This window comes from Phaethon aethereus (genome assembly GCF_964289735.1).
Source record: "Phaethon aethereus genome assembly, chromosome: 6".
In the NCBI taxonomy this organism is placed as follows: domain Eukaryota; kingdom Metazoa; phylum Chordata; class Aves; order Phaethontiformes; family Phaethontidae; genus Phaethon; species Phaethon aethereus.
The window spans coordinates 5,459,553-6,510,526 of record NC_138580.1 but is presented as its reverse complement, the minus strand read 5'-3'; the positions used below and the strand labels follow the sequence as shown (position 1 = coordinate 6,510,526).

Here is a 1,050,974-nt window from a genome sequence, read left to right as displayed (position 1 = left end):
ATTTTAGAGAATAGTCCTTTGCTGCTGTAGTACAGTGCAGCAGCATTTGCTCTGCCAACCCCTCCTGCAAAAAGAGACGCACGTTTCGGAAGGTCGGCTCACCAGCAGTAATAACAGAAGCAAACGGCGGTGAAAGAATTCACTCACTCATGTTGCTCAAACACATTTTTCTAAAGTTTTGTCCCATTGGAAAGCTCCCTGTTGACATCGCATGGGTCTTTTGCGGTACTTCTAGTCGGTGTGAACAGTGTTTATTGTATGACAGTATATATTGCCAGCTTAATGCACAATATCAAGAACATGTTATTAAATCGCATGCTATACTCTGATATTCATGGCGTTTTATTTAGAAAATATCGTATAGCCACCCACTGTTCAGTGCTTTCCACACCTGCCAGCACTTCTTCTAACTTCTACCTTTACATGGCTTTTTCAGTTAATGCTTGAATTTATTTGTGGCAGTTTCTAGACACTGACAGGGGCCCAATCTTCTTTGACTCTAAGTTTTGGCCTAAAAGGAATAGCTCTAAAGTTTAACTTTTACTATGAAAAAGACTGAAGTCTGTTGTGAGTTGAGATTTATCCTTGCCAAAGTATTGGTAACTAGAAACAATTTACAACAAAGCAAGAGAGCTTTTCACAAACAACACAACTTTTCTTGGTCTTTTGGATACAGAAAGCCAAAGTAACCAGGCAAAAAAAAATATAAGTGGAAGGTATTCAGGGCAACAGGAGAAAAGGGTCAGTTTTGTAGGCTCGCTTATCCCCTTACCTGTTGTGTCCGTAATCAGGTTTTAATCAGGGGGAGCCTTTGAAGGTGGTTACACCTGGTAAAGATGAAATGAAACTTCCCATTGTCTCAGCCAAGGAGTTTGCCTAGGTTGGATGTGGCTCCCTTCAGTTTGGGAGGACCACCAGTTTCAAGTCGGACAATGAGGTGCAAATATTCCCTATCTCCCAGTATCCCAGCCCAAGACAAGACTTTACAGATGTCAGAAAAATAGCAAACACCACCTTCTTGCCCCCCAAATATTAGTCTAAAAAAACATGGGAATATAAAACCCTGGAAAAACTGCATAAAAATACTCTCACAGTCTCCACACCATTAATCCAGTAAGAGGAGAAACTGAAACTCCCCAGAAAGTTGGTGTAGTCAAGTGTGGGTAGTGAACCCTTGAAACAATTATCTTCTTCATCTGTACAAAAAGACAACACAACAGTGAAGGCCTTACACCAGTCCTTCTTGTATTAAATTAATTTTCAATGGTAGGGATGGATACGGGGAGTTAAAACAAGCCAAAAGTCACAGCTGGAAGCTGGCAGCAGCTTTTCAGACTTGGCCAAAAAATGTTTGGTGGATACGCATGTTAGGTATTCAGATCTCATCAGTTTATAAGAAAGAGGCACTGTTTGCCTGAAACATCCCGCTTGGCGAGCCAGTGCTGCGACGCCGGGGATGGACTGGAGGAGCTGTGCTGACGCGGGGCGGCGAGAACGGCGCAGCGCAGGGGGAGGTGGCAGAGGTTGGAGGAAGGCTGTGGGGAGGGTATTGAGAACAGCAATTTTTGTCTTTTTCTTCAGATGCGAAACCAAACCTCAGGGTGGGACTGAATGGCAACATGATGATAAAAATGCAAATACTTTGAAGGCCTCCAAAGTTGTGACTTTTTGACACTTTGTTCCAAGAACAAGATGCTCAGGCTCCTGAGTCAGCGCAGGAGGTTTAAGAGTTGCATGCAGAAGTCCTGGGCAATAGTGAAGTTTTGAGGGATGAATTCCATCACTCAGGTATCTTCTGAAGGTCATGTGGAGCTATCCGTCTACCTGGATCCTCCCAGAAAGGAGAAGAGTGGGAAATACCATGTTCCTTTTTTCAAAAATTGAGTGTGGCTAGCACTTTGCTTTTGCACTCGAGCCAGCAGGCAGTCGTACAGTCCTTTTAAGCACTGACACGCTCATCAGAAACTGATCTAAAAATGAAAGTCCAGGTTTATTTCCTTCTGCGTCCTATGAGGAATACCCTCACTATGAGGCTGTCCCCAGAGGTGGCTTTATAGGCATAGAAGGGATTTGTTATTCGCAGGTGACAGAGAGAGCATGACCCTGCCTGTACACACACTTTCCTGGAGGGACGGAGTCCTTCAGAGGGAAAAGACATCTTCATTAAGTATAGGATTTTTTGTGAGTTTGAATGTACACATTTACACGTGCCAAAAGCCAACTCTGTGCAATTTTGTTTGCTCATCTTATCTGATAGAAAATACCTGCCAAGTCCAGTGACAAGAAATAAACTCGTTGTGCTCCCAAGGCAATCCCTTCTCTCTTGATACCGGCTGGCTGTACCACCAACTCTTGCCATCCTTTCTGCAGCTTCCAAGCAGGAGGGAAGGTTGGTGTAATGGATTTTAACCGAGTCCCAGCAGTCTACAGCAAGTAGCCCCCTCAAAGGATTTTCCTAAAACGGATTCAGGCCTGGGATTCTCTCTCTTTGTGCTGTTGGCTCCTATTTCTTTTAATCATCTCTGTCCATATATTTTAGAGAAATGCCAAACACACTTTTTATAACCAAAGTACAGTATTCACGCATCTCGTTAGCTCAAACAAATGTTCTTTCTCTCACCACTCTTATTTCAAGACTGCACAGGTGAGTGACATTAAATGGGAAGCACTTCATCTCAACTTATGACTAGTTTGGGGAAATAAATAGTGGTCACAGAGGGATTAGAGCTTGTGTTCTCTGTTTTGTGTTCTAGTGTATAGAACACAGCATATCTGTTTCTTCAGAAAATGTAGTACATGTAATTTACAGTACCAAGCTCTTCATTTAAGTGAGGACTGGTTGTGATTTTTAGGGTAATAATTCATCATACAAAAGCATATTGCTCTTCGCACAGCTCCTGGAGTACAGAGAGCGATTTGTACATTCAGTCATTGGGTGTGTTTATCTTTCAGCTTCTAATTCCCTTGTGGGAGAACTCTGATGGTTTTCAGTGCATCGCTCCTCATTAGCTGGTGGTCCAAACTATGGGAGTTCAAACTCTAAAGCAGAGATAAAGTGAAGAAACCTATTCATTATCTCCAGGGTTTTTAAGGGTATACAGAGCATGAGCACTTGGGCTCTGAGGCAGTGTAAGTGCACCTATTAGAGGAATTAAATCAGTTCCTTGGTGCTCTGCTGCTCCTTGGAGTGGATCAAAGTTGGACGTGATTTGATCCTTGACCTGATGTGGAGCATCCACAGTTGTGGGTGCGCAGGGGGATGGACCTCTGTTTTGCTCTCTTCACTGTTTTGCCACACATGTTGCCCTGGCCATCTGAACTTTCCCTGGGCGCAGTGTGCCCTGATTAGTTTTGCAGCGTGCTCCACCAGAGCCCTTCTTGGATGGACACCTCTGCCAGGGCAGGGGAGCTATACGTGAGCCCAGCGCCCTGTGAACTGGTGTGTGCTAGGGCACGGTCATGGCTGAGGGGTGCATTCTTCATATGAGTTCCTTACTTTACCGGAAAACACCAAACTATTGCAGAGATGTCAATAGAAATCACATCTGCAATTCACCTCTGCTCCAGAGTGCCCTAAAACTCATCTAAGAGAATGGTTGTCATTGCTCAGCAGCTCAAAACCAAACCTGACTGTTCTATGTGAAGAGATTGGCAATTAGCAAATACTAATAAAAACAAGACACCCGTGTCCAAACTGTGTATATTGGAACTGACTGGGGATTTCTCAGCAGAATCCATTTTCAGAAAAGTATATGATTTTCACAAAATTAGTGGGAAGGAAATAATTTTTTCGGAAATCTTTTTTGTTCTCTGATCAGCTCAGTATTTCTTTCATTTTTTGTGAGCCGCTCTGGTTCCTGAATACGTCATAGTCCAGTCTTCCACAAGGAACTGCTTCAGCTTCTGCGAACAACATTTATTTTGCAATTTAGGTGAAATGGATTACTTGATTAAAAAAAACCCTGCATTTTAATTGTTCTTCTGCAAAATTAGTATTAATTGATATGGAAGTATCGCAATACTCTCATTGAGTGGAAGTTCTCAAAACACTTTTACATCAGTGGATTAGTCCAATAACACAGGATATAGTAGCTAAAAAGAATTGGACTTTTTCTGAAAAATTTCTTTGCCTGTTCTCCCTAAGTCGTGCCTTATCTTGACTGGATAGTAAAAAGACACAGTAAGAAAACTGGCTACTCATAGCCTTGATTATGGACAGTTAACACCAATACAAAAATGATTATTACTTAGAAAACTTGCAGACTGAATTTTCTCATTGAGCTGTGCTGAAAATATGATATAAATGGTATCAAAATGGAAAATATGGCTAACTTGTGGATGAATTAAAATAAGTGGCAGAGAAATGGGAGTATTACAACATAAATTCCTCCCCTAATTTGATTCAATTGCCTTTCTACATTCATTCAAGAAAGAGAAATATTGCAAATATTATTTATTTTCAAAGATCACAGTTAATCTAACTATTAATGGGGATATTCATCACTATCAGATTGACTCTAAAGATTAGCTTTAAGAGACAGGCATCCCAGCAGATTTAATAAGGACAATTAGATTCTTCCATACGATGCTCCCCATAGTATACAGTTTTTAGGGTCTCTGAGAAATCCCCTGGAGAAACCTCACTGCATCACTGTAGAGGAAACCAAGGCATATCAGCCTACTTTTAAAATTCCTCCTCTGCTTCCTGCTGTCAGTGTCATCCACGAATAGGAAATGAGTTTTAACAATTTTGTTAAAACATTTGCAAGGAACAAATAAGAATTTTATTTCAAGCTCCCAGTAACATATGTTTCACTCTATAACCCTATCACAGAGTAGGTTGCTGTGGAAAAGACAGAAATTTATTCTGAAACATTTTTCTTTCATCTCTTTATAGTTCTGTTGATAATTTTAAATGTTTGTGCTATTGGTACTTACATACAGTAAATGATAAATGATATATTATAACAACAACCCCAAGAAGCTGAATTACTTTTTTTAGTGAATTTACTGCCTTGAAAGGTAACAGATTGATAGGACTAGTGAATTAAATCCTCTCTTTATCCCCAGAACAAGTATAATATGGGCATTGCAAATATTTTCCAGACCTATAAATCAACCATGGCACCTCAACCATCATCCACAGGGACCTGCTGCTCCCTGCTTTTCTCTTTTACATTTTTTCTAAAACTCTTCCTCTAGGGATTTTACAGAATCCATCCATTTCAAGAACAAAAGGGTGGTGGTACATCTCATGAGCTTCTCTTTTCTGTATTAGACAATAATTATCAACTTTTCATGTTAGAAAATGTATGTGGGGAGTATCAGATGTTGGTGGTTAGTGGTGTCTTGGAAGGTGGAACAGGAGCTGCTGAAATACTGGTCACAAACCACGTACCTCCGGCCATGGATGGGAGAATCTCCTTCACCTCTTGCAGAAATTCTTGTTTTAAACTCTCAGCTTTTTTACTGCTAATATTGTCATAAACTTTTAAGTGGCCACCAGCTTTAGCCCACCTTGAAAATAACTGAAACTAGAGAAATGCTGGAAGTGCAGGGCTGGATTCTCTCAGATATCTTTACTCCATTGCTCTCAGGGGAATTAATCTGATTTATACACATCATCCCACGGGAAAAGCAAGTTTCCAACAAAGCTCAGAAAGACCTCACGGGAGCTAAGGGCCAGTTTCTAGCCAGCCAAATAATTTATTATAGGTTCTAGGAATGAAGGTTTTATTTTTTGTGGGTTTTTTTTTTCACTAAGGTAAGCATTCATTCTAACTATAACATAAATTGGAATCATAACTCTACTTTACAGACCTGTTTGGCTTTCTGGGCAGTCGATAATGGTCTGTTCTTCAATAATTGTATTGCTGTCTCACACTACACATAGACCTCTCTCAGGGTATTTTTTGAATGCTTCTTTTCTTTTGACCCAACTTTTCTGTTGTCATCCCGTTCAACAAACATGGACATTTTTATGACCTCATTTTGGATTAGTTGTTCTTAGCCACTTTTTTAAGGGACATTTCACCTTGAGTATGACAGTCCTTGGCCTCTAATATGCATAAAATTCAGATCTTGCCTGCAGTCAGTTATTCCCATTGTTCCCTTCTACAGTTGCTTTTTTATCCTTTCAGTTTTACTGGCAACTGGAGATTTGCTATTGCACAATCACCACTTCTGAAGGTTCATGAAAACAATACAAATGCAACAGAGACAATATTTAATTTTCCAGTTTTATTTTTTACTTTGGTTCAAAATAATTCAATGAACATACTTGAAATTAGTTGTCTATCACAGCAAATCTTGTACGAGAATTATGACATCTATTTATATAAAACCAAGAAAACCAGTTTTGCTTTATTAGGGACTTTAATCACATTTACCTGTTTGTATTTTAGAGCAACAATGTCACATGATTGGTTTTACACAGCTGAATGCCTATTGATTGAATACTCTAATTCAGCCGCTAATTCTGCCTTTTAATGGTTGAAAGCCCATTAAAGCAGCTATTTCTCTAATAGCTGTGTAGAAAAGGTGATGTTTGTTGTTCATCCTGACTGGTTCTCCTCCTCATCCTCCGGCTGAGCGGTCTGATAGGGCTGCCCAAGCCCTTTGGCTTCGAGGTCGGTGCTAGAGCAGCACGAAGCACTTTTTCAGCAGTATTCTCCTGATGAAAAGACAGACTTTGCTCTGTGTACATTATCCACAACAAAACACTCCTCCCACTGTTTCTTGTTAGCATGTATCATTAGTCTAATATTATTTATTAGCCTAAATTAATGGCCTGCAGATCTTTTCAGCATTTAAAACACTTTAAGAAAATTTGGGCCAAACCCTTTGCATACCCAGCTGGGCAGACAGGATGAAGCTAAATAAGTTCTCAGAAAATTGCACAGGAGGAAGGAAACCATTTTTTCCCCAGCATGCACAGAGCTTTATAAAACTCTGGACCAAGCGGAAGCAGATTAGGTTAGAGGACACTATTCCTCTTCAGCTATAAAAAAAGAAGCAGGTGTTTGCACCTGCCAAATTTGTTTTTGACTTCCATGCTGTGAACCTGTAATCACTGCAGGTAATGGCATCTTGCTGAAGAGTTAACTCAATAAGTAGCATTAAGGGACATGGAGCTTATCATTCATTTTGTTACAGCATTTTGTTATACACTTAGTAGAACTGACTAAATATCAATGGCTAAGTTATGACTAAATACCACTGGCTAAGTTATCAAGGTAGCTGATTTTATAACTCTACATAAATGTGCTTGGCTCTTTTGTAGGCTCTCTAATGTACTACAGATTGCTTATTTTTTAATTATTCTAGAATATGTCAACTTATATCGTTGCTTGGCCTAAAGTCAAATGTAAAAAATGCTTTGTTAAATAATTGGTCTAAGACTAGAGAACAAAGCCATCCATCATCAAGTCACCGGTTTTGTTTTGTTTCCAATAAATTGTTTCAGTGCAATTTCCTTTGGTAATAAATCTTAAATCTATGGTATTCAATAGCATTATACAACATTGAATTTGCTACATGTGCTTAAATGTAGACTAAATACCTATACAAAAACCAAGAGCTTACACAGACCTTGTACAGCATTTTTGTGTGTACGATGGACATGAAATATTTAAGAAATAAGCCAACTACTGTTCAGCTGAAGAAGAAACTTCTGTTATTCCCTGAGTGCTCATTATCAAGTTTACTGAACTTTCCTCAGAAGCAGCTGGTGGTGGGCAGTGCTCGACAAGATGAACAACAGTTGTCATCAGCTTGTCGCAGTGCAAATAAGTCTTTCAAGTTCGGAGTGGGTCACAGAACAGAGATCGGTTGTTTCATGGTGCAGGAACTTTGCATTAGCCATATTTTCAGCCTTTGGATAAAACCCACATTATTCCCCTCGAGTGTCCTGGCCCTAGAGAGCCATGCACTGGGTGCCAGGGATGAACAAATGGGGAATAAGGCATATTACTTATGCAAAGAAAACTCAACAGCCATTTCAGGAAGGCAAAATCTGTTTTGTAGCATGACTCAATAAATCTGAGAATATAAGTTCTATTATACTAGCCTTCTTTAATCTTTTAGAATTTATTTAAATTGTTTGGAAGGTGAATTGATTAGTAAAGGATTCAGTTTCACAAACTCACAAAGATACGAGAGTCCAAGTGGTTCAATAAATCACACAATGAATAGAAATATCTTTGGATATGTTATGGCTTTCTCTAGGTTTTAAGGTCTAAGTGAGCCAAGATGGTACCAAAAGATAGTCAAATTTTGCCTTTTTTTTGTTGAAATTGTTGTGAATTTTCCTGATTCTGTAATATTTCTAAATGAACTATGACGACCATTTTCTCACAAGTTTCTCTGAGACTGTCTTGCCAAACGCTGAGTCCAGGTTTAGCTGGAAAAAACTGGGGATTTTGTTTTAAAATGTCAGTATGGATCAATGGTCCTTTCTGTTGCCCTAAGTCCCACTAACAGTGGTACCAGGATGTGCCAAAGATGAGATACAGCTCCAGAGAAATACATGACTGTCAGCTCCGTGGATAAGTGTACAGACAGCTTTAAGTCTTTCATGAGATTTGGTATTATTTTGTAAGGTGAAGACAAGTATACATGATATCTGATACATTAGCGTAAGATCCAACAGCACATCAAGGGCAGTGAGTAAAAGCATTGGATGCTCAAAAAGACTTGTAAGTAATTTCTGGAATACCTGCAGCATTTCAGCAATGCTTATAAATTGCAAATGTCATTTTGTGATAGACTGCTAAGAATTAAAAATGGCTAAATATACTGCCTGTAAATGGGCTTGATGAAAACTTTGATCACAGACAGAAAAGAATTATTTTAAAAACCTCCTGTTAACAGTAGGTAAAAAGTTAATGATAAACATGTAAATAATTAATTCTTCCTTTAGAGCCAGAAAAGATCTGTTGTTGTTGCCAATGGATTCACAATATAGGTTGTATTGTCTTTTCTGAAGTAAGCACTAAATTACTTGATCCCTATGCAAAAGAAAATAATTTATTGCACCAATAACTTTGTTAGCGTTTGTATTCCCAAGAAAGGATATTTTCCTGAGTTAACTAAAGCAACTTGCCTTGATGATATACACAGGATGGCAGAGCTAAACTGACACTGCCAAATAAACAGCACACTTCAAATCAAAAAGAATTGAGGGAAAATATGCCAAAAGTTCTGGCACTTGGTATTTGCAAGAAAGCAATTGCAAAGCACACAGAACTATTTAAGATGATCCAATTGTAATACTGCATTAAAACATGTCTCCTTCCTCCACGTGATGTTCTTTGAAATAGTATCATCAGGAGAAGCAATACCCTTCCTTTACTTACAGATACAGAGTATGCACAGTCATCACAGCTTGAAGATAATTCAGGTCAAAAATACTTACAGCATCCCAGGTATTCAGATGCGATCATTTCACAAGTGAACTGAAAATAGCCTCTCCCTACATTATTTGATAAATATTTGGGCAATATTGCAATAATCTCTCATTTGACATTATGGTATTAAGTAATGTGATTGCTCTCAGTTGCCCTATTGAAAATAATTCCTACATAGTTCTGCTGAACTTATAAATTTCATGCAAGCTTGCTGGGTACATTCTCTACATAGTATTAAAAACTGTGCTGAGGCAGATACATCTCAGGGACGTTAGAGGTACCACAGCATAAACCAGTGGATAGCTTGGGAATAGGTAACAGGTTTAAAAAAAAGTGTAAAAAATTGTCTTCTAAGTTCTTTCTGTAGAAGATAGACAATCAGCTCCTGGTACGGCTTCATTCATGTGTGACAGACACCGATAATATTTAATCATAATAAATGCACAAGATCTACTCTTGCTCCTGCTACTGACAGAGAAAATGCACCTTGGCTGTCTGATGCTATTAATTTTCAATTATATGTAAATATAAGTGAATAAATATATTAGAAGGAAAGAAATATTTTTCTGAGAAGCAAAGTAGATTTCTGAGCCTAGAGGTTTACCACCATTCAGCTGTAAAAATATACATTAATATCAAACAACCTAACCTAACAGCCACCCAGAAAAAAACCCTTAAATATCCCCGGTGAGTCTTTTCAGCTGTGGTTGTACCGATCTTTATGGGAGAAAGCCCTGGCAAGGCCCCCAGCAGGGATGCTGCAGCTGTACCTATGCCCATACCATTATAGGACCTGGCCAAAGCTTGTACCTATCCCCAGCCCTGCATTAACGAATATTCCCCCAGTCTCCACATATTCCGTAACAAAATGGCCAAGTTCTTCATCCAGCCTCACCATCCCCACCCAGCACTGTTTCGTTGTGTGTGGCACTGTCCTGCCTCCAGGCCAATCTTTGCAGCTCAGGTAGCAGATTGCATCTCCTCTGGACATTTCTGCCTGAAAGGGAAAGCATTTTAAATTTTGGTAGCACCTAGCAGCAGCATGAGGAGGCTTAATGACTTCATCCTTTTTTTTGTTACCCCATGGGGGCCTGAAATAGCTAGAGGCATTAACAGCTTTTACAACTTGGTAAAAACTCAAAGATCTATAGAGGGGGGCGGTTTTGAAGAGCTCCATCAGTTCTTCCTCTGCAGAAGGAGGAAATCTCACTAACTTTCATGTGAGGGCTCTTTACTCAATTTAAGGGACAGTAAGATATTTTCTCTTTCCCCACATTAATGGACGCGTGTTTTAAGCTTGTTTCTGACCCCTGTGAAAGTTACCGATCCAATTGTTAACGCATCCGGTCACAAGCGGTGTTCCCCAGGGCTCAGTGCTGGGGCCAGTTCTGTTTAATTTCTTTATCAATGACCTGAATGAGGGGATCGAGTGCTCCCTCAGTAAGTTTGCGGATGACACCAAGTTGGGTGGGAGTGTTGATCTGCTGGAGGGTAGGAGGGCTCTGCAGAGGGATCTGGACAGGCTGCATTGATGGGCAGATGTCAACTCTATGAGGTTTAACAAGGCCAAGTGCCGGGTCCTGCACTTCGGCCACAACAACCCCATGCAACGCTACAGGCTTGGGAAGGAGTGGCTGGAGAGCTGCCCGGTGGAAAGGGACCTGGGGGTGCTGGTTGACAGCCGGCTGAACATGAGCCGGCAGTGTGCCCAGGTGGCCAAGAAGGCCAACAGCGTCCTGGCCTGTATCAGCAATAGTGTGGCCAGCAGGAGTAGGGAAGTGATCGTGCCCCTGTACTCGGCACTGGTGAGGCTGCAGCTTGAATCCTGTGTTCAGTGTTGGGCCCCTCACTACAAGAAGGACATTGAGGTGCTGGAACGTGTCCAGAGAAGGGCAGTGAAGCTGGTGAGGGCTCAGGAGAACAGGTCTTATGAGAAGTGGCTGAGAGAACTGGGGTGGTTTAACCTGGAGAAAAGGAGGCTGAGGGGAGACCTTATCGCTCTCTGCAACTACCTGAAAGGGGGTTGTGGTGAGGTGGGTGTTGATCTCTTCTTCCAAGTAGCAAGTGACAGGATGAGAGGAAACAGCCTCAAGTTGCACCAACAGAGGTTTAGACTGGATATTAGGAAAAAATTCTTCACCAAAAGGGTTACCAAGCGTTGGAACAGGCTGCCCAGGGAAGTGGCTGAGTCACCATCCCTGGAGGTATTTAAAAGACCTGTAGATGTGGTGCTTAGGGACATGGTTCAGTGGTGGACTTGGCAGTGCTAGGTTAATGATTGGACTTCATGATCTTAAGGGTCTTTTCCAACCTAAACGATGTTACATGTCCTGGTTTCAGCTGGGATAGAGTTAATTTTCTTCCTAGTAGCTGGTACAGTACTGTGTTTTCAATTTAGGTTGAAAATAATGTTGGTAACACACTGATGTTTTAGTTGCTGTTAAGCAGTGCTTACACTAAATCAAGGACTGTCCAGCTTTTCATACTGCCCTGCCAGCTAGAAGGCTGGGGGTGCTAGGAGGGGACACAGCCAGGACAGCTGGCCCAAATTGGCCAAAGGGGTATTCCATACCATATGACGTCATGCTGAGCAATAAAACTGGGGGGAGTTGGCCAGGGCAGCAGCCGCTGCTCAGGGACTGGCTGGGCAGCAGTCAATGAGTGGTGAGCAGTGGTATCATGCATCACTTGTTTTGTGTATTCTTTTATCATTATTATTATTTTCCCTTCCTTTTCTGTCTTATTAAATTGTCTTTATCTCAACCCACAAGTTTTACCTTTTTTTTTACTGTTGTCTCCCCCATCCCACTGAGCTTTGGGGGGAGTGAGCAAATGGCTGTGTGCTGTTTCGCTGCCTGCTGGGTTAAACCACAACACTGTGATTCTCTGATTCTAAGTTTCTGGTCATTTGGGCAGAGGGGGGCAAAAATGCTCAGTGCGGTACCAGTCACATCACCCTTGTTTGTGCCTTAGGCTATAGAAAATTATGTGCCTTAACCACGTTAGCTGAGTTGATGGGCTCATGGCTTTTCAGAATACCACCTATGTATCACATACACCCCACATTGTTGCTGGAAATGATTTGTATCAGAAATAAGTGTGGAATGAGGCTACAGGAAGTCTAATACGCCCAATAGCAAGAAATTCTGCAGCATTTATACTTCCTGCAAAAATAATTTCTGTGTCTTTGTCGCATGCTGTTTCCCACATCTGGCCATGGCATGCATCTCAATGTCAGTGGATGTTGCTATTTCTAGGTTTCTGCTTTGCAGGCTTGATGTGTACAACTGCATGTGACCTAGCAACAGATCTGTGAGAGCAAATAGTATCAATCCTGATGGGAATCAAATTAATATATCTTTTACGGGGCACAGCTGCTGTACTGGTGCTGCTCCCTGCACAGAAATGTTATGAAAGATGTTCCCCATTTCCCTATTCATGTACATCCATGCAAGGCAGTAATTTTTTATTATGTACCTATTTAGCTATTTCTCACACAGAAAGCAGCCTGGAAAAGCATCAGTCAACACTAATAATAAAAATAATGAAGAAGTGCGTGATGAGGGCTTACCAGGCATGTTCTGGTATGTACCAAAGAAGCCGTGGCTGAGAGTCGCACACACTTTCGTCTCCGTACAACCTCTCCGTTCGCTGTAGCAACCCGCTGCCCAGTAGATGGTGGTGTTATTTCAAGTACTTTGCTCTGCGCTCCCTGCGAAACAACCAGGCTGCACTGAACAACTATGGGAAAAGTTGCTTTAGGATTTCACAGCTCCTAGAATTCCACTCATAGGTCCTTTCATGCAGCATCCCGATACTCCTCCTTATAGAAATACATCTTACTGATACATATATATTAAATGAAACACTCTTACAATTGTCTTGATGAAAATGCTAGTGACAGGAGGAAGGGTCCCGTCTCACAAGCAGGAAGAGATATTTCTTCAAAGGATCTCTTTTCCAGAAATTTCAGTCTGCTACAAACCGCGCTCCAGCCCTGGTCTGGTGGTGCAGTTACCTCCTTCTGGGATTTCCAGTCTTCTCCGCAGCTTATGTGGGACATGCTCTTTACCATGCTCTTTGCCCTGTTCCTTTCTTTTTCAGTTCTTGTAACATTTTTATCCTTCTTTTCCTGTCCCCTCCTGAGGTGATAATTTTATCACATTTGCTGACTCTCTTGCATTTCTTTTTTGCAGTCTGTACTGTGTCCTTTTTTTTCTTCTCAAGCTGCTGGCCACATCTAGAAACGCAGAAGCTCAGCTCCTGGCTGCTTGGCTGCCATGGATTAACATGCCAGAGAAGAGCAGTAAACCCCATCACAGATTTGATGGTGTTCCCCGCTTTGGATGGGAGCTAGAGGGGGCAAATAGCATTTTTAAGGGTGGAGTCTCTCGCTAAAAGCACTAAACCAAGTTGTATTTAATCTTTTTGCTTACTTTAAAAACTATTATAGACATTACAGTGTGGCATGTTCAGTCACCAGCTGGAAATGGTCATCCAAAGGCAGTTTGAGAAATTTCTTTGCTCAGTTGATGACATTCAATCAGTTACAGTCTGACACAATACCCAGAGACTAACTTATATTTGAGGTATGACATGTTTCAGTGCATGCTTTTTGAGTTGCTCCATGCATGTAGTTATCTGGCGTGTGCCTTCATGAATACTTTATATGCACTCAAAGTCTGAAACATGTTGCAAGCAATTTTTCTGATGTCAGACAAGAGTGGAAATTTGTAATACTTGTTTAGGTCCGTGTTTCCATATTATAACGTGAAGAAAGCAATAACTGATAACTTAGTGACCCCCAGTAAAGTAGACTTCAACAGAGTCATATATCTATGTCAACATACTTTTGATAATACTGGTTGTCTCCGCTCCGGGTCGCAGGGCGATGGCAGCGCACTCGCAGCCTCTGGCATTTCTGGGCCTACTGGGAGCTCCCAGAAATCCCAGAGGAGCGGAGCACCCACAGTGCAGATGATACAACTGAAATCTGTGGGCAGGCCCCAAAATTCCGTTTCCAGCGTGTTTCCCGAGGGCCGCAGCTCGCGTGCCATCGAGGCGCCGCTGCTCGTGCATCTCTGTAACCTGGGTCGCGGTTATCCCAAGCAGGCAGCCATTCACATCCGCTTTAGCCGTGCAGAGTAACATATAAAAATGCAAAACACACGAGAATGAGACCGCTTGAGAAATACGGAATATATATTTTTGTAATATAAGGCAATTTATATGTAAAACATCTTTAATCACAAAAGTGCCTTAAATACGATACCCAAATTTCGGCAATAAAAATCCTGTATCTGACAATGATAAATCAGCACGTCAAAAACAAGTCACTCGGAGAGCGGGTGATCTTTGCAGGGGAAACAAGGTTTGTAATGCGGAGTTAAAATAGTGGTGACATAAAGGGGATCAGCCGCGCGCAGCCTGTCTGTGTCCCCGGCGGCGCAGGACGGGAGACGAGGAGGTGCAGAAATACGTCACGCTGCAGCAGGTTGCTATGGTCACAGGGACTTCTTCACCCGGGCTGCCAGGACTGTGCGTTCACAGGGTTGGACTCCATAGTGCCCCGAACACAATGGGAGCTACTTGCTGGTCAAGAGGTAAATGCTATTAAATTGTCTCTGATAGGAATATTCTAGCTATTTCTTTCTTCCTTGTGTTCCAGGACTCAAATTACTTCATTTTTCAAATCGTCTAAAATGTTTCATAAGCTAAACAAGTCTTACGTAAATACTTTGGTGTGCCCCGGTACGAAAACAACCTTTGGATCATTCACGTCCCTGGTCTTTTGGATGACCTTCTACTGCACTTGATTTCTACATAGATGATCAGAAAGCAGCTTTTCATGGAACCCAAGGAAAAAGAAACTAAGGAGATCTTTCAAAGTAGAAAACATAAGCAGTTTCATTGCTTAGAGAAAAAGCACCCAAAAAATTCACTGAAGAGAGTGGAATTAATGCACACCATACAGCCACAAGCTCAGTCTGAAATGAAGTTCAGGCAGCTATATAGGAACTGGCAAACTTCACTCATACAATGCAGACAACAGAGTCACAAGCAAACTTTCATGGGAATTAGACCTTTAAATATCTGCTCTGTCCTTGATTAGAGCAGCGGGCGGAAGTGCAAGAAGTTTTCTAGCATTTTCTCTTTTTTTTTTTTTTTCAGTTAAATCTATTTCTAAAGCAATAAGATGGAAGGTTTAGATGTCGGAAACCAACTATGCCACCAAGCAATCTCAGATAATCAGACTTAAACAAGTAATACAGTGTGCAATTTAACAGGATTATCAGAAAGTAATAGTTAAAGTTTTGTTCTACCAAATGTTCACCCATCCTTTGTCAAGTATGTCTAATTATCAGGATTTTAATAGTAATGTTTAACAGCCCCAGAACTCCAGGGTCTTTTAATATCTGCCACAACAGAGTTTTCAATTATCATAATTCTGTCCTTAATTTCCGTCAGTATAATTATCCTCCATTACAGCAATATTCTTAAATCTGACTCATCAAAGCAAAATTTTTCCTTGTTTCACTTGACTTGCAGCTCAAACTGGGATTTAACCTCTCAAACAGTCATTTCACCTTATAGTTTCAATGAATGAGAAAAAAATCACTTCTCTGGTTTCCCACATACAACAGCTTGGTTGTACCAGTGTAGGGGACATGCACTACTTTTTGTCAAAACTAAGAATCAAAGGTCAAGTATTTATACAATTCTTATAAAAATAACAGTAACAGTACAGGATAGAAATCTCTAATGCATGGCTGACCTTCAGAAGACCTAGCATGTTACAAAAAATGTATTTGTAGTAGATAACAGACATGTCTCTGACGATTCTCCAACCTTAATAGGGCAATCCATTTGATATGCTATTAATTACATTAAAAAATATGGGGAATCCTATAAGCTACAGATCTTAATCTATTTAAATCGCTTATATGCAATTTACTTTTGAAGTGCCTCAATGTTTGCAGGTGAAAAATGTGATCAGCCGACAAAAAATGTAGATGTTCTCAGTGTCAGATCTTCTAGCCTCCGTTGGCTCCGACTGACTTCAGTTTCATGGCAAAAGCAGGATTGAGGCTGTCTGCCTCAAAAAATGGCTTTCAAACCCACTGAAGAAGGGTCACTGCAACCAGCGGTGTGCTGCCGCATCGAGCCGTTCCCTACCTCACCCTGCACATATTGAAGTCAATGAGGATTTTATTGCTGTTTTTGTGGGAGCAGACTCCAGCCTTCCGTCTCTTTATCCCAATGCTTTCAAAGTGCCTTCTGCAGTGCTTCATCCAAGTCAAGAACCCAGTTTAACAAATTCAGACCAGGAAGACTACAAAACGAATATAGCTGTAACAAGCAGGTCATGGTAAAGGGTTAGGTACTTTATATTGCTTAAGTACTTCTATAGTCTTTCCTCTCCTAAGTCTGTGTAGCAGCCTCAGCCTAGAAGGTTTCTAAATTAACACTGGAATATAAGAAATACTACATCATAAAGCTGTAATAGAGAAAAATAACTGGCAATCTCACTGTCATCTTCTATAACGGCCCTGTTGGAGGCTGTGTGGTGTAAGGAGATTGTGTGGTGTAATGGATGAAGCAAGCCCTGGTAGCCAGCTGAGCCATGGAGTGGCTGTGTAATTTTGGACCAGTCACTTGACCTTCTTTTGCTTCATTCAAGCCGGCTGGAAAATTAGAGGTGACACAGAGCCAGAGTGAAAACTGGACATTGCTTATAGCAGTATTTTCTAGAAAGGTAAGTTGCAAAAACATAATTTTGCAATACCAGTTTTGTTCAGTGCTCTAATCTGTGGTGCATGTAAACAACAATTCTATATATACCCAGAGTGCGATATAAATTTATGAGATATATAAATGCGTGCCTTCAGTTTTTGGCTGTGTGTTATACACTAAAGAGATCTTCTTGCAACTGCCTAAAACCTACAGATAATAAAAGTGTAGTCCGTACTCAATTGCTAATTAATCTAAGACATTCTCTTTATATTTTTATTAATTTTAATGTAGCTGGTTAGTGGGCAAAAGACATGATTTATATAAGGTCTCAGATCATCACAAGAGGCTTAAGCTGTCAACTGTAACATAACAGTGAAGGAGGCTTGGAAATCTGTTTTTTTCTCTCATATGTTGGCTTGCTCTCATTAATCCAGCATTGACTGCACAGTCTCGCCAGGAGAAGATAGTGATTCCTGTTAGACCACAGGTGGTATCCTGGTCAGGTAGTTGAGGCTCTGCTGAGAGATCCTGACTGGGACGTGTAAATGTTTTCAGCCTGAAGTGGACATTAAACACATTTCTTCACGTTTCCTTGGCAGACCTGGAGATCTTTGGGCACGTTGTGCGTGGTCTTGTGTTAATGTGGCTGATGGCCTCTGGTGACCAGCTCTGTCTACCTCATCTGAGGAGGCTCAGGAGTGCTCTGAAATACACTTCTGTTTACCCTCATATCCCTGCCAGACTGAGCACAGAGCTGAGGCTGTCCAGCCATCTCACCTGCCTCTGCCGCAGAAGTGGACTGTGGCTCGCTTCCAGAGGTTTTCCAAGACTTGGCCCTGGTCAAGCAGGCTGAGGTAGATGACCTTCAGAAGTTTCTTCAGCTGGCATTTCTAGGCTCCCCTGGTCCTGTCTGTTTGGTGGTATAAAATCAGCATAGGCATGATGGCATCATCTCTGAGCATGGACAACAGCTGGGCTTTAGGTGCCTCATTAACTTGTTTAAGAGGCTGTCTTGGGGACTTGGAAATCATCAAGAGCTCACTTTGATTTGCATTTGCCTGTGAACTCTTCTGGGTGTTCAAGTCTGGATCTGGGTCTTACTCATAGCTCCTCTCTAACGGCCTTTGATCCAAAATCTGCAACTGATGCAAATGAGAGACGGTGGAACACGTTTATAAAAAGAGTTGTGGGTATTATAAAATGTATTTTCAATCTAAAACAATAGCTGACTTTTAATAAACTTTTCTGTCTCAGATAACTGTTCCTGAGCTGCTGCCGATGCAAGAGTAGCAGCTTGAGAGCAGTTTTGTTCTTGCTTTTTGGTAAATCTCTTTCAGTTGTCATAAATGCAGCAGTAGGATAATATTAGCATTGAGATTTACCTTTATCAGATCAATGTGTTTTTATTTAAAGTCTATATGTTGCTACTCCATTCATAATTATATAAATATTTATTTTTAAAAATAACGTACAGCAAAGAAATATATCAAAGTGACTGGCAATAACTAAAATAATATATAAAGATATCAATAATACCACGTGTATATGTCTGACATCAGAGGAGTAAGCAATTACAAGGCATGGCTTAAATACTACTACTGTACTGGAAAATCAGTGCCTTTATATTATACTGCAATGTAAAGCAAAGATGAGTATCTTTATTTCCTGATGGCATTTTGAGAACCAAACCCCATACAAGCTAGTGATCTTTAACGTAATACTGTTAAGAACTGTCAAGATTAAAGTAAATTTATGCACATGAAAGAGTAAGCAAATGCATGTGCTTGAATTTACATGCTTGTTTTCATGCAATTCTTTATGTCCATAAAGTTAAGCCAGATCACGTCTTGACTTGCCTATTTAAAATCTTCAGAAACTATTAGTTACCTTAGATAATGAGATGAGGAAATGTCATTTGCATCTAGCTGGTCTTTGGACCTTGATTTTTGTGCCATCTTTGTGCTGGAACTCTTGCAATGTAGAGGAATGTATAATTAAAAATAATCTTAATAATGCTTTAAAAATATTTATTGAAAATACTTTTACTCACACAAAGTTACCTATTACTCTTCAACTTGGACTGCTACTGATAACATGTTGAAATTCAGTGATGATGAAGGGAAGCAGGAAAAGTACTACACCAAGCTCAGGTAAATTTATAAACAATTTATTTTTGTCCTGGATGTGCTACCAGCCCTTGCCAGGCATTGCAACACACTACTCTGGCTATGGACCGTCTGCCATTTAGCACGTTCTACCCAACACCTTCTGTACGATGGAACTATAAAAAGGTCATTCTTTGCTTAGCCTCTACTTGAGCACAATCAGTGGCTCATAAAATCTTACTGCCCTGTATGGGGAAAGAATCTGAACTAGCACTTGGAATCAGCTGTGTTGGAAAATGATTACATTTCAGAAGTCCTTCACAACTGGAATTTCTATTTCATCTGGTGGATTTGAATCAGTTCATTTAATCCAAGCAGTAATTCAAGCCCCCAGAATAACCAGATGGGCAAATTCTACCAGAGAATCAAAATTTGGCTGTGCGTGGAGAGTTGAGTGAGGACTTGAGTTACCCTTACAAATACAAGTGCATATTTCAAACTCTGCAAGCCCATATGGTATTGGTTGGCAATTAGGCATCCTCTGACAAGGTTATTTGTCTTCAGAGTCAACAAATACAATATGATTAACCTTTGTCTAGGTAAAGAACAAACATAAAGTTCCTTATTTAAAATTATTTACTTTTTTATCATTCATAAAAGTCTGATCATGCCATCATTTAATCTGATAAAATAATATTGAAAGAACGAGGGCAGGTAGGTAAAATGTAACAGCAAAAGCTTAACATGAGGTTTTGTCTGTACTTTGATTACAATAACTTACTGGTCTAGCACAAAAACACTAAAGAGAATAGAAAACATTCAGCCTGTTCACTTTTCTGTTAGCACAAGATTGTTTTGCCTTCTGTTTTCCTCAGTGTCTTGTCTACTCCAGTCTCCAGTGTTCATCACTATGACGCTTTGGAAATAGTTTAGCAACAAAATAGATACTACTGTTAAAATTTTCTCTTTGCTATGTATTGGTATTTACCAGACATTTCACTCTTCTCTTACTAACAAGAAGAGAATAACTGTAAAGATTAACCAAGCTCTTCTTCATAGTTTTTTTTTTTACAATGAAACAAAGATTTTTTTAAAGTCATGCTAAAATTAGGATTTGGTTATGATCATGATTAATAAAATTTAACTAGTTGCATTTGCAACCTTTGAGCTAATGTCCCTTCTAATAAATCATATTTTTGTGTCTCATATTTCCATCATTGATAAGAAGTATCTACCCTATAATATTAGCAATCAATTCTGTTATTCATAAGCATGTTTTCAAATGAAGTTGTAATAAACAAATATTTTGAATGGAACTTTCTTTAACAAAATATGAAATACATTTTTTCAAATTGAATTATGTATAAAGAAAATCATGATAAAGCAAAATATGTCAACAGTCACAGGCTAGCCAGTCCTGCCCTTGACTGACTGAAGGAAAGCTTTTCTACTTTGGTAAATATTAAGAGTGGAATTTGAAAAACACTAATTAATGTGCACAGCCCCTATTGACTCTCAGAAAGACATGACTTTCAAGGTCACTTAGCCATTTTAATTATTTCATCTTGAGTCTTTAACAGGAGACTCACATCACCGTGGTATTCAAGAAAAAATGATGTGCCATATATTAGAACCTGCTCTAATGACTGAAAAATCTAAATCGATTTTATTTAACTATTTAAAACCTCTCATTAGAAGAGACTTGCTTGGCATTTGGATGCCAGATATCCAAATATTCCTTGGATGCTGTTACCTTCATAGGTCAGGAGAAAAAAGTCTATAGTTCCCTCTGATAGTGAATGTAAACCAACTAATATTCCTCCAATTCCAAAATACTTTGCCTGGACAGAAAGTGAGTTGTCATTGGGAAAAATATCATAAATAAAATATGATTTAACTATACACAGCCAATAGCACATATAATGCTTTAGTAGCACGGACAGACTGAATGACTGCTCTTAGAAGATAAGTACGGTTGTTATGATCAGCATCAGAGTAAAAATGAGCATCCCAGAATGGATTCCATTTGGGCTTGTTATTGGATGTAAAAAACACTACGTGTCCTTCTCCAGGGAACAGGATTGTTTGTTTGTTTTTAAGGGAAAAAGCCCAAAGTCAATAAAGAGGAATCATACAATCTGCCAGCAGTGCAAACAGCAAAAGGTGGACATGTACATCACATAATGCTTTGTAAGCTGACAGCCGATACTGGTAAATACCATGAGACCATACCTCTGTCCTCCCACTGCTCATCTTAATCTTGTGTAAAAAAAGAGGGAGTCTAGTTATAATAACACAGAGATTCCTGTCCTGGTGCAGTGGAGAAACAGAGGGAAACACTGAGCTAAACATAGGATTTCATAAAGGAGAAATGTTTTCGTTATAATTAGCATAAGAAGAAAAATGAGTTATGTGAGTAGCAGGAGACTTTTTGTGACTGATACGGAAATGTCAATTCATCTGTATGATGGAGGCTTATAAAATTCTGATCTGGAAACAACCGTTGAGATGAACTGCCTTGTGTCTTGCCTTATAATCTAGACCAAAGTTCTGTTTCCAGCTCTGCCACTAAGCACCACCACGACCCAGGGTGAGCCACCCACCTTGCCCGTGTCTCTGTTTCCAGCTACGAAACAGAGGTTAATAACACCTATCTCGCAGGGGAGTTGCGAGCTTACATTTTTGGGGCAGATTTGAGACAGTAAGAAAGCGCATTCAGGTAATTGACTGATACTTGCAAAGTGCTTTGAGTGCAAATATCAAGTAGTTTTACTTTATCCAGGCTTTCTTATCTTTAATTTCCCGTTTGCAAACCAGTGCACACGTAGCAAGTTTCTTAGTTACAAAAGACATTTTTAAGGAAGTTTAGAAGCAGTAGCATATCAGAAGGTCTGAACAGGGTGGATTTGTTTTGCTTCTTTCAGATTAACTGTTACAGCTTTTACCACTGAAGTTTCAAAAGTGCAAGAAAAGAAATATAAATGCCTATTCAGCATTAAAAGCATTAAAAGACTATAGCATTATTGTCTTTCCCCACATTAAAAAGCCTGGTCACTTTTGGTGACTTTCCTTCTTTCCATTTCTGTCTTAATCTTGTGCTTCTCTCTGTTTTAGTTTTCTACCTTCTTTTCAATTTCTTTCTCTCTGAGGGCATGCACTCACTGTCTCTCACTTCCCTGCTCCCTCTTGAGGTATAAAATGCACTGTGGCTGTCCAGTGCAATGGCTTTTATATTGCTCAAGGTCAAGGTCTTGCAGCTCCTGTGACTTGTCACATGTTTTGTAATTCCTCTTGTGTCCCTGAAAATGCTACTGCTACTGCTGCACTGGGAGTCCAAGAGCTCTGGGTGTGAAAACTTCTGATGGAAGCAGGACTGTACCAGGCATCCCCAGAAAGAGGGCAAAAGGTGGGACCCAGCAAATCCACCATCACCAACCCCACAGAAATGCTCCCAGGGAACTTCTGCTCTTCTTCATGGATTTGCAGAGGTGGAAGCCTCCTCTTCCTCCTTCCTTTCCAAACAGATTGAGCTATCACCGGTGCTCCAATTCACAGCTTAACCTATGGATTTTGCAAAATCAAGTGACCTGGCAGATCTGGCCTTTGGAGAGTTGAACCTACCATGTGTAAATGCACTGAGGATCTGGTGTGAATGCCATTGGCAGCAACCAATGTGCAACCAGCGCTGGAGTGAGTGGCCCTGAAGTTCTTGACGATGTTCATTTTAATTTGTTTTCTAATCTGCTGAACAATTTTCAATATGACCTCACCGGTACTTCTGAATGCTTGCAGCCATGGTCATTATTCAAACAAATACAGGAATTATTGTTCTCATTAGTCAAATATTGATTCACATGCTGTTTCTCCTGTATAGACATTGTACAGTCATGATTACATTTACGCAACAGGACCAAGACGTGGATCAAGTCCATTTCCATTCTACAGGCTCCTGTGTTTTCTGAAGGATATAAAATTCCCTTTGGATGATCTAGGACAAACTTTTAGGGGTTTAACCAAGAAGCCTTTATACCTCTAGTTGTATAAAAGACAGTTTTAAACACCACACTCTTTTGTGACTTTTTTTGTGACCCTGATTCAAACATGTAAGTAAAAAACTATCAGCTGTAATAATATGCCTTGCCACACTGAAGTACACCAAGTCTTCATCAAAGTTCATGTTTTCCATTGTATTTTCAAGCTCCAGAAATCTGAAGTGCTATCAATAGGTGCACAAGTATTTAGCCTTTGATTTCAAATTGTGATGTTGCTTTTGCTAAATGGAAGTCCTTTTGAGACAATTGTGTTCCTGCTCCAATAATCTCTGCAGTTGCTTGTTTCCATTGAACAACTTTCTTTGTGCTGGAGTGATTAAGTTTCTTCTAGTTCAGGAGCACTGCTACAGACAGAGACTGGTTAAAACTAGTTCTGACATGCATGAAATTCTGACTCTTTCTTACCGCGTGTCACTAATCATCTTATTTGGTCTTTAAAATGAAGGGTCAGTGTGCAATGTTGTTCCAGAAGGTTTCAAAGTCATTGATCAAGAAATATGAATCCATCACAGTGTGTAATTGGGTGTGAACTGTCATCATCCCACAACAGGCACTTTGGCAACATCAGAAAGGATGCACTTTTACTTAAATAGTAATCATAGCAGGATCTTGTCTCTTGGTAATACAGCTTTTACTAACCAAGAATGCAGAAAGTAATTTGACATAGCTGCTCAAAGAAGTTAGGAGTAACCTTTGAGTGATACTGCAAGTCTTCTACGTTATTAAAATAGATGAATTTATGGTCATAGTGTTGAGTAGCCATGTATTGACCAAATCAAAATCACTGCACAGCAGCATCCAGAGTTGTCAGCCTGACAGTTTTCAGAAAGGTCTCAGTGAAGGCCCAGCTGCTGTTGGTCCCATCACAGTGGGTGAACAAATATTTGAGCTGACCAGCTGCTGGTCGGAATGGGGCTGCTGTGACAGGGATATTAGGTGGGAATTTGAACTGGTTTCTTATGTGAGGAATCTTCCTTGTTTTCTGAGAAGTCCTGAAACACTGCTATACAGATTTTAATTCATGGTTTGACCTTCTTAGGCACACACTAGAAGTTCAGATGCTTGTCTCACACTTAACTCCCTCTTACGTGCTTTGTTCTGCTGTGCTCTCTGCAGTGAATGAAGGTAACCGGTATGTAAACTCATATTATTCCCCCTCTTTATTCCTCTCTGCCAATGAGATTTGCAGAGGAGAGATTGTATTTTTGAAGTCTTCAGAAAGCATCAAACTTGCAAGTAGTGCTACCAAAAATTAAATAGAGTAAAAATGGAACAGAGATTATTTTCCAAAACAGCTTAGTATACTTTATTAGCTCCCATCAGTCAATAGGATGTGCATGCGGAAATCATGCATACAGATGACAGCAGAAATGGGAACATACGTTTTCCTTCTAAACCAAGAGCGCTGGTAAATATTTGAAGTTACATTCAGCTGGTCTGTGTCTTTTTAAATGTACCTTGAATTCTTTTGTAAAGTGAAACTGGTCAAATAAGGGTAGAGACCACTCCCTTCTCTGTTTTTCTTATTACTTTTTGGACAAAATACTACCAAAAAAGCCATGGCAGTGCATGGCAGGCTTTATATAATAGAGGTTTACAATGGATTTGCTGATGGGCTCTTAGTGCAGCAATAGCCAACAGAGCTATGATAAAGAGCTTTATCTGGGATTAAAGCTTCTGGAATTACTCATTAATTGGATTAATGAACTGTAATTCATCATGCATGTCAATCCTGCTTTAGTCTAACTCCTTGTCCACCGTCCGCGTAACATTCATCCAAGGAAGACCTCTGTTCTGGGAAAGTTCAAGAACAATGTTAAGACTTCCATGATTTCACATACATTTAAAATCCCTAATGTGATCAAAACCCCCTTTATTCCTTCCCTGAAGACCTCTGTAATTTTTCTTTATGTAAAACAGAGTATTTTTTAAAACCCCTCATTTCAGAGCTCAGGTCTAAATGGTTTTTTTTAGATTTCAAGGCTGTAGAAGTGTCTTCACTGGTCTTTTTTATTTTAGAAAATTAAAATACTTGAAGTGTTTAACAGATTGGGGTTTTTTCTTGTTGAAATGCAGTACATTCTATGAAAATATTTACTTAAGTAGAAGCAAAAAGGGATACAGCTTAAAAATTTCAGTATATTGTGGTTAAAAAATCTTTGGAAAATATGGTCTAGCTTTTTTTTCTCCAATTTTTTTTCCTATGTGCTGATAAATGATCTAAAATATTAAAAAGGGTTTTTTAGCTTTTTGCCTCAGATAAGCTATTTCATTTGCGCCTTCAAAGGACACTTCTTCATTGAATATACAGAATATACATTACTCAAGCGATGGCAACTCTGAAACAGTAACATTAGCTCTGCTCAGCTGCCAAAAGCTGAAAAACAGATTCTGCAGATATCACTCCTCTGGAGTTGTTAATAAATTGCCTCGGAGTCTGGTTACAGAGGATACGTGCATGGCAGGAAGTCAGAATTTGAAATGAGAATATTTCTGAAGTTTGGAAGTTACCTAATCGCACATCTTCCCATTTGCTCTGTGTGTGCCGAAGCCCCTTGGCCTGAAACTCGAAAGGGTAAGGAGCTCTCTGCTCTCATATCCTGGTGGAAAGAAAGAGCCGTTTCATCTGCATATCCCAGCGATTCTCGATTTTCAGCAGACAGAGTTCCTGAGGGAAAGGAGCTATCTACGCCCATTTATTTGTAGAGTGGAAGTCAAACATGGTCACAGAGATGGTTTAATGTACATATCCTTTCTGTACAGAGCGTTTGCAGTGAAACCGCAGGACTCGCCCTGCCCAAAAGAAGTGCAGAATAGACTGAGGAGTGGAGCAAAAAGAGCTTCTGCTATTTTATATCAAGGAGCTTTTTCTCTGCTGCTGGCCCCTCTGCAGTGGTGGGAGGATGCTTTGACGGGAAGCAGTGAAAGCCTGCATCTCACTGAGATGCACCGTAAAGCCCTTCTGCAGGGGGGATAGCGGAGGTCAACCAACGCTGGTGAGATCTCACCGACTCAACCGCCGAATATAGCTCATGTCATTAGAGCTGATATTATAATATTCCCTGGCATCACAGCAGGGACGTAGCTTAGCCTAGGAAGAAGAGGGGGAAAGTGGTATCCAAAGTGACGTTTTACCACGTGCTCTTCACTGTGTCTGAGGGAATTGAGTTAATGAAATATTGACAATGATTTTCTGAGTGAATGCATTACTTAACATTAAGAGAAATAACTTTAATAAGGAAAGGTAATATCCCTTATTAAACCAACTAATATAATTAGAAAACAGATAGACTTTCAAGCCAGAGTCTCTTTGTCAGTCTGACAAGAAGAACAAAATTCAACCTAATGTAGGTCAGACTCAACAGCTCATAATTTAATCTAATTGTGTTAATCACTTTGTGGCAGAGAAGGGAACAAGCACCTCAGTGCAGCGAGGGCTAACAGGGGACAGGGACCACCACCTTAGTCTGGGTGAAATATGAAGGTGCTCAGTGTTGTAGAGTTGGTGAGAGGAAGATTGTAATGTACTGTAAAAACAGAGCTTTCACAGATTTGTATTAACCAGTTGCCTTCTAATCTTTTAGTTCAGGGCTTGTCTTTTGAAGGTATTTTCCTGGGTCTTCTGTGAGGATCAGCTCTGAGATTAAAGATAGAGCACCTGTTTGGAGAAAATGTTCTTCCACTGGAAAAATAGGAAATGTGATTCGTATGACATTGCTGTCTTCCTAATAGGGCTGTTCACTCTTTTTTACTCCTAAAAATCTCCCTTGTTTTGTACACAGACTCAGGGTGGGATCTATATCACTGAAATTTGGCTGCCTTGTACGAGATAGCCATCACCCAATCTGTTAAGGCAAAAACACCCCTCCAGAGAAAAATTCACGTCACTTACCTTCAGGGGAGGCTGATATTGGATTAACTTAATGCATTTGACAGAAAACGTTGGTAATTCTATAGCTGTCATGTCATCTATGACATTCTACAAAGGGGCGATGACTCAGGAAATCCCCAGTTGGGGACGGAAATCATGGAGATTATCCAGCCTAAGCTGCTCCTGATGGTTCAGATGTTTTAAGATGGGTTGGATCAGCCTTTACAGGTCATGAAAGAGAGGGCACTAAGGTAAGAGGCTTTAACCAGCTGCCTTACCTGTGTAGCCATCCCAAGTTCAGTGCAATTATTTCACTGTTTGTAAGTATGGCTTAGAAAAATACTATTAATCCCACGAACTCACAGAGGCTGCTCAAGTCAGAGGTAGTTTTCTTTTAAAGAGATCAGCTTGTTATTTGAATCTGGCCCTTGCTGCTAAGAGTAGGATTTGAAAGATTAAATCTAAAAGCAAGTAGGTGTGGAAGACATTGGCAATAAAACTTATGTACTTTTTCTTAATTAGAAGGATAAAAGGAAATTGAACTGAGTGTCCAGCTGATCCTTCTGTTTTCAGGAAACATGAGAAATTTACCACTGGTCTGAGGTTTCTTGACATGGTTAGAAGGCAGAAATGATCGCAGTGAACCAATAGGATTTCTTAAATATGTGAGACTGCTCTTTTAGTATCAGCTAGAGACATTTTGTCTTGTTTTCTTCGTTGCAGACAGAAACTGGGATGGTGACAGATAAATGTTCCCATGCCACAGACAATGAAGGCAAAGAAGAGAGCCCAGGGCTCCTGGGAAAATCAGCCTCTTTCAGTGCAGGTTACAAAGCCTTAGTCTTGTGGTGAAGCACAAGAATTACTGCACTAATCTAACCAACTTCTGTCTGAGGTTTAGCTGCAAATGGATTCAGACTCACAGCCAGCCTGTGTAGTTTAGGTTGCAGAGATTGCCTAAATATGCAAATTGCAACTAGCATGTTTTTATAGACATTGCTATAATCTTGATTTCCCTGTTTGCGAAGCAGAACACTACACTAAATAAAGAGAAGTGCTATTTGTTCTGATTTATCCAGTACGCAAGGTATTAGACATACAGATTTGTGCCATCCGTTATGCCAACATCTTCACGTCAAGAGCCAACATTGATTTCACACTAAGGTGAAGCATTGTGTGGGCTGCAGTCAGGATGTACATGTCTGAGCTACTGAAGGCCCACAGAGATTAAAAGCTGTCTACAGCTCCCGATAACAGTATCAGACATCCTCATTTACCAGCTGCCTTTTGGAGCCTGCAGCCTCTAGGTTCTGCCTCCGATACCATCCATGCCAGCGGTGACCTGGTGTGTGTCCGCGAAGCAGCTGACTCAAAGCCACAGTTACCCAAGGCAAAACTGTCTACCCCAACCTCAAAATCTGAGCAAGTTGCATGAAGTTTAACGCACGCAGTTCGGGCCGTGGAATACAACCATGAGCAAGCGCTGCATAGAAGTGCCACTGCGTATACTAGCGTGCCAGAATAGCGTTATGCTGAATTGAAATTATATTCTGGCTGGAATGTCCTTAGGTGAAAATCAGGTTGCACATCTCATGGCTTGGCCCACAGTGCTGGCACATCTACATCCCATTTATAAGTGTCCTCTCTTCTGAAACCCTCGTACAGCCCAAGTACAACTCTTTATTGAGATAAATCTCCATAGCTTGTCTCTTTCTTTATTCAAAGCAGACTTTGAGGCTTTTTTATACCACAATATACAAGCAATATACTCTGCATCTATGCAATTAATCTGAGTAGTTTTGCTCTCCAAACCAGGTAAGCATTGATTTAGTTCTGCTCCTGGATCACCTCTACTCTGAGTTTTGTCCTGTGCTTCACAGAGATCTGATTACACATCCTAGGCATTACTCCAAGCAAATGATAATGCTTTACTTGTATTTTAGGATGTAGATTGAGAGATAAAATTGCTTTTCTGAAAAATTCCGCATCTTCCACCATTGTGGAGCTTTTCTTCAATATAGCTGACACCAATTCAAATTGAAGATTTTTAGATGGCTGCCACAAAAACCATCAAACTCTTCTGTTGAGTCTAAAAGTCAATGCTGGAATCACTGCTCAAATTATCATTTAAAATGTCAGCGCTGGCTATAATGAAAACTGGATTTTCATCTACTCCAAGAAGCAAACTTACAAAGAGATTTTTCTAGAATTTAGATTTTAGAATTCTGCGGTGTATGAGGGAGAAAACATCATGATATATATTTATAAAAATTCATTTCCAGAAGTACAAATTATACCGCATTATTATTTTATTAACACTTAATGACTGGATCACCCTACCAGGAAGATGACAGTTTCTGCACAATTGCATAAAATATGTGAGACTAGCAAATAAAATTTGATTTTCTAACACAGCACAAGGTAAATTATGATATGTAGTTTTACAAGAGGGTGAATGCCACAATATTAAAGAAAAAGTTTATTACAGATAATTGCCTGCTCTGTTTATGCTGTTTCTGTAAAACTTGGATAAGCAATTTAAGTTACAGAGATTTATAACTGTTTTCATGAAGATGTATGAAACTAAAAAAATTGCAAGCTTTTTTAATCCACCTATAAATCATTTTATACATTTAATTTCTTCCATATAAATTTTATGGGTTCATATATAAAATACAAGTTAAAATTGCTACATGCTTTCAGATGAACCAGCTACTGCATTTCTTTTCACCTTCTTATTATTACCTTACGTATTCTCTTCAAGTAGAATACATTAAAATTCCCACAGGTTACTTCATATTAAATATTTAACAGCTGATATAATTCTGCATTTAAAAATATTTTTGTAGGGGCGTCAGTGGTGCGTAATGCTTACGTTTCTTCTTGGTAGGACTACTGGAAACCAGAGTAGCGGTGAGTCAGCCCTGGACAACAACTAGCCAAGGGTGTCTGCCAGTCCGTTGCCAAAGCAGGGGGAAACCAGCTCAGGCGTGAGCAAGCCCCAGCAGCGGCGCTGAGACCTGGCGCTCTTGGGTCAGGCCGAAGTCTTCCACATCATTGTCCCACGGCTGATCCCTGCCCTCGAGACAAGCCCTGGGGAGCTGGGGGTGATGCAGCCGCCGCTTGGAGGGTCTCATTTTCCAATCCATTGTCTCTCTTTGCAAGATGCGGCAAAATCCGTCTTTTGCTAGGAATGCTCCACGGATTTAACCGAAAGCAAGTGACAGGTGCCAAGGCCCTTTCTCCTCCCTGCCCTTGGTAGCTCACGCTCTCCTGGTCTCCTCCCTTCCCTTGCCGTCCCACTCTGCAGCTGGCGTAGGGCCAGACCTGTTTCTGCAAAGTTAATGGAGGTTTTGCTGTAATTTCAATGGAACCAGGGCCTTAAATTGTGCAATCCCCTAAAGAATTTTCTGAAACCTGTTAGGCTGCGGCATGACTATGTCACTTCTATGGCAATGACATGACATTGTCCACTCCTAATGGTTTTGACTGCTCATTCATACGAGTGGATTGTCATGCGCTTTTGAGCTTTGTGAGAACAGATTTCTGAAAAAAATACCACTGAGGAAAATAGATTTTAAATGTCTTTTTAGTATTACATTCTGTAGATGTGCTGAATGCATATGGAAAAAAAATGAGCTGATCTTTTTTGTTTGTATTTTATCTAACAACGTCAGAAGATTTCCGACTTCAGAAATGGGGAGATCTGATGATTAAAGTTCCTTTTAATGCATAATTAGAATTTGTAGAAGAATTAGAGACACAGTGGAGATAAAGTGTCCGTTTTCCCCAAAGGTTCTGTAAAGGAAATCCAAAGAGAAAATTTCAGCTAGGGCAAATTTAGCACAATTTCTAAATGTGAAAACAGGTGGGAACATCCTTTTTATTTTTTGTACAGAGCACTTGTTTTCACTCAAGGGTACAACTTAATCTTACTGTGAAAAACCCTGGTACTGTGACTATAGGCACGACACTGAGGAAAATAGCATGAGTTGTCCCTTGCCACTTGACTTCCAACTGAAGTTCCATAAAGTGCCTGAGCACCTCCTTCACATTGTACCTCCTCTTACAATTGTCTTCTGGTTATGTTACCTGATCTTTCCTCTTGTTCCTTTCATAATTTTCCTTTTTTTTAAATTGTGTGTATGCATGTGTGTCCGGTGCTGGTGGGGTGCATGCAATATACAAACCAAATGATGCAAGATATTCCTTATTTCTCTGAAGGGACCCTCCAGTTCCCCCCGTTTGCTCCAGGACATCATATTCCAACTGGTCCACCAGGATTTCCATTTTCTTCCACCCTCCAGTGAACTCAGAGCCCTCGTAGGTTATCTAATGTTTTTTCAAAAGACTTAACAAGGTTATTGCCACTAAAGTGCTTATATCTCAGAGGACTGAGAAAAAGAAATATGCAGTTTAAGCCACAAAACTTTACAAAATCTTTTTGGAGAAGAATCCTCCAGACTTTGTATTTAGGCATCTGGGACATATACCTTTATGATATGCAGCTATTATCAGTGTGCTGCTACGTATATTTTAAATACGATATAGCTTCAATTATAAATTACTTACTTGTTTCTGTATTATTTTAAATGGTAGTTAAGAAGTTGAAAGCCATTTCATTACTACTGCAAAATTTATCTGTGGGGACATTAGAATAAAAAGTACTTATTTGCTTTGTGACTTAAATTGCACCATTGTGGGGTATCAGCTTGCATTTTAAAGCTGTAAATTCACAAAATTACATTATGTTTATAGTTGTCATCAAAATATAAAAAGGAGCATTAATCTTCTCACATTTAATTTTGCCTGGATTTTAATTCCATTGCTTATTACCAGAGGGATTTATGGAATTTTTTTTCTTAATATCTCTGACTTCACAAAGTTTATGTTTGAAAAAAAATTATATGCAACAGTGCTAAAATATTTATCTAGTTAATAGCTTTAGTATTGCCCTCTTATTCTCTAATAATTTACATACAAGTATTACAGTACTCCATTTTTGCCCCGGGTCAATAGAAATTTTATGTCTGCAGCTGAAACACAGTGCTGGGAACAAGGTTGGAGTTTTCCAGGTTCTGCACCAACTTCTCACAGCTCTGCTCAGATGAGAGGTGGAACCAGACACCGTACTGTGAAAAGATGCTCTGATACTTCTTTTAGCTGTCAAGTGTTTTTTATTATTAGATTCAGGTTCCTTTTCCAGCCAACTTTATCTTTCCATCTATTTCTGGTATTAAATGTCCTAGAGCATGGGCTGGGTGTCATTGAGGTTTCACGCATCCCTACGTGATCATCGCTCTCTGCTGCATGGATTAAGTGAAGGGACAGAATGACCTAGTACACGTCCGCCTTTGGGCAAACAGCTACGTTCTGTATTACTGTAGTTCAGAATAAACATTAACTTGTTAATACCATGCTAATACTTACCCTCCATGAGGAGAAATTGGAGATTATTTTTCCTCCATTTCTTTTCATAGGCAAATATTATATTGATCAGGTGGGACTCTGATACTCCAGTATCAGACAAGATATGTAAAATATAATATCCCTGGCTGCCTTGTTCATGCTGATATGAGAGAAACCTATTTTGTCCTGCAATTTGGAAGTCTTGCATGAGGTGCAAGATGAGAAAGGTGTGTAACATGGCAGATGGACATTTATTTGTCTCATGACTAGATGTGGGAAGAGCAGCTGCAGTAAGAAGATGCTACAGGAAAAATGCACTCTTGCCTAGATCTCAAATTCTTTTGTTTAACAATTTAGTTCTGTTTTTAAGCTTCTTAATAAAATTAGAAGAACAAACATAGAAATGGTGAGACGTTACTTGCACTGTTCATTGTTTGCTGCATGGTCACTTGGGGAACCCGCATGACATTCACTCCTTCTTGGAGACTGCTTATATTTTCCATGACTTCTGGGTGGATCGTTCTTTGCTGGTAGGCATCAGGGGGAGGAGGTCAACAATTGTTGAACTGGCCACTTGGAGTGAATTTCTGATATTGGAAATTACCACCAGCATCCACGTTCAGGGAGAAATTTCTCCTTTATCTCTAAATCAGACACTTTTCATCATTGCCTACCCTACTCTTTTGTTGCCTGATTTTTTATGGGCTGTGTTTTAGCTCTGTTGAGAGAACAGCAGCTCCTACGGTATGTAACATTTTCACACAGGGCAGCTTAGCCCTTCATGTATTTTCTTATGGATTTTGCTTTTTCCATTTTGTTCTACAAAAGCAGACAGCAGACCCAGTTTCCAAAAGGGCTGGTTCGCAATGTTTGCTAACCTGACTTGAGAGACAGAAACAGTTAATTTGGACACGCTCATTTAGATGATCTTTATACTGGTCCTTTTGGGAAGACAATGAATTACTTGCAGATATTAAAATCTCAAAAATGCGACTGAGTTGCTAGTTTAATAGAAGTCAGAACTTATAAATATTCTATGTGCCTGGGATTGTATATTGCATTTCTGCACTTTTCATGCTGCTATTATCTATTTTTATTATGAGATTTATTCTATCAGCATCTCTGATAACTTCAGTAAAAAGTTTATTTAAGAAAACAAATCCAAAAAGGTTTTCATTGTAGACTAAGTTAGCGTATTTTTGGACTGTCAGTCATTCTTATTTCTAGTCAGGATTTATTGCCTGTTTGTCACTTGTAGTCTACAGATTATACTTATCAGTAAACAAAGACCTGTCTTTTATTATAGCTTATGCACATCAAGGATGACTTTTTACTTACATTTGACATCAGACAAGCCAATTTCTGAATATCCTGTACCTCTGGTTTGTCAGTTCATGGGATGACATGAAACCCCTGTTGTCATTGCTGAGGGTCTAGCTATTTTAAGTATTGTGTTAAGTATTAAGTTAGTGTCTAATTCATGCATCTGTGACTGAAGGTACAAATGTGAACAAACGGTGATGGGTGGGTTAGTTCTCACAAAATCCTTAGAATAAGACGGTTTGGGGTCCAATTTGAACTCAAAATTAAGGAAAATTTATTTCAGAGTTCCAAGAGTTCTTTTTCTATGATCAATCTGCTAGAATATGTGTCAGGGAGGGAAACTAAACAGAGAAATAATTTACCTCTCTTGTAAAAACTGATCCAGCATCTTTCTACGTACCTACCTACATTGGCTAGAGCAGTTACACAGCGAGGAGGAGGCATTTACATGGGGCCACATCCTTCATATGCATTTCAGACATACTAAATAAATAATACATCTATTACTAATGTCTCAGCAGGATGATCTTTCACCCTTTTGCTCTAGTCTCCGGGAAGCCATTGTAGTTCCAGTTACAGTCATGCTCTTCTAATTTTTGAAAAGGTTAACACAGTTTTATCTTTAATAGCTGCTTGATCATTGCAGAAGCTAACAAGTCATGTTGGAAACATTAGTCAGGGAGACAGGGGAATATATCTGGATGTCTCACACAATTATAAGGAAAGTTATTCTCCTGCTGTTATCACTACATTACCACGGCTGGTATTGAAATGACATATTTATTAGGGAAGAGTACATGAGGTTCAAGAAGCTTTGGGTGTCTGCCAACAGTGGAGTGTTTGCCTCTCTCTCCTCCATCTGGTCATCTGCTTGTCCAAACCATCTTGTGAAAATAGCCGGGCTATTGTTGCTTCTCTTATGTTCAAGGATCCCACGTTGGCACTTTCATTAAAGGGTATCACCATGTTCACTGCCATAGTGATTTGATTAAATGGCAGAGAGCTGTTAAATAGATAGACAAATAAAACAGGTTTTTTATTAAAATGTGCCTAACTAAGCATATGCACCTCTGTGTAAATTATATTCGATAAATGGATTGTAATTAAATTTTTTTGTTCTTTTAAAAAAGTAATTTTGACATTTTTCCCATGTATTGTCTCTGACCATATCCAGCAGAGCTCGCTCTTTACCAGGAGCAAGTAAAATACCTTCATCTCTCCTGCTTTGTGTTTCATCTTCTCTGGATGGTCTGGTCAGTGGACCATGCAATGGCTTGGGAAACCAGAAGCTGTCACTTCTTCCCTGCTTCTCCCCGCTCAGCTTTCAAGGGCAAGCTCCAGCGTTGTGCATGGCGGTGCAAGGCCAGCTTTGCTTTGCTCTTGCCTCCTCCCCAGTGTAGAGGAGAACAGATACCGAGGTGGAGGCAACATTTAGGTGCCTCTGCATGTACAGGATCCCAGCAGAGAATGCTTTGCTGACCCTGACTGTCTCCTGTGTTCAGCACCTGTCTGTGCTTAAAGACAAGCCTGACTTAACTCTATAAATAGAGATAAACTCAAAAAAAACCCCAAAACTGCTGTGATCAAATCTGTTACTCACAGCCTTGTACCTTGTTTATGGTACATCTCTTGTGCTACGCTTCCTGATTCCACCTGCACTGGAGCGTGCCACGCACAGAGACATTGCTATTGCACTGCGGCTGGGAAACCTCGCCAAAACAAAACCCGGCAGGGAATGTTGGTTGAGTATTTGTGGTTTAGATGTTGCATAATTTAATGGCCACACACAACTAGAAGAGCCTTTTTCTGCTTCATAAGGTAGTTAGTTAGGAAACCAATGTAATACAACTGTGAAAGCGGATTGCGTTTCTAATGTATTTGCATGTTGAGCTCCTGGAAAGAGCGGAGAAGCTGAAATGGCCTGAACATGAAACGAAATAAATACAGGAGGGAGAAAAGCCGGAGGAGGAGCCGGGAGAAACACCACTGCCAATGCTCTTCTAGCTGCCCTCAGCTGGATTAGAAACAATGCGTTTTGCACTGTACAGATTAGGTATCAGGAGCTGAAGTGACATGAAAACTGGAGTCACGGGACAGTTCAAGGAACATAAGCAAAATCAGTTGCCTCTTATGTGTTTTCAGCCACGAATCCAACCTCTTTCCAGCAATGCAGCTTAGGAAATGTTCTAATTCTTCCCACGATGTATGTAGCCATGTGCCCTGGGAAGAGGGTAGGTGGAGGCAAATGTGTTGCTTTTTCACTCGAAGAGAAAAACTGTATTAACTTGGATTTGGCAGTAGTCTACAGCTATGGCTTAGTTCTAGTATTGTGATGTATTTCTTTTCTTGCTTTAGTTTATAAAATATTTTGTAAAGAAAGACTACAGACAAAACAGTAGTACATATTCATTTTTATTACCAAATATAATATTATAATATTTTATATGCTACATAAGTATACACACATCTATATATAATAATATATATCAATATCTACATGGGTGTATATAAATAGATATCAACATGGATATCGATATACATATCAACATGGATATTTGTAAAAACATTTCATGTTTAAGAAATGAGTACTCAAAGTAAAATATAACTAGCAATGTCTTTGAAAAAAATCTGATGTTAACAAGGTTGCTCAGGTAACCGTTGACACAGAATTAACACAAAGAATTTCTTATGTCTAAAATACAGTGTTTTAGTGAAGGCACACATTGCGAGTAAGGCACAAAGAAATTATACTCAGTGCAATAAGGTCAACATTTACCCACACCTAACTACATTTTAGCTGAATATAGGTTAATATCACAGCATCTTTGGTAAAAATTTTCACTAAAAGTCGTATTTTAGTGGTAATTTTTGTAGCTAATTTCACATCGAACTGCTATCAGATTACATTAAAGTATTTTAGGCGCTTAACGTTACTACTGGACAATGCTAGTTAGTCACTGTAATTGCCTAAAGATTCCATATTACTTTTAAATGAGGAAAAGAAAGACTAATGAAGTTATACAATTAGAGTAATCATAGCTAGTGCTTAAATAAGGATGTGAATTGCATCTATGGAGATGTTCTGGGTTCTTTGATGTCCTGGGTTTAATGACACTTAGCTGAATCTTAAGAGCAGAAGCTTAAGAGAAATTAAATGTTCCCCATCTAGAGCTGATCACCTGAGATTGTGCAACAGCTAAAAAAGATTAAAAATCTAGCTGAAAGCCCAGCATATATTTATTATAATGTAGTTATTGCAAAAACATTTTGATTATTACTGTATCATGCAAAAATATTTTAGAATTAGAAAAAATCTATAGAAGACATAAAACAGGCAGATATAGAATTCTTTAGCTTGCACAATTTCAGGACACATTTCTGATCTGAGCTATGAGTATGCACCTAGGACAAACCCTGAGATCATATCTTGTGGCCACCTCCTGGTATGCAGGGTGAGAACTTCCCAAGCAGACCCACAGCAGAGAGGGTGCTTTGGACATTGAGAGCATCTCAAAGATGGTAGAAGTGTCTTTGCTAAAACTTGGTAGATCAATAACATTACCGGGGGGGGAAATGCTTTGGACTGAGACATTTGGAGGAAATTCTGTAATGATTCTGGGCAGTCTTTGCAGCAAAACAAATGGCCACACCAGAGTCCAGAGAAAAGTATAAGTCCTTTTTTTGAACATTTTAAGTGAGCTCAAAATATGAATTTTTGAGGTAAAACTTAATTTTATGGAAAATAAATTTCTTTTCTAGCTAAAGCACTCTCTTCATTTGGTTTATTTAGACTGCTTACACTCACATATTTTGCAATGTTGGATTTCTCTGCTGCTTAATGTAAATACTGGGCAGCGTCTCGGTTATTTTATCAAGAGCGTCATACTAAAAACGAATGTGTCAACATGAATCAACCTAGAAAAATTCAAAATAATTGTAGCTTCTATTGCAGCCTTCAGTTGACTAAACTAATAGTAAATGAGAATGCCATGATGGAAGTAGTTGAGATGTATGGTGCAGAAAAACACATACAAAGCTAAATGTTGACTAGTTTTTTTAATTATGGGAACTGAAGGAGGTGCAGCAAGCTTTGCTTCTCATACAGGCTTGTGGGCCTTCATAGCAGACCGGTAACATCTGTTTTGACTTTCAGCAGGGCCATTGGGCAGCTGCATACCTGAGGTGGATTTGTATCCCAGGTACCTTTGGCATTGCCTTGACAGACAAGGCTCAGCTAGCACCAAGTACCTTCGGTCTGTTTTTGCAAGGAGAACACATTTTCCAACAGTTTTTTCTAGCTTTCTCTGGGGTGTTTTACTCATCACTGCAATGCTCAAAGATTTCAAAGCACAAAAACTTCAAGCACCCTTCTGTGCTTTCTAACCTTGATAACAATTCCACATCCTTAAAAAAAAAATTATGTACAGTATTAATCGTATCAAGGACCTTTAACTACAATGTCTGTAACATCTGTGGTACCATGGCCCATGATCCTGTGATCATCAGTGAAGAATCCATGAAAATCTGACATCAAATTACAACAGTGAAACAAAACATGGGTCTAGAAGAAGGAAAATGGAATGATGTTTCTACCACCTAAACCTGTATGTGTGTCCACTGAGTTTAACCCTGGTGTGACAAGATACAAAACCCAGACTGCAGAATCCAAAAGAATAACCAGGGTAAGTTAAATAAGTGGTTGCTGCTGCCTTTCTCCCCAGAGGCTGTTTGTCCAAAAGCTCTGGAGTGACCTGGAACTTCTACCGGAGAGCAAAACCATTGTTGAGGAGCTTACAGCCTGGGAAGAGCATCTCAAAAAAATCTGCAACTACCAAGACTGTCATTAAAAGGGCCCCTTCAACCTGCCAATTTTAAAAACAACCTAGGACATAGGAACAAACTTCCAACAGATGTAGCTGTCATTTAAGATTAAACTAAAAAGCTGGTGGTACAAAACCTTACAATGTGTGCAATCATGCTTGTTTCTACCAAAACAAAAGTAGCAACATCTCTTAAAATATTTGAGTTAAAAATAAAAGAACAAAGTGCACCAACAATAAATAAATCAAGACACTAAGTAGAAGAGCTCCACCATATGTCCACACATACATCCTAGAAGCACCTCAAAGCCCTGTCCTCGAGGAACAATAATCCCTCCAAGAAATCACTTACTTTCCTTTTCACAAGGCATGCTGAAACATGAAGTCATAAATTCTTCTTCTGAAAAGAGAAAAACATGCCTGCTCTAAAACCGAGAGAAATAGAGAGCAGGAATGGTTAACAAAACCTACGACATTAGGCAGCGTTGAGTCTGGGCAGAGGAGAGCTGCCAGAGTCCCTGGCCTGGGATCAAGTGCTTAGAAAAGAAGCAGAGAGCTTAGTTGTTTTAGGAGAATAGCCCCATTTCAAACTAAGCAGCCATCCTGCCTAACACAAATTAGTAGTGCTTCCAAAAACAATAACTTGGAAATAAAGTAATCTTCCCATATCAATCTGTACCGCGTCCAAACACCGCACGTGGCCCCTCAGCCAAAGGAGTAAGTGGTACAGATAGTGCCTCGTGTTGCCAGGGCCTTTTTCAGCTTCTTGGGAACCAGAGAGGATTCAGTGAGCGAGCTATTGCATACACGAAGTGGGGGTAATTGCTTTCGGGTGAAAGAAGCTTACAGTGATATCCAAAATCCACTTTTATTCAAGTAGAAGCAAGCTACATATATATGTAAGGGGGAAAAAAAACTTCATGGAAAGGTGTCTAAACTCTTGTATGTTTTCCTTGACTAATAAAGAAAAAATCGTAACTTTTTGGGTGCATTTATATTTCAGAAATTATCTCTTTCCTATTCCACATATATGGCTTCAAGACATCCTTTCATGTTGTTTTACCTAATACCTTAACATTTGCGTGCAAAGAAATGTAATTTTCAAATTACTGCTTCTGCCATACACATTAGAATTCCTTCCCAAGTGAGTGAAATCCTAATTTTTAAAAGCCTATCTAATTATTTGTATTTTAAAAATCGTCTTGGCTAATCACTGACAAGCTGCACAGTACAAGAAATCAGTTGAGTGCATGTTTTTTAAAAGTACTGTATAATCAAACCATTTAACCAAACATTTTCTATGTCTCAGGACAAAACAAACCTCTGTCAATAAAATTACAAGGCATATCACAATCTACAACAGATGCTTTATTGAATTCTTTAAATATATTACTCTATTAGCATCAGTTCGTGACACTGTTACACTCCAGGTGAAACCTTCTTAAATGAACACCAGATAAAGGATGGACCTGTTGCAGCAATAGATTTACTGTTATGGATTTAAGAGGTCTCCACTGTATCCACATTACTTTATTACCATTTAGCACATTCTAATTAAAAATAAAAAGACTTCTTCCCTTTGCCTTCTTCCCTTGTGCATTTTGAAGTGATTTAATTCTAAAGAGAAAGAGCAAACGACAGATCAAAAGAAAATGTTGGACTATAAATTACCTTCTTCTCTGGACATATGGACTATTCATTAAGTAAGAGGTTGAATGCTAGTTAAATTCCTTGCCCGTCAGATAACGCTAATTCACCCAAGCTGTTTTACACATCATGTAAGACATTCCCATGCTGTGATTTAGGGAATTGCTTCTCAAATGAAGCTCCGCTTCCCAGAGACTCTCCAGCTGCGTCTGTGCGGGTACAGCAGACTGGCACTGCTCACTTGGGGGGGGTCACCCCTGCTTTTAACTTCTAAGAATGGAAAAAAGGACTTTGCTCAGGAGTCTGGTGCCCAGGCGCGGTGTAGGTGTGGCTCTACCACCCTGCCTTTCCAGCACAGCCCCGCAGACCTCCCGGTGCCAGCGGCAGCTCGGGCTGCACCGAGCACGAGGCAGAAGTCCTGCTCTTGGGACAGCAAGGCGTATTTCCCATTGGCCTGTCCTTGGGTGCAACCGGGGCACCAAAAACCGCATCTGCCTGGGCTGCACCCAGGAGCCGGGGGAGCTGGCTGAGCCCAGACCCCCTGGGCGCATGTGCAGGATCAGGGAGGCAAGCCCAGGCAGGTGTCTGCTCTAGCATTGCCAGTAAAAACCTTAACTTAATTAGCATTGGACCACATCCCAAGAAGGTAAGCAATCTCAGCGGGGAAGATAGCCAAAAGTTGCTAGGAATAGACATGAGAGGTGCATGGACTTGTCTTTCTCTTGGAAAGACTCAAGTCTACCTGCATGAAAGGGGCACCAGTCAAATGGTGGGCTCCCCCATCTTTGAAAGTGTCCAAATCTTTAAAGACAGTCTGTGCCCAGCAGCGCTTGTGATTTATACTGGCAAGGCAGGGAAATTGCTTTCAAATGGAAATGGATGTGCAGAAAAACTGCTTTGCTGACAGCCTAAAAGTGCATTAAGGGGAGAGTGGGTAACCAATGCCTTCTTGGGAGTTGGGACTGGTCTGTTGTTAAAAATAAGCACAGAACTTTGTTGGACATACAAAGCTGCAAAGTGCCTACATTTTATTGTTTAATTTTAAAATTTATGCAAAATTTGAATTATGGTAAAGTTGTCATTACTCATGCATGAAAGTCCTGAACGATCATTGTTGGATGTTTTTTTAATATTGATGATAATTAACATTCATAAAAATAAGAAGCCAATTTGCACTGGATAGATCCTAGCAAAACCCTGCCAGAGTCAGCTTAGCCTTCTCAGCAGAGTTGAGTGAATGCAATTCAGCACTCTCCAGCAATCCTTAGCACTTCTCAGGCTTCTTTTCATCAGAGACTTGCCAAAGTAGTTTGAACCGCTTGCTTTTTTCCTGACTTAGATAAACATCTTGTAGGAAATTAGATTAATACTAGTTCACAATGAAAAACCTTTATGACCTGGTTTCGTTATTACTACTCGGATCATTATTCACATCATGAATAAAGATGTGGAGTATTGCTCCTGGAAATACATTATGCTGCTAAAAGGCTCTGTCGTTTAAAGCTACCTTTGCCTTGCTGGGAGGGAAGAGGTGGTGTTGAGGCAGGCTGTCTCAAAAAGCTTCCCCCATTGCCAAAATGAGCCATTACAGTTAACTTCCAAAAAAGCAAACATCCTCTCCGAAAGATGCACGAGCTGGTGCTGGTGTCCGACCTGCACTGATGGATCAGGTCCAACGGTGGTGTCTCTCGCTCGGCTGGTGGGGAGCTCGCTTTGGCAAGGCACGCTTCGCTCGACATGGATAGAGGATGGATGAACGCAATTAAGAATATAAGATCAGGGCCAAAGTCAGTCTCACTCCTCACCTTCACCCCAGCAGTGCCAGCACTGAATGGCACAGGCTAAGAAATAGGGGTTATTGTCTTAGTCTAAAACTGTTTTCTTTAAGGTCTTTCATAGCATAACTGAGTCTCAGGTTAAAGTTTTTCCCAATCACTAGACAGAGACAGATTTATGAAGCTGAAGATTAATCACAGGCTGACATTGCATTTCAACACGGTTTTTGCCTGGGTGGGTTACCAAACTAAAGAGCATGTGGTTAACATTGATTTGGGGTGTTTCCCTACACAGTGAGCTTGTTGAAAGGAATTTGCTTCTGCGACAGAAGAGACATTTTCTGTGTATGTCAAACCAGCTCAATCGTTTGGGGTATAATGAAGAAAAGGTTATTAGGTTTTAACTGGATATGCACATCAGAGAGCAGATTTTAACTACTAAGCAAGAATTTGGTTATAGAAATTGGTGTTCTCACTGTCATTTTTGTGAAAACACCTGTCCTGGTTTCAGCTGGGATAGAGTTAATTTTCTTCATAGAAGATGGCATGAGGCAATGTTTTGGATCTGGGATGAGAAAATGTTGATAACACACTGATGTTTTGGGCTGTTGCTGAGCAGTCAAGGACTGTCCAGCTTCTCATGTTGCCCTGGCAGTGAGCACGCAGGGGATGCACAGGGAGCTGGGAAGGGACACAGCCAGGACAGCTGACCCAGGCTGGCCAGAGGGACATTCCATACCATATGACGTCATGCTCAGTATACAAAGCTGTGATGCAGAAGAAGGAAGGGGAGAGGGGACGTTCGGAGTGATGGCGTCTGTCTTTCCAAGAAACCATTACATGTGATGCAGCCCTGCTTTCCAGGAGATGGCTGAACCCCCGCCTGCCCATGGGGAGTGGGGAATGAGTTCCTTGCTTTGCTCTGCTTGGGTGCGCGGCTTTTGCTTTGCCTATTAAACTGTTTTTATCTCAACCCATGAGTTTTCTCGCTTTCCCTCTCCCGATTCTCTCCCCCGTCCCACCGTGGGGGAGTGAGCGAGCGTCTGCGTGGGGCTTAGTTGCCGGCTGGGGCTAAACCACGACAGCCCCACTGGTGAGTCATGTTCTGGCGCGGGTCACCAGGCAATTTTGTTAACAATAGTTTTAAAGTTATTTTTTTCTGAGAGAAGGCAAAGCAGAATTTTTGTCTGGAAAAAACACAGTATCGTTCTTTGTTCTCCTAAAGAGCAGTCCTTTGAGAGAAATTGTCAGATAGCTGAGAACTTGTTCTTTCATTTTATTCTCCATCTTTCAAGGCAGTTCCCAGGACAGAGTAGCTTTCTGGGAACTGAACCGTGGTACATGGGTTAAAGTTTTCAGAAGAATGGATTATGAATTGCCTGCATATGACTTTTTCGTATTACGAGATTGATGTGTATATGTACAAAGTAAGTTAAACTCAGACTATAGCCAGACTCTGCTTCACTGATTTCTCCTCCCTGAGAGCTACTTTCAGAGCCTCTAAGGGCAATTCCAGCCCTCAAATGTACATAACTTATTAGAATGACATTGAAAGTCTGGCCAATTAGTGAGAGCATAAATCTGAATTAAAATGTCCACTTTTGGCTACTGACACCGATTGCAATCGCTCTTGCTTTATCGTACCCCAAGAAGGAAATTGTGCAGTGGGTTTGCATGGTTTTATTTGTACATAATTGATATTGCGTCTCATTGGCAGTGGGTACAGAAGATTTACAGCGGTTGGAAAGATGAGGGGAGGAGACAGCAGTTCACACTTCAGTAGTCGGAGCTGCTAAACTTAAAATGCAAGCTACTTTCCCGTAAACATGAAATATGAGGATGAGGAAGCGATTTAAATTTATGAATAGGGAATAATGTTCTCCTGCTCTAAAACTCTCTTACCATTTGCTGTAGCTAATGACGGAATGGTTTGTGAATTTACTTTGTGACTAAAATACAGATTTAACCAATTCTGAGCTTTTAGAACATCGGAGTTGGATGGCATGCAATAAGAAGTAATTGTCAATTATCACAATATATCTATAAAGAAAAAGTCATTAAACAGCAGTGAAACTGCAGATGGTTTGAAAGGTATCTAAACGTTTCTAAATTTAGCACAATTGAAATAATAGACCAGTGTAAAAAAATAGTGCTTTAAGGAGTCTGAGGGGGAAAAAAATGAGACTAGTGATCTAGCAGTCTGTATAAATAAAGCTCTAAAGATTCAGAGACAAGAGACCTTAATTGAAGTCCATTAAAATCAATAGAGGAATAATAACCAGACAGAAATAGAACAGGAAGGAAAACATGCCAAGGGAGTTTCAAAGTATTGAGCGTACCAAGGGAGTTTCAGAATATCGAGTGCACACCTGTAATTTCTACTGAATTAACAAAACCTACTGATGAGAAAGAACTCAGGAAACCTTAGAAATCTTTCTGCTGCTGAATTTTGGCATGAAGTCCTGCTATAAGAACGATGACCTCATTCAGCCTGTGATTTCACCCCTGTCCTTCCGTTTTTCTTTTTAACTAGGTGTGGACTATAAATAAGTCATAATGCTGAATCACTCTTTCTGCAGTGCAAAATTTTCCTTTCATCTGCTGCATTTGCTTTATATGAAAGGACAGAGAAAAGTATTTATGGCTATCCTTAGGCTTGTAACTAAGTACCCTGTGAGCACCCAATATCTCTAAAAATATAGCTGTCATTCAGACAATACTTGTTTCCACCTGTCCTCCCGTTCCTGGTGGCTGTGAGAATCCTGAGTACCCTTGTCAAGGTACTGGGACAATATAACAACAGTGCTGACCTTCATGTTATGAATTCATGAGCTAGGCATCAGCAGCAAAAGATTTTACTTTTATTTGTGTTTTCCATATGTTTTTTTCAGCTTTAAGTGTCATTTTCAAGATTTTCTTCCCATCTATGAATAATGCTATTTTTCCTATTCAAGGAAATCCGTTTTTAAAGAGCATGATTCTAAGTATTGAAGCTTTAAGAAAACATTAACTAGCATGAGATTTATAAGATAAAATTAAACGAGATTTTATTGGTATACCTTAGAGGAAATTTTTCCTTATTTCCCTGTTCTCTGCTCTCTATTAAAATAACACAAAAGCAAAAAAATGTACAGCATCCCTGTGTACACATCACCTGTATTTACAATGCTCCGGCACCCAGTTGACCCATTAGTGGTTATCACTATAGTCAGGTAGTGCTTATTTCAGGAAGAGCATCATATTTGATTGTAAACTGTGGAATACACATAATTTTAATATGCTTTATCGGTCAGATTAACCAGTCCATCCTCTTGCAATATAAATAATCTCATTTATTTCAGTCTAGCCCACAATTAAGTTAAGGAAAAAATAAAAGAAAAAATGGGTCAATTTAACAGTCAGGAGGTTGCAGAGCCTGCACCACTCTTTCTGCTTCACACAAGACAGGCTGCTGTGATAATTTTAACTCTGCCTAGTCATTGATGAAGCAAAATACGGGCCAAATGCTGTACACCTTGCTTCTGCCGGCAGTCCCACTGAATCCCGGTGTTTATAGCAGTTTCTGTACTCCATCAACCAGATGCCATGAAATGAAGTAGGATAGTCCATGAATTTCTTTTAGTGCAGGACTGGCAAACTGATGAGTGCACCAACTGATGTGCTGAATAGGGACCGAGAGGTTAGAAATGCACCGGATACTGAACCTTTACAAAACAGCTCCAGTAAAAATGATTATTAATCAAGAAACAGCAAAATGTATTTTTCAGAGGAATATTTTACAGTAAGAAATCCACTGCTAAAATGGCTGTCATAGGTAACATAGAAAAGGCTGGAAGTTTTCCCATTTCAAGTGAGATGTTTGTATAAATTGGCTAATAAACAAAAGAAACAAGATTATTTGGCAGCAACCCTTAAAAGAAATTTTAGTACCATCAAGCAAAGAAATGATGTGTAACTGTGACTATGAGTGCATCCCTGGCTCAGAATTTCCTTTACTTCCATTTCATAGACTAATTAATTCCCATTTATGTTTAAATAAATGATTCTTCGCAACATTCACTGACTAAGTTCTTATTGGATAAACACAAACAAAATTTATTGATAGCACTAAACCCATGTCTTGGACTGCTGAGAGGACCGTCTTGAGATTCCAGCCTTCAATTTCTAACTTCTTAAAAAGTCCACGGTAAGTGATGATGCTCAGTATATCAGCCTGATACTTCCTCTGCACATCAGTGCTGGTTAGATGGTGTCTATAACTCTTGTAATGCTGAAATGCACCGTAAAAACAAGTACCATCATGAGGCTTTTCTCTCTCAATAAAAATGTTTCCTTAAGTGCGAATCTATAAGCCGGTACCAAAAGAACGTGTCTAGCTAAATAGCCATTTGCTCTACAGACTTTGGGGAGCAGACAAGCACAAGTTTCAGCGGCCTCGCCGGCTCCTCTGGCTTTCTTTCCTCTGCTGTCGTACAAAACGTGAGCCCGAAGACGGGTGACGCGTGGCTAATTGACACGGGAACTTGTACCTACGTATTATCCTGATGAAGCAATCTGGCATTTCAAATATATCACCAGGAGTGAAGTTTGCTTTACGAATATTCTTACAAGAATGCTCATTTTTAGATCTTTACGCAAGGGCATAAAAATTAATATTTATGAAAGAAAAATAACGATTATTCAATTTTGCATCTATGAAATCTAGTAATTACATACTGGCCTTGCCTTTGGCCAGATTTGGGCAAGTAAACTGAGTGTGGACCTGACTAAAGGGCACTGGGCTTGTGAAGAAATCTACTTAAGAAACAAAAGCAGGCAGGTATTTAAAAGAAAAAAGCAGGCAAACAAAATTACATTTTCACTTGGAAAAGGAATTTAAAAAAGGAAATGGGAAACAGGCTCTGAAAGAACATTTGTTCTTAGCAGATAGGCAGACATTTTTAGAGAATATTCAGACTACAAGGGCACTAAAATAAAAATGGAGTGATTTAATGAAGAGAACAAAACGTTTTGAGAGCACTGGAGTACATGTTTTACATAATGAAGAATTCAAACAAAAATGATGAAAAGAATGGATTTTAAATAATGTTTTCAGTAGTAACTATCTTAAAGTCTCTAATAAAAAAATGAAGCCTTTATTCAGAGCACAGCAATTACAGCTATCGAATACTGCATGGAAGCTTCTTTGTTTTTTTCTTTCTTTTGTTCCTTCTCTATTGCTCCAATTCTTTCTTTTTCTCTCTTCCTCACACTCTTCTCTCTTGTACTTGCAGTCTATCCTTTTTTCATAACTTTTTCGCTGCTTGTTCTTTTTTTGAGTAAGTTATTTCTAGAAAACTAACAAATATTTGATGTGAATGATGACATACTGAAAACACTGTGCGAAAAGCACATTTCTTAACGTCTGTAATGCAACCACCTTCTAAAAGTGTGTTTGAGTTTTGACTGAATAATTACATTTAGGGCCCGATTAGGTAACATGACAAGGATGTCTCGCAGAGGACTTACGGACCAAAGTGCTTTGGCATCAGGGTTCTAGCAACAAGATAAAACAGGAAATTATGCAGGTGAAAATCAGTTATCTGTAGGTGTGGTCCATTTACTGGACTGCAGACTCTGAAACAGAGTCGACGACTGTATACACCTTCGACAGCAATGGGTGTATATATTAGGAGATGTCTAATTATATAAAGAAGCCCATATTCAACTACTCGCCAACAATGGTCACAACTAATCACAGCATCACACACAGAGCATATAACCCTACAGCAAAAAGTCTGGGTAGCTTTAAATCATTATTCTTTAGAGTGTTTTAGTTTGCCATTCTCTCTCTGGCATTATCTCTCTCTCTTTTTTTTTTTTTTAAGGTTTACATAATTTGTCATTATAAAAAGCTGGGAATGAAATTTCCTACATTAGGAAAAAAAGTAATAAAGCAAATAAGGCAGAAATCATTGTGGTTTTTTATCCCCAGATTTTACCAAAACACTAAAATCAAAAAATCACAAAGATCTTTAAAATCTCTATCACTGCCCAGTTTGGTTAAGCAAAGCACGAACATAAGAAAACTGTGGATGGAAGCAGAAAAACTGCTGTTCTATAATTTACAATGTAAAGAAACACATGCACATCTCACCTTTCTCTTTTTTCCAACCGATACCACGCTTTGTGAAATAAGGCATCTTGCTAGACATGCCTGCATGTCATGACACCCACAAGATTTTCTATAGAAGAGGACCTAGAACGCTGCATCATCCTTACAGGAAAACAGTTTCTGTTTTCTGCTGTTATCAGGGCAGACGAGCTCTTTGAAGCACACTAGTTCCTAACAACCTCACTGATCTCATTAACACTATAAATATCTGTGAGGCAATATGAAGTCTCCAAAATGATTAATGCCCATTGACATAATTTCCTTTTCAAGTGAAACCTAAAAACATTTGAAAAGGCTGAGACACTGAGCTTTTAAAAAGGCACTGTGAAGACTATTTGTCCTCTGTCGTGTCTGTAGCTTCTAAGTCTTCCGAGCTGTTCATTTGCATGGAGATATACATTAGAGAGAAAATTAAGTATTTTAGACCAAGCATGAATATTGTTAGATTGCAAATAATAAACCAAATGTGAGTGCCTGAATGAACTAAATTATTGGGATTTTCAGGCTCACCTATAAGAGTGGTTTTTTTATTACTAGTTCTACAGCTTCTAGTAATTCAAGATTTAACGGGAAAGAAAATAAATCTATTCCTTGAAAAAAACTTCTTGTAGAATTAATTTAAAATAGAGTTTAAATGTTTGTTTTTCAGCAAGATGCTTGGTATAATACATTTTTACCACAAAGGCATCAGTCTGTATCTTCCTCCACTGTGGAAAGACTTAAAAAAAAAAAAAAATTGTATTGCTTTAGCGTTTCCTCAGGAGGCCTCCTCTTTTCCAGTTCTTTTATGATATCTAAAGTCCCCAAAAGAGAACCGCTTATGACAGAAAAACAGAAAAAATTCGAAACCACTTTCTTTCCGCTGCTGTGGACTACGCTCTAAGTAAGAGTCGCCTCTATTTTTCACCCAGGAATCATTTTCACTCGGTTATCAATACTGACAATTTTACTCATTTAGGAAAGACATGATTGGTTTTGACAGGTCATTGCGAAGGCTGCGCCAAATTGTGTCAGCTCCCAGGCTCTGTGCTCCGATTCCTGTCCCAGAACATTAAATCTCTGCTTTTGTAGCAGGTCAGATGCTGTCGTCTTCTCCTGAGGAGATCAATTTCCTCTATACCGGTAAATGAACGAAGGAAGACACTGCTGTGTCAAAAATCGGTGCTGGATACTGGTAGTTCACACTAACAAGAGGAGAGAAGCCAGTGAGTGGTTCCTACGGTTAACCTTCACACATACACAGACGGGCCTGAGCGAAAGAAAGTGCCACATGGAGCAAAGCTGTGAGGGCAACATCAGAGCGACAAATGGTCCTGATGGAAAATGATCTTTCACCACCAGGTCATTGGTTCAATTCAAAAACTGCAAGAATAAGAAAGGTTAGAGGATTGAAGTTACTGAGAACCCAAGGCTTTAGAAGAGTTTCCCTGTCCTCTCTGTGTACTTAAAAGGAGAAGATAAATAAGCAGCAATATCGAAGAGTACCTGGTAAAAATTTCAATGAAACATGAAAAATGTCCTTTTAAAATTACAGAAAGGTAGAGTTAATATGCTTCTCGTATGCTCAAATAACCTACTTCTTATGATAACTATGGTCACATTATCACAGGAAATGAGGGAGGTAAAAGCTGAGTGGGAAAATGAACACTGCTCATAGTAACAATAACATGTAGAAAGTGGTGATAATAATAAATAAAAATAAAAAGTGATATCGATGCATGCTCCAGAAGATGATCTGAGAAGTGAAGAGATAGGAGAGTGGTAGCTGTAAATCAAATAAAAATTCGTGACATAAAAATAATACATACCGCAAGGTCACCCAGCCAGCACATCAGTTGCACCTCACACTTGAGCACACACTTGCCAAAACATTCAAACCCCATTGGCACTTCGACTGGAGTAGGGTTGACAATGAGAGATTGTCTACCAAAAATATTAGCCTAAAAAATATTAACACTTTTCAGAAATGTCACTGAGCATACACATGAAAAAAACATGCACAGGTACCGACTTAAAATGCTTTCTTTACAGGACCTACCAGGAACTTAAAATACAGTGCTTTTTCTGGCTCTTTCTCTTCTACTCATCAATGTTTACACTCCCTGCAACATTCAAAATATCTTTAGTTGTGGAGTAGGTCATAATGCTGTCTTTTCAAGTCACTGGTATTCCTACGTTTTCTGTGCTTCTATAACAGGCTTTTAGTAAAATTGTTACTGAAGCATTGTTGTTATCTCCGAGAACTTGTCAGTATGCCCTAGAATGGCATAACATGGGTAATGTCTAAAACCTGCATCAGTGTGGTTGGTGCAGGTTATGGCACATTTCTTAAGAAGGAAATAAGATGCCTAATTATAGTTAAATATCTAGGTCCACATGACAGGGAAGCAGGAGTCTTACTGACTTTAACTTCAGTGGTTTTGGAATTTCTGCCTTTTTATGGCATTTATAATTGTTGCCACTTAATTGTTTGGGAGAGGGCAGAGAAAGAATAAACTTCACGTGTCGGATGTTAGTATACTGATTAGTGTGCTTCTGGAAGACATGCAGTTGGTAAAAAATGAAGGTGGTATAGGGACCTGTGCGTAACAATACTTCTTAAGCTCTTTTCTTTTCCTAATGTTACACAATATGTGTTCCCCACATGCAATAATTTATTCCACCATTCACTGTGTTGGAAAATTATTAATTTATACCTTTTTTTTCCATTAGCATGAGATTTTGATGTTGAATCTTGAGTTTTGGTGTATGGTTTACTGGATAGATGACAAAACCCAGCATGGTAATTAGCATACACAAATATGAGGGTGCAGAATCCAGCTTTTTGGGCAGCGCTGTGAGTGCTATGCCCTGATGGATGCATTTTCTCGTTTGCTTGCAAAAACAACTGCACCATTTCTTCATGCTGAGTCTCAGTTAGAATTCAGGAGCAAAAGTGGAAAAGTCATTGACAAGTTTCTTCCAGCACAGAAAGCTAATTTAATTTGCTAGTAGACTGGTTTTCATGCAAAAGCACCACGACACCTGGCACGGTATGCTTTCTTCTGTGACTTAAATTGTTTTCACGAATTCCTAAACCACCATTTGCTTCTCTCTCCTTAATGGTTCAGTTACCAAATGAGACAGGAGGAAAATACTCTGATATCTCTTTAAAATATCGAGGAATAATTAACCTCTAAAATAAACTTTTACTCTACTTTTGGAGGAATCATTAAACAATAATGGAAACAATAGACTTTTTAATTAATCGTCACTGGGGAGGCAATTCTAGTATTTGCTGAGCTTGTCAGATAACTTGACAGCATTTCCCGGTTTTACTGGCATTTTATTACTTTTTCTGCCTGACCCTCACTGAAGGTTAACTTTATTTTGGGTGTCTCGATGTTGACGAAGATGTTCCCAGCAAGCTGAATTTTCACCTCGCTTGCAGATGTTTTCTGGCTGCCAGTGTCACCTTGTGCACTCCAGGTGCACGTTGCTCGCTGCCTTTCTTATCTCAAAGTGGTGGATCAGGGAGCAGAGAGGGAAAGATCCATTCTTTAAATTTTGCTTTGAGCATTGGCTCTCTGCTTATATTTTCTCATGACTCATCTGAAGTCCTGACGTCTCCAGGAGCAAGCCAGATTTTTGAAGACATTTCCAGTCTGTTTCAAAGGGATGGTCCCTTGAAATTTGGACCATCATCACCGACCACCTTATCCTCTCTTCAGGGACTGGCAGGTACAAAATAGCGCTTTGAGGCAATCAACTTACGAAAGGTCTGCCGGAGAAAGGACCAGTACAAGAAACATCAACGAGAAGACCAGTAACTCTAGGTTTTATCTCCTTTTGAACAGTCTGTAAAAGAGCACAGAAAAAGCAAAGAGTGAAATTGGACCAAAGAGGTGGAGCAGTACATTATGCTGTCAGAAGCTATGGGGCATGATGAGTTTATGAAGTCTGTGTTAGATAAGTGTAATGCCTGAAATGTAGGAAAGAAAGTTGCTAGAGAATGACACACAAAAAAAGAGTGGTCAGATCTGGACCTATATTTAGAAATTAGTGAGGGTGGTAAGGCATTAATAGGTTTTCAATGCTTCAAAGGGAGAAAACTAGGTATAGGGTGCTGAAACAGGGGCAGCTCACACATACTCCCCAAAGGGAAACTTACCTTCCATACTGCATTTGGGTGCAGCGACAAATCTGCTGCCGAACCATCCCATGCTCCAACCATCTGCAAAGACATAATGATGAAGGCCCTGATACAGGTATCTGTAAGTGAGATAGCTCTCCTGAAAAATGCTACTGCTGATTTTTTGAAGTCTTGAGTAGGCAAGTCCAGAGACAAAGTCAGAAGCAAAGGAGACATCTCAGGTATGGTGCAACAATTAGACCTCCATCCCCAATCCGAGAAAAGAGTCTAAGAAAAGACTCCATGTAGGGAAGCTGCAACCTCAGTTAGACAGGTATATCAAGATACCATCATAAAAGGTTCTTACAAAATGACTAAAAATTGTATTATGAAATTATTATGAAAAGTGAGGTATACATAATCAGTAATTGGATGTGCAGAAAGCCTTGGCTGTGAAAAATCCAAAGGAAAGAAGTACTTAATGTATTATGAAAAACAGTTCCTTAAAATCAATGTATATTTTAGCTGTCGTATCTTTTCTGTGCAGTTATCCAAAATTTTCAGTTACAACTTGTATTTTGCACCTACGGTAAAAATTAAATTAACAAAAAGTTAAAACTAAACTTGTATTATCCTCTTCTACAACCTGTTTAAAGAATGACATTCAGTTCTGGTATAATAAATACAAAGTATATAAATAATATGTTTGGGTTTTTTAAATTTCACTTAAGAACATATAATTTGTTACTTGAAAATTACAGTTTTTAAGCACCAAGGACTTTACATTTCAGACCAGGTTATTTTAATGGGAATCACATTGGATTATTTCCAGGCATTACATGAAAAATATGCTCTTAAATGTCTTCATTAAAATTATTAAAACAGTACAGTTCAGCTAAATCTAAAAACTTATCCCTAAGTAATCTTGCCATGACTTTTCATTACGGTGCATTAGTTTAAAGCACACATTGAACCCAGGCCAAATCAATACTTGATTTAAAAAGGAAGAATGGTGAGTTTTGTAAAACTCTAGAGGTGTCAGCATCTGTACATGTCTTTTGTTCAATAACCATGCATTGCAATAACAGAATTCCTTCCCTCAGCTGTGTCACTGACAAAACATTTGGTTGGCATTTTCTAGAGGCACAAAACCAGCCCTGATAAACAATGCTTTAACATAAGGTCTGCAAATCCAGCTGAGACCCACAACTGTATGAGGGTCATTTGAATAGCAGAACAGATAAGTGACCATTTTCCCATTCTGACCTGTTCATTTCTCAACGCACATAATTCGAGAAGTGCCAAGTTTTCCCTTCCAAGTCGTCCATCACCAAAAGTGTACCTAGCAGAGTCTGATCTAATCCTCCCAGGAGTTAATTCCCATTGAGTTCTGCAAAATGTTCAAGACTCCCTATTTTCATCTTTCCTTTATAATATGAGCTTTTATGATGGATTCCTGAGGATACAGCAGAAGTTTTTGCACTATGTGTTTTTGCAGCTTATTCTAGTACCTATGAAATGTCACTAAAATATTATTTTTATGCCTTTTCCAGTAATATTAATAAATATTAACATTATGCTAATGCATAGTGAAAATATTACCATTATAGCTAGATGATTTCTAGTCTGAACTACACCTGCAGCCTTCAGCACTGTTGCTATGTAGCAGTCATCGATACCTGGGAATTCTTGGAGTTCAATTTTTCTTCCTAATTTCTCCCTTACATGTTTCCTGCTCTCAGACTCACTCTGTGGACTTTTGGGGGAATATTCTCCTTTCTGGACATACACGTTACAGTGCTGTGTCCATGGAAACTGGAGTCCCAAACAGGCAAGAAATACAGAACAGCAGTTTTTGCCTCCTCCAGGACCCAGCACTTGCCCCAAATCATCTTCTGCACTTTCCTTATCTTCCAGATAATTGTTTGTTTCAAAGTATTTATTTTCTTCTGAAATCGTTTAGCTTTCATCTTAGTTTTCAACTATTTTTAAAGGTATAAAGATTGATTACATTCCCCCCCTTACTTTTTAGCTGCCATTTGTCACTGTTGTGAAAAACATCAAAATGAAGGCTACTTCTATTAAATGGGAAACACTATAATTCCCATGCAATCTGTCCTTGTATCAGAAAAAAAGAAGAAATAGCCTTTCTGCCATGACTAGATTTGATTTTCCCACATAAATCCACACCTTCACACACCCCACCCACACATCATTTCATACATGCTGCCAAGTTAATGAAATGCCACAGACTGCAAGCAAATATTTTAGAAACAATTGCATTTATCTTGTGAATGGCACCCTCCGATTAGCTTTCTTATAATCAATCACACTGATATCTGATTCACAAAAGCTCAATTATGCCTCTGTAAAAGCAATTAGATCGAGACCTTAAAAGAACAGATTAAAAGGTTTGAATATTTGGAGGGGGTAATTTAAAAATATTAAAAGGAAATTACTTTTTAATTTATGTATTCATCTATTTGTAAGTTAATGAAATTAATGAAGCAAGAAATGAAATGGAAATTCCACAACTTTGCATTTCTATAGTTAGTTTGTTTGCCTGGAGCAATCCCAGAAAGGCCATATTTACTACCAGTCTACAGCTAAAAATAATAAATAGTCTAATTGCAAGAGTATTTCTATTACATATTTTGCCTTTTTTCTCTCATATAATCTACAAATATCCTAAATATCTCCCTGAAGAAGCCTCTGCTGGCCAGCATGAGGCTGAAACCCTACTGTAAAAGTGTATATAGTGACCATGGAAAAATCGAGCTTTTCTATTAAAATTGTTTCTTCCCTTCTGCAAACAATATCTGCTCAGCTTTCTGTGTCAACATAACTTTGAGATAAATCATTTTAGGAACTGAAAGCTGTAGTCTAAGAACTGTGAAAAAAGCGGTTTTCAGAAGGTATGTGTATACTTGAAGTGTTTTATTCCTACTGCCACAGACGGGGAAAGATTCACTTGTTTCTTTCATTCAGCTTGGAAAAATCAGCACAATCAAAATAAATATCAGAAATGGACTGAAACTCAGCCTGCAGTTCCTTTGCAACCATTGAACATCTGTAAAGTTTGATCAAGCACCCAAGCTATGGGTGAATTCCAGTGATTGATTAGACCAGGCTCTCTAATGAGGTAGCTGGTCAGCATCTCCTGCTGCTGACATCTTCTCAAGCATTTTCAGTCTGCGGTTGGTTTTTGGTAGGCTGCCATCCTCAACCCTTTTCCTTAAAAAATGTAAATCGTAATTCCCCATCCCAGCTCTGGGACTCACTAATACATACAAGGAATTAATACTTAGAGAGGCAGGTTGGGTTACGTTGCTTATAGCTGGTTTTGCTGTAGGCAGGATCACATCTCTGGATTAGGGTGGGCTATGCTAGGAATATAATAGGAGGCTCCAAACAGTCAGTGGCAGAACGTTGTTGGTTGTTTAGGCCCTAAAAACCATCTGCAGTAAGTGTAGACACAGAGTGTCTGTCACTGCTCAAATGAAGAAGAAATGGGAACTACTGGTCTTGCAAATTCTCCTCATAAATGTTAGGAAGGTAATTAAATAAAACCTTATTCAACTAGGTATTAATATTTGATAAAGATCTGAACCTCAAGATATGATTTGGGATGAACAGAATGGAAATAAGAAACTTGGGTTTTTGATAAAAAAAACTACGACAATTCCTGTAAGATCTCACATGTATCGGAGAACTACGCAGGCTGGGCAGAAACAGTGGAATTTCTGCCTATGTCCTCAACCTCTAAACAAGCCAATAACCCAGTCAGAGCCCTGATGTCTGTTGATCCATTTAATATCGAATGTGTGTGGTAGTAATTGTAGAATGTAATTCAGAAGTGAGAAAGACTGGATTTTTAAAAATTCTTCAAGCTTTCAAGCTCATTTCCTGAAGAATTTGGAAGAAAAGCAAGTCTGATGTTATTGCTCATGAAATCGGTGGGAGTCACTTGGTTGAATCCTAAACTTCTTTGGGAACACCCTTGGGAAGGAACAGGAAGAGGAACATGCAAAACATCAAAATCTGAATGATTACATCTAAAATAAAAGGGAGTCAGTGCAGTTATTCAAAGAAAGCGACATCAATAACCTTTAGTTCTTGTGAGGAACAAAATGAAAAGATAACTTTTGAGAAAAGTAGGAAAAAATACACCATCAAACTAATATAAAACGAACTCAGAACATATTTTACTTTTACTGGAAGCTATGAAATACTTAATTAAAAAGCTCATCTTGGCAAGAAGTCTTTGTATTAGTTATATTTAATCACAAGCAATTACTGTAGTATTAAACTGGTAATATACCAAATGTGTCATTTATTTTTATGAGATACTGTGCAGTTTAAAGCTCTGTTTAATAATACCAACAATGTTGATAACAACAATAATGGACAAAGCATTAGCAGGAAGCTTGTGAGACCATTCCCTCTCTTGTCCTGCCCAGAAGAAATCCTCCCGGCAATTTTGTGTCTCAAATTGCACCACTAGGACTCAGCCAGATAGACACTCACTAACTTGCAGCTTTTGGGTCTCACTGCATCAGATATGAATGTTTTCAAGGTTCTCCATATCAGGAGAGACATGGACCTGTTGGAGATGGTCCAGAGGAGGCCACAAAAATGATCAGAGGGATGAAAAACTCTCCTCTGAGGACAGGCTGAAAGAGTTGGGGTTGTTCAGTCTGGAGAAGAGAAGGCTCCGGGGAGTCCTTACTGTAGCCTGCCAGTGCTTAAAGGGGGCCTGTGAAGGACAGACCTTTTAGCAGGGCCTGTTGCCATAGGACAAGGGGTAATGGTTTTAAACTAAAAGAGGGTAGATTTAAACTAGATCTAAGGACGAAATTTTTCACACTGAGGGTGGTGAACCACTGTCACAGGTTGCCCAGAGAGGTGGTAGATGCCCCATGCCTGGAAACATCCCAGGTCAGGTTCGACAGGGCTCTGAGCAACCTGCTCTGATTGATGATGTCCCTGCTCACTGCAGAGGGGTTGGACTAGATGACATTAAAAGGTCCCTTCCAACCCAAAGATTCTATGATTTTATGAAAATGAGGTGGGTGAGCAGCTGAACCTTTGCTCTGAACCAGATTTCTTTGTTGGACACTTGCTGTTGGCTCCCCATTCTTGGAAACCAGGATGCAGCACGGCTGTTGCAGGGCTCCCCATAAAAGCACCTATGTGCAAGTCTGGGACCCTCTTTGCATTGATATCTTTCTTTAAGATCAACGTTTAAAGCAGATTTTTTAAAGTGAAGTAACTCAAAAATGTATGGCTGCAGACGGACACACAGAAGCATACACCTGGTTTTAGATGCTCATTAGTCACTCTTTCCTTTGGCCAGGGTAACGAAGACATCAATTTGGATTTAGTGATAAACCCCTGTAGATACTTATTTTCTTCAGTTTCTCAATTGCTTTTACACATAGACCTCGATCCTAACAGTCCTTCCTGCCCCCTGTTTCTCTTCTGCTGAGTGAGGATCCACTATTTCACATGACCCATAAGTTTCCTTCTTCTCTTACGGGTCTCATAGTTGAACAGGAGCTATCTATTATTAAAATAATATAATTATAGAAACATATGAAAATATTAAAAACATATAAAATATTTCCAACATTTAGGTTGGAAAAGAATTTTAAGATCATCAAGTCCAACTGTTAACCCAGCACTGCCAAGTCCACCACTAAAACATGTCCCTAAGCACCATGTCTGCATGTCTTTTAAATACTTCTAGAGATGATGACTCAACTGCTTCCCTGGGCAGCCTGTTCCAGTTCTTGACAGCCCTTTTGGTGAAGAAATTTTTCATAATATCCAATCTAAACCTCCCCTGGCGCAACTTGAGGCCATTTCCTCTTGTCGTATCGCCTGTTACTTGGGAAAAGAGACCAACACCCACCTCACCACAACCCCCTTTCAGGTAGCTGTAAAGAGCGATAAGGTATCCCCTCAGCCTCCTCTTCTCCAGATTGAACACCCCCAGTTCCCTCAGCCGCTCCTCATAAGACTTGTGCTCCAGACCCCTCACCAGCTTCGTTGCCCTTCTCTGGACACGCTCCAGCACCTCAGCATCCTTCTTGTCGTGAGGGGCCCAACACTGAACACAGGATTCAAGCTGCGGCCTCACCAGTGCTGAGTACAGGGGCACGATCACTTCCCTACTCCTGCTGGCCACACTATTGCTGATACAAGCCAGGATGCTGTTGGCCTTCTTGGCCACCTGGGCACACTGCCGGCTCGTGTTCAGCCGGCTGTCAACCAGCACCCCCAGGTCCCTTTCCCCCAGGCAGCTCTCCAGCCACTCCTCCCCAAGCCTGTAGCGTTGCATGGGGTTGTTGTGATTTGTTGTGACCCAAGTGCAGGACCTGGCACTTGGCCTTATTAAACGTCATACAGTTGACCTCTGCCCATCGATCCAGCCTGTCCTGGAGGAGGCCTCACCTCTGCAGAGGCTTCCTGCCCTCAAGCAGGTCAACACTCCCACCCAACTTGGTGTCGTTTGCAAAGTTACCGAGGGAGCACCCGATCCCCTCATCCAGATCATTGATAAGGATATTGAACAGAACTGGCCCCAGTGAGCCCTGGGGGACACCACTTGTGACCGGCCGCCAACAGGATTTAACTCCATTCACCACAATGCAGACGTTACAACCAGAGTGACTATCCAAATCAGATGTGACACTTTTAAAACTAAGCAGAAGCCAGTTAAAGACATGTAAAAGCCATTAAATTTCTCTTTGATCAAGCTGCACTGAATATCTAATTTAATAGCAAATTACTACTGATTCTGTTAAAGGAAAAAAAAATCAATTCAGGTTCCCAGTTAAGTGTTTCTCTCTTGTAGTCAATGTGGCAACTCTGTCAGCTGTACCCCGTAGTCTTATGTAATGCCAGGCTTCTCTACCCAACCAGTTCAAGATGGTTCCTTCCATTAAATGAAACTGTTAGAGCACCTATGAAACTGCTGTATGCAAAGCTTAAAAAAACCACAGTACTTTACCTTTTCTCTTTTTTTTTTCTTATCGAAAGCTTTTTTTAAATGCTTAGCACAAGAATCTTCCCTTTTATAATTTTAAGACATTTAAAATGACTCCCAGATCACCCTCAGCAGGGGAGTTAAGTGTTCCAACTGTGATTTTGCCCCAAAACAGTGGCGGTGTTTCAGGTCTAACGGTGATCCATGTGCCTGAATGGTCATCAGGCTTTACTACTTTCTATTATTTCTAGAGAAAATGGTGCCAGTGACAGACTGCACAGGACTCAGTATATGTCAAAGCATCCAATTAAGGAAAAATTTTAGACCTGTACCCAGAATTCGTAAATTCTGCATAAACAGATTCCCTGAACCATCACAGCTAAGTCAGCTGTGAATATATGTGGGTAAGTGTAAGTGCTTATGTAAGTGAAATAAACAAATAAAGTAGCAGATGACATTATATCTTTAGTAACACTAAAAGATATCTTCAAAGTAAAAACTGAATTTCGTACTCATTTATCTGAAGACAGAATTTAGCCTAAGATGTCCAAAAACCTTTAAGCATATTGACAATGCACAGCAGCAAAATATTTAATTTCCTGGTTTGCAGCAGCTAGCTGCACTAGCAGCTAGCCGCATTAGCCACACTAAAAATTTCAGGCCCTGCTCTGCAATGAACTTGACTTTGAAAGGGTTTTGGACCTAATTGGAGTCAGCTGCAAGATTAAAAAAATTTTACTGAAAGGAATCTATTAATGTATATTTTATTTTAGATTTGAAGGACATATCCTTTGAAAATTTAAATCTAGACAAATTTTGTACTTTCTTTATGATTTTTGTATTATTTTTACAGGGAGAGATTTTTATTTCAGTGCCTGTAAACCAACATCATATCTCGATTTTCTCACCTGCCCAAATTGTTATACATAAAGTCATGCCATCCTCTTGGATGTTTCCTTGTTGAAATCAGCACCAGTGACATTAAACATATTGGCATCTACATGATTTTAGGTACATGAATGTATCCATAGGTATTTATTATTTTTGCATTTCGCATTGCTATCTTTTGTTTTTCTTGGCATCAGCTTTCTCATCTCTGCTCACATCATTGTTTAATACAATTAATCAACAGGAAGTGCTGGTCTGTACAGTCACTGACTCATAAATATTATAAAAGCACTGTCAATGCACATTGACAATATCAAAATAACTATATAAAAATGTATTTCTATTAATCATGCAGTTACTTCTATGGAACTACAAATAAATTTTTTTTCCAAGGAAAAAAAATGGACCTTTTTGGACGAGTTTTATTTCCGGAGAAAGAATTCACTGTATCTTTCAAATTTTGCTTGTTCTTCATTTGCTTAATGGATGATTGTATTCAGAATATGGAAATTGTAATGACTGAATTTTTATTTCAATGCCAGTTTGAGGTGGAACTATCTGAATCTGAACATCAGAAAATAAATTTACAGTAAGTAACAAATTACTTTTGTCTTACAAAATAAAATTAATAACTGATTCAAACTTTATCGAGAAGAAGTATGGAATGTTTTCAAAATGTTAATTTAGAAAATGGGATGGTCACATTTATTTCATGCATTTCGGGCTGATGCGCAAGTGGAATCACTTGTTAACAAAAGCAGAACAGGGAAGTAACAAATTTGCAGAAATACTTAGAGTAAACCCAAGCAAAAAAAAAAAAAATAATTTCACTTAAAAAATATTTAGTAATGGAGGCAGAAATCCGTGTCAACTCCTGCTTTTCTGTGTTCCAATGCATTGTCAACTTTTGCAATGTGATCCTAGTTCCACTGAAGTCCATAGTAAAAAAATAAAAATCTCTCACTGGAGTAAAGTCAAGCACTTTGTGAAAAATGTAGCACTCTGAAAATTAAGACCTTAAAAACTGAAAATGCTTTTTCTTTTGTCCTGTTTTCTTATTATTACCTTCTAGGCCCTCAGAAACCTTCAGCTTATTTTTCACGGAAATTATGAACACATTTCTGGCTCTATTCTCTTAACCATCCACCAATGTAGAAAACAACCCTTATCTTCTTATTTGCAAAGCAAAACTTTGGAGCTATTATTTACCTGCAAAACAGACATAATATAGGCAGCAGCAGCCAATTGTCATGATCTCCACATTTTGCTCCAAAACATTCCAGTCTTTGGAATAAAAACATTGCTGGAGTTGGAAGAACCCTTCATTTACAATCCCCGCAATAAGACTTAAGATTTTTTTAGTTGTCTCTGCCAATAAAACGGGACATTTATTTTGTCCAGGATTCGTATGTGTTGACAAGGGAATGAGCAAAGTCCTAACCCACTTTACACAGGCCATGAAATATTCCCATCAAAGGGTAACATTGCTAAACTAAGACTTGGGCTGATTTTAAGAGGTGAAGAATGCTGCATAAACATGAATCCTTGGAGAAATTAAATCCTTCAAAAGGCAGCCATATAACAGGATTTAATCTAGAATAAGAAGTAAAAGACCTACATTCCTAGGTCACATATGAGACAAAGCTTACATTCTGCATTTTTTTTTTTCCAAGAAATGAATTGAAGAATATCCACGTTTTTCAACTGCCAGACATAAAGCTTTCCAAGGTAACATACTGCTTCCTTTGATCCTACTTTGGCGCAGACACAATATGCCTCATTGCAATCCAAATCTTCTGTTTTGTTTCCTGTTTAACATCAGACATTTTAACAAAAGAACCCAAACCAATCCCTGTTCCATCCGGGTCTCAAAAATGTCTTCTCTGCATCTTTTTGCTTTACCTCTGAAAATGACGGGTCTCACAAGTGTAAGGTTGCATCTCCAATTTTGCTGTGTTTTCTGAAAGTTTCCCTGTCCCACAGCACTTGTATTCACAAATCTGCAGTTTGAACACCTGAAATACGTTCCGTCCTTACCTTGTGGAAATCACCAAATATACGCATGTCTTAAATCTGTGTTCAGTTCTCGATCACATCAACATGGTTCAGTTGAGGTTGCTGCCATGAACTCAGGCTCTCAGGTTATTCACCCTGACAACCAAGGAGTCAAGTTTTAAATCTACACTCAGTATCATTGACTACAGCTAGGATTTATGACCGAGCTTCTCTTAAATGCTTATATCAATGAATCATAAATGCTCTTCTGAGTCAAGTTGGGTTTTGCTATTCAGATATTCCCACTGCAAAATCAGCTGGCTGTCTTTGACAGTCACGTTTTCAAATAGTTTCACAGATTTGCTTCACATAGTCATTAAATATTACCTAGGCTCTCGGTCTGTCTACAACACAGCAGAGTCCAGTCCTGCACACAGAGCAAAGTCATAGTGCCCGGTAAGGGGTGTTTTTGGAAAAAAAAATCCCACAACAAACCACCTCATCACTATGGCTGACCAAATCAGATAGGACAAGAAGCGTTTTTTAAGTGATTATGAATCCTTGGTGCCATATACCTCTTGCTGGAAGGTCTTATAAGGGAATTTATTGACTTCTGAACACCTTCATATTTCTTTTATTTTCCTCCAGTCATCATCAATGACCGCAACTATTGTGTGGAGTTGTCCCTCTGTTCTAGAGAGGTTTCAAATCACAGAATCACAGAATCATTAAGGTTGGAAAAGACCTTTAAGATCATCAAGTCCAACCATAAACCCACCACCACCACGCCCACTAAACCATGTCCTGCAGTGCCACGTCTGCATGTTTTTTGAACACATCCAATGATGGTGACTCCGCCACCTGCCACCTCTTGGGGCAGCCTGTTCCAATGTTTGACCACTCTTTCAGTAAAGAATTTTTTCCTAGTATCTAGTCTAAATTATTGCATTAAGTCACATATTTTTCATGTTAACTTCCATTTGTATTTGAGACAACCAGCTTGAAATAGTTCATATTTCCATTGCAAAGTGGTGATTTAATTAATTATTGTTCTTAGCTCCTTCTGGAGTTTACTCCTGTTTTGGGATTGGCACAGTGCTTTCTCCCAAGAAAGTTGCTTCATACCTACATGAGATAAACAGCTACAGCAGAAAGTTTCATTGCATCTTTTATGGCTGTCGTGGTTTAGCCCCAGCCAGCAACTACGCACCACGCAGCCGCTCGCTCACTCCCCCACGGTGGGATGGGGGAGAGAATCGGAAGAGTGAAAGTGAGGAAACTCATGGTTTGAGATAAAGACAGTTTAATAAGTAAAGCAAAAGCTGCGCACGCAAGCAAAGCAAAACAAGGAATTTGTTCGCTACTCCCCATGGGCAGGCAGGTGTTCAGCCACCTCCAGGGAAGCAGGGCTCTGTCACGTGTAATGGTTTCTTGGGAAGACAGACGCCATAACTCCGAACGTCCCTCCATCCCTTCCTTCTTCTTCGTCCCAGCTTTATATACCGAGCATGACGTTATATGGTATGGAATATCTCTTTGGCCAGCCTGGGTCAGCTGTCCCAGCTGTGTCCCCTCCCAGCTTCCCGTGCACCCCCAGCCTGCTCGCTGCAGGCCAGCATGAGAAGCTGGACTGTCCTTGACTACTTAGCAACAACTCAAAACATCAGCACCTTATCAACATTTTCTCATCCCAAATCCAAAACATAGCCTCACGCTAGCTTCTATGAAGAAAATTAACTCTACCCTGGCTGAAACCAGGACAATGGCATCTTGACAGAAAATCTGTCAATCATAGTGTTCCTCACTAACTTTTAGTTACTCTTTTAGATATTATGGACTCAGGTTTTCCTGACTGCTTTGAAAGAAAACTCTCAGATTTAAATTTGTTTTTGTTTGGATTTCACTGCAACAATTTCGGTGAGGGTGGACATGTCTGGGTTGTAAATGAATTCTTGCATGGCTGAGAATTTAACAATATGACTGTGCACAAAATAATTATATATTTTCTGGGTGCAAAGGCACTGCACATTTTAACCTCACTTGTTCAGAGGGATATAAATGAGTGGGTCAGATGGGAAACTTTATTCTTTCTTTTTAAATATCTACTAATGGAGCAATTGTCAGAAGGCTGAGTCATAATGTAAATGTGTTTCTGACTAAAGGTCTGACTATTCCAGCACACTTCAGAGTATCCAGAGAAGTACATATAATCTGCATCCACTCCAGTTATTCAGCAGAATCCTGTAATTCTCTCAAGAGCAGTGTTGGAAAGAAACAAGCAGACATGGGAAAATTGTTGGAGTAAATTTTGATCTGACTGAACTGAAGCTACTATTTCTATTATAGGGAGAAGCTTCTTTACAGAGGCCAAAAACAATCACAGTAAAATATACTATAGTTCACCTTTGACATCGGAAAGGTGTCTAAGGAATATCTATTTTCAGCATAAAGAGTGTCTTCTAAGAGGATACTTAAATCTATCCTTTTTCATATTCAAGAGCAGGAAAAGAGCCACCAAAGGAGAGTGGAAAAAGTGGAGGAGAGAGTAGTGATATTAGTACAAAGGACAACCAGGTCTTTGGGATGAAAATCTTCAGATAATTTCATAAGAAGTAAACTAACAGAAACTGAACTGCAAATTACATATGAAATTATTAATACAAACTTAAACCACACAAGACGGGTGGCAAGAAGGTTTAGCATTACTCAGTTAAGTAGAAAATGTGTCAAGTACTACACTGTCCCTTCCCCTGGAGAGTATGTATCATTCGTCATGGGCCCCTCACTACAAGAAAGATGCTGGGGTGCTGGAGCGTGTCCAGAGAAGGGCAACGAAGCTGGTGAGGGGTCTGGAGCACAAGTCTCATGAGGAGCGGCTGAGGGAACTGGGGGTGTTTAGTCCGGAGAAGAGGAGGCTGAGGGGAGACCTTATCGCTCTCTACAACTACCTGAAAGGGGGTTGTGGTAAGGTGGGTGTTGGTCTCTTCTCCTGAGTAACCAGCAATAGGATGAGAAGAAATGGCCTCAAGTTGTGCCAGGGGAGATTTAGATTGGATATTAGGAAAAATTTCTTCACCGAGAGGGTGGTCAGGCATTGGAACAGGCTGCCCAGGGAGGTGGTGGAGTCGCCATCTCTGGACGTGTTCAAAAAACGTGTGGATGTGGCGCTTCAGGACATGGTTTAGGGGACATGATGGCGCTGGATTAATGGTTGGACTTGATGATGTTGAAGGTCCTTTCCAACCTTAGTGATTCTGTGATTCTGTGATTCTGTGATTCATAATTGTTACTCAAATTTAAAGGATTCCATATACTTTTCTAATACACTTTTTCTAGATGGGTGGATGAAAGACAGTCAAACATTTAATAAGTACATAGGAAAGCAAGGGGCAGTTAGCAAACAAAAGCAGCAGACCATAAGAAAGAAGATGTTAAACTAGCAAAAACAGAGAGAGACTGAGATATTTAGTAGCTTCTCCTGCAAATACAGAAACGATCTGAAAAGGAGTTAAAGACCTTACACAAAAGGCTTTTTCAGAGGAAAGGTGTGTTTGCAATTTGGTCAAATCCTGAAATCCACCTGTGCTTTCCTATAGATCTACACATCTTCCTTCCACAATTTCAAAAGAAATTAAAAAAAAAAAATCATCGGTATCTATTTTCTTAATGTTAATTATTGTCAAAGACCCTGATCTGTTTTCACAGTCGTGGTACGTTTATACGCAACCTCTCAGATGGAAAGGAGCTGAAGCAGAAGGAAGGATTTTTCTAGACTAGACTGCTAGGACACAAGTTTTTGGCTGCGCAAACAGGCTCTGACTCTCAAGTAGGTATGTGCATGTGCTTGCACAGTGTTTCAAATATTTTTAGCTTTGGATTGCCACCAACTTGTAAACTTTCTGTGTGCCTGTGCACATTAATTCTTTTTCTCACTGTAAACTTCCTCACCTTTGGGGAAAAATGGCTTGAGATTATGTTAGGAGAGTAAACACACTTAGCCCTAGGTCTAGGTCAAACATTGACTCGAAGTAACAATAATTGTGTCAGTAAATTATTTCTGGCACAATATCTGTCACTTGTTTCAAGAGTTGAAGGCAAACATGCCCATTCCTCAGCTTAAACAAACCTGGCCTCCATGCTGCTGAGCTGGCAAGAGATGGTTACATTTCTTTTCTCTTTTTTTAAAAACAAATTTTAAAAGATCCTTGTTGCCAGGTTTCAATAACAGCCATTTTAAGACCTGGGCTTTTTTGCTTGCCAGCTTCTGGTTTCTTCTTTGTTTTCTGAGGGGGAATTTGAGGGCTTTGCTCTGCAGCAGATGGGACAGTCACTTCCCTTGTGCTCATGACTCCCTTTCTTCTGGAGGGTCAGCCTGGGAAGGACTTAAAACTTGAGGAATCAGTAGTGACTAGCAGTCAAAGTACTCAATGCAATATTTGTGTAAACATCAGGAAATGAAAATCCTACTTATTAGTAGTACTACTGTATAGAGAATAATAATATTGAATAGATGAATCCCTGCATCTCTTCTAGAGAGCTCATCTTATATGCACAGCTCAGGATTCACTGATAGCAGCAACTTCTGTGCATGCTTGTACTAGTTTAAAGCTTAACTGCAGTGTTATTATCAGTTGCTTCTCAGTTTGCTTCTCACTTTACCCATCTCTGAAGTTTTTTAGACCAATCTTGTTATTTTCCATCCTAAATGAAGAAAACCAGATGGACAAGATGGGTCACAGCCAGCCTTGAAATTATGCTGTATCCTCCAGGGAATGGATGAAATCCTGCAGTTTTATCATTTATGAGAGGCACTTTACTTATATTGCCTCATAACTAGACCTTGGATTCATTAATGACTAAAAAATCAAAGACCCTGTAGCAAGCATTTATGTAAACCTTAGTGAGTAAAAAGAGAGTCCTACGTATCTTTCATATTACGATATAAGAGAATAATAATATCGAATAACGCAGAGTATGCTGCAATGTAAATGTATCAGCTGCAGGTCTGCATAAAAATAAGAAGACATATAAAACTTTATAGCCGATGTCTTTTTAATATTCTAAATTACCACATAAGTACAAAAAATTACTTTGCCTGTGTCCTGTTAGCCAAGGAGGCCAGAGGTCTAATGTTTTACCTTATAAATTTACTTTAAGAAATAAACCAAACTGTCTTTGGAAAGTATGCAAAAATAATGATTACACACAAAACCCTTAGGACAAAATTAAATTAGACAAGAAATAAGGGAAATGATACAATACTATTTGAATGACTAAATCAGTTTAGGCTGGGGTCATGCTGCATTAAGGGAAGACATTGTACAGTCAGGACTGTATTTTCCCTTCCTTCAGAGAGGACTGAAGCTTATTTGACTCCCACACCTTAACAGTACATGTGACACAGAGGAATGTTATCTTTCACTGTCATTTTAGTAGGAAATGAAAGCTGTTCCTCTCGAATGCAAACCTTGCCACTGTGACCCATGTATTCTTGAGTTTGCATTATTTGAAAAGGCTAAACCACTAGTCACGTCAGCAAACAAAATTATCAAGAGCAATCATATCTCCCCCATTCAACGTTTTAGCAGAAACAAGTCTGATTTTGTGAACAAGCTTACCTCACCTGCTGATCCTTTGCCCCGTCTCTGCACCTAATCCAGTGTGGATTCACCTTATCTGAAGATGGACAACAGGCAATGTATGCAGCGGCTCACTTCAGAGTCTTAGTCAGTAACCTAAATATTTCATTAACTTCACAGGAAAGAGGATGCAGTTGCAGCCCTACAGAGCAGCTCATATGCAGCATGCAGCTGAACACTATACGTTATATTCTTACATGTGTCAAACTGATGAGCTCATCATCATTTTCTCTACCTGAACTAATAATTTTCCATATTGTACCAGATCAGATGTTTTGCTGAAAGCCAAAAAACAAGATGTCCATTTAGTTTTACTTTTTCTTTTTTTTCAAAAATATGTAATGTCTAAAAAAACTATGATGATTTAGGTATAGTAAATTTATGGAGCATTTTACTCTATTTCCCCATTGGCATTTTTTGGATTCCAAATGAAAAGGTGAGCATAGTAGATGTACGACAATGGTTTCACGTCTTGCCTCAAACACTTTTTTCTCAAGGCCTCCTTCTAGGAGTTGAAAAGGCTACATCAAAATGTCTAGGCAATATTTGTGTGAAATTGCATGTCAACAGATAAGATTATTTAAGATTCTTAAGACTTCAACATTATTTAGTTACATGGTTGGCATTACTTTGAGCATGAAAAATGCAAACTAAAATTAGGCTAATGAAAGGACTGGTTTTTAGACCATGCATATGCAATTTATCGAACTCATTCCTGTCAGAGATTATATAGGGAAGGACTTTAGAAGGATTCAAATGAATGATTAGCCACTGGTATGGATGGAGTGAATGTTGACTGAACATCAAATAAGGACATAATGAAGGGGCTATGAGCCCTCATGCTTCAGGCCATAACAGTTAACTGCAGTGCTTAGGAGAAAAATACTGTTATGAGTGGGTCTTTCCATCACCAACAGGATTATTGGACTTTCTTCTGAAACATCAAGTGATGCCTAAAGGAACAAAGGATGCCACAGTAGATGGACCATAGGACAGTTGTGATATTCCAAAAAACAAACCTAGAAAATCAGAACTCATCATTTTAAACCTCTTAATCTATTCTATCATTTATTCTGCCTATTCAATTTGTAAACTCCATTAAAGTGCATTAACGAACTATAATACTGAAGGCAGACAAGAAATCTAATTATCTTTTGTCGCAAAGCACCATATGCTTCTTTTAACTTCAAATAATAGACTGAAGAACTTTAGTATTTTAAATGAATCTTTGATGAAGTTGAACAAGAGAGAAGAAAAAAATAATTAACCAATATATTCCAAATACATTGTTTTTTACTAGATGGGTTTACCTTGTCCCATACTTATTTTGCAGCATACCAAAAAGTAAATGAAAACAGGTGACACGGTTAGTCACTTTTATGTCAGACATCAATTTGCTTCCAGCTGTGGCCCTGCGGAATTTTTTGTTCAGGGTTTTTTATTATTACTGTATTTTTGGCATGCTCATCTAGTTGCAAAAGCACCAGATGTCTCCACTGACTTTTTGAATGAACAAGCAAACTAGAAAATAATAATAATTTAAAAACCCTTCATATATTGCACACTTAAAGGATAGTCCTGTTCTTTGGGATTCATTTTTTACTCCAAAGTGTTATACTGCAAAAAATGAAAACCAAACAACACTCCAATCCACCAGAACACCTCCCCTCCCCAAGCAATACCTTCTTGTGGTTGACGACAAGCATGGATCCACTGAACCGAAGGAGTGAAGCCGATGAGTTCCCTCTCCGTCCTGCTGGGTGTCTGTACGCCGAGGAGAGCAAGGCTGCGCGAGTGCAGAAGTGGGGCCATCAGCCCACCCCAAGCTATGGTCTTCACCCAAGACCTCACACACTGAATTTGTGCTGTTAACACCACACAAGGGATTTCTCCAGCCCATATATCAGAGAGGGACGCATTACCCCAAGGAGCCTGAACGGACATGCAGAGCTCACCCTACTTCACCTCTTTCTCCGGCGGGATGGTAAGCCATGTGTCAAATGCGGTGCCCATTTTTCCAGGGCTATCTGTATGGAGGTGAACCCTGTTTTCAAGTGGCAACCCTTCTGGTGATAAGAAGAACAGTATGGAAAAATAATCGTTTAAAAATGTTTCTATTGCCTACCTCTGAAGTTTTCCTTTTCCTCTTCCTTCCTTGTTCACAGGTTTTACATGAGAGTTTCTGAGGTAACCAATGTAGTTGTGCGGTTCGTTCTACCATTGGCAGCTACCAGAAATTTTTTAAAATCCATGATTACTCTTTTATTGAGTAATCCATAAAGAAGCTTGAAAGATAAACAAATGGCTGTTTACAATATTGAAGTTAGAAACAAAAAAAAGCTATTTTAGATACTTGACAAGATTAATTTTGCTTTGTCTACAGCTAGAAAGAAAACACAAACCATTTGACAAGTCTGTGAGGGTAATGAAGACATCCACATGGACCACCACTAGTACTGCTTCATGAAGCCATTGCATGCTCTTCCAGGTGACTAATACAAGCCTGTAACTTTAACAGTGCATTTGAAAGAAAAGAGAAATAGTTGTTTGGATGTTTTGGTGCCAGCCTTCTCTCCCTTTCTCTAAATTTCCCAACCCAATGCTCTGTTTAATCTCATTTTATAGCCCATAGGTAACTGTGCTGAAATTGCGCTCCTATTAAGGAAGGTGGAGATTTGGTAGAAATTTCAGCAGGCTCAGGGTTGCGCAGTTTTTACTCTTGTGCCTGTTTCCCACCAGAGTTAGAGGCCATGTGGCTTGCACAGTTTGAATTTTTTTCTATTTTAAATGCATTTTTCACTTTTATGTTACTGATATGACATGATGTGCTCATTTCAGATTGTGTGTCTCTTGCCTTCATGTACAACACAGACAATGTACCTTTATAGCTGAGATATAAGGAAAAGAAGAAAAAGGCTTTCATACATGCACACAGATTTGCTCTGGTTTTCTTTTAAATGATTACTCACATTCTTTCCAAAAGAAGTCGGCAATATTTTTTCTCAGAAAGGAAATTAATTATAACAGCAACTTCTGGTTTCCTTAAATATATTAGCGCTTTAATATTTGATATTGGATTAAGATCTGAAAAGAGAAATAAAAGCTGTTAAATCTTTAACACATCACTTCAATTTCCTCAGAAAGTCTGGGAAAGCAATTCCATCTATTCTATTCATTACATAAAGCAAAAGAGGATTATTTTAAATGTGTTCAGGGACCTTAACTACGCAATATCCTGGTGGAACTCACATGTAATGAAGATTTTAGACCATATTCTGTTTTCAGACAAAGCCACAATAATATCTTTGAGTTCAGGACCAGTTTGACTGAAAGCAGATCTGGCATATTTTTGGCCAATGGCTCCTTCCCTGCTCAGAGAACTGTACATATGGGTCAATCCTGCTCTGAACGGAGGCTCAGGGACCATCAGTCATCTGCAATACGCTCTCATTCAGAGTGCAGAGTGAAGGACGTTGGAAACTAAAAGAAATGTAGTATTGGTTAGCTAAAGCATTTTATTCAAAGCAATAATCCACACATTAAAATGTTTTTAATAGGTCCTAAGAATGTCCTTTTCCAGTTTCAGCCACAGAAGGAGAGGCGTAGCTGGCTAATATAATTTCCAGACTAAAAAGAAATATTTTCCTAGCTAAGCATTTCATTTGGATCCTGACAGTTCATTCAAGATCCTTCGGGTTTTCATCTCTCCACTTCAAGTAAATTATTCCAGATAATAGCTGCAGTATTTACCATTTTTATCTCCTCCTCTCAGTGGTTCTATGAACGTGCTTTTTGCATATATTGGTCTAAAGTGTTTCTTGCAGGGCTTCTGAGTGCACTGAGGGCACTCCACTAGTGTTGGTTGGAAGAGGGTGCCTAAGACACTTTTGACATGTTTTTTTTTTCCCCTGTTATCAACTACACTTTTGTATGGTCATTTTAAAATGAATGCATCGATACTAGTCTTAATTGCGTTTTTTTATAAAGTGTCTCTCCTGCATCCTTTTTACGATGACTCCTTTGCAGTTGGCCTTGCTTTTTTGGGTTGCATGTTGTCCTGGTTTCAGCCAGGGTAGAGTTAATTTTCTTCACAGAAGCTAGCGTGAGGCTATGTTTTGGATTTGGGATGAGAAAATGTTGATAAGGTGCTGATGTTTTGAGTTATTGCTAAGTAGTCAAGGACAGTCCAGCTTCTCGTGCTGGCCTGCAGCGAGCAGGCTGGGGGTGCACGGGAAGCTGGGAGGGGACACAGCTGGGACAGCTGACCCAGGCTGGCCAGAGGGATATTCCCTACCATATAACGTCATGCTCAGTATGTAAAGCTGGGACGAAGAAGAAGGAAGGGGTGGAGGGACGTTCGGAGTTGTGGCATCTGTCTTCCCAAGAAACCATTACGAGTGACGGAGCCCTGCTTCCCTGGAGATGGCTGAACCCCTGCCTGCCCATGGGGAGTAGTGAATGAACTATTTGTCTTGCTTTGCTTGCGTGCGCGGCTTTTGCTTTACTTATTAAACTGTCTTTATCTCAAACCATGAGTTTCCTCACTTTCACTCTTCCGATTCTCTCCCCTGTCCCACCGTGGGGGAGTGAGTGAGCGGCTGCGTGGGGCTTAGCTGCCAGTTGGGGCTAAACCACGACACATGTCCTGCACTAATGGACCTTATTTTAATTCTGAAATGCAGAATACGTTTAAAGAGAGGTTTGGTGACTGCATCTTCACCAAAAACTGCTGAAAAAGAGACATAAATCTGATTCCACCTCTGGCTGAGGAGGTCTTTCAGCCCCATTCCAAGGCTGCTAGTCTAAACTCAGTCTACTAATAAAAAGTGCAAAACTACCTCTCTTCTAAAAGTTCTGTTCCACATTTAGCTAGGGGTGTTGTTCTTAAGTGAGCCTTCATCAGTTCTTCAAACGAAAGCACCTAGATACCTCTCTTCATTCAATACTTCCAAGTGAGATGCGCGTGGATGATGGCACATCTCCAAAGTCCCAAGTGAGAAACCTGTGCTGCAGTGGAGACAGCATGTGAGGGACTTTCCTCTTTTTATGTCTTCTACTTACTTCTTTTAAGTGGATGTCTCCTTAACTGTACAGTCAAGGATCCTAATAGTTTAGGATGTCTCCTCATTGCACAGTTTGGACACCCGATCTCAGATAGATACTTTAGAGAAAGCCTTAGGATGCAAATAACTGAAATCTACTCTTGCTAATTTTATTTTTCATTTTCTCTTTCAGTTGGGCTAGATGATCATTGTAGGTCCCTTCCAACTGAAAATACTCTATTCTCTATTTATTCCTCTCAGTGGGTTCAGTCTTAAGCATAATTTGCACTAATAGCTCCCCACTCTGCCTTTGGGCAAAAGCTTTTTTACGTTTCCTGTCTTCACTGCAGAGTGATTCTCTGATCACCAGGAAAGATGAGAGAAATGGGCAGTTTCCCCTGATACATCATAAATATTTCCTGCCAGGACCCCCATGATGAGATGGAGCTGGTGATTTAATTTTGCGGCTGCATCACAGAACGGCAAAAAGGAATGGTACGGTGTTACTGTTTATAGAGCTCATAAAGCCTTAGCAAGATCTTTGTCCCCACATGCCCACGCTAAAGAATGGATATGATAAAGCTTGGGTATCATCCAAACCCTGCTTTCTGTCTCCAGTTTTCTGTTTTCAGCAGCCAAGCTTTTCAAATTTATACTAGAATAATGTGACCTCAGGAGATCTTTATTTAAACAAATAGAATTAAGTTGTATAGCTATGTTGCTAATGACAGTTCCTGAAACACATTTAACAGCAATTTGATGTTATTACTACAGCTAAGTAGTTTTCATAAGTCCCCAGTTAAATATTTCTCCACTAACTTATCAAGACAAAGAGTTGACCTCAGCTTTCTTTCCGAGTCCACCAATACAGCTCCTTGGGAAGCAGAAGGGCTGTTTAAAACAAAAACAAATTCAAGAACTTCCACCTCCTCCTGTTCCATATTAGCTAAACACACTGAGCCTGCAGGGCTGCCCATCCCCTGATGGCTCGTAATAACCATTTTCATTCTATTTTTAAGAGTAAAGTTCTTCATAAAGGTGGGCTGCCTGCTGGGCTCCTGATGGATTTAAGATCTTGATATTCAGATTACCGTGGAAGCAGCTAAAGAGGAAGGAAAATACATTCTAGTCTTGCCGTTGTGTTCAACGGAAGCCTAATCACATCAGACATTTTTTTCAGAATAGCATTATTTGTGTTTAGCCTTCATTAGCGCAGTTTAGATTAAGCAGTCGGTTACAGTAAACCCTATACAAACCAGGACATGCTTTGTTTTAAATGCCATACCAGAAAAATCTCTTAAGCATCTCTACAAAGGGACTTAAGGGCTATATTATTTATAGAGAGCCACGAAAATAATTAGGAAGAAAAAAACACATATGCTTTTGTGTGAATTAAATTTATATGAATAAGATTAACATATTAGCAGAAAGGAAAAAGATTCTGCCAATAAAGGAACATCACTGCATTTTGTCAGCATGATGGAAATGTTTTGTAGCTGAGTATTTTCTTCAGAATATGCACATTGCAAAGCTCACCACCCCAACGTTGCCCTAGAGTCTGGGCTCGGCGCCTCTCGTATTGGGAGGCACATGCCCCTTACCGCTATGTGCTCCTCTCAGCATGGTCGCCCCAGAAGCATTGGGCTCATTTTCCTGCCCTTTCTACAAAGAAAAAGCTGAGACAAGACAGTTACAGGCGACCTGCTTAAATTTTTGAGGATGGTATACGCATTATTTGGTGCTTGATCTCCCTGGTCTTGGAAAGCTCTCCCGGATCCCGGGAAAGGTTTAGGCTGCCAGGCAGATCTAGTGTCCCAGGGGTGGCCAACAGGCTCCCAGAGATGTTTTTGAGTTACCTGAGGTTTGCATACTGCCTGGAAAAGTCCTTCCACCCTGTATCCTGCTGGCAATAACATTGTTGTTCATGTCAGTGTGTGAAGATGTCCTGTTATCCTGGATGTCCTTGTCCATGCCTTCTACTTGCCCTTTATACTTTCAAGCCTGAACTAATGTAAATGTATGTTCTCCAAAACATCAAGGCCCATTTCCTTCAATCTTCCCTTCATGAGCATTAACTCCTAAACAGTGTGGGATACATATGGTTTCCTGACTGGCACAGAGTTGTCTTCCAATTCTGGATAAAATTAGCAGCATGAGCTTCCCTTCCCTTTATTCAAGGTCAGATTTTTGCACCAAGCCCTTGTAGTCTGGGGACTAAAACAGTCATCAGACACCTCTGGATGCAGTGCCTGGCTCCTGGTGGTCCCGGGACCTTGTCAAAGTCTGCCACAGCCTCTTCAGCATGCGGCAGTGCATCAACAAGCAGTGGTGACGCAACAGCAGGATGAGTTAACCCAGCACTGGAGGAGCACGACACTGTTGTGGCAATCTCCGGTTGCTCTCCATGATCTAAAAAAGTACTATAGAAAAATAAATAAAATCTTGCTTAAAAATGGAAGGACATATGATTGAAACCCCTCTGTGGAGAATTTTAAAGCAACCAAGGGACCATACTCTGAGTTTATAAGCAGGACACTGTGTACTGCCTGAGACAGAGTTCTTTCAACATCTGCTGCAACTACGTGCATGTGTTGAAAAGTGAATAAGCAACACTATGTTTTTTCCTTCGGGTGAAAATTCTGAAACCATTTTTTCCTCTTTAATATACTAAGAGGTGTAAAAGATTTCATGTTGCCTTCAGACGTCAGCGTCAGATTAGGATGTGGTGACAGAGGACATAAGGTATTGCTGGACAGTAAAATGCCTCTGGCCACAAGCAAGCCTGTCCTCGTTAATTTTATCTCAACCCCATCTCCCTGATTTGTCACTGGCTCTGAATTCTTCAATCCCTTCTCTCCATAAAAATGTCTAGCTGTCTCTTAAATTCATTTATGCCATTGCCTTTTATGACCTTACTTGATAACTTACTCTTTGTGTTTTCCATCCCAAATAAAAAGCCCTGCCTGAGTGAATTTCCTTATTGGTCTTAATTTCCTAGCAGTGAGGTTGTGTGGCTGTCTGCCCTGGTCATTCCGTTCCTCACCAATATGAGCATTATATTTATGGATGTTTATTTTTTCTCATTAGCTAAAAAGATTGTTGTTTTGTTTTGTTTTGGTTTGGTTTTTTTTAAATGGCATTTCATTTACTGAGACCTATAGGCAGCCTTTTTCACATTTTTATGCCAGTTGTAAATTTGGAAAAAGTTTTAAGAAACCTTACTTTTACACTGTACATACGTATACTATACATATAGCAGGGACTGATTACTAGGGTTGGACGTGGGCCAGATAAACAGAGTCCCGAGTCAAATGGCTAGCTTTGGCCACTTTCTCCTCAACATACTAGTCTTCTCCCATTTTCTATGAAGTGTATAGTTTAAACCATCCTCCTCTGCTATGTCAACCATCAACAGATGAGAACACAGCTTCTACAAAAACGTTCTTCCAAGCTGTCCTGAAAATTTTTGCAATGCTTAGAATATTAATAAACTTTAAGAAACAGTAATAAGAATACTACGTGCACATGTGTACCGCTACTCTTCACACCTCACCTTGGGTTAGCTGTAAAACACTCTTATATGCATTTTCTATGTCAAGACTTTGTGCTCCAGTCCAGCTCAAAAGGCATTATTAAGACTTTCCCCATTTAATTTCTGTGCAGATTTCATTGTCCGTCATGGTCAATATACCTTCCCTTAATTTTCACAGAGTCCAGCCAGGTAGGTCATGACCAGATTCTTCTATCACCTTTTTATATATTTAGACACTGTAATGAGTTCATCATCCAGTCTGCTTTTTCTTTCAGGCTAAATATGCTACACTTTTTGAGTCTTTTTCTCATGTGTTGCATAAAGTTAACTCCCTACCTTTACTGTGCTACTCTAAAAAGTGACTAAAGTGTTAAAGCTCTAGGTAGTATTTCAGTCTTTGTACTTTTGAGTTAATAGATGATTTCCAAAACATGGTGGGTCCAGCTTAGGTCCAGTTCTTACACTTTTCTTAAGCAGAAAGATGTGCCTCCATGACACTGCTGAGTGTTACAGAAACTGCATTTTTGAGCACAAGTTTAAAAAAAAAAAGAAAAAAAAGAAAAAAAACAATAAAAGGTGACTACTAATCCCTACATGTTGGCTAGTCTCATTATACTGGGACCTGATGGTTATCCTTACCAGCATCCAGCTGACCAGATAGAGGGAAGGATAAAGGCTTAACGCATTCTTGCTCCTTTAATTATAAACCAGCCATGCAGACCACAGAGCTTTGGTAGGCAATGGAGTAAATCCTCAGCAAAACAACCAGACGTCTTATTTGGAACATGCATAATGTTCTCTTATAAAGGTATTTTTTGTTGTAGACTCATTAGTGAGAAGAAACTATGAAACACTGAACCCGTGGATCGTGCTGCAGCATTAAATAATAATAACCAGTTCTTCTAGTGTTATCTGTGGGCTCGTAATGAAATGTCTTTCCTCTCAGTGTTTAGCAATACTAATTCCTACATTCCTGAGTTCTGTGGAAAGCGTAAGTAGGGAATCCAGAGAAAACGCTGCATTTATTTTTCAGTACTGTCTACAGTCTCATGGGGCTGGCATGGTTTGTACCAAGGAAAGGTAATAATTTGTTCTACTTGCAAAAAAGAAAAAAAAAATCAGGGAGTGGGGGGAGGGTATTTACTGTAGTTGTATAAATAAGAACATTTTGAAGTTCATTTTGGAGGAAGATGTGATAGGAACTGTCCGACACATAAAAGAGCGTTAGAGCTGGTGCTTAGTAGTTAGGACAGGCAGCAGCCGCACCAAGGACAAGGTCACACAAGTGCAAGACAGACAGAGGGCTAATGTCTGTATTGCTATCATTTGCTGCAAGGCTAGCACAATAGACATGCACTGTGTAGCACTTTAAAATATTTGTTCCTAGGTGTAATTTCATGTATGAGCTGCAGCTCTTTTGCTCGGCTGTTATATGTCATCCTTTGGTGTTTTTATAAAAGTGGGAAAATTTTCTCAGCAGAAAAGTGCCATGCAATAGCTAAAGCACGACAAGATTTTTTTTTTTTTTTTTTTTAATATTGGCAGACTAGAACTAACCAAAGATGATAGTTACCGGGAAAAAAATGCTCTCATTGGCGTGATTTGTTTAAGTCTGTCTGATTGCATGAGCACAGAGTTACACTTTCTCACATCCTTCAAAGCATGCCTAAGATCTTTTCCTGAAATTGCATCCAAGTGCTACCATTAGCAGTTTCAGCATGCATATTTATTTTGCACTGCAAATGATAACGTGTGAACAACAAAAGGGATAATGTCATTATGGAGATGCAAGTAGCAGCTCTGTAGTTATGAGCAGGTTTATGTTGTCATTCAAAGCCATCCAGATTTTTCTGCTCCAAAGATGTGTCTGCACTAACTGATGTGTTTGCTTAAAATAGCAGACTAAAAAAATTGTTTCAGGTAATTTAAATCTGGATTAAAAACATTTCTATGCTAATTAATAAAACATCACTTAAGTATCATCTTGCGCTGTGCTTTTAATCCAGATCTCCCACACCCAAGAAAACAGCTAGGGCAGAGATGGACTTTAAGCCTTCTCTGTCTCTGCTGCAGGAGTCAAACCAGCAAGAGATGTAATTTAAGCATCCCACCCTGGAGATGGCAGCGCTGGCCAGACTTCCCGAGACGATATGTGTTTTGACTTTGCATGCTTTACTTGAGCAAACTTTGGCCAAAGCCCCGGTGCCAGGATTTGTATCAGTAAGTATGGAAAGCCCTCAGGGCTCCATTGCAGCTGCCCCTTGCAGCACGTTGGTCTATCCGTGAGCTCCATGGTTTTAGCAGCTCACAACTACATGAAGAAAGATGTGATTTTTGAAGAAAATAAAAACCACACCCAGGAAAAGAAGAACTAAAATGGCTCTGAGAATAATATTCTTATATGAAGAGACAGGAAAATGTTAGTATCTCACCCTAAGACGGGTCTGAAACTCGTTTTGAAGGAAGTAAAGGTAACCAAAGAAAGTTACAATGCAGTTTTATATAGCTACTTGTGCGAAAAAGCAGGCTGCTTGTGCATTTGTTACACACTAGAAAAATTTACGTGCCTTGTGCGTACACAGGCTCCCTCGGTAATACAGCAGGAGACGTGCTGTCCTGCCTTGAGACAGAGCAGGTTGCCGTCACCAGCCTTGAGCACTGACTGCACAAAGAAACAAGGAGGCTCTGTCAGTACCAGCCACATTTGGGAATTTTTTTTGACAAAATGAGAATAATTTGTCATAGCTAAACCTTTTTGTGGTAGAAAACACTGTCTGGGCAAAGCCTTTTGTCAGGAAATATTTTTTAGCTGCAAGTTCTGTTCAGGATGAAAAATGCCTCCCCTGAAGTAACCAGCAAACTGATGCCCGGGACAGACAACAAGGATGTGCGAGGAAAGGTCCCTTTTCCGATGAGTATGCTTGTAGGGCTCAAACAAAAGAGACTAAAAGCCCCCTTTCTGCACAGTGGTCAATAACCCCATGGTGAAGACTTGCTCTTGGAAAATAGAGAGTGGCAGTGCAAGGACATGAGTGTGTGTCCTATGCCTCCAAACACCAGATGTCAGCTTTCCCCAGGAAAATTATTTAAATCTTAACATTTCCTAGGAAGGGCAAATTCTTCTCATGGGGGAAATGCTTCTTTTGAGGAAGGAAGTGCTTGCTCCTTTGTGCTTTCTTAGAACAACAGCCATCCAGCATTGCATTGCCACCTTTCAGCAGAACCTTATCTCGGGAGCCATTGAATCGCATTACTTATTTCTTGTGCCATGTGTGTTTGCAGGCTTTCCTCACTCTAAAGTTAGTCTGTGGTGTCCTAGAGAAGCTGGGCACCAAGAAAAAAAAATTCCATGGGTTGGGTTTTTTTTTTAGATTTAGGAAATATTGCCACCTTTCCTAACGATATAATAAACAAAGCACCTATTGAAACAAAACGACAGCTTTATTTTTTTGTGTCTTCTCTCCGATGTGTTACAGCTTATTTGCAGGAAGCAGGAATTAGCTGAGACTAAATGAAACAACTACCCACAACCACCTCAACCTTTGTGACAACTAGGCAATAGCTATCTGGTCTCACAGAATTTTTTCTGTCTTAGACGTTTGCAGCCACCATGTGTGGGTGAGAGCCCAAGGTCTCACCCCTGTTACAAGAGGGCTGTGAGGCTGAGAGAGTTCTCATGGGTCCAGTAAAACTTTTTATTTTTCTCAGGTCTCATTTCAGTTTTGATCTTCTAATGTGTACACTTCAGTAAGGGATAGCAAAGTATCAAAACAAAACTCATTTCCAGCCTTCAGAAAACACCTAAATGGGTTTAGAAAACGTTGCAGTGGAACACTTCAATAACATGCAAGACTTCCTCTCTGAAGAGTTTTACATCAATTTCTTTGTGGAAACAAACATTTTCCTGATTTCAACAGGACAGTGTTTCTCTGGTCTTTCAAGGTTCTTGCCTAATTCAGACTATTGCACAGACCCCAACTCCAAGAAACCCTTTTACTTGCTTTAGGCTTTTGGAATGCTCCTAATACAAAGGTACCATTTTCTACTACATTTTCTGGAATAGAAAGATCTATGGAAAATTGTAATTGTTTAACATCCACTGGACTATTGCAGCAAATCCCCAAACACAACAATTTCTTCTCAGGTTCTCCAAACCCCTACACTTTACTGTTGGGGGCCCAGAAGAGAACCAGAGACTTTTCCTCAGTGCCCTCATCTGGGACTGGTGACAAGCACAAGCAAAAAGCTCGTGTAATTGGAATCATGCTCTTAAATCCAGGAAAAAAATCCATGAAACTGAACACATGTCATTCAGGCTCCACCAACAGAAGGAGCACAACTTGTCCGTGAGCCAGCTGCTTGCTCACTTCACTCCCAAGGTACTCCTAAGAAGCCCAGTGGGTAATAGAAATCTTGCTTTATTACCACCCTTCTGTGTATGGATTAATGCATTCACTACAGCCCTTTAGCAAGATGCCAAGCACTCCCTTCCTCAAGTAATAGACTATAATATCCCTGACATTCAGGAGGAAACAACAGAATACAATTAAAAACAGAATACGTAATATTCACTGAAATAAAAGAGATTTCCAATCAATTAAAACAGACTCTTCTTCCAATAGCACCAGACAAATAATAAATTTACAAAACTAATAGGTTCTACACAAGCTGAGCTAATGAGTGTCATTTGGGTCACATCCTTAAATTGCAAATAAATGTTATCATTTATCAACCTAACACATTACTCAATAAATCTCCTGTACCACTGTTCATACTTTATCAGCTATGTCATTTAATACTCCTTTCTGGTATGGAAAACTATTTCCTCTGGTGCCTGACCCATTGTAATGGAAAACTACTGAAAACAGACAGTAGCTAATTCAAGAATTGTATAATTTAGAGCTAAACAGAGCTGTGGCAAGTGTTGAAATGCTGTAATATTCATTTTTCAATGGGTCTCCTCCCAGGTTGGAAATATTACAAGCTGTTGAGATAAAAGTTTCATTTAAGGAAAGTCAGAGTGTAAGCAATGCTTTTACTGTATGTAAAACCATGGAAATGATTGCACTCTGTCCACACAAGGAGATCTGTTGTCTCATTCATGCAACAGAGAACAGTGGACACTCGTGATTCCAGGCATAAAGCCTCCCCATCTCTGCCATCTGACGCGCTGCACACTACCTTGGGTATAGACCAGCGATTTTGGCTATTTCAGCATTTCCCAGGCCCTGTCAAGATGGGAATGAGAGCAGGGAGAGCTTCCAAACACCACCCCTTCGCCAACACCACTCCTCCCCCCATTGACAACCAGAAGGGAAACAGGTTTTGTTGCCCCCCGGGTGATACCTGGTGGGTCCTCTCCTTCATCACAGCCTGCTTCCCGTCAGCGGCATCCCTTCAAGGCTCGCTGCAGGCTTCTCTGCACAGCACGCAGAGAGACCTTTTCCTGACACATCCATTCCAGAACTGAATGACTCGGATTCATCTCCTTCATCGCAGACACATAAAAGCAAAGGCATACAGCCACTGGGACAAATCTAAGAGGCATATCTTGTGACCGACCTTCTTCAGAAGTGTTTGTTTCTGTGTCTCGAGAGCACGTCTAGATTGACGGCCAAACAAACACTAAAGCAGTTACGAACTGCGATGCCCCCTTTGTGCGCTTGCTTTACAGCACACTGCCTAGCCATACACAACATATAGGTACAGGACCACATTTTACCAGGAGGGCCCTTACTCGGAGTGCACCAGGCAGTGAACGATCCGTTCGACACATGCAGCTGAGCTGCGGGTGCCAGCGGTCGGCTGGCTTCTGTTCTTATGTGGATCTAACGCGCCTCTCGCTTCCAACTCCCTCTCCCCTACCTCCGTCGCTTACTGCTGCTTTTCCTATCTCCTGGCCCACTTCTGCTCTGACTAGTGCCCTTGCATTGATTCAAGTCCCCCCTTTTACCATCGTCAGCATTCCTGACCCCCCTTCTTTACGGCTCCTAGTATTCATGTCAACTTTCTTATTTTTACTTTCACCTCATATCCCACCCATTTCCTACCACCTCATTTGGTCCCCCTCCTTCATGTCCTTCCTTTTCACTCACCTCAGTCCTTACCCTTCATCATCTGAGTCAGAGAAATTTTCTCATCCCCTACCTGCCTCTGGCACCAGCACGGCTAAAAGCAAACGTGAGACAGCCTTTTTGTTGTCCATTTAAGCCTTGTTGTGACACAAACCCCTGAACGCAAAAACATATGACTGCTCCAGCACCTGGAGACCCAACAGGAGCAGGCTGTGCCACCCCTCAGTAGGAGCGGTGGGAGTACGGACCGTGCACGCCAAATGCAAAGCTCGGCAACAACGCTCTGCCAAGCTGGGGGGTCCAAGGATCGCAAAGATTTCTCCCTTGGGGAAGTTCTTATTACAAAGTCAGCAAAAAGCACAAGAGGACCCTGCTGTCAAATAACGTGAGCTCCCTCGTAGCTGTAGCTGGTGACGAAATCCAAATTAAAGTGGCTCAAATTATGTAGCCAAAAGCAAACCTAAGCGTGGAGAGAGTTCTAAGCAACTGAAAATTAGAGGTTGATTATGGGAACTGTTAGGCAACCTTAACTTAAACATATCATATTTCTCACTGTAGATATGGTTCCCATACCACTTTTAAAGAAGTCTAGGTCTAATGAAATGCTCCAGCATAAGCTGTTTTGCAATCCTCATCACTGGCCTTACCATATTAAGTTCTATCTTACCTGATTTCACCAAGAATGTACGGAAACAAGCAAATCTGCCGTTTCTGATTTCTGATTCAAACATGCCGGGAACTTCAACTGTTTGTTCGAACTGTATTTTTGATCTTACAGCTTTCAGTGAGAGTCCTGAACACTTAACAACACTGGAATATCCAAACCGGTGTGCAGCTCTGAAAGGCAACTTTACACTTGATGGTTACACTTATTTTAACGTTTGTTTATATAATTTAATAAACACAGGAGTACTATAGATGGACTCCAGCAATGTGTAAATACCTCAAAAATAGTATGCCTAACATTTATGGCATAGCATAGTCATAACACATCAACCACTATTAAAAACACATTTACTTGAATTTTAGTGTTGCGCTTCACACTGCTAAACTTCTTAGATACGTTTATCCAGCCATTTCTAATGTAACATGCAACATTAAAGTGAATGCATTTGCAGTGCCTGTTGACCACTTTAACCAGTTTAATAAACCATTCATAATAAGATACATGCACAGAAGTGTTGCATAAATATTGGATAAATCATCGTTATTAAAATACTCAGCCCTCCAACTAAAATGAACACCTTTGCTTTGAATATTAATATGCTGAAACTCATCTGAGTTACAATGCCTCCTTGCACTTTCAGTAAGTATTTTGCTTTGTGAGCCTAGTCTGTGTGTATTGAGGGTGTGAATACTTCAGATGAATGTTTTTTGGCAGTATTTACATTTCTATATGCACGTCACCTGTGATGATAATGAACAATAGTTAAGCACCTTGCAGAGCTTTGTCTTTGCTTCAAACTATTTTTTCCCTCTTGCACACAAAGAGGCTGCTGTTTCCTTAACTAACAGTGTTTCAGCATTTAGAACAAACTTCAGCTTTATAACCTGGAAATATTTTTATTTGGTCATATTATCTACTTTAGGCAGGTTTTAGGTAGTCTCACATGAGGTGAACTTGCAGGTTATTCCATGACAGTATCTATTTTCAAAAACATAGAGGCCACAGCCGAGAGCATTCACAAACCACGCTTCCAGTATTTGTTATTTTACTCTAGAGCATATTTTTACATAGAAGTAACAAGTAGATGTCCACAGGGATGTGAACTTTACACAAATCTGCTGCCTGTTTATTCCGTGAAGATATATATTACACCTGTATTCTTTTGCTAAACCGTTCTTCATTTAATTACCTCTTTGTGCTACCCATGCACAACCAATTTCCTCTCTTTGTGTTTTCCGTTCATTCTTCTGGTCAACAGCGTGAGAGCCCCAGTCATTCCCTGCATATATCACTCCTCTTCCTACTGCAGCTTCTGCAAAGCCTGGCTTGCAAGCTGAGGAAGAGCCACTTTGAAAAAAAAATTACCAACCATTTAACAAGACTTTGAGCACCAGTCACCTGGATTTACCCTGCAGGTCTTTAGGCAGGCATTGATCACAAGGAATATCTCTGAAATAGTAGGGTTCTGGCCAAATAAATAGGAACAGCAGAGAGGCTGTTTTTACCCATGCTTCCAAGTATCGAATGTTCCATTATGAAAGCCACTCCGGTTATAATTCCTCTCTTACCCGAACTTCTTTCTGCCGCTTGCTATTTTCAGTAAAACCTAATAAATAGTTTCTGTGGCATTTTGCTTTCAAAGATACAGAATAATAGTTGTAACTTCCCTCGGGTGCCTGTTCACCATGGTTACCACGCCGTGTTTCTGGGAGCTGCTTGTTGACTGAGCTTCGACCACAAAGATGTGGGCTGGAGGAGTGAGCCCCTACCAGGACGGGGGAGAAGCTTGGGGTCTCCTCAGTTAGCAGGATAAATCAGAGGATAATTGCCACTGTGGAAGCAGTGGCAATCATAATTTGTGTTTCAAAAAGATATGACACCAGAAGCTGTAAAATAACCCCACCCTTGGAAAGACAAGCAAATTAATATAGATAGGTATGTAACATGTCTCATTCTACAGTTGGTGGTTGTTATTGACCTTCTTCCCCCCAGATTTCAAAATTTTCGCTCTGAGCTCTGCCATTTCTTAATTTTGACCTTCTTCGAGAGTATACATTAGATTTTAAAAAGATTTGCTGATAGCGCTAAGCAGAAATCACAGGATGATGAATTTTAGACTGTGATTGCATGCAGATTAGAGAGACGAGAATGCATCAGTATGCTAGCGTTCTGAGAAATGAGTGAAGTCTATTCTCTCATGGCTGTAGAAGTCTGACTTGTATGAAGGTACTTTAGATTTATTGAATTATATCATAGAGCAGGATATGCTCTACATAGTGTAGTGTTTGCCGACTGAGTTTGCAAGTTTAGTAAGTATGCTTTGAAGATAAGATTCTGAAAAACATCACCTAATCAGTGAGCTCTCTTGCCACGGATTTTATTGCACACGTTAGCAGTCTGTTTTACTTCAGGCTCTGCAGCATTTTGGACATCTTTTGAAACTATTTCAGTAAAGTTTTGGTAGAGCGCTCAGGGTGTTAAGCACATGTTCACCATTAACAATAATGGGAGTCATGCACATATTGCTATCAGGACCGTGTTTACTAATTACCTCTGAGGTTTTATATTCAAAACCAAATACATTAAGTGCAGCATTTGCCAAATGCACTTAGTTTCTTTTATTCATACTTCTGTTCAGGTCTCCAGATAGACCAAATACTCTGATCGTGTCACTCCTTGCTGCTAAATCAGATACAAATGTACTCAGATAATTAATCACACTCAGGGCTTATTGTGCATCTTTCTTATTACTATGCGAGCAGATTTCACACAGCTTGTAGTTTGTTATCAGATTGCATGAAAACAGCTGATTGCCTTTCTTCTCATATAATTACATTAACAGACAAGCCAGCTTCTTTTATCCATGTATCTTTGACCATGTGAAACATTTCAGAAAAAACTCATCAGGAAAAAGGAGCAATATTTCCCATTATTCAGGTTTCATTTACCACTGTCAAACACTGTAAGTTCAGAAATACCCAGTATTCCCATGCCCGCAGAAAGCAGAAGAATTAAATCCCTTCTGCTGTCACTCAAGTTCAGCAGAGATAAATCCTGCTCTTAGGTGCACTCTTCTGCTTCTGCCTAGTCATGGTCATGGTCATGCCCATGGTCATGGTCATGCCCAAGGAAAGATTGGTACATGACACAGAAACATGAAAGACAGTTACAAGGAAAGCTGTTACATGAAGCACCTTTTTCTGTTAAAGCTGCTATCATTCAAATTTTCTCCATCTAATGAGGAGCCAGGGGGAAAATAAAACACTGACGTGAACACAGAAACCCACCTAGACTGATCAGCCTTTTCACCGATGTCAAAGGGTTTACACAGAGTAAACAGAATCACAGAATCACAGAATCATTAAGGTTGGAAACGACCTTTAAGATCATCAAGTCCAACACCACCATGTCCACTAAACCATGTCCCGAAAAACGTCTCTTTGACATTGGCTGAATGTCACCACCGTCTTTCCCAGGAGGAGTCATGTTCCGGAAAATGTCACTAGTCCAACTTCCTTCCTTAACAGCATCACTCCTGAAGCAAATAAAGCTTCAACGTTCACACTGTACCCTAACACCCTAACATTCACAGTATATCTGCAAAAGCTTCCTCGGCCTCCCCTCAATTCCCCCTGCCTGCAAAAAAAGAAAAAAGAGTGTGGAAGAACCCCAGACTGATTTGGCTGCAGAAAAATGTTTTCCATGGGTCTTTGTTCTCATTGTTGAATTATTAAAACATCCAAAATTACCATGACACAAGCTGCAACAAGTCACTGACTTTTACTCCTTATCACTCTGGGTCATTTGGGCTCAGATTTTTTTACCTTATCCAGATATCGCTTTACTCCGTGTCCATAGCCCTAAGAAAGTTGGTTTGGGATGCTCTGGGGATGGGATCTCTTCTTCCAGCCAGCCCACAGCTCCCTCTGTCCTTCTGGGGTTCCCACCCTGGGGTCCTGCCCAGAGCCCCCTGCCTTCCCTGTGGCCAGCTGCCTGTGTGCTCTGAATGAGACATGGACATTTTTTTCTAGAGCACCTAAAAGAGAGGTGGGCCCTATTCGGACTTACATGCTGTTAATTTGAACGTGAGGTACGGCCACAGTTCAGTCTTTTAATGATGGGTAGAGCCTAAATAGCTTTACATAAATTTATGCTGCTGACGTATATTTTTTAGATAAACTAAAAGTGTTACTTGACTGTTATTTAAATTTCATCTTGACAGATGTGTAATATTTTATTTGTATTAGATTGCACGAAAGTGCACATATAAGGTTTTAGCTTCCTTTTTGAGCTCCCATAGTAGATATTTTGCTTTGTATTGAATCTACGTTTTATTATTAATAATTGCCCCTTTTCATCCGATGATAACTTCCAGGAAAGGGAAGAAGACTGGCTTAAATTCTATAAAGAAATTAAGAGCTTTGCTGGCAAAAGATTAACATTGTATTGACCCACTTTAATGTTCTTTTCAAGACTAACATTAAAGGGGAATTCATCATCTAAGCCTCCCTAAATATCAAGCATTAGCCCGTCTCTGATATAGAAAAATATTTCTACTCTTAAAGTCATGGTAAACATAAACCAGAGAAAACTTTGTTCCAGATGCTCTAATTGGCTCGATCCACTGAAAATAAACATAGAATTGCCGTCTCCCAGAAGAGCGGATAAAATCACCCTGGTTCTCCCTGTGCAGCTTTTGCTGACTTGTACATACAGCTGAGCAGATAGATTTTATTTGCTCAATATTTCGACAGGAAGGGCTGCCAATCAAGCATTCATTTTGAGGAGATGGATGAATCTGTGCTCGTAAGAGTTGTTTAACAGCCACGGTTCCTTGTGTTTATAAGATTCTTCAGTTCAATTCTGTCTCACAGTGCAATTACAAATTCTTGTTTCTTACCATACATCTTCTTGTGTTTGAACAACAGAACGCTGAGCAGTTACATCTTTATTTGCATGTGGGCATTTTACAGCACACACCAACAACCCTCTTCCCTAATGTAATTGTATCAGTTCAGCTTTTTCCTAGGGCTTTCTTCTCCTTCGCATTATGCCTTCACCAGCGCTAAACTTCTCTGTGTGTGCCTCTCAATTATCTTCTTGGCCCAATCAATGTTTAGAGCTTTAATCAAACTGAGTTCAGACTCTGCAACCTTTCTCATTAGTTTGGTTACACTTAAAAAACTGTACAGACAAATAACATTAATTTCTATTATACTTTGAAATCGCTTCTGGGATCAAACTGTCATTCACACCTGCATGAAGCTGTTGACTTCGCTGGGACTGCATGCACAGATTTGAAAATATCATTGGATGCGTAATAAAAAACGTTTTCAGAAAATTAGCTCTCCTTTCCGCTGGAATAAAGTGGTGGCACAAAATCAACTAAAGACATATTTACAAGTCAGAGCCCTCAATTATTTTGCCAAAGGTTATCTTTATTTGTCTGTAAATTTACTAGGAGGGTAAATCCCTCTGTGGTAGCTCTTAGGAAATTTCATAAACTTTTTATTTTCTTATTAATAGCTTCCCTCTAAAATCTTCAAAAAAGGGAAGGTACCTCATAAACTTTGTACTGCTTTGGTATGTCATATACATGTTTAAATACTTGCTGCTTACACATATGTATCTCATCACTTAGAGCTGATAGGGAAGCAAACCTTTCAGTTAGGTTCCACGGTACCAGGTTTTCTCTCATCACTGATATTAGTCTCCTCTGCTAGAGGAAAAACAATTGGTCTTCACTGTTAATTTCACATATTAAGCAGAATAGCCTTTGAAATGTCTGCATGATTTTTGTACATACTAGCTGTGAACAGGAATGTGTACCATATTTTCACTGACAAAATACCGGACTTTTTTCAGATGGCAAATTGCCCACAAGTGTTATCCTTACAAAGAAGAGCATCATTTTTTTTTTTTTCCCTGTTCCAAAAATTAGTATATGAAAAGAGAGAAAACTCTGTCCTCAGATAATTACCCAAGTAAACTAGTTTCATCTTATATCAAAAGCCAGGCAATAACTATGTTGCAACAAAAGGCATAACCTAGCATAAATAAACAGGGTTTTAATTACTCTAATGATTAGGTGAGATGAAGGCAAAATTACATCTTCAGGTCTCTGATGGGCAGGAGTTATATCTCGCCTTCTACTTCTCGTTTGTGGAAATCTAGGATGCTTCCAATTATGCTATTTTGGGGTATTGTTTTAGATTTCAACCCTTTCCTCCCTTTTCTCTGCCTCCTCCCATTTTTTATTTCTATTTTGCTAAGAGCTAGAACTTAATTTCTTTAGAAGACCAGCTTAGAGTGTCTCACTCTAAACACTCACATGTGTTCGAGTTCATATACTCTGGACCGCTCTGAAAACATGAGATGAAATACTGTTGTTCTCTTCTGATATTCCCCGGGACACAACGTGCTCTGACAAACACCTTCTCAAGCCCGAATGACGCTATTTGGATTAGCAGAGCTTGCTGCGTCCCGGGAGGAACACTCAGTCTGGAGGCGGCACAGACACGTCCTCCCCTTCTTGCTGTGTCAGAACTAAAGCCTGGCTCAGACAGCCTCAAAACCAAACACCCTCGTGACAGAAGAACAGATGGACATCCACAATTTAAAATCTCTCTGGGATTCCACTGGAATACTTAGCAGTTTTTGTCGTTGTCGTTGTTGTTGTTGTTGTTTTATTAAACAGAGCTAGATTTAAAAGTATCCTCTCACTGAAGAAACTGGAAATTGTAATGAGTTTTGTGGTCAGGCAGTAATTATACAGCTTTCCCTAAAACTGGATACATTCAAATTCACATCAAATTACGTTTTCAAAATGAAGCAGGGGAGAGAAAGGTCATAGTGTTACAGCCAGCATATTTTGTTTTCCTCTGGAAAGAGTACAAGAATAGTTTCAATGGAAACAGTTTGAGATTATGCTTGATAATTTGTAATTAACTCTCCAGGGTGCTGTGAGGCCTAATTAATTACTTATTGGAAAGCATTTGGAGATCTTTGGATGAACGTTGCTATAGTAATGCCAAGAATTGTTGCTATTGTTATCGTTACGTATTTTCCATCCCCAAATGCAGTTAGGTGGAAAATGTACCTTTATTACCTTATGATATCTTACAACCAGGACTAATCTGCCAAAGAGCGGTATTTAAAAGCTGAGAATATTTCTCTCTACAGTGGGAAGCTGAAGAGGTTTATTCTAAAACTGTGAATATAATTTATGAATAAGCCAAATACATAAATTGCATTCAGAAGTTCCACAGTAATACCACACTTTATATTCTCCATCTGCAGATAAGCAAGTGCATGTATTTGTAGAATTTATCTTATGTTATGAAACTGTCTTCAGCATTATGAAACTACTGTATCATGAATGCCTCCCTGTGATTAGCATCCAGGTCATTTGTTCTCAGGTCTGTCAACAGGAACATGACCCAAATGCAATTAACCCAAATTAATATAATAATGGAGGGTCACAAAGATATTAGGATTCCTATTCAAATTAGGATGACACCTTGGTACAAAATTATGGAACCAATTCATACCAACGTGTTTTTCAAAGCACTTGAGCTTGCAGAGTGGAACAGACTCACATGTAAAAAAGAGAGGTGTTAGCCCTTCTCTGAAAAATCAGAGAAGCAAAGGACAGCTTCAAAAAAAACTTACAGGAGGCTTGAGCTGGAGGAAGGAACTTCCTTTTGCAGTACGGTCTCTGCTGTTCAGCTGAGCTCTGAGCCGTGGAGGAGGGAAACTGTGAGCAATGGAATAAAAGTTACGTGTAAGGACCCAAGAGTCTTTTGATGTCTCCAGCAAGAATGCAAAAAAAAGTTCAATCTTGGTATAGAAACTGAGAAAGCTGTAGAGAATTTTTTCAGAGTTATATATATATTTTCCCCCCTCCCTCCATCTTACTGGTTTATGGTAGCTAAATCTAAAGCAATTGGTTAAATTATACTCTGAAACCCATAACCATGTTTATGCGTTTATCTTAAGTATCGAAACCCCTTGAAAATACCTGTAGTTGTGAAAAGGATCCATTTGTGTTACACCGAGGAGTCCAAGCGATAGGAAATATTCCTGAGGTTTCCTCGCTGCGAAGAGCTAACAACCCGAGCGGCGAAAGCAGAACGCTTCGCTATGCTCTGTTTAGACAAAGAAAAGCTGAAGTTTGAAGCCAGTATGTGTCTTCCAAATACAGATCTACCCTGGAGGAACCCTGCCAGTGTTGTGAATGTGTGGGTAAAAAGAGACACAAATACGCATGCGACGTATTGTGCCCATAATAACTATATACAGAAATACGGTTTACTAATAGTAAGTCTTCATGTTTTCTTCAGAAGAAGATCTCAAAATGCATTGCTTTTAATATTTTTCCAGTGTAGTAATACATTTATGAATAAATCTCAACATGTGCACAAGATAAATACGTAACATTATTTTTTATGCTGTTGAATGCGTAGTTCCTTGTCATGGTTTAACCCCAGCTGGCAACTAAGCACCACACAGCCCCTCACTCACCCCCCCCCGGTGGGATGGGGGAGACCATCAGAAGAGTAAAAGTGAGCAAACTCGTGAGTTGAGATAAGAACAGTTTAATAATAGAAATAAAATAAAATAAGATATAATAATAATAGTAACAACGACGATAATAATAATGTAATGAAAAGGAAAATAACAGAGAGAGAGAAAAATAAAACCCCAGAAAGACAAGTGATGCAAATGAAAGCAATTGCTCACCACCAACTGACCCACGCCCAGCCAGTCCCTGAGCAGCGGCCCCCCGGCCAACTTCGCCCCCAGCTTTATATGCTGAGCATGACGTCATATGGTATGGACTATCCCTTTGGTCCATTTGTGTCAGCTGTCCCGGCTGTGTCCCCTCCCAACCTCCTGTGCTGCAGGAAAGGCCTTGACTCCGTGTATGCACTGCTCAGCAATAACGAAAACATCCCTGTATTACCAACGCTGTTTTCAGCACAAATCCAAAACATAGCTCCATACAAGCTACTGTGGGAAAAAATTAACTCTGTCCCAGTCAAAACCAGCACATTCTCTCAAGCATTAGCTGTCTCTAACAAGCAGGTTGCGGTGTTTCTCTGTTTACCTCGTCAGCAGTACTCATTTCTGTTTTCACTCTTCTGGAAGAACAAAATTTCTAGATATGCCTCAAAGGTGAACATAATTACGCTGTTTACATTGCTATTCCTACAGGGATCATAAAATAGTACTTAGAACAATGTTTACAGTCATCAACGAGGCAGAAACCACTCTGTATGTATCAGAGGCAGAAAACAATACCCCGTCACTAACTAACTGCATATGGGACTGCGCTGTGTAAAGATCCCCCGTCTCGCATGCGATCTAGGTGCTGGGTACGTCAGTAGCTTGAAGATCCAGCAATTACTCTGTCCATCAAATCAAAATTTCTCTGAGCAGTTTTCTTTTCAGTGGGTCTCTGCAGACGACGTGACTTTCCAACTTCTAACTTTGTCTTCAAAGCAACAAAATAAATAACCCAAAAGTAATGAAGCATGCTTTAATGCACCAACTGAAACACATCTTTCCTCAGTGGCAAACTTTTTCATTTTTATGCTGGGATCAGGGAGAAAGTTAAGCAAAGCCTATAGAAGAGTTTCCTTTAATTTCGGTATGTTTTGGGTCAGAAGTTTGCAGTAGGGCTCACAAAAATCAGGAGTGAAGCGGGAATCGTGCCGCAGGGGGGGTCACACCACGGGAGCGTGGCGACTCGTCCTGCCCTGCACCCTGCGAGCTGCCTTCCTCTGCCTGCACATGTGCTTTGAGAACATAGTTACAGCAACACTTTTTGAAGTTATTTCTGTAAAATATACAAGAAATACTGATTTGAGGCAGCATAGCAAGGATAATTTGTGCATGGCTCGTAGATGACGACTCAGAGGCAGTTGGGTTTTAGCACAGAAACAGGTATTTTCCTTATTTCCCGATTCCTAATCACCAGCCAGCCTGTTCCATTCAGCCTAAGGTAACTGTGATGTGATCTTATATTCAGTCTTCCTGTTGTAATATTAAACTTTTCCTGGCTGACATTTTACATTCATCATTTGGTGACTTGGTAGTCAAATATCGTTGCTGTTTGCCGGAGGGAGAGCACAGGGGACCCATCAGCTCCACTGCACATCCATGGGAACGTCAGCAACAGAAGTTCAAACTAATCAGCGAACATCATCAAAAATGTGTCATAACAACACGAAAGCTATCATTTTGGAGAGAAGAAAAATAATATAAGGACTACAGCATATGATATGCATCAAGGATACAGCAAAACCAATTTTTGTGGGAATCCTTGGACCTTGTCAACACAGCACTGTTGTTTTTCGAGGCAATTACGCCGGTATAAACATATTGCTGATATAAAAGTGCAACTTGAAGCTGACAAGATGGAGGACATACCTTTACCCTGGTTAACCTGGACAGCACAGGGGCCTGGGCAGCCCTGCAGGACAGTCGTGCTGTGTTGCTGGCCCAACACAGGCACCTGTGGGTCCCACTGAAACCTCAACATTGTAGCCGGGGGCTGGGGCTGAGGTGGGCAGAGCCTCCCAGTATTGGGGTGCCAGTACAAGAAGGACACGGGGCCACTGTAACTATGTCTTTAGTACATAAACCATGCATTGGAAATTACTGTCCAGAGACTAACGAGAGTTTTGAGCGGGTTTCAGTCTTTTGCTTTTTTTTTTTTTTCTCTCTAAGACTGAGAGTTGGTGAAGTCACTGAGCACATAACCATGGATGACAGCGAGGTCAGGGTTTCCACCAGGCTGTGAGGCTTGTTCTTAGCGCAGCAATTCCAGCTGCAAAACACAGGCCAAATTCAGGGTTACTGCTGTCACACACATTTAGGAGGTGACAATCATGAAAGAAAGGGCATAAGAGTCCACCAGTGGTAGAGTACATACATTACCAACTTCACAACCCGTCCGTTACATCCTGATCTCTTTAGACCTATTCCCAGCTTGACAAAACAAAGCTCTAAGAACACAGAGGCATCTTCTAATCACTCAGAAGACTGAAATAAAATATTTCCACACCATGGTTTTCTGTATCTTTTTTTTGCCATTTATACAGCATATTACAGTTCGTTACTCACCGAGTTCTGCACTTACACTATTTAAAGAGGCTGGAGCCGGTATTGTGTGCCTTTCTCTTTACAGAGTTTCAACCTAAAGAACTTATCAGGTCTCAAATACTTCGATGTTGAATCTGTGTTTGTATTATTACAAAGAGACAGTTTCGGTGTTCTTGTCTTTCCAGAACACTATTCATATTATCCTTTGCAGATGGGGAAATATTTAGAAACCTGCACTACCTCTAAAGCATTGATAAAATTTCTGAATTTGTTGGCACCTATGAATTTTTTAATTATTTCTTATTTAGTCTTAGACTAAACTCTCCAAGTTCAATAGCCATTCACGTAGAAGTCTCATTGACTGTAATGGACTTCTTTCTGCACCTCTTAATAATAATGGATAAATGTTTCAAAATAATTATGTAATTAGCTATCCTCAATATCATTATATAACTGGATTTTTTTAGCTATCTACATTAACATGATTTAGCAATTAAGATCCACATAATGAAAAAAAATGAAAAAAAAGAAAAAAAAAGAGAGAAACTGCTCACAGACTTTCAGACACATGAAGAAAACATGGCCAGAAGCTGGGGCTACCACAGACAAGGCTTCAGCATGGTGCTTTCGGGTATCAAATATGACTTGTTCCCCTCCCCTGGAGATCTGTTCTGGTTGGAATGACCCCTTTGTTATGGCCCCAACTGCACCTCGAGCAGAGCCAGAGGTGCGGATTAACCTGTGAGACCAAATGAGCAGGAGCAAGCAGCATCTCCGCACGCGTTTGTGGGAATTTGTGTGCGGACCGTACCCAAGTGCTGTGCTGGTGCAAGGGGTCAGGTCACCCCAACACATGCTCATCTCAGAAAGGTCATCACCTGAGGTAACACCCTGATCACACCTGATTGCACACCTTGTCCTCCAAAGTGGAGCAAAATGCCTCGTACATGCAGGTGTTTGTAAAAATGTGCCTTTTCAATCCCTGGGATAATATTTCCATGTTAGTCATCTCTAAACCACCTCACACTTGTTTTCTCTGGTTTCCCACTTCTCCTTCCACGTTGCGAAAATAATTGCACCCTTCACACTGATCGTGTTGCAGCCTCTTTTTGCACACACCACTACTCCCTAATGACTGCTTCCTTTCTTTTTTCTTTCTTTGAGACCAGAAGGGACTGTGGATCTATGTATCCGACCTTGTGTAACATGTACCGAACATCTGTCTTCCAGAAAGGCACCCAACCTTGATATAAAGATGTTAAAATAATTCTGTCATTTCCATTGCTGTTTTAAATTCTAACTATCTTACTTTTCTGAGTAACACCCTAAATTTCTTTATTGCAATCATATTTTAATTTGTATATGGCTAAATTCATGCAGTTTCCTAGGTGGACCAGGAGGACTAGAATATATTCAAGAAATCTGTTTCTGGGAAGCTGTAAATTACATTAGCAATATATTTTCATAATAACAATCAAGCCAGGCTCATTTCCTTGGGATTAATGACTAGCTGGGAGAGCTGATGGCCCCAAGTAGTCGTCATTATTTTATTAGAGGTTTTTTTTTTTTAATTAGGCAAAGATTTGAAAAAATTCTGTCTTCTCTGTGCATAAGAGGAATGAGAGCATCACAGGAGAAAAAGTACAATCACTCAGAGTAGGGAAAAGGTCTCTTTAAAATATTTTATAACCTTTGGTAAGATCACCAGGTTAACAGTGTAACACACCAGTATTTTCTGTGTGTTTCATGTGTTCTCTCAGTGTTTGCGTTTCTCTGCTCCCAGAGGATTTTTTGTTGTTGATATTTTGAAAAATGAAACCTGTAGATTTTGAGAAACATTTGTAAATACATTGTGCACTTTCAGAAAATGTTTCACAACATAATCTTTTATGCTGGGTGGCTCCGTCTGACTTGGATTCTGTCAGCTACAATGCATTGGAAAGGAAGACCGGAAAAAGTCAAAGATCTTTAAAACATAAAAACCTCAAAACCTTGGGGGGAAAAAAAAACCACAAGAAGAAAAGAAGAGCCAGAGATTTACAAACCAGGCAATTCAACCTCTCTTACCAGAAAAATATTGCAAATACCCAGAAGATAGTAGGGAAATGGCTAACAGCCAACGCAAGTTCTTCAAGGATTGTAACACGATTGTGACAAGATTCTTCACTGAGAATTGTCAACTATGTTTTTCTATCACAAGGCAAGACACTTGTGCTGCTTCCATTAAATTTTCTTATGCTAACTTGGCTTAGATGAGCTTGCTAAGGTGGCCAGTGAAAAACTGCCAGCAAACTCACACTGAGAAGGAAGGCAGGAGCAGCCTGAGTGTCAGAAGGTGAGGACCTGGCAAACAGCTGCTGAGAGAGCTGCTGCATCCTCAGCTTCCTGCAAATCCATGTTTCATCAGCGTCAGAGCACAAACTTACAAAATTTACACTTAACGTGAAGCAGAAGGGAACTTCAAACACATTGGAACGTGAAAATAAATATTAAAAAAAATAATCAAAATGGTCTTGATGAATTGTGGAGTTGGTCTGGAAAGAAAAATAAAGGTGCTATTCAATAGGAACAAATTTCAAGTTTAAACAGGAACAATCAGCTGCACAAATACAGGATGGTGAAGAGTGCCTGGTTAGGGGTGTTGTAAATCAGAACAACATGTTGGCTGGAGTTCAACCAACAGTGGCTGAGAAGAGCAGAAATTATGACCCAAGGTTTACAAAATGTGCAACTCACACAGGCACGTACATAAGGCTATCATGATTTTGGGGAAAGAAGAGGCTTGGTACTAAATGACAAAGTGGTACAGACAGTGATTTCATAAAGATGAGGGCAAAAATGTTTGAGATCAGACTGATTCTGAGGACAAGTTTTTCTAACTGCACTTGACCAGGTTGTTCTTGGACTCCTTCGCAGCTTTTGCACTTCTCAAAAAAAATTGTCAAGAAAAGGAAAAGGGAAGAAGCCTTCTCAGTGGGTCTGATAAACAGGAATCACGTACCTTGAATAAGAAAAACTTAACCCACCATGGAAAAACAGTTGTGCAAAGTTCAGATCAGTTTGGTCCTCATTTTCAAAACAACTTATAAATTACCATCACCTTGTGGGTTGTCTCTTTCTTTAAATGTGTTATTTGTAAATTTAAATGGTGTAGCTAAAGAGAATTAGTGCCTGTGACAATGTTGTTTTCAGTTCAAGTAGACTCTTGATGACTTTGTCTTTGTTAACTTATTTGTCTTTGCTTTGTTAAATTATCTGCCATTTACTCATCATGTTCTGTAAATCCTCTGCAGTAATAACTACATGCAACAGCCCTTCTGTCTAGTCAGTTGAGGTTTGACAGCCTCTGTTTGCTAAACGTATCACTTCACTGAGACTTTGGAACACACTTTTCATCTCTCTCCATTCTCATTATCCAGCTAAGGTCCTTATAACATATGGTCCTATTTTCCTAATTGCATTCACTGTTACACGTCAAACCAAGCTAATCTTTCAAACCGTCAGGCTAATCAGTACAAAACGCATAGCCACTGTTTGCACACATGCTGGTAACAAGAGGGGAACAGGACCTACACAAATCAGAAAATGCCACTGAGTCCCAGCTGGCTTGTTTGTTACTCCTTCATTTCCTAAGATTATCTGAAATGCATCTTCTTTCACATTTACATTTTCGGAGTAATTTTCTCAGCAGAGAACTATTAGCACTGGTGGCTGATGTCCTCCCCAGCCAGACCTTCACCATGAATTACGACTTTGGCTGGTGATTCCCGTGAGACAGATCTTAAAGTGAAAGACCAATATTGTATAGTATGTTATTATTCACAAGAAAATACAACATATTATTTAACCACCTTTTAGGTAGCAAAAATGTAGAGCTAGTGTGGTAATTACCACTCGGTGTAAGTTTCTTCTTTGGTAAAAATAAAAGGTAACATGCAGCCTGTAATTTACTTATCATATCTCTGACATAATCACAGCAAGCCTGATCATTCCCCTAAAGCAGGTTAGCTGGGAACATGCAGAGAGAGGTTAGGGGAGATATTGGTTTGTACATTTAAATATACGGCTGTAGACTATAAGAAACAAAGCTAAAGAAAAACTCCATGCTTGCATTTTTAAAATAGTTTTGGTATCTGGGCCGACTGGCACATAATGGACAATTCCATCAAAGCTGTATGAATTGAGTAGACTTGCCTAACTTCTAATGCACCTTCAGTAAATGACTGAATTTTTTTGATCTTGAATAAACGTGCCAGAAACCTGAAGCCTGAGCCATCAACACTCTCTTGATGAACCTGCATTAGCTAGATGCTTTCTTTTAACCGAGCAAATTCCAGCAGCTAAAAGCAAAATACATACACAGAATAAAGGAATACCCATTGGCCCAATTAGCAATTTTTTGTTTACGAGCTATTTTTCCTAATTCACCTTTAAAAATCTTACAAGTTTCCCAATCCAGTAGCCCAGTGGAGGTGAGGCTGCTGCAAGTCCACGCACTGAGATCCAACACACACACATACAACACACATATACAGGTCGACACAGACAGTAACACTTATGTTACCACAGACGGTACCAATGGCCTCATCCCGTCTCCCTCTCTGGCTGATCTTGATGAAGGTCCATTCGTGGCAAGTAGATACATATATATGCGGTGTGGATCCCTCCACCAGCTGGACTTAGACCCCTAGTCCACCCAGTAGGTAGCCTCAGGTGGTCCTATCTCACGCTGCCTCCCACACAGACGCGCACACATAATCATATAAGCAGGTCTCCCAGCCAACCTCCAGACCTTATGATCTTCCCTGTAGCCAGTGTGGACCCCTGTTCTTTCAGCAGCAATGCCACATATCCACCGCTCTCCAGAGCCGGCCCTGGCTTACGATTTCCCCCACCTTTGGTTCCATCCCTCAGCATCCCACAACATGTCTTGTGCCATTGTGCCCTGGGTCCCTTCAAGTGTGTGTGGGGCTGAGCCTTTAACCACACACACTAACAAAACCCACCGATTTTCTAAGTTTGGTCTGCAAGCACACCCCTCGTGCCTGTGAGCAGCATTCCTTGCAGTGCTGCTCCACCGGCTACAAATGCACCAGAGTAACCGCCTGAGAGCACCTTCTCGGTGGGCTGCAGAAGAGATATAACCCACTTTAAATTAAAACCTGGATGCCAAGGGATGATTCGTTCATAAGATCAGATTCGGAACTACCTTTAAGGGTAAGTAAGTGTTTCAAATACAATTAGTACAAATCCTCAGAAGCCTTCATCAACAATCTCTGTAAAAGCAATTTAGGAGTCACTCCCTCTTCTTGCTCAACGGACAATCCTGTAACTTGCTCCTGGTTGCCTAGATCTGGGGTGTCCTGTTCTTGCACCAGCAAAGCCTGTTGCCTAACCCATAATAACAAGCAGTGAACATGGGAAAGGACTGTATTTTCTCATATAAAGGAACAAATACAGAATTCAGGGGTCCTGCTCTCATTTTGCTTGCACCTCGCATGTCTCAGATTTATTTGAAATGGAAATGTGGAACTACCTTCTGTAAAAGAAACCTAAGTACTGCTCCATGGAAATGTATGTATTCACACTGGGACCCCGTTTAGTGCTTCAGTTTGATCTCTAATCTAAAGTTATATCTGAAGTAACATCAAAGCATGATTTTAGAACAGCTTTTCTTACATGTATTACATAGAGTTGACTTTATACAATTCAACAATTCAACCGACATGACTCAGACTAGAAACCAAGTAGGTAGTTATTTAATGTGAGATACATAGTAGTGCTAGGAAAGGCATATGGAAGAAAGGTAAAGACTATTAGGTATAGGGAGCAGCCTCCATTACCTCCACAGTAATCTCTTTGGGAGAGAGATGGCTGAGGTGGGATGTCATGGGGAAAGTTATGAACAACAGTGAAAAAGTTAATAGGGAGCAATTATTTGCTATTTCTTACCACAGAAGAGTTTGGGATAGTGCACTGAATTAATTTATGTAATTTAAGAAGAGGCAAAGGGCAGCGTTTTTTTCATGCATTAATGATTAACTGTGGAACTGATTATTATAGGGTGTTACAGATGCTAAAATCATAAAAAGGTTCAAAAGCAATTAAACTAATACAGGCAAGAAATGCACTTCTGGGGCTAATCTGCATAAGATGCGGATACAACCTCCAGTTCAGACCCTGCTAAGCCGTGAGGGTGAGAGCAGAGGTGCCAAACTGCAGCTGTACGCTTATTCCTTAGGTATTTGCTAACAGCCACTGCCCGAGATGAAATACTGAACTGGATGGCTTTATAGCCTAGCCCAGCGCAGTCAGTTTTATGTTTTATATTCCAAGATTTCCTTGTACACAGAGTCCTCCCAGCAGGTAGCTCCGATCCTGGATGCTCCAGAGCCCCTGGCAGGAGAGGGCAGTCGCATCCCACCAGCAAAAACCCCAGGTACAGCACTGAGCAGGCAGCAACAATTAATACTGGTCACGTAAACTATAAAATTACTTGCTGCTAAGCACATTACTGAAGTTCAGCTAATGGCTGAAAGAAAACAAACTGTAATTAAGAAAATTATGTGCTTCTCTGTATTTTTGAGGGTCTCTGAAGAAGAGGAGGAAAAGGATGCTTAGGATCTTGGATTTTCAGATTCAGATAATTAAGTTCTGCATTAGAGGCTTATAAAATATATTGCCCAAGAGACCAGACAGAATGTAAAGTGGCTGGGTACAAAATTCTCAGAGATAGAACAAAGCTGCAAGGCCTAAATGACCTTTTACTATTCCTGAATATCTTATGATGTTTGAAAATGAAGATTGCGAAACAGATGTGGCTGTTAACGAGTTTAGGAAACAACACGACATATGCTCAGCAGAGCTTTAGGAAAAAGCTTGCATTTTGTATGAAATGCTGTGGGTCATTTAAGAAAAATCAAAAGTAGAAAGGAAAAAGAAAAACTCACAACTTTTCTGTTACTAAAAGCCAGAAGATACAAAGACATTGCTCCAAATCAGCTGCAACTTTTGTTCATCCAGATGATACCCCCCCAGCTCTGGTGGACAGAATAGGCTGCGTATGTCTCAGAGGAAGGGAACTGAAGCTGGCAGGTCTATGCCAGAGCTGCTGGCATAAACTGCCATGGTTTATGCTTAAATAAGTGAAAACAATTAAATCCACCAAAAAAATATGGATATGGTACCAGCAGTCAATTGTCGCTTAAGAAAACAGCACTAAAATTCGGACTTTTGTTTGAAAACTAAGAGAAATTAGCCTATGCCTTTTCTCAGCGCAGCCTTTGAAGCCTGTTTTCCATGGAGAAAAACCAGCAGAGCTTATCTGCTGCCATTGCAGTACCAGAATGTATTTAACTTCAGTTATTTACTACTCACTGGAAAACACACTTTTCAGGATGAAAACTGATCTTAGACCCTTTTAATTTCATGCTATCCAGCTGGATGAGCATTCCCTACCTCTTAGATCTCAGTAGCTTGCTACACAGTGGATTGTCCAAACTGTTGACGTTACCCACTGCTGTAATGACATGTCCTCTCCGACAGTGCATGGAGCTTTGCAAGCAATGCAGTTATCTGGCCTCCAAATCATAAGATCTGTGTCACTACAAAACTCACGGTTGTCTGTTGCACTTGCATTTGTGGGGAATTTGAAGAAAACTTCTCTGCTTAGTTTTCAGGTCTAGCCCTGCAAAATGCATTTCTGGACCACAACCCACAGGGCGGTAGCACGCTTTCATGAGATAAAGCCACATATCCTATTGTCCTTCAACATCCTGACATAATCTGCTATTTTTTAATTATGTTAGCATTTAATTTTCTTGACTCTCTATAAGGCATTACTGGCAATTTTTTTAACTACAAGACTGAGGGAACCAGGAGCAGTAACTTACAAAGGGTCTGCTTTTAATGCAGCGTTAAGGATTGGTACCCAAGTCCCTGAGGGCAGGATAGGTTTACTTGCTATCAATTTCTTATTCAGGTTTTTTTCCAAACTTACCGTTTCTTTGGATTTCCTTTCCCTCCCAGCAACGTTTCCTTTGATTTAAACCCCTCAGCTTGTTTCTTGTAGTTGGAGAGAAAATCTGTTCCTCATAGGAGCTCAGCTGAGGTAGTTTAGGGTTCCTGGAAAGCCTGGGTGAATGCTACTTGCAGGTGTCTTAGCTATTGAACCAGGTCTGTGTCTTGCCAAAATGCACCTGACAGAAAGGTCAGATAAGGTTTCTCTAACATTTCACACCCACCACACACAAAATATAAACATTAATAATTTATTAACATTTGTCATTAATATTGCAAAGTCAAGCATTCATAAACCAGGTTGTCTGGGCAACCTTCTTTTTTGCTTTCGTGCGCTATATTGATGCGATCTGTAATTACACCATGACATGTTATTATTTCCATAGGACCCTTAACTCATTTGGTGCATGGATCAACTGGGACTCCTTTAATGAGTACATCTAGTCAATATTTTATTTCAGCCCCACTGTTAATTGTGTGGTTGTATCATATTTTCCAGCACTGTTTAAACATCGTGCTGAGGACAGATTTGCTAAACTCCTCGCTGACTTTCAAACCACATTTATTATTTCCCCAATTTTGTGTGGAGCGACCGTTTGATCTTCACATCAACACCGCAATGTCAGGATGGTAACCTGCTAATTTTATTGTAGGAAACTGAAGTACAAGCAGAAGAAGGTCAAAATGGTTTGCTAATTTTGGATGTCCACTCTGGGACCTCTGGGATCAGAATTTTTTAGAGTGCTCAGCATTATGGGACGTTAGGTATGTGCAGCCATCAGCTGCATCTGCAAACGCTCGGCATTTCTACAGATGATACATGAGGGTTTTGAGTTACATACCCAGAAAATGTTGTTACTGAGTAGGGCCAGCAACTACTATGATTTACAAATATTTTTGGGTCATCTTCTGCCTATGTCTCTCAAAAAAACAGAAGAGGTACCTGAATTATTTTCTCTGCTATCTTTGCTTTTAAGCAATAAAAATCAAATGCTGTAAGACAAGCACCAGTCTTATGCAATGTCCCCACAATTATGATCATGAGATGCCTCTAAATAAAACATAGGTGTAATGAAAAGAAAGGGAAGGAAAGTAGGCTTTCGTACACGGTTGCTTTGGAGATTTTGGGGCACAGATTCATAGAGGTTGGGTCAGAAGGGTCCTCTGTAATTTTTAGTCAAATTTAATCAGCTGGGTTTTGGATTTTTTTTTTTAATCTATTGGAATATTTTGAAATTTTTTCATTTCAATACTTTAGAAATAAAAGGGTTTTTTGGACAAGACTCCATTTTTCTTTCCAATCAAAAAAAATGGCCAAAGGGTAAAAAAATCGTAACTTGAAAAAGCTACAAGACTTACCACATTAGGTTGAATTAAACACTCTTGCTTGTCCAAACTATGTTGTGTTTCTATCTTATTATATTTTATGCTATTCAGACTTTCCTTGTCATCCCCCCATTCCTGGATCATCCCAGAAAGCCAGAAAACTCATCCACTTCTGAAAGTATCTTCACTTGTGTTCAGGTGGGGTTGGGCTGGCCTGTTAGAGCAGGATGAAATGCTGAACTCCTCTTCAACAGGAAGAAAGAAATGAAAGAGAAAGGAAAAAAAAATCAAAGTCTCTTAACAGTACACTACTAATTTTTCTCCTTCTTCTGTATTTTTTTCCACTGGTTTAAAACCACTCAGTGCTCCAGCACTTCTGGCGATGCAGGAGTGCGGCTGCAGCTCTCTGCAGCACCCGTTCCAGCGCACCGAAGCTCGCAGCTCGCCGGCGTTAGTTGGCAGTTTGTGTATCTCTTACTCCCCGCAGTCCCATGGAGTTACATCCTGGTACTGCTTTCATGGAAGCACATAGCAAACCTTTCAGTAGTTTTAACAGAGCTAGGCTAGGGCCAAAAAGAATGATATCTAATGCTCTGTTCAACGTGGCAAATAATCTTTTCTCGTGATATTGCAAACAGGTATGAACTGATCCATGCAGTGACCTGTGTCCTTCTCTCATTCCCTTATTTTCTGCCATGCAGCTAAACAAATTACTACAACTTCAAGGCAACCAAGTTCAGAAAGGACAGTAAATGGTGTATTCTCTTCCCAAAGCTGAAATAATCTACATTTGTTTTGGAACACTACCATGAATCACTTTAATCTTTCCTTTCTTGAGATTTATTTTCTATTTCTTTCTATAAATTCCATCCTTTCTCGGCTGAACAGTGTCCATTCCAGTTACATTTGAAAACTCTTCAGATGAGGGTTTTAGTCATTTGCTTTTTGGTGAGTAATTGTACTCATTTTCAGCCAGAAGACGGTTAACCTTTTGAGACAGTCAATTGCCCTCTCTATGTACCTATAACTGTTCTTACTGGTAGCGTAAGACTAAAACTTAATAACCTAGAAAAGATGAAGCATTAACTTCGCTCTGACAAAAACTCATTCTAAGTTTTAAGGCCGGAAATTTTCAAGGGAACCTGAAGGATTTGGTTCTGAGAGAACTACAGTTTAATAGAGTTGGAAACCTGAACAAGTTAGTACTTATTGAATTGCAGTCTGTGTAAATCAGACAACATCTGTAGTACTTTTTTTATATTTTATTGTAATAAGCTCAAAGACTATTGCTGAAAGATATTGTAAAATATAGGGAATACATGGATGTATATATCCCTTTTATCAATTAGAAAATCTTGGTTTGCTTTAGATAAAGAACCTTATGTACTTATTAAATGATAACAATCTTTAACAAACACACAAGGAGATTGTGATTATCTATAAGCATATTTAACTCTACATATCTTTGCAAAAATTCCATTAAAAGAAGCATCACATACGCAAAACAAATATTACGACGTGATACTCTTGGAATACTCTGAGCAACATGATCTAGTTGGAGATGTCTCTGCTCATTGCAGGGAGGTTGGACTAGATGACCTTAAAAGGTCTCTTTCAACACAAGATTCTATGATGCTATGATCCTAAGTTAGAAAAGACCATGAAAACACAGCAAGGCCATAAATCTTTAATGGTTTATATGCAAAATTCTACCCCTGGAAAGGCTCACAATTATTCAGACAAAGCTCAAGGTGACATTTAAAGATGAGCGCGGCAAAAATAAAGTGAGGGGGTAGGCTCCTTACCTGTGTTCTTGTAGTATGATACGGGCCTTAAGCACCTACATTTCCTTCTGCTTTCTCTCCTTTTTACCCTGCAGAACCACCAGAAGTGCTCTGGCCTGGGACAACTGGGACAGAAAGAGACCAGAGGAGATCAGAGAATGATTAGACCCATCTAGCACTAGTGATGAGAAAAGGGGAAGGAGAGGACAGGAAAGGTAGGAAAAGACCAAAGCCTCTGTCAGTCTGAGACTTCGATAGCATGGGCATAGTCAGAAATTCTGAGATGTGATTTTGAGGGAGGAGAGATGGGAAAGGATGACGATGATGTCTGTGAGAGCTGGCAGGAGACACACAGGTGGAGCTCTTCATCTGAAAATCAAAGAGAGAAAGAAGTAGGTACAGCTTTGGGGACTGGTTTTGTTCAGCTTTTATTTCTATCCTCTAGATGAAGACGGCACATGGCCTTTCCATTGGGTTTGGGTGTAAAATGGATCTGTAAAACCATTCTTCACTTGACAGACTTAGTCTCTTGGGTGGGGATGGTGAAAGCTTTTGAGAGAGGTGGTTTGAAAAACAAAACCAAAACAAACAAACAAAAAACCTAACTAAAATATCCCAAACAAAACCTGCTTAAGATCTTCTTAAGTGCAAAATCTAAACAGCACTGTGTTAGATAAGCTGAGTTTCTACCCCTGGCCGAGTACGCTAACGACGTTGTCGCTGTCTCAGAGAAGAGCAGATGTAAAGCTGAAGCTGCATAGTGTGGTGAGTCTCCGATTCACATACTTTATTCTTCCACTGTGCATCATGAAAAATCAGACTCTGGGCGTCTTATCTATGCTGTACAAAGCAGATGGCCTTTCGCAGCTCCTCAGGTACCCTAGTCTTATCTCAGTGTCTTCTCACCCCCAAGGCATGGCCACCAGCAGCCTGTGGCAGGGAGCTCCAGGTGCCCTTCCTGCTCCAACAGCAGGAGGACAGCACACCCCCAACCTACCGTGCCCATGGCTCTTCCCTCATGCCCCTTTGCAGGAAAAGATCTCATTTCCAGCAGCCCTTGTGTGGGCTTGAAAAATTCTTTGTAAAACTAATCCTTTTTATAAACATTCTAAACTCTTAATTCCTCAAATGTTAAGAACATTTACTGCTGAGAAATGTTTTGGAGAAAGAGTTTCTTATTGTTAAATCCGTCTGCCTCCTTAAAGGTGAAAACTTAAATACAGCCCCAAAATGATACGTTCTGATGTGTCTATTTTCAGATGTTCTGTGTTTTGTTGCAATCAAAATTACAAAAGTTTTAAAAATGATAGCTCTGAAAATTATGTTTTTGCATCATTTTGATCTTCCTTCAACTGACTACGGAGTCAAAAAGCTAAAAACCATTTATATTCTTTAGGCAGTCATTATCTGGCAATTCTTAAGCAATTTCCTTGCCAAAACTAGAAAGAAATATCCCTACAAAGATACTTAAAAAGAGACAATACCTGCCTTGGTGATCACTCCATGCAAAGCCTTTGTGAGAATTGAATTTAAGACGACAGGCTTAAAGCTGGAAGTCTTTCTTTGTTCAAATAAGAATGAACTGACCTGAAACAGCATTTCAGCTCCTTTTCAAACCCTCAGAAACTTAAAGATATAACACAAGAAAGGTCCTGCATGAAAAAATAACATGGAAAATCTTAAAATATTCAGTAATTTCTGCCCAGACAAAGGACACATGGCCATCACGCTCAGTAAAACTTATAACCCAACCACACATGTTGCAGCATATTAACTAGTCATGACCTGATCCTGCTGGCACGGTAATTCCATGGAAACACCGGGCAAATGACAAAAATGAAAGGAAGGAGGATTTTTATCAGACAGTGCCTGGCAGAGGTGGTGTCTCATGCTGTGTGATATCTGGTGATGCCTGGCGAGTGCAAGCCCCTGTGGGTAAGGGAAGAGCGCAGTCGGTCCCCTCCCAGCCCTGGCTCCACAGCAGCAGAGATGCTGGGACACAGCCTTGCCCGACCCTCCCTGCTGTTTCAGCTGCTACTTCTGCACTGGTTTGGAAGAGCTTGAGTGGACCAAAGCTCTGCCAGAGTTACATTCACACGTGTCTTGTAATGCTTTTATGGAATAATCAGAGGATGATGTAAGACAAAATACCATCAGCTGCTCTACCATACACTTCGGTCCACTTGAGGCAGGACTATGCAACCAGAAAGGAGGTGACAATTAATCGTGATAAATGTTAAGAAATAATGCTATGCCATTTGCAATTTAAAATTTTAAATTTTAACCTATTTGGCTGTTCCAAAACACTTCCTCCAATAACACTTGAATAATTGTTTTCATTATTTTCTTTGATCCCACAGGACTTAGTTGAATAATCAGCTTTGACCAATTCTAAAATTATTTACTTAAAATGGTTTAATATATTCCTGTGTCTTTACAGGAAATTATTCTATCCCTTTATAAACAACTTCATTTTTCTCTATAACATCAGGACAAGACTCTCCGGGGCATGAGATGTCTTAGCTTTGTCTCTCTAAGGACACATGCCTGGTCAAACACAGATCCACTAGAAAATCTTTGTCAAAAGCTCTGCAATAAGATTCTTACAAAAGAGGTGGTAACTGATGTAATGTTCATTTTGTTTCTTTTTTCTTTCCTACTGAAAGAAAATTCCGATGTGAATAGATGGCTTACGTTAAGACACAGCAAGAGAGTAAAGCACATTCCCGAACTCATGACGAAGCGAGCATTAAGATAAGATCTACCACCCTACTTGTACGTTGCCCCAATTCAGTGGCATGACCACTGTCACGAGTTGACCCAAGTAATGGAAAGCCCCATTTCATGTGTCGTATGGAAAGCACTGTGAACATCTTAGGCTTTGCAGTGTTGGCCTCCACAGGGGGATTTGGTTTAGTTGGGAACATGTCCTGCAGCCACAGAAGAGGCCGTACGGAGCACATCAGCTTTGCATGTCCATGGGATGAGCCCACAGGTATGGCTGCATGCTGAGCCCACTGCAAGTCGGGGGCTTCTCCTGGTCCAGGATACAAAACGTTGCTTGGAGTGTGACAGTGGAGAAACTGAACCCTGGCGATCTGCACATGAACATTTGCTACTGAAATTTACAGAGACCAAGGCACCCATTGCACACACCTTTGGCGCAGCTGTGCAGAGGGTGTTCTTCAGCTCCGAGGACACATGAGAGAACATCGGTAGGGGCTGTGTCCCCCTGTGCTTTCACAACCTAGACAGATTTCTTCTGTCAATGTGGCTTCATGTTTCATGTGGCAAATTTATTTGCTCTTTGGCAAATCACTGCTGTGTCAAAAGCACAGTAAAAACATGTGTATGATGTATTTATAATCACTTGCCCTCTGCGTTCTTAGCTACCAAGCCATGCAATGGCTTTCTATAGTGTCTTTTTATTAAGTCTTCAGTGTAGTCACATTTTTCATCATTATCTGTTGGGGTTTTTCAGCTACTCCTCCTGACCCGATGCCTGGAAATTCAAGAAACATGAACTATGCTTGATTCTCCTAAGAAGCTTCAAATACTTCTCCAAATTCCCAGCAAATCGGGCAATGATGATAATACAATTTTCACAAATCACAAAATATTCCAGAAAAGTTCCCTTTCTTAATATGTTTGTGATTTAAGAGAAGCAATTATCACTGTCAAGCCTTATTTTAGGGCTGCAGCTTTAACAGACTGAGAACACTGTGATTTCATTAATAATCAACAAAAGAGGCAAGAAAAGCCTCCCCTTTAAGCATCCTATTTACCATGAAAGAATCTTCTAGTTTAAGACAAAAATGTAATGCAGATGGATGATGACAACATCACTGGAAAGATCTTCAGGCATTTACATATTTTTCTGATTCCAAAACCCATTAGAGAAGTCAGGCACATTTTGCACTCACTTTTGAGCACTGTGAACACCATGAATTTAATAATAAAACGGGTTCCAAGTCATTGCTAGCGTAGTGCTAAATGCAACCTGTATTTCTCATAGGTTTTTTCCTAAGTGACAATCTCGACAAGTCTAGACATGCTTTTTCTCCCACGTGTTCACTGAATTCCTCCTATTTTGCTACTGAAAAATTCCAGCAGCTGCTGCAATGAAACAAGGCAGCCAAAACCAAACATAAAACTGTGCTACAAACCTTCAGTGGATAGTTGTGTGGAAATTTCTTTACTACAAAAACTGTATTTATAACTTGAGCATCTTGCTTTTATATATCCAAGTAAAAAAAAAATCATATTCCCCGATGGTATCAGGGAATGGCTTGCAGCTGAATAGGTACTGCTAACATTTTCCTGCTAATATTATGATAGTAGCATTGTAATAGCTGTGATGGTCTTACAATATAAGAGAAACAAGGTTTTCAGGGGGAGAGCTAATACCTTTTATTAAACCAGTTGACTTAGTTGGAAGAATTATGACTGTGCCTCTGGTAAAAGTCTTGTGCCTGAAAATATCTGTTTTTTCTTTTTTTTTCCTCTACTGAGAGCAATTGGTCTTCTGCCTACAACCACTTATAATTAATTCGCACCAGCTATACTGGGGAATCCTCTAACCCTCACTGTCTCTGGCACCAGCACAAGCAGACCATAAAAATCTCACTCTAAAGCAAGATCCAGAGCTTCTCCACAGCCTTTGGGGTGAAAATTGTCCAAGAAGATGGGGAGGAAAACAGGACTGCAGTCCTCTGACCTGGCTTATCTAGCTATGGAGGAAGGTGGTACATAAAGAAAAATAAACCATACCATACGAGAAGCTGGGGAAAAAAACCCAAACAAACAAGAAAGACAATGTGCTGTGCAGTCTCTGTGTTAACGTGCAGAGCTGGGATGAGCTAGTTCCATTCAGGGCTTTGCAGAGAGGAGCCATCAACATCTCCTGGCCCCTTGCATCAGCCTCGTCCCCGGCAAGCAGCAAGGAGGGGGAACGGCCACCCTGGCTCAGCTCCTGCAAAAACAAAGCCGGGACGAGGAAGGGTAACACAATTGCACCAATAAAGCCTTCCCTAAAGGAGAGGTCAGTATAGAAAAAGACTAAGAGATTACCTTAGTTGTCAAAAATGCCATCTCTTAATGAAAATGGCAAGTACAAAGTCACCTATTTTTCATGTATCACACGGCAACGCTTGTCTTGCAGTCAGGTATCACAGGTATGCTCTCAGTGCTGGGGTTTTAATGAGGTGCTTGATCCTTATGTAAAGTCAGCACCACAGCCCTTATCCAGCAAGAACTAACAAGGAACTATAAATGGCCCAATTACCAGGCTGAAATGTCATTCACACATTTGTTATCTCCCACACCAACAAGGAAAAATAACACAGAGATGCAGTAGCTGAAGGGAAATGGCAATTACTGTCGATTGAATTAGAACTTGTGAAGCTCTTCATGTAACTCAAAGCTTTAAAATTTAATGTGTATTATATTTAGTTTCAAACATCAGTTGGGTTCATTGATATTTTGTCTTAGGTTTGCTGAAAGTCACAATATCCTTATTAATAGTATTAACAGCTCCAAGTGTTACGTACGTGATACTGTACTGAGTTCTTTAGTAAAGTCGCTTTGAGATCAGCAGCACTTGGGACAGAAGATTTGTGTGACACAGGGTCCTGGAGAAACCAGACGCTCGTCCTCCAAGTGACCACCATTTCAGAGCAGGACGTGACTGTTGAAGAAGGCATTTTGCATGTCTGTCTTCTAAGTGAATTTTTCATTTCAAATCTTAATCATTCTGTTCCTAAAACATATGCTGGTAATCTTTGAAAAACAGATGTTAATCCCATCTAATTTAGATATTTACATTAGCAGCAATACTGGAGCACCTAAACAAAACCATCTTCCCTGGAAGAAAAAGAGGCCTCCTCATAGTATCATTGCCTTTAATATTATAATAGCATTATAATAATACGAGCTATGCCAGATAGTGGGAGTGCCATGGTCATGGCACGGCAGCACTCAGCTCCTCCCAATTTTCCCCATTTCTCAGGCACGCCGCCTAATCCAAGCAGAGCTCTGAAATAAAGCTTTTCCACTTACAGCTAGCAGAGGCAATTCTCAGTGAGTAGACATAATCTAAATCCTTCACCACTTTCAGAAAAATAAGGTTGTTCTCTTTTCTTTTCCGTGAACTGCATTATTTCTGTTAGATACCTGGGTACGTACCAATAGGCGATGACGCGATCTCCTCCAAAGCGCTTTGGAGGTAAAGATGAAACAAAGCTGTGCTCCGAACGCCTCGTTTCTGAAGCGCTCAGGGAAGCTACGGGATGTGTTTAGATACCAGCACTGTCAAGTTTAAAAAGCTTGCTGAGAGAAGAGTGCTTGTACTCCCCCTCTTACCACGAGCTGTCAGTACGTTCGCTAATCGGGGCTGCGAAATCGCTCATTGCCGGTGCCGCCGCGAGGCAGGGTAAGGGCAGGAGCAGGTCGGGCGCTGAAACGGAGGGTGCTGGTTTGCGATTCCTTCGGCTCTAGATGTAGCGAGGTCTAGATTCTAGATTACACAGGTGTAAATCAAACATTTGCGATGTATTTCTGTTGATTTCCAGTCAAGAAATATCAAGCGGATTTTAACACACGTGCTTAAATTTGCTTGCAAGAGCACGCTTCCGTTGCACTTTATAGAAAAACTAATTATGGTAATATGTGTTGCTGAATGCACCGAGCTACAAGCACTGGAAAAAATAAACACTTCTTATCTTCTCACCTTTGTGAGTGAATAATACTTCAGGCTTTCAATAGTGAAAAAACATTTTTTACCTTTGGCATAGCTTGTTCATTCATTGCTTTTCACTGAACTTTGGTATAATGAAGGGACACAGCCTAATTTTCGGTAATTTGTCATAAATTTCAATTTACCACTCGTCTTCCAGAAAATGTTGAAGTTTTTTATAGACAGACCTTGTTATGGACTGTTTTCTCCCCAAAGTGCATTATTTCCAAATTAAAATTTGGAAAAAAAAAAAAAAGGTGTATTAGAAAAAAAGCCTGGGTTTCATCAAGACCATATATAGCATGAGAATTTTTCATGAGAATATTCCTATAAAATATCAGTGACTTTTCAACATAATAAAAAAATGCTTCTAAAATTTTGCTATTTTTACTCTTCTTGGTATTTAAAACAGAAGGAGCTACTTATTGCCATTTTTGCCCTTTAGTAGGTCTTTCCTTTTTCTCTTATATTTTAACTTTTGTTCTGTTTTGCTTTGATGTTTGCCTTTTTGGAGGTTTTTCAGGTGGTTGGGGTTTGTTGGTTTGGGGTTTTTTTGGGTTTTTTTGTTTTTCCTTTTTGCATTGCAACTATTAGGATGGAAGGTCAAGATAAATTACATTTTCCACCCATCATTTTTCTCCTGGAGTATCCTTTGCATCAGCATTTCCCTCAAGCTAAACTCATGCTTCACCAGTTTTTTAAGCACAACAAGCAATCTCAGGGTTGCCATCTCATAGCAGAGTCAATCCAGCTTGCAGGAGAGGATATTACATTATGCTTTCTGCACTGCACACATCACTCCTATATGCTCCTCTCTGCCGTTTAATAAGGGAAGCTTTGGTGTTTGGATCAAATGTCACTTGCAATACCTGTTGGAACAGTAGTGTGTATTATGGATTTGTTGCAAAATCTACTATATTATGGAAATTTTCTTTAGGAATACAGTGGTCAGTTCCAGGAAAAAAAAAGAAATAAACCACAGACAGACACACAGACAACCAACGGAGTAGACAAAGCTACTTCACTTACTCCTTTTTAAACATCACCTGAATGAAGGTGCCTCATTTTGGCTTGGGATAGCTAGACTCTGAGATCAAGCCAGACTCAACAGCCTCTTTCCTCAGTCATGTCGTGTATTGGCAATGGAAAGCGATGGCCAAACGCTGATCCTGGCAGCACGTGTTGCATGAGCATATGCTATAAGTAACTAACTGCTATAATTTACTCTCCTGATCCATCACGTAGCCAAGGCAGCAAGTCGTCCCTCTCCTCCACTCCTCCTTCCCGTGGGGCAAGCAGGTAGGGGTGTCTAGCTTACAAGGCTGTAAGAACAGACAACAACATTTGCTCTCTCCTCTGTTTTTGTGTTTTGGTTTTGTGGGTTGGTTTGAATTTATAAAGATCATTAGAAGTTTTGCCCATCAGTCTAAGTTGTGTAAGCTCACAGAGAATCTTAGTTAAAAGCAAATGAGCAGCAGTGTTTAAAATACATGCCCACTTGAAGTCAAACAAGAACTTAATCCCTTTGCAGGAGTGGCTCCTACATTACAGCCTAACTTGTCGACTGAATTTGCCACAGGACAAGAAATTTCAAAGGGAGCAGGTAATCCTATGGTCATCCAAGGTATCCAGAGACTTAATTAGTAGCCCCAAAGAAGCTGGAAGGAAATTTAAATATTTACGTCTCAGATATTGATGGGCTGGATTGCATTTTGTATCTTTGTATCCTGAGTTTAGGCAAAGAGCTTCATTAGTTTTTTCCAGGCGTCTCATCGCTGACAGAGACAGATTACTGGAATATATGGTCTTTAGGTCTCATTCAGTTCCTAATCACTGGATCCTGTGATGCAGTCAGCTAACATTTTTCTCTCAAAGCAGAATTACAATTTGTAGGAGAACTCAGTAGCATTTTCTAAGCTTGTTTAATATTTCTAGTGTGGTTGTCAGTTGGCTTATAAAATGTTTGCCTTTCCAGTGGTTTTCATGTTCCTCTCAGCGAGTTTCCTCATTGGAAATTAAACCTATCCATGATTTTGTGCAAAGATATTGCCAGTGCTGCTGACCAGAAGAAGTACTGAGTTTCCTGAGGCCACTTTATAATTGCATTTTGGTATACAAATGAGTTTACTCTCTGAAGAAGATACTTCATTTGAATTCTTCCCAACTTAATTTCTTTTTTTTAAGCTCCATCATACGATGTTCATGCAGCCTATCCACAAATTAAATACTATTTTGTGACTGTGCAAAGTAGTTCCTGTATGGGATTCTGCCACATAATTTTGGCCCTGCTTTATAACCTGCGCTCTGCGAGGCTGAAGACCAGACGAAGCAAAGTGGACGCAACCCAAAGACTGAGCGATGTGCGACGTTAAGTTGTGCGCCGTTCTGCAGAGATACTGAAATTGGATGTTCAGAGTCCCCGACTTGCACAGCTGTTGATCAAATCAAAATAAAATAGGCAACAAATTGCAAGTGGATAGTATCTCAGACCAGCCAGACTCCCTCTGATCGAGTAACGCTGGAGTAATGCTGCTAGGTGGTGGCAGGTATTATTAGAGGGGTCAAAAATCTCTGAAAATGCCAGATCGTTCCCTATTTCATATTGTGTTGTGATTTCAAAAGCCCTGTGTGCTAAAACCCCCCAGCAGTTCAAAAGGGATATTTCCACCGTTTAATATATGGCGTGCCAGAAAAAATGTTGCCACGAGTGGTGATTCTCTTCTTTTATTCATGCTTTTTCTCTTGCTTTGTGGTTGCATTTTTTCCCTGCTTAACTGCTAAAACACACACTTATGCACTAAGCAAGAGACCCTGAGATCCTTTAGTCTGTCCCCCAGCACTGTGGTGTCCTGACCAGCCCCAACCGGCCACAGTAAATATCTAAAGAGGGATTTTCTACTTTATATCTATGTAACCTGTATCAGCACTTCATTATAGTTTTAACACATTGAATTCTTCTATTACCCATGTTTATATCCTTTAAAAATTTCTAATCATGGTTTTCCAGCCAGTCTAGACATAGATAGCTCATTTTATCTTTCTGCACAGTGCATGCTTTGCCAAACCACTAACCATTTTTATAGCTTTAACTAAACTCCCTCCAAATTAGTCAACATCTTTCTGTTAATGATGCATTCAGAGTTAACCTAAAAGGTGAAAAAACATCACTAAATGAGCTCCTTTCTACGTTAGCAGTGGCTTAAATGAAAGCAAGTTAAGTGAAAAAGATGATTTTAATGGTACTAGCGGCTGAGTAGAAGTCTGCTTAGATGTGGAGCCACTAGGCAGACGGATGGTTACATGAATTTTAACAGAGCAATATACTGATGTGGAGATGCCAATAAACAGAACCGTTCGGAGGAATATTTGATGGATTCAGGACAACTTCATAAGGATTTCAATTTCATTAAAAAGCTCTTGGAAATTAGAAAAAGGCAGAAACATGTTCTCTTCCTGCTGCTTAAGGGGAATTGTGGTGGGTGTTTTCAATCCAACAACACGAAATTTTTAAAGACAGGGAACAGTGAGTATGCAGTCTCTATAACTATAGAAATGTCAATCTTCAGGGAAGGAGTGAAATATTGATTGTGACTGGAGCAGAAGGGACATTTGGGGCAGAGGGCTTGAGGTAGAGAAGGAAGTTTTCCAAAATACTAGTAGGGAAAGCAACGCATTGTGATGAATGGTAACTACATGCTATTCCTCTGTATCCATAGGCTACCACACAATTTCTTTGGTGTTCAAGTGAGTGATAAAATGGAACTGTGTGGAATTGCTCAGGTTATAAAAAATTGTTGGTTCTGTAGGGAGATTTGTTTTAAAGTTAAATCTGTATATAGTTCTGTACGTGCCTTGCACATAGCAGAGTACAGAAATATAAGAAATTAAGTATCCAATCCTTAAAAAAGTCTGCTTAAGAAAAACAATAGATATAATGCTAAAAGTTAGAAAACATTAAATGCCAGAGTCTAGATCCACAATTGCTAAAGCAAATAGTTAATCTTTTGTACCTTAATTACATGAGTACTAATTCCATGACAAAACGCCGCTGTCTGGGCTAAAAAAAAATATGAGTAAAGCAACTTAAGTTCAACATCAAATCATGAGAAAACTTACGGTGGTTCCCACAGCTGAGGATTAAGCTCAAAACATTTATGGATGTTCATAAGAAATTATAACTTCTAATGAAAAGGAAAAGAGTCCTTGTACATTTTTAATATAAACTATACAGCCAATTACATTAATGAGATTTAATTATACCATGAAATATTTAATGTTTTTCTCTATGCTAAATATTATTTTGAACATAGTTCTAGAAAGATTTGAAAGCTTAAGAGATATCTAGAAACAAAATGGGAACAAATATTAAAAAAAAAACTTTTGACAATGTATTCATAGTATAGACCAGTGTTTCCATCTTTCCTTTAAAAATTGGAAATATTTTGGTCAGCTATTGTATTTTATTCTTTTTATAAATAGAGAGATAACATCATAAATACTTTGTGCAACATGTTTAATAAAAAACCAGCTCATGTAATATAGATTTAATTTTAGCAAGTATATTGCATAATCTACAATTAACATCAAAGTTTTGGCAGAAACGCATAACTATTTATTAGTGTCTACTTTTACTTTGTATTATGCCAAAACTAACCAGACATTTTTTTACTATCAGCCACAATGTGACTAGCTAATTAATCCACTTGTGAAATACTATTTCCTAATTTGTTATTCCTATTGCTGTTTTTGTTGTATGGCTCTTCAGCCTAGCACTACTTCATAATTAATGCATGCCAAGTTTCCTGCAGGAAATACACTGGTTTTTATTCGTCCTAGTCCTCAGCACTGGTCCTGTTTCAGTGTGGGCCACATCCACACCGATGCACAGGCTGGGCTCCGCTTCCCACCCAAACGCCAGTCCCGCATGTGCTGGGACTTCAAACTGTAAGTTAAGCATATTACCAAAAGCAGTGGAATACCATTGGAACAGCTGTGATTAGATAAACAAGTTGTTATTCTTTAAAATAGTCAGTTCTAATGCCACGGAAATCTCCTCCGTCATATCCGTGGTTCAGACCCACCGATTTCACTGAGGTTTATAAGAACTAAGCGCCAGAACACCACCAAGAGAGTTTTTCACCCTAGGCATGAACAAAATACTTTATGGATATGTGGGCAATGTTCAATACCCAGGCAGGGGCCCCAAGGGCTTACCTGGCTTCCAGGTGAGTGTAGGGCAGGCAGAACACCCAGGGCAGTGTGCTGGACACCCAGAGGAAGGTGCAGGATGAGTCCTTCCCGGGGCTGGCACCTCCCCCTGACTGGGAAACAGTGCTATGGAGGCTACCCTGGAAAAAAAAAGGCATCGTGTTTTGTAAATGGGAGATCTGGCTTTAGAATCATAGAATTGTAGAATCGTTTGGGTTGGCAGGGACTTTTAGAGGCCATCTAGTCCAACCGCCCTGCAGTGAGCAGGGACATCTTCAACTCGATCAGGTTGCTCCGAGCCCCGTCCAGCCTGACCTGGGATGTTCCCAGGGATGGGGCATCCACCACCTCTCTGGGCATCCTGGGCTAGTGGCTCACCTCCCTCGTTGTGAAAAATTTCTTCCTTAGATCTAGTCTAATTTACCGTTAATGTAGCTAATCCAGGTACTGACTGGTACCTATACAGACGTTTTAATACCCATATGCATAACATACATATGCGTATATGCACACACACTGTCTATATGTGCCTGCACACCCAGACATACGTGCAATCCGTACAGAAGCACAGCCTCCAACCTCTGCTCCACTACCTCCTCCCACGTCAGACATACAGATTAGCGGCTGTCCCCGCTAAGACGATCTCCGCCTTCCGCCGGCGTCTCCACGTCGGGGGCGTGGCGTGATTTAATGGCCCGGGGTTTGCAGCCCGCTCCCCCGCACCCATGGGGTTTGACGTACGGACGGGAGAAGCGGTACTCTGTGTATTCGGCCCCAGCAACTCTTAATGTGTTATTTAATAATTTGTCACGGGAGAGGATGCTATTATTAATTTTTCATACAGCGTGCGCATGCCGTTTCGCTGTGGCAAGTTCTTTAAAAGTTCTGCTCGCAGCGCGCACAAATTGTGATTTCCTGCTCATCGCAGCCGGGCTGTCTACATGGTCTCACAACAGCTGGGGCACCACAACTTCTTCTAAACTTGCCTTTCTCTTCCATTTTACAAGGGGTTTTCTGCCCTTTCTTTCCACTGCTTTCTCCTGGCGCTTTTTTTTTCCCCCAATTATCTCATTTTTACCTCTTTTTCCTTTTGTCTACAACACCTTGTTAGCTTTAACTCATTGTATCTCCTTCTGCCTACTCTGATGGGCTGCAGTTTTGATTAGCTTATTTTGAATTTTATTTGGAGGCCAATAAATGAGGGAGTGGAGTAAGTGGACCCTCCTGCACGGAGGCAGCAGTCGGGCTGGTGTGCTGGAGCCGCCGGCCCCGCACACCGCACGGTGGAGAGACGTGAAGGAGAGAAATTATAGACCCAGGGCCTGCAGCTCCAGGGGAGAAGCTACGGTAAAAGCGTGGGGAGCCAGCAGCCTGGCCTCAGAGGAGATGAGCAAATAAACCTGCCGGGGATGAGGGAGAGAACCTCACAGTTTGCTGCAGCTCAAAAACTCCGAATTAACCAAAGCAAACCCTACCAGCCAGCACAGACCTGCAAGTGCATGGCAGGGGAGGGAGGAGGAGAAGGTCAGAAGCCCTTTTTTGCTGTTCTGTCTCAGCTCGTTTCTCCAAGACTATTTTAGTTTAGAAGGTAACTAGGCAAATTTGAACTTTAAAAAAAAAAAACCACAGAATTTTTTTTTTTTTTTTTTTTTTTTTTAAATTTAAAGCGCACTGCTTTTTTTTGGAAGTTCACAACCAGGAAAAGGTAAGGGCTGGTTTGGGGTCCCATCATATCTACCCTGGGAGGCAGAGACAGGTATGGGCAGAGCTGGTTCCCTGTTAAGCGCACAGGGCAGTGGACAACGTCCTGAAAGGGTTAGGAGTATAAATTCCCCAAACTCGTACTCAGGTACCTGCTTGGGCGCTGTGCCACAACTTGTATTGAATTAAAGCTATGGCTTAGCTTTAAAATACAACCCCCCTCTCTATTTCCGCTCTCCCAAGCCATAAACCGGGCAGACCCACACATCTCCCCCAGCGTGCAGCCAGGTTGTCCCCTTTAGACAGCAGCGTGTGGGTAGAAGTGTCAGTGGTTGGCTGCTGCTGCTATAGTCTCCATCAGGCTTTGCAGCAAATTTCACAATCTTTGGCACTCCCAAAATCTTGAGTTTTCTCACGTCAGACTCATTGCCATGCACATGGGCAGGAAGAGAGGAGAAGAAACTGCTGGGGCCAGTGCACCATGCATTCATGCATTCATGGAGGGCACTAGGTTCAAATTTAGGCTTTGAAGACATAGTGATTTGAAAATAAATATCCATTTACCTTGCCAACTTACAAGCTTTCACTAGAACACTAATTTATTATATAAATAAATCAATTAAACAGGTGTCTGTGTTAACTTTACTGCCCCTTAAAGGAATTTTCACAGCAGTCAGTGTCCCTAACATTTTTAAGAGATTATTCTCATTGCAAATATACCTTATACTTAAAATGGGAACTGTTCTCTCTCAGTGCCTGGAGAGCCATTTTAGAGGTGACCTCAGGATCTGAATGCTGCCTCTAAATACTAATTAACATGGTTATCATCTTATTTATTTCATATTCGATCCTTACGAGTCATCATTGTAGCATCACTGCATCACAAACTGATGTTCCTCCACCGCAGTCAGAGAAGGTAGACCCATACGTAGGTCTCAGTCACCTCTTCTCTGGATGCTCTTCATGTCTTAGCAGTAGGGCCTGTAACAATAGTACAAGGGGTAATCATGTTAAACTAAACGAGGGTAGATTTAGACTAGATGTAAGGAAGAAATTTTTCACACTGAGGGTGGTGAGCCACTAGCCCAGGATGCCCAGAGAGGTGGTGGATGCCCCATCCCTGGGAACATCCCAGGTCAGGCTGGACGGGGCTCTGAGCAACCGGATCGAATCGAAGATGTCCCTGCTCACTGCAGGGGGGTTGGACTAGATGACCTATAAATGTCCCTTCCAACCCAAATGATTCTATTATGCTATGATTAACCAATATTTTTTACACATAAAAAATTAACCAAAGCAAAGACACAGCAAAAAAAAGCAATGAGAAAACATATCAAATAGCCTGCTGACAGCATGCAATATCTCAATCCAGAAGGCCGCTGGATATTAAAAGTAGTTAGAAAGATTTTGTCACCAATAAAAGCATTTGTAGCCACACCATGGGAGCAAAGAAAATGAAGGCAAAGCAATCCCCTGCTCTGGGCTGTGCAGACAGCTACGGGTGCCTCCTGCTGCCCCATGCACCTCCATCAGGGAGGACGCCTGAAAGGGGTGGGAGGCTCTGTGGGTACAGGGTCAGCTTTGGTGGGCCCAGGATCTAACCAAGTACAGCACATTTTGTGTTCTGGAAACAGAAAAATGAAAGTCAAGCAAGTGCAAAGAAGAGAATTAAAAACTGGACAATTTTGCAACTAGCAGAGGAGAAACAAAAATAAGATCTGGCTAGAGATCAGCTTTAATTCAGAGGCAAAGCCAAGAGGCATTAGTGATAGCATTTAGCTATTATCCCTACAGTGATGGAGAAAAACATCAAAATAGATCCTCTGTGGCTGAAATAGGCCTTTGTCCCGGCTCCACACGCACGCAACCTGGACTGGATAATACAACCAGCCTTATCGCGGTGCTGATGCTCTGACAAGGGGCTTTGTGAGTAAAACAAGGGAAGGTTTATCATCGTAGATCTAGTTATCGGTCCTAAGAATACCTTCCATTTTAGTTTGTTCATTAAGATGGATTCACTCCACAAGTCTTTCCTTAGTACCAGGCTAAAAATAAGCTAATTCTTTCCTTCACCCACACCATTTCTGTGCTTTGCATTCACTTTTCAATAGCATACAAAATAGTTTGATACACACACATATATGCAAAATGGCGTTTTTCACACATAAAAATTAAAGAAAGCTCAGTTCTTTACAGAAACATCTGAGAAGCCTGAGATGAAATACGCTGAATTGAATTTCAAATGTTTTCTGCCACAACAAAAAACTTTTCCAGGCACAGATACTCAGACAAATCAGCACAGCTCCTCTGAAGTGAACTGAGCCATGACTGTGTGTTCTCCAGCTAGAGATTTTGTCCATAGCAGATACCTCTGCAAACTCTTCCTGATCCCGGTGAAGTCAGCCATCAAATCCCATATATTTTCAGTAGGGCAGGATTGGTCCCGGTGTATAAATATAGTCAAATTCCCAAAAAGATGAAAGAAGAAAAAGTCATCATAAAGTTCCTGGTTTGCTAAGCAGATGGGAGAAAGAAGGCCAATTATAGCATAAAGCACCATTTTACTAAGAGAAGTGTGAGTGCTGGAAGAGCTCTGAACAGAGGGGATTTTGCTTTGCCATGTGTAGTCTCCAGGAAACAAAAGGAAGGGTGTGACTGAAATGAAGACAGGCAGAATGCAATATTTTCCTTTGATGTGTAAACAGATTTAATGCAACAAAAATCAATGAGGAAACTCTCCAAAGGAGAGTATTTTAATGCGTTATCATATTTCACATAGATTTCATAAAAATTCAATTTCAATTATAGCACAGTTTACAAACAGCGCTGTGCCTCCCTGGAAAACATATGGCCATCAAAACTTCAAACAAAATACTGCCAAAGTCGCTCATAAAAAATAAATAGCCATAAGCCAGTGTGTTATTGTCCTTTTAATGTTTGTTGAATGCCTATAATTCTTCTTGTGTCCGCCTCGGCTGTCAGCTGTCTGACATGGATCTCCCTTTCGCACACCTCCCCTTGAAGATGTCTTGGAGCAGGAGCTGTATTGTGAGCAGGCTTAATTATTTTGGATATTATCTTACATCTCCAGCTGGGCTGCTGCAGAAAAAGAAATTAAACAACCACGCACACCCCCAGAACGGCGGCGTAGCGGCAGCAGGGAGAGGCTGAGCCGGGGTGCGGGCCAGCGCCGCAGCGGCTGCTGGAAGAAGAGAAACGGGCTCTACCCCAAACAGCAGAAAATGGTTTCCTGGTAGCTCTGGGCTCCATCCACCAGCTCCTGCTTTGATAAATCAATAAGCCGCTCCACGGCTTGGTTGGCCCAAGCTGGGCAAGGAGGCTTGGTGTGGGGCAGCTCGCCTCCCGCCCCACCAGAAAAGGCAGTACGGAGCCAGGCTCCAGCCGCCAGCGGGATGAAAGAGGCTGTTGTGCACACGGGTAGGGACCTGTTTTTGTCCTTTAGTTGAGGGATTAGAGCAAAGTGAATTTCGAGCTTTTTGCAGTGCTCGGCGCTGCTTAATACACCGCGTTGTGCACAAAAGGGCATTTACATCTTACACAGAAGTTGCTGAGAGCAGATGAAAACGTTCGGTGTTGGCCACGCAGCTGGCTCCTTCACCTGGGCTAGGAGTCGCAAGGCGACCAGCAGGCCGCTGAAGTCCGGGCGGGAAGGCAAAGGTGGCGTTGAAGCATCGCACAGTTGGCACACACACAGCTTTGATGGCAGTGCAGCCTGTACCCCAACGGCCACCGCTGGGGTATGCGCGTGACAAACCCCTTCTCATGCAGCTGGGATACGGGCACAATTTTACGGAAAAGAAGCAATGTTTTTTCCCCACCTTTATCTTCAAGAAGAGTCACCATGTTCTCTCCATGCAGTTTCCAGCCAACGGGGTGAGGGGCTGCTTCCATTAACAACCAAACTCTACCCTTTTTTCAGTTGAGACACTTCTCTTATGTCCTTTAAGAGCTTGCTGCTGCTGGACGGAGACCAGCATGCAGAAGAGAAGGGATGCCGTGGCTGGAGAAGGAGAAGGTGGCCCATCCCTTGCTAAGCTTTTTCCCTTAGCACGCGATATGGTGGGTAGCTACTGGTTATACAGGTTTTGCAGTTTGCTTGGGCCAGAAGGAAGCTGGGGGTGGAGGGAGATGAATATGGATCAAGTGCTAATAAAATACCAGGAATGCAGCCGAAGAAATGAAAACCAGAAATATATGGAAGAAGGAGGATGTTATTGATAGCATTACTGAAGCGTAAGCAGGGCGGAAGAAAACATGATGTATGCTGGCAAGGAGGGAAGAGCTCACACAACCAATGCATTTCAGCTGTGAGAGAGAGGACAGTGTTCAGAGCTATTACTTTTCCTCCGTACACACCCGTCTAGCGAAGACTGCACAAAGCAGCGGCAGGCAGCGGTGCCAGCTGCACCTCCGTGAGGATGTTACAGCTGGTATTCACAAATTTTGCTCTGCTTTCCCTGGAACAGAGGACAGACATCCTACATAAATATAAAGAAGAAGAAAAATAATTTCTCCTTTCTTAGCAGTAGCCTGCACCTAGGCTAGAGATTTGTTTTTCAAAAAGGATATAAAATGTATCATCCCTACCCTCCCATTGGCATTAATGTGTTGCCTCAAAATATGCCCGATCTCGACTCTAGGATGTGTACCCCTTGGAGTAAGGCCAAAGACCCACACATCTGCCTTTAGGATTTTACAGGAAACTGTTTAGTGGCAAGGTTTTCCCACAAGTAGTTCGTCTCCTCACTAAATGAGCCATTTTGACAGCTTCTCGACCATCTTTCTAGGTAAGGTCTCCGGGGCAGTCTGATATTATGGGTCCTGAGCATAAACAGCCACCAGCTGTGTGGTTTTGGTCACTTCTAGAATAATAAAGACAAAAAGGAAAGACTGACTTTTTTGTTTATTTTTCCTGTTACAAGAAATAGTAGCTAAGTTCACAGCAGAGAGTGTAGGAATACTAAAATAGATCATTCTGCGAAGGCCTGAGAAAGTAGCAATAATTAAATGTTAAATATAAATGCATGACACCTTCTAGGTAGTTCAAATCAGCTTCATCAATAAATACCCTTATACAGGAAGATGAGCTGCATAGCATCTCCTGAAAGAACTTACAAATGATGGGAAAACGTCAAGCACAGTTACAAGCACAGTTAGGATCCTGGGAACTACAGGCCTGTCAGCCTGACCTCTGTTCCAGGGAAGATTATGGAGCGGTTGGTTTTGAGAGTGCTCACAGGGCATCTGCAGAACAGCCAAAGGATCAGGCCCAGCCAGCATGGGTTCATGAAAGGCAGGTCCTGCTTGACCAACCTGATCTCCTTCTATGACCAGGTGACCCGCCTAGTGGATGAGGGAAAGGCTGTGGACGTTGTCTACCTGGACTTTAGTAAAGCCTTTGACAGCGTCTCCCACAGCATTCTCCTGGAGAAACTGGCGGCTCGTGGCTTAGACAGGTTTACTCTTCGCTGGGTGAAGAACTGGCTGGATGGCCGAGCCCAGAGAGTTGTGGTGAACGGCGTTAAATCCGGCTGGCGGCCGGTCACGAGTGGTGTTCCCCAGGGCTCGGTTCTGGGACCAGTCTTGTTCAATATCTTTATAGATGATCTGGATGAGGGAATTGAGTGCTCCCTCAGTAAGTTTGCAGATGACACCAAGCTGGGTGGGAGTGTTGATCTGCTGGAGGGTAGGAGGGCTCTGCAGAGGGATCTGGACAGGCTGGATCGATGGGCAGAGGCCAACTGTATGAGGTTTAATAAGGCCAAGTGCAGGGTCCTGCACTTTGGCCACAACAACCCCATGCAATGCTACAGGCTTGGGGAGGAGTGGCTGGAGAGCAGCCCGGTGGAAAGGGACCTGGGGGTGCTGGTTGACAGCCGGCTAAATATGAGCCGGCAGTGTGCCCAGGTGGCCAAGAAGGCCAACAGCGTCCTGGCCTGTATCAGGAATAGTGTGGCCAGCAGGAGTAGGGAAGTGAATGTGCCCCTGTACTCGGCACTGGTGAGGCCACACCTTGAATATTGTGTTCAGTTTTGGGCCTCTCACTACAAGAAGGATGTTGAGGTGCTGGAGCGTGTCCAGAGAAGGGCAACGAAGCTGGTGAGGGGTCTGGAGCACATGTCTTATGAGGAGCGGCTGAGGGAACTGGGGTTGTTTAGTCTGGAGAAGAGGAGGCTGAGGGGAGACCTTATCACTCTCTACAACTACCTGAAAGGGGGTTGTGGCGATGAGGGTGTTGGTCTCTTCTCCCAAGTAACTAGTGATAGGACAAGAGGAAATGGCCTCAAGTTGCGCCAGGGGAGGTTTAGATTGGATATGAGGAAAAATTTCTTCACTGAGAGGGTGGTCAGGCATTGGAACAGGCTGCCCAGGGAGGTGGTGGAGTCGCCATCCCTGGAAGTGTTCAAAAAACGTGTGGATGTGGCGCTTCAGGACATGGTTTAGGGGACATGGTGGTTCTGGATTAATGGTTGGACTTGATGATCTTAAAGGTCCTTTCCAACCTAGTGATTCTGTGATTCTGTGATTCTGTGAAAAATGAAAGTATCACGGTGCATAGGAATGCACTTTTGTGCACATATTTCCCTTACAACCTACCATCTGCGTCTCTGCCGTGAGGGCAAATTTATTCCAATAATTTCCAGACCTCTAGAGATCTGTAATGTCAAGGTAGCCTAAACCTGTAAACCATAAACTCATGCTGAGATGAAAGCCCTGGAGGACATTTGTAGGTGTGCGCGTTGACTCAGCCTCACCACTGAACACAAAACCCCAGTATCTGCAGCAGTTTTGGGTCAGACAAAATGTGCTGGGTTTCTTTGGCCTTTGTTCTCCTCCTACCCCATAAGCAAAGCGCCTTCCTACCCAAGAGCAGGCAGTGGTGGGGCTGGTGGCTCAGATGTTGAGAAGAGAAGGTTTTGGGGTTGTGCACTACAGAAGACAACATGTGTTTGGGAGCGATCTAGTGCATGTATGGGAAAGCATAGGGCTAGTATCTAAGTGCTCTTAAATATTTAACAAAAAGTCTTGAAGATGAAATTGGCCACCTTGCTTAACTTACAAATAGCTGTCTGTGTTAGCTGACAAATACAGAAAATGTCTAAAATACTAACAGGAAGATAGAAATATCGAAAAACACTGAGGTAGTGGAGGCACCTTCACCAGCGGATCAGCGGCCTTGCTCTGTGTGGGAGGTGGACTGGAGCTCTCCAGGGGATTGCTTGTGGGCTGTGAAGAGAAAAAGCGCTTTTGGGGGCTCCTTGGAGAGCACCTCCTGTCTTCAGGACAAGGCTGCGGGAGAGGGGAATGGCTCAGACATGTCACCTCCAGTTCGCTAGCTGCTGCGGAAAACCCTGGCTAAAGCAAGAGAGAAATACATCCTTTTCCCTTCCCCAAACTCTCCAAGGATCCACAACAGGAAAATCAGAAAGCTGTAACCTGACATTTATGAAGAGGAATACAAGATATTGTGGTGGTGGGTAAGCAGTTGGTTAAATGAGGCTGGAAAGCCAGAAGAATGACATCTGGTGTGATGAAGTGCATCTGGGAGGACCTACCAGCAGGAGGGAGCAGTGCTGGGTCTCAGGCAGAGCCCTGAAGTGGACGGGAGGGGAAAACTGCTGCCTGCCTGGGATGCTGTGGCAGCCTGTACGCTTGGGCAACGCACCCAAGCCTCGCTCATGCACGGCGGGAAGAGAGAAGGGAGCGGAGGACATGACTATGGACCTCCAGGCAAGGTGCGGAGGAAGAAGTGGCCTTGCAAGACCAAGACAGACCTGCAAATACTTGCAAGCTCTCAGCTGCACCCAGAGCTGAAATTGCACTAACACCATGGGAATCCCCGAGGAGGGCTCCCCGGCACGAGACAACTTTTAGGGAGCTGCAGTCACCCCAGAGGAAGGTGGGGTTTGTGCAGATCAGCCCTGGGCGCACTCCCCAGGAGAGGAGCGAACACGTTTGGGCTAGAGCTTCCCCGTGCTGGCCAAGGAGGTGGGAGAAGTTGCTGTGCTGGATTTTAATGAGGCTGCCCATGAACAAATCTGAAACAAATAAACGGCAGCTGATGGAAACTAATTATGACTTAAAAGAGTTCAGTACAGATGTTTTTAAGACAGTTACGAAAGACGGGATTTAACATCTATTCCAATAAAACCTGTGTCGAATGACAGCCAAGCCCGAGACAGTTAATTAAAGCGCCGCGTTGAGGCACTCATACATAGAAAGCAATAAACAGCTTTTGCAGTTAATTAAACAGAGAAGGCTGGGGCTTTTAAATTGGCACAGGAGGTATCTGCTGTAAGTACACCTCGGAGTCACAGGTACTGCTGCTCCAAACTGGGAGCTTTGTTCAGCTTACCTTCCCCAAACCAGGTGTGCGGGCAAACAAGCTATCATCACAGCCCGGCAGCGGCGCGGCCCCAGCGAGGCGGCTGCGCTCCTGAGCGAGCTTGGGAAGCGGCTGGCGAGCGGAGCAGGCATGAGCCAGGCCTCCAAAAGCAGGTAAAAGCATTTGGAAATGGGCACTCGTTCCGTTGCTGTTGTTTAGCTTCTCCTCTTTCATTTCACAAATGCTCCCGTTGCTTTCTAGACAGAGAAAAAATGTGTCAGAGCTGAAAAATGACTTTAGGAGCACAGAGGCCGATTCTTAGAGCACCCGGCTTTCGTAGTTCATAGCTATCAGCCATTGCCCTCAGCAACAGCCAGACGTGCCGTATGACGGTCAGGACACACAATAGCACAGTGCCTTACCCCGGCTTATTTTTATAGGCAAAGAAAGAACAATGGAAAAGCAAGAGGAGCATTATATGCGTTTCACAATGCCCTGCCATTAACAACAGCCTCCTGCAGCCTTTATTCCTCAGCAGATGGTTTTACTGCACGATTTAGCGGCGACGCGAAGAACTAAAGCCAGGTGCGGGTGAATTTTTGTTTTCCACCTCACCGGGTTCATGAAGCATGATTAACCCTCTGTGTGAGAGTGCCACCGGTTGTGCCTTCCGCGGCTCTGTTGTCCGTTATGTCCCAACCAGCAGTGACATTGTTATCCCAGGATTTGTGAGCATAGTTCATATTGCTCATTGAGAGTCCCACACTTACAGAATGTTTGCATGGGCAGGACATGTACAGCCCAGACAAAAAAGCGTAAGGTGGTAAGGCAAAACTTTTGTTACCCATTTTCTTTCTCTGTTAAGCGACAGCACCATGTTTGCCAGCTGTATCTATGTGGTAAAGAGTGTAGGAAATTAAATCAGAGGAATTCTACTCAAAATATCAGCTGAGAACTGCAAATAATATTATATCCTGTCATAATATAACATAGCCTAATATCATTACTACAGTATAATGCAATGCAAAGCAAGCTGCATACCGGTGTCAAGAGGATTGATGGCAAAGACAAGCGAAGTTGCTGGGTACAGGGGCTCATCGACAAAGTTAATTATCCCTCAAGAATGGATAATATACATGAAACATTATTATTTGTAGGGGATCTGGATTGCTGAAGGAGGATAAAATCCATCTGGTTGTGCTAGGAGGAGCGAGGGGGCAGGATGGGTGGAAAGGAAGGGGCGCATTTTTAGTGACCTTGTGCTGCTTTCAGCTAACAGCCCAAGTTCTCCAGGCTCGGGAAATGAGCAGGGCTCCCTGCCAAATCTGAACTGAACTTAAAAGTAGCAGAGAAAAGCAGCAACTCAAAATGAGTTTTAGTAACGAAGCTGCACTTTACTATTCGTAACAATGGATTTTTTAAAAGGTATGTCAAAGAGAATTGAATTTGGATCCATGAATATGGCAGTAAGTGATGTAATTCAAGATAATTAAATTGCCCCTGTCTCCCAAGAACTAGATTTTTCCTTCTTCCAGCAGATATACGCTATATACGCTCCCAAGAACTAGATTTTTCCTTCTTTCAGCAGATATATGCTATATATTGTAGTCTTGGTTAAATCTAAGCATCCACTTTAGGTAAACATGTTTTCCTAGTGAAGCCATTCCAAATACACCTCAAATGTATAAAATATTCTCATGAGCAAAAGCTATTTAGAATGAAGAAGATGGGAAAGTAAAGACAGTGTGAATCAGTTTGAAATTATTTTCTCTGAAATTTTGGTGTATGTATAGGAGTGCTTCTCACCAAGACCAGCCTGTTTGTCTGGGAGGTAGGGTATTGCCAGTCTCTCCCCGTTGGGTAATAATAATTATGGGACAGCAACAAGCTCCATCAAAGCACAAAAGAACACATGGGACCAGAAAATGGCTAAACTGTTACTTGCAGCTTTAAATCATGAAGCGTCCCAAGGCATACATAGAAAAAGTAAGTTTTTCTTCAGGCTTTGTGGAGAAGACCGTGCTGCTTGACAGGGTGATAGAAGACCTGCTCTCTTCTTGGCCTTTGGCCTGTGAGTATCCTTCCATGGCCAGATGCCCATCAACAGTGTCCAAACAATGTTCATTACAGTGGCATTATTATTATTGCTGTTGAAAAATGAAAGTAAACAGGATGCATATATGTATAAGAAAATCATAGGGCAACAAGGCCTTACAAGCACTTTAAAAGACATAATTTTTCTTTTTTTTTTTCACTTGAGTGCTCTCAATAGCAATATCGTGTGTTCTTACAAGGGTTTCAGACTGCAGATTTATGCTTCAGTGTGAACTACACTGCTACTTTCAGCAGTAAACTTGATTCCGAGAAAAAAAAAAAATCTCATGTGCCCTGACTGCACAGTGAACCTAAAAAAAAAAAAAAAAATCTATCATTAAGAAGTGGGTTTGCTACACAGAATTTTGAGCAGTCTTTAATTTCCACTGTACATTCTCACACACACTGGATGGTGAACTCCAAGCTCACACAAAACATCCAGAGAAAGGATTTTAAATCCTAGAGCATAAAGAAACTGATTTAATCAGCTCAAAGCGTGTTGATAAAATAGTTAAGTAGATTAGATTAAAATTCCAAGCATTGCAATATTTTATGAGCGAAGCTGTTTTGTCCTATGGGTAACATTTTTCTTTGCCATAGTCTAAGGAAAGCACCACGAGCAGCTGTGTTATGTACACTGAATACATGTTACTTATATCATAATAACTGTTCAGTTCCTGGCAAACTTGAAATTCAGAGTACTCATAAAGAGCAGGTTATGTGCATATCCATTTCCTATTATAAATTTTATTATGTGAGACCAGACTATGAAAACTAGAAATTTTCTTTCTTGCCCGTGTGCCTGGACTTTAGAAGTTATCCAGAGGTTTCTGTGGCACAATACCCCCAAATATTCCTAAATTCCTAAAAATTCCTAAAAACATGAGTGTCACCGCATCTCGTACTGACACAAAAAATACTTACAGAAGTGCATTTCAATTCTCAAGTATGAAGCTAAGCAGCACCATGAGCAGTATTAAGTAAAGCAGGTCCATCTCCGTGGTGATCGCTGCCCAGTTCCCGCCAGCTTGGCATGCAGAATGGGTCTGGAGAACGCTTAAAAGCATTCAAAACTGAAATTACAGGAAAAGAGGGAGGATAATAGAGCACTTTGCTTTGCGAGGCTGCTGTAGGTTAGGTCAGGCAACGTTTCCAATGGAAACAAACAATTTCTGCTTGCAATGAAAACTGAAACGCAAGATGCCTTTATTATCATAAACTTCCCTTTCCCTGTGTGTTCTTTAGAAACATGACTTTTCAGGAAGTCCAGTACTTTATAAGCATATCATGATCCCCTGATTGCCTTGAAGCAAAACACGTATCTTTGCACAAAATGCACAGGCAGCCTGTTCCCACAGGGAGGCGAGCCAGCCGAGCCCGCCGCCGTCGTCGTCGTCGTCGTCGTCGTCGTCGTCGTCGTCGTCGTCGTCACTCGCGCGTCCAAGCCTCAGAGGGGGTCAGGACAAAGGGGAAGCAAGAGCGAACGCAAGAGCGACCAGGAGGAGAAGGGGCAAAATTTCAATTCCTCGAGGCCAGGAAACAGCGAGAGTGGTGGCAAGGGTGAAGAGGGAGAAGGAGAGACCTGGAGTGCAAGTTAAGGGCCCCCAAAACCAGCTGGAGAGAAAAACGATGTGATGGTTGCGGTTACGCAGAACAGAGCCAATGCTTTATGCAGCCACAGCATTTCCACAGGAGCATTTTTCCCCCCTTCACAATGGAAATGTGTGGTCGGGGCATTCCTGGGATCGCTCTGCATACCCACATTCACTTCTCTTGCTTTCTTTTCTGATTCCTGAAATCCTCTTTTTAGCAGGGAGTGAAGATACTTAAATGCTGAGGGGGGAGTTTAAGAACAAACCCAAAAAAACAACAGCAGAAAAGCCAAAACACCTCACTAGAAGACCTGGGAACATGACAAGACACCAGCTATTTGAACCATCACCCCAGAGAAAGCCTCTGCCTATTAAAGAAAACAGTTCTTCCTTCCAGCTAGAATGACTGGAAAACTAGTCGTTATCAGTTGTATAGGAGGAGTAATACAAATGCTATTTTTTTCCTGAATGTTAACAATATTCAGACAATTCCTTAATATAACACCCCCAAGCACGGTTCAGGGGTGCATTAAACTTTTGGGCTATTTGTTGACTTTCTATTGCCAGCAGCCCCACTGTGCTCAGTAAATACCACGGATTGCTCTTCCTCAGCCTTCCCTGACTGTGAACCTGGACCAAAGTACGTCTGCGTTAGTCCGGGCTTTAACTCTTCTTTCCCTTTTTTTCATCTTTTGGCTTAATTGTAGCAGAGGGGAGGTGGCAGCTGAAGAGGAAACCTATGGATTTTGAACCGAAGTGCACGTAGTGGGAGCGAGGTGGGACTTGGATGCCTACCTTCTTTAGCAGCCCCTCAGTTCACTGCCCGAATGTTTTCTGCAGGCAGACGATCGGCAGTCCGTCATTAGGACTAAACTGTTAACGGCCTCACTCGTCTCAGGAACTACAAATGGAGCACGTCACTGCTTTCTTGCTGATGCTGTGAGTATCATCAGACAACTTATGCACACACATACCTGTGGCTCTGCATTTAAAATACGGTTTAATACTGTTGCGCCCATTAAGTGTCTCCTGTTACATGTGTAAAATATGTGACTTGCAGCTTATCACTGTAATTTTTATTCTAAAAAATGAAACGGTACTGTTTTTAAAACATGAAAACGAATGTTACTGGTGTTTGGCTGGTGGGTTTTGTGGTGCATGTTGCACCTCTCAGGAAGCTTTCAAGCGCTTACGAATTGCTTCTGTAACAAGTCCACAGAATCATCGACCCTGTGGCCTGAACGTCATGAACTTCCAGACTGACCCCTTGTATAACATAAGAACTACTTGAACTAAATGTTGACTGAATTACAGCATTATCTGTTTAGCAAAAAAAATTTAGGTTTGATTTAAAGATTTCCCGTGATGCAAATAATGACCCTTGGTAATTTGATTATGTGGTAAATAACCTGACTGATGGAAAACAAAACCTCAGAACTAAACAAAAATACACTTCTATCCTGAATATCATTAAATTTCACTCATCTGATTCTAAATTAATCCCATGGATTCCAGACTAATCTATACTCCTCTGGGGGGCTCTGTAGACTCTGATCAAATGACCTCTTAAGCTGTTCTTTGTGGTAAGAAGTTTGCAAAGCTGCAGGTATTTTTTTTATCAATGACCCATTCCAGCCCCATAGCTTAGCTATACCCTTCCTTCAGCAGCCCTGTTCAAGATACTCTTGAATTTCATGGAGCTAGCATTTCACTTACACTTAGGAGTTCCGTTGCACTACCGCATTCCTGATTCCTTTTCTGCGTTACTGACCTGATGCTTCAATAAATTCAGCCTGCTGCTGCAAAAGAAGGCAGGGCAGGGGAGTCAGCAGAGACCTTCCTTCACGCTAACAAAGCTCAGAGGTTTCTCTGGCAGAAATGATTAGGAATTCTTTGTAGGACCAAGTCTTGCTTTTATAGGTATAGATATAATGAAATTAGATACCGTGGCTACATTAGGTACATTAGATACTGCCTACGTATCTACGATTCTCTGATGTCCAGAGCTTTGCAGAGAAATTACCCATTGCCTTTTTTAGGTATGGATATAGCCTTGGTTTTTCCTCTGCTGAAATATGAAGATATTTGCTCCTAGTGCCACTGCAGTTTGAGGATTAGTTTCTTATGGATTGTGCCTAGCATCAGCGAGGCATCAATGCATGTCTTCATTTACAGAGTAAGATTTACAAGCAAAGAAGTGACAACTTAGAGTTCTATGTATGTTCATTGTTTGGAATGCAGTAAGGAGACAGAAGGGAAAGTGGCTCCATCAGTCCCATGTCACCCACTAACATCTTCAGATTCCAAGAGTCCAGAGCTGGAGTGAAAGAAGAGAACGTGACATCTTTGGTCTTCGTGCTGCCACCCATAGTCTGGTTAGAGATTTTATTCCAGCAGGCTCCTCTGTGCTCATGAGATATGGAGCAGGACCAAGATGTGCACACCACAACGGGGTCATCTTCTCCGCTTCATTTTAAATCTTCATTTTCTTAAAGGCTGTAGAAAGAAGTATGGTTTGTCCATGATGGGTAGGACAAGCAGCTTTATACTTCAGCAATGGAAACTGAAACAGATGCATAACCAAAAAAAAAAGGAGAGCAAGTGCTGAAATTGGTTGTTTAAGGACATGGTTGTCACTCTTCAAAAATGCTGGAGAAATGCCTATGGAGGCTGGCTTAGCTATAGCTGATGCTGTCTGGGAAACACAGGGAGGGCAAGAAGGCCCCCTGAAGTCCTGTCAAGCCCTGTGATTCTGTTTGTTATTCTTAATTAAATAGATCCCTCCCTCAGTGCTATCTACAGGGTTTCTGTCATCTGTAATGAGTATGACTCTTCTTCTGTCATTCAGATCTTGCAAAAACATCACAGGTTTTAAAACTGTAATTCAAACTCTAAAAATATAGTAAGTACAAATAAAAAGAAGAGTTCTGTACAAAGAACTCCATTTCATGTTATCTGTATCCATGGAAATCCAGTTAATTTCCCTGATTTTTTGCAACCTGCCAGTGAACTGCTTCATAGACAGTAGGAAGTAAAAAACCCTATGAAAACATTAAAGAAATAGAAATGCATCTGAATAAGGAAGGGTTGAAAACTTTTTAACAAATAAGATGCTGCTGGTGACTGAGTCCTATACACTTTGGATAAACATAGATACTCTGTAAAATAGCTGAAAACAAGAATTAAAAGAATCCCATCTGAACCTTTTTTTATATATTATATATAATGTGATTTGCCAGCTAGACTCCTTTCCTTGTTTAAACAGTCCAAGCAACTTGAAACAGAATCCCCAGTTAGCCAAAGCCGATTAGTAAATAGGCAAGTACTGGGTGGGAGGGGAGAAGGGAGGGAGTACGAAGGGGAGAAGACTCCCAATACAGGGCTCACGCATCATCAGTGGAAGTTTTTTTTCCACTCTGTGGAGCCTCTCAAGGATACTCTGTGAAGCCAAGGCAACTGTTAAGAGGTATTAATCATCTAATTTATAGTTTTTCCATACCTTCCTGTGTGGAGTGCCTGGTTGTTATCCTGTACCTTGACCTCCCTCAAAGCACCAGCCAGCTAAGGGAAAATCTAAACACAAGTATTTCTTCGTAATACCAACACTCAAAGTAGACCATGTAGTTGTAAATGAATGAACCCTAAAAATCATAGTCTCATTCTTTCATAGAATCATAGGGTTGAAAGGGACCTTTAAAGGTCATCTAGTCCAACCCCCCCACCCGCCCCCGCAATAAGCAGGGACATCGTCAACTAGATCAGGTTGCTCAGAGCCCCGTTCAGCCTGACCTGGAACGTTTCCAGGGATGGGGCATGTCCCACCTCTCTGGGCAACCTGTGCCAGTGTTTCACCAACCTGTTCCACCGTTTCTCCTTTTTTTTTTTTTAATTTTAGGTAACTTGCATGTAGCCTTTTGTAGACCTCTGATGTGGGAGATAGTCCCTTCTCAGTGCACAACACTTGCTCATGTAGCAAAGCATATTTTGTGAGTCCCCCAAAGGCTCATCCCAGATTTAATCTTGGCCTCTGAAACTTGCTGTTACAAGATTGTGTAGGTGGTGTTCTTAATTAAGAACCACATCGTTTCGCTTCCTCTGAGACACAACTGTTTCTCTATCAGGTCAAGAGCCATATTCTTTCCTGACGGACTAATTAACTGCTCTTTGTCCCAGTGAAGGGTAACACTTCCTACCCCCTCCCCTTTGGAGAGCCACCGAGCACATCTTCATGTGAAGTGTCCTCTTCGGTGAACTTTCATATTTTGCATCACGCTGTACAAATAAACACACTTGATGCAGCATCTAAATGGAGTTTCAGCGTTCACAGGTTACTGCTGGTTCCTGGCTGACGTGATAGCAATTAACCACACTGGAGTGATGACGAGTGTGGGGTGACTGACCTCAACATTCCTCTCTTTGGTGGACTGTAACAATTGTTCTGATAATAATGATGTCTACAAAAATAAGACGTGATACACTAATAGGTGACAAGATTCAGGCTGTCATACTGTATTTATTGGATACGGCTATTTAAACAGACAATATAATTGCTGCTTTTTGATTACATTGTCATTATGGTCAGTGTTTTGTGCTTGCTAACCTAAATTATTTTATTCCTTCATTTAAAAATTATTTTTTCAAAAAATATATGTATTTTTAAAAGTCTATTTCATGAGATATGAGAGAAGAAAATTATGTTAAGCTATTTTCAAATATTGAAATATGTTATTTACATATTAAAATACTTACAGCAGTAGACTTATAGCAGCAGATGCAAATGCTAATGGATGTATGAACTTCTTAGTATGAAAAAAAGGGGGTTGCCCTCCTGATCATGGTCCCTTTGATATCCCTTTGAAAAGGGCACTATTGTCCATTCAGATGTGATTAATTAGGACTTTTGAGTGACAAGATATGCTGTTCAATCCTTTAACACTTATTAATTTTGTAGTAAAATGCATGGAGAGAGCAGTCATATAGTTTGACAGGCATTGATAAAACTGGGTAGACAATGTTTTGATTAGGCTTGTGGACAACTGTCACCAGTGTGATTCAGTTTTGGAAATAACAAATTAAGCATTTTGCTGGTCTACAGAAGCGGGGCCAAAAACACTGGTGGTGGTGGTGTCCCCATCAGTCCCTCACGTAGCGCAGTGGGACATGACGATGTGGAATCCGTATTTCTTGCACTGTCCTTCAGTGCGTGACATTACTTTTTAACTGTTGCCACGGTACTAGGGGATTACTTTCAGCTCTTCCACTTGCTGTGTCCCAGTGACCTTGCATATTTAATCATAATTGGAAGTCAAGTGACTTTTACGAGACATGAATGTTAATTAGCTTTCAAATTGCTGGAGAGGGTACTTTGTCTGGAGTTCCTCTGATTGTGATAATTAATTAGTTGTGCGAGGTCAGCCTCCTGTCTTGCACAGTTCATTGAACAGCGTCTTTTCAAATATTTATAAAGATGTTTTAGTACCTATCACTGAAAGCTACATTAATGTTTTAATTTTAAGCAGAAAAAGGAAAAGCTAATACTGTCAGACACAATCTAGCCATTACTAGCAATCTCAAATTAGGGACTTTATTATGTTTTATTTCATTCACGTTCATTAAGAACAGGGGGGAAAGATATCCGATTCTGCAATATAGGAAACAAACTAAAAAAAAAGAATTAAAGCTACAATTGTAGAATAATTTACATTAAAACACTCTTCAGGGCAATGAACTATTAGGACTTCAGGAATTTCAAGATTATTAGAATAGCTAAATATACGCAGAAAATCATCACACATCTTTCACAAAGGCTTAACATGTTCTGAAAGGTGTCAGATAAGACACATCAGGGCAGGACAATGTATGAACCCGATCACACCCACAGACAAAACCTGACGAAGGTCACTGTCTTTCTATGACAGACCTATTTTCAGACTGCCTCTTGAACTACATACAGGGTGGGTATGGCTTTATGAACTGCCGTAGCTCACCATACTGAAAGGCCACCAAAAGACCATGGGATCTCCAGCCTGGGGAAGCACGGGCTGCACACCAGCCTTGGGGAGCTCACATGCAGCATGGTTTTTACTGCACAACAATTCTTACTATGCTGTACAAAGCATCCTGGCATAGTCTTACTACATAAAAGAAGTACAAATTACTATCAAGGATCTATAACTGGAATATTGTGACTCCTGCTGTAAGGACACCAGTGCAGCGTTGCATACTTCCATACCTTACGCTATTTCAATAAACGGGCTCTGGGCAGTGGAGGACACACTGGCCACCTTAAAACTACCTGGATGCTACACTCCCCCTAATATGAAAAGCAGCAAATATGATCAGACTTTATGAGCGTACACGCTTACAAGTGTGGGATAGGCACACATTACATTTTTGGGTGGGGTAGGAGGAGAAGACAGATGTTAGGATCTACAGACATGTCTGGAGAAGGGCAATCTTAACCTAATACAGAAGGCAGACTTCACATCCCACCTCACTCTCACCAGTCTGCTCTTCCTTAAGGACACCTCTTCTGACATAAGATGTGGCAACATTGCTTGAACATTGCTTCTTTTTCTTTTTAAAAAGATAATTGGTTATGGACCTCTATCAGCTCAAAATAATGTGACTCTAGCTGTTATATATATACTTCTGTGACTTTGAGGTTCCTCATTTACAAAATATTTATTTTCGTATCTTATTTCACTGAGAGTGCAGAATTTCTGTTGGGCAACTCCAAAACTGATATTGAGTTCCCCCCTCCAACCTTTTTCAAGGCTTCCATAATATTTATCAAATTCCTATAGGCCATGGGAGCTTGCTCCCACAGGAGATCAGGTTTGCTAACTATACGACAGCAAGTTCTGGACAAGGATGCCAGCTATGCAACTAACACCAAAACTCTTAACAACATCTGGGCTTCAGAATCAACAGATAAAGAAACTTGGGTTGGTTTTTTGGTGTTTTTTGGTTTTTTTTTTTTCCTATTTTAAGCTTACAGTGGCAGTGTATAATTGCAGCAAAGGTCTATTTATTTGCTGTGCTTCACACTTGCCAACATTGGGAACTACTATTTGAAATTCAGGACTCACGTGAGTCACCAGGAAGCACGTATCCCAGTAAAAAGGGCCACCTACAACCTATGTAACGCTATTTGCCAATGTTAGAGGACACCCAAACTCAATTATCAGCATGCTGCTGTCAGACACTGTACAGCGGTGATCACCGTGGGGATCGGGGAAAATTCCCTCCATTAAATTATCATATACATTGAGAGACTTGCTCCAGCAAAACGCAGCGCGGAATACACTCATTGCATCTGAACAACAACATAATTCCCCTCTGGAAAGAAAGGCCACTTACCTGGCGCTGCTCTTCAAGATGTTTTGCCGATATGTACATTCACACGGGAAGCGTGTCTATATGCAAACACTGCAGGCACAGTATCCATAAGGACATGTCTAAGCTTTCACTGTATTTTTTAAGATTTCATGAAAGGAACAGGGGAGTAAACCTTCTTTTTTACTCTCAAGCGAAGTCACAATGTTTTTAATACTGTTCCTTGGCAGTGAAAAATAGACGGATGGGGCTGTGAATTACAGAGGAAAACCAGAGACTTTATCCATACCTGTATCACTTCCTCAGGGGAAGGTGCAGGCTGCTCACCTGAAGAAAGGGGAAGAGCAGCCTCCTGGCTGGATTAAGACCTGTTAGGAGTGTGAACGGAGCTCCAAGCGGCTGCTCTAACCATCACGGGAGCCAACACATTTTGCTTGAGTCTGACACACAGTCAACCGCCCAGGGGAACATCTCTGAGCTGACTGCACCCATATCCTCTCAGTCGAAGGCAAGGATTCTTGGTTGTACTCTCTGAACATCATGAAGGAAAAGCAGCGCATGATAACACCCACCGGTAGGGCATGAGGTCTGGGACAGAGGCAGAAAGCTCCGTCTGACACGCTGTGCTGCAACTTTCCTATCAGAGCTGACTGCTCCCACACCCAGCAACGATGTGCTCTTCCAAGGTTCATTCCTGCCTTGCTAATAGGCCAGGACTCCACCACCCTCAGACTGGGATACCCTATTAGTCCTGTGGGTGATGCCCACTGACGCCTGTAAGGTTTGGAATTAAAGCTTTGTACCTTAACGTCGTCTCCTGCTCTTTGGACAGAGCAAGGCTGTTGAGGCTGCAGGCCCGGTTTAGGTGTTGGCCGGCTACAGGGCGCAGCGAGCAGGGACACGCGCGGGTCACCGATTTAGACATTAGCGCATCTGGGCACGTCAGTGCAGGTGGAAAGCCTCCCCCCGAGGCTCAGGTGCAATCCCTTCCCGACCTACTGAGCTATTCAGGCGGCTGAACACTGATCATCTCTTCAGCTAGCGCTGTGGTGAATCTACACGTGCTTGTCTTACCTTGTCCATCCCTCAGGAATCGTCAAACACCTACTTACGTAACACAAGATTGCTCCTTGTGCGCTACCGACACGAAACACAAGTGAGAAACTGTTTGACTGCACAGCTTTTTTTCTGAAATCTTTTGAGGTGCCAACTCTTGTAACATTCAAAATTGTTTATTTAGGATTCAGAAAAGTTCAGTGACTAGCTCGTATAATCCTTTTTTTTTCCTCCAGGTTGAACACTCACTTTAAAAGAGTTTACTCAGAGTAAGAGTTTTTACTCAGAGTAAGTACATATCAGCTCTGATACTATATATACTGTGCTTATGTACATATCTTGATATATAAAATAACTTTTTTTTTTTGACAAAAATTGATCATTATTAGCTTTAGTAGCAGTAGTGGAGGTAGTAGCATCATTATTTTCTTTGCAGGAAAAACTCATTCAACATCCTCTCGATGCCAGTAGACAGTTCCCTCTATTCAAGTACTACTTTGAAGACCACTGTCAGAGGTCATGAGTCACAACACGTACTAAGTGATGTGCAGCTAGCACAGGGAAGCAAAAAAGATGCTTTATGCTTCTTTAGTCCTTTTTGCCATCTTACAATATGAATACTAAATTAGAAACCCTTATTTTCATCAGAACTGTATTTCATACGTGGAGATGGTAAGCGCGATAAATTACAGAACTAAGATGATAAATTATCATTCCCTCTGTCAGCCATGCTTTTGCCCATCTAAGACTTGAAGAATTCCATATGCGCCAATATCTTTGCAGAGGTGCCCAGGGCTAGACAGACAAGATTCACTGTTGGTCTGCTTGTTCCACATGAAAAATGTCTTTATTTTTAAGGCTGATTACCTCAAGGACCTTTTATTATCGCTGACATTTCTTTCCTTTATCATCTTCTCATCTTCCAGAAAGGGGGATACATGAGAAGATACTTGGTTTTATTCTGATACATTATGCACTTTTATGTAAACCAAATTTTCTGAAATGTGTTTGCACAAAATTCTATTCCATATGTGACCACACTGAGTCTGGTCACTAAGAGCTTGATAAAAATAAAATAATTACTATTATATTAGGACCTTCTTCACAATCCCACTGACAGATAATAAACTTAGGCAGTGGTTTTAAAGACATTCCACTACAGAGCTTTCCTTCTGCAAACATCAAACCCCATGACGGTCATGGAAATGAAAGACCAATTAAAAAATGCACATCAAAATAAGTATTCTCAAATGCTCTTCCTAGTGTGTTTATCAACAAGATTGTGTTCACGTTGACAATGTTCGTTGTGTGGAATGCCTAATCGTAGTAGCAAGAGTATCATCCATCTCAATCTGTCGTTTTGAACTTTTGTTGTCGTAATTTAGTGTTTACTCAAGATCTTGCATAGAACACGAGGCCTATCCCAAAGCAGAGACTCCACTGCACTGTTGTTACCTGTAAATATACTAGCATAACCTCTGTGGAAAGACAAGATCCATTAGACACAATTACCTAAGAGTTTGGCACAAATGCCTTCTTTCATATGTTTTACGTAGAGCTTCTCCATTCAGCAAAGAATTTAAGGACCTAGTTTGTGATGGAGCACATCACGTCACCCTTCAAGCTTACATGTGGGGTTTTTTTCCCATTGAATGAAACTGTGCGTAATGAAAGTAAAAAGAGACATAGAGCTGTATCATGGTCACCCAGGAACTTGGGACCATTCCTTAGCCCGAGAGTAAAAAGTAAAGGAACAGTGAATTTCAGGGTTAGGTTTATCAGAAATTCCATTTCCCTGAATAATTTTAATACCTGATATTTATGGAACCACAAACTGCTTCACGTTGCTTAGAAAAATTATTAGTACAGTGGAAGAAAAATTTTACCCTGATGAATTCAGTGAAATAGTACAGCACTAGCATTTCACATGAAACATCATTAGTATCTTCAGGAAAGGAACAACAAAAAGCCTTGCAACTATACCCTGAAGAGACAGACGTTTTAATGAGTGATACAGGCACATTTATCCCAATTTTTTTCTTCTAAACTTATGTCAACTTAAAACACACATGAACCTGTGGCATTATTAACAGCAAGAAGGCTCTGGAAATGTAGAAAGTTAAAAATTTTTGTTGTTCCTTGTAGAAGTTTGTAGCATTTCCTGCACAAAATTATTTTCCTGAACTTACAAGAATGCATGTATAGGTTATTGATCAGGTTCCCAATCTTTCACCCTCCAGCTCCTTTTGTGTTTTGCACAGCTAGAGAGCCTAGGGATTTTGGGGCTGTTAAAGGATTGTGAGAAACAGTTCCTACAGAGAACCTTGGTAAAGTAAAAAACAACAACAAAAAAATCCATTGTGGATTATTACACCAATGTGTAATTTAAAGATCTTTAAGGCATGGCAGTGGTAGAGCTCAATATCGCCATCAAAATTCTGCCTATAAGCTTCAGACCAGATTCTGATCTAATATCCAATATCTAATAGCTCCACTGACATCAACTGTGTATTTCTAAGATAATAAATAAATTTAGTTTTTTAAAAACTAATGTACACGTAAGCAAGTGTAAAGTAAATAAAAATGTCTCACTGAAAGGAAATACGAGACATCACAATAAATAAATTTCATCAGGTCTGTAAAAGAGTTCATGATTTCAAACTCATGTCGCTTGCATACCCACTAGTTAACATTTAGTCCTACCTGAGTATTAAAGATATGAGATTCTCTGGCAGAAAATAAACAGTAAAGTTTCTGAAAAGACCAACTACTTACACCTCATAACAACTGTAATTATGCAAAACTTAAGGGCCAAATCCATCTCTGATGATGTCAGCAGAATAAAGGCAGAATCTGTAGAATCATAGCTGTATGGTATGAAACTATTTAATACAGTATTTTTATAGAAAATTAAATTGTTTTAAAAGTCTATTGACATAATATACAGCTATACACCTAAGTTATCCAAGCATGTGCAGAGCTGCAAAAACATTCAAATAGAAGTTGTATAAAAAGCAAAAAATTTTCATTAAGAATTTAGCCATTTGTACAAAGTAATGTTCTTTCCCTTCAATTTGCTCTTCTTTAGTTTTCATTTTATAAGTTAAATTTAAAAATTAGTCAACACACTGAATTAAGTATGTAGATTTTCATTTAAATAACTCAGTCAACAATTTTTTTATAAAGTATTTAACACTTCATTGTAGAAACATAGGCAAAATGACTATTATAACCAAAATGAAAAATACTGTTCAATTTAAAAAAATGTACTTAAACAAGAACCTGAAAAAGTTTATGATATGCATAACATTGTTCAAGCAAAATTGCACTAGTATTACATAAATCAAGAGTTTTATAAAGGCCCCAATATGGCAAAGTTTAGAAATAGGTAGTATGCATGCACAATAGTACAACAAAAATCTTTTATAAAACAGCAGTTATTTTTGTAATGCTTGTACAAAGGGAATAAAGAGCAACCACAAACATATTTAATCTGTTAGGTTAATATATTATGATAGCTAAAAGTCAGTCATGTCTAGCAGAGGAAGGAAGAGTCCTCCACAGTAGATGTGTGAATAAGTCTTTTGTGCCTTTAGTTATGTATAAAATATTTCGATTCAGTTTAAACCTGAAAGAAATCGTGTTCTTTATTTTCGAGAAAATTAAAAAAGGCGACTCGGATTTTTCCTCTTAGCAACAACAGAAAGCAGACCAGGTCAGAGCAACTGCTGGCAACTGATACTGATGCTTTTCACTTTCGATAATTGGATTTTTGATATTTAACCCAGACTATTGAAACTCGGGCTTAGGTAAGGTTTCGCTAAAATGCAATTTGGTTATGTTTTACCTCCACAGTATCACAGTTTATCTTCATTTAAAGAAACTGCTGTGTTTTAGATTTTTTAGTATCTCTTAAACAGGTGTGACATATTTGTGATTGTCAAAAGTGAATGCCGTGATCATCTGCGTGTGCTTAAGGTTTGGGGTTTGGTTTTTCCCTACTGCTTGGTAGGTGTTGGGGAATTATTAATCCATATGTAATGCATGTGATTAAGTGAATAAACATATAATGCATGTGTAGGCAATGCCCTCTTGTGCTCTAGGGTGGCTACTGTCCTACAGGACTGTTGGAGTTGATACACTTTGTCCCACAGCAAGTAAGGTTTCAGCTTCCAAGATAAATCGTTACTATGTTCTATAAGGTTTTAATAAATACAAAGCTTGTTTACATGGTATATATGTTTAGTATATCATGTACAGTCACTGAATTTCTGAAACATAATCATTGTGTTCATGCAGATCATTAGATGTTTCATTTCTATAGTCTTGTTTACTTCTCGGCAACCTAAAGCTAATTTAAAAGCAAGTTATGTTTGTTTGTGAAGAGTTATCTAGCTTTATCAGGATCTGAAGAGAAATTCTAATGGGCACAAAGAAGAGAGTAGACCATTCAATCATTCTTTCACCATTTAAAATAAACAAAATTACACACTGTACTACAGCTTCCAAACTACATAATGGAAAAGTGCAGATACCATCTTCATCGATTAAGTAGAACCAAAAAAGTTCATAGAAAATAGATTGCTCATTTTCACGCTACAAACGGATGTGGTGTTTGCAATTTTAACAAATTTAAAGGTGTGTTATTTCAGCAGCATCGTTGTAAATTGTACCGTAGTGCAGTTTCTTTTTCATAAAAATACCTTACAAATGGTCAGTCAAAAGTCATCAGCAAAAGAAAAACCCAGAAAACAACCAACCAAACAAAAAACAGAGGTAATGCTGATGCCAAAACAATTATAATACTGTTGGTACATAGAAAAGTAATCCTTATATTTTATACATTTATACAGAGTATAAAAGGTAACAGCAGATTATGCCACAGTCTCCCTTATCCCAATATCTATTTTCTTTGGAAGGAGTTCTCTTCTTTCATCAACACTTGCTAAGGAGTTTCGACAGTTTTGTCCATCCATATATAACTTTGCATATACTGGATTGGCGTAATTTGTGGGCTGCGGAGAAATTAAGCATACGTTAGATCAGTTGGATTAAACAAAAATAAACGTTTATGGAAATGGAAATGGTTTTGTTAAAGCAAAAACAAGTACACATAAAGTATAATTGGACATATTTAATAGATACCTGGACTTCTGCAAACCTGATAATGAGTTATTTAGTTAAAAATTAAATTCGTGATGAGACATGCTATTAAAATAATCAATGACATGACATGCAGCATATTATGATATTAAAACCATAAAAACAATGACAAAAATTAAAATAAAAACCTTGAAAAATGTCTCTGAAGTTGATTTATCCACCTTATTACACTGGAAGATTTCAGAATAGATATGAAAAAGTTTATAGAGAAGGTGCACTGTGAGACCATGTGACAAATTTAACAGTAGAAAACTGCAACCAACAGTTTCCATATATTACCTGTTCTAAGACATCAGCATCCCATCAATAGCTGACCATGTTTTCGAATTCTGTGGCCCAAATATACAACATGATTTGACCAAAAATTCAATACTTTTGTAATGTAAATTAAACTTTAATAATAAACCAGCACAACTGTTACTATATCATAGTAGTTACAGATTGAGAAGTACTTTCTCAACAGTTTTGGTAGTTTGGACTGTAATAAAAAAAAAAAAAATCTACTGAAATGAGTGCTACTTCAGTATAGGACAAGTCCATTTTTAATTCTGCAAAGCACTTCAGTATATGAGAAATCTCCTGAGTCTGACAGCAGAGAATGATGTATAACATGGATGAAAACGTACTCTCCTATCACTCGTGCTAAGGAGAAAGCATCATCCAAGGTTTATAATGTAAACGTCTCTAATATTGCCTTTATACTTTGTGCCTTTATTGTCTCCTAGAAGAGCTTTGCTGCCCAACTGGATGTTCAGCTTTTTACCTGTAACAACTAGAAAGGGTACCTTGTGGTCAAAATCTTCCCCTTTCTTACAGCTAACGAAACAGCACAGCTTTGCTTACACAAATACTCAGTGGGACACCAGTAAGCTATAAAATAGGTAAATTCATTTGTTTGGTGTATGTAAGAAGTGGCTAAACTTTGAATTACCTAAAACAGAAGCGGGTCAGTTTTCTAGACTTTAAAACATCCTGAGTATACCCTGGGTAACAAGGAATTGAAGATGTCTAGAATCTTAGTTCTTCCTTTCCCTGTTGGTCAATACCATTTCTGAACCCGGGATTCAGATATTCCTTAGCCCAGCTAGCTACAGCAGCTACTTTAGTAAGTTAAAAGCTGCCTACTCCATTCACTACAGGTGGCAAAGTGATTGCCTGGTGTTTCAAACTTTCTTGGAATGGAGGTAGAAAAAGTTGAGTCACATTTATTTAAACAAAGAAAGAAAGAAGAAGCTACTGCTCTACATGAAAGGAACATAAATAAGTTTTGAGAGAGTTTATCTCATATTTATGAGATAAATATATCTCATATTTATGAGAGCAAACTCTCAGTAAATGGGGACCCGTCTGTCCCCATTGAATTAGAGATCTTTACATTTGTTGAAATTATTATAATCAGAAATTTAGTTTTATTTCAATTGACGGCACTCTTTGTTTCACTGACAATCATTATTAAGGATGATGACAACAGAACAGAGACAATTGGCATCTATATAATGTCTTATGGAGTTATTAAAGTTATGTGAAATAGTAGGCTCTGTCTCATGCTAATTCCTTGAGTGGGTACTGATAGCATAATGCAGTACAGTGAGGTATAGAAGGTAACTGGAGTGACTTGAATAACAGAAAAAGTTAATGTTAGAGATGGGCATAGTCTAGCTTTCATTATCCCTGGTTTTGTGCTCCATCAGAAATATCATTCCCTATACAAATTGCTAAACTTCCAAATACAACATATTACAATCATGCGAGAAGACAAACGGTACAGAAGATGAGTGTATATACACTGAGGCACATGACAATGAATGCCGTATTAATGTTTTTTAATATTTTAAATTTCAATATTTGCAAATATCATGCTAAATTGTAGTCAAATTCTGATGTTTTAAAAGTAACTGTTTTATGATAAAATTGATTGAAAGCTGAACAATCGATAACTGCATTGCAAATATTAAAGGGGATCGTTAATTTTAGTGTGTATCGAATTCCTCTAAAATAAAAGGACTTGTTTTCATTTATTTGGGCACTTCTTTCAGTTTGAAAAACTTCACTAAATGCCTGCAATGATGTATAAATTGCAAATACACTGAGACACATGGTTGTCAATGCTACGCTAAACTTGTATAGCGCTATGGAAAAGCACCACATTGCTTACTGGTTTTGTATTCCTTTGCAAAGACACATTTGCAGTTTTAGATGATGTTACAATGATGCGTACAGATGAAATTTTGTATGCAGAGAGGAACCCTTTATTTCAGATAGAAACTGTATTATTTACTGTCATTATTCTTGCCATTAAAAGAAGAAAAACAAAATTAAAAACAAAACAGAAAATGCATCTATTCTAACATGACAAACTTTATTTAGAAAGGGGCTATGGTGGAATGAAATGGATTTGAATCATCATTTCTCACCCCTGTTGATAGTGGTCCTTTCAAGTCAGAGTTTAGGTACATTGATGGAGTTGTGTGGGGAAGCTTGAATGCAGTGGGCCCTCCCCCTATGTATCTGGCCTGTATAAACAGAAAATTTTAGTTTCTGCGCTAATAGAGCATCTTCCATGTGTAATTATCAACACTGCTAAATAAACAGTGCACTGATTGAAAACATTACTTTCCAGTGATCTACAATTAAAAGATATCTACTTGCAGATATTCTTCGGTGTGAAAAATGATTGCATTCAACAGAGAATAACGTTCATCATTTTAAAGTCATTATCCATTAAGGATTAGAGCCAGCCTTCACAATAAGCATCGGCTCAGTTACTCTTCCTCCAGCGAGTAACTCCATTTTCATCTCACCTCTTGTATTCAGCACACGGACTATGTGATTCAGCGATGACATTCCTAGAGCTAACAGTAATCTGGTTATTGCTTTGTCAGAAATGCCACAGAGTGACGGCTGCCCTTTGGTGTATGTCTGATTACAGAGCTCTAGGAAAGATATCGCAGCATTACCCCATTCATCCCATGTCACATCACTCCGGGAGTTCAATCGCTGAAGAGTGGTGCTGCAGAAGTGACGGTATCTTTTACAAGAAATTGATAATACTTACGAGCTTTCTGTAAACATTTAATCTACCTATCCAGCCAGGACTCCGAATTCTTTATGCGTTTGGAAGTTTTCATACATGAAATAAGTTAGTCTCATATGTATGCATACACTCTTTCATGCTTCAAATGGTAGATGGTACAATATTATAGTTCAATTCAGTCTTTGAGACTGGACTAAAAAGATAGGTTGTGATATGGCAACTTAAGGCAGATGTGACAAAAAACTAATTTCATCATTTAGTTCTAACTATTTCAGTAAAATGTAAGCCCTAGGAAAAATGTCCATTGGTAAGTATCAAACTGCAAAACAGTTGTTAATATATATATGACATTTATTCTAATGAAATCTAACTTGTCTTTATATTCATTAACTAAATCTAAATGTCATTGTTTTATATTTCTATTAATTACATTTGAAGTCAAAACCTTTGTAAGACATAAAATAATGAGTGGTTTTGCCAATTAGAAAAAGAAAAAAAAGTTACCTTTTCTGCATTTACAGTAAAATCTGAGGTTAAAAGACCACCTTCACTGTGATCATGGCCCACCTCATACATGTTATATGATGGATTTCCAATTTCTACATTGATTCCTCCATTTATAATGGGTTGTCTTCTGATAGTTTTTGTCCTATAATGCATAAACACAAAAAAAAGAAAAGACTCTTCAAGTAATTTCTTGGATGCTTCTTCCTAAAATAGTACAAATTTTATTTCTCTTTAGTACTTAAGACCAACAGGACGAAAAAGCGTCTCCTGCAGAGACAATCAGAAAATCCTTTCATTTTTTTCAAACAAAGTAGCCATCTGAGTCTATTTGTAGATCTCATATTAGCTGGAAGTAGCTTTTTATTGTTTTTCTCAGTTTGACTGTAGCGGTATGAACTAATATTTAGTGCTCAGTCATTGTCTATAATCCTGACTTCCTCCTATTATTTCCAGAATTCCCTCACTTCCCAAGGAAAGCCTTGCAAATTCATTGCAGATTCCCTGCAGTAATGAAGATGGAGCAAACATGAGTCATGTTCCTCTGCTCATCCATTTCACTTCCATTTGAAATCCATTGCCCAAAGTCAGTTGTAAGCTGAGGACAAGCAAATGGTTTCATTACGATGCATTAAAAATGTATGAACTTCTCCTAGTTCCGGTTTGTATTCCCTGACACTCGTTATTGGAAAGCTGAAGTTCAACTTGAATATTTTTCAAGCTTTAATAAAAGAACGAGTCTTATTTTTAACCTTGAATTAGATATCAGTAAAGATAAGTGATTGAGTTGAATTGTTTCAGTTGCTGAATTAATTTCTTTTAGCTAAGGAGGTGATTTTAGTCTGAACAATTGAAATAACCTCAAGAGGGTAATTTTTCCCAATGCAATATGTTCTCTAGAATTGCAAGGGAATAACGGGGAGGTCACAGTCAGGATAATAATAGTCGAGTCCTCTTGTTTGGTTGAGAAAGATTCAGTCAGCGTCTGAAATCCAATGCACTAAAGGATCTGTATTTGTCAGACCAGGCATAGAAAAAAATTTTTCCTAAAATAAGCACTTATCTATAGCGTACAACTGTTGAACATCTATACCTAGTTTAGTACTTGACAGTCGTCTTTGAAGGGATTAAAAAACCCTAAAATACATTTTCAAATATAATTTTAAGAAAAAAAAATTCTTTATTGACATTAGTTCTATTTCTCTACTGAAGATTTATTATTTAATAAGTTATTCTCAGTAACTTAAACAATTGACAGACCAGCAACTGGGTTTTGGGATTTGGCTATCACTAAACTTGGTTTCTAGGTACAGCAGCACGTAATGACATCCACAGAGCCCGGCAGGGTCAGTGTTACCAATGGTTTGACCGGGGATGTATTTATCTTGTTGGGTTTTCAAAAAGGATTTAAAAACTAATGCTTACTAGTTAGCACCAGAGTTTGCGGGGGAGATGCTATGCATGATGCTAGACGACAGTAACTTAAAAGATTCTTTCAGTCTGGAGGAATGAAATAGTCTCATAAATGGTCACATTTGCAGAAACATCAGATTCATCACATATTTCTAAAGGACTTTACAAAAGAACATATTATCGTGGTTTCAGAGGTGGGGTAACAAGCCCCAGGAAAAAGGAAGACAGCTGCTCAAGACCAACCAGCAGGCCAGCTGCAGGCCTGAAGTAAACAGTTTGCTGTCCGATTCCCATTCCAGGCCTTCCCTAGTTGGCCACGTCCATATCACTGTAAATCTTTCCTCGTTAAATCTGCATCACCACTAACATCACTTTGTCATTTCTCTGAACACAAGAAAGTTAGCAACTCTCAGCTGTCTGCATACCATAGAAACACTCTTGCTTCCCCAGCCACCCGACATGGCCTTTGAAGAAATGGCCAAAGTCAAAGTGTCTACGACACTCCCTAAATTCATTATCAGCTCTAAGGCAGCTAAATTCAAGACAACAAAAGATTCACTGCTCAGTGCTGGAATCTGGCTTCCTATACAAGGTACTAAAGAAATACATTAATGATGACAAGGCTTGGGACTCCACAGTATATACTTTGAACATTGTTTAATTTAACTATAAATTATATAAACTTGAAAAGAACAAATCAAAGTAAATAAATTGAAGTGAACTGTAACCAGAAACTGGAAATTCTGGACAAGCTCTACCTGAAAGTATGCATAGACATGAACAATATTAATTAGGTGGTTCCACTGAAATACATTAATTCTGTTTACTAAGTTCACTAAGTCTCTGGATAAAATTATGAACACTTATACAGCCTTGGCAGGATTGAGGAAATTGGGTAAAAGAAGAACTACATTTTCTTATTTAGTGTATGTGGAATATAAGTAGAAATAACAGACATGATTTTTCCAGCAAGAATCAAAATGTAACTAACTCACTGCATCCAGAAACAAGTTTTGGGTTGTTTTGGTTTTTTTTCTGTCTGCTTGAGATATATAAAGTGAATTTCTAGTACAAAAAAAAAAATACACGTACTTTAAAGATTTACTTTTTTACTTCATACGTCAATACAAAATTACTTACCTTCGTTTCCTTTTGCAAAGAAATAGTCCAATTACCAGAGTAGTGATCAAAGTCACCAGTAAAACAAGAGGGACAATGATTGCAATGCTTCCTAAAACATGAAAAGGAAATATCACTGAATACTCACAGCTACTTCTAATAATTTCTTCACAGCTGTAAAACAGTTTAATTTAAAAAGAATAATTTCCCTCACCAACAAATGCAATTTTATGTGATGAGCTGCACTGATTTGAGGTTTTAGTGTTGATCAATAAAAAAACCGCATCATTACAGATAATGGTGTACACACAAGTACTTTTATCAACAGATCGGGAGCCTCCTCTTTCCAGATAGCAATATACTTCAGAGTAATTCTCTGCCCTCATTTGCAGCGATACAGTATGAAGCTGTGTGGAATTGCTGAACAATTTGGAGTGGCAGGGCCACTGACTTGAAATGCCACCATCATCTCCAGTACTTTATTTAATTCAGGCAACTATTAATTTAAAATATTCAGTAGGCATAGTTCTGAGTGAAGAATTCCATTCTTAGCATGTATATGTATTTATTACTTTTATTTGTTGGAGAATGAAAACTAGTAAGCGATATTAATTTCTAGGCGGTTGGTGCATTCCTGCATTTTCCTGCATTGTACTCGAGAGCCGATAATTTTCTTCCGTTGATATAGGCAATCAAGAAAACTACAATAATGCTTAATGCAGCAGAAGAACAGTGCACAGATCAGACAGTGATGTTAAAGGAGAGGAGGGAGCAGGGAAGAAGAAAATGGGCTTAACATTATTTTGGCAGATCACTGAAATGAGACTACCTGCAAAAATAAGGTCAGCAATTGTAGCCTTCTAAGATTTTCTCAGCTTTAATGTAAATATTTGGCAATAAAGAAATACCTGCAACAAATAATTTTGTTATTAAAAACTGGCCCTTATAAACTACAGGACTCCAGCGTAAAGCCAATGTGGAATGACATGCATTTCCTTTAATATCACAGTCCTTAACTGGTGGAAAACAAAAATATTGCTGGTTGTTTTACTGGTTACATTTACTAATTTATTTTGAAAAAATAAGCTGTTGGCAGTCTCTGCTCTACATTAAACACATTCTAAATAAAGAATTGAAAAAGATGCCACGAATTCTGCCTGAAGGCTTACTGAAAGCCAAGTCATCACAGGGCCAAAATGATGTACTACTGAATAAAAACTTGAAGTATCCCGAGTTCACTTCAGCTTATGAAGGTTCAGCATGTAAAGGACATTACAACAATGGTATTTTAAGATAATATTTAATAAATAACTGGAAGAAGTTTACTTAGGAGGCAAAAAAAAAAAATATATATTTAAAAAGAGGTTCATTTTGTCTTGGCAGGTAAACATTCAAGAAAAAATCCTGAAAAACAGCCCGCCAGGGCTGAAATGCCGTCTGGTGACCATGGTGCAGCCTGGTTTCTAAGAGCAGGCACAAGATGAGCACCCATTTCCCAAACTGTAGCAGTTATTCCCTCAACACGAAATACTGATCTAGGTTCTAGCTGCTTTCTTGCCCGTTTCCACCTTGTGTTATTTCACTTCTCCAGATCGCCAGGAAGATCTGACCTGAACAGTGGGCAATTCATTGTACTGCTCCAGTTGGGCTAAACGTGACCGAGGGGTACAGCAGGGTACCACCAGCACGCTCAACGCGCTGCAGGGAACCTTGTCCAGGTTAAACCGTCAGGAGCGTGGCAATGCCATCCTTCTGTGCTTGCAGACGCGCTTAAAAAACCACAGCGGGCGCTACTCTTACTTCCAAGATGATTTTCACAGTAGGTAAAATTTAAATCTCTGCAGATAGCCAATGCAAAAGTTGTGAACTACTTACAACTCTCTTTTTTTGATGCTTTCAGCGAGACTTAAATGGTCAGAGGTATCGTAGTAGTTCTCAGCGCAGCAGCTGATATCACCAAGCACTTACCACTTGATACACTTTCTCTAGAAGTGCAGGCTGGCCCTTGAAGCAGTGAGCGTATAGCATACGGCTTGCATCCAAACCACCTCGTTTAACACTGCATGTCAATCAAAAAGTTGAGACGTCTACATTTGCTGGGGGTTTTTTGCCTTTTTTTTTTTGTAAATACAGGTAACCAGCACATTTCATGACACAAACTCACTTTCTAACATATCACCAGGTTAAAATTTCTAAACTGAGCCCAATTTGACAAGTGATAGCAGTTATTTCAAGTACTTACTTGTACTGATATTGTCAGACTTGCTGCTTTTGGGAGCTGGCCTCTCACACTGTGTGCCTGACCAGTTGGCTGAACATCTAAAAGGATCCAATTAAGATGATAAAGTTAATAGATGTCAGCTATTAACACACTAACCTACTAAAGAGACCACCAGCATCTTCTCAAGAGCTGCACAAATGACAACAGTGATTCCACAAAGTAAACAATAAGCTTCATGGAAGGAGTCAGCAATACTCTGCCATGGCACTTACAACGTTCTGAGTATGTTTTTAGTTTAAAACTACAGCTTTGTACCTTCAATTCCTGTTATTATCACTGCAATCTTCATTCTAGAGTCCTTTTCTATAATTCTTGAATAATAAAACAACAGGCATAATCAATGGTATATAAACGTCCTATTAAACCAACTACTACCTCCAACGCAGTAATGGAGGAACACTTGGGCTGGATCCAGGCATAGCCAACTTAGTCCAGCAAGACTTATTTTCTAAGGAACTTTATTCGCACCATATTGTTTTGGGGTCAGCTTAGAGCTTCTAGATCAAACAGCCACATCCATGTTGCACAACGCATATCCGACTGGACACAAACTACTACACGCTTCCAGTAAGCCGCAGTATCCTTACCAACTGGCTCCTTCCGCAGCTCTGCTGTCCCCCATTGCTACGGATAATGCAAAGTTTACTGTAGAACAGATCTTACAAACCTGGTTGTAGTAGGTTACTTGAACAATTAAGACCTAACTTTGACTAATATTCACAAATTAACTGAAGTTCCCCTTTGCTTTCAGATTTAAATGTTCTCCTGAAAATTCTACAATTTAATGGCTTTATCTTTTTAAATTTTGAACTACATAACTAGATACGTATTTGCATAAATATATACGTGTGTGTAAGCAGGTGTGAGAGTTAAAGCATAAAGAGCTGTTCCCGAGGGACAGGAGTATCTCCTGGCTTCAGAGGGTCCTGAATACTGTTTATATTCAGAATATATGCTTCATGAGCCAGGTGCCTGGATGGTCCACAGTTATTCTGCTGTAATTTCCTTGTGTGAATATCAATATGCAAATATTTATTCAACTGGGATTCAAAATGCTCTCCACGCATACAAGCAAACACAAGGGGTCCATATATGCCGACTCAGCAAATCCATCAAAAATGGAAACAAATACCTGAATGAAATTCAGTTGCTTATTCATCCTGCTGTAAATATGATTAACTTTACTACAGAACCTCAAACTCCCCTTGTGGAAACAGCAGGATGTAGTCACTTTTCATCTGCCTCTGTTGCATATTTGCAATGAATCATATTTTTTCTAAGTATTTTTGAATTATTTATGAATTTTAACGTGGGTTATCTTCAGGAAAATCCAATAGAGCATTACCTTGCATGCAGTTCTAAGAAATACTGTTATCTGATGCCTTTCTAAGGATTTAACAAATTGTGGAGTTTAGAGGTGGATATGCTTAACAACTGACATTGTTCTATAATACAAAAATGTTTGGAAAGGTACAAAATATTCCAGACAAAATTGTGGAATTCTTACAGAAGAGCCCTAGCCAGCTTTGCTGGTGATGCTTTTGACTCTCTTTTGTCTTTGCAGATCACTGCAAAAGAATGGCTAGCTTCCCTCTTTGCCCTTAAGCCTATTCCAGCACAATCCAGCATTCAGACAAATCTCTCTACTGGGTTTCATATTAAGTTTGAACTCTTTTTGGAACTAATTTAATTTTTGGTAGGATATGTTATGAAGGTGCTTAACTCAAATTCTACAGAGGCACAGATGGTCTTTAAAAACGTTTATTAATTGACAGTTAATTGAAAAATTTTCATACAATAGATAAATTGCATTATAATTTAGAAGTTCTTCATGCTTATTGAAATAGGTTTGCTTACTTACACAAACATGGTAAACACACACTTAAATTTCCTCACTGCAAAGGAACCCCCCAATTACTAATTAATTACACACATTACGGTTCACAACAGTATATTTTAAAACTGAATGCAACTGATATTTCCACTCCTGCTTACCACCTCCTTTAGCACATTCTAAGTCACATGGAACACATGATTTTAATCTTTTAAAACACGCACCCGTTCCATTTTTTTACAGGTCTCTCTTTAGCAATTATATTAAATGGAAATGATTACACTGACAGCCTACCTTACTAAGATACCATGCAAGGAACTTGGTTTTTTTCATAAGATCACTACTTAACATATGGCTGCAAAGTAAATACACTATTGAAAGGGAAAGATTTTTTGGGGAGTGAGACATGTCTTAACTTTGTACCTTATATTGAAGGTTTCAAATGCTTCCGCTATATAATCAGAGAATCATTACTATAAATCTGTCTTAAAACAGTTTTAAAAATGTAAGAAAGTGAAGCTAGCAAAAGAATCACTAGGAAGCATGCACGTATAGGTTTATGAGAAAATTGTGTATAATTATGCTCTTCAAAATCTTACAGCAGATATGACACCACAACAGCTGGTAAGAAATCCTACAGCTATATATGTAGTAAATGGGAACAAATTAAGGTAAGAATATTAGCAGTTCTTTACCTATCTTGGCATTTTAATTGTAAAAGTCAGCAGTAGTGAAACACTTCTGGGGCGTTTGATAAAAGTCTCATAAAAATATGATAGCTAGTTGCCACTTCTTTTTCATTTTTTTCCAAATGCTTGCTGTCTTCAATAAGCTTCAACGAGACTGAAGCTGACAGGATGGCAGTCATTTCCTTCTATACTCAGAGGTAAAATGATTGCCCTTTTATGGTCCAGCAAGCTAGTAAAGACTTGTCTTGGGCAGACAGAATAGGAGAAATAAAGCCCAGGGGAAAGGCGTGTTGTCTGCAAGGGAATTTGACACAGAAAATTAGCCACGAGCAGGCATGTGAGTAACGATGGCGTTGGGACATGGACAACTGTTCATATAGGAACATGGGAAATGAGCAGGTCTTAGCCAGTGTCCTTTGTCTTCAGATACCACAGACAGAAACTGTTCTTAATGATACCATTTTCTGATATGAGGACATTTAAATTCAGACTGCTCAGTAGCTAGCACGGGAACTGACTTCTGACTTCTGGTTCAATTTGATGCACAGTACTTTGTACCTTGCCAAACCATTTGGTACCAGGAGCTTTTGTTCTGCAGCATTGCCAGTAGTTGTATGGTCACAGACAGGACATTTGCAGTACAAGCAAACAAAAAGGCATTAACGAAGCAAAACTACATAAAGCCACTGGTTTCACTGAAGACATTCATATTATCAAGAACTGTGAAGAAAGAACAGTGATAATGCCTGATCTGAGCTACACATAAACACATACAGATGGAAACAGATGGGGAGCTTGACAGTGAAGGACAGGCTGGAGTCAGCTGAGTGGGGCAAGGCACTACGGTGCAAATCTCCAGTTCCCAACGGAATCGGTGAACGGATGAGAAAGCAACAATATCATAGAGAATGCCAATATAAACCCTGAAAGCGAATGTAGTAAATAAAGGTGGTACATGGTCCGCTGCCAAGGTCATTAATAAAACTGTGCTACAGCTTGCTCTGTTACAATTTAGTCCTACATTTAGAAAGCGATGACTGCTTGGGAGACGTGTTGTGAGATACAGAATGCCTACGCGATAGGAATTATTTATTTCGAGGAAATAGTATGGCAGAAGAGAGATGTTTTTAAGACTTTAAACTGACATTATAAAAGCGTCCCACTTGTAATGAGGGATATTTAGAACTAAGATATTTACATTTCAGAGATTGATCATGCTGTTACAGAACCTATTCATGAAAGAAAATGTCTCTCCTCTATTTATGTATAACCCTTACAGGTCAGCCCACTGAAACACTCTAAACACAATTATATGGGCACTTGACCAAAAGGAACCATTTGACAATGAAATGTCTGGACAAATAGAAAAAACTAGTACAAAGGCTAATTTGGTGGCAGTGTGCAATTTTTTCATTTTTGTTTCTCTTTTTCCCTTTTTTTTGTGACACATTGTCTTATAATACAGCAAGCATAATATGCAGTTAAAAGTGCTTTTGCAGACAGTTTTCCAACTCAATATACCAACGAGTATCAAAAAAATGACAGAAAGCAGCACTGAAAGATTAGTCTAAAAGTATAACAGAATCTGTGAAACAGTCATTACAAAATTGAGGTGGAAGGGGAATTGAAAGTGTTTCCTACCCATAAATGGTATTTCTTCATTATAGTAAGTAATTTTCTGACTTTGCTTTTCTTTTTAGACATGGCATAGATAGTAATGTACAGTAAAACATCCTAATGAAAGTATCCAACCTCACTATTTTAAGAAGACTTACATAAAAATTTCACTGGAATATGTCTTATCACTAATATTAAAACTATTTGTAAGATGAGAGAACACCTAGATTATAGTTATTTACTACCTGTATTAAATTGCACTGAAAGACAGAAATCAAAATAATCCCCTTTTCCCTCTAAAGTCTGTAGGATGACATAGGATGACAAAATACTTGCATTAAGCAAAATCACTAAACTATTCCTTAAAATAAATTTAGCAATACTTTTGGAATTATGCTTTCTTCATACAGGGAGCTGATATTATAGTTATGCCTAAAGATAAACCCTCAAAGACATAAAGAACGTTCATAACAATGAAAGACCAAAAAACCCACCCCAACTTTGATCAATAGCACATATTGTACCTTCTCCTTTAATGTAGAGTTTAATTATTTTCAAATAATAACTTTTCCATAATTATTTTATACATGACCAGACCACATTTTATTATTTTTGTCTAATGAGCATCACTTGGTATCTTGATAAGGAAAACGAAGGAATTCAATGTGGAAGCTAAGGGATAGAATCTTTACAATGCTACGTGAAAATGAAATACAGATTACCTTGCAATCCAGTAAACTAAGAATAGGAAAATTGCATAATCCAAAAGCAGGCAAAACAACAGAAAATTACTTTTGAGGAACGCAAAAAATCTTTAAATTTAGTAACAACATACATGAAAAAATAAAATGTGACTTTAAACGTGAATTTTAATTTGTGCATGACATTACTGTATGCAAATCATCGTTCACAGTCGCTGTATGGTGTTTGCTGCAAAGGAACAAGTCTTTAGATGCAACTCAGCCTCTATCATCCCATCGTAAGAAAAAGGAGTAATTGAGGGTCATTAAACACCATGATATTAGCAATATGTGTACAGTACATATGTTATACAAGTATTAATATTAACATAGAGTAATAGATAAGCATGTCTAGATGACTATTACTGTAGCTGAAATTACACTGAGCAACAAAGCAAAAGGAAAAGAAGAAATTGAAATGGTAAAAAAAAAAAGAATGAGAAATGACTGGATCAATAGGTATACGACAAACCACGTTTTTCTCTCCTTCTCACGGAGGCGAAGTAAGCAGTGATGTACAGCAGCAGCTACTAGGCAAGTTTTAAGCCAAGCAATTTTAAACTCAAGGATATCAAGACAAAGGACAACTTCAGTACAGCCTAGCTAGTAAATGTTCAATGAAAAATATGCATACTCCTCTTCTCCAAGGTCTTCTCATTTCTTCCTTTGACAACCACGCTTCAAACATCTGTTTGTATTTAATTCTTGAACTAATACTGCTTTGTGACACAAACTGAATGAAAGATCTTCTATAATATAAAGTTAAGATCTGCTGTTTATACTTAATTTCAAGACATTTATAACAAAGGTATTTTTAGTTGAAAACAAAAGCTCTCAAAGAACTAGAATAATACCGTGAAATTCCTGTTGCAATTGTAATTGGGAAGCTCACTAAATACACCCCAGGAAATCATACGGAAAACATTTATTGCAAGATAGTTGATAAAATTTTCTGTTCTCTGCCTGTCACAGTTACAGTTGCCTTTCTGCACTTAGGCAGTCTTCTCAACCCCACAGAGGCTTTTTCTGCTCAACCTTCAGAAAGTGCCAGTCAGGGGATTGCACGGTACAGTCTCTTTCATGTCCCCAACTGAACTATGGATGCACCTTAACCTTTTATGAACAGAGGTTTGTCGTAGTTATGAGTTTTACATTTACTTACGAACTTGCATGTACTTACAAGTCATGCATGTTCATATTTGAATATTTTTCAACATAAAGGGAATGTCAAGAGGAAGGTATAGCATCACAGGAATACAAGCTTGAGGGAACTTCATCAAGGGGAATGCACTCTTTTTTTTTCTGATTTCCATGACAAACACACGCACACGTGCGCACATAAATGTGTACCCCACAGACACACACACACACACAGCGTCTCTCTCCAACCTACTGGAAACAAAGCTGGCAAGAATATCACTCTTGTTTATTCCACTCCTGTAGGAATTATTTTTTCTAATTTATCCATGTCTCCATTTCTGAGTTCAAGCTTCTTGTTATGACTTTTAAGCAATTCCCCTAGTTCCCTCCCCATTTGTTCACTGTTGTCTTTAACCTATTGCTCCACCAAAATTCTCAGTTTAGAAATGAAGCAATTTATTATTTCTCAACCCTTCATTTTTCAGTTTCCTCTGTTGCCAAACTTATGCTTGCTTTCCAGCTCCTGTATGGTATGTGCCTTTTAATTAATCTGAAAGACCACTGATTTCTCTGTATTATTTGCTCTCAAAGTCATGCATCTGCTCACTGCAAGCAATTAAACTATCCAGGATGACTTACTCTTTGTTATAGAAGAACTGATGTTTGTTCTTAATGTAGAAATATAGCACACACAACCTGAAGCCCTCTGAAAAGTCAAGACAAACTTGACTTGCCACAGGCAACTGTTTTTGATGGCACCTAGGAAACAGAGGTTCCGAACTGCAGACACACAGAATTGCACACACCTCTATGCAGAAAGTAATCTAAGGAGGAATAAATTGCTATCCTCTTAATTAACCAGCAAAATATAATATTACTTGTTTCACCTTAAACTCCTCAGCCACAGTCGTGCAGCGTTGCTCAAAAGCTCATTAGAGCATTTAAAAAGCACTCTTCAAATTTAGTTGGCTTTAGATGAGGATCAATACGATTTATATCTTCTACCGGTTTTGATGGTAAACTTGTAACAGAAACTGTCCTTCATTATATTTGTATAATGTCTAGTGTAAGAGGCTTATGATTCGACTACATTTTTGCAGAAAATAATAACAATAATAATAATTATTAATAATATCAATAATAATAATAGACCACATATATGTGCAGATGCAAGTCACAATACAAAACAACGATGGAATTATAGCAACCTATAGCTACAGTGAAGGTATAAAAGAAACAAAGGTGAGAGGGTAATATTCTGTACTAAAGAAATTGATACAGCACTGCCTATGAACAACCAGCGATGACCAAAAACTACACTAGGTGTAGTTTTAATTTTTTCCAACTCTCTTCATTGGTATCATACAAGGTATAATCTCTCCCTAAACTTTGCTTCTCTTGCATGAATGTATATGCATTTAGACAATTCGTGAGAAGGAAACAGAGAAGCAAATAAAGGCAATTGTTAAAACAAAAGACAGACTGATAGAACAAATGGAACTGACAGTTTGTGAAATTAATAGAAAAAGCATTTCTTCATTATTTCCCATCTGAATCTGATCTCCTGTTCATCCTGTTTTCAATGGATTTGTGAAGTTACTGGAGCAATGTTGACATATATGCTTCTAGTGTTATACACCACCCCCCCAAACCATTAGTGGGTAGTACTAAAGCTATCCTTAAAAAACTTAGTATGTGAATGCTAAAAAGACAGTAACTATATCTAAGGTAATACCTGTCTGAAAGACACCCTCGGTGGTACATTTTTAAGAAAAGGTCAGTACCTCAAATTTTAACAATCTGATATTAAATTCTCTCGCAATCTTTGCTATTGAGCAAGAAGGACAATAATGGAGGGGAGGAAGGGAAGAATGTTCTTTATATTCCTAAAAATAATGCTAAGAATTAATAGCCAAGATTGCATCAGACCTTATATCCAAAGAGAACTCACAGTATATTCTGTATCTTTTAAAATTTGACAGAGCATTCATTGAAACTGGAGACAAACTTCATAAAACCATCATTTTTTGGAAGCTTATATGCAGCCACAGCAAGGCCTTCATTAATTCCTAAACTGGTTAGGTGAAAAGCACAACTTCAATTTCCAATGTGCACCTAATATTTAGCGCATTCAAGTTTCTTTTTTAAACTTGAGACGGGAAGATAAAATAAAATGTATCCTAATGGTACAGGTTAGTAAAAGGAGAGTATGTTCTTACAGGCTTACAGTTCCCCCGTATAATTATGGCTTTAGGATTGCCCTTTAGAACAGATAAATCTTATTCTCTATTGCCTTTACTGAATGATAATAAGGGCTTGATTATGTATAAGTTTGCATTCTCAACTGATATGGCTGAGGGAGAGAGAGGAGATCCTGCTGAATGACAATAAACCCAGCCAGTTCCTACTTCTTCTGAAAATCACCCACCCACGGATTAGAGACGGGTTAAGAAAAATGTCAGCCCTTAGATCAGGGTCTCCCACAGACAGATGTCATACACAGCATGGCCACACATGCAGATTCCAGCAATCCATCTCCACGCCTCTTTCAATTACGTAATTAGAAAAGTAGGAAGAAAGGATCGCTGGGCCTGTAGATCCTATGATTCCTTTTTTTGCCAGCATAAGTGATTGCCATTGTTGGCATCTGGTCTCACACAGAAGCTCTGAGAGGTTAAAATTCATGTTATCAATTCAAAGACTAAGTAAGAGATTCAAACATGATTTGAAATCCTTGGTTTTAATACTTTTTCTCATTTTGACAGTAAATATAGTTAAACCAGATCGAAAGATCATGAGAACAGGCAGTGCCAGAAAAATAAATATTAATGCTACTGAGAATGTTCCTAATTCAATTAACTTCACCGAAATCAGACTGTCAGTATATGTCAGTTTTGACTCCCGTTGAAACAGAAATTAACCATTGTTGGCTATAAAATTTCACATTAAAAACCTCTACACCATTATTTTACATATTTTTCTGTAAAAATCCATCATTAAATAAAAAGTAAACTATTACAGTTTAAATGGTTAACACATTCTTAAGAATTGTGAAAGAGAGTACATAAAATTCAGAAGTGATTCTCAGTGCTGTATTTTTAGACTATTTCACCTATTAGAATGTTTCACAGGAAATTTTGCACTGTTACCTTCTTGAGAGTATTTTAGAGAAAAAGGAGGAAAGGTACTTGCAATACATGACTTGATAGACAGCAACAAGTTGTTCTTAGGGCTGCATTACTCTGAAAATCCAAGTATGATACATGGAGATAAAAACTGTTCCAAGCAACCATGTCTCATACAAATGCTGATCAACTCCATACTCTTCAAAGTTTAAGTGGTAGTCAGAACACAAATCTAGTTTCCAACGGATTTATGACAGCTCAAGTCATAGAATCTCATTCCTTGAGAACACTGACAAAGGAATTGTGATCATATTTATTCACCATACCTAGTCACTGTCATTGCTACCCAGCAGACAATCACATCTCCACAGCATTTTATGTTTTCATAAACCATGCATTTAGATGAAAGAAGATTGAAGCTGTTCGAGTTTCATATTTTATCCCAAGTCTAGGTCTTTGGCTCATGACTTCACTTCAGACTTTTGCATCACAACTATTGAGTAAAGCTACGTTTATCTGACTGGTATTTCTTATCTCTGTCTGCCTTACAGCTTTTTCAAAAACTAGGGCTGTTTAGTTTCCCTGATGATGATTAAAATTTTCTCTTTAAGAAACAGACCTAAAATCCTTTAGAGCATAGAAATGTATCTATTTTATACATTTTTTTAACCAAAGAAGTCAAAGTTGTGATGTAGCTCACATATTTTTGTTTAATGATTTCTATTTTACAGCATTATTTCCATAAAGTTAACAACAAGACTTATGAATACAAGCTTAACTCCTGAAGTGGTACCTAAATAGCTCTTGGGTTCCTTTCCCTGCACAGACAAAAAATAGGAAGTCAAATTTAGACTACAGAACATGTGCAGTGTCACTGTTTGCTAAACTTTATGCTGTATAGGATTAACTTGGTAGAATGTCTCAAAATGTGAAAAATAAAAGCCGAGCGGCATTTTCAGTATTTTCAATTCACTTATTAAAGTTTTTTATTTCTTCCTCCAATGGTACAGATACTCCAAAAGTATGCTTAAATATACTCATCAGTACAACTATCGAAGGGTAAGTCTGTATTATAGAAATGAGCCCCCAGATTAGGTATATATTGTGAAATGTATGTGAATGTGCATGACTTGGACCAATGAACTGTGGCCTGAAATGATGTCACAGAATGTGCAGCGTTAAGTGGAAGGTTAAACCTACTTGCATCTCGGTTCATTAAACGCGGTTAAAGTGCAAATTCCCTCATTCTGACAGTAGTAATCACAAGGGTTCACTTTCTGGTCACAGCGCTGACTTTTAAACCCCACAGAGCATCTGCAGAATTTCAGTAAAATAGACCTATATAAATATTCTGCCTTTTGCTGAACAGATTTTAAACGCATTTTATATAATGATAGCAAGACACACACACATACACAGGCATACGGACAGATAACAAAATTAATACTCCTTTTTCATGGGAGGTCCAATCTGACTGTATTGAGAAGTTTGCTCATCAGCGTTGATCAAACACTTTTAAAACAATGGGCCTATACTAACGGATGGGTTCGGTAATCTAACATTCTTAACAAAGTATTATTGTCAAATGTACATTTGTATTGATTAACCCAGATTGTCCCAGGCCTTAAAAATGTTCATGACCATTTTCTTAGCGTTGTTAACAGTGTTGGCGCATGCCGCAGCATTTATGTATTGTGAATCCATACACAAATTAAGGTATGAAACTTTTTTTTTTCCTTGAGACGCTATGGTGTTATAAGCCAGTTTTATAAGGAAAAAGGAAAAAATCACAAGCTTCCAAAATAGCCAGTCTAGGTGTTTAAGCAAATTAATCACCAGACTTTAAGTCATCATATTTGGGCCTTATATATTATAGCTGCGATATCCTCCTTTTGCTGAGATTTATGAGTCTCTCTAGTCCTCAGCTAAAGACATTTAAGGAGATACAAGTAACAGGTAAAAAGGGCTGGATCAAACTAATAATGAAAGAGAACCATAGGCACTTAAAGCATTTTCAGCTGAATAAGGACTGCCATGCAGAACTGCATTCCACTGTCTCTAACCTCAAAGCTGCAAACGTCTGACTTCTTTTCAATAGTAGAGCAACTGCAGTTCTGCCCCTTTGCACATTCAGAAGCACTTGAGCTCTCATTGGGAGGAACAGTTGGTCCGTCTCTTACACTGGCCAGCCTACAAAATCCAGGCATTTCTCTGTGTAACCTCCTTGAGAGGCACTCTCTTTTAAGACCACCTATCTCACACACATCAACAAAATGAAGGGATGGCTGTATCTGTATTTACAAAGTCGTAATGCCAGATCCCTTTCGACAAGAACTTACTTATGTCACCCTGGAAATTAGACACTCAAGTCCAGTTCTCTCTTCCAACACCTCATACGTTTCTGGAGGATGCTCTGACCTCCAGATTGTCCTGAGAAGTGGAAGACTATCCACAATGAAGCTTTTCTGCAGTGCAGAAAAGATCAGATCATTTATTAGGCAAAAGTAAAAAAAACTTTTTGCTTTTACACTGAGGTAGCTCAGTGTAACTGAGAACAGAAAAACCATTAATTTCTTGCTACAATGACTAATTCTGTATTTTATATTTAGCAGCTGAAAAAGAAGATACACCATAGCTCTCAAGAAAGGACTAGAAATGTAGGTTTTTCTACCTCTTAAGACAGTACTTCACTGTCTAGACAGCAGAATCACATTTCCTTTGGTATTTGATGTCTGGGCTTAAGAAAAGCATCCTGAATTATTCTCTCAACAATGGTGCAGGAGGGCGAGAGCAAGCTCACCACAGAACAGCCAAGCTGCTGTGGGCAGTGTGAAGGTTAGGGCAGAAAGAAGAGATAAATACACATATTCTCAGACCCACAAAGGAACTAAACGCTGACATCATTCTTCCTATTCTCTAGCCATCACGTTCCTTACAGGAGTGTACTGCCCTGACGTCTGACCATCTTCATAGGAGAAAAGACTTAATCCACCTTTGAGAAGCTGTGCGGGTAACCATCTCGTACCTCTGGGTTCCATTCTGGACCAACAGCCTAAACAGGCTTTAGATCTGGCCTGAAGTAACTAGAAGTCTTAAAAGATATATCTTTGTCTCTATTTGCATTCACAATATATATCTTAGCTGTATCACTCTGTACACATATTGCAAAAAGGTAGAGAAAGTATCAGGTTAGAGAAACAGCTAGAAAAAGTACTGTGAATTATGAGTGCAACCAGCACATTATACATCCTAGTGAGGTCAAAAATAGACGCATGCATAATCATTTTATTATTTGTTGGCACGCATATATTTTAATGATCTACACAATGCAGGATACTCACAGACAGACAGGTATATTTGTCTCTGGGTCCAGTTGACACGTACCACCATTGTAACAGTAGCCATCACATAACTGACAGGTAGAGGCAATCTTTCCATTAGTGCAACTGTCATGGTTAAAAAAGCCAAACAAACCACAAACAGCAATCAGTATTTTATTAAATCTGGTGAACTCCCTTACAACTATCTATATATAAGATCTACTGATTGCAAGAATGCTAGGTTTCCACTTTGAAAAGCTAGCACAGCTAGTAAGCTTATTATACAAAATTTTTTTAATCTTTCCTTTTATGAAAATAAACTATTATACAAAATAATCACTCAGCAATATAGCAGCACATCTTACCACATATGCCTTCATTAGTATACATATGTCTCTATCACTATCACAGACACTGCAGAAAGAACAAATTTCAACAGTGTAGTAAAACTCAACCGTTAACTTTATTAAATATTTCCGTTTTTCCAAGCGGAGACCCATTTAGTCTCCTGCTACATCATGCTTCCCCCAGTGAGGAGTGCTCCAAAAGTCGGTATAAAAAGGCAGGAGCCAGTGGGTTTTGTGTGGGCAGGAGCCACGCAAAGAAACTGTCCTGATGTGACCGGTTCAGGAGCTAGCCACTGTGTAAGAGATTTAAAGGACAATACAATATAATCGCTATTAAATATATAATTTTGAACACAATCACCCCCCCTACACACACTTACTTGCATACTATGTCATTACTGTCCTTGTTTACTATGCAGTGTCCCCCATGACATCTGATACACTTGTCCACTTCACATTTTGGACCTTCAAACCGTACTGGACAGACACATTCTACGCTGCCATCATCAGAAATAGTACATGATTCAGAATTCACACAATAATGGTGGCAAACATCTGCAAACAACATGAAAGCTAATTACTAAAATACATTAAGGAGTATCGTAGTAAAAACAATACTGTACTTTTACATGTTTTTTAAAGGGTACTATAATAAAAACAAAATGATGAATGAAGCTGGCGGCTCATTGGCAACTAAAAGAATCAAGAACACTCCATAAAAAGATACATAATATATTAATGATGTAGTCTTGAGAAGTGAAACAGAAGGACAAACTCATAAAGAGATTTTTTTTTTTCCTTCTAGATATCTAACTATTTATGGCATCATCCCACATAATAGAAAGACTACTGATGAGAAAAGCAGAGCAATGTTAATGTATTCAATGGGATATTGGCTGAATAAAAATCTTTTGATACATTCACATTAGCATGAACAGCATTATGCTAAACTGAAATGGAAACAGTATTTCGAAATAATTAAGTTTTATTTTCATTTATCCACATATTAAAATTTAATTAATTTTTAATAGTAATATATACATAATCCATACATTCTACAAAAAACTACATCCGTGCTTATCTTTATAGACTGTGCAAGACCCCATTATCTTATTTAACTGCTTAAAAGACAGCAGGATATTTCTGCTGATATATTACTGATATTTCAAGTAGTGCATTCTTTAACTCTTTAGAAGCGCCAGTAATTGTCTCACTTTTTTCATACCCCTTTAAAAAAAATACAAGTTTCCTGACTGAAGAAGCTTCCAGGGCTGCAAAATACTGGCATCTTAACACTGAGGTTAATTCTTTTTTATCTAGTAGTCACAACTTTCCTTTGATTAGAGAGGTGGGTATTTTAAGTCCTGTCATTTAAACTTTTTAATGGGACCAAATCATTCAAACTCTCTATTTCTCCCAGCTTCTAATACTTTCTCCAGCTCTGTATAGTTAATATGTTGTGTTGAGCTTTTAGTGTGGTTCTTGATGAAGTAATTGATATATAAGATGCATCAGTTCTGAACTATGCATCTGTATTAGCTTAGAGTTAAACTGGTTCATATTTATCAAATATTACCTTTCTGTCAAAACTAAAAAATTCAAGTCCTTTAAAGCACAAGATATGGCCAAGGGTGAGTCAGTAGCAGGCTAGAAGTTGGACATTATCAAGCCGTTCACTAGGCACCAAGGTTTCGTTGGCTAAAAGGCAACTTCAGCCTTGAGTCTGGAAGTGTAAACTCTCCAGCTGCCATGTGACTGCGCAACACATTGCAAGCAGCAAGTTGGAGACTGCTAAAATTGATATATTTTACTGAGTGCATTCAAGATGGATGATTTGTGAGGGTTTCTCATAAAGTGGGAAACATTTTGCTTACACTTCTCTTTGGACTCAGTCTTTCTCCCTCTTGGAGAAATATGTGCTGACTGCCATGCTGTTGGTACTCATCATGCTGGAATAGTTCTGCTAAAGGACAAAGCAGTTGACTCTTGGAGGAGTTATTTCTGTTTGATTGCTCATTGGGTGTCTCCACCTATCTACGCAGGCTGTAGACTCATCTACTCATGGAATCATTACTGAGCAACCAGAGAGTCTTAAAAGATACTCAGTGAAGGAGTTCATTGTTTGCCGTTCCCCATTTTGAGGTACAGAATGGTAATTTGCAGCAGGGGGGCTGTTTTTTGAATAAAAACTACCATAGTTTGAAAGCTAATATTGAGAGACATTTAATGAAAAAAGCATTGAAAGGGGGAAATGTTTCCACATGCATTAGGACAAACACGCCCCCCTCCCCAAAAAAACCAACCCACCTAGGAATACGATGTTCGTACTCTAGAATAATTATTGGTTTTTAGTATTGATTGTAGTCACAGACACCTTTAATCTTCTGCTATATCTAAAATGCATATGCTACATTTAGACTGAAATGACACAATTATATTTTTTTCCCTTAAAGAAAGGAATTTCAGTTTCAGGGAAAGTAACAGCTCATGAGATCACTATATCCACTTTGAATGATTGGAACTCCGGGAAAACGTTTTCTATTTTTTAGGTTGTTTGGGCCTTAAATGATACAAAAAATGAACTTTAACTGGTCTGTATGTCTTATTCCAGGAATTTAAAATAGGGAGTTTTATTCAAATACATCAAATGCATGTGTATATAATATCATGCACAATATTAGTGGAATTCTATGTAAATTCATTCACTTAAATTTATTTCAGCAGTGCCAGTGCCTTGACACAGAGCACACATTTTGATTATTAGCCCTTATGTGAACTAATCACAGGAGAAACTCTGCATTGGGTAATTGGAGATGATAAGTATGAGGAAAATAAGGTCTTTGCAATCTGGCAATACTGCAAATAAATGTCTTCTCCCTGCCATAAAAAACACTAATAGTACTTTCAGCTCGGGAGCATGAGTAAAATACCTATGCACATTCATGTATCATCCTTTGCATATGAACTAGTTTCAATCACATCACAGAAAGACTGAAAAAGATATCTTGGAGGCAACCAATCTTTGCAGTAAATGCTATATTAATGTATTCCAATATGCATCCAACGTGAATGTGATTAATAAAGCCAAAAATCATACGTATGTGTGAATAAAGCAAAAAATCATAGACGTGAATTTATGTACATATTTTTAACTGTAAACCTGTCCGATTTCATAGAACTGCTATTGGCCAAAAAAAATACTCTAAAAGATTGTAAGACTTATTTTTCCCCTAAAAGTATTAAGGTTTAAATAAACAAAACCTTAATTTTATTTTGTATTTTATAAAGTGTTTGAGTCTCTGTATTGCGGTATTTTTCCAAAGTGTCAGCAGACAGTCCAAATCTAATAATAAGCACTGTTTAAAAAGTACCCCTAAATTTACATTTAAATTAATTCTAAAAAAAAAAAAAAAATGTTTGCAGAAGCATTCAACTAGAAACAATTTGTTTGGTTTTGGGTAAGCCTCAAGTAAATATTTTTTCTTAATCTATGCGTCTGTCTGTGCATGATTTATGTACTATACTGCTTTCAAATACCCAATTGTGTTTGCAGATAGTTATTTGTGGATCCATGCAGTTTGTTTAATACCAAGTGGGAGAGAATCACAATTACTGCTGGTTTCCCATTCAAAGGTTTCAATTTATTTCATAGTCTCTCAACTGGAAATAGATTCAGTTTACTTCAGTACAAATCCTATTTAAGATACATACTAACCCTTTCCTTGTTTGACAGACCTTTCACTAAAACTAAATACTTCCTGTATCTTGTAGATAATTCTAAACCAGGCCTTTATAACAGCTAATATCCCTTCCATTTTGTTTAAACCTAGTTGTCTTCAGCAAATTCACTAAATCATGTATAAAAGAGATGATGGCTTTCACATTTAATGTTCTATTCTATAACAAGCGCTATGACAGTCTATTTTATATAGTCAAAGCAAAGCAGGGGTAGCAAAAAGATTTTAAAATAAAATTTTGATCTCAGAAAAATAATCAATTTTAGTTTAGACTTGCTAGCGAGTCATCATGTTGAAGAGACATAAGAAAGACAAACTGTAATTTCGGAATGAGTTACCAAAAGAACTTAAGATTATGTTCAAATGTCTGGAGTTAGTGGAAAACAGAAAATGGTGATCAATGGTAAGATAAAGCATGGAGAAGAAAGATAAATGGAGTAAGAACAGAAGGCCTATTGGTTGATAAACTTCTTTCCCCTCTCCTCTGTAAAAGAAGTAAAAATTTAGAGAAAGTTCTAAAAAGCGAGAAGAAACTTTCTAAATGCACAGAAGCCTTTGGAAAACAGTATGTCAATGAGAAGAGACTGATGGGTCAGTGGGATGAAAAACTATAGAGAACTTCAGATGCAGAGGATAGAACCTAAGCCCTGAGAATTAAATGAGAGTAACAGGAATCCTAGGAAGGGTCAAGAAACCATACTGAAGGTGATCTTAGACCGAGCAAGATGAAGGAATACAGAAGCATGAATCTCAAAGTAGTAGCTGTCAATATGCTGCTTTACTGGGGTTGGAAATAAAAACAAAAGGTAAGGTAGCAGCTAGAGACAGATGTGTCGGTCTGCAAAGGTAAGGGATGCCAGAGAAATTCTTGAACCAGCTGCTGTATTCACTGTGTTTAGGTATTCCACCAGCATTGGATAACAAATATGAGAAGCTGAAGTAGAAAATTTTAAACACAGTTACCTCATTTCTGTTGAAGTCAGCTGACTTGTGTTGCTCCATTGTATGTATTCATTCATGAAAATACTAAAATAAGTATTTCTTAAGAAAGCTTTTTTCTTTTTCTCCTACACAAGTAGCTGGATATTGCAGAAATATGTTCACAGATCACTTGAATACACCAGACTCCAAGATGAAGATTACTTACAATACTGACATCGGTCTCCTGTATACTCAGGCAAACAGCTGCAAAGGGGTTGATTCCCAGCAGTGACACCGCAGGTTCCTCCGTTTTGGCAAAAATGATCACAGACCGTCTGATTGCAGTTTGGTCCTGTAAAACCCTGCGCACAGTTGCAGGTAGGCTTCCCTGTTCAAAACAAAGAAAACTATTTTATGATAAAATAAACATGAAAATAATCATCAGCACTTTAAGGATAGATACATTTACCATAACAGTAGCAAGTTTTAATGTGAGCCAAACTACATTTCTCTAGACACTAACAAAACATGCCTTTGCAAACATGGCTTGAATTCAGAATTTTTAACAAGCAAGTTAACACTGTAAGACATGGACACCTCAAAAACTGCAACTATGCATTTTACACTTGTGCGTGCATGGTCATTGACTCTTTATTTGGGAATTACTTCAAAAGATGGTCTTAAGTAGGGATTTAACATATGACTACACTCTTCAAATTATCCTGCCAGGCTGGGAACCTGCAGTTGCAGAGGATAAATGTTTATGTAATTAATGTCGATGCCCCTTCAGAATACACTCCGTTATTCTCAAATCTACAAACCTTTACATATAATCACATGAATATACAAATATTCATTAATGCGCTAATAGACAACTTCACATAACAATTTTTACTAACACACAAATGTCTGTGCCTGCTTTGTTGTCCTATCCCTCTCAAATAATAAATAAAGTAACATAAAAATTGCTGTCTTGCATTAGACCAAAGATGTCTGTAAGGTCAATATTCAATGTCAGAAAACTAGTGAAGACCTAGGGATGAACATTTGCACAAAATTAACTCCTATTCTATAGCTTCTTTTTAAAGGGTTTTAAAATAGTGTTTAGAACCCAACGCATTTTCCTCCTATGATTCTTGCCTATTGTAATTTTCCCTTTTTTTTTTTCCCCACTATCTAAATCTCATGTCCAAAGAATTTATAGCTTTGTTACAATTCCACTGTTTACTAAACTCTTCCACTTTTCCAAGGCTTTTTTCTTAAGATTTACCTTATTTAAAACAGAATTCTAGATCCCACAAACGTTCTTCCATTTCCTGACTTTGCTTTTGTATCTCATTTCTCATCTTCTGTTCAAATGAATGACCTGATGTGTCCAACTAGCTATCTCCCTGCTCACTTTCTAATAATCTATTCTCATTCTTGTTTATCTCCTCCAAAACATTATTTTTCCCCAACCCTCCTTCCCTTTGCTTTCATTCAGCCTTTAGGTTTTTCTTAAACTTAGGGAAAACAGACTGAGTTTAACACTCCTCTTCTTCCTCGCTTCCAAGATGGGTAAGGAAAGAGATGAAGATTAATCAGGACCTGAGGACACTTCTGAAATAAAGTGGCAGGCAAGTTGGTCTTCATTTGAATCATAAGGAACTCAACCTGCTGACAAAGTACAATCAAGAGCTTAACTGGGTCACTGCAGAGTAAGGGACGGCTGACAGGCAAAGACTCACCCCTTCCAATAAAGTCAGAGAAATGCCATATCTCTGAGTGAAGGACTGTGCATAGGCTAGCAACAGCCGAAGAGTAGATAGGTATCAGGAAAGGAATGACAAGTAGACTACAGAAAACCAAAACAGTAACACATGTGCTTTACATAGGTGGTAAAAGCCTAAGAATTAAGATGGGAGAACTGAAATGTCTCGTCTTGAATGGGAATGTCAATATAATTGTTTATGGCAAATTTAGAAAAGGAAGGCAACTAACAGGCTACTGTAAAAGTAATACACTTTTCCTTGATATCTAGTTTTTGCCGTTGATGGAATAGAGCTACGCATTAAGAAGTGTCAATCAGATCAGTAAGTTAACTACATCATGTACCATACGTGTGATGCTGGAGCCCTTTGGACTGGAACTGCAGGCATAAATAGGAAAAATACCCTATTAGAATTTAGTTTTATTTAATAAGAAATTATTATTTATTACTATTTATGACAGCCCAATCAAGGTAATTGATGATACAATGGCGGAATCCAAAAGAGATCAGAGAAAGTCAGGGAATACATTAGTGATGAGAAATTTATCCCTGTTATCCAGTTATCCCTGCATTTCATTTGAAAAACTTCACACAACACAGAGCAGAAACGAACTTCTTATGTATAAACGATCCTACTTCATGGAGGGGTGGGTTAGCGAGCACACAAAAGCAGCTGTGCTTGACTTGGGCCTGACTTGGTTTGAAATGTACAGTACAGCCAAAATCCTAAGTAGTCGAAATAACATTTAAGGGTTACTTTTCCATAATCATTACCTCTCAGCTTCATACTGATCTACCAGGAAATCCTTACTGCTGCCTGATCTACTGATGCATTACGACTAGGTCCCTTCCTTGTCGTCTTTTGTTTTATTCATTGTTTCCTCATTTTAATACGACGTCTGGTGTAGGTATCCACAACTACTTTCACGTTTGCCTCCTGGTGCCTTTTACCACAGCTGCATCTAGATTTCTGAAATGTGCAACCATTCTTACCTTTTCTTTTTCCTTCTCTGTTCAGTTGTCTGTCTCAGTACTGTAGATTCAATATTCCATAAACCCCACAATTCCAATTTTCTTTTGGTCTGCTTTTATTTTAATATTATGTAATCATTTAGTATTGTATTTGTTGGAGAATTTTTCAACACAAGTGAAGTGCCTTCATTTTTTCTACCCTCTCTGATTAATGCAGAATGATTTATTTATTCTTATTCCTTCACTTTGTACTCTTCTTATATTAAACCCGTCACGTATTTTTTTCCTATGTTTACTATTTTAAACTATGCTAATTTAAAGTGTTTTGCAAATCATCCTAGAGACCATGAGATCAGTTAGTCTCTTCCTCTAATGAGTACAGCAGGAACAAAACCATTGACTTAAAAATAGCTCCAACTAGTTTAATATGCATCAGCCTGGTTATTCACATCTGTCCCCTGTGATCTAAACATCAAATGAAGGATGTTGAACTCAGATGTTAGCATCGGCTTTTTTTGTTTTTCCCCATGTATACATTTGTATTAAAATTTCTGCCCCTAAGACAGGGGGTTTCACATAATCTGATAAATCTGAAACAGCGCTTCAATAAAAAAGTTAAAATAAAATAGTGATAGAACACAGATCTAGAGGTCTGAAATGAGTTTTTATTATTGATATTTCTCTATTTTTTTTAATGATGGGGCAATGATATTTTCGTAGTTTGTAAAAAAGATTATTCTATTCTTTGCTAATGTAGGCTTATAAATATGTCAAAATGCTGACAGTTAAATGAAAATTTAATTTGGTATAGCCTAAAACCCATTTTTGTCACTCAATTTAACATGACTTTTAGTAATGTTAATAGTTCATTGCCGATTTACAGACAGCCTGTTGGCATCTAAAATAATACTGATAATGACATTTTAATCTGCTTTATTGTCAGAAATTATTTCTAATACAAAATGCTTCCAAGAACAGTTTAATAAAACTGCAGTATTAAACAATGACAAACAATGCCATAAGGTTCTGTATCATAGAATCAGAATATTGATTTATGTTTGCAAAGGAAATAGTCACATTAACCATAACTAACAGACATTGCATGGTAAAGTCAGGCACAGGAAACTTCAGCATTTACACTGGACATGAAGTTTCAGGATTAGAGCTGTGGAGAGACAGCAGTGACATTGTCTCAATTTCTGACTTTCACCACCACAGAAACATTCACAGCACATTGCGGTATAGAAAAGTAATTAATAAGGAAAGGGATTAATGGCATATTAAACTGTTTCATATTCAGCTAAGCGTTTTATGGTTTATTTCATGCAAAAAATGAGCAAAAATAATTTTCTGAAAGAAAACACAAGAAAATTTCCCTGGTTTGAGCTCTTCCTTCTTCAGTGCAATCCTCAACTGGATTTACTGTATGAGAATTCCGTCTTGTTTTCCTCTGCCCATTACAAATTAGCATCCTAGCTCTCACCTATCCTCCTCTCCAGTCTCCTCTGTAACATCATAATCCCAAGAAAAATTTCCTGTTTTGATCACCTATGTTGAAAAATGTTGTTTGTCAAAGAGGCACGGAGAACAAGGTGGCAGAACATTCTCAGCATCTCACATGTAAATGTTCCAACTTGAAAACCACAGTGATAATATCTAGAGAGCAAGAATTTTTTGACCGGAATGTTTCCATCCTCAGTGATGTACAACGAATGTGCATCACTTTGCTATGTTTTGTCTCTAATCCAACACTTAGATTGAGTTTCACACTATATATATATATATGTATGCAAGTGGAAACATAATGCATGTGGGTCCTAAATTAATGAGAGAATTTTGTATTTAAAATAATTCTAAACAACAATTCTAAAGAAATTAATTGCAGAGAATACATCAAAGGGTGCCTGGTAAGACATATAAAACGAGTAACAAAAATAATATGAAAATTCTCTGGGGAAACAACGTACTTGAAAGTCACTATTACCTGAAGATTCTCTGTGTAGCCTCTCTCAAAAAAATAAGAATGATAATATACAGAATTTTTTATTTTAATTTTAGAACTCATAGAACTTCAAACAAACATAAAATTCCTACATATGGAATCAAATGTTTTGCACAGAATTTAGTAAATTAACGGAGAATACTTTATGGTGACACTAGGACACATGAAGTTATTTTTGGCAGTCGTATATGAACAAATTTGTGAAGTTTTTGTCATGAAGATGAAATGCAGTTTCCCCCTTTCTCACAAAGCAAAATCATTCATAAGAAGATGATAGGGATCAAAACGTTCAGTTAGGTTTCTTTTTTCTTTCCAACTGGATCAATAGGCCGAGATAATTGTATGAGGTTTAATAAGGCCAAGTGCCGGGTCCTGCACTTGGGTCACAACAACCCCATGCAACGCTACAGGCTTGGGGAGGAGTGGCTGGAGAGCTGCCTGGGGGAAAGGGACCTAGGGGTGCTGGTTGACAGCCGGCTGAACATGAGCTGGCAGTGTGCTCAGGTGGCCAAGAAGGCCAACAGCGTCCTGGCCTGTATCAGCACTAGTGTGGCCAGCAGGAGTAGGGAAGTGATTGTGCCCCTGTACTCGGCACTGGTGAGGCCGCACCTCGAATCCTGTGTTCAGTGTTGGGCCCCTCACTACAAGAAGGACGTTGAGGTGCTGGAGCGTGTCCAGAGAAGGGCAACGAAGCTGGTGAGGGCTCTGGAACACAAGTCTCACGAGGAGTGGCTGAGCGAACTGGGGTTGTTTAGTCTGGAGAAGAGGCGGCTGAGGGGAGCCCTCATCGCTCTCTACAAGTACAATAACCCTGAAAGGGTGTTGTGGTGAGGTGGGTGTTGGTCTCTTCTCCCAAGTAACTAGTGATAGGACAAGAGGAAATGGCCTCAAGTTGCACCAGGGGAGGTTTAGATTGGATATTAGGAAAAATTTCTTCACCAAGAGGGTGGTCAAGCATTGGCACAGGCTGCCCAGGGAGGTGGTGGAGTCACCACCTCTGGAAATGTTCAAAAATGTGTGGACGTGGCACTTCGGGACATGGTTTAGTGGGCATGGTGGTGTTGGGTTGATGGTTAGACTTGATGATCTTAAAGGTCTTTTCCAACCTTAATGATGGTGTGATTCTGTGATTACAGAGGCTGTAGTTACTCCTAGTTTGCCATTTTGATTTGCTATATAATAGCAAATAACTTTTAAAATAATCTTCAAAAATACCTAATAAATATTTTAGTAATCTGTAGTAACTAGTTTTTTTGGGGGAATCTACTCACAGGTCTTAAACTCCTATTTACATTTCTTTTGTAATGAACAGAACACTAAGGAGATCAACTTTTGATTCATGTTATTGCCTAAACAACAGAAAAATATTATATATTTTGTATGACCACATGAGGTATTTTCCAATTAAAAAAAACCCAACAATTTTTAGGGAAATAGCGCTATTTTTTTAAGCTTTCTGAATGCTTCTGAGATCATCCAGATGAATGCCTTCCCCAAGACATAGATTATTTATTTCTTCCAGTCAATGGTAAATTCACTACTAGCGTTGTGTATTTTTAAGTTGTTTTGGGTGAATATGCACGTTTAATTTGCATATTTCACTTGCTGTCACTATTAAAGAAAACAACGTAGCACTACACCAGGCTACTGTAATGTAGGTACATTACTGTAGGTACATACTGTATCATGTCTTCTGGAGTAGTTATCAGCAGTCTGTGGGAAACACAGTAATACATTTCTGTGTGGCTGAAAAAGCATAATTAGCTTTACTGAACCAATAGTAGTGGAGAGAAGCTGTACATAATTAGCAGGTGAGCTGATTGGGATCAGTCCCAACAGATATACATTCTCTCCATGATGTGAAAGGCAGGCAGAAAAGAACAATCTCGAAATCCATTGGAGTAGTCTGCTCTTAACAAGGCTGGTTATGGCGATTCTGCCGAGACCCTTAGATCAGCTGTGCACCAGACCAGACAGCTTCAACGACTAGCTACCTACCACCCCTCTCCCCTTCCCACAGCCCCTGGCCTGGTGACAAGAAGCCTTTGAGACTACTGGGACCAATATGACATTAGCAAAGTAAACAGGATCTTCACTGAGTGTTTTCAGTGTGTACTACAGTGTCCCAAAATAAACTTGTTTTGCTTTTAAAATAGCATATATATATATAAAATAGATATTATTTATATTATTTTTAATAATATTTCATCAATTTTCATTTAGTGGAAATATGTGGGGTTTTTATTCATTTTGACACCAACATCACAATTCTATGTGGTTAGACATACTCTTCGTACTGTAAGTATAGTACAAATACGTATTTATCTTATTTTGTGAACTAGTTAGATGTAGTTAATGTGTTCAAGACATTTAGTAAATTGCTGCTGCAACATTTTTACTTTAAACTGTAAGGAGAAAGGAAGTGCATTTTAATGGTAACATTTGATTTTTTTCCAAATTCCCATTAATTTGGCTTACTGGAGAGTGTTCATTATTATACCAAACTTTTAATTACACGTCTCAGAAGTGTACTTTTAATTAACTGATGACATTTTCTTTGTTCAATTATTGTAGTTCAATACAACTGTCATAAACTTATAAATTTTAATTAAAGCTGCCCCAGTCTCTAGCTACATAATGTTCACATAGGAATTTGCCAAAAGGCTTAGCAGTAAGTAAACCAACAGTGAATAATCCCTGAATTGCCAGTGGGATTTGTTTAACAAATTAACATTTGTGTGCAGATAATGAGGTTCTACAATTTACCACATCCAGCAAAGATTTAGCACAATTGTGTTTTAAAAAATGAGTGATACTCTACAATTTACTTAATTGGTTATCACATTACTATTATAAATTAGGTGGTGAGAGAGATTAGGATTTACACATTCACTAGAGCACACACATTCACTAGAAGAGTATTTTGTATGCGGTGTCATTTTATTTATATCAGAATATGATGAAAGGTTTGTTTTCAGGACATCTCTTCCTTGGTTTTTGAGCCAGAAGTCAACAGTAAGGAAATTCTAAGAATTCTAGGGCAGCCTCCCATCAGCAGGGACCCCGCAGAAGCTCATCTCCCCGTGAAGCTAAACTTACTGGCAGTCCCTAAGCTTTCCAAAGGGCATGGATGTAGAATGACACTCATTAGAATGACTGCATCAAACCTGTTTGAGTTGGGTAACATACGAGAATCGATAAGGGCAATCAGAGCTTCTAAGAAAGACGGAGTCAAACAAGCTGAAATTATCACAGGTCATTTCTATTTTGTGATAGGATTTGGATTGGCACTTGCACACATATGGCTTCTGCAACTTCCAGAGGAAAAAGCTTCATCATTTTGAACAAAATAAATTTTAAAAAAAGAGAAAAGTGGGAAACTATGTGCAACTTGATTGCATCAGTTTAGCAGGACAGTTTGATGAGACAATTGTGTAATGGATCAAAACTGTTAATGCTGCTTTTTGAGGAACTGTTTGTGAGCATTGTAGTACAGGAGGTGGTGTGCACAATAGCAAAAGCACAGTAGAGGAAATTAAGATGATATTGAGCTAACTTTATTTTAAAATAGTAATTTTATACCTTCCAGAAATGTGAGAGAATTCTCTACCAAAAATAGTAAAAAACCCCCCCCCAAAAAACCCAAGAAAAAAGTGTGCCAAGTACCTATTTCTAGTGAACAGGTCAACCTGGTAGGAGGTAATAAACCTAGACACAATATAATGCTTATATTCTACAACCATTAAAGGAAAAACTGAGCAATTCCTAGTAATAAGGAGCCTTTTTATTCTTACACGTAGCAATGTGCAAGACTTACACTAATGACACACATATGAACCTGACCAAGCAGATCAACTCTGCCTTACAGGCTGAGACAACGAAAAGAAAATGAATGGACCCCGCTCTGTTCTGGATTTCACACCCGCAGTCCAAACCAGGAATGTTGCGTGCAGCCCCTGCCGCTAAATGTACACTCACTGATGCAATGACTGAATGACACGCTTTGCACAGTGGTGTATCTGACTGGAAAGAGGAAACGGTTGTTGCAAAAACACTTGAGGAATTGCGCTTTGTCGACTTAATTACAGTTTTCAGTACTTTTGGGGCATCCCGTTTAGCTTCCCTCTGTAAGATGCATAATAGCTTTAGTATATCATGGATTAAAGTAGCATAAAGGGACATCTCACTGACATGCTAGTTTGTTTCAGAAACAAACTATTTATGGCCTGATATAGACAAGAAATACAGTCTGATAAGAAATAGAGATTTCTTCTTAATAGAATATTTACAGGGTCCAGGGGCTAGGCATGCAGGGAAGATGAGATGTGGATCAAGTTGAAAATTTTATCTGGAGTGCTGGATGGAGTCACTTTGGTTTAGAAAGATATACAGTCGTCTTTTCCATGTCTCCAGCACCTCAAAGTTATGGCACAGGCTTCAAGGCATGGCTATCCTCATGAACCGGAAACGGCAGATAGGAAATCTGCTTAACTTGATATATGATTATGAAAATTTGATTAAACTAGGAAAGTGGACACAGCACAGCAGAATAATATTCCTATTAGCAGGTAAGGGTAAGAGTAAGAGTCATCAGAACCAGCTCTGCGTTGGTCTTGGCTCATAAAGGCTTGGCACACTTTGGGCATGTGTGGTACAGGAAACTTTAGTTGCAGTTAAAGGTTCGGATTCCCCAAAATCAGGAACTGAATAGTGAGATATGGACTCTGGTGACATCCATGCTGGATCTCCTGATGCATTTTTGGTGCAGGCACATTACCCTGTTTGATATCAAGCAGAAATAAGGCTAGGACCTGCATCTCCAGGCCCTCTGTGGCAGCTGGGGCCATAATTAACAATTTAGCAGAAGTATATTGTAGAATCTGCTCATAGCTCTCCTTTACTCACGGGTGACCAAACCTACTACGCTAATTATTTTAGCAATGCTAAGAGATTTCAGAAGCCGGATTTAGCGGGGGGTGAGGGGGAGGAAATTAAACCCCCAGCCAACAGCATAGCTGTGTGAGCACAGCGAGTGTTCGCTGCCCGCTAAAGAAAACACGAGCTGCCAGAGGGGAGCGAGCCCTATGGCTACTGCCAAAAGAAAAGGATTAAATGAAACCCTGGGGTCTCTGCAGGATTCAGAACTAAGATGAGTTCTAGGAGCTGACTTATTAATTTTATGAAGCCTATTAACCCCACTAAAGTATCAGTTAAATGCCAGACATGTAAAGATGTGGGAGTAAACATCGTCTCCTCAGATGACAAGGAAGTTCTGCACATCATTTAAATCACCCATGACTTACTTTCATTCACTTGCATGTTCTCACTAAACGTGTATTGATCGCACTACAGTGATAAAAATCTCTGCTTATCATTTGTGTCAGTAGTTCCAGCAGCTGTTAGAAGCAGTTTCAAGTATAATTAATCAACAGAAGTAATTATGATTTTCAAATATTTAGTCATTATTAGTGGTGTTAACTATGAACAACATTATTAACCCTCAAATACTCAGAACTGAAAAATCCCGTTTGGCACACAACAGATTACTAGATTTGCACTCACTTGGATTTTTGCCAGCACATCTCAGTAAGTAAGAGAAGGCTCCAGAGGAGCCAGCAAGTGAAGATAAATTACTAAACTATGTAAGCTAACCTCAATTAGCAAGGAGTGTGAAGGAAAACATGGAGATCTAAGCCCCCCCCGTCACAGAGACTACGATACGTAATTCTGCATTACAGGGCGCTCTCTCTGGTTGTGCTAAAGAGTCACAAACTCCCGTTCTGAAGTCAGGTGCCTGTACTTTTCTTAGGATATCAGGGTGTTGGTCATTTCATCACGTAGTAGAAAATGATTCGCACTATCTTCAGCAGATGATAGGCTTCTGAGAAGAGACAAGACAGCAAACTCTTCTCCAACTGTTCTACTCTTAATCAAATATTTAAATTTCCTTAGAACACAAAATAGAATTCAACTTCTCCTTTCGCACATAATTACTAAATTTTAGACTATTTCTTATCACACTTTCCCTCTCTAGGCCAAACACTAATTACATTACACAAGCTACAACAGCCTACATGTTAGGGATAAAGATCAACTGCCAAATACCCACCCATGTTTTGACAGTTAGGATAATCTCCCTGAAAAGAAGAGATGTGGCTTCAAATTCCAGGAAGGTTTGGTTGATCAGAATTTTGATCCTTTGTTCCCCTGAAGGATATGAATTCTGATCAACCAAATCTTCCTGAGAATTAGGTGAGTGAAATGTCCACTTTGTGAATTCCAGGAAGACAAAGGTAAAAGATTGAGGTCACACGACTCTCTAGTTTAAGGAAATACCTCTGTGTGTGCACTTAAAAAGCTTAGAGGGAGAATGGAGATAGAGAGAGAGCAAGAAGTGTGGTTGGTATGCAAGTGTGACTATGAGTCAAACATCTTGCCCCCATAAACGGTGAGCAGCCCAAGAGCCCTGTGAGCTCTCCTGCATGGCAGCGGGCTGCGCAGCAGGATCTCCCCTTGCGTAGGGATGCCTCTCAAGGTTACGCCTGCTGCAGAGATCCCTTACTCCTCAGTATTGAGAGATTCCTTGCTGCAACAGATCCTCAGTAAGTGACTTGCTAAGCTTTATAAGCTTCACTAAGATTCTATCTTAGACTGATTGTGCACATCTGGGTTTTTTATGTCAATAAACATACCGCTGCTTCTCTCTCATGAGCAAAGTGCATCACTCCATGGACAAAGCAAGTAAGTTACAAAGGGAAAAATATCACAAGCAAGGAATAAATTCAAACATTTGAATTAAGGCGGGTGCAATAGTAAGATACAACTGCTTAGAAATATTTACCGAGGAGAGAGGCTCCACAGGTTCCTCCATTCTGGCAGTAGTTGTAGCAGTGGTTAGTTTCACACCTTTCACCAGAGTAACTTGGCCAGCAGTGACATCGAGGATCCCCCTTCTCATTGATAATGCACTTTCCTCCGTTTTCACAGGTTATCTTACAGGTATCATCTGCAGCAAGAGCACACATAGCATTTTTTTCAACAACTCCATTTCATGTAACTGGCAAAACAGAACCTGTTCTCATGTTAAATAGAGCTACAGATCTCTATCAACCGGGGAAAAAACCCACCACTTTTCAAAATGGAGGAAGTAAACTATCACTTCTGTTTCCGCAGTGCTGGGGCGGGGGGGAAGACACACTTAGGAGACCGTAAGCCCTCACTGAAAGCTGCAGAGATGGTGGGGGCTGCACTAGCCTGTAACGGCGGGGCTGTGAGCTTGTACCGTACCGAGTCGGGGGCACATGCATGGCAGTTGTGCTTCGCCCCATTGATGCCACACTAAAGTTAACCGCCTTAGAAAGTAAGCTAGTAATGACAGTATGGGTTCTTGCTTGAAACTATCGTTCCTAGTTAGTTTAAGAAATGAAAAAATGGATGTTGGTTTCACCTGGGGATCTCAGTAAACTTCCCAGTAATATTCTGGTGACCTCAGCCTTTTCCTATTTGTTTTTTTGGATCTCTCTTCCACTCTCTCTATTAACTAACACTCTTCTCAACTAAACCCTATCCAAAATATTTAAAAGGAAATGGTTCAGCCTTTAAATCCTCCTCAAAAATTGCTATTTGCATACTAACTTGTTGCTCCTAAACCATATTTTCTGATTTATTCTTGTTCTTGTCTGCCCAGTCTGTAAAATCACTGAGAAGACATACTACCTGCTGCTCTGCATTCACCAAGTGCTTACGGCAGTAGTGCCACCGTCTTAGCGGTGAGGTACGAGGTGACACAAATTCTGATTAGGCCAAATTCAATCTTTCTATAAAACTGTTTTGCAATTAGAGTTGAGCCCATCTTGGAAACATTTTGAAAAATAAATCTCTATTCATTTCAGTGAAGATATAAAATCCTTCAATGACATCAACAAGAAATTAATTATAGACGAGCATGCATACAATGCTCAAACATCCAAATAATTGTAATCCTAAAGAAATAGACAAGCACCTTTCCAGCCCAAAACATGCTTTCAGCAATAAACTTTTCATTTTTCACATAGCAAAACAAATCCTGTGAAGCCAGACTGCTGCCTAACTAATCCAGCACTTGAACCTACATGGCTTTTAACAAAAGGGATACCACAAACACTAAGAACTCTTCAGTAATATATCCACCAGATGCAGATGTTTTGCTGAATTAATCTATTTTAGTTAAATAACTAATGAAAAAGAGTCAAGGATGCCATTTGTCCTATAATTGTTGAGATCTAGCATTGACTGACACAGGCAGACCAACTCCTTTTATTTGACATGTAGAGAAACACATATCTGTAAGTGCAGAATTTAGGAATGTTGGATATCCTCTAGCTGAATAGCTCTGCAGAGTCCAGTAATATAACTGTGCTTATGCAGCAGCCTTTTTGGATGCACCCAAGCCTCTCTTTCCTGCCCATGGACACCCCTTCTTGCTTCTTGGCAGGGTCTGGCTGCCTCCATTCACGGCCAGTGCTGAGACGGTGCAGACATGTAACCTGGGATCAAACCTGTTTAAACAAAACTTCAGGGAACCGATCATCTTTCAGGCAATTGTACCTCTCAAATTAAGCTGAAACTAGACAACAAATCTAAAAGTTCTTGTGGGGGATTGAACTGGCATATGATTACTTCAGTTTTACAATATAAATATGAAATACCATATGAGCTTAATCTGTTGGTATCCACCCTAGCTATATACCTCTGCTGTAACAAAGCTACTTTGTATTTGGGAGTTTGAGGATGCCTCAGTGTTTTATTTATTTGGGTGGTTCATTAAATCCTTTGATGTACCATGAACCATTCTTCAGTTACTCATTATAGAAGTTGTTTAAATGGATAATGTAGCATATCTTATTGGAGAGAAGGTCTATTTTTGTTTTGCTTATCTTATCTGTTTTACTTATCATTAGTCGTGAGTTTATAGAGCAGAACTTGGTAAAAATGGCATAAATAACACTGAGGTACAGATAAGTGCTCATTTTTATGAACATTTTTGATAGCATATTAAAAACATGTTGTATTTCTCTTCTAGAGCAATTTCACAGAATTAAGATATAAAATTTCAAAAAAGAATTTAAATTGAGACGGACTATGAATTCAAGAGAAAAAGAGAGTATCAAAAGGCATATTTAGAACTACAAAACGTGAACTACAAACTTGAAAGTTACTGTAACCACACCAAGAAATACAGGAAAATCTACTGAGCCAAAAATTACCCACAGTAAAGATTTTCTAATCTAACTGGCTTTCAAGGATTGGGACACTCATGTCTTACAGTGTTAAAATGAAATATACGTTATAACTTTATGCAATGGTAAACTGAGAAGGTTCATGAAAACACATAAAAGTTTGTAATATTTTGTATCATCATAGTATTATTAAAATTCACTACTGATTTTGTTCTCTATAAAACATTCTACATTCAAGAATTTCAACACAAATCTACCATGAAAGAAAGAAAAGTTACTACAACAATTCCGGACTTTAAATAAGCTAAGACATAGGATTGAAAGATGTAATGGATAAGCCAGTTTTAGAATACTATGTCAGACTTTAATAATATAGGGGGTTTAATGCTGCTGCTTTGTTGTCTGAAGGTAAATACAAGAATCGAATTACTCTTGCTGATTCGCTTCAACTGAGTACAAAAGGGGATCAGATGCCTTTGTGTGGGAGATGAGCAGAACAGTGCCATAGGAGAAGACAGGAAGAAAAAGAATACAGGAGAGACACACAGAAGAATCGTTATAAAAAGCTGAATACTCTTAATCTGAATTACTTAATAAAGACCTCTGAAAGAAGAGCTGGAAACAATTCTAGTTAAGTACCTATTATTGGAACAAAGTTTAAAAAAAAAAAATCAGAAAAATTTCTCTCTGGAGTCAATTCAATACTGCTCTGAACTTGCTGGAACCTGGACTCAGAATCACAGAATCATTAAGGTTGGAAAAGACCTTTAAGATCATGAAGCCCAGCCATCAACCCAACACCACCATGCCCACTAAACCATGCCCTGAAGTGCCACTTATACATGTTTTTTTTGAACACTTCCAGTGATGGTGACTCCAATGTTTGAGCACCCTCTCAGTAAAGAAATTTTTCCTAATATCTAGTCTAAACCTCCCCTGGCACAAGTTGAGTTATGGATTTGAGTTGAGGGCTCAATGACCTCTCAGCTGCTTTTTTTATTTCTGAAATGACAGAATTAAATCATTTCACTTGTTATCCTACTCCTAGTCTAGCTACTGTATCTCTCTAATAAGAAAGAAAGGAAAGGTTTACAGGTCATGTAATTTTATATATTCTCTCCTAGCCTGGTTATTTAGTCTTCTGCTGCCTTGATTTGCCTATTTCAATCTTAATATGCCTTTTATAAAGAATCAAGTAACTTTGATTTGCAGTTTTTCTTGTTTTTCTTCCCGATATAACGGTTTGACGCAAACATTAATGGACTTACGATTTATTTGCTCCATGTTTGACTTTTTCCTTTAAGTGAAAGTAAAATCTTACCCAGAAGAAACGCTGATAAGGCAGCAAAACAAAGCCTTGTGAACTCTATTTTGTCCTTCACTTGTTCAATTTTTTTATATTCCATCCCTCTCCCCCCAAACACACACACATCTTTTATTGGCATTTCTGTAACAACCCTTTCTCTCTTGAGAAAAATGCATCTTACTTTTTGCTATTTTTTCCCTTTGAAATATCCACTGATTTCTGGACTAGGCAGTTAAATGGAGAGATGACCCTATAGAGCACAAAGTTCATGAACTACATTCTTTGGGACAAGAAGAGTTTCCCTCCCCACAGTGCAAAATACCCATCTCATGCAGCAGAAAGTTTTTTGTTCTTGCGTATCCTTCAGGCAAATGTGTAGCTCATCCTTTACTGAGATGAATGCTCAGTATTAAAGACAGAATACAGAGTTCTAATGTTATGGTAAGATTGTGTAAATCTTCCTGTCCCTCCAGATGAGGGTTTCATTATCTGCCAGTTTTCCATATGCTGAAATTTATCAGAACAAGTTGTGATCACCAAATTCTGTCTGAACGCTGTAAGACATTGGGGCTCTTAACAACCTGATATAGTTGGAGATGTCCCTCCTCATTGCAGAGTGGTTGGACTAGATGACCTTTAAAGGTTGCTTCCAACCCGAACTATTCTATGGTTCTAAGACAGATCCGCCTCTTTCTTTTCCCTTCACATTTTTTTTTCTTTTAAAAATCTGTTTGCTTTACAACTTTAAATGGAAGAGAAAGGCTAAAAAAAGGGTGCACAATGAAAAAAAACCAACCGACGCTTGCTGTAATGTAACCCATATTCTTCTGTTCTGGGAAATACCAGACACAACAGTAACTCCTTTGTAAACACAGAAGATACTGCTGTAAACAAAAGATTTTTTTTTTTTTTCAGACCAGAAGCAGATTTCTGTGTGACTCCTGTTCTATTTGATATCTAAAAACACTGAAAGCAGGACAAAACTCAAGAAGATACCATGGATTGAACTGCCATAGGTTTTGCTAGTACAGCTCCCCAAGGCAGACTTCGTGGGTAAAAAAAAGAAGGTATATAGGGATTAACCTCTACATCCCCAGCCAAAGCATTTGGTCTACCTGCAATCTATGTATGCAGTGGGCAAGTCCCCACAGAAATGTGCTGAAGGAAACACCATGATAAATTAAATGTTTCATCTCTGTGCAGAAGCAACGTCGATATGAGTGTCTGTAATTTTTCTCAGGCTTTTCATCCAGCCAAGAGAGCACACATATTCCCGTCTTAAAATGAAAGTGATAAACGTGCAGCTACAGAATACGTAACTCTTGGAAGTGTTCATTACTCTTGCTCACTCAGCTGTGGTACACACTGTCTTCCTTCAGTGCAAGTCTCTGTATTTTCACCCTCTTGGTATGTTTTTGGCTTCATTGTGCTACAGACAATTAGATACAATAAACCTAATGGATGAAAATACAGTGCTCTTACGAAAATGAAGTTGTACTCTACCCATTTGAAAACTAAAGGGTAGCTTCTAAACTGAAAAAGTCAGGCCTGCTATAGTCAATAAATAAACCACAAAAGAACTGCGCTCTGTCAATCATAATCACCTAGGGAGAAATGAGATGGAAGCTTACTTAAGACCACACAGGAACTCTCATTTTGTTACAAAAACCATTCTGAATGGTACAACACACATATGTTGTAACAACTCTGGCTTGAAAAAGCTGAATCAAACTCAAAAGCTGCTTCTCATCAGTTGTGTGAGATGCTGGTGAAACAGCTGTCTGAAGCAATCTGGATTCAGTTTTACAGAAATCTACTGAGGATTCAATATTTAGAATTCCTCACACAGGATTTATGAAGAAAAATCAAATCAATGGATTAAACCAGTAGTAATATTATGCAGAATTTCAAGACTTTGTTCAATATTCTTTTGTGGGGAAAAAGAAAAAACAAACCAAAAAAACCCAAACCAACAAAAACCCAACAATCCAGTGAACAAGAATCTGAGTCACTTTTTGGGATACAGTTACAAGAAACAGAGCAAGACTGAGATTAACTCCCAGTCCCTAACCCTAAAGTAGACTGACTGATAAAAAATTTTACCAAGGGTGAAAGGCATCCTTACAATAGTCATGCCAAAATCTACCAAAATGAAGAATGGCATAATAATGTGGAAAATAATCATTATTTGTTAGAAGGCGTTTTTCACAAGGATAGACACATATTCGTTGTCAAAGCAGATTCTTCAAATACAGACTCTTCCTGGGGGCACTATTCAAGATGGATGGGAATTGGAGATGGCTGTGCCATTTCGCCTCTGTCAAGTCATGGAAATCTATCATTAGCTTCCTTACTACATTTTAAAAAGACTCAAAGCACTTAAAAGACACTAAAAAATATTATGAATGTTCAATATACTACTGTTTACTATTGTAACTTGAATTATATATTCAGAAAGTACAGTTTAGTCACATTAGTTCTTGATAGCCACAATTACTACTAATTTGTGAAACTAAAAGACTTCTTATACGACTTGAAATAGCTACTGCGCAAGTACAAAACAACCAGTACACCTCACTTCTATTGATACATGAATGCCGTCTACTAAGAGACTTAAAAAGCTGAGTTTTCAGATCTGTTTATTAGTGGTAGTGTATTTTTGAACACGTAAAGTATAATGTACATATATCATTGTAATCTATCTACTATAAACTACTGCACTATGATCAAACCAGTAACAAAACCAAATGAATACATCAGATAAGAAGTGTTTCACAGATACTCATAGTGTTTCATAGATACTCATGTCTCAAATGAAAATCTTCTGGACTTCATTCTTTCAGGGAAAACCCAGAAGACTACCAAAATCAACATGAATATTTCAATTGACTTCGAATCAGGATTTTATTGCAGACCAACAAAAAAATGTGATTATATAACCTCCCTTTGGATTAATGTCAGATCACTCTTCTACAATATACACGTTTTGACAGCTGTGTAAGGCAGGAATTGCTGTTTTGAGTTACTGACATCCATAACTATGCCAAAAATGCTCTGAGACAACAAAGACAATATAATGCTAGATTTAAACAAGCTGAATGTATGGAGTTTGGAATATTTCATATACATTTTCTAGTTCTTCATCAGAAAAGGAAAGGAAAACTATGGCTCCCATATTTTTTTTATACCATACTGTATAACTTCCTAAAGGAAAAGAACCTGGTTTAGAACTTCAGTCATCTTTCGTTTGCAGGCTATTAGTGACCTATTAAAGGCAAGTGAGTTGCAGTCAGCCATTAATTAAAAACACGTATTAATTCAAGATGCTGATCTTGAGGTCAACTCCAATCTTTCCATGAATCTCCGCTGATCCCTGGAAGTGTAAGTGGGGTGTCAGCATGAGACAAACATTTAACATCCACTTCATACTTCTTAAAAAAAACATCAAAACAGTGAAAAAACATACACCTGTTAGTGTGCTATGACACGGAGGCTTGTTTCATAATAATTTATAATCTGTGAGGCTACAAAACCTGAAGTTTACTTTTACAAACATAGCATAGAAGAAAAAAAAGTACAAAAAAGACTATGCTAGACATTACTTGAAATATAATTGTAATCAGAAAACTAAGAAACACTTGTTCAGCAACCCTTTGAAAAGGCGTAACAAATATAGCAGTTGTGGGAAGATAGTGAAAATTATCAATATATTAAAAATGCTTCTCTAAGCATTTTCTGACTGTCCATAAAAATTTACAACCAGCAGTAAAATAACTTGAAAGCCTCTTCAGATCTTTCTCTCATAAAAACATACCTTCCTGAAAACTCTACCATGGCATAATCCTTTGCTCCACTAGTAAAACTGTAGCATTACTGAAATTATGGGCTTGAATGACTACCAGTCATCAGTGAAAAACAATATTCTTTTATTCGTCCTTTCTGCAACACGTACATAGTAACTAGGGTAATTTGAAATAATTTTTAGGTGGTACTGTATCAGCAGAAAATCTTGACGAGTATCCATCTCAGATGAACAAAGAGCTGACACCTGGAGGGGCAGGGAGGATGGATGCTCTCTCTGAAGACAAAGGGTCTTTAGACTGATTTGTCTCAAGAGTTAGAAACCTTGTACAGTATACTAATGTTTTCTATTACATCTACTTCAGTGACATCACTTCTCCCCTAACAGTGGAAATTGTTGTATAAGAGCTGTAAACTACTTTATAATTGTATAGCTATTACATAAATACACATTGATAGATATTCAGGCGAGGACGTAAGCAATAAAGCTTTCATTTACTGTATTTTTTGCTATAGCATGGTGTTGTACATATAGAAGTTGGTTCTGTAAATGCGTTGCATACAATATGATCCTACACAAGCAAAAACAAGAATGGATTTGTTATATAGGACAAGTTTTCTAATATTGTTTTACTCTCCAATTGATTCGTAAATTCCTTGATACAGAAATACTACTAGACAGGAGAGCTTTATTAATACCTCATAATAAAACACTAAAACACAGTCATATTAATTCAATATTTAAAGACTAGGCAGTACAAATAGGTGATATTTTCTCCACAGAATGATGGCATTTTAGATAATTTAATTTAATTGCTAAATTGAGCATTTTATATACTGAGGATCTGTATCACACTTCTGAGCCTGGAATTAAAGATTAGAAACACCTCCGAATACATTCTGACTTCTCATACACATAAGAAATCCTGCTCTATGATTTCAGTAACCTTTTAAAATTCAAGATAGCTAAGAATTCATTCCAGCTGCTTGACCACCTTAGGTTTGCCTCAATTAGAGTGGGAATAGTTTTCAAGTACTTACTAATCTTCTTTGGAGAAGAAGATTCCCACACCCCCCCACCCCACCCCCCCGGCCTAAAATATAGCAAGAACTTAGTAGCTCTTTTACCATGAAGTCTAGTTTCCTGTGTCTTGATATTAGATATTAGTGGATGTTACTGAAAGACATAATTTTAGATAAAAATATTTCAGTTCTTTCTCGCCTGTTACTTCAAAGTCATTATTATTTGCTGTGCTGCTCTTACTGCTTTTTGCTTATTGCTGCAGTCTAAGCAGAGGTGTTTCTTGATGGTCTTTAAGGTTATTTCTTTCTCCTGAACAGCTAATATTTAATTTGGAATCCAAAATGCTTCAGAGCTCTTCAAAATTCTTTTGGTCAATATATATACTCATTCACATTTAAATATCATCTTGTATCAGTTCATCTGAAAGCTTATTTTTAATTTTGATGAATTTAAACAGTTTTTTTTAATCAGAGATTTTGCTTCTTCACATTTAGTTTCCATTTCAGATACGTAATACGTATGTTGAGCAACATCACAAAACTCTTGACTCACAGACAGCCTAGCCTTTTGCAATGACAAAACTTGACCACGTGTTTATTTACTGTTTCCCATGCAGTTGTCAATACATACCTAAGAGACTCTGGTCAATGCATGTTCCATTCACCAACGACTTTCCCTCTGGACAAGCACACGTTGCACCAGAAGGGTTGAGCAAACAAATGAATTCACATGTCAGGTCCAAGCATGGATTAGGCACTGTTTAAGAAGAGACAATATTATTATTTTTTTTTTAAATTACACTGCGTTATAGAGCTAGGAAAAAATAATCAGATATAAAAATTCTGATACACTTCCGTTTTCCAGGATATCAACAACCTAAAGTCAGTGAACACACTCACTCAGATGGCAGTGCAAGACACACCAGGATAGAATTTATTCCAGTAACAAAAAGTGTATTGGTAAAAAACCTCATATGGTTGTGGCTAGAGGTATTTGTAGTCATCCCTCTCTCAGTTTTTTTTATACCTCATTTACAGTGTGGGTACACAAGGCAAGCATTTGGCCAATGCCCTTTCAAAGGAGAGAAAATGCATCAAAAAATCTAAATTAAACTTATATAAGAAAATACGACTAAATCTATTTTCAGTTTCTACAATCAGGTTCTGTTTTAGATTTGTACAAATTTGTTTTTTTCTCCCCTGAGGTGAACTTGCTCAATATTGAGTTTAAAGTAATTATGCTTACTCACAGTCCATTTGTTTGTAGCGGTGAAAAATCAAGGCACTTTTTGCTTTATCAACATCCACACTTAGATATTCTACAAGGCTCCTGCCAAATTTCTGTACTCTAAATGCACCATTTTTAGGACCTGCTCCATAAATGTAATCTTCAAAAATGTCAATTCTATGTGGATGCAGTAAACCTTAAATAAAAATGAATAATAAATACAAATATATATATTCATATCCAAAAAATAAACAACTTTGTTTTAATAACAACTTCAATTGCATTACTGCAATTTCCACCTTTCAGAAGCTTGTTTTATACCCACAAAGATTGCCTTTTGCAAAGCATCTCCTTAAAAGGAACTCTTCCCATACTACAAGCAACTAAAGTCTCTAGCTTTTCACAGAATTCAGCCTCAGAAACTCGTTGAATATTGAAAAGTAGGGAAACACCACAGTAAACAACTAGCTAATTAGAACATACTTAGCTGTAACACTTTAACTACAAGTATGTGCCAAGAAAAAAACAGATTATTTTGCTGTACATAAAATATTCTGACAAAATGTTTCTTCAGCTCCTTCTGAACATGTTTGAAATGCTAGCTTTCACACTACACTTATTTTAATTCATAATTATAGTAAATTATTACAAAATAAAATGCTAAGCCTCTACTAATTCCTCATTTTTAAGAGCTAAGACTGCCGATTAGATCACATAGTTGGATTTCCTATGCGCAACTGTCTGTGGAATTTCACACATTTACCCACATAACAAGGCAATGGCTTCTGACTACAACTTCTGTGCCAGAGACGCATCTCTTCTTGATTTGAAGCTGTAAGGAAACGGAACCTATCATTCCTTGTGATGCCTTGTTCCTACCACTATCCCCATTTACTGTTAAAATAGTTTTATAGTTAATTTCTATTTATTCAGTTTCTTTCTACCGTTTTTCCACTCTATCAATAATTGCTACTCAGTATTTTATTTCAATACAAATATTTATAAATTTGAATTCATTATTTTATGGTTGTTTAATTAAATGGGTCAAAGTTTCTAGTCTCATTGCAAAGCAATTTCTAGACTCCCCCAATTTTCTTCTAGTCCCATTTCTCTAATTTTTCCATAGTTACTAAAAATGTCCACAGGAGACAAAAGGTGACATTGCATTACTGATCTTGTATTTCAGTATTAAATGCTACATAAGGAATTTTAAAAGTCTCTACATTCCACTTTCCCCTTTAGAAACCCCAAATTTGCTGAATTTGGCACAGTGCAGTATAACCCTTCTGTGCTATAAAATATTTTGAAAGTCATCACATTATATGCCTTTTAGTCTGTAGCACTGTTGTGCCTTTTTTACCCTTGAAGAATAACCTCAAGTTTATTCTTAAAATACAAATTACTACTGAGACACGTTAAAACACAATCCAGCATACTCTGTCAGTCTTCGTACCAGCCACATGCCCAGCCACCACGAAATACTATAACCAAAGGAGGTGCAAAGCAGAGTGATGAAGAGGAATTACTGTCTTCTAAAATCTTTTGTCAGGCATCTGCATGGTATGGTTCAGCGTTACAAGAGGTTGTAGTCAGATCCCCACACTCAACAAAGCAATTCTTCTTGAGATGACTACTTCCATGTATATTGATCTAAATTGTGAAATAAAATGCTACTAAACCAGAATAAGATTATTTAAATCTGGTTCTGCTCAATTTGGATTATGGGAGATTTTTCCCAAACTCCCTAATGAATTCCAGACCATTGGTTAAAACAGTCAGCAGCACTACATGTAATATCATCCTCATGAAACTCCACTACCAACTGCCCACTAAGCAATCCCTCCAAAAAAGCCTGCTTTCAAATTTTTACATTATTTAATGTTCCCTTTCTTTTCTACTAAAATTTCATAAATTGTTACATATGTTATAAAATTGTTAAAAAGCCAACATGCAATTCTATAAAAACAAAGGTTGTTTAACCAGAATCTCTTTTCTCGTGAAAGGAACTTTCCTCATTCACATTCTGTTAACAGAATTATGTGATTACTTACTGACCTGAAAGCCAAATCCATTATTTTTCCCAGAACTGATTCAGGTCAACTGTGCTATAAACTATACAATTCCTGTCCTATGCAGACTGCTCTAATTTCTGACTAGTCAAGGTCCTCCTGTTGCTACGTAAGTCCAAGTGAGGTCAAGCATAAATATTAATCACATTGTTATTTGATAATACCTAAGCTAATAATTAGATAACAATCCTGGAGATTTGCACATATCATTCAAATTTTGTTCCCCTAAAGTAACTTTATCAGATGATCTAAAAGCTAAAATTACCTTAAATTATCTTAAATATCTATTTGTTTAGATAATATCTGAAGTATTATCTAACAAAAGCAATGAATATTACTTAATAATCACTGCTTTTTGCTTACATAGTTCCTCTGAACAGTGAAACTTCAGCCAAATAAAATAAAATAGAAATCATGTTATAGAAACACTCTCCATACCTTGTTTAGTGCTCACAGACACAACTGAATCGGAACCATCAAAAAGAACGCTGCCAATAACAGATAATTCAAAATCAGCCCAGAATAAACGCTGACTGAACTGATCAACTACGAGACCTACAAAGAAAAAGTTCAAACAGGCATATAAAACCTGGGTAGGGAAAAAGTATTTTTATGTAACTGTACATTTTTATATCGTTCCTATTCTTCTGAACACAAAATATGGTCACAATGAAAAAACATGACTGGAAACCAGGGAGAATAAAATATAACACCTTCCACTTAAACCTTCCCCTTGAGGCAACCGTGGTTTTTACTTTCTTTAACTTTTCCAAGGTCAGTACCTTTTAAAACCCATTATCCTCAGCAGGTAGAGTTATATATCAGGTGGGAATTAAATATAGAATCTAATCCTGTAATTTGGTCTACCAACAAAAAAATCTATTATGTCAATAGATTTCTAAGTAGTAGCACCAGTGTGACCATGTGTTAAAAACAAGGCATTCAGATTTTATAGAGTCTTCCTAACCTATCCTGTTTCCACAAGAATATAACTGTGGGTTTTTTTGTTGTCACCAACACTTCACATGTAGTAATTATTACAGAAATAAATATCAGATTATTTTAATTAGTGTTACAAGACTTAAACAGCAATATTGACAGATGTAAATATTTGCATATATATGGAAAGAAAGTACAAGTGTGAGGAACTGAGAGCAGAAATGAAAACAAAAAATAGATAAAATTGTGACTACCCAGCCTCTAAAGAGTTAAATCAAGCAGTCCATGTTTCGTAGAGGATGGTTAAATGAATAATATGCCGTTTTAGGTCATGTCTAAAGCTTCAGCCTGAAAAAAACATTTGAACCATAAAATAATTTAATTCTAAGCTTTTGAAGTTGTGGTGTATTTTTAATAAGAATGGGAAAAAGTATTTTTCTTCCTGTTTATGTAAGTAGGTAAGTCAGAAAAAATACATCAAAAGAAATTATACATAACAGCAAAAATTCTCATCTTAAGATCATAAATTAATCAGCTAGAGATAGATGAGAGGAAGTGGAGGAAGTCTGATGCACAGACCAGTGAAATATGTTTATATTTGCAACACCAATAAAAAACAACTCTTTAAAAGAAACACTGGTATTCAGGCATACAGCTAAAGAGAATAATTTCTGGTAAAAGATAATCACAATATGTCAACTCTGTGTGATACATGGTACCTGTAAGGGGGAATATTTTAGAAGCAGTTGCCCGGTCTCCAGCTTTAAGTTATTCTTTGCATTTTAATAGGAATATTAAAATATCAAATAATAAACAAACAACACTCTCAATGTAACTTTCACAGTATCAGAGATAACACAATGTAAAAAAGTACTTATTTTTGTTTTATACACATAGCACTGCTGTGATAGTAATTTTAATGTAAATCCTGTGAAGTAAAGCCCAAATGCTCAACCTCTCTCTTACTTGAAATAGGAAACGCGTATTTAGCAATAAATTTAAGAGCAGTGGAACGCAGATGTTCAGTAAAATCTTAAACTTCATCTAAACAACAGTAGCAAAGTCTCATTTGGGAGGAAATATTAAAGGCTTGGACTCTTTCTCTGCACTCCCTCTACAATGACATGTTTCTGTGTGAAATATTTGACAAAAAATTAAAAGACTTTATAAACATATACTTTCTACCATGACTTAAAGGAAGAACAGCACAGAAAGATGCCACAAAAGTGTTTTCAGGCAGTAGGTACAGGAAAATGCAAGGCATTTGTGAAATTCCCTCCTTGCAAAATCTGCTCATTTTTGGTAATTCTGCTAATTTTCTTAATTTTCATTTTATTTATCCTTGGAAGAAGACAAGAGGTCTGGTTAAATGTTTATATGAAATTTTTCTATATAAAGTATATCAAGGAAAATTGTATGAAGAAAAGCTCTTGCAGTTCTGCTGCTGGTCAGGGAAGAACTAAATACTTGCATTTTCAGCTAAATTTGATACCATTACCACCTACAAAATTCATAATGTCACAAATCCAATCCTGATGGCCAAAAAGAAAAGGGTTTAAATGCCCTTTAATGACTGAGGAAGTGGTGACTGGCTCCATAGACTATAAACTTGGCAAGCAAGCAGACCAATAAAGAGACACACAAAAAAGCACAATTCCAGCAATTAGAACTAAATCTAATGATTTGTACATCTGATATGTTCACAATGTTTTATATAAGAAGTTCAGCAAAGAATACGTAACAACCTTGATAAACATAAAATTCTGCTTTCAGTCTGAATAATCAGAAGTTTCTGAATTTACTACTGACTACATATTTTTTATTAGTATTACTATTGTGCTTCTTACTTACCTAAGGAGCATAAGCTTCCTCCCCTCAAAGCTTTCCTTATCACATATGTAATTTCTTAACTTGCTATATTTCAATCTAACGTCAATAAAGTAAGAGTGTTTCCTTTAAGGGATGAGTGTGATTTGCATACACACCATAAGCCCACCTTAGCAGGGGACTTAACAGTCTGTTAAAATATTATTACTTGTTGCTGTGATAGTGGCAGCTTCTGAGATGCTTCGATATTCAGACAGCAGCCTCTTAAAAGCAGCCTATGTTTCAAGAGGCATGCAGACCAAAGTTGGACAAGCCTTAATTTGCAATGCAATAGTAACAAATCATCATTGTAAGCCTGGAGAAACATCAAATATTGCATGAGAAGATGGGTCATGAACAAATCATTTCTGGTTTCAAGACAGGATGCTGCTATTGGAGAGACACATTTCATTCTGGATTAATCATTTCCTTTGTCATAAAAATTACTGTTATCCTGACAATGGAGTCTTAACGGTAATTCACAAGACCTGAACATGTACCATCAAGCTTCAAAATAGTTCTGTAAAAAACTGAGATAATTAAGTTGTTGCTTCTTTGAATACTTAAATCTTGGTTTATACTATTTTGCAGTGTATTCAGGAAAGTAAACAGAATAGGCTGTGAGATTTCATATGCATTCTTAAAAAAACTGTGTCTCACCACTAACTGGTGTTCCCTTAATTGATTTTGTTTTGTTCAGTGTTATTGAACAGATCATATTTTAACTGATTATATACAGTCCTTTAGTACTGCTTTGTAAAATTGTCATGTTAAGCTTTGTTACAAAAGTTTAAGTCACATTAAGAAGTAACATTTGAAAGCAGAACTAAGAATTTTGATTAGTAACTGCATATGAATAACCAGAATACATATTTTTCATAGAATCATAGAATCTTTGGGTTGGAAGGAACCTTTTAAGGTCATCTAGTCCAACACCCCTGCAATGAGCAGGGACATCTTCAACTACAGCAGGTTGCTCAGAGCCCCATCCAACCTGAGACCTTGAACGTTTCCAGGGAATGGGGCATCTACCACCTCTCTGGGCAACCTGTGCCAGTGTTGCACCACCCTCAGTGTGAAAAATTTCTTACTTATGCTAAAAAGTCTGTCCCCATCTTTCTTATAGGCCCCCTTTCAGTACTGGAAGGTTGCAGTAAGGTCTCCCCGGAGCCTTCTCTTCTCCAGGCTGAACAACCCCAACTCTCCCAGCCTGTCCTCCCAGCAGAGCTGTTCCAGCTCTCTGAGCATTGCTGTGGCCTCCTCTGGCCCCGCTCCAGCAGGTCCACGTCTCTCCTGTGCTGAGGGCTCCAGAGCTGGACGCAGCGCTGCAGGGGGGTCTCAGCAGAGCAGAGCAGAGGGGCAGAATTGCCTCCCTCAACCTGCTGGCCACGCGGCTTTGAGTGCAGCCCAGGATACCGTTGGCCTTCTGGGCTTGGAGCGCCCATTACTGGCTCATGTCCAGTTTTTCATCCATCAGTACCCCCAAGTCCTTCTCGTCAGGGCTGCTCTCCATCCCTTCATCCCCCAGCCTGTACTGATACTGGGGGTTGCCCCGACCCAGGTGCACTTGGTCTTGTTGAACCTCATGAGGTTCACATGGGTCCATTCCTCAAGCTTGTCCAGGTCCCTCTGGATGGCATCCCATCTCATTTTTAAAAGTATGTAACTTTTTTTGCAAACTGAGAAACTGGAATTCAGCCAACAAATCTAAACTAAGTTAGTGAGTGCCATGTAATTAGGAAAAATGGATAAGCTGTATACCTGTAGGTCTTTGTAAATTCTTTTGAACCAATATCCTTCTCAGAGTACCATCCATGGATGATTCCTCTATGTGAGACCGGTCCCCAATAACAGTCCAGTACATCATCCTAAAATATTAAATGTAAAAAATAAGCTGGATGCCTGTACAGAACCTCAAAACACTTCACTGATATTAAAATTATTGTGAACTTTCCAACATACCCAAAAGATGGGAGATAATTGATCCTGATTTACATACACATAAATTGAGCAAGAAAGTGCAGTAAATGACTCAGAAAAGTTTAGACATTTGTAGACATAATTTTATTTCTCTTACTCTACTTCACATTTTTGTTTGAATTATCAAAACAGAGTAATGTTGAAACATACATACCCCTTTTTAGGATTTACAGCAATTGCATATGGTTCTCCTGCCATGCTTGTAAGGAGTCTTGTACAGTTGGGTCCATTCAATTGACCTACATTGATAGAGTATCTCAGACTAGTCCAATGAGTTGTATAGTAGCTGAACCAATGCATTCTGGAATGATCAGTCCAATAAATATTTCCAGCAACCCAGTCAACAGCAATGCCTCTAGGTCTTTTGAATTCTGGACACTGAAAGCAACAGATGTTAAAGTCAGATTTACAGAAATGATCTTTCACAGCAGCTGCACAGTCACGAGTTTTATGTAACATTTTACAGTTAAGTAACTTTTACCTTTAATATGACAGAATATTTAAAAACACTGCATTGGAAAGACATAAATTCCACCTGCATGTGATAAGTTGTAAGTGATCTGCACAACGTAGAAGAACAAGCCGATATTTCAAACTGTTTCTCAAGTCTAAAGCTACCTAGATTAAGAAAAAGGCACTTAGGCATGGACTACTTGATCTATTTATGCTGAAGCAAATAAATGTTACATACTGTAATTCAAAGGAAAGGAAAAGGAAGAGTTAAGATTATACAGCTATTATACTCCATGCAGAATTATGGTATGATGTCCCATCCCAAAGCCCTCAGTGAGAATGGTGCTTGAGACCATTCTGTAGTACGGCTCTCAGCAGCCTGCCAAGGATAAATAAAAGCACTGCATTTAGAAAACTGTATAACATTACCTCTGTATTCTGTCCAAAACTAGTATGCAATTGTAAGGAAATCTTTTTAATGTTTCTCTTCCCTTGCTATTAACTGTTCCTCTGTTCCACCACCAATTAAAACTACAGTTAGTGTAATATTCAGCTTCACATGTAAAAGAGGCTTGACTGATTACAACTTTAAAATTATAAACTGTAGTACCTCTATCATGATTACACAGTTATCATTAAGGCCTAGATAGATCCTAAAAAATGATTCTAAGGGTAGACGTTCATATTGCAAATAGGAGATACGTATGAACAACTTTCTCTAAAGTTTACTAAAATTCCTGCAAAGAGGAGTAAAATTTGTAAAAATAGGACTACCCAACTATTTCTAACATGAGTGCAGCATATCATAAAAATTCAAGACCCACATGGGATAAATACATATGTGATTGCCTGTTTACCTATAATGACATCAAGTTAAATTATGAACAAAAAAAGTCTATTCCTTGACAAATGCAGTAATGGAACGCTACTAAACTACATAACCAAAAATCAGTAAAGAAAATCCTAAAATAACTTGTTTTCCTCAGGTGTCAGAGTTCCCTAAGACATTTGTAGACTATTTTCATCATAAAATAAAGGTCATTTCATTCTCTAGGTGAAATAATAGGACTGCAAGGGTGAATTTAGATAGTTCGTTCTTCATAAACCTTTAATTCTGCAGAAATGTAATAGAATGCATGTTCTAAAGATACGCAGAACCCTGACTTTCTATTTAGATCAGTATTAAAGCAACAAAATCAATCACTGCATTTACAAAACAGTATTTCTTTAAAAACAGGGTCATAGTAATTTTTTGAAGTTAAACAAAATAATGTATCACAATTCTTTGTTATAAAATTATGATAGTGGCAGCATACACTTCCAGAAATACAACAAAAACACTTTGTTTTTCCAAGAAATGTGATGGTTTCTACCATAAATTGGTAGAAAATGTAAGAGTCATCTCTTCTAAGGCATGTTTTCAAACACAAAACCTCTTATTTTTAGTTAATGACAAATAATGAATTCTTGTATTTTGAAAAAAAGTGTATTTAGAGAAAACAGTCTAGAAATTGTTTGCATTCAGAGTTATGCACTGCATTTCACTGGTCCCTGGGGCGAATGTTGGGAGTATATATGTGGATGGATCACAAGAGTGGTTAAGGGTCCTTGTTAAACTCTCAGAACAGGGGGACTGGAGCAAGCTGCTAATATACTGGCTATTTTACAATATGGATACATTACAAAACCTATGTTTTTCTTTCTATTATATGGCACAGTTATTTTAATGTTCAGCTTTGTGTCCTCTTCAATGAAAAACAGCACTTGAGTTTAAGTGGCAAGTCACTCTGTGTTGAATATTCACCTCAGATAACTTACACACCTCTCAAAGAATAATGCCAGTAAACAGCTACACCAGTTATCACCAATTCACGTCTTAACTAGATTGGAATGCAATCCTCTTCTGCATCTGTCAATAAACTCTGAAGAGTTGATATTTACTATTTCTTTTAGTGCTTCAATTTGTACGAAGCTTAAACCCCTTTTCACAGAAGAATACAAGAGATACTTAAAGCTATTCTCTGAGGAAGGCTCTTGATATGCTAATTCCATGGAGCAATTTCAGTTGAGATGGGTTTTTGCATTAATGTAATTACCTGAAAATGCAGGTGACTTTGTTCAAGTTTACTGTCCTGATTTACATATCAAAGTCTAGATACAAAAATTATAATGTAACCTTTGAAAACTTATTCATTAAAAAACTTGGGTTAAAATTAAGGAATTCTCAAGCTTTTCAAAACCAAATTTAAGTGACAATATTAAAGCTACACTATAAACCCAATTACCCTACTGCTCAATTATACATAAGGCAGTAATATTTGAGTATTAATGAGATAATGCTGGGAAAATATTCTGAATCTGTTAGCACAATGAGAAGTAAGCGCTTCACAAATACAAATGAAACGTGTGCAAGATATATTCACATACACTCAGATTTGTAAAAATGCTTTATATAGCTTGGATAAAGCATCTTCAAGAACACCTACCTGCACTGAAGATTTAGGGGGAAATGGTATGTAAAGAAAAACATAATTTTTTCAATAATCTTGAATTAAGAGGAACATACTCTTGCATAATGGTGAAACAGAGATACAAAAAGTGAAAAGCACTTCAGTACTTCAGAAAAATAATAGCAATTCTAAAAACATTTTATCTTTAGTACTCTAAACAGGGACACAATGTCAAATCAGCTATGAAAATTTCAACCCCTGGACTATGAAGAAGTCTCAAGGAAGCTTAAGTTCAGGTTTATGGATCTGTAAGAAAGTGTAGATCCATTAGAGAGGTTGTGGCTCAGTGGACTACACTTATCCTTGTGGAAGGCATCTGCATATTAGCCAAAAGAAACAAACAAAAACCCAACAACAACCCCCTTCCCCCCACCAATACTTTAATTTCACAAGACTTTACAAGTCCGTTAATTTCTAATAATGAACTTGACACAGAGATGTGTCTATCAGGATTTCTTAGGCACAGGTTATCTGCCACATTTAAATGAGAAAAATGTCACAGTAGAATTATTCCATCCATGTATCTTCAATATATACTTAGTTCTCAAAGTATCCTTCCCCAAAACTCAAATGACCTACCTGACCTACTAGAAATGCTAGGAATAATTTTCTACTTCAGATTTACTTTACATACACTTTCTCTCAACAAAATCTAGACCCTCTGCTGCTGGGCAGATGGAAGTGTTGTTTTTTAACCGCTCTTCCCACATATATGCCATGACAGACACAAGGCACCTTCAACATCCTTCGGTGTCTACATCCCTAGGCTTTTTGCCCTGCTGGCATCAAAAGTCAGGAATGCCATTTGTTTGTAAAGGAAATATCCTTGGATGAAAGGTACTTAAAAGTGGTTTCGTATGTGTAAGAGTTGAATGATAGATGAAAGATTAGTCTACCGTTGCTACTGCTACTGTTTATTCTACTGGGAATATAAAAGCATTCATGTGATGTAAGGTCATCCCTCTCCTAAGTTCAAGGAAAGAGCCAGACAGGTGTGTTATTTCTAACCTGATTTATTACTGGCCAAGAAAAAACTAAAAACTCTCCTCTGCCATCATTTAGTAAAAAGTAAAAAAAAAAAATAAATCTGAATTTATAGCATTACAGAAACACGGATGTAAAGATCACATTGTTGTCTTCCGTTCAGCACTAACCCTTCCTTGAGAAGTTTGTAGAAATATGTTAGGCAAAGTGAGTATCAATTTGCATTTATTTTATTTTCAAGTACAGACCACTTGAAATTACTCTAGGTTATAAAAATCCTCATTTATTATGTAAAATGCAAAATTAAATCTATTCTTATTCAAAAGAAGATACTATGCAGTCCTACATATAAAGGAATACATACCTACTGTTTCTACCTTTTAAAATGTTTGTCATAGCTTTGCCAATATTATCGTTTATATGGTCACTATAGAAATCAAGCTTGGTTTTGGCCTATCGACATTTTCTGTTTTCCAAAGATTTTAAATTACTGCCTTTCTTTAAACCATATGTTGTTTATATACATCTATTATATCCTTTCTTTTCTCTCTTAAAATAAAAAGTCTTGATGGTATACAATCTTACTAAAGCTATAACATACTGGTTATTTCTCTGTAGAAAACTTTTTAAAATACTATAATTGTGCTCTCTTGGAGACTCGACCAAGTCTGGCAGTCTTGAGTGGAAAGGTATTAGTAGACATGTATACCATTTTAATAAAATTATTCTCAGATAAACATTCTAATCTACTAAATCAACACGTGTAATGGTTTGAGTGAAATTTGTATCATGTAATCTTTGATTTTGATCACTTACTATCAAGCCACTGTTACTTTGCCTTCTCTCTCTGTCGTGAAGTTTTCTGTAGAAAATCCCTCCTGGATTAAATTGAGTACTCCAAACAATCATGTCCCCTTGAAAATATGCATCCATTCCAGTTATCCTTGAATTATGTTCAATATGTGATATTTGCTGATGAACATCACTGTAGTTGAACGGATATGCAAAACCCAGGATGTCAGTGTCATTAGCAACATAGAGAACTTGATCTTCAGAGCCTAGGGATTGTTGTAATGAAACAAAAATAAGGTAAATGTCAACTAATGCAAAAATCAGTGTTTTTCACTCAAGTAGCTTTTTGGTGTTTATCAGATATAAGCTCTTATCTTAAAATTATTTTCTGATTGTCGAAGACTGCAACTCTGTGCAATAAAGGCAACTCTTCAGACTCTGATACCAGTACGTATTACTTCAATGCTCTCCAAGCTCACAGCGTGACACCTAAGACTACATTTTATGGAGTATGTATAATATAAGAATTTGAATACTTTAAGCAGTGTAGAAAAATAGGGGATATTATGCATTAAGCCCATAAGAATTGCTACAGATTTTTATATGCCTGTTGTTTCTAGAGGCTCCTAAATGTATATATTAAAGGAACACAAAGTTCACAGAATCACAGAATCACTAGGTTAGAAAGGACCTTCAAGATCATCAAGTCCAACCATTAATCCAGCGCCACCATGTCCCCTAAACCATGTCCTGAAGCGCCACATCCACACGTTTTTTGAACACTTCCAGAGATGGCCACTCCACCACCTCCCTGGGCAGCCTGTTCCAATGCCTGACCACCCTCTCAGTGAAGAAGTTTTTCCTAATATCCAATCTAAACCTCCCCTGGCACAACTTGAGGCCATTTCCTCTTGTCCTATCGCTAGTTACTTGGGAGAAGAGACCAACACCCTCATCACCACAACCCCCTTTCAGGTAGTTGTAGAGAGCGATAAGGTCTCCCCTCAGCCGCCTCTTCTCCAGACTAAACAACCCCAGTTCCCTCAGCCGCTCCTCGTAAGACTTGTGCTCCAGACCCCTCACCAGCTTCGTTGCCCTTCTCTGGACACGCTCCAGCACCTCAACATCCTTCTTGTCGTGAGGGGCCCAACACTGAACACAGGATTCGAGGTGCGGCCTCACCAGTGCCGAGTACAGGGGCACAATCACTTCCCTCCTCCTGCTGGCCACGCTATTGCTGATACAGGCCAGGACGCTGTTGGCCTTCTTGGTCACCTGGGCACACTGCCGGCTCATGTTCCGCTGGCTGTCAACCAGCACCCCTAGGTCCCTTTCCGCCGGGCAGCTCTCCAGCCACTCCTCCCCAAGCCTGTAGCATTGCATGGGGTTGTTGTGGCCAAAGTGCAGGACCCCGCACTTGGCCTTATTAAATCTCATACAGTTGGCCTCTGCCCATCGATCCAGCCTGTCCAGATCCCTCTGCAGAGCCCTCCTACCCTCCAGCAGATCAACACTCCCACCCAACTTGGTGTCATCTGCAAACTTACTGAGGGAGCACTCGATCCCCTCATCCAGATCATCTATAAAGATACTGAACAAGACTGGCCCCAGAACCGAGCCCTGGGGAACACCGCTTGTGACCGGCCGCCAGCCGGATTTAACGCCGTTCACCACAACTCTCTGGGCTCGGCCATCCAGCCAGTTCCTCACCCAGCGAAGAGTAAACCTGTCTAAGCCACAAGCCGCCAGTTTCTGCAGGAGAATGCTGTGGGAGACGCTGTCAAAGGCTTTACTAAAGTCCAGGTAGACAACGTCCACAGTTGCCAATAAGCATTATTTTAAATTGCTTAATTGGCAATTAGAAATGGAATGACCCTATCTTTAGTGAAGGCAGTGAAGTTTTGAAATTGACTGCGGCAAACTGGACCAAAGCTGCTACACAACGTGTGCAGTTGTGTCTTCTATCTCCTCATTCCAGGTAGTGAGCATTTATGGATACCTGTGAATGGGTAATATTTATGGATACCTAGTTACCATCTTGATTCAGATGTTGTAAAGTATGTTATTCCTAACAAAATGCTCTCTGGTATCTGTTCTCTAAGTTTTGAGAAAGCTTCAAATTTGCTGGATACATTAGAACGCATTTGCAATTTTTTAGTTTTCCAATTTATATCATATTTATCAATAGAGAATCAACTTATAATGTCTGTCCAACACTTTTCCACCTTATGTGTATGAAGTATCAAAAATAATTTGTTTCCTCACTGTCCTGGTTTCAGCCAGAGTAGAGTTAATTTTCTTCATAGAAGCTAGCGTGAGGCTATGTTTTGGATTTGGGATGAGAAAATGTTGATAAGGTGCTGATGTTTTGAGTTGTTGCTAAGTAGTCAAGGACAGTCCAGCTTCTCATGCTGGCCTGCAGCGAGCAGGCTGGGGGTGCACGGGAAGCTGGGAGGGGACACAGCTGGGACAGCTGACCCAGGCTGGCCAAAGAGATATTCCATACCATATAACGTCATGCTTAGTATATAAAGCTGGGACAAAGAAGAAGGAAGGGGTGGAGGGACGTTCGGAGTTATGGCGTCTGTCTTCCCAAGAAACCATTACGCGTGACGGAGCCCTGCTTCCCTGGAGATGGCTGAACACCTGCCTGCCCATGGGGAGTGGTGAACGGATTCCTTGTTTTGCTTTGCTTGCGTGCGCAGCTTTTGCTTTACTTATTAAACTGTCTTTATCTCAAACCATGAGTTTCCTCACTTTTACTCTTCCAATTCTCTCCCCCGTGCCACCGTGGGGGAGTGAGCGAGCGGCTGCGTGGTGCTTAGTTGCTGGCTGGGGCTAAACCACGACACTCACTCCTGCCAAATACAAGAAAGAGGAGTTCCATTAAAGCAAGTATCAATGCAGGAATGAGGGAAATATTAACTGTATTGCTCTTGCGAAAAATTTAGACGTGGGATAATGAATCCCAGATTTTTAAATTATAAGCCCTACGAATTATGTCTGTGTTTCTATAATAACAAGCCACTATCCTCAATTAGTAACCTCGTTTGTTCCCATGTCATAATCTGACTGCTTCTTCAGTAATAGACGATGCTAAATTGTGATGGAGTCCATGTTACATATAGAGGAAATTACTAATGACTCATAAATATGATCTTCCCATGGTACATTTGCTTCAAGAAAATGTGAACAAGCATGTTTGAAACTGTTCACCATCTAACTACCCAGCATGGGTGTACCTACATTACTGACTTCTGTGCTACAAAGGAGGAAGAACTGGAAATAACGTGATAAAATCTGTTATGGTTCTAGGACATATGTCCACAACATGCGCTTACTGGCCATAGGGTTCAAATCAGGTACTGCTCATAGCTGTGCACCAAATATACACAGAGATGTCTAAGAAGCCACACCTTGTAACTTCAACACTCGTTCTGCACTACAGACTCCAAGTGTAGGTGTAAGTCAAATTCACACCAAAATCTGACTAAATTGCAGGTGAGATGCTATGATCATACTTTCAGTTATTCAGATACAGATCCATAAATACTATGTTAACTTTACTCAGGCAGTTGGACTATTGCTTGTTTCAGTTCTAAAATGATTTAAAAGTTACATAATACATAGAATTAACTATTACCTCCATTTTGTCCAATACCTCTGCCTTATGAAAGACAGAAATAACATCTATGTGTGCATATTTATTTACCTTCACTGGACCATGATCTAGGCAGCTGATTTATATGAGGAGTATATTCTTAGGTGACTATACTTCGACAAACTCCACTTAAATGACTTCTATAAGATTTCTCAACAAGACAAAGCAAAACACGTTAACTCCAAATACTACTTAATTTATTCCTAAAGTTCTAAAACATGTTTCTATGAAAGCGTTGATTCTTCTCTCAAGCTTCTACAGCTTCACCAGAATGCTAACGTGCTTGCTAACATATAATCTCTCTTTTCCTTATTTGTGTATAACTTTTTTAAATAGAGGAAGCTGGAGTTGGAAATGGACTATCATATTAAGTATGTTCATCTACATGGAAGCAATAAGAATTTACAGCTTACTGAAATGAAAGGTAAGTCTGAGTGGTTCTGTGAATAATTTCTGTGCGCTCACTATTCAAGAAATATTTATCTAAAAGTAAACTGTGTATGCAACACATTAGTGTTACCAACAATGTACATAATAAATGACTTAGCACTGTCTCTCCATTTTGATTTTTATAGCCTTACCTTTTGCTATGCAACTGTTATTCTTCTCCTTATAATTTTTCTCGCATGCGCATTTGTATGACCCCTTAATATTATTGCAGTGTTGGGAGCAGGCACCAAACACCATACACTCATTGATATCTATGAGGAAAATAATTGTCATTTATGTGCCTATAGTTTAATACACTATTATTTAACATGTTTGGAAAATCATGAAACAAAGCAGATGAACAAAAGGAACTCGTAAGCATTGCTATATCTTGCAACAGTACAAAGAAGCCTTCTGCAATTATCACTAATGTTATTCTTGCTGCAATCAACATATCTTAGAAAGATTTTTTCATACTATTCCTCCATCCTTCCTATATCAACCCATTACCATTACAGTTTGAAATCAACTTTGAGAATGAAAATGTCGGTTACAATTATCTCCAACATACCTACCTCTGGTACAGTCAAAACTACATGATTATCCCTTACTGGAAAAGTTCCTGCGTATACCTTTTTCTTAAGAGCCAAACAAGGAAGATTTTGTATGCAAGTATATATTCGCTTTGTCTGTCCCACTGAAACGATCTCCAATTTTTGTGTAAGATACTGCTCACCAGTAAGAAAATGAATTCACGGCCCATTCTTTGGGCAGGTAGATTTATCTGATCTTTCTGATCAACTCATTCATTATAACAACTATGACGTTTTTTCTGAACAGTGTGGCACCATATACATTAAGTCTACATTTTCTAAGGAATTTTATTTTTAATCAGTTTATTTTCATTTCAATTTTGTTTTATGCTTCTTTATTGTTTTAAGCATCTCAGAATATTCTCATATATCAATTTAAACACCAATCCCAATTGTTCAGTTTAATAATCTACTAGACCTTAAATCACCCATTTGCCCCTTAAATTATAAAATCATTTAATGGTCTGACCTGAACCTTTCAACATTCACAACCTATCTTTGATAACCTCTCCAGGTAAAACGCATAAATCTACATCCTATAAATCCTTTCAGTTTCTTTTCTTGATTTCTTAATCCCATAGTTATGAAACAGTTTTTGCACTGCAGGAAAAAAGTATATGATATGTATCTCCTTCTCCAACACAGAAAATGGACTATGCTTGGAAAATCATGAAACAAAGCAGATGAACAAAAGGAACTCGTAAGCATTGCTATATCTTGCAACAGTACAAAGAAGCCTTCTGCAATTATCACTAATGTTACTCTCGCTGCAATCAACATATCTTAGAAAGATTTTTTCATACTATTCCTCCATCCTTCCTATATCAACCCATTACCATGACTTCTACTACTTTACAGCAAGGGATAATGGAAAAGATCTGTACCTTCACACTGTCTATTCCTCCTGTTTCTTTGAAATCCAGGTTTACACTGACACAGTAGGGATGTTTGTGTTTGATTACAGTATGCATCATCTCCACAAGGATTCACATTATTTTCACATGTATATTCAGTGACACCTAAACATAAACAAAATGTCTAAAAAAACGCTGATAGATTTGTTTAAACTGTTAAAAATGAGATCTAAAATAACAACAACAAATAACAAATTCACCTTTCCATTAAAAGGGTATCAGGTAAATTTTAAACAAACAGATGGCGTCACAGTGTTTATCTACATATGCATATAAATTGACAGTATTTAACTGAGATACTTCATTTCACATCAAGAATTTAATACTAAAATCTATCTTGTTGCAAATATGAAATAAAATACAATCAACTTACAGCTCAACTACTTCAAAAACTCAAGGACTACTCTAAAAACTACTACAACCTGAATTGCTATAAAATTTGTTGCCTTCTTGTGGTATGTCAAATAGAATTATCTTTTTTTTTTTAACTAAAAAAATAACTTAAAGTTGTGTGTTGTTGAGTAGGTTTTGCATGGATGAAAGTCTCAGTTAATTATTTCTTTTCTGCTACAATCACAAAAACATGTCTTGTCAAACTCACTTATTTTGCAGTCTTGCTCATCTGAACCATCTCCACAATCATCAAACCAATCGCACTGTAGCTCCATTGGAATACATTTCTTATCATTACAAGCAAACTCATCTTTTTTACATGGTCTTGCTTTATATGTGATTTTATCTATATAATTACAAATTAATAAGAGAAAAATAAATCAGTATTTAAGGTTCTTAGATTATTTTAGACACATACAAATGGGAATGGCCATGAAGCATTACGCGACTGGAAATTATTTCAAGCTTAATTTCTTTCAATTTCAAATTCTGATCTACTAACCTCCAGTTAAGCTTTACTGAAGGACAAGCAGATCTCTGTAACAATGTTTGCCTTCAAGTTGTTTTCTTTGATCTGAATGCCTTGAAAGGTAATATCACCTACCGCAGTGATCTTCATCCGAGTTATCACCACAGTCATCAACCTCATTGCAAATTTGCTCAGGTCGCAGACAAACCCTGTTGTTTCTACATCTGTACGGCCTTGTTGGAGGACATGGAAACTTAACTGTATATTAAAAAAAGGAGCCAACTATTACCCAGCTAATATTCTTGAACCTTATTTAATATCTCCTTATCAAAGCAATAAGCAGGCATGGGAACACAGGTGTACTTGACAAGTGAATGGTGCTTGATTTTAACTTCTGGTACCTAATGGAATAACACTTCATTTAGGGAATGAAACCATTTTGTGTGATAAGGGTAATTACACTTTCTTTTTGAGAATCAGTAAATATGACAGAAATAAAACAAAGGAAGTAGGAAGTTTAATGATGATCAATTTTTCAACATAGAAGTATTTTTTTCCCATCTGTGCATTTCCTACGAAAACATTAATTTCTCACAGATACCTTATCTGAAATTACGTGAACAGAAAACTACATTCCACATTTCAAGCTAATATTCTAAAAGTAAAACAAAGAAAACTTAGATGCATATGTCCTTATTTATTTATGTATGCTGCTACATGTCATTTCTTGCTTTACTACATGAAAAGCACTGAAAAATGTAACATCATACCACACATTTCGGCAACTTCATCAGAGTTATCTCCACAGTCATCCTCGCCATCACAAACCCAAAAATGTAGTTTGCAGAGGGAATTGTTGCACAAAAATTCATCAGCTCTACATATGTTTCCCCCTGGGAGGATGAAAAGATGACAGAAAAAAACCAGGAAAACAGAAAGACAAAAGGACCAATGTCAATTCTTGATAAAACCAGTACAATCAGTTATCACACACTACCTGCAGAGAATGACAAACGTAGCATAACTAAATGATCAAATCCCAAATGAAAAGGTTGGAGACACAAAGAAAAATACTCATTTAAAAATCTCTTCCTTGACCATACACTTCTTTCACTTTCTTTTCATGGCTGTTAGCTAGATATTACCTATTTGGTTTGACTAGAAAGGGCAGTTATCAAAGCGAGACACTGACAACTCACCAGCTAGGCATGTCCCCCTCGCATTTTGCCAGAAGATGCTTAAACTATGTTTCTGTCTATAACTTCCTTTAGTGATGCTGCCTTTCACAAAAGACCCGGCTGGGTACATCAGTGTGTGCTATCAGACAACGGTAAAAACCAGAAGACAGAAATATGGTCAAACTTGTGAAAGGCCACTTCAGTCCAGGGTTGTTTCACATGAACGTCTAATCCTCCACCTATTCCTATGCCCACTCTCTGAGACAAACATCACGTTCAGAAGAGACAAAGTGATTGCATTCCCTTAGCCATGGGGTAGCATCTTTTTCTTCTCCTGAGGAGTAATGGGCTTGGCCAGGCTTGTAACATCCCCATCAACTATAAACTGTAATTAGGGAAGATCTAGCCATGTAGGTACAGAGTAGATAAGACTGGGTGACCTCTAACAGCCTCTTCCTTTTTGTAACTTCCAAAATGTCTCATTAGGATATTTACTCAACACAGATGCAGCAAGAACAAATTCTTCCATGTAACTTTAGTATTGATTGAACTCTGAATCTTCTAACAAAATGGAACAGAGGGTGAGAGAAAATGTTTTAAGTTGGAGTGCTCAAGCTTTAAAAATTGGTTCAAGTTGGATTCAGTTTTAATACATGTAGCAATAAGAAGGCATTTTCTTTCAAAATTGTAACTAAATTTTACCATTACCAACCAACAAAGCTACGGAAACTTCATGAAATTAGTTGTCTACATAACACATTTTTATGGTAACTGTATTCTCAGTTTCCTGAAAGGAGTAAAGTACAAAAGAAATAAAGCTGTGTACCTGCAGAGGAGGAAACAATGAAATTTTATTTGATAACACCCAACCTCTCACTGTGGCTTACCTCAATGCATTACACCCATCCTAATAGTTAGATCAGGCTCCAGCAGCTTTTTACTTATTCATTCATTGCCCCATTCACACCCCACCAAAATCAACAGAAGGCTTGCTTTCACTATAAAGGGTTCAGAACAGTTTACATTTTTTTTCCAGAAAATTAATTTGCATTAAATACCTACCATGTAAGAGGATGTTGGGAACTCTCACACTATGTTACTACATATAATTCACTCTCATTGCAAATATAACTTATGAACATTAACAGAAATAGTCTTTATTATCATCCAAGGAAAAATACATAAAATTCAAGTATTCTTCACGATGAAAGACGTGAATATAAATACTTGTGTGTGTAATCACAATAAAACCATAATTCTAGTTGTATAATAAGATTGAAAAGAGCTATGTTTATAAATATACCCAGTGGGCTATAGATAAATATTACAAAGATTATTTTAGAATGCTGTAGAATAAAACTCCATTTGTGTTTGCTGGATTTCCAAAGAGGAAAAAATTAGTTATCAGTGAGATAAACTGGCATTTGTTTCATGTGATTGCTCTGCCTGTCATAATCCCTTTACAGAATAGATTTCTATAACAGAAATCATAATTGTGACATAAATACAAAATATTCTAGTAATAACCAACTAGGCACAAGGCTTCTTATTGCATTATAAGCAACCTGCAGTTCACAGAAGCTCCATTATTCCATCCAAAGAATAATGCGAGCTTCAGATAAAATAAGCACGTTATTACTTACTTACACTTCATTGTTTTTCAAAGAGATACAGCCCAGATAGTTTAAAAGCAGTTTTTAAATGGACTAGAAGTTTTTTAAAACTTTGTTAACTCAGTCTTCTTTAAACAATTAATCCTTCAACGCTTCCAAATGTGATGTTTTTCTCTTTACATCTAAACATCTCTGGAACATTCTTCCCATTCTCTTCATTTTCTGGTCTCTCTTTCAAACTTAATCACCCCATATAACTTCTTTTTTTTCCCTAGTGGTAAGTGTTGCTTAATAGACGTATGACAAAATAAAGGAAGGATATTTTACTCCGTAAGTCCTTGCTTCATCTCTGATCATTATTACTCATTGTACTGCATTATGCTTTTGAAATTACACAGACGTCACGTGATTGTAGATGACTAACCCACAGAACTACTCACTCCAAAGAAATGGAAAGAAATAAAATCTGGAAAAAACAAGAAGCTGACAAAATGCTCAGTAAAATTTTGCTTTTTAAAAAGAACTCTTCAACTTGAGTGAGAAGTTCTGTGTTTGTCACAGTTATTGAATTACTACATCTCCTAAGAATTTTGTGAAGAGTGACACTGCCTGGTAGCTGAAGCAAGGTCCCGTTAAAAACAAATCAGCAGCAACGATGAGAATTAGATCAACAGATGTATTTCTCAAAGACATATTCGGAAGCTTAATCATGAGCATGAAAGCATGAGCATAGTGTTTAGCTTCATGTGAATCAATTTATGTGCATAGCTCTGCTCTCTAACGAGAGTGAGAATTCAAAATGTAGCTTTATAGGTTCTGGTTAGTTGCAACATTTCACCTCCATGGAAATAAACAGAAAACTGGGGTCATAAGATGACTTATTTAGCAATTTTTCATTATATCGCATGCCTTTGTAATTTATTGTTGCCTATAAAACTGTAAATTAACTGGACTTATTACCGATTTCCTTGATGAGACAGAATATGCTTCCAGTAATAAACCAACCTTTTGGTCCTTGGGGAAGGAAACACAGAGAAGGAACAGTGACCTGTGTTATAAACAATGTAAGTTGTACTTTGTCCTGCAAATCGCTTGTGAAGCTGCTATACTGTCTTTGTCGACAGACGCCACAGAGCTTTCATTTCATGACTCAGAATGACCCTGCTACCACTAACTTACACCATGCGTTAATATAAAAACCAGTAAAGTAAGCTGTTTCACCTTGGTCACAGTTTTCTTCATCACTGCCATCCACACAGTCATGGATCCCATCACAAAGCCATCTGACAGGGATACAGTAGGCCTTATTTTTGCATCGAAACTGATCTTCTTTACATTCTGCTACACAATCCATCTGTGTGAATATAGGTACGAACGAAGTATTATTGAATGAAAAAACCAACACGCTTAAATACGTATAAACCTAACAAAATTTACCACCACTGTTTTTTATTGCCTTAAGTATTTAATACGATAAAGTCGTCCCTGACAATGGAATGTGCAATTTAAATAGTTACTTAAGTGCAAGTGAAATTGTAACCACGTTACATATGTTCTGGTATTACTTATTTTTGTTGCTTAGTATTAGCAATGGAAGCAATGGCTACATTTACGTTTCTGAACTCAACTGCCCTAAAAGAAACAACCCTGGACATGATGCCAGCTCAGGCGCGCTGGCTCGTAGCCACATTCATCAAGACTAGAAACCTCCAGAGTGGATTGTCTTTATCTGCACCGTGTAGCATCTGGCTCAGGGATCCTTCAGGCTCTAACTGGCACCTTTACGGCTCTGAGGATTATTTTTGGTCTTTTTTCATGAAGTTGTTTATACCGGTGGCAATTTTTTAAAAAGATACCAACAATGGAACATGTAAGAGCAGCATGGCATGAAGGCCCACAGAGGGTGAGGTGCCTGCTGGAATTGTATCAGGTGAATCTAGAGGACAAAAGGAGCCAATTGTGACACAAACTTGTCCAAACTGACAGTACAGAGCAGTGCCAGAAGCAAACTTCCCCAGAACCACGCTTAGGTTTTGACTTAGAAGAAACAAATTTCTCTACTCCAAAAGATGGCCAGAGAGCAAACAAACATAATGCAATGTAACTACCAGGGAACCAAAATCATAGGGCTAAGTTATCTGACAGTGTTCAATGGATGAAAAAAAAAAAAAAAAAAATAAACCCCTATTTGCCCTTTTAATTATTTACTGTTCTAAAACTGCTAACAAATTTCATGTCAGACAGCAGGTAAAAAGAAAAACAATGGAAATTGGTCAGCCACCTCATCAGATCCATCCGCGCAGTCATATTCCCCGTTACATTTCAAAGACGCTGAAATACAGCCTCCACTTGCACACACGTACTCACTTGAAGAGCAGGTTGGAGATGCTGGTTACAAACACATATTTTAGCATTAAGAAAAAGACAATTTATAAATAAAATTTCTTTATAATTTAAAGTTTTCATCTGTTTAACATAGTGAGCAAACATGTATTTGTAGTTGACCAGAGCTTTTCCAAATGTTCATGAACTACAACAAAATATTTGACAGGACTTAACTGTTGCACCCTAAGTAAAATGTGTAACGATAGCGAATGGATATTTGTGTTTTATCACTGAGAAATTTCTTTTTATGTTTTCCTTGTGCGTGATAACAATGGTTATTACACACATACGCATATTCATAGAACAAGTATTAAAAAAATTGCATTCTTTAAAATGGGCTTAAGGTTTAGCTAAAGTTATGTAAGTGCTTATAATTTAATAAGCTATATTTATAAGAAACTGTGGGTTTAGAAAGAATACATTATTACAATTCATATAAATGCATATTAGTAAGTTTTATTTGAAATACAGATGGATATTTTTGTCTCATTGGAAATCAGGGAAGTTTTGTCATAGGCTTCTGTCATTTGCAGTGGCCTAGAAGCTCCTTACAAAAAATGTAGCAAAATTCCTGCAGAAATAAACAACTACATTTTCCAAGACAGTAGTAAGGAAATAAAACCATAACAACAAACCCAATGATTTGCTAGAGAAAACCTTTGCCTATGGACTAGTAAAAATTGAAATAATACCACAAAGCAAAAAATCCCCAGACACACTTTAGTATTACTAGTGGTATAGTAGTATTCTACTACTTAGAATTACTGCTCATTTCAGAGCAGAATTTTATAAGCTGCCTATACATTATCAAATACTATTTCAATATAATTGAATTAAATACCATTCCCCCCGACAAGCTTCATATTGCGTAGCTGTACATAAGTGGGTTTTTCAAAACATGAGTAGGAAGACACAATGATACACATTCAAAAGTAAAGTATTTCAGATTTCTGTGCACTCCTTCCTACTCCTAGTGCACAAGGAATCTTGGTTTGTTGATTTATTTTCTCCTTGTTTTGTTTTGATTTATTCCTTGCTCCATTCTGTTTTATTTCTCAGCGTTATTTAAAACAATACCTGGATCACAATTTTTCTCATCATCCCCCAGTTTGCAGTCTTCATGACCATCACATTTCCATTTTGCTGATATGCACTGACCATTGGAACACTGGAACTGGTCTCTTGAACAGCCCGTTTCACAATACCTCTGGTACAATAAAAACAATGTATATACGAGATCAAGAGTTTAATATAAATACTGGTAAACATACAGCTAATCAAAGAAGTTACAGTCTATACTCCTCCACGCTATGAAATACAGTAATGCCTTGTGAAATCTAATACATTTATAGATATTCATGAAAGGTGTCTTGCACCCTCTAAGCAGGTGGGAAGCATCTGAGGTCCAGCACTGGCAGAAAGGAGAAGGAACAAAAGGGACAGGAAAGAACAGAAAAACAGCAAAGCATTATCCAGTGACCTTCTGCTACACAACAAACAGTCTACATTGCTTTCCCCAAAAACCCCACAAATCAAATCAAACCAAACCACTGCTGTGCGTAGAAAGAGTGGTTCCCCAACCAGGACACAAAATCTATTCAGGATGGGAAGAGATCCAGATCATTGCTGGGCCAAAAATATGTAGACTATTATCAAACATGATTTGACTTTATTTGCATGCTCTCTTTTTAGGATAACTTTTTCAATAGGTTTATTTTTCATTTAGTAAAGACATTTGTATATGCAGATATGCATTCATGTGTAGAATTCTCATTGCTGCTTTTAAAAATATTTGTATGTGGCAATCTATTGTCCAACAATACAAAACTACTGATTTTCTAAAGAAATATTTTTCCTGGAAGAAGCCTACCTCATCTGAGCCATCTGCACAGTCATAATCTCCATCACACCAGAATCTTGCTGAAACACAGTCTCCATTCGCACAAAGTAAGTCTTTCAAAGTGCATGTCTGAGGCTCTGAAAAAAGAAAAGTAACAACCCTAGGTTTATTAGCATTTCCATAAAATATTTTATACATAACCCCCCCCAGTCAATGAATGAATGACTATAAAGTCAAAACCACTTTATAATATTTTGTAACTAAACTTCATTTACATATGGTAAGATAGTAATGAAAATACTTTCATTTCAGATCTATCAAATCTATTTGGAAAATTATGTGATGCTGACTACATAAATATTGTTTATTTTAATGCATGCATGTTATTACAGGTTTTGTGAGATATGTACCACAGACTAGAAATTAATTTTGCACCTGTTAATATCTGATGTAATTAGAACTAACCAGTTCTTTGATTTTCAATCACGCAATAGCATACCATTTATCACTTACCTGTTAATATATGTGTGTGTCAAGAGTCAGCTTTCCCTGTGCTAAGCATTCAAGGGAACAGTGCTGAGATGGTAAATGGAATGCCTAAGAGGTAAGGTTTAGAGTTTCAAGCAAAATAATTCAGTTTTCCAGAAATTAACTATGGGAGGAAGCATGACAGTAATTCACGGACTTAAATACTTACAAAATTGTTAGAGATATTTAGCAGAATGAGAGTACAGTGAGTTGCAAAAGTCAACAAACAGTGCACTTTCATAAAACACCACTACTGTCAATATGATAGAATACAGAAAAGAAAAAAAAAGATAAGGGTAAGGATGGAATTTTCAGGTAATTTTAGGGAAAACAGAAGGAAGATGTTAGATAAAAAGAATCTAAGGAGCTTACAGAGGAATAGGAGACAGTAAAGGTTGGAAGGTAAGTGGGATATTTTGTGATAAATGGGTATTTTTGTGATAAATGGGTATAAATTCTGCTCCCTGGGAAGAAACAAAACACAGGGAGGTCTAAAGTCATTACAAAAGGTAGACACAATAAAGGGAAAAAGTAGACACAAAATTAATTCAAGGTACAGGCAAAACAAACAGGATAAGCAGGCTGAAGGAGGTGATGGAGTAATCCAGAGATGGTGAGATTGGCTGTTTCAGCCTATTTACTTTGCTGCCTGCACAGCTACTTCTGCCCCGAAAACACTGGAAGGGGCACCAGTGTGGAAGATTCCCCCGGAGAATACGATTTGCTTTCCTCCTGAAAATGAGGACCATTACAAAGTCATTGGAAAAAAGTAAGTTAATGTCTGGACTCTGGACCATTAGTTTAAACAACGGTGATTGACCAGAAGTTAAGAGTAGCTTAGACTTTGCCAGTCAGAGAGCTTTGGGAAAGCAGGACTGAAAAAGCAAACAAGGATTATTTGTGGGATTATTTCCACCACAGCAAACATTTTGCTATGTAAGTAATGTAAAACTAAGAATAAGGATTAACTGGTAAGATGTTTTTTAACAGACAGATGGGGAAAAAAGTTCAGGCAAATGGTAAATGACACTGACTAAATCAAAGGAGGAAGGGTAAAAAAAGATAGAAGCGGCAGAGCCATGGACGCTAACGGACTGGGAAAAGCTAAAGGGTCCTTTAGCTTGTTACGAAAGGTGAAAGCATGAACGCTTTTGAAAAACATCCTATAGTGATCAATGGAAGCAACCACAAAATTAGAGGCTTCCAATTGAAAAGAATTTTGTAAATACCAGCATAAAAATATAAAAGATGTGAGTTGCACAGATCTAAGGTAAAGCTGAACTTAGATTTTCTTCTGGATTTATAAAACTAAAAAAAAAAATCAAGAAAGAAATAGTTTTAATGAACCTTTCGGCTGCTTTTTTTTTTTTTCTTTACTTCATAAAAAAAGTCAAAATTACCCTGTTTGAAAATTTTTAAGAGAAATTTAATTTTTCAGGTAGGCACAACTTTTCGTTTTGAAGTTTTAGGGAAGGGTAATAAAAGCAGATCTACAGCAATTGTATCAGTTCTCCAGTAATGCTATATTTGAGCAAATCAAAGGTTAGCATTTATATGGATTCTTGGATTATACACATACCACTTCCAATTTTTTTCAAATCAAAAGCTCATTGTTTAAATGTTAGCAAATCACTAACTTTTGATTCTTTTTGTTGTCAACAGGCCAGGAAGAGGAAGTTCAAGATAGGATAAATTATGTAAAAGACATAATTTGTGGAACAAGTAATTCACATGCAAATAAACATTTGTCATGTTTCTATATTGATTTGCAAAATATAAGCAAATACATTTTTGATACTACTACTGAATTATTTATAAACAGAGATTTGATTCTGGAAAAACACAATGTGCTAGCTTTTTAATTCTCTGTTTGCAAGAAATATTTCTTCTGCTGCTGGAATGCATCTATGTGATTTATGTATGAACACAGAAGAGTACTTTCCCATCAGTGCTCAGACTGTTAGTGAAAGGAGTAAATATTAATAGACTTCTGTATAACCAATGAAGAACAGCATCTTTCAGCTTTTGCTTCATAAAATCACTGAAACTCCTTGTCGAGAAAAACATTTTTGAATTATTAGAAAGAGTTTCATTTGAAACACAACACATAAGATGATCTACTTCTTTCATATTTTTACATCTGAAAATGATCTGTAGAGACAACAGACATTTGTCATCAACTTAAATGGCAGCAAGAAAAGGATGTAATGAGAAATATTTAAAATAATTTAATATTTGGGGTTAAATTTTGCATTTAACTAGTACAGTACTCATGAATTGAAAAGATTTTTAGGAGAATGACTACTTATATACAAGCCAGAGGGAACAAACATAACTTTTTTCTTAAAATAGGATACAAAGTTCAAACTTAAAGTGTTCTTTTACCTGTATTTGTACAGATTAAATATGCTTGCTCCTTGTGAGAATTCTCTTTCTTGTAACTGCTGTTACAAAGCCAATTTTTAGAGAAACTAATTTGTATATTTGTATATTAGAAAAGGCAGAACTTGTACATAGAAATCCAAATAATAGCAATACAAAATATTGCTTATTAATTAATGGGATAGGAGCACTTCAATCAAAATGACTTAGAAGTGTGCACTGACATCTTCATGTCATCCTAGCATTTGGCAATAGATTACACAGATTTAAAAGAATTAGGGCACATAATTAGGCCACACTTTCTTGTGAAGAATGAGTATTCATCAGGTCTCCTACTAAATGGTTGTGTTGGAGTTGAAACCTTTCAACAAGCCAAGCCAGAGTATCCAGCATGATGCATCCACATAACATCAGTTTATTATCATGATGTGGGTTAATCACGGAGGGCAGCTAAGCCACACACAGTCCTGCAGAAGGGTAAAAGTTTGAAAACTTGTGTGTTGAGATAAAGACAGTTTAATAGCTAAAGTAAAAGCTGTGTGCAAAAGCAAGGTAAAATAGTAATTCATTCACTGCTTCCTATCAGCAGGCCGGTGTTTAGCTGCTTCCAGGAAAGTAGATTTTCTTTACTTATTTATTTTCAGTAAATTTACTCCGAAAGCATATTCCCCCTCCAAAAAGATACTAACTCAAAAGAGTTAAAAATGGATCCTACTTTGCTTAGTGCTAAGTCAGTATGGACCTATAACCATCCTAATAACTCTTTTACCAGTATTTGTAACTTTTTTCTTTTAACTCTTTTAACTCTTTTTTTTTTAATATGCATTCTGTTTCACTTCTGGTAACTTAACCAGGATGCTGCGTGTGCATGCAAAGAAACTATACAGAGAAATGTAAATATTTGAGCTGAATTTCTGTAATTCAATCAATTCATTCCACATTCTTGAGAAACAACTCATTTTCTGATACAGCTGCTCGACAAGACCTTTGTAAATTCATGTATGCTATGAACAACTTATCGTAATGTAATACATTTTGTCAAATGCTTTTGAAGTTCTAATTTCCTATATATTTGTTTCATTATAAGTGGCTTGACAGCCTATAAAGAATTTTATACATCTATTTCAACCAACTGAACAATATTATGTATTTTCCCAGTGCTTCCAAGATTTTGAATTTCACAACTATGTCAGATGACTATATTTAATTTAAACAGTGGAATACGGGACTTAACAGTTAGGAGTGAAGTATGCATTTGACAAGCAAAAATGAAAAAAAAAGTTAACAGAAACTACAGTTCACCACTCTGGCCTTTAGTCGGATGCACCGGCTGTGTCTGGGTACTCTCTACTCACTAATTCCATCTATTATAATTAAGTACAGTTTTCTTTATCTGAAAGTCTAGAGAACAGCCAAGAACTGAATATATAATTTAATTATTGATATGAACAGGAAGATACCAAGCTTAATTAAAAAAAAAACCCTGACAGATGATTGCTCCCTGATTATTTGAACTTTTTTATCACTTGGTACTATGATAATCTAAAGTATTAAAAGAAAAAAAAAGAACAGAAATTGCCAACTGAAGAGAAGGCATTTCAGAACTATTTATGGAATTTCCCTCTTAAAATATTTTATAAAGACAATGATTATGAGATAAACCCATTAAGAATTTGTCATTTGTTCCTGAGAACCAGATCTAAATTAACTCACTGAAAATGGTATTACAGAGATTTATCGGGCATTCAGGTTCCTTATAGGTCTTAAGGAACTAGGTTAACTGAGCTACTTTGAATAACAACATGTACTTTTTCATGTGATTAAGTATTGTAGAAATGGACTTTTCAAGATACCAAACAAGGCAAATCATGTCAGGAATATACAGAATGTAACGGGCAGAGAGTGGTTGATCAAACTTTATTGTTAACAAGTGCTTATCACTTTAACACTGAGTAGCTTTTATGATTCTCATCTAGAGATAAGAAACACAATACGTAACTTATTGACAAAGGTAAACTAATTGTAATTTTTTTTTTAATTACATTATTGAGAATTCATAGGTGAGGCATTTTTGCATAGCTGATACAGAACTACAGCTCTTTATAAGAATGAATAAAATTGGACAATTTCAGCAAGGGACTTTTAAATTCTGGTGCAATGGATTTTCAATGGATCAGATGGCATTGTATAAAAGCATACATGTGCAGTCCATCAGAATTAAAAAGTTTCCTCTTACATGTTGCTAAACTGACTCCACTCCTTATAATATGTACTTAGGTAAAAGTTACTTACTACAGTTTTCTTCATCAGAATTGTCACCACAATCATTTTGGCTGTCACATCTCCAATGATCTGGAATACAGTTGTTGTTTTTGCACTGGAATTCATGAGGCCCACAAGTTTTCTTATCTGTAATTAAGATGAATATCATTTACATCATTGCAGACAAAGAGGCAAAACTGGAAAGAATGCCACCAAACAGTGACATAACAGTATTGTTAGATACACTTAAGAAGGAGCAACCGTAATACTTAAAATTGTTGTTAAATACTTAAAGTTTATTTCTCATGCCATATTCTTTAAGATTCTCTTTATTCATTCATACCAAAAGATATATGCTCATAAAATTAAAAATTAAAATACAGGCTGTAAATACTGTCATTTAAAGTAAAAAATGTGAAATTCAGAAGTGATCAAAAATTATCTTGAGGGGAGGTTATTATTACACTCAGTCTCAAAAAATGCATTGACTTTTCCTTGAATTTAATGGTAAGATTGCTTTACAAAAAATCAGATCACAGTAAGCCACAATAACATTTATTTTTAAATGTACAAAATATATATTTCTCAAAAGCTACGCTTGCATATAACAACTTAAGACTAGTACCTGACAGAAAACTTTATATTTTGATTTTTATTTTCACATTCTGATGTCTTGGACTGGAATTTTACTTATACAAACTAAAACATTATCAAGCATATAATGTTAAATTGAGATTAATTTTCTTCATGCAGTAAATTTGCAATGAGCTTTCCTCCTTACAGAGGCAAAGCCTCTTGAAGATGCATGAACATCCTGAACTCCTCCAGCAGGAGGGAGGTGCCTCTGTGTTTTATTTATATTTTTATTTCTTGAGTAACTCACAGAATCACGGAATCATTAAGGTTGGAAAAGACCTTCATCAAGATCAAAAGATCATCAAGTCCAGCCATCAACCCAACACCACCATACCCACTAAACCATGCCCTGAAGTGCCACGTCCACACGTTTTTTAACGTTTCCAGTGATGGTGACTCCACCAGCTCCCTGGGCAGCCTCTTCCAATGTTTGGCCACTCTCTCCATAAAGAAATTTTTCTTACTATCTAGTCTAAACCTCCCCTGGCACAACTTAAGGCCATTTCCTCTCATCCTATCCAAGTTTAGTTGGGACAAGAGACTGACACCCACCTCGCCACAACCTCCTTTCAAGGCAGTTATAGGGAGTGATATGGTCTCCCCTCAGCCTCTTCTTCTCCAGACTGAACAACCCCAGTCCCCTCCCAGCCCCTCACCAGCTTCAGATGAGGGGTTATTATTTCAGGTTATTATTTCTTATTTCAGGTTCTAAGGACTGAGATGAAATGAGGTAAATTAAAAAGTTTTCAGTGACATTTTCCTTAGAAAAAAGAAGTTTACTTTGTAAAAGCCTCAATGACATATTTAAAATTACATGTCACTGTGATGATATTTCAACAGAAATTTTTTAAATTTCCATTAGGTTATTTCATAGCATGTCAGTTCAGACTTCATATTGCTATCATGACAACTCACTCAGTTCTAATAAGTGACAGAATGAAGAACTGAAACACTAACTTAAATCAACCCAATTTCTCTGCCTGTGACATAGAAAGGCCACAAATTAGAGGTATTAGATCTGATGCTATGGCACAAACTTCTGCTTTTTGTGCTTTGTTTTATGTGTGGTTCTGGAATAAAAGTGATAATTCAAAACCACATTTAAATGACAAGAATGGTTGCAGCTCAGTTGTATACACTCAAAAATTTGGTAATTACAATACTGCCTTTTCCATTTCCTTATTCTCTGTCAATATCATGCTTGTTTTCTCTCAAAATACTTTTTCCTATGATGTTTCTCGAGATGACAGCCTATGACATTTCAACCATGACATTTCAAATACTTGCACTGGCAAGCACCTAAAAAACATTTAACATAACAAAACATAAAAATATGCCCCCCCCAATAAGACACTCTTGTATTTTGTTTCCGTAGCTTTGCAAAAGATCAAGTTTCAAACCAGACACCAATCCTATATTTATCGAAGTACTTCTAGTAAAGCCTACAATTTCCCATTAACATATCTGCTCACAAAATGAGCCCTAAAGACTAATGACAGATTATATTCTATTTATCATTCCCCATTCAATAGATATACCAAGATCTAATCAGTAATACACAAAAGCCAGAGATGACATCCCTTCATTTCAACTACCTACTAGGATGAAGAGAACATGCAATATATCTTTTCTTACTCTTCATAAAGAATTATCTCAAGGATGCTAAATCCATTTTCTAGCATTGCCTCTTTACACTCATGATGAAAGGCTGGATTTTTTTTTTTAATTTATCCGTGTGTAGTCTAACCTTATGATTACCACTTGAATATTAATTCTTCTCTTCTTACTCTATTTTTACAAATCACAGAGAAATATTTACACCTTTCTTTATACAAATTATTTTGCATGTTTGTCAGGATCTCCCTTCTTCCCTTCACAAACCTGAAATTTTTATTTTTCCTTTGGGTTGACTCTGATCTCTCATAGCAGCTTACACCTGACAATGCCTTACAAACCAGATTTGCTTGTTTTGTATTTCCTTCACTTTAATGACAGCTGAAGAAAACACTAGGATACTAGAACTAAGATATAACAGAGGAAGATCTGGGGAAGTTGTGTAACAAATACCTGATCTTTGAGAAAGACTGATTTACTCAAAGGATATAGAGCAAGACCTTATTTTTGAACCGTGGAACCCTGAAAACCACACATGGACCCACACACATTTTGTCATTGCTGTCTTAAACACTAAATTGCTTTCCATTTTTCTTAAAATGACATCACCTTAAAATATCAGAATTCAGATGGGAATAGTACAAAGACAAAGAAGTAAATACAGATAACTCAGTTTTCTTATTTCCCTCTTCAAATTATTATTAAGACATTCATTGGTGTACTGTAACAGGCGAAGCGCCCATTTCAGGTATTCGTGTGACTGCCTGAGGTAGCTGCTGATTGTTTCGGGTTCATCTTTTGATCTCACACCAAACTAAGATTTTATTTTAGAAGTAATTCCAAATGACCAGGAAGAAAATAGGATCAAGGCTTAAGTGGAAAACAAAACAAAACCCCAAAATATTACATATGCACCTTAAAAGCATTTTGATTCAAGTATCAATCTCTCTGAAGTAAAACACTATTTTGCCACTAACTGCACTACATTGCCGTTTGGGGATTTTAATTCCATATATGTGCATGTTGTGCATTTGTGTCTCATGCCTGAGAGGGATAAAATCCAAAATGAAAAGGAATTCACTTTTGATTGAGGATCAGCTGGCTGTTCTAGAGCTTGGCAGGCTGTCACTGATGCTGGATTCAGGAAATGATTAGTCTGTTGAAGGAAGTTTAAGTTTATATAATGCGTCCTTCAAATGTCTCCAGGAACATATTCTTCATCATCAGAACCCTCCCGCCCCACTTTGACTCCAGGCTAAAACTAAAATTAATATTAAGAAAAGGAAGCAGAAAGCAGTCATACTACTGTTGACACATTATGCTAATGAAAATCTGAAATAAATATAACCTTTAAAGCAGATTATAATCACTTTCCAAGACCGCACACAGCTTTCTTCAGATTCTAACTCAGACAGGGCCTCTTGTGATGTAAAGTACTGAAGTTGTGAGCAAGGATTACCATAGTCTAACAGCTTCTTTTAATTGCCTGGACAGAAAGCATGAATTAACTCTACCTACCGTCTTTGAAAAACAGCATACACTCATTAATAAGCATACATTTCCTAATTCTACTTCAATTGTCTGAGTCCGAAAGTAACCACAGAAGACTAAATACATTCAGACTATTTCTAACAGATTTACTCAATATAATACCTCCAATAACACACAGTAGCAAATGTTGACTAAGCAAAATATATGACTATGGAGCACTTAAGCAAAAAAGACATTATCCTTTACACAAGTTTTACACTGTAAGCATTTTAGAAATGAACTATAAATGAAAACAAGTTAGCATTATACCAACATATGCAGATTTTTATTATACTTAGCTTGCAGCTTTATAATTTAATCCTATCAAAATTTGTTCATAAAAATAACCACCTTTAAATAATTAAAAAAAAACCCAACAGAAAAACAACCCAATGCAGAAGACCAAACTACTGCTATAATAATGTCATTTAAATATATTTCAAATGCTAAAATTATGGAAAACTTTAAAATGTGATTAAATCCATCCTGTTCTCATCAAGGCTTAGTTGTTCTATGAGTGTACATAACTGCAAGTGGCACGGAGATTGTGACTACAGCTAAATTGTTCTGTCTCCTCTGACACAAAAAATAAGAGCATTATATGCAACTACCAGATTTAAAAAAAAAATGGAGGTGGTTTTTCAGGGAGGTGTGCAATTAAGCTGTGGAACTCCTTGTTACAGCATGTTGTGAAAGCTTTACAAAGGTTAAAGGAGACTGAAATCCTTCGAGGGTTATTGCATACAGAGACATATTTGATTCAAAATATCTCTGAGTCTCAAATTATTAGAGGCTGGAGGAGTATCCCAGGGAAGTTTCATTATAGCCCTGCTTTGCTCACATATTCTTCCCTAGATACTGGCTTTTGGTCCCTGTCAGGGACAGAATAAAAGGCAAGAAGTGACTTAAATGTGAACCAGTATAATCAGTTGTATATATTGTGCCTGAAAAGACCTATTTAATCTGGGATTGTATGCATTGCACCGCTATACTATTTAATTGCGTAATTTATGGAGTGGTGTTTTAGGGTACATAATTCCCTGGAGCTCACAGAAAGAAGCAAAAGTTGGTCATGTCAAGTTGGAATTTGCTCTAGGTCTGCCTGCACAGCCAGTCTTAACTAACATGATTTTCAAATTAGTACGTTTTTCACTATTCAATAACTACAGCAGCAACAAAGTATGCAGAATAAATTGACAGAAACTGGATAATACTATGAAAAAAAATTAAGAATGTTGCTCTATTCCAAATAAGATACACATTTACAGTTTCTGGCAATAAAGTAGTAGTATAACATGAAGTTTATAGACCACTCATGTAAGATTATCATTCAATAAGAACTGTGTGAGCCAGATACAGCTATCACATCAGATAGGTATTATCATACATTGAAAGAGGACATAAGTGGGATATTATTTCCTTTTGTGACTTTTTTCAAAAATGTTAAGCTACAGTAATATAGTGAAAACCACTGGCATACTCACCACAGTTAGCTTCATCTGATCCATCAGCACAATCTGGGTCTTCGTCACATACCCACAATTTAGAAATGCAGTGTTTTGTTGTTTTACACTGGAAATGGTCTGGAGAACAACTGTTTTCAGCTTTAAAAAAAAGGATTCCAAATTAAAACTAGAAATTTCTGCTAATACTAAAAAATATCTATTTTAAAGAAAAAAAAGGATTCAAAATTCAGAAATTGGATCTCTCTAGCATCACTTACACAACATCCATCAGAAAAGAGCATTCAGTTTTATATTGTTTATAATTTTGTCTTTTTATATATCATTTTATATATAACAGTAACGTTGAATGAATCTAATAAACAAAGTGTTCATTGTGATATTCTTTTAACAACAAATAGACTTAACATTGATACAATCAAACCACTTTAGTAAAAAGCAGTCAGATTTTTTTTGTTTTCCTTAACTTCCTAAAACACCAATTATCAATTCTGAAAGTCAGTTAGTCTGAAGGACTAAGGCAGCTCTCAACGTTAGATCGAAAAGGTAATCAAAATTACATACAATTTTGGTGAAATTCTGTGCTCTCTGTTAAAAGACACCACAGGTAAATAGTGATAAAAGTTTGAGAATTATTTCACTTTATCAGTTTGGCAGAACAATTTTTTGAATTAATCCTACAGCAAGATAGAGATGCAAAGATGCAGCCAACCTTCATCCTATTCTTTCAGGATGCTTTAAGTTAAAGCTCAGCTGCTTTAACAGCAACTTGACAACAAAAGAGATCCTCAATGCACTCACGTGATTCTACATCGACTTCCTCACAAGCATATATGCCAGATCTTACTCTTTCTTAAACTCTTATAACTGAGAATATAGAGGCAAGATGAATAAAGGACTTCTATCTGGACTGGACAGTGAGCAAGCTACTTATGATCAGATACATAAGGATTTCTTTAGGGATAAGCACATGTACAAGAACCTCCAAATTGTTCTAAACTGAATTGAACATAGGTGGAAAACAGTATAATCTACTCTCTGATAATGTTTTCCCACATTAAACATTTCGCACATTTTCCCACATGAATGTTTGTCCCACTTTTACCTAGGCAACTCCAAAAGGTTTTTTACAATCTTTTACAAGCAATTTGCTTCTTGATATGATCATTCTTGTTTCTTGGGTTTGGCAAGATGAAATATTTTAGGTTTGTTAAAAGTTGGTGTATTATTTATTTCAATGCCATGTTTCCATACATAAATTTACAGTACTGGAATTAAAAAGCATTTAGACTTGACTATGTTGCTAATTATATTTATAAAAAATAATACTGGTTCCCAGCTAGGACACCTCACCAGGGGATTTCAAAGTGCTTTACAAGGAAGACCAGTATAATTACCTCCATTTTACATAGGGAAAGCCTTAACTATGAAATTTGACCTTTTCAAGGTCACTTGAAATAGAAAACCAAACAGTGTTGGAGCTGAAAAAAAAGTCTGCATCTAATGAATCCTAGTCCAGTGAAATTAGAATTAAAGAGATAATATCATCTGTTATCTGGCTTGTGACAGGAGCCCAAGTCAATATGAACTTTGTGGCAGACCTACTTAAAACTTCCCCTTTTCATAATGTCCGCAAAGGCAACTGAAGAGTTTTCAAAAGCCACAAGCAAGGTTTTATTAAAATATAAATGAGCACACTTAATTTTCTTAAGAGAGAAGCTAATAAAGTCTAGGTAAGACAGAACAGAAATAAAAAAAATGTATAAAATAACCTCCCCCACTCCCCACTGTGTCTTTGCAGGTGGGCTGATGGCGGAGTCTCAGACAATTCAAAAGCTTGCTTTATGTCACAGCAGACTGCCCTATCCCCACTAACCCCGAGGAGGTTTTCAACTCCATCACTGCTGATCCTGACCCCGTCCTTCCCACAGTCCCTGAGCACTACTGTGCTGGAGATTCCATTGCTCTGATTTAATTTCTGTCACCTAGACCTCAAGGTTCTGTGAAACTTCCATATACCATATGCAGTTCTTTATAAGGAAGAAAGCAATTTCCCCAGGAATTTACTTGACCCCACTTAGAAAGTTTTTAAAGAAACGTAACATGCAAACCAACATATAATAGTGTCTGTCAGAGGCTACGGCGCTGCTGAGCTCTTTGGAAGATGGCCATTAAACACAACCACTAACAAAGCCTTTGTATCCTTAGCAACCCTTCCCCTGGAGAAGGCCATGTTCTTTGCAGAAATGCAGCATATGCAAACCTTGAGAAAGCTAATTCAGAAAATAGGAATAGGCACCTTGGATCAGCAGTAGATCTGAATAAAGAATTGAGTGAAGGACAGAGATGTATTTCAAGATGGCACCATCATCTTCATTACAAAATGATCAAAGATACAAGGTATTCAATACATTTCCATTCTAAATCTGAAACTATTTTCTCTAACTTATATCTAAGAAATATGTAGCAAAAATGCATTTTTCAAAAGCAAGATGTATTAAAAACTGAGTAAACGGAAATCAAGTGACATAGGCAAATTAATGAAGTCTTCCCCAGAGGAAAGGGAAGAGAAAGGGTAGAAAGCTCCTTCAAAGAAAAAAGGATGTAAAAGGATCTATGGATCTACAACCTTTCCAATAAAAGACACAGAAAAATATCTTTTTTTAATTGAAATGCATTGCTGAAGGCATGGAAGATGAAAGCCTTAAGAATATGAGTCATTTGTGAGGTAGTTAAGAGTAAAATAGATGTTTCAGACTAAGTCAGAAACCCAATTAAATGCTTGAAATTAATTGTTTACACACCTCTCTTCTTTGCAATGACTTTAAAAAATGAAGTTAATAAATGATACTTTGGTTTGTTCTCTTGTATGTGAAGCATTGTACATCAATCCATCCCATGGATTAACTGTTTTGCATGTTCCTCAAATTATTTTACATAGGGGAAATTTACAGTATTTTACATAGTTTACTTCAGTTGCTTATTTAAAACCAGCTACAGTTGTGAGAACAAAATTCTCTAAACATAACTTACGACAGTCTCTTTCATCTTCTTCATCACCACAGTCATCCTGTCCATTGCATCTCAGGTTTATTGGAATACACTTCTGATTCTTTGTGCACTTGAACTGACCTGACAGACACACATGTGTGTCTGTAAGTTAAAAGAATAAAAGTATCAAGTTAAAAAGATTAAAACTTAAAGATTAAAAGGTAAAAAAATAAAAATATAGTTTCTTGATAGACATCAAAGCATGGCATTTAAATTGGTTTAGTATGTCTCTGAAACCTACAATGTATATAATTACCTACCACAGTTCAGTTCATCAGAATTGTCCCCACAATCATTCTCTCCATCACAGATAAAGGCTGGAAGAGCACAAAGTCCAGTTCCGCACTGAAAACGTCCTGGCTGACATCGGAATTCAGCTAAGAAAAAAGAAAACTGCTTATGAACACTATCAGAGGAATGGTTAAAGTATCAAGTGTTGTTCTTCCTCTATAGACTAATAAAAAAGAGCTTACAAACCTTTGTCTATATAATTTCAATCTGAGTAGATTTCAGTAACTAAAATGTACACGTACTAATGCAAAATTAATTTCAAAGTCTGAGATTTAAAATTTACATAACTATAGTTACACCTTACCAACGATGCAGTGCAACCCTCTACAGGTTGATGCTTACTATTAGCTCAGCAGAAACTTGCAATTTAGACTCTAAACACTTGAGCTCAAGCCTGTATTTAAGAAACTCACTATCCCACTCTATTTCCCATGAAAAGTCTAACGTTGTTCCTTCTATCAGCCATTGCCATTTGAGTGAATGAGCAATTATGCACCTCTACAGTAATACTGTATATAAACATAGCAGAGCTTAAAATGTAATCTTATTTAGAAGATAGCACATGTTAAAACTTGCTTCAAAGGCCTCTGCAGCACAAAAAGGGAACGAATTATAAAATCGTAAAAATATGTGTGAGAGATTTCAATACAAAAAAATCGAATTAATTGTTACTTAACTGGAAGGTGGTAGAACACATAGTAGATACATACTCTGTGTATATAAGCTTAAGGGAAGAAGGCAAGAATATTTTATGTAGATTAATATAATAGTATTAAAGTAGTCAGTGACTGGGACTGAAAAATAACATCAACAGATATTACTGTTCATCAATCCAGTACAGTAGAAAGGTACTTTTCTAACAAGTAAATTTGCAGTCTGCTACACCATCACAGAAGCCATCCTTTGGGATGCTGAAAACATCATCATAATGGACTTCCAGTTGTCTACAATTCAATGGGAAATAGTACAGTAACCTACTTATTTGGACTATGGGAGGATATCAAGAAATATGCTGTATCTGCACCACTTCAGGATAGTATGTCAAAGTTACAAAGGATGCATGAAAAATGGTCATTGCATAAAGTTGTTCATACTAAAGAGGTGAGATTTAGCTCTCCAAACTTTTTTTTGACAATATTTATAAAACTATAAAATGAAAATATTTGTACAAAACATATTGTGAAAAAACCACAGAATCTTAGTAGAAAGAATCACATGGAGAACACTGTTGTTCAGAAAATTGCACTAAATAATGTGTAGCTAATCGTGTCTAATTGCAATGAAACATAAGCAAATGAGATTAGAATTCCACATTTCCACTATATTCAAATGTAAACCAAATAAACCTGGCAGAATTTTGTATTTATATATAAAAATCAGCAAACTCAGAACACAGCTTTAAAATAAAAATCTTTGTCAAAACCATAATTGGGATCAAGTAAAGCTGTAAAACATGAAAAACACATTCTTATGATTTTCCAAAGACCTTAAAAGACTCTTAGTAGACATGAGTTAATGAAAAATCTTTTACAGGCTGACAAACAGAAGCCTGCATCCTTTGTAAATTTGACAGAGACCAAGGAAAAGAAAACAGTGCTGCAAACAAAAGCATTCAAAAAAACCTGCTCCCCTACTGACAAAACTAGGTTCCAAATTCAGATGCACTTACGGCATTCCTCAGGCTCGTCAGAGCCATCTCCACAGTCATCGACAGTGTCACACTTCCACCAAAATGGAATACATTTGTCAGTTTTGCAACGGAACTGTAAAAGGAAGGAAAGAGAGAAGAAAAAAGTTTTTACGTGTATATTTACTTCCAAACAGAAATAGTATATTTATGAAAATTTAGATTCAATGCTTAAATCATTGTTCCATTAATCAACTCTGGCTGTTAATTTTATAAAACTTATTTTTTAAATCTTCTTTGTTTTGGAGATGCGTTTCACTGAGACTGCCATTGATACAAATCATTGTAGTTTCATTGACATTGCTACACTGACTTACAGTGCCCCGACACAAACCACTCATTGCATTTTGCTACATTCTATGCTTCGATTCTTTAAGATCTTATTCAAAACAACCACTTCAGTTCTTAAACAGTCTTTGCAGGCTGTTGAAGCAGACTTAGCATAATTTTTTCCAGATACATCGAAACACCCACAGTTACAGAAAAGGGCCTTAACGTGCCGTGTTGTACTTGTATACAGTAGTTCGTATATCGTTTGAATTAAATGAGAAAACCAGAAGCTAGGCCTTCCAACCCTTTCAAAAGGGTAAAATACTCAAAGAAAAAAGAAAAACCCTTTGCAAGACCCTGGCAGTGCCTCTACTCTGAACTCAGGCAAAACTGTACCTTTGTTCTGACTCAAGGAGGACTGCGAACAAAACAAAGAGTAGACATTACTTGCTGCAATCTTCTAGGGCTAAACCTAAAATCAGAGTGTGTTATGTGGCTAATGCTAGGGAGAAAAATCTGGATAGATTATCAGCAACTTTTACAAAATCCTATGTTTCTCACCTGGTGTCTGTGTGAGCACAGAAAGGAAGAAAACCAAGAGGTTTAGACGTGCAAGACATTTCATTTTCTATGACTAGGCATAATTTTTTTATTTTTTCACATTTTTAAAATCATTGATTATTCAATAAAGCCATACTTAAAAAGTATATTAAATCTGGTGCATTAGCTCGGTTTTATCTTTTCTGCCAAGAAAATTTAGAGTTTCATTGCCATTTATGTAGTAGGACCTATAGTTGGAGCTACATCATTCTTGTACCAAGTTGAGCGGCATGCTGTATAACAGGTTGGGTTTGAAAGGAAGCTATTCTAAACTGTTAAACTGTTCCACAAAGGTATGAATCTCAGAGTAGCTCAGCAGAAGGCCTTGAAATGTAGGAGTCAAACAGAAACTCAGACAATTCTCATTCTTAGTATTTTCTACTTGCTGGTGTAGCCTTCCTGCTGCTTAAATCGTTTTAAGGTGCCAGCCTTGCTCTGCTCACCATAAGGGGACTTCAAGCTGTTAAAATGACATTATGAATTTAATTCCAGGAAATGGGTATTAACTCTTAGATGCTCTTATGCTCTGCATGAAAATGCTTGCATTCCCTTCTAAACTGGGGAACCAGACACTTTACAAAATCAGGATCAGTCATATGGGTGTGCCTGGAATGGCCTGAGTCCTGGTGTTATAGAGCATGTTGTGTTTTGTACTAAACAATTTCTCATGTCAGATTAGCTGCCAAAAGACAGGTGAAAGTCTGTAGGTGTGCAAGATCAGTTTATAAGCCATCCAACATCTTTTCATCAGAAATAGCTAACAGTGGGTGTGTTGTCACGAGCGATAACGTCATAGGAACAGCTATGATTTTACAGCATCATCTGAAAATCTTAAGTAACAAAGTATATTTTTGCCACTGATCTCTGCATCTGATGCCATCAGAGTGATGAATTATCAAACAGTAAAGAGATTTCAAAATTGGAGGAAAATGACTGATAACCAATGTCAGCTTGTAACTGTCTGCCTGAAGCAGCTTCTTCTATTTAACCCTGTTCTCCCTCCTATGCAATCCACAAGTGATAAAATATTGCTCCTGGAGGATGTGATGCTATCCTTCAATTCAGACTACCAATGAATTATTTAGAAAGGAATAGAGATGTTAAATCAACTGTTAACATACAAATTCACTGTGAAATAAGCTTCCAGTGCCATTTCAAGAAAATTTAATATACGAAAAAAAGAAAAAAAAAATCTGTTTATTTAACCAAACAAATTTGAGAAGCTAGGTATGGGGGAAAAATAGGTAAGAAATTCCTCATTTTATAAGTGTTTTACACTTTCTTTTTGTGCATCACTTAATAGGAAGTAACAAGCAGGCAGTCTAAACAGAAAAGATGTGATGAACATCATAAAATCACACCAAACAGTACCTTAAGGGAACTGAGAAAAAAAGTGGAAAGGTGTCCTGGTTTCAGCCAGGGTAGAGTTAATTTTCTTCATAGAAGCTAGCGTGAGGCTATGTTTTGGATTTGGGATGAGAAAATGTTGATAAGGTGCTGATGTTTTGAGTTGTTGCTAAGTAGTCAAGGACAGTCCAGCTTCTCGTGCTGGCCTGCAGCGAGCAGGCTGGGGGTGCACGGGAAGCTGGGAGGGGACACAGCCGGGACAGCTGACCCAGGCTGGCCAAAGAGATATTCCATACCATATAACGTCATGCTCAGTATATAAAGCTGGGACAAAGAAGAAGGAAGGGGTGGAGGGACGTTCGGAGTTATGGCGTCTGTCTTCCCAAGAAACCATTACGCGTGACAGAGCCCTGCTTCCCTGGAGATGGCTGAACACCTGCCTGCCCATGGGGAGTGGTGAACAAATTCCTTGTTTTGCTTTGCTTGCGTGCACGGTCTTTTGCTTTACTTATTAAACTGTCTTTATCTCAAACCATGAGTTTCCTCACTTTTACTCTTCCAATTCTCTCCCCTGTGCCACCGTGGGGGAGTGAGCGAGCGGCTGCGTGGTGCTTAGTTGCTGGCTGGGGCTAAACCACGACAGTCCTTTTTGGCGCCCAACGTGGGGCACGAAGTATTTGAGATAATGACAAGTTTGATTGGAATGTGCTAGATGATAATATTTATAGTTGTTATTGCTGTTTAGCCATTAATTGCCAGGCCCCTGTGCTTGCCATGGGTTTGCCTTCCCTGCATGTATTAGCGTCCAGTGCTCGTTAGTGGCTGCTTTGTGCTTTCGCTGCTGCTGTACCGCTGATCGTCTGACTCTGCTGTGCCTGGGAAGATTCTGATAACAGCAATATGGCCTTGGGCCTGGGCTGGCAGATGGCCGGGGTAATGCTGGTTTTTTTCCTGTGTTGCTGTACTGAATAGGCTGGAACTCCACTGTGAACTCGAGTCGAAGGGACTGTGACCTGTGGGTGAGTCCATGTGGGAGCAGGACACCCCGAAGCGTCTGTGACCGTGCGTAAGCCCATGCCAGGAGCAGGTATATCTCGAAGCATCTGTGGCCATGGTTGTGTCTGTGCTGCAGCAGGTATACCTCTGATGGGATTGTGGCACACGGATAAGTCCACGCTGAAGAAGGTACATCTCGAAGCGTCTGTGGCTGTGGATAAGTCTATGTTGCAGCAGGTGCACCTTGAAGCATTATTGGTTGTGCATGAGGTCATGCTTGGAGCACCTCAAAGTGTGTGGCCATGGAGAAGCCCTCAACAGTGCAGGTATATTGCTGGAGGAACTGGAACTATCGGTAAGGCCACGTTGGAGCAGATTTATCTCTGGAGGTAGTGTGGCCTGTGGAGACGGCCATTTTGGAGCAGGTGCACCTCGAAGTGACTGCAACTGTGGATAAGTCTATGCCACAGCAGATATACCCCTGGAGAGACTGTGGCTCACGGAAGGGACTGCAGTCTGTGGATAAGTCCAAGCTGGAGCAGGGGCAAGGGGAGGAGTTCATTGCAATGTTAAACCCTATGGTCCAGTACAAAGGGCCCAGGGGTGGAGATTGTAATGGAAGTACCTTTAAACTGTTGTAACCCATGATTTGAGTTGCATGTTATAGGAACTACTATAGCAGGAACCACCTGAATGAATGGAGGACAAGCCTTACAAGAAGCAGTGCCAGTGCAGCAGTGACCTGACCTGAGCTGGCTTTGGTGCCCAGTAACTCCATGCAACACCCCACCTCGCCTGTCCTGAGTGACCACCATAAGGGATGGAGCCCAAAGTCATGGACTAAATGAACTCAGCAGACTTTTCACGGACATTTTGGAGGGAAGTCTATGGACTAAGGGGATGATAATCTGTGTATTATATTAAAGGATGGGAAGGGGGGTGGTAGTTGATGAGGTTATATTGGATAGTGTGGTATCTGAGCATAACGTAAATGGTATGGAATAAGGGGTGGATAATGTCCTGGTTTCAGCCAGGGTAGAGTTAATTTTCTTCATAGAAGCTAGTGTGAGGCTATGTTTTGGATTTGGGATGAGAAAATGTTGATAAGGTGCTGATGTTTTGAGTTGTTGCTAAGTACTCAAGGACAGTCCAGCTTCTCGTGCTGGCCTGCAGCAAGCAGGCTGGGGGTGCACGGGAAGCTGGGAGGGGACACAGCCGGGACAGCTGACCCAGGCTGGCCAAAGAGATATTCCATACCATATAACGTCATGCTCAGTATATAAAGCTGGGACAAAGAAGAAGGAAGGGGTGGAGGGACGTTCGGAGTTATGGCGTCTGTCTTCCCAAGAAACCATTACGCGTGACGGAGCCCTGCTTCCCTGGAGATGGCTGAACACCTGCCTGCCCATGGGGAGTGGTGAACAAATTCCTTGTTTTGCTTTGCTTGCGTGCACGGTCTTTTGCTTTACTTATTAAACTGTCTTTATCTCAAACCATGAGTTTCCTCACTTTTACTCTTCCAATTCTCTCCCCTGTGCCACCGTGGGGGAGTGAGCGAGCGGCTGCGTGGTGCGTAGTTGCTGGCTGGGGCTAAACCACGACAAAAGGTTTCTTAAATAACAATATCACTTGACTGAAACTGTACACCATTTATTAAGATGACCACTGTTCCCTAAAAATTAAGGGTAAAACCCTTTCCTTAATGAGTATAGACAAAATACATGATGATGTAGAACACTGTAAGAGATCATTAGCATACATGTAATAAAAGCAGACTACTAGAAAAGGCCATATGTACTATTACAATCAACAAATTAATTGTTTGGGTAGAACAGTCCAAAGACTTTTGTCAAAGTGGTTCTCTTATATGAAAGCAGTATGTTCTACTTAATCTACCTTATAAAAAAAAAAAAATCACCAAACGTTTATTTCAAGTACTAGAGCATCCACCTCCCATAAAGAATTCAATGTTTTAATTGATGCAATTGTTAATTAATTCCATATCCTATCATTTCCATTTCAGCTACTGAGTTTTTTTTTTAATGTAACCCTATCATTTACCTACCTAGATAACTGGACTGAGCTTGTTTTCTTGTATTAATGTAAAGTTTGTTCATGCATGAATACTCCCAAACCACTGTTATATACACTTTGTATTTTTATGTTTCATATTTTATCCGAATGTTTTTTCAAAGCAATTTTTCTGAGTTTAGTGGCTGTATTTGTTCTAGTGACTGGCAGAAACAGCCATATTTGAAAGGGAACAAGTTCAGCACTCTCTGGAAAAAAGGCATTTGCAAGTCTATTTTCAACTAATGGGATAGCCTTGAAGATGAAACGCTTTAAATGCACCCATGAGTTACCTCATCTTCAGCTTCTTTGACTGATGCTTCCACATTTCATGGGCACCAGCATTCATTATTCAAAAGCAGGTGGAAACACGGTAAAAGATAATCCCCGCTCCCCCATACCTATGCACTTACCTGGCTGGCTGTGCAGTTTGATAAGCATGTCTTGTTATCCGCAGCAAGGTAAAAGTTAGTGGGACAGGCACAAGTATACATCTTGTCAGGGGCTAGAAGGCATAAATGACTGCAGCCACCATTGTTTACAGTACACCGATGTTTAAACACTGTGGACAGAATAGGAAAAGAATATCAGAGCCTATTATTTCCGTACACCTCAGGGTATCTGATTTATAGAGGAAGAAAAATGTATTACACATACTATTTTTACAATGGGACGTCTCAAATCAAAAACCCGTAAGAGGCAACCTTTTCCTTTGCCTTTAAGCTATTGTCTGTTGTATGCAAAAAATAACTATCACTATGGACGTAGATTCAATACTGAAAGAATGAAGAAGAAAAAAGCACTAGGGTCTTTTTTTTTTTTTAATAATGAGACAAAAAATTAGCTTATCTAGGCCAAATGCCAAATTGTATTTAGTTACAATTCAAATCCAGGGGCATCAGGAGATCAGACACAATCGTAACATCTACATTTTCTGACATTCCCTCAGTCCAACAAGTTTCTAAAGAACGGTATTCTTCTCTATTATTAACACTATCTTACTTTTCAAATAATAAGTTTAAATGTTTTCATTACACACTATTCCCATCTTGATAACTGGTAACTTGTACTGTAACGCATCTTAACAGTTCCATAGTTCCAGTCAGTATCTGGGTTAATTTTTAAACACCCAAGTTGGTATCTCGCCGCTGACCAATGTGTATCACATTTATTTAATACTAAATGTACTTACAACATTAATCACGGATTTATGTTTAAAAATGCTAATTTGAAAACTTCTGCAATTTGAAACAAAACAGGAATAAAAATAAATCACTGCAGATAAACAAGCTTCCATTAACTCAGCAATTGGCTACTAAGTGAAACACATCAATGTGCTGTATGGAAAGCATAGACAGAATAATTACCATCAGGTTGCCTATAAGAATGATACACCTGGATATCTGTTATGGTATGCCATGAGTTAATCAGTGATAGTCTGTCTGATCCAGAGGTTTTGTGGGCACGGCTGAGTGATTTGGTTTTCCCGTCTGTCCAGTAGATGTAGTCTTCAAATAACGTTAGTGCAATCACCCCTGGAATATCCTGATTAGGGACTGTAAAAAGAGATGCAAGATTAATGTTCGCTCTTGGAAGACTGCCAGTTAAAATATTCCATACTGCATGGGCTGACAGATACAACTGCTATATAATGTCTTGAGAATAATTGTCATGACAATATGTCAAGCCTAGAGGGTTCTTTATTACCAGTTACGATAAAGATGGATGGGGTACGAACTCTGCTTGCTTAGAATTAGTTGGCCCAATCAGTGTTAAGGAAATGAGAGAATTTCAGTTAACAAAAATCACCTCCAGATTCTAAACCAATGACATGTTAAGCTTTAAAGTAGTACATAAAATAAATATAACATAACCTACTCTTAACAGAAGGCCAATATTCATTTGCTGGTTTAGGGGAATAAAAGTTATTGGAAAACATCCACAACTAAGGTATACGCATCCAGATAAGATGTATTTAACACCCTTTAAGACAATTGATAGTATTTTATTTTGGCAAAATATACTGACGAGAGAGATGGGAAAAAGAAAAGTTTTGCATTAAAATAAACATAACAGTAAGAGGGCTTATTGCTTATTCCTAGCATAACCAACCATAAAATTGTAAAAAACAAAATAAAAAAGTGATGATACTACCCCATTGTTACAATATCACAAAATGATGAGCCAACATAACTTTTAAAAGGATGTAAGCACAAAAGGCAGAAAAAGCTTTGGAACTTTCTTTATCCTACTGTATACTCTTTAATCTTGAGCTATTTGTTCTTGGTAAACATAATCTGAGCTCCATTTTTCTTTTTAATGTATACAGCTGTAATCATAAATGTCACAGGATAATATCTGACCACAATGGTCGATTCGTAAATTGTAATCTTTTGTTGCTGAATCACTCTAATTACTGATAGAGCTGAAAAGGCAGATTAGAGTAGCTGAGTCTGCCATTTATAGCCAGCATATCCTTAACACCTTTACTTTGTTTTCTAGATTAAAATAGCTTCATCTTTTTACCTGGAATATGCTTAAAGAGAGTTGGCAAATCTCAAATTCCAGTTGGAACATTTCATAGTTCACTGACAACTGATAACTGATACTGTGTATAGGGAACGACAACTTAGTGAATCCAATGTTGTACAACAGTCTTGCCGATAGTGAATGCCAGTGTAGGGTATGTTGCCTTCGGGTCAAGGAAACCTTGCTTCTTAGACCTGAAATTATTTTCCCTTCTTGGATGTTTGCATATACCACAGCCATCATGCTGAAATAAGAGTATGATATCCTTTTAAAGATCTTCAAGACTTTTCTAAGAAATTAGTCAAAGTGTAAAGAAATATCAGTTTTGGTACTTACTACATAGGAAACCTTGGCATGGTTCCTTACATAGTATAGTACCCCCAAGCAAAGCTCTTATACATTCACTTATTTGTAGAATCACATTGAGAAAAGGGCATTTACAAACTAGATGTGAATCACTTCCCATAGCGTGCTTGTTGCTATCCTGTTCCTCCGAGCGAGGAAGGGAAGAATGCTTGAAGTACTTTGAAGTACCATTACTTTTAGTTTTGCTGCCAAAGTAACAAATCAAGTACAACAAAACAAGGATACAGAAACTATAATCACAGGTATTTCCACTATATTGAGTCTTTTCCCTTTTTTCTATTTTTCCTTATTTTCTCACCATTGGATTTATCAGAATAAATTGCAGAAAAACCTCATAGATACAGGAAAACACCCAAAGGCTAGAGCAGCGTCTGTCTGTCCACTGGAAAAATTGCATGTATTACCTCCTAATTAGATCAACTACTTGCATGTTAATTTTATCCCCACTTTGCTCTGGAGTGAACGAATTAACTCCCTTGGTGGGGAAAATAAGCTTTAAACTAGACAATAGTACCCAGCTTCACCCCTACATGTAGTATGGAGAGTGGGGGGACCTCTAGCACTGCAAACTGTGAAACAAACCCTGCACCTGCTCACAACCAAGCCTAAGCAGTCAAATCCCAGTTGTTACCTGTTTTTTCTTATGTTCTTCTGCTTCACATGGGTGATTTTCCTTGAACCTTCTTCAGAGATTCCCTAATCTCTGCATACATCTTTGATAATGATTAATTCTATTTAATACTGTTCCAGAAGAGGCACGTATCTCTAATTTTAAAAAGTGAATGATCTTTAAATTCATAATTATTAATTACGAATACTAATTATCATAACATATGCTTACTACCAGATTACTGCCATTAATTAAGGAAGGACAGAACTTACACATTCATGTCAAGGAAATGATAATTCTGAATTCTTTCTCAAAATCTGTGTACGTGCATGTGCTGTGAAAGAAACACCTTTTGGTTTCAATCACTATCCAGTATTTCAGGAGATCCCTGAGAAACTGGAGTCTCTCAGACTTCCTCTGCTGCCACTCTCCCAGTTAGTTACTTTATTTAAGTAATTCAGTTGCTTTATTGTGCTACTATATTTACCATGGGATTCTGAGTACATCTGGGTACAATCCATTGTGCTGTCTTTATATACGGAGACTTGGATATATTAAACTCAGCACTTTTTATTTTAGGAAGATTATAAACATTTGCTATTGAAAGTTTGCTTGTAACTTCTAAGTCATATGATTGTGCCACAGTACAAAAATCGAAAGTCAAGCAGGAATCTTAGGCACACCTGCAAAACTGCAGGAAATTCCCCACTGATCTTAAAGGGCAGTTTCTAATGAGAAACACAAACCAAGCTGACAGAAGCAGCAGGAATGAACAGTAGAAACTGCTACTCAAGTGAAATCATGACCCTATCCATAAAGCTATTTGTTTTATTTTTGCTTGATTTCTGGAAAAATATTTGTTTAAATAAATGATGATCCTTGCTGTTGATCAAATTAGAGATGTCAAAAGGTACCACTCCAGTCTTTATAAATAAAACAAATGTGCTTTTTCCTTTGTCTGTTTTCTCTTATTCTGATCACAGTTAAGATTAAAATAAGAATAAATGGGAATGTAAAAGCCTTAATGCACATGAAGAGGATTTACATACAAAAATTATTTTGATTTAGTCATCTTTATCGTTCCCCACCAATGAAAAATACATCTAGCAGTCATCATCTTTTTGGCCATCCAGGAATTACAAGTAAACACCATACCCTGAGTATAGACGTAAGAGTAAACGCTTATTTTCATTTCTGTCTCTGTTTCTGGGTTCCCACATAATTTATTCTAGCTTTATTTTAATGAATACATCAAAATTCAGATGAAACTTTATATTCATGAACTAAAGACGATTCAGGAGAGTAACACATACTGTCCGAATTGTCTCATCACACCTTATTAATAGGGAAGCGAAGTTAAATGTGTGGCATAAAATGTTAAATACTACAGTTATAGCACTGCATTTCAGAAAACTGTTCATTGACTCAAGTACATTTTTTATTTTTTAAAGTCAATTCTGTAAGTACCAGGTTTTAAAAGCTCGTATCTTCCAATTATGTTAAAAACAAAACCACAATATTAAACACAATTTAACAAATGTTATACTCTCTTTTTTTTATGTTTTTAAAAGAAGTATGATAGAGTATATCTGTTTCTAAAAACAGGACTTTCCATTAGTACCAGATATTGGTCAAAAGTTGAAACTGCCAATGGTTTAAACACTTGCAGATTCGGGCTGTAGTTTGTCCTGCCACTATTTCTTATTTCTAAGTGAATTTGTAAGTTTAATGGGGCTCTGTGTTAACATCAACTTTTCATTAAGCAACGTTCAACACAGACTTGATGAAAATTCTTTCAGGAGCTTGCACCTTTTATAGCTGTAAAAACTATATATATTGTTGTGACTACGAAACTGTCTTGGTTTAGCCCACCTCCGGGCTAAACCCCAACACTTGCTCTAGCCCCTGAAAACCCGCTCTCAGCTGAGAAAGGGAGATTGGGGGGAAAAAAGGAAATGTGAAATAGAAACAGATTTAATAAAACAACAAATCTAGTATTAGTACTAAAGCAGTATAAAGTACACACAATTATACTCAGACCAAATAGCGGTCACGAGCTGGGCGCTCCCAGCAGCGAACGCTGGTCGGCGGACGCTGTGAGCGGCACAGCTCCGGCGCAGGGAGAGCCGGCCTCGGGAGCAGGGCGACAGGCGAGACCCTCCAGGGATGGCAGCCATTGAAAGAGCCGATCCCAGCAGGCTCCCCAGCTTATAGTGAGCTTTAGACGTTTAGGGTATGGAACACTTCTGTTGGCCAGCCCGGGTCAGCTGCCTTGGCCTCCGTTCCTCCCAGCTTTAGCACCTGGCTGCCTCAAGACTGCCGGAGGCCTTGACCGCTATGGAAACCCACATACCATGGCTGGCCATGAACTAAACCAAAGCGTCTTCTCAACTTTTTTCTCACAGTGATGGGTGCTGCAGTCTTCTCAGAAATGCAGCTTTCCTGAACAGAAAACTGATTTTATGATTCTATCCCAGCAAAACCACGACAGAAACTTAGAGAGTAAGTTATTAAAAAAAAATAAAAAAATCAAGGAAGCAATGAATGGACTGTGTTAAATAAAATAGTACAAGGAAAAAAAGCTAAATAAAAACCTACATGAAGTAAAACACACAGAAAGTAAGTATAGCATCACTTGATACAAATATTTTTTATAAAAATTCTAGGGCTGACCATAAAAATATACAAATTCTTAAAATGTAACAATTAATAATAATTAAATAATATAAAAACTCATATAAAAATTCTTCTAAGCTGACTTTCAAACTCAAAGTATTTTCTCGCAGTTGGTACATCTGTGAAGGCTGAAAGAAGTTTCTGAAAACCGGCATTCAATGACAGCTAATTCTGATTTACTTTACTGTTTAGATCTATCATAGCTGAATATTATTTTTCCTTAGTGTAACTTCTAATATATAATAAACAATGGAACATCAGAACTGTTGACATGTAATAGGTTATACAATCTACACTTCACATCAACTACGAAAGACCAAAAGAAATGAACACAACATTGTGAAGGAATTTTTACATTTTATTTTCTGATGGAACAGTAAAATAATCTCTCATGCTCTTTATTCTTTGCCTTTGAGGACATCAGGGTTTCAAGCTTTCCAAAATTTAAGGCGGTGACAGCTATTGATTTATAAATGTATGCAGTAAAAGAAACACCCACTTTCTTCAGCCATTCCTTTGACTTCAAGAGAACTGTCGCTGCATTACTGATCTACCGCTTCATCAATGACATACATTAGTTACATGTTTCAATACTAATTGCTAACCTCACAGCATGCATTATGGTATGAATCAGAGTTTTAAACAGGACAGCAAGACTAACTGCTCTCCTTTCTTTGGCAAACATTGTGAAAATGGACTATTTTCTGTAAATTCAGAATAAAGCCAGGTTAGTCATAACTGATAGGTACCTCAACTTCCCCTGCATCACCTATTTGAAAGCATTTCATCAAGAAGTCTACATGACAATCCTTTTAGTAAGAAAGTAATATATTCTGTTAAACACAAACATTACATTACACCAACATTAGGGTCAGATCTCAATCACCAAATTCCTGGAGAATTTAAATAGTCATACTTTAACAGCAAGCCATGAGAATTGCACTCACTTAGTATTAATTACTTTCTAAAATTACCTATGTATTCAACAGTTTTTTGTTTTGGTTTGGGTTTTTTTTTAAGGTTTCTCATAACACTGTCACCCTGTGGCCTTATGAAACCTTCCAAAATTGGGGTAAGCAAGCCAAAGCCCAATCCATATCTCAAAACACTCAGCAAAAATAACTAATAAAATAACCCACCTGGAGACCAATAATCCACTGGATACAGCTCTAGCAGTCCATTGAGTATTTTACTAGATGAGTACATACTACACATTCTTTTTTCCCCTCATTGTTAGAGCATCAAACCCTTAAATAATCCCTGTAACCCATGCGTATTCCTTTTCTCTCGGATGAAGAAATCTCAACAAGTGTAACTGAAGTGCAGTGAATCAGAAAGGGGATAACTGCCCAACTGCCACAGGACTCGGACTCCAACATTGTGGACAGGCACGCTGGACAGCTGCTACGGCATAAGCGAGGAGGTGAGAAACGCCTTTAGCCCCTTTCATAAGTTCTTGCCTGAACAGTTATTACTCAGCCGATTGCTTCCACTGAGTCCCAAACAGTTACTTCAATAACTCAAGTTTCTTAACAGCTTACAATATAGTAAATCTGAGAACATACATGCCAGTTTTCATATACTGAAACATATGCTATGTATCATAAATGAGTAAAAAATGCTGTACTTTGTGCCAGCAACAGAATCATATTAATTAAAACCAATACTTCTTTTGGTTTTCAAGACCTTCTTATTTGTGTAATAAAATGCATTATGGGGACATATGCAACAACTTACTCAACAATTATGAGGGACAAAAACCATGGAATGCAAAATCACCACACTAAGTAATTTCTGAGGAAAGACTGCACCTGAAATTTGCTTTTGTGATTCCTTTTCCTAGCACATCCTCCTCCTACCAGAGATGGAGGAGACCCTTGCAATCCCTCCTTTTCTAACAAGCCTTCTACTGCCACCTCTAGTGCTCTACTGAGGTTTCATTTTATACACAAATCATGGATTCTCTTACACCGAATGCTAATCCCAAATAGTGCTGGACCAAACAGTAAGATGAGAAATGTGATAAGAAAGAAGGTAGAAAAGAGAAGGAATGTACAGGCCTATCAGAAAGCTGCAGAAAACAGGAGGAAGAAATACAGGTGGGTAGTAAAAGGGAAAAAAGGAGAGGCTTGCAACAGATCAGCAGCAGTGGAAAACAAAAATTATTAGATACTTGAACACAAACAGAAATGATGATAACATACTAAAGGGAGATAAAGAGCTGCATGAATTTAAGGGAAGAAGAGCCACATATCTCCGTAAGAGGGAACACGATTATGTAGATATATGAGAAGTATGCACAGATGTAAAATGTACATATCTCTCTCTCTCCTGCATTTTGTACTAGTTCTGATCCAAGAAGATAAATTCATATGCTGTAAGTCATATTTTCTCTTGTGTGAACTCTGTTTCTCTTATATTTTCTCTGTACCTCTACATAAGCATAAAAAAATATTCATTTGTTTTCAGGGGTGAAAATCATGCCATCTAGGATTTCTTAACTACAAAATATGCTTACTGAGGAAGCCACACAGAAGTAGTGAAGCCCAGTTGCACTCAGCTTTTATTGAAACACAAGTACTTCCAAATGTAAAAGCAAATACTTTTAACTAAAAGGAACAACAACAACAAAGAAGTCTCACTGTCAGCTGGTAAAAAGTCATGTCCCAAGAAAAAGTATCCTTAAAAAGGACGAATGTTGACCTCCTCTAACTAATAAACCTTACAAAAACATCTGTACTTTGTCATGTCCACCAAGGTTAGATTTTCTTTGGTGTTCAGCTCCTGTTCAAGATGATGCTGGCTAATCACTTCACTTCCAAGCTAGAATGAGGTCTCTCCCTTCCCTTTCCCAAAAGAAGGGACTGCAACCTTGCCATGCCCTTGTGCCAAGTCTACAAGAAGAGAAGGGGTGAAAGATTCCTGTCAAGCTCCTCCCGAAAATGCATTCACACAGCTAAAGTTCCAGTGCTGGTAACTAAATGCTAAAGGTAATTCATTGTTGTTAAGCAATATATACTTTTCCCCCACTGTGGCATTAGAGCAGTTTCTGTTTAAGAATTTTGGCAGCCAAAGACAGAAAATTTACATTGGTGATAAAACTGGAAAAAACAGGCTACATTATTTTTGTACTCCACTCTCTGAAACTCTTGTTTTTCTGAACTGCAATAAAATAAAAGTAAAAAGCCTACAGACAACTTGACCCAAATGGACCCGGTGATAAACTCTTAGGAAGAATCAAGAATCCTACAAAGATGAACTGCGTCAAGGAAGAACAACACTTAATAAGAAAATAGCCATTATGCCTACAAAAACAAATAAACTTGGAAATCGCTGATCTTCTCTTGTGCTGCAATTACTGGCTGATACTGTCCTCTTTCCATTTGAAGTCCCTTGTAACCATTTTTGTCTCATTTTACATTCAACTCGTAACCTTATTGAGTCACAGTAAATACTTTATTTCTGTACTTACTCCTGATAGTTGCTGCTTTTGATGAAAAATTTGAAGTGCTTAGACAATGAAATTAATAATGAGCAATGACAATAAGAGTATGCCCATTAAGCTTGTGAAAAAGTATGTAATTTTGACAGAGGTAATTAAATTTAAGTATGTTACATTAAAACAGATTTTTTTTTAAATATGAGACATTTTATAATCACTATTACTTTTATTTAATTGACACTTTGTTTAAAAAACCAAACCTGTCAAACTCAATGAACAAAAAAAAAATTATTCATAGAATATGTACATTAATTCAAGTAATTGAAGCCATGTTTCACAGAAAAAAAAATATGTATGAATACACTTCCAGGATCTTATTACTGATATTTTTCATATCAACATGTGCATGCATATGTATTTGTTTCTGCAATGTAATACATACATCACACATCCATACTGGTTAAGCATGGAAGATACAAGTCCTAGCATTAAGTGGTAGGATATTTTGCCAGTCAAATATATAACTGAAATAGTGAAAATGGAGACCATTTCAATATAATAAACCCACACAAAAATTGTTATACATCCCAAAACTACTATCACAAAAGAAGCAGGAAATTTAGACTTAAATCTAAACATCCTAAAGCACAAATGTATCTGTGCTACTAAAGCTGACTATTACATATGACTTACAATGATACCGTAAGAAGAGATGAATAAATTTGCAAAGACCTGCCAATAAAATCAGTTGATCAAATCTAGGGCTGAAATATTTTATGGACCCAATTTAAAATGTTTTATTGCCTTTTTAATTGCACTGTGAGCAGTTGTTTATATGCCAGTTACCTCGTAGCAGTACACAGTAGCATGCTGTCACAGCAGTGATTAAATTATTCTCAAATATATACAAGTCACTATTTGAGTAGAATGACTCATAGTGTGCTAATCAGTTTCAAAGATTCTGTAATTATTTTTCAGATTTACAGAGACCATTTACATGCCTACCAATACCTACCTATACCTTAGACTTGTGTCTTGATGCTGGTTTCAATATTCATCCCTATTGTGCCCCACAAGCTGTTCCTTCCTTCATCTTTGTCTCTCCATGCTCCTGCCATCATCTAACTATGGGTACAAACAGCTAAACTCCTTTGGTTTACTTCAGTTTTCTTCTAGCACAACTATAGGAGCTGTTCAAAAGTCTGCAACTTTCTTCATCAAAAACCTGTTTTTGATTGTGTTGATATGAACAGGGGGAGACCTTGTGACGCAAGAAAAACTGTAGTTTATGTTCTCTGTTCTGGTTGCTTTCTGACAGGAACAACTGCATGGAAAGTAATGCCCATCCTTTAAAATTTGTGATGGCACATGTCCAGCTCATATGGAATTATACAGTGAATGTCTGCTATGTTTTTAATGACTATGTAGAAAAAATATTTTCAGAAGTTTATAATCTAATCAAACTTGGGCATATTATCACAAGAACAGTGGAAGATACAGAAACCAACCTGTTGGCAATCTTCATAAACTGGGCTCCATAAACTGGAGACTGTGGAACCTTAGAGTAATGTAACTGTGTGAATTGCCTTTAATATAGTTGAATCTGTGTATTTTTCCTGAATATTATCCTTTAAAAGAGATAGAATACAATAAAATAAAATAACCACATTTAGGAAGACATATGAATTGGAGAACTTTATCTGAACAATTATGAAAACTGAATCTAGAATGCAATAGTGGAGGTGAAGCAATTATCAGTTTGTGCTATCAGATGTGGCTATAATGAGTAATTTTTAGAGACTCCTCAAAGTTGGGGAAAAAATTGTTGTAATATCAGAACAACTGTTTACTTCTCATCTGCTGTGAGAAATGCACTTTCCAGACTTCTGATTTTTGAGCTCTGAAAATTGCAGTATAAATCTGGAAGGAACTAGCTTCTGTAATCTCTTAGATTACTTTTCTATTAGGACAATTTCATAAATAACTGGATTTATTCTTTTATAAAACTGTTTACTGTTTTATAAAACAGAATTCATAATTAGATACAAATACTCACTTTCTACCTACAAAACCTTATAATTAGCAAGTTTTGAAATTACAGGTGCTAAAAATGAAAAAAGGTTATAAACTCAAAAAAACTTATACTTGATACTTTAAAGCTCACGTGTACGTACACCATTTCTGAGGTTTGCAAACACTCAGAAGCCAATTCTGAAGAAAAGTTTTTTTCAAGTTAAGATATTATAGGAAAGTTTCTCTTTAGTAACTATATTACAGCTAAAGAAGTCATTTACAAATATTTAATTCATTTAAGGTTCAACACTTTTTTCATTGCTTAATTTTCATGCCCCTGTAAGATGAAGTAATGAAGTGCTCAACTTTTGTTTTTACAGTATAAAACATCAAAGAACTAGACACAGTCAAGGACTAATCTCAGCTCAGAGAAGCTTCTGTAGTTCCTAAACTGGACTATCAGATTCCACTTTTAGTTTCATTAGACTGAAATTCTCATCTTCAAAGAGCGAAATGGGAAAATGGTAGGCACCTCTGGGTTTTAAGTGCTCTGAAAGATAGGAAAACCTGCATGAGGCAATCAGATACCTAGGGATCTGCAAAGTTTGCATCTCCTCTGGGCAGTGGGAACCAAAAGCAGCTGTTAAGTCTGACAAATTCTTAAATGTTTTCTTTTTAAAGCTCACAGAAGTAAACCAGCTTAGTGCTTAGCCAGATTAGTGCTTCAGTGCTTGCTTAATCATTTACTGCACAAAACATTTGTGAATGCTACTGTGCTAAATTGGCTAAGCTCTAAAGACAGTTTACATAATCAAGCATTAAACGTCAAATAGATAAGCAAGGTCATTCCTGCCCCTAGAGCCAAGAAGAGCTCCCAAGTACTGTAAGATTTCTGGCCTAGTTAGCATGTTTTCAAAGTTCTTACTAGGACTCTCTTGACAACTATAAAAGCCCATTTCTCTATTCAAATGCAGAGGAATTTTACATGAGAAAAGCAGCAGATGTTCTCTTCTCCTGAAAAAATCTTTAAGATTTGTAAGAAAGAAAGAAAAAAAACCCCAAACTTGTTGCAAAAAGTGTCAACACCAAGATCTAAATTTCCAAAATACATGTAAAAACCCACAGAATGGAATAAACACTCCTTGGTTTCAGATACAGCATGTCAATAATTACCCTAAGTCTGCTCTGCTTGTTCTCAAAACTATCTAGTGCAGAGCGCCAAACAATGCAGTCGATGTCATACAATTATATCTCTTTATGATATAAGATCCACCCATTCTGACAAGATATTATTTGCTGGATCTTGTGAAATCTCTGCAGCATTTTCTGACATATTTTGTGACAGGTAATTTAAGATCAAAAAAACATATTATCAGAAAAAACTCTCAGCAAGTTAGCTTTATCCTCAAAGGTCAGAGAAACAGGTGAAAATCACTGAGCTTAGGATATCTAGCACTTCAGATTGCATCGCTCACATGATTCTCATTTAGACTTTTTCCTCTGCTCCATGAGTACGTATTTTATTGTCATCGTATCTGTGTCTTCATCCTTCTCCATTTGAAAACACAAAGGATAGAATGAACTCAGCCATCCCTTAGTTAACTTTGTATTGTCAAAATGTCTAAAAATGACAAAGGAAAATGGACCACGAAATCCATGTGAACAATATGTCTTCAAGAAACACAGTTATCACAAGATATGAATATGGTATCTTTCTCATTTAAGCACTTATCAACAGGATTACAGTTTCGTATATCAGAAAGCTAGAAGGGATCACAGTTTCACTTCCTCTAAACCTCAATCACTGAACATCTGAGTTTCCCACATTAAGAAATCTGCAATAGTTAAATTTTATCTTCCAGAAGCATTTCTAGTCTTGTGCTGAAACATGAAGACATGCAAACTTTGTTTGTTCCAGGAGAAGAGGGGAGGCAGGGTGAAGATTCCGATTAAGGATAAATTGATCATTATGTAGGAGCTTTAACAATTCTCAAAGCACCCTTTGAGCACCTACAGGCATGTTTCATCTGTTTCAGACACCAAGAATTCTATCATTTCTGTATTAAAACCCCAGAAACTTTTCCACAACTTGATTTTGGTTTGATAATCACATTTTGAGTGAAGCTCCTGCCAATAGAAAGTGACAAACAGCATTAGCTAAGGAGAAAATGTTCCTCCCATGTAATTTAAATCCCTTGGGATCTTTCTCCCAAAGCATGTTTCTTCTTATTGCTTGAATATTTATATATAAACTGTACTTAAAACAGACATGTCCACAAAAGTAGTGTGATATCAGGTTTACAAAGTCACTGTCACATTTGGAGCTTGCCTCAGATATTGAACTGGTATCAAATTTTTATGAATTTTCATTCACAAACGGAAATGCTAAAACTATCATGCATGAAAGCCTACAGACTATTCAGTAATACTTGACTTCTAACACTTTCACTGTAATACCTAGAGAGTCAGGCATGCTCCTTAAACAGCCATGAACGCATTCAGCTGCCTAAAACTAGCAGTGGTGGTGCTCTGCTGAATGAGAAAGAATTTGTTGTATGAAACACTGCTCTTCACTGGTACCAGCTGTGGCTTTTTGACAAATTTCCTTCTTCTCTAGGTTCACATATCCTCAGGGGAAGACATTAACTCCATGAATATAAAAGTATTTGAAGCTGATTTTACCCACTTGGGCAAGAGAAATCCACAGGCTGAAGACCAAGGCAACGGACACCAAAGGCAGCATGACTGGAATTTTGCAGATATTTTCTGAAATTTAGTGATAGGAGGACATTTTCTGAGAAAGAAAAATTCTGAAACTTTCAGGTTAAAAGAAAAAATTGAGACAAGTTTGACCACTGCAGGCAGGTTAGGGCTGAGACACACTGGCCATTATTTACTTCTTTCCTTTGAAAGATCCAGAAAGAAGAGTAAGAAAATAATTGTATGAGAACAAGGTAAGAGTATAGCAGCACAGGGAATAACATCAAGAGGAGTAGAGAGCTTTGCTTCATCTGCCAGAAAAATAGACTGCAGCAGGAATCCAGCTGGCACTTGGGGGTATGTCTGGGCAAGTACTGCTTAGGTGAGCAGGTTATGACTGTCCTGTGTTCATTACAAAAAACACAGAAGCTAATGCTGAGATTAATGGGAATGTTTACAGCTTTTATACCATCTCAAATAACTGTCATTGAATTGTTCATTACAAAGGCTCTGGGGAGACCTTACTGCAGCCTTCCAGTACTTAAAGGGGGCTTATAAGAAAGATGGGAACAGACTTTTTTTTATCAGGGCCTGCTACAATAGGACAAGGAACAATGGTTTTAAACTACGAAAGGGTAGATCTAAGGAAGACTTAGATCTAGATCTTAGACTAAATCTAAGGAAGAAATTTTTTCACAATGAGGCCAGTGGAACACTGGCACAGGTTGCCCAGAGAGGTGGTAGTGGTCAATGGCTCAAAGTCCAGATGCAGATAGGTGACGAGCAGTGTCCCTCAGGGGCCCGTACTGGGGTCAGTACTTGTTAATATCTTCATCAATGACACAGACAGCAGAATCGAGTTCACCCTCAGCAGGTTTGCAGACAACACCAAGCTGAGTGATGCAGTTGACATGCCTGAGGGACAGGACGTCATCCAGAAGGATCTGGACAAGCTTGAGGAATGGGCCCATGTGAACCTCATGAGGTTCAACAAGGCCAAGTGCAGGGTCCTGCACCTGGGTTGGGGCAACCGCTAGTATCAGCATGGGCTGGGGGATGAAGGGATTGAGAGCAGCGCTGACGAGAAGGACCTGGGGGTAACTGGTGGATGAAAAGCTGGATATGAGCCAGCAATGTGCGCTCACAGCCCAGAAGGCCAACGGTATCCTGGGCTGCATCAAAAGAAGCGTGGCCAGCAGGTTGAGAGAGGCGATTCTGTCCTCCTACTCTGCTCTGCTGAGACCCCCCCTGCAGTGCTGCGTCCAGCTCTGGAGCCCTCAGCACAGGACAGACATGGAGCTGTTGGAGCAGGTCCAGAGGAAGGCCAGAAAAATGCTCAGAGGGATGGAACAGCTCTGCTGTGAGGACAGGCTGAGAGAGTTGGGGTTGTTGAGCCTGGAGAAGAGAAGGCTCTGGGGAGTCCTTATGTTGCAGCCTTCCAGGACTTCAAGGGGGCTTATAAGAAAGATGGGGACAGACTTTTTAGCAGGACAAGGGGTAATGTTTTTAAACTGAAAGGGGGTAGATGGATAGATGTCAACCAGATAAAAGGAAGAAATTTTTCACAATGAGGGAGGTGAAACCCTGGCCCAGGTTGCCCAGAGAGGTGGTAGTTGCCCCATCCCTGGAAACATTCAAGGTCAGGGTGGACAAGGCTCTGAGCAACCTGATCCAGCTGAGATGTCCCTGCTCATTGGGGGAGGGGTTGAATGAGATGACTTTAACAGGTCCCTTCCAACCCAAACTAATCTATGATTCTAAGTTTCACTGGCTTTGTAACTTGCTCAAGAACATGTGTTACAAATATACACTAGAGTACAGAATTGACAGGGCAGCCTCTGATTGCTGACTATTTCTAGAGTTTCTGTTTTCATTTGACATTTTTCCAAGGAAATGTATTACTGCATGTTTAAACATTATTCATATTCAAAACAGAGAAAAAGTATGAAAAGGAACTTTAAAAATATTGATAGAAAGGAAAAAGTGTATCAATAAGGGTTGAAAAAACATTTTGAAGTACAGTTTTTACATAATTATACATAACATGCACAGCATCCTCAATTTAAAAATTATCAAAAAAAGAAAAAACAAACTAAAAAAAAGCTGCTGACCAACCTTTATGTCTACGAGATCCATCCATGTCTGAAAACTCAATATGATTTTCATCAGCCCAATACAGTCTGTGGTTGACATAATCTATTGTAAGAGCCATAGGTCTAGATATCTGTGTTTCTATGACAACCGTTTGACTGGAGCCATCCATACCAACACGGCCAATGTGAGGATACTCACAGCAATCAATCCAGTACAAGTACCTATAAAACAAAATACAACAGCTGATTCGTTTAGAGATGCAAAAACAATAACAATAAATAATTCATTTATTTAGTTGATCTGAAGAATAAATCAGTAATTATTCTACACTGGTTCCCTTTTCAACACAGATTTTTGGATTTTTCTAGACCTGTCTGTAAATGTGTGTGCTAAATGTAAAGAGTTTGAATAGCAGAGTCCTCTAGATGTAAATTCATCAAATTCATTAGGAACTAGTAAGAAGTGCATTTAAATTACTTAGTCTCGATATCTTAGAGTTTGAAGTATGGACTTTGCAAATCTCACATCCTGCAAAAGTGACATCACTACTGAACTTATGACAAGAATTTTATTACAGGTAACTGTCTCCAATGACTCCAACAGAAAACTTTTTATTCAGAAACTTATCATTCCTTTTGTATGGCATCAGCAATATAGTTGATATAACATTTCTCATTTGTGAGAAAAAAACTAAGATACAATTAATAACATTTCAAACAATAACTCTGAATTTGAAATGCAAATTCATTTTTTCCTTCCAGCAGCTTTCCATATTATAATATACATTAAAACAAGCACACAAATAAATATATTCATTAAAAAACCCACAAAACCCAAACAGACCTCAGCCTCAGAAAGCTAGGTCTGTACACATACTGTGCACTGAGCAGGAGCACAATAAATTTATTACGCCTGTGTATATCTAAATCTTCCTGGAAGACTGGGATTATCTGTACAAACTTTGTAGAGTTGATTTTTGCATAAACAGGGAATATATTCTGAATGTCCAGCCAACCAGAGAGATATACCATGTATTGGTGTCTTGAATACAGTGAAGAAATGCCTACATCTTCCCTGCCAAATTTTACAGGGAAGAAAGTGTACAGTTAGAAGACAACCCAAGGATAATTCTAAGAATTGGCAGAAAACAGCTTTTCTCTTAAAAATAGTGAAGTAGATAAGTGTATTTCCTAGCTAAGAAACGCAACCTGTTTCTTTTGTTTCAGTAGAATCCAGACCAACTCAACAATTTTACCCTGTCACTGACACTTGAGATGTTTACTTGAGCCTTAGGATTCAGACATAGAAAAGAATCATTAATTTGCCATGATACTATAAGAGTGTTATAAGATGCTACAATAGCTTTATTCATCCAGTGCATCCAGATGCATCCTACCGTTCTACAAAATAGAATGGAATATGGAATTCCAGTCTAAAAGGACATAGGGCAAACATTCCATAGTTTATAATATATTTTTTCAGGAACTAGATAATAATTTACATCTTATTATTCAGAATTATTATTCTTCTTTAATATTATATGCAGCATAAATATTTACTTAGGAGAATACATTTGGTTAGATATCCACCAAGTTTTATTGACTTTCAATTAAATGTACACTGATGTTTTAGTGGATAGTGTTAATACAGGCGATGGTCTGCTGGTGAATTGAGAGGTCTCTGGTTATGAGGCATTAACTACATATTGACCCAAATAGACCCAATGAGCAATGGCTGTGGCATTACACATATTATCACATAACTAGGAAATACCTCAATGTTTTTGTGCAATTTCAGTTTCAAGAATATAAAATCTTTCTTCTACTATCATCTGAATTAGATGCTGGCATGAAATGGTTAGATGGTTTATTTGAGTCTCTCTAATGTTGATTTGGTTTTGGTGAAATAGAAATGGCTAGAAAGTTTCTGTTTAAAAAAAAAAGCACAAAACCAAAACAGAAAAAAGTAAAAAGTGCTTTTATCTCTTGGGTTTGGACAAGATGACCTTCAGTGGTCCGTTCCAACCTCAACCATTGTGAGATTCTGTGAAAATCAAATTTATTAATGGAAAGATTATTCCATTTTTTCTTTCTATTTAAAATTCAAAGCATTAGGCTAATTTTCTCAAGGACATCAATTATATGGGAAAAAATATAATATTTTGAAATCACTATATAACTGTGAAGAAAAAAATCCATAGTTTGTATAGCTCTCACACCTGTCAAGATATCAAAAGTGGTGGTGGCAGTCAAAACTGCACTCACTATACCAGCACAGATTTATATTAATAAAATAATTTATTAAAATTAATATTGAAATTAATATTAATAAATATTAATAAAGTAATGCAATAATTATTAAAATTAGCAATTAAAAGTACCAGTTAACAAACTACTTAAACTAACTAGGCAGTTCTCACTTCTTATTATTGGTGTTGCAATGAATTTTTAAAACATTGATAATTTCAAATTTCTGAAAACTGAAGTTAGAAACTAAGTCTCCTAAAATAAGCTCCTTTTATCCTAATCAGTCTAGTTATTAGGCTTGTGTGAAAATCAAAACTCTATAGAGTAAAAAAGGCAAAAGCTATCTTCAAATTACATGGGATTAAACCTTTTCACTCTTCAATTAACATGCAAAAACGATCAGAAAAAAGTCTTCAAATGTGTGGTAACTGAATGGCCCAAATTATTTTAGAAACTAGTAAACACAGAAAAAAGTGCGAACAAGACAGTTCACATAAGTGAATAAATTAAACAAAACGTAAGAATTGCCTACCATGTAATACGAAATTTTTGGTTTTTAGTAACACACTTCTTAAGAAAAGATAGGTATATTTTCTGAAATATCTGATTTCCTCCTACCAAAAAAAAAACATTCACAGAGTAGCAAATATGAAAAAACATGGTTTAGTACCTGCATTCATCTTTCTATTATACCAATTTTATATGCAATGATGATATAATAAGCATTGGTAATGCATTTTAGACTACTGATATCCAGTGTAGCTGCAAGTCAGATAATAAAAAACCTAATTAGTGTTTCTATATTACTTTTAATAAAAATATTTAAATATAAAATTAGGATTAAATATTAATTACTGCAAAATGGCTGCTTCATACCCAGCTTGAGGATCTAAGGACAGATCTCTAGGAAACTTCACCCTTTTGCTCACAAGGATGGTAGGGTATAAGCCATTGAGTTTAGACACCTCGATAATTCTCTTTTCGGTATCAGACCAATAGAGATTCTTCCCAATCCAATCGACAGCCAGTGCATTGGGTACAGCTGTATTGTGGACTACCTAGAAAAGCAAAAATTACGTAAGTTATTAATCTAAATACCGGGAAAAGGAACAACAATTCAAGGGTTAGTAATACCAGAATATTGAGAGGTTGGATGCATGATACAGTGACATACAACATGCAAAAACATAGGTATTACTCCCTGTTAAACATTGACGCTTCTGAGGTAATGACGTTTCTTAAGTAACTAAGACAAAGTGACACTTTCCTTACAGTAAGGGGGAATGGAGAATAGCACAATGTAGTAAACACCAAATTTCCAACTTCCCTGCATTATGCACTCAATTTTAAGAATTTTGTATCTTTCATTTTTCATCTTAAGTGTCTAATTTTCTTTTTGTCTTAATTAAAAAAAAGACCTTTTATCTCTTTAATATTCTGTTTAATTTTCACACAACAGAATGGAGATGAGGCTTCTCTCCCCATAGTGTGCCCTCAAACACATCTGCTTATTAGCTCACCAGTTCTCTCACTAGTCTACATTGGCATATATTTAATTTTAATATCATAGTGGTGCCATATGTCATCATGACAGAGACACTCAACTCAGGCAAACAGAAAAAGACTGCCTAGTTGGAAAGTAAATACTGTACTCTTATCACCAACATTCATGTGGCAGAAGAAAAAGGAACTTCCTAAGAATTAGTTAAATTTCAAAAGGACTACATTATTAAGGAGTAAACTAAGGTACAGAAGCAATTTAGTGACCTACTGGAAAGCCTAGGCTCTACCGAAAGGGATGTGTTATTCCCAAGGTTTTTGATGACTTGAATAATTCTGAGACTTGAACAAATGCCTCTAGATATACATGATTACAAATCTCATCATGATTGTTATGACTCAATCTTGCTTGTCTGGGAGTACTTCATGTTAAGTGTTGAGTGACATTTGAGTATTTCCAATCATTAGAGTCCAAGTTCTTCTAGGCTTAAAAATTCCTGATAAGGTCTATTCTGACCTATTCTATTCCTGATTAGGTCCTGATTAGGTCTGTGTAACTAGAACTTAAGAAAAAAAAAAATCAGAGTGTGCAATACTTGGAAAATATTTGAGATTTCCTGAGTACTAATAATGGGTTTCTTACTGTAGTGTACATTCTTATTTATCATCAACTTTACCATTAAAAGCATGTGCAATAAAGTATAAATTTTACACATAAACTTCATTATGTGTTATATATTATTATGTGTTATATATTAACTATATTATGTGTTATTTTTAATTTTATTTACCATTTGAAAATACTGAAAACCCTTCAAGGTAAGAAGAGATACCGAGATACTTTAAACAAATTTTATAGTTACAAATACATAAAAGCACCCTGTCAGGCTATTATGTTATTTATAATCTTATAAAATCAAATCCAAGCATGCACTGGTTTTTAATACGAACAAAATACTGCATTTTCTAATATGTTAGCACTACCAGCTTCACTGTTTTATAAACGTGTAATTGCAGTGACCGCTGCACTGCAACATGGGGCATTTCATGTAGAAAAGGATAGCTCTGCCAACTTAGATAGTAGTTTAGCTACACTATCTAGAAGCATCAAAGTAATTAGTCTCTCTTTTCTGATGATTTTTCTTTTGGAGGGTCACTTTAAGCTTATTCCAATGTGACATTTAATGTACATGATCCAGCTTACTACACCATTTTCCAATAACAGATTTTATTTGAATCTACGATACTATGCATAAACCACTGTATTAATGTTGGAAAACATTTATGTGAAAAAGTTGTTGCTTAAATTGTATAAATATCTCCTCCATGATCAGATGCAGAAGAAAAATGAGATGCCATCAGGTTTCCCAGACCAAGAAAGCTAGAGTTGGCATGCTGAAAAGACACTATCTTCTAAAAGGGAAATCCTTTTATCAATCCTTACATCCAAAACAGTATCATTTACACTAGCAGTATATTTACTTATAGTAAATATTAAAATAAGAAGTATGAAGGAAATAAAATTTTAAAAAATCATAATTTAAGGGAAAAGGTTGTCAACCATAAAAATTCTCTTTCATGAAAAAAAAAATATTTAAACAGGTTAACTGGGAAACTTATTATTTGTAAGAGAAATATGTACTATGGTAACCTATTAAAATATAAGTCAAAGAGATAAAAAGTTATCATTTGGTACTGGATAACAGATTATTGACAATATCAGACAGCCACAATACAAAAAATTAAATGCACTTATTTTAAAAAACTTTCACAATTTTCGCTTTGAATTTGGCATCCTATTTGAGTAAAATCTCGGTCAAGATGACACTGGCTCTGTAAATTGCAAAAGAATAATGAAGGAAAAAATAAATAGCCTCCTTGCCTCCAACCTCATTTTCTTCTAATGTTTGTTCAAATTTCTAAAACCTTTCCTTAAAAAATGGAATTATTATCATATCATTAGAAAGCAATAGGAGTTTTTTGTACTCTCCCACCTGGAAATTACAACTTTTTGACTGGGAAAACATTCTTTGTTCTTCTTGAAATAGTTATGATAGAAAGAAAAAGTCTGGAGTCATGCCCAGTCCTGAAAACAATCCTTAAAGTAATAAAATACAAATACATCCAGAATGGACAAGAAGCTGAATAGGATGCTTTGTAAAATGTTTCGGGGCAATAAATATGATTTAATAGATTTTGAACCCCACACTTGCCTCCTATTTTTTTGCAGGAAGTATCTTTGCAGGGAGTCACTAGAACTTTTGAGTGCATGCTGGATTTAATTTTACCCCCATGCAATCAGAGTGTGGTAATTTATGCTTATCCACATTTTTTAAATTTCTAAGAAAAATTATTTCTGTGTGAAGGATGGAAACAAGGTTCACTGATGCCAGTTAGGTTTTTTTTTAGGTCTTCTCAAGAAGACTAAAGTTGGTGTGATCTGAGGATATGTTAGTCCATGTACTAAGTTGCAAATGAAAAATAGAAATCATTTCTCTCTGCTTAATTTACTGGTGTCCAATCAGGGAAAAAAATTCAGAAGATATGTTACTGCTCATTTGTTCCATGTTTAAGAAGGTCAGACATAAGAGAATAATCAAAGAAAAATTCCTTACTGCTTATCACAAATTCTGGAAACATGTTCACATAAGTCAACAAATGTGCTTAACAACGGATTTGTGAGCTTATTCCACTACAGAGGCAAAACAGGCTGTGCAGAAATGGGACTGCAGTTTTACCCTGGATTATTCATAGCAAAGACATTGAGTTATTTTCATTATCAGTGTAGTGGAGGTGAGACAAAAACAAACTGAAAACCATAGAAAATTCTATATGAAGAAATAATACATAAGTGTATTTACACAGCTTACACCTAGTTATACGTCTTTTTTCTTTGGTGTCCTCTGAACCACACTGAACTGCTAATTCAGTCAACTGTCAATTAAGTCATAAGGAGTTTAGCTCACAAATACAGTCCTCTTAGTCCCTCTCTCTATTTCAAATATGACAGAAATGCAATTAAATTTTACTAGGACTTGCTAGCTCATGCTGTGTTTGTATGCATGTACCAAAGCCTCACAGTCTGGGTTAAATCCATGAATCGCAGAATCGCAGAATCACAGAATCATTAAGGTTGGAAAAGACCTTTAGGATCATCAAGTCGAACCATCAACCCAACACCACCATGCCTACTAAACCATGTCCCGAAGTGTCAGGTCTACACGTTTTTTGAACGTCTCCAGTGATGGTGACTCCACAACCTCCCTGGGCAGCCTGTTCCAATGCTCGACCACTCTCCCAGTAAAGCCATTTTTCCAGTCTAGCTTTTTTTCTAGTCTAAACCTCCCCTGGCGCAACTTGAGGCCATTTCCTCTTGTCCTATCACTAGTTACTTGGGAGAAGAGACCAACACCCACCTCACCACAACCCCTTTCAGGGTTCTTGTAGTTGTAGAGAGCGATAAGGTCTCCCCTCAGCCGCCTCTTCTCCAGAGTGAACAATCCCAGTTCCCTCAGCCGCTCCTCATAAGACTTGTGCTCCAGACCTCTCACCAGCTTCATTGCCCTTCTCTGGACACGCTCCAGCACCTCAATGTCCTTCTGGTAGTGAGGGGCCCACAACTGAACACAGGATTCCAGATGCAGCCTCACCAGTGCCGTGTACAGGGGTACAATCCCCTACTCCTGCTGGCCACACTATTTCTGACACAAGCCAGGACGCTGTTGGCCTTCTTGGCCACCTGGGCACACTGCTGGCTCATGTTCAGCCGGCTGTCAACCAGCACCCCCAGTGCATTTCCCAAGATACTCAAAAAATGTAATTCTAGTAGTGACATTATTAATCCCCACTTACCTTGATGTCACTTCCATTTAAACACATTCTGTTTATGCGACTGCCATTTGGTCTGCTGGAATCAATCCAATAGATGAACTCTTCTCTATAGTCAAAGTCTATTGCAATCACATTGTTCAGCCCCTAAAAACAGAAAAAAGAGAGTCCATTTATTCCAATGTTTGAATACAAAGTGTTTGATAGCATTCAGAATGCAAAATACATTGCATGCAATATTGAAAAGCTGACCGCATATTTTTGAAGTACCCCTCTCATTTTTCCATACATAACTTGTAAACAGTCAGAGTAAGATAAAAATTGTAACAGAAATAAATATGGTGACAAAGAACTACCTCATTTCAAAAATGCAGATGTCATGAAACTAAATGAAGCTTCTGCGGTTTTCACTCCTGTTATTAAAATGAACTTTAATAGTAAATACTTCAACTTTTCCTCAATTCCTCTGTTAATCACTACCTTTGGCATTACTTTGGCAAACTAGATGACATTCCTTTTATAGCAATAAACTCAGAAATAGCATAAAATTTATTAACTTTATGTAATGAAAACTTTTCATTATTAATATTAATTAATCAGGAATTTAAAACTGTGATGTTCAGAAAAGCATTAATTTTAATTCCTGAATAAGGAGGTTTTCAATTCTTAGATGCTGTAGTATAGGTACTGTGCGCGCACATATATGTTTTACACACACACAAAGAGGTAGTATATCCATGAAGTATGAAAGTTAGAGATCCAGTGGGCATCTGGAAGTCTCCTATGGCTCTAATTACTAAGCCAATACAGTGTAAGAAAGAGTGGTGATCATATTTGAGGTACACCTATAAGTTGGAAGGAGCAGTCATATAATAATGGCTTTTCATCCCCAATGTCAGATAAGAGAGAGGTATTGCATTCAGATGATGGCTCTTATTTCCTTATCCGAGAATAGGAAAGCTTTGCCTCATAATCTGCTTAACATTTTGATATGTAGTGAAATCACAATTATTCTTAATATACAAATATGTTGTTATCAATCAAAGATGGAGCAGCAGTGGTAGAAAGAATGGATGCAGTTTGCAATCCTTTTAAAACTGCAAGATCAGTTAATCCATTCTTCTACCAGCCCAGTGACATTCTACTCTCAGGTAATCAGCAACCTCCCTCATTAATGTAATTCATAGTCATACAGGGGATGTGCTGGACCAGCTAACTCTAAAATAAACAACTAAGAACAACAATATTTAATTGTACAGAAAGTGATACACAGCTTATCTGCCAACTACTACAGCGTAATACTGTAAATCTATCTTTTGACCAAAATGTAGAGGAAAAGAACGATTCGGCTGCGCAAACTACCATTAAAGAAAGACTGAAACACCACAGCGTCAGAGGACCACTCTCATTCTCAAAAATCATATCCATGTACACAGGGTTTTAACAAAACCAGACACAGTTCTGACAGTCGTAACTGTGCTGCAAAACACTTTTCCTGTCTTTTTCTACTATTAGTTTAAATACGTCTACAGATAAACCCCCACTCCACATTCTTAACAAAGGACACAACAGGTGAATGAAAACAGGAGGCTATAAAAAATTTGTAACATTCTAGAAATCAGTGATTTGTGAAAAATTAGCCTTCTATCTATGTATTCTACAATACTGTAAAAGTTTCTTAAGTATCCACACTCATAGAGAATTGACTGCCTACAAGTCTTCGGTTTCAACTGTTTTATTTTGGGTCAGTTTGGTTCCAGTATTTATCGGAACATTAACTCCAGCTAAAATTATTTCTGTACATCTGCGATAAAGTTCTCTGTCCAGACAACAACTCCTCTTTGTGATCTACATGTCACTTTTAAGTCTTCCTAGCATAATTCTGTGTCATTTCTTGTGTAATCTGTTTTTAGAAGGAATAGGGAAGCTTTCAGTTGGCATCAGCTGCATTAGTCTCCCATCTTAAACCTGTGGTTTTGTTTGTTTCTGTTACAGCACACGATATCCTAGGCCATGATTTGCGTTCCCTTGGTGCCCCATTAAAAAAAAGCAGGTAAAATGACAAATAATGAGGAGGAAGATTCTCTCTATCCACTCTGTCTATGGAAACCCTAAGGATTTTGATGACTAGGAGTGAAGGAAATGGTAGGCAAAGAACATACATGAGACAATTCAAACAGTTGTACCGTTTATGTATATTTGGAAAAAAAAAAAAGAGGAAAAAGCTGGCACGTAACAACTCAGAGAAGACTGAATGAATTCTTACTTTCAGCTCCTTTACTCTGAGTTTATATGAACAATTGTTAGAATGGCAAAGCACAGATTAAATACACAGAGAAGGGTAGTTTTGCTCCTTTGCTAGCGCAGCTCTGCTATTTGCCTTCATCTGGTAGATGTCTAAGAAAGAGCTGATCCATCATAACATTACAAGGACAAAAAGATGTCCTTATGAGCAAGGCAGCCCTCCTGTTCTGCTGGTATAGCTCCCTCTTTTCCTTTCAATTCTAGATGCTTTGAAAAATGCCTTATTTGTAGGATCAAAGGCCAGTAGGTTCAATAGAAGAGGTATTTATTAGACTGGTGAATTAATACGGAAAACACAGATTTTCTTCAATGGCTGGAGCTACATGGTCTCTAACATACTGAAGAGGAGTCCATTAAATTCAAGACTGATGAAGCTCTGAGGCAATCTGTCAGCACCAACCATAAAGAAAATTTACTGTTGCTGCCCTCTTTTCACAGGCTTCTATTAACAGATATACCAGCAAAAGAGGAGAGAGGCAGTGAGATGTAAATGAGAGGTAGTCAGAAGGATTTCAGAAGAACAAACAGACTATAACATAATGCTTTCTATGTTTAAATAAAGTCAATGTTTAATGCAAGATGGTTAATTTTGTAATTGCTGTTATGAAGACCTGAACACTTCTCTTGTGACATTAAGATGCACAGCTTACTGACACAAGAACTCACAAAAAGCTTAAAGTGACTGGTATAACTGATTTTTCTAGTCTTTCTAAAATTGATTAATTAGTAATCAAGGAAATAGATGTTTTTAATAAAACATACTTTGGAACTCTAATCTGTGGTAAGTAACTACACTTAGGTGAAGCATAGAAGCAGAGCAGAAACTGCTAAAAATGAGAGCTCTGTACTTACTGGGTGACTTTCTCTTTTTGTAGTTTTTATTTCAAATAAGGTTTTTTTGTCCTGTTATAATAATTTAGAGTAATTATTTTTAAAAATCAAATTTAGGCAAAGATATGTATTCATGTATTATAACATGGTAAATCTTAGAATTGCCTGTCTAAATAAAAAAAAAATAGATTTGGACAATAAGTAGTCCGAATAATACAAGGACAAATAGTTTTTTGAGGGTTTTTTTGGAAAACTGAAATATTGCGCAAAACTTATTGTGATGGAAGAGGATCACAAATAACATAATTTTTTTTAGTACATCAGAATGACTGATGAAACAACTGCCTGAGCTTTACTCATGTCAAATTCAGATAAAATAGTCAATTTAAAATATTATAAAAACTCTGAAGGAACTGCAGTTGTTCTATGGTGCATACAATGCCAATTTTAGGATGATGTTTCTGTCAGTTGCACACTTTAGAAAAGAATAAAAGTATTGAGTTAAACTTAGAGCATGGTACTATGATTATACCTGTTTCAACAAAGTGTAGTTGGATCCATCAGTGCTAATTTTTCTTATTTCATGATGATCAGCCAGAATTAAGAAAGGTTCCTCATCTAAACCCCGGGAGAAAGAATATATTAGACTAGCTTTTACGTTAATTTATGGAAAATCAGGAATACAATGCTGAAATACAGATGGTTTGAAAAATAAATGTTACATGCTCTGATCAATGTTATGGATGAAAGAAATATTTAAAACATTCAAATGTTCCAAGAAAGATCAATGATGCAGTATAAAAATGAACAAAGCAATTAATTAGTATACCTTTCAATGTAATTTAATTTTTTTGCCTTTGTAATATGGGAACCATACTGTATGTTATGCTAATTTAATGTCAGAGATTAAGTTTAAAATATATTTCATACCACGTGCTTTAATTTCATATTCACTTTCAAATTATCACTAAGCCTATTATTTATTATGGTTTCAAACCAGGCACGTTTTTGACCATTACTTTTTGAGATATCAATACTCGGAACAATATAGACAAAGAAACAGCTATCTGGACAAACCTTGATTCTCTAATCCTGAACTGAAGCCAGATGTGGTTTTTTTCACCCCTGGTTTTCTAGTTTATAAAAAAATATTCCTTCAGATACACATTCATGCCATCACTTACTTTGAAACATCTCTGATACGGACATACATAATAGAAAAATATATACAGATTTTTTAAAAAGCTGTCTTTATTTTAGCTCTATTAACAAAGACCTCAGCTAAAATAAAGTTACTAATATTACAAATGTATTTAAGACCTGTACCTACTGCTTATACGTTCTGGAACGTAATGTGTTGTCCATCCTACTCTGCTCTTGCACTGGACACATTGTACCACGTTGCTTGCATTTGATGTTCAACCGTTAAGATATTCTCCAGTTCTTAAACTGAGGCATCATCCCCAGCACTGACTGTTGGTGGTTTGTGGAGAATGGCTGTAATGCTCTGCTCTGTTGTAAAGAGTTTAAGGCAATTTATGCGTTCAGCATTAGGCCAAACACTCACATGTTGGTGCCTCCTCTCAGCACAACCATCCTTGCCACAGCACGAACAGCTTTGTCATGATCACTTTTGAAGTTTGGTATATGACAACTCCAATAAACTGCACTACGATGTGTTCCAGCTGCCCTTCTCATTTGAGTGATCTATGGCTTCTAACTGTACGAGTGGCTTGCAAGGCATGAGATAGGAGTAAAGCAAAGAACACATATAGTATTTCTGCCCTCTCCTGTGTTTCTTCTGATTACTCAGAAGATTACTTCTCAGGGAAGTACCCGAGACAGGAGTATGAGGCAGACAGAGGTACCAGTCTTCTTGTCATTTAGAAAGAAAATAGTAATTTTTTGATACTTAAAAAAAAACAACCCACAAACAACTCTGTGCAAAACTGGAATAAGGAGGAGTCTGCTCAAGCTGAAGATTGCCTGCACTATGAAGGAAATCCAGTAGAACACAGTTTTTTGATTATTTCCTTTTGACATTTTGCTCTTCCTTTCACTGACCTAGTGAATCCTACTCACTGAAGCACATCAAAGTATCATCTGTGGCACAGATAGAGGGGTGAGGAAATAAGCAATGTTCTTATATATCTTGAATTTTACTGCGTATTATGTATAAGACTGGAGGTTTTCATATGCTACATAAATTATGGATTTTGCAATTTCTACTACTTTTTCCTCTTCCTCCTTTTCATACCAGGAGGTTTGAATTACATTCTAATATTTTTAAGTTGATGAAATAAAACAGAAGTCTTTTAAACACTTATCATAAGCATACTATTATCATGTGACTCAGAAGTAGAATTAATTGATGAATTTTAACTTTCCTAATACTTTTTCTAATGAAGTTACTATTCACTTTCACAACCCACTGTAAGTATTCACTAGAAATGATTTGAGCACAATACGTACTAAAAATAGAACCTATCATTACCTTCAGACATTGAATTACATTCCTATTGTTTATTGAAGAAGTAGTGTGCTTCGAAGTAACTCTGTTTATCTTGTATAAAAGGGTAACACAGACCTTGAGGCTAAGATATTTCACACATTATTTTCGATACAGCTGTGTATTAAAAATAAAAAAGTGATACCTGAAAGGGATTTGCAGCCATTTAGGTTATCAGGCCGTATTTCATACCCATCTGCACACAAGCATTTGTAGGTTCCATATGTATTGATGCACTGCTGGCTACAGGGAAATCCAGATGAACATTCATCAATATCTATACATGTTTTGCCATCATCCTTCAGCCGGAATCCAGGCCAGCACTTGCACTAGGAAAGGAAAACAAATACATTCACTTTGAATTACTCATTGATTCTGTTTGTTTTCTTATGTACTTTCTTCCAAACATGTTAGCATCATAAACTTTTCATGTAGCCTCAGTTTTTCAAGTAACATTGCAATTACATTGCTATTTATACTGTTCACACCCAGACATACCTGCATTTCTTTTCAGCTATTGCTGGTGTGATCCTAACTACCATTCCCTCCCAAATAACCCTGTAGAATGAGTAATTATTCTTTCTTCTTTAAGGGAAGAAAAAGTAAAACACGTCTTTTCAAAAATACGGAAAGGATTCTTCCATGAAAATAATGACGGATGGACCTTTAGGATTTCTTTATTTTCAAGTACACATGTGCTTTTTTATAAAGATATACAGTTTTTAATATTTTTTTCTTGAAGCATTTATAACATCTAGCATTCTGTGTAACAGATACAGTAATGTGAATAAGAACTCTTGAAGCTTATTTTCATTGGGGTCTGATGATCACCATGGCAAGATTATCACATGCAATATCAGTGATGCAAAATACAACTGGGTAAAGAGTTTTGAAATATCACAGAATCATTAAGGTTGGAAAAGACCTTTAAGATCATCAACCCAACAACACCAAGCTCAGTAAACCATATCCTGAAGTGCCATGTCTACTATGGGCATAGTTTTATTTATTGAAACCTTTGTGTCATGTTCCCTCCTGTAGTCTCTGTATTACTCTCTGCAGAGACCCATGCCATGCTTTCTCCACAACAATGCTACTTCAGTAAGGTTTTTGTTGTACCCAACCCAGTCTCCAGCTAGTCTCCAGTGCTCTAGTCTATGGCCTCCAGACCAGGACAGTGTTTCAGAGGTTTGAATACCTTTAGAACTAAGCCATGTTGGACAGATTTTATTTAGTTCTCAGTGGACCAATATTCTATTAAAAAGATGAAACGTTTAGGGGTGTAGCTAGGGTTACTTCAGAGTTAAAACCCCGGGGAAAAAAAAAAGAAATCTCTCTTGTATTCTCAGCCTCTATGTACAGGTTAGTGCAGTCAGTGGCTAGGGTTTACATAATACCCCAGAAGCATTCCTTTCTATGACTCAAGGCCAAAGAGCAGATTCACGTCATTCAGTAAAAAACATCACATCAGACAACTAACAGTTTTATTCTGCAACCAAGGTGACTAACCTTTGTTTAAATATTTTTGTGTCTTTGACTTGGGAAAAAATTTGGAGAAAACTGCTATTCCTGCTATTGACTCCTATGTGTTTTCCTTTTTCACAATTGATTTTCTGTGCTCTCTATACATCAGTGTGATTTATTGTATTTCAAGCATTGTATGTACTTTTCCACAGGTTTAAAGTAAGTATTTTACAATTTTTTTTCTACAACTGGCATTTGTTTGCTTATTGGAACTAAAAATTTGTATGTTCTTACTATGGTAGGTAAGCTACCTCATTACAAGTTATTGTGGTGGGTTGACCCTGGCTGGGCACCAGGTGCCCCCCAGAGCTGCTCCATCACTGCCCCCCTCAGCTGGAAAGGGGAGAGAAAACACAACGAACGGCTCGTGGGTCCAGGTAAGGACAGGGAGATCACTCGGCAATTCCTGTCACAGGCAAGGCAAGCTTGACTTGGGGAAATTAGTTTAATGTATTACCAATCAAATCAGAGCAGGATAATGAGAAAATAAAAGCAAGCCCCTTCCCTCCACCCCTCCCTTCTTCCCAGGCTTAACTTTACTCCCAAATTCTCTCCCTTCTCCCCTCAAGTGGCACAGGGGGAAGGCGAATGGGGGCTGTGGTCAGTCCATCACACCTGGTCTCTGCCGTTCCTTCCTCCTCACGGGGAGGACTCCTCACACTCTGCCCTGCTCCAGCCCGGGGTCCCTCCCACAGGAGACAGTCCTCCACGAACTTCTCCAGCGTGAGTCCTTCCCATGGGCTGCAGTTCTTCACCAGCTGCTCCAGCCCGGGTCCCCCCACGGGTGCCGTCCTTCAGGAACAGGCTGCTCCAGCCCGGGTCCCCCCACGGGTGCCGTCCTTCAGGAACAGGCTGCTCCAGCCTGGTCCCCGCGGGATCCCAGGTCCTGCCAGCAAACCTGCTCCAGCCGGGGCTCCTCTCTCTCCCCACAGGGCCACAGGCCGTGCCAGGAGCCAGCCCCAGCGCGGGCTGCCCACGGGGTCACGGCCTCCTTCGGGCATCCCCCTGCCCCGGCGTGGGGCCCTCCCCGGGTGCGGGTGCAGATCTGCTCCCCCGTGGAGCTCCATGGCCGCAGGGGCACAGCCGGCCTCCCCGAGGGCTTCCCCAGGGGCTGCCGGGGAACCTCTGCTCCGGCGCCTGGAGCCCCTCCTGCCCCTCCTGCTCTGGGCTGGGGGCTGCAGGGCTGCTCCTCTCACACATCCTCACTCCTCTCTCCAGCTGCAGTTGCCATGTGCCATTTTTTTCCCCTTAACTCCATTCCCCCAGAGGCGCTGCCACCATCGCTGATGGGCTCGGCCTTGGCCAGCGGCGGGTCTGTCTCAGAGCCGGCTGGCACTGGCTCTGTTGGACATGGGGGAAGCTTCTGGCAGCTTCTCACAGAAGCCACCCCTGGAACCCCCCCACTGCCAGACCCTGACACGCAAACCCAATACAATTATAATCAAGCAATAGTTAAGAAACAGTTAAGAACTAAAAATTTGCGTTACATTATACCACGTTTTATAATTATTCACCTTGTATCCAACAGGAAGATCCTGACAATCTTGAGAACAGCCGCTAACTTTCTTACTGAGGCATTCATTAACGTGGCAGCTTTTCTCATCAGATCCATCACTACAGTCTTCTCTGTTATCACAAACATCACTTTGAGGAATACACTTGCCATTTTTGCACATAAAGAAAGAGCTGTTACATGACTGCTCTGGAAAACAAAACAAACAAAAAAAAGACAACTTTGTGTAGTTGTACGGGATCACCCAACCAAACCGGTTTTGGAGCACAAAGGTGGGACACAGGGAGTTGTGATTCCACTCAGCTTCGTCTCACCTTGACAGGTCCTCATCTGTACAGAGGTGACTCGGGGCAGCTGCGGGAACGGCTCAGCACCATGGTAAGAACCGAAACCCAAATGGGGCCTTGAATCAACCCTTAACAAACAAAATGCCCCGAGTACTGTTCCACCACTACTCAGTAACTTTGTGTGCTACACATCACAAAATTAGCAATACAGACTCAGGGGCCATCACACTCCCAGAGAGAAACATTCCAGACAGTATAATCCACTCAGGCTAATCCTGCCCCCACCCATCAAATCAGGAAATAAAAACTGTAAGGTTTGGGCAGAAAACTGGGGAGTTTTTTTCCAACAGTACAGCAAGCCTGTAGGAGATTCTTCCCCCCTTGTCCAGGACGCTGTACAAGGCAACCTCCCAGGCATTAAGAGGCCCTACCTGAGAGAGAGGGTGAGTGATTAAGATACATACATATGGTATCTGGCATGCTTTAAGATCGCGATTAATGCACTCTTTTTAAGGTACTAATATCTAGCATGCTTTTGGTTTGTGTTAGTACATTCTGGAAAGCACTTGTAGGTTGTAATAGTGCTTTCTATGAATTGTGTTAATTGCAATAGTGCATTCCTCCGTCGTATCCATAAAAAACCCGCAATAGGGGCGTATTGGACCTGTGAGTGAAGTTCAAATAAATTGTTAATTTGAACCTTACAGTGAAGTCTCTTTTTCACCGTCACAGTAGTCTATCAGTATTTGGAATGAACTTTCTCATGGACCAGCTGCAATGTGTGCATGTGAGATGAAACAATTGTGTAAAAATTGAATATTCATTTCTTATTGATAATATTATACAACCTTTCACGTTTCAGTGTCTTCAAAGGTTTATTCCTCTGCTGGAAAGTGTGTGAATACTTCAACTTATTATTCCCTCCTACACATTTTTTTTCATTTAATTGAGAATCCTCTATATTATCTCTGCACAAAAGATAGTTCTATAGTTTGCAAAACTTAAAAAGCATGGTTGACTGAATCGTGACGCACTCCTTGCCTGAGCACATGCATACATGTTTTTTTTCCTGTTTGGCAAAACTTGAATATGTTGGCTCAGCTACATTCAGGTTCTTTAAATCACAATTAGAACATTCATATTTAAAGCAGGTATGCTGCCTTACCTCAAAGAAAATGAGTGATTTCCATCAAAATTAGTATAAGGGACCAGGCTACCGTACAATAAAGTCGTAAGATCTAGGCAGAAGAACTGGTCTTTCAAAAAGCCACAGAATAGGTCATGATATGCACATGAGGATTCATTTTCCACTCAAAAACCAGACTTATGTCTTGGCAAACTTGTGTCAGTAGAAAATACCAATAAAACTAATCACATCTGGTCAGTAATTTGCTAGTAAAAATAGACCAGTGTTTAATATAGGAAGAATAACCTAACACCCCCTTTTGTATGATCTACTTCTGTGTGATGAGTATATTAAATATATTGAACGTTTTCAGGGCAAGCTATAAACTTTGACAATAATTACATTAATATAATCTTATTTAGTACTAACAGAATGTATGCATTAATGAACTAGCAGCCATCTTATGCCATAGGAACTGATGGCTTGAACTTTGTGAGCTGAAGTTTTGGATGCTGAGGACTGACAACACATTCTCCTTGCAAGATATAAGGCATACCTCCATGAAAGCACTGGAGATATAAGCCATGAGATTTTCATTTGCCTATCTATAATCCTCATCCATTTCTTTCCAGAAAGAAAGGTCACACATGTTATTAAAAAAAAATTAAATACAAACCTGAACTTTTGCATTTTATATTTATAGGTCCTTCATCAGAATGGTCTGGGCAGTCAAAATCACCATCACATTGCCACTGGGAATTTAACAGGCATCTTCCATCAGCACAAGTGAACTCTCCAGGACGACAGTGACGATACCCTAGCAATACAGTAATCAATGACTTCATACTTTGCTTCATACTTGGACATGCAATTTTGCATATACAAGGCAATGTAAGTATAAGTATCTTTTGTTCTGTAAAGAGATACAAAGCTTTATATGCTTATACAGGAGCATCTACCAACAAAGAGAGAGTCTTTTATGCAGCACAGTATAGTAATGAAATAGTTCGCACATATGTAAAATGTATTTATCCAGTTCTCAATCATAAATACATTGTCTTTTACGTGTTAAAAAAATTAACTTTTTGCTATTATTAGGAAATGTCTAACAGGCATTTAAAAGACTATATTCTAACAGACTACAGTACAAAGTAGTAGAAAATTTAGAAAAGTCAGCACAAGTTTAGTTTTTTCTAGTCACTGAAAAATTCCCAGAGGGAAAATCACTTTCTATTTGTAAGATATTTATGTTGCTGTTTGGGAAAGAAAAGTGTAACTTTTCCTGTATTCTATGTGTATAAATTCTGCCTCAGTCTGTAGTCCTTTAAACGAGCCCTGAAAGCAAGCCTTGATTTAGTTTAAAACTCAAGAAGACAATATTAAGTAAATATGGTTATAAAGTAAGAATTATGTAGCAACACTTGTTCTGATTACAGAGAATGATTTTGCAACTTAAAAAAAAATCTGCCAAATTATGTTTAACATTCTTTGTTCTAGAAAAAAAATGCAGATTTTAAGCTTAAAAAATTTGATTCTTCCAAGAAGTATATCCAAATTACAGTAACTATTGAAGCTTTGATTTAACTACTGAAGCTGTGAATATCTGAAACAAGGACTGATAACTTCCTACTTTCCAGGAAGTTAGTATTTGTTCTTTTTGTCTAATTACTGTATTTCCTACTATCTAGTACAGTTTTTTTCTGATAGCAGATGGAGACATAACATTTGATGAGATATGCATCTACATCAAGAGCTTTAAACCTCATATATATCTTTAGTTGTCACTTAGAAATATGTTAATGTACTATTTTCAAAATGCAGTACATTATTACATCAATTACAAACATTACTTGGAATTCAAATAATTCTGTGGCCTCCTGAAGGTTTTTTTTTTTCTCTTTTTTTAATACAGATCATGCTTGAAAGAGGACAGGCTGGTTTGTTATGGAAGAAAGGTGAAGCTTATTGGTTGTCTGAGACAGCTTTGAGTGCAGGTTTTTAGAGACCAACAGCTTTACCTAATGTCTGAAGCATTTCATAAGCACGTCATCATCAGAGAGGTCATTACAAGTGTGCAGAACAAGGGCCTCCACTTAATAATGCCTCTACTCTGGATGACAGGACAAAAAGACACTGAAAACCGAAACCAGAAAATCCTTCCTATGCATGTATTTGTCTTTTGATTAGCCACATAAACAAAGTATTTCATCTTGATGAAATTTAATTTTCCTAAATAGAGGTCCTATTTTTTGTTTTTGGTGGTTTTTTTTTTTTTTTTTTTTTAATTTTCAGAAACATAAGAAATGCCTTGCAGGATGAGACAGTGGCTCATCTAGCTCAGTATTCTGTCTCTGACTGCAGCAACAGGAGATGCAATTTTGGGAGCATGTATTTTGTTCTCATGCTCTCCCCAGCTTGACTTACTGCTATTTTTTTTTTTTTGCAAGTAAGTAATTATTAAAACTGCATTAAAAGGAAAGGATTATACAATGGAATCAAAACTTGTATCAAAGACATTTTTAAGGATTATAATGATTGTGAACTTTTAAAATCTGTTTAGATACAAATTCTGATACAAGCAAAAACTGGTTACTCCAATCACCAGTCCCATTTTTACATTATATCTGAATAATGCTCTTAAAAAAAAAAAAAAAAAGAAAATATACCTTGCAATGATACAGATGGAAAAAGACAGATTTTTAAATGGATTCCCTTAGTTCATCTTTTTAGGAATATATTTCAAACTAAATTTCATCCCATTCAGCAGACTGGCTGCTGAAGAGTATCTTTTTGGTTTTTGGGTATCAAGATACAAAGGTCTAGCTCTTAGATCTAACAGAGCTGTGATAAGGCTAAGTACTTTGCAGTCAAATCATAAATCTCATGTTTAAAATCTTGGTGAATTAGGTGGTTTGTTTTTACACGCTGACAACACCTTGAAAAGTCTGTTTTGGAATTTGACTCCTACTCCCTACAAGTAGTTCCCTTTCTCATAAGAGAATGTAACCATTCCTAAAATTATGCTACAACAAGTTTACCACACTAGTCACACACTAAGGTGTGTATTTGATTACCAGATAACAGAAAATTGCATTGGAGCAGTGCAACACACAACAAATGTTGCTGTAGATTTCAGTTTACTCAGTAGAAATTAAATAAAGCCAGTGCCTGAAGGCAGGTCCATACTACAATTAGATTAGGAGTTTGTACATCCTCTGCTTCTGTTGCTGTTGCCTCCTTCTGCCTCTTTCCAAAAGTCTGTCAGACCATCACTATTTATTTGTCAGTATTTTAAGGGACCATGTATGTATATGAAAACAAATGAAATACATCAGTAAGAAATCATAAGCATGTTGAAAAGAAAGCAAAGTTTGTGACTATTTAGTTCTAAATACTTATTTAGGAATTGAAGTAAAACCTGATCAGAAAGGTTCTCCTACTCCCCCTACCACCCAACTTGATCATACAGTGCTAAACAGAGGAACAAACCCATGAGTCACTTTCTGTGAAGGGTTCTGGCACACAGGAACTATTACTCTCGAGGAGACAGTTTACAGTTTGGTTACTGCGTGGCTCCGCCACTCTCATGGCCTCCTTTAGGCAAAATGGCCCGGATAACCACAGCTCTTAAGATAGCAATGCCAGCATAACAGCGCGTGCTTCACACCCGGCAGGACGGGTACACCAAGTGGAGTTGCATACCTGACCTCATGGAGAGCTACAGTCCCCTGTGGATTACTGGGTATATGGGTTTGTAATCCCATGCTTTGGCCCCAGTGCATATAACTCTGCTGTGTGTGTGTCTGTGTGTTCAGAACTTCTTGGGATTAGTTATAAAAAGGTGTTTAAAAATGCATAAGCTATATCTACGTTTTGCAGGTGTGATTTACCCATTGCATTACTGCTATTGCTACCAAATGTACACTTCACTGATTTCCAATTAGATATCTGTCATTAACAAATCAATAACCTTCTTTGATCCCAATTTGGTTTAAACTACACAAACTAAGCAGTTTTTCCCTGCAACTGCTTATTGTTGCAAACCGCTCCTTCCAAAACACCATGTGGTTTACATAAGTGAAACAGAGTCTGCTGGGAAAGGTGTGGTTACTCCCTTCTTTCTTCAAGGATCTAAAAGTCTACAGTGGCAAGCGGTGTGGCACAGTAAAGGAGGAGCAGTAGAATGAAACAGCTGGTAAGGAGAACCCAGTATCCACACTAGATGCATTTCAGGATTTTACTTCACACTAGTTCTCCTCTGCTGTTGTGGACTCATGCCTCCTTCTGGCTGAGGTATATTGGCCAGCTCAGCTTCAGAGGTTTTTTGTGGTTTTTTCCTATCCGTTCACTTGCTTCGACACTGCTCCGTGTGAGCCAAAACACAGCACGGGGGTGGTGGGGTGGGGTGGGGTGAGTGGGAGGTTTGCTTCAAAGGTGCTCTCCTGATCTGACCTATTTAATGGTGATGCAGCAGAGGAATGGCTGTTGCCTCTTAAGTACCAGCCTACTCCTGGTGAGCATAGGGAGAGAAAGGACAATTTGGTGACTGTCCATTTCATCACAGGAGCAGATTTTTTCCATGTCACATACAGTTCCAGGTGATATTGATGAAATCTGTTCTTTATATGACTAGCAAACAAATAAATTCTTACTTGCTACATGACATTCTTTCTCTACAACGCTCCATGACATGTTCAACTCAAACTTTACATGAAAAATTTTACTAAATGCAAATACCAAACATGCTTTCTCTTACAATTTTTAGATGTCTACTTACATCATTTATGCACATACACTCTTCAGGTGGTGTGTGTAATAGAAATGTCTAAAATACATAGCTAGCTATCTCCTGTCGTGGTTCTCATCTCTTGAGCACATTTCAGAGAGTAAATAAGCAATATAGATTTTAATTGCACAAAACTAGGCATGATAATCAATAATTTGTCTTTTTGGACAGAATATTTGCTCTGTATTTTCCATAAATATTATTGATATAGATGAATGTTTCTGAGTATGGCCTACATATACCATACAAACATTCACATAATATAAGAAAACATAAATTTGTATGAATGGTGAAAATTAAACATTCACATATGGCTTTAGTTTATATCATTTAACTGTAGCAATAACCATGACAGAAAAGTTTCACTATTTGAAGAAAAAATATGTGTATAGAGACAAATTAAAAAAAATACATAATGAACAAGAAATTATAGACTGTACATTTTTAAATGTTATTGGCGATCAGCTGTAAGTCACAACTATAGCAAAAAATTTAGCTTGGAGCTGGAGCTACAATGACAATACCAATATTCATTAATCCATAATTTTAAAGTTAACATTAAAACAATTTTAAAAAACTAAGAGCTTACTTTGTCACTATTGAAAAAAACCCACCAGAAGTCCTTACAGTTAACAGTCTGAAATTTTTCTGTTTACTCTACTTTTGTTATACTTGCCACATTCCAGAGATTCATCTGATCCATCTCCACAGTCATCATCATGGTCACACACAAACTGTTTGGGAATGCAGACTTTGTTATGGCACATGAAAGCATTCTCGTCACAAGTGTTATTAGGAGCTAAGGAAAATACAGTACATAAAAATAAATGAAATTGAGAACAGTAAGATATACAGCCATTTTCTTACAAAACGATAAAATGAGAAGGAGTTAGTCTGAGTGGATTCAATGGAAATAACCATATCTTTTGAGTAACAGAAAGAGCACCACACAACTTAATAGCAAAAAAAGCTACTCATCATCACAGAGATAGCTAAAGAAGTAAGGATAGCCAAAACCTCACGTCATCCAAGACAGAAAGGCTTCAGAAGTTGACACTGTCTACAACTAACCTAAAGTCTGCCTCTGAGGAAAAGAACATTTGGGAAGTACAGATGTCCTTCCTATGTTATTCTGCTCCTGAACAAAAGCTCTTTAGAATCCGCAAATACTCCAAATATAATTCAGCCTAGAAATGGTAAGTGATAGAACATGCATTCAGTGAACAGAACATATATCAGTATTTTTAACCTATATCATTTTTATATACATTAATAAAACAAATCCCCTAATGAAACTACTACCTAACTCCTGACACTTTTTATAGAAATGTATCTCAGAGGACTGGAAGTAATAGTTTATAAGGCAAGAGATGTCAAGATCTGAACAATTAGACAGAATAAATTGGAGACAAAACTGTACCTCCCTTTTTGATGCATAATCTCCCTGACATGCAGCAGCATTTTCTTCAGCAAGAGGAATAAAACTGCACAGTCAATAATGTGCTAATTTTCATAAGTAAACATGATGTATAATGTCTATGACGTGACACACATACTGATCTTCAGCTGGTGTGCCTCAGTATATATTAACAAAACCTGAAGATTTTAGGCTGATTAAAGCGTTGGAGGATCCTGGTATGTGTGCTCACACGTGGTCCATCAACCTTTACTAACAATCTTGACAGTATAAAGGTATGATACTATTGACACAAACAGCACCTGGATATTGTAAAGGCAAAGCTACCAAGAAAAGAAACACTATACATTTTTAACATGCAGACTTACCACAGCCTGCTGTAGACAGTTCATCACTGCCATTAGGACAGTCTCTTTCACCATCACAAAGCCAGTGCTGGGGAACACAGGCACGGGAGCCTAAGCAACTGAACGTATCTGCTGCACAGGTCACTGAACCTGAAAAAACATTACAGGTGATTTTTGAACATGTTTTAACTGATTTTTTTTTTAAGGTAATAGGTAGTGACTGAGTAAGATTTTTTTTATTCCAAAACTGAAAGAAGATTTTGTTTTGCACAGTATGATAAAAAATACTGGCTAAGACTGTATTTTATAGTAACATTTCGACAATCCGCTATTTCTTCCGTTCTTTTTGTTTATTCAGTTTCTTAATTTTCTACAAGGAAATTTAATCTACCATACCTCATGAAAAATATCCAGCAGAATAACTTTTCAAACCAACTGTGGTCTTTATGTTTGACTGCATGTTTGGACTGACTGAACAGAGGACCTAATCTTGTAAACCACATAATCCTCACATCACTATACTCAGTGCCTGGAGGCTAAAGGTATTCAAAACTTGCATGAGTGAGCCCCATGTAGAAGAGAACAATCTACAACAGTAGTGGGAGTAAGAAAATGTCTGACTGTTCTAATGCAAGTAACTCAACATATTGTTTATTTGACTTTTTTTTTTAAACAGGCTTTTCTCCAGATAAGAATATTATATCCCAAGATTAATGATGTTCTGTTTGGAAATAAACTTTTGTGCAATCCATCACTTAATGTATTCTCTTAGATAAGTTAAATATACTTCACTAAAAAGGAGACTGTACTTTCTACTGATTTTAATTAGAAATTAATAAAATAGTAAAACAAATTCCCAAATTTGATTTTTTGTACTATTTATGCAAGATGAAGACAACTTTTGTTTACTCATACTCATTTGCCATTTCTTGATACTTCTGAAAGTGTTAAATAAATACTGATTTTGTAAGAGTGAAAAATCTGAAGTCATCTTGATCTCTGTTTTCTTCTTGTTATTCAGATCTACTTCCTATTCCTAAGGAGAAATACAGCCTTAACTCCCTGCTCTTTGTAACTGGTGTGCATTTTTCCCTCTTCAAGAGATGGCCTACAATTTTATGGGTGGGCTTTCTTCTAATAAGAGATCTACAATGTATTGCAAGTCAAGATATCAAAAGAAGTAATTCTGAACAACCTTAAAAGAAAGAAAGGAAAAAAAAAAAGAAATGTTGTTAGTGACACTTTGCAATTTGCTGGCCTTTGTTTTCCCCTCCCTTTTTCTATTTTCTGCTCTGATTCCTATTAAGCTTCAGGCCTTGATGTTCCTTAGGGTTTCACGTTGTTCTTCAGTAGTTACGGATGAGGTGCTTGTCTTCTCATTTCACACCTTCTCCCTTTCCTAGGGGAGACGAGCAGAGAGAAATCTTCCCATTCAAACAGATATTGCCCTCAACTCCCCAGTCCTCAGCATGACCAAATGAAAAAATGTATTGTAAATGGATGTCAACTTGAAGTTAATGTTGTAATTCATTTGTATTTTGCCATATTAGAACAGTTTAATTTCCACCTTCACCCTTTTCATTTCTTGGCATTTCTATGTCTGTGTTTGATTAAGCAACTACTTTGACAACCACAACTCTGAATACATGCTGAAGAGATTTCTTCTCTACTTGACACTTCCATTAAAATTATCAATGGTATCTTTGCTATGGTATCACACCTGAAATGTGGAAGAAAATTCTCTTTGTTGAATGGGCTTTAAGTAAGAGGATTAACTCTTAAATACTTGTTCCTTTTGAATAAAAGTTGAAATTTTAAAAAGAAAATCTTTAAATACAGCATAGATAAGGATGGAACCAATGTATAAAATATCACAAAATTGTGACAGTATGAAGACACAATGTGATTTTCTTTTGAAAGGAATTCACTAACACATTTCCAGTCAACTGAGCCCCAGAATGAAAGTAAAACCTTCAATTCCTTATGCAATTTGAAGAGTTTGGGAATTTGAGAGCAATATTATGCAATAATGCTTATGACTGTATGTACAAAATTTTAAAGGGATTAGGAGAAAGAGCCGGGGGGTGGGAGACAAACAATAACTCTAGAGTCTTCAGGCACCTACCACTGAAATGTAAAGCTCAAATAGCGATATAGGGTTTTACCAGAAGGATGGGAACTGGTGAAAAGTTTGGTTCTCCTTTTGCCCATGCTGCTGTGCCATTCATATCTTCACGGATAGACGACACACAAATCACATACCCCATAAAAAGGTATCTAGCTGCTGGTTGGAGTGGCTTTGGGGAGGATATCCTCTAATACTCTAAAGCACATGCTCTTCGGAGATGCTGTACTTGTTCCCTTTCCACCACCTTCCTGGGTCACTTGGTCTCCTTCAGTATGTACAATCTGACACAATACAGAACTAAAATTATTTGACTTACCACAGATAGCATCACTTTCATCTAAACCATCTCCACAGTCATCCTCTCCATCACAAGTCCATTGCTTAGAGATGCATTTGTTTGCAGAGCAAGCAAACTGATTCCATGAACAAGACGAATCTAGGAATGACACCAGCCACTGCATTTGTTAGGTTCACAACAACACTGTGTTCCCTGTAATTTCTAGCATAGTCTAGGAATCTCCACAGCACTTCTTTCTGTCCTTCCAATTTTAGTGTATTAAACCATAGTATAATCCTAATCTTGGTATTCAGGATGTTATCAGTTTGTCTAAGACTTTACATTCACTGATATATGTATCTAAATAAATAGTAAAACATTCAAAATGCATACATTCTAATATTTTTAAACATTTTGCTAGTGGGATGAGGACAAACACTTTAAAAACATAAATCTGGTTTGTGTATTTCACATGGATGTTATAAATACAGTCAACTGCCCTATTTTGGTAGTAGGGCAGAAATGGCACAGTACAAATTTCCCAGCAGGGTCTTCCTCTCGGTATTGCAGTATTTAATTGCATCTATAAAAGATTTCATGTTCTTTTCTCTCACAAGAAAACGTGCTGTGTATTTGCATTCTGTTGTCCCATTTACACTTTTGTATACGTTGAAATAATGGCATGCTTCTGCATTTCAAAATGTCTGCACAACTCTTCTAAATAAGTGGTACTATTACGACATTTCCTGAAAATCTGAAATCATCCACTTTTCCCAGACTTCTTTCTTTAAGAATAAAATTTATTTAATGGATGACAACAAATTTTAATATTAACAATAAAAAAAAATTAGGTAATACAATCTGAACTTTGAACTAGAGTGTTCTAACAACTACCTCAAAATGGGTAAGAGTGGGGAAAAAAGAATGTACTAAAATCCCTTCCTTTTCTCCCACAAAAATCAGCTAATAGGTTTTACAATATTGCATGTAAGTATGTATATGTAATAAAACCTGGAAAGACAAACACCGAGTTACACTTGATGAACGTGGTCATCACAAAACCTTCTGATTTTCATAGTGCACAGTAGTTCCTAATTTTGAAGTTTTAAGATGTACACATACAATGTAAACTGCAAACCAAACATGGAAGCATGTTAATGGAAAATGGATCACGAAGAGAGTAATGTATAATTTTCAGTTGTATTAAGTGGTAAAGAAAAAAAAAAAAGAATTTCAGGTTTTATTTAAATGGGGAATAGGAAAACTCGATATTGCTTTTGCTGTTCTGCTACAATTCAATTATAGAAATAATCTGTTCATGTAATCCATACAAATTTAAGTTAAAAGACCGGCTCTCACTGTAAGCAAAATCAGCGTGCATTGGTCCACAATAACGTGGTATTCAAGAATCTTAAAAGATCTGAGACAGAATGAACCCTTAATCTGGTTCGCAGTTTATGCTGTATTTTATTCCTATCACTTTTGTTGTTACGTTAAGTCATTATACCTGTATGGCCTCTGATGGAAAGAAACTTCTATTTTTGTATCATAAATGTCTATTCTGGATATTTCCTGTTGGGGTTGGAAGATATTGGTAAGAACTGATTATATCTATAAAACTTTCCTGATGAGAAATTATGAAGAATTAGTGAAATTGTTATATATTAAAACCATAGAAAAGTCTGTATACAAATATATTTTTAGAAAAAAAAAAAATAGGGTTTTCATTCTGGCATGAGATAGGGTTTAAGATATTGGCAGTGTGAAGTATTAGACAGCTGAATCTGAAAATGTAGCAATAAAGACCTTTTTATATATCTCTAAATACAATCTCTGAGATATGAATGCACACTTCTTTCTGTTCTCAAAGTGCATTAGTGATTACAGAAGTACGATAAAATGCTCACCGCAGTGCAATTCATCTACTCCATCCTCACAGTCTTTCTGCCCATCGCAAAGCCAGGTGGTCAGAATACATCTTCCACTAGGACAACCAAAATAATTTTCTTCACATGTGGGTTTGTTTTGAACTGTGATAAAATAAAGAATGTAATGTAAAATGGTCTCTACTAGTATGATTAGGAGCCTAGCATATTTCTGCTAAATGTCTGAATACTAATGGACAACAAAGTGTTTCTGTCTAAAAAGGCAAAAAAATACTATTTATATTATTTAATTGTGTTCATACAAATTAGGAAATAGTGATAGCTAAGTAATTTACGGAACTGAAATACTTCATTTATTTAGAGAAGACTCAGAGCACAGTTTCAAACTAAATTAAAAGGACTTCTAGAGGAAAGTAGTTCAGTTTACAGGTTTTTAGCTCAGGTAATCAACATTGTTTGTTGTTTTATACCAGCTTGAAGAAATTGCCCTTCTGATCTATCTGCCAGCATCTACAGGATAACCTAATTGTGGCAGTATTTTTGTCACATTCATTGGGATAAGCTACAAATTTGATGTTTGCACTGACTAACTGGAGTTACACCACTGATGTTGGAGCCAGAGATTTAGACTCTGTCACAAATTTAGAATTTCCTCCTTGCCTTCTTTCTTTGTGGAGTGTGAAAGTCATTTAAGATTTTACTTTTATGAATGCTTAGAAAACAGACATGAGGAAAGAAAGTATATCATATATTTAGTTTCATGACATAAGCACAAATATTAGTCTAATGAGTGGCACAGGTTATTTTCAAAATCTCAAGCAAGGTCTTTGCCTGGGAAAACCCAGGTGATAGACAATATTTCCAATATTTCAGTGGAGATCACTGAAGCTCTCTGCCAAAATGTCTATTACTCCTTTAAGGTATTGGGGCTACCGACACTGGTTTTGTTTCTCCCCACTCTCCTCCCCCTCTTAAAAAGAAAGTTGAAGTTAATCGTATTTAGCACTTCTACAGCTGTATGAATAGAAAAAAAAAAGAATAAAGAAAGAAGTGGGATGCCTGTGATGACTGGGTAGATATTAAAGATAGTCTGAGTATAGCCACTACTAAATGAGTATTTTACCTTAATTTTCTGTAAGAACAATGACACTGAACAAAGGCTGTTAATGGGAATTATCATATTCATAATAGAAGCAACACTCAAAAACTTAATGTTCCAAAGTTAGTCAGTTTTGAATGACATGGCAAAGGAAATCACATGTAGGTTGAATTGGAATGGTATTACTTCCAAGTAAAGGGAGGAATGATCCAGGCAATTAGTCACACATTAAAATGATGGAACTTCTTGGCACACATTCGAAAGATAGAATAAAGCAATACAAATAAATGGACAATGGAGTAAAATGCAACATTAGTTTACTTATGCAACATTAGTTTACTGAAGCTATAGCATACTGCCCTCAAAATCTTCTTCGGTATGGAAAAAAAACCCTATAGACAAAGGAAATACAGTAAATCTAAGCTATTTTAAGATCAATGATGCATTATATACAGCAAATTTTAAAGAATTATTAGATAATCTGGAGAATATGGAGATTAGAATGAAAACTATAATTTAATATGTATCTGGTTTATAGGGAAGATGAAAGTTCTTAATGTCAGGTTGATTGGCGTTAGTGCTGATGTTCTAGGTTCCTTCTGGAATTATAATCAATAAAGGTGGCACAAAGTATATGAGAATTCTAACAGAAGCTTTTGGTGACACAATGGGCTCCTCAAGCAGAAAAAGAGGATATTAAATGGGAATAATCAGATGATTTCAATTACTAGTCTAGCAAAAAATTGGATGGTAATTAACATAAAATAAAAAGTTTTATTTTTACTGATTAATAACATTTATTAATTAGTAAATATTTATTTTTCCTAAATAATAACTCTTAGAAGAATGAAAGATGTACTGGTCACAGGAAAACAATTACAATCTAGCATGAGTCAATTATAAAACCAAACATAAACAAAAATTTAAAAGGTATTTTCAGTGATACAAGGCAAAAGTAAGACTTTGTCTGATATGCTGGATACTGGTCTGGTATATTCAAGAGAGATGGAGGTTGAGATGATTAAGATGACACAGACAGATACACCAATCTTGAGAGAAGGAATTCGAAAATGCCTTGGCTTATTTGCCATTGCAAGTAAAGACTAAGGATATGACTACTGAAGGCCTACAAGGTCCTTCTCAGCATAAGAACAGATGTAAACTGGAATACATGTAGACTAAAAATTAAAAGAACAAATGAGGTTCTTTTGAACAAATGGAAGATGATAGTAATAGGAATACTATGCGCAAAAACCTACTAATTTTTAGTTCTGTAGAATTTTGTACAAAAGCTCAAGGTGCAGGAAAGGAGGTACAGGCTTGATGTCCACAGAGTTTTTTTGCTAAGTGCACTGCCTTCAGTTTGATCAGAATTTCATAGGATGGGCCTAACCCTACAAAAATGTATCAATAAAACTGTGTTCATTAAAGTATTCTAATTCTAAATAGAGTTTATCCATTATTTATTTATAGGTATGTTTACATACTGGACTTAATATTCTCAAATGTAAGTGAGGGGTTCTGAATAATAAAGGAGCAAACACATAAATGCCATCTTTCATTAGGTAAGTATTTCATATTGTGAATAATTCATTGGTTAACATTACATTTGCTATTAAATGCCTCAGCGATTGGGGTTATGGATTGTATAATCACTAAAAAAAATCCTACAACCCTAAACATATTAGCAAAATAATTTTTTTTAGTAATACAGCTAGATATTTAAACTCATTCATCATTAAGAATTTGGTTTTGTACACCACTTCTGAGTTTAGGGTAATCCAAATAACCTATGAAAGAATAAAAAGCAGATGCTTTCCATGATTATGAGATGAGTATTTCTCAAGACTGCAGAGGAGACTTTCACAAGAGCCCTACACTCCTGCTTGAGGGATCTTTCCCTCCATTGCTACTAGACAGCCTCGGAGGGCAAAACTATTTAAACTTTACGTTAACTTCTGAAGTTCATTAACACTCTGGTCATTCTAATAAAAACTGCATCATAAAGTCTCATGAAAGTAGAGGCTTTCCTTCAAATTTATATATGCATGTATCTTGAAAACATATGTTTCTAATGTGCTAGCATTCTGGCTTCTCATGAAAAAGTGTCAGATGAGAAGTTGAAAAAATAAGACTTTAAAATGTCAAGTAAGTTTGCTTCCTGTTTTTTTCCCATGTAAGTTATTTACCTCAGTTCTTGTTGTTATTGGTTCTTTGCCCATCTCTATTTTAATAAGTTTTTCATATGATTCATTTGACAAGACACAAAGTTTATAATTTTTTTTTTTTTTTTGCTATGTATCATAAGGATATAATATCTTTCCCCCAGGAACAAGAAAAAGACAGGGAAAGCCTAGGAAAATAACACAATCTCCAGCTGTAAATACCTCTTCCTTTTCTGGAAGCCTACAATCTCAGCCCTGGGACCAGGACTCAAGCGTACCATGATCTCTTTGTACTGGCTGAAGACCAGAACAATCACAAAAGCAATAAGCCTGGATTCTACCCTGGTAGCCTACCCCAATTACATCAACAAAATAAAAGAGAAAAGTCAAAAAGTAAACAAGAAAAGAAGTATCATCCACTAAAGTAGTAGCTAATAAAAGTTCCCAAGTGATTGTGCTGAAGCTTGATGATACTGAGATTTTAATGACTGACGTTTTACTTAAATAAAAATTATTAATGACAGACCTAATCTTGAGGAAATAGAAAGCCAGAAATTACAGTTTTCTTCAGAGAAATGCATTAGTAATTTGTAATAGTGTGCATAATCTAATGAAACATACAAATAAAGATTTGTGAAAAAAACTTCATTCAGCATTATATTAATCTCTGTAAATAAATAAAACAGTATTAACAGAATAAACATTTTGCAACACAATTAGAAAAAAGAAACAGAAATATAGGAATATAACTTGAAAAAAAAAGTAAATTAATTTTTTCTTTTTTCTTTTTCAGTTACCTGGGCATTTTAGTTCATCTGTAAAATCTCCACAGTCATTAGATCCATCACATATCCATTCTGGCAGTATACAAAGTGAAGTCGAATTACAGCTAATAAATCCTGAAGATTTTATTCCAAGTTTATAGAAGTAAGCACAGTTTGTATTATCTGGAAAGAGACAGTAATTTCCCATAGCACACCTAATACAGATTGAGATCTTTACAGTTTGCTTTTCAGGTTTAGGTTGAGTTTGCACAGATCATGCAGCTGCTGGTATCCATCTAGTAATGACTATGAATTAACTGCTATATAACAAGGAATAATCATGGAACAGATGCTACGATGAAGCACGAACACGAACTTACTACAGTTCTTTTCATCTGAAGCATCTGCACAATCAATGATCTGGTTGCACTGTGCTGATTTTCCAATGCAAATCCCATCTGCACAATGGAATTCTGTTGAAGCACATGCTGAATCTATAACATACGGTTATAAAAGATGTAAGTTTGTGTACTAAACAGACTCTTCAGATGCATATTATATGTATTGTGTTTAAACCTTCTACTTTTTAGGATGAAGCATTCAGAACACACTGTACCTTCCATAGCTAAAAATTCAGTAGAAGTAAAAGGTCTAATAAACTTGAAAGCATAAGTTTCTAATTTTCAAATTTATTTTTTGAGCCTAAAAGTCTCTCTCTAGATAATTCAACCCAATTTGAGATAATCACCATGTAAGGAAGGAAGCAGCACTTTCAGGACCATCTATGAATTTCTCATATTTCTTTCATGTAACACCAGGTTGGGGTTTTTGCCTGTATGCTTTTCTCTCTACTCATATTCAGCTAAATGATTAAAACCCATGCAGTGTTTTAAAAAAAAAAAAAAATACTAGTTACTACAGCCACATAGGTTTTAGCTATGTATAATGGAATAATTTCCCATCCAATCTTTCTGAATTGTAGCTAAGGATTTGTTTTGTCTGCTAGCTAGTCTTTATTCATTGGCTGATGCATAGATATAAATTTTCATGTTTTCATGGACATGAAAAGAAAAACAATTCTGATATAAAAAGGAGAACAATTCTGGTAAGTTTTGCGAAGGACACAGACATTGCCATGCATCTGAGAAGCAAAGAAATAGAATGCTAGCTACTTCAAAGAAGAAACAGTGCAGCAGATGCAGAGAAGAAATTGCCCATCTTTCAAGCTTTCCGTCTGTGGTAAAGATACTCTCTCATTTATTATTTTGCAGAAGCAGCAGAAACTGTATTTTTGAGTTTTCCATAGCCAAAAACACTCTCCTTCTAGAGGACTGCAGGTGTGAACCAAAATCAGTCTCTATCAATCTCAACATACGCTCTCTCAGACATTCCAGTGTGCACCTGCTTGTTTTTGAAAAACAAAACAAATCCCAGCATCTGTAATTCCAATAGTTATGTGCATTTCCTAACTACCTCTATTGACATACTGAAGCCTTTACAGAACAATATTCTGAAGCCACCTTGGAAGTAATTGTCATTTACCTTTACAGTCAAATTCATCAGAGCTGTCACCACAGTCATTTGCACCATCACATACTTTGTTACTTGAAACACAGCGACGATTAGAACATGGCTTGAAACCCTTCCGACAGCCTCTATTTTCTGGAAAGTTAAGTACAAGCACATAATTTAATTTAGGCACTTGATATACAGTAAAAATAGCCTTACATTAAAACCAAACATTCCAGAAAAACATTTTAAATGAAAATGCATTTGAAGCTACAGGAAAAACTTCAGAAACTGTTCATTTATTGTCCAGCAGAAGAACTTGGACTAATAAACAGATAAAGAACAACAAATGAAAGCATGATGATTAAAAAAGGAAAGAATGACAAAAAAAAAAAAAGAGAAAAGAAAGCCTAATTCCCAATTTTCATTATCTCTTGGTATAAAAAGCCAATGTGCATTAAATGCATTTGTTTAGAGACACTTTTGTCAGGCATGCGACAATGTTTGCATATAGCATCAATAATATATCTATCATACAGAATGAAACATATCAAATTTGCCCTAAATCAAATTAGGAATAAATGGAGAGTAAAATAACAGAAACTATTAGCAGAAAAGTTTCTGTATTTCTGAATACCAATACTGCAAGTGTTGTGCTCAGGTAGGTACACTGTTGAAGACTTTATGAATTTTATGTATGTTAATATGTTTGAAAAGTCAGGATTTACTAAAGCCCTAACCATTGCAGAAGTCATGCCACAATAATAAATAAATAATGTTCATTGCGTTAGTTAATCAATAACAACGAGTTGAGCATCCTGTACTTCTTCAGATTCAGAAAACAACGTAATGTATACGACCTAGCGCATGAAAGAACCACAGTTCTTCCTGCTTTTTCCAATGGGTAGCAAAACGTTCAAGTATGGTTAATTCAAATTAGGCAAAATGTATACTGTCACACTGCAAATTAAGTTCATGTCCTTCATAAAATTATGTGTCAAATCTGTGGAAGGACAAATTGTTGGATCTGCATTTGTATTTTTTCAGTATTGTAGAATAAAATATGAACTAGTTTTAGCAGGTCAGTAAACCTCAAACCTATTCTGATGTATAAGGCAAATTCTCTGGAATGACAAGAAATAATATTTTGAGATCCCTCACCAGCTACAGCTATCTTATTTTTTTCTCAGATGACTTTCTAGTCCTTCAACCTACTCTCCTCTCCTAACAAAGTAAAATAAACTATCTAACAAAGTAAAAGAAACTATATGAAATCTTAATATTTCTTCCATGAACTGTGAAAGTAATAAATTACTAGAATAGTAGAAACAGAGAGGTTTAATCTGTATAAAAATATAGTTGACTGGGTTTTTTGGTGGTGGTGGTTTTGGTTTTTTAAGTTTTTTTTTTTTAATTGCTTCTTATGCCTAAGCAAGATGCATACATAAGTACAAGTATGTCAACACATATTTAGTAAGAAAACCCAAGAAGGAATTCACAGCCAGAAGTCATTTACTTTTCAGTGATTTGAAGCTGGGCCTTCCTCACTCCCACCTAGAAGTCTTGTATATTCCAGATTCTTATTTTCTTGTCTGATGCCTGTTTTTTAGATTCAAGCAAACAAACCTCCTTAGTTATCTACAGCTAGATGATCTGACAGAATGTTACTGTTAGTTTTACATAACACAATTAGAGCAATTACCACATAAAAGTCTGAGAGCTAACGGGGCACAAACTGAAGATGAAAGAAGAAAAAAAAATTACATAGTTTCAGTTACTATACTGAGATTGTTGGTGTTAATTTTTGTAAGGAAAAAGAAAAAAGAAGGTAGCTATTCCATTTCTTTTTTTGGCTATTATTACAGTATCAACCTTGGAGTTGGCCTCAGTGATCCTTATAGGTCCTTCCAACTTGAGATGTTCTAGGATTGTACAATTCTGTTAAAGCGACAGAGGTGAACTCCAGGAATTGAAGCATTTTCATAAAAATATAGAGGTGGCAGGCATAAGCATAAATGGGTGGTTTTGAAATTACATAACATTGTTCATATGAGAAACAGAAGAGATACCAAGGCTGTGATATGAATATACAGAACCAAGATAAAGGCTAAGAGCTACAGGCACGCAGGTAACAAGATTTCACTTAACAGGCATGATACACGAATTCACTAAGGTGACCCAGTGATTTAAGAAAATTATTTGAACAGTTTTAGATACCTGCAGCAGGCAAACTCAGTTGGACACAAAAAACCTGGAAGTGATTCAGTTACTGATTACTGGGGGAGGGGGGGGGTAAGAGAAGGATAGAACCCCTTGGGAAAAATATGAAAGTAAAGAGCAGACACACTTGTGTCTAACTTGTTGCAAGACGCAGACTGAATGATGGGAAAAATAATGATATTATAAACTTAACCAGAAAATGGAATGGAAAGATTTCTATTACACAGACATTTTTGTGTTTTATAATACTTATATTTTGGTGTTTTCTACTCACAATCAGAGAAAATTTTATTAAATAAAAAACCTTAATCAAAATTGCTAAATTAAAGCTGCAAATACTATTTTTTTTTTTTTGTCTTTGAAATAGCAGCTAGCTGTGGCTTTCCTTATTTTTGTTTTACAAACAGAAATATGAGAACATTTGAGATACGTTTTTAAAATATAAGTCAGCTAATACATGAAGTTTGCAAGGAAAATATATTCAGGTATAAGTAATTCTACCCATATAATATCAGCATTTTTTTAATGTGCAAGTTGGCATTTTCTTCTTGGCATCCTGGCAAGCAGTTGGTATGAATAACTAAAAAAGTCACAAAGGAACCAATATAAGTACATATAACAAAATAAGAATGTGAGGGTGAAACATCTGGAAATACTTACCACAGTAGAAAAGTTTCTCATCAGACTTGTCCTTACAATGAGCAATACCATCACAAGTCAGCTCATAATCAATACATTCACCATTTCCACATTCAAACTCAGAATAAATGTTGCAAGTAGAATTTTTAGCTAAAAATAAAACATATTAATATGTAATTTTAATAGCTTTTACGCTTGGTGAAAATGAGAAAAATGCTGGCTGTGTTTAAAATATCTCCTATACAGTTTTTGAAAACCTAAGTACAAAAAACCCCCACCATGGCATCAGAACTTAAAAGCTTTTAGAGAGTGGTGCCCTGCAAGACTGCTATACTTTTCCGTAAATTTGTTCATATTTTGCAGGGCTGAGGACAGATATCTAAAGAACAATTTTCAGAAATTTTACGTTGGGGTGAATTCCAAGCCAAGGTGAGAGAGAGACTGTAAAAGAAAAATACATAGCCAGCCAGATATCCATGAAGGAATATATAGTGAAGCAACTTAAAGGCAGCAATACTGATAAGATGATGACTTGTAACTACTACGCCCAGCCGTCCTCTACCTACATATGCTTCTCCACAACCCCAAGCTTGTATGCAACCATCGTAACAGACGCTCAGAAAAAAACTCTTCAACATAGCACATCCAACAGCAAGAAGTAAACACTTATCACTATGTAGGAGTTAATTTGAACTCTCAACTCTTGTTTTGTGGCACTGTGCAGCTGCTCAGTGTGTACACAAGTACCAGCATCACTGTGCTACATCCACTGTTGAAGATGTAGCCTAACACCCAATGAAGAAAACCTGCTGTTTGTACTTATTTCTTTTCAGTCACAAAAAAATCACTGGTAGACATGTAATTTTTTTGTGTTCTTGCCTTCTCAGAGTGGATGCCTTATCTATTATTTTAGATGAGAATAAGATGTGCATTTAAAATTTTGACTCCAGCTTTCTTTTGCGTGTAGATTTTCTATTAGTTCAATTAGAAATTAAAAAAGTATCACAAAATTTACACAAAGCAATTTGGTCTTGAACTTCCTGATAGTACATTTATTTCATGTGTATGGTTCTAAGCAAAATATCAAACTCAAGAGGAAGAATAAGGAAACGATAATTAATTGCTATGCTTTTTCTCTTGTTTCCACTACAATTACTTCAGCACAAATTGAGGAAGAACTGATGTCTGCTATATGCAAAAGTCAAGCCAATATAAATTGAAAACATTTCTTGAGTCAAACATGAAGAAAAATATAAAAGTGCTGAAAATATAGATTCTGGACAAGGTGAGATCTGATCTTCAATATAATTTATACAGTTCTTTAAATGTTAATCAACTTTATTGCAGCATATTTTTTTCTGTCTTTTTTTCCCACCCATTTTTAGCACTGTGAGAACTTAGATCTTAGGAAAAGTCACTCTCAATTACATTGGTAGTTCATCTAGTTCAGCATCTTAGACTGCAATCTTTAGAGACGGACGGGGAAAAAAATCAAAATGTATGTATAGTGTAATCTACCCTCAGTTGAAGTCTAACTGAAAAGTCTTGTAGAGATTGCTTTAAACCACAACTTCCAGAGCCAAAACATTTTAATGCCTTTCAAAACTGTATATTTGATTAGAAACAAATAGTCTGGGCACTCTTATTATCCATATAATTATTCCATCCTTCTCTGAATTTTACTGAAGCTTTGTCTCAAGAATCTTGACTGACAGTAAGTTACATAGTCTAATTACATTTTGAAAGGACAGTTAATTCCTTCTATCAGTTGGAATTGCTTTTATTGAGTATCCCTTTCAACTGTTACGAAGAAAGAAACTTTTGATCTCACAGCTGAACTATGAAGTCTGCCTTGTTTCCATCATCCTTCCTATGCTAGTCAACCCCAATGTTTAATATCTTTTTTTTTTTTTTTGGACCAACAACTCAGATCAACTTTTCCTGCAAACATTCTACAAAATAATTTAGAAGATGGGATCTTACATCATGGTCTAGACGAGGATTTAAGCCCTCTTTTACCTAATAGCAATTTTAAGATTTGTGATGCATTTGGAAAAATATAAACACCATATATTATTATAAAATAAATTATTAGCCCTATGAATTTATCTGCTGAACCTCTTTTACTTCCACTGCTGATCACTGCCTCAAAAAGGTAAAGAAACAGGTGAGAAAAAGTGCTTTAATTAAGGTTCAACTGCAGTAACTCCTCTGATATAGCCCTAGACAGACCCAATGGATGCATATAGATACTTTTGTCTATCTCAGTAGTAATTATGATATATATTTAACAATCATAAATATGAATAAGGAAGTAGTATCTTACTACCATAAAAGCAGTTATGTTGTTCATCTTGGTTGTTTGGGTTTTTTAAACCGCTTTGGGATACTAACAGCCATCTTTCTCTCCCACCTCCAAATAAAGTAGGACTTTTATTGCATTCGTGCAACAAGTTTAAATTATTGCATGAAATAAATAGTCCATTACATTTAATGAAGGTAAAACGAGGATCAGTGAAAGATTTGTCTCCTTACTGCTCCAGGCATTAAGAATTCCAACCCTTCTTTGTATTTTCGCTGATTCTGATTATTTTAGGAAGTGGAAATGTTTATGACATAAACACCTTAACCAAGCATTGAAAAACGTTTAACCTGCTACAATTGATCCTGTCGTCTTTATCAGCCACTGAGGTTTCTGCCCTGCTCTCAGGAAGTAAAAAAAAAAAAACAAAAACACAAACCACTAGGCTCTTGCCAGCCTTGTAATGAAGGAAAAATTCCTTGCCAGATTCAAAGAAGGCGGTGGCAGTTAATTCCACATCCTTAGCAATTCCTGTACTTTACCATACTCTATATCTGGGATAAAGGGATGGGAGAATACTAGCTGAGCAAGTGATGGACCTGACCAACAAGACCAAGTGCAAGCTAGTAGGTAATGGAACTTAAGGAAATTTTATAGGTCCAAGAGGTCTCTTGAATGATCAAAATCAATAAAACCTCACATTGTGGGAGGGTGAAATAAGGTGATTATATAAGCCTGGTGATAATATTCCATATGCAGGAAGCAGAAACATTTGGCTTTAGAGGAAAATATCTTTTTGTAAAGTAGTAAGGTCTTAATTAACATCTTCGAACCATTAACAATCAGATACCTGCCCATACAGTCTCAGTTGATCACTGGATTATGTTACTAAACTAAAGGTCTGCTACTCTGAAACAGCGTTATAGTTTAAACTGAAATCTTTATTACCGCAAATCATCTGTAAAATTCATTGTATCTCAATTATACTCAAAAACCACTTTGGTAAGAGATGTAAATGTAATTGGTTGTACACTACTTCACTACTGCACCTTCACTCGAGATCAGCTGTATATTCCCTGTGGTGAATGATAAGAGTTTTAACCCTCATATTTCCATATATTTAATTACAGAAACAGGTCTTTCTGTGAAGTATCAGTGACCTTATAATGCACTGTGTAAGACTCAGTCAACAACTAACAACATGTATGCATGAGCCAAAGGTAAAGATCAAAGGTGAACTATGAAGTGTGTGAAAGTGCAGGTTAAAACTGTAACAATTCACACATTGTTTGGGACATGTTGGTAGCTACTGTATGGTTATACTGCTTATATGAACAATTAATGTATGCATCTGGTTTCATTTAATAGCAGTGTTTTAGGAAATTAAGCAAGAGGCAAAAGAAATCTTAGGATTAAAATCTTAAGATAAAATAACCAAGCAATTGGCTTGGTGTGGTATAAACCTAATTACAGGCTCCTCACAAAGCTATGTAGCTGAGCTGCCAAGCCTAAGAACTAGAACAGATTCTAAAGGACTAGGGTCCAGCCCTAAGGCTGCCTTAATTCCAACCCTAAGGCTGCCTAAACTGCAGAAATACAATTAATTTAATCCTAGTCTAAATCACACTAATACTTAATGGGGTAATTCTACCCTTCCCCTCATCATAGCGTTCTGTTCTCACCAGTTCTAAGCGGCTCTAGTGATCTTGCAGTGTCAAATTGAATAAGCTCTGCTCACTGAACCCACCAAAACTATGTCTAAAACAAAAAAATCCTGATACCCAGTCAAGCAAGTTAGTTAAGTCATCATTCAGTTACACAACTGTTATTGCTGATGAAAGGCATACGGTGGGAAGAAGAATAAGACTGTCCTTAAGAGAAGCACACTTCTTGTTCTTCTTCAACTGATCATTAAATAACAGTATTCTTTCCTGTTATGAAAACACTATTGACTCAGATGTACCAGGAAAGCCTAATATCACTCTAGCATGAAAAATATCAGTGGCATAAGCTCCATTAGCAGAGGAGTAGGTTTGCAAAATAACCAGTACAGGTAGGTTAATGAAGATGTCTCTTCATATCCCACACCAACAACTCTGCGTATGCACAGACCATCATTTTAAAAGTGACTCTGTATCAGTAGAAGAAGCCACTTGTTAGGCCATTCAGGAGCAACAGATTGCCACAGTAGAGCCTGAAGCAGGTAAACTGTCTAAGCTTCTAGCAGGATGGTAAAACTTCCTAAATCATATACAAAACTTAAATATCGTATTTCTTGAATGTTATACTGCCTCTCTACTGTTATAATAAAAAAAAAATTGATTTAGTGAAAGCAGGTGGGTCAAAGCTATGAAACTGAGGCAGCAGAACAGGCATACTTGGCAGATAGATATGGAAGTGGAGAACTTGATTTAAGAGTTGGGATTTCTGCCCCACAGAGATAAAGGTCCAATAAGCCACCGAAATTTGGAAGGTGTCTAACTGTGACAAAGAGCTACAATACAGTGACATTAACAAAGACATAAGGCAACGCACGGTTACCTCCCAGCTTTCCCTCCCTTCCAAAGCCAGCCAGCTGCACTTGTTGAGGGGAGAAGCACAAAGTCATGTTCTACATTATGAATGTGGGTCATCCCTGGGGAAACAGCCCAAAGCTTTCCAGTTAATTCACTCCTGCTAAGGCACAGCATTAGCAAGGAGACAGAGATTTTCTCCAAATTATTAGAAAAGCCGGAAGAGTGCAAAGTAAGTGCATATGTCACATCCTTCCAAATTACCAGCACATACTTCCATGTTCAGAAACATCAATTCTGCAGAGGGACAGTATGATCTAAAGTAGCTGCAATGGATGATCATATATTCTGATCCACTTCTGAACTATGAAAAAATAGTTTTCTCGTATTTTCTTTACCATGTGCTGAGACATATTGGTTCAGAGGAATAATGGGAAGATGCGAGAAGAGAACTTAGAAACAGCGTAATACAGAATATTCCGCAACAAAAGCAGTCTCCCAGGAGTCTGCCATCTTAAAGTGATACATTCATGAATTACTAACACACCAATTCTACATGATTAAATACAACAGCTGGTTAAGAAGTTACAATTATTTTATATGTCTAAGGATATGAAATGAAAATATTTGTACTCAACAGAAACAAATTGCAAATAGGAAATTTTCAGTAGAACATAAACTGAAATTTAAGGACAGTGTAAGTATTAATGCTTTTATAACCCCCCAAAAGCCTTTTAATACATAAAATAGTTAAAAGCCTGGTATGTGCTGAATTGCCAGATCAATTTTTACAGTACATAGAAGCAAGAAAATTAATGGCTTGGGCCAACTGTCTTTGCTTATGATAGACAACTGCATCACAGCATAGAAAAGCATTGTGTCAGCTAGTATTACTTACTCACACATCTGTTATCATCTATCAGGATTCTATCCCCTCGACAAGAACAGTTCACTCGTCCGTCAGGAGTCAGAAGGCATAAATCATGACAACCTCCATTCATTTGTGCACAAGGAGATAACTCACCTGAAAAACAAATTATAAAAGATGGACTTTGTTTTATTAAATTTGCTTCAATGGCCAATGTCTTAGAGAGCAAAGATCACCAGATCTCAGATTCAGGGGCAATTGATTCAAGTGTTATCAGTCAGATGAAAATGTCAGCAGGCCTCAGATGCTAGCATACTAAAAATAAACAAATGGAGTTACCTTGAATCTAATAATTTTAAAAAACCCACAACATTCAAAACTGCTGATATTTGACAGGAAATTATTTAACTACTGTCAAATGAGCACAATGTTCATAGCAGAAAATGGCCATTCAATAATATTTATTTACTTGGTAATGAGGTTACATCCCACCTTTTCTTAACAGTTCCTACAACAAAAAGAACGTATGAAACACCATGAAATGTTTTAACTTGGTTAAAACTAATTAAAGTTATTGAAATGAATGATACTGGAATTACAAAAAAAGTGTATCTTGCTTTGTAACTTACAACTGTTAGTATCATTGGCAACAGCAATAATGCCCATTGGCTGATGCGGGATATCAGAACGAAGAACTTTTGTATCTCCTCCTGTATATTTACTGGAACGCAGAATAGCTCTCCTCACTCCATCTGACCAGAAGATATAATCATCATATACAGCCAGGCTGAGGAAGGTACCTGGTCCAGATTTGACAATTACCTAGAATACAGAAGAACAGAAGAGGACCATGAGAAGGAATGTTGTCTCTGAATAAGATGTTTTAACAGTGCAAACCGTAACTCACATCACTTGATAGTTTTAGACAAAACATTTAATTCTTCTATATTTACAACACCTGGAAAAATGAGATAACAGCACTTAAAATGTGTTAAAAGGATGCTACAAGGGTTAGCTTATAATTTCTTGATACGTCCAAACTTCAAAAATCCAGGAATCTGTTCTTTAAGTAAATGGTTTATTCAAATGTGCTTGTAAAAATACCTGCTCAGCACACTACCTGCTTAACGGCCTGAACAGAACAGAGAAAAACAGGTACTGTAGCACGCCTGAAAGTCTAAAAATTCAGAACCTTTATGAATCAAAGCCAGAAGCATGTTTCGGAACTGAAGAGCATTCACCACTACAATCACATTAGAAACTTGAACCCAAGACAATAAATGTCATGTGTTTTCCCATTAAAAAAAAAATCTCCTCAGTCACCATGCTAATTATCAGTTTAAAACCTAGAAAGAAAATATGAATTGCAGTTCACTATATGGTAGAGTTTGAATGAAAACTGCAGAAATACAATTAATTTAATCCTAGTCTAAATCACAGCTCCTGTAAAATATGTTCATGTATGTTTTGGGGTTTTTTTTATGTACCAGGTTTAAAAATTTAACATGTACAGTTTCTGCTCTTAAGAATATAACACATTTTTAATCAGTTCTCTAGTTGAAAATTTAATTTTGGCCGAATAGCAGAATTATTGGAAGGGGGTCATTATTTCTCCATTAGATTTTTTGAGATATAATGGAAATAAATAATATCTTGAACATATTTATTGCATTGTATTCTTCTTTGTTTCTCTGGGAAAATTAGTAAGTTGTGTATATATATGAAGTGGGAACCATCGTTCTGATCCAGGCTGGCAAAAAAACCCTGTATCTATATACCTGTCTGCTACTAGCATAGGGAAATTGGGATAAAAGCAGAAAAGTAATATTTTATGTTTTTTAATAACCCAACAGAAATCACTTTTTTAAAATCATCAATCCTCAATCTACATCTCTACTTAGGTCACCATGGTTTTCCATCTGCTTTCTGTCCTCTATCCTCTTTCCCAAATGACCTTTTGATAATAATGTGAGTTCATGGAAATCAACTTGAACTACAGAGGATAATTATCTGCATATACACAGCACATCTAATGAATTTGAGCTATTCATGCTGACTGCACACATGCACATAGGCTGCACTGTTCATGCAGAGCCAACTGGTACACTGTTTAGCCTCTTTGTAAGTGGATGCTGTGTATCAGTTTGGTTTTTTAAATGATGGAATGAGAAAGAAGTGGTAATGGTCAATCCCATACTTGATTAGAAAATAAAACAAACAAACAGAAACAAACAACAAAAGTCTGTCTCATCATATAAAGAATTCACCTAATATACAGGACATCCAAATTTAATCTTGTAGAATAAAAAAAAAATTCCCACCACAGGTATGCCTTGGAGATTAAGATGGTGCCCTAACGCTGCAGTATCCAATACCAAGTAATGCTTCAGTGGCAGTTTGCTCACACCTCTGCCACCTCCCTGCCCAGCGCCAGACAGTGAACAGCCTCCAGCACAGTGCCTTGCAAAATGCCTTTGGGAATGTCCTTGGACTGATTGGGTGCCAAACCACTCCCAAGGACTGTCCAGAAAGAGCATTAGATAGCACCGGCAAAGTTGCGGCATGTGAACATTTCAACAATTTGCTAACATAAATAATTGTATTCCAGTGCACAAGAGCATGCTTTGCCATGTTTAAATTCACTCTATACACATTACATATTTCTGCATATTTGTAAGAAGGTTTGACTGGCAAATCCTTTTCTCTTTTCCAGTTGTAAATGTCACAGGTGGACAACTTTTCTCTAACCAACCTTTTCTCAAAATTAAATGTATTGAAAGATAGATGGGAACGTATTAGTGGCAAAAAGACCTCTTCTGCAATTGTGCACATTTACTGTAAGACATTTTTCATAATACACTCTTAAAAGCCTGTGTTATTAATATTCAGATACATTTCATAAAAAATAAAAATCAATCACATATGTTTCTGAAAGGCCTGTACGAAATCCTGGCCACACGGATTTTGCAACCCCATATTTGTTCTCCATAATAATGTGAAACTGTCCCAGTTGGAAGGATTTTATTGTCACAACCAATGCCAAGGAAGGCACTACTCTGTTCAGCATTCTGTGTTCTGTAGCACTGTCATAATTTTTCTTAAAAATGTAACAAAGGAATGTAAATTCATTACAGAACTGATCATCGTTTTTCAGCCTTGGGAGATCTGGGATCTAAATGAAGGGTCACAAAAGCTAACATCCAGGAACATTTGTTCACTAATGCTCATAGCACTTCATTCACCAGGGTTTCCTCTAGTGTCAACAGCATTGTCCAAGGACACCGGTTTTATTTTAGCATCCAAAAGAAAGAGTTCCTATTTCTGCCAGCTTTTGGGCAACTTTACAGCCCGTTTCACATTCTAGTTTATAGAATAATGTAGAAAATGACTGATAAGTTTTTATTTTTTATTTTTAAATCTTGATAGCACTCCTGGATGATCAAAAGTAACTGAAAATGAAAGTTGTCTTTAAGTCTGTTCATCCTTTGGTTACCTGCCAAATCATGTTTAAGTCCTGAGGATTCAGTGTCAATCAAATATGCTTAGACTATGACCCTACCGAAATCCTCCTTGGGTGGCCTCATCTGGCTGGCCCAGGAGGAATAAACAGCACAAAAGGGTCTGCCCAGTACTTCCTGCTGCCTTTTTTCTTGCCGATTGCTGGTCTCTAACAAAAATAATGATGGAAGCTAACACAAGCACTTTGCAGGTTTATTCCTCTGGGTTATTGATAGTAATCTGATAAGCTTTGGGTCAAAGACATAAGAGAACTGCTGCAGTCTTTCAGGGAATGCACATACCCAAACACATAACACAGAGAAGAAAGCCAATGCACAATCAGGGATCACCATTCAACCATTAGAAAAATCGTATTTTCAAACTGTAAAAACTCCAAGATAATCAATTTATAGCAACTTGTATATAAAATTGATGGCTGGGTAGCAGCAAATGACCCAAAGCAGTGCTCCCACATATGAGAATACAGGCAAAAACCTCTTTACATATCCCATCTGGAAGCACAACACCAACACAAGCATAACGCCCAGTTAATCTGCAATTGTAAAACTGCAGTATACGCTGTCTGTTGTTCAATTAAGGTTGCATAAACTGTGCTGGAATTGGAGAGCCATTGTGTTTGCTGAATCAGAGGAAAAAAGGTCACAGTTCTGTAAAAAACTGAGCATCTATGTTACACAGAGTACCAAACATGGAATAACTTTTTAACATGTTCAGATAATACATAGGTAAAGAGAACTAGAAGCTGCATGATATAGATCACAATATCACAGAAATTTAACTCCCAAAGGCCACATTCATGCGTTCCCACAATCTGTTGCAGTACTGTATAAATGCTTAAGACCTTTTCTATGAAGGACAGAAATTGCCAAAAAATACGTTATGCCACTGAAAATCAGCAATAATAATTATGGTCATCAGAAATGTTTTTGGTCACAGAAGAAGGAAACGTGGTACTGAATGAATGTGCACACTTTGGAAAAAGCAATGCATTGCCATTCTGCATTACAAAGATCTGAACTGAACAGATTTTTTTTTTTTAACACTAATCATTTTTAAACAGCGTTTTTTAACAGTATGAATTAAGATGAATCATATAAAGACCCTGTCTTGATGTATTTTATCATAAGTTTAAATTGGTACCAAAAGTTGCAACAATATATGTTTAATTTTAAAACATTAAGGAAACCTGAACAAGACATCTCTATCATCCCTTCCACCTGAACCAGCGAAGTCAGACACATCCAATAGGACTTCATGTGCTTTAATACTGAATGATACTGACATTCAGTTGCAGCACGTACTTAGAGCTCCGAGTAACAGATGAAAAGTTTTCATTGCTTCCTATAAAGAGATAAGGAGACTGGGGGCTGGGGGAGGAAGTAGCAGGGCAATTTAATTTTAACTATATTTAATTTTTTAAGTTCTGGTTTTCAAGTTCTCCAGACAGTTTTGTTTTTTTTTTTTTTTTAAATATCTCTCTCTCTCTCTCTGCTCTAAATTTGAGGTATGTGTAGCAGTTTCTCCAGAAAAACGACTGAAAAAGGAGAGGAGCCAGTCAGGTAGACATGTCAGGTAGACAAGAATTTGTGCCAGAGTACTATAACTTGAATTATTTACATAAATCTCTTACTATATTGTCAGCAAGAATTAGATTCATAATAATTCTTACCATGACAATGTTTAACTTTTATAGAGATACATTTGTTGTTTTTTAAAGGTGAATGCATATAGTTAATGCATCAGCTTAAAATGAGAGCTGTTTTTAAGTATTTTAACTCTGTGAATGGCTTGTTGATAATACTTCTCTTTCAAAATACTTAATAAATGTACAGTGCAATTTAATAAGCTTTCAAAAGTTTATAAAGGCTCTTTACTCTTCTAAAGATATCTAAATTTACTTAGAGGCCCGTAACAGAATGACAAAGTTAGTATAGAAAATGACACTTAAAAAGATTAAAATTAATAACAATTTAAAGTCAATTAAAGCAGTATCAGTAATCTATAAATAAATAACATTTTAGATGAATATCAGAAAACTCAGTCTGACAGAAACAACTTATACAGAACACCACAGTAATCTAAAATTAGCTAATATATTTCATTCTTTCAAGTGGAAGACACAAAATAGTATGCCATATTTATTATTCAGTTATGAACACTGTTTTGAAAAGAGTATAAATAAGGCATCAATAAAAAAGACACTATGATACAGGGTAACCAGTTGCACAGCCAGGGGTAAAAATAAAATAATTTAAGTCATAACTTTTAGGTATTTGATCTAGCAACCTAAAAAAGATACACTTAGATCAGACTCCCTGTTTTGCTTGTTATTGATGTGGTTGCTTTAATAAAAAGCAAAAATACTATCTCTTGCTGTATAAACAAATCTATGAAACCTTGACTTGGAGTATCACAATTCTGCCCTTCCAACACTGTGGTGTTATTGGGACAAAAATCTTCTGTTAACTAGAAAAAAAAAAAAAACAATGGGGTTGTGTGGAAGTTAAAGACAGAAGAAGCAAGAATTTGGTACTAAAGAGGACACTTGAGAGTATACCATTTCCTCATTCCTGTTGCTGTAAAAGAAATTAAAATAATTTCCAGTCTAGTTTTACGTTGGGTTTTGTGGAAGAACAGTGACAATCACTGCTGTATGCTACTAAAATAATAATGCTTTTTGGTTTTGATATTAAATGTCACAATTATCCTCAATAAAAATGTTATTTTCATTGTCATATCTTTAATACATGGATTTTCTTTTCCTTTATACCTTCATAATACCTTGACTTGAAATCACATAGCAATGGATACAAAGGGCATATTAGAGTACCACGTTTACCAAGAACAGCAAGCTGCTGTTTCCATAGAATTGTCCGAGTGAGGTGTAACAAAATCAGAAGTGCTTCCTCTTCAAGAATTAATTTTTGTTTCTCCATGCTAGAAATGAATGTTTAAGACACTGAAAACCAAACTGCAATGCTAAATTTGCAGTGTTGCAGCTGCTACTTAGATTTGCAGTTCAGTTGAATAATATATTAAGCAACTGTTTATAACAGGCCTGCACTTTTCAGTGCCATTCAAATGGGAAGTATACATCTCTCTAAATTATGACTGTATTAACCACGTTCTTTGTAACTGCATGCATATGAATTACACAATATCTATTTTCAAGATCATAAATGGCAATTACAAACGTCAGCTAATGTTACATTTATGTCGGTCCCCTAAAATTTCGTGGGATCCTGAGGTTTTATAAATAATCTTATTCTCCAAAGCTTTAGAGATTATTTTTATCTTTTCATAAGTTACTTCTTTCAGTTAATTTCTACTAGGCTACTAACACTGGACATCAAGATATTTCAGCAAAAAGTCCCGAAACCCAGTGTTGGATCTGTGTCAACCAGCTACCTAGCTCACATGGATTAGAGGATTTTAGCATTAGATATTAGCATGACTTTACAGATCTACTTAAAGAAGGCACCACATCAATGTCAATAGAGTGAATTCCCTAGAAAAATGAGGAATTAAGCAGGGCGGATATTTCATTCCTCATATTGCTTCTGAACTTTTTCAGACAAACGTTAATGGGAAACACGAACATTTGGAAAGTTGAGAAACAACGATTCTTTTTGAGCAGATTTGTGAGAGAAAAGAATCAACAACAGAACTTTCCTGTTGCAACTAATACGTTTATATTGCTGAACAGAGCAAATCAAAAAATCCACAACTTCACTTCTAGTACCATTAATTTCCAAGATTATCCACACCATTCTAGCTGCTTTTCAAACACAGAAAGAATGAACTGATTAAAAAGCCTGGAACCTAACAACAAACTGTCATAACAGGGGAAACAGGAGAGGCAACACACGATGAACTTAAATGTCTAGGTGGTAAACTGTGCATGTTGTGCTAACAATAACAATTTTTACTAGCATTTCTTGTTTCTCTACTATTAATGCTTCTAGTGCTGTTTAACAATATCACAAGGAAGCAGTAGAAACTGATGAAAATTTCTCTATAGAGAGAGAGTAGGCTCAATTTTATTTTATTTCTAGACAACCATACAAGCTTATTAAAACATCTACCTTCCAATTGACATTATTTTCCTTTGGGTTAGTTTTCACATATGATTATTTATTAGTGTATAGAGAATACAGCAATGTCATTCTTCAACTCAGAATCATGTTCAGGACCTGCGTCTTTTTGTAACTGCTCATGTTCAGATCTTAGTGAGAATCTTTCCTAAGACTTTTTAGCACATTCTGACTTTAATGGGGTTAGACATTCTACATTTCCAAGTGTTAATATTTTGCGTGATTTATTTCTGTTCTGGCTACCTTGGCTGATCTCACTTCTATCCTGCCTCAGTGAGTTATTCAACACTTCTCAAGGTAATGTTGATGTCAACATGAATATCATCCAAGAGTTGACCAAAATTACTCTGCTCTCCTCAATCATACTTGTACTACAAATAAATATAATGACATGTCTGAAAAGTAATCTCAGATGTCAACCATAAAGACAAGTTTTTCATAAATGCACAGTCCAACCTTTAACTTCTATTTCTACATTTAGCAGTTTGAAGAACAGATCTGACAAAATTGTTACCGAAGACAACAAAAGTTGAACAGCAACTTTTGAACTTGCTTAATTGTTTAAATACAGATTTCCAACAGAATAAAGAGCATATATTCTAGAAATTGAAAGTTATAATTACTGGAAGGTTACAATTACATGAAGGTTATAATTACTGGAGACAGCTCTAAAACCATATTGATTTTAACAATCACACCTGTAGGCCCACAAAACTGTAATTGAGACCAAAACATTGCAACCTAGATGTTAGAAAATAACTACACTTTGGTTCACAGGAAATAAACTCTATTTCTAGATTCTTGATATGTAAAATGTTACAGAATACTCAACACTGAAAAAAAGGAAAAAAAAAAGTCAAAATAGCTCACAATTTATTGGAAAAGTAAACTGAAAAAAAACCCCAAACCCAAACCCCAGCTTCATTTGCTGTTGGCTCAGTCTCTGTTCATGAACAAAATGTTGTAATTAAAGCACTAAGCAGCTAAAACCAGCTGTGGCCAAATTACTAAATCCAACTAAGGGAAGAAGGAAAAATGGAAGAAAAAGGGGATGGGATTGTGAAAGAAACAATTGCCAATTTTGTTTTTTAAAACAGGAAGATCTTACAGAGCAAAACAAGCAATATTTAAAAAAACCTTGCATATCTTCTAAGTAATAAAAAGGAACAAAAGTAACAAAAAAATTATTCCAAACGTGAAAGACTACTCCAGCAACCAAATACTAGTATTAAAATATCAGCTTAACACAAAATCAATAAACTCTTACAATCCACTTAAAAGAGTCAATTCAATACTGCTGAATTATTTTCTACCCATTCATTGTACTAGATTACTGTGGTGAGTAGAGTGAAGAAAGAAGCTGGAATAAAAGTCATTACATTACATTAGCATTTCATGTTCTACTTTACAATTTCTACCTTTGGTAACATAACTGAAACTAGAAAGCAATGAAGCAGAGATAGTGAGGAAAAGGGTAATCCGTTTAAACTATTTTTGGTGTTAACGGTTAGTGGCAGGAACTTGCTGAAACACCCTAAAGAATCTCAGATCACCAGAACATTGGAACAATTATTACTTGTATTATTCTAATATTACAGAGGCCAGAGACCTCGTCAAGTTGGAAAGCATATGAACGAAGAAAAACAATTGCCCTGGAAATATTATTTCACCAGATCAATAATACAATTTCATGGTTGGATTCTGGCATTCTTCTATCAGTAATAATGCATCTACGTGGTGATGAGCAACTCTGCTGAAGCACTGCTAGTGAGGCCAGTACAGTTTAAATGCAGATTTGAATGAAGCAGCCTGGTGGGTTTTGTTCTGGTATGACAATCCCCATATAACTAATGCAGGAAAAGTGCCTTCAGAACCCAGGAAACACAAACAACTCTGTTTCAAAGTTCATGGCATGTGAGAACTCGGATCAGTATTTTTGACAACAGAGTTAGTCGATTCTCCCTAAACAGGTATTGGTGTAGGACAACCAATAGTAGTATAGCTTTGTATATGTAACACAATAGAGCTCCCAAAAAAGCCTTCAGAAGAGCATGATGGACTCAACTTGCTTTCAGGAGCTTTTTTTGTTTACTGTAATCGGAAGGAGAGTTAAATGACAGAAAGTCAAACCAAGAGACAATATACTAGGAAAGTTAGAAGCTTCAACATTCAACAGCTGAGAAAACGGAATGATCAGTCTGTCTTGCTGATAGAAACTGAAATCCAGAGGTCTGGTAAAAAAGTAGGATTTAGTAATGGTTTCTGCAACTACGTTACATCAGCTCCCATTTCACATGCGTGATGCATATTTTGTTACACCAGACAAAGTTAAACTGTTTCCATGTAACCTACTAATTACCTTGTACTTAACTGACGGCATATTCAAAATCTTAAGTAAAACAGGATCAGGAAATTAAAACTAAACATAATAGCAAAATAGAAAAGAAACAGCAGTATAAGACAGATGTATACATCAGAAAGTGGAAATGCAGCCAAAATGAACAGGAAAAAAAAAAATTAATTCTAACTGAAGAAAGTGTAAGAAAATGAGAATTCCTGTTGAACTAGAAGAGGAACAAAAGAACATCCAATCTAGAAAGAGATACTTTCAAAGAAAACAACTGAAGAAAGCATAGAAGATAAAGGAAATTATTTTTAGAATTATTTACTATTGATGATCTAAATGAGATCTTTTTCTCTTTTCCCTAATAAATGTGACAAAAATAGTAGTGACACAGACAAATAACTTAGTAGATAGAAATGGTAGCAAAGCAAATCACTGGAAAAAAATGGTATGCATATAAGTATTTATGTACATCCTTAAGCTCCAGGAACTTAAGAATAAGTGTCTGAATTTGCAATAAATTTGCAGGCAAACACAATGAAGTATTAGCACAAGTTCCTACTTGTGAAAGAAAGAAAAGTTGCACGAGGCCTTTAACTAGGCATTTTTAATTGCCCAATGAACTTTACTTCAAGACAGGATTAACTTACAATTATAATAATGTAGATGGATAATATAAAAAAAAAAATCTAGCATACTGTCATTCTTCAAAATGACAACAAAACAGAAGATAAAGGACAGAAAATCAAGAAGAGGATGATGCAGGATATTAGGACTTTCAAATTGTGATCAAAGTCCTACAAAGAAAATATTTGAGAATGTTGACAAGTATGAGAAAACCAGATAATTGCCTCTATCTGTATTTCCTATACCTGCATTTTAAGATGCCAACAAGTCCCTCAAGATTCCATTTGAAAAATACCTTAATGTGGCAGACAGCAAACTGAGGAACTTTCCAGATACATAATTATTTAAATTAGTCAGGAAAAAGAACATATAAGAATGGATATATTTTAGTAGAACGGAGGAATGAGGCAGGATTTAAGAAAAACAACAAATGGCAGAAACTAAGCAAAGATCCTTTGAACTAGTTATATCCTTTTGTAATTTAAGTAGGAACTCCAAGATCATTGCATCAAAGCCAATGAAAACTTTTGATCGTTTATATTTAGTAGCGTAAGAGATAGAATAATAATTCTGCAAATGCTATTGAGCTGCTATATATGGTTACATATAGATGTGTTACATGTACATCTGGAGCATCATGTGCTGTTCTGTTCTATTATCTGACAAAAGATGCAGGATATACAGATCTAAATCATATAAATAATCTCTGAAAGTATAACCCAAATTTAAATTAAAAGTAAGTACAGATATTGTATAACATTTAGAATCAAGATATAATTGAAGTATAAAACCCAAGGGTTAATATGAAAGAAGGACAGTGTAATTCCATTTTTATCTTCCAAGTGACAAAACAACACGAAACAAAGAAAACCACCGAACTGCCTTCTGTGTGTTATTCTCAAAAAAAGGTAGATTCACTGAGGAAAAAAAAAAAAACCCAGAAAGTCAATCCATTTTCACAGCAGATATATAGTCAGAGATTGTATACTTTAGAATCCATATAGCTTTGGTCTGTCCGGTTTCTGACAGTTGCTACATCTGAAAACATGAGTGAGCTGTGGTTAACTGATACAAGTGAAAACAAAAAGAGAAAGGAAATGACACAAAACCATGCCTAGTCACTTCTGTTCTACTCTTGCAAGCTTGGCGCTCTCAGTTTGCTCTGATAAGGAATTTTATCTAACCAAAGTATGTGGAACAACTTCTTCATAAGATTACAGAAACACATGTAATTCTCATTTAAGATCTAGAAAGATTTCAAAGCTTTTATGTAGTATATGAAGGATTTTTTTTTTTTTTTTACATTAATAGATATGAAAGCGAGCTGATGTACCAAACATTATCTTGTAGAGCTGGGAATTGAAAATACAAGCCAGAACATGCCCTTCATTTATTTTATCATGTACTTTGGGAGGTACAAAATTTCCAAAAGGAAGACTTCATGAAATACGAGAAATGTAGAGCAACAAAATTGTGAGCACATATCAACTGCCTTCAGCATGTTCAAAGTAAAAGGTCTACTTGAGCTGAAACTAATAGAGCACTCCAGGACCGAAATGTATTATGGTAAGATAGCAGTGGAGTGTGGCTGAATATCTCTGAAAATAGGAAAGAAAAAAAAAAATAGATTTGTAGAGTAAACCCCAAACATTACACAAAAAAAAAAGTCTAGTGCATTCAGAAAAGTTTGGCAGTGGAAGAAAAATTATAATAATCGTCCTATGTAAAGCAAAACATTCCTCTACCTCTTCTACTGAAGTTCTACTTTTTTTTCAAGCTGATAGATCATTTAGGACAGTGATGCTTCAGAATCAATACCAATGCAAATAGATTTTGTGGTAAGGGTCTGCATCTCCAGAAGGTCATCCAGAAACTGGAATGCATTGAGTAAACAGAGCATTACTTGTAGTTTAGAAGTGTTTTCAGTTTTAAGTCTAACGTATAACTAATGCTAGGAGAAACTTAGGCAACTAATGATCTTTCTGTATCGTTCTGATTTTAAAGATGTTAGCAAATGCAAACAGACTTACAATTAATATGTTTAGGATTTTTCTTTTACTTACATATCTTTGTGATCCATCATATTCACACCTCTCAATTTTTCCCAAGCTGCCATCTGAAAAGTAAAGTTTCTCCGCCCTATGATCAATAGTAAGTCCATTTGGTGTCAGGATATCTGTACTAATGATAACCTGTGCATTTTTGCCTGCGAGGGTAGATCTCATGATGCTTGGGAGCTGCTCATTCCAGTTAGTCCAAAACATTAAGCTGTATTAAAATCAAAATAACAAACAAAACCATAAGATACATTTTATAATTTAATTCTCTATGAAATGAGCAACAGAAAAAACATATGCCTTCATAGACAATTGTGAATGACATCTATAAGTAATTATGACAACCAGTGGTGAATAAGAAAATGTGATAGCCAACATCCTATAAATTATAGCAGTTTCCTAGTTCATTAACTTGTATACGAGTACAGATTTTTTTTTTTCTCTTCCCAGGTCTGTTCAATTCAGATCATGTCTTTAGCCTATAGATAGATATAAACTGTTTCACAGCACAAACTTAATTCTGCTCATGTGTATGTTCATAATTTCCAATGGTGAAATTAATCTGCCGATTTTCCCATATTAGAACTGTGATACAGATAAAGGACTGGTATGCAGAAGGTTGATAATGGGGCCTTAATATGCTCTAAAGGAGGCACAATCAGCCCCTTGCTACTGTTAAATAGTGGTGGACAAAATGTTATGGAATGAGCTGTGGATGTAACTTATACACTAATCAGAAGTTGCCTATCCTCTCATTGCAATCTCCATAAGAATTTACCTGGTTTATTTATGCTACCTAGATAAATTGCATTTTACCATGCAGCGTAAACTCTTGATTTGCATAAACTGTACGTGGAGTCACACGTGGAAATGACCTCCTTGATTACTCATGGAGTCAACTTCATACGTTCAGCTATCACAAATTAAAAATAGAATATAATAAGGCAGAAATGTAGCCTAGCCTCCCCAAAGGCGAGACAGTTACAAGAAGCAGAAAAAGCAGGTAGCCTTTCTTCCAGAACTAACAGAGAAGATTAAAGTAACTCAAATTTGTAAAACACGTACTAGCAAGAAGCTTCTAGAAGTAGAAATATAAACCCTTCTATTATCTTACTAGGAAACACAGTTGTCTTGAGAGTGGCAGGAAGGGAACTAAATTAGACTTCTTTCCAGGATGTTGTCCACAGCGCCATAAATGTACACCTCTTGTTATATAAATTTATACAACACTAATCTTTGTGATAAACACACGGGCCTACCAGTTTGTCACACAAGAAATTCAGATTCCTGTTTGTAAATGCTTGAATTAATTTTGTTTTTATTTAAGCAATGAGAGTAACATGTCTAACAAAAAAAATTAGTAAACTGATTGCTCTTGATAATTTGCAATTAACTCACTTTTTAAAAAAACAGCCTGAAATTTTTAACATTCCATGAAAATGTAATGATTATTTGATCTGAAACATAAAAAGATATAAAATGTTGGCTCTTAATTTTTGAGATTGCTTTAAAAATTAATATTAACATTTGACTCCTAAATTAAGAAATCTACTTCACCTTCATGAGGTGCAGCAGTATTGGTTGACTGTGAAAGAAAGAAGTGCTGCTGTGTCCTTGACATTAGGCAAAAATCTACACTAAAAAAGATATAATACATACTTTTGACATTCATCTAGAGCTAACACGTGTGGATGATCATCTTCAGACATTGTTATTACTGCTTCCCGGTTGAAAGCTCCTCGACGTCTCTGGTCAACAGTGTGTCTCGTGATTGAGGATGTGGTTGAACTGGTCCAATAGAGAGTATCCCAAGCTCTATGATACGCAAGTCCTTCCACTGACCCCACATCTGGAAGACATGGTTAGAGACAGAGCAAATAAAACTCCTTCTAACAAGATGTTTGTTCTCCTTTTTTGTCAAATTGATCTTGCAGAATCACAGGGTTCAGCTGTTTCAGCCAGTTGGCTGTCAATTCTTTTATCATCTCACCTGCTTATTTTTTTATTGGAATCAAAGTCTTATTATTTTTTCCTAAATTAAAATAAAAAAAACAGAGAGCAAGATCACTATTAATAGCCCTGTACTATATTTGTCAATTCTAACACTTATTAAATTAATATTTTTACTACAGTGCCCCAAGATAATATGTTAGAAATAATAAGCATTTATTGAAGACAGCAATAACTTAGACACAACTTCAAACATCATTTAAGCCAAGTCTTGGGCATGTTTTCACTAATTACATGTATTATTAACATTATCTTTCGACGTATTTCCTAACACAGATACACATTACGTTAATAGGGATCAAAGTGTCCTCTTTTAATTAACTGTACAGGCTTTTTTAAAACACCTGAAAAATACTGAAAAAAGTCCAACTCTGAAGGTCTCAGCATCATTTTAATAAGCCACAATACCACACTCACTCATTCTACATAAAAAACTGTGAGCTAGAAACAAAAGCAAATATTAATAAGCAGCTAAAACATATGTTTAACATCCAGACAAGATAAATTGTGTTTGACTCCAATATATAAAAGTGACAGACTGTGAGAAATAGGAGTAATTATTTCCTACCATTATTTTTTAATTACTACAGAAATGTATGTTGATTACTTCACTTATTATTTTGTTAGAAGCAAATAATTTTAGATCAGAAGGTTCATGCAGCTTATTAATGAACTACAGAAGGCAAAAATCTAGAAATTTGATAAGGATTACATTATGCTGGTTATTACAATTTACATTCGACTTGCTGGAAGATGTAATTTCTAGCATGCAATTCATATACACAGAACAGAAAGTCCCCAAATAAGTTTGATCACACTGAAAGTGCTAACACTAAATCCAAACTATGGGGCACATAATTATTTATCAGTTTTTTATATTTCTCTTTCTAAAGAATCTTCTGACTACATTTACATGACATATCTGTAGAGAATTGTCAATGACTTGTCTTAAGAAAGGCTAGTAAAAATAAGTTAGATGACACTCCTTAAAGGGAGGTGAATATATGTAAAAAGGGCTTTCCTACTTATGAAGGTGAATTTATGAAAAAATATATATTAAGCTCACTTACAAGTAACTCAAAAAAGTGACTGAGTTTAACTTTAAAAACAGCATTGAAGGCAACTTGAAAATTACAAAAAATTCTTTAGACCATAGCAAAGATGACCCTTTAGATAAGAACTCTGGCTTTCAAAAAGATGAACGGGTTACAAGCATTCTTTCTTTAAATGCAATATTTAGTTGCCTTATTAATTTATTTTGAATTTTAAGCATCAAAAACATATTGAGATATAACAAAGGTTTTATTTTTTGTTTCAGAAATCACCGACTGACATCAAAGACAATCAGTTCTTTCAAACGTCATGGCAGAGATGTGCAAACACCTACTGAAGTATTTTAAAACCAGTTAAAACATGCCTGAATGCAGGCTTATTATCAGCTATGGTTTATGCTGCTTCTGGGTATGTCTGTCTACACTATGAACTGAGAAAGCCAGTTGCTTCTTTCTTGGGTCTTCCATCCCTGAGCACCCACACCACATGCACGTTACTTTATACCAGGGCAACCTTCTGGAACGAAACAACTAATTCCTTCTGAGATGTAACCCAGGTATTCTTCTGGCAAAAATTTGCTACTCTTTCCGGGGAAAAAAACCTCCTTTGGGAGTATAAACAAGACCACATCAGGTTTTGTTCCTTTTGCCTACAGAGACCTCCCAAACACTAAAATCTCTGTATCTCAAACACACTGTAACTTTCTCACACCATGCTTCAGAACATGCAAAAAATATCCTTGACATCGTATCAAATATCACTCTTAGGACTGACATACAGCCAGCACACAATTTTAGGCAGCATGAGCCAGAAGAAATCTTAAAATTAATGGTATTATCTCAGAGCCAGAGGAACGCATCATAGGATTCAAAGGAAACCTGGACTGCCCAAACCATCCTAGAGGCACCAGGCCAAGTACTGCATACATGAACCACCCTGCTCCCTGGTCTGGGCCCAGGGATCACTCCCGGGACAGAAATCTATGGAGTTTAGATATGAGCTCTGATACACTTCTAACTTAACGTACTAATTTCCATTAAAATGATATGCCGAATCCCAAAATTTACCATTACTTATAATTCTCTGAAGTAAACTAACGCTCTTAGATGTAATTTGGACAGTGCTCTTAAATACATTATTTAACTCTTACGCCTCCCTGTGTGGAGTCAGGAGTTGGTCTCAATGATTCTCATGGGTCCCTTCCAGCTCGGGATATTCTGTGATTCTATTAAAAAATGACAGAAGATGTATTGACATTTTCTGACCAATTCTACACTTTATTTGTAATGAACAAACCATCAGAGAATTTACTGCACTATTTTTACCTTTCATACCTGTGAATGTTGAGTGTTTCCTCATCTTTATTACGGAAATTTTTAGAAAAATGAAATCAAGTCTTTGTCTTGTGGTTAAAGACCTAGCCATTAGGAGGTGAGGATTTAACTCAGATTTGCTACAAATCCTGCTCATTTGAAAGATCACTGTGAGAAAAAAAAAATTCCCTCATGTAATGTCTTGAATTTCTATCAACTTTAGCTTTGTTCCTTGTTTGAATCTGTCAAGAAATTTGAAAGCAAATTGTTTATACAACACAGCCTAAAATTCTTCTGTAGTAGACAAAAGATAATGCTGTTGTTCCTGCCACAGCTAGATGTGAGGAGCTAAATCACAACTAGAATGATGAAAGTGCTCTTCAAATACAAGATGTGTAGGTTTACTTGTAATTTCTATGCTTAAGAGAAGAACTCAATTCTACAGAAATCAGAAGTTATAGGTTCACGTTCTTAAACTGGGCCAACATATCACACTGCAACTCCATATCAAGGTCAGTAAGTGGTGACAGAAGAAAGTTTAATTCAACATTACTATTTATAAATGGTAATTTCTAAATTCTTAGACAACAGAGTCATGGAAAGTTATGCCATATCCGAAGAAAAACAAACTTTTAGCATACAGATGAAAAATGTGTCTTTTTCTTGTTTTAATAAAATGTCTAAAATATGCAGTTTTAAAAAAACCTTGCCACATATACATATGTTCTGAGTGGAGTAGAACTAAAACAAAGCAATCAGTAAGAGCAGCAACAACTTTAAAAGAAAATAAAGAAGCTAAGATCAAAAAACCCAAGAAATCTCTACCATAATGGGAATTCCTAAGAAAATCTGAAAATAACCCAGCAACAGAATCAGGCTGTGAAACCTGTCTGAAATCAAATCTGTGATATCCAGTTAAGGAAATGTTTTATCACAAATAAAACTTCGGTAACTGCTTGATGTATATATGCTTTTTAAAGAACGAGAAAAGGCTCCTGATCAGATATCACATCTTCAAGCAAATTAAATCTGAAACTATCAAAAAAGTTCAGGTGTCAAGCCTGTGGATGATAATGGCTTTGCAAACACTACAAACATAAAAATTCAGAGTAAAAAAGTGGTTTTTTTTTAAAGAAAAAAAAATCAGAGGAATTCAATTGACTTGATGTAAGACAAGAAAAAAACACTAATAAAATATAAAACTGTCTGCTGCAAACACATACCAAGCACATTTGTTTAGCCCCACCAAAAGTATAAATTCTGAATGATTTATACCAAGCACTCTCTTATTTGCCAATAAGCTTTAGTTTTATCGTGTTCCTTACTTATGGAATGGAGAACGTCACCAATACAGACAATAATTTAATACTTTTAGAAACCTGTAAGGTGGTTTTAAAGTCACTGGCATAAGGCCTAGAGAGTAGGTGCTAAAGCAATCCAAGATTTAGATAAATTCTTACAATGGAAAATACAACTCACTTTGTTCTTACTAGCATGTAGTATGAGCTGGATGAAGTATCATCAGTACACTACTCAGGTCATTCTTCACTGTAGTAAGTTGCCAGTGCTAATACAGTATTTTTTGAGTTTATATTGTTTCAGGGTTAAAATAAACTTCTTGTTTTAGAGGTTAGTCAAGAATCCCAAAATTCATATAAATCCTTTTATACCAATCATAAAACAGGTTCCAATTGACGATAGAAATGGACCTAGAAATGGTCCTCTAGCCACTTTCAGGTGGTTCCCTAAAACCAAAACCTTCTAGCAACTTCATATTGCCAAAGACAGGACACTGGAGAAACTTCCAAGGCAACTGCATTCTAGTGTTATATCATTACCAGTTTGCACTGTTATTATTTTATACTTATTTTTTTCCACACTTCCTTAATGGATATTCCAGAGCACTTTTTTTTAAAAAAAAAGTTAATTTATCATAAGATATTCAGTTACTTTAAAATATATTAAAAGTATGTACTCATCCTATCTGGTGCTACAATTGTGGGATTCAGTCCTAAAATCTACTGACAGGATGAAAATTAGCAATTTGTTTATTCTCAGCTTCATATTTTTACAGCATCACATAATATTCTGAATTAGTAAAGCATAAAGAAAGTGGCAATGAAAAGAAACACATTTGTTTCACTGACATACTGAATTAAAACACTGATGGCATTAGATGCCTACAGCACTGATTAAATTTATTCTAGCCATGAAGCAACAGTTTATGATTTTCACATGAATAGCATACTTAAATGAAAGGAACATTAATACAATATGATATTAATATACAAATACTCACATTATTCACCTGCCACTGACATTCTGAATTAAATCAGTAATGGGGTGTATAACTGATTAAATATCTACACAAGAGAATGCAACAGTTTATGATTTACAAAGGCAATGGTAGAGTGATCATATCATTACGTTGCCAAATGCTATCTATCACTTTTACTGAACTTAACGAAGATGGATTGCATCCCACAGATGAGATGCAGCCTATAAATACTGTCATGCTGATCTTCATCTGACTTTCCCGGGCAACAGACAAGCAACAAATCAATAACTGAAGAACTCAGATTAGAGCTCCCTCATTATTGCAAACGGAAAATAAATAATAAATCCAATAGTTGTTGCCACTGTCTTTTGGTAATCTATATACTATTTCTCAGTTTCCTAGATTTTTATCTCCTATCTTCTACTTTTAAAATTCTCTAGAAAATTTACAGTAAAAATTTTTCCAGTTACCTTTTTCCTTTAATTGCTTATTTTTACCAACTCCTTTTCTTTAGCAAAGTGGTAAAGTAAGAACAACTGTCAACATCACTTTTTTTTTTTAATAGGGAAAGGCCATCAAAGTAGTAAAATTGAGCATAAACAGCACTTCGGTATCAGAAGTTTGGTGAAGGCTATAATGCTCAGTACTTGACATTAAACACCTGCTTGATCTTTATTCATTCTCTGAACTGGCTTTCACAATTTACCTTTCAGGATAGAGCCTGTCAATTGTTATACTGTAGACTGGTCACGGGAGATGCTACTGCCTTCTGTCAATCTGTCTGTGTAAGTTTATGGTGGTAGATAACAGGTGGTCACCATTCGATCTGAGGTGAAAATAATACCTCACAAGCAATAAAGCACCTGAAGAAAAGGTTTTATAGTTCACATATCTAACTGACTGCACAATTAGAACTTTAAAGAAACCTTTACCATTCTACTTTGCTCTTCAAGTAGCCATAAAGACGGAAGTCTTTCTGCTAAACAAAAATTCTAAAACAATAGTAAGTTGTAATAAAAAAAAAAAAGCAAGATGATTTCCATTTGTCCCAAAAATTAGAGGGTGATGTAATTTCTTGATTGCTTCTGCCAGTCACATGTAAAACAAGGCCATCATATATTCTATTATATCAGGAATATTAACTAACAAATATGGCATAAACAACTCTGAACTGTAATAACCAATTATTTCATTGACTTATTTAGCCTAAGTTTTACAGAGCATGCAAAGTTTGCTAAAATTACACCATAAATCAGCAAACATCTATAATTTTTATGTATCTCCAAAATAAAAAACCTTGCTACACCTTATTACACATTAAAATTTATTATATATAGTAAGATAGCATAAACAAAGGCATTGGGTTCTTCAGGGCAACAACTAGCTTAAGTTCAAGAGACGATAAACACGTCCACGGATGTAACCTTATTATTCCTTCAAACTTACTGGGGTAGCCAGTACTGGAAAGAATGAACATTTGTTGGGAATAATCTAAAGGGAAAGAAAATAATTTTAGAATCTAGAAGAAGAAAAAAAACCAACTTCATTTTTGTAGAAAGTGAAGTACTGAAATCTCCCATCTTCTAAAGTGTTTGTGTTTTCCTAATGACAATTAAAAATTCAGTCTGTCTGCAAATAAAAATGAAAATACAAGTACTGGATAATTGCTCAAGAAACACTTCTAATACATTCAGGAAAAATAAACTACCAGGTAAATATTTTTCTATATTTATAACATTGCTTTAGTCTATATCAATGAAATAAAATAGTGTATGTAATTCCTGTGTCTGTGAAATAAGCACAGTGTGAAAGGCAGACAGATGCCTGAGTAGTAGGATATTTCATAAGTTCACTGGTGGACTATAAAGTCTATACAAAACACGTGATGAGACTATTCAGAGTAGGAAATTTAGCATGAAAAAGACCACGAACCTAACCTGCAGTTGATGACTTTAATGATACTTATATGAACTAACCAACCAACTGAACAGCATATAATAGATGGATAATACCTCTGTGCAATGAAGTGCATTAGATATCGATTCAATGAACTAGTGGTACAACACTGGTAAAGCCCAGTTTGGAGCTAGGCAAGCCACATCTGCACCTTTGGGCAAAGCTGGACCTCTAAGAGCAGGTGACCTGTCAACACTTGGTGAATACCTGTGTGCTCACTAATACAAGCTTAAACTTAACAAACTGGCGATGATGTAAATAGGACAGAGATACCAGAAGGAAAAGCCGATCCTGAAAGGTTCAGTCAGCAAGTCAAACAGTGTTTCTGGAACATTTTGTTTGTTTAATTTCATTATGGAGTCTGACAGAAATATGTTATTCACTCTAACAAGCATTTTCAGTTATTCAGACAGACCTCTGTAAAAGTTTTACACCAAGACATAGGTAATGAATAGGAGCATTTTAAATTTTAGATTATTTAAATTTTTTTTTGTCCCCTATCAACACTGGTGGTTTTTCTTCATTTAGTTACATAGTTCAGTTCACCTCTGGATCAAACAGATGATCTCAGAAACTTACAATGAGAGAACAGAAACACCACCACTAACGTTTTGGTCACCTTTCCCTGAATATACATGGAACAAGTAATCAACTCTCTAAAATGAGAAAAAAGCGATTTTGAAAACAGTAAGCATGTTCCAGGACTATGCTTATATACGGTTTCTTTTTGGCTCCCAGTTAACAGTATTTTAAAAACACACTAATCAAGCCACAGTATATAGTATCATCATAATTTGCTGTGATTGTCAGCTTTTAAAAATCAAGACTGGTTTATGTTACTAAATACAATTATGTATTTAATTCTGTGCCTATGTACTTGTGTACCGTAATATTTCTACAAAGAATGACATAGACTTTTTATCATGAGGGAAAAAAATAACCAACAACTTTTTATGAGGAAATCTATATCTACTGCCAATTATTTATCTTCCCAACAACAGATATAGCCCTTCCATAGCTGTTCCCTGACAGCTCACTGAAGAAAATCACATCAACAGAAAAGTAAACATGCAATATTCTGCCCTCTATTACCCTAGATACAACTTCCTCCTTGATTAGGTTTAGGGGCTGTCTTGGGGTCAGTGGGGAATAATGTAACAAAGAAATAATGATACATCATACACTCAAGGAAATATAGGGAACTCAACAAATTAGAAAGGCAATAGTATTTTGTATTAACTGTAAACTGTAACCCACCCAGTATAGTTCAATATATCATTACTAGTTAACAAGTGTTATAATAGCATAAGTCAAAATCAGTTAAAAGTATCTATGTAAAAGAGGTGATAAAAGCAGAAAAACGTTTCCAATGGAAAGCTAACATATAGAGGTAGAAATTTTTCATTAAGTTTTAAAAAAAATCTGAGCAATTATTATGGAATAAACTTTTTTCCTAATTACATGAGCCCACATTATCTTTTTATACCTTACATGTAGACTCTCAAAAAAATAATTTATTGCTCAGCCTTACCACCTTTAAATCAATAAAAATTACCATTACCATTAGAATGCCTAACCTAAGACTAAGTAAGTCTAATAAATACATATAATCACACATTTTTCTGGTTATTGCTGAAGTAAAACCAAACAGTATAGAGATATTAGAGACATTAATGGCAGAATAGAGTAATAACCTATTAATATTTGCTGGATCACATTACTCTTTAGAATAAGACAAAGGAGAACTGCCAAGAGATGTTCCTCTAGCTTTTTCCTGACAATTCACCAAATACAGTTTTGCATTTTATGCAACTAAGCCACAGCTGCTGATGTAAAAATTTACATCAGCAAATATTTACATCAATAAAAATTTAAGGGCAATGTGGAAAGTTGAAGCAGTCACAAACAATATTAATTCTTCATGAATAATCTCAAGTTTAATAGGCAGAAGCACCTTTCCTGAATATTGAGCTTGGGAATGTGCACGACATACTGAACTGAAAGATCAGTGTATGGCAGCTCCTGTCATGAATACGTTTCAGAGTTTCAAACCAGGAACAGCTAAACAAAGCATGAAATGTGCAGAAATACATGTTTCTAGAATAACAACTGCTTAATATATAGTAAACTCTACATACTTACTTACTGTAAGTAACAGTTATTTACTGAACAGCTCAAATTCACATACATCCAGAAACAAAATATAGTGATAAACCAGACACTTTGGTTTTCACTCTCAAGGAAGCGGCTGTAATAATAAATTTTATTTTTTACTATGTAAATGTTCATGTAAATGTTCTAGACTTAACAATAGACTCTCCCTTTCCCTCCTTTAAAAAGTGAAAATCAGCGGACCTATATTGCATATATACAACTATAACAATTCATTTATGAAATTAAGAGAAACAATATTAAAGTATTTATTTTTAACAGATTAAAAATTTCTTTCCTGGAGAAGCTCCAAAACTAAAGCGACCTCATACAATGTACCAAATTTAACGCTCTGTAAGAGAAATGGGAACATAAATGCCTTTTTGACAGTTAAATTGGACCCATTTAGTTACAAAGAATAGTAGCACACACTGGAACACCTTTAAAAGATTCAGACTGTAAAAAGCCTTATAATACATCACAGGATCTGACATTTTATGTTAAGAGAAAAGATTTTTGCCTTCTATAGACACTGGCACCTAAAGTTCAAAACAGAAGAAGTGTTTTTTCACACAACGCTTCCTTTTGTGCTGCCGAAGATGTTGCAATGGCAAAATGTCTCAGTGCCATTGTTTACACAGTTGGGAAAAAAACCCATCTAACTGAGAGAATCTCATCTTAATACTTCTTCCTCTTTCTCATTTGCTTTCTTTTGCCTTCCCCCCCCTTTTTTCCCCTCTCTCTTCTTCAGTTTCTAACTTCTTCATGGCTCTTCTTTCTAGTGTTGTGTCACTACATTAAACCTAACTGAACACTGAACTTTCTACAGATACACTGAGGCAAGCTTTGGTTAAGGTATATATTAGCTCAAACTTCTACCTATGATTAAAAAAGTAGACTACACTAACCTGAGACTTAGTTTAAAAAAAAAAAAAAAAGAGAGAGGTCTTGCATAAACATAAGCTTTGAAACAAGTTAAGAACACCAAAAGCTGCCTCTAGAAATGCTACGTGGCAGCTTCTTGTTTCCCACTGCAAATTAGTTATCAACTAGCTGTCATCCACTGTCTAAAGCTAGTATTAATTTGTATTTTTACTGGGATGGAAGATAGCTCACACAAATGGTTTATCAGAGAGGCTTAAGATGGTCTTCTCCCTGTTCTCAGTTGATAGAAATTTTAGACTTTTTCAGAGCTGCTGATCCACAATGTCACGTTCACCAGGGAAGGAAGAAGGAAAACAGACACATCTCTGGCACTCTGCTTCTAGGCAGGCAGATGAGGAAGGATGCCGAGGTAAAGAAATGTTTAGCAGATGGTTTGCTAATTAGGGTTTAATCTTGAATATTATAGAAGAAAAAAAACATATGTTTATCCCATCCGATATAACGTATTTTTGGATTAATGGGTAATCCACAGTGGTAATCATTTTATCTGTAATAGGAAAAAGTTTAGCATACTGGTCTTCACGTTTTTAATTTAATTAAGGCTCCCATTGGTTGTTTCCTCCATCAAAACCACAAAGAATCTACTTTGTGAATAATGTACTATATTTCACTAACTTTCTCCGAGTCAAACAGAGACCTTGAATTTCATGTAGAAGAAAGCTCTTTTCAGATCATGACGTTAAAAATAAAGTTAAAGCGCCATTTAGCATTGACAAAACAAACAGCAGTCAATGGGAGATGTGGTATGAGAGGGGATAAGCATATAATATTAAAAATCTCATATACCAAAGAAATGCTTGCTTCTGTTGAAACATTTTCCTTTTCAGTCGGTTCAATCTACTTTAAAATTACCTGCAGATGGAGGATAGGTCTATTTAGATCTATAAAGATTTAAAGTAGTGAATAATACAGAAACTGGTTCAGAAGTTTGAAATAGTGTTGTTCTGTCTAGAAGTGATTAACGACAAAGAAAATAAGAGTTAAATTCTCCCCGGGCTCCCTTTGAGAGAATAAACCCTATTGTTCCAAATGAAACTGATAACCTGTAGCAATTTTGAACAAGTCAGATTTCCAAGTACCTCCTTACAAAACTCTATGCTTTTAACTGTTACTGATTCCTGTTCTTTCTCTCTGTATACTGCTCCATTACCTAATTTTTCACCTAGTTTTTCAGTAACAAATTCTCCCAGAGAGACTGGCAACAGCTAGAATGCCTAGTTCTGGTGGGGCTGAACAGAAGTTTAAAGAACATTCAAAGATGGCCACTCCAATATATTGATTTAAACTCAGTGCCACTTTCATATAAATTTGTTGTCTTTTCTACCTCCTTTTGCATTTAATGCCTTCTTTCCATTTTCTACAAAGCCTACAGTCCATTGGGGGCTAAAATTAAATGAAAACCAACTTCCAAAGTGTCTGTAATCACTCTGGATCTTGTGTAGAATATCGAGTTAGGATTTGATTTGTCGAGACACCGTTTCTCACAATCTAAAGTTACAGAAAGCTTATGTGAAATGAAAAAATACTCCTTTTGTATATATGTATAACATGGATTTTCCAAATATAATCCCTGTGACTATGTTGTTTTGCAAAGGACTACAATTGATGATGAAAAATAGGAACGTCATCAAGGTTCTCAAACATTTTGCCTTAAGAAGTTCATAAAGCTCTTACAACACAACAGGACATATATGTAACCTGTGTATAACTAACATGTTACAGGTTAGAAGCAGAAGCAGTCTAACCTGTGTAAAGTGAACTGCAAGGCTGATCTTTACAACTTAAAATTGGAAAGTTAAAAAGAAATTAGTGTGTGGGTGAGACCTCATAGTAAGTACCTACTCATTCCTTCATAGTCCGATACTCTCACAGTGTGTAATTAAAAGACGACAATAAAATATAACTTTTTACACTCCTTTTGGAAGGAAAGACTGAGATCCAAACACACGATATAGAGGGTAATCATGTCACAACATCTTTAAAACAGGTATTCCTGCATCGATAACTTGATTTTAAAAAGTCTACAGACTGAATTAAACCGTACATGATTCTATGGCAATAAAATCATGAGCGATACTGAATGGTTAGATAATTCACCACCCAAAAGAATACTTGTGGAAAATCACAGCCAAGAACAAGGTAAATTTTTAAAACCTGGCAATCAAGAAAGATTAACCCCATAAAGTTACTTATAAAAATAAGAAAGAAAAAGTCCCTACTGGCTGACCAATGGAAATAATGCTCATTTGTCAGCAGAGTTCAGAGATAAGAACTCCAAAACCCCATGGTGCACAAAAAATAAAGATGTTAGGGTATGGCATAGTATGTGCACTGTTTTGTTGTTGTTATTTTTGCTTCTTCCTGCTGAAGATAGAACCCTATCAGGTACTAGGTTCTTGGTGAGTTTTGAATCTGTTTTTAGTGAACTGGAACAAGTTAGATAGAGTTGTTTATATGCTGTAAATCTACTTTCCTTGAGCTGAAAATGTGTTCGCTAATGGGTTGTTTATGAGTTGCAAATCTGTTCAGTGAGGTGAAAATTTGTCAGATAATGGGTTGTTTATGAATTCTAAATCAATATTCAGTGAGTCGGAACTATGTTAGATAATAGCTTGCGTATGGGTTGTAAATCTGTTTTCAGTGAACTGGAAACATGTTAGATAATGGGTTGTTTCTGGATAGTAAATCTGTTCTCAGTGAGCTAAAAACATATTAGATAAAGGGTTGCTCGTGAGTTGTAAATCTGTTTTTAGTGAACTGGAAACCTGTTTAATAAAGGGCTCTTTATATATCTTAACTCTGGTTTTAGTGTGCTGAAAAGTTCAATAATATTTTAGATTTGAGTGGCATATCTGATTTCCAGATAGAAATCCATCAGTTAATGGATTCTTTATGAGCAGATCAACATTCAGTGAAGATCTATGACAACAGTGTCTTGTATATAACGTACTCTATTTTCACTGTTTGAGACAAATAGAGAGTAAAGGTTTGCATGATTTGTAGACTTCAACTTAAGGAGGTAGAAAGGCGTTGTAGAATTGTTAGAACCACACTAGATATTTCCAATGTGGTTTTGAATCTCTTCCTACTAAAGTAAAACTTGCTACAGATGCGTACTAATAATTTTGGAGGAAAAAGCCAAATGAATGTCAGGGATGGCTGTTTTTTAATCCTGCAATGAAACATTATTACTAAAATTTCTCAGCTGGATTCCATTTAGTAATTTCTGTGTAATCACACATAGTTAACATGGAAATGAGAAAATTTTAGAATTTTATGTCTTCCAGTGAATGGAATCACTGGTGTCAACCAGTCTTAGCACTGCTTCTTCCTTTATAGGTGTCATCGTTGGTCAAATACTTCCACTGTATCAAGCAGCTTCATGAACTATTTCCTGTTTACAGTAAGACAAAATCATGTGGAAAGGAAGTAAGTATAGTACGAAACTAGCAGTTTAAAATGAATAACTCAACATAAAGAAAAGAGGTTTAAAACACATGAAGGAGAACAATAAACTAACAGATACTGGGATGTGACACCCCTTCTCATTTACAATGAAAAAACAACTGAAGCATTTCTAGAAAACAAACACCATTGCTCACAAATACATCCCAAGCATATACAGTAAATTTTGTGCAAGGATAGAAAATTCCATCTGACATTCAATTATTCAGAGTGCTGACTCTGCTAATAAAAAATGAAATTGGCCATATTATGATTACAAGTAGAAACACCCCCTAACAACTTCTTAAAAGTAAGTAAGCTTTGAGACCTATTCTTTATGGGATGTCTTCAGCTCTTGCACAACAACCTATTATAAAGTAATGAGACATACTTTATTGGTCTTTAAAAAAAACAATTTTTATCTGCATTGATGCTTCATCAGTATTTCTTTCCCTTTTTTGTCTGTTTTAAATGTAAAAAATTAATGTGTTTTTTCATGTAATACTTTTAATCTCTTCCTATAACACCAGAGTTAAAATAGTGCTTGTATGTCACCACCATACATTTCTGTGAGCTGTTGGTGTCTCTTGTATGGCTAACCTTGACTCTGAATCCCTAGGTTTTAATCCTTTCTTGGGAGTAATGAGACCATCCTGACAACATTGCTTAGTTTCTCTTTACCATGTCTTAATACAGATATCATTAATTCCTCTAAAATATGCACCCAAAAAATATGCAAAGTTACAAAAAAACAACTTGTATTATATTTGAGAAAGCCTTTTCCATTCCTTAGTGTCAACAGTTTGCATGACCAAGAATACCTTCCCAAAACCACAGTGCAGAGTTACATAATGATATAATTATCCAATGTCAGTTGTAGAATAATATTTTGTCAGTTTGCGGCTGTTTAACTTATATTTTTTTCTAAAAATATTTCTATTAGCATCCAACAGCAAAGGGCTCTATGTTCCACATCAAATATACTTCAATTTTTCCTAATCATTATTAAGATGTTTGACAAATAGATAAATGTAGGACTACAACAAACATACGACATCAGAAATGCACATGAGAATTATCCACAACATCAAAAACTATACAGATCAGAAACTATACAACACTTCAGACATTTTGGAAAATCGTTACCAAAATGAACTGCAGCCTCCAAAAAAGCCAGACAGTACTAAAAAATAACAAAGAGAAGAAACAGAGTAAATACATGCATCTGATAACTAACTGCAGATGAATGAGGTTTACTGCATATTTTAGAACAATTGGAACAGAAATAAAAGACAGCGTAAGTTCTTACAATTTAGATTTTTGTAGACAGATTTTTGGATGTTTAGCATTAAGGCTAAATTTCTTACCATGACAAGCCATGATAACTTTTTATGTAGACCTTGTATTAAAGTTTTGTTATACTTTGTTGATAAAGATTGCAGTGCCAGCCAGATCCTCAGATTTCACTGAAGCCTCAGCTGCAAGGTATGTTTTGTTCCTTATCCTGAAGATTCTGGTGATGATCTTAACATTGATTCCGTGATAGTGGCATCAGGCTTCAAGTATTCACAGACCAAAAAAATGTCAAGTTTCATACAAATCCTCCTACTAGTGTGGTGAATGGAGGTATAGTAAACATGCAGAGTTACTGAGTAAGGCTCTACTAAAAATTTCGTAGGTTGGAATTTGCCTCCAATTATCATTGAACACAAGTCACTTTTTTTGGTCCCACTACAAGAAGGGTGAGTCAACTGGACACACTGACCAGGGTCCTAGTATTTTATACTCAGGGATGGTTGTCAGCAGAGGTAACTTACAGTACTTCAGCCCCCTCCTGCAGCTAGAAAAATAAACAGCCAATAGGTTCATGGGGTAAGGAGACTTTTTTTTCATTTCCAGGCATTGCACAATGAAGTCCTGTTTCAACAAAAAAGCTCCTTAAAAATCACAGTAATACAAATTAAGCACTGTCATTATCGCGTCTGTTTTCTAGTAATGTGCTTCACACGTCATAAGGTTCTTAAATAATACATTATTTTGAAGTTGGAATTCTAAAGATAATGTTTAAATGTATCTTATAAGGATAAATTACAAAAATTATATACTTAAGTATGGTGAAACTTTACAGAGTAAAAAAGTCAATAAAGTCAAGTGATTATCAACTTTTTGCTTAACAAATTTTATTGAAATAGAGTATATATTTTGGGAAATAATATTTTTACTTACTTTCAATCAGCACTTTTCTGCCAGCCCAGTTGTCTTTAATAACTTGTATATTTCCAAAGTGTGCATCACTGAAGAATATGCGATTTGTACCTCTTCCTTTCAGACTGTAGTCAAAAGCAAGAGCTATCACATTTTTGAAGTAGTCTGGATTTTCATATGGCCTTACTGGTGAATTTAAGTTGGTTTCATCTGAAAGATGTATGCTTTTCAATATTGTCCTTCCTGAGTACAACAGGTAACCTTCATGTCTCAGGCAAGTAACTCCATCTTCTGCAAGATAGCCATGTGCACAAGCACATGTTCTTCGTGCATTTCCCCGATAAAGGCAAAGTTGATGACATCCACCATTATTCCTGGCACAAACATTAGTACCTGTTAAAAAAAAAAATTAAAATCTATCTTTTATAATATTGCACTTAGCTAACTTAAAATCAAAACTTAACTTTATGTATTCTAAGAATTCTTCTCTTAAAACTCTTTCTACAATATTCACAAGTGAAAAAAAGGCCAAAATAGCAAAGAATGTAACTTTAAGTATAACTGAAAGACAATTTTAAAGAATACAATTAATGAGCAAATATAATGAATGTCCTTTCCAATTCAAAAGAGTATATATTTTATTAAAAGAAAATGATAAAAGGCGTTATTCCTCCATAATTGGCTGAAGACTTTGAAGTGCTTTGAAAGATTTTGTTTTTTCTTTTTTTTAAACACCTGTTACTGGCAAAAAGTCAAATTTAGATACCATCAGAATACAGAACTGTTTTTAGACAATTTCAATCAAAATGAAAACATATATATATTGACAGATACAAAACTGTGTCAATTCAGTTCCTTGTTTTTAATAAAGACATTTCCTAACATTTTGTTCTAATTTCCTTTAAAACCTGACTTTAAAAGCTTACTCCCTGACAAATGCATACTATTAAGAAATCATTGTCAAATTAGTAACTTCAGTGACTACATATGAATCACTATTATAGTTAGTTTAGATAATTTAGTTTCTGTTTCTGACAGCACTTTCCATATAACAACTCAGCTCTTTCAATATAGTCTTCTCTCCGTTTCTGAAAGTTTTCCACGTAGTGAAGAAAAGAAAACATTTTAAATGAATATTTTCAGTTAGAAAACAATAATAATTGTCGGGGAATATGTAGTGTCTGAAAGTACTGTTGATTGAATTTTCTAACTCCTACATTTCAAGCTGAAGACACTTTTAGGAAAAAATAATGGGGGATGAGAGTTAACTTGCTCTTAAATTAGAAACATTGAATTTTGTGCTCATAGGCAAAATTACACGAGACATATTCCTCCATAGTCATGTAAAAACATCTGGAGATTTGGCTGTATACATTTTAAGATTTGGTTTGTTTTAAAGATTCTTTTAAAGTTTTATTAGGCTAGAAAAGTTAATATCTGTTTGGAAGGATGAGAGGTTGAGAAGAGAAAGGAAAATATATGAAAGAGATCCTGAAGCTTCTAAAAATCTCTCTTTGAAAACTTCAATGCTTCAACAGTTCCTCAGCAGTAAATATCTTTTGAAAATGGCCAATTCCAAAACCAGTGTAGTTAGGACATGTCCTTGCACACGTGTCAAATGATACTGCAGCTTGCAAGTAGCACTGCAGGACTGGCTCATCAAAGGGTAAAACAGGTGTTTGAAAAAAAAGCATTAATCACAATCAGCACAGGTTGTTGTTTTTTTTCTTTGGGTTTTTTGTTTGTTTTTTTTTTTTTTTTTTCTCTTGTTTCAACAATAGAAGGTCAGGAAGCTACCTAATTACCTTTTTTTTTTAAACAGTGTTAACTACTTCTAGTTCAATGAACTTAAAAAAATATATATAATATTGTGATATAGAAAAACATTCCAAAAACTTTTTTCACCTGTTTTTTCCCTTTTGTCTTCCTGGCTCACTGACAGCCCCTCCCAAAGACATTAACCATTTGTAGCCTAGTAAAATTTGAAAAACGTATTAAAAAAAAAAATTCATTCAGTTATGTTTTTCAAACTAATATCCAAAGATTTTTTTAGCCTCAGTAATCATTTCTCTTATTCCTAATGCAATCAAGTCTTTAAAGCTATCAATAAAAATCATTACATATAAAGAAGCATTGTTTTATCCCATTGTTCTGTTTTCCTAATTGTATAATATAGCCCTTCCAAGCAAGCAGACATTAACTATTTCTAGCCTAGTTAAAAGAATTATAAAATTTTGTGTGGATTTTATTTTTATACACAAAATATGATTCCCACAGTATTCTGAAATTACATGCAGAAATTCTTAGTAAAATTAATATGCATATGCTTACAAAGTATTTTTTTCAAAACTATTTAAAATTCCCTTAAAAATAATGAAATGACAGTTTTTCTTATTGATTATTAAATAAGTTTTCTTCCAAAATGCAGACTTATTTAACATGTCATATTTAATGCAGTTATTTAGAAAAGATATATAAGAAATAGGATCTTCAGGTATGTAATGCTGTGATTAAAGCAACTTTTGAGTGCTACCAAGACCAGATATAAATTAGTATTAAAAAGTTTATCTTTTATTACAGTAACACTTTTTTCCCTCTCTTTTTAATATCTTCATAGAAAATTTTGTCTGGATGGGCTGGTAGCAGTTTGTTGTGAGGAAATCATCATCATTTTTGGTAGACTTCTAAAAACCTTTGCTCACTGAAACAAGTTTTTCAAGGTCTCTTCAAAAACACAATTTTAGGATCAAAAAGACAGCTAAAAGCAAAATTATTCTTAGTCGGGTAGTGGAGAATAAAATTTAACCATTGATACCGTAAATCACAGAGAGTATATGGTAACTTCCGTTGCTTGAATTTGCTAAACAAATGTAATAAAAAGGAAATGTGATTATTTACAAGGTCTCTTCCCACACAAAAATCCTAGGACTCAAAACTAAGTAATTTCAGGAAATAAATATTTGAGACACAGAGGCTGGGAATGTCTAGATGTGGAAAAAAAAAAAAAAAAATCAGGTTTGCTTTCCAATAGGAATCCGAGACTGCCTGAAATTACTGCTCTTTAAAGGACACTTCAAGGTCCCTCTCATTTCTTAGACTGTGTTTTTGCTTAAAAAAACCTCAAAAAACAAACCAAAAATCTCACCAAACCTGGAATGATAGGAAGTGTTTTGAGTTTAGATTTTATCCTTAAAATACTCAGCAGAATTTTAGTCGAATTTGTACTATATGTTTTCTTTAGTAGATTAATTTTAGATTAAAAAAAGTATTTCAAGAGTGAAAAGTGGAGATAAAAATCAGTGATTACTTAACTTTTTGTATGCTTTAATATACATAAAAAGTAGCAGGTGACATTAAAACAATTAATAGCATCCTTAAGAACAGCCAACCTTTCTCTCGTGCTCTATTAAAGACTTTCACTTCCTTCAGGTTTATTCCAAGGCCAGTCCTCATGGTCACAGCATCCGTGGCCTCATTCTTGTGGCCTCTTCTAATAGAGCCATTTGCATGTGCTCTGCCAAAAAAGTTGAAGATGTCTCATCAACAATCCTCAACTAATTCACACCAAACAAATGACTGAAGAGCAGTGGAGAGTTCACCTAACAGAAGGTGAAGAAACCTGTTCTCAACTATGACTCTGATATGCGTTAGCTTTCAGCATCAGAAACGCCCTTTCTTTGGAAATCGCATAGGTTTCTGTGATCCATTCTGTGACCTTGCTAAGGAATGGCTAATCCTGCAAAGGTGAAGCACCTGGCACTGAAATAACATTTTGAGACTCAAATACTTATGAAAAATAAATTACCTGTCAGACCAGTAGATGTAAGCTCCAAACACTGCGACTGAAAACATATCCACATTGCTCCCTGACAGCACAATCTCCCGATTCCCTCCACTCTCAAGGTCAATTCTTTCTATCTTGTCGGTACGAGCATCACACCAATATAATTTATTTTCCTAAAGATTAATTTTAAAGGAAACATCAACAGTCTTGTTCAAGTATGTAATTAAGAGTTAAGATTACATCAAAGTGGAAGACCAGCTGGCTTTAATGAAACATAACAAATACTGTACATTTTAATATATACTGGAAGACAGAGTAACTAACCTCATAGTCAACGGAAATCCCATTTGGCCACGCAATCCCCAGGCTCACAAGCACAACCTTCTCAGACCCATCTAAGTGTGCCTTGCCTATGCAAGGAGTCTGTCCCCACTCTGTCCAAAATAAATACCTAAAATGGTGTAGAAATTACCAATTACAATTTAGCACCAAACTAAGAGTTGAAAATATGCAGTATTGTAATTCAATTGCAAAAAAAAAAAAAGCATCACCATAACCGTTAAATAGATATTGAAAAAAACCATAAGGCTCGTGTCTAAATGTTCTTAAGAGATTAAATGTATTATAATACTTGTTTTGTAGAACACTGTTGAGAGATTTTTTTGCAAATTATATATATGAAGTAATTCTTAAAACTGTAATTGATAGTCAACATGCAATTCTAGTTGTTAAAGAATTCAGCTTTGTGCTTGGGAAAATATAAGCAAATTAAAAAAACACTAGAACAGAAGTTCTCAAATCTAATTATTAACAAATGTGATAATAGAAGATAATTAGAAATATCTTAAATATGAAGCAATGAGGAACACTGGTAAATGGTGGAGCAAAGGGATTTTGTTTGGGAAGAAGATTTTTCCTATTCTCCCTAAAGCTCATGGGAAGAATCTGCATTCTACTTATCTAATTTTATATTCTCAATCTGTTGCTTTGGGTATAGCAAAGTGAGGCCCATTAATCTACATAGAACACTTCCTTTACTGGACAGTAACCTATGGAATAGCTTTAAGTAAATGTCTATCTGTCTACAAATATATGTATGTATTATATATATTTGTGTTAAAATATATTATAAACACACACATTTATATTCTAAGCAAGAAATCTCCTTCTAAGAGAACATAATTGAAGTCTAGCATATTACTAATCACCTGAAGGGAAGCATCTTCATAGCAAATATTCATAAGCACACACTAAAACGTTGTTTAGTAACATGCTGTACACAGAGTGAACAGAACATACAAAACCATCTTCCATTGTTTTTCTGTGTGTGGAATGCATGTATTAGTTTGTTTTTAAAGATTACAAAATTCTTCTGTGCATTACTAAGCGGTTCAACCCCAGAGTCTGGTGATATCATTACACCAGTGTGTTGTTAAATAGCTAGATTTGATTGGATGACTGCAGATACGTGGAATAAAGAGGGATAAATATGGGACAGGGAGAACAAATATAGATTCCTGTAATTAGCTCATCAAATTTATCTTCTGAAACAACGTCCACCTTACTTTGGCTCTAATTGTAGGGCTGTCTGGCTATAATAAAAACAAATTTATTCTCATACTTCTTTACATAACAAACAGGAATATGAGTACTAACTATAAAACTTATACTACATTAGGAAATTGAACTGCTACATTAGCTAAATTAAAAATATGTTTTAGAAGTGTTAAACTAGACAGTATTAACCAGCTGGATATCCACAATCACTGCTTAAGTTTAAAACAACTTTAACCAGATTAATAACAGAACCTGTAAACAGAACCAAACTTGCTTTCAGGAACTAGCCAGGGGTACTTTCTTAACACAGGACATCAACTAAACCAACTACAGAAAGGCAGGCATTCAATATACTTGAATAAAACAGTCCATGCTCTTTCCTTAGACTAGTTACTCTGAAAGAAAAAAACCCCCACCAACCAAAAACATAATTATCAGGTTAAATGAATCTAAAATCCTCCAAAGAAAATCCTGAATAGCTGCTAAAAACACAAGGCAAATTATTTAATACTTACTTAGACCATTAACGATTATAAATATATTGATATATGAACTTACAAAAACTATTAACTAGTATAGAAAAACTTTATCTTCCCATGTCATCCCAAAAGGTCAGGGAAGAACCATCTAAAATACTTGTTTCCTGGACCTCTGTAGATAGCAATATGCTACCGACACATTTGGTGTATATACTGCAATGCTAGAACACCTATGTCTCAACTTATTTTGGAACTATCCCATAGATAATGCACATAGCTGACATGGAGATGCAAGTGGCGGAAAGTTGATGCTGGCGTAGAATCAACTTTCAAAAAAACTGCTGTGGAAAAAAATTAAATCAGCATTTAAACTCCCCTCCCCGCAGCCCAAACCCTAAACACAAATGAAATTCCCAAAATGTTTTTGAAGGACATATCTTCAAAGTCTAATCATTATTTCAGCATGAGCTTAACTCCGTATTTCAATCACAATTTTGAGCTTGATCAGAAAACTATTATTTAATTGGGGGGGAAAAAAAGTCATCCAAGTGTATGCTATACGTATACCTGATGAGGGACAAAGACACTCCTTTGCAGGACTACACATTCTTAACTTTTTCCTTAGTAAAAATAAATGTTACCAACTAGCTGAATGTTGTCTGCTTCATATCTTGGCATAACTGGCAGATTCAATGAGATCTAAATAACTGCTATTTTCCTCTCCATTCTTATAGATGTCAACACAAGCTTCAAAAGAAATGAAGAATGTGAAGTCAGGGCAAGGGGAAGGAAGAAAACCTTGGAAAGTTTTGCCTTGTAGAGAGATACGAGAATAATGCAGAAGTAAAAAGGCCTTAATTTTCCAACAGCAATGTATAACCTGTAATTCACTAGCAAAACATCGCTGTCCTTCTCCTGAAGAAACTTTCATTGGAGACATCTCAAGGTATCATTTCGTGGCACAGTCTTAGAAGAAGAGATGAAGATTACCTGCCTTCGCAGAAGATACAGTTCTACCAGACATGTAAAACAATTACTAATCTGTGGTCCTCTCATCCTCCTCTCATCCTATGTTTTGTTTTCCGGAGTATTCTAAATACATCCAAAAACCAACTATAAAACTCAACAAGATCAAAACATCTAAGGAATGTTTAACAACTGAATTAATTTCTACATCTAACATTTCTCTTTACTGTATTTTGTTTCAAGCACAATAATTTAAACTCCTCCAAATTACACTTTACCCACATTTTATTAATATCTGCTTTTCAGTGGCATTACACTATTCTAAGACCTACGAAGACGGTTCAGTGGCATGTCTAAACATCCATTAACTTAAAAGCTGGAACTGTTTCTTTCCAAAGAATCTTGTTAATATTATTGGCTATTATTTCATCTGCTTATGTGCACACTTATTTCGGTAAAATAAAACCATGAACTGTTGACTCAGAAAGCATCATATAAAAATATTGTCATTAAAATAAAAAAAAAATCCCCACTTCAGTAAAAAAGCCACTTTTCTATCAATAGCAGTATTAAATATTATTCTGTCAAGGGTTCTGAATTTACTCTTCCCTGTAGCAATTGTTAAATGTTGGATCTCGGCTACAATTCATCTCCAAATACTGCAGAAGAGTTGATTACACTTTTTATCATTTCTAGTTGAAAATAATGGTTTTTATTTAAATAAATTGTATTATTTTAGTATCTGAGTATTCTCCAGAGAAAGTGCATCCGCTGCACTTCATAGACTTCATGGGGCTTTTCCTTTCCTTTGATCTAAGTAAAGGGTGAAAACCTATCTGTATACATACAGCAAATACATTATATGCGCGTTGAGGAAAATTACACTGTAAATTAACTATTGCTTTGAAGAAGTTTGGTCTACCCTTATGGTCAGAAAAGTTTCATCAGGCTTCTGTGTACTTACCTTCAAAAGTTTTTTAGTTTATTTATTTTTTAGCAGAAGAGCGCAGCTATTCTGGTACATTAAAAACGTAAACATAATAATTAATTCAGCCAGATCTTGACTAGGATCTGGAGAAGATCTTACTGTGAAGAACAGCATTGATCCTAAACTGTTAGCAGATACTGCCAAGCAACCAGTGCTGCTATAGGAACACATAATTTGTGGTAAAAGCTCTTACATTATGCAGAAAATAAAACCAGTTATTTCTTTCACCTTCATTCTTAAATACATTAAATTGTAATGCTGTAGTCTGCAAAATACACAGATCACTAGGACTAAATTCTCATGGAAGAAATCACAGCAAAGATGCAAACAGCTTTTTGTATCACTGGTATCAATCTGGCCTCAGTGAGAAGTCAAAATTCTTCATTACTATGGCTGCAAACTCCTCGGAGTACAGATACTGCTTTCCTGAAAACAGTGAGATACTGATTGGATTGAATCTGGGGAAAATGAGGTACAATGTCATCTCTGTCTTTGAAGGCAGGTAGTTGCTCAAATACTTCTTTAAGATTTTGATAGACACCATTTAGCACTTCCATTTTAGCAAGATAAGTGTAGCAGTTAAGTCCACAGACTCTTGCTTTACATGACTTTTCCTCAGAAAGTATATTTCATATTCCCATGCAAAAAAGATGGGAATTCTTTGCAGAGTTTACTGCTTCTGTTTGAGCTGCAGCTCTGCTAAGAATAGTTTTGGAGCTGGAAGGGGACAGAATGTTTTCTATTTCTGTTAATGCTGCAGTATAGTCCCTCTTCTCAACAAACAACTGGATGAAAACAGATGTCATTTTTGACAACCTTTACTCCCTTCCCCACATGCTTCATCTCATTACTTTCAGAGACCCTGGGCAATCTCCTTGGCTGTTGCATTGGGATGTTACATGATACTAGAATTTATAACTACCAAGGATTACACTGTTCTACGACTTCATCATGACATCGAGGTCTTCATTAGCTAATGTGACTTCCTTGGATTTGCTGGAAACTTAAAAACAGGTTTAAGAATGCTTCCATGAAACATCTAAACTTCAGTTGAAATTATTGTCTTAGAAAATTAAAACTGTTTGGCAAAGAAAGCACAGTATGTCACGTATCAGAGACCAATGAAAAAATTCAGCATATGATAAGAGTAACAGTTCCTTCCACCTGTGTTTAGTTACAGTACAATAGTTTCCAATACAATCCTTTTGGGTTTTATTAAATGCTTATCTATTAGAACGAAGGCCTCAATTTACTCATCTAAGAGCTTCAGTGCTAGCATGCAAACTTTAAGAGAAATGCAAGTAGCCATGGTCATGTTACCCTTTTTCTGGGTGTACCGCAATAGATCTTGGCTGGTCCAAACCCTGGGATATAATTACATAACGGAATGAGCCGTTGAGCCTGGCAACTTCAATTAAGTTGAAGCCATGATCCGTCCAATATATGTTACCTAGAAAAAATACATTGAAATTACTGGAAAAAGAAAAGACTACTTGAAAAGGGTTTAAATCTTAAGTGCGTAAGTTAGGACCACAAACTGCTGTATTTTAACTTATATGTATCTTATATATGTAATTTCTAGTCCTATTCAGCCTTCTGTTTTACAGTATAAACTTATATTTGTGGTTGTCACCACTGAGACTGTCCATCTAAGAAACAGTGTCCAACATATTTAAATAATTTTTCTGTCTTTAGTAAAATTGCAAAAAACAGTGGTGGTATCTTCAAAGAAAAATATCTAGACATTTGGAATATTAGAAATTAGAGCTGAAAGCAAACCAAGTCATTTAGTCTTGAGCCGAAGAGCGTACTGTCAGAAATCATGAGAATTCCTGAAGCAGGTTAAGACCTACCTGCTATCCAGTCCACTGCAATGCCTTCAACTCTTCCCAAACCATTTGTAACAATGTCTTCTTTCCATGTTTGATCTCGTTTAGATCTGCTAATTTTGTTGAAACCCATGTCTGTCCAATAGATTGTATCATTTCCTATAAAATACATGGCAATGATTCTTAGATTAATTCTGTTACTTCAGTCTAAGTATTTACATCAGTAACTGTAAAAACTGCCAATTATAACTTTATTAATATGTCTCAGAATAAACAGAAGTATAAAAATTATCATGTTTCATTCCTCATTTTTTTTCTTTTCCTTTTTAAATCTTATTTAAAATAATTAAATCAGAATTCTACGTTTCCTACTGGTTGTTTAGTACTGCACATATAACACAATAGAGCCGTGACAACAGGCGGAAGCTATTAGCCCTGTTAAAAATCACAATGAACGTGCTGTCTTTTTTTTTTCCTAATGGGATAAATGTTTGAAAAGCATATTATTTTGTTTATTAATCACCATTCCAAAATATTTAGGAGTCTGAAGAAGTTCAGTGTGACACTGCCTATACAGTCTTCTCCTTCAGTAATTATACAGATTGAATTTTGGTATTATAAAAAAAAAAAAACAAACTAGAAAAAAAAAAGTGTGACATTTGAGAGCAATATACTGATAAAACAATAAAAAATTGACTCTATCCACAATTCATCCTTTATTTTAAATGTTCTGAGAAGCTTCCACTAACAGTCTTCTTTGGTGTTTTAAGGCATTTCAGCTGCCTTTGCTGCCGTTCTGCTGCAGTTGGGTGTCCATAAGGTAGAATATAAAATATGTATATATATCCACATATATATACACCCATATATACACAAACATATGTGTATAAACAAAACTTACACAGATAACAGTCAATTCCAAGACCAAACCAGTTTGGTATGCTCCAGAGTCCTAGCCACACCACCAACGAAACAAATGAGAAATTCTGACTTCAAGTATCCCAAACATACAGTTTGATTATCACATACGTGAGCCATGTATTACGCTACTTATTTCAAATGAGTACAAAAATTACACAGATCTTAATACTCGCTGCACATACATTCAACAATAAGATACTGATCGACAATTGTGTGCAAGTGTATGCCAAATACATTTCAGTGGAATATGAGGTATACGTAATTACTACAAAGTCTTATCTGAAAGTACATAGTTAATAAAAAAAAATATCTATTATGTTTACCAGCTGGATAAAGCGTTCTACAAATGAATTTTATGTATTTCACATTCCAGTCTAATTCATGTCTATAACAAGAAACCACTTTGTATTCATCCTATGACTATTTAAGTCAGCCACGTGAGCAAGAATCCTCATAACAGCTTAGAAACTGTTAGAAGTGGTTTCGCTTCCATGACTAAATCTTAATGTATATAGCACAACTGACTTTGTAGTGTTGCTTTCTTAAAATAGTGGTTTAGACACAGCTTGCTTTTGCTAATGATCAACATTTTTCCTTAAGAACCAATATACCTGACCTGAATATAAACAGGTAGAAAACAACTAATGGCTACATACATGTACAAAAAAATGACAGTGAAGACATACAAAACCATGGAGGTGTGTAGATATAACTTCAGAGATATAAAAATACTTCCCAATGATGAAGGAAAAGACATTTTCAAGATAGATATTATAGCGAATACTATTTTAACATCAGTCAACATGGATTTTTATTTAGTTGATAATGTTCCTGTGAAATGACCAGAATTTTTAAGCAGAATGTATCTGTTCTACAAACAAAAGTTAGGTAAGTAATTTTGTGACTGGAACTAATGAGCGAAACTCAAGTAATATTTGCTGTGTTGGAGGAAGTTCACAAAGCACATGCAGTTCAATGCTTCTAGAAAGTATCCTTGAAAGTGAATGCTAACTGCTTGAGTATGCAAAGATAGTAATTACCCAGCCATACACTGATAATAAACCGGAGCTATCACATAATTGCCTTAAAATTCTCATATTCTTTTACAGTCCTACATCTGACTTGCCTATGTTTTGTATCCTGAATTAAATCTTCATTAAGCATAGTTGTAAAATGCATTGACTATGACATTTTAATATAATTGTTCAAAGATGCTCCAAGGCAAAAAGAAAAAAAGAAACCCCACCTGTTTGTTTTTTTTTTTCTGAAGTACTGATAAAGGTTATTTATTTACAGCAATGCAAAACTTTTCAGTCACTATGTTCTATACAGTACATTGGACAATATTTTTTGATTTTTCAGGTACTTCATGACAGCTTAAGAAAAAACTATACTCTTTTGCTGTACAGTGTAAAAACATAAAAGGAATCAGCTGTCACTAAACTAACAAAGTTCCCTGTGGGTTTCAAATATAGATAATAGTACAGCATTTGCTGAGTTTCAGTTTGCACTTGGATACAGATGGTATGATCTGAAAGACAAAATCCCCTAATTTTATGGAGACCGCAATTTTTATGGGTTCCTTTCTGTTAATAATCAAAGTTCTCCGTATCTCAATAAAACATGGAGTAACATTCTCAGTAGGACTCAACCAGTGAAGACCCATGCCATGCAGAACAAGCTAATAGGAATCCAGATTAGGCCATTGGCCTTTATTTTGGTGTAGTCTGTTCACTTATAAAAATGGATGACGCTTTCACAGATCTGTGTGTCAGTGCCATCTCTGTCAGGTAGCACAATTAATATTATAATTGCACAAACCTGGTTTATTTTCTAACAGACATGGAGATAAAAACTCTCTTCAGCATCTGGTTTCTGAAGCCAATTCTGGCTTCAGACAGATTTGGAGCCTTCACTATCTTCTTATCTATCCTATTGCTGGAATCTGAAGAAAAGGGAATTCCTACCTGGAAATGAAGCCACCTCAAAATGGGAACCAACTGTCTGCAACTTACATGGCTTCTACAAGCATTTTGCTAAGTGGTGAGCATTGGTAACCATGGCCTCACATTGAATCCTACAGCCCACAGGCAGCTTATCAGGAAACACTGAAAATTAATTCCATTTAATGCAGTAGTATTTTGCCAATAAAATCCTGTAACTCAAAATTCAACATACAAAGTATTTGCTGAATTTTATCCCTTTTGTCAGGCCTTATCAGCTTAGTCTGTAAGTGTTCAAAATGCTTATTTCAACAAAGAGAGTAAAATCTATTCTCCTCCCACCTATACACACCTGTATGTACACCACAGATTATTTTGCTTGGAGGCATCATGATAGCGTGAATAAGAGGGGGGCAGAAAATGCAGACAAAAGTGTCACCATGTGACAGCAGACGTCTGGGTTCCCAGGTCCCACCAAGTTCAGCAAAACTCAGTGAGGGACTGGGAAGACTCTGCTTTCCACAAAGGCAAAATCTTGGAAATCTTAAGCTTTGTGAGACAAACTACTGCAGAACTGAAAGGGGCTCAGCAATGACACTGCATTATTTCAAAACTATCAACAACTTTAACTAGTACTACACCTTTATGGAGGCTTTTCAACATTTATGAAAAGATTCATATAACCACTCTGCATTGTCATACTTTAAAAAGACAGAAATACTACTATTCATTAAGTAGTTTGTGCCCTCTAAGTCAGTAGAAGTTAAGATAGAGTCCTCATGAACATGATGATTTTCTTGGAGACATTGTTCTACCCCTCAGTTTGAAGACCATCGTTCTGCAAATAAACATGATGCTCTAATTTTTTCAATTCTTAGAATGCCCTATATGTCTCAGATGCAGTGGTATTTCTCTGCCATGCAGATTCTCCTCAAACCACACCAAGCTTAAATACATTCCACCATGTAAAATAATGATTTCAACAATGCAAACCAGATACTAAGGTAAAAAAGTATGGTGACCTTCCAGGAATAATGTCGAGAGGAAAAATAACGGGCATTTGCCTGACATACTGTGAAGAAGTCTTCAGCTGCAGGGAAGAACCGATGCCATTATCTTTAACAATACAGAAATGAAAGGCTACAAGGATCACACTCAGTTTTATAAACCTATGTCTTAAATAACACTGTGTGGAGTAATCGCTGAGGGGTTCTTTGGAAATTTACCCTCTAAGAACAGCCTTGAAACCAGATGGAACATAGCACTCATGTACAACGGGTCTGTGCCATGGAGACTCCCTGAACGGCCTTGGATGTTGGCAACATCAGGGGCGCCTGGTGTGCTGACTCTGGGAGAGATTACATGGAGGGTGGAGCGGAGTGGAGACCTCGCGGCCACGCTCTGTGAACAGGGGAGTTTAGGGATGCACAGGATGTACATTGATAAGCTGCGCTTACAATGTCCTGGGCCAAGGACCTGTCAACTTTGATGAAGTGCTGTACTTAGAGTGAACTTTGCTAATTATAATATCATTATAATACTAAACCCACACCCCTCTCAAAAGTTACCACCCCCCCAAGGTGTGACCCCTCCTCAATGAGTGTGCGCACTGAATTTTTCCTAGTCTGTACCTTTAAACGTGAAGCGAGAGAATTCTGCCCCAATCCTGATAAAGGTATGTATGACTAGAGTCACTTAAGCTCCACCTGCAAAGTAAAACACTACAAAATAATGTTTTAAGAGCTGGATGTTAGGGAAGATACCATCGTCGTGTACTACTCTAACTTCTGGGATCAGTTGACGGGCTGAGCCTCTCCTCCCCCACATTGGGATGCCGTTGGGTAAGATTCGAACCCTTGGTCATACCAAGTGCCTCCCCGGGAAACTTAGAAATCTCTATATAGAGTCACTTTACATCTTTTCACGCGTTTATAGCCAAGTAGTGTCACTCATAGTTTTAGCATTTGCACGTGCTTTATAGGTAGTGAATTTATCACTGGCAATCCAAAGAACCTGTGTATCTGTTGCTTCAATAAATCACACTATTGATTGACTCAGCCGTGTGTGGTCCCTGAATGCGACCGTACCTCTGAGTGCGGCCGTGTTAGTTCAGGAGGTGTCCGGCTGAGCAGGTAGTGTGATGTTAGTAGTGCATCCGGACTCGTGATAGTCCAAAGGTGTTGGGCGCGACCGGACTACTAACGCTGACTTTTGGCATCACTCAGAATCTAAGCTCAGCCGCCCCCAGTCCCTCTGATATCTGAGGATCGACTGGAAAGCAAGGGGGTTTAGTTTCTGCCAAATTGCTCTGCCTCTTAACGCAACACACTGGCAACACCACTCCCCAACAACTTTTAAAAAAAGTAAACTACTCTTGTAGTTCTTTAATGAGAATTTAGAAGTATCAAGGCATAGGGAGAAAAAAAGATGCATTTATCTTGTGTAACTCTTTCATCTCTGCAAAAATATTGCCTTCTTTTAACTATAATACGCTATACTCCTAGCATACGTTAATGTATTTTAGCCACTTTGCATACCTAAACAATTAGTGAGAGTAGATCAGAATTTGGGAGTATTTCACCATTAAGAGTGAAATGCAAGCAATAGTCACTAAGTGGAAAAAAAAAAAACAAAACCCAAGATGAAATCTGAAAGTACCTCCACTTGCCTTCTGAATCATATTTGATGAACAAAGGTTTCAGGAATGCATTCAGAAAATTCAAGGTAAGGCATCAAAATGAGAAAAACAATTGCTTTTTAATCTAAAATGCAGTTGAAAGCTGTACGGTAACTTTTTATAAGACAATATGCCCTTGAGATTTCACTGCAACAGAAGATTTACATTCATGTTTAGCAATGCATTTGTCACTGTCAGTCGTATTCATGTTCCCTGTGCTGTAACTGTTCATCACAGAAGTTGGCGAACCTCAATTTCATCCTTCCTCAAATTTCAAAGCTAAAAACTAGTACATGCGTATTAGTCTTCCAAAACATTAATTTGATAATGACTAGTGAAGTCCAAACAAAGCTCTCTAAAGTAGGAGCTAGCATATCCTATAAGTAGACTATGCTAAAAAAAAAAATAATCCCCAAGCCAAAGAAAACACAAGATGCAAAATCCCCAATAAAATCCTAGTATCAGTATTTTAGAACAAGAAGGTCAAATTTCAAATTTCTGTAGTATACATCATAATTTTGTAAAGCTTGACAAGATGAAATAAAAAATGGTATTTTTTTAAGGTTAAGTATAGTATAATAACAAATATAATCCCTGGAAAACTCAATTGCATTGTGTTAGTACTGTCTGTCATGAACATGCCGACCTACCACTTCTCTGTCATCCTGCATCTCTCCAGGAATAGATAAAATCAGCTATATCACAGTCTTTCCCATCTAAGATATGTGTATAAAGGCATTGGCTTTTAAGTGATTTTTATGTCTCAGTAGACGGTGAATGAGCTATACCTATGATGTAACAAAAGCTCTGAACATTAGCTGTCACTGACCTGAAAGCAAAATATACACATGAGGGCATGTGTAAAATGCTGAGTGAACTTGGAATTTTACTAGGCAGTGTAGAGGTACAAGAGCATCAGTGAAGAAGGTAGGCCAAAAGGAGAGAAGACTTTAATGAGTTTCACTCCTAACCTGTTAACAAAATATTAGTGATGCTTCTGTGATGACGTAGCCAAACAAAACAAGCAGAAAAAGGTCTGGTTTTAGTATGAAGGTATATATTAACATATACTTAAGCAAAACCATAGGATCTCTCAATGCTGAATTCCCAGGCAGAACTTATTTTAAAATGGAAGACAATGGAGTATGACAAAATAATTGTACATTTCAGGAAGCCCATGTCCATATGTATATAACATAGGTAACTTAAAATTTTATTTCTAAACTGATAGTTTGTAAACTCAATGGGTAACAAAAACAGCTCATGAGAAAATGAATTTGTAAAGAAGGCTGGTCAAAGAGCTAATGGGTCAAAAATATGGAGATACAAGATGTTTTCAGGTCACTACTGGGTCACAGATTTCTTATTGTCTACAAACTAACCATGAATTCCTAAAGCCTTTGAAGACATTCAGACACCTTTCAGTACCAGTGGGAGATGTACTCAAGTACTTTTCAGGATCTAATCCTTAATTTCTTTCCACCTTCTTTCACATATTTTCAAAACAGAAACCTCCTAATTTCCTAGGAAATTTGTAAGGCTCTCAAAACTGAAAACTGTGTTTTATTTATACACTTCAGTGGTAAGGCGTGCAGTGTACTTAAGATAGAAATGCTTGTTCTGCAGGCTGTTAGAGCATCATCTTCTAAATGGAAGAAACAGATACGGTGTTGGCTTGTACACTGCAGTGAAGTGAACAAACTTTACTGGACAGAAAGAAAACTATCCCACCCAGCTGTCAAAACACAGCTGATTATTGTACCTGTATAAGTACAATACATAGGACTACAAAAATTCAGTGGGAAAAAAGTCATGACAGGAACAAGCTTTTTTTCTATGATAAAGGAACTAATGAAAACTGCTTTGCTACAGATTTATGACCACTTTCTGTAAAACCACCAGTTTCCCATTCAAGCTCTCAGTGACGTCTCCACTAAAAAATAGCAGCTAGCACTGTTAATGCAATCTACATATACATAATACATGTTTTCCTATTTACCGTAAATAATAAATAGCTACAGGTTAACACTGTAAGACACAATCAACTTCCAATTCCTTTAAATATAGTTGTTATTACTTAGAAGGTTTGAAAACTGGGGGGTTATTTCATTTATAACAATCGTATACAATATTTACCATACATACAATAAACTATACGTAATATTTACCTGCATGGAAGTCTATGCCCACAGCAAATGAAGTTCCAGATATAGGCATTAAAGCATCCATTTTATCATTTGGATCAAGTGGAATTCCTCTAATTCCTTCATGAACAGAATACATAAGAAATGATTCAATACCTATGGGAAAAATAAAATAGCCAATGAGACCAAAGTGGAGACTTTCCCAATTAACAAGACTTGAGGAATTAACAAGCACTAGACATAGTTTTCCAATAATGCTCCATAGTTTTCCAGAATGGTAACTCCATCTCTTTGAAAAAACATTCATGACTTATTATGGTGTATTTCTAGTTAAATAATATATGTAGTCTTATAAAGAGAAGGGAATCACTGTCCCTTTCAAGCATCACCTCATACTTAAGTAATTAGCAGTAACGAAAATGAAAACTTAAGAAGAAAATGTGTTTTAATCATGAGAAATTTAAGAATATTCTCACTGCGCATCTGCACTTTCTGTACATATTCAGCAAGAAACAATTTTAAAGAACATGTGGAAAGCAGGACTCAAGACTGTAAATTGTCTTTTGAGGCATGGGATTCATCTCACCTCATTTAGTTACGTACACTTCCTTTACAGACAACAGGGAGAAATACATAGTGTTAATGAACAGTGCAGTTGATGCATTTTATGTCTTCTTTCATGTTAGAATAGTCATACTCCAGATGCACCTATTTCTACCAAGTAGGAAGAAATTCTACTGTGTAGAGGTCCTATTACGCAGTCATTCCCAGTTGAGATGACTCACACCTAACTGTTGATAACCAACATTAGAACAAATACTTTGTTGCCCTAATCTGTTCACATATCAGAACAATTCTGAGTTTAAGGGCAGCTTAATTGTTACACAGCGTAACAATACATAACTCGTATTATTGAAGAACTTTAACTACGATACAGAAAAAGATTCCTTTTTCTTCACACCATTTTTTTGAAAATTTCTTTCTTTGTAAAGAGCTAGCTAGATTCAGGCAGGGAATTTAAAAAATTTTTCAAAGCAAGACAACATCTAGCTAGCAAATGAAAAGAGCAATGCTAAATAAGTATATATGTACAGAATAGTACTTCTCAGTTTTTCTCCATGAATTTTCAAGTCAGAATAAAAATGTTTTTGACTCATGATCTCTTTTTAATTGAAGGAAAATTTACTCATAAAAAGCTGTTATGGTCTAGAAAGCAGTATATATAGACATGAAGGAGGAATACCTTTCAAGCACACAGCATCCACCAGTTTTATTTACAGATATTTATAGCTTACAGTTGTAGGTTAAGGTAATTGTAAAAGTGAAAAAGACTACTTTAAAAAATGTTAAGAACATGTTATTGTCACATATGAAAAACACTGAAGAAGCAGAAAAGCCATTTCTGTTGCTTAATTCTGCTTCCATGTTTACGCTATTAACTAGATGAGGTAGCAATGCCTCATACAAATACATATATAAATAATACTAACTTTATACAACTATGAGGCACCTTGACGACAAGGATGTTTTGTATTATTCAGGCAAAAGTAAGACTTTTGGATGTAAGCTGAGTTTGTTTTTTTTCCTGCTCAAATAGACAAAAGATTTATTTTTTTTTTTAAATAAAAATCAGGCCTTACTTTTATTAAGGGCAGCATAATAGACTGAGACACCCAACTTTTCAGATACTGTAGGATATATTTAAAGATAAGGCATATGGCCTTGAACAAATATGTACTACTATTAATGATGGCTCAAGATGGTCTGCTTTTCTGCCTACATCACAAAAAGAAGAAAAAAATATTCCTCAGAATTTCCACAAAAATCTATGCAGAACTAACTAAAGAAATTAAAAGCGAAATTAAAATTCTGCCCTAACCACAATAGACATTTCTGTATTGCTGCTTTAATCAAGCATATTAAGTATAGTTATTTAACTTAAAATTAATAAAGTTTATTTACTCATTACAGCGTTCCCATAAAACTGAAGTTAGTTAAAACAAATACTAAATCTTGACAGCCATTTTACCTTTGCATGCCATACGGTTTTTTTGAAGATTGTAGCCTACTGTACACACACAAGTCCTGGTGGTTTCTGAAGTTGGTAAGCAAAGCTGGGAGCATCCACCATTGTTTAACTGACAGGAATTGCTACCTATAACATGACGGGAGAGGAGACAAGAAGAAACAAAATTTGAACAATGCAATCCCGACTAAAAATGAGTGTTGGCATCAATTTATTGATAATGCCAAAACCAAACTTTGTTCAGCTAGCTTCTTTGAAAAATTGAGACGTGCATAAAATATTTCAAGCTATACTACTTTTCATATACTATTTCATGCTTCACTCTTATGGTATTTTATCTGAACACTTAGAATAGTGGGTTTTTTCCTCACAATATTTTTTTTTTTAAATAGCTCAGTTTTCTGCAGAAGAATTTGCCTATTTTAAAGTAAAAGCATATGATGAAACTGAAAATACCACGTTTAGTTTGGAGTAGCAATGATGGAATCTCACTGACATTAGTCTGGAAGGTTTATCTTATTCTAGACCATGACCAAATCATTGATCATATGGTAGTCATTCATCAAATGTTATATTAACCTCATCATCTTAATGAACCAGCATTCGTTTAGCATATTGAAGATGCACTCCAATGTGATCTCACAGATCCAGGCTCCTACTTCTTAATTAGAACAATATTTACTTTTAAGTAATAGATGAACACTTTTTAATAAGATTTGTAATAAACATTACATGCAGTAGAATAAACACATCTCAGAAATTTGAAACTTCACGAAGAAACATTTAAGTCTACTAAGACATTCAAGGAATTAGTTGATTACAAGTTAACAATCCCATATGAATCAGAGCGCTACTTGTCACATTTATTTTTGCATTCCTAATTTTGAAGTAAAAAGCATTTCTTCATCTAAAATCATAGACGTTTTCTAACAATCCAACCATAAAAACGGAAAAGACAGGTGAGGTTTCAAAGTCTCAGGTATCCTCAAAGAGACAAATTGTACAGTAAAGAAGAAAATCTAGGATGTCAGATTTGTATACAGAGAAATCTGTATGGGCCCTCACAGCACATTCGCTCTCATGTCACTTTGATTTAATGAAATGCAAGACACATACGAAATATTCAACGACTCTCAAAAAACAAAAGTGTAAGTGTAAAGTTGAATCCCATCTACAGTGTTTGATTGTTATATGCAAAACTCTGACTTTGCTCTCTCAAAATATAGATCAGCAAGGTGACATTCCACTACACAAATTAAGGGCTCTCATTACAGTTAAAGTTCAGTAGTACAAAAAGACAGAACTGTTCTTTTTCTTTTGTACAGTGGAAGATGCATATTAATGCCACAGACACCTGATATCGCTAACATTTAAAACCAAAAAAGGCTGGTGAAGCACCTTTTTGGCGCTTCCTAGATTAGGTGAAATGGCAAGTGTTCCCAGAAGTGCTGAATATGGAACTGAATTCATGTACTCTGTACATAGACTACTTATTGTAGTAAACTATGCTGCGTTCCTATGGAAGCTTCTCCACAAAACAAAATAATTCGTTTCATGTAGATCCCATCCTTGTCACTTCCAGTAGCTGGAATCAGAAATACTCTTTCTAGAGAATCCCCCAAATGTTTTCATCTCTGATCTCCAAATTCACACAACTGTGGGTATGACCCCGAATTACAGTTTTAGTATTACCTTAGCTCTTACTTTGCCAACTAAGTTTTGGCATATCAGCAATACTCCCTCATTTTTCTGCTGTCTCACTTTTGATTTATACTGCTGTAATTTCTGACAATTTAGATGAATTAAACTGCTTTAAAACAAATAGATAATGAAGAATATTAATTAATTCTCTCACAATACTGCACATAAAATTTCAGTAATTTGAGATTAAGTTCACACTGTTTTTTTTTTTACTAAAAATTTTAAATTTAGATTGTCTAAAAGAACTTTGAACTTTATTATAGTGTAAACTTCAGAAAACATCTGATAAATTAAAATGTATCAGGCAGATATGATAAATCAATTATCCTATTGTATTCAAAAATGTATTCAATAATAAAATATCTTACAGTATTTTATCACTGAATTACAATGAAATACATATTATTTTGTTATAGCCACATTTGGAGAATAACATGGGAAAAGATACGATGCAGTTCAAAAATTGCTTAAACATGCTTAAAATTTAACATACCTTGCTGTGCTGCTTTATCATATACTTTCATGTGTACAACACCTGAAGTTTTGTTTCGCAGGACAGTTGGGTTTCTTCCATCTTTTTTGTTACAGGTACCAATCTGAGCTAAGTTCTGGTCTGCCCACCAAAGCTTTTTATCTGTAAAATTTTCAAGTTTTAAAAATTAAGATGATCACAATCAATTATATATATTCAAAACCTAAGGTGGGAAAAAGCTTTTGAGGTTAATTCTCAGGAAAATTACTCGAAGAATACAGAAAGTCTTTTTTTAAATTTTAAAAACAGAAATATGGCATTTATAAATTTACTTTTTTCCCTCTTCAGGTGATAGGTTTTCACACATTTTTAAGTGGAAAAAACTGAATTATGCCTAATTTATAACTGAAAGTTATGAAACCTTATTCACAGATCACGTACTACTACCACACAGGGTTTGTTCTCAAACTTTGCTATATCCATTCATTATGTATGTAGAGATGACAGGAACTATGGTGCTAGGTTTTCATTACTTGACTTGAGCGTCCAAATTCAGAAGTATGACAGTTACCATAAAAATCATTAAGAATGCTGTTACTGTCTTAATGAAATTATTGACATTACCAACTTACATTAATAGTAACTTTTTCATCATAATTTACACAAGATTGTAAAATAACACAAAAAATGGGACATGCTATGCACATACTAGCATAAAACTTCAAACCATCCCTGTCAATCCACACATGCAGAATACTTGAATCATAGTATGAAAGACTTGTCAAAAATTTATGACAGCGAATTCTCACTTGATGCGCAATTGCAGTACATGCAACATATTTTTCAAGGGTTGGATTTCAGGTGACATTAGTCATAAAGATTTCAATTAAATTCAGACAGGATTCTAAGTGACACAAGGATAGAAACACTAGGTTTGATCGTATTGCTGTCACCATCTTGGTTACTGTGGAATGGAAATGTCATTAAAAAAGAAATTAAGATACAAATGTCAGTATTAATGTAAAGATAATCTTCATAATAATTTACACAACAGTGTATGAAGACAAGCAATTTAAAAGAAATTTCAAGAAACTGAAAAGTATACGTGAGATGTATATTCTGTACTTCATTTCACATACATCACTTCAGGAAAATGTTATTTTTGAAGCCCCATTAACATAATTTAAATATCAACATTAGGGATTGTTTTGGTTTTGTTCAGAAATATACAACACTGATAAGCGTTATCAGTTTGTCATTTTGAGATTTTGACTCATTACCTTCTGGAACTAATGAAAGAGCCTCTTCAGTTAAAGAGCTCGTTAGTCTTGTATTCATCTAACAAAAGCTAGTAACATGTCCCAATGTTGATGGGTTATAATTTTTTTAAGGTCATAATCTTTACTGCTTTTCCTCAAACCAGCATTGTGGTGCTATTCCTACCAAGTTTTGAATATTTCAAGTCTCACTTGATATTGTAAAATGGGTTATAAAGTAAGTCACAACAACCACAAAGCAAAAAGAAAAGCAAAGGCAACCAATCAGGAAACACAGCAAGAAGAAATAATGCAAACAGAAAAGAAGAATATTAAATATACACTTTTGAAAACCTTCACAGTAGCTCTCATAGAAAATTTGTATTCCCTATTGCTAAGGTTTGGAAGACAGAACAGAACATTTTAAAACGAGGGGAAATCAGAAGAACGCTAGAAATGCCTTTCACTCTCTTGGTGTTTCTTTATACTCCTATGCATATAAAAGGCCACATTTATTAGCTTTACTGTAGCTCTGAAGGATGACATCAAGATAATAGAACTGCTTTCTACAACAGCTATGTCACATCAGTGTTTCAACGAAGGTGCTGGGATGACTATGGAAAAACTCTGTAGTATGGCACCGCTACTCATAATGGCCATACTGTCAGGGACTATAGTCAAGTGTCATAAATCAGAGGTGCTCAAGGACTTCTCACCCTTATATCACATCTGAGACTATCAGAACTTGAGAAACCGGGAACTCAAATCAGCCATGACATGCTTTTGTGATTTGCCATGTGTCAAGGGAGAAAAAACCCCAACCTTTAAATTTCACATATGCAGGCACCAGAATTGCACACTCAAGGTGGAATCATTTGTTTAATGTAAACTAACATCTTCCATGAGGTACATGGCAACAGTTCAGAGGAGACTAAAAAAATGCACTGAAATTGCAAAAGTGTATTTCTGAAAGGCAAGCAAACTTTTGTCAGATCCAAAAGAATAATAAACATAGTAATGATGCTTACTGTCTAATTTTAACAGAATAAACACTTAAGAACTCAAACTTGCTTCCAAAACAAGAACTCAGCTAACTCATAGCAACTGAATGTTCACAGTGAAGAGCTCCTTACCTAACCAATGCCAAGTCCTTCAGCTGTTTCCCTTAAAACATAATGTTTTCATTTTTATGATAAATAATTTCAGCCAGCTTGTTCCCATTATTCATCAGTCTCAATGGTTGTTGGAAGCAAAGCAAATCAGTCCTTTCCTGTCTGGGTGAGACTGAAACACAGAGCATACCGAACATACAGAAAACACTTAGCCAGTGCTAACTCTTAATGTCATCCTTCAGACATTGCATAAAAGCATTATTTCAGTGAAGAACTTCCTGATGTTTCTAGCTATAAACAAATCCAATGCAAAGCACTGCCAACTACTTCTATCAAGTGTAACGGGAACAACAACATCCTGTATTCTACTTTTCACAGTAAAGGCATGACACGCTTCTGCTAGCTTTTGATAAAACTGGAGGGGAAAAAATAATAATAATAAACAAACAAACAAACAAACAATGCACAGAGCTTACACAACCTTTGTCAAAATACAGATTTCCTTTTGAAGTGAAACCAAGAACGCACATATGCCATACTGCCTTGATGAACTCCAAAGCCACCCCATACAAAACCTTGTCTGACTGAGTCCCAGTATACTGCAAAATAGAGGACTGACTGACTGGTTGAATCCTTCCACTTTGCTGGCAGCCTGATGGCCATGCAGCATATGTGCTGGCCAGCATACCACTCCTTGTGTGGCTCCAGAGTGGCAACAGCCTGTGCTTTGTTTTGACACAAAACAAAGATGGGAATGGAGCGCAGAGAAAAAAGGGAAATTTAAGGCATAAGCGAGGAAAATGGGGTATTGCAGTAGCAAACTGTGAATGCAGGAAGGCTCTGCAAATGTTTATAGTGGAGACATCTGCTATGCAGAAGAGCAGAAGAGAAACTGGGGTGAGGCCTTAGCATGAAAGGTGTGGGCTATGGTACTGAAGGTGTTATGACAAGAAAGTTATAGAGAGAAGCTGAAGGTACCATGTTATTAAGATTCAGGAGACATGAAAGCAATCTTCACCAGTTCCATTTTTGCTGCAACAACTGCTTATTTGAAGCTACTTCCACAGAAATTCCTAAATTAAAATGCCCAGTTATGTATGGAAATTCTACTGACTTTACTCTAGGGAAGAAATTAATTTTCCCAAGTGAACAAAATTGCTTGTAATGCTAAAACACATTTTTTCATTAAAAACAAATTATAATCAATAACTAAGAAATCATTTAAAAAAATGAAAAGCAGGCTCTACCCCCCAATGCATCAGAATATAATTTTAAACAGCTTTGATATCAAACTTCAGTAAACTAATGGCCAAGCACTGACACAGAAACCATAGCCAATCTTCTGATTTCAAGTCCTTAACACATTAGTCCTCACTGTCACTACTCACAGATGTATGAGGAGATGGTCTCAGTGTTCCAGGTTGACAAGTTCCACAGTCCATAATACATTTCAGCGTCTGATTCACATTTTCTTTGAATGCCAGAACACCCTACCTGAGTCCTTACTCCCTTCACAAGACTTGAACAGTACGATGACCTCCTTCCAAGTCATTGCGGGTTATCAGTTTCACTTGACTTAGTCAAGTCATTCACTTTTGTGACTGGCTAACACTCTGTAGCTTTCAGAAAAGAAGTTATGGATTTTTATGTTATTAATTTAAAATTATACTTCTGAGGATCCACAAGCTATATTTTTCCTATATTCCTATAAGAAATATAAAAAAATTAAGCTATGTTGTTAGTAAAATTTAAGCAACCAAATAAAATGGACTTCTGGTACTTGCCTTCTATGTTTCTTTACTGAGACTGCAATCTCAATAAAGTTGCAATAAAGTCTCAATAAAGAAACAAAAGCCCATCTCTGTTATATTCTCTGACTTCACAAAATGGTATAAGAACAAGTGCAAGCAACTTGTCTCAGCCTTTTTGAAAAGTAGCTAATTTAAACAAACTGAACTAGCTAACATTTTAATACTGTATTACCTCAGACCTAGGTTTGACCAATAGTCTCAAGGGCAACATAATGTAGTTTTTGTGTGAATGTTAGATTTAACCATGAAAGGGAAAACAACAAAAAAAGGAAAAGATATTATAGCAGCAGTTTAAATTCAACTTTATCTTCAGTTTGTCACACATATTGTTGAAATGGAACAATGTAAACGGCAGTGTATTGACAGTATGACATGATTAGGTTACTAACTACTGCTCTGCAGTGAGTTAACGTTTCACTCATGACTACAAAGTATAAGTTACTGTGAAACACAACCTCCTAGCAATGTTCTACATGAAGAAAAAAGTATGAACATTCCTTTTTCTTCTCCAAATAGTTATGTATCTTTTAAAGATCTTAAATGAAATAATTAAATGCAGCAAGTCTGTATAACTGTGAGTTTAACATCATCAGCACTGTCATTTTAGACAGAAAAAGTTATTGCTGTAGATGAACCAAAAGTAAAACCCTAGACTGAAAAAACTTCTAAACTTCAGGAACACCGCCTTTCCAAATATTGTGTATCAACTTCAGTTTTAGTTCATTTTCTTTTCAGTTAAATGAATTGTTGCCTATGCTAAATAACTAACTTACAGATCCAGAGAGTTGAGTATTTCAAGTTGCAGATCTGAAATATAACTTCCATTGTAGGAACTGTAAAAAGTTACTGCAAAAAGAAAATAAACTCCAAAAATATCAAGAAAAAGGCATTTACTGAATAGTCTGCACAGGTATATGATAAGACAACAATCTAGAGAATGAAAGCATTCTGAATATGAAGACTTGGAGACACAAGTAGAACTCTTCAGTGAAACCTGGGCAAAATTTAAAGAAAAATCTATCATCCTATGCATGCAAAGGTGCTAGAATTGACTGAGTAAAAAGATTATCCTTCTGTATCAGTCTGTTAAATTAACAGTAGCTTGCATCTGATGATTCTTTTATCAGACAATTCTTAATACAAGAAATTTGTGTGCTCAGTTTGCTGTAATTCACAGCATCAAAAAAGACAGATGCCAGATATGAATACAGAAGCGACTATGTGATAGAATCCATAAGTGGAATCATGGGAATTTTAATTCTTTGTCTTTTTCTGTAAGATTATAACCCACAATAACGAATTATCTATGCTAAAGGTTTAGGCTAACTTTTTCAATGAAATGATGGCACGTAAAGAAACAATTTCAGTCTACAAATCCTGACCACAAATCAGAATGGCCCATTAAATAATTTTGGTAATGACTGCTGTCTTGTGCATAGAATACTCGAACTTTCTGTTTTACATACCAAAACCCATTCATAAATTTTTTTTTTTTTTTTTAAGACTGGAGTACAAGAAGGAAGCAAAACACATACAGTTTTGGTGTTTTTCATCATTTACTTCAAAGAAGCGATCAAACACTTTCAGATGTTTCTTTAGTATTTTGTGCAAAACCTCATGCTTGTCTATGGTTTTGACAGCCTCCCAAAACTGCACTTTGCTGATTTGCCTGTCTCTTTAGGGAAAGGAAATGAATAAAAACCCCAAATAACCAACTTTGCATATTCTTTTACCAAGAAGGTATGGCATGTGCTTAATGAAGAAGTTCAATTACCAATAATTATCTACACCACAAAGTTTCATTTCTCCCTTTTAGTATTACTATAGAACCAAACCATTTCTACATCACCTACTGAATGTTCCACCATGTACCTCTTTTGCTTACTGAGCTACTAAATGAGACTATTGCTGCTTTCAGACACAGTTAAGAGTATCCAGACAATTTCCATCAATGGTGTCAGACATGTCAGATCACAGAGTTGTCCCTTCATGACAGAAGAAACAAATCATCACAGCATAAACTCATTACTAGTCCTTGAAGTACTCAACCATAAACACAGAGGTTGAGTAGTCTCCTACGCCACCTATTCTGTTAAAAAGGACAAGTCATGACAAATCACAAGTAAATATTCAAAATACATGTCAAAATAATTCTTTTCTCTTCCTCTTCCATCCTTGTTAATGTGACACCTGGATAAACATTTAATTAAAAATATAACTTAAAAATATTACTGAACGAGTATTTATTCCTCTTTTACATAGAGGCTTTATATGGTGCACTACAAGTTTTAGAAAGAGATATGGAATAGAGTGTGGGGAGTTAAATGAGAAAGATCATGCAAGTCCTGACATTTCAGGGATATTAACACAAGAAACCCCAAACAGAAGCCAAACAAAACCAACCCATAAATTCTGAAGTGCAGACATCTTCAGGTCAAACCTCTTATGACTACCTGCCAAAATACATGAACTGGTCACAGCTCACCCGTCATGCCCTAAGACCTAAAGAATACAGGTTTTAATTGTGCAGAAACTGCTGGGTGGCCAATATACACCACAACACAGTCTCATACCATAAAACCCCCAACGTGCTACACAGCTATTCTGGACCATAATTAAGCAGAGTTTTGGACTATCTCTCTCTGCATTATTAATATATTGTCGCAGTAGATAATTCATCTGTGCTTTCTAGTTCAGGATGAATTAAACTATTTCTATATTAATTTTAAAATATAGGAGATAATTTTACAAAACCACTTGACTTTAGCACAAAGACAACTTGCTTTCACAAATTCCAGGAAGAAATAATGCTATTTGAAACCTTAAAATAACAAACTGAAGTTAAATGATTTATATGATTGATTATGGTAACAAGAGTGTTGTTTGATCACTAATTACAATCTTGTTGCTGAAACTGGGTTAAAATTGTTGTATTTATCCATTTTGTTTGGTAATTACCATTAAATGCAGCAACATATCGGGAAACGTCATTTCAGATGCCATAAATTGTTACACTAGCATTGTGGACAGTCCTTTGGAGATTTCAAGCAGTACTCTGAATGCAGATTTTGATGGGTCATTAGTTTTCATTAATGGTGGTTTGAGTATTTATGGAAGACAACTATATACTGTACTTAGAACTGGGCATATTGCCTAGATATATTTCATATATTAATGCTAGTGTAATGAATGGTGTTATGGCAATTAGAAGACTGATGACTTGGAAAATTAAGGTGTATGTATATGAAGTTTCCTGATCTAAGCAGCCCCTTTCACTTTGCAATTACATCCAGCAAAGTCACAGCTCCCACCATTTGAGTTATGCATTCTGGTGTTATTTTTGAAACTTTATTTAGGATAAACCAAAAATCAAGTCACCAATATATTATTTAACCACATGATGAAAGTAAATGGCAGCATGAATATATTTGGATAATATGAACCCACATTTTCTAAAATGAAATACTGTACATGGTACTATTTTGATAGTTTGATACTATACCTTGATGGCTGTATTATATACACTTTGTGTTTGAAAGGCACTGTTCTAATATCTGCACTCCCACTGAAAAGCTACTGTATATGTCTGATATTGTTGTATTGCTGACTGAATTTTTTTTCCATTAATTTCAACAGAAATAGCACTTACACATAGAACCATTCACTACATGAAGTTACCCTATTTTATACTAGTAAACAGCAACTAGAAAAAGGCTACTATGAAATATTTAATGGAGTATTTCCTTTGAGGTTTCTACCATGAGTGTTTAAAAAAAATGACCAATGCACAACAAATTATATCCTCTTCATACAATCTACACAACCTATGTCATATTCCTATTTTGTAGTGAAATGAGCTGAATTTTGTGATTGTGTAAACTGTATTTCTGCAAGGACCTGATACAAAATCCATTCAAATACCTCCACCAAAACTGCTGACAGAAGCCTTCAACATCTTTTATTTCTCAGCTACAAACTTACAGTAAGTAATCAACACTTTTCTAGCAATGCTCAGAGCCATAAGAAAGAATATGCCAGCTTGGAAATACATCAGATGTTGCTGCAAGTTCCGTTGTAATCCAGGACTTCTAATGTAATAACTGCTCACCAATCCAGAAATACATTCACTTCTCACCAGAAAGGTAAATTTCCAACCAGTTTCAGTTACAGTCAAGGAATCATTTTCATTAAGTAACTTGGAATGCAGGAAATGAGACTTCATGCAGAATGCCAAATACATCTATATAATTTGATCATACTCAAACACTGGCTACCAGGAAAAATGCTAACATCAGATACTGAATATGATATATTAAACTAACAGAAGTATAGGAGGCATTTTCTTAATGTTGAAAAGAGTATCGCTGTACCTTATGAGAAAATCAGAGATTGTCTCACACAGAACATTCTAAGTTTCCAAAGCAATAAATATATTTGTTATCAACTTGTAAATGGTGTCAGTAGTAGGTATTGAAAATTATGCAGGGCCTAAGGTTCTGTGAATTAGATTATCTTCTAAAAGACCAGAAGAAAATTCAGGGGTTGTTGAACAAACAAAAACCAAACCAAAAAAAAATCCCAACAAAATAAAACCCAACAAAAAAACCTGTTAACACAGTAGCAGAAATAATTAGTGTTGATCAAACTTTTGAGTGGTAAAATAACTAAAAATGACTGATGTTCCATGCACTGACATTCCACAGTGAATGTATATTTGAAGAGAAAGTGGGGAGAGCAGAAAAGCAAATGTGACTATCATGGATTTATAGCAATATCTTTGTAATACAGAATGGCAACAGCAAAGTTAATTTTTTGTATGCTTAAAGGCATGGAAAAAAGTAGTGATTTTGTATATATTCAAATGCTTTACTTTCAAATAGAATATAATTTTCATCCCATATATATCATGCTCAAAAAGATGTAGAAAATCAGGCACCAAAAGACTAGGCATTTTGGAGCTCAGCATATGGAAAAAGAAAGATGACTGACACTACTGAGTAGAAAACCAATAAATGAAAGAACCAAAATACAGAAAGATGCGAATTATGTAACTAGTTTCCATTTTTCTGAAGGATAAACCTGAGAGTCACTTTCACACCAACTTGTTTGCTAACATTATTTTTTCATGTCTTATCATTACTTTCTATATGCTCCCACCAAAGGGTATAATAGTAGGAAAATGTTAAACAAAGCCTGGAAAGGACTATACAACAGTAAACATATGGAACAGTAGTGGTAACATCCAAATAGATTACAACAGCTAAAGTGTAACAGTAAGACAGAGGGATTGAAAGCAATGAAGTACAGATGATGACAAGATTGAGGAGTAGTCCTAAAGAGAAATAGCATTTGTCATTGCCTGGTGAAGCTCTGAAATACTCCATAAACTATATTAAAAAACAAAACCAAACCTTTACTGACTTGGCTAGCTTTGCTTATTGTTCGTCTCATGGTACATAATGGCAGAGTGCCCAATTACTTCTCGTTCCTCTTCCCATTTTGAAACTAACAAAATCAAACATCAAGATAACGTAGAGATATCAGAACAGAGACAGATTACCAAACCAAAAAAGAAGTCGGTCTTGGGCCAAGCCTCTGTCAGTCATTAGTTTTTTATAGTTCTGGAAAATCTTCAGGTATGTAAACTACAAGATACAGCAAAGCCCCCTGGAAATTGTCAGAAGATGCATTAGTTTTCTGTGCAAAAGGCTGTCCAGATGGAATGGAAGACGATGGCTCTTGACGCAGACTACTGGATTATCCTCTGGGAGCTCATGCTTTCTGACAAGGAGAATGATGGCTGCTGAAGATGCTAGTAAGGAGATGCTTTGCAAACAGCTAAAAAAACGTGCAGAGGCAAGAAGGACTGATGTGCTAGAAGAGATCACTGGTATAGTAAATTTATAGAAATCCATCAATTTTTCTGACCATCATTTCTCCCCCAGTGCACTTACTCTTAGGGGGAAGAAGGACATAAGAACCAGCGCTATCTATGATGACATTATGGTGAGTATACAAATAAAACCACCTCACCCTGTCCCCTCAGCCCACTGAGATTAGATTCCCTCTGCCATTTCTTGGTTTTAGCTCTTTAGACCAATAAAGCTTCTGATGATCAACAACTGACCAACGTATGACCTGGTGAGACTACTGTACAAAGGGAGTCTCAAAATACGCAGCTCTTCCGCCTCTTTCTGCACCAGTGGAAACATATCCCAACACTATGACACGACCATATACTTAAAATAAACAAAAAAAAGTTATAAACTCTCCAAAATACTGCTTTTACCCAGGGAGGCACTAAATGCAAAAGACAGAAAAATGCAAAGGACAGCAAAAGGCTACAAGACTCTGTAGCACTGAGTGGAACCTAAATGCCACAAAACAGTTAAGAGCTCGGGCACAGATGTCATATCTGTTTTCGGTTCAGTCACTGATGGATTCAAATGCTTTAAAAAGTTAGCTTAGTACATATACAGAGAAGAAACAATCCAGTTTGTGTTGTTTTTAATATGTTTATCGTGTTTTTAAATAAAGGCAGTTAAGAAAATTCATTAAATGGACGAAAAATTATATAATAAACATCAAAATTACTGTGATTCACCTGCTAAAACTTCCTATTAAAACTTGCAGGCAAACAGATCAACAGGGATAACTTTTCACACGCTATCATGTTAAATCTTACATTAGAACAAATTATTCATTCTTCTTTATTTATATATTATTATTTACAATCATTTATCGATTACAGATATCTTATCTTGCTTTGCATCATATTGGATTTACTGTCCTCATCCATTTTACACGCATGAAAGCCTGAATACAAGAAGCTGATGTAAAGCCACCAGCACTTCAGGAAAATAGATGGCATATGTGGTCCTACAGTATGTTCCACAATATAAAAACATACAAGAGAAATGAATACAGAAACCTTTCATGTTTTTCAATCAGCACATATAGTACTGCTTCTAAAACTGTTTTTGTTTGCACTTTTCTCCAACAGATTTATATACAGAATCACACTGCAATGTCATATTGCAGTTTATCACAACTATGGCAAACAAAGACAAAACCCCAAAGCAAAACAAACAGAAAAACCCAAACACATTGTAAGTTTTGTTTACAAATTCTGAATAGGAAGACTTATCATCCATAAAAACAAAGCTTCCCAACCCAGCAATATTAGAGAGAAATATATATGTTTAAAAACTATGCAGCAGAAATTCTCGCATCTCCACACCTGCAAAAAGTCAACTACTTTTATGCAGACAAGCATGAAACACTCTTCTTTAAATGATAGTGGTAAAGTCTTTATTCTATATCCCAGACGGATCACTGTTGTAGCTTCTGTGAATTACATATGAAGACTGTAATAGACATCTCAGTGACAGTATAAACAAACACTCTTTATAGCGCCTCATATTAAAGACTTCCAATAGCTCCCTAAAGTAAAGGTCACCTATTCATTCTATTCCTAGTCACCATCAAATCAACGAAAGACAGTTTTTCTATATTAACATTCATGAATCCTTCTGATACAAAACTTGATTTTGTTTATGAATGCATACATAAAAGCATTCTCTCTCCAACAGGTTTTGACAGCGTTTAGAATTAAATCCTGGGCAAATACGTGTATAATAAAAGTATTTTAGCAGTTACTACTTTAAAATATGACTTAATTTACACCATGTGCATAAACTCTTTGGAGTTCATTTAGCGTAACTTTCACAAGCACATATGTACTTTATGTACATTAATTAATCAATCAAATAAAACACTTTTATAAAAAGACTGGCAGTTGATGAGTCAATTATCCCAACAAAAGTCTACTTATCAACTGAACTTTTTTTTTTTTTGAACATCCAAGATATATATAATTTTTAATTTAACCAGAACAGAGGTGAGCAAAGCATTTGGAGGAAATGTGGAAAGCTCTAACGTTATCTCTAGAATAATACAAAACACTGGAATTTCTTAACACACTCTATCCTAGCTCCAGCAAGGACCAAGAGATGTAGATGGATATAAGAAACAGCAAATTTGAAGCAATATTCTCATAATATTCAGCAACCTGCAACTTAAAGACTTCTTGAATTTTTTAGCAATTTTCCTTCTGTTACATTCTTCGTTTTTTTTTTTTTTATAATTCAGATGTCTTTAAACATTCTAAACATTTCTAATGTGCAAAGTATAACAGACAGAACTTTTCTTTCAACCAATTTAAAACACAGAGTATTAGCAGATATCTGAAAATCCAAATCATTATTCACCAATTCATAACCCAAAGAAGTCTTCACAACGTGCAAACCAATCCAACACACTACGGCTACTCTGAACTACGATAGTAGAAAGAAGTGAGCAGCAAAAGAAACAAGTCATAGATAATTCTGTGTAATAAAGAGCATAACACACCTCCTTCCAACATGCTTTACAAGGAACTACACAGTTATGGTAAATATAAGACATCAGTCTGTTATCTTCATCCTCTGTGTGTATATATATTTCTAAATATAGTCTTGCATATATACTTCTAATACAGATTGTAAACTGTTCAATGAAATACAAAAATGTTTTTCACAAACAAAACAGTCTCACTAGTGAATGTACTGTATGTGTTATTTATATTAAAACAACAATAGCTTCTCCAAGTATTTGCTATTTCACTATTAATTAGCTTCCAATCATTTAAAAACTAAGTTATTACCACTGGACTTACCCATAATGGTTAAAGCTGTGGCTTTTGTTAAGTCTTCTTTCATTGACTCTATTATTTCAAGATTACCACCATCCAAGTTGCATCTATTTATGGTTCCATTTCCTGAACTGATCCAGTAAAGTTTGTTCTCCCCATAATCTATCGATAAACCTGTAATTAATGTATACAACTTTAACTGTGGCTGAATAGATAATATACCTTTAGTGTTAATCTGTTTTCATAATAAAAGTGTATTTAAGAGAGATATATACACACACTATTATGTTATCTACCCACTCATACACTTACAAAGAAAAAACTATTGCGAAAACCAAACAAACTTGGCCATTTATAGCAGGAGAAAATGCATGCTTTGAAAAAGATTTCTGCCTTTTATTTCTCCCAGCATCTACAGAAATCAATCAGTGACTGATAAAAGAGCATTATCTGCCAATGAACAATTACTTGAATGAACTGAGGTCCTAAGCGAGGTCATTAACTACTAGTAAATGCAAACCAGAAGCCATCATTTACATTCTAAAATTATGAATACATAAATACTTAGAAAACTATATATACCTTTTGTGATTCAGAACTACAAAAAGTCTGTTCTCTCCCTACATGCACAGCCCTCTGCTTAGAATGCTGAAATACCAAAACCTAATACTACTTCTCAGTAAATTTATACCGTTAATTTTAATTTCGCTTCACAGTGAACTGACCTCATGACCAGTTCTTTGGAGTTTGAAGCAAAGGAACTGTAGAAATATAAATACTTTCAAAATAACCTACTGAACAAACAAAGCATATAATTTTCTGGAAGTAAGAGCAAAGAACTAAGAGATAATGTATTTCAGACTTCTATAATCCTTTAAAAGTATTCAAGTAATTGTAGCAGGAAATTTTCCATAGTGAAATATGCTTGGCATGGTGACAATAAATGCCATAATAATTTGCTTTCATACTAGACTTTTCCCAGAACTCGTTAGGTATCCAGCAGCAAGTTGCAAAAAATACTGTACTTCAATCCATAGGTTAATCTCTTGATATTGTACAGTGCTCTTCTTCCATCCTGTAAACTGCTTCTCTGTGGAAAGTCAGATCTATCTTCAAAACCCTCACAGGAAAGAGAAGTGCCGTGTGTGCTGCAATACTTACTGCTGGCATCACGCCACTACTTCTTTACACATATTTGACACAGTAGGCCAAAAGGCATTCACTTTCAAAAACAGCTTTCCAGTTCCTTTACAGTTACTGATATTTTTCCCCCTCTCTGCAAGTGTATCACCCAGAAGCTCATGAGAGGATAAGGATACTGAGTAGTTGCTTCAGGAGAGATTGATCGCGCAGCATCTCTCTGCACACAGGTGTCTTCATGTTTGTACAAGCACTACTCAAAGCAAAAAGACAGCGCCACAGTCCTTGGAGACAAAGCAGCACTTGCAGTACTTGGGTCTAGCACAGGAAACTTTCCTGGGAATATAGATGAACCTTGCTATGGGTTACAATGGTACTACACAAGTATATAGGTTTCCTTATTCCGAGATGGATAGCATTTGCCATTCCCTGTAACTCCTGACTGCTACCACTCACCTGCTCACGGACTTCACCTAGACAGATCTATTTAAGGGGCTGCTGCGAATGCAATATACACACAGTAATTACAATGTGATCTTGTCAGGTTTTCTACTTCTTGCGATATTAAACTAGTGGTTCTGCACATGGGTATTCCAAATACGCAGCAGCAACTGACAGGAAAAACATTCCTATCTCCTTCTACCTAAGTCTACCACCTTTGTCTTTGTCTTCCCAAAGTATTTTCCTGTTGTTTTCTTCCATCTATTACCAACCTTTGTGAAAACATATAATTTCTAATGAAGGCAGAGCATGTTTATTTAGATTTCTTTCAGGAATCGTCCTGTTTTTACTAATGAAAATAAGTGACTTACTACCCATAAGCACCACAGACATTCATGATGTGTTCTAGTGTGGGTGACTGGCTTACACCTTATGTCCCAGCTGCCAAAGTCAACCTGAAAACGTTTATTTTAGGAAAGAAAATTTACTGACTGTGTAAGCAGCTAGCAGGTGGCAACACTGTGTGCCCATTGGAACACTGACTAGAAAGCACTGGTCATTACCTGACTACCAAGAAATACCTGTCTCATTAATACTGCATGTTTTGGTCTTCAGAAAACTTAAAGACAGGCCTATCCATTGAAGACAAAGCATCAGACTCAGCGTGCTTCAAAGACCCAGAATCATCAGCTAGATGAGAATTGATAGTATTCACCAGGCTGAGCTCATAGATCTGTTTTGAGTAAAGGGTGTAAAAGAAAATATAGTGAAAGAATTGTGACCTGTTTTAACATGTATCCTTCCTGCATGTAGACCTTATTGGTTCTACTTATAAACCAAAGCCATCTCCAATTCCTCCCTCCCACATGAAGGTGCAAATGAATAGACTGCAGACCAGGCTTTGGTAAGTTGAAAGTTTCCCAAAATGAAAATATAAGTCAGAGAAATAGTTACACAGATGGCATCCTACTCCCAAATAAGAAAGGTAAAAATAGTCTAATATTATGAAAGGTATCTTCAAATTTTTATGTATTACTTAAAATATAGGTGTATCATTAAAAAACAGTGAAAAAAAAAGATTAAAATTTTTCTCCAGAGAGGTATAGTGTAGTTTCTTTTTTTCACAGTGGTCTTAAAGCAACTTCTTCTAATCCTAGCTTCCTGAATTGGCAGTTGGATGTAATCCATGAAAGAATTCATATACCCTGGGAGCATGCTGCTTGCTGCTACATCTCATGTCAGAAACAAATCCAGCATTCAGAATTTCAGTGAATATAGACTAGAAGTCATGTGAAAATAAAAAAGAAAATGTGTTTTCTTGACAACTTTTTTCCCCACATACTTTCTGCTTAGGGCATTTTCACTGAGCTGGGTTCTTAAAGCATGGCCCACTGGTATTGGAATGGGTGAGCATTTCAGGAGACCAAGTCTTCTCTTCAGGTACTGCTATTACTTTTGTCTTTTGTGAAATTAAGTAGCAAGGTTTTCTTTACTTTCTTGTACAGTTTGTCATTTTTTTCAATGTCTTTTGGTATTCAGAACTTAATGTAGGTCAGTGTTCTCACTTTGGGGAGGGAGGGAGGTTTTTGGTTTTTTACTCGGTTTTTGCGTTTTTGTGTCCATCCTCCCCCTTCTCCCTCACCCCCTTAAATCAAAAACTCAAGTTTTAAAAATTTGTTAACCAATTATTTAAATATAGATGGTAGATAACAAAATCACTTTGGTCAGAAGGGACCTCTTTAGATCACCCCAGATTTTCCACTGTGGCATAACAGATGAGGGAGAAAGACAGCAACTAAACAAGATACCTGAAACATTGCTCTACTCAGAGATTAAAACATATCCTAGAAAGGGACTGAACTACACTAAATATTCAGATGATCCATCACATCTTTCAAGTTATTTTTGCCCAACACATGCATTAAAAATTATTTCTCCAACAAAAAAAAAAATTAAAAGTAGACACCTCTGCTGTTTCTAGGTTTTTTAAAAATATTTCTTCACCCCAAGCTACTGAAGGGTTTCAAATACCCAATAAAAATGCACATTGATAGAATGCATGTTCAGTTGTTTTGGTAAGATTATGATAGCATTCTATTTCAGGTATATTCCACAGACCTATTAAAAGACTCTTTCAATCAAAGTAAGGCTATTCAAAATCCTAAAATATGACAAATTACAAGTAATCCTGTACTTGTATATAATATGATAAATCACATCCCCAAAGTTTTAATACTCTTACGACTAATAATCTTATTCTGTAGTTCATCTCTGTTTTTCCACCACACCAGAAAAGTTTTCAAAACATACTGTGTCCATCAAAAATATTGAACAATCTTCCCTCTGATAATTTAAAACTGCCTTAGTTATTTCAGTTTCTTGTGTTTCATTTTCTAGTGATACCTATCATTTTGCACTACCCCTAGATTTCTGAGAAAAATATTCTTCTATTCAACACCATGTATTTGTCTACAACGAATTTGGACAACTACTCCAGAGGATTTTAAAATATGGTTCTCGGAGAATTCTATTTGTGCTTTAATAAAAAAAAAAAAAAAATTACCGTGACTTAGGCTGTCACTGTTTTTACATGCATTTTCTAATTTCCTTACTCAAATTTCCAGAAATCTGCTACTATTTAAAAAGTATATCACAAAAGTTGTTCCAGGAATTCATACTCAGAGGTTCCAAACACTTAAAAGCCATATATGCAATGAGATCTTAGCTTTCACTAGCAGAAACTCAAGTTTGATATTTTAATTTGGTGCATCACTGAAGTTCAAGAAAATTACTCTTCTTAGCATTTTTTATATACTTATTGTGCAAATGAGGTATGTTCCTCTAACTTTATTTTTACCAGTGGAAATGTTCACTAAAAAGCAGCGGAAGCTAAAGGAAACAATGTGTTCCAAGAACATAAAAAATGGGATTCATTCGTACTACCTACATCAATTAAATGTGGGACACTGCTATTACAGCTTAGATAAATTATAGGAGTAGTATTTGGAATTTTTTGTTCACATTTCCCACCTTAGTGACTTAAAGGTTTTTGTAACTGTTTATGTCTGATTAAATTTCAGGTGAAAAAACAGTGCTTAAAATTAGGAAAGCCTTAGGTTTCTTTCTTTGCTAAATGCACATACATGCTTAAATAACATTTTTTAAAACAAACAAAATAAATCTAAGATAAAATTTCAAGAGCCAGTCTCAAGAGGATTTTTGGTTCACATCTGCAACAATTTTGTTTGCAGACTATGCCTTCTATTCAAAAGAAAGAACAAATTAGCAAGGGATATTCAAGTAGAGAGCCAGGGAAATGGAACAAGAGCTAAAACAGCAAATAGGGCCATACTGTAATCATGAGCAAAATGGAAACTGAGTTTTTAGAAGAAAAGATTGAACTCTCTTTAAAAAACAAAACAAAACTACAAAATAATTGAAAAAACACACAATACAAAACCACCCCTTCCCCCCTCCGTATTTATGGTATCCTTTGAACACAGCTGAGAGAGTGATCCAGTATGTTTTTAAAGGTTATTTATCCAAACTATTTCAAAACTTACTAAGAATACAATACACTACAAGTTAGTAACTACCATTTCCTTAAAAGAAATCCAATGGCTGCATGGTTTGTATTTCTAGAGTTTTATAACAAACAGCTGCTTAACTGAAAATAAGTTCAAGACACCAATGATCAAATGATCTGCCTCACAAATTAAGCACTAATGCTGAATCCCTAAGAATGCAGTTTAATGGAACTCCAGTGACTAGTTCCTTTTTCAACTGACCTGTACACGTCAGTATTTGAGCCTTTTAGAACCGCAGAATGGACTAGCAAGTCATATCTAGTACGTATTAGTTAAGATAAAATCAGCATACTTCAGGTCAGAGGTTGGAAAATTTTCCCTCATTCTTCAAATTTGGAAATTATGTCTCAAGAAAATTAAAAAGCCCATAAATTATCAGGATATTTAACTCTAATAAGCTATATATTTGTCTTTTTCAATAATCTACCTGTGAACTTACTTATTAGATCATTCACATTGCTCTCCAAATACTCAAAATTAGCACTGCATTCCTCAGACATGCAACAGAATCTGTTTTCACGTCCATCCTGACAAGAAAACTGCGCCAAGATGTCTACCAATAAAAAGGTTTTTCAGTAATTGACAGGTGCAAGCTTTACTTTCCCTTTACATACATACATATATCTATACTCTTTAAACACTACATATTTTACACTTTACATACTTTATAATTTAGCATACTTTCAGACTCTCAAGAAGGTAAAAACAACTAAATCTCTATGATGTCTTTATTATTCAGTAAGTCTTATTAGTATGCAATAAAAACCTTCAATGTGGAATATAACCTTTTTCAAGTAATTATCAGATCTCAAAGGTGTTAAAAAAACCAAATTGTCTCACTTGCATTTCTGCGGTGAAGTAAAAAACTTATGTCACAATCCTCATTCCTACAAGGCTTGCAGGAATATTTAATTGCATGAATAGCCCATCTGATACCAGTGAGACTGTCCATATCCATGAAGAAAAGTGTCACAAAACTTAGGTAGACTTGCACATGCAGTCTTTGACAGTACTGATATACTTACAAGGAAAAAAATAGTACTGTTCTACCACGTATTTGGTTCAGTGACTTTACTGCTACTCAGAACAAACTCAATGACAGAAAGCATAAGAACTGTAACTTAGGACATTGTGACCTATGATCAGAGGATATTCAGTGCAAAATGTTGCACACAGCCTTACTTCTTAATATTGTACTAATATTATTCTAATATTATTAACTATGTTTATGCTTCACTTTAAAATTAGTGAGTTTACCAACTCTTTTTTTCTCCAGATAAACAGATAACTGTCTCTTCAAGTGGAGAGATAGAAAATCAACAACAAAAGTTACCAAATAATTTCTATAAAATTCTTTGAATTAGGGTCTAAAATGCATGTCATGTTGCTCTAATGTAAAATGTATTAGATTATTTGACTACTTAAGTCATTTTTACTTCTGCTTAATGCATTCAGTTATGAAAACCCATACATTCTTCAAAATGTAATCGCTTTATTGATGGACCATTGATAAGGCAACAACAATTGATGTAGCCACTCTAACTTCCTAAAAAATAAAATTACAAAAAGGAAGAGACCTGAATGAAGTGCCATAATATATCAACTATATTAATTCTCAAATACTAAAACTGAGACTAAGTCATTTTAGGAAATGTATGTCTCAACTGTTGCTCTTTTCTGTATGTGAAAAGTTAAGAACAAAATTATCTTTTGATCATGCAGCTGGGATTCTGGTGAGGAAGGTTCTACATTTCCAGTCAAAGTATCCTCTCACATATATCACTAACTTATTAAAACCCTGCTTTCTACATTGTTTTACCCATGATCTAAAGATTGAGAAATATACATAGGTTCTTCTCCTTCACCTTTAGTATACTGTCATCCTAGAACTTAATACTACTATACTTAATGCACTACAGTAGATTTCAATTAGAATAGGCCAAAAATGTATTAAATTGTGAAACACAAGTACATCAGTGTTTTTCATGTCTTTATGACTGTTCTTATCACTGTTATTTAGCATATGAAAAACACCATGGTATACTTAAATAGCATTTCAAGATAATGTCCTTAATAAAGCACTATACTTAAAAAAGAGACAGGAAAAAAGGTATTTACCAACAGGATCTTTTTGATTCTGAAAGAGTATTTTGCTGTTGCTGCCATCCATGTTTGCCATGTTAATTGTGTTACCATCTGTCCAGTAGAGCTTACTGAAGAAGAACATATTTATAATGTTGCTTTGTGTACACAGTATTTTTAATACATCAGTAGTGAAAGCATTTGTAAGTTTAGAAGCAGGCAAAATATACAACTATCGATTACATGATTTAATCCACAGTAAGCTTTGGTAGGAAGCAGTATTCACTGAAGAAATTCTCAGCAAAATCTTTCACATGCATGTATTTACTTTAAGTTTGAAAGAAAAAAGAATGAGCAAACTCAAAATCTGAACAAAAAAGAAATCTTCTGATGAGCTTTACGGTAGTTTATTTATTAAAACTACAGATATCTTACCCTTTTACTGGATGAACTGCAAGACACTGGGGTTTATCAATTCCATGGATGATTGAGGTTTTCAAGGAACCATCTAAATGTGCCACATTAATTTGTGTTTCATCAAATTCTGAGCTAATCCAATATAAATTACGTGATATCCAATCCACTGCAAGACCTCTGATACTCTGAATATCTGCAAAAAGTGAAAGCAGTTATTCTTTTGATTTTCTTTCTGGATTTTTCTCAGTTTTGGAGAAAAAACAACACACAACACAAGTTTCTTCTATCATTTGTTAACAGTATTGTGCAATATTCTATTCCGATGTATTTATAAATTAATTGCCAAGAATTAATAATCATTTTTCTTCTTGGGCCTGGTAGTCTTGCAGTCAGAACATGGAAACTGCACTGAAGATTTGAGAAATGCCCCATAAATACTTCTTTAAAAATAAGCATAAAACATATTATCCAAAAATAATAACCAGACAGACACTGAATTTTTGAAGTGTATTTTTCTACTTAAGAAGCTATTTATTACTCAGTGCTCTGTTAAAAAAAAAAAAACAACAACAAACCACAGTTTTTAAAGAGATAATGAGGTAGAATGAGTTAGCCTCCACTACGACGTTCAACAATTGTATTTAATAAACATAAACATAACTTATGACATAAGAGGATGGTCCATACTTCTTTAATTAAGTTATACTTTATAAATAGAACATTAAGTGGCTTTCCAAAACAAAACTACGCCAAAGTTTAAAAGCCTACTTCCTTCTTCAGCACCATGAAGGATCAGTACAGAATATCTGAACTAAAACCCCTGGTCTACAGTATAGTTCTGTAGCACATAAGTAGATACATCACTGAAGAAGTTTTTTGGTTTTATTTCTGAAGACTTTGGAGACTCCAACTTACTCCCCTGCTTTCCTGGAAAAGGCTAAACATCTGTCAGCTGATGGGAAGTGGTGAATGAATTCTTTATTTTGCTTTGCTTGTGCACACAGCTTTTGCTTTTCCTATTCAAGTCTTTAGCTCAATCCACGAGTTTTCTCTTTTACCCTTCTGATTCTCTTCCCGATCCCACCAGGGGGAGTGAGTGAGCAGCTGTGTGGGGCTTAGCTGCCTTCTGGGTTTAACCCACATCACAAGTATTACTCATGTTTTGCTACCACAAGTAAGATATGATTAATTTGGTAACTTCACAAGTGTCTTTTTACATGATAGTCTTCCTTAGCACGATTTTGATTTTAAAAAATGTTAATTTTTGTTAATATTTGCCTTAAATGCTGGGTATAAAATCACTGCTCAGGATCTAGATACCAACATGCCATTCTGTCTTGGCATAGTTCATATTGGCCAGCGTTCTTCTAGATGAGGAAACAGGCCAAGGGTGATTTAATGATTTCATTACATTTCATAGCTTGTACACTATCTCTCTGGCAGCTTAATGTGGTTACTTCCACTGACAGAGTTATTGTAACATGGATGTGGCTGTGGACTGGCTTGCATATACATAAGGTCAAACAATGATCGGGCATTAGGAGGTTTGCCAACTTTAGAGAATGCAACAAAGGATACCAAATACATAGCCTTGACCCATTTTAAAATGATCCTGTCTTCTTTGGGTTTTTTTTTTTTTTGTTTTTTTTGAGGAACTAGAAAACAAGCATTTCATACTCCTAAAAAGATTAAAGTATGACTTTGGCGTCTTTTTGACATTGGCATAAGACTTCATCCAGCAAGAATCCCATTAGCATGTGCTTACAAAGCTTCTTATGTTCTTACAACAAGTATAAAAATATAACTGTAAGTAAATGAGGTAAATTACACATAATAAGTAGTCTTTATGTTTTGATGCACCAGAACATGTTGATTTTGCAAATTTTGTATATAATATGTTACATCTGGCAACCCCCCCCAAAATATTCCACCACAGAAGCTACCATCATAATGAAAAAAATATGAAATAACGCATGATAAACACTCACACACACTATGTTTCCTTAAGTTTCATTAACTTTCTGACAAGTTTTGTGATTTTTCACTATTTCATATACTAAAGCAATATTTTTATTCTACTACCATTTAAAAAAAAACCCAACTCTTGGGCACCTCAACTCATGATGTAAGGAAGAGCTTTAAGAGGCACTCTATGTTCTTGTTCTTGGTACTAAAAACATATCCAATTTTTAATAAAATTGTCTGTGAGATAATAAGGTACATATAAAAATGCCAACAGAAAATACATTACTTTATCTGCATAGTCAAGTGGGGATATTGCCATATTCGTCCAATGATTTCCCAAAATATGTTACTACAAAATAAATTTCTTCCGAAGCTGCACCTGAAGCAGAGGTTTAATTCATTTTCTGGAGTCCCAAAATAATCAACTAAAGTAATATTTTCCTTTTTTTTATTTATTTGTTTTCAAGAATGGAAAAGGTCTGATCTTACAGAATTGACTTATTTCTTTTCTCCTCTTCCTCTTTAAACATACATTTAACAGTTGAGGAACCAGCGTTTGCCAAATTTGGCTCCAGACAGTTCCTGTCACACAGTTTTCCTATTTTCAAGCAAGTAGCTATATTACAAAAGAGAATAACAACATGTGCTGCCAGGAGAGGAACTGACAGTGTTTGGAAAAAAACAACCAAACAAAAAACCAACACTACCAAGGACAACAAATGGTATCACTTTAATACTGGAGCTACTGACATAGCGTTGAAGCAATCAGGTATAGACTTTACAATCCATTAAGTTTCTGTATTCAAAGTACAGAGCAAAAGCGTAGGAACAATGAAGGTGTTAACCACAGAAAAATCCCAGCCAGTCATGATTTTCCATTTGCAGTATTTTGAATTTCCTTTTATTGCTGTAAGCAACCTACCTATAATGAAAAAGCTCAGTAAAAAGGAATTGAAGGAACTGAAGCAGCAACGACAGAACAAACGTATGCAGGATTCAAAGACCCCACTATCCTCATGGCATTCAAGTAGTGCAAACAGCCTGATGGCAATCAGTTTGAACGTGACACATGTTGCAAGAAGACAACAGGTAAATACATAACACCAGTATCACCAAAATTACAAAGCTACCATATCGTGTGTTTCACCAGTGGTGCCAAAGCTGAAAGATCTGTGTGGACCGGAAAATAAAAAATAACACCAATGTAGCTGATTTCCTCATTAGGTCAGCACAGATAGCCAAAGGACATAGGAAATCCACATGAAGTTCTTCAATGCAAAGCTATGTCAAGATGCTGTTGTTTTTGTGCTTTTTATCTTTTTTCTTTCTACCATCCCCAGAAGATATTATTTCCATTGTTTTCTATATATTTCAATCTTGTATAAAAACAAAGTTATAATTACATCCCAATTTAAATAAAAATGAATTATGACTCAATAAAATGAACTAGAATCCTAAACAAAATTGTGATTTCTTGTCTAGATCAATTATCCAATACCATTGATGGGTATACCTAACAAGAACTTGCACACTCTTAGTTTAACATATTTATAACACACATTTATTTATAATGAATTATTTTTACTTCAACGTCATGCTATTTACCTCTTGAAATAATAGTTTCTAAGCCAGTCCCATTAATGAAGGCACGCTTGATGGTTTGTGTTTTCACATCAGTCCAGTATAAGCGTTCCTCAACAGCATCAAAGTCTATGACTGTCACATCATCAATGTCAGGAACAGTGAAGGCTGTGATGAAGTTGAAGTATGGGTTTTCTATGTCCACCCCTCTTATTTCTGAACGCCTTGCATAAAGAAGAAATTTCCTCCTTTCTGTTAGAAAACAAGGAAAACATCACTCCTCATCCTTTTCATAACATTGCTAACAGAAGTCAAAGACATTCATTTGAGATCATTTTACAAATTTATAAATAAAGTTATATGAATGATTTAATGTCTCTAGAGAACCTGCAGCCTAGTGACATTTGAGAAATAAAGTATGTTACAGAGCATAAAAGTCATAGGAAAAATATATTCTGGACACTAGACAAGACGTTATTACACCACTAAATCAATATTGTCTTGTGTGAGTCTAAGGAGAAAATAATTATATTTTTAGAAAATTACCCCACTTATCCCAATAAAAAAAAAATACTGTTTCACTTGTACGTCGTAACAGATATTAACATTTGGTATCTCAGGGGAAAAGATTATCACTTTAACAAGGAAGTTTTGCAAACAACAAAACTCAGGAGAAATTCCACAGCCTATGTGTAAGCAGTGAAAGGCAAACAGGTGGAAGAAAAAGAAAACACTAAATGTAGTAATTTAGAAATCCACTAATGAAAAAGGGTGATACATTAAAGTCAAAACAGAACTCTCTTATCTCAAAAGCCTAAATTATTAGCGCAAATATCTGTGAATGAACAGTAGCAGTAACTTTTTTCCCCTGCAATATCCTTGATATGACAAATATTTTTTTTATCTCCTAAACATTATTAATCAACACTGAGAAGAGTAATGTAGTACAAGGTTTTACAGATAACAGATACAATTATTTGACATTTTGAGGGCTTTTAGAGCTTAAAAGTGTTTATTGTAATTTTTTATAAAACTCTCCTGCAAGGCTGCATGTCTAATATTTGCTCTTCATTTTATTTTCCTAGTCCTTGAAAATGAACCTAAGACTTTAGAAGAACAGGTAGAGATTTAAGCTATTAAGTACCTTTTTGTTATTCACCTTACCTGACTCATCATTTTCTGATGATGCACTTTACAGCATAAATCTTTCTGTTTTGCAGAGATAAGTTTTACTAACATATCTTGCACATAAGCAATAGAAAAAAATGGCTGTGGCAATAAATATCAAAGCTCCACACACCTCATCTATTAGAATAAGTTATCAGTTCTCAAAAATTAAATATTCCTTTAAAATATATTATTAAAATGCATTGTAGAGATTGTTTTTAAGATTATGTATCTTAATTTGTCTAGTTCCTAATTTTAAAATCAATACAATTATCAGGATTTGGGAGGAAAACTTACCGTAACACGTTTTCTTGTCTAAAGAAAGTTTCATCAGATGTGGACAGGCACATGCAGCACTTCTGTTGTGATTGATCAGACACATGTGTGAACATGGACCTCTGCCCTCATTAGCAGCACATGGATTGGAAGCTAAAATTGAATAATGAAATGCACAAAATATAAAAACACCTTTTGGAACTTAGGTTTGTCAAACTAGCATAAGCTACACTGGCGAGAAAGTGGTAAAAATTTTGTTTGAAGACAAACCTGGCCTCATTGATAATGATATTCAACTCTTGTCAAAGCATATATGTTTGGGGTTTTTTTGTTAGCACAGACACAAAATTTATCATTGTAACTCCATGAAGCCACTGGATAAAATTTTCCCAGTGAGGTATTAATTTTGTATTCCGTTGATAAAATTTATTTATGTAACATATATTTATGACACGATCACTTTTCTTGTGTCTGTAGTAACAATGTGACAAAATCTGGAGCGATCCCTTTTAATAAGTTCACAACTTTGTGTGGAAGATAAAAAATAATGAAGCTGAGGAAAAAAGACTGCAGTTAAGAAGATTCCAGGAGCCTTTTGGCATAAGAATCCATTATTAATGGACTATAAATATTAGTAAATATCAGTAATCTATCTCTATGAACTACACATTAAAAACGAAACATAATTTAGGGTTTTGACAATATTCTGAAGGAGATTATAGAACCATTTAGGTTGTAAGGGATCTCAGGAGACCATCTAGTGATTCAACCTCCTGCATTTTTTGGCATTCTTAACATTACTGCTGGGAGATTTAAAATTTAGTTAGACATTTTGTAAAACAGCATTTCCTTTAATTTATTTGCCAATGCGAAGCAGCAATTTCAGTGGAACCTCATGCATAGAGCCATCTGTGTCAAGGATCTACTTAGACCTTTATTATTAGGAATAATAATCCCCATCTTGTCTTTCTGTGCAAGTAGTGCATTATGTTCTCTACCAAAGTTGCTATTTGACTATGAAACTCAAAAAGAAGAACATACAGAAGAAAAAATAAAAAGCATACTGGTTAATGGTCAAGTTAAAGAGAGTTGTGGTTAAAGTGTGCTACGAGCATCAACAAAGAGGAGAAAGTACAATTTGTGTACTTTCTGTCCACATCACAATTCCCTTCATGTATCATGGAATACAAACCTGGTGGAAAAAGAAGTGTTGGAAAGCAGACTTATTTGTTTCAACATGCATGCATAACTGAAGGAGTAAACTACCATAATCTGAAAAATACTTATACGAATACATATTTATATAATTCCCTTCATATTCATACTGCTTTCACTGAATAACAGTTAAACCCATTCTTTACTTTCAAATAAAAAACAATTCTCTTTAAGGCAAATGGGTATGCTATTGCTTTGACTCTCAAAAATTTGCCTTTTTTATTTCCTTGTGCTAGTACTAACACTTCCTTTTATTTCTATTGTGAATAACCACATAACCATTCCTTATTCACCTTCTCCATGCCATTTATGATTTCACAGATTGCCATCATACAGAAGCCTGTCTATAAGCTGTATTTCAAGAAGCATCAGCTTACCTGTCCTCATACAAAAACCTTCCCAATATTCTTGATCAGCCTGTCAAGCTTTCTCAGTATCTTTTATATGATGTGTATACAGTATTCAAGATACAGGAATGACAGGGATTTATACAGCATCACAATTCACTATCTGTGGTTCTTTATCCCTTTCCTAATAATTTCCACCAATCTATTTTCCTTTTGATCACAGCAACCCACAGAACTGGCATTTTCACCAACTGGCCAGCCTTTTCCATTATTTAATTGATTTCCACTGCTGATTGCTTGTCAATCCATTTCTCTTACAGTACTGCACACAGATATACATATGTCAGTCTTTGTCATCATATTTCTTCTTGACCGCTCTCTAAAACATTATTTGAACAAAATGCTTATTTTTCTTGACCAGCAACCCCTCAGACATTCTATCACCAGTTAACAAATGAACAAGTTACTCTGACAACCTCTGAATATTCATTCACTATGGACCAACTTATCCTCCATATTAACTTCATATTGAACCTGTCCCTACTTGGCCTCAGATTTTAGCTAGGCAAAACTTTAAAGTTTATACTTTAATGGTGTGCAGTAATATATAAAGAACAAAAAACCAATCTCATGTTACATACAGGAGTATGAGCACTGAAATAGCATCCATTCCTGAATGATCCTTTTCTGAAACACCAGATTATATTTATACATACAAAATGGCTGTCCAATACTCTTCTTTATTGCAAGAGCTAGGACATGCTGAACAGAATTATCAAGTATGAGGGTCAAAACAAGCGTGACACGGTCCCCTCTTACACAGCGCATACTTACACACCAGAGCCATCTGCCCAAAAAGTCACAGCCATCAAGAGTTTGTGTAAGTTCAAAGGTCAACTATTAAAGTTCATGTAAGTATCAGTCAAAGGCTTTAAAGCCTTTGAAGCACCATACCATTTTAGGTTCAAAAATCACTGAGTTACAGGTTACTGGAAGCTGACAGGCTACAAGGGAGGAGCACGGCTGTTATCTTCCCTCAGGTCCATACCTTCCTGTAGGTGCTGATCAGCCACTGTCAGTGACAGGATGCCGAGTTCAGACAAATGTAGAAAAGAGTGCTTTTATAATTCCTAAAACCAAAACGGAAGTTTCACAAAGCTCAAAGGAATCCAATTTAAAGTTCAGAAAGATTGCACATATTTTGCATGATTTATAATACATATACTAATCTTGCTGGTGGTTTTGAAGTACGAAGAATGTACACAAGAAGCCTGTGATAAAATCTCAAGCTAATAAAATTTTAATAAAATAGCCAAAACTTTGTTCATGTGCATCTTAAGCTACATTTTTAATAAAAAGTTATTTATTTTAAACAGCTGGTGATCCAGGCCTCAATAGAATATTGTAGCAAAACAGTGCTATGAAGTTAAATGTTTTCCATGTTTTAATTACAAAAGAGCCCAGTGGTACCAATATACTTTATATTCAGCAGTTGTTATACTGCTTGTCCTGATTTTTAGCCTATAAAAATTTAATCTGCAAAAATAAAAATAACACCATGGCCATGTTTCGTTTGTTTGTGGTAGCTTTTTAGGTTTTTTTTTTAAGAATTCAAAGTAATACTCTTGAGAAATGCAAAAACTGGGAATGTGTGAGGAATTCACAGCTTTAACTGTTTTCAAGCTGTGATCCTTCCAATGCACTATATTTACTTCTCTCATCACTAACCTCAGTAGTACACCTCATGGTACAAGTACAATTTTTTGTGCCTAAAATAGAAGACCTTGTTCTTCGCAGCAAGTGGATTTTTAAAATACAACGGTAGTTGAGAAAATATTATTTCTAGAAAACCTATCTTTGATGTGTTAATAGCATTCCTGACACACAGCTTTGATTCTGTGAAGATGAGTAGGTCTCAAACTCATATTCCCAAGATATGACATCATGCTGCATTAGATCATGAAGCCTTCCACAGCCCCCAGTGGTTTACTGACAGATGAACCTCTCATCCATACAAATATCTCACTATAACTTCACTACCTTAAATTAGCATCTGTCCTAGATTAACTGAAATAATGTTGTTTAGGCTACAGGAATTTGTTTAGCTCTACTCTACTTTATTTCAATCAAAATAAGTTGCATGAAATATTTTAAAAGCTAATAACTTTTCACCTACACAGATGACTCAGATGTATACCTATGGAGCTGAGACTACAAAATGTTCATCCTTCAGTGCTATATTTATACTGATATTCCGCAATGTAAATCTACTGTTAATTTTATTTTGGGATTCTAGATCACATGCTGTCTTGTTTCATTTGTTGCAAAAATGCTACAAATTCAAAAGAAAAATTAAGAAGTGATTGCATCGTATCACCATTTTTCTCTAGCTTCAATAAAGCTAGGTACTGGAGATTTGTAGAAAGAAATTGCTTCCATTGATGGAGAATAATTTAGAGAAAACCCAGAAAGCCAATCACAAATATGAATCTGGTGTTTTCTACATCATACAATAAAAGCTGCAATTCCACAACTTGGTGTTTGAACTTGTTGATTCTGGCAAATATCAGCTGAAAACTCTTCTACAGCTTATACCTTGCCCTGACGCCAAGGTATCTGTGACTATGGAACACTAGCTGAAGTCTCCCTAGGCTATAGTCTCCCTCTGAAGATCTTGCCTGGCTGCAGTCCAAACTGAAAATAGTTGGGGTTTTTTCCTGACAGCAAGAAATGGCTAATGGGAACTCTACTGCTACTGTGAAAACACCAAAAATAGAATACAGTTCCTCAGATCCCAAAGTTCAGGAAGTAACTAATTATAAAAAAAAAAAATAGCAAAAAACATTACTTGAAAGGGGTGTGCAGAGATGCATATTTACTCCACCTATATTTTAAGATCCTGGGCATACATACTCTTTTGTCCAGAAGTCAGACAGATTTGTTAGAACAGTACCCTGGCCTAAAAAGCAAATTCTCGTAGGATGCTTATTTCAAAAAGTAATTAAGCCCAAGGAACTTGACATCCACTGGAAACCAGTAACATTCTTTAATATAAGTTCATTACTATTTTGAAATAAAACCATCAGAAAAATGTATCCTGACAGTATATGTCGCATACTGTAAGGTAGATGAGGAGTTGTTCACTGCGAGTCCTCATCTAAACTATCATCATGCTTAGACTCACCAACTAACAGTGAGTTGTATTCCTTGCTCTCCTTTTTACAATGCATGATATTAGAGAGCACTCTTCAAATCTTTTGACTACTAGTGTGCAAGAAGAATTTTATCTGCTGGTACTCATTTACATTAGAGCTATATCCATAGTCTTCTATGTATAGCTAATGTAGAATTAGGTTAAGACATTTACAAACCTATACAAAATCGGCGGGATTTAATTTTTTCAAATAAAGATTGCTCAGAACATGCTAACATAAAAGTCTGAATAGCTTACTGAGCACTACAAACCCTGGCAAGAAGAAAAACAAAATATAATTTCTCTATATTACAAAAAACCAAGTATATGTGATATGAATTTTTAAGTAGTTTCTATTAACCATCAGCTTTTTGGTAGAAGAGTTGAAATTTATCCAAACATCATGGAACACTCTGTAACTAAATTGATGGTCATGCTCCAGTGGTATTTTTTACTTTCCTGTATTTACATACAAATTAAGTCACTGTCTTTTGTTCTATCTCACAATAAAAACACATACTCAATTCTTTTTTCAGCATCAGTATTTTTCAGGGCACATCCCAAAAGCTTCTATAGCTAGAAGCTACAACTATATAACTATAGCTAGATATGGCCCAGATGTGGCCTGTAACAAGACAATCATGGAATCTTTGGGCTGGAAGGGACCTTTTAAGGTCATCTAGTCCAACAGCCCTGCAATAAGCAGGGACATCTTCAACTAGAACAGATGCTCAGAGCCCTGTCCAGCCTGACCTTGAATGTTTCCAGCGATGGGGCATCTACCACCTCTCTGGGCAACCTGTACCACTGCTTTACTACCTTCACTGTGCAAAATTTCTTCCTTATATCTTGTCTAAATCTACCCTCTTTTAGTTTAAAACCATTACCTCTGGTCCTATTGCTACAGGCCCTGCCAAAAATTCTGTCCCCATATTTCTTATAAGCCCCCTCTAAGTACTGATAGGCTGCAAATAAGGTGTCCGCGGAGCCTTCTCTTCTCCAGGCTGAACACCCCCAACTCTCTCAGTCTGTCCTCACAGCAGAGCTGTTCCAGCCCTCGAAGCATTTTTCTGGCCGTCCTCTGGACCTGCTCCAACAGGTCCATGTCGGTCCTGTGCTGAGGGCTCCAGAGCTGGATGCAGTGCTCCAGGTGGGGTGTCACCAGAGTGGAGTAAAGGAGTAGAATCCCCTCCCTCAACCTGCTCGCCACGCTGCTTTGGATGCAGCCCAGAATACCATTGGCCTCCTGGGCTGTGAGCGGACATTGCTGGCTCATGTCCAGCTTTTCATCCACCAGTACCCCCAGGTCCTTCTCAGCAGGGCTGTTCTCCATCCCTTCATCCCCCAGCCTGTACTGCTACCAGGGATTGCCCCAACCCAGGTGCAGGACCCTGCACTTGGCCTTGTTGAACCTCATGAGGTTCACATGGGCCCATTAATTTACCAATAGAAAATGCACCTAGTGGTATCTCAAGCATGTCAGAATGTAAAGATGAACTCAAAACTATAAACATAAGGGGACAAATGTACATATACATTTGCATATGTGAAGTACGTATGTGTACACATGTATACATTTAAGTATATATTCACATATTAACTATGCATTATTATAGATGTGATATCTATAAAATATGTATTATTCACCCACTAGATAATCTGCATCGTTAAGCCCATTTACACTAAATATACCTACAGAAAGTCAAAAGAGGTGATGGAGAATCGGAGATGGTGAAGTTACTAGGGAAGAATGAATAGCTTATGGGAGATAAGAGGCAGTGATGACATTGCAGAAGGGTAGTGGCTGGAGTGAAATTAAACATACATATAATCAGTAAGAGGGCAACTAACCTCATTCATGAATCATGATTTGTTCTGTTCTGGATGAGCTGTTTTGTTGTTTGCAAATAACCTGTGAGTTATTGGTATAAAAAAATAAAAAAGTCTGCAGAGACTTAATTCTTCCTTCTGATGGCTGATACAACTACCAGAAGATTTGCTACACGACTCTAGGAAAGCTATATTGAAGAGCTATCTTGAGAAAGTTGGCATTTCAGCTGTGGTTGAGAGGTTCTGACTCTGTTCTCTCCTTGATCAATACACTAATGTATCTCTTTCCAAGAATGGGTTTTGAAATTGCCAGCAGTATCATAATAATGCCTTCCTGTCCTATACTAGGTTTTGTATTTTTAAATTTATTTTAAACACCAGCATAGCCATAGCCATATTGAAAAATGTCACTATATTTAGCTATATCCCCATTTTACATGGGAACCCCTGAAAGAACTATCATATCCTTTCATTACTACTTCAGCTAACCACTTCATCCTCATTATTTCACATTGAATGAAATTAAGCATCTGATTCAGAAGTCCAAGGACTCCTAGTAAATGACTATGTAACAACACTTTCCAACTATTTCCATTAACATTTATGATACCGCAGTCAGGGACACAGGGACTTTGGAGGGCTCAACATTTGAAAAGTCAGAGAAGGAGCCCAATTAAAATTCTATTTTTTATGACAGTAGAAGTAGAGATAACTGTTAGGAAGAAGAAGAATATTGCTAGTTGTCAGCACTGTACAACACATCTTGAATTCACCTATCCTCAACTGGACAGCAGTTGGGGAAAAAAGGAAGTATGAGGGAAGGCCACAAGATACGTTTGGACCAGTAGTAGATAATGTTACCAACAGGTAGGTATCAGGATGAAATAACAGCAAAATGTAACAAGTTCCTGTATAATTAATTTGGATTTAATTATTGCTTGTTATTAGTAACACACTTAGGTACAGTCTATATATTGCCATAACTGAAGCCAGAAAATTTAAAGTGGAAAATAATTTTACACCAATTAAATAAAATCTCTGTATTTGTAAACCTCATAGTCCTCAGAGAAATAATAAACACAGTTATACTCTAGAAATACACTAGATGTGCAACTAATGGGCTACTCTGATTTCTTTCTTGGTCCTCATGAACCTTCACACATACAACCGCTGAAGCCAATAACTTAAGTTTCTTGACTACTTATTTACCATCTGAATGAGACATTCACTATTCAGTGACAAAATAATTTGAAGCTTCAGTTGAAATTATTAAAAAAAAAAAATCAATTTCAGTGAAATTATAAAAATCATTAGTCTTTTTACATATGCAACAGACATTATAAAGCTGTCTAAAGGAGCTACATTTTAGCAGGTTCCTGCATTTTTAATTCAGAATTGAGTATTTCCTTAAAACAGAGAGATGAAATCAGGTCAGTTTTCATTTTAAAGATTAATACAATTTTATCTTAAGTTATAGTAGCTGACAATTACTAAATACCCAATTACTGTTGGACTATCTAATGACAAAGCCTATGCGCTTACCATAATTGTACAACAGTGTTCTAGTATAAATAGGTGTATATAAATATATTTACACTATCAAAGCTAGTATAAAATTGAGATGGAAATATGTAGACATGAAGAGGTAAGCTTAACTTCCTGTTTTCATCTTTGTAAAGTCACAAAATAATTTATCAAGAAATAATTGAAGAATTTCCTATTATTTAATTAATGTATCTACCGTGAACTTCCTTTCAGTTTCGATTGTTATACACACCAAAAATAAGTTTTGATGCTTCTTGAAGTTTTAAACTCCAAACTCATGCCTCTAGCAAGTTAAGATCATTCTCCCATGAAAGACATACTGTGTTGATTTGAAATGGAAAATTGTAAATGCTATTTTAAAATAAAAGCTGTTAAGTCAACAGGATATGCTTTGGAAAAAGTGTCAGTTTATGGAAAACACACAATTGGGGCTATTTAGGTAGAAAAGCAGCGGTCTGCTGCGGTGAAATCTAAATTATGCAGTCCTAAGAGTGAACAAGAAGACTTAGAAACAAATACAGAGAAGTGAATGAGTAAATTAAGGCAAATTATAGCACAAAGTGACTATTTACAACACTTGTATACACAGTTTATTTCACAGAAAAGTTCGTCTTCCACTGGAGAGAAGCAAGGGAAAACAGCTAACATTGTTATGTTTATTTTTGTCAAACTAGTTACTCCAGCTAACAAAAGTAAGTTGGAAGCTTTTTAAATAAATATGGTTCCACATTATATTTCTAACAGACCAAGAGTCCAAATGGGCAGTATTTATCAACACTAATCCCATGAAGCTTCTGGTTTGAATAAAGATTCTATTACCACCCAAGGAACACTATTGCTGAATACAACATTTAGTTAAGGATAGTCAGTTCAAGGCAAATTCATATACAGATATTTGTATATAAAAAGAACCTTTTTCCCCCCTCATAGGAATAATAATTATTCTATATTCACCTTGTGGTTGACGACTTGGATGATATATCTGAAGATCAAATGGCTGAGCACTTGTTTTTTGTATTACACTGACATTTTGGCCAGTCCATTTATTAGCTTTTGCAAGTGTATTGGTCCGCCAGTCTGTCCAATATACTTCACTCCCATACAAAGAAACAGCAAAAGGGTGAGAAAGATATTCATGACCCCGTATAATCTCTATCATGCTGGTTCCATCATATAATGCAGAATAAATGGCATCCGATCTACAAGATAAACCCAAATTTAAGATTATATAACAATAAAATAAAAATCACACAACCATTATGACATTGGTGCAAAATGTATAAAAACCTTAGTCTTACATACTGGTAAGGTCAACGAATGTTTACAGCAGAATCATTAACTTCAGAGTTGATTTAATTCCCATTATCAATTTAACTAGGGATATGAAATACTGGTTTGCTTGCATACTGTTTATAAAAGGTAGATTTAACCTCCATGCTGTGAAAGTACAGGAGGTCAATTGGTTTCCATTTCAGTGAACTTACAGAAAAAACAGTGAAACAGCTTGGGTCTTCCATGTGGCACAGAAGCCATGGATGATACCACAGGGAACCAGGAGACATGGATAACGCCACTACTGGCAGGGCAGAGGCCTCACTGTCCAGGGCCATGTCCCACTGCCCCCATGCAGGGAGAGCAGGGCAGGTCCCAGGGATGGCAGTCAGGTTCAGCCAAGAGTTCAAATCACCAGAAGCGTTTGTGGTGACAAGACAGGATCAGACCAGGAAGCCACTCTGTGGGTTAGGGTCTGGACCAACACGGCCCGCTGCCAGACAGGCTGGAAACTGGTGCTCCCAGCGGTGCCACTCAGGCTGGGGCCGAGTTCCTGGACTGCGCTGAAATTGGCTCCTAGGACCATGGGCAGGCTGTGTGGAGGGAGGTCCCTGAGAAGACTGGTAAGGGCCTTTAAGGTCTGCCGTACAGGCCATGAAGACCGTGAATAAATTATTTATAATAGTAATGCAATTAAAGACCTGTACATACTGTACATTTGCACAGAAGACTATGTACATAATGTACATAACTACATTCCACTTACAATGTAGTTCATATTTTTGTACGCAAGTAGGGATTTAAGAACAGATAATAAGAATATTGTTATCACTTTACCTGGCATCTGTCCATACTATTCTTTTTTCAAAGTGATCTACAGTAAGGCCATTAGGCCAGGCTCCAGTATCCATATCTTTATATATGATCTTCCTTTCTGCCCCGCTCATGGAAGCGGATTCAATGCGAGGAAAATTTGCATCCCAGTCTGTCCAAAAAAGAATTCTGGTGAGAGGAAAAGGAAAAGATATGTAAGAAAATATTAAAGCATGTAGAATAATTTCAAATGTCTCAATAAGAGAATAACTGGAAAAAAGTTCAAACATTCACATGTTTTAAATGAAAGGAATACACATAGGTGAGTTTGGGCAATTATACACATTCCTTGAAGTAATAAGGTAACATGGAGGTAATATTTCATTATTAGTGTTAAGAGCAATCGGGAAACTCAAGTTTTTTAAAAACTAGAAGTTCAATAGCATTCATTTTTTCATGCCCATTAATACAAGTAACAGCTTGTCTTGTCTTCCTTCTATAATTAGAAACCCATCTCATTAAAAAAAAATTATGAGAGCCTTTGAAAGCAATCCACAGATGAGGATGATGGGGAAAGGAGAAAGGGAAGAAAGGTGATTTGAGGCAGCAGGTATTAAGGAACATGATAAACTAGAGATTTCCATTTGTTACTACGAGAGTTCCAATGAAGACCCCTGGATTTTGGTATGTCGCTAACAAATTCTATACAGATTGGTCTTGCTAAGAAAACTGAAAAGATGTGTTGTGTGGTAGGCTCTCTCAGTTATGTACTGTCTCCAATTTTTTTCCAGTAAGGAGAGCTTTCACTTGTACAACCGAAGAAGTTTCTTGTTAAGTAAGAGAAGCAGTGTCACCAAAAGGCTAAAATTACACTCTGTTCTTAGCTTATGAAGCTTTTAACAATACACAATTTTTTTTTTTAATTTGTTAAAGGAAAATAATACCTTTGATATCAAAAAACTTTTAATTAGTTGTAAAGAGTGAATTACAGTGAATAACAAAACCAAAACTTTTGACAGGTAACATCAGACAGCTAACATAGAATAGCTTATCCTAATACAGCCTCTCCAGTTAATAGATGCTACATTAAATAGTAAGGTGTAAGGCTATAAAAAGGCCTGTCTTCCTACCAAACTCCATTTCTAATCCCCTTCCTGGGCGATGGTCTCTGCTCCGTCTGCGCGCTGTGCATACAGGCCGCTGCGTGCCAGCAGCTGGAGCCAGACGACAGGTCACGGGGCCTGTACGCCCGAGGGACCGGGGGGCCAGGCTAACTGGCAGGGAGACCCTGAGGTTGGGGCCTGACTGAGAGACGTGTACGTGTGTGTGTGCCAGCGGGGGACAGCGAGGATCCAGGGCTAGCTACTGGCTAGGGCTGGGTGCCTAGGCCCAGCCACAGCAGGGTGTGTGACGCCATCCTCACCAGCAGCTGGGGTGGGGCTGCAGCCCCCGGGGCTCATATGCCCCGGGGCCAGGAGCTGGGCAGCCCAGCGATCCCAGGGCCAGTCACTGTCTAAACCTGGCTACTGAGGGAATCCACAGTATACATACCTATATATTACCCACTAAAAATCTTCATCCTTAACAGCCAGCGAGGTTAATAGAATGAGACTATTGGTGCTGTTTGTCTCCGCACTGAGAGTTTCTGCCTGTGTAGACTTATGTGGCCAGTCACGTGTATATGTATATCTGTATGTGTGTGGACTGGGAATTCATGCTCAGCCTCGCTGCAGGTTGGAATCGAAGACATGCAGCTATGGCAGCACCGCCTCCATAAGGATACAGGATTTGTGCAATCCTAACACAACTGTCTACTTTGAAACATCATATTTGTTTATTCATATTTGTTTGTGAAAAGATTGAAGAGCTGTTCCCATCTGTGTTCAACGATTTTATTCTTTCCTCGCTTCTAACAAACTGTAGCACACAATTGCTTCTAGCTTTTCAAAAGGCAGATTAAGCCTTCAGTTTCAGGAAGAGTTGTGATTTGACTTTTTTTTTTCCTCCCAACCATTTAATTTGAACAACTTATCTGCCAATTCTTCCGCCAACAGGATGCCTCTCTTTTAAAGATCTCTATAGATAAGCAATGCATTCTATAAATAAGCTTTCTAGCATCTGAATTGAAAGGGCAGGGTCCTTACTCATTAAAGCATGTACTTCCTAATTCAGAATTTTAGGTCCCAAAGGGACCTCAGGCCTCAGAATCTAGGACCATTATCCACTTTTATTTTTATGTAGTACACAGTAGTGTATTCTGAAATAAATGTTTAGTGAAGACACATGATAGACCACAGCAGGTTCCTAAAGAAAATTAAATATGATCATTCTGCAAGCTCATTGTAATTATATTATTTCTGGCCACATTTAATTAGTTGGGTGGGTTTGTTTTTTGTGGTTGGTTTTTTTTTTTTTGTGTGTGTCATCTCCACCCCCCGCCCAAGGAATAATTATGAGAAGAGGATGTAGCTATTGACCATTACCTTTTGTTAACTCTAAAAGGATCCAGCTACACACAATATTGGGTGATGAGGTTACTGTAACGTGTTCGCAATTTCAAATAGCCTGAAAACACTGCTCTAACTCCAAGAATTTTAAAATTTTTGTAGTAAACGACTGAATTTCAATACAGAATCAGAACTGACACCTAGCTTAACAGGGGGTTAAAGGTTCCATGAACAGTTTTACTTCCCTTCTGCTACTTAAGTCTATTGACTTAAATTTTAATACAAATGTATGGACCATTTTTACTCTGCCCAAAAATGAGAGGTTAGTTTTAAAAGGAAGCAAAAATAACCTAAGCAAAGTTTTAATGTTAATTTTTTTTTTTTACTGTGAAGATTTTAAAATGGAATTGTGCAATAGATTTGTGTTTGATGATTACTAAAATTATATTTTATGGGAAAACAGATTTTATTGTGTTAGCATATTACCAAAATCAGGCAATATTTTAACTTAGGCATACTTCACCACACTCAATTTTGGCCTGTTTTAATTAATGTTTTGTTTGATATTATGAAAACATTCTAATATCTATTAGAAACATTGAATTATGACAGGCATTAGATAAAAATATCTATTTGTGGTAGTAGGCTGAATCTACTACACTCAGTTACTTATGATTAATAACATTCCAGTTTACAGAATATTCCTTATGAATAGGTAGAAAAAATACTGTAGAAGTTGGCAAGCATTATCTCCACTTTAAAGACAGAGACCAAAACACAAAAGTTGGGATTTACCTCACTCAACTTTTAGTCCTCCAGTAACATCTAAGCTATACTTTTATAGGCCCACAAAAAAAATATAAAGATCTATCTCTAAGTGAGAGGAATCCCCTTGGAAATATCTAAATCTGTCCATTAATAACACAGGAAGGTTAGACCAAAGGCTTCACTTACTATCATCCGCACTAAAAAATTAAATGAAACAATCACATAGCAAGGGAATTAATTTGCCAACAAAATAGATCCCTGTATCTCCCGACTTACCTTTTCTTAACTCTTTTCATTAGGGCAAAACACACTAAAAATGGATTGTATTTAACTCAAAATACACTTTCAAGAACTATCAAAGACAAATTAGGAACTATACGTCACAGCAAAAGGAAATAAAATAATATCACACTTAAACCTCTATCTTTAAAATGCTTTTCAACATGAAAAAGTTTTTTTTTCTCTAATTACCCATATCTGGGATCCAAAGCAATAGCCCTTGGATGTTCCATAGCTCCTGCTATCAGCGTTGTTCTCAAAGTGCCATCTAGTTTTGCTACTTCAATTTGGTCCAAATTGCTGTCTATCCAGTATATGTTTCCTGCAATCCAATCTACAGTAAGACCTTCAGGTGTGGCCAGGCCATGTTGCACTACCACCTCAATGGCACTAACACCTGAAAAAAAAAAAGCAAGCAGTGGGGGAAAGAGAGAGTCTTAAATAGCTAATATAGAGTCTGATATAGTGAACATGGACATACAGGTCTATCATATGCTTTTGGAGTGAATTCTTGATTAATCTGATGGATGATAATCCTTTGTTCCACGTGACATTTCTTCTTTACAAATGCGATAGACTGCTGTAAATAAGTACACTTTTGGCAATATACAAATAAACTTCATTTCACAGTAATAGAACTTTTTAGTTCCCTGATGCTTTAGCAAGTAAAGCTCTGAAGCTTTAAATAATGGTCAGAGATCACATGCAGAGTAACACAGGAGATGTACATGTGCCCTATTAGCAGGGACCTCTTTTGCAGCATCTGTGAAGGACATGCTCACGCTTTGCCTCCCAGTGACCAGACATGCTAGACAAAACTCAGGCAGCTCTATTTCAGTTCCTTCTCAATCAGAAAAAGAGAAAACTGAAACACTGTGACGAAGGCAGAAATGGCAGGGAGAACCCTGTTTGGACTACACATTTTGAAAAGCTCTGCAATAAATAGCCTTTGTTCCTTCGAATTCACATGCACAACTCATACTGGCACTGCCTACTAACAGCTCTTCCCTAGCAAATACTTCCTCTGGAGGGTCTCAAAATTTTCACACAAACGGCAACTACAAAAGCACTCTGTTAGCCCTCAGGACTTCCAGGAAGGCACAATGCTTTTTGCAGATGCAACTCAGTTCTTGACAGCTGCAAGACTGAGGGAGTAAATTTTTTTTTTAATAGAGCACAGAAGTGACTTGCGTTTGATATAGTGTGACAACAACAGACTACCATACTGGTTTCATACAAACACCATAATCATTAATGAGAAGTAGCAAGTCTTTGGTTGTCTTCACATAGCTAGCAGTGTAGGACCTTTCCTGGTCTGGGTCTGTGGATATAAAAATACCCACAAATACCATCTACAAAGGAGAAGAAAAAAAACCCCAGACCAAAAAACATGTTGGAGAACATACACACAAATGCATATCTGAACTTTTACAAAAGTAAATTAAACATGCTTATGCCTGTTAGCTCATGCAGGAATGAAAGCACCTGAATATACACTTCAACAAAGAACATTCTGTAGAAACACTTTTGTATATATTATGAGATAATATTGAATTATAGGCGTAATTACGCCACCAGAGCAAAGAACAAGTCTTTCTGAGTGCTATAAAGTTATGAAGCAAAATCTTTCACCTAGTGAGAGCAGATTAATTTATCAGATATCTGATAAATTCTTATATGTCTTAAACAAGGTGAAGGTAAATTACAAAAAATGAAAAAAAAAAAATCAATATTGCACTCATTGGACTAGGAAGAAAAACTCTTTACATCTGACATTTTCTTCGTCCGATAGCCTATTGCAAAAGGAAACTTTTATAACAAAAATTCTCCTTCTAGCTCTACATCAAGTACAATCTAGATATACACCTTTTTAAAGGCAGAATGCCATCACAAATTTTGTTTCTGTGAACGGTAGCTCAGTTACAATTTATCACCCTGCAACTGCAGTTGTTCTTACTGTTAAGAATTAAAGATTAAATTCATACCTCCAGTATCAGAGAGCTTGCCTCTGTAAATTTTGTCCTCTACCACATCCGTCCAGTACAGTAAACTCTGACTGAAATGAAAATCGAGTGCTATTGTATTTCTTAAACCAGGAACTAAAAGGCTGTAGTCACGTTTGTGAAGATCAATTTTTCTGATCTCGTGTCGTATAGAAAAAATTATGAAAGCCTCAAATGGATCTGGAAGCAGAAGATTACATATTTCAAAAGGATAATAAAGAAGATATTGTTACATATTGATAGAAATGACAAGTGGAATAAGAACAACAGAATACTTTATCAGGAGAAATAGATGATTAAAACAATTCCTCTTCTGATAAGGAGTCTTTCAAATACATTTTTAGTCCCACAGACTTCTCACTTCTCCCTTCCAGCATTATCTTTGATCACCACTAGAGATATTAAACATTAAATTTGGGAATATCAAACGCAACTATTGAACCATGTTTTGTAGCTTTACCACAAAGAGTCCACAATTAGAGTTTTTAAAGGTCACATGTAATCAAAATAATATCTGTTTTTTCCAAAAGTACCAGAAAAATTAATCCATTAAATTATACACTGTTTCAAATGCCAGTTGGCCAAAACAATTTACTAAAATATATGCAACGTACCTTTTGAATATATATAAAGGACCTTGTTTTTTCAATTGAAGTGCTTAAAAAAACCCCTCAACCCAAACTTCCAAGCAAGGAAATTAACAGTTTATATGTTTATTGACACAGCCCATCACACACCCAACCAGCACTAATTTCTCCTTCCTTTGTTATTGAATTAATGCTAGATTATTTGTGCCTGTGATCTTACATCAAATTACACATAGATATCTGTAACTGCTCTCTGCATAGGTCAAACATACTATAAAATTGATGGTTTTATTACAGTTCTTACATATTTTAGATTAGGAAAAGCTTTTCAAACAAGTAACTGTGTTAATAAAACAAACAAGATGAAAATTGGATTCTGTAAACTGTTGAATCAACTTGGTATATCCATTTTAATAAAGATTTTTCACACCAGTCGTCCTCTATGGGAAAGGAGCTTTTTTTTTTTTCAGTTCTGTTTTCCATACAATTAAACCTCTGTTGTATATAAAAGACAGATTATTGGCAATTTATGGCAATAGGCAATGTTGCATTGTTCTTCTAAGATAGTCAAAGAAAGGTTGCACAAATTATCACCAAATACAGATATGCTTATATACCTCTTTTTGAAAAGATTAATTTCATGTTCTTCTCTTGATAACCATTGCACAAACAGATTAAATTATCTATGATGTTTTAAGTTATTCAGGTACCTCAGTAGAGCTATGTTTCTGCTCTTGAAGTACTTGTTAATAATCTGGCTTGGACTTTCCAAATGATCTTCCTATTTGCTAAAACAATGAATGACTTTCTGCAAAGGTAATTTTTCAAAGCTCTGCAGTAGTTAAATAATTTAATGAAGAACAGGATTACTGAAATTAGTAGCTATTTCACAAGTACCAGTTACCTGAACCTGAGAAACAGGTTATGGCACTTCCCAATTTCTGATAAATCGGCAGCTATTATGCAGACCACAGGCTACTGACATACGGCTTTTTAGGGAACTCCAGTGCGTAAGATGATGGACATCACCAGTAGCTTCTTTTATGTTTCTCAGATAATTAACATCACAATGGAAAAAAAGAAACCTAATAAATCTGTGTACATGGGATGTGCTTTTTTCATTCAAAGTGGATAAAGTCTAGCTTAAGCTACATAACCTACAGTGCAAATTATCAAGTACACTGTTGAAAAGGATAAGAGTTCAATAGGATCTTGACAAATTTAAGGTACAATACTTAAGAATGTAAATGAACAATGAGAAATGGGTAAGAAAATGTGTGTAGGCAAAGTGACACCATTTTGTTTATTTGGACATTTTGGTTTAAATCAGCAGGTCACATGCTGCTTTCCCCCCCCCCCCCTTTCTTACCCTCCCCATAACAATGCAAAGATGTAAATTCAGATCCTTGGTTACTGTGGCCGATATATAGTCAAATCACAGATGTGATACTACACAAAACAAAAGAATAAGTGATTTTGTGACAAACAAGAGGCACTGCACCGCAGTGCAAAATTTCTCTGGAAAGAATTCAGAAAGCAGACAGAAACCAGTTTTACATAGGTTCCTCCATGATAAGGCTATTTAAATACAGCCAAATGGATAGCAGTAATTATCGCCTGGCTGGTGAGTTGTGAGTCAGAGTCCAGCCACCAGTCTGTTTTACATAATGTAGCGATCAGTCACCATCGCCTGGATGACTGGAGTAGTCTAGGATCTTATGTATTACTGCCTGACTCCCCCTATTATTTTATGTGTAGGTAAGTACCATGTTTCAAGGATAATAAGGTGCATAAAATTGAGTATATAACTGATACCAGATCTGTAGGAAAGAATCGAGAAAATCAAATCAGCAATGGCATGGCACTGTAAATAAGGTCAACTCAATTTTTGCACTTAAAATAAATATGACTTAATCCTTCCACTCCCTTCTCCTAAGCTTTGGGGAAGACAGTCTACAATACCATACCCTGTTCTGAGCACAGCTCAAAGAAGAATATGAATCAACAACAGGAATCCAAGAGGAAATCAGCAAGTGCTATAAGATATAGAAAGTATAGCTTGCAAGGAAAGAAGGAACGAACTGGAATTGCTTAGTTTAAAGAACAATGGAATAAGGTGAGCGGAAGCACATAAAATTCTCCAAAGACTTAAAAGGCTGATAAACTGATAATTGGAAAAATCTTGTTTTCTATATAAATAACAAGTAGGCCAAGGATTAAAGGTTTAAATTGGAGCAAGAAGACTCAGAAAGACTAGAAAAAAATCTTAAGGAGCGTGAGGCACTGAAACATCTCACCCCTGGGAAACTTGGAGTTGACCACTGAAGGTTTCTTGGAGGTCTTTGAAAGCAACAACAACAGCAATGTTAGATGTTCCTTCCAAACTCACCATTCAATGACTGTATAAAATGAGCTATAATATAGAATTTTTAGACTGAATTTAATCAATTTTATTTAAGGTTATGCTTCCATCACCCTATAAACCAAAAATTTGATATTATTTTCCCCACTTGATTCCTATTCTGGAAATTGAGAGCAAATACTTTTTATTTTACCAATTGATTAAGAATATTTTCATAAAATCTCATCTTAACTCAATCCAATGTAACAATTACCAATTCCATTCTTTAAAGCTTTTTTTTTTAAAGAAATTGATAACAACTTATTAGAGAAAACTAATACATTTCTGTACCTTCTGATTTTATGACTGCACTAATCATTTTTACCATACAGGTAAGTGCATAAAATATACAATAAAAACATAAAGCATGAACTGCATTAACAGTTTCAAGAAAGTATTCTGATAGAAGAGAACTGCCTAAACAACACACTCAAAAAAGACTATAGAAAGAATAATGCTTCACCATTTCCAGTGGTTTTAATTTAAAAATCCTTCTCGGGAAAAATGCTAACTGAAGCTTACTGTAACAACAGTAGCACAGCAAGCAACCTACACTGTGCTTTTATAAAATTTACCTTAAATAAAAATGATAACCCCATGAAAAGTCTGAAAAAAAAACTTCATTAAAAGTTTGACATTACTCAGACAGGATTAGACTATTGGGGTTTTTTTGCCTTTTTTTTTTTTTTTAAGGTTTTTTGTTTTTTCTCTGTTTTAGTATTGAAAACTACCTGGAAATTATAACAAAACTGAATTCAAATCCAGCTAAAACAGACCAAGCATACAGAGACATCATCCTCTTTTCCAAATATATCTAGTGATATAACACAGTTCCCACAATTTAGAAAAGGTTGACGGTTATTTTTTAACTAAATCTATACTATGCTAAGTGTTTCTGAGTTCATTAAACTTTTATTATACCAAATTCTGTAAGGCTGAACATAAACATGAAATTTAAATATCTTTCAAGAACAGATTTTTTTTTTTTCTGTATGCTTATCATCTAAAAGATTTCAAGTGCAATATATCAGCACAACTTATTTTGAAATGTTCCAAGAGAAACTAGGAAGAAGAGTATGAAGAGATATAATTTATATTGACTGAGTAACAGAGCTCTGTGGCATACTTTTAGTTCAATCAATATAAATTTAAACATGAATGAAACATTTAGTCTTTGGAAAATTAGTAAGGTAACAGGACACATGCCAGAGCAGCAAAAAGCAAACTAGATGGAAACAGGAGATATGGAAAGTGAAGAAACTCTGAAGGAGAAAAGCACACATCACTTAAAGCCTTAAAAGAGAGAAATGAAAAAGAAAATAACATCTCAATTCCAGCAATTTATTTCTATATACTTATTATTCCATAACTCATTACATTTCTCTGGTAATTAATTAGATTCTTCTGACACACTATTCGATTCTGATATACCATCAAAAAAAAAATTACATACATTACTACATTTTTAGCATTCATATTCCCATTAGATTTCTGATGGACACTGAAGTGAATGATTTTAGAATGTTTTGAAAAAATAAAGTGCTGCATACTAACTTTGCACGTTACTGCTGTGTACTAGTGAAATGTTTGACTATATATAGGAAAGTGCTATTTTAGATAGCAAAAAATATATCTAAGGGTGAGGTAATCATTTTCCTTTGAGTAATTTTTTTCTCCTGGAAAAAGGATTATTAGTTACTGCTACAATACACATACAATACAATACAACTCAACTCCCGGATCAAGGCATTTTAAATCACTATGGGTATTCTAAGAATTACTTTATACCAACTGGTACTATTGAAGAATTAGTTTGGCATTTGGGGGACTGTTTAGCTTCACAAGATTACTTTGAACTCTACTTGCAATAGTATTATATGAAAGCTTTTTCTTTATTTTATGTTCAGTTAGGATCTCATGCACAGAGACATAAACGGTATGGACATTTTGAGGCTAACATTCACAAATCAGACCAAAATTGCGCTCACTTTACTAAAATGCTGCTCATACAGTCAACAACTGAAGTATCAGAGGATCTGTCCTTCAAAGTATTTATCATAACTTTTAAATGAAATAAACTGAAAGAGGCCAAGATTATTAGTGACTATAAAAGCATATGTCATATTTAATATGGTGCAATTTTGTTGCAGGTTTGATGGCATTAGGGTAGTATCTTTACAGTTCGTAAAGAAAGGTATCATTTTTCTTTGTATCAGCTGACATCACCAGTCTCAGATCACATATTTAATACTACATTCTTTGAGAAAATCTGTAAAAGTCAATTTGTAACTTCAGACTCTTACCAACATCAATAAATATTAAGCAGAAACATCTCATGGGTTTAAGAAAAACTGAGAAACCGTAGCCTTACTTTTCTTACTTTCCAGCCTGAGTATAGTTTGCTTTGTTTTTTTTTACCTTAGCTTCCAAATACTGGTCTTTTCTATTTGCTTTAATTTAAAGTTTGTTTCAAGCTTTCTTCCAGCAAGTTACTAACACTGTCTTAAATACTTCTAATCCTTTCATTTCTGTAACCCAGTAAGATTGCATGTTTTGAATTATTGGAAATGTCCATAATAAAACACATTAGATAATTCAAACATCAATGAAAATAATACTAAAGCAGTGTCATAAAATAATAAATTTAACAGCAATAAAATAAATTTCAGATATACAGAACCACAGTAATATGCCTGTGAAGCATGATTTAAGAGTCTACTATCAGCATAGCTCAGTAATGTCTGAACGACATACGTTCCCAATCTCATACTGTAGTAGTAACTATTTACAGATGATAGTAACAATTATGGAGACAAAGACTCAATTTGGAGATCGTTCTGGAAATTATAGCAACAGTTATTCCAGCATGATGAATGAAATTCTTAACGGATTAAACAAGCAGCTCAAAGGCAAGACGTATAATTTGAGAGAACATCCATGACGTAAGCCTGAATTTTAATTATCCATTGTTTTGGCAAAGAGAAACATTATTTTTACTACATGCAATAGATATTTTGGCCATAAGTAAATTATAGGCTTCATTACTACTGCAACAAAGTTCTAAAATGTTTTGTAATTTAGCTCAAATATTGTCAAAGCAGAAGGATTAGAATTTGCCTTCTCTGAAATATGAACCATTAAGCTGCCTGCTAGCTACTAAATTATTTCAGGTGACTAGCAATATGAAACTTGGTCTTTTATTTCTAGCTTACCAATTCAGAATTTTGTCATGTGATTCACCTGAGGAAATGCTGAGTATCTCAAATAAATCATGAATATCTTAAGCATGATATCTATTGAATTATGAAATAATAACCCAAATAAACGATAGACAGTTTGGGAGATGTTTCTACTCAGAACTGCTAAGACACTATCAAAGAATAAAGATAATAAAGAATAAAAATGTCAAAGAATCCTAAACTGAAATTTTGAAAATCTGGACAGCAAAATCAATGCTATTTTTAAGTTCCTTCATGGGCAGTAATGTATGATGACAGTTTATATTGCACATACATGTTTGTATTTCACACACATATTCACACTGCACTTGAAAAAGACACCCCTAACATAGTTTCTAGATCATGCTTCGGTACATATCAATAGTGAAAAAAATAGCCAAACCCCATTTTGGCTTATGTTCGTTTTCTTCTTGATTAGAGCGCTGAATGGGCTTACTGATGTTAACAAAAAGTATCAGAATGTCGTAGCTGAAAAAATAGCTTAAATTGTGAACGGTAATATGCAGCAAATAATTGACCATATGAGCATTCATGCACATTCCAAATTACACTTCTGAACTCTCAAGTAGTACTGATCAATATTATGATGTCACAGATTGATCCATTTCTTCAAAATACATAGTAAATTCCCCATATTATATATATACACACACACACACTTACATATATTTATCTCTCTTTATCTCCCCTGCATATTAAATATACATGAAAAACTGTATAAAGCTTCAAACAACTTAGAAATTATTTGGTATTAATATTCTAAGAAAGTTTTAAAAAAATGAACTAATATTGCAATACTTCTTTATCCCACATCATGAAAAGGAATAGCTTTGAGTTCTTCAGATTGCTGTCAGCCCAACATTTGGATAATCCAAGCCTATATTTCTTATTTAAAAAAAGGAAATAACCTCTCACTAAATGGATGTAAGAGCTATTAACATTTGGAATATTGAAAACACACTGAATTTCAACTTACCAGTACTAACGCAATTTTCTCCATCCTTACTGAGCTTCCAGCCTTCGTAACATGAGCACTTGACAGTATTTTTATGCTGTTCACATACTTGACCACACTTAAGGTGCTTGGTACAGTAATCCATAATCTCACAAGTTTTCTTGTCTGTACTAAGGCTGAACCCTGCAGGGCAGGAGCATATAATTCTTCCTCCAGGAACCACAGAACATTGATGGCTACATCCACCATTGTTAAGTGAACATTCATCTGAAATAACATGGAAAAAAACCACCACAACATTAAGGGCCACAGAGTTGTCAGTTATATTGTATATTCTTAAAGTCACCAGGTCAACTAAAACATATAAAAGCCCCTAAGAAGCACAAACGAAATCTTAAATTTGTTAAACAGCTTTCTATATTTATTTTTAAAATTAGCTGATTTCTAAGTATGGAAGCTTTAGGGCAATCTTCCAGGATTTTAGAATAGCAGATGTACAATGTATATACATTTTTACAGACCTTCATGCATATTATTTCATTCACTTAAGAATTAAAGAGTGTCCATACAGAGTCAGTCCAAAGACTGTTATAGGTCAACCACCTTCAACGGTGACCAAAAGTTGATGAACAGCGAAATAAGCATACTTTCCCATATACTTCCCTTGCCTCCAGACAATTGACCTTGCGGGGAGAAGGCTCCAACTCTTAGTCCTATGTATCTATATCCCAAGCAACTTGTCAAAGAAACATACAAATAAGATTTAAAAAATCAGGATTTCTTTCTCCTTCTTTTTCAATAACAGCTGCTAGAGAATACTACTTCTGCATTCTCTGTGTCAGTGCTCTCACTTTATATTCTGCAGGTAACTGATGATTTGCCAAGCTCTGCTAAATGGATTGAAGGTGATTTGTGAAACCTTTAAAGCATCTCAATTAAAAGCATGATAATTGTGTCTGTGAGAAATTCTGTGACCTCTGGAGCAAAAAAGCATAGAAGTACTCCTTACCTCATAGTACTACTCATATCCAGGGAATCAATGGGAGGGACAAACTGGTCCATTGTTACACTGGAAACTAGGCTTCACTTCTATTTGTGCCTTTTAGTTTTTTTGTTTGATTCTAACTAGTCTCTGAAAGCCTTGCTCACTTGTGATAAGCTGTATAAAACAACAGTTTTCTACAGAAGAATTATTTCCTTCCCACTTATAAAAAAACAAACCAAAACCAAAAAAACACACCCCTCTTCTAACAGTCCCTCATTCAGATTTCAAGTTTGGTTTTTTGTGTGGATTTTTTTATCATGACAAAAAAGGATCACACTACTTAATGTGTCTAACATCCAAATGTGTTGCCCAACATCCCATATTTGACATTCTGTTTATGCTTAGTTATGTTTTAAAACAAAATAATTAACAACTGCTGAAATACTTGTTGACTAATAACACACCATCTAAAAGTTATAACAACCGTTAAATACAAGCTTGGCCCTACACAGTATCCAAGAGGATACAGGTGTCATGTTGGACTACTACTAATAGGAAGGTAATTGTCCAAACACAGAAATAGCAAAGAAATAATATAATTGACCTTACGCTATAACTTCTTTCACCTGCAATCTAGATATCATGGGATTTCATATGTAGCTTTCAAAGGATTTAGGTCTACAACATAATCTTAACATACGCTGAATGAGGAACGCTGAATTTAAGATACCCTCCTACAGTACAGTCTGCAGACCAACAGAGCAGGACAGTGTAAAGATCTCTGTGCCATGTCCTGCAGCAGCTCTTGCCCAGCCAGTGAACCCTGCGTCCTGTGCTAAGCAATTCAGGTGACTCAGCACTGCCCAGTGCAGGGTCTCCTAGTAAAGATAGATCCTAGAGGGTGAAAATGCTTGTAAACATCTCCAAATGCTTTGTAACAGAATGCTGGAGATTATAAAACATTTTATGCAGAGCAAGGTCAGTGGGGAAGAGGCAAATTGTTGATATAATTAAAAAGTACTATAAAATTACCTACGTTTTTCCTACAAACCATGTTTCACTTATCTCTAAACCATCATTACAGTACAATACTACTGCTGTAGAATCTTTTAATGTCTATTCATTTTATCTTTGCATATATTTTATAATAATTCAGTTAGGTTATCTGTTATACTTCTCTCATAAAATTGTTTTTGTACTTTCTTTACTGAATACAATTTTGCTCAGATAACCTACACTGTCTGACATGCCGTGAAATCCTTTCAACACCACCATCAGGGAGACATGTTAGCTCCTCCAAGTCATCCCACTGTATTTCTTCAGAAACTCCTACACAGCTAGTGACAGGATTTATCAACTCAAGCTTCTGCAGTTTGAGAGAACTGCAAATTAGCTTAAATCCTTTCATATATGCCAGATCCTTTTAAGTTGTTTACCTTCAGGAGTATTTTAAGGGGTTAGGAAATGAAAGACTTGCCTATGGAGCTATGTTGTCCCTTATTCAAAGAAAACTATTACTTCAAGCACAAAACCACTGTCATTTGAATTAAAAATCCTCACACAGGCTACTGTGATAAAATTTTAGTAAGATTACTGTGAGAACTGTTTTTTCAACAGTAAGTATTGTGACAGACAATATCAAGAATAATCAGGAAAATTTGTCTAAAAAGTACCACAAAGATCGCCTTCATCAGATCCATCAGGACAATCTCTTCTTCCATTGCAGAGCTTCTCAGGCTGTAGGCAGATGGAGGTATCATTAACACAAGGGTATTTTGGTGGTCCACACATATAGCCCTCGCAATTATCCTCATCAGACTGATCCTCACAATCAATATCGCCATCACATAGCCACGCTTTGCTAATGCATCTCCCTTGGAGAAAAGAGACAATAAACACAGGAAATCAGACTGGAAGAAAACTTTAGAAAAAACCTTCAGTAACATTACACAGATTTTTTTTTTTTTTTGGTGGTTTTCTATTAGTAATACTTTCCTCTTAGATGAGCAGAAAGAAACGAACTTGTACTTATACTCTGAAGCATCACCCACATCAGTGTTGACAGTGTAATTTTCCAAACACCATCAATCCTAATTATTTCTATGCTGAACAGAACTGCATACAGGCACGACACATCCTCCTAATCTTTTAAATATACCACATTATACTAAAGTATTTTAATTTTTTTTAATTTCTGGTTTTCTTCATCTCTCTCTTTGTATTCTACTCCAACAGGCTTCCATAGGAGCAATGTTTCAATGACTTTCTATTACCATGGGTTTGAGAAACAAAAGTTTTTCTAGGAAGTATACACAATACAGTCCCAGATTATGTCAGATAAATGATCAGCTTTTAGACAAAGTAACTACAGCAGATGAAATTTCTTACATGATTCCAGTTTTATTAAATGATGCCTCAGAGCTTTTCCTTTACTCCTCAAAAGGGAAAAAAAAAATTCCACTTTTGTGCTGACCATCAATGTTTAAAGATATAAGACAGTCTCTTGATTGAGAAAGGGGTTATGATCATTAAAAAAACCCCAAACTTACAGGTAGTAGAATCACTCAAGCCAGAGATTAATAGGTGAAAGGTAACAGAGATTGTTAATGCTGCCAGTTACAGGGGTGCGTGTGCTCCTGTCCCAAACTATTCTTCAACTCTCAAGTATAAACTTGTGACTTGCTAGGAGCTAGCGGTAAATTTTGATAACACCTGGACTGAACAGAAGTGGCATGTACTTTATTCTCCAACTAATAAAGAGAAAAACATCTCTGATGAATCACCATCCCTGGACGTATTTGAAAGAACTGCAGATGTGGCACTTAGGGACATGGTTTACTGGTGGACTTGGCAGTGTCAGCTTTACTGTTGGTCTTGATGATCTTAAAGGTCTTTTCCAATCTAAATGATTCTATGATTCTATTCTATTACTCTAACAAGTAGAATCACAGGTTAGGGAAGCTGATCTTGCACTGTGTTTCTGCCTACAGACTATTTAGGTGGAGAAAATCAGGCTGGAATGGGAAGGAAGACCTGGAAATATGTGAATCCATTGACAGCAATGTTAGTGGATGCCCAGGGACTGTCTGGTTATGCGTGACACCGGTAACTGCAAACTCTTGCACAGCATGCACTGACGTGACTTTTTGAGCAACCTTCCCAGTTTAGCATCATTCTTCCCAATAGGAAATTTGATGACTTTCTGGGGGAAGCAAGTGAGTGTTTGAAATAAACAACTATTGTAAAACTCTAATCTCCTTGGATAGGTGTCAGTACCAAATTCTGGCTTCTACAGTCTACAGGCTGTCTTTCACCCTGTTATCATCCATGACATGGTTCAATATAAAACCACCTCAAAATAGATTCTGTACACCTGTCCACACAATGTAGCAACTGTCCCTAGCTGTAACTCTACTGTCTGCCATAACACATTAGCAGATTTCAAATTCCTTTAAGGGAAATACTGGCTTAAGATTAGCATTAATACTTTTTGTTTGATATTTTAGTCTTATTTTAATGGGAAGAGTGCTGTCATCCTCACAGAATGACAATGGGATAAAATACAGTGAAAAAAGAGGAATGAAAAAAATACATTTCTGCAGCATCTCACAAGGCAAATGTGTGACCTCTTTCACTTCTGGTGAAAAAAAAAAAATCAAGAAGTGAAACTTCAGGATCATACTACAGTGAGTGTGGTTTACAAACAACAGAATATATTTTTACCAGTGCAAAATCACCTGGAAAACTTAAACAGGGAGTGGCGTCAGTTAGAAAGAAACGCTTTCACCATTTTCTATAATGGTCAAAGTCCCAAATATCCAACACTGAAAAGACAGAATTGCACAGATGCAAGAAAACAAAGTTTTATGCGTGATATGTGTGCAGGTTATCTTTACATGCAATCACCATGGTTTCAAAAAAGTGTCCATATTCATTATTATCTTGAAATGACCATTGATTTTATATATTAACATAACACAGCAGTAGAATGAAAGCTAATGAAAAACACCAATGTCAAGCAAACTAACCAGTTGCCAGAATAAATTGACATTGCTTCCAGCAGAGTTCCTAATCTGTTTTTTAATTTTTTATACGCACAAATGTTTACGGAAAATCAGCTTTCCTGCCTTTCTCTTACCTTAATGAAGATATATTTTATAATAAAAGATTCATCTTCCACTACGACAGTTCTGACATGTTCTTAAGTAGAATATGCCTACAAGGAATTAATCTTTGCCAAAATTCTAAAGAGATGGACTTAATGAAATATTATGACTGTCTTGAAATAATTACTTAAAATTCACTGAAGTATTTTTGCTTTATTGCCCCTTACTGAAATTCACTTTTTTGCTTTCCAGAAACTTTTTAGTAAGATTCCATCACAAATTAATTGCCTCAACGGATATATCTATTCTTTTCCATAGTTCTTGTGTAATACAGAGGAAATACATTTAAAGTAGTGAATCAGAAGTTCTGAAGTAACAACTATGTTTTTAATTTTCTACAAATACTAGAAAGCACAACAGAATTAACTTCTCATATAATGTTCAGTCTTTCTTTGGATGCTTGCCCAGGAAGTTTTTTTGATTATATATTCAACTGTAGGAAAACTACTTTGGTAGAGCATTAATTGCATTCAGTTTCCTAACCTATAGAATAAGTTCCTAACCTATAGCATAGGCTCAGTCTCACTCCTATCAAAAATGAAAGAACGTTTTAATCTGACATATTTAATAAAATGTTGTGATGGTCAATGATCTTGCTTGTCTTGTAGAACAAAGTTGAGACTTAGACTGAACTACCTTGTTTCAAGACCATGGTCATTTCTGGTTTTTAAGAGCTTTTAGCAGAAAGCAGGTGTTTATAAATGTCTCCTGGATGAGACCAACAGAAAAAAAAGTCAGGGCCTAAAGATAACAGCTGTTACCAGAGAAAACAATGGTAACATGAACTGAAGATAAACATGGTACTGGAACAATGTATATAATTTTCTCGTTTACTTGCTGTAGTAGTTTCTTTTTATTTAGTTTTTTAATGTCCATCCCTCCAGTCAGAAATTTCATCATTCTGAACCATCATTATGTTCAAAAAGGTTATTGACATAGTTGTACAAGATATGCAGCTCTAAAGATCTAGAAGTGAGAGAGGAGACTAAGCAGGCAGGGAACAAGTGAAAGCAACACTAGTAAACCCACCTTTTGACCAATATGACAGAATCATTAAGGTTGGAAAAGACCTTTAAGACCATAAAGTCCAACTGTCAACCCAACACCACCACCCCCACTAAACCATGTCCGAAGTGCCAAGTCTACATATTTTCTGAACACTTCCAGAGATGGTGACTCCACCACCTCCCTGGGCAGCCTGTGCCAATGCTTGACCACTCTCTCGGTGAAGAAATTTTTCCTAATATCCAATCTAAACCTCCCCTGGCACAACTTGAGGCCATTTCCTCTCATCCTATCACTAGTTACTTGGGAGAAGAGACCAACACCCACCTTACCACAACCCCCTTTCAGGTAGTTGTAAATACTTTCCACCCACCCTTTGAACTTCTCCATGCTTCCCATTCTTATGTTCTTACTAAATCTTCTTCTCTTCCAAAACTCCTCTCATGCCATATCTCCACAGTAACCCTTTCCTCCTTATCAGCCCACATATAATCCGTATGGCAGAGAAGGCAATTTCCTGTAAGGCAATTTCCTCCTCATCATCATCTTTCTTAAAAACCCTTCCTTCCCAGCCTTCCTCAGTATCAACTTCTGTTTTTCTCTACTTGTCACATATTTGTATTTGACTTACACTCTCCATCCCGACAGTACTATTGCTGCTGCCCTCCTCTTCCAGTATCACTGCGATGATCAACCCTTGACTTTTTCCTCTCTATGTACATTCCTTATATTCCATTCCAAAGAAATCCTACTTCTTCCCTCAGCCTTCTTTTCTCTCTAGTTTATTATTAACATGTAAGAAAAAAGAAGTACAAAACAATAGCCCACAGGGTAGCATTAAAAATCATAAGACACAAAATTAACTGCTTCTTGAAAGAAACATAAAAAGCAGTAAGTATGACAAATACACAATACAGTTCAGATCTACTGCTTACTAAACTGAGGTATTCATGGCTCTTCTGCATTTGTCTTCATGAAAGTACTTGATTATGATCATTAGAGGAATTAGATAACTTTTAAAGTGAGATTGCACAGATTCTGCTCTTGGTCCAGTACTACTAACTGTAAAGTCTGAAGATGGAATAAAAATGAGAGATTTTTGTAGTACATAAAACTGAGTCCAAGTACATGTCTGTAATAATTTTTGGAGGACAGAACCAGAATTTAAAATAAAAAGCTGGATCTTAGTCTAATCTAATTTAGTCTAGTCTAATTTAAAAACAGAAAATAACTGGCTAGAAGCAGGATCTTTGCTGGAAGCCTAGTTGATTGTCTTCATCTTTTCACCAGGATAAAAATCCTGGTGAAAATCCAACAGTAGTCAATCTCAATCATGTAGTTACTGCATCTCATATCCTATTGTTTCACAAACTTTAGTATAAAATTTATCATGCATCACCACGAAGAACCGTGTGATGTTCTTGAAAAAAATCAGAAATGTCATTCTGAAACCTCTTAACTCAAGGGTCCCACAGCATTTTGTCTGACTTTGGATACTGCAGCTCAAGAACCACACAGGTCAGACAGTTCCAGTGAGACCAACGAAAATACTAAAGGTTTAAAAATCCAAAATAAAAATAGAAGGCATTCAAGAGGGGGAAAAAAAAAAGAAGTATTTGTTTATTCAGCAAAAAAAAAATTGGTTAATGTGGACATATGACAAAAGTCTTTCAATATTCAAAAGATTTTTATCCTGGTGAAAAGATGAAGACAATAAATGAAGCTTCCAGCAAGAATTCAGATGACTTATTAGGAAAACACGTTCAACTATTAGAGGTGAATTACTAAAAGTCCATCTATATAAGTTATAGAATGCCCTCTATTGCATATTCTCAAATGCATATCAGAAACGGGGCTGGATATGGTGAATTCTTGAGATCAAATAACTGCTTTAAGTGGAAGAATCATGTTTGGCTGAAGGCTGACAAATGCCGTAATTGTAACATGACACACATGCCTCTGGCATTGTGACAGATTAACCAGAGCCAATGAAAAACACAGTAATGAAAGACCCTGCAGTTACTATTTACAGCCATCAAACAAATAAGAAGTAATCAAAAAACTGGGCAGTAACATTTCATGATTACTGTTCTTATCAACTGTCATTTCCCTCAAAATGTATTGGCTGTTTCATCTCCCCTAATACACACGCTCCTACCCAGATCCATCATATTCTGTATCAGGAAATCAGATGATACCACCTAGCAATCTATAAGGGCAGAATTAGCCAATTTCTCCTCATCTGAGCAATTCTCATAAATGTGGAAGCCAGACAGTATTATTTCTTTAGAATAATTCCCAGAGAAAATTACGTTTACTCTGAAACCTGAGTGGATCATGACAGAAACTATTTCTCATAAACCATTATTAGTCATTCGTCCCACTATATGGAACTAAACTGAAAAGCAGCTAAACAAAAATTTGCTTTTGCTGTTTTCTGTTCCAATGCATTACCAACATGTCTGCTCCAGAACAGCAGTTTTGCTCCTTCCAGGACTGATGGAAGGAAAATAGTGAAAGAAAAAATTATGAATGAAACTGTCATAAGTGATTCCTAAAGTGACGTTTCCACACAACCAATAAGCATGACTGCATTTTCCTCTAAATCAAAGCTATGTACCCTTGAATTTATCACGTTTGATTAAAATATTTTTTTTTCTGTATTTATATGTGACAGCTAGAGAAGTCACATTTCATCCTTCATCCAGTAAAATGACTGAGATTTTGCCTTCCTTGTGCACAACTGTAAACATAGGTAAGTGTAGAATGAAGCAACATAGTTTGAGACCTTTTTTCCTATTTAAGCACTAGGAAAAAGACTGTATCAGGAAGAAGTGTATTTCCTGTGTCAGGGTTTCTAGCAGTCTCTTTCAGTAAACAGACCATTCTTTTTAAAAGTAAATAATCCCTTTTTACCGATTGAAGCTATTTTATTTAACAGCTACTTGTTCTATACATCTTTATGGAAACTGTAGGAAAACAAGAAGAAATGTTTTGTTTAGATTAAATTCAGTATTCCATGTTTATTTATCCAGACATTATGATTTCTATAAAATCCAAGTAGCAGCAAGCCTCCAAGTATTTCTAAGACATACTGAAGTAGTTCATGTATTAAAAATGAACTCTGCTCACACTGTAGATTTGAATAAGCTATCTTACTGTATCCATACATGTTCACAAGTACTTTTGGACAGAGCTCACATAACTAGACTGCACGTTTATCATGCTTAGCTATAACACAGGCATTAGAATGGATCCTCCTTTCCTGTAATAATTATAGGTGTCTAATGGCAGCAATATTACTACTTACTATATCCTGAATTAAATTTTGCCTCTAAGTTATTTTATCCCAAATATTTCATTAAGCTTTGAAAGAAATTGTAAAAAGATTAATATAACACTGACATATATTAATTTCCCCCTTAACTGGACTGTCCCTTAAGAAAATGTTCTGTCTAAGCATTATTTTGCAAAATAATCCAATGTTAAGATTGTCACATTCTTTTCATGTCTTTTAATGAAGTATACTTAGCAAAATTTGATTTCAAACCTTCTCAAAGAATGTATTTTTTCTTCCAATATTGCTGTTTGAATTTCCAGTGATGTAGTTCAAATTCTTTGAAGTCTTCTAGCTAATTACTTTATACCATTTCAATCAACTTACTTCTAGGGCCAAAGATGGAAAAAAAGAAGAAAATACCTGGACTTTGAAGTACTATTAAATGCGACATTTAAGTATTTGGTTTGATGTACTATCATACCAAACAGATTCAGCTTTAAGTAATCTAAAAACCCATCCATTTGATATTGTAAATCAGAAAACAGGTTAGGGGAAGAATATTAATATTATTTTCCTGGTATGAGTACAGTAAGTAACATCACCTCATCAGTATCAAACATTAAAAGCAGCATTCACATGGTAGATACGTGACCAAATCACACAAACACCGAGTAAATGAGAGCAAAACGTATCTGCAAGCATATACCTGTACTCTTGCAGGAGAACTTCGTTTTTTCATCACACAGTCGTATAGTTCCATTACACCCTTTTTCATCGCTGCCATCTTCACAGTCCTTTTCTCCATCACAGCGCCACAACTCAGGAACACAGTTCCCATCAGGACTGCACTGAAATTCCTTCCCGTTGCATCTTCCAGGAGAGGGAGTTTCTTAGAAAAATAAGAATTACATTGAAGAACTTGCTCACATGAGTTTTTTCCATGCCAATTGCCCTTCCTAACTAAAGCCAAAACCAGAGTCCCCATGTATAACACTCAAACCTCACTATTCCTTTCTAACTCATCACTCCAAAACAAGCTTCAGACAAGGTCTTTCTTACCCTGCTCACTCCCTTACCTTCCCCCTCCACCAGAGGCTCAAGGTAAACACCAATTTTACTTTTTTTTTGCACAGCTGTCAGACAAGAATGAATTTGGAGATGTAAGGAGGGCCAAGGCTGATGAAGTTTTCCTGGTGCTTCGTAAGCCCTGTCTCTCACCCTCAAGCTACATTCCCTCCTCCTTCTTCATTCTCTTCTTCCAACAAGGGCCATTTCCTAGTTCACAAAACATGAATAGTCACACCTCTGCTCTGACACAAGAGTTCTGACCCCGACACCTTCCTGTCTTGTGCTATTACAGCACTGGCAGACTAGTTGTAGCCTTTCTGAATTCCACAGCAATGAACTTCAGTTCAGCACAGCTATGGAATTAGTCTTGAATGTTTCAAAACACAATAACTACGTGATTTTAATTATTCATCACAGACTTAATTCCCTATGTATTTTCTAGATTATGTCCTTTTCAATTTCATTCTTGTCCTCTTTTTCCCAAACTATTACCATTATGAGTAACGTCTGTATTTCATAACTTACTAACAAAAATAACATGTACTTCAAAATAATGTTAAACTTACACATTCCTGTTTGTACCAAGAAGCACTATTTGAACAAATTCTTATTAGCACTATCTATAAAGATACGGTTTATTTTATTAAAAATTGCCTTGTGGTTTTTTTTTTCCTAAATAAACTGTATTCTTGCAGAACAGCAAAGACAAGTTGCTGGATAAGTGTACATCATGTAGCAAAGCAGGACACAGTAGATTTACACAGATCACTATGAGGAAAATATGAGAGAAAAATATTCCATTCTTATCTGACTATTCTTTATCCTTTGCTACAAGCTTCCTCCACTTCTGTCCCCAACCAAATAAATACAGTGTATGGCATTTAAATGGGACTGTAGTTTCTTAAAATATTTTTATGCTTCAGCAGCACTATTAAAAAAAACAACCTAAAATCCTGGATTCACACAAAAATGAGTGTTACTGCACAAAAACCCCTGAAATTATAAATGGCAAGTTAAGGAATGCTGTTTACTGTCTCTTCTTTATCTAGGCAGCATGCATCTCTGTAAAAGGACAAACATCACGTTTAGCATAATTCAGTAAACTACAAAGTTTATCTCAGTATAATACCCATTTTGTTTTCAAATGCATTCTTCTTCTATGATATACTTCTGTATTATTGTATTACACTTGACATTTTTTCCATTCCAAACTTTACCAAGGTTAAAAGCATTTTCTCTTTTCCATTGACTGAAGACAGGTCCTCTGTATTTATAATAAGGTATACTCTGTGTTTATAAGTATTAAAATATGGAAAGAAAAAAATTGCTAACCTTCCTTGCTGCAGTTTGTTTTGCTTTCATCACTGAAATCTCCACAGTCATTGTCACCATCACACGCCCAATGACTTGGGATACATCTACCATTATAACATCTGAACTGATCAGCAGAACATGAGTGAATACAGCCTACTTCATCACTTCCATCACCACAGTCGTCATCTGCAAATATTATTTTTTTAATCATTAGAAAAACATAAAAAATCTGAATAAAAAAGGTGATGAGAAAAAGATATTTCCAAATATTCAAGAGAAAAATAACATGCAATAAATAGTGTGTTTACTGCCCACGGGCATATGGTAAAATTATTCCTAATGCAAGCAATTCCTTAACTCGAATTTACCAACAGCACTTAACCCTCTGTCATTTTGGATAGTCTAACCCCTTATACCTATTCACAGTTACTCAGTCAGTCACCAGCAAGCATGAGAAAGCTGTAGATTTGCTTCATTTCTTCAGTCATGTTTAACTACACGGGCTTCCAAACACTGTGGTTTTACCTTATTCTCAGTGATTCATTATGTTAACTGTCTAAGTACAGACACAAAGAGCATCGTATAAACCAAAATGAAAACCTGATGTCAGAATTCTTTTTCAGTAGTATTACAAATGTTGTTTCCATGCACTTGCAACCGCGCAATATGGAAAAAGCACCGCAGCACATAAATAAGGGTGGAATGTAGTTTCTAATTACTCTAATGTTGTAGTCATTACAACAATCCTGAGGCAATTCCCATAATTTGCGTGGGATCACCAAGGGAAGGAGAAGATAACTATGTCAGGTAAACACTAAAGGGTCTCCTTGCACAGAATTTCAGTAAGCACATTGTGATAATTTGGGGAATCTGTCCATTTACAGCTATGAATTCCTGTCAGTCTCATAAAATTATAGTAATATGAAATGCTATGGTGGATGAAGAACCAACCCATTGTTATTAGGATTGGCATGACATCACTCCCAGATCACAAGCTCTGAGAAAAAGATTAATTTAAACAGCTGTCATTTAAATATCTATTCTTTCAGTCAAAAGAAATTACTACACTGTGAAGTCTTCCTGTCCTGCCATCTTGAGGGGTGCTATTTGTTAAATTGAACTTGCCTACAAACAACAAAAACCCCAGATATTTTGGTCACTGTTTTCTAAAAGTAGAGAATATTTTCATATGTGATAGCATAGCTTTTTTTTTAAATAATGAAAGTTTACATCACACTTCATTCTACAGAATATGCTGCTTGTAACTATTACCATATCCACTGCATAATTCCTTACATGATGTGCCAATATTGTTGCTTTTAAGATCAGGGCAGTATTTTAAAAAAAAAAAACAAACAACTATATTCTCTGACAACTTACAAGCCAAGCTGGCAATATCAATCTCAGAAGAAAAGAGTGAGTATCAATGCAATGTTTATGTAAATCTACTATATTTGTTTCAGATATAGAACACTTGATACTTGCCTGAATCACATAGCCATTTGCTGCTAATGCATCTTCCATTTTTGCATATAAATTGAGTTAGTGGCTCACATGTTGGGAATTCTGCAAAAGTGTTCAAAAGAAAATAAAAACTATTTAATGTATATCCTCTTTAGTAGTATTCTTCCAACCCTCCTATGTGCATAAATTACACAGGTGTATAGTATGAAAGATTTGCACCTGCCACATACGTAATCTGGAGAGGAAAAAAAGGTGAGACACCAAAAGAGAGGATAAAAAGGCTTTTAACTGTAAATACCAGTCCAAACCCTATCCTTCTTCAATACGGACCACTGAAATGCATTATTCTGTATCACACGACACGGTCCTATATTCCCATTAGACCAGGGCTGTCTGCCACTAAGCAGGCTAATATTTATGACTAATTGTAGCTTTATGACTGATACAAACCATATTTTCAATATGTTTGTTTATATAAAAAAAGTTCTACAAAAATTGCAGTAACACTGACAGTAAAAGACAGGAAATGGAAGACTATAAAATCAGAAGGTTAAGCAAAAGAATAGTCAAGAAAAAGTTACTGTACATGGAAATAGTAAAATCCAAAATTAAAATTTACAATAATTTCCTCCAAGAATTCCAGTAAAAGTAGTAGAAAACTGAAACAATATAATTCAGAGACACCCAAAGATTTGCTTTTATAGTTGTCCAATATGTTTCTGCATAAAACAACTTGAGTTTTTTCAGACTACTTTTCCTTCTGAAAGCAATGACATAGCTAGGTGTGTGCATTCATACCACTAACATGTTAAATACTACTTGTACCCATTCAGTTTGGAAAATATAAGATCTACTTTACAAAAGCTGGCAATTCATAGGAAACAATCTGAAAGTAACTTGATTTAAAAGGAATGAGGAGGAGCTCTGCCCAGACCATCAAGAGAGTAAGGTATCTCTCAGTAACTGATACCTAGTGTAAACCAAAGATGACAACATGAACAGTCTGCCTGAACTGCTACTTAAAGGCAAATTTGTCCTTCACTGGAGGATTTCAGGCAGAAAGTTCACAGTACATACTATATGCAACAGAAAGAAATGTCCAAGATGGTGCATAGTCCTGTCAGCCACATCAAAACTGCCCAAGTTTTGAATTATGTTGAAAAACTTGAATTTTGTTTAGAACAAATCTCCAAGTATTTTCCTTATTTGGTTGCTCTAACTACATGGGGTTGTTCTAGTGTTGTTAAAACTGGGCTGACAAAGCTAAACTTGAAAAATACTTTGACAATCAGGCCATGTAATTAGTCTGCACTGAAGAGTTTTTCTAAACTTTTAAAACATGCTGAATAAACATAACATTTCCTTAAGGAAAAACAACTATTTAGTCAATGAACTTCTCACTTGGGTTTGCTGTCTCTTGCAGTCTTTGGTGAAGCAAATGTTTCACAGGTAGTTCAAAAGTTTGTTTCTTTTTTTTTTTCAGAAGCTCAGGGAAAGTTTGGTTTAAAAGAAGTCACACATGAAGCACCAAACCAAACCAGCTGCATCAAATAGTGAAATTTAGAAATTACCACAAACATTGTAAGACTGAAGTGATTATTATTCTACTTCAACACAAAAAAAAGGGTGCGAAGAAAAGTTAACACTGATGACAATACTTTGTCAATTACTCCTAGAAAGGTGTTTTGTTTTTTTTTTTAAATAAAAACCAACATTACAGTGACAAGAAAAAACTGTTCCAAGACAAATAAGGTAGATGTGCAAGTACGATGGTACTTAGCTACTATATAAGCCATGTTTCAAGCAAAGTTTTAAGCAACTTTTAATTTCGCTTTATAGCTGTTCAATAATTTTCTACAAATTTAACTTGTATATTAAATGTAATTTCCCCCTTTTCCATACATGAATGACTTCATGATTATTTTCTTTAAGTTTATCTGCCTACCCAAGACCTCTATAAAGAGACAGAAGCTAATTCAAATAAATTGTGATTATCCTCACCCCTACCACCTTCCATCTCATGATTGTCAGCCCACCACAGTCTTTGTAAGGATGTTTTTCACTATCTCTACTGTTTGCTTCTCAGAGCCCCAGCCTCCACCATCATCCACAGCTCCCTCTCACATCCTAGAGGACAGTCCCCCTCATTGTCCCTATGGTCTCCCCAGTACCCCTTTCCTTTCCCTGTTTTGCAGCAGAGATGCCCATTCTGTAGCTGATTCACAGCCATCCCTGTGCCGATTGCTCTGCAGACTGAGAAAGCAAGAAAGGTGCCTCTTGAGAACACAGTGAAGTTTCTCCACAATGTAGACATCAATCACATTTCTCTCTGCTACCCAGCAGTCTTGTAAAAACTCCAGTTCTTCGATACTATAACCCTTCTGTTACCAACTGCAAATGGTACGAAAATGAACAGAAACAGATGGACACAAAAATAACCACGTCTTGTTTCCTTCAGGAAAGCAGTAGAAAACAGTAGAAAAATGAGGATCTCTTTTGATATTGTCTTTGGAAATGTCATGCTTCTTAGTAAATCTGGTTGTATCTTAAGAAAAAGTGTAAACACTATGATACTGACATCATCTTTCCCACCCTGCTCACCCCAGATATCCACCAATGTAAGTATGCTTAAGGTTTTGAATCAACAGGAGCCAAAAGTTATTCATAGCCGAAGACTGATGCAGTTAAAAAAATCAATGATTTGCAATGGTAACAAAAAGCATGCCATGATTTTGCTTTCAATACAAAAACTTGTGAATACAGGAAGAATTTTAGACTGCTTTATAGAAGAAAATATGTAACAATAAATAGAACAGCTAAATAAATGCCATTAAAGTGCTTATTAGCTGTCAAATTATAAAGCAGAATGAAAAAATGAAAAATTTACATATTTGCACACACACAGTGCTCAAGGATAAACAAGATTCTAAAACATGAAACCTGTGTGAAGTTTGGCCAAACTGAAAAACAGCAGGTGAAATAAATGCCGATTAAATGATCTGAAGAAATATTCCAGATCAACTGAAAGGACACCATACAAGACACATGGGAAGAAATTAAAAAGGTGACATTAGTATCTGTATATTGATAGAGTGTCTAAGAACACAAGGTACAGCTAGTCAGATAAACTATTACAGTACAAAGTGCCGCACTGTACCATTAGATAGACTGTTATAATTTCAGAGATTGTAAAATACAGTGAGCCCACTGGGATGAGCTATTCTACCTCAGTATGCAACAATTTACCCAATTTGAAACATGGCAATTAAAAGGTCTACCTTAATATGCTCATTTTCACTCACTTTATTTTGATTTAGATTTTATTAAACATCATCTATTTTCAAGTAACTGATCAGATATCAATTACTGCCAATATAACATTAGCTTTCTTTTTTCTGGTTTATATCAGTATTAAAAGAAAGAGGAAGAAAGTAGCAAGAGAAAGCAAGTGAATATTCCAGGAAACATAACAACTGTCTACACGTAAAAATCCTCAGAAATCTTGAATGCAGTTATAGAAGATGCTCAGAATTACACACGGACTTAAAAAGTAACAATGTAAACTCAGCTAATGGGTATTAGCTGGTTGCCAGTCATTAATAGTTAAAAATTGAACAAACTTAAGGTATTATGGTCAACAGAATTTACTGATTGGATCCTACATGGTTGCCGCCTTTAAAATTCTCTAGTACTTGAGGTCCTGGAGATGTATGTTTATGTAACACAAGGAATCATGGTGTCAGCCTATGACTTTCATTTATGCATTTTCTTTCTGTTTTTCTCGTTCTCCACTGCAAGTGCTTTGTAGGGATTGAGATCTTTGCAGAAGCTGTTTTCAGTAATAGAACTCCAATAACTCTACTGAAAAAGTTTACAGCAGTAAGAAGTTTCAAAAAAGCAAAGAAAAGGTAATGTTTTTATCAACTACATTGCTTTCATAGTTTGATTTTGATGAAGAAAGAATGTATTTTTGTAACAGTGAATCAAGTTAGAGTATCAGCTATATCTGAGAAAAATACAGGTCTACCTACTAAGTATCCTAACAAGTACACTTCAGCTTTTATTTTTTTTGTGTGCAACCTGTCACTTCATGGTTACATGGTTGATGCTACTTAAATAATCAGGCAGCATTCTTTCCTGAAAACTCTTGAAGTCATTTCAGAAACACATCCTATTACATTGCGACACACTTATTAATTCATATTAGTATTTGACTCACTAATTCATATTAGTAAGTCAAATAATATCACAAATATTACCTTGTAAACAGAGAACAACCTGATACAATATTTTGCAGACAGCTGATTGACCCTTTTGCTCTCAGAATCACAGCAGTTACCTGTGACCTGCCAAACAGATGAAGGCAGTCATGCTGAGCTGTAAAAACCTTAATTGTTTGGAAGCAGCTGATGAGACAAAGCGCACCTCTCTTTGCAATATCTCAGTAAAGCAGTAATCAGCAGAGCTGCTGATACTCTCTCATGATACAACCAAGAAAGACTAATTTTTTCTGCAAAATACAACATCAAAATATCCTTCTGTTCCAACTTGAAACAGTCTGATTTTATTGACATCTACAATATGGTGAGGGGGCCCATGTGAAGAGGCATGTGGCTGAAATAAATAATTTTTGAGGGTAACAGCACTTGACAAGGGGATGCAATTTAGAAACTGCTGCATGTTTGGTATTGTACATGATCTGCATGTTTGGTATTGTACTTAAAAACTCATTAATAGAAAATGCAGTGTTTACTTTGGGTTTGTTTATTAATCAAATAAATTATATTTGCCATTTCAGATAAAATATTATCAGCTCATATAGAAACAGAACTGCCCCTCATACTTTTTCTATTGTCAGTTCACATGCAAAGAGACCCTCATATGTTTAACTTTTTATAAAGTATTTTTACTTTTTTCCCCAAAAGAAAATTTACTTACCACAGGATGTCATTTCATCGGTTTCATCTCCACAGTCATCCTCCCTGTCACACAGCCATGATGTTGGAATACAGCGTCCATTCCCACAAGAAAATTGGTCAACCTGACATGTTCTTGCTGTCAAGACAAAACACTCCAAAAATGCACGGGAAATGGACTAAATCTGTTAGGTGTCTTGGTTCATGTCTGTATGTAGAAGTTGCAGGTCGAGAGGGCATCTCCTGGCCTTCTGCACATTTTACCTGATCTGACTAAACATCATTCACCTCCTTTGATTTCAGAGAAAATTGAGGTCAGCTGCAGGACTGTGTTCTACCTCTGTTATGTAGAATTCTTAGTGATTTCTTCAGCATATGAGAACATGAAATTTTATATGTAATTATGCAAAACTATGTAGTAGAACAGCATTAGTGTTTGATAAAATAACATCGTTACTAGAGTTGAAATAAACAAAAATCAGGCCATAAGAACATCTAATGGAGTCAGAATATTAACAAATTGTATTTCATAACATAAACAATGATCTAGTGAGATTCTTATTTACAGAGAAAAATGGTAATATAGCATGTGTGATGTGCGTAGCCTCACTGTTCTTAGAATCTTTGCCTTTACAAATACGCAACTGTAATGATCCATTAAAGGAAATGATGTATGTTTGTCTTCTGGAGATATAAAGATCACTGAAAGAAATCATGCTATGTAACTACATAAATTACTTTGAAAGCTGATAAACAGTAAAACTTCAATAAAAATATAACATATAAAGCTGACATTACTTACAATTTTGTTTATTCAAAACATAACACAACTACAATACCAGTGATAGCGACACAGATTTTGATTCCAAATTTAGGCTTTTAGAGTTCATCTATAGGCGATTCCACATGTTAAAAAAATGACTGATACATTAGAAACGCCAATAATAATTTAAAAAAAAACTCCTCATTTGCTATACACAGTTTTCCTTTTTCTTCGCAGAAATAGGCCAAAATACAACAGAGGAATAGAAGTTTAAAATATTTCAAAGTCGTACTTTTTTAAACATAAATAGTGTTTGCCACTGCAGGAACAGAACAAAAACCAATACAAAATTCAACCCACAGCCAAATGACAGACGGATGCAAAATATGGTCTTCAAATCAGACTCTTATCCTACAGGCAAAAAGTTGAATATCAAAGGATATCAAGATGCATTAGAATCTGCAATAATACTGTAGAGGCAATATGGACACTATAGGTCTGCATTTGTGCTAGGCTGCTTTTAGCCAAACCGCACAAGTAACAGCCAGAACAGGTTCTTATACACATGAAAATTTAAATCCTGGAAAATTAGTCCAGGGAATATTTTAATATACAATGTAAGCTGTCTATCACTGCATTTCAGTTTAAAATAGTCATCAGCTTATTGATGCCTGATATTTTGTACATCAGATATTTAATTATTGTTTAGGGTACTCTACAGACTAGCACTAAACATCACTTTCATACAAGCAAAGGACAGATTTGGAACTCCATGATTTATTGCAGTGTAATAAGTAAACAATCTTCATCTTGGTATTTCCTTAAAAAGCCACTATGTAGTTAATAACTTACAAATGAAAACAGTTTAAAGCTACCATGGGGAAACTGGATAACTAATTATGCTTTTGTCAGCATAAAATAAAATTTACTAGTGACATGGCACTCATCACAGCACGTTAAGAAACAAAATTCTAACTGCCAAAAAAGATTTAGTAGGGACAAGTTTGTACCTACGCAGTGCTTTGACAGTCAACCCATATGGATAGATTAAGGGCTGAATTACTTTGGAAAGCTCAGTCAAGCATAAGGATTAAGTAAAATATAATTTATATTCCAGCCTTAGTGGCATCAAAATCTGAGTTAATTTAAAATGGCAATAATCAGATTACTAGTAGCAGACTGATTCAGTTCACTTCAGGGCAGTCTTGAACTGTTTATGGAACTGGAGTTAGAGAACTTGTATGCGCAACCAAGTAAAATCTTACCTGCACAGGTTTTATTTGATTCATCTTCATTATTACCACAATCATTAGCTCCATCACAAAGCCACCTCTTGGGAATGCAGCGATTATTTTGGCACTTAAACTGATCATCAGGACAACTATGATTGACTGGGGAGAAATGAAAAAAAGAGAGTTTTTTTCCTAAGAAAATAATCAGAGAAAAACTGCTGAAAAAAATACATTAAAACATATTCCCTGGTGATTCAGTTGGTATGGTTATCCTGTCCATAGAATCACCATGATATAAAAATTGTTCAGCAAACCAGTCAATTAAAAATATTGCAGTACTTCAATCCTAAATTAAACAATATATAGTAAAGATTCTCCTATCATACTTGTGTCAACATGGAGATCTTGTTCTATTAACTACTAGGTGATAAAAGGTAGCAGTATTTTACAATGTTGCTATTTGCTTAAAGAAAAAACATCCTCCATCACATTTCATCAATGTGATGAGGTTTGCAAACTGAAGTGCATATAAACAAAAGAAAACAGCAAAGGGAACAGATGCGAATTGCTAAGTGCATACCCAAAATATTATACCACAGTGAGCAGGGATTTGGGCAGGTTATAAAATGCTTCTAATGCACATTACTGTCAATGGCCACATATAGATCTGCTGTTTACTTATCATGAAATTGTAGGTGTCAAAAAATGAAATATGCAACACAGTGTAAAACTGACAAAAAAAAAATCTGGTATTAAGGAATGAACAAGGTATCCCACAAACATGTTTTTGCTAGCTACCAAATACCATGGGAAAGATGAAGACTGAAAGCACAGAAATTATGTAAATACTATTGGCTTGCTGTTGCAGCTCTAGTAAGTATATATGTTCTGCTACTTTTATGCTAATAACAAGATCTACTATTAGCCAATCTTTCTAATCTTCATCTACTCAAGAGCTACTATACACATCATCTACCATACACAGTTTCAAATGCTGGGTTAAAAATAATCTTAAGCTATTTTCCACCTACTCAGCCATCCCCAGTCTCTTTTTTAAAGTTTAACATATATCTGGAAACGGTATTTAAAATGAAAGGACGTCTTGCAGGCTTATCCTTGACATTTCAGTAGCTTTTATCTTTGACCTTTCTACCTATTCTTCCTATTGAAAACAACACGGAGTGAGTGTGGTATCAATAACACATGAACCCTTCGTGAGAGTTTTGTGTGGAGGGTGCAAGAACACTGTAAGTAAAGATTAATTAATAATCTGAGCAGAAAGGCATTCCAAAGTCTCATAATACTTATGAAGCAACCTAGTCTGCAATGTGACTGGAGAACAAAACTGTTATCATCCATGCACTAAAATTAAAAATTGAAGACACTTTTTTTAAAATCTGACTTCAATACGAGACATACTGTTTTAAATGGTAGTTAAGTTTTTGCTCATATATATTTACTAACATGTTGTGTATTCTATTCATAATTGAAAATATTTCAGACTAACTAAAAAAGAACTACTGAAGTTACTATAGCAACTGCTGAAAAGAGATTACTGTTATCATACTGGCCATTTAAATCACATACAGATTTGGGACCAGATTATGATTTCATTTGTATCTGTATAAATCCTTTGATAATTACAAGCTTTGATCAATGAATTGGTCTAAATTACACCAATTTAAATGAGAATCAAGTAAAATCTGCCAAAATATTTTCTTTCTCACTGTCTTTATTAGCTGAGCTCCTTTTTTAAGTGTAAGAAACCCTGGTATTAAAATAAAATGTTAGTAAGCACTAGAATTCAGAACTAAACAAATATTTTGAAAAGAATTAGGACTGAAAGCTGTAATGACTACTACATGGAGCTATCAAAATCCATAAAAGCAGGAAAAAAAAGAAAAACTATCTAACAACCATACAGAAAAAGACCTAGGCATTACAGAGAATTACAATCTCAGTCTGTATCAGCAACATCAGGCCAATGTGAAGCAGATTTCCAGCACGTGAAGATTTGACCAAGGAGGTACAAACAAGACTATCAGCCCTCACAAACACATTCTCTCAGCCTAACCAGCTTCACAAAGGCCTCAGCAGAAGTGCATACATCCAGTTTTGAACATCCAGCCCCAAAGATCATTTGGCCAAGTTCAGAAAAGAGCAATGAAGTCTAAAAACCCTCATAATCTACTGGGGGGGGGGGAAACCCCAAATCAACCAGATTAGAGCTGTTTTGTCTCAAAGAGCTAAGAATGAGAGACTATAAGAGTTTTCAGACACATAGAACAATGCTGCACAGTAGAAGAATGTATCAGTTCTTCATATCTACAACTGATAGAAAAAACCCAATATATTTTCATTTCAGTAAAGGAGATTTAATTTAGAGAAATGATCTAATGACAGAAATAGGAAGCATTGTGACAAACCAAGTAAGGAAAAGAATTTTAATCACTGCAACTCTGTTTTTATAGCAGGCTACTTAAGTATCTTCCAGATATGACACAGATACATAAATGGTATGTTTTCTATTAGTTATCATTTCAACATCAGGAAACCTCTACAGAAAAAAAATACAGCTCTAGTAAAACTGTGTTTTTAAAGACATCTGATTTAATAAAGTACAGTTAATTTAAAACTGGAAGGGTGTGTGAACATTGGGGATTTTTTTTTTGTTTGATTTTGTTTTTCTTTATTTCTTTTTGTTTCCTTTTTGGGGTGTGTGTGCTTGTGTGTGGGGTGTTTTTTTTTTGTTTTTGGTTTTGTTTTTTTTTTTTAAATATATTACAGAATCACAGAGATTTTTAAGGTTGGAGGGGACCTGTTGAGGTCACCTAAGTCTAATCCCCTGCTCAAGCAGGGCTAACTAGAGCAGGTTTCCCAGGACCATGTCATAAAAGTTTCCAGTATACTCATAGACAGAAACTACACCACCTCTCTGGGCAATCTATTCCAGCGTTTGACTATCCTCAGTGAAAAATATGCTTTCTTGTGTTCAGATAAAATTTCATGCTTTTCAATTTGTGTCTGTTACCTCTTGTCCTGCTAGTGGGCACTACTAAGAAGAGGCTCGCTCCCTGTTCTTCACTCCATCTTCTTCCATCAGGTATTTATACACATTGGTAAGACCCCGCCTGAGCCTTCCCTCCCCCTTAGACTGAGCAATCCCAGCTCTCCCAACTTCTGGCACAGATGTGCCAGCCACTTAACCATCTTAGCGGTCCTTTCCTGTACTCGCTCATGCATGTCCCGTCTTTTTCACACTGAGGAACTCAGAACTGGACACAGTCCTCCAGATATGACCTCATCAGGGCTGAGCAGAGTGGAAGGATCACCTCCTCAACCTGCTGGAAATGCTCTTCCTAAAGCAGCACAGGATGCTCCTGCTCTTCTTTACCATGAGCTGCATTGCTGGCTAATGGTCAGCTTGTTGCCCACCAGGACCCCAAGGTCCTTGCCTGCAAAGCTACTTTCTAGATGGATGGCCCCCAGCATATACTGGTGCCTTGAGCTACTCCTCCCCAGACATATTTCTCCTTGCCAAATTTCACCATATTCCTCTCTGCTCAATTCTCCAGCCTGTCAAGGTCCCTCTGAATGGCAGCACACTCATCTGGTGCTTCATATCATCTCTTCCCAGCTTCGTATCTTTGGCGAACTTGCCAAGTGTGCACTCTGTCCAAGTCATCAATGAGGAAGTTACTGGCCCCAGCATTAACCCTTAGGGTACATTGCTAGTGACTTAGCTCCAGCTGGACATTGTGCCACTGATCACAAGCGCCAAGGCCTGGCTATTCAGTTTCCAATCCGTCTCACTGTCCACTTACCATCCTTTGTCAGCTTCTTTATGAGGATGTTATGGCAGACAGTGTCAAAAGCCTACTAAAGTTGAGGTGAACAATACCCACTGCTTTTCCCTCATCCACCAAGCTAGTCACATCATTGTAGAAGGCTGTGAGGTTGACTAAGCATGACTTCCCCTTCATAAATCCATGCTGACTACTGCCAATCATTTTCTTGTCCTTCATGTCTTTGGAAATGGTTTCCAGGACTAATTGCTCCATCACTTTATTAGAGGTTGAGGTGAGGCTGGCCCTGCTTTGTGAAGGTTGAACTAGAGATATTGAGGCCCCCTCCAACCTGAATTATCAAGTGACCTGCATAAAAAAGTGTAATAGTGGGAAACAAAGAAAAAAAATACCAACATTTAAAGAATGAGAAGTGGTGATGTCAAAACCAAAAGATGACGGCTCTTGTACTATGCTATGAGAAAAGTACACAAGTGTGATTTGAAAGGTCTACTCTTTTTATATGTAGGAAAAGAAGAAAATGAAAAATTTGCATGACTTGAGGATTATAATTTTTTTTTACTCCCCTCAGACTCATTATTTCATTTCCATTTTTAAAAATTAAATATGAATTATGGGTTAAAATGTAAAAGCATACATACAGCAAATTTCAGAATGCTCATCACTGCCATCCAGACAGTCATCATCCCCATCACAGCGCCAGCGATCCTGGATACAGCGCTTATTGTTACACTGAAACTGTTCAGCTTTGCACAACTGTGGTAGCACCTCTCCACGTTTAACTAGGAAAAATAGCCAAGAAGCACATCTATTTTATCAGCTTGATACATACAGAATGTAATAGTACCTCTACATAAATAGATACAAATTCTTGATATCATTCTTCAGAACATTATTTAGTAAACTTTGCATATTTGAGGTAATTCCACCTGAAGTCTGTAGCAGCATGCATATCTGAGTGTACGGTTGAGGTAATATATTTTTAATAAATGGAAGAACTCAGAACGAAATGACACTCAAACTGTTTCTTAAATTGGTGCTTAGATGATAGAGTAAAAATATCAGTTTAAAATATTGCAATGCCTCATCAACAGTGAAAAGAAAATATTCTTACAGACACAGACCAAATTCTGGTGCCCGTTAAAGGGCTAGGAAATGAGTACTGAAATGCTGATTCTTGTATCCAAGCAACAACTCAAACACCTGCATTATGCACTGGTACAGACTTGGCAAAGAAGAAAGGATAAAATTCTACTGAGGTAGAATTAAGTAGCAAGCTAAAACCTTATTGATAAATCCAGACAGACACATTTCTCAACATAAGGTTCAGAATGCTTAATGTGTAAATACCACACATCACTATGACCCTATGAGGAACACCAAAGTCCTTGGAAAGAGCCGGGCAATGAAGTGTGTTGCAGAAAAAGCAGGAAACCTGCTTCATTCAGACCTGAGAGTGTCTGACCTCTCTTCCTAATGCTTACATTCCATCTTACCAGTGAGAAGTCCACCTTCCAGTATTTTCTGCTAAAAAGAAAAATAGTTTTCTTTAGCAACAGTGATGGCTCTGCCAGCCATGCATTTGGGTCAAATTCAAGGTAATTGCAAGCTCAGTTATGTTCATCATGCTATGAAATAATCCTTATGCTTTAATCATCTCTACTAGGCTTATTGCTGGAGACGTATGTCAAGTTTTACACACTACACTTCAAGAAATAGGCCAATGAGACTGAAAAGTAAAAAAATTAAGGAAAATACAAATACATTTTAAAAAAATACCTAGCATTTTAAAAAATTGAAAATCCTACATTTTATTACTAACATTTTTTTTTTTAATTGGCATTTCAATGAAAATATCCAAGGAAGAAATGCAAGAAAACAGACAGCAAAATTTGCATAGTCTCTGTCAGGACGTATTGTATACAAATATATTTGCTTGACGTGTTTTTATGAACAGTTTCAGAAAATGAACATTTTCTATGCCAGAGTTCAATTTAAGATACTTAGTACATATAATAATCTGAAACCAGTTTATATAGACTTGATCACATTTTTTGGTATTTTTGATATTCTTTAAAAAAGGTCAGTGAAATATTTAAGTGCTTTATCACATCAGACATTCTGAAATATTTTCCAGTGTATCTTATCCTCAGATATTGTGTACTTACTATTTTGTCTTTTTTGAAAAAACTTTATTAAAGAGTCGCTACTTAGAATCTTTACGCAAAGAATACTTCTTTGTCTTATAGAGCTGTACAAAGCCTCTAGGAGACTGCACTTTGTTTTATTCCCAGATTTGACTTGATTCCTTAACAGTAGTATCAACTCAGATATTCTTTAAAAATCTTACTCATGCAGGTTGTACTGTTTTCCTCCAAAAGCTGATTATCAGCACAGGCACAAACTCTGCCTCCAGGAATGGCTAAACAAAGAGTGCTGCAGCCTCCATTATTAACACGACATGCATTATCACCTGTGAAAATAAAAAAAACCCCAAACTTTAAAATTAAGAGTCATGCTAGAACAAGAAGATTTTTTTTTAAATTTTTTTTTTTAGAATGTGAAGAATTTTTTACAATTATTTTCCCCTCATTTTAGGGTTACATTATTATCATAGTTTGGTTAGTACAGGTTATAATATTTAAACAATTTTAGTTACAGGTTGCAATAACTTGTAAGAATAAATAAACACTACATCATCAGCTCACAACATTCTGTCTCCCTTTTTTATGAGGTGAAAAAATATTATAAAATATTTAATATGATGCGGCTATACGCACATACCAGTTCTAAGAAATTATAGCAGTATATAAAGGAAAGTTCTGAAGTATATTGGCATCTGCACACGTTAAAACAATGTGACTACAAATGCAGGCTAAGAAAAAAGAGAAAGAAAACGGAAATTAAAAGTATAATGAGATCCACGGCAGACAGAATACAAGGCAGATATTCCACTACCCTTTTCTGAACACATCTGCTATTTCTCTGCCTTCTTCTTCTGTGTTACTGTTTCTTCCCAAAAGCTGGACGCTGTTCACATGAAGGTACCGACAGCTGTCAGATGTTTTAACCATCTACCAAGGACTGCTGCAGCCTCACTACCTCATTTATTAGGCAAGCAGACTTAAAACCAAAGCTCACTGAAGGAAATGTTACGATTTCTGTTTGCATCACTTTGGTCACAGCCTAATTGCTTAGGTATGCACTGCTGAGGACATTCAGCTTCTCATGATCAAAGCTCTTAATTTCAAGTGTTGGTGATAACTGCCTATGATCAGGCAAGCTATAAAACTTTATGTCTGCTGAAACTTTGCATTAAAACTACTTTTTTTTTCATCTTCCTGTCCTAGTATTAAGTAGGTGTTCCTTCCTCTGCACCTCCTTTTCTGGCCTACAAAACATTCATCAACTTCCTGGGTTAAAACAGACTCCACACAATCTCCTCTCCTCAAACCACCACCACTTCTCTTTTCATAGAAGATACTAAAATTCTCATAGAGGTAGCTATGGACACGCATATTAAACTGTCCTGTCAGAGCCATACCTACATGTGCAGGGAAACATTTTCAAATCATGAAATGAACATCAGCTAACCAGCAAAGAGTTTAAGATTCTGAAAGTTTTGAAGTTTTAAGATGCACCTCAATACATCTTACAACACAGTCCTTAAGCATTTCATAATAATCTATTCCCACCATATACCACTCCTTAGAAGCAAATGTGTCTACAGTCCATTAAAATCCCACTGAACTTTCAAATTGTGTGAAATAATTAATACAGAATACTGTGGGAAGTCGCTGTGGTACTTGTACCTTCACTGGGCAAGAAGGGAGGGAGGTGGCAAGAACATAGCTGTATAAACAGGGAAAACTGGAAGTTTCTATAAAGTGTGAGGGCTGGATCACGATTTTAGATACAGCAGTTGACTTCATGTTTTAGACTATGACCTAAAACACTGTAAAAAAAAAAAAATCAACTCCTTTATTATGTCTATGCTCACCAAAATCCAAATAATATGAACAAAACATCAAAAGAGTAAGAGATGTATCTGATGTTTTCCAAGATTTAGATGCAAATACATCATCACCTCAGGAAAAAGTAGCCTTGGAACTCTCTACACCCTTACAGGGCCATCCATTATTCAAATCAACAGATGTCAGTAACGCAAAGATTTGAGAAGATATCAGAAGCTGCCAGAACAAACAAATCATTTTCAAAACAATACCATTTTCAAAAGTGAATCCAAAATTATAGAGCACAAGTCAAGGAGACTTGCAATTATTTAATTAAAGAGTTTGTCAGATCACTAAAAAAGGATATGGCTATAGATTAAAAGATTATTTAAGACCAATATAGAAGAGACTTTGAAAACCTATGATGATTCTGAAGCCTAATGCAAGCCTAAATAAAATAAAAATTAAAGTATTAGATCAATGTCAATAGGTCCATCCTGAAGATGAAAGGTTCCTACTTCATCTCATAATTGGGATGACAGACTACATTAGGTTACTTGCTAAGTGATAAAAGAGAGCAAAAACAAGGAAAATACCAAGTACCAAGAGTTAAAGCAACAAGATCCTAGACAAATAGGTTTATAAAGTGAGCTTTAAAGGAAGTGTTGAACCTGAAGGTGCAAAGAGACCTTCAGTCCTGCCAGTCTTGCTGAAAAGACTCCTAGGCTAAAATGTCTACTGAAATTCAGTACAACAAAAAGGTTAAGTATCTTTTTCTCTTTAAGTCTCCAGTTAAGCTGTGGAACTCATTTAGCTACCAAGTATTTATGAAATTGTTTCCTCCATTGCTCTACATAACAGCTATTTTATGTGGGTGTTCTTAAAATATTCCCCAAATTTTAAAACTACTTCTAAAGCTGTTATCATATTTTCATATTTTTGCAAGTTTTTAAAACAGCTGCTGCCCTGCCACTTGCATATGATTAAACCAGGCTGATTCCATTGTAATTTGCTAAAAATTAAGCCAGAGCTAAAACAACAAGGTACTTGCATCTCAGTCATCATTCTCAGGGAAAAAAAGATATAGAAACATATGCATTTGTTTCATTGTCTCATTTAAAAGATACTGTGAAGTATTTATCGCCGCTTACAAATTATTTTACTTCTGTGTTTTCATGAGTATTCATTTAAGTTTGTACCTTCGCATAAACCTAACCTCAAGCGCTGCTAACGTTGTGTAAACCTACTTTTAGGATCATACTACACATTTGAAAAGCAGCAGCCTGGGGCTCAAGCAGCTCTTCTTTGCAATTGGGGGAGTTAAAATATCAACCGATTTCAAAAGAGGCTATTTTAACTGCTGTAAATGGACTTACACAAGAATTACTTACATGTGAATAGCAATCTCCCATTTCATAGCAGTGGAAATACCCACAGGCCTTGGCAGTTTCATATGCTGACTGTAAATCCAACTCCTATGATTACTATGCTTCCTGTCACCTCCCCATTTTTTAAGGTATTCCTAATGCATATAGACTCAAAGACTATGCTGAAGAAAGTAAGATGAATTCTAATCTCTGAAAGCAAAAAAAACCCACTATGTTCTTCTTCAAGAGGATCATGCTTTGTGAGATACAAAGACAGTGAAAAACACCTCTTAAGGAGATACCAAATGAAGCTTAATGTTGCTACCCATAGTACTAAGCAAAGTAGGATTGGCACAGTCAAGTATCCTGTAAAAGACCTCCTAATAAAAATGCCAGTCTCAATTCAACTATACCAATATGAATTGACATGGTTTCTGCTTGTGTAGACAGTGACAGTAACACCAGCGTCAAAACAGTAACCTCAAAATATGAGCCAAATTTTTCTAAGGTACATGTGCATAAGCTATAAAATATAACTCATACCATAAAATGAACTACTATGGTTTTCTCTGTACCACGATTCAGCCTTGATCTTGCTCTTTCAGAAATAACACACCAAAAAAAAAGCATTTATTATGAAGAAAGTGAAGCTAATTATGCTCCTTTGGGAACAATGCAAGATCTACCTCGCTGAGCAAGACAAAAGGGAAGATCCTAAAGCCTGCAGCTAGCTTACAAAACACCAACTGCAATTTCAAACAAAGAATGCATTCATGAGCCAAATTCTCTTTCTCAAGATTTAAGGTCATTCCGCTATAAATGTCTAAGAGGTAATATTTTAGTCTTCTACCTCTGGTGTTAACTTATTTGGAAGCTAATAGCAATTGCATTCATTTTTAAATTTCCCTTTTTTCTAAAACTAAAGGAACTTTGAGTACCGAATAAAGTAGCAGAAGTCCTAGGAGTACTAGAAGTACTAGAAGTACTAAAGCAATCACCACATCCTCTCTTAACAGACCCGGTTCAAATTATTCTGAAATTTGGCAACCTTGAGGGGAGGTTTGGGGTCAGACTTTGCCTTAAAAAAGCACCCCTAAACCCAACAAAAAACCCCAAACACACTATGTTTTTACATGAATTTGGAAGTGAGAGTACCTGAAGAACATCTGTGATAGGACGTGCGCTGTTACAATGACCTTGACATATTACAGGTTGGTTTAGGTATTGAAAATTTAGATGTTACAAATATCAGAAAGGAGAAACTTTCAGCATTGTCTTCATACTCATAAAACAAGTTGGGTGTCTGGACCTCAGCCCTGCATAATCAAGTATTAATATCAATACCTTTCCCTATGAAAGCAGAGCTGGACAGGTAAAAATATTATTCAGCAGGGCACGGAAGACTTCATATTAACCTGTTGTAATGAAAATCACTAAACTTTTATGTAGGGCCTCAGACGGTTAAGTGAGACATTGTAAAAAGTGGTTTTCCCAAGGAAAAACAAACTGGAAGATATACTTTTAGATAGAGAAGTCTTTGTCTTCTCCAAAGAATATTAACTACATATCTAACTCTTCAATTATAGTAAATTTTACAATGAAACTTAGTATTAAACCACCCTATACATGCAGAAATTGCATGCCAAGTATTCTGCCTATACACAGATGCACTTCCCATTTTACACTTTAGCAGCATTTTGAAAACTAAACTTTTCTTCCCTTTGTAAATCACCAGCTGTTGTGGTTTTTTTTTCCAGACAAAAAAAAAAGTTAAGATGAGACAGAGGAAAAACAATAAAAAAAAATTCTCCTGTATAGTACATAAAACCTCCGAAATAAACCTATGCAAAGTATTTAGCTAATATACATAGGGAAAAATATTCACTATACTTTATTTTCATATATACATGTATTAATTTTGTATACAGAGAAATGTGTGTATATATACACACACTTGGCATGTAGATATATGCCTATAACAATACGAAGGCTAAATATTTTCTCTGTATCTATGAGTGCTACATATTTTTTCTAGTGTTTTGATTCTGTCCACTCTGTACTAGTTATATCAGTTGCTCTCTAAGCCATTCATTGAGTACAAATGACAGAGACACGGTCAAATCTTCCAAGCATTAAGAATAGATATGAACAAGACACAGTACACACATCCACAGCTGAAGCTGGTAATACAGAGAACATAAAATTGGTCTTTTTGGACAGGGACAAAGTACTTGTAATAGGTCCTATAAACTTAAGGGAAAAAAAAAAAATCACTGTTTTAACAAGCACATTTTAACATTGCATTTGTACTAAGTAGCATTCAGATAAATGGTGAAATTTACATTTTATTACTTTTTTTGTTCATCTACAGGGTCAAATGTGGCAGGACTGACACCACCTTAGTGTCTCTGATTTTCCATGGGAACTGTTGAACTGGAAATGTTCTACAAGTCAAAAATTATGATCTATAGAGATTAATGAGATTGATACACACTAATATTTAATATAGTAATCTTTGAAACAGCATTTTATTTATACAAATCCCTGATGTTCAGTTTTACAGCACACTGTAACCACATATTAACCAAAACTATGTTTTCATCAAAGGAGCAAATACTCAACAACGCTGTATGCCGTAAAGGGATTCCAAAGTTTTCTTCAATAAAACACATTTGTAAGTTTACTTGTATAGTGGCAATTGCATTTTCTAAACTCCATCCATGCAAACCAATGGCCTTTATCTCATTTCTCTACTGATCTAAGTAGCAACACCCATGTCTTTTTCCACTACTTTCAAAGGCCACTGACTCCAATTCTGTGTAACAGCACCACGTACTTTCAGGAGATTAAGTCACACGCTGCTGATGTAGACCACAATGGGGGATAAAATTACAAAAAGGAAAAGACAGACAGGATCTATGTTCTTATTTAAGAAAAGGTAAATGCAATAATATATTTTATGTCTATGACCCAATGTCTATACGTTATCTATTCTATTTTATATGTTCACAGTATGTCTTTGACACACAAGAAAAATAGCAATAAAGGCAGTGTAAATACACAGAAGAAATTGAGACAGGTATAATACTATGATTCACTTTTTAGTAAGTATGAGATGATTAATTCCAACATCAATGGACTGAAACATTGGAAAGTATCTTTCTCATGCCGTAAGTCTTTTTTCTATTGTTGTTCATCTAGTCACTTCAAAATACTAGGAGACTGTAAGAGAAAATATCCTTTTATAACAGACCTTTGGAAAAATTGTATGTTATAAATACCTTGCTGTTTACGTGGATCATAAATCTGGAGCCCAAACAAAGGTGGTCTCTCACTTCTTAACAGTGTCACATTCCTTGTAACCAGATCCAACTGGAAAATTGACCCATTCATATAATCTGTCCAGTAAATATTATTTCCATGATGTGATAGTCCAAAAGGATGATTCAGATCTTTTCCATTGTAGACTACCTGCAATTAATTAGTGGTAGGTGAGCATTACCAGGGTTAAAATAATTATTAATTTTTCTTAGCATACGCTGCAGAGAACATAAAATGGGAAATAGGAAAACTGAGATACTGTGCCCAAACGTAAAGCAATAAAATCAAATAAAGACTGTAAAGCTGTTCTATGGACCAGCATCAATATCTAACTTCAAAACTTCATATAAATGCATTTTAAGTGTCCCCTGTCAGATAATGCAGAGGAATGTAACCATGCAACTATTACGTTCATTAAATATCTATCTTCTTCCCTAGCAAGGACACATGGTTCTTCATATAACTGAGTATCTGTTATAAACCACAAAAAAACCCCCAAGAAAACATGCCACAAGTTTGTTCCCGAAATAAGACAAACTTTCTTCCCTGCACCTTCTACTTCTGGTTTAGTAACTCAAACCTACAAATTACACCCCAAATCTTGTCTTTATTTTATTGGCTGCAGAAATGTTCTAAAACTGTGTTATTTGCTATAGGTCCAGTTTCAGGACTCCTTCAGAAGAATTGCAACAACCACTACAAAAAAGCTGTCTGGTAAAGAGGAACAGTTAAAAAAAAATTTCATTCCCTATAGAATGAACCCAAAACTTTAAGAATAATCTAAACTTTTTAAATTAATTTACAACAATTAGAACTATTTACTTTAAAAAGACATAGAAAACCGCAGAACTCTAAATCATCTACTTTTGGGAGCCCTGCCTTTATACTTCATCATAGCAGCTGCAGTTTGGAATGACTAAATTCCAGGCGTCTTCTGCTGGCTGAGATCCTTGCTTGAACTAACTCCCAACACTGTATTTCTACCTTGCCTCAACAGAAGGAAGCAGCTCATCACATGCCCTACCTTGTCTCTAGAGGCACAAACCCAAGGGAACGAGGAGATAAAGCCCACTAAATTACAACTCCTTTGAGGTGACAAACATTATCCCCTTTTGCCCTTCAAATTTTCTCTCTGGGCTTGGAATTCTTTTGGTCAAAACTCCTCATCTCAGATAACTGCTTTTGATCTAAATTAATGTTGGTCAATCATCCACAACCTACTGGTGGAATTTTTTTAGAAATTCCCCTCCCCACAAACTCTTCACTATACTGACACACAATTAAAGATGCTATTGACCCAGTTACACTTTGGTCAAAATATCCTATAATAAAGAACAAATGAGTCAGGAAAGACAAGTACCTTCTAGTTATTTTTGGCTACAATTTTTCGTTCAAAAGGCTATGCAGTTTCTTTAAATCACAGGATTACAGAAAAACACTTTTTAAAAATCCAGAACCATTCTGTGTCACATTTCAAAATAAAACCTGTAAAGACAGGTGCTTCTCCTTAGTCACCAGTTCTGGTGGGAGGCAAACCCAGCAAAACCAGCAGTTCTCACTAGCAATCCATGTGTAATCCATGGATTACAGCTGCATTTAACCTTCCTAGACTTGTTCTGTCCAGAAACTTTCCAGGTAGTCTAGCATCACTAGTAGACAAGGATCTCTAATTAGACAATATCTTTCTGCCAATATGCTTACCTGCCTCCCCACTCTGTTACAGGACCATAATGGATTTGGAGAAAAAGTAGAAGCGCTAAATGTAAATCCCAACCCAGCCATTATGACAAACTGCAACACTGCAACACTAGTACAGGCTTAACAACAGATGACTTTATATAAGAGATTTTAAAAGCAATATTAAAGCAGTATGAGCATGTACAGGGATGAGTTCCAGGAAGGACTATGCCTACAGTTACTAGTTTCAGTACTAGAGATCTGCGTATTGGTCCCATCAAGGCCATCATACAGAGGGAATCATAAGTGAAGGATAAATGAGAAGTCATAAGACATGTACATTTTGTGACAAAATCCTCACACAGGACTTAATGCCTGCCACTCTCAACTAATGATGAAGTTTCAGTTGTCAGGGTACTAATTTTATGAAGCAGATGCTAAACCTTCCCCAAATTACCAGACTGCAGTCTAAGTTTTAACCATTTTCCAGATGTCTGTTCTGTGCTTGTTGCTTCTACAAAACAACACAGAACTTCTACACAGACTTGTATCCAGCTAGTATAGCCATTAGTAACAACTGAAATGATCTCTCGCCATCTTTGACTGAACTTGTTGAGTGTTTCCCCTCTGCATATTACCACAAATACTCAAATGGGGCACCGAGATTCACTGAAGGCAGCTTATTGAGTGAAGTTAAATGAAAGCCTCCCTCTGGCAGAGCCAAAAGAATTTTTTTTTCCTACTTGAAAGCTCTTTGTGTGTGTGTGTGTGGGGGGGGAATCAACTTTTGTGTCACTTTCTAAAGATGAAAATTTCAAGCTGTATTGTAGTCTCGTACAGGAGACTGGCAACATTGCTTGTTTCAGGATAGATGACACTAGACATGCCACAGGGTTATGCAGACTTTAAAAAGCTTGAAAAGTATTTTTAACATAACACAATAAAATCCAGAAAAAGAGCACGCCTGTGGCAAACAGCAGTATTTTTCTTTTACCTTTCTGTCAGTTCCATTCAAAAATATCCTTTCAATGTGATCATAATAGGCATCACACCAGTATAATACATTGGCATGATAGTCCAGAGTTAAACCATTTGGCCACAGCATCTTTGAAGTTACAAAAATCTGCCGACTGTAGCCATCCATCCATGCCTTCTCAATTCTTCCCACATTGTCATCTATTTCATCTTCTTCCCAGTCTGTCCAATACATCCAGCTATGAAAATATAAAAATGAACATTCAGGTATCACTTTAATAATCTCAATTATACTGTAGACTTTTAACAGAAGTTCTCAACAGTATATTGACAAGCCAGAGGGATTGTGACTTTTGCATGTTTCTTTCCACTGCTATTTCCACAACTTTATTAACTTTCCCTGTGTGCTGCATGCTGCTGAAGTGACATGGTGTTTTTCTCATTTTGTAATGAATTACATGAATACCAAATGGACTAACTCACATGAAAACTGAAAGAACTAAGACCTTATATAATGACACCAGAATTATTATTATTTTTTTAAACCAGCAATTTTATTGACTTTGTGACAAATTTAAAACTTTTACAGTGTTTTGTTTTTTTTTTCAAGTCTAATTTGCCTTGTGATGCAAATCTGCTTTTTATTATGCTTAGTACTATCAAAAAAGCTGCAATACATCAATTAATTTCACTCTAGTTTAATAGCTACAGGATAACCTTGACATTCTGTGAACTTCACATCCCAAGTGAAAGCAGCTAAATTACTCAAAAAACCTATTATGAGCACTCTGTCCCTCACAAAAATGTTTAGAAAGATAGATGGCTATAAAAATCATTTGAAAAACAGCTGGTAGGCAATTTTAGCTTAGTTTTATGGTTCATAGTGCAACAATGTAGATAAGCAAAACAACTCTGAAAAATAAGTACTTATGCTACTTTTGAAAAATTAATCAAGCATTGTAATAAGTTATCTATAAGTATTAGCTCAGATGAGTTCTCTGAGGCATTCTCTACTACATACATACTTTGTTTTCCTTATTAAATTAATCTGATTATTATATTTTATTACAGATTTTTCTGGTGTCAATTCTGATTTCAACAATTTAAAATACACAAGCTGAATTTACACAAAAGCAGAGGACAGCAAATATGCTAAGAAACAACACATTCCTCTTTTTCTTACTAGCATCCTCCCCCGGCTGCCAAGGAAAAACAGGTTCATGGGAAGAAACACATAGAAGCCTGTATGTAATCTATGAAGTTTCTAAACAGCATTTCAGATTATATGACGCACAGTAACATTAATATGCTGAAAACATTTATCAAATAGTAAGCATTTCCTTTTAAAGTCAAATCTTGGATTTAAATTATTAAGCATTAAATAGAAGAAAAACATGGACCTTAAATGGATCCTACTTGTTAAAGTTGTCATGATTTAATTGGTATTTATGCGCCTCACCTTTGATTTCACCAGATTTATGACTCTGAAATAACTTGTGTGATCCTCACTCACTTAACCTGTCTGTACTTCGAAGAATAAAGTCCTGAAATTTAAATTCTGAATTTACAAAGGAATGAAACATTGAAGTGAAACACAGTTTTGTTACCAAATCGGTGTAAATGATGCCAAAACTACTGGTAAAAAATTGTATTTAAATACTCTTTTACGTATAAGCATAATTTGGTCAATTTGATTTTTATATAAGAAATTATAAAAGATAAAGAAAACACTGCACCATCAGGACACGTGTTTACAGATACATAAATGTACCTTATTTGTTTCTTTTCTGTCTCTTCCAAGTCACCCACCAGAAGGCTGTTTTGGGTTCCTTTAATATTTTTGTAAATATATGCTAAGAACATCAAACAATTTTTGATCCATAAGGCTTGTAAACTCCAATGCACATTTGACTCAAAACAGCACTAGGTTTAATCACAGAATTATAAAACCTGCGTACGCGCTAAAGCTCAGGCAGACATGCAGGTCAGTATGGTATTTATTTTATTGGAAGACAAAATTTGTTTTACAAATATTTACATGACTGCTTAACAGCAATTACTGAGCTTTTCTCCATTAACTTTTTGTCTGTACTTATTCTAGTTATGTCATAAGCAAAAACATGCTTACAGTAACAGACGTGTACATTAATGTGCTTTAATCCTATCTCACAATGCAGTTAATGCTTCTACATTGGTTAAATCAAGACTAATATTTTCTAAACGTAATTAAATGCCATAATAAACGCTATCCCTCAGGAAAAGCTTCCATGAGAAGTATAATCATGAAGGGCATGCTATTTTACTAGAATAGTGTTTTATATAATAGCCCTTTTCAGACAATACATCTTCATACACTATTTCCTGTGCCATGCATTTACTGAGCTGGAAAATTTAACAAAAGTAATTGGAGGTATGGTTATGGTTTGTGGTCTGATTTTACATCCTTACTATCTGACCTTAATTAATTGTAGCCTTTCCACAGTCACTTCCATTCCTCAAAGGACAAGCTCAAAAATGAAGACCTGATAGTGTAAATACATTCTAGCACTAGGAAAACAGCAATCAATCCAGCCATGCTAGAACTACCTGCCTACATCATTCTCCAGTGACAATTCCCTGAATAAATGGAACAGTGAATTTTTAGGTAAACCACAACTATACCATGCTAATATAATGGTTTTTTTTAATTATTATGCAGCCTATCACAATTAATTATGCTGGTAATTAATGAAAAGTACCCATCTCATTTAGTTTTGTAAACCAATGTGTACAAGGATATGGTTATAATTATCTTCAGAAATTGAGACTTACAAAGAGAAATAAAGGAGAGTGTTATAAAGTTCACTTGGTATTAAAAATAGATACAGTCTGATACACTCAATTTGTTTGAGCAAAAGGTGAGTCACATTCAAATTAAGTTGACATAGGTTCAACAGTGTCTAGACACACACATTTTTCTGAAAGTTTCAGGCAAGAACGCTGGAAAGCAATTACAGGCATTATAGACTACTGTAGAATTACAGACTACTACATCACTCTACAAACCCGATCCTAAGCAAAATTCAAACCTGTATTTATATTATAAAGACATGCATTAAACAACATAGATTAGTCTACTTCATACCCATTGACAGGATCAACAACAATTCCTCTAGGGTGGGACATGTCTCCCTCCAACAAAGTTTTTCTACTCTGAGCAGCTTTTTCCAGTCTGGCTACAGCAATTGTTTTCCTGTGGCCATCATTTGTCCAATAAAGATTATTTCCAATCCAGTCCACTGCTATGCCTTCTACATTATCAAGATCTGGAGAGAGACAGAGAACAGTAATAAGAGATTAATATTATATGTTTATAAAATTATGTTCTAAAATTATGCATCAGCATAAACAATAGACAATATATGATCCATATAGCTAAATCAGATTATTTCCTTGAATATGAATTATATTTACTTGAATATAATACTAAATTTTGCGTGTCTGTCAGAATTAATCTTTGCTGAAAACACCCTACAAAAGACAAGGACTGGTCATAAAACTTGTGTGTTACGACATAAGCCTTCAGATGTGCACCATAGCTGGCGCTGGGCAAATCACTATTTGACAAAACCCTACTTAATTTTCATCCTAAACAGCAAGATCACCCAAGTCAAGACCAGCTTCCAGGATCAGCTCTAGTCCTGAGCACAGGGCAGTGTTTACAAGTGGCACATGCCTGATCTCCCTTGAGCTGCGCCGGCAGCAGCTCAGCTCGCGCCCCGTGACAGGCCCAGTTCAGCCCCAGTGGCTGCTACCTCCAAGTGAGGGCCCGGGTCCGGCTCGGAGCCCTCGCAGCCCTGTCAGCCAGCCGTTACTGCGGCGGTGCCCTCCGGGTCGACTCTCAGGCTCAGCTCAGCAGCCGCAGCCCCTCCTGAGGAGCCCGGTTTGGCGCACACGGCACGGCGCCACACCGCATCCCAGCCCCCGTGAGCCCCACAAAAAGCCCTGACGCCGGCCCCAGCCCCGTGGCTGGCCGTTTCCTCAGGGGCACGGGGACCGGCCCTGACTGGCCCGGGGCAGTTGGCGGCCGAACACAGCACCCAGAAGCAGCACCTGACAGAGGCCTGAGGGGCAGGACACCGGGTGCTGCCTCCCTCCGCCTTCCTAACGCTGAGGAAGCCACATCTGCTTGCTTTCGTATCCTTTCCAAGGTCAAACTGGAGGTGAAAACACTCATTTTACTGTTGCCATGTTTGGTATCTTGTCACAGGTGGCCAGTGCATGTGCCTGGATTAAAAAAGGTTATGGGGTAACAGCATAACAGCTGTGACTCCAGTGCTTCCTCTGAGCCTAAGAATTCACAGCACCAAGCTGGTGCCTCCCTTTGCTGTGATGAAAATGAAGGTCAGTATGGCTGAAAAGGTAAAAAAACCAAAACAAAACCCCAAAACAAAAACCCCATACCTAACCCCTCTCCCCCCACCCCGCTCCTTACAACAATGCTTCTTGGCAATACGGATTGTATTACTTGCTTGTTGTACTTGGATATACAATCCTACAGTAACTTTTCAATGACAGGAATCATCCAGACTTGAAAAAAAGAATGTAAATTGTTTTTTCTGTTCACATTTGCATTGGTAATGCCATCTAGCTTTCATCAAACTTATTCTTTCTCACCAACATTGTCGTCACTTTCAGATCAATGCTGGAGTTTTTTTTAAAGATTTTCTCAGAACAAACACGATGCAGAGAGATTTTTATCATAATGTACATAAAACATTCATGTATTTCCATTCTTGAGGAAATGCTGATGTGACAAAATCATTGATCCTACTTAAAACGCGCTTGGCACCAGATGCACACATGAAAACCGGCTAAACTGAACTGAATTGAACAACAGCTGTTTACTATTTGAACTGTGCTGCCAGGCATATGTAATTTAACTGTCAACTTCCCAGACAACAACTTTGCACAAACTCCTGACATGCTGGTTTGGGACATTTCAAGTAGCTATCAGAGTCATTTTTACTGCAACAGCATTGTGCAGTGGCACTGTTTTGCCATCATCTAAACCTTCCGTCAGATTTCTCCACCAAGATGCCTCCCCATAATACTAATAAGTACTAACGGAAAGGTATTACTTGCTAATATTAACTTCAGCATACCTATTAATTTTTTGCAGCCTAAGGATTTGTTTTCCTTGGGACAAACTCTTCAACTATAATATTTTTTAGACCCCAAACAACTTTACCAATTGTGACTCTAATAATCTAATTTCCTACAAGAAACCAGTAAAATTCTTTGTGATGAACAGGAATGCAAAGCTCTTTTACCAAGCCACACTCTGCATAATTTATTTAGTGCAGTACAGCAAACTTTCTGCTTACTATAGCCCATAGATAACATGGTATGTCATCAACAATACACTAAGAAAAAAATATGACAGTTTTACTCAAGAAATTAAATATTGGGCTTTTTATACACTGGGATGCAGTAACAGCATCTGTAAAACATGCTGTTACAATCTCAACAACATTAGAACATGATAAATAAAAAACACTTGAACAGTGTTTTTTAGTGATTGTAATACCACCATATTCCCTATCCAGTTAGCAAAGCTATGTTTTCAAATGCCTTGTCATAGAAAATTAACAAAAAATGAAACATTTTGCAGTTTCCTTTAAAAAAAGTAAAATGAATTTAAATATAATGTTGAATTATATTAAGATTATTATAGAAACTCATACTGTATACTAAAATTTAAAAATAACAAGGATCCCCTTATTAAAAGATATACTTCAGTCAGTATGCTTTCCATATCTAAAAATACAAAACGAAAAGAAGCTGGTGGCTACTGAAAGTCATAACATGAAGTCATTACACCTATGTAATATTTTTAAAAGTGCTTTTTTCCCTTATCAGTATCTTGTCTGGGCAGTGGACAAAGAGCACAGATGAATAAAGACACATATGCAAATTAGGTATTTGTTTTTTTAACATTAACAATTCTTGTCAATAACCTAGGATTATATATGAAAGTAATTGAGAAATGCGTTTACTTATCTAGAAGAAGTTAACATGGTCTAGAGTAGTTCAGGATTTAAACTACAGGGTCTTTCTAGTTTTAACACTGTCTGTAATTCCAAGTGTGTAATCATCCTATCCCATGCATATTGATTGTTAAACTAACCACTCATGGAGGTGTATGTACGTATATAAAACTGTGATGAATTTTACACTTGCTAGGTTTCATTTGATTTTTTTTTTCTTTAACCCTTGAACTGCAAAGTACAATCTACCAGCTGCAGTGACCTGAACAGTAACAGGAATTAAGGGTAAGTAACATCTCCAGTGGTTGTTAGTAAATGTATAGTTCTTTGAACATGGGAGCAATTGAAGCCTAACTACTTCTGTATTCATGTGTTCCTTTGGGGTTTTGATTATTTAGCTGAAGAATAGTGAAATTTTTTCTTCTCTTCCATTCTAATTCCATTTCACAATTTCTGTGTTCACATTGCTATGCCCAACTGCAGAAGTCAATAAAATCAGAGTGAACTTGCAAATCAGTCATTGATATCTCCTCTCCCTATTTTTACAGAATTTTAGGATTTTAATTATACTTAGACCCCTGCTCTATATATCAAATTAAGTTGAAATCATTCTGAAGGTCCAAAAGATATTAGAGAGACAAAGGTACTCACCAAAGTATCAACTAAACCTTGTTCACATAAGAAAATAGACCTAAATTTAGTAAATCTGTTATAGGTGTAGAGATGACATTGCATACTGTGAGACATTCTATGAAAAGAAAAAGGTGACATATGCTGAGGAGTTTTCCAAAGTGTGTGTAACATTTTTATCTGTATTTCTGATACACCCAAACATTGTTATACTTTTGGGGAACTCTTTTTCCCTTGTGATCAAAAAACTTTAAGGAAACAATTCACTCAAAACTCACTCTCCATCTGGACGATATGAAACAGTATGATGACATACCTAGCCCAGTAACCACCCAGTCTGACAAGAATCATTCCGTCAAAGGACAAAACAACTGTACAACAAGGTGGGTGAGATCAGTGCCAGCAGATCACCCAGGTTTCCCAGGCTGATGGACACTGACAGTTATTTGTTGTCTCTCAGTGTCTTTGCTACATTCTTTTAAAAAGGCAATGTCAGTCAGCTGCAACTCTCTGGAACTGGGAGAGTGGCCTTTGGTCTTGGAATGATCAATGTTGAGGAGAGAGAAGTGCAAAGCATACTAGGGAAAAGAGGAGCGCATCTTACCAAGGACCTGGGAGATCAGGGCTCACAGCGAAAGACTGCTAAACAGAACAGGCAACACAGACAACTAAAAAAAAAAAACCCAGCATTTGTGTTTTATGTTACTTCAATTGAACAATATTTAAATCCCTTTAAAAATGTCTGGTTTGCTTTTTATTTAAAAACTGATTTCACACGCAAGTTTGAAACCTTAATTACAGCAATTTCTGTTGCTGGTGAAGGTACACTACTATTGCAGTTGTGCCGCCAACTCTAGGATAGGCTGTGCTGTAGGCTGTCAAATAGTTATCAATACTACACAGCAGTTAGTCTCCCGAAGTTAAGAATAAGAAATCACAGCTGAAACTATATGGAAAATCAAACTCCAGCAGTGTTAGGTGCTCAGCATTCTTAATTCCCAGTCAACAGCCTGTAGGATCAGGCCCTCATGTAGGCAAACTGTAATTATCTGAGTTAGTGTTGTTTGAGCTAGCGTATCTGTTCTTGTAAAACCTGACAGTCACAAAAAATGACAACTTCTAATCTGAGAAGTGACACCTACCACAGATAGAGTTCCTTAGCAGCATGCTGTTCAGAGCAAATATTAAACCACCTCCTGACACACCTGATTTTCTCTAGTAGCCTTACACCAAGGAATGATTTAATCTTTCCCTGCTGAGTTCTTGAGAGCTGACAAGAATAAAAGCTGAGGTGGTATGGCTGGAGGCCACATTAATTTTTTAGATCATGAAAAATACATCAACAAATGTTCTTTAAACATACTTTAAAATTATGAAACTACACCAAGTTCTATGTAACAGTGTAAGCTCCTGGGGAAGGAGTGGGGGGAGAATTACAGTGACATTTTTGGTGTATTAGGAACACAAATAATTCATCATTGGATAACCCATAACTCTTTTGGTATTGCACTGGTATTTTTGCTATGTTCTGCTTACAGAGTAGAAATTCCAGTTAACCACTATTTAAAAGAGTGTCTTCAAATTAGCTGCTTTAGTATACAAAGTTTATTCATGTTTGCATGTTTGATTAGACTAACCCCAACCTGCTTGACACCTTTCAGCAAGGATGGTCCTTGGTGCTACCTTATAAGGTTTAAAACCACGTACTGTCTGCTCCTTCCTCTACTCTGCATTTGGATTACTTTGTTGTAAAATGAAATGTGTGTTGTTTAGTAAAAGAAAGTCAGCAATGGAAGTTTTGTGCTGTTTATTATCCATTTCCATATTCACAGCGAAATGAAGGATTACCAGATTGGCAGCTGAGTATCCATAATTTACTTTCTGTCTTTTATTAAGCAATCACCAATATAGGTTAGAGAGCCCTCTTATTCCTTGCAACCGCTACTGAAGGGATCGTTGTACAGACGCTGAGGTCTGTGGAGACACCTTACACCAAGACAGCACCATATCACTGCAAACCGGAGATAACCTCTTTGAGTCAGGTGGATTAAAACATGGGCTATGAATGACAGGAAATGAAAATCCCTGTGCTAAAACAATGGTATTTTAGTTAGTTTCACTGTCTCGAGCTTCAGTTTACAAGTGAAGACATTAAGCTCTCTGAAGGCCAAAATGAATATTCATACTGCTTATTTTCTTGAGTTCTAGAAAATAATTACTGTAAAATGGATTTCAACTGAGGCAGTTGTTACCTCCTGCTGAAGCAGTCTTTCATGAAAAGGGTCCATAAAAAAAAGAAAGAAATAAATATGGGTTGACAAACTGGAGGTTTTATCACTGAAACAACATTTAGTATGACAAGACACGATTCTAGACCAGGGAGATTCTGTGAAGCATGATGGGAGAGGCGGAACTAGAGAACTACTGGCATTTTCTCTCATTGCTATAATAAATGGTACAAACACCTTAATTAAGATTCTAAAAAAAAGTTTAGGCCTTCCCGTTGCTTCAACATAGACAATGGAAAATGCATCAAGACAGACAACTTTTTTTCTCTCTCTAATGAGTTTGCAAGCACTATGGGAAGTCTCACTCTGCCAAACTGCTTGAATAAGCTCCAGATCCACATTGTGATACAGGTCAGGGTGAAGAAGTCTTATACGGTCCACAAGGATATGGGATAGCTTAGTGAACGATTACAAAGAACTACATTATGGATCCAAAGTATCTAGCTACTCAGTGAATACAGTGGAGGTGTAAGACTTACTCACTGGCAGGTATAGGCTTAAATGGACAAAGTAAGAATTAGTTACAGAGCAACTTAACCAAGCTTTACATTTCTACACTCAGGAAAAATAAACAGGAAGATATAAAAAAGGAAGTATCTCCAACTGTCTTCAAGGTCTATTTCGGGTCTGTTTTCCATAGAAGATTTAAATAAAACTTTAAATTATCTGTAAATGTCAGTTCAACTTCTTAGTGAGATTCTCTGAACGTCACTGTCAGTTAGCGTTGCCTACCATCTTTGAGGATTGTTTCTCGCTCTGTGCCATCAATTTTCTGTCGTCCAATTAGGAAACTGGTAGTATCAGCAAAGTAAATGTAATTGGATTCGGCATGGAAGTCCAGAGCACGAGGATTGACCAAGTTTTCTATAGGGATCATGTATTCATCAGATACTTTGGTATTCAGGTCCATTCCCCGTATTATGCCTGGGCGTCCCTTCCCATAAAAAAGAAACAATTCATTCTTTGGTCCTGCAAAAGAAAGATTACAAACATAAACAACTGATACTGCCTAATCTTCTTTACAGTGCATAAAGTCACTGTTTAATTAACTGGCACAATTAGGGGGGGAGCAGCAGCGTTATTCAATACCAAAAATTAAACTTTCATATATTCTGAAGGTATCTAAACTCAAGAAATCTAGCTAATTACCTTAATTAAAACACAAATTACTTCAGCTAGCTACTTACATTTCTTTTTTTTTTTCTTTAAAAGTTCTCACTGAAAAACAATGCTAAATCACAGTATAACTTTGCATCTTCTGTGAAATGGACATATATAGCTTTGCGGACAGTTAATTTTAGAATTCATTAAGATCTATCAGGGTAATGTAGACCATGACTGAAGTAATCATTAAATCTAACAAGACCATAAACTCTGGCAAATACAAAACATTGTTTTTTTCACCTGAAGTGTCTCAGAAACAAACCAGAAAAAGGATTACAGTAAATTTCTTTCAAATGGGAAGGAATACAACAAATCAAAACATACTGTTCTTTCATATTGAGATACAAAACACGGATACCGATATTTCTTAATTCCGAAGAGATTTTTTTTACAATTTAATCAAGTAGGTTAATTACAAATAACTGAAGCTTAATAGGGTGATTTTCTTTCGTTAGGGATACTTACAAATATCCTTAGATTCTTACTACTATCAATATGCCTGTTCACATTCTCTAAGATACATACTTTTCCTAATGCTTTTTTAGGGTTTTTTAATTGGAATTGTATTGAAAACTGTATGAAGTTTAACTGAGGTCAAATACATCCAGCTACCAGCATCCATCAAAGTATTTAACTGCATGCCTTTCATCTGAACTAAATCAATGACATTTGATCAAGAAACCAGACAAAAACCAGTGTTCCCCAAAACTTTCGGGACTGTCCTATTGGCTGCAGGAGACCAACAGATTGTGTATACCTAATGTTAAGTATAACCGTAGTTACACAAATCAAACTTCCTTTCACAAAGTATTAGGAGAAAAGCCTTGCTTGACTTATTCACATGAATAGTCTGCTTCTGAGTTACAAGCTGATTGTATGGGTAGAAATTAGGTGTGATAAACTATTTAACAGCATTGCATTCTCACAGCACATAGGTACTGAATAGTACATAGAGTCAGACTGATAAACTTAAAACTTGCGATGATTACTAGAATTCTTTAAAAAGCATCCCAGGTCTAATTTGTCACTTCTGTGAACTAAGCCAAACCAAATAGTTTTCAAGCATGACAAGAGTATATGGACGAACTGTCAGGTACACGTTGCAAACAAATTTTATCCAAAAGCAGGCCATGTGATTTCCATTGTTATTAATAAGCATTTTAAGTAAGATCCAGAACTATACCCTGGAATATTAGTAGCTGGCAAACTCTTTGATTTAATACTTTTACATGATACATACTTTTGCATGACCTGCCATCGCTTCCCAAGATGAAGCCAGTCCTGCAGCGACAAGTCCGTGCTTTGTAGTTGCTGCTGAGCAGACAGATGTGCGAACATCCCCCTGGCATTCCATATGGGTCCACTTCACATGCGTGGCTTCTGACTATGGTGAGTGAAAAAAACACAATTGAAATCCATTTAAAGATAATTATATGCATCAGAATGGAGAAATTTTAGACAGGAACAAAAGGGAATTTGTGTCACAATAAATCTTCCCCCACAGTATAAAAAAAAAACCCCAAAACACACAACACCTTTTGTAGTTAAGATGATACCCCAAACAGGTAAGTAATCCAAAGGGCCACCTTGTGGCCCATACCCATCATTGTATGCAATCACACCCTTCTGAATAAGCTTCTGCACAGCATTTGCCAGGAAGCACTCCTTTGGGATAAAACTGACACTTTTCCCCATTTTTATTTGTTGCTTTGGTTCATTTGTTTGATTGGTTGGGTGGCTTTTTGAGAACAGAGTGAATCCTATGCCAACACAGTTTGCTATTCATTCAACTCCATTAGACAGCATCTTTCAGGGGCAGATGCCTGTGCAGAAACTAAAGAATAGAACAAGCCTTGTAGCATTTTTCCATATTTGTACAGTTGGGACATAAATCCAGCTGAAGCAGCCAAAAAATTTCTTTCCCTTGACTTCATTTTTTCAAATGCCCAGCTCTAAATTAGCAGGCTAATATATCAAATTAACTTTTTAAAAAGGTAAATCCAATGACAAAATAAAATCTACCTTGCTAGCCTACATTTACTAAGCTGGCTTACAACAGAACAACATTATTTTAGGTCAAAATATGTTCTTCTCTTCTCTCTCCCTTCCCTCAAACTTTTTAGTTGTTAAAAAAAAAAGAAAAAGAAAAAAGAAACCAAGTTGTTTAAGGTCAATACTGTTAAAGGTATCCAGAAACTCTACCAAGCTGAGACAGCCTTTTCAGCAAATCTTGACAAGCAACAAACATGTCTATTCAAAACAAAAGAAGTAGGAGAGTGAACAAAGGGCAAGAGGAACAGAGTAATCACAGGCTGTAATAAAAGATTACACTGTGCTCATGTCTCTCCTCTACTCAACCTCCCTGACTCCCTCAGGGGTACATGAGGGGGGGCTATTGCAAGGAAAGAGTCTTTGTAGCCTCCTTCAGACACTGACATCTGCAAATCAATGCCCTCAGATACAGGGTGAAAATTAGTTCACCCAGTCTACATCAATTTAGAGTTTATTACCACTTCAGGAACTTCTCTAAAACCAGTCAGTCTGTCTAAAAACACTGACCGTGACCACCAGAATTGATGCATTCGCTTTTCTGTTCAAGCAGTCATGGCAAGGATTTATTGCTATCAGTCATATAAAAAAAATCTCAAAGTATCACTGTAAACATTTTGGGTCTTGCCATCTTTGCACAAAGTTCCCACAAATCACACTGCTTCTCTGAATGCAGAAAGTATATGATCAGAGCCATAATTAGAGTCATACAGGACTACGGACCTCAGAAATTGCTATTTTACCATAAAAATTCTGAGATTATAAAGAGTTTTCCATCCTAGATGAAAATGAAGATTTCTTTCGCAAAAGGCAAATACTGTATTTATATAAACCAAGGAAAACCTAACAGTTTCCTTTCTCACCAATTGCTGTACTGGCAGTTAGGCAGGCTAGTTGCCCATATCTCCGTGCTGTTTTGGCAACCCCAAAGACAGGAGCTCTCTTGAGGTTTGTAGTCTGTTTGAAAAGCAGGCCCAGAGAAACCAGGAACCTCTGAGGTCCGAGTGCCAAACGTGTGGATGGTATTGGACAATTTTGCAGGTGTTAAATTCTGAAAGCGCTAAGTGCGTGAAGCCAGAAAACTCGCACACCAGGGCTCTTCGGTGGTTCTCCGGGCTGAACGCTTGAGAAGCGGTTATGTTAGGAGCTTAGAGACACAGGGAAACTAGCAGTAACCACATATAAAACCAGGCAGATGAAGAAGCAACAGAGAGTTTTGCCACAGTGACAAATTTTCACTGCATCTTATGATATATTTTTGTGGAAGAACATTTTTAACCACACATCCACCTAATATCTGGGTTTATGTTTGCTAGAAAGAGGAATTTTGATCTTACCTGCTGTTTGAGTTCTTTTCTGGTACACACGGATCTCTTTAGCATTGTCAAGTCTAACAAGAGACTGAACATCAGTGCCGTTATATCTGTTTATTTGTAAAATGCTGAGGTTATCTGAATTAACTGTATATAAGTAGCTTTCAAATACTGCCAAGCCACAAAGATACCTAATCTGGAAAGGAACAAAATGACATCATTTTATCTGAATATTTTAGGTATATGTATGATTTGTAAGTATCAAACACTTCCATGAATTGTACATGCTAAATTGTAAAAAAGATTTTCTGACTATGTCTATAAATATTTGTAAATAATAAACACAAACTATGGTACAAGTATAGTTCACATTCTTGTAGTCCAAAGTTTATAATTAGAAAAGGTTTGTACATGAAAGGCAGAAACTTAAAAATACTTAGCAATCCAAATTAATTTATCCTCTGAATTTTCCAGTTTCTCTTAGTGCAATGGCTTATTTTAGTATTAACTAGCATTAGCTAATAAATACAGTAAATATATATATTTGAAACACAGTTTATAAGTTAAACTGATCTATTTTTTTCCATTATGTTGTAATCACATAAGGCAAACAGTGCAAGATATACCCACTGAATATTTTCTTAAATTAAATTAATGAACAAATTCCCTCAGCTGTGCTTGTGTTCCTTTTGTGTTAGTGTCTTTGAATAGGGTTGTCATCACATGGCACTGCTTATTTCTCAGAAAGTGAATTCTAAAATTGTATTAATCGATAATGGGTTTGGGTACATTGATTAAAAACTACCTAACGTTAGTTAGCCAGCCAATCACTGCTCGAACATGAAGTGTTCGATAATCTAGTGGTTGTGCTTCATTTGTAGATTTAGAAAACAAAGTATCTCATCGACAATTTTGAAAGCTGAACAAATTAAAGAGAATTTCTTGAAGAGAATTCACAAGCTTAATACCATATTAATCAAGAAATTGTTCACCAAAGTATTTCTTTAGCTTACTTACTTACAAATTCAAACATACATCACAAAAAACCCAAGAGCAAACAAACACCCGCACCCCCACCCCAGTTGTGCATCAAATATTTCAGTCCTTTTCTGGAAATTTCCTTTCTGGCCAAACCTTGCTATTGTTTTCTGCCCTTACTCAGAAAAAAAAAAAAAAAATGACACCAAGAGAAGTGTTTGATTAAGACTCAATAGAAATTCAATCCAATTACAGTAGGATGGAAAAAACAGCTTTGAAAATAATGATGCATCTGTACCAAATTGTTGAATCCTCCTCTGCATTATAATCTTTCCTTCACTTATTTCCATCTGCACTCAGTTTAAAGCTTTATTATTTAAATCCCATGAGAGCTTTTCTATATTTACACTATCAAAACTATGTGACTCTTTTTACAATACATTTTATAATGACTTAATTATTTCTATTTAATTTATGCATTTGTTGGTTTTTACTTCTCATAAAGCTTTCCAGCTTTCTTATGTATGAATGGAACTTTATGTATGAACTTTAATCCCTAAAATTACTTGAGAATAGCTTTCTGGTCTGCTCTTTCCTTGGACTAATGTGGAGTAACTGTTATTCTAAATCCTAGTAAATGCAAGCACAAAACATAGTAAAATCACCGATTTTTCATTTGAGTGGAACAACCACCAATATGCTTCTCCTTTTGTGATAGCAGTGACCAACTGAAAGGTCAAACTTTTTAATACCCCTCGCCCACATTGAAAGAAACAGACATTCTTCTTTCTTAGCTAGTTTAGAGAAGAAAGAATCCCTCTGAACTTTAGATAAAGTATCTTCTTTTGCATCTACATTGCAGAAAGGATAGGAAGAACAAGCATGTCTCCTATGGCACTAGTTCAACTCAGTTACAGTATTTGTTAGTTGCTTCTGAAAATGGTTTTCTTTAAAGTATCAATTCCAAAATGTTACCTGAAAAAAAAAAAAAAATTTACAAAACCTGTTTTTCCAGAACAACTGGCTAAAGACTGGGAGCAATCTGATAGAAGATAAGGGGCTTACTATTTAGCCAGGTGACCTAGACTGTTTTTTATCACATATTCTCCCTCTTTTTAAATGGTAGTTATGCTAACTGGTTGTCTCTTGCTAAACAGTGATTGCTTGGAAGCAAGCAAAACATGACAGCAGAACAGGTATAAAGTTTATTCTGTCTGCACATTTTTACACACTCTGTTTAATCTCAGGCAGAAGCAGATGTATTCATGGCACCCACACCAGCTCTGGGAGTCCAAGTAGCAACCAGGAACAGTTTGGTCTTTGCTAACTTTCCCTCAATTTACATAAGCCTCACAACTACCAGGGAACCCTTCCTCTCCCTGTTACCTAGTACCCTGCTCTCCAAGCTGAAGCAACAGTCACAGATTGATTCTGCTGCTCAAAGACTCATACAGTTTCAGCATTTGTATTTATGACTCTAAACATCCGGATCAACTGGAAAAAGCATCATTACCATCAACAGAATACAATGTAAGGGCATCCAGATTGGTCTAAACTGGTGAATAGCTTTTATTCTTCTCTTTCACATTCTTGTGCCTGTTAGTCTCTCCTTTCAGAATTGGCAAGGGTAACTTCTTATTATTAATAATTTAACCCCTAGTATCTTTCCATTGTCCCGTATTTTCCCTCCTGAAGTCTTTTACAGTGGGGAGTGTGACTTACATCGTGCACTGTTAATGAGACACTACATGGAAGCTTGTCCGTAGGCTGCAAAACAGGCTAACTTGCAAATAAAACAAAACATGCAGATGGATCTTTTACTGTCTAACACATTTCAACTGAAAAGAGAAAAAATCTGAAGTTATTGTAACTGTTAGCATTATGTACATTTATTTATTGATATAATTACTTTTTACTAATTTTCAAATAAATACCTACTTGTCTGCCTTTAATTACCGTATGCCTCTTTCTCCCTTGATAGTCAACAACTTCCACACTGTCCAGATATATGTCAACCCAGTATACATATTTATTGATGAGGTCTAGTGCAAGAGCAGTTGGTTGTTCAATTTTAGAGTCTACTATCCACGTTCTATTCATTCCATCCATGTCACATCTCTCAACCTTGGCAGCATTCCCGTAGTCTGTAAAGAAAAGCTTTCTGTTGAAAGAAAACAAGATGTTGTAAGTTCTCAAGGGTGTGAGCAGAGTGTAAAGCTCCTGGTGGCTCTGTGCAAAGTAAGTTTTTGTTCTTCATCATTTCAGCAGTTTCATCTATCAATAACCCATACCGATAATCATATAATTACAAAAAAATTTCACTGTATCTTCAACGAAATTCACAATTACACAGAATTTTCTTTCAAATGGAAGGTACAAAAGTTATAAATGCATTTCCTTACACTACAGATACACCATGTAATACTTGTCTTTTAAATGGATGGTGTTCATATGTACAGAGACTACATTGCAATCTTAATTATCTCTTTAACCTGTATTTATAAAAAATGGCAAGACAGTTACAAATAACAGAGAGCGGCAAAACCATAAAGCACTTCCATGCTTTGGAGAACAACTCATTGCACATAGGTATAACATACAGTGATGCACACTGTCAGGTTTTTGAAAACATATTTCTGAAGAAGAAGATTTAGTCTGTAGTGCATTTGTATCCAGTCTTGGAAAGATGTTCAGGCTTTAAAATTTTTCCACAGATCCAATAAGTCATTCCATCCAAGAATAATGGGAAACTATTAAAGACTTAAAATTGCTACTAAAGCTTCCTAACCCGATACTTGCTTAGCACTCACTGTGTTTAGTACACACAAATCAATTTTGATTAACCTGATAATATTTTAACAAGATTACCTATTTGTGAGACTAAATTACGCTTGCAATCTGAAGACCACCTTTCCATGACATTAACAGGCTATAAGGAATAATCTGATTCCAGACTGAACATTACTAAAACTACTTTGAGAATCAGGATTTCATTTTCCAAATGAAGTGAATTATCTCCTAGTTATTACCATTAATGGGAATAACATTTGATCAACATCATAAAAAACTTGAGATATCTTTATGTTAAAGAGTAACAATTTATAGCCTTGTAACCTCTCATAGAAATTCAGCATTGCAGTATGTTTTGGGCTAGAAAGAATACATGTTTGCTAAAGAGCCAAATGAGACCCATATCCGTTATTATTACCATCTTCAAATAAGAATACATTTTAAATGTAGCTAAAGTATTTCATGTGCAAAATATGTAGATTTAAAAAAATCATTACAAGTATTGAAGGCAGTAGAATTATCTATAGTTTATGTACAGCAGCTGTCAAATGTCAAAATGAATTGATCACAGAATCATCAAGTAGGGTTTGAGGAGAATTTGAAAGGTCATGTAGTCCAGCACCAGGCCATAAGGCAGAATAAACTTTACCTATAACATTCCTGAGGGATAACTCCATTCCTGACAGGGATTTCTATTTATCAAAATAATTCTGAATTCCTGTCTTGTCCTTCATTGTAATTCTGTATCCCAGCTATACCTTAAGACATTTTAAAAAACATGTCTAACCTTCATGTCAATCAAAATGTGCATACTATGGATGATGTGCAAAGTAAAAATTATGGCTGCAAAGCAAATGTTTAACTTTTAATGAAAACAGTCAAAAGAACTGCGTGTATATATGTGTGTATACACTTTTATATATATGTATATATGTACTTCATCAGTAATAACAAGGCCAACACCTATTACATTTAAATAAGTTGTTACAACATTACATGTACTGTAGTCTACAATCTGTACTTCTAAGGATTTGATTTGGGTTATTTAATGGAATCTTGTATCTCAAGATTAAAACATTCAAACTAAAGCTCATTTCCCAATCATAGAACCAAATGGGTTGTGCTGTGATCAGGCACACACACCCATGTGTATATATACACATACGCACACATACACACAGTAACTTCAAAGACCTGGACCTTGACTTCACACCGGCTCTTTACTTGAATGCTTAGAGCACGGTATTCTTATACGAGACAACATTTCTACATGATATCACAAAACAGTCTAATGTACAAGTTAGAAATAATAATTGTCTTTTATAACTATATTTCTTGTCTGATCTGAAAAAAGAATAACACACTTGTATGTCAGTAAGACGGAAATACAGTAAAGAGTATCTAATTTAAGATGTTTCTCCGGCTTTCAAGGATGGGGGACATTTCTTTGTTTTCTAAATATCTGATTTATATTAACATTATTTGTGCTAAGGAAGCTAGCATCACTTCATGTGTGAATGACATACTTTTCATTTTAAAAATAATGACGCTTCTCCTGGAGACTGACAATAATAAAATTTTATCTTTCAATGTAGAGGCAAAAGACAGAGCAAGAAAGTAGTTGCGCCTAACTGCTGCTGCATGATCAAAGCATACTGAAAATTAAATTAAGAAAATTAAATGCTTTACCACGCAATCTTGAAAAGAAATTCTGTATTTAAAGACTAATGCAGATTTTTAGAATGAGTTTTAAATTGGAATTGCATTTATTACACATGAAGCTGACCCACAATTACACTGTATTTCTTGTGCCTTGGGAGTTAAGGATACACTGTAGTAGTATTTATTTCAGCTCAAGACTGATTTTCCTGCTCACAAATGGTGCTGGATTTGCTTATCCATCTTCAGCAGGGGGTGGGGAAATCTTTTATCAATTCACAGAGCAATTTCAGTGAGAATACTGAACATGTGCATGTCCCTGTACAACACAAGCACTGTGCAGTAGCACTGACCTTGAGGGACCAGCTTGAACAGGGACAGGGAGAGCTGCATTCATTACAGCCTTTACTTCCTGAGAGTACCAATGGGGATGCTAATTGAGGCTGCTATAAAATAGCAAAAATGTTGGTACTAAATTGAATTTTATTAAGGCATGTTGTATTTTGAAAGCCACATACTTCTTCATCCATAGAAATTCTGAATCTTCTCCTAGCTCTTTGAAACTGCACAAACCCCATGTGCTGCCCACTGTTAATCAAGAACAAAAAGGGCTCCTCTTCATCAGGTCCAGGTGCTTTGCAGGCATCCTATAATATTCTTTTTTTAAACTTCTTAAATTCATAAAAGTACTTAATTGTTTTGACCCATTCCCTATTCCATCCAGAAGAGTTTCATTGTTCCAACAGTTAGGAATCTACATCTAATAACTAATGATGATATCTTCAGGGCTAAATTATACATACTGAGTTCTGCAGCACACTTCTTTGGCTTAAACAGTTCTTCTTACCTGTCCTCCCCTCCACAGGTATTTCTAGATGTCAGTCAAATTCTTTCACTTTCTCCCTAGCAGGTAGAGATAAGCAAAGAAAGTCAGTCTCATCTCTTAAGACCGGCTCATTATGTTGCCCTTCTGTGCAGTTATTCCAATTTTAGGTCATGTTATTGAACAAGCATGGTCAGCACCAGATGCGCTGTTCCAGAGAGGAGTTCACTGGTGCCTGTACAACGGCACTGTAACTTCCCTGCATCAGCTGGAGATTCAGCCGTCACTGGATGACATTTACCACTTTCACAGCTCGATTACACTGCTGATTTACAGTCATCCTCTCACCAGCTATTACATACATCCTCCTCCCTCAGCTGATTTCCCAGGGTTTAGCTGACTTTCTCCAGTCTATGAAATACAACCCATTTCATAACTTCACAACTTAGTCTTAGAAAGTTATGGCTGGACTTTTTCCAACACACATTTGGTTTCAACTAGAAAAACATGGGGAATATTCCCTCCACATCTGAGCCACAAAATATCTGTAAGATTTTAAAATATGCTCAACTGACAAACCCACCCACTACAAATAGCAATGAAGTCAGGTTACCAACTAAAACTAATTCCAGAGAAGAATGCCATCGTGAGACACAAGTGACAGTGACCTTCCCAGTCCCTGTTCTCATACCAGTGGTCACAGATTCATCTTCCTTTCAAGACCAGGCCCCAAAAAACACGCAAGGAGGGCCTCAAAAGGCCCATTCTTTCCTGATGGAAGACATCTGTCCTATGTAGAAATGTCCTTTCAGACCCAGATAGCATCTTAGTTCGGCTGCCAACGTTATATGACTCCCTTATCACATTGGTTTTGTCCAGCAACTTCTCTCTTGTCACTTCCTTTTGTTTTCCAAGCTTTCAGTCACCACAAACAGGGTAAACTGCTGTGAATTTGGGGACAAATTGGAAAAAAAAAAAAAAAAGAGCAGAACTGGTTGACTTTACTGGTTCAAAGTAGCTACAAATTGTGATAATCTGTGGAGTTCTTACTGAACAGAGCAGCACAACATGGGGGAAAGAAAGATTCTACAACTATTTTTTTTTTCTTCTCTTTTTTCCCCTACTAAAACTGTCCGTCTACAGGAACATGCCTAGTATAAATCCAAACTGGTGGCAACACTCCCCCAACATAACTTCCTTGACATGCAGAAATATGCATTTTCAGAGATGTTACACAGTGAATGTAATATGGTAATTCAAGACTGATTCCTCACATGGTTGCAACTATGCTCTACTATTGTTTTAGATTATCAGAACAAAATCTTGCAAGTTTGATCCTTTCCAGTTTTGAGGGGATAAAAGCCTTCACTTTCTTTTGTCTTAGTAATGGCAACCAAATATACATAAAATGTTTAGAGGTCATAATGACCCTTAAAGTTTCATCCCCTCCCTTTTCCACCCAAATATGCTTTCTCTGCAGGGAGGCAACTGCAAAAGGCACTCCAGCACACCTACCTACCATCTCTGGGTGCAGCAGAAATAATATATGATAGTAAGACGTACAGCTAACTTTCTATCTTATGATATCTTTTCACTGTTTCAATTTTCTCTCACAAGCTATACCTCTGTACACTCAAATATGTAGCAAACTCATAAACGCTACCATACTCTCTTTCTGCTGAAAAAAATGCACATCTGGAATATAACACCAATAAATCAAGGACAAACACCCACAGAAATGAAAATTCAATTCATAGGTTTTGCTAGAGGATAAAAATGAAAAGAAAGTTTGTCTTACACTCATTCTCATCATAATAGTTAAGTCTGTTTTTTCCCCCATCAACAATAAGATTATAGCTATGAGACATACTCTTGAAAAACTGCATCCCTTAGCATATATCAAATTTATACTTGCTTAATCTGCTTACTTTCTAAATACAATTCAATATCCTTTCATTAAAGCTATGTAATCTTCTTGAGTAATTTTGTGCAGCAATAGTGCATTTTCATTGTACTTCTTTTTCTGAACAAAAAGGTGTTGTGTGAATTTTTAAAATTTATTCCCAATATAAAATTACAGGAAGTCAATCAAATTTTACCTTTTATGTTACTTTTAATTAAAACTTTGCATGTATTTATGAACTGTTATTTTTAATTGAAAGACACATTGCAGATGTATTCATGCATTCATTAATGGCCCTGAACACTAGTATTTAATTTGTCCAGTTATTGCTATTCATCTGAAAGTGTATGGATACTGATTGAAATCAGATGCACAAATCTGGAAGTAGTCCTTTCAGACTATACATGTCCTCCTTTATGTGTTACTACAAGCTCATCAATTAGAGTAAGAATGAAGAAACTTTGATTATTCCCAGTTTATCACAAACCAGCTGGGCCAAATTGCTGTGTTCATCCACTGAGAAAATTCATTTTTTAAAAGACACTCGAACTGTCATGTAACATTGTTTTATATCATCACTTAAGTAGACTTTTAAGATGACAGCCAAATAGTACCAAGAAGCCTTTAAAATATTCTTAAAGTAATATATATAAAACCAAAACTATTTCACAAACAAACTTTTATATATGTATAAAATGTGCGTTTGCATACAAATCATGCACACACTGATGTTAGATATACTTAAATCTGTAACTCTGAGCCTGGAGAGAACATGATGATGAATATAATTCTTGGATTATCATGAGTAATTATTTCTGAGGATTAGATGGTTAATTCTAGCTGCTGTATATTTCATCAGATATACAAGATGCAGTGAAGTAACTGCCAGAGAAAATTAATATTCTGTTTCTTCATTGGAAACTTGGGGTCTGACACATACGCTATCCTTCAAAATCAACTAGAAATATGTACTTTTAATGTAATATTTTTTATTATTCTGCTTTGAATGATTTCTGGAAGAACAAAATGGTGCCACTTGACCTTTTATAATATTCACATGAACCCAAGTACATAGCAGAATACACATTTTAAAAGACTTATTTCTGAAGATTAAATTAGTATTGTACTGAAGCTCTTTCACAGAAAAAATAAACACAGCACTTTTCCTGAAGCTATTTAATTTTCACAATATATTATTATATGCAGTCAGACTATTTTTTCTTCCACTTAATAAACAACCTTTTCCTTTAGTGGAAAAGACAGAATTTAAAAAATTATTTCTTAAAAATAGGGTGAGTGTTTTTTGTAAAAACAAACCCAAAAACATTGTCATTGATCGTTCAGTACACGTAGGGAAAAACATAGAAAAAAGACAACCCCTGAAAGTGTGCCTGACCTGCAGCCTGGTGAAACTCAGACTAGCAGGAAGGCAGTCTGGAGCTTGGACAGTTTAACTTTTGTCCTAGAGCCAAGTTCAGCTACAGAGCAAATCAGGACAGCATTAGCAGTAACTCACTTTTTTAAAATGACTGTCTAGACACAGGAGGCTATTATTTCCCAGACACAATCCCACTTCTCCACTGGCTTTTCTATCCCAGAATTTGAGACATGGCCCTTTCAACCCAGTTTGAGAAATGCTAGTTATATGGACTGTTACTATGCACTGTGAAATGCAAAAATTGTCCCCAATCAGTTTGTCAGAGATTTAAAATCATGCTTTCTACATCACCCACATTTATCACAATACAGATGGCTATTTTAAACTAAGAATACCTTGTCTTCCAATTTGTGATTTCTGTCAACCAACTTTTTCTATTTTGAGTTACAGAGAATGAAAAAGGCAGCATTTTTGCAATATTAATTTAAAATTTATTATTAATGTGAAAAATAAATTATAACAGTTCTTCTGCCTTGGTATTTTATGACCTATACCAGATTAAATGTCAGTAATAGCTGGCATTTAAGAACCTGTCTCATCCATCTCATGCAGAAAAAGCTACAATAATCATTACATAGGATTATATTAAACTAATCAAAAATCCAGTTTGCAAGCTTTAGGAATCTCAGGGCTCCTCCTTCACGGCAGATCTGAAGAAAGGTTAGGATTATATTTAGAGGTGTACTCTTTAGATCCCAAAAGGTTCCGACCCCGGTTTTGAAAACTGATGATGTAAAGTCATGATGAATTAGCAGTCAACAGCAAGGATGGGGATTTCTTCTTTCTTACAAATTCATGGATGGAGAATATATCAGTGGCTATTAAATGCAATCATGTTTCTAACTTTGATAATCACAGTATTGTGCCCTGCTGGAAGCTAACAGGTTTGCTGTGGGAACTACTACTGTATGCTTGTTTTATTCTTACTGTCTCATCTAAGCATTTCTTTCTGCTACAGTTAAGCAAAGTCACATCTAGGATGCTATGCTAAAGGGCTGTGCTAGGACGTTCTTAAATACCAGTGTCCTCAAAGCTCTCAATTTAGATTTAAATCATTAAATATAATCAGTGACATCAAAGCTGAACATAATCTTGGATGAAGACATAGGCTATGCTGTAGAATAAGCAATTCTCAAAAAATGTTTTCAATTTATATTTAATAGAAGTATGAAATTTTAATTTATATAAAAATATACTTTAAAGCAATCTTTATACATGCTAATAATTTCACTTCACGTCAAAGGGGAGCAAATACATTTCATATTTGACTTGCAGAAGCAAACACTGTTAACACAATGAATCCTTAAGCTAGTTTAAACTGTGCATACGGCTATTTAGAGGAGTGTAGAAAAGAGACCATCTATATTTCATGGCAAGGGACAGAGCTGATCTTTATCTCGACATGCAGCTTTCCTCTGGGATGAAGCAGGACACTTTGCGGGCTAGGGAATTACTCAAATCTAATTGATGATTCCAGTCTGTGAACAGCAAAGAGGAGGTACTCAGGGTGCACCAAGAAAAAAAAAAAATCTATCCAAACTATAACAACTATGCAAAATGAAATAAAAATAAGGTTCTTGTCCAACACTTCCATGTTCCTGCTTAAAAAAATCTCCTTCCTTTAATGTTTTCTGTAAGGTAATAAATTCTGAAATGAATATTAGAACTTGCCCTACATCTTGAGTTTCTGACCAAGTGTTTCATGCTGGAGAGATCTGTCCGGATATTGCCAGTCTATGCAAGGCTTGTTAATGGCACATCTTTATGCAGGTCTGCAGAGCCTGTAATCTCCCCACAACAGATCCCTAGCTGGAGTACTATTTAATGTCAGCAACAACCAAATTATTTGATGCCATGCCTCTCCTTGGCATTTGACAGCAAGTAAAGAAAAATTAACTACCAACTAAATAAGTCATTTTCTCCCCAATATTATACTTGCAAGTTAAATTGAAAAAGAAAACAAAAAAACCAAAACCAAAGTCTGCTCTGAAACAAAGATCATAGACAATGAATTATCAAGTTAATACAAAGGAAAAGAAAAGCAACTTATACAGAATTATAATATTTGAAATTAGATTGGAAGTATTGTATTTGCATTATTTAATCTCTTCTGAGATCAAAGACTCTTTAAACTTCATGATATTTTTTCTTAAGGCAAAACAGAATTCAACTTTGTTTAAGTGATAACTAAACTGATTGTATTCTACCATGGAGAAGGATCTAGTGGTCTCGCTGTTTTTTACTCTATTCTTGATCTCTTAACCTTTAATTGGCAGGAGCTAGTCCTATGGGGAAGGCAGAATTATTCATAAGACTACTACTAATTGGTGCCTAATCACTAGAACTAACATGAAACTGCTAGAAAACTGACTGGTGCATACATGCAGGATTTAAAGCCAATGAATGCTGACTTGAAACACAAATCCATAAACAGAAGGATTTCAATTTTGACTTCCAAAAGTTGCCACAACTGAGAGCACACCAATGACCTGTGACATTACTCATTCTATTTCTACTGTGGTAGAGAAGTTACACAAATAATAGTCCAAAAATGTTCATGCATGCTGCTCTTGTTAGCAAATATTTTCATAAACTTTTCCTCAAGGTTTTACTTAATGCTATGAAGTATACAAAGTCAAAAATGTTTCCATACATGGCAGTATCTAATAATAAGTAGATACTGCCAGGAGTGTAACAGTAAATTAATGGAGACTGTGTATTTTGATGGACAAAGTGATTTTAATTGAGTTGGGTCATGGAAACACGGTGTCACACATGGTGCACTCATGCACCTACACCAGTGAACAGTTACGGTAATCTGGTATTTTATGGCAAGTGACAAGATACGAAATAGAACATTTTCTGTTAAGGTATTTTACATATGAAGTCATTCTGTTGTTCACATTTTTGTGCTGAGAGATAGGTATGACAATCAGAAGCTCAAATATTGAGGCAGGAATGGGACAGAGCTGTTCCAAGTAAGACCGCCAGAACAGGAAAACAAGAGGCAACAAATGCTTTTTGCAGCCACACACTATGGTCCAACCAAATAGCCCCTCATTTCTCTGGAGTGTTTCCAAAACACCTTCATGCCTCTTGCCAAGCTGAGAGTAGCTTTCCCCAGCTGAGCACTGACACAAAGGTGGATTCCCCTGCTCAGGGGATCAGAGTGTAAGCAGTTACAGTGCATCTGAGGGGGAATTCAGGCATATTTCCACATCTTTGTTTCACTAACACTTACCATCACATAATCATAAATTTAAGGCATAAATTAGCAGTTCATGCAGCTGCTTGGAATCTGCAGTACTGTCACTTCTCTTTTGCTCAGACAAGCTATGATAAGAGGTTATTTTTAAGAGGTTATTTTTTGGCCCTGAGGCTATTTGATACTTCTGAATTCATGGCAATGGCTAAATACACACAACTTCTGAAAGCTGCATTATCCTCTCATTAAAAAAACAAACAAACAACAAAAAAAAACAACCTTCATCGCCTGTGACAGTGACCATAACAAAGATGTTTTTCCTGAGAGTCTACAGTCACATATGGTTTACTTTCAACAGCTTACAGTCTTGTCTTCCCTGATAATTTTCAGTGGAGATTAACTGATTAATATTTTTTGAGTCTCATATTCAGAAACCTAGCATGTTGGTACCAATTAGATAAACAAAGTTCTGATATCACCTATTGCATAACTCTAAGGCAAGGCTCATTCTCTAATAACCCCCTACATTTATGGGACAAAGAATCATAGAATAATTTAGGTTGAAAGGGGCCTTAAAGATCATCCAGTTCCAACCCCCCCGCCACAGGCAGGGACATCTTAACTCAATCAGGTTGCTCAGAGCCCCATCCAACAGGACCTGGAATATTTCCAGGGATGGGGCATCTACCACCTCTCTGGGCATCCTGGGCCAGTGTTGTATCACCCTCACTGAGAAAAATTTCTTCCTTCCATCTAATCAAGATCTACCCTCTTCTAGTTTAAAACCATTATCCTTTGTCCTACTGCAGCAGGCCCTGCTAAAAAGCCTGTCCCCATGTATCTCATCAGCCCCCTCTCAGCCCTGGCAGCTGCAGGAAGGTCTCCCCGGAGCCTTCTCTGCTCCAGGCTGAGTCCCCCCAGCTCTCCCAGCCTGTCCTCCCAGCAGAGGAGCTGTTCCAGCCCTGGAGCATTGCTGGGGCCTCTTCTGGCCCCGCTCCAGCAGGTCCATGTCTCTCCTGTGCCAAGGGCTCCAGAGCTGGACACAGCACTGCAGGGGGGTCTCCCCAGAGCGGGGCAGAGGGGCAGAATCCCCTCCCTCGCCCTGCTGGCCACGGGGCTTTGGGTGCAGCCCAGGACACGGTTGGCCTTCTAGGCTGTGAGCGCCCATGACTGGCTCATGTCCAGCTTTTCATCCACCAGGACCCCCAAGTCCTTCTCCATAGGGCTGCTCTCCAACCCTTCATCCCCCAGCCTGTGCTGATACTGGGGGTTGCCCCGACCCAGGTGCAGGACCCTGCACTTGGCCTTGTTGAACCTCATGAGGTTCGCATGGGCCCGTTCCTCCAGCTTGTCCAGGCCCTCTGGATGGCATGGGGGGAACAGCTTTTCATCCTTTAAGTGTGAACAATGATTTGATAGACAAAGATCAGTATATTAACATTTCACTCATGTATTTGTAAACACTAAGCTATGGCTTTCAGTATTGGAAAAGTGTAACAGCAGAACTGTTGTTATTTCATAGGAAGAATGACAAATATTTATTATCTTCCATTTATACAGGCTTTATTTATAAATAAGTAAAATATGGCCAGTGGTTATTAAATCCTTATCCAAAGTTACACCTTATCACAGGACTGGCATTAATGTCAACTAGTTGGAGTTAAATTTCATTCACTCGAATAATCAACTGACTGTATGAGATGCTTAATAAGGCAATTTCCCCTCTCAAACAAAACAAAAACTGATTTTTCCTAGTACAGTGCTGATTAAGATCCAATATCTACAAGCCACAGGCATAGAACCTGATGATGAAATTCAATTTTTTATTTAATAGTTTTTTCCATGTTCATAGGCATTCAATGAACAGCATGTGGACAGTCAAATCATATTGTGAGAATACTTTGAAAACTCATAAAAAATTGTCACTGTTCATGACAAACAGGGGTTAACCTATTTTACATCTTTTTTGGCCTTTCCTATCTCCTATTTATTAAAAAAAAATTGCCACCGTTCCAAAGATGAATTTTTTACAAATGGCTGTAACAGTACATCCAGCTTAAATAGCTGTTATTCCAAAATATTTTTTTTGCAAAAACCAAAACTATACGACCTAAGATGTTGCTAGGAAATACACACTGTGGTTTTAAAATATCAGCAAAGCAGATCAGTGGCTTCTAGTCACATCATATTCATAGGCAGCTTCTAAATCTGTGTTCTCTCACCTTTCCTAAGGATTACAAATGCTATCTTTGTTCTTCTAAATTTTGCTCAAGAAACAGTTAGTACTCAGACTTGATGAATTTGGTTTGAGATTTTTTGGAAACTGTAATTGCCATGAGTACAGGGCACATCGGAAATTTAAACAATCTGAAAGATGTTTGAAGTTTTGCTTTCATTTAAGTTATTGGCTTGAAATTTTCCATTTCATTTGAGTGGATCATTCTAATCCTTAATTACAGAATCATCTGCTGCTTTTCCACATGAAGATTGTCTCATTCCAAGAACAGTGAAAACCTGTGCTAGCATGGCAAAGTACCTTATAGAAAAGCCTATCTGTAATACACTTGCCATACTTGTTACTGGGTTTTCAACATAAGTAATGAATTACACAAGAATTGCGGGATTAAAGAGGCTGTCAGCTGATCCAGAGGCATAGTGTCCACTGCTGCTCCAAACACTTTTTTTTTTTTTAAGGTGTATTAGCACAAAATCATGCTTTATCTTTGTTTACAGAAATGATTGAAGGGATTAGCTGGAAGAACAAACTAACAAAAACCCCATCCCTCCCTCCTTCCCCCAAAGAACCCACAAAACAATCAGCCATGGGAAAATTTCACCAAGTTATATAACAACAACAACAAAAAACTATTTCAGCGAAATACTGGGCAAGTTTATATATGTATCTGTATAGATACATCCCTCTCTATCTCTGCTAGACACCTTCAACTACAAGATAGTGACTCCTGCTCCACACCAGCTTGCTCTCCATTGGGAAAAGCACAGCATAACAGCACACTCAGCACGGAAAGAACTCCAGAAAGTCACAAACCGTTACTGAGTTAATAAGGTAGAAAACTAAAGGTCACTTTACTACTTCCCCTCCCGCCCTATTCCACTCACAGGCCTGGCGCCTGCCTGCACCCAGAAAGCCTCGTGGACAGAAGATGACCTGCCCCCGGGAAGGGAACCTCCACCTGCAGAGCGGCTCCGACAAGCAGCCGCAGGCTAAAGTCACCCACCCGCGTGGGTCGGCACTAGGCTGCGCACGTTACGCGGAACGGAGCCACGCGGTACTGCCTCCCCCACGTTTCACTTCGTGGACTGCCATGATCCAGCTCCTGGATTAGCAACTCAAGTAAGAACATTCACAAGCAATTTCGAAGCACGCACACACACCTACTTCCCGATCACTCTTCTGAAACACCAAAAACGTAGAGATGTATTAGCAGCACGGAGTCCCGAGCACAATGAGGAAAAAAAAGAGGTAGCAGGTTTAGGGAGGGGAAAGCCAGTACACCCTGGTGATACCTGCATACACCATTTCTGTGATAATTCTTTCAAATACCAACCTACCCTGTGGAGAATCAGACAGGAAGACAATTTCTGAAAATGACTAAACTGGAAAAAATGAAGAAAGAATTGCAAAAAAAAAAAGAAATAAAAATACTTCTGTCCAAGTATAGGATTATACTAATGCACAAAGTAATTAGATTATGTCGGCATGAACTGATGCATTGATAGCTGAGGCCTCCAAGCTACCGCACAAATTTTAATACCAATTCTAAGACAAGTTTCACACTCAAAGAAGTGACAGTTATAGCTCATGTCATTAAAAATATATGACAAATGGCATTCCAGCATATTCATGATGCACACCACCTAGTCTCACAGAGTTTTTATACGCCCAACCTGCGTAAGTGGTCACTAACTCACTCTTCCCCTGCTCCAAGTACTATTGCTCCCCTCAGTCTTCAGGTCACTGGGCACACAGCGATGTATACAGTTGTATTTTAAAGCTAATTAACTAACTAGTTCTATTAATTAACTAATTATTTAATTTTTGGAAAAGAAACACTATAAAACCCAGTAATAACACTGAGTACATTCACATCACATGTGCCCTGGTGACAGCAGAAAAGGAGGTGAACACCTCTTCTAACACTGTGCAGGGAAGGGAGCTGCACGTACCAGACCAAGGTTATCACTGGAGACATCTTTTATTAAAGCAACTGATACAGTCTGAGGAGAAGATCCCCTTTCCAGTAGGCAATGCTTCAGGTCTGAAAGCATATCATTGTGTCCCTAAGTGTCAGGAAGGTTTAACTTCTTCATTTTAAAAGAAAATTGATACACACTGACACGAATGGGGAATGGATCAGGAAACAGTCTTGCGGGTTTTGGAGACGGGGGGCAGAGGGCTCATTGCTTGCTTTACAACATGAAAGCAACAGTCCACAGGCAAAATTAATAAAATGTATTTTGAGACTATTTTTGTCATATTTATATATTATTTTATTTGCCATCAGAAAAATAATGAATATCTACTTTGCATATTAATTGCAATAGCAGTTAATTTACTCTAATCAGCTTGAGGTGAAGGGAGCACAGATTAACTTGAGGCATTTTTCCCCTCCCTTTCTTTCAACATAATTGTCCTCCTCTGACGTAACCCCAGCAAATAATGTTACAATCTCCAGCACTACTTTAATCACTCAAATTCCTCGCTGCTCTCTATGACAAGGTAGAGGATAACCTGGCTGGAACATACAAGACAGGACCTGCCGCAGAACAGTTATTTCTTTTCTTACATCATTAAAAGATGTGTTCTGGTTCTTTTCACTTTTTATTCCAAAAGAGGGAAAAGAGCAGTAAAGATAGTACTTTATATTCTGTAAAGATGTTCCTGTGTTCAGCAACCACTGATTGCTTGATATAGCCTGCTTCTTGGTGGTACCTGGCAAGGGATGTGCTGACTTGTCAAAGCATAATGGAGAGAGAACACCACTGACAATCAGCACAGCAGGTCAGATGATGCCCAGATCCCAAAGAAACCCATGGCAATATAAAGGATAAACCCCTGGAAATTAGTTGTGCAGATGCCTTTGAAAATCCTGATTGCTTCCTTCCCATATCTTGTCAGCTTTGAAGCCTAGTCTTCATCCCCTGGAAGTCAGATTCAAACAAGAATTTACGGCACAAGTTATGAACTCCAATTCCCTGCACAGGAACTAAAGGAGAGTGAAGCACTTTGAGCTAGGATTCACAGTAGCACTATTCAATTATAATGCAAAACTCTATCCTTTCTGTTGTTGTTGTGGTTTGTTTTTTTGTATTAATTAAACTAGTAATTGAGGCTGTCCTATGTGTCGAACTCAATTAAATATGTCAGGGTATGTTCAAAACATGCTCTCTAAACTCTGCCACTTGAAGTCCAGGCTGGAACATCTAATCTGCAAGTATCAGACAGCTGTAAATAGGAAATAAATGACCATCTGAGCATCATGCTATTAAATATGTCTTGGAAAAGGTAGCACTCATCTCACTATCTACCTAATGGTTGAAAAAAAATCTAAGGACGGTTCCAAAGGTGGGGAAAAATTAAATGGAATTGTAGATTGGGGAGAGCACGACATTTCTTTTATTTATTGGTTACATTATTCCTCGTTAGGAATTTTGGTTGAATGCTTTATCAAGCAGTGATTTTGGCGTCACATGAAATCTTCTGTTAGAAGGGCAGCATAATGTAACAGATATCCCACTGGCTGGGTTAAACCTGTTGCTGACTAGATGGGCTTTTCAAATCTGTACGCACTTATTTCAGTATCAGAGAACCTGTCTCAACATTTTCTTTTGAAGCTTTTGTGCTTTCTATTACTAAGGAAGCATACAGAACAAAAAGCAATAAGAGCATGCACGAGACAAAAAAATCTCATCTCTGCTCTGATGAAAATTTATACATTGAAAAAAAGAGAATATCTGGTGGCTAAACACTTGTCTGGGACTTCCAGGTTCAGGTATCTCCACTCCTCCAATACACCAGACATTATACAAGGATCTCCTGTGGCCATAGCTTTCCCAAGAGGTTTCTTCTTTCACAGTAACTTTGAAAGTTCCCAGGTTCATCTCAATACAGAACACAAAACCTTTTTCAGGACAGAAAAAGTCTTCCCTTGCAGCTCTACTTTTGAAACACTAAACCAAAAATCATTAGACTTTCTTTACAAAGAAAGAAAAAGAGTCCAATCCATTTTGATGCTAGAAATCCTAGATACCTAGTTATAACAAAATGCTCTCCTTGAATGATACTTACATATAGCCTAAACTGAAGAAGGCAGCTCAGAAGGGCAGTAGGTGTGCTGTTTGACATATTTGTGTTCCCCTAATGTGGTAAGAATATCCATCTGGTTATCCTTATCAATGTTCCAAATCAATGCTCAGTATTTTTTAAACTGCGCACTGCCATCACATATTTATGAAGACACTAGCTATTTATAGAAAAAAAAATAATTGGACAACATAAAGCTGTTCAATGCTCATAACAGATCACTGGACATTAGTGAGATACTCATTAATCTTTGTTTCAATTTGAATGGGAATGCATTCTGTTTGAAGAACAGAAATGGAAGCAATAAGAGCAGAATACACATGTGTTTTATTAGCAGTTGTTTTTAGAATGCATTCTCTAAAGTCACATAATAAAGTCAGTGATCCAAGAAAGCTAAGAAAATCGCAGAGTAAAAGGACTGAAAAGGATGATATTTATTAAGCCTCTTTTCAACTTTTCCTAATATAAATACTGTCACTAATCAGTCATTCATAACAAATACTCATTAGTTTTCATCCTTCTCAAAGCACTCAGCAGAAGTAAGGTATTTTTAGAGGTGGTGAAGTTGAGGTGTAGAGCAGTGAGCTCACACAATTGACAACTATTAAAACAGGAAAAAAGCCTCAGGATTTCTTTAGCTCTTACACCTGTGCTTTAGCCATCTGTTTACAGTTGGGTCTTTACTAAAGAGTAAGCAGGCAGCATGCCTAGAGCTTAAATACATCATCAAGTAATATAGATATATTCACATTACCTTGTTTGCTAGGTATAGCAAATATTTGTTTTCATTTCCCAAGCCTTGCATTGATGGAAAATAATTTATAAATGTGTTGAGGATAAGACCTCAAAATTGTATGATTTGGCTTGTGCAAAATTAATTCGATGTGCTACAGATGACAAGGAGGACTCTACGTGGCCATGAGACACACCAAAAATAACACAAACCAAGTGCTCAGTTCCACCTTCTCCTGAACACACAGCTACAAAGCTCGATAACAGATCAGTTTTGGTAAGGTTTCATTAAGACCTTCTCTACCTTTTTGATAAAAGTTTTAGGCCTCTGCCACAGGCAATACTGCATAGCCACAAGGGCAGCTGCTGTAATTAAAGCGAGGTACTTAATTTTGTCAGCACAGTGCATGTATGTTCTTCAGTTTCCCCTGTCTCTCTGACAGATTTCCCAGACATATTTCTGTGCAGAGGATTCACTTCAAGGGACTGAGCTTTTGCAATTAAGCTGCCTTATAGTCCCAGGTCTTTAGATTCATTTTTGCCAAGATCCAGTTGCTTTTTGCATGCTGGATTCATAGTTCAGTTTTCAGGGACATGCAGTTGATGAAACAAAAAGATACAGATACTCTCTGTGGGTTCTCCTACCAATCAACTTTTACATTACTGGCTACAATAAACACTGAAATATACCACAGCTTCCCCAGGACTACCAAACACTTGTAGGTTTAAGTTAAAGACTAAGATCATACCACCTACCTGAGGCTTCTTCTCAATACCATGGAGTTTCTTTGTATTCTTTCTTTGTATCTACAGCCAGTGTAAAATGAGACACACGCTGTTTTTTTTTTCTTCTTTTGTCTAAGCTCCTGCCTCTTTCCAAGCCTGTTCCATCATACTGACTTACTCAATTCCTTAACTCAATGCTTATCCCTACCCAAGTCACTTGCCTCACTGTTTTAAAACCTACCCCTTGACTGAAAGCCACAAAGGTTAAGTGGTCTCAGCTGTCTCCATTTGGGAGATAAAAGGCCCAGTTCTTTCAGCTTGTTTTTGAGATTTTGAGTTTGGTATTCAATATAGTGTAATTGCATATTCTTGAAAAGAACTCATGTTGCATATAGATAAATTCACTGTATTTTAAATGCACAATGAATTTTAAAATGCATATAATGATTAGGACTATTCCTTAATTTCTGTCACAGAGCTGTTTTATTTTTTTTCTTTAACCTATCATGACTGTAGCTATAAATCACTGGTGGAAAATAAGTATTTTTATTTGATTAAGCATTTTTAAGCAGCATCGAGTTTGGGGAACACTGGCTTGAAGCACAAAATGAAAAATAAAATGACAGAGTGAAAGGTAAATGTCACCAATCTTACGATTTAAAATGCAATTAGAGAAGACTTCAATCTTACAACAAATTCCGTGTATGATTTTTTTCTTTAAACTGGACCATATAAGCAAATATGCATGCTACGTACAGAATTTCACCTACAGAGGCCAGGGCATGGTCAGCCAACGACCTCTGACAAGTGCAGTCCAAAACATCCCTGGTGCTAATAGAACTGAGGCCTGACCTTTGCTTTATACATCTTATCTGCGAGAATGGTGTTAGAAAATAGGAGTAAAAAATTACATAAACCAAAACTGGAACTAATTCTATGTCCTGTCTGGACCCAGCAGCAACACAGGAAGGGTTCTCCACAGGAAATTTTTCAGGTTTCTTTAAGTCTACTTTTTGCTACAAATCAATGAAGTACTAGGGCTATGTGCAGATGTCCCAAGTTTCATGAGACTTCCTAGCTAGGAAAATAATTTGTAGCCACAGAAAAGATAAAATATGTATCTGCAAGAAATCAGAACGGTTAGTAAGAGCTACTTCCCCGATAAAACTGTAGCGTCTTAACTTTTTTCCCTGATTTTATAGCATAATTCCTGTCAAAGTAGCTTCCAAGAACACCTAATCCTACTGAGAATCTGAAATGTGAAGTACAGTTTGCCTGACAATTAGATTAGGGAAATGGAGGAAGCAGAAAATACGGTCCATCAATGTCCCTTGAAGCTTGAGGGTTAGCTCTAACATGCACAGCGCTAGTCTATTAGCACTTCAGTAGATTGGACTTGACGGTACTGGGTTTAAAATGATACTATTTACTTTCACGGAGAGGTAAACAAAATATGGAAAGTATCAGACTGAGTTCAGTGATGTATACGTAATGCCATTAGAGCTAGACTAAGTGCCAGTACTACCCAGGCTAAAGGGGCTGCTGAACACCGTAAGAGCCAATTTACCTTTCCTTCGCTTCCATAATTCACAGCGGCTGGCATCACCCTGCTTGCAGCTTCCCAGAAAAATCTATTCCATGATGGTACCAGTTCCAGCAGTCAGGTAAAGCATTTTATTGTTATGAAAAGTGCTCGAGCAGTTCTCTCTTTATTCATTTTGGATGCAAACAAGTAGTGTATAAGAAGTGTTACTATACTTTCTTTTCTCCCCAATCTCTCCTAGCCCAAATAAAAACATCTTTCCCCAGACATTTGGCACTGACAGCGACAGTCATTTCTCTTGATACTGAAATACAGTATCATCTCCAAAACCCACAAGATCTCTACTTAGAAGAGGAAGTCTCTCCAACCTTCACCTCGAGGTTTTTTCTTACCGTTTGTAGAAACCTGTAGTACACTGCAGTGGCAAAAGCTTCCTATCAACACCTGTGGATTTCAAACTGCAAATTAGGAGCTCTATTTCTCTGCAGTATTACAACAGCAAAATAAAATACAAGCAGGACACCAGGCATGAAAAATCTAGGAATTGGCTGGTCAAGAAAGATTTGGGTCCCATCCAAGGGCGAGGGAAAATTGAAGCTTCTACAATTTTTTTTTTAATTCTGTTTTACATGAAGTGGCCCATTCATTGCTCTTATTTTCTCTTTACCTAAACAAAAGTAGGTTACTTAAGTCGATATGCAGTTCAGCCAAAGACGACTGACAAATAGAGATTTGTGTCACAGCACTGGAGAAGATATTTGCCCACTACAGAAATATATTCCCTTTGTTTTTATCTGGGTGTTCAGATAAACATGCATTTAGGAACATACAGACTCTCTGCGTGACTATATGTAGGAAGACACTGAGTAAACATGTTGTTTACATAGAATCATAGTTACTTTCTAGCTGCTTGGAAGACGGAAAAGGTTACCAAGGATTATTTAATACATGCACATTTTAAAACTGCACGTAATTACTTACATGACGTTAAGACAGAACTTACAACTTCATAAACATATGAAAGGTACTGTCGTAGCTTTTCTATCTATCTACCACATGCTTTTTCAACAGATAGAAAATGGCTAATTTACCTTTCTCATTCATGGCAAACTGTTAATACAAGCTCTCAAACCCATCACATGCTGAGGAGAAAATACAGCCCAGGTGCCCGTGGTTACCACTACCTGTCATTGTTTTTTATTCTAAGATGCCTGTAAGACTTCATTATCTGATTTTACAGTGATACTTTACTGCTAACGGGTAAAATGCAAGTAAGGAAAGCACAGACAAATGAAATCGTACACTCTGGGAGGTGGCCGGCTGGCCATACCGAGGGCAGGATTCTCCACAGCAGACAGTCTGGGTTCAAACTGCGGGCAACTCATCCTAAAAACTGTAAATCAAAACAAAACCTGTGCCCTGGGAACAATCCACAAATGGCATGATTTTTTATGAATCTGTGGTATCATGTCTTTACTTTTTTCTAATATCTACCCATGTCATTTCCATCCGCAGCATCCTAGTATCAGTCTTCATCTTCAAGCTTGCTTCACTTTCTTCCTTCTTTCCTTTGACTGTTCTCCTTATTTTCTTCTCCAAATAAGGTTCTCCACATCCTTCTCTCATAGTTTTGTCCCATCTCACCCAATTTGCTCCCTTTTCATTTTCACTTCTATCTGCTTGTCTGATCTCAGCTTATTTTTACTGCACTGTCTACAACCTGGCATTTCATATTGTCTTTTCCACATCTGGCCATACTAATTTTAAGCACTAAATTGCACTTCCCTTTCTACAATACATGATAACAGAAAGGAATTGGAGCTTTCCAAAGTGATGTTTCAAAACCGAAGAGGCAATAGCCTAGAGACACTAAAACCCATATATTTAAACTTGATCATAGAGAAGACTCCATAATTGTGAAGTTCACATCTTTATTACAGTCTCTTTTTCCCTGAAACATCTCTGCAAAGAAATAATATGATAGAATAAAGCACCCATCATTAAGCCCCAGTATGTGTGAATATGGAGGTGAGCCAAAACAGAAATAGATAGCTTATTTGGCTTTTGGCAAGATAGTATTTGGCATTTAATATATTAGGCAGTAATCTGCATTGTACTTATTCAGTTGAGCATTTAAGGTGCATTTAAATGTGCGAATGTTAAACAGAAAGGAGTGATACAAACTGCAATCAAACCGTATGCTATTCTAGGCCTTAGAATTATTAAAATGAGATCTGATACAAAGAGAATTGGCAGGGGCTGTTATTAAGAAGGACACTATTATTAATATCTCTAGGATTTTATTTGTAGGTGCAATTTTTTTTTCTCTCAGTGGAAAACTGGACCCCTAAGGCAGCTGTCTTGTGAAATCACATCTATGTATGGTACAACAGTCTATATATGAGCTTGCTTTCCTCATTCACCTTTACAAACCCTCCGCTGCAACCCAAAAATTTGTGCAGATTGCTGGTCGAAAGTCAGTGCAACAAACACAAGAGCCACAAATGAGGCACTGACTCAAAATAAACTCTTGTGATTGCACCACATTTATATATTTGGAGTAAATTTTGGGGGTTTTATACTGTCATATATCTGTGGCCCAGCTCCAGTAACTTGATTTCAGATTCGTTCCCTCCCCATGATTCTAGGTACATTAATTGCCAGATATTTACATGTTGTTTTTCATGTGCTTATATCATTATCTTCAGGGGACAGATGTTGAGCAGCTGCAGAGGTGTACTATCTTTTGTATGTGTAAGCAAGTAAGTTTGTATTTCTGCCTGGCATTCCAATCCTTCTCTATACGATACTCAAACTTTCTGCAAGATAATGTTTGCCATTTAATATATTAGAGGATAATCCATGTTCTATTTGTTTACTTGTGCTACTCGGAACATTAAAGTCCAGGAATGCTTATTCTGCAATGTTCTTAATGGGTTGCAGAAGCTGATAGCAGAATTTTCTGGAGATTTTGACTGCAGCTGTTTCTCTGTTTTATTTTATGTAGCTTATTATGCATTACAGTCAGTACCACAGCCCCTCTACCCATGTGTTTACTTGAATGCAAATGCCCAAACTTGTTTGTGTGCAATTTTTTAACCAGCTGACGTTGGAGCCAGCTGAGGCAAAAGGAAAAGAAGTGTCAATACACACATCAGTACTGCATTTCTCTAACGAGAAAGAAAGAAAACTCAGTTTATTGAAATCCCAGTTTGACCTTGCTTGTGCTAAGGGTACCTAAACTTTGTGGAATTCAAAGCTCTACTTTGCAGGAGCCTACAGGTCAGACCTATTGCTGCAAAAATGGAGCAGAATGCATACTGCTTATTGGGGTGTGATATATGTATGAATTCAGACAGCCAAAACACAACACTATTTTGTCCACAAGACATATTCATGGCCTCCAAGACAATGTTTGCCCCACGAGACTACTGCCTTGATGTCAGCGACTTGATATAGCTGTGGTACATTAGTCCCTGACTTCAGGCCTTACACTCTCCTGCAATCCTATTGACTAATGAGTTTTTTAGGGCTAAAATATATATCTTAAACTGAATATCACAACATTTATTCACTCCATATTAAAGTGATGTTAAACTCCATATTAAACTCCATTAAAGTGATGCTAACAATTGTGCATACTTTTACAATGAAATGAAGAAAAAAACATATTTAAGAGCCATGCATCGTGAGAGATGACCATGCTCACCTGCAGCGAGTACACAGTCACTTTTGCTATCCTAGAATGCAAGCAAAACTTTACATTAAAAAATGAACATTTCATATGCAGTACCACCTGCCGCCTTCAAAAGCTGATGCCTTCAAGGTGATACAGCTAGTTGGTCTTTGGACAATAAAAACATCCCAAACATTTTGTAATGATGATCTCACGGAAAGCAAAAGCACCATCTGACATAGCACAGAAGTGCTGTGGGGCACAGGAGGCACCAAGGGCCCCTGGTGTAACCTGTATTGCAAGCAAGCACAGAGCACTCACTCGTGGATGTGTTACTGCTTGCGCCTTGTAACTGGTCAGTGATATTAACCGCAACTAGATATTCAGCGCAGAACTTTATAGCTTGTATGGACAGATGAACACATACTTGATTAACTAGCTACAGACTAAATGGAAATATTTCTGAAGCTAATGTTTCTGAAAACTATTAACAGAATTTAGTCAAGTAATATTTCCTGTTGCTAACTGGCAACAGGGAAACAGATCATACAGCCGTATCTCTAAGGGGCACATTAGATGAAAGGTATGAATATCCTTATCCAGTCTCGTCGTTTATGTGTGGATATTCACAGCAATAAATCTCTTGTCAAAAAGCTTTTGCATTGCATCTCTTGGCATCTGTACTCCTACTAAAAAACAGTACTATCCTGTATGTGGTTATTTTTTTCCTTTTTATGGAAGGGTCAAAAGCCAGTTCACATGCTATGTGTTCACAGTTCATAGGCAACGGCTGCCAACTTTGCTCTCCTGTAAGTGGTGTAACATTAAGGTGATGACAAGCAGGAGTTCTCACTCCCCAGACTCTGACAGCTGTCCTTCTCTGTAGCTTCTAACATTACCTAGAAAAATGGAAGTGGAACTGTAGAAATATTTTTTTTTAAGTTCTGCTGGGCAGAAGAAAACTGTCTTTAAGAATAATGAACAATGGGTAACAGAATATAGAACACATCTTGTTTAAAAAAGAAAAAAAAAACTAAAATGGAAGAGATTACAAGCAATGTGGAGAAGAGAATTAGACATCTTCCTATTCCAACTGAAACAGGATACAGCTGAGTAGGGATGCAGAGGAAAAGTTGCATCTCCACTTTGATTTCAACAGGAGCGAAACCAACCCAACGGCTCACCCCTGTGCAAAATCCCCCAGACCCTCTTTTCAATGATTAGTGGATCATCCACACAGGTACAAGACAGGGAGCATCTGGATCAGCAAGAGGTCTTCAGGAAAGGATCTATGGGGTGGGAGGATCTCAAAGCAAACATAAAGGTCCCAATCCTATTAACCTTTTCTTGACAGCAGCACTTACAGCTTGAGTTGGTCTTAATCCCACACTCAGTCCACTGCATTTGCTCTGGTAGATGCTTGCCCACGCTGTTTTGCTAAGTCATTTCCTGCTGTGACCATGTTCAAGCACTGCTTTAAAACTGTTTGTGGTTTATCTTGGATCCTTTCAAAGGTCTGGTTTAGAGTGCGGCCACACAAACTGCTCTCTTCCTCAACTGTTGACTTCCCTCAGTTGAGGGAGTGACAGCTGGAAGGGAGTGGAAACAATAAGTAAGAGCAGAAAAATATAACTGGAAGGGGGAAATCAGAAGGACTAAATCACGTTTACCAAGGTAACACCTAACCCAGAATCTAGCCCCAAGTCAGTTATATCATAGTGCTAAGGAAAAACTCCAGAAAAATAGCAATTGTTATACGGAAGTATACAACAGGAAACAAGCAAACAAACTTTCCTAATTATGACTGCTCGACTTAAGATATGTTAAGCCTGATATTGCACAGCTGGTTTTGCCTTTGACACTGAGACATTATATTTTCAAATCCTTATTCCACATTACAGACAGTTGAACACAGTCTGCATACCAAGGACACAGGTGGCTCATGCTGGCTATTCAAATAATATAAAATACATAAGCAGTAGTGTCTTGTAGAACATTTGCCTAAAATAATTCACCAGCAACAGACAGGAATTATCTCCTAAAATTGTGGACAAAATCCTAAGTAGAATTCAATTTTCTTTCCCAAGAAAAAAACTATTTACTCTTCATACTATCGTTACCTCATTCATGTCCTTCCCACCAAATGGAGATAAATCAGGAAAGCTTCGTTAAGACTGAGAGTTAATATGGTCTGCAATGTGCAAGCCAGCTGCGTTAAGAGAAATGATGGCCTGTGCATGTGTGTTTCACGTGTAGATCACACACAGACATGCCTACATAAGCAGCCTAACTTTGAACAGTCGCAGCTGTTCACTGAATTGGGTATGACCTGTAGTCATTCAAAGCTTTCGGAATAAAGCTGCCAGTATATTGAATATTTAAACATTTGGCATTTAAGTGCCAATATTAAGATTCCACTTTTGAAAATCTTAGAATATACATCAATTTTTGAAGTGTGAGCTGCATATACTAAACTGATGATATACTAAAATATTACTACATTCAGAAGTCTACATGACAAATAACAAAACAGTAATTTAACAGGGAGACTAATATGTAAAAAAACCAACCAAACAAAAACAATCCTTAAACTTTCGGAAGATGTAACACTTTCACATCAGTAAACCATGTCAAACACTCAGGAATACAAACAAGAGCTTGGCTTGGTGTAGTCAACCGATTTCCGTTCCAACTTAAATATTTTGGTTGGAGGTCTGATTTTCTGTTTAAGTCAGTGTAATTCCTGTTGGAAGAGCAGTTTGCTTATTCTGCTCTCCTTATGCTCAGACAAATGAGCCGTGCCAGCAGAACGTACCATATATTATCATTCTATTGGATAAGATCAGCCAAGAGGTGGTGCTGTACAATTCTTCTATCTGAAGAAGTCTATAAGCAAAACTGTACATTTCTAACACTCACAAAAGTGTAAGATTATAAGATTATAAGGTTATTTTTCAGCAGGTAAAAAAAGGCAGTGATTTTCAAATATCCTACTATTAATACGATGTTCTCATTTAAAATCTGTCAAATATAAAACCCTGAGTATTTTGGTTTGGGTTTGTAGATTTGCTGTCAAATCCTAATTAATAAAAATTATCTAAATCAAGCTGAAGCAGAGTCAATGAGAACACTTTTTTTTCATGGCGTTCTTCTAGACTTCTCTATGCTACAAGTTTGCATCTTCAACAAGCTAATTACCCATTGATTCAAGGTAAACACGTTTTCAAGTCCCAGTCTGGACACTGCCCAAACTCATAAATTCTGTAGCTTAGAAACACTTAAGCCTGAGGCCAACTGCAAACTCGGACCAATTTTTTTTTCCTGTGCATGTGTTTGTGTGTGCGTGTGTTATCTGATCTCAGAAAACGAATTAACTAGCTCAAGGTAACTGGTAATGAGCAAACTTAAAGCCAAAAAAAAGTTTCTAGCACTAGAGCATATTCATTTCAAAAACTAAAGCAAGCAAGCGCTCCCCCACTTTCACTTATTTTACTGTATTGTATATACATATTGTCAATATGGTAAGGCAGTATTTGATTCTCCTTCCACCGCAGGTTGATGTAGTTGTGTATTACGAATGATAACTTTAAACTTATTTAACCGCTACGCAACTGATCAAACAGGAGAATGTGAAATGTCATCAGTAATTTGGAAACACTGATCTTTAGAGAAGAGCTGCTCATCGCCTGCAAGGTCCATTACCGTCTGCCAAGGCTGTAATTAGCCTTCTCAGCCACAGTAAGAGAAAGCTGCTCATACTGCTTTGTGGATGCATAGCTAAATACGACTTGTAAACTGACAATTCGACTGCAGCCCCTTTTAAAATAAAGGAAGTTCTGGAAAGGCAAGGATGCTGCTCGTGGACAGGAACTTTTGCAGATGTTCCATTGTATATTTTTAATTTTGGTATCAAAATCCTTTTACACCCAGTTTTCAGTTTCTTTTGCAGTAATTCCTACCACCTCTAAAAGAAAAGGAAAAAAAAATGCCTAAAATTTAATTTTTGACTCTTTTTACTTAAAAGGTCTCCAATACCTTCAGGTGGGGAAAGAAAACAAATCGTTACTTTGGTAATGTTTCAGCCATGCTTTTTATACAGCAACACTGAAATGTTAGTAAATACATCTATTCACGTTCATTTTTCTAGTATCCCATTCTTTGACATTATAACCTTATAGACACATACACATATACAGCTTCCCATAGTGAGGAACTGTAACACAAGGCTAGAACATGCCTGCCAGACAGACAGAGTGCTAAGCGTCCCTAATGACAGAGATTACAACTTCTACGTGAGTCATACGCTAATGTCTCCTCAGCCTTGTACATTTTTTCCTGTATCTATCAAAGTCTCTGCTAATTAATTTTTTTTCCTGTCCTTTCTTTAACAAGGAGAATAATAAACCACCTTTCTATTTAACAAGTCTTTTACAGAAAACAGTTATGGATTTTTCTCAACCTTCTCTCTTCTAGATTAGATTACCGCGGTTCCTGCAAGTTTTACACAGGCCATTTTTTTTTTAATATCTTTTATTTCTTATTATTATCTCCAGATTTCCACCAGCTCTTCTACATCACCCGCCAAAAGGAGTGACATTTCAGCTGAGCATTAGCAAGGCGTGTTCACAGTGCTGAGCATGGCAATCAGGGCACTGACATGCAAGAAACCTTAGGAAAACAAAATTGGGAAAAACAGTATGAAAAACTAACTATACGTGTAAGCAGCCCTGAGAGAACAGCAGTTGCTATCAGGGTGATATCATCATATTGCTGATGAACTAACTGAATGGGTTTCATCATTTTTGTGAGTATGGATTGTTCTGGTTAAGCCATAACAAGGGTAATGCCAACGTTTTTATACTTCGAACTCTGCGTATACACAGGCGGTGATTTATCATCAGCGAAGAAGGAAAGCAACAGCATGACAATAGCTTACTAGAAAAGCTGTGGTTTAAACAATTTTGTACTGCTACAATACAACGACTGATGTAAAAGCAACACAAGAAATGTGTGGTCATCACCAAAAAAAGGATTCAGGAAACTTTGTAACATTATAATACAGTATCTTCGTTAAACATGAACTTTTTCTTACTATTTTTATTTTGTTCATTTTATAGAAAAATCTTTAAAGTGTCTCTCAATATATATACACACGCACACTAAGTCCACAATAATAAAAGTACATAATAAAAAAGGTGGGTCCTAAACAGTCATTTTTAACGGTATTTTTCTGTGCTTCCACTCATGCAGTGCTCTTATTCATATCAAAACCTGTCTTCAACGTAAATGACCTTACAGAAGCTGGTTAGATAATAAGACAATCAGGTAATAAAAAAAATAAAAGGAGAATTCAGATGGACATGAACATAATGTACGTGTATTACAGAGCCTTAAACTCCCATTTATATTCTCATTCAGAAACAAAGTGGCCTCAATTCTCTCCAGCTTAATTGCTTTCATCTTGAAGAAAATCATCGATAGGGTGATTTAAATCATGTCGCTTTTGCCTGGACATTTCAGTTATGAAGAAAAAAAAGTACTTCAAAACTTCCATAGTAGGCAGAATAACATTCCCATTTTCCATCTCCTTCACAAATAACAAATTCATAGATTCACAGTAATTTCAGTAAAAGATGAGCATTTTGATCAGAAGCTTAATTAGCTAAGGACTAAGGACAGGGATCTGAGGACTGGCGGAACAGTAGCTACACTAATTACCCAGAGACAGTTTAAAACAAAGGTGAGAGGACGTGTTGCATCAGCTGTGAACTGCCACAAGCACCCAAACTCAGGGAGTCCTGTTAGCGTTGTTGCAGTTCACCTGTTCAGCTTGGTTTGCTGAGACAGTTCAAAGGGTCAGTAACCAAAAGCACCAGTTTGGTTAGTAACCAAAACCCCCAAGAAAAAGGAGGTTTTGGTAGTGAAGACACTGTAGTCAGGTGACAGCGGAGTTCTTCAGGTGGGTTCAGGAGAACCTGACCCAAGTGAGGGAGGCGTGATGTTGCGTTCAGGGTCCTCTGGGACAACTAGCTGAAAGGCAACTTTCGCTAAGTGAAAAAAAAAAAATACTGATTTATAAGCTATTTTATTTTTTGCAATTTTTTTTCAAACTATAGCTATTCTGTGATTTCACTGATGTTTTTGTATTCCCACTGAATTTTTTCTGTAATTATTGACACTACTTAAATATTGTTGCTACCATAGCGACACAGCTCTGAAATCCATTACCGGCCACATGCTGTGTAAGAAAAAAAAAAAATTATTCAAGTTCGTCTTGCAACAGATGTTTCATCAGTATTACACTAGTTAGCTTTTTATTTTCCAGACAGAATACTGATTATTAGATAATACCATCACCCAGAACATCAGTAAGCTATCCTAATAACGCTGCCAGTGTTCACTTTGCCAACTCTTTCACAAAGTTTTATGATCACTGGAAAAATACGTACTTTATCACTCAGAGATTATCATTTTTTTTAGTACCTGTTTTTTCTTTGAATGCAACTTTGTTTAGCCTGGAGAAAAGGCAGCTCAGGGGAGACCTTATTGCTCTCTACAACTACCTGAAAGGGGGTTGTGGTGAGGTGGGTGTTGGTCTCTTCTCCCAAGTAACAGGCGATAGAACGAGAGGAAATGGCCTCAAGTTGCACCAGGGGAGGTTTAGTTTGGATATTAGGAAGAAATTTCGTCACCAAAAGGGCTGTCAAGCACTGGAACAGGCTGCCCAGGGAAGTGGCTGAGTCACCATCCCTGGAGGTATTGAAAAGACCTGTAGATGTGGTGCTTAGGGACATGGTTCAGTGGTGAACTTGGCAGTGCTGCGTTAACGGTTGGACTTGATGGTCTTAAAGGTCTTTTCCAACCTCAACGATTCTATGATTCTCTGATTGTTTTGGGTACCGAGTACAGTACATCTTCAAGTAAACACAAAAGATTGGATATTAAATGTAGTCATGAAATATTAATTTCGGTAATATTTGATTAATAAAAAGGTATGCACAATAGCAAATGCACTCACATAATTACTTAAAAACATACATGTACCAAACCTGTTCAAGCTTATTCTATTTTTATTGTCTTGATTATAGTAGTCACTTTGTTCCATCTCTAGAACCTGATGTTAATGAGTTCCCTTTTAATGCAGTTATTTAATGTGCTTGATACTTTGATTCCTTCAGTTTCGGCAGCGGCTGTGAATGCTTTTCAGCTGTATTAGCTGACTTTTTCATATGAGTTTGTATCTTTCTATGTTCATAAATCCATTTTTTAATTTAGTTTATTGAAGAAAAAACATTGTTTCTTCTATTTTCTGTTTGCACATGCATGCAAACTTGTATCGTTATTTTGGGAAGGAGAGCAGCTGAAGTACTTTTTTGTCACTAAGAGCAGCAGCAGCAGCAGCAGCAGCAGCAAGGTTCCTTGGTGAGGAGATCTGTACTGCTGCATGAGAAACGGTTTCAAAGGAGATTAGGTCCGGGAGGAAGCTAAAGGTGACAGCATTTGCCTCAGCTTAGTTAGCAATAATGAAACTTAAACCATGGAGTAGCACAGAATTGGAAGCGGTTTTCTGAAAACCTGAGATCAGACCAAAAAAAAAATCATTTTTCCTGAATGTTTAGCAAGCATTTGAGCAAAATAGATGGAAATGAAAGTAAACACGATTGTAAAAGTTTTTTTTTTTTTTGTCTGATTAAGTATCTTTTCTCCCCTCAGTTGTTTCGGCTCCACTATTAAACCATTTCAACTGTTCACAGCCTGAAAGAGGTTGTGGAGGGGGAGGATGCACAACAAAATCTGAATTCCTAATGAAAACTTTCATATTATAATTAATTATTATGAAGTTTTGGGGGGGGTTTGTTGTTTTATTTTTAAGAAGGTAATTCTTTTTCAGGTCACCTTTAAAATTTTTTAGAAGTTAGCGTGTCTTATATGTATCTTACAGCTCTTTGAAATTCCTTTGTGAGAAGAAAAAGAACTGAACTCTTTTAATAATGGCATGTTGTTAAAATACTAATGATTTTGCTGTTTAAAAGTGAGGTTTAATGATTATAATACTCCTCTTTGAGCAGCAGAAAATGGTGACTAATCTGAGAAGGAAAAAAAAAAAAAAAAGTTTTAAGACTCGGAGATCTCTCCCAAGCTTTGTGGCTGCTGTAAAAGCTCAGAGACAAGAGAGTAAAAAAGAGAATAAAAAAGGCAGCAGACAATAAGTGTAGATGTTTTATTTTTATCCTGAAAGACTCCCCTGTCTAAGTAACAGTGAAGCAAATAAAGAAAAATATATACTGGTTTGACCTCCCCTACTTTTTGAATTTCTACTATCTTCCTCCCCTGTAACAAACTTGATCTCCTCATTGATAACAAATTCCTTGACTTTCTCTCCCTTTTCCTTGCCTGAGAAATCACTCAAAATCCAATTGCCATTTCTTGCACTGTCAGGGCATTCTGCCAGGTCAGACTGAAGAAGTTTTTTTTTTTCTCTTTCCCTACCCGAGCAACCCCTCGGGCATCAGGCTGTCTCCAGCCACTGTCTAAGAACAGGCAGGCTAAACAGGAGAAATGATACAAATCAAATAATGTCTAAGTAAAAAAAAAAAAAAAAAAAAAAAGAGAGAGAGAGAGAAAAAAGAAAAATGTAGGGCTTTAAAATAAAGATACTTTTGATATTCTCACTAAGTTCCAAAATCTGGAAGTGCACAGCCCAGTCTGTGGCTACACGCCAAAGTGCCGGCAGAGCCACCCAGCCCTGTTCCTCGGCTGGGTCCCAGAGCAGCACCTGCTCTCTCACCCTCTGAATGGGGAGGGGGATGTGTGGGGAAGCCGAAACGCCTCCTGGTGCAGCCCAGGACCGCGCTTTACTCTGCAAGTGTGTTTTATCACCCATCCATTTACCTTATACAGTGCTGAACTCAAGGCAAAAAAAGGGTACATGCAAACAGTACTCATCGAGTCTAAAAGATAGTGCATTTATGATTTTTTTGGAAAGCTATAGGTGTAAAAAAGAAGAAAAAATAAATTACTTGCACTAAAGTTGATTTAGAAGGGTCTCTCCCCACCTCCTCATTAGCTAACTTGATCTTTTCTGGCTATTGCACATTTTGTAATACAGGATTTCAGGGTTGGCCTCAGGCTCTGTCTAGTCAGACGCTCCATCAAAGACTTCACCCATGCCAAAGTTTCTCTTACTTTCTTTCTCAGATCCCACCAAGTAGGATAGCTCTTACTGGCTTACAAGTCTTCCCAGGCTGTCAAACAGGTTGAATTGTCAGCCCCAAACTAATTCTATTTATATTTTCAGAGAGAAAAAAAAAAAACAACAAACAAACAGAGAAGGAAAAGAAAGGAAAACCTGTTTGACCTCTTAGGTGTTGTTTTTCCATCCTCTGGGATGGCTTTTCCATACCCAAGGCACTGTCTCCTGTGCATAGCTCTCTAGCAAGGAAAACTTTTGGTTCAATGACTGTAAAACCTTTCCCATTCCCTTGGCTTTTTAGTGTGAACTGCTCAGTGGATTTAAATTACATTTCAGTCTGCCCAACAAACGCAAACATCTCAGGAGGATAATCATACAGCTTGATTAAGAATATGCCCAACAGCAGCTAATCGCTCCGGACGATAACAGGGTTCTATGACCAACTTCTTCTTTTATGCCTACCAGAATTATTGCAGAAATGCAATGCATTTACATGTATAAAGAAAAACTTTAAAAGGCAGAAACAACTGTTTCTTGGGATTTTCTCGGAAATACAGTATTTTTATGATGCTGATCAACTTTGTCGTTAACAGAAGGCTGCATTTTGAAATGTCATTTTACCTCTTGCTTTCACCTATTTTCTGAAGTTTTAGACTGAAGCAAATTTCCCAAATGTGTATCAAGAACTACTTTTTTTTTTTTTAATACTGTGGCTTTTATTTTAGCCAATGAAAAAACTGTGTTTAATATCCTTACAATTGAAAAGGAAGTTAATGAAATAATATTTTTACATGTTTCTGTCAGAACAAATTTCTGAGATGAGGAAAGGGAAAACTTAAGCTATTAATTCTTCCCTTGTTTCCCTTGTTCACCTTTTTGGATTAAAAAGGTATGAGCTGTTCGCTATTACAGACTTAAAATGCAACAGAGTATTTTTTTCTTTGCTGTAGTGCAGTTGTTTGGCTTTTTCTCCTGACTTATTAACATTACCAAGAAATAGTACATAACACCATACCTTATTAATAGATGTTGTTCTCCTAACATCATCTTATCACAATCTCTCCTTGTATGCATTTACAAATGTTATGTGAAAGAAATAAGCAGAGCTTGTGGGTTTTTTATTTCTATAACATGGTGGAACGAAAGCTGATTAAAAGACATTCAAATATTTACATGACACACACTGCTGCAGATTAAAGCATGAGCTTGCTCCTTTTACAAATCTCTTTAGCACTAAGTCTTTTCTCCCCGTTGTTACAATGTTGTACTGCAAAAATACAACTTTTAAATGGTAGTTACAAGCTCCCATTGGGCATCCTCTCCAATCCTTCTCTCCCTCCTCCCCTTCTCCCCCTCCAGTGCGCCTTGCCTGTATAGTGACTCGTGTAGGAGGTGTCTGACCCACTTCCTCGCCCCCAGCACTTCTTCCACTCTGCTCCGTGCACCCTCCCACACGCCAGCTTTGCTCTGCACATCCTCTTTGTAATCTCCCCCTACGCGCCCTTTCTCTCCATATCTCCTTATGTTTGGAACAGTTTTTTAAGTAGGTGCTAGATCAATATCCTCCACATTTCAAATACTCTCCTTAAAAGTCATCTTTTTCCATAAGCCTATGAAATATAGTAGAAAATTATGATCGGCAACTCAAATAGCATCAGAGCCATCGTCACACATTTCTGGAACCAGCAGCAGTCCTGAGCCATGAGCCCTACCTCCTGCTCCTGCCTTTCCCCATTTCCTGGCATTCCCAAAGAAATTGGAAAACGGGTCCAAGAAGAAGTTAAGTAACTCCGACGTACGTATTACTCCATGTCTAAGCATGTACGTAGATGTCTAAGCAGAACAACCAGGACTGAACACTTCAAGTGCTCCTGTTGGGAAAGAATTGCAGTATGTCCCTACTCCAATGCATTCTGTAAACGTGGCTATACATTCTCCGTTGACATTGCAGTGCAGAGGAAGGCAACAATTTACCCTGAACACTGGAGGTAATTAAGTATACATATTTACAGTATCAATATGTATATGCATACAGTTAGCAGTGCATTCTACATATTTAAACCTAATGTCCCTGAATGCATTCAAATATCAGAAAATTGAAACAACATGCCTTTTATACTCCTTATTAAAAACAAGGGGATGCAAAGACATTAGAAAAAAATAAATGCTTTGTCTATAGACTTGTAGCTAGTCTGTGGCAGAGCTGGGAGAGAACCTAAATCTGATCTATCCTCCATGAGTTTTAAACGTATTACATTCCCTATTATATATGTATGGTGATCAAAGTCTCATGCATACGCACGCTGATTGCCAAACCAGCTGGAATAATTTAAAAAGTCATTCCCCACGAGTACAGCAACCTACACTGACGACCTTAGCTAGAGATAAAATCATTCTAACTCAGCTCGTATTTGTTTCGTATGACAGTCCTCAGCACCACCATCAATTTTACACCACTTTCAAGGACCAGTAGGAGTAATAGCTTCTGTTTCTTGACCACTGAAGAAAAGAAGTCCCACATTAAAATTTATCAAAACTATGAACCACAGACATGAGAAGCCAAACATCTTACTTCAAAGACATTTGATAGAGAATATATTATTCCAAAACTATTTATTCTCCCTTTGTTTCTGTTTGACACTTTATTTCCTACTAGCATTGTTCTAGATTTTTCTTCAATATATGCTTCAGTGACAAGTCTGGACTCTGAAGTACTCACAGTGATCAGTGGAGACACAGCCACTCCCTCTAGTAACGGCCTCCCTAACACAGGTCCCATACTTACACTGTGCTACCCTTCACTGAAAATTAGTTGACATAGCAGATGAGTTTTAATACTACAAAACCTGTAACTAGGTAAATTATTAGTTAGTTGTTTTCGGGGAAGGGTTTGATTTTTTCCCTGAATTTTTCAGATGGGCTTCCATTCGACACAATCTGGAATAACCAAAACCTGAAACACAGTTCAGCTTGATAAAAGTGCTGAAATCCTAAACCAAAGTAACATGCTTAGCTTAGAAATGTAACAATCTTTCTTGTTCAAGAGCTTTTAGAATAGCAGAATCTTCCCTCAATTTAAAGTTCAGTTTTAGAAAAATAACAAAATTTCTTTCATTCATTGTATGATATGAAATAAGCTTAGTAGCTCAAGTTCCACTGTAAGCTCATAGCAGAATATATAAAACGATCACCACTAAATATGTAACAAAACTCGCAGGCACAGAGATGTAAAATTTATCACACTCAAAATATATTCTTGAGTGCAGCAAGGGGAACCATTTGGAATTAAGAAATTCTCCACCAGTGCTTTAGTTGTTCTATTGATAAAAGCAGAATTTCTGGCTCCCAAAACAACTAAATGCATAGCAGCACAGATGTGAAGGTAAGAATAACAGGGCTGGACTCTTCTATCCCATCCCTCAGGCATGTCAACCGCACCACTCGGCTTGGTGTCATCTGCAAATGTGCTGAGGGTGCACTCGATCCCACTGTCTGTCATTGATGAAGATACTAAAGAGTCCCAATACGGACCCCTGAGGGACACCGCTCGTCACCAATCTCCATCTGGACATTGAGCCTTTGACCACTACCCTCTGGATGCGACTATCCAACCAATTCCTCAGCCACCCAACGGGTCCACCCATCAAATCCAGATCTCTCCGATGTAGAGAGAAGGATGTTGTGGGGCACCGTGTCAAAGGCCTTACAGAATTCCAGATAGATCACTTCTGGTCCGTCCTGCAGGCCAGCACTTACATCTACACTAACATAGGCACTATTACTCTCAGATATGGCAGTGAAAAAGGCGACTGTGTGAATAAGAATTGTTTGTAGCTAGCAGATAACAAATGCAGGAAAACCCATCTCTTTTTCCGTTCCACCCCTTCTCACAGAATCAGAGGGCTGGATATGATTCTTCCATCCCTGACAGATAAGATTAGCTAATGACACAGCTTTGAATTCATCTAGTAAATCCAGCAAAGAATATACAAGCAAACGTATAGAAAAAAGGCTGCTGTTTGCCAATTTGAAAGTGTCAAGTTCTTTCAGATCAGAACTTGCAGAAAATCAATTTATACATGAATTTTTATTTTTCTTCTAAAACAACTCTGCAGTCAGATCAAGTCAAGCTTACCATCTGCTGCAGATAGAAATACAGCTATATTCAAGAATTACATTATAAAACTTCTTTGTAAACTTTACATGCAAGCTGTTCTTGTCAAAATTAAAGTCATTGTGATAATGAATCTTAATATTCGATCAAGCTTTAAATAAAGTGTGACAGAAGTCCACATATGGATGAGAAGCTGTTCTACAGCAAGTATTTTTGTATTTATTGGGAAGGGGCTTTTTGCAGTAAACTGGACATATTCTGCCCAGCATTTCAGTCTAAACTACTTACAGATGAATAAAAGCAAGATAAAATCCCTGTTCTAAAATCCTCACCAAAATTTAATTTTTAAATTAACTTGATCCTATTCCTATTCCTATTTAGTTATGCTTTCACTTCATCATTCGCTTAAAAACTTTTCCCAGCTGGTGGCTGTTATGGAGTGGAGGCTTTAGTACCCTGTATTTTAAGCAAGGCTTTACTCCCAGGTGATGCTGAATGTATCTATGGAAGAGAAAAAGCAAATAGAATGTAATTTTACCATTATAGCTGACCCTCTAAAGCAGAGTAAAAATTCTTTCACCTTTATATGTAATTAAATTTGTTAAAGCCATCTCCAATACTCCTGCAAGTGAGGCAATACAGTATGAAAAAAACCCTCAAAAGTTCATTTTCTACATACTCTAGTTAGAAATACAATTTACAGAAACAGAGGCAAAAGAAAATCTCATGACAATTGGGGATAAAGTTATTTTTTCATTTCTGATTCCATTTTGAGAAGTGCCAAGGCACATGTTGCAATTAATATAGTTAACTACTTGCTTCAAGTTCATTACACGTTACTGTTTTGCTATAGCAACTATGCAAGTAACTCAATACAACAATGACAAAATAGGTTTTAATACACCTGAATGAAACAGATATACTATATGCAGTCACAGACAAGCATAAAATAGATCCTAATGCACCAAAATAATCTTACCCTGATGTTGGATCAACAGCTATGGCCTTAGGGTTGCTAAGATCCAGCTCGATGAGAGTAATGCACACTGATCCATTCTGGCTGCAAACGAAGATCCTGTCACTGACGTGATCCACAAAGTAAAAATTTCCAGTGATCCAGTCGATTGCTATTTGCTGTACATCTGCCAAAAAACAGAAAGAAAAAAAAGCTCAGAAGTGCATTTGTAAAACAAATAACTGAACTGCTAGCTGCTTCACCAAGCAGATGCTCTACTCAGTGAAAGAGCTCAAGCTGTTTTTACATGTACTATATGGTGTATAATGAGGAATCCAATTCCCAACACCCAGTGGTTGGAGAGAATTTTTCCTTTTTAAGTACAAAGTCTGACTGCAACTTGAAGGACAGGAAAGATGCACATTTGTTTGTAGTTCTCTTAAATATTTTAAATTTTGCCATTGTGATTTTAATTTTTTTTTTAAATGGTAAATGCAGAAGCAACATCACTGAATGATGGTGCATCTGTGAAACCGGGGTCCGAAACACGGCTGTGGATGGCTGCCGGCAGCAGGTCGCAGTGGGAAGGCAGCCCCTGAAGCTCCAGCTCTGAAGTTAGTGTTCCAGGTTGCCTGTTACACCGTGGGGATGCTACACTTATAAGAGTTTATCAGATATGGTGAAAGGGGACTAAACCCAGATAATAAACATTTCACAGAAACTGACCCCCCCGCCCCATGTGTAGATAAGTATGTCTAAAACCGCTCTGTGCCACAGCAGACATGTGCATGCATTCCTTTTCGGTTTAATTACATTTTTTGGTAGTTCTGAGAAATCTGGTAGTTCTGATTCAACTGCCACAACAAGTAGCATCAAAGTAACTGCCTGGTACTCGTACAGAGAAGTTCCTTAACGACGACTCTGGGAGTTGTGCTTCTCGGGATGCTACGGTAGCGTCACAACTACCTGACACCACTGTTTTAAAACAGTCAGTTCTTTTTCTTGTAGGATTCTGGAACTACTTTTTGTAAATATCTTTAAATTCTGCGTTTTTCTTATACAGCAATCTACCTGTCCATATATAGTCTTGTTACAGAAAGCAAAAGTATAAAGAAGCGCAAAGAACATAACTTTACCAATTTCATTTAACTAAGATTTCTTTACTTCCTATTCTTGCTGACAGTACTGTATTGATACTGCCCTGTAAGATAGTATTAGTGATTCTTAAATTAAGAATTCTTAAATTAAGAATAACTTAATTACTATAACAATATTTCCTGTTAAATGTTAAATAGTAATGATTTTTTAATTTAAAAAATATATTCATTATATTACAGCGATCTCAAAATGCTGCTGACATAAGTTGCGATTCTTTCATGATGAGGAAAGCTAGATGTGATAAAATATCATTTCACATAGTAGCTTTTTTGATTACTTTCAGTAGTCTGTATTTCTATCATCCCTTAGAAGTTGAACTTTAGGGGTTTTTTCCGTACTCCAACAAGAACCTGTTGCTACCATCACATCCCTGCTGCACTGCAGAATCTAAAGTAAACTTGATTCCGAAAAAGATTGTAGTCACTAAGTTTTTGACAGTAACTGAGGGCTTATGAGTCATGCATTTGCTAAATACTTAAAACAGACAAGGAAACTCATGCGTTGTCCTTCAAAGTGCAGGTTACATAAACAAGATTTACTCAGTAAAATATCGGGAACAGGTACCAGCTGTATTCCATCTCAGCCATCCCATTACACAGTTCACTGCTGTCTCTTCTATCTCAGATTTCTCCCCTTCCGCTATTCATTTTCCTTTTAATTCAAAGTGAATATTATGCCTCTTCCTTTCTGATAGCTCCTATTACAAAGATATGCTGAGCCAGAATAAAGAAATGCTCCATTTAGTCCAATATCCAACCTCCAGAGGAGGCCAATGTCAGGTGCACTCGGAGGCATATGCAAGCCGTGATAGATTTTAGACAACAGGGAGGAAAAGTTGTTTTGTTTTTTTTTTCTCGTCCAAACAAAATATCGGACATGCTTTTAAAAGTAACAGAAAAACTCTGTCCCTCTGTAAATCAGTAATAGTTTAAGCATTTTCAATGTGTCTCCATTTTCAGAATAGGGGTTTATGGCTCACCGATTCAATGAGACTTTTGAAAATTGAACATAGGCTTCCATGTAAGAGAAGCAATTTGCAAAACATAATTTATAATGAATGAAAGCTAAAACAGGGATCAAATTTTAAGTATTTGTAGAAATAGCACTAGTAATTTAATTCCTGCAAGGAGAGCTCTGGAAGATTGTTATACATTGGGAAGTGGAGGAAGAGGAACAAGCTTAAGCAGCAGCCTGCTGAAGGAGGGTACTGTCTTCTTATTAACGTGTGGGAATTTTTACATAAATGTTATATAAACCTGAAAAGCATGACACACACAGATTACTAGATCTGTTAAGATCACAGTACTCACATTTATAAAATGTTGTCTGTATTTTTTTCCTCAGTTATTCATTATCATATCACAAGAAATGGCACTAAGCAGGCATTTTACATGGAAAACAAGGATAATTAATTGAAAGTCGTATTAGGGATAACTGTTTGCATCAAATATTTAAAACTGAGGTTGCTCAGCAATCCAGTAAAAATTGAGACATCCAGAAGGAATTTCACACCATAACCTTTGTGTCAAAGACTTCAAAAAACACTGGTAGCTCTGAACACTGACGTACCAGATTTCCTTCCGCAGCAGGTTGTCTTTGGGAAGGGCACGGAGGTACCCGCAGCGCAGGCTATCTGCAAGCGGTAGGCTCGTTACAACTGCGTTCCTAGTAAAGCTGTTCCTTACAAAGCATGCTACGCTTAAAGACTTAGTCACTGAATTTCCAGAAAAAGAGGCACATTAAGTCACATTTTTCTTCAGAAGTCTACTGTGTGAAATGGAGGAGAGATCTCCCACCGTGCAAAGAACACTCCTCTCAAACATAGACCTTCTGGGGCAGTAAATCACTGCAATCTAGTAATTAACCCGGACGTTCAACGCACAGGAACATCTGCACTTAACAGTTACAAACACGGTGTGTATTGTAGATACCATCGATCCGGTTTGGGTTTTGTCGTCTTTGTACCATGTGCTCTGCAGTGAACTGGACGCATCCAGTTTCTCACAAGAGACGTTTATATCGAATTGTCCAAGTCCACTCCCCCACAAAATTATATTCTACATGAAAAATCCATTTAGCTAGCAGATAACAGGTTTTATGAATCGAACTTTTAATCTCTATGGTTTTGCTGGCAGCTATGCATTAAGCTGCTTTGAATGGCTCTCCAGTCATCACACAAGTCGAATGCACTATATACCACAGAGATAAGGTTCTGGTTGCACTGGGGATTTTTAAAATATATATTCCTGTACTCAAGAAGTTACTGAATTCATTTCATGCCTATTTCTGGATTCATATATTAAAACCCAATATGCACAGATGTCTAGTCCACTCACATCTTTAAGGTAATTAATCTTTTTTTCTTTCATTCACACAGATTCAGAAGTCTCTAAAAAGAAATGCCTCCCCATGAAAACACTTATTCTGAGCAATCTTGTGTATATTTTTGAGGGTTTTTTTCTATTTTAATAACAGTTTTCTTGGCGCATGTCTGCCAAATGTGATCATCCTTCCTTTATTACTTTCTAAAAACTAGGATTTCCTCTTAAGGACTTCATAAAGAATATTCATAAAGAATAGTCAAGACATCACATAGGCTAAATTGTACTCTAGTTATTGACATTATGTAGACCACAGACTCTAGCAAAAGAGTGTCTAGAAGTATACTTTTTCTGTTTTTTTAAAACACACAAATATTATTAGACCTTTAAAGAAAACAGAAATTTCATATGAGGGTAGCTAAAACTTCAAAGGGTACTGCAAATATGTAAGTCTTATGGCCAAAATATAGTTTATGAAAATCAGAGCCATACTGAACAGCTTCTTTCACTTTAATTTTCTAACATATATCTTGTACTGTATGCATTAGTACATGTATTTCAATTTCAAATCAAGACTTGCACAAGAAGACTTCTAAGAGAAGAGGGAAAAGCAGCACCATATTCTTGTATTTATACTAACGTTGTAATTGAGGATTCAACACACGCACCGCCTATTAAAATCAATATTAGGTTAACAGATTTCTTTTTTCCCAGATGTTGAAGAAAGACTAGAAATAGAAAAAACAATGTTTTCTCCATGTATACACTTCGGTAAGAGCATCCCTTGTTTTTAATGTGAGAAATGATCTGCAAACTACTCTGTGGAACTTTACAGTAGTTGGGAGTTGGAGTCTTTTTTAGAAATTTCTGAGTGAACTGGGGAATGATTTTGGATGAAATATAATTAAAATTACAAATGCTCAGTGCACTTTCCATGTGCTTCGGGTTAATAATGAAAGAAATAGACAACCTCTCCCTATTTTAAGGGAAAGAACTTAGCTTCTACTGCATTGCCTTTTTTCTTACTCTGAACATGAATGCAATGAGGACTGCCTGAAGGAACTTGGAAATCTACTCAAGACTCAGGATGCAACAATTTCATTGACAGCTGCTATGGGAAATGAGAACCATGATTCATTCTTCCTCTTTGGGCATGGTTTTGGACCATTCTTTTTATATATACAGCAATACAGTATTGATTTATTGCTTGTCGTTTTCCAAAACTAATGTATGTATTTGAAAATACTCTAAAAACAATCTTCATTTTTGTCAGAAACTTTTTTTTTCTTTTGCAAAAGTTAAAGGTAGAATTATTTTGATTTACCCAGAAAGCAAAAAATAAAGGTACTGATTTTTCTTCCATAACCCATATCACAGAATCACAGAATCACAGAATCACTAGGTTGGAAAGGACCTTTAAGATCATCAAGTCCAACCATTAATCCAGAACCACCATGTCCCCTAAACCATGTCCTGAAGCGCCACATCCACACGTTTTTTGAACACTTCCAGGGATGGCGACTCCACCACCTCCCTGGGCAGCCTGTTCCAATGCCTGACCACCCTCTCAGTGAAGAAATTTTTCCTAATATCCAATCTAAACCTCCCCTGGCGCAACTTGAGGCCATTTCCTCTTGTCCTATCACTAGTTACTTGGGAGAAGAGACCAACACCCTCATCACCACAACCCCCTTTCAGGTAGTTGTAGAGAGCGATAAGGTCTCCCCTCAGCCGCCTCTTCTCCAGACTGAACAACCCCAGTTCCCTCAGCCGCTCCTCATAAGACTTGTGCTCCAGACCCCTCACCAGCTTCGTTGCCCTTCTCTGGACACGCTCCAGCACCTCAACATCCTTCTTGTAGTGAGGGGCCCAAAACTGAACACAGGATTCAAGGTGCGGCCTCACCAGTGCCGAGTACAGGGGCACAATCACTTCCCTATATATATGTCTCTTCTGAATGAATGTTAACATCCAAACTTCCACACAGGAATTTCGTGCTGTATTCCGGCCTTGCCTGGGGGTGACGAGAGAATGGGGAAGTGGTTTAAAAAGTGGTGGTTGTATCTTCAATAAAAGAGCACGGGTGGGTGGGTACCCTGACTCCCCATGAACGCAGCCTCGAAACCACAGTTGTGGGGAGGGAGGTGTTTGCGAATCCGACTGCACCAAAACATCGAGTGTTTCTTTTATAGAAACTCCTTCCGCTTTGCAGAGAGCAGCTGAGCATTGTCACAGGTCGTCAGGTCTGCTAAGAGTCACTTCTTTAAGTTACTCTATTATACAAGCAGGGTAGTCCTGAGGATTGTGCAACAGTTGTTTGCATGGCTGGCCAGACGCTAGGGGAACAAATGCTTCGGAGAAGCAAGGGAGGATCGCTGTACTAAAACTTCCAGGAGCTTAACATTTCTGTAATGAGCATCCTAACGCGTGGAGGGTGTGAGTGCAGTCCCTAACGGTAGTGCAATAGAGTGCAAGGGTGGTACCGCTCAAGTGCCCCGTGCCAGGAAGAGCCACCTTCTGGTCCCTCTTTCCCCAAAGGCCAGGACAACAGCTCTGCACATCTCCTAGGCACGTTCTCACCCACTTACTCTACAACCCGTTATGTCAGTAACTATTTGCCTCCAGGGCTCGCTTTCGTAAACCAGCCTGGAGTAAGTAAGAGCCTGCTTCACTGTATTTTGGCTAAGGAAGCATCTCCTGCTTCCTACTAAGTCAAAAGAGGTGAGATAGAACCAAAGACAAAGAAAAAAGATTAATCTGGAAGCCAAAACCATGAAAAATGAGGTAAGATAAAAAAATAAGTAAAAACGGGACAACATATTTGAGATATTTTTCCTCTCCTTGTATTCTCAATCTTCAGAGTGTACTTTTTTTTCACATATGTGCATTTTACTTCTCCATGACTGAAAAGTTGCTTTAATTTTTTGACTGAAAGCTGAGATTTCAGCAGGTGAGGCTTTGTGAATTGAGTAAGGTAGGTAAATGATAAAAGTGCCAGGACAGACCTGTTTAATTTAATTTACTATCTATTTAGGAAAAAACAAAACATATAATATTACATATTTGCAAAGAAACCAACAAACTGTATTCCAAAGAACAAGAGGTAGCAGCTTGGGGATAGGCTTTTTGCCTCCACCTGAGGAAAAAGACAAGTTTTGAATGACAATACAAACAGCAGCAAGCTTTTCTTTTTCTAAAATAGCCAGTAATGGTGAGACCAGGTAAACAGCAGTTAAAACATGCTTAAATGACAGGCTGTGAAATCTTGCAAAAACACTGCCTTTGCTGCAAGTCTTTTCTGAGAGTTACGTTCCTAATTAGCAGCCCAGACAACCTTATACCGACACTGTGGCTCAGGAAAGTTCAGCTGGCATAGATTTTTCTGTGCCCCTTCTATTGACAGCAATTTGCCATAATTATGTCTGCAATGCCGTTTACAAAATATGATTTTTATTTAAAATGTCACCATTCAATAAGTTAGACACACAGGTGTCTAAACTTTTAACAGCCATGCCCCGAGGGATTATTGCATACGTTTAAAAATGAAAAATCAAATCAAAAACATCCATCTATGTTTCCAAATGACTCATCCTCAAATATCTAATTCCTTTGAATTAAATCAGCTTTCTCAGATACTACTTGTAAAGAGTATAATGCAAAACTGCAAACACACTAAGTTTAAATAAGCCCTTTAAAGCATCCAGACTTGAAGTTCCTCAAAAGAAAAGAAAGCTTTTCCTCTTGTTTGCTGAGTAACATAATTTAAATTTCAATAAATTGGGTTAGTGTTGAAAATACGGTTGGTATTCTTCCAACCCTACGGGATCGTAGAAGATACTGCTTTAAAAACCTATAAATGTGAACATTTAGACAATAGCAGTTTCCCCAAGCTGAAGAGTTTTCAAAAATATTAGCCTAATATAAATGTTATGAATACTTAATGAAAGCATCCTGGCAGCTCACGAAGACACCTCGTCTCTCGGAGACGCAGTATTACCCGGTCACTCAGAGATCCAGGCATTCAGCTTCCAGCCAGGTACAGAAGAGAACACATTTAGGCACTTACTCTGTATGGGCATTTCTCTTACGGTTTAAAATCAGATTTTTATCCTCCTGCTGGACACAGGCCACTTATCAAGAAGAGAAGATCCAACACCTGAAACTTCACACGATTCGGGAGGTTCTGAAATTAGGTATGGAACTACCTTTCGAAAGACTCCAGGAAGACTGTGACACAGTCTGGCCTACAAGATCCCCGTCAGTCCTCACACCTATGAATTAGTATCTGAGCACTGAGGACAAGATATGGTCACAGAAGCTGGTTTGGGGGCCTGTTGAACAGTACAGCAGATGATAGCTATTAAGCTCAGCTCAAAATATAATCTCAGCCCACTTGGTGGCCCAGTTCTAGCTACACCTTGCCTTCCCATCGCCCTGCTGTACGCTTCTACAGAAGCTAGACGTTTCCAGGATTTTTATGGCTTAGTTGCTTAGGCTGCGATGAGGCATGTCACCACAGGTGGAAGTCAGTCAACGGAGTGTTATTAAGACAGAAATGCTACAGTACATTGGCTGAGGTTGAATTTTGAGCAGGTACTGAGCAAGAAATGCAGGTTTAATGATAAACCTCTTCCTCCCATTGGGAACCCAGCGATCTACAGAACAACAACAACAAAAATTCACACCTCCCTCTTCTAATAAACCCCTCTGTCTACAGAGCATTCGGAGGAAACGTGATGATGGCAGACCCCAGGTATGCTTGGGTCTGTGCCTCTGCCAGGAATTTTAAAGCAGGGTAGCAACATCTGGTCCTAAATGTTTTAGGATATTTCTTCTTATACTCACGTTACCGAATGATTCCATCATGCAATGTCTCCAGTTTCTGGAATGAGTAGAATGAGCGAAATTTTCAGTTACTGGGTCTTGAGTCACAGAGCTGGCTGTGATGCCAACAGACCAAACGAGGAAGGAAAAATTGTGAAACAATGAAATAAGGGCCATATGAATGGCCCTGTCTTTTAATCCTGAGTATTATGGCTTTTATGAGGAGTGAATTTTCTGACATCAATCTCATGTCAGAAACAAGTAAGAATAGTCAAAACCCATAATGTTTCTAATTTCTGCATTACTGAGTTTCAAACATATTGCCCAGTGATTGTAAACTTGTAATGGGGTCCCAGTAGCCTGCATACATGCTGGACAATAAAGACAGATTTATAGAGGTACATAGCTGTAATAGTATCTTTTTTTTTAACTGCACGTTCAAAAGCTTCTTTTAAATCTGCTGAGACGGTAAATCAAGGCCAGTTATTTACTTCAAAGCAGGTAAGTCATCCACTGTTAAAATTAAAGCATAATTCATCCGCAACAGGCATCCCATCAAGCACGTGGACTAAGAGAACTGCTGTGGTGAAAACGACGTGGCTGCATTAGGCTGTAACACTCGCCTCGTTTAACCACCTTCCATCAAAGGCAAAAGTCTACAACCTTCCACCTTCCCAGGACTGCCTGCCACACATATTATGAACTTCATACAGCAGTGTTACACAGAAATAAGGTCACTCAAAACGTTTTCCCATAAAGACGCTAAGCAGTAGATTATTACAATTTTAGGGAGACGTCAATAAAATATGGAGTTACTTTTGCAATACAAAGTATTTAAGGAAATTAACTTCCAGAGGAAGTTTGAATATTTTAATACCAGAGGTAGGCAATGGTGCTTTAAGGAACACTTTTGAGGGGATAATGTAGAAGTAAATCTTCATCACCTGTAAAAGGGTTAGGGAACAAAGGAAACTCGTATTGCACATATTTTGTAGAAGGCGGCATTTGTCAGACGACACTGGTTCACAGAATCTGGAGTATGCTGTAGTTTCTTGCAGGTAAAATGCAGGTCATAATTTTGGAGGACGATTCCATTTGGGGCCCGCTACTGTTGCTATTAGCAATATATGGTCTAGACAATATGAATATGCGGTACATGGCATGACCTAGTGCAATAAATCAATCTGTTTCTTTTCCCCAAAGGGCATTATTAGATTCAGTTTTAATCAGAAGGTAATACTGACCACAGAGTATTCCATTTTGATATATATATAGATACATTCATATCGGGCACAAAAGTCTTTATCTCAAACACACTAGGGGAAAAGTTGAAGACATTACACTTTCCAAACAAGATTTTTGCTAGAATAAATTTTGTTTCAGCACTTGTTCATGATCTAATTAAAATCTGCATAGAGTCCAATTTAAATCCAGCTTGAGAACTAAAACTTAGAGAATACTAGAAAATTTTAAAATATCTTCAATTATAAAAAATATAACCTGCACGGCTAGCAAATATATGCCTCCTTGTACCACATAATATCTCTGAAAGAAAACAATATCATGTGCCTCACTAGATGACATGGCTTCTTTTTTTGGGGTTGCTAAAGAAAGAAAAAGAAATTGCTTCTTCCATTTAAATTTTATTTCATTCCCTCTAAAAATGAAATTCTTCACTAAGCATCATTATATCCATGGGTAAATGTTGCTATAACACAGAGGATTCACAGTCACCACCTGATGCCATCAGCATGCTTGTGCTTCTGCAAAACACTCAATCCCACTGTACAGCACCCACTAATGTCACTTGCCTCGTATTATATTTTGAGCAAAACAAACAGATAAAACCCTTCGTGTCTATGAACGCTGACTGCCAACTGACTATAACAAATGCATACTCATATAATCATTACCTCATCCTCCTTTCTTTCCTATCTGTCCTTTTTTTTTTAAATCCATTTAATACTTCTCTTCAATATCAAAATAGTAACGTTTGAGAAGACTGTTATTTATTATATTTGACCTGAGAAACAAAGCAGATAACTGCCCAGACTTAAAATACAGGCATCATTGATGCACTTAAAAAAAGGAAAAAAAAAAAAGTTATTTTTTCTTCCTAACTTATTTCCAGTAATGCAAGAAATAAAAATAAAACATGGGTTTAGAGTTATGCATTAATTATTTTTCTCTCTATTTTCAACCAGGCATCTGGACAGCGCTTTTTTTTGTTTATTTATTTCTATTATCATCACTGCAGTGGTGGGATCCAAGTACTGGTCTACCCGAGCATTATCTTAAAATGGAACACCCCATAGATTCTGTTAAAAAGTGTCATAAACCACTCAAATAGCTCTTGCTTCCAGTAATATGGCTCAAATTCAATGCTCTTATATTTGCAGAGCTTGAACTTTGCTTTCAGAAAGCTTCCAGCCTTTCCAAAACTAGCCCCTTTGAAAGATATGAGGCCATAATCCCACCTCTTCTCAGCTACTGAAGTCTTGTGTACTTTGTGCTAACTACTCCTACCTTGTGTATCCCTCATCATTTTAGCCTTTCAGTTTTTAAACCTCACAGCATCCCTATGCCATATGGAAATACTGTTATTCTCATTTTATATTTAGAGGGGAAAAGCCAAGATTACTTGCTAAATGTCATTCTGTAAGTCTTGGGAAAAACAGTGGTCTCCTGACTACCAGCAAATTGCCTTTCTTCCTAAATCACTCCTCCTTTCATGTAAACAGTAAAAATAATTTGTCCCAACAAATTCTTGCAAAGTAATACCGAGAGACACGAACATGCATTGCATCCCTCCTCCAGGTCCCCTCTGCAACATATGCTCACATCTTCCTTGTAGTAATATTTTTTGCCTACCCTACCGACCCTAATGTTAAATCACTTGTGCGGCGAGCGTTCCCACAGGCAGCGGGTTACACGGTGTTCATGCCCTCTGCGTTTAAGAGCGGAGCAGGAGCACGGCACCGGGTGCTGCCCAGGCTCTGCCTTCACCTCACCCAGCATCCTTCCAGCCAGCAGTGGGCTCTGCCTTCCACGAGGCTCTCCAGACATGGGGACAGTTCACGCAAAAGCGTATTTCAATTCTTTTCAGAGCAGCTATCTTCAAATATTTTTCTTGCTCAGTCTACTTTATGAAAGAATAATTGTCTGTCCAAATACATGTTTGCAAAAGGAGAAACCCCAAAAACTCAAACTGTGACAAATTATTTCGGAAGATACAGAACATGGATTACAGTGCATTTGCAGACTGTTATAAAATATGTTTTCCCACTACTTCATCTTACTCGAGTCGCATTTTTGCAATGGGTTCGTTTCTGAAGCTAATGAAGTGGTTATGACTATTTAAAACAAATCTGAATTTTGCAACCAGTTGAACAGACTCAATGACTAACCATTATATACTTGAAAGAGTCTTAAAATAAAAATACAAATTTTCAGTATATTCCTAACTAGGAGAGAAATAGTGTTGATCTTTTTAAACACATTATATTTACCTCCTTAAATACAAACATAAAAATATTCCCCCATATTAAAAAATGGAATCACATACTTAAGTAAAATATCAACATGTGACATGGAAGCAAGTCCATGCTAAAAAGAGCGAAAGTCTCTGGCACTGCAAATCGTGGCAAGTACCCTCACACATTCCTCAATCAGCTCATTATTTTTGCTTATATAGTGTGACAGAGATTTTACTCAATTACACATGCAAAGACTATCCAAACTTTATCATCAGCTCGAGAACGGTCACGGTGAACGCCTAACCCAACACATCAAACTGCAGCTGTTTTGTGACATGTTGATAAAATGCAGAGCTTCAGCTTTGCACAAACAGACCAATCCATTTGCATATTCTGTCCTTCTCTTATTTAATTACTCACAGTGATTGAAATGCTTTTTTCCAGAACTAAGAAATTTATATCTTAAGCCTGACTTTAGCAAAAGTGATTTATTCCGCTTAAAAGATTTGTTACATGTAATTTTTCAATTCCAGAATAAGTGCTTCACTAAAACCGTAATTGAAAAAAATATAGCAAACCCAAGATTTTATTTTATTCAAACTAACTGACAAATAGGGAGAAGGATAGTATTTATTCTTCCATTTTATTTATTTCATAATGCTAACATGATCCATAAGGTTTTCAGCATTTCAAGTTCTACTCCAAAGCTGAAGTCAAAAGAAAGTTTTAAATCAAATTTGTTTAATTCTAAGTAGAAATCCACAATGTAAATTTTGTGGATTTAGAAGACAACAAAAATTGCTATAAACTGGAGACAGCACTTTTTGAGCTAGTCATTGCTTCTGCCATTCAAAGTAGTTAAAAACTGAAAAAAAGCAGTAATATGTTAAACCTCCAAATCAGATGGTGGTTTTAATTTGTCATGACCCCTGCAGTGTAAATAATAGTCACAGTTTTATCAACTTTTGCAAACACACAATTCCTCTTTCTGTAAGAGCTCCTGATGAAGTCCTAAGTAAAGAGGAAGCCCTTTATTTTATTCTGACCCATAGAAACTCTTTGGTGTGTCTCCATCACAGACTACAGCACAGCACCAAAACACCCAGGCTATCATGAGTATTGGAAGCAGACCAGCCCAGAGCCTACAGTGATATCGCTTCTATAATTTCTTAAAAAGCAGTGACAAAGATGCTGCAACTGTTTTGTTTTTTTTTTAATTTTATGAGATATGTAGCTTCTGATTTCAGATTTACTTGGATTAATGCAATTTCTCATTCATTTATGAAAAGCATGATCTTTATTTACCGTTTTCCCTGTAGCAGTAGAAAGCATTAGATCAAAAAATTAATTGCAAAACACAACAATTAGTAGAGGCCACCAGCTAGATCACAACTCGCAATACTTCTGTTTTTATTCTTATTTTCATAAGATAGGTAAGCAAATTTTTTTCTTCTTGCTGCTTCCCCCAAAACATACAGTTGACAGAATTTTTTATATTCCTATGCATCTGATATAGAAGGGCAAAGTCATAGTACATGTCTTTAAGTCCCTGCAAATACTGAGGGGTTGTGCCAATGCCCCGTAGGCTCAGTTCTGTACGTAGCGGGTGCAGCACTGTACATTCCTACAACTTCTCAGGCTCTTTGCTGAAAACGGACTGCTTCCTTATGGTTTTAGCTACTGGACAAATCTCTGTCTGGGATGGATTTCGGTCTGTAATTGCTCAAGTGCTTCATTTTTTACATCAAAATATGGTACCAGTTATGATTTTGGATGTAAACAAAGAGTAATTTGGGTTTATAGTTTTTCTTATGTCCTCTTCTTTTTTACATTTGAAGAAGACACAGACTTTTCTTTTTTTATTGCAATGTTAGTACAACTTGCGTTCGATGATCTGTGTCTCAGAGAAAAGTCTTTAGGAGGCAGAAGAACTAATTTTAATGATATGATCTGAAGTACATTATTTAAAAAGAAAAAGTTTCTTAACTTCTCCAGTTGACATTAGTGGGTTTTTTTTTTTTGATTAAGTCTGAATTAAATATTTGCGTTAATAAATTAGTATCTGGAAACAAGTGGCAAATTTGCTGTCAATTAGTCTAATTGAGGTAAACTTGATTAGCATCGTGTATGACATGAATTTACAAAGAAATAACTCCATTTATGAGGAAAACCACAAGCTATATCATAAAAAGTATGAAATCTATAAATAAAATAATAAAGTACCAGCAGAAAACAAAAGAAGTTCATGCCTATATAATTAGTTGATGGTATCTAATACTAAAATATTAATCAGTTATTTTATTGCCATTGAAGACAGTTTCTAAGAGTGTGCACCTGAAGCCTCAAGTTCATAACCAACTTTACTGAAATGGACAGGTTACAACTCAACGTCCCCTATTTATCTCCTATATACATCTCCTTCCTTAGAAGAAAGGTAGAAGACAAGCTTCTGTGAATACTGAGGACACTTCAAGAGCCTGAAAGCTGCAGCATAAAGTGTAGAGGACAATTACTGTGGACAGACAGTTGCTTAAATCCTGCATAGGATCAGATGGGGGTAAAAGTTGGTTGTAAAATGCAATGCCATTCTATTCTTGTTTCATGTGCAGCATATTACCAAAAAAAAGAGCTTTCTGGTTTGAGCAGACAGCAAAGAAACTACTCAGCCAGAGCTGGAATCAGCGGAATGAGGGAGCATCTTTCCTGATCTCCGAGAAGGTTGTGCCATGCAAATGTCTGCATCTCCCTGGACATTTGACCATTATTGAAGAACACAGTGGATATACAGAAGCAGAACAAGTTCAGTTTTTGTGAAAATTGAATTACAAAGAATAGTTCTGGTGGCTACCAAGTAAAAAACAATATGAAGCCAACATGGTATATATGGATGCCAAAGGATTACGGGGAAATGTCTGTCTAATCCCACGAAACATGCATTATTTAATTCCACATTTCAGAAAAAAATTACTTGTGGATTTTTGGGGTTTTTTACTAATGTTTCTTTATTCTTGTATCTGGGGATATAAATGCATTTGTAAATTGCACTGCAAAATTGTGCCTTTCGTATTTGCGGCAATGTAGTTATGCATTAGAATTTTACAGTCCCCATAATGATTTTATTCTATCTTCAAAATCTTGTTAACAAAATACCAATGTTCCTGTTTTACAAGGAGTGTAACAATTTCATTTAACAGAGAGGAAGAGTCCCTCAGCATTATGCCTGATAAAGATAAATTTACATGGTTACTGATACTATGGTAAAGTGTCCATTTGTTATTTACAAAATCCTGCTGCTGCTGTGGGAGATAGCCTGCTTGCTCTTGGATTTCCTCCCTGGTGCAAGAGCTTTTCTATCAAGGAATGGCTGGGATGTAAGGAAGACACACAAAAGATACAGTCATGTCTCACTGTTAGGACAATAATGAAGCTAATTAAGATGGAAGGCTAAAAATGGCCAGCCAGGAAGCTGACAAATCAGGGAAAAGGGAATCTGACAATGCTGAAATGAACTTACTAAGAGGAAAAGAAAAGAAAATATCAATAACAGAGTTAATAAAAAAGCACAATTAAATACTACCACCAAGATTTCTAGGGCTCTTAGATATCTAATGTCTGAAAAGCCCTTTAAAATACAACATTAAGCCCCCCTCAGTAAAATAGGAAGAAGGCAGAAAAAAATACTGCTATACTTCACAACTAGGTGTAGAGTCCTCTAAAGATAGAATAGTCTCAATGAGTGGTGAACAAAAAAACCAAAACACCCACCCCCCTTTTTTTAAATTTAATTTTCTATTCTAGTAAATATATAATTAGGAAAATATGTTAAAAACCCAAACCTTACTCTACAGAAGTGACCACATCTTACAACAGCTATCTTCATAGTCTAAAGCACAATCTCTGTGAAGAAATTATCACTCTGACATTCCCCTCTAAGTGTTATGATCAAACCTGTGATTTGACTATTCCTGAGCTGGATGGTCAGAGAGTCTGAGATCCCTTCAGAGGTATTCTTCATGCCTAAAAGGATGGTTCAAAACCCCAGGCCAAATACAAAACAGTGGAGGTTCCAGTTCTGAGTTTTTGGGTACCTGTAACTAACACCACCATTACACTCCTCAGTGCTGTGGTTTATAAACTGATCTGTGGACAACTCTTCTGTAAAATACGAAGAAATTTGCATTTTTTTTTTGACTGCATGCTATTTGGCAGTCTGTTCACATGAGACTGTGTAACTGCATGAACCCCTCCTTCAGAAGATAACAGCATTCCGCAAACTGAAAAGCTGATTGAGAAATAATGCTGTACTGCCAAAGACTAATTCAGTATGATGAGTTTAGGTTTTTTTGTTTTTTTTTTTTTCTTAGTTGCAAAAAAGGGCAGCAAGTTATTTCCAGTAAGTCAGGAAATATGTTGTTATTTTGAAGAACTGACATACCTATTATAGTTGACAGCAAATGTGCTAAATATGTGTTTCTCTAATTCACTGTTAATGCTGTCCCAGTAGCAAAGAATCATGTTCCAGCTTTACGTAGCACTACTTTGCCAGAGAAAAGGAAGCACTTTATGCTTCTTCTGTTGCACTGTCCTGTTTTTGTAACTTCCTCACATTATATTTAGTCTATAAAAATGCACATTTTTACAAACTTTGCATAGATATAAATATTGCAGCTCATACTGAATATACATGAGTGAAAAACATAAAAGTACTTCAGTATGAGTTACAATATTTAATGCCTTAAGACTATTTTCAACAGCAAGCCCCAAAATACTTCTGAAGGCTCCTGCAACATTTCACCAAGACAGACACCACTGTTTTGCTAAAACACTGCCAAATACTTACTGTGAAGATACTGAGCAATGTTTATTATCCACTCATCTGTTAACTTCCCAGCTTTTGTTATCTTGGTACACTTCAGCTGACTTGAAAGATCTCTTGATTCAATCCAACAAATTGTGTCCTCTTTGTAGCTATAGTCTAGTGTCAAAATCGCAGATCCTTTCACAGGAGTTCGGGCAGATACTTTGCTGCCGTTAAGATATAATACCTCGACTGTTTCAGAGCTTGCAATCAGAAGAAGAGGAGGACTATCAGCAGGGTCTAAAAACAAAATAAAGATAATTTAAAGGGTTAAAAGACTGTGTATACCATATTTATCTTTTTGATTTTAATGTCGTTTTCAATTTCTTACCTGCATGCTTTAAGAGAAATAATAAATTGGTTTTGTTTTTATTTTCATAACTATCATATATTCCAAATTACTAGTCTATTTTATCCTGCTGTTCTAATGGTTCACATCATTAAAGAAAATTAATTACCCTAGCCCCACAGCTTCTGTTTAATTCCAAGTATCATTATTGCAACATTTTTCATGCCTAAGTCATAAAATGAAATACAAGTTATGCAAATTATTTCTATCCAGATTACTGGCACTTGTAAAAGAATGGAGGCCAGAAAAAACCTGAAGAACTTATGAGTACACATAAAATGGTAAGGTACTTGTCATATTAAAGTCTGTAAAATAAGACAAAAATTGGGGAACCGGATGCTCCTAAAAAAGGTAAATCTGACCCTAATAAAACCCCAGTGTAGTGAAATCTGGCTACGCCATACAGAGGATGGACCTAATACCATGTATTTTAAAGGAGATGCAACGGAGCTTCCTGGCAGCAAAAAGGAAACAGAGAATGTATAGAATCCATTGGATTACCATTAATGTCACAATAAACAAACAAAAAATGCAAAGAAGCAATTCATATTAAGATATTACATGCAACTTAAACTGTTGTCCCATTCACCTGAATCAACTTGCCTAGAAATCCTGCTAGTAATTTATAAAAATACTTGAGCAATGGGTGAAAACTGAAGGAAACAATAATACCCCAGTAGTGAAGAATATGTACCTTAAAATACAAAAGGTCCAAATTAAAACTTTAAAAAGTTCAGTTACCCACACAGAGGAACAAACAATTCCCATCGAGATGAGATGCACTACCATGAGCGCTACTGGGCAGAAAAGCAGCAGTTCTTGCTTTAGGTGTACCTTTAATTGCATTAGTGTCTCGACCATCCAGGGCTGGCTTGAAATTATGCACCTGACTTAGTCAACTGCAAATGAATACTAATCTCCGTATGATGAGGAATCTGTTATACGTGGCTCCACTGCTGAAATGGAGCGGCATCTTGTTCTAGATCTAGATTAGTACTTTAAAGTGAAATAAGATCTCAGTTAATGCAGAACTGTCAGGGGTGCATCTATACCAAAACCATACACTGCTTTTGAAGTACTCTTTCATTAGAAACAGTAGGGTAACACTGCTTTGCTTCAATCTGTAATGAAGAACTGCTGTTGACTTAAAATATTACGTGAATTGGCTGGGAAAAAAACATCAGACAGATGCATGTGTTTAAGACAGAAAACAGAGAAACTGCTTCCTGAAAAATCCCCTTTCTATTACATCTTGTTCAGCAGAGTCTGGCTCCAACAAAGACTGAGCTGGTGCAGGATCTTATGAGAAGACTCCCTGAGAGAGGAAGATACGGTGACCCCAAAAATTACTTCAGGTTTAGCTGGAAAAACAATGATGTCTAATTTTGCAATAAGGTATGTTCTCATGAGTCACTTAATGGAAAGTTGACCTTTGCACATGGTCAACACCACTACAACGTGTCTATTTGTCCTGTTCATTTGTTAAATTAAATAATGTTGTCAAGTGGGCAAGCTTTTGGATGTTGTATTTAACAAAATTACCCTAAAACATATAAACTCACACTGCAGTTGCAAGCACATGTGAAAAATATTTGTGTCAGCAAGTCAAGAGCTCTCACCCCAATGTATCTCTTTGTATTCAAAGAAATAAATCAATGTTTAAATGCTGTATTGAAATGTAGTACTTTCAATCAACATTCTACATAAAGTTTTCAAAATTTTACTAAGCAATTCCAGCTGACTAAATGGAGGGGGAAAAAAAAAAAGCATAAATAAAAGGATTTGACAAATAATACTTCATCAGCAAGTCTGACTAAAGAGAAAAAAATGCTTCAGTGAATACAGTGCTCAGTGGTCTCGCTCAAATCCACAGAAGGCGGCGATAATATCTGTTCTTTGGTACCATCTGCTTTTATTTAAACATCTCATTTGCTATCACTTTTTTTTGTTTTTTCTTTTTTTTTTTTGTTACGTAAAATAGTTCTTTGCCATAATGGATCAGCATGTATTATTTCCAAAGTGGATTTCATTTACTCTTTTCCTATCATTTCTCATTCCATAATGTATATTCTACCTTGTAACATACTTTTTCCCTCCCCAGTAAATCCCACACTGACATCTGCAAAACCACGCTTTAGCATTACTTTCCAAACTTACCGACTGTCTTCATTGGCCTCACATTCACTTCCACCAACACATCAGTCACATCCATGCATAAGAATTTTTTTTAAATTTCGGAAGATACCTAACGACTGAAGGGATTGAAGTTATTTGTGAAACAAAGCCTTGTGGTGTAAGCCACGAGTGAAGCTCCCTAGTCTTGTTTTTTCCAAAAGAGAAGGCAGCTGGGTTCTTAGTAAGCAATTTTATTTGAAATCTGCCAGGTAGATCCATTTGCAGACAACGGGTGGCTGGTATATGCAAATGTCTCCTTCCCCCTTATCAACTCCTGCTACCCATCAGAAGAAGAGAGCCAGACTGAAGAGCTTCTGTCTCTATCACCCATGCTATCACCCCCGAGAGTTTCCAAATGGGTACAAAAGGTGTGTTTCCATCTGCACCCTGCTAAGTTTGGGGATTTTTTTTTACATTTAACAGCTCTGTGCTCAGCTTCTGCCTTTCCACAAAATGCCAGTGCCTAACTCTGGATTCAATCACTCCTTTCCCAACTAGCAGCAGTGTGAAAAATTCTTTATTATTATTTTTGCTCTTATACTTTATGTTAAGTAAGGTATTTCCAGTCCCTGCAGACTATAAAGCCTTCGAGAGGACGTGGCTACACAGGAGCCGTTCGCAGTTACAAAGCCAGCGTGGTTGTTCAATTGTCCGAGGTTGCAATAAAGAACCATATCCTTTCTTGCACTGGTTTGAACTGACCTATTGAAAACTCTAACAAGGATTTAATACCTCACTAAACTCTGGAGAAAGGCTTTATTTTAGTATTAATGTCTAAGACATAACGGAATTCTGAAAAAGAATTAGCATCAGACCTCGTGAGCAACAGCTGTAATCAAACCTGGCTGCAGACAAAGGCATCTAAGGACTCGTGGCACTGCTAAGAGGTTCTGCTCAGCAGGCACTATGAAACATTAAAAATACATCTGCGTTCTGGCAGAACTTATCCAGAAACTAGATTACTGAGCTTGAAATTATATTTTTCAAGAAGCCCATACACAAAATAATTCAATGGATTGACTCAGTTAATCATGTTTTTCCACAGTAGGGTAGGTAACCTGCTTATTTCAGTGTTGCTCAGATAAAGGCTGATTCCATAACTACTGATCAAAAAAAGAGTAAAATTATTTTAATGATAAAGCTATTAAAATATTAAAAGTTCCTACAAAAACCATAGAAAATATTTAAAGCATCTTACTGTATTGTATAATGCAGATGAAAAACAGAAAAGAAGATGAAAAAAAAAATCATGCCTTCTCCCTTACAAAAACTCCTTGTCTCTTTCTCAAGAACAGAATCTACAAAGCTTAGAACTTTAGTGGATAGATTTAGGATGAGGCACAGTGAGCTGACAGCAGCTTTTCAAGTAACTGGACACCACGTGTGTTATTTTTTCAGGAGGTGTTTTTTTTTTTTTTTATTTTATAGGAAAGACAAGAAGTGAATAGCTCTCTAATCCAGGAAAGTTTTATGATTCATCTCTCTTGACTAAAATGAAAGCATCTTCCTTTGAATGATGTTTAAGATACAGAGTGGAAAAGATGAAAGACCTGCATTTCCTCCCTCCCTGATCTTGTCTAAAATACAGATCAATAAGTGATGTCACAACAAATCAGAAACTCAGGTGTTTTGCTCTGCCATCAGTCCTGCTTCTCATCTGCAAGAAAAGCTTCAGAAATTGAAGCTTTTTTTTTTTTTTACTACTTTACAATGATATGAAAAGGACAAAAAACAGAATTCAGTGTTTACAAGCAGCTTAAAACCACTTCTCCTGAGATATGTATGCATTGTAAATGATAAGTACTTTGCTCTTACCAATATATGTATTCTTTAAAGTCTGAAAAATATTTAGTAGTGTTGAGTAAAATGCAGTCCAATTTTATTGTGAAATTAATTTTCAATGTTTATCAACATCATGGCCCACAAACTTAGTTCTGTGAGATTTTACAAGAAAACTGTTGAGAAATTAAGAATTATGTTTACTAAATATTAGAAAAAGCTTTTTGCTTTAAGCATTATCAGTTCATCCTGTTATATCTACATGACAAATATTTCTTATCAGATAGCACTTCTCTCTATATAGGCTATGCAGATATAAAACATACCAGGAACTTCTGGAAGAAAGATGAGGTTTTTTTCCTTAGCTATCTGTCATTTTGTTTCCTTAAATATTCTTTTCATCAAGCGCAGGCCTTGCAACAGAAGCATACAACTTGGTAAACAAAGAAGTTAGAAAACTCTGTTCAGCAAAGCTGTATTTTGTTTCATTTTCACCTCGGAAGAAGTCATTAACTGCTTCTTTATTCGTAAAAGAAAATGTGGTTAAAGAGACTGGGAAAAAATGTGGTGTGCCCCCAGCTGTTTTGATACCTATTTTAACATCCTTCCCAAAGGTACTGTGCAGCTAAAAGTTTCTAGCTCCAAAGTTATTTAAATGAGCTGAGGAAGAAAATGCAGAATTTAATGAGGGATAAACCTTACCACCTTCACAGCCAAGCATTTAGCTGCCCGAAGCGTAGGAAAAAAGTAGCTTCTGTGAACTTCTTTGCTAATTGTTCCATACCACGTGCGGAAAGATGGTCGTGTGGGGATGGGCTCCGAGGCTGTGCAAGAGCTGCCGGTGATCTCCACCGCCCCAGTCCCCTCCACGGGGCAGGGCCCCTCCAGACACGTGTCACCTGCTCACGTAACCGGGGCCTCCAGCACACCCTCCACTTCTCTACTTGTACATCTTTAGAAACCTGCCACTCAATTTACAGAGACAACTAACATGTGGCAAAGGGCTCGCAGTTTGGTGTTGCCTATTGTGCCGCACCTAGGATGTCCCAATGCCTAGCCTAACCTAAACCTCTACTGCTGCTGCTTATCTTCCACGGCTTTTACACACAGAACAGAATATCCCTTAGCTTATTTTCTTTATCTATTTGACAACTACTTTTGCCAAACGTAGACAAAGCAGGTAGCTTGCTCCTGCCATCATTACTTTCTTCAGCCTTTTTAAGGAAAAAAAAAGTTGATAATTTTTCTTAGTGCTCTTTTTTTTTTTCCCCTTAGACACCTTTTTTCCCTGGATTCTGTTCTACTGATCCACAGCTGCCTTGTGTGGTGCACATTTCTGGATGTCATATTCCATCTGAAGACGTTGAGTAAGTAGCAGGATTACTTCATGTATCTTGGAAGTAGCAGTCCTTCTTCTACATAGCAGGGTACTGCCTCTCCCCCTGTGCAACAGGATGACGTGGACTCGTTTTTGACAGATACTTTTCACGGCTCTATTTGTGCAGGCCCACACCTTGCTTTTGTCCCTGCTTGAACCTTATCCTACGTTGCCGCAACCTGTGAAAAGCAGCTTGTATGACCAGCGAAGCTATGAATGTAACAGTAAGGTGTAGGAAAGCCACCTGCCAGGACATGGAAACTTCACTATGTTCCACACTGTAAGCTGGGCTCTGTGAAGTAACGTAAGCTCTTACAAGTCATTGCAGCTCTTGCAGAGCTCTGTGATAAAAGCATTTTTTTTACTGTGCCAGGTGTCTTTTTGACCTCTGTGCCCTATGAATTATTTGACCCAAATATTCATCATATTGATAATTTAATCAATCCATCAGTAATTCAAGGAAAAGTTGTGTTTAAACACAAAACCAATGTAATAAGCAGCACTTTTTTCTTTGCAGCACCATGATCTTCATTTGTACTATCCTGCAGTGACTTCTCTGCTTAATGGTGACGATTAGTTTCTGAAAATAACAGAAAATGTGAAAACTACTGTAAAATAAACACGAGGGAGTATTAAGAAATACAGAGGAGTCGCTCTTCTCTGTTAATCTGATTCATTTCATCAAACCACCTAGACATTGTCAGCTCACTACAACGCGCAGTTGTTGCAGCCTGCTGGATCTGAGGAGGGAAACTCAAAGGCTCATCTCAAGCCCAGTACTGGCACCATGAGGATTTTCTGATCTAGAATTCATTATTGATTTTCATGTAGTGGAGGAAGAACAATATTAAAATATTGTTACTTTGTATGGGCTTTCTCATCTCGCAGTACTTCGCTGTGGATTTTTAAAAAATTGCTCAGCTATGTTGTGTGGATCAATATAAAACTTGGTAGAATCAGTAAAAAACTCTGTAACTCTTACGGTGCTCAAGTCAGAACATATATAGCAATGCTCTTTATGTGAGGAAGCCTCAGAAATAACCAGTAGACTTTCCCCTTTTCTGATGGCAATACAACTACAAAAAGGAAGACTCAAAAAACATATAACAAGCATGGCTTTATATTTGGGTATTGAATCATTGTCGATGTTGAATAATTGCTTAAGGAACCTTTTGGGTTTTTTAATATAAAAGCATCGTTAATTCAATATGCTGAGTAAGAAAATACTGTGTACAATATTGCTTCATTAAACACAACTCGCTAATTCCCTCAAATACCCAGTTCACTATTATTAATGCAAACATGGATTAAGCAACAAAAAGCCTAGTGTGAATATGTATATCACAAAATTCACCTCTTGGGATATTGCAAGGACAAAGTAACCTCATGTCTTTTTTTATCCTAAGGGTACAATTACCTCATGATCATTTCCTCTGTCTTCGCACTATCTCCGCTGTCTTCCAGAGTAAACAGCCTATTTTGTTTGTGTGAGGAAAATCTTTGATTTATTTATGAACAGGGAAACTGGGAACTGTTCTACCTTGGCTGAATTGAGTATTTCACTTTAATTAATAATAACCATATAATAACTTCTAATACTTCCCTTGGAGTATTGTAACATGTTAAAAGTTTTTCTAGGGTTGTTATGTGGCTCTTCATATTAGAGTGAAGGAAAATCCGTCTCTTCTGTGTTCATCTCTGTCTATCTTTTCATATGTATCCTCTAGACAGGACCAAAACACAAAATAATTTAATTTAGGTATAAAGATGTCAAAACTTACCACTTTTGGCCTTGCAGGATTTGTTATCAGGCTGAAGTACATAACCTTCCACACAACTGCAAGCGTATGATCCATCTGTATTTATACACATCTGGCTACAGCTTCCATATGTATTACATTCATTCAAATCTAAAGGGACATTAATGAGATCTTAGGATTACAAAAAAACCAGAAATTCAACAAAAAATCAGAATTCTAAGAGAAAAGTTTAAGTCATTAAGTGATTATAGTATGACAGTTTATATTTTCTCCTTTCTCAAGCTGTGACCTCATCACAGATGTTGGCTGTTGAAATTACTCCAGTAACCAAACAGAAGTCCATGAGTTTTCAAGTTTAATAGCTATTAATTTTGAAAGATGAAACTTTCATTTGTTCAAGCAGTATCCAACGTCTACATCTTGTTAGGGAGACATTTGAGTTCCTGTTAGTACTAGAGACCACTAGTTTTCTGGGTCAGTGAACGAAGCAACATTTTAAGACAGGAAATAATTGATTATACTTCTTAACCTATTTATGCTGGCAATGTTTTAGTTCTTTAAATGAACTGTCACAACTTCTACATTAAACCATCGTCCCCTACCTCAAAAACTATATATTTATCTAATAAATATATAGAAATTTTTTCTCAACTGGGGCATATCGGCATAAGACCATAAAATCAAGATATGCTATTTAACAATGGTTGAGGGTTTAAGTAATAAATTGACATTTTAAAAAAACTGATGTTGAAATTATTTCCTCAGCTATATTTTCAATCACAAAACATGACAACCATAGAGCAAAAGAACTTATAATAAATTATATTTATAAAGAACCTGGCTTAGCACTATTACTTGGAGAGAGGAGTGATTGGTACTGCGCACATATATAAGGCAACAGAACTCCAATCTGCTTATAAAAAGAGAAAAAAAAAAACAAGAAACAAATACCTGGATAGAGAATTAAGAAGTCATATATTTCAAAAACAGAAAAGAACACCAACTTCCGTCTACAATTAATTACATCAAAATAACATTCCCTGCTAAGTTGTATGATCAGGGAATGTTCATTTATCAAATTCTAATCTCGGTGTGACTTTATGGGCATGTGGGGACACACTGTAAGTTTTAGAGGGTCTCCTGGTAGTGAGATCTGGAGAGCGGCTTGCACGAATGAGCTGTAAGCTCGTCCGAGCAGGGGGAAACACTCCCCTCCTCCTCCTCCCGTCTGGCCGAGGATGCTCTCCTCCCAGCAGCTCATAAATGGCTACTGCTGGGGCACAGGCGCACCGAAGAGTCAGCAGGGAGGTCCCGACTCTCATTCTGGAGGGGGACTCTTCCCCCCTGCCCGCCCCACAAACCCACGCTCGCTCCTGACGGACACCTCGGAAGGTGAGCGAGGAAGCGGCAGTGCGTGGCAGCCCCCCCGGCTCTCCGCCCCGAGAGCCGTCAGGGAGCTATCGGAAAACCCGGGCGCCCGTGTTACAGCCTGTCGCTGGTTTACCTGCGCAGCTTCTTCCGTCGCTGCTTGTTTCATATCCATCGCCGCAGTAACACCTGCTGCCGTTCCTGGTAATGGCACATTTGTACTGGCAGTTCAGCTGCTGGCATTCGGGTAGCAATTCTGTAAATAATAATAGTTACAGCAAAATGTTACTAAATATTTTTATTATTCCTAAATTGCAAGCTTTAGAAACTTTTATATATATGTAAGTGTATGTCAGGAAGGAAACACCACCATCACCATTTATGTTAGTTGGTTTTGGAAATATACTTATGACAAATAACACATTGCAAAATGCTTGCTTTGAAAACTGCATTTCGGCAAGTTAAAAAAGAGAAATCAGCATTTTATTCCTATCAAAAGTTGCTCACAAGTTCATTATTGAGGTGTACTGCTGTTCTGCTTAGACATCCATTTTTTGCATATCAGCCATTTTCACTCAAAGCAATGATTTGGAAAAAAAACCCCAACAAACGCGAAAGCTCAAACAGTTAGGTTATAGTTATAAAAAACAGCCAAGGTTATGAGAAAGGTTTTAATATCTATGTCTTTCCTGCTGCTCATTTCAATTGATTTTCTATCTTTTTTTAAGCTTGTTTTGATTTACTGATACACATATAACCTTCACGGCAATCAATGGGACTACATTCTTGTTCAATAATTTAACACTGGACACGTAATGTTGGATAAACAGTGGACATAATGTATGTCATTACTACTGAAGTCCTTCATAGAATCTATTGCTTAAGTACATACCGTCAGCACGAGGCTTGATGCTAACAACCAGATGAAGTATTGTAGAAATACACACTGCAATGATTTCCAGCAAGGATCAGCATGAAAATAAACCAAAAAACCTCAAACACTTCATGTCCTCAAGCTGTATCATGTGTATCAATAATTTTGCTGATTAAAAAAATAGCATTTTAATGGGCAACAACATTTTTCCCTCCAGGAAAATAAGAAAAGGATTGAGGAAAACAGCTTAAGGAGTTGATCTGAAGGTATTTTTCAAACCTATATGTATGCAGATGGATCAGAAAATAACCTGCAAATAGACAGCGAGAGGTTCTGTTACAGGATTGGCTTTAAGTAACTGGGTATGTCCTAATGAAGAAGGGAAATCCGTAGTTGAATACGTGGGCCGTTTTAATCCGTCTGATCATTATTCCTCAAGTTCTACTTGGGGGTAGAATGAAAATGAATATGAAGAAGAGCCTGCATCAGCATCTGAGCCCCAGGGCTTCAATTCTGGAACGTCTGCCAATGTCAAAATAAAGCTGAAATTTTGGGAGAAGAGCGGATGGGGCTGGCACAGAGAGATACTATTTACTATAATGCAACTATTCTAAAAACAAAGACTATTCACAATTGTCTCAGGGCATTCCCTAGAATTCTGTAATCCACACAATCTACAGACTGACCAGACCCTGATAAACCCTCCACTGTCTAAATCTGCCCATTTTCCAAGCGGTTTATTTCTCTGCCTTTTGTGCCTTGTGAATAGGAAGATAATACGCTTGTGGCGGTGGCTTGCTTTGTTGGTTTCTTGTCCCTCATCCAGTCCTTAAATCTATTACACTTTTCCAACAACACGTCCCACACAGAACGCAAACAAGGAAACTTCCCTAAAGGCGACCTGAAATGGGATTTCAAGCTGAGGTGTGGAGCTGGAACCAAGGCTGATTAGATGGCCTCTGTTTATTTAGTATTTCTATCCGAACAAAATCGACATATACATCTCATTTTCTAAGCAAACATGGATCAACCCTCCTTTACAACCTATAATTTTCTTTCTCAAATATTTGCCTTATGCTATACAGCCAGGAGCTTTAACCGGATGATAACTATTTGACTCGCAAACGGGACTCGGCTTGTTTGCTCTCGTTCCATAATGGATGCGGAGAGCCAGCAGCTTAAACCAGAACAGCGGGACCTACACACAGCCAGTAAAGGCTGCTGTAGAAGAGCAGCAATAAATTGGCAAGTGAGATCCATTATGGGAAAATTAATAAAAAACAGTCTATCTATTCATATTTTTTAGACAAACTGTTGCATTTCATTAATTTTAAATCATTGCAGTATCATGTGGGTGTCTCAACAACAAAATGGTTGCATATTCCTTACAATAAGCATAACTTAAGTGCTGTGGATAGACCATTTCTGCCAAAAATATTTCTCGTCACACATGCCAACCCTCATTCTTTCCAGACTTTTTCATTTTTCATGCTGTCTCTTACAACTTTGTTGATGCCCTCATCCCATCCGCTACACTTCTAGAAAGGGCTTCTCTGAGGAGGTATTCTTCTAATAGTTCCTTCTCTTATGCAATGCAAGTCCTTACAATCACTTTGTTATGACTATGTAATGTGATCAATTAATGAATTAATTTCAAATTTGTTTTCTCAAAATACATGTTTCATGGTCCACTGTCAATAATGGTTTGAGACAGTTAAAACTGGACTGGTGAAAAAACCAAAATCTCATCTTTCATTTTATCCAGCTGTGAAAAGAAGCAACTTATCACTTTTCTCAGGTTTTACACTAAAACTACTTTTACTAGTTTCCCTGGAGGGAGACGGTTGGTCATGCAGCCAGCTGGGAATCCTTCAAACACATCAGACCTTCCCACAAATTTGTTTAAGAAGCAGTGTTGACTGCCATATGTTTCTGACTTCAAACTAACATTCCCCCCCCCCCCCAATTATCCATCAGATTATGATGACAGTAATTTGCCTCCATTCACAGCTCCAGTGAAAAGCTTTCTTATTGCCTGTGTGAGACACCTTTGTGCCTCAGAACATTTTTGCTCTATTGCTGATCTGCTAAACTTGCCAGGGGAACCCATAACTAGAAAAGCACAAATACAACAAGGGTAAGCAAATTAGAATGGAATGGCATGGCATGGCATGGCATGGCATGGCATGGCATAGAATAGAATAGTTCAGTTGGAAGGGACCTACAGTGATCATTTAGTTCAGATGCCCTTAATAAAAATAGAAAAATAAATAGTAAAACAGAAAATGTATTTTCTATTGTACTAACTACTTTGTTTTCTTTATTTTAAGTAACTGATCCTGAAAACCTTTGGAAGAAAAGTTTGCTTGACTCCAGAAATGTTTGAAGTATTGAAGAACATGCTATGGAAGACAGTGTATACATTTATGGTTTGGTCTTCTGGGGAATAGGTGAGGAAGCAAAGAAAAATCATGAAGCAGAACACTGCTATTTTTAATGCTCCAGATAGGAAACGTAAAGAGATAAAAGCCTGGGACCCTCATTTCTCATCCTTCCTACCTTGCTTTCAGATCAGAGTAAAATTCTGCACCCACTTTGGTCTCACTTTCTCAATGGGAATTGGTTTACAAAGTACATAGGCAGTGAAGAATGAGCATCACTGAGCTTTCCACTTTTATCACAGATACAGAAACCTCAGAATTTGTCAAGGCATGGTATTTCTGCTGTAAGATTTAATGGAAGAAGCTGCACTGAGGGAAAGCAACAGGAGAGAGCTTTATAGCTCGCAAGCAGACCCACAATTCAAGACATGGAGCTGCAGAGCAAGTCATGAGGTTTGCAGAAATACAGGGTAGCACAAGTAGTCGTGAGAGCCTTTGGGATGATCTATTTTATCCAAGCCCAGGAGTACTGATAATTCATCCAACCCTGATTTAGGTCATTTTGTTCAGTGTTTTCTTTCTTCCACGGGAGACATGAAGGGCAGCATTTATTTTTTTCCCACATTCCTGTGAACGAGACTCTAAAGTTGTACTCCAGCTCTACCACAAAAGCCACCCTGCTTTCTCCACAACACCCATGTAAATCTTATGCTTCATGACTTTCATATTCCTCTAACTCCCTGGTATCTAGTCCCATAGAAGAGTAGTCAATCAGGCAAAGATGCTGCTGATCTCCTCTCTTCTGAAGTGATATACCTTTGACAATGGCTCACAGGAGTTTTAAGCTTCTTGGACAAACTGCTCCCACAGGATTTCATAGTAATAAAATCCTGGCTTCATTTATTCCTTCTGTGTTCAAGGAAATGCACTGCTTATCATAGTTCATCCAAGATGAATGATATAAGGAAGTATCATCTCTTGAATGGTGTTTTAATGAAAGGATTAACCAATTGATCTGACTATCCTTTTTGCCAGTTCCCCCTGAGCTGACATGAGGTTCACAATAGGTTCCCATCAGGTTCTCAAGCTTAGATAGTTTGGCTGTTTTTATTAGCAAAAAAAGCGGTTCAGCTTGCAGTTTCTTAATGCTGGGAACTTTTTTCACTCTTGGAGGTTGTCCAGCACTAGAGTGGATTTATGACAATACCTCGCTTAGCTTGGCCTTTCCTGAGAGGATGAAAGGGGACTAGATTCACACCCAGCAAAGTGCATTTAGATGCCATAGTTTCTGAGCCCCTTGGGTGATAATAAGGCATTCTGGCTATAGTGGGTTTCCCATTATGTTTCATAAATACATCTGTAATACATAAATCCTATACTGCTCTTTTTGTAATGACAATACGTGCTGGAGAGTATAGACAACTTTACAGTACAGTGTACATTAAAATTTACCCATTACATAACATTGATAATCATCAAGGATACAGAGCTGGAGTAAATAAAAGAAATTGGCTGAAGTTCAATAGTTCAAAGTGCAAGATAATATGCTTGGGGAATAATAGCAGAGCTTCTGCTGTCAGTTCGGGATTTCATAACTTGAAACAAGAAAGGACCCTTGTCAAGGAGTTCATCAGAGAATGACTATGAGCTACCAGTGCAATGCGGCCTGGGAAAAAGCCCAGTGCATCACTGGGAGCACTGGGATACATATTTCCCATAGGGGGAGTGTTGATCTCAAGGCTCAGATTACTCGTGAATCCTCTTCTTCCAGGATGCAGCTGTTTGTGGCTGTGACCACTCCGATGGATAGTTGGAGGATAAACTCAGATTTGAGCAGGATCAGAGAACACCCTCAGGGATTAGCAGGGGAATGGAGAGCTGCAATCTGAGGGGAGACTAAAAGTTTTTGTGTTGATTAGTGCCAGGAGATGAAAATGAAGAGGAATTATGACTGCTGCCTACGAATATATCAGAGGATCAACGGCGGGGAAAGAGACAATTTAAGCTAAAGGGCTATTGGCAGAAGTACAAATGGGTATAAATTGCCCATTAATAAATTCTGGCTGGAAATGAGAAGGTTCTTAGCTATTACCGTAATGAGGTTCTGGAAGTCCTCTTTGAATGGGAACAGCAGGGACAGAAAATAAATAAATGCTTTTAACATGGATCATGATAGGTTCATGAAAGACAGCATATGGAAAGGCCCCTGAAATACCAGGAACTGTGTTTGCGACCCAGGAAGTGCCTTCTACTACTATATTCCTCAAGCAACACACTATTTTATGCTAAAACATCATTTTTCATTATGGAACTAAGATTAATCCTTTTTTTCTTGTCTCTGGAACATACCTAAAGGAAACCTTTGGGGAGCTTGTTACTGAACTAGTCTTCTAATTGTACTCCATACATATTCTTATTTGTTTTAAATATTTGGGGTTTTTTTGGCAGCTTTGTGTTTCATGAATTTACTTTATCTTATCACTGTGTTATTCATTCAATTTTGTGATTCAATATTCATACACTGATGTCTAGACTATTCTTATCACTCACATGCTGTAAGCCTTTTTTTTTCCTTTCTGGTTCATTTTCTGAGTTTTTGAAGTACAATTCTTTTACAGATTAGACTCTTCAATGTAATCTACCCTAAGTTTTTTGCTTGTTTGTTATTGTTGATGTTATATGCGCAATATAAAGCTCTACAGTTTGCTTGTCTGACAGAAAATGGTAGCTTGATCGATAGAATTAAATTGCTGAATTGAAATAAAGCAGCATGTTTTTATTATACATGTTGGTCATTTTATTACTTTTGACTATCATACCATACAAAAAAAAAAAAGACAAAAATGTAATTTTCTTTGTCACAGACCTTGGCCCATAACTCTGTTAGGGAAGATGCACCACTGAAAAAGAGATATAGAAGTCAGAGATCAGATTCATAACCATATAGTCCTGCTACGGGTGACCTCAGTCAAAGTTCAGCAGGGAAGCAGAAAGAGTCAAATTTCAAAAAACATGCAATATATGGCAGATGTGCCCCCTTATACTCAAAGTGGGAGGAGAGAAGGGGAACAACACCTTAGGCTAGAAAAAGGATTCCTGTTTGCCCTTAGGCGAGTGCTTAGATGAACATGTCCTCCACCTATTTTGTGTCTCCCATGGCTGGCCCAGGTCAAGCTGCAGCCTCTGCGTCCAGGCACCAACCAAGTCACTGCTGCTTCCCGACTCATGGTCAAGAGCCTTGGGAAAACATAGGACTAAAGTTGTTTTTTTACTAGTTCCTAAAATAAACCATCCATTCAGAAAAAAGGTAGCTAAAATTTAGATGTGTTAAAGACTGAAACATTTACAGTTAGAGTCTGCAAGCCAGCCTCCAGCTGCCTAGCCCCAGAGATCCATTAGGCAGTACAGGATTTCTGTATAATGCACAAACAGCGTAACAATAACCCAGCATGACAACTGAAAAACCCTGCATCCTGAACTGCCTACAGCAAGATAAAGTAAATTGTAAGTCTTGAGTGTAACTGCAACCCTTTTCCTTCATAGAGCTTAGACGTCTAAGCCTGGACTTCTGTTAGGTAACTCCATTTGCTTAAACTCCAGAGTGCAGAATCCTTTCCTAAGGCTAGAGTGTTACAGTAGTATTTCCAGGACATAAGCAAAGAAATGATGCTTGAGAATGGTGCTTTGTCCTGGGTACCAGGCTGCTCCTGAATTTTCCATAAAATAGTTACTGGATAAAACATATTAACAGATTGTTGTATTTCCACCCTTTGCCATTACTATAATCGTCAGGTAACAGAGTCATACTCTAATGTGCATTCTCCGAGCCCACAAATCTCCTTCTTCCTAACAGTATTGATTCATGACAAGAACGCCTCACACTGCCTAAGATGTAGTGACTGGTGCGTCCTATGGGAGAATGGTCGATGGGGTGTGAGGTGTGAATACCCCTGAGGCTGAAGGCACACCTGGGTAATCCTGGGTCCCACCATCAAGGAAGTGCTATTAGGACAACACTGTCATCTAAAAGCTGAGCACCAGCTATTGTCATATTAATTATCATTTATAAGAAAAAAGTTGTCTTAAGCATACTGTATCAGAGCTCATGCCCATCAGAAGGTGTCTCCACATTGGGAAACCTTGGTCCATAACACAAAGTGATGCAGAAAGTTTAACCTGAAATAGGGAAGGCGTCTGCTCAAGGTGAGCACTTCTGAGCACGGTGGCACATGGACTGTACGTCATAAATTCTACACAATGTATCTCAACCCGCATTCTACACATCACTGTCCATGTGTTGGCAATCAGTTGCTGAACAACTTAATATATTATTTTAAATAGACATTTCAATGTATTTGTCTATTTTATGATTACAGGAAAATTACACATCTTCTTTAATGCACTTGTCAGTCTGCTCAAAGCCAGAAGAGTCTTACTGCGATTACTGTTCAGTGAAAACGGGCATGTCTTGCTGAGTAAGCTCAAACTGGTTGTGAGTAACAAGATATTATTTTAAAAAGATGAGATTTTTTTTTCTCTTTTTTTTTTTCAATTCCCAACATAATGAAGTCAGAAAGAAGAAGGAATGTTGCAGGTAGAACAAAGCTTAAATAACCAAATCAAATCTTCCATATCCATACCCCAGTCAGCTCTCCTTTTCGTATAGTGATATGTGAGTATATCCATCTTTAAAATATTATCTAACAGTATCTGCCTACCATGTTCATGGATAAATTTAGTTTTCAAGGATGTACTATTGAAATTTTTTCCTGCCTAAATCTTGACCTACAATATTTGGCTGAGCTTCAAAACAATTTGTTTTATGTGGTGTTCTTCAACCATAGCACCACAAAACACTTTAAAAGATGAGATCAGCAGGTAGTAGGCATGTAGTAAAATATTAGCTTCACCAGTGGAAATGGCTCATTATTTTGACCTTTTGCTGTTTTAGTTATACCTTGGCTGCCATACACAATAATAAGCATAAGCTAAAGAGAAGTTCACATGGGAAAATTTAAACTGGGTAAGTGATTTCATGACTAAAGAGAAGAGAGTCATTTATCTGGTTATTAACCTGGATATAAGATACAGATTTAAAAGAATAGATACCCTTTATATGAGAAGAATACACATTTAATAAAATTTATATAAACCAGTTTGTAGTTTTAGGGTTTTTTTCACATGTAGTTTTAGGGTTTTTTTCACAGTCTTGAATACATTCTGAAGCAGGTTCACTGAGTTACAGAGAAATGTCATTAAATTAAGGTATCTAATGAGATACAAAGGCTAACAATACTGAACATGTTCATTAATAATCCAGAAATGAAAGTAGCAACTAATAAAGTTTGTGAATGGTGATAAAGACTGGCAGAATAGATAAACTGCAGAAAGGACCAGCAGTCAACAACAGCAGATGACCTGGGCTTCTTAGTAGTCAGGACCTAGTCATATTAAATAGATTTGCAGAGTTACTTCATGATTTCTCACCCTTGTAAGTAAACTGCATTTCAGTGCCTGAGGTATGTTTGGAGGGAAAAAAATCTAACTCGGTGGCAGGAGCAGAGCAGGCTGTGGTGTGAAAAAAGTTCAGTAAGGTTTTGGGGAGGTAAAGGATGTTAGGAAGCCTCTCAAGGTGAGTTCTGGAAGTCTAAATATGGTTGAGGAGTCTGTCCCTGATGAGGCAGGTCCCCTGTCCTGGCTTGTCCTTCCACTAAGCCTTATCCTTTATTATGCACATTCCAGAGGTATTTAACCCTATTCTCCTCCCATCAAAAAACCTTTCTGGGATTTCCATCTGAGAATAACAAAACGCTTTTTCACCCAGAGAGGTTGTGGAACCTCCATCCTCGGAGATATTCAAAACCTGACTGGACATGGTGCTGGGCAACTTGATTAAGGTGATCCTGCGTTCAGCAGGGGGTTCATCAGCTAGACGGCCTCCAAAGATCCCTGCCATCCTCAGGGAATCTGTGGACCCTACAGACTGTCCCTTCCTTGCAAAGACCTGCTACCATCACTTCATCCTGCAGCAGCCTGAGACGTACAGCAGAGAAGGGGGACAATTAAATACCATCCGCAGAGGGCAGGTGGCAATGGGAAGAGAGTAAGGTCAAGATGGAGAGCTGGGGAAGAGCTTTTTATTCCTCTCCCTTCTCCTGCAGGCAAGATGGTGGTGGGACGGCAGATTGGGCAGTGATTGCTCCCTGTGGAAGCTGCTACCACCTCCCTCTCCCACGTCTCTTCTAACCCCTAACTTCCCTCCAGCAGTGCCAGCTGCACAGAGCTGGCAGGACACAGGAGGTTGTTCACCCTTGCACAGTAAATCTCCATTTCTCCAGGCAAAACATACAGCATATCACCTTCGAGACTTTTGCACTAGTCAGCTACCTACTTAGGCAATAAATAGAACCAGCTCTTGTATCTTAATTCAACAAAAAATGAAGTCATACACTAGGGACAGGAAATGCATCCTATCTGCACCAAATGAAAGAAAAAAGGGATTGAAATTTCATAACTGACAGGCACACAAATGTAGACTCCCACAAGATGCTGTTCTACACTATCGTACAAGTGCTGTTGTAAGGCTCTGTACAGTTAACCTTTGGATGTGAAAAGTAGCAAGCACCCGTGGAGGAGAAATAACACACTGACAGGACTGATATGGCATACTCATATAGCCCTTGCCTTGGTTATTTTTTAAAACTGAAAGCAATTGGAAGGTCTGGACATCGTAATGGGCTGTACAAGTGCTCCTCATGTGCTTTGGTGTGAGGTCAAACAAATTAAGTCACAGACACCTCTGTCTGAAAAAGTAAAGTTATAAATTTTAGAAGAGGTAATACATAAGCTTTCTCTCTGATGAAACAACATCTTCAGCTTCTTAAATATCACTTACTTGGACCATCAAGTTTTTCAATGACCTTGTTCACTCTTGCATTTATGTACTCAGTCTTATTTCACATTCTGCTGATGGTATTTTTTAATGTGTACGCCTGCTGAATCTTTGCAACATTCATTTTTTAATGATGCTTTATACTTTTGGCTTTGTTTGTTAAAATAGACACATAGGTGCACACATACCTACATGTCAGTAACTTCAAACATTTACTGGATGCGTTTTGAGAAGTCATCTCAAAAAAGTCATTCAGAAAGAATAATTTTAAGCACTTTTGTAATACAACAACCTCCAACTAAAAACTACTGAGTGCGTCTCAGAGTGCTCTGGAAGCATTAATTAATAATTGAAGCCTCACAGTGTTCTTCTGTAATATATACTATCAAAAATATCCACTACATAATCAGCGTATGTTCACCAGTGATGCACACTCCTATATACTATTCCACGTAGCTCATCTTGCCACAGGCTACCAAGGAATTCTATGTGGAAGAAGTGTGACTGACTGTTACTGTAGTTTTATACACGTCTTCCAGCTCTATGTAATAGGAAACCAGCTCACAGTCTGTCATCATCACTGTTCAACGTCTCTCTTGAAACAACCTCTTGTAGATGACTGAAACACCTAACTTCCTCATGCAGATCTTCTCATTCAAAAACAATTGTATTAAAGTCCATCTACATTAAGCAATACAAAGTTCATATGAATTTGTTGTGTAGCGTCATATAACATATGAATTAAGAAAAATCTCCTTTGTTAAAATGTACTTCAGTACCAAAATCATACTACATATCTTGCCACTTTTTATAGTCCAGAAAACCATTCTGATGAGAGTTTTCTATAAACTTAAGGGAAACATTAATGCTTTGAAATATTATTGATTGAGAAGCCACAGAATAGAATGAAAAACTTTTTAGTAAGGCTCTGAACTAAAACTTTCTAACATCTCATCAATAAAGACTCATGACTGACACTGTAGTTGCCAAATTAATGCCCAAGACCATGTCCAATGACCCAAGTTTCATTAGGAAATAAACTTTGTGGAAATGAGATGGCCTGCAAGTCAGTAGCATAGGTTAGAAAAAACCTCAGCAGAGTTGCTTTTCAAAGATAATTCAGAAATGCAAAAAAATAACACTGTTCAGGACTGATAATATCCCAGGTTACTCTGCGTACATGTACCTTTGAACAGTGGAGACCAAGAGCTCTGGGACCAGGTGTCACAAACATATGTCCAGTTCATGTTTTATCGTGCACGTAAAGCCGTCTGGACAAGAGGAGATATTCTGCTCCCGGCTCCTACACCTCTCTTGTCCTCACAGAAAATTCCTGCTATGAATCAGAATCAAAATATTTTTAAAAATCAAGCCTCTATTAAAAATAAAATCAGTGAGACTGTTACAGAACAGAGTGCTGTGAAATGGTGGTACTTACAAGTGCTCCCTCTCCCTAGGAGTCCCAGATTTGGGAGAAGGTGCATCCAAGGAGCAGAGGGCTATTAGTTGGCACTTTAATTCACTACTGCAAGAAAACGGGATGGCTGTGCTGCCAGACTGACTCTTACATGAGCAAAGCAGGATCCAAAGGGCATTTCACACAAGCTTTAATAATGTCGGGGAGCACTGTGCCTGGTCACAAGGAGCTGTCATGTGCAGAAGCCCCTGGGCCAGCTGACAATGTAAAGCAAGGAATTTGTGTGTTTTTGTGCATCGATACATGCCGAGTGTGCAGTCCAATGGCCCAGGAAGCTCAGCTGACATTCTCTACTGTGCCTCAAGCAGATACAGCCTGGCAGTTGCAATGCCATGTTCCCTTTACGTGGCACAGCAAGATGTCTCGGTCCTCTTCTGGAATGACAGTTTGCAGAGATAAATGACCAGTTTAGCCTCCATCTTTGTTCTGTTTCCTCAGCTAGCGCTGAAGATAGAATGGTGTAATACAGCTAGGAAGGGTGTGGGAGTTTTAAAACATTCCAGAGAGGCCAAAATATTATTACTTTTATTACTTTTCTTTTCCTGATACGGGGCGGGGGGCGGGGGGAGAGCTAGCGTCTTTATTTACTTTGTTCAGTTCTCAGTTATGTGGAAAAACATAATTAAATCATTTTGAAATCATAAAAGACACCTATAATAGCTTTTTCCAACGTCCAATTTTATGCCTCTTCATGGAAGTAGTACCTCAGAAATTGCTTCTCTTCATGAATACAACTTCACTTGACAGATAAAATCCTCAAAAAATTGCCAAGCAGAAACCTCTGGCTCACGAGGCAGTGCCTTCCTGGAAATTCAGCCAAGGACTTGGAGTCAATTACATAAAGGGATTGAATAACAATGGATCCCAGAGACCCAAACGTGCGGTTCAGTAACTGAATTTTTTTTTATGTGCACAACTAAATCCAGTGAAGGGTTAAGAGAAAGGACTTTAAGGTAGAAGAGAATTAAAAACTAGTAGCAACGAAAAACTATACTGGAGAAATAAAATTGTTATTCAGTTGTTATTTTTTTTCCTGGGAGACAGACATATATACTTCTGAACTGTGGCAGAGGCTAGAGTGATACGTTTTTTTTATAAACAGCATTTACAGTGACTGCCAGCTAAAGAAGCTGAACATTGAAATTCTTCTCTGCAGCAAGCAGGGCTGGATTACAAGCTGGCTTCTGGAGTGTGTTTGCCCCATTGGAGGTGCACAATTCATGACAAATTCCACTTACAGTTGTTTATTGCTGCTGGTGTGTGGAAAGACTCACAACTGCCAATTCTCAAAATACTGTTGCAAGTGGTTTTCTTAACAGCTCACTTATCGGAGTGTTACGAGTCTGAGTCTCATCTCATACATGCATGTTAGTGTGCATAAATGCAGATGTTCAGAGAAGCTAGAAAATATGAATCTTCAAATCCCAAAGCCTAGAAAACCACTGTGATTCAAACCTACTCTCCTGATGTCTAGGAGAAGACATACAATTTTATATTTGGTGATTTGTCATCATCTCACCTTGCATCCAACGAGGAAACGTTTCTGGAAGCAGTAAATATACTTAGAGCACCAGCTGAAAACACGATCAGCAATAGCACTCTAAGTATGGTAACATTTGCTGCCATTTACCATGACTCATCTTTCCTCATTACTTTTTTTTTGTATTTTACCCAACTAACGAGACTTTAGCCTTTGGCAATGTGTAATTGATTCAGTGTTGCTGTGTTTGAAAGCAACAGAAGCACAAAAATGGCTTTTCATCCATTGCTTCGTTTAGCTTCAAGTCAGTGATCTACCCAGTGCAGCAGCTCCACTGCTCAAAACTGTGCATCATTATTGCCCATACATACTACTGTCATAGGCACAAATAATACATAGGAAAACTTCATCTAATTTTTACTGAATATTTTCCATATGATGATGACATTTTTCATTGTGTTTCCCAGCTGTTATTTCATTACTTTTTTTTCAAAGCAGTTCAAGCCTCCCCAAGCCCAAAATAAAACCCTTGCCTTTTCCCATTCTATAAATCAAATAACTGGTATGTAGCATACTCCAGTGATGAATTTTTCAGCCACATGGAGTTTTTATGGTTAGGTAACAGTTATGTTTTTATGTAGCTGTATGGAACGTTGCATGTGTGGGAAAATAAAAATGCAGTTTTTCGCAGGAGATGTCATTGTCACATTTTATTAGTGGGAATAGTGTAAATAAGTGTCATCCTCATAACCTGCACCTTTAGCTTCATTCTCCAGGGTGTAAGCAAGAAAGGCTGATAAATAAGTTAATAAAACATGATGTAAAAATTCTCAATGCCAAGCGCAGCATGCCAGAGGCTGAGATTATTAGAATCACAGCTGCAAAGGATAAAACCAAAAATGAGCGACTCAGGTGATGTGCTTTATAGGTTAAACTGTACTACAAAGATCATCTCTGTTTCAAGCTACTAAAGATAAATAAGGAATTGCCATGGTATTTACACAAAGGCTTCATGTATTACTTCAACATTTGGTTACTACATTCTGGTAGGTTAGAAGTTAACCTGGCTCCTCCCTGGCTTCTGGAGAAAGAGAAAAACAAAAGGGAAGAAAAAAAACATCTTTCTTTTTTCTCCCATTTCCTTTTCTAAAGCTTCTAATTTTTTTAAAGAATAGTCCAACTGTGCCAAGTGCTTGGCTTAAGACAATGAATTTTGTGGCAGGTTTGGTGAGGATCGCTTCTTCTCTCAAACTCTATTTTGATATATTATCTTCACAAAGTATAGCAACATGCCAGTATCTCCCAGTGTAGCTTTTCACAACTTCAAGCAGAAACACAGGAGATGGATGTAGCTCTAGTTGCTCTTGGCTCATTCCAAGATTGGCAGAGAACCTGACTATTTTCTCATTAAAGAACTATTATGCTCCAGCCATGTAGGACTCTGTAAACAGTCACCTACATCCAAATTAGGAAGTTAATAAATAAATGCATTGATTTAGTTTATATTTGCAGCTATTATTTTCATCTCAGCATCACAAGAATGGATTTTTGCAAGATTAGATTACTCAAAATCATTCAGTGTAACAGTATAACATTAACATTATTACAATACTGTTACCTCTACATGGCACATAAGTAAAAGTTAGATTCAGAGTTAATAGTTCTAAATAACTATTTGTAGCAAATTGTTCACGTAAAATTATTGTTAAAATACTATTAATTATGTATACAACCTAATTATATTCTAGATATGAAATACAGAATAAATACTGTATAATATATAGTTAACAGTATTTTTCGAAGACATAAATTACAGGGTTCTCCAACCTAATATCATCAGAAGTTACACATCAGAAGATAAAAATTTTAATGTTTGGAAAAATGAAGAAACGATTCATTTATTTCTCTGTAAATGCTTCTTACAGGAGACTGTTTCAAACATGCTGTAAATTTTGCATGTTATTTGAAGACTTTCATAAGGAGTAATATGGTTAATTTAGAGTAATATGGTAATACGGAGTAATCAAACATGGTTTTGAAATTGGAAAAAATGTCTCATATTTTCTGTAGTCTTCCCCAGACTGAAGAACAAGAAGAAAGCCTTTCTCCTGCCCCATGTTTGTTTGTTGGTAGGTTACTAGTTATGCGGTCAAAGAAATCTATAGCAGCTTTTATCACCGTCAACAGTAACAAAAATCTTTCAGTGGAAGAGCTCTCTGAGGCAGAAAGCCTTTTGTAACTGTGGAACATCTTTAGTTGGGATTAGATGTCCTTTTTGTTTGACCTACTTAGTAGTGGAACTTAGAGGATCCTCAGCCTTCAGAGAGAATTTTTCTTCACAGAGATAAATACTCCCATACTTTCTAGAAAATTCGATCATGCTAGGACTTTGAACAGCAATCAGAAGAAATTCCCAATTCCCTTTTTTATCTTGAAAATTAATACCAAAATAAAAATGGGATACAAGCATTTTGCCTACAGTATATTTGTATTTTTACTGCTAGACATGTGCCTGAAGAATTATACTGTGTACATAGCTAGGTCCTTATGCACACATGTGAAGAGACATGGACAAACGTATTTATAAAACATCAGTGAAACAAACTTGGTGCATTGTACATGGCTCTTCGTTATCTTCTCTTATTCCTTGTTACCAAGCCTCGTGGAAAAGCTTAGGTATACCCAAAGTTAAAGATGAGACTAGAGTAGCTGAGGGGAGAAAAAACCCAAAAAGTCTTCTATTTATTTAGTGACTTTTCATAAAAGCCATTAAGTATATGAATTTCAGCACAATCTGTACACTAAAAACACTGAACACATGATTACTGTGGAAATAAAAAGGCAATTAAAGAGGGAATGATTTAAAATAGTTGCAGTATAATTAAATTTTTCTTGAAGCAAACAGAAATTGAAAATTAAATTGGGAAAGCATTTTTAGCAGCAGCTAAATAGAAGCGTGTACAGCTCACCTTCACTTTTCCTAACAAACAGGATATAATAATTCTATGTATATTTAGAAAAAGCCTTGTTTTATTTGGTAAAGCACATCAGCACAAACTAATTTTTTTTTTCTGTTCCAAAGTGCTAGACTACCTAAACATTATATAGAAAGTACTGGAGTTGATCGGTCCATCATTGCTGCCAGATAGCTGAAGGGGATGGTCTATGTCAACAGCAAAGCAACATTTCTGTGCTTGCTTGCTTTCTTAGCAAAGAAGCCCAAAACACACACAAATGTCTTTGGATAAAGTGATGTTTATTATTTCTAGGGAACGTAACTCTATAATCGTGCTTCTGAGTAGAAGACTGACTCTTAAGCAGTTTGAGTTTCAACCCTGCTCCTTGAACTCATGATTCCTGCTGCACATTTGTAGCTCCTGCATTCGTTTGCTTTCAGTTTCTTATGGCTACGGGTCAAATTTTCCTTCATCTACCCATGGCAGCTGCTGAAGATGTGCTATTAACTGATTTATTATGGCTTGATTATATTCATATATTCACATTATATAACACAATGTAATATATAATAAGTATTATGTTCTATCCAGTATATAGGACATTATATATGAAATATATGTTTTATGTTTTTATTGATATATTGATCTTATAGGATAATAGCTGGATCTCTCTTTGACTGCATGTGTTAGAATAGACAGGCCTTATTTTCAGCCAAGGATTGGAGACAGAGTCTAAAAACTTATGCATACAGCTTCTAATGTGGAGTCAGCTACGGCATGTGTCCAGCAGCAATGTTAGTTGCCAAACAAGATACAAAACAAGACTTACAAGCCGAACTGAGGGGTTTGAATTTTATTTTTAGAAAATAATTCTTCTTTTCTAACTAAATCCTTCATTTGAGCTATTTCCTAAATTAGATAGTTGAATTTCACAAGCACTGAGCATTTTTTTTAACTCCAGCTAGTAGAAGGAATTGACTTGATGGGAACTATAGCTGTTCACCATATCTCAGGAAAGTATTTAATTGTGCATCTAAAGCTGAATTTAAATGATTAATTTGTCTGCCATCTCTACAAACAAAGGAAAAATAAGGTCTGCTGAAACAGGAAAACCAAGTGCATGTTTATGCAGGGTTCTTTTGCAGCCCCATTGATTTGCTATGGTGTTTGGGTTGAGCAAATTCGGACATTTTTGCTTCCAGGTTTCTGGGTCTAGTCCTTGCAGTGAGCACATCTTGCCCTTTTTTTTGATATTTCCCAAGTTTTTAATTTTGCTGCATGCTCCCCATTTTCTGTCTCCCCAGTGTTCTACCAAAAGTTCTCCATTCTGAACACACTCCATAGTTCTCCAAAAAGCACAATTTTCTGCTTCTCCCAAACTGCTTAACTGTCCTCAGCACAGCACACAGAATAAAGGATGCTAAAAACAAAAGGCTTTTCCTTCCAACTCCCTCTAACACACACAGTGTCTCCAGCTATAAAAATAATACATAATACTTAAACAAGTGTGAAAAGTAATTCTACTATCACATTTAAAAGCAGAGGTTTCAGAAGGCAGAAATGTATTATTTTGCAGCACTTTGCCTTTCTCGTTCCTGTTAATGAGGTTGTAGGGCAAGGTGGAATAGATAATTCATTGCATCACAGCTCCTCAAAGTTACCTGACTACAACTGTACTATTAATTGAAGCTATTTAATACACATTATCTCTATAATGTATTTTTTCGTTTCATGCTTTAGTGAGTAATGTCACTACTTTAGTGAGTACCTTAGTGACTACTGAACTTCCTTACCTCCAGGCAGGCCTGCTGCCAGCCTCCCCCAGCAGCTATGGACACCACCTCCCCTCAAGGCACGTTACCACCAAATGGTTCCATGCTGCCATCATCTGAAGCATTGCAAATGCACAGCGTTTTCATGAACTCAATCAGATTTTTTCTGTATGTAAGTGACAGCAACATTTCAGAGCGATGAGGAGGCAGTAACTACTAGGTCTTGCAGCAGCTCTTTCACAGTCCTACCACACATCTCCACGTCACCAACACGAGTGAGCTAATTGGCAACGTCCAGATTGGAGGCAGCCTGGGCTGCAGTCATCATGCACTGGTGGAGTTCGCAGTCCTGAGGGATATGGGGCTGGCAAAGAGTAAAGTCAGGACCCTGAATTTTAGGAAGGCAAATGTCCAGCTCTTCAGGGAATTGGTCAATAGGACCCCTGGGAAACTGCCCTCAGGGACAAGGGAGCAGAACAGAGCTGGCAGATCTTTAAGGACACTTTCCATAAAGTGCAAGAGCTCTCGATCCCTGGATGTAAGAAATCAGGGAAGGGAGGCAAGAGGCCAGCATGGGTGAGTGGAGACCTGATGAGCAAGCTAAACGGAAGAAGGCGATGCACAGGCAGTGGAGGCAGGGACAGGTATCCTGGGATCAGGACAGGGATGCTGCCCGGTTGTGTAGGGGTGGGGTCAGGAAGGCCAAGGTGTGGCTGGAGCTGAACTTCCAAGGGATACAAACAATAATAAGAAGGGCTTCTACAGGTATGTTGGCCAGAAAAGGAAGGCCAAAGAAAACATACCCCCACCCTATGAGCAAGACTGGCAAACTGCTAACAAAGGATCAGGAGAAGGCTGAGGTACTGAATGAGTTCTTTGCCTCAGTCTTCACTGGCAGTCTCTCTTCTCGCACCTCTCGAGGGGATGGACTGCAGGACAGGGACTGGAGGAGCAAAGTTCCTCCCACTGTAATAGAAGATCAGGTTTGAGACCACCTGAGGAACCTGAACATACACAAGTCTATGGTACATGACAAGATGCATCCCAGAGTCCTGAGAGAAATTGGCTGGTGTAGTTGCCAAGCCACTCTCCATGATATTTGAAAAGTCCTGGCACTCAGGTGAAGTCCCTGGTGACTGGAAAACAGGCAACATTGCACCCATTTTTGAAGAGAGTAGCAAAGAGAACCCTGGGAGCTACTGATCCATCAGCCTCACCTCTGTGCCTGGGAAGATCATGGAACAGATCCTCCTAGAAGCTATGCTAAGGCACATGGAGAACAGGGAGGTGATTCAAGACAGCCAGCACAGCTTCACCAAGTGCAACTCCTGCCTGACCAACTTAGTGGCCTTCTGTGAGGGAGTGACCACATCAATGGACAAGGGAAGAACTACCAATGTTGTCTATCTGGACTTCTGTAAGGCTTTTGACACAGTACCCCACAACTTTCTCTCTGAATTGGATAGATATGGATTTGATGGGTGGACTGTTTGGTGAATGAGGAATTGGTTGGATGGTCGCATCCAGAGGGTAGTGGTCAATGTCTCAATGTCCAGATGGAGATCGGTGACGAGTGGTGTCCCTCAGCAGTCTGTACTGGGACCAGTACTCTTTAATATCTTCATCAATGACACAGACAGTGGGATTGAGTGCACTCCCAGTGAGTTTGCAGAGGGCACCAAGCTGAGTGGTGCGGTTGACATGCCTGAGGGATGGGATGACATCCAGAGGGACCTGGACAAGTTTGAGGAATGGGCCTGTGTGAACCTCATGAGGTTCAACAAGGCCAAGTGCAGGGTCCTGCACCTGGGACACGGTGACCCCGGTATCAGTACAGGCTGGGGCATGAAGGCATGGAGAGCAGCCCTGCCGAGAAGGATTGGGGGTCCTGGTGGATGAAAAGCTGGACATGAGCCAGTAATGGGCGCTCGCAGCCCAGAAGGCCAACCGTGTCCTGGGCTGCACCCAAAGCCGCGTGGCCAGCAGGCCGAGGGAGGGGATTCTGCCCCTCTCCTGTGCTCTGGTAAGAACCCACCTGGACTCTTCTTGCATGCAGCTCTGCACCCTCAGCACAGGAGAGACATGGACCTGTTGGAGCAGGTCCAGAGGAGGCTACAAAAATGCTCAGAGGGCTGGAACAGCTCTGCTGGGAGGACAGGCTGGGAGAGCTGGGGTTGTTCAGCCTGGAGCAGAGAAGGCTCTGGGGAAGAGAAGGCTCCAGAAAGACCTTATTGCAGCCTTCCAGTACTGAAAGGGGGCTTATAAGGAAGATGGGGACAGACTTTTTAGCAGGGCCTGTAGTGATAGGACAAGGGGCAATGGTTTTAAACTGAAAGGGCAGACTTCAACGAGATGTAACACTGGCTCAGGTTGCCCAGAGAGGTGGTAGATGCCCCATCCCTGGAAACATTCAAGGTCAGGCTGGACGGGGCTCTGAGCAACCTGTTCTAGTTGAAGACGTCCCTGCCCGTGGCGGGGTGTTGGACTAGATGAGCTTTAAGGTCCCTTCCAACGTAAAGATTCTATGATTCTATGATCTCTCCGTAACTCTCATCAAACTTAAAAAGAGAAGGCAACTCCAGCAGCTTTCACTGGTTAAACATCAGTTCATAAGGAGCTTTGATGATTTCTTTGGTGTAGCATTACTATTTGTTGTATGTGTCTTTCTTTTAATATCAGATTTTTTTTTTTCTGTGGACAGCAACAAAAAATTGCTGGCTTCTTACTCCAATTCTAGTGCTAACTTGCTTTTTCAGCTTTGTCATGTTCCCCTTCCCTAAACTGGCCCTTCTTTTCTGTTTTTCCCCACAGTTAGTTATAAACAAACAAATCTAAGTTGTATCTTATAATCCAGGCATGTGCCACTTTCAGCAACATACGATAGGAACCAGCTGATAACAGACACAGACATTGGGAGAATACAGTAGATCACAAGACGAATCTGCATTAAGAAGACAGCAACAGAGGGTTGTTTGGCTGTTTCTTACCTTTCCAGAATTAACTTCATTTTTGCATAGCATGGCTTTTATATTTGTAATCATATGTAAAATATCAGGAAAAAATCCTCCATCTCTGTACAGCATAAAGCTATACTTTAATGACTTCAGTTACAAAATTATGCCATTTACTCGGTCCTATACTATACTACACAGAGTAACTTAAGAACTATGGTACAACATATGGAATGGTTGTACTGTGTGAAAACAGAAGTTTAAACACAGTTTAATTACATGAACATTTGAATATACATAAATTCATTCGTACATATTTAACACACAGTTTCAGAACTCCTTTCCAAGTCTTACTATCTAATGCAAAGTCAACCTTACATTTGCCTGCTGTAACCTGCAACATCAATTGAAAACCTAAGCCAGAACACGACCCACAGAAGTAGACAGCATGCATCCTGGCAGTCACAACCAGTTTCAAGTTATGTCCTTTGAGCAGCTGATGAATGGACATTATTATAAAGAAGTCTCTAAGATAGGTCTATCAGAAGAGCCCTGAATAAAATAAAGACTTCAGATACCATTAACGTTAACGAATTAGGTCAAGTCAGGTAATTCATCACCCAACTGAACTGGAATCCAATCTGAGGCATCCTTTAAAAAAGAAACATTCAAATGAGGCAGTGTTCACAGGGAAGTTCACAGTGAAGATAATCATAATTTAAATGAGAAAATGCCTGCATAGTTTTAGCAAAATCTGACAGGGATTCTGTGCAAAAGTAGCATGGTAAGCAAAAGCAAATTTCCACAAATTAATTTGACCTTGATGAAAGGCACGTATTTTTATCAATCAAACTTAACAAATATTGACTTTAGGCATTAACCAAAGACATACATAAACATTCAGGTTGTTAAAACAGTTGTCAAGTTCATTTTCCTTCTGAAATCAGTTTGCTGATAAAGATCTAGCTGAACTTAACCTTTACCCACATTGCCTCAGAAAGCAAGAGTCGGATGGATTAGTCTTCTCTGCCTATCAACTGCTAAAAAAAGATGTGTCACACAGGCAGACTGAAATCTAGAGCCAGTGCTGGCTAGGATAGACATACAAGTGAAACTTGGTACAATTATAACCACAACAGGCCCCATGACCATGGCCCATCCTCCTCCAGCAGCACCAGCAGGAGGCTGGGGGACAGTAGGGAGGGCACCATTTCTGCTGGTGACTACTCTTTATCATGGAGGTTTTATTTCCACTGGAAGACCAATAGGGCAGCACACTTCAAGGGGCATGTTATGTGTCACCAAGTAGAGGACTTCCCTAAGAAAAGAGTAGTATGTGGTAACTGTTTAATTTTCAAAAATATGAAAGATGAAAAGATGCTTTAGTGGTACTTTCTACTCTCCATTCTTAGTGGACTACTGGCCCTTCCCAGAAGGGGAGGATAGCAGCTTGTGTAAAACAGTGCTGTCTTCTTTCAAGCCGCTCCATCAGCAGGTGAATGAAGAATCAACCATAGCTTTGAGAAAAACAAGACTCCTGATACATTTCCTGAGCGAAACGTGCCCACTAGTACTCACTGAAGAGGTACAAGACCTGTACTGCCAAGCGGGGCAGGAGCTCCAAGCTAATGCTGGCCAGCCCTACAGGAAAGGCGCCCCACTTGCGAGCATGGAGAGCTGTTGAACTTCTCTCTCCTGCAAGATCAAAACCTCCTCTGCAGTGCCAGATTCCCTGAAAGACGGGAAGAGCAGGGACCAGAGCTTGGCTTCAGCCAAGCATTTCCAAACATTCAGTAGGGTGAGTGTGAGATTAGATTTGAGGAGTACACAAAGGCTTTTTTCTGTACCACAGTATTCAGACATCTACTTTGTGTCATATCCAGCCTTCACTGAAGAAACACCTTGAGGCATTTCATGACTATGTTGACATTTCAATTATGCTGCATTTAAATAGATTTGGTTGTGCTGAGTCTTATTTCTTGCTCAAATACTTCCCATTCTAAATATAGATTTAAAGAGTTATTTACTAAGTCAAATTCTGACAGGGAACATACCAAGAAGCAACAAAGCAAAAAGCCACAGTATTTGCCTCCCCTTTTCAAAAATTCTTTCTGTCTCTCCACCTTTTCTCATCCGCTCCATGGCTGGAGGCTGTGCACAGAGAACACTGCAATGACAGAAGCAGAGCTCTCTGAGGAATTCTGAGAATGGATTCAGAGTAAGGAAAGGTAAAAGAAGGGTTTTTTTTTTCTCTGCTGCCTCCTAGAATCGGCTGTAAAACAAGCTGGAGATCAGCCTACCCACTGGTGCGGCCAGAAAGGGTGCAGGCAAACATAAGAAATCTGTGAACAGCCTAGAAATAAACAGCTGTAAGTAACTCAGGGAGCCACTCAGCCAACCAAGTACACCAATACTTTTTCCTCAAATGTCCTTGGAGTTTATAGGAAGCAACAGTAGCAAAGAACTGGAAGATAAAAATTGCTTCCATAATTTAGCAGCTTCTCTGTAATGACTGACTTCTCTACAAGCCATGAAAATGTCAAAACCTCTGCTAGCAGAGTTGCAGAGCTCCGTTAAACAGCTCGTACGCAGCAAGCCCTTAGGAACCTGCAGCTTCCTAAAACATGTAACAGTTTCATACTCTGCAGAAAGAAGAGAAACTAAGAGTCAGTTAAGTTCCATAAATGTCTCCTCTTCTGCCTATTCATGGCTAAAGAAAGTGAAAGGTGACTAATTCCAAACTCTCTGGGTACAAAGGTTTACATTAACATTTTTTAAGCACATCTCCCGTTGCTTTAGCTGTTCTGCAAGTGACAAGTATTTTAGAGCCTGCATATTTTCCAACATGTATATTTAAGATTTGTACTAACTGCTGCTTTTCCAAAGAAAGTAATGGCTTTGAAACCTGTCGAAAAATATACCATAATATTGGCAAAGTTTTTACTGAATCTGGTTTTATGAGAATGAATAAAACAAGTGTGCATAGCTATTCAGCAATACATACTACTCATTTTTTTAGTACACCCTAGAAATATTTGAGGGAATGGGAAGGTGATCTCTCCAGAATATATCCAATAGCCACTGTTACCCTTAAAATCCCATGCTGAAACATCATTGCCAAAAATAGCCTCCTAAAGGTGACTCTTCTATGAAAGACGTCACAAGTTGCAGCGAGAGCCACATGAGTATATAAGCCATATTTACCGTGCTACTACAATTTGCACATTTATTTAATGTATTCCTTTTCCTATTTGATAATCCTTGTCCTATTTTACATGAAGGAATTTTTTTGGTTTGGGGAATATTTTAAAGTACATGCAGTTAAGCACGGGGCTTGCTTGAACAATATTATGGGAATGTGAAAAATATCTACAAAACACTGGTTTTGATCCAAAAGAGGAATCTGGAAATCAAAGAGCAAGAGACCAGTGTTGTACGCCACACTGTTATTCCATAAGAAAAAAATTTACAGGCCAAAGAAAGCAAATATTCCAACGAAAAATTTCATTTAATAAAAGAAGTAAAAGGATAACCGTTTCCCACACAGCTTCATATGAAGCAGGTCATAAACAGATGTTAGCACATCTACTCATGCATAGGCTTTCACCGGCATGTGTGTTTTTACAGGTCAACAACACGTTGTGCTATTTACACGCACCCTTGTGCACACACGTCTTTGGATGATCAGTGCAGAAACGATTTCTCCCCAGCTGCCTGCCTTCCCCCAAACCATTCAGGCAGCGACTGAAACAGAGGAGACAGTGAAAGCAGACTAGAACAAATCCTTTTGGAAGTTCCCTGGAGGCTGACTGTGCTCAGCCTGGGCTGGTGTTTCAGGTACCTGCAGCTGTGCGGGGCATGGCAGCTCATGAAAACACCAAAACCTGCCCAGAAAAATGTGGCTGTGACAGGTCCCAGCTTCTGAGACCTTCTGGCCCAGGCACATAGCTATTAGATTATTAGTGAGCTAATCTGAAGCCACCTTAGACACATCCATCACAAGACTATTGCAGTACCTCCTGCAAACAGGCTTTTCAACACAGAGACCATATGTTTCTCTGCTGACTTGTACTTTCGTAATACAGCTGAGGCTCTAGACCTGACTCAGACTTTGGGGTATCGTATCCGGCTATTGGTAAAAAAATAAAATCCTGTGGAATATTTACATAGAAAATAATATTTATTATTCAGGTGACATAAAGGTTGTTGTGGGACCTAGAAGCTACGCTAATTTTAGGTGAAATTTTCAACTGTAGTGAATAACTTCTTTTAGTTATTTTATTTCACTTCCATTTGCTTTACTTGTCTCTGCAGTAGGTGATTCGGCTACAGGATGCAGATGAGCTGCAGGATGTCAGCTACTGGTGTAAGAAATGTTTCCACAGTTTTACTGTAATGCTTTGGACACGTTTCACATACCTGACCATTACTATAAAACATGGGAAGAAAAACAACCCTGAACAGTTAAAGTAATAAGAAAGGAGTTGTGTAAATTAAGTAGTATCAGCGTATCCCACCCCTTACTCTTTTTGTGGGGAGGGAAATACAACTTTTAGTAGCTTTTAGTACAACCAAGGAAAAAGTATATTTTAAAAAGAACCTTGAGAAAATACTGCAGAAACAGAAATTCTAGCTTTCCTTCAGACATAATTTGCTGTATTAATAGATCACAACTATGATCCTCCTAGAAGTCAACAGAAAGTTTTGGTGTTTTTTTGAGATCATGGGAACATTTATTAAAAATGTCAAACCTAGCAGCTTTTCTGTTCTACACTGAGTTTAGTGAAGTTAATAATGGCTCTTTTGCATAAAAATAATACTTTCACAACCTAAGTTTGAAGTAGGATTCATACATACTCTCTTGACTCTGATGTTAAAGTTGATTAGAATTAGAGAGAATTGGGTTCTTTGTTTTTGGCATGGTTGGTATAAAAACATAATGTATGGATTGTTCTGAGGGCATCCAAGCACTGCAGCGATGAAGGGAGTAACATCCCACTGATTGAGCAAATGAATATATCTTTATACTTTGCCGATACGCTACGGTATTAAAATTATGCCAGTGCAATCTGAGGTTAGATTGCAACATCTTATGTGCTTTATATACCTGGGGATGGGATGTTGTTAGCTACTCTCTGTCCCAAAATATATACAAGAACAGACTACCACTTCCACTTCATCAGTTTACTGAAGGATAGGTGAAGGACATGCAAAGTTTGGGCTCCCACCGTTTTCAGTGAAGAGGCACATAATCCTACATTTGTTCTCTCTTGGTAGAGTTCTTCTTGTCTCTTAATAAGCATAGCAAGTTGCATGATAGCTACACAGGCATGAAAACTGGGATTGTGAAGAATTACATTCCCACTACCATTTGTTACTGCGCTACGCTGACCCACTTGGTTGATAAGGGAGGAGACCTTTGTTAGCCTCCAAGATTCTCTCTAGTATATTTAAACAAATTGCTAAGCATTGTAATAATATTGGGTCCTTCGAGTAAGGATAAAATGGAAAGAAAAGTAGATTTCCTTGTGAGAATGAGGCATGGTATCAAGCAGAGCCATGCCAAAATCCAGTCTTCATCTTTTAAAGGCAAAACCAGATCTTTATTTCACTACAAATGAGAACAAAACTGGGATTATACTTTGATATAAAAACTACTAACAAGACTCCCAATTAAAATTATACCAGCAAAATCCATCAATGTGTCAACCAGTAAGAAATCTGATTGTTCTGCAGACCCCGGCTGCCTACCAGGCTTAACTATGACAAAAATATGACTACATCCAAAACTATTTCCAAAAATTCGTATGGAGAACTTTTAAGGAATCAGTATTATTTTTACTGACTTTTTACAATGTATAATGCTCTCTGAAGTGCCTTTATTAGTTCATTCAGGGTTTTAATAAATTGAGAGACCATCCAGGATCAGAGATTTACTTTCTTTCAAGCAGTACCTCCAAAAACCCTTCCAACGTTCAGAAGTTCAAACCAAATTCTGACTATCACAGTGTGCTCTTCCTGACCTGAATATTTCAAATTCAGAGTTTCCTAATGAAAATCTCCCATCAAACATTTTTTTATTGACAATGGTCTGCTCTTCAGAACAAAGAGAACTACACCTTGAGAATAAGAAATGTGTATCTGCAACCCTCCATATTTTATTGGCTACAAAAGTTCTCTGACTTCATGCTTTCTCCATAGAAAAAAATGACAGAGAACGCTGTGCCATTAAAATCATATGAGAATCAAGACTGCACTAAGAGCCCATTACTGCTGCTAATGAGGCTGATACCGCTGCGTCGAGTTGCTCTTTTGCTACTGCTGCTCCACAATTCAGGCAGTCTGACGAACTCGGATCGGCATTGTCAGACATCAAGAATGCAGCGCCGGAAGGTCACAAAGTCTATGTAGCATTAGGCACATTGGTAAAGTCAGAAGAAGAAAGGTTGTTTAGAAAATAGTCAGTATGCAAATGCCCTGTCTTCTTCATTAGCAGAAGATATCTCTAGCACAAGAAACTGCTGCTATTAAAAAAAAAGAACGCTCCTATGCTCCACCCAGGTAGCTGCAGCTGCAGTATTTTAAACTTTTAAACTGCAGCTTCCCACAGTATATTACAAATTCCCACAGCCATTGCACTGCAACAGGAGGCTGACTCAAAGGAGCTTTCAAAGCAAAGTGTCACCGCCTTCCGTGAACAGCCTGAGATATGGCGAACACACACATCCACATCCACTCGATTTATGCAGCTTCCAACTCAGCATAAAATCATGCACTTTAGAATACAACAATCATAATGTCACATTTTCAGATGGTGCCATTTGTTACAGGATGGTTGTCTGCTGTGTATTTTACCTTCTACATATGAAAAAATTATAGTCACTCTTGAAAACGTTTCTGAAAAATTCAAGGAACTCACTATCAACTTTCTGTATAAAACAGCTCAAGTAGAAAAATTCCTGCTAGTGATACTAACACATTAGTGCTCAGTGACGGAAAGCAGGACTCACAGAAACAGCAAATGACTGACTTAACTCATAAACAGCATGCACAAAGTAAATTAACCAAAGGGGGCATAATCATATGGGAAAGGCTATACTGAACTCAGTATTCCTGTTTTCATTGAAAGATTAAGACAGGAGGCACAAACAACTAAGTATTGGTTAGTGTCAGGCAGGTCAATGGACTAATATAATGGACTAGTGGACCATATGGACTACAAAAATATGGCTATTTATAGCCAAAACATGATTCAAAACAGAAAAAAAAAGTAACCCAGGAATGTATTAAGTCCATGTTTTAGATACTGATGTCTCCAAGACTTTTGGTAATCACTTCACCTTTGGTTGTATTTTCCAAAACTACATAGACACGTGCCGTGTACATTGATAAGCAAGTATTTATTAGCTACATTTGCCATCTAATTCCATATTTAACTAATTCAATTTAAATTCAGATGAAATTATTTACTTTCATTCTTCAAAGATGGAGACAGAAAATATAAAAGGTGGATATTGTTAAAAATCTCTGGAAAAGCAACTAAAAACTGGAAAAAAACCCGAATAGTAGAACACCCCAAATCCCAAGTTAAGAGACCTGGTAAGGTGACAATTACAGCTTTACAGAAAAATAAAAAGCTAATGTATTTTCATGCTTTCCCATCTCTTACAAGAATTACTATATCCCTAGATAAAACCTTTTTTTTTTCCCTCTTTAATGAAATGACATTCAAAAAGCCCTTCAAGAAGAACAACTGGCAGCAGCCGCAATATTCTTCTTTAGATTTTTAAAAAGGGAGAAGATGACCTGATTGAAAAATGCTGGTCAGCAACAATAGCTTTGTCCCATCTTTCTTCCAAAGGAGAGAAGTGCTCTCTGGCTGAGAAAAGAGTGGGCAGAAAGCATGTTCTCCTAATCACTCTCAGGTAACAGGCCCCAGCTGAGCTCTACCAGGCAACAAGCTTTCTATTTTCTTTCAAAGAAAGGGAGGTAGACATCATTAAGAGAATTTAGAAGTTAGATGCTTTTTTTTCCCCTCTCATGAATAGAAAAGGCTGCAAAATTGGCTGACGAATGCTCCTCACAGCCGTATTGGTTTCATTGTGCAAAAGAAGGAGAACTTGGTACCTCTTCTGCGGGAAACACACACGTGTGGATACCCACGGGCTCTTCTCAAACTGGCCACTATTCCTAATTCTACAGCGAGTATTAATAAACCTCTATTTTAATCTGTTTAAGGCTGTAATGAAACATCGAAGTATTTCAGAACAGATGAGAGATAAGGTTCAATCCTTATTTAAAAAAATAAGACCTGAAAAGGAAAAAAAGTTAAAAAAAAAATGCCAGTGGCATAATTTGGGCTAGTTTCCCTTGACCCTGGCAAGTAATGACACACAACACAGAGCCTGGGGTTAATCTGGATTTCATAACTTAATGAATGGAGCCTGTCAGTCAGAGCGGAAACGTGCTAATAAAACTAAATCAGGTTCAAGGGGGATTAGAATTACTTTCTCTGCATGGGGCTACAGTGGCCAAAGGCTATCGTTTAAGAATATTAAAACTAAAAGATGCTGATAAAACAGCTTAGCATGTTTAGTAGCTGGTGCACAAACACAGTAATGATTTCCACACTGAGCACAGAATCAATACAGCGAATTACTTCCAAATGCCTAACAGAGTGTTTTCAATGTCACCAAGGAAAGTTCTGTCTCAAATCTGTCTTTATCTCTTGCCAATACATCTCCCACTCACTTCGCTCTGTGACACCTTTTTCTAGCTCTGAACTTCTTCTGCCTTGGCTTTTGACATCCTGCTCTTCTTCAACTGCACAACTTCTTCAAGTTGCATCCACCCTGCTGTATCCTCTCCATCCTCACACAATCTCTGGGAACACTAGGGGGACCAGCAGAGTTTGTTATTTCTTAGGCTGCTCCATCACAAAAGGAAAGGAAAAAAAAAAAGAAAAAAATTGTCCAGAAGACTTTCTAATTCTAATTAGTTAACCAACTTTCTTTTTTTCTTTTCTTTCCCACCTCCAACTTAATAAAAAAAAAATCTGTGGCCAGTTTCTATCTCCTCTCTCTCCAGCTTCGTAATTCAGTAATTCTTTCTTTCATAATTTTGTCTTCCAGTAAATAATTTTACTTTTCTTTTAACCTCTTAACCTTCCATGCTTTGTAGTTACTAACAGAACTTCCGGGTCCTCTTGCTTTTTTGACTTTCTGTGAGTCTTTTATTGTCGAGTCTTTTTGGCTACATTATCTTCTGAGTTTTTGAGGAATTTCTATTACGCTTTTTCATAAATCTTCTTAAATTGTATATGTTGCACTTGACAAATCTACAACTCAGTGTTTTGTGCATCCCAAAGCAAACAGCACCAAAAAAACCATGTCAAACAAATAACAACATAAGAATTACACAATTAATCTACTTTTAGTTTTGATATGAAGTAAACTAAAGAAGAATTAATGTTGTAAAGAATTCCACAAACGTGTTACATGAAGAAAATCCACTTAAGTAAGACCAAGAAATAACAAAATGAGACATTAAAACAGAACGAGAGACTGAATGGAAAACACCACTGAATAGCTATAAAAAGAAAAGCAAGTAGAGATAACAAACAAGAATGAATGATATCAGACTTAGTAAGACCTGAGGCAGAAAGCAGACGAGGAGCTGCAAAGGCCTCGAGGCTTCCTGAATGCTGGACTTAGAACAGAAAATGTGGAAGAAAGCGGTTGTACGCTCTACTGTTCTTTTCAGTACCATGAATTATGTTCTGCTGTCTGCTGTGCACACCCTTTCCTTTAACATCTTCTGCTCCTTCCTGATAAATTTTTGTGGGCAATAATCTATAACTTTTTATTCCACTCCAGTTTTCATCTACTTCATAATCTTTGCTTCTATGTCAAGGGTGACACATCTAAAATGTACTCTTAAGTCTCTAGAGCACCCAAATGTAGAGCAGCGCTCAGGCCACCGAATTACCAGGACAACTGAGAGAGTCCTACAGTTCAGTGATAGTCACTGTTTCATCTACTGAATGCTGGATATTACATTATGGATATTACACAAACTCTACCTGTAAAATATTTCTTATAGATAAAAGCAATGTTTTATATTAAAACATTGGTGTGATTAGATTGAATCCCTGAGTCTTTGGTGCTAAATGTTTAAAAAGGGAGTGATGGTACCTGGGCATGGATAAGGTGCAGACACCGACTACTTATAACCAACACTTTGGTAGCAGAACTACCATGATCCATATTTCATCCTTAAAGAAAAAAAAAAACTCCTCACCTCTTCCATGCTATGTTCAATGCTTCAGTATTTAATTGCCAACTCTAAACTATTTGCAACAACTTATTCCTTAACTACCGGGGGTGTGGGGGTGTGTGTGTGTGTGTAAAAACCCCAAACATATACTATCAGATTGCAAGATTAAAATATCTAAAAATTAGACATAATCCATGGTAAAAATCTTTAACTCTAAGATATGTCTAAGAAACTCTCTTCACATAACCGTATCTTTTAACCTTTTAAGAATTTCTGTTCTCTTACATCTGAATTGTGCTGCAAAGAATACACATACAATTTTCTGTGAGGAGCAAAGAAAATCAGGAAAAAATTATACAGAAAACCAGTGTGAACAACAACAGTATTTGCAGAAATAATGTAAGTTCTGATATCTACGTTTAAATATATTATTTAAAGATGGAGAATATGTCTGCATCTGGTAAAAAAGCTTCTAAGTAAGAGATAACTTCCAAGTAAATTGAATATATTTGTCCAGCTCACTAAATTCAAACTAGGACCAATGTTGACCATCTGCCCTCCAGTTAAACATGTAAGACTCTGCAGAAGGAGAGTCTTGAAATTCTTTGGAGTGTGGAGGCACATTCACAGAGCAAATAGCCAGGAAAGAAAATAACAGATGGCTATCATTATTTTACTTATTTGTTATTGCTCTCTGTGGAGTCAATCAAATGCGTGAGGCACTGCTCATATGCTTCAGAGCAAAGCCAGCTGGTAGAGCACGATAGCATCTCACCCATCAGAGCTGCTTCACCCCTGTGTATCTGCCCATGGCCATGTATTCAAAAACTGTCCTGTTAAAATTACAGTCACTCCCCGCATATATAACAATTCGTCCATGGATGCTGGTTCATGTGCTCACCATCCTCCACACTTTTTGATCTTCCGTATTTTTCTTTAGATTGTCCTTTGCTTGCTGAAACATCATTTGTTGAAATCTATCTAATATCACATTATAACAGTTATCCAATACCACAGAATAATAATTATTGTTGAAGATAAATAGTGGTCTTGGCACAGGACTAGAAATTAAAGAGAGAAACTGTTCTCTGGGGAGATCCAGTACACAATTTGTGTTGCAGTGTGAAAACTACTGTTTGCAGTGACTATTCAGCCACTTACAGTGTAAATTTATTGTTAAATAAGTATTTATTATTGATATAAATCTACTTCTCTACAAGTCTGTACAACTGAGTTTTTAAATCGGAAGTAGAAAAAGTACAGTTTCACAACCAGCAGCCTCCCTCTGTTAGGAAGTTTGCATGTTCCTGAGCTTTTAACACCAGAGATTTTGAAGGATCTGGATTGTAAACTCTCTCATGAGGCAAGGCAGACATCTCATGTATTTTCAAGATGTAATTTCAATATTACATTAAGAGATTAAGACTGCAGTATGTTTTTTGTTCTCTATCTGAACACCTCACCCTTCGTGTCTGAAATGGAAAATGGCATCCACCATCTAGCTGCAGGTGTCAGCTGGGATATTGTTTACAACCCTAAAAAAATGAGAAGCTGGACAAGCCTATGGAAAAAGTATGGAAATAAGAGGCTGAGGTAGAGGTTGATTAGGACTGGGAGGAAAAGAGATGTAGAGGATGGAAAGGACAACTTGAATAGTCAGAAAAAATGCAGCTGGCAAAGAATGCATTTTATATATACATCTAATGGCTGTGTACCCTACGGTGCACTGATACTTGCCCGAGTGCCTCTTGACACGAGCATATCATAAAGAACATCAAGAATCCTCCGTTCTTAGGATTTTCAGGTTTAGGACAGTAGAAATGCTCTGTGTGACAGCTTTGCTCCTCTGGGAGCTGTGCAAAAGGAAAACCTTGAGAGCAGGAAATCGGCGCGGACAGGAGCTGGTGCTGAGCCCACCTGCAAAGCTACAGAAGTTGCATAATGCAATTCCTACAGAGTGGCTCTTTTCTGTTCCTTGGTGATGATTGTCACTCACCTTGATGAGAACTGTTATGCTCCTCGTTACAAGCTGGTATTGTTTTTCCCCGTGTATTTTAGGCACGCTGAATGCCAAGTCTCTTGCTGCCTAGCTACTGCTTTAAGGATCTCATCCTAACATTATGTGTTTCTGCCCACTTCATTGTTTCTTCATTTACGCAAGTGGCTCTAGCCTAGAGTCATGCCCTGTTTTTCAAACAACTTGCTTAGTTTTGATCAGGCGCCTTTTATGCAGAGTAAGATTTCTTTACATGTGAACTTTCGTATTTCACACTTGATACGTGAAATCCTGGAACAAATTAAAACACGTGCCCTACCCAAGAAGCAGCAGGTAACCCTATGTTGACCACATCTGTTCTTTCTAGGTTGTTCAATATGTATGTTTTGATCCAGGGAAGGGGGAAAACATTCTCATGTTTTTTTCATTCAAGTCTAATTTTGAAACACCATAGAAAATCAGAGGAGAATAAAACTAGGAAATACATTCCCACATTATTTAATTCTGTTTCTACAATTTGAAGGATTTGGAAATTAGTTTGTAGGCTTTAAGATCAGTAAATCAAAATGTTGACTACTGCACAGTTGCTAACATCATGCCCACACAATAGTTCAACCAGCAGTCCTCGAGAGAGTGGATCAGGATGTGCTGTCGACTTGTCCACAGGAATCAGACATAAGGGTTTGCAGGTCACGCTCAAAGTCTTGCTCTGAGCAAAAAGGACCATATACGGAACAAAGAATGTATTGTTAGTCTGATTCTTATTTCTAGAATAAAAGGCCACTACTCCAAATTATATAATTAACATGGAAAAGCCTCAATAATAATAATAATAGGGTACTTCAAAGCTAAGCCAGGTCAGTCAATATTTGCTGGCTCACTGTGCAATTGCTAAAAGAAGGTACAACCTGCCCAAGGCAGGCAAGCCGAGATGGGTGCTGAGACCAGGCTTTTACCAGGGAAAGCTGCTACCGATACAGGGTGCTCTTTGTCAGTGGATTCTAAACCAAGGAGGCTAACTCGCTAAGTTCTATTAATGATAATTTTATGTATTTTTTTATATTTGATTTTGATAGCTTTATTGTGCAGCCCTGTATTTAATTGGTATTTGAGCTTAAAAAAGACCAGAGAAACATTCTTCAAAACACTACTACATCATGTTAGAACTCTCTTTACTGTAAAATATTTTGCTTCTATTTTTCCTTGCGGTAAAATATTTTCCTTGCTGGTATCATTAGAATAATCATCTTTTAAGACAACTGTCTTTTCTTATGAGATGGTATTTTGGTTTGAGAGTCAATGATTAATAAAATGTGAGATCTGCTGGTCACATAGCTCAAGGTCCTCACATTAAGGTCACAGACACTGTGGTGGTTAGTGTAGGAACCTCACCAGCACAAAATATATTTTCCTGCAAAGAAACATTGTAACTCGTTATCTACATTTCTCTTAATTTTAGTTAGCACTTGGACACCAATGAGCATTTTCAAAAATTAATTCTGTGGTGTAAATATTTTAAAATGTGTAATGTGTGCTACCCTGTGGTTACTCAACATAAATATGAGTTTATTATACAAATTATTATTTTTTGCCAGTAACTGAGGGCAGAATTCCCTATAACTGTAATTTATCCGTTTTCTTGGTGATGCATGAATAGCTCAATTTCTCTTACTGGCTCACACTGAAAAAATAGTAGAGATGTGCTTCTATTAAAAAAAGCAGCAGGTATTTTTTCTTGACTGTACTGAATGCAGGCAGGGGGCAGATTTAACATTTAATCAGATTCCACTTTTACAGGCTTTACAGAACAATCTCTTTTTAAGTTGGTACTATCTGATGATGCATATTGGATCTACCAAAAATTTAACTATTAAACTGTTAATTAACAAAGGTGATGTTAATGAAATATAAATAGTCTAATGGCTTAGTGATAAAGAAAATGACTTTCAGATCACTTTTGGATCATGCTTGACAGTACTACATAGAATAGAGCTACACTTTAAAATTGCCCTTTTGCTTGCCTAGGCATCTGATACTAGCTTAATTAGTAGCTTACATCCAGTGAGAGAACATAATTTCTTATCCTCTTCTTACTCACATTTTTCAAAACGTTACTTACATTAAGTGTTCCTTTCTAGTTTGGTGTTTGGACCCTGGAAACTGAGAACTTTGACTGAAGCCCCAAATGGTTAGGACTAAAGATGAATGAGTAAAACAGGAAGAAACACAACCAGAAGAAAACCTAGTTAGGAAAGGAGTATTTTCCCTCTTTTCTTCTTTCTTCCTATTCACACAAAAAGACATTGTGACATAAAAAGAAATCATAACAACAATGAAAAGGGTACTTGTTACTTCTGAGTGATGAGACTATCTAAAGTTAGAAGAAATGAGCAAATGTACCGCATTTCAATACCATTTCATTGTACTGGAAGAGGACTGCCTAATGATGCTCTTTAGGAAGGTCTTCTCTGATATTAAAAAAACCAAAACTTCGCTGAAGATTATAGAAATTTATGTATCATCTTGTTTTTTCCTTTGGCCCACAATAAGCAGTGGAAAGTGAAACCACTTCAGCAAGTTCATTTTTCCAACTGCTAACATTCCTGCCCATATTTTACAATCTAAAGGAAATGTTGTGGGTTTTTTTTTTTAAATATACCATTAATGGCTACTTCATTTTAAAGGCTCAGCAAAATGACAGTACAGGGAGCAATAATGAACTAAAAGAGGGATGACCAGAAGATATAACATAAATAATTCATCTCTAATTTCTTAAATTCATTGATAAATAACTCTGTGAGCTGATCATAGTAATTGTTGAAAGAGTGCTTTATAAATGACAAATCGACTGCTCAGTAGCACTGTGCCCATAATGTAATAGTGAAAAATTCTCCACCCATAGACTGAAACCTAGAAATTGGTTAACACTTCATAGCAATTAGTAGGGAGAACTACAGGATGACACCCTACTTGTTACAAGCTGGTCATTATCACTTTGAGTGTTCCAGTGAGTAAGTATTTACCTCTGCACTGGTTCTAGTAGATTACTGATGAAAAAACTGAATATGTGATCAATTCCATTTTTTAATTGAATATTCATTTTGCATTTTGTCCAACTCTTTGGCAGATATACTAAATCAAAATTCATACTGGAGTTCTACTGAGTGTGCCTAATTGATAATACAGGCTAATTAAACTTACAACTTCTATGCATATTAATTATCCATTTTTATTTTGGCACTCTGAAATCCCATCAAGCTTCAACTAATGAAGAATGCAAACATTAATATATAGTCTCCTCTGTTGCTCAGTTTTCATCTGGAGTTTCAAAGCACAGGACCTACCACTTCTAATAAAAAAGACACCTTTTGAACTCGCTTGGAATATGAAAGACAACCTCAAAAAAGCCAGACTTTTCTGAACCTATAAAGATCAAAGTTGTGGTTTACTCAGGAAAGATAGCTACTTGAAATTTCTTAGATCAATATATATATATATCATCACAAATTAAAAGCCTTACAGATCTGTTTTAATGTATAATATCAACTTACAGTTTCCTTCCCCTACATAATTCACATAAAAATATAATGCACAGTTTTTGCTAGCAGTTAATGATGGATGCACTTTGGATTGATCTAACTAAAATCAAAACGTTTTGTTAATTTGCCATCCAAAGTCTGTTCCTATGTGATTTTAACTCTGTGTATATCATGTGATTTGGAAAATGCTCCCAGTCTGTGGACTTGTCATTAGAATGCATGCATAGGTGTTAGAATTTATTTTTCCTTATTGATATGAGGCTTCTTATGCACACATGAATTCAGTGAAGAGGGCCATATCTGTATTGCTATAATTGTCACAATTACTCTCATTTTACAGCCACTTTCATAGCTCTGATTGCACAAATTACTATTGGGTAAAAACAAAACATTTACTCTTTCAAAAACACATGCTTATTCAGTATCAGAGGCATTTCCCACCATCTTCAAGGAGAGTAAAATAATAAAGACCAGAAAGAGACAACAAACTCTTGGGTTCAGAGCAGTAGCAGGACTCCCACTGGTGCCGTACATATGTCCAACGATGACCATATTCCAAATACAGGTTTACATTACTCACATGAGTGGTTGACACATTTGACAGCAGTTGAGGAAAAAAATGAGTTGTAGGGTGAGAGGGAGATTGACTTTTCCTTAGAATATTCTGTTCTTTGAATTATCTTTACATTTCAAAAGAAAGATATTTTCTGTGCAATTTGAAATCCAAAAAGAAGATTATAAGTAATACAGCACTATAAAGCAAAGAGATGTTTTCAAAACTAATTTAGACCATTTCATTCAATAAACTACTTTATCTGAAGTCAGAGAAAAATGGTTTTGACAAGCAATAATAAAACTTGGATGTTTCAGCACGTTGTGTTAATAAGACTTGAATTTGATGGATGAATTTCGCTGACCTCACCGTAAACCTTTTACATTACGGAGATGTCATGAACAGTATGCAGTAAGAGTAAATGTACGTATTGAAGAAAGGAACTAACGTGGATACGTTGGCATTTATTAGTACATCATTGTTCTGCTAGATTACATTTTTATTTTTGAAATTGTAATAGAATTCAGGTCACTGATAATAACCACCATTCGTTCCCGAAGGATTTTTTTTTTTTTTTAATGTAACCCCAGTGAACTTATACTGTTATCTATTATAGACTCCAGATGTGTGCCACTAAATAAGCTGAAATTTACAGCCTTCAGGAGTAATTAGTAAGTGGGAAAGGAAAATTAATAAACTAGGTACATTTCCATACGATAAAATGTAGCTAATTGTAGGAAGACTTTCATTATTGCAAAGAATCTCAAAGAACATAGCAAAACATATGACTGTTTGTCAAAACAGCTGTCAGCCATTCCTTACTTTATTGGAAAGAGTCAGCTCTTCCTTGTGTCAGTCCCCGAATTAGACAACAGTAATAAGTTATGATAGCAATCCTTCACAAAGTGACACCAAGTAACGATAAGGCGAATGGAGGAGGAGGATTTTCACTCTGGCTCAGAGCGAGTTGCCACCAGCTCCTCCGGGGCCTTCCACAAATCCTCCCTGACCTCAGGGATGCCACCAGTGCAGAGCATGAGGCTTGATCTCCCTCATCAAAATCCATCCATCAGGTTGACTGGTCTCATGTATTGACACACAACGTCTGATGGAGGTTGTAGATTCCTCAGCTGTGAAGAAGTCTAAGATGTTTAATAGCGATCTCCTCTATGCCTGTTCTTGTTGGAATCATTGATTGTATTACTAGGAGTTAATAGTTAACAGACAACATCAGGGTCATACTGTTATGGAGAAAAAAGCATAAAACGTCTAAAAACGGATGAAAGAAATTCATAAAACTAGGCAGAAAAGGGTGATCCAGATGCAACGTGACTCTGGAAGATGCTAATCTTCCCAAAACAGAGGGCACGCACACCTAGTCTCTCCACCAGCCTTATTTCTTATATTTTTCTCAAGCACTGACTCCTGGCTCCTGGCAGAGGCTGGATCCTTGGCCAAATGGACCTTTGCAGAGAAGTTCTTTCAGGGTCAGAACTACAAGAAAAAGTTTCTCCCTTTGCCTTATAATCGCCCTTACATTTACCTTTCTCAGTTACAGTACATAAAGCTATTGAATTAGCCAATAAAGAACAAGTATTAAAGCTATTATTTCTGCACTTTTGAAGTTACACTTGAGAATAGAAGGCTTGGAAGAAGTCCTGCTTCATTCTTAGGGGAGAAAAGGCTTATTTATAAAAAGTAACAGATGTAGATAGATGAAAAGAAGCCAACCATACCAGTTTAAAAAAGAAAGAGTAGTAGTACATCGTTCAGCAAAAATGGATACTTCCAATATGTGAACATGGTATTAAAATGCTTCTGAAATGTTGAACTTAAGAAACTCATTTATCCATAAGTAAATCAAACTATTTGGAAAATATAGTAATTCCTAAAATCACTGAATCATTTGCGCAGGAACTTTTGGAGAATCATGAACATGGAAGGCTTCCCTAGTTTTATTAATAAATATGTCTTTCTCTTATTCTTCTATTATAATTCTTACGTTCATTAAACAAGCTCCAGAAATCACAATTTGTAGTTGAAAATGGTTATTCTGCACCAAATAATTTGCACTCGTAGGCCAAGTTAGTGCATGCAATTCCCTAATGTGCCCTTACAACGTATGTACCAGAAGAATTTAGGCTGAATTCAAACGATGGGGAAGACAACAGAATGACACATGAATGACAATCGTTACCACTCCTGCTCTCTGTGCAAGTTTACAGCCTGATTTGAAAACACAGTACTTTCTGCAGAAGGCTACACAACTACCGTTGCATGGTAGTATGTTTTCTAACAAGAGCACTGTGGTTTATAAACCTTAACAAATTAGGTGTATTTTAATTCTTTCATCTAAAAGCAATTCTCCTGGGTGGTTTATAAAGACCAAGATAACTTATATTTGTGTGACAGAGAAGCAGAGAGAAAGTGCAATATTTTATTCATGATTTGAAAAAGTCAGCAGCAAGCTGTAATTTGTATTCTAACAAACATGCTACCCTGAACTGTGTTGCCACTATTCCTTAAAATATCTTATCACGCAGACAAAATTATCCTAACTTTGGCTTCTTAAATTTTACCACAGATTCGCACTATGTAGAGCTCAATGGACCTAATCTAACACTATTTTTTCTAATAATCCAGTGAGTAGTATAGATCTAATTCACAGCAATATCGCTACAGACTGTGCTGGTGGAAATTCAGTGCTAAGGATTAAAACAGAATGACAATGATTACCATAGGTGTGTGGTTTGTACTTGCTAACTGCTCTTTATGCTTATCTCCTTACAAGAATAAATAAGTTTGTTCTTAGAAAGACTGAATAAAAGCCAAAAAGGACATAAACATAAATACCTAAATAGCTGTGGATTGCAATTAGTAGGAACATAAGAGCTATGTCACTTGACTCTTAATAAAAAAAAACATGTTGTTTAGCAATAGAAGAAGGTAATATGAACGGCAGGACCATAGAGTTGAGGAAAAAAGCCTCTTCCATTGATTATACCAGGATGCTCAAGTGCAGCAATGTTACCTATGCTGTCTTTAGTGAAAGTAAAAATCCATTTCCATACATTTTACACATATGCCTTTCACTAGTTTGTTTGGGGTTTTTTTTGGTATAACAGAAGGGCATCAACGATACTTGAAATACAAACATCCTAAAACCTCACAGAGTAGTAGAGTCACTGTAAGTCTCCATTTCCTGCTCAGCTTTGGTCCTGTGTGAGTACTAATGATAATGCTTTTCAAAAGGAAAGAAACAATCCAAACCTTGGATTACACCATTGCCACTCTGAGCCTCTCTGATCAGAAGGGTCCCAAGGATATTATTAGCATAAAGTTTAAGGTTTTGTGTACAACAGTTACTCAGAATTTAATATTTTTCTTCTGCATATTTACAATTTAGAATTTATCTGGGTATTGGAGGTTATTTTCTTCTAGTAGAAACAAAATAAAGAGTAGAGTAACATCTACACCCAAGGGAATAATATGTTCAGTAGGGAACCCCAGGCCCATCCATTTTCTGTAATAGCTGAATGGGAATGACTACTTCAAGTAATAGGTTTTAAAATGTTTTCTGAGATAAAGCAGCAGTACTCCAGCACAGTTTGCTGGTGGTTTTTTTTGGTTTGTTTTTTTTTTTTTCATTGTGATTCTGTTAGGAAACAGGTAGGCAGCAATAATTCAGTATATAACTCCATTTACACATAGATCTGAATGTAGACTTGAGATTTCTTTGTATAATTCAGGGCTCTGGAACAGTCACATTCAGTGCATCTCACTAAAGCCTTGTATTATAGTTTGCAAACGCAAAGCAGTTGCTAAGTTTCCCATCCCAAGGGAAAGTGCATGCATTGCAGATTTAGAGTATCCTGTCTGCAGCCGAAAGCCAGCCAGAAGTTCTGTGCATCAGCTTTTCTCTTGGCCAAGGAAAACATGACCTTGTTCCCTGTCCTTCTTAGCAGGTTTGGGAGACATGGGAAAAACTGCTTGAGAAGTAAGCAGTGACAGAGGAGAGGAAGTGGTTATGTTACCCTTTTGGGCGGTAATGCAAATATGCTCCAAGGACTGTAAATATACACGTGACTATCTTTCTCGACACTTTTTTTCACATTTTTTCACATTCACCTTCTCTCTTCTGCCTGTGCTCTTAGGCAGGCTGTTGCTGTCTCTCACCTCGCCATGGGACCAGGTGGCACTGACACAGAGGCGAAAGCAGCAGCAGCACTGATAAAGGATGCGGGAGCCACACAGATAATTATGTGTGGTGCTTAAGAGAAGGAGCAGCAAAACAACTGGCATCCAGCTCCTCTGTGTCTGTTAGCAGGTGCAGCAAGTATCCATGAAACTAAACTGCACTGTGGGAATACGAGGAGGGGTTTAAAAAGGTTCTGTCAATAGACAGAAAGTCTATGCAGACTTTAATTTGCTTATCTGCTCCAGTTGCACTGTTCAGGTGGGCAGGCTTTTATGTGGTACTGAACTAATACGTACACATATACATACACATGGGTGCTTATATAAGAGTATGTTGTATATCTTGCACTGATCTCTGTTGGATGTAAAGTGAGCTTTGTCTGCATCCCTGTGTTCAGGTCCACCTCCTGTCCCTGAGTCTCACAGAGATGCTCTTGTCCTCTCTAATAATACAGCTATCAGAGCAAATGTTGTGTGTCTCATGATCTCCAAAATCAGAAGGCATATATAAAAATATGCAAAAGAAATGCTGGGACTTGACACCTTTTCATGGGGAAAGCCATCGGACATTCATTTTTATTCATGTATAATTCAGAGTGGGAATCCAACATGAAAGGAACACACTGTATGTGCAGTTATGCACTCACAATAATGAAGAATTTAAGAATAATGTTAAAAAAAGAAGAGCATTCCTCTTCAAAACACAGGTCCATTTTTCAAGTGTTTTTCCACTTGAACAGTCAGTTTACAATTTTTGAGGCTATGAAATAGTTGGCCTATTTCAACCAAACTGAAGGTTGGGAGTTTTAAAGGTATTAAATTCTGACAAGATTTGTGAAAATCAATAGCTTGGCAGGTGAGAAACTCGTTTCCCTGCCTCCGCTAACAGGGAAGCTGTGAAAAAACTCCCTTTCTGGTTCATCCCAGCGAGCTTGGCCATCACCTCGCATAGTCTGCCTTGCTGAGGAGCCCAGGGAGAGCACGAAGGAGGCATGGCACCCAGGGCTGCCCATGGGGGAGAACAGCGGGGCTCTGGGGAGCACTGCTGGGAGGAAGGCAGGGAGCTGGAGAGCAGATGCGGGGAAATGCAGACTGCGGGGGAAGGATGCCAGCAGAGGTAGGTCTGCAAGGAAAGCTTGATTTAGCACAGGAAGGGGAGAGGTACATTTGTGGGTTTCAGGGAAGATCACAGTAATCTGCCATTTTTGGGGAGGATGGAGGAAGACACAAAATACTATTCCACTTTTTAATAGAGTTTATGCTTATGAAACAACTCTTTTTCTCTAAGGATCTTTTCGCTTTCTGACTCACTACTTTTTTGGTCTTTGCACTGTTTCCAATAGTTGAAGTCTGTGTTTCCCCTTTCCATCAGCATGCTGCATTCATGCTTTATGTAGAGAATTCAACAGCAGCAGTTCTTCTTGCTGACTCCTGCCTTTAATCCCTCCAATCCTCCTGCAGTGCTTTGATTCACATCTCATATTCATATTCTCTGGTTTTCCGAGTCCTAGCCCCACATCCTCCTACAATACCTATCCCAGGTGTTCTCCTGTCTACTGCAGAGCATAGGCATACAGTTTTCCTGCCTCTTCCCTTCCGTCTTACTCTCTTATTCTTATTTCTGTCCTCCTGCTCTGTAGCATGAAAGGAAAGACAGGACCAACATGGTGCCCCCAGTCTCTTTTTCTAACAGCAGTTTATAGCTAGGACTTTGCTGGTCATCAAACTTCTTGAATAGCCTACAGCTGTTTTTCAACGGCTTTTACAAATGTCTTGAGGTGTTAAAGTGAATACAATTTGCTTCAGCCCGAATGGCTTGGAATCAGTTATTTCTCTTCTACACCGAGAGGCAAATGTGAATTTGATGTCTCTGATGGCTGTCTTTGTTCAGGGATCTGTGTGTCTCTGCTTGTAGGCTGTTGTGGCATGATAGAAACCTAGAAAGCATTACAAATATTAGCCGTATTTCAACTGACAGCACATATATCTCAGTATTAACTATGAGTATAAAAAGAAAATCAGCTTGTTTTATGAACAGGCTCTGCTGCAATTGTAGTAATAGACCTGGTGCTATTAAAGAGTGACAGTTTGTTGTGTTTCCATTACAACTGTCAAGTTTCAGAATTGTACAGACCTTACACGATTGCCTCTAGTAGCATGCCATGCCTACGACAAGCATGAGAAGCAGAGCGGAAAGATTAACTGCAAATCAAACTGAACGAACTACACAGGTGAGGAAGAGTTTGTAGAGGGTAATGGCTCTGTGCTTCTGAGGAAGATACAAGCTGTGAAGGGGCAGGTGTTGTTTTCCGAGTCCAACATGAGATCAGGAATGTCAGATATTTAACTGCAGTCCTGCGATACCTGCTCATGCAAGCTATTAACTTGCAGATACTCCAGTAGGATGTTTTGAAGCTCAATTAATACTTGTAAAATCTTTGAAAATTAAATGCTAAGAATTAACCTTGTTATCATGCAAGTCAGTGGAAAATATGCCAAAATCCCGTTTTTCAGCTATTCGTAATTTCTCCTATAAATTCTCTTTTATAAAAGAGATTGCTGCTTGTTTGTGGTAGCCTATTATCCATTTACCAACTCCCTTTTGACAAAATCTTCTTAGTAAATGGTTCTGGTTTTCCCTATTTAAAACTGTTAATTCTTATGTCTCTCTTATGTTGTATTGCACAAATCCAAACCCAATTAAAAAAAAAAAAGGTAATTGTATTGACAGATTATTATCAATGTTTTTCAAGGGAAAAAAAAAGACATAGAAATGACTACAAAGTACAAATATAGTTTACAATTAAAATGCAAATTCTAGGCCTTTAAACTGAAACTCAGTACATGAATTCTGTGTGACATAAGCTGGTCAAAAACGATATTACATTTCGTTTATCACTTCACATGCACAGACAGTAAGAAATCTGGTATCCAAGCCTTTCTCTCTCAGATGTATGAAGTATTCTGCTGCGATCTGACACCCATCAGGATGCCCTATGAAAACTTATTGTACTGCTAAGAATGATTTATAGTGTGCTATGAACATTGTTGTTTCATATGGTGAGGTCTTGTTAGAATGCTGATATATTAAGACAAAGTACCATCACCTCCTAAACTTAGCTGTGATAATATATAAAACCTGTCTTGGTGGCCATCTAGTTTCAGCATTGCCATCCATAAGAAAGAGTATCTTTCATCTCCGAGGAGCTTTTCATAATGCAGCACCTTCCCTCAGAGCTGACAATTTCTGATCAATCCCGAGCACCCAAAACCACGTTACAGAAAGACATCTCATATGTTCATCACTAAACAGAATCATCCCCTTGCCCCACCACTTAAAATTGTGTTTATTGTTAGTCCAATTCTTGTCTAAGTGGTGGTATTTCAGGGCCTTAAGCAATGCAGATCACACAGTTTTAGTGTTGTGACTCTGCAGTGGTTTCCCATTTGGTAATTCATTTTTAATTAACTCACAGAGCATTGAAAGTAGGGAATTCCTCTTACGGCAGCTAAAACTAAACTATATAGCATTTTGGCTGATTTGTCTGTTTGAATTTTATTTTCATGATGGTTTAAACACCATATATTAAGAAGATGTTAACAGCAGAGTAACAAACTCTCTGTGTGGCAAAATATTACATACATACTAATGGCATTACCCAACCAAATTTCTTTTCTCTAATTACAGGCATCTCATAAACAACTAAGAACCAACATAAAACTCCTCTGCTGCACACAGGACAATTACAGACTCCAGCCCCACTGCATACCAGATATCAGAATGCAGATAAGCAGAAACTTGCTGAACTGAATCAAGAGTGAATTTTATTCCCAAAATAGATGTTATTTAGATGCTGAATGTAGGCCTGAATCTTTGACTAACTGACATACAAGCTTACATCTTAGCCATGGAAACTCTGGATGAAAAAGCTTCTAGGGAAATAGGAAGAAAAGGGAAAAGAGATATAGGGAAGCAGTCAAGGTGCTGCTTTACACCCATTAGTATGTTAATCAAGGAACGGGATAATAAGCTTTTTGTTTTGTTTGAAGTTAGCAATCAGATGCTACAGCTTACGTATGAGCATATATTTAGCAAAATTAGCAAACAAAGTTAGCAATCAAGCAGCTGAAAGAGATCATCCATGCATCCAACGAGGCATGAAGGTTTATATGTGAAGAAGATCAACACAGGGTCTTGGGGTTCATCTGCACTGCAGTAGAAAGGCTGCTGCAGGGAGAGAAGTGCTATCACCCAATTCCAGCTCATCAAAGGAATGGCTAATTGATAGGGAAGTCATTTGAGTAATTATGACTTGGTTGCTCAGATCTTACACATTTTTAGTTAAATAAATCTCTGCCTTGACAGATGGACAGGAGTCTGGTATAACCTGGAGCTGAAAGGGTTGTATCTGAACATCTAATTGGAGGTTATAGGAGTGAGGAAATAAAGTTCCCATCTGTAGCTCTCAGTTACACAATGCAAGCTTTAAGTATCTAGTATCTCTGATACTGAGCAGGGTCCAGATTAATTTTTCATATGGACGAACTATTACTGGATGAACTACTGAACATATTTCCAAAATCCCATAACTTGATGAAAATGAGTTTGACTCTACTGTTAGTACCCTTTAAAGTAGCTGATGAAAATGCCTTACTGCCAAAGTAAAGTAGGAACTAAAGACATCAGTATATGATTGGTTCTAAGAAGAAAAAGATTATAGTCAGCAGATCTTGCAGTCACAGGGTAAAATCAGACATAGCTGAACACTTGCACTACTAATTTAAAAATGGGTATCTTACACACTGACTATTAATACTGCACAGTCATCTTGCAAAAAAAACACATTATCACGGTTAGGTAAAAGTTTTACAAATATGAAAGGAAATTCTGAGTAAGAGGAATCCTTCATCCAACTTTATTAGACTGTTAGCAGTTAAAGATGGAAAGAATGGAAGGGTATTTTTCTGTTCACTGTGGTAGAATGAAGGGATCTCTCTGGAATGTAGGGAAAAAAGGTGGACCTTTGCTCACTTTACCAGAACAGAAAGAGCTATGTTCTAACTATTTCCCTTTCTTATTTGAGATCACCTCATCCAGATGGTTTTACTCTATAGAGTTCCTCTGAAAAGCCTTGGCAGCACACCCTTAAAATTCACCAAAGTTCCCCTTTGCCCTTCCAGTTGCTTCCAGTGGAAGTTATGACTACTGTTGTGCAGGATTTGACCCACTTGGACTTGCAATACTTGAGGAAAATACCACACTTTTCATCCTAAAAGCTTTTGATGCCTTGATTTGTCACTTTTGATGCTACAACAAAATAATGCAATAGCAGACAACTTTATGAAAAGATGCTATGAAACATGAAGTGCAAAGAAAAACCAACCCACCAACCTAACTTGCATTGGGATTTTGATCCATTGGATAAGTATCCAGATTTCAATTCAGCGTGTTAACAAACTCCTGAGTATAACCTGTTTTTATAGGCAAAAGCATGGTTAACCTAATTGCACAAAGCAGTAGGAACTGATAGCGATTTTTACATTCAACAAACATGTAAGAAAATGAGCTTGTTTTAGGAGAAGCTATAGGAGGGAATACAATCATTTGTTCTCTATATTCTTACCTTCAGTAGACAACTATTTGCGTTAAAGAATAAAATTTAGTGACAAGTGCTCCATAAATACCTACCCAATTATTTTATTCTCTGGGGATTGTTTTTATGTATTTGGGAAAAGAAATGTGTGAGGTAGACTCTGATCTTTCTCAGATGCAGCAGATCTGGTTGCTGTGTAGAAACACAAGGCCATGTAGCCAATACAGCTTTAATTTAAGGCCACAGCAAACTAAATAAATCTTGTTATTGTCAGTTAACTATAATCTTTTATTTACTTGGATTTGACACTAATTATAGCAGAGCTTTCACAGTGATAAATGTCTTATAATACATTTACCAAGGACAAAATAACAAATATTGTAAAAAAACAGTAACTTTCGGTCAAATTCTATTAATTTACATTGATATAAAGCAAGATCATTTTTTGGATTTATATCACAATACAAAACAAAAAAAAAGAATATTGGTTTTATGCTTTATATTTTGATTCTGTGCCTCTTGAATTAAGTTAATTTAGACTCCATTGTACATGTCGGTCTTCTATGTGTCATTTATACCTTTTAATACAAAACTAAGCATTTCCACATACATCTCCAAACCAAAATATTTCCATGAAACAATAAGGAAATCAAGAGCCTCTTTCTTTGTTGCTCAATGCTTCAAAATGTCTTTTGAAAAAGGAATTGTTAAGTACGGCTTATAGATCTGTAACAAAAATAGCTTATGTAATTGTATGCAACACTCAGATTTTTAGCTGAATGTGCTTGTAACAATCTGGCATTGTTCAATCCTCTGCCAGAGCTCTCCTCATCAGATGTTCTCCAGGTGTGTTGAACTACACAAGCAGGCAGCATTTGGGGCAGAAGCCTTCCATAGGGAACTGTCTGATTCTTGACTGTGTCATAAGATGCCCTTTAATTTCTTCCATCTGGCAGCTCCCATTGCAAATGAAACCTAAACCTCAGGAGGGAAATTTTCACGCACCCTTGAAACACTGCGTCGAGGTGCTTGGACCAGAGAATTTGCACTAGGACATGCTGTTTGCACTAAAACTTAAATCATCACATTACAAAAGCACGGAGGAGGAGGAGGATGATGATGATAACTATTATCATCATTATTATCATTAATATCATTATTATTATCATTATTGCTATCAGTTTTTTAAAAAAATTGCTGAAGACAGCTATAGCCAGGAGAAAGAGGAGCAGACGTGCTGCTCCTGTTGACTCTATTTTCAGTGTGGCTCAAGGTGCAGGAAGGCACTGCTCCCTGTTCCAAAGACAGGACTTTTAGGTGGCTGGATCTAATATGCCTTCGAGGTGAATTTCTGGCAGGTGCCGAGGCTTGCTGATAGCAGGCAGGCAGCAGCGAACGGGCAGCAGATGGGCAGATCGGTGGGAAGGTAACCCCAGGCTGTCAGTAGACGGCCAGGGCATGGAGGGCAGCTCTGTGTAATCAGCAAGTGGATCAGACAGCAGAAAGACTTCACCTCTTGGTTCACAAGAAGTCATTAATCATACCCGTTGGGTTTTGTGAATGTCCTGTTTTAAGACATTTTAAAGGCATGGCCTCCTCACTAAACTGCCACGGCACCACCTGAATACTGTACATTTCCGTAATGCTTTTTTAGAAATCAACATCTTTCTTGCTTTTGTTGGGTTATGTGAATATCTTATTTTAAACCCTGTTTGGGATAAAGATGTGTTTATTGTACAAACTTGAAATAGGAAAGTATTGCTAATGTAGTCATTGCGGCTGTAAAAGCTACTGAAACACAGCTCTAAGAGCTAAAGACAAGGAAAGCAATGAAAAAAGATAAAGAAAACATCCAGGTAACATTCCCCTATCAAATATCACTTGTGACACATACAGTGCAAAATATCAATGACATGAGGCCCTTAAAGTTTAGGTTTTTAAAATTCATTACAACAGCACTATTTGTTAAAATGAACATCATACAAAAGCAAGAAAAAAGCAAATTTCTCTGTCATACAAATGCAAGAAAAAAGCAAATTTCTCTGAGGCACTTCAAATCCTAGTTGTTGGTTGTTTTGGGTTTTTTTCCTATAGCACAGCATGCAGATATTTTGCACTGGCTCAAAGCACAGCAACCTAAGGAAAAGTATGCCCCAATATAATGCTGAGTTCTTCTGCATGACTTTGAACTACAGCTCCCATTCCGTGTTGCATTTTATTTTCCTGTAGAAATGCTCTTTTGTATTCCCAATTCCACAAATATTTAAATCTAGGTTTCTTTTTTGGTTTTGTTTTTGTTTTTCCTTACTGATACTTTCGAAAACTGGATAGCACACATCAATGGCACTTTGTCTGTTTGGAGACCAGCTATTAATGCAGATAGTAAGTATCCAATTTGCATTTCTATCAAAATATAAAAAGAAAAGAACAGCACCAGCAATTTAGCACCTCCTCCTGCTCCCAACCTTCCTTTCCTCTCCCGCTGCCCTTGTAGACCTTTCCGGAGCACAGCTGAAATTAGCCTATCTGCATAACACAACATCGACAGACATATTCAGAGGTTCTTCTAATTTGTTTTTTATCATCTCAACAGGGAAAATGTGAATCCTCACCACATCTCATTAGGGACTAACCAATTACTCTTACTTGAACTTCCGAGCAGAGATGGATAAATAATTAACAATTTACTAGATGATTTACGATCCAATTTTTACTCATAAGAAGATTGCCATTTTTTTGCAAATATTTTTATTATTGCCTTTGGAAACACCCTGTGAAGTATTTCTGTAAATAATTCCTGGTCTCTAGTTTCTAGTTGTGTTAGGGATTCTCTGGGGCATTTGTAATTCAGCACTTACAGGCTGAGATAATTGTCGGAAACCATAGATAACATATTATGTTTCTATCATGTATTTGGATGGCTGCAATAACTATAATTATTTTCTGATGTGAATATTAAATTTCTGCTTCTAAAGCAAAATTTTCTGCAGCATGATTTTAAAAACTAAGTTTCTACACGCATTCTTATCACTAAAACCACTAGATGGTTTGAATATACCAAAAAGCATGTTCACTTGATCTACTAAAATTACGTGCGTAACAGTGGTTTGCAATCTTTCTGCAATGTCATTGGAAAGTAAGACATGAAATAGATCTATCATTATGTTCGCTGAGGGTTGCTTCTGTTCTGGTACTCTTCCAGACACAGGGGCAAGAGAGTCAAACACCAGTCTCAGATCTGGAGTCTGAATGAAAGTAAAAAGGGAAAAATCTCAATACGCAAGTAACCGGAGCTGGGATCGGCAGGGAGGGGCAAGGAACTATGTTAAGAGCAGAAAGAGATATGGAACTGACAAGGAATGAAAGCAAGCATCCTCTGCTAACAACGTATAGAATATTTAGTGGTTTTGTTCCAGGACCTAAACAGCTCTCTATATGAATAAAACATGCGCGCCTCTGTTTCAGACATTATTCTTCCTGTTTTTAATAATTTTCACAAGCCTTTAGTCTGTCCAGAAACCAAGGAAAATAAGAGGGGAAATAAAGGTATGGATATGCAGGTATGAGTATGTTAGAAAATATGCACTTATATAAATACAGAAAGCTTTCCACTTGGAAAGCAAGAAATTTTAATGAATGGATTTAACCCATACTTAATTAACTCAATATTTAATTATTAAAACACCACAGCTATACCTAAAAAATAGCTGCCTGGAGACTATCCTTCTTTCCGAGCTGTATAATTACAAGTTCCACAATATTGAGCTCATCCTAATACTGCTAAAAAAATATTTATCTACTAAGAGGATGTGTTATGAATATTGCTAGATAACTGAAATTGTGCAAAACTATTCACTTATCGAAAGGATTAGGAAAATATTCACGTACACAGCTCCTGTGAAAGAAATGTGGAGGCATACATTTTTTTCACAGGGGAAAAATACCAAGAAATAAAAGGACATACTAACACATGAAAGAAAAAACAGCAAAATCCCTTCTGGAGAATAAAGAGTGTTAAGCAAGGAAGCCTCAGCAAAAGTTTAGTTTTTTTAAGATACGCTTTTTTCTCCCATTTCTATAGCTATAATTAGAGGGGCAAAAAATCTGTGGTAAATATACATTAAGAATGAAGCTCAGCAATTCACACAGAATCACACAGAATCACTAAGGTTGGAAAGGACCTTCAAGATCATCAAGTCCAACCATTAATCCAGTGCCACCATGTCCCCTAAACCATGTCCTGAAGTGCCACATCCACACGTTTTTTGAACACTTCCAGAGATGGCGACTCCACCACCTCCCTGGGCAGCCTGTTCCAATGCTTGACCACCCTCTCGGTGAAGAAATTTTTCCTAATATCCAATCTAAACCTCCCCTGGCACAACTTGAGGCCAATTCTTTTGCCTTCTCAACATTCCAAAATATCTATCTCTTGTTTTAAATCATTCTCTACTTTCTTGGAACAATTCTTTGTCTGCAGCCTATTTATAGTGGATTTAAATACTCAATAATCCAAAAATGAGCTGCTTTGATTATAGGCTTGCTATGTTCTGCTTCTTGAGTAGATGACAGGTCTTAGAATTAGCTGGCTGTGTGAATTCATTAAAGATACTGGTAAGAACCCATTAAGCTCCTTTGTGGAACCAGGTAGCTGAAACAATTTGAGACTTTCTTAAAACTCTGGCAACTGTCACTATTCAGCTTGATAGGATATGCACAGGACGTGGGAAGCGGAGTTTCACTGAGTATTATTTTGTGACCATTTTTCTATTAATGAGAGAGAAGTAGGAAGATCAGTGAAGCAGAGACAAGAAAAAGCTGCAAATAAGCCTGAAGCACAGCCAAAGAGGTTCTGGAATCTCTGTCCTTCCTAAAAAAAAACCTAAGAAGGAAAGTTCCTGGGCTGAATGCCAGAGACATCATCTGTGTTGCAATTCCCGGCTGAGGAAAAAAAACTTTGGATATTCTTTGTCACTAAATTGGATTGTGTAAAAAAAAAAAAAAAAAAATTACTTCTAGCATTGTTTTTTTCTTCCTACCTGAAACAAACTCCAAGAGCTTGAATTTGGTTAACTGCTTAAAGAAAAAGGTGCAATGTAAAAGTTATATATGGAGTTCAGTCTCCCAGGGAAGTAGCTCTTGGTTGCTCCTCCTGATGATCCATGATGGAACAAACAGTGTAGGTACTTTCATTCTCATTGTCAGAAAATGAGAAATATGATTTAAAACAAGGGCTGGACACATAAAAATGAATTAAAGCAGTGTCTGAAAGGTTTCTAGAAAACAGCTGAGGGATGTCTTGCTTTTGGAGATCAAACATCTGTTAAAGCAACAACCAGACCGCCTAGATAGATTATGAAGTCCATTTGTCTCACAATGGTAAGACAAATCAGGACAAGTGACTAGTAATGCAATTACTACTGACAAAAATATTTTTCATGGTAAAAGGGTAGAGAAGTTAAAGGAAACTTGCAATTTCTTAATAGAAAAGAACTGCAGCAAGGACTTAAGCACTTGAGAGAGGACTGGAAAGACTGCAAAAGTGCTTATGTGATAATATTTGGAATGTTGACAGAAAAAAAGCCCAACCCTATTTCCAGCAACCAACCCATGGAGCTAAAGAACTTAGAACTCAAATCACTAATGTGACTTGGTTATCCCAGTTTACTGACTGGTCTTTTCACAAGGTTTCATTCCAGCCATTAGTCAGAGATGGCAAGGCACAGTTGAAAACTAAAAGGAGATATAAAGAAGAAACTCCATCCAAGCTGACAGAGGACCTTGGGAGACTTGCCTTCTTGGCATAACAGATAAATTGCTTCCAGGATAAAACAGAAATGACTCGTTTTATAGCTCCTATGAAATTTGTCATGGGACTTGCAGTGATAACCAGGAGAGAAACCATGTACCAGGGCAGGGAAAGAAAGCTGTTTTCGATAGTCCCCAATACATCCTGATGTCTAAGGTATCTGTGGGACAGAGGGTTCTCATCTGCGCCATGACATTCCTGAACAGATATGATGAGTTTCTAAAAAAAAGAAAAACAAAAAGTAGTGAAAAAATTGAGGAAAGTAGCTCACGGAGATATATGTAATACCATATTGGCTCAGTCACAAAATCCATCAGCTCGGTGTCCTGTTTCTGAAAATTGCCAGAAGCAAGTGCTTAGGGAAATATAGTACCAACAAGACATGTGCAGAGTCATCTTTCCTCTGGTTTATCTTCCCAGGTACTGACAGCCAGTGGGCAGCGAATGTCTCAGACTGATGGTTGTATCAGGCATACTAGCTACTGATCAATATTATACCAGGAATGCGACTAATCTCTTTTCCGCACCTACTTTTTTTGTTTGTTTGTTTAATTGTAGGTCCAATTGAACTACATTCTGAGTAAAAAAGTTGTGAAGAGAATGGCCACAAAACCCAGTGCACCACAACTATTAAGAAGTCTAATTATACTGCAGACCCAGCAACAAACATAAAACAAGCATTAGTTGAAAGTCACTTTGCTGTTGAGAGAAAAAGAGGCAACATAACTCGGAGGCGTCAGTCTGTAAGTGTAGTTTACCTTTGGACCTCTGTTTTTCTTTGCTTACTGCAAAGTAGTAACGTCAGTAATGCAATATGTACAGGAAGAGTAGATATTTGCTGAAACTTAACAGTTATCAGATCAGACATGCTGAAACAGCCTGGGGGAATATTAGCTGCTAAAGTTCTTGTGGATCTGGAGGAGAAATGCCGTACCTATCATTGCCTGCTGAAATGTTTTACCTGGCAGAAAATGGTGAAGCAGGTAACACTGGTGCAAACCTGAAGTAGAAGCACTAATAAGCACTGAGATACAAGAAATCACAGGGTAGTGGCACATCCCTTCAAACGAGCAAGTCCATTTTTAGGACACTTTCCAGTTTGGGATAGCACCTGCACTGTTCAATAAAAACAAACTTCATTGGTCCAGCCAAAAACCAAAATTGGAAGAAACTACAAAAAGTATTTCTATGGGGCTGTACTTGAGCATTTAGTAAAGGAGGAAGAAACTTTCCAGGCTGTTTGGTCATTTATCAAAGGTATAACAGAGTCTTAGACCATTTGTCATGTTCTACCAGGTTCCAAAAAAACTTCACTCAGGATATACTCCAAGGGAGCAGGTGTTACATGTTGGTCTTAAGCATTATATGTATCTAAATACTTTTTACCTATACTTACTGATGTATTATGGTGTCTTGATTTTTATCTGGTATATGAGTGATTCATTTATATAAATGCTAATCAGTATCAATGATGCTTGTATTATTAACTTACCTTAAAAATGCAAAATATGTTTTATTCCCTGACTAATGGTTTAAATAACCTGAGTTATACAGTAACTTTTTTATACCAGCATTCTCACAGTTCGATCCACTTAGGTCAGGCAGGAAAACTTCTAATTAACTATGTCTCTCAAGCACCTAAATTGCTCTGCTTGAATTTCTGCAAAGTTAAAAATCTCTTTATCATTTTAAAGGATTCTTATTCATTAACATCCTAGATGCGATAGAAAGTTCATTGTTTTTCCCACACCACATGAAAGGAAGGTATTGGCAACTGGAAGTGGATCTGGAGGGAGAGATTGCATGCAGAGCAAGCCAAGGCCTGTTGTAATTTAAAGTCATGGCTTTTGAACCTGGCCACATTTAAAAAGCTAATGGTCAGACAGCGCATGAGCTGCCTCATCAGATTGTTTGCTACACTAGGCAATAGTTTATTTTCTTTTGCATGCTAAAAACTTTGAAATGTATGAAAGGTGTGTGAATAATTTTCCAAAAACTAATCTACACTGTGAACATAAGCTTTGAGTGAGAATTTCCTCTCAATAAATGAAAGCGCCAACACTGTCTATGGCCAGACACTCAGCTGCAGAGTGTTGACTCCGCTCTTTAAAAAAAAAAAGGAAAATATTGTTACTTTATTGAGTTATTGGTTAAGATAAAATATGTATTACACATGCTGAAAATAATTCTATTTTAAAGTTTGCAAATTTTTGGCATTATGACAAAAACTGCCATAAAAATATATAAACCTATTGTCAAAATAATAATTCCCAATGGAGCAAAAAGCACAACCGTAGCGCAAATTTTTAAAACTACACAGTTAAGACAGATTCTCCAGACCTCCATAAGTCAAAGATTAAGTCAACTGAACTACATCTTTTAGCTTTAGGACATTTTCCAGTTTGGGATAGAACTTGCAGTGTTCAATAAAGACAAACTTAACTGGTCCAGCCAAAAACTGAAACTGGAAGAAACTAAATAAAGTATTTCTATTAGTTCTACTTGAGCATTTAGTAAAGATCTGCTTACCAACTCATAAATCTCACCAGTTTGGACATCTATTATAAAGTTGCATTGGGAATTAATGCTATTCTCTGACCTGGTCATGAACCACTCCCCTCCCGTGTGGTGTGGAGGAAGGGTGGTACGGCTCCTGCGCAGGTTTGGAACCTCTGCTGAGATCCTGGGCCACATCATATACTTTGTATGGGGTCAGCTGAGAATGTAGGTAGAGAAGCTGCGTGAGCGGTATAGATTCCTAATGCTAGGAAAGCTCATTTTCATGTATTTTAGATGAGCTTAGTAATACATGGTATTCGAACTATTTTCACGAGTTATTCAGCAAGGTTATAAGTTCCCAACTTTTTCTTCCAAAAAGGCCAGCTTTGATAATTTTAAGGAACATATAGCAATGGCTGAATGCACTGAAATGCCCAGCGCTACTAAGACGATGAGCAGTATCTCATCTACCACATCCAAACATGATGAAAAGGTTAATTAAGAAAGGCTGGGATCTTAAAATAGGCAAAGGTGTATTATATTTGAAAGACAAAGAAAAGGAGACATGAAAAATTAATATAAAATAAAGCTGATGGAAATTTCTTACTAGCAAACACAGTATTTTTTTTCCCTTGGAGGACACAGTGGACCCTGTTAGAATTGGAAAAGGGTAAGCACTTGCAATGCATATTTAATTCAGTGGGTCAAGTCCTAACTGTTGAAAGCATTAAGTTCAGATGATGTGTGTTCCATGGGCATAAAGGAAACAAAATGCTTAACCACATATATATCCACTCCCAGAGTTTAGCTGTATCTGGCCTATAATATGTATTTAATATAGCAATGCTCTCAAGAGAGTTCTGGTGACTAAATACTACTTTGTAAAGGAGATCACATTTCATTTATATTGTGCACTCCTGAAAAATTATGTGCTTCTCTCACACAACTTAAAGGTCAAATCATTAGCCTGAAAAATTTCTGCATTCAGAGTTAGAGAGAAGAGCTGTCTGAAGCTTTGTTATTCAATGTCTGTTCACAGGTTTGCCTGGGTATTTCAGAGGATATCTCAGATATCTTCAGGCTGGTAATATGTACTGTCCAACTTAGTCATACAATGCTCTCTAGAAGGCAATATATTTCATTCTTATTTTGTTTGCTGGGAGAAGTCTTAGGTTAAGCATAGTTTCTCTGTTCCAGCACTATGAACATGTCTCTCTGTACTGCTTCTACTGATAGATTATCTACGTACATTGATTTTAATGTCAAGGTCAATTATGTTCAGGGTCACTGATTACTTGCACCTTTTTCTTCCCTTAAGAACCATAAAATTTTGACCTACCAAGAACCTTTTCACTCTGTATTTCCACTGAATCATCTCAGCAAGAGAAAAGAAAAACAATTCTGGCTGAACTGGTTCTGTCAATTCTTTAAAATATTATATCACTATCTGAAGTGATTTATGTGGCACATCAGATGAATGGGAGCATATATCAATTGTGTGATCTATGATGCATGTGGATCATGTATTGTGACAAAAAATTGATGGAACAATAAAATGTAATAGGTGCAGTCACAACAGACCAATATTTTTGTTAAATGTTTTAAGGAATAACACAGAGCAAAATATTTCACATATTTTAATATTTACAAAATAACTGAACATGTGGGGAAAAGATAACAGGAAAACTTGCTCCCACTTCACTGTCTTGATGTTGTGACATACTTAGGCGTGGCTTCATTCATTTTACATGCTTTGCATTTTTCAGGGTGGAGCCAGAAGGACTACCAATACAAAAATCTTAACTCTTTATCTGCCAAAATCAGAAGACACCCAAGGCATATATGTCCAAGTCATTGAAAGAGCTTGTACCAGCACCTCGTATTCAACTTTTTTAGGTTAATTCCTTTTGAGGAAAAGCAATAGCATGTATCTATTTAAATGGAGATGTTTAATCTTACATAAATCAGGTAATATCACAAATATAAAAGTATTCTGTCAAATAAATGAGCTACACACACTAATCAATGGATGAAGGGACATCAGTATCTCACGGAGACTAGTTGCAGATCAACGGAGACAAAGCACTTCAGGTCCTTATGGTAAATGACTCCTGTAACAACAATATATCTCCAAAACAAACTACAGCTCTTGCGCAAGGCGGGCACACCTACAAAGGATCTGTGGGGGACTTATGCCTATGTGGAGTAACAGCTCAAGACTAGGTATCCTACAGCATGTAGAAACTGTCAGACACTTACGTTTAGTCCTTGAACCTCTCTCTTTAATTGTGTATGGGTTCTCTGGCAGCCTGCAGAATGTATACAGTGTATATACACAAAATGATATAGAGTTTTGCACCTAATAAAGTGGTCTAAAACTCCACTCTTTCATAACTTTAATAAAGAGGGAACCTCGTATATGCAAATCTACACTGCAAGTATAGTAATTACATTTTCATTGCAATTTAGACAAAGCAACAGGCACAGTATTTTAGTGAAATTTGTTTTCATCTGATATCTGTATTTCCATAAAATAAAAAATATATATGTACCTGATTTAATTTAATAATTATGTAAGATATGGTAACGATCTTTCATGATCAAAAGTGAAGTAAATAAAGGGGACCAAAACCAGTTTAGGAGCTGTCTCATCAACTCTTTGTGTACTAGAAACTGTGCATTGCTTACCATTTTTTCTAATGCTTTAAAAATCTTATTCTACAGTTCCTGTAGTCATCTATAGGGATAAATAAAGAGCTAGAAGAAAAAAAATTGTCTGTTATCTCAGTTCTTTCCTAGCTTGTGCTTTGACACAGAGTCTTTATTTTTATTTAGTTTCCTTACCACAGATTACTCCGTTCCTACACTGTCATTTCCATCAGCGCAGTTGATACCTAAGCTCGGGTTGATATTCAAGCTGAGGCTAATACACTTCAGCAGCAGCTCAAAAGAGCAAAGGAGACATCTCATCTCAAAGGAACATTTTATAGCAAACCTCTCAGCTGCAGAAGCATGTTGCAAGGTCTCAGTCTTTGGCCTCTCTGTCTCAGTATTTTACATAGCTAAGACAGATAGGTTTCTAAAGGAATGGGGGGAAGAAGAAAGAAGTCAACTAATCATTCAAGCTCACAAATTTGATGCTACAGAATGTAGATGTTTACAGGATGACTTTACACAGTTGCTATAACTTGACTATTGCTTTAGTTTCAGAATTAATTTTCTTCCATATCTTGATTACATCTCTGTGTATTCCCTTAGCCTCGTTGTGTAACTTGGAACATTATCACTTCCTTTGAACTGACTTTTCCCAACTGTTTAATGCCATTAGCGAACTTTAGTATCTCACTGCTTTTTTCTCTTTAGAAATTAAATGCAGAAAAGAAAACCACATTGTCTGAAGGCACCCCTTCAGTCACTATCTTGTCTCAGAAGACCCATCTGTTATCAATATATTTATCCACTGAAGTCCCTCCTGCTTCCACTCTTGATAAGATTCACGAATTAGTGCTTTGCTTTATACTTTATCAAAGCTTTCCAAAGGTCAGACTGGGCAAGTGCATTTCTATTCATGTTACTGCCAGGAAAACACACTTTATGATGACCAGCTCATATACCTCTTTCATATGTGCTGTTTTCTAACTTGTTAACAAGAGGCCCACGTAATCCACTCGGCAATTACCACAGCTACACACTCAGCAAAGATGGGCTCTTGCTTGACTGAATAAGAAGGAAGAACGTATAATTGCTAAAATTATGGCCCCTGTGCTCTAGTTTGGAATAAAATACACAACAATATCATAATGAGAAAATTTAAAGCAACAATCAAGTTCAGCACTGCTTTTGTAAATAACACTGTAATTGCAAGAACTACAGAAAAGAGACGAGAGCAAGGCATAAATTGACGCATAAAACTCCTACTGCGTATCCTGTAGGTGGGGTCAGACACGAGCCCACCTCAGCTGGTTCTAAACCGCATTCCCCGAGCACTCCTGCAAGGAGCTTGTGTGCCTGTGCGCACGAGTCTGTCCTCGACGAGGGAGCAGAGGGACCCAGGAAAGGTGCACTGGGAGGATCCTGCCCTTCGCACTCTCCTCTCCTCCACACACTTGCAGAGCAACTCTGCAGGCAAAACAATGTGCAACGTACATTGCCACTCCTTCCTGGCCTAAGCTGAACTAACTGCTTCCCTAGGTTTACTTTTATGTTTGATTGTAACTTACTACACAATATAAAGCAGTGCCACCATTTATTGATCAGGTGACCTAGCACATTTAAAGCTTTTCATTATCCCATCTAAAAGAGAGTTTGACTAACATGAAGTATTTTATTTTAATAGATGTTGACTTTTTTGTGTTTTTTTTAATAAGCTAGAAAACATTGTGTTTTATCTAGTGGGATTTTTAGCAGCTGAGATCTTACATGCCAAGCATTGTATTTATAATGGAAATGCTTACACACATTTAATTGTTGCATCGTTAGTTGTGCTGATATGATAAAAGCAACTTCATATATCCTGCGATTTTGCCCTGATTGTTTGTGTCAGTTAGTCTTGTAAAAGCAAGGGGGAGCACAGCGTGCTCTCCTGGTGTCTAAATGGCAACACGAATTGTGGTCATTAGAGCATTCATGACCTGTGTACGAAATAAGGTATCAGTGTTAGAACAAACTGAAGGGTCCTCTGGGACACAGATAATTGCTCCTCCTGGTGTGTATCAAACTCTGTCACCGCTGCATGGGTTTATGAGTTTCAAAGACGAGAGATCTTTTCACTTTGAGGTTTAAGAATGATATATGGTAGAGTACACTCTGTTTTCTCTCTAAAAATGAGATTTATTGCTAATCCAAGGGTAAAGTAAGGATGATACCAAAAAGAAAAAAAAACAAAACAAACCAAATAGAAATATAGGTTTTGGAATAAGGCCTAGATATGACCACTCTTAAAAGGAAATAGGTATAAAATTATGTATCTTTCTTGTGATCAATATGTCTTACTAATTCTTGAATATACATCTGCATGTGGAACCAATAAGACTGTATATACGTTTAAATGAGACAACTGTGACTATATAATTTTAATTCTATTCCCCTCATCAAATCCCTTGAGCAAACTGAAAAGCAGGAATTAAGAAGATGTCATTTTGGGTCAACCAAAAATGCATATTCTCAAGTATTGATTCATTTATTTTTTTGGCAGAACCACCTTTTCTGCAGATATTTTCTAATTCAGAATTAATAAAGCATTTTTCCAATGGTGGATCCAGCTCAGTTACTAACAATGACCATATTTAATGCCCATGGATCGGAAAGAACAGGGCATATACGTGACACCTCCCCCTTAGTAGCCTCTCAGACACTAAATATATTCGTGTCAGTGATTATCTAAGGAAGCTGTATTTGCTATATATTCAGTAACCCTCAGTGGATTTTTCTTCCACACACTTACCCAGTTTGCCCTTGCACCCATGTAAACTTGTGCATTTACAATATCCTTTGGCGAAGAATTTCATAGGCTTCTCATGCAGCGTGTTGAAGAAATACCTTCTACTAATTGTTCTGAAACCTGTCACCCATTGGTTTTGTCTGATGCCCCATATTTTTTGTTATAGAAGAGATACTGAACAACAATGCCTATCCACATCACTCATGCTTTTATAGACCCCTAAAATATTCCAACGTGGACAACTATTTTTGAGGATGAGAAGAGAAGGCTCTGGGAAGAGCTTGTTACAGCCTTCCATTACTTCAAGGGGGCTTATAAGAAAGATGGGGCAGACTTTTTATCAGGGCCTGTAGCGACAGGACAAGGGGTAATGGTTTTAAACTAAAGAGGGCAGATTTCAACTAGATGGAAGGAAGAAATTTTTCACAATGAGGGTGGTGAATCACTGGCACAGGTTACCCAGAGAGGTGGTCGATGCCCCATCCCTGGAAACATTCAAGGTCAGGCTGGACAGGGCTCTGAGCAACCTGCTGTAGTTGAAGATGTCCCTGCCCATTGCAGGGGGGGTGGGCTAGATGACCTTAAAAGGTCCCTTCCAACCCAAACTATTCTATGATTGTATTCTATGATTCTATGATTCTATGAAGAGTCTTAGCTTGCTCCATTATTCCTAAAAAAAAATACTCTATCATCCTTCTTCAGTAAAACTTGTTGCCCTTCACTAATTTCTCCCCAGTTCTACAAAGTATTTTATTTCTATTGTGGGCATTTTTAATAGTTATCCAATAAACTTAAGGACAAATTTAGACATTTATTATAAAAACAGACAGGAAGAAGCTGTCTTTCATTCCCTAGCTAGTCTTGTTGATACCCAGCTTGTCGGAGACTGAAACAGAGATCCCACTTGCCTGACTTAAAATTATGTCTTCCCAGGAAAAATCATGGTTAGGATGTTCCCCTTTAAGAAGTTAAATATATAATTTAACAAAAAGATAAAAAGATAATTACTCTAGAACTCAGTGCTCATCCTAAAGAAATACAGACCTAAGCTCCATTTTTTCACTAAAGGATATCTCAGTAATTTAATGAGAAATCAGTGTCAACAAAGGTTCAGAGCTGCCCGCATAAAATACCTTGCTTAAACAGTGTCAAAGCGAGTAAGGGAGAAGTTCACATTGACCCAAGCAGGCAGAGTTTAAAACAGTTTCTCTTGCTTCCTGATGAAATGATTTAAGCACAGACATTTTAGTTACAGCAAGAGCCCTTACCCCAAAATTCTCTGCATCTCAGGAGAATATATTCTGAAAATGTTATTAAAATTCACCATCACTTCCATATTGTTCAGTACAACCTGAAATGTCAATTAAAAAGTCACCAAAAATATTCAACAAGTCCTAGTCTGTTGCTGACCTTTGTTTTCCAGAAAAAAAGTACTTCTTCTTTAAAAATTCAAGTCAACCCAGTAGATTTATTCCCTACAACATTTTAGACTTTTACATAACTCAGTGACATGCAGCATTTCTCTTCACATGCAGGAACACAATGTTTTCTCACAATGCATTTTGCAAGGCAGCAGTCAAGTGTAGCGTGCAAACAAATACACTCCCACAATCTCTAGAGCTGAACACCACATTAAATCTGAAATTAAGAAAGGGAATAAAAGATCAAAGTTGAGTTTTGAATAATGTCTGTCAAAGAACCGATGGATGGAATAAGCAGGATAGGCAATAATTACTTAGTGTCGAGTCAACTGAAATTAGAAAATGAAGAAATATTATCACTAAAAAAGATGTGAAAAAATGGTTTTGCATCAAGGCAGACGTGCATTATGATGTCTCCCATTGCATAGGTCTGGTTTTCAATTTTTCACTTTTCCTCTAATTAGGTTAACAGCAAACTGACAGGTGCATCTTTATGAGGTAGAAGACATGTATATCACGTCTAAGCTATTTGGAGGTTTTCTATTTCTTTTCATTTACCTGTATCTATTCTACATGTCAAAGCATGCTGTGTGCAAATGAATACTGAAAGTCTCAGAGTTTAGCAGGTGTTCCATGTTTGCCTGAGAAAGGTATTCCCACCATCTCCACAGTCAATGAACGGCTTCCTTATGTCATGTTTAGTATATGCTTGAGGACAACTCTGTAAACCACTTGAACTACTTAATTTTCTTCTTTCCTCTTCTGAAGGGAGGAGTATTCCTGCACTAATTTTGTAACCATGAAGGAAGAACAACATTCAATGTCATTTTTAATCACTGTTTTCCTAAACCATTTTCAAAATCTAAATTCAAATGCAAATTTAATTTTTAAATTAAACCAAATATAATTCTAGCAGCTTGTTTTACTGTTAGTAGTCTGCAGAGATCAATAGTGAGATTCCCGCAGCTCACATTTAGGGAGTCCATGTCCTGCAATGTTTCAAATTTCAGCGCACAAAACAGGCAAGGATTAAGAATATGCATGATGTCTATCTTATCACTGGGGGGAAAACAGCTTTGAAAGTTTGAGAGTTTTACAATAAACAGCAATATTAAAAGTATCAGTTTGGAGAGAAAAGAAGGGAAACAGTCACAGTTAAGGTTCATCACTTGCTATGAGGCCCTCATCAGTGATTTAAATGATTTGAACTTGGACACTGCCTGCAATTCTACCACAGTTGGTAGGAATCTTTCAGTAAGGGACTATTAATTATGTTGATGTCTGGTTGCCCAGCAATAATCACATGTGCCTTTCTACTGATAGCATTATAACTATAAAATATTACATAGATAGTATTTCAATTGTGTTAATAAGAAAATATGAGTTTATGAATCAGCTTATCTCAGTTTTGGAAGCTGTAAAGGAAGACAAACAGAAATAACAAATGTCTCAGGTTTTTCCTAAGTAGTAGGGTTTTAAGTTATAATGCACAGTTGTTTGTGCAGTCCTTTCAGATCCTCAAAAGAAAGATGCTCTGGAATACACTGCTGTTGTTATGGCAAAGGTCACCAGATGGCACTGTTAAACATTTAAAGATTTAACTGATAAAGTTATTTTTTTAGATGAGCAAGCTTTTAGTCTTAAAAGAAAACGCTATTGTGTTGCTTTCTGCATAGAGAATCTTTGAGGAATGTCTCTGACAACTAATTAGGAGGTTTTCTGTCCATCTTGATTTCTCTACTAGAATCAATAATGGAGAAGTGATCTCCTGAGATCTCTTGTTTAAGTTCTCCAATGAGAGGTAATTGCCCATGTGGGCTGTTTCTGGCTTCTTTGTTTTGAAAATCAACATATGTAGTGCAAAATATAGTCGTTACACAAAGAGCATAAAGCTCTAGTTATGTAGTACTCGTTTTCTTCATTTGGAAGGAAGCCACAACATTTTGGTATTTGGTACCACTCATCAAGAAAGGGAAAATTATCATTTACCTTGGAAAGAGGAGGTGGGGAGAGTCCCCCCCCATTCCTGAATAAAGATTTCCTTCCATGTTTCTCCATACTTACAAGTCACCATATTTTTTCTGGAGTGTTCAGGGAATCTTTTGTAATAACAGGAGAACATACTTTGACAGAAACTTCTTGGCAATGCTTTATACTAATTGGTACTTTACGGTCTAGGAAAAAAACCCATACTGATAATCGCTCAGTATTACTCTGTTCTCATAGGAAATTCACAGCCCACCCAACAATTAAGATTGCTCCTTCCAAAGATCGGCAGAGTTCCACCAATTTGTTAACCTGAAATCTTTCTTTTCAAGCACTGGAAGATATATCGATCAGCACTCTTTCACAGGATATATATATCATATTTGTCTACTTAGATCTAATAGTAGTGGAAGCAGTGGGAATGTGTACAAAATTGCACTTAAAATGATAAACATCCTAGTCATGTTTGACATGAATTTTATCACCTAGCTAGATGCTGAAGAGGTTTATGAAGACAAGTTGTCTAACTGGACCTGAAACGATACATAAAATCTCACTAGCTGGTCACTCAGGCAGGGAAGGCTCTGAGAAATTTGAGACCATGCTTTTGTATTTAGTGAATTTTCTTGTCACTTAACGTGTTAGTATAAATAACTCTGTGTTTTTAAAACTTCATCCTCAAGAGTATAAAACTGTCAGCATTTATAAATGGTTATAATTATGACAGCATAGTTTGGGCGAGTCAGCAAAACTGTATTTAGAATTAACCCTGTGATTAATTTCATTGGCACCAATTGAGAAAAAAGTCAGCAAATATACTACTTTTGCAGTGCCATAATAATACAGAGAGGACCTATAACCACATGTTTTAGGTGCTTTGAAATTTCATTTTATTTCCTGGTGAGGCAACAGACTTCCTGATAAGCCACTTAAACTCCTTTAGTTTTCCTCCTTATCAGTAAAATGGAAAGAACAATATTGTCTGACACTTTTTTAGTCATCTTTTGAAACTATGGTCTGACTACAAACTCGTTCTAGCCAATGACAATACCAGTGAGAATGATTAATTCAGGCATTTGGATATTTTAGGGTATCACTATTTTCCTGTTTTGTGGGGAGAAAAAAAATGAGGGTCTTGAAACCATTCTAACATAAAGCAGAAGCCCTTCTAAAATCTCAAAAAGTACCATCAGGACATTAACGTGACCTTTTGTACTGTCGATGTCTCTAGACTATGCAATTAGTAAAGAAATAACATTATCTTAATACCTTCCATATTCTGGAAGTCGCTGTCTCCTTTTATATTAAATGCAGATGTGCTTTGGGAAAAAAAGTACATTTCCTCCATCGTAAACTTAAATTTGCTACAACAATTAGTCTACCTACATCTGGAATTCTACGAAGAATTTAAAGAAAAATGGCAAATACAATCAACTGAATATTACAGTATGTTTGACCATGTAATCAAACTCCACATATCAGGTCAGTAAGAACACCACATATATCCCGTTCTTTCAACTAAAATTCCAGGTGCTCAGAGGTTCTGCTGTCAGTCTGAAACATTTATACATTTATTTTCCGAGTACGTAGAGCTACTGTCTTTCATACTATAGAACATGTGGTAAAGGTTGTGTCTCTCTCTCTCTTCGCATGAGCGAGGACACAAGTTTGTGCGTTTCGTTGCATTTTACTGGAGAACTCACCTAAGAAAGGCTTGTTTGGTTAGGTTCAGAAGCCAGTTCTGACAACTATAAATCAAATAATCTCACGGAAATCAATTAAATTACACTGATTCAAAGTTGCAAAGAATTTGAATTTGAATTCTGGTAAAATTTAAGAATCATTGAGGACATTACAGATTTAATTTTTATCCCATGGAGACTTTCTCTGCATAATTTCTTTTAATCAATGCACGGCTAAAATATAAAACCTAAGGAAAGGAAAGAAGGAAGACAGAATGCTATTTGAATCTGTTGATTCAAAGGAGATGTCTGTATTGTTTTCCTTTGCATCTTTGATCAGTTAAATGAGATTAAAATGTTGAGGAAGTTGAGGAAATCCTATCAGAAAATTCTTGATTGCATTTGTACTGATGTTTACGTGAATGGGACACACTGTACATAATACAGTGCATAGGATCTCTATTATTAAACTGTAAATTTCTACACTGTTAATGTCTACAGCTAAGCTCGTCATCCTGAACTCTCTTAATTACTAATGGCCATCAGGATTTCAGTGATGAGCTTCCTATTCTTTGAAATAATACAGGCAAGACAAAAAACAAGAACAAAACAAACAAACAAAAAAACCAAAAACAGAGTGTATGAGAATGGCTGGAGAAAATTTTCTCAGAATCAATCCCTTTATGTATAACATGTAGGTTTCTCCAGAAGAAAATTGTTTTTTTTTCCATTAAGAAATAATGGACGGGTTGAACAAAAAAATCATGTGCACATAAACACTTATATGTACATACATGTATAATCCAAGGACACATTGTTGATACACTGAAGAAAACTAGGACATACTCCTGTGTGTTTGATGGTTTCGAAAAAAGATGTGAAAACCAGGACTGTCTGCTGCACTTGATCTTAGCCAAAAGGCCGAGAAGCGATTGTGGGTATGGTGGTGTTGGGTTGATGGTTGGACTCGATGATCTTAAAGGTTTTTTCCAATCTTAATGATTCTGTGATTCTTTGAAAATAACTAAAATGCACAGACTTTTGGCTAGGCAGTATTTGTCAAAAGTGTAACATCTATTTAAGCTGTGGAAATGAACTAAATTTAGTTTATACACCCGTAAATGGCATTTAGGGGAAAAAAAAAAAGACAACATCCCCCCCCCCCCCAACCTAAAACTGAGAAGCTAAAATAGAAAATGTCTATGCAGGATTTTTAATTTTAATTTTTAATTTTTTAATTTTGTTGGGTCAGTTTCCTTACTGTCATGTGTGGTATTTATTTATTACACAGGAAGGGGAATGAAAATAGAATTTAAATGGAGATTTTTGTAGCTCTGTCAGCCTTTGTTCCACACCCAAAGTGTATAAACTTAATCTGATTTTTAACATTAACACCTGCATTAAATACAGATTTGCTGCCTCCTTTAAATGAATTTACCACTATTGCTGGCTCTTATCAGCTTCCACTGTCAGAAATTGATCCTCATCGACAAGAAAAATTCTGGAACATGCAGCAAAGCTGATCAAAACAAAACTCTAAATATATCAGAAGGAAAAGGGAGAACAAAATGGCATTGGGATGTAAGGGAAAAGGCAAATCTGCAAGAAAAATGTTTAAAATGCTTTATCACATAATGAACTTGATTTGGAATAACAGCAGCAGAAGTCTCCCAAGTGGTAGTTATTAATCAAGGCATGATTACACATGCCTTTACACACACACACACAAGAACACTAGCAAAAATAGCTTCTACCTTTATATTTTTGTGCCAAATTTGAAAATGTAACTTAATCCAAGTGGGAAAGTAAGCAGCATACTTGCACCCCTACCCCCAACTCAAGAGAGCACAGTTTAGGAATAACTCAGCAGCTTTTTAGACTGAGTATTTTGCTGTGGCACAACACCTCCCCAGAACACGGCCACAGCCTTTTTTTCAGGTCCATCTGATCCACCCAACAGAAAGACTGGAAGTTATTTGAGCAGACTTAGGATACGAGAAACTACAGAAAATGGGTGCTCATGTAAGCCATCAGATATCCCACTAATCATGATAGTCTTGAGGCTTAAGATCTGAGTAGAAATTTACCTGTGTGTATCTACGCTTTTGTGTGCTGCTGTTTATGTCTATACCAACAAACTAACATGCAGTGTCTTCTTGTCATGTGCATGACAAGAACAGAAGAAACACACTGTTGCCAGGAACTTGTTTGATGTTTATTTGTCCACATAGAATCATAAAGGTTGGAAAAGACCCTTAAGATCATCAAGTCCAACCACCAACCCAACACCACCACGCTCACTAAACCATGTCCCGAAGTGCACATCCCCCTATCTCGCTCAATTCAGAAAAGCCATTTGCAAACAGACCATTGGAAAGGAACTGGAGGAAAGACAGAAAATGAGAGAAGACTCTCGATGCTGTCTTTACACGATCATTCAGCAAGTCTCATGTACAACCGGAGGTCTGCTTATAATCAGTGGAGATTTGGGAGAATGAAGGAGAGCAGACAAAGGCAAAAGACTTAGAAATTGCCTTGAAGTGAAAGGTGAGTTTATAGGAAGAATTCTGCTGTTTTCAGTGATAGTTAATGAGAGACTACTGGGAATGATCTAAGAAGGAAGACTCTGAAGATGATTAAATGGAGAGAGATGTATATAAATTAACCTTCAGTGGATTACAGTCTGGAACCCTCTGAACTATGAAATGTTAGAGCTCATCAGGAAAGAGACAGGAAACATGGAATGTGGTAAGAGAAGAGGTTGATTGACTTAAAAGAGGAGAAAGTAACCAAAATAGGTTTGCAGGTACTTAAGTTGGGACATTCTCTAGAAAACATAACCACTCACGCAATTTCAGTGCTAGTTTGAACACACTGCAAGGGACATACTTTTTTTAAGATAGGTAGCAAACAGTACCACTACAAACAACAAGGAGAGATGAAGTACTTGTGATGGGACTGATTAAAGAAGAAGTAATTGCATAGGTGATACACTGGATAAAGGAACTGACCCATCCTATGTATGCATTCAGGAGAGGTCAGAGGACCCGCTCAGGTTGTTAGAAGACAGCGGTAAGTGCCCTTTTCCTAAGAAAACTTGAAACTTAAACTCTCCTAGGAGGTAAAACTGGTATTAAAGGAAAAATAGTAACAGAATAGTACTAACAGTAAAAGAAGTGACTGTGACCATACATAGTCACAGTGACTATAGCACTGAAGTATGCTTCAAGTGTCTTGAAGTGCAATAAAGATGATGTTAAAGGTAAGGAGGACAGGGCAGACTGTTTATCTATGATGCAGTCAGGACTAAACAAGAGTCTATATAAATAGGCTCTGTTTAGTCAAATCCACTTCGGCGTTCAATGGTTGAAAAGATTGAGGGGAATATCAGGAGTCTGTTGTGTGGATTTGGGTTTGAGTGACAATAAAAATTATAAGTTAAAGCTAGCAGGAAAGTGGTCTTCTATTCCAGGGCAGTGTACACGCCTAAGCGGTGCTGGGTAGTGCTGTGGAAATGACTACAACTTCCAGTTAAAACTAGCTCCATTTATAGGTCATTGTATGTATTTCCACATGCACGCATGCCCTGTCTGGTTATAGCAAGCCACTTCTGAACAAGACAATAATGTACAGATCAAACACGTGGCTAGGAGAGAGACTGGCATTTGCTTGTGATTTAAGTACACAAAGCTGCTTTGCTTTCTGCAAAGCTAGAAAACTTAAAACACCATGTATTACAATGTATTTTTCACCGTGAAGAAATGTGTTATTCACCATGGTTTGGCAGGATGACCAAGAAACTTCAAATCAGAATTGCAGGACACTTAGCACTCAGTAGGCACTGCCTGGAAGTGTGAAAGTAATGCCTGGTATCATGTCCATTTTGAGACTAGAGATCATGGACTGGAAAAACCTCTTCTTTTTGGAAAACAAACACAGCATATATGCCCTAGTAATGAAATAGTTCTCTCTTCAAGAAGACAGGCATATTCCAATGAGTGCTCTTGAAAGCGTGCTTTATCCTATGTCCTTGCTCCCATGAGTCTCCCTTAGCACGAGTAGCAGATTGCAACCTTCCCATGTAGGAGGAAAATCAGTAGTGAAATAGTTTTCATTTTCCTTCTAGAGTTCCAGCTTCATAGAAAAAAACTGTTAGAATTTGCAACAGAAAAGACCCTGCAGCTTGTCCTTAAAGAAAGTACAATCAGATATGAGTAAGTGTTGGGGTGGACACAAGAAAAATGGAACGTCATTAAAATAGATTCTAATTTTGTGCAGTATGGAATATTAGAGCAGCACATTCCCCATTTGTTCTTGCCTCTGTGCTACAGGGGTCACTCACAAGGTTACCGCTTCTGTGCAGGACAGACAGTGGCTGCCTGCTGGTTTCACTGTGCCAGGGTGAACGGCACAGTTATGTTGGTCATTCAGGGGCAAAGAGGGGTTAGTCAGTGTGAAATACTGAATTGTGAATCCCTTTTTGAAAGCGGACAGTAAGGAAGACTGACAAAATCAACATCGAGATCCTCAGTTGTTTAACTGCTTTTCTTACGGCACATAAGTGTCTCTGGGAGACTGAAATGCTTTTTCGGGTTGTCATGTCACCTTAAATTTCGGTGACTCAAGCATCATAAATGACTTCCCTGAAGTACATAAAAAACCAGCAGGAACAGTAAAAGTAGCTAGTGAATACCTCTAGATATTCAGCACAATTTAGACTCCATGAAATATAGATTTTTCAGTACAACTTATCCATGGCAATAACACGCTGATATTTACAACAATACACTTGATTATTTCTGAGTATTGCATTAAAAGGAATAGAAAAGTCAGGAAATCTGACAGCAGAGAGGATGGTGCCTGCATTTGATGCCTCGGCTGCTCTGTACTACCTTCATTACCCAGCTCAGTGGGGTGCAAGATCAGGAAAGTCCACTTCCGCCTCTAGGCCAGGGCAGCGTAAGTCTAGCAGGCTGCAGCATTCTTAGGGAAGCATGGGAATTGTAATCATAAATTACAAACCCCTCTTCCATAGAATATTATTATTATTCCAGTAGTCAATACCAAGGAGGAGGTGGAGAACGCAGAAGGGACAAAAGAAAAGTGCAGTAATGAGTAACAATTTTGTTTAAAATTTGTGTAAAAATAGCCTACTTTCATTTATTGTCTTCTTAACATACACAGTTGGATTTATCTCATATTTATGCATTTTTGCCAATATCAACTTATTTCCATTGAAGCAGTACATACCTTTGTTGTACTGCTTCTAATGTGCAATTTATTTTGCTGAGAATAATCCTGTGCATTAGACTAAGTCAGAAAACAAATAAAACCAACATAATGAAAGCAATTTCTTTTCTATTTGATTTCCATACAGAAGATTTAAATGTGTTTTGGGAAAAAGCATGAGGCCTGAGAGACACTAACATTGTGAAGCCATTGAGGGAAAGGTGCAGTGACCCAAGAGACCTGCCTGTTGAGCCTTCCCCCCTCCCACATGTGCCAAGAGCTGCCCGGAGGAGAACAGCAGCTTACATAGCACACAAATCCTACGGCTGTATCAGCCTCCCAAGAATCAAAGGTATGAGCAGGATATTAGGATTTCATAACTGTTTCTTATAACCACTTCATACCACAGCTCTTTGGTGTGGGAGGTTATGCTTTCATTCCTCTATTTTGCTTCAAAGTGCCAAGCACTTTTATTAACACATAGGAAAAATATTCAGGTTATTGATGAACAGCAATAATCTTCCATGCAAAAGGATCATAAAGTAATTGCAAGTTATCTAAAGTCATCCCCAAACTGAAATGCATCCATGTCTGGGATGGAAAGCAAGCAATTTGTTATAGCAACCCCAGTCTTTCTAATAGTGATAATTCAGGATAAAGTATAGCACCTAATGAAAGTTAAGTCTATATAGACCTCACAGAACAAATATAGTCAAGCTATTGAAAGCCGTACACCCGGACTTAGGAATAAAATACCGCAGGAACCGAGTACTTTCAGAATCTGAGTCATGGAGCTCTAGTTCTGTTTGCCACAGACGCAGAGCACTTGTGAGGCAAGAGAAGCAGTGCCAGGCCCATCACCTAGTTATTCCTGAGGCCTTTGGCATGGGCATTCTTCTCTGTTTTTGCTCACTCACCGAGTGCGAGTACGGCATTTTCACTTGTAGCCCATTGCCATTAAGGAACACGGGCGCTTTGGTGCCCTTTCTACAACCAAGGACACTGATGCAAGTTATGCATAGGCTAAAACTGGAACAGGCATGAGCCTGTTCAAGCCAAATTGCCCTCCGTGCTACACAAAACACTTTGTAGGCAGCTTTTAAGAAATAAATTGTGTAAAATGGACTGCATCTTGACTCAAGCTTCCACTGCATGAATAGGTAAACGGTTTCTAGACCAAGTACTTAAGGATCTGCATTGACTCATCAGCATTCATAACTTCTGCCATAACATGAAGGAGATAAAGTGCAAACAAGCTCCGAAAAAAAGATAAAAGAAGAGCTATTAAAAGCAAACATTTTTCTTTCATTGTGCTGTTAATTTTCTTTTTAACAGACCGCATTCCCAAGCCACCCTGAGCAAGGCAATAGCCTCAGTGGTGGTGTGTGTTGCAGATCTCAGCAGTAGCACACATAAAGCTGTACCTATATAGGACACAGCTGCTTGAAATTTTCAGGCAGCAGCAGCCAGATTTGTTTTCATTTGGGAGGATATCCCCTCAGTTGATGCACAGATGGAGAAGGCAGTTAACTAGTAACAATAATAATCATCCCGCACGACAGGCTTAGAGCTGAATCCAAATCTAAGGTGAGGAGCTGCGGGAGGTTTTAAGGCTGGGAGGCAGTGCCCTGATGGCTAGTGAGAACACTAGCACGCAATGCAAGAAGGGCACAAACTCGCTGTTTCAGTTGGGGATGGACTCTTCTGTTTAAGCCTTTAAGCCCAGATAGAGCTATTAGACGGAATCATTTATTAACATGCCTGCTGCAGTACAGGATACAAACCAAAGAGAAGCTGCTGTTTCTAACAGCTATTAACCTTGGTGAACAGGTGAATTCTGTAATCATAAAAATGTGTTATCTTGGGGGCTATCGGAGCAGGGAAGGACAGCCTCTCTCATCTCCTCATCTCTCATGTGATTCCAGTTTAAATGCTACAAAAGCCCTCAGAAGTGAAAGGTTTTGTTATTTCGTTTTTCCACACAGGCCCATCATCCCAAAGAAAAGTTTATCACACAATTGTTAGATCTATTATCTTATTAATTATCATTATCATAGTATTAGTTGCTGGTAGACAGATTGATTAGTTTGGTCTGGGTTTAGATACACATGCTAGTATATGGATGCTCAGGCAATTTCATTTGCAACCTAAGATGAAGTCCTCTGAGGCAGGCTTTCCAGGACTTCTGGCTCCACGCTAGTGTAAAATACGAATAGTGGGTGAAAATTGTATCAATGCACCAGAATAACCTTGAACTCTGGGGAAGGTGAGCATTCAAACATTCCGGAGTGCACCAAATTCTTGTTTTCAAAACGTTACATCAGTTTTTCCCTACGTACTGGAAACTAAGGCAGAAAAAAGCTCCCCTCCTCCCATGAATAACTATTATATTAGTTTTTTAGTGCATGGAATACTCTAAAATAAAAGTAATCTTGTACTTTCAACCTATAGCACCAAAACAGAAGAGGAAAGGTGTTGCAGATGTTTTGCAGTTAAACAAAAGCCAGTTCATTTTGCTGTAAACAACTTCTGAAGCAATAATAGAAATATAAAAATATACATATACACAACATAGCCAGCTAATTAGTTTTAAAACAATTCAAAATACAATTTCAACAGTCCCCAAACTGCAGTTTATGCAAATTTATGATGGACCATCACGCATTTTGGAGATGTCTAGTTCACCATGCTGCTGGCCTACCTACCTGGGTAGCCCTCCAGGTTGGACTGTCTCATTGTGTTTGGTCCTTTGCCAGCAGTCACGGCTGCAACCAGAGCAGAAAATCAGCTGAACCTAACTAAGATTTATGCTCCGTGCAGTTTCACGGCAAAACAGAAGTTTGGACTGTTTTTTTTATTTTATCCAAATGGTTTCAACCACTCTTACATTGCAATTGTGTGAGCAAAGGACAAACAAGGTCAGACAATAATGAAATTACAATTCAGTGACAAAATAACAAGCAACAAATGAATGCATTAGCAAATCAAGCCCAACAATAGAACATCAGTCAAACACCAACAAAATGATTAATAGATTTAAGTATTCCCGTCAATGATTAAAATACCTAACTCTTGTGCTTACGAACTTCATCATTTTCTTTCTCTGAGTAACAACAGCCATGTGGTAATTGCTGCTGCCTTCAAGTCACCAGTGCAGATTTAATGTGCTCAAGGTAAAGCTATCACTGATTTAAAGCCATGCAAAATGATTGCAACCTTTTCTGGCACCTATCAATAAAAAATGGGTTTGTGGTGATATTAAAAGATGAAAATCGCTTTCTTTTATTTACTGACATCTCCTTTTTGAAGTTAACTTTATGACTAAAAAGAGAACAGCCACCTTTTGTCACTGCTGAAAGATGGATGGATTAAAAGGAGCACATATCACTGCTGCAAATAGGCTACAGATCTTCATCAATATAAATCCACAAAGCATTTGACTGTAGCGAGGAAACATATTCTGAAATTTTCATTCCATGAAGAGATTATGGGAACTTAAAAGGCAAATAGCTGTTGATTCTTATCACATGAACTGTTAAAGGAAGAAGAAAAAGCAGACATTTAAACCATTTCTTTAAAATCTCTTCCTTACTTAAGTGATTCTCCTTATTCAAATGCTAAGCACTTTTAGCAATTTTGTGGAGTCTGTGCTAGCTTTTCCCCCTCAAACTTTCCTTTAGTTTTCAAATCAATCAAATGTCATTGAAACTCCCTGTTTTTTTCCTTGAGGCACAGCAGGCGCCATGTTCTCTATTCTTGCTAGGTGTATTTTTTTTTATTTAGGAGAGCCTGTTGAGTGTTCTGAATATAGTTCTCAAATTTTTTGTATTTTATACTATAGCATCCTATAGGCTCATTGATCCCAACTCCATGTAATAACCAACAGATTTTCCCTTATATGCACACTTTTATGTGTGATAATTGTCTCTGGAGTGACTAATTGTAATTATTATAAGGTAATAATTATTACCTTAGTACCCAGGAGTTCAAGCCATAGACTAGATTTCCTCTATCAAGTCAGAGTTTTCTGTGTGACAGAAAACTTCCAGTCCTTGAAAAACCAGCTATACAGGGCAGTAGGAAGTGAAATAATGAATGACAGAAATACGACGGTCAGTATGAGGCACTTGCCTAATGTGCCAAGGACTCCATTTTATACAAACTAATCAGACATTTCTGTGTCTTTCCAGAATATCAATATATCTCTTGATTTTCTTAAAGGTATCAAGTGCCCACAATGTTTAACGCAGATTTTATTTTTTAAAACCATTTTGACAAGAAATATGAATGAATATTATGAATTCCAGTTAACTTCAAAATGGTAAAAAAAGCTTTATCCTGCATTTTTTTGGGATTATGTATCTCTTTTTTCCCTGAGAACATCCATCTTTAGACGACTCTCTGAGGAACCTAGAGAAATGTTAGCACTAATATTCCAAAAGTAAATTACACTGCAGCTGGTGACACACATCTCTTTAAAAACAGCACATATGGATTGAGACAAAAAGAATTTGTAAGCTTCTTTGTAGTGGCATGACTATTTATTCCAGGTAACGTTAGATGTGCTTTCAAAGGTTCCTACCAGTCATACTCATACATCAGTGTCAGTGGTTATTCCCTGCCCACTGAATAGTCTGCTCAGAGCAAACGGGTGGAGGACGCCCCAGGAAGAATAACGGGGCACTGGGAAGAAGATTCCCCATTTGAACTCTGCGATTTCAGGTAGCACCATGCTCTCCTTCTCCCTCAGGCATTTTCCAGCCTGGATCCACAGGTCTCCTGCATCTCAGCACCACCTCCGCTGCCTCCACAGCCAGAATATCCTTGATCAACTGTCATGTTTTCACAAGTGCATCAACTAACTGTGCTTTGCATGCAGCACAGAAGAGAGGAGTTACCATGATAATATCACAGAGACAAGGCACCGCTGATCCAAATGCAGGTAATCTTCAAATTATTTTTAAAAAATCATGTCTTGTGACATCTTAATTTCCAGTGATTATTTCAAAGCTTTATCACAATGAATAAAATCTGTTTTTCAAAAAATCTAGATTGTAATTCTATAATTTATGGTCTGGACCTTCTCTAAAGTAAATATATCCATTTACAACATGGATTTATTGGAAGTTTGTATGACTATGTTCTTAAAATACATCAGCATGAGGAAAAAACCCCAAAGCCTATATTCTTCATAATCAAAAGGGCACAGTTTCTGTGATGTTTTACTAAAAAGCTAATATAGAATTATTTTTAAAATTCATCTTTGACTTTTTAATTTACAAATATTTTAGTCTTCTGTATAGAGCAAAATCTAAAACAATTTAGATTAATAGTTTTCATTAAGAACTCTGAACGTTTTTGGATAATGTGCATTAAGAAAGAATGAAATCAATTATCATGTTACTTTTTTCACCCACACAATATTTTTTCCCACAAAAATGTCATTTTTAAGACTCAGATGCAAGCACCTTCTTTCTCAAAGTTAGCAATAAAGTACCACAAATAAAAGATGTCCACATTGGCTATGCTCAAGAAAACCATTTATTGTGCCAAAACTACCTATTTATAAGAGTCTTGCTCACTGGCAGCTCACCTGAGAAATATCTAAGTAAAAACTGAGTAAGTATTCAGGCTGTGCCTCAGACTGACAGCTGAATCCCAGTCATCAATTCCACCAGCATCTACTTACATTAAGTCCTTAAATGATCAGGTCTGTAGAAATACATATAGCATGACTGCAATAGAATCTATAAAATCCTAATTATCAGCTTACTATTAATGCTAAAGTTTGTTCTGATTATAGTATCCCAAATATTGGAATTACAAATATGCAAGCTTTAGTTATGGCCACACTTTCAGGTGTGACAGCACTTACGAGCGTGCGAGACATCGATTAGTGGCTTTTTAAAATTAAAACTGTATTTTCTACACCACAGGTCAGTTTAGAATAGAAAACAGTCTCTGTTACACCTAAAGCATGAAATATATCCCTGATGCATGTTTAGCACTATAACCAACATTCCCAAGCTACTTGCCAGCAGAACTCACAGTGCTGAACATCAGCATTGGCAGCTCCCTGGAAATCTCTGACATGTTTTACATAGCCCAAATAGACTTCTCGTCTACATTAATTATCCTTTCATGCAGGGAGGCAAGCTCTTGAACAGAAATTCAGGACAGAACATGTTTTACAGCTAAAGAAGATCTCAGCACAGTAACATCATATAATCAGCATGGATGGATGAGCAGAGTCCACCCCTCCATTAGGTAAACACCACTACCACGGATGAGAGCTGGTAAAGGGAAAGCTATTAGGTCTGTGGCTCTCTACCCACCTTTTCCAACGTTCAGGAGTAGGGTATGACTCTGAGAAAATTCCAGCTGGTACATGCATAAGCTGGGAGAAAATGAGCATAGTTAAAACCTGCTCTTGTTTAGATTTCTCATTTGCAGAAATCATTCAACTAGCCCCAAAAATGTGTCCCACAGGGGCAGTAATGGCAATCCAACAGCAGTAAAACTTGTGTCAATGAACAAGAACTGAGGAAAAAAAAAAACAAAACAAAAAAGGCAAAACCAAAGAACCCCCCCAGTAACTTCTATTTGAACTAAGTGTTTTCAGATTTTACAGAATCTGTGACTTGTTCATTCAGACCTCAAAATCAAATTGAATCACCATATACATCCTGGAAGATGCAAAGATTTACTAGTCTGCTACAGCTTTTCCACACTTCTACCACCAAAAACGTCCACAACATGAGACAATAATAAATCTCACCAAGAATTAGTTGCTAATAACTCTTTTTGAAGGCATATAAATTATTTTGGAAGTCTAGAACTCCTAATCACACTCTTTGTCAAGTCCCTAAATGCACCGCTGTGGCTTCGTTAGGGGAAAAGGAAAGATGTGAGAAGCACTTTCACCGCTGACGTGAGAAGCAGAGGCCTGTATGCAGATGTATCCGTTAACAAGAATTGTATTTCATTGACATTACTTTTTACTTGGAAGATGACTGTAACTCGTGCTAATGCAAGCCAACAGCAATTTCTACTTTCATTTACAGTCCATATATCGAAGAGAGCTTGCAGAATCCTTTGGTGAACACTGACAGCGGCTTTATTAAGACCAACAGACTGACTTGTCTTATGCATGTACTGGAGGGCTAAATACTTTGGAGGCACTGCTATTCCTTTTATAAACATGTTGGGGTGGACATGGATATCTATAGAGCTGGGCTTAAAACCAGCCCAGTTACTGGGCAGCTCTATACGAATTTACATTAGACCCAGCTTCTCTCTCCTGCTGCATGCTGGGAATTTGCATAGGATTTGTGTACATCCTTACATATGTATCGTAAGTATTATGAATATCCTTAGGTATGCAGCAAGGGTTCTTTCTGACTTTGTGATGAGTCTTTGAAAATCTGAGACATTTTGTAAATGGCTCCACCCAGCTGTAGACCCCTCTGGCATCAGGAGGGAAAAATTTCCTAGACTGGCAGAACAATTTTTCATTAAATGTAATGTGTGGACTTTTTAAGGTATGTAAATCATGACATCGAAAATTTCTGCATTTAACAGGAAATGTTTGTTAGTTCTTACATCCTGCAAATTTAACAGTTTTAGCACTGGAATGATTCGTGTCATTACAACAGTTTCAAGACAATATCAAGAAATGTGGCACATACTGCTGGACTTCAAAACAAAAAGTTTTCAAACAGTAGAAAGCCTGATTTTCTGTGGGGATCACGTAAAGACTTTTTTTGTCTTTCATCTAGCTCTCCTTTGCAAAACCTAATAGGACACATATGTAGAAACCAGCAACCTTTTCAGTAGGAGAGGAAGCATCTATGATCCCCATTTTACTTCATCTGAGCAGTAATCCACATCATGTCACTAAAAAGTATGTTGCCATTCAAAGCATTTTTCCATTAAGCTCAGGAAGGGGAAATTAGAGTTTGAAGATCACTGTGTTTTACCCTTTCCTCTAATACCAGACATTATGACCAACATGAGATGTGGTTTGGGTTTGTGTTTTCTTCTTTTCTCTAAAAATCAAAACATCCAGGTCCCATGTTAAGGGCGAGAAGCCTGAAGGACTAGGATAGGACATTCGAGTTTACGAGAAAGCCAAAGCATGGGCCTCACACTGTGACCACTGAAATTTTTGAGTAATTCTCTGATTATTTTTTAACACAAAATATTCGTGTCAGTTCATGGCAGAAGGCAGAACAGTTGCACCTTGCAAAAGTATTTTTAATTACAATGTACCTGCCATAAATGCAAGTACTCAGGAAGTCAGAACAGTTTTGGATTTATGTAACTGTTCACATTTTACATAACAATTTACAGAACAGAACTTATTCCCATCCTCTTTTATCCTCATGCATGAGGATGTCCACTACATGACATTAACTTGAGAATTTAAAACTGTATTCATGGCTTTCCTGAAGAAATCAACACTTATATCTAAAAATTACCTGCACATAAAAGTTTCATGCCATTCTTCTTTCACTCCATTATCTTTCAATGAAGTAAAAAAGCTCCCATTTACTGAAAGACACCTAAATGTTATGCTACTTCAGAACTGAGAACTTTCCCATCCCTGGAAACATTCAAGGTCAGGCTGGGTGGGGCTCGGCGTGACCTGATCTAGTTGAAGATGTCCCTGCTCACTGCAGGGGGTTGAACTAGATGGCCTTTAAAGGTCCCTTCCAACCCAAAGATTCTATGATTCTCTTTTTAATCTCTAAGTCTGTGTCACTTTCTACAATAATGCCTTGATCCCAGATGGAACTGTTATACCGTAAATATTTTAATATAGCACATAAAATGTGACTTCATGTTGGTTTTATTTTTGTTCAAGACTTTAGTTTAGCGAGTAAATCAAGATCTAATGAATACTCATTAAATTAAGATGTTTGTTATTGACTCATAGTTTATTTATTAAAAACAAAGAATGCAACTACACAATGATTACAAAAATGATGACAGTCTGGGGCACAAGCTATTATTTTGGGATACCTTGTTGATATTATTTGGCATAGGTATTAATATCATCTCAGTGACTAACACTGAGGCAGCATGTCATGGCAGTACCTTATTGTCACGTTTAAAATTAACAGATTGAGATTGTTCCTTCAAGTCGCAGAGCTCTACCTCAAAAGCAGGTAAAAAACCCTGCAATGAATAGTTTCTGAATAGGCAGAGTGTGTATCAGATTCCTGGAGCAAGTCCAGAGAAGGCCACGAAGATGATCAGAGGGCTGGAGCACCTCTCCTGTCAAGGCAAGCTGAGAGAGTTGGGGTTGTTCAGCCTGGAGAAGAGAAGGCTCCAGGAAGACCTTATTGCAGCCTTCCAGTACCTGAAGGGGCCTACAAGAAAGCTGGAGGGACTTTTTACAAGGGCCTGTAGCGATAAGACAAGCAGTAACGGCTTTAAACTGAAAGAAGGTAGATTTCGACTAGATATAGGGAAGAAATTCTTCACTATGAAGGTGACGAGGCACTGGAACAGGTTGCCCAGAGTAGTTGTGGATGCCCCACCCCTGGAAGTGTTCGAGGCCAGGCTGGATGGGACTTTGAGCAACCTGGTCTAGTGGAAGGTGTCCCTGCCCACGGCAGGGGGGTTGGAACTAGGTGACCTTTAAGGTCGCTTCCAACCCAAACCATTCTATGATTTTATGATTCCCAGAAAAAGGGGGCAGAGCAACTTACAGCTCCTATCCTTCAGCAGAGGGCATTTCCTGTCTTACATATCCCCTTTGAGAAAAGTACAAAGGTCACAGCTCCAGTGTCCCTCCTCCAAAAAGATCCTCTACAGGTCAGCACGCTTTGTTTGGGACCCCATCACCTTTATACTTGTGTTACAAGTGTCTATAACTGATACAAAGAGCTGCCTTTCCCACATGCTAGATTCACTTCTAAAATTCTAGGAGGTGTACAACATTAAAAGAAGGAAAAAGTCAATTAAACAAGTGGCAGGTCCTACATCTTATGCATAATTTTGAAAGAGGCTATCAAATATGCAAGACCATTAGAAAATAAAAAATACCTTAGACAGCAACAAATTGTGCTGAATTGCCTGCTGGTAATTAAAAAGTGCATTTGTTTAAAACACCATATATAGCTCTTAATGAGCAAGGATTCTGACCTTCTAGAGCAGGACGAAGAGATGTGTTTGAGGTTTAAATTACTATAAATGAGTCTTTTATTTTAAAACACAGACAATTCCTCTCTGATCGATCTGGTTCTGGGAATGTGATATCAGCTCTTATGAAACCTCACGAGTGTGGAAACCAAGCTGCATCAGGGGTCAGAAATGTGTCACTGTGCATTGGATAAACGTACTTTTTGAATCATAATCTGGTCTGCTGCTAATTGCTCCTCTTTTTTAATCTTAGTGGTCACACTTCCTTTGAGAAAATGGGAAGGCTGACAATGGTCCATTGTTCCATTAATTCACCCTAAGGATAAGATATGTTGTCTTCCAAACAGCATTTTTAATACTTTGCTCTATGTAAATGGATTTTAAGAATGACTGAGTAGACAAAAAATATTTTTGGAAGATGCTAAATATAGTCTCAGAAATTTTGATTTCATAGAATATGTTCTACCACATGGTATCCCACAATTACAAAGAACTGCTCAGAGAACAGCCAGTACAACTATAGCGGCCTTATTCAACAGCTGTATGCCAGAAAATATTATTGTTTTGCACAGAGTGGATCATGGTCACATCCTCAACTTAAGATATGGCTCATCCTCCTCCAGATGTAGCATTTTCCTAGAAATTCTTAAAAAAAACACAAAATCCAAAACCTTTTGTATAAGTAAATGCTTAAACAACAGCTGAATACAAGTGATTAAAAAAAATAAAGCATTTTTTTAATTTGGATAGGCCCAGTCCAGAAGCCTAAAATAATGGGAATGTCGCCATTAATTCCAGTAGGATTCAGGTCTCATCCTAACTAACTTTATTTTTTTTTTCAATTCTTGCACACTGCTTATTTTAATCTTTTGATAACAAGTGTCTTCACACTTGAAGACGTCGTTAACTTAACTTGAGAGGACACTATCTGCATAGAGAACAGTAAATTAGGTCTATATTTCCTTGGCATAATGTGTTGGGTTTAAAAAACAACTTAGGTAGAAATTATTAATTTGTCTATTCTGCTATATGCCACCAGTATAGATTATATGTGACTCACATGCATTACAATTCTATTACATTTATTTATAATTAGTGAACAGTACTGAAGCATATATCAGTATCATTTTATATCACTGGCAAATTTTCTGAACTTCACAGTTTCAGGTGATTTTTGGTGCTCTCTTAAAATTTGAGAAATGGAAGTTTGCAGGATGTTGCATGGAAGTATGCAGTTCCTTCAACTCAAGATCTGTAAGAACATGATGACGAATCATAACTTTTGACCATTTAAAACATATGTTGTGTACTATCTTGCGTACTGGCAAGACAAGCGGTATGTGGAGAAACTGTGGTAAAATCTGTGATGCTCTAAGAGACCAGTACTGACAATCACAGACACAAAGGGCCGAAGGGGTAACTATCACAAAGAAATGACGATGAGCCATATAGACTGATACTATTGCACGCACAGCAATGATGCTTTCTGTAAAAGAAAAAATATTCTTAGATTATGGAGTCTCCTGGCAAACTCTTGTTTTCTTACATGAGTCAGTGCAGTGGGAACATGTTCCTACTCTTTGATGCACATACTTCCAAACAGAGAGCACTGACTTAAAACAGGTCTGCTTTACTAGCTCTCATATAAAGGATTATACTGAACCTTTATATTGACTGGCCTCTGTATTCTCCCAGTTTTTGTTCTTATTTGATTGCTTCCAGTCATTCTTCTTACTTGCCATTTACTGTCTGTACTTTCTCATGGTACCACTACTTTTTTTTTTTTTTCCTGTCTCCCACAATTTTAAGTCTTTCCATTTCATCTCACAGTATTTTAATCTGTACATTTCACAGATAACTTGAATTATAGGCATTACTCCTGTGAGTTAAAAACTAAGTTATGCTTTCTTGATACAGATTTTTGTGGCAAAAAGCTTATTGAAATCATCCAGAGAAAATATAATGAATCCTGGAAATCAGTTTTTGTATGCTCTGTGCATGTTCTTGCTTCTGAGTGGAAGACCAAGAGTTATTTCTCAAAGTGTCAAAGCAAATTTCTTCACACCATTGAGTATTATCAATTTCATTTAAGATTGCTGGTGACATCTCAGCTTGTTTATCATAGTCTAAGAAATGATGGTAACTTTTAATTTTTAAACTATATTACATGATTTGAAAATGACTTAGACTTCTTGATTATACAGTTTCATGAGCTTAAAATTGCAAAATGCAAGGAGTGGAATGCAGTAAAAAATTTAAAGTCCTTGTCTAGAAGAAAAATTTATGAGTTCTCTTTTTTCCAGCTATAAATTATATTGTGTGAAAAGACAGAATACGGTGTATACCATATATACATGGCCGGGCAGATGAATGTTGTGTAGAGGCATATGTATTCCAGGTGGGACTACACTTACCCCAACTCCCAGAATTTATGCACTTTAGTTAACAATACACAAATAGTTGTCGAGATGGAAACAAGTGAGAGATCAGAATGACTCTTTGCCATGAGAATTACAATAAACACTCTTGCAACTTCAAGTATTTGCTCTAATAAATGTTTAACTCTTTATTCCACAGAGAAGAGGGCCACGAGGAGCAAAAGCCAACACACACACCCCCCCTCCCACACCCACCCAGAACATGTAGTTTGCTCGTTTGTTTATTCACCTTGGGAAGATAAGGAGCTGGGAAGACAAAACCCCTCAGGCAGTGAGTGAAAGAACTTGAAACCGAGTCTTGTAATTTAGCTTGGCTGAGGACTCCTGGGGCAGAAAACTGACAACTGCACTTCTGACAAATTATGTGATGCTAGCCCTGGAATTTGCTCTTCTCTTTCTTCTTTTCTGTCTTCAATTTGATACCATTCTGTAAATTTAGGTTGACTTTATGAATAGCTTCAGGAGGACTGAAGCCATGTTTTTCAGCACATGTGCCTTTCACTTAATTTTCTTCCTCACTTCAAACAACAGGTTGCCCAATTATTTTAAAACTCTGTTGATATGAGCAATGAATATGCAAATAATATCACTGGAATACGAGGCCATGGAAATGTAATAATCACATGTTTTATTGAGGTACAATTGCCTCAGCTGCATTTTTCCTCACCAGATACAATTTTACTATTAGTTAATGTAAGAAATATTAATTTAATTTATACCATATAGGTCTAAATTTAAAAGTTCCTCTATACTCTGAAAAAGAAAAAATGCTCAAAATGGAACTGAAAAAAGCATTACTCCTTCTAAACAAGATTTCAGTAATTCTAAGCTATCCCCCACACCTCGAATATTGGTGACAATGGCTGAAGATAAACTTTCTGGTATCGTTCTCCCTATGCCTCAAGGTTACCAGTGTTTCATAAGCATTTGGTGTCAGGCCCTAGTTTCTCCTCACTGAAAAGCTGTCTCCGACACATATATATCGAAAATGCAGTTAAGATATACCCTGTGATGTGAACTAATTGGGAGCCAGGCAGCAGCTACAATTCCTGCTTGCAGGCTGAGTTTATGAGTGTCAGATTTTTTGCCATGTGAATATATCCAGAACTCCTGCTAGAGAGATTATGCCCAGAATATTTATCTTCATAAAAGTACTTTGAAATTTTATGAAATATTATGCATTTCTTACATAATATAATTCCTTACAGAATCTTATTAGCTGTAACAGGGAAAAATAATCAGGTAACTATACATGCTAATCAACAGAAAGATAATAAAAATAAATGTTGAATAAAACTGAAAAGGGGATGCTCCTAGTAAGAGCTTAAATGTTTGTTTTGTTTTTTCAAGAGAGGGCAGCCTCAAAACAGTAACAGCAGCTACAACAACAGCAGGCAACAATAAATACCATTTAACCGAAGTCCCTGGAAAGTAGAACAAAGCTTTCTCAGATCGTTCCATCGCATCCCCCTACGACACTGACTGTAGCTGTTTCATCAGGTTTGTGTAGCCCTGAACATAAGCCAGCTAACTATCATCATGACTAACTGGCCCTCTTAACTACCATGATCTTGTTTCCAAAATGACATATTAGTATGTCTACTACACTTGTGCATTTCACTAGGCAACAGGATCATAGAAAAACTGAAATACTGGAGTTACAGTCTTCTATCTTCTGTCTCATAAGGAAGATTAAAAGGAACTCCATGGTGCAACCACTCAACACTGCATTTCCTACAGTAAACATGGTTTCCATGACTTTGAAGAAAGTGTATGTTTTTAAAACACTTCTGCTAAATAGGAAAAGTAATCAGTATTTGTATTGAGGGAGGCCATAACTGACTAACACTTGATTTTGCCAGTAAGGAACATTATCCAATGTTTGCTCTCAGGAAAATGAATACTGCAACTTGAAATGGAAGTACTGATTTGGAGCAGACATGACATGCATTGCTCCTTCAATGGACAGGATCACAACACTCTAGACTAACTATGTACTACATAATGATCTGTTACCATATATTATCATCATCTATGGTCAAACATTTAAATTCTACTCTCAATTCACTACATAGACAATGCTGATATCTTAACAATGGTATTCATTTGTGCATTCTGGCCTAAAAAATCTCTTTAGCAACAACCCATAAAAGGTGGGATGAAATCACATCACTCAAACGTCTTCCACTGCTCTACACCCCTGCCAGCCACCTTTAATTTTCTTCGCTGCAATAGGATTTTGTGATAGAAAGTTATTAAATCACGAAGCCCATGACATCTTTGTCTTGACAACAGGATAGACTAAATGACCTTGGCTAATTTCAATGAGCCACATCATGCTCTATTAAGGCAAAAAGATGGGAAAGAGTAATATACAAGAAACTGGGTATTTGGATGATGAAATGAGATAGAGGTAAAATAAAACAAAAAGAAGCAAAATAAGCCTTCACCCAGACAAATCAGTTATGTACTAGCAGTTCTGTTCCAAAGCAAAAATACCTATGATTGTCTTATTTTAGTGCCTACACTTTTTTTCTATTTTCTGTCTTACAAACACAAGAGCTTGATGCCGAACACAGAGCGGTTGCAGAGGGAATTCTTTTCAATGTTACCTGATGGTTTCAGCAGCCTCACTGGTAAGTCAGGAGCATGCTATCATGATTAATTTCAATGTGAGATGGTATAAGCAATCTGAATAACCAGTATTTCAGATGGGAAGAGATAGTCACATTTTTCATGCAACTCTGACCTCAGTGTGGAGCTGCTGGGATTGAGAGCCAGGAAGAGCAATGTCCTGAGCTCCCCTGAGTCCTGGTGACTAAAAGCCCTGCATGTCACAGAGACGGGATACTGGCCAGGTACTACTGACAGTAGCGGTGACTGGAATGAAAGAAAGTGTCCTCAAAAACCTGCTCACTCTGTACTTCAGGGGTCTAGCACAAGTACAGACTTCCAGGGAATCCCTGCAGCATTCCTGCTTTCTCCTTCACAAAGCACTGGGTTGTCTATCCTCAAACCAAAGAAATACAGAGCATACTCCATGTCAAGGCTGCGAGAGAAGACTATTTAGAGAGCTCCCAGTGTACTCTATTGTAAATGTGTCCATTGGAGAAGAGTACATGCAGACTATTAATGTTGTTATTATTTTGTCCTATCAGCTAGGATGGAAAAACTTGCTGCAGCATTCCCAATGCATAATATGACACAGTCTATAGAAATGCAACAGGTAGTGCAGTATAATGGAAAATATTATATCTTTAAGGTCAGAGCATCAGCATGTAATTAGTGCCTTGACTTGGCTCTTACCCAGGCCTCTTTTAATTCCTTGTCAATTTTGCTTCTCAGTAATTTTTTTCCAAAAAATGCTCCATTTTATGATAAATTGGCATAAGCCAGAGATACATAGAGTACTCTGTGCTTGTGCTAGTACTTTTTTCAGTATTCCTTTAGTATTTTCTGGCTGGAACATCCCGAATTTTTGCATAACTACTCCTGCAGCTAGTAATAATAACAATTTGTCCCTTAAGCTAGTTAAGTCAAAAAGGGCACTTCTATATTCTGTAAAAATTCTAGTTTTCTATAGCTCTAACTCAGAGACAGACCAAGATCTAATTTTGGCATATCACCTTCAATTTTTTGCCACATATATATATAAAAAGTACTGATTGATAAAACTGCAGATCACCTCTGCAGCCCTATAAAAATCCTTTTCTAAGATTCATGGGAATGTAATTGTAATTCTCTAGGAATTATCTTAAGGATATATCTAATCCTTTACCTGCTCAAGGCCAGGTAACTCCATCTAATCCATGACAAACACTTGTCTAAACTGTTCCTAAAACCTTCAGAAAAAAAAAAAAAAAAGTAGCATTTTAACCTTCAAAAGACCACAAAATCAGAGGCTGAAGCAAGCTGTAGTCACATGAAACCTGCTTTAACTGCCCATAGCCAGTCCCAGTCCCCTCCGGCGAGTTCCTTGAGGGCTTGCCAATATGGGACTGGGAGGAACTGTGGGAAGGAAAGACTTAGAGCTAAATAGTTCAGCTTGCAATAATTTGGCGACTTCCCTGCGGCAGAAGACCTCTCAGCTCATTGTAGAGCTGAGCTTTAAAAGTGACTGAAAACGCAACTGAAATCCTGGTTCTGAAAAGAAATCTGAAGAACTGTGTTAAAGAAAGAAGCTTAATTGTCCAGACCAGCTCTAGATCAGTCTTCTACCAGAACTACACAAGGCTGGGTCTAGTTCTGGCATTGGTAAATTGTACCTGAGCCTTATCAAGCCTCCAAATACCTGATGGGCACCAGCTGCCCCATTCATCAGGACTGGATTGTGGTGAAATTACCTGATGGATCTCAGAAAGCTGAACAGCCCCAGCCTAAGTTTTATAGGAAGGGTTAGTATATGCTGTGATCCCTTGCTTATTCATCCTCTCTAAAGCATTCTTTAGTCAAAAAATAGCAAAGGATCCAAAATGACCAAATGCAGATATCTTATCACTATGATGTGCTGTGAGTCTCAGTTTCAGTGAACTATGCACCCCTTCTCCTCTGAAGGACACTGAAACACATAATGTGAAGCAAGCATACGTAATAAAACATTTTTTATTTCATATTGCCACAACCCCTCCTGATTTTATGCATTACATTCACCAGCAAAAATGCATATGTGGCTGAAATAAAAGATGATGAGACAGGAATGTCATTGTATTTACTACTATTTCCTTGAAATTTCACATACATTACCATTTCACACTGCAGATATGATCATATTTTTACTTGCCAGGGAAAAGTGCAGGCCTGAATATATCTCTCAAAGATCATAATATAATGAATTAACATAAGAATGTTAAATTTAGAGAAAGAAATTAGAATAGTTCCAGTTACTGAATGTTTATGCTTCATTAGTTGCTTAAGCATTATTGGAAGCTGTCACCCCTGCGGAGTGGTGACCCGTACACTGAAACGGTCTTTGCCATCGTCACACACCCCATATTTCACATCATAACTTATTTCCCTGGTGCATAGACCGTGAATTATTTACACAGCACTATCAGTGTTGCTTGCAATAGATTATCTTAACATAGTTAGCTCTGTGACCGAGTTGTCTGCAATTAAATATTTAAAACTACTATCTTCTTGATCAATCAAAAATTTCATGTGAACAATGTTAACGAGGAACATACTTAGAATGCCTTTTTTGTTACCAATATTAAGAAAAAGCTAACTATTTGGATAGGTTTCTGAAGCAACTTTGCAGCTTTCGGCCACACATGATCTAAACATATGACTTGTACATTCAGGACTTAGAAAGTACAACAGAATGACCCAGCAGTTAAGCATGCACCGTTCTGATACATAGATTTCCAGGGAGGACAGTTAAGCCACACTGCATTCATACCAAGTATCTATTAGACACGACTGTATCATAATGACACATCAGTGGCAGGTGTTAATATCAAACTACTTGATCATCATGTAAAGTTATTGTTTCCTATATTCTTTGGCTTTGTTGATAGAAACATGTCCACTAATAATTCCAAGAACTGCCTCTAATAAGCAAGTCAAATTAGGTAACTGCCACAAAAATCAATATTAACAAGTTGTTAACCATTTACTACGTGAGATACTGAGAGTCAAGTTTAAATTCTTAACAAAATATAATATAAAATAACTTCATTATCTATGTGTTCTGTGTGGTTTTGACCAAATGTTCGTTTAGTATATTTTACTAAATTCTATGGTAATTTATGAAAGTGGACATTAATTTTACAATTGGGAAGTTTTCATATTTATATATGATAATACAGAAAGGAGTGGGAATCAACCTGAAACTTACATTGTGCATTTGAGCATAAATTAAAAGGGCATGAACAAAGACTAGGTATTTTATGTACTATCACATTTCAAAATACAGGCTACATATACAAAATGCTACATATGGAAAACAAGCATTTAAATGATAGTAACATAGTAGTTTATTTTTAGTCTATTTTTTCTGATTACATTAATCTCCTAATTCAAAGAATTAAAATACAAGAAAAATACAAGGGAGTTTTAATACAAGAATTATTCAGCACTGGAAGTTTTCAATCCTCTGCTGTTTAATCCAGAGTATTTCATACAAACATATGAACTCTTGAGGAATATACACTTAAACAGTGCTTAATGGATCAATATTGTTCTCTAAAAAAACTCATCTGCAACTTCAGAAAGCTTCAGTATTGGCCAATTCAACTTTTGGGGTTTTTTGGATGCCAGGACCAAAATCAATTCGCTGACACAACTTTTGATTTTGTGTAATGCTCATTGAACAAGGACTACACAAAAGCAGAGCCTTCAAGAAAAGAAATGATTCCTATCACTGTGAATAAGAGTTGTCATAAATTTTATGACAGCCTTTATCCTCACATGGTTATATAAAAATAACTACTTGTAGCTTTGTGAAGACAGCAGTATTACATCGATTAATTCCAGATGGCTTTTTTTTTTTTTTTCATATGGTTTATTGTTGGTCCAGGCTTAGATTTTACGATGACAGTTTTGGAAATCTGTCCAAATGAACTTTTAAATTCTAATTTAACTTTCTGAACGATACCATTAATTGTATCTTTTATTGCATAGTCGCATTGGATTGTAGCAAAAGTCCCAGGACCTATTAATGAGATTCTGGTTTTGAACATGAGATCTGTTGAGAATCATCAACAATCATTTGCCTAGCAGGAAAGTCTACTGACTGAGAATAACTAACATGTTAATGACTCATGGTATCCAAGATTTTGACTGAATATGGCAGCCTTATAACTAGCCCCAAGGCAGACCTTAACAAGTCTTCTGAGTAGAGGAGTTGAGATATTAAAAAGTTGACCTCCACCAATTTCTACTTAAGATTTTTCATTGCCAGAATTTGGTAACTAGAGTCTTAAACAGCAGATAATTAGAATAAAATCTCCCCAAAAGCAAGTCCTCAATGCAAAATAATGCTCATAGAAAATCTGTATTATTTTTCAGTGTTTTTCTTCAGCTCTTCTGTTAAACAAAAGTTAGAAGAAAAAAAAAAATTCTGACAAACGGTGTGCTGCTCAACCTATGCTCCCTAAGCAAGGGCTTCCTCATCCTTCTTTTGGTGTAACCATTTTCATCATACAAGGTAAGCAATCATTAACAAAAAAGTCTGAAAACCCACAGGGGCTTTTTAATTGCATTTGCTTCACAGAAAATATTTTTAAAATGAACTTGAAACACACATTAAATCAATCCAGTTCTGTTTTATATGTATTCCTGAGAATAAGAAAGTTCTGGTTTACTCAGAACTCAAAAAAAAAAAATAGCAGAAGACCTCAGGTTAAAATATTTTTTCTTCAGTAAATTTACTTACCCCGGCAATGTACTCCTTCGTCATACCCATCAGAACAGTCATAAACACCATTGCAGAGCTGGGACAAGTGAATGCATTTGCTTGTACCAATGCAGTTAACATAATTCAGGATGCACTTGAAATCTGCTTCCTGGGGACCTAAAAAATACACAGAAAATTTCTTATACATATTTTTATATCTACAAGGCGAAGCAAGTTCTATATTGCATTTCCATTTTAAAGCTAAGGGCAACACTCCATGTATGAGTCCATTTTGCAGATTTTTAGTACATTATGATTGCTGTATTTAGCAGAATTTAAATCATCAAGAAATTATTAGTGCAACTAAAAGGAAATCGATAGGTCAGAGAGGGTTATTTTCCAAAATACAGGTGTTCTACAGATACTAAAATTAAGCACTGCAAACATTAAAAACTATCATAAAATTTTCAATTGCCTTGTGGATATCATATATCGAGAGTCGTATCAAGAGTAATAGATACCAGTATTTACATTAATTTTTGTGCTATAGAGATAATTTTAGATATTTATGAATAACATATGAATGTTACATATTCATGGCTGCATTAGGTCAAAGAAACCATTCCTCCAGCCCAAAAATCTGCCTCTGAATCTGCAGCACAGGGTGGTAGGGAGAGGATACCATCCCAACTGCAAGCACTGTGTATCCTTATCTCTGAAGTATTAAGTACAGAGATTTTTGAGGAAGTTCAGGGATTTTTGAGGTTCTCTTTTGTTTACCTCTTAGATAGGGTCCTGACTGATAAAACAACCACCAAACATAATTTCACATGATGTTTTCATAATTTCACAAGACTTTGAGTTTTTGCAACTGCAAAGAACATTTAGAAGTCTGAAGGATTTAGCTCATTTAGAGGATGAATCATAATTTATACACAGTATATGATTAGCTACATAAAGATTGAAGGTGTGGAAATTTTTCAGAAAACAACTTAAAGCTCCTTGATTACATGTGTTGGAGCCTTGAGTCTTTGCTAAATTCTGACAGTCCTCGAGGGAAATACACCCTAGGACGCACTGTGCTCAAGTGCAATATGCTTTTACCCTCTTCGAGGCACTAACTCCAAGACAAAGGACAGAAATCACAGGCAGTAGCTGAAAGCTCCCTTACAAGTGTGAAAATTTCAGCTTTGGCAGATGTTGCCTCTTGAAGTCAGCAGGACAAAGCAAAAGAGAGCTCTGGGGGGAATTTACAAGTTTTAAACAAATACAGATAGTTGTTAGCAGAGCCTGGTAAATACGAATCCTAACTGAAAAAAAACCTAGTCCCAACTAGAAAACTTTAATTGAAGTTTCCACTGCCATGCTCCATGTCAGGAAGCTGTCCGCCTTTTAGAATGGGCACAACAAATTCCAAGTTTCAGCAGTTTACAATGCATTAGCCCATAGAAGGGTATTCTTCTACATAGCTCCCATTGGCACATGGCAGGCTGTCCCCTTCCCCAAGCACAGCACGCGCCCCTAAAACGCACGCATCCGCTGGGCAGAAAGGCATGATATACAGCGTCCTGCTTCCCTCCTCTGACCTTTCAGCTTCACTCTGATGGAGCGACACCAATTATCTCCTTCATTAACAGAATTAACTGATTAACAGAAACATAGCACACTGGTACTAGGGATAAAAAGGCAATGTATGCGGGGATTAACGTACTCTCTCTCAAACAATTTGGGTGCTTCCAGGATGAAAAAAAAGTATTTTTTATTATGGCCATATGCTACATACAGTTTTTCAAGAAATCTGCATTCCTAAGCTGAGGATAAGGGGCCTAAGTACCCTTAAAAGTCAAAGAAAAGAAACAAGTATTGTCACTATACTCTAGGTTAAATAAGTGCTTAGCAAACATAGAGGTATTAAAACATTTCACAAAGAATACAATTTTTCTATGTTTTCCAGTAAAATACAGGAGGAAATTAATAACAGAAAGTTGAGAGATGATTAAAACTTATCCTAGATGTTAGGATTTGAACACCACAGCAATAAGAATCAGAGAGGTGTACCCTCCTGGTGCTGGCAGAGACCCCTGTGCCATGCAAGAAAACAAGCAGTGGAGGCAAAGCATGGCCACTGAGTGGGGGCTTGGGGTTTTTTTTTGCTTTGGTTTCAGGCATTTTACTCCTTTTTTTGTTACCTGCAGGTAAGACACTTCATCCCATGAAGCATCCCATGCACACATGCACATAAAGCTCACTACGGTACCTAAAACCTCTGGCAGTGCCCAGTGTTCCCCCAGAACTGGTCTAACTCTGCAGAGCTTTCAAAGAAGAATTCAAGTAAAGCAGCTTAGGGTAGCCAAGCACTCAATGTCAGGTAGGTGATTTAAACCTTAAAGATTTAATTTTACTTCTATTTCAGTTGCACCAGGACTTGAAGGCACCCAACATTTAACAAAATCAAACTAATTTTCTGATTTGCCATTTATACCTTGTTTATTCATTGCATTAGAACAACCGTGAATAGAGTGTGAAGAGTAAAAAAGCTCTTTTCTTCTAAAATAGAGAATATACATTAAAAATAAGATCTGTGAAGCATGTAAATTATGATACTTGCATTATTTACGTATAAACCCAAGACTGTTAGATGGTTGTCAGCATTCCTACCTTATCAAACAGAAAACTGAGATCTGTGACCAAAAATATATAAGCATATCTATTTATCTTCTAAATTTAATGAGTGAAAAGAATGAAACTCTTAATTAATATTTAAAATCTTAATAGAACTACTGTGATATGCTCCTGTCTAAAGAATTTGGGATTTAACTTTTATTTGATGCTTCTTGCTTTTAAAATATAAGATTCCTTCAGGACACAAACATCCTGCAATTTTAAATATATAATTTAACTTAAAACACTAGTAGGGGAGCTTCTTAAATTAGATTTCTTTGATTTGGAACCGTATATAAGGAGAAACTGAAATATGATCCAAGAAGTATTACTCACATTATTTTGTTTTCAAGAGAAATTTTGTGCACCACTTATGAAAACAAAACAGTTAAGATCAGAAGCAATTAACTTACTCATGTGATTAAGACAAACTCACATGTACTTTCTGTTTCCTTACTAGCATGATGCTTTGGAACTCGACTTACAAATGATGATGAACTTTAGTCCAAAAAAGCCCTATTTTATAGAAGACTTGTGACCTATTTTGCCTGCAGAATGACTCTAGAAAGTCTCAATCACCCAACAACGTCAATGAAACAAGACAGCATGTCCTGAGGCCTCCTTGCCCACAATTCCTACCAACTTCATTGAATAAAAAAATTCAGCTAAACAAAGCTGTATGTTGTTATGCCTTTGAAGCAGCACATACTTTTCCCACTGAATCCTGCCCAGCTGCTGCACATTCTGAAATGTCTAATGCAAATAGAGATGAGTAGCTTTTTATCTTGTTTACTCCTCTTCCCTCTTCCTTTAACAGACCGCCACTTCTGGCAGCACTATCAAGTGAACTTTGGGAAAAGGAATTTAAAAGTGTTCTTCAAAATAATCTCAGTGTATTTTACATCAGTGCAAGAATACTAAGAATATAAAAGATGGATGGTGTATTTTCTTCCCTTCAAAAGACACAATAATTCCTAGCCTTGCCAGTTCGTGGAAAAATAGTCAAAACTACTGGCTGCAGTAATGGCAACACACCATCTTGATGTTTCAAACACTCATACCAGGACACTGCTTGGAGGGCAAAGAGGATGGAAGCAGCGCTGCTCATGCAGTGCTGTGCAGCTCAAGACACTCTGGCTCAGGAAGTCTCCTTGGTGTAACTGTCCCTTAATAGATGGCTAAATAAGAAACGATAAAAAAGCTGAGCTGCAGAAAGTTGAGCTAGGGCCACGGGGCATCGCCCCGGGGCTGGCAGCCAGGGCTGTCCCACCCCAACTGGCAGGGGGCTGGGGCAGCCCCAGCCTGGGGCATAGAGCACCTCTGTAGGGATGCGCCACGATGTCCACCCATGGGTGAGGGCCAGGATCAGGCCTGGAGAGGGTACCAAGGTTAGATGCAGCCCTGAGATGGCCAGGCAGGGCCAGGTGGACAGATTACTGCTTCTTTCCCCAAATCCTCCTTAAGGCTGTGCCCAGGAGGAGACAGGCTGAAAACAGAAGGACAGCGATTCATTTCAGATCCAGATTTCTTTGGCGGTTGAATGGACTGGGACAGCCATTTCTGATTTGGTCACATTGTGTCAAGGCTCACTGCTCCTTCCCAGCATGTGGGAAAGCATGGAAGAAAACTGCACCGTGTTTTGGCAATACCTGCGCAGTGTACAGTGAATCTAGCTGAAGTCCCTTCAGCCAAAGTGCCCTTACTTCAGTGGAGGTTGGGAAGAGGTAAGAGAGTCCTTGTCATATCCTCCAGCAGGAGACGATGGGGTCAGTCAAACACAGCGTCTGGTTTGCCGCTAAAGAAGCATCACAAGAAAGCATTAAAGGTGCCTGTCACAATTAGCAGAGACGTTTTACCATGCGCTTTTCACATGGTATCTGTCTCAAATGCGTGCTTAACCAATACTGTACCTGCCTCACTTCGGGCTCATGCTATACTAAATTTCTAACAGAAGAATGCAACTGAGACTCTACAAGCTGGTTATTTCCACTAGTTTTTGTTATCATAAGCAATATACAAGTGTTTATTAGCAAAAATTATGGACGAACATTGTTTCATTATGTATATTTCCTTCTTCTAGAAATACTCCGCTTAATGTAAATTAAGGTACAACTTCATGTGCTAAGTTCACTAAGGAGTTACAAAGTATGAAAAAGATACTTGCAAAGATTGCGGACATAGTCAGACAAAAGGAGACATGCTACGGTCCCCAGCATGAATTCAAGGTCCACAAAAAGTTATTAAATTACAATAAAACACCCTCCTTCCCATCCCTGCAAATTCATTTAGAGAAGCTCATATTTGACAACTGTTACATAAAAGGAATCAAAGCCGCTGCTTCTGAGTTGGTTTTTTCACCTTTGTCTTTCTTAGTTAAGTTTTTACAAAGTGTTTTTAATTTCAACTTTTCAGGTAAGTAGTTAGGCAGTAGCTTGCACTTTTAAATATGAGACTAGGCAGCCAAATGTGGTACATCCCTTTTACATCACTGCATCCAATTTACTTGAAGACCAGCAATTTTCCAGCAGCTCTAATCCTGGGCTCTCCTCAGCCACAGGATACAATTATACCAAACTGTGGGATGCCTCCAAAACTCCCATTTGTGTCATACATCAGTGACTTACAGATCCATCCTGCTCTCCTAAGGGTCTTTACGGAGTCAACCAACTCCACAGTGAGCAGTTATTCTGAAGAAAACCTTATTCCACTGGTTCAATGGACTTTGAATTCAACTCTGTTTGCACACGTACGGGGTAACACTGGAAAAGTTATTTTGTACCTTTCCAGGTACAAAAGCACCAACACAGCAGTGGATGGAATCCGACCAAAAGCCAAATTTCATAATTTTAATGCAAATAACAGACTTGTCAAAAAATATATTTTACTGTTCTGCCTGCAGCACACGTTCCTCTAGAGAAGTTTTGGTATAGCAACTACCAAGGTCTCCTCTGCTGTATAATCAAATGAAGTTGATTAATGACTGTAATTAGGCCAAAATAGCCCAAAGTTTAACGAAGAATAACCCACACCACTTTTAGGATTTCTCTGGATAAATATGGGCTTAAATGAAAATATTCCACTATGATATAATACAGTATGTGGCTTGTCAAACACACATATAAGATAGTGAGACCTGTTTCTCCCTCTTAACACGCCTCTATAGCACTGCTGGTACCCCGTTTTTAGTGTGGACTCACAGCGCATTATAGATATTTAAGATTTCAAAATTGATTTTTTTTTAACATAGCTCTTGGCAACAAGAAACAACCTGCCACATGCAGCCAAAGTTACATAAAATGTCAAATACAGTTTTAAAAGTGTGAGAAGTCATCCTCATAGGTGGTTTTTTAAATTTATTTTTTGTCCAGTTCATCATCAATAACCAGGCATTTTAAAAGTGCTTATCTTTTATAAAACTTGAAATCACAACATCTTAAAGTAATGTTTCTGACCCTGCCAAGACAAGACATACTGTACGTTAAAGTTATTTAAGGTTTAGGGCTAAATTATGGCCATTTCCTACTGCTTTTGTAGGAAAATTAGAGACTAACAGGAAAAAGAGACTATGGTTCCATGGTTAATTCTTTTTATATTAAACGTTTGAAAACTTGCAAGAGGTTGAATGCTACATATTAATTTCTGTAGTTACAGGTTAATGTGTAAATTAAAATTTAATTAAGCGCGAACTAAACACACATGGTACCCTATGGTATCATAACTGCTTTAAAAAGTCATTTTTCACACAGACTAGATGCACATTTTTAATATCAGGACTTTGAAACACTGGGATAAATTTATGGAAATTACTTAAAATCTTTACTCTTTGTTATCTTATATATATGCAAAGAAAGGATTTAACTCTTAATAAGGATTTATGTATCATTGCTACTTTTATCCATACGCTTTATTCAACCACATAGACTGATAATGAATATAAGTTTGAAGCCACCTTCAATTAAATGAGGTATTCAGCTGTCCATGAAAGGAGGAGAATAATAAACACAGTAGGATATGGACAAGTGAAAAGAAGAGGAAAGCAGGCAAAGTATTGTGCTGTTTGCAGCAGAACAACAGCTGTAATCTCTTACCTCACAGACACAGCATATTGTCTCCAAAATAATATTTCACAAGAAAGAATAAAACAAGTGGCACCGAGAAAGTTTGCGTGTGCAAATGGAGAAATATACTTATAGTACGCCCTCGTAATTTATGACCAAACGTAAGAGATGAGCTAAAGACTGTAGAAAGCAATACTGAAACAAAAAGAAAAGAGAAAATGAAGAATTTTAGAAATCAAAAGATGGCTTTGAGTCATCACAGTTTGAAAATCAATCATCTTGCTGATTCACAGCCCTTACATGTCTTGCACCAAGTGTCTCATCTCTCCTCTCTATAAACGGAGGAGTAGGGACACGATCAGCCCTCTGGTATCTGCCTCCCTTTTCAAGAACAGACTTTGGCTCATTGTGCTTTGTGCTGGAAGAAGAAACACAGGTATCCACGCCAAGGTTTTCCAAATCTAATCAAGGATTTCCATTGATCTTAGCTTACGCTTAGTGTGCTGATATATAATGTAGTCAGTCAAATAATCATAATTAAAAAACAAACAAACAAACCAAACACATTGCAATTCACTTCTGAAGGATGATCTCCAATTTTGTGTGTTACTGTAGACAAAATAGTTCAAAAGTTTATCTGTAAAGCTTAACAAGCCTCGTAGCAGAACACGAGGAAGACCAACTTCTATACTCCTGTGACAGGCTTTTAGCATTGGCGCTAGCATTACGTACAACTGAACTCACAGGTGCAAAACACGGCATATGGATATTAGGTTTATGCTGCTCTACAGTTGCTTGACTTTTCCTCTTTGTCTGTGTGTTTTTGTAAGTCCTAGAGAAAGACAAACAGCAGACAGTCTAAATCTAATATTACACAATAACTTTAATAGTTTAAATACTTCTTTTTGTTTAAAAACTTGAATATTGTTTGCATACTGCCATTATGATGAGTCTGGCAGAAGCTCTGTTTGAGATGGCTCTCCAGCAAACACTTTCCCTTTGGCTATTTTTCTCCTGATTACTGCTTTGTGTGTCAGACACTTGCTCATCTTTGCTACACAGATGTAAATAATTAATGGCGCCATGAGACTCATCTTTTCTACTGTAATGTAGCTGATCGCCACTGGAGAGAAGTAGGAAAACTATGTTAAAGGCTGCAGAGGCTGACGAAGAGGAAAAAAGAGGTAGAAGAAATCTTTATAAAACAGTTCAGCTTTGGATCATTACCCAAAAATCCCTCTGTGCACACATGAGCTGGCATGAGGCTGGACTCGGCATAGAGCTCTTCGGGTGATCAGGCCGAGAAGCAGCCACTAGAATCGGGACCAGAACTAAAAGTGGGTTTTGCCTAACATAAATCTACTGACTAAAGCTGTAACAGCCATGGAGGTAATCAGAGTGATAATAGTAAAATCAGCTTGTAACAGCAAAATCCACGCAGATGCATAAACACAGGTGGACATTTTGAATCCAAAAATTACCTCAAACTGAAAATTCACCCAGTCAAAGGGAGAAACGACCATCTCCTCAGCCAAATCCCACCTAATGTAACAGTTCTACAAGACTGGTGCACTTCTTCACTGAACAGCTCTAAATGTAAGCACTTCTGGAGTGAACAACATGACAACATGATTTTGCCTTTTTTTTTTTTTTTTTTTTTAAAGAAGGTTAAGGGTGTACAAAGAAATCAATAGCCACAAAGTGAACACCAAGTCATACCTGCCCACCACCTTCCCTGCAGCCTCTCTAGTTATAGAAAAAAGAAAGCAAAGAACAAACGATGGCAGAGGCAAAGAGAAAGGGAGAGGAAACGAGACTGGAGTCGCCTGGAGTGTTCCAATAGTCTTTCCAAAGAGTTCACACACCGTGTCAGAAGATTAATGTAATAAATCAATTAATAAATATGTAGTGCTTAAAGACTGCCACACTGTATCAGAATGAAAATTAGTTTCGGGGAAATGGTAATGCAGATACATAACTGTAGTTTACAGAAGAACTGACAACAACCTACAGTCCAAAGGAGAAATATATTTTAATGTGATCTTTTTCTTCACGCCTGTATTTTTTCAGATGTCAGTGAAAATGTCTCTATTAATATCACCAGCAAGGCTGCATCTTCATGCAATAAGGCAGCAAAGAGTATTTTGTATATCACACATTTCTAAGACATTTCCATCCTTATAGAACAGATTAAAAAAAAATCTGGTCTTTACTAAAGTTATGGTAAATATCAATTTTTGCCTATTGCTTAAATCAAAACCATCTATTCTCTCACTACATCATTAGATGCTGGCATCTCATCCTTTCTGCACAAAATATCTGACTTTCACTGTCCCAGACTTAACAACTGTCCTTTTTTATATATGTGCATATGTACACATATATATAGTGCCTTAAAAAGAGCATATATGACCTACTAGTGTGTTAATACAGTAAATCACACTTCCCCGTTCCCCATTCTGTAATACCCTGGAGATGTAAATAAAAATATTGGAAATGGGTCTCAAATTGTTTTTAAACCTCTGACTTTTCTTAAATATTACTAAATTTCACCTTTAAATTTTTCATTTGAATTTGTCATAAATGAAAAAATGTAACCTTGTAAGTAGTATGGAAGAAAACACATTATCTCACATGAACTATCAAAAAACCCCCCTCCTGCAGTCAGAAAATACTAATAAAAATATCTCACTATAGAGAAAACATATTGGTGTTTGGAAGCAAGACGAATGAAGAACCCAGAAGAGGACATGTATCATAAATTTTTCTTAAAAACCAAGTCTCTCTTTTGTCTTGCAAAATTTAGTGTTCCAGTGGTGTTTGATTAAAAACGACAATAAAAAAATTCTCACCATGCTAATCATCATCACAACTGCCCTGAATAATATAGTTACACATCAACGAGTTTTATTATTTTTATATGCTTGCACAATGACCATAGCTTCAACTTGTGCAGTAAAACTTACCATATAGACAATAAGAGAGAATTTGTGTTCTTTGCTACAGTCCCTAAAAACTAAAAATCTAAAACATAGTTTTACTAAGTTCTTGCATGTAGGATATATCAGAATATAAAGGAAGTAAGTACCTACACAGAAGCAAAACCATTGCAAATTTATATTCCCTGGTTATTTTTGGAGAATGGATTGGCAAACATTTGTCAATGAAGACTGTACAACGAGGAGAAACAAAAAAAGCTCTCAGTTTTCAGGAAGCAAAAATAATATTCTTTGTCATTGCAGAGACAGAAAAGCTTTGTTAATGGATTTTTTTGGTTACTTACTGCAACACACTAAAGCAATTGTCTCATGTAGATGGTCATTCCTCATTAGTTATAAGGAACCAATTTTTAATTTGGAGATTTTTTTCTTAATTAGCGTTACACATCTCAAGGCTGTCTAGTGACAACTGCTGTAATGACTTGACGTCTATGTGCAATACAGAATGGGCTGCTAATAGAGTCTCAGTTTGAGAAAAATGATAATGAGGTGAACAAAAGAAGTGTTAATTACTTAGACAATTAGAGTATCTAATACCAGCAACATTGTAAGACCTCAACACTTATGTTATAGATATTTACATATCCAAAGTGTATAAATGCCAGTGGAAAAATGTGTGTAGATGTTCTGTATAGAACATAGTGGTGTAATAGAAAGGCTGGATACAATACAGAATATATCTGAATCTCTGCAGCATACTACCTCTATTAGACATCATAAAATTGTGTTTGACTATATTTACACACATCATCCATCTATATATATTCTATTCTATCATGTTCCACCTCAGCTCTTCATCAGACTGCAGAAATTCTATTAAAATAAGGGAATAGTAGGAGTTATTTACTGAATCATAGCTGTAACAAGCTCCGGAAATTCCAATGGAAATCTTTCTACAGCCCACATCTTATGGACATCTATGCACTCACAAACAACCTCAGAAATGTCTATAATTGAGACAGAATTTACTAAGTTCATGTTTGCATCACTAGAACTGGAATTTGAACGCAGAAACAGTTCTCAAGTGCCAAATAACGTGAAATTTCATGGGGTTTGATGAGATTTGTAACTTACGGCACAAGTGTTTTAAAATCAAGAAATAAGTAGAACATACACTGATACCTTAACTTCTCATTTTAAACAGCAAAAAATTAAGTTTCCATCTCATCTGCAATACATTTAGACTTTTCAGCAGATGATGTTCGCATCAACATGCATGTTTTATTTATGATTTGGGGGTAGAAATTTACAGTTAAAATGCGTAACTGGGTTCTATAACCACATGAACATTTAGCTTAGAGGGCCAATGTTTTCCAAGTTTTTTTTTTTTAATGTTATTAAATCTGCATTATTTATTCATGTTAAAGATTATCTTATATGCTTAATTCAGCTTTACTGCAGTAACTTAGAAATACATCTCATGCATTTTTAAACTGAGCTAGGTAGTTGCAATCATAAAGTTATTCATTTTTATTTTGTACACAGACCCATAAATGTAAATTACACCTAAATAAAATAAATTGTGTGACTTGTTTCTTCTTATACAGTCATGTGCTGACATGATGAGAACCAATTTTAATTGTTCTAAGTACAAAATTTAACACTATAAAAGATTCAGTTAGGTTTGCTGGAGTATATACAATGTCAAAAAGGTAAAAATTACAGGGCTTCATACCGTATAGATACTGGGGGTTCCACTTTATTCAGTCCTGGCCTATAACTATAAACTGACCTGGAATGCCTTTAATTTCAAACAAAAAGTAACATATATTTTAGTGTATATCAAAGTAGTTTACATCTCTCACAACATATCCACACCCTTACTTCCTTAGAAACAAATATAGGTGATCCAAAACTCAGAAGGAAAAAATAATCAGAACAGCTGGTAAAAAATCCTTTATTACTTATAGGAAATGTTAAATTAGTAGTTCTCAGAGACTTCTGAAAGGTTTTGCAGTGTGATAGGTACTACAATTACAGAGAGAAAATTAGTTTCATTATGTTTACTGGCTACAAAATAAAATAACCTTCTCTCCCCATTTTGGTACTCCTAGAATAATTCTAAAGAGGCATCATTTAACATGATTCAGCCCTGGCTGTATCTTTTTCACAATACAAAACCCAAAGTGCCTTCAGATGACAGCATGGTGAAAGTAGACAAAGAACTCATTTTAGACACAAATGCAATAAATCTTAGCGAACAAGCGAATGCACTCTAGCCCTTTCAAGCCAGATCTTCCCCCATTATTGGACACGTACTAATGAAACTCATGGGAAGGTTCCAGCTCATTCAGCTCCATTCCCTTTGAAACAAGATTTTGCTGAACTCAAGGCCGGGCCACCTCAGCTGTGATTGAATGCAAACACCTAGAGACATGATCCTTATCTACGTACTCAGCAACTCCTGGAGGCTTCTGCTGGCACACAGGCAAGATGCAAAGAGCTGAAGTGCTCATGGTTTATCCGAAGTAACGCTTTAAAACATCAGTTTCCACATAATTCTGTAAAATAATGTTTGAAACAAAAATTGGTAGTTCATAACTAAAATAATAGTCCAGCATGCTGGAATTTCCAGGAGCCCGTGCCTGGCTTGTAACAGAATCCTCACCAAAAGAAGGGGGCAAGGGGATTCTGACCAGACAACTGGTAATTTCATGTGAAATACAGAGGAATAACAGCCAACAAAAAAAAGTATTATTTGCCTGCTCAGTTCTGGTCCCCAAGGAGAGCTACAGAGACTTTTTCACTCTCATCAGCCAATAATACAGTTTTTCCAGAATGGAACAATTAGACTTTTCATTGCTTATAATGTATTTTAAGCTCTTCACCGTGTCCTAGAAGAGCTGAACACCTCAGAGAACTCAACAGGAAAGTGAGTCCAGAAGCACAGGGACTTTGCTAGAGGCAAAGGGAAGTGAATGGTAATACCTGAATGCTATCTGAATTACCTACTGAACACTAAGAGGCAATAACCCAAACCTGTTCAGCTTTTCATCTTTTACCATATCTGGAAGCATTACTACTAAAAGCAAGAATGCCATAAAACCGAGGAAATAATACAGTTGCAACATTAAAAGTCTGACCAAAACCTGCTAGGTCTAAACGTAAATGATCGCTACAATGTGACCAAGAGCAAGTCATGCCAAGTCTCAGGTACAACTTGCTTGAGGCTTTCCTACCTGGCAAGGCATGCTGTGAGGTTTTGTAGAAAGAGAAGAAAGGCACCTGCTCCCAAGAAGATGCTTAAATGAGGAAAGAGTAGTTGGGTTTTACACTTCATCTTGTACTTCATAATGGTAGGTGCCTCATCCCTGGAAACATTCAAGGTCAGGCTGGACAGGGCTCTGAACAACCTGATCAAGTTGAAGATGTCCCTGCTCATTGCAGGGGGGGTGGACTAGATGGCCTTGAAAGGTCCCTTTCATCCTAAACTATTCTATGATTCTATGATCTTCTCAATCTTCTTTCTTTTCTCTCTTCAACAAAGCAGCGTTGTTAAGCCGTGAGATTCATCACTTGTAACTAGGGAAATCACTTCCATCAAGGGGAGCTTGAGATATTGCTTACTAAATAATCCAACCTTTATTGGTACTCATCAAGGTCTAGCAGAGAGGTGTGTGTCATGGAAAAGTCTTTAAAAGTTATACTCCAAAATGAGAAAAAAACTTTTTGTTTTATATAACAATATATTTCAACAGATCCATGCCATTATTAAAATCCTAGGTTTACAAACTATTCAGAATGAAAAAAAAACCTCAAACTAACTTCTTGTTATGAAATTATGAAATAAAATCAAGCCTGTTCCAAATAAATCTACATAAAATGGCAAAAAAATTACAGTTTATTTAAAAACAGTTTATTTAAAGTATTTAATCTCTTTCACAGTAGGACCAGCAGTGAACATGTCCAGTTAACCACAATAGAGTGTGCTGAGCTGGACTTATGATAGCTGTTAAGACCGTGTGCCCCAATATTGGGCTTTAACTGTCAAGAATCAAGATTTAAAAATGTATTCAGGTGAATAGTTGTAATGTTTTCAAACATTATACCCAAGAAAGTGTCAAAATGTTTTATAACCAAGGTGTATGTTCTGTTGGTTTTATATATAATATTCTAAACTTTAGAACATGCTACTCTGTCAAAATAAAAGTGGAGCTTCTGTCTAGAACTTTTTTACTGTCTTGTCCCAATCAGTTACAGGAAACTTCAATATAGAAAACACATTAAACACTGGATCTATATTTAGCAATCAATCTAAAGTTCTTGTACAGATCTATAAACAAACCTCCAGGAAAAGCATACAACTGTCCCTGTAATTTTATGATTAAAAAAAAAAAAAAGAAAAAAAAAAGAAAATCTGTTACCAAATGTTGAGTAGAGAAATATTATCCTTCCCATTGATTCACTTGTAGCAATATAGACCTAGGCCATTTTAATATGCATGAATTTTCTGGTATGAGCTTGGCATTTTCAACTCCAATTCTATACTGAGCTTTACATGTATGGGCACAGAATCCTGTCCTTCAAGAACAGTGGTGACACTAATGGCATCAAAATGATTATTTTTCTATTATATTAAAAAAAAATACATGGTTTCTAAATACTACTCGTGAATCAGTGTTCAGTAATTCTTGCTGAAAATGAGCAGTACCTATAAAATGGATAGGCTTATGGCAGCATCAGAATAAGTGCTGCAATTTAAGTATCTTTTGAGTATGGACATTTATTGTTCACTTTAAATAAGAAGTGGAAAATTTCCAGGAAAGTGTCAGTACATAATAGACACTGTTGGGGTTCCAGTGTTTTTTTTTAAAAAAGTCTGCAAAAGTAAATAAGGACAGAAGGTATATATATCTGATAACTAGAGAAGATGCATGTGTGAGTTTGAAAGCTGTCAGAATTATTTACACTCTTTACAGTCAGATTACAGGATAAATAGTTCATTTACTTGAATATAATTGCAAGAAATTCCTTTTGTCGTTAACTGAACCTATCTGTTTTGCTCCAGCATTTGGTGAAGCACAAAAGTCACTTTATTCTGATGAAAGCAGCTCAGAAAGAAAAGATTGTAACGTTCGTATTTTACCTGAATGCATTCCTAAGGACTTTTAGGACATATGTATTTAAAGAATTCCCCTTACAGACTGCTGCATCAACAACATTATCCTATTAATCTCAAAAGTTTGCCTTTGTGCTGTACATTTCTGGGTTAGGACCTAAAAAGTAACATAATTGTGTTCCTTTTCTTAGCATTGCTTCACTTTCATCCATGCTCAACTCCTATTAACCTTAAGCAACCTCCACAAGAGCCGGATCTGATTTTAGTTATGGCTTGTTCATATATTTTTACTGTTCAATTTCTTACAACTGAAGGTCTCTTATTTCCTTCCAATGCAAAGCAATCAATACTGTCCAGAAATATTTTGCTTTAAAAGCATTCAGGCCTTTTGCAAACATTTAATTTTGTGTCTGTTCACTACCTCCTACACCTTCAAAAGTTCTGGTTCTAGATCCAGAGCAAGTAAGGCATATGGAGTACAATTAGGTGAAATTTGCATAACTAAATTCAGTATTGAGATTGGAAAAGTCTGCTAAGCTCAGTGAGTGACATCCATTTTCACTTCCAAGTAGAACTATGTAGAAACACCTGAGATAGCTCAAAGCAGAGGTATTTGCATAGCACAAAAGACTAATGGCAGAGATGCTAGCTCAGCTGCCACAAACAAACTTTAAATTAAATTAATTTACCTTGATCATTAACTCCAGCTAGGATCAACCCGGGCCTTCAGTGCTGCAGCTACACAAATGCTGGTTCTTACAGCCCTATGGCAAAGAGGAAAGTGAATAGTTTCTTCTTTCCTAACCAAAGAACTGAATTGCAGTTTAAGAAGGATGGGAGCTGCTAACAGATCAAAAGAATTTTCATTGTCTCTTTTGTGTTTTACTGGAAAAAGATGGAGGTAGGTACCTTACCACTGTCTTTGACCTGAGAGCCGTCCCTTTGCTGCACAAATACTCTGCAGCAGCAGCACACTGTTTGAACGTACAAAATATTTCAGTACAAAGCCTGTAGGGATCCAATGTTGTGCCAAACTACCCATTTTTGTCTTGCTTAAAAAAGAAACAGTGCCAGAACCTCTCTCTAGTGAAACCTGTATTCGTCCTCTGACTAAAAACAGAGACCAAAACCAATAGTGTACGTTTTACTGTCAACTTGTGGCAGTTGATTTGCCTATTTTGCGTGAAAATTTTTTGTTGCTCTTCTAAAGCCCATAAGATTAGTTAAGACCCCCAGCAGCTGGGATGACTTTTTATCCCCACTTTGCTGTTTCAAAAATGGTGCTTCATTCTTGTGCTATTGAAATTTGCTTCCATTTTAAAAGAATGTAGAGAATTTCTTTTTTCCTGATCTTTGACCTATATGTCTCAATTATAAAGAGTATAAGTAAACAACAGAGTTGGAAGGAAGTATTTTAAATGTAACTTTTATTCTTGTTCTTTCTTATAGAAGCTTTTTGCTTTTTCCCATGCTAGAGATGATTAAAAAAGAGAAACCCACACCATGAAAACGGTCTCAGCCTCTGGACCTCTTAACTACAAAAAATACTTGAAGAGTAATGTTTCCCTTTCTCTCTGCTGTTGTCCTGTGAATGCTTTTATGGTGAAAAAAAAAAGATTCAATATGCTGTCTGGGGGACCTTTCTCCCATCTTTTGTTATCTCTGCCTCCTGGTGGTCTTTGTTTTTTGAGTTTTTATTTAAAAAAAAATACCACTTTTAAGTGCTTTAATCCTGACTCATCTTCTCCTTTTCAGATTCCTTTCTCTGACAGCCACTGCTTTTACCCCGGTGCATTTACTTTACACATTAAAAGAAAAGTATTGAAGCTGAGAACACAGTGTAAAAATATTCGCCCCGTTTTTCCTTGAAAGTATATTGCCTAATGTTCAGATCGTTCTTTGGAATCTTATTCCTCAACTTTGCTTGTATCAGGTTTGCTTAAAGATCTCTTTCATCAGAAGAACAGCAACAAGTAAACTTCCTGGCCTATGAACCAGAATCCAAATAAATTTCAAGGATTTTATTTTATAGTTAAACAGCAGTGCTTTTTCATAAAACAACAGTTGTGAGGCTCCTTGCTCCTGGCAGTGGCTCATGTGTGGCTTGGAACATTAATACTAGTTCTAGAAGTTTCTCCCCCTCACACTGCCTACAGAGTAGCTACAGAATCAGTAAGGATAAATATCAAAGATAAATTAAAAAAAAAAAAAGGAACGGTATTAGTACAAACATATCTGCATAGTCAAAGTAACATTGGAAGTATAACCCAGGATCAGAGACAATAAATTAGGCCACAGACACATGAAGCAAATGGGGGAAGAAAAAAAAAGAAAGATAAAAATCAAGAACTACATTTGCTATAACATTTTTGTGCCCTTCTTTTCTTAAAAGACCTACAATATTTGCTGAAAGGCTTTGACTGATGAGTAAGAAAATAGCTTCTTCCTTAATTTAAATGAGTTGAAAAAACAAGGTTTTGCACATCTCTCTATTCAATAAATGTATTTGTACATCTACAAATAGACAGATAGATACTTCATTCTCTGCCACAGAGGCATCTTTAGATGTAGAAAGATAAACAAGAGGAAGATTTGTAGAGCTCCATAAAATTTCCAAAACCTCGTCAGCGCTTGCGTTGCTTCCCTGGTACACTTACTGGTGCGCAGACACAAACAACCATTACCGGAAAGCTTTCAATCAGCGGTCCAAGTTAACTTCCTTAGTTCCCAGTTAAGCTGTTAGAGAAATTGCCATGATTTCCAAACAAAGAAGTCCATAGACCTAGGTGTCTAAAAGCAGAAACTTATTTTTTAGACACTTAAAGTCTGAGACATTATGAGTTTCCAAAAATCTTTTGTTCTCAATGAATTATTCAAAGTTTAAATTTTACATCCACAAAATCAGTTTATCAGACTATTGAAATTCTGTACATCCACTGCCAGGATTTTAAGTCGTTTAACAAGTGGATTTTGAGACAGGCACAGCATTTTGTTCATCATTCAGCTTCTTTTTCAGAGCCAGTACATTGTTTGATGACTAATTGCTGTACTGAACATCTTCTTTCCTGTTACACAGTTTGACTTTTACACAGATTTTGGGTAGTGTACAGCGAGCTTTGCTTTCAGAGAGACCGTGCCATAGGGGTAATGGAATTCATGCTTGGCCTATTGTGCAGAACTGCCAATTTCGCTACTGCATGGCTATTTCATAGCATGACTTTTAGTTCACAGAAAATCTCTTCCCTTTCTGAACATGAACTGCAAATTATACAATTAGTGTCCTTTTATATCCAAAGAAAGAAATCTAAACGTTAACTAAATACATTTTTTTCCTCTTGATGTGTATTCATAATGGCACCTCAGTCTTCTTAGTCCACCAACCACAGGCTATTAATAGACTTTTTCTTTTTCTTCAGACTTACCATTTCATCTCACTTCTAAAACTCTATTTACCACCAAGATTTCATTTTTCTGAACACTTTTGCATCTTTGTTTTCATCAGCGTCAGTTAGTCTCTGTGCCAGAGCAATTCCAGGGAGACTGTACATTTTACCAGGTTTCTCTCATCTTCTAGGGAAGTAGATTTCCCAACAGATCTTGGTAAAAGAAAAGAAGATTTTTGTAAAAAAATGCAGGCAAACTTTTGAATGACCCCCTTCATCATTTATAGAGGTTTATGCCTTTTTTAATTTGTCTTTTTTTATTGAGAATTTTCCTACGCTTTCTGTTGCTAATCTTCATTAGTTGTTTTGCTATTGCTTACTTTTTCCTTTCCAAATAGAAATGGAATTGGAAGAAGAATATTGTTTTTATTTTGTGAAATTGGTCCCCAGAATGTTTTAATCTAGTTGAGGTTTCTCAACTGGAGCAGAAGAAACATGTGAGCTTGAATTCTGCACATCTTTGATAAATACTCTAGCCACTGGTTTGTTTTGTGCTCTCTGATATCATAACTTTCTCAATAACATTTAACTAAAACTGATACCAACCATGCAGTGTGTCTACTTCAGTATTCAGCATCTCCTGTTCACCAAAGTCCATATATTCCAACATAACCACATCACTCTTAACATAAAAACTTAACTTGCTGTCTTAGAATCACAGAATCATAGAATCTTTGGGTTGGAAGGGGCATTTAAAGGTCATCTAGTCCAATCCCCCTGCAATGAGCAGGGACAAAAGATGTCTTGCACCAGTTCATATTTTTGAGACTATACCCCGTCTGCATTGTCCATTACTGTACCTCTTAGACAACATCAGTAAGATCAGCAAGTAAAATAATTTTGGTTTGCTTTGTTTTTAATGGGCAGGCTGAGACTTCTTCAGCCTGTAGCTTAAATTGTTCAGCATTTCAGATACCATCTGGTTTGTGCTGGACACATGCCATAGGCAGATAAATACTTACAGAAAGTGACTTGGTTATTATTCTGATATTCATCATTGGCTCTGTTGTTTTTTTTTTTTTTTACACTGAAAGTCTTTCCTGTTTTATAATCATATTTACCATCATTTACAGGAAATCATCCTCTTTTAACAGCCTACTTTACAAGTTATTTTAAAGACAGCATGCACGTGAACTGAAGAAAACAAGTAATCAATTTTCATAAGGGCTTGGAACCTTCTACTACCTCACATCACTCCTCATATGAACTGCAGGTAGTGTCATCAGGTAGGCAACTTTTAGACCAAGTGATGCAGCAAGAGGTATTTCAGCCTTGACAGACAACTCCATCCCCTGGCCCATCATGTATGCGTTACAATTCAGTGAAATGAAAAGCAGTTTTCAATAGGGAGAAATTGATTTTATGCCTGCACTGAACTTGGCAAAACTGCTTCATAAAGCAAAGAGTATTTGGGTTTTTTTCTTCCAAGTTTTGAAACTGACTTAAAACAATATTTTTTTTTCTGTTATCTCCCTCTGAGTTTTATGGAAGGATAGTTCTCCCTATCAAAGACTGTTTGAAAGCACAGCCCCATGTATACACTCACAGAGCCGGCAACCAAATACCTTAATTCTCATTACGTCTTCTAACAGCTTCCCAGTAGAAAACTGTAGTTAATTAACCCCCTTCTCCCTCCCGTATGCAATTTTGCAGCCGCTGTAACTACTGTGCTGTCTTATTTTACAGGAACTTGATCGGACCAAAATCCAGTAGTGTGGTGATGCTGGGAAGTCAGCGCAATCTCAGACATCCCTTGAGCATGGCAAAGTTTGATCATGTTCATCCTGGAACGCAACAGTGCGGTGCATGTTACAGAAACGGATTATGACTTTTGATTCTTGTAAGTGTCTCCTATTCAGCCAAGCATGCCATCCTTCCTTCAAACCCATGTCTTTTTTTCTGGTAGCAATGCTGTAAACACTAGTTCAATCCCTTCGATGAAAATTTCTAAAGCCAGACTGCTTGTTTGAAGGCTGCATTGTCACAAGCAGCTGCATTAATTAAAGTAGAAAATCCAAGTGCTTTTATAATTATTGATGCTTTGAAGGAATTGAAGCTTTCACAAGCTGCTCTTCCAGCTTTTATCTCACTTTTTCACCTAGCTCTCCCTGTGTCTTCTCGTGAGTGTTTTTTCCCTTGACCGAAGGTGATTTACAACTTATCTGTGTTCAACAACTGGGAAGACCACTTGAGTGACTTGACATAGGTTTCCATACAGCCATAGATCTCTCTGTCACCCTTGATCTGAGGACAGTTGTTGACATGCACAGAGATTCAAATGATTGTCAGATCTGACTGTAATCCGTCTGTTGCAGAGCTTCAGTGAGCTGCTGAACAGAGATAGAATCTCAGGAGTCCCTCAGCACACATGAGCTCACTGACATTTATTCTTTAGGCCAGCATAAAAATCAGGCTTTGGCCCTGTTCTGATGCTTAATACAAAAACAACCTTATAAGAAAGGGCATGGGGGAAAAAATACTTACCCTCTCCAATCTAAAACCAATAGTCTCACCAATGAACAAACAAACAAAGATCAATAAAACTAAAAAAAACACAAATTAACTCTACAACTAAGGCGCATTTTATCAAACTCCTTGGTAAGTCAATTTTTTTCCCAAATTCTCCCAGAACTACAAAACTTGATTCTGATTGAGATCATCGTCCTCATTTTATTAAAATCTTTCTCCATCCCCTATGAAATGAGTAAACCAAATGTTAATCCTTGCAAACTACAAGATGTAAGTGAAGGCCAGGATGTCACACTGGTCTTCAGGACATGGAATGAATCTTGTCCTTTCTGGTATGTAGGCAGATAAATAGGTGGGCAGATCAGTAGGCAGGTAGGTAGACAGATGGGATATTTTGCTTATTTGTTACATTATCTGAATTTATGTCAGAAGAACTGACATTATGAAAGGAAGGGAGAGCACAGATTGAATACGGAAGTATACCCATCACTGATTTTTCTCTTTCTGCATTAGATAAGGCATCCAGAAAGCATGTGAAAACACCATTTTACAGTGACAGAGACTTCAAAAAGAAAAGGGCAAATGTCAGTAAAAAGATACAAAATAATAGATGTAAAATCATTTCAGGAGGATGAAAACCAACAAGAACAGGAAGGATGAAGAACAGCAATTACATTTATAACAGAAAAAAGCTTTGAGAGCACTGGGTTTGCTATGTCTTTTGGTGGGTAAGGTCTTCAAGAGCAACAGCTGCTTTTATGTTGCTAACCGTTTAATGAAGTTCTACCAACTTTTCGTCAGAGATCTTTTCTGAAAATTAAGTCATGCAGCAGAAGCCACTCCTCATCCATTTATAACTGATTTTTTTCATCCTTTTATATAGACACACCTGATCTTGGTATTCAGTAGGAAACAAAATCTTTAATCTGAGCAAGCAGATAATGTAATCAAATTACAAAAGTCACCACCTGGGAAAAACAATGATAAAAATAAAAATCAGATGAAACATCCAGCCACAGTGGTAGCAAGTAGAAGACACAGCAACAAAATATAGGAAAAAAACTGCATGTGAATCTGATGCAAGTCTGATGCAACTATCTAGGGTTTCACAAACTAGATGATGACTTGCTTGTCAACAACACTATTTCCAAGGCAGGTAATTTTTTCACTAAAATGGAGAAGCATGAAGCTTCACATCCAGTTCTCAGCAATACCACTACATTAAGAAGAGCACAGAACATTTATTAGGTCTATACTGATTATACACACCAAATAAACACTTTCACATATAAGCTCAGGCGTAATATGCAGAGACAGACCAGATGGCCATCAGAAAGTAAAGTCCAGGCTGGGAATCCTGCACATACCACCTGTTTGATGGTCTCAATTATTCTATTTATTCAGAACTCCTTAAAACCGACAAATTCCCAGTTTGAAGCAACATACGTAATTACTGGACAAAGCAGCCACATACGCATCTGGAACACAGAGACAAGAACTGAACACTAGCAGAAACACAGCTCAGTTGCTTTTAAATTAAACATCGCTACTTAATTATATAGAATGTAAGTGCAAATAACAGGTACTCTGTCATAACCTTTATGTAACATAACCCCTTTATACTAACCTCACACACACAATAACTGCTATTAATGCAGTTTAATACAATTATGATCTTCACAGTCACCATTTGCTTCAAATTAAAAAAGTTTACTGTACTATGGGACCCTGTAATTCCCCATAAACACATATTTATACAGAATCACAGAATCATTAAGGTTGGAAAAGACAAATCATCATGAAATATTAATGGAAAAATGTGAGTTTGATTTAAATAAAATCTTCAAACAATGTTCAGAACAAGATTTCAAGATGATTTTCATTGTAGTCCCTGAATTCCAGGAAGAGATGTCAATATTGATATGTCCCTCTCATTTTTCTGAAATATATATTTAGTTCCATTTAACATAACCAATAAGTTTTTAATTTGAAAAACATCAGATCAGGGTCTCAAGGGTATGTTGATGGAGAGACAGTATGCAAATTATTAAATTCAAGTAATCAAATATACAGGAAAAGCAAAAAATGCATGCTAGATCATGCAAAATTGAATATATACTAAGTGTATGCACAGTACATTTTTGAGCAATTTCTTTATTAGACCCATAATTGAATTTTTTCTTCTATTTGGAACTATTAATATTCTCCAACCTTTCCATAAGAGAGCTGATGTTCTTTATTCCAGTCTTTCACGTATGATGCTAAGAGGTTAATATAGCTAACATCTATATAATTACATGGAGATTGTGTGGCTATATTTGTTCATATTTTTTCTTTATTTATTTACAGCAACACAAATCAAGAACAAGTTCACAGAAATCAAGGCAATTACAGGGATATCAAATAGAGGCAGGTAAAGATGACCTACCCCATTAGAATAAAGGTTCATTAGGGCTGCTTTTCAAGTAGAAAGAATCGATTGACAATGGGGGAGACTATTTCCCACTAACATAGTATCTAAGAGTTAACAAACCCTTTACCTTATCGGAATGATCATTATTCGAAACCAGATGAATCATTTATGCAATACACTTGCCAGCATAAGTTCTTACTAGCCAGTTGACCATTTATGTATCTCATGATGCTAGACAATTGGTTTCTGAATTCCAGTAACATTCCTTTCCTGCTTTGATCTCTCTTCAACAAAGCCAGCTATGAATATAATTTCACAGATGCATATATATAATTTCCTTTGTACAACGTTGTGAATAAAAGTATGTTTTTATTAATGTTGAAAGGAGAAAATAAAAGGTCTCAGGAATAAAGGAACAATTTATGGATTTTCTTGCAATTTGGACTGGCAAATAATTCTTTGCAGTATTCGCTTTGCTCTAATTGCTGATATCTAATGACATTTTTACTTAAAGATCAAATCAGGCTTACTTGCAGTTCTAATTAAAGCTGCAGCCTCTAAGTACCGACTGGGTGAAAGAAGGATTGTACTGCTGGATGAATTTGCTTTCGAACTTTGCTATGCTTTTTGTTGTTCACTCTGTAGTTCCACAACAGGTTTAAGCACTCCAACGTTAACCTTGAGTTTGAGATTGAAGAACTATTCTGTATGCCGCTATTCAGATTAACAAGAGGAGATGAAAGAAAAAAAAAAATCTATCCTCCTTGCATGCCTGCTTCCCTTCCTTCCTCCTTAATTTTGTAAAACTTATTACACATGATAATCACAAAACACCATTAAGTTGAGGAACTAAAAAAACTTGCAACAGTTCAACATGGTCTCTCTCTCTTTAAACAAACTCACATGAGAAGGACACAAATTGCCAGAATAGAAAGAACTAGTCTTAAAAAATTGCTAATATTTAATCAATTAAGTTTGTCCAGAGGACTAGAAAATCTCCTTTATTCACTTAAGAAGTGCACATCCCTGAGTTGAACTACAACGTTAATGTAGACACAGCCTGGTAGTGAGGCAGAAACATTGCTGCCTGCATTGAACAAAGGGGGCAGAAAACTAATATAGGGAAAACAAAATTTGTAAAGATGAATTCTTGTCCTAACCACAGCAAGGTGTGTCAGCTCCCAGAGAGGTCAAGCGAGAGCTAACACCAGCGTAAGGATGGAGATGGTAGAGCATGTAGGGAGAAAACACATCCGTACCACATTGGATAAGCTAAAATCTTAACTGACCTTGTGCACGTGACGTGACGTGACACTGTTCTTCACCATTCCAGTGGCAGGCCAGTTTGCAGTCACAGCAGTGCTGCAGAATATTTTAGAAGTGTGCAAATTTGAAGCCTGGGAGAACCAATGCTGGGGTTCAGCTAGATGGCCTTTGAAGACAATCTGGTGAATGCTTCCAATTTGAGGCATCAGCAAGTTATGCAGAAATAAAATATAGAACAATTTTCTTTTTCATTTGTTAAAATTTTAAGCTTGATTGTTTAACGTGACACTGAGTAAAAGTAGTGAGGTCAGAATTCTTGATGGTATTTTAAGTTCATGTTGATTTTAAATCTGTACTCTCTCATACATTTAAATTTTTAACCACCTTTGGATTAAATTAAGTTCATACTACTGAAATCTAAGCAACTTCTCTGCAGACCATCCAGAAACTAATAGATAACTCAAATCTGTATCCATGTACACACTGACACAAGACACATCAATGTGTCACTTCTCACTTATTTTTCTTAATCCAAATTACAGACACGAAGATAGGAAGTTTTTTCTGGCATTGGTAGCTATTCAAAAACGTACCTAAAATAAGAACCTGTGAGACAGTGCTGCATTTTAATTTCCATCTGATTTCCAAAGATTATATTCTTCTGTCCTACTGGCAAATTTCTTCAGAACACAATTGTGTAAATGTGCCATTGTTTCAATCTGATAAATGCTGTGCTTTCAGCTACTTTTTCCTCTCTTGCACTTAAAATACTTTGGCTTTAGTCTTTAGCTCCTGATGCTTTTGCTAATACTCCTTTGCCCAGTATCTCACTTGTTTTTCAGATTTTCCTGGTTGCTCATCTACTCTTAGATTTGATGGGGGTTTTCTTCCACCTACATTTATCGGTTATCTGCTTTCTTCTTTAATATATAAGCAAGCAGGTTTTCTGCCCATAGTTCCTGGTTGCTTCTTAATTTTTTCTCTTAGCGTTCAATAGCATTTTTTATCCAAGTCATTGCAGTAGCTCGCTCACTCAGCTTAAATATCATAAAGGACAGTATTTCAGGTATGAGACTATTACTACCCAATTACAAGGTCATTTTAAAGATGTCCAATCTAAAAGAAACTCCAGTGCTGGTTTCTTCTGAGTTGACAAAGCAATGAGTTGGTGACAGGCTCCATAGCTTGAACACAGACTGTTAACCTAATATTGATATAATTTGCTTGATTATTGGTTACACAGGTGCAGGAGAAATATGCCATACATAGTTGCTATCTGATGTATCATTTAATTGAATAATATTTTTAAGTAGCTTGAACATAAGTAAGAGTTAAATGGAAAACTCTTCACAGAACAGGGTAGGCCCTTATATATAGGTCTTGACTTCTACAGATAAGATTCTACTATATGATTCTGAGCAAATAGACTAAAAAAAAGATTCAAAACCCCTGTCTTGAAGAAATTCTATAAATTTGGTATGTCAGTATTCACCTCTAATTTTACCGCTTTTTTCCTTAAGCATCAATCTGAATAGTGATTGGTTTCCCTAAGTGTTTGCAGAAAGAAATTTTTGCATCTTTTCAGTGTTTTCAAAAGAAATTATTTGTTCAACAACTTTAAGATGTTTTATTCCCTCCGTTTGTAAAAATGCAGGATTTCACAGGAATTAAAACTCTATTCAGAGTTCATTACTCTGCAGACTAACAGCTTTAATTGGTCAAATAGTTATTTTCTAAGAAAATTTCAGCCAATTATTTTGAAGTATGCTGTTGGTGGAGAGGGAGGATTATGTCTCGAGAGGATGCAGCTGCAGAACACATTCCATGATATCATAAGATAATCCAACTCTGCCTGGATAGGCTTAAGAACTTTTTTTTCTATTATTCTTTTTTGTTAAAGGGATATGGAAGAATCCCTATGCCAGCTCTCCCTTTTATCCAAACCTCTCCATAACTTTCAATCTTTTAAAAAACTATAAACCAGAAGTCTCCCTTTGCACAAGAAAGCATCAGAAATTCCATTAGGGTAGTTGTAGCCCCATGTGAAAGGCAGTTGCCTATCAGGGTAGAAAAGGTAAGAGAAAACATCCGTTTGATCTGTGTGTCCTGCAGTGCTAACCAGCATTAATTATACTGCGGCTCTAGGAAGTGTATACAAGACAACAAAGAAATTCTCAGCAGTTGTTTAGAACCAAAATTTAATTTATTTAGAATAGGATCTGTCTATACCTGAGAACATGACCTTATCTCTGCAGCTTTGTTTACTTCTCCTATTGGTTTAGATCCAGAAGATAGAACTTATTTCAGTGATAAACTTCTGAACAATATAGATGCAGCATTTATCCTCTTTTGTGTGGTCTTTTAAAAACTCATAAAGCTTTTTTATTACAATCACACCTTCAAAATATTACTTATTTCCTGCGATGTGCTCCACACGGTGAATATGTCTCACTTCATGAACCATGCAGAATAGGAAAGTTCAGTTTTTGAAGAAAAATAGGCAAGTTTTTAACTTCGAAAATAATAAGATCTTGTCAAAGAATAATAGGGGAAAACCAATCAGAACAGTATATAATAATTTAGAAAGACAATTTGCCAATCATTTGCTCTACTCTAAGCTTCTACAGGGAAGTTCTCCTAAATGACAACAATTTGACTGGCAAATTGTAGAGCTGCAAATGCTCATCTTTGGCATCTCCATTAAAAGGCTTTCAGCTATTCCTTAGATTGCTGAATGTAGTTTTATTTTGTTTACTTGTTTGGATGTAATTGCATGCAATTTGTAATTGTGCTTTCCCCTATAATTACATATGTCACTTTTTGTAGTGAAAAATGATGCAACAATCATCAAAGCATGGCAGTATAAAGATGCATGTGGTGAAAATTCATAGATTTTCATGACTACATATGTTTTAATGTGTATACATATCACGTAAAAGAATGAAGACCGACTAATTTCTGTTGTGCATGCATTTCAAAGCGGCACCAATTTTTCAATGGAAATCCAAACATGCATTAAAATTCTTTTCATCTTATTGATCACAGTTCAACAAATACTTCACTAAACTAAAATACTTTAATTGTTTTAAATCTTTTTTCAGGTAACTACGTAGACTCAAAACACTATAATTAACTGAAACAGCAATATTTTACAAACTTCTAAATGGTGTCCAGTGATCCCTGAGTGTTCTATAGTGCAGCATTTCACATGCTGTATTTCATTAATTTCTAGAAGTCTAAAATACAGAAGTCTCTCAGTCACCACATGGGTGCTTTTGATAATCCCTTCAGATATTAATTGAAGAACACATTGCCAATACAGAAACGGGGACAAAGTATATAACAGAATTGTACAGTAACGGAAGCTGATGGCAATGCAGTTCACCGAAATGTAATCTAATCCAGAGTTTAAGATGACCAAATCTAAACAATTCAGAATCCAACCCTGAACTGAGTAAAAATATTGCAACTGTGGATATGAAATGATGAGAAACTAGACAGAAAATTATCATGTCCCTATCCCTGCTGATCATGAGATGAAGAGACTATACCCTGAGAGTCAGCTCACGCTGGCCGTTAATCTCTCATTAAAGGTTTTAGTTTTTAGGTTTAACCACTGATTCTTTTTTTTTTTCCTCCTTAGTTTCTTTTTAGACCTAACAGCAGTATGGAATCCACAACCAAGAATTAAGCACTTCAGTCTCTCGATCCTACAAAATGCGACATTCCCAAAGGATCGTTTGAACACATGCACATGGAGCAAAGAGGCACAGGGAGAACACTGGCTACATATTAGACATCTCCTAATTGGAAATATAGATGCAGTATTTATCCTCTTTTGTGTGGTCTTTTAAAAACTCATAACGCTTTTTTATTACAATCACACCTTCAAAATATTACTTATTTCCTGAGATGTGCTCCACACAGTGAATATGTCTCACTTCATGAACCATGAAGTTCCATGAGAACATGAAGACCAAAACAAAACTGAATCCCCTAGTCCGTAGCCTGTGGGGTAGGAATGGATATGAATCCTTCAGAAAGTAAAGGGAACAGAAAGAGTGCTCTGACCACTAAGCCGCTATAGCCGAGTGGGATGGCAGGATCACCCCGAGTTCAAGCACTAAGTTAATACAAGTGTTCCTGAAGTTTTAATTATCACCATGTCTTACTTGAGGACTAGATCTGCCAAGCTTAGATGAGAGTTTATCCCTAATTTGTCTTGTTAAGGTGGGTTTTGGATACACAGAAGAGCAAAGGCTGGTACAGCTTCCTATTAAAAAGTAAACTGTCCAGAGAGTTTGAGGAGCCTCCACCCTCAGCTGCTGAATGGGGGTGGTTGGGATCACACTCAGAGATAAGCTACTGATGGAATGATGAACTTTTCCTTAGTTTGGAAAAGGGCAAATTTTTTCCTACTACTTCAAATACATGCCACCCAAAATTTTGGCCCACAGATACGAATTTACTGTATGGAAAAGTACATTGCACCCGTTTACCAAGATATTTCTGCAGTATTGACAGAATACGGGCAAAATCTTTGGATTCCTTTAGGTTCACCACTAACAAAAGCATAGTGAAGGAGCAAAACGTCTCAAGCAACCAGCCACAGTGAAAACATTTTAGTGACTTAAATAAATGGCTGCAGTGCCAACAGCAGCATTACTAACATCGCAAAAAAGCATGTGCATAAAACCTACTAACTAGCAACGGCATCTGCGTACTCTAGCCTAAACATTCTCCTCTGGCATAAGAACATCCACATATGGCATATGTCTGTATATTTAGAAAACATGAATTACAAAGCTGGTGAGGAGTGTTACAGTTCTGCATACGAATCATTGATCACGTTCACGTGATGACAGTTAAATTATAGTTTATCTGTCAAGTCACAGTCTTTAACTTTGTGTGTGTGTGAATATGTGTATGTATGTAAAATACACTCCATTTCCCAAGTATAATGCACATGGGTTAAGCTATCACATTTTACTTTGAAACAAGATGGAATATTCATACATTTTTTGCTGCTCATTTGACAAGCAGTAACTTCCTGAACCATTGCAATTTGTCTACATGACTGTATTCTGACCAGTCCACCCAACAGACATCCCACTATCCTCATTTTACTGGTAAAATAACTGAGACATTATAGTAAAATAGCAAAATGGTGACTGATAAACTCCTGATTCTTCATCTCTAATCTGCCCTTGCTGTTTCCACAGTGTCTTCAAGATATACCTAGTCTTCAGTAGTCTTCCATACCTTACCTTTTTCAACCTTCTTAGCATTGCAATAGTTGCAATATAGATATGGGTATGTCTTTTGTAGGAAACAGAATTATTATGAAAGCTTACTAAAATAAAGCATACCAGGTATTAGAGAAGCTTCACTGATGTGAGTTTTTACTGTTTTTTAATTTTATTCACACATTTTACCCCTCACAGCCCTGATTCTTTTTCAGGGCAGATTTTTGTAAGACTTGGCTCAACCTTTTACTGTCTCCATGAGGAGCTGGAAACACACAGAATAGGTAAATATAAAAATACAAATTAATTTGTAGCTGGTGGAAGTCCAGCAGTCTCTCTATAATTTCCATTGGCCAGTTATTTCTGGCAACCGGGGTGGGGGGAGGGAGGGGTTGGAGGGGAGGGAAGAATGAAAAAGGAAAGCCACATGCAAATGTCTTAGAAAATTTCCTCCAAAACACAACTCAATCTACTTCTCTATCAGCATTCTGACTGGCCTCCTAAGAACAAGTCTATTTCTTATTCCTTCGTCATCAAATGAGAATGAAAAGGAGAATGAAAACAAGAGACACAATGGACAATGAACATTTCTCAGGAAGGCGGGAAAGAATGGATGTTTTCTGATAATCTGCTCTGCTCCATTCCCACTTCCCACCCTGTCCCTCCACAATGCAATACCTGCTTGCGAACTGGGAACAGTTACAATTGCAGTATCTATGCTCTGTAATTCAGGTTGTAATTTACTGATGAGCTGGTTGAAGCATTAAGCTGTTGCAGAGAGAATTCTGAGACAGGCGTCTGCAATGCAGAAGGTGTCATGCCAGCAGTAACTTTTTGCTACGCTTTCCCCCAGTTTGATGCACTTTTCACTAGACCTAGCTCAAACTCCCAGATAGCAGTTACTACCTCTGATGCTGCTAGTGCTGACTGGAGAGTGCTTGATCAGGCACAGCTGTGGTGGTGTGATTAGTGACTACACTTTTGCACACACGTATTACTGGCAGTAATGCTTACCAGATATTTAAATGACTGCTATCTGCTTCATTATGTGCGAAGTTTTGTTTTCCACTAATGTAGAACAGAAAGCAGAAAATAAGGAGTAGGAAAGAGTTGTGAAAGAAGGGGAACAGTGGGGCAACTCTCAGCCCAGCAGCAGTTGCTTGTCATGAGAACCCACCACAGGTTTGCACGGGAACGATGGCACGAAACCACAGCGTAACAACAGAAAAGCACATCACTGCCCCAGGGGCCTGGAAAACACAGCTGCAGCAGCTACACAAGCAGTTACACACCTAGAAGCAAAAGGCAGGCTGGAGAATTGCAAAGGCAAAGCCTGTAGCTATACAACAGTGAAGGCACCTACGGGACCACACAAAATCCGTTAACTGTGCATGTTGGTACTGCTGGCTTTATTACTGTCAGACTACTGTTAACTCCATAGAGGCCTTTTCACCAGGGTACCTGCATAGTAGAAATACTCCCCTCCTCCTTGGTTTGTATTATCTTAGCTTAAATATTTGTAAGTCACATTTGTCTTTATTGTTCATTCTCTCCTTCCTCCTCAACTGAATAACCAGTCACCTACATTCTAAAAACTGACATTATAACCGAAAAATCATATATGAAACTACTGTTCCAATATATCCAGTTTTTATCCCATGGACCAACAGATAAACTAGTGACCCTATTACCAAAAGAAACCTTTAAAGCTTTGAAGAATTAAACTCGTTACCACATGGTACTCTGACTTTGCGATCAGTATAGAGAAGCCCAAGTTGTATTCACAATGTCAACTTATCATAGATAAATCTGCATCAAATCACGGGTATTTGGCATTCTAACATTATCTACATCAACTGTGGTGTCTTTGTCAAGCCATTCTTGAGTAAACTGAGGTTTTGCAGCGATCAGATTCTGTAGTCAAGACAGACAACATTTGTGCATCACTTCTCTTACATGCCAGCAAACCCATTCTGGGAAGAATCAGCACTTCTCCAAGATGTTCTACTGTTGCAGATTTCTGTAATCCATTAAAGATTCTTATTAAAAAAATAAGAAGTTTACAGCAGCAATAGCTCATGGTTTAATCCATGAGAGTTTCCTCCATGTACAGATACACACAACAGTAGTTGCAATCATAACAGTGGAAAACAGGGTTGCAAGTACTGTATGTATTTTTCATTTAAACTCAGCAATTCTTTAGAAGGTTTATTATGTCAAAATAGAAGTGTTAGTATCATTTATACCCTTCTGAGAAATGTATTACCTTATATATAGAGAAAACTAATTAGAGTCAAGAACATTGTTTTCTTGTTCTTTCTAAATTGTACAGAACCTTTTTATTGGCACAGTGAATTGTCCCTGGTTGAAAGTGATGATTCTTTCAAAGCTAAACACTTAAATCTTTATTTAACAGTGGAGCAAGCCCTGAAGAAACAATATTCCCATGTGTTGAAGTAGTATATTTTTGAAAACACAGCCTTCTGCAGAAACAGGTTTCAATTACAGTTCTTAATGCTTAAAATACAGTGACCTCATGGACTTAGTTTCCCATCTAGTTTATACCTATGGAATATATAACCATTCAATAGAAATGCAGCTGTCCATAACCAACAAAAACAATATTTACTTGAGAAATCAAATGCTACATTGTAAATCACTGCATAAATTGACTTTCTACACTCACAAATGTCACTAGCTCCAACCATACCACAGCAATGACAAGTTACTATGGAAACAAATCTATAAATTATGTTTTAGAATAATTAAAGTGTGCATTTACTTCAGCGTTACAGCATTTATTAGCGCTATGTAGAAAACAAACCATCTTGCACAAAGGCATCCACCATCCCAGAACTGACTCCTGAGCCCCATGGAACTGAGAAAGAACACATCTTTCTGTCAACTAAATACTTGATAGTTTATCTAACAACACTTGTCTTCTTTGAGAGGAACCACTATCTCTGTTTTGTATCTCCGTCAGGCACCAAACTAAATGTAGAAATCAGAAGCTGTGTACTCAGCTGTTATTTCTCAGGGAGACAAGGGCAATGCAGACTTGAAGGAAGAAGAGGCAATCATTTTGGATGCTCTGAATATTAGCAATGGAAAATATTTCTGAAGTGGATGTAGATAGAGATATATCTTCCTGACCTTCCATGTCTTCACAGAATGCAGCAATGTAACTAAACATTTCCCCTCACATGTTAACATAGCGATATGCAAATGAAAAAGAGAAGTTAAAAAAAAATCAGCATCTTAGTCCCAAAAGATCAAATCCTTTGTTCTGCAGAGCATGTCAGAGTGATCTGTGAAAGGGATGGAGTTAATTGCTTTGTGAGTCCAATGCACTGTTAATAGAAATTTCTTCTGAATAAATAATGTGGAAATAGGAGTATTAAATAGTTCATGATTTTCTAATTTACCTTAATTTGCACTCATTTTGAATTGCCAGAGCTGAATGTATTGCTTCAAGCTAACTAAGGAGTGCGGAAAACCTTCCCTCACCCAGAAGACACATGGAGGTGAGGGCCAGAACAGAGGAGCTCCAGAACTCCAGCGGCAGTTACACCCTGATGTGACTGTGTGTATGTGCACGCCCTATTCCTTGGTTTTCCACTGGCAGGGATACATCTGACATCAAGGATTCATGAAGATGTGAGCAATGGTTTCCCAGAGCTCAGAGGTGTAAAACCCTCAGCCTGGTGGATTCCCAGATCCCCGTCACAGGACTGAGTGGGCACTGGCTGACTTCTCACCTCGCAGCTTGTTCCGGGGGAAACCAGTAAATGCAACATTTTGTGCCATTGACTCTCATAAAAACACCTTTAGTGGGACTTGAGCCTCCATTGTTTTGGAGAGAAGAGATACGCAGTGCCATATCTCTTCTTCCAAGTGACAAACGTCTTCCATGCCTGCCCCTTCTGCTCTCCACTTCTCATATCAAAAAAAAAAAAAAAGTGTACATGCAAATCAAAAGGTTCTATATCTACTAAAAGAAGAGAAGTAATTAAAATTATTTTATAATTCAGATCTATTTTTGCCTTTGGGAAGGAGCATCCTGCTTTGAATTGTACATCTATATTTTGTCTATTTTGACTAATTAAAATCCTATTCACTAATTAAGCTCTGAAAAAATCAAATAAAAATAAAATCAAAAAAATAAAATAAGACGACCCCAAACCCTACCTCTTGGTTCACATTTAAAGGCTGGCTGACTGCAAAGGCAGCAGGGAAACCTGAGCCAAAGAAAGAGACCTGTTCATGTACTGGAACGGCAAAGTTGCAGCAAGTTCTCAGTCCCCTCAACAGCCACCCTTTTCTCTTTGAGTGATGACCTCACCTTTTGTTGGCACTTAAATGTGCTCTGCTGCTTAGTCTCTTTGTGTCCATCACATATGCCTCACCACAGTGCCACTGAAATGACATTCTGATAAAAAAAATCTGCCCCCCCGAAATTTTACTCACATTTACTCACTACTCCCCCACGTTTAGTTAATTGAGGTTAACAGAACAGCAATTTGAGTGCTAAGCTAGGTATTCCTCTGGTTTTAATGTGGTTTGGTTTGTTTTTAATGACGTAGTGTGTCCAGTGATGAAGAGGAGGCTTGAAACTCAGGATTGCTTGGTTCTGCCCCCACCTCTGTCTTCTTGGCTCACAATGTGAACTTGGGACAAAATACTGGTTTTGCTAACTTTTGCTTTTCCTTAATATGACTTCCATGCTTATGCTAGTAATCCTCTAAAGCATAATTAGTGATCTGTATATAACATTTGATCTCCCTCACTGAAAGGTACTATTTAAGTGTTATTTAACCTTGAATTCATTATCACTATTAAGTTATATGATAAGAAGAACTGAACAATCTTATTCGTACTAAGTTGTCATCTAAATATTAATCATTCAGAAGGTTAGAAACATTATTAATACCAAATCTCATTTTTTGGTTTTATTGGAGAGCTTACACAAGGAAAAATGAAGGGGAAAAGAAAAAGAGAAAAATTACATCTTTTCAAGAGCGTTGTAGGTTATTAATTCTCCCACCTCACATCTGCCCAGGAACAACTCAGGAATACACACTGCCTTTGAGGCAGCACATAGTGCCATTCCAGACAGCTTTGTGTCATGAGAGCTGCTGTTTTAGAACACATTTCAGTGACAGAGAATCACCATTTGACACTAATCTGTAATTTCTCACTGCTGGGAACTTGTCTGAGAAAGACAATGCATCAAAACGTCTTTTTAAGCTTAAACTGAGTAAGTTTTCTAGGAGTAATAAAAGAAAACACCGAATTTTGCTATTCAAAACACAGTACTACTCCACTGGTGAAAATGAACTTTGAAAATTAGCTTCTTGACAACAATTGAAAATGTTCTTCATAGGAAAGCCTAGCAGGACGTTCTTCTTCCTAGTGTCTGCACAGTATTACATTTTAACTGTTAAATACTGAATTTCCTTAATTTTCTTTCCCCCCATGTAAGTTGATTACGGAAACTTCATTAAGAGATGGACTGAGATTTCTAAATGAGTTAAAATTCTGTTTCACTATATTGCTAAATTTAATCACGAAGGCTAAAATTACATAGAACAATTCTTCAGAGGCAAGTCATACTCACACTGTGAGCTTTGTAAAAATCCAGGTTAACAAAATTGCTAAGGAAACCTTTTTTCTTCCGCCCTTCATGTAAATAACCAACCACAACCATCAGAAATTCCAGGTCTGTACATAGATTCCTACAGTATCAGCTCAGGCACAGACAATTGTCTTAGTTTTCTACTTAAAAGAAATTATCACCCTGGTCACTATGGCTCAAAAAAAAAAAAAAAAAGCAAATGAAACTGTTCAGATATTCCCATCTAATACTATTACTAATCTGTCCTTAACTGTCCTTTAATATGCCTTTGTGCCTCATCAGGAGGACTGAATCTAACTCAGACCAGAAACTGTTGGCTGGGTCCTCAAGAGGAGTCTCTTTCAGCAGATGAAGCGTTGTTAAGTGTTGAGGTATATTAGTTGGTCAACCTTGGCACCCTCCAGCAGAAATGCATAGCTCTGTGGTTATGTAAAGACAAATATAAACTCCTCTATCACTCCCAAGAAATTTAATCCCCTAAAACAAAATCACCACGTTACAAGAAAATACAGTATTTCACTCAATTTCTTTTCCTTTTCAGGACTACTGAACAACCTACACGTGACAGATCATACTCACACCCCTTGAAGTAGTAGTAGTAGGTACAATATCACAGCAATTTACTATGTTATTAGCATCTACATAAAACAGAAGTAAGTTGGTATAGATACAAAATGAGGCTTCCAATCTTAAAAAATAGGTGGAATTTCTATCAAAAAAAGAACTAATAGACATATAAAATAAGACAATCAAGAGGATACATAATGAAATAGTTAAAATAGTGTTTAAGTGCCTCTCAAGTCTATACAAGTCCATTGAAAAGCCAAGAAGCTTCTGGAAAAGAATAATTAATATAAGCTATGTCTATATGATAACCTTTTTCACTAGTGTCCCTTACTAAACATCTTAAAATAACTATATTGTCATGAGATAAGAGAGGGTCATCTCGTGAATTAAAGATTCCCTGAAAGATAAAAAGGATATGGTAGAATTACCTTTTCTTTTTCATAATAGGAGATGTAGGTTATTTCAAGGATCACTGCTTAGATCCATGGTATTCAACATTTAAGCAAATCATGTGGCAAGTTTGAACGTTTGTATATAAGTTTGATTGAAAAGGCACAGACAATACAGAATGCCTAGTGATAAAATGTTAGATAGAGCTCAATGGCAATGAGCTGCATGCAAGTAAAAATAACCCTACCTAGCACAATAATAGGCCCTAGATAATACATGTGCGCCACGCATACAAGACATCTGGTGTCATGTCAGACAGTTCTCTCAAAGTGTCAGCTTAATGCTCAGCAGCACTCAAAAAGGCAAACAGAAAACTATTAAGAATATCTCAAAACTATCATTATGCCATTGTATAAATTCATGATGTACCACGTCTGGAATTTTCCATGCAATCTGAAACATTTTTACCTCAAGAAGGACTTGGAGCAGAACTATGGAAAAGTAAAGAAAAAATTAAGATACATTGTACAGAAGTTTCTAAATAGGAAATAAAAGATAATTAAAAGAAAAACAAACAAACAAACAAAACAAGTAGGGCAAAATTTCAGTTGGTGAAGAAACAGGAATAACACAAGAGTATATAAAACAATGAATCATATGATGAAGTTGGAAAAAAACATTATTATTTCATTTGTTTCAGGCAAAAAAGGAGGACAAATTTAAAAAGTAAGAATCTTGTAAAACCACCATTTAAAACCACAGTTTTGCAACACATTGTTGTAGGATTTGATGGAAGTCAATGGGTTCAAAAACAGGTCAGGGCAGAGTCTGTCACTGCCTATCAGTTACGATGTCACAGATACAAATTCCAGCTAAGAAGTGCCTTTCTTTTCTCCTTAAGTCATCAGCTAAAAACTGTGAGGTATCCCAAGGTTGATTAAGTCTCCATTTGGCCTGTATCTTTTATGTTTTCCTAGTGGTCACTTTCCAAAAGACTTTTCTGAATGGGTTGGACACTTGGTATCGCCAGCTTAGCTGTTTTTATGCTTCTGGAATATGCTTCTGAATCCTTAAGCTTATTATTAGTGTATACCTGATCCAACTGAACTTTGATTTTTTTTTTTTTTTATTATCAGAGTTAACTAGTTGAAATAGTCAGGAGGTAAGAGTTCATTATAAAGATATTTTCCAATATCAAACATTTTCCCTCCTTCCCTTTTTTCTTTTTTTTGATTTTGCATTATCAAAGTTCTCAGTTTTCCAAAAAAAGTTATTTAAACTCCACTTTACACAATGTGACAGAAGGAATGTGTTCCTCACCCCACTCTCAAAAATTTGTACCTGTGCAAAGGAGGGGGTGGAGAACACTCTGCACAAGGTCAGTAGTGAGACAAAATTTAAACCAACATGAACCTACTCATGCAGAACTATCAGCTAAGTGAGACCTGAAAATCTGCTGAAAATTTGCTGTACTGCAAAAAGTGAAAGACAACATAACGGTCAAGGACCAAAATCAACAGACAGTGATTCTGCCTGAGCCATTGGACAGTATTAGCTAGTATTTTTCTCTAAAACAACCTACCCAGCAAATTGCTAAATTCCTCCTATTCAAGACACACATCAGTCAGACAATACGCCAGGATTGTAGTCCCATGGCAATTTAAAATATCTGCTCCTGATCTTCTTCCCTAACCCAGGCTTGGCTGTCCTCCTCCTGTGTGCCAACACCAGCACTTGCACAATCCAAGCCTGCTTAGAAAGCTTGAATATGCAAAAACTAACACTACTGATTGAAAAACTGAATGGTCTGCAAACAGATCAGCTCCCAACATGGCTCACTGTGCAGATAAACAGATTTTAAGTGACAGCAAAGGAAACAACAGCAGCACTGTTGCTAGAGGAACCATATGCAAATAGTCTGATTCACTCTATGGTTTATAATCATTATTATTATTGTTCGGTGTAAAACAAGAGCCTACACCTCCATAACATCTTATTTCCATCAAAAAAAAAAAAGTCCTTACTAAATAGGAAAAAGTCAGAGTTTTCCTCATCTTTTCAGAAAACTATTCACTTCTCCCTAGAAAGAGATTTTTCTAAAGAGATTTAAAATGCTTTCAGTCCCAAAGATAAATAAAAGCCTCCCAATAGCACAAGGAGATCCTAATTGATTAGCATTAGCAACATGTCCAACTACATAAAAATAATTGAATTGGTTAATGAGCAATGGTCTCTGCTGCTTGTGCAGTGGCATTAAGAGGGCACAGGAGAACTGAAAGAACACGCTATTGTTAAGGTATGTCATGTTTTGTACTGTTAGTATTATTACCAGACTACATCTTGTTAAGGAACACCCCAGCTGTCAGCCAGCTAGATACAATGCAACAGTTAAATACGCTGTGACACCGTTGGTCCCTCATGCATGTCATCTTCAGTACATTTTTGTGGGATGGGCTTCAGACTCCGACAGCAATATGAGTTTGAGCTATAGAGCTCCATCCTGCAATGGAAGAGGTGACTCTTCCATCAAAACTCATGACAAGCCATAGGATACCACAATTAACAACAACATCCTAAATCCGTTCACTTAACAGTGATAGTTAAGACAGAAAGCCACAAACAGGGAGGCAATTATCCTTGCAAGGAGGCACCAGAGAGCAACCTCTACTCCACTCATGTTCTTTAAAGGGTCAAGTAGTAGTGAGGATGGTAAAGCTCAGGAGCTGATCTGGCAGAGTGGTTTAATAGACAGTTTGGGCTCAGATTTACATCCTTTGGAATTCTGTTCCTGAGAAAACCCACAGTTAGGAGACTTTCTACAATGGATAGAAAAGGACTAACCGAGTAGTTTCAGTCTGAAGGCACAGGCAGGACAGAGAAGTGGGCCAAAGCCAGGTATCTTTAAGACCAAGATATTCCAGAATTTCAGACAGATCATAAGGCAGCTGCAGGAAGAGAACAGAAGAGCATCTCTGCTGCGCACGGTGCCAGGAAGCATGGAGGACAGCGTACCAGTGGGCAAGCTCTGCTCATCCTATTGGTAAGGCCACTTGATAGGACAAAGGGCAATGGTTTTAAACTAAAAGTAGGTAGAGTTAGACTAGATCTAAGGAAGAAATTTTTCACAAGGAGCGTGGTGAACCACTGGCCCAGGTTGCCCAGAGAGGTGGTAGATGCCCCATGCCTGGAAACATTCCAGGTCAGGCTGGACGGGGCTCTGAGCAGCCTGGTCTCATTGAAGATGTCCCTGCCCATTGCAGGGGGGTTGGACTAGATGATCTGCAAAGGACCCTTCCAATGCAAACTAATCTATGATTCTATGATCTGCTCAGAGATGGATATCCTACATCTAGTGAATTTGATTCAGCTTCTCCAAAGGGAATTTATGCAATAATTATATTAAGGCTTCCTTTTGTGCAGTTAGCCAGCCTTGGTCAGGGGATTACAGAGATCCGAGGTGCAGGCAAGATGAGTATGTGTTCATGTTTAAGCAATATTGATGATGAATTACACTACAGAGTTAGAAAAAACAGATTAATATAGGGACCATATGATACCACCAGGAACTCTCTGTACTTCTTAAAATCGCTTTTAGTAAGAATGGAGGAAAATTGAAAAATACTTTTGCTTTCAACAAAATACTTGTTCAATACCAGTAAGAGACGGAGTTAATTGAGCCTGAGGCTCAGTTATGTGAAGGTCCTTGGTGTTTCAGTTGTTATGACAGAATCTCCTATTAAGACAGAAGATTTGGGAACTCAGAAGGCTGCCTCCAATGAAAGCATTCCTCATACTTCTAAGCATTGCACAAGGAAAAGCTTGCCTTAGATTATTTTCAGCAATTTCCCCCCTCATCCCAAAACCATGTCATGCACTAAAAGTACACAGGTCTGTAAAAACGAAATATATTATTGCTGTGTTAGGCATGTGGGTATTTAGGAACATTTAACCATATTTGCTTTAGGCTTACCTGAAATTGTAGTCTGAAGTTTACTAATGCTCTTTTTTTATTATCCTGTCTACTCTCAAGACAATCAGAACTCATCTAGCTCGATAGAGTAATGCACACTAGACAACAAGATAATTAAAAAAATATATTTCAAAAGCATTACTATCCTGAGGATGCGCACTACACATAGGGGCACATACCTGAACACAGATTTACAACATTTATTATTTAAGCATATGAACAGTGAGTGAACTCTATTCATTTTTATGTGCTCACAAAGGTAGCAGCAGAGAAGAAAAGCAATTTTAAGCGTGCTGAAAAGCTAGACTTAGAACATTGTCTAGGACCCTTTCAGAGACGTATTTTAGTAAATTAAGCCCTTAAAACAAAAATGAATTTGGCATAGAAATTCTAAGTCAATTCTATATTCAAAATTAGCACTTCATTTATAGCATATTTCTCTATTCTCTGTGACTCTCCTATCTTGCTAAATATAAAACAGGGAATTTGTCTTACATAAGTCAGGTATGGGGCTTGTTCTGTCTATTTTCTACTCTTTCTCACCTTCCAAAAATTCACGTACTGTCATTCCTGTCTTGAAGCTTCTCAAAATTATATATACCAGTAAGGTATATATTGCTCTTTCTTGACAATCGCTGATTCCTTAGCTTGACAGAGGTTTTCCCTGCTCTTATAGACAGCACTACTAGCACAGCCTTAATTTACCCACTCTTCAGTTTGTGCAGGGAATTTTGTAGTATGTCTTCAGCTATCAGAAATTTCCACTTCATTACTATTAAGACAGAGAGTTGCATATTTACCCATACCACAGTGCTTGGGAATTTTTGCTGGAATAAGTTCTGATGGCCTCACCGAGCAAAGCTCCAGGCTCCATAACTTTTGAATGTTTTGTTGGACAGTGGCTCAGCTGGCCTCACAAACACACCACTATCACCATAGTGATGATAATCCTTTAATGTAAAATGGAAAGAATCACTGCAGTGAGATAGTTCAGTCAGCTCTGTAGGTAAGGCTAAAAAATGGTTTAAATTTTCCACTATCTAGAAATCCAGCCAAAACCATACATCTATGGTTTCAGCCTTTAGCTATTATTATTTGCTTGAAAGTACACTTTCTACTCCAATTTTCTATCAAATTACTGTTCCCCATGCAAAAACAAAATCAGGCTTTAACTTTCACTTCTACACTTTGGACAAATCAAGATCTTTTAGTTTCTTCCAGTCTGTCATTACAGGTAAAGCATATAGGCTCCTCATCTTTCTTGGAAGTCTTTTATGAATATTGCTTAAATCGTCAACACATGCCTTAAACATTGGACAGAGCTAAGTGATTTTCTGACAGTGTTTATAAATGAAAAATTCAGAGGTACAGTTCTTCCATTCCTACCTGATACACCTTTTGTAAACATATGAGGGGATAACACTAAGAACTTGTATTTAGTTCATTTTCATCAAAATAGCAGCCCGCACAAGTAATGACTTCCTAGGTAGGAACTTCCTTTCTGAAAAGTGTGACTTTATTAAAAACATGGGCTTTTTCTCATGCTTGCACACAAGAAATTCCATCCACTCTGAATCTGATCAGTCACTATCATCACTAAGCATATCACCCAACCCCTGTGTAATCTGAAAATTTTATGAATACTCATTTTATACTTATTATGTGTGATGAAAAGTGTTAAATAGTACAGAAAAAAGAACTTCAAAACATATCTACTCAGTGATGCCAAAATTGTTTTAAACAAAATTATTTTAAAATATACCAGTTGCTTATTTTCAATCTACTGCACTGCGTTATCTTCCTGTTCTTCTAAAGGTATCACATGCTACAGATACTTTTCCAAGGCATATGACTAATCTCAACATCTTCGTTTTATCAATCAAGTTTGTAATCTCATCAAAACCAATATCAAGGTAGCTTGGTAGGATCTATCTTCCCTCAGCCAATGCTGTTAGGCATTAATTGCATTACCTTACTTAAGTTTTTATTAAGCAAGCCTTGTATTAACCACTGCATTATTTTGCTCTGGATCAATATCAGGCTAATAGGCCAGCAATCACCAGGACCAATGCATTTACTCTTTTTAAATATTGGCACAACATTATCCTTCTGTCTGGCATCTGTACCTTCCCCAGATGAGTTATTTTAGTTATTACAAAGAACAGTTCTATACAAACAACAAAAATGCCATTGCTGAAGTAACTTTAATTTGACATTTTTGGTATAAAACTCTAGAATATGTTTTCAAGAAGCCTTAGGCATCTAAATCCATAAACATTAAGAGCTTACATCCAACTTTTTAGCACTCACGTGTACCCCGAGCTCCTCTTACAGAGCAGGCACAAAAATGAGGTCTTAAAATGTTCAAGTTTATGGTCAAGACCCATCAGGGCAAGACTACATTCAGCTCTTTCACTTTTTGGGCTCATCGTGTAGATGAGCTCTGATTACTTCAGGAAAAACAGAAAAATGAGGTGCCCCCCTGCCCTGCCTACTACTACTGCCTACCCTGCTGACAAAACATTCCCCAGGGGAGATCCCAGTCCATATCCTCCTCCAGCTGAGGAGACTTTAATCCCTATTTCACACCTCCTTGGAGGGTTCCCAACTGTTACGCTATTGGGTATTATGCAACTCCATCTGTTTCTGCTATCACATTTTATATGGATTACATATGTAGTCAATGAGCTAAAAACAGGGAAAAAGTAACCCTGACTCCACAGTGTGGGTGAAGAGCTACTTCTCTGGGCCCTGAGTCTACTGCCATCCAGTATTTTGGTGGTGTGCTCTAGCCAGTGAGCTACTGGTTGAAAAGAGGCTTTTAAAGAGCAATTTAGCTAATTAATTGAAGAACACAGTGTCAGATATTGCCAAAAAACACTGCAGAGCAGATAGTAAATGAAAGCTATTGATTAAAAACATCCAGATGGAAGTTGTTCCCAAAATTTCTTAAACTATGTTTGTTTATGCATATATTCCACAAACATACATATGTATTTATATATGTAAAAATAAAGTCTGCACTGAAATAAAAATTTACATCTCTCTAGAACATGAATTGCATTGGAAGTTCTGAAACAAATGAAATGTCATTTCAGTTTCCTTCTGCTTCTGGATATTATGCTGCACTCTTATGTAGACTATGCATCCATGTATTTTATTAACAAAATAGATGTTACTGCAATATAGATTTAGTATAGTTTATACATCTAGATAAGCTAATCAAAATTATGAAGCAAAAATGAAATGTTGCAAATGTCAAGCTGGAAAGTTTAGACACTATCAAATCAAAATGAGGAGCTTATGTGAACCTGCTGTAACTGAAGACAGCAGTGATACAGATGGGAGCTCATTAAAGTTTTAGACCTTGAGGAAACTGCATGCTCTGGTCAAAAACACGGCATAGAAAATTGGTTTAACTGCTTTACTATTCATACACCTCTTTTAATACAAATTTTTGAAAAATACTTCTTTCTGAGAGGTAAACCATCACAACAACCACAAACAATATAGTATTTTATATTCAGTGGAAATTATTTAACTGTTTTTCCACAAAATGTTAATAGGAGTGACATAATTACAATCTTTATTTTACCAGCTATTTTTCCAAGATATGGAATAGCACTTGCTTACAACATTCAACTACATAGTGCCCATCAGACTTTCTTTTTCTCTTTACAAAGCTTTTGAAGCAGCAATACTAGTAAACCATAGTAAACCAACTAGTAAACAATACCCAGAGGAGCAGTTTCTCTTCACTGCCTTTGTAACTTCATCACTAAAAGTAACTATATTCTTAGTCACTGTTAATCTGTGCCTAACTTTTATTATTTACTTTATTGACAGTTTACTGAAAACAGCAGCAAATGTGTATAATAACACTCAACCACATCAAATAATGCTCTGCACTGATACAATCATCTTTGAAACTTGTTTCCCAGCCCTGCCCCAGAAAACCTCAAAGAAACATAGAGGCGAGTTGAAAGTGTCCCTGATACATCTCTCAAAGTAACAGAACTTTGTTTATTTTCTAAGAAATGTTTTGTAGTCTACAAAAAAGGAAAATTTTGCATGTCTCCAACCCTTTAATTCACCCTATATAGCAATGACAATAAGCTGTTTGCATTTAAGTGAATATGCAGCACAGAAGCAATTTCAACACATATTCTTTTCTACATGAGTGTGCTCTATGTAGTGTTAAGATGCAAATTCTTATTTATTTCACTCACCACTATAACAAATGTACATAAATAATGTATAGCAAAAGATCACAATATCAAGATTCTCCATGGAAACCCTATGTTAACTATTTTTTCCCTATTGATTCTTAACACAGAATGAAATGGCTAGTTTCTCACCAAGTGCTTTGCTGAAGCATAGCAGCTGATCTAAGTAAAGATGTCCTGTAGCAGAAGCAGGATGATTTTCACAAGACAACATGGAGATGACTAGGTATTTTTTGTGAGATATCAAACCACAGACAAATACTTACTAAATTAGAAAAAAAACCCAACCACCTCAACCCTTCCTCCAAACCAAAATACCAGTTGAAGCCATGTCTAGACCACATGACCCCCTCATATAATTAAAAAAAAAAAAAAAAAAATCATCATTTAAGAGGATTAGAAAGTAGGGATGGGGTAAAAAAAAACCTGAACAGAGCACACACACACAAAAGAAAAACAGAGTCATATAGTCAATTGATTTTTAGCCACAAAGAAATATAGGCAAAAAAAAGGGAGAAAAAAGAAGAAAATTACTCATTCCAGAAAGCCTTGGGAACCGTTTATTGAACCCGTTTAAAAACAAAAAACGTGTAAGACATTTCTTAGAAACATTGGTGTAGCTTAAGTTAAGCAAACCTACTTATCCTATCCTATATATAAATTATGTACGAAGTCCTGTAGCCTTTTGAAAAGAAAGTACTCTATTGTTACAACAGTAGTCTAGAAGCTTACTAATTATGACCAGTAGCTAATTATGACCATTAATTATGACCAGACTTTAACAAGCTTAGGGAATTGATATGGTTTAAGAAAAAAAAGCTTGAACACAGATTAAATATGCTGCAAAACTCTCAAATTGGTTATGTTTTAATACAGCCATTTTGTACACTGTCCATATCAGACAAACAGTTTATATTGCCAACCCTGAGCTGGTACCCTACTGTGTTCACAATGTCTATATTTCAACATTTTCATCAGGTTGATTCTAGTCAGGAAACTGCCATATTCCATTATTGTCCAAAGCAAACAGTTACTTGTGGACTCATTATTGCCTGGTTTTAACTAGCAATACGAATTTTTAACATTTTCAGAGCACAAGCTATTAAAAGTAAGCAGTGCATGCCAGACGCAAGGTTTGAAGTTCCTGCTGTGAATACCAGATCTCTTTGTGCCTCATCTTCATTTTCCAACGCTACCTCACATACACTCACATTCTGAAAGCAAGATACTTTACCATCCCACATGCAGATAGCTTGCAGGAAATAAAACAGAACAGGTAATTGCTGTCTTTGGCTAACTGGTCCCCTACCCTTTTTTCAAAAGGGTGGCCCACCTTGGTTAAATTCAGTTTGGGTAACTAAAATAACTGCTTTAAATGCTCTTTCACTGTCAGCTAAGGAAAAAAAAATTAAAAAATTCTTCCTCAAATAACAAACTGTATTGCAATAGTCCTCACAGCCTGTCCCGGATAAGTTATGCACCTTGGGAATAGCCACACTTGGTGGTTTCGCCATTTCTGGTGACCTGTCCTTATTGTAAATAGAACAGGACAAAACCAAACTTAAGGATAGTGCTCCTAGAAGAAGAATCAGAAAGACTATATTTGCTGTGAATCAGAGTTCAAGAGAGCAGGTATTTAAGAAAAATTTCCCTTTTACCTCCCTTGTGAGAGGGTGCTCTGGGAAACGTAATCCCCCTGCAAGCAAGGCAAGTCTCAAAGGATTGCTTAGTCCAAGGGGACCCTGTCCCCTCAGCACTTGCGTCCCAATCAGCCGCCTCTCCTTTAGGCGTATATTCTCACCATGTCCTGATAGTTTGAAAGTTTGGATATATGAAACCGTAAAACTAACATTCTTTTTGGAATATGCTGAGTAGCCTTTCTGCAACAGGTTGAGAGGAGGCAGAGATTTACATCTGGAGGCTATCAGTCAGAAATCTACACAGGCAAACCTTATCCTCGTGCTTGATACAAACACATCGACAGTGACAATATCCCATCTGAGCACTCTGTTTTCTCACTCTGTCCACTAAAGCATCTATTTCTTTGAAAATGTTTCCATTTGCTTACTGTCAAATAAACTGCTAGTAAGCTATGGGAATTCCAGATACTTGTAGGTACGCAACCTGATTAACTGGTTCTCAGAATAGTTTGGTAAAGACCTGTAAAAATCACATTTTCAATCAAACTGAGAACATCTCAGCTTCAAGGGGTAGTTATACGTCTGAATAAAATGTGTTCTAAGAAACAGTTCCTAAGACTACATTAGAGGACTAGTTTAAAATTGCTGAAAAGTACAAATTAAATAGCTATTTTAGTAATGTGATTTTAGAAATTAAATAGCATTATAAGAAACACGTCACGGTGATTTTTTTTGACGACTAAAGTAAAAAGTTTTTAGAAGATAAAATTTCTTAAATACTGCTTCCCAAATTAGAAACAGATTTTGGGGTTTGTTTTGGGGTTTTTTTTTGTTGTTGTTGTTGTTGTTGTTTTTTTTAATTCATTTGGACTTTGATATAGGTTCTGTATTTTAGGGAATTTAGAGCTGCAGGGAATAAAGCAAAGAAGAGAGGGAAAAGACAAAAAAAATTAATAATTTTGGACACTAAGTACACTTCAATGGAACAAAACCAGAAAATATGCCTTTTATCCGAATAAAACCTGTGTACAGGAAAAGCCTGTAATTTGACTTTTTTACCTAATAATTACATACAATTATAACCAGAAACAAGAAACAAGATTGAGATCAAGTCTTCTGCTTTCTTTTCTCAGCCACTTTTTCTCTCAAAGTTTGAAGAGTCCTACTTGCAGTCTTGGTGGCAGCTCTATGTGCAGCCATTTAACCTACAATAGAGCACTAAACAATGCAAAAGAAAGTACACGCAAATTTTAGTCAGCAATTAGCGGGGTTTATGAGCTCACTCAGAATGTTATTCTGCGAATTGACGGAAAAGAACTGTTATTTCTTTCATGAGCAGTTGACATTTGTGAACAACAAGGCACCAGACCATCAGGTGGCTAATTTAAGCATTAACAGTCCTTGGCAGGAAAGACAGCCAGACTGCATGCAGGCATTTATGACAGCATTTCTAAATGTAGGTTTTAGTCCATAATCCTATAAATGAACATTCTTTTGTGCAATATTTTGACAAATCAAGGGAAAAAATGCCAGGAAAAATCCAGCAGATAGTATGAGTCACACCTTTCCTAAGCCATTTCAGGCATCTGTTACTATGGGACCATATGGATAAAACAGAAGATGCAGGTACCTTTTCCAGTCACAAGTAGTCTAGAGAGATGCATATGGGTAGAAAAATGTTAAAAAGAGAGACCCTGATTCCATTGTCTGTTAATACTATGTGCTATGCCTACAACAGCTTTCCTCTTATCACTGTTACAGTTAACTGTTACTCACTGTTGCTCTTTATGTGCTGACATCCAAGTGCCAAACCCAAAGTAAAACACTTTTTTGTGTGTGTGTGTGTGTGGGGGTGTGTTGTGTGTCCAACACTAAGGTCCTCATCCTTCACCTGTAATTCAAAATTTGATTATTATACTACAAGCTTATTATACTCTTAGAAAATGAATTAGCACAACAGAATAGGCTGGAATTGTATTTATTTTCCTCAAATTAGAAGGCCACTGAATTATGAATGTGAAAATAGCTTTGATACCACGGGTTAATGGATCATTACCTACATTTGCATAAAATAGACTTAATTGTCACTGAGTGTGTTTGGTTTATATTCAAAGAAGATTCAAGAGATATGACCAATAAAAAACGTAGTAATAAAACCTCACCACATTAAACGCTATAAGTAACATTTGCTTACCTCATGTGTTTCTATATATGGGTTCCAACGTGCTGGCAGACCTATAAAGAACCAAATCCTTGGAGGCAGAATAGCTCCTGCTGGTACTACATATGTCCAAATGCACTTTGGAGAGAGATGTCATGACTAAAACCAAGGGTTTTAAGACAGATACGTGAATCAAGGCACAAATCTTGCCTTGGTTATTCATCTTCCACTTAAGGACCATAAAAATTAAATTAACAAATTGCAGTGTATAAATTGTTTACTATTATGATTTTTGTACTTAAACCATAGTATGATGTATCAGCTTAAGATTTCTAAATGCATTTTCCCATTTTGGGTATCAGAAACATTTCAGGAACAGACTGGTAAGAATTTTTCAAGCTGCTCTCAAGGTGTGAATGAACTTTAGCAACTTCCAAAACCATGAGAATTAAAAAAAAATTAAAGAAAAGTGCCATTTTCAGGCACGTGAAGAGCTATCAAAACTAGAAAGCAAACTCTAAAATAATATCCCTTTTAAAATGTAAAACCACATACAAGTATACATAAATCTGTAGTTAAGAGTTTCAAGTCAGCTGGGCTAAACTGACTGCAGAAGGTAAACAGACAGTAACATTAGAGAAATTTGTCACAGTATTTGGAGGAATATCCAAGTCTTACAATAATTTACCACTATGTTGTTTTGTTCTTTGGTGGGGGGTTTTTTAATATATATATGTTTTTTCTTAAATCAGTGCTGCTGTTTGGAAAACTTCTTTTGCTTTGCTTTGCTTTGGGTTCAAGTTCATCGATTTGCATGCACCCTTTTGGCCCTGATGTGAGACTCCATGTTGGTTTGGATCCAGCAGAAATCTTAACACTGTCAGAGCTTTCTCCTTCCTTCCTTCCTTCCCTCTTCTCTTCCTTCCATCCTGAACGTTTTTAAACATAGTATTTCCTCTGCAACTTCTTTATCAGTAAACTATATGTAGTGCTCATCAAGAAAACTGTGTTATCACCTCTGGTCTTCCAATGACAGTTCTAAGAGAAATCAGCTTTAAATCAATTACAGCATCAATCAACCTCTTTGCACTTCAAATTCAACAGGATCTTGTGTTTGAAAATATCCACTGGAAAGAGGGTCTAAAAATATACACAGACAACTATCTTCTTTCTCTCAGTTGCAATGTCTTTTTATCATAATGATAAGCACTGACACTTGAAATAAAAGTATTCGAAATCTGAATCTCGGAGCCTGAAAAATGTTAGTGTCTCAGGACATTAAAAAAGAAGAAAAAAAAAATCAAAAGCTAATGTTGCCTGTTTTATCTTCTATGCTTCTTCCTGTCAAGTCAAATAAAAGTACAAATCCATGGAATATACAAGGAGTATAAAGTGCTCTTTCTTTCCCTCTACACCCCTTGCTGTCCTGCACTGAAGGTAATTGTTGTTTAGCCAGGAATAGCTGAAAAATAAGAGAAGAAGCTGCGATAGGTAAGTGCAATTTTAGGCATAACACAGAGGTGACAAGGGTCCAACCTCTGAATGTGCTCTGTTGCAAGCCAGAGTGCTCTCATTTGTCTTTTCAAATCTAACTAGAAAAAGGGTTAATTTTCTGTTAGAAATAATTTTCAGATCCAGTATATAAAGGCTCTCTATACTGACATGTGTATCTATTACCTAAGTTCATATTTCACCAAAATTCTAGTTCCTTATTTTTTCCACTAGTAAAATGTAGCAACAACTAATTTTGACTGGCATACCCCTAATTGTCCCTCCGCACTATGGCTAACACAATGAAAATATTATTAGAGCTTCACATGACCATAGGAATCCTCTAGTTGTCCTTTGCAAATCGCTTTTCTGATATCCTTCTTTGAGATTTTCATGCATGTAGTCCAACACATAACACAGTAAATTTGAAGCAGATTTGAAAACAAATATAGTGTCCATATAGTATTGACAAATATCCCGATACAGATATTGAGAACTATTTTAAGCTACTTTGCTTAAGGTGGATCCAGACGTACATCATTATCAATAAAAATGGGTGGAGTTTTTAAATCAAAATAAATCAAGAAGGATTATGATTCTTCCTCTATTTTCTCCGGAGGAAGTGATCAAGTTCTATTTTGAAAGCTAAAGGATATTATATCAAGATTATGTTACTAGGTATAATTAGAAAATACTATTATTTCCAATTTTCACTAAGAAATTTAATGTGTGTTTACCAAAACATTAATTACAGGTAATTTAACTGTTACTTAGAATTAAAAAAAAAATTTCTCTCAATAAACCAGTAAGCTACATTACTTTATGACAGAAGACTGCAGTTCATCTGCCCATGCATATAATCACAAAAGGCCTTGATACTCAGGAAAAGCAAATAAGGATATTTCATACTGAGGAAAAGAAAGAAGACAAAAATGGAGGCCCAAATCTTTGTTTCAGTCTTACAATAAAAGTATTTGTGAATGTTTGCTTTTATGAGAACAAGCTGACCTTAAACATGTGCAAGTATTAGTAAACAAAAATGTTGTTAAACAAATTCAGCAAGCTAATACTGGTAACAGCCTACCATACCTGCTTCTCACCAGGTATGAGGCACCAGATCCTGCCTTTGAGCACCCACAGTTGGAACTTTTGTTCTATTCCAAAATAAAATGGCAGGTTCAATAAAGCAAACAGTAGAGAAATTTGGGTTAATTTTTCTTCTGCATACACAAGTTAGTGCAATTTATTCATATATTTTTATCTATATTTCCATGTATGTACGCATATGTTGTGATAGCAAAAGAACTAAGCAGGGATAGAGATAACGGAGGGTTTTTTTAGAAGTAAAAGGATTATTTAACTCCAGTCTTGTTTTTCCTTTCTTTACAAAAGGATGTCAAGGCTGAGCTAAAATATTAATACAGATAGCTATACAATCATTTCATAACAAAAACAATGGCATTCCAAGGTAACTGCAAAACAAACCCAGTTTTTCCATTTTAACAGTGATTCTGAGAGAACAATGGGAGATCGCACTTTGGAGAGAAGTACTAAGTTCAGTTGTGAACTTCTTTTATTAAGAAACAAGAATGTGAAGTGAGATGTGATCTTCAGGTCTGGATACACAGCTTGGCTGTCCTGGTATACAGCCACAAGACTGATACTGGTGCTCCCAGTCTCTACAGTTCCTCCTAGCTGGAGAGCGTCAGGAGATGATGCACCAGAGAGCGACCTCTACTCCACTCATGTTCTTAAAAGGGTCAAGTAGTAGTGAGGATGGTAAAGCTCAGGAGCTGATCTGGCAGAGTGGTTTAATAGACAGTTTGGGCTCAGATTTACATCCTTTGGAATTCTGTTCCTGAGAAAACCCACAGTTAGGAGACTTTCTACAATGGATAGAAAAGGACCAACCAAGTAGTTTCAGTCTGAAGGCACAGGCAGGACAGAGAAGTGGGCCAAAGCCAGGTATCTTTAAGACCAAGATATTCCAGAATTTCAGACAGATCATAAGGCAGCTGCAGGAAGAGAACAGAAGAGCATCTCTGCTGCGCACGGTGCCAGGAAGCATGGAGGACGGCATACCAGTGGGCAAGCTCTGCTCATCCTATTGGTAAGGCCACTTGATAGGACAAAGGGCAATGGTTTTAAACTAAAAGTAGGTAGAGTTAGACTAGATCTAAGGAAGAAATTTTTCACAAGGAGTGTGGTGAACCACTGGCCCAGGTTGCCCAGAGAGGTGGTAGATGCCCCATGCCTGGAAACATTCCAGGTCAGGCTGGACGGGGCTCTGAGCAGCCTGGTCTCATTGAAGATGTCCCTGCCCATTGCAGGGGGGTTGGACTAGATGATCTTCAAAAGGACCCTTCCAACCCAAACCATTCTACGATTCTATGCTACAGACCTGGTCAGCCTGATACTGCTGACTGCATGTCACAGCTGGACATGGAAAACTTCTAGCATACTTGAAATGGTGATTTATATGCAAACAACTCTCATATAAGAACTCAAGACTTCAAGGGAAGATTCTGTCATGTGGCCAGTCTCTGCTATTGAGGGCAAGTTTTATAATCAGTGTAATAAGGTGATGAAGATAAGGCTCTATCTTAAAAGTAGGTTGGGTTTTACCTTTGTTTCTGTCAAAGGCAGTTCAAGAACCTAACTCCTATAGTGGTTAGAAACTTTCTTTTTAGAAATAAGAAAATAATAATATGAAAAGAGAATTCTATGTGAGCCTTTAACCAAATCTGATTCTCAACTTGAACTGCAGGTTTTGTAAATATTCTCCAATGTTTCCTTATAACTTCCTTGTATCTTTGATATCATTGTTTCTTTCTGGGGCAATTTTTAAGTGTCAAAATAGAAAGAACAGAGTCGAGTCCAGTCCAGTTGAATAGTTTAGTTGGAAGGGGTCTGCAACGATCATCAAGTCCCACTGCTTGACCACTTCAGGGATGACCAAAAGTTAAAGCATATTATTAAGGGTATTGTCCAAATGCATCTTAAGCACTGACAAGCTTGGGGCAAACCCTCAGCAAATATTTCAGTGATGCTTACAAAGATAGATAATCCTCCTCCTAACAGGTATGTCCAACCATATTAATTTTCTGCTTTTGGGGATATAGAAAACAAATGGTTACTTTTCTTGTTAAAGCTTGTAATCTGATGGTTAGCATGGGGTTTTCCACCAATTAATACTTCATTTGGAATATGGAATCTTACTTTGTTATGTGGAATAACTTAAATTTTTTGAGTTTAGACATTCCTCTATACAGACCACAAACTTTAGTAGTAATTTTTTGTTCATTCAACAATCTCCAGTATTTCTTGACAAGACTTTCTCCCTCATTTTACCTCTGTGTAAATACACTGCATGGCAGATGTTTCATTCAAGTCAGAGGCAAAAGGTAAGTGTACTGTAATAAGCAAAAAGCTATATATCTTTACACAGATGCATTAAAAGATCTTATAAAGGTCATTATGTCCTTGGGAAAGGCACCATTTACAGTTCATTATGCTAGCAATATTTCCTTAGTAATAAGTAATATTTAGCAACGTAGTGTATTTAGGGCAAATCAGCAAAGCACATATCTGTGCTTACATTTAAAAGGATGTGCCCAAGAGTATCTCTACTCAGCACAGGCCACTGACCCCCATTCAGCAGAGCACTTAGGAATTTCTGCATAAACGTGAAAGCACACACACATTTGAGAAACTGCAACGTGTATTACCATCAGTTTTGCTTAAAAGCAAAGACATTGCCTACAAAAATACTTAAATCACTGCCACACTTGTAAAATATTCTTCCTGTTCAGTGTTACAAACTCTCCTCTCAGGAGTTAATAATTTTGCTATATTTAAAACTATACAGATAGGAAAGTGTGCAGAAGAAAGTAAAGTATGAGACGTTCTGTACTGACAATGGATCTTGCAATCTATTTCTACAGTCCGTTCCACGATGCAGTCCTCACCAGAACATGGTTAAACATTTAACAGTTAAATGGTTAAATGCATTTGCCACTCACCCTCTCGGCTCTGAAAAACCTGAAGCAAAATAGATAGGCAACTTGTAAGATACACTCTACTTCATGTGTTTGTGTGTGTGTTAAAGAGATAATTAGTTTGGATTAGAAAAAAAGATTTGCTGCCCTCCACCAAAGACACTGACATTGATGTGATGTTACCCTATTAGTCTTAGTTCTCCCAATAAGTACCAACCTTTGAGAGAAAACACACAGAAAGAGGAAAACAGGCACAAGATCCAGCTCATGATTTTGAACGGTACCCTGTGAATATCAGAATGACAGTTTTGACCTTTTGGAATCTGATGAAGGAAAGATATTTCCGAGAAGTCTGTATTTTGTTTTGGGTTTTTTTACATTATTTTCTAGAAAAAAAAGAATCAGAAACTGATTGTATACACATAAATTAGATTATGCTTGGCTCAAAGCTCTTAAGTTTGCAACTGTTACTGTAATGCAAAGTAGGTTTACCAGACTTGTTCTTCCATCCTCCACCCAATTTTTAATACTTTGGACTATTTGTTGGATTTTTTTTTTCTGAAGTTGTTTCTTGGTAAATCAATAGATTTTAAAAATGAAAAAGGTCTAAGGAATTTGCTTTGTAGAATTCTATCCTTAAGTTACCAAACATGAATAAAACTAACTTCAAGCACAGAACCTCCCAAAACCACTTCTGCGAAGACAAAACTGTACTTAGTATCTGAGGTTATTGCATGGAAAGCCCTGGAGAATTACGCATTTACAAATCAGACAGCATTTGAATGCCATTTTATGAAGGCTGGTTTCTGAGAGGCAGTTGTCACCTAGAGGCTCTCTGATATTAACAGCAAATCACTCCTGATAGTGTGTTTTGAATCAGAAGAAAGAACATGGTTATAGCATTTTGATCTTATGCTAAATATTCATGTAATGGCCACAGGGGTGAATAATAACTATTCTACAATGGAATTATTTTTTTGTATATAGGTGTCAATGTCACAGGAGCTGAAGATTAATCTTCCCTGTTGGTTGCTACAGAAGCACGTGGATAGGATAGATGAGTTCTTAAAACTGTCAACCCAGACTCCCAGGTTTTGCCTGATTTTTGTACTGTTCTGCCATGAACCAAAAATAAGATCTCAGCTTTACTAGATGTTAAAGTGCTGGATTGCTATTCCACTTTTGTCTATTTGTTTCAGCAACTACAGTGACCTAACATCATCTGCTTTTTCGACCTTTTAAATTTTTTAATATTGAACTAACTTGACATCAGGTAGAAGGCAGAGATTTAAGGAAGCTATGTCAAATGATTCCATCATAAAATATTTTTTCCCCCCTTCATCCTGCTTCATATTATGTTTAAACCAAATAGGTCCAGCCTTTACTAATCAACCAGCAGAACCAAAAAGTCTTCACGTTGTGTATCTAATATAGGTGTCTTGATGAGTTCTGCCACCATGGAAAATATTATACTAAGTTTATTCTAATTTTGAATAGATATATCTTAGATATGAGATTATTATAAAATACAACAATCCAAATTGCAATTAAAGCCAATATTTAAGGTGCCATGCAATAACGTATGACTAATGATGACTCTACTAGCACTAGAGAGAAAGCAGACTGTACCTTAAGTTCTTTACCTCTCTGTAACTGGAAGGTATCCTTTCCCTCAATGCCCTGCCAGAAGTATATCCACTATGACACTGAGCTTTGAGTCAATACCCTGTACAAAAGCTAGAGAGAAAGGAACTGATCTACAGAGCCTGTTCTGCTATTCTCTTTCCACTGTTTATTTTCCTAGAGAAGCGTTTTGACCACAACTGATGTCACTGCAACACATTAATATGCCTAGAGCTCAGAAAAGAGAAACAGTGAATGACAACTGTCTGGTTTATGGATTAACCTCAGTTTTATCCTAACTCTTTTGGTAGGCCCTGTCATTATGCTGTGGTGAGCAGAGATTAGATACCAACTGGCAAAACCATACTGCAAGGCTGGAGATGAACAGCATATGCAAAAGAAAAGGGATGTCACCAGGATGACCAATCTTTGAACTGTCAGACAACAACAACCAAGGTCCCTAGGAATACCTAAGCAAGACTAAAAGGAATCTTTAAATATCTTCTAAGCTGATGTTAAAGAGAATTAAATAAAAGGCTTTGCTGTTGGAACAGCTCCTACCCCAAAGTTAGCTCACTTCTACTTCATGCCAAATAAAAGCTGTATGAATCACATAATAAAATGTTACGGCTGCTGGCACAATTATTTAGAGATGGAGGAGAGCACAACTTTCACCTCAAACAGAACAGTCATATTAGAAGAAGAAAAGCTGTTCAAATATTGTGACTATTTCTAACTGATTCAGTACCGAAATTAAGAGATTAAAAAAAAAAAAAAATTAATTTACAGGAATCAAGGAAAGTGTGTTATCACAGTAGTATTCCCACTACATGGTAATGTTTGTAAAACACCTTCTGGACATCATATTGTGATGATGGTGGCTCAGCACTTCAGATGGCAAATCTCTTAATTTCTCTACTGCTACTTATGGCAATGAGAAATGTAGCACTACCTTCATGGGCCAATTAAGTCTATATATACTTTTAGGGACAAGAAACATCCAAAATTAATGCAGTAAGCACTAAAGTCCATCTTCATACTCTTAAATCTGAATCTTTCTTCTACACTTTGGACAATTATGCTCTTCTGAGCCTTCCAGGAACAAAAATTAATTCAAGAATTACTGAGGGATTGCTTGAGATTGATTATCCAATTGAAGAATTACCCAAGATTGCTACTGCAATGTAAACCCTATTCTGTATTTTAGTTGTGGCTGGGTTCATGAAGCACCATCTTTATGTAATTTGAGCATATAAAGTCCATACGCTACATGCTATGCTGACCAGCACTGCACAAAAAGCCAGGGATTTTAATAATACAATGAAGCAACAGTTTTAAGCCAATGAGAATAAATGGAGTGTTTTTCAAATAATATTTCTGTTTCAAGCACAGGCAATACCCTACTGTTCTGTTAAGTACTCCAACAGTTCAATTTAAATTGACAGTTATTGGTGTGACTGCTAAATCTGCATTAAAAACTTGCCGTTCATACCGTAAGTTCTACTTCTCTGAAGTCATACGGATGGTTGGTTTAGGAGAAACGTAGGAATAACAGTACTCAGAGTCACAAATAAAAAAAGTTAACAGTGGTCAACCAAATAGGACTTTGACCAGTCATTGCTATCAAGAGAGACATGGATTTAGGACCCAAATTTTGGCAAAGGAGGATTACCCTATTCGTGTCCCACTCATTTTAAACATAAGGAACAGTCAACCTAAGCAGTGTATCATTGTGTGACTTAATGGATGATGTCAGTTGTAACCACTGATGCCTGATTATGTCAATTAACACAAACATTTTATTAGAAATGGTTATATACACAATTCAGCAGAGTTTGGGAATCCAGTTTTGACAAAAGCAGACAACGAACACACAAAGGTTCATTTATAATCTCCCTGTATGTGTCACTTCTAACTTCTAAAGAGTCTCCATTTAGAAGACCTAGAAATTACATGTCTCTATCTCAATTATATGTAATTACTAAACATGTCTTCAAAGTTTGTGTCATTTTGGTCTTTTTAAGGTTTCTCTGAAGACAGAGTTGCTGTTTGCTATAGCAGCCATTTCTGCAAAACAAGCTGTTAGTAAGACTTTTCTTAGATTCATGTTTTGATATTATGGTTTGTTAGACAAGAGTTACGCTCGACTGACTCAATGCAAATTCCAACACTACACGGATATACATAGTGACATACTTCTGTCTCCCCTAAACCTTATTAACAGAGATGATTGACAAGAAGCTCAGTGTCTTAGAAATTAAACTTAACTAGGTTTTCTTCTGTGATGTTTACCCACAGGGAATGAGGAAAAAATATGTATTCCTAGTTAGAATGTTTCCTCCTTGCATGTAAGAGGAACCAAGTTTCCCCTAGGTATACATCCTTCTATGTTTATGAACAGATGTAGGAAGGAAACATAGTTTATGGTATACTAGTTTTAAATTGACTCATTTGTGATTTCATTAAAATGCAGAATAAATTTGATATCCCCAGGCAATATTTCCACAGAATTCTTTACATTAAGATTTTCTGTCTCTAAAAAGAAAACGAGATTTTCTAAAGGCTTGCTGATTTTATATATCATTAAAACTCCTGTTGAAAGAGGAAAGGAGAACAGAACAAATTTTGTTCTTCAGTATTCTTCATTACTTCTTAAAACAGCATATATTTCATGAACCTGAGGAACCTAATCACAAAGTTAAAGAGCTTCCACTTGCTGAGCATCTATGCAAAATCCATATAGAGTAAATGTCTTTGCATATGTTACACTTCTGACTTCTCTGACTTTTTTTTCCTTTTCTATTAAATGTATTTATTCTGGATTAGATTCCCGTGATTTTTATGCAATAAAAACTGAAAGAGAAAGCTGTTGGTGTGAAGTTATACAGAGCAAGAAACTACAATATCATTCCCTTCATCTCAGGAGTCTGTAAGATAGGAATATGAAAATGAGTGACAGTCCTTGAAAAGGTGATTCCATTAAGATTAGCAGTGATTATCTTGAAACTATCTCTACTATCACTTTATTTTTAAAATGTTGAGCACTAACACATCCTCATTATCATTACCTTTAGGCAAATACCTGCACTCTGAATAGTGGTAGAAAATTGGTAGGCAAGTGCTGCTTTGAACTGATCACCATTTTCACATCTAAGAAGGTGCTACAGGTTGATTGGCTTGGCACAGAAGCATGGTATCACCTACCAACAAGCAGCACCTTGTTTCTAGAAGCAGCAGCTTCTGGTGAAATCAAAACCATACCATGCTTTATTTTCCCCCCCGACCTTAAAATACTGAGTGGTAGGCTGAGGGCATACAGCAATGATATTTAGCTAAGGCAATATGGAAATGAAGAAAAGTATTTGGTGTGCAGGATCATTCCCCCTTTTCCTTAAGCTCAAAGCCTAGAGATTTAGGTTGAAAGTGACAGTAAATAATAACAAAGCTCAGTAAATCTCCTATGGAGGTACCTGTGAATATCCCCTGAACTCTGGGATTGACAAAGAAAAAAAGCCACCATAGTTTAGCATACTACATTCTATGTAAGATTTAGTCTTACAAACTACTTTGACTATGAACAATAAAAAGCATTAATGTACTTCTGGTTAAATATTCATTAGGCTCAGATTTTTTTTACCTTTCATGAGATTTCTAATAATGCCATTCAGATGCATTAGTGACCCTATAAGCTATCCTCAGACAATTTTTGAGCTAATGCTTGAAAATATGGCATACACAGTATGCTGAAATGGCAAGATGAAAAATCATTTCAAAATTTTGTCATGAGACACTTAGTCACAACCAATTACATCGAGATTTTACACAGGCAGGAAAAAGTAACCCCAGACTTGTACTGCAGGTGATCAAGGGATATTATTATCTGCAAAATAGCCATTTCTTCAGTTGCAACCATGGTAATTAGATGAGATAGTGACAGGCACATACTCTTGATAGAGTAACCAAGTCTCACAGCAAAGGTACGGTCTCCTTCAGCTGCAAGCTTGTATTGGACTCCTGTTATTAGCTATTTCTTGTTTACTCTTCCTGACAGTAGTATTCCTTACACACTACAATGTACTGAACTGTTGAATACATGGATTTTAGTAGAAAGTGTGAACTCTGTCAAATTCAAATATCTTATTAATAGTTGCACTTTTAGTTCAGTACCGGGAATTGCTTACCAAATGTAAGAATTGTTGCTTAGGTAGGAGACATTATACATAGGTCATCTGAAAATGTTTTCTGGTCAGTAAAGCCATTGGGCAAACATTACAATACAGTATTTGTTCTACTATATTTATGGTGAAGATTTAATAGAAATGTATGGAGAAAAAATGATGAGAAAAGTTCCATCACTTTTCCATAATGTTTCCACCTTCCAGATCCATCATTACAGCTATTATTCTGTGAACAAAGAATGAAATCTAGTATTGAAACTTTAATTAAAGTTTTTGACTTTGAGACGGAACCAGTTCAGATCTGTTTACTTCAAATAATCTCACTGCTCCTTGTGTGTAGTTCTTGTGTTTGAATTAACAGCAGCCACATTGCAAGTAATCATAGGATTTGGGTTGGAAGGGACCTCTAAAGGCCATCTAGTCCACCCCCCCTGCAATGGGCAGGGACGTCTTCAACTAGATCAGGTTGCTCAGAGCCCCGTCCAGCCTGACCTGGAATGTTTCCAGGGATGGGGCATCTCCCACCTCTCTGGGCAACCCGTGCCAGTGTTTCACCACCCTCACTGTGAAAAATGTCTTCCATCTAGTCAAAATCTACCCTCTTTCAGTTTAAAAACCTTACCCCTTGTCCTATAGCTATAAAAGTCTATCCCCATCTTTCTTATAGGCCCCCTTTAAGCACTGGCAGGCTGCAATAAGGTCTCCCTGGAGCCTTCTCTTTTTCAGGCTGAACAACCCCAACTCCCTCAGCCTGTCCTCAGAGGAGAGGTGTTCCATCCCTCTGATCCTTTTTGTGGCCTCCTCTGGACCCTGTAACAGACTCTTCCACTAAAAATCATTCACAGAGAGATTAGAGACTTTAACACGAATGCCACTTTTCTTGGTCTAACAGGTTACTACAAAAAGTGAAATAATCTTTGTGTAGCATTTTTTGGTAGTGTAGGGTGCTTATTTATAAAGTGGCTATTTGAAATTCCTGACATTTGGATTCCTGCAAATTATTTATTCAGCGAGGAAAAAAAGAAACAAAGACTACGGGAGAAGGAAGGTCAAGAAACTGATTCAGAGTTCACTCCCCAATTAATTTGACCAGCTAGGTGTCTTGAACTTTTCTAAGAATTGGAATTCATGAGGAAACATGTAGCATGACCTAAGTATCTGTGACTGGCCTGATTTAGACTGCAAGATCTATGGGGACAACCAGACAAATATTTTTCTTTCCTGCATAATACAGGAAAGAATTAATGTAAAAGAAGGCATCATTTCCCAAGTGGCCGCCAGAAAGTAAGTGTTGCAACAGAGGTTTCTATTAATGCTGCCTTAACTGCTTATATCCTGAAAAGCCATTCCTCTCTGAAAGAGATGAACAGTTCACTGCAAAGTTAGCTAGCGAGGTGTCTGGACCCACTGGGAACCTGAGGTTGGAAACAGAGGCAACATCGCTAAGTAATAAGCCCTATTTACCACATTAGGGTTTTTTCTTGCATTTTGGTTTTGTGTTGAAAAACTGTAAACAAGGGAAAAAGTCAGTCTGCAAAAACCTTAATTTACAACTAGCCTTGTGCTCTAAAGGAGAGGGGCGAGATATATTCTACATGATTAGGTTAGAAGTGCTCTGGAAACAATACAAATGGGATAGAAAACAACTATGGGGTACAGAGAGGTGCAGGGAGAGGAATATCACTCCTCTGACGTCAGCTTCCAGTTTCAGCTCAAGTACATATATTCCCATTAATAATTACATATCTTTATTAATTTGTCTACTTACCGTAACAAATTTAGCTCTTCTGTAAATGGATGTTATACCAGGTATTTCAAGAGTATATAAGAATAAATTTGGCCAAACACATCCTCTGGAGCATATTCAGAGATCTCAGTTTCCCTCTGGGCTTGCAAACATTGACATTCTTGTGCAATTAACTTTTTATACATAGTGCACTGCTCACTTCCAGATCACATAAGGCTAATTAAAGTTTGGTACTTCTGCAAGGTTTCAGCTCTGACTAGTCACACTGAAAGCTGTATGTGAAGGCTAAATATCTACAGGCAGAATCTGCCTATCTAATAAGCAGATTAATGCATATCAATTTTGATGAAGAATCCTGTTCCACCAGGCGACCTTCCCTGGGATGACACGTAAGTGACTGCTTATAGTTCTCACAACTCCCTTGCCTGCACTGGCTCTCATATCTCTGCTACTGATCCAGGAAACAACTACTTCCCTTGCCTCAGGTCAGAAAAGGAGCAAAAGGAAGGCTTTAGAGGAGGGGACATATGGGAGAAATCTGGCCACAAGCGGCCTCATGTTTTCTGCTGCACCTACGTACAAGAGGAGAAAGGAGGAGCACAGGGTTGGCTCATTCTTTTCAGTCCAGAGATGACATATGTTCAGTGCTGGTGGAACAACGGGGAACAAAAAGGAAGGAGGGGGAAAAAATAACATTGCATGTGTAATCATTTGCATGCGTATATTTGCATGCAAAAAGCAAACGACCTTTAAAGAAAGTAGATGCTAAAATGTAAGAAAACATCTAGAAAATATGCATGAATTTTTATATGTTTTATATGTTTATACATTGGCCAAAGATGGATATGAAGAATGAAGATACTGGTGTATTTCATGGGCCTGAGCAAGAACAGAATATGTATACTCTCAACATTTTTCACTGCAGTTTGAATGAAGAAGGTCATGGGTCACTTTGGAAAGGGATGGAGGGATAAAGGAATTAGGGAATTGATTCTTTGTTTCATTGAGTCTTTAGTGCATCTCAGTGAAAGGCTGTACCATTTATATGTAATACTCAGCCATACAATGTATTTTCCCTTAATCTCTCTTTCTTTTAAATGCTGGACATATTTCGTGGACTGAACTATCCTAGTATTTAGCTTAGCTCATATAATTGACATTGAAATTTCTGCCAATATATTTAAAGCTGAGCAGAAAATTAACAACTGAAAACAGGGTTTGCTATGAGAAAGTGGTAAACAACCTCAGCTGTAACCCCTGCTGCAAGTTCTTCCAGTAACAGTTATGAAGCAGAGTTTTTCCCATAACCCTCCAAAGACATTATGTTAGATTATTTTCAGGTCAAACCAACAGAAGTAGTAGTCTCCTAGCAAATTATGAACCTGTCTGTGACTGCTACATCCTATGCAGTAGAGCAGGCATCTCCTCAGGAGAGCCTGCAGGAGCTGCGATAGATAGACTTCTGACATCTCCAATATTTGCTTAGGAGAGTAACAGGAAAATTGGTCTGTCTCAACAGTATTCAATCCAAAAAGCAATTTATATAACAAAGTACATCATTGAATGCACTTTTAAAACAGAAAGGGCACTTGCAAACAAAGTATTCAGCAGCATGTCTATTTTAATTACAACTACATACACAAAACATACACCATAGGCATAGAAATGGATGGAAATTCTCTCTCATTCTCCATCCTTGACCTAATTTTAAAACATTAGATAAGATATCAGGAAACCATTTTGAGGGACGGTGAACATTTCTACTTCAAGACTTATATAATATTATTTTTTCAATATTTCATCTGCCTGTCCTATGCCATCTTAGTTGGAATGTTCTGTATTAGTTTTCACATAACATGACTGAGTGCCAAAAATGCAAGCACTCTAAACGCTCAGGATATTTCTCTTTTTAAAATGGTAAGTATAATTGAATACTACTTGCCTGAGGGGATTAGAGTTGCAATGTGTCTTTTATATCCTAGTTGATTGGATAATATACTTAATGGAACATACCTGGGAAGATGAACTGCTTATCTGGTCATAGCATATGTCTCCAGGAAAGATAAGACACTTGACTTTTCTCCCTCCCCAACTGATAGCTCTTGATAATTCACTTGTTTGTTCATTCGCATATATGAAGTATTTTATGGTGTCTTGCACACCCACTCATCAAGAGTAAAATGCAGAGAGGAGTAGCAAGCAAGCAGTAGCTCTCTGACATCTCTGAGCTCCCCTGACCCCCTTCCCCAGCAGGTCTCCATGGATAAAGTAGCAAATCAGAAGACCTTTCTGCACATCCTGTGCTCTGTAAAACGGCTGCAGCAGGAAAAGCCGCAGCCCGGTGAGATCAGTCAGCCTTGCAAGAGGCCTGGCCTGGCCTTTTAGCCCTTAACCTGATGATTAAGCATCCTGGCATGAAGTTAAACATACAGATCCCTCCTTCACCCTACAGCCCTCTACAACTTGTCAGCAAGACACCTCATATGTGCACGCTTCAACTAAGGCTTTTTGTTAATAACCAATAATACCTAGAGTTCATGTTTAGAAAAACCTGCTTCACAAGCCTATGCAGAAAGGTAGACATAGTCCTAACCCTGGATTTGAGGCGGTAATTACAATCTCTCTCTCAATTTCAATTGGGTATAATGAAATTCAAGTGGGAGGCTCACTCATTTCTGCCACAGCCGATTACTGTGCCTTAGTCGTTAACTGTATCCGTAACTGAAATTCTCATCTACTGGCAACAGTTGTTACTTACGAGTCATAAGATATACCTTACCAAAAATACCTTATCTGTACAGAAAGTCTTGCTATTTACATATAATTGTGCTGCTTTAAGAAATGTTATGCAGGTACTACGGCACTATTTTTATTTGGTGGCATATCCCAAACCCTTCCCAAACATCACAGATCAGGTGATGAAGGGATGATGTCCCCTTAGTCCCTTAATTAGATTTTACTCTGGAGGAGGCAAGGAGAATAAGGAAAACAGTAACCTGTCCTGTACCTTCCACCTGGAACACCATCAAGCAACTTCTGCTGCCCTTTGAATCACTGTCCACAAGCTCATTTCCACCATAGCTAATTACAAGCAGCACCCACAAATGAGCAACTGGAGGCTGGTCCTCAGCAGCTACTTAACTGAGGAAAGCAGGATAACAACCTATCGTGCAGCAGTGGAGCACATCACATGGACAAGAGTGGCCCCTCACGGGGATAACAGTACGGGAAGACGGTCCATCACAGGAGGCCACAAAACACCCAACAAACCACCACCTTTCTGTCTATGGCCAGAAGACTAAGCAAAAAAAAAAAAATTTGAGATACCCAGCAATTATTTAATTATTTTTGTTTCCTGCAAGCTCTCCTTTGCTGATGCTTGACTGTCTCAGGAAGAACACTGGTAAAGAGCACCAGGCATAAGCATTTTATTTCATGATCCTTCTTTTTTAGCAAATCCTTTTCTTTAACAAACAGAGAGTTACTGTTCTGTGAAAGGATGCAGTCAGCCTCCTCTGCAGCTACTTTGAGTCATTATGTCCCAGCACTTTACTGAAAGCGTAGCAACAAACTCAGCATTGGGAACAACAGATAAGGTGGAAATGGTCCTGGGTGAGCCAGTCTTGGCTTTGAGAAGGGGATTTTGGTCCTAAGGAATCAGAGTGGAGTTCAGCTCTGAATAAAAGCTTCTTTCTGGTGGATTTATGTGGAAGCTCATGGAGCTGCAGAGTAAAGGCTGTGTCCTTGAAAGGTAAGCAGGTTGGTTACTCATTACTAGCATGGCTCTCTCCCAGGCAATAAAGGCAGCATTTGTGGTGAACTGAGGTAGGAAACTTGCTGACACAATAAACACCATTTCTGAAGCCATTTGGCAGAGTCATGGCCAAAGTCAAGAAACCGGTCATACAGAAAAAGGGTAAAAAATTGTAAAATCCTGAAGATTCTTTGGTGCATTTTGCTGCACCACACCTAAGTCCTAAACTACTTAAACCTCTAAGGATGAGAGAGGGGGGCAGACTTCCCCTTCAGAAGACTCAGGATTCTACGGATTCTACTTTGGGAAGGCAAAAAGGGCTCCCAAGAAAGATGTTGACAAAGGATGGAGAACGAAATTGGTTTTTGGCAAACAGCTTTTCACTTACATTACTAAGAAAAGGGAAGAGACACTTTTTACTGCCAACAACCTTGCTAGCCAATAGCTTACAAAGAAATGACTTAAGAGATTTAATAGGTGAATCATTTCCTATATTGTTACCAATAACTATAAATACAGTTATGACAGCTGAAGATCCATAGTCTTCGTAGCAGGTCACACTAGGGCCATGTTTTCTCATACTAGCTGGTTCCTGATTTAAAGGTCAGTTTTAAAAGCTCAACTTTAAGAACTCACAGTGTCACCATTTGCATGGTAGAAACAGTTCAAGGCTCACGGCCATTACACCACTTAACATTTCTAATATTGCTTTCAATTGAAAAAAAAAAAAATATTCAAACAAACCAGAAAGGAGCCGTATAAGTTTACCTGCAGCCTTTTATTTAGTCAGTGTAGATGTTACTGAAGTCCGAAGACCCTCTGTAGTAACAAATTGGTGCAAATCACCATAATCCCACATGAAATTCAACTGTATTCAAACTGTAGGTTTGGTGAGAATTGTGTAGGAATTAGATTTATACCACACAGAAATATTCCCATACTGGAGACATTCCTATGTGATCAGAGAATGCACTCTTGATACTTAAAATGCTCTTCCTTGTAAACATTTCAAGAGATTTCCTTTCCATTTGCAGAAAGCTATCAAACGTTGTGTACAAAATAGCTCTGAGAAGTAGACTGTAAGACCTAAAATGTAATGTGTCTCTACTTTTAATACAAGTCAGTCTTTTAGAGCCCGACAGAGCCTATGTGTTCGTTTTCTTACTCTCTGTTGTTGTTTTTCTTTGTTTTTTAATAGTATTCCATATAAAAATCTAACAAAAGAATTGTTAAGTTTTACAGTTTACATCTGAAAAATGCCTTTCAGTAAAGTGAACCTGCATGTTCAATGCTTTGCAGAGAGTAACTATTCCAACTTGGACAAAAATGATACAATTTTATCAGCACCAACAATAAAGAACAAAAACAAAAAAAAATGGTGAAAAGAAGGAATAAAAATCCCAAAAAACTCTATGGCCATACCTTAAATCAGATAATTGTGGCACTAAAGATGGGACAGTAAAAGAGAGAAGAAACAGTATTTGAGGAAAGGGGAAATCTACCTTATATATCACATTTTGGACTGATACCTGAGAAATTATTCCAGGCATTCTGAAAATGGGGAGTTTGACTGAACTTCTTTCCTGGAAGACTGCTCTTAAAAACATGGAATAATTTTGTTTACTTTTTTTTTTACTCTCTAGTAACAGTATGAAAAATGGAAGAATTGATTCACTGATTCACATAAACATCTTAGAGTCCAAAGAAGGTAATAGGTAGTTTAAGACTTAACTGCATTTGAGAACAGAAAATGAGTATGTTTCTAAACCAGCCAAATTGATACACAGCACTGATATTCCTAAACATTTAATGCTAGCATAAAATGGACACCACCACACTAATCCATTTTAAAACCTACAACAAAATTTGAGTGTGGCCTCTCCTCCATCTAAATATAAATGCTAATTGAAACATAAGTTTTATATGAAACAGCCATGTGGCACTATAAATAATAAAGTAATTATAAAGTTGTTTAAAGTAATTTTGATCTGTGTATTTTTTTAGAATGGGCAGCTGCATAAGCACACAAGTCAATGCTTGCCAATAAAGCAGTCAGAATATACAGTGCAATACCCATGAATGCTTTCAGTCTTGACGTATATATTTCCTAGAGACTAAACTACATAACTGATTTATATTTTCATTTCTTCCTTTTCCACAATAAATCCTAAAAAAAGTCTTAAGGACAAAAGTTCAAGTTCCAGCTGCTCTCACAATCAACTTTATCTTTCAAAAGAGTTGAAACAAATTAGGATAAAATGATTACCTTGAATTTTACTGTGGTTGGGGAACATGTTATTTCCAAGCATTCCAATTATGTCCCTTTGAATTTTCCGAGGCCATGCTGTGGTACCATGTAAGCCATATGTTCTAAGTAAGTGTATTTTTATAAGGAGAAATATGCTAAGCTGGGGGAAAAAGATTACATCTGGAAGGGTGAATGCAAAAGGAAAATAAGCATAAATAACCAAAAAGCTTCTGCTCCCTTGTCTGTAAAGCATGTTACCTGTCTGACTTCACATCTTTCAGTGACCACAGAGAGAAACATTTAGGCTGCTGTTCTGATCATTAAGAGAAGGATTAGCGAGACTTAGGAGTGGCAGTTTTTATTTTCATCTAGATTCTCCCTTCCTGGTTAAAAACTGTGAGATCAGATGCGTTAATGTGTATTGACAGAACTTTTCAAGTAAATTAAACTACTGTGGATGAGCTTGCTTGATTAATAAAATCCTCAAGCCTCAAAATATTTAATTTTGATGGACAGAAAAGATAACACAAAGCCACGTGAGAGAAGAAATTTGAGCATGTTATTGAGCTAACAAGAAGCTTTCCATTACCACTCTTTTTTGATAAATGTGCTCAGGATGTAACCTTTCTGTTCGCCTGTATATGAACTAGTATATATTCCCCCTCCCTAATTCAGTGGCATATAATAGTGATAAAACACTTTCCAAAGAGTTGCCATCAATTAATTTTTCAGTCTACCTTTAGTAGACACAGTAAAATCTAAGGTTTTGGGTTTTTTTTATAAACTCTCGGCATTGCCCTAACAGAGATCAACAATAAAATTTATTAACGACTTCAGATGAAAGAGCAGCAGGCCAGTCTCTGAAATCCCATATATATTAGGGTATGGTACATGGTACCTCTCATATACCAATAGTGAATAAAACCATAAGTTTTCTTAATGACAATATTTTTAAATCAGTTTTGAAGTACTATTTCAAGTGATTACCTAATCCGAAACTCTAAAAATGAGAACTGAATAATCTTATATGCTAACATGTAGCATATTTCAAGATCTTCCATCAGTTTAGCATGCACATTCATATATCACTGACATTCATATATAATTTATGAAACATTCCTGCATGTTATCAGATTTAAAAACATGTTTCTGTCTTTGTTTTCAAAACACTACAATGAGAAACACTGAAGGACTTTAGAAACTGCAAAGGCGAAATCACAGAACAGCATTTGCTACAGTAACCAAACCCTACCTGCAAAATCCGTCCGAGTAGGGTGTTTGTTCTTTTGCTGCTAACTTGACAAGATAAACCATCCAGTAATAGGCCATGACTCTAGAAACCTTCTCATCACTTGTCAGCTTTGTACAAAGATCAAAGCTTCACAGTAACACATAAGGTTGAGGAAAATGATAGGGGGCTATCTAAAGCCACAGCAGCGTACACAGCAATGCTTATAGGAGAGCCAGAATGATTTAGGAGCCTACAACTTCGCCCTTTAATGGTGCAAGTAGTTAAGTCTTCAATGCTGAGGTGCTTTTGAAAGACCTTCCCCTTAATGGTATGGACTCAAGTTCTTGCAATGGTGCTATAATCATCATGCTGTTTAAATTTGCTTACCAGACTTTAAAGCATTTGCACCTCTTTCTCACTTACAACCTGATTCAAAACACCTATTTCAGCACATGACAGACTAAGTACAGCTGCATCCACTAAGTAACTTCCAAGGGATTACTGTTATGGTAAGTATCAACCATCATTTGTAGTAACACAGATGTAAAGGGGCAGGTAAAGATAGGGTATCTTCAAGTTATCCATTGGAAACGTTTCCAGAGTTTGAAGACACAGAAATTTTGAAGTTTTGGCTTTTCAAGGAAACTTAACGTATGTCTGCTGTAATTTCAGCTGTAGGAATTACTAAGATTGCTTTTTGTCTTCTTTGTTAATAAATGACAAGAATGAGAATAAGCAGAATGAGAATGTTTGCAGAAGTGTGCTCATTAGAATAAAGGCACCCTTCCTTGCAAAATTTCACCCTTTTGTGTAGTAATTTTAGCTCAAAACCCAAGGTTAACCTGATTATACACAGTACAACAAACACAAGATTTTAAGCATCAGCACCACCTTGCTCCCAGTAGGCAGCTCCAAGCAGACTATGCACCAAGTCTAGACTATCCACTGCCAAGGGAAGAAGGAAATGTAAATAAGAACATGTAAACTAAACCTATAGTGAAAGATTGGGGTGGCCATGACACTGCAACACATGCTAAGTACGCACCACTCCTCAGTTTTTGTGTCAATAGGCAGAGAGGTACAATCTGTGCTCGCTCAAACGTGTACAACTCTAGTCTGTGTTTGCTCTCCTTTTCTGTGGGAAAAAAGGCACCAAAATGAAGAAAGATGGATGCATGGGCCCCTATTATTGCCACAGCACCTCTAAATACTTGATACCAACTTGCTGGAAAGACAGACTGCACACCCCTTGGGAACAAAGAGCAGCCCCAAGAGGAGGTACAACTCTTAGGAAAATAATTTTTTAACATACGCCTTTTGGATTATGGACATTTTGGAACAGCTATTTCTTCTGCCTTTATGATCACTTGCAAAGCACCTATCTGACCTCATACTGCTGTAAGAAACACCTGCATACAAACCTCGTCAATAAACAGTCTCACACACTGCTGTTATTTCTGTTTCGAATTTTACACGGCAAATGACTAATGTAAGATGTAAGCTGTTTTTGCAGTGATGTGATTTTAACCTGTCTTTTGAGGTTTTTTCCTTGATTAATGGTAAATTACTGTGAATATTCAATGTCTTTTAGTAGTCTACTTCTACATATTAACAACATGATAATTATAGGTAATTCATTTTAACAAAATTAAAAGCTTTCACACGTGCAACTTTGAGCCCAAAGATGATTTGCATTTATTCCAATAAGACTACAGATCAGGGAAAGGTGCCAGTACTATTCTGATTGCCAGCTTACTCCTGGAGTTTTACAGAGATTTTATTTTTTTCATTTTGAAGTCCTTTTATTCAACTTCCACACTAGAGCAACATCTCAAGCTTTTGAAATGAAGCCCGACATCATCAAAATCAACTTAAGTAATTTCTGTTTCAATGAGGCAGTCCATATCTGGCATTCAGCAAATACCCTTGGTAGACTCTGAAGGAGGTGGAGGGGCTTCTAAGTTGCTCATACTTGCCATGCTGATTTGCAAATGAGCTGGCGCCGGCTGCATAAGTGACGACTTCAGCTTCCTGTAAGACCTTCTGTAATAAGATGTATACTGGAATAAAGCCAAACTCTGGTTTTCCACCTTTTTTAAGTTTCTTTCACATTTGCCATTCAGTGTGAAGACTTAACCTTGCCATTAATATTTTGCACAGCACTTCCCCACTCATTTCAGGTGGATCAATAAAGCAGGTGGCTGATTGGAAAACACAGGGCTGACTGCCGAGCGGCAGCGGACAGGGAAGCCTCTGCCTCCCCGGGAGGCAGCCAGCAATTGAAGGGTACACACCAGAGTCACCATATTTCCCACATACTAATTGACTTGCCAAGAGTCTCCACCACCCTTTCTTCCTCTCCGTGAAAGAAATACATCAAAGAAACCAGTCATATAAATAATGTGGTGAATAAAATTTGCTTCTGAGAAGAGACTTGGCAGAAAATAATCTTTAAGGCTCCAGCTGTTTTTATTTTTACCATGTCATTAAGATTCACGTATTTCTGTCCTGAGTTACCTAGACAGAAATACATACACACCTGCAGATGTCATATTCAGCGTATCTTATTTGTTCGGGCTTACTGTGGAGCAGAAAAGCTCATCTGTTGACCTGTTGTGGTTCAAGAGCAGACCTGGATTTTTCCAGTCTAACTAAAGCACTGGCTATGACAACACTACAGGATGTCTGGTCTGAAATTTTCCAGTTCAGCCAGAATAAATGTTCATCAGGAAAACAAACATATTCAGGGAAATACAGACATGCAGTAGTCCTACTTCTGCTAAACTAGAATTCAGGGGAAAAAAAAACAAAATCTGCTTTCAAACATATTTCTGCTGGGTAATGTCAAATTGCACTATATAATTCTCAGGAAGCAAATGAAATAATCAAAACAAAAACCAAGAATCAATAACACAACTGATTCAAAACCAATCACAAAAAATAATTGAGACAGGTTGCTCAGTGACATACAGTATTAGTTTAGACATCTATATGAATCCCTAAAAGATTGCAAAGTTGTCATTAGTAAGGGTGATAAATTTGACAGAACAATCTAAAAAAAGGTCTGTAATCGCTGAATAACTTTAAATAGTTATACATACTGGTAGAAGCAAAAGATCTGAGACTTCATTACAGCCATTACAATGTTCTTAAATAATTTTCTAATTGATAGTTGATTTCATCAATAAACAGTTCTCAAAAGACCACTCTTTCTTATGAGTCTCCAACCAGATGGACTGAATTCTGGGTCAGTTACTGGTGTTCTCACATCTTCTGTGTAACATGTATTTAGTTGTCTCCAGATGCAGCAATTGCTTTTAATACTCATGCTCCCCTAAGACAGCATAATGAGTCAGTTCTGTATGCTCATGCCATGACCTTCTCTGGTTACACATCTTTCCGGTGCAATAGCAAGTTTGACCTTACTAATCAATTCTAACTGATGCTATTGATTCATTTGAAAAGAAAAGACACAAGCTTCCAAGGAAAGCCTAAGCCTTGCTAAATAGATCATTTCTGAAAGAATCTCCTAAGAAAGAAAAAAAAAATTGCAAACTCATTGTTTGGGAGCGTTAAAACACAGTGAGACAAAATCCATTGTAAATATATCACCTGGAACATTATTGCCCTGGGAGGCAAGATTAACTTCTCTCTCTTCTCTCCCAGTCTAAGCTTATTTGCTATATATTGTGCTTTGCATCATCTGTTATTCAAAGCAACTTTGAGGCAAACCACTTTTCACTTTATCGATACTTGCTCTCTTGTCCACTGTGCTAGGAATATGTACACATCACAGTTTTTAGGGCACTTTTTCTTTAATTCATTTGTAATTTAAATTGACTCTCAAGTGAATAGGAAATGTCCCTCTCTAGTTCACTGACATGCTCTTAATTATTTTTGTAGGTCTAAGAGCTATAAAAATCAATGTTATGATTAAGACAAATACATTTTATTTAAGTCACAGAAAATACTATTACAAGCTAGTCCCTTTTTAAATGTGTGTTTTCTTTTCTTAGTATTAAAAAAGCCCTTATATCAAAAGCACAATTCAGTCCATTCATAAATCACAAGCTACCTGAAAAGTTTTCTAAGAGAATTAACTAGACTTTTGGAAAACCCACAGATTCAGGCAACGTAGATGTCAATTTTTCAAGTGCAAGAAGGCCATGCTTTTTTGCTAAAGTAGAATTTATCTGCACAAGTTTGACTAACACACAAGATGCATTCTCACAAAGCACACTTCCGATATCAACCCCGCACCCACCTCAAAGTGGGAAAAAAAACCTCCACTGATATTTCGAAATATTTATGCTATGTCACAATGATGGGCTGCAGAAAAATCTCTATCACTCCATTCACTGTTAGGAGTTTACTTAATCCACTGTGGTTCTATAGACCAGAGGAAAAATGAGATATATTCTACAGCATATTCTCAAGAACCAGTTGTTTACACATTACTTTTACACTAATACTCCCACAGTATCAAGGAAGCCAGACCGCACTTAGATTATTCCTAAAACCTGAAAAAATAGTGTTCTGGGAGAGAGAACAAGAGAGAGCTTGTGTGAAGACCATCGGTGAAAAAGTAAAAGGGAGAGGGGAAAAAAATATAGCACCACAGATTAAAAAAAAAAAGTCTTAAAATGAATAATAGAAAACTACAAAATGTGAAGAGTCTAAACTATGTGGAGAGAAAGAGAAAGAGCAGCTTTAGGAGACAGGAACTGTCACTGCAGTGAGCCACCAAGATCTGTCCTAATCCCTCACCCTGGTCCATGCTGTCATTGAGAGGGTTTATCCATGAGGCTGAAAAGCTTCGGAGGAAAGATTTAATGTATTCATTTCTTGGCAAGGTGTGACTCAAAATTAAGTTCCTAACTTTCCAACTAACTGGAGACTGCAATAAAGAGCTGATGTATATTGGGGGTTGCTTTCCTGTTTTGTTGCCTCATTGTGACATTATCTCCCTTGTTCTGTTACAATTTAAATGTAAATCTATTTGGGGTGTTTTATGCTATAACTTTGCAATTTAGTATTGCAATAGAGAGAGTCCATTTTAAGCGCTAGGTGCTCCCAAAAGGTATCTGTCATACTGCCACATTTTATTATGCTCAAACATCAGTGAGAGAAGGGAGAGGACAAATGCTTACACATTATCATGTTTTACATCGAGGTTGTTTCCTTGGTTGTGCAGGAAACTGCACAGCTGTGCTGTTTTGAATACGCTCTCAATTATATTGCTATAAATGGTCACCCCAAAAAAAAGTAATTTTACTTTTAGTGTCATTAATACTGTAATGTAAGAAATTTGATTCAAGCTACATCCTAGTAAAGAAACCCAAGTTATGTAAATAGATTTCTTTAAGTACCACTTTCATCTCAAAAAATCTCTACAACAACATACCTAACTCCATACTTTTCCATCAGTGCATTTTACAGACAGCTGATACATGGAGGCAGGGCAGCTTGCCTTAGAAGGGTCAGGTAATTCCCCATTGGCCCAGAACTCCTATCATCACAACCAGCTTTTTATTAGTGATTATGAAATTTCATCAGCCATCAGGGTCACCAGATAATGTTCAGAGTATCCATTTCATTGACAGGATGTACAGGGTGATTTCAACAATATCTCCTTTGAGTAAGGTCTTCGGCTTCTTTGGCTAGAGTTGACTTCCCTGCTCCATGCAGTATCACTGGATGATCAAAAATAACAGTAATAATTATGTGATCAGCAAAATCATTGTGATAGCATATGCAAGACGCAGCTTTTGTTATGTAATGCCAAGTATCTCATACATGTAAATAGCAAAGCATTTATCCCACTTGATATGACCACAAAGTTCTTGGGAATAAAAGACTCTGGGTAAAAATTTATACTTAACAGAAAGCCAAGGTCTAAAATTTCTCCCTATAACTGAAAATTCAACTGATACTCCCTTTGGTCCACATTAAGCACACAACGTGGTAAAAACTATATCTGTACTCAATACAAAATCACAAAACAAGTTCATAAAAAAAGCTTTTGAGAACACCAACCACATACACCACGAATTTGAACATACACCACAAATTGGTAGACAGTAGTGTGATAGGAAAGGAAATCTTGGGATATTTATATATCTACTTTACATGAAAAAAAACCAGAACAAGAAAATAATTCAGTGTATGGTCTTATGACTTCCTTATATGCTATGTTTGACTTATATACAATTTGTAATCCCCTAAAGCCAAGTTTATTTTGTAATATAAAATGCCTGTGAACACACACTGCGGTAAATTGTGTGGGATGACCGGGACCTGCAGCATTACTATTGTAAACTAGTTCAGTTTGTATGTTCTTTATCATCTACAGGATGGCAGATAAACTGATATTTTTCTCCCATACAAATATTGTTGATGAGATGATGATTAAAATACATTTGGTATTCTGAATTCTTTCCCTCCAACCCCGAGTTTCATCACGCCTTCAAGAAATACTCAGTAAAACATAAACAGATTTCTGCAGCTCCCCGGTCCATGCCTCACATGCTGGGTTGAGTTTCCAGCTCACTTTTGTTTAAGTTGGATTTAGGTGTTTCAGTGCTAACGCAGCTCTAAGTGATATCTTCTCATTTGTATGTGACTGACCTAATTCAATTCCATTTGTTTCTAAACCTCAGAGGCAAGATATAAATATCAATACAAATTAAACTCTGGCCAATGTAAACCTCTTTAGTCTTTTATTTCTTTTTAAAAGCAAACAAAAAGGAAGAAAAGAAAGAAGCAAAGAGAGAAGCAGGTTGCAATCTCTTATGACTTCAGTTGGAAAATAACCATTCAACTTAAAATAAATATTATCCTTAGGTTAAAAAGCTATATTGCCTTCCACTAATTGGTGAGTGTGAAAATGTTCATTAATGGTCTAGTGTGCACAACTGACAGTTCACTACTGTCTGAAAATTCAACCTATGTCTTGTAAATACTCAGTCCAGTTCAATGTCTATTGCAATATCTTTCAATTCAACAAATCTCTGAAAAAGATTTGTAAAATAGAAAGTTTAGAATTATAGTAGATTCAGACCCTTTAATTTTATGAAGTTAATTAAAAAAAAAAAATCTAGATTTTTCTATGCCACTAAAAGAGCAGTCTATGGTATTTTCCAAAGTAACTGTGTAGCATTTTAGCCTTCTCACTGTTTGAATGAAATATGAAGTCAGAACAATTAAGCATAAACAGAAGTGGGCAGAATTTATGACTTCCTAATTTTGAGCAACAGAAAGCCTATCCACATTTTTCTCACCACAGTAGTCGAATTTACAAACGTGCGGGATGTTTTAATGCACGTTGAGACAGGTGGGTTTTTTTTATATCACTTCTTCAAATTTTTGTTCAACTTCCAAAAAACCTTTGCAAAGCAGCCAGACCATGACAGTGTGAAATTTGGGACTAGCTCTATTCATTTCTTCCATCATCCCTCTTCCACTTATATCTGCCACCTCCCACCACACCACTGTGCCCACAATGGAAACCAGGCACATCCAGTCTTCAGTATTTATTTCTAACGGTTTTTAACAGATCCTTGTAGTATTTCCACATTCCCCCCCCACCAAGAATTTAATCACACTTCCGCAGACATTCAGCAAACGTCAGCTGCCTTATTAAAGGTGAAGGATATATCATAGGGTTTTTATCTTTATAAAGTTCTATAAAAGCTACATGGAAGACTGCTGTCTGCCTTTTCAATCAGTGCTGATAAATAAAGAGGTATGAAACTGCTTTCTGCTTTATAGCTTACAGTCTCTGAATTTTCTAATGAATGAAAATGAAATGGCCATGGTAGTGAAGGGCACGACCTTCATTTCTGAATCCCCCTACTTTCAACCATGAGGCGAAACCTCTTCTAAATCAGCCCAGCTGTGCACACCCTGCTCAGAGGTACAGACATCCCCAACTCTGTGCTCCTGAAAGTTCCTAATCCTCCTGCTTTCCCCCTCCTCCCAGCTACCTCTCTACGTGGCGTTATTTTCATAAATAGCTATAATTTAACAATACCCACTGCTGCACATCCAGAATCCCACAAAGTTAAATGCCAGGGCTGTTCTTAGTTCCGGATTTACTCCGGACTTTAATTTTTATTTCTTGGCATTGTGTGTGGAGGAAAGGAAAGAAAATACACTCTTAGCAACAGATTTTTCAAAAATACATAAATAACATTAATTGCTGTAGAATGTAATTTCTTTAGTGTTTTTTGAGCAATCTGCTAGTAGTAGCTTGAAACAAATTCTGCTAATTGTACTTTCCAGAAAAACCCTGTGGTTAAGATAACTAATCAGCTGCAAATATTATAATCTTGCAAAGAAAGCTGTCAATTGAAGGAGGAATTTTCAGCATGGCTTATGAGCCACAATTAGGACAGCTACACAAGTTTCATAGTGTTCGGCAATATTTGATTAAGTAGGTTAAAAAAAGAAAAAAAATTCAACTTAAACCTATCATCAAAACAAGACAGTTGGGAAAAAATTATATATATATAAAATATGTATTTTTAACACTACATATATATGTATAAAAAAGCACTATATATACACACACAGAGAGTACATATATTTAGTGCTAAAAAGCAGAATTCCAATGTTCCATTATTCTCAAATTCACTGGACAAACCACATAACCCCTTTGTGTCTCAGTATCATCTGAAAAAAACAACGATAATAAGTGTTTACAAAACTTTGAACTATGCTGGGAGACTTCAGTGTCTAGAAATCCTTAGAAACCTAGAGAAAAAAGGAACTGGCTGGCAGCTAAAACAAACAGCTCAAGAAACTGCACCTTCCCTGATGTGAATTTACACTTATTTTTTTTAATAAAATCCCTGCTGCTATTTTCTTGTCTCAGGTCCCAGCTCCTCTGATCTGTCCCATGTCCCATTAGAAGCAGACTGGTTCAAATTGGTCATAGATTAAGTGATTTTTCTGCTCTGTTGCAGAGCAATAAAAAACCAAAACAGCGTTTATCCCGATAATGAAAACTCAGGATAATCTTGCCTGTGACTGGAATCCTTGCCACTGTACTTCGTTATGCTGAAGCTAACCTTACCCTTACTTGTGAACTAGAATACCATGGTCTCTAACTGGGTCAGGGGAACCCAGAAAAAAACAACCAACCAACCACAAAAAAACCCAAACAAACCACTCCAAACAAAACAAGACCAAGAATACCCCCCAAAGACCCACCACCATTAACAACACAAAACCAAAGCCAGAAAAGCATTCAATCTGTGTAGGCTGACACAAGGAATCAGAGTCAGCAGCTGTTTCGGAGCACCTTGTAATACAATCCTAACTCCAGAAAAGTCGACATAAATGCCAAAGAAATTTCATCATTCCTCTCAAACTGTAAGGAGAGGTAACATTTGTAATTACCATCATGATACTAGCAATTCACAGAGTCCCTGTAAATGCAGAGACTCTGAAATACCAGGATTAAAAACCTTCAAAGAATGATCACTAGGAGAGGATGAAACCATTTTCACATACAGACCACACAAAAAGACAGAAGTGATGAACATTTGAGAGTAAACAGAAAAATATAGAAAAGTGCTATCAGAACTTCAGCTAGTCACCTCAGTTTTCAAATGACAGTCTCTATATAGAAGTATCATCATGAAAATAACACTTGTACATTCTAATTTATAATTTTATATAATACATATTTATATATTATTATTATCTATCATCATAAATCAATAACGGAAAAGTGTGTTTGGACCATGCTTGGCCCTTGCTCAAACAGCTCTGAAAAGGTACAGTACGTGTTACAGTCTAAAGACTTGAAAGATAAAATTTGTACAGAAATTCAGTAGGTTTTACTGGACTGGTTTACATAATTTTGGGGGAAAAACCCCAAACAAATAAGATACAGAGCTTTTTCAGATAGCTTGTACATACAATGCTTGTTTGTATTTTCCATCTATATTAATCAAACAATAGACATTGCCTATCCCTACAAAATATGACAGTCTTCAACCTTATAACCTTAGAATTTGTGAAGATGATGTTACACAGTGACAGCATCACTTCATTTTACTTCCTGTGAAGAAAAACAAGACTAAAAGTATCTTTGGATATACATGTATATTTAACGAGTTCCACAGACTTTTAGTTATTCAGTGTGATATATGAAGTATTTGTACTCAAGGCTAATAAGATCATCAGGGGAATAACCACTAACGATTAGAAGTCAGAAAACAAAATTTACAACACTGAATGGCTCTTAGGCCAAAGTGATCTGGTGCATTTAGGAAAGATCACGTACCAATTAACCAGCATATTTAAAGAGTTTATGGGAGTGTGCAGCTCTGTTTATTAAAAGGTAATAAATACATTTAATGTGATTAACAAGTGGTGTATTTGCCTGTGTACACTTTATATGATTTTTTTTAAATAATTACTACTATTACTAAAAAATATAGCATCTATAGCAAAACTGAAAGACTAATGAAGCAAATCTAGAGCTTCTAAATTAAAAAAAACCACAAAACAATGGATAATAGATGACAGAGAAAGACAACCAATGGGTTGCATTAAGTAAAAGATTCGCATTGGTACAGGCATAAAGCAAGGGAAGAAATTTACTTCAATTTACTTTACTTCAATCTAAAAGCAATAATGTAGATCCATAGAAATAAAAACTACTCAAAGTGGAGCCAGGACAGTGCCAAGGAGCACTCATGTAATAGACAAATGCTGATTAGAGTATGAAGGTCATGTTCTAATTGAAGAATAATTGATCCTGGTCCACTGGAATCAATGAACCCTTTACCATTGACTTAGTGACAGCAAACTGCACAACGCATCCATTGTAGCTTCCGCTCTCAGGGCACACACCAAACCTCACGGGCCTGCAACAATTGCTTCTTACAGCTGAAGCAATGAGTGATGGCAGTGGTAGAAAACCAACCATAAATAACATGCTCATCATGTAGCACACTACGTAGTCCTTTATGCTTGGTAGTTGGACTTACCAAAAATCACAGAACTGTAAGCTTCAAACTTCCTGTCAAATCTGGGATATGGCATTAATTTTGAAGTTTTAAATGAAGAAACTATAGACTATTAAAAAAAATCTATATAAGCTAGCATAAACAAAAAGAAAATGAGGTGATACAGTAAATATGGAACAATTTGTTGGTCTGATACACACAAAAATTCACAAGTTATTTTTGATGCAAGATGGGCCATTACAAGAAGTGACATTTAAATGATATCTTTTTATTCTGGATCTCCCATACATTGGCATGCTCTTGAACGACTTAGTTTGGGACTGCTCATAAAGAAACCATTAGTCACTTCTAGCCCTATTTACAGAACTGTTACACTTTTTTCCCCAGTATAATTACTGTATGATCCAGCTCTTGCTCATCCTTTCACAAGTGTTGAGCCACAGTCAAATAAAAGTCGGTTATTTTCTGAACGCATGGCTGCCACTGAAATGAAGTCATATTGTATAGATGAGTTTGTTGCTTTTTTTGCCTCTCTCAGTGAGACCAATTTATTCTCTTAATTCATTCCTGGTGACAATTTGTGGTGCAGCTGGAGGTGTATTGAGCCATCACTGCAGGACTGTCAGCCACTACACTTCTGAAGAGCACCACCTCCAGCTTTCAAACTCCAAAGGGAAACAAACTGAGCACAGACCTCTAGGAACTGCCCACTGACCATAAAGTTAACACTGCGTTGGACAAGAAATGTATTTCACATTGCATACAGTGACACTGGAAGCACTTGGGTCATTACAGTAGAGTTCTACGTCTATTCATGCTCCATCTGTCGATAGGGATTATTTTTACTGTATCATTGTGTTTTATCTGTTTCTGATTCTCTGTCATTGCAAAAAGAAGTTGCAATAAAGGATATTTCAGACCCAAACTCAGAACAGGGGAGAGTGCAATTTCAAAAAAAAAAAAAAAAAACAAACAATAAAACCCCAGCCCTGCACACCAGCCAGCCCAAGCTGAACCATTCCCACCCATTCAGAGTCTCTAGCCTCTTTCCAAAAGTGTAATCCTCTGCAAGGAGTTCTGAGCTACCAGAGACTCCACTGGTAAAGCCACACAAAGTAGATCACCATGCAGAGACCTGTCAACTCAGATCATGCATGGAGCAGAACAGCTGCGTTCACGGTGCTGTGCCCACCACAGCAGTCCATGCACACTGGTGGGAGCCGACTCCCTGCAAAAATCACAAACCTTCTTCCATTCACACTCCCATCTCTTTCACTTCCAGGTTAAAGGAAACAAAACCAGTTTGTGGTCTCCTGTGGTTTCCGCAGTGTGGACAAGGAGTTTAAGAGGGTCTGAGCCTGTCTTCTCATGGGACATGGCTCAGTGCTGCCAGGAGCAGTTAACTTGCAAGCCCCATAGGTAAATATCCATTAAAAAACAAAAAACAAAAAAAAACCCAAAAACCTCCCATTTCAGCAATTTAGATTTGCCACGGAGCAGTTTCTTGGGCATTGGGATGAGTTCAAAATAATTGATGGGTGCGTGGCCAATGTCCCGGCAAGAAGAGGAGGGGCAGGATGGGACAGCAGCAGAGGTAAGTAGCTTCAGGCTCTGATATCCACTGCTACACTCCCACACAAACTAATGTGCTGTTGGTAACAAATAGACATTAAAGCATTTCCCTGCATTTCTTCAAGTCTCAGCATTAGGATTCAGTTTTGCCATGGAAACATGGAATCCACATCTCCAAACATAATGGAACGTTAAAGGGAGTCCATATTAAAGTGTTTTGTTGGTAAATATAAACATGTCTCCAATCAATTGCCTAAGGCAGATCCTGCATATCTTATTCATTTAGCCACTACATCAAATAAAAAAGTTTAGCATTTTTCTAGGGTTTTTTTTTTTTAAATATCCTCTAAGTAAATTACTATATGCACCCATGCTACATATAAATACCAGTGATTTCATTCAGTGCATTCAATAACACTGCTGTTTACTTAGGTTCTAAAACATTAGGGTACCTTACTTCTGTATTCATTTCCTTTTTTCTATCTCTGTTGATTCCTTGACAATTACAACTACTTACACTCCCATCTTCCAGCTGTTATCCTTAATGGTGACACAGATAATGAAATCACCTCCAAAATGTAACAATAAAAAACAATTAATAAATATGTTCAGATTTCACTACTAATTCAACGTGTAAATGAGAATGTATATTCTAAGTATTTTTGATCAGAATTTGTAGTTTTGGAGATCAGTATACGTAAGATGCAAACTTCTGTGTCCTTGTTTCAGGTCAGCTCTATATACCACATCCTTGGCATCTTAGGTTTGCATGGAAAAGGCTGCAGTGCCCCATGTTCCACCATGTTCTGGTGGCACAGAACTGGTTGAAACAACAGTAAGAAACTTACAGAGTTGGAAAACAACAAGAACAAAATACCCAACCTCAGACATGATTAAACAGAGAAATTTCTAGCAAACTCTTTTAAAATTAACATGTTCCTAAGTGATTTCAAAATATCTGTTCTGGGCTTTTAAGAAACAACCAAAAGAGGTGATATTTCGAACCATGGAATCCACTGCTCACCCTCCAAGAGCGTAATCAGTTCTGGAGGGACCAGGGCATGCAAATGTATGAGCTCTGATTCGAAAACCACAGCCAGATGTTGTAGACTTATAATTAAAATCACATACAGATTCACTGTTTGCAAAACAGTTTCATCCCATAATATCTTGACTGATGCTTGAACACAAGCCCAGTTTGCGAACTGGCACCAGGTTAGGAAGGGTCTTGAGCTAATTGGCACGTGGCTGGCCCTTACTAATGCAGCACACCCCATTCTCCCTCTCCTGCTCCGGGTGCAAAGGGGCAAGCATAAGCTGTTTCTGGAAACAGCAAAATCCCTTACGATTTCACTCCCTTCTTCATATTTCCACCACTGTCTCCAAGGTCTTCCCTCCCTTGTGAATCACAAATTCTGAATATGTTACAACGTGATGATGGCTGTTCCTAAGTGGGGTGTACCAAATCTCTGCATCTGAATGCAGCCTCAGCCTTCCTACTGCTATCCCACAGCTTCCTCTGGTTTACTTTGCCTTTTAGCAACCAGTATTTTGAAGTAGTATTACAGCTTTCCCAGGCCTCTGTGAACAGCAGCTAAGAAAGTACAAGGAGTGGAACCTGCCATACTTAATAACCATCTTTTTCCTCCCACACCCCACAAACTGTACCACCCACAGTCATTAGAAGAGCAGGACTTGGGCTTTCAGTCTCAGAGGCTGCAAACATTTCCACCACTGGGAAATGGTGACCATCAGTAACTGCCCCCAGCAGAGATGCTGTCTGGGTCTGCAGCCGCACAGCAGCCTCCACATGGCTCTGCCTCATTGGCCCAAGCTATTCTTGGGAAACTGAAGTTCAAGTCTCACTTTGGCTCATTCCCATCCCCTTAACCTGAAAGGGCAGGATGAAGGGGAAAGGCAGGATCAAGAGATACTTTAGTTTAAGTTAAAAGATGCTAAGTCTGTCATAGCCTAAAAGAAGAAGAGCAGAAAGTGAACTGAGGTGCTGAAGCAGGTGAAAGGCCATTTATGATTAATAAGATCTTGTATTTTTCATCTTTCTGTGACTTTAATTAAAACACAAAAAAGCAGATATGAAATATAGTCCTTTACTTTGTGGGATTAAGATGAAAGCATATTACTGCTTTCATTCACAATTCAGTGCCCTAACACCACACCTCAACAATAGCTTCTTTCAAAAACTGTCCCAGACTACTTCAAAAGGGTCTAAATGAGCATCTCCCACTTCTCCTACTCCACATGCTGCCCTAGGCAGCATCTTTGAGCAAGGTGCAGCAGGCTTCTCATTCCACTTGCTGGCACTGCTCCATTTTACATATATAATATTCATTGGGTCAGAGTAAAAAAAAAAAAAAAAACACCAAAAAAAACCCCCACCACATTTTGAGTCAAAAATCACATTCAAGAATCAGCCAGTCAGGACATTCAGCTAATGACGACTGCCTCACTTACAGTCCCACTAAATACTTGATCTACAGCTGCCGCCAGGAATTCCCTACATAACCCGATCCGTCATGCACACTCTGCATAGCAGAGCACAACTCCTTGGAAAGCGTTAAGTGGCTGGTGGAAACTGCCAGTCTGAGTGGTAGCTGAGCTGCTTGTTGAAGATCTAAAGCCTGGACTTACACTTCTTAAGTGATAGGCATCCGTCTTAACTCTGTGGATGTAGCCTTTAATTGTTCCGGTGTCTGGCAGCCCAAGCAGACAAGAAAACGGCCATGTAAAATATCCAGCTCGGCCACAGCGTATTCTCACCAAAACCCAAGCTGTACATGAGGGGTCAGTGCTACAGATGACATTGTGAAGCACAGCATCCCAAGCATGAAATAGTCAGAGAATTTCACTGCCAGTTTGAATCGTTAACCTGTACACAACATAAAAAGTGAATCCTGGATACTTGGACAAGTGCCTTCCCTCAAGGAGGTAGGATCGTCTCTACTAGAAGAAGAGGAACAGCTCAAGAATTCTGGTAGTAGAAAAAGCAAACAGCTCTTCTCTAAGGTAATGCTCTCTCCACTGGTCCCCTTTTATAACCAGAGAGATAAGGAACTTATTCACACAGCATAAGAAAGAGAGATGTGCTAAAAAAGTGAAGGTAAAGTTACAGAATGCAAACCTGCAAAAACACTTAGATCCTATGACCCATTATGGCCTAGTGCTGCAAGTAAAACTTCACTTTTCCCATTTCAATCTGCTATTACTTCTGGAGCTAGGACATCAGTTTGTGAGAGAAAGCAATTTTTGCAATAACTTCCCTTTCAATTGCATTTCTTCAATATAAAAAGAATGAGTGCCTTCATGATACAGGAGAATTTCTTTCACAAACCTGAGGCTTCTTCATTGTACTTTGAACACTGACACCTGGGAGATCTGCATAAAAAGTGCAGGCGAAACACAGACCCTCAAGGGAATTTAAATTGTAAATTACTGATGTGCTAATAAGATTCTTTATGTATGAAGAGGAATAGAGACATAAAGAACACAGGCAATTTCAGTAGGGTACATACAAGCAGACAAAATTAAATAACGCTATGGGAGTAAGCCTCCATAAAAGACATACTTTGGGGCATTTTATTTCTCTCCACTTAGTTAAACAAATGAATTGACTAATAGAAAAATCAGAATTATGCCTTTTTAATTTAACTAATGCTTCATTTTTTTAAATTGCTTAAAAGTCTAATTTTTCCAAAAGTATTTATGCAATCAAATATGCTATAGCTACAAAAAGTCATCCTAGTATATTATGTTAGAAAGTTCTGCAGATAGGAGCTAAAATTTGAAAGCTAAAACTATGAAAATGAGAGAGGAAATGCTGCTTTTAATTTCACTGAAACATGCTATATGTGTAGAGTTACTCAAGGTACTGAAAACCTGAAAAAAAGCACATACCAATCCTTTTCTATTCTGGTTTCTCAGCTCTGTTGTTTCATTTTAGTTTATCAAACCTGCTCATAATTATTTTTGGCTTTGTATTAAGAATATCTACTCCTGTAATAGTACATGGCTCAGGATACTGACCATATACACATTCATTTTTAGTTTTTGTGGCATAAGGCAGGCACCTATTTCCAATCTTAAGTAGCACAAACCCTGCAACTACTTGGTCTTCTGAGGAGCATATTGCTACAATAAAAATAATGATGAAAACAAGCTCTATTTTGATAACTGAAAGGAGTTTCAGACAAAAAAAGAAAAATTGGAAAAAGGAAAAAAACCACACAGCCTGCAATTAATACCAGGTAGAATCTGATGCGCAAGTTCAAGGGGGGACAGGCCCTCCAAAACCTGAGATGTTTCATCTTGCTGCATCCAAAGTGTTCTGCCTTTTTATTTTCAAGTAACATTAAGCATTTTTCTGCATTAAACATTAAAAAAGGACAAGTATTAATAAGCTGACAAGAGGGTTTTTTTTTAATCAACACAAGTGATTTAGGTTGTCTGTTTGCATTAGAGAGAAAGAAATTTTTTTTTTTTTTTACAGTGCTGTTCTTGGGATAAATTTTTATTTTAATTCCTTGTTGGAATCACAAGAACATTAAACTAGAAGGGATGTTGATAACACATCTCAAAACTACAGAGGAGTTTTAATTTCTGAACCCATGCTTCAGTCACTGGCTGTTACATAAAACCCAACTTGCCAATTCTAAGAACACTAACAAGTCATGACTCAAAAAAAGGTTTTCTTTGTTTCCATATGATTTCAATTTTTTCCTTGGAACACTGTAACAATGAGTAAGGATCTATTTAGTTGGAAGTTAAAAAGAATGGATACATTTTATATGTTACATAAATCAGAGCAAGAGATTAGAGTTGCTCTGTACAAGAATTTTTTCCAATTTCCAAGGGCTTGAAAAGATGGAGTTTTCTAATACATAAAGTTGTGAAAAAACATCTGACTTTGACAAAAGATTACTTTTTTTTTAATATCCTGGGAGATTTGAGAAGACAAATAACTTCTAATAATGGAAGAAATTTAGCATACCACAGCACACTAAACCATGGGCATACAGTCTTTCATAGCATCAAGAAAACGATCACTTAAAAAAAACCCTTCAAATGCTTAAAACTTGTAAATATTTGCACTGTAAGTATCATTGCAAGTATAGTCCACAGAGTTAAATGCACATTTACCTTTTTGTGGTTTGTTTTTGTATCTTAATCTATTAGAAATTATCATGATTAATACAAAATTACAGCTAAGTGTTATGGCAAATGCAACTAAAAAGCCACAGCAACATGGCGGGCCAGCCACAGTAATTGTAGTGTTCGTACTGTATGAAGAATCTAGCCCCATACATTTTGTTAAATTATTCTAATAGGACAACTGAAAATGCATTGTGATCAAAGGAACTAATCTCAAAATCCAAGTTTTCTGATGACAACCACTCTCCTTCCCAGTCCTCCCTTTTCACATAGAGAATTAATTTGGGTGCTTTACATAAAGATGCTCTACCAGACCCACTTCTTACAAGCATGCTGCACCTTGTTGTTCTATCTCTGTATACTTAGGGCTGATGTGTGAGTGTCTTCCTACAATTTATTGTCCCAAAAAGTTTGGGGGTTTCCCCTCTTTTTAAAATCAAAACAAAATATTAAAAAAAACAACCTGCCACTTCTGGTTAAGTAATGCCATTATTATTATTATTTTCCTAACTATTTTCCACAAGTCTTAAAGAATGTATATCCTCATACCATTGCTATTAATCAGTATAATACCAACTTAAAAATCTGTATGTAAAAGTGATTTCCTTTAGATACCAGAGTTGCCAGCTAACTAAAGGTATCCACACTATTTCCCACAAACATATATTTTTGGTTCCTAAACCAAATACTGCAAATCTTGCTTGTGGTTTTTCTCTCCAATAAGGAATAATTATCTTGGGAGAAAAACGTCATCTTGGTAGGAAACAGACTTAAAAGGCTTGGAAATACCAGTTTTCTGAATTCACAGCCCTAACTTAATGCTGGACTGGCTTTTTTTTTTTTCTTTCAACTCCCTCCCAAAGCCAGGTTCCTTTTTTTCCTCTTTTCTAGGCTCTGGAGTATCCTCCCGTTTCAGCATACTGTTCTTTTTATATCTCCCTTTTAATCTTTGGAAGGAAAAAAGAAAAAGAAAGAAAAAAATTTGCTATGCAGCAGTGGAATTTCAACAGCTACAGAGCACATGAAAGAAGAGGAATAGCAAGCAACAAGGCAAAAGTGAAAGTTTTAGTATGTGGCTCCCCAGTCACTCAGGACCAGCTGTTGTTGCCGCTGGTTGGAAGAGCAGGAATTTGCCGAGGCAGCCAGTGGCGATAGGGAGCCTGAAGCTGCCCGTTCCCTTCGAGATGTTCTGACAGCCGCAGGGAGCTCGCTGACACGACATCTTGGCAGAAGCGACAGAGGCAGCTCGGGAGTCCCATACAAGCTGCACAACTGCTCATTTGCCTCCCTTGTCTGAGCTCAATACCCTTCTCCTAGTGCAGTACTACTCTTCTCTACGGGAATGCTGAGAACTTTCACTGTTCAAAAGCAGTGACGGACACGAAGGTCAGCTTCTTGTCTAACTCTTAAAATGAAACTTAGCATTCATTGTCTCTGACTCTTTATCGGACAGACAGGGATTTTATATTTATTTATCAGGAATTTCAGAATGAAATAGTAACTCCCCAAAGCTTTTCCAAAAAGTACAGGAGATTAAGGAAACCGAAGACTAAAACTGGAAGTGCTAAAAGTGCCTTTTGCAAAAACCAGCAGGCTTTATGTCTGTCTGCACAGTTGTTCAGAGAAACAAAATTCCTCATGTATTTTCCATTCTACTACATAGCTTTTGTGTGCAATTTGCTGCATTAAGAGATCCAAAAGCACCCTGTCAGTGGTTTCAACAGAATTTAGTTCAAAACCATTCTTGCACAAAATACCCTATATACATTATACCTACTAACTATACTCTGCTACAACGCATTGTAAACAATGAGTAGCTAGCTGATAATTAGCAGCTGAATGTCTAGACATGAGTTAAAATTAATGTTTGGTTAACATGGCACTTCAGCTGTAGATGATGTATCACTGCACGTGTATTATAGTAACTATTGTTACAAAAATTCTGTACCGATCAATTTAAAATAACCTTGTAAAGTTTAATTGCTATCTAACACGTGTAATGAATTGAACAAATGTCAGATCCTAGTAAATGTGTCATTTATCATAAATCAGTGTTTCACATACAATAATTATCCTATTAATGCTAAATGAAATGCTTATTGAGTGTATTTAGCATGCACCGTAAGTGGCTGAAAGGACCAGGTATATGTAATAATTTCCTGATGGACACAGTTTAAAAAATAAAATAAAATTTAAAAAATCACTTTGAAAGGCAAATTATACTTGTTAAATAAAGATACTCTGCAGAAGATAATTTTTAACAGAAGCAAAAGCATAGTATCCTCAGCTCTCTTTAACAATTTCTGAGTTTAACAAATAAAAATAGTAACCTCCAGTATCTTCCTAAAGCAAGAAGGCTCTATGCTTCATTTGGTTTTAGTTCTGTCTTATGAGATAAGGAATGGAGAACAGGTAGATGCCAATTTATCTAACAACACATCCCCAACTTGCCAAGAAGGTTGCGATAAGTAGCTTTAACTACCTTCTGCTCATCTTTTTGTAACAGGACATGACAAAGGGATTTGTAGATTAAGTCTTCAACTTTATTTGTGATACTTTACTGAAGAAAGCTGAAAAGGGCACTTAAGAAGTTTAGTGTGAAAAATACACTTTAAAAGGTAAACAAACAGCAAAACTATCTTTTACATTGAAAATATCTAAGGTTTTAGAAAACACTCTTTAAAGAAAGTTCAATTGTGTTATGATCACTGAGCAATGCCATAAATAATGACAAACTTCTTGATTTCTTCCTGAAATATGGTTTTATAGATTCAGTCTCCCTGTACTTACACATGTAAGTACACTACAGTCTCACTCTGAGGAAGAAAGGCCCTTGCTATCATATGCAAGAGGAAATTAAGATAAACATGCAAGTGTACCAATAAGCCAATTCAATATGCACTGTACCACACTGTTTGCTCTAACACTCCTGATGCTCAAACACAAAGACTCCCATAGTTAAATTAAAGGAACACCGTCAAAGCTTCGGTCTCCTCTTCCCTCTCCATTCCTAAGACCAAATCTATCACATAGTTTTCTTGTGTAGGTTTCAAAATGAGAACTCATCTTCACATTTTTCTCTTTTGGCAAATCACTATCACGTGAGCGTTGCATCTTTTTGAATCAGTTTGCCCGCAGGCCACCACAAATATTGCAACAGTTTCTTTTAATAATTTTATGCTGCTGTGACCAGTGAAAGCAATGCATGCATCTCTATTTGCTACCTTGTAAATAGAAGACTTTCTAAAAAGCTTAGGAAAGCTTAAGAGCATGCCTACTGGTTCATTAACCATTTATGTGCACCAGTAATAACCATTATCATTAAATCATTATCATTAAATGGTCCTTATCCTCATCCTATATTCTATGTTAATCAATTGTGCACCATGAAATAAAAAAAGTTTTTCAACTCTTTCACTATATTTTGCACCATTTATCACATAGGTCACCTCATGTTGTGAGGCATCTTTTCTTAACATACCAAGTAAGAAGTTGTCCAAGTTAGTAGGCAGATTAATTTACTTCTTACTTGTTACAAACTGCAACTGTTTCCCAACCACTTCATTGAAGTAGCGGTTCTTAGCTGACAGTTTTAACAGTCCCCTATCCCAAAAACTGCCACATGAATCTTGAAAGACATAATGATTACAAGAGTGAAGAAATATGTTGACTGGAATATTAGTGAATAAAGTTCACTAAATTGTGACTGAATTCCTAATATGACCAACAGTTTAATTGTCATATCATTCTGTCATCAACACGACAGAAGCCTGGCAGTTGTTGCAAAGCCATCATCTAACAAACTACTGATCCAGAATCAAAAGGGGTTTGAAATCCAGAGAAAGAAACCCAACATGTTTATGTAAGCCTATGCTCAAATATAGATGGGATAGATACCTGCCAAATATGAAGTCATCATAGGTTCTACTTCTGCCCACTATTTCTCACATTCGTTATACTTTGTTCTTATCCTATATGTGTTTAGGAGATTTGGAATATTGTTTTATAGGCCATTTTATAAGGTAAGTATCACTGTAACCTTTTATTTTGAAGTGAAATAAAAACACTTACTAGAAAAACATTGGCCAACTGTTTTACTAATTCTGTTTATTAAATTTTCAGGGAGAAAAAAAAACAAAAAACCTGTCTTAGAGAGTACTGCTTACAGTGACAGTATGGTACAAGGTACACCGCTACAAGGACCCTGTGCAAGGAATGGAAAAAGTCCCCATTTGTCTAGGCAAGTGCCCATTTTCACTGCTGCTTTTCCTTCTCTTGATTCACAAACTTCAGTGCTCTCTTGATAGTTATGCTGCTGGCTCAGGCTATGGGTATGGGCAATCAAATATTATCTTTTTCGAAATCCACAAATATTGAATTTCTTCAAACAATTAAGTGATTGTGACTTACTTGCAAAATAACTGGTCACCAAGGGATACAGCCATTCTCAAAGCTGTTAGTTTGCTGTTTCAAGCTCTGAAATTATTTTAAATTCAGTGGTAGCTCAACTCCTCTAACTGCCACACACAGCAACATCACAGGTTTCACATCATGCTTTCTTATTGGTGTTCTATTAAGACTACACTAACACATGATTCAAAATGCCTTTTGTTTCTCTACCCGCAGCATACACTATGTACTTCGCTTGTGGTACTATTATAAACCTCCTCCAGAATAACCTACCAGTACAAGAGATATTTTTTTGTATGTGTGCATGTACATGTGTGTGTATGTGTATCGATCATTATCTGAATTATCACCTTTAAAAGAAGTCAATCTTTTAGCTACATCTATCATGTGGTATTTGTGACATCTATGAACAGACAGAACTCCACAGAGGTTAAACAGCTGTTTGGTTTTCTTTTTAATATGCAATTCTTTTTATATATGTAGATCTTCTCCAATAGATATTTATCAAGTGCTGATAGACTAATAAACTGATTATAACACTACTCACCACAAAAGCCGATGGTATTATTTCACCTTACTGTTTAAAAAAAAAGGGAAAAAATTAACCCTTTTTTCCCTGGAAATAATAGAATATCATATATTTTTCTCTTAAAAATTTCCTATACTCTTAATGCACCACTTTGCATTTTAAGGTCAAGCAAAGGTTATTTTATTGCACCTATTTAAATTTCTTATTTTCTACTCGTTACAATGTATTTCACACACTGAAGCTGGAAAATCTGATTAAGATGGGGCTAAACCTTTTTTTTTTTATACTCTGTCAATTCCTGGAACTTCTCAGAGCAGCCTTAGCATGTGAGAACTTATGTATTTAAAAGTCTCTGGGAACCGTGTGAAAATGGTTGTTATTTTAAGCCAAAGCTAATATTGCAATGTAGTGATCCCACTTTCATGGCCACACCTAATCAACCTTTCTTCAGGCCCTTCCTGGATGACTGATTAAAGAATAACATTTTGTAACTGTATAACTTTTTTTAATGACATGGCTGAAATAGAGCCCATTACAGGCTATACTGTCTCTCAAAATACAGGGTGAAAATTCTGTTAAAACACCAAAAAGTCTCCAGTTGACTCACATTAGACAAACTATGAAACTCAAGGACCACTGCATTTCACTTAATTAGGAAAAAATAGTGAGCTGTATTCCTCCTGTGTTACAGGGTACAAAAAGAAAGTAGAAAAATGGAAGAGATTCAAGGTAAAGCAAAACTGTGTATTGGGTTTCCACGGCAAGGGTTTGGTAGTGGAGGGGCAGGGGGCGCCAGGGGTGGCTTCTGTGAGAAACTGCCAGAAGCTTCCCCCATGTCCGACAGAGCCAACACCAGCCAGCTCCAAGACGGACCCACCGCTGGCCAAGGCCGAGCCCATCAGTGATGGTGGCAGTGCCTCTGGGGTAACAAAATTAAGAAGGGGGGGCAAAATGTCACACGGCAATTGCAGCTGGAGAGAGGAGTGAGAATATATGAGAGCAACAGCTCTGCAGATACCAAGGTCTGTGGACAAGGATGATAAGGAGATGCTCCAGGTGCTGGAGCACAGGTTCTTCTGCAGCCTGTGGGGAGGGCCATGGTGAGGCCAGCTGTGCCCCTGCGGCCATGGAGACCCACAGGGGAGCAGATCTCCACCTGCACCCAGGGAGGACCACACACCGGAGCAGGGGGATGCCCGAAGGAGGCCGTGACCCCGTGGGCAGCCCACGCTGGAGCAGGCTCCTGGCAGGACCTGTGGCCCCGTGGAGAGAGGAGCTCAGGCTGGAGCCATCTGTTCCTGAAGGACAGCATCCTGTGGAAGGGACCCAGGCTGGAGCAGTTTGTGAAGAACTGCACCCTGTGGGAAGGACTCACGTTGGAGAAGTTTGTAAAGGACTGCCCTCCATGGGAGGGACCCCACACTGGAGCAGGAGAAGAATGTGATGTGGTAAGTCCTCCCTCTAAGGAGGAAGGAGCAGCAGAGACAATGTGTGATGAACTGACCACAACCCCCATTCTCCATCCCCCTGCGCTGCTCAGGGGGAGGAGGCAGAGAATTTGGGAGTGAAGTTAAGCCCAGAAAGAAGGGAGGGGTGGGGGGAAGGTGTTTTTAAGATTTCGGTTTATTTTCTCATTATCCTACTCTGATGTGATTGGTAATAAATTAAACTAATTTCCCCAAGTTGAGTGTTTTGCCCATGATGATAATTGCTGAGTCATCTCCCCGTCAACTCGACCCACAAGCTGTTCATTGTATTTTCTCTCCCTTGTCCAGCTGAGGAGAGGAGTGATAGAGCAGCTTTGGGGGGCACCTGGCATCCAGCCAGGGTCAACCCACCACAGACTGAAACAAGGAACCACACACATGAGTGAATTACCCCTGAAGTAATAAATAAATAGAACAAAAAAAAAAAAAAAAGCCAAACTTAAGGACTAAAGTTCACCTATATGGACAGTACTGATTAACGTGTTGGAGGTAACACTACATTAAACCAAGCTATGCTGGCTATAAGACAAAGCCTGTGCATCCCCGGGCCTACACCTGAGGATGTAACCAAGGGATACAGCTACCCTTTATCTTAAGACCTCCACTTGAGGGGGGGTCCAGGAAGCACTAGCACCAATTCCTCCAGAGCCTGAGTCAGGTTTTACCATGTTTCCACCACTCAAAGCATTATCTTGGGGCAAGTGGTTGCCCAGGCATGCAGAATCACTCTGGTTAAATCCATGAAGAGACAGACAGTTGAGGCTGCCAAAAACGAGATGAAAGAACTGAAATTGTATCACTTTGCAAGAAGAGTTTGCATGGCATAGAAAAGATCACAGAATCTCCTCCTCAGAAGACAAATTCTTCACAGAAGTAACAGGTGATATTACCACACAAAATGAATAGACTATTAGCCTTCAACAAATGGGGTATTTATTGTTTTTAAATTGTACGTTAGTGCTCAAGCAACAATGATATTTATCCTGCACATCAAACTGGAAGAATAAGCAAGTAGTGAGCTAAAACTGAGGACTTAGATTAGTGATCTTGTATGCCCTGAGGGAGCATAAGATCTAAATAGATGCACACATAAAGTAAATAAGATACAATGATACTGGGGGAATAATGCCAACTGAGTCAGCAATATGAAAAAGCTACTGTTCAGAACCATCCAACAGATATCAGACTCCGATCTCAAATGGCACTTTGGAAGGGATTTAACTAAAAGAGGGAACAATCCTGAAACAAGAGTAAGCACAGAGCTAAGAACATCTCCAGGAAAAGCACTGACTTGTCCTTTTACATTACTATGGACAGAAAGCAGCATATATACCTCCATACATAGCACTCAAAACAAGTTGATACACAACAGAATGCTATACCATCTTTTTATATTTTTGTCTTTAGACGTTTTCCTCAGAGAGTAATCCAAAATATCAACATATCAGTATTAAAAATTCCTGTTTTCTTCCTGTAGCTTTCAAGTTGTATATATTAACAAAGATGAAATGCTTCTCTATTCAAATAGAAAGGCAATTTTGACCTTAGCGCATTAGTGTAAGAACAAAATGTGTTGTTTTGATATTTACAAGATGCCAGAATTAGCTGCACTTCACAACCAGCCTCATACCATCCTTGCTAAAACAGCCTTGCAAAAGCCCCTCTGGAGGAGGAGAGAAGGGAAAAAGTAAGAAAAAGTTAGCAGTAGAGGATTTACAAACCGCCCCTCAAAAACATTGAATTGAGCACTTGAGCTCTGTAGACAAAGGATTCACAAAGCCTAAACTGGAAGCAGACTCCACATATATGTTAAATCTTTTACAACACCAGATAAAAAGCAGCCATGATTGCCAGAGCTGCTGCAGAGGATGAGGTCCACTATCCAGGTGGCAACAGAGGGTGCCACGTAGTTTAGTGAGGAATCATTAGTTTGCACAAGCCACACTCCTCCTGATTTTCCATACACGATTACATTTGTCCAGCAAAATATGAGACAGAGAACTGTTATTTTAACATGTTTTGGTCATGTATGACTGCTGTTACACAGTTTATTAGCAAGCTATACCAAGCACTCAGAGGTTAGGCCCTGAGCGAAGCAGACAAGAAAGAGAGACTGGTTTTAAGTACTGTCTGAGTAGTAAATAACAAGTAGTGGCAACACAGTAAGCACTGCAGTGGCATCGTGACTAGTGCTGTGGGTGGCTGGAGGATGCCCTAACAGCTACCAGAAGAAACTATCCACACTGCTTCTAACCTTTCCATTTTGTTAAACATCTCTCAGTAATACAGCAACGTAAGGTCCTGTATAGCTTTCAAGGATTTCTAATTTTTATTTTATTCACTCCTTATTTCAACAACAGAGATCCTGCACACCTTTAGAGGAATATTAATGACGCAGAGGACCCAACCCTGAACCCTCTGAAATATATTACAGTTCACCAAAAGTAACTGGGCCAATGCCAGCTCAGTTTATTATATCACCTTTGTTTGTTTCCCTGAAAACACGATGCTACAGTGAACGCTAATGTATTTCCATGCCATGCTGCATTTGGTTTTATTGCCAGAACTCCATACTTAATATAGCTGATACTTTCTACAAGGCTAAGTCATCTTAATGAGCTCAGCACAACCACGCACAGGGGCCTACACCAAATATCACTGCCTTGTGAGCAGTTTATTGGGGTGGGCATGGATCAGTGTCCAAATATTACTGCTGGATGCAGACTAACTAATGCAGTTTTAACAAGCTAAAAATATCTTGCTAAAATGAATCTGTCATTATAAATAAGTGACAGTAAAGTGGGCACACAGTGTAATACGTTTACCAAGGCCATCACATGGTGGTAGGAATTAACTTTGGTACTTGACATGTTTCTGCGCTGCAGATACTTTCTATTCCAGCAATTTCCATTGCTAAAAGAGATCATACTGTCAACTTGATACATATATTTGGTATAAGACAAAACCCCTTCAAAGAATATCCCAGTATCATCAAACTACATCCGAGAAGGAGTCCTGCCTGCCTATCCCTGTGCACTGAAAAAGCATTATCCTGGGCAAACGCTCTGATCTCAACCTTTACAAGTACATGGAGTACCGTACTAGAGTAATATCAGGTTTGTACTACTCTGTTGACCTGCACTGCTACACACGGTTAATGTACACATACAGCTTTACTCAAGATAGTAAGATGTGCCTTCTGAGAGATGGGATTCAGTCTCAGTCCAGCACTTCACCTGTGCACCTACAAGTACGGAGCTCCTTACGTGCTACATACAAGTAAAAGCAGGTTTGTTATAGCAACACACACACACACACAATTTAGGAGAAAGTTCTTTTGCACTGCTCTGAGAATAGAAAGAAACCTTTAAATTCAAATATAAATAAAAGTACATCTGATGTAGTGCTCGCCTGCACAGGCAGAAAAATATAAACAAAGCTGAATCGCAGAACTCCCCAGCAGTGACAGTCATAGAGAAGCACCTTAAATCCAACACCTCCTTCTGCTTTGAGTAGCTTTCCACATTTATTTTCCATGCACTAGAAGCCTTTTTAGTAAGTTACCAAGCCCTTCCAATTAGGGTCATATATGCAAGTAGTCCAAGTCTGGATTAAAAAAATGAAAGTTTGAGGTAATTATGGGTGCAGCATCACTGCTTCTTCTATACAATTGACTCCTCAGTTACAGTTTTATATATCTGTTAGCATTCTTCTCCACAATGAAAAAGGACTGTCCATAAAGTTTTTCAGCTATTTGCTGTCATACAAAAATCTGACTGAAAAAAGTAAAATTATCTTAAAGAATCTCAGAGTATTTTTTATGCATTCAAAATTGTAAGCCTGTTGGGAACTAAAATGTGGCCAGAAATACAGCTGACTCATGGAAAAACAGAATAAACATACCACGATTTATGGTTTTATGATTTAGCACAGAAAAGCAACTGAGCGGTCTGGATCACTGCAATTTTCTCTTCCTTCCCAGGCTTGGATCACTCTCAATTAGAGCAAGTATTCCAATTACTTTAAAAACTAATTAATTAAAAAAAAAATTACACTGCAGACAGGACCACAAGATAAAGCTGTTTGACTGTAAGAAAAGGAGCTGGAAAGCACTCAACAATAGCCTGTGACTAAGCGTCTGGCAGATCGGGTAGGGACAGGTGAATCACGAGCGCGAGACTGCATGTGTCACTGTTTGGCAGCAGCCATTCATAATCTGGGTTGAGGTGTAAAGGTTGCATGGTTTGCATTGACCTGTGTAGGCTGGTAGAAGGCTTGGGAACTGATTAGATCCTGTTGCTCCTCCATCTATAGCTTCCCCTCACGAGGCCAAGGGCTCCTCCTCAGCCATTTGTCCCACACAGCCTTCCCAGGCTTTTCAAACAGGCAGCTACAGTAGATCACTGCACCAGTATTGGCTGTGCTTCTGACATTGCTAAGCTGTGGCTGCATTATAGATGCTGGCTGTATAACTACCATGTGCTCTCATCTTTCTGGGTACTATTCCTGACAGCAGCAAGCCAAAAAACAGAGACCAAGTCTTAAAGGTCAAGGAATATTATATGCATCAATTCAACCTATCATCAGCTCAGAAAAAGCCAACCACCAAACCTCTTTTTTATTAAGCTTAGCTTAATCACAGTTAACCTTGTTCTAGCTTATTAAGAAACATTTATCTGTTCCACATTTTTTCATTACTTCTAGGGAAATACAAAAGCATGTTAAATAAAACGTTTAAATCTATACACATACTTGAACCAAGTATCACCATACTTCATAAAAACAGTAAATTAGCCAAGTCCTTTCTTCCAGCATCCTTTTCTGTGGCAGGCTAAAGAACAGTGCTATGAAATGGCTTCTTTCAGTATTCTTGCTTATCTGTTCCATTATTGTGAACAATACTCATGAATGATGAAAGGGACACTTGGAGGGCAGCCCAGCACCAGGATTGTGCTCTCTCTTTCACAAGCAAAAAGGGACATTATGAATGGTCCTTGTACTGATCTTCTGCATAGGTATGCATTTTACCTTGCTTCTATATGAATTCACTCTCCCTCTGAGTGATGTACTGCACTTCCTGCTTTGGTGACTTGTCCCTGATAAACGAAGCTGAAATCTGCAAGAGAAATGCTCACTTCTCCAAAAAAAAAAAAAAAAAAAAAAAAAAAAAACACCACAAACCACACACACAAAAAAAACCAAAACCCCCCTAAAAAAACAACAAAAAAACCACGAAAAAAAACCACAACAGTGGGAGTTTTCCAATTTGGGGCTCAATATTCAGAAGTGTAGAAAGTGTATTGCATAATAGATGAATTCCTAATATAAATAATTTGTGGGATATTTATTTGACATTTCAGATGACTAAGCATTGTTTTATATCTTGATTTAAATATATTTTGTGTATTTTGGTAACTGAGGAAAGGTTAAAGATCACACCTGACCCCTCTATAAAACTGTCAGCAGTGTTTCGTCATAGGTTATAATCCTGGGGTTGAATGTGAAACTTAAGCTGAATTGTTACGGCACAACTGCAACTAAACAGTAGCACAGCTACTCTAGTTTAGGACAGTATAAAAACCTTGCAGAAAGGGAAAAAGCACATAGCTAAATCTATACCAAAATATAAATCGATGATACCTTAAACCCCAAATGAATCATTTCATCCTGCAGTACATCTTCCTAAATTTGAGCTCCAACCTCTAACAAGTGCTCACCATGAATACTGAATTTTTCTCTGTCACACAACCTACGGACAAGTCTGGACAGTTAATTCACAACAGCCTGTTCCTGTGGCTTGGACACAGAAAGCATGACTATGAGGCCAAAGACAATAACTTCAAGGACCAAACCTTAATGCACATGGGTAGAGAAGGAACCATCCATCACCTAAACTGTTTCAAAGCCAATCCTGTTTCTTAGGCTGGAGACAGTGGCTTGCCCATAAAGAGCAAATTTAAAGATCAGGGTTCTTGACATGGTAGATTAGGCTTTTCTTTCGTGCATTTTGTTTGCTGTGCCAGTTCCAGATAAAAACATTCTTAATGTCTTTTAAAGGTAGCATTTTTCCTCCTGGAATTAAAACATTTCAGGGTTTTTTTTTTTTTTAAATCACAAAAAAATTCTTGCTGCCAGTACTAGTTATATATTAATTATTTAACTGAAATAAATGCATCTGTTAATGTCTTTAATTAAGCATACAAAGCTCTTCATTTGATGTTATTTGTATTTAAGATTTCCTGTTTTCCCTGAAGTATTTATTATCCAAGGCATGATTCTTCTAATCTTAGATATACTCTGGGACTAAAGTACTATTTTATATCAGCATTTCTCAGCTGCTTTTATCACGAACAGATATATTACAAACCATGTTAATGAGCTGTTTAGTATTCATATATTAGACTTTCCTCATTTTATATGGAAATAATACTATAAAAATTCTAAGAATACTAGTTTTATGTGCATGATAATGATGAGATTCAAAGCAAATAAGAAGCAGGAAATCTGTGGTGGCAGTGAATATGAAACGTATTAGTACATCGTCAATGTGCTTTACTTTGGTATAAAATTATTAAGCACGTAATTAAGAAGGATCAATTGCACTGTTTGTTTTTGGGGTAATGTTTTAGCTATTTTAGATGTTTCATCTTTAAGAATTTAATTTCACACTTTAATGATCTTCGTGTAATTTCCTCCTCCCGCTATGAAGTCACATAGTCAGGATACGCAGGAAATCCACTGCATATCAAGAAGTGACTAGGGTGGAAGGCCAGGCCAAAGTCACTGCAAAGGAAGATAAGAACAAGGCAAATTAAATAATTTTGTAAATACAAAAATAGTTCAGTTCAACTGACCTTATTCATCAGACGCATTCAAATCCCCAAGATTGTTAGCAGGAAAGAAATTATACAGTTACTTCCAGCAACTGCAGCTTTGACCTGGCTGACCTCAGAGACATCTCCAGCACAGCAAAAGTGAAATGAGATTTGGCGTTACAGGGCCCTAATGAGTAAAGCCGTCGGCCTTCAGTACACTTACATCTGCATGCAGGTCACAGAAATAAATAAAAAACTAAAAACCCAGCTTTGGGTAAGGTAGAGAGAGAGAATACTATTCTCTATCTTGGATAGAGAACTTACTACTGAGTTACTGAATAAAAACCCAAGTGTGAAAATAAGTCTGCTATTAAACTTGAATTGTCTCATTTTGAACAGGGAATTACAAATCAATGAAACTAAGCATTTGTTATTACGGAAAATACAACGTCTGGGTAGGTTCCCTTATTAATTTGATATGCTGGACAAAGCACAGGCGGTGAGCTGGGACCGCAGGGGCAGCGTGTGCTCCTGTACGGTACTTTAGGTACCTGTTGTACCTGACAACAACAGGTGCTATTTATTTTACTGAAAATCTAGTCAGAGAAGACAGTTTTCAGTCAGAGTAACGTCTCTTTATTTTGTTATTGTACTGAACAGGTATTATACTATATAATTTCTCTACTATTAAGAGAGCAGTTATCTACTATTTACACTATCCATTATTTGCATCTGTTTTTTGTACCTGAACTTACCACTGGCTTTAGGTTATGGAGCACACTTGTAAACTAAATTGCCTCTTGCAACAAGAAATTAGAAAACCAAAGATGGCAGCATGTTAGAGATCTACCTTAGACAATTTTAGATTAAGTAGTTTAAAAAAAATACCTAAAATATCACATAGCCCAGTATAGAAGTAGAGCAGAAAAAGTCAGAATGAGTTAAAAAATGTCATTTTGGAATTCTCTATAGCCTGAGCATAAAGACAGTGAGAGATGCTCACTGCAGTCTTGGCATACTTAATGAATGCTTCAGAAGTGAGGCAAAGAGAAAAAACACTTTAGAGGTAATCACATTATAAGATTAAAAAAAATTCTTCCTAGATTTTGTTTAAACAATTAAATAATGAAAAATAAGTTTGCCACGTATTTACTTTGAAGTAACTCATATTATTGCAAATACACCATTAACAGCCACACCTTCTAAGAGGCCGTGCCTTTAATAAGGTTACAATATCAGATGGTAAATACTAATTTAGCATTCTCTGTGAGGAAATATACGTACACAAAATTGGGTCCAATCCTATAAACGCCTGTTCTCATGAGTAGAGCTAACTCTAAATTATTCCCTATTGGGCGTATCCAAGTTTTACATAAAATTTAAGACCTACTTCTGAGGGCACAGCTCACAGTTCTACAAAGTAGATGGACGTGGATGTTGATGCATCTTTGAATAATGTAAGATGAAGGCGTTAAGCAATGCAGACTTTTAAAAGTTTCAGGTGTTACTGGGGCGTGAGTAAGAGCTGCTAAAACATGGACTTTCTGGATTAGTTCTGTACATCTGTAAGTTAACAGAAGGAACTAAATCCTGAAGGATACTTTTTGAAATTAAATCTTTTCCATCATTTCCTTTTCTGCTTTATTAAAAGGCTAAAAATGTAGCTGAATCCAGACTGCTGGCTATGGTGAGTTACATTCCTTTGTCACAGCTATGCATTATTCTTTGCAAGCAGAGGTTTTTTTCTTGTGTTATTTCTTTATCCATAGCCCTCTCTGCTGACCAAAACTACTGTGCATTTTATCACTAATAACACATCTAAATTCTTATTTTAAATCACAGCCCTATTTCCAAAAAGAGCAATTTTACTTTTCTTCCAGAAAGCCATCTGCCTGCTAATGGGAGTTGTTTTCATCAGTAATTCTGAGAAGAAAAATGGTTATTACACTTCAGCACTTTTTAAGTGACAAATAAAGAATACCATCCAGACCACTATTTAGACACACTACATTTCTCCCAGTACAGGTTCTACAGGCGAGATGTGTCATTATAATTATAAACATTTGTAATGAGTCTTGGTGCAATTGGGGCCCACAGTAAAGTAGCATCACCTCAGAAAAAAATCTTTCAACAAGCAATTTCATACATAAGATTGCTGTGATTTATGAATCCCTGCACTATCAAAAACTACCTTTTTATACCAGCAAAGCCAAAAAGGCTTTTAATGATGCTATGTACTTATGGTTTTTTTCTATATTTTTTTTTTAATTTTATCAATGCCTAATCAATAGGCAATGCTGTGATACAGTAATTTCTCTACCTCCCTTCTACCAAAGCTATTCCTGGTAGAGAGCACAATGACAGCCTAACAGTCAACACTCTCACAATCATCTTGGTATTTGGCTGAATTAGCCTACTTAAGGTGCATTCCCCATTTCCCAAAATACTCTCTTTTCCTGAGGCTGACTATTGAACAGCAGTAGCACGACAAGAAAGCAAGAGACAAAGGACTTAACAGGAAGATAAAAACTGAGACAGAAAATGAAGGAATAAGAATTAAGACATCAGTGAAAAGGAGAAAGGGAATCTGTCTAGGATGATGACAGAGGAAAAATAAAGGAACACAGAGGATGAAAAGTACTATTCATAATAGTTTTAGCAGTTTTGACAGCAGTACTAAAAAATAAGGGAAGAAAAGTGACAAAATAATGAATAAACAAACAGTGAGGATTAGGGCAAAACAAAAAACTTGTGCAAAAACAGAGAGCTGGGGTGAAAGGGATGACTCAAGTACAGAAGACCCTGGAAGAGTTGCAAGGACATAAATATGAAAGAAAAGAGGAGAAAAGAAAATAAGTAATAAAATTGTTAAGTTGTAAAAGGGAATGCAAATTAAATGGATTACAAATAAATGTGCATGGAAATAGGGGCAAAAACATCATGGGAAAAAAGTTCAAATCGGTAAACATGAAACTAAATAATGTACATAGCAAACTAAATAAAGAGCTTCTAAAAAAACCAAAAGTCTCGTGCTGCAATCTCACATTTCTCCTCTCCATCAATGCCTAATTATCAGTTACCGCCCCACTTTTTCAGGCAGACAGACATTTTTAGCCCCAGCGTATGTTAGAAACTCCCTGGTGCTGTTTCTTTCACCCACAGTGCTATTGTTTAGCTCCTCCCTATGCTCTCCTGCATTGACAGCACAGGAGACATTCCTCCTGTGAAACCAGAGAGGACTACATCTGCATCTGAAAGATGGCCCACACCCAAACTGTGATTAACACTGAAATATGTGTCTTATTTGTGGCCAAATACTGTCAAGAAGGTCAATGCTGGGCGGGGGGAACAACAACGTCACTAGGTTAGTCTTAACAGCCAGCACCTCACGGAAAAGAAACCATGCCAAGTCTTCCCAGCTCTTCTCTCCACACGTGCACTTTTTGGGGGATGTAATTTATAGCTTAGCTATGAAAATAAAACTACTCTGTGTTAAAAAACTTGAAAACAAAGTCTCGGTCAAAATATGAACTACTTTTATAGGTTTTTCAAAAGATTGATCTTTTCATTTTCTTGTCTTATGAGTACATATCCCATTAGATCTCCTTCTGTGTAGGAAGTGCAATTTTAGCAAGCAATTAATCCATAAATGAGCTGTTTCAGAGTTTTAGGTATTGGGCATCATCCTTCAAAGGCTCTGTCCTGGCCTTGTATTACACCTACATGTTTCCACAGACCTTAAGAGAGGCTCATTTTGTCAGCAATCATTTAATTGAATTCCCCATGAACCACTTTTGGAAAACCATGCACAAGGTAATCAGCTGTAGGAAAAAAAAAAAAAGGTAGTATTTCTAACGACCATGTCACTGAGACATACAATGACCTGTAAGTCCTTCAATCCTGAACCTCTTGTTGCATACTATATTCCAAAAGAAAATATGCAGAGTGCTACAGAAATTATAGTTATGTGAACCTGGACCTCTTGCCAGCAATACTGAGTTTCTGTGCAATACCACCACCATGATTCCCCATGTAGTTCTCATCTTTCATACAGACCAGAGATTCTGTAATTTTGACACCACCACTCCACCCCTAAAGTTCCTAAATTAACATTTTGAAAAATTTGCCTCATGTGAAAAGGCAAAAAGAAATCTAATGCTGCATTTCATGTACTCAGATGGTCACAAACTCTAGCACTTTCCTGAGCACAAAGAAAATCTTGTCTAAAGATCGTTTCATGTTATGAGCTCAAAGCATTTAAAAACCAAAGGAATTATTCTTTCTTAAAGTTTTAATGTAGCACACAGATCTCCCACTACACATTTGCAAGGCATGAGTCGTTGCTAGTAAACCACAAGTGAGCTAGCCTTACAAAAAGCTATTAGCCTATAATAAAAGTTAATGTAACCATTTACATTGGTGAGTTGTAAATAATTGTTTAAATATTTGCATATATAACACTAACTTCAGAATTATAATCAAAATCTATTGCAAAATCTTCAGCTACCTTTTAAGGCAATTATGTTTGGCTGAAACAGGACTGGGTGTATGAACTACGTGAAGGAAAACATTAAAGAACATTCAGACTGGAAACCAGACTAGAAATGAATACACAGAATAGAAAATAAACTATTCAATAAAAAGTTAAAAAGTTTTGAATGGTTTTAGCCTTTAAAATTATTTTTAAAAAATTAGCAGAAGCAAATAATTCTATTCCTTGCCAAATTCCAATGTTTTCCTGACTGTAGAATGCCACTTTTAAAATGACCATTTAAGAAAAAAATACTATTCTATTCACAGAACTGAAACGGCAGCTCCCTACAAAATGGACGCTGCTGGAAGCCAAGTCCCTGTTGCTAATCTTTTACAGATAAGGCAGCAGTGTCCGACAAGTCACCAGGAAGGAGACTCACTATACTTCTGATACCAGTTGGATAGCTTTACACCTTGCTCTTGCAAGGTCCTTGTGTTCAGCATAGTGCAAATTTTAGTACCTGGCGTGTTAACCTAGATGACAGGGTATATGATGCATATAACAGGCCTTCAGCGTACCATGGCATTCCTCCCGATAATCCTCAAGCACTTTGGCTTTCATGTGCTGCAAATTTAGATCTGTATATAGGCTGTACAGATACAGTCCAAATAATACTGGGATCAGATAGAGAGAATCCTCTGGTGGTCTGACCATGGCCGGCTGCCAGATGCTCACCCAGCCAGTCACTTGCTCCCTCTCCTTATGTGGGAGAAAATAAGCTGGCTAAGCTTATGGGTCGAGCTAAAGGAGATCACTCACCAGTTACTGTCACAGGCAAAACACACTCAAGGTGGGGAAGATTAATTTAATTCAGAGCCAGGCTGCAGGCCCTGCCAGGAGAATTTGCTCCAGCATGGGCTCCTCTCCACGGGCCCCAGTTTCTTCAGGAAACATCCACCTGCTTCTCCATGGTCTCCTCACGGGCTGCAGAGGAATGGCTGCTCCGGTGCCCACAGCACCTCCATCTCCCTCTCCTCTGACAGGGCTCGCTCCTTCCTCACTGCTGGCAGCATTTTGCCCTCTCAAACACGCCTTCCCAGAGGTGCCACTGACTGGCCCAGCTCTGCCCTGGGACCACTGCGGAACCAGCTGGAACCGGCTGTGTCCGGCGGGGGCAGCCCCGGCCTCTCCCCACAGAGGCCCCCACGGCCCCGGCTGTCGGCACCCAGACACGCACGCCTGGTGCCCGCCCAACTGATATTAGGAAGAAGTTTCATAGCGGGGGCCACTGCCAGATGTTTAATCATACCAAGTATTCAAAGCCACACAAAATGAACAAACTGGTTTTATTCAGAGAAGGATAATGCACGTGTTCCAGTAATTTGACAATGTGCTCATGTCTCAGAAGTAGTATTACAGTCCACTGGGAAATTCTAAAAACTAATTGCCGCTAAGTGTTCTCTAGGGCGTCAATACCTTTGCTAATATGCTGGCTGTGACAGAAAGCAAGTGCAGAAATATGAAGGTTATTCCCTGGCCCAAGATGAGCGCTCCTCTGCACCCAAAGGTGGGGCAGCCCGGAGGGAAAAGGAGTAGGGTTAGTGGTGAGCAATGCAGGAACATCCCCGAAGTACAAACCTCTCACGAAGACAACTGGGCCTCATCAACACCACTCCCAAACAGCACAGTGGAGCAACCTGAACCCCTCCAGACCGGTTGCAGTGTAGGATTTGTCTCAATGGGGTGCTTCTCTGTAACCTTTCCAAAAGGCTTAGAGGGTATGAGCACCATCAGCATTCATCCTTTCCGGACTGTTTGCTCTAATATTCGGTTAACTACCAGATCATCAATCCTGCCACAGTCACAAAACGACCTTTCCTGGAGGGGCCGAGGACAGCAGTTTTCCCAAACAACTGACTAAGGAGAAAGCAGAATCAGAAGCTGAAGCCCAGGTAGCGGTCACGCAGATGTTCACCATGGGGTAAAGCGGGCAGCCAACAGCAAACTATCTGAACGGGACCAAGCACAGCAGACCCGAGAGGCTATATGCCAGAAAACAGGACGGCAAACACAGAGGCCGTAATAAATACACCTTTACACATCTTTTCTTTACCAGTGGTTACCAACCATGGTATCTTTGCAAAGGGCAAACTGCAAGGACATCCTCAGTGAGAAGTATGGGTTTTTTCAGGTCTGTAAACACGGTATCAGGAAAGTTAATCCTACTTCAAAACATTCATCTTGTTCTGTCAGAAGCACTTCTTTTCACCAGCTAACATAAAACTGTGGCAATATTGTATTGCTGCATTAAGCATTTAACTTAATTTTATGTAAGCTAGCAGCAGTTTCATATTTCAATTTGTTGACATTTGTCATTTTGTTGCGGTTCATTTCCTACAAGAGCTTTAGAAGTTAAGTTTTATGCTACTGATATGAAAGATCCTGATTCAGAGAGAAAAAGTGAGTCTACGTTCATCACCTCAAAGCAGTTTAGATTAATATGACCCGTAACACAGTCAAGTATCTTGCTGAAGAATAGGTGTGAGCAGCTATTTTATGTAGCAGATTCCTTGTTCAATAGTAACTGCATACACAAAATTATAAAGAGTGAAAAGACAAAACCACATTTTTCCCTCATATCCAGCATTTTCTTCATTTATCCTCACCAGCCTCATGGAAGCTCATCTTCAATGTATGCAAGTTATTTACTGATCTGGGATTTTCCAAAGCTACTTAGGAGTGGTTTGGGAATGTGGCTTGTCTTGAATTTCAATGAATCTACTCATAAAAGAATTAGGGGCTTTAGGAAATTTTATCTTTATTGTTTCATACCACCAGAGCAACATGGCATCCAATTATCTTATCCTTTGCTGGTGAAAGAACTACAGTTGAGGTACCCAATTAACAATTTTTAAGCTTGTGAAACAAGTCTCATATAATTAGCATCTGGAGAATGAAAGAAGCTATTCTAGCAAACAAAGTGAGACTCAAGCTCTTCTGGTTGCTGCCTTTCTTTTGCTCCTCCAACTTCTGTTTAACCATGATTATAGAAGATGATATTCCCTCAAAACCCAAGAGAAGGATTATTATCAGAGATAATTTCAATGTGTTATGATAAGCCTACATATACTCAAAACTTCTAGAGACAGGGATTGTTCTAATTTGATGATTTGTTAATGGAAACTGGGATTCTTTCAATTCAGGACCAGCCAGCTACAAATAAATTGTGTGTGTGGCATGTATTCAGTCATTTGTACACCATTTAAGAAAGCTCAAAACAAGAACAGTGCCACGAAAACAAAGAAAGTGCAGTTGTGGACAGTACGAGAGACAGAACTGCAGTCTGACAGAATTGCAGTCTGGCAGCGCAGATCAAATTGTTTTCAGGATTTTGATGCTGATAAAATAACCGAATGTCAAGTACTTTCATGTCTTGGCAGTAGGAGATCTCATTGTACCGTGTTTTTTTCCCCCCTCTCGTTAAGATATTCATGATATTCAAGCAATACTTAGGGTCATAGATGGTTCTAATGAGTAACTGTGCCGTAACAAAGCAGTGCTGCCTGCAACATGCCACAGAATGCTATGAAAAGAGCTCAGGGTATACTTCTGCCAGACCTCAAGTCTCTCTTCATAGGGCAAGTATCAGGCAGTGTTATACTATCTTCCTCTACTTCATGGCTAAGAGACAATAAACCAGCCCTTGCTGGAACTGCTGCTGCACCAAGCATTACAAAACCCAAACACAATCAATGTGTACAGTTCCAGAAAGAAGCTACAGAAAATAAGCAATTTCTTTTCCTGCCCCTTTGTTTCACCTTGCCTTAGCACAATGCATTCTGTCAGACAAGAGTTTGTGAACTGAGATTAGAAAACAATATGCAAGCCAGAGAAATCCTGAAGCTGCAAACACAAAAAAAACCACCAAAACTTTAAATACTAAATGGATGGAGTAATTTGCCAATATACCTTTTACATTTCAACTCTGTTAGTAGGAGGTGGAGGAGGAAACCAGGTAATAGTATATCAAATCAAATGTCTAGATATCAGAAGCCATTGATATTCCTTGGGCAACCACATGGCGTGTTTACAGATAAATAAGTTATTCAGAAGTACAACTGTGGAACGCACCACACACTGGTACCCCAAAATGACAATGTTTTAAATTAGATCTTTAAGATACAAGTAGTGAACTTCCCTACTTAAGCCCCTATAAAAGGTGGTGAGATAGGCAAATGCTTACAGCTGAAGACCAATACTAGTGGCAAGAATGGTAAAATTAACAAAAACCCACAAACCAAAACAAAACCCACAAACCAAAACAAAACCCACAAATGAAAAAAACAAAACACCCCAAGAAAAACAGTATGAAATAGATGTTTCCAACTACTGAGTGCCTAAAGCAGGCAATAGTGAACAGGCACTAGGTGTTACACAAGGCTGTCACTAGTTTTGTTTTCTGAACTCCATGCTTTTCAACAGTATATTTGACTTTTCTAACTGTCCCACCAAAATAGTTTAGCAGATGAGTCTACAGACAGCCTTTCCCTGCCCCCCTCCCCCCCTCCTTTTTACAGTAAGGAAATCCTCTAAACATTTGCATCAACCTCCAGACGAACAGCTATCTGTAAATGTCAAATATGTCTGGCCAGATTCTGGGGCATCTGATAGAGTTCTATTGATTTCAAGTGAGCTTGCTGATTTAGCCTACTGAAGAACTTCGCATCATCCGATTAGGTTAAGTAAATTGACTTCTGAATCCTGACTATTTGCAAAAACCTTATGAACAACCTAGAGACTTACCACCCAAGAAAGGGTAGAAATTACTTGGTCAAGAGTTTTATTAATACAATTTTTTTTTTAAATCAATTTTCTCACGAAACAACTCACTAACAGAAAAGCAACAAAATTTGTTCGCTAAATTATTCATTACGAATTACTGAACCAGGTTCTCTGGTACTATAAAAAGCAGCAGCTCCACTGAGAGGAGAAAGAAATACAGCTGCTAAGAAACAGAGAATACAAGCACAAGTGCCGTAGGAATTCACTTCTGGGTTTACAAAGCTATCTGTGAGACCATTTAGTGGAAAATGGGAAGTAGAAGGGGAAGACACTGGTGATGGAAGCTGGTTGTCAACTCAGGAGAACCCCGGCAGTGACAGAACACCTCCATCAGACTCATCGAAAGCCCATGGAATCTGTGCAAGCCTAAAGTCCTGCCCCAACCTTTGGCAATGCAGAGACTGAATCCAACAATAATTAAAAATGTCAATTTTTTCTCCCTTCTCTCCAATCATTTAGTAATTACTTCAGTAATGCTAATGGAGTAGATTGTATGATTTCAGATGGATTCCTGAGGAAGTTAGTTGATACAGTCATATCATATGTGCCTGTACAGCCTAATAACTTTCAGGTTCTATTGCAAAACCTGGTTAAAATGCCACTAGACAAGAGGCCACAAAGATATTTAATTCCTAGAAGTTTTCTGCAAATACATGGTTGAGGGATGAGAAATAAGACTTTTCATATTCTCACCAAGGGAAAAGCTGCAGCATGAGAATTTCTCTCCTTTTGGACACCTTGAAATCCCCATGGGAGAGAAGTTAAGAACTTCCACTTGCAGGAAAAGCTTTGATCAATGCCTGTGTATTATTAGAACCCAGAAAACCCTATTACTAGGCACAAATCCACAGAAAAATCAATCAAACTTCATTTGTTTATGGCTATAGAAACAACTAGCAATACCTGTCAGGCTACACCGTATAATTCATCGTATGTAAGTCAGCAAAGAGCTGACAAATAGAGGCTGCATTAAACTATAAACAGACACATGACTCAGTGCACTAGAACTGGAAGGTGCTGTGTCCCTCACATTACCACCACAGAGTCCTCAAATATTTCATAAGAATATTTTTAAGGTAGTTTATAACTTCTTACATATTCAGTGATGCAAAGCATCATCAGGAAAATTTAGTAATATTATATTCATCTGTAATGAGAAACAACTTACCTGATGAAGCTAGAGTACATACACATATTTCAAAAAATACATTTGACAGTAAATTACATCGACTAAACAGAACCATCAAGACCAGAACGTAATCCTGAGCAAATATGTAAAACAGTTTCCCCCAGCAACCCAGTACTGTTGCTTGGTTCCCACGCAGAAAGGGTGAGACAGGGCACCAGCCCGACACGATCACCATCTCAGTCCATACAGTCAAGCGTTGCCCAGGCAGCCCATTAACCAGCAGCTCGTCAGCAAAGGGCTACATAAGCTATATGTGCATAGGGATCCAAACACGTTCCTGCTCTACAACCAAAGCAACGATGCTAACTCTTACCTTTGATTTCGGACAGCCTAAGTAATGCATCCTAGAGAAACTGTTAGCATTTGCAACGGGGAAGGTGTTTCCAAGAGGACCACGCTGGCTAATGTCAGCAAGAGTATGGTTTGCTTTCCCAGCCTGTCCCTCTTTCTTCAAGCGATCAATAAACTTCAAAGGTTATGTTTTTAATATGCATGATTTTGAATGTCATTACTGAACACAGATCATACAGTCCAGTACAATGAACATGCAACATTCCTGAGAGGAAAATATCTAGGCATCCAGCAAGCTGCTGGATTTGGAACTACATGCTAAATATCAGAAGGTAAATTAGAAACTGTGTGTGTGACCATTTTTGTGCTCTTATCACAATATTCGTTAGTTAGTATAAAATCTTTTACCTGCAGATACTAACACTATGCTTGAAAATATTATATTAGAGAAGACAGTAATCATTCATCAGTGCAGTAACAGAACCTTAACTGTACCTGATGCTTCCAACCACAGTATTTTGTATTTGAGAATCCCAAAGTGTTTCAAAGGCGGTGAATCAGCGCACCCTCACCACAGCCCCAGAGGCAATTTTTGTATCAGTTCCAGAGAACAAACGCTGGAGCAGGAAGATTGCAATCATCAGTGCAATGTTGGCCCAGACAGAAATGGTTTCCAGACATCTTGAATTTCTGTCCCTCATTTTAAAGATTAGATTCCTAAATACTGTCTGATGTTTGATATTTTCTTTTCTTTCAGCAGTAAACCACATTTCTAGCCTTCCTGATTGTCTGCATCGCTTTGATACAAAATACATGGTTCTTCTCTTACGTTAAGTGATTATCCTGGGGATAAAATCAGGAAATTCCCTCATTTTCCTCAGAACACAGGAAACAAAGGGACATTAAGATTTAATATCACCTCATCAGTAGTCTACAAGGCTGATAAGAAAGAGTCTGTAAGGTTGCTACTCTGGTCTTCAGAAGCTCTTAGCCACATAAAAAAAAAGAAAAAAAAAGGTTTTTTACTATAATTAAACATGTTTTATTAAAGCTTTCCCCTCATTTTCCTTTTCTTTGCTTCTTTCCCCCTCGTAGTTTTTACATCTTCTTTCATTCCTGCCTTTGATGTTTGCATGTTCTTCATACTTTCATTAAAAACATTTTGCACTATTCATTTCCACCCCACCTCCTCCTGTTTTAGAGGAATACATTTTTCCTGTGTCTGACTTTGCCTCTGCCCTCTACAGCTCAGCGAGAGCATAGGGAACATATGCTCTGGCGACAGCGTTCATTACAAAGTGGCACATGAAAAAACATCTTCCATCTCTTCCATTTCTTTTGTCTCTCACCTACACAGTGAATGTAACCTGTTCTCCTGGATATGAAGATTTATTCAGCATTTATTAACAAAAAAATGCAATTAGTCCTTTCAATTGTATAGTTAGTGCAGATATAAACACTACTGTTAAAAGGAAGATAAAATAAGATTGGGTTCTTCTTTACTTACATGTATCTAAAGACTCATCTGAATCATCAGGACAATCAGGCTCTCCATCACACAGCCAGTGTTGGGAGACACAAGTCACGCGATCACGACACAGAAACTCTCCTACGTCACATAACTGATGCTCTTCTGAAAATGAGAATGTTTTAGAATGCAATGATTAAAAATGAAGGAAAATAAAGTGGTGCAATGAAAATGAAAAGTGAAAATAAAGTGATTCTGAAATGAGAAATCAAAGCAAACAACAGAAACAAGGTGAAGTGATAATTTCATGAGAGATCTAATGCCCTTCCTTAGGCTGTAGAGTCCAGCTGCACCCAGCTGCAGTGTTTCAGTGGGAGAATGCCATAACTGTTCCAACCAGACACGAATGGCATTAGCATAAACTAATAAAGTTATATTTTTCTCTAACTATTTCACCTTGAAGTAAATTTGTTCACTAGATAGAAATCAACAAGCTTTAATTTCATATTATCACCAGGGGGATACTCCATCCTCCTCTCCTGCCCCAGAAAATATTTTCAAATTGTTGTTCAGGTAAACAGATTTTCAAGGATGTATTTCTGTAAGCAGTCAAAGACCTTCTTAAATAAATGTATTTCTGTAAGCAGTCAAAGATCTTCCTAAACAAACGTATATATATTTTTACTATTTCTTCAGGTACATATTTTAACAACCAAATCCTATCTCAGGTTTATATAAAAAAAATGCTTTATATTTCACATGAAAAAGATCCAAACAAATTATTTAGTTATTTAAGAACAACACTGAGGTGCCTTGAAAACAATGGCCTTAAAATGAGGGCAATTTTAGAAGCCTGGCACACCCAAACTATCTGCTGGATTCAACCACCAAAGTCTGATGTCCTTGAGATCTAGAATTAATTAACTCAAGACTCTTCCATCATTAATTAACGTAAAACTATTCTAACATTAATTAAAGCTCACAAAGCCTCTGTGCAATACATTATATCCATTTTATCAATATATAAATTACAGTAGAGCCTTCCAGAAGGCTACACTGCAGATTGCTGGGAAAGTTTCTTGATTATTTTTACACTGATGCAAGTGAGAAATGACTTACTGGAGGCAATAGCGTTACAAAGATATAAAGCCAGGTATAAATAAAGAGAGAATTAAGCCCAGTTCCACCTGTAGATCTATCTTTTAGTTTAGTTCATACCAAAAGCCAAGGGATAATACTGTTGATTTTTCTTATCACTATTAGCACACTAAGTCGGTGCCCTGTACGCCGCTAGCTTCAGTGCCTGCTGAACTGAGTTGCTCTCCTGAAAGACCTCTGTGGCTGCAGTGACTAAGTGCTTCAACTTTTCAAGAAGCATTACAATATTAATTTCTTAGTCTGATATGTCAACTAGCAATTAGTACGATACCAAAAAAACCCCACTGTTCCTCAGAACAACCCAACTGGCCTTCTGAACAAAATACCTATTTTGCAGGCACTATATATATACATTGTGTTGCCTGATCACCAAAAGATGTGTTTCTGAACATGCTTGTAAAGCTGACTCTGAGCTTGAAAGTAAACTCTTACGGCACAGTTTTGGGGGCATTTACGTTTTGTTACTCTAGGAAATAACAATGGGAACACTTTGTTAAAAATCAACCGTTTCGTTACGTGCACATCTCATTTTCAAGGTCAGTCCCTAAAACTATTGAGGACTACAGTTTCAAATGACTCAAAGTAGCAACTATTACGTCGACATGTTTCATATTGCTTAAACTAGCTACATCGTGGCTTCTACAACCATAGGAATCAAAGCATTTTTTGTTATATTTTAATTCTTTGCATTTACTGCAACTGCAAACAGCACTCAGTTGTTTAAGTTGTTCATCTTTGTAAAAAATGAGTGACTGTACAATTAAAAGTGTAAGTTTACATGCACATGGATGTGATTTTCTTCAGTCTTTCAGGGAGATGCTTAAGGGTCCTGCTTTGATAGCGCTTCTTGAAAAACCATCTTGGAAGTCAGAAAGAGGGAGAGCTTGGCAAGTTTCAGCATTTCAAAGACATATAGTAGTATAAGCAAAACTTGTATGATGAACTGTTTAATATTTGTTTTTATAATATTTTTGAAGTCCACAATAAATTTCTGTTGCTTTATGGAAACCTTGTACTACAGTGTGAACTGTCATTTTCTGTGCATAACATGTCTGTGTTTAACAGACCTGGGAATATCAAAACTAGCACAAAACCAGTTATCTTCCATGTCCACTTCTTTATACCACTCAAGAACAATTATTTCTCAGAGCAAAAAATAGTTGAAATGGCTAATTTTATGAATTAAGATTCATAAGATAAATGGTTTCAAGTTAGATTTTTCTAAATGTTATTTTTTATAGATTTTTGAACTGACAGCTAAGTGAAAAAAAATAATGAATAAATACAAAAATGTAAAGCTGTCAAAACACTTATATAATCAAGTTTACACAAGTGACTGGTCCTACATGAGCCTACTCAATTACCTACATGCAAAGTACCTATAGAAAAAGAAATCTTGTTTCTTTCCTAAGTCCTGTCAATAATTGGGTAAAAGGAGAAATCAATGCTGTCATTTGTGCCAAAATGTAATACTCTAAGTCAAATTCTATACTGCAGCAAGCAGAGCCCGTGTGAAGAAAATCACATTTGAAACCAACGAAGAATTTCAGTCTAGTTTGTAAACAAACCTTACAGCGATGCCAATGAAATCGTTGTGAAATGTGCAGGACTGCTCTTTTGTAGCTTTTTCGGCACAACGTCTATATTAAACGCTGTCCACAAGCCCTGGGGCCGTCACCGAAGAAACCCCAGCAATAAGGGAGGAAGGCGCTACGAAAGGAACAGATTCCCGTTCTACGCGGTCCTTACCATGGGGATGGAACATTTAAGGCAGAGAAAGACAACCAGTAAAGCCACGCTACCGTTAAACCAAAAACCTTTCTCCTCGGCAGCATTCCCTTTTGTTTTGTACTTTCATCTGTAATAAATACCTTTTCACTACTCTGTGTCAACTGCCAGTCAAAATGCATCCGAACGGTGTACTGCCAGCTGTAACGAACAGGAATCCAACAAAAACCTCTGAATAACACCATAAATGCCAGAATAAATGGCATTCAAACGAGGAGCTATATGGAAGAGGGAAGTATCCTGTCACTGCGCCCATGGGTAATGAGAGTCCGACACAAAAAACTGGCAGGTTGCTGATGGGAAAGAAGATATCAACTTTTTTTTTTTTTTTTTTTTGAGGAGGAACAAGAATACATCAGTCAGTAAGCACTGTTGTAGGTGACTGTCCCTTGCCTATTAGTGCACCAGGTTTTTCCAAATCTGCAGATGGTCACATAGGTCTACACAAACAAATCTTACATTTCTTCTTATTTTAGGCAAAGATATGAAAATAGATTTTTAGAACTTGTTTATGTCCAGCTAGGCTACATACATAGCTCAGTTTTGGGTTTTGGCCTGCGTACTTGGAAAAATGGCTTGTTTTCTATGTTTTTGTTTATGGTTTTTATTTTTTAATTAAATAATTTTGCTATTTCCATACAATTAAACCCCTGCTTACATTTTTTTCAACAGTACAGAAATTACAGTGATCTAAGCTTTTTATATTCTCTATCCAGAGAAAAACCCAGCAGAATGAAATAAAACCACTAACTTACAAAACACTTTGAAAAACAGATCTTGTTTAGAACAAAGCAGCTTAATATTAGCTCAGGGTTTTACTGGCTCTGAAACTGCTTTTTCAAACTGTTTTCTTTTGCGTATCTATAGAATTATCTTTCTTTTCATCTATCCTTACAGAACGAATTGGACCAGTTAATCATAAACATGCACTAAGTAGTGGGCTTTTTTGTTTTAAAAACACTTCCTAAAAAACAGTAATCTAAGACAGCCTTATTTTATAAGTGAAGAAAACAGGTCTTTTCAGTGACACCTCTCTGCACACTGCTTCTTTCTGTATTATGCATGCTGCACAGGCAGCTCCCAGCGGATGAGAAAATTCACATTTTTAACATCACAATTCTTTGAGATACAGAGCAGATGGTTAGAAATCATCTCTCTATGGGTAAATGAAAGCTTTGCCTCCCTAAGGATAGTACTCTTATCCGATGTTGCAAACACCTGGCAATGCCTCTTAGAAGGAAAGTTTCACAAAAAAGCTGGTGCCTTTGTTTTATAGTCAATGTTTCCAGAGCCAAGAACGCATTTCTTCCAAAAGACAGGCATATTTTTGAAGAGGACAAAACTCAAAAACTCCATTAGAAAACTAATTGCATTTATAATTTATGCAATTACACTAAACTTGGAAAAACACATTTCATTATCTTGTTAATAGACAAGGAAAAAAAAAAAAGCCAAACAAAGAAACAAACAACCCAGCACACAAGACAGTGGCCAGTGTCTGCCTACAACAGGAACGCTCCCAGCTTAGCGAGGCAGTTGCCTCTGTAAACGTGCATTCAGCTCCTGACCAACGACGAGGGATAAAGGTCACTGCCCGTGATCACATCAGCAGGTAGAGGTCAAAGGAATCTAGATCCTTCTTATTTGAGGGAATGCAATAATGAAAAGCAGGTCAACGGGATTCTTGAAAAGAACTATACAGGAGATAATATTTATATAATTGAGTGCTTCTTCAGTTCTATGAGAAGGTAAATGATTCTCTGTGAATGTAATTAATATCTGCCTTTGTCAAGGAACCAGAGGCGCAGAGAAGCTGTTGATTTCTAGAATTGTTTGTCCCTGCAGGCGTCAGCACTGTCCCCGCTTTCACAAGCCCATTGCTTGGGCACTCTACGGACCTGCCAAGCTTCCGCTAGGGTCTAGGTGACCCCACCACCCTGCTTAGATGACGGCTGCTTGGCGTGCTGTATTCAGAGCACTTCAATCCCCATCTGCTAAGAGCACCTGAGAGCCCAAAACCACAAATCTCCCATATGGCAAGACTCCTCAAAGTGAGCAAAACTCAGCCTAATGAAGTCTTGATCCATTATAGCGGGGAGTGTGCTCATTAAGCTTTCACTTCATATTCATAAAAACATGTGCAAACTAATCCAAAACCCACACTCAAACAGAAGCTTTTGAATGATATGATATAGTGCTATATGAATGAATGTTTAAGGATAAAAGATCATCATAACATAATTTTAAAAGCTTTTATAAAAATAGCTTAAGATTAACTTGAAGTGAGAATGTTTCATGAATTCTATTTAATGAATCTTTGCACACATTAAAAAAAAAAAATCAAAGATATTTTTACTGTGGTTAAAGTGAAACAACCAACTTTGGAATTTTCAATCTTCTCTGCTTTTTCAAGAAAGGAAAAGGGTAAGAAGAGACACACATAGAATAGCTGAATAGGGTGATGTGTGTGTAAACATACTTTCCTTTTAAATTTGGGAATGGCAAGATCAAGGGAAGAACCATGAAAACAAACAAAAAAAAACCCAGATAAACACATACAAGTGCTCAGCTGGTTTGCCCCTAACGGCACAGCCAGACAAAACTCCCAGGAAAGAGGGAGAATTGCCTGCCAAAATAGCATTTTTCAGAAGCAAAAGAGCAGGAAGACTAAGAAAGAGAGGAAAGGCCAGTAAGAGTGGTCAGAAAACTGTAATTCAGCTGTACGCTTTCATTTGGATCCCCTGGTGACTGCATCACCTGTCTGCATGACCAGGAACTTCTACTGATGATTATAAACCCGTTCTGCCATGTTTCAGGGACATTATGCAACCAAAAACTTGCACTTTTAAGTTCTTAATTAGTTTTGCTTTGATTTTAATTAAGTTATCTTCATTACAAGAGCTTAAAAACTCAGAACTTTTTTTTTTTTCCCCCCTCTCAAAAGCATGTTTTCCATTTGGGATTTTCTTTGATCTCTCACTGAAACATGGAAGGGTTTGCAGATTAATTTCTGCAAATTTTACTCAAAAGTATATTCTACTAGTAATTTATTATAGAATTCATCATACGCTAAAGCCTAAATTACTGCAACTGAAAGAGAGATGGGAAGAAAGAGCATGCACAGCACTTCCTACTTACGACTTTTCTGACTTTTATATAATCCTTTTCCAACCTTGTATACCTTTTGAGTTAAATCGACATTTTTAGAGCCAAGCATACAGCACAACATTTATGTTTTCGCCTCACTAAACTACAGACAAAACCCTTGGAATGTGCTCTGCAAAAGAGTAAACAGAGTTTTATATTCAGAAGATAAAAAAATGTTGTAATTTATTTCTGTCCTACCCAGTTCAGTACAATGCTGTGTTCAAAGTCAGAGAGCAAAATTTTATTCACAAGATCAAAAAAATCTCTCTCAAGATCTACGAGGCCCTGACTTCTATTTCTGTGATGGAAAGGAGCTTAACAAGCTGTGTGCGTTCACGTGCATACAGCATTCCTAAACTGCTAAAGGGATATATATGTATATGTTTTATTTGTATTTGTATTTGTATTTATTCAGTTCCTGGCATATTAATTATCACATACTCAGCACTTACTAATCAACTAATTGCTTTATCCATAGGCAAAGCACACGCACAGGTACCAGTCAATAAAAGCACCATACGTTCAGTTTATGCCATATATCTTTAAATGCCACACGCAAGTTTTTCTCAGTCCACCAATCTTTCCCCCAATAAGGTCACAGACATCTTGTTTAGAGTCTGGTCAGTCTCTTGATTGACATCAGACATCTTATTTCTCAGCCCATAACCTAGTCCATAAATACTCATGCTCGAATTCCTTATTTACATTACACAGATACACTAATTTTTCAGGCTTGCTCAGCGCCACTATAACTTATGGATCAGGCTGAGCAAATATTATTAAAGATCAGTATTAACAAGACGACTAGAAACATGCACTGCTCCATACAAATCCTCAAGTTTTTTTGGAGGTTGGTAGGGTATAAGCCCAGGGGCAGCCTTGTTCCTCTCATTCTTGCTCTTCCTTGGACAAAAAAGTATTTCCATTAAGGGGGCTGACCCTGACTCCCCTCCTGGGGATCTGAGCCAGGGAAGGTTATTATTCAGCCTTAATTTGGCACACTTACGGACAGAGAAATCTAAGAAATATTCAGGTAATGAGAAGGACCTAAATATTCCCGAGACAATTTTTACCTAATCGGCAAAGGGTCACACAATACTAAGTATCTCAGCAAACTACAAAATGACATGATAGTGATGTTCTCTAATGACACGAAAATACTACAGAATAGCCAGATGCCACCTCGAATACAACAGAGTTATACTAATAGAAAAACATTACCTGTTATCTTGTCATTAGCCAATCCCTACTCCTGAAGTCCCAACAAGCTCATTACGAACCAGTTCTTCACAATTACCTTTTATTGTCTTGAAAACTGGAGAAACATGCAAACACCCCAGGGTGAAGCTGTCCTTCTTTCCAAACAGCCAGACTTAAACCGAATGTTAATGTCAGGATGGAGGGTCAAAGTGACCATCACTTATCCCCATATGTATGAAGAATGACAAGCCCCATAACAGAGTCAACAACGTGCCCTTTCAGCGGCTGACAGCTAGACAGTGCCGGCGTGAATGTGAGCGAAAATGCTCTCATTTGTGGAAAACTCCTCAAAGGTTTCCACCGAAACGAGTCTTCTCTCTTTCCCATCTCACAGAACAAAATGTCTTTGAAGAAGCCATTGGCATGGAATATGAAAACCTCTGAGCCTCTCCACCTGGGTCTGTATTATCATAATGCGTTCATAATATTAACATTTCCTTTGCTCTGGTGTAAGCCTCCTCGTCAGGAGGAAGTGATTGCAAAAGAAGACTTTAAAAAAAAAGTACATAAACAAAAAATTAGTCTTCATAAGGAAAGGTGAGGATCTCGTCAGGAACTTTCACAGGACACCCTACACACTATGCGCTTCCTAGTCCAAGTATATACCTTGATAAGCACCACAAACTGTCACATGAAAAGAAATTCTAGGAGAGAAAACTTGCGTAAAACGTTTTTTTGAACACCTACATGCTTCCTGCTTCTTCAAGAAGATCAGTGGAGAAAAGACTAAGGCTTTCAGCTACTTCCAGGACCAAATCTCAAAAAGGTTTGAAAGACAAACTCCTGAAAAGCAGAAGAAATGAGCAGAAGGATTGGGACTGAGAACAAGTCACCCTGAGCCAATTTCAAACCCAGCTGACACGGTGTGCCACTTACTGTGCCTCTAAGCAGGACTTCAGATGAATTTTTCATCTACTATCTGTCTTAGCTCTTTTAACTTAGATCCTTCCAAGATACACTTTTACCGTCACTAGTTGTAAACCTTCCAAATTTAATTGTCATGTTTTCAGGGCAAAATTGCTGCTTCTTCTTAAAGTAGGATGGAAATCCCGACTTGAGACAAATTATTTAAATAAATCCCACACAATATTTTCTCTTTAGAAAGCTGAAAACATTCATTACATAGCTTATTAGAATACCTTTGATAAGTCCTCTGTTGAGCAGATGTTCTATCATTGTGATTTTTCACATAGTAACATTTTCAGCAAATACCGAAAGATAATTAATTTAGATAAATTTCATATGTCAAAGGGTAATAAGTGATGTCACTGTTTTAATTCAGTAGCTTTATTACCATGTAAAACATAACAAAACCATTTCTTTTGATTTTTTTAAGCTCTAATAGAATGGCATCTGCCCAATCAAGGAAGGAAAAGCACATACTAAACTGCTGCAATTTTTAAAGACACCAGGAACACTGTGCGAATAAGAAAATTCTGCTCTGTTTCTTATCATTTTGAAGAAAAGTAATTTTTTAATGTTTTCTTTTAAAGTGCAGATAACAATGAAGGAAAGATGCAGCTAGGCAAGACAGAGGTAATTCTGATGACTGTATAATGGGAAAACAAAGTTACACTTAAAAAAATGAAAAAAGTAGGATAACTCACTGGTTATAGTTAAGGATTAAAAAAAACCCCAAAACAGTATGAAAGGAACAATGCAGTATCTGAACTGAATTGAACAATCTGCTTTGCTTTCTCTTATTTCCCTGGAGGAAGATGTTGAGGCTGTGTTATCATTGGTGGTCGATTTTCTTGTTTGCTTTGTTTTAGGACTCAAGGACCAATTTTGTTCCTTTTGCCAAAAATTACATTTTCAATATTGTACTGGACAGTTTAATCCTGAAATTAGACAGTCTTCCAGCACCTAATTGGTTTGTTCCAGACAAATCCCAAGAGCTCATATCCTCTATTTCAGATTCGGTGGGCCTTTCGTCCTTCCCTCCCACCCGTGTGCTTCAGGGACAACTGGGAGTCACCAGCGACTTCAGAGGACCTCAAAACACGCAGGACTAGCAGTGACCTCATGAGGCTACCCAGTCCAGCTCCTTTGACGTAAGCCGCAGCCTCGTCTCCCAAGGCCTATCTAGCACACAGTTATCAATGCAGTTCTTAAATCCTGCAGTGGAATTTCTGTCCCACTTAGCTCATCTACTCCAGCGCTCAGCTACTCTTACGGAGAGAACGTTTGCCGTAATGGGCAGCCTAGCTGTCATGACAGCAATCAGATAATATTTACCCAGCTCTGAACCGCTGCTTACGGCTCACACTTAAGCCCAGTAACATGGGGCTATCCATCTTCTCTACCCACTCTTTTGTCATTCCATTGCCTATCATTTAATACTAACAGCTCTGCTAACCATGATCAGTGTCACAGAGATAGCGGCCGAGTTTGATGGATAGCAAAGCTGGTTTTTTATCCCACAGTGATTAATGTAACGGGCTGGGGGAGATGTATGGAAGAACTTGCAACTCGCACACAATTTACGTACACGAATATAGCAAATAATGACGCGGAGGATGGCAGGGCAGGAGAATTAAGAACCAAACTCTTGGACAAAACCTTATCAGAAGACAATAAACATTAAGGTCTTTTTGCAGCTAGGAAGGAAGCCCTGTTCTACCAATACTCTCGTAGTCAGGAGGGGCAAGCCTGCTGTCACTAAACATATCTCAGAATGATCCCACTTAAAATGACACGAAATAATAATGAACAGGTTTCGATAGCAGATGGAAGCCTATTACATAATTCAATTTTAATGACCAGAGAAGTCTTAAATACAAAGGTTTTGGTTTGTGCAACAAGAGATTTATATGAAATGAAACGGCCAAATCTGCTACCATAAGCAACTACGTATGTTTAATACATGCTCATTTTATATTGGAATAATTAATCTACAGGGAAATGGGGTTAAAGACGGTAAGAGATCCTTAAACAAAACTCAATGATTAAAAGGATGAAAGAACTAGCAGAAAACCAAGCTAAAATTCTTTTCTACATACAGGCTACATAAACAGCTAAAAAGGAGAGTCTTATTACTAGGGTTAAGTATTCCATTCAAATTGGATGCTGCATAACTTCAATACCAAAAAAGCTCAGAGCAAGTATTAAGAACATGGTAGTAACATTAGCAACTTGCCACAACAACAAAATATTTATTTTTCATATAAATGATTTTAAAATTTACTCCAATCCTACAAGTGGCTCCATATTTATGTTGTGCCTTACTGAAGTCATATCCATTATTTTAAATAACTCAACATTTCTAAGTTAAATTGTAAGAATTAAGTCAATGGCACACCAAAGGTTCACCCAATATAGGCTTAATTGCAATTTAAGAGTCATGAAAGTAGTTAAAATTGTGATCCTCTGCAGTTCAGGTCTGACTTTTCTGACAGCTTGATCCAAGACTGATAAATTAAGGTGTAATCTAAATATGTATTTGTTGAATAATGATTTCCACACCACTAGAGAACAATGTATTGTGGCTTTAGTTGTTGCTGTCAGCATGCCTTGAATGTGAATATCTGAGTAGGCAAACATATTATTTAGAGGTAGGAAGATGCAATGTTTAGTAAAGCGTTACTACGGGAAAAATTTAAATGGCATGTACAAAGGCAGCTTGTATTCTGTCCAAAATGGCAACGTAACAAAGGATCACATCAAAATAATGGATGGACTTCATATCTGAAGCACCTTTCTGCTTTGTAAAAACATAGCCAACATATATGCATATTGCATCACCTAGACCAGCACAGTGTCACCCAGCTACCTACAAACAAGTTTTGAAACTACCCTGGCTTGGATTTATTATCCCACCTAGGGGGGATAATCCATTCCAGGACACCGGGAATAGCACTGGGTGAGTTACGTGAGCCTTGAGTAATGACACGCAGGATTAATGAGCACATATGTCCATTTGTTCCTTGGAAACGAGAAGGAAACAGTCAAAGCTTTGGCACTAGGGAGAAGAGTTGAGTTGATAGAAGGATGACAAAACCATCACAGGCCTCAAGTACGGACCAATAACAAAAACTTTTATTTTTAAAGCAAGCTAGGAATCACTCATCTCTGATTAAAGCTTTCTTGCAGGAAGGAGCTCTTGTCTTAGGTTGCATTCTAGAATCATCGTCAGCTCATTAGGCAAGGAAAAGCATGCACTATCACTCTGAGTTATTTAAAAAAATCATTACAAAAAATATTTATTAAATGTTTTGAAACATTAACATATTTTATATAATTCATATGCATAAATTAAGTATTTAATTATTCAAAGACAAGCCAACACCAAGGAACTGTAAGTTTAAATAACTATTCCTATGTCTTATTAAGGTAAAAATATATTATCTGTTACAAATGTTAACTCATATTTTTAAAAATTATTGAAGACAGACAGATGTGAAAATAGATACAAGGGGAAATAAAGACAATGGTTGATACAGTGTTATCACCTAACTCTGTAGAGAGAATAAAAGAAAAAGTTTATTGCCAAGTAGTTACTTGACAAAAAGACAGACGCAGGTCCTTATGGAGGTAACATTTAATTCAAAGGCAGTGTTCCTATGGGAAGACTTACATCAGCTATTGCTTTTTCAGATCCCTGCAGTCCCTAGGGCTATTTCTGTCACACAGGATGGTCAAGAGGATAGAAACAGTCAGTTAGAAAGCTAAAGACAGCATCAGGAACAGAATTGATATGATGATACGCAGGATTCCACACAGGTGCTGGAATTTTTAGTTTGTACAGACAGCAAGGATGAAATAATTTAATTTTTAACATAACTGTTTTCTTCAAACTGCTCCGGTATCTGAGGATTGAAGGGTGGCCAAGGCAATCATAACTTTTGAGAAGTTTCACTGCAGTCACGGAAATCGGGCTCCTAAGCCTGATGTGCTGAGTAAGGAGTTAGTGGGCACCTGAATAAATACGATATACCACAGCTCTGGCGAGGAAGGTCCCACCTTAAAACAAAACCAGCCGGAGGACAAACCATGACAAATACATACTCAGGCTCCTCTTTGTCCCCACTCTCTTCTGTCCAAAAATCTCTAAGTTACTTTTAGGACTTTCCACATGTGGAGAACAGTAACTAAAATTCAAGTGATGGCTGAGGACACAGGAGAGGAGACCAAAAGCTTCATAATCAGGAAAAATCAGCCAGCTTTAAATAAAAACCAAGAAAAGCCATCCTCAGGTAGTAAGCTCAGGATAAAACCTGCAGACATCATCATTTTAGCAGGTCAGAAGGATGATCGATGTCTAACCTTTGTTAGCAACACCAGAGCTCACTTCAGCAGGAGGGGTGCTGAGGATTTTATTACCCGCTTTGCTAGCCGCTGGGATTGTGCTAAGAAAATTATGCCTTGGTTTAACCACACATAAAGGGGAACAAAGACTCTCTGCATTGAGCTACTTTGACTCTAAATGCTTATTACTGCTTACCTTTAAGTGATTTCACGCGTGTCGAAGGTACGCCACGTATACTGTAAAATATGTACAATCCTGCAAACTGTCACTTTCTTGACAGTGTTCCCACAGTCATTCCCAGCTACCCCAAGGTGATGTGACAACATATGCTTGAACTATCTCTGCTGGGACTTATTAAACAAACAGTATGTTCTGTAGATTAAACCATAATTAGGCATGATGTCAGTATTGTAAAAGCGCCGTAATTATGCCCCCATTTGTTCTACTAATTTCCTCAGCACTAAAAACATGAATTCTCACAGGCTGGCATGAAACTGGTAGTTCAGAGTTCAGAAGTTTCCTGTCTTCTGATGGGTAAAAATAATACTGTAAAACTAGCAAAGTCAGCAGGTTCCTCGGGGGGGGTTGGGGCGGAGAAGAATTTAAAGACTTCAGGGGACTTTGGACCAGGCCATACATAAAGGGCACTCATATCTGTATGCAGTATGGACCCCTTTAAATAGAGTTAGGTAGCATTCATCCTTATACCGTCTCCTCCCTTGAGGATAGAATAATAGCAGATGCCTACACAGAAAAAAAAGAATATTAGGAAGCATGTATTTTTAGCAACTTTAATTATATTCTAGCAGCAGGAAAGAAAGAAATGCAGAACCATACAACCAGGCAATTCTCCCCAGAAGACAGACGCGGCTTCAGAGCTCTGCAGCAGAACCATTTCACTTGCGAGTGATTTCAAGTGAGGGAATTACCGAGAAGGCTGTTTCTTTGGTGCTGCACTAGTGTTTCTTTGCAGCTGCTCTACAGAACCTCAGCAACTGGGATAAATCACTCAAGCAGACACAATCCTTAAGATTCCTCAGAAACACGCGTATACGTACACACGTTCCGCAACGAGCTGGTTTGGCCTGTTCTGTGATCAGTGATAACAATACTTTTTAGACCTTACATATATATTTTATATTTTTTATGGCACCATATTTTTAAGTTTCCCCCAGCTGGGGATTCATTAAGAGCAGTCCACTGTACTTCAGGACACCAGCAAAAGCAGTTTTACCTCGCAAATCCACGTTGTTGGAAAGATGCAGACCTGAATGCCAAGCTAGACTCTGCAGTATTTGTAATATACATCCTAAGCAGCTGATATTCCCGCCAAAATAACATGGGGAGATCCAGAGCAACGGGGTTTTGAAATAGCTCAGCTGATGAACTCAAGTAACTTTTTTCAGTACACTAACAAAATGTTTTTTCTGGGCAGCAGGATGAAGGAAAGACACAGGACAAAACAGTCAAACCACTACTACTACCGATTGCCCTACCCCAGCTATCAGGAAGAAAATTAACTCTATCCCAGCCAAAACCAGGACAACACGCAATCATTTTTTTCATTATACCGATTACTTTTGCTGTATGCAATGTATGATGTATAATTTAGATTTCAGTTAAGATGCAAGTGGAAAACGAGCTTCATCCCTTTTATAGACACCAGATTTTCCTGCTGCAGTCTCCCCCCGAGCAGCACACATAACCGCACCATTTGACCCAAGCTCAGCTTCGGAAATATTTACATCACAAAGGTAAATGTTTAGTTTGGTGGTCTAGCGGCACATTAGTTTAGGGGAAAATAAAGCCTCCTATGTTGACTACAAAGGGAACAGGTTTGCGGAGCTGGTGGAGGTACCCGCTTTGCGCGGTACGAGCCCGCGCCGCCGCCGCCATCACCAGCCCGGCACAGACAGCAGCAGCTCCCGCCCAGGGGCTGCCACCTGCTTTTAAAACACACAGATTTTAAACCTGTAACAGGAAACGACCATCACAGCAAGCCACAGAGCGTCCCGCGCATGTTGCGTTTTCAGGGTGGATGCTATTGGCATCGACAAAATGATGCCTACACTAGAGGCTGCCTTCTGCAGAAATAAATAACTGGTGAAAGAAACCCTTGCTCGGAACGACGTTGCTTTACAGAACAGCACTGGAACGCACGAGTTTCACAGCCCCTTTAAAATAAGCGTTAATCAAAACCACGCACGGAAAGCCCATGAACATACACCCTCGTGGGTGTACCCGTTACAGCTTCAAGCGCCGGGACCAGAAGCGAGCGCTCCCCGGGCGCGCCGCCCGCGAAGGAGCGGAAGCAGGAGGCTCGTCGCAGCTTGGGGCCGTCTTCAGAGGAAGCACCCGTGAGGGTTCCTTACCGCTCAGAGCAATTTTGAAGGAAAACAGAGAGAACCGAAAGCCGGGCAATCACCACCCCAAGCAGAGGTCTCTCGCACGAGGGGTCCTAACATTTCACAGCGCTATTAACGCATCCTTGCGCGCTTCAACTTCAGGACTGAACCTTGACGTATTTAATAATCCAGGAGGATTAAAATGCTGACTGCGAGTTCTTAGCAAAAGAAGCTGTGCTCACTCACGAAGCCCTTTTGCCTAAAACACTGCCGGGAACACACGCTCTGCCATATTTGATACGACACCCTTTGCAGGTCACTGCCGGGGCCAGCTGAAGTACTGGTTCTTATAGATCAACTCTTACAAAGTCGTGGGGTTTTTTAAACAAACAAACAAAACCGTCACATTAGTACTTATTTTATGCTAATAAAATAATGTACAGTATTAACTGTTTAAGTCATCATTTGAAGGTTTGTACAATAAATATTTTAAAATACTTTATTTAAAAAAAAATAATTGCAATAGCTGGTATTATGGCATGACAGTCAAAAAATATTAATTTTTGTTTCACTTACTGTATTTGCAGAACAAATACGAGCCTGAATCAGGGCTCAGGGAATGGAATATTTAGACTGTACAATCTAAATATATCTCCCAAGGAAAAACAATTAATTATCTTTGTTACTGCCACTTCTGCCGAGAACAGATGCAATTCCTGGCTTGCCAAGTTCACGTCACTGAGGGTTATTCCTATTAATATCAATTAAGATCTAAACTGTTTGAGTCTCTTCAATAATGACGCTCAAGTAGATTTAAAGTGCCATTTCACAGAAAGCACACCTGTAGCAGAATGGTGGCACATATTCTTTATCTAAAAGAAAAAAAAGATTAAAAAAAGATAGACATGGCTCACTGAAATGTGTTCAAGCACCGGTAACTAAGGCTCACTAATTTCCTAAGATAGCTCCAAAGACTCTTGTATTTACTTCCACTTGAGAAGCGTGGTAAAAACCTTGTTCCTTAATTGAATTGGAGCTACTATTACACCATCACTTACGGACTGCAATTCACTCAGCCCACAAAGTTGTGTCAAACTGGTATTAAGCACATTGTATGACTTCACTGCTGAGTGCACTTAGAGACCATCACGGCTGGAACTTCTCCGTTGCCATCTCAGCTATGACCTTCCTGGGATCTATACTATGGGATCAGCCCAGAAATTAATCTTCTCACCTAAAGAGAAGCCCACACTTTCACTCACACAGCTTTCGACTTTTGTTCTGATGACTATGTCAAATTATTCAAATATATTTGTCATTAAGGCATTGGGGGCTGATTAGGATAAAGAACAATTATCACCTTGCAACAAGTTTCTTTAAACTATAAGCAAGCAAGTTCAGACAACCGGAAGATTGATATTGATTGAACCAAGTCTAACTAAACTGAGGCTTAGCAATTAATAAATTAGGTAAACATTAATAAATTAAGTAACATCTAGCAACATGCACAAAGCAGCTTTCAAAACATATGGTGTACCTGCACAAAGAAAATATTTTTTTTCCTGTTATTTGCTACCTAGTAATGATCACTATCATAAATATAAAGCTAGTTTAAGCAACAGTAAGTGTTTAAATCCTGGAGGGTACACATACAAGAAAAAAAATCCAAGAGATTTTAAGGTCAATTTGACAAGATAGATAACCCATATGTTTCATTTTGAAGAAAATCACATGTTTTCACTGAGGACAAAAATAGCATTCCAGGTAGAAGATATGAATATTGAAGAAGACCTAAGGTGATGAATGCAGCTGAATACACAGGGGAAGACTTTTTTTAAACTCACACCACCTGTATAAAGTTATTTTGAAGATCCCTTGAGACACACACTAGCATGACTGGTCATTTTAACGTATTTTGGAAATCTGCCTTTTGAGGAAATAGAAGATGACATTGTAATATTGCAAAGTCAATCAAAACATTCATAATTTTGAAGCCCAAGATAAAAATCAGAATAAAAATAGGGTAAGATGCCCTAGTCACATAATATTTTGTGCACTGCTTTGCCAAATGGAACAAAGACCTTTTTATCATTAAGGGTAAGTCAAATATAGGTGGTCACAGCTTTCCCAAACTCTCCAGCCGGGAACACTAATGTGTTTTAAGCGGTCACTGGAGGGGGCAGAGTGAGGCTTCCTGAGGACGTGCCAAGTCAGTCGGATCTCACAGCCCAAGTAGCTTAAGGTTCAAGGCTCTATTCGGATCTCTGCACACCATTCCCATCGTCCCTATGGACTGAGGCATAAGCACGCGAGCCACCTATGGTGGGCTGCACAAAAGAAATAATTTTTGAACCAACTTGGCCATTGGCTTACATTGGCCAGTCGGATCACTTTTTCTCTTTACATCTCCTGCCATGCTGATGGAGATCCACATCAGAACAGCACTTTATGGCAGCCTGGACCTCAGTCAGCACTTTCCCTTGCCTTTGTTCAATCAGAAATATCATACTGTGAATCCATTTTAGCTAAAAGGGGCATGACACAAGGCAGTCTGAGGAGCAAGGAGGTAGAGCCGGGTCCATAGTTTCCCTCTTTTGGCAGACGTGTGACCGGTTTAACCTCCCACAGAGATTTATCTGCCCTTCAAAATGAATTTTACCCTCTGCAGCAGAAATACTTTTGTGTTTGTGAGCACTAGGGAGGAAAAGTAAAATCTCTCATGCTTCACAAAGATGAACGAGTTACAAATCCGTGTTTCCACAGAACTCTTCCAAACTCCACTGATGTTACCCCCGAAAAATCAGGTCTTTAAGGCTTTTACCGGACACTTGCATGAGAATTGCTTTTCATGGTTTCACTCCCCTACTGTGCGTGACCTCAGCAAGGACAACAAAGACATTCTTTGGTCCTCATGGTTTTCTGCATTGGCCCAAACACATCCCTGGACACCATCTCCCCTCTCATTTCTACCAGGTTGCATTATTTAACGATGCCCCAGAAAAGCCACCCAGAGGAAAGAAGTCTCTCATTTGAAGAGGGAAAGGCCAAAAGTACCATGTGACTGTTGTTAAGGAAGCAAAACGGAGATGAAAATCTGTTGGAGTTACGACAGACAAGAAAGAGATGAAAATAGAAACAACTAAAAAAATATTGAAAATCATCAGGATGAAGGCAAAACAAAAGGCAGTCCGAGGAGTTACTAGTTTGTGTGAAGTGTCTTTTATATGCTTAGAAACTGGACCTCTGCACATCCATAATCCAGAGAGGCATCAGGTGAGGCAGAAGGAACCTTTTATGAGTGCTACACTATGTCTGCATCAAGTAGACAGAGAAAATAACCTTTGAAACTGAAGTCCTATTCATCATTCAAAACCAAATGCAGTATTGTTCCCGTTTAACTCGATGCTGCTTCTAATAAAGTGGTTTAGACTAACTTTATTGGCTTACGAGTTCATTTTTATTCTGCTCAGATTCACCGATAGACACCGTTGTGCTTCCTCATCTTGTGGAAAGAACACGGGACCAAGATAATCGCAAGGCTGACATTTCAGCACGTTCATCACTCAGAAGCAAACATTTTACTTTAAAAATACCCCAGCCTGCATCCTGTGGCAGGTGAAGAGCCTTCTAAGTTCTTCTGATCATGGTTTGGTCAAACATCACCAACATAAAAGAGATCACTTCATGAAAAATTCCTATTTCTTCTCAACCCTGAAGGTAACTGCTTTAAGCACTGCATAAATTAAAATTCAGCAACACTGAACTTAACCTAGATAATTACTTTACATAACTTAGATGTGATGAATAACAGAAATCTGCAGAACTACACAGATTATAGGAAAGGCATTTTATGACTGTTCCAAAAGTAACAACCTCTTTAAGAAAACTGAAGGTGCATTTCTTTTGTCTTGCCAGGTACAAGCTAACATTTCCCACTTTCTGCATTTCTGTTATTTTTCAAATAGTTCGTGAGAAATTCTGTTATCATTTTTCATACTTTTCGGTCAGGTTTTTCTTCCTCTACACATGTAATTATATCATTAACCCAGACAGACATGCCTTTCCTGATCTTCCTGGTGTACTTTCCACAGAAGGACATAAGAGCACTGAGCTCTATTTCTACTTTCAGTAATGCTACATTGATATCATACAACTGTATTTGTATATACAAAACTAATTCATGCACAATGCAAAGTATAACTTTTCCTTGAGTATTAGTATACCCACATAAATAATAAAGAATTCCCACTTGCTGCAATATGATCTGGGGAATAAAGATCATCAAGAGAAGAGATCAAGTGAAATTTATTTATTTAGCAGAATGAAACAAAGGCTGACAGGAATATCTTCGCCATCTATGAAGATGTTAGAAGAGACACATGAAAAAGGAATGTTTATACAGGTGTCCTTCTGCATTAGTAGCTCAACTAGCCACGATTTGTATGAATGTAAAGAAGGTTAGAAAAGCTAGATTTTGAGAGACTTTCCCTAAGGACCAATAAAGGCATAAAATAAAGTTACAGCGGAGCTTAAAGAAAGTAATGAATGGGTTATAAAGCTGTTTTATATCATACATTCCCAACATTCTTGATCCATAAAGCACAGACAATATGACCAAAACTTGCCACAGTCTGTACTGATGAGCCTGTTTACACTTTCATTTAATGTGTTTACTCAGAGCTATTATCAGCAACATTTTTTCACTGCATTACAAAGACCAGAAGCTGGCATCAGCCAAGTGGCATTTAAAAAGAGCAGCCGAAAGGAAAGCATAATGTTACTGTGCCGTACCCCTTTAAAAATCCCTGTCCTCCGCTTAATTGCAAGGACCCTAAAGTAATAAGCATTTCCTGGAACATACAAAGTATTCTTTTTTGACGAGGACAGAATACATTTGTTTCCCAAATTAGGTGGAACCCTACAGATGTTGGCATTAAGTGTACTGATGGGAATCACGATCATCTGTCAGAAAAATGTATAAATCCTTTGGGCTCTATAACAAGTTGACGGCGTTCCCGTGAAATATTAACTAGGCACAATGCAGACATTGACATTTAACTCTGTATTTCCAGAGGATTTTTTTCCGACTCATCATTGCTCTCTCCAGTTTTCTCAGGCTCCACGTTTTATAGAAGTGACCATATGTTTAGATTTGTATTTGATGACATAATTGCAAAACTGCAGCAAGGAAGCAGCTAGAGCTCTGCATGTTAGCTGTGTTGTGGCCGCAGAGCTGAAGAAGCCTTCTGCAATGCAGTGAAAGCCACATTAACAACTTCCAAACCTTAACAAGGAAATGGGTATTTATATTGTCAGCTACAGCAGAAGCATGAAACCAGGCAGCCCTTACAATAAACTAGGTCCCTCTGTTACTTTTACAAAAGTAATAGAGGAAACAGTAAATTTGAATCTGTCCAAGTTGCTGGTTTCTGTGGAGAAGTGGAGTTGGCCTTTTTGTAATCTATCATCATTTACAATACAGCGATATGGTAAAACAGAATCTTCATGAATGTTTTATGAAGTTGTAGGTGGTAGAAAACTCCTTCTTGCTCAAAAGAGCAAAATTAGAGTTAGAATCTTTTTCTCATGAAGAATTCCTTCATGAACCCGGGGACCCTCTTCTTCGTTAAAAGTTTCACTAGAAGTAGTATGCTTTCCACATACGTGCAAGATGTTCCACTTTTTGACAAACGGGCTTTTTTATGATTGTCTACTTAATTGAAAAAAACTCCAACCAGCAACTTCTGGAACACTGCAAAAAGAATACGCTCAAGGTATAGCAGCACGAGAGGCACACAGGGCAGCGGGGATTCAAGAATAACTACAAGTATCAGTCCTGCTGTCTTACTTGCGATTCATCAGATCTTCCCTCCAGAAGAGCTCCAGAAGATAACAAGTCATCAAATGCAGGACAGTATTTCACTCTTGAATCACAGCACAGCTTTCTAAGACTTTCACCCCTTGACAATCTTAGCTGAGGATGTAAATGGAGTTTTTTCAAGGCACTGAAGAAGCCCTGAGCACTTTTGCCCTCTTCAGGTTGATCTCCAAACCATGAAAGCAGAAGCAAGTAACTGAGATTGAGATTTTAACTGAAACCCTCAACTGCAGCCACACATCCCTTCCCACCGACTTCAAGGCTTCATCCACCTACCTCCACAGCAGCATGGGTCAGGTCTGCCTCATGCTGCGCTAGTGAAATCCTGGCCGTATAGAAGAATCGCACTGAATTGCCAGTGTACGATTCCACACAAAAATGAAGTGTCTATAAGCCATATAAGCTATATACTATAGTATCTACTTAGCCAAAACTCGCATTTAGGTGACTCTCTTATCGGTGTCCACAGCACTACCTTGGTACCAAACCGTTCTTGTAAAGGTCAGTCATACACTAATTAACCACGTAAGGAGTAAAATGCTATACGGGCAATACACAAATAAAGTAGAGGCGGCCAGAGAAGCAAATGGAAACTATTCCCTCACAACATACAGTGCTGTGGCCATGGAAATGCTCCCGGGCGGGTCTGTGGGCACGGCATGCCGTCCTGCCAGCCCTTCGGCGCTGGGGACCCTGGGGCACCTCCAAGCTGTGCTGCAGGGACCGGCTTGCACATCAGGTTCCCCCAAACAGGAGATCGTTCCACGTGGTACTTGGAGCACTTTCAAACTTTTGCTTGAATTGCTTCTCTTTTTCTGTATTTTTAATTTTTAAAACTGTTAATAAGCCTTAGGATCACAACTCAAACAAAAGTAAGCATTTAATTTTACTAGGGTTGTTTTTTTTTTTAGTTTCTTTATACACTAAACAAGGAAATGCCTGATTTTTTTCAAATGCTACAGTAAGCCAAACTTCAAAATCTTTCATGTAACAAAACTTCTGTCCTCTGCATTCTTCTAATCAGAATATTAAAGTAATTAAAACTCATCCAATGGAGCTAATTATCATTTCAACAGAAGCAGAGCGAAGATTCAAGGGAAATGCTATTAAAAAAAAACCCAAGCACACAATCAACAAAAACTTGTACTCTGTAGAAAAACATAATTGGTTTAACTTGATATAGATGTGCATTAGTTCTTGGATGCAAAAAGCAAAGCTTGATTACAGCAGTAGAGAAAGAGACCATGATTATCCTAATTAAAAATTTGCTAAGTTATTTATAGTATAACACGAGGAAATGACATTCATTATCCTATAAACTATTCAACAAACCATTAAGCACTGTAATAAAATCAATTGGCAAAAAGAGGTGCAATTATATTTATACTCGTGTAAACTCCTTAGTGAACTAAAACCAAAGCATCACTCAGTCTCAGTATTCTTTATACAAGCAGTCCAAAGGTGTTTGAGAGATTCAGAAACATAAAACCATCTCTTAATTAGCATGCTAACAGTTGTTTAATCAGTTAACTTCCAATTCACTAGCCAATCACCAATTACACAACAGGTTTGCAGAGCACTGAGTTCAGAAGAAAAAGAAATTTTAAAAAGCAGTTACTGCTCAACAAAACATAGAGAAAAGTCTAAAACTACTTTACCACCTTCTAAAACGTGTTGATTTATTCTCAATTAACTGTTGAAGCAGCGTTCTAAAGTCCTTCTATCACTACACACACAATTAACTCATAAGCAATCAAGAAAATTGAAGGAAAATTAGAAACAGGATTGCCATAAAGCCTTGATCATCTACACCTGCAATACACATCTGCTGGAATTTAACTTGCATTATAGAACAATTGGACCAACCTACTTTCTTTACAAAAAAATAGTTTAAACATAACATTGTACACAATCCGAACTGCTTAAATTAAAGACAACAATTGCCGTATACATCAGCCTTTCTGATTTATGGTAGGAGTCAAAACCAATTGAGATGAACTGCAACACATTTCACAAAGGTAGAAACGAACACGCCATAACTTGCCAACACCTTTTCAGCACCAATCCTATCTAAGCCCATTTAGAAAGGCGTTACACCACTATCCTATAGGTTCTATCACCCTATCAATTTGTCAGGCTAGAAAATAAAAGTTCATCAGCCTTATCTCTATCAGCACGTCCTACACCAGCTCCCACGCCCAGCCCGGGACTGACCTTTGGCTACGCTCACAGAGCTGCTACCTGCCAGGGTTTGCTTTCACATCAACTAGGCTGGAGAGTAATCTCTCATCGATCCATTTGGCATAAAGTGCAATAAAATAAATAATTTTTTTTCAAGCTCAAAGGTTGGTTAAGCACCTGCGAAAACAAAACGAAGTTCTGCGGGTTTGCCAATACACATATATTTTCAAGAAGCAATTAATGTCTTTGAGGTAGCGTGTTAGTGCAAGGGGAACTCTGTGCTTTGATCTCATTAGTGAGAATGAATCACAACTGGAATTCACCAGGGTAAAGAAAACCAGGAGACTAAGCTCACATCCATCTCTCCCACTGCAGGAAAACAGGAGACTGTAACTAGGACTTCTTCACAATAATGTGCGTTATTCTGCAGATTCATCTCCTAAAGTGACAAATAAAATACAAACATAGCTATATTTTATTATTTCTAAGTAGCCTATCTTTTCCTGCTTTGTTCCAAGAGTTCTTTGACAATTCCATTTCAAAGAGCAAGGATAGGAAACATTTGTACCACGTCTTACGCCAGCTTAGACTTCTGAATGAGAGATGGGAATTAGTTGCACATGGCATTGAAAACCCCAGCCCTGCTACACATCTTTGCTAGAGACTTTGAGATGTGCATTACCTCGAGTGTAAGTTCAATTTACAAGATCCGTTAGTTACACAAATAAATCTAATGCCCTGTATCGAGGCTATAAGGCCCCCAGAAACGCCGGCTCTCCCCACCTTCTGCTGCGTCCTCCCGGACGTACCGCGCGCCGCACCGACCGCCGGCACCGGCTGGTGGCGAGGCTCAGACGCAGTGCTTAGCGGGATGACTGGAAATCTGTAGCCGAAGCTCACAGAAACAGCTGTTTTCTCTCTGGTAATGTAGAAATGAAGTTTCACATCACTTTCTCTCTCGTGACAAATATGAGCAATGAAAAATCCAGTCCGTCCCTCTGCTTTTGGTCTCCAGTTGAGAAAAGGGACATCTGTTTGGGCTGACCCCCCCCTGCCAGCTGACAGCCTTAAAAACACTCAGAGGAGCGAACACCAAATAGCGAATTTTGATGCTTTCTTTCTCTGTTATTAATATTTCTTCCCTTACAATAAGGTTGGGGTTTTTTGGTTGGGTTTTCTTGGTCTGTCTTTTTTTTTGTTGCCTTTTTTTTTTTTAAATTCCCTGTGTACACTGGAGAGTCAACATGAAGAATTTGTACCCATATTAGAGGCGAAAAAAACACAAAATCTAACAGCAACATGTCTTCCCACTTAGTTGTGACGTCCTTCAGGTTTACAACAGCAGCAGTGATGCATATACGCGCTAGCAGGACATTAACCAAAAAGGGGAATGATTCAGTATAAGAAACGGAGACACCAGGTTTAGAAGGAGGGTTACAAGCGAAGCCAGCAGATAGCTTCAAACCCGCCTGAAACCCCCTCAGCAAAGTAATCTGCTCCGACAGCCGTTCCCCTCTTCCACAGATGACTCGGGCACAGGGACTCAGGTACAAACCTGTTCTCCTTCCATGGGAGCTGCGGATTTTCCTCTAGGAACGACCAAGCAAGGTCTTGTATTTATTTACATGCATGCATTTCTATTACAGCTGAGGGTTGGTGATGTAGAATAGTTCAGTTGGAAGGGACCTACAACGATCATCTAGTCCAACTGCAGTATAACATAACCATGACCAGATGGTCTTAAATCTCCATAAAGCACAGCCAGTGATGGACTCCAAGGAGCAGATTTGGCCCTTCAGAGTGAATCAGTGACGCTGATTCTTGCCATCCATTTCCCTGCATGTATTTCAGCTTTGTGTCATCTCACGCACTGACAGTGCTATTAATCTCAGCTGGACGAATACAAAGCAATTAAAATATCAGATTCTTCCTTAAGCCTTCTGGAAATTTTGAGCGGTGCCATTTCAGAAGGGAGACAAGTTCAACCTCACTCGCTCTTCCTCCCATCAGCTTCAAACTTACACATTTCATACCCACAGTGAATATAAGTGAATTTAATGGCTTTGTTGGACTACACAGGGCAGATACTATGTGAAGCAATGTGGAAAAATAACAGACACACAAATGAAGCTCAAACAAACAGAATCAAATCTGTTTATGAGCCTCCTTTTCCGAGGTTACAGAGAGTTGCACAGCCTGAACACACTTGCAGAATCATTTGACCACTGAAGCGAAGGCAGCCAGGCAGTCGGGGTTAGCAGCGCCGAGCTGCAACGGATGCCATCAACGCAAGGCTGGGAGTTGCTGAGTGAAGAGGGTGAATTTGGGGAACAGAGCTATAAAAAGGCAATCTAGCTTTTCAAAAGGCCTAAGTAATTTTTAACAGGTTTTTGAGAATCCAGGAAAATTTAAGGAGCCATATGCAAAGAAACAAGTCCTCCATCTAAGGAAACAACCACATTTCTTGTTTCAGTAAAACGCTAGAGGGGTAGCAAACATTTTTAGTTCTAAGAATTGTTGATGGTGTTTTGTTTAGTATCATGGAGAGAGAAAATGAAGAGGAGGAATGCGGTATGTGATAAATTCAGTATGAGAACACATTCGGAGTGAGAAACCTCACTTTCCTCCAATTTCAATGTTCGCAATCCAGCAGACACCACTATTTTTGCCCCACACAAACTTCATGTCTTGTTTTTAAACAACCAGCAACCTGTTTGCGACTGCAGCTATTTCTCACGAGCCACCAAAGGGATCTTGTAACATCTTCTCAAACTAGACTCAAGAAAGAACTTTTATGGACTTCAAAAAATAGGATTAAGCCCCCACTGTGTTGCTAGCACACATTCCTCCCTTTTGCCAAACCCAAGCCTGCTGTCTCTTTTTAATTACTCGAGCGCAGGAGGACAAAGCCAGGCAAATATGTTTCCCTCTCTCTTATAATCCTACTGGAGAGGCCACTTATCATATATATTCCATGTTTGCTTAATATTATCCCCTTTTTGCTTTTCCTTTTTTTAGGTTATTTCAATTTTTATTTAAATAGAAGCTAAGGATGAACAGCCTTCCCCCAGGCCCCCCCCCGCAAAAGCCAGTGCTCGTTAGCCATCCTTATGAAGTGACCACGTATTTCTGAAGGCTTGGTTTGGTAATGGGAACAGCTAGGGGCTGAAGTTCTTCAAAAATGTAGACCCCAAATTACCTGCTGCTGTCTCCAAGCCTTCTAAAGAGATAAAGAAAATGAAGACATTTGATCTTTCATGTTATCTCCTGGTAGAAATTCCTTCCTATCTTTTAAATACATTTAAGGCAAGTCCTGGAAGTAAAAGCATATACCCAGGTGAAAGTAATTGTATGATACTGCAGAAGATCTGGCTTTGAAGAAAATTGGAATCCTTCAATGTAAAAATAGTACATGTGCTGCATTTTGCCTGGTTTTAATGCTCTTCAAAACTTGGTTGCGTGTAGTGAGGTTTAGTCAAAGTCACAGAAAAAGGTTATTTGCTTGTACGGTCTTGATGATACATGGAAGATTTAAAGGCTGAACGAGTCAATGGCATTTTGCCACCAACTTCAAAAGGGTTGGGATCTTCCCCTTAGCAAAACTGCATACAAAAGAACTACAGAGTTGTTATTTTTATAAAACTTTCATAAGATCAGCATAAAATAAGCAACAAGCTTTGCTCACGAAAACATCAACACTTGACAGCCTTCAGTGCAAGAAGAGCAGGGTCCTGTTTCCAGTGGCTTCATTTGTAAAGGTGGATTAGAACATGCCCGAGAAAACCACAGTGAACATAGATGAAAAGTAAACACCTCACGCTTTCCAAACTAACATTAACAGGATTAACAAAAAAAGCTCAACCCAGATGAAAATAGGAGCATCAGTGAAGGCAGTTGGTGCAGAGGGAAAGGAGTTGAATGTTGGAGAAACCAGTCGCCAAAAGAAGGGAGAGGAAAAAAAAAAAAAAAAAAGAGTCTTGCTCCTTCTGGAGGAGGTAATTCTGATTTAATACAGTGGTAAGTGGCTGAATCCACACAAGAGATGCAGACTGGAGCCTTCTCCTTGACAATGGTATGAGCATCCATTAGATAAATAACAAATAATGCCTTACTGTTTTCCTTTCAAACCATGCTGGAGGGCTATTTCTATAGCAGTCAGATGGTTAGAGCGTGTGTGTCAAAGCACTTGACATACATCTCAAAGTCCTCAGCTAGGAAAGACATTTCACCCAAAATTTCCATCACCCAGGGGAAAACTCAAACTAGGGCTTTGGCTATGGACTCCACGCTTCCTCTGAAACCATGTCACCATGCAGCTGGTAACACCAGCTTCCCCAGATGAAAGACAGCATTTGCACCAAGGAGCCCATCAGACCACAGACTGTCAGGGCTGGGCTCTGATCTCAGTTTCAAGGAGGGCTCAGACAATTTTGCATTGAACAATTACTGAACCACAGCAAAGATAAGAACAATCACCTTGAAAAGTCTAACTGGTTTTCCAATTACACCTCTTTGTCATCCTTCCAGGAGGATGCTCAGACCTCCCTGAGAAAAGTTAATGGAAAAGTTTAATAAATCTGTGAAAACCATCTTGAGAAATCAACAAGAATTAATTGCCAAAGAAAATCATCTTTCATTAAAGATGGAAGAGAACAAATCGCTTGGGCCTGGCATTTATGGACTTTTTGCAAAAAGATACTTGATTAGTCCTTTCAGACACTTAATTGAATAAAACACTAGCAGTAGCTAACCATAATGAAATAAAACTCAACAAATATGACACACACATTATGTCAGGTTTTTTGGGGGGTTTTTTTGTTTGTTTTTTAAATCTTTCACTCATCACAGTTCTCATATAAGAAAAACTAAGTTGAAAATACCAGTAAGATACCTAGGCTTAAAAATAGATGGTGGTAAGTCATCACTGAGTCTACAATTCTATGAAATTACTCTGCTCCTTACTAAAGTCACTCTCCTTTACAATTAAGCCCTCAGGAAACACGTTTTGTAAGCAAATGATCTCCCATGCATTAGGGCAGCAGGCTGCTGACCTGCCTCCTGCAGCTTATGATGACGGCGAACCACGTGCAACACGTAACAGAAGGCTTCAGAACAACCACCATATTATGTAGTTACATCAGGACTGCTGTAATCAGCAAACAGAAACACGGTCCCTCGCAGTACGTTCTATTCCCCAAGGACTAGGCGATGAAAGATGCTGCCAGCTGCTGAAAGGAGAAAAGCTCTATGAATTATACAAGCTGCATTAAAGCAGCTTTCACATCAGCTCCGCAACCAAGGGACAAAGGTTTTGAGATGGGAAACAGAATCTTAAAACACGGTGTTATCATGAAGTCAAATATATTGGGAGGTCTGGATTATTCCCCATTGCCAGCATCTTGTTACATTAACTCTACAGCTGAAGTCTCTGTATTCTGCATTTGAAACCCTGATCTTTCTCACTTGCTAATAGGCTCTTACCAGGCTCAAACGTGAGCTACGTGCAAGGAAGAAAAAACTCCAAGGGAAGCAGAGACAAAGGAAAAACTATTATGTTGGTACAATGATCTTGGGATCATTTTGTCCATTCGGTTTGGTTTTTTAAAGCATATTTCACCTGGCCTTTTCATGACTGTCATTTAGAAAATAAATTTTAAAAAATGGTTTTAGCAGTTTAGCTATGTGACAATGGCTGGTAGGAAATCTAGTTAAAGTTTTCTAACAGAACAGAATTACACATGCATCACGTTGTCACGCTGTTTGTAAATGCCACTGGATACAGGCCAGATAATCAGGATTTTAATTAACAGCTAATTAGAGACACAGGCCTTCTCTTGGAGACTCCCAATAATCTCTAGATATCTCTAAGGTGGTTATCACATCCTTTACAACAACTGCTTTGCACAAATTGGAGCAGTCCTTTTTCACTTTTAACGCTCAACCTCGGCTTTCTCAGTTACATCATTCACATTAATTGTGACAGATAAGTAAGGTCAGGAGTGGCCTAAAGATCAAGTTCCTTCAAATTAAAGTATGTGGAAAAGGCTGAGGTTTTCCCTAAGATTTAAATAACATTTATGCTTCCATTTACTGAAAATTAGGTTTTGAAAGTTTGATAAACTTCCATTTTTCAAATGAAGATATGACTACATTTGAAGGACACTTCTTTGTCAACAGTGCACAAAACTGAATAATCTTAGAAGTTTTCAGGTATTTTAGTGAAGGAATTCCCCCATTACATCTGTTAAAAAAAAAAAAAAACAACCAACATCTCTCTCAATCGGTTGAGCTTCTTTAACAGGAAGGAAATGCTTGATACAAAACTCACCTTCTCCCTTGGGCGAACGTATTTTTGATCAGCCCCGGCCTACAAAGCTCAGTGCTGAACAGTACAGGTAGAAAAAGAGAAGAGCAATTTAGATTGTTCTGGGACTCAAGGGAGCACTACGACATCCCAAGACATAACCCTGGGATTTGAAATTGCGCAGTACCATGGCGGCCGCCAGCCAGCCTCAAACACCAGGCAGCGCTTCTCCATTCCTGTTGAGAAGGGTTCCGCCGTGTGATGCTGATTAGACTGATACGTTTTGCTGACATTGCCAGAAACATTTATTTTAATAAAATGGAGCAAGTAGGTGAGGCAAATTTAAGTTTCACCTTGAAAAAAAGTACTCCGCAACGGATAGACTCAGCATGCAGGGACATAGACAGGCGTACAGGGCAATGAAAGCAGCTCACCTCTCAACCGACACAGTCAGCCGTGGGAGGCAACGTGATTCCCCCTTCGCAACCAAATCCAGAATGAGGCCTTGCATAGCATCATTTAGTCAATCTGGAAGATATTTCAACATCCTCTTTGCCTTCCACCTTCCCCTCTACTCCAAAACAAAAGGAAACGGGAGCGAGATCTTTGCTGGAAATTTGTGTAGCTATTATCGAGGTGCGTGGGTACAGCGTACTGCACCTGGAGGTAAGAAATACGCGATCTTTCCTTTTCGAAGTGGCTACATCAAGCCTCAGGAAACAGAGAATTGATACAACTCAGACACACAAATCACTTTCAAGTAGACAGTCAATCCCATTTCTCTACCCATTTATATCCAAGAACCTAAATGATTCTCCTCTGCTTTGAGCAGGGACACAGTCTGGCTCGGCAAAAGCACTCTGACACAGCAGAACAACACACACGGGTATTTTTCAATCCAAGTCACTCATACAAACAATTATGTATGTTTTATATGGTTTATTCCAAATGACAGAAAAACAGGGTTGTGGGTTTGTTGTTTGTTGGTTTTTTTGGTTGTTTGGGTTTTTTTCCTCCATAAGGAGCCTTATCAATACACAGGTAAGCTTCAGAGCCGGTTCCATGTCATACAAAATCCACCGCGCTTTAACAGCCAACTTCAAAGAAACTATCAAGAAGCATTTCTGAGGTTGCAAACCTCATCAGCTCTGCAAGGCTTTGTAAGCCACTTACATAACCCAGGGTCAACACCAGCTCTAGTCCAAGTTTCCCCAGTGACACCCGGGCAGGTTTTTTCTTTTTTCCTTTTGCGTACTTCTGTGTCTCCAGCTGCTGCAGTGCTGTTGTGCTCAGGAGTCACAGTTCAACTATAGCTATTAATAGACAATTTGGCTGTTTCCCTGGTTTGTCTTTAAACTTCTTTCTCCCGATCTTTCATTAAAAATAAACCATCACTTTGTACCCCCTCCCCATCTCAACCCCCCACACCCATCTTCTCTCCGCCAAGCCCCAAGTGTGCAAGTAGATCATTCCTCCCCTCAATGGACCTGAACACTAAAGTTAATTCGCCTAAACAGTGAAAATAATCTTTGCTTTTCCTCCCAAGTTCAGCCTGAGACCTATTTCCAGGAATAGCTTATAACGTGGCCAGTATCACTGTATTAAATCCTCAGCAGAACAGCTCTCACAGCTGAGCACTGGAGCCCCCCTGGTTTTTGGTCCTAGGGCACAAATGCTGGAAACCTACTCCAGAGACAGTATCACACACCTTACCTTCTTGCCTCCACAAGATCTGTTGTTCTTTCAGTGTAATCACTCCTCAAGGCTTCCTTTCCCATTTCACCTCCCAGACCCTTACTAGCTCTGCCCTCAGTAAGTACAAAAAACAACTCTTTTTCCAAACCCTAAACCACCCTTAGTTAAGGTGGCTATCTCCTTTCAACCCCCAAAACTGTGTAACTTTATCTAAACATAATTAAGTTTCTACAACTCACCCTTTTCGTTCTGCACAGATCTGTTTCTGATTATTCATTCTTCCCACATTGAATCCCAGAAACTACTTTCTCTTACAGCACCATAAAAGCTTCTACTTTTCTTTCTCCGTCCTCACCTCCTGAACCCTTACAGGGTCCAGGTGCCTTCCACCAAGTCCAACGAGGAGGCAACTGATCAATCACAGCTGACCTGAACTCTTCTCCCCGTTAATCACACCTGACCTGACCTTCTACCATCTTAAAAAAATGCTGAAATCCTGCAGGATGTCATGTAACTTTATCTATGGTCTTTTAAAAACTCTAGAAGAGAACATAAATACACATGACATTTAAAAAAAAAAAAATTCAAACTAGCTTGTTCTATTGCATTGTACCCGTTTCTAGACTATGGGGTGCCAGAGGGAATCACTACTTCTTGCGGTGCTTTGCTCAGAACACCCAGTGCCTCCTTGCCCCGCTCCCCCACCCCAGCACCCCAGCCAGGAGCAGCCCCTGGGGCTTCTTGGCAGCAGAAAGGGCAAATAAACTAGTTGCTGGCATGATCCCAGTAGCCGTGCGTTTCAGAATGGTGTGATCCCAGTACCCACGTGTTTTATAACGCCAGGGAGCCTTACATCCCCTTTGAGCTGGGTAGCAAGGGCTTTCTGCAGATCTTTAGATGTCTGGGTTACCTTTAGCCAAAAAACCATCAGATGAGGGGTGGTTGTTAGATCTCAGCTCTCGACCGAGTAACTTAAATAAGTCATAAATCTCACATTAGTGTCTAGGTCTTCCAGGGAGGATCCAGTGATGGAGTTCATAAAGTTATAATCACTGCCATCAGATGAAGCTTAGAAGAAAATGATAGGTATGTTCAGGCTCACCTGCCAGTGGGGCTATTAAAGAACAAAACAAACAGAACTGGAAATTACATTAATATACGGTTTTAAAATAAGATTGATTCTAAGTTCACATAACTTTCCTGTAGTATTACCCAATACGCTGCCTTCCTTGCATCGTTTTCCTTACCCCAAGAAAAACATTTTTAAGTAACAAACACGTCAAAGTTACACATCATCAGGATGGGGTATCGTGGTTCTGAAAATTTAAAACGCAGCAGGTTGCGAGAACCCCTGGTTAAAAACTGTTTTTCCAGTATTGTTTTTGACATGACTTTTTCTTACTGCCTATTGATATTTCCAACAAATTATTTTTACACCACAGTCTGCGGACTCATACAGACAGACATCTCAAATTAGCAGTTGGAAACACTGTTTTCTTCTTTGTGTATTTTTCTGGTTTTTTACACATGCTAATTCTGTGCGGCTGCACTTTTTCTGTGCATATCCTGTCCAGTTTTCTTGAAATTTCTTTTAACTGATTAAAGATGGATTCTGAATTAGCATTTACTTGAACACTTTAAAAGTTTTGTACTTACCGAGAAGTTTACAAATAAACACAAATATAACAGTCAACTTATGTATTACTGCTGCAGCCAAATAGGAATTTTTTTAAAAATAATTTTATGTAAATGTATTGTAAAATAGCACAGCAGGGCAAATCAGACAAAAGCACAAATCTGCGTGTCGATATGATCTTCTGAGTCACATAATAGAAAACTAATATATAATGAACTAATGCTTTCCAGGGACATTACTGATACATTTCAGGCATCTAAAAAGGATGCCTGCCAGTGGCTGACCCAGAGGCCTAATTCTTTTTTTCCAAAACTCACTTTTCCTTTTCTAGCTTTTTTCTGTCATGGTTATGGTGAGCAGTAATTAGGGTCATCATTATTTTTCTCCATATACTTTGTGTTTTTCCAGAAGAATAGCAAACATCATATACAAAGTAGAACATAGTAATAGGTTAAAATGTGACATCATAATTTTGTGCCGTATTTACATATTAATGAGGCTGATGGGAAGAACAAATTGAAAGCAGTTATTAGAACATGTAAGCTGAATTTTCTTGCATAAGCCATTTTCATATCGTGTCTCCATAAAAAAAATTGTGATGAATGTTCCCCCTGAAGCTGACAAGTTACAAGGGCTTGTACTAAGGGAATAATAACTCCAAGATTCATAAAAACGGTAATTACTTTATCAACCTTCTAGTCACATTGCAGACACATATACTGAATCACTCCAAAATAACACTGACATAAAATTTAGACTTTATGTTGATATTACAATTCTTACCTGAGGTTTCCTTAAAAAAAGTCCAATATATTACTAATTACCCTGAAACCAAAAAATCCGGTTTATCTCATATATCTTCAAACACTGAGCTAAGGCTGGATGGAACAGGGAGAATAAGGAGTAGACACCAGGAGGAAGGAAGTATTCAAGTTTAAGGATGACATTGCCAAGGAGGAAGTTGTTATACATTTTGTCTAGGAATAGCAAAGGTTAAGAAGTTGGCAGCTCCTTAGAAGACACCATCTTCTTGGACAGACTGCCAGAAAGAACCCCAGGGACAAAAGTACACCGTAAACCCAATCAGCTTAAAATGGAGTTCAATTAATTAATAAAAGAGATTATGTCGTCATGCCACAATCCAGGAGGATCTCCCCTGTCCAAAATCACCCTTGGCTTTGCCCATCATCCACAAACAGGTCCAAACAAATCCTAAAACCACCTTTTATTTCTCATATGAAATTGCCCAAAATAGCTACAAATGCAAGCGCACAGAAACCATCAGAAATAGCTACATGCATTAAAAAAATTTGTATTCTTCTCTCCAGAGGTAGACCTGACGTGCCTTTGCAGAGCACATCTGGAACCACAGAGAAGACAGCTGAGGAAAGTAGCTCTATCTGCAATAAAGAAGACAGAGTGCTAATTGTGATCACGGACTTTATTACTGAGCAGGGTGGGGATCCCTGCACTCCGTCCCCGAGCCCTGTTTAACTGTGTAACATCTGGAGAGTGGCAGGGTCCTGCTGACACCTTTGCCTTCACGTACCGATTTATTCCTCGGCCAAGAGAGCAGCACGGCCCCTCACCGCAGGCTCCGTTTGCAGCACTTCACTCTCCTCGGGAAATCGTTTTGTTCTGTGTTTCAGTAACGGGGTGCAACCCGGGGGCAGAAAGGAGGTGCTCGTTGCTTCTTACTCATTCCTTTTACTTACTATATGCTGTTGGAGCAACCTGGAGGGCTACAAATGTCACTGGGCTGGAAATAAATGGGATGGTGTCCCCTCCAATTATTTTGGTTTTTTAAATTTTAACATGCAATTTGTATCATCAGGAAACCAGAGTTTACCTTTTTCTAGATTATTAGGTTTGTGTTCTAATAAAATACAGTTTTAGAGACTGGAAGACTCATGGTTTTTGATGTTCTCCCTTCAAAAAGTGTCAGTCAAGTCTCTATCAGGAGAACACTGGATCCTGACGCAAGGATTCTGTTTGGGGAGGAGAGAATGGGATTAAACGGATTTCAGTGCATGATGTTCATCGAAATGCATGGGATTAGAAATGCATGGGATTAGAAATGTAAAAAATTAGAAATGTAAATACGATTACAATTTTTAAAGACTACTTACAAGACTGAGGCAGAAAACCATCTTCAAAATAATATCGCAATTTTTCTGTCTTAGGTCAAAAGTTACCTTGTTTGTTCTCTCTGTGTGAGCTTGAACTACTCTTTTTTAAACTATTCATCACATTATTTTAATTTCTAATCAGTCCTTATGTCGGGGTATAAATATAGCTGGACATTTTAGCCCTTTAAGAAAAGTTTCTTGCAGATGGAATTCTCATTACAGAGTGACTGTATCTTCCCTGTGAGCTTCCAGGCTCACTGCCTGAAAAGAGGCAATAGCTCAGCCTTTGTTCCAGTTCAGTCCTTGACCTCCTTGTTTACAGTGCTGATGGGGCCAGCAGTTACTCAGAGTCAAGATGGCATTTTTGAGATGTGAATAATCACACAAGAAAATACACCGAAACAGTCAGTACATTCACATCGCCTGCCTAACTCAGCTATTAGCTAGTGATCGTGTTCAGCCACTACTACTGATCTATATAGGCACAGAGACAGTGACCTATAGGAAATATAATCTGAATCCCATTACCAACTCCCTGAGACATTTTTTCCTTCTAAAGACCAAGTTTTTCAATGACTTCCTTCTAAAAAGACCCTTTTTCATGTCGCTTTTATCATTCTTGCCTTGTTCTCGTGGGAATTTCAATTCTGTCCTTTGAGACATGCAAATGATGCAAAATTTCACTCTTCTCTTGCTGCACAAAGATCCTAAGAGTAAAACTCCAGCTCGTGATGTGGACTGTCCCCCCGGCCTCTGTGACCAGCACCCAGCGCGTGCTCCTGGTCACGACGCACAAGCTGTGTGTTCACGTCGCAGAGTCACAGCTGGCCCATCCCTGCAGTACCAGCTACACTGCCAAGAAAATGCAGTATAGGAAGATTTGCTATATTAAATAGGTATTATATATAAACTATATTTACAGAACTTGTTTTTGCAGAAGTGTAAATTATCCTGTTTGACAATATGGTCTTCACAAGTGGAGAAACACAACATTCAAGACATCAAATAACCATCCCAGTGTTTTGCTTGGCAATCAAAGTCACAGATTACAATCCTGGAGATTTTAATACACCTCTTCAGCAGGTCCTTGTAATGCTACTTGAGTGAGCATAAAACACTCCACACTGAACCACTGTGGCCTGGATATCCTTAATTATATTGAAATAAGATCAAGATTTCCCCAAAGCACAGCTGTGACTCAAATGCACTCAGGTTTGCCCAGCTAATGGGGTCAAAACCTCTGCAAACGTCAGGTTCATAGGTACCACGGCTCAAGGGCTGTGGCCTTAAGCACAATGTGCTCAGCGGAGTTGTAATTATAACACTTAAAACTATTCAGAAGACCGAAACTATGCATTAAGTAAAAATGGCAAGTATAAAATACTGTACAGAGAGTAGATTGTTTGCTAGAGCTCGTGGTTTTAAGCTTCCCAATTCATAACATTCAGCATTTATCACTGTACTTTGCACCTGACTTCTACAAAAAGACTGGTATTTTTTGTATCTTGGTGCCAGGAGCACACAAGAAAAGAGAGAATATTGGAGTAGATGATCAAGGCTGTGTTAATCTGAATTTCTGATGCCATACTCCTTACTCTCCTTTATTATGGCTTTGAAAAGCAAGATCCTTGATTAGTGGAGGACTTTCACCTCTAGTGTTGGGGTCCTACACAATGACTGGAGCACAAGAAGAATAATTTTAAGACAAAGAGTCACAAAACTTCCAAAAAAGAAGAGATTATTTTTTCTACTTTGTTTTTGGAGCTTTGATCAAGTAGTCATCTTTCCTAGAAACCATAGAAACCACTTCTCTGTATGTTGGTGGAATCACAGCCCCTTCTAACTTGATTCACAGTCTGAGTAAGTTCAGTCATCTATTCTTCTGAGTCTCACTTGAACGTGGAGAAATGCCTTATTTTGATTTACGAGTCTAGGAAATGCCAGAGTGGTAACATGTATAGCATATACAGTAATCGCTTCCTTACAACAACGCTAAGTTCACACAAATAAGAACTATCATCTACTGTTTCCTGAATTTCACAGATGAAGAGAGCAACACCATTCTGTCTACTGCAGCTTTTAATAGGCTTGTGAGATGTATATAAAAATCTTAAGAATTTCCATAAGAAAAAAGAGCTTCTGCTTCACCCTCAATTCCCCTGTAATTTCGGTGTATTTAATTTTCACATTAATATATAGAAATATATTTTTATATATATAATATATATATAAAAATAAATAATCATATAAATAATTATATGATCTAAAGAAAAGTGACATCACTGAAATGCTATTAGCCATCTGACTTTCTAAGCAGAGCTATAGCCATGAAAGATTACCGGAAATCATGTGGTTAAAGCACTGCAGTACATGTAGAAAATGTAGCAAGTAAGGTCAAACTTGCAAGCAAATTCACATGATAAGAAAGAATTACTTTGATGATGTTTAAAACATCATAGTCATACTATATTGGGTCATCCACACTAGCTTGAATCTTTTTTAAAGTTATAATAAATTGAAAAATCCAATTTCTTGGATGAAATATTTTTATTTTTAAGTCAAATTCAAGCTTGATTGAAATGTACTTGCAGGATTTGTGAAGTAAGCCAAGTCTGTAAAGCAATCAAGAAATTTTTATGTAGGTAGCTGGAATAGTGTCATTCGTGATCTCCAATCTTCCAACACAAAGTTTCTTAGGGATGCATGAGGGAAGGGAGCTCAGGGGTTCAGCAAATCTTGTAGATACATTCTGTCTGGTGGATCTAACGTATTTAGTTGCTAGAACTAAACGGGATAGATTTAAAGGTGCATTTGAAAACGCATGAAAAAATCCCCTAAAAGCTCTGTTTCTAATCAGAGGAGGTTGAAACAAAATAATATTTCAAACTTTCAAGCAATTTTCAGTGATTCATCTATTTTTCCTACCAATTAATAATATTACGTTAGCTGCTACGGAAACTCTCATTTAAGCTAATAGTGATTACACCAGTAATCTGGATGGGCCTGAAGAAATAAAATCCTTGCATCTATTTCGCTGTGCCAGATTCAGGGCTGACAGGCGATCTGGACACCCCGTTCTGTCTACAACACAAATACAACACACACAAAAATCCTTTGCTGCAGAATCCACTTGGGGAAGCCCGTCAGTGTATTGCACTGCGAATACGCCAGCGTGTAAAATTTCATCTAACTAGTTGTTTTAAATCCAGCTATCTGTAAACTAAACAGGTGATCTAACATTTTGCCCTCTAGTGTTTCTTGGCTGCTCTTTGAGGATTTCCAGGCGTCAGCGTAATCAGACTTTTTCCTGAGAAATAAAAGTATTTTTCCTCTGTCTCCTTCTGGTTGGAATGTGATTATCAGGCCAGGGATTTGGCGTTATTTTATTGTCTGGCAGCTTTAAAATAGAATTGAGATATTACATATCTATTTCCTTGATAGCCTTTGCAAGATTTTGTCTTGGAAAGTGTATTTCCCTTGGATCTGTTTCCATGAAGTGCTCTGACCACTCTCTGCAGCATCCCCTGCGCCCTATGCCTGGAAAGGAGGCCGCGGCACAGCACCCTGCAGCCCAGCCCGCAGGGTGCTCGAGGCCAGACCTGCAGGCAAAGATACCTTCCAGGTTTAGGACCCTCCCCACAGAACTGGGGGGGGCGGGAGGGATGTTAAACTCGAGAGGAGAAAGCTGGGCTAGGGAGGAATTTAGACAGCAGGCGATTTCTGGGTGAAGTGAACTGGAAAGAGCTTTTGTTTCTTTCGCAGTTGGCAGAGTTGCAGCTCGCTGGCAGAGAAACCCCCGAGCAGGAGATGAGATTTCGGGTGGAGGCAAAGCTCACGCAGAACTCCTGTCTTCCAGAAATTGCTTCTTGTAGAGAGAGGGGTAAAGGGGATCATTCTCCAAAGAGACCCTAGCATACTCACTCTTGCAGGTTTGCCAAGCGCTGTTGCACTGAAACAATATTGTCCCATTTTCTGTATTATTTTAGGAAGGTGCAAAAAATAGTCGAGAACTTGGAGTACTTACTCCTGGACTGCACCGCGGCGGCTACCATCTCCTCTGCTTTACGTGTAACTGAGGTCCAGCAAATACATCATGTTGCAGCACTACAGCTTCATGCCCCCAGTCTGCAAAGGCACGTCAGGAGGCAAAAAAACCCCGACTTCAAACGCAGTATACCTCTACCGGTATCGTTTTCTTTAGATGAGCTATCGAAGGACAAAGCAGTTTTAAATAAATCTTTCATGTCATCAAAGAAATCCTTGTAGCGTTAGTCATTCGCTGGGACAAAAAAAATCTACATATTGCTTGAGGGGAGCTTTTCTGCTCTTTTACTGTATCTGTAGTAACAATTACTTCCAAAAGTTCAGAGAAACAAAAACTTAGCGGAGCTTGTGGTGGGTATGACGTATATGCCTTTTACAACAGGATCAACACAGGCTCTTTGCTGCTTTTTACCCTTCAAATTATTTTAAATTGGCTTGTTGGGACCAAACCGATTTTCCCCAAACTGTGCCTCCGATTCTGCTGTAGCTTTGGAGATGAGATAGCTGGCAAACATTACAAAACACCTGCCGTGTCCACAGGCTTTCTGGAAGGCTTGGAGCCGACTTCACTGCTAGAAAGCCCACCTCTGAAAGGCTTCCCTAGGTACCGTATTTTGATTAGTGCAAAATCATTCTTCCACTGTGCCCACACGCTCCGCATACGAAACCGCTGGCGCAGGAGGTGCGGTAGGATGGAGAGGGGGACAGAAAGGTCTGTACAGCTCCCCAAGCCTCCCTGTGCTTAATTACTCCCCAGAGGGAGAGTCTGTCAGGGAAGAGGCTGGGATATTTCTCACATCTTCGTTATTCCCCAAGGTACCCAGGGAAGGGAAGCTCACATGCAAAGACCAGCAATATGTGGGCTTAGCCTTGCATTGCCTGTCGCTCCGCGTAGGTAATGTTACAATTACTGGCATCCGCTGCCGTTAAACTCTGTTGTATGCTGAGGCGCGTTGCCGCAGAAGGATTTCCTTAAGTTTTCTTTAAGGTAGGACATAGAACACTTTCCCTTTAAATACCCTAATTCCAGGTGCACCTGATGAAAGTTGTTTTTTTTTTTTAAATCCACCTGCAGTTTTTCTCTATATTTCAGTTATACAACCACTCCCAACCTCTGTCATTTTTTGCCCTCGGACAGTCACACCAATTACAGGAGCAGAATGAGCTCTGTGCTGACACGAATCTGCTATGAGTGTGCAAAGGCAGATTTTCTTATTCAACAGCAGCTTTATTTGATGACCTGTAGGGTACAGCAGCATGTGACTAATTTCCCTACCAACCACACCTTCTAGCACGCAGGAGAAAGGTGATGGCTCTCCTCCCAAAAAATTCACCAAGCACCAGGGAAGTATGAGAAGTACAAGTAATTGTATCAAAAGGAAAGTAAACTACTTCTACAATGTCAGCAACAACTTTAAAAATGAGCAAACTCGAATCAATAAAAACACCAGAAGAAATAATAAGAGAACAATAATGTGACAACTGAGAGAAGCTGGTCACTAACAGCATCACAGAAATGTTAGCAGAAAATGCCTATGCACATAGCTAAGGAGTTACAGAATCAAAAAGTATGAGACCTCTTACTGTGGAAAAAGCAGATGACAGATGACATCTATTTTTGCTGCTATAAGACAAAAAAAAAAAAATTAAGTGCTGAAAAGACTACTAAATACACCAAAGTTATAAACTAAGCATGAGATTCCAATGAGCCTTTATACTACCTTTAGACAGTGCACATAAGAAACAAAAAGCTACTGATGTCTGTAACGCTGGAAAAGCCAACTTATTAACACGTAGAAGTAGTAAGTAGTAATTAAAAAAACAAAAAAAGAACCTGGATCAGTCTTTAAAGTTTTGACTTCAGTTGCAAGAACTATTATAAATAAATAGCTGAAATTATTTTTAAATACAAGGTTTTAAAGATGTCATTTCAATATAGTTTTAATATACTGCCAGTAACTGATTACAATGTAAGAGGCTCTTTAAGCATAATTCCCCTTTCACCGATATGGGGAATTCTTATAGAGAATTCTTGGTTTAAATGTTCTGTTTGTTTGCTTTTATTTCCAAGGAAGACTAGAGAAACACATTAGAAGTGGACCCTTGTTGGAAGCAAAGAGCACCTGAACAAATCCTCCCTATGTAGAGGTGGCTCCTGAAAAAAGTAATTTACTTTTTGTAAAATTTTTTGGATCATCATCTACCACGATCCCATCTACGATTAAGATATCTTGTAATGAGGAACCAGGAAACTTCTACACTAAACAAGAGGAAACACATTTAGACAGGTTTTTGTAAGAAGTTGGCAAAGCAAAACTACATTATCGTCTGTAGTGAAAAGCTCTATCCTATGATGGTATCATCTCCGTCTGGATAGAGAAAAAGTGAGCTACGATCCATCAGGGCAGTAAAAAGACAATTCAGCTGTTGACTCCTCAGGCAAGCTCTGTAAAAATGGTGGCAAGACATTTCAAGCAGAGGGCCTTCATCCTAGAAAGCTGCTCTTGTATTTTGCTGGAACCAAATGTGTCTGACTTGGGGATGCAGGGCAGGTACATTTGTTCTGGCAGCCTTTTAATCAAATCTCTTCTCTGGCAGAGAGGCAGTTCTTGTGTGTGACAGTAATGTAGATTTATGGAAAATAATAAGGTGATCAGCTGCCCTGAGAGTTATTATTTTGTTTCATTCAAGAAAATAAGACACTAAGACTGAACTGATCGGTTGATGTACGCAGACACGTGCAGTGCCTGTTTCATAGTTCAATGAAGTTAATGGAAAAACTTCCATTGCCTTCACTTACGAATTAACCAGCAAGTTTAAAAACAAAGCAAAACAAAAACTTAGAAAGAAAAAAACGTAGTGCTAAGTAAGTACCAGAACAGTAACCATTTTTGAAATATCCAGATTGTTAAAAGAACTTCTTTTGACTCCACTCTTGTCCTTTTGTGTTCCCTGGGTTTCAATATTCTAGCAAATTTGTTTAGGGCGAGATTAATCACCGAGGCAGTGAATTTAAAATTAATATCCCATAATATGAATAGAATATCATTAGGACATGAATTTTAAATTTATAGCCATGTTTATGCAAAAATAATTATTAATTTTTTTCACTTATCTACCTCCTGATAATAATCTCATCCTAATAATAAACTCTGTCGAATCAATAGATGTTCTTTCTTTGACTTCTCTGGGCACGGGAGCAGACATCTAACGAGAGCATAGAACATACTACATGATTCGGTGCACCCAAGTAAACCTGCTTGTATTTCAAATACCAAGCTACAAAAACAGTCAACATTTCTCACACATTAACCATCCTTTGCAAAAAAATCCCTGGGAAAAGAATATAGAGCAATGAATACTAACGACTAAACTCTTAGGGCAGAAATTAAAAATTATGCAGTTACACATACATATTCTCATCTTTTCCTGTTAGCGTACAAGGAAATATCCAAGTTGGTAACAAATGCCGTAACAGCTTTGAGACAAAGTCCTGTGCTGAGATCACAACCAGACACAATACTCTGTGTTCTTTTTCCTTTTTAGTTATCAGGCCACAGCTATTTTCAGGAAACCTGACATTTTAACTTTTTTTAAATTAATATTTCCAAAATACTAATATTTCCAAAACCTCCTTTCATGCACACAAAATTGCTTATGCTGAAATAGCTGAAGTGTTAGAAGAACCCAGCTGGCTTCACAAATATAAAACTGTGGTTTTCACCAAATAGAGTATCAGCTAAAAAATATCCTTCATTTAAACACAAGCAAAGTATCATGCTCACGGGCAGGGCAAGTTGGAAGGGCTATACTTTTCCACCAGGATACAGACTAGCGAGAAAGCAAGATGTATCATGTGTAACTAGTACCACCCAGCAAACCTGCTGAGCTGAACCCTCCTGCACCCCCACCGCTTTTTGCAACCAGAGTACTTGAGGGGAATTTTTTCCATTGCTCCTTTTTAAACACAGTAGCAAAGTCTTGAGTCTTTGCAACACTACATGATCTAATAACAGGTATTATTAGAGAACATATGGTGATGTTTCTGATTTACCTCTAAGGGGGCTCACGTGCATCCGCACAAAACCCTGCCATCAGAGCTCGAATGCAGATCCAGACCGTAGACTGCATGTACTAGAACCAGCGCAAAAAATACACAATGTTAAGGTAGCTGCTTTTTCTACTGACCCACTTCCTCTGTACTGAATGACAAAGTCAAGTCCTTTTAAGCTACCAAGCCCAAATTGTGTGTTTTTTTAACCAAGAGATCGGTTAATTTTTGTAGATTCAATTGGGTAGGTAAGACAAAGTAAAGACAGCAAAGCAAATGAAATAAAAGGGTACCGGGGTGGCTAATGGGGCTCATGATCCCAGTGTTAAAGCTGTACCAATTTACCTCTTGAGATCTTGTCCCATGACTTATCGGACAGCCCTGCTCGATGAGCAGGGAGGCTAACACCAGGCAAGGGTGAGACTTGCCTGAGACAAACTGCGAGACCGCGCCAGTGCTTGCTATGCTACAATTGAAGAGCTATCCTTTTTTATTCACCCTTTCCCTCAACTACTGTGCATAGCTTCTCCCTGGGGAAAAACCCACATGTGAACATCTTTGACGGACAAAGGGCAGTAACCCAACAGGGGTGAGCAGTTCTCTGAGCACACCGCAACATGAACTATTTTGCCTCTTTCTTTGCAAATGTAAATGACAGTAAACATCTGGGATTGATGTATGTCACCTTAACTTATTCTCTGCAACTTTCATACAGTCTTACGCATCCGCAAAACTGTGCTGCTGATACTGAAACACTTTGCTTTGCGCGGCAAGTCATGACAAAGTTTCTCATATTCCTCGCGGCAATGACACTTGGAGCGGCAGAGCATTTTTTCTCCCCCTTTGTCAGGCTTTTGAGTCCATTCCTGACATTGATCAGCTCACCAAACTCCAAGTGACTTCAACGCGAGTTCATATATAGCTCACCGGAAAAGTGGGATTTATTAACACGCTGCTGGAGCTTGCAGACTGCTGCTGCTACCTTATTGATCAGATCCTGTGAAATGGCATGTCTCTCCAGGGAGATCATGGATATAATCAAGTAAGGGGTATCAGACCGACTGATGTTTCTATGAATTTCATATTGCTTGTTATTTTCCTGGTGCTGCTTGTGGGGAAACAGAGGTACTAACAATGCAGGAGGGAAATAGTCTCTAAAATGTGAATATAAAATGAACTTACAAAATCTAAGTGGCATTTACCCTAGACAAGAGAAGATTTTACCTGGGTCTTACCAACAGTGCTTTTCAAGGTATGAAGATCACAATAGATCTGGGTTCAGGTTTTTCTTTCCTCACTCAGCTTTAACGTTTCCATCCAATCTAGCCCTACTTCCCCCTCCCCCCAAATAAAAAAACCCAACTGACACTGGCTGGGGGTGTACCTAACCGTTCCAGGATTTAGAAACCGAGTTGGCTTTCCCATTCAAGACACTTGGGCTCAAGGCTTCAGGTGGACTTTAATCAAATGCACATTGCCCTTTGCTTGATCCGAACAATCTGCTCAGAACATTTCTCATTACAGTTTTTGTAAGAAGAAATAATAGCCTGTCTTCTTGCGAGCAAACACAATTTGAATGTACAAAATTAATGGCTGTTTCTCTTAATTTTTTCCTCCTACTGATGTGATAGGATATATATGAGGTGTAATTACAATAATGTCGAAGTCACTGTTGAAAGAGTTAATCTGCTAGGAAAAATTTCCACCAGGAAAAAAAAAATCTGTGGTGTGCAGATGAACTGTTTACTTGGTAGTTCTTCTGTGATCAAACTGAAACTAAGCTGAACTGCTGAAACAATAAAAGTAAATTGTTACTTGGGGTTTGCAAACCTCAGTTAAATAAGTATTATGCAGTAAACAACATTCTGGATTTTAATTAGGACAAAACAACTGAAAAAGGAGTTACCAACCATTTGTGTTTACTGCATAGTAACCTTCAAATACTTCTTACAGAAGAGTATATAAGAAAGAAGTTTAGCTTAAAAAAACACTCAAAACTCCAGTTTTTCTTTCATCAGCATCAAAGTGTAATCTCAATACATATTTTCCCTCCTGAAAAGATTCTATAGAACTTTAAATTATATAAATACGGGTATTGACGTTGGTTTTCTGGTCACAGCTTTTCAATTACTTTTAAGAAAGCAAAGCGTTTTGAAAATAATGTGATCAATTTGTTCGCACTTGCTCTAACAAGTTGAAATAGCCATCTAGTTATCCAGCCAAACAAAAAATGAATACTAACTGGGGGGTAACTAATATTAAATGGCAGGTACCAGGATGGAAAATCATGCCTCATTTTGCATTTTTTCTGGTCAGTATAATGCAATGCAACACAGTATTTTCATTATCCATTTGCTTTTTTATAATGCTACGCACTTTGTAACAGAGCTGAACTCCTTGCTGAGTTACCAGATTCCAGTATGTCTTTGGCAATGAAGTTAAAACCGCTTTCTACAGAAACTGAAGACACGGTCCATGCTCTCATCCCTCACCACTTTGTTCCAGCTCCACAACTGGGTTCCTACAGCAAACCAAAGCTGACTTTTTCAGTGTGCAACACAGAAGCACAAACTGTTACACGCATTACTATGGCTTAAAGGAGAATAAGATGTCTTGTTACTTCTTCAAGTGGCGTGGTCAACACATCCAGGGACGTGCCCTTTGGGTCATCTAGTTAATTCCACGGGAGCGGCAGGAACGCCAGCACATACATCACGCGCGCGTCCACGGGGCCATATGAGCACCGCTTGACTGGCAGCGCAGGGACACTGGAAGCACTGAGGGCTGCATTACTCATGGATGCCACCAGATCTCTGCTCCCGCATCCCGACTGTTATTTTTAAAGGGGCTGGCTAAGAATAGCTAAAGGAAAAAAACATATTGCCAGCGTGTAACAAATGGGTGGACCCTTGTCGCCTTGGGGAACATGCCGTGTGTGAACTCTCTGAATAAAGGCCATGGCTGTAAACTGCCTGCTCTTGATGCAGCCCCAGATGTGGCTGATGGCCGATAGTGGGTCTCTCCACAAGGTGCCAGTCATGTCTCTGGGTGCTTCAGATCCTGAGGAGGGCTGAAGCCTCAAAGCCTCCAGGATCTTCTGTTTTATCTGGGAGCTGTGGCAGTAGATGGTATATAAACCTCTCCCCTGCCTCCAGCAGGCTGAAGAACGATACCTTTGCAAAAAAAACGTATTTATGTACGCAGACTGCTCAAGTGTCAATTAATGTCAATTAAGCTGTCTTCAAAATGCTGAAATTCTAGCCTTCTTATAAATATTGTTCCATTATTCAGCAGCAAGACAGCACATTCCCAGTAGAGACAAAATTATTGGTCTAAAATTGAGAAGTTAAACTAGTAAAGAAGTAGCAATGACATTTCTGGGGGCTGACATTTCTGCACAACACGGTGAGCTATTAATTTGCTAATTACTCATGTAACACGTTTTCAGTCCAGACTTTAAGCAACAATTTAAATTGAACCTGAAGATTTAAAAACTTGGCGTAAAGGCTTGGATTTCTCCCTTCATTTTACATACAATCTCTAAAAGTAAATTAACGGGGTCTGGTTTTGTGTGGCTTACCCAGGAGGAGAGGTGGGAACCTTGATGGTCAGACCCTGTACTGCCTTGGAACAACAGTCACAACTGCCATATAGTCTCCTCTGTACCAGCAGAATTGATATATTTTGACTAACTTTTGTATTCCAGAGAATACCACCTGTATCCAGAAAGAAAATTGGGTTTTGCCATTTCTCTCTCTCCTCTTCAGCACGCTGTTGAAACACCTGCAGTCACACCTGGAGTAAGGCAATTGCCAGGCTGCTCTCAGACCTCCTCTGTACGAGGAGCTTGGGAAGGGATCACACATGTAGGTGTCAATACCTTCTCCTGCTGCTTCTGTAGGTGACAATTCCCTAAATCACCATTTAATTCCACTTTATTAAAGAAACAATGCCTGACGAAATCTCATTACACCAGACCTCTGCTACCAGGTAATTTTCACCAACCCAACATCTTGATAAGGAGTCTTCGGGTAGAGAAAGAAATTATTTTTTTTTTCACTAGCAATCTGGAAGCGAAGGCATTTTTTTCCCTGAGACAATGACAAAATGGCCTGTACACAGCAGGCCAAACCATCAAGTCAGATTTCCACTGCAATCTCCAGCTGTTCCTCAGCCAAGACTCACATACCATCTCCAACGAGCCAAGTCAACACTACAGTCAAGCCTCAGCTTACAGCAGTCCTCTTAGCTCTCTTTTCACTCCCTACCTCTTACCCGCTCCCCTTAACCTCCCAGTCTCCTCGCTAGCATTTTGCCCCTGCTTAGAGAAACACAGCTCCTTAAAATAGGATCCTTGTCCATATTTTAGAGATCCCAGCAGAGACAAAGACCTTGGCCAACCCCAAGACCTCAGCAGTTTTGTTCTGTGTTACCCAGAGGACAACTGCTGAAGGCCAAAAGGAAAAATGTCCACCACCCTTACATACATACGGCCTTCACTTCCGTATGACCCAACAGCTTCCAGGTTCACAGAAAAAAGATTGACAGTTCTGTGATGTGGAACATCAAGCTACATCCAACCTATTTAATTTAAAAGAAAATCCATCTTTTAACGCTTCAGTTGGTTGATTTTTTTATCAGCATAACACAAAGCCCATAGCATAGCCAAATTCAGAACTGACATTGGGGCTATTTCTTTCTCTCCTCCTTCCCAGTTTCTCAATATTTGTTTGGATAATGTGTGTAAAAAATAAATTAAGAAAACAGCAGGGGGAATTAGGCAACTCCAAGTTACCTGGCAGTACGCTACATTGCACACCCTCTGGAAATCAGCTCTTCTTAAGTTCTCCAACGGTACTGAGCATAAGAAGAAAATCCATGTTTAGATGATGTAGAGCTCTTTGATTATTATTTTGTTATTTCTGTATGTCTCTTGAGGAATGCCATTTCCTGTGTAAATTATTTTTCTCCACCAGCAGCCACTCCAATGCCTGAGGAAGCCCCCAGCCAGCGTTCAGCCAGGCACAGGCTCCTTCGAGTCTCCTGCAGACGCGCAGGTATCCCTGTGCCAACACGTAGGCAGAAAGCAGTCAGTCGTCTTCAAATGAAGGGCTTAAAGGGACATACTTGACCAATCTCCCTAGCTATAATGGAAAGCTTATCTAAGTTTATATAGAGGCATATATGTGAGTGTATAATCTACTTATATAATGTCCACACAAAGAAGTTTAAGAAGCTTTCTTGTACTCATTCCCAGCTTCATCGCCTACATTTTCTTTCTGTAGATACATGTTTAGGGTACATTAGAGAATGGGGTGCGTACGACTAAAACCTCCTCTGTTCAAGTTATATTCATGTGATCAAGGATGCCTCCACTGCTGTAAATTCTAGTCTAAACAGAATCCTTTCATAAGGTACCAGAAAGCTCAGATGTTGGGAGCTGCTATTAGCTGGCTAATGTCTTTTCCCCAGACTTCTTTGCTGCAGCCAAGCAGAAGCTCACAAAAAGACATCTCAGCCAAAAAATCCCTGTTCAGAGTCCTGGAAGGCTGAGAGTAACAGCCTCTGCAGAGAAGGACGAACAAACCTCGTTTATGGAGATGAAAAGGAAAGTAGGTGAGTTTAATATGAAACGCATATAAACAGACTTGTAGATAAAACAATGTATTTACAAATTCTAAGCTATGAAAAATTAATGTTTAAGACAAACACTGTGATCTCATATGTGAAACAGGAAGGATGGGTGCCTATGGGGTATGGAGAACCAGGAAAGATGAGAGCATGACTTTGGGAGAGAGCCAGTACAAATTTATAGGAAATCACTGAAAGCTTACAAGGCTGCACTTAAAAATTGACTTTCCACCTCAGTCTCTCAGTAGATCTTGCAGTGACATCTTACTGATGCTAGGTGAACAAAGAAGCCTTGAAGATATGGTTAAATCACACACAACAGCAAACATTAATTAATTGATATTTGAATAGCGGACTGAGAGTGTAACAGCTGTACAAGTGGGATTTGGGGAGCATTCACTCAAATTTGACATCTTTGGTATTCTCAGTTCCCTTTTCAGCTCCCTGGTGCAGTGAGTGCTGTGATTGTAGCAATACATAATGCCTGATGTACTAGTTCCTGCAGCTGGGAGGTTAAGGTGGGGATTGCGGTGGCTTTGTTTTCCTTGTCACTGCTAGAAGTACTCATGCTGTCTGTGCACAATGAGAGGATGCAAGTGATCTCTTACTTTTGAAAGTCTCAAGGCATGTATATATTTTTATTCAATTTTTCTGAAAGGTCAGTACCATTCAGATCACTTATCAATGATAATTCCTCGCCTACGTATCGTTTTTATACTGTTTATTCCTGGTTCAACAGTCAGCTCCTAATAAAAGAGGATGACATGTCTTAGAAGTAAAGAAAAATACCTGTAATAATAGCACTCCAGTCCTACTTACTTGTCTCTTAACCTCTTTCTTTCAAAGGCTCCCACGCTGCAGTGCTCAGAAGAAAGTTACCATTGAATTATCTACCGGAAATCTATCGGCATTTATTGCTGCTTTGGTGCAGCAGCGTACGGGGCAACAACAGCAAATAACTCTTCCGAGATCCCTGCCCCTCTTCAGTCTCGAAGTATGGGCCTAGAAATAAAACCTGTTGCAGATGCCAAGTATTTTTTAAATTAAGCTTACAGTTTCAGACAGATAGCAGCTCAGACTGACAGCTCAGCCCCCCAAGACCACGGCACTTGCCCACAGGCTCCCTGCTCCTCACAGGCACTGTTCTGGGGAAGCACTTCTACAAAATTCTCACTGATCATGAAAGGCAAATAAACTAAATCCCAGAAGTAAAGGCAAAAGCATCAATACAGTCTTCTCTAGCAACCCACTGCTATTTATACAGGTGACTGTGAACATTCACACATCAAAAAAGTGGTATTTTGGCATATCTTCCAGGAGTAATTGTACCTCTAATGAATAACACAGTAAATACGCTGTCCCTGATGAGGAAAAGACGCTTCAATCATTACAGCAACAGTCTGTAATGAAAAGGAGGCAGATTCAGTTCCTTGTCAGATTTCCCAACACAAGTGTTTTTTTAGCAATTTCACAGGTACTTTTGGATTTCAGTACAAGGATCTAGGTGGCTTTTAATGCCATAATTAGAATGTCCATGCTTCTCTTAACTTCACAGAGGAATTATCAAGATTGATACATTAAAGAATGAGGGATTCATTAGGGAGCCGGCAGCACACAGCTTTGGTGTCTGAAGTGGATGGAAACTGGGACTAGGTGAACAAAGCCTCCGATCTAAAACTGAACTGGTTCCACAAATGATGGGTTCAAGAGGGCAGAGGAATGGCTGTGGTCTGCTCCCTTCGTAAGGCCCAGTAGATGCATAATTGCTGAGTTATACCTCTGTCCCCCAAATCCCCTTTGAGAGGGGCCCAGAAAACTTCCCAGAAGAGGACAGCTGGGTCTCTCTCTCTGCACAGCACGATGGCAGGGCTTCCCTCATTCTTGCTGCCTTCACAGCAGAGGTGGGGCAAATACATTAATGTGGTGTTTTTCATGGACAGACAAAACAATTTCACATATATATATATTTAAAAAGCACATCTTGTTCTGATCTTGCAACCCAGGCATTTGCACTGCAATCTGTGCTATCTCATTTCTAAAATTAAGCAGTTAAACAGTCTTGGCCTGGATCTTCTTAATCACACTAACACCACTTTTACAATGATCTGGGCTGAAAGGCTTAGTATTAAGGACAATCAGCCTCTTCCTTTATTACCAGCCAATGCTGAGCCAGTGCATTTAACAGGAAAATCACCATGGGCTTCAGACAGAATAGCGTCAGGGTTGGACATGGAAATACACAGAAATGTCTATTAAGAAGTGTCCCAAGCACTGAAGTTCTCTGGTTCCTCATTCATGTCTTAATGAAGACACTGCCACAAGTCAGAATTTGGAGCTTGTCTTCCTGTTGAATTCAAAGAATAAGTAAGAATTAAGATCGATTAGAGTCATCTTGGCACTAAAAAGTTAGTGTACTATATGTCCTTGCGAGTGCTCCCCCGTGTATCTGACAGGAATAGCTGCAAGGACTGGAGAAGAAGTAACTTTTGGAAAGTACTGTATCTGCTACAGAAGCATCACATTAAGTAGACCATTTCCAACGAATCCCAAATGTTCATGTCCATTAGCTTTTTGTGAAAGCAGAATACCATGTAAAATGTACATTGCACAGTAAGACTTGTACTAGTGCCCTAAACAGTGAAAGAAGTCAAATCACATCCCCAGATTAAACATTTACAGGAAAAAAAAATTGTATGTGCAAAAGAAGCATTGCTCTGTAGAATTGCAATCAAACAGAACTGGGAAGACTATGATTTCTTTACACAAGAGCATAAAGTACATGTATTTTAAAATCAGCTAATATCTGCTTTATAGACCTTTAAAACAGAAAATAATATATTTTGCTATCACTTTAGACAAACAGTGCATGATGAGTCTGGGGACTTTGTTCAGCATGGAATAGGATATTAAACAGCAAATAGGTGTCAGTTAAGTTATTAAACCAAAATCACAACATTTATATAGTAGCTTTTTTTTAACCTGAGAGACAGAGCCTTATATAAACATTGTTCTCCGTAAGTAAGGGACTACAGGAGCTGATGCTGAGAGAAGCAGATGTAATCTCTAAGGCTTTGCTTAGATGTGGGAACCTGGTTCCTGGTTCCCAGGTCCTGGGATGGATGTGGCAGGATGAGGTCAAATGCAGCCTCCTCACACCCCTCCATGAGTCCTCTGGGTTGCAGCTAAAGAAACTCTCACCATGTGGCCCAGAAGGACCTCCAGCTTGGACAGCTGCTGGGAAACTTTGTTCTTTGGTAAATATTAGGTATTTCTGCTTTTTACATGGACAAATCAATGTGTCAGACATCAAGGGCTTCACAAACAACACTTTGAACCAGAAAAGAGATTGAGTTCACTAAATGGGATATGACAAATGTCATCGTTGACTGGAACAATTACTGGTTTACTGCCTATCTTTATAAAAAGTGCCATCTATCTCATAGCTAGAAGTATTTTTTGCCATGTTAGGTGAGCCAGAACAAAGTAAAGAGTGGATTTAAACCGGAATATTCACTTGTGTTTACTACTGTGATCACTGTACAAATTTTGCACGTGGTGAGCATCAGGATGCTCTTGACTACCATGTGCTTATTGCTAGCTCTTTTTGTTCATTTATATAAAAGTAAAAAATGAACAAAAGTATTATCTGACTCACTGGGGAGTTATGAACTGTCACTGTTATTGATAACAACAGGAAATGAGATCTGTGCCCGCTCCCCTTGCTCAGCACTGACGTGGTAAAATCATAAACTGGAAAATGCAGAGCCTGTGGTTCTAAGTGCAAGGCAAGGGACCAGTTTCAGCACCGTGCCACCCCAGTCTGACATCATTGTGACTCCAGTAATTTCAACTGAATCATAGTGGAGCGGTGAATCAGACTGCCATGGGAGCTCCTTCTTCTTCATTTTCCAGTTCACCAAAGAACTTTGTCTACAACAGTTTAGCAATACATATTTACATGTCTCTGACTTTAATAAAACACTTCAGTGTCTGCTGAGCTGCGGTCCAGATATATCACTATATAGTAAGAAGATGTAAGTAATCTACTTAATCAAATCTGAGGCCACAGCCAGGATTCTACACTGGATCAACCATGACCAAGGACAAATGCTTCATAAGAAGGTAGGCTTTGCAAAAAGGCATTTAAATTTGATTTTAAATAAGAAGTCAAGCTTTTATTGTGGAAATCTGTGGCAATTTCACCTGGAAAGTTATTTTTAAATAGTATTTTTCAAGGAGTTATGAACCTTTCCTAGCAGAAGTCCAGCAGCAGGATTCTTTGTGGAGGGGAGATACTGCTGACTAGCACGGCCCATTGGCTTCTCCCACCTGGACACCTCAAGGTGACAGGATAGCCCCTATCCTCCCAACAGCCACCAGCATGACAGATCTGGTGCACATGCTGCATATCCCTTTTATGATCCTCCAGACAACTGTTGACAACATCTCCTTGGCCCTTGGAAAGCACTGCATCCTGAACTCCAGAGGGTACGCACCAGGGACAGGGAAAAAAGAGAAACACAGGAAAAGGATGGTGCGGAAGACAGGTATGATTTTGAGGAGAGAAGGAAGCCAACACAGATGAAGAGAGAAGATCCCTGTTGAGTCATCAGGACTAAACACCTCACTCACACAGGATATTGGCCAAAGAATAGTCCTCAAAACAGCCTTTAAAAGCAGCAATTCCAGGGCCTCAATGCCTTCCTGTCCTCCAGGAGTTACAGAAAGCAAAGAGCTGAAGTAACTCTACTAACTTGTCCTGGACTACTAGAAATACCTGACAGTCAGTCAGGACTATGTCACCAGGACCCGGAGAAAGAAGCTTAACAAAAGATGCATAAGCTGTTTTAAAGAGCATTTAATGTTTAGACCCTTTAAGTCCTCCATGCTCCTGCAGCAAGCGCTCTTGCCCCTAAATGCTTCAGAGAAGAACCTTCCCTTGGTTCTTCAAGGCTGATCACCTAAACAAGATTTATGTCAGGTCATGAAGTCAGAGTGACAGAATTGTCCTGTTCTGAAGCAAATGCTGCAGTACAATCTGTGGCAATCCAGAGCAAAAGTCTAATGATAAAGCAGTGCCCAAAACCTTCCCTAACCTGTCAACCCTTTCCACCATTATTCCCTCGACTCACTTGCCTCATGACCGCCGCCATTAAGCAGCAAGCTCACCACAGAAAGAGGACACTGTGCTTCCAGGTAGAGCTACAATTGTTCCTATCAAGCGTACACTTTAACCAGGAGAAAATCACATTTATCCCAAATCCCCAGCCTTCAGCTTCCATTTGAGATGGTTCCTCATGGATCTCTCAAACCGTTCTGAAGCCCACCTGATACCTCTACAAGGATGACATAGCAATGGCACAAGCCCAGGTATGTGCAGATGCTGCCATCCTGCTACAGAGGCATCCGTTCTGCACAACAGAAAAGCAAGACCTTTGCTTCAGGTAACATTGAAAAAAAAAACAAGCTTGGAAAGCCGCGTTGCCAGACAACTCTGTGAACACAGATTTTACCCATCATGAAAGTACAGAAACTTCTGCAGCTGAAGACATGAATGAAGAAATATGCATAAAATGGAACAAGCACTAGAGGTTGAAGGTGTTCTCAAATTGCTGTCTGGTTCTTCAGCTCAGCCACTCCAGCGGGCACACAGGTACTGAGTTGGGCTGTTTTCAATTAGCAGGGTCCTCACATCACAGCTACTATCATCATCTTGAACTAACTGCTGAAAAAAGTATAATGTGGACTAACTCCAGTGGTCTCAGCCCCTTGTAAACCATCTGGAGCCCACAAATTATGTCAGATCCACACGACAGAGGGGAAAGCCGCAGGTGCAGCGAGTGTTGGTGCTGCCCCGATGTCGGAGCTGCAGCACGTCCTCCTGCAGCATCCCTGACAGCCTCTGCCTCACATGAGCGGGTTTTGCGGCCGAGTCACTGTGTCCTCTGACAACTTCAGCAGTACAAGGCTCTCAGAGGACGACATGCTGGAACTTAATAGCTTGTTGTTCTACAAACTGTTTGGCCACGGCACTGGCATGAAAGAAAAACATTGGGGTTGCTTCTATATGTGTGTCAGCCTTTTGAAATAAAATACTGCCTTTTTTCTTTCAAATCCAAGTCCCTTCAATTTTTCCTTTCCCATCAAAACCAGAACATGCACAGTGACTCATGCATAAAAGATTGGTAGCAAACTCATGCAATGCTTTTATAGGTATACTTCCTGAGTGAAGCTAGAGATTTCCAATTTGTAAAGTTATTATTATTACAGTTTACCATGTAGCAACTGTAAAATTCAGAAATACTTATTTGGATAAGATCTGATACCGATCTTCAACGCATTTCCGTTTTGGCAGAGACTTTTAAGGACCTTAACCAGTTGTCTTCTCCCAATTACAGAATCAGAGCTCCACCTCTAACAAAGGAAATCCCTACTATCTTTGCAAAAGCACAACATGTGAAGCCAACTTCCACATTAATCCTTGAAAAAATGGATACAGTCTATGCAGTGTTAATAAGGCAATTATCACACAAGCGGCACATTTTTTCTGTGATTTCCTAATTAACATGACTATCAACTGCTTATTAATAAAGCAGTTTCCTATGCTTTGACTTGCAGCATATTGTAAACAAATTTAAGATGCCATTTCCTTCACTGTCATTTACATCACACTGTTAATTCACACTTGTATATTTGTTTTTCCTATTTGTTAGTGCGTTTCAGAGAAAACTGTACATCATGATGAGGAAGAAAAGCAATATTAGAAACAAAGCCACAAAAAGCAGATTGGTGGATTATTTCCTATTAAATTATGCACCCAGGGAATTTTCTCACAGTACGTGAAAGTACGTGCCAGTTATCTGGACAAACTACCTCCTCCTGCATCAGTATTTTATTTGCCTTTCTCCAACAGATGCTACTGACAGTTTACTAAATGGTGGACTGCATAATAAATTTAGTAGAGGAAAAAGAACATTTAATTTCATACAAATTAGATCATGCATGAACCCACGTTAACTGCAGTATTTTGGGAAAAAAAGGCTCCGGTCCAGTAAATGAGTGGGAAAACAGGATTCCTACTCTTCCTGATGTTAACACCAAGCAACTTCCAACACGACACATTCTTCTGATTTGCTGTTTCCTGTAAATGCCATTCCGTGGCTAAATTTTCCAGAGCCAGCAATTTAAATACCCAGCCCTTTGAAATTACATCTCTTCGGTGGTGCAGCTGTCTGCGACTGAGCACAATATGACTTTGATATACAGGGTGTTAGACTAAGTGGTGTTTTTTAAAGAAAAACAACACACCTTTGCACATTCCTTTCTGACTGTTTAATATGAGAAAACATTTCTGACAACTTCTGTTGAAGGTTGTGCAAGCATTTAAAGACTGGGGAAATTGTTTCTTGTAGTATATAACCTGCACCACACAGGCTGACTAATGAGTCAGAGAGTGCTGAAACCCTCAGGTCCCATAAACATCCAATAATGAGATGAAACAAGATCTAAAGTCCTCAAATGTTGATAAGTACAGAATGTAGCTCACGATGTACTCTTCACAAATTAGTGAAGGGTTGCTATGGCTCCTTAATGAAATGTTATTATGTTTTAAAACTGAAACCAGACATCTGGGGGTGGGGGGGGCTGGGAGGAAATGGGAGCGAGTGTTTGAACACGGTTGTCTAGGCTTCCTTTCATCAGCCAGCTGAATTTGCTTACTTGTCCTGAATGAGTGGATCCATTTCTTCAGCTGGTGCAGTGCCTTGCAATAAAGCCGAGCAGTGTGTGCCGTCTTCCGCTCCCTGGGAAGTAGAAATCTCTGGTATGGGAGAGCAGGCTTCTGCAGGAAAGACGATACGAGCTGCTCTTTCCCAGCTGTAAAAGTCTCTTGTCCTCTCACAGCGACAAAGAGCGTCCACAGGATTCGACAAACACGGCCACGCCAATATATTCAGCACGTTCTCAAAACAACCAGTTAGATCTTAAAAAATTTAAGCACTAAAGCGTTGAGAATCGCTTGTTTCATGCTAAACTTGGATGTGAAAATATTCTATGTATAAGTCCATATCAATTTCTTTCATTACCAACCTTCATAGACATGTAACAATAGATAGATATGAGAGAGAGAGAGAGATACACTGGCATACATATATATACACATACATGCACACAAACATATATAATACAAAATTTGAGTGAGAGACAAGGACGGGTCTGGCTCCAACTATAGCAAGCCCTAGGATTTCCTACCTCCTGGCAAACACTGACTTTTTGAACAGTGCCCAGCACACACACAGCTCTTTCCCTCCCGAGTTACAGAGCAATCACTGTGTTACGAGCTTCAATAAGAACTAAACACTCCAGCTCTGGCGCTGGAGGTGACCTGGAGACGAACAGGTTAAACTAAAGCCCAGAGACACCGACAAACACACTTCCTCGAGCAAATCGTGAAAACGATTCTTTAAATACAGCCTTTTAAAGTTTCTTTTCAGCGGATGAAGTGAGGGAGGACGACGCTGACAAAGATTAACCGAGCTGACATTCACTCGCCAGCACTCCGGGCGGCAGAGGCCTGCTGCTGGCACTGCATACCAACACCGCGCGTGGGCGGCAGGCGCGGCCCCCAAGGGTGCCTTTGGGAACGGGTTCCATCTCTCCTAACAAGCAAGCACACAAATATAGATCCATTTGAAATTTGATTCAACTTAAATCAGTTCCACTCAATCAATTTACGTCTCCTGCTCGTCCCTCCTGCCTTACCGGTGGCAGCACCTCCAGCCCGAGCCCCCGCTCCCTCACGGGGATGAGACTTCAGATCTCGCGTCGCCATTGCCTTTCGAGGGTCCCTATTTTCCAAATTAAGGATAGCTTTAATATTTCACACTACCTTCTGCTGGCAACTCTGGTAATAGCTCTCGAGGGGAAAACTTTAAAAATGGAGAATAGAGCCGTACAGTTCAGACGCCCGACAGCTACTCCCGGGCTTGGCAGGCCTACAAACGACACGCCAGGGCCCATGCACGGCTAATGACCATCAGCCCAAATTGCAGGGCCGGGCCCGGACACCCCCGTATCAATCACTCTGGCTGCTGAATCAGTCGAGCCGACACATCAGAGCAGAAGGCCGACCCACTTCGTACGCGAGCCACTGAGGTATTTCTCTGCTAGTCACTGAGCTTCACCTACAGATACTTGAGCTAGAGGCACAACAAGCAGATGGCTTGCTCTGGCCCACGTTTTCCTGGATTGTCATTTTAGGGTACTCTGGTGACTTCTTCCGACCTTAAAAACGTGAGTATGACTTCATCATTTAAACGTAAACGTGAAATTGTAAAACCTATCATTCAACCTACTCGATAGGACCCGTCCCGCAACTCATGGGAGGAGCCCACCCCCCCAGCATCTGTGATAACCCAACATTTGCAGGAGGAACAAGACATCAGCATCGCAACGGCAGCGCATCTGATGCGACTGGGACGGAGAGCTTCCTGGGGGAGATGTTCTCCACGAAAACAAGCACTTCAGGATGCAGAGTGTGGAATAAATCTTGCCGACTCAATCTAATGATCATGATAAAAATAACAGATTGGATTAAAATCAGCTTTACTCTGTATTAATTATACTATTTTCTTCCTCTGATTACAGCGTTCACATCATATAGTGCTAGGCATGTATCTGCAACATTCTAAAAGAAGGATAAAGAAAAGTAAAGTAAAGAAAGTTTGTGTGTGTGTGTGTGTGTATATACACATATACATACTTTAAGTCATTCAAATACTGATCTCGGTAACCTAGTACTGGAAAACACAGGTTGATACTACAGTTCTGTAATCAATAGTCCCAGAGTAATTACTTTACATTTCTATGAGGAAAAAAACAAACCACAACATTAGAAGATTCAAAGAGATTTCCAAGTAAGTGGTTCAGATTATATATTATGTCATTTCTCTTTATTACTACCTACTACTTCTGATTTTTAATACCAACATAGAGGTCTCAGGACAAAATTTCCAACCAATTTGGTCTTCTTCCATTTGGCAAACACTGTTTCTAATGGAACTTGAAATTAAACCAGCTTTTTTGGTTACTTCCTGCTTTCCAAAATCCCAGCAGTGATGATGGGCTCTCCTGTTCACGGGCTGCTGCAGAGGATGCCCAAAAGAAAAAAGCGTATTACTGTTGCTCTCGCACATACGGCTGAACTACTCTGCGAGGTTCAAGCCCATGAATGAGGTCGGTAGGAGCTACCACGTTAAAAATGGATAAAATGTAATAGTCTACAGTATTTTGATTTTTGTTGGAAGTAGAAATGATTGTGATTTATCTGTTTCACCACCTATGCTGGGACAAATGCAAGGGAGAAACGGTCACTATAAATGACAAAGCAGTAGACGTTGTTAAAACCTCACTTGGAACCTGACAATATTGTCTTGGAAATCCCCATCTCACTAGATTAGGAGTGCATGAAACTTAATTAAAAGAGACTTTTTCAACTCTTATTGAATGTTTCAGTCAAAGAAATGCACTCACAGATCTGTTTAAGTTTGTCTTTTTCTTCTTAAGGGTACTTGATCTTACCCTGCATCTCAGAATCTGTTTGGACAACCTAATTTGCTCAGAGATGTGCAGTTATGCAAGCCATGTTTTGAAATGTCCAAGAAACACTAGACAGCCACAACCCGGACTTCTTCTTGTCTGTTTGGGAAACTGCATATGTATTTAAGTTGGAAGTCACTCATGCTGAGAGCTTAATAGATTAGTGTTCTTCCAGACTTCTAGTTTTCACCTCAAAGGTAACAGTAATACCTGCATATGCATACCAGTTACAGCTACAAAGGATATTTCATTTTGATTTACAGTCTGGCACTAGGAGAAGTATTTTGCTAATTTTTCCATTTGTTTATTCTGTGCCATCTGTTAATTCTGCATGAATACTTCATTCCACTGCTTCCTACATTGCAAATGTCTCCCCCTTTTCCAGTATACCCCGTGGTTTAGCATTGCAAAGGGGCTGGGTTTTGTGGAGCCATCCCTCTTGGAAAGCATTCAGAGTCACTGAATTGACCAGCTGTGCTCTTTCAAACCATACAAATCTGCTGTAGGGCAGTGACAGACTGACATTGTCCAAGATTTATGCTCTATTTTCCAAACATTTCCTGGGAGCCCATGACCTTGTTGTGGATGTTCTTGGGGGAAAGCTTAGAATTATTAACTTCACATGATATGTAAATATATAGATCAATGCTCCTCTCAGCAGATGATTGCCAGACTATTCAATGACTGCTTTTTTCTGAAAAAGATACCGTCAACTGTCTCCTTCCCTGAAAATCTCCTCATAAATGCCTCTGATGGCGGATCGTTAAATGCTGAGCTGTGGCATTTCCCTGAAGATATAATTATAAAGCTGTGGGAGGAAAAGACACAACTCTTTAGACCACACTCTTCTTTCTTTTATGGCTATGTAGTTCAGTGGCTAATGTGTATATTGAATTCAATTTAATCACTTCTGTTATTTCTACTAGTTGGATAGCAGTCATTTCATTCAGACATATTATTAAATTATTTATACGGGACCTTCTACTAGCTCATCTTCATTAAGATGGAGTTAAAAGTTTATAAGTTCAGAAATAGCATGACTGACTGAGGTCATTGGCAAGAAAGCTGCAGTACAAGATTAAATTTCCACGACAGTATGCATATGCCCGTATATGAGCCAGATGCCTAAAACCGGAGATCCAGCACACGTAGGCAGAGGAATTTGCAGAGTAGCGCGATGGGGAGTCGGAGCCCAGCACTCCGCAGGGTTCATTGGCTTTATCGATCAGGTCTCTACTGGCACAGCAGATGACACACGTTGGCTGCATGTAGATACTGACATTTAAGTTAGTCTCGTATTGAATCCCACCAAAGGAGCCTGGAGTTAAGTCACTACTTAAGAAGTTCTGAAAAGGTTTGTTGTTTAGTTTTTTTTCTGGAAAAGAATCTATCTACTCTTTTCACTGAATCTTTCTGAACTTCTTTTTCCTCAATATTAACTTGAATAGTGTTGGAATCCAGAAGTAATACCTTTCTATTTATTTTTGCTAGGTGCAACACAGTCTGGTTCTAGAAGCTCGAAAAGAAGACAGGGATGCTAAGACAGAGGTGCTAATCCATCCCAGTCACCTCTGCCACACAATTAATGTAACGCAGTTACATTCAATCAATCAATCAAGTTACAATCAATCTTACCTATTCAGCCTTCCATGACAATTTTCCCACACTTCTCTACATAATCCATGCTGTTGCCTACTGTCACTCCACCGTTCTCACATACTGTATGGTGCCTACCTCAAACCCACAAAGCACCTCCCAGGTTCCCCTGCAGTGTGAACCCAGCTGGTGGGCATCAGAGCAGCGCTGCAGGCTGGATGCGCGCACTGCTGACAGGCAGACCCCATCTTTGGCACTTCTGGCTGAGATAAATGAAAGCTTCTTTTCTGAACAGAGCATGGTGTGGTCAGCTCTCTTCAGCACCAGTATCACTATACAGAACTACCTGAAGTTAGGATTTCTTCTAAAATTACCTCTTTTTTAATGCTTGACTAGAAATTGGCTAAGCTCCATTCACAATGATTTTGTAACCATCAGTTTATTTTTACTATATGAAAAGTCCGGTAATTATCTGTATTGCAGACACATTCTTTCCATCACACATGCACTGACTTGACAAAATATATGTGCAAATAGCCTCAGAAATGTGAACATCATATATCCACAGATCATGGAGTTGGGCAACGATATTATTATTTTCCTCCCCAAACATGGTATTACTGCAGTCAATCCAGTTATACGCAATTACTGTAACAAGAACAAAATTTAGAGTGCTGTGTTTTGGGTTTCAAAGACTGAGACGTTTCCTAGCCACTTAGCTGACCGAACCGTTTCCATGATCTTTAGGCTACATCTAAGGAAGAAATTTTTGACAATGAGGGTGGTGAACCCCTGGCCCAGGTTGCCCAGAGAGGTGGTCGATGCCCCATCCCTGGAAACATTCCGGGTCAGGCTTGACGGGGCTCTGAGCAACCTGCTCTAGTTGAAGATGTCCCTGCTCATTGGAAGGGGGTTGGACTAGATGACCTTTAAAGGTCCTTCCCAACCCAAACTATTCTATGATTCTATGATTCTATCTTTAGTACTATGATAAGTACTATTTTTACAAGAGCAAGCTGCAACTATCTTCTTTCAAAAACCTGGCCATCTCCCGCAGCTGCTGGAGAAAGAGCTCAAAAGTTCTTGTTGTTAAATTACACCAAAATGTGTCACGTAACGTACATAGTCATAAGAGATTATAAGAAAAAGAGACATGTGAAAGAGAAAGATAGGAAAAGAACAAGGCTTATGTACCCCAAGCTGTTATTTGACTTAGCATGATTTTAAATTGATGTAGCTAAACTAGTGAAAAGACATTGTAAACCTCATAAACCATTTTTACTGTGGTTTAAATCAATTTAAAAAAAAAATTAAAGTCTTGGACACAGGAACTCGTTACCATGAGTAACAGATTTCTGCACCACAGGCAATCTGCGGTAAAGTGGAATATGCAATATAAACTGAAATAACACTGTCTGTAGAGACGCTTGTTTTAATTTATCTGAATCACCTAAGCCTGTATGAAATGGAGACCTCCTGTAAAAAAAAGACCAGGAGAGGCAAAGCAAGGAATGGGCAAGAAAAGAGCATGGGTAGTGTTTCAAATTATACACCACAGGCATAGAGGTCCAGAGATAAACATTCATGTACCACAAATGTATAGCTCTGTTGAGGGCTCTTCATAACATAGTAACACCAGAAGAACAAAGCTGGAGTGTTTCCTTGCCAAAATGGGGATCTTCTAGCACTTTACTGATTGCCTGTTTTTATAGAACAATCGGTTTATTTGACTCGTTTCAGTCTTTCTGCATTGCGGCTTCTGATCTAACCTGCAGGAACCGCAGCATTTGAAAACTTCGTTAAATATTGCCAAGCACATCAAAGATCACTGCAATCAGCTGAAAAATCACTGTTAACCTCAGTGATCTTTGGCCTATGTGCTTACTGCGCTCCAGCGTCCACCATGTAAAGATGCCACTTTATAAAACACTTTGGAAGATGAGAAAAAAGAGGTATGAGAATTGAGCTGCTCTCCATCCCAAAGACAATGTCTTCACATTAATCACATTTACCGTTAGAAGTGGACAAAAGTAATCAAAGTGAGTTACTTACTGGTCTTCTGTAATTCTTTGGAAAGTGTCACCAAGATTGTATTAAAATCATACTACTAATACTTTTAAGAACAGCTGAGGAATTCAGTTCAGAAGAAACTCAACAGCGTACACTGCATGCACGAGTATTTTAGACTTCCGGATGTTTGCTGTTTATTTCCTCTGTTATTTATACTCTTATTTTAGAAATAATATTGATTCACAAAATTTATCAGCTGAGGTGGCTGGTGTTCTTTCTGCTTTCTTTCATGACAAGTTGGAAGAATTAGAAACAATTTCCATGACATAACAGGGCAATGCCAACATGTGCCACTGGAAGTTTTTCTAAGCAACCTTTTTCCCCTTTTTGCCTGCATAAAAAAAATTAGCCACTAAGAATCCCATCAGAGCAGGTTATGTCATTAAACTGAAGTTTGTAAATTTTTTTCTAATATCCCCTTTACTACACCCTAGCCCTGACCCCAGTTGTCCAGGGAGTTCAACTGGACTCCTTTGAAAAAAGTGTTACATATAATTTTTTTAAAGGCAAGTGAAATGTTATGGTCTGGCTCCCTGCCATAAAAGCAGGGACGTAGAAAATGAAAAACTACATTCCTGGCTTTTATTTGCAATACCAGTTTCTTTCTCGATCTTATGCAGCAGACTTGTTTTGTCACTGACCTTTGCGGTGCTGTAAGAAGACGGAAAGGTTTGACACAATAAATCATAATGTCACTTTTGGTGTAATTGTACAATACCAGCGGTTGTTTTTTTTCTTTAATCAAGGTGAAATATAGGGCTACCCTCTCTTTAGTGGTTTCAAATAAACCCTAAATCCCAGTAAAAATTAATTTTCTTGTCCTAATCGAATCCCTGGTTGATCTGGGCTTGTCCATGGCCAAATTTAGTTTGCCACTATAACACGCAGAAAATTGGGTGCAGGGCACATTAGAAAATGGGCTAAAACTTCCCATTGCTCAAGCCCAGCCTATCATGTTTACCTGCAGTAAAATGTGTTTTTAAATAAACCCCTTATGTACTTAGGGCTAAATTATGAGCAACTTCACACTCAGCATGCTTACTCCAACCCATTTTGAAGCTCATTACCTTATTTCTGAGTCACAGCTCTGTTGTTAACTCCCAGAAGAATTTCACCTTTATGGGGTTAAATGAATTGGTGGAAGAGTTGGGACCAGGACTAAATGCTATTTGTCTTTTAACATCTTTGTAAGTGTTTTATTCTATGAATATTTCATATTGAAAAAAAGCCTTGTCTGTGCATGCCAGAAAATAAAGGTCTCAAGGATCTGCCATCTAGCCAAGAAAAGAAGAAAAATCTATAGGAACTCCTTGCCAGGGAAAAAAGAGGAAAATGCAGCCCCAGGAGCAAGAGTCAGACACTTGAAACCGCTTCATCCTCCCAAACTTACATCCTCAGCTGGCAGAAGAGCATGCTGCTGCTGCTGCTGCTGCACCACCACCAAAGCCGGAGAAGGTCAATAGTAAGTAGGTAATTAAAATAGTTGCACAGTTGTGTTTAAGGGACTTTTGTCGCTTGTTTGTATATGAGCTTTCAAAATTGGGTCTCTGTGTTTAAACCTCCTGTGTTTAATTATGAAAAGATGAGCAGTAAGAGGAGAACTTCCCGTATCAGCTGCCCAGGGAATGCCTTTCGATACTGGGATGAAAGTCTTGGAACAAAAGGGCAAGAAGACAACCCTAAAAACCCAAAGAAACCAGGAGAGCTAGAAAAGAGAAGCAGCATTAACAGCTGACTCGCACCACAGTCACAGAGTTTTTCACAAATTCACTCGAAGGGTCCAGACTATAACTCGCTTTACACAGATTATTTCTGGCTTCACTTACTCAAATTTATTGAAGTGAGTTGGTTTATTTTCCAACCTGTGAACAGACAGAAGATTGCACTGAAATTCAAACTCTGGCTTGTGTGGTTTTAATCAAAGTCCATCTTCTGATGGTTTGTTTCAGACAGACCAATGCTGAGGATTCACACTTTACTGTCATTCAAAAATGTCAAAATTTTTAACTGATTAACTTTCAGTTTAAAGACTATTTCTAATGGCACCAAACACAAGCATTATTTCCAGGTCAATGGAGTACTTTTTGCAAAGAAGTAAATAATAGCAAAAGGGTGTAGATGTCAGACTGCCTTGATCCTAGGATAGAAATTATGTTTTAATGCAAATTTCTTATACCCCTCCTTCAGGACTGCAATCAGCTGTATGCATGGAAAAAGGTGTTCAGGTCTCATTAATTTGATCCTGCTGCAATACTTAAATACTACTACAATATTCTCACGTGCCCTTCCAAATAAACATAAAATAAATATATTCATACTTATTAGAAAGGGGATGTGAACATTTATTACACATTTCTGGAAAGCTATTTATATAGTTGCAAAACCAACAACCTCCATCATTTTTTTTAATTAATAATGTGTGTCACAGCCTTCACATTTATAGGTACAGCTTTTTTGCAAGAAATGTTAATTATATTCACCAGCCATGAGCAGAATATGTAAGAAGCAATTTATAAATTAAACACAGTAGTTTGTGGTTCAGAGCTAAAGTGAAATTATGTTTAGATTCACGGATCACAAATATGTACTGATTCATTACAGCATATCAAAACATAATCAACAGATGGCAGAACACTACTGGGGTTTGGGGGTTTTTTTTGTTTTTTTTTCTTAGCACACATTTATCTACATTAGATTTATAAGACAACAGTGTCAGAGCTTAACAAGGATTTGGGAACAAATGTGTGCTTTTAAAATGTGGTAATTGGAACACCTAAGAATGAGGTTAACTTGGAAAAAGAAACTTCTAACCTAGATATTGGGGTAACTCAGTCCAAGAAGGCAGAGAGATGCAGAAGAGGGTAAAGAGATTTACTTTCAGATTAAAAGCACTGACACATGAGCAGAGAAAAAACCTGAAGCCAAGCCTATTTATTGCCCACATTTCCCTAATTCAGGGAAATACAGCAGAAGTGTACAATGAAAAGAGCTTTGGAAGAACACTCCTTACAGCCAGTACTTCACCCAAGTGTATTCGGGAATACTTCTCCAGTCCAGTCTGTGACGCTACATTTCTCACCCCATACTGCTGGATGAAGGTCTAGTAGATTTTCTACCTTCAACCCTGTCATACTAGACAGTTAGCTAAAATCTCACAAATAAATACACGTGCGCACACCCATACACATACAAACATCTATGCTCCAACTGCCCATACGAAGTATACCACTGCCGTCAATGCAAGTGCCTTAAGCCAGAAAGCAAAGCACGTTCTTGGATTCGGCAGCTGGATTGTTCCATATTTAGGAATAAACACCTGTGAAATTCCTAGCAAAGAGTGGTGCTATAAAACAGACATGTTTAACAAGGTGAAAGCTGAAGTCAGGTGGTCCAGCAGCCCGTACCGGCTCATTAGGGCTTTCTAGTCATCTCCTTGAGCTTGGGCATGTCACCGGCATGGGTGACGGTGACCCTGGTGTACTCCAGAGCATTCCTGGAGGCTGGCCGCAGGTCCCCAAGGGCTGAAGGGTTCCCCTCTCTCGAGGAGCTATATGCTTTGGGCCCCAGGGTTTGCAGAGAAAATTTCCTAATGTTAACAAGATAGAGACGGCCATACTTGAAGTTCAACAAGTGTTTGTATGAGGTTAAAAAAATTGAAGCAAACCTGAAATCCTGAACCTGAAAAGCCGTTCCACAGCATCATGAACTTAGGGAAAACAAACCACTGTGCTTCAGGAAAGCACTCAGCAGAGCTAAAGCCCTCATCTCATAATATTTATTGCGGGGGTGGGGGGGGGGAAGATATAAACACACCTGCTTTGAGCAGACTGGCTACCAGAGAGGGAACTCCAGGTAAATTGAGCTGCTCAGTAGGAATGGACCAGAGAGGCTAATGAAGAAAACCACTTTTTGTCTCCACTTGTTTTGGTCAAAAGTCAATTTAGCTGCTTTTTGGGTGTGTATTTTGCAATACTAGTCCAGAAAGGACATCTGGGTAGCAAATACCCAAATATCCCCATCTTTTCTATCTTGTCACGAGCCTTTTTGATGTCCTGGAGCACATTCTCCATCTGCCTGATAAAAGCCTTTGTGTACCAAATGCAGGTGTCCAACTTCGTTATTTGCTCGTAAGGCTGCAGTAATTCTCCTTACAAAAGGAGAATATTGCAGACAGTATCATAAACTGCAGAGGTAATTTGGGTTTTTAACTAATCATGGAGTTACAACAGCATATCGACAGCGTCATCTTGATTTCTGATGACCTGGAAACCAGAATCGGGTTTTCGGTATAATAAAAATAAATGTAAAGGTTTGGAAAGAACTAACATTTTAGGAATTCTTCAGTCAGGAAAAGAGCATTAGCACTTCAGGAGAGAAGGTGCAAAGGGAGTAAGTAGCTATTTAAATGTGAGCAGCATCCCTTTCTTTTTTTTTTTCCTTATTTTTTAACGTTAGCATCCACAACAAAACAACCTGTATGTAAGTTAATATTGGCATACCATCCCTGCTCAGAAAGCATTCCTGCTGCATTACAGAAGGCAGCTGGGTGGCACAGTAAATGTGTCATTTGCTATTTAACATCTCTGTGACCTGGATTTAAATTCAGAGTCGCACAAAATAAGACTTCAGTTCCCTCGGAAGGCTATTAAGGCACACACAGAAAGACTTGTGAGGCATCCAAAGCCAGCGGGAACGCGCTCCCCACGCTCGCCCCTGAGGACGCACACCCTCAGAGGCTGCAAGGGGAAGGGGGAACTGGATAATTTTTATTAAAAGGATGCCTTCAGTTTGGAAGAAAGGCACCCCACTACTGTGAATAAATCTTCTGTTTATTTAAAAGTTTACCCACAATGCTTTAACCTCCCTGTGAGAAAAGGCATTTGATATGTTGCTGCCCATCCTAGTGCCTCATCACAGAGCTTTACAGGTCTAATTGTTTTCCTATCCACGAAGAACAAAAAGAAGAGCTATGGAAAATTCAAAAATGCTATATTCTCTCCCTTAAAGCATCATTACCCACCATCTACTGCATAATATTCCCAGCCTTGCCGGTGTATCTGCATACAAGAATGAATTGCCTGCCTTACCTTTACGAGGCAGGACAAGTGCTTACAATGAGGCTTATCTTTAATTTAAGCCCAAAACTCTCCTTTTTTATTAGTTTTACATCCACCATCTCAGAAAGATTAAACTTCAGCTTCAGCATGAGTCAATTTTTCTTTTTCTCTTTTCTGGGCCCATTTATTACCTATTTGAGAACTGGCCCAGCAAGACCTGGGCATCGACGCACAGGCATCGCTTTACCATCATGTACCACAAGTGATGCGAACCCAGCACCTCTCACCCATCTCCTGTGCTCTCCATCCCATTCCCAGTCTGAGGACAACCTTCATCCCACAGCCTGGATCCCTGCAGCTGCAGCAATCCTGCCCTGCCCCGGCCCCAGCTCCAGACTCCCGTCCTCTGCAACCAGACGCATCCAGTAGCTGTCCCAGCTGAAATCTTCTTTTTTTTTTTAATATTATTTTTTCTTTTTTTTTTCTTTTTTGATGGATTCAAACAGATGGATTCCTTGGTTCCCTGACTACCATACAGGAGCCCGTGGTGGTGTCGGCACCAAGAAGGAGGTACGAAGGTGTCCTCTATGTAGAGGCTTAGATTAATCTTGAACAAACCCTAGATGTGAACCCCAGAAAGTCAGCCGAAAGTAGAGTTACTTGTAAAGTTTCCAGGTAAATAAAGTTTACACAGAGATTGTTTTTTGCCATCATTGCCTTGAAGAAAGAAAACAAATCATTCCATTTCAGATAGCTGAAGTTTAACCGCAGCATCTCAATTTGTCAATCTAAATGAAATCGTTCAATATTAATGTATAGCTGTCTGAACCGCCACAGGGTCTTTTCATTTTTGTTAAAAAATAAAATATTGTGAAGCTTTTCTAAACGTAATTAAGAGAATGAACTGAGTTGTGAGTAATGCTGAGAGGTTCTTGAGAAGGGAGCAATCAAAAACACGGCTCTATTTTTCAGCACACTTTTATTGGTCCTTTTACTCTTCTATCTGGAAGGTAGCTTCAAAAGAGAAATTTAAGCAGGATTTGGACACTTGTCTGACATGTGCCAGACCAAAATTAATTCTTTAAAATCCCCTTGGGCCCCCCGATGTCCTGGCTCGCAAAGTGCCATGGCCCTGCCAGCTTTCGCTCCCTGCCTCATTGCTGCCCTGCCCTGCTGCAGGGCCAGTACGGTGTCCGTTTTTAGCATGAACCTCTTCCCCCAAAGCATCTTATTATTATTTTTATTGTTATATGAAGTGTCTCTTGCAGCTCAGACAGGTCCCAGTGCAATCTGAGGTCTGAGAGCACCAGACCAGGCTGTGCCCCAGCTGCCCTTGCTCCCCACATCCAGATATGAAGGTGCTACCTGCATCATCAGCCTCACTCCCGCTCTCCCACACTCCTTTCCTATTCCCTTTACTAACCGATCCAGTATGCTATGCAAAAGAACAGCTCTCAGCAGGAGACCCAATCGTCAACCTTTGGCCATGCTAGGCGTTTTCTGCTGGCGGCATGAAGAGATCCCATACCCCATGGACCTCATGTGGACCCAACTGAGGCTCCTGCATCTCTCCATAGTTTGAATCCATACACGTACGAAGTTAAACCCACATAGTTGTCTAGTTATATCCTCTTTTTTTTCTGTTTTGTCACTGTCACCAGGAGTTACATGTGCTAAAACACTGATGAATCCCAGGTTTCATCAAGGATCTCTTTCTGTCAGAGTTTCCTTTATTTATTTTATTTCCCTGCAGAAAATTCTCATTGGGATGTTATCCGCTGCTTTATTCAATTCCAACAGGACTCTTCGGGGCCAGGGAGAACTACAAATCGAATGCTTCAGAATAAATCAAAGCATAAAATTACATTGTCTCTGGCAAGAAAAAGATCTGATTATCCGCATTTCCGTACAAAGAAATTACAGGAGAACTTGGATTCGAGTTTCAAGGCTTGACTTGTTCTCAATTGAAATGTAGCAAGCAAACAGATACGTCCCTCCAATCTTATCCTGACAGGAATCAGTTTGAACTGATTTGTCCCCTCCCTGGTGACAGGGAGTGAATGCAGAGCGGTTGGTATTGCAGATGTAGGCTATTTCGGTCCGTGCGGCAAATCGGCGGGGATTTTATGTGTAGCAGGAATTGAATTGTGCATCTCTCCCAAATGATGGGAAAATCACTCCCCATGAAGGTGAGGCTGTAGAAGGAATCAAAGTACAGTACAAAGCACACCATAAATAAAGGTCAGCCTCTCTATATATTTTCTCCAGAGAAAGAATAAACTTGGAGACATGCTGAAAACAGATAATCGCATTGTCTGATGCATATTTGTAGTCTATAAAAACTTGTATTTCAAAAATATCATGGAAGCTAAAAATGGGCTATATAAGGATTAGCTATAAAAGTCAGCAGTTAATGATTCACTATAATACATGATTTAGCTGTAAGCTAGAAAAACATAAAAATAGCTCAAGGAACTAATTTCTTATGCTGTTTCAGGCATACGGATGATTTAAACTCAGGCATTTCCATATTTTTCAGAACCCTGAGCAATGGCATCTGATGAGAAACCGATCTGTTTAGACACTCTCTTTCTAGGGTAAATAACGACACTTTACGGCATCCTAGAAAAGATTGTGTAGTTCCATAATTGGTAATTTCGTACAGCTTGCATGAGGTCTGTGGCATCTCACAAACTCCACAAAGCAACTGCTCTGACTGGGGTGCTATAATTGATTACACAAAATTGCCGGGATAGAGCAACGAGCACACTATCAATTACATTGATAGAAAATTGGTGGGACCGAAGGGCGATTTACAGCAACCACAACTAAACTCCTAATGGCAGGGACAGGTACAATACTCACGTCTTAAGCTCACTGTTAAGTTACAGATCACATAAGAAGTGATTGTGGATAGACTGTGCCTGCGGATCAGCCTGGGGTAATTTCCAGCGGGACGGCACAGCTTTCCAGCGCCGTGTCGCAGGGAAAAGCCAGAGCTCGGCATTCAAACGCCTCCGCTTCGTTCCACGCAGCCAAGCCCCGAGTTGTTTCCCTGGCTCTCCGCAAGCGATGCCGGCCTGATACCAGCTTTGCTATTGGCGTCGTAACTCCCCTGTTCGCTTCGTTCGGGAGGTACGGCCCTCAGTCATCAAACTTCTGCAAACGCAAGATCTGCTTTTAAACGCCCTAATGCTGCTCTCTGTGGGTGAATGACATTTGTAGCCACTGAGTTCAGCTCTTGCCAGATTTAGCTCTAACTGAAGGGGGTGCTCGTGTTTTCGTGGGCTCAGGTGATGAGGCTCAAATCAGCTCAAATGATTTTCCACATGCTACAGCGAGAGAGGGTCTATCCTGCCCTTACTTCACCACAGCAGCTCAAGTCCTATAAGAAATCTTTCTGTTTCTCTGCTACAAGAAAGAGAAGACGGATGGATGGTATAGCAAAAAACTTTCAGTTCTCATTTACTTTGGATGGAGTCTGCATCTAGATCCAGTATTTTCTTGGCTTCAGCATGGAAGAGAACAAGCATTTCACACGGTCTTCTGAAATTTAACCATCTATTACCATTACTGGTACAAGAACAGAAGATTTCCTACACAAATAAAAATGTACAGCCTAATTCATGTCTAACCTTTCAGACAGAGACGCTACCGCGTGTGTCAGACCATGGCCCCAGACTCCTTCCCTTGCCACTCTGGCAGCCCTATGTGTTAACTGAAGCCCTGCTATTGCAGAAGTCATAATTAATGAGCAGAACTCTGCTGATAAACTAGTGAAGAAAAACCCCAATGAAGAAAATTCTTTTACTTTTTATATGCATATATATATATACACAAATATATATATATTTTTATATATATAAAAGTGCATACACAAATACATAATTTCATATACATACACTTTTATATATACGTGTATACTTTACACTGGTGCATCTCAGATTGATGTCAGCAGAAGTCGCGTCAGTTCTTGAACCTGGACCCCAGTGTTTTTGTAAACACTATAAAATAACTGAAAGTGCTTGTAGTACCAGATTCCTACACCAAAACCTTTTATGTAGCTTTAGAGCTTCCCATAAAGACATTAAGCACAGTTATAAAAAACAACAGTCCAACAGTCTTCCAGGAACTACACTACAATGACATTTTTCCGACAACAGTCATCAGAAAATCTCTTTAAGATGTTTGATGTGGTAAAATATGTAAATGACATACAGTTGCTAGGAGATAAAAAAATCACATGCACTTGTGAAAACACTGCAATCTGCTGCCTTTGAATCTGCAAGGTCAGCTGTATTTTTCATGATGATAACTTGTTTATATTGTCTCCATGCTAAAAATGAGCTTCTATACAGGTTACCTCTTTACTTAACACTAGCTGACCTACTGTATCTATAAATTGGTGTTTATTACAAGGCTGGTTAACTTCCTCACAGCGTTTACAGCCATTTAATTACGTTTTGCCAGACTAATTAATAAATACACTGTACAGTACTCCCTTCTGATGCAACAAGCAAAGGTTCTATATTCAACACTTCTGTATCCACTTACTTATTTAAGCATTTCATTAAATGTTAGATATGTCTCTTTTTAATGAAAAACGCCGGAACATGAGAATGGAAGTGTGGTTTACTGTCCAATTAACAAATCTAGTAGCTTACTCTGTCACTCAGTGAATGATAATGCATTGCTCATAAATCAGGAAGAGAACTACTTAGGCATAGACCTTGTAATCAATGCTACAAGTATTGGCTGCTCTCCACATTATCCAGCGCTAAATGTGCAGCGTGATTTTATTCCAGTAACACATTAACGGAATGTACAACCATTCTGACTTTTGTAAATGGTCTGATGGCATCGCAGCAAAAAGCATTTGTCCATTTTTTAAAATAAATGTATCCCGATGATGAATGGGTTTAGTAATTTTGGTGATGAACCAGCAACATGAACTAACTATGGCCTTTCAGTACTCTTTCATCCTTAAGTTTCAGATGGGGTCTCCACCAACTGAGGTGTGCTGGTTGGGACTCAGTTTTTCTATGGACCTTAATTGTTCTGCTTTTCCATGGATATTCTTGGGATTCCTTCACTTCTGCATCTGCAGAGGAAGTTACTGTTTCTATGGGCAGCACCGGTTGCACTGTTTGAACACAAAAACAGTGCCAAAACGCTGTAGGTTGTTGGGGCAATGGTCAGAGGCTTTATAATACCATTGTGCCAGACTACTGAGAATAAAGGCAGCAGTTTTCCCACTTCCATCCTCACTAATGACTTCCAGGCGTTGTCCTGGTCCAAGGATTTGCCACTCCACTGTGGAATGATGACAAGATTTCACCTACTGGACCTAGTTAAAAACCTTTTCTGATGTAAAGTTGTTGCGTTCTGAATGCTCAGAGTGTATGAAACAGGGTAAGTGCTAAAAGCACCTCGTGGGAAATATAACAGAAACGTACTAAAAGACTTTACAAATATACTGATAGAAAGCAAAGGGCAAGATACAGGGCTTATGTCACTTTTTGGTTGACAACCCATTCTTGCTGACGCAGACGTTACGAGGAAGCGAAGGAACTGGAGACCCCAGTAAAATGACATGTGGTACTGATATGTCAAACATAAAAGCCTGGTGAATCCAGCAATTTTTTTCTAAAGTGAGCTCACTTATTTGCTAAGGAGCTTTGCCTGAGCTTTCACAGCGAGAGCTGCAGAGGAACAGTAACTGAATTATGAAAGATCCCCTGGGATACCTGAAAGGGTGAGAAGGTTCCAGAGTAGTAGGAGAATAAATCCTAATTCTCATCCAAAAGAGAGAGAATGGGATAATCATGAAAATATTAGCAGGATAAGCATGTTGAATAACAGCCAGAGGATCTCTACCAAAGTCATCCTAAGTAGGATTGAGGAAACAAATTAATAATATGCGGATTAGTACAGTTTCAGGACGAAATGGTATTTATGCATTGAATCTTTCCAATCGCACAAAATGGAGAAATAGAGGGATTGCGCGTGACTTTTTTGCAGAAGTTTCTTCACTTAAAGAAATCATTAAGATGTGCAATAATGGACAATTTCTGAAACACGAGAAAACAGGTTTGACTCTGTTCTGCTGTATTGTCTACAAATGTACTGAAGTGTATTTTAGAAATATGATGGAAATACGGGTTTTTTCCTACTTTCCTCTCTTCCAGGAAGAAGTAATGCATTTCCTAAGGGAAATAGTTGATATACTGCCAGGGTGATCTTGGCATTACCAGTAAAGAACTATCAAAGCATGTTATTGTGAGAACTAACGGGAAATTGGAAGGCAGAGGAAAAGATATGTATCTGAAATAGATCTGAAAGAAAGGAAATATTAACAAAGAAAATAGATATGCTTTAAAAAAATCAGATTATTTTTGAGATGATGTGAAATGGAATCAGAGAAATTTCCAGAACAACTCTCTACCACTGATGAAGGACTGAACCCTCCTCCTGCAGCAGTGGAGCTGTCACTCAGGCATACGATCTTACCAGACTAAATACAAACCAGTATATTTGTTCAAGCTGTACCCAAAGAAGACTTCAGTTACACGGGAAGTTACAATTTTATTGAGGTTTAGTAAAATATTGCTGTCACTCCAGACCTTGTCTTCTGAAAATTACCCTCTCTTCCTAGCAGCTGTCAGTAAAGTACGTAAACAAATGTAAAAGAAGTAACGTAAAGAAAACAATGTAAATGAAAAAAAAAAGCAAAAAATGACCGTTCAGTGAAGTAGGATAATGATTACTTATCATCAGTGGCCAAACATGTATGAGATGAAATATAATCTTTCTGAAGTATTTTAACAGCCCTAACACTGTTTAAGTGTTGGGGAATGATCATATGAACAGCAATATGCAGGTATATGGCCTCATCTAATCTCAGGCTTCGTTACAAGCTCTGGTTGAGAGGACTTCGTCACGAATTCCAATGGAACAGCCTAACCAGTATCTTAAATCAGAAAAATAAAGAGTTCTTGGGAATGAGATGAGCCTACATTTGTCTTCTGCAGACTGTGTCTGCCACTCTCCCTCCTCTTGTACTTGCCCTATCACTACATGCCCTTGTAAATGGACACTGGTGTAGGATGAAGGTACGGTATTACCTTTCTGCCTCAGACTGTTTTTTTATTAATCAGGGCATGTAAACAATGTGACCCCGAGGCTGGTGGTTCATTCAGGCATTGGTGTTAATTGCCTGCAGTTTTCAGTCTTGTGACTGTATCCCTGTGACAGGAACGCACTGGAACGGAACGTATTTGGAATTGGTCGTCTTGTTTTTACGGGGTAGCCAAGTTAAAACAGATCCAGGCAGCATGGTCAGACCAGAAGAAAAATCCACCAAATTCATTTTAATGCTTCTCATTGAAAATATCATGAACATCAAAACCAGTGGTACCACATGGATAACATCTGTGTCAATGGCTTTCGGCAAGTTCTCATTAGAAGCGTCTTCTCCAGCACAACATCTAAGGTACCCAATTCACAAACGCTGTACTTGCCACACTCATAACTGATTGCACGATAGGCATGGATGTGAATTAAAACAATAAATGAGAAAAGACTCATTAGCCTTTCAGAACTTGTCCATCTTAATGACCACTAAACTGACTGTAAGATTCATGATCTCACCTGATTGCACAAAACCATCTTTGTCTTAGTCTGCAAAAGCCTGCAAAATATAAAGATGCAATTTTTGTTTCCCCCCATTTTTTCCACTTAATAATTCCACTTCTGAGATTGAAATAGTCATTATGTTTAGAACTACAAAGCCTTGAAAAGTTTTATATAATTATTGTACTTTTCTAATTAGGTTGTTCACATCAGTGAAGTTTTGTCCTTACTGCACCTACCTTCCAGAGCAGGTTTAAGTTGTTTTTGTTTTTCCTATTTTTAAACAAAAGGCAGATTTAACACTTTACCTAAGCAGACTAATTAGTTGGTTAGATGCTTGTAGGCTGACTGCTGAAGGAATAAGTAGATTGCACTTCATTAATCAAAATCAGCTTTAAAACCCTATTACTCATAAAACATTTACATTTTACAAATCAGCTGATATATTCACAAACTATCCATTAGAGGTTTGCTTGTGCTTATCTAGGATCCATCTTCTTACCGAGGTTGCTGTGTATCTAATGAGTACAATGTGTTCCAGTGACCTCCACAATGTAAAAATGCTGCCCTTGTTTAGACACAAATTGCTTTTCTCCATTGTACTTGGTGAACATGAAAGTGGATAACACGCTATTGGGCCATGCATAATTTAACGTTGTATTTATTATTCTCCTGTTCTGCTTATATGGACTTGGGGTGGAAAAAAGTCAAAATTTATGTACTAAATTCAAAGATAACACTAGAACAAAAGCCATAATAGAGGCATATTAAGTAAGAGTTGCCTTTGAGCAGTGGTTATGGACTAATACATATGAAACTTTGCAACCATGAGAAAAAAACTGCCAAAGGACTTACTTAAACAAAAGTCTTTCATGAGTTGAACTGTAACACCAATTTTTTCCCCAAAACAAAGGCAGAAAAGGCATGGCTTTCAAAAGCACAGCAGTTACATTGCAGCCACCAAAGTATTGACTGGATTTCTTCTTTGCTTACTAACAGCAGTGCAGTGCTCTGCCTTAGACTTCCCGGGAGCCGTTTCCCAAATTGCTCGATCTCTCTAAATCTCTAAAATGAGGATAATAACAATTCTTACTTCCTACTCTAAAATGCTGTGAAGGTCTCTTGTCAGGTGTTTGTGCAAAGACTTCCACGGTGGCTCTGAGCTCAATTGAAGTCTCTGGACATTGTTGAAATTTAAAGAAAATTATTACTAGTGACTATTACCAGTGATCACCGTCTTGCAAAACTTAAACATCAGCTGCCATTTGAATGGTCAGTTTGAACATGGCAATTGTAATTCACCCTATTCCAGAAGTGATTTCTATCTATAATTTATATGGCTATAAAATTTAAATGGCTCAGCCTTTACTCCTCCGAGTTTGCGATTCACCTGACGAAAAGACATGGTATGCCCGACATTGAAAGGATGTTGCTTCACCTACTGAAGTAACAGACTTCTTTTCTTCTTTCCTTCCTTCTCGGGCACAGTTTCACAAAGATTTGCTCCTACTCCTGAGGAGCTATGCTGCTGCTTTCAAAAGGTGAAGGAGGAAGCAGCATGGGCTTTATCCACAATAGCAGGGGCTAGACTAACCGGTTGAACATTATATCCTACTGCTACCTGATATATGCACAATTTCTCCCTCAAAGCCAAGCAAACCCTGAATTCATTACAGTATCATGAGTTTTAAATAAATTAACACCCAGCTTGTGTCAGGACTCGCTGCGTGCTGAGCAATTTGCATTCTGTACTTCCATGGATGTTTCTTCTCCTTTGCAGCCCTCCTGTTGGCAGAAATCAAATCAGGACACGAAGAATTCCACCTAATTCTAATTCTTTACATCTTTTACTTGAACTTCGCTTAAAACTGGTATGAAAATTGTAAATTGAAGTTTTAATAAAAGTTGATACTAATCAAGGCAGAAATTAAATAAATCAAGTGTGACAGAACATCCGTCAGACTGGACTGAATTTGGCTGTCCTAATGGCCTGGCTTAATTATCGGTCCCTCTTTCCCCAGGCAGGCTGGCTCATGCACTGAGAATCACAAAGAGTCTGTGGCTCACCAACGGCATGGAAATCACGAAAATCCAGCGCGGCGCTGAATACCGGAGTATCAACGTAACTGCGGGCTCCTGGACCGTTTCTGTAGCGTACTTCGGTGCAGTCTCAACATGTGAAGCACCTTATCCTCTCCCAGCCAGTCACATTTTCTCACAAAGCAGCCCTGGAGTGCTCCAGATGTAATTTAGAACCGAGTATGTCTGACATTACTTGCTGCAGAGCTTTTGTATTTATTACACTCAGGTTTTCCCCACTTCAGATGCTTTTACTTGCCTCACTGCTGGCTGCCTTAACTTGGTGCAGTCTTGCAGAGAGGAAGGAAAAATGCATGAAGGGTTTTTTTCCTGCAGGTACCCTGTATGTACCCTCACACCGTGCACACATGCACAAGCATGCTGACCCTGTCTGCCCTCTGGGTTTCTTCAACAGAGAACTTTACAGTTCCTACGAACTTCTTGCATTATGTCACTGAACAAGATTATTTCCTAATAATGAAGAAAGAAAAATGACAAGGAGGTAATATAAATAAAACAAATTAATGGCTATTCTTTCCGTTAGCTTAAGGCCTAGCCTGCATTTTAGTACTAAAATCTCAAAATAAAAAAATAATTCTTTCTTAACTTTAAAAATAACACAATTCTCCTACCATAGGACCAAATGACCGAAGTACAAAATCATGGAGGTAAGTCTCAGTGTTCTTCTGAGGACTCATCTGGGACACCGTGCCCAGCACTTTACTGATGCAAGAACCACAACATTCCAAAAAGAAAGAGATGTCCTCAATTATTACTAATTTTAGGGATAAAAACTGTGCAAACCTTCCTTGCACATTAAAATAACGAAGGTGTTTAGTGCGATGACATGTTTCACAGCCAGCCAGAAGTTTCTTATTTCACTACGATTCCTGCATGCTGCACACTCCTCCTACCCTCTGGTTTCCACCTGTCAGGGGTAAATTAGGAAAGGAGGGCGTATTTTTATGTGCCCCCCCCTAAACCCAACAGCCACTGAAGAGAAGCACTACCAGATTTTGGTAACATGCTGCTACAATCAACAAGGTTCTCTCATGGCACTAAGATGCCTCCATGACCATTAAGTCTTGATTTTTTAGGGGAGTATTTTCTGATTTATCTTGGTTTGAATTTAATTGAATTTGGTTATTTATAAACTACGTTAGCCTCAACCCTATTCACACTACTGTACGACAGGTCTGTTGATTAAAGATCCATCTATTCCATAGCAAGGTCATCTGGCCCATGAAAGCTATTTATGTATGGGATGCAAGCTCAGGACATATTGATCCATAGGATGAAGGAAGATCATAGGGCAAAATGCCCTGACTATTTTTAGTTGAGTTAATTTTCCCCCCCCCCCATCAGATAAAAGGAAATGACTGCTTTAAAGCATTTTGCTGGGTCCCTTACTTTTCAAAGGAGAAGCCGTGTATGTCTGTATTGGCTGCAGTTTCACCGTCACTTTTCTCGTACTACAGCCTTTACACTAGCAACATCCAGACAGGATCTGAACGCTGCCCGTTAGGTCAGACTGACGGTCCCCGCTCAGAGACGCTCTCAAATCACCGGGGTGCCAACGTGACTTCAGGCCAGCGAACGCCAAAATGTAAAATACCTGGTCCATGCAGCACTCCCCTTCCTGTGGACTGTGGGGATGGGTTTTCGTGGCTACAAAGTCCAGCGCTGCAGTAAAACGGAGGCGAGCGTTTCGAGCCCCTAACACTTTCAGTCCTGGACGTTCAGAGATGGCTTGGCTCATGATGCTTAAATGGTATCTAAAAACTATTTGCAAAAGCTACCCAACCATAGGGCGAAGTCATCTAATAGAAAAAATATATTTAGAAAGAAGCTTCAGTTCTCCCATTTACCTTCCGTTTGCAAATAAAAACCACTACAATTTATTTGCTGAAGCATTTCCATAAATATTAAAACAACCACCGGCATCAATTTTTCTCCCATTGCATAAAAAAATTTGCAACTCTATACAACTCCAGTTAGAAAGCTTTTATTGCATTTATTTCCATAAGATAAAATCAGAATCTGCTCTCTTTTACAAATCTGATTGCTTTTGCCTTCTGGTCTGCTTTATCTCTTTAATGTTTATTCTTCCAGTCAGCACTTTGAAGCACTGATTGCTTCGGCTTTTTTTCCCCATTAGACAAAACTTTTTCCCAGGTCACAAGCTCCGAGCTGGGCTTGGCGCTAATACCAGTTCTTACCTGCGTCATGCAGGGCTGTGCGCCTTCCACTCGCAAGTAATGTATTTCTTAAATATCTCGTCATATTCGGCATGCATATTTATAGCAACATTCCCACTTTTCTCTCTCATGTGCTTAAATATCACTTAATTTTGACTGGGAACAGAGAGGTCGGTACCACCGCCGCAGCACAGCAGGGGCGGGAGCGGCGGGCTCGGGGGGTCCCGCCTGCCCTGGCTTTGGGACAGGGCAGTTTAAGAACAGGACTGTCAGACGTAGCGTGATCGAACACTTTGGGTGAGGAATATCATCTCGTGCCGTCATTTCCCGTCTTTCTCCGTCTGGTTACCTGCCTGTTTGGGGTTAAGTCTTCGCTCCCTGAACGCCTGTGCTGTTTCTTAGAAAGCTGCCAGCTGACATGAGCTGAAAATTAACCTGAAAAAGCAATTCTCAGGAACAGCTCTGCCACGGACCAGCCAGAGGAAAGAGGTACAGAGAAATTTTCAGGCAGGAGGAATGGAAAGAGATTGTATTGTTAGCCCCAGGGCCGACGTGTTTCCAGGCGTTCAGGCAGGTAACGTTGAGGAAGTTTGTTACAGATATTGTTTAATGCTCTGAAGAAAACATAGCAGAGGTTTAGATTTCCTACAAGCACCTTGTTTTAGAGATGCAATAAATACTGTTTGAACCTGCACAAAGGAAGAAGTAAAAGAGAAATGACTATCAATGACGCTGCACTTCAGTATTGCAGTCTGGGGATGGGCGATACGTAACTAAAGACGATATCGCCTTTTTTCTAGAGGCTGCATGCAGATGCTCTGTGCCTTGGAATAATAAAAACCCCACCACTTTCCCACAACTTACGTCCATCTGGAGGCCTGGGCACATGAAAAAATACTGCAATTGCGTTCAGCACAAATATACATGCCTTTTGGCCCCAAAGAGATGACGCAGATTTCCTGACTTCATCTGTAGTGCAGCTATTTAGAGAAACTTTTCATGATGAAAGGTTAATTGTCTTTTCTGTCATTAGCCCAAATGGAATTAAAAATAAAAGTTCTCAAGATCTCAAGAACTAAACCACCTGTGCTCTTTATGCTTATGGCAACCCGTTGTTCTCTCTGCTCGGAGGGAGGGTAACGGGAGCTGCCTGTGATCTCTGCAGAGCTTGTAGTAAAAAGGATGGAGATGGATGGAGTGGCTGGTGCCCACTCAGCAGATGCAGCGGGGACTGACGGTACTCGATGCAAACCAGAGCGGTCCCCAAGTTGTGATAACTACAGTTCTTCTAGGAACAGGCTAAGACTAAAGTAAGAAATATGAAACCTCCTGTCATGCTCCACGTCTCTTGAACACCAAGGCAATAAGCACTACAGAAGAGCTTGCTTTGTTGTGTGAGTAAAAACCACCCGACATTAAGCAGCTGACCATCCACAAAGGGAAATCCAAGGAGCATTTCAAATGCTCTGCTAAGTTATGTACAACAGAGCCTTCTACCTTCGTTACAGGACACTTTTCCCCATGCATCTGTTTTTCTTATTAGTATAATGAATCCTTAATTTAAAAAAAACACAGAACAATCCAAGTACATGGCTTCCTTCGCACCTGCAGTGTTAAAATCACCGTGGTCCATGTACATTTGGTATCAAAGCTCTCACTGTTCTCTGTGAACATATCTCAGAAATCATCCCTTGCATCACACAGCCAGTGATCTTGATGCAGAAGAAACACCGTCTTTGAAGGATGCTTTCATTTGTTTTCATTCTCTCCTTTGTGTGTGAAAAGGCAGACATCAAGTCATGTTCGACTTTCTGTACTGTTGACTTTGAGGCTCCCACTCATACAACAGCCTTACAGGGGGAACAAAATCACTTTGACAAGATTATGCATAAGCAAATCAAAACAAATAAATGAACATGGTGAATTTTACCTCGTAGCCCACAACTCTTTGCCAGAATAAAACTTACATGTAACCTGTTGTTGAAAAGATCTGTTAACATTATTCTCTCCCTTTTTTTATGCCTTCCAGAAGGGATGAAACGACTGCAGAAGTCTCACTGCACACTATTCCAGCCTGCGGCTCGATGAGGCTGCAGTATGTGCAGGAGGCAAGTGCGTTAGATGGCAGAGGACGAGAGGAGTCCAGGACTTGTGAAGAAACCTGGGGTGAGCCATGGAAATGCTTTGAGCAACACTTTGCTGGTCCTTCATGGGCCTGTTGGAGCAGGTCCAGAGGAGGCCACAAAAGTGATCACTTTTGGAAGTTCACTGATGGAACACCTCTCCTCTGAGGACAGGCTGAGAGAGTTGGGGTTGTTCAGCCTGGAGCAGAGAAGGCTCCAGGGAGACCTTATTGCAGCTGCCAGTGCTTATAGGGAGCCTGTAAGAAAGATGGGGACAGACTTTTTAGCAGGGCCTGTGGCGATGGGAGAAGGGGTAATGGTTTTAAACTAAAAGAGGGTAGATTACTACCAGACATAAGGAAGAAATTTTTCACAAGGAGGGTGGTGAAACCCTGGCCCAGGTTGCCCAGAGGTGGGAGATGCCCCATCCCTGGAAACATCCCAGGTCAGGCTGGACGGGGCTCTGAGCAACATGATCTAGTTGAAGATGTCCCTGCTCATGGCAGGAGGGCTGGACTAGATGGCTTTGACAGGTCCCTTCCAACCCAAAGGTTCTATGATTCTATGATTCTTGGTGGGAAAGGTCCTCTCGTCACTGTCATTCTGAATGAGGCTGCTCACTGAGCAAAGGGCTACTATGAATAGATGCACATATGTGCATGGGATTTATAAAAACAATTAAGGATTAGCTTCTGAACAACTTAGCCAAATTCCCCCAGCAACATCTACAAAAATAAGAACCACTGATCTTTCTGATAATTGCAAAATGAAAAATAGATATGTATTCTGCTACAGATTGTGCCAGAACTTGCAATCTGCTCATATGAAGCATGAAGTCATAGGATGGAAAGTTCTTCTCTTATTGTATCTGCATTGCCCTCTTTCTGTCATAACATTTCTGAGCCACCGTGAATTTACTAAACTCTAAATTCATGCTCCTCTATTACCAGCCATAAAGAGCTTAGCTTCATTATGCAACTGTAATTTCACTTAATTTTTTGAGACTTCAACATAATTTTCTTCATGCAAAATAAGGAAAGTTATTGAAAATGACAACATCTTAGTTGGGTTGAATGAGCTTATCTCATCTCCATCACTCTGATAGTTACAATCTTTGCTGCCTAATGTGGAAACCTACCTGGTTTCTGTCTAAATATAAAAGGAAGGAACATTTACTCTTGGTGTCATGCACGTATTTTAGGTAAAAAAACATGAAGCATTCTAGGAATGCTCAGATCTTTTCAAGGTTAATTTGTGTATAAGTTTCTAGTAACTTTCAAGAAAACCTTTAAGTGTTTTTGGAAAAAAACCCAAATCTCCAATGTCTAAAAAAACCCAATTATTTTAATAGGCTTCTGTTACTTATGGGGATACTTAAATTTCAGGTAAGCCTGGGGTCCCCCCAGCTTGTTTAAGGGCGATGGTCTGGGTACACAGGGCACAGTGAAAAGCACAAGACTGTCTCGACCAACCTTTTGGCTAGTTCTGCAGGAGCCACAATTCAGTCTGCCTTGGTCTGCAGGATGTTTTTAAGATCTTTTATGAATGCTCCAAGCCACAGGTAGAGACGGCTACCCTGTAACAGCACTGTGCAGATCTGTGGTGCAGATCTGGCCACAAAAATGACTGTGGTCTGTATTTTGATTGAAAACTTGTCTTGAATCTTGAGCCTGCAGCTATGTCAAGCTTGTTCATAAAGATGAGCACAAGCTGATTAACACAGACACCTCTTCTGATGTCAGTGGAGTGATTTTTATGGGTGAAAGCTTGCCATGAGCAATGCTGCACAAGCGCACTCCAAGCCTGTACATCTTCCCGAAGTCTTGGTGCAATGTTATTAAACGCTCACATTACACAGGAGCAATTTGGCAGCAAAGGACATTTGTCAAAAGGGGATCAGCTTCAGCCGAACAAGTCGCCTGTCAAACTTGAAAACTTTCACTGAGCTGTGCTGGAGACACCGCATCTGACCCCGCAACTGGCAGTGGGTCCGCGGTGACCACCCCAGCCCCACACTGCTGGCACCCCAAAAACATGGTGAGTCATTTTAGTAACTAACCCACCCGGTTATGGGGAGCTGACCCCTAAGGGAGAAGCAAAGTTTTTAATGTCATGTATTGCAACTATGAATTTCTCCTTTATTTTCCATTGCTAACCACACACGGGCAAGAAAATGCAGTTTTGTTTCTTCAAACCTCATTGTTCCTGATACTTCTCCCCATGTCTTTTAATTAGAAGCTATGATTGCTTATTCATTACCATTTCCACAGCACAGGGCTACAAGGAAAGCACAGGACTACAAGCTTTTTGGAACACACACACTTGCAATGTCCTAATGCTTCCCAGTGAATAAAGGGAAATGCTGGAAACATGTTTCATAAACAGAATACTCCCCCGAGTCTTAATGCTTGCTGCTTTATTTTTAACTTGTCCATTAGCAGCTCTTAAAAACTCCTGAGGCTTCATATGCAAAAAATCTGCAAACATCACTCTTTATAAGCATAAAAACATTCTGAGCTAGGAAAAAGTCAAGAAGGCAAAGGAGACACGTTACGATGTGCCATCGTATGCTTTCTAGTTCCGCATACTCGCTTTGTTTGTATCGGTAGGAGAACGTATGTTTCAGGGTAAAATGAAAGAACAGAAGTAGGCCATGATGTACATAACAAGATAAAACACCTTAGTTTAATGAAGACTGTTGAAAATTTGGAAACTGTCTTACAAAAAGGAGACAAATAAAGCCAAACTGTTGCGCTCAGGCTCTGTGTGCTAGGCTTGCCTTTTCCCCTCCTTCCCGTTTTTTTAATCTCTCAGGCTAGATAACCAATGTTTCCCTGTCTTTTAATATATCTTTTACTTTTTCTTCTGAAAAAGACAGACAATTTATTTTGAGTACCTGAAGTCTAGAATTTTAACTCCATTCGTCCGCTCTGGTTTTTGAACTAATATATTTTGTGCGAGTATCACCCATGACTATGCTGGTAAATTGAGACAAATTACTTTAACAGCCAACAGACGGGCTGGGATATTGGACCTTCTTCTTCTGTATCCTTCATCTCTGCAGAGTTTATCTGAAAATGTGGTAAGAGCTACTTTAAGTGCACATAACACGCTACGTAAGTTGTTAACATATCTTCTACAATTATTTTGTTGTTACTACTAAATCAAAAGCATTATTTGTTCTTTATTGTTTTTTAGATTTGGTAATATATAATTTGTATGATCTTGCGTTTGTGTAAATGTAACACAGGCTTTCATTTTAACGGAATAAAAATGTTCTGAATATGAACCCTCTTACCCCCCCAAAATGTAACACACGGACTATATTTGTTTTACCCCTTGGCACTACCTAAAGTTGTTGTATGGAAATAAGCATGAACGGTCAGTTTAAGTCTCAGAATAGCAAGCCAATACTGTAACAGCTGGACCTGGTTTTCCTCAGTCTATCCGTCTGGTAAAAAGCATCAGTCTACCACCTTCTTCACCTGAACTCTGGCAGCTCAGGATTTCAAATACTAAAACCTTCCCAAGGACTTAAGGCTCTTTCACCCTACCATGTGCCGACGCGAGAATTCACACTCTCCAAACCCGCACGCGTGGGTGTTAATGACCGCCAGGTACCGAACCAGAGAGAGCCTGGCGTGGTGGGGTTACGCCCTTGCACGGCTCTGAAAAATACCCGATGAGAGGCGAGGCCGAGGAGAAAGCGAGGCCTTTGACCCCGCGCAGAACCAGTCACCTCTCCAGCTGCAAGTAGCCCGCCGCTGGTTTTCAGGCCCGCCAAAGGCCGCCCGCGGAGTAACCGCTACGCCTGCCCCACTCCCCGCTCCTGCCGTCAGATGAAGGCTGCTCTTCCTGCAGACCTCCCAAACCACACCGGGTGTGCAGAGCCACTTAGATGTCCTCTGCAATTATTCTGACTGCATTATAAAAAATTGCGACATTGCAGGAACGCAAGTTTGGCCTCTCACGTCCATTATGCTTTGACTGTGGAGTAGTTGCCAGCAGTCAGCATTTGCGAGCAATTAATATAAAGCACTGTGAGATTTGAGATGCCATTACTCTTCCTTCATTAGCCTTATATACTTGCCTTTGACAAGTCTGTGGTTGGCAAAATCTGACTTTTAAGAGCTTCTACGGTACGCAATTTTACCTTCTAGTATGTTGAAATTTCCAAAGTGCATATTGAAAAAACAATACATCAATAACAAGGAGCATCCTAGTCATCCTGAAAGGATTACTTAGTGAGCACGGAGGGGCTCCCAGGCCGCATGGCAAACGCTGAATGTCCTGGTTTCAGCCAGGATAGAGCTGGTTTTCCTCACAGAAGCTAGTGTGAGACTGTGTTTTGGATTTGGGATGAGGAACTGTTGATAATGTGCTGATGTTTTGGGTTGCTGCTGAGCCGTCAAGGACAGTCCAGCTTCTTGTGCTGGCCTGCCAGCGAGCAGGCTGGGGGTGCACGGGGAGCTGGGAGGGGACACAGCCGGGACAGCTGACCCAGACTGGCCAAAGAGATATTCCCTACCATCCGACGTCATGCCCAGTACATAAACTGGAGTTGGCCGGGGGGGCGGAAATCGCTGCTCGGGGACGGGCTGTCGATCACGGGGTGGTGAGCAATTTCTGTATTGGGCATCACTTGTTCTTATACATTCCTTTGTTGGTATTATCATTATTGTTCCCTTCTTTCTTTCTGTCCTATTAAACCGTGTTTATCTCAACCCACGAGGTTTTTCCTAATTCTCTTCCCCGTCCCACTGCGGGAGGAGGAGTGAGCGAGCGGCTGCGTGGTGCTTAGTTGCCGGCTGGGGCTAAACCACGACACTGAAGCACACTATTAGGACAGTCCTGGAATACTATGCTGGTAGGAAGTACAAAAATGTCATCTCTCACAGGGATGGACAGTTCTGAAAAGAGTAGATGAAACCTTTAAAGGTAAAAACTCAAATAAAGATGCTCCTACGAGTATTTCCAATATATATTTCATCTATCTATAAATATATATATAACCCTACATACAAACAAGAGATTCACAAATGCACATGTATATAAGTCCATCATTAGTGACATGGAAAAACGTCTTTAGGAAGAGAAACAGAATCACAGAATCATTAAGGTTGGAAAATACCTTTAAGATCATCAAGTCCAACCATCAACCCAACACCACCACGCCCAATAAACCATGTACCAAAGTGCCACGTCTACAAGTTTTTTGAACACTTCCAGTGATGGCGACTCCACCACCTCCCTGGGCAGCCTGTTCCAATGCCTGACCACTCTCTCAGTGAAGAAATTTTTCCTAATATCTAGTCTAAACCTCCCCTGGTGCAACTTGAGGCCATTTCCTCTCGTCCTATCGCTGGTAACTTGGGAGAAGAGACCAACACCCTCGTCGCCACAACCCCCTTTCAGGTAGCTGTAAAGAGTGATAAGGTCTCCCCTCAGCCTCCTCCAGACTGAACACCCCCAGTTCCCTCAGATGCTCCTCATCAGACTCGTGCTCCAGACCCCTCACCAGCTTCGTTGCCCTTCTCTGGACACTCTCCAGCACCTCAATGTCCTTCTTGTAGTGAGGGGCCCAACACTGAACACAGGATTTGAGGTGCAGCCTCACCAGTGCTGAGTACAGGGGCACGATCACTTCCCTACTCCTGCTGGCCACACCATTCCCGATACAGGCCAGGACACTGTTGGCCTTCTTGGCCACCTGGGCACACTGCCGGCTCATATTCAGCCGGCTGTCAACCAGCACCCCCAGGTCCTTTTCCACCAGGCAGCTCTCCAGCCACTCCTCCCCAAGCCTGTAGCGTTGCATGGGGTTGTTGTGACCCAAGTGCAGAACCCGGCACTTGGCCTTATTAAACCTCATACAGCTGATCTCGGCCCATTGATCCAGCCTGTCCAGATCCCTCTGCAGAGCCCTCCTACCCTCCAGCAGATCAACACTCCCACCCAACTTGGTGTCATCTGCAAACTTACTGAGGGAGCATTTGATCCCTTCGTCCAAATCATTGATAAAGATATTAAACAGAACTGACCCCAATACTGGGGAACACCACTTGTGACCAGCTGCCGACTGTATTTAACTCCGTTCACCAGAACCCTCTGGGCTCGCCCGTCCAGTCAGTTCTTTACCCAGTGAAGAATGTACCTGTCTAAGCCATGAGCCACCAGTTTCTCCAGGAGAATGCTGTGGGAGACACTGTCAAAGGCTTTACTAAAGTCCAGGTAGACAACATCCACAGCCTTTCCCTCATCCACTAGGCGGGTCACCTGGTCACAGAAGGAGATCAGGTTGGTCAAGCAGGACCTCCCTTTTGTGAACCCGTGCTGGCTGGGCCTGATCCCTTGGTTATCCTGCAGGTGCCCTGTGAGTGCCTTCAAGATGAACGTCTCCATAATCTTCCCCGGTACCAAGGTCAGGCTGACAGGCCTGTAGTTCCCAGGATCCTCCTTCTGGCCTTTCTTGTAGATGGGCGTCACATTGGCAAGCCTCCAGTCTTCTGGGACCTCCCCTGTTAACCAGGGCTGCTGATAAATGATGGAGAGTGGCTTGGCAAGCTCCTTCGCCAGCTCTTTCAGTACTCTTGGGTGGATCCCATCAGGCCCCATAGACTCGTGTGTGTCCAGGTGGCTTAGCAGGTCCTTCACTGCTTCCTCATGGATTTTGGGGAGTTTATTCTGCTCTCCATCCCTGTCTTCCAGCTCAGTGGGCTGAATACCCTGAGGATAACTCGTATGGCTATTTAAAGACTGAGGCAAAGAAGGCATGAAGTCCTTCAGCCTTTTCCTCATCCTTGGTGAAAATGTTCCCCCCCATATCCAGTAAGGGATGGAGATTCTCCTTGGCTCTCTTTTTGTTGTTAACGTATTTGTAAAAACATTTTTTGTTCTCCTTTATGACTGTGGCCAGACTGAGTTCTAGCTGGGCTTTTGCCTTTCTAATTTTGTCTCTGCATGGCCTAACGAGATCCTTGTACTCTTCGTGAGTTGCCTGCCCCTTCTTCCAGAGGTGATAAACTCTCCTCTTTTCCCTGAGTCCCAGCAAAATCTCCCTGTTCAGCCGGGCCGGTCGCCTTCCCAGCCAGCTCTTCTTACGGCACATGGGGACCACCTGCTCCTGCGCCTTTAAGATTTTCTTCTTGAAGACTGTCCAGCCTTCCTGGACCCTTTTGTCCTTCAGGACTGTCTCCCAAGGGACTCTCTCAGCCAGTGATCTGAACAGGCCGAAGTCTGCCCTCCGGAAGTCCATGGTAGCAGTTTTGCTGAGCCACCTCCTAACCTCACCAAGAATCAAGAATTCCATCATCTCATGGTCACTAAGTCCAAGACGGCCTCCGACCACCACATCTTCCACCAGTCCTTCTCTGTTCATAAACAGCAGGTCCAGCAAGACACCTCCCCTGGTGGGCTCACTCACCAGCTGTGTCAGCAAGTTATCTTCCACACACTCCAGGAACCTCCTAGACTGTTTCCTCTCTGCCGTGTTATACTTCAGCAGATGTCCGGGTAAATTGAAGTCCCCTACAAGAACAAGGGCCAGCGATTGCGAGACTTCTGCCAGTCGCTCGCAGAATGCTTCATCTGCCTCTTCATCATGGTTGGGTGGTCTAGAACAGACACCCAGCAGGATATCTGCCTTGTTTGCTTCTCCTCTCACCCTTATCCATAAGCACTCAACCTTATCATCGTAATTGTTGAGCTCTATACAACTGAAACACTCCCCAACAGATAGATCCACCCCACCGCCTCTCCTTCCATGCCTATCCCTTCTGAAGAGCTTGTAGCCATACACTGCAGCACTCCAGTCTTGAGAGTCATCCCACCATGTTTCTGTGATGGCGACTAAGTCATAGCTGTCCCGCTACACAATGGCTTCCAGCTCCTCCTGTTTGTTGCCCATGCTGCGTGCATTGGTGTAGATGCACTTGAGCTGGGCTATCAACTTCACCCCCACCTCTGGCCTGCCACCCCCAGGCTCATCTCTAGTGAATGACACACAGCAGGAAAGGACAGAGAACAAACACTTGTCCGTTATTCATCCCCATTCCCACCCCAAGTAGTGGCCAGAGCAGTTAAAAGCAGCAGAGGCGGCCAACATATCATGCCATGTTCACCCAAAGCCTGTAATTCTGGGAGTATGGTACTTGTTATGTTCTTGTTAACCTTCTAGAACCAGCATGTTATGATTAATTTTTAATGAAAATTGGTTGAAATAAACCCTTTGGGGAGTATGAATACTCTAAAAACTCTATTCCAATCAGCATACTCATTCTTTGAAGTACGCAATGATTTAAGATAAGAATTTATGGTAGAATTTATGGGTCACCTTGCAAATGGATATAATAGATTTTATTAGTTTATTTTTATTAAGTAATGAAGGCATTGGCTCCAACAGATAACACAAGTGGCACTGTAGCAATGGGCAGTCATTATTTCCGTGTCAATATTCATCAAGTGTGATGTCTCACAGAAACACAACAACTGAATAAGTGCTAGTTTAAGAATCTGCATTTATTCCCTAGTCTTTTATTTAAAGGAAACTTTTTCTAAAAAAGAAAGAATAATACTCAAAGATTTGCAAATCGGAAGATTCAAAGTCTTATTTTTTGAACCACCGTATCCTTTATAAAGTCAAAAGCATCCTTTAAATAAAAGGCATTAAGGCTGCAAAGGCTGACCCTCTGCAAGGGGATGCAAGAATGGAGTATCAGGGAGAAAGAGAGAGGAGGAGTAAGTGAGATGCTGCTCATTTGATTGACAACAGGGGGGACAGTGATGTGTGACCTTGAAATAATGTCCAGAAAGCTCAAATTGCTGAAAGAGCAAAGCATAGGCTCTAAATGTTAGAGTGTGTCTCTGGGCTGCTTCTGAACACAGTTATTGAGAGATAAAAGCATTTTTACATACAAAATTAATCCCTCCTGTTCTTCCTCAAAGACTTGATGAGAATCTGTACTACTGCTTAAAACTTACCTACATCCATCCTGCTGCCATCTGCCCCCATAGTCGCTTCTGTCCTGTCTTTCTCTGCAATAAGCTTTTGCCTGAAAACATGACTTTATTTATATTTTTAAATTAACCCAGAGACCGTCTAGCAGGTGTTTGTCATTACCGAGTGACAGTTTATCATAATTCTTCATTTCCTTTTTGAAAGATGCTTAAGTGCTTTACAAATTTCACCAAGAGGGATCACATCACCAGATTACGGCCCCAATAGTGAGCTACTTGGCAGCCCCTTAACTGGCACGACGCTGGCAACAACAACAACAACAACAACAACTGTCTGTGCACATTCCTGACAGCTTTATGCAGGCAGAACAACAGTAGGGGTTATTTTTGGCTTACTCCTGCAAATATGTTTGCATTATTATGTTCTCCTTTGAGGCACAGACAGACTATGATCAAAGACAGTGTCAGGCGATTTCTCCCTTTATAGAGCTTTCCATTTCATCACTTATAATAGAGATGTCCATTTGTCCACAGTTGAACAGGGTTTTGTTGAATCACACTAAGGCTGATCAAACTTAGTCTGAAGAGAAGTATTATGGATAATAGATCACTGCCTCCTTCCCCATCACTGAAGAACTTGATGCTTGAGATAAGAGATTCTCCGTATCTCATCTTAATAATACTTAGCACTTTACAAGCTCTCCTTCAAAGTGTTATACAGACATGAATTGTCACAAAGCCCCAGTGAGATAGCAAGGTATTATCTTCATGTAAAAGATTCAAAAAAAAAAACCCAAAACGCAAACCCAGAGAGCTTTCTCATGATGGACAAAAACTCCGGGTCGGAGCTGGAATTAGATCACAGAGGTTCTTTGCTGACCATTTAATCTTTAAATGTATTTTCACCTCATCTACCTCCTCTGGATATTAACTATTTATAGAAGTACTGTCTCCTCCTCCTTCTACCCAGGTTCTTCATTTTCAATGTTACTAGCATGATAATTACACAAAATTGAACTATTAGCACCAATTTCTATACAAATCTATAAACTGTGAAGCATAGCCTCAGTGTCACATTGTCTAGAAGAGAAAAAGGGCATGCTTTAATTGAATATGACTTTTCTCCTTTATCTAATTCATGTCGTAACAGCCTTGTAGCACTGGTAATATTTCTCCTCTTTAAGGGGTGGATAAGGTGCCAATCGCTCTGAGCCCACCCCTGTTTCGCTCTCCCCTTGCAGCAGGAACTTCGGAGGTGGTTGAGACCACCCAGCCAAACCGCAGAGGCAGTCCCCAGGGACGGCAGCCGACCGCGGCAGCTCCAGACACTCATTCCCACAGCCGGCCCCGTTGGCAGCATCTTGCATCTGGTGCCCTGCCTTGGCCACCAAATTTATTGGCAGTAGGGAAGAGAGCAACAGGATGATACAATTCCCCAGCCATCTGGCTGTGGTGCTGATTTTCTTAACCTTGTAGATGCTAAATAGTATAATAAATTTTGAAATAAGACTTTGAGATGGCTCAAGGGATCCTTTATTATGACAGGAAGAGTCTGTTATGAACAAACATTACCAGCTATATCTCACATATCCCCAGGTGTACCTGCACCCTGTTATTTTACCTTTAGGTTTTCTAGGTAAGTATCTCTTTTGTAAACTTTCTTCTGTGTAACCCTGCTCTATGCACTCCGGGCTAAGGCTGTAAAATAAATACATCAGTTTGGGAGCTGTAACCACATCATACACAGAGAGCAGCCTTCTTGAGGAGTTGCGAAACTTGAAAGTAATTTTTGCTTTCCCCACTGATCTCACTCTATTAGTTCAGCAGATGAGAAAGCAAGCGAAATGAATTCCCCTGCACGGTGAGACTCTTGTTTTGGGCCAAGGTAAACGGGGAGGCTGTGCCATGAATTCCTCCGACTCATCAGTGCCAGACCCTGCTCAGCGCGGGCTCCGCAGCATCCCCGGAGATGTGACAGCGACGCGGCGCTCCTGGCCGCGCGTTTTCAAGCTAACAGGTCGGGGCTTTCAGCTGAACCACCGGCTCAAACACCGCGACCATGGTAGGCAAGAGGCAGAGAGAGAGAGGAGAGCAGGAACGGCACACCAGCACAACGGGAGTGGGTTCTGGGTTTGGTTTTAATTCTGCCACCGGCTTTGGGCTTGAGGAAATCACTTCATCTTCTACCGACCTTGCATGCTGGTCAGTCGCCTGTGTTAGAAACTGCCTCCGAACATTCACCCACAACAGTTTTCGTTGGAGCTTCTTGGAGCTACCTCAATGCCCATAAACAACAGTCTCTCCAGAGCACTGATCTGGGAAGAGAAAGAGAGGATGGAAAAAGTGATCCCAGTCTCTCCCAGTGGCTATCCCAGTCCTGTTTCTGTACTCCATGACAAACATCCTTCTGGGTAACCACCCAAACCAGCCGGCTCATTTTCCGAGGAGGTTTTTCTTCTAGAGCAACCGAAGGCAAAAAAAGAGCCTTCCATTGTTTCTACTACTGATTCAGTATCTATTTTAATCTAAATAGAAATGACCCAAAATCAGGGGACAAACTCATTTGAAGTCACCCTTTTTCTTTTTGTGAAGCACATGGGTACAGTCTTGCTCAGAGAGTCCTTTACAGAACTGCCAGTCTCACCTTTCCTAATGAAAACATTTTGTTCTTTCCACCACACCGCACAACCCCTAAATTAATTCTCCGCTGTAATTATATTTGTAAATTGTCTGAGTTAAGTTTGCAAACTGAACCGACTGAGACGGGAGGAAAAAAACCATCTGCAAGCTCAGGATTGTTCCATATGGGTTTTTCCTTGTTTCTTTCTTTTTTTTTCTTGTTTAGTTTTCATTATCAAATTCAAAGCTACTGTTCATTGCTACAGTACTTCACAATTAATTGCAATTAATTAACCTTCACGAAAACCTGTAAGTTGCTGTTATAAGCTCTTTTTTTCCTGGTCTGCTTTTCTCATAAGACTGTTTTGGGGAGATGTTAGGCTAAGGAAGGATTAAAAAATCCCTGATAACAAGACTGAATACTAATTCATTTGAGTGTTCACCTGAATTTCCCAGCTTAGAGCTACTGTCCCTCTTCCTTCCGAAAGCATCTTACCCCCAGAAAGCACAATCATGAAGAAAAATAAAGGAAATAATAACTTATTTTTCTTGATTTCTTTATCTTTTTATAAATAACATACCTTATGGGCTCACAGTATTTCCGTAACTGCTCTTTTCTAGAGGAAGAGCCTAATCAAAGAATACAGACTTGATGGAAACCTGGCTAGGAGCAGAGATTTGAGGGAACCAGTGTCATTTACACTTTACACAGCCCATGGGGAGAAACCCTGCTCAGCGCAGAGCCCAACAAAAGCCCCTCCGAACGTGCGACACGACAACCTTTCATCGCATCCGTGATGCTGGGTACTAGGCTGCTCTCCAGCAGAACTCCCTGTAGATGCTCAAAAACGACGCCTTTCTAAAAACCCACTGTTCTGCCCGTAGGAGGCCTGAGGTCCTCCAGAGCTAAGCTGCGAGCACGGCCCCGGGGCAGTGCTCCCACCCTGGGCTCACGCTGAGTGAAAAGGCATCGGGTTTAAGGCAGGCAGAGTCCTTCGCAGCGGCAAGGAGAAGCGCGGCTAATCGCTAACGGGCGTTCTTCTACAAACCCTAATCACAACTGGCGTTGGATGGCATCATTACTTACTTCTGCTGTCTACGATATTCCTCTGGGGAAAAAGGTCTCCTGCTCTTTTCTCTAACGGCTCAAACCTGCACGTGTGGTTCCCACCAGTGACTACACATGTCAAAAGGTGCACAGGATTTTCTACGGTACAGGGGGGATGTATACGTTCTATCTGGACTCCAGCATTCCCAAGCACCCTCTGCACTGGGCTGTCAATAGACTAAGCTTAGGAAAACAATTTCATCAGAACATGGGACATAAGCAAATCGTCAGTTTTCTATGCTAAGATTGCAAGTGGGGACACTTCTCATTTGTCTTTCTGAACGAGATCCTGGCTTGCTGCAGAAGAATGAGAGCTTAAGGGCTCCCAGACATGTTTTTATGTAAATCAGACTTCATGCATTATTTGAAGACACATTTTGGAATGTAATTTATTAGTGGGTCATTTTTTCCTTAAAGTTGAGATTCTATTTCATGGAAGACTGGCTTTTGTCAAAGCCTGTCTATGCATCTCAACTTCCACTACTGTTTTGCCCCTCTAATATGAACAGAAGGAGATGAGGACTCATTAACAAGCATAAAGAAATTACATGAGACAATGCTATCAGTTTTAAATTCACCAGCCATTTCACCTAACCTTTTAAATTACGGTAGCCTGCAAAGTATGCTTCAAAACCCAGGGGAAAGCAGCTGCTAGGCACTCACAGATGTGCAAAGGGAAAGGAATCCTTTATCCACAATCACTGGCATGAGGACTATCCATCATCACAGCTGTGCCTGTCCACGACATCTCAACGGGGCTTGCCAAAGGTGCGGAAGAGTCAGGACAAGGACCCCAAAGCGGTACCCAAGGAGTCCCCTGAGCCATGGGGGAACGACCCCACATCTCAGCCACACTCCCTGGACTGGAGATACCGTTGCACGACATATGGCACCAGAAATAAACTACAGGAATAACCCAAATGGGGCAATTGAAGGCATATAAATAGTGTTTCTTTCTGTAAATGAAGGGCACTGGCATAGAGAAAGACAGTTAAAAGGTAGCTTTAATTTTTATAACAGCTGGCCTGACCTTGTTGGTGTATTTGTATTGCAGCAACAATTAAAAGCTCTGGTTTGGGATTAGGACTGGAGCATGCTAAGTGCTGTACAAACAGCGCTCCCAGACAGACAATCCCCACAACAACTATTTCAAAACCAAAGCATAAGGTGAGGCAGAGACGACAGATGGGTACAACAAAAGGTTAAAGCTGCGCACCGCAACAGCGAAATGAGGATGATCAGCGCCACACTCAGGCATCTACCGCACCCAAATGCATGGCTGTTCTTGAGGATGCTGTCAATACCACAGCAGAGGCAAGCATGAGGAAAGGACCCAAGTGTGAAGTTCTGATTGTGGTGGGAGCTTTACAGAGCAGCCCAGCAAAAGAAAGCCCTTCTTTTGCTTTAAGAAAAATTGGGTAAGCCTTGCAGGCAATGATGTATAACCAAAGACAGACGTGGTGGCAAAAAAGACAATGACAGCGTATGGGTAGTAGGAGAACCCCTTAAAGGTGAATAGCTGGTATTTGGTGAGCTCATTTTCCTCCAGACACACCAGTCCCTGCTACCTGATGCCTTTTATTCATGAGGTTTTCAGCGGAAAATGCACACTTCTTGCAATATTCAGGAGAACGTTGCCACTAATAATAGAAAAGAAAACCTAACTGCTCCAGTATATTGGTTGTCATTCTCTGAGACTCGTGTAACACCTGACTAAAAATCCATCTAATAGAGGCACATTCTAGGCCAAAGGAGACTGTAATTCCGTATAATCAGCGTAACTGTGCTTAGAACTCAGCCTGTCAATATGGTCTTTCAAAAAAGTATTTCCAAAGGCTGCTTTCAGACTGAAGGCTTTGGCACTTGACGCATATATGCTTTTCTGCAGATTTTTTCCAATCGTAGTTCCACAATTCAGCCTTCAGATGTACAAATCACACGTTCATCCACATACATCTGTGGGGAGTTGCCTTTTGCAAGGGACTGCAATTATGCTCTGGGGGAGGCAGGGGGGAAATCTATGGTTTACTGTTTTTAAATAAGTAACATAATCTTTACCTAGAATAGATATTCTCTTACTCTGCACACATGAAGATGTCACATATACCGCAGAAAACAGACCACCCATTAAGTGAATCAAGCTGGGTAGCCTCTTGGGCTAGTTTGGAAGAAGGCGATTTTTATCTCTTACATATCTCACCTTCACTTATGCGCCCTTACAGGGAACTTTCTAACTGCCTTTGCTCAACCAACACCTAATCCCCTGCATGTTTCTCTAACACCCTTCTAACCTGCATTTATAGCAAATGGGATGACATCTAATGTCTTCTGCATATTGTGGAAAAGCAGGTACCCCTGCCTAGGTAACTTGTCGTAAATCCTGGGGAAGAAGTCCAGCAGGCAGTTTGATGAGACGTGGGAAAACCATATTGACATCCACAGACATCCGCGGCCTCTCCAGCAGCATGCCGTTAAGAACACAAGGAACATCCAGAGAGCAGAACTGCTCTGTCGATACCTGGGCGACAGCAAAAGAAGTACAGTTTCCCATCTTAAAAACCCACCAGCTGTTTTCAGGTGCGATTCCACCAAGGTGTGCATACCCCAAACTAGTTTGATTATCTTATATGAAATTCACACTTCTTACATGTCTGGTTTGGGAATTTTTGAGGATTTTTGAGGCATGTACTACGTGAAAATAGACACCCACTGTTTTAGAAATCACCCTCACTTGCATCTTCGGTTCAGCTAGTGAATTGCGAATATGGAGGGAATTTCAAAATCAAGCGTGGATTCAATTTTTTCATAACATCTACTACAAAAAAATTAAGAGACAAGTGGCTGCTTTCTGATCATTTAGGACAAGAGCTGAAGCCTACTGACAATTAGTGAGCATCCTTCCACCGGTGCTGGGCACAGCAGAGGGGTTGGGGGAAGACACAGAAGTGGCCACTGGCGTCCAAGCCAGGCAGAAGAATGCCAATTTGAGGTTGAAAACGTCTCTGCTCTCAACAGTGGACAGTTCGGGAGCAGAGTCTTCTGTGGCCTCTCACTATTACTGTTCTGACATTAATGGAGTCCAATATGAAACGCTACGGGCTTAGATTTTACTTCTGACAAAGTAGCATTTAGCTTTTGAAGAAATATGTATACTTTCACGAGACTTTTCTATCTGTAAAAGCATGAATTCACGGGAGTGCTTCACTTCCCAAAAACTCTGCCCATCTCTAAGAGAGAAAAAGAATAATCTCACTCATTTGGCAGGATAATGCTGCGTCTCTCTACCACCCCTTTACCCAGCCACCTACTCCCACCAGCCCGTGGGTGACCTTGTGGCTGTCCACAGCCAGGTTCGCTCCGACCCCGTGCTCCGACGTCCCCCCCAGCCCTGCACCGGGGGGCAGGCAGTCCATCACGTCTCCCCGCCGCCGAGCCCGCCCTGGCCTAGAGGAGGTACCGGCTCAGGCTCTTCATCCCAGAGGTTACTCATCCGAGCACTCCTCTTAGCCAGAACGGAGCCCCAAGAAGATGCACGGCCAGAGGTTAAAGCACAGGGCTGGAAGTCTGAAGACAGTTTATATATAGACCTGTCACGTATTCTGGGGGAGTGCCATCAATTTTGTAGTTCTGCCAACGTACTTCTGCAGAAGCTGACGAAATGCCACGTGTTTGCTCCGAGAGCCACTCGCCACAATGCCCTCGGCTTGGGCACAAAGGTCACCGAGGTCCAGGCGAAGAGACGGTGAGTTATCATCATCTCAGCTCTCCTACTGCCTGCCTGTAATATTTCTCTGCCCTTTGTAATTCTGAGTATCCAAGGTCCCCAATCCCTGCCAGGGGACAGATGACTGTAATTCACCAAATCTACAGTTACGGTGACGGAGAGGCTGGGCAGGTCACGGCAGGCAGACCTGGGAACGGAGTCCACGCTGCCGCTAGACAGGCTGACCTCTTATCTCTTTGGTCCTTCAGGAGCAGACAGAAAATTGTAAGATCACTGAACGGCTGTCTGGCTGTCTGGCAGGTCACCTAATGATCACAAAATGAGATCACGGAAGGAGATTTATGAGTCTGGTTTTTTGCATTTCTGGTATTATGCACCGTACTTGACATCAGAGATTTTAATACTCATTCACAAATATTTGGACAATCTGGAACAACGTAAACAAAAATTTTCCTTGCACTGGGTGAAAGCCCCAGAGGACAAAAGAAGGACTACAGTGAAAGTTGGCTAATCACCCGATTAGCGAAAAATTGTGCTTAAATTAATTTTATGAACCAGGTGAGGTGTCAAAAGCCTAAACTGCAAAATGAGCAACACACAGGTGAAACTGGCAGTTTATGGCTCCCAGCACACACTGAAGAACTTGTCCTACGCCATAGTTGATGAAACTAGGGAGGACAGCACATGAGCTTTATTCTCTTTATAGCAAGTGGAAGCCTGCTTAGGATGGCTTTAGAGCAGGTATAGTTCAACCTAAAAATTGCACTGCCTCTTTCTTGAACACACAACAATAAAATTAGTTAGGGAAATCAGGGTTCTCAGAAGCTTTTGCATGTTTGAATGCAAAGGCTTGAGTCCAACCCCAGTAAATAGGCAGTAACAGCCATTGCATCAAACAGACAATTCCTGACTCTGATAAGAAGATTTTTGAAATTAATTTGCAAGTACATTCTCTTGTTTGGAGAATTTAGCAACAGGTAACTCATGAAGGTAAGTTTTAAGCAGAGACAATACTGCCGCATGAAGCGTTAGCGGGATGCAAGGCAGAATACCATGTACCATTCTACGTACCTTGCTTTGAAAAGGCACAGCTAAGTCCTGCTAGGATGATTAAGGAGGAGGAAATTAAAAAGTGCTTGGTCTGTTTAGCCTAGCAAAATGAAGTCTGAGAGGGGATACAATTATTCTTTATAGGTACATTTGGAAGCAAACAGCAGGGAGGGAGAAGAATTATTTAACTTTAAAGGCTGATACTCATACAAGACCGAGGGGCTATAAATTGTTCATGAATAAATTTAGACTGAAATTTAGAAGATTTCTGACAATTTGCAGACTTCCCAAAGAAGCTGGTATAGGGAAATTGATTTGAAACGAAGCTTGATACTTTCTTGGAAAAAGTAAGATAAAGCAGATATGATCTTGGAGGCAGAAATTAAAGTTTTCGCTATGGGACTCAGGAGTTTCATTTGCTGTGACTGTGCAGATTTGGCTAAAGCAGACTTGATAGCCTTGTGTGACCTTTTACATGGATGTCCCCGATAGTTCGATCTTGTTGACCATACAAGACAGCTGGACCGAGTGTCAAATGCTGAAGATCAAGAAATAGTTTTCACGGTGAAATGCTGTTTCTCGGATGAAAGTGGAAGGTTACTTTTGGGAGTGATGTTTGCTAGGATGTAGTATCTGTGCCTTCAATCTTTGTAGAGACATGATTTTCTCTACTGTGTAAGAAATTCTCCTGCTTTTAGTGATAATAAAGGCAAACGGGACAGCTGTGGATTATTTTTTATGGTTACATGCATTTTCCACAAACGTTAATTAATATGGAGCCAGATAATATCGGTGAATGTTACATTTGCCACCAACATGCTATATGATCTAAAAGCTCATTGACTTTGATCCTGTGCTTTGTTCCCTTCTCATTTTTAGATACAAATTATATATGAAAACTAATTTTCCCTCTACAAAAATGTGTGATGTTCACTGTAAGTACTTCCAAGCAACCCCATTTTTTAAATTTACTGACAAGCTCTTTAACTACCTCCTGTAAAGCGTTTTGAGTGTTAGAGAACCACTAAGTTTTTCTCAAAGACCATCCACAACATGCTACATTTTTTATTACAAATTTAAAAAATTAAACTATAAAAGGGATGCGTTTGCAAAAATGTAATCTTTTTAAAGCTCAGTAACCAGTTTTGATCTCATGATTTACACATTTGTTTAATCTTACGCTTCTTCCCATATCCCTTCTAAATCCAGCACATTTCACCAAAACATCTTTAAATATTCCTGCATACCTCTACACTAAAGCCTTTTTCCAACGCATTTCAAAATGTGCCATTGCCACAGCGAGGATTTTAGGGCAATCCATCAATCTCACTACATTAGGAACATCAGTAATGACAGAAAAACCTTCCTGGAATTTTTCTTGCTTATTTGGAGAGGGAATTGATGAATATCATGATATGTTTGAGCGCAGCGTTCAGGAATTATTAAGGCAACTAGACAGAGAAGGCTGACTCAGGTACGCAATCCCCCCTGCTACCCTCTGGAATGGCTCGAGGACTCACCTCAGCTGACGGAAATCCCAGTAACGCTACCGAACTTGATGGGTTATTTTAATTTATATGGCATGAGATCCCTCAGCGATTAACCTTGAATGGGGAAAAAAAATCAGAAAACCTTGGGAAGAGGGGGAGCAACACTGACTTTGTGCCGTTCTCCTCTCCTCCAGCAAGAGTGTGGGTCACATCGGTCTGAAGGAGCCTGCTACGCGAGCGTGTGCGCCAGATCTAACACTCATCCATCTTCCTGGGTTCACACAGTCATCCTCTAGAACTCCTGTTCTCGCATTTCTTTTATTCCTTCAGCTTATTTAAAAAACACGGAGGCACATAATGATAGAAATAACTCTCCTGTAGCCTCCACAGCACGTTCGGTAGCTATCAACATCAGCCTGTGTGTGCTCAAGGTCTGCGGTGCAGTGATTGAATAATGTGTCTGATAACATGATCTAAATATGAAATTATCTATCTACCTAAAAAGTGTTACCATGTCAAAAGCAGAATCTGACTTTTGCACCTATTAATATACGGTAACATTATATACTGTGACTTAAAAATGCAGGCATGCCTGCATGTTTTATTTGCAGATGTCTGGAAAATGCAGAGAATTCTATTATTTTTAGTACTGTATAGCCTATGAATTTAGAACAGAGTAGAAGAAAAAGGAAAAAAAAGTTATGGTTCTAACTTTCATTTCAAATGAGGTATAGATGGATAGTCTCTTATCTGGGATACAGAAGAAAATATATTCAACATCATTTACTACCCACTGTGTAAGGAGAAGCAAATTAAATGCAGCAGTAGCAACATTAAAACTACAGCGGTTTCCAAGAACTTATCATTACAGAAAGTGTATCCTTTTCAAGTGCCAGCCCTCCAGCACTCCAGGTCCTTATATCACATTGTTATTACTAACCTCTGATCCTCCTGGACTCAGCAGCACAATAAAGCAAGCTAATTAAGTAACAACAGATCCATAGATTTTATTTTGCCATCCTGTTGAAGATATGACATCATACCATCATTGTCTAAATATGTAAGATGAAGAGCCTAATCTCCTTGGCTCTGCACACTTAATGGAGAGTAGAGAGGTTCCTCCAACGGCAGTTGCCCCGACTCCTCTAGGGAGGACAACAGGGAGGTGGAAAATATGAGTGTTGTTCTGCCTGCCTGAGTAGGAGCAGACACACCAGATTTTATTTTTCTACTCGATTCTATTTCACCTTTTTAATATCATTAATATTAAATACCTACTAAACCAAAAGGTAGGAGTTGAGACTCTCTTACTTTAAAATAACCACTTAAACAGTTTTGCTCATTCTATGTAATTATTAATTACTCTTACAGAGCTGAATTTGAAACTGCTGTGATTTTCAAGCTTACACAAAGCCCCAGACATGCAGTAGGATGCATGGCCTTTCCAGAGTCCGTATGGTAAAGGTCTGTGGTCACTGTGCCTGATAACGGGAGACAGATAAACACATATGGCTCTGGCCAGGACAGTCATCGCCAGGGCACAGCGTTCATAAAGGAGACGACATTCATACGGAGGGTGGAAGGAGTGTTGGAAGACACCCAACTATCCCCTTCAGCTGCAGGAAGAAGTAAAGTACAAGTGGGATAAACACTGATTTTCTAAATTGTCAGCCCAACCCTTTATTTTGCAGCTAACACCCTGGAAGGAAACGCGCCCGCCGTTTCCAAAGGCGGGCAATGAACCCCCGACATCTGAACGCAAAGCCCTCCTTGTGCTGATTTTATCCTTACAGCGTATCTCCGCGCACCATGTAGGGATCACGTCTGTGTCACCAGCGGTAAACACTAGCTGTGAAAAAACCTACTCGGAGCAAGGCCATTTCACCGCATTTTGAGAGATGAATAGGTAGAAAATAGCAGTTAAATACTTCAAGGAGGATCAGGATTCATCATAGTATCGATAGCTTGCGTTGGCAGGGACCTGTCAAGGCCATCTAGTCCAACCCCCCTGCCATGAGCAGGGACATCTTCAACTGTATCAGGCTGCTCAGAGCCCCGTCCAGCCTGACCTGGGATGTTCCCAGGGATGGGGCATCCACCACCTCTGGGCAACCTGGGCCACTGTCACCCATACGATACAGCTCACGTTAGCGAGAGCTACACAGCTACCTGCTGCAAACTGCTGATGGTATTTACCACATGGTGTTTAGAGAAATCCTGGAAAAAACTAATTGAATTGAACAAGAAAATGGTTAAATGCATAGGTACCGTACAGAAAAAATACCCACCTTTGTATAATGGGATTTTTTTTGCAGACTGAAGAACAGAGGCCTGAAATGATGCTTCCTCCACAAAACAGAATTCACAGTCTTATTTGCTCGAAGAAGAAAACATCTTTTGGCACTCACTTGTAGTGGCACATACAGAAATTCCCAAGTGTGGCCAGAGGGGAAAGGTTCCATTCCAGAGAGGTCGCAGGAGCAAAACGCGGGGACCTGCTGCAGCAACACCCACCCATGTCCTGTCCCACCCCCAGCTCCCAGCCATCCGCCACGGGCAAAATCCGGTTCTGCTGTGCCGCGTCTGCCGCAAGCTGTCCCTCTCAGGGAGGGAGAGGAGCAACAACAGCCTGTGCAATACCTGACACTCCAGTTGTTGGCTCCAGTTGGCTCCAGTTGGCTCTACAGACCCACAGCAAAACCAGGGAACGCTGAACCGTTTGCTGGTTCCTGCTGGATTGCTATTTACGAGGTACTTTTGGAGTATGAAATCCAGGAGGAGGGTTGTCCCACGTTATCCACCAAGCATAACTAGTCAGTAGCAGGCAATCTGTGCCCAAAAGTCAGACCTGCTCACAGGATACTAGCTCTCCGGAGACAGTCTCTTGAAAAAGCACCGGCTACCCAAATCGCAGCAATTAATCAGTTATTGCCAACACTACAAACTCCCTTCCATCACTAAAACGGTGCTGTGACACACCGCGAGAAACTGCACGCTTTTCAGTAGACTATTAATATCATATCACAGACAAAAAAGCATTAATCTAGAAATGGTTTAAAATGGGTAGGACTATAGGATCTGAACTAATGATTCATAAAATCATTTGCAGCTATTAGTCTACAAGGGTAAGTGCTGCTAGTGCTTTTATTTCAGTGCTTGGTGTGGTACCATCAATTTAAAAATCTATCTCGTACGCTGTGATGGATTTATGTACACTGTGGAACCCATAGCAGCCCTGTCAGGATTTTAAAATCTAGATTGCTATATACAATTACAGGTGTCACAATACGAAACAACAATTGAAGACACTTAGAGGAAAAACCTGAAAATCCCTGTGCATACCATGCAGAAAAGTAGTTGTTTAATATTCCTCTATCATACTGTGATTATTTCACTTGATGGAAGTGATATATTTTTACATAACTTGATCCAAGGTTACATCTCCCATGAAAATGATTTGCGGTCTTGAAATCCCCGAGGACAAGGAAAAGTAAGAGGGATATTTTTAATGGGCAGATGTCATTTCTATGAACATTTCACCAGCTGTCAATACAAAATCTTTCAGCTGGACTCTATCTTGAAAGATCAGTTGAAAAGACCTCAGCTGGCAGAGATGTTCACCCTCAACCTTTTTCTTGAGTAGCAAAAAGGCAGAAATATGCAGTGCTAGGCGTACCTAGAAGTGTTTGTATCATGTAGGTGAAAACAGTCACCAAGCTGAAAGGAGTGAGTTGGTTTAAGGACGAGCCTCTCGGAGGACGCGCCGTGGTCCCTCCGGATGGAGGTTGGGTCTCCGAGACCTCGCAGCACACAGGAGCTCATTTGCTCCCTCTCCCCAGTGCAACCTGACAGCAGTACTTCATTTCTATTGATACATTAAATTAGATAAAATGGTTGAGCTGTTGGGAGACTCACGAGCCCAAGGGATTGCTAACTTGATGAAGACTTTATTTTTAAGTCACTAATTAACATCCAATCATGGGAAGAGTAATGAAGAAATCATAGTTGTCTGGAGACCGCATGGGGCAGACAGACACATTGAATCCATTTTCTGAAGGACAGACGTGCGAAACGCAACGCAGTATCACAATGTGCATCGTTCTACAGGGCACGGGCAACCTTTCCAGGAGAGGGATTGAAGGGACAGAGACACGGATCGTTGCAGCCTTCTCAACGCGACGGCCATCCAACAGCTAAGGGGAATCACTTACTTGTCTCACAGTAAGAGCACCTGGCCCCCTTCTAACAAGCGCAAGGGGCCCTCACTGGGGATTGGGGTTTTTTTTGACTGTTCCTATTCCCTAGCACTTCCTTGTGCTGAGTACACTGAAAAAAACAACCTCCAGTGAAGATGGAGAGTATATGTCTGGCAGTAGAAAAATGGTAAATGTGGTTTCTAAGGACTTTAATTTAGCAATGTTTAAACTTAATTAAATTATTTGTATTGTACAATTAATTATGCTAAACTGCCTAAGCCTTGAATGAATGTACTTTGCCTTTTAATCTAAACAAAACACATGCATAGCAAACCAGTAATAACGGAGAAATCCACCGCTGACGCCAAAACGAGCAGTATTTTAGACTCGTGTGACCTTTCAGGAGCAATGCTGAAAAAGCAAACCAGAAGAAAAAAAAACACCAAACTGCTAAAAACCAAGAAAGTGCAATAAGACATTTTCTCAGAATATAGAGCACCTTGTTATTCAGTCACCAGGAGAAGTAAGTGGACTCCATCGGACACTTGGAGCTGCCTGGGAAGTTCTTCCCACTGTCCGCTGAAGAATTAATAAGGAAACCCCAAGTTTCTTTTGAAGTTCCTCATCTTTGTCCCTTACGCCTTGCCTGCTGAGGGAAACGCAAAAGGGCAGAGCTATCGAGCTGCCCATTTCAACCAGCTGGTTTGCTGGGAATGAGCCACCAGTGATTCAGAGTTTGGCTAGATTACAACAAAGGACTCAATGTTTACCTTGGGGCATAAGAAAGATTTAGGAAGTCTCCTCTTTTTTTGAGTGGAAGGAATGAATCAGTATGTGCAGGTCTGTACCAGATTTTAAATTACAGGAGAGCCATATATACATGCAACTTCATTAGCCTTTTACAAGAGGAACTGTCATTTTTATTCTAATATTATGACTGTAATGCTGTGGCTGGTTAATGTTTCTGATATTTAATCACAGAGTACAAACCATAATTGTTCTACTTCTAATATGTCTGTGACCTCTATCCTCCAGATAAACTACGTAACCGGTTTTCAAGACATAAATGTCTGTAGATTTTCACATACATTTACTTACAATAAATATTTGAGAATATTTTAAGAACTTACATTAAAAATTTCTATTAAGGGAAAAATTTTGCAAGATTTTGAGCGATACATGAAGATGCTACTTCAAAATTTTTAAGACTGTTGGTAAAGAAATACGAATACCATTTGCATACTGAACTGTCCATTTCTGTATAGGCACTTAGGGGATGATATTAAAATGCTCCCAAGTTGCTCTAAAACACACATCAGTAGCTTTAATCTAAAATGTTAAGGTCAAGTAAGGTTCCATTTTCTTAGGCACACTTGGATCTTGCAACCAGTATGGATTCAGTGTTTGTGTAAAAAACCTCTCTAACATCTCATTCACTTGATAGGTCCTTTGGGGCACAATATTGTTCCTTCTGCTATTATGGGCCATTGCCTTCAAATACTGTAACATCTGTGGTACATGATTACCAGCTTCTCGGGCCAAATTAGTCCCTGGTGTAACTTCACCAAAACTGATCAAATTATGCCAGAGTGAGGCTGACTCTATGCCTTTCCACATTTCTTCTCAAAAGTTAAGGTGCAAATGGTGCAATCCTTCACTTCCTCCCCCCCCCCAAATAAATAAGCCACAAAAATTGAAGTAACCTAGAAAGAATCATTCAAGTAAAATCCAGGATTATTATTTTGATTATCTTTTTGTATATAATTCCCAGTTTTCTATATGGGAGCAGTCATCATTAATTTCTTCTGTCTCGGGACATAAAGTAGAAAAAAATCAAGAAATTTAAGACCAATGGGAACTTGATATTTCTTTAGCTCTTTTGGAAATAAGCCTAATACCCTGGCTGTGCTTTCAACTGTGGATTCTTTGAGAGACAAAATGAAGCACAGAAACCCAGATGGGGAAGAAGAGGAGATGCTTCACGCATCCTTAGGGAGTCTTACACATATCTTTAAAGAATTCTTTGGAAAAAAGGCTGTATTTGGAACCACACAATAATTCAGGTTGTAAGGGAGGTCAGGACGTCCAACCCGCAGCCCATACAATGGTTGACTTCAACATTAGATCAGGCTGTAGATCTTTGTCCGCTCCATTCAATCCCATCCTGGGGTTAGCACTATAGATAGCCAACGTATAGGAGGAATCCTTAAAGGGCTTCTAATTGGCATTATTTGCTTTATAGCAATGGCTAGCTCATCAAGAGGGGTATTTTCCACAGCTGGAAAAGTGGCAGAAAATTTGAGTTACTGCAAAGCTGAAATGCAAAACCTGTGCCACAGTGTGACAAGAACGGACCATAGTGGAGAGAAGGAGAGGAGAAATACCGCCTGGGGCCGAGCACAGCCTTGAGCGGTACACAGCCAGAGAAAATACAAGAGGCTGAAGAAGGCAGCATTTATCCAGAGGAGAAAGGAAAAATTAGATAAATAAAACATGGTGGAGCGGAGAAATTTGTCAGAAATGGCAAAGAAGGATCACAGAGGAAAAAGAAAAACCTGGGTGTAATGGTGAGAAATGGATTCTCTGCTACACAAGATGCATTGACTGCAAGTTTCTCATCAGTCCTGTTTGCTACAGTTTTACAGCATCAAACAAGAAAAGAGGGAAACCCAGCATGTAATTAATATGATTAATCTAAATATATATAAAAATGGCAAAATGTGCCAGACTGGCAATCACAGGCAATCATAAATCTATCCAACATGAAGAGACCCAACTGGATCTTTTCAAGAAGTCATTTTTGCAGGCATATACAACTCAACATATACAAAGAGAAATATAAAACCCTTTGCGCAGGAAGAGTATGAAGGTGAGTAAATAGCAAGGAGGGAACAGGATTCCGATCGGCCAGGACGTAGCACACAAGCTACCGAGCTGCCACCGGCACGCTGCGACTCATGCGGCACGGAGATTTCTGACTGGAGATAAACTGTCTCGATCGCCATAGGCATTGAGAAACTGTCCCTTCTCCTTCTACCAAATGATTCTGAATGGAGTTACAAATGAGCTGCACTGATGAAAAAATCAGGCTGATAATCGATACGACTCTTCCTTAGTAGGCACACGACAAAGGCTTATAAAATTCACTTGTACCGCAGTTTATTGTACCATAAATTATCATAATGATTTTTTTCCAAATAAATACATCCTAAACATTGCAAACCCTGCAGTATTTCAGAAATACATTTTTCCAGCAAATATATCCCACCTTATTTCCAGTAGATACAAGTTGTAATCCCTGTTATTGCTGGAAGATTCAGGGACGTCTCTTCTGGCTACTGTGCTATTTTAAGTGTTATTAACATAAATGATCGTTGCTCACAATCCCTGACAAGACACCAGCTCCCTGTTGTTTCCTGAGAGTGCTCCTATTCTACCTATACAACTTAATGCTGTCAGATACTTTCATGGAGGACTAATAATTATTGCATCTTTGTAATGACGGATAAAAGTAAGCTATGATTGACTAGGACTTACAGAGTTATTGATTAAATCAGGAAACTGAAATTCCAGGATTCATTTTTTCATGGTATACAGAAAATAATTTATCAGTCACACAATCTTGTCTTTTTAATATCTGTAGCATAATTTAACTTTCACTGTTAGCAGGAATCTTCAAGAGCAGTTTATGACCCTGGCTAGCTGTATCTAGCAATAAAATCACTTCATTTTTTGCCAGAATTTACGTACTTTTTCTAAAAATAGAATATACGCTACAGAATATGCAGATAATACATGCTGAAAAAAACTAACTTAGGGAGAAGAAATGGGAATAAAAGAGAAGAGACTTTCATTTAAAAAAAAATGATGGGAAAAATTAGCTTCTTAAAGATATGGGATGTAGAACAGAGATTCACAACTTCCTTGTGACTGTTTTAACTGATGCTTCCATTAATAAGGCTAATGAAAAAGAGTAAGGACACAGAGGAAATGAGACAGAACTGGTTTGCTGAAAATTCAAAAGTCTTCGAAACAGCAACAGTATTTCCACTTGCTTTAGCAGGTGCTCTTGATTTTTTTGACTCCTCTGAAATGATCATGCCTTTTAATACTGTTTTTTAAACCCAATTCAATTGGCAGAAGGTAAGAGTTAACAGAGTAATTTTTATAAAAACATTATGCATTTGCTTAAAATACAAAACTTCTTCTTGACAAGCAGTTTTTCATACTTTTGGCAAGGTTAGACATGATTGCCTTTTTATTTTTGGCTGTTACAGAGGCTAATGGCAGACTAAAAATCTTCTTTCATGTACAAATTAATTGTGTCCTTTTGCAATTCATATTAGCCTGCCTTACTTTCCATTCCAAGGCTTTTAAAAGGTTTATATGGAACCAAAGGATGTTCTCATTTATTGTGCACATCACTTCAATTACCCACCTTCCACAAGTTGAAAGCAAAAAGACTATAAATGCTGGATACAGCCCATTGTCAACATGCAGTAATTCAGCAGAAAAATTAAAAAAACCTTTCTCTTCAAAATAAAAAAAAAAGTACTTAAACTCTCAGAAAGCTTTGGAGGTTGTTGGCAAATCATTTTTTATATTTAACAACTACAAAGAAATGTATGCTCCTTAATGATGGAACTGCATGTTAGCAATTTGCAAAGCTCCGGGTTTCACTCCTGTCTATGAAAAATGTATTATCTGCTCTTCCCTCGCCATTAACTGATGTTCAGCATTCTCCCTTCTGCACACCATTTTTGGCAAAAGGGAAAAGATTTTCTTTTACACATTAAAAAGCCTACGTCGAGCCGGAGCCTTGTTAAGCAGGGTGGAACGGCGCTCGGTGAGCACACCATGTTGGCATCATCGGCCAACATCACGTCGGCCACAGAGCCGCGCACGGCTGCTCACGCCGCCGAGCTCACATCACCGCACTCGGGCTTGGTATACGGAGACATTTGTTATGAGCTTGAGATTTGTGGAAGAGCTTATGGTATTTCAGAGAGCAGGCAGCAGGCACAGGGGATGGTGTGAAACAGGACAACGAACAAGTCTGCCACCGCAGTAATTTTGAAATTCTGAAATTTTGGTAATATACCTCGACTTGGCCCATCTATAACACCCGCAGGAACCTATCCATAGGCTTGGCTTCCTTGCAGCCTCGCCTCCAGTGCTGCCAAGTACTAACTCGTTATCAAGCAATGTGAAACCATCCTTTAATTTATGCTGGTCATTGAAATACCGCACCTTTGTAAACACAGCTAGAAAAGCTAACAAGAAAAAAAACCTATACTTAAAAGGCGTTTATTCTCCTTGCATTCAAAACAGGAATTCTTCAGGCATATACTGACTACAGTAACAAGAAAATTCAGTCATTTTTTTCCTTTCCTTTTTTCCTAAATAATACCCTTCTATGTTCTGAAGAATATTATTATTTTTTCAGTATTTGGGTAAAACATTTCCAGGTGTTCCATAATACCAGTTAGATTAAGTTGCAAAGATGAAGAAAGCTGTCTTCCATCCAGCCACTGTTGCTGCAGATGCACCAGCAGGACATGTGGGTAACTGGGTTCATACGGGTAGAAGGAGCCACTGCCTATCAACCCTAGTACTTACGGGTCAGGGTACGAGACCCTGACGAACAGGTAAGTGTGGTTTCAAGCACTGCTATATTGTTATCAGCTAGAGCTGGGTTGTCTCATTTTCTGTTCTCTGGAAATTTTAAAAAAATAATTATGTAATCAAAATGTATATACATATACATATTACTTCCTCTTCTCATTTCTACCTTCAACAAAAAAGAATATTTTTTGTACCAGAATGCTGACATTTTTAAGGAAGGAAAAAAAAAAAATTTCTGTTTCTTTCCCTCTTAGTATTTCATGCTTTGTGTCATTTGATAATATACATGACTAGGTTTAATACTCAATCGTTTCCCAAATCCAATTTGACTACCTAACAGGGTTTAATTTACATGATGATACAATTTCTCACACCAGAAAGCATAGTAACCCTTCTTCTTTGGAGGTTAATGGTGATCTAGCTTAAAGCCCAAAAGATAATTACAAGGAATGTGCTTCAGGTGACAAAGTACTTTTGACAATCCCAGACTGTTGATAGGTTTTTAATTATACTTCTTCCCACCACAGGAAACAGTATGCTTTCTCCTAAAGAGTCTGAAGGCATTTTGGGTTTATTTATTTATTTTTCAGTAAATTGCTATGCACTGTAATCAATACTTTAACTGACTGTTACCCCAGGCTCTGCTCTCTTTTATTTGGAGATTAAACTTTGGGTTAATTTTTTCTCCATATAAAATGAAATACAAAAGAGCATCAAGAGAAGAATACAAACATTTATTGACTTGCTTCTTGTCTTCTGCACCCATTTGATATTTTGTGACATTTAGAAATTGAAACTTTGCAGGATTTTTAGGTGCGAGCTTTGCTAACAGAGAAGGTCAGGCTCTTAAGCAACAAGGCGGTTTATGATTATTAAATATGACCAACTAAGAAGGAAAAAAGGAAAAACCCGTGGCTGGTTTTGCATATTACTGTGTTTTCTGAATATTCTTCTGCCCTTGCTTTACTCTGTGGATAAAAAAAAGGCTGTTTTGCTCAAGAGAAGAGAGTAATTGCTGTAAATGAATGTGGTACCCGGCAGGAGCAATAACGTGCAGGGGTACTCTTTTTCCATTTACTTTATATGCAAGAGTTGATTGTTTTTTATGCCACTGAAATTAGTTTCCCCACTAGTATTTATGTGTCTTACAACAAATTGTTTGTCACTTTCCCTGATTAAATGCGCTCTTAATAACACCCAACTTTAAAAGTCTTTTCAATTTGGAGCCTACAGTTCAATCATGATGCTTGCCCCTCCCAGCACCCCTTACCTGGCCTTAAATAAACATCTCTATTATTTAAAGAGAATGGCAGGAAAGTAAAAAATGAGACCTGGATGTAAGTGCTTCTAAAAAAAAAAAGTCTTAGAATAGAACCAAAAATGCAGAAACACAACAGTTGCTGTAGAAATGAATTACGAGCGTAACACTACCTGCTCCCCCAAACTTCTGCCGCATCTTATTTGCCTCCATGTGTGATGATATTGATCCGCACAGAGGAAACAAAGTCCTCTACTGGGGCGCAGTGGAAGCGAGTGAAAGCAAGCACAAAGTAAACCTTTCAGTGGTCAGATTTACCCCAGTGATTTTCTTACTTTTGATTCACGCTTTTCTTAGTCCCATCCCTTGTTCGGCTCAGACTCGGATGAATTTCCAAGCCTTTGAGGAGATACATCATTATAAGGTAATGGCAGGAATTCTTAAATTTGGAATAGCACAGCTGAATCTATTTTTTCCCTACTAATTGTCAATCCATGTAATTAATCCCTGGGGTACCACTGAGGACCTGAGACCAGCAGGTGGGAGGGAGGGACCTACAGACAAGTTTTCAGGGCTTTACAACGAAGCTGCGCAGCTCCTGTGCGGGGCCAGCTTCACACTGCACACCCCGCCAGCAGCAATTACAGTGCTCTGCCAGCAAAGCCTCTAAACATCAGTTTAAGTTAGCCTAGTTTTTATTTTCTTCTTTTTTTTTTCCCCCCAAATATAGCTCATATTGGCTCACGGGGTGAAATAAGTGCTCCTATAAAGAAAAAAAAACAGAATAATAAACCCCCAACCTTCCCCCCGTCCCCCCAAAAACACCACCTAGCTGGACCAGCGCCCTTATACCAGGGATTGCATCGGATTTGCACAGGATCAGCTTAAAGAAGCCACAGACAGTGTGTGTTTTTGCAGACAAAGCAAACAGGGAAGAAAGACTTAGGCATAGTGTGAAATTTATGAAGAATAATGTTTGTTGATAAACAAATATCTTAAGATACTTTACCCTTATGAAAGCTAGACTGGAATGAACTCTCCCAAAAACTTCAAGGCATATTTTGCTAAGGATTTTCCATATATTTACATTCTTGTCATAAATGACCTTTTATTTTATTGTGTGATGCTTGGCCTTATTAAAGTCTAGTGACAGTCGAGGGTAGTATTTTAAAAGCACGTCATAGTTAAACCATGTCATAGTTAAAAATATTCAGCATTTCTATTTCTAAAAAGGAGCTTTGCGTACTTCAAAAGATGTGTTATTGCCTACAGTGTGGTTACAAGGAAGTGCGTTATCATTGAGGCTACATTTTAATCTGAAAATAGTAATAAAACTCCCTGTAAATACGTCGCAGCTACACAGAGTTACTGCAGTGAGAACCCTGTCACTTACTCCCAGCGAAACACTGCTACGTGTAGTGCTGGCAGAAATCAGAGGGGTCTTATTCTGTCTGATTTATTTGAAGTTCCAAGGACAGACCGAAATAGCAAACGGCATCTTAGATTTGCACTCTTTTTCCCAGTATAGACTTATATAGGTTAATAGATAGATGGAGCAATTGGGACTGGAGCACATGATGTAAGTTAAAAAAGTACTGAGTGTGGGGTTTTTTCAGGCCTCAACAAAAAGCGCCGTACAGGTGGCCGGTACTGGAGCTCACGTCTCCCTCCTGACCCTGTAGAGCGGCGTAGCACCTCTGCATGAAGTACAACCTAAATTAGTTTCCCCTAATTTGCAATAAGTGGAGTAAATGAGATCAGGTTTACACCAGAACACCGAGTCACTTATTTTTTTCCTTCTCAGGTAGCCTTCGGATCCTCCAGAGAGCTTTCGTACCACTACTGAATCTCAAAACAGCCTAAATGCATCACGTGAGCTTCAGGAGTCGTGAGTTTGGATTTGGTTTTGTTTTTCCTTAATCAGCCTAATCTAAAAGGATGAAGTCAAAATTGTAAATATTTTCTAAAATCCTTCCAGTTCCTCCTTTCCTCTGCCCTTCCTCTAGATATTGTTTCCTCTTCATATATCACGTCAAACATCACAGGCATTACATCTGATTTACTTCCCTCCAACAGTTTATTTTCTACATAGATCAACGTTTGCACATTTATTTTTTCTGTCACGTTATCACCATGTTTTCAAATAACTTAATGACAGTATATTCAATGTACGATTTTGCTGCATCAACAATCCATCCTAAAACAGACTTCAAATATAATGGCTTTCAATGTCACTTCTGACACCAGGCAGTTGTGAAATCTGCATGGGATGTTTTTATTCTCTCTAGACAGCTGTATAGTCAATAAGCTAAAAAGCTACATAAATAGTCTGGGTCAAAGCGGCACGTAGCGAATTGTAAGAATAATATAGATTTTTAACTGCAGTAGTGATTTTAATTTAAGATGTTTGCAGAGCTGCTTTGTATTACTTATACAAAAAATAAAATTTGCATTATCTAAGCCGTGCTTATTAGAAGATTCTTACGATTTCAGCATTTACGCACGGTCCTGCCGCAAGCTGTACATTCAGCCCAGCACGGCGACGTACGGCAGCCATCCCGCTAGAGACCACAATTCCTCCAACCGTGAATGACTTGAGGCTTTGCTTTCAACGCGTTCCGGCAGGCAACAAGCCGCTCAGTAAAGCCTACGCTAGGTATTCCTACTTCAACGTCTGAAGTTTAGGACCAGGAGCTGCATCTGCTGTTGCGAAACGCTGCAAGACAAAGCTGTAGTCGTATTAAAAATCAGGAAGCTTGTTCTGTGGGCTCCCAGAAAGCGAGCGCTCCGCGCCGGGAGCGGGGACAGAACCGTCGCGGCCCGCAAGGGTCTAATGAACGAGGAAGGATGGATTTTGTCCTCCCTTACCGGGAAGTCGCGGTAACGCCTCATTGCCCCTTAACGCAGCGGTGCAGCATCGCGACAAGCGATACCGCGCGAATCCGCGTCCTCGAGACATTCGGTACCGACTTTTACGAAACGGAAGAGTTGAGGAAAAGAAAAGCAGCGAGTTTCAGGCGGCTCCCCAGCACGAGAGAAACGTACAGGGCACATATGCCAACAGGCAGTTTTCAGCCACGTTACTCGGAGAGGCCCCGCAAAACACGCAGTGCTCCCCCACTCAAACGGCAACTGCAAACACCCCCTCCTTCTCAAGGATACCCTTCCCGCAGCTATTGAAGCCGGGAAAAGGTCATCGCTCAAGGTACGATCCAGTAGTACATCCTGTCCTTCTCAGAAGAAGGATTTCTTTTCTCCCGTGACAGTGAAAAGAGAAACAGGAGTACTGAGCCAAAATTTCTCAAACTGACAGTAACTGTGACTTTATGGGTGCTCTAAGAATATGATCTATACACTCGTAGTAGCTAGAAAAGATTCTGTAATTCATTCGGTACGGCAGAAGGTCATCCTGTTCCAGACGGGAGTCGATTCGGTATGTCCTTACGTACACAGCATCGTAACTGTGCGTTTGTAAGCATACGTGTGCATTTTGGTTTATGTGTTTTATATGTACAGTGTATACACATGATACATAACAGGATATATTGCCACTGTTAATGACTCGCCATGTGCGGTTCCAGATAAAACATCATTAATTTGTGACAGTAGGGGTTGAAATAAATAGGAATTAAACCCCTATATTGCCTGATAAAGCAGGGAATTGATTCTCTCTTCAAATACAGGAAGGTTCTGAAACGTTCTTAGACGTACAGTCTCTTATACTTTTGCTTTTTCAATTAAGTAGCAGTTCAGTCTAAATGCTTACAATGAGTGTAGATGCAAGTCAGACACGACCGATGATTCTTCTTTTTGTTGATCAAAAAAGCTCAATTTACATAGCATATTCAGTAAAATGTTACAAATATATAATGCTGAAAGTGTTTTAATAACTTGCTTGGTTGGGGGGAGAACGGTATCATTTGGATCCCACATACTATGATTTTAGTCAAATCATACATGAAGCACAGAACTAATGCCCTATATAACACAGATACTTGAAGTCTTATTTTTGTTCCAATTCTGGGCGAGCCCTAAATTTTCAAAATGTGCATAAATGAACATTCTAAAAAGAAAAAAATTAAGTGGGTCCAAATAATTTCTTTTAAATCAGGCCTGTCCTTGTTGTGTTATATCATCTTGTAAATGCAAAATAAACCACTTAACAACAATAATTCCAAAGAATTGAAATTCTTGAAGTCAAGAAACATTTCCAAAAAAACATGATCAAATGGGATGTTTCAGCATTGCCTCATAGAAAAACTTTCCAGGTTTTCCCTCTGAAATAGTGTCCCAGCAGCATGGGATAAATTCACACAGCCTAACTGAGCCAGCAGAGATAGAGGCAACTGGACACAGTGAAGGTTATTTGGTGCCTTTTCTGCAAAGTCCCCGGTGGACGGGGACACGGGTGTCCCCTTGGCATTTCTGCTTCTCCCCAGGCAGTCCGACACCCCACGAGCTCAAGCCCTGTAATCCTCTCTCCTGGAGCTGCAGCCCCAGGTCTCGGCACGGACACTGTTTATTTTCCCCCGGGCACTGCAAAACCATTTCAAGTATAGCTTGTCCTACCTGCTGCAGTGTGACTTCCAGCTGCTATTTCTAAAAGAAGGCTACATTAGCTTTTTATGTGGAACACATGACAACTCCTCCAGGCTGTGAAACAGCCTCCTAAAGCTCTCTCTGCAGCTGCCGGTGCGCTAACGATGTGCAAGCATCTTTCCTAAGGTCTCGCTAAGGCAACCCACGAGGACTTGAATCGAGCACTGCGAGTCTTCGCAAACCTACCTAGTAACACCCCACACGGCCGTGCCCACCCGTAACAGGTTTTCATTCAAAATCGGCCAAGGAAAAACAACTGCAATTACGGATCCCAACTCCCCAGTCTTTGCTCGTGAAACTGTGAAAGTCTGCGGGTGTTCAAGTTCAGACCGAGCGGTACTGAACCCGAGCTGCTGCTCAACCACGCATCGAACCCGAATCACAGGTCTCCAAAATGTGAGCCCGAGTTGCTTCAGCGCACAGTGCAAGGGTCGTTATGGAAATAACTTCAGCTATTCCACTCCTCGTACCTATAAAACCTGCTTTTGGCATAGGCTTTCAGCAGTGGAGTGAAATTAAATAGAATTAATTATACCGTTTGTTCGGGACACAATGGGTTTAATTTTGTTACAGTTCTTATGCGTACAAGTTTTTATCTTTTAACGTATTCCAGGGCATTCAGTGTGGATGGTAAGTTCTTTACCATTCAAGCAGTACTATAAATGCACACTGTGCTTTAAAATACAAACCATTACCTCATGATTTAAAGATCTGAAAATCCAGGCTGCCTGTCTTGCAGCTGCTTCCAGGAGCAGAGATCCCCTCACCTGCCCCAAACACAAGGAATTTCAGTGGGAACATGGGCACAGTGGATTGCTATGAAATAAGTCTCAAGCACTACCGTGTACATCGCTGCTTTAAGAGTACGAAAAGAAGGTAACCAACTAAAGGGATGAAATAAAATAGTCAAATTTTATTTTGCAACAAATGTTGGAAAAGATGAGGATTTTGCCTATAAAGTTACTTGCAGATGTTTTTAACAAGGGAATTACAAAGAGAGGATGAGGGCAATATATTGCTCAGTGTGTAAATTACTTACGTGTACTTCAGTAACTTGCTTGTTACATAAAATTACATTAAAGAGTTAAATTGCTGTGTTGAAAATTCCAGGGGTTACACAAAACAGAAATGTGTTAACCTGAATTTACATCTGCACGCTAATTCTAGCTAGAAGTGCTACATGGAGGAGCCGGGCTGGATGCTACTCCAGCACAGCACCCGCAGGCTGCCTGCCTCCGTTCTTCAACTTGTAAGGGGCTGTTCTGCAAACCTTTAGCATGGTAAATACAAGGAAGTTTTAGGAGAACTCACAGGCAGGTTGGCAAGTCATTAATTTTTACAGGAAGGCAAACTATATTTGATCACCCTGTTGTCTGAATCCGAAGAATTATTCCCTTCCCTGAACAGCTCTGCAGAGCAGGAGAAGCAACGGTGATGCCGCAGGACTGCCCGGGCTCCCGGTAGCCAGCAGCTCTTCTGCTGATCTGCAAGGAAAACCCTGAGCAAGCCAGCAGGGGAAAGAAAAAAAAAAAAAAAAAGGAAAAAAAAATCAATTCTCTCTCAATTCCATCACCGTTTTGTTGACATCAAATTATGGCTGCTAAATGTTTCCATTCTGACAATTCAGTCATCTGCTGCTACCACAAAATACCTGAAGTGAGTAAATTTCCAGTTGCGTTTTGCCAGCAGTTGGAAAGCTGTATGAGTTGGAAGTTACCTTTTGGGATTACACTGCTATTGTTCTAGTGCGGTGATTAGTTTAAAGTAATGAACGCGCTTGGCAACTTAGCAATGAGCAACTGCTGCTGGCCATCGGGCTTGTGATAGCGGAGACTTGTGGGGTTTTGAGTTAGTCCTTCATTAGGTGGAATATTGGAGAGGACACGGGGCAGCTTTCTCAGGTTGAGCCATTCTGCACGTATAATGCAATATGGCAATTTCTCCGTGGATATTAAAATTCTACATCAGTCCATGATTTGGTTTTTTTTTTTGGAGTACTAATCAACAAGCTGACTGAAGCCCAGGACTGAATTTGGATCATAATTTTTTTTTTAAAGGAGAATCCAGTTTTGTCTCCATCATTATTAATCTCTAGCTTTTCTAATCCATCTTGATGGATAGAATGATTTTTTTACCATTATTTGCAAAATACTGGTAAGCAACCTGCCTGTATAAAAAAAGAGAGAAAGTACCTTTTAACAAGACATGTGAACTGTCCAAAAAAAAGTTACTTTGCATGAAAAATCATCCTGCAAACATGTTATGATTTGGTATAGATGCTCCACACTTAAAGGAAAGTTTGTAAAACTGCAAATTAGGACATTCCTGTTGTATCTATTTTTGTGTACAATAGAAATTAATGTCTCACCGTATGTCACTTTTTTTTTTACCCGTTTCTAAAAATTAACAAATGAAATGACCATAATCTTACATGTACTTAAAATTTTAGACAATTTTGGAAGACTTGGTTTTAATGAGAGTATACCCCAAATTTTGATGATACTATATAATATAAAAGTCTGGTATGTACGAGACTGAAGTTTTCACATTTTGAAAGTCACAGGTTTAAGAACACCCAGAACTGGTATTGTTACATACACGTCTGCGGGTGCATGAGGTGGTGAGGCAGGTGAGACAGGGTCTTTCTAAAACTTGGTTAAGAGCAAAAAGTGTGGAAGTCAACAGCAGATACGATGGAGACAGTGGTACAAAAGCAGCAATAACCATTACCATTAATGGCTTTGTAGGAAATACGAAACTCTCTTCTCTTTCCACACTCCCTGCAAAGACTTGCACAGAACCTTTGGCAACGCACTGCAAGTTAAGCCTGGTAACAAGTATGTATCTTAGCTCTTCCTTCTAATAAGTGGAAATCAAGATTTCCTCAGGAAGCAAAGGGCACAGAAATGCAAATGGAAAGAACTGATAAATGAAGCTAAACCCTGTTTCCACAAACACCAAGGAGTTTCCTAAGTGGCATTTTGTACACCATTGAGATTTTATGCTGGTTATATCAGAGTTTTTTTACCGTTTCCTGCTCTGTTTTAGGTACAACTCTGACACTACCTATAACAAAGAGCAGAAAGTCAAACCTAACTTGTAATCAACCATTTATCGGATCTCTGATAAAGTAAGTACAAGTTTGCAACTAGTAGAATAATTTTATAATTGGGGTTTTCTACAGAGCATTTTATTCCCTATTTACAGTAATGCTCATTCTTGCAGGTATTTAATTGTTGCTTTTGCACCACCGGAACAACAATTCTGTCCATTCCAGATTTAAGCTCTTAATTTGTCAACTTCTGGTTTGTATCTGAAAGCAAAACTCTTAAAAACTGACTACATCATGTCACTGCCACCTAGTCGTTAGAAAGTACTTTTTTTTTAATGATTAAACATTATATAATGGAATTTTTAAAGTACTATTTAAAATACATTGTGGGCTTTGTGAGATTCTTAATCGTTCTGTTAACAGCCGCTGTCGTATTCGATCTCCATCCTGTATACAAACAAAATGGACTAAAGCATTTCAACCTTCAAAGAATTTTGCTATATACACAGCATACCACAACCCCTGCATACTAATAATAAGCTTTGACTGACAGTTCTTTAAATTAATGGCATTTGGACAACAGTAGTGAAGATGATCAAGTTTAAAAACAACATAAAAATTAACAGGCAGAAAGTTCAGCCTGCTGTAAAAACCCCTAAGTGCCCCATAATGGCCAATATAAGCTTCTTTGCCTCTGCTGGTGTTTGAGTTAACTAGCATGTTAATTTATTGACCATTTTGCAGCATGGTATTTTGGCCATTATCTCTCTCTTTATGGCTTTCCTTCCAAAACATCTTTTATTTACCATTTAATAAAATGCCTGTAATGTTTGACAATCAGAGGCCATGGGGAGCTTTTCTACTGCCACCAAAAATTTCCTCAGGAGCATCATCACCTTTGACACAAAGGTGGAGAAGAAGGAAGAGCAGAGCGAGACCTTTCTCACCGCAGCAGGCCACCACCACCCGAGATAAGACAACGGCGCTATCGCTACTAACAGTGTAGGGCCTGCAAGACGCAGAGGAGTAGGTGTAACATCACCTTAGCTCGGCTGAGTTTGCCAGCCTTGGCATTCAGCATCCCCCCTTTTATCCAGACTTGAGTTCCACACAGAGAACACCTAAACACCAACGAGCCCCAGCACAAGCATCTCTCCAGCGCTCAACAGGACGGATCCACTTCTGCAACCCGGCTTCGACCTGCGGTCTGCAAGAAACGATTCTGTTGTCTAAGGCCTTCCCCGCCGGCACGTGCCGGTCCATCCCGCTGACAGCATCGATCACCGTCGCAGGAGATACTTGGTTCATCACTCCAAGCTGAGCTGCTGCGCGAGTCATTTGCTAAAGCTGCTGGGGTCTGATCATAAATACGGTAAGAAGCTGGAAGAAACTGGAAGAAATAGTGTACGCAGTTCAGCGAGAAGTCAGGTTTTTCTTCAAGACCTTTGGACAGATGGGGAGGAACAGCTTGGTTTTTTGTTTTTTTTTTTTTTAACTGCGTTTTTATCTAGTTCATCACTATTCCTAACTAATTCAGCCTTCAGAATTTTATAAGCAATTTAAGCTCTGCAAGGTCACTATTTCCTAAAGGGATTTGAATTTTTAAAAATTTACAGATAGTTACTCAGTTCAGATCTGTGAGTTCATAAACAATCTTTGAAATACATGGTTTACAGTTGTATTCTAATTGTAGCAAGATGAAAGAGGAAGAGGCCTGACTTTTTTTTTCCCCCCCTAGCTTCAGGCAGAATATTTTTTCTTTGAGCTATACATTTCAGCCTTTCTAAAAGCATCTGAAAGGTAAGGGAGCTAATACAAATAAGATTTTCTTCCTACAATTCAAGTAGCAAGTCTTTCCACCTGCTGCCAGATGTGTCATATTAAAGTTTACGGATATTTTGAAAATACAACATCTCCCTCTCTTTTCCTCAACACCAACAGGCACCTGGAATCATTTTTTAATTGCAAGTGGTTTCAGTTAAAGTGTCAGCCTGTAGGCGTGAGCGGTGATCAAGAGCATTAGCACTGCATCACTCCTAGAGAAGTTCAGAGCCATGCTTATTCCACTTACACTCCACATCTCTTCCATTTATACTGTATTTAAAAGTAATGCTGACCAGGAGATAAATGATCAAAGAACAAATCCATTAAAACATGCTAATTGTATCTACATTCGTTCCATTTTTTAGTGTTTTTATTAGTTCTGCTGAACTGGTAATATCTTAATTAACTGGGAACATTTACAAAATTCTCCTTGGGTTCCATTTGCCCTAACAGGAATGCCATTACTCAGTTATTGCTCACCAGGGATGACATCCAACCAGCTACAGCATTATTTCCCACTAAAGAGATCTGACCACAGTGATTTATGGCCTTTAATGATAAATAATCTTTTACTACTTCTACTTTTCTTGGCCAACTGCACCCAAGTTCTTACATGTGACATCATTTAATTTCCATTAAATGGAAATGTGTTATCCTTTGGCCAGCAGGCCTCGCAGGTCTATCTCCTGTTTGGCATAGAGGCTGGTAATACAGAATTGGGTATTTTCCTTGTGCAACTTACTCATTTATGAGCATAACTTCTCTTTCCTGTAATAAACACCACAAAGAAAGAATCTTCTTACAGAGCATTTAAAAAAGGACTTCCCTCAAAATGATTTTTCTCTACCCCAGCCTGCCAGCTTCCCTCAGTCTTGCACTCAAAATGACCGTTCCATGCTGAATCTGAGCACTTATTCCAATCTTCCCCTTTCAAGTACATTCAAAATTTCTTTTTTTTTTTTTTTCACCTTTTTGCAGCCATCTCCAACCCCAGGATCTCCACAGCTTAAACAAGAATTCGTGATGTAACCTATTTCATTTGTCTTCTGGTACTTCTGAGAACCTGAATTTTTCCTAGAGAATCACAGAATCACTAAGGTTGGAAAGGACCTTCAAGATCATCAAGTCCAACTATTAATCCAGCGCCACCATGTCCCCTAAACCATGTCCTGAAGCGCCACATCCACACGTTTTTTGAACACTTCCAGAGATGGTGACTCCACCACCTCCATGGGCAGCCTGTTCCAATGCCTGACCACTCTCTCCATAAAGAAATTTTTCCTAATATCCAATCTAAACCTCCCCTGGCGCAACTTGAGGCCATTTCCTCTCACCCAATCGCTGGTTACTCGGGAGAAGAGACCAACACCCTCGTTGCCACAACCCCCTTTCAGGTAGTTGTGGAGAGCGATAAGGTCTCCCCTCAGCCTCCTCTTCTCCAGACTGAACAACCTCAGTTCCCTCAGACGCTCCTCATAAGACTTGTGCTCCAGACCCCTCACCAGCTTCGTTGCCTTCTCTAGAAGGGCACCTCCAGCACCTCAACGTCCTTCTTGTAGTGAAGGGCCCAACACTGAACACCGGATTCAAGGTGTGGTCTCACCAGTGCCGAGTACAGGGGCACAATCACTTCCCTACTCCTGCTGGCCACACTATTGCTGATACAGGCCAGGACTCTGTTGGCCTTCTTGGCCACCTGGGCACACTGCCGGCTCATGTTCAGCCGGCTGTCAGCCAGCACCCCCAGGTCCCTTTCCCCCAGGCAGCTCTCCAGCCACTCCTCCCCAAGCCTGTAGTGTTGCATGGGGTTGTTGTGGCCGAAGTGCAGGACCTGGCACTTGGCCTTGTTAAACCTCATAGAGCTGACCTCTGCCCATCGATCCAGCCTGTCCAGATCCCTCTGCAGAGCCCTCCTACCCTCCAGCAGATCAACGCTCCCACCCAGCTTGGTGTCATCTGCAAACTTACTGAGGGAGCACTCGATCCCCTCATCCAGGTCATCAATAAAGATATTGAACAAGACCAGTCCCAGCACCGAGCCCTGGGGAACACCGCTTGTGACCGGAAATTCTGTGCTCCATAATTACGGCATTTTCTTTTAATGGTAATCCAATACTCTATCTTTTAAATTGTATCTCATACCTGTGTTACTGTGTATGTTAAAAATATATGCATAGCAAGATATTGTCAGCACTGTTTGCAGTCAGCCACCAGCTTCTGAAATAGTATTTTTAAGCTCCACTTTTTCCAGCTGCGTCCAAGCGTTCCACTGCTCCTGTGCTGAAATCCCTTCACTTTAATGGGTACTGTGCACATGTTCCCATCAGGGGCAGACGGCAGAATAAAGTCTCACTCGAGCTGCCTTTTGTACGTGCCAGGCCCTCATGGAGCTGTAGAGGTGAGAATTGAGAGAAAGTCAAAAAAATGACATTGTTGACATCCCGGACACATGTGTAACACCTGAAGGTAAGTGTGAACTATTATAAAAATATAATTAGTTAATCGGATTTCAGGCTAATGCTGTCTCCTAAAGTAGTCATAGCATCTCCTCCTCTACCAAGACCAAGTGGCTGTCCTGACTTCCTTTTCAACAAACTCCCTTCCTTGCTAGTAAGAACAAGTTTAATGCCAAGACTATGTGTGCCTCACTGTCTTCTTCCTGCAGAGGATGAAATACATTACACAATAAAAGTCAATGAGCCTGCGTAACACAAGGCCAATTCCAGCGCTATCTCGGGGGGGTTATGATTGACTGAGGCAATCTGAGACGCTGATGGTATAAGCTTATACAGTCCACTAGGAATATTTACTCTCCATTTCATATCTGCCACAAAAGCCTTAAAACCTGTTTGCTGAATGTCACTGTTTCAGTTCATCAACACCCAACACAATGATCAAACTCTATTCAGCAGGGACCTGATATTTTCTCCGCCTTTCCTCTGCTGAGCAACATGGGTTAATAATCTGTGAAATGACTCATTGCATCCTTTATATGAATAATAATCTCTTTGCCTTTTAATTTTTTTTGTTTCAAAATTGAGCACAATTATTTAAATAAATCAATATTCACTTGGAGGCGTAGTGTTTCCAACCAGGTTAAAATACTTGTTATTTTTCACTTTCCTTCTAAGTCACCAAACGTATTAGAAACTATCTAAAGCAGACTATTTCAACAGCTGCCTTCTTAAAAATAAACATTCTCCCTCCATTCACAGAGTAAAAAAAAAAAAAAATTTTGCCCCCAAATAAAGCTAAAAAGAACCATCAAAATATCTCCTGGTCTTTAGGAAGCTCCACGATACCAGTGATGAAAATAAAAAGGCATTTAGAAGACCAGGTATTACTGTTTTGTTTCCAGAGTTTCTTTCAGTAATTGGAGTGATTGTTTAGGGAAATCTGGAATTATAAATCAAGCGTTCTTGAATGTCGACTGAAAATAGTGACATGGCCGAGAGGGCTCGTTGCGCTAGACAAAGGCTGCCCTTGCGGGTGCTTTGGCCATGTTTTGTTCACCCAACCCCTCTATCACTCCTTTGTATCAAAATAATGTTCTTAACAGCATGTCTTGTTCACGTTGTTGCTGACATTTGGTTTTTATTTGGGATTCTTTATCTACGAGCGTGCGTTGCTGTCGACAGCCGCGCGCTCCGATGCGAACTTGGTGCATGCTGAGGGCGATTTGTTATCCGAATGCCAGAAGAAAAGCGTGGAATTCACTGCCCATCGCTCGCCTTTTGCTTTGTGCTGTCCTGGACTGGACGAGTTCCTATCAATAACCACATGCAGACAGATAAATAGGAATACAATTGACTTTCCATGAAAAAAACTGATTTATCTCACTGTGACAAGCATACACGGACCTCGCTGTAAATCTGCGCCAGCTTAGGCACAATCACCCGCGCCAAAAGGTGCTGGAGGCTTCAAGAGAGACTCCTGAGAGGATATTTGCCTGCTTCACGGCAGTGAGAGAAAGGCCCAGCCAACAGCCTGGAAGCACCGGCACTTGGCTGCTCCGGCTCCGAGGAGACCCAGACCTGGAACCACCATGGCCCAGGACCAGCTGAATTGGCAGCAAATGAGAGAGATGTGCCCAGCACCTCCCGCCTCCATCTCCGTGCGCATACAGTGCTATTCCGGCACATTCCGCGCCAGTACGTACACGACTTCGTGTCCTAAAGGACAGCCATCTCTTAACAAAAGGAACAACAAGAAAAACCCAACATACAAAACAGTTGCAAGTGCTCATACAGGACAGGCTGGAACCGAGCCTTTGTCAGCCACCGATTATTCAAATAAAACAATGATGTCTCCCTTTCCGTCACCTTCCCCACTGATACCCGAGGCTGGTATTTATTAACGCCAGCCTTAAGAGTAAGTTTAAAGGCCCTGAAGTCTCACTCCGCAGCTCCCGCCCTGCTGTGATGCACTGACTCGGCGCGTCCCTGCGCCACGGGAGCCCCCCGCGAACCGCGGCACGTCGTGGGTGCCAAAAGCACGCCATGTCAGTACCCCTCCTGCGGAGGATGCTTGAAGAGGAAAGGTAAGGACTCCACAGGGGTCATGCTAATTGATTTTCCATATAAACAAACAAGTCATTAAATAAGCAACTCAACGGTTTTACTTGCAGGAAGTTAATAGCTAAGTGCTCAAAAGGAATTACACTTAAGTCCCGGTTAACTCTTAAATCTATATATGCTGCTTATGATGCAAACTAACACATGCTAGTCAGGAGGAACTACAGTAAATAAAAATACTTATTTCCTGTATTTATGTGAAACAGAAGCAAATGGAGCTATTTGTCATAACAAAACTACATGTTTCAGAATAAACAAAGCCAAGTGCTTATATTTTAGATTTATTGGGGGAGGTATTTCAATAAAAGACACACTGCTTTTGTATACTTAGTATATACCTTTTTACAGGTGCAAAAATTTACAAATTAAGTGAAATGTAGTCTACCAGAAAGGAGCCAAGTGCCAGCCTGAGCCAAGGGTCTCTAACGCCCAAGAGGTCTCTGGCACGCCAAGGTATTCTGTATTTAACCCCCAAGCAAACCTCAAGCACTGCGTCTCAATAAATTCACCAACGGCTTGATCTATTCACTGCAAACACAGTCACACCAAAACGCTTCTCCTCCCAATCCCTCCTTTCAGTCTTTTTCATCCCCATAATTTTCTAGACTCTCAATATCCACAATTCTAATTTTCTATGCTTTGTAATTTTTATTGCTCTCAGCATCCAAGATTGTCTTGGATAAACTACAAACTCACAAGCTACTGAAACCATTGCTCAGCACAGTGTTTTCCTACCAAATGCCTTCCTTCTCCTGGTCTTTGGCTTGCTTCCAGTTGCCTTAGTTTGCCATGCCACTTATTTTAGTTTGCAATGGTCCTTTCCATCCACCAACCCATCCCTTCCTGCAGCCTCAGCTCTTGCTCTCATCACAGCCAGCATCAGCTTCTATGACCAACTTTCCCACATTATTTTACCAGCAGTATTTTCTTTAACTTCACATCATCCCAGCATTTTGTCTCTGCCAAGATCTCAGTAATGACTCTTTAGAACGAGCAACAGTTTCGCTCTTTAGTTATAGATTATGGTAGCCAATGTTCTATATAATTTTGGGAGTAAGTCTTGTAACTCTTACCAAGACGACAAGAAAGAAAAAAACAAAAAACACAGAAGCGCAAAAGCTCACAAACATATATATCTTTTTAATACACTGGTAATTTTGAGAAATAGCTACAACCTCCTGATATCTGCTACAGTTTAAAGCTCAGTCGGTGCCTGCACTGGGAAGTAGTGTGATGCCATGGGGCAAATGCTGCTGCCGACCTGAACTAAAACCCACCACGGACACACCTCGAGTCAGAGCCAGTCCTGTTCTCAAGCACTGGAAAAACGCTACCTTTCTCACTTAGGCTAAAGAATGAATAAAGGAACAAACAGAAGTAAAATATGCAAATATTAATAATTCACACAGATAATGCTTTGCCGAGGTCCTTCACTGCCGTCCCAGTACTGTTAAATTTTCACAACTATTTTTCCTGCGTCGCCACAATTTGTAAGACAAACACATTTCGAAACTGCAAAAGATATGCACAAAAAATGAATACGAAAAGCAAAACGTTTCTTCATTTCAATGTTAATAATGTTTCTAATAATTGTTTTCATTCTAAGTATCTCTAGATATTAACTCTTATACAAAACTCATTAATTTTATGAATTATAAATTAATGCAATAACTTCCAAACATCCACCTTTACTAATTTCTCCTGTTTTAGTAGTTCTGCATTACTTGAATATATTTTTTCATTGACTGCAACAGCAATACGCTAGGATTATAAATCTTTTAAATACTGGGGTATTGGATTTTGAAGAATTAAAACCAAATGAAGTATCTTGGGAATACTGATGAAACTTTTGCTTGGCCACTTCCTACAGATACTCTGTTTGCAGAGCTGGCAGATGGAGGATGCTTTTCCATTCATTCAAGTCAGTAAAGTGCAGGGTGGAATAGGACTAAAACATGCCTGCCTTCAAAATTCAATGCAAATTCTTGCAACGCCAAAGACAGAGTGGAACATGCAAAACTCAAACTTCTTGTAGCCTGGCCTGCATTGTCTTGGTCCTCAAGCATAACTCCAAGTCTAAGAGATGACTTAAAATAACGACAGTAGTCAAAAGCCAAACAGATAGAGAAGGTATTAAAAAATAAATTGCATCTAAGCCCTAGAGGATCTGGCAGCACCCAACCACCAGTGCTGCTCACAGAGGTGATCCTCAAGGGCACCCAGCTGAGACAATAGCAGAAGACAGCTGGGTGTTGCGAGATTTCTTAAGAGGTTCGCTAGCCCAGAGCAATATTCATTGCACTTAATGAATTCATATAAGAACACTTATTTAAGCAGAATGTGAATTTCTGGTACCTATGGAGGTTTACCCACCATTGGTCGCAACACTTTTCAATGACGCTCTTAAGCAATCATTTCTTGATTTGAGAGGTATGGTCTTTCTGGTATTTTCTAGTAAACGCTGTAATTTACAGGTCTTCGTATTCCTGGCAAAGGAATGTTGCACAAAGCTTGAACAGACTTTTTTCTTTCTCAGTCACTTAGGGCAAAATGAAGGGAAATACATGTTTTCTATTTGAAAAGTTGTATTACAGGACCAGCACTAAAGCAAAAATGGTGTTAATATGTCAACAATAAAATCCAAAGTCTGTTCTCCTTTGAAATCCTACAGTACCTAACTGACTTGAATGGCAGAATAAGATCCATGAAGAGAAGCACAAAAAAATAGGGGTTTAAATTACAGTTTAATTTATTACAAATTCTGTTTAACAGTCTATAAACTCTGGCAAAAATTCTACAACTTTGGTTTCGTCTATTTTTTTAATTAGTTTTAGAAAGATCATGTCACATAGAAATTCTAATGAGTTATTTTTTGATTGATCTCCTCCTCTGTTACCTATCCCAGATTTTCTGGTCATTAGGTATTTCTCATGCATGTCGGACCTTTCATTTTTAATGCTCAGAATGATCAAGGAGCCTGATGTTTTGTCATTTATTTTAAAATTAAGATGACCGTGAAAACTAGCTCAGTTAGTCATTTCTGTATAGTAGTCCCTTATCATTAAAGCAGCAACATTTTCCCAACCTCCATAATTAACCTTTTTGTACAACCAAAAGCAATAGCAATCTATCCTTGAAAGCCCTTCTGGGGCTACTTAGCACACTTCTCTCACAACTAAACAGAAATAAGCCAGCAAAGATGAAAAAAAAAAACAAAACCAAACCACCCTGCTTAGAATAAAATTAGATACTTTGTTCTATATCAGTCATAAAAATATCACAAATCAGAATTAAAACCTCATTTAACTTTTTTTTTCACACACACACCCCCCCCCCAGGTTGTGAATGCCCTGCTTTATTTTTTATCTCTACACACCCATCAGTTACTGGTAAAATGTGTATTTTCCAATTGCTTTCAGCATAAGATTATTTCCCCTTTTATGCAATTGTTTGCTTCTACTCGCTATGCAAAAATCAATTTTTATTGATCCAGTCAGTGGCTGGCACACTGTTTCCACAAAAAGGAAAAGTATGTCATGCAAATTCAGGGCACCACAGAGAAGCAAGTTCCATGACCGTATCTGCCCTTCTTCTTCAGAAGAGGTATCTTGTATTTTTCTGCTTCAAACGGGGAGAGAAGATGATAATAAACACAGGCTTATTTCATAAAACTGGACGTAACGCTAAAGGAAAAATTGCAGCAAGAGAACTTGGGTTTATATCAGCAGGCATTAAAGCAACAGTGCTGATGTACCCCAAGAGCTTGCCTCTCGCGTATAAAGGCTCGACACCAATGCTGGCAAAGCTTTATTTATCATTTTAGAGCTACTGGGTGTTTGGGATTGCAGAGGTCCTCACAAACGCCAGCGCACGCCAGCAGCCCATGTGCGCGTCAATAAGGCGCTCCAGTTCCGCCATGTACGCTACGGAAAGCCTCTTCCGAGAGGCTGCAATGTCGTTAAAATTACCAGAGTAATTTTACATTTTCCTCTTGGAAAACAAGCCACAGCACATGAAATAAAGGAAATTATACTCTTCCTGTACATAAAAGGGCCACTATTTAAAAATTAGTATTTGAAAACCTGTTTCTTATAGTTTGGCTGCGAGCCTCTATTTCTGTTGTTACAGAGAATGGAAATACCTGATGTATAAATTTGCCACAGTGGCAGAGATGAAAACTGTGTTTGCAGGAGGAAAAGGAATCAAGGTCTTGGCAGAAGGGATTTTGTTTGGTTGTTGTTTACTGTTTTCATTTTCCTGGCAGCTATCTGAAGCAGTTGAAGAGTTTTGAAAGATGGAATAAATCTCAGTAGAGAGATAGTGAGCAAAAGCAGGTGAAGTGAACAAAGCTGAAATTTAATCACATTTCTATTATAATCAAATACATATTCACAGTTGTGTACAACATATTATAAAAACACACAATGAGCTAAGCTGTGATTTCAGCACTGTAAATAGCAGAGAAAACGCATTGATCTCAGGAGAGTACTTCTGGCTTCTCACTGGTATAACCAAGAAGAATTTTGAACAACATATGCTAATTATATACAATATAATCTGGCAATCTGTACAGCCATCGCTGAAACTCAACTTTGATCATCCTGCCAGAAGGCTCACTGGTCTGAAACTTTGCTGCAGAAAGAAATATAACCCTCTCATTTTTGTCAGGCAGCAAGTCAAACTTTGAATCATACTAAAATACGAAAAATCAATACACATGTAACAAATATCTACATTCTAGTTTACCTTCCCACAAATGAGGTATGATTTCATAACATAATGACTCACTAGAACCACAAAGAAACATACCCTGCAAATTTATTTTTCCATTCTCAATTTTGCATAATTTGTTGTTCGATTAGTAGAGGCATATAATTAAAAACAAAGCCCAGGTAATTAAATTAGGAACTGATTTATTTCTAAATTGTATTCCTCATGGTTAGAGAGTCACCAGCAAAACTCAGCCTACATTTAGAGAGAACGCCCATAAGAAAAAAACACATTAATAAAGCTGGCCAGCAAAGGCAGGCAACAGATACAGCTTTTTTCTTTTTTTTTTTTTTTTTTTAAAAACTTTTCCTATACAAGATGTAGGGTTCATCTTGGCTATAATATGCATTTAGTCACAGTTTATCAACTGCTTTTCTTTCATAGGCACAAATAGCCCAAAAAAGATTAACACTGTACCAGCCACCTTTATCTCCTCGGTCCCAAACTGGCTTTTATCACACTTAGCAAAACTGAGTATCTCGTCTCATTTTCATCTACTCTAACTGGAATTACTGTGGTTTCATTGATACGTGAAGTACTTTAAAATCTAATTACTCTTTCCTCTAATAAGGAGAAGGGATGCTTTCGCCTCGTTACGGGGACTCGTATTCAAAGCCTCTCCCCACTTCAGCGGGTGCGTGGCTGCAGCCTGGCTAAAAGCCTGGTGGACATCATGGAAAAGTGTCCCGGCTGCCTTTTAAGTGCACCAGGTTGGGTTTTTCAGACTCAACTGAAATCTGAATATTGATTCTAATTTTTGTCTTCCCAGATGCTATCCAAGACGAGTGTGGAATACCATCTTGCAAACATTTTGATTCAACACTTGCTGAATCTGATGAGCATTACTATTTCCCCTATAAGTAGATATGCAAAAAGCACCTCTTTCCCTGTACGTATTTTAACGTCTACTCCATGAGCTCTTCCTCAAAATCATCTTGTTTGAACCTGAGGTTACAAGTAAAGCAGAGCACAGATGATCATTTGTTGCTCCTGACACCTTCCCTTTTTTCCTCACTTGAAAAATTGATCATCTTAATACCAAAGAAAGTTTGTATCAACATAAATCTATTCCACTTAAGCACTGGCTTGGACAACGAATTATTAAATCTTGACAAAAAGAATATTTATGAGATATAGAAGAGCCTTCTGACATAGAGAAATCAATATTTTTTTCTCAGAATTCTCGGAATCATCAAAAAGATAATATTTATATAGGGAAAAAAAAACAAGGCAGTGACAAGTATGGTATCATGTTTTTCTTAAGTCCATGCAATAAAATAAACAAGAGAAGAAATTAAATCTAATGAAAGAGCCTACAATATGTCACACGGACACATTATTTTATATACTAGGAAAAAAGGAAAGAGTTCACACAGTTGCAGAGGAGACACAGCCACAGGTGTACGGAGTTGCACCCACACCCACCATTTACAAGACGACACTGAAATGGGGCATGCAAAGTTTCTATTTCATGATTTATGTCACCGTGTTTTTGCACTGGACACCAGCATAAGTCCACACCGTTAACATGTATATGCATGCAAAACCTAAAACCCCTCCTGTTACCAGCAAAACCTCCTTTAAAATACATTGCCGTAAGTACAGGTCTAGCAAGCAAACAGAGGAAAGCCCAAGTGCTGGTTCGCATCCATCTATAATTTGTGCTACTCCACTCTAACAGTTCTGTTAGGTGAGGGTGGGAAAGCTAGATGCCTTTAGTGATAATTTGATGTTTTCTGGTGATGTCTTACACGAAAAATTGCACCCCAGGATTTGAAGACTTGCCCTTCCTTCATCATCAGTAAGACCCCTGCAATTTTTGAAAGACCCAGACATGCTTATCTTTGTATATTCCTGTTATCACAAGCTCTGAAACAGGAACAATATGACTTTTTTCACACTTACTTTTAAAGGTTAATTAATGTTTGTAACACTACCTGGTAACATGCTTTGATGACTAAATTCCATTATTATTGATTTCCTCATACATCAGTGCACAAGACAGCATGATTGGCATTTTTTGCTTCAAACTGATGCACTACTGGAATCAAAGGGTATTGATGGTCACGGTTGAGATGCTGTAGAAGACCATGTTGAGAACTGCACATATTACCTTCCTAAAGTAAAGCTGACCCTAGCCAGCACTATTGATCTTTCATTAAATTCACCTGTTAAAAATCAGAGGTGAAAAAATACCTAGGTTCCTCACTTCTAATTCATTTTATGGGCTAATGATTTAAAAAGGTACCAGGTACCAATATTACATCCATTTTTCAAGCTCATGGATTTATGTATTCAGGTGAATTTAAACAGGACTTTTCTGGGGGAGATTTAGGCTTCTTCAAAATGAAGACCACCCCCCAGGCAGGAAAGAGCAGAAGAACAGCCCAGTGCACGCACTCACCTATGAGGAAAGAAAACAGCCCTTTTCGGAAGTGACAAGATAAATCTAGGATCAGACAGCCTGTGATATTTGTGGTGTTTGAACTCAATGGGAAAGAAAATTAATTTCTCCTGCTTTGACATGCCAGAGTGAAAACATTCAATCGCTCTGCTTACAACACCTTGATTTCATTCCTAGATTTATCATTCGCCATATTTCTAACCTGGGATAAATGAGGACAAAACCCTGTTTCTAGGACTTATAAAGGGACATAATCAAGCCTCCCTTAATGGGTTATTAAAATGAGCTGCATTGCATAATTATTATTAAAAAAAAAAAACTTGGGAGGTCTTCCAGTCCGAGCATTAGATACCAGCAAGCATATTAGTTTTACAGTATCTGAGTGTATTCATCTGCTATTGCCTTTCCTTTTAGACAAGTAAAGCTCAGAAGAGCTCACCTGACCTAAGTGTTGTACATTACCCTCTTACACTCTGCGGTTCTGTTCAGGTCCGTTACGTAATTTAAATGCTAGTTTTCACTGCTCAAAGGAAACTATACTTCTGAGATGCTTCTGATAGGAGATTATTTTCATTTCATTTTGTGATACTTTGAAATCTGGTCAATCTTTTGTGTCTTTTCTGTTCAGTGCCAGCTGCTTTACACATTAGCTGGTAGCGAGTTTTACATTCCAGTGTTATGGGAAGGGACTGCAGGAAAAGATCATCATCCTTTTGTACTGCAAAAGGAAAGGTATTTCATTTGAGACAAAAGGAACACACTTTAAAGCCAAATATCAGTTGACATTGCAGCATAACATCCACCTTTTTTTTTTTTTTAAGACATGTACAAACCAAGCCTCTAGGAACATGCAGTACTTTGTGTAAGAGGACAGCAAGTAATTTGGCACTGGTTTACACTAGGCCAACTTAATGACATGCTCTTAATTTAAAAACTATTGCTATTGCACTCACCAAGAGATTGAAGAAGTAACAAAAGTATAAATGGTCTAAAAGCCATTCTAAAAAAAATTAACAATAAAATCTAATGAAACTGTTAAAATAGACTCCTTTTAACTGAATGTGGAGTTGGATAAAGAATAACACCATGGCAATGCACCTGTAAGAGATCTCAGAAAAGAAGGCTGGGTTTTTAATGTGTTTTTTGGTTGGGTTTTTTATGGGTTTTTTGGTTGGGGTTTGTTTTTTTTTTTCAATCTGTGCCCTGGTCTCTCGTTGAAGAAGGTGGATTTTTCTTTCTATGACACAGGTAAATGTTTACAATGCTCAATGCAGAGTCTAAGTTTTACAAAAACAAGCCAGCTATCTTTGAATCAAAACACCTCATATGCACAAAAGAGGTCCATGGAGAGAAACGTCTGTGAAATCTTGACCTTCTGATTTAATTTTCAAACCTAGATTTGGATGATAGCAACAACTCCAAAATAAGTATTTGATTGATAAGCCAAATTTATGGTCTTTAAACACTTTGATGGAGCCACAAAACAATCCTCTTTGCCCCCTTTTCCAGAATTCAAATACAATACCTTGTGAAGAAATTCTGGTTTATCATAATTATATGCAAAGATGAAAAAAAAACATAAACACATTTGGGTCTCTGATTTTGAGGCTATGATTAAACAGTAAGATGTATCTTCTTGAGCTTGTAAAATGCTGCCTTTTATACATCATAGTCATTACTCTTTAGATGTCAACACTCACAAACATTAGTCACACAAAGCTTGACAGTGAAGCAAACACAGCTCTGAGGAAGAAGCAAGAGGGCCTCTGCGGCCCTGGCAAATCCAAAGATGCTTCATGTCATCCGAACCAGCCATGACACCTTCCTCTGCATACTGTCTCATGGCCAAGACAAAGTTCAACTTCTTTGGAAGACCATTTTGGTTGATATGACAAACTCCAAATATTTATTTAGAAATTGCTTTTTCCCATCTAGTTTGCTTTGTCTTAAGCCACTGCTGGTTTGGCAATGGAGTTGAACCAAACTGGCCTCTGAACTCAATACGTGGGAGACAGCATTAGTACATTTGGATGTTTTTATTGTCAAGCATTTTTTGCTTGAGGCATAGATGCTGTAGATGAAGCAAATACCCAAAGAATAAAATCCCACCATTCATCTGCATACACTCATAGCTGTCTTAATTAGGCTAAAACCATGATTCAAGGATGAAAGTAGAAAGCTGTCTAACTTTTTTTTTCTGAGTTTGCTTTACTTTGCATTAGAAATTGTGCTTCTACAGCACAGCCTTGGCTGGAGGGTGGGGACCTGCACGCTTCAGGCTCAGAAGCCTCCCAGATATACAGGGAGTGCAGCTACTCTTGGTACCACCCAGCATCCCTTTTTGGATCCATCTGATATTCAACAATATCCAAGACTACACTGCACAAGCACCTGAAAGGAAGAAGCCTTTCTTGAAACGTTTTCTGCTCTCCCGTGAAACGCATCCCTCTCGTAGCGATTAACATAACCACTCTGAGCACGGTCAGCAGAGCTTGTCTAAGGGCACCAGACTGTGATCATTTCTATTTCAGGAATGTGAAGAGGAGTGAATATTGCTACAGGAAAAAAAAAAAAAATTACTGAAGCTGTGAACTCTAAAGATTTCAAGGGAAAGAAGTATTTGTTTTGCATCAGTGAAACCCTGCAGCTTCCTTGAGCTACCCCTAATTTACACATGGGGAATGGAAGGAAGAAGCAGGAGTCACGGGGACTCCGTGGCAGCTCTCCTGGCTCTCACACCTGAAGCGTAAGAACACGCGGGACGCGTGCCACCCCCGGCACTGACGCCCCACCAAACAGCACAGGTCAAACCCAGCACCCTCGAGGTACCTGCTGCTGCCTTCCAGGCTGAAAGTTAGTGCTCACCTCGTTAGGCAGGGCCTGGAAACACTAGTTAACGAGAGCCTTCACCTGTATCAGCCCCACGCAATGCAACTGCCCTAAAGCCGAAACATCTTACGCTGGTCGCTGACAGAACTTTGTAACCAAATGTGACCTTCGCTATTAAGAATAATCGTCGCATTTTTACACGCCATTTTGTAAGTCATATGTCTAGGCAGATGTATACATGGGGTGTCTGATTTGAAGGTAAAATGACAAACATTTCAGTAATGTGAAATAACATCCTACATTTATACTAAATTGACTGCAGAAAAGTTGGAAGTCTTCCTAACCGTGAGCAATTCTTCTTCAGGAATGTTTTTAAAGGATTGGCATAATGATAATAAAATAAGAAATAAAAACATTCCTCATTCATTCCACAACAAGCCTGCGGACGTGGCAGCTCCCCATCTTCTCGCTAGCTATTTCTTCAGTTGTTTTATTACAATAACGAGTACAGTCGCCACAACACAGGATCCCATTTTCTCCCATCCCCTCCTAAATGCTGATGGCGAGTCATATAAACATTTCCAAATTATTTCCCTTGGGCTGGATGAGACACACACTGGTGAGCACTTAAAAGTTCAACGAGATCTGCAGCGAGTGCCTATGTGAAAGCTCTCTCTGCAGGGCACAGTGTATTTGAAACCCAGATTTCCTCGGCTCCTCACAGGATCTCACAAATACATCTCGCCAAGGAACTCAGCTCTCCACAAATCGATGACGTTTGCATTTGCCTAGGAGGTCCTCCAAGTGCCTCAGCACTGTGGTAGGTCACGTAAAGAAGAAACCCTCAACTGTCTAATTACAACACTGAAGCGCACGTGTGCCTAAAAGCTCTAGGCGAATACTCTACTCCTTGAGTATTTCAATAACATAGCCATCTGTTGCAATGAATAATAATATGTGGACAATTATTCTCAGGAAAAAATAGTCATTTGAATCTATATGACACCCTGTGTTTGCTCCACCCATACTAGAGAAGGAGACGCTAAGCACACCCCACGTAGGTATTTTGGCAATGCCACTCCGCCTAAGCCTAGCATGCCTAAAAGAAAATTTGGATCTGGAAAAACATTGCATACTGGAGCAAAAAAATTAAATGCTGGCACCAGTCTCATTTTGCACCGGTAATTTACATTGGTCTTGCATTGCAAGATGATTCAATGAGCCAGAATAAACTATTTTAATATGACTTTTCATGAAAGTTAAAGCCACTGAAATCCATTTCTTTCTTTCACAACTCAAGTACTCCAAGAGCAGTCACAGACCCACCTGAGAGATGAGTGTCCTTGATGCTCCATTCAGACATCTCTGATTAAGTGCAGTTAAGTGCTAAAACCCATATATTGTCAAGACTTAACAAGAAAATGTCTGGGAATGTAAGGAAATGCTTACAAGCGCTCAGTCAGGTCATGTACTCCCACCGTTTTGAAAGGTAATGTACATCTTGCTAAAAGAAGTGACCTGCAACAAAACAAACCATTTTTTTCAGTTAAAAAAATCATAAACAATCCTTGAAAAATACCGCCAGATTGCAATGTGTACCCTCCAGAAAAATCATGTGCCAGATGAAAGAGATGATCTAAATGTAGAGATCTCTGTTAGAGCACCTGAGTTTCCTACAACAAAGAGGTCAGCAGTATTACTATATCCCATTTTGGGATTATTTTTTGGGGCTTGCTAATTATCCTGGAGCATTCAGTAGCCAGGGTTCAGACCTCACATTTGATTCTTGCAGAGATGAGCAGCAATCGTACATTCAGAACAGGAACAGCATATGCACAAATTTGTCTTCATTATCAGCCTGTTTTCAATGACCAGAACAGTTGAAACATGCCACATTTTGGTCTTATTTACAATACTCATGAGAGTCCAGATACGCAACTAAATCCTCACATCCGTATCACTAAGACATCACTAACTTTGTTTCTTCAATTGTAAAATGAGAATAATAATGCTTAGCAGTCCACATTGCTCATTTAATGGAATAATTAACTAGAGACAATTTATGTTCCAATTTAGATACCCCTTATAACTACCGCAGAAATAAGAGAATTTCACAGCCAATAAGTCATAGCATGGTGCCTTCAAGGCGATTAAGTGTCCCTGGCACCCGCTGGGCCACAGTGCCACAATGGAGGGGCCGCTACTCAGGTTGTGACTTCAAATCTGCACATCAAAAGAAAAAAAAAAGCTAAGCCACATGAAAGCATGGAAAGTTTTTCACACTTCTATGTGTTCAAATCAGTAGAGGCTAAAATTTATGCACATTAGAAAGTTTCACGTGCACTTGATTCATTTTGCAAGCTCTACAAAGCTCAGCCTAGACAGCTAAGTTACTGGACACTTTGAAATGTTTCACACTAATCAACAACTTACCTGTAATCAAGTATATTTCCAAGGCTCTCTATGGAGTTACGCATCTCTAGAAATGGAGTTTCTGTCTTGGGAGACTTTTTTTTTTTTAATGTACAGTGCAGTAAGGAGAGGAGTGTCAGACACAGGAGAGGCTGCAGACCCCCAAAGGGCTTTGTGCCACTGCCGGTGGGCTACCACAGAACGAGCGTTAGGGTAAACTTACCCTAATGGAACCGTGAAAACACGGCACTTACTGGGTAAAGGTTACTCCTCAATGTTACTTCTACTTCAGCTTTCAAGATCACCATGACACGCATTGAAGAACATTTCCATGCACATTTTCTTTGTGCTAACAGTCAGTGGAGTACTTTGACAAGGGTAAAGTGGAATTCAGTCGTTTAGTGATTTATGCTTCAGATTCTTTGTGAGACATTTACAGCTATGAACTTTAACAGAGGAGTTTAGGGGTATTCCAGGAGCCATTAGCATAACGATCCCTTGTTAGAATCCTCAAATGCTAGAATTCTTGAACAGCCTTTTTTCCATTGTAAGGTCAGAATAAACATGCAATCAAATTGCTAAATATGTCATGCACTCGAGCCACATATCGTGTTCCTATGGAAACCGCTTCAGTTGTGTTTGGGGTTCACATTTATTCATTTTTCTGTTGTTTTACCATCTCTCAAAACTCACCTGTTCATCCAAAATTTTCAACTTCCAAAGACTGATCTCAGTACTTTCTTGAAGCAGACTGTCTTTGAAGCAGACTTAAGAACAAAATGGCTTTTCGTTCACGAATACTGAACGAACAGTGCTTTAGTTGGGATTAGTATGTATGTCAGAATATGAGAAGAAACTGAATACCTAAAGTTTGCGATTTATAAAATCTCAGACGAGTCACTCTTGCCCTTCACACCTTTCCTCTACACCTTCAAAAAGGATACTGTGCTTCCACAGCAATTAATTTACACAGCATTTACTTTTCTTATTGTTGCTGCAAGTTGACTGCTTAGCCAGGATTTTTCCCCTTGATGCACCCATCTTGTCTAATTTTCCCTGCTACTTTATAGAGAAGTCTGTAGAAATGTTATGCTTCACAAAGCTTTTCTATATGTGCAGGAATTCATATTAGTGTAGCTTGGGAAGACTGAACCAATTTAGCTAAAAACAGAAATTGACCCAAAGTGCTGTCAAAAACTTAAAACTTGAACTTCTTTAATCTTTTAGATGAACATACCAATTTAATGAAAAGTGGCATTCTTCTGAACTTCCGTATTGCATCCACAGCCAAAAAGAAAATAAAACCTGTTCACAGCAGATTACAGGTCCGAAATGAGAAATCCAGAGGAACAGCAGTTTCCATATGGGTGGGGTAAGGCCACCACTCATTAAACAGCACAATTTCATACAATTATTCTGGATTATCGGAGACATTACCAAGATGTATTTTTACTGTTTGTATTTTAGTATTTTTCCATAGCTCCTTGAATAATAAACTATGATCAGGATGTCTAAGCAAGACAACACACACTTTCAAACAGATAAATTCTGTAATTAAACATATTAATTATGAGGTAAATGAATTTCCAACTTCTTTTTAACATAAGAAAAAAGCAAGAAGTCAAAACAAGGTCACTACTAAAGCCAGACTATTCCAGAAGAACATAAAGCTGGTATTTCTTAACCTCTACACACTTTCAGAGAAACATTTATTAAAATTTGCCCCTCTCACTAGCTCTCTTGCCCTGGGAGGAGTGTTATCGTTTACAGACATTTTTCCACATTACTGTCTGTTCTCAGAGAATCCTCTCCTCCTCTCAAACACTGTGGTCCCTAAAGCAGTCCCTGCAACCAAGCAGAACTGTAATTTATCAGCAGGGATTTGTTGACCCTGCCAAGAACTATTTCAGAATAGTTTGGTTTTACTCTGAAATGTCTCTTTTTATTTTCTCCCCATTAAACCTCAAGTTAATTACTACCACTGGTCCAACCAGAAAGTTGGAGGCACCCTTTAATTTCCACCTCTACTCCTGCCTTCCCAACACACAACTCACTTTTTCTGCATTTTGACATGTTACTCCTGTAATTTGCTCTGCCAGCAATATAGACTGGGTGTACCTGTACAGCTTCAAGTCACCATTTTTGACCAATTTCTGATCACTGCTATAGTAACCATATCAGCATTATCCTTCACCCATAAAACAGCTTTCCTCCTGAACAGGCAGGATTTCTCCGTAACCTTTGTAACGAGTCCTTTGGACCTGGTCAGGGCACCTATTAGACCCCCCAGGGCTGTTGGCCTCGTATCGCTAAACCACCATAATTCACACTTCTCGACCTTCACCACTCATAGTCACTGCAAAAGCTCAGTGTCTGTCAGACTTGACTTTTGATTCTGGTTTCATCAAGACTCCAGGATTCTTACAGGCTACTTCTGTCCCACCACATTTGTGTCTTTGATAATTAAAGTAGGAAATAACCCATGAGTAACTTGGCTTATTATAGTCTCTTCTACTAAGTGACAGAAATCACTTAGTGGAGATATCACAGCCCCTCTGGGCACCAGTACCACTGCTAAACATCCTCTCATGGTGAAATTCTGTTCTCTCTAGTTGGAGTTTCCCTTCCTGCAATTCCTGACCATCTCCTAGAGTTGCTTTGCTGTACATTGCCAAAAAGAGACAAAGTCGTCTCCCACCCACTGGGTAGAAATGCGACTCCTCTCTACCCAGCCCCTGACTGCTCAGGGGCAGCGTTCAAATCACTGAGCTTCATTTTTCAAATGAACATGCACATTACATATAGGGGGATTAACATGTGCTTATTGCCTTCGGTTGGGTTTTGGCGTGTTTGGGTTTTTAATGAGACCAGGCACAGGTTACCAACCACACTGTAGTGATACTAGCATTGGGATAAACCATCTCCATTCTGCTGCCCTCTTTGAGGAAGACTGGCAAAGTCGTGTCCCCCCCCCTTTGTTTTTTAATGAGCTTTTTACTGATTATTACACTGATTATTCAGAACTTAAGGTAATTTGAGGAGTGTTGACACACCATGGTAGAATGACTTAATACTGCCAACATAAAGTAAGAACAGACTCTGCAGGATTTTTAGCACATAGTGCCAGCAGTCAGTTCCACCATACATTGAAAATTAGCTATCAAACACCACAACATCACCCAATACTGCAGGCATCTTTTCAGACAGGCAGACCGACAGACTGCCTAACTCTATTGGCCTGGCAAAAGTGAGAACCTGGACCAAGATTCTAAAACTAGACACCCCCCTCCAGCCTGCTAAATTCAACGCCCCTGAATAATGAACAGCTCTTGTCCGACTTCATTTCTGTATCAGCACTAGTGTGGCCAGCAGGAGCAGGGCAGGGATCGTGCCCCTGTACTCGGCACTGGTGAGGCCGCACCTCGAATCCTGTGTTCAGTGTTGGGCCCCTCACTACAAGAAGGACATTGAGGTGCTGGAGCATGTCCAGAGAAGGGCAACGAAGCTGGTGAGGGGTCTGGAGCACAAGTCTTACGAGGAGCGGCTGAGGGAACTGGGGTTGTTTAGTCTGGAGAAGAGGAGGCTGAGGGGAGACCTTATCGCTCTCTACAACTACCTGAAAGGGGGGTTGTGGTGAGGTGGGTGTTGGTCTCTTCTCCCAAGTAACCAGTGATAGGATGAGAGGAAATGGCCTCAAGTTGCACCAGGGGAGGTTTAGATTGGATATTAGGAAAAATTTCTTCATGGAGAGAGTGGTCAAGCATTGGAACAGCCTGCCCAGGGAGGCAGTGGAGTCACCATCACTGGAAGTGTTCAAAAAACATGTGGACGTGGCACTTCAGGGCATGATGGTATTGGGTTGATGGTTGGACTTGATAATCTTGAAGGTCTTTTCCAACCTTAATGATTCTATGAGTTTGGGGGAATATAGCCATTTTGGTGATCAAATTACTTACTCTGGTACCTAAGCATGCATTCATATGCTAAGCTTTAGAGTAGATTTCTGAAAACCCAGGCTCCAGATCAAGTGAATCAGGTAGTAAATCGAGTAATCTAGATTAATGCAGGAATAGTCAGGGTGGCTTGTGGTGTAAATACTGAGCATTATTCTGTCTAGAGGGAAAAAAAGAAAAAAGAAAAAAATGTTGAAATGGAAAACTCCATGAGATGTACTACAGAACAGCAAAGGGGATAACTTTGTAATTAGCATAAAAGACAGCAATGGCTCTGAAAGCCATTTGACATGAAAACAGAAGCATAAACAATAAAAATATGCATTATTATGCTCAAAGAAACATAAGACCTTTCCAGAATAACATACATATGGATATGTGTTTCCTTAGGATTTAAAATTAACTACTTGATAGTTTGAGGGGAATAACAATCTGTTGTAAAGAGGTCTTTTCAACAAGGCACATATGCACTGTAATTGTACATGTCTGTATTTTAGAAACACATCTGACCTTCTGCATACTAAGAATTCATTGATTCTCAATAATTCTTAGTGCTTAGCAGGATCCTTGATTCTCAAAGCAAGCCGACAGCAAGTATTTGTAAACCTGCCTCTTAAATTATAGGTGCCTTAACAAACGGTGTCTGAGCTCTATTTTAGCAAATTTATCTTTAGAAAATTTAACAAAGTTACATGTACATCTGTCACTGTGCTGCTCAATCCTTGTGATCACAAATTTATGAAAATAACAGGGGTAGTCACCCCATTTTTTTTATAAACATGGAAAGAATTTTCTTTTTATCATTCTAGGACCAAGAAGCAGCTTAAACACAAGGGTTATTTGTAATGAAGCAATGACGGAGTCAATAAACTAAGTAAATTCAGCCATATGCATAAGTTTCTTGACTTACACTGAAATATTCCTCAGTGTCTTTGGGCTGGGCATCACATTACCATGCATATGGCAAAGGAAAAATAAGATCTCAAAAAGTTGTCCTTTTTGTCCTTGTTGGCTATTTGTCCGTTTTGCCTATGATCCGACTAGTGAAGACGTGTATCGGCAGGATCAGCTTTTGCCTTCAAGTTGATGTTATTCCAACCCTGAGTCTCCCTTAAGTTAAACAGGCACCACACCACTGTTGCAGGACCACTCCTACAGGAACTACAATGGCTAGGAAGAGCTTCCCTTAAGATCAAGATGTCAAATTCCACTTACTTTTCTCATTTTGCTTACTGTTCCGTTGATTGCTTTTGTCAATCTAGTGCTTGTCTTCCCCTTGGTTTGATTTATTTCCCATCACGTACCCCCTTAGTTTTTAGTCTTCTAAAGAAAGTATTTTGCCTCAGAGTTGACATTTTTTCAGAAAAAAATCGTTGGATTTAAAGCCTGGCTATTTTGATTTTTGAATGATGCTCAGCTCTTACTTTACATCTTCTCTTTGAACCATTACATTGTTTTGTTCTTTTTTTTTTTTTTTTTTTTTTTTAGTTTTAACAATCTGCAGTTTTTTAAAAGGTATGTATCAGTCTTTTTCTGTAGTCATACATTCACAGCGCTGGAGCAAATACTCTGCAGTGAACATCACAGACAGTATACTTTCCCAACCAAAATGAGAAAAAATGAGATAAGATGCCAGCACAAAGTTGGAACTAAAAGGATAGGTACATGCTTCAACATATCATTTTCCAGTGGACCACAACACATACTTGTGTCTCATCAGTAAATACATCCTGGCAGTCACTTTTACTTCATTAGTAAAATATTACATTTTTCCCACCAATTACGAACATGGTTATGTATTTCTTTTTTAAACACTACTTACTTATTAGGACAAATAAAAAATTATGAACATTGTGACACTGAAAAACATTACTCTCAAAAAATTGCAACAACTCCCCACCCACAGCATGAATTATTCTTCAGCAGCCAGCAAACAACATCAGTTCGGAGCAGAAGATGTGCTACTCTAAAAGGACATTATCTCCCCTTGGCTAAAATGACCTTTTTAAAATCAAGGTAAAACTTTTTAATTAAATCTGAGTTGCTTCTAAGACTTTCTTAAAACCAGAAACTTTTCATTAAATTGAGGTAATTATGAAGTACCAAACATTTCAGAGTTAAAAATAGGTTACAAATAACATGCATTGATTCATATAGGTTATATAAATCTGCATAACAAGCATATTGATATAAGCATATTTTATTTAAAAACTGAGATATTAAATATTCGTCCACTTGTTTGTTACATATTGGTTTTATGAATAGCATATGTTGTAATATGTCTATTTTATTTGCTTGTATACAAAATAGGGGTTCATTTATGACAAATTGATTAATGCATATATGTTGGCTTGCAGCTGCAGAATATTAAATGTAGCAGAATTACTTTCGGTTTTTTAAGTCATTAATATGTTGATAGCCATACTAGTTGAAGTTAAACACAAAAAAGTCCACTTGCCTTTGTTTAACTTTGAGTAACAACCACTAGAGCTGACAAGACTTCTCTATGTACCTAGACTCATTCAGTACTTACATATACTTTCACGTATATGAATTAAAGGCAGCCATAATAGATTTTAAGTATTAACCTAACACTTGCATGAAATTTAGGGATAGCTGGGAAGCCAAATGTGGAAAAAAATAGTTATGTTCACAAAAAGACATGCATATCTAAAACAACCTTTCCATAACAGGTACATGTTGCATGTCTAATGTTGCATATTAGACAGGTTTACTCTTCGCTGGGTTATGAACTGGCTGGACAGCTGAACCCAGAGAGTTGTGGTGAATGGAGTTAAATCCTGTTGGTGGCCGGTCACACGCGGTGTTCCCCAGGGCTCAGTGCTGGGGCCAGTTCTGTTTAATATCTTTATCAATGACCTGGATGAGGGGATCGAGTGCTCCCTCAGTAAGTTTGCAGATGACACCAAGCTGGGTGGGAGTGTTGATCTGCTGGAGGATAGGAGGGCTCTGCAGAGGGATCTGGACAGGCTGGATCAACAGGCTGAGGTCAACTGTATGAGGTTTAACACCATCAAGTGCCAGGTCCTGCACTTCTGTCACAACCATCCCATGCAACACTACAAGCTTGGGAAGAGTGGCTGGTGAGGCCCCAACAAGGCCACTTCTGTGAAGGTCTGGAGCACAAGTCTTATGAGGAGCATCTGAGGGAACTGGGGTTGTTCAGTCTGGAGAAGAGGAGGCTGAGGGGAGACCTTATTGCTCTCTACAACTACCTGAAAAGGGGTTGCGGTGAGGTGGGTGTTGGTCTCTCCTCCCAAGTAACTACTGAATAGAAAGAGAGGAAATGCGCTCAAGTTGGACCAGGGGAGCTTTAGACTGTATATTAGGAAAAATGTCTTTACTGAGAGAGTGGTCAAGCATTGGAACAGGCTGCCCAAGGAAGCGGTAGAGTCGCCATCACTGGAAGCGTTCAAAAAAAGGTGTAGATGTGGCACTTCAGGGCATAGTTTAGTGGGCACGGTGGTGTTGGATTGGTCTTTTCCAACCTTAATGAATCTGTGATCTTATTCACAAGTATTCAAACTTAATATTAGACACATACTTTCTTAAAAACATTGTGGTTGGCTTGATGATGCACAATTTAAGCAATCTTTGAAGCTCATGTCATTCTGCTCATACTCTGGGCACAGATTTATCAGAGATAAGGGTACTTGGCAGGAGGAAGGGAGCAAGAGGCAGGCTTCTCCACCCTCCCCAACATGGCCAAACAGCACAGACCACAGCAGTCTACAGCCACATCACAGGTATATTTCTTTCACAGAAGTAATGCCTTTATAAGCTGTTTCCACCACATCCTGCTTGCTCCATCTGTGTTATAGCTGGTCATGTCCATTGTGGAAAAGAACACCACAGAAGAGACAAATAATGCATTTTGTTTATGAACCCAGGACCAGACTGCCAGGCATCGAGGAACAACTGTGCTGCCCAGACAGTGAGGCAATTGCAGTGTTGGCAAGAGACCTGAGGTCCATTGGAGCTCCATCTGGTGACATGGACAAGAAACTCGGCCAAAGCTCATCCGAAATTATCATATCCATAATTTCCATGGATTTTTCATCTCTGGCAGAGACCTGTCAAAAACCTGAGCTAGTGACTAGTCATGGAGAAGGAGCAAGAGCAACTTTTCCATATGGGAGATGACTGGTGGAGAATTACAAGGAGAAAAAAAGAACAAGGTTGGACAATGGGGAAGGGGGACAACAGAGACTGCCCATAGAACAACTGCAGGTTTTCTCTGTCAAAGCCTTTTCCATGGATTTCAACATGGGAAGGGAAATTTATGTCTATGTATGTTTTTATATGCGTGTGTATATATATATGCATGCTGAGGACCAGAGCAAAGACTTTGCATAATAACGGTACATAAGGAAAAGAAATTTGTTGGGAGAAAAAGCGCCACACAGTCATTGGTTTGTGCTTCAACACTGGGTATTGATTCTGGTTCAAGGGGTATTGGTTGCCAGTACTGGCACCAGTGAACTTCACTCTGTGTACCAGTGACAAAGTTTCAGACTCTCAACAGTGCCAGAAGGCTCTAGAACTTTATAATGCTTTTAAAACATTACTATTTATTCTTTGACGTGCAAGATAGGAAAGTATTCCCATTTTAAATGCAGAAAAGGAGGCTTAGAAGAGAAAACAATAACTTTAGACAATCAGAGGCTTTGAAAGGGTTACAGCACACTTGGCAGAAGTGATGGAAATCCGTGTCAAATCAATAGGTGCAACTGATTACCTGCTATCACGGATGATGTTGATAGCACTGCTTCAGACCAGAAACTTGAAGGCTCTTGTTTGATGATAGGTTAAAGACGTTGCATTCACATATCACTTCAATTACATTGCGGAGGTAAGAGAAATTAAATAGCCATTAGTCAGCCAACCTTATTATCTCTGAGTTAAGACAGAAAGACAGAAATCACTAATATAAACACATACTTTGTAAGGCAAACACCACATTACACAACAGGTTTACAATTACGTACATTAAAAATAAGATTAGAGTAAGATTAGAAATCATTCTTTCAAGTGTCATAACGTTTTACATGTTAGAAGATGGTGATGCCTGACCGATTAGTGTCCATTTAATCCTTTCAAATGTTGCATTTGCTTTTAAGTGGAAATGTATTTCCTGAAACACAACAGCTCTACTGACTCCAATGCACTCCTAACCAGAACAAATGCATCTACCCCGAAGCCCAAATATCTCAGCCAAAAAATCAATGCATTTTAACACAAGCCAATAAAGCCACATCCGAGACGAAATATTATTATAACCAATACATTTCCCCTGGAATGTATGTAACATTACTGAAACCAACGTAGAGTTGTTGGAACTCAAAGCTAAAATTGGTTAAAATGCTGAAGAGAAGAAAAAACAGACAAAAAAAATTACTACCAGTGCTCTAACCCTTACTATGTATCAGAAAACATGAAATATTTCTATTTATTCATCACCAAACCCTCTAACCTCATTCATCTTGTACAATGCAATGCAGTATCAAAAGCTTCATGTCCCTGCCCAAAAGTTATCTGCACAATTTAGTTTTAGTCAGACAACAGATCTCCTTAATACAGGACGAAGGATGAAGTATGAAGAGGATTGCACTATTTCTTTTTAAATTTCTCTTTTTAGTTGCTTATGTATTTTAAGAATTTCATTTTAAAAAATCTTCCAATTAATATCGGTATTGCTTGCATGCTATGGTTTTTGTGGGGTTCCCTGTGACGGGGCAAAGAAAACACTGAGCCCTGTGGGAAACAACAACTTGGCAGAAGAACAGGCAGATGTTGCTGGTACCTCCCCCTCACATCCAACCATGCAGCAAGTATGACTGAAAATACAGTATATGCCTGAAATCTGCCTATACTGCCTTCCCATTTTGTGCCCTATTTGTATTTTCAATTATGCTGGACAATGCAAGGCACCAGTCTCACATCCTAGAAAATGTGGGGTTTGGGTTTGGTTTTTTTTTTGAGAAGGTTTTTGAAAAAAAAAAAAAAAACCAAAAAATTCCTTTATCTTTTGCATGCTTTCCCCTTGACAAGTGACCCAAACTCGACTACTACCATATATATACACAGCTATATATTGTTGCCGATAGGGTCATCCTGGTTTGACAGGACTAAAATAAGTTGCTGAAACAATATGTGCTCCCTCTAGTGTCCACAAAAATCCACTCTAAATGGCAAATAAAGCGCATGGAATCAGAGCTAAGTCATATCCAGTTTTAATATGAAGACATATAAAAACTCATATATGGCTTGAGATTAATAGACACCTAATTAAATCTCACATTCACATTTCAAACAATTTATGAAGTTATAAGGTTGAATATCATTTCCCGCTCAGGAAAAGACTCATGTAACTGGGAAGAGAGGAACGTTTGACTGTGAGGCCAGTAACATATCTGCTAAATTTCTACTTGGTCACAAATCAGGACATTTAAACTGATACACCAGTCAAGTAGTTTGTCTCTAAGAACACAGCTAACACTATAAATCCACAATAATATTAAACCCAATTATTGAAATCAAAGTTTTCCGCTTGTTCGTTTACATCAGAGCTAAAACACTTTTGATTTAAGTCAATTCAACTTACTGAGCCCTTTAAGTCAATGACAAAGCTGCCGTTGACTTCAAGAGGATGGTTTAAGAGGATTCCCTTCGGCTGCACAAACCAAACTCCTGCCTGGTTTTGCCAAAAGCACGTTTGAACAGTTATTAGCCACATCCGATAAGTTTGCTTTCTGGACTAACATCAAACAGCATCAAGAATTAGGCAACCTCACGCTGTAAGACTCAGGAAGCACAGTCAGAAAGCTCTCCCTGTGTCGCCCCACCACCACGTTTGGCTTTTAACTAGCCCTGGCTGAAAGCCAAAACTCTGCTTCTGCTGCAGGAACGTTTAAACCCGGGTCTAGCAGCATGTCCATAGAGCTGTTTGAACCAGTACAAAACTGTTCACACCAGATCAGGCCCCCTCTGTCCGCTCGCAGGGACTATATTGGCGGAGCAGCGTCTAGGAGTTTTCCACACTTGAATTGTTCTTTTCTGGGGCATAATTACAAATGCAGCATTTTTAATAAAAAGCTGGCTAATGTTTTACTGCCATTGCAGTGAAAGAGAAAGATCCTGCATTCATTATTCACAGTTCTCTCTGAAGTCATGGCTGGATTTTGCCAACACATTAATTCTCACTATTTTTCTGAGGAAAAAGAAAAGATCTTTGGAGAAGAACCAAAGTAGTGAGCTTACACAACAAGCACACACACAAATCCAAATCAGAAAGTGTTTTCAGCTAAAAAATGGTTGCATATAAAAACAGAAAGGCAATTTAAACAATCAAATTAAATAATGCAATTAAAACAAACTAATTCATACATTCCCATGGGTGTCTTGATGAGCTCTAAATGTAGGACCAAGTTAACTGAAATAGTATTATTAATTTAACATAACAATATAATGATCCTTGCCACCGCACCCTCCCCCCCCCGAAATGGCTGTTTCGCTAGATATCCCATCTTTATATGTTTGAATTATTCCTTTCTTAATAGCCATTTCTGAGCATCCAAAGGGCTTTTGTGACTGGTTACAGCTTTCCGGGAACTGCATGTAGTTCTGACAAACACTGATATAATAAAAATCAGACTCTACCGCCCATAATGAGGCAATTATCTCGCAAGCTAAAAATAAATATGAAAAATCCAATTAAACAACTTTATTCTCACTAATACTGACCTGTTGTTTTTCCCCTGCACCTTTTGCTCTGAATATACATGCACAAGTTATCGTCTAATTTACACCCAGAAACATGGTCACGCTGCTGCATACATACAGATTTGGAGCCCAGCTTCACATCTTATGGACACACCTTTAAGAACAATGGAGCCCTAATTCAATAAATAGTTTTTATATGTTCTTCAACTCTTCAGGGAAGCACCAGCAACAACAGCATTACCATATCCCCAAGGCAGTCAAGGAATTGGTAGCTTATTACTTATGATCATAGCTAATTGCAGATGAATTATGTAATCCATCTTTACAGGTCACACTACGGTGACTACACTTGCATGGGGTGAATATCAGCACAAAATTGTCCCCATGTTTACACCTTGATTAATTCCTATAGCATTTGTAGAGCTTTAGCATAAGCAGCTGCTGGGCAGAAACCCAATGTAAACAAGGTACCCTGCTTAACTGGGATATCCTATTGAATTATCTTTTATTGTACCACCAGAAGGCTATTAATAGTGACATTTTCAATAAGCCCGATTTTTGAAAGTAAACTAGAAATCACCACAGCGGGAAGGCACTTAAAAGTTATTGCTATACCACTGAAGAAGTATGAACACAGTTATTACATGTAATTTTAAAGGGAGACTTTCTTTTCTATAAGATTTTCTATAACTGCACTCACAGTTTTCGGTCTTAAGGTGTTGCCTGAGCAAAACAAACGTTGTGCTCACTTTGCAAGGCAATTCTAAATTGATGATGACAAGCATAGCATATTAAATAAAAGGCTAGCAGGATTTTAGACTATAATGGGAAATAAATGGCTAAACCAGAAAGAGAACCACATGGGATAGAAGTGCATCAATTGAGTCCAATGGCAGACTGGTCGAGGAGCAACTGCACAACAGTAAATAAGTAATGGTAATGGTGTTTTGCTCACATCCCCAATCATAAAACTAGCAGTGGTGTATTAGAAAGGGATCCTTTTTAAAGCTAGTTTAAAATATCCATGGCAAGACAACGTGAAGATCGGGCTCATACACCTCAGACACCAATACTCTCCGAGAAACATCTGCTGCAGTGAAAAATATTATTAAGGAAAAGGGGTGAGGGGAAAGTAGGAGGCAGGCAGAGATAAAATAAGCAAACAAAAAACAAACAGAGTAAATCTGGTGGATGTCCTCCCAGCCTTGCAGCAGGTTCTGCCCTGCATCTATGCAGAATCAGATACATGGATTTGGGCCAAGAAATACACAGTTATGATTTTATTGAACAATCTTTATTGGAGGAGAGGGGTTGTTAAACTTTCACATAGAGCTTTTTTTAGAGGTAGTTTAGTAAAAAGGTTGAAGCTCTGGGGACAGTTATTGCAAGATAAATGTGAGAGCTTTACAGACCCAGAGTGAATCTGCTTATGTAGAACAAGGAAGGAAAAAAATTCTCAAGAAATTAAGGACATCTACTTTTCATTTGTCCTTTTCTTCCACTGAACTACCTATCTCAGCGTAATTGTCTTCCCTTCAAAACTTAAGGACCCTTCTGGCCACTTTACCCACTGAAAGCGCCCGAGTCACACCTCCCATCCTTCCCTTTTATCATACTAACGAAAGCATTTTTTTATTTTATTGTTTTAAACACTTACTCAAACTGTTTTCCAGTTGGTTCAGCTTTGCATCCCCCTTCCCACTCCATCACCAGTTAATAGGTGGCATTTGAAGCCCGGCAGTTCCTCACGTTCATGGAGTGGGTCTCCCGATCTCTTTGGAAGAGAAACTTTGATTTATCTGCTTACTCTCTTCCTAAACACATCCCTCTTCCTACACCAGATAATCCCTGACTCAACATACATCCAATATGAATTCTGTAACTTTTTTGTAACTGATCTTCTACGTAGGAAGGAACTCAATTTCTCAGGTTCAAGAAAAATCAGCTTGCAAGGGCAAATTAAGAGAAAAGTGTAGTCTTCTTGAGAATGCAATTGTTATATAACCCTCATTTATAAGACTATTCACTGAATAATGACTTTGGGAATATCTTGTGAAGATCAGTTTTACATGTCTATTAGTTTCCACACCCTCACCAATCCTGAACCTTACCACTCACCCCGTTCTCTCATAGACAGAAGCTGTAATAGCAGATTCGTCTTTAGTTTTTCTTGGTCCTAGCCTACAACGTAAGAGGAAAAGGAAATAATTCTTCATCTGCTCTGTCTAGCCAAGAAAAGGAAATAATACAATGGAGGCACAAGTGAACTTGCTCCAGAGCCCCAGCTACCCACCTGCGTTAAGCAGACCATGGGGAAGAACATCAGTTTTCAAGCAGGCTGCAGAAAAAAGGATACCAGGTGGTAGGATGGCGCGTTTTCACCGGGCAGCACAGCATCCCGTTTATTACCGGAGAGGGTTTAAGGGCTCGGCAAAGGGAAAGACGAGAGCTCCCCCCGGAGCCCGGCCTTGGGCTTGCCCGCACGGGCCCGCTGGCGCCAGCCGCTCTGCAGCGGGCTCCGCCTGGCCAGGTAACGCGGCTCCGAAACACCACCTCACCTCGAAGGAGTGGTGGAGCTCGGACTTTTCGGATTTATTCCGGCCTTGTAAGGAACAGAAGCGAATGCAGTTTCCATGCAGGCAGGCAGGCTGCCTCTCCTGGTGGCAGTGGCCAGTTTTCTTGCCTGAAAACAAGCTATGAACAGGCATTATGAATAAGCATTACTCATTCATCAATAGCAGATATTCAAAAACGTCTCAAAGACAGAGTGACTGTAAACCAAGCCAAAGCGATACATACAAATCTATACCATTCCTAAAATAACCTCTCTTTTGTAGCTCTTAGCCAAGGAGCGGCTGCATCCTCCTGGTGCAGCAGAAGTGTCAAAGGCATCTTCCTCTTTATCCGTTTGGATGAACTTGCTAAGGGAAGCCATGCTGCTGGAGCAAATCAGGTACAGTTTCAAACAGAGATTAAGTGACTCTCAAGTTGGAAAGAACACTGGAATATGGGGAATGAAAGGAGGAAAGATTAAAAGAAAGGTGAAGAGGTGACCTCCTTTGAAAAAATGAACAGGTTAAAAAAATATGACAAAAGCACATCCAAAACCCAAAAGCTCAAGACTTTCCAATGGTATTCAGACAAACCCCAAATAGGAACAGATTGTTAAGGTTTCTGGAATTGAGACATGCTTTTTGTTAAATACTATTTAGCAACAGTTAATATTTTTATATTTATTTGGAGGTATTGTTTTTCTTTTCAGATTTTAGGAAAAAAAAGAGGATATTTTTAAAAGCCTGTCTATTAGTACACACTTTGTGTAAGTGAGACAGATTTATAAAAATTATTTCCTAATTAAATTAAAATCAACAGATGGCACTCTATAGGCAAGTCTCTATTTTCCTCATTTAATATATGGCTTTGACTGGAAAAAAAATAAATCTTGTGTGACTTTGAGGAGTTTGTGATTTGAACATGACTACTCCAAAAAAGTTGCATGAAACGTGTTTAAATTGTATTGTCCCTAACAATGTCATTCATCACAGATGAAAAAGATATGTACCAGCCAAGAAATCCAAATGAACTGATTTCAGAAGTACAAAGCATTATATGTCATTCCATTCAGCAATTAAGTATTTCCTAATATTTTACACGAATAACAAATTTTCAGCCACTAGGACCGTAATTATCTTCCGCAAACAAGATCATTTAATTCAAGTCCCCTCCACAAACTTATCAGCTGCAGTTACATGTGCGACTTTGCACAGGGAATCATCGGAGTATGACTTGCTAGGTGTGAAATACTGTAACTCCACTTGCTTAACAGAGTATTACAAAAAATTAAAAAAAAACCACAGTAAACTGAGCTGCAAACAGACTGTATCTCAACAACAAAAAGCAAAAGTGAGGCTTCCTCACTGCAGCCCTTTGAAGCAAGTCAGCAGCCTTAATGCACTTTTTACATGACGACCACAACCTTCATCTAGCTAGCTTTACCTTCCATAACCCTTGGCTGGAAAACAAGATTGACTGGGTCTGACTTCTGAAATACATTGCTCAGACACAGAGGGACAGAGGGAGTTTTGTTCCGGAGGAGGTAGGAGACACGACTTCAGCAGCGTTTCCTAGCCCAGGAACTGTCAGAGGCAGCTTCGGCCGCAGCAGCGCTGGCATAACCCACCCTGTGCAGCAGTTCCCCTGAAAGAGTGTTTCAGGCCCCCCTTTGACCCAAGTGGGAATTTTTAACTAGCACTAAATTAACTTCCCCTCCGCCCGCGTTCTCTCCTTTTTTTGGTGGTAAACAATTAGCACAATAACTCAACAAGATGTTTTTAGTCGGTTATCACAGCCGCAAGATGACTACATTGCAATTGCAAAGAGCAGACTGCCATGTAATTGCACATTTTTCGTCCTTGTGCAAATAAGACACAGTTTACTGTGGGCTGATTTTTCTATGTGTAATATCTGGATTAGCAATTAACATTTTAATTAAAGATGGATTAACCAATATTAGGAAAATTATGTCTGGAACTGTTCAATTTAAAAATCTACCATATATACACAGATAAACATATCTTTAAGTGCAAGTCATTTTCTGGTCTGTGTAAAAATGATACCATTTATGACTTTGAGAGACAGCATAATAATTTGATATTATTATACATGGAGATAACTACTGAACAAATATAATACACGGGATTTATTTTTTTAGAAGCTGTATAATTACCATTAAATTAAGTGTTAGATGTTCATTTAGTGAAAGTTCTGACTGCAGTTCAAGCAGCTCTGCCTATAGACTAGTTTAATTTAGCTATGTTTAAACAGAGCATAATGGCAAAGGAGGACACACTGTTCTAAATGTAAATTGTATTAGCAACAACATATTGAGATTTCTGCACTTCTTGTTCCATTCGCAGTTTTTTGCCACGAGAATAAATCACAGCGTGTTTTCTGTTCTTGCAGCAATCTTTGTATTGCTCAAGAAGCCAGAGTCCGTATCATGTGCCCCTCACTCTGCATCTGGTCTCCTTTTGTCAACGCTGGGTGCTGGGTTTGCCTTCCCTGTTTTTTTTGTTTGTTTGGTTTTGGTTTTTGGTTTTTTTTGGGTGGGGGGGGAAACCTGCTAATCTCCATCTCACCTTCTTCCCAAAGAGGAAAAAATCATGGTTGGGGAATAAGTGGCACTAATGGCCAAGCAAGCCAAACAGAGAATAGTAAAAAGAATATAATGTGTGGAATATGTGATCCTATTTACAGGTCATTAAAATTATACAGAAATTGCACTTTCAGTTCAGTCATAGAAAGAAACTGGGCCAAGCACACTTAGCAGCAAACAGTATTATCAGAACCTGCAAAAAAACCTTAAATGTCCTCATCAGCATCTTTTGAACCAATTTGGATACAGCTGAATGATTTTGCATTTATAAAAATTTAGTGTACATGGAGGCCTAGTAAATAGCATAATAAATACAATGAAGCATTGATTTATATAGCCAGCCTTTCTACTCTTTAGTACCAACGTGTTTTAGCTTACGATAAAATACTAAAAAAAAAACCAAAACCAGATCTTTATAGTGTACTGTTTCTAAAGCAGCAGCAAACAAAAAGAATCTTTTAAGCCAATTAACTTCAAAAAGGCAATGCTTTCTGGGGTTGAATACACAGCTCCTCAGCAGCTGCCTGGATTTCATGCCTGGATTTAATTCCGCCGAGATGAGTAGCGATAAAGAAGTCCGTTTCCAACAGGTAGCGAGGTGGCAGAGCACCCACTGGTGGGTAGAGGCACATGTCAGATGAGAAGCGACTGCAACAATTCACAGCTAAGCAGACAAGAAAACTGAACACCTATGGAAAGGAAATAAGCCTTTTCATCCAGGCCAGTTTTTAAGGCAATATTTATATAGGTCATGTAAGATTTGAGTACGACTCCTTTCCCTATGTCAAAGTCTTACATTAAAAAAAACTCACTTTCAAAGGTCGGAAGGAAGAGACTGAACAATGAAGAGCCACCCATGTCTGCAAACCAACTGGAAAACACCAAGGCAGCAGAAAGACACTTTAGAACTGCTCATTTGAGTTTAAACATGACATTTCATTACCTCATAGGTGAGCAAGAACAGAAAAATGTTCACAATACTGACCTATTACTCTGCCACCATCCTTCCTAGAGCCTGGCCCAAGACTCATGCTGAAAGTCTTTCTGAAAAATGTAACTGCATTATTTAATATCTTTGAGATACAGAGAGACATTAGCTATGCAGCATGGCCATAGACCACAGCCAGCTCCTCTGAAGAGGCAAATCGTTGCCCCAACCTACACGGCTTCATCATAATGGAAACGCTTGTATTCCTACCAGTTGCCATAGTATAAACTAAACAATTTTCATCTATTGAGAAGTTCTGATATGAATTTATGACAGACAGGCCCCATACATTTCCACTGTAAACACTGTAGTCTATATGCTTGTTCATTCTGTAAATCTGTTGACTCAATCCATCGAGCATCCTTTGAAATCACCATAGAGTTAACACCTCTTTGTTGTTTAACTTGTCAAACCATGCATTGCTATTAACATTTAAGAAATAAAAGCAGAAATAAACAGTGCAGACTGTCAAAACCTCAGCTGCATTATTGGGAGAATAGAAATATAAAGTGCTGGTTGTAAATTCCACTAAAAGGGAAGTTTTAAAATCTGCTCACCAGAAGTTACGGTAATATTTGAGGGGAGAGAGGGTATTTCGAAGTGGCACATGTGCCGCCTGAAGCTGAGCTGTCATAGCAACAACCTCATTAAAGCACCCCTCTTGGGAGCACTAACCTGTATTCCAACTGTTGGAAAGATGTCATTTATAATGGGACTTAATTCAGTTAGAGTCAAAGTACAGTAACTTGCAGAAAAGTGAAATTGCTAATTTAAGGAATTCACAAAGGAGCACGAACATGAATACCGTATCAAATGGCTGTGAAAAACTTTGCTTTTGCCCTCATCATCTTCTATTCCCTGAACCCACCACCAATAGTTCAGTCTTTCAGGTCTATGATTTGCAAGTCATTGGTGATTCCTCTTTCTTCCTCATCACCCACCTAACCAGGGCTCAGGATGTGGTGGTTCTTGTCTTTTATTACCCCTACATACAAGGCATCACCATCTCATCTGCTAACCCGAATTTTCTCTCAGCTCTCACTGAGCTCCTGCCGCAGCAACTCACAACCAACACTGCACCTGCATCCGCTCCACTCTCCTCCTCTGCCATCCTTAAGGCTCTTCCTTCTGTGGCCATCTTTTCCTTCAGAATCCCCACAAAATGGGTATTCAAATGAACATTGCAATTCTAAGGTATATAATAAGGTAAATTCAGTAGGTTTAGATTTCTTTTAGTTGTCTTTCACACTCTGCCAAACTTGGTCTCCATGTCCCCAAAACATAGTTGCTTGACACAGCATTAAGGTATCAGCAGGCAGGTTTAGATTTCTCCCCCTTTGGTAGATCTTACAGAATAGTTGAGCTTTACATATTCTGTGCCCGTAAAATGCTCTCTGCAGCATTTTAAGCTTAAAAACCAAACTATTCATTTGATGCCAGTGCTTTGACCTTGAGTGACAAATCCAGAATTTTTCTTTCATGCTAGCAGTTCCCCAAACTCAGGGCAGGGCAGGGCAGGACTCCCAAGAGAATCCGGGAGAGGGATGACTACCAGCAAAGCATAGAGACTTCCAGCTTAAACTTCTAGGGCATCCCAGAGGGAGAGTTAGGACTCGCAATTCAAGCTCTTCTCTCTCTCAAGGTTGCTTGGACATGTTATATGAAAGTCTATTTAAAACAGCTCTCAAAAAAAAGACAGTACACTCTGTATTTTTTTTTTTATTAAATCTTGTAAGGCATTAATCCACAAACTTGACACAAACTCTTGTAGAAATTTTAGGACTTGCAGCTGCTGTATTTTGATTAAAGCTTGGGGTGTCACTTAGAATAACAAGGTAATACAGAGAATAAGTAATAAAAATGCCTGCACAGTGTTATTCGCATAAAATAGTTTATTTACATTGGGCCACTAGTATGCCTTTAGTTAAAAAGAAAACTGTGCTCATATGTGCACTGATCTCTTAGTTATCCCACACAGACACGTTACGAAGAGATATTCCTGCTGTGCTTATAAAATAAATAGTAATATTCTTCTAATCATTTCTTTTAATTACAAAATGCTATTATTACATTCTGGCTTGCTGGTTTGTTACAACAAACCATCTCTGCAGTTCAAGGTATGATTTTCTCTTGTACATGTAGAGCTGTACAGGGCTTTCTGTATTTCAGTGTGTTTATTTGCTAACTGTTGGCAGAGTTGTACAAGAGTGTGCTTGAAGCCAGTTGCAACTTAGGAATTTTTCAATAAAAAGGGATAAATACTGGCCAGATGGTTAATTAAATGGCACCAGGACTTTTTTATCCCTTTCACAAATTCCAGTTAGTATTCCAAAACTGTATTCAGTGCCCCAACGACACCAAAACCAATAAATCTTCGTTTATTGTCAGTAGATTTCTAACCTGGTTGTTTTAAACAGCATGATGAACACATTTTAGCAGAATATATTAGCCATAGCAATTTAATAAGAGAAAGATTGATGGAGCCTTTCCTTTTGTTCCCCTGTACAGGGCAGAGCCCAGCTGCGAGCACTCAGGGAAGGCAATCCCTTGGGTTTTCCTTCTTCAGCAATACCTTTGCGTTTTCTGGGAACTGTTTCTACCCCCAGGCTACTACTAGCCCTTCCTCTCCAAATCTCTGCCACTGAAACTTAAGATCAATCTCAAGCTTTAGCATGACCCACACAATGAGTGCATGGAAAGAGCAGCAACCTCAGCCCCAAGAGCTACATTGCCATGCCCAAGATCTGCTCAGGTTTCCCCTCCCTCTTTTACTCATTCTTTGGTTCAAAGCCAACACAAATCAAAGTCAGTTGCCTGGCCCTGGCAGATGAAGAGGTGTGAGGAGCAGGCACCCCTCTCCAGGCAAGAGGCAGGATACAGCCTAGGCGGGCAGGTCGCAGAGATGCATCCCTGACTCCACACTCCAGGCACAGCATTGTTGGCACCGCCACCTCCAGCACAGAAGGCATTTCTGGTTCTCGCACCAGATCATCTAGAAACCAAAGGGTTACTAGGGGCAAAGAGGGAAGGACAAAGGACAGAGACTTTCTTCCCCACTCTGTAAGCCCTATCATTGCCCTGAAAAATACAAATACTTCCTTTCTTCTTAAGGAGTATGCACTAAAATGCATACTTACCTTTGAGCAACGAACTAACCCCATTCCTGATGCCTGCCTCACTTGCAACAAACTTGAAGAACATGCCCATGAGCAAACCCTGCTCCACCACCAGCACTGGTGCAGCAGGTGCCCAACTCCAATCTTTCCTGCAGTACTTTACCCAGTCCCAACTGGTCAGGTATTTTCCTTTAAAGATTATATTTAATTTCACAGTTTTGCAGAAGCTTGCCCCAGCTGCTTCCGCAGAGAAGCCTGCGAAGGCAAGGCAGAAGGTCTAACCTTGGGAAGTATACAATCCCCCTTTGTCTAGTGGAAAGTACGTGTTTTAAGTGGTGTTTCTCCCCCAAGCATGAGTACACATATTGTTACTGGCTAATGAAATTCATACACATACCTCCTACTTACTGCTTTTGAAGGATATCCTTTTGCATGTTTTGTGATCCTTCAGATTTGACATCTAAAAACATATTAGTCTGCTTTTTATTCCTCTTGTAATTAGAACCAATGTTCAGGTTATTGAGAGAATTAAGAAGATCAATATTAACGAGCTTTTAGACTGTTATTAGACAATTTCAGCCCACAATTGCAAAGTACTCAGGGTTAGTTTGCCAGGGTTTGGTTTTTGTCTGTTGGTTTTAAACAATAACAGATTTCTCAGAAAAAGTGATAGGTCTAGCTATGCATTCCAAGTGGCTAATTTTGAAAACTCAGTTTATACCAATAATTATACACTCCTGGTCCTAAAAAAAAAAAAAGAGCTCTAATGATCAGAGTACTCCACAAAATACAGTTTTCAGGAACGTGCTTATATACTTATAACCAGTTGCTTTAAAGGGCAATGATTTCCATAGCACAAAGTTCACATAAATCTCCCCACAAGTCCCAAATGCAAACACTATCTGCAAAGTCCATATGCTTTGTATTTCACAAAAGCTTTGCAGAATATATTTAACATAAGAGAAAACAGAGTTAGATTTACTCCTCACCTTATCTTCTTGACAGAAAGGTGTCAATAGAAAGATGCTGACAAGAAAGCTAACTGTAATGCATGCAACTTTATTACTGAAGTATGGGGGGATTAAAGCGTTATTAAAACATCAGTGCACTACTGCCAACTTTTTCCCCCCCTTTACAGTGGTAGCAATTTCTATTGGGATGAGCTGCTTTAAACCTTTCCTTATGAGTCACAAAAAAATTTCTTTAAGTCTAGAATAAGGCAGTTAAATGTGAAATACACCCATGCAGACCTGGAGTCCCACAGGTGTTACCATTCATTTCTGCAAAAATTAGATCTGGGATCACCCATGAATTCTTCACTAATACATCCATTCCCAAAAGCAAGTGCTTCAAGGAAGCGCCTGTATTTTCAGAGAAGGAGGAAGGAAACTCAATTTCCCCATGGCTTAGGAACAATACTTGCACAAATGTTGTGGCTTATCTCCTCACCTATTCAGAAATACAAGATCTTTTTGTTTCAGAAGCACCGTGGAAGCTGTTTGTTTTTTTTTTTTTTTGTTCTGGACATGGCCTTTTTTGCACCCTACCAAATAAAATAATCCTGTAATTTAACCAGTAACCCTCCCCGCTTCTCTTTGTTTCCATTATCCACTTCTGGCCCATTTCTTTCCCTGAGGCTGCAATCCCAAATGAACGCAGCATTCCACAGGCACCCGTATCATCAAAAGCTGTTACTCTCTGATAAGCTCTGCAGCACCTGGTCACCTGAAGTTGTAAGAGATTTTCCCAGGCATAAGATTTTGTAAATTTGATACAAAAAAAAAGATATCCTACTCAAGGTGCCAATGTGAAATCAGAAGCAAACAAGTAGATGACACCAAGCTGAGTGGTGCGGTTGACATGCCTGAGGGATGGGATGCCATCCAGAGGGACCTGGACAAGCTGGAGGAACGGGCCCATGCGAACCTCATGAGGTTCAACAAGGCCAAGGGCAGGGTCCTGCACCTGGGTTGGGGCAACCCCCAGTATCAGCACAGGCTGGGGGATGAAGGGTTGAAGAGCAGCCCTGCCAAGAAGGAATGGGGGTCCTGGTGGATGAAAAACTGGACGAGCTGGTAATGGGCGCTCACAGCCCAGAAGCCACCCGTGTCCTGGGCTGCACCCAAAGCCCCGTGGCCAGCAGGGCGAGGGAGGGGGTTCTGCCCCTCTGCCCCGCTCTGGGGAGACCCCCCTGCAGTGCTGTGTCCAGCTCTGGAGCCCTCAGCACAGGAGAGACATGGACCTGCTGGAGCAGGGCCAGAGGAGGTCCCAGCAATGCTCCAGGGCTGGAACAGCTCTGCTGGGAGGACAGGCTGGGAGAGCTGGGGGGGCTCAGCCTGGAGCAGAGAAGGCTCCGGGGAGACCTTCCTGCAGCTGCCAGGGCTGAGAGGGGGCTTATACAAAAAGGTGAGGACAGACTTTTTAGCAGGGCCTGTAGCGACAGGACAAGAGGTAATGGTTTTAAACTAGAAGAGGACAGATTTCTACTAGATCCAAGTAAGAAATTTTTCACAATGAGAGTGGTGAAACACTGGTCCAGGTTGCCCAGAGAGGTGGGAGATACTCCAAGCCTGGAAACATCCCAGGTCAGGTTGGACGGGGCTCTGAGCAACCTGATCTAGTTGAAGATGTCCCTGCTCACTGCAGGGGGGTTGGACTAGAAGGCCTTCAAAGGTCCCTTCCAACCCAAACTATTCTATGAAACAAACAGATTTTTTTAAACTACTAAAGGACGTTATTTGTATGTATGCACAATCAGGCCACGGTGACCACTTCAGGATGACCATCCTCTCAACAGAGAGGTATTTCACCCCCAGGGAAAAAAAAAAAAAAAATCAGAGAAAGTCATTAGCTGGCTCCAAGAGCAAGCACTCTGCAGTGTTAATTTACTCCTAGGACCTCCAAGGACATGTGCTATCTTTAGCAAAAACTCGCTACTGTGGGGCTAAAGAGACTGTTGATCTATTATACTCTGACATTTTTCATTAAGATATATAAACTTGTAGAAGACACTCTTAAATTTGCATATTTGCTTTTCAGGGACACATAAACAGCCTTTTAGAATGCACTTAAATTACTTTGAGTTGCTGGATTAGAAAATGCAATGCAGAAGCAGAATTCAAGTTGCACCATACCTAGTAGCTCTTTAGCACTTATTTTATGCAACAGCTTTTAGTGGTACTCCCAAGACTCACAGCCACGTATTAAGTACTCCCAAATTTTGAAGTCTTTCACCACTCGTCTTTGGAGCACCAGCCAACAGAGTGGCAATCACAGTCAGTCCCTGTGAGTTTAGCTGTATTACAACTTTCTGCAAGGCACTTTTGACACTGTGTGATACTACTGTGAGATGACAGGCCACCAATTAATGTAAATCAGTGTGGTTTCATTGAGGAGCATTTAACAATTCTAACTGACATAAAATCATAACATGGCTCATAGTGTTTTACTCATTACCGAATACCACTAATTGGTTAGAGGAGTTCTGCTGTTTTCAGTAAAAGAAACAATTTATTATCACAGAAGCGTATGAATTGTACCAAGAACATTCCACAGCAAATGTAGCAATGGCATTAGAAATATAATCAGGTTTTACACGTTCAAATGTGCTTTAAATACTGAACCTCACAGTTTGGATTGGAGAGTATTTCAAAATTTTGTCATCCTCTGTAGACAACCATCTGCTTCAAAAACTTTTTACCACCTTAAGAGTGGCCAAAATTTGGTATTGACAGAATTTATACACAGAAAGAAAGCTATTCACAGGACAAAGTAAGTGACAAAGGCTGGAGACCTGGATATATACACCTAGAAATCTGGGGGAAATAAATAAGAAAATTACAGAAACCTAGATCTGACACTCTCCTGCGGTATCACCAGAGATGCAGTTTGCAGATCTCTCTGAAAACGTAGAAGTGGCAGATTAGTTGACACCAATTCTCCAGAGGAGTATAATCTACAGAGTAGATGGGTAATATTGTATACTGTCAACTCTGTTCAAGTCACAGCCATTCGAAACCTGGAGAAAGAAAAGTAACCTAGCAAGCGCAAGCCGAGGAATTCATTCAGATGGGTCTGTACATACACGCTGACCTGAATAGCTTGCTCCAATTTGAAGAACGGTGATAATGGGCCACTTGGGTCAGGGCATAAGATTTTTGTCTACTCGGAAGAAAAAAAAAGTGGTACTCCTGGCTTTGCTGGACTTAGCAATAGTACCTTTCATGATTTTCCCTGTATATCCAAGGTTTTACATACACATATATATACATGCAATCCATTCTCATAGAAGTGGCTTATAGCAGCCCTATACCATTAACTCCTGCAGCTCAGGTTAGCCTCCAAGACACTGCCTGCAAAATACCATCATGTTCTAATGTAGCCTTGCTTTGTTTCCATCAAAGATGTAAAAGCGATTCAACCTAACCAGCTGCAGGCACAGGACAGTGCCTACACTGTTTTCACACTTTTGTAGTCTCAACTTGCTTCATCACCCTTGTATATGATTTAACATCACAGCCTCAAGGATTTTGTCTAAGACTACTATAAGAGGACACTACTAGGAAGAAACCATTTGTTGTTCACCATTCTTTCTGTCATCTGAATACAAGAATAAACCACTTAGTTTAGAATGTGGGACCCAAGAGGAATGAATTCAGTTTTTCGGCCTTCTTCCCTTGCTTCCAGTCCTTAAGTCCCAATGCCTGCAGACATCCCTCAAAAAACAACTTCAGCACATTTACACAAAATAAGCATATTTTAAACCAAGTGTTTCTGATGAACTTGGAAGTCAGGCCAGTTTCCCTCCAGGCAGTACATGAGTATCAAAACTGGAGAACCACAGGCTTGACCCATCCCTAGTTATGTTTTATCAAATACTGTTGGAAAAATAGCTACTTTAAGATAGGTCTCAAAAGAAAGTCAAGTGTGCTCATCCCTGTGTAAGTTTGCAAAGATTCACAGGGAGTCAACATGCTGCATGAGAAGGTACCACCTTTAAATTCCTTCCAGATCCCCAAAACCCACAGAAAACAAGACAATTTTTTCACTAGAAAAAGCGTAGTGCTCCATCTAGAAAACTAGCAACTTGGTCTGTATTACACAGAACTAGGTTTAACTAATCTAATGACTTCAAGTAGTAGACCATACACATCTTAGCATACTGTCTGGAATTTCCTCTGGTTTTCTGACCTCATGACAAGGTGGTCTCTTTGCAAAAATCATTTTTTAGTGACAAATTATCAATTTATCATTTATTAAAAATAAATAGCTTATATAATAACTCATCTTCTAGAGGATTACCACAAACTGAGAAATTAAACTCAATTGCAACTTTGATCCATGTATTTTAAAATTAGATGTGGGAAATATAAAAGTGGGTTCAGTTTAAGGAACCCAGGCAAAACTGAATCAAATTTTTTAATAAAAACATTGCAATAAATATCTACGTCTTGCATAAAAGCCCCAGGGCAATACAGACAATACAATTTAAAGGTCCTCCAATTAAGACTTCTCCATGAAATTTTAATATAATGGTCCAAAGTTCCCTTCCACTAATATGCAGCCTGCTCCTATAACCACCAAGAATAAAACAAAGAATCCATTGACTTTAGCAGTGTAGATTCAGGTTTGTCATCCTTTTGTTAGCACAGTAAAACATAAATAAAAACTGTTCTTCTCCAGAGAAGAAAGTCTCATTAGCAAATGACATACTTTCATTTCATACACACACAGTTTCAAAGAAACACCAACATACTTTGGGTAAATCAGTTTGTGTTTGCATATGCAGAAGCGCATCCAACTAGATATGATCTTACTTCACTCCATCCTCTGATCTTCACAGTTTTTACAAGTGAAGAGAGGCAGGTGTTATGGGGAAACCTATCTACCATCTAGAAAGCTACTGTGATTTTTCATTATCTTCTTGCATTAGTGTAACTTTAACTTGAATTTTCATGACTACACAACAGCATTTCTCCAAAGAAGTACAGTTGAACGAGGATGTATCAGAAATGGTAGCACTGTGGTACTTCCAGCACCTCAGAATTATTAGGCAAGAATTATTCAGAAGAACTACATGTGAGGAAAAATACTTTCCTGCACATTGAGGGAGGTGGAAATTGAAGTGCCTGCCACCATATCAAAGCCTCTGAGAATAGTACAAGTAGCAGCCCAAATTATTCAACAATATCAGAATTGTATTTTTAAAAATCGCTGACAAGAATATCTTTGCTAGTTCGCAGGTAGGTAAATTAAAATCATAAAGCATTATAAGAAAGTCGCATGGGTATCTTTGTGGGAGTGTGCGTATGTCCTAACAGAACAGTCTTCCTCCTTAACAGAACACCTCACATGAAAAATATTACATTTGCAAAGCATTGCATCCAGCATTTGTCTTGCACGTGGTCTATCCCCACTGCAATATCATTAAAAAAATTAAACTGCACCTTTTCATTCAAGTTTTCTTTGCTCATTCGAGGAAAACCAGTGAGGCTTATGAACTGCTATTAAAAAAAAAGCTCCACAGTAGGGAAAACCTTGAGGAATTGTACATATTCTTCTTATTCTGAAAGCTTAACTTCTGTCTTATAGCACTTATTCTATTACAGTTGAAGCACAAGTCATTCAATAATGTCACGCACAAAAGTCACCAAGGGATGTCCTACTGACCATCAGGTAATAAATAGTCCCAAATAGGTTGATATTATCAAGAAACGGAAATAGGTACATTCCTATTTCTGCAGTGAAGCTGAGTTTCAACAGCCTGGCTCCCCTGGAAGGCCACACGGTTCAGCAGGAAGCAGCACGTGAGGTGTTTAGGAACATCCGTGGGTGTTGAAAGCGCATTTCAGGATTCAACGTACCACATCTAGAACTTATAATACTGTAATCTCTGTTCTTTCCACCTCAGAAGATTAGACTGTATTTCTAACTGAATAGACATAAAAATATTTAAGTGTACCTCACTTCCAGACTGGCATTACATCATCTTTAAAAAGCCTTATTGCTTAGTAGTACACCCTAGAGATTGCAGTGTTTTGTTATTAATACACCATTGCAACTTACAGCAACCACTTTTTTACCATTTTGTCAGAGACGTACAACCTTCTTTCTAGCTTCCAACACCGCCCTCAAATTGGTAGGGTTCACAACCACCACATAGAGCCCAACTCCAATTTTGTATTTACACACTGCTTAGAAAGCAATGATATATAATAACAAAATATAGTAGACCCATATAACACTTCCCAAGTACAACAGAAAGATCTTAATTCCTACTATGAGAATCTTACAAATTAAATCAGATTAATAAAATAGCAAACATATTACCGGCAAAAGCATGTGTTTGTCTCTCTAATGATCCTTTGCAGTTCCCATTAAATCCAATTAAAAGGCACTGACTGAGTTTTATTGGAATTCCATTACCGAGGTCCAATCCTGCTCGCACACAGCCCGGCACCCACGGGAAACAGCCCTCCGCCAGCCCGCGGAGGCGCTGGCTCGCCCTCGCGCGCACGGGGCCGAGGCGCGCCGTCAGCGGGATCACGGCTGGGTTGAATGGCTGACTTCACCGTAACCGGTCCCGGTTATTTCACTTCAACTATCTCAAAAGGAAGATTCTGCTTTAGAGCACTAGGAAGTTTCGCTACACCTCTGGAATTTTTCACATCATGGTCAACAACAGACTAGCTAGCTGGAATATAACTACATTTACAAATGTTTTCATCTTTTCAATAGAATTTAAGGGCAAAAAAAAAAATCAACTTGTTTTAATTAAAAAACAAACTAGTGGGTTGGACAGAAGGTGCACAGTCATTATTTGAGTAATTATATTTTTAAAATCCAATTAGTTCCTAATTGCACTTGCAAATTTAGGACCTAGTTGTGCAATATCTACACTCAGCCCAAACTCACACTAAATCCAGACTCAATAGTCTGCATGACTTGCATAAAAATAGCCAAGTTCTGATATTTTCATCTTCACTGTTCATCATTAAGAATGTTTTGGGGAAGTGCAATTAAAATGAGCTCTCTAAGCACAATTTTAATTGCATTTGAAGGAACAAGACTATTAATGAACAGATTAATACATAAAAACTAGGAAAAAGCAACATGCTGGGATTCAAAGTATAGTACTGGAACAAAAACAAAGTTGTACTAATCTAAATGACTAGCATTTCTACAGATAGCCATAATTCTAAATTCACCAATTAAAATTACATATGTCCCTTAGAATCAATACAATAAAAGGAAACCTATTTTCTTCAACTGCAAAGAAGAGATGAAAGGACCTGTAACAAGGCGCTAGAGGAACTCGCACTTCCAAGACACAGACTTAAGTCTATGTGAATTTTGCCACTTTCTTCATTTAAAGTAAAACCAGGGTCTGTGTGAACCTTAAAGGTATGACAGAAGCTCAAATTTACATAGCGGCAGACACATAACACTTCCAAAAAGCCGCTGTGTGAAGTACAAGATTTTCTTTAAGTCTTCGGAAGACAGCTACTTTAACCTGAAGGAGTATCAGCAGAAACTCTATGATAAATCAGTAAAAGGTTTGCTACAAAACAAGTTTACATATAGTCTTTTCACATCAAACATCTAGTTTTGAATTTTAAAAATGCATTTTACCCTTTTAAATAGTTTGTGTGTTACTACCATTTTTATTTTTTTATTAAAGATCTCCAAAACCACTGAACTTAAAACAACAGTCCAGGTAAGAAAGAACATGCACGTCAGTTCACAGAAAGCCACACACACAGTTTGCTTGGACTGCTGAAGCGTCAGGGTTTTGTGCACGCAATCACACACTCAACTGAGGACATATATACATCACTGGCTGCCTATAAAACCAGTCACTGAAACTGCACTTGTGGACATGTGCCACAATTTCTGTCTTTAATTACCTCTTATCACACATCCTTCTAACTACTGCCCTAAATTCCTTGATATATTTTCACCCTCCTCTGTAATTTTGCCTCTCCAACGATGGGTAAGTTCTTAAGAAGAAATAAATAAATGGCAATGTCACTGTGACCTTGGAAGCATCTCTTTTGCATGTAAGATACCAATACTTATTATCTAGGTTCAAGACATAACCAAATAAAGTATGAGAATATACATCTCCATAGTACAGCACAGAAACAGCTTTTTTTTTTTTGAGAATACTTTCCAATGGATGGCCAAGCTGGAGCTCAGTCTGGTGAAGTACAGCAGTGCTTGGTACACCCGGTTTCAAACATTAAGCTACTAATAATGAGATAGTTGTAAAGCCTCCTGATGTACTCACTGTTGCCTGCTGTGACACCTTACCAGGGACCGAAGGCCATCAACAGTCATCACAAGGAGACAGATTTATTTCACCTGGTTTGTGTTTCTGCTACTGGGGTGAGTAATCCAAACTCGCATCAGCTGAACCTTAAACCTGAAAATTCCATTTCAAAGTAATTTGTTTCCAGCTTTTACTTAAATATGGTCAAAGGACACTGTGGAAACAATAAATTCCCTGCTAAGTGGAATAAAGACAGAAGTTTTGGAAGTGTTTGTGACTCCAGAGAGGAGTAACGTTCATGAAAAATTGTTTTTCCTTCTTTAAAACAGCCTAAAAATTACACAAAAAAAAGGAAAAATTGAATGTGTAATATGCCATTGCTCAGGGAATTTGAGTTTTAAGTTATCTGACATTTTCCCATTCAGTGCAAAGTCCACCTTCACAGGAGGACCTCTTGCAAGACTTTGCTGATAAGCCATTTCATCACACCAGCACTCGAACAACAGATCCAAAACACTAAAACCGCATGCAAAAGCCAGACAGCACTTCGGTGCTGCTGACAGAAGTGATCTGTCCCCAAAACCAACCAGCAGCTTTGCCACAGAGAGCAAGTCAATTAATAAGGAGCAATGCACTCACTAATACTACTGTGGATACCCACTTCCCTGACACCACCACACATTTGTGAAGATTATCCAAATCAAGCTCCTGTTATCTGGAGCGCCTATGTAAACCTATGTAATTTGGATAACCTCTAGGTAATCATGCCAATTAGTGCAGTGGGTTCATGTAATGCTGTTGCACAGCAGCAGAGACACAAAAACCAAACAAGTATGACAGAAAAGGGGTGTAGGAGCCTAGGCATGAAGCCAAGGTAAAGCTCCAAGGCTGGAGAGAGCCGTGGGAAGGAAATGCACCCTCCAGAGCCACAGAGCCCCTTCAGCCCAAGCGCTCGGGAGGCAGAGATGGGACCTGCAAAGTACCCCTGCATGACTGCAGGGAGAGCAGGTAACAAATGTAGTTCTCAGCTTTGTAAGCTGTTGGATAAGTTTTTGCTCATGAACTTCCTTGTGAAATTCATTTATTGCAACCCCTTCACAGGTCAACTGCAAAGGAACATGGGTGCATGAGCTTCCTCCAGAAGAGGCTGACTGAAGCCTAAGAAAAGGAAATAGTACCTCTGCAGGGCTTACACGGCACAACCTCAGCTGCAGGACTTCTCCCTTATGCTAGCACCCTCCTGGCTGGAGTCCCTTCCCCTCACTTCCTTTTTCCACCTCATTTCCAGCTCCCCATCTCCATACCATTTTCTCTTCCCAATTTTTTGTATATATAAACTTCTTACATATATATATGCAAGGTATATATGAAATTAGAGTAGTTGTAACCCGGCTGAAGGCAGACCTGATAGACCGGAAGAGTTTAACTGCATTTCAAACCCAGAGAAAAGATTTAGATAATTCAGACTTTGGTGGGGGTTCCTCCCCCACACCTCTTTTTTTCCGTTGATGTTATCCACTGGTCTAACAGAAGGTGTTACCTTCTCCCTACAGCACCTCACTAATATTTTATATTACCATGGCTACCACAACACTGCTATTAACACAACCCGTGACATTTTCCCAATTCTCTTATTACCAATGGTGAGCCTCAGTGCATTCCAAATTTCAGTGCCTTTCACATACATTAAGCTTAGCATGCTCCAGTGACTCCGAATTTCCTCCTGTAAAGGAAAATCAGCTCGGTATGGTCAGTAATTTTTGCAGCATATCGTAAAGTTTATCTGATGTGCAAATGTAATTCTCTTTCTGGATGCCTCATCCTGAATCCCTTTTAGGTTGAGACCACTTGACATTTTTTAAACAAAATGCCTTTTAAGTCCTAATTTGTACTTCACTCAGTTTTGATAAGACATGACATTATGATATGATGAGTTAGTTGATTCTAAGTAAATTTGATTTATCCCACTTTTTGGGCTGGTATGATTTACAAGGATGTTGCCTTTTAAGATGGGATTGATTTTAATGTAAGCTGACAGCACTTTTTTTTTTTGGTGAAATGCTAAGTCAGAGCAAGGTAACTATGAAAACAAAAGGAAAATGAAGCAAAATTTTAACACCAGAAATTAATATTCATAAATAATTAGCACCTGCTTATCTCCATCAAGGAAGACAGAGTGACGACTCAATTTCCAGAACAATTCCACAAAATGTTTGAAAGTTTGATTTTTATTCATAAGATCAGATGCACGCTACAGCTGCTGAAATGTAATCTGAGCATTTTGTGAATACCATGGGAAGTTCTTAAAATATTTTCCATCAAACAAGCACTATCACGACCACGAATCTTCATGTATCAAAGTAAAAGCGTATGTACCCTTCATAAAACTGAAGGATTTTCCAAGAACCTTTTCTATCTGGCTGTTCAGGTGCCATTATATTGACTGCTACCCTCATTTCTTTGCAATATCCCTGCACCTTACGATGCAGTGTTTTAAACATGCAAGTTACTGATGCTGCAGCAATACTTTCCCCTCCAATAGGTAGTTATTTCTCATTTTTGCAGCATGAATCACCTCTGTAATTTTGATAGCTAGTGGGAAAGGGACCGGAGAGGTTTGGTAGTTTGACTGACGCAGAAATCTATACCCCAGACTATCCGCGCTCACCCAAACGAGCTGTAAGCAGTTAGTAAACAGTTTAGTAGGTAGCATGTACATGATGGAGAGGAGCCGGATATCTAACGGTGAGAATTTAATCCTTCACAGAGTTGTGTTTCTACTGAAATCTAGCTAAACCCTGGCAGACAACACTCAGAGCAGTCTCACTGACGAGACCACGCAGGTTTGAAACTAAAGGGCTCCAGACAAGCCGACAGACTCGCTTCTCATCAGCAGCGTTTTCCACAGCGGTACGCAACCCCGAGTCAGAGCAGCACGCAGCCGTTCCCGCACCTGAGCGGAACGGGAGGGGTGCTCGGTCTATACTTCAGAAAATAGCCAATGCAGGCGCCTGCCAGGAAAATAAGAGAAGTCTGGTAACCATAGAAAATGCGGCAAGAAACCCTGAGACTAACTCCGGCAGGAGGACCGCTACCCTCAGAAGAAGTCTGATCAAAGAAAAGAAAAAGAGTTGCAACTCCTGAGATCTCCCACACCTCGGCTACGGGCTCCCGAGCGCCTTCTCCCCCACAGGCTGTACCGAGCCCCGCAGCCACCCGCTGCCTCGGCGCGGGTTCAGATGTTAGGCGAGAGGCAACTTCGCCACAACCGCACGACGGAACTTTCGCAGCCCTGGGGCAGGAGGCGGCATCCGCCCGCCCCGCAGCCCCCGCCCAGCCCCGGGGCTTGCCCGGCGAGCCCGCGGCCGCCGCCGCTCCGCGGGACGTGCCCGAGGCGCGCGGCGGCAGCGCACGCTATTTCCGCGGCCGCGGAGGACCAGGCGCCCCGCAATTAACGCCCGCGTCGCTTTCTCAGAGCGCGGCGGCAATGCCGGGCCGGCGCGTTCAAGCCGGGCCACTGGGAGGGGTTCGCAGCCCACCCCCCGTCCCCACTGACTCGCCCGGTTCCCGGTCCGCCCAGAGCCGCGCGGCACGGAGGGGCAGGGAAGCGCGCAAGGCGCCGCAAAAACTTCCCGGGGAAGCAGCCGGCACCGGCGGAAAGTTCAACGGGAGGCGCGCAAGGAGCAGAGTCCCATCGCACCGCTCCGCCGCGGACGCGCCTTACCTCCGCGGGCTCCCGCTGCCAGCGCCTCGGCGACGGGCGGTAATCCCCAGAGCGTCGCCAGGGCCAGGAGGAGCGCGGACATGGCGACAGCCGCGCCGCAGAAGGAGCCTGCCGCGGAGGGGGCGCGGAGCCTCTGCAGGAGCCGCCGCCGAGCCGTCACTTTTCAACGCGGAGCGCGGCTGGGCTCGCCTCACGCAGCCAGCGGGCAGCGCGCGGCCCCGGCGGCCGGCAGCGCCGCGCCCCGCCCCGCGCCCCGCCCCCGCCCCGCCCCCGCGCCGCGCCCGCAGAGCGCCAGGCGCGAAGCCGCGGCTGCCCCGGCCCGGCGGGAAGCGGCGGTCGGCCCCGCGGCTTACTCCTTGTTTGTTTGTTTGTTTGTTTGTTTGTGGTTTTTTGTTGTTAATTCTCGAAGACGAAGCTGAGGAAGGCGTGGGTGGGCCGGTGGGTGAGTCAGCAAACAAAGGGGAAAAATAAAATATTAAAAAAAACCCAAAACACCACAAACCCAATTAAGCGGCAGGGATAAAAGTGCTGTGAGAACGCTGTGTGCTGCTTCTGTCTGTAAACGAAAAAAGTCGACATCCAAAGGAGCTCTGGCCAAGCTGGCTTCGGTTAATGGCGCTTCCGGAGGTACGGCGAAGCAGGCCGGGAGCTCACGCCTGCTCCTTGTTCCCCCTTTGCACTGCTGAACCGTAACTTTTGCGTTACCTTGGAATCCTCACATAACACGAATAGGGTTTGGTAATCACATTTTCACATGTTTTTTTAAAAACCAGGCCCTTTAAGAGATGAAAGGTGATAAAGCTTTTACAGAGAGTCGCTTTCTCTGAGGACAGCGAGGTGCTAAAACCGGCTGCTGAGGCCGTCACGTTTCAAGAGTAAAGCCTCAGTCCTTCCAACTTGGTGTTTATGTTCCCCAGCGCAGCACCTAAATACTTTTTACATGAAGCAGTACAGCCAAGAGACTTCAGGGGCTGAAGGACAGGACAATACACAGCCCAGGAGAACTGGGAAATATTCAGTTATTTCTGTGGAAATGGGGGAAGGACCCAGTGATACGGTTGCCCAAGAACTGAAAAGCACAGTCCTGATCCCAGGGAATCCTCTGAGCTCGGGGCCTGGCAGGCCTCACAGGGCCTTGCTGGTAGCCTTATTACTGCAAATAATTTACAGCTGAGGGGAAAAATCCAGTTGGATCAAATTCTGCATTTATCTACTGTCTTTAAAGCCTGTGTAATTCCCCTACAGTCAATTAGTATTTATACAGCCATAACTGGGTAGAATTATAGATCCCAGTGCAGAAAACCTTCGCTAATACAGAAACGAGCAGATCTGAACTAAGGTGGAAAAACCTGGCCGTGTCCACGATCTTGGAAACCAGTTGCTTTTATAACCAAAATGAAATCATGCTGAATGTCACACTGAAACATTATTCCACCACATTTACAGACGAGATTGCTTTGCATCCTTCTGTAAACCACCAGAGGCACCTATATGGCTCTTACGTGTTAAGTATTGTTTTATTTGAGCAACCTTTCACATTTCAAATATGAAAATATGATGCTAGAGCCAAATGAGAAAACGTGTGAAGGAAAACCAGGGAATTCCAAGTTGTGCGGAACTCCTGCTTCAGTCAGTGACATTTCCCACATGCCAGGACTGTCACATGGCATAAAGAAACACATATTTGCAAGGGAACATGCTGTCCCTGTATTCTCGGGATACAAAACTAGCTTTACAGAATAGTCTTCTTTCGTCTTGACTTCTTGCATCTTCTGCAAAAGTCTCAAGGTCTGCAAGGTTATAAGTGGTCATGCTTTTCCCCCAAACATTATCTGTTAATTGGTGTGCTGCCCTTTCGTGCCTTCTCACAAGAAACATCTCGACTGAAATCCTTCTTTTCAACCATCTGATACTTTATTTCTAATTTGCTCCTTTTCAGTCTTATTCCATACTTATTTAACAACAGTCATCACTACTCTTCTTGAATAATTTCCTTTAATGATATGGTGTAATTTACCGCCCATTTTAAACATTAACATTTATGAGTCTTTGAAGAATTAATTGATCTTGCTTTCAATACTGCAGATCACATATGCACATAAACTTATTATAATATTTAAATAATATTTATAGCAAAAGTCAATGGCCTCATTGTTTACAGGACATAAAGTGTCAATATGGAGTATGCAGTCAGAATTATGACTAAAAATGCAATTACCTCTAAATAATCATTTGTCAAATTACTGCCTAAAAATGTAGTTTGCTTTAAGATAGCATTATGAGGCAATAATTATCATAGAAGCCTGGTTTTAAAATACAGGCTGTTGAACAAATAGAAGTTGACCTTTGATAAATCATTCTCCTCAACTTGATTGCCATTTAACATCACTCACTATGGGATGACAGGACATCTCTATATGATGGGATGGGACAGGACGACTCTTAATAGTGCAGTACAAATGTGTACAAGTAACCAGCATTCTCATATCTCCTTTCCACCTATACATATATGATAATTTAAACTCTTTAAGCAATCACCTGATGTATAATATGCTTTTCCTATGCCTCAGACCTGAGGAAAAAATGTGAAATGGGTACGGTTTCTGCCCTTCCAGCCTCCCTGCCGTTGTTTGGTTGCACACAACTTCATTCAGGCTTCTGCGTGGTGGGTGAACATCAAGACACGCAGGACTAGTGGCAGATCAGGAACCAGACTGGTTTGTCAAATATTTATTGAAGTCTCCAGCCACTCCCATGTGAAAGAACCAAACCAGAAGCACCAGGGAGTTGAACTGAGAGCAGATACAGAGGAGGGAGACAGAAAGGAATTGAGCGTGTAGAAATGTCTTTTCCTTGCTACAGCCAAAACAAGTTAGTTATATAGAAGACTAGAGTGAAGTGCTTGCCGGACAGAAAATTCAAAGTTAAAACTGTTTGAGATCTGTTTGCTCCTACAGTGCTTTATAACTTCTTCCTCCTAATCAGAGTTATTAACACTGACAGGTTAAATAAATGAATTCATCAAGCTATAGAATATTATGAAATCTCTTATTGAGATAAATTAAATAAAGTAGAACCAATCATTTGTACTCGCTGGTAGAATACAACACAGGAATATTAATTAGCAGCCAAAGGTAATGCTGACATTAGTCACTATGAAACTACCTCGATTGCACCACTAAAAATTGGGTTATGGCGTTACTTATTTATTGTGTATCAGCCATGGCCTTCGAGTAGGGGCATAGGTAGGTAGGGAGGGTCGCGTCGACGATTCCCGCATCGCCCGATGCGACGGGGGGTGAGTTAAGGGATGCTGCGGACACGGGGCGGTAGGTTCGAAAGTTGCTGGCGATGTGTGCGGCCCTTTGGAGAGCATCGCGGGCGCCCAGCCGGGTTGCTATGGGATGGCGCTGGCAGCCGGTCCGAAGGCATTCGGGTGCCCTGCCCTGTCCCACCGGACAGAGAAAAGTTGCCAGGCAGCAGCTGACACAGGAGCAGAAAAAAGGAAGAAAGTATTTGAGAGGAGCGAGAAGGGAAGAACGACCAAAGATTAAAAAAAAGAACAAAGAAACCCACCGTATCTGAATTCAGGTTTCGCATTACAAGCTGTCCTTACTGGAGAAAACATCCCGAAAGGAATTTTTCATTACGGCAGTGCAACAGTGGTTTCATTATTAAAGACTTTCTGAATGTGCATCTCCAACAGCTGCTGGAAAAGTTCTTCATGTGTGAGCTGTAATGTGTATATTTGCATACCAAGTGCCATGGATGGAAATTGCTGCCTGGCATTTGAGATGTTTTGGCATGGTTTTAATACATAAATTGGGAGGTATTAAAAAACACATGAAAATGGATCCATGTGAAGACCTGCCTCACAAGTGTAACAATAAACAGGACAAGAAAAACTCACAGTACTAAACCTGGAAACCATGATCTTGATTTATTCCTCATCTCCATCTTCTGACTATTGTAACGAAATTCCGTTATATCAATTTGCTTGCAAATGCTTGAGAGGTGGTACTGGACCGTACGCCAGACTGGTGAGATGCGATGAACTGATGCAAGTCTGCTAAAGACAAGGCAGCTAAACGCCAGCTCATGGTATCCAGACATCTGCTTGGGACAAGTGACATTTTGCAGTTAACTGGGTATGCTTTAGCGAAGACATAAATGGGAGCTCTTAATGCTGATTGCAAGGTGTGTTTCTCATAAAAATAGGCTCATAAAAGTTATTAGAACAGAAAAGAACTCATCACCTTTTGAAGCCTGTTTAAAGGACAATTTTTCAGGGGAAAAAAAAAAAAAAGAAGAATCTCTTTCAAAAGAAACTTTCAAATTATTTTACTACCAAATAAATTAAGTTGCTTATATAAAATGGGCCAACTTTCTTACCTGGCTCCCTGCTGCAATCAGAGGTTCTGCACCAACGTGCAGGGAGAGATTGAATTTATTTCCAATAAGTGGAGCAGAAATTCCTTGTCCAAAAAAAAAATGTTTATGGCCAGTGCTGAGAAAAAATACAAAAAGTAGAAAAAAATGAGGAAAAATTTCTGGTTAAATCTGTTTCAGATTCCCATGGTAAAACTTCTTTCAAGACCATGTGGCATATTAACCAGTTCAAACTACTTCTTTCTCCACTTTATCCCAAAATAAATATACTCTGTAGCTCTGAGTACTGTAATAAAATTACCTTTGTTTAATAAAATGTGATTTTCCAAGATGGTGGACACTTTGAGTTCATCTCACAAATACCCACAAGCACATGCTTAAAGTTAAACGCAAATGTAAATATTCTACATCATTGGTCCTGAAGGTCCAGCTGCTGAAATGACTGAGATTTGGTTACCTAAGTACCTCTACAGTACTACCAAGGGGTGGCAGAGGTAACCAGTCCTAGCAATAGTAACTTTGGATTAATGTCATACTTTATAACATTCATGCAACACCTATTCAGAAATCTACAGGAAAATTACCTAAGGAGAGATCTCATCTTTTTTTTATTAGATCTCAATGCAACTAGTGTATGAAATTTTCAATTTCATCATGTAAGTGTTGTGAAGCAAAGTATACAGCTTTATCTTTCTCTTTTATTTCCTAAACACGGCATCAGGAATAACCTAGTGGGATCTTTCTCAGTGATAGCAAATGATTAAAATAATAATAATACATAATGCATAATGTCATTCGACAGAAGTCATTATCCATTTCCACAATCTTATATTAGGTTTCCATATTTTACTACTCTCCAGGAGCATATATCTGCCGTTTGCCAGAAGTGCACAAACTAGAAGTAATATTTAAAAAAAAAAAAAAAGGATTTTTTTAAGACTTGCATCTGGCAGTACTGAAATGGGAGAGAATTTGTGCCACTTAATAAGTTTTGTAAATGGATCCATTATGACATATATCAGTCATGTATTCACAATTGTGCGGCATATCATGAAGAAAAAGATAGTATACCGCACAAGTGGATGTGCCTATACTAACAAGCCTGGGAAGCTCATGATTGTCTAATATGCCCTGGAAATACATAAATCACTTCTCCTTATGACAATAAAATCAATTATAACAAATGTATTTATTATTAAAAAAAAAGTAAAGTTGCCACTACCTGTTGTATATCAGGTCTACATGCAAAAAAAAATCTCGGTTTGGAGCAAAGCAGTGATATCACTTCAGATTTCCTGATTATACTTTAGGTGTGTTTCCCAAGGGACGTGCTCCCTTTCCATCCCAAACATACCTCCGCATTTCTTGATTCATCAGTGTTATAAACTCATGAAATTTCCCCTTCTTGTTGGACACACACATTGCTGAAGAAGCCTGTGCAAAACACTTTCCTTCTGGCACAACTTTTTATTCTACAGAGAAGCTGCACTTTATTACTTCGCCCTATGGCTACCGGTGCTTCGTCCCAGCCTCCATCCCAGCCCTATTGCATCGCAGTGGCATCAGTGCCGGCTGGCCAGGCACGAGAGCTCGCATGCGTCACTGTTTACTATCCAAACTTCCTTTAATATTTCCTCTAGGAGAAATAAGTAGTATTTACCAGTTTGAGATGTTTGGAAAATTATCCTGCTGACAGCTATTATATTCACTTTTACAGTATCTTCCTCCAAAATCTATCAGAACGAAAACTTATGGGTCTGCACCACAGCATTTTAAAGATTAAATGAGCCTTCCCCCCGACTTCAAAGCAAATTATTGTGTGATGGCAGCCAGGTGCCGTAGCAGGATTTTCATTCTAGTTTTGGGCTAAATCTGATTAATCATAAAACAGATCAAATAAAGGAACATCTGGTACAAGGTTTTTGCCATCAGATAAAGGCTTTACGGTATCAGTCCAAATGACTGCTGTGGCAAACAGCCACGACTACAACAGTCGGCAAAATTTTCCTTCGTGGCAAAAAAGAAAAATATTTTCAAAAGTAATTTGAATAAATAATTGTTTCACTCCATAAAATCAAGAATGGAGCGTGTGGCTGTCATTAAAGTTTAAAACAATCCCAAAAACTCAGTAGGCGAATAATAATTGTATCTACCATTGAAACATGATGTACAGGGTACCTTGTTTGGAATTTAAAACATGCAGACAAGCTCCACAGTCTACGTGATGCTTTTACGCTTTTAGCATAATTGGGATCTGAGTGTCATTTAAATGCACCTTTTAATATCACTTTGTCTTTCATCGGGGAATAGTAAGGCTGCGACAAAAAATGTTTCAGTTTATTTTAGTCACTTTTGTTCGCTATATAAAAGGCGATGTGAAAATGTGCCCCAGGGTCTGCCCCATTCCATCGCAGCGTAATCTGGCTAGTTTGGGAGGAGTAGGATCTGTTTGCAGTACTTGAGTGCCCCCCATAGGCTACTGCTCAAATAATTGTTTTAAACTAGGCATAAAACCGAAAATCTTTCAATCTTAGGGAAAAGGAGCCTAAAACCTCAAAAACAAACCGCTCTGCCCAGTCGAGATACAGCTCACAAAGGAAAATTGCAGTGGTTGACATAAGTCTAATGCCAATCACTCTTTACCTTATATTTTATTTTTTTGAGAACTGGGTGTGTATAGGGGAGTTAAGGCTTCAGTTAATTCTAAAGATGACTTACTTAGGTATGGCCATTTAAATTGATAAATTGTCTTCCCTCATAGTTATAATGTATTTTAAAGAGCAGAATAGTTACTTTTCCAACAGAATTAACAAAGACTTCAAGGTTTATAGGAATAGAAACTGCAGTAGGGTATTGTAGCTTGCATTGATAGAGTTCTCAAAATAAGAGAATTGACATAAATTCATATATTCTATTAGACAAGAAAAAACGATTTGATTATGATGCATACTTAAAAAGTAGGAATTTTAAAGTTATGTTAATATTCTCTCTTTTTATAACTGCTTTCCACTTATCTTTGGCAGGACATTAAAATATATTGTCCTTTTATCTACTGGTTGATGTTAGAGTAAACATTACGCTTTGTAGCTAATGAAACTTCACACATATGACTTTGGGGGGGGGCTCAGATACCTCCTTGTCAAATACCTACCTACCTTTGGAGCATCTTCTGCCTGCATAAATGGAGCATGAAGAAGGAAGGTGGCAGAAGGGACAAAGGAATATACCGGGGAAAAAAATTCAACTGTGAGATAGATAGAGATATATATATATATATAAAAGTTCAAGAGGTGCAGTCGTTGCAAAACTTGTTACAACGTGCTCCACGATGGAACAGGAACCCTCTGAGCAGTTAACTTCCCACCACCACCACCCCCCCCGGCAGCTAATGCTGTTGGGAAATCACAGCATTTACTCTTTCATGTCAGTAGATGAAATAACAATGAAACTCAGAAATTGCTACATGGAGGAGAAGGAGAGATAGAAATGAGAAAATACAGTGAATGATGCTGAGTGAAACAACAAGGCATTGAAAATTCAAATTCAATTTCTAACCAAAGATCACATTCATCTTTATATAACTCTTCTTCCTTATAGCAGAAGCAGGTAAATCTGCTGTGTGAGCGCACAAAGGAGAACAGCATGGCCCTGTACATTAAATTTAATCCCTGTTCTAAAACTGCAGAGTGACTCTTGCTGTAGAATGACTTTGACTCTCCGGGGTTTGAAGTCCAACTCATTTGCTGTTAGCCTTCCCTCCTCGCAGGGAGGACTTTTGCTCACTTGGACATGGCTGATCTAATGGGAAGCTCGGAAGCCTGTTTCCCTTCTCAAGATCTGCAGTGTACCCTTGAGTAGACCTGGAAGAAGGTTCCTTAAGCAGGTTGCTAGGTAGGTCTTCATTGGTTACAGTTTCGCAATCACTGCTTAGGTCTTTAGATAGATTCCTCTTGATAAATGTGATTATAATTCAAAATGCTGATTTGCTCCTCTTCCCCTCTCCCTCCTTCCTCTAAAGGATGGGTATCCTCCTCCTATGGGCAGTACAAATTCTGCCATGTTCTTTACCTGGGATGAGGATACAGGCAGTGATAGTGGAGGAAAAGGAGAAGAGTAGAGAGACGAAAGGCCTTTATGATAAACCAATCCCTTGTTCCAGTGATCCTGGTTCATATGGGTACTCACTTCAATAACCCGAGAAGCTCTTTCATGGCTCTGTGCTATATGCCCCTCTAAAGAGAAAGCAGCAGCAGGCTGTGCACTCAAACAGAAATAAAATGACACTCAATATTAGGTAATATCCAATGCCAGTTACATGTGCAAAATAACTTCAAGGGCTTCAGAATTTTTGTTCAACGCTGGAACGGTAGCAAAAGAGGGCAGATGATATCAAAGCAAACATCTATGTCTGGCTGTGAGGGATCTGGCCTGAGATACTGAGACTTCACTTTCAGGTCTAATCACAAGGATATGAATATGGACCTGTTGTTCTCCAGCCCGTTCTCCTTGATGACAACATGACAGGTCTTGTCCCCACATGTAGAAAAATGGGGCTCCAGCTGCTATTCTCCATGCAAGAGGGACATAGTTCAACATCTACCTGTTAATTTTCAAAGTGCTTTCAGGGGTTCCTGTGAAAGGAGTCTTAAAAGAAAATTGCAGCAGGATGAGAGAGGAAGTTCTTTCATGGATAAATAACTAACTGATAAGAAACAGAGGGTAGCAATAAATGATTATTTTCTCAATGGAGAAAGTGGAAGTCACTAGTGGAGTCCCCAAGGGGGCTGAATATGTCTGCAATATCACATACAGGCCAAGAAGACATCACTTACATCACGGTTTACACTTCGCCTACCTTAATACATGCAGAAGCCCTGTGTACACCAGTAACCCGGTGCCCTTCCTCTCAATAAGAATGCAGGAGATTGAAGAGAGCAAGAAGAGGCAGAAAGGGTACCTCAAGAAATGAGCAGTAACGAGAAACTCGCTGGCAGCTGGACAAGTTGGGAATAGTGGTCCTGGTAGAAGCCTTCTCCATGTGATCCTAGGAGCTTATTCAAACCAAGAAAAAAGGGAAGGAAAGCATGAACGGGTATGATTTATCTGACAGAAAGAGGTGCTAAATAGCCAGTGACGCACTTACTTCCTTCTTTATCAGTAAAGCTTTTTCTTTCTAGTGACGTACATCCCCAATCTGGCACTCGGCCAATACTTTAACACGATGAAAATAAAATTACAACAACAGATTCCCCCCATCAACTTGTACTAAGCGCTATTTCTTAGAGGTACATGTGTACGCAAAAAATCCCAAAACAGACACCAGGGACTATATTTATGTCTTTTCTCAAATTAGACAAAAGTCTCTGCAAACCCACAAGCAATGAAGGAGGCAAAACCATGTAACAAACACTCATATTAAATGCACTTTGATAGAAAGCTTAATTCCTTCTTTCTGAAAAAATCTATGAGGATAACACTATAGCAGGACATGCAGCTGGGATTATTTGAAATGAAGGCAGGAAGATCTTGTAGTGCCCTATGGCAATCCATCTGGGGGAGATTTCAAAAATAGCCAACACTTACTTTAACATAGTCTGTCCCAAAGGCAAAACTATTTGCTTTTCACAAGCATTTTTATGAGCTACATCTTAAAAGTAATCACTGGCAGAGATAATTTATTGTTAGCCAGAGAGGATATTGAAAGGCAGGGGAGCTATTAATCATCTATGCAGATATGGGTGAGATCCTGGCCCTATGGAAGTCAATAGTAAAATTTCCACTGACATCTGTGAAGCTGGGCTATTACTCTATGTGCTGGAAGTTTTAAGTGTTTGCTCTATCTATTAGGTCAAGTTTCTCACTTGCATAATGCTGCTGATTTACACAAGAGTTACATCACAGTTTGACTAAGGAAATATCTCCAGTTTGACGAAATGAATGCTTTTCTGCAAGAGTCACTGCTTCTAATGTTAATAATAGGAATTGTTTCTGTGTTACAAGTAAGATGCAGGTATGCTGTAAAAGTCTAGATATATACGTACGGTCACTGTTTGTAAAGAATCGCGAGGAGCCTGTGGTTCAGATCTTGTTGGTGAGGCACTGTCACACTGTCTTCCTGGCAAGTCCATCTGTATTTAAGTATGCTTTCCCTGCTAGAAGTTCACAACAGAGCTGTCAACTATTACAAACCAACAGCAAGTCCAGTCAGCCATTTCAGAAATACCCACACTTGAAATGCTTACGTACCATTACCTATGTCCTTCAGGATAATCTATGCCTTTCATGTAAAGTGGGTACATGAGCCCCAAGAGTTAACTCTGCAACAAAAAAAAGAAAGCCAGAAAAGAATATACAGCTTTAAGCAAGCTATTCTCTGTTCTGTTGAGGATGATGATGTGTCTCATGGCAGATCACTCGGTGACGTTACGCCACTTAGATGTCATGATCAACACACTCTCACTTCTGCTCAATATTTAGATTTGTTGTGAAACGTGTTGCTGATACCTCATACAGCTCCATCTCCTCTGCAGCCATAAATGATGTGATCAAATTATTTCTACCTGCCTGTAGACAAAGTGCTTTGGAGGCATCATTTTTGTCTCAGCCCAGGGGAACAGAAGTCATTAAACAATTGCCGTTTAAAAATAGCATCACACATCACCAACAGTCCGTCTCGGAGTCAGCTGCAAACTAGCAGCGGCAAAGATGTTTGTTTTTACCCTCTTCTGAGCTGCCATGGCAGCCAAAATATTCCCTTTCTCTGAATTGATTTGTTCTGAAAGCCCAAGTATATTTGTTTTCCTGAGCAAATCCTTCTGATTAATAATAGTAGGTGAGAGTTATTTTGTGTGCTTTATTTTAATGAATAAAACCCAGAGCACAGGGAGGTTTGTGTTCAAACAAGGCTTGAACAAAATTCAGTGAGGGATTTTTGCTTTTCATGTGTCTTTTGTTTGGTGTTCAGGATTCAAACCTGTAGTACCACGCTCTAAATCCCTATACAGGAAAAGAAGGGTCTGACCCCAGTGATGGATTAAATCACTCTACCCAGAATATTTGGAACTGCTACGTTTTATTCAGAAGCGTACGGCTGATATGAGGAACGATGACCTTATCTATATATTTGTTTTCATGCAGATTCAAAACGGGCTGAAAAGCCTGATCTCTCTTAATTAAATCATGAATAAATATGAGATTTCCTTCCTTTAAAGCCCAGCCTGCTGCCTGAGCTCAGACTTTAGATACCGGGCAGAGTTTGATCCTGCAGGTTCAGCTCGCTGAACCCTGTTGTCAGCAGCGTGAGTGATACGCTCAAAGCGCAAGATCTGGTCCAGCGCATAGAGAACGCGATCTATTTAACAAAATCCTGGCAGCCTAGAGCCTTAAATTCAGATTCAGGAGACACACTGGCCTCCTTCCCAGGGCTGCGGGATGTCAGCCCTGTCATTCGGCACCATGATCCCACTTCCTGGGACCCGCATTCCTCATTACCACCGCAGGAAGAAGCATATGCTCCTCTCCGAGGAGGAGGGCAGCGCAAGGTGAAACCCCCAGCTTCGGGGCTCATCTGAGTTTCCTAAAGATGCAGCCCCATCGTGTTTTCCCCTGGGGGAGCGAGCACACAGAGCAGCCGAGGAGCTGGGGCAGCAGGTCTGGCCCCGCATCAAAACCCACCAGGAGCACGCCCAGACCTCAGAGATTTTGGCATGCATTGTTCTCCCTACCCTTAGGTCCTGTGCATGAGCTGCGTTCTGCCTGTCGCCTGTCACACTGTGGCTGGCCACCCATCCATCCCAAATTTTGGAGGGAAGATGCTCCTGATTATTGAGCATATGTTGCCCTTCCCTGCGCAGTGCAGAAGGCAGCCAGCGCAGGCAGAGGTGGGTGGCGGATGGCACGGGAAGAAGGAGGGGGACGATCCAGGAAACGTGATCAGTGTTCGGCATGCAGAGAGGCATCAGATGCAAAAAGCATCTTAATTACGGCAACTCAAAACAGAAGTAAAACTGCCTTCCTAATTTTGCAGAGGACTGAATGGAAACACGTAACTCGCTAAGGCTGTAGCACAGATGGAACCGGACTGCCAGCGATAAGGTCATTCAAGGGAGAATGTGAATGGGGCAATACCTATGGGGCAAGGTCCTGCTCTTCCACTGGATGCTGGCTTTGTGCTAAGATCATCAGGCATTGCCTTTGGTTGCCCCACTCGTTTACCATTTCCTCCAGGAGAGGTCTAAATAGCATGAAATTAATCTTGTGAAAGGTATGCATTGCTGGATCAAATATTCTCCATTTGTCTGAGTTTTTTCAAAGAGCAGCTGATTTCAGTGCCTGCGTGGCTCTATAAAGTAGCTGTGGAGGGAAAGGGCGGTGAAAATATGTTCCTCTGGCTTTTCCATGCAATGCACAACAGCCTTTTCCACTTCACGAAATATCCATATCCCCGGAAGAGCAGCATAAGCCACTATCCATGTAGACTTCCAGAGCATGGCAATTTCCTTGGAGAGGAGGGGTGTTTCCCAAAGGAGGTGACTAACCCTGATTTTCTCTCAGCAGAGAGACCTGTAAAAGCAAACAGGCTTATATGCCAGCTTCACATCCCACTCCTTGGTGTGTTAACTCTCAGCAACACCTGACCCATCCACAAGCTGCAGAAAGAAGGACTTTCTTCTTCATGCTGTTGCCTGCCTGCCTTGCCCTCAGCTGTTGAAGATGATGCTCATCCTGTTGGGTGGTAGAGAGAGGATCTGTGAACTTGCCAGGAGCCTATAAATGCCAGCGCCTGAGCAAGAAGACCAGGACAGATTGAAGAAGACATGATGTCAACCTGAAGAAATGGACTGCCTAAGGGTAGTAACTCCCTTTCTGAAGTGAGTGAATGCATTGTACATGAAGAATAGGTATGATTTTGAAGTCAGACCATTAAACCCATGCTTGCTGTACAGATTTCAGGCACCTTAAAAGATGCTATGGAACAAGCGTACATATGGTGAAGCACGAGCATGCATCTGTACAAATGCAATGTTTGGTAGAAATGAAGGCAGAAGTGTGGGGAAGTAGCTAAACATAGTTTTATGTTACAGTGAAATACTCAACACAGGGAAATTAAGGTCATATTTTTTGTGTGCGTTCTTCAAGTCCAGGCCAGATTTAATGGCTGAATTTTGAGTTATTTTCTCCCTCGCTGTTCCTGTGTTAGAAATCTCACAGACTTGTTGTAACAGATTATGTAATGGCTTTTTTTTTCATGTGGACAGAACCACTATAGTACTTTGAACCTCACCTCAACTCCCTGTCTCACTATCAGGTGAATACACATGCTGTTGTGGTGCTTTCTACATTAAGTTTCATCCCTTAGGCCAACTCAGGACACTTACTGTCAGCAACATAGTACACATTTCAAATAAGCTTTCAAAGTAATGAACAATTTATCATTTATTTATGCATCCTTTTTATATCTAGCTTAACATTTAAGCATTAAGATAAAAAAATTCTTTGAGTTTACTATTGCATTTCACTCTGCATAATTAAAAGTATGAATCTTTTTTTTTGATATATAAAACTCTTGTGATGGGGTGTAATTCAGCTAACGTTCCTGCTTTTGGTACATCTTTACTCCTGTATTTCACTAAAGGGAGCGGAAAAAAGTAGGTATGTGTCATACGGTGCTTTTTACATTTTGGAATTCATAACCCTCCTAGGACAATAGCATAAATGATGCATCGTCAAGTTATGCATCATCTGCTGCACGTACCCAGCACTGACTGAAAAGCAGCTTCCCTGAATAATCTCTTCACACGGTCAGACTGGAGGAGCTCTGCTGCCCTAGGCAAAACTCCATCTTTACCAGCCACCCGTACAAACGGGTGCCGCGTGTTTTGCAAGAACTACTCTCAAGACTTTTAAGTTCACCCTTTTCCTGTCACCCACGTTACATCTGCTTTTCAGAAGCAAGGCTGCTGCCATGGCTATTTTGTCTGAAAATGGAAAAAACATTAGTTCTGTGCTTTGCCACTTTTTTCTTTTTTCTTTTTTTTTTTTTTTTAAACTCTTCCTGCCCACCCCGCTTCCCATTCCCACCCTTGGCTCCCGTTGGCCCAGCAGAGTCTAGCAGCATCCCTGCTACTATGGAAGAAAGATGCAAAGACTTGCCACCCTGCATAAATCAGGCCACCTGCAAATGTCAGGCGACCAAAGCTGGTCCTTGTCAGCTGCAGCAGGAACCATGAACATTCAGCACTCATCTGAAGCGTGGTCTTTGCAACAGAGCAAAAGCAAAACAAGTAAGAGCAGTTTGCTGTACGTATTTGTGGCTGTTGCTTGACAATGGAGGAATTACATTAAATGCAGAAATTTTGAAGTTAGAAGGTGTCTGGAGAGAAAAGAACACCGTAACCCTTTTACAGGTTAAAAAAAGAAAAAAAGAGATCATGGAGAACAATATCTAAAACAAACACCTAGTAATACTGGGTATTAGAGGGTTATTTGGTGATAGAGAAGAAAACTTATTAGATATGAGTTCCAGTAATAGCTTTCTGTAGCAACCACAGTAATATGAGATCTGGGCAAAAGGAAAAAGAGAAAAAGATTTCTTTTGCCTCTTCTGATGAAGACAACAATTCTTCCTTGAATAAGGCTGGAGAAACTTATCAAAAGCCATTATTCATAACATGCTCAACAGGGGGATATGAAAATATCTTACAATGTAATAAGCAGGTATCTTATTCTTGCCCAGTAGTCTCTTCTCTCCTCTCCTCTCCCACCTAATGATGGTGAGAAAAAAAGTGGTTTAATTATTAGTTTTACTATTTTGCTGAATAAAAAATGGCTTACTGAGAGGGATTTGCATTTTCACCTTGTTAGGAAGTCAGTACACACCTGTAGAATCATATACTGAAGGCCTTAGATGAGAAGATTAAAATGTCCAATAATTTCAAGGTAGAACTTGAATGTTCTGATCCTTAAATTGCAAAGATATAGCCATAGCTATGGCAATTATATGCTTTTTATTTACCAAACTAAAAAATTAAGAATCAAAAAAGTGGATCCATAAGAGTAAAAATTGATCTCACGCATCACCCAAATTAAGCAGGAAAAGTGTTGTTTCTGCTTAAAGTCTAAAGACGCTTAAATAATATCTCTGTCTTGAAATTTCTTTTATATTCAGACATATGCTTGGTTTATTCTTGTGCTTCTTACAGACAAGACTTATTTAGTTTGGGTCTAATAATTAGTTACCTTGTAATTCCCTTCAACCGTATTTTAAATTTCGGAGAAATTAGTATAAGGCAGAAAGATGAGAAAAAGGAAATCCCGAGTCCCAAACTTGAGTCTGCTGCTTGCTAAATGCACTAATTACGTATAGCTCGGACACACAAAATTTCTGTTCACCCTGTTCTACTATGGAAGGATCCTGCCAGCTTCTTTCAGCCTCTTCACCTTAACCCCTATTTTCATACTTTCCTGTCGCTGCCCCAGCCTGTTCCCATCACTCACTTAGATCAACCCTTACTCAAGCCTACAGAAAAAAGATTGCAGCCCGAAGAGATTTGCTGCCATCTTACTCAGTCCTGTCTGCCACGGCCTTGTGTAAATTCTTGTACTCTGTATTTGTGCCATGGTTTGCACCTTGTTCAGGTCTTGAGATGCCACTAGTAATAGATACGAATACCGACAGTAATAACGAACAACACTCAACAGAACGAGACTTTTTCTTTTTTTCATTTTTCATTTCATTTTTTCATTTTTTTTCATTTTCATTTGAATCTCTGCTGTAGCCTGAAACACCAAGGGCTTCCGTTTACTGTTGCAAAAGTACCTGTCTGAGCCGAAAGGCAGCATTATGTAAGATTTATGTGTTGCAATTATAAAGTATTATTTTTAGACATTTCACCAGCATTACAACATTTCAGCCAAAATCTAAAGTTGCATAAAAGAGCACTCAAAATATAAACCTTAAAATGCAGTTTTAATAGCATCCTCAGCTTGGCAGCAACCCAGCACAGTATCGCTCCACTCCCGTACCAGTAAAAGCAATAAACTATGTAAAGGCTACGGATGGGGAACATGGTTAGGAAGCATCTGTACATAAATACTGGTTTCTACTCTGCCCATCAGAAACGCCAAGAGCATCCCGTTCACAGCTTCTACAGTCAAAGCTTCGATCCTGCAAGTAAGGTTTTAATCCACACTCCAGCACTGGGGTGCATCTGTATATATGTCAAAACTGCTTTGGTAGGGCTTGATGAGCCAAAAATTACTAGATCTAAAACTGGGTTGTGGTCAAGGTAAACATCATGCATTAGGAGCATATTGGCAAAAGCAGTTTAATTTGAAGAAAAATGTCAGCCTTGGCACAGGAGTTCTGATTAATTCCCAGCACCTGTCTCTCACCCAAGAAACACCATCTGAAAAACTAGAGTCACTACAGCCCTGTCTCTCTTCTCCCCTAACACTCCCTGTCCTCACAAAAAAGTTATTGGAAGAGGAGGGAAAAAAAATTACTTTAGTTCAAATCTGAATTCTTCGTGATTTTATCCAGTTTATTCTCTGCTGCAGGATGTGCTCGGGTATCAGTTACCCCATTTGTGCAGAAGCAATAGGCTTACCTTGCAGTACCCAAGTATTCGTGAAGAAAACAAGCCTCTTGCACACCTCAAAATGCCGTCTTTTGTTTCTGTTCTTTTTCCTTTCATGGTTGTGTTCTTCCCTGTTACGTCTGATAATGCTCTGTTAATCAGAGTTATTTCCATGTATATCTGATAACTATTTATAGTATGAAGAATAAAATGTGTGGGAACAAGACATGGAACCAGAGCTCCTTTCTACCAACCAAGAGCCCTAAATGTTAAACTCAGAAAATCATGTTCCTCCCCACTTTTGGTCCTCTGGCACGGAGGGTGTCCCTCCGGCCTGGCACAAGGGAAGAGGAGTTCACATCTCCTTAGGGTGGGTCTAGAAATGGGTCTCTTGTTCAGAAGCTCTTATATTGTCTATGGTCAGTAGTACCTCATCATCCATGTAGGTTCTAAAAGGAGAAAGCCCTACTTTGGAAGGGCAGCAATGGGCACCTACTTTTACAAGATGCCTCTAGGCTTCCTTTCAGGCAACACAGGTACTGTGCCCTCTCGGCTCAGGCAACTGAAAAGTGCTCAGCAATGCGATTTTAGGCTCACCTCTGTCATTGGTATTTCTTGTTGCAAATCAGAAGCGCATCCCTGCTCAGTGCACTGGTTTTTTGGTTCATCCTTCTGAGGCATTCAACTTTTAGTCCAAGTTCCTAATACCCAGAGCTTTGGGTCCTGCTATTTCTCATATTTTTGAATTCTAGACTTAAGTGACTTGTGGTTGTTTAGCGAGATGTATTTGCGTTTCCGCAGGTCGTAGAGGAGTGTCCTGCTCCTGAGCCATCCTTCCTCACCATCCCAGGAAGACAGGCCTTCACGTCGTAGATGCATTCAAGAGCACTCACAGGTCCGCTGAGTTTGCAGGTGAAACCAGTTTCGCTGAATCTCTTTCTGCTCCTACATAATGGCTGCTCTGCCCACTGCAGTATAAAATTAACTTCAAGGTGAGAACTTAAACCGTATGCATCGGCACAAAAAGAACCCACCCCAAAGTTATCAACAAGAATATATTGTAAGAGATTGTGCTGCAGCAAAATAGCTGCCGCTGCTCCCTTCATCCCGCTCCTGATGCAATCTTATCTTGACTCATGTAGTTCAAATTTGTTTAAAGGAATAAAGGTGAAATTATATTACAATAGCAATACGCAGTCATGGTTCAAATTACACCTTTGTCTTCTGCTCATTAAGAAAACCTGAAAATGTTAGCAAATTATTACTTCATTAGCATGGATTCAATTTTATTGACATATTTTTAAATTATGCAGGGTCTTGCTACCGTGGACCTTATAGATGTCATCCATTAAGAGTAACATTAAATTTGTGTAAGCCTGAATTTCAGGACAAGACCAAAACTATGGGATTCTATTGCTAGAACAGTGTTAAATTTAGAAGTAAGGAAAAAGGGACCCACAATCATTGCACGTATTTTTAGTACTTTCCTGGACAGGGTGAGTATGTGCAAATGGAGAAAACAGGTTTGGTAAGGGTGATTTTGAAAAACCAACCTGTAGTTTTACATAATTATAAAACACTGTACTGAGCGATGTCAAACATAGCTCCCTACAAAAATGTTGTTAGTTTGTCTTGTCAGTCTGCTGATGCATATACAGTACTCCATTTGGCGCGGAGGGAAGCTGTGGGTGTCTTGCTGGAGAAATAGAACCACAAGTGAATATCCTAGCAATTTTAGAATTAGCATTTTTATTCCCTTTCTCTTTAAATCTCTCTCTATAAAGGCTTTAGGTTTCTTTGAAGTTTGAAAAAGTTGACTGTTAGGACAATAGGGTTTTTAATCTACCATCAGCTCCACTCACCCCCTTCCTTCCTTGTTTTTCCTGTCTATTAAGCAGAGATTTCAGAATATTTTCTTTTACCGCTCCCTTCTGTTTGTAGCCATTTTAGAAGAAACTCCAAATCCAAATAATCTTACTATCTAGGCTAATAACTTTGCATTCACACTGCAATGGACGTTCGGAGTTACTTTCCAATAACGAGAGAACTCCTATAAAACTCAACAGATTTGAAATGGAACACTGAGTTATTTTACACACATTTTCTTTGAAAATGTTAACAACAGTAATAAAAAAACAGATCCAAAACAGTTATTTGATTTAAGAGCCGTTATGAACACACAGAGATTGCTTCCTTAGTTTTGATTTTAAAAAACATTCTATTTTTACTCCAAAATATAATTCTCACATAATTTAGGAGTTATTATAAGATAAGTAATTAATATATTTTTTATTTTCCCTTCATTTAGTGTGAAATGGAGAGCTGTGGGCTTAGTCCATTAAGCCATGATATCTGCTACATAAAAACGACAAATATTCTGAAGTTTCCAAAGCAAACAACCCCAAACCTAAAAATTAGCTTAAAAACTCAGAAATCAGCCTGAGGGAAGCTCAAGGAAATGAATAAAAATATCCAGGAGGAATTAGAATCACCACTGGAGAGACAGTAATTGGGTTGACTGTAGGCTAACAAATTCACGCACTGAAAGACTCATGATTTTAGGGGTGGGGTTTTTTTGGTCAGTGGGCTTAGACTTGTCTTTAATCTCATTCTTGACCTTACTAGAGGGATGCCACTTATGCTGCATATATCCTACACTGCTTTTTCTCATTGCCAGAATATACACACATGCATATATGTATGTATATGTATATGCAATATATATATTTCCAAATTTATATGGAAAAGGCCTTCTTTTAAATGAAATACACCACAAGCAAACTACTGCAAGCCAGAAAAGTAATTATTGCTTGAGGCAGGCGGGCTGCAGTCCTGTGCTCATATGTGACATTTCTGTGGCAATTGTGTGGCACAGGAGCTAAAACTTCCACTTCAAATACAGTGCTAATGCCTCCTTCCTCACCATAAAAAGTAAGTTATGATATCCTGCCTTTTTAGTAGGGGAAAATGCATACTGGTGCAGTGTGGCTAAATTCTGAGCATTTAGCCCAAGGTAACACAAAAATAAATTCACTTACTTCAGTAAAGTAATTTCAGATCTACAATGAAGTAACTGAAAATAATCATTTTTCATTTGAATTCAAAATTTCTTCCTAACTGAATTGTTCAAGGAGATCCCATATTTTTACCCAGCACCATGCAGAGGGAGGTTTTTTCCCCCTTTGGAAATATGAAGCCTTCCCTTGATGTATTAACTACCTAGATATTCATACGGTCAGCACAAATTACTGGGATGACTCTGCCAAAGCGAGATATATTTGTAGTCAGCAATCTCTTCTCAGATGTCAGTGGTCGTATCAAGAAAGTCAACAAAATTAGAAATTAGACTGAGAAGAAAAATAATAGCAAATTTTTTTTTTTTCTAGTTTGGTACTTTCAGTTAAATAAGAGCTCACCTTCCTGGGAAACCTTCTGGGCTATTTGTGTAGCTTCTGCATGACCAGAGGATCTGACACTATTTATATACATATATATGTATATATACACCCTCAATTAAAGAGGGTGTTTGCTCCCCGGACTGGTTCACAGAGTCACAACTTAGAGTTTACACACCTGGATTTTCTGGATGAAATAGGTTCAGTGAAAGCTCCCCTCTGAACTCCCATCCATTCAAATTACTGCATTTCTTCAGGTTCTCCTGCGAAGCAATATTGTACCAATGCAGAGTAATCTAGTTTGGCCTCTGGATTGCTCCAGGAGCTTTCAGAATGATTATGAGCCAGTATTTCTACTCCTAAGGTCTGTGAGAGTCAGGATGCTTATCAGTTTAGGTGATGCTATGATTGCAAAAGAACAAAAAGAACCACTAAGTCTGCACCTTTTAACCAGAAAGTACCTCTTAAAATCATTACAGTTGCTGGTAAAAGTAAATGTATCCATTTTAATCCATCCTTTCAGATTTTTTGAGTTGTATAGTGGAATGTATAATACTATATCTGGCCGTAACGGTAGAATGAAAGGCAAACAAAATGCTAGGATAGTTTTCTGCTGCGTTTTTACTGCTGGAGAGGTTACAGTATCAAGAAATCAACTCAATGGTATGGCCTCACCTGTAATTATGTCTTCAATTTTGGTTATTTCATAGAATGTGTAACACTAATAAAGGAATATATAGAGCAAAGATGCAAACTGTAAAAATGAGAAACCTTTAGATAATTTTGGTTTTATATGTAGATAGATGAAAAACAATAAGATGGTTTAACTTGTGCAGAAATGATAAAAGAGAAGCAGTAAATATACAGTAAATAAAGTACTGTATATTACTTCGCAGGAGGTAAACTCCGAGATCATATAAACTTTTCTAATGTAAGAGGGATAAAACATTCAATAAACCTGAAAGCTCTCTCCTTTCAAACACGTAAGAAAGCATAAAATTATACATCCTCTCTCCCACTTTCTTCTCACACTATTAACCTCTGGAATTCGATGTTGCTCATTGCTGAGATTCTAAAGAGTAGCGGTTTGTATAGACAGTAAGAGCATCCACCATCAAATTTATAGTGACAACTTCGTCAGATGCGCACACTTCATGGAATTTGCCAAGCACCTGCTGGAGTTAGAAAAAAATCTCTGTGCAACCTTGTTGTCTCTTCTGAGGTGTCCTTGTGTCTTTCTTGCAGGTGCCAGTGAGAAGAAAATGCCTGCTTTTTTGACCATGCCAAGGTCCATAGCGAGATTACAACTTCTCCTGAAACATCATAAAAGTGGTTTTGATTCTTTCTGCATCAAAAGACATTAGCAACGTTGCAGAGGGTCCCTGAACCCCTATGAACATGAATGATTTCATATTTCATGGAATTCAGGTCTTCTGTTCCAAAAATTATTCCTCCCAGCTTTTTCCTCTCCAGCACTGTCTCTCACTGGAGGTAGCCAAGACTTTATCTTTGTAGGTGGGAGGAAACCCACGAGTAAAGAGGAGATGAGGTGCAATGTTTGTTTTAGTTTGGTCTTGGCACTGTGTTGATACAATCTCTTTGGCTTGCACACAGGTAGATGGGTCATTCACTGCTGTCCAAAGGGCATCATGCTACATTCCCTGCAAATAGTCTCATGTGAAATCATTCCCAGGTGAAATTATTCTCCACCTACCTACTGGTTTTGCTTCAGGCAATGTGTGCTGCAAGCAGGGGTCTGGGGAATGAACGCCTTATAAACACTTCTAAAAGGCAGGGCAGGGAGGAGTAGGGTAGTTCATGTTGTAGTTAAACAGTACTTGCTATTGAATCGTTTGAAGATTTCCCAGTTTTCAGGAGCCTTTGGTTCCTGTGGGTCAATATGACATGTGATATACATAGCCATACACCGGGTCACGTCACCAAAGAAATGTCATGTCAGTGCTTTCGACGTCTGAATGGAGAATAATTTGCTAGTGGCGTGTAACGAGGTGCGAGGTCGCTCGTGCAGCACGAGGAGGCTGGTGCCGCGACGATGTCGGCATTACCTTTTCCTGCTGTAGAGGGGAGGGGAGCGGTGGCAGCGTCCGGTCGCAGGTTTCCCCTCCATCCTCCTGCCAGCCCTGCGGGGCTCATGCCCTGCGCCGCAGCGGGGAGCGGCAGATGCAGGAACGTCTGCAGGAATGCGTCAATCTCCTGGAGTGAGCACCAAGGGGCAGTCCTCTCTGCTGGAGAGGGCTGCACAGGATTTATTGTCATTCGCAGCCTTTTCCTTTCTTGCTTGCAGATAAGTAATCTTCCTCTTCTCAGCTACATCCTTAATTATAGTAGACAGAGGATTATTTACCGCATTGCAATTTCTTTCACATCCATTAGTTTGCTCAATGTACGGCTAACCATGGCATTACTTCCCTTTGACAGTGTTATTGCAAAAGGGTTTGCTAATACACAAAAGCAACACGTTGGTGTAATAACGCTCGAAACACAGCATCTACGCTAGCCGTGTTTTAAAGGGTTAGGGAGGCATAATAGCAATATACCTTGAATTTGCACAATCCACTCCACGGGACAATCAGAAGACTTTAATAAGAATAATTGATACAATAATCTTGGAAAGCACTTCTGAAATGGGAATATATTAAGTTTATTAGCATATAACAGAACTATATAATAGGTCAAGTCATTCACTGGAATATTGTTATAGATTGAAGAGAGAACTTGATTTAAAAAAGTATTCCATTTATTTTTACTTTTACTATTATTTCAATAGTCAAATGTCTGTTGTAAAATGTGCCTCGAAATATTTGAAAATATATTTTATAATCCATGCAAAGTAGACACCTTCAGCATCAATAAGCTGGATACTTTCATATATTTCCATGCTCTTATCTATATAGCCTTGATGGTTAAAAAAAAAAATGTTTTCTTCGCTTTTTTCATTTTTAAAGAAATGCTTTTTCACAAGATTCTCGGAAGTGGAGCTTTTAAGCCAACGGCTATGAGAGTTCACATCACTCCGTATCAAGCAACAAAAGATGGATATAGCAGACAAGGAGTACCCAGGCAGAGCACAGAGGTCAATGGACTATTTCAAAGGGCCAGAGCAGAGCAGAGGAAGAGGAAGAGGAGTGTGAGGGGAGTGTCGAGCACTTGGCCTTTGCTGGGTCGTGTCATCAGGTGAATAAAGGAGTGAGAAGGACAGCGGCTCCTTAGGTTCCGCTTGCGCTGTGCCACGCTGCCAACAGTAACTCCCTTTCAAACCTGGCAATCAGATTGGTTTTGGTTTTTTAATCTCATTTATTTTTTCAAGACAACTTCCGGAAGTGTTAAAAACGCAAAAAAACCCTGTTAAAAACTCAAAAAAAATCCCCGAACAGACCAGTAAGACCCCTTCAGCTCATACCCTTTAAAAAGCCAAAAAGAAAGCCGAAACAATTTTTGCTGCCTCAGGACGCTGTCCTCCAAGCAGAGCTCCTTTCTGGTGCCCCCAGGCGTCTCACAAGATTATTCCGAGGCTTCGGAAGAACATGAAGGTCTTTTCACGTCGCCGCTCGCTGGTGTTGGGTTTTTCCCTCGGGAGCAGCAGTACAAGCGGTTTATCTGCTTCACCTCCCAGCCGGGCTGCGGGGACACCTCCGGCCTTCCCCCCCTCCCAGCAATGCCCTGGGCCCGCCATCCGCGCGGCCAGCTGGGGCCTGGCGGCCCGGGAGAGGCAGCTCTCTCCCTCTGGGAAGCAGACGCCCGCGCCCTCGGAGGCTTGTCCTAGTGTCAGCGTTGACTCTCCCTCGTTACTTACGGGTTCTTTTCCTTCGCCATGCTGGAAGAAATGCTTGCAGAAATTATAATAAGCTTTGGGTTTTTTTGGTAAGCCCGGTAATAAGCAGCTATTCTTAAACAGCAGCTTTGCTCTTGTACGTGGCAGTAGTTCAGGCTATGGATTCACTGGGGCAGTGAAATTAATAAAACCTCTGCTGCTTAGTCTAATAATAACAGGAATATGGCCAAAGGGGAAGTGGAGTTTGAATGGAAAACAAGAGCAGCATTCGGTTACAGTAACAATTGTGTTAGGTATTTCTGTATTGATTTGAAATCCACCATTTCTTTAGGTCCTCACACGTTCAGTTCTCTGCCTGCTGTTACCCCAGGGCCTGGGATTTAACAGGCCTTTCAGACGAACGCTGCGTCCCTGCTTTTCACAAACGCTGCTTCAGACTGAAAACCCTGGGATATGTCCTGCTGGTGCCTCACCTTCAGCTATCCTTTCCAAGCTCTTCCAGCTTGCTTTGTCACTAGCAGCAGAGCATTTAAAGGCCATAACCTGGGACTCCAGAAAATGATTCCATAGTACAGGACAGTTTTCCATGCAAATCCTGGTGCAGGGCACGGTCAGGTTTTGCAATATTCTTTTCAATGTTTTGGTTTGCAGCTTGCTAAAGTCAGCATGGAGACTTCAGGTGACTTCTGCAGACTGTGTCTCAAGCCCATATAGATCAGCTATCTGTATGAGTGGCCAGCTCCTACTTAGGTTAGTCCCAGATCCCCTGATCTTATGCAATATTTTGTAATTATTGACTCACTGGTTGAGCTAAATCTACGTCTAAACTTAGTTCTTCTAACATCTTAATTGAAAAAGTAAAAATACAAACCTGAAAATCCGTTTGAAGCAACAGCTGCTGTTAAAACTTCAAGCATAATTTTCAGGCACGATTTGAAGAAAAAATACCCTTGTGTTATATCTGACTTCTGATTTTTCTTTCTTTTTCAAAATATAGCTTATTTTTCAAACACATCTTTCTTTGGTAAGCCTCAGAGCACTAGTGTTAGCAGACGTTCTGAATCAATATATCTGTCAGTGATTTTTTTTTTTAAATGAAGCAAATAAATTAAAGATCAAAATGAGTATTGGAATAATACAACGCATTTCTTCACATGAGGGAGCGACCTCGTTTTCCACTCTGCTTTACAGGAGCGATGTGCCAGCAATGCTAATAAAGTGATATCAATTCATGTGCTTTCTCAGTTAAATACTGTTGACTTCAAGAAGCGACACGTCTTAAATTGTGTAGTACTGTATGATACGCGACACACACACACACACACACATATAAACCCCTGCGTGACACAGTGCTCGCCTACTCAGTACGGTACTGACCCAGGCGTGGGATGGAGCGTGGCACCGGGGCCACTCGGCTCGTCGCTGAGCGATGCTCCAGCTTTCTCCAGAACTGGTTTCTTGTATGCACTGGTGTAAGCGTCCAAATGCTCCGTCGTGACTTGTGGAAGGAAAGCTCACGCCCACCATGCGCGGCCCCTGATCACCCAGGAGACATAACAGGCGGCTGCAAACTGTCCCCGAATGCGGGTTTCCCCCGGCTTTCGTCCGCCTGACCCGGAGCAGAGCAGCAGGGGCCGGATGACGGCGTGGGTTTCGGCGTGAGCGGGGGGTTCGGGCTCCCAGGTCCTAGTCCGTGCCTCGTGGTCTGTCTTTGCTCCTGCTGGTACAGTGACTGCTGCGCTGGAGTTGCCCTGGGTACGCCGCCTTTGCTGGAACCCTAACTTGGCTTTTCCGTGTAAACAGGCATCTATAGCTCGCTCCGCTTTTGTAAAGTAAAGTAATAATATTCCCTTGCCTCGGATGGTGTAATGAAGTTTAATACATTAAAGATAGTGAGGCACTAGTTGCTATAGTAATGTGCTACTTAAATAACTAAGAAAAAAAAGCATAAAGTGTTTCAACAAATACAGTTTATTGAGGGCTACTTGTTTTGCGTGAAACATCTTTGGGGCGGTGAACACGCCACGTGGAAAGCCTCCCAGAGGCTATTCAGGAAAGCAGCCTGGTGAGGGCAATGAGGTGCCCGGTGGTAGCAAACGCGAGCGTGGAGAAGGCTTTCCCATCCTGCCCGCACCCAGGCTCAGCTGTCTGCTGGGGAGCCGACAGCCACGGGGCGCGAAGTGTCCAGCTGGTCCCCTCCGCCTGGGAGAGGTACCTCTGACCATCCCTTCACGGGCCGACCGAGGTCCGTGGTTTGTTTTAGGAAGGGCCAGCAGTCCCGTCCAGCGCCTGAGGAACAGCCAACTGGTCTGATCATTCCTATAGACACGGAAGCCTGGAGTGCCGCTGCCGTCCCGGTCGGAAGCAATTTAACTCTCTGCTGCTAGATTAAACTGCCTTTGGGAAGTACCTCTGGTCCTGAGATCAGAAACCCACCGGCAGCTGGTAGTGCAATGGTGAAGGACCTGTACTGTGGGGCTGGAAAGGTGGGCTTGAACTTTCCCTGGCGGGGGGATTTAACTGTACATTCTCCATTTCTCGGGCAAACGCTGTAATAGCTAGCATCTCTTACACATAAGCACGACTACCGATCATGCTCTCGAGGGCCAGGTTTTAAAAATAAAGTGCCTTTATCTGTATTCTTCACATGTTTGTTGGCTGTGATCTGCGAATAGCTATTAGAGCAAACCTCGAGAGGTTTAGGGAAAAGAAGGCTGATGTCTGAGCCCTGACTAGCCTGAGGGGTGGGGTAGGCACCTCCCTGCTGAGAAGAGAGGAGCTGTGGGCAGCGGAGCGGCCAAACCCTGCGTGCCCAGGGAGGTACCTGGAGCCAGAAGGACATTCTGAGTGAATCCCTTAACTTAGATGCTTCAGTTTCACCCAAGCCACGCTTTAGGCACCTGCATCATATTTAGATCTTGTCCACCATCACACTGCATAATTTCCTAAGTCAGGCCATAAGTGGAAAAAGAAAATTAGAAGCCTACCTTGTTCTGTAGAGGTACTCCTCACTCATGAAGGCAAGGATAATGATTTTCATTCTGTTTCTTATCATGATGCAGAAAAGATGAATATGATAAAGAAAATGATGGGTCTTTATCAACATTTAAAAAGTTGCTTATTTTCTAATTTGGCATTCAAAAAGAAGGACTTTTTTATGATTAGATGCTCTGTTCCTTTGTAAAATTTTGTTTAGATTAAAATGCATGGGTAGAAAGGGAGAAAAATGGGTAAAAATGTATCTTCGTAATAGGTCAAATGCAAAATGTATAACTTACAAAGCAAACCAAGCCTTAAAGCAAGTCAATCTCTGTAGAAATCAACAGGAGCAGAGGTGGCTGACTGAGCAGAAGGTGGGAAAAATAATAGTTTGTTGCTTCTCTGCAGTGAAGATAAGTCAAGCCAGTCCACTATGACCTAAGTATATAGCAGACTTTGTACTTAAATGGCTTATTTTACATAGGGGCAATGGTCTTCTAACCTTGACTCCAGCATGCACCAGATTCCACTAACAGCATTACAGATGGAAGGAAAAAATTACAGTATAGTCAAGCAGGAATTTTTTTTTTTGTTTTTTTAAACAGAACGTTTGAATTGGGAAATTCTGACACTGTTATAAAGTGAAGTGTTTCATGGGAAAGTACCAGTTTTGAGAAAACTTTTGTCTCAGATGTTTTACAATTTGAGAATGAAAATTCTGATTCTGGTAATATAGAGAGAAAACTACCTGTAGAAATAAGTACCCCTTTTTATCTGATCCAAACAGGTGACTGGAACCCATCCTTCCCCAAATATCATATAAGCATGTATCTCCATAGAGTATAATCTCATTCTTTTTTCCTATTCCAAAATAGCATTTATACAAAGAGGAACCGCTGTGATAAAGACTTGCTGAAATTTTGGTTATGGTCCCCACCGAGGAAAAGGATCATGTCGTGGTTTTGAGTCAAGTAGTTAGTCAGCCTCCTTTCCTCACCCTGACACCTCTACTTGTTCAAAAACCACTTATTTATCTGTGAAAGGGGAAGGACAGCACAGGAACATGGCACAGGTTGGCCGGCCCCGGTCTCCGGGAGGAGCCCCAGCCTGAAGCCCCTGAGGCAGACGCAGGGCGAGCTGAGCTTGGCTCAGGCACACCTGAGGTGAATGCCTCCAACACTGAGGTTTTGTAATTTTGCTTAATGGTGAAAAGTTCTGAAACCTCTTGGTTATACCTCACCTCAGAATAGGACTTTTGCAATCTGAAAATGTTTTATGGGATGAGGAAATGACTTCCTGTCTTGGGCTACTTTTCAAATTGGACCCAAAGTACCATTATTGAATCATTTTTAGGTTGTCCTGGCTGGTAACTGCATTGACTCCATCATGATGAAGCTTTTATACCTTTTAACAAAAAATTTTTGGCAGTAATTGTCTGAATAAACTGAAGGGAATTTCAGGCCTTGAATAGTCTTATATTCAGAGAATTGTCAGACTTTTTTTTGTGTGTGTTCTGCAGGTATTAATTAGTTAGGAAATAGCATTAACACTTTACTCACATTCTCAAATATCTGCTCATGCAAATCATCATATTTATCTCCTTTTAGCATTTTAAACAAACAGTTAATAAAACATATTTAATTGTTTTATGGTAATTCATGTCAAGCAAATGTTCTTCCTGTTCTAGAGGAAAGTGTTTGAAACATCATGGGGTAAAATTAAATTCTTTGACCGAGACCACAGAAAGGCACTTTCAAAGCTGAAATCATAAAGCAGTAGACCTTACTTAAATCACCTCCACAGAGGTTTAAGCGAAAGTGTTATGCTTGTCATTGTAGAAAAAAGCCCAAACTATGTACAAAGTCAGCCACAGTCACTCAGGTAATAAATGTAATCTGTGAAACTGCTGTAACTCAGATGTGTTTGACTGTGTGCACAGCAGCCGTGGCCCGAATGCTTTTTAGCTGGCGGGGTCCTCAGCAAAAACACTTGCAGTGGACGTGTGTGTGTGCGTGTGTGTGCACGCAACAGAGGTTCGAGAGAAGAGTATTGTACAAAACAAAACCAGTGTAAACAATTAATTTTCAAGATAATTTGAGCAAGACAAGAATACTTAGTTATCTTTGGGAAAACAGAAGAAGGAGGCGTTTCTTTGTAAATGCCCTTGCAACCTCCTTCTCTGCAGCACTTTTTGTGGGTCGCCGGCGTGGCCACATGCCCACCTCTGCAAGGCTGGGGCAGCCCATGAAATCCCCTCTGAGAGCTGGTGTTTGGTGCATGAAGGCACCAGAACACGTTAATGCATTCACTGAACTTGTTCTCCAACACAAAACTTCATCAAAAAAGAGTTCAAGAGCACAATTGCACAATTAATTTGTCCGATGGCCCACACAAAAAGCAGGCTATGGAGGGGAGGACCCCAGGACCTCTGGGATAAGAGCTCAGGCTGGTGCACAGCACCCGAGTTCAACGCCCACCTCTCTAACTCATGCTCTCAGAAGTCCCATCAAGGTACACTTTTTCAGGAAGCAAGGAAGACAGCAGGAGACAGCGGGCTGCTCGTGTCCACCCCGCTTTCACCAGGGGAGGAATGACTCGTGGCTGATATACTCTCAGAAAATTAAGGTGTGTAAGATCATATTTTTTAAAATTTTGGAAACTTTTGAGAGCTAATTTTAGATGCAGTTGGTAACTTTGAGCTCTAGCAATCGCTAGACAGAAGAAAATAGAAACTTTTTAAAAATGGAAATTATAATTGACCTTTCTAGGATCCATATGTCAAAGGCAAGAAATAGCAACTAGTAGTTCATGGGCTTGGTTCTGTGAATGGGAGATTGTCTGGCTATAAACTGAAAAAAAACCCAAAGACCTTTAGGAGTTAATGATCTATAATTATTATTTAAAATACATACATGCTGAGAATGTATGAAATTCCTTATTATTTTGGGTAATTCACTTCTGCTTTTAAAAGGTACTCAGAAAGTATACATCTACTGTCATCCCTCATGCCTCCCACCTGCAAGGAGAGGCAAATAAAAACTGGCATGATAACACAGAAGAGACTAGTCCAGGTACTTTTATGACCAAATGCAATCTTCTTCCTTCTGGAACACTGTGGATCAATTTTATTCTGAATTTAAATATCTGCAGAATCATAGGTTTAATATAGATAATGTATTTTGTAAGTTTTTCTGATTTAATTTTCTGGCACTCCTCCTCTGTTGTACGCTGTAGGCTTTTTTACATAATAAGCTCTAGATGATAGATAAAAATAATATTATAATGAAATCTGAATTAACACTAATTCAATTTGGTGGGGTTTGGAGATGACGACTATTGATATATGGATTTTCTTGTTCCAAAGGAATATGCAGTCAATAGCACTAAAATTGGGATTGATCAAATGAATTGTCTTATTCATGTATGTAACTGCTTTCACAACTCATAATTTTCCCAAAGATTCATAAATTTTAAGGATAACAGTTATCATCATAACTTAGCATCAGTTTACATTATTGTGGCTGTAGTTAGAGGCACCGATTTGTCTCGGACCTTAACATGTTTTCCCGTGAGCACCAGAAGTTGTCTGAGGAAGGGCAGGATTGCACGGATGGGGATAGGAAAAGCATGAAAACCAGTGAATTCAGGGAGCAACAAACACTTATTCCCGGCTGCTGTGGCCACCCACTGCCAGCCACCAAGCTGATCTGCGTCACGTTGATTGCAGCTTCACCAATCTGTAGAATCTGACTACCTGCGTAATGCAGACCAAAGATCATCTAAACGTGGAAGATCGAATACATCTGAGAGCCTGTAGATCAAGGCCAGGTTGGACGGGGCTTTGAGCAACCCTGACTAGTGGAAGGTGTCCCTGCCCAGGCAGGGAAGTTGGAACTAGATGATCTTTAAGGTCCCTTCCAACCCAAAGCGTTCTATGATTCTATGAGTCCAGCTGTTCTGTTGCATTTCTTTGATACGCATGGTTACAAATTTCTCTCTTTAACATGTCAGAAATGGTAGCCAAACCAATGCAAAAAAACCCAACAACAACCCCCCCCCCCAACTTTTGGTAGCTGATTTTGTGAATAGCTTTTTAGTGTTTGGTATCACTGATGCTGGTAAGTAAATACAATTCACATGAAAGGAAAACTTCCAAAAGAAAAAAAAAAATCCGGTCTGATTATCCAGTTGTCACAACATATTGTATGGTACATTCATACTTAAAAAAGGTTCAAAGCTGTTTAAAGAATGCATTTATCTATGACGAAAATACATAGTTAGATCTAACTGTATCAGCTGCAACAGTGGATTATGAATAAAAGATCATATATGCTGTTTATGATATCTTCAAACAGGGAGTGCCAAAATGTGTTTCTAAGATGGCAGAACGATGTTTTTCAAATTCAGGATTCTTTCCAAGGTCCTCTAAAGCCAGATTTAAAATAATTCCTCTAGAATTGGACTCTTCCTCGAGTCACTGTGATAAAAAGCAATAAAAAAGAAAAATATATTAGCACTTAATGGTCCAGATAAGAACAACAACATGCAAAGCAAGAGAAGCATGTTATGATCAAGGGAACCAAAACATTTCTATGAAGATTATGCTTCCATCATCTTTGGGTATAGAGAATGAAGGAGGAGAAAGAAGACAAAATCCCACCTGTTTTGTTTTGGTGTTTTTCAGTGTAACCCAAATAACTTTTACAGTACAGTACCACAACAGAAACGCTTCCTTTTCTCAGAGCTCCAGATGGTGAGAGACTCCAGAAAAGGAGAAGATTTCCACCCCCATCAGCAGGCTACGTGCACCACGTTATTTACATGAACCTTCATCCCCAGGGTAACTTTGGCAATTACTCAGGAGTCATTAAAAATGTAAGCAAACTCCAAATTGATGGAACGATGACATTAAAGGCATCTGCAAAATGATTAATTCGGTCCAGTCGATGCACCGTACTGCGTTCAGCCCCCGAGGACCCGTGGTGCAGCACTGTCAGGAGCAGCGCTGGCCTCGTTCAGGGTGCTCAGGCTGCGTCTCCCTTTTGGCTTGCCCTTTTTGACCGACAGGAGCCGGGGAGCGGCTACTGGGAAGAGGAGGACGGATGATGAGCTGAACTCTGCTCCCCGCGCCTGCTGCGGCCGGTTGCTTCGCAGTGAGCTGCAGATGTTACAACATCTGGCCTGGGAGCGGGTGCGTGCGGCAGCACAGCCAACGGCACCGCAGCGCGGGAACTGCTGGCTCTGGGCAGGCAGTCTACACAGGTGATATTCTCCGTACAGCCCTATTTCTTCCTTTTTCTCAGTGGATGGGGCCGAGAGAGATCCTCCCCTCCAGTCTGGCTGACTGGCTTCCGAAAATGAGGCAGTTGTGCTGCCGGCTTTACCACCATAAGGTTGGAAAAGAGGAGGAACATGGGGCTTACGTACACTTTTTGTCTTTAAATATACACTTTTTCATGCCGCTCCTCATCCAAAGAATTTTCCGTTTTTTGGATGATTTCCCGAAGTTGTCACAACAGAGGAAAGGCTTGAAGGGGATTTAAATTATGAGGGCTTTTTTGCCAGATCAGTACAGGGTTGTCATTCAGTATGTAAGGGGAAAAGTTCAAGTATCCGACGCTTGTGAGGGAACTAGGCAGGCAGTTAACAGTTGAGGGGGTAGGTAACAGAATAAGAAGTATTTAATCTTGTGACAGATGTCCCCATCTTTTTATTTACAATGGACTATATCCTAAAATGTAAGGAATCTGCCAATTTGATAGCTGAGAGAAAGGCTTTAGGTAATTCCAACTTGAATGACTTACAAGAAGAATGGCAAAACTCTGATTACTCCAACACTTGTCTCTTTCATTTTTCTTTTTTCTTTCCTTAATGTAAATTAATAGCAGCCCAAAATAGATATCCGTGTTCAATCCTATATAGGAACAATTCACTTGAGGTCGCATGTAAATGTGGACACTTCTGTTGCTGAGAGGAGACTGTTATTACCCCATCCCAGTTGATACGCCACGCTGTCTGCTGATGTCCACAGCCTGTGTTACGATGGAAAGGCGTTTACACCCAATAACCACTGGTGGCTGGCCTTGCAGAAAGAGAAAAGGGAAGAATTTCATAGCTAAAATTACCTTCTCTCTCTTTGAGATTGAGCTCGTCAAATCAATGTTGTGAGAGGTAAAAGAGTTTGGGTAGCCTTTCAGTGTCACTGAAAAAATTGTTGCTATTCTTTGTGATAAAATGACAATGCCATTTCCAGGGATCTTGGTCAAGGCAGCGTTGTTCCCAGACACTGAATTCTAATTGTTAGATTTCTTTGTTTTATTTGAGGTAAACTGATGACAGTGAATAGATAAGAGACCAAATACGGTAATTTGGTTAGTAAAAAGTTTATGTTAAAACTGTAACATTTGCACAAGTGCGGGAAAAAATGTATCAGGCATCTGTCAGACTATCAGACCTCTTATGATCTGATCGGAGGAAAAGACCATCTAGTTCATCCTACTCTCTCCAAACAAAAAGGAACAAGGCACACAGCAGAACTACAACCATAAATGCAACCCCCCCAAATTCATGCGTGCGGTTGGTGGCTGTATCTGCATCAGCCTGCAGCGACGACCAGGAGCAGATCTCCATAGTGCAGCAGTTGGTTCCGATGTAAATGGGTCTGAACTGAGGTGGAGAGTTTGATGCGGAATGAGGCTGGACTAGAGCAGTCCCAAATTGGGATCAGTATTCCCAGCGCTGCCGAAGCCTCCGTGGCCAGCCCTGGGCAGCACGCCCAGAGCGCCAAGGGTGCTCGCTCCGGGTCCCGTTTGGGCGTGCAGCTACAGACGCTCTCCAGATCAATTTTCAGATTAGCTGGATACTCACTGAAACTGATTATGAGTAGAGGCTGATTATAGTAATTTTTACATCTCTGAACAAGTTTTATATGTCTCTGATGAGTGCCTATCCCTCCCCCTCTCCCAAAATGGAGGCACTAGAAATCAGTGAACACTTAACAATGTTGAAGATCTCTTTTCTAGTCCGTTTTTTGACAAAGGCTTTAATGCACTTTTCTTTCACACTGGAGTTGGAAGGATTAAATGCTAACAAGGCCCAGAGCAAAGCAACGCACTAAATTAGGCTGCAAAGAAGCCTCTGATGTGACTCTATGGTACATTATCAACTTATGTGGGTCAAGATTGTCTGCAGCCACTGAGATTTTAGGAGGATATTCATGATTCAGAAGGTCTTCAGCTTCCTCTGTGTCTCCCCTAAAAATGTCCTTCCTAAGTATGGACATTTTGTTATAGAAAAAGAAATATTTGAAAAAAAAATCCTAAAAAACCCCCACCCTTTTAAGCCTTGAACCAGATCCATCACAATCCTGAATCTACCAAAATAATAAGATGTCATTAGAAGCCCAACTGACATTGTTTCATTAAAGGTTTTTATGTCCACTAGACTTTGGTCAGGCATATAAATCATGGTATCATTTACACTGTGCAAAAATATTCTATCAGGAAATAAATAACGTATTCTTACTGCTGAAACATCTATACAAGTTACTAAACGTCAAAAACTAGTTGTCAGTCAAACACACCTTACCTCCTACCTCCTCATAGGTGCAGAAAATTCTCCAAAACCTTCCTGTCTGCAGTCTGTTATGGCACATTGGGGAAAAATACAAACAGTTGCTCAGCTGAGAATAAGGTGTGAATCCACTACTTAAACCAACGGGTTACTAAATAAATGTAGGAAATCATGAAGAAATTCAAGATTTAGAACCACTTTAAAATTTTGAAGTGGTTCTATTTTTTGTGCTGGATTATTGAAGCAGGTTATGGTGCTGCATGACAGATTTCAGAAAGGAAAGAAATATCCTGTTTATTAATCTAGGTCTAGCTAAGTCCAAGTATTGACTATTGATTGCCATGCTCCCTGAGAAGATCTCTAGAGACTGAAAATGTAAGGATGGACTACAAAATTTGTAATCATCTAGGATTGGGCATATTCCTGATTAATGAGAAGATGACATGATGACTTCTAAGCACAAGAAATCAATGCTCTGTGTTTCCCCTCTCCCCTGCCCCAAAAGGAAAGAAAAATTATGTACATGACAATACTCAACTCTAACAAGTTTTGGAGACATATAATATATGCACAGTGGAAATGAACATCCAGAGATCCCAAATGTAAGCTTAGTCAACTGTACAAAACAAATAGAAAGAGGGTTTTCATGCACAGTTTGGAAATGTCTTCTGTTGTTTCTTTTATTTTGTTTTTGTCTGTATAGCTTTTGAGAATGATCCTTAAAGATTCCTATTATGTACTTTATCACACTTTTATTTTGAACAGATATAATATTAAACCTATTATATGCGGTGATTAAACTTTCTCTTTTAATAGTTTGGGTATAAAAGATGAACATTAATTTTGGGAATACAAAACTAACCTTTTTTCCCTTAATATTGCTGTCTTTCTTTTAGGTCATTAGATCCACAGAATTAATGAAAACAAGCTATTTACCTTTCCTTTTTCCAAATACATCTGTTCATATGGAATTGTGAACCACATTTTGCAGAATCAATCACAACATTTCAAATAGCTGGGTTTGCTTCTTTCACCTAAATTAAATCTTTTAGATTTTTTTTTACTATTCTTGTAGTATGTTCTACTCAGGAGATTATTATAGTTTATCTTGCTTATCAAAAGCTCACTGACATTTATTGAGCTGGAAATATTGTTTGATATTGACTGTCAATCAAAATCTTGACTCCTACTTCTAGCTATCCATTCTGCTTTTTGATACTGGAAAAAAATCATTACTGGATGAAACTTAACAGAGAAGTAACTGGTGGATATGGTGGTGTGTCGAAGAGACAGCATGTCTAGCACCTACCATCAGAATTCGGAAAAATCACCCCAAAAGGAAACTGGTTGCTTTACTCAAACTCGGCTGCTTCCAGTTAAGAAAACTTAATGAAAACTTAATGCTAGGAGAGAGTCAGAGCAAAAAAATCTACAAATAAATGTTTGAGTTCACCTACTGTTGATTTTTATTCTCTTAGCGAAGCATCCTTTAGCTTCAGTATGACGAGCATCAAACTTTCTGTTTGTTAACATTTCAGATATGAGGATGACAGAATAGATAAGGAATAGTTCAGAAGTGTTGTAAAGAGACAACAGTGACTAAGTGGGGGGAAGGCATAGTCCTTCTTTCTAAAGTTAGAGAAAATGCATCTAATGAGTAGCCTATACCATTTATATTCTATAGGTCTAATAGGGTATATCATATGAACACTCACGTCCTTGATAAAATGCTCAGTTCCTCAGAGATGGTAGATTTATCTATATGGAGATGTTTTAATGTTTTAAGGCAGTCTAGGAGCACACTGAGGAAGGCAACTTCAGAGAGTGAAGGTGGTGTAAACATGCTGAAGAGAGAGAGGGCTGAGAGAGCCCACACCCCTTAGGGAAAGAGGAGTCACCATCCCAGCTCCCTGTACCACTCCGTTTAGGCATTCAGGGTAAGTAGTTAAGTTACATTGTCCTCTTCAGCTTCAGTAGACAGAAGCAGGACGCTCAGGAGATGATGTCCATGACTGGACTCAGAAGTCCCTGTAGCTCCTGTGCTGGATGTGGTCTCAGGCTTTGCAATGAGGTGGCTTTAAGCTTTACTTAGTTGCTCAGATTATTGAACCAAAGTGATCTCCCTAGTGAGTTCCTCCTTGCCCGTCATCTTAGTCCCACACTCCCCTACCTAGCATACAAGTTGGTTCCTATTTAAGGTCTTCTCTGGAGTCAACTCAAGGGTTCCTTGTTTGGGAACTCTGAACTCTCTCTCATTACAAAAGAATTATCCCATGGAGACTCACTGAGTGCCTGAGTAGAGCTGCGTATTTTCCCACTCCCATGACTCATGCTCTTAGATAGGGAATGACCTAGGTGGTGCCTCCAAAGCCTTTCATAAAAGACAGAATTAAAAAGGAGCAGTGACAATGTCCTAGCAAGAATATAGCCACTTTCCCATCACCATCATCCTGCGTAAACTTTATGCCCAGCATTGTTGGTCATGGAACACAGAGTGGAAAGCAGGCAAACTAGGTAAATCCTATCGCATGCAACACAGGTATATAAAAAATGATTAACGCTCCTTACAGGTGTTGGATGTACAGCGTGGTAGATTCAAATCCTCCTCACACCTCCTTTAAGTCTCATGGACAGAGGGAGTGGGAGCTTCACTACACTGATCGATGAACATGACCAGCCCTGACTTGCCTGGGTTGGAGGATGAAGGGGAGTCGTGAAGTTAGAATGCATGTATTAAGTTAACTAAGCATGGTAGATCAAGACATATTTCTCTCTTCTATGACCACTAATCAAGAAAACAATAATGCTTTTTGTGATAAAGGCATATATTCAGTTGGAGATGGTCAATTTAAAAACAAATCGTCACTCTGTAAAAGGCTCCTTAGCTGTGAAAAACTAGGATGTTAATTTTTTTTTTTTTTTTCAAATCAGACAGCTTTGTTTGTGCAGCTCGATTTCATTACCAGTGGGGTGACTTTCAGGGTCACTCTGAGAAAAAAACCTAGCAATTATATTAAATAGGAGAACAAAATAAAAAACCTGACTGTTCTGTTTACTTGAATCCTGCCATTCTGTCATTCCAACATGAAAACTGTCCTTGAAGTCTAGTACAACCTACAAAGGCAAACAGTGGAGCTAGTTTATATAAATCAAATTGGTGTCATATGATCCCCAAGCCCTGATATGTTTCTATAAAGTTAGAAGCAAACTCTATTTTAAGCACCAAAAGAACTATGTGCCATCTCTTCTTTTTGTTTTGTCATTTGCCAGGGGCATACATCTAAATAAAAAGAATATCTTTATCAATAAAGGCATTCTTCATACGGTGATGCACAGCCCAGGCTAAACTCTAATAAATGACCTGCTCATAAGTCGTGAGCAAGTACAAAGCCTGAGTCATTCAGTTGTCACACCTGACTCTTACGCTGAGTGATACTTCCAACCAAGAGGAAAACAACTCATGCACAGAGTCTCGCAAAATACAAATCGTAAAAACTCAGCAGCGAAACTTGTAGTGTTATTACTGGAAATGGGCTTGAGCCACTGCTTGTATTACTCCTGCTCTGTACGCAGGAAAAAAACCCCAAAACCAACCAACCTAAAATGGGTATGGTTTTTATCCAGAGGGAACACATGCCGTGAGAACTGGGCAGCAAAGGGTTGTTTTGAAAGGGCAAAGAGACATCTATTCTGAGGTGAATATTTCTTCTAATATTTCAGGAACCTAAGTTTAAGGTAGAAGAAGTAATAATGACAAAAATAAAAAGAGACGGCAAAGAAAAAATATTTTTATGGTCAGCTCCAGTTTCCTCTCTTTCTCTCTTGTCATCTCTTTCAATTGCTCCCTCTTTCCCCTCAGCCTTTTCTTTAGACATAAAATTATTATTTTTTAAGGTTTGAATTTTTTAAAAAAGCAACATTAAGAAACCAAAGTGCATATTACTTCTGAATCAAATTATGTCCTTAGATATGGACTGAGAAGAAAACCTTCCTATGGAAAAAAAATGTGGTTTATTCTGTCAAAAATTATCAAATAAAATGTCCAGTTTCCTTGCAAGAGAAACAGAATCACTATACTTTAAATTTTTCTGAAAAACAAACTTTCTGAGTGGAGCAGCTTATTATCTGCTTGGCAATAGTTTCATTATCTTTAAAATTATGTGACCTTGGCTATAAAAAGCCTATAATATGGACTGCATAAAATAACCCCCTTCCCTTAAACAAGTTTTGTATGTTGTTCTTGTAGCTCATTCATTTGTACTTTCTATTTCAGCATCTCTTTAACAGCTCCTTTGAGATGACACTCTGTTGTACACTGAGTGCACTGGTTAAAATTCACATTTGTTTCAGAAATACTTGGAATTACAATACATACACATATTCTTTTTTTTCTTTTTTTTTTTCCCTTCAGGTAGCATCAAATTCTGTCTCAGCTTTAATATAAATAGTCTTTGCTGGTAACCTTTCAGTTACAAAGAATTCAGCATTCAGACCTATCAATCTTTTAACGCAGAGCTGCCAAATCTCGTAACAAAGGAGTAGTTTGTTTGAAGGGCAAACCAAATTGACTTGTGTTTCCAATAACTATAATGTCCGGCTTCTTATCAGCATTAATAAGAAAATGCAGATTGCATTCCTGTCAGAGAACTGAAAAAAAGTTGAAATGAACAGTATAAGCAGTAAATTGTTTGCAATATGCTATTATATTCAGATTCTTATTTTCAGCTATACAGTAGTTTACTTGAGGTGAGCAAAAAGAGCAATCATTGTAAAAAAGGACCAAAATGTTCCAAGTCTGATTTTTAAATATGAGTAAACAGAAGAACATAACGGATAATTTTACCAGAAACAATAACACATATCGATATGTAAATCATAAGCAAGTTTACTGTTAATCTATTTATTGAGATTTTTATTTAAAATAAAAACAAAACTACTCTTAAATATGCGAGAGTTTAGAAATTCTGAGCTACTCTTGGAAAATGATCAACATTTAGTTGAACCAATTTTCTGTCTGCTTTGTGAAAACAACTTCTGCTTTATTGCTTTTTGGAAACAAAATTAAAGTGAAGCCTTATAAAATCTATTAAAAGAGAGAACTTGTGGCTTGCAAAGTGTTGCCCCCTCTGACTAAATTATATCATTTTTGTTTCTTGTTTGATTACCTAATGTTATTCAGAAAGTGATGGGTTTACTAATTTTTGGCTTGTTCAAATTAAATAACTGGTAGACTAAAATTCAGCTTTTTCTCTTAACGTGTTTGAAATGTCAAGAAATCACAGTGCATCAATATTGCACACACGGGTCCTGCACTTGGGTCACCACAGCCCCACGCAACGCTACAGGCTTGGGGAGGAGTGGCTGGAGAGCAGCCCGGCGGAAAGGGACCTGGGGGTGCTGGTTGACAGCCGGCTGAACATGAGCCAGCAGTGTGCCCAGGTGGCCAAGAAGGCCAACAGCGTCCTGGCCTGTATCAGCAATGGTGTGGCCAGCAGGAGTAGGGAAGTGATCGTGCCCCTGTACTCGGCGCTGGTGAGGCCGCACCTTGAATCCTGTGTTCAGTGTTGGGCCCCTCACTACAAGAAGGACGTTGAGGTGCTGGAGCGTGTCCAGAGAAGGGCAACGAAGCTGGTGAGGGGTCTGGAGCACAAGTCTTACGAGGAGTGGCTGAGGGAACTGGGGTTGTTCAGTCTGGAGAAGAGGCGGCTGAGGGGAGACCTTATTGCTCTCTACAACTACCTGAAAGGGGGTTGTGGTGAGGTGGGTGTTGGTCTCTCCTCCCAAGTACCTAGCAAGAGGAAATGGCCTCAAGTTGTACCAGGGGAAGTTTAGATTTGGCATTAGGAAAAATTCTTCACCAAAAGGGCTGTCAAGCACTGGAACAGGCTGCCCAGGGAAGTGGCTGAGTCACCATCCCTGGAGGTATTGAAAAGACCTGTAGATGTCGTGCTTAGGGACATGGTTCAGTGGTGAACTTGGCAGTGCTGGGTTAATGGTTGGACCTGAGGGTCTTCAGGGTCTTTTCCAACCTAAATGATTCTATGATTCTGTGATTGTGTATAAGGGTCAAATACGGCCCAAGTGTAACTCTCACTAATCCGTGACAGGAACCTGGGGATGTGTAATCAAAGGACAGGTTAAAGGTTACCTTTAAAAATTTGTTCTTTCAGTGAATAGATGGTGTTAAATAAAATGTTCAGGTCTATTAGTTGTTCATCATCTTTTCAGGGTAATCTGCAATTTAATTTACATTAGACGTGACTATCCTGGTTTGTAAATTAACGAAAGGATGAAATATCCCTGAAATATCTATCTTTCTGGTATCAACATTACTTACTTTGTCAAATATAAACCAGTCAAGGGGATCAGTGTTAGACCATGCTTTCTGTTACCTGTGAATAATAACATCTGGGGACATTAATTGTTCATAAACATGGAAATTATTAGAAAGTTCTTATCTGAATACGAGCACTTAAAATGAGTTTTGAAGGGATTACTATCCTCCAGAAGATACTGCTCAGGAGGAGATGCAGCCTTTCGCAGAGGCATATCATGTAGTGTTCAGAAATTAATAGATGACAAAATTCCATCCCAGATCTAAGCCAGAAGGCATTAGAAAAACTCTTACAACACTGGTTTCACGTAGGAGCCCATGTACCTTCTGCAACTCAATTGATTACCAAGTAGACTGACGGTGCGTTTGCGTGGGGAGCACTTTATCGGAATCAACTCTCAAAGTGACCAAGGCAGAGAAGTTGGAAACCTATATCTTACTGTTTACTGGTGAGGTGCAACTATGAAAAAACATAAATTCAGACCACAGAGGTCACCTGATAATGTAAATGCTCCATAAATCATAAATCAGACAAATTGAGTATTTAAATTCTGCTCAAGCTATGGTATAAATAATTGAAAATACCCACATATTGCCTCTGCTTTATATATTATCAATGGTTTGGCATCACACACACACAAAAATTAAATAACAGTACCAACACTCCAAATGGAATGGAACACATGCTGCCATCTTTTGCCACGAGTGGAAGAGAATGAAAGGAATTTTTGGTCAGGCCACAGGAACCATCCCATTTTTAAAAAACCTCTAGTCATCGTTTTTGAAATCTTCCATTCTGCTATACCTTTACAGTACTTGTTCAGGATGTGCGCGTGCCATGGATTTGTGCAGTGACACAACACTGTATGACTTTGCTCTTTCGCTTTCTGTGCCTTCCCTAACACCTCCTGGCATTTGGTTTGCTTTTCTGACTTTGAGTGAGTACTGACTTTCTATAACACTTCTACACCTATAATTTCTTTAGCTATCTTATTGCTCTGTTACTCAGCACTGTGAAATCCTTTCACTACTACTTGCAGAAGGTGTTCATATTGCTGAGGCTTGCCCAGCCGTGCTTTCACATTTAAACTGAGAGAGCTCATACTGTTTTCTATTTCCTTTATTTGGAACTGACTTTTTTTAAGGATGCTTTGTTCTTTCTAATTATCTCCTGTGCAGTGTTCTTTACCTAAACCCCATGATTATTTTTTTTTCTTGACCTTTCTGAAGTTATTTTTTCTGAAAGTTTGCTTTAAGTCAAAAACAAGGTGAGGGTTTTTTGCCTACTTTTCACCCCTTTGACTTCCCCTTTTATCAACTTTTTGAAATGTTTCTCAACTTTCTATCGTTTTCCTTATGTAATATAGTAATTTGAAAAGTACTGTATAAAATTTTGGATGATTTTTTAATTCAGGAAAGTTGCTAGTACTTTAGTACAGCTAAACTTCCTATTACTCAGTGGCTTTTAGGAAAAAATCAGGAGTTGCTTTTTCCTAACTAGCTAATCTAGAAAATTATTATTTAATTTATCTAGAAATTTAATCTGACCCTCCCATCCAAAATGAGATTAATCTATGAGGATCAACTGAATTCTCCCACTTGGCTCTTTCCACCACCCTCATGATCTGCTCTGGGTTGTCACGTTGGAGGCAGAACTGCTCTGAAAGCTGGAGTCTCTGAAAACCTGCTGGAGACTCTCTCTCCTTCCCATACTCAGTAGTACTGTGGCTGGTGGCCCATCGCTGTCAGCTCTTTGTCCCCTCCGTTCCTCCAGTTCATCTACAGCGGTCACTGGGTCTCTTGAAGGGCACGAGTTGACCATAAAATTTGTTGGCAATCAGTTCAGCAAACTTCCTGCACGACTTCTTCCTGATTTTTTTTTTTTCTTTGTAGAGATGTGATCATGGCTTTTGATTATTTACTTCCCAGTTGATCTATTTAATGTCTTTTTTTATGTTTCGTCTCAGGAGGATAGTAGTCTAATCTGTCCATCTGAAACATCTGACATATGTTTGAACTCATGAGGCCAAAAGGACTTTTACTTTACATGAATAAATCATAAATACTAGTAACAAATCTGCATTTTGCTAAATTGCATAAAATGCTATGTGTTGTCATAAATACTTCTTTGACACCAGAATCTCCTATCTTGTTTGAATTATACTCTAGATAACATTTTTACTGGGTTTTTCTGAAATACATCAATAAGGAATAAACTGGTTGAGCCCAGTTTCACCTCAGAAAATGAACCCAGACAGAAAGCTTGGGAAACTGTCTGAAGGTAGACAAGTGTTTGTATAATTGAATAGCTGAACTGGAATTGATTAATTTATCCTTCATTCAATTTTTATTCTTTAAAAATATCAGAATAGAGTTGAAAACTTGAAGCTTTTGAAGTCAGTGAATTCAAGTGTGATGAGGATTTTATTTTATGTCTTTGTCAAAATAGCATAATGTTAACTAAAGTGATTGAAAGAGTATCAGATAGTTATAAATAGTTTAGCTAGACCAGCTTTTTAATTCCCTATGTCCTGTGCCTTAAAGCCGGTTTTAATGAAGAAGATAGAACATTTTGATATATATTGTCACATTTCCTCATCTCTTGTATATTCATGACTTTAAAATGTTCAGATAATTCGTTTCTCGGTAATCAAAAAAGCCCATGAATGTATCAATAGAATTATTCAAATATTCTTTAAAATTTCAAAAATATTTCCATAGTAAATGCCAAAATTAATGGCAACACTTCACAAGAAGAGGTTAATCACAGTTCATTGTTTTGCTATTCACTGCAATGACAATACTCATTACAAATGCATTTGGTATACACATAGATGTAATATGCAATTTTCCGAGATCCAGTACTCAAGTCTTACAGCAAGGTGTCTGCAGTTCTTACTGTTGACTACTGTTTGCAGAAGAACCAAGTACTTAATGTGCTTAACTTTGGCACTTAATGCATCAAATGCTAGAAACCGTAGCTACAATGGATCTCTGCACCCACTGAAATAATTATTGAAGGCTAATTTCTGCAAAGCCAGGCAGTGTGAAGTGTTAAGCATGACTGAGGAGGAGGGACAAAAATTCTCAATTCTGTTTGAAAATTGAACTTCATTCCTTGGAGGACTGAAGATAGCTTTTGAGAACTACAGGGACTGTTTTGGAGTCTTGCATTTAAGAACTTGTCAATATACTGAGTGCTTTGGATGCTTAAACATAGCTGCATGTCTGGGATTAAAAGGGAGTTTATCTCATTCTTTAAAGGTAAAATTGCCTGTTATGGACCACACAAAATATTTGCATTAATTTGCATCATTTATCATGTGAGTAATAAGCCCTGTGCTTCTCTCAAAATTGCAAAAAAAGTTGTCCTTAGCAAAACCAAAGAATTCATGACTCTGAATTCTTTTAGCACACAGAAATACTCACCTCGCGATGATTAACTCTGTCCACAACGCATTAAACAGCCCAGTCCATCAGGACTATTTGCTGTGCTTGTTCACACATCAGAGACTCTAGTTCTCTGCAGCCTTGAGAGTAAATTGAATTTTAATTTCAGATTTGAAGTCTGGTCCCCTAGTTCTTCTTTTATATGAATCATAGATTACACTGGGCAAAATATTTTCTGCATCCCATTAATTCCACCGATGGGATCTCATGATACACACCACAGTCACTGCTTCCATACTCAGAAAGAAAAGGTGAAAGATATTGCTTGTCTCACAAAAAGCTAATGTGCAACCTGCAGCTTCATGTGAAATGTTCTAGCAGGACATCTCCTCACAGGGCACATATACTTAGCACAAGATCATGAGTCAGGCCGTGCGAGAGTACTGCGAATCACAGCGGCAGAGTGATTCTTTTATCCAGGCTTTCCCACACAAATAGCAGATAGCCTAGAGCTGAGCACCGATTTGGCCGTTGGCCATCTTTGTAAGAGACCCAACGTCTCACAAGGAAACAGCGCTGGTGACTGTTAAGGAAAACCTAAATAATTCCAGTACAGCTCCCCACAGCTTTCATTCTGCTTACGTGCTGTGCAGTTCGAAAGGACATCTCACCTTCTTCAGTGTCGGTCTTTCTTCTGCCAAAATGCCCCTGTCAGCACAAACGGCAGCGGGCAATCTGCCCCGACTATCCTGGTGGCCAAGGGGAAGTGATTGATTTACCCAGAGAGAGGACAACGTTTGTTAGGTACCAGCCACAAATATCTGCTTCCCTGTATGTTGTATGGTACAGCAGAGCAAAGGTGCTCTTGCCAGAAGGGAGCCTCTCTGCAAAACAACCCAGAAAAATAAGGCTCCTTGGTACTGCTGAATTTTTTATGCAGTTGTCTTGCAGAAAAAGTCTCAGATGTCCTCAAGTATTAATACTTGTAATGAAATGCTCAGATTGGCAATTGCATTAATCCTTTCCTCAGATGCAAGTTTTGGCTTGTGGGATCACAGCAGATTAAAAAGATTGTTTCAGCCACAGTCACCTTTACTTAAGCTGATGCCAGGTGCTATCATCCAATTTAGAAGTCAATACGGTATGTGAAATATGCTTCTCCGGGGGGCAAAATTTGCCTCGTATTACTCTCAGCATACTGGCGTGGTCGGTGTGAAATGAGACACTGCGGGACAGGAGAATGAGGGCAGATTGCGGGAGGGAGGATAAAAGGGCTTCATGAAACCTTTTAATATATTTTAACTAAGAGACTTGGGGCTGTGTCTTGTTCTCAATTTTGTATTGACCTTTATGGGGTTTTAGAAGAGAGCAGAATTTCCCTGTTCTTAATTTATGCCACTTACCAAAGATCCCTGGAGTCAAATTTGTGCTAATTTACACAATGTGCAAATCCTCTTAAGTCATCGGGTTGCAGTGTAAATCAGAGCGTAAATCAGGTCAGAATTTGGCTCCTGATGAAGAACCAATGAAAAAATGTTGCCTTAAATGATTCAAAAGAAGCAGGTAAACCTATTGATTTTTATTTAAATGAATCACATTTGGATTAGACCTCAAAATGTTATTAAAAATTGAAACAGAATGATCTTTATTCTAGAAGGTGAAAGTATTTAGCGTACCTACTCACTTGGGACCTGAAGGGAGAACCTGTACTGATAGCAAGAACCAATTCCTAGACAATCCCTGAAAATTAAAATATTCCATAAATGACAGAATCAAAATTTCGTACTAAATATCTAGGTAACTTTGAAATAGCTAAGCAAATGGGGGGATAAAGAGCAACTGTATTTTCTTTTTTTTTTTTTTTAATGCTAGGATCTTCATAATTTACTACAGTATTTGTTCCAGGGCCCTGGATATCTTTGCTATCGCCATGTATTCATAACATATCATTTTGGATCAAATTCATGGCTAGTTTTCACAGGTGCAGTCACATTAATTTCACACCTCTGAATTTAGCTCTTTGCTGTGTATCTGGAGACCATTCATCAATATTCTCTGGAAACTGGCTTGCTCCCTTCTCAACAAATAACCATATCAGCCTCTGATATTTTCAGCCAGAACAAATTCCACTTGGTGGCTTTCATTTATATATGTATATTATTCTAAATATAGGAAATATTCTAGCAGATAGAAAGCAGGGTGTATATGAACTTCTATAGCAAACTTTAAATAAATCGGTTTTGTGAGGAGCCCTTCTCAGCTGGTTATTACATCAATAAATCAAGAAGTATCAAATGTGGAAACATTAATCAGATTTTGATAACGTCTTCTAGAGTCATTCTGAACAGCTGACATAAAATAGCTATAATTACACATTGTGGTATCGTATCATGCGTTTCATATTTCATAACATTTATTCTCAGTGAATGTCTCAACAGTCTCCTATTAGTGGAAGACCATTATCCTTTGACAATGGCCTATTTTTCTATTCTACTGACATTAACTCTTAATTATCTTTTTTCTCTTTTTTTTTTGAAAAACAATAATAAATTAAAGTCAATGAGGATTATGGAAATCTCTCTGACTAATACCCTGTGACTGTTACCTTAAATGCTTAGGGCTACAAAATGAAATTTAGTGTGTATGAGCTCAAAGAAGCTATTTACTACTTTAACATTTTACAAGTCATACATTAACATTTAGCAAGTCATAAAAAATTTACATCTTTAAGCGATTTGTACTTAATAGGTTAGTGATATGCATTTCATTCAGGACGCCGGGGAAAGAATCTATAATTGAAAGGCATTTTGCATTGTCTGCAAATAGTTTATACTGCTGGTGGATGTACCACCGAACCCACAGAAAGGATTTGGTATGCTTCTCCTGTTTAGTTAGAAGCTAATCTCCATGGGAATAATAATATGCCCGCAATAGCGACCTGATACAAACTATCTTAAAGTTATTCAGCTTCTAGCAAATCAGTTGCAATTCAAGGAAAAAGACTGAGATTAATACAGTGGCCACTATAACGAAGTGCTGGAAATGGGTTATTGTGATTACATCGGAATAAATATTGCTATATAATGCCTGTGAATACCTGCCCTATTTCTTTTCAATAGGTTATTGCAGTTATTTTTTGGTCACTTACTTTCTATATATACTAAAAAGGTCGGTTATTAAGAACATAAACTTCATCTCGGAATCATGGTAACCAAACTCGGGAGTGCTCTGTAAATTTGTAACATCCATTATTAACCAAATTGGTGCCACTAGGTGGTATCCAAGAATATGAAGCATAGACAGTCACTTTCACAGGATTCCCCTTGTTTTGCAAGGGAAGAAGCTTCCTTTGTGCTTCTGAAAAACACCCTGATATTCTCATCATCCTTCAGGTAGATATTAGAGGCACAGAGAAATTGAGGCCAAATCCCTGCCGGATGAGATCCTGTTCTCCCGGTTCCCATGCAGCAGCACTGAGCACTGGGGCAGCCTTCTTTTCAGACGCGGATTATTAAAACCTAATGAACAGGTATTCAGGATGAGACTGCAAGCCACAAATCCTCCATACATAAACAGAATGTGAATTAATTCCTGTAAATTCTGAACTTCTTTCAAATGTACTCTTCATAGAAAAAAATAAAGATAGGGTTTCCAGATATATGGTTCCTATTAAATTATTTACTCTGCTCTACTCATGATTATATAAGCTAATTTGGACATGCTGCTATTTTGCTATTTGCATGTCTTTGCCATTGAAAGCTGAAAAATGAATGAAATGACAGTATAGAATAGGATTTGTAGACAGCAAAATACTGCAACAATAACCAGTAAAATGTTACATTCAAAATATCCATCTAAAATATTGCAGTTTGTTATAAAGGAATAAATTACGGACATGGCTCTTACTTCCGCAAAGTTTCTCTCTTCTATAATAAAAATGTGTATTACTTATCCTTTAAATAAAACACCATTTAAACTCATAGAACCTCTTGAATTGGGCTCCGAAGGATAGCTTGGCTTTTCCTTTGGGAGATGTCCCAGGAAGCAGGTTGTGTTGCAAGACTTCTTCAGCATTTGCCCTGTGGGGTTGCTGCCACTGTGCCCTGCTGCGGAGGGACCCGCACAGCACATATGGCACGACCCTCAGCGGGTGGAAGTGTAAAGTTACTGGGAAAAAGGGGAATATGTGCTCCAATCCCGGCGCTGTGTCAGGAGAGGCATTGAAAGAGGTGTGCATGTCCCCGCAAATATTAATATCTTCATGCCATAGACTTTAAAAAATGTTTTGTTGTTTGCTTAGTAATATTAATGCTTTTGAAAAGTCATTTTTATAGTTAATCTTTAAGGCAGTTAGGTCATACCACATGTCCTCCAAAATAAGGCACTTTTTAAGGCACTTTGATCAAATACGTTCTTCTCCCTTGTAACTTGTTTTTCTTACGAGTCATTCTCTTCTGTCCATCCCACCTTTGGAGAGGAAAGGAAAAAGTGTTACAAACACTGTCAGATTTTGCTCGTACCTTTGCCTCCTTCTAGATTAAAAAGTACCTTGTTCCACGAGCATACAGAGACAGGAGGATTCCTAAGCTCTTGAGTGCAAACCACGCTGTTGATGCTTCTGCATCAACTTTGTCACAAGTACAAGGTCCCTCCTACCTCCTCTCCAGCCCTCCTCACCTTTCAGCATGCCAGGGAGAGCAAAGCCCATCCTTTTTTAAGCTCTTCCTTTTATGAGATGGGCAGTAGTGCTATTGCAATGATCAATAACTGAAACAAACACTATTCTAAAATGTCTGAAAATATCTTTTTAGCTCCTCTACCAGTTAGAGAGAAAGTAAACTTTCAGATGATTTGATCCTGAGCTGGCTTTCCAACTGTTGAGTCCGTATATATACACATTAATAGCTGCAATTTCCTTTGGGATTAGAATTTTTTTTCGCTCAGCTGATCATTTTGAGCACGTCCCGAAGGACATACAAACCCGGGAGAAAAATCATGCAACATCCCGTCGCGAACCGCGCTGGCAGCAGCACACCGCGACGCCCGCGGTGCCGACGCTTCGCAGGTTCGCGTTGTCCCCGGGGTGCCGTACCCCCCGCCTCCCGCGCGGCTGACAGAGTTCAGACCCATCGCTCTCTCATCTCGCACAGGTAATTCAGCACCTGTAACTCCCAGTTTAAAAGACCGTGGGGACTTCGAGCAGCTCGCAGAGGAAGGAGAAGTATCACAGCTAATGCTCCAGCTGGTTTCAAAGCAGAGTAGTTTAAACCTGCTCCTACGGGTAATGAAGCAGCTTGAAGACAGGTCAATGGAAGTTTAGAAAATTGAAAGCTGTACTGTTTGCTGGGTTTTTTACTGCAGAAACTCCTATCACAGAGACCTTAGACACCTTTCATTAATCCCTGCTGGCACATCGGGTCTTTGAATTAAATGCTTAGCACATTTGATCTATTTTCACTTAGAATCCAAGAAGAAAAACAAAAGAAAAATGAATATGAAATGGTCATGCTACAGTTCATAATTTTGTTGACTTTTCATTATGCTTTTATTAAATTGAATATAATTTGAAATGTCAGAATAGCTCCTCTGGCACTGGGTGCTATCGACATTTCTCATATCTTTGTGAGAAACAGTGGGGGAAAAGAGGGCAGAAGAATATTATATTTTGCTTATTTTTAGTAGCAGGTTTTAGGATATCCTGATGATTGTATAGTCTGAAAAGGTCTTAGCTGGTGGGGACGTTCTGTAAAAGACCAGGCCTGAGGAGATAGATATAACTACCCTTTACATCCATCTTGATTTAATGATTGTAGCTGTAGAGAGAAGGAGCAAAATTATTTTCAATAAATTTTACATATAACTTGACATCCAATCAAGCGCATCAACATTAGAAATCAATTAGTAGCTCAATGCATAGTTTTGAGTAGCTGTAAATTACTGTATACACTAAAGGCTCTTAAGCAAGCCTCCAGAGCGGGTTCAGTTTTTTCACCAATAAAGCAGCTCACGTCATAAAGCTACAACAGGGAAAAATGTTCAAATTAACTTAATCTACTTTAATTTACTAATACACAAATCCTACTTTGTGTGAAAATAGCAACAACAAAAGCAACACAATTCTTTCCAAATCTCTGGACCGTTTAGAATGTTTCTCATTCATATTATAGCTCAGAAAAGGCTTTTCTCCACCTTTTTCCCTCTCTTTCATCTGAAATGTCTGTCACTCCCGTTGTGCTTGGACACTTCTGTGAATTTTTTTCTGTTTGATTCTGTTTTCCCTTTGCACTAAAACTATAGCATATTTAAGTGCTAATAACTCCTTTTCTTCCCCATCCCCATAAACTTGCTTCATTCTCATTGAAGTCCCTAAGAAAATATGCTATGAAAAAATGATATTAAGCATTTTCCTTTATTGCCTTTCAGCATCTCTGAGGCACGTATGTTTTGGAGTCAAACATGCATCTGACAGACTCCTGGTGATCATCAGTATCAGATTTGCTAAGTAAGAGAATGCAATTTTTAAGCCTATTCTCTTAGTTTTATCATAATTGATGGTACATACTTCACTGAAATTTTCTTTAGAAGCATTATTTCAAATGCTGACTTCATTGCACATATGTCACCTACTGATATCATTATTATTACTCAAGTCTTACTGGAAAGAAGTTGGGTCCAAAGTACTTAATTTACTTAATTAATTGTTAACTGTTTGACCAAATACGTCTTCCACAGAGAAGATGGGAGTACAATGAAGTGAGTAAAATTTTGCAGGGCTTTAGATCAAGGATTAAGTAAAACAGTTATATCTTTTGGAAAAATGAATGTCATCTAATACAGCCCTTCTTCCCTTTATTCAGAAAATTGGTTCATATTCTTGCTTATGCCAGAATAGGAGTAAAAGTTCTTCACATAGACACTAAGCCTTCCTTTTCCCTGCACTTCTAGTATGCATAGTTCTCCTTTACAATCAGGTCTTTTAGAAAAACATCGTGATACTGATAACAATTCTACTATCTTGTAGACTAGGATAATGAAACCAGAATGAGTATCCCTTGCTGTGGTCCTGAAGAGGAATATCAGGTGGCTGATATCCCTATTCTTCAGGTATTTATACAGAGAAAGTAATTCTACTCAGGAGTTCCATTAAATGCTTGCATTTATTCAGAGTTTTACTGACAAATAGTGAACTATGATTGTGAATACGTGTTTATGTCTATTTTCTCTCTTGTCCTCTAAACAGCCATTATATCCACCTGTCTATGAGAGTCAATATTACTTTACTCATATCTTTAGTTAAAATTAGGAAGAGGACATTAGTCTTCATCATTACAATTTGCAACGCTTTAAAATATAAGGTTTTAGAAAGACAGAACATCCTAGAAAGACAAGAAAATAACCAAATGATCCTTTTTCCTCTTTTGTTGAATATACATCCTACCTTCTCTTACAGATTAGGAGCGCGATGATGTGCACCCACTTAGACTTCATTCCAAAAATGCAACTGCTGAGACACATTGGTTTGCTTATTTAGAAACGTTCAAAGGATCATATGAGGACAAGACAGGTTTATGTAGGTAATTTACACAACATCTAAAATGCCTTGGGAGTCAGTTCTACTTTTCAAGGCAGCAACAAAACTTTCTCTGCCCTTTAGCAAGCATCAGTATGCAAAAATATGGAGATGAGCCGTTGAGTGAGTTTATCCTGGGAGATTCTTTTGGCTTCTCCAGCGGCTGCTTCTCTCTGTGCCGCCTGGGAAGCCTGCGGCATCGGTGGCGCGGGGTGCTCCTCAATAGCCTGCCAGCATCTCCTCAGTGTTTCTCACGACTTCTTTCCAGTTATTCTGCCAGAGATAAAGCTGTATGAAAGCTACATTTACCAAAATCTCCCATGCCTGTGCAGTTAAAGGATGGGAAGTTCACTCAGAGCGTACAGCCCCGTTTAAGTGCTCTAATCTGAACTACGAAGAGGAAATTAAGAGCTGAGTCATTCAGAGCTATGCGTTGCGTTCACAAAAAATAAAACATCCCAAATCTCTATATCGCATATAAAAAAATACATTAAAGGAAGTTAGTTAAGTTAGCAAAATAAAACACTTAGAAGCTTGGAAATGCCATAAAAAAAATATTGCTACCTCACGCCGCTTCAGAGTAAGCCTCCTTCTGCGTATGAAATATAATAATGTCTTTAATAACAGATTTTCATACCTTTCTCCAAAAAACCTCTCCCTTGCTCCTTCACAGTATTAGTCTCCCTTTGCCTTATCTCACCTGTTTTTAAATCATTTTCATTCTTCATTTACCTTTACTTTTCTCTCCTTACTTCTCCCACATCCCTGAAACCACCAAAATCTCCTTTCCCACGCTCCCGTCCCTCTCCGCCTCGTCCACCTTCTCATCCTGCAGCTTGTGTCTCACTGCCTCCACTACCTCATGGGCACTAGCCGGCCTCCCACCGCCACGTAACCTCCTCATACGCTGCCGCCTCAGTCCCGTCAGGCATCTGCAGAATTTGTCTTTCTAATAGCTAAAGTCACTCCTGTAGTGCCGGTCAGTCTTTGGAATAGTGAGTTCTTAGGAAGTGTCGGAAGATCACAGAATCACAGAATCACAGAATCACAGAATCACTAGGTTGGAAAGGACCTTTAAGATCATCAAGTCCAACCATTAATCCAGCACCACCATGTCCCCTAAACCATGTCCTGAAGTGTCACATCCACACATTTTTTGAACACTTCCAGAGATGGTGACTCCACCACCTCCCTGGGCAGCCTGTTCCAATGCCTGACCACCCTCTCAGTGAAGAAATTTTTCCTAATATCCAATCTAAACCTCCCCTGGCGCAACTTGAGGCCATTTCCTCTTGTCCCGTCGCTAGTTACTTGGGAGAAGAGACCAACACCCTCGTCGCCACAACCCCCTTTCAGGTAGTTGTAGAGAGCAATAAGGTCTCCCCTCAGCCTCCTCTTCTCCAGACTAAACAACCCCAGTTCCCTCAGCTGCTCCTCATAAGACTTGTGCTCCAGACCCCTCACCAGCTTCGTTGCCCTTCTCTGGACACGCTCCAGCACCTCAACATCCTTCTTGTAGTGAGGGGCCCAACACTGAACACAGTATTCAAGGTGCGGCCTCACCACTGCCGAGTACGGGGGCACAATCACTTCCCTACTCCTGCTGGCCACACTATTGCTGATACAGGCCAGGATGCTGTTGGCCTTCTTGGCCACCTGGGCACACTGCCGGCTCATGTTCAGCCGGCTGTCAACCAGCACCCCCAGGTCCCTTTCTGCTGGGCTGCTCTCCAGCCACTCCTCCCCAAGCCTGTAGCATTGCATGGGGTTGTTGTGGCCAAAGTGCAGGACCCTGCACTTGGCCTTATTAAACCTCATACAGTTGGCCTCTGCCCATCGATCCAGCCTGTCCAGATCCCTCTGCAGAGCCCTCCTACCCTCCAGCAGATCAACACTCCCACCCAACTTGGTGTCATCTGCAAACTTACTGAGGGAGCACTCAATTCCCTCATCCAGATCATCTATAAAGATATTGAATAAGACTGGCCCCAGAACCAAGCCCTGGGGAACACCGCTTGTGACCGGCCACCAGCCGGATTTAACGCCGTTCACCACAACTCTCTGGGCTCGGCCATCCAGCCAGTTCCTCACCCAGCGAAGAGTAAACCCGTCTAAGCCACGAGCCGCCAGTTTCTCCAGGAGAATGCTGTGGGAGACGCTGTCAAAGGCTTTACTAAAGTCCAGGTAGACAACGTCCACAGCCTTTCCCTCATCCACTAGGCGGGTCACCTGGTCATAGAAGGAGATCAGGTTGGTCAAGCAGGACCTGCCTTTCATGAACCCATGCTGGCTGGGCCTGATCCTTTGGTTGTCCTGCAGATGCCCTGTGAGCACTCTCAAGACCAACTGCTCCATAATCTTCCCTGGTACAGAGGTCAGGCTGACAGGCCTGTAGTTCCCAGGATCCTCCTTCCGGCCTTTCTTGTAGACGGGCGTCACATTGGCAAGCCTAAAGATGTGGGGCTGTTCATCAAGGGCAGGGTTCAGCCACAGGGACTCAGAGAGGGCTCAGTGTCAAGCAAGCGATGCAATCCTGAAGTTAACTCTTTGCCCCTTGCAGACCTTTTTGACTGACGCTATCGGAAGTTTGCACCATAGTTTACCTTGTATTCGAGCTAACAGAAGAGTATCACCTTGACAGGCAATCACTTGGGGAAAAAAATTCTATTTAAAGCTAGAGCAGTTACACTACAGCCTGAGATGGAGACATCAGTGCATGTCAGTGCAGGATCTGGCCTTGGCAAGTTAGGAAGGAAGCTGGTGAAATAAATGGATGATACCCAAAATACTGTCAAAGGAGATATTTTCTCTCTAATGCCTTTCAAGTATACAACCTTAGGGCTCACTCCTAACAACAGAAGGTAAAGGATTTTTAAACAGACGTGCAGTTTTAAAACTGACAGTGTCCCTTTTACAACTTCAACAGTTGGAGACTTTTATGTAGGTGGGTGAACTTGATGCTAAATAGTTAAACCTGTTTTAACTAAGAACTTGTGACTTCCAAAATAAACTCCTGTTTGTAGAAGAAAGTAACAGCAATTGGGAACAAAGCACAGAGGAATAGGCCAACTCTAATTTATGCAGGCTCAAGTAGGCTCAATCTACACGCTTGATTTTTGGTGTTTTTTTTTTATATGTGAAGAAAAAAGTCAAGTTTCTGGAGTTTTTGATTTTTGTTTCTCTGTCATAACAAAGTATTTCCACTGTCATTACACAATAAGTTCAGGCTGTCGTGGGTCAAAGATGTTGGGAAACAATCTACTGAGAACAGAGTGCATAGGAAGTACATAGGAAGCGCACAGGATTGTATTCTAACAGTACATGTAATTTTAAAATCAAGTTCATACCACCCCTCCTACCAGCTTGTCCTTATTTATGATTTGTAAGGATGATGAGGTATTGTAACTGTTTATAGGGCTGCTCTTGTCTGCTGCCTACACAGGGTATTTCAGCCTCTTACATTGCACAAAATCTTCAACTTCTGAGACTACAGCTTCTGTCCACTAATGTTTCTTTCAAGTCAATGCCCATGCTTCAAATCCACTGTCTTGTTTGTCCTTCCACCACCCTTCTAGTCTATCATTTGTTCTTTCAGCTCATTTTCAAGTCTGTTTAATTTTTTCCACCAGAAATAAAATATATAGATATTAAAGAACTAAGAAAAAGTCACCTCAGTTTCATTACCACTAAAGACCCAAGTTCTGCTGGTGCGATGAGTGATTTTTGGTGAGATGCCACTGCCCAGCCCAGCACTCTACTGGTGTGAGCAGTGAGCTCTAGGGCTGACAAGCTCTTCAGTATGCCAAACAGATGAGTGTGTGTAACAGCTTTATATTCTCCAGATGACACAAGTGCAATGCATCTCAAGACTGCCTGTCTTTATAGTACTTAAGACAAGGAGCTGATCCACAGTCAGTGGGAGGAGGTCCGGGCCTCTGGCACTGAGTGCCTACAATGTTCTGCATTGACCAGCATGTCCTGTGCTCCAACGGCACACCTGTGTGCTGTGTCTGGGCTTGCAAAACCTGGTAGATCTGCAAATGCAAATGTATTCCCATTAATTAGAATAAATGACCACGTGGCTGCATGGTTAACTTAAGTTCCCAAACTCCCAGGGAAGGAAGCTTTTGCACCGTCAAACACTGCAGAATTTGCATCCAAGGGAAACATTTTAGGTTTCTATATTTTACCAACAATTAAATGAGCTGGTGCTTTCCTTGCACATTTGCAATTGAAATCTAAAATTCTGGACCCCCACAACATATTTTGGTTCCCATCTTGTAGACTGATTCACAGGAATGGAGAGAGTGATCTTTGGTATGATGATGGTAGAATTTAGAACAAGAATTAGCTACATTGCCTCACAGAAATTGTTTGGCTAGCGAGGATAATTTTTTGGGCAGCCTCTGCCACTGTAGGGCATATGGCTGTACTAGAGTATCTAGTATCTTTGTGTAACTAAACACAGAGGGGAGTGAAGCAAAGGAGCCCGGCCAGCAAAACTGGGTGAGGAAGCCATGAGGCTTGGATTCAACTGGTCCGCAGTCACCTCCTCCAAAGGAGAGTGCAATTAAAACCTGGACTGCATTTTTACATATCATCCTGTAGTTAATCAGCCAAAGAAGGCTGGTAACACAAACAGCCTGCTCTGCAGGGCAGTACTGCCAGAGAGCCACTGTTCCTTCTGGGTCAAAAACAAATCACTGTCTAAAATAAAAAAAAATTTCAGCAGTCACCATAATCCAAAATTACTACAGCAATTCCACTTCTTCTTCTTCTGTGTCCAAGAAGGAGCTCCTACTGTTGTTCATTCTTGCTACGTGTACTGGGAGAATTACCACTGGCCATGTGAGAAAGCCAAGCGAATAAACAGCCACTGAGTACAGTCACATTCTGCAAACTGGAAAACAATCATCCCCAGAAAGGGATTTGGAAGAACCTCACCCAGTGGGAACTTCTTCAGATCATCCTCCTCCTGCAGGCCGCCGTGCTGTAGGAGGGATGGTCTCCTGCGTGCAGACTGCTGTAGAACCATAGAATAGTTTGGGTTGGCAGGGACCTTAAAGCTCATCTAAAGCCCAACCCCCCTGCAATGGGCAGGGACATCTTCAACTCGATCACAGGTTGCTCAGAGCCCCATCCAGCCTGACCTGGGATGTTTCCAGGGATGGGGCATCTACCACCTCTCTGGGCAACCTGGGCCAGTGTTTCACCACCCTCATTGTGAAAAATTTCTTCCTTATACCGAGTCTAAATCTCCCCTCTTTTAGTTTAAAACCATCACCCCTTGTCCTATCACTACAGGCCCTACTAAAAGGTCTGTCCCCAGCTTTCTTATAGGCCCCTCTCAGCCCTGGCAGCTGCAGGAAGGTCTCCCCGGAGCCTTCTCTGCTCCAGGCTGAGCCCCCCCAGCTCTCCCAGCCTGTCCTCCCAGCAGAGCTGTTCCAGCCCTTGGAGTGTTGCTGGGGCCTCCTCTGGCCCCGCTCCAGCAGGTCCGTGTCTCTCCCGTGCCGAGGGCTCCAGAGCTGGACGCAGCCCTGCAGGGGGGTCTCCCCAGAGCGGGGCAGAGGGGCAGAATCCCCTCCCTCGTCCTGCTGCCCACGGGGCTTTGGGTGCAGCCCAGGACACGGGTGGCTTCTGGGCTGTGAGCGCCCATGACTGGCTCATGTCCATCTTTTCATCCACCAGGACCCCCATTCCTTCTCGGCAGGGCTGCTCTCCATCCCTTCATCCCCCAGCCTGTGCTGATACTGGGGGTTGCCCCAACCCAGGTGCAGGACCCTGCACTTGGCCTTGTTGAACCTCATGAGACTCACACAGGCCCATTCCTTGAACTTGTCCAGGTCCCTCTGGATGGCATCCCATCCCTCGGGCATGTCAACCACACCACTCAGCTTGGTGTCAATGGGCATGCGCTCCTGTGGTAGGCATGCTCTCTCACAAAGCATTAAGCCGTTTAAATTAAAATTAATTGCAATTAATACATTTAAAATATTGACTATATATTTGTATCCAACTTTCTAGTCTGCTTCACCTCTGTGACAGTACTACATCGAGTGCCCTCATATCCATGCCGTTACCGGTGTACTTGTAGTACCCTGTTTATTGCATAATATAAAAACTTTGACTAGACTGCATAGAAGAATATGTATATGTATATGGAGTATATGTGAACAGTTTACACTTTAAAACATTAAAGCTAATAATGATTTTTCTGTCATAATCAGGATTGTTTATTTTTTAGACTTGTGCTGTGCGTTAGTAAAGCCCATGAAGAGGACACAGCAGATCTGTGGAAATACCTAATTATAAATATGAAGGAAATAACTGATGTAAATTGAAATATTATGTGTTTCACTGTGACTCTGTTTTGAATCTACAACATACCAGCAGTTTTCATGTAGCTGAGGTGGTATGATTTTTAAGCTTTCAGTCAGACTCAATTTAATTTTGCATTTCTCAAGCTTCTTTCAAATCAGGCTGGCAAGCAAATCCTCCTCCTTTCTTGGAAGCCTCATAATGACAAAGGTAATTACTACATTTTAAACAAACCAGGTATGTAGAATCATGAACTTACTGGCAGGTGTGGCAAAAGTTATGCTTCCTGTTATAACATTTTGGAATATTGCATTACTCTTTCAGTGTAATGAAATCTTTGTAACTCATTACATCATCTGCTACGTAAAATTTTGGTGAGAAGTTATGCGAGATATCTATCTGAAGAAAGGGAATGCTGCTGTTGATTTAGCTTTGTTGCTATTAGAAGAATTTAATACCAATATCAGGTTATATATCCCATTGTGGGAATCTTTGTGGATAGGTATGAAAATAATATCCCCCCCGCCGCGAGGAATGAAAAGCCTGCAGCCCTAGTTCTGCCAGCTGCTTCAGAGGGACGGGACCCGTACCGCACCACTTCCATGGAGATACTCCGCTCCAGCCCAGGACAAATCTGCACACGGCAGCTTCTCAGGATCAGACTCAAAGTTTTAAAAAACAATTCCATGACAGTTAATAAAATACTCAATTCTAAGTCACATAACATTAAAAAATATGACAGGAAGAGAAAACGACTCATAAGACACCTATTATCCAAAGTTATTTCCAATTACAAATTGCAGCACAGCTTGAGCACCTGGGCTATTCATGCACACTGTCCCGAAAGCTGATTACAACATCATGATATGAGTGACACAATGACTAATACAGTATCAGTAGCACCATCTCCCACTCTATTCTTTCGGTATCATGTAAGTGGAAAGTGTTTAATTAGAAAGGTTTCAGTATTCATTTTCTAGCTTAATAGCCTTTTCTGGTTGATAACAACTTTATTATGGGTTGGGAATAGATGCTTGGCCAACCTCAAAATATCTTTTTCCCCCTTCTTGTCTTTTAAGAAAAAACAAGCAAATGTATTTCCCGTCCATTGAAACGTTCTTATTGGTTTGCATGCATTTTAATAGAGCAGTGTCAGTTCAATTAATGTAAGGGCAAGAAATCTTAAATTATATTCTAATTTTGTGAGTGGAGTATCATGGGTAAAACAGGGTAATTCCAGGCTACCGATGCAATTTTGCTGGTGCTTTATGGTCACTCTGGGCAAATGTGTGAGCCAGCAAATCTATCTGTAAAAATTCCTTCATGTGTATGGTTATGCTTAATCAAAGTGTTAGCATTTCATACAAATGAAGTTCTTGCATTAATATTCAATATATATACTATTTTCTTCCAGTTTCATCAAAGTCATTGGTTCTTTTCCTGGTACCTCTTGAATAAGTTAGAAAAGTTACAGTAAATAATTGGAAGATTTTATGCCAGAATTCCTCTTTTTTGTTTGTTTGACATGAGAATTGAAAAGAATTACGCCAAAAAGAAATTGAAGCTCCTCATGCTCATCAAACATAAGACTTTCATTTTTGTTCCAGGGAAACCTGTAGTGTCAGTGATGGGGTTTTGTACCCTCTATGTTCCGAAAACTTTACTTTGCCTTTCTTAATTGCTATTGGAAAGAAAGAAAATTGACATAAAAGGGACTCTCTGTTTTGCTAAGAATTAACATTTTTCTCAGAGTTTCCTTTCAAGATCTGGGCTTATTTTCAACAGCAAAAATCTGGGGCCTGATTTGGGTTATTCTTGTAGGTAAGGACAAAGAATATTATTACCCTTGTTTTAGAGGAAAATTTTACATAGTACATTTTTTAATATTTTAGGAGTGTTTTTAGTATTTAGGAGAGTTTTTACTCTCTAATCACAGAATCGTTAAGGTTGAAAAAGACCTTTAAGATCATCAGGTCCAACCATCAACTCAACACCACCATGCCCACTAAACCATGTCCTGAAGTGCCACGTCCACATGTTTTTTGAATACCTCCAGTGATGGTGACTCCACCGCTTCCCTGGGCAGCCTGTTCCAATGCTTGACCACTCAGTAAAGAAATTTTTCCTAATACCTAGTCTAAACCTCCCCCAGCGCAACTTGAGGCCATTTCCTCTCTTTCTATTCAGTAGTTACTTGGGATAAGAGACCAAACCCCACCTCACTGCAACCCCCTTTCAGGTAGCTGTAGAGAGCGATAAGGTCTCCCCTCAGCCTCCTCTTCTGCAGACTGAACAACCCCAGTTCCCATAATCAGTTTTGTTTGATTTAGTTTTATACGGTTCTAACAAGCTCTGGGATGTGTAATTTCAGCTGGAAATCTGATCTTTGCCAAGTATTGTCACTGCTATGCTGAACATTTATTGTGTAATGTACTTTAGGGTGGCCATCCAGCAGATACAATCCCACAGTTGATACCTAGAAGTACATGTTAAGTCTCAAAATATAGGAGTAGATTTGAATGTCACGTCTCCTTTATCTGAGGATAATTATCCTCAAATTTTGCACTGAAATGGTAAAAAAAAAAAAGAAAAAAAAAGTAAAACCTTTCATTTTGTCAAAGCATTGTAAGGTCTTAAAAGTGTCAGGAACAGATGGGTGCAGGCACACCTTCGGCTGACTATTACAGTTGGTTGGAAGCAGTGGAGCCAGATAATAAGTCAGGCAGATTGTTTCCTGATACCAGAAACAGGGAAGAAGTGCCTTTTTAAGGATGAGGTTTTTCAGTTAATGATTGAGATGTAGTACGGAGATTGTTCGGTTGGTCTTAACTGCATAGTTTTGAACTTCATGGTTCTCTCCAGGTACAGTCATAATTCTGAATTCCTGCATTTTCTAATTGGGGAACAAAATCATGCTCAGTTTCACCAGGGTCTCAAACAGACTCTTGTATTTTCTCTATATGGAATTTTGTTTGGCAATTTTCTTAAATTAGAACAAAGTCTTTCTCCTTTTGTCCGTAGGGTCCCAGAGGAGCACGCATACTGGAGGATGGTCGGCTCTCGTCTGCAGTCCTGCACCATCTCCTCTTTCCTCATCCTCAGACATCACCTTTCCTCATGCTCCTGTCATTAATGCCCATACCTTTGCAACTCTCTTTCAGAGCTGTTGATACCTAAACCAAAGAATTATCCTTATTATCAGCTGTGTTTTCCAGGGAAGTTTTGTGTGGCTCCCGTGTCAGAAACAGAATATTTTGGTAGTGGTTAAAATGGTAAATATAACTTTATGTTGCAGTGGGGTATGTTTGGCTATAACCCTGTAGGGTAAAAAAAATCTTTTATGAAATTTGGCTTCATAAATCTGGAAAACTGCATTCCTGCCAGTGCAATGAAAGAAAGTACAGTCATTGGGTTTTTGTGCAGTTCAGCTCCTAGGAGTGCTTTGCTTATAAGAAATCAAGGACAGTAATGATGAAATGTTCAGTATGTAATCTACAGCTGCAAAAATAGAATGCCTAAGGATATTTCAAAGGGGTGGGTTTTTTTGGAACTATTTTCATGTCCTGTTTTCATCATCATTATAAAGAGATAAAAATATAAAAAATAACCAACGCTTTTAATGTTACTTTTACCTGACATGAGAAAACCTGATCTTTAAATGTTTAGAGGGCTCTTTGATCCTTTATTTTCAGTCTAAACTGCCGGTAGGTCAAAGTCCTAATGCCTTTCCTAATAAACAGATTTATATTTCTGTATCATCTGAAGCACGCAGCACTAGATATAATTAACTGTATTTTAAGGCGTTCTGTTTGTCTGCGATGCGCACTGACCGCTGTCACTGAGGTACTGCGTACATGCAAGGACTGAAATCATCTCAATTCCGCTGGTTTGGTTGTCAAGTAAATAATCTTTGTGAACAGGACGTAATATAACTAGATAAATACTGTTTCTTGACCTTGAAGTTCACTCTGTACTAATATGAAAAGATAGAGTATTGTTGTTTGTGTGGTACTGAATAGTTTGTGTCTCCTTAAGACAGTACGCAGAAAGTGAAGACATCTCTTGCAAACTCCACGTTGCTGATTTTTGTTTGTTTATTGTTAATCTTGCCTCGGTTGATATTCCCCTTAAATCTCCCTTATGCGCTACGGCTAGTGATGAAAACTGAGCTTTTCAAAAGGGAAGAGAATGAGAAAGAAAAAAGAAGAAATCCTAATTTTACGTTTTGGTGGAGAAAAGCTTGAGAAAGGTATCTCTGTGATCCTAAAGGTTTAGCATCAGGAGTCGATTGTGAGAACTCCCATTTTTTTAAGTCACAGTTTCCAGGCTAATCTAATGATCGGGCCTGGCTTACCATTTTAACAGCTGCATCTTTCCTGACACCCGTAGAATTATTCATAAGGCTGACGTCGGACTATGCCAAGGTAAGTAACTTTGGTGGGATTAGGCCATTATGAGCCAATCTGATGCCTACTGGAAACACAATTTTGCTATTAGTACGAAAGGTATACAGATGGGCTTTTTGATTGCGTTGAAAATATTCTGGTTTATATTTATAAGTTGGTTTGTGTATATTCTATTTTGTGTAAATCAGATCATTTTGTATTGTCTATTCTTGTAACTGTGAAATATGTCTTTATAAACGAAACATAATATGTTGTTTTGAACGCGTAATGGTAGTTTGCATATTGTTCTGTAAGTTTTAGATTTATGCAAGTCACATTGACTTTTCTTATGAATTCTTTTGAATATATTTAACATACATTATTTTATATAAGATTCCTACTTTGTTCCAAATGCTTTTTTTTGTTTGTTTCTTCTTGTTTTCCTCTGCATAGGTCTCTGCTTTTCTCTGTCATTTGACTGGTATCTGCATGCAGGCTCGCTCTGAAGGCAAACAGTCCCGGCGCACAGCACCGGAAGGTTACAGACGAATGGCGAGAGACATATATAAGACATAGGTAGCAGTACAATAGAGTAGAAAATGTGATGCATTATTATTGTCTGCATGACCTCCCTCTGAAGCAACGTGCAGCACCGACTTTGATATAATTACTCCTGAACGTGCCAAAGCAGTACTTTCTGAAATAGCCCCGGTGTCAAACATGATGAATGGCCAATTCTGTAATGTCAGTCCCAGTGGAAATTCCAGCAATGGCACAAGCCGAGCCCGAGCCCCGGCTGTCCGCAAGCCTAGCTGGGGAGAGGGACCCGGAGGTGTCCGGGCGTCAGCCCCTCTTGTCTGCGTCATGCAGGACGTCGGTCTTCCTCGGCGTCAGTCCTGCTTCAGTCCAAAGCAGAGGCGCTTGGAGCAGGTAATCCAGTCCCTCTTTGTCCCGCTCTGAGGTAGCACATGGAGTTGCTGTAACATCTGTTGGCAGGTGATGTGTGTGTTTGTCAGGCGCATCAGAAGACAAGATAAGTAATCAGTGAAGTAGATTTTTTTTTGTCCCAAACTAAGCGCCAAAATATGAACAAGTTTGAACACAACAGCAAGAATTCCATTTCTGCTAGTTACACATTTTCAGGTTATTTTTAAAAGAGATGTATGAGCATTTTAAATGAAGTTAATTTTTGTGAGCAAGTTTACATCAAGTTTACAATTCCACATTTCTGAAAGTAGTGTTCAACAAGTTATCTGGGCTGTAGAGAGACACTTTCCTCGTTCAGTAACAGCTTCCACTTCTGCCACTGAACAGCTACTTCTGCAGGGTCCCGTCGCGAGACTTGCTGCATCCCAGGAGCCAAACTCCTCAAGAAGATCATCTCAGTGCTACGGCAGGAATTTCTGACAAAGCAAATTAGTGCAATGCAGCACTTTGCCTCTCAACATGCGTCTGCCTGCGGTGACTATGCTGCTGCTTATCAAAGAGGAGTCCCGTAGGGTTTAAAAGATAAGGTAATTATGTTGATAACTCACCTTCGGAATTTAACACATGGCATCAGTACATATGATGTCACTAAATTTCTTTTTATAATCTACTCTGAGCTCCTGTTTGTACTGTTTTCCACTCTGGCAACACCTGTTTTCCTTCTATTTCACTTAAAAAACCTTTGTACTTCCAGAAAAACACATAGAATATGTGGAATGTATGGTGCCTAGCAGGTTTTGTAAAAAAAATAATTTCTCAGTCTTGTCTTGGTGTTTACTTTGAAAGTGTTCACTTTTGGTTATGTTTTTAATAAAAATCAATCCCAGTCATAAAAATCATTCATCTTTATATGCTGTCTTACACAAATTCTTCTAGCTTCAGATTTCATATGAATTGCCACATAAAGCATACAATCAATAATAAGTGATATATTTAATACAGGTATGTTTTTTGGAAACTTGTTTTTCTTTCACTAATTAACTCTTCCAAAGCCCCAACCAACTTAAGATATCTACAAAAAGCCATTAGCATTGAAGATCAATTATTATAATAAAGCTTTATTTTAAGGTTTAAAAGCTAAAACTTTTCTGTTCTTCAGATCTATGTGAGAAGTTATTCCTTTTCTTTTGCTTACATGTCCTATTTGTCAGTCTCAGCCGGAACAATGGCTGTTCCCTCTGCTGTTCTCCTCCCTCTCTAACCAATGCTTGGGGACCATTTTTGAACTCCTAGGTTCTTATTTAGAGTTTTTATGCAAAGAGTGAAAACCTTTCAAGGATGACTTTTTCCATAGCCAGTGGTAAATATCAAATTTGAAGCATGCCCGTCAGATATGAGATTTAATATAATATTTCAATCTTAAGCCATCATTGTTTCAAAGAACAATGTAATTTATTAGAGTAACAAACCAGGCTATAATGGACTCAAATCAATATAATACAATTAAACCACATAAAATATGCAGAACACAGTGACATTTTGGCTCTTCTAACTACTTCATTCGCATGCTCATATGCAGTGCTGTCTCAAAGCATGGGCCCATGGGGACCGTCTCACGGTCCCCTAATTTGAAAGGGATCCTGCAAGCAGTGCGTAATACCTAATGTACATGCATCAATGCCCATCGGACTTCTCCTGGTACTCAGTGAATAAGATGTGGAGTCTGTACAAGAGCTCAAGATGTTTAAGAGAGCCAGGCTTGTTCATAGAAACAGAAGATATTTCTCCATTGTTCTTTAGAATAAATGGATTAAAAGTGGGCTGATAGGTGGATGGGAGGAGAAATACTAAAAAAAGACAAAACCCATTGCAAAAGGTACAAAAGCAATTTTTAAGGCTTAAAAAAAAGGCTAATTATTAAAAATGATTCGTAACACTTCCCACTATCAAAATCCTGCATAAAGCGAATGGGTTCTACACAATAGTGAAATACAGAATACCCTTATCTGATTACAAAAGGCGTTTGAAGCATCTAATGCTTTTAGGCTTTGGTCTGGAAAGGTGCATAACACCCACATGTGCTAATAACATATCATCATTGAGGATCAGTCCTTTAATGAGTTTTTCCTCAAATTTTTTTCTTTAATTCCCTTCTGATTATAAGACTTTGTTCATTATGCATATTAGTCCTGGAGTCTGATAACTACACTGTGGGTTTTTCCAGTATGAATAGCTTTAATTCTGTCAGTTTAGCTTCATATTCCTGATATGCTAAAGCCAAAGATACAGCATTCTGTTATAAACCTACTTAAAATATCTGACAAATTTCAGCTTTTGGCAATTCTTTAAAGTTTCTGGGCATAAAAGAACCTTCCACCGACTTAATTTTGCAACAGATATTTGTGATCGATAGTAAGTACTTCACAAGTGTATGACTTTCTATTTTGATACAAAGCATGTCTGGACATTTTGAAAGGAGCGGCTACAAAAAAATAGTGCCTGAGCCTTCTCTGGCAATCAAGATTGGCATATAAATTGTTCATGGTGGCTTCTAGTGGTGATTCAAAGGTCGGGTGGCTGTGTTACATTTAATGACAACCGTACAATGGAAGTATTGTGGCCAGTAAATATGAAGGACCAGAAAATACACGTTACCCAAATAACTTTTGCAGATTTGAAAAGAAAGAGCTGTTTCTCAAGATGAGTGTCTCAATCCAAGTATCATGTTTTCACAAGTTTCTAAAGGAAAAATAAATGTCTCTTGAACCGAGCCTTATCTTCAGCTGACGTAAAGGCCCATTTAACATGGCTGAGTCACCGTAGCTGAACTTACGGTCTGGAACACAATTTCCCAATGTACCTAATGCCACAATGGACCTTGGGACTTGGGCCCCAAACCATTGTATTTTTTTTTAATAAGATTGAATTTTTTTTTTCTTTTTCATTATACCCTTTTCTTTAAAATGTGTGATTCTCATAACTTGTTAAGAATGCATTCAGCTTGCTTGAGTTTCATTTGTGGATTTGTTTTACTTGCAACAGAGCTTTCTTATTTGGTTTACTTGAAATAGAACTTATTTCACATTTTATTAATTTGAGACAGTACATGTGGTCTGGTTTTGGTTCAGAGCTGTCTGACAAGTTCAGACAGTGAAAAAATTAAGGAATATGCTACTGATGAGAAATCTTTAAAACCAAATTAAAAATTGCAAAATCATGAACTGAAACGAATACATTTATTTTTCCTAGCTCCCTCATCCGTTAGTGCCTCACCTAAGTAACTCTGACTTGATGGTTCAGATGCTAAAAATTGGTTTTTACCTGAAACCCTGACACTTTCTCTCAGCACATGGTGGGGATTTGGTGCTCGGCAGTTTGGAGCCCTTACACCAGCACACCTGATTTTTATTTTTGCTGTGGTATTTGGTTTGCTGGAAGGCAGTTTTGAAAAGGACAGGTCTACATTGCCATGAAGCCCAGTACCATAATGCTTGGGCCAGAGGAGGGTCTATGTCAGGGAATTTCTTGCTACGTTGACACTCCAGATAGGGCTACGTGATTTTGTTTTGCATGGTGTTAGCCTAAATTTGCGGGTGACCAAGCTGACAACTGACCTGTAGCTGCTGGGGGTGATTAACCCCCATGAGCCTTATTTTCCCAGTGCCAAACTACTTCAAACTGGGACAGGGAAAGGTGACTTGGCCCTGAATCTCTCCTGCTTTCTAAATGTTTTTGCAACCACAAATTGCTTCAGAACTTCTTTTGCAGATTTTGCAATGTTTACATGTAATTTGTTTATTCATTGGATTTCTTGTCACGCGTGTATGCAAAGCCCTTTTTACTACAGGCTTAGGTATTTGTTTACCCCCAGTGATTGCTTTTGTGGAATTTCTCATTATTCTGAGACCACTGGCTAAAGTGTCTTTGTCTTGGAGCTAGCTAAGCCCTCGCTGATACCTACCTTTTGTTGCTATACAGCATCATGGAATTTGTGCTTTGCTCCAACAGTATAAGATAAATTTCAATCCCTCAAGTTATTTTTTTAGTCTGTGTTATTCAGGTTTGTGGGGTTTTTGTACATGTATTGGTCTTTTTTCAGCTTGCTTTGGGGGAGGGGGAACCAACACAGGGGATGGGGAAAGAGAAAAGAAATTAAGGAGTTTTCAAGCTATTTGAAAGACAAGCCCTTTCCAAGAAGTTCTCCTTTTCTTAGAAGTCTTATTTTTTGGCACTAAGTGCAGGGATGCCTGGTTTTTAATCTCTTTATATTTTTAACTGTTTGTTTACATCTGTTTATCATTATATTACATGGTGTCTATATGCTGTCAAGAACCATTGAAACTTTCTAGCACTTTTCTGCTTATTCCATATTACATCTGACATCCTCAGGGTGGGGAAAATCCCAGCAGTTGAGCCGCTGATTGTTCATGATCCCATTAACATTACTGGAATTACTTGATTTCACATTATACCTTCTGTTCTAAGAAAAAAACAATCAAACAAAACCCATATAAATTTATTTTACTTAAGAAGTGCACATTCTGCTTATGTTAGAATGTTAACATATGTTAGCTAACATGTGAAAATAAATATTTCCCCTTGCCTGGATCTGATTGTCAGATTTCCTTTAAAGTAGCAGAGGGTTTTCACACCCAACAGTCTTGCTGCCATTAGGCCACCAGAAGTGGTCAGCTGCTGCTCGCTGTGTGCAGAAGCTCACACTGTCTTTCAGACCAACTTCTGAGACTTGCTCAACAGCTCGACTGTATGTGATTCCTATGGAAATGAGAAAAAAATCCCATAGTGAGAGACAAAGCAGTATCAGCGAGGCAAAGGAGGCTTCTGCACATACATAGTACTCATCTCCATGTACCCTGGGGACCCAGTGCAATTTAAACTGAATAGATATACAAGGCAGCGAAGGCAAATTGTGCCTAGTTTACAGATGTGAAGGTGAGACAAAGTAAAAATTAAGGAATCTGCACCAAGGCATAACCCCGTAAGTCTGGGAAATGATAGTCAAGAAAAAGTGGCCTTGGCCTTTTTCATTACCCACATTAACTTTTCTCCTTCCAGCACTTAAGTTACACTTGTGCGATAACAAATGCTGCCTGAGACAGCCCTCCACTTTATTTTGCCAAGAAAGATAATTCTCAGAGACAAAATATCGGTGAATTGTGTGGGCTTTGCTTTAAGCACTCTTGTAAGCACAGTTTACTTCGTGGTGATGTTACAGTAATTTTTCTCACTTCTCTTAAATAAAATAAAGATAGTAATATTACTGATAAGACTTTATAAAATGATTATTTCTATTTGTCTTCTAGTTCGCAATATCACAGGGCATTTCTTCTTTGATTATGGAATTTCAAATCTCACTTCTCTTTCCACAGAGAAAACTAAATGCTGTTGAGACAGCAGTATTGAGGTTAACATTACGGTTTCATATTGTGCTGAAGCCAGGTCGCACTCACACTTCATCAAACAGTTTCTCCCAGGTTTAACTTACAACTTTTAGACAATGCGGACATCTGCCCGATCTATCCCACTACACGTTATTAGATTTGGAAATATGACATGCTCAAAAAAAGGTTTCCCTTTTTCTTTCTCTTTTCCCTATATTGAAATGGGCTTGCTGAAATATGGGATGAGCTGGAATCAGGCCAAAAGCACTTTGTGGCCATATATTTCAAATGGTTTTGTTATGAAGAATAGCATTTGGCTAATGGACCCATACAACTGCTCGAAGAATATTGATATATACTCAAATCACAGGTCATATACAAGGGGATAAAGCCGTAAGAAACTTGCAGAGGTCAGTTTGTTGTGTTTAGGCGTTTTCTTGCCATTTGTCTGGTTATTATATTTGCTATTCTAAACTGAGTTCAGTAACATAGCATAGCTATATTTTCTGAGATCTTTTCTGGCCACTCTTTTGGTACAAGATACACTTCTTATAGCTCTGTCATCCAATTCAGGCTTTCATTAAAATGTATTAAAGCTTTTCACTGAATTCACTTCTTCTGCCAAGGATGCTTCTGTGAAGTACATTTTTCACACTTTTCCCACTATGGCTCTTCGCAAAGATTAGGTCATTTGTGTCAACTTGTAAACAGTCTTTTGGCTTATGATTCTTTTTTGTTATTATTATAGATTAAAGTGGTTTTAGTAGCACAGTACTGTAATGTTGAAGGATAATTAGAATGTCCCAGTTTCAAGAGCATAGAAATTATTATGTTAAGCCAAAGAGAGGTTCAAAGTAGGGTTTTGACAATAACCCATACCAGATACTTCAGAGAAAGGTGGAAAAACCCTATACAACACAACAATATAATAGCTAAATGGGGAGTTTCTCGTTATGCCTATCGGCTAGGAGCTTGAATGCCCTTAAGCATAATATATTAAATGTTTGAGTTCTTATTTTATCTGCAGTTGTTCTTATACATATTTAAAAACAGGTTTGAATCTTTACTTTGCCTGTGTATTACAGTATGCCACCTTTTCCTGAGAGGCTCTTAGTGCTCTCCTCGGTTTAGAAACAACTCTGAAATATGAAGTAGTCACAAATCTCCTTCGATTATTCAAGAGATTCTTCCTTCTATGTGACTGTGAACTATAACCTACTTTTGGCTTGAACACAGAGAGGATATAGGACATACTACTAATGCATACTTTAGAAGTGTCCAATACGTACGTTTAGTGTGATTAGAGATGAATCTCTAACATTATATTCTCAAATACCAATGCGTGTCATGAGTCTGTTTTGCAAAAGCAGCTTGTTTATGTGCCTGAAATTGCTGCTTATGTTTAGTGTATAAGAAATACCACATAACTCATTAGACATGCCAATAAAAATTGTTACCTGAATGAACTAATTCAGAATCTCAGTGCTTTATCTGCTTTATTAGGGCATGTACTCTGCCTGGTTACATAACTAAAGCCCCATCAGTCTGATACAAATGTCTCCAATCATGAGGTTTTTTGGTCCAAGTACATTTAGTCCATTTTCCTGACAGAATGCTTTCAGTTCTTTCTAATTTTTTGTAAGTGGTACTTCATGAAAACACCAGCAAGGGAATATTTGGAAAATATTTCAGCAAGTTGGTTTCTGTGCTCATTGCTAGAATATTCGGTGAAGAGCTAAACACACTGACAGGTACTCAAGTCAGGTGTGTATGTTCCATAAAGTAATATGAAAGGCAAAAAAATACGCAATGACTGACAAAAACAATGTAATAAATGACATAGGTAATAAGTACTATGTAAGAGAAAAGGTTGCTATGCATTTGGAGGCAGTGTTTGCTCTTACTTATTCTCAAATAATTTAATTCCAGCTGTACTGGACAGCAACAAACAATATAATCCCAGAAGCAATGTGAAGAAATATGGCCAAGTAGCAGTGACGTATAGTAAAAATATTCTGAGACTAGTGAGAAAATTGAGGCTACCTGGAAAAATCCAAGAAGTATAATATATGCTCCTTATCTGACCACGTATTTGCCTGAAGTAGATGCACAAGAATCTACTCAACCATGTGGCAACAGGGCGATGTAAGGTGTGGGGCTTACTGAATACACCATGCCGTTCTCAATGTGAGACCCTTTGCTGAGCCTACTGAAAACATGCACCTGTTTCAGGGACTCCTGGAGAGCAAGCAAGACTTAGAAACAACAAATTTCCCTCCTCAGTTGCCTCCCAAGAGCAACTTGAAACATAACTGAAATATAGACTACCAATTCTAGTAAAATCCAGCGGGAGGGAAGCTGGAAACCTGCAAGAAAAGGCAAAATATGTCTCTTGAAGGTACTGCAAACCAGATAGTTTTGTGGGTAGGCTGGTTTTGACTTCATCCACTATCACTGAACACAGAGCAAACAGAAGTGACTATTCATTATCAGTTTTGGTGGACAGACTGTCTGACCTATGCAGAACAAATGTATTTGCTCTTTGTGACTAGTGACATATTGATCTTCTGGAGTTGTGGAGCCACTTGACAGTGTCTTTCAAGATGCCTCTTTTGGCATGCATGCCTATGTGGTCCAGGAGTGCTCACATAAGCTCTGTGCTTGGAGGATTTCTACTTCCCTTGTAGTTCAAGCCACAGTTAATGTCATTCTGGCTGTGAGGAGAGCAGAATATAATATAGCAACATAATAATAAATTCCTTTGATTCTTAAAGAGGTCTCCTGTGCAGGACATCTGCTGACTTCTGAAGGGCTGTGCTGAGGGTCCAGAAAATAGAGACAAAAGCATGAAAGGAGTCCAGTTCTTTCTTACTCTCCAGATGTAGAACACAATTGTATGCACATAAGGATGCAACCTTAAAAAGGTTAGAGATACAAAAAAGAATTTTCAAGAGTGAAGAAACTAATAATTTTAGGCACAAGTGTCCCTTCTGTCACTTGGGAGGTCAGTGGCTTTAGAAAATGAATCTTCATTGAGTTATACAAATTCTGTCCCCAGCAGACATTTGTGTGAAATACAAACAGCAAACATTAAAAAGGAATTTGTATCAGCCAACAAAGAGCTTAAGCAAGCGCACAGGTTAGCAGAGAAAAGAGGTTCGGGGGAATCAGAAAGTCAGTGTATTTCATGTGGAGTGTGCAGCTTCTCTGTAAATAGTTATCGCAATAAAAAAAAAAGTTTACTTTTAGAAACACGGAGTCCTTTCAGATTATTATTCAATGTGTAGTACGTGAAAGAGAATCTTCAGAGGGAATTACAACATAATGTTTGAATTCAGTTTTGAAATGCCATTCATATGGAGATATTCTTGCCTCTAAAACTCTATGAATCTGTATAAACTCATCTGAAATGTGACATCTTCTTGTTCCTGTTGAGATTATGGAAGTATGCTAAAAAAAGAAATAAAGATGGAAATGATTTTTTCTCTCTCTATGGCTTTCACAAGAAAATAAACTATAAATAATAAAAAAAAATCCCTCAGCAGTGGTATAAATCTGGGTTTGCTGTGAGACTTAGCCTGAAAAGTTATTGGTGGGCTCGAAAAGATAGCTGAATGATTTCTAAATATGAAGGATCGTGGTTATACCACCCCCAGCAAGTTTCTGATTCATAATCCTTCCTTTTTGATTCTGTTTCTTTTTCCAAAGCTTTAAGAACATACGAAAATCTATTGGTAGTTTAGCTTTGTAATTGTCAAGTCCCCTGATTAATTAGACATGCAATGTAAATGAGTATAACACAAAAGTAAATGTGTGGGAGGCTGATGAGATCATAGTTTTACTGCAGCTAATTTATTTAATTCTGAGTGAGTCTGAAGTTTTTGGAGCTGTCAAACACTATTTTTATCAGGTCAAGGAAAAAAAAATTGTTGGGATTCGTATGGAAGAAACCACATAAAACTGAAGTCTGACACTGAAACTTTATGCTTCTGTTATACACTACTTATAATACCCAAGCTGATGTTAAAGGGGGATGACTGTATGGGCATTGTAGGCTCATCTTCCAGAGAAAAAATGAATCATGGCCACTGGGTGTGAGAAGGGCTCTTGCTCTAGCTGCTGAGCTTTCCGCAGGTTGGAAGGAAACAAAATGACTGGCACAGATGCTCAGCACTACCCCATCTGACCTGTCTGATTTCTGTTATAGAATAAACATTGGTGGCCCAGGATGGGGGATGGAGTCCACCAGCTTAAGCAAGCTAGAGAGACCCCGAGAGAGGAAACACCCTTGCCATGTTTCAGTGCGAAGGTGAAGTTCTGCTCTGTCGTTTACTTGTGTGCTACCTAATGTGAACCTCAACAGTAATCTCAACGAAATCAATAGATTAATTGCAGAGAAAAGTGTTGCCCAATGGGAATAATGATTGGCAGAATTTTGCCCTTAGAATTCAATTAAAGTTATTTACCAGATTGCTGTTTTCAGCATCTTTCTTATGAACTAATTTCAAGAAACAATAGCAATTACATATCTGTCAAAAAGTGTGATTTTCAGAACAGTAAATAGGAACAGTTCATGTGCACTCCTTTCACACACCTGTAGGAATTAATTCAGTGATTTACACTGGGGAGGATGGGATCCAACAAACTGCCCCTGCCATGACTGCTGGAGAGGTGTAATGCTCACCTGTATGCTCCGTAATACTTAGCAAAATTTTGATAATTTATGACCTTCCTAGTAAAAGCTGCTTTTACTTGCCTCAGGTGAATAATACCCACCTTTGCACCAAAAGCCTCTCCCACCTAATGAAACTGGTTTCTTCAGAAGAATTTCCTGGCCATTTGGTCACATCCATTCAATACGACACACAAGTGGAAAACTCGTTTAGGTAACTCATAATCATGGAATCTGGATGAAATAATTTAAAATGAATATGTGTTTAAAGAAGGGATTAAATACTGAAATTGTTCAATGAAAATTCCATCTACAAATGGTGAGATATAATAGCTATCTGATCTGTTAAAAGGAAAAACCTTTTAAACTAATCGATCTTCCACACAACAATTTATGCCAGTGCCTTTTAAGATGATCCCTTCTTAAATGGGTAGCTGACAAAGAAATATATCTCATACATCTGCTAAATGAATAGATTTGCAATGTGCTAAGGCAATACATTTAAGAGGTCTTTCATGTATTGTGAGAAGAGGTTAAAAATCCTGGCAGCTCTTAAAAAGCAGATTCTTAAGCGGTCTACTTTTTGCGCCATAAGATTATGACTGAATTGGATAGCACCGTTACAGCAAAACATGGTTTCTTCTCCTTCTTCATCTCAAGACTGTATTTTCTAATGAAGTGTGCAAAAGAGTTGGGCTTTGTTTTCACTCTGAAAAAAAAAATAATAATTAAGCGCATTTTAAAAAGGGACAGACTGTCTAAAGCAGTTTTACAAAGCCTGGAAACAGAACCTCATTCCCACTCATTCATCCGGCCCATCATGGTGTTGTCCAAATTATCTAGTCTCTGGCTGGCCTCCAGGACAGGCTGATGAAGGTTTTGTTTGCATGATTTTCTTTGGCATTCCATCATCTGTATGTAAAGAAATATTAAAAAGTATTGGAGCTTACCGCTTTTTTTGTCCTTAAGAGAAAAAAGAGGTGGTATTATCACTATTTCAACAAGAGCGTTTTAGTCAATAATATATCGTAAAGTTTTGTCTCTAAAAAGTATTACAGTGATGCATCCCGTGTCTCCTGTAATACCTCTCCCATGCTAGTTATTATGAAGAACAGTGTAAAATGGCAAAAGAACTACAATTTTTCATTATAATGTTTGCAGACAGTGACTAGTAAAAGGTGGGGAGCCTTGTATCACTTTTTCCTGCATATTCAAGTACATATGCTACATTTTATGTAATATTGAACCAGGAAACATCTGTCCTGAAGAAGAGGAAAAAAAGCATTGTCAGAATTTGCTTCCTTGTCTGCTTCCAGAAATAAGCACTAAATTAGGACCCCACTGACTGGGGGCAGACAGTGCCATGCTGGTCTCATGGAGACTGGCAGGCATATTTACCTAGAGGTAAATGCTATCGAGGATCTATACTTCTCTCCTGTAAAAAATGAGCGAGGCACGGCTATAACTCAATGTATAACTCTGTACGTAATGAGAAACCACATGCTTCTGACCAGCAAGTCTCCATCCAGGTCTGGGTGCATCATCTTTTTAAAATCAAAGAACAGTTGAGATTTAATGTTCATCAGTAGATTTCTACTCTGCTCCCTTTAGGAGAATGCTTCCAATTTGCAGACATTTTTATATGCCTATAATTCTTTATTTTTAGTGCCACTATATTACCTATGGAGCCTCCTCGTGGGGGTGGGCAGCTGTCTAAACAAGGTGAACATGCAGGAATAAAAGATGATTTTCTAATCTCAGAGTAAGATGGGCAAGAATGTAAAAATAAATAAAAAATGGGCTAATATGAGAAAGCAATGAGGTGATATCGATTAACATGGTATGTAGTACATCTCAGTGTGCCCATAGCCAATGAAAACCAAAGTCATTTCAAGAAAAGAGGTTTGAGGGACATCCTGGAGGAGGAGTAGGGTTTTTTCTTACGTTTATGAGGAGATCCTACAAAGAGGGAGTGATAGTATGGGAGAAAGCATGAAAGTGCCAACTTGAAAAATGAGCGATTTAAAAACAGAGTTTAACAGTATGATCTGGTCGGAGGTGGGGATACAACGTGACTTTGGAGGAGGAAACAAGAAGTTTGTGTCTGACACGGCAGAGGAAGCAGGATCAAGACAGAGGATTAAGAACAGCATTCTGCTTGAGCGCAGGCATGTATTGAAAATGCCGAAGAGAAGAGTACTGCAGAAGCTGAAATTCATGGTGAAGAGACCCTGGGTTAATTTTTAGCTGTTTTGATAGTTATAATATTTATGCATCCCTGATGAGCTGAGCAGAAAGAGTTTACCCATAGAAGAGTTAGAAACTGATGAAATGACAACATGATGGTGTTGTCCACAGTGCTCACGGAGAAGAAAGCTTTTTATTCAAAGGAAGTGTGCATCCAGGTTAGATCATCTGAGGCTAGAAAGTGTTATATGTTAATAGAAAATTAGTGATGGGACATAATGTGTGGCTAATGTCATTAATGCCAAAGGAAATTGTCAGCAACCAAAATGGGAAGAGCGTGTCCTGTCCCAGGTATGCCTTAATGAGTGCGTCGTGGTTTAGCCCCCGCCGGCAGCTAAGCCCCCGGCAGCCGCTCGCTCACTCCCCCACGGTGGGACGGGGGAGAGAATTGGAAGAGTAAAAGTGGGGAAACTCATGGTTTGAGACAAAGACAGTTTAACAGGTAAAGCAACACAAGGAATCCATTCCCCGCTCCCCACGGGCAGGCAGGGGTTCAGCCATCCCCAGGGAAGCAGGGCTCCGTCACGCGTAATGGTTTCTTGGGAAGACAGATGCCATCACTACAAATGTCCCTCCACCCCTTCCTCCTTCGTCGTCCCAGCTTTCTACACTGAGCATGACATCGTATGGTATGGAATATCCCTCTGGCCAGCCTGGGTCAGCTGTCCCGGCTGTGTCCCCCCCCAGCTCCCCGTGCACCCCCAGCCTGCTCGCTGCAGGCCAGCACGAGGAGCTGGACTGTCCTTGACTGCTCAGCAGCAACCCAAAACATCAGCACCTTATCAACATGTTCTCATCCCAAATCCAAAACACAACCTCACACCAGCTTCTGTGAAGAAAATTAACTCTCTCCTGGCTGAAACCAAGGCAGAGTGGATGATGCATTTGCCAGCTGCTGAGTGGGTTAGCATGTAATGTGACATTTAGAGGCCCAGATTTTGCTGTTTATCATCTGGTTTGTTGTAAGACCGCTGCAGAGGTTGCTGCTTGGCCCAACCCGGTGCCGGTGTCATGGGCAGAGGAGGAGGCACGGGCTCTGTGCAAGCAGTTGGAGGGGCTGAACCCAAGGGGCAGGTGCTCATTGCTCTCCCCAGCCTGGCTGTGGTCCCCGGGAGTCTGGATGTGACCTTGCCCCAGCATCACTGCCCCCATGCTTCATCCTCTGTGCTGTCATGCCTTGGCCAAAAATAGAAATGAAAGTGATTGTATTTAAATCCGTGGATAGGACAGATGATGCAGCACTTTGAAGTGCTTAGAAGCACGTCACCAAGGTTACAATGACTTATAGGCTGGAGGTCAAGTCCATAGATATTCCACATAGTATGGAGCATATATGAAATTAAGATAACCTAAAGGACAGAGCTGTGAGTGCAAAGAGGACATTCCTCAAGAGCAAATTAATAGAGAGATGTAAAAATGTTTTTTCTGGTTACTATACATATTTCCAACATGCTAGAAAGACATTATAAAAATCGAAACACAAGATAGACTGTCTTCAAGTGGTGAGGGAATGTTATTCTTCAAAGTAAAAATAGTGGGTGAAAAAATTCTCTTTTTACCTTTTGCATCCCGTTTTCTAATAAACTAATGTGCACAGCATACTCGTGCAAAGGATTTTCCAAGAAAAAAACATGAAATAGGATCCTTTCTTAGCAGAAAACTGAGATTTAATTAACCATTAGTATTTATCACTTTCTATGGATGTAAATTGTTCCAAGACCTCAATCAAGACTCAAGGCCCACCTTTGTGGGATACAAAAGGAAACAACCTGCCATCTAATTTAATCTTTTACACTGTGACAAATCATGTAATGTACAGGATAAAGTAATTTCATTATTATAGTTTTTATCATGTAATTGTCATCCTCGTATACCCATTAGGAGGTGAGGTGACACAGTAAGTAGTTCCCCACGAGCTACGTGACTGCGTTGGCCATGAAAGGAATACCTGCTGGGTTGGATCCTGAAAGGATCAGAGAGACACAAGGCTAAACTAGCAAAGCGGTAGGGACAATTTCTCTTTACAAAGCAAGAGATCCTCTGTGCAGAGCGGATGAAGTACACCTTGGTCTCTCGAATGGGGTATTGAGTAGAGGACAGTAACAGATATGCAGGAATAGGCATCCCTGTGTATCTGAGTGTGTCCGTGTAAAGAACCACGTTTCTTGCAAAGAAAATTTCAAAATTATAAAGGATGTTACTGATTTCTTTGTTTTAAAGAACTCAGTTCACATTAGCCAACAAATGACAATGCTTTGCAGTGAAGTCATGCGAGACAGCTGAAACAGTATATATATTTCTAGTGGTTTATTCTTGATATTTGTCTTGAGTGGAAAATGAAATACGTTGCAAACTCAGGAGTATCTGTTTTACATAGAGCATGCCAAGTAGGGAGGTAGGGCATCATCGTTCTGAAATATTTGTCTTACATTTTTAAATACTGCATTACATTAGAGAGATTAAATATGGAAACCAGTTAGTGTCTGGGTTATATCTTTTACCTGTTACATTTTAACAACATCTGAACTCTATTGTGGATGTGCATTTTCACTAAATATAGTTTTTCCACCGATGGAAGAATGGCTGATACCATCTTTAACGTACTATTACACAGGCAGGCTCATCGTGTAGGCTAATAGTTGTATTCATGCCAAAAAAATGGATGAAAAGCCAGTTTGTTTCTGTGGGAGCGTTTCCATCTTGCCTCCATATGGAGGTGTCACTTTGCTGTCGCGTTAGGCGAGGGAAGGGTCTCCTTCCCCGGCCCCACAACACACTACTGCTGGAACCACTCCTCTGCTCTTGCCTTGGGGAGCTGTAATGCAGAAATGTGGTTAGAGAGCACGGAAAGAGGATCATTCCCAATACTTCTTTTGCCGATCCCAGTATGGGCCAGGCTCCCGAGCAGCCTGCCCGTATGCAGGTGGGTGCATTCTGAGGGAGGAGGGCAGTGTACCCCCGCGTGGCCGTCACCCCGCTGTGCCGCGGGCTGCATCGCTGAGCGGCTTCCGCGGGAGCTCCCAGGCTCTGCCGCTCCTCGCAGGACTCAGGCTCAAAAGCCCGTGTATGAATATTTAAACAAAAGGCATTAACAAACCTGCCTGGGAAACGTAATAAGTCTGTCTTTTTGAAGAAAATGTGCCACCAAAATGACAGATAGCCACATTTTTCACCTTTTTCAGTTCTAAGTGCTCTTAGTGTTAATTTGTGAATTATGGGTTCTAATGAAAATAGTACTTTATGCAGTAAGGATGGTATATTTTCTTAATCTGTTTTCCAGAAGCCCTTTTGTTGTTCAGGGTGTTCTTATTTAAAAGCTAAGGCTTGTTTTGTATTTCACTACCTGTCGCCAGCTTGCTGACAAAAGGAAAGGCTATGAATTTGTTAGACCCTACTTTATAATATATTCTGTTTATCATCATTTCTTTTTCATTATGGTGGTGTTACTTTCACCGCTGTACTGAAGGTGCTGTCAAAATTTCCATTAGAAATATTGTTTCCGAGGGGTTTGTAAGTCTAAGGGTTCTGTATTAAAATTCTGTCTGGCTGAAATTTGGCATGCAAGTCTCGGTAAAGAAATGTTTTCTTTACATGCAGTTTAAATTGGCTTAGTCATCTTTTTAAAAGAAATTTGCATGTAAGTGTCAGGAGCCACACATATAGTACAGTCTCATATATTTAAATAACAACAAAATAAACATCTATTTATACAAAATGTTTCTGAGTTTCCGTAGGTATCAGTCTACTATTGCTAAACGCTGTGGAAGAAAAAGCCCTGATATAATACATCTACTCCATAAATACGCATTGGCAATTTTATGACTTCCAGGTTGCTCCAGTAGATTTATAAGGTAATGAGTAAAGATGCTGTGTTCAATGTTTGACAGAGATGCAATGCAAAAATGTAGAAGTTGGTAATGGAGGAATAGATATATCACCGTACCAGCACAAGACAGGCACTTGTTTTTGAAGGGATTCTGTTGACACAAGCAAGAGCAATCTTTTAGTGACCTCTTATTTCATGAGACATTCAAAATGCTTAGTCAGAGTTTCTCTACATTTTAATTTATAGCACCTAATTTGTCCTGTCATTTCTCTGCTTTCACTGACTTCTCGGGGGTGATACACCTGTCTGATGCTTATTCCTGTTGTAATACCTTGTTACAGGCTCTTTCCATGGTTTAGTTCACCCACCCAAGATCTCATGCTTACTGCTTTTCCTCCTCTAAGTTTCAATACCCTTACAATAACAGAAAAAGTAGACAGCACTCTAAAACAAAATTATAGAAGCAATATTTTTTATTAAAGAGGTGCAAACTATGAAAAAATAAGTGTAGTATGTGCGTCAGACAGTACTCAGAATAACTGTGTTACAAAAATGAGGAAACACATGTTTCTCATGCTTTTATTTCTGGCAGTGTGCAGTTTTCTTAAAATAAAATAAAGGCATGGCAAGAGGATTGAAAGGGGGTGATTTTCTCCCCGTTTGTTTTATGCCTGCCCTGCCCCTCACTGAGCCCCGAGGTGAAGCACTACGGGCACCTGCCTGCACTGCAAAGCTCTGCCTTCTTTCGGTCCCGTATGCTAAACACAGAGGAGAGAAGACCCATCTGGAACTGTGTTGTTCTGAGAAAAGGCAGCGGAAAAGATTTCTAAACATATGTTTACAGTCTTTATTTCAAAGCAAAAGAGTAGCTGAAATGCAGTGGAATAATGGTTCTGTAGCCGGCTATTGCTCCCCAGTGCCATCCACTGCCACGTGAGCGTGGCGCAGAGCAACCTGCCCAGTGGAGCATCGTGCGCCGTAGGTTTCCTCTGATGGGCAGGCTGTGGAAGCAGTGTTCCCCGCTGCCTTCCAGAGACATCCAGAAATCTTCATAAACTTCTTTCTGAAGGTTTGGCAGTTTGAGGTTCTTGTTCTTTTTTTTTTTTTCCGCTTTAATAACAATTACAACTTCTGTAACTGTCTTTGGAGCCTAAGAAGTTTCCATGGCTTGGAGCATATGCAATATCTTGCCTGATTAGTATCAGTATACATATGTGTATGTGTGTGAGTCTAATTTTTTTTAAAAAGATGGTTCATTAGACAAAAAATCCACAGCGACTGAAGTATGTAAGACATATTATATTTATTGACAGAGGTAGAGGGGAGTATAGTGGTGATATATGGGAGGGCTGAGACTACTACCCCTCTCTGTGGTCCATCCCCCTTGTATTCCTCTACGCCCCAGAGGTGCCCAGCAGCTGGAGGGGTACAGCTCTAATGAATCCACCAGCACCCACTGCGGGGGCAGATCCCGCTCTGGGCTCCTGTGCTCACTGAAGCAGACCCAGAAATCTTTGCAGTGACAGGCATCAGTGGTAAAACACTGAACTCCTTTTTAACATCCCCAGCTGAAATATCTACACAAGCTCCTAGGTCCTTCAATCAAGTAATAATTCACAGGGTATGAAGAAGAGTAACCAAGGTAATTCTTCAAGTAAAAAAAAAAAACAAACCAAAAAACACAAAGCAAAAAAAACCAGCAAAGGTGTAAAAATGCCCATTTGCTGGGCATTTATTTAGTAGAAAACAGTTCTATATAATGACCCAGGATTGTAAAAGTGCATTTTGCTTCATGGATGTACACAAATGACTGTACTTCAGGGAAATTCACAGGTGAAGCTTAATCTTTCACTAGAACCATTTTGTGAAGTGACTGATAATTTAATTCATTCCCCCCTATATGTCCTAAAGTCCGAAAAAATAGGCAGCAAGGTAAGCTACTGTGGTACTCTTTTTATGGACTAGAGAATTATAGAGCATTACAGAGTCTTTCAAGTTCCTTCTCCTTCAAAAGTCTTTCTATATTAATATATTTTGCAAAAAAGCAAATTCTTTCACTTTTAGGAACTACATTGTACTACCGAGTTTCAGTGGAGAACCTGGGAGTGTAAATAGAACTGTAACATTGCCTTTTGAATAGTAATTTATTTAATCTTTGAAAGTTATTCCATACAGGAATATAAGTAAAAAAAAAAAAAAAGAATGCGCAAATGCGCAAATGTAGCTAAAATCCAGGTGGATTAAGTGTAGAGCTATAGTTAGTTCTCTGCAGAACACAGCAGGCTCATGGGACTGACACCATGCCAATAGAGCATTTCTGTGAGTAATTTTTTCATTTTCTTTTTCAAGAGAGGAATGAAAGAACTCAGATAAATACTGTAGGGTCATCCCCAGGAATGAGATTCTGCTGATACGTGGACCTAAATCTAAAGAGTTTTCCATAACTTTACTCCCATAATGGTTAAAAACCTTTCCATTTCCAGTTCCACCTATTTATGAACATTTTTTTGTTGTTGTTGTTTACTCTTGTGCCAATATTAGAAAGGAGATCATGTCCCCGTCTCAGCCTTTCAGCAGTGGTAAATTGTTCCATTTGGTTACCCATGGGCATACTTTGAACAGGAATACAACGAACTCGTCCCTTCTTTCCAAACACTATCTTGAAAGTTGGATTCCTGCCACTTGTCACTCAAAAAGCAAAGGCAAGAATGGTTGAAATTGCACAAATCTCTCTATTATCGCTCAACTTGTTTTGCGTATCCCTCTGGTGACCAGAGCTAAACAGTGACTCCTGATACAGCTGGCAAAATACTGCAGGAAAAAAATGATGAAATTTAACATTCAGGTACACTTGTGTGAACCTTAGCAACCCCATGGACTATTATAAAAAAATATTTTCACTGTTTCTATTACTAATCATAGTAGAATTCTACCCAAAGACTAATCCTTTTGTTACTATCTACAGTTTCTTGTAGGAAGCCATGATTTCTATTTGGATGTTCCTTCAGGAAAATATCTGAGGGATGTCCAAAAGGCTCCAGTACTGGAGGACCGAGTGGAGGGTGCAGCGAGCATCATTTTAGCGTACTACAAGACAGACATCAATAACTGTTTCTCTGTCCAGATTGCGATTTCCTTCATATGACACTTTGTGGAGGTTACATTACTCATTCCCACAAAGACACAGGTGCAGCAGGTTCAGTGCCAGTGAGTTCAATACGGTGCAATAAAGTCAAGGCAAAGCAACTAATCAATTTTGGATGAAAGACACAAACCCCTACAAGAAAAATAAAACTCAGAGTTAATTTACTCAGTCACCATCACCATCAATTATATATACCGTATGTTTAATATTAATTGCTGGTGTGAATAGGCTTCTCTTTCTTTACGAAGCAGTCTATGCTCCCCAAATATAAAAGAGGTGCACAGCAAAATTGTTCTTTGCACAAATATTGTATATCGTCAGTGGACCAAAAATCAAGGATCCAGATCTTTCAGCTGGAAGTTTGAAATTCAAATCCAAAAGAAACATTTCCCATGCTCCACTGCTCTTGCCTGTTAGAGGGATGCTTTGATAGCGCAAGCCTGGATTCAAAGCTTGAGTTCAGATCCAGGCTTTTGGCTTGAGACCATCTCTTAAAGCTAAAAATGAAGCAGCCCCAAAATGTACAACCCGTGTTTCTGCCACCAAGAGTTAAAGCAGGAGAGAGTCTTTCCCTAGTGACCCTGACCCAGAATAAGTGCGAGGCTGCTTAAAACACCGCTTTACCATTTAGGAAAATTTATGGCACTGTAAGTACCGAACATTTGGTCACAGCACTTTCACTATAGGTTTGCCTAATGAGTCTGCAATCATCATCTTTTTGTTGAGGATTTTCATCCCGACAGGGCTGGTCTGACATTCACCGAGGCACTCGCATTTGTTAGGAGGAGGAACCCCGCGGCAAAGAGGCGCTGGCGGCAGCAATTAGGAAATGCTGGCAGGAGCGGCGGTCGGTGGGAGGGCAGCCGCCACGCGGGGGGCTGCAGCTGGGTCCCGGCAGAGCGCTGGGCTCCTCTGGGCTGGTGTGGAGTGTCCTTACACGACTAGCTGTCCCTACGCAGCCATACTACACAGCAAGTAACTCTACACGTCTCTCACTTTTAGGCTGTGTGTTATGAAACTGCGTCTAATGTTTAATTTTGAAAAATGTATAAGTTTAGAGATAAATGTGTCCCGTTTAAAGTGCGTGTACATATGCAGTTGGGCAGAAAAAAGAATATTTAAACTGACGTTTAAAGATGGTACAGGTGTGTCCCTCGCTTTTTCAGAGTCCTGACTCCCCTAACTGCTGCAAATATATTCCAAATACTTAGAAAACAGCATAAAGTTGTTGAAAGAACATTTTGGAGAGAGGTGACCTCAAAAGCAAGCCATTGCCACAGGCAAAAGCAAGAGCTCCCCAGAGGGGTCCAGTTCTTCCCTTCCTTAGGCTGGTTTTACACCAAAGCATCTCTGCGTATTGATTTGTGATTTACACCAGTGAATGGTCGAGTGGTATCCCTCAATTGGAAGGACTTTTGTAAAATATATCTCTACCTTCGTGTACTGGCTGCCATTTCCAGGGGAGGGCAGAAGGCGCAGAGGGGGAAGGCAGCTCTCCTGTCCTGCAGCGTGGGGGCCCTGGAAAGGCTGCAATGTCCTTCTGAAGTAGGGAGAAATAATCCACTCTCCCACTAATTTTTAAACAAAAACAATTGTCTTCAGCCTGAACTGCAGCTCACTCTGGCCCTTGATGGTGGACAATATTTTAACATTAATGTTTTGTTGGAAAAGTGTTCTTCTTCGAGAGGGTGAGTGCTGTAAGAAACAAAGTTCTTTTAAATCTAGATTTAGTGTCTTTAAAACTTCATTAAATATCTTTTGGTCATATGCTGTTCCATTGCACCATAGTAGTGCTCACTAAGATGTGCATTATGTAAATGTAGTAGATAGGCAGGGAGGTGGAGATTTCTCAGAAAATGTGTGAATATTTGTGTTTTTAAGGTGTATAAAGGATGAACCTTTGTTTCAAGGCATGCACGTTAGGTGGAGCGATCCCCCGTGCATCCAGCGCTGCAATACGGAATGCCTGCCTTCTAAAACTTCAAACTGGCTGTTAGAGGGTTTTCTTGCTGACTTTTCGGTATCAGTTTTTTGCTTTGCAAACTACAACACAAATCTAACCACTTTTTATAAAATTTGTTCAGCACAAGCTCCTCAGGGAGACCAAAGCAAATTTGTTGCATGCTTCATGGTTGCCAAATTTGACTCCCACCACTCCCCCCGCCCTCCAAACCACCTTCCTGTCAAAGAATTATCACCCAGCTGTCAACAGACGTCACATTTCGTGCAGGAAAGGAAGAACCCAACCTTTAAAAGAAAAAAAAAACATACCCAAATTCATATCAGCTTGAATTTTAGAGGAAGTAGAAGGAAAAGAAAAAAAAATTGTTCCAAATAATGTTATGAATTCAGTACTGCAGGCAGCACAGTGTGTAGGGCATCGGCGGGGTGTGGGTCCTTCAGCTCCAGGAGGACACGTTGCGTCTCCTCCCACTTGGCTAGTCCTTACCTAGCAGTACCCAAAGGCTGTGCATTGTTTAGAGCATATTATTGCAAAAAGCCTCTTAAATGATCATCCAACGTGTACTGTATTTTACTGCGTTCTTCTGAAGTCTGTATTGGAGTAAAACTCAAGATCAACAGGTTAGAGACTAGAAATTTGGAGGGTAAGCTATGAGCTTTGGGCCACTAGTTTTAAAGAAAATCAAGGCATCTAAGATGTTGCTGAGGTTCAGCTCCTGTGCAAGTGCATGGGGAGGGAGTCGAGGGCTGAGCAAGCCATGCAGCGAGGGAGAAGATGGCTCAGAGAGTGCCAAACCCTTAATTGGGGTGTACAACACCCCTGCGTAGAAGGTGTTATTATCCCCATTTTTACAGATGGGGAATTATTTTAGGTGTGACTTCTTTCATTTGCTCAGAACATTAATTTCAAGAAGAAGAAAAGCAGGATGAACTGCTGTGGCTTCCCTGCTAGAAAGGAAAACAAATAAACACCTCTGATAAAACATCTTGCAGGAAGAACACAGCACTTGCCATTTCTCCATCCCGGTTTCAGAGGTGACTTCCTCAACAGCAGCAATATATCCCGAGAGCCCCGGTGGTGGAGGTAAGGAAGGTAGTCAGCAAATTAGGAATTTACAGCTTCTTCTTTCTGTTTATGTCCTGTAATATCCTGCCCCAGTCCAGTCTGGGCCCCTGGTGGTTTATCTTTTGGGGGCTTTTGTCATACGGTGTTGAAGGATTTTGATACGGGGAAAAACAAAAGAAATCCAGAGCCTATGTGAAGAATAATCCAGAAGGCATACCGGGCTGATGGAAGTTGAAAACCAGATTAATCCAATTTTCTATTAAAAATATAGAGCTTGGATTAGTTTTTAATAGTGAACTAAGCTGACAATTAGTTATGAACTCTTGAGACCATCACATCTAATATGATTTTGACAGGCATTACCACAGTGGTGTTCTGACCCGCTGCCAGAACCAGAACAGAATTCAATATTAAAATGTGAACTCGCCGAATAGGATGAGATTTGGGTCAAAAACATTTCACACAGACTTTCACAGCGGTCCATCCCATTTCAAAGGATCTCCACCCACAGCAGCCATTAAGGGAGACATCCACCTCAGGTACGGGCTATCTTGTGTTTTCTGCAGAAAAGGAAATCTCAGGTGCTTTTCTGCTCCTGATCAGATTTGCTTTATTTTACATATTTACTCATTCTTTTACTTTTCACCAGACACAATTCCTGCTACCACAAAGCTTGCTAAGGAGAAAATTTTGTCCACAATTCTGCTGGGCTTCGTTATGTAAGATCATGCTAGACAATCCAGCTGTTATTTCTGTGCATCAGTTAATTATTGAGACCAAATTATTATCAGTGCAATAGGTTTGTTATTCCATTTTTCTCTCTTTCCCAGCATCTAGTGGCAAGATGCTATGATTCTCAGTACTCGGTGGCTTTGTTTTTTTTCCATTTTCATTCAATACAATTATCTGTGTCAGCTTTCTGTTGTTTTAAAACTTTGACTGCGAGATTGACACAATTACCACTTTTGTGTCCTCACAGCAAGTGGAGCAAAATATTTCACGATAGCCAGGGAGCTATCATATGATCAATCACACTGTGTCCTTTGCCTTGAAGTCTAATTGCATCCTAGCAGCAGGATCCTCCTTCCTCATTGATTATCTCCCTCCCTTTCTTTCTTACGGATTCATTTCTCCCATTCTCAGCTTTAATTAACAGGGATTTCTCTTCTTTTTCCAGACGTTCAGAAACTCCTCGACTAGCAATGAGACAACTACAATGCATCCACGGTCACATGAAGAGGTAATAGCCCCGCTGGTATAACTTCTAACTGCTGCTTGCAGCTGAACTTTTTTAGTTTTCTATTAACCTTGTGTGTGTACATGTGCATGCGTGTGCGTGTATACAGGCATTTTTAAAGCACTTCTAGCGAAAGCCTTTTATCTTTTCAAACCAACAACAGGTCAATGAAATTCTTTCACATTCTGCAGCTGCAATCTTCTTATCTCTCATAGAGTGGCAATCATTTTGTTCTCATGACTGACTCTTTTTCTTTAGGTTGTTGAAAAAATATACTAACAGCTTTGCCCTTTTTCTTCTGTTTTGTCTCTTGGCAGTGGAATGGTGGCAGCTGATGTACTCTGTCTCTGGATGCATTTATGGACACAAGAGCTTGTTGGAATGTAAATATGCTGCAAGGAGAATGATATTACGTTCTCACAGGTTATGTAAATGTTACTGTAGAAATAACATGGAAAAAATAAATCTAATTAAAGACATATCTGAGAAGAGTTTTGATTGTACTTAATTCTACCTGAAAGCAAGTACTTGTGTTTGACACGGGCTTAAATCTTCCTGAACGCATACATAAACCTACTGATTTTGAGACTTCTTTTTTTTTTCATATTGGTGTGTGGGTCTGGAAAAATCAAGGCTGGGTAAGTTGGCTTCAAGGTGGGATGACTTGACTATGTTATTTAGGCACCCTGGGGATAGCAAAGAAAAGTTAAAAGGTTTGTTAAAACAAAACATCCTTCCTTTTGGGTGTGTGGGAGAAGGTTATGATGCTCTGTGTCACACAAAGACACAAGAGACACATGATGCCTAAAGAAGTTGTTTTTGCTGTATTTCTGGATAGAGCCCAACTCGCTCTTTGCTGTTTTGGAAGCCCTTTCTATAAATGCATAAGAACTACGTCAGAGCTCAATGAAATTCACAGCTGTGCAGATAACAAACATGAGAGATATGTTCGTTCTACTTAAGACCTACTTGAAGTTACAGGAATAGAAATAAACCTTCCTACAGTGTTGGTGACAGCATTGCATGTCTTGACTGCTGGCTAGTACAAGACCCATACGTCTTACGTTCTTTGCCTCAGGGATTATGACATCTCCCAAGTTAAATACAACTTGCAGTAATTTACGCTCCATTATTAACCTTTCTTGTTCATACTCACATTCTCTGTTTACCTATCAGCCACATACCACCAGTGCAGCAGTCTGGTAAAAAGACTCAGTGTATTGGAAAATATCTCACCACACTGAAGAAAATCTGAAAACTCATTCTAATTTGTCATAAAAGCAACCGTATCACTGTTGGCACGGACACTAATATTTGGACAATAGTAAGTTAAATTTCTTTCTGACTACACTGGCATTGAAATACTGTATCTTCAATAGCAACCTTATCTGTGCAAAGCTGCCAAGCCTTTGAGAGAAAAGCCAAACAAGGCAAATAAGAAGGTTCAGCAAATGGCAAATCTGTCTTAAAACAGGACCATAACAATGAGAGAAGGAACAGGAAGGGCAATTTAGCAGACTCAGACAGAAGTGAGTAGTCATGAAAAAGAGCTCGTGGAGCTTGCATTATGTATGGGATGCAAAGGCAGACAGCTGTTTTAGACTGCATTTGTTTCCAAGCTCAAAAAAAATATCCTGACGCAACCACATCATGCAGATGATTGAGCAAAAACTGCAGAGCATCATATAGTTTCTAAATTTGCAAGCCCTTCCTGGGCTAATTAACCACACCAAAGGCAACTGCTTGGACTGTTCCTGTCCAACAAATATGTCGAGATGCTGCGCAGTGGTTCAGTTCATCCTGAGTTGCATTGTTCCTGATTTTACTCGTGTGATGCATAATATTACAATTTTTTTGTTCTTGTGTTAAAGTAATCGTGGGAGAACAGCTCCTACAGTCAGTCACCATCCCGTTGATTTAACTCCTAACAAGATCAAAACCAAAGAAAGCTGCAAATACGTCCTTCCTACCGAAGTAATGTCATCAAAGTAAAAAAAAAACCAAAAAAAAAACTTTCCTGGCCTTATTTCACCAACATGTTTTCCAGAGGTACCTTCTCTAGCTGGTCGTGATGTTTCACATCAGCTGCCTGCCCTTTATGTTCTCTGGGCAACACTTTCTCCCTTGATCTTTAGAAATGTGGGCTACAATAGAACTTATTGTACAACACTGAGGGTGATAAGAGCGTTCGAGTTATGTCCCTTCACTATGCATTCAGGTGTCCTGAAACAACTCCCAGTTGTCGCATGCGTCAACTAAAGGGAAAGAGCCTCTTTCACAATGTACAAATGCTCACTAAGAAGTGAAACAGAGAAAAGAAGCAAAGAGTTCAGCAAAGAAGCTGAATCTCCCAGAGTAGCAGTCAGAATGGCATCTGAGAGGCAAAAATATCCTTGCTGGTCCCAGAAAACAGCCTTAAATTAATAAAGATCTTGCCAATATGGATCTTTCCTTTTAATCTGGAGCAGTTGGGCAGGCACAGACCTTTCCTGTTGATAAACCTTTCTCTTTTTCTGTTTTGTAAGACAATGAACACGTACATTATCTGCGGTTTGACAGCTTTACAGGTGTAAGATTCTCAATATTGCTGCGCTGCCAATCTTTTTATGACCTGGCACTGCGGACTTGCAAATGTCCATGACAACAGTCCATACAGTTGATCTACCAACACTAAATTAACTGTGCAATATCAGCAATCAGAAGTGATAGACTTTAATTAAAGGTCCAGTAATGATAGTAAGTTGGTGACTGGCCATAGGCTTCTCTGTGGTTTGGCCAGGAAGGTAGATTGTCTATAAAAATAATTGGGCAATCTTCTGCCGAGCCCTTCCCCTGCTCCGATTTGCTGTTGCCGTTGGCACAGCAGCAGACCACCACACTCCAGCATCAGCTCTGCTTTGCCATTGCAAGTCCCAAATTGCAATCCAAATATTTCCTCGTTGCAGTATGGGAAGCTGCTGTAAACCACACAACCCAGGTGCTAGGCGCAGCGTGCACGCGGCGTTTGGCAAGGGATGTCGATGAGCTGAAATTTTCAGTCAGTAAGCATAGCAATACAGTGATACTTCCGACTAAAGACATTTTAATTACAAAACAAAAGTTGAGATAACAGGCAACCTGGCACTATCAGGCTATGGAAAAAAGCACAGCCAGTTTACAGGGCTACCGAGTTTCCCGCAGTGTTACACACCTGATATCGATCCGATCTTCTATTTCTTGTCATTAGTTTTCCCCTGCTATAAGAAAAAAGAAGGGAAAGAAATGCAGCATTTTTACAATTCTGCCTCTTTGTACCTCCGTGTATGACAGGAAATGGATTCTAAAAAGCTGCCAAGAAAACTGTAAAAATGACATTCAGAAGTACTTCTGTAAGATTCTGATTACACTCTACATCTGGTGAAAAGACATGAAGGCTTCACTGATATCAGAACAATCCATCAGCTTTCACTCTGCATAATTATTCCTTGCAAAAGTGGTGCTTAGGGAGGAGGACTGGAAAATGCCCTTAAGTTCTCATGACCTCCAGCTGTGGAAACCTTACTGTCAGCGTTAATATTGCTAGCAACTATTTGCATGAAATCCTGGTTATGATGAGATTAACTGCAAGACCTAATGGACTTCATTAAGGAAAAGATTTCCCCTAATATCATGTATTTGTTTTTAAATGAGATTATTTAGATTACACTTTCTCCTACTCTTACAATGTGTGGTTAGCTAAAGATGAAGTCAGCACCACTACTGAATTTTTAGTATGTAACTCTCATAACGTTCATACCCGTCTTTGAGTTTCATACCTGCTTCATGAGCCAGTTCATACCCACTATTTGCTAGAATGTACTGTCTGTGAGGGAAAATGGGATCTTTCCAGAAACTGCATATTCGGAACGAGCTCATTTCTCACCTGGTTGCCGGCGGGCAGCCCGGCGGCCGTTCCGTGCAGTGTCCCACCTAGACGTGCGTGGCTATTTGTGTACCGAAGGCACCTGGATGCAAGGATGCTCATTCTAAATTTCAGGTCGGTAAACCCAACTGCCGGAGGGATTTTTGTGTTTTAATGACATTCTTCAGCGTTTTCAGACCAGCGTGGTCTTCATTTCATGTTCTAGAAATCCTGATTTTATCTCAGTGTGATCAAGAGACATTTAATGCATCATCCCACCGAGGGGCCCATTCCAACGTGTGGCTGCTCTTTTCCTCTGCTCTGATTGTGAAGTTTCTGCTAAGAAGAAAAACTCCCTGCAGGTCATAATTTCGGAGCCTACTTGCAAATAATAGAGGTAGGTGATGGGAAGGAAGTTTCCTTTCAGAGTGCAGTTTCCATGTTCAAACTATATTCACCCACATACGTTTTATACACGCACACACACATAAGTGTTTATATAGACGTAAGTGTAACGACGGCAGTTACCACCCCTCACCGACCATCGGCTACCGCCGCGCCGCAGGTTAAAGACAGCTCACGACTGCATCCTTTAACAAACTACAGTACGAGGAGAATAGATGTACACGCTGGCAAAGACCTACCAGACTGTGGAGGCCATTTCATGTTGACTGGTGGAAGAACTGTATTTTCTAGGTTTTCTGGGAAACTGTAAATTTCTAAGTTTTTATTCAATCTAGTTTAAAAAAACAATTATTTTATATTAAACAACTTCCAATGTTCCTTTTTGGAAAATATACTGCAGTGTAGTATAGCTTTAGGAAAAAATCACAAACAACTAACCAATCCCTCAGCAAATCAATCCTACACATTTTCTTATTTAAGTATGTAACCTTACAAGTATACTTAAAGCTTTATTATAGTGTTTATTTAATCTGATTAAACTGCATTTTATATGTAAACTGCTGCTCATGAATCAGTATGTCCCAGGCTCTGGCGCTTTCCACAATGTTCTCCGAACTCGATCCGCTTGTCCATACGCTGTTGGTAACGTAATGTTGTACACCGAGTACCTATTTGAAAGCTATTTTGAAGCTCAATGCATTGCTTGAGAAAGTACACATTCCACAAGCAATAGATCTTTCTTCATTTTGGCATTTCTATTTTATTTACTGCTATCTGGTTATTTTGATCTTCAATGTGTTGCTATTAAGTATTCAGAAAGAAATGAGATATCTTCCCCTTAAGTCAGGAGTTTTTTCCTTTCCAGGACAACTGAGATGCCTCGTGGGGATTTCAAGCATCAGATGTAGTATCTGTTCACGCTGTTTTATTATTCTTCTCTTTTGCTGTGGGAGTGGAGACAGCTATTTGTAAATACCATACCTACACATTACACGAGGTATAGAATAGGGATCCATGTGATTTAAACAAAACTACGATGTTTTTGATGATTCTAAATCTGCAGAGTTGCTGAAACTGTTGCTATGTTACTTGAAGTAATTTTGTGGCACCAGAAATTATTGACGAGATTGAAGAGCTATGCCAGATGAAGCACAATGCGATGCAATTCTAGCACATCTTTTTCTTTTTTTTCTTTTTTTGCAAAATTTGGAAAGATTACCACAGAAGTTTCCTTCAAAGTAGAGAAAAATGCGTTGGTTGGAGCTTAATTGTGAGAAATGTAGGTGCCAGCGTATTCTCTGAGGGTTATTTTTCAGTTGTTTGGGTTTTTTTATTTTTTTCAAAAAGACTTGAAATACTCTCCTTTTAAATGCTTCTGTTTATCAGCCAGTCTAACACAATTTATTACATGCTTAAGGATACGATAAAGCTCACAGAATTATGCTACTTACAGAGATTTTCAGTTTCCTATTTCACATGTTTTGTATGTAAAAGCCTAAAAGATAGGTTCCTGCTTTGTTTCTCGAGTCAGGACATCTCAGGAAGCAGACAATACTGTTAAATTCATGCTACTCTGTATTGGAGAATACAAATCTGTATTGGACAATACAAATCTTGAAGACTTGAAAGGCACACTTCCATAACAGGAATAAATACACCAACTCAAAACACACACAAGAATAACTGTGACATTGCATTCTTTCTCTGCTGATGGAGCTGAGCTTGTGAAGTCCATTTCAACACGATGCTGTCTTTAGGGTGAAGAGAAGAAGAAACACCTTTTACTTCTCAGCTGCAGAGACTGAATGGAAAGTTCCTACTCTGTGAGGTCCCTCAGAAATGACAGCAATAGCTAAACCAATTATTTGTTGGTGTTTGGGTTTGTCTTATGTGAAAAACAGCAAAGAACAAAGTTGCTTTTGTACAGAGGAAAAGCAGTAAAGCTTTTCTATTTAGGAACAGTGAGCCTGTTGTCTAAAAAACCACGTAATGAGAACAGCAATGCAGGGAGTGATTTCCCTATAGATTTTGTCAGAGTGGGCTCCAGTGAGACTGTCAAAAATGCATTTTGTAATAGCTTTCAGGTCTTCAATGAGCCTGAAGTTTGCTAGTATAACAGATTATTTATCAAATGATTTTGGTAATGATTGGTATTAGGCCGTTATTTGTAAACCATGCTAACTAAGGTGTAGCACATAATACGTGATCTGCTAACAGACTAGAAATCAAAATGAAAAAAATAGAAAAATCACAGTTCCTGCTTCTCTCTGTTTGGGGGTACCAGTGCAGGAGTTCACGTCTTCCCGCAGGGCATCATGATGGCTGCCCTGGGCTCCGATAATCGTTCTGAGCTGTTGCCTTGAGCCTTCTGGCCTCATCCTCCTCCCAAGTCATCGCTCGCCCCTTTTTCCCCCACCTCACTCTTACTACCTAAGCACAATGTCCTGACCGTAAGAGGTGAAGTAAGAACTGTGACAAGTGAGCAGCGGAAAAACACTCAGCGATTGAAAGGAAGAGGGTGTACATCACAGGACCTGGTTCAAAGCTGCTAGCACAGTATTAATAATTTGGTGCTATGCCAGTCATCGAATGCTCCAGGCACCAAATATGCGAAGTTCCTCCCTGTTCGTCGCTGAGATGGCTGCTGCGTTCCCCTGTAGCAAAGTGGCTGCAGGTAGGTACAACAGGAGGTTAAAATGCTAAACACAAGGAAACTCCACTTTTGCCAAACTCCCAGGAGAAATTTGAAACTGTCTTACAGCGCATTTCAATTTCCATATGAATTTCAAATGATATAAGGAAGGGATGAAATTTGAACAATGCAGATCGTCAAATAATTGGGAGAGATCTACATAAAATGTTCTAGTCTCCAGAAGATATCCATAAATTACACATCCTGATTTAGAAGGAACATGTGAGTGTCCCAGCAGTACTGATGACAGGCTAGGAGCCTCCTGCTGATGTCAGTTAGTTTTGGAGAAACCAGAGGGTTCGCCCATGGCTTCTTGGACTTAAAAGAACTGTGCGGTACCCAACAACACAACGTAATTGTAAGCAGGAACCCGAACACCTTTTCTCTTTTATTGTCATCATCAATCTTTTGCAAATAAAAAGCAAGCTTTTTTTTTTTTTTTTTTAGCTGTATAGGAACATACAGAATTCAGCTCATTTTCCTGTGTTAGTTGTAATACAGACTTTTGCCCTCGCAGAAAGCAAATAGCCGCAATTCGCAGGCAACAGAGGTAGGGTGAGGAGAAGAATGATGTCAGTCTGTATAGATTCTGATGTAACCACTCTGTAGATGCTGGAAGTGTAAAACAAAAGTTGTGTGTGTCTGTTGTGTGTGTCTATATATATAAACCCTTTGTGGGCCAGCAATTTTGTTTTTGATGTTGCTTGGATTTACAGTGCCACTTCTGAGTTTAGTGTGTTGTGCTGTATTTCTTAATGATCGACTTGCTGCAGTAAATAATTCAGGAAATCATCCTGTACTTTATTGTTCTTTGGGCATATGGATTTTTTTTTTTTCTCTTCAAAGCTCGAGTTTCTACTGTATGTTGAAAATTTCAAAGCTCTCCAAGGAACTGAATACAGGTTTTGTAATTATAACAATTTCTTGCCTAGCACCTGTACCTCTGCGGTACCCTTTAGGGAATAGAGCAAAACAACATGTATCAATTCCCTCTGGATAAAATGTGACAGGATTTCCATTTTCTATTTCTCCAGACCACCTAGGCTTATTATTTTTTGAACATTATTGATTGTTATTAAGCAATAGTGGATTGTTGTGAAAACACAGAGAAGGTGCATGGCATAGCCCTTCTAAACAAAACCGACTGCACAAGTACAACCCCTTCTTCCGCGGTGGTGCAACTGGATTTTCATAGACCGTAGCAGAAAAAGATATACAGGATTTTTACAACATCAGTCTTTTATAGAAAGATAGCTTGAGGTCTTCAAGAAGAAACTGCTATTAACTGCTTTTGGTTACATAGAAACATCTTTCAAAAGCAACCTTTGAAAGGTGTTCTAGTCTGATAAGTGTAACAAATCCTGCCAATTTCCACTTTCTTTTTTTTTTCTGAAATAAAACTTATACCGTGTATGCACATATGCGTAGGCAATATAAGCCATTATGTGCAATTGAACTTCATGAAACGTTTTTTATAATACCATGCTGTATCGCCGTGCTGCATACATATTATTTCATGTAAAAGGAAATGCTGAAATAGTGCACTCAGCTATCAAATAAATACTACGCTCTAAAATTAAAATATTATTTTTCTAGGGGACAACTTTCTATTGCAATTTTTTGAAAGTATGACGCAATGAAAAATATCTACTTTATTTTCACCTGTGTAGCTTCTAATAAGTACAAAAAAAAAGGAACACCTAGGAAGGTGTTAAATTTGTGTGGAAAGAAAGCCCAGCCCCAGTTAAGATAATGGCAAAAATCCCATTTCACCTAAGTGTTTTTTTCCAATCACCTTTGAAGATTGGTTAGCTTTCTGCCTCTGTTATCATTTTAATTACGCTGCTACTGTTTTTTAATTATATGCACACACTGGGTTGTGTCTCTTCTGTGCTGCTTCTACATATTCTCCCATTCAGGATTTGAAAGCTAGAGAGGAATACCTGATTTAAAAAGATATCTGAGTATTGCCTTCACTGATCCCACTCTGGTTTCTTGAACGTTTCAGTGTGAGGGTGCACCGGGAGCACCAAGTCTTGCTCTAATCTGTGCTTCAGTGGTGCTTCACTGTTGCTTGAGCAAGAGGAACGTGAACGTGGGCACCACACCAGCCCTGCTCCCTTGCTATACGCGTGCCAAACACTGCGCTCTTCAACCTAAACCAGGCCAAGGCGAGACAAGACCGGGGCAAAATTACACAGTTTTATTACATATTATTACTGCAGCGTAAATCTGAGTATGTCATCGAGGCGGTGAAGCGTGAGGGTGCACGAGGTGTGACCCGCAGAGCAGAGAGCGCCTAGCCTGGCCCTGGGCGGGAGCGTGGCTCCTGTGAGCACCAGCAGATTACGATTAGCAGATTAAGCCCTTCTATAAGCCATCACAGTGATAACAAGGGATTGTGTGTGATTTGCAGTGCAATATTTTGAAATAATTTGTGATTCGTGAAAACCTGATTTAGAGTATAAGGGGCTATAGACAGATTTAAGACAGAACTCCAAATCTAAATTTGGGACAGAATATATGCAAATTTTTATTAAATATATTTCAGTCAGACCCACAATGTTGTAAATATTTCTTAAAGAGAAGACAATTGTGTGATGCTTAATTCACAGAAAAATGAGTGAGCGGACAAAAGTTAGAAAGAAAAGTGCCGGTTTAATTCTTATGATTGTTACTAAGAGAGCTGTTAACAATTTTGACACCAGACTGTTCACGGCTGCTGTCCCTCCATAGGGAGCCACTCTGTCTCTTTGACCGAAGAGGTGGCATTTTTTAACCCTGAATCCGGCTCAGACCCAGGTGCCCTCACCTGACCACATAAAGAGGCTGGAGGAAGAAGAGCAGCGGCAGTTACATCCAGCCCTACTACCATGCTCTCGAGGTCCTGCTCCTCCCTCCCTGCCACGTCCCCCGGTGCTGCCCTCAGACACTCTTTGTTCTTTTAGCTATCACATTTTTTTGCTTGAAAGCCTGAAAATTGGCCTGAGCTGTTTCTGAGCAAGATGTAGCTTGGACGGTGGATTGAATGACAGAGTCATAAAGAAACAAGGCGATAAGGATAACTAAAAGCTAAGAGGTGTCAAGGACAGCTTTTTAAAGCCCTCCGCAGCTGTGGGTGGTAAGACTGTAAAGGGCTGTTCCTAATTCAATCCAGTTCAGTTTAAACGACTGCTGAAGAATGGTTTAAACTGCTCTGCTCACCTTTGCACCCAGCTGGACTAATATCACTTACCGTCAGTCATTGCATGGCACCTGGAAACGTCAGGAGTGCAGGGCACAGCCCAAACCGAGGCAATTCTCAGAGCTGCCATCAGTCCCTCCATGCAGGAGCACACAGAGCAGCTGGATTACCCACCTCCTGATAATCCTGTCCAAAGTCTTCATTTTCGCTCAAGCCATAGCTTAGCTTCCGAATTCCCTGTGGAGCCCTGGGCTCTTGATTGCCCACCCATGCACGCTGCTTTACTCCTCTGATCTCTTCTGGAGCTTAGACTGTTTCCTGAATTGTGCGGACATGCGCACAGTGAGCTCAAGTGCTGACTTGGACACAATAAAGCCTGGTAGCCACGCTGGTATGGACATGCCTTGGCTAAACTGGCCACTTTGGTTACCTTAATCACGCTGGTATGGACATGCCTTGGCTAAACTGGCCACTTTGGTTACCTTAATCATCCCCCGCAGGGACCAAGGATCACAGACACCAAGTCCTCTGATAACACATGAACTCCTTTTGAAGGCCAGTGAAAGCCATCTGTAACAAAAGGTTGCCAAGCAGCGCCTCTAAAAGAGAAGCAATCAGTACTTCGGTGTTCCCAAACGAGCAGGACTCTGCAGGTAGTGTTGCCGCAAAATCTAGGTACAGAGGCTGTAAAGAACTGGTTGTTGTTTGCATGCATTTAAAGTATGTCATACAGCTATGCAAAGTACCATTTTTAAAGTTTTCTCCAAAAAGTTCCACCAATTTTTAGAAGCTTTTTTTTTTTGGTCATTTTGAAGTAGCATAAAATACTGGATTTGCACATCAAGAACCAAGTGCCCATTTCCTTGCACAACTAATGGTCCCATATACCAGACCCGGTTTTACACTGGCCCAGTGTGTAGAGTTGCTTTTGACAATATGGAAAGCTTATGCAAATACTTATTTGCCGTCCTTCAAAAAAGAGCCAAGTCTACACCGACTTTTCGGCTTGTTTCCCACTTTGCTCCAAAGCCCTGCTCTCTGGACAGTCCGTGTTGTGTGCATCCTAGTTTCTTCCCATGATCCTCGCTTGCTCACAGGAGACGTATGCAACCCATCAGAATGCAAACCAAGAGCTCTATGATTTAGACCTGGCCAGTCTGCTCCAAGGCGAAATAGCTCTGCACATTATGGGCGTGAAGTTACCCACCTCATTTGGCCTGAAGGCCAACACGGTCTCCTTGACATGGTCTGCCAAGACAGATAGAAGCAATTTTTCCTTTTCTTTATTGAAGGGAACTCCTGGAACTGGTGCGGTCGGTGTAGTATGGGCAGCAATTGCTAATTAAAGACAAGTAGGCACTTAGGGAGATCCTGGGTTTTAGCAGTACTGTTGCAGTCAGCTGACTTGCAATCTGGAGTATGAAAGAACTATCATGTTCCCTCTGTCTGAGGCTTCATAGAGCAACTCTCTTTACCTCAAAGGACATTGCACTTGGGCAATTGCTTTCTAATCTATGTTTTTCATATCATTCCTGTCACTTTGACATTTGGAATAAAAACCCAGTATGGAGTAAACAAACCTTTTAGCTAAAAAGGATGGCTAAAAGGGATTGATAGTATCAAAAATGGATCTTGCAGTGATGCTCTTTATCTTTTCCCTTCCTCTGCCTTATAGTCCTTTATCTCTTCCATACTTGGAGCACATAACTTCTTAGTTCCTGCTATCTAAATTACAGGTCTTTCAGCAGTTTGTTAAATTTAAGGATACATGGATCTTTTGTGTGGTTCAGTAAAGCTCTCGTTCTGTTAGTTACGAAGTCAGCACTCACAATACACGGTTATTTATGGTTTTCTCATATGGTATCACAATGTCTAAAGGCATAGCAACCACAGCACCATCTTAAGAATGAAAAACATGACCTCAGAAAATCAGCTGGGGAGGGGATGTTTGAGAATGTGCAGAACGTTTGAACACAAGGTCAGAGGAGATGCATTTAACCTTTTCACTCATTTTGAAACGTTTGTCATAGATATGTGGCCCTTGACAATAAACAGAAAGGTAGTGCTTTAGAGAAATGCATCAGATCAAGAATATGGGTAATTGCATTGACAAGTTAGTGATTAAAGCTAGTGTTCTTTTCAGAAACGAAAGATGCCTTAGACACCCTTTGCCATGTTCTGCTAATTGAAAGTATTTCAGAAATCGAATGCCTTCTAAAAATCGAAGTGGAAAATAATATTGTTATCTTCTGTTTTAAGAGTTCAGCCTGAAAAATTTGCTTAAAAGGAAGAGGGGTGGAGATGGACCTTTAATTCAAGGTTAGAGAGAACCACCAGAAGTGTCATTTAATGTAGGATATCAAGCATTAGGTAACAGCACTCTGGGCAGAGATGATGTGCAGATTAAATGTTAACATATTTTTAAAGTTTTCTTACTCAATTTTCATTCCTCTTCCAGTCTTGTCAGTGGAGACAAAATAAACAGTTAGAGGTAATACAGGAAAACAGCCTCAGGACCTTCACCAAGAAACAAATTAGAACTACGTGCCATTTTATGTACATAAAGAAGAGAGTGCAAAGCATTCCTTTCCTGGATTTTATTGGCAGCAAGTGGATGACAATTGCTCTCCCTTTCTGCAGAGGATGATTGAACTTAATCAGCAGTTCAGAAGTTCTCAAATAGTTTTAAACTAATTTGCTCATTCTCAATGCACACAATGTTCTGAGCACATCTTACGCAGACCGGCTTAGTGGTTGTGCGTATACACTAATGTTCAATCAGTGCTGGTAGTCCATTTTTTGTTAATCATTTTCCCTGCGTATTTTCAAAATGGTACTCTTTTTAAGAAATATAAGAGTCTACAGTTCTACTATTGGGGTTTTAAAATGAAAAGGGCTGGCATGGACAGTGTTTTCAACTGGTAATAGAGAAAAGAATAAGCAGAGTATTATCCGGAATTCTCTTCTATTTCTTTGGATTTAAGAATGAATAGAAACAATTCCACAGCGAGGAAAGAACAGGAAAAATCTCTGTTTTAACTCTACCTAAAACAGAGAAAAAAAAAAAAAGCCTCCAGTTTAATAATCTTATTTAATTTTAGTTTGATCATGGTAAATGTGATTCTAATTAATTTTATTTAGCAAGTGCAGATGGAACCAAAATCATATTGATATATCTGAAGATAAAACTCAAATTTTATGCTAGGAGAAATAATAGTGAAATTGCTTTGCCATGTTTGATAAAGTCATAGTGAACAGTCTAGAGGACAGAAGATAACTTCAGGCTGCCTGGATTTAGGTGGTCAAAAGATATATCTGATGCCAGCAAAGAGCATTTAACACAGTTATTCTTGCCATACTGTGAAGATGAAGCCTTAATGAATAAATTCTCAGCATTTACAATTTCTTTTCAAAACCCAGTGGAATATATTAATTGGAATTTTTCACAGAAGTCAAGTAATTGAATTAGTTAAGCAATTATGTAGGTCCCATTAGTATTTATGTATATATTTTAGGCTGTTGAATAACTCCACAAATCTGACCCTAGGTCATTTTGAGAACTTGAATTGGGGCCAAGGGTATGCAGAAATATCTAAGTGCTTTTGAAAAATCCACTTTGAAACTTCTGCACATGCTTAGTCACTTGTTCATGAAAGGCAGGTCCTGCTTGACCAACCTGATCTCCTTCTATGACCAGGTGACCTGCCTAGTGGATGAGGGAAAGGCTGTGGATGTTGTCTACCTGGACTTTAGTAAAGCCTTTGACAGCGTCTCCCACAGCATTCTCCTGCAGAAACTGGTGGCTCGTGGCTTAGACAGGTTTACTCTTCGCTGGGTGAGGAACTGGCTGGATGGCCGAGCCCAGAGACTTGTGGTGAACGGAGTTAAATCCAGCTGGCGGCCGGTCACAAGCGGTGTTCCCCAGGGCTCGGTTCTGGGGCCAGTCTTGTTCAGTATCTTTATTGATGATCTGGATGAGGGAATTGAGTGCTCCCTCAGTAAGTTTGCTGATGACAGTGGGAGTTTGCAGTTGGGTGGGAGTGTTGATCTGCTGGAGGGTAGGAGGGCTCTGCAGAGGAACCTGGACAGGCTGGATCGATGGGCAGAGGCCAACAGTATGAGGTTTAATAAGGCCAAGTGCAGGGTCCTGCACTTGGGTCACAACAACCCCATGCAACGCTACAGGCTTGGGGAGGAGTGGCTGGAGAGCAGCCCGGCGGAAAGGGACCTGGGGATGCTGGTTGACAGCCGGCTGAACATGAGCCGGCAGTGTGCCCAGGTGGCCAAGAAGGCCAACAGCGTCCTGGCCTGTATCAGGAATAGTGTGGCCAGGAGGAGTAGGGAAGTGATTGTGCCCCTGTACTCGGCACTGGTGAGGCCGCACCTCGAATCCTGTGTTCAGTGTTGGGCCCCTCACTACAAGAAGGATGTTGAGGTGCTGGAGCGTGTCCAGAGAAGGGCAACGAAGCTGGTGAGGGGTCTGGAGCACAGGTCTTATGAGGAGCAGCTGAGGGAACTGGGGTTGTTCAGTCTGGAGAAGAGGAGGCTGAGGGGAGACCTTATCGCTCCCTACAACTACCTGAAAGGGTGTTGTGGCGACGAGGGTGTTGGCCTCTTCTCCCAAGTAACTAGTGATAGGACAAGAGGAAATGGCCTCAAGTTGCGCCAGGGGAGGTTTAGATTGGATATTAGGAAAAATTTCTTCACCGAGAGGGTGGTCAGGCATTGGAACAGGCTGCCCAGGGAGGTGGTGGAGTCGCCATCTCTGGAAGTGTTCAAAAAACGTGTGGATGTGGCGCTTCAGGACATGGTTTAGGGGACATGGTGGCGCTGGATTAATGGTTGGACTTGATGATCTTAAAGGTCCTTTCCAACCTAGTGATTCTGTGATTCTGTGAATAACTTAATAAATTTGATCACTAGTCACTTTTGCAGAGTTCAGCTTGGGTTTTTTGTGTATCAAATTATTTGTCTCATTCACATTGGTGGTTCAAACTGAGTTACAAACCCAGTTGATCATACATGAGCTTAAGATTATTAAACTAATTTCTTGGGATCACACGTAAAAGTTGTTGTGCTTTCTGCCTTTTCCTCTGTTACTCATCAGCTGTTTGCTGAACTGTGCAAATGTTTCTTCTCTAGTAATGAATACTTATTTTTTGTTGACTTAGAGCAAATACTCTCATTTAGTTGTTATCTTTTTTTCTTTTCCCCGCTCTGAAGATGCTTTTTCTTACGTAAACATCCTCTACTGCTCTGAACCCTTTGATCTGGTGTCCTGGTTTCAGCCAGGAGAGAGTTAATTTTCTTCACAGAAGCTGGTGTGAGGCTGTGTTTTGGATTTGGGATGAGGAACTGTTGATAATGTGCTGATGTTTTGGGTTGTTGCTGAGCAGTCAAGGACAGTCCAGCTTCTCGTGCCGGGCTGCCAGCGAGCAGGCTGGGGGTGCACGGGGAGCTGGGGGGGACACAGCCGGGACAGCTGACCCAGGCTGGCCAGAGGGATGTTCCATACCATACGATGTTATGCTCAGTATATAAAGCTGGGATGAAGAAGGAGGAAGGGGTGGGGGTACGTTCAGAGTGATGGCGTCTGAAGAAACCATTACGCGTGACGGAGCCCGGCTTCCCTGGGGATGGCTGAAGCCCTGCCTGCCCGTGGGGAGCGGGGAATGGATTCCTTGTGTTGCTCTGCTTGTGTGTGCGGCTTTTGCTTTACCCATTAAACTGTCTCTATCTCAACCCATGACTTTCCTCACTTTTACTCTTCGATTCTCTCCCCCATCCCACCGTGGGGGAGTGAGCGAGCGGCTGCCTGGGGCTTAGCTGCCGGCGGGGGCTAAATCGTGATATCTGGATATAAAAATTCCCACACCAATGACTCTTCTGATTTACCTTCTGATTTTCAGGGGCACACTTCTCCCCTCAGTCATAATGTTGTTAAGGTATTTTTTCTCTTCTGTAGTTTCTGCCTCTATGAACCAGGGCTTAACTCTTCTTGTCTCTAAAGGACCTGTCAAGTCTCACTTGCGTTGAGTGAAAGATGTGTTCGCTTTGATTTTAAAATTGCCTTAAAATTAAATGGCTCCACTTTTGTGGCAGATGATTGTGTAGTGTGTTTCAACAAGACATTCAGAATAGTATTCCTAATCCTCTGAAATTTCATATATTTAAATTGCCACATTCTGAGTCTTGTGTCAGACTCCCCAGATTTGGAGCCTTTGCCAGTAATAAACCATAGTTGTTTTATTTCACCATCCTCCTCCCTGTTTGCTGTTGTTTGTAAAGAAGACTTGTGGACAAAACTATGCTAGTAACTTCTTCTTTTTTCTGTAGTGTGGATAATTCTTGGTATTCCACACCTCATCCTTCATGGTTTAAGGTGTACGCAGAATTACATGGTAAAATCTGAAGTGAAAACCATGTACTTTTCGCTATCTGTCCTTAATATGAAAAAAACCCCAAGGAGAAAGAAAGAAGAAAAGAAAAAAATACCTTGGAGTTGTCTACAGAAGTTGTCTGTATTTTTTTTTTCTTTGTTATGTAACCCTTACTATGTTGTTATAATTTACCATATTAATAATTGTTTTATTAGTGGTTTTCTAAAAATGTAACTGAACTCAAGACCTGGTATGTTACCGTTAATATGTACTGTGCTCCTGCCATATTCTAGTGCATTCCCTGAAGCTGGAACTCTGCTGTTTTGCCAAAATCTGAAAAAGATTAAGCAGGATTCAGAAAAATTTATACCTCCTGTATTAACCCCTGACAAAGTTGACATAACAAGAGCTCCCCTTCTATCTACCTCGCCAACTTCTCCGAAAGACTAGAGTCTTTCAAACTTCAGCTGACTCCCAGATTTTCATCATTATATGAACAAATCTATTATATGAATTATATGAAGCAAAATGCAGCTTTGCACTCAAGAGCAGTTGATCTATAAATAAAGATATTGGTGGCACAGGAGGTACAAGATCACCAGAACATTTAAGGTTTCTTGGCTTTCTTGTAGCAAACCAATGACAATAGTCACCACAGTTAACTGTTGATGTTACGAACCTTTCTTTTTTTTTTTTAATTTAAACTACAAAATTTCCATAAGACTCTAGATCAGAGCTGGCTGTTTAGGTAATGAATGTTTGGTTTTGGTTTTTTTTTGTCTTAAGGAGTAACAAAATTAAGGTGGAGTAAAAGAATCCATTTTCTTTCAGCTTTCTGATTACAAAACTCATAACTGTAAAGAGTTGGGCAGAAACTATTCATAGTTTTCTAATTCTTGTAACTGTTAGTAGCGAAGATTTTGCTGGTCCAGTGACCTCCAAACCTTCCCAGAATGGGGATGGATGAAACTATTGCAGCTGGGAGCAACAGTTCTTCAAGCACTTTCCTTTTCCTGGGTCGCAGCAGCCCTTCCTCAACTAAAATGTCCACAGGTTTCTGAGACCCAGAGTGCTTTTACTGTGATTTTGATCAGAAAAATGTGAGAATACCAGAGGATTGTCCTCTACCAGTCCAGCCTCTGAGAACCACTGGAAAATAATGAGGTCCCCATTTTTGTCAGCAAACATACTGTAGGAGGACACAAGACAGCCGTGAGATTCTTGTTCTTTTTTAAAAAAAATTATTCTTATTATAATTATTTTGAGATAGTTTGAACTGGGAGAGCCTAAGAGCTCTAATTTGGGTAGCAAAGCCAATAACTTTGAATATCTCATGCTACCAGGATAAGCCACTGCAATGCTCATTATAGGATTAAAACCTAGACGTTTTAAACCCAGAGAGGTAGTGGTTTCTTTTTTTTTTTTTTTGTTTTGGGGTTTTTTGTTCCCAAGGAAACTAATTAGATTATAGGTGCTAACTGCTCTAGAATATTGTTAATGTGGACAACTGGACAGTGATCAGCAGAGTTCCTGCGGGTTATCTATGGTCTTAAGTTATTCCAGCTCTTGGATTGCCTTAAAAGATCAAATGCCCAGTAGCTCCCTTAGGTAGTTGTTCTATGAATGAGATTAGTGTTCATATCAGAATAATAGTTCTTACATAATAAAAAAGAAGTATATTATGATTAGATGACATTCTGAAATGCTTTTTATTATTTTTAAAAATAACGTTTCAGTGAAAGTTTAAATAAATAAAAAAATTAGGTACAAATGCGGAACAACAGCAAATGTATAGACATATGGATCCTGGATGAGTTTTGTTTATGTCTGAAAGATCCATGAAGGATACAAAATAGAATTGTGACATATGGAGGAAGCAGATTAATTAATTTGAAAGCAACCTTTGTACAAGGAACAGTTTCAGCTAAAGTAATTAAATTTAAAATGTTGTATAGTTGTCAAGGTTTGTGTAAGGAGAGGGACTCTGAACTGTTATCAGGTTCTGAGAGAGTGCTGTAAAACCTTGTAATCTAATAAGGTAAGAAACGTTGATGTGCAATACTTAACAGCCCATTTCACTTGCAGAATTATTCCACGTAACCAAGAGCAAACACATCATTCTGCCGGTAACACATGCACTGACTGTTATTTACCGTTTCCTCTCTTTGCCCTCCTGTAAGTTCAGCTTTGGGGAAACTTGCATCACTTTCTCTATCATCATAATCATTTTCCCTCTTCATCTCCGACAGCACTTTTCAAATCTCACTGTCTATTGCTGATAGACTAAAACTGTGTTCTTTCTACTCGCTGCCACATCTGTCACAGCTGGGGATGTACTTGTCCCACTAACTCTTGTCAGACGCCTTGCTTGGCACTGACAATATTATAATCACCTCTTGGCATATTCTGCAATTTCTTGACTTAATCATGGGACAGTGAATAATCTTAGAATAAAAAGCTATTATTTTAGATCTTCGTGACCATTATTTATTTTGAGGAAAATATCCTCAAGCCATCTAGTGAGGAGAGAGTCCAATAAAGTGTTAAGAACTATTTTGTCAATGTAAACTCTGAAATATTGAGAGGGTTATGGTGTACTTTTTTTTTTTTCCCCCTTTGTGACTCTCAGATGCCAAGTAACCCTTGCCTCAAGCAAAAAAAGATTGTTGCCTAAGCAGAATTGTAGCCTGGGCATGGCTCTCGCCAATTAATAGCACTCTAACTCTGTCTCACTCCTTTTCAGCAAAGTGAGATTTGGCTTTTGCCCTAGGTTTTCAGGGAAAATCCAATGCCCCATATGTAAATATTGATAGATCCTCCTTGAATACATCTAAATTTTGAGTTACGTTAACCAGTAGCATAGTTTAGTTTGCCTGTGAGGGAAGGTAAAAAAAGAGAACCATTTGTATTGCCTACCTTGCTCAGCAAAACTAGCATTTAAGATAGACTTACAAACCTCCTGGGTTTTGTGTTTGGCAGTTATTTGGGACTTCCTGAAACTAGCCAGCCAATCCCAAATGAAAAAAGAAAAATTCAAAAAAGCCAGTATATGAATGTATTAACTATACCTCCTCTGAATTCGCTGCCAAAGTCACTTCAGTCATCAAACTCACACACAAATGATATGAATGCATTCTTACAAGCAATTGCCTTTTCCTTTCAGATATTTCTGAAGAAAAAAGTAAAGTTTAATTATGAAGAGATAACCAGAGGTGTTACCCTCAGAATTTAATTATTATTTGATTAAATTTCAAAAAACACAACTAAGCTATGACAGGGGCAGAAAGTATAGTAAAATGGTAATTATGAACTAGGAGATATGAATTAAGATAAGTTAGGAAACAGTTTTTAAATGTATGCCTGTGGGAAGGGGAATAAAATAAGTGAGTATTCTCTTATTCTTATAAAATATTAACATTTGGAGTTAGGAGATGGATTAATTGATGCCATCTGCTGAAAGGATATGGAAACCAAGCTACCAGTTATCTTCTGAAATACCTTTCTGTGCGAGAAGTGGGGTGTTAATGCTGTAAAATGGGCTTGCCTGCAAAAGCTGCACCCAGTGTTTCTTCGGGGGGTATCTTACCAGCACGAGACAAGAAAATCGTAGCTGGATTGCGCCAATGTAGTTCAACCTCTCTGAAGAGGCAGCTCATTCAGGAACTGGTCCTGCATTTTGAACTGCCCAAACTTGGAGAATAAAAATCAAACAAGTATGGTGGGATGCACCAATAATAAACCAATACTAAAAAACGGAGACCGAGCACTGCGCCACAGGAGCCGGCAGATGTGTGAATCAATCTGGTTTCTACGATTTGCTCTCAAAGCCCTGCAGTTGCAGTTAACGCTGACATATTTTGAGCAGCTGGAATTTTAGTCTGCTGGTTTCCCGAAGACAACAAAATTAAACATACTTTCAAAGCTTCGTATTAATGATGGATAGTCTTATACACTTCTTTAAACTGTCAAGCTGTTTCTCAGCACGGAGAACTGCCTGCTCTCAGTGCAGAGAGCAGAGAGAGGAGAAGTGGAAATAGGGGAGCTGAGGCTTCTTCCTTTTGAACGCATCTGCCCTAGGAAGCAGCTGAGTGGAGGACAAGCTGCTCTGGAAGCAGTGCCGAGCTCTGAGTGCAGGATGGAGCGGCAGGATCTGCTGGGGGATTGCAGTCCTCATGGTCCCCTCCCAGCTCCCTGGCACAAGGGAACCCGAACCTGCCTCTCAGCCCATCTGCCCGTCCCACCCTCCTGCTTGTGCAAATACTCACCGTGGGGTCTTCAGAAATGACAGCAACTCAACATTTAGCTTTCAAGACTTGGTTTAAAGGTAATGACCCAGGAATGTATGCTGAGAGCTCAACCTTGCACATCTTTACGCAAGCAATAATCCATACACACAGAAAATTCACTCTAAAGTTGGAATTAATCTCACATAGAGTCCTTCTTCCCCCGATATAATTTATAGGAAAACAAATCTTCCTAAAGAGGTCTAGGCCCTCAACTAAGCACTTCTCCCTATTTCTCAACTGTTTAGTACTTTAACTCCTTTTTGACTTTGGAATCTGCATTCTGGTGTTACATTAATTTTAATTCTAGATCATGAAGACATATCTAAGGAAAGCATCTAATGTTGAAGTCAACTAATAATTCCATTGGAACAACAATTTTTTTAGAACCGGGGAGAGGACAAAGACCTTGCATGTGTGTCTGCTGAGATTACTTTGTACTATCCTTTAATTAAGGATTCAACAGCTTACAATTATCCAACTGTCTTTTCCCTGGGTTAACTAGTTGTCTTGCTGCCCTTAGGAAAATACCAGCTTTTTCCCCCAGCACACCCAATGGGAGGTTTCCTTGAGTGCAAAGACAAATCTGCCATTGAGGCTCCACCTTTGTTTTTCCAGAAGGATGCACAAGTGCTGCAGTCTTTGGTATGATTTTAATTCAAATCACAGATGAGTTCTACCGATACTTTGTGTTTCAGTGGGAACATGCTGCTTTTTTGCTAATAACACTTTCTTCGGTAGGCACTGTGCCTAATTCTTAAAGGAATATGCTTTTATAGGCTGGAAGGTAGAAACAAATAATGGAAATGGTGCACTTACTCTATTGCGGTCTTACTTCAGTTTCACATATAAAAAAAATGCATAAGGGTCACATTCTAATATCAAATTTTCTAACTGTATTGGACAGGAGCTTAAACACATGCTTGCACATGGTTTCTGTAACAGTAGAAATTAATTGCAAATACAGTTGTTCTCTATGCAGAAATAAAAAAGAGCTTCACCTTGCTTTTCTCACTCTTTCCATCTGTGGATTACCAAGGAGGGTACAGAAAGTGTCCTAAAAATCTCTGAAACGGAACCTGGCATCCTTTAAGAAATATTTTAACCAAGTAATTACCGTGAATTTCAAATCCAGTTGCAACAATTTTAAGAAATTACTTACTTTTCTTGTTTCTATCATGCCCACAGAAGCTTCCCTAACCCAGTGCCTTATCTCAGGAATATATATGTGGAGAAGTGACTGTATGCCAGAGACCTCCGTGCACATTCATAAATGGGAAAGTAAGAATCCTAACGCTTGACACCACGCAAAAATACAAAGATGTTTCTTCTATGGAAAAGTACTTGTGGTCTCCCTTCGTCTGTTGCTAGGAGACCTGTTTAAGAATTAATCAGGGAAACATCACAAATGCTGCTAAATCATGCACCACACTACAGATTGAGCTGCTCCAAAGAGATGAGAAAACTTGCTTTTTCTGTTAACCCAGCACAGACTGGTATGCAGCACAATTTTCTTCAGTAAGTACACTGTTGTACAAGTGCAAAATATTTCCAGTGTCTCCAGCAAAGTTGACAGTTATGTCTAGCCAAGAACTACTTGTACAACAAGGACAAACATAGGCATATTAGAAACTGAAGATGGAAGAACATGCTCAGCCGGCTTCAGGGCATGCTGGAAGTTCAAAATTGGACTATTGATAACATTTTCTCCCAAAAAGACATGGATATTATAACAGAGGATTGATGGGCTCTGTCCACCCTGCCCTGAGACCCTGACATGGGGACTGAGAGATGCTAAACATGACAAAAACAGAGATTGAGTTTTCATGGCAAGGAATGATGCTGCAAACTGGAGAAAAGCATTGCAAGTGCCGGGAGGTTGCACCACTTTACCTGTATTGGTGTAGATCCCGTCATGCCAGTGTAACTGTGCTTTTTAAGAGCATCCCAGTTCCTGGGTGGAACGGCAAATAAGCCGTTCCTGTATCAGGCACTTTCAAATCAGTCTGGCGTATTCCTGTAAAGGAACTGCGCAGAAAAAGCGTACCGGTTAAAACACACACATGCTTCAACCAAACGTTTAAACCATTGCCAAAACCGTATCGAGAACAGACGTGAGACTGGGGCTGGCACCGAAAGGAGGGAAAAGCTGGCACTTTTTGCACAAACTGGGACCTGAGGGCTCAGAAAAGGATGCTAGAGAGAAGGAGGCTGAGAAATACTGGAGTGGAGGGTCAGATACTCCATTCGGCATTTCACAACATATGTTTCATAGCTGCTCAGCCTCAAACTGTAGAAATTAGATCTAAAATTCCTGCCATCAAAAGCCAAAGTTTTACAAAAATAGCTTTTCTCATGTGAATGCAACCATGCCTCAACTGGGTCCATTATGGTTTTGGACTTAGAAATGGGTTCATGTTCTGATCCAAGGGATTTACGTTTCAGCTCTAGGTTCCAGTTTCAGGATATACTTAGCCGGGATTTTACTTTGTTCAGATAAATTTAATTTTAAATTTTATTCAGGTTGTGACTATGATGGTGGCTGAATTTTGGCCGAGTACCTTTTGGATAATGAAAATGAGGCCTTGGAGAAAAGACTGTGCATAGACTCCATGAGAGCAGACTATTTTGCTTTTAAAGCTCTGTGCTGCATTCTGGGGCATTTCCTATGCCAAACGCAAAATAAAGAGCATTTTTTAGAAACAGATGGGAAATTTCAGAGCACTGGTAACAGAACTCAGAAAATCTCAACTTTTCATTTAGTCCTTGGAGGTTACCAGCCTGAAGTCAGCACGTGAGACTGCGACGGCTACTCTGCCAGTGGTCTTGGTCAAGTTGCCATCAGACAGATTCTCTCCGGCAAACCCACCACAGTAGCTGGCAACCTGGCTGCAGATTTGTTTGCTGATATTCATAAAACTCTTTTTGTTGTGCTAGTTAAAGGTGCTATTAAGTACAAAGGAAAAGAATTAATCTTAGCGAAGGAGCCAAAAAATGAATTGGCGTGGAAAGTGAATTACTTGCACTTCTCAATATGCAGCCTCTCCCCGTCGGGCTGGGGACACGTAGGCAGAATGAACAAGCAGAGCCTGCTGCTGCAGCTTGTGCCCTTGATCTGGAGAAAGAATTGTTTTCTGGGTCTTGCAGCTTGATCTCTGAAGTCACTAAGTACATTTTCAACAGAACAGAAAGCAAGCTATTCCAAACCAATCTTCCCCCCAGCCCTGAAGTGCAGCACTCCTTATGTTAGCAGATACCTTCTGTCAGATAGTTCTTTTGGGGGCATTTGGTAATTGCAATAGAAAGAACAGTAGAGTTTCAGTTGGAAGGGACCGACAGTGATCACCTAGTCCATTTTCATAACATTTAGCTTGACTTCATGACACTCCACAGAAGTATCTCCACATGGTTACTGTCACCAGAGGACAAGAAAATGGAGTTCTCTTTTCCCTCTGTGTGCTCCAGAAAGCCTTCTCCCGCGGGCAGAGCAGGGGGTCCCCTTACCGCTTCCGTTGGCTTTAACTAGCAGGTAAGCGGGCAGACGAGCTTGCCGCACCAAACGCAAGCGGGTAGGAGAAGCAAGCAGCTTTTTGAAGGATTTTTGGAGCTACTGCAAAGCCTCTCCTCATCTGTGCCCACCGCGCGTCAGCCCGCTGTCTCGGAGAGGCTCCGGCAGGCGCTCAGATCTCGCTTGCGGGCGCTGCGCACCCCTCAGACTACTCGGCTTTGATCACGACTTCATCGCACCTAGCACAAAGCCGTAAAAATCCACACCTGCAGGATTCTCCTCTTCTTCCCACGTACATCACCGACAGCAGTTCCCCTGATGCCGGTGGGAGCAGGATCAGATGTCTGTGCTCCAGGTTTTCGGAGGAGTATGTCTGGCTTTATAAGCGTCTTCTTGAACGCACCCTTTTAGGTAAACATACCGAGCTGCTGCAGTGACAGCAGCTCAGCCTTGCAGCTAATAAGAAGGGAGCTTAGCAAGAGTCAAAGAAAATCTGAAGAAATATTTGAAATAAAACCAAAATACCCCCATAAAATATCTGCAGTTACACTGAGAGAATAGAAATATATGAGGGTCATCAATCTCAGCACACCAGGAGAGAAGTTACCTGGCTGCTCAGGGTCAGGGTCAGCAGTTTTTATAGGCATGTCCAAGAACTATTTGAGTGGTATCAGACATCGATATTGACCCCTGTTGATAGACGAATCTTGCACTAGATTAATCTGATCTGGCAAGGTGAATCCTGTATTCCTAATACTCTTAAAATGTGTATTGGCTTTTCATGTAAAAATCCTCCAAAACAAAAGCGAGCTCCCCTAGGCTTCAATAAAATCTATTAATTTCCTTTGGTTAAACCCTAAATCACTTCTGAAAACAGAGAGCTAAAACTGGAAAAATGTCTCTGGCCATTTGCAGCCAAGGAAATCCTCCTCCTTCCATCAGGAAGTCCAGTCACTCTGCTCCGTCCCTCCCATCCCTCTCCAGCACACGCTCCATTCCCAGCAATGGGGTTTGCTATGTGTCTTTGAGGAGGATTAGCTGCTAATTTTTGGTTGAATCTCTCGATTTTCTGTTTTCTCTTGCGCACTGATCCAGGCAAACAGATGTCTGGAACACCTTGTAATATGCCCATTCTCAGTCCTGGTCCTCCTTCTTTCCAAATGTTAATTGTTCCAGCCTCCGAAGAGATAAAAAAGTGTTAAAGGTAATGACCCTCTTTCTGATTTCACATACGGCTGAGCCTTACCCAAGAAAATCCTAATCCCTGTTTTACAGGTAATTATGTATCAAAAGTGATAAATGTTCTGTGACAACAATATATTAACCAGAGAATCCTAAAAGACTGCCATACCTGTGAGTAACCAGACCTGCGCTTTGAGTGTGGTGTTGTGGCAAACACAAATATAATGCAATGTTTGTAGAAACATTTCTCTTTTTGGAAACTGGATAGTAATTTTGCGTAACTTTGAATTGGCATTTTGAAGGCAATTCTGTGCGCATTCAGGACTATTGCACCTCTCTAGTTAAGTTTCATAACAGCACATTACGTTGAATATCTATTAAAAAGAATTTGTAATCGGTTAGACGAGAGATGGCTACAAAGATGGTGCAATGCTGCTTTAAAATTATTGATTAGATCAGTAAAAAGACATTAAAAGTAAGCATGAATAGCAAGCTTATTAAATGATATTGCCACATCTCCTTCAGCACCAGCTCCTGAGGTAATTTTAAGCAATGTAAAATACATGAACACAATGCTAATTTAAAAGAAGAGAACACAGCAAACTCGTTAAATTCAGAATGAAAGCTGATGAAAATTAACAGGATCTGGAGGTCAGGAACCAAAGGATTCTAAATATGAAAGCAGAGGAAAACAAGGAAAATCATGTCAGTTATTTAATTATTTTAGCTTTTAAAGCTCTTTAACAAAGCTGAGTTCAACCTGAGAAATTATTATTGTTCCAGAAAAATAATTGACAACTATAACTTCAGCATATTTAAAACAGTTTGAAACCAATTAGCTTCTCACCTAGACTTGAAGGAAGGCCAGTGTTACTTCTGCAGTATAGTGTAATCAAAATCACATTGAAGTATAACAGGAACTATCCTGATGCAAGGTGGTTTTTTTCAAGTTTAGAGACAAAATTAGTTGGACAAGCATAGAGAGAGAGTCACCATACACTAGGTTCATCAGTGGAAAAATCCTCTGTACTGCAATTCAAAATCTATCCTTCAGCCAGCACAAAGCAACTTTTTAATAAGTTTAACTTATTACTGAATAAGTCACTGATGTGGGAACAGAGTGGCAAGTATCCAAATAAACCCTAAGGGCTGGATTAAAACACGTTAAAAATTACTAATATTTCATATGCCATTCTATATTTGGGCATGTGAGTGTTTGGCTCTGGGAAAAGTTGTGCACTCACAATCTATGGTAGTGTGTGCAGGCAATGATTTCACCTCCATGACAGACACGAACTTGTGCGTTTATGCTTTGGCCTTAAGAAGATCTGTGTTTCTGCAAATCATGTCAGCTCTTATTCTTGGGTTTTGGCCATTTATTCTCCCTAGTACTTGGGCTTGCTAGATCCAGGGTGATTACTGCCTCAATGCAGTTCCATTCTGACATGAATGGGAGTAATGTTTGCAGTCTAGAAGGCTGGGACCGTGGATATGACAGACCACAGGCTACCCAAAATCCCCACTCAGTGATCATCTGTCAGAGCTCCTGCTACCTGGTTAGAGCCACTGTGGCTACATGATAGCCTTGTGTGAACCCAGTTGGCTGATTCAAATGTGTTGAGGAATTTTTTGATGGGTTAACTTTGCATGAGGAAATGCCTTGCTCGTCATTATCATTGGATGCTGAGACTTCCAATATTCGTCTTCCTTCAGTGTCGTAACACTGACACAAAATCCATGTTGTGTGTACTGGGTCCTTTGAGAGAAATGGAGACACCAGGTCAAATCTGGCGTAAAGATTTGGTATTAATAGTGATGGTCTATGTCTGGCAGGACCCAGAGTTCTTCACCACTTGAGGGATGTAATCTGACCTTCGACAGCCAGTGTCAAACCTTTGGGACTATCTTAGGTTACGAGATTCTCCTAGATGCTGCATTTGCAGTATTTAACATTCATTTCTTTTCTGAAACATTTGCAACACTTTTTCATTCGGTACTAACTTAGCTAGTTACATATGCGTTTTTGCTCCAGCTCAGACTACCTTTCCATGCACAATGACATATGTCTTAAGACCGTTGATGGCAACACAGGACTGGAAGGGAACACCTGCTTCCTACAGGCCAAGCCCCCACTTCTACAAGTGTATCACGTCTTCCACACAGTGGCAAAAAATATCTTAAAGAAAGTTCCTTGTGAAAGTTTACTTGTGAAAAAGAAACTTCTTTGCCAAGTGAGTCCATTGAAGAGCAGTTCTTTGCTCAGAGCTCACATCGCAGCTCCCAACCCACTTACAGGGAGCATGATATTTTACCCAAAAACTAGTGGGGATATGGTGGATTTGGGAGTGCTGCTGCAGCCAGGCAGGTAGCTTCTGTCCATACCACAGCAGCTTTAATCAATGTTACCCCAGATTTTGTAACAGCGGGTATGAGGACATGGGGTGCTCCCACTGTGCTGTGAAACATTGCTCCTGCTCGGGCTGGAGCCTCGTATTGTTACAGGCATTTAGGCAGGTGAAGAGATGAGGCAGAGCTAGATCTGGTATGAAAACAAGCTAGAAGAAAATAATCTATAGACAAAAGGCAACTGTAATGCTTCCTAGATGGTGGGGATGCCCACGAGGGCTGCACAGGACATCTCCTGCTCTGTGTGTGCCTACTGCCCCAGAGCCAGTGTGGGGTTGGCATGTCCTCTGCCCTGGAGGAAATAAGGCTCAGAAACAACAAGAATAAAGTTGGTGGAGATGGACCTCACTATCCCCAAGGAAAGAGCTGCCTCTGCTACAGACAATATTTAATTTAAATGCTGTTAGTCATGTGTATATTACATTTGTATACTATATCATAGCTTGGTGCTATGAATAAATATGAAGACATAAACAAGGTCATTTATGTGAAGCCAACAGCAATATTACTGCTGGAGAAGGACACATACAAAAACAGAAAATAAAACTTCTAAGTGCAGTGGCTAGAGGATGTTGCTAATGAAGAAATAAAACATATTTTCTTTTACAGTATTGTCACTTGATGCATTAACTTCTGAGATCTTAAACATATCTTCCCTTGAATAATATTTTCACTTCCTGAAAACAATTTGTTATCCAGAAAACATTAAACACTAGCAAAATCAGGCTGTAGTGACTGTTGCATTATCTACAGACTTGTAAGAAGTATGGATACTCAAGATGTCAGTAAACAAAAAGATGAACCTTCACACAAAAGAATGAAGCTACTTTGTTTTTTTTAATAAATGTGACATTGGATTGATAAAAATAGAAAAACAAAGACGACCAACCGGAATGAGACATGGAGCTTCCTGCTAGGAGCTGTGTGCCAGTTTGACAATTAATTGATTCAGACTGATTGGTGACTTGGCAGGTACCGTCAACACAGTTTCCTGCAATCTGCCAGTCCAACTATCCAAAGGATGTTACTGGATTCTGCCTCACTCTGTTCTCTCTCCCATCTGCTATGTTATGCAAGATGAGATACAGCAGTCCTAGAGAATTTAGAAAGTATTGCAGAGAAAAGAAAAAGCACCTTCCACCCTACACTCAACATAACATTGTAGGATCATGGTACACTGAAAATGAAGATACTGTAAGGGAAATTTCTGCCTACTTTCTGAAAACTTGAGGAGCTTTTACCACATAGAAAGTGGAGGGGAACATCTGTACTTTTTCCATGCAATAATCAAACAATAATGTGATAATCAATTTTATCAGATTCTCTTCAGATTCATTGTGGCTTCTTAGCGGAAACTGAGCTTTTAATTTTTAAAATGCATTTTAACACCACTAATATGAAGTACGTATCCTGACTTGTGAGGGCATCCATGGTGTTGGTATAGATTATTCACACCTTTCAGTCAAGAGGAGCACCTCTGGAACCAACACAAGGGCATGCCAGTAGATGTACGCGTTGAGTTCTCCTGAAATACTCTATATGAAGTGCCTCAAGTCTGCCAGAAAATATGATGGGCAATCTAAGGCTTACTAGACCCATCTTTGCCAACCACACAAGCTCCCAAGAAATATTCTGAAAAGGCCCCGTGAAGTGCCTGAACACCACTGCCAGATCCAGCTGTTGAATGATGACAGCCTGCTCCCTTTTTGGTGTCACTGCCCCAGTAACACAATTCATGGCCTGCTCATGTCACACCAGACACATGAGCCTTGGATATCTCCAGCAGACCAGAGCAGACTGGGGTTCAGGAAGGAGTGCGGCCTCTGCAGCTGACAAGACAACAGAAGGGTTGGGCAGCTCTTTCCATGCCAGAGGCGCCATGTAAGCCCACCTGCACACCAGCTTCTGGGGTGCGTTGTGGGTTGGGGTTCTCCTCCACCAAAGCCTGGTGCAGGTGTGGTCTAGGATGTCTTCCCCTGGCAGAGAAGATGCTGACCACCACACTGAGTGCATGCATTAGCACCACCTGGTGCAGCATGGGCTTCTCAAGTGGCAACTGCTCTGCATTTGGCTTGTGCTCCTGCTGGTGACGGGGATGCCAAGAAGCACAGGGCATGTATTCACTGGCAGGACCCCCCAGAAATCATGCTGCACATGTGAATGAAAAACACCAAAGTGGGCAAATCAAGGTGCAGTAGCCCAGGGGCAATCCTGCCCAGTGCCTGTGGTGGTGTGGCTGCCCCAGTAGTGCCCCAATCTGCACTTTCAGATGCGTTTGCTTACTTCATGGAGAAGGCACGTGGACCCCTGGCTGGCCTCCTCCTCCAAAGCTGTAGAGATACATTGGGTTTGTGCACTGAGTTTTCATTTAATGCTAAGGCTCATAATAGGGAAAGCACTAATGTCATGTTGTCTGAGGAAAGGGCGTGATGTAGGTCCCAAGCTCTTCACGGTTCAGAAAGGTCCTGTGCGGCAGAAAGGCTAGAAGGCTTTAAAGCAGCACGTACCAAACTGTTGCATGATACCTGCAGCATCACAGACTGTGTCAGTGCAGTGCAGAGGGAGACGGGACACTCCAGAAGTGACCTCAACCTCTGACGTGTGGACATGTTTGATATTGCAGCCTGTCCTGCTGAATGATGGATAGCACTTGGGGGTGCCATTAAGGAGCAGAGTTAGCTTAGACAGTAAGACTTTCCATCAACTTTTATAGATTGGTGCTGTTCAAACATTTTTAATATTTACATTGGAAGATTTCCTAAGAGTCTAGAAAAGAGATTGTAACCATCAGTTGCAGACTGATATTCCCGTTCTACAGAAAATGGAGCTGAGGAAGGAAGAAATGAATTTGGCATTTGATTTTGGCTAAAGTTTTATTCAGCGTAGAACAAAGATCAGTTTAGAGCAAAATTCAACCTACTAATCATTATTATTTCTTGCCTGTCCTTGTTGGTATTTGTCTGGAAACTATTATCCACAGACCATATGGCTAAATAGTGTCTCTGAAAGAGTGAAACACTGATGTTTAAAATTATCTATGAAACCGCTGAAAAAGTGAAAAGGGAGAAATTGTTCTTTGTATAAGGGATGGGTTGAATGAAAAGGAAAACCACTTAGAGGCACTTGTAGGACATGAGTATGGGTGGATGGGCAGCACTTGCATCACTGGTGGAAGACAGAACAGAGATTGCAGATCATTTCCACTATGAAGGGAGGAAAGATGGCTGCTCTTAGAAGTCCTCTTCTTATCTGCTTGTTCCTTGTTTTCAGTAGATTTTTTAGCATATTGAAGAGGTTCATTGAAGTGGAAGGGAACCACCGGCATTACTGAGGTGCCACTCTCCCAGCCCCATGCTGAAGCAGCCCTCTCAGCTTCACAAGAGACACATCTGGCAAGACACAAATTTATTTAGCAGAACATGCATAAGATTTAGGCAACTGTTCCCATAATTACTCAAACAATTACGCTAGTGGATAACAGTTCCCTCACTCTGATGGTCACTGTGTCTGCATGATCAAGGGGTCACAGACGGACTTTAGAGAGCTGCTTCTTCCTACAAAGATTTTTAACTTGTAATTCTGTAGTTTTGACTCTTCCTGCACAGTTTCACATGTGTGTGATCCTCTAGTTATTCAGTTACTGAACTTGTTTTGCTGATTTTGCTAAATACACAGTGAGGCACAACAAGCTGCAGCAATCTTGCTGCTGAATGAGATGGGATACAGAAGAAAAACTTGTTCCGTGTTGTACATCTTAGTGGACAAAACCAACATTTATATTGCCTTCCCATTTTGTTATTTGTAATTTTTGTACAGAATTTTCAATGTCCATATGGACAAGAGTCAAACAGGCCAGATAAGCCACTTCAGCCATATAGGCCGAAAGCTTGAACTGATATTTTGTTAGATAACTGGTAATTTTTTGAGCTTGTCCATTTTTCCAAAGACCTTCTGTGTCAATGACAAAGATGAAAAGCGAGTATCTCTTAAGTTACAAAACTTTTATGCACATATATTAATGACTGCAGATTCACTAAGGCTTGCCAGCTGTGAGAAATAGAGTAGAAGAATACAATTTTCTAGTCCAGACCTGCAGACCTGAGGTGCAGACAAATCCATGGATAAAATCTGTAGTGGAAAGGAGGAGCAGGAGCAGGAGATTCAAGCAGAAATTAAAGGAATGTAAAACAGGCTGGTCATGAAACTGGTGATCCTAATATTTTTTCAGTAAAGTATTTTATTTCCCAGTGAAAGTTAACAAAAGACTTAAATACCATTGAAACATTATTTTTTTGTTTTTACTTATCATCTCTGTGGTGTTCATTCATTCTAGCTGGAATTAGATGAAATTGCCCATTTGCTTCATTGAGGAGGATTTTCTCACACAGATCAAATCCGTCATCTTTCTTCTTCTCCAGCAGCTGAAAATCCACCGAGGGAGACAGATTATCATGCCAGAAATTAAATCAAGCGACACATTGCATAAAAAACTTCTATGCCAATTAAAAAAAAAAAAAAAAAAGAGAATTCTTCCTGATGAAATATTTCACCTTATCAAAGACAGGTGCATTTTTTTTTCCTTGCCTAGCAAGATCAGAGATTGATTCAGTAGGAGATATGGAAAATGTAACTACATTTCCATTATTTTTTACTTTTTGCAGCATTAGATAATTATTTTTAAAATGTTCTTTCCTAAAGAGGGTCCAGTACTGTACCATCCATGTTCAATGTATTGAAAACAGTGCCTTTGACTTGTTCAGCTTCAAGATCTGTCACAAGAATTACAGCATTCAGTAGAGGTACATTTTCTGCTGGAAAGATCTGTGTCATTGATAAGAGAAATTACGTCAAGAACAGTTGTTCTCTTGCAATCTTATCAAGCTAGAATTAGAAATTTGCCTTAAAATGGTCTGAATTTTAGGCTTTACCTAAAGAACACAAAGAAAAAAAAAAGATCTGCATCCATATCCAATAAAACTCCCAGTTCTTCAAAGATGCTTTTATCTTTAGCCTGTCACTCAATAGGAAACAAATAAAATTGTTATGAATACATGAAATTGAACCTTACTAAAAATTTCGAAGGACAGCCGAAAACAAGCTTCTAGCTAAATTTTCAGTTTTCTCATAAATCTTCAAAGCTGCACAGCTGAGTTCTGAAACTCTTCCCTTTCAAAAAAGACAGCAAGCACATATTTAAATAAGACATCCTAAAGTAAAAAACAAAAAAAAAAAAAGAAAAAGAAAAAAACTCACCATACTTTTATATAATTTCCAGATCAAAATCCCTCACTCCCTTTTTTTTTCCCTTCTAGGCTGAAATGCAATGTAGAATCTTTGCATGTACCAGTGAAAAAATGTGGCTCATTGGGAAATGGGCTGTAGCACTACCCTGGGACCACAGGTGAGCCACACACCAAGACCCCTCTGAGCTGGGCCTGCTGTGACTTGCTGAGCACCAGTGGTCTTCTTGCCCCAGTGTGGGAACTGCTGTCCAGGGGATGGGGATGACTGCATCCTTAGCTGTAGAAGACATTGCAGCAGATGAAGTTTTTGTCTCAGACATGCCTTCTGTCTGAAACTCCAACCTAGAAATCAACCTATAGTTTGATTTGGGTCAAAGCACCCTCTTGCTCCAAATCCAGGTTTCCACAGTTAGCAAGTGGATGCATGACCTGATGGGATGGTCAGAAGCTGAAAAGCTCATCAGAGACAATGAGTCCTGCGCTCCAACCCCCAACAAGATTATCTTTCTGCATCCAATTATCATAATGAAGAACAGTGTTCAAACTATTGTCTAAACATGGACTTGAACGCAGGCTTCCTGCTCTTTGGCCAGCAGACTGTCCATTACAGCTTGAGTTTTATATCCCATCTTGCTAATTCTTTCTGACTCCTGAACTCCTGCATCCTTTGCCATACCGTGACCCCACAGCTGTGCAAGTACTGCCTATCTGTAATGTTCTCTGAGGTGAAGAATGCATGTTTTATCTGCTTACCCAGAGCAGGGAATTGAATCGTGGTACTTATGTCAGGCTTTTACACTGAAGCTGAGACTTTTGCAAAGTTAAACTTTTTAAAATTTTGATTTAAACCCTCGGGAATATACTGCAGACTGTGGAGCCTGGAGGGAAAGGGAGTGCCTTTTTTCCAACCAGATTCAGCCTGGCATTTAATCTCCAGAGAGGAATGAGTCTTCCAACACAGTTATGTGTTTAGCATTTCCTAATAGCTAACTTCTAGTAACGCCCCACGCAATGCAAAAGTTTTCTAGATTACTCTTAGGGGCTTTAGGTATCTAAACTCTTATTTTTGATTCTGTTTGGAGTTTGTTCAGGTTTTTTATTTTTTACTTAGGTCTTATGGTATCTAACTTAGATTGGAATGTTTGTTTGGAAACAGACCCTGGTCATCTCTGATGAGAAGTCAGATCTCAAACTGAAATAATGCTTTTTCAGAAAGGTTAACCTATTGCTTAGTCCAGGCCAATCTTATTGACTGATCGATTACTCTTCCTACTTCTATTCTGTATGTATTCAAAGGTCTGCTTTTTGAACATTCCTGGGTAAAATCAGTGGTCTAATTCAGCAAACGTCTACTGCTCGTGTTCTTTAAAAAAAAATCTAGGGAACAGCTATTTGGATTCCAGGCCATCACACTTCTTGTGAACACAGTATTCCCAGTTTGCACTGCTGGAGTTTTGAATCTAAGGTCTGCTTAAAAAAAAGTCAACTCCTTCCCTGCAATCTCCTCAGAGGTAATTAAAGAGATGTTATGTGGTGTAAGAAAGTTACTCTTCCAATGTCTCAGAGGATCAGGTATCACTGAGTGTACTATACTCTTAATTACTTAATGAACACTTCGTTTTTAGGGGCTTAAACAGTGATTTACATCTCCAAATACAGAACAGAAAACATATCAAGCAAAGCCGGAGTTGTTAATAAGGTACCTGAACACAGTAGCTTTCCAGAAATTGCTGCAGCCGTTTCTGCAAGATATTTGCCCCAGAATACCATGTGGCAATACACAAACTTTGCAGCCTTTTCCCTTTCTCCTTTTACACCAGGACTGGGGTACAGAAAGTTCTTTCATCTCAGCTGAGCTATAACTTCTCTGGTGCCCATCACGCCCTTACATTTCCAGCAACGCTCCATGGAAGACTGAGCTTCACATAACGTACGACTACAGCCTCTGTTTTCTTTTGGGGTAGGTGGTGAGATATCCCTTCTTATTCATTGCTTACCATGGGCAGCGCTTGCCCGAGTGTTGCGTTAAACCCCCTTGCTTTCCAGTCGATCCTCAGATATCAGAGGGACTGGGGGCGGCTGACCTTAGGTTCTGAGTGATGCCCAAAGTCAGCGTTAGTAGTCCGGTCGTGCCCAACACCTTTGTTGGACTATCACGGGTCCGGATGCACTACTAACATCACACTACCTGCTCAGCCGGACACCTCCTGAACTAACACGGCCGCACTCAGAGGTACGGTCGCATTCAGGGACCACACACGGCTGAGTCAATTAATAGTGTGATTTATTGAACACACGGCTGAGTCAATCAATAGTGTGATTTATTGAAGCAGCAGATACACAGGTTCTTTGGATTGCCGGTGATAAATTCACTACCTATAAAGCACGTGCAAATGCTAAAACTACGAGTGACACTACTTGGCTATAAACGCGTGAAAAGATGTAAAGTGACTCTATATAGAGATTTCTAAGTTTCCCGGGGAGGCACTTGGTATGACCAAGGGTTCGAATCTTACCCAACGGCATCCCAGTGTGGGGGAGGAGAGGCTCAGCCCGTCGACTGATCCCAGAAGTTAGAGTAGTACACGACGATGGTATCTTCCCTAACATCCAGCTCTTAAAACATTATTTTGTAGTGTTTTACTTTGCAGGTAGAGCTTAAGTGACTCTAGTCATACATACCTTTATCAGGATTGGTGCAGAATTCTCTCGCTTCACGTTTAAAGGTACAGACTAGGAAAAATTCAGTGCACACACTCATTGAGGAGAGGTTGCACCTTGAGGGGGTGGTAACTTTTGAGAGGGATGTGGTTTTAGTATTATAATGATATTATAATTAGCAAAATTCACTCTAAGTACAGCACTTCATCAAAGTTGACAGGTCCTTGGCCCAGGACATTGTAAGCGCAGCTTATCAATGTACATCCTGTGCATCCCTAAACTCCCCTGTTCACAGAGCGTGGCCGCGAGGTCTCCACTCCGCTCCACCCTCCATGTAATCTCTCCCAGAGTCAGCACACCAGGTGCCCCTGATGTTGCCAACATCCAAGGCCGTTCAGGGAGTCTCCATGGCACAGACCCGTTGTACACAAGTGCTACGTTCCATCTGGTTTCAAGGCTGTTCTTAGAGGGTAAATTTCCAAAGTACCCCTCAGTGATTACTCCACACTGAGGTGAAAGCAGCCTGCGGAATTCCCACCCTTGCCTGGCAAGACCCGAGCCCACCCGTTTGCGCAGCGCACACCAGCCACCGGCCCCCAGTCCGTGCAGGCTGAAGGCACCCATCGTCTCTCCTTCTCAAGCCGCCTCACTCTGCGTAAGTACTTCAAAGTAAACTGGGAGAAGGATAAAAAACATGAAAGAAGCTTTTGTAGGCTGTAGTTTGGATGCTAAGGAGCAATGGACCTTGAGGCGGTGAGCTGACATAAGAGTTTATTGCCACTGGAAAGGGGGGACCTCACTCTTCCTGTCCTCTGCTCCCTCTTATGTGCTCCAACTGCATATTTTTCACCAGCTTTGCTGCACATCAGACCCCTCTGCGGGCTGATTCAACTACATAAGGTGGTGGAAAAAGCACCCGGCGAAAGATACGTTCTGTTAGGCGATACAGATACCTGGGCTCTCAGACAAGCCCCGCGAGGGCAGAGCTGGCAGGAGAGATGAGGGACCGCTGGGGTGGGAAAGGCAGAGGAGACAAGACCTCCCATCTGGGAGCTGCAAAGCATCACAGTGCATTAGCCTGTGTGCAGCCACAGCCTTTAGTTTATTTTTTAAATAACACAGGATCTCATAAACGAAGATTCAAAGCACTGAGCTGAAATATCGGTGAGTAGCAGAGAGAAAAACCTGAGAGTCCTGCACCAGACTGTCACTGATATGCATAAAGGCAACAACAAAAAGCAAAGGTGAGTGATAAAGCAATCACCAGGAGTCAAACAAACAGCAACTGCAGCTACTTTTTTTAGGGATCTTATTGGGTTTTACTGAAATAGGGATCTTACCGGGTTTGGGAGGGCTCAGCTCCGGTTTGGGCAGTCTGGACCTGCTTGCCTGCATGAAAGCAGCACTTCTGAGCTTACAGAGATGTAAGTTTTAGCAAAGATTTTGTTAAGAAAGTGAATTACAAAGTCATTATCCTCTTTGTACGTTCAAGAGACTAAATTTAAACAGCTTTTTTTTTTTCCTTTCCTTTCAAAGGTTAGTTAGCTTCATCAGTAATTGTCCTGAAGCTGCCTGGTTTATCCAATATTGCAATTTTATACCCTACATATGTAAACTAAACATACTTTCTGTATGGAAAAGTGAAGCTACTCTGCTGACTTGAATGACTATCACAGAATTGGAAGACTTATTCTTGACAGTTTTTATTTAATGATGACCTTATTCTATAAGAATCTCTCAAGGCAAGCCATTAGCTCAGTTTTAGCTCATTTCTTCTTTCAACAGTTAGCAACCAAATGTATGAATGCTCTCATAGCGCTTTCTGACTCCCTATTAAACAGTTTCTGAAGTCTGTTCTAGTGAATGAGAAGATAGACACAAGCAGTCGTTTGATCAGGCCTTACAATGAAACAGTTCTGGCTTTCCAAAATAATCTGAGGAGCTGATCTCTAGTTTGGTGATTCATTAATTATCTTATTGATAAAGATGCATTAAGCCAAATCCAAGTCTTTCGAAGACATCAGGTTGACTGGAATGAGAGTGAAATATTGGACCTCACAAGCTGTAATTCTTTCTCTCCAATATACTTCTAAGTAAAACCCAGAGACAGCTGGCTTGCAAGCAACTTCACAGCTTACGCAGGCAAAAAAGGTAAAGTTAGGTGGATTACAACTACTTTCTTCATTGTATTATATTAAACTATATTCATTTTCATACTTAAAATAGTCACTGTAAAATTCTGATTTCCTCTCAAGTTGAGCTCAGTTCTAGGGGTTCCACATAGTATCTGTGGAGTGGCAAAATAGGAAATACCAACTTCTTTAAAATTGGTCATGGAAGCCAAATTTCCTAAATGCAAGTCACACCAATATAATATGATGCATGTATCATTACATTCACTGATGCACACAGTTTTTTCCTCAAAGAGAATCTTAGGATTTAAGATGCCAGACTCTCCTTCTCAGAAACTCTGCTTTCTCAATATTTTTGTTCTTTCTGTTCTGGAAGTACTGCTAAAAGGTAGATTAGATAGGAAACTGGAACTCAAATTCCCAGTAATGCTTGGGTCCTGAACGTGCCAACACACTGTCAGCACTGAGATGTAGTGGTTTTTGGTACCAATGTAATATTGGTTACCCAGAGAGGTGGTAGATGCCCCATCCCTGGGAACATTTCAGGTCAGGTTGGACAGGATTCTGAGCAACCTGCTCTAGTTGAAGATGTCCCTGCTTACTGCAGCAGGGGTTGGACTAGATGACCTTCAAAGGTCCCTTCCAACCCAAAGACCCTATGATTTTATGATCTTATGACTTGCTGATTGCGTGAATGTTATAAATATTTTAGTATGTACTGACAATTGCCAACAGTGGAGATACTAAATCCTTATTTCTGAATAATAAAGTTAATATAAAGCCTATGTGAGTAAGTACCTCAACAGAAATGCTGTTTATAGAGACACCATTGCCATATCACCACACAGCTGTAATCACAGAATTTGATATTTCTACAGTATTTCGGGGGAGAGGCAGGCAATAAAAAGACCCTTCATGAACGTATATAAAACCACACTCATAAATCACCTCCATAACATTTTAAATAGCTGCTTTGGAGTTTGATCCTCTACCACTAAAGTCAATGGAACTTTTTGCCACTCATTTAGGTAGGATCATATTCAAAGCTTCAATGTCCCACTGTGTCACTTTGAGGAAAATCTCTCCTTATAATAAGAGAGTCCTGTAATTTGGTTTCCAGCTGTAGAAGATTACTTCTTTCCTTTTCCCTTTGTATGCATTTTATGACAGAAATAAAACACTGCACAATCACAGTGCAAAACAAAAGCCCCAAGGGCATTTTACAGACACTAGTGGCTCTTTAGGAAATCTTTAAAATCTCCAAAGCCACCGTGATTACTTTGTACTACCTACTAAAGAACACTTTTCCACAACCGGTAAATAATATGATATTTTGAAGTGTATTGAAAATGCTCACGGAAGGTCAGCTGCATACGCTTACTCAGAGTCAGTCTTGTTATACTGCAATTGAGATATAGTGGAAATATTACATCTTTAATAGCCAATACTTCATGGACGGATGACAAGTGTATGTGCTGTCCCAGCGCCTGGCTCAAAAAGTATTTTTCTGTGTCTGTTTTCCTTTGTTTACTTGTAAACTTTAGTAGAAGCCCATCTGGAAAAAAAAGAAAAAGAAAAAAAAAGACAAAAATTCCGCTGCAAATATTCAGAGTTATATAGAGAAGCTCAGGAAAAAAGCAGGCCAAAATCACAGAAGCCTTATCCTCCCTTTTCCGGGGCAGCAGAGGGCTGATAGCTGCTCTGCGATGCCCTGGCGGCGCGGCGGCTGCGGCACGCCGTGGCTGTCCAACCTGCGCGTTGGCAGCGCCGGCGCGGGAGCAGGAGCCGCGTCAAGCCAGGTAAATCATGCATAAAACTGACATCTGCAGGAACAGATTGGCTAAATCCTATGGATATCACAGAGCTTGCACAGAGCCACCACGGCCCGACAGCGGTCCCTCCCTCCTCTGAGCGCTGGCACGGGAGCTGGCACCACTGCCGTACGTTTTCCCTCCTCCCTCACCCCGCCATGCAGGTCAGGGAAAAAAAAAGGATAAAACAAACATTGCATGGACAAACTTGGCAGTCTCCGTTGCTCACTTTCTCTCAGACCCTTCATGTTACCTGTGTTTAGTCCTGATAACAGAATACACTGTGTAGTATTTTCATTTTTCTTCTTATAGATGAAGGTTTCACATGCAAAACTCATTTTCGGAATATTCTAGTCTTTAAAAATTGAATGTTTGTTGAACGTTGTTCTAACAAGCAGTGTACACAAAGCATATGTATTTGACAGGAAAAATAATCTCTTCTTCCCAATCACAGATAATTTGCATATCTTATGTTACATGACATCTCAGAAAAATGCATTCTGTTCTTTTACCACATTCACTCCAGCAAGATGGGAAGCATGTATAACATATGACATCAGCAATTCAAGACGGGCCCATACTGAGGTATATGCATATGCTGAACTTTGAAAGATATATAAAAAGCAAGGCTCAGGACATAGAGAAAGAAAAATAAGAGAGAAATTACAAAATGGAGGAGGAAGAGAAATTAGGCAAGGGGTTCATTTATCATTCAGATAGTTCTGAGGACGATCTTCATCTTGTGGGATGAAAATGCAGAACCAAGGTGTTCAAGCTGCTTCCAGCAAGGGCACAATTAAGTTCAGTCTTGTAAACTTTGTACAAATTTTATTTGGAGCAGTAAAACACACTACAGTGGAACTGTGAATATCGTGTCCCTGGGTATCACCTGTAATAACTTGGGAGTTTTACTGAAGGGAGGAGAATAAAAAAGAAGATTAACTGATCAGTCAGTGGCCAAGAAATACATTTGTGGAAGGAAATAGGTTACACTGATATTTAGGTTCAGCCTCTCTGGTATCCTCGCTCAGCTAAGCCACATAAACTCTTCCCCTTCCTGCTCGTGCCTCTGCCGTTTGCCCAGCCTCACCTCCCTGGTTCTGCTCTGCAGAGCCGGGCCTCCAGAAATCGGTCGATGGGATACCCAGTGCCCCTGCAGAGGGTCGGGCTCTCTGTCACTCGAGGCAGTGGCCAGGAGTGGGGACTTCCCATTACCATGGCCTGCAGGATGCTCTCGCAGGCAACAGTCGGCAGAAACCAACCTCCTATTTCGTCTCCAAGAGCAACAGGACATCCCGGAGTCGCTCAGGACTCTTGCCAGGATTTCACCATGTAAATAACATCGGTGACTTCAGAATTGCCCTTGATGAGCACGGGATGACAGGCTGCTCCTCCAGATCCCCATGAGATGCTGCCATGACACATGGCAGCAGAGACAGCCCTGAGGACCTTCACTGTTAGGAGCCCAAGTTCCTCTAACGCTCCGCTTGCTAACACCGGGGTTTCCCTGACTATGTGGACGCTGTTTTCAGAACTACACCGACTCAGACGCGGCCCTGGCAAACAGGCCGGAGCTACGTGGTCTGGGTGGATTCTCAGTGCATTGGATGGACACCGCGACGTGGCTGCTGGGATAAATCCGGTTACTGCTCTCCGGTAGCCAGGTCTCCTCTACTAATGAGGTGCTGGCATCTGCATATCTGCCCTGGCTCCATAAACGTCCAAGTTAGAAAGCTCATCTTCTTCACCTAGGTGGATTTACACAACTTATGTAACACGGTTAAGAAATTTCCAGTATGCGGTTTCTTTCCCATGAGCTATATTCTTAGAAGACATCCAAAGCTATATTCATTACTTGTTACTCATGACTGAAAATATTTAGGGCTTTCATCTGGTCGGTCTCACCTTTCCAGCTGTACTCAGCGTGCAAGCAGTGGCAGCCTGACACCATCTTTTTGCAGCATAGCATGGACTAATGTTTTGGGCCTTCAGAGGGTGAGGGTGAGCCAGGCTGCCCAGGTGGGAGGAATTACATGTCTAACTGCAAGGAAGAGCATTTAAGAGCAAGGGAGCACACATGGAGGGAGATTGCTGGGAAGAGGGATGAGGGCAAGCCTGGGGCCAACAGGCAAGTAGGTGGGCATGTATGTTATATGTGAGGGTGGTGGGACTCATCTAGAAAAGCTGCACAGATTTTGTTTTAACTCGGGAAAATTGGCAATACAGTTCTCCTGGTGGTTTTTGTCCTTGCTGTAAGGCAGGTCCTCCTTCAAATTGTGGATGCCCAAGGATCATTACAGTCAAGGTTGTATTCATCTTCATCCTGCCCTTGGCTCCTGGGGATGCAGCTGGGACTCGGTGGGGTGCTGAACACAGGCATCAGCTGCATGTAGATCCTTGGCTGTTTGGCTCTTTTGTGCCTTTATCATCTACTTTTTGCCAGAGGTGCTTTTAAGAAAGAGAGACTTATGAAGAAGCTGCATCAACTAAGTATGTTTAAATCAAAAACTCCAAAGGACAAAACTATTCCTGAGGAAAGTGCTTAGTTTGCCAAGCGATAATGAATTCACCCAAGCAAACCTCTGCAGATACTTCTTCACTGGTGCTTTGTGTTGCCTCCCACTGATTCTGATGTTACCTTTAAAGATGCTTTAAAAAAAAGCGCTTTCAAAAAGTACACCTATGTATTCTGTCGTGTTTTTATTTAGCAGAGAAATCATTTACGGCTACTTGTTTGTTGTAAAACTTGGTTTAGCGAGAATAACGAGTAAGGGCAGTTTGAATGAATGAATTATTCCACAAAGTATCCAAGTTTAAGAATTGCTTAGTTGATCTGTGTATCTTACAGTAAATTCCCCCCAAATAAATGCCTATACCTTTCTTAACATCAGCAGGGGTCTACACCTCCTTGCAGCCTGGCCAACTGAACTTGGACTTGGTTCATGGTGATAACGATAAACTTTGCTTCTTCTGTGAAGAGAGGTGTATGGAACATACTTCATCATTTTCCAGTGCTCCAAAGTACAGATTGGCTGAGGAAAAGCTAATTATTTGTTTCCCTGTGGTGCTGGAAGTATGCTTAAATCCTTTAAGGGCCCTTTGAAACTCGTGATTATTCCTTAAAAAATCCCAGGTGTTTTTATCCCTTAAATAGTTCCAGATTTATTTCTTAGTGTATGGGCAAGAACTTGCCAGCTGAAACATGAATATTTTTAGTTTTCTTTCTTGCTGGTCTATTTAGTTACCAGTCTCTCATTTAGAAAAACCTGCTGCATCTTACGGCATTTGGCACAGGATTTCTTCCAAGTTCTCTGCCTGGTTGTTGTAAGTTGTGACACTCTACCTAGGGCAAGGGTGAAGAAGAAACGGAGAGTTTCTTTTCATGGAGAGTCTCCAGGATGCTCCTGGTCACAGTGGCAGGTCTTCTGCAGGTCTTAGTAACTTGTGACAGCATATGTTATTTGTATTAATTTAATTTTAAATGCAATGATAGTTAAAGCTTGATGCTGAGGAGACCAGATTTTCAGAGATGCTCGTACCTTCATCAAGTGAAGCTATGGGGTATTAACTGCTTTTGAAGATATGTTCCCTTCATGTAGGCATCTGGCTCAAAGGAGGTTGAGCAACATCGTAATTATGCATGTGCTGTTTCATATATTGAGTGATGTTTTCCAAGGGCACACTAAAAAAAAAGACAGAAATATTATAAGCTTTCCCTATATTTCAGAAAGTTGTATTTTACTGTGGCTGTTACTGGCAGAACTAATGTCTCATCACTTAAAAAAAATCTGCTGGAAGTATGGAAGTTTTATGCTGTGAAGTTAAGAATACCGGCGAGGATGGTATTCCGAGAGGTGTGGTGCTTTTTAGGGTAGGTGCCACTATTTTTCATATTCTCCCTGGGATGTTATTCTTATACTTTTTCATTTTTAATATAGTGATGTGCAGTAACTTGCATTGCCAAACACCGTATTTACAGTCTTGGAGTTTGAAGTTTTGTTGTATACGTTATTTATAGCTGCAGGATGGCCGCTTGGTCTGGGACACATGCGAGGGGAGTTAGCTCCCTAAAAGCACAAGGGGAAACAGAGGCTCCTCCAGATTGTACAGATTTTTGGGACTGAGCCAGATTACAGGCCGTCTTTTCCTCAGTCCAACATGTTCTTATTTTCCTCATCACTTGTCAGATGAGTCAGAACTCTGAGGCTTTCTTTTCTTTTTATAAAGAATAAAACCTTGAATAAGACAAAGGTGAAATAATCTAATTTAAGTGTGAGGAGAACTTCCTTTATGCGATTCTGCCTCTATTATCACAATTCAGTGTCAGCTATTGACACTCGGTTGAATTGCAACCTTGACACCTATTTAGTTATGGCATGTCGTTTATGAACAGACAAACTCTTCCCTCCAAAGTCTGTGGCTTAGTGCCATGAAGATCTTGCTCTATAAATACACACACAAATACAACATAAATAAGTAGGAAAACAGGCTGGGTAAACTCAGGAAGAGTACACGTAATCTTCCCCAGCACGCAGAGTAACTTCTTCAGCTTTGATTAGAGAGTCAGGACGTACGTCTCTCTTGTAACATCATTGCAATGGCTGCTTGTGACTAGAAGTCAGTTGATTAATTTCGACTCCTCTGACTCCTCAATATCTTTCCAGATGTAGAGCACCTTAGAGGGGCTAAAACCAGCCACCTAAATTCTACCTCTCTTCATCCAGCCTAGGTGTCTGTTGTGGTTTAACCCAGCTGACCTCTAAGCACCACACAGCCACTTGCTTACTCCCCCACAGTGGGATGGGGAAGAGAATCAGAAGAGTGAAAGCGAGAACGGGTGGGTTGAAATAAAGACAGTTTAATAGGTGAAGAAAAAGCCATGCACATAAGCAAAACAAGGAATCCATTCCCCATTCCCCACGGGCAGGTAGGCGTTCAGCCATCTCCAGGGAAGCCGGGCTCCGTCATGTGTAATGGTTTCGTGGGGAGACAGATGCCATCACTCCAAATGTCCTCCCTTTCCTTCTTCATCCCCCAGCTTTATATGCTGAGCATGACGTCATATGGTGTGGGATATCCCTTTGGTCAGCTGTCCCAGCCTCTCGTGCAGCCCCAGCCTCCTCGCTGGTGGGGTGGTGTGAAAAGCAGAGAATGCCTTGACTCTGTCAGCACTGCTCTAATAATGGCAGCATACCTGTATTATCAACACTGTTTTCAGCAAAAATCCAAAACATAGCCTCATACTAGCTACTCTGAAGAAAATTAACTGTATGCTAGCCAAAACCAGCACAGTGGCCCTAATAGTAACTCCTTGCATTTTTAAAATCTACAGTGTTTTTTTCTCTCTAATTTCCTTCATTGCCTTGACATATTTAAAGTAGAGTTGCTTTTCTTTTTTCCCACCTCTTCTGGCACTGCTTTCTCCATTTCTAAGATTCTGGTGCTTTTGTCCCCACTTGTTACATTTCTGAGGTCATAGTGTAGCATGGCAGTGCATTACTACTTTTTATTATATTTATTGGAGACACTGTAGACACAGCACAGTATTATGGCAATGACAACTTGATATTAAAGCAAAGTAGTTTTCCTCAGTGTGAACACTTTTTTTGTGAAAAGTAATTAACTCTAAGCTTAAACAGAGCATCCAAGGTCTCCTCTCATGGCAATGGTTAGCCTGGTGTGTTTTGTGAAGTAGCTTCTCTGTTTCTTTAGGTTTGTTTTTAATCCATGTATTAAAAGGCTGTGCAGGCTCTTTCTTATATAGAGGAATTGTAAGACCAAGAGATTTTAACCAAGATGTTAATCTGTTTTCCAGGAGCGCAAAAAGCGTGGTGTTTTAATGAGTGAAATACCTGCCAATGTAATGGCAGGAATGATCAGTGATGTAAGCTAAATTTTGCTGAGTGTCCTAATATGTATTATTCAGTGATGGTTTCAAAATATCATCATGTGAACTTGCGGGCTGCAAGAGGTGATTCTTCCTGTCTTGGTTTTCAATGTGCTGGCAATAAAAAGTGTCTCTTTATTCATGTCCACTTTGCAAAATTATTAGACCTCTTTCTACCAGGATTTGGCTTCTTGAGGAACTGGGATTAACCTCAGTTAATGCATCCACCAAAAGTGTCAAGAATTCACTGCACTCCCCCTGCCATGTTACTTTTTTTTGTCTTGTACCTGCTTTAGGCTAGTTTAGGTCACTGATACAAAGAAGTATCACCTGTTTCTTATGGGACTGTTTTTTTGGCTGATTTATCTTGTCAGTCTTGCTGACTTTGTAAACAACTCATAAGGAAAGCACTGAACGTATCTGGGAAGAGTGGGACTAGCATGCACAGCCATGAAATGGCATGGTCAGAAATGCATTCTTTTTTCTGAGTCTGGTTTTTTTTCCCTAGACTTAATTACTCTAACTATCCACGTTGGTCTAAACTTAAAAGGTTCGTAAATTACTCTTGCTAAAAACACTCACCTCCCAGATAGAATATAACTCCTTGATCTTTCTTTGTTTCTTTTATTAGTGCATTTGGAGTAGTTCTCCTATTTCTTAGACTTAAGGAAGGGCCTCCTGCCTAAAAAAGAAAAACATGAGGTATATTAGTTTTCCTTAGCAGCATTTTATATGGACAACTAATGTTATCAGGAAAGACAATGGATTGCAGCTGTCATTTTGAGAAGTGTAAGAAAAAGTCAAAAATATATGGGGTTAAGAGTTACTCCTTATATTTTAAAAGCTAGAATGCAATAAAGCAATGTGGTGAGCCAGTCTGAAATCAGTGTTTAGCAAGGATGCTCTTTTGTCCCACAACACTTCACAGTAATTGGGTATGGAGAGCTTAGTGCAGAGTCCTTAAAGTTAGTTCACAGTTTCTTTTCTCTGTGGGTTTTTAAATTTAAGGTATTTCTTTTCAACCAGAAGTTATGCAATATCTGTGGAAACTCACATGTAAATGCAGATAAAACCATGGAGGGAGGAGGGGGACCAAACCAGGTAAGAGTTCCTACTCAGTATTGTTGATACCCCACTAAAAGATTAGTTTCCTAGAAAGATCCCCAAGATGGATGTTACCTCTGAAGGGTATTATCGAGTCTGACTCTAAGAATACACAGTGAAGGGGAACCTGAAGAAGAGATACAGGGACATCCTGAGTAAGTACCTGTGAAACTGCACAGGAAAACCACTCCTTGACTTTTAAGTGGTCTTTGACTTATAAAAGCATCACCTTTTCAAAAGAACAAAGCTCTCTCTGAGCATGATGGTTAAATGAGCTGATTGGTAAGGTTTTATTTGCCTCTTCTTAGCAGAACTTTAGGGGCAATAAGTTCTTGTAAAAATGTATGCAGCACAGCAAATGGAAAATAATGAATGGACCTGACTTGGTGACACAGATGTCTATTTCCAATACTCGTTCTCTGTGGAGAATAGTTTATTGATTATGTCAAGGTAGGCTTGAAATGCCCTCACAAGGCCATTTAAACGAGGGTTCTGGAGAACAAGTCTTATGAGGAGCATCTGAGGGGGTGTTCAGTCTGGAGAAGAGGAGGCTGCTGAGGGGAGACCTTATCGCTCTCTACAACTACCTGAAAGGGGGTTGTGGTGACGAGGGTGTGGGTGACTTCTCCCAAGTAACCAGCGACAGGACGAGAGGAAAGGGCCTCAAGTTGCACCAGGGGAGGTTTAGACTGGATATTAGGAAAAAATTCTTTACTGAGAGAGTGGTCAAGCATTGGAACAGGCTGCCCAGGGAGGTGGTGGAGTTGCCGTCTCTGGAAGTGTTCAAAAAACATGTGGATGTGGCACTTCAGGACATGGTTTAGGGGACATGGTGGTGCTAGATTAATGGTTGGACTTGATGATCTTGAAGGTCTTTTCCAACCTTAGTGATTTGGTGAATTACTTGCCACTAGTATGCTCAGTGAACCAAGCCTGGACATTTAACTCGTAACTTGGATATATGCCTTAAGTGTTTATCTTGAGATAGTTGTGATAGTCAAACCAGCTCTTTGTGATTCAGAAAATGCTGACTTAGAACAAGTCTGTTTTCATATGCCTGAGTTGTGACAACTACTGTACCTGAGCAGAAAGAGCAAATTCATTAGACCAACTAGCTGATGAACTAATTCTTCTGGAAGAAACTAGTATGTCTAGAAAAGCAGTGTAGATCTGTAGCTATTAGCCAATGGAAGTATGCACACTTTCCCAGGTTTAAAGCATACATTTAATGTTGGAACTACATGGTGAAATGGTTTGCTTAAAATCTGAGCCACCAATTTTTCTGGTTTTGGTAACTTGAGTCTTTGGAAATTAGCTCAATTTCCTGCTGAAATCCTTTCTGTATCAAGAATGGATAACTTGTATACATGCTTGGAAGCTCGTAGTACTATATGATACCTCAGATACGAATATACAAATGCATGAAGTCATGGGTTTTTTTGGTTTGTAAAAAATACCTTAATAACACTCCAGAGTTTGTTTAAGGATTTCTTGTTACTCTTCACTTCTGTAGTTTTATTCATTATGTGTTTACTACAGACAGTTACTACATTATTACTTGTAGATGTATTTTTACCTGGAATCCCATTCTGGTCTGCTCCAAGTGCTATTAGCATAAAAAGGTCCCCAGAGCCCACTAGTGTGGCTCATGGCATGTAAATTAGCAAACACTAAAATTCTGTCAAAATTCTTAAGATCTTACTGCTGTGAATTTTATTACACATGCTAGGCTCCTTACAACAATTAAATTCTTTGGTTTGGTAACATCTGAAGACAAGGGTTATGCATCAGCCTCTTTCCCCAAAGTGATTAATCAAGGGTTATTAATTATATAAATGGAATGGAAGTTTATAGATTTCTAAAGTCTGTTTGCACATAAATATGTACTATGTCCCGGTCTGACTGGAAACATTAAACACTTAAGTTGTGCATAGCATTAACAGGTGAGAAAGAGCCTTTTATGGCTCAATGGGTTTCCAGTTTTCCAGCCACTTAAAAATAAAAAATAATGGATTGCCAAAGTGAAATTTATATTTCCCAATAGGTGAAGTTTTGAAGGAAAAATACATTTCTGCAGAAGTCCAAGGGTAGAACAGATGAGGTGTGATTGAATCCCCAAGCAAACAGCAAATCTGGCTGAGGGTGATACTCCCCAACACACAATTTGTGCCTGGGAAAATAATCCCGGGGATATGGATGTGGATTAAAATTAGGCTTCTGTCTACTTAGATTAAATAGGATTCTGAAGCTTGTCTGCTTGGAGCAGTAAAGGTATTTTATCTTTAACGTTGGAGTAAGTGTATTAACTGAGACTTGCTGTATTCCACATCTGCATTCTTCTAAGCCCCTGTTTTTGTTTGGACTTTAAAGAAGTGTGTCTGCCTTTATCCAAGCCTTGTTAGGGTAGAAACAAATAGGTTTTGGAGTGTTCAAGTGTTTTGATATTAAGGAACAAAATATCTGAAACCAGTTTGTGGTTATAGGAATTGTAAGAGATCCTCCTCAATGTGAAGATGCTTCAGGAGCTGGTATCACAAACATGGGAGTGGAAGAAGCAGTTCCCAGTGACTGGTGTATAGCCATTTACACTCAACAGCATCAGAGTAGTAGGGGAAAATGTTCGAGCTCTAAGCTTCCTGAGGGGCTTCAGAAAACCTTCTTCAATTCCTGAGCTAATTGCTGGCAAACATACCACACAGCCACCTTTCTAGAGCCATAAATAAATTATGTAATCTACTTCAAAAAAACATTTAATTGAGAAATTTGTCAGGGTTGACTGTAGAGCTTTGTTTTCAGCTATAACCTGTTCTCAGTTGCTGCAGGCATTTGTTTGCTACAAAATTTTTGGATGAAATTATTTTTATATGTCTGTTTCAGCTCAGGTAACACAGACATGGTGCAACTCTGTAAGGCTGGACCGGTCTTACAGACCAGATGCTTATGCTGGAGGATATCAATGTATTTAATTACTGTAAAACACCGTGAGTGTTGGCTAGTGTTATCTCTGTGTTCAGCATCTCATAGATAGCAGTAGGAGCAGAGTATGCCAGAGAATGCTCTGGAGAGAAAGATTTTTGTTTGTTAGTGGTAAAATGTCTTGGGGAACTGTAAGTAAGAAGCATAGATAACTTGGGCTTGAGGCTTACAATGGCAGCTTTCACTATATGACATAACTTGCTAGAGTAAGTACATGATGCTTTCAGTATCCAGTCTGGAATTTGCTTTATAACCACTGTTCTTGTACTTAAGAGCGGTTAATCATTATTTCTCAGTGGTTTGTTGCTCAACATTCACAAAATTGAGTTGATGTAACAGCAAACCATATATATGTATTTATACATCGCATTTCATGCAAGAGGAGAGAGAAACAACACTGGGCAGAGTATCAAGCAGGCAAATAAAGCAGAATGGAAGAAATATGAAATGGTTTTGATAGGTGCTTGCCTAACAGGAGTACACAATCATAGACTGAGTTCTTGTATCTGAACTATTGTATGATTTATGTGTTGTAGAACAGTATATGATTGAAAATTTTCATGAGCTCATCTTACAATCTTTTCTGTCTTTTTTTTTTGCCTTGGTGTAACTCGAAGAAAACATCCTGACAACATATGGTACTTTTTGACACATGACCAGATAAACAAAACAACCATCAAAAAGATGTTAAATGGATGATGTGAAAAACGGTTCTGGAAACATGCAATGTGCTCCTTTAAATTGGGTCAACCCATTATGACTAGTAAATTCAAAGCAAGCCACAAACTTTGATTTCTTAAACAAAAACTTGAACTGATACAAGCATAGGATGCATACTGAATAATTTATTTTTATGACCATGATTTTCTGTCCAAGTAATGTAAAAAATTAAAGGCCATGTTTGTATTGCTGTTTTTAGGATATCATCAGTTAACTGGTACACCAGTTAACGTACTGTGCTTTTGTGTTTGTCCCAGTAATGTATATACATGTCTTGAAAAATGGATTTAGCTGTGTTTACTGCTGTGTTTCCCACTCAGGTGGGTATTCTAAAATCGGAGCTAGATCAGCTTTTTTGTGAACCTACCAAATATTATAATTATTATCAACTTGTCTACAGCTTCTATGACCTTATAGCAAACACTGTACAAATGCAGGGAAAAATGCCCTCCAAAAACTAGTTACTGTTCCAAAGTGGAACATCAGATGAATTATGAAGAGTTTTAAAAGGGAATAATAAAGTACTTTTACAGGTATTTCTAAAGCTTTCCTCCCGAGAGTAAAAGATAGGACAAAGATGATTGTTTAAAAAAAAAAGTGATGAAAGCCAGTGTTGTGGAGTGAATCACAGAATCACGAAGGTTGGAAAAGACCTTCAAGATCATCAAGTCCAACCATTAATCTAGCACCACCATGTCCCCTAAACCATGTCCTGAAGTGCCTCATCCACACGTTTTTTGAACACTTCCGGAGACGGTGACTCCACCACCTCCCTGGGTAGCCTGTTCCAATGCCTGACCATTCTCTCAGTGAAGAAATTTTTCCTAATATCCAATCTAAACCTTCTCTGGCACAACTTGAGGCCATTTCCTCTTGTCCTATCGCTGGTTACCTTTCAGGTAGTTGTAGAGAGCGATAAGGTCTCCCCTCAGCCTCCTTTTCTCCAGACTGAACAACCCCAGTTCCCTCAGCCACTCCTCGTAAGACTTGCGCTCCAGACCCCTCACCAGCTTCGTTGCCCTTCTCTGGACACACTCCAGCACCTCAATGTCCTTCTTGTAGTGAGGGGCCCAACACTGAACACAGGATTCGAGGTGCAGCCTCACCAGTGCTGAGTACAGGGGCACAATCACTTCCCTACTCCTTCTGGCCACATCATTGCTGATACAGGCCAGGACGCTGTTGGCCTTCTTGGCCACCTGGGCACACTGCTGGCTCATGTTCAGCCGGCTGTCAAGAAGCACCCCCAGGTCCCTTTCTGCTGGGCTGCTCTCCAGCCACTCCTCCCCAAGCCTGTAGCGTTGAGTGGGGTTGTTGTGACCCAAGTGCAGGACCCGGCACTTGGCCTTGTTAAACCTCATACAGTTGGCCTCTGCCCATCGATCCAGCCTGTCCAGATCCCTCTGCAGAGCCCTCCTACCCTCCAGCAGACCAACATTCCCACCCAACTTGGTGTCATCTGCAAACTTACTGAGGGAGCACTCGATCCCCTCATCCAGATCATCAATAAAGATATTGAATAAGACCGGCCCCAGAACTGAGCCCTGGGGAAAACGGGAAATGGGGAAAGACTGAGCTCTTGATATGGCAGGAAGGAAGTTAGAGCAGATGTTATTTTGCTAACAGCTGTGAGAGTAGATAAGCAACTTGTTTGATACTTTTAGGGAGGGTAGTGAGTAGATGGGTGCATGGAGAGGCGCAGTGTAGTCGCCATGATGGGTTAGTAAAATGCTCGTTACATCAGCATTGTGCCTGTAGATCAGTAGAGCAGGATTGCTGTTGTTGGGGCTGCAGGAGAGCGGTACTGTACCTGAGGCCCAAAAGCTGGAAGCCTGGCCAATAACTTAAGGCAAGAGGTAAAGTTATATTCTCAAAATATCTTGTGGATTAGTTCTGCATAACTTCAAATTTAAGGTTGTTCATAGCTGTTTTGCTTTATCTTCCCAAACATCTTTTGAGAATTAAACTCTGAAGAGTACTTCCAACACGTAGAATGGGCTCGCTGCCTCTGTACCAGTCACATACAATGCCATTGCTCAGCAGTTCCTATTTCTGCCAAGCATCCCTTCCATCTGCAACGGGCAGTAAAATAATTGGTTATGCTTCATAAATCACCTTTTTTAGTTTTTAAGACTGTTTTTAACCAGTTTTCTGATACTCTTCATGAACAAAGACTATAATCAGCAAAGTAAATCAAATACAAAATGGTACCTTGACACTTACCCTACTTTCTGTTGAGAAACAATGTTATTAACTCACCTCTTTATATGCATGATAGACAGGAATTCAGATTTTCAGATTTATCACGTATCTTGGATGTTTATAATAACTTAACCCTTATTAATAGGTAATGACTTATATTGTGAGTACACAGGATTTATCAAGAAATCAGAAAACTGATGCAAGTAAAAGATGTACTAAAAATAAAAAGTTAGAAATAGCACTGGCAGCCGGTATAGGAGAAAGGACTAGGGCTACAGCCCAATTTGGGTAGTAAGCATTGGTTTTAAAAATAACTTTCTAAATCAAAATACAGAAATCTTAGACCAAGGGGCAGAGCTGTTGGTGTAATTCAATACTGGTGCAGTTTAATAGTTGACAGAAAATTCAGAAAATATTCAGTGCTGGATCTGTATGGGAAGAAAGGATATTTGTCCAATCACTGTAACATGGTTTTTTTCTGTGTATTTCCTAAATATGGTATCACTACAGGAATACTGTGAGTGTACAACCAAAAGGATGTGTCTTTCCTTAAGGAATAGAGTGGCTTGATGTCTTAACTAATTCTATATGTTTTCAAACAGTATTTAACATCTAGTTATCTAAGCCTACTGATTGGCAGTAGATAAAAGGAAACACTTAGCATCTAAATGAAATGCTTACAAAACAACAACATAAAATAATTCCAGCAGTAAATGTATCCAAGACACTATCTTTCTACTTTAGAGTGAGATTAGGAAAATGTCAGTTTAATGAAATACCACAACTAGAGTGCTCAAAAGTACCCTCACTTAGAATCAATGTTGTCTGTCTGGAAACCCCACTGACACTTCAGCTGCAAACATTTTCCAAAGTGGGTAGGAGCTGATTAACAGTGCGGGTTTATAGAGACAAACTCATGTCAATTAAGCCCCAGGGGGGACCATCAATTAGTGTCAGTCAGGAAACCCTTTTACCATTAAATTAACATAATGAAAAATGGTACTCAGTCATTCAAGGTTCAAGAAACTTTTGCCATCCAAGAGTACATTCTCTTGCATGAAAAATCTTGCAGCCACAAAATACTTTTTCTTGCAAAATAGTAATCTGAAAAATCAGCTTTATCTTTTTGTTGGAGAACTATTGTTTTCCTAAATGGTTTTTCATTTTTAGCACGGACTTAAAACAACTTTTAAGGAACCTTGGCCATGATATGTTTCAGGTTTTTTACTTGGTTCTGCAAAGTATAATTAGGTTGTGGAGGTCACTGTGGTGATAGATCAAAGCAAATAACCTGGTAAGATTAAAAAAAAGGAGAAATTAGACCTGCATTTAACTGGGCTACAATGCAATGTTTTGAGGCTCTGCAGTATAAACAATTTAAAAAAAAAAAAAAAGCTGTCTTTCCTTTGTCATCCTCCCAATTTCTGACTCTTGCCTATTGGTTGGAAAAATGAAGATCAGTTTTGGATAGGAAGATATTTGATAATGAGTCGGTCTGTTCTGATGTAACAAGTCCAGCTAAGTGTTTTGAAGATTTTAAGTCCATTATATGTTTTAAATTTATATGCAATATTGTCAAATATATAGCTGTCAAATTCAGATTCTCTCCTACAAATCATATGCACTAGGGGATTGCTTTAAAAATCAGATGATTGCCAAGCAGACAGGGAGGATTGATTTGTGTTTCCTTTCCACACAGCAATCGGATGAAACCTTGGCAATGTTATATGAAATTAGCCCCACGGTGACAGTGACGAGAGGTGAGAAGTGCAGGAGGAACAAGGACCTTTCAAAGTTCTTGGGAATTCCACTTTTTAAAGTGTTAATTTTTACTTTCATCACATTGTTTACCCTTGGAAGATATTGTGCTGTGAGGAAGATGTCACTCCACTTTGAAAGTTCATTGCCACAAATGCCAGAGCCCGCAGGACTCTGTTCAGCTCCACCCTCTCCTCCCCATGGCTTACGGCCACGGGAGGTTACTGAGCTCTCTGGCCAACACAGCCCTGAATGCAGCCCCTTCCAGATGTACATCTCCACGCAAGCATCCCTGATCGCCACCTTCTAGTCCGTGGCTCTGGGGAGCCTGTCCGATCTGCAGGACTGCAAAATATGAGAAACTTCACTTTTTTTCAAAAAGGTCTTTTTGTTACAAAGTTGGCCTTGAGGGCATATACTGCTGAGACTACAAGGATTTTCTTTTTTTTTTAGGGCAGACATTGTTTTCTGTTTCTTTGGGGACACTTTATTTTTAGAATATCTATCATTTTATTGAACTGTATTGCATTGAAAATGTTTATCTTATGTATATTGCATTCCATGCTGCAGCCTGTGGCTGAGACACATATTAGCAAGCATATTGCTATTGATTTTGCTTTGTCCCTTTTTTCCATGTGCATATGAAGTTGAAATATTTGTTTGCAGTCTGTCCCTTACAGTGATCTGTTTGTGACTTCTGTGGTTTGTGAAAACTTACTGTGCTGTTGAGGCATGGAAAAGAGTGATTTTTATTATGAGACCATTCGTGACTTGTGAGCTGCAGAGTCCCAGTAACTGTTGAGGGGTGATGATTTGATACCCTAGATGTAGCCATGTTCTTTTGTATGTGAACAACTTTGAGAAATAAAATGGTCACTATATATGCTGTACCCTTTACCTCTTAGTTCCCAGGCTGAGTGGAATCCAGAAATCCCAAGCTTTGCATTGAGGTCCCCTATAGAGTAAAGGGGAGAGAGTACACACGCAGCCCCAAACACTCCTATCACGAAAGGGAAGCTCCTCGCCAGGAGACGGCAAGCAGATTTTTGCCTGGCTATCTGCTTTCCTCTAACGTTTGCACCCAAGATGCCTAACCCTGAGTTTACCGTAAGGGTATATGTACATATGAGCCGGCAGTGTGCCCAGGTGGCCAAGAAGGCCAACAGCGTCCTGGCCTGTATCAGCAATAGTGTGGCCAGCAGGAGTAGGGAAGTGATTGTGCCCCTGTACTCGGCACTGGTGAGGCCGCACCTTGAATCCTGTGTTCAGTGTTGGGCCCCTCACTACAAGAAGGATGTTGAGGTGCTGGAGCGTGTCCAGAGAAGGGCAACAAAGCTGGTGAGGGGTCTGGAGCACAAGTCTTACGAGGAGTGGCTGAGGGAACTGGGGTTGTTCAGTCTGGAGAAGAGGAGGCTGAGGGGACACCTTATTGCTCTCTACAACTACCTGAAAGGGGGTTGTGGCGACGAGGGTGTTGGTCTCTTCTCCCAAGTAACCAGCGATAGAACAACAGGAAATGGCCTCAGGTTGCGCCAGGGGACGTTTAGATTGGATATTAGGAAAAATTTCTTCACCGAGAGTGTGGTCAAGCATTGGAACAGGCTTCCCAGGGAGGTGGTGGAGTCGCCATCTCTGGAAGTGTTCAAAAAACGCGTAGATGTGGTGCTTCAGGACATGGTTTAGGGAACATGATGGCGTTGGATTAGTGGTTGGACTTGATGATCTTGAAGGTCCTTTCCAACCTTAGTGATTCTGTGATTTAAAACAATGCCTGAGCAACGGTGCCTGCACTTACGGAAAGCAGTGGCGTGGAGGAGTGTTCCCCTGTGCCCAGGTTCTGGGGGCAGGTTAGGTGACGGCTAGCCCAAAAGCCACCCAAGCTAATGCTTGCCTCCCCTGGTCCTTAGTGCCTGCAGTCATGTAAACACGGTATTACTGTAACACTCCTAAAAATGTTAACAAATCTAGTATTTTCTGCACAGCTGTTCCACTATGAAGGTTTTTAAGTATTATGTAGCTATCATCAAAACATTTTTTAATTAGCTGCTTCTTCAGCACTGTATTTAATTACAAGCACTTAGCCACAGGGAATGTTTGTCTCGTAACCTCCAAATGTGAGCATACACAAGCTATAACAGGACACGGCAATCTACATATGTGTGAAATGACATGAAAGGCTAAAAGTTTTTACACATCGAGAGCTGTGTTAGTGTCATACATCACAAAGCAAGACCTGAAGAAATGCTGTTGAACTTCTAATGTGTGGTGCCCAAGCTCCATATGCGATTGAATCGCAGCATGTATTTGTCTGAAATTATTTTCAGGAAACCATAGGCAATAGTAAACTTACATTAAGATTCCTGTTTATTGCTAGCTAAAAATTATATTCATGTCAGAGTGCAAAATTTGTGTTTCTTCTGTTTCTTTATACACTTTTTGTCACAGTATTGCTTGGTGGATGACGACCCCTTAACTTGCATGGTACAAAACATACTGGTTTTTGACAACTTAGTATTGAGTCTTCAATAGAAGGTCAATAACAAAAGCTGGTAGGTATTATCTCAAAAAAGTAGTGGATAATGTTCACTGCGTGGTACTAACCATACAATAAAATATGAAAATTTCTCCTTCTGAGCTATCTGTGAGAATCTAGTGTCTTTTAGAAAATGAGTGACTCTCCCTGCTCCAGTGTGGCTTTGAGATCCATGAGTAAGAAATGTAACTAAGTAGGTGCGTGTGCCAATGATTAAGGTATATAATATTTTTCCCCATATGTTAAGGAGAATGTAAAAGTGACTTCTTACCCCTTCTCCTTTTAATAAGTGTTTCTTCCCCATGACTTTTTCAAGGTTCTTGAAAGCTTAAGAACACTATTGGACGTAATTTGAGTCTATTTTTACCAAGAGATTATCTGTTTAATGGTAGGAGGTAAATATACTTTAAAAAAAAAAATTCATGAAAACCACACTGATTTCTCAGTTTGGAACTTCCCATTTTAACTGGTGGTTGCAGAGGAGCTTTCAGAAATGTATAGCCTTTCTGAGAGGGCTCCTGGGCAACAGCCAGGTATAGCACTGATTATGCAGGAGTCGGAAATATATTGGCGAGGCAAGTGAGGGTTTTCTCATTTTGTTCATAGCTTAAGATCTGCAGTGTGGTATTAGAGTCACTAGTCACAATTTAGTGAGCTCAGGTGAAAAAATGACTGTGGAAACTTCACTTCAGGTTGTGTTTCCCAAAGCCAGCATTCAGGGAGGCACATGCGTCTTGTACGGGGGTGGCAGCAATAGAGGAAAAGCAGTTCCACGGAAGTGATTTCTCATCCCCAGAAGGCATTTTCACCCATACTGACAGCTGTTGGGCAGGGTGTCTCTGAAGGTGCAGAAACAAGTAATCTTCTCGGCAGTCCTAGTTGTCTGTAAAAACGTGTGTGGTCTCTGCTTCTCCAAAGCCCTAAGCATCAAGTCTGGAAGCTGTGCTGTGGTGGGCATGTTCTCCTCATTCACCTAGACCCTGTTTCAGGGTTTTTTTCAATACAAGCAGTGGACTTCATGACACCTTAATCCCAGACTCTGTTTCCAAGGCAAAAAAACCTCAAATGGACTTCTTGCATACATGTGGATTTTCAGAATTGTTTGGGAAAGATGTTTTACCAGCATTCATTATGTGCCTTGGTGCCACTTGCCCCCAAAACCCCGCAGATAAAGCAGTTTGCTCTTCTTGCATCCAAGCTTAACAATAACAACGAGCACAATTTCAAACACCAAACTATTAGCCAAGTTCATTACACTCAGTTAATTTGAGATGCATTTCAGTGCCACTTGAACTTGTTGGTCCTCTGAGATGTTGACGCTTCTTTGAGAGTACATTTATTCAGATGAAAAATGTCCTTGGATGCAGCCGTTTAACCTGTTATCATTGTTGGCCATATGAGACCTTCTCAAGTGAAATGGGAGCTCTGTTTGCCTCCTTTGAAGGATGCTGTTGTTCGTTCTTCAGCACCTGTACACCAATGAACGTATTTTGCTCACTTTCCTAGTGACTAGTGGGTGTATCCCACTCTTGCTCTTTTCCTCTGTCCCTCTTAATGAAGATAGTTTTGGAGACTGTTTTCTTTTTAGCTGCTGATAGGTTGCAGAACTTGTTTAGTCTCCCTTTGTGTTCCCTAATGAAAAATACACTTAGGATTCTGTGGTTTGTAGTAATTATCAAAAGTTACTAATGGTTACAATTGCTTAGCTGGTTTCCACTGCAATAATGAATTTAATGATAAATATTTAATACCTTTACTGTGTCAAAACACTATCAGAAACGAGGTTGAATTTTGGATGATATTGCTGGTCTCTGCTACCTGGAGTAAATGATACACATTGAACTTCTGGCTCTTAGGACAGGAGGTTGCCTTATGTTGTTGTTCTCCTGTCTTCCAGAGTATGAATGTGCTTGTACATATTGCTTTCTTATTTTATGGTCTCTTTGAGCAAAAGCATTGAAATCTGTTCATCATGAGCTTGAATGTTGTTGCCTCTGCATTGGACAATATGAAACTCGCTTAACTAACATCAAGACATAAATACTTGCTACTGCCCTATGTGGTTTTTTTACTTTGGGATAGCTGTTATATTTATTTGTTATTATGTTTATTGAATGAGTATCTGAGAGAAGACCTTTTTCAGTCTTGTCCTTTTTCCAGATTATATCCAGCAACATTTGTTCTTACTCTTTCTTCCACATTTTCCACTTTCTCCCCACTTCCTCTGTTAGTCTACTTTGCCTTTGAGTTCACTGGAAAGTCTTATCAATTCAGAGATGTTGAGTGTGGTGATGTTGACTGGACAATTACATGTGGACAAAGCAAGTTTACAATAAGTAGAGCTTGTTTCTCCTCTTACGTGGCAGGCTTTTTGCCTTGGTGGAAATGGCCAGGTGAGAGATAAGATGGGTGAAAGTGGAGCTCCTTGTGTTCAGCCACCAAGTGGAGTGGGTTTCACACCTGATAAGAAACTAAGTTTTCTTGTACACCTCTCACTGGGAGGGGAACTCCATATACTCAGTGCAGTGTTTCCCTGCATGAGCTGTGCTAATGGCTGTTGTCAGGGGAGTCTGACAGGCAGCAATACCAGGTTTAGTTAAGGTAACTACTTCGGACATAACAGAGAGGAGAGGTGTCTGAGTGAGCCTGGAAAAGTGGAGTTATCCGAGATAACAGGTCAGAGCAGAAATGTGGTCCATTGGCCTTGAATGCTGCTGGGGAGTAGGTCTCAATGGGGGCAGAAAAAACCCACCTCTTCAAATACAAAAGCCAGTGAAGTGATTAAAAACACTAGTGTGGAGGTTTCTCCATGGAATCTTTGACAAAGTGCATATTTAACAGCCTGCGTGTTTGAATATAGTTCTTTCATAACTCTTATGAAGCAAACTTTAACAAGAGGTAGGAAAGCTATATTTTCAGTGCTTTGATTAAAATGTGTTTGAAAAAACTTCTGATGTCTAATTTTCCCTTTCTGTTTTTTAAATATCTAAAAACCCCCAAACCCCCAGACATTTGTCAAAACAATATTTCAATGAAGCTGAAAATATTTTTTAAAAAACATTGACCTTTTATTTCAAATCAGAACTTAGTTAAAACTTTCAATGACTAATCATTTTTCCTTGCTTAAGAGCCATTTAATATCCATACTATTTCAGTTTCGCACTAAACTTTGCTGTGTAATCAATTTTCCATTAGAAATATCACCTGCTTAGCCCATTGCCATGGATTAATAGTTTAGAACAAAGTTCATCCTTAAACCACCAGAAAAAATCAAGAAGTTGAACTCCTACACATTGCAAAAGAGCCGGCTGGAAAGTTGAGTCCTGCTCTCTCCTAATGTTATGTACGGACTTTTCCGGCTCAGCCTCAGCAGAGTTGCAGGCAGGCTGGTTTGCAGTCTGTTGTTGCTACTAGGATTTGTTTTAGTGAACTTTTTTCTCCTTTGTGATAATTGTGAATGATTCTCTGAGGCTCCAGCACTCCTTCACCCTTTTCCAACCATCCCCTAAAAAAGCCATTTGTTGTGACGCAGCGAGCCAGCAAGTACAAGGTGGGACTGGCGTGCCCTGACATGCACAGCTGTATCCAGGCATGGCTTAACCTGCTCCGGCTGAGCCATAGGGCAGGAGCTCCTCTCGAGTCGAGGGGGGAGTGGGGAAAGGCGAGTACGTCTGAGGAAAAAGGGAGAGTGAATCGAGTATGGCGTTTAAAACACCTTGCTTCACTCGCCGCTTCACCAAGGCTTGCCTTCCTGTGCGCTGCTCGCTCTACCTAGAGGCGTTGGTGTTGTGTTGAATTCTGATGAGAAAGCTGGAAACCCCAGGCATGGCAGATTTTTTTCCTGTGGAAAAGAACACCTGTCAATATTCAGCTTGCTGTGTCTAGTCACCTGTGATAACACTTCTTCCTTTAGCAGCTGAATACAGTGGGCTAATTTAGGATGAAATCTAAAACTACTGTGCACCAGCACTGCAGCTGCTGCACCCACTGGTGGCAAGAGCAAGGCAGCTGGAAGGACTATCGGGGCTGCGGGGATTCAGGCGGGTCAGTGCTGCTGACAGGAGTGCACTTGGGATGTATTTGTAGCAAGGCAAAGCTGTTGCATTACTTTCTCTGAGTTTCCAAACGGAATTATGTGCTCAGATGTGTGGTGAGTCATGTGCAGTGTGTCCAATGCATCTGTGGTGTGGATGCGTAATAATAAATCCTGTATTGTTGGGGTTTCTAAATTTGCCAGGATGTAAAAATCAATTTTAAAGCAGGCAAGCAATAGGTCGGCTGCTCCTCAGTGGCAGTGAGCATGGACTAAGGGGTTGATGCGTTTATGGTGGAGAACAAGTGAAAGGTTTCTGGGCAGCCCCTGCCCAGACATCTCAGATGAACCTAAAAAAAAATCTATATTTCAAAAGGGCAGAAACAGCCACCAGCCATCCTTATGGCAGCTGCACAACAAAGAGCTCCCCGGGGTCGTTTGACACAAATCTCTCTGGTTGCTGCATGAGCACCACCACCACCTGGTGTGTTTTAAATGATCTATCTGTAAGTGAACATGCTTTGTGCAGTGGGTTAATTTCAGAAGTTATCTGTAGATGACAGTGAAGTATTGAAAATGAAGGAGTTGCTGTGTGCTAGGAATTTCTTAGGGGTTAGTGGTTAGTCCAGACTGGGGGGAAAGGGAAGACTTCCAGTGGTACGGTGGTTAGCTTCACTGATGGGCAATAGGAGACTGGCACCAGGTTGTCTTTAACATTTTGGAATTTCTTATGCAGTTATGCATACACAGCTGTTTTTGAAGGCAGATTGATCTGGCAGTACTCAAGTTGGAAATTATTACTCTCTTCATACAAGTGAAGAAAGGTACAGAGACAAAACAACATAAACAGGTCAGTGGGTAAGTAACACAGGTGGAGAAGAACTGGTGTTTCTCTAGAGCTAATCCAGGAAATAATTTTTCCTTAAGACAAATTGCAATTAATTCCGACTTTGCTTCAATCTATGTTTGTTCCATCCTGTGCAATGAAATTGTGCAGGAGGCGTCAGTGGCAGGAATTAGTTCATTATACTTTTGGTATAATTATACCATTATACCAAAGACAAATGAGGATCTGGTTTTGATAACCCAATTTCGCACACATATGAACTCCAATGTAATCATACCCTCCTTCTGTTTAAAGTAACTTCAGTGTGTTTCTTGCCATATTACCTGTGAAGGACAAATCGCCAATCCCATCGAGAGCCTACGCTTGTGCTTCAGCAGGTGTTTGACATCACTGGACTCTAAAGGCCTGTTTGAGGAGCATCAAAACTTGGCCTTGGTGAGAGATCTGTAGTTTTGGAGGTGAGAGAGGCTGCCACAAAGTGCTTTTAAGAACAGATTTGAGTCTATGAAAAGCTACTAGTATGAGCTCCTGTCCAATTCCTGTGCAGGTGGATGGAGGGAATGGTAGCTGCTAGCTGATTTTTATTTTGCTATTTTCCAATGTTTAATTATGACTATTGTTTATAATGGAAAGCAAGAAAACACTTTGGAAATGGCAAATACCAAAGTAGCTTGGAAACCTGCTAAATATCTCTGGTCCTTGAATAAATGTCTACAGGACTTTTCTACAGAAAAAATATCACAGTACTGCTGACAGATTTTCAGCCAAGTAAACAGATACAGATGGGGAGGGAGATGCAGAAAGTTCTGATTTGGAAATTGATTTTAAATATCATTAACACTTCTTAACTTTTACCATAGAGAGCATATCTGCATAATGGCAACAGCAGAGGTGAGCATAGCACACTGTACTGTAGCAATGCTGGGGTGAGAGAAGCAGATGCATCTCCATTAGAAATATAGATTTTTTTCAAGGTTTTCTTTTAGGTGTCAGACCTCTGTAGCTCTTCTTGGTTTGTAATTCAAGGCTATGCTCAGGAGGGAAGTATATTCATCTCTTCCTTAATGGATTTGCACAGCTCCCATAAGTGTTGGTGGGAATTATAAATGGGCTTTGAAGGAAAAATATTCCTTTTAATGCTGTATCGTAGGTTCAAGTCTCAGTGCACGGCAGGATTTGTGCATGTGTGTCTGTGTACAACACCTGGGGGACATGGCTTTGGAACACTTCACTTGGACAAAAAAAGACGGTGACCTGTTTTGCTGCTTTGTATTAGAGTTGCAATATTTGTGAAGAAGAGGGGGAGAACTCTGCTAATGTTTTACATTAGAAGTCTGGTCTCATTAAGGTTGAATGATCCTGTAGTGACCAAATCAGTGGTGCAGGGAGTAACGCTGATGACATAAAATAATAAAGCATTTTAAGGAAATAACTTAATTGTTTTTCTATGGAGTCAGAGGTCCAGTGAGCTTCTGGAAAATACAGCTTGTTATAGCTTAACCTCTTAACCCACCAATCTTTTTAAGACAAGAGCATTCATGCTAAATATCCTCCTCATTTAGTCAAACTTTGAAAGACTAACTTTAATTCCACGCAAAGAAAAGAACTTGCAGAAAATTCTTGCAGAGAAGCAAAGAAGCATAATCCCGATTTCTCCCTTTCTGTTCTCTTTCCAAATATCATGTGCTTATACTCCCATAGGCTTGCTGAGAAGTCTGCAGGTGGAAAAGCAATAGTCTTAATCTCATGCATACTTCTTTTTTTGGTCGTTTGTTGTGTTGCTTCACTGCTGGTCCTCAGGCTTAGAGTCAAAGCATGTGGAAGAGCACAACTCCTTTCACGCTGTTTTTCGTGTCCCTCTATGTGAATCTAGTTTAGCTCATTATGCAAGATCTCAGCAACTTTTTGTTGATTAATACACAACTATCATATCAACAATTTAAATTTACTCTATCATGCTTAGTTTTATCTTCAGTTCTGCTGTCAAGGTATGTATTCCTTGAATTATTATTCTTCTAGGTCAAGCCATATTATGCATAAAAATATGAGTCCCTTGGAAGGAGGAGGAAGTGTGCAGTCTGTTTTTAACACTACAAAGGCGCTGGGAAAATGTTCTGTGGATCTTATCTAATGCTGAGCCATTCAAGGTTCATCATTGTTTTTTATTTCTTTTTACAAAAAGACCAATACCATAGAATTTGTTTTTCCCCAAGGAAAGACAGTAGTAGAGCTTGTCCGTTGTACTTTTTTCAGTTACTGTGGCTGGTTGGTCTTCCGTTACTTGTGACTTCCTTTCAAATCTCTTTAAGATTTTGAAGAGGCACCTTGGTTTCAGGAGGGAGAGCATGTTCCTTATCTGTTTGTACAGGAGGTGGCAAAGGAAATCTAACAAAAAGGATTAAATATTTTCTGATTTCTGTAGTCTCGAGCAAGATGTGCTTTGAGTACCAGGAGAAATATTGCTGTACTAGATGAGCACACTACCTAGATAACATGGCCTGCTTCTCAGCTGGGCCAACTTGTTCTTATGGTTGGCTGATTCTCAAGAAAAGATATTTCCTGTATGGGTAGTGTTGCACTGCTTGTTCAATTCTGGTGGGGACTATAAGCTTCTTGCATTCCCAAAGTCCGAAATAAGGTTTGGATCAAACTGCTGCAGAATGGCTGTTTCTTTGTTAGGACTAATATTTTTTTTTCTCCTGAATGAGGTATAGATACAACTTATTTGTTGTGTTGTTTACTTCCAATTGGAAGTAAATTGGAGCTGATGATAAACACAGCATTGCCAGCAATTTGTAGTTAACTTCATCCCCCCTGCCCCGGTATGGATGAGGAGACGATGCAGTTGCTCAACCACAGTGACTGTAATTAATGAGGAAGCCAGAGCCCCTTATCTCAGCTGATTAAATCCTCGTCTCCTTATATCTGTCTTCAGCACTGTCACTTGAGTGCTTGGCTCTGCTGCCGCATTTCTTTCAGAAGCAGGAGGTAACAGACTTGCTGAGCATGGTAACTACATACAGCATTTCATGCAGGACAACCTTTACAGAAATGCCTCCAATGTAAATAACTGTTCCCAGTCCTCTAGAAAAATGCTACTCTAGTATTTACTGCTTTGGGACTACAAAAACTGCTGTATTTGTGAAAACATGCATCTCTTGCCAAAGAACACTCAGGCCTATGAAGAAGCGCTGTCAATTCCACCACCCCAGATGAAAATACAAAACAGAAAATTGTCCAGGAAAGGCCTTCCATGGAAGGCCCTTAGAAGCATCTTCCCATTTTATTGGATGATTGAAGGCTTTAAGTGCTATTTTTAAACCAACTGTCTACACTTTATAATAATTTAATTTAAGCCACATTTTCTGAGTTCCCTTATGAAATTTGAGAGCTAACCTTGATGTCAAAAACCTTGCTGGAGCATGCCTGCAACTTTCCATGTGCTCATCAGTGTCAGGAATACCTCTTTGGTGACTGGGTTAACTTTTCTCAAGAAATTCATAGAGTTTGTGTTCATATTTTTCTCTCATCATTTTAAACACTGTTCTAATACACTTTCAAGTATAAAAGCAAGGTTGACTGATCTTTATATCTTTGGACTTTCCTTCTGTCGTCTTTTCTAAGCATCGATGTTCTGTTTGCCCTTCCCCGGTCCCCCAGGATTTCCCTTGTCCTCTGCATTCTCAAAGATAATTGCTAATGGTTCTTAGATGGCTTAAGTTAATTCCTTGAGTACTTGAAAGTGCATTTCATTTGTCCCTAAAATTTGACTGCATCTAACTTAAATATTCTTCAGCCTGTCCTTTTCATATTCCTGTCGTACAATTTTATCTCCCAGTTAAAATTAATTGTTCAAGTATCTGGCTGTATTTAACCTTAGCAAAAACTGAAGAAAGGCAGGCTTTGGGTACTTGAGCTTTTCTGCATTTGCCATTATTTGTTTGACTAATATAAGTGAGCTTGATTGTTCCTTATCTTCTGTTATTGATGGTGCATTTATGGAACTTTTTTCTTGTTTTCATTTACATTAATAGCTGGTTATAACTTGCTTTGTGCCTCTACCTTTTCAATTCAATGCCTCCATACTTGTGCTATTTTTTTACACTTGTCCTTAATTCTATTTCCACTTTCAGCACAATTCCACTTTAAATACAATTCCCTTTTATCTGGAATGTTAGAGCTCTTGAGTCTCTGTGTTTCTTCCATTTTCCCTGCATCAGGATTATTTATATTGTGCCCTTGATAGGCTATCCTTTAACTACTAGCTGTCATGTACTTTTAGAGTATTTTGGGTTTTTTAACCCCAAGGACTACCTTGACTATTCCTTCAACTTGCTGACATTTCCTTTTTAGTCTACACTTCCATTTTTCTGTTCCCTTGGAATTATGAACATAATAATTTTACAAGTGTTTACATCTTCTGCCTTCAGATTTTCAGCCAACAATTCTTATTCTCATTCCTTCATTTTCTTGCTTCTGTAAATAGATAAAGCCAGAAGACCCACAAGTGCCAATTCAAAGTGTAGAAGCTGATAGTACCAACAGTGTCATTCAAGACTGTTTTGATGGGCAAGTCCATCTGCAGTTTGGTCATACCTATCCATTGTCAATAAATAAAAAAGCATCATTGAACTGGCTTCATAAGACAGTTGACACAGATACTTAACGTGGCATATACGAAGTATGGAAAACTGTCTTACCAGTTTAGCAAACATGACAGCCTGTGCAGTGTGGTGCTATGCTATATAATTGTGAGGAGATATTTGGGTTTTGTTTACTTTTTTTATAGGATACTCAAGCTGTTGGTTACGTGCAGGTAATACCCAGCACATGTGGGGAGGACCATGAACAGGTCAAAGAGAGATGGAACAGAGAGATGAACTTTCAATCTTGGCCCAGGTCTGAACAAGATTTCTTAATTCATTAAAGTATGAAATAAATAGGAACACAATGAAATAAAGTCTCTGCTGACATGTGTCACTTTCTCTTCTCCTGACTGCTTCTGCTGATTTGAAACCTCCTTGTCCTTCTCATGCTCTTCCTTTGTCCATCTCCTCTGTGCTGTGGTTGTTCCTCTCCTCTTCCCTCCCCACCTCGGAGCCCTCAGCCTGTGGAGCCAGAGCTATTTCAATAACTGCAGCTGTGCCACTAAATTATAACTTTTAGATTTTTATTGGAAAACTAGATTGAGAGATGCCTAATGATCCCAGGAGAAGAATCACCCAGCACAGCATAATCTAACAGAAATTTAGAGTGACAATCTAGTGAGGATAGCAAATGAAGCAGTGCTGGAAATCCATGGTCACAACAACAGCTCAAATTTAAAACATTTCTAGTTCCCTGTGTCTGCATTTCATACAGCTATCAATATCAGTTTTTTATCTAAACTTAGGTGGCTCTTTTCTTTCGTCTTTAAAATCCATCCCAGAAGCTCCTTGCCGCAGCACTCTTACCAATTAACCTCCTGTTCCTGTTGTGCGCGGCTACATCATTTTAGGAAAATTCAGGACTACTTGTTCCACCCCTGGGAATGAGCTGCTCTGCTTTTGTCATGCCCAAGGAGGGTCTCTGGTCTGGCAGAACCTCAGTTCAGCTGCCTCCCACCCGCGACTGCACCATGGACAGCCCAGAAGAGGCAAAGCAGTCATTTCATTATGGGCCATTCAGTCCTTTCTGTCACCCCACCAAAATAGGGTTGCTCTGCCCCTGGGGATCTGCAGGAAATGTGTGGAGACATCTGCAACCATATTGGCCCTTGACTGAGGGTGTCCTTGCTCCATAAAAGCCATAATGCTACCTCATTCCTGAAAATTTTTTCTTCCAGAAAAAAACCATTTGCTTTCCCACTCGCACTGAGCTGCACAAGAGGTAGGCAGGACAAGGGCTGCCTTTGGGGCAGCATGTCACAGGCTGCATTTCTGGGCTGTATCTTCCTTCTTTGGAGTGACCATGGAGCCAGAAATGGGGACTGAGTCACATCTTTCCCTCTGGTCGTACTGGGCTATCAGCATCCTCGGGGTGTCACTGAAGAGAAGGTGCTGAAGATGAAAACAACTTCCCACACGTTTTTGTGCACAAAAGTTTTTCCTCATCTGATGCAAGGCCACCTTCATTCATGTGCATGGACTGACAGATAATCTGCTCCAAGTAACTCAGCCAACTCTACTGGCATAGAGGGAGAAAATCACTGTGTAAGAGCTGGATTTGTTCTTACCGTTGAAATAAATGCAGTTACATCTATCTATAGCTTTATGGTCTGGTCAGCAAGGAAGAGTTGGACCAGATAGATAGGGAGGGGGAATTTCTTGTAAATTGCAAAGGAAAATATTTTAATCTTTATAGACTTGGCACAGAAATAAGAAAACAGAAAATAGTTTCTTCATCCCCTAGAAAGTGAAAAAGTTGTCCGTTCCCAAAGCATATTAAATTACAGAGCTAACTATGTATTATTCTGTATTATGCAACTAATTCTATTCTCTTTCAAAATCCTCAATCCAGTGTCCACTAGACTAGCTTCCCAACTGGGTTACTGATAGGTAAATTTGTAACTGTAATCACTTGATGTTAAAAATTATCTTTTTTTTCTTGCACCTGCATGGCATACAGCCACATCTTTCAGTAGGCTGCTACTAGCAGGCTTGTATCTGTAATTTGCGTATTGAAAGATGAAATTGGAAGATGTTTAATTTTCCTTGTTAGTCATTTTTTAATTAAGAAATGAACAGGAGAAGCCAAGAAAATCTTGAATACTGGGTCTGTGCTAAATACAGATAGAAATTTTTTTTTTGTTAACTGTGAGCCATGTCTCTTTCCCATTGCTGTCAAACAGGCAGTCCTGGAAACACTAATGCACCTGAATGATTTTACTTAGGTGAGTGGTTGTATTGATTGGGATGGGCACTGGATTAATTTGGAGGCTCTGGAGCACTCGGGGGTTGTTAAGAAGAGGAAAAATTTTACCTTACACTGGGTTTGTTTTTGGCAAACTGAGGTAGGGGAACTAACTCTTCTACCACCTTTCTGAAACCCAGTGTTAATGTGGTTTGGTTTTTTTAAGCATGTTCACTATTTTGAGATGTTAGGGTGATATGGTTTTGTTTTTTCTGCAGCTTTTATAGGTTTTTATCACATGTTTGCGTTGCAAAATAGTTTTTTTAAATCCAAATTTATTTTTGTGTGGTCTTTGTGTAGTTGTAAGCATGTAGGAAAAGAGAAACTTAGGAAATTCTGGCGGCTGACTTGGCTGGGCCATACTGAATCAATCTAAATCTATTCAGCCTTCTTCCAATATCTGGTTATTGATTTGTGGTAGAAATCAAACTGCATGTATTCACTGTATTTGAGAAACAAAACTGTTGGGTTCGGTGTCTGCAGGTGGAACTACATGACATGGATTTTTGGAGTACAAATACATAGACAGGAGAACTACATGCAGATGCAGTGCCCGAGACTTTCAAACATAGGTGGCAATTGTCATTATGGATGACAGTGTAGTGACAAATAGAACCACTTAAGCCTAGAAGTTGGTATTTTTAGCATATTTAAATTATTCTACTCTAGTTACTTCTAACTTTAACCTGCTGCCATGGCAATAGAACTATATATTAGTAGACTTAAGTGTGTGGCTGACTAATCGGCTGCAAAGCCTGCCTACAGGGCATAGAGGGATTTGTTCAGCCAGTTCCTTCCACGTCACAAGAAAAGTGGTGTGGAGACATCCAGGCCAGTTCAGCCAACCATGTGGTTGCTCCAGCGGTCACACAAGTGTGTGTTTCTAAAAATGTGTAAAGGATAATTTCAGAATATAGATGGCTTAACTTCTCTGCATCTTAAAATCTTCCACTATGTACGTAAAGCAGTTATTAATGCTTTTCACCTAAATGGGAATTACTTTTACATGTTCATGAGTCTGGTAGCATAAGAAGATATATTAGAAGAGCTGGAGCTCTGTGTGCACAGCTTCTCAAGCGTAGCTTCCTAGCAGAAGGGGAGACTTTGCTTTTTCCCCTGCTGAGTTGCTCCTTGCAGAGTAGCAGTTTTTGCTTTAGCGTGGTCAGTCTCTTCCCTTTGGATGGGCTCCTGCTCTTGCAAGGACTATGGGATTCAGCTCTGTCTGCAAACCAGAGCTTTGCTGTTCTCAGCCAGCACTGCTCTTTATGAAACAGGGCTACAAGTAAAGGGCACCTGATAGAAAATCAGACCTCTTGCTGACAAAGTATATTTTCAATGGACTTTATCTCTTAAAGTGTAGTATTTTTATTTGTGTGTAGAAATACTATCGTCATGATTAGATGTTACATGTTTTACACAATGCTGGAAGGTTCTGCAGTCCATGCTTGTACCACTGCTGATAAAGAACTGCCTGAAAATCTAAAAAAAAAATAATCTGAAGTTTAATTACCCTATGCAGTGCTTTAGAGAAGACATTAGATACCAGAGAAAAAGATGATGTTTTCCTGAGGGAACCTCCCCTAGATTTGGTGTTACCCCATCTTGGGTCAGGACTTTCAGAGCTCACTTGGTGCTGTGGCTTTAATTGAGCAATGACATGTGTATAATGGGAAACCTATATACTTGCATGCCTCATTCCTGGGTCGTGGGCCATCACTTAAACAGTTCTTAGTACTTGGAAATGCAGGACCCCATACCTCATCCAATAACCTTGGAGGAAGTTCCAATGGGTCTTGATTTTTTTTTTTTTTTAATCAGTTGAAGGGATAAACAATAGTCTTCTACTTTCTTCTTATGCACCACTTGTATTTTTTTAATGGTCGTATAGTTTTTAAACAACCACTGAGATTGTAACCTGTGTGGAAGAAATTAATTGCATTCCTGACCTTGCTTAGTTTTGGAGCAGAGACTTGGAAATCCAAGCTGCAATTCTGGTATTTTACTGCCAATTTACTTTCACAGGTTTCTGAAATATTAATTATTGCAAGCACAGTTACATTTAATGTATCTGTCCACTATGTAAGCATCTGTCCTCTTGGTTACTTCTATTTCCATTGTAATAATACCTATAAGAATAATTCCCAGTGAAGCCCCAGTTAGTGTTAACACCCTGTCACCAGCTAAATAGCCCTCTAGTCCCCCTCTTCATCAGAAGCATACCAAGAATCCAGGAAAATCATAATCAAGACACCAATCACTGAAAATCTGAGAAACTGTCAGTCAGTTGAAGTCAAGAAATTAGTAATAAACTTTTAAGACTTGACCCTGAAGTTTTAGATCATTAGTTGAAAATTATTTATGCTGTACACTATTGTAACCTTTCTTCCCTCTTGTCAAAAATAACAGATCTAAAGGAGGGAGCTGTAGTTCTTAAAACAAAAGTCTTCCAATGATTTACCCAGTCCTGTAAAAGCTTCTTATTCACAATGCTCAATAAAAGAATTTGTCAAGAGAAACCAGGAACTCTTCTTTCCAAAATATGTGAATAATATTTACTACAAAACAAGTGTCAGTTTAAAAGGTTTTTGGAACCTTTCCAGTAGCAATCAATATTTATGTACTCCTTACCAAAACTAAGACACTAAGCAATATCATTAGTTCAGACTGTCCAGGGTAGGTAAAATGAGGACGAAGTGAATCTCTACGGAGGGAAAAAGTTTAGGGCTGGCTTCCAAATGCCACCCCTGCCCTTGCCCCCAGGGAGCTTTCAAACAGGCTGCTTGGCTTCTCACCTGCTCTGGTCCTGCAATCTGAGTATATGAGACTATAGTCCTATTTTCTTTAACAGGACTTTCATACCAGCATGGATAAAAGTTTATGAATCAAGGCATTAGCTGATATTTGTGGCTTTTCTGTGAATTGATTTCCTGCAGACCACAGCCAGATCCAGTTATGCTGGGAAATGTCAAGACAGCTCTGTTATTAAGACATTTCTCCTCTCTTGTTTGTTCCAGTGAATAGCTGCATGATTTTCTGACAGCTTCTGGCTCCTAACTGCATATTCATATGTTCAAGCAGTGAACTCTACATCTCAGACGAAAATCTTAAGACAGTTATAAGGGTGTTGCCTTCTGCCCAGCTAAGGGATGAGGTAAACTAGGCATTCACAAGTCACGGGTTAAGCTAAACCTGAAGGTGTTTAGGAATGAAAATGCAGGTTCTACCGCTTGATGTTAAGGACCCTTTTGAGTACGTGATAGCAGTAGACTGTATGTCACAAGATAGTCATGCTGCTGAGTCACAGCCATAAGTGGCTGCGGTGTTTTTCCACTAGTCTGACTTTACAGCCAGCACTTGTAGCTGCTATAGGGACACACTGGTGCCATGCATTTCAAGACTTCTGCAAAATAATTCCAGTCTTTCTAGCATTTATTTTAGTTTTTAGATGAATACATCAACGTTTCTCTTCCATTGGCCTCTGAACTTTCTATAACATGTAGGTTTATTGATGATAATATTCACCATAATAAAACCTTTGTAAATGTTTAGCAATATATGCATGAGCATCTCTATGGGATTTGTGGCGGTCTGCATTTGTGTGGGAGCTCTAACTCTGAACATCATCCCAGCAAAGCAAGGGAACAGGCATCTTTCACGGTCTGTGTCTAAAGAAAAGGGCTGAACTCTGACAAGTGAGTCAAGAATTCTTAAATTTATTATATGAAAAATAATTTAAGAAATTCTTTAAGGCTTTTTACTGTTCAATAACAGTAATGCGTTTTCTACGTCAGCAAGAGCAGTAGCCCTTGATTAAAATCTGTGTAGCCTTTGGACATAAACAGCCTAAAGAAACTGGCTGTTCTCTTTTCTGGCAAATGCAGACCTAGTGGCTTCTATTCTCAGTAACCATTTGCTCTGGTGCTTCTAGAAGTGTGAAAACCAATTGTGACCTTTATTTTTTCATATCTTCTGCTGTCATGTTTCTGTAGGGTTTTTTCTTTAACCTTAATTTTATGGCACTGATGCTGAATGCAGATGAGCCATTGCTTCATTCCTCTCAATAGTTTTCAGATAACTAACTGAAGTTCCAAATGAACATTCTGGATTTCCTGAATGTTTTGTGAGATGGGTCTATCCCTGCTTTGGTTCCTGACCACAGAGCACAAAGAAACTGCCATGCAGTTGATTCTGAAAGAGTATCTTAGCTTTTTTTGACTAGAAAAAAAATCTACAACTAAATTCTTTAGATTTATATTATTCAAGCATGTGAGGCTTGGTGCCATACAGGTGTTTAGTATAATTATTACTTGTAAAGTGGTAGTAGCAAGTATAGGAGCACGAGCAAATTCTGTTGAGGGATGTTTGACTCCCTATAAAAAACACAGGTGAAAAAATGTTGCTAATTAATGCCTATGAAGTATTTACTTATAATTATATCTGTCTCAGACTGCATTTTCATTTTGCTTTGCAGCGCTGGCTCTGACTCTAGGAAGGAAGGGAAAATGTGATCTTTATGGCTAAAAGTGCTTTTCTAAAGTGGATATTTAGTGGTGCTCTTGACAGGAACTTATTCATCCAGAGAAAGTCAATAGGACAACTGCAACAGACCCAGCAGGATCCTTACACTCAATACTAATGGCAATGAGGCTTAGTTTGGAAAAGGAAAAATACAGAGAAGGCTTTATAATATTAGGGGTTACTTGCTTATTAGTTCTGAATTTTGCCTTTTGTCTCTTCTGCATCTCTCTATACAAAGGTGAATGTGATAAAAAGCAAAAGCAAGGGTGGGGGGGAACAGTAATGACCATAGAAAAAGCTGAAATGTGTCAAAATTACCATTACAGACAAGCACAATGGATAGTGAAAGGGGCCCTTTCATTAGGGACTGATGTATGTTGAATGTTTTCCTTTTTCCCTGAAAAATCTACAAAACAAAACTTGAGGTTTTATTCAAATGCTGTTTTATCAATTCCTATTAAAGAAAACACTCTAATTTTGTTGACTTTCTTTCCTTACTGTGCTTCCCCCGCACCTTCGTAAGCCAAGCAGTTAACTGAAATTTTTACCTTCTGGGTCTGGACGTACAGGAGGGACATGGTGAAAGCTGAATTCCCCACGCTCTTCCATGTGCTTGCAGTGATGAAGCTGTGCTCTGCATGCACTGCTCACAGCTCTGAGAACGTAACCCTAAATGTGAGCTGCTCTTGTGGTCTGCTTGTCAACTGCATAATTTAGACTTTAGGAGACTGGAAGGAAGCAAAGGGTCAGAAATCAATTCTGCAGTCAAATGGCTCAGGGGACGTTATTTCTCTGAAAGAGGTAAACAACTCTTCCAGCAGTGGGGCTGGCATGGAGGGGAATGCTCTGCAGAGGGGAGAGAGGGGGTCTGGAACTTTACTGCTTAAGAAAAAAAAATATTCAAGCACTTGCATATCCAGCCTATCTCTGCTCTCTTCCATATATTTCTTCTTCCAGCTCCTGCAAGGAGACCCTAGAGCTGAGATTTTGTCTCTCTTCACAGTGGCTTAGAGCTCCTCACTCTCGCAGCCCATTGGGATTGGCTTGTCTCTTGCTGCATAAGGACTAATTAAACATAATGCGCCTGTGCAAGGACGGTCATCCGTTAAATACCACAAATTCAGGTTGCAGTGACTTACATCTTTAAGTGAGTTTACATTCAAATGGGGGGTTGGTAAAAGGCACCATACGATGAGCGCTGAGCCAGAGTTGTCCCTTGGAGCCAAGGAGAAATGGGGAGAGGGAAAGGGAGGGGAGATGGAGGGAAGGAGACTGCGGAGCCAAGTGCGAGGATAACGGGGAAGTGGTTTCCTTAGCAACAACAGCACTTTGGATGGTTTCAGACAAGAGTACAACTGGGTACAAAGTATCTGATTAAAATTTATTGCAGCGGATAGAAGCAGAGCAAGCCATAGCAGATCCAACGTGTGTGCAGAAGAGTGGGTGCTGGAGTTGTAAACTGATTTGAATGATTTCTATATTGTCTGGGCCATCTTCTGTGCACGCAGAGAAGAAAAGAAGTTTGGGAAGTGGCAGGTGGGTGATGGTGGCATGACCAAACTCTGAAGGTACAAAAAATCAAAATGAAATGCATGCTCTGGGTTCACAGTTTAGGGAAAACTGCCTTACATAGAAAAATCTCTTTAAGAACGTCCTGCTACAAAAATTACAAAACTGTATTTAGCCAAGAGACACATTTTTTCCTTCTGTTGAGATGGACCAACTTTTGGCAGCAGTAGTTGCTAACTGTCCTACTGTGCTTCTGTTTGTGAATTGAATTTTTTTCACTTACTAAAGTGATAAACATCCCAACTGCACACTCTTAAGCTAAAAATAATTGCTTCTGTTTACAATAGTATTAGGTCCAATGGTAAAAGAACTGCTATCAATATTTACACCTCTGCTTTCCACCTAGGCTTGCTGTTTCAAAATTTACCAGATAGATGTTGTCTACTTAAGTCTTCTAATTAACCTAAGATATTGGCTGGTTATTTTTAGTATTTTGTGGTTTATATTTGACAACTCCCATTTTTGAGTTGGAGCAAGATCCACATTTCTGAATGTGAATACTTAAGCCACCTTTTAGATACCTAAAAATCCATTTCAGATATTAAAAGTCAACATCAATTTGATAGTGAAGTACTGTTCTTAAGTTTCCTCATCTCTAAAATGACTACACTACATCTCCATCACAGGGATGTTGCAAGATTTATTTCTAAACAACTCAAAATGTTTTATATTTCTTATATATAGCTGTGTAAGTAAAAAACACTATTAGGAGAACTTCAACACTTCAGATTTTTATCTGAGGTTTTGAGTCTTCATTACTGGACCCAAAAACTTACTACAATACCCTTTCCTGCAGTATTCCCATCAGATTTCCCTTTTGTGAGCATGCTGTGGTGCATAGAAAATGTCTGCAGTAAAATGCAACCCCAAGTCAAACATTTCTTGGTTTGTTTTTGGTTTTAGATCTCTCAGATGTTACAACTCTGAGCAGATATGATGGGTAGATAGAGAGCTCAGTTGACTTGTGAATCATAGACTATAAAATAAAGATCTTCTGAGTATTCATTGGACCAAACTCCAGGAATTATAAGATTGTAGGGAAAACTCATTTGCTCTTTTTAAGCACCTAACATTTTGCATGAAAGGAAAGGGTTGTCATAATGTAGGATAAATACAAATCACTGGGAAGCTCCCATGAGTTACTGAAAGTCAATAGGCTGCTAAGGGTCCTAAGTGACTGTTGTGGTTTAAGTCCAGCTGGCAACTAAGTCCCACACAGCCACTTGCTCACTCCCCCACAGTGGGAGGGGGAAGAGAATCAGAAGAGTGAAAGTGAGAAAACTTGTGGGTTGAGATAAAAACAGTTTAAGTAAAAGCAATAGCAGCACATGCAAGCAAAGCAAAACAAGGAATTCATTCACCACTTCCCATTGGCAGGCAGGTGCTCGGCCATCTCCAGGAAAACAGGGCTCCATCACATGTAACAGTAACTTGGGAAGACAAATGCCATAACTCAATGTCCCCCCTCCCCTTCCTCCTTCTTTGTCCCAGCTTTATATACCGAGCATGACATCATATGGTATGGAACATCTCTTTAGTCAGTTGGGGTCAGCTGTCCTGGCTGTGTCCCCTCCCAAATTCTTGTGCATCTCCAGCCTTCTTGCTGGTGGGAAGGTGGGAGAAGCAGAAAAATCCTTCACTCTTTAAGCACTGCTTATCAATAACGAAAATATCTCTCTACTTCAGTTCAGTCCTGAGGGATATGGGGCAGGCAAAGAGTAAAGTCAGGACCCTGAATTTTAGGAAGGCAAATGTCCAGCTCTTCAGGGAGTTGGTCAATAGGACCCCTGGGAAACTGCCCTCAGGGACAAGGGAACAGAACAGAGCTGGCAGATCTTTAAGGACACTTTCCATAAAGTGCAAGAGCTCTCGATCCCCGGATGTAAGAAATCAGGGAAGGGAGGTAAGAGGCCAGCATGGGTGAGTGGAGACCTGATGAGCAAGCTAAACGGAAGAAGGCGATGCACAGGCAGTGGAGGCAGGGACAGGTCTCCTGGGATAAGGACAGGGATGCTGCCCGGTTGTGTAGGGGTGGGGTCAGGAAGGCCAAGGTGTGGCTGGAGCTGAACTTCCAAGGGATACAAAAAATAATAAGAAGGGCTTCTACAGGTATGTTGGCCAGAAAAGGAAGGCCAAAGAAAACATACCCCCACCCTATGAGCAAGACTGGCAAACTGCTAACAAAGGATCAGGAGAAGGCTGAGGTACTGAATGAGTTCTTTGCCTCAGTCTTCACTGGCAGTCTCTCTTCTCACACCTCTCGAGGGGATGGACTGCAGGACAGGGACTGGAGGAGCAAAGTCCTTCCCACTGTAGGAGAAGATCAGGTTTGAGACCACCTGAGGAACCTGAACATCCATATGTCTATGGGACCTGATGAGGTGCATCCCAGAGTCCTGAGGAAATTGGCTGGTGTAGTTGCCAAGCCACTCTCCATGATATTTGAAAAGTCTTGGCACTCAGGTGAAGTCCCTGGTAACAGGAAAATGGGTAACACTGCACCCATTTTTAAAGAGGGTAGCAAGGAGAACCCTGGGAGCTACTGACCCATCAGCCTCACCTCTGTGCCTGGGAAGATCATGGAACAGATCCTCCTAAAAGCTATGCGGGGGCACATGGAGAACAGGGAGGTGATTTGAGACAGCCAGCACAGCTTCACCAAGTGCAACTCCTGCCTGACCAACCTAGTGGCCTTCTATGATGGAGTGACTATGTCAGTGGACAAGGGAAGAGCTACAGGTGTCATCTATCTTGACTTCTGTAAGGCCTTTGACACAATACCCCACAACATCCTCCTCTCTAAATTGGAGGGATATGGACTTGATGGGTGGACTGTTCAGTGGATGAGGAATTGGTTGGATGGTTGCATCCAGAGGGTAGTGGTCAATGGCTCAATGTCCAGATGGAGATCGGTGACGAGTGGTGTCCCTCAGCAGTCTGTACTGGGACCAGTACTCTTTAATATCTTCATCAATGACACAGACAGTGGGATCGAGTGCTCAGCAAGTTTGCAGAGGACACCAAGCTGAGTGGCGTGGTTGACACGCCTGAGGGACGGGGTGCTATCCAGAGGGACCTGGAGAAGCTCGAAGAATGGGCCCATGTGAACCTCATGAAGTTCAACAAGGCCAAGTGCAGGGTACTGCACCTGGGTCAGGGCAACCCCTGGTACCAGTACAGACTGGGGGACAAAGGGATGGAGAACAGCCCTGCTGAGAAGGACTTCGGAGTCCTGGGGGATGAAAAGCTGGACATGA

General features: G+C 38.5%; 1 protein-coding gene across 1 annotated transcript; it reads right to left on the bottom strand.

The window, feature by feature from the left end:
• Nucleotides 1–144,417: 144,417 nt before the first annotated feature.
• On the bottom strand, nucleotides 144,418–885,949 carry LRP1B (LDL receptor related protein 1B; the record flags this gene model as incomplete). Its single annotated transcript, XM_082001234.1, has 91 exons — nucleotides 885,726–885,949; nucleotides 713,480–713,605; nucleotides 601,782–601,919; nucleotides 510,952–511,071; nucleotides 509,469–509,597; nucleotides 501,989–502,246; nucleotides 485,394–485,556; nucleotides 448,226–448,448; nucleotides 445,334–445,505; nucleotides 443,188–443,331; nucleotides 441,516–441,752; nucleotides 434,961–435,141; nucleotides 431,856–432,075; nucleotides 429,145–429,334; nucleotides 422,894–423,016; nucleotides 421,185–421,325; nucleotides 416,771–416,896; nucleotides 414,765–414,881; nucleotides 409,848–409,928; nucleotides 408,381–408,548; nucleotides 406,687–406,869; nucleotides 399,203–399,403; nucleotides 396,566–396,811; nucleotides 389,345–389,542; nucleotides 387,552–387,756; nucleotides 383,890–384,054; nucleotides 382,735–382,979; nucleotides 373,672–373,803; nucleotides 372,232–372,459; nucleotides 368,680–368,854; nucleotides 368,281–368,375; nucleotides 361,019–361,168; nucleotides 348,145–348,285; nucleotides 345,954–346,079; nucleotides 343,949–344,080; nucleotides 336,264–336,398; nucleotides 335,731–335,860; nucleotides 330,745–330,871; nucleotides 330,442–330,593; nucleotides 330,026–330,150; nucleotides 326,658–327,029; nucleotides 310,941–311,130; nucleotides 309,288–309,492; nucleotides 297,270–297,462; nucleotides 296,671–296,796; nucleotides 290,979–291,107; nucleotides 288,132–288,251; nucleotides 286,970–287,083; nucleotides 286,623–286,772; nucleotides 282,583–282,705; nucleotides 280,715–280,834; nucleotides 278,292–278,420; nucleotides 277,183–277,305; nucleotides 272,397–272,537; nucleotides 270,309–270,496; nucleotides 267,416–267,599; nucleotides 265,294–265,379; nucleotides 261,651–261,773; nucleotides 257,175–257,356; nucleotides 254,074–254,273; nucleotides 238,990–239,178; nucleotides 238,036–238,184; nucleotides 232,322–232,415; nucleotides 230,622–230,738; nucleotides 230,344–230,463; nucleotides 227,332–227,451; nucleotides 222,098–222,214; nucleotides 216,926–217,032; nucleotides 216,133–216,262; nucleotides 214,952–215,058; nucleotides 213,892–214,024; nucleotides 210,650–210,772; nucleotides 210,015–210,137; nucleotides 209,619–209,756; nucleotides 208,988–209,122; nucleotides 207,663–207,782; nucleotides 203,445–203,686; nucleotides 198,836–199,059; nucleotides 198,463–198,569; nucleotides 194,335–194,451; nucleotides 191,850–192,023; nucleotides 191,231–191,356; nucleotides 182,093–182,257; nucleotides 170,754–170,915; nucleotides 166,250–166,424; nucleotides 165,544–165,648; nucleotides 153,019–153,095; nucleotides 150,798–150,888; nucleotides 148,245–148,389; nucleotides 147,121–147,219; nucleotides 144,418–144,558 (listed from the first exon to the last, which is right to left on the bottom strand). Exons 1-91 carry the CDS (start codon nucleotides 885,805–885,807, stop codon nucleotides 144,418–144,420), a joined length of 13,800 nt encoding a protein of 4,599 aa, XP_081857360.1. The 5' UTR covers nucleotides 885,808–885,949.
• Between the last annotated feature and the right edge of the window lie 165,025 nt (nucleotides 885,950–1,050,974).